This window comes from Zosterops lateralis (assembly GCF_965231275.1).
Source record: "Zosterops lateralis genome assembly, chromosome: 5".
Taxonomy (NCBI): domain Eukaryota; kingdom Metazoa; phylum Chordata; class Aves; order Passeriformes; family Zosteropidae; genus Zosterops; species Zosterops lateralis.
In genome coordinates this window covers 51,262,071-52,415,503 of record NC_139766.1, presented here as the reverse complement: position 1 = coordinate 52,415,503, position 1,153,433 = coordinate 51,262,071, and the positions used below count along the sequence as shown (strand labels likewise).

Genomic DNA, 1,153,433 nt, shown 5'->3' with positions numbered 1-1,153,433 from the left:
CCATCCCAACCAGCAAAATGTCCCTCAGCAGTCTTCCCAAATATTAGTAAAATAGAAATTCTGGTCCCTCAAGACATTCTGAAATGTTCATATATTTTCCTTGAAAATTCACCACCAGACATTTATTTCCTGAGTCTCCATCATTAGGAGACTTCTGCACCAAATCCCATTTAATAAATGGGATGGTGTGTTTTACACTAACTTGAATTTGTCAGGGGGAAATAGTTCAGCTTCTTAGCTGGGGAAAAAAAGCTGGCAGCTGCTTTTCAGCACCAGACTGAGGTCTTCAGCCTGAAAGGAAATTTATGGGGGCTTGACATTTTCTCATGTCCTGTAAACCCTTTCTCAGGACTTTTTATTTTGTGTACAACATTAACCATCTTTTTTTACCCAGCACCATGTGAGGAGCCTTCTGCCCCAAGCAGCTCAGTGAGCCCTGCCTGGACACCAACAGGCATCTTGGCAGGATCAGGAATGATGGTGCAGGCAGCTTTTTTCAGTCCTCATCTCCAGAGTAGACACAGAGCTGCTGTACTTGCCTTTGAAATTACACAGGAAAGAGACGCAGAATTATTCGGAGTGGCGATCATGCCAAATGTTGAAGTTTGGTGGTGGTGGCTTTCTTTTCTTGATTACAAGTGAGTGAACTCATTTCATGATGCCAGAATCATGTCTCTGAAATTTTAACATGCATGATCTTTTGTTAGAATAGAAATGATGATTTAAAATGTACTGGTTATTCAACAGACCTGGTAACTATAGAAGCAGAAGATTTTACAATATACATCTGCTTGACTTGCATCTCAGTGTAAAGTCAGTGTACTGACATCCTCTAGCAATCTGTGGTCCCCTGCATCAGTTCCTTGCCATATGGCTTGTTGCTGCCTCATTTATTGACTTGTTCATTTAGTTTTTTGCCCCTATTAACTTCATCTGTTGGATTGAGAAGTGCTGGGGAGGTGTTACACTAAATGAAGCATTCTGACCAGCCTTGCTCTGAGAGGAAAAAGGCCAGCTAGCATTGCCCAGGGGAGGCTCTTGGACACTTGTGCTCCATGCAGGGCCATGGTTGGGGTCAGGAGAAATAGACTCACACAACCATGACTGAGATTATTATTTAATGAATAAGGCAGGTTTAGGGTCTAGACCACCTTCTCTATGCTTGTACAGTGTTAATTTTCAATAAGGGTTTACAGTAACTGCCATGATTTAACTAAGTAACAACATCTGGTTCTTCTGGCCCTCTTCCTTTCCCTTGTTTCCACTCATTCTGTGCCTTTTCACAGTGAAGACCTTTATACCAACTAGCCTGAAATTTTCTGGGTTAACATTTTAAATGAACCATGTGCAATCATGCTTTTCAAGATATTTTCAATTCTTACCACTTACCTATGCAGCTCTTCTCTGTGTGTTTTGACAAAAGGCCCAGAAGGACCTGTTATTTTCTTTTCAGCCTGATGAGTTGTTTGCACCAGCTATCATGCTGTTTGCATGTAATTTTTAAGATCACTTTAATCAAAACAGAAGCTGTGTTGAGGTGATGGAAAGAGACGGCATTTTCACCACGTGAATTTCAAAGCCATGTCCTCAGTTTGACAGATTTGGCTTTTTTTTTCTTCTCACATTTTTCCTCAGAAAAACCATCCACAAATCTGTTCCCTGCTTGAGGTTCCTGATACGAATATCAAAGAATGACCTCCTGAGGGGATCCATAAATGAGTCATCATTCAGGACCTCTCTCTGCAGCCACCACTCTCTTGCTGGCAGGACCAAGAGCACTTGTGTTTCCTCTGTTTCTGCTGGAGAAGCTGTAAGTCTTTTCTTGTTTCCATGAAAGAAAGTGAGTTTAACATTTCTCAGACTCTAAATAAGCAACTCTATAAATACGTATTCAAAATCAGAGAACAGAAAACGGAAGGAGACTGTAGCCAAATTTTTTGGGTCATGTAAGGTTATTTCTGCAAAGCTGGAAGTTCATGCATGATGATTTACAATCACAAAAAGCATTCAGGCCAGCATATCTGTGTGATTCTGATGCCTACTGGGACCAGTGATGCTCAGATTAGTCCTTTAATGTAATCTAAAAAGAGCTGCTGTCAGACACTCCCTGTGTCACCAGCTACTGGCTATGTCAGGTGTCTCACTGCTCTGGAGGACAAGAAAACAATCTTCCATCCAAAGTTTTATGACTTATCCAAACACTGTCTTATTATTTTAAAGGAAGCCCATTTTCTGTAGGATGGGAAATTTTTGATTTCTTTACCTGAGTTTAACCATGAGAAGTCAAAGCTTCTGCCCCTAGACCATGGTGGGGTGTTTTGTAAGAACACACCCCAAGCATCAATAAGGCTGGTGCCTGAGTGAGATAGAAACAAAATAATCCCTTGAGATTCTTCACAGCCTCTCTCAGTCACAAGAAGCTGGCCTTGCCTGCATAGGTGCAGTGAAGGTGGCTCCCGGGGTGGGGTGGCAGCCATGGTAGAGTCTGGGCTGGGGTGGGACCTGTGCTGCTCCCTCTCAGTTTGGGCATCAGAAAACTCCCAGAGTGACAGCTGCCACCAGTAACCTTTCACAAAATTATAAATCCTAGGTATACCTTTTATACCTTCAGGTATAAAAACCTAAATTTTCTCCCATTACTCCTTTGTTTGATGACAAATTAAGTAATTTCAGCTGCATCATCCTGATCCAAGAAGCTTTCTGTTCTTCACTGTTGGTCACTACTTGGTTTTGGTTTGTTCAATGTTAGCAGGTTATTGCATGTATTTTGTTGTGGGTGCTGTTTAAATAGACAGGATAATGAGGGTAAGAGGCTTCGGCTTTTGGCACAGCTTTGGCTTAGGAGTCTCAGTTAAAAGTCCCGCTGTTAGCAGTGCATAGCACTGTGCTGAATTGATGCAGCAATTGTCCTTGGGGCAACTGACAGCTCAGTGCAGCTGTAGAGGTTTTAGCTGAAACAGCAGCTGCTGAAATAAAAACTAAGCTTGATGACTTTGGCATGACAGCAGGACTGGCTGAAATTTTGGAATGCTCCAATAAAACATGGATGGGCAAGAAATGACACCAGGGACACTGTAAAAGATGCAGCTGTTGCCACCAACATTTTCCTCTACGTGTTGTGTACATGTTAGTGAAGGGAACAAACATATTTTTGAGTCATGTCAAAGAATGTTTCATTCAAGGAGTTTTATTAAACAACTGAAGGGAAATAAACAGATGGCCACACATAGATGTTTGAGCAAGGTGATGCAGAGGAATTATGTGCTCCCTTCCCACTTCTGTGAAGCTCTGTCTGTCTGTCTGGTCTCTGTCTATCCATATCTAAAAGCTGGTGTTGGAGTGGAATTATCTCATCATTGATATTCAACTCAATCAAAAAGTCACCACAAAGTAAGGGATGACAGGCAGTCTCACCCCAATCCAGTAAATGGAACAGCATTTTTGCAATGTCCCATTTGTGCTTCATTACTGACATGATCTTAGAAAATTAGAGCAAAGCCCACCCACTGTCTCCTATGCACTAATGATGGTTTGTAGAATCAGTAAGCTCATGCAGATTGAGAAGCCCTTGGTGTTCTGGATATTCTGCTGGGATGTATGCAAACATGGTTTTGGATTTGTCCATGCCCATGGTTTTGTATTAGCAGGTAGTCACACAGAATGCCACAAGACGTATTAAATAGATTGAGTGTATTGGCTCCCAACTTTAGAATTCAGATGTTCTGCAGCCATAAGTGTACCATAAGCAATGAGATAAAAAAGGGTGAAAAACATCCTGATGAAAAGAGTTTAAGTAAATATTCATTATTTTCAAGTTGGTTTTATTTTTGGTCAGCAAGCAAAATAGTTCAGGATAAGCGACAAGACTGAAAATAAAGCCTCTCCCCCAGGAGTTTTATGTGTGAGACCTATGTTAGAACAGCTTTAGTTTTTTGTGAATGTGCATGGGTTTTGCTAGAGTTTTAGAACTTACAAGAATTTGAGAAAAGATGCAACTGTCTGAAATCCTTCATCAATTTGTGATTAGACCCGGAGCAATGTAGAGCTCGACCCTGTAGAGCCAGCTCAAGAGACACTGAAGCCTCGCCGAAGCCATTCTTTCTCCACAAGTCTGAGACAAGAGAAGAGAGACCTGCTCCCAAAGACCTGCAGCTTCGATGCAGCCACTCCCGAAAAGGTACAGAAAAAGTCTCAGCTGAGGACTCTATGTTTTAGTGCTAATCTTGCTGGATTACATAATCTCTGGAATGATAATTCAGCCTTTGTGCCCATCTATTTCATCTGTAGGCTTTATTTATACCGATTTTAACATCCTCTTTGCTGCTATTTCTTTTCTTTCTTTCTGCCTTTCTGTCTTCCTTTTTCTTTCTGTCTTTCTGTCTTTCTTTCTCTCTCTCTCTTTTTTTGTCTTTTTTGTATTTTTTTTTGTTTTGTTTTGAGTGCGTGTGTGTGTGTGAGACAAATGACAGTGCCAGTAATGAGTAATTAATTTTTTTCACTGATATTTGCCTGGTTTTGAAAAGCCAGCTCTGCTTGTAGCTCTGAAGTTGCATTAAGGCATAGTCAATAGCATGAGATGTAAGAAGATGAGTTCTTTGCCTCTTAGCCTGTTTATCTACCCCAACTTTGGTTCCTTCCATCATGGTCCTTGTGTCCATATTGTGGCAGTCTCCTTTTAGAGTAAAGTCAAGCCTGCAAAACAGAGTTTGACATGATAGAAGCCACCCTTTTCCTTCTTTTCAGTGTACATTAAAATGTTTTATTTTTGTTGAGGGGGAAGATGAGAAAGAAACTCCCATTTCTCCCTAAGGGTGGGAGAGTCTGGCAGCTGCCACCCTTCCCTCACTGAAAGAGGAGATGGTGAGTACTCAGCGCATCCTCTGTGGATGCATCCCCCTCATTGACCAAACCACTGAGGTTTGGTGTCCTGTTGTTGAGGAGCACCCCATTCCCTGATGGGAACAGTAGGTCACTCATGAGTCAGCTTCTGCCGGATTGTAACACCAGTTTCCAAAAGAGTACTTGTATGGGTGGCACAGTGTCAGGCATACACCAGTGCTGCCTTTTCAGGGAAAGATGTAGCTTACCATCCCACCAGTCTGTGGCTGGACTGAGTAGCACCCCCTTTTTTGATGGAGACATCCTTTCTTGGGGTTACTCAAGTGCATGCAGACAAACACACATGCCTTGAGCAGCTACAGCATCTGCTTCTGTCCCCTGTGCTCCCTTCCAGGTCTGATGGCAATTGTCTTGGGACAGCATAGTTTAAAGCAGGAACTTCTCTGAAAATTTCCAGCCAACTGATGACCTGGTTCCTGCATGCCTCTGTCCTGTCTTCTTTCATGTGTGTCATTAAGACCAGGTCCTGAGAAACCTTGCTCTCTTCCTGTAACTGTTGTGAACAGTATTGGTGGAAAAACAGCAACTTCAAATGTGGTGTCAACATGGGCTCAAATCTACTTCTTAGTTCTGCTGCCTTCTGTCAGCATTCAAGTGTGTCCAAGGTTGCAGGCAAGTAACGGAGGCAGACTGTAGGCAAATGGAAAAGGATATTGTCTCCAGGTTCTGGAGAATCACTGGCTTTTGGTCTCACAAGGAAGGAGAAGGGGAGTAAATCTCAGGTGGTCTGCATAAACAGTTCAGTAATAAAACAAATATATCTGTATCAAGGAATTTAGCAACTGTGTAGCCCACAAGAAGGCTCATGTGCTATACTTTGCCTTTGAAAGAATCTCTTGAATTACTTCGGTAAATAACACTTTAGAGTTTCACCAGCATTCGCTGAGCTATGAAGAGTTTATTTACATTGAATGTTCAAAGCCTCATTTGCTTGCTGTTTTCAGCAGAGATTCCTGTGTGCTGTGAAGGACCTTTGTGTGTTCATTGCAGCTAAATGCAATGCATCACTAGTCATACTATCAGAATAAGCATTTATTTGTCAAACTCAGTTAATGTTTCACATTTATCCTCAAAAAAACCCCAACCAAAAACAAAAAGAAAAACAACCCCCAACAAACCCTAAAATGCACCAATGCATATTTTTATATTTATTTTAAGGCTTCAGTAGCATATACTGGATTGTCTTGGACTGAATTCCAATTAGAGCACTTCCAAAAACACTCCTTTGTGGCCAAGCCAGTTAGTGTCCCAGACTTGGTGCATTCCAAAGCATAAAAATGCATGTGACTGTTTTCTGTGCTGCCACGAAAATATGATCCAGCCTCATGACTTACTTCAGTTATAGTAACCAACTTGATGTAGGCTGACACCTGGAAATTTAGCATGGCAGTGAAGAGGCTTTTCTGGAAGAATTAAACTGTGGATTTGGATACTTGATTTCATAAGAGAGTGATCAAATGTCCTCTCTGCATCCAAGTTTTGTTTCAAGGGAATTACCCAATGTGAAAACCATTAAAAAAACTTGTAAGTGGGTGTTGTGCCCACTAAGTCACATCCAAAAGAAACCTACTCTTCTGTTGCAGTGAAAACAGCACTTGAAAGAGGGAGGAGTGGTTTTGGAGTTGGAGTTTTTCATTCTATTACTATCTTTGATATGGAAGAATAGATTTTTTTTTTTTCTGTCATGCTGATTTAAACCAATTTTTTTAGCACAGTGTGCTTCCCTCCATTTGGTAGGTAAAGCAGCTGGAGAAATCATTATCAATAGGGATTTATGAATGATTCCTGCTTATGGAGTAGTGTGACACAAAACTATGGGAATTACATAGTAATGAAGTAAAACCTGCATTTTACTTTAAATTTTGGTTTTCCCTAGAAAGGAGGGACTTCCAGCTTATCTCTATATCTGACACGGTGATTTTATTGCCTTAATTGTCATTTTTTTAAGGAAGCCAAAACTGATTACTCATGCCTTCCCTTACCTGTGTATTTGAATATTAACTGATGCTTTCAAAGCTGACTTAGTTGACTCTGAATTTGCACACTGTGCACAAGACTTATGAAAAGAACATGAGAGGCCTTGCCATCAGAGCCAAGTTAGTAATCAGAATTCTCTCAAAATAGGCAAATAAGAAATTGTTTGTCAAGTGAGTATTTATTGCTTGTTCTTGGAGGAAGCACTTTCCAATGTGTGAATGCAAGGCCACCAGCTTCCCTGAGGTAGTTTCAGGAGGCGTTTGGGGAGAGACAGAGATTGTTACAAGGTTGACAAACCTTTAGGGAAATAAAGAATGAAGGGTACTTGAGTCTTATCTGTGATCTCTACCATGAGAAGAGAGAGAAGTGCAATCATCTAGTACTCTGATACCCTGAGATGTGTTAAAAATGAAGTAATACCATTATTTAGTGATGAAATAAGTCAGATACAGAAATGCAGTTTTGTTTTATTTATTTTTTTTATTTTATTTTTTTTTTCTTTTTGATCTCTGCTGATATTTGAGTACATCTTCTTTTGCTCCATTTAACATTCTGCTTTTCAAGCAGTACATGTTAGCATATCATGATTTTCCCTCAAGTTAACGATTCAAGTGTTTAGAAAATTGGCCTGGTGGCTCAGATATTGACTAGTGGCAATGAATATTTCAAATACTGTTTTCCATAGCCTCATGGTGTCTGACAATGCTAAATCTTGTGTCTCCACTCCAGGTTTCACTCTCCTCCAGCTGTTTGGAGAAGGTGCTTGGGCAGCCTGTCCTACCCAGTGCCTCTGCAGCACTTGTGACCAGCTCCCTGAGAGCAACTTCTCTGCCTGTCAGATTGAATAGCAGCAGTGTCACCAGAGGAGACTCAAGTACTTCTCTTATGGCAACTCAAGGAAGTCAAGTGAATGGAGTTGTGGATTCTGTCATTAGCAAAGAAGTCCCTCGCATCATCATCATTCCTACCTCAGAGACAAATCTGTTTTGTGAAGAACTAGAAGAGGAAGAGACTCAATTATTCCACTTTCATGACAAAAAGGGCAATCTGCTGGACTTGGAAGGGCTTAGCTCATCCATGGAGTTCCTTGAAGCTGTTGAGAAATTTTTATCATAAGTTTGTCAAAAGAAAACTTTCCGGTAATTATTTTCTTGGCATCTTCTCCACTTAATTATACCAAATAACTGAAGCCTTGTAGGTTAGATCATCAGATTTTTTTTTTTTTTTTTTGTATGTTTATATGGTAGTCACTAGGCAGCCTTCAGATTTATCTTTGTCCAAACCAGCTCAGGCATGGAAACAGGCTTTCGCTCAGATTGTGCTGTAGGAAATGAGCAGTGGAAGATTTGGCAGCACGATCGAGTGGCATTGGTCAAGGAGGCTGCCTGATTTGTTGCCACTGATGGGGGTACCAGGAGAAGGGGAAACAGCTGACTGAGAGCAGGGTCAGCTGCTGAGTGCTTCTGCTATCTCCACATGGAACAGTGTTCTCTTTTGGCAGCTCTGCTCTGGACAGTGATGGGAAGCACTGCAAGACCAGATCTTCCACCAGCTCCAGCAGTAAGATAGATGGCTACATGAACTCAACTGGAGTTTAATCAAATAATTCTCAGCATTGTTTTTGCTGTGTTTTATTTTTTAAATAGGCAACTTGTTAAACATGGAGAAAGAAGCTGGTGGTTTTCCACTGGGAAGTGACTGCTTCCCAGCTTCTAATCCTCTGAAGTTTGGTGGTATAAATCTGGATTTTACCTTAGCATTATCATGGTCACCTAAATGTCAAAATGCAAGGTGCTATATGCTAAAACATACACTACTGTAGAAGCATTCAGAGTACCTTCAGAGTTACAGTCCTGATTAAATATGTAAGTATCCTAATGAGTCTGTGATTCAAAGAGTGAATGCTTGCAGCTGGCTTGACAAGTCATTGACAAAAATAAAGTCTTGGCTGCTATATATCACTTGTCTGTTCAGAGGAGGTTCTTCTCATCTCCTCTAAAACAAACCAGCAGATGATTTTTACAGGTCACTTTACCAGAGACCTTCAAAGAGGGTAAAACATCATCTTGGGGAGACAACCATACAGTACTGTTTGTTACAGGATGTGCACTTACACCATTATCTGTGGATACTACTTGTGCTCATTTTATCTCTGCTTCACATTATGGCCCAGGCTCACAGGACTCTCCTAGCATTTTATTCCTAACTGCACTCTTCCTTTTTTTTTTTTTTTTACTCATTTTCTCATTTCTTTACATCTTCCCTTTTAGTCTCTGATTTTCAAACATAGGTAATAAGTTCAACTACATTGTTCTTCACATAATATCAATATATATTACTAGAAATCTGGTGCTCCTCTGGATATAATAGTGCAAATATTTGGTCCAGGGAGACTAATAGCATTCAGACATTCAACAAGAGAGTGAAAGTTTATGTTCACAGTCTCAGTTTATTTCCTTGGCCGTATCCTAAATTGTGCAGAGACCACTGAGAGAATTTCCAGGTTTTGTGTATTGCACTGGCTGATCTTGGGAAGTAATTTCTCTTTGCCTGTTTTCCTGATGCAAAAACCAGATGGGAAGCGTAGAAGTGTTTTTAATTACTTTTTTCATTACAAAAAAAAGGCAACACAAATCTTGTTTGCAACAAGCTAGACAGGAACACCAGTAAAGAACAAAACCCAGAGCAGCACAGGAGAGAGAAGAATGCCTCCAAACTTGCACACTTGAGGCTCTGCAAGGTGCCAGACCTTTGAGAAGACTGACACACTTGCTTTTCATGTAGACTGTACAATTTTTAGAAGAAAAAAAAAAAAAAAGGCACTGGTGGGTTACAGAGGCAATTGCTGTGACAGGCTGCCTAATGCAGTGCTGACACTCTTAATGCTGCTATTATTTGAGGTGCTCTGCTAGCTAGAGTATAGCTAGGGAAGCTACACTTCCCTACCATGGGAAGCAGGGGGGAAATCGGGGGTGGATCCTCATCATGCTTATGTCTGCCTGTGTGTAGTCCTGGTGTGTGGGGCCGCGGGACCAAGGCTCAGCTGGGGCAGCACCAGGCTGTGGTCCCTGCAGCCAGGCTGCCAAGGCCTGTGCCCACTGCGTGACGAGTTTTCTGACAGGGTCAGGAATCATGCCAAGGTCACCTACAATGAGCTCAGCAATTCCAAGGACAATTCCTCCATTTGAGGACTGGCACAGTGAGCAGACACTGCAGGACAGCTGCCGGGGACTGGGACAGAGACGTGCTCACTTGCAGTTCCACAGTGCCAGGTTTTCATCCACTGCATAGTTTTGGCCACAACGAGTAATCAAATGTTAATTATGTATTGTGCTCATGGGAAATAGGGCAGGCTAAGTCCTAGGCTAAACATACTGTCCTGCCATCTTGGACTCTTGTCCTTTTTTTTGCTGAACCTGCCCTCTCTGTTTGCTTTTTTTTTCCTACACCAACTATGCAGCCAGTGACCTTACTTCTTTTTGCATTTAATATCCTCAGCTGCTGTATCTCTTTTCTTCTTGAGCCAGATGTAAGGAAGCAAGTGTTCTTCTAAGGCTTCCAAGCCTTAGACCTGACTTTTGCTGCTGTAATTACTCCAAATAATAATAGAAAATGCATTTGGTGTTCCATGTTATAAAAACATACCCTGGAGTAGATTTTGCACTCAGATTGTGACAGATTTATACTGGGAAGACTGTAGGCAGGGTATTGCCATAGGTTTTGGCAGGATGAAGAAGGGAAGACCTGAAGTCATAGTCAACAAATTCCTCTGTATCTGAAGTTTTGCCTTCCACCTGTTAGGCTACAAGAAGGGCCAGTGATCTCTTGTATGTGTTTGGTACTATTACTGTGCTGGTACTGGGAGCATGTCTCAGAAAATTAGCAGGCTTGAGATATGTGCAAACAATGTTTCACTTTTATGCTGTTAGTGTCACACACTGTTAGTACCATTGCTTCGGAAGCTGCTATCAAGACTGCTGCTTGTTTAAACTGATACAGGCTAAAATACCAAATGGTATAACGGTAGAGAGATAAAACATAAAGCTGTATGAAATATCAGATAGACTTACTGCAGTCACTGTGAGACTTTTGCAGAAACATCAGTCACAGAGTAGATTAGTCTCAAATTGAATACCACAATGCAGAAGAATTTTGCAAGCTTTTCTGTTGCCACATTAGAATAGATGGCACATAAAAATGTACACGGATTAATGTTGCTTCCTGTTTCACAAAGGAATGTATTGGTTCACTCAAATTGAATAAAAAATTATTAGGAGTTAAACTGAATTATCCATTGTTTGTTTTTCTTATTTAATCATTATTTTTGGAGCCAGGAGGAGAAATTAAAAAAGCTGAGTCAAAGCTTTTGAAACCTGTGCTCTGATCCAGTTGATAAGAAGATACATATATATATATGACTTTATTTTCAGGTCATTTAGACTGCTCAGGTGCAAGCACTCACCTGCTTGAGTGCATAACATCTAAATTTAGAGTTCACTGGCTTGGTAAAACCTGAAGTTATGCAGCTACTTTTGAAATACAATGACTTCAGCTGGGATGTCAAGTATCAGGTGAGCAAAACTGAAAAAAAAATTGTCCAAGTCAATACATCAAAACTCCAATAGCAGACTTTGATCTTTGCCCTAAATCTGAATGAAAGTTAATGAGTAATTGTTTGTTGCTGCTAAAACTCTGTATAGCACAATTATAGGATGTGTTCTGATTTTCATGAGTAACAGAAAATCCAGACCACAAGTGTAAACATTCTCTTTTATCATAGACAATAGTATTTTTTAACACTTAATGGTTAGATAAAGTTTTCAAATAAGAAAATTTACTTACGTGAATCTTAATGAATCTTGCAGCTTTGGGCTGCTATGAAACATGACCTAATACCACATTTGTCCAGAAAGTTCATTCAGTTCCCAGACATCCACCCATTTCCCTCCTTTCAGGAGACACACCTGAACAAGGAATTTTTGGCACCACCTCACCTTATCTGGCTTTAATCACATTTTTTGGGTGTATTTCGAACCTTTCTGGTTTGATCCATTTTATTTGCAGAGACTTAGTTTCCTCTGCTCTTCTGTGTTTAAACTGGATTGTAATTTTTCTCTTTAGTTTAAAATAAAAAAACAGCAGTAGAAAGTCACACCACCCCTAAGGATGGCATTTTAGCCCTTGTGGCAGCAGCAGCAGCAATCCTAACACCAGGACAACACCAGAACCCTCACAGGAGGACAAGACCACACTAAAAAGGCAGGGATGACATGTACAGGCTGCAGAGTGACAGGTAGGGTATGGGGGCTGAGGGTTACATACCAGGAGTTCAGGGTTACAGACAGGGCAGAGTAGTTGGGGACCATATTAAAGTCCAGGCCAGGGTCCAGGCTCCAGAGCCAGGGGTCAAAATCCAGCCCTAAAGGGTAAGGGTCAAGAGTCAAAGGCCAGGGCTCAGAGGGGAAAAGCCGGGGGTCACGGTTTATGATGTGATGTGCAAAAATGGGAAAATACTGCACACTAAATACTCTCATTTTAAATTTCCTGACTTTCCCCCCAGCCCTTGTTGTTTTGGGGATTTGTTGTTGTTGTTACATCTGGTCTTTACTGCTTCTCTGTGCAGGTTACCCTTGATTTTTTTTTGTCTGGTTCTTTTACAAATACACGAAAGCAAAACAAGTTAGTAGGGAGATGGAAACTTGGGTACATATTACCCAGCAGACTCCTTTCTCACATAGGAGTAATCAAAACTGCCCACAGTGCTTGGGTTCAGCAAGTGCATGGACCTCCATAGTGACAGCAGGATGAAGCCTGGCAAGGTGGAAGCAGCCAAGATGCATCTCCTGGTTCGTCTCAACACAAGCTGATGATCAATTCTTGCTCTGCACCTCCTCCATAGCCTCAGTCTATAATCAGTGTTCTGTCTGCACCTTGGATATACAAGTATTTAGTTGAAAAGTTTGGTGCTGGGCTGCCTTTGTTGTACTTGTCACTTTTGCCCATGTATTAACGTACACTGTGGCTTACAAAGAGTTCAAATGTCTGTCCATATATTTTATTTGTTTTATGGTGTATCTGCATTGCACTCTGGTTGTACTTGTTAATGCTACAGGTTGTAGCAGGACATGAAAAGCTAACTGCAAAATGCGAAGTCAGGTGTAAATCCACTGTTACTTATTTAAACGGTCAGGTGTGTTCTTCACCTTAAAGCAAAGCTCCAGATGACCCTTGTCATCTTCAGGACCTTGTTCTGGACAGAATCAGCTAAAGACATAGGCAATAAGAGGTGAGGAGATAGGCTGCTGCTGTTATCAGTGGTGCATGATCCTTGGGGTGATGCATCCCAGCCCTTTCCCTCCATGCTGAGGAGCAGGTCTGTTCTCCTGGAACAGCCAGACGTGTGCTAGTGGGTGCCATGTGAAATTGATATTTTCCATACATTTATACAGAACTCAGTGTGAGTAGATTTTCATGGGGACAGCAGAAGATGTCTCCCTAGAGTTTCTCCTTGCCAAATTTCTGGTTCCTTTCTACTGCAAGCAGGTGGCAAATCTCTTCAAAGGAACAGATGGATGTATTTAACATTAACAACTAATTTTCCACAAGCGTGTTCTTGGAAAGAAATGATCCCTATTTCCTGAGATGGAGAAAAAAAAAGATCCAGCCCAGAGCAGACTACAAGTGTGGAAAATGTGAAACTGAACACGCTGGAGTTTGGTAAATGCAAGCAAATGAAAACAGCAGCTTAGAGTGGAAACTGTTGATCCACCAGAAGCAAAAAAGGACAAATTCCATCTTGTTAAAAGATATAAAAAAGCTGTATCCAAGCAATTAATACAACCAGGTTTTTTGGGTTGTTTTTTTTTTTCCTAACCCCATCTATGGACAATCCAATAGAAGTGGGCTCAGAGTCATCAGCAACTTTTTCATGCTTGGGTCACTGTGACCGTCTGGGCACCAGCATGTAGAGAAAATGGGGATGAAAAGTTTCTCTTACAGGACCAAGCTTCATTCACCTTGTTAAATACAGCAGAAAAAGACTGAGGCGGATGTGACTATACATCTGGGATGAAAAATAGGATATTCAAGTGAAGTGGCAGTGACAGCCATCAGAGGCCAGTCCTACTGGCACTGATTGCTCCAGTATAATAATAAAAAATTCCTTAAAAGTGCAAATACCCACAGAAATAAATCCTGCTATTAAAAATCTCTTGAGATTACTTATATGCTGACATTTTCAGACAGGCTGACATTGTTTTGAGTCTCAGTGCACGTGTGACTGTCAGGAGAGTGCACAAAGCAGGAGTCCTGCTGAAGGAACGCAGTAAATTTCCTGACAATGCACAGCCATTGAACAAGGAACTGCTTCTGATTTGCTGAGGAGGAAAATTGCCAAGAGACCAGTAGGATCTCTGTTATCCTTTTTGTAAACTTTAGTGGAAAAATTGCATGTCCCCTAAGGTATTTTGTAATGTGGAAATAACTTGAACTTCAGCTGTCTGGCAGGGCTGAGCCTGCGTTGTGCTATATTTCTCTCCTCGCTGTCAGGCTACCTAAAAGCCACACACTTTTCTGGGGATGGGAATTGAGGTGGTGTGGCCTTTTCCTCCTGGCACCATATTGTCTTTCCATCATAGTATAGCTTAAAACTCTATTTTGCTGCATCAGAACCCAGCAGCAAGTGTTGAACAACTTGACAAGCCCCTGGGACTCCCTCCTACGTGCCTTGTCTCCCCAGACTTCAGTACACCAGATGTACTGGTCTGCGAGGCCAAGAGAAATGGGCGAGTGGAAAAAAGACTTCTCTGCTTTTTCAGGGTTTTACTATCTTGCCTAATTTGGGAGTGACTTGAGCTGCTTTTTTTGTTGTTGGTTTGTTTTTTTTTTTTTCTCATGGATGCTTTGGCATGCATCCCTACTGGCATAGGATGCTTACTCAGAAAGCCTTTGGTTTTGTGCTGGTCTGATTTCTTTTCTCTATGTGATGATTTTTCCTAGAGCAGCTTCTGAGCAGTGCTGAGGGTGCCTGGCATATGATCCTTCATGATTGGGTTTTTCTGCCATACTCTGGTGGTGCTAATGCACCAAGACATATGCTTTTGGGTGAAGCTCTTCCTCTCCAGCAAGAATTAACAACTAAAATTTCCAGAGGGGAAATTCCCATGACATGTTTCCATTTCGACTGGTGTGCTGTTTCCAAACTTGTGTAAGGGTAGGTTTTAACCACCCTGCAAAGCCTGATGGTTTGTCTCTCTTCTTCACATGCCTGTTTCAGAACAGGCTGCTGTGCACTTCTGGAACATCACTGCTGTTAAAATACTGAAAACTCCCATACAACAGGCTACAGAAGAATCAGCAGTTTCAATAACCCAAGCTAAAAAAAGGGAGAAAAACAGTCTGTAGGTGGGAATTAATGGAGCTATCAAGGTAAGAGGCAGGGGGTAAGGAAGTCCCCTCCATTGTGCTCCTAAAATCTGGGCCTGGATTCCAATGGACACAGTAAGGCTCAGGAAAAGCAATCATAAACACTCAAGCCAGACTCTTAACATTTTCATCAGACTGGGTAAAAAAGCAGAGGACTACCACAGTGAATATTCATGAGTCTTGACCTTTTATCCAAGCTTGTCTCTCCAGCCTGAATAGATAGAAACAAGATTTTGTTGTATAGAAAAAATGAAAAAAAAAAAAAAAAAAACCCAACCCAAACATACATACCCAGACTAAGGGTCCATTTGAGTCAATATCTTGCCTCCAACAGAGACCAGCAATAAGTAATCACGAAGAGAAACAAAAAAAGTACCAATACTTTCTTGCTCTGCTCTCCCAGAACTTCTGGTGATTCTATTCCAGAAATGGTATTTAATAAGTTTCCCAGACCTCTTTGCTTTCATGGATTTATGAAATCACTCCTGGGACCCATGTGAAAGCCCAACTATGAAAATGTCCCATAGGCTTTGCAGTTTAATTGTGATTTACACAAAACAGAGCCTTCCTTGCTTCGCTCCAGTTTTCGTGGGGTGAGGGAGAATGGATGATCATTGCTTTGTGGGCACCTTCCTTGGAGCACCCCTGAGTCTCTACCATCTCTGCTCATCATCATCTCTCTCACAGGTGAGTGTCCCACTCTGTCCACCTGAGTCCAGGAGCTCCATCCCCTTGGCACAGAAACACAGCGAAACCACGGAATACCTTGGGTGAACTGCAAAGCTGCTCTGGCTGCTCATTCCAGGAGGACATCCTGTGTCATTTGCCCTTGCCCCAGACACTCTTTCCTCCTCTCCCACCCCAGAGTATCCCTGCTCTTATGACAGCATTCCTTTGAAGCTGTGCAAAAGTCTGAAAGACTTGGAGTAGAAATGTGATGTGTTTACAGTTACAGAGTATTCACAAAATATTTACAGAGTATATTTAAGCAGTTGAGAAGCACTGTGAGGAATGACTTATCAACAGGCTATCTCCCAGAAATGAGAGGCAAGAAAATGTTAATTTTCCTAATAATTTAACATAGGCAGAGGCTGGGATGAAGTGTGAGCAGACAGTAGCAGTGTCGTGGCAGTCTCCTCCTCTCTCCAGCCCAAACACAGACACTTCAAACTCCCTGAATGCAGGATGTGGTCAAAATCACTGAAATATCTGGATTTCAACTGTATGCATTACATCAGAAACAGAACACAATCCCCTAGATCCAAGCAATGCAATAACTGAAATTTGGATCCCAACTGGGGCCCAAATTTTGCCACTTAATATTTCTATCTGTATAATATAGTGAATCTCAAAGACAGATTCAAATGCACAGTTGTAATTGTCACCAAAACATATGCCTGGGACCTTCTCCAGGAATTATGAATAAATAGCAGGCACTGAATTAATATTATTCTCACACCTTAATCTGGCATGCCTTATGGAAGTAACCAGAAATTAATATAAACATTGTATTTCTAAGGGCAGGGCTTCCAAGTCTTCTCTCTCAAAGAATATAACTTTTTCAATAAGCAATTTGGAAGAAGTGTTGCCCATGTTTCTATTCCAGCCTACAGGATGTTTCTTTTTATGCTTAGTAGCTGAAACATCTTGTCTCAGTATTATCAAACATTGGCAATGACACTGAAAGTCCCAGCATCTTGTGGGTGTGCCACATGGAAAAAAATCCTTTAAAAAAAATACTCTTAGAAAATCAATGTTATTCTTATATTGCCTTTGAAGGGAAAGCCCACGGGGGCTCAGAGGGCTCTCCCAAACACAAGTGTGTGAGTCAGGTCTTTCCTCACACAGGCTGGAAGGAGAAAAAGGCAGGGGGAAGCTGCTCTATTTTTAGCTGCCTGAGGCATGCAGACGTCATGGTGATGGGGAGATGATAATTACATAAGAAGTCATACCAAGCTTTGCTATTTAGGTCTATCTGGCCTCTTCCTTATCTCAAGTGCCGTACTAGCAGTTCCTGCTCTGAATATCTGTAATCAAAATATAACGTGTTTTCCTGGAATCCATGACATGAAGTAATGGGCTATTTTACAGCGTCTCTTTTCCATAGGCTGTTCTTTCTGGCTAATGATTACAGCTAGGCACTGCTGCTGTGGCTATATTGATATTACAGCATCTGCTGTAGCCCCACCAGAAAACTGTGAGGTGAGTAAAAGAGAGTCATTTACCTTTGCTGGGGAGGAGGACTTGTGTTTGAACAGACTTCCAAACATTGTGGTTAGTCCCTCCACCCTGCTGCTGCCACCCCTATTGAGGAAAAGTGTTTTACACAGAAAATGCACCGATAAAAACTTTCCAGTCACTAATTTCACCTCCTGTAGCTGGATGCAATCTGGGTGCTTTCACACTGCTATGGCCCAAAATGCACCCACCTATGTATCAGGTGGCTGTCTGCAAAGGCAGGGAGGGAGGACCTTGAGTTTAGTTGCTTCTTTTCCACATCAAGGGTGTTTCAGGTATTTGTTCAATTCCTCATGATTAATTTAGTAATTTTCATGACATGTCTGATTACCTATGTCCCACTGAGCCCATCTCTACACAATGCTCATGACAGGTTTCTCCATGCCTACTTTGTGAGTTTTTTGCCAGTAAAACCAGTTTTTCCCAGTCACACTAGCAGCCAAAGAGGGTGCAGTGGAAGCAAGGAGGCTGGTTTATAGGTAATGGGCAAGGGAAGCTATAAAGCCCTTTATTGGCAATGTATCAGGAAAAGCCGCGTATGTTACTGCAATTTGGAGCAGTGATATTTTTTACAAATATAACCTTTTATTCTCTTGCTGCTCCAAAGCACTGAGAGGAAACAAGCCCATTAAAAAGGAGGCCGTGGCCTGCAGCTCCTGGAATGTCCTGTGCCATTTGCCACAGGGGTGTTCTTGGATTTCAGGTGTGCAGAGGCTATATCCAGCTCCCGGGCACCAGGGTGAATGGAAACACTTCTCCTCACATTATTAACACAGGGCTAGATTCCAGCTGTCTAAATGCAACCAATTGGTTGAGAGTTTGGGAAGAAACCAGAAATGCTGGCAGCAAAGGTTTCTGTCATATTACACATGAAAAGTGCTAGAATTAAAAAAAAAAAAAAAAAAAAATAGTGGATGAAAGGTCTCTCTATTTTTATATAGCAGAGTGAAAGTATTGGGTATCTGTGGCAATATTTAGTCCAAAGGAAAGTGTAATTGAATCCAAGTGACATAATGAGAAAATGTCTGGCAAAGCCTGGTCCAGGGGAAAAGTAGCAGGGATCATTGCCTTCTAAAATTTAATTTTTGAGACTCATACGCAATGGAACTGAAAGTTATGGTATAACTAAAAGCTATTGTATAGTAGAAGCACACTGTTTTGTGGGAACAGACAGAGGTGTTGGCATTTTAAAGCAGGAAATGTATGGACCAAGAAGTGAGAGAGAACATTTTAGTGTTGTGGCTGAAATTTGGAAGATTTCCCCAGAACAGAGCAGCGAGCAGGAACACAGTAGGGAAGAAGCAAGTAGGGGAGCAGCATGAAAACTGCCTAAATCTGACACAACAGGGTAACTTGGAAAACAATACACAGTTTCCTCTGTCTTTTAGACGCTCTTCTGCTCAGTTTTGCTACCATGGCAGGTGTCTCAAGTTAACATCAGGCAACACCTGAATGCTTTTTCTTCCCCTTATAAATTGGGCCTGTGAGGGGACCTCTGAAAGATAGAGCTCTGAGCCTGATAATGGTTTTTTTCTTCTTTAAGATCCTAAAAGAAATAAAAAATGGAATACTTCAGTGTGAGCAAGATAAGATGGGTCAAACAAGAAAGCCTTCAAATACACTGTGAAGACAAATTCAAAAGAACAGGTAAATTTGAGGGAGCAGATAATGTGATTGCATTCATCATCTCTGCAGCAGTCTAAGGATGTGTCTGCTAATGTGGCCTTTAAATGCTGCACATTGATATCTATAAGCTTGATGGATACAATGAAGAAGAATCTGTTGGTAGGACTGATTTCTCCCTGGTGCTCTGTCTGGCTGAGCAGCTTGCTGTAGGTCATTTTACTGTGAGCTGGTGGTTGTTACAGTCCCACTGGCCCTTGCAGCCCAGGCAGAAAATGTGGCTATTAATAATAGTTACTCATTTCTCCACTAATTGCTTTCAGTGTCTTTTGTGTGAGAGAATGCAACTCGCCATTGTTTGTGTTCAGAGATACATGGGATTTTATTAAGAGAAGAGCTATGTGCTAATTGAAGAGCAATTGGGCTTCTAAAACCAGGCATTTTTGAAGTGGTGCTTGTCTCTCTAGTCCTAGTTTCACATGCTCTGACCTGCAGGAGAAATGCAAAGTGAGTACAAGCAAGGAAAAGTGAAAATCAAAGTGCTGGTTTTGCACTGGCCTCTTTCAAAATTTATCTCCTTTTTCTTTTAAAATATATTTATATCTATGAAAACATTTTGCCCAAAGATAAACAATGCTTCCTTGGGGGTTTCCAGAACCCCTTCATTTTCCATTTTTAACTGGTAAACATTGCTCCAAGACCTCCACCCCCACAATCCCATCTGTTACCTAAAGCTGAGAGATGGAGGAACTGGAGGTCAAAGTTTGAGCTCAGCTTCCTGTGAGAAAGCTGAGCTGAGATTCCTTAAACATGTTAAAGTTTTGTTTTAAATGGATTGCCTTTTCCCCAGTTGTCATGAAATACTTCTAAAGGAAGTATTTACATCTTTAAATGAATTATTTCTTGTTTTCCATGCTTCCTCACTGAAAGTAACAGTTAACTGCATCTATGGCTTGGCAATTCTCCTTTTTCTCATTTTTCCTTTTGCTATTTCTCAATGTTTTCCTAAACACTGCCAAATTTTGAAAAGCTGCAGCATAACAAAGCAAACTGATGGAAAAGGATCTCTGGGTGTAGCAGAGTGAAGGGGGGTGAGCAGAAGGAAAGAGTACAACAAGAAATCTGGGCTTTTCTACTTTGATGGGAAAAAACCCTCAAAGTTGAAAAATCTATTCAGAACGGTTTTCTGCATTTTTGTGCCTTGTGAAAAAAAATTGGAGAGAAGAAAAAATAAATTAAGTTTTTGGCCGTCTGTGTTCAGCTCTGGTCCTGGCCGATGAAATCTTAGCCCCCCGCAGGGTTTGATCAAGAGCAAGTTGAGAGACAGTCTTAAAATGCTGATAGCCTTGCATGATTTGCGCAGCTGAACTGAGCTGCTTGGTTATGTTTTTGCAATATTTTATATACAGCATTGAATACTCAATGGCTATTTGCCTAATGGAAAGGAAAATGGAGAACACATGGACCAGATTAATAGGGAAAAAATGGACCTTTTTTCTTTTTTTCCCTATTGGCTTGCTTTCACCTACTTTGATGGAATTATTAATAATTTATGCTGCCATGCAATATATATAACTAGTAGAATGAGATCTTAAGTAAGGCTAAAGTGAAAGAACAATGGGCATTTTAAGTGTATGGCAGTTTTGGGCAGGGAGGTGAGCTAAGGAAAAACAGTAGAGGCAAACAGTCACTGAAATTGTGCCTGAAGCTTACTTTTCTTTACAATAAGCAAAAAATAGGCAATATAGTATCCCCTTCTTCTTCCTCTGCTATATGGGAGGGGAGACCCTGGAGCTTCTCCTTTTTGGAGAAAGGCTTCAGAGCATCTGGCTGCCAAAGAGGAGCTGTACATTGCAGGGGACGGAGCTCTGGAGAGAGGCATTTCTTCATTTAATGGCAAAAGTAGAAAAGCTACACTGAACCCTTCAGCTTTTGTCTGCTCAGCTATGGAAAGACAGAGCTTGACTCATGTGTTGTTAATTGCCATTGACAGATAAACCAGAAAGAATCCAACCTAGCTGAGTTATTTGTATTCCTTTTTCCAGTTCACTTGAACTGGAAATCAGTGAGATGCAATAAATAGAAATCCATGAGGTTATCATTCACAGAGCCACTTTTCTTAGTAGAACTGTGCTTTAAATCAGCAGGACTGTCAACCCTCTGACATGGCCAGGCTGTAAATACTCAGTCATCGCTTCATTTGGGGTGCAGGGGAGTGGTGAGAAAGGAATGACCAAAAGCTTTCCCAGAAATATGCTGCCCCGAGGATTCATTTGTTGAATAGAGGCTGTGCCAATGCATTACTCTGCCAGCCTTGTACCTCTATTGAAATGTCTCTGCTGATTTATTCTCAGTATCTGCATTCCCATGTGTGAATTCTGTACCTTTCTCCATTTGGCTTCAGGATCTGTAGACTGAGGCTGAATTTTACAGGATTCTGTGTGCAACAGGGCATGACAAATGCAACTTTGCCCTCTTCCCTTTTTAGTTAGTCTCAGTGTTTAGTGTTCTTCTCTTATGCTTTAAGGACATACTGTTTTGGTTTTTTTTTAATTATTTTTTTGCTTAAAGAAAATAATAAGAAGGTTTTAAAACTTTATCCACTGTCTGTAACTCTGCAGGAATTAGTCTGGATACTGACCTTTTGCAATACGTGTGACTGGTCCTGATTGTTTGGGTTGGTATCTGAGGATTAAGAGATTTGGGAAAACTCATTCACTCTTTAATTCTTTCATGATCCTCTCAGATACTCTGGCTGATTTTCTGCCTGCCCAAAATTGGGGAATGAAAACAAAGATGTGTGACTCTTTATACCATGCTTCTCACAGCCAGGAAAACCTTCCACTTGTCACTTGGCAGGAAACAGCAGGATTCCTGTATGATGGACTTGCCGCCAATCCATATTTTTCCTAGCTGTGATTCTGGACTTCATATTGCATACATTGATGTTGAGTCTTTTATGTCAGCTGAAAAGTCTGACATCAATTTCTTTTTCCCACTGTGCCATTGTACAGATGCCAAACAGGAGTAGCTGTGTCAGGAAACACAGTTGTGTATCTGCTGCTAAAAGCAGTCGCTGTTAAATTCATTAGAGCTGCTTTTTCAAACTGGTAAAAAGAGAATCAGGATCATTATACACCCACAGCCAGAAGCCCATTTCTTCTACTGAAAATCAGTATAAACCACTTCTTGCACCTCCAGTGGTTTTTATTGGCAGAGCCAGTGGGAGGAGAGGCCCCCTGGGTATCCCTCAGAGAAGCCTTCTCTCCTGGGATATGAGAAAACACTAGGTGTCATCAGTGAGGTATCCTTTCCCGGCAGTAACCTACAGCCAAGGCTGTCGATAGACCAGCTTCCCAGGATCCTGATGCATTTTTATAAGAAAACCAGGAAGAGTCTCTGAAATCCCTGTCTCAGACAAGTCTAAGCAAGGGTTCAGGTTGTCCAGTAAAAATCATGTCAGGATTAGGCTTGATTTTTAAGGCTATTTTTTAAAGCCCACTTTTATGAAGAATGAAAACATTATTGAAATACCAAATGAAATAGAATCTTTTATTTGTCTTTTACTTAACAGTGAGATCTTACTGAGGATTTTTTTTCTCTTCACTGTTGCTTTTTCTCTTCCTCTTTGCATAAATCTCTCTCTACAGTGTCCCTAAAATAAAATAGGAATCACTTTCTTGTTCAGGGAGGCTGTTTTCTGCTGTTGAGATGTGAACTGCAGTGTACCAGGTGCACAGGGTCCAAGAGAAACTTTCCCAAAGAAGGTAGGGAAGTCACTAAAACAATTATTTTAAAATTAAACAAAGAAGTCCTCCAAACGTTAAAATTACAAGGAGACCAGAGAAAAATGTAAGAGGCTGAAGCTGCTCCAACAACTTTCAAAGAGGTTTAAACTTCTCAGGCAGGAAAAAAAACCAACAAACTGATTTTGCCTCTGCTATGACTTCACCATCCTCTACTGAGTCCTCCAAGCCTTGGAGAATAAAAAGGGTCTTGTTTTGACCAAAAGGAGATTGCTATTTATTATTATTATTATTATTATTGACAATGATTTTATCTCCTTTTCTCTCCCTCCTGGTCATTTTTAGTGCCAAGGTTACAACGATGGAGGTGGCAGCCAGAAAGAGGCAAACTCCAAAAATAGAGAATCTATTTTCCACTACATTTCTTAGACATATGTGCATTATTAATACTAAAAAGAAGAGTTTTTCCAATACATTTTAGGTTGCTAGAATTTTTATATTCTTTTTTGAGATCTACTCTTGGAGCTGCTAGGAATGAGGGAGTTTCATCTGTTTGTGTTTAGGGAATAAACTTGCCACAGATGCTCCAAATCTTCCATTCAGTTCTTGCAGGTGACAGCTGTAATGGCACTAGAGACTTGAAAATCCTGGCACCCACACAGTCTAGCCATAATTTCAGCTCATAAACCTCTATAACATCACATTTCACAAACGAGTGTGCATTCTGGGTTAAAAGAAAATCCTTTTGCTTTCCTTGCCAGTTTCAGCAATACCTCAGACCCCTGCTATAAAAGAAGTGTGGCTCAAGTGGTAGCAGCTATAAAACTAAGATCTGTATTTAAGATAAAATCTAATTTAATGTCTATGAAATTAAAGCAGACTCTATTCACAGAGTCTAAAAAGCAGACGTATGGCCAAGTCCAGATCCCCTTTGCTGACTGGTGTGGATCCTGGATTAGACAGCAAGAATACACTTATCCTTTGGGGGGAAAAAAAAAAAAAAAGAAAAAAAAAAACAAAAACAAACAAACAAACAAAAAAACCACCCACCACACCCTGAAGAAACCATTCAGGAAATTGTGGTGCTTAAGGAATTAGCTGTATGCAGAGAAGATGGTGGGAGAGAATACTGCCATAAATAGTAAGATGTGGCTTAAAGCGTTGGAAATTATGAAATAGCTTTCTATTACCATTAAGTGAAGAAACAGTTTTTGAGTCAGCCCCGTCAGGAAAAGAACTATCACGTAAAAAAGTGCTAGCTGACATGATCCTGTGTCATGCTCTGCAAGTAGCATCCAGTTTCTGTGGCTACTTCCTCACTAAAATGATTTCTAAACAGCACTTTTTCATTAAATCATAGAATCATCAAGGCTGTAAGAGACCTTTAGATCACCAAGCCCAACCATCCACCCAGCACTGCCACTGTAACCCCATAACCACTAAACCACCTGGGCAAGACAGCCTATTCCAATGCCCAACTTAACACTGAGAGAGTTTTATCTAATGCCTCCCAATCTGAGGAAGAGACTTTTCTCCAGTCTACTTCACCTTCCCAGCTGGAATGCCTGTAGGTGGTAACTCAGCCACACACACTACTGAGCACTGGCTGTGCCTTACAAAGCCAGAGGGAAGGTGGGCAATGTGGTCCTCAAAACTGCAAATAAACACTGAGTAAACCTAGGAAGAAGGTCAGTGCTTCTGGAGGAGGCATTGGGAAAAATCACATTTGTCTCTTCAGGTTTTGTTCTCTGTCAGAGCTGGTCATTTTTGCAGTTCTTTGTCCATATCTGCCTCTGATCCAGCTCCCAAAATAGTCCTTAAGTAACAGTGGGCCTTGCACATCTCTCTTAAACCAGGAGATGCACAAAGACTATTGTGGACCTATTGGATGCATTAACTCAGCCTTTTCTCAGCTGCATTTTTCTCCTTTAAATTCAATTGAAATAGTACTTATTCTTAACCTATTTGTTTCCATTGTTCTGAGCTCTCTATGTACAGGAATGACTGGGGTGCCTCTCACTTAGCTGCCTCAGATGGAGAACAACAGACAGTGGAGTGAATCCAACAAAATCATCTACAGGCCCTGGGATGTCTTCTCCACACCCATATCTGGCACATAAGTAAGAAACTTCATTTCTCTGATCCTCATTTGCTTCCCCATCTTCAGTCTGTCTCCCTTTCCCTCCATATGTTGTTTCCATCCTTGTGAAACTGTTTGCTTTAGCATCTAAAAACAAAAGAAAAAAGCCTTAAAGCTCTATGGCATGGTCCTTCTTCTTTCTTACCATTTTTCTAGTAGGGAATCCCTGCTTTTAAAGTGGGAAGTGTTTGTTTTCAAACAGAGTGTTTGCCGCTGTTCCTCTGCTCCTGCTGAGATATTCTGGAGTTGTTCCTTTTGGAGTGCCTTTACTCATCTGCAGAGTGAAGAAAGTAGTTAGCTCCATTTAAAGGTGCTCAAGATCCATTTTTGAGGAACAGCTATGGGAAAAGGGAGGATTTTTTCAATCCTTTTTATCACCAGATGGGCTTTTTTTCACCTCTGTGGCTGGTGGCGAGACCTTGGAAAGAGAACATTGTTCTCTGGAGGAGGATTCATAACTTAATGTCAGCAGAATAACTCCACAGTGTCTCCTTTACATCTTACAGAGAATACCTTTCCTTGCTTTCACTCTAAGCCTTGGGGAATTTGTGGATGCACATGTACATGCTAAAACATAGTTTTGAGTGGAAGTGAAAGATGAGGACAAGCAAATAAATAGACACTGAGAGACTACGAGATGCTTTTTAGGGCACGAAGGGTCTACAGCTATCTTTCCATTAAATCCCCTTCGTCACTGGGGGGGGCTATTATTAGAACAAGAGTACACAACGTTTTCTGCACCCATTACATAAAGGCTGCGAGTAAATCCTGTTCAGTTCCTTGTTGGCCTGTGCCATTTCTCTAGTAGAGCAGTTTGAATATTGCCATGCTGGTTGTTGACTGGGTCTCTGACAGCCTACAGCAGGAGTAAAATGCTGCCCTTCTGATTGGGATCTTTTGGCACTTGCTGTGGAGTTTTGTCCAAACGAATGTGCAGGCAGCAAATGGAGACTCTCACCCCCTGCCTACAGGGGAGCTTAGATCAAGGAGCAGTTGAAACTCCCCCCGGTTTATATATAAATAGAATTGTATATAAAATCCCAACACCATTAGCTTACACAAATTGTGTATGCCAATCATTCTAAAAATTCTTTCCAAGCAAGCAAATCCTCTATAAATCTAAGAGATAATCAAATACATGTTTTGCAGTCACTTTACACCTTTGGTGACCTCATCAAAACATGCCAGTGCTCTGCCAAAATACATGACTCTGTCTGTAAATTTTAGCTGTTCCAGGAAGTTTGTGCACCTGATGCAATGTTACTACTATTAAACCTCCTTCTTGTTTTAGTTCTTTCTTTTAATTTAGCTAGGGTCAAGAGAGGTGTATAGCCACTGGAATTAAGCTGAATGTGAAGAATGACCGCTACTGGAATGATACATCCAGTATCTTCTCCTTAGCTGGAGAAACTGATACTTTCCAAAGACATGGGGAAGGGCAAAAGGCCATAAACTAGTAATTTATTCCTGATATTTCAAATATTTCAAGGATTAAAGATTTTGTTCAATATCACCCATTTTTAAGACAAAGTGATAATATAAAATTATTCATACATTTCCTTTATATTTGATTTATTCTACAGCAAGGTCACTTATGTTGCACAGCCTTTTTTCTACTTTCCTATTCTGCCTCATATCATTCAGTCCTTTGTAAAAAGACTAAACACCATCCAGAAGCACCAGTGAGGTTGCCTTGTCCCAGCTGCTCTGGAGTTTGCTCCAAGATTTTAGTCTTGCAAAGCTGCCAACATCCACCCTTAATTTATTCCACCCTCTCTCTGGGATAGGAAACCCCCCCTAAGGTTATTTATCATCAAAAAGAAGAAAACAGATTTTTGGCATTAGCACAGCCAATGGGACATCTAATACTTTCTGTTTCAAAATTTACTCTGAGTAACTCTACAAGAGGCCCTCCTACAATCCCATACATACCTTAATGCTTTTACAGACGCGCATTTCTTTGAAATTCCTTGAGTGTTTTTTTTTGTTGTTGTTGTTGTTTTACTTTTTTTTAACTTTTTTTTTTGTTTTAACTTTTTTTTTTTTTTTTTTAAGACATTCCCCTTTCTTGCAGTTTGTTTTATAGCTTACCAGGCAGTCTTAGATCTGATGCTTTCCTGAAGTTTAGGGAGATAAAATCTATTTCATTTCCATACTCTAGCAAAGGGACTCTTGTATCCAGGAGAGCTGTGGAGTGAGTCTGACAGCATCATTTTTTTTACCTATATGCTTCATTTTGTCCTAGTTTTCATTGACATCTTTATCCACCTCCACCATATAAAAAGCTTATTTACAGTCCTGCATATATTTCAGGGCTTGAAATAACTATTTATGGCTGTTGAGCTCACCATTTCCCCCATACGTTTGCTCTAAAGTCAGACCTTACTAACAGGTTCTCAAGCGACTGACTACAATCCCTGGCTGCTAGAGATGCCCCCAGTTTCGGCAGTCACAGTTTGGTGTGCCCACCTTGATTCAGCCCCACTAGCTGGCACTTGTGACGAGCGCTGCCCCTGGCAACACAGGTACCTGCCCCAGCCCCTGGATTCGTTATGCAGGGATCAGTGCAGTCCTGACTTCCTAGGAAATCATTGGGCAGGTCACACAGAACACTACACAGATGAACAGCTCAAATCCTTGCAGAAAGATCAGTGAAAGAGGGTGGAAGAAGTTATGCAAAACTCTGGCTAGACAGACCCAAAAAAAGAAAAAACATAAGCCCACGCCCTCTGTCTGGTGATCTTGATGACTGAGCAACAGTGGAAACGCTTTTATTTGCCAAAAAGAGCTTCCCTACTCCTTAAAAGGAGCTGTGCACACTCATCCCTGTCTTTGTGGTCCTCTTAAGTACTTACATCTCCAGTGCAAGGAATGAAAAGCTGGTCAAAATTCGTCACTGGAATGAAATGTGAGTTTCCTGCCGTCACTCATCCTCTCCCTCTTCCTTTCTCTACGAATAGATAAGGAGGTGGTTCTCTCCAGAAGGCTTTGTTTACTTTGTGAGGCATTTCAAGCCGAGTGCCCGAGGCTGTAAGGTTAATGCTGCAGGACAGGGTGTATTGTTTCTCAAGTCAAGTTCTGATTTGTGCAAGAAGGAAAAAAGTAATTTCTCATGCTGTTTTCCCCTCCTGTAAGCAGGGATGTTAGAAGCAATCTTTTGCAAAGGTTTTGGTGAGACATGGAAAATGCGTTCTGTTCTCTCTTTTTGCAATCAGCCCTTCTTGTATTTTTTCCTTCTAACCAGCTATTTTGAAAAAAGTCTGAGTAGCCTACTCCTAGCACATATTTTATGGTGTGTATGTACTGCATACACAATGTATTATTTTCTTAAATCTATCATCAATTATTTTTTTTCCTTTGGCACTTCCTGTCAGATAAACAGAGATAACTGAATTTGGATGTGAATTTTATGGGTGGAGAGGGAAGGAAAAGAGGAGGTGGAGGGGGAAGGAGCAGCAAATTGTTTTGCAAAGTCTCTGGGCTGCAGCCATGCTTTTGTTTGAAACATAGATATATACCCAGTGACTGCTAATGTTAAAAATAGCATAATGGCAATAATATATGAGGAGGCCTAAGTTATAGGTCATGTAGCTATTAATGAAAAGCACCTATGGCTCCCAAGTTGGGAGCCAATCACATATTGGATTCATGTCTCAGTCCCAAAGGTTTGTGAGATGTGGGAAACCAGCCTACAGAGGCTAATCTGGTAATTGTATGTGCCTCTGTCTCCACAGAAAATTGTTATAAACCACTAACTAGTCCAATGAGAAACAAAGTCAGGTTAGGTGAGCATTGCTGCCCCGTTAGCAGAAGCTTAGGAGCAGTCTGGGGTGGGGAGAGGAACAGGGTCCATGCTTAGGACGTGACTGTGCCCCATGGAGGGAGCTTTTCGAGATTTTTCCCTCTTGGGCTAGGATTGGTGGAAACCCTGCCCAAAAGAGGTGGAAATATTTTTATAGCTGCTTGTACTTGCATTTCCCCAGATTATTCAGATACTGCAAGGATGAATGCAGTAACACTTGCAAGTTACTCAGCTACGATGGTGTTGCAAGCTATATGAGGTAATAGAGAAATATTTCATTCATTTCCAGGGACCAGCTCACTGGCCTTTTTCCAGCAGCACTGTAAACTTGTAAAACTGATGGATCAGTTTCCCAAGGGTCTTTATTACCAAGACTTCTGACTTCTCAGCAACTGGAACAGCCTTGTAAACTATTCAGAACACGCAAGATGCTTAAAATAAGCTTGCAATTAGTGTACCCCAGGGTTTTGTGCTGAACTTCTTTTCCCAAAGACTCTTTTCTGTCATATTTAGCACAGGAGAATTGGATGAGGCTCTCTTGGGGCTTATCTCTGTCAACAGGAAAAGGACACTTCAAAATGAAATTAACTGCTACTGCTCCCTTCCTCAAAGGCAAAATCCACCGCAATGACTAAGTTATGTCTCCAACCAGTTAAAAAAATTCCAAACATTGGGATTACTTGGATTTGCTTCCAAAGAGGCTTAGCACAAATATGTGTATAATTGAATTTCAAACATAGTTCTGCATGTGAATTAAACTCCACAAAACACCATTACTTTGACTTTTGCCATATAAAATATGAACTGGTGTGTGCCTCATGTCTTTCTCAGCTGTCCTACTTTGATATCCTTGTCCCTCTGTGTCATTAAGGCAACCACTCCCCAAGTGAACCCATCTTCTGTTTGCCGACATCGGGAGCACAGACCAGGTACATCATCACTACACGTGGGATACTGGATTCGTTTTTCATTTTCTTAAAGGTTGTCTTTGGAGAGATTCTGTTTTTGAAAATTTAAACAATACTTAGACATCTAATGATAATATATATGAAAAATATATTATGTAGAATATTATGTAAATACATATATAAGATATATGACAAAAGGCTACACTAGTAACACCTTTTCTTTCCACTATAAAAGAAAAAATATTAAAATTGCCCATGCATACTTCTGGATGATAAAAACTGTGAGCTCTGTGACCCTTCTCCTTCAGTTTCAAGCAAATAAAACAGGAGCAGAAGAACCACTTTGTTCCCCAGCCCTGCCCCCGGGTATATAAATAGCAGGCCAGGCAGCCCTGCTCCTGAGTGACTGCTGGAGTTCCACTCATTCCAGAGATCTTTGGACACCCTCTTATCAAAACAGAAAGGCTGACTTCACTCCCGCTCTCCCCTGATTGATTTCATGTTGGAAACAGGTAACACGACAGCTCCCATTGTCCTTGAATTAGCCACCTACTTCCAGAGGTCAAACAAACAGGCTGAAGGTCCCGAAATTCACTTCAGCTAATTGCTGCCAAAATTCCTTCTCGGCGAAATAAGCAGGGGCAGGAGCAGCCCCGGGTGACAAATGTTCTCTAGAGACAGGGACAGAAACCATCCTGAGCAGGCTAACGAGGGGTATCGAGCTACAAGGGCTGGGGAAGAGGCGAAATGCGAGACAAAGTCCAGTGCCAATTTTAAACCTGGGAGCCGGAGCCACAGAAAGTTTCTACTTGATTTTAATAGGCTTTGAAGTTTTGGTCAAGCTGAGGTGGAGCTGAGCAGTGGCATTAGGACATGGCTGTCAGATTCAATCCTGGAGGCTGTTTTACACTGGGCACCAGCATGGCCCTTTACTTGCTGAAAGCTTTCTGGCATCAACATTTCCTACCAGCTTTCTGCTTTTGTATTTTTAGAAACAATACAAGTTTAAACACAATAGGTGGTGGCTACAACTTTTCACTCTTTTCCCTCTCACTTTCACTGTTTTCTCCTTCAAGCTGTTTTCAAGCTGTTTCTTTAACTAGTCTCTAATATATTTTTCTGTCACTTAGCACAGACACTGCAGGTACTGCTGTGCAACCTGTGTTATGCATTTCTATATGTACACCGTGCCTAAAATGATTGATGTCACTGTTCTGACACTCTGACATATTCTTTAAAGTGAAAACTTTGAGAGGATTTTATCACTGTGCTTTGGAGGGTGGCTCCTCATGCAAAGAGAGAGAGAGTGCAGGCCTGTGTCCATCTAATAGGTTGCAGGCACTTCATGTTCCTCCAAAGTACTGTCAGCTCCTGTTTAACCCTAGATTGATTGATGTGACTCCATGTCCCACCTGCAGCTGCACAGATGCCGTGGACAGGCAGCTCATAGAGCCAATTGCACCGGGTCCTGCTTCACTTGCAGTTGTTTATATATAGCCTGACCTCTACAGGAAGCAGATGGTACGTTTTTCCATATGTGGGTATAGTAAATAAGCTCAGAGACCAACTGAGATATCCATAGTTTTGATTTACCCATGTTAGGTAACCACCTTGCTCATAGGAAGCATGGATGAGAAACAACTTCAACAACAGTTTTTACTTTCTTTTCCTCTTTCTTTAAATTGTCTAAGAGAGTATTTTACTCTTGCTTTAACAGCCTTAAATTCTAAAATACTGTTTCTCCATCTTCCTTTTGTTCCCTTTACTGTTTTGAAACAAACAGGGGTCTGAGCAACCCAATTTAGTTGAAGATGTCCCTGTTCATTGCAGAGAGGTTGGACGATGAGCTTTTAAGATCCATTCCAGCCAAAACTAGTCTATGACTCTATGACACTAAGTGCTCTCCTTCTGCTGCCTCACAAACATTGGCACAATAATGTTTTGTGTCTAAGACATCATGAAATATAATTTAATACTGTCTCTCTGTTTCCATCTCCACTCAGACATCTTAACAGCCTATGACTCCCGTGGCTCTGGTCTGAACATCTCTCCAGACAGAGATTGCAGCACTTCTGTGCTTTCCTCCCAGCATGGCTCCTTGCTCTTGCCAAGGGCAGCCTGTGTCAGACTAACCTCACAGCCGTCCTGTCACTGAGGTTATAAACAAAGGCAATGTGTCAGATTTCATTCATCTGGGCTTCAGGACAAGCATCTGATGTCCTGCTTCAATCCTTACACTGCCAAAACCATCATTTTTATGCCAGGTGAGCAAGGAAGACTTCAGCAGGGAAGACTCAACAAGAAGTATGAGGCAGAAAGGTAGTAAATAGATTTTGTTTACATATTTGTATATAATTATATAAATATATGGTTATAAAATTAAAAGGTCTTGAAAGCTTTCCTGCTTAATGTTTTCACAGTAAACTAGGCACAAAGACTGCAAGTTTGCTAATGACATTTGTGGATGACAAAAGTTGGGAGGCCCTATCAGGAGGGAGAAAAATCTGAAAAATGTTATGGGAAGAACAACAATGTAATGGAGTTGAATTCAGAAGCATAGATAATAAAAGCACATATATCTATGTGGATATAATTATTTCAGTAAACTGAAAATGGGAGAAAAATAGGAAAAATGTTAATCAACTGGGCAATTCTCCAGTACTACTGGAGTGCTGTTACAATTTTCTTTAGAGAAGGAAATGTCATTCTGGAACATGTCAATCAAGATGTTTCCAGTAGAAACACTAAATCCATGGCAGAGGATGACATCAGTAAGGTGTCCTTAGGACACTTCATATGATTTTGATGTCTCATGCCCATGGAAAATACAAATCTGAACAGGTGTAAGGAAAGGCTACTGAGATCACCAGGAGTGCCATGATCTTTCCTTACAAATGGAGGCCAAGGCAACCTCGGCTCGTTCAGCCCAGAAAAACGAAGGTTGACAGGGGATATGGTTTCCCTCTAAAAATACCCAGGAGTCAAACAGCAGTGAGGGAGAACTATTTAAACCCATATGTGACTAAACTTAGTCTGGAAATAAGATGCAGGTTGCTGGCCATTAAAACAAACAGGGGCAAGAACAACCTTCCAATGGGAACAGCCAGGACCAGAAAAGCATAGGAACTTCTAAGATGTAAATTCAGTTGGGAAGAAATGCTGTAGCATTTCAGGAGGAAAAGGCTCGGGCTTGATGGCTCCTGGATCCACCCAGGGAGGGCACAACTGTTTCTGACAGTGAGGGATGCTTCTATGTACCTGAGGTCCCTTCTGTCCCTCTTGCTGATCTTGATTTATGCACAGAATTTTGACCAAAAATATCAGCACAAATGCAGGTTTCAGTCTTTTGGGTGTGACAGACAGATCTGTGTGGTAGCCAGCCTTGCAAAGCCAACAAGGAACTGGTGTTTTCACAAATTAGTCCTCGCAAAACAATTCACACATAAATATGACACTGGTGTATACAAGTTTGGCTCAAATTCTTAAAATGTATAAATACAAGCTTCTCTGGTGGCTATTTCTTTTTCTTTTCCTGCTGTTCTCCTCTGTCAGAAAGGTTTACCTGTATTTTATTTACTGTAGGAGTAGCTATTAGTTGATATAATACTTCTGTGGGCAGCAATTAAAATAAGATCTCCTGGACATGTTCTCTGATCTCACTGCTCTCTTACCTGTTTTGTATTTCTCTGGGGAAAAAAACCTCAAACAACTCTAGAGGTGGTTACGAAGGCTTAGAGAGGTTTCTCTACATGCACAGCTTTTTGTATGGCTTTACCTAAGCAGTTATAAAATGCAGGACAGCTAAGTCAATGCAACAGGAAAGATAAGTTAATTTTTCCCTCCCTCATTTTATTTCCAAACACTTGTAAATGTATTGTTAGACCTGTTGATACAGTGGGATGTCACTAGTTTGGACTATGTTCATTTTTGTACCGGTTCAGTTGTGTGAACTGGCTGAAGGGCTTTGACCTGAGGATGGTGTGGGGTTGTGGGGGGTGGAACCCCAGATGGCACCTGCTGAGTGTCCAGGCTGAACAGCAGAACAGACTCCATAAAAATCCTGTGCTTTTGTGAATAGTGCTGGTAGGAATAAAGCAGGGGAGCTGCCTGCTGCCCTGCTGTGCCCTCTGTGCAAACCCCTGTGCCGGGCTGCTCCCGACCTGCCAGGCTCTTCGTGCTGCAGCCTGCACCCGCTCCCTCCCTCACCAAGGCAATCTATCACACACAAGTCTACAGGCAAAGCTGCACCTCCTCTACCATGGCATTAATTAATATAAATAACTGCAAAGATCACTCTCAAAGTTCGGCTGTTTACCTGCCAAACCCTACTTAATTGGTATTCATAGCGGATCTCAAACATAGCTCATCAAACAAAGACATCACTCAGCAAACCCTTCCTGCGAAGCTGATGGACTGTAATTAAACCACACCAAGCCACAGGTGTCTGCATTAACCATTCCTTGCCATTAAGAAGAAGGAAATTAAGGCAGGCAGCTTGCTTCAAGAGGTAAGAACACAGATAACTGAGAGCATTACTCCATAACTTGCTTGACTGTCAAAAATGGTAAATATGAAGTCTGATTTTTTTTCCCCCTCACTTTTTCTTCCCATGTATTGCTCCATTTGAGGAAGCAGAAAGGACCATGTCAGCCTGGGGTAGAGTAATCCAGTAGTTAGTTGTTAGTAGCTGTGAAGGAATTTGGAAGAACTGGTTTCAATTCTTTGACAGTTGATTCCTTGCATGTATAATGTTTATTGCCTCTGGTCACCATCTGTAAAATGAGGCTAATGCCTCACAGCAGGGCTAAGGATGAAGCCGTTCAGGCTGTGACGTTCTGAGAAGCTTCAGATTGATTTCAGTCCCTAAAATGGGCCACGTTTAATGTGATAAGAAGATAACCTTAAGCTTCTGGAAAGGTTAATTGTGTTTCCCGGAATGAAGAGGTTTAGTTGCTGTTTTGTTGGTTTGGATTCCCAAGGTAGAAATGTTTAACCTGTGGCATGTCCTTCTTTTACCTGAGGAGGAGGGAATAAAACAGATATTCCTAGCTCAGAACAAGGAATGACCAGGCTCCAACGTGCCTGCTCAGCCACGACAAAGGAGCTCAGGAATAACATTCATTTCCCCTGTTTACGCAATTTACCAAGATTTTAGAGACACTGTAAATAAGGAGTATTTTATTAGTAAATATTACTTTCTCTTTACAAACAAAAGCACCCATAAACTAAAGAAGGCTTGATTAGCTAAAATAAAAAAGAAATCGGTACAAAAAAGACTAATAAAACCGTTTATAACATTAAGAGCTTCAATGGCTAGAGTGAGAACAGCAACACCGTTAACTTTTCAATCTGATGAAAACCACACGCTTAAAAGCTGTCTTGATCATCGAGATGAGGAGCAAACTGGTGTCAGAGAGGACACAGCTACAGAAGTAACACAGGAAAACATGCTCAGTGAGAAAATGGGCTGATGACAAGTGTGAAGATGGTCAGCACAGCTGGGGGGAGAACAGGGCTCTAAGAGGAGAGAAAAAAAAGTGACAAGTAAGAGAAAATTTGACCATGAGGGTTTTTTTGGCTGCCAAAGCTGTTCCAAAGTGACTTGGGTGGGTGCAGCTGCCCAGCTGGCTGGATCCTGAACCTCCTGGCAGCCACTCTGCCCAACCACATGGCTCCTCCCATGCGAAGAAGTTTTTGGGCTAACTGGGCTTATTGTGGTGGACAGGATGTATGAGAGGATGCAATTCAGCACTGGGTATCTTTCCAAAACAGAGACAGGAAAAGAAAAACAGAACAAAACAAACAAACAACAAAACCACAAAATATCAAACAAACAGAAAAATAGAAGTTCTTCTGACACCAGTTCTAGGTGGTTTGGGCTTCACCGTGACCAAAGTGTAACAGCTTGCCCTGTCAAAAGCTGACAGCAGCCCCTGTTTCTCAGAAACACATAGAAATTATCTAATTTATTGTATTTTTTGGCCATAGAGCTATCTTGGAACTGGAAATAAACTGTTATGCTCTAGATGATATTCACATTAACCTCTTTAGAGGGAAGGTTACTTTGTGCTGAACACAGTTATGCGCTGAGTGTAAATATTTACACTACCTTTACTTTTGGAAGAAAAGCAAAAGTGAAAGTAAGCAGCTTGTAGTTCAATGCCTTAGCACACAGACGTTACATGTAACGTTACATTAACTGCTGCTTAATTAAGAATAATTTGACTGTGCATTGTTAATCTGTTCATAATTTATGGGCTTTTTCAATTTTCAAATACGTTTTTGTGCTTCGCCACCACCGCAGGTGATATTTTCTGTCAGTTCTGCAGTGCCCATTACCTGGCACCTAAGGCATTTCATTAGCATTTAAACGAGACTTAAGTGCCTGAGTAATTCTGAGATAGGCTGTATCTGCCTGGCTAGCTGACTACTGCATTTAATTAATTTCCAGACTCCTTCCTTCCTTCTTCAGAGGGAAAAATGCAAGCTCTGTCTAAAATCCGGTAGTGGTGGGAAGAACAGGCAGGCCACAGTTGTAGCTGCCGACGAGTTTTCTTTCTCAACTTACTATCTCTAATTTTGCTATTCATCTTTAATGAAAAGCTTTTTCTCAAAGAGGAGAATATTTGAAAAGTGACCAAGACTGGAGCGATCTCGAGCTAATGAGTTGCCTCTATTCCTACGCCCTGCCTCTGGAGGCAGATTCATTTGTTACAAACCGATCACGCCACAGCGAAGTGATGACGGACTTAAAAGATGAGACTGCCAGCTTTGAGCAGCCAGGGTGTGGCACTGGCCTTTCTGCAATGGGTGGGTATGGTGCAGATTGCATGCAGGCTTGCCAGGGCTGAAACCTGCTGCAACACCAACCAGCAAAAATCTCTCTGCATGTTGTTCTTCAGTCACGATGAATTAATGTAATACTGTCCTGAGATGCTGCATGTCATGTGCAAGCTACTTCTCCAACAGGAAAAGCTGAAGGCTTTGGGAGAACGGAAGTGGAAAAGGATGTTTTTCACTAACGTGGCAATGTGCAAAATCCAGCAGGACCACAGGCTGTGTGCTCGGGTGAGCTGAGAGCAGATTGCTACCCAAGCAGTCAGCACAGGGACAGTGACACTGGAGAGAGATATCATATGAGTCACACTAGGGTCCTGGACCTTTTTCTACTCTAATAAATAAAACAGCTTGAGAGTGACATACAACCCTTGTGACATAATGAAAATTCCCTGTGTTGGGTAATTTCCACCTCCATGAATTAAAATCATGTGAAGTCTGTTTGCGTAACAGGGATTTTTAGTTTTGCCTGATTGGAGAAAGTCAATAGGAAAAGAGCAGACTAAGGAAGGAAAATTTCTGAAACAGTGGTTTGGCTACCGTAGTGGGGAGTTTAGATGCTTTTCTTTTTGGGATGCTGTTTGAGGTGCATTTGTCCTAGTTATGGCAAGTGAGAAGACACACAGCTCAGTGGGTCAGCGCTAAAATACCCTTGTTAAGGTGCACTGAGCCAGGGCTCAGAGGATTGGACAGGCTCTGGTTTCCTGCACACCCAGGCACCAAGGGCACAGGTCTCCTAACCCAGCATCAGCCTCAGCCTGAGGGCTCCCATCTGGGGGAGCCTGTGAGGACAATGGGCACAGCAGGGCCAAAATCAGGCTCAAGGCTGTGCAGGTGACAAAAAAGCAAGGGACAGTGCTCTGGGGCCGGAGGGGTGAGGCAGGGCTGTCTATTATGGGGACTGTGTGTTGTGCTGGATGGTGACAAATAAGAATCTAAAGCTTTCTTCTGCACTCTTTCTCCACAGTAAATCCACGCTTGAGGAGGGCACTGAAATCCTTTGAATCATACGGACAATAGTACTGTGAACTAGATGCACATTTATTTCTCAGCCACTTTCACCTGTAATGACTTCTTGTCGCAGGTGAGGTCTGGCAGGACCCTCCAGCCTCACCAACCTGTGAGGGGCAGCCCAATGTGGCTCTGAAGCGCCGCTGTTTCATCTCTGCCCTGTTCCTGCCCTCCCAAGGCAGTGCCCGGCGCTGGCAGGCCCAGCAGTGTTCTCCCGGCCCCGCTCCACGGATTCCCAGCCGCATTCCAAGCTGGACAGTCTCCGTGTTAATTATTAGTCCTGTAACAATCTAATCAACCATCACCTTAGAACCTGGTTCACTTCATGCACCCACTCCTACAGCAAGGCTACGCCAGAGACCTTAATTTCTGGCGGATCCCTTCCAGTTTCGGAGCTGCACTTAACGCATGGCTACTCCCTGTACCTGTTTGTTCTTGTGCCAGCCTTCTCTGTTAGCTCCGACAGCTCTTCTGCCTGGCCGCCGTTCCCCCGCTTTGATGTCCTCAGGGGGCAAGTACATCCCTGTCATTCCTCACGCTACTCCACGTTAAATCATTAAATCAAATTACCCTCTATCCGTGGGGTCCCCTGCTCCGCCTCAGGCTGCCCTTCCCTCAGGGGGCGCGGCCCCTTCCCGCTCGCCCTGCGCTCCGCAGGTGCCTGTGCGCGTATCAAAGGGTGTGAAAGTCAGCCTTCCCCTCTTCAAAACAAAACAAAACAAAACAAAACAAACAACACAGCACCCCCGGGCACGGCGCGGGCTTTCCGGCCCCTGCCCCGCGCCCCGAGGCGGCCGTGCCGTGCCGGGCAGGGCTGGGCTGGGCCGGGCAGGGGAGGAGCGGCGGGAGACGGAAGTGCAAACAAGAGCGGGGGGCCGGAGCCGCCGCCTCGCAGACGCGCCGCGCTGTGCTCGCTCTCCGCGCTGTGCCGGGTGAGTGCCGGGGCAAAAGAAACACAACAGAAAAAAAACCCCAAAAAAAACCAAACAACCAAAAACGGGGTAGTGGGGGGGGGTTAGGCAAAAAGTCAGTAGGCTGGGCACGGTTTGTAAAGCTCCTCAGTGTTTATTTTATTTTTATTTAACTCCTGTAAGTGAGGCGCCCGGGGTGCGGCGGGGCAGCGCCTCGGGGAGCGCGGGCTGTGGGGCACCTGCGGGGCCTCTCCCCTCAGCCCAGCGCGCAGGGCTGCCCGGGCACGGGCTGCGGAGTGCCCCGCTCCCGGGATTTGTGACACCTGGAGCGGCTGGGGCTGTGGGAGCGCCTGCAGCCGAGACCCAGCGCTCTGGGGAGGTCTGTCCCCAGCCTGCGGCGGCCGTGGGGCTGGTCCCGGGGAGGTGCTGGGTGTGCTGGGTGTGCTGGCGCTGCCCGCAGCTCCCCCCGGGGCGGGAAGGCCCCGCTGTGCCCGGCCCGCGGTGCGGGCCCGCCTTCTGCCCGGGATTTGAAATTCCCCCTTTCCGCAGACGCAGGTCCACCAGGCGTTTGGTCGTCTGTAAGGAAAGTTGCACAATTTCACCCGTAACTGGTTTGTTTGCACAGTGCTCCCCGCGTGAAGCGAGGTTGGTGGTTTGCTGTGTTTTCCTTTAGCTGTTGCCTGCCTCGACAGATTTTAAGAAATTCGTTAAATAAAACTCGAGACGGGTCTGCTTTGTTTGCCCTTCCTTTCTAGGTTAGAGATGCAGATATATCAGAATTAAAGGGGTAAGAAAGGAAAGATGTGTGATGCTGAGTGGGATGCATGGTGTTTCAGCCTGTGTTTTCCTCCTTCCTATTTCTAGTTGCTACAGATGAAAAAGAATGGTAGCAATTCCTAATAGAATTCATTCTTTTTCCTGGGTCTGTAATACTAGCTGATGCTTAGTTAAAGAAAAGAAGAAGAAAAAAAATCTACACAGGTACTTTTTTGCCAGGTAAAGCCTTCTCACCTGTGTGAAACAACTCACTGTGTGCTGGTCCCTAGACCAGACTGGTTGCTTTTCTACAGTCTTATAGTTTATAGTGACCTGTCACTGCAGTGGATTTCATTTAGCAGGAGTTAAAAGAATATGTATTTTTATATAGAAAGAAATCTATGGCTAATTAGGATCCTCTTTTTAAAAGAGTTCTGTGCATAGGGCAATTAAACAGCCTAGTTCTCCTTTTAGTGGTGAGCAAGCCTCCTTAGAATCTTAGCTCAAACTTGGCGGGGACTTTTCTTCCTCCTTAGCTGCAGGAGAGCTCAATCTTGTGCGTTTCCCCTTCTGTACATTGGTGCTTGTCGAGGTTTTTAAGGGTGGGTTGAGTCAGCGCCTGTGGTCAGAGCTGCCCCTTTGCTGGATGCCAGCAGGGAGTGGTGGGTTAGGAGTGGCCCAGTCGCCCAGGCACCTCTGGTACAAGCTCCAAATTCTGCTTCCTAATATATATATATATGTATATATATCTTGTACTGTCTGATGCCAGCAGCCCTGCTCTGGTTACCTGAGTGGCCATCGGTGTGAATGAAGTTCACTGATTTAGAAAAAAGTCTGAACAGTGGATCGCTGCCGCTCTGGGAGATGAACCCAAAAACGTGCCTTGTGGATGGCTCTCTTGGAGAGTGGCGTCCTTGCATCGATGGGGGCTGTGTGACAGCCCTGCTCTCATGCTCCTTGTGAGTGAGATGCATTTGGAAAAATCCACCGCCTCTGAGAAACTAACGCGGCCCCCCTGCAGTGTACGAACAGCTAAACCCGGGCTTTTCAGCGTTTGGTGGGGTTTGCAGCCGCCTGCTGCTGCTTGGCTGAAGGTCCACCTTAAATGTCCCTATATGAGTATGGAATCTGGCTGTGCCCCGGTGTAGTCTTACACCAGCCCGCCCTGGTGTGCTCCTGCCGGGCTTCAACTATACAAAAATAGACGGCATCCACTACCTAAGATGTCATTGTAACATTACTTATCTGAGGTGGAACTGAAGCCCTTATCTTTGACGCTGAACAGCACTTAAATATCTCAGTTGCCTTTTAAAGGTAATTTGTTGGCCACATTTGTGGAGAGGGATATGCTTGGGTTTTGCTTCCTCAGCATTGAATTGTGACTGTGGATATTTTGCTTTAGTTCGCAGATTTAATTTTGAGGGTTGGTTTTAATATCTGTCTCATTTGTGACATCGTTCTGCCACTATGAAACTATGCTATAAAAATTACAAAAAATTACAGGGATTTTATTTTCTTCTGATTAACTGCGAAGTTGTGATGTTTTGACATTGTTGTATTTAGAAATAAGCTTTGAGCTGATGACATGGCAGCATATGATATTAATTTTGTTATAAATGAATGTGCCGGTAGTGCTAATGTCTTCCATACTTCTGTTGAAGGGATGCTATCCATTCATGCTTGTCTCAATATTGACTTTTTTTAAGCTGAGCTTTAATGCTGGATAGTTTTACCCCCCTTGCCCCACACAGTGTTTTGTTAGTAAAAAGTAGTTGTCAAACATTTTGGCAGCAGCAGCAGTTCTCCAAGTTCTGTTTCTTCCTAAGCTATGGAGGGAAACAACGTATGAGGAAGAAAAGCACAAGTCATGACAGACCTGGTGTGGGAATTTTGGCTGTTTTGGGGGAGGGGAATACAGCCAAAGAAAGAAGGCTTTCAAAATTGCAGACAGTGCCTTTTGTTTTTATCAACTTTAAATTAAAACTCTAATCCTCTTCTGCAGGCATCAGTTCTTTGGATTTGGTCCTTGAATACTAAACATCATGAGCAACTACAGCGTGTCTTTGGTCGGGCCAGCTCCCTGGGGTTTCAGGCTTCAAGGGGGCAAGGATTTCAATGTGCCTCTGTCTATCTCTCGAGTAAGTGCATTTGCTTCTTTTCCTGCATGTGGGTATCTGTTATGCTGTGGCCAACCCACAACCTCCAGACAAAGCCATTAATTACAGACACTGGGGCTCAACTTGCCCTGTGGCATGGAGGACTGCTGGGGGTCGGGGAGGGAGGGATAGAGAGGGGAAAATAAATCTTTATTGTGTGAAGGCTCCAAGGAAATTAGCTTAGGAAGGACTTGTTCATTTGAAATGGTTGTTTTATCAGCATTTGTTTATTCAAATAACAAAATAAATTACCCTCGAATTCCCTTCCCTGCTCCCATCAAGAAAACAGAGATGCAGAGGTTGGAGGCTAACAGGAAACAAGCAATTTACTTTGCTGGGCTGAGCCTGTGCATTTCAAATGGGAAGCAGTGGGGAAAAATCACTCGTGTTACCCTTGTTTGTTCAGCATCTCTTAGCTGCCTGAGGATCTTGTGGTGTCTGCTATTACAAATCCTACGATTTGTAATAAAAAGGTACTTAAATGACAGTAGTTGTAAATAGCAGTTCATCAATATATGCCTGAATGAACGTGCCAGTTTCTCATGAGTGTTTTATAGAGTATGTGCTCTGAACTGGTATTCAAAGGATTTGAGGAACTAAGTCAAAACAAATATGATCTTTGTACCCAGCACTGTCTAACTAGTTTCCTACTTTAAAACTGTGTGTTCAGGGAAGGGTTGTCTTTCAGCGTGGGCTGAGTTTCAAAGCCTTTTTCAGATGGCTGAAGCACTTCGCACATAAAATATAGGGACAAACTTTGCAGTATTGAATTTCTGGGATCACTGGAAATCTCTGGGTGAAGGGACTGGTTTTAGATGGCTCTGACACCTTTAAATCTGATTAGACATGTGGAATCATTTTTATACAAATGGCCCCTCCTCTGTCAACAGCTCTCCTCTTCCTCCTTCATTTTTGTGGAGTTTAGTGACAAAGATTAATTATTTTTTACACCTGTTGGGATGGCAGAATTGATACTGCCCTGGGAGATGGAGCAGGTTTCTATTTGGGTTTATGCATCATGGGGGTATTTTTAGCTAATCTTAACTAGGGTTTCAAACCCTTCCAGTTCATTTAGTCTTGGCTTATCTTATCCACTGGTGGATTATGCTGGTGAAATACAGTACAGTTTGGCTCTGAAAAATTCTTTTTATATGGCTAAAATAGACTGGAGAGCTGTAGAAATGCCTGCGTACTGATTAGGACAGTTAATACTTGAGGCAAGAAGGGGTTGAAAAGCAGTTTATTCCTGGATTTCAGGGACTTTAAAGCCGAACTGTAATCCAGTTTCTTGTTCAGTAGCTGGTTACTTGTACACTAATGAGAAATTTGAACTGGGGATGTGGATGGTGCTCTACAGATTTGTTGGTACAAGGGCTTTCATGACAAGGATTTACAAAGGCACAGGAGCTTGTCTGCACAGGGTCCTTGTGCGTGATACTGACAGAGCAGTTAAGCGCTATAGGCAGTAAGTCATGCGAAACAACCAGCTTCAGGAAAGGGTAATCGTTTTTTTGTAGAGGCCTCTGTTATCCTGGAGATCTAGAGTGCAGTACTGGTGTAAGCAGGCTTGCCATCTAAAAGAGGAAACATATGTTGGACTAAGCCTAGACTACAACTTTATTGCAGGAATCAAATGCGCTGTCGCATGGAGCAGGCTGGAGGAATTGGCCTAAAGAGCTACGTGTAAAAGCCTCAGTTATGGGATTCCCTAATGACAAATGTCAGTGCCCACAAGAGCAGAATAATGAAAGACAGGGACTGGTGTGGTTTCAGAGCTTTAATTGTGCATGGGCAGAGAAGCACAATCTCCACCTCAGCACCACTCCTCAGCTGCGCTGTGTCTTCCTACTTGCAGTTAAGAGTATGCAAGCATTAGAATGCTTAGTGCCTTTTTTTTTTTTTATTTTTTTTTTTTTTTTTCCTCCCTCCTTTGGATTAAAAAAAAAAAAAAAAAAAAAAAAAAAAGCAAGCTTAGTTCTGGCATGCCAATCCAGCTTTGGCCTGATAGTTTTTACTGGAAGAATTCAACACCCGTGTTCCTGGTATGCTAGAACAGCGTGTACCATTCACCCCCCAAGCCCTTCTTTTCCTGATGTAGCATAAATTCCTTCCTGTATCTGAAGGCTGCTAATTAAATTATTGTAGCAAAACAGTAATGAGACAGCATAATTATGTTCCTTGGCAAGGAGGTCTCTTTGGTTTTGTTTTTAATTTGTCCTCTAGATGCTGAAGATGAATGCTGGGCTGCTGAGGGCTAATTTCCTGCTTTAGTTTAAACTCCTTGAAATTAAGTTTAAATAAAGTGTAGTTTATGAAACACAGAGAATACACTGGTTTCTAAAGCTGTTTATCTGAAAAGTTAGTCTCTTCACTAATGATTTGAACAAATTAAGATCTTACAGTTCCTTGAAGAAAGTTTTTAGTATGTCACTTGAGTTTGCACAGGATATGGTTTAAATGGACATATTCTTCGTTGCCTCTGTACGGTAAAATGAGACTGTTTTGTATCCTTCAGTTGAAATTCTTATGGTCAGCTAAGGTTAATATTATTTTTCATAAATTAGTATATTGCAGACTAGTCAGAACTTCATAACCAACAGCAACAGTTATTGCAGGGTTATGTCAGTCACTTTATATAGCTGAGTGCTGTAAAGTTGCTATGTTTAATTATACAGCTGTATATTTTATGGGAGGTAATGAACATGGTGTTGGGGTTGCTGTGATATGATGGTTATTACATGTATCAGTGTAAGTATATGCCACATATGCACATAGTTATGTGTACATACATGACATGTATAGCATATATGTCTGTACTATACAAATGCATGTGGAACTTGTTATGTGGACTTCAACAGGGTGGCTTTTCCCAGTCCTCCTCCCTGCCTGGTGAAGGCACTTGTCTGAGCCCTGCAGAGTGCCATTGCACAGGTCAGGAATTTCACACTGGGAAGCTGATGTGGTGGGAATGTGATGGGCAGTATGGTTCCCATGAAGCAAGGGCCCGTGGGAAGGAAGTTGCTCTCAAAGTAGTAAGGAATAAAGGGTGTGTTTGGGTTTATTAACAGCCAAGTGTTAAAGTGGCTCAGGCTGCCACATGTAAGTGTACTGTAGGATTTCCAGGTACTTAATTCTGAGATGATATTTGTGTAACAAGAGATTGCAAACTGTGAGCAGTTAGCCTGCAGTGAAGAATACAGAAATTACTAGAGCCCATGTGTGCAAACTTAGATTATTCTGAGTTGCTTCCTCATGGTGGTTTACATTAATTAAAGAAGCAACTGTTGTCCTTATTCCTTCAGGACCTCTACTATGGTGCAAAAATAAGAAAAAAAGCATGAAAGGTAGAGGAGATCAGAACAAGATTTATTTTGCAAGAGTTTATTCTCATTCAATAGAAGGAACAAGTGCAATTTTGGAAATAAACTACTCCGATTTGTTGCTGGGTATGATTCATGAAGTGGCTTTCAAGCGTGCTAAGTTCTATATTAACAGAATTTTGGGGTCAGACCTATCTACATCATCTTCTATGTTATTTAGGTGCAACACAGTAGCTTTTAAAACTATCCGTACTACTTTAGACTTCGAATTAACATTATATTTACTTTACTTTTTGGGGAGTTGGTTAGTTCCCCATGTTTCATTAACAAAACCAGCATAATCTCAGTAAGCATGACTAACATTAGAACTGTCAAAACTGCTGTGCTCTGCAGATTGAAATAAATGGTGTTTGGTATTGATGATGTATCCATGGTGTTGGGATGACCTGTGAGAGGTTTGAATACATTGTTCCAAATGTGTGCTTTACAAGTTAGTAGCTTATTAAAATTTTTGTGATGTGGTCTCTAAAGGGCGCTTCTCTCTGTTTTATGGCAGTGTTTACTACAAGGAACAAGGAAATACTCAAGCAAAGCTATGGTTTGAAGAGTAATGTAGTCTACAGGCAATACATACCCTCCTACCCAATGCAAATACATCAGATGTTTTCCTGTATTTAAAAGCTACTTTTTTGTTGAATCCTGGTGACAAGTTTAGCTATTGTCTTTGAGAAGATGTTTTGCTATTTGTTTTTATCTTGCTGTAGGAGTTAAATGGAATAAAGTCATGTTGAAATGCTTGAGCTGACTGACAGCTCTGTTTTTCTACTGCAGTTTCTTTCAGTGTGTTTCTTCCCACACTGCCAGCTTCTTTCTACTTCACTGATCACTTTTCTCCTTCAAAACACCCACAACAAACAATCACCACTCCTGCCTCAGAAATAACCGCTCGATTTTGCAGTTTTTTCAGTTTTCATTATTTCAACTGTTTCAAGGATGTTTTTCTGTGTTGAAGTTGCAAGCTTATAGTTGACGGAAGACTCATGATAATAAGTCTATTGGCAAGAAGTACACTCAAGGAGGAGGTGGAAGAGTAGCCCACCTTGGGCTGACGTAGGGAATGCAAGTACAGCACATCAGCTGCTCAATATTCATCTCACATGAGCAGCATCCTGACATTCTTTATGCTGGTATTGGGAGGTCATTAATATGTGTGAAAATAGGGAGAAGACGATAAAGGAAAATGATGTTTTAAGTGGACCTGTAGCATGTCAACTTTGACTGACTAGAGTCTGGCTGAGCCTCTTGCCCTTGTGTTTGTGTGAATTATTTTATTAAGCTGTGTGTGTCATTTCCAGTAAAATCAAGTTTTGTGTAAGTATGAAATAAGTTATTGTAATGGAAGATTGGGGAAGTTGTCTTTCAAGCAGGTATGTGAATAGGAGAGAAACATTAGAACTGCTGGCCTAGCCAGTGATAATTGTGTCAGTAACTTTATGCTTCATCCTGGAAGCTACTGAGAGCTCCTAACTAAACCCCAACTGTCAGCTGCTGGCATTGCTGTGCTGGGTTGATTTGTTACTGAGTTGTGATGGTTTGCACAAAATGCAGCTGAAGATGCATTCCACTACTCCAGCTGAGGTGGATTGGGAACTGGCCAATGGCAGAGCTCAGGGTTGTGATCAGTGCACAGGGTCTAATTAGAGGCCTGCAGCCAGCGTTGTTCCCCAAGAGTCAGTCCTGGGTCCAGTCCTGTTAAACTTATCCTCTGCCACAGGATTCATCAGTGACCTGGATGAAAGGATAGAGTGTCCCCTCAGCAAGTTTGCTGATGGTAGAAAACTGGGAAGAGTGGCTGACACACCAGTAGGCTATGCTGCCATTCAGCAAGGTCTGGTCAGGCTGGAGCATTGGGCAGAGGAACATAATGAAGTTCAACAGAACATAAATACAGGGTCCCCTACCTGGGGAAGAGCAACCCCCGTGCACCAGCACAGGCTGGGGACTAATCTGCTGGAGAAACAGCTCTGCTGAGAAGGACTTGGAGGACACAAACTCCATGAGCCAGCAGCGTGTTTTGGTGGCCAAGAAGACCTGCGGTATCTTGGGGTGCGTTAGGAAGAGGAATGTGGTTCTACTCCTGTACTGAGACCTGGTGGGGCTGCATCTGGAGCAGTTCTGGGCTCCTCAGTGCAAGAAAGACAAGAAAATATTGTGGGGGGGAGGGGTGTCCAACAAAGGACTATGAAGATGAGTAGGGGACTGGAGCATCTCTTTTTTGAGAAAAATCCAAGAGAGTTGAACCTGGAGAAGACAGCCTGTGCCCAGGGCAGAGGATAACAGACACAAACTGAAACACATGAAGCTCCATCTGAATATGAGGAAAAACTTCTTACTTCAAGGCTGACAGAGCACTGGAACAGGCTGATAAGATAGGCTGTGGAGTCTCCTCTGGAAATACTCAAAACCCACCTGGACGCAATCCTGTGCTAGCTGTCATATGTTAGCCTGATTTAGCAGCGAGGTTGAACCAGATGCTCTCCAGACATCCCTTCTAATCCCAACCTTTCTGTAATTCTGTAACTTCCTGGCACAGGTCAGAGATGCTGTCAGACATCACAGCATGTACCTGCTGATGCTACTCCTGGGGCAGCAAATCCTGTATTTTACAGGAGCTATCAGTGGTTATGAAATGAATGGGATTTGCCAAGATACCAAGTAGGAAGTGTTATTCTGTTCTGTTTAATGTTGTTTACAAGATGTGGTTTACTGAAAAATATACTGAGAATGACAAGTGAGCTACCAGTGCCAAAGTCTACATCCTCTGTGCACCAAGTCTTGAAGGAGCAGAGGTTTTCCTTTGGATAATTACAAAATTCCCAGCTGCACAAGTGGTTTAATATGAGCAAGTATTCTGCAAGTCCTAAGAGTGCTGGTTAGTGCTTCTGAGTTCATGTAGTTGCAAGCAACAGTCTTTAAAGAGCTTCTCAGTTAAACCTGAAGATGGAAAGAGATCTGTTGGTACGGCTGTAATTTCCCAGCTGCCTCTTTTCTCACTTTGGTTTAACATCTTAGTGCTGAAAATTGGGAAAAGGGCTGTTTCCTCTGACCATTTGTTTTCCTTCCCTTGTCTATTCTGCTGTGCTGTTTAAAGAATGACAGACCAGCACTGGTGTGTGGGCTTGGGAAGAAGGGAGGGTGTGGGGGAGAAGAGGCGTAAGAAAAGTGTCTGCATCTTGTTCTGTTTGTGATCTTATTTGTTAGACAGCCTCTTCAGACTGAGTAGGAAGCTAATTTTTTAAAAAAACAATTCCTCTGATGTCAGTCCACCAGAAGTGAAGCTGGCTGTACTGGGAGAAAAAGGAACCAAAGAGTTTGTAGCTGAGGGATGTCTGGTGTGATGTGTGAGCACATTCTTTTTACATTAAAAAATGCTGGTTCTTCTATTTTCCCTTATAAGTGACAGTTTAGTTACAGTATGAGGAATATAAGCTAAATATTTCATGATGGAAAAACTAAAGTATTTCTTTGCAGTGTCTACTTCTCAAAGACAGATGTAGTGAAAAAATAAACTCTGATTAGATGTTCAGAGCAGATGCAAAATTGGCAGTCCTTCCAGAGGCCAAAAGACAGGAGCATTTATTGAATAGTAACTGCAAAATATTAGGCATGTTTTCTTTGCAAGTATCTTGCCCTGGAGGCCTGACAGCTTCTGTCGACTGGCCCACCATTTGGAGATGCTATTTTTAGTGTAACTGTTTTTCTCATTATTCATTGGCCGATGGCTATCAAAAGGCATTGTGAGAAGAGACATGGTGTTGAAAGGTTTGTTTGTTTGGCTTTGGTATGGAGCCAGGAGATAACATTGTTGGCTTTTTTTTTCTTTTTTTTTTTTTTTCCTTTTTTTAAATTATTATTTGTTTTGACTTTTTCAGAATAGATTTCATATGTTAGCAATATAAGGGAAAGTGTGAGAGAAAACTGTTTCTCATATGCCTAAGGCAGTGGAAATATGGGAAAGGTGATATTCTTCCTGCCAGTGGTCATAAAAAATGAAAATTGAGGCTGAGGTTAGTTTGAACAAATATGAGGAATAGAATCATTGAATCATTTAGGTTGGAAAAGTCCTGTAAGATCATCGAGTCCAACCACTAACTCAGCACTGCCAAGTCCACCATTAAACTATGTCCTGAAGTGCCACATCTACACATCTTTTAAATGTCTCCAGGGATGGTGACTCAACCACTTTCTTGGGCAGCCCATTCCAATGCTTAGTAACCCCTTTGGTGAAGAATTTTCCTTGTATCCCGTGTAAACCTTCCTTGGCTTGTGGCCGTTTCCTCTTGTCCTGCTTGTTTGTTGGGAGAAGCTGACCCTCACCTTACTGCAGCCTCCTTTCATGTAGCTGTAGAGAGCAATAAGGTCCCCCGAGCTTCCCTTCCTCCAGGTTAAACACCCCCTGCTGCTCCCCATGAGACAGACTTGTGCTCCAGACCCTTCATCAGCTCCATTGTCCTTTTCTGGACACACTCTAGCACCTCAATGTCTTTCTTGTAATGAGAGGCCCAAAACTGAACACAGGATTCAAGGTGTGGCCCCCACCAGTCATGAGTACAAGGGTACAATCCCTTACTTGGTGGCCACACTGTTTTTGACAGAAGCCAGGATGCCAGTGATCTTCTTGGCCACCTGGGCACACGCTGGCTCATGTTCAGCAGCCCCAGGCACTTTTCCACCGCTGGCCCCCGGGGCCACTTTCCAGCCACTTTGCCCCAAGCCTGTCACACTTCATGGGGTTGTTGTGACCCAAGCACAGGAACTTCTCCTTGTTGAACCTCATACAGTTGGCCTCAGCCCATTGTTCTGTCTAGTTTGTTTGCTTCAGGTGGCAGTTACAAGAATAGAGACAGGAGGGATGGAGGCCCCTGCTAAGGGTAATGTTATATGAGTTTGAATGCCTCAAGTCTTCAGGGCAGTGACAGTGGTAAAAATATGACAGAAGTACCTCTGACAGGTTCCCTTGCTATATGAGGTCCTCAAGTTGAATTTGCGGAGAGAGGTATTATCTTTTCTTAGGAGAGTTGACATGGGTTTCCTCCCTCTTCCCAATTATTTGCTTCCTTCATTACTCACCTTTCAATAATACTATCAGTTATTTGGGTGGTGTCTGCCACGGAGTACCTTTTCATCCTTTGTCACTTCAAGACATTAGTAGAGTTTTGTGTAGTTGCTTGGGTATGCTATCTCAGCTAGAGAGGTAATGTGGGGACAAAATAGCATGCTGTAAGTTGATGATCATATCGTGATACACACCCTTAAAGCAGATTAATAATTGCTGCACCAAAAGCTGTACTTTACACCAAAACTACTGAGTAAGTGGCCACAGAGCACAGAGACTTGTAGACCAGAAAATTTCAAGTGGAATAGTCCATAATATTTTACTATGGATTAGTATTATACAGGTGGGTTCTTTTTCCTCATTTTAAGTTACTCTTTTATTGGAAACTTCAGCTTAAACAGTTAAGCTTAGTAGAGGTAAAGCAGGAGATAGCTGAAAGTATTTGAACGAATGAACTCTTGCAGCTGCTGTCAGCTGTGCCTGTAGCAAAGCCCGAAAGTAAAATGTAATGCCTTGTGTGAAGTCCCATAGGTTAAAAAGTGGATCTTGCCAGTTCTCTAGTAGTCCTGTTGGAAAGGTCAAATGGTTTGCATGTTAACTGGATATAAAAGAAGTTTGACTTATCCTGGGCTATATTAAGGGATGATCTAATACAGTATCTAGTTTTTTCCCTGATAAGTAATAGAACAATGTGATGTACTTATCCTGGGAAGGCAACAGAAACTTTTATTTTGTGCTAATTATTTCATAGTTCTTTTGAAGACCTGACTAGTGATTTAGATGCTAAACCTATGTTAATGTAGAGTGCATGAATTTTAGGAGGATAAGATTCCCTGTTTGTTTGTAATTAGATTTAGTTATTCTTGCACCCAAAATTTATTCAGGCTGTGGAGAAAATGATCAAAGTTTCTCTAAGTGTGATGCTATATTGTTTTGCAATATAATTTGAGATTTTTAAAAAGGAATTCTGTAGCGCCAGGGCAAAATGATATAAATATAAAAAATGCAGACATAAATAAAGGTGTATTTTTGTTATTATAAAGATTATATTACTTCAGTGCAAACCCTAGCTATAGAACTATAGAACATTTTGTTTAAAACCCTTGGAAAAGAATAGCAGCTTTGCTGAGCAAAAGCTTCCTCTGCCAGGCAGAGCAGCTCAATCTCCAAGTTTATAGTGCATCTGCTATTAAAGATTTTTCTTTTTAATGTGCGTCTTATACATAACAAGCCAGGTGTTGTTTTGGGTTCAGTGTTTTCTGCCTATTCTCTTGTGGTTCTAGACTTTGTATTACATTGTGAAAGACATGGAGTGGCAGATCCATGGGATTGTTTGTCTTCAATTTGCATGTGTATCTGAGCAATACCTTCAGTGCTCTTCTAATTTTCTTTACCTAATGCCTTTAAAAGGAGGGACAAAATCAAAGAAAAGCAAACAGAAAAACCAGAGGAGATTTACAAACTATAGAACTTGTGGAAGTAGGGTTGGGCTTGCTTTTATATGACTGATAGGGAAATGGAAGGCTTGTAAAGCTTTAAACATCAAAGACATCTTGATAAAGTCATAAAATCACAGCATGGGTCAGGTTGGAAGGGACCACAGTGTATCAGCTGGTCCAACCTCCCTGCTCAAGTGGGGTCATCTCAGAGCACATGGCCAAGGATTGTGTCCAGGGGCGCTCTTGAATATCTCCAGTGAGGGACACTCCACAGCCTCTCTGGGCAACCTTTTCCAGTGCTCAGTCACCCACACTAGAGAAGTTCTTGCTCACATTCATGTGCAATTTCCTGTGCATCAGTTTCTGACATTGGTGAGGTCCCTTCTTGGTTATCTCTCCTTGAGGCAGAACAGGCTCATCTCCCTCAGCCTTTCCTGATTTGAGAGGTGCTCCAGCCCCTTAATCGTCGTCACCCTCCACTGGACCTGCTCCAGGAGCTCCATGTCTCTCTTGTCCTGTGGAGCCCAGAATCAAACAGAGCACTCCAGATCTGCCTCACCAGGAGTGACTAGAGGGACAGGATCACTCCCCTGGACCTGCTGTCCGTGCTCTACCTAATGCAGTTCAGGCTCCTCTTGACCCTCTTGGTTCCCAGGGTGCACTACTGGCTCATGGATAGCTTGGTGTCCACCTGTGACCCCCAGGTCCTTCTCCGCAGAACTGCTCTCCAGCAGATCAACTCCCAGCCAGTGCTGCTGCATGGGGTTGTTCTTCCCCAGGTGCAGGACCCTGCACTTTCCTTGTTAAATTTCAGAGAGATCTTCTGTTGGCTTTCTGCACCTGCTTATCAAATCACAGTGTTTTGAATCAAGACCAAATGACAGTGTTCTTTGCCCAGTGTCTAAGGTAGTATGCTAGCAATTGTTTAGAAATGAAAAGGCAACCCCCAAAATATATATCCAGTATGTATTTAACCCTTGGGGGATGGTGCACTAGTTCTTTGTGACAGACTGATTGTGGGAGTCCTGACTTGATCAAGTGTAATGTAAATAGTCATCAGGGGCCACATTCAGCCTTGCAAAGGAAGCAGTAATGGTTGGAGAGCCTTGCCTCCTACTTGGCTGCCTGAGTTCTGTCTTCTTTACATCTTTTCTTAATCCCAAGAGGTGTGAGGAAGGCCCCCCCTCCCCAATTACTGGCACTCTCAAAAGTGAGAATAAGCTCATGCAATACCAAGTGGTGGTACTTGGATGTGAATTGGCCCCCACCCCTGTCAGCACTACTCACTGGCTGAAGAAGGTTGGCAGAAGAAAACCTGTGCTTGCATTTTTATGATGGACCTTAAAGCCAACTCCACAGGTGAAGCTCTTCCTCCATCAGTGCCCTAAGCAGAGACAGTAGGTGGGACTGGTGCAGCAGAGGTTCTCTTAGCCCAACAGGCTTGGCCACGGGAGCTGGATCTGCTGGCACAGGGGTGGCAGATACCTGGGGACAGCACAGACTAGAAGTGTGGAAGCCAGACTTGCTAGGACGTGTCTGTCAGCGTACTAAGCTGTGAAAACCACCACTGAATGCTTATTAAATAACAACTTCTGTCAGCTATGAATACATTTTATTCTCTCCACTTTCCAGCTGTCATATTTTGGCAGCTGGCTAGAATCAAAAGTCATTGTAGCTGGGGCTTACATGGATCTCCTTTGAGAGCCTAATTTGTAAATTAAATTAGTTTGGTATTGTGTGAATCGATTGTAATCCTCTAAATGCTAAGAACCCAGGCCTTGGTGCTGCAGAAACACTCAAAGAAAAGTGCAGTTGTGAGCATATAAGTTGTTTCCATAAGATGACTCTTGCATAAGGCTCAGCCTGTGTCGATGTACATCACGGCTCAGACCCCTGCAGTTTTGGTTCTTAAACCTGTTGTTACCAGGAAGAAAGAAGCACAGACTTGCTTGGAGTAGACAACTGACCTTTCCCAGACAGCTTTCTACTTTGTCTCAAAGATGCATGAGCCAGTGATGCTTAGCCTGAGAGAACTGACCAGCAGAGATGTTTGTATCGCATCAGAGAGCTCAAATAGAAATGGGCCTTTGACCAGTCAAAGTCCATCAGTATATCACATGCTTTAGTAGTGCTAACTCTTGCCCTAGAAATGAAGAGATGCTCCATCCCTTTCTCTTTGCAGTTATTGCATAAGTTATAATTTTTAAGTGAGATCACTACCCTCAGAGCATGTCCTTTTTTGGGTAGTTTTACAAAACTTCTGAACTGCTGGTTAAATAGTTGATCTTATGAACAAAACACAGATTAGTAGGATTTTTGACTGAAAGAATAAATTTTGTGTAAATGTCTAGAAATGCAATTCATTTTCAGTGTGTGTGCACTTAAACCTTGGAGGCTTGAATTCTTGCACTATCTTTCTGGATAAAAGCATCACCATCCCTCTTATGTCAGAGGTAACGTGATACTCACTGGCCACTGGAGTAGCTCCTCTGTGCATGTATTTTCTTCCATTGACACATCTCCACTTCAGCTTTAAAATGCAGAAACTGCTGATCATTGAAACTGAAAATTACTTTTTTTTTTTTTGATACCTGAGCTGATGAAAACTGCTGCTGTTGCAGTTGACAGCCCAAATCAGTTCATACCTCTGTCCTGGATGGTGTGGGATGAAATAACTGGAAATTGCTCACAGGAAACTCTGATTACAGCAGTCAAAGGAAGGATTTAGGGCAAATCAGTTGGTGTTGATACTTTACTTCATACTCTCCTACCCCTATGGAAGGCCAAACTGGTGGGGTGTTCTGCCACATTGGGATGGAGGCAGATGGGTTCAAGAACAGGATTTTGGATGCCATAGTCATTGACGTCAACTGATTCCTGACCTCGTCAACAGGATGGAGTGCCTCCAATGCTTCTGCTAACTCTGAATGCCTTCCCTGTCACTCATTCACTCCGTGCTTTTTTTTTTTCTTCGTAATTGCATGCCCTAATTTTCCCATTCCTGCTTTCTACATTCCATTTCAGAATTCCATTTCTTAAGTACAGAACATATTCCAGGGCACAAAATGAGGTTTTGTAGAGATTGTCCTGTCCTGTCCCTGATGATGATTATCTAATCAGCCTCTATCCTGCAGCAGAGACTCGTTCCCTTGAGAGAAATTTATGTATGACTTGGAAGGGGGCTGGATATGGGAGATAAGGCCTCACAAGAGGGAATTTCTCATGAAGAATAGTACTGCCCAGAGTAGGGGGATAAAGATGAGCATAGTGGAATGTGTAACTGCTGTGCTTCTGGAGAAGCATGCACTTGAGAGGGCAGGCATACAAATAGTTAGACTGAAATGCAATGACATTTAAGAAATGTTAGTGTCAATTCTGGGAAACATTGTGCATAACAATGGGCATTATGAATTAGGAAATAACCTCACTTCAGTATTTAAGATAGCTAACCACTCAAACCAAATCAGAGTTGATTTTCTGGTGCCATTTTTTTCAGTTTCTGCTAAATAGGTTTGAGTCCTTTAGTTTGGTGCCTGTTTTATCAGAAAGAGGAAGGTAGTTTTGCAAGAACACAATTTGTACTGCCTTTAAGTTTTGTCCTTCCTTCTTAGCCTGAGTACGTGTTTCTTACTGCTGAAGTAAGTCTACCAGGAGTTTTTGCTCTTAGTTATTATTTAAGAGAAATGCTGTTCAGAAACCATTATGACCTGTGGTGCTAACAGGGTTTAGGATTCATAAAGCACATGAAGGGATAGGTATAAAGGAAATAACAACTAGGCACCAAAAAAATCACAAGCTAAAAAACTTACAAAACTAGTGAATATATAGTATATTTATCAGAGCTCTAAGTGACAAATGATAAGAGCTTTGGACTCTGTAAAGCAGGTGGTATAAGTAGCTATAGGGATAGCTTGTCTCTGTTTTGACTTGCATTAGTACTGCATTGCAAGTCTGTAACCATCCTTTTCCTTCCCATTTTTCCATACTGTGCCAGTCCTTGACAGAGTGTAGTATGTCCTGGGTTTACTGTGCCCACCACTGGGTTTCTGTTAAATCAGAAAAGCAGGACTGTATATAGGCAGTGTTTGCTTTGTTGGTGCAGTTACAGGAAATGCTTCACCATCAAGAAACAAGGTGCTCTTTTATGAGCACTTGGGTACCCCTGGATTCCTGAATAAACACTGTCAGCAGCATGTGAATGTTTGGGTTTCCTGCCCAAAACGTGCTGCTGGCTTCTAGGGAAAATTCTGTAGCTGGTGTTAATTGTGAGGTGGAGAAATGGGTCTAGATATGTCTCCTGGCTTCTAGTTTCCTGACAGATTCTTGACCTTCCTGGGCATGACTCAATTATGTATTCCAGTTTCTTGCTGCCCCGTGTGTGGAGTTCTCTTTCGGAGCCTCCCAGAAGATCCCTTCTGTGCTCCCAACGTCATGGCAGCGCTAGTGGCTCCCTTCCCTCAGCCACCTCAGGCCACGCTGATTCAGGAGAGCACAGGAGGTTTAGGTGTCATTTGCCCATGAGGCTGTTACAATGTGATAGGGTTAAACATCATAAAGAAGGTATCAGCTTCATTGGCTTGATCTCTGTTCATCAATAAATGGACTCTACAAGCAAAGTGTTGGTTCAAAAGCACACAGAAGATACCAGTTTGGCCATGCCCCCCATCTCTTTTCTTCACACTGGAAGGAAGAGTAAAGCTTGTTGTTGAAAGGCTTGAATAAAGCGAAGCCAAAAATCTGTATCATCAGGGGGCCTCACTGCAGCGCAACAAATCTCAGTTTGTTTTGCCAGTCTTCCCATAAGGAGGAGGAAGTGATATGCACCAGTAACCTCATCTGGATGTTAATCAGGACCACACATAGCTGTCTTCAACCTCTTGCTGTTTTCCTGTGTGTTGAAAAGATATTCCTAAAACAGCCCTTCCAAAATCACTGCAGTCAAAATTATAGAGGAAATCAGTTACTTTTGCTGCTGCTCTTCTTGAGTGTCAAATTAACTGTGAATTTTTGGGAGGGGAGGATTGCAGGGGGTTGCTTTTAAGCTCCCAGTCCTTTGTATTGATGTACTTGTGTCAAAATATGACTTCAGTTTAAATCATCAAAATAATCCTTTGGTCTTGCATTGCAGATTCAAGAAAAGTAAGTTGGAAAACCCAGCAAAACCTCAGAGTGTATCTTGGCAATAAAATTGTGAGATTAAAAAACACTACTTATTTCTAGGGCCTGACTCATGGTTTTTGAATGTGTGAGGGTGGCAGTGCTGGCTGGTCAAGTAGCATTATAAATATTTCAGGACTTTTGGGCACAGAGCTGTGCCAAATACTTTTCTCATGTTGGGTTTTCTTTCCTAATTCCCAAAGCAAATTTTTGCAAATCTCTTATAATCTGGGTTTTGTGTGTAATTAAACAGACAACATGTCAAATCTCCAAACTTTGGAAAATGGTGCATCAAATTCAAGTATTTAAATCAATTACATAGTGACCAAAGTGTTGTTGACTGTCTACAAGCTGTTTTATTGGGACATAATAAAACAGCAGTTTTATTATGTGTGCAGTTCCATGTATATGTGGTAGAGGAAAGTGAATTAGGGAACAGCTGCTTGCTAGAGATCCTCAGAACTAAACAGTACATGGCCTGTGTGGTAGAAATTTACCCTGTTACGAAAATAAATTGGGCAAATTGGCTGATTATTAATGGTGGCTGCAGCTTCTGGTGTCAGCATGTGCAAAGCAAAAGTAGTGGTAGTGTGTAGAATAACTGAATAAGTCTTCCTGCTTTCCAGGAAGCCCATGGTGCCTCAAAACTCTTGCAGCCAAATCCTAAATTAATTATCCTCTGACAGATTGTGCTCTGGAGGAAGTATATTTCTATTAGTTTTTACAATGCATTGCAAGTTGCAGCAGGCCTGGAATGTTAAAAGATGGAGAAGGCTTTCAGTGGATGTGTGTGGGAATTTCTTGCTCAGGACTTCATTAAACACTGGGATATGGGGTGCTGCAGGCAGAGCCACTTCTGGCAGTGTGGGGAGGAGTGTGCAGTGCAAGCATTGACCTCATGAATTTCTTGGGTGTGACTTCCCAGGAACACTGAACAAAGTCTCTCCAAGCTCTAAGATGAGAACTGAGCTGGTAATTGCTTTTCTCCCAGTACTGAATGTGCAAATATGAACAAGCTGTTTGGTGCAGACTGAAATAAGGTTGAAAGCTGTGTATATGGAGAGCAGTGTGTGGAGGGTCTCTTCTGCTTGCAGTATTCCAGATGAAAACGATAGACAAATACATACACTTATTTCTTTAATTTGTCTGTGAAAGCATGTTGAGTCCAAACTTCCATGCTATGTGGATAGGCCCTTTAATGAAGAAAGTTCTGAGATTTCTTTATCTTTCAAGGATGCAGAGTTGCAGATTGCGTCAGGTTGGAAGAGACCACAGTGGGTCATCTGGTCCACCTTCCCTGCTCAAGCAGTTCTAGAGCCCATGCACAGGAGTGCATCCTGTTTTTGAATATCTGCAGTGAGAGAGACTCCACACCCACTCTGGGCAATCTCCAGTGCTCAGTCACCTGCACAGTAAAAAAAGTTCTTACTCATATTCAGGAGTTGGAACCTCCTGTGCATCAGTGTCTGCCTGTTGCTTCTTGTCCTATAGGTTGGCACCATCGGGAAGCACCTCACTCATCCTCTTAGCACTCTCTTTTTAGATACTTGTGTACATTGATGAGGTCCCCTCTCCTGGGGCAGCTTCACTGCTTTCCTCTGATCTGGGGGAGATAAGACTTTAGATTGTGAAAATTCTGTATTACTCCACAAAGCTTCTTTGCTTGTTGTGTTTGCTGCTCTTCTAACAAATATGTGTCGTGTGGGGGAAGCCCTTGTAAATAGGGGATGGAACATGGCAGGCAAGATTGTGAGGAAATGTTGGAATAAGTAGATAGTGGATAATAGCAACCTGAATCTTTCTTGAAGATGTGTAGGAAATATACTACTTGATTTATAAATCTGTACTTTTCAAAAGCACAACAACATAAAGATGTTGGAAGTAGGTATGGAAAAGGTCTAGATGATGTTGCATACATATCTGGGCTGAACACAGTCATTGTAAGCTGTGGGGATTGTAATGTGTGTAAACTCTCATGACTTCTTCTTTTGCAGAGAAGAAAGAATGTTGCTTACAATATGTGCCTTATGTCTCCATATGCTATTGTTTAAAATAAGTAATTGAGAGCAGAATGTAACAAATGTGTAAGCAAGGTATTCTACACAGTTATTGCAGGACATAATTTCAGTGCAAGACAGGGCTCTGTATTGTAAGTTAGACTAGCTCTTGGATTTTTAATTAACACATCATGGGAAAAAATTGAATTAATACAAATCCTCTTAAAGAAACTCTAGCCTTAATATCTTTTCCTTTCTTTGTTTCGTTCACTCTTGATACAGAGGAATACGACAGTTGGCATGATACCTCCTTTTTGAATTGTGCCATTTAGCATTTCTGGCAGCTGGATATGTGTGGAAAGCTGTATAGCGACCAGTATGTTTCTCATACCTTTTGTAGTCTGTTTTTCATCAGATAGAAAAATGTTAATACCGCCTGAACTTTCCTCCTTTGGCTCACCCAGACAGTAATTTACTTGAGCATTTCCTGTATGTTGTCTCTGGGTATGGAGCTCATGCTTCCCATCCCTGCTGCATTACAGATCTCCACCAGTGTGGTGCCTCAGGCTTCTTGAGGTACTTCCTAGGACAATCCAAACTTGCATACTGCAGCAAATTTGCAACATGCAAATTTGTGGAAGGGAGTTTATCCTAGTCTGAAATGAAACTTGAAAAAAAATCAGACTCATAGAACGGGTCGGATTGGAAGGGACCTTAAAGATCATTTAGCTCCAATGCTCCTGGCCTGGGCAGTGATACCTTTTGCTAGACCAGGCTCCTGAGAGCTCCATCCAGCCTGGCCTTGAACATCTCCAAGGATGGGGTACCCCCAGCTTCTCTGGGCAACTTGTTCCAGTGTCTTGCCACCATCACAGTGAAGACTTTCTTCCTGATATCTAATCTAAATATACCCTCTTCAATTTTAAATGTTTCACTTTCTATATTTGTTGGAATAGTGTTGACATTTCCTATATATCTTAGCAGAGTTTCATAAATTATCTGGTCAAACAGGAATCTGCCTACAAAGAGTTACTGCTTAGAAAAGAAAAGCTTGGACAATTTTTTCCATGTGTTAAAATGTATTTTGGTACTAGTAAATTAATATTTTCATAAGTGATGAATAGAACCTTGGTTTTCAAGAGAATTTTCCTTGCTTCTATTAATGCGCTTTGGCTTTGGAAACTTAAGAACAAACGAAGAATACAGCATAGAGTTAATTTGGCTGTTGAGTGAATATTTTACATTTCTTCAGGGTGCATGAGAAATTTTGTGTTGTTTGTGAGCAAATTCCATTCAACTCTGCCCACTGTGCTTTAGTATGTAAGCAGATGCTAAAATTTCGACACTCCAACATGTGGGTATTGGGATTCATGTCATTGGTCTGGAGTGGTCATCTCCTGCCAGCATTCTTCATAATCATCTTACCTTCTATGACTTTTCCTCCCCTCCTCTCCACTGTGTTTTTGTTTTTCTTTTTTGTTTTTCTCTTTTTTTTTTTTTTCTTTTTTTCCTTTATAGCAAAGCTGAAATAAGAAGGTGGTATTTTCTTTGCAAATATGCCTTGTACTTGCATTTCACTGCTGGTCTTGAATGCTGCTGAAACTCTAATTTGTTTTTCTTTTCCAATTCTTCTGAGACTTGTGGCTCTCCTGAGAACTCAAGTATTTTTACATTGGGAAAAAAAAATCTCAGATTATTTGAGACAGCCTACCAAAAAAAAAAAAATTAAAAAATGCAAGAATCAAAACACAAATAGTCACACCCTTTAGGGGAGGATGAGATGATATCTCTCAACAAGCTCTTCCTCATCAGCAGTTACTGAAAAATTTACTTTGGTGCTCCTTAGAAAATATTTTGAGTTATTAATGATCTTGGAAACTTGATTTAATGTATTATTTTCTTTAGTTAAGAATGTTTTGAAGCTCTTGAAAAAACAATTTTTTAAATTGTTGCAAGGATTAGACAGACTCATATTGACACAAGTAGGCTTTCATGTTTATTAGTTTTTAATGTAGACAAAAAACGTCCATGCATGTGTCTCTCTGCCTGCTGTATTTTAGTGCTGCAGAAGGGTGAGGAGGGGATTGTTGCAACACTAAGTTTTTTGTTCAAAGTACAATCTGATCTGCTGCCAGCAGGCACTGGAAGGCTGTCATGCCAGGCCCAGGTTTTTATTGCTGCATACCAGCCCTGACAGAGGTGGTAACAACCTGCAGGGGTCATGCCTTTAAACGTTTTTCAGCACAGCCCTCTTACCAAAATCTTTGGATCAATATGTATTTATACATTATAGCTGAGTGTTGCAGTTCAGTTTCGGATCAATTCAGTGTCTGCAAACACCCACTACAGCTCTCCGTCCAGGATTAGAAACTGGCTCCCATGAAAAGCAGGATCTGCCCTGGCACTTTCCGGGGAAGGTGTGGCTCGGGCTGTGTCCTGTAGGGCAGCTTCGTACATGCAATAGTTTGCTATGGCCTGACCATTCTCCTACTTGGCAGCACTGAAAAAAAAAAAAAAAAAAAATTAAAAAAAAAAAAAAAAAAAAAAGTGGCTCTAAATTGTGCTTGAATTTGCAGTGAAAACCAACCTGATTGGTTTTCAAGCCATGTCCCACATCGGGATCTCAAACAAGAAGAGATGAATTTCGCTGTCAAGAGAGACAAGTGGCAAAGGTCTCAAATTCTTTCCTCTTGTTTTTGCTGCATTTCACATACCTGCAGGAAGCACGGTGTTTGTTACTCACGCTGTGAAGGAGCAGAGGTCTGAAATGTTTCAGTGCTTTGTTCCATTTTTGCCGTGCCCTTTGGTGGGAGGTATGTGCGCAGGTAATGCCGCAGCCATGGCACAGCCTGTCCCCAGCCCTGCCTGGCCTGTGTCCCGGTGCCTCACACACGCCTCTCTCCCTGCCCTGCCTCTGCTGACCTCTTGCACTTTCCTGTACTGCTGGCTGAGCCTTGCCCTGGGAAACACCCAGGCCCTTCATTTTTTTTTCTAAATATACTTCAGGTGGTACTTCTGAATGCTTTTCTTATTTCTGCGTTAAAACGAGGCCTTTGTTCACACTTCAGCAGGGAAGACTGGAGCTGTAGATCAAATCAGGAGACCATAGATCACGGTTAAAGTCAGCTTACCTCTGTTCAATGTAAGACCCTTTTCCAAGAACCTACGGCATTTTTTCACTGCCTTTGGTATAGTGCTGCACGTCTGGATTTGGCAAAGCATTAACTGTCTCCTGTAATTCTTAAAACCCTAAAGCTGTGGCACTGCTGTGCTTCACCAGGGAACTGGAGATGAAGCCAAAGGTTCATTATAAAGCATGGCTGTAACACAATCTATAGCAGAATATTGAAGTGACGTGCTGGCTGGATGTGCCGTGGTTTTAAATAACTTGCATTCATGTCCCCGGAGTACCAGAGGAAAGTTTAGACCCTTGCTGGGCAGCCCACAGCACACTTGGAGTACACAGTTCAACACGTAGGCTCTGGGGCACCAGTGTCTGTTTTGGAGACTTTTTTCTGTCATTTGCTCTTCCATTTCTTTAATTGGACTTGGAAGGTGGTATTTTGTTTGGGTTTTTGTTTTGTTGTTTGGGGTTTTTTTTTAGGGGCAGGGGGTATCTTAGATTTTTTTTTTTTTTTTTTTTTTTTTTTTTTTTTTTTTTTTGTTGCCTTTTAATTTTTAAACCAAATGGAACTCGCAGCTCTGAAGACAAAGGTCTCACTTCTTAAACCATATATGTATGTCTGTGAGCCATTTAATTCCTATTCCTTAGCACCCTCATGCCTTTAGTTGCACTAAATTAGGATAAAGTGATTTTATTTTTACTTCTAGATGGTATGTGTGAGGGAAACAGCATTTGACCAAGATTTGTTTTTTGGGCAACTGTGCTAAAATATGTTAATTGGACTGTATTTAAAATTTGTAAATACTATTTAAAAATTTTTAATTATGCAGAACTAAACCATCTGTCATTCCATCAATGGCTCAAAAAGAGCATATCTGTTGGAAAAAAGAAATAGAAAAGACAGGGTTAGTGGGCTCTGTGGCTAGTACTAATTTTTTCATGTGTTGTATCCCAGAAACTTAGAGGAGCTTGCCTGGAATTGCCTTTGCAGTGATGTGTATTTATGTGGTTTATACTGTGACTAAAAATTCTTCTCCAGTCGTGGGGTGTTTCCTCTGGCGTTACAAGTTTGGGCTTTATGGTTTGGGAGCTCCTCAGCTCCGTCTCCAGTAACCTTGAGTAGGAAGGCACAGCCTGAAGCACTGACGTAAGTCTGTATTGCTTCAGTCCTGTTGTTCCCCTGACCACGTGTACTGCCCCCTGCCTCTGCTACCACCACTGCTGGCATGGTATGCCAGAAGAGCACAGAAATAGACTTTGTTTTCATTTTTGGTGGGCAATGCTATCAGCTTTTCAATTAGGGATAGGTGCTCCTTAAAATTTGGTTTTCAGGAGAACTACCTGTAACTGCAAGGCATTATGTTATTGAAGTGTCATATTTAATAATATAAATTGGAGGTTAGAGCACATTCTTCTTTTGTTTTGGGGAGGTTTGTGTAATCCTGCCCCAGGGACATGAGAGTTTCCCTACCTGTGCTGAGAAATTAACCATCACTTACTTGTTGCTGACCTGGGTTAGATTCTGTGATACAAAGGGAGCTGCTACACAGCTAATGCATATCTGATAGTAATGGTTCACTTCACAAATTATTTTCTTTGGATACCTTCATTTTCTGTATCTTTTATGCACCTTTTTGTATGCAGGGCTCTGCGTTGCTTTCTCTCCTCTGGGCTGTAATGAGCACACTTTGATGTGTTTGAACGTGACAGACGATTTTGTTCTTCATCGGATTGTGCTTGATCACTGTTGTTCCAACCTGCCTGTTCTGCTGCTAAGTTGCTATGTCTGCCTTGTACTCCTTAGGATGATGAAAACCAGCCTGCTTGTGTCTTCTCTGCAGAAGGGGGAGGAATGATAACTATTTTATGTTCAGTGAGTGCTGTGGTTAGTGTTTAGGAAGTGTATGTGATGTTAACAGACAAGCAGGGAGATCTGGTGTAACCTCAGGCAGGTTAATCACTCCAGACGTTGTCATTTGAATGCAAACTTCAGGAGTTTTATATGTCTGGTTGGTATTTCTTTTATTTTTTTGTTTGTATTAGTAGCTTGCACTAGCCTGGAAGAAGAAAGAAAGATAATGTTCTGTTTTAAATTTTGTTTATGCAGAAAACTTGTATTGTTTTTTTTCCCCTCCTCAATTTAATAGGAATGTGGAAGAAACTGTGCCTCTGGCCTGGTACCCATCTTGTGCTGCTGTCATTTTTATTTGAGTTTTATATGCTTTAAATTCTCAAAGGCTCGAGCTTCCTCCTTCTAGTTAAGTGCAATGGGTTGAAGGAATGAACTGGTTTTGCTTGGGCATCTGGAAGGCTTGGAATTTAATTTCTTCAGCAGTTGATTTAGTCTTAATCATACTCTTCAATATGAGTCTTGGCTACAAATACAGTGCTGCCAGTGCTGGTCCTTCCCTTGGCACATTTAGTTTGCTTAGTTAATGACACAAGCACTTCAGAAGCAATGAAGCACTTAGTGAAATTCATGGCAGTAAGAAGCTCCCATAAATAGGAAACAGGTCCTCTGGGTGCCCTGGGGTGGCAAAATATCCAGAGACACTGAGAGTGGCCGGGCTCTTGGCTCCTGGGTATGAAGGAGGTCCTCTCCCCTTGGAATGGATGCTCTCCTGGGGGTGCCGACCATGTCTGGGAGGAAGCGGTATGATCACCTAGGACAGAGACCTTGGAGTCACCAGGTGACTGGTCCTAGTGTGAGATGGGAATTGTTTATGTGACTCTGATTCAAGGTGCAGTTGGCTGGTAACTGTCAGACTAACAATTATCCTTTTGTTGCTGCATAAGTGACTCCTTGTGTTAGCAGTAATGGTGGAACACACAGATGAGGGGGTGGGACTGACCCTGTTGCTGCTGCTGCAGTCAATTAACATCCCAGTAGGAGTGCCCAAGTGCCCATATCCATCATTCTGTGTTCATTCATTCATTTGGAAACACTTGCAAGATACTGATTTTCCCCCTTCCCCTACCCGCAAATCCTGGTTTGGATGCTACTATTTCACTATTTCCCAGGCTTTGGGAACGTGTGTGACAACATGTTGCACTCAGTGTGTGGCCCTGGAGGGAGAGCGTGTTGACTTCTGCTTTATTGGTGGGAACACTGAGGCTTTTGTATTGAACTCCTTAGGAGTGCAGTTGTTAAAGCAGTCCATGTGCCCCGGTAATGGTGTGAGGTAAAAGGGTTTTGGGGAGGTCTTGTGTTGGGGGAAGGGTTAAGTATGAGATTTGTAAGGGGATGTTGTTGCCATTCTGTTATCTGGCCTAAACCTTGCATCAGCTAGAGCTCTTTGCAAAAATCTGCAGTTTGGCACCAGGGTCTCATCCAGGGTGCCCAGGCTCACACCCTCCACATTTCTGTAATGACTTACTCCCTCAGTTCTTTTCTTTGGAACAGATCACAAGTTGCATGAATTTTTCTTGTGGTAAGGGAATGAGTACTGTATTTCAGCCATGAATGCTCTGTCACTTCCTGTTCTTTAGTGGGATACATATTGCAAGAAGGAACTTAAGTGTCTCCATTTGACCTAATTGCCCTGTCAGGTCACAGATGTCCATATGTGTATGGAGAAGAAAACATACAAAGCTACACTACACTTGTTCTTCATCTCTATACTCAAAAAGCACTGCAAAACCTCACCTCAGAGAGGCTGTATTGTGTCAGAAGTGAAGTATTGGTCCTGTTGAACTTTTGGATCGAGAAAAGGTTGTGCAAGATGTTCATCTCCTCCTTCAGTTCTCACGTTTGCATGGCTGTTGAGTTGGTGAATTGTAGCAGAGTGTATGGAGATCAGAATAATATGGTGTGCAAAAAGTTATTATAACCCTCTCCAGTTAGTGATCAAGAGGTTAGAGGAAAATCTTATTGGAAAACTAGAGGGAAAGGGAAAAAAGGCATCTCCAACTATGTTGCAAGCCTTTCTTTTACAGTGTTTGTTTCTCACTCTAACCAACTGCAAAACTCCTGCTGAAAGTAATGCAAGTTTAGTTTGCATGTGCTTGTTCCAAGTCTGCTTGAATTGCTTTATGTGAGTGAAACAAAACTTTAAAGTGAGAATTTAAGCATATTAAAATAATATTTTCAGTATCAAATTCAAGTAGGGATAGGTCTTACATTTTTTGTAGCCATGTTGGTGCTGTTTATTCAAAATTTTGATCACCGTGTGCTCTTGTTTTATTTAAGGTATGAAAGTCCTTTATTTTCAGCATGCCTAAACTTATTTTCGTTGCTGTAATTGTGCTAAGTTGTTGCTTAGATCTAGCAGCTTAGAAGACAGGGAAAACAGCCTGTGCTCCATGGAAAATCAAACTGTTTTGTGGATTAGTGGTATAGGCTGTAACTGAACACTAGCAAGAAGCATGAAATGCTTCCAGACCATTCAATGTCTGGAAGAGCCACTTAGGGACTTGTGCTGTAAGTCTAGGACCTCCCTCTGGTAAGTTGTGCAATTTTAGGATATCTGATGCCTTCTGATAGGTGGCCGGAGAGGAATGTCTGAAGCTGTTAATTTCAAGAAAGACGTGATGGACGGCTGTGTGAAGAGCTCAGATCCTTCAGTGGCGTTTTCATTGTTCCATTGAACATTCCTTTTAGAAAAGCATTGAATAAAAAATTATGTATTTATGAGGAAAAAGCTTTCCCCTAGAATTAGTTTGTTAAATAGGCAGGAAATATGCAAACAGTGCATTTTCAGATCAGGCTGATGTGAATCCTTCATGTCACCAGCTCATATGACATGAGAACATTGCCCACCAAAGGTCACTTGGCTGCACTTTGTCTCACTTTCTGCTTCCATGTGTGTTGTTATTCCTGCCTTCCACCTGGAGAAGCAGGACTAGAGATGCTATTGCTGTGTGGTCATTGATAAAGCATGCCTTTAGTTGTGGTCTTGGTTGGGAAGCCACTGGACCCTTCTGGTTCTGGTGGTCAGCCTGAGTCTGTGATGGCCTCAGCGTAACCCATCTCACCCTGCCTGATGTTTGGGGAGAGAGGGAATAGGCAGGACTGTGGTATTTCTGCCTTTTTTTTAATGTTCCCATAAACTAAAGGTGGAGCCTTGGTGATTTTGGAAACTGCATTCCCTGTCTCTCCTCAGTATGTGGGGGTGGTTTTGCTTGGTTGGGTTTTTTATCCCCCCAACCCAAGTTTTGCAGCTGAAAGTTGATTTCTTTTGTCTTGAGGAGCTGTTTTACAAACATTAATGCACAGCTGCTCAAGGCTTATGTCTCACTCAAGTCAATTACAGGCTGGTGTGTGTTAAATTGTGTGTTTGAATGTTTGTCACAACTGATGGATGCATCCTGCTGTGGGGAAGGAGCACAGCAGCAGTCCCAGCTGGGGTGAACCTCCAAGCAGGAAGCTGCATGAAGGCAGAGTAGCCCTGCCAGGAAAGTTCTCCTGTCCTGCTTTTCAACTTTCTTGGATATTCCCACTTTGTAGTCAGTAGGCGAAGAGATTTTCACTGCTTGAGAGAGGCATATTTTTCTTGGATTTGGACTGATGCGGAGAATCTCTTTTGAGGGTAAGCTTTCAGCAGTGAACATCCAATATGATTTATTCTGAATATCTTTTTGCTTTGAAATTCTTTCTTCTGCCAGAGGATAAGTTGTCACTCACTACCAGCTTTCACCAGAGTGTTACTCATGAGTGGTCTACACAGACCAGAGATATACAAAATTGAGTAACAATCGGGGTAGGTAGGGCAAAACAAAACAAAAAAAAAACAAATCATCATGGCTGTAACCAAAATTTTGGTCAAAAAGAGTATTATTTATAAGGCCCAGAAACTTAGCTCTTCATTAGGTATGGTTGATGCTGAATTCAAGAAAAGCAAGATGAAAACAAAAACTCAAGTATCCATTGTTATTTTTTTATTATGAAACTCTTCCAAAGTCTTATTTCCAGCAATTCTTTAAGTAATGTTTGCTTTTAGAAATTACTTGAAATCTAGCAGCAGTCTTCCTCCAGTAAAAGTTCTTGTTGCTGTTGAATAGTTAGTGAAAAAAACTGAAATTACATGCCTGAAAAGTTTAATGAACTTAACATGTCAGCTGTATGATCATGTTTTTCAAAAGTCTTCTCCTTGTACGTTGGTCAAGCTTTTATTCTCTAACTTTGAAAGCATTCAAGAGGCCGTATCTAGATCTCAGAGGTTGAGAAGAGTTTAAATCACATGGAAACCTGTGACTCCTGTGTGAAGGATCAATATTTTGTACAATTGTCAGCAATAATAGTAACATAAAGCATCCCCCCAAACAAACAAAAAAAACCCCACAAAAGAACCAACAAAAAAACAAACAAACAAAAAAACCCCAAAAAAAACCCCCACTAAACAAAAATAGCAGAAAAACCCCAAACCTGCAGGCTTTCCATACCATCTGTCTTGGATCAAGTTGGACAAATTAATGCATATTGTGTTTTGTCGTTTTACTTGCAATCGTTTCCTAGCTTTGTCTGTAACCACCAGTGTATATAGGATTTTTTTTTCAGAATGCTAGAGCAGTTTTGGTTTTAGTCCCAAAATTTAAGACTCTAAATGATTTCAATTTTTCCTTAGATGTGACAATATTTATTGTAAACTCTGCTTCGGATCAGGAGCGTTTCTCTTTTTTTTTGTCTTAACTTTGGAATGTCCTGATTTTAGTTTGGTAGTGTAGGGCTACATACATACAAGCAAGGGGGGAGGGTAAAAAAGAAAGTGAAAATAATAAAAAAGAGAAAATACACCAGAGAGCTGTTGTGGCTAACAGGCTTAGGCTTACAGGATTCCTCTGCAAGCCCAGACTTTGAATGGCCGGACACATTCCACTGCACAATGTCAAGAGGAGTGCAAGTGATAGACCGTTGCAGGAAGTAAATTTGAAGGGTTGAGTTTTCTTCATTGTTTTTTCAGAGCTATTTAATAACCAATTTTATTCATTGTTTAGCTGTGTGTGTAACTTTCAGATCTCCAGAGGTCCAAGGAAGAAAAAAACATGTTGCAGCATAACTCGGACTTTAGGTTACTATAATTAGTTACAGTGCAACTCTCAGCAGTGAAACTCAGAAGATGACTAGAATATAGCAGCAAGAAATTTTGTCAAAGTTCTCAGCTGCAACAAGTACACAAGCATTTTTCTCTCTGGACCTTTAGTAAGGAGGTTTTGCATGGGTTTATGTTTAGTCTTGCATGTCTGTAATGCATTTGGCAATCTAGTGGTAAGGAAAATTTACTTAATGTGAGAGTCTTCATTTTGCAGTCAGAAAATTTGTCCTGAATAGCTCCCTGTTTGCTCTGGACAACTGCTTTTTGTTGTACACTGCCTAAAAGACACTGATAGTTTCCATGTGGTCTTCTCACACATGTCTCTAGCATAGAAGACAAATGCATTTTTATTTATATAGAGGTGTGTGTAAAAATAAATATTTATACACAAATATTTTCTTAAAGAATATATATGTATACCACTGTCTATAGTAACATATCCAGTGTTTTACATCTATTAAAAAAAATGTATACACAAAACCCCCATACCTGGAACTGTATAAATAAATCACATAAAAGTAATGTTTAAAGTCAAGCAAACTAAAACAGTGTATTGCATGCGTGTGTACATATATATGTAAGTAATTTCAAAATGGAAAATTAAATTTGAAATTATATGTTCTCATGAGCTTTATTAGCTTATGATAAAGATTTGTGTGTCCAAGCTAAAAACAGCTGTACGAATTTATTAAATAATATTGAACTGCTTTAAAATGTGTTTCTTGTTTTCTGTGGGTTTTTTATTGGACTCTTTTTCTGCAATATTTCATGCTTGGGGTTTTAGCCAGTATGTGACTGGCCTAAAACAAATGACTGCTATAATATTCCCTTGATGTATAAATGGCAGTATACCCACAAGGACATACTAATGTCTCCTATTTTTGTTTTATTTCTTTATGCTAGAAGTTTGCATTTGACTAATCCTAAGGAGTTCTCTCTCCTTTGCATGAAGGTCACGTACATATAGAACTGTGCTTTCATGAAGGTTTTGGCACTCTCAGCATATTAGCCATGATTGATTCATTTGTTACTTTCCATGCACTTCAGAGCTCGCTTATGTGTCTGAAATGGGTTGTCATCTTTCACCTTTAAGATTGCTTTTTTCTTCCATGTTACCGAAGGGAGGTGCCATAAGCCTTAATGCCTTTATAGTTTAAATATGAAGCCCCTATTGATGTAGCATGGAGGAGTTTCTGCACCCTGATGCATTTCTTCTGCATTTCCTCTGTGGATGATGAGCTGCCTGTACAACAGAGAACTGGCACAAGTGCAGCTCAGTCTCCAGCCTTTTCTGCTGGTTCTGTGGGTGTGGTGGCTCTTATTGCTGGGCTTGGGTTTCACCTCAAAATGGACAATTTTTGCGGAGTGACACTTTAGGATGGCATTCAGGTGAATTGTCCTCTCTGGACAGATGATTTGTGCCACTGACCAGTTCTTGCTGTGTCTGAACTTGCCTGCATTTTCTCCTTACTTATATGCAGCTTGACATTATCTCAGTTCTTTGAAGCAAGCAGGTTATCTTCTGCTTTTTTATGCATGCCTGGATTCTGGATAGGAGAAAGTGAAACAATGGCTGGTGTATCATGGGGGATTCCATTTGTAGTAGCATTTTCTTGCCACTGGCTGTTATTTTTTGTCAGATCAGTTTTTGGTTCACACTCCCTACTTCATTCTCTGCTTTGCTTTCATCTGTAGAATTGCTTCATTAGTTGCATTTCCTTCTCACTGCTGCCATATACAAAGCTCTTTCTCCTGGGAGGGGTACTGAAAAGAAAAAAAATGAATGCATCTTTAAATTGCACAGTGTAATGTATTGTGCTATTTGTATTTCTAAATTGGATGTTCTGGCAAGCATGGGGTGATTGCATCACGTTTGATGCAGAAAAGGTATATCCCGTTAAGAGGAGCTAAATCATAACTATGAAAACCTTATGAAAACAAGATGACACATATTTGGCTACTAAGATTACTAAGGAGATGGATGTTCAGTTAGTTGAACTAATTTTATCATCTGTAAAAGAATAAACATAACACTGTCTGGGAAGGGAGGACATAGACCATTTTATGCTCTGCAGACATTGTCATGTGCATGGCTTTTGTAGGATGGAATTAATTTCTTAGAAGCAGCTGAGCTCAGTCCCTTTTGTCACTTCACACTTAAGCTCTATTAGAGAAAACTAACTCTGATTTGCTTTGTGTTTCTTTGGGATATTGGCCTCGGCAATATAACTTAGTAAGTTTCCAAACTATTTACTCCAAATGGGAGTGGCTTGAAGCATCTGTTCTGATACAAACTGAGGGGCTCCTAAGGTGTTGCCTGTTCGACAGTCCCAAGAAATCGTGTGCTTTAGTTGTGGAGTTAATTTGTGGTGGCTGTCCAAAAAAACTCTCAAACCCCAAAAAACTAACCATTACTGGAGGAGAGACATGAAGCTCCTAAAAACTAATGCAGCCGTACAAATTTTGTGTCGTATGTCTAGCTACATTTTCATTCCATTTTTTTTGTCTCTCTGTGAAATTAAGTAGGCAGTATTTTTTACCCACTGGCATATGTTTTCCCAGGGAGGAACCTGGATCAGTTCTGTAAACTCTCTGAACAGAAGAATAATTGTCAGAGAGAAGACAGCCAGTTAAAATAAATAGGGCTCTTAAGGCATGCTGGCAGCATGAGAACACAACTGAGCTCCTTGAGAGAATTCTTAGTGAAAGCTAAGCATTCTCTCAAGGATGATAGGGCCTTAAATATCTTCAGGCATTCAGGCACATGAATTGTTTTCCATCACTCAAGTGTTTAAAGAGTATTTTTCAAAAGTTTTTTTGGAATTACCCATGTGCTTCCTGCAAATATGATTCTAGTCACAATGTCTGAATTATTTTAACTTAGTCCTTTTGACAACTTGTTTTTTGGCATTGTGACGTTGTTTCTTCTCCAAATCAGAACATTAGTTTTATCTTGTTATTGAAAAAGTTATTGCTCATCCTATCTTGATGGCAATCTCTTTTTTTCATATCTTTGCTCTCCTGAGTGCTTCTAGAGTCTTGGAAAAGCAAGATCAGATGCTTAGTCTTGTTACATACCAATAGAGCTACACTTGAATAGAATAGTTTCTTTATTCCTCTTTGATATGAGTGTGACTTTCACTCGTTTTAATAATCCTTTGAATTCCAGTTGGTGTTTCCACATTAACTTGTGTGTTAGTACCTGGATAAAATGTTTAAGCTACATGCTAAATACATGAATTGTACCAGAATTTATTGCTGTATATGTAATTAGCTATTTCCTTTTCACACCAGCAAGGTCAAAAGCAGGGATTGTACTTTCTAATAATTGCTACCGGACTTGCAGTAATCATGAGAAGGTGGCATTCTGTCAAAAATTAAAGCTGAAGGCACCTTTTCTGAAATCGTTTTTCCTTCCTTACATCCTGCAGCAGTTGGGTTGTTGTAAGGGAAGGTAGCAAAGGTTCTTGCTCACAGAAGAGCTGAGCTGCAAGGAAACCATGATCAGTCAAGCCATGACAAGTGAGAGATGGCACCAGTTAATAATCCTCTGGCATTGGCATGTGGAAACTGTTCCTGCTTATTAGCAACGTGTTCTGGGGCGAGAGAGGGAAGCTGGGAGCTGCTGCTGGCATTCAAGTCTATTTTTTTGGTGTTAGTTGATTGTAAAATAAAAGCACATATTCGAAAGGCCTGTACATGGTGCATTTACTCTGCTTTGTAAACCTAATGTAATTTTTTTAGATCCTTTTCTGGATCAACCCAATTGTGTGTAAGAATGATCTAAGCTATGTGGTGCCTCTTTGGTTTTAAGTAGTCAACGCTCTTGCATGCTCCTCTGTAGATGTGTAGCTCCACATACAGTGCATGCAAGGATGGATAGAATGAGTGATTTGTGCATGCAACACATCATTGAAAGTGCCAAAACCAAGTTAATTTGGTTTTATTTGGTGGTTTTTTTGTTTATTTGTTTTTGTGGGAGACAGTAGGTAAATATTAAAGGTTGCGATACAGTAAGAGAAAAATTAAGGAAAAAAGAAAGGCTTGAAACCATTTTGCTTTTTCCTAGAATGTAAGCCTGCAGGCATGCTCAGCCATGTTTGTCTAGAGGGAAAACTCAAACTGTGTTAGTTTTTCTTTGGCACAGTTTCTGAATGTGGGACTATAGGGATACACGGCTCAATCATGTTAAAATATATGTTGTTGTTGGGGTTACTGCTGTCAGAACTGAGAATGAAATGTGAGAGATGGTTTTGTGGCTCTTTGCTGGCAAAGTGGATGGATGCCTGTGGGCTCTCCCCATTTTCCCATGGGCTATAATGAGTCTAAGGGCTGGCTTGGGTCTACTTCGACCAAGTCACTGCTGCATCACAGCAATGGAGCTGTGTATGGAGTGAAAGGGATGAAGCAGACATGGAGGGACAGGCCAGCAGGCAATGCCAGCCCTCACCAGGACTGGGATGGGACCTGCTGTTGGGGTCCGCAGCCAGAACAAGAAGAATGTTTTGTGCTTTGTCTTACACTTTTTTCCCCTTATACATTATCTTTAATGGTTGTGCTGTGCATGCCTTAGGTTACAGCTTTATAAATCAGTCTGAAAACACCTTTAAAGTTATAGGAAGAAAAAGGAGAGAAATGAAAATGTAGCAAGTGGGAGTACAGCCACATGGAGCGAGGTGAGGGCAGGGTTTCCTAGTGGTGATGCATAGCAAAGTACTCTGGTAATGAGACAGGTTTTCTGATCTAAGCTAACTTTGGTCCTTGCTTTGTTTGGGGAAAAGCTTTAGCTTATTTGAAAGACTGCCTCATAACCCCTTTTTATAGCTGCTTGTGTCAGCGCCTTCCACAGCAAACTCTGCATTAGAGTTCTTATATCTCAGCTGTATAAATTTGATCTGGACTTTAAAACTGGCATGTATGTTCTTGATTTGGAAGTGACTGTCAAAGCTGGCTGGCTAATCTGTTGGCTATGCAAATAATATTGCTGTAGTAAAGGCTTGAGGAACATGATACAGCTCTCACTTTCCATTGAATGCAGAGGAAGCTTATTTGCCACAAAGAGCAGGTGCTCTGATATTTTTTTTTTCTCTCATGCAGAAGTTTTAAGCTGGATCTCAAGTATCCCAAACATGTCAGGAGTCTGCAGTGTAGATTTTTGCTTTCTTCCCATCAGGGAAGCAGGTGAGAAAGGACTTTGGCAAGCCATCCCGTTAGGTGTATCATGGTGGAGCACAGCGTTACCCTGTTTGTGCTTGTGGTGGTCAGTGTTGGCCCTGAGAGTTCCATGCTCAGGCTCTGTGGCTTGTGAGGTCCTGAGAGAGCAGGAGTCGGGTCAGATGTGCAATTTTTGTGGTGGAGTTGGTGCTGCTACAGAGCATTAGTGTGTCCTCCCTTGTGTTTTGGAGTGAGCGTCTGTTTCTGTCTTTCATTAATTCACCAAAGGGGCAGTTTTTAGCGCACTTTGTCTTCTATGTATGTTCATGAGGTTGCTGTTAAAATAGTTCTTACCAGTGCAAGGTGATACTTTGGTCAGGTGAAACGAAGCTAGGGATAAACAAAGTAGTAACAGGTAATGTGTAAATATTAGCATGAAGTATATTGTAGCAAGGAGATAAAGCCCTGTGGTTTGAAAAGGCAGGATATTGTTTGAAAAAATGTTTACTCCTTTGCTTATGTTCTGATTCTGAAAAGTTATTCTGTAATGTTCTTTCTCTAAATGAGTATGTTGTATTTTGGCTTTTTATTTATTTAAAATACTTTATTATAGGGGAAAATGTAGACTAAAAGAGAAGCAGGAGCAGTAGTGATACAAATATCATTGTCTGGTTGCTTTCTGCTTTGATTATTCGTCTCTTTAAACTGAATTTCTGCAACTGTGGATCAAATGCTCAAGAGGTAAAAATCAAGCTGGAGGGATATCAGCTAGCTCAGGGAGTTTCCAATCAGGATCAATGAGTTACATTCTCAGAGAAAGTTGCAGATGACATTGAAGGATGTTTGTGCAATCAGAGAACATTAACTGCCAGAGTACAGTTTCTTTGGGAAAGTCATTGTCATGTTCCATCATACAACGTGTTTGCAGCTAGGATAGATTCAAGGCAAACAGCTTGGAAAACATAAAAGGCAGCCTCATCTCTAGTCAAATAGACCTTTGTCCTATAAGTAACTGCAATTTAAGTAATTTGTTTATTACTGTGTAAAAGCAAAATAATCACAGCTCAAAGAAGAGTTGCTTGTCAAGTTTTATTCCTAGTCATGTGAGGAAAAAAAAGGTGGTTATATGTTAAACAGAAGTTAATTAGGCTGCAAATTACATTGATTCAGAGATAGACACACACATGTGTGTGCACACATGCAATTGCCCTGGAAAGACACTTTCCAAAGATCTAATTAAAGCTTAAGAGTAAATGTAAAATAGCTGTTGGTTATTGCAAAATAAAATAGTGTGCTGGCTAAAATACAGCTCAATAAAACTGCTGTATTCCAGGGTATTTTGGGCTGTTCACATTTCAAATCCTGAGTTGTAGAACTATGCTCAGATGACTTTTTATACCTTGATTTTGAAGTCTGTCCCGAGTCAAGAACTGCTTTACTTTTATTCTGTATTTGGAACGTGGTTTTGGATAACGTTTGTGGTTTTGAAATTCTGATGTTGAAAACCGTAAGAGCAACAATGTTTTTTTTAATTTTTTCAAATTTTTTTTGCAAACCAAAATGGAAATCTAACGTTAGATGGGTGATTTCACTTCTGTTTTTTGAAAAGTGTCCTGAGCATCCCTGGATGGCACAGGCTGGTTTTTGGCTTTCAGCCTTGTGGTTGATTGCTGCTGAGGGGCAGAGGCTTCCTGCCAGGGGCTGTGGGAGTGAGTGGCCTCAGCAGGTGCCTGGTCATGAAATGTCTCTCCTGCCTGCCTCCCTTTCAGTCTCCAAATGAGATTTCCAGAGTACAGAGACATGGAATTAAGTAGGAGGAAGCATTCCTGGCTTGGCAATTTTGTAGCTTTCAAGTCTGTGGTGTAACATCAAGGAAAAAAGAGTCTGCTGTTTTTGTAGCTCTAATTCATGATTGACTGTAAAAACCTGCCTCATACTATAAATACAGAATTAAAAGAGATCCATCAAGGATTTGAAGAATATTTGTGGTGCTTAAAGGTTAATTGGATTATTGGATAGCCAGTTTTGTAGTTTTATTGCTATAGTCTTCTCCATATAGATCCTGTTGCATTGATTCCATGTGGTGACACAGGCACATTTAATAAAGGTGTGTTCTGAAGATCACCTTTTTTTCCAGATAATTCTGTACTTTATGGGTGACTGATGCAGGATAATGTTCCTAAGGTTAAATTTGTACTGTAAGAACAAAATCACTTGTACAGGACAAAAAAAACAACAAAAAAACCAAAACAAAAAAGAGGTACAAAAGTAGCAATGAGATAAATATGTAGGTGATAATATATAAGTTTCAAATGGTATTTATGTCTTCTATATCTGTTGAAATTTTTGAAGTTTATTTCCATTGTGACAAGAAATATGGGCCTCCTTTCTCTTGGTTTTGTTTTCAGTATCTATGCAGTTTTGGTCCAAGCGTGCACACAGTTTGGCATATGTAATCTTCATTATGTATGCAAATTTATTATTTGTAATGGTAATGCACAGTTCAGCATTTAAGAAAACTGAGGCTCCCAAGTTCTGCATTCTGAAAAAGCTCCTTAATTATTTCACAAATGCTCTAATTCTTCCTGCTGTTTATGTTTATATACTTGTGATAATATTCCTCTTGCACCGGTGGTAAAACTGCTCTTGTAGCTTCAGTCCCACTGAAATACCTTCAGTATAGGTGCTTCAGAAGCCAGGATTGCTGACCAGTACTTTCAGGGAATACTCAGGCTCTGGCTGAGGTTTCCTAGAAGTATCAACCTCACCTCTCCTGCTTAGTGAGTCAGATCTCTTATTCAGAATCAGTAGGTGTTACTTAGAAGTCTTATCCACTGTGTCTAGATAAGGAGATTACTACTCTGGCATTCCTCTATGTGTGCAGTTCTTCACACTCTTGTCCAGTAATTTGCTTGGATGTGTCTCTGACAGCCTCATCTATAAGGCATATTCAATTCTCTGTCTGTACAAAAGGATCCATGGACATAGGGACTCGTCACAATTCTCAGGACCTGTTTTCAGGAAATTTCATCCTGGGGTTTTGCTGAAATGATTTTACAGCGGTCTCCCACATACTCTTGCAAAGCGTTTCATCCTCTGTAGGCAACAGTTTAAGAATGACCTCTTGAAAGTCAGGTGGTTGGTTGTGGGTTGTTGTGTGTTGGCCACTATAATTAAACAGAAATGTTTGGCTTTTTTAAAATTAATATTTGTTTTGATTTACATTCCTGGGGATGGTAAGGCCTTCCTCCCCTCCATGAAAGTACTTACCCTGAAGCTGGCTTTTGAAGTCTTAGCCCTGATCTGTGTGTGGGTTGCTTATTTCCTTTTTTTCATCACAAATTACAACATGTCAGCATCTTGTGCATTTGCACACGTTCTGAGAAAGCTAAATTTTATTCACTTGGGGAGTCCAATCACAAAGCTCAGCGATCCATCTGACCTTTAGCTTTTAGCACCCTTACGTTCCTTTCCCTTTTCCAGACCTTGCTGGCAAATGTCAGCATGCTATAACTTACCGGTTTAGGGATCTGTTTATGGCAGGTCCCACCCCACACCCAAAGGTTTGAGGAGCTTTCCTATAAATAGGTATGTTGGTCATAGCTTTCTATATTATGCTTGTGGGCTTCCCTGATTGGTGTTTTATAGTAATCAGGCCTCTTAGCTCACAATTTGGGTATGAACATCCCATTTTTGGAGGACTTTTGGCTTTTTTGTTGAAGCCTCTTGTAAAAGGATTCACAATACAACTTGCAATTCTTATGACTTCAGCAAGTCAAATACTTTTTCTGAAGTCAGGGTGTCTCGTTTTTCCTTTGCCTCTTATACTTTACTTGCTTGCTCTGATAACTTTTCCTCGTTAGCACCCTCTGGTTTCAACTCTGGCTAAAGTAGCTGTTGATTCATAATGCTGAGGGCCTGGCTGCTGTTTTGAATCTGAAGATATGACAAGTCTTCCTTGATCTCAGGCCTCTTCTTTCACCAGGTTAACACCAAATGGGAGTATTTTTCTGATTATGTTGAAAATTTTCTCTGTTTTTTTTTTTAGCTGCTAAAGATTGCTACTGCAATCAGCAAGTATGGAATTGAAGTTGAAGAATTCCAGCAGTGATGCACTGAATGTGAAATTTCTTGGGTTTAGTCTGTATTTTGTCAAATTTTTTGAGTTTTGCATATATCTTGCAACATTACACAATATTTTTTCTCAGTTAAAGTATTTGTCTTCAGATTCCATCCAATACACATCACAGCTGTCATGTATTTCTAGTCACTTGGATTTTAGGAAAGCCTTGACCATATCAGGTAGGCAGATGGGACACTTTCCACAGGTTTACTCTACACAAATGCAGAGACTGAACCCCTCATATTTCATGCATTATTACCTCTTTACTTACAGACAGTTTTCAAGATGTAAACTCACCTCTCCTGTTGAAATGAATGATGTGGAGACTGGTGACTGTACTTTGTAAAGTAACAAGGAACCAAAACTTCTTGGTCCTGCGTAAACTAAAAGAGAGGCAGTTAAAAAACAAAGGAGATGAAAACCTTTGGCCTACCTTTGAGAAGTCATGGAATCACAGGATTGTTAAGGCTGGAAAAGACCTTTAAGGGTCACCAAGTCCAACAGTCAAGGTAGCAGCACCACCATGTTTGCCACTGGACTATGTCCTCAGGTGCCTTATCCACACGTATTTTGAACACTTCTAGGGATGGTGATTCTGCCATTTCTCTGGGAAAGCCTGTTCCAGTGCTTGACAATGCTTTCCATGAAGAATTTTTTCTTAGTATCCAGACTAAAACTCCTGCAGTACAACTTAAGTTTGCTCTCATCCCATCACTCTTTACTTGGGAGAAGAGACTGACACTCATGTCACTCCACCCTCTTTTCAGGCAGTTGTAGAAAGGGATGAGTTCTCCCCTGAGCCTCCTTTTCTCCAGGCTGAACACCACTAAGTCATGATCTAAAGCACCATTTTGGCTCAAGGTGAATTCCATTTCTGGAAATGAAGGGAAAGTAATTCTGCTGTTTGCAGCACTTCCCTAAAAGCAGTGATTTCTTTAAGAAACAAACTCATGCTTGCAGGCAGAGGACAGAATTGTGAGGTTTTGCATGCACAGCACCAGCAGCTACAACATCTTTGCTGTAAGATAGGAAATACTTCTGGAAACGCAGAGGGAATTTACACCATCCAGGAAGTTTTTTCCAGCTCGCTATAAAATGATTAGCAGATTGAGGACCAGGGATATAAATCAGATCTTATCATGTGTTGTTTTAATTTCTATTTCTGTTCTTAGGGATGAAGGTAGTTGAAATTCAGTTGCATCAGATGAAAAGATTAATTTATTGTTCAGTTGGGGACAATAATGTGAAATTTACAGAGGCTTCTGTTGCAATATTGTTTCATTTAAGTGGACCAAAGGCAGTTGAACTGAACTTGGGCACTGACCTTGATCAAAGGGTCAGACTTCTCAAGAGGCTTTTCTTATCCTGATCTGAATTTACTGTAGGTCATCGGGGCCTGTTAACCTACTGAGAGAAAGGGAAAACAATGCCCTGAAACCAGCCCGAGTGTGATGTTGAACTTTTGACTTTCTAGTAGTTGCAGCTGGGAAAAGCTTCACTATTAGCAGAGTCTTCCCTGCACAAATTCTGTAATGTGCTTCTCTCCTTCAAGTCCTTGACAAATAAATGAACTTTGAAGAGTTTTTTTGTGGAAAATCGAGATTGGAAAAAGCTGGTTTACATTCTTTCTCTTTTCTCTTGTGAGAAAAATTTCATGTATGAAGAGAAAGGTGGCTGGAACTTGGAGTGCAGGAAATTGTGAGTGCTTGTCCCTGCTTTTGTCTCTTTGTGAATGTCTATAGCTTCCAGCCAGTAAAGTAGAAGCAGAGTCTCATTTCGAAAAACAGGCTATAGTGTGCAATACTTTCCTGTCATTGAAGAGTGAAATAAGAATGAATACCTATAGGAATTGCAGCAATTTTCACAGGATTCACAAATGAGAAAAGATATCTTTTTTTTTCTTTCCATGAAACAGCACTGTGAATAAAATACTCAGATTTTGTGTGCAGTACAAACATAAACTGTCCAAGTTTCTCATTTACCATTCTTGCAATGTTTCAGCTTAATGATGGTGGCAAGGCAGCCCAAGCACACGTGGGAATTGGTGATGTGGTTCTCACCATTGATGGCATAAGCACGGATGGGATGACTCATCTAGAAGCACAAAACAAGATCAAGGCATGTACAGGCAATTTGAACATGACTCTGCAAAGGTAAGATAACTTTTTCTTTATTTAAAGAGAATTGATCATCATCCTAACAGTAGTTTGGAGGATAAAAACGTGTAAGTGGTTTGGCAAAGTCCATGGAGTTAAATGGCAGTGATTGAAAGATATGCTGCCATAGCCTGCAATCTGTCTTGATTTACAGTGTTTTAGAAAACTTATTTGATGTTAATTATGTGGCTTGACAAAGACTTTTTCCATCCTTATGTCACCTATTCTATTTTGAGTTTCAGTTATGTTTAATTAATCTGTTTAAAAGTAGGTTTTATTAATGCTTTTTTCCCCTCCCCCAGCTGACTAGGAACACTTTTTTGGGTCAAGTCCTACAGCACCATTGTTATTGGCTAACAGACTGATGGATTTAAATAGTTAACCCTTGCGTTAAATGGATGAAAACACTTCTACTCAGAGTCCTCCAGATGTTTCCACCGTGGTGTAACCACTATGTCACTAAGCAGCAGTCTCCCTTTGCTAATTGAAGTGCCTGCTATAGAAGTTACAGCTTGGCCCAGTCTCATTACTAAATCATAGAGTTTATTGAATCCCAGCATATCTCTGATTTAGCCTGGGGCTGTGTTTTGGGAATTGTTGCAGGAGGGGAGCAGGATGCTCACTTATGGGTTATTGAATCTGAAGCAGAATGAGCCGCAGCACAAGCAATAAATTCCTTCAATTCTCCAAAGCCTCCCAGGGCTAGATATATTTTTTTTGCTAGAAGATAACTGTTTTGATTCAATGATGTGAGTGAACATATTGGAGGAGATTTGCCTCTGAATCCATCACATAGGGAAAAGCATCTTTTCTTGTTTTCAAAGAAAACAGCAGCAGTTATATGCCACGATTGCAGTTTGTGCCTGCCTTTAACAATGCAATGTTCTTTGATGAGCATTGGTTGAGGTCCATAACATATCTTTTCCCCAGTTACTGACTGTTCTTTGTGGCAAATTATCTTCCCGCACATGAAAGGACTGTGTCTTTCTGAGAGTTAATCAGTATTAGAATAAAAAGAGATTACATGGTTACAGATCTGATAAACATCCATCTCCAGGGTGGCAATGCTTGTTCCCAGCCCTAAGTGATGTTTATTTGTGTGAGTGCTTTCTACTCTAAGAGCCCTGCCTGTTATTTCTTGTTTTTCCCGTTGTCCTGTGCTTTGGTCCTTAGCTACTCTGACTAAGGGATGCCCTTTGCTCAATCTGAGGAAAGGAGTATCTTGTGGTGTGGTTCATGCCTAGGGCATCTCCCTGAGTGAAACTTGTAAAAGTGGCATTAAAAGTTTCTTGATGAAAGACAGGCATTATACCAGAACATTAGAAGAACTACATGTTTTATCTAGTGTGTCATTTGCTTTTCTGACTTCCAAGGAAACCAGCAGGTCGCTTAGAAGTGCACTTTCCAGGAGCCACTGAGTCACTGCAGCAGGGGGTGGGTTGGCCCACTTTCTCCTGTCACCGTAAATGAATGGGCAGGGTTAGTATCAGGTATAGGAAAGTAATGGCAGGTGTGTCCCAGTCAGGTAATGACTTGTCAGAGGCTGCTTCTGGTTGGATACAGAGATGGGTGGTTTGAAAATCAACTTAATCATGAGTTAGCCTGATCCCCTGCTGTTCTCACCCTTCCTACCTAGTGTAGCATCTGACTCACTGCTGTTGGCTACCTGACAGCTGAAGACTAAGTCAGTATCAGAGTAACAGAGATCAAAGGAACAGCCTTGGTCCTGGCATCTGGGGGTACAACAGATGTCCTGTCTTGTGGGGCTGCTGCTCTGCACTCTCATAGTCTCAGCTCTTTTGAATGCTGCCTGTATCCCAAGAAACCAAAGGTGCAGACAGCGTTCTCCTGGTTCCTCTACCTGTGAAAATTTCATTGCCCTGCTGTTCAACAGATCTGCTTTAGTTGGTTTTTTTTTGTTCTTTATAGCCTGGAAGAAGATGCTTTTTGGAGTCAGACAGGCTCATGCTTACTAGAGATGCTAGCTGCCCATGGAAAGGGAGTTTGAGAGTAATAAACAGGGTGGCAGGATAAGCCATTTTAATGTTGAGTGTTCTCCATAATTATATTATTCTGTTCCTGCCTCTTCTCACAAAATGAAACACAAGTAAATGAAATATTTTAAAATTTCTGTTACTGTTACTCTTCATATGCAAGATTAAGGAGATACTGTCAATGTGGAGCAAAGCTGGCCTTCAAAACATGGATTGGTGCCATAGATTAGGAAAATCTAAGACATATTTTATTTTCCTTTTTATTTATCTTTTGTTTTTACACTTCAGAGATTTTATCTACTTTCACACAATCTGCTGATAGTTTGAACTACAATGAAAGGATGTTGAGGTTAGTTTTGAAAGAGTCCATCAATTCTGGGATACTGCCCTGTTTTGCTGCTGCTTTAAAAGAACACAATGGTTAGATGGTTAGTGGTGTTACTTTGAGGATGTACTCCAGCACCCCAGTTAGCACAGTGGTCATGGCATGCCAACACTTCACCTTTTAAAAGCTGCAAAGGACGCTTCTTTAATCTATGGCAAAGGCAGGAGAGGAAATTCTTTATTATCAGAGTCCTTATTATAAATATTCTAACTTGATAGTTAACCTATTTAGGTTTTCACTTGGCTTCCTCTCTTCTTCATGTGCAAAGTAGAAAAAATAAAATTAAAAGAAACTAAACAAGGGGCAAGAAGTAGCTTGTTTGGGAGGCTGGAGGGGATATTTAAAGTACTGCCTTCAAAACCTTTAGTTACAGATTTAAAGCAGTATATTTATGTAGGCAGATATGCATGTACCTCTTGTGAAAAACCAATTTAGATGTTTTGTAACTTGTAATTTAATGTTGGCAAAATATTTGAAGGGCAAATAAAAGCTTCCCTTTGTTCTGTGTAAGACAATATCGCAGCTTGGTTTTTTAAACATGTAGTTGTTGTGTGCCCTGGAAAGGAACTGGAGGTGCAGCTGACACAGTTGCAAGTCTGCTTTGCTTAAGAGGTTGCTCAAATACAAATGGACAAAATTGTGCTTTGCCAGTCCTGTGTGCAGTAGCAGATGCTTAACATATGCATGTGTTGGCAGGTATTTTCAGGTCTATGTCTTTAAAATCAATAAGTTATGTAAACAAGTCTCATTGTTTAGTATGCAATTATATATTTTTTTCAGTTCTGAAATGAAATTTGAATGTAGGCATGTTATTTGTGCATTGTTCGTATTATATGACTCAAAAATATGGACTGTGTTTTTCTTCTGTTCTTTTTATTTTGTAACTTGCAATTTTAGCTTCTTGGTGGATCTGCTCCCTGCTCCAATTTTGTTTCTATTCATCCCTCCCTTTCTGAGATCTTGCTCTTTTGCACCCCAATATTTTATTTTCATCTAGAGCCATTCCAGTTTCCCATGAGGGCAGATGGAAACCAGATGCTTACTTCTTGGATATATTTTCAAGTTCAGTAACTTAGCATGGACTTTTATAAATAAATCTCTAAGTTGCTGAACAGCTAAAAGCCACCACCTATTTTTAAAATATTATTTTTGGGGACTGTTTCTCCAGACATCTGTCTTAATGATTCTTTGGGAGTGAGAAGGATAAAGAATTGTGGATTTCTGCAGATTAATGAGATCATGATACCTGTGAAACTTCTGGGAAAAGTCTCAGCAATACAGGGATAAAAGTAAAACAGAAAAGATGGGAAGTCTTGGGCTTTGTTTTTTCTATGATGATGGCGAGCATATTTACCTCTCTATTTAGTAAAACAGATCTATCTGCACAGGTATAATTTGATTTGTAAAGGAATTTATTTCACTCTGTCTATGAATTTACTAATTTAGGACAAAAGGCATTGAAGATTGCATGGCTTGGGAAGCAAAGGAGAGTTCTCCAGGTTGTTTACTCCTCTACTGCTACATTGCAGTGCTTTTCTTTTTGGTGAAAATTTTTTTCTGGGTGCATTAAGCTGGCAGTGAGCAGTTACTGCGGTTTTGATTCCAGCTTTTCAGTGGCAGAACAGAGCTGCTAAAAAGCAATAGATGAATTTCAGTGATGGCCATGGGTTTGTTGGGTTTTTTTCCTAAACTTTTTTAAAGCACATGGTTGCCCATAGGTGAGGCTGGGGCCTCCTGGGTATTTTTGATGTCCTACAGGACTCAGAGACAAAATTTCGATGATCCATAGGCCTGAATTCTGCAGTTGGTAAACTCAAAAGCCATGACATTTATTTTAGCTGCCTGCCTGAATCTTTGTCATACTGTCCTATATCTTTTTGGTTTTTCTTTCAGGAAGCATGAAGTCTAGGCTTTTAGCTTAAGGGCAGCTGAAGTTCTCATGATTTAAGATAGGGTAATGAGAAAAAAAACGTTCTGGATCATTTGAATTCTGTTTTTTAAGATCATTTTTCAAGTTAACCAGTTTGGAAGGGGTTTTCAGCAGTAAGACTAGCTTAGGGTGCTTTTTTCTTACTATTTTTTGTTTAATTTATAGACTTCACTTTAGATGATGGTTAAAACTCATGTTTTAGTTCTATGAGTCATAGGTTCCTTGGGTGGGTATCTTGTTTCCTTAAACCATATATGGATGAGCTTGAAGAAAACTATGATAAGAATGCATGCTGAAGTCTTATTTTTCTCCAATCTTTAGCCATCATCATTCCCCTTACATAGGTATTTTGACTTTGGTACTTCAGTGATTTGCTTTTTTAGAAAAACAGAAGCTTCACTCCTAGGCCAGCTGAACAGAGACAATAATAATTGGTTGAAAGACACTACAGCTTCTGAGTAACTTTCAAAATCTGAAAACTTTTTTTTTTGCTGTAATTATTTTTGTAATACTAATTCTTATATAACTTGTTTCAGGGATATCAAAACTAAATGCTGGATGATTAAGGAAATAATTTCTTTTTAATTGAGGGAGTTGAGATTAAAAAAAATTACAGAATTCAGTTGAGGCAGTATGGCTTGGAATATGTAAACAAACTGTATATTGGTAGTTCAGATGCTATTCAAAACCTTTGGCAACTTACTCCCCAAGGCTAGTTTGTTACTTTCAATCATTAATACTGGTTTTCAATAATTATGCCTGAAAGTAAACTAGGTGAAAAACAATGCCTTCCAAACAGACATTCCCTTTGCTTGTTTAGTCATGTCACTAAGCTTTGAGGTGGCAGCTGTTCCAGGTAGCTCACTCAGTGGAGACTGGTGAGACTTCAAACAATCCTGAAGAACTTTCTGTTATTGACCACAGCCTTTTTGTCCTGTGCATTGCAATGTGGTCAACTGAGTTGTCTTAAGTCCTCCTGTTTCATCTCACTCTGAAATTAAGTGATATTGGGTTAAAACATCGTCCAAAGAACTCAAAGCTAATGAATGATGCTGGGGCTTTTTTTCATCCAAAGGTGGTTGTATAAATCTATGCACTTGTTGGAAGCAAGGTAGGAACCTTCTGCTCCTAATTCAGGAGCTGAACAGATTTAGCTAGCTAAGCCATGCCTTTGGAAAGCCTGCCCACACTCTAAATTAATGGAGGGGTACAGCTCTTGCTTCCAGCTGAAATTCAGAGTCTCATTGTATGTAGGTAGCACTTTGCTGCTCCTCAGGTAGCAATTAGATGAACCACAAAACATGCTGCTGCTAAGTGAATCCACCAAACTAAAGGCTTGCTTGGAAATTCAAAGGACAGTTGCTGTGATGAAAATGGAAGGTTGCAGAGTGAAAAACAGAGTTCAGTGACTTGTACAGGATGGTACCTACCTTTCTGCCAGGAAAATAGGTGGAACTGAGGGTGAGTTAAGCAATAGTAATAGCAGCCTTTCTCACATTGTGTACTTTAGAGTTTTGCTGGGAATCTTTAGAGCTGCAAAAGATTTGTAAAGGCTGTACAGTTTCTTGAGGTTGCTGCAGTAAGTGGCATGGGAACATAAACACAGTAGTAAATATAGATAGTGGACAATGGCAAGTGCCAAAGGCAAATTGCTATTTACTGAACACCAAAATACTTCCTTCAAATTTAAGTTTAAAGTTGTTTTTTCTCTTTTAATTTCTGATACATTCCCCTCTGGCCTCCATATAGTTAATACCACCTCAGGAAGTTGAAATTCGAGCAAAGGGAGGTTAAAGAAGGAACATTTTTGTGTTTTGGGATTTTTTTTGTTTTCATTTTATTTTTAGTTTCTTTGCCACCAGAGAAATGCAAAATATCACCTCTGAGTTGCCGCAATTGCAGCCATTTTACCGTTATGTTTTTGGCGTTTTGTCTACATAACTTTATCATGGTGAGTTAAACCAAGGGCAGTCAGATCAGGGGTTGTTTAAAAACATCACCTTCCTTTGTGTGAAAACAAGGAGGCCATCATCAAGAAACTGTCTCTTAGAAGCTGAGAGCCTGTAAGTTCAATTTGAGATAAATTTTCAAATTCCTATACTCATAGTCCAAGTCCTTGAATAAAGGAATTGGTAAGGTTGGACCAAGCCCTGGAATAAAGGTTAATAAGGTTGCTTGGGAGAGTAGCTCAGATGTTGCAATCAGCAGAACCTGATAAAGGGCTGGGGAGGAGATAAATTGGGGCATCACTCTTTGAAGGGTAGTGAGTGATTGTGGTGGAGGTTTGCACCTGGGAGCCCCTTGTAAAAATGGAGGGAGGAAAGTTTTGGATCCTAGAAGTTGCCATCTGTTTGCAATGGTTCAAGTGGTAACTAAAGTGGCTTTATTGGTCATCTTGCTTTTTTGCCTTTACCAGTGAGAAACATCTGTGCCACTGCTTTATATGGACTGTTGCATAGCACAGATGTCTGGCAAGTACAGCAAAAAGTAGTTCTGAATTTGAGTCCTAGTTAATTTCTTAAAGGTACTGCTTGTTTTCAGACAGGGAAGTGAAGTTGGTTTTTTTCCCATTTTTTGGGGTTTCGTTGAGTAATTTTGCTGACCCTGTGTTTGTTATGATGTTTGTTGTAAAGCCCAAAAACATGCATATCTTTCAGGTATGTTGGGATTAGCCTAAAAATAAATACTTATCACATGTTGTTATTCTATAGACTGTGTTCTTTAATTCCTATATTTAAGATCAATATGAAAATACTTGCCTTCTGTTATGGTTCTGCTATAGGGATTAAACCACTTGGGTCTATAATTATGCTTTTAGAAAACAAAGATTAAACTGTTACAGCAAAAAAATGCAGTGCAAACCCCACAAGTTTTAAAAGTGGCTTTACCCAAGCAGATGATTAGAAAGGTAATAGCTTTGGCTTGATATTTCGGTGTCCAGTAGTTTAGAAGCCTATTTTCACTCTATTATAAAACTAAAGTAAAAAAAAAAAAATAATCTGACACAATTGATTTCTGTCTGTGAAGACAGGAACAGTGAAGGTTTATTCACATGTATTTTTTCCTGAAATGGTGTAATTCAGTAGGAAGTATCTGGAAATTAGATAATCTTACTTGATCTTGGCATGTGCTGGATGGACAGCGTGCCTCAGTATGCAAGGTGAGGACAGGTTTGCAGTGCTCTGTCTAATGGATGAAAGACATGATAATGATAAATGACTGCTTCTGATTTAGAATAACTTTCTGAAATACCAATAGCTTTGTCCTGTCTTACAGAATCAAAAAAAAAATTAGTTGAGGAGTATCTTTGTGGAGAGTGGGGAACTGCCTAATGAACTCCACATTGTTCAGTTCATATGAATGAAATAACATTTGCAAGCTGAAATTTAATACAGAAGACATCTAGGCTGAGTGAGGTCGTGGCTGGTGTTACTATGAGTCTGACTGTTATTTAACAGCATTTTCCAGCTTGAAAACCCCTTTAAGTTGGTTTTGCTTTAAGTTGCTTTACATTCTGCATGTTGCAAAGCCTTCTCATTGCTGTTGAAGGGTGGAAGCAAAACATGAGATGCTCGGACACATCCACATTATAGAGCTCTGTAGTAACATAGATGCTTCTGAGGAGTAGATTGAATGTATTTCCCAAATTTTAAATACACATATTTTAGCAATGTAGGAACTAATCTAACAACTAAGCTAACCTTCATTATGGAAATCTAAAAACATCTCTTGAAAACCACGGAGTTAATTTGCTGACTGTCAATGTCTCTGTGATGTACAATAACGCTTCTGTTACGAGGTACAAATGCCAACTTCCTACACGAGGGGAAAGGAGTCTCTACCGACAGTGCAGTATCAAGTCAATCTCTCTGTGGTAATTATATGCCAGGTGCTTTGGACTACACCAGCCTTGTCAAGAGCTGTTGTGGCTGCATAAGGACAATCCAGGCACTTCTTACTTTTTATTATCTCTTCACACAGGAGATGATGAAAGGCGTGTTGATTTCTGGGGTTGGGGAGGAAGAGGCATCGGTTTGGGGTTCAGTTTGGGTTTTGTTTCAGAAAAGGGCAGAAATGGAGCTATGGAATAGTTTAGATTTGGAATTTGGAAGACCGATAGGAAAGCAATGTTTGCTCTAAGTGTGATTTCCTGGGTAAGTCCTGCTTTTTAGTTTTTCTGAGGAAAAGGTTCATAGCTGTGTTTCAGGAAGCTCTTTCAGTTACTGCTTTCCTCTCATTTATAAATAATCCCCAGAGAGGGAGTGTAGGTTTGTTTTTTTTTCTTTAATGAGTTGCAGAAAACCATCAGAAAGGAGATATTCTTAGGTTTTTGTTGTATTTTGTTACATTTGTAGTGATTTTAATGAAGTACTGTTCTCCAGGAGGCCTTTGATGCAATTCTGGCTTTAATTTCCTTATTTTCTAATGGACTTCCGTGGTATTCATGGTCACCAATATCCCATAAGTACTGCAGCATAATGTAGAAAAGCATTTTTTTGTTTCTCTAGTAATATTACCTGCTGTAGGCAGCAGCTGATTACGGCTCTTTTAAAATGCTATATTACTTGAAAAATGTTTTCCATTACTGATATTACTGTATCAGGTGGATTTTTATTTGTCAGAAGTGATGTAGTGGTTAAGCATAGGTTTTAAATTTTTAGTTCCATTTCTGTTTTTACAGCAGACTTGGCTGAGCTTTAATATTTGATTTCCTAAAACTAGACATTTCCTCTTAAGCAAATAACCTTTATCTGCTTTTCATGTAGTCATATCTGAGCTTACTTGATAGCCATCAAGGCTCTGAGGGCTTCAGTAGAAGATACTAAGAAAAATAGAGTATCAAGATGATAAATCAGGGGTGACTATTACCAGTAATTTTTCCTTAGTTCTGTGTGAAATAAAGTTTGTCTTCTCCCCTCAAATATTCTCTTGTTGTTAAGAGCCCCATAGGCAAACACTGCTTGTTGTGCTTCTTTTTAGATTTTGTTAATGTTGTAGATCTGCTTTCAACTGTTAAACAATCTTTTGGTTATGGAGTGCACATAGGTTTCATTTCCCAAAGTGAAGTTTCCTACGACAAAATAAAACTAGAGGAAAGGTGTGCACCTGAGTGTTCTGATGAAACACTGTAGAGTTCCACAGCCAGTAAAATAGAACTGAGTTTTTCTTTTTCTAACGCTGCTGTTAGTTCAGTATTAGAAGTGAAATCCAGCTTAGCCTGGTGATTGAATAACAAAGAGCTGTGTATAGATTGGTGTGGGTTTTTTTTAATATCCCCACTGCCTCACATTTTCCAGCGGGATGTGTTTTGGCCTGACACTGAAAAGGATGTGTTTCAGTGGACATGTTCTGGACTGAACACTCAGCCTGAAAAACAACAAGAGAATTAAAAACCGTAGTGATTGCTTTGTTTGTGTATTGTATCAGTGAACCTGTTAGTCTGGTATCCAGACCCGCTGTGGCTGCTTTATGATGATTCAGCATGAGGGGGGAGTGAGAACTAAGCCATGCCTTGAAACGCCTGCATGGTGAGAACCTGGGAGCTTACACAAGATATGTGGGTTTGATTATCATAAACACTTGTAACTAATAATTAAACTGGGGTCTTATAGGCGTTGTTTCATGTATCTATCAACACAACTCTGATCCCAGACAGGCTAACAACATCAAAGTGTTTTTGTTGTATGTAGATGAAAAGTATTTTCTCACATTGATTTTTTTTTTTTTTTCTCAATTGCACTTTCCTCCAACTTTGGTGCACAGTGTATCCCCACTTTTACCTAATCCACAGTGAGTTGTTCAAGCAGAAAGTAAGACAGTTTTCTTTACTTATTTCTGTGCAACCTCTCTGCTTTTGGCAGGGTCTGCACCCAATCTGAGCCTTTGTCATCTTTGTAGTTTGAGACTTGAGACAGGAAGTCTTGAGGATTCATCTGACACTTCAGTTTAGTCACAGCTGAATCCTTACTCCCACCAGGAAAAAAAAAAAAAAGAAGCCCTTTGTCTCTTCAGTTGCTCGTGTGCACATTCTTTTATTCGTGGAGATGCAGAAATTTCTGGCCTAGAAAGGACTTTGGCTCCCTGCTGGGGCAGGGGCCAAGAGGATATGCTTTCCTCCTGACCTCATGGTGCTTCTGGTAGAGTCCTGTGTTGGAGCATCTGCCCAAAAAGTGCTCAGAAAGGAAAGTTTCTCTTCCTTCCTGTGATGAGTAAGGAGATTTGAGAGACTCTATCTCAACTTTAACCTGATGCATTTGTTTGTTGTTTGTGCCACAATCCTCCTCTGTTTTGACATGACATGACCTGACATCACTGGCAGCTGCTAGAAGTGTCAGATCCTTGCTCTCCCCAACCCCAAGACAACTAATCAATACAAGTGAAATGTTCCTGCCAGTTTCAGGGAGCTCTGAGAAGTGGGAATTGGGATGTTAAGCAGGGAAGCAATTGTCAGTAGGAATATTATGTTTCAAAGAATTAGGAATCTTTCAGTAATGGCAGTGTAATTTTAGCAGAAGTGGCACATCTGCAGCATAGAGATGTTAGGATTGGATCATTGTGCTGAATGAGATCTCTTCTGCAAGGATTAGAGATGACAAAAACTTGCCTTTGCTTCTGGTCTGTGGGAATTTACCAACAAAACAAGTAGCAATAAATTTATAGAGATGAAATGAAAAAAAAAGAAGTTATTGAAATATCTCCAGAACACTTTAGGTAATAATGTGTCCACTTGAAAATCTGAGCAGTCTCCCTCACTTGCTTAGGTTCTCAAAATGGAACTCATAGATAGAGTGAAGGATTTGTGACCACTTGAACCAGAACTGAACCTAGATTGATTGGTTTGTTTTTACTTAGTGGCATCTACTTATAAATGGAGTTAATTATTCTTGTTCTTACATATTTTCTCAGTTTAGACTTAATTACATTTGATGCTAACAATGTTTGGTCCCTTCTTTGTAAAACATTGGTGCATGTTAAGCTTTAGCTTTTTTCCAGCATTCCTGTGGCTGTTCTAGCTGAGAAGAGTTTGTCTGTTAACATGAAATCTGCAAATCATTTCATTCTCTCTTACATTTAAATTTACAACAGATTTATATGCTTTCATATTTTGGAATCTTTGATATTCTTCTCAATGCCTTAAACTTCTAAGTTTATGATGTCTGCTGAGTGTTTTCTCCCACGGTTTTGGCAAGCCTCAATTTCCTCACATTTCTAATTCTTGCCAAGATACAATTTGAATATAACTTGGAAAACCCCAACAAAACAAACAACAAAACCCCATGAAAATTTGATGTCGTTTTTATGTGGGTGTGGCTGAAGACAAAATCTTCCAGATGTGAGAGGTTACAAGCCATTGTCTGAGACACAAACTTGATAGAGATCTATGTCAGCAGCTAAGACTGGTTTGAAATGTTTTGACATTGCTTTCTGTTTGGAACAACGTCTTCACCAAACAGTTAAGTGGGTTTTTTGAGTGGCAATTATTTTGGGGGGGTTGCTTCTTTGGCCTAGTTTGTTATTTCTGTTTAACCTGTGACTGATTGCTGCTCTGTAAGAGAGACCCTCTTGGCAAAAGGGCATGGATTATAGAAGTAATGGGAGTTTCATTGTAGGAGGGAACCACTTTTAACACTCAAAGTCTTTTGGAGGGAAAACGACCAAACCTGGGGTAGTCAGTTTTACTGACTGTATAGTATCCCTTTTAGCTCCTAAGCTTCTATGCAAAAAATGGAATGTAGTATACATTCTTAAAATGTATTACAGAGTTTAGGAAGCCAAAGTTTTAATGAGGACAGTGACTTCAGAGGTAACTAATGCTGCTTGATTGCTAACAGATTATTTTTCCTTTACGTGCAAAGCCCCTCCACATGAGCAGACTATAAGTCTCCGTGACACATGGGGTCACTAAAATACATGTACTGGGCTAAATATAATGTATAACACGTTTTACAAAAAAGTGTAATGTTTTCCATTCAAGGCCTCTCAAGTACTGAAATTTTTAAGTGTGCCTGCTGTAAATACTGATCTTGGAAATGATTGGCCAAAAGAGTTCCCAGTTATCTCCTTTCCAAGTCTTGGAAGGAAAGTAATGACTGGACAAGTCAGTAATTTTCCACAAAATCTTCTTAGCTCATAAGTGGCTGCTCCATTAACCTGATAATTAAGTGAGTGCTGGACTAATATTTTTGTGTTGCATCTCTTGGAGCTGCCTATAAAGGAGCAATGTTGAATAACTTAATTATGTAGAGAGTATGGCTATGGGATTTTTGTATCTTTTGCACTTGGCTGAAAGGAGCTGTCCTGGAGAATAAAGCTCTGAGTGCAATTTGAGCGAGTTGGAGCAAGGGTAGATTGAAGTTTCCCCTGTGGTAGGGCTGCTGGACTCAGGTGGTGCAGTACTGTAAACAGGGCCTTAATGGAACTTGGGACAATGTCAAATTTCAGCACAACTCAGGTAAAAAGCACTATCATTACAAAACAACAACAACAACAAAGAAAAACAGTATTTTTCTTCATACATATACAGGGTATTTTGGCAGGAAACAGAACTAGGGAGAAGAGAATTAGATGTCTCATGTAAGTGGCATTTCCTAGTCACTTTTGTGAAAAGCTGTTAGGTTGGGTTTTATTTAGGATCTGGATAAATTTCACAATATCTTATGTCAATTAATAAAATCTGAGTCTCTTTATTTTAGTCAGAAAGAAACGTTTACATTAGCCACTAGAGCTAGCTGCTTTTTGTGATACACTGTGTAGTTTTTTGCTTACAAATCCTGTGTTACGCAGCACATAGAGGTGAGTGGAGGTAGCATGCCAGAGCTGAAATTAGTAATAATAATTCAGTATTATTGTTGATAATTTTAAAGCTGGTGAATAGTGTGGGGGGAAGGTCAGGAAAATCATAAACTGGTTCAGTGGTTTAATCTGGTAGATTTATCTTGGTAGGAAACAGATTCATAACTTACATGTCTGTTTCTTTTTATACTAGAAAAGACAAATGTATTTTGGGATAAAATAGGGTTATAAAGTTTCAAATTCCTCTTGATGTGGAGGAAAAAAGGGTTCTTTGTTTAATGAGAAGGACTTAATCTGATATGAAAGATAATGGAGCTTGAGGCATTTATTAGTCTTCTTGGAGAAACATAATACCTTGCAGGGCTGAACCAGAACTGTTTCTGCTATCAACAAGTAATTAGCAGTCAGAGCACATTGTTGATCAAGATCTAACTAAAGGACGCTGTGAAACTATTCCTTCTACTTGCCTTTTCTTTCTTTGCAGAAGAGAGGTGAAAAAGGTTGTAAATTGTTTGTGGCTTTTTCTGAGGATGTACTCTTTAAGTCAAAAATTCGTTTTAAAATTACACCTGTCATTTTGGTCATTATTTAGATCATCATAGTTTTCTTGGCTGAGGTCGGTTTCTTTTTTGCCTCCCATACATTAGCACTAGAGAATGACTCTGTTAGTAATAGCTGCACACTATGGATGAGGGCAAAAGGAAGTATGAGGGTGAGCTGGAGTATTGCAAACATTAGATATTTACTCTTGACTACCCTCTTCATTGTATAATTCTCCCCAATGATTTTAGTCATGAAAAATGTGAAGAATTCATCCAATTCTTCTCATGATGCACCATGTTTCTGCTGTTTAGTTTTGTATTTTTTAACTCCATGGAAAACTTGTGTCATGATTAATCACTGAATTAAGTCACCTCTTGACATTTTCAGCTTTTTTTTTTTCCTGCCTGTTCATCAGTCCGAGTAGAATTTGTTTGTGATTCTTTTGTTTGTTTGCTTTAAGTTGTTCTTCCTAAAGAGGATCTGTCAGGCATAACTGCTCCAGGTGTAGGTAAGTAAAAATGGACATAACAGATACAGGGCATGTCATTAATTGTCTTATGCTATTCCCTGCCTTAGGTCACTGTAGATTGCTAATGGTGAGGCAGTGAGGCAAAAGGAAAAACTGGTAGAAACTGGCGGAAACTGGCAAAAATGGGCAGGACCCAGGTGATCAGATTTCTGTGATGGTAGGTATGGAAGTCTTTCAGTGTGGGATTAGAGAGCTCTTGTAGTCAGTCATTTCAAACTCTCTGTGCTTCTTCAGTTGAAAAATCAGGCTTTGTGCATGTGGCTGCTGGAGTGAAGATGGCTATGGGATATCACCTATGGAGACTAGATGGTGACTGGCACTACTACTTTGGTGTCCAAACCATGGTAACCCAGGCTTTGTGTAAACACACAGAATATTTTTCAAGACTGTGTAGAAATGCTTCCTGTTTTTTGCAAAAGACTGCAGAAATCTTAAGTCTTTCACAAGTCTATGATTTATTTTTCTCCATGTTCGTGGATGTTTCCTCTTGAAGATAACAGTTGGGCCAAGAAAAATTGTATTGGTCACTGGTCTGCTTATAACATAAGGGTGTTATTAAGAGATGTCTGTACAGTTGAGCCTTTCATCTTTGTCCAAAGAGATCACTCAAGAAGTGCCTAAAAAATCTTGTAGTAAGCAGCTGAGACCCATGACATTTTTTCTCATGAAAAAATGCCTTCAGGTAGTAGAACATGAAGTTGCACATCTTCCCTTGGCTTGCAAAGACAGTATCTTTTACTAAAGCAGCATCTTTATAAAAATAATTTACATGATCAAATTAGCCTCCAACTGTTTTGAACTAATATTTTCTGGAGTCAATGTGCCAATGCTTTCAAAGCTCTTATATTTCAGGTAGATAATTAAAATGTTCTGCTCATAACTGCTCTCAAATAGCAATTTTTTTTGGTTAACATTGAAACAGTGTGTAGGTTCTTCCATGTGACTGGTGGGCATTTGCCACTCACGCTTTCAAGTAAAACCTTTTACCCATTTCTAGTTTAACCCCTGCAACCCATACAATACCTTTCTGAAAGTTCAGGGGCTCGTTAGCTAGCATGTAAGTTGTGATGCCATTGACCTTGCATATTTATTTTAAGTTGTGTCTGTAGTTATTTAGTTGAAGACTTAAAGAAACAATCCGAAGTTGGCCACAGTTTATCTTCACTTCTTAAAATAACACAGATACCTCAGTGGCATGATCTTTGGTGGCATTTTAATTCTATTGGCACACTTTGAAAGGCCAGCTGGGACATCACAGGCAGACATCAGTTTTGAGGCCTTTCAGATACCATCTAAATGCCAAGCTTTTGAGTAGCAAAATAATGCATTTATATATAGATTAAACACACAGCAATCAAAAGTGTCTTGCAACAGTCAGTAATTGTGAACAGCTGCATCAGAGCAATGCAGCTGTTAAAACTCCTCCTTCATGCCCCTGATTACATGTATTTGGTCCAAATTACTCATGGGTATATCTGTGTGCTTTTGGGGGAATACAGAGAATCATTTGGGATGCATTCATTTGCTGAAATCAGTCCTTGATTATATTTTATTAAGAGGGTGCATGATGTAACGAGGCTCTTAGACATGTACAAAAATAATCTAACACCATTCTTGCAGAGCAAGCAAACACCACTGTAACTGAGTTGTATGGTGTGTGTCTAATATGCTGCAGTGTGCTGCCTCTCTTCAGACTTTAGCTGGATCTGCAAAACACACAGTGCTGCTACAGAAACACCTTATCATAGAATGTCTGGGCTTGGAAGGCATCTTAAAGATCTGGCTCTAAGCCCTCTCCCATGGGCATGAACAGCTCTCACCTAGACCAGGTTACATGGAGCCCTATCCAACCTGGACTTGAAAGACTTCCAAGGGTAGGGCATCCACAACTTCTCTGGGCAACCTGTTCCAGTGCTTCACACCCTCACAGTAAAATTTTTTTCTTCATATCCAGTCTCAAACTCATCTATTTCAATTTAAGGTCATTACCTTTGTAAACAGTTCCTCACCATTTTTCTAGTAGGCTTCCTTCAGATACTGAAAGGCTGCAGTAAGGTTGCTCTGGAGCCTTCACTTCTCCAGGTTGAATAATCCAACTCTCTCAGCCTATCTTCATAAGAAAGGTGCTCCATCCCTCTGATCATCTTGGTGACCCTCCTCTGGACTCAATCCATCAGACCTGTGTCTGTCCTATGCAGGAGTCTCACCAGAGCAGAGCAGAGCAGAGGGGCAGAATCCCCTCCCTCTCCCTGCTGCCCACACTGCTTTGGCTGCAGCCCAGGACACAACTGGCTTTCTGGGCTGCAGGCACACATTGCTGGGTCATGTCCAGCCTAGCATGGTTGCAAACCAGTTACAAAAAGGAGACAAGAATGCCGGGAGTGGTCTAGCCTCTGCTTTCATCTCAGTGTGCAGCTATAAAAACAATTTGTAGTAACAGCTAATGTTGTTCTGTGCCTGTTGCTGAGACGTGTTTTGCGCCAGTGAGTGTTTGAGGACTGGAACATGAAGTTGAAGAAATTCTTTCATATTGATGGAAACCAGTCTTGTCATCGTTGTTGTCATCATGCTGCCTTGTGTCTTGTTTTTCCCTTAGGGTTTTTATTAGAGGAAGTTTCCAGCAGCCTCTGATTCAGCTGCAGAAAGTTATGTCCTACAGAGGAGACCAAGAGCAAAGCTGTCAAGGTCTCAAACTAGGAAATACAGAGGGAGCTGTATTGGTGTGGGAGTTTTGCTTTGGAAGTCTGATGTGCTTTGCGTGCACTGTAATTTCCTAAGGAATGCAGTAACACAGATCTGGTTTTGACTGTGCTACTAATTTACAAAGACTCTGATTAAAAGCTTCCTGAGAATTGCATAACTGTACTGTTTCTAGTGCTCAGGGACACTGATCTTTTATTTTTGTTTCTTCTCTAGACCAGTTACGTAAGGATAAGTGTTTTTAGAAAGATTTCAGAAACTCAGTAAAACAATGGCTCTCTGCAAACATTAGGCAAAGCTTTCTTGCTGCGGCTTGAGCGGCCAGTGCTAGGGTTAAGTCAAATGTCCATCAAATTCAACAGTTTAGTGAGACGGCCAGAAAGACAGTGAACTTGAAGAAATTTGACCCATCTCCAAAAGTTTTCTGATCAAGAAGTTTTTGAAGTCCTGTTGGTTTACTTTGCTAGAACCTGAAGTAGCCTTGGGATTTGGCAGTTGCTCGGCAGTAATGCGTCAGCAGTGGTGCTTCCTTGCACTCCTGGCCAGGTCCAGATAAATGGAAAAGCTTGCATTTTGGAAAGTTTCAACATTTCTTAAAATATTACTCTCCTTACCTTTGAATGTGAATAGCATGTGAATGTATTTGAGAGAGGCACTTTTGTCCTCTTTTGCAGAAAATTGGGGGGGGGGGGGGTGTATTTGGTGTCATCTGGACTGTGGGACATGCTTGATGGCATTTATTTAAAATCTTCTGAAAACTGACCTAACACTGAGATAACAGGAACAACATTAAGAACGGGAAAAGAATGATTTTCACTATTTTCTCTACTAAGGGGTCTTTGTGGGTCAAATCTGATTAAGTATGGGTAGTTTACCTGACCTAAAGATGCCCAAGTTCATTTTATCTCAGTCAGCTGTGTAATCTGTGTCCTTTTTTCCTTCATAAACACTCATCTCATTATTTGGGTGCCATGAATGATGTTACTTGTCTCTATTTACACTTTTGTTTTCCAAATGGAGACTATGCCCCACACCTGTTGCTTTCCTTTGAAAAACACATCTCTCCAACATGCATGGTTTATGATGCTAACTTGCAGGCATTCTTTAATTATAAAAGGATATGTGGTGATCTGTCAAGGGACAGTTGTCTCTAATGGATTAAAAAGCTTATATGGTTTAAATATGAGCTATGCCCTTCATATGCTGAAAATAGTTCAAGTTAGCTTGCACTGGCTGTGTAGTTTATTTAGTACCTATGCAGGTAACTGGTTATTTTCTTAAGCTCAGATAGTTAATTTTGCGCCTCTGTGTATGTGGAATGTAAAGAATAGGAAAAAAAAACCTCTCAGACAAGTAAAGGAACTGACAAGTGTTGTTAGATAAACTGTTCCCAAGCTTCAGCCCACAGGAAAAAATGAGACACTGGTTAAATAAAACCTGTGTCTGCCATGCAAGTTCTCAGCTGTTGAGAATCAAAATTTTAGTGTCCTGACTCATGAATTCTTACCACCTTCCTCTAGGAAACAGTAAAATGAGAATAAATTAATGATCGGCTGTTTGGAAAATAAATGTCTTCCTGAAAGATACTGATAGTGTCATGAAAACATAAGAATGATGGGATGTTTGGGAATGCTGGGAAGAGCAGACAGCTTTTCAGGTATAAAGTATTCTCTAGAGGTATGAAAAACTGCTAAAGACAAATTAACACCACTGTGAGTTAAACTAGATATGTATCTGTTACACTACCTCATATAAAAGTAAGCAGTAGCTGCAGAGGTGAGTGTCCAAGTAAGAGCTGAATTTTACAGCTGCATTGTTTTAAGGGCTTTTTTCCTTACAATTTCTTGAATAATTACTGCCTTTGAAAAATTCCAGGATATTGTCAGTAGAAAGTCATGTGTCTGTGGCACAAAACCCTATGAGGTAATAAAAACACATACTGTGCCTGTCAAATATTACTCACTTACTTCGGCCATGAGGCAAGATGAAAGTAATGTTTGCAGCATTGTGACAGATCTCAGCAGGCTTTGTGGCCATCAGATGTTTTCCATCAGTGATTAGTTGCCCACAAAAGCAACTTAATTGCTTCATATGCTGTAAGTGTGCTATGACTGTTACCCCCTAAGTATTTTGAGGTGAGAGCAATGAAAGGTTCTTTTTTTTTTTTTTTTTTTTTTTTTTTTTTTTTTCAAAAATAGATGGTGGGAATGGAAAACTTCATGGTTAGCTGGATCAGTTGGAGTCAGATGGACTTAGTATTTTTTCTCCTCTTGCATGGTTGTTGCGAACAGCAGAAGAATTACAGGACTTTGCTTTATGCACCTTTGCCTAATAATTGGTTCCTTGGCCAATTTATTGACTACCAAAATGAACTGTTAAAGGTCTCTGCCGCTTTGCAGTCTTTCTTGCTTAGCTTCTGCAGGAAACAAAATAATTTCCAGCTGCAGCTCATTCTGTGGCAGTTGATGTTTGACTTCTCTTTCTCTTGAAGGCGTGGTTGAGACCTGTTGGCCAGGTTAACTTGAGGTCTTAATGCAGACAGTTGAAAGAAAAGGAAAACATAAGGAAACTCCCAAACTGAAGTTGTTAGGTATGTAAAGCTACAATAGACAGCCATGTTGATACATAAATAGCTTTTCTCAGCATGTTAGACCTGTAATACATGCTGCTAAGCCAGTGACCTTAAATATATAACCATATAAACAATACATGGAAATGATAAAGTGCAAGAACAGCAAGCGTCTGTAGTGGAAAAGTTAACAGCTTCTGGAAATGCATGCTCATTAAATTGGTAGAGTAATAATTCTGGCATGTGGTTTATAGTGCTTCAGCTCTGCTATGCACAGCCAGTGCCACCTGTGGTGGTTTTCCCCACTGGGGATGGCCTGTGGGAGCCCCCCCAAACACATCTGCTGCAATGAGGGCTGGTTCAGGTATGTGCTGGCTGCAGTGTCCCTGAGGTGAAAAGGCCCCTGACAGCCTTTGTGGCACTTTGCTAGTCAGGTCCTGTGCGCGTGCACCTCGAGGTGAATGTTCATCCCTTGCTGCTGGGGTGACTTGGGAGGGAGGACAGAGGTGTCTGGAGGCTGAGTGGGAAAGAAAATTGGCTGGTTTGCTGCTGGTTCCTGCTGTGAAGTCAGACAAAACTTAATGATATTCCTAGCCTTAATGGAAAATAATTATTTCCTATTAAAACCAACACAATTTTAACCTTTTAAATATATTTATCATCGCGTTTCTTTATTGGTGACTACTGCCATGTCCCTGGCTTTTCTGGAGCAGTCCCAGGCTCAGTAATTTTCCTGACAGCCATGCAGCCATGGTAGACTCTCCACATGTATGTATATTGTAGTTAGGATGATGCACAGATTGAAACACCACAGATGGAAATTCAGAAGCTGAATTATTAGGTTGCTTCTATTGTTCCGTGTATCACCTGAAGTGCGGAAGAAGCAGGAGGTGGTAGGACAGCTGGGATTTTGCCAGATTTTGGTACAAAATACTTTTGGAGTCTGGGTGGGTGACACTGCTTCCCATGCTACTGACCTAGTGAAAGACAGAGCTCTTCTTTGCTGTTGCTGCCTGACACCTCAGAAACAGTTTTCATCCTGTTTGGTTAATTATACTTCCGCTGTCCTTCCACTACAGACTTCCTGAAAGTAATGAATGGGTGAGCTGCTTTGTAGAGGAGAGGTGTGCTTGGCTCCCAGAAGTAAAATATAATCTAACAGCTCTCTAAATTGCCAGCTTCTTCATTTGAGAAAAAATGCTCATTCCTACACACATGCTTAAGGGAAAGAAAACCCCACACCAACCAAATAAGGACATGTTGGGGACTGGGGAGCTGTTTGTGGTGAATTCCAGATAAAATAGATATGACTACATTTTTGAGTTTATTTGGGCTATGTTTTAAACAAAGGAGGTAATTTAAACATTAGTCACCATAATGTGGAAAGCACTGGAAAAAATAATTCAGTGCTTAGTCTTGAATCTTTTAAATTATTACTTAGATTTGATGACAGACTAAAGTCAATGTGAAGCTGAGCCCTTTTTTTTTAAAGTATTTTGGAAGACTGACTAGACCTGTGAGTTATTTAGACCTATGCTTTTCTTTAAGATGTCTGTCTTTAAAAGGTAGCTTTAAAAGCTATCTAATAAGCACTGATAAAGAAAATCAAATGTATAAATTATAGTTTATTAGAAGACCAGCTATAATTATTTTATCTTGTCACTTGCACTTAGCTGTTATGTCAATACTATTACTTGGCAAGACAGCTTCAGGAAGGCTTAAAGAAAAGAAAAAAATTAGTTTCAGAAAGGCATAACTGATAAAAATATATATAAGGCATCAGCCATACTTGGTGCTGGGGATGCTTTTACCTGTTTGGGCTTTAATCAGGGGAGTCATGGGCAGGTGTGTACAGACGTGCCCTCCTAGTCCAGGGCTAACCATAGCATGGGAGCTCCAGGTTGCTAAACTTTCTGCCTCTGTGGAAGCAAAAAACATGTTTTTAAAAGCCTCTGACAGACAGAAGGTAAGTGAGATAAATTCTGTGGTATTTTTTCCTTAGCTTTTTGTTTGGTTTTTGGTTTTGCTGTAATAGAATAAAATATTATCTGCCTACACTTAAATTCTCTTTACAAATGTATTGGTAGGGTTGCCACAGACCACAGGAATGAGACTATGAGGAGTAGTTGTCTTTGGGAGGTCTTAAAAACAACTAAACCTTTGTGGGTAGGAATACCAAAGCAGAGGGCAGCTTTTTTCTTTCCTAAAATATCAGCACTGTTTATTTTAACACATCATGATGAAATCACAAACATTATTTAAATTTGAGAGGAGAGACCTAAATTTGATTTGGCCAACTGTCAAGCAGCCAGTAAAGCAAGAACATAGCTTTTCTTTCTTTTACCTGACTTAGTGTACCCTGGTGTGCTAGGGGAGGCACACTATGAGATTGTGCAGGTGTTTTATGGTGTATACCAAATGTAAAAGGCTGACAGACACATTCTGTTAATTTACACCCTTTTAAACTTACTGAAAGTGTAGCATCTGTTCAGAGTGACTCACAAACTAGCTCTCTTCTAGTGCCCAACCACCCTCTGGGTGCAGCACTGACGTTTCCGTTGTTTGATTGTAATTAACACTATTTGTCATAATTCGGTATGTTCAACTAAATGTAAGCTAGCATTATGAACAAAGGGAATGACTGATGAAATAAAATGTTGACATCCATCTCTTAGTAACCACAATGACCAGAGTACAGATTTAAAAACATTGCTATTTCTCAAGGCAAAAGAAAAATCTCTCTTTTTTTTTTTTTTTCTTTTTTTTTTTTTTTCTTTTTTTTTCAGTGACTGCAACAGGTTCCTATTTTCAATGAGTTGTACTTAGTGATGATTTTGCTATCTCTGCTTATATGTTGGGCTGTGGACAGGTTTGCAGTCTTGAGGCCACAGATGCTTGCCCCGGCAAGATTGCTGAGGTGCTGATGTACCACGTGATGTTGCCTGGGGTGATATGTGCTTCTACAAAACTGTGGGAAACACTATTTTATGTTTTTGTATTAATGTGTGCAAGGAAACCATTTCTGAAGGTGTGTAAGTTGCAACAAGAAGCAAGCTTTACAATCTTCCTGTTCTTCTATTGTTGTGAGCCAGAGCAAAATTGGTTATAAATGAATTACGTCTGTGATGGAGAAGGGGCTTGTGTTTAAGGAAAGAAAAGAAATACATTTGGATTGTTCTTTTTTCTGTGTCTACATTTGTTTTTATTCAGATAACCCCTAGTAAAAGTCATGGCTTGTTACATATGTTAAATGCTTTCTGCTTGTCATCTTTGTTCCATGAGTTGGCTAATTTACAGACATCAAATTTATTTGGCTTTCTCCCCTGTCAATTGTCTGCTCTCTAGAAGTACAATTAGGCTAACCAATAGAACTGCAGACTACGATGGCAAGACCATGAAAAATTCAGGTTTTTGGAAGGAGGATCTGACCAGTGGCTTTTCAGCGTTGTAGCATCCACTGCCAAAACTTGTCTCCTTATGATTCACCAGCTAAGAAAAAGGAGTTAGTTTTAAAAATTGGGAGGGCAGGATGTGAGATAGGAAGGGAATCCCTCCTCTTTTCTATCCTTCTATTAGAAAGATTCAGTTCAGAACACCATATAACATTCAGAGGAAGTTTTCCATCATTGACTTAATTTGGTGGACATAGCAGTGTTAGGTTTATGGTTGGGTTAAATTTTAAAGACTTTTTCAACCTAGATGTTACTCACTAAAGGTGTTGCACCTTCTTGTTGTAGTTCTCACAAGAGTTTGAACAATCCTTGTGGTTACAGAAATATGAAAACAGCAAACACAACAGCTATGTTGATACCAGAGCTGATACAGTTACTTTCCTGTGACTTTCCCATCGAGTTTTTCAGCTGCTTTTTAAGTTATGGGGGTTTGAATGGATGGGGATGATGGGGCTTTAAATGGAGTTCAGAGGAGACAGCTCTGACATGTCCTTTGGATTCTAGGTTCAGTGAAGATTTAGAGGTTTAGTGGCTGAGGGTTTTCCTCCATAATGTTGATTATTGAGATTACAGTGTTGCCATTGATGGTCAGCCTGTGGAGGTGGTGTATAAAATCGTACTCACTGCAGAAGCATGAAGAACTGTAGTTTTAGCTTTAATAAAGTGTTCTTCCGCCTTCTGGTAACAATAGAAGGGTTCTGTCAGATTGCTTGTATTTTTTTTTTTTTTTAACTGGGTAAAATACTTGGAAAATGAATGAATAATAGGGGAATTTAAAGAATGAATAGTTTTTGCTGGACCTACTGCTTACAGTGAAGAGTGGACTAATTTGTTTTCCTAATAAGGCTGCTCTGGAAGTTGGAATGTTTTGAATTACATTAAATGTCATGAAAGTATTCATCAGAGAGGATTGTCTTCTGGTATGTTTAGACAGCAAATATGATCATGTTTGGTCAAAACGAGCTGTTTACACAAGCTAAATATATAGCTGGGGTTTTTTCCTCCAATAAAAAATGAATGACTTTGATATAGAAGCTGTACAAAAAATTTGTGCACTTCTATTTTCATTTATAATTTGTCAGTAAGCAATGACTGCAGCTGCTGGTTTTTTTTATAGTAATTCTTATGAAGTTTGATACAGTGACCATTTGCCAAGGTCTTTTGTGTGAGTTGTTTATAATAAGCCTAAATACTGAGCTCTTTTGTCTTTGCTGTGTTTGTATGTTATTGAAAGTATTGCATAAACTAATATGCTGAACTGCTGGTTTTAAATCATTCAGAAAATACCATGCTTCAAGCCATCCTGCTTTTTCTAGTAAGTAGTAACAAGACAAGTGTATCATCTCATTCTGAAAACCTTTATCATCAGTTATTCATACATTCAATGGGACCAAACCTGCATGAAATTCTAATATGTTTAATTGCTAGGCGGCAAGTGAAGTGCTAACAGCTAAGGAATATGCACCATTCTGCGGTTTAATTACTTTTTGGCTGTGCAGTTCAGTGGTATCTATGAAAATATTGTGGGAAATGGCCCTGAAGGAAGAATTTTCTTGAATGTGTGTGTTGGATGTGTTTTGCTTTTCAGCTTGAAGTGTACATTTCCTTTTGTACTGTCTTGTCTAACTACTGTGCGTTTTTCACATTATGATCTTGGTGGCTCAGTTTGCTGGGCGAGCATTTTCCCTTTTCAATATGGGATAAATCACCGATTTTTAGTCTCATTATGGTCTGAAGTCAACAAGGCCAAGTTAAACTGTTTTAAGTATGTCTGGGGCACACAAATTTATGTCCTTGGTACAAGTATGTTTGTGGGGAAAATGTTGTCTGTCTATTTAAAAGGAACATTGTGAACATTTTGGTTATCAAGCTTTTTTTTCTCCCACCCTTTTTTTTTTTCTTTTTGTATGATATTTTTGAAGATGAATTTTGAAAAGTATGTCTTCCAGTCGTCTGGTAATAGTGGTGTGAAATCATTTTTGCTCAGTGCTGTGTTGATGAGTATAGAGGCAATGTCATCCATTGCAAACTCAATTTTTTTTGTTTTGTAAAAACCAAAGAAAAATAAATTTGTTCCTTTTATGAGTCTTAAACGAAAGTCCAGCATTAGCAAAGAGAAGGTTTTCTTTTTCTCCAGTGTGAAATATGGTTGCTTGAATAATTAATGTCTTCCTAATTCTTCCTATTGGTCCAGCTTAGTAGATGTGTAAACCATTTCAAGTTACTGTATTAAAAGTGAAGAAGTATACCTAAGACAGAGATGGTCTTAAAAAAGAAAGAAATATTTCCATATGTATCGGCATTTTTTTCTCCCTTCTTGTTTCTTTTGTTGCTGCAAATTGACAGCTCTGCAATTAGGAGTGATTAATGATGCACCCCAGTGCTGTGGAGGGCCAGAGGTCAGGCTTTCATAGGCTGCACACTCTATGGGAAAGGGGAGAAGGGACCTGTTCCCCAGAGCAGACAAAACCCTCTCTCTATTGAGAATTGCTGTTGATGTGGACATAATGTGTGTCACCAGCCATGCACGAGTGGAGAAGGCCAAGTGCAGAACATCATCTTCACATGCTATGCAACTTTTCCTTTATTTTTTATATCTTTTTTTGCCCCTGCAAGCATGGCATCTGGATTATATGTATTTCCCTTTTTTGTAAGGTAGATACTGAAAGAACAGTGTTGTAGATTTAACTTGAATACTTCTTGTTTTGTATAGAGGAAAGAAAATTAAATATTTCATGTATCTATGGGTGGATGTGGTGAGTAGAACAGTGAAATGCTTAAACATTAAAGAATTCATTTTTTACAAATATGTTTGTTTTTCTTTTCCAGAGTGTCTTCTATACAAAAACCTGATCATTTTCATGTGACAAAGGTATGTTCATCATCAGAACCAAGAAATGTAGCATGTGGAACTAACTGATACCCATCTGTCAAACCCTGTTGTTGATGAGCACTGGCATTCAAACTTTCAGTATAACATGCTTGGTTTCCATGTGTTACATTAAGAGTATTGCAGCATTGGATCTTTGATCACTTTTTTTCCCCTCCTAAAAAAGAATGGAGAGACCTGGAAATGATCATCAAAAAGGAAAAAAAAATAAAAAGAAAAAGATGAATAAATGTTATTCTCCAACTCTTGGAATTTTATTTAAGATATTGCTGATGTTTTCCCTCTGTACCTAAGAGAGAAACAGAAGCAGGTAGATTTTTTTTGTAGTGATTTTAATATTTTTTTTTCTGTGGGGATTTGTTTTTTTTAATGGACACTGAAATCTTTCCTTGTATTTGAGAGAAACTTATCCAAATACTACAATTTCAGAGAACAAGTCCCCTCACTTTCCTTCAAGCCCTGGAGAATTATTTGTTCTTGAGTCCTTCTAATGTTTTATTCTATGCAGCAGTTTCAAAACCCCCTTTCTGTTAAAAAAGCTGTTTGCAAACTTGAAAATACTTATAAATAGACTGTACTTGAAAAGTCTTTCCAGTGGACATAATTAATGTGTAGTATATTACTGTTCTGCTGACCATGACCTTTAAAGGCCACAGTTTGGGAACCACAATGTTAAAATGTAGTTCCCAGCACAAAAAAACAACCAAACAAAAAAATCAGATTTCTTGAGTGTGCTATCTGACAATGGGTATGTGGAGACACTGGAGGCCATCAATGTTCTCTCGTTCTACTCTTAAAGTTCTTAGCAACAGATCAGTGTGTGAACATTTGCACATTCCAATTGTGTATGGGGAACGTGCATATCTCAAAATGGGTTTGAGACATGGAATGTGGATTTTCCTAAAAAGCTCTAATTTTTTCCACGAGTTACCCGATGGGTTTTGCAACAGAGCGGTTTTTTAGTTTCTTGTGAGTTTGATTTGTGGAGTGTCTGTTTTGGATATGCCGAGAGGAGCTAGCATTGTGGAATTTCATATTGATTGTGCATGTTGGGATCATTCCCTCTAATAAAATGCACGGCTCTGGTTGTTTTCCCATACATTTCATGGCTGCAGTCTTGGTTAAACTTGCTTCTCTGCTTCACACTAGGTGGGTCATCTCCCCTAAGAGCAGCTAAAATCCCTGCTGAGGAATGTGCATGTGTTTGGCATGGTTTTGTGTGTTTCTGTTTTGTTCTTCATCCCACGTAGGCAGAACCTACCGAAGTAGTTAAGCCTGTGCCCATTGCCTCTGCTGTTGCACCCAAAGTCACTGCCCCAGCGAGCGTGGCTTTCAATAAGACACCGAGGCCGTTTGGAGCTGTAACCTCCTCCAAGGTCACCTCCATCCCGTCACCGTCCTCCGCCTTCACGCCGGCGCAGGCGTCGGCCGCGTGTGCCGTGCCCGGAGTGCATGCTAACGCCAAGCCTAACGCTGAGCTGTGGCCACCCGTGCCGGGCGCTCCTAAACCTGCAGTTCCTGTCCCACGGCAGCACGGGGCCGCCGACGGCGCCCAGGACGCAGCCGAGGGGCCGCGACGAGGAGGCAGAGAGAACCAGGGGGAGAGTAAACAGCAAAATGGGTAGGTGGGATTTTTTTTTTGCTGTGAGGGTCTTTCCTCACAGGAAAAAAGCCGGGCTTGTTTGAGGGCTAAGGAAAACACAGCTTGGAGGGGTTGTTTACTCCTCAGAAGTCGATCTCTCAGAAATTGTTTTCAAAGCGATGCTTCAAGGGACTCAGCTAGACTTTTGGTGGTGGTTTTTCTCACGAGTGACATATCAGTTTACAAAGTGTCATGACTAAATTGAACAAGGACCACGGAATCCTTTACATGATGTGTTCTATCACCACGTGTTCTGCACCTTACAACAAGCCTGGTATTAATTTCAATGTCCAGTCTCACTGTGTATTTTGACACTCAATACAGCAACTGAAAGCAGCAGGCACACAAAAATGCAGAGCAGTCTGTCAAGAAGGGTGAGTGAGTGCCGTGATGGCCGGGAATGAAATGCTCTGGGAGACCAACTGTGACCCTGGCAGAACCAGTGGATTAAAGTTCGAGTGGAAAAGGGAGGGAGGCAAATGGACAGATGCCTCATTAATTCTCTGCACAACACTGGAAAACCTTTAAGGTGTTTTCTAGGAAGCTGATGGGGTTAAGAGGATTTTTTGCAGTGCTGTAATATAAATACCTCAACTTTAAATTTTACCTTCACCCTAAACAAGCAATGCAGATTTAAAATGTGAGTAATTTCCTTATTCAAATAACTGTTTGTGTTGAAGTGGGCATCAGAGACTGAACATTTAAGCGACTATAAGGAGACATAAAAGGCTTTATCTGGTGTAGCATCTAGACCAGTAAACAATAGATTAGTAAACTAAATAGAGCCCAGCAGCAGTCCTGGGAACTCAGACCTGCAGCAAGATTTTTGGCTAGGGATGCCTTGGGCTCTCCCAAAAATTCCTGGGCAGAGTTTGGGAGCTGTAGCACCTCAGGGTCCAGTTCCTAGTGCCTGCTGTGCTGGGGGGAGAGGAGGAGGCTGAGCATGAGCCAGTTGGCCTCTGTGACTAAATGTTGAATTGAGTAATAAAAAGGGCAGGAGGGGAACTGAAGGTTTCTGTTCAGTTTTAAGAATATGAAACCTGAGCTTAAAACCTAAAAGCTGTGGTTAGTATTTTCCATCCCACAAAAGAAAGGGACTAGAAGAATAGGCCTTGTGCCTCTCTTCTCTGGTATTCGCTCAGTGTAGGAATTACATGAAGAACCCTATGGAAAGGTGAACATCCATGCCAACTAAAATACTGAATAAATTGCAGTTTCAGTTGAGTTTCTTATGGAGTAAAAAAGCCTCAAAACTTCTTTAGGTACTTATTCCCTTTATGTTGTACTACGAATATTTCCCATGTGTGGACTCACAATCAGCCTATATGCATTTTATATTGCACTGTAGCCATGGTAACTTCCAGCCCTTTCTTAAACAGATGGCAGGAATCCACTCTGCAAAAAGTGGATTGAAATTGAGAGATCCCAAGGACTTGCTTATTGCTGGTGCAGTTGTTGAATACACTTTGGCAAACCCTCTCTTATCTTTCCAGGAATACTGTTTTAGCAAATAACTGTGTAAGGAGTATTCAAAAGCAGCAATTAGTACTGAAAAAGAGGAACAATAGCAACAAAATTAAGTCTTCTCAAGGAAGTGCTGCAGGCACAGAGCAAGCACTTTACAATCAAGATAGGATGACTGGGTGAGCACTGCTATGTGCCCTACCTTATTTAGAGGAATGAATAATACCATCAAAGAGGATGAATAATCACAGCTGAGAGATGAAGAAATCCCTGTCTCACTATCAGCCTCACAGGTCTAGTTTGGAAAAGTTTGAAAACATTTCAGAGTTGTAAAAACCTACTTTACTTTGCAGTCTTTCTTATAGTATTGTGCTTGGGCTGCCTAAGTGTCCTGCATTCCTAAAGCACAAAACAAAAACAAGCAGACAAAAACCACTAAGGTGGTTATATTGGTCTGCTGCTACACTACTTAATTTTACCCAAGAAAGTTAAATTTCTACAATGATGCTTTAATGTCTCACCATTTAAAATGCTATCAATGGCATCTATAAAATAACACAAACATTGAAGTTTGGAATAATTGATCAGTCTGTAATGAATTCTGTTTTTCTTCTGTGGCTTGTATGATTCATTTTCTCAAAACATGCAAAAAACCCAACTTGTACCTTGTTCATAGATGGCACTGCTTAACAAATGCAGTTCTTTTGACATGCACCTTGTTTTACTCACAATTTCCTCCCTTCCTCTTGACTTCTCTCAAAAAAAAATTCAGGATATAAACTATTTGACTTCAGGATGGGAAAGGAAGTTTAATTTCCCTTGTTTAGTTCTGCCTTAGAAAGCAAGCAATTTGCCTTCACTAGCCTGTGTGCACTTGCACTTTTATCAAGACCTTTTTGCCAGCTCTTGCATGTGATGTGCCTGCTGCTTAAAACAGGTAAGATGTCCATAGACTTCAGTCAGTTTAAGTTCAGCTGGGCTAAAGTTTTCTCTTGTAGGTTCTCTTGATGTTATAAGTTTGACTTATGTGATATATGGCTTTACCAGAGCTTGGATTTGGAAACTCCTGTTCTCTTTTAAGAAGCAAAGAATTACTTAACACATCAAATACTTTTTTTTCCTTTGCAGATAGCAGCACCGACAAAGTTAGTATCAACAGCACTGGACTTGAATGATGGTTATTTTTCCTATTGGAATAACCAGCATGTATTCTGGTTTTGCAAAATTACAGCTCTTACAGAGTTATATATTTAAATTTTGCAAAACAGCTTCAGCTTTTCTTAGTGTAATACATTATTTTATCTGCATTGGACATGATGTGACTTTGCTTTTCACTCTGCTACATTTTGCAGTTCATTTTTATTCTACAAAACATTCGTGTGCTGTTTGTGTGTACTGATAAATTCTTAGTGCGACTGTGGTTCATTGGTGTTGGTAATACAACTAGTAAGTGGTGAAATACAGTATAAAAATAAAGTTACTTTGAGAACTGTAGAATGAAGACCTGGATTCTGAATTCATACAGGAAAAGAAAACTAACGTCCATATACTCTTGATGTGTGCATATTAGGATGATCGATGACTGAGGTTTTATTGGCTTCTCTCTTCTCACTTTTGCCTCAAGGCTGAGTTAAGAGCGAGCCTGTCTCACTGAGTTTTCCTTTGTCTCTGGCACCACCTTGTTGCCTCAGTGAGTCATTACTAGTAGACTCTTAACCCTTAAAAAGGAGACCTGTAGGATGAGAGAAGTAAGCGGGAATTTTTTTCTTTATACAACTTTCAACAAATGTGAAAGACTGCTTATTTCGCTGGGGTAGTTGCTAGAATGCAGTAAACTGCACATAAATAATTAAATTAATTTTCATGTATTTCCACACCTTTAATTACTGCTATAACTTTCAGATTTCATCTTTGCTATTAACTGTTTAAGATGCTTTACACATTTTTCTCTGTTCCCCACCCTGGAATTGCCACTACCTTTGTTTCTGTACCTCTTTCTCTGTTATTAACTTTGATATGTGATATATGCTCCTCACTAATAGTGTGTGTCAATAAATTAAATCTTTTGATACAATTTTGTACCATACCTTTCACATTCTTTCAAGTATTAAGTATTTTTTAAGCTTAAGTTTTTACTACTGCATTCCATTTAATGGGCCTAATTCTTACTTGTTAACAGTTAACATCTTTCCTCACTCATTTTCCACCTTTCTTCCCCAGAAATACTTCGAACCATAAAAGTACAGTGAGGAGGTAGTGTCAAAAATAAAAATGACTTTTAAAGCTTTATTGGGTTTTGATTTTTAATACTTACTAGAAGTTTTATTTCCTAGTAGCTAAGTTTTCATTGTTTTCCTCCTGTAAATAATGTAAAAATAAATGTGCACTTAAAGGGTCTTACAGATTAATGCTTTGGAATAAGTGTAGAATTTAGGAGTAATTTATATAGTTTGGGTCTTCTGTTCCCTTTTCCCGAATTTCCCAAATTGACGCATTCTTTACATCACTTACTGCAATCAAGGCTTTTAGATCCAGTGCTCCTGAAAGTTTTGTTAGTGCAAGGATTGGTAATAACCTGTAGGTTACTGCAGGGAAGGTTTCCAGATGGAACAATCACCCCCCTGTTCTTCTTTCGAAAAGGGTGCCTCCTCATTATGCCTCAGAACGTGTCCATCTGTGCTTTCAGGTGGCCTGGTTCTGATCTGGGCTTTGCCAAGTGCAAAAGACCTGGTGTGTACTGGGTGGTCCTTGCACGTGCACACATCTGTGCTGTGCCCCTCAGGAGCTAAAGGGAGAATTTGTCAAGGAGCACCTGATCTGAGCTAGGTAGACTACCCTGCTTTACCAAAACAAATTCCCCTCTCATCCCTATAGGGAAACCACTGTGAGTTTATTTATTGTATGCAAGTTCTATGCAGTGGTTTTAGTGCTAGAATATGGCTATTAATTGGATTTTAGTGCCTTTCTCGCAGAACTAATTCAGTAGAATAATTAGCTACATTTCTGTTTAATTTCAGCTTTCTGACTGTATTTCTTCCTTTCTTTTTCTCCTTTTCCTGTTTATGCTGGGAAAACTTTCTCTTGCTGTCTTACTCTGTCGCCTCCAAGGAAAAACCCACCCAAACGGTAAAAGTTTAAACATGTAGATGTCTTGATAATGTTGTCTTTTACTGTTTCAAGTGTTCCATCAGTGAAACAGGGAGAAATATTTTGGTGGGGTTAGAGTAATTCTAAAAGGTGTGTTTGGCTCAGAAAACTGCATCTTTGTTTAGCTGGGCCTCAACTGCTGCCTTTCTGCATCCCAACGCACAAGTTGCCTTTAAATGCTGAGCAAAGTCGCAGCTGCACCCGTGCCTTTGTAGGTGACCAGAGTGAGGTGTTATCAGGCACCTCACACTCACGGCTGTGTCTGTCTGTCTGTCCCTGGGCAGCCCCCCACGGAAGCACATCGTGGATACCTACACGGAGTTCTACCACACGCCCACGCACAGCGACGCCAGCAAGAAGCGGCTGATTGAGGACACGGAGGACTGGCACCCCCGCACGGGCACCACCCAGTCCCGCTCCTTCCGCATCCTCGCCCAGATCACTGGCACTGATCACAGTGAGTACCTCTGTCCTGCCAGCACAGCAATGCCCTGTGCCTCTGTACAGACTGGGGGTTTTAAACCTGGGGGCCACGGGAGGTACAGAAAGGGAAATACTACTGTAAAGCCCTGCCGTTACTTAGTAGTTCAGGATATATACATTGCTGGACATTATTCCTAATTGAGCTGAATTAAAACATTCTAGATAAATCCTAAAATTTCCATTACTAGTCCGAGATGTATTGAAAGATAGATATTTGTTTCTTTTCCCCCATATCACCAAAATGGCAACTTTTGTGATCAAATTTAATGCTTCAGAAAAATAGGTGTTTTCTGGCATGTAGAAAGTCTTTGTCAGTCATACAAAAGTACGTGGTCTGCAATGATGTAAGCAATCAGAAACATAAATCCATAGTTCCTCAGTTTATTCCCAGGTTATGTTTCCACCTGCTGCTTATGCTATGGTGTGATTACATATATTGCTGGAGTGGAACAGATGATGTGGTGCAGATCATTTCCAGTCGTATAATTTTATGCTAAAACTTGAATTTCATATTATGTTGTCAGCCATAAGTCATTGGCTGAGATTTGTGATTTTGTGTGAAGGCCACCAGAAGTGCTATCAGGGGCTTTGAGCTCTCAATTCTTCAGCTTTCCTCAGCTAGAGCTGCAATAAAGAAGGAATTGAGGCAACTGGAGCTCCTCTCCAGGGAGAGATTTGATTAAATCAGCTACTTTTAGAAGCCAGTAATAACATCTCTCAAAATAAGTGTTATTGTCCATGTGTGATAAATATTCTGACTTTGGATCTGATTGTTTTGTAGTCCTGTGTTCAATTCCCTTCATCAGTCCTTGTAAGGGCAGAGCATAGGACCTGAACATCAAGTAACATGTTATCCAGTAAAGATGAATTTATCATGTTGACAAATGCTGTAAGAAAATTACTGCAACTTGATTTGCCAGCCTTAAAATCAGGACTGGGAATTTACATTATCCCTTGTGCTGACTTCTAGAACCTTGGTGGGAAGTAGCCTGGCTGCAAACAGATGCTTGGATTATCACCTGATATAAACCCACTGGATGTTCATCCAAAAGAAAATACCTCTTAACTTCCATTAATCTTCACCTTCTCAAATCACCTTTCTCAATGCCAGCATGGAGAGTAGGCCAAGGGGATGGGCAGAGGCCAGCAGAGCCACTTTTCAGCAGTCCTACTAGCTGAAAAGGGGCTCTTGAAGTTTATAGACATAACTCACAGCCATTGGGGTGTATTTAGAATCAAAGAATCCTAACAAGCCTTGTTATAATTTCCTGCTGTGAATTCCTGTGAATGCTTGGCACAGCAGAGAATCTCAGTGTTGTGGTACAGTGTCTTTAGTGCCCTAGAAAATAAAAATTTTCTCTTTTCTTTCAGTGAAAGAACCAGAAAATGAAGCTGCAAAGAAGACTAAGTGAGTTGATGTTTTTCACATTTTTATTAGTTTAATCCCTTGCATGTTTTAATTCTAAACTTTGTAGTGTTTGGTGCACTTGTGTGACATCTGGGTGTTTTTTAAAATGTTCCTTCCCTTTTTGCCTTTTACTTCAGCATGTAAAAATCAAGATCTTCTCCATAGACAAAACCTTTTTAAAAGCTGTTGGTGCAATCCAGTAGTAATGTTTGTGCAGGAGTTTGTGTAGTGGTTTTCTGTAAACTTGGACCAGTTTGGTTACCTGTATGAGGTCAGCTTGTGTTTTCCTTTTCCAAGTGTAGTCAGGCATTTTTGATTTGTAACTGTGGATCTGATTGCAAGACATAGGTGGGAGGTATTGCTGTTCTGGCTGCGAGGGTCAGCTGTCTCCTTGCTTTGGGATAAGCATTGTTCAAAAGGAGCACCAACCAGTGGCTAAATCTAATGGTTCCTGAAGTCAGTGAGACTTTCTTTACTGACTTTGACTAACACTGGATCCAAATTTTTCACAGAGAGGAAGACAATGCAATAGGGATAGTGCATGGAGTTTGCATGCTCACTTGTGAAACTGCGTAAGACAAACTTTCTTTCTTTCCTTCTTTCTTATTTTTCTTCTATCACTTCTTTCCACAGGGAAAAGGTTCCCATCCACGTCCTTAGCCCCAAATATACAAAATTACGTGACTGGCACCATGAAGTCTCAGCACGTGTTCTTAATGTCCAGTGATTTTACCCAAGTTGCAAAAGCAAAATACAAACACTTCCTTCCTTTCTTCTTTTCCATCTGCTTTGCAAAAAAATAAAACAAAGAAAAAAAAATGAAAAAAGAAAACATATTTCAGTAGCCTTTCTGCAAGAGAAATTCTAGCCTTTTCTATACTTTTCTAACACTTTCCTACTGATGTGTAAAAATGGGATGAAAATGTTTTTGTGCTAATCATTAGTTGACAAAAAATACATATTTAAAACTTAACAACTTGGGTGGCTGAATCTCCCGATGTGGGGGAGGAGATGGCTGTTTAAGTTCTGTTTTCTGTCTGAAAGAAGTCATTTGCATTGCTGAGTTTGAGTTCCTGTAGGCTGTTAGAAAGCAGAAAATTTTGAACAAATTAATAGGAAATTGTGTTACCTTGATTCTGGGGTTGGAGGAAGAAGATGAAGAGCGGATTCTATGCACTTATTTCAAATTATCATATGTACCAGGAAAATTATCTTGGATTTCACTAGATTTTCAGCAGGTCAATTTTAGAGCAGTTGTAAATGTTTTACAAAGTACAGCAAGAAGACAGAATGCTTTCAAGCAAAGAAAAGAAAAAATTTAAAAAATAATGTTCCAATATTTTGAATTGAAGTGAAAGCTCAATATAAAGATTTTGCTGCTTAGAGTAGTAATATGTTCAAGTTTTGGAAAACTTAAAAAAGAATAATTGAGCAGAATATTGCTGTGTAAGAGCTTCAGCACATCTAGCAGGGACAAGATTAGACAGTAGTATTTATTTATTGCAGAGTGAAGCTTATAGGCTTTCTTGTGTTTATGAAAGCTTCACAGCCCTATGGTTCTCCTGTACAATAATGTATTATAGTAGCTACACGTCCATTAATTTATGCATTTTGAAGCTTGAAGAGTATTTTAATAAAAGTTGCTTTTATCTTAGCTCTGTCTGTTTTTCTTTTGAGTCTCTCGGACTCCATGAATAGTCTTCTCGTGCATGGGGATGACATTTCATTGCACCTTCACAGCCTATAGGAAGAGAAACAATTAAATCCCAGCTGCATAGTAGAAGCACTCTGAATTGTTTAAAACCATCCCAGTATTTTAGTTCCTGATCATCTTAAAAATGGGGTATGTTTATGTTACTGAAATTGACATGAGATTTGCAGGAATGAATAAAATGGTTGACCTTTACGAGAGTAAGAATTATATGAAGTAAAGTTCGCTTTCGGCTTTTGCAGCGCTTGTTGAACCAGATAAAGTTTGAGACCTCAAACAAAGGTGATTGTGAAGCACATATAAAAGCCCAGTTTCTCACAACTGCTCAATGAGAACCATTGCAATTGGTTTGGGTTTATGCAGCTGACCTCCACACTCCTCTGATGGACTTAGTCCTGTGAACAGATGCTTCCCCAGAAGACTTGGTGGGGCTGTTTTTTTTACCTTGTACAATGTCATAACTTGAGAGGACCTTTGGAACCATTTTGAGTTTCTTTTTCAGATGGTTTATTCTGCTATACAGTACAGCAGTAGCTTATGGTATTTGTGATTTTATCTTTAGGAAAAGACAAACAGAAAATGGAGACTTCAGGTAATAGATAAGTTATCTAACACTAACAGTCACCAGTGTGGATGCCTAACACTGCACAGATTTGCCCTGGTAATGATGACCCAAGGAGTATCACATTTTGCACACTTTTTGGGTTAAATCCTTAGGGACAGTAGGGGAAAACATCCACTTCAATAATTTCACTGAAGAGTGTTTTTATGAGAAGTGCCAATCCATTTAATTTCCACGCCCCCCTATCACTTAACTTGGCAGTGAGTACTGTTACTAAACCCAAGTGTGTGACTGAATGCACATACACACAATATAATAATTTGATAGAGTACTGCATATTAAAGTTGGAATGTGAAGTAATGTATTTAAATTGTTCTCCTGGGTTTTTACAATTTCCTTATGAACAGAATGAAATGTGGGCATTTCAGAGAACATCAATGCCATGAAAACTGTGAAAGGTTAGAAAGGTTATCACTTAGATTCTCTGTAAAGCCTTCTTTTTAAGGGCAAAATAATTTGACCTTCAGGTATTTTTATGTTCTGGAGACATCCCTAGGTAAGGAGAATATTTTCATATTGTTATTAAATTTACCGTTATGGTTATCTACCTTACCAGCTCTTATCCTGTTGAAGAATGATTGCTGTAGGGAAAAACAGAAGAATAAACCCTCTCTAAATAATCAAAATAATAGAAGTCTCTGTTTTGAGTAAAATTAAACACAGTCGTAGAGTCTATCTTTTAAGGATATGGGAGTAATTTGAGAGAGACTACCAAATTGTTAATTTTCTATAAATTCATTGTGAAAACATCACTAGTTCCAAAAACGTTTTGTAAATGTGTGAAATGAATTTCATTTACTGCTTGAAAGATGTTATCCCTTCACCCAATATCCTCATTGCACGGAACTTATTGGCATTAAATTTTGGACTTCTTGTTACTGTTCCAAAAATTGACCACTTTTTCATTTGTATCTGCCAAACATTCCCTATCTCATGTCTGATTCCTAGAATATATCTGATAGTTGGAAACATAAGTGGTTTTTTTTTTATATAAACAAACAAGCTTAAATTTTAGAGATCTTCTCGAAATATCAATTTGACAATGAAATAAAAATTTCTCTTTCATCAGTGATCTGCAGTAAAATAATTTAATAATATTCAGCTTTTCAGGCAGGCATTGTGCAAGACAGATGTTCTCGTGGTTTTTATTGTTTATTTCTAACAGTAATCCGCTAGGGATTTTTGTTTGGATAAAATAGATTCTTCTCTTCACCAGCTGGAAGGACAGGAAATAGAAGTAGAAAGCCCTCATTGAAGTGTGTAGATAGTAGTTTTTAAACCAGTTTTACTTAAAACTTAGGCAATGTCTAGCCTTTATGTATAGTTTATGTGCTTTAGATTATTTCTATTTCTGCGGTACCCCATTTCCAAGGTTTTGGGTTGTTATTTTAATGTTCACTTTTAACCCTCTCTTTTTGAGCAGCCAGGTCCAGATTTGGTTTTGCCTTAAATTGTAGAGTGAATTCATTGTCCTGAGGGAGGATTTTCCAGATTTGTAGTTTAGTTGATCCAGAGCAACTGGAAAATAGTTGTCCTACTCTTGCTGTCTTGAAACAATCTGTCATAAAATCACGTATTTATTTTTCTCTCCCACATGTCATAAATATATGTAAAGTATACCTGCAGATCTACCTGATGGAGCAGGAACCCAGGATACCTGTATTAATTTGAATAAAAACTCCATAGCTACCCCAACTTTGGTGATGCCAGCTGCACCAGAATTTCCATCCGCACCTTTATCACCTTTGAGGTCTGCTCCCTGGTCATTCTTAAATCTATTCAATAATTTTCAGCGCTTAAGTCTCCTTATTTTAATAACATACATAATTATGCATATTAGCATAAGAAAAAAAGGCAGAAAAAAAGCCTGCCCCTGTGGCTAATTTAGTGTGCTCAAAACTTACTGTTGTGGTTGCTCTCTACCTTGCAGTTAACTTTCTTTGGTGTATTACAGTGAAATGTTTGGCATGTGCTTTTCTTCAAGTAGAGCACTTTAAGACAATATTTTCTAGATATTTTTCCCCCCATAACAACTGAATTACAGAAAGGATATGAAAAATACAGAGAAATATATAGTGTAATGTTCACAAAACTAACACAACCAAAAAGTTGTAGCAAAAAGCGTATAAAGCTTTGGGGTGAATCCCACTATCACTTATGTCACTTTCAGTATTTCTACAATTGTTTTCCATCCCATAATGTAATCCCATATATATGTGTTCTATCTCTGTAAATGTCCAATACTACTTGGCTTTCTGAGTTTTAAAGCAGCAGGACATTCTCAGCCTTCACTGTAAGTGTGATACTTCTTAAATGTGTTTTGCATCATTTTACCCTCTTAATTATATTTTACTGTAAATTTAATGATATTCATGGAAGTTTTTTGGGGTTTGGGTTCTTCTTCTCAGTTTACTAACATTTTCACGCACAGTGTTTCCTGTTCTACTTTAATGTTTATTAAAAGTCTCTTTCTCTGCGTGTCTTCACTTGGTTTCATTACTGTGAATGGAGTGAAAACAATGCTAGACCAGAACCTGCAGCTGCTCTTTTGCCGATAGCAGATTCCTGTCCCAGCAGTGTCCTCTCTCCCAGACTTCCTGAACATATTGCAGCACCAGCTCCTGCGAGGTAAATCATTCACAGGGGTTTTGATTCAGTTAACAATCTATCCTGGGTTGTTAACTGAATCAAAATATCCAGGTTCTAGCCTGGATTTTTCTCTCTTGGAGGAGAGAAGGTTGTTTGTCATTCACTTAAAAATCATTAGGCTGCTGTGACTGGGGATTTTCCTGGAAATGGTAGGAGGGGGAAGGAGAAAAATTAGATAAAAATGAGGAAATTCATGTACAGTCTGGTGGACACTAGTTAAAGTAAGATACAGTATTTAGTGTGTGTATGCTGTCAGTTGGTGTCCACCCTATCACTTGAATGGAGTGGGTTTTCAGTGGTCTCAACAAGTCAAAAGTGAATATGGATTTAGAAATATAAAAGTAATTTTCTAAAATATGAGTTATTTCATTTGTAAGACAGTGTTGTGCTGTGATGCAGTTACAAAAAACTAGGATATTATCTGGCAAATTTCCTGTCACTGGCCCTGGATAGTTTCACTGGCACTTACCTTGGCAAATTGCTGGTGCTTTGGAGGTCATCTATGAGTGCTAGACAGCAACAGTTATTTTAGACAGAAGACAGCGAAAGTAGTTTGGAGGGTGATTGATTGTTACTGTTACTGAAGGTCAATAACATTTTCTGATGGTTTATCTTACACTGTGCGGGAGTTTTTGAGTTCCAGGTAGCATGTACATGCACAAAGTCATAACATGAAGCAAAGCTCTTCCTGTAAAAATGAGAATTAAATGAACAGTGCCTGGTCCTGCCAAGCCCTAGACAAAGATTCATGCATGAATAAAGCATACAAGAATATACTGAGGCCTACACCTTTGTGGGCTTTCTGCAGTAGGAAATCTTAATACTAAGATTTGGAATTCACCAGTTTTAAACCTTTTAAACAGGGGTCTCAACTAGCTGAGAGACGAGGAGAAATCTGACATCAAAATAAAAGTCTATTTTGGTGTATTTTGAGGACATTTTTGTTGTCTGGGAGAAGAAGGTATGTTCATGAGCTAACATGAGCTTAGGCAGGAAGAGATGGAGGCTGATGATCTGGTGGGGTACCTTCATGGTGACATTTGGTTTGAGCCAATGCAGTAAAGAAGATTTGGTTGTGATGTTTTCAGCAGCTAATTCTCTTAAATCAACAAAGATGAGCAATACACACAGAAGATGCATGATAGTAGTCCTGGTCTTTTTTTTTTTTTTTTTTTTTTTTTTTTTTTTTTTTTTTTTTTTTTTAGCAGAAAACCTGGGATGAAAAAGGCAATGAAAAAAGCACTACTTCAGTAATTGATTTTTACACCTCCCAGTGAAACTCCAGTATGATTACACCTACTTACCCCATCCGTAGATGTGTTCAAGGCCAGGTTGGATGGAGCTCTGAGCTAAGTCTAGTGAGAGCTGTCCCTGCCCACAGAAGGAAGTGGTTGGAAGTAGATGACCTTTAATCCAGACCATTTTATGGTTCTGCTGAGTTGTAGATGCCTTGCTGATACCATTGCAGCTGCTGTGTTCTGAGTACCAAGGAGTCTTCTCTAAATCCTAGCCCTGCATCTGAGTCCAGGCAAAGGAAATTTAGATCTAATCTCACTCAAGACCTGTGGCTCTAAATTTTATTTGGCAAAATTAACCTAGCAAGAGAGCAGCTTTAAAATGTGAAATCTGAAAGGCAGCTGTGTTCATAGTGGTTCAGTATGTGAGCCAAAGTATTTTTACAAATACAGAAGTAGATGCTAAGATTTTTCTGCTCAAGGGCAGAAATTGAGGCAGCTTCTGCAGAGTTGTAGAGAGAAGGTTTAGCATTAGGTGTGGGAAGGAGAACAAATTATTTGATACAGCTGTATAGTTTGGATTCTCCCCTGAGAGGTCATCAGTGTAGCAACTATAGTTAATGTTTATATTTTGTTAGTGAGCAGGTGCTGCTGGTTTTATAATTCTCTTTCGAGTGGGAAATAGAACAAATCTGATCTTCAAACCCCCTTTTTTGTAAAATGGCACCTGTTGGAAATGCAGCAATTCATGAGTGCCACGACAGGCTTTTAGTAAAGCAAAATTGGGCCATCCTCAGGTGACTGGACTGGCTCTTGCTACTGATGCCTTGCATTTGTTGTCAAGGACTGGCATAGATCCTTACTTTCCAAATGGGCTTCATCTTTTATTGGCTGAAGCTCTGTAAGTTGTACCACCCGCTACTTAACCACCATGTAGGAGAAAGCTTGCTGTGAAATGTATGGAGGATCTGGATTTGATTTCTAGCTTAAAGTTAAGTGAGCTGCTTAGAAGGTAGAGTTCATAATGCTTTTTTATTGTCGTTTTAGTCTTTATTGAAAGTCTTAAGTCTTGTAGGCCTGTATAACCAACTACTGTAAGTTATAGAGTATTATTACTCTATTTCATATATGCGATGTCCTCCTGTAAGTTTAACAGTAAAATATTTAAGAGCAGTTACACCCTTTCCAGAAAGTTGCAAAAAGTCATCTTAAAAAGTAATCCTGGCAGCTTTAGACCATGTAAACCACAGAATCTGGTGCTTCCAGAGAAAGTGCATAACTAATATAAAACAGATGCAATGCCAGCAGGTCTTTAGATTGTATTTTATATACATGCTTTTTATGGTTGTGCAGACCTACTTCTATATTTTATTTTAATGGGATTACTCCTGATATAAATAGAAAGACTTATTACTAACTAATAATAGGTATTAATCCTGATTTTTGTTGTGCATTTTCTGATAAGTGGACAGCCAGGAACGCTCTCTGCAGAAATTGTAGTCCGGGAGAAGAGGACGTCTCAGGCTGACTGTACTGAAACTGTCAGAGTTTTACAGTTGTTTTGGTGTGATGACAAGCCAAGAGGAAGTAAAATATGGGAGAGAAATATTGCTCTCTTGTGGTGAATGCTACTTGTCCTTCTGCTTTCTTTTTTTATATAGAACTTTTGTTTGAGAACCTTTTGGAAATCTTAGGCATGTGTACACCTTCTCAATCATTCAGATTTTAAATACCAGCAGCCAAGTAGCCTCAGTGTCTGAAGTGTCATCTCCTGACACTAGGTAGTTTCTTGTATAGTGATTGTGCTCTCATTCAAGTTTTTTATCTTTTAAGTAATTACCCAAATAGTTTGGTTTTGTGGTTAAAAAAGCACTCAAGCTTTAGCTGTAAAAATGCCTCAAAAAATTGTTTTCAGCATGGTCTGATTCCCAGGGCACGAGTATTTGGTTCCTATAGAACGAGGTAAAAAAGCCCTCATCTGCTACTCACTTATTCTTCTTATAAAAGATGCAAGAATACCAGCTAGAAAGAGTTGTACATTTCTATTTTGTATTTTTAATCAAATGAGAAATTTCTTCTCTCTATATTGTCTCATTATAATTCCTCATGAAATTAACATCAACCAGGAAGATAACCGTGCCTCCTCCAGATGCAGCGAGCTCTTTGCTGGCCGATGAAGCACCTCCTGTCCCCAAGACGTGTGCTGTGGCCACGCAGACCACCGAGATCCCCCTGCCTGCTGACCCAGCTGGGGGGCTGCCTTCTCCAGCCCTGCACATGGGAACAGCCCTCGGGCTGCCTCCTGCCCTTGCCAGGTACATCTGAGCCAGCTGTGTTAGAAAGGTGAAGTCAGAAACTGTAATTTTACACACATAGAATCACAGAGTAGTTGGTTTGGAAGGGACCTTAAGGATCATTTAGTTCAAATGCTCTTGCCATGGGCAGGGACACCTCTCATTGGAACAGATTGCTCAGGGCCCCATCCAACCTGGAGGTGAACATTTCCAGGGTTGGGGCGTCCACAGCTTCTCTGGGCAACGTTTTCCAGTGCCTCACCATCCTTGTAGTAAAGAATTCCTTCCTAATACCTAATCTACATCTCTCCTCTTTTAGTTTAAAGCCATACAGTTTCACCTGATTCTTTTTTGATGATTATGCTGCCAAGATGGACCAGCTTAAAAGTTTCCTGACCCTCATAGTTCTCTGGCAATGTATATAGCAATTAGAAATTCAAGTAGCTTTTAGGCAAAAGTTCTAAAAATAATTTAAAAATTAAAGCAGCCTTTTGATGGAGGAGGAAAAGCATGGGTAGGAGATTCAGTTAGGTTTTATTGGCAGAAGTTGGTGACGTGAGGAGAATATAGTCACCCTTGCTACAAAAAATGTTTTTAAATTGTCCAGTAGCCCAAAGCTTTTGGAGGAGAATACAAGCTTTGTCTAATGATGGGACATCCAGAATATAAGTCTTTACCAACAAAGAGAGAAAGTGCTTTCCTCAGTAATTAACACTAGAGGATAACTGAAATAAAAATACCTGCTTTGTTTGTTTGTTTATGGGTAAGGATGGCTTTAGAAAAAAATGTGAATGAACTACTGAACTTTAGTTAGTATTGCCAGAGGTGTAATAAGCGCTTGATTAATGACTTCTCTTGCTGGTTTTGGGTAGGTATGAAGCACCTCTGCCTACTTGTGAAACAAATTCTTTCAATAAAATCTCAAGCTTTCAGTCTAAATCATCTGTAAGTCATACAAGGTAAATCTTTTAAAGTATATCTACAGAGGACTGCTAGGTGTGAGCAAAGTGTTCAGTGTTTTTTGCATTTATATCTGGGAAGTGTAGGTATTTGGAGCGTTTTGTCCATCTTTGTAGTCATTTTTAAAAATACACATCAATTTGGTGGATAATCTTGAAACTTTAAAATAACACAAGTTAGAGGTTAGAAATTGTAGGAGTTATTTTGGAGGCAGACTGGTTTTTTCACTTTTTTTTTTGTCTGTTTAAATTAATTTCCACCTGTAAAATAAGTAGAGAAAATGAAAAGGGGTTTACATGCTGAATTCGGCAAGGATTGCTAAAAGTGGACCTGCAGCAGAAGTTATATCACCGAATACTCGAGTTTTCTATGTTTAGTATTTATTATGAAAAAGAGAACAAGGTAAATGATCTTCAGGGCTAATTCTGTCCACACGGTGGAAACTTAAATGGATCCATGTGGAGAGTTCTGGGCCCTGGTTCAGTGGGAATGACGCAGGCATGCAAGGCAAGAGTCTATGATGAGGAATTTGCAAGCTGACAGATGGTAAATGCTCACTTGATGAGGGGAAAGTTTTATTTGTGGGTGAAATCAAAATTGCTGTTCTCTGTATTAGTATTCAAGTCGCTCACACATTGCCTAATGTCTCTGTGAGCTGGAAACTTCCATAACTTTCCAGTGGTTAATGTAGTCTCTGTCAATCTTTCCTGCTTTCTCTGTTTTCTTATGTGTTGGCTCAAAGCTTCTGTGCTGCAAAAGTAATGCTGGAAGATCCTTCGGGAAATCTGCCCATCCTTGGACCCTCTTCTCCTCCAGCTCTTTCTCCTTTTGAGCAGAGATCAAAAATTAAGAGCATTGCTGCTGCTGCAGTGTCTGCTGCTCTTGCTGTCCGGGCCAGGTAGACATCAACTTCAAAAGGAATGTTTTATGGGTTGGTTTAAGGAGGTTCCAGTTCACACAAGAATAATTGGTCCCTGGCAGGGTTGTGAAATCAATCGGTTCTTTCACAATAGTGGGCAAGTCATTAGAATATGTCCAAAGCTCCCATGCCCTATTTATAGTTTAGCTTCTCTGAACCTTGGTGAGTAATTCTACCATTCTATTCCTCATGATACCTGTTTTACAGTTCAGTTAGTAAATTAACTGTAAATAACATTTGTGTTACGTGAGTGACAGAGAATAATCTGTAACTTGGAGGAACTTCTTGATGCTTGAAAACAATAGCTTGCTGAGTTCCATCTAAATCTTTACTGTGATGCTTTTTATAAAGGCTTGCTTAAGCAAACATTTTGACAAGTTTTTCAGTCATCCATTCATATCAGTAAAACATTTTTAATAGTCAACAATGCCCATGTTTTTGTATTTCTAAATTACATAGATGTCCTAAAGTACTAGTAAATTATGTACATTAGAAAGCATACACAAAATCAGTAAAATAGAAAAGATGAAAAAATTTTCTCATTACCTTTTTCTTTTACTTCATTAATGTTAAAAATGTATAAAAAATGTGTTTCTCACACCTTAGTGGGTTGTCTTGTGTCTCCCCTGAATTGTGCGGCCACCACTTTGTGGGCTGCCTGTTTAGATATAATCCCTGCATCAATTCTCAGAACTCCTGGGTTCAGTTTCTCCAAATAGACATTTCATAAGGGATTTTGGGTTGGCGGTGGTCCCAGCCATCCTGAACTTTGTGTGGTCACCTTGTTTGTTTATGGGGTCTTTTTACACACTTGCTAGACTGTACGAGCCTAGTGCCTACCGCTCGCTGCTGGATGCCCTGCTCATCACACCTGTCGCTAAGCCTCCTCTGCAGGCCAGTGCACCCTCCAGGAAGTCCACAAGTGCTCTGGAGTTGCCAAAGAGCAAGAGGTATTGTCCAGGTGTGGTGTGTGGTTGGCACTTAGGACTCACAGGGAACCACTACTCCTTCAAAGCACATTTCTGTTGTCTGCATGCTTGTGCCTGTCCTGGTCTTTGACCTGAGGTCACCAGCTCCAAACCCTGCTGGTTTCATCTCTTTACACAACTAATGTGCACCCTGGACCTGCTGATGGTGTTTGTTCAAGTCCACCATACTAAACCAGAGGTTTCCTCCCCTCTCTGGCTTCAAGTGCCCTCTAATATGCATGGTGGTGCTTGTGTTGTGTCGTGAGCCTCTGAGGGAGGCAGTGTTACTCTACAGAGGCAGCTGGAGAAGAAACAAGGATTCTGGCTTGAAACTTCTGTGTGGTTGAATTATTTGCCACAGTTCCTTGAGCAACTAAACATCACGTCAGGCTATTTTTTAAAGCTCACTTTGAATGTGTAAAATCAAGTAACTGGCATGCAGGCCAGCAAATGACTGTTTTAAAAATTATTTGCTGTCTAGGCTCTTTGTTCCAGCGCTGATTCTATTCAGTGCACAGGACTGTTTGTTCTCCTTTCCTGACCGCAGCGATGTTAACGCTTGCTTCAGCAGAAAGCTGCTTTTATGACTTCAGCTGCACAGGCAAGAGTCTGCTTGGGTATTTTACAGGGCAGTGCATATTAAATTGTGCTAAGGAAGAAATAATGTGTGGGTTTTTTTATACCTATTTATATTTTCACAAGAGTTAGGACCCTTCTAGAGATAAGGCCCAATTATAAGTAGAGCTGGGATCCACTTGATATAGAAGCTTGTGTTGAGTAACAAGTATTAGCTCTTTTTCTTTTGTTTCATGGTTTCCAAGGTGACCTCAGTCTCTAGAGAAGACGAAAGTAGCCCTAACTTCAGGGAGGGGAAATATAAGGTGAATAAGGGAAAGGGCAAGTAAGGGAAATAAGACACAAACTACCTTTATTTGTATCAAAATTTCTAACTTGTAGCATATCCATTTAAAAAAAAACATAAATAAGCAACATTAACAGAATTGTGATGGCATAATACTACTTAAAATACCGATTTTATTTTTGCCACTGAATGATCTTACTAGAAAAACTTTTATGTATGCATTGAAAGAGAAAACTTCTTGAGGAGTTCTGATACCTGTCTGTGCACTACAGGTGAAGCCCAGGCTATGCCATCAGTAAGACTTTATTCTTTAGCTGTAGTGTTTGTTTGGTGATACTTTCGTAGAGTGAAAACAAATTCTCTGACTTCCCTTTTTTTCATTCACTCACTAATGTGCATTGTTTATGTCAAGGGAAGGTAGATTATTACATTAATGGAAACTTTCTCCTTCCTGAATCTGTAAGTGGCTTTCTGTTTGTCCATTGTTTGCTCACCATACAGGGAGAAACTCTTCTGGTGTGGAAGAGAGGAACTCTCCATTTACTATTGGAGATGCACACAGTGTTGGTATATTCCCAAAGTGTCTCCATTCAGTTGCTGTCTCTTACAAGTACATGGGGCTGTGTGTTGGAAAAGGCAGGAAACAATGGAGGACTGGTTTCGTTCTTCCACAGCTTAAGTCCAGTTTTGGAGGCGCTTAACCTGTTTTTCTCTTCCAACTGACAGAGCTGGAGAGAGATGTGCCAGGGAATCAGAAGGTACACTGGGAGTACAGAGACCATATAAGCCTGCCCAAAAGACTATGTCTATTGAATATATCAAGATTCAGGTTGAAATAAATGAATAAATAAAAATAAATTAAATGGCTTGAAATAAACATCCAGAGATTTTTAGGGAATTTTAAAGGTAATTTTAAAACTTAACTTTTAAAGGTAAACTTGTGAAAAATTAATTTTCTCTTAAGCCATTACAATACCCAGGTTATCCTGGTTATTCAGGTTGCTGCCGCAAGGCTGTGACAAAAGGTGATAAAGGAAGCATATGATTTTCAGGCTGTTAGGGACATCCCAATCGGGAAATTACCTAAAATTTGGTAACGTGATGTAGCAGCACAGTTAGTCTGAGAATGCTCTGCATAAAACTGCTTTTTAAAAAGGATTTTTAGAAAGGAATAACCAGTGTTGCCCTGCAGATAGCTTACAACAAATGAGGGTAATGATTTCTGGTTTCCATATTTACCATCCGTAGTCCTGAGCTGCTGGCACTGGTAAGGAAGGAGAGGTTGCCAACAGATGGAGCCGAAGAAATGAAGCTTTGTGCTGTCTTGTCCTGTTGTATAAAGGACCACAGCCTTTGCTATATGGCTTGAGAAACATTTAGGAAAAGGAGATAAGATAAAGGCAGTGTCAGTAACTACGTATTGTTACTGAATTTCAACAAAGATCAAGCAAAACTAATCAACTATGTCAGAAAAAGAATAATAGGTTTGAGAGAAATGTATCAATTGAGTGTGAAACTAGATATTAAAATGTCTTTGCATTACAATCCTTCTAGTGACATACTGTGATATGTAAACAAATATAATGCCAAAAAGTTGTTTTAAATGGCAGCTCGCTTTATCTCACAATAAAATAGTTGATAAGAAAGGAGAGCTGAAATCTTACATCCCATAACTCAAGAGAAAAGTATACAACAGAATGCAGTAGTTCAGAAGAACATTTGGCTCAACGAAGAAAGCCAAGTAAATAAACTACTTGGAGTTTTCTGGCTTTTCTATAGCTTTCATAACTTTCATGAAAAGGTAATGAATCTATTTTACCAGGGTAGCTTAGGCTTCTTTGTTCTTTGCATTATCTCTGAGGACAAACTCAGGAAGTTTGTGGCTATAAGAAAAGCAGCGTGTTGATTCTGTTCTGCAGTAAGGTTCCTCCTGAAATATTTCCCGTTTATCCCTCTCACTTCACTGTCTCTGCTTCAAAAAGTTGGCTGTCTTAAACTGCTTTGTACTGGGCAGCTGCCAGAGTACTTGACCTTTTTCTGACTTAGTAACTGGCCTGAAGTGATGGTGAACATCCACAGTTTTTTCCCCACCAGACTCCTCTGTAATGGGCTTTTTTTGGTGTGTATAACAACTATGCAATCTTTCAGTAAGCTAAGTGTTTCATCCTAATGGCAACAGGGATAGCCTTGAGTTTATGGGGCTTGCATGTTTTTTAACAAACGACACATGCAGCACAGGAAATTATGTATTTAATGTCTTGCATGACCAAGAATTGGAGCTCTGCCTTAAAATTAAATCTCAAGGTAGAAACACTGTGAAATTTTGGGAAACACTAGCAAGAATGGGTGTTGACAGTCCTTTTGGTTTTGGCATGGCTTTTGGTTTGTCTTCCTGATACTATGCTACATTCAGTTCCTTTAAAAAAATGGTAGTCTGGCCTTGTGAAATGAGCACTGATGTTAACTCTGAGAGAATACTTACTCTGAAAGGTGTTTGAGTTATTTCTGTGTATAGAGCACTGCTTACAGAGGGGTTACATCCTCCCCGCCTGTAATTTGATACAGAAATACTTCCACCCAGATGACTTCCTCTGTTCTTTCTTTCTATTATTTTGCTTTTCTTCTTTCTTGCAAGATACGTGAGCACTGTTAGATTAAGATGAAATGTAAACACTGACTGACATCATGAGCTTGTAGTAGGGGTGGGAACAAGGTCAGCACCCAGCACTTCTTGTCTTCTGTTTTTCTATTGTTACACCAGAAAACCCTTTCAAAAAGCCATCTGTATTTCCCTTGTTCATGGAGTTTTGCCATTATTCTCATACCTACCTTTTTCTGGTTTCCTATATATATTTTTTCAGCTTTTGTGTATTTTGATACTGGACAAAATATAGCACATGATTTGCATGACAAACAATTGAGACCTGAGATCCAAGTCACAGAATTCCTGGCTATCTGGAGAAAGCATTTACAAACTGTCCCTTAGATACTACATGACCTGTCCTGTTAGCAGATTTCTTCACACCATAGGGTACTTGCTCCTTACTTCCACAGTTGTTCTGGACAACAGAGCAAGTTAGTTTAAAAAGCTACATACACTCATTTATAGCCACAAAACTATTAGTAAAATCCTGATGTACCAGACTGAGCTCAAGGCTCAACTGATAAGTTTTACAGATGGGGAGCCAATATCTTGGGCCTGCATGAGGAGAAAGCCCAGCCAGATCCCTTGAATCTGCTTGGGAAAGTCCAAGACATGGCCCTTGTTATCACTTCAGTGCTCTTAGAAGTTACATGACAGCAAGCTCAGTTCCTTTTCAGTTATTTAGTAGGTTCTCCTTTGGCTAATAACAACATCTCCATTATTAGCTTCCTTAAAGTTTGTGTGAAGAAATTCTGGGCAGCATTGTATAGGATTTGCCGTGCAAGGATGAAGGGAGGTTTAGGCATCTATAGCTCCAGACCATGTGTTTTTCTTCTCTGTTTTTGTTTGTTTGTTTTTTGGTGGGTTGTTTTTTTGTTTGTTTGTTTGTTTGTTTGTTTTTTGGGGGGGTTCTGTTGGTTGGTTGGTTGTGGGTTTTGTGGTTTTTTTTTGGTTTTGGTGTTTCTTTGTGGTGTTGTTTTGTTGCTTTGGGTTTTTTGGGGGGTTTTTTGTGGGTTTGGTTTTTTATAGGGTTTTTTGTGGGTTTGGGGTTTTTGAGGGAGGGAGAAGCATCAAAACCTCTAAATACATTCAGAAGGACTTTTCAGTGCAAATTTCTTAAAATGCCTCTGAAATGTGTTCAGCCTGATCTCTGAAAAACTGGTGCTTATATAATGTGTGACTTGGACCCACTTCCTCCCTCACCTCACAGGAGGAGGAATTACTACTCACTTTTTCTAGGTGTGTTTTTTTCTTTCTTTTTTTTTTTTTTTTTTTTTTTTTTTTTTTTTTTTTTTTCTTTTTTCCCATTTTCCACAGTGCTTTTGTTGACCAGGAGACAGGGTAAGTCTGAGGAGCCTTTTGTGAGCTCTGAAGAAGGTTTGCACTGGCACTGGAGCCTTCTGTGTCCCTCCAAGTCTCCTGGTTGCCTCCCCATAAATTTGTTTGTTTTCCATACACACACTGACTTTGATAAAATAAGGCTGCACTGTGTGGTAGGAGCTGTTCTCCATGGAATTTCAGTCATGTCTGTTAAGTATAAGCTAGCATATGTAAAAAATAGAGAGGTGTCTTTGGCTTTCTTCTTTGCCAGTTGTTTTTCTTGGGCTGTTTTTGCAAGCTGTTTCCCTTGCAACACACTTCCAGAATTATTTTGATTAATCTTCCCGTAGCTTATTAATCAAACTTCTCCTGGATTTTTAGTACACAAGACTGAGTCTGGCAGACTCACGTTTCGCTGTTCCTCCATTCTTACAGTGTTAAAACCCCATGCCCAAAGGTTGCCAGCAGAGCATTCACAGCTTGCAGGAAATGTTGGCTTGCAGGGATGAGGCTCTTGGTTGCATTAGTTGTCATCATGGAAAACTTTGATTTTTGCTATAAGTCTTCATCAGGTGGAGAAGGAGTAGTTTAAGAGTTATGGATCAGTGTTGAAATATTAATGCTAGAGGCAGAAGGTAGGTGTGTCATTAATAATAGTACAAGTGTTCTGACATTGAAATGTTCTTGACTGAAGAAGACTTGTTCTGAAGCTGACCTATTGGGTGTCAGCTGGGAAGTCTGAGAAAGTACTCACACGGAACTTGGTAAATACCTAAGGTTTATCGCTTCTGCCTCACCTTCTCAGTGATGACACTGAAAAGCAGTGAAAGAATATGACATGCAATAAAAGGGTGTCCAAGACCTATCAGAAATTTTGCCCTTAGGCCAGCAACATCCTCTCTGTAAGAGTGATGGCTTCAGGCTTTTCCCTTGGGAAGCTTTGTGCTTGAGGCTCCTGGCACAAAGACTTCAGAAGTAATTAAAAAAATCAGGGTAACTTATACCTGGGTTTATAATTGTCTTTTAGTTTGGGATCATTAGGATTTCACCTAATTTCTAAATGAAAGCCTGAGTGTCTCCAACATTCTGTTGCTTCAGGAACTGGCATGCCGTGTCATTCGCAAGCCTTAGAATTCAACGACAAAAATGGCAGTGGTGGAGTTTCCAATCAGCATTGCAATGAGCCTTATGGGCCTCCATCAGAGCCTGCTTCCTTGCCATTTTCTCCCTGGAGGATACCTTTTCTGCTTGTCTGAAATCCATTTTTGGTTGTCAAGTAGCCTCTGCTGTAAAAGATAGCTGCTGAGTCAGCAGGATTTTCTTATTTCTAATTGATGATTTTTATTATTTATGACTTACATTTCCAGACAAAGGCAGTAAAGAGGTGCTAGACTTGAAAACTTATTTGACAAGCAGTAATGAGCCTCTTGGATGGAGAAGGAGGAAACTTTCTTTTTTTAGCACTAGCAGAGTTAACAAGGAATTCTTAAAATTGCAGTAGGGCTCTGGCCTGGAATGGGTTTGATGGGTTACACTTCAAATATATTCAACAGTACAGAAGGATGTTTCTGTAACAGTGAAGTTGCAGACATGCACTTTTTTCATTGTGGAAGACAATCCTAAACTACCTTGTCATTTTCAACCACTGCTGCTACTTCACATCAGAGAGTACTTACCTGTCCTTTTTCTTTCAGTCTGCATTAGTACTTTATGCCCTATATCTCCACTGCCTCAAAATCTGCCTGTAATAAAGACTTGGAACATGAGTCTCAAAGGAATCGAATGTGTGCCTTCAATGCCTCCATTTGAGCTATACAAAGGTCTTACTACCTTTTCAACATTAGAAGATGGTGGAATGCAAGGTCTCACTTTGTGCTTCACTGGGCTTGTGCACACTGCATACAGCAAACCCACTAGTGCTGGTTCAGCACAGCTGTTACCAAAAGCCTGCAGTTGCCATAGCTGTTACTCATTAAACTGAGCATTCACATTTATTCCCCAAACTGTGAATAACTTTTTTATCCCTTACCCAGAAGAAGATTCTAAATATCTGAATTATTTACCCTGTAGATCTAGAGATTAAAAAAATATCAATGTTATGAACCTGTGTTTTGGCCTCATGATGTGTTCAAGTTGTTGCATGTCATATGAGCAAGGCAATACTGTGCATGTGCAACACTTGTAAAGTAAAAATAGCTCGTGGATTTTTACTTTACGAACTTGGCACAACCTGTAATTCTGGGAATGACCCTGGTGGAAAATACACATGGTGCACATGTGCTGTAAATTTGTTTTTCTTCAGTAGAGGAAGATTCTGTGCTTCTCGCGTGTTATTGATGGGTTTCGAAATTGTGCAAAAATATGGTTTTGGAATGGTATTTCATGTATATATTTGGCTGTATTTCACAGTGTTGTTAATTTCCTGGTTTTGGTGTACTTTTGTTTTGCAAATGACCTTCATTAGTAATTACTCCTTTACTTTGAATATTTTAAATAAAAATATTTATTTTCAGCTATCCAAAGGCAAGTGAGAAACGAAAAATTTTCTTGCTAGCAGTGTAATTAGTGGCTACTTGCGCTCCAGGTGAATTAAGTTCAGTTTTCATCATGTGTGTTTTTAAAGAGCTAAAAGAGTTCTGCCAACCATTAAAATATAAAAGCAGCTGTAAAGTGCTCTAAAGAGGCAATATAAAATATTGTGCATGTTATTTAATGACTAAAGAAACTTATAACTCTTTTAAAATTAAAATTGTGAAGGGGTTTAGCTGATTATATTGACTTTTGGCAGACCTTACTCAAATGTCCAGTTCTTAGAAAGCAGCTGCAGTGTGTAACTACCACAGCATTGTTGGTGATGACAGACCACTGGGTACTGCATTGTTGCACCAGGGTGAGGGAATGTCACTCCACATCTCCATTTCACAAGTTCTCCTGTTCTAGCAAGAGGCAGTTATTTACTCTTCCCTTGTTTCTGAACAGTGATTCCCTGGAAGCTGCCCAGCCTGCTGCTCTGAGAAACGTCCCTGCCTCCCAGGACAGTGTGGATGTGAGACCTGCTGCTGCCAACACTGCACCTGCCTCAGTCCTCAAGCCAGCAGCACCCCTGGGTTCTGCCAAGGGCTGGCAGCCTCCAAACCAAGCAGGTAACTTCCAGAGAGGCTTCTTCTTGTTCACCTAAAGACCTTTGGATGGCTCAGGAAAACAAATTTCACCTTGGGTGTCAAAAGAACAGGCTTCAAATGGCTGTTTGTGGGTTTTGAGTACAGGCCAGTTTGCTTAGAAAAGAGGAGAAGAAAAACCAGTTTAGCCATTTTAACAAACCAATAGCCATGGATATAATTGGTTTCACAAACAAGCAAAATCGGTTGCCTCACACCTCTATTAAAAGCATTTATACCAGTTATATGTATGTACATCCCACAGTTTCCTCTTGATGCTTCCTATGTGACTATGTTCTTGTGACTTCCTATGTAGATTCAAGCATATTCCATGCTATTTCAGGTAGGAATATTGATATTATCCATATATGTGTGTTTTTCAAGTGATCTTTTCAGAAGTGCTAATTAATTAAAAAAAAAAAAAGAAAAATAAAAAATAGGCTGAAGCATTAGAGTGTTTATGTATTTGACATCTGTAGGTTTTATTTGAATGTCTTTTATCTGGAAAGCATTCTGTTTTCTTTATGAGCACTCCTATGTTATTAGACAATACAGATAGACATATGTCTGTGTACCTAGGTTTTCATAGTATTACATGTAGTAGTTGCTTGGGGTAATTTTTTAAGCTGAATCAGTCTTTGATGCTGAATTAAACTCGTATAGTAATTTCAAAAGATCTGGGAAATCTGTGTTATTAATTAAGCTTCAACTTCATATTTTTATTGCTAATATGAGATGAATAGTTTTGATTCTCTTTCTGACATGATCAATTATGCTAAATAGCTCTGTTTGGTTTTGTTCTGTGTAAGGGTTTTCTCTCTTTAGAAGCATATCCAGTCCCAAAATGGAACTATAGAGGCCCTGGCATAAAAATAAAGAAAAAAATATGGTGTTAATGCTGCGTGTTTTATAATGGCTTAGGCACTTCTGATTGAATGACAGCTTGTTGTTAACAAGCTGATGTATTTTGGTTGGGTTGTGCAGTTCTGTAGGAAGCCTCAAGATGGCAATGCACTGTCATTGCTGTACTTTCCTGGCAAATGGTGAGTCTACCAATGAGGGCAAGGTAAAGACTTCTTACAATTTAGATCAGTTTAATTCTAGCATTGTTTTACTTCTCTGAGTTAGCTAGCATGAGAAGAGAAAAAAACGTCAAGATGAACAGTAACAACAGAAGCACCAACACTTTTTAAAGTTATGTTTTTGGTAGTGTGTGTGCTTAAGGCAAACTTCTGTGGGAATAATGTCATAATCCTGTATTTTTCTAAGTGACTGGTTGTGCTTCATGTTTGATACAACTTTCTGTCTCACCAAGTGATGAATTATTTCACTTGCATAGAAGCCACCCATCAGTTTGGGGTTTCTGTAGTACCACACTCATTTTTAGTATGGTGGCAAGTGTTTCACTGCTAAATCCTACTAGTGTGCTCTAGTATTAATAGGAGTCAAATATTTGAAAAAGCCTTTTTTTTTCTTAATATGTTCATGAAGGAGAAAGATTTAAAGAGATTAATTAAACTACACTTGATTTTGTAGTACTCTGAAAATCTATGCCTGTGCTCTTGCATGTGAAAATCTCTTTTTTTACATCAGAGATACTGAGTAGGCAGGTGAGAGGGAAAGCTGGTGGGGAATTTTTGACTGTTATGTTCCAGAACAACTTAAGGAAAGCTTAGAAAGTTCATACTGGTAGAGAAGCTGGTGGAAAGAAATGGTCATGAGGATGTCATCTTTGTGCTGCCTTGATGAAGGGTTCTGAGATGCACTGCTTAAGTTCCAAAGAGGCAAAGCCATTATCTCTCCCCAAAAATATTGGGGGAGCCAGAAATAAAAGCTGTAGGAGGAAGAGGCATTGAAGGCTCAGAGCTCCCTAAAATTGGAAAGTACAGGTAAGATAATGCAGCTGTGTCAATGGCAACTGCCTGGGAATTAACAGAGTGGGAAGAGGTATGATGTCCCAGGTACCAGAGGAGCTTCAGTTAACATTTGCATCTTAGGAACACAGAGTCACCCATTGCTGTGGGAAGCCAGTCTGTGCTTGTCCCCTGTAGGTGGAACAGCAGTCAGACAGGTAAAACTGTTTCAATAATTGAATGTTTTGATAAAATTAGTCAGATGTTGAAGAAAAAGAAAGACTGTAAGTGTTTCAGAGAATGCTTGGACTTCAGTTCTGCTGTTTGTTTGCAGTCTGTGAGCATAAAGTTTTCCTTAATATAAAATTACCAGTGCTCCACAGGCCAAACAAAATTTGGCTTTGTAGGCCATAGGCCTGACAAAGTTTTAGACAAAAACCCCCTTTGATTTCATAGCTGAAGTCTACCTTAGGAAATAATTAGAAGGAAGATACAATCTTATGTAAATGTATAACAGTATGCTATTAATAGCAGAAATGTATTGGGAGCACAGTTTTTGTAGCTCTGATACCACTCACTCTTCATCTGAATAATGCCCAAGTTGTTTCCAAGGCATATCATAGGATTTTGTTTGTGCCTGGGGAAGCTGTAAGATGCTGACTGATGATGTGGCATGAATATTACCAGTGATTTTATTAAGTTGTCTAGAGCTGTGTCATTTGGGTATGCAGCATCTTTTCAATTATTACCTGGAATCTCTCTTTCTTGTAGAAAAAGAAAGGCCACCCAGGCCTTTTTTATAGGCCACCCAGAGAATGCCTTTTTTAAAATTTATTTTTAATAAATGTATTATGTCTTTTTTTAGCTTCAGTGTAGGGTTTTGGAGTGATTTGTTGATTATTGTTGGTGGGTTTTTCTGAGATTGTGCAGAGATGCCTGAAGGTGTCAGAGGGATTTTGTTGTAAGTGACATAGGAGCTATTTCATGACCTGGCAGCAAAATGCTCTAAAGTTGAATGGCTGAGATAGTGAATCTGGAGATGCTTCAGGGACTGGATTTCTCTCTACAGAAGTCAGTCATGATCCGAGTGAATCTCACAATGATAACACCTTTGGGCCTGAATTATCCTCATTGGCCATTCATGGAGTACCCATGAATGCTACTGTGCTAGTTATCCACCTTGCTGGTAACAGAGATTTTAGTCCTCTTTGGAACAAAATCCTGATATTACAAGATTCCTCAGTGGTTTGCAAGAGGAAATGAGGGATAGCTGCCTCATACTTTCTTTTAAGGCATGGGTAAGAAGCTAGGTAACCTTCAAGTTTTTTTCTATTGTTAAAACAAGTAAAAACGCACTGTTACTGTGTGTTATGTGCACAGACTGGAATTTATAATAGTTCACTTCATTTTTGTTGAGCTCTGAAGCTCTATGCACCTACCAGAGGCAGAAGATTTTTACATTGTATTAAATTCAAAGAATGAAATAACCCAGAGCATCTTGGCTACATTGCAGTGAGCTATTCTACTATTTGATCACTGACTATGACTGTACAGTTACGTAGCATTGCTCACCCCCAAGGAACCCCAAAGCATTTTCTAGTCCTAGGCAAGAACACGGTGCTTGCCCAGGAATGGCTTTCACTTGCCACTGCCATGCAGCCACCTCATGGGTGAGAGATGACAGCTGCTTGCCAGTATGCCGTAACATTCCAAAGCAACTTGAAAGGAAGTGAATAGCACCGTGGCAAATTGAAACTGCTGGGACAATTTCAGAAGGTATAATTGCCTGGTAAGCACGGCTCCACCAACTGGAGTCAGTCCAGGAGACAAACTGTTCTCATGGAGAGTGTAGCAGGATCTGTGATGGTCAAAAGCGGTCAGGACTTCCAGTGCTACATTTCTCACATGCAATTGCCTTCTCTTTCCTGACGTCTTTCAAGCGCTGTTGCTGGGAGGTGAGCTGCTGATGCATGGGGACCATAGGGACTGTGTGCCAGGCACTGCACTGCCAGTCCCACACTCTGCCTTCCAGGTACAGGAGCTGGGCAGGCAGCATCCTGCTCGCTTGCTGGAGTCCCGTGGGATGGCAGGGGGCCTGTGGGGAGCTGTTACAGCTGGTGGCCATAAAGGCTGGTTTGCTTCTTGGAAAGGAGAGTTTCATTGCAGTCAATGCCCTTTGTTCCTCCTAGGCTTTGCAGCTGAGATAGAAGAATGGGGTGGGGAAGGCTTGTGGTAGAAGCATTCAAAGCTGTTGTTTTAAGTGACCCTTTACTCAGATGTGCCAGTTTCCTTATTCCCAGGGTCTTTCTCAGCCTAGTGTCACTGGGATATATAAGCTCCTTCGAGCAGAGCTGCTAAGGAATGTCAGCATATTTTGCAATATGCCCAACTGTCAGTTGCCTAATCCTGAGCAAGCACATATGTTAAGCACATGATCCCTTCAGCAGAGGGAACACACTTAGAAACTGGCTGCAAGCACATGAAAAGTACTCCCCAGACAACTTTGTTTTAAAAATTCTGCTATTTCCTTGAAGCTGTTTTCACGTACTTGGTAGCCTTGCATTTACCTCCTCTGGCGTTATCCATAGCTTTCTTGCTGCATTTTCTTTTTTGTATCCCATTCCCGCAATAATATTAAAATTTTAAAAGCAAAAGAAAATGCAAGCCTGTTTCTAGGCATGACTTGACATGGCACTCTACTGGTGCTCTACTTTGTTTCCTTCCTTTCCACTTATTCCGCTACATATTTATGTAGAGAAAATGGGATAAAAATGCAGACTATATCCAACTGTGGAATTTGGCTATCAGGGCAAACAATATGGAGCTATGGAGAGGAAGGCACCGAGATACATTGTGCTATCACAAAGTGCTTGTACTGCCAGTAAGTCCTTAAGGGATTAAGTACCATAAAGGGATGGACTGCAGCACTTTTTGTCCTTGTCAGTTTTGTTTTTCTGTGTTTCATTTGTAATTCCTCCAGTCCCTATTGCAATTCTTGATCTTACAGGCTATACAGGCTGGGTAAGTTAAGTCGATAGCTATGGGAATACTTCTGCATGGAAAAAGCAACCAACGTATTGTGTCATCATCACCGGGTTTTTAGGACCCTCTCATACTAATTGGTTTCCATTGTAGAACAGGAATTTAAAGGCAGGACTAATTGTAGAAGTTCAAGGAGCTACTTGCCTCTTGAGGACCATGGTCTGAATATTGGGAAAAAACTGGGTTAACACGGCTAATCATTAAGACAAATTCTTACATTGTTAGTAAGGACTCTGTTAAAAATAGATCCCAAAATATAAACATTTCCACTGTTTTTCACTGAAAAAGATTGTTAAAGGTTGCTGCTTCATGATGTAGTCACCATTCATGAAAGCAGAAAGCCTTCTCCATGAAAGTATTATGATTGACAGGTCAAAATACAAAACCTTTCTAATCCTGGTCTATGGGCTGTAATTAATTTTTCATCTAATCTAAATTATTTTATCATCATGTGACAGCAAGCCACAAGAGTTTGTTCTTACAAATTAATTAATGTGAAGTCACTTAGCCAAGCCAAACCCATTGTGAAACCAGAGTAATTTATAAATGTTAACCTTAACTTCATGGCGGTATGAAATTGTAACTCCTGTAGAGTTGGTGAAAAAATGAGCATGTTTATAAAACTTGAATGTTCATCATTAAGAAGGGGCAGGTCATAGTAATGAGGCAGAAATGTACCACCTGCTTTTTAGAGACAGAATGGCCTGGTGTACCTCAGTACAAGATCTGCTGAATAGAAATTCAGCTTTTCTGTTACAAACATGACCTTAGACAGTTTGCCTGTGTTTTGGTTTGGCCAAATTCATGTGCTGTTGCACCAAGTTGCACACTTAAATGAATTGTTTGCATTAGTTTCTTTCTGTATTCCTTGAAACAGAGATTCAGAGATTTTTTTAACTCTTTGGTTATTTCACGCACATAAAGTGAGAACATTCACTGACTTCGAAAATTTGATGTTCCTTGTCTTTGATTTGTTAAAAAGTAGCTTCTTGTAACAGACTGACTCACCATATCGGTTCCTCTCCATTAACTAGCACCAGCTCAGAGCACTAATGTGTCCTGTTCACATGCACAGGTGTAGAGCATCCAAGAATTATGCCTAATATTTGTTCAGCAAATGAAAAGCCAGTATTCTGGTAAATGCATTCTTATTGGACTTCAGTGTTAAACATCAGCTTCATGAAACTGTCAGATAATCTACATGAGACTGGACAGACATGTTCTCTGCAGGTGTACCCAGGTTATCGAGTTCAGAGTAGGAACTAAAAGCAAGGGAGGCAAAATCTTATCTCAGAAAGCTACCAAATGAGTTTCTATACTGCCACTGCAGAGAAATGCAACACTGTAGTACAGGACTTCGTTTTCTCTTTCTTCTTGAGTCACTTTTTCGATAAAAGCAAAGCCAGTTGTGCCAAATTTGTGATGGTATGTGATGTAACAAATCAGAAGGAGACAGGCTGAGCGAGCCAAAACCACCATACTCATTTTAATTAAGATGCTTTACAGCTAATTTACCCGGAGCCTTTCCAGTTGAAAGGCTGGTTACTAAGGCAGGAACTATTCCTTCTAGTTGCAGGGGCTGTTGAAATGGGGCTGAGGTGGCACCTGTTTTGATTTTCCACGGGTGCATACCAGCTTTCACCCAGCATTTAAAGACATGATAATGGTTTAATCTGTCCTGTTCTGCCTTTAATCAGCAAAAGGAGTTTAGCTCTAACTGTGTTTTCAAGACTTCATAAGAAACAAAAGAAACAACTTAGAAACAAAATACAGGGGCTGAACTTTGAGTTTGTAGGGTGAGTTTTTTGGAGGTTTTGTCTTGTTTTTTTTCTCACCTTGTTCTTGTCCTGTAGCATTCTGCACTGAACTTGTGTGATTTTGTGCGGGCCAGGGAGTGGATGGAGTGTTACATTCAGCCAGTGCAGTGAGCTGACAGTAGAGCTTTTCAGACACATTGCTTCATCCGGCCATCTGTTTGGTTTTGAGGGAAGGAACAGGAAGATTTCTTACACTACAGATATATTAAGGAAAGTCAGAAAATTGGACGTAAGAAGCTTTATATTTTCCATTTATAATACAGTAGTTTGATTGCAGTGTATAAATCACTGAGTTAGAACACTTTAAAATGAAGTTCTGGCACTCCCACTGCTTCAAGTAGCATTGTTATTTATAGATATTACATGAAGGCTGATGTTATGTTTAAGTGAGCGTTAAACAGTTCAGGCTGTTGTATTGTTGCTACGCACCAGAGAACCTCTGTCAAAGTGACTTTGGCACTGCTGCATATCCGCCTTTTTCCCTTTGTCTTCCAGACCTTTCAGTAGTGTTTGCAGTTATCCATGTGCTCAGCGATGGAACAACCTATTGTTAGCCTAACAAGGGCAAAGTCACACTGGGATTTTTAAAAAAGGAAAAAAAAAAGGCAGTTCTTTACCCTGCCTAAAAGATTGTTAAATATTAAACTAGCCATACCAAGGAGTTTAGTGAAAGCAAACACTGTGGGTTTGCTAAACTTAAACCTAATAAAGTAGAAAGTTAAGTCAGGTACAGAGTGTTTTTGGTTTTAGAATAAAAACCGGCAGTGACAATACATCAGTGTAAATCAACAGTGCTTTAGAATGTTTAATTAAAAAGAGTGAAGTGAAGCCTACAAAACTCCAAGATTTGGCCACATACATCTTCTCATGACTTGCAGAGAACCCAAACCTCTCTGGTACTCAGATCAGAATAGCTCCTGCTGGAGTGTATAATTCTTATAAAATATTTCTTTTATTTATTAATTGCATTTATTTTAGTTTTAAGTCATCAGACCAGCCACAAAAGTTGCTGTGCTTTGTCCCATTTCAAGCAACAGAGGTGGCAACAGGAAAATATGGGGTGAGATTGTATCATCAGGAGGCTGATTTCCCATTACTAATGAGTCACCATTTGCAATTAAAAACATGCATGCACCTTGACACATCTTGGATACTGGGGCATCTATGTCCCCAGTACTCCTTGAGACAAAGCTGCTGATCTGTATGTGTAAAATACAAAAAGCAAAGTATAAAACACAAACTACAGGATAGCTCAAACTGGTTGCCAAGAGCTGTGAGGTTTTCACTTAGATTGGGTGCAGAGATTTGTACCTACTTTGGCATTCCCCATGTGCCCTGGTAAAATCTTCACATTGCAAGAAATAATCCACCTGCATCAGTTTTCTGGGCCTGATGTTTTTAAATCAAGTGGTTGTGTTTCAATCTGAAATATTTCCAAGGGAATAGAAAAAAGAAAGGAAGGGGGAAGAGAATACATTAACTCAGAGTATCCTCTTCCTCTCTGCTGTAAAAACATACTATCCACTGGAGTGTTAAATTTGCTGTTGAAGTAGAAGGAATATCAGTGTTCTATCTAAATAAGAAAACAGGCCTAATATTCGAAATTCTCTAGCTACAAGAGAAGGAATATTCTTGGGGAAAGTACTGAGAATTCATACAGATTTAATTGAGGAATTAATAGTGGGGGCTTTTAAAATCAAAAGCACCAACTAAACGAAAATGTCGCCACCAACAGAAAAATGGTCTGTGGGTTGCAGTGGAAGTAATGAACCTCTGGTGAAATTACTGAAGTGTTAAAGGTATGTTTGTGGCCTGTGGAAAGACAGAAGTGGCCAATAAAAGCTATCCTCCTACTAGTGTTCAGAAGGAAATGAGGAAGATAAAAGGCTGAGGCAAAGCAACCAGTGAGGAAGGGAGAATGATCTATGGTGAATAAAAAATAAATAAATCTAAAGAACTGTAGAAGGTTTACAAAGAAGCCAGTATACCAAATAAGGTATTTGATAGAGATATAGATATTACAGTACTTTACTGGTGTATTTTCTTTAATAAGCGTATGGATCTGAAGGCAAAGGAAGCAGACTGACTCTTCTTCTTTAGGAAGAAAAATCTGAACTGAAAGAAGCTTGAGTCCACTTCAGAACCAGGAGCAGAGGGGAGTGAGAATGTGCAAGGCCAACAAGTTCTTAATGTGATTACCAGCAAAGAGAAAGAGAATTCTTCTGAGAATGTTTTGGACACAAATTAGGAGCATGGGCAGGGAGCTTCCTCAACACTAAATGCCCAGCTTGGTTTTGCTGAGGTCACAGCTCTTGTTTGACATAGTATTAATTTGTGTGGCTTCTATTATGTCTTGCTTAAAAGAGAGTTTTTGTTATAACATGATGGACTATCTCCTTCTCTCACTTTTTAGTGCTTTAAATAACTCAGAAATGACTGCTCTAACAGCTTTTTAGAGAAGGTTTATGTAGACAAATTCTCCTCCTGGCCAGTAGTAACTTTGAAGTTAGGTAGTGTTCAGAAAAGCATCATTCATAAAAACAGCAGTAATGAAAGCTGTAATGAGACCAAAGAAAAGGGAGCAATTGTGATGTTTGTGCCTTTTTTTTTTTTTTTCCCTTAAGCAAGCAGAAAGACTTTTTTTAACTACACAGTGCAAATGAGACAGCTGATATGTCTGAATGGGCTTTGGGATTCAGTAGATAACCCAAACAGAAATTAGCTACAAAATACACTAGAAGCTGTGCTGCAATTTGATTTATGGCAAAAGCAGTCTTCAAACAGATTTGGATTTAGTGTGTATTCCTGTCTTCTCATGAAATGAGATCTGAAAATTGAAAAACCATGTGTGATGACAGAGGAGGAAAGTGCTATTAATCAACACCACTTTCGTTCATGTCTTCAAAGCTGTTCTGCCACCTTTTTCATTTTTATCTCTTCCTAGGTTTTCATCTTAGCAGGCATTTATAATCTGAAGTGAGCTACAGTGGCAGTGACTTGTTCAAGATCAAGTGCCTCTATTCCTAAATTCTTTCCATTCAGGAATGTTGAATGTTTCAAGAATAAAGGTGTTATTTTTTCAAGATATTGTAAATTCATTAATTATACATGAAAAACAGTCTTGTTAAAAAAATTAAAAAGAAATAAAACTAGAAAAAAACAACCCTTATGATTTTTTTTTTTTTTTTTTTTTTGCTACATGAGGTTCTGAAAAGGATCCAAAAATATGTCAGTCTTGAAATGATCTGATATGAGAAATTTTGGTTAGCCAACCTCTTTAAAAAAAAAAAAAGATCTAGGAGTATATTTCTTTTTCATACACAGAAAGAGTAAGCAAAAGCAGGTATTGAGCCCATATCAGGAGATTAATACCAAGTCTAATTATAATACAAAAGCATTGGTGTTAAACAGGATTTCTCTTCCAGATGTGTTGTCTTAGCCTACATGTGAGTAGAGGAGGAGGCTGCTAAAGTTCATGGTAATGTTTTCATTAAACTGTGTAGTGCTTGGCTATATTCTGTAAAGAGCACAGTATTGGCATTTATGTTGGATTTTCTGTGGATTCAATGTTGCTTAAATCTTTCTCTGTGAATTAGTATGGCACTTCTCTTTCAGCAGGGAACACAATGTTTTGCCTGAAAACTATTTGCAACTTTTGTGTAGGACAGAGACTGATCAGCATTATGTTAATGGAGAAGAAGAGAAACAATTTTTCATCTTTTCCCTGGAAGATATGAAAAACAAGAGAGCATAAACAGCACAATGACTAACAGCTCCACAAAATAGATTTTTTGCAAAGCTATATACTAATGCCTTGACCCTGGTGTTGGAGAGCTGCATCTTTGCAGCAGAAGCATCATCCTGCACTCTCCGATGTCTTGGTCATTGCTTGGTTGTTTGCCTCTGAGTTTCCAGACAGGTCTTAATTTCACTCTTTGATTTACAAGGTTTAGCAAGGCTGCACTAAAGCCAGGGCACTGAGTAAACACTCCAGGTTTCTTTTGCTTGTGGTTGCAAACAAAAAGCTGTGGAAATGTGGGCTTTTTTATAATGTACTTGGAAAAGAAAGATGCTTCCTCTTGACAGGAATAACTGCTCCCATAAAGGCGTGTTTTTGTAGCTTGTACGTTACCAAGGTACATATATATCAGTAGAGGGAAAAGAAAAGCAGAGGACTGTTTTTTTTCTTCACTACCCTTACAACAGTATCATTTGTGTCTTTCGTTTTTGTAAATGCGTTTTTTCAAACTCCTTAAAAGCTTATGTCTGTTCTCCAGCTCTAAAACCCTGAGTACACATGGAAGTGTGTAGCGTATACATTTCTGAAAATATCAGGGTTTTATTTGTGTCATACTTTTATAAGAAGGATGTGAACATGACCTTTGGAGTGCTTCAGATTGGCAGAATCCACTGATCTAGACCAATGTTTAATTTCAATGTTGAAAGAAATTTTGCTTATAGAGTACTCTAGTTTAAATTCCTACACATGTTGTATTGAATGTATGTTCTTGTTTAACAGGTTAGTAATGATGTATGATCTATTGCACTCACTGTGAAATTTTTTGAGTAGGTATGTCATTTTCTCCTGCCTCTGTTCATACACTGATGTTCTTGGCTTCAGCTTTTGTATCTACAACAAAATAATGCCTTCACAGGTTGTATATTCTTTTACGTAACTTCTTCAACATGTTAAAATTTGTCCACTACTTCTCCAAGTTAGCCAAAACCATTCTGTGTTATTTCACAGACATTTCATAAAGTAGGTAGAACTTTCTTAGTAACTTGTTGGGGGAGGAGGGGAAAATGAGTGGCTTTTAATATGTTCCTTTAAGGAGGCAGGTATACACTGGCCAATGATGTTAGGCAAATGTTGTTGCTTGTATTTCAAGTTAATTTACTTGGTACTGAAAGATGGTCCTCTAAATGCTTTTGGCATTCTTTCCCCAGCTCCTGTCAGTGGATGGACTTCAAACAGTATTAAATCACCTGGAACAACTGCCCCAAGTGAAAAAGCTGCAACAACACCTCAGCTAAATGAGCAAGACACGTTGGTTCAGCGGGCAGAGCATATTCCAGCAGGGAAGCGCACTCCCATGTGTGCACACTGTAACCAGGTCATTAGGTGTGTATCTGCTTGCTGGGAACACTCTTTGGGGTGTGCAGAATTGGCTGTGTGGCCAGGCCCAGAGAGTGGGGATGAATGGAGTGAAATCCAGTTAGTGACTGGTCACTAAGATTACTCCCCAGGCTCAGTATCGGAGCATGTCCTGCTTAATATCTTTATCAATGATCCAGAGTGGGATCAAGGGCACACTTAGTCACATTTGCAGGTGACTAAGTTGGGCAGGAGTGTTGGTCTGTTGGAGTGTGGAAAAGTCCTGTAGAGGGATCTGGACACGCTGGATCAGTGGGCTGAGGTCAATTTTGTGAAGTTCAATAAGGCAAAGTCTTCTGTCTTTCTCTTGGGTCACAACAGCCCTGGGCATCACTACAGGCTGGAGCAGAGTGGCTGGAAAGCTGCCTGGCGGAAAAGGACCTGGGCATGCTCATCAACAACAGCTGAACATGAACCATCAGTATGCCCAGGTGACCAAGGCCTGTGGTATCCTGGCCTGTATCAGCCACAGTATGGCCAGCAGGACCAGGGCAAGGATTGTCCCCCTCTACTCAGCACTGGAGGCCACACCTCAAGTGCTGTGTCCAGTTCTGGGCCACTTAGTACAAGAAGGACATTGAGGTGCTAGAGCATGTCCAGAGAAGGGCAACAGAGCTGGGAAATGGTCTGGAGCATAAATCCTATGTGGAGCAGCCGAGGGGGCTGGTGGTGTTCAGCCTGGAGAAAGGGAGGCTCAGGGAGGACCTTATCATTCTCTACAACTGCCTGAAAGAGGTTGCAGTGACATGGAGGTTGGTTGGTTGGAGGTTGGTTCAAAGGAGGTTTATAGTCAGGTCAGCAGCCAATACTTTTATCATTCTTTTATCATTATGGAAATAATCTTCCTCAAGTGATAGGACATAGCCACAAGATGTGATGTGAAGGTTTAGATTGGATATTAGGAAAAACCTTTTCACCAGTAGAGTTGTCCAGCACTTGGACAGGCTGTTCAGGGAAGTCTTGGAGTCACCATCCTGGAGGTATTTAAAAGACGTGCAGATGTGGCACTTATGAACATGGCTTAGTGGTGGACTTGGCAGTGTTGAGTGAACAGTTGGATTTTATGATCTTATAGGTCTTTTTCAACCTAAATGATTCTATGATTCTCTTCATCCTGCAGCCTCTCTCATAGCAGGGCTTTGTTTCACTTTCATGCGTTTTGATTCTTCAGTCACAAGTGGTTTAAGACTTCATTTCAGAAATGCAGAACACTGTTTTCATGCGTAGTTTATCTAACAAAACCAAGAATGAAACTACTTTGGAGGAAAAACATTGCAAACTGCTGACAATCACAGTCTTACAGAGGATTTTACAGAGGATCAGAAAGCTGGATGAAATTGAGTAAATGTAAGACCGAAGAAAAGTAAGCAAGTTAGATATACCCATTGCAATAGAATTGGGACTATTAGCTAGTTGGAAACCAGTCAGAGATCATGGCCTTAGAAATACTAATGTTGATTTCTAAAGTGTAGTTTTGAATTGAGAAGAAAAATAACATCCATAGAAGGAAAGAAAGTGATGGTTTAATAATTACTAGGACTGGATTGATAATAATTTCCTGCATTGCTGGATTTCAAGCTCTTTGGGCTTTCTGGCCTTTGGACATTATGGTAGCTATTGTCTTTGACTTGTATGACATGGGTAGAAAACATTAAGCAACACAAACACAAGTTTGCCAATAGAGATTAAGTTAAATAAGTTCTGCTGATTCCACAAGATATCCCACCATTAGCCAGAATTTTGTATGGAGGAAGAATTGAATCTGGGTTGCATTGTTCAGTCAGTGATTTCTGGCAATTTGTTGTGATTGTCTCATTCAGGGAATTGTAATTGCTTTTATTGCTAGTGTGCAAATCATCCTTATTTTCATCCACCTTGCATTTTATTTCTTCCCTAAAATAGAAATCTCTTAGCATTATTCAAAAGAGTTTTCTTCTTGCTTATTCATTCGTTTGTATTGTTGAACTACAAAAGGAAAGTAATGTGTTTTTTATAGTTTAAATAGTATTTTTTTATTTATTTTCCTATATCCCATGTTTTCAGTGGACAAAATAAGAGAGCCTGCATTATGTTTCACCATAATTAAAGAGACTTTTTTGATTAGAAAGTTCTGAAAAATTAGGAACTGCATAAGCTGTATAATTTCCATTCATCATAACACAAAATCAGCCTTTCCACCATGGGTTTTTGTAGCCTCTTGAGCCCCGGCTTGGATTCTGCATCAGAACCAGCCAGTGCAAATCACTTGATCTTTAGGGGTGAACTGAGTCCAGCTTGTTTGCTTCCATGAGATTTCTGTTGTGGTAGTTCACTACCAGTTCAGTTAGCACTGGGCTAATTTTAGAAGACTCTTCACTAATAGATCTATGATGTTTTGGAAAAGTTACTCCTACTTCCACTGGATACATCAAGGAAATAAAAAATATATTAACCTAACCCCCTTGAAGCAATAGAAAATGCACACATTCCCAACACAGGTACACCTATGCAGCTCGATCCAGGGGTTTTTGCTTCATTGCAAAATCAAATATTAATATCAGAAAAGGCATATGTATTTTTAGGATGAGATTCATCTGATTCCTTGAATAGTTTGACCTATATAATAATTCTGACTGTCTTTAGTATTCTATCCTTTTTGTTCTCTGGGATTTGGATTTGTGTCGAGTAAATAACATGCAGGAAACCATTCACTTTCTTTTTTGTACTATTATTATTTTAATTTTAAACCAAACACGAAGTGCACTATATGCTGCAGCTTTCATATAAGAGACTTCATTACCTTTTACAGCAGTTGTTTATCAGGGTTTATGAGGTTGTGCTGGTACTCTGTGCTGTGGAGTCTCAGTCCTGAGCATCCTCCTCTCCTCTTGGCCCTTAAATCACTTTCTGCTCCTTCCCACTCCCCCGTTTTGATCACAATTAAAAAAGAGTTGTGCTACTGCCTTCTAAGTAGGGCAGAGTATTGGTCTGTGGAGCAGCATTTACTCTTTAGTGGATATGTGAGGATATACTCCTTAGTGGATATGCAGAGGCCCCACTTGACTGTACTTAAGCCATTGTCACCTCTTGTAAGTGACACCTTTTCATGAATAGTAATTGGTACCCACATCTGACTTCTTTGTAATTTGCTGTTGGTGTTTAAATCCTTATATTTCTTCATATGTTAAATGCCTGCTCAATTATTAAAAGCAAGTGTTCTGAGATGAGTTGATCTGCATTAATCAATGCCAAATATGCTTCATGTTCACAGCATACAGTGGATATGGAAGACTGCAATGGCATTTTGAGTTCAAGTTTTAGCATAATTACACATGCCCTCAGTGGTAGCTTTACCCATGAAAAGGTAGGAGGAGGATCAAATGGCATTGCATTGTACATCTGTTTTGAAGCCAAAATGCATTTTGGAGTTGGTTACTTTACACTCAGGCATAGAATAACCATGGCTGGATGAGCCAAAACCTTTCTTAGAGACACCTTATAACTTTTTAATATATCTTCAATTATTCAGACAGTGATTGTTTGAAGGTTCCACTTTTTTTCCAAGGCTTTATTAAGTAAGCTTTTCTTTCCATGTCTAAAAGAGGCAAACTAAGTTTCTCTTGAATTTCTCTCTCTACTTGCTGTGACGGTCTGGAAGACTTCTGGCATTTCCTGATGAAGACTTCTGGTTCCCAGACAGCCTTACCAAGTTCTGCACTGCAGAGTTGCCTCTTCCTTTGAAGTCCAAATATGTTTTCTCTGGATTGCCATTGAGAACATACTCTTTGGCAATGTCTGCTGTGGATGATGATTTGACTTTGTCACCTTTTCATAAAGCTTAATTGTTTTTAAAGGCAAAAGGGAAAAAGTACAAATGGTGCCTCTCTGTGGCACCTCCTATACACAAATTGTATACTGTGGCATTTTCTGGGGAGGAAAAGAAGAAACTTCCAAGAATGTAGAACTGCTGCATGGTTAACTGTGAAGTGATTGATCTTTCTAACAGATGTGGAAATCCTTTTTGATCACTCTACCACCGAATTTCAGCTCTGGCTTCCTATCATAATACAGGCCATATGAGAAACTAAATTACTGGCATACCAATATAATACATCACGATCATAGTGATGAAGTTACATTCAGTTACTAGTGTTAAGTCATTGAAATTGCACTTAAATTTCCTGTTCGTTGCTCACTTCTCCTTTCAGTTTGCCCCTATGTCGTTGTTACATGCACAACCCAGATGTTTGAGGTGACTACTAAAGTCATGTACCAGGTGATCCTTTGGAGCATTAGTTTCTGCAAGCACTATTGTAAATCAATCAGAATCTCTTTCCAAAAAATAATCCATAAATGACTAGTTCATTTTCATCTCTGAGTTCCCTTCATATGGTCTAGGTGGTGATGCCAGAAATTTGTTTAGAAATGCACAGCATGTCGAAGTAGCTTGGGGTAGAGGCATGTTCATACCCAACTGTTGCCAGTTGGGTCATCCCATATCCCATTTGGACAGTAGGAATATGGAGTTTTAGCTGTACTTTTACAAATACATTCTAGTTGACAGAGGCATGTGGGATTTTTATTAGTTTTGGTTTTTAATAGGGAAGACATGAAGAATGGAGCCATCTTCCTAGCATTGCAACCCCCTAGCTTCTTCTGTCACATTGTGTGAGTGTGGGCATTCTGCCTCCTTACTCAAATGGGGACTTTAAAGTCCTTTTCAAATTAATAGAGGAAATAAATACCTTTCATTACTGGAAACTATCATTTTGATTGCAAAATTATGCAGAGACTGGGAACACCTCCAAGTTCTGAATATCATGTTTTAGTGTATTTTACGTGGCAGGTTTGTTTTTTGTTTTTTGCTTTTTGTTTTTGTTTTTTTTTTTTTTTTTTTTTTTCATTTTTTTTCCGTGTGCTTTGGGGCAGCTTTTAAGTTCCAGGTATCATTAAGCTGCAATATCAGTTTGACATGTTCAAACTGCGGCCTGATTGAAAGTAAAATTGTATTTAGAAAGTGTACTTCTGGACATGTGTGCACAGGGAGCCAGAGCACTAATGGAACACCTCGCAGACATTGTGCAGGGCACAGCCCCAGCTGTCTGGGGGCTTTGGGAGAGGAACTCTGTAGGTGCACTCTCAGGCTGTTCCCCGTCCATCTGCGTTCCTGCGCACTGTCCTGAGAGGATGACCTCAACATGTCAGGGCTGTAAACTTTGGAGAGCTAAATGCAGCAGATGTAAAAATTCCTTCTCCTCCTGTTGCTAGCATGTCTGCTTCCCACTGCAGAGCTGAGCCTGTCATTTCACTGCAGATGGCCAGAAACTCAATCCTACCTGGAGCCAGGAGAGCGTCTTTAGTGTCAGCCCCGTGTTAATGAATCTGTTAAATTAGCCTGTGCTGACATGGTGCTCTGAGAGCACTTTGTTGTACATAAGGGCTTGTATTGTTTGATCAGTACATAACTGAGAGGGCATTGATGTAAAAAGGTGCTTGTAGAGCAGTGGGAGGGTATCGGGTTAGGTCAGTGTTTGCACTGCTCAGGCATCTGCTGGGAGCGGGGCTGGAGAGCTGCACTCAGCCCCAGCTCCCTCCTTAAAGAGCTACAAGCTTCTCTTCGGGAGCTCTTTCAGGGATGAATAAAAGAAACTGGCCCCGGTTAAACATGTTCATCATCTTACAAGGTCTTTGGGTTATCCTAAATCTTTGAGTCTATCCTAAATTTGTTTTGAGTCCTTTGTCTTTGACTTCTCATCCTGCTGAAAATATGTAGCATCCCAGAGAAAATGTATAAAAGAAATGACTGTCTTTACACTCTGTCCTTGATGAAGTTGCCCTCTGTCCTCAGACCATTTATATTTCCATTTTATAGTCAACATAAGCAAATTTCAAGGTGGATTTGAGGGGTGTTGTTTGGGTTTTTTCCTTGTTTGTTTGGATTATTCTTTATTACTGTTGCTTTTTTAATATGAAAATCTTACACACAAACATTCTTGTAGATGACTTGATTTCCAAAAAACATTTAGCAGCAGGTGGTCATATTAGTACCATTCAGCTTTTCTTCAGTACAGTATTAGATCAGAAAAAAATAAAGCACTACTTGAAAGAATTGCATCTTTATTGGTGTTGGAAAAAGAGGGAATCTGGTGAAGGAGATGAACTTGAACCACAAAGTTTATCTGAAACCTAAATTCTGGAAGGCTGAGTGTTGGTGAGACCTTGAAGGCACCTCTTTAAATTAAATATGTTCATTAAAGAGATTAACATGCTGAATATATTTTCAGATTAATATAGAGACAATGATATATATACCTGGAATTCATGAGTTGCAAACTGAGAATCTTTTGTTGAAAGAAAAATGGATGAATTTTTTTTATTAACTGTATTGCATTAACCAGACAGATGCTATTAGAAGTATAGTTATTTTGCATTTGCAAATGATAGTGGAAGCAGTGTGTTTGGAAAGAAATGGGATGTATTTTAATACAGAAAAATCCTCCTATAACTAGGATGGATTATCCTATAAGAAACTTTTTGGATAGGGACAGTGATTGAATTTTTGTCTCAGAAGAAACTGATGTTATCTGCTCCTACAGCGGTCAAGTCTACTTATATCTGTCGTCTCAATATGAATGCAGACTATAGGAGAGCTGATCATATCACTGAATCAAGAGATGGAATTGGGGACATGGGAAACATCCTTCTTCACTCCCCTAGCAGACACTTCAGCGCTGTATTTAATGTAGTTCTAAAATAAGATTTCTGAAATGCAGTGAAGTGAAAAGAATTAGTGTTTATTGTGGGCGGGCATTTCTGGGAGAGAGTTCAATGGAGATGGATTCAGTCAACACTTGGGGCTTTCTTAGAGCCTGTAGGAGGAGAGAGGGATGGAGCAGTGTATGTGTGTGAACAGTAATGACACAGAGCCATTGCAGATAAATCATTAACAGCTTTTGTAGGTGCCAGCCCAGGGGCATTTGCTGACAATATCTCTTCTTTCTAATCAGAGGACCCTTCTTGGTGGCTTTGGGAAAGTCATGGCATCCAGAGGAGTTTAACTGTGCCCACTGCAAAACCTCCATGGCATACATTGGATTTGTGGAAGAGAAGGGGATGCTGTATTGTGAGGTCTGCTATGAGAAGTTCTTTGCCCCTGAGTGTTCAAAGTGCCAGCGGAAGATCCTTGGGGTAGGTGACTAGCAAGTGTCCTGTTTTCTGGTGGGAGCAATAATCACAGTGTTCAGTGCTTCTCTGCAATGAAATTCCATTTTACCTGGCCCAACCTGCATTATTTCAAATTTATTCTTGACACACCTTTTCTGATCTCATTACATACCAGATACACCTTTGGATCTTCTAATGCTGAAGCTTTTCAATCTATTTGAGAAAAGATCCTGTAGTCTCCTTGACTCTTCTAAGCTCAACTCCTCTTTTCATGAAGCTGTTCTGTAGCTGTTGGGATTACCAAATTTTCCTGAGCAAAGTGGTTTTAATTGGCAGCTTTTTCCAGAATGGGAAGGGGCAAGTGGGAGAGGGAAGTAAAAAGAAAAAGTCCTCCTTAGGTGAGCTGAGCACTGAATAACAGACTGTTTGCTACATGAGAAGTACTGAAATATTCCCAGTGTTAATGTAGATGGAAAGATGCATTATCCTACTGGGCACCGATATTGCTCATTTGAGCCTGCCAGCTGATCAGCTGCTGTTTCACTGCAGACAGCAATGTGTCTGCATTCTTGTGTAACTGGGGTCATGCAGGGCTCTGGCAGCGCAATTCTCAAGTCATATTTGGCACTATAGCATCTTTCAAAACAACACAGAGCATTTATAATTTTCTGTGTGATGTCTTCTGATTAACTCCTCACAAACTTCAAGAGAAGGCAGAGATGCTGCTTTTCTTATTTCAGGGGACCATTATGGGTGAGATTAAAATTAAGAATTTAAACAAATGAGTTGTTAAAATTTGTCCGACCTTCCAAAAACCCCAAAGGATTGCTCATGAAAAATAAGGAGATGTACCATAAATAAAGCACCTCATTAAGTTTAATACTGCAGAACTTGCCTGCACAACCCATTTTCAAAGTAGCAGCAGGAAACAAAGTATTCTTGAAATGAATCAAGTGTGGAGGCATGGCTACCACAATCTAGTCATCACATCGAAATAATGTGTTCCTAACACTTTTTCTAATCCCCACAGGAAGTAATAAATGCTTTGAAACAAACTTGGCATGTTTCCTGCTTCGTGTGTGTGGCCTGTCATAACCCCATCCGCAATAATGTCTTTCACTTAGAAGATGGTGATCCCTACTGTGAGACGGGTAAGAAGCAACACAACCAAAGTTTACTGCAGCTGTGCAGGAAAGCAGAGCTCAGTAACACTGGGGGAAAATAAATATTTCCCTTTTCTCAAGCTGCAACGTTAGAAGTGCCCCAGCAATTTCACGTAACTTTGAGATGTCATTTCAAAGCAGCAAATGCTGCTGTAGACACTTGAAGTTTGCAGCAGGAGGAGTTGGAGAGGTTTTCTTCATCAGCTCCAGCAGCAGCAGGCTTCTTGTCATTGATATTACCTATTCCTGTTAAGTCCTCAGCTGGAGTATCAGTCATACATCAAAGTGTTAATTTTAGGGTGACTTTCTGGTTGGGTTTAAAATAATCTGAATTTTATGTAAATCTGCTTATTTACCAAACACAAGCAATGCCAGTGGAGTAATGTGTTCTTCTCTGAATAGTGTTATTCCCAGCCCAAGGGTCTTCCAAGGGGAAGCAGTCTGTCCAGGTAGTGTTTTTGCAGGATCAAGGATAAAAAAACTGTCAGAGGAGAAATACATTGGTACAATTGCAGCATTGGAAAGCCTGATTAGCAATATTACATGAACAATGTGGCCTAGAAGTTCAGAGCATTTCTGGTTTGGTTTCTAGCACTTCCAGCTAATCATAACATTTTTATAAAATCGTAAAATGATTTGGGTTGGAAAGGACCTTAAAAATCATCTGGTTCCAACCTCACTGTCATGGGCAGGGACTAGTGGGCAGCCTCCCACTAGACCATGTTGCTCAAAGCCCCATCCAGCTGGCCTTGAAACAGGGAATTCTGTTCTCCAGGAACAGGGGATCCACAGCTGCTCTGGACAACCTGTTCCAGTGCCTCACCAGCCTCACAGTAAAAAAAAAAGGTCATCCTATTGTCCAATATAAATGTACTCTTTCAGCTTAAAGTAATTCCCTCTTGTACTGTCACTATCTGCCCTTGTAAAAAGTCTGTCTCCAGCCTTCCTCTAGGCCTCCATCAGGTACTGGAAGGTGCTGTAAGGTCTGCCTGGAGCTTTCTCTTCTCCAGGCCGAACAACCACAATTCTCTCAGCCTTTCCTCAAAGGAGAGGTGCTCCATCCCTCTGAGCATCTCTGTGAGCTTCTCTGGACTTGCTCCAGCAGGTCCACATCCAACCCATATTGGAAGCTCCATAGCTGGATGCAGGACTTCAGCGGGGTCTCAGGAGAGCAGAGCAGATGGTTCAAAATCCCTCACTTGCCTGCTGGCCTCACTTCTCTTGTGGTATAGCCCAGGATACAGTTGGCTTTCTGGGCTGCGAATGCACATTGGCTGAGCCTCTTGTCAATCTATTATTATTAATATGAACAGTTTTTATTTAAGTTGGTTTTCTAGTTTGATTAAAACTTTTCCCCTTGGAGCTAGGAAAGAAGTAAACAATTTGTAAAACGATTTCCATAAAATGGAAAAGAGACAAAAATGTATCAAAACTATCTGTTTTCATAGTGCATGCTGTGTTGGAACTGTCAGTTGGACTCTTGTAATGGTTTTCCTTCTAGTCTTAGGAACATTGCAGCTTCACTAGATGCAGAAATGGATTGACCAGAAATGATTTAGCATGAAATTCTAATGACCTCTTTGAAGCTAAGATTTCCTTCTAAGCTGATTCCAAGTTGTTCACAGTGGGTTCCATGGAGAGTGCTAGGTACTGTAAGCATGAGGGAAGTAGGCCAGTTTATCCAAAATTTCTCATCAAAGCTGCTTTAATGAGATGTTGGCAGATACAAAAGGACACAGTAGGTTATTGCTAACTTGGTGACAAACGTAGGGTAGGGTTGTTGCTCCTATTGAATTTGTGGAGCAGCAGAGGAAGTGAGTATATGAGCAGCATCCTCCAGTGTGACAGCACGGTGAAATTTCATCCTGAAGCAATGTGAAGCCCCTAATCCTGGAACCATTTGATGATTCAAAAATAGTACTGGAGGAATCAATAACTCCCCTTTGGGTGGAAAGCTCGTGACAGTGTTTGTTCTGTTAAGGTTCAGTTCTTGTTGCTGCCACCAAATGACCCACATGTAGTACAGTGCATTGATTTGTACTACTGTTACAACTTCTGTGTAAAATGTGCCTTTTTCTATATTGTGAGAGGGGAAAAACTGTGGCAAGATGTCAAGTGTACTACACTTCTTGAAAAGTTTATTTCTGAGATAGAAAGTTGCTAGTGCAAGTTAATGCAGACACAAGCTGTGAGGTGTTATTGGCAGTGATACTTTGTAATGGCTCTGGCTCACTAACTAGATGTTAATTTGAGTTATATTAATTTTTCAAAGACTTTCAGTCCAGCTGGAGTTATGAGTCTATGACTAATTTTAAAGAAATAAGGAGTAAATGTCATTGCCAACTTTCCTTCTTTTTAGTGCAAAGGAGAGTTCTAATTTTAAATCTGTATTTGAAATTATAACAGCATCAGCAATTAGTATTAAAGGGGGATTAATCTGCAGAATGTTCTGGGTTTAGATGTTAAAGCTAAAATTAAAATAAAAGTCCAGATATCTACAACTTTGAACTTTTTTTAAGTGCAGAGTTAGTAGCCTAGTTTTGAAAATGCTTTGTGCAGGAAGCACTGATATGTGACTATGTAAGAAGTCTGCCTTGGAAGGCTTCTGTGGTATCGCAATTCAAGCATGCAAAAGAAAGCTGATGCCCTTCATTCTGCCTTATCTACTGCCCTTTCTTCAGAAGAAAAGCTAATAAACTTATCAACACAACCACAGGCCAACTTACAAAAGGGTTTAACTGCTGGCACCAGGAAAATATCAGTAAGGTTCTGTATGACCACAAATGCAAAGAGCTGAAAGAGTATGGTCATGAGACTGTGTCCTTCAGGGGTTTTGTACAGGTCTGTTCTACCATTTGATATTTTTATTGTCTTTCTTAAAAAATTCATTCCAGTAGCATGGATTAATGGAGGTGATCAGTGAAGCAGTTTCTTGCCACTGGCAGTCATCAAGGGCTTTGCTACTCCGGAGCACTCGTGTTCTCCATCCTGTTGAGATGTCGCCTATGATGATTCATTTTCAGGGAGGTCATCACACAGAACACTGTCTTAGTAAACAAAACCAGGACTTTTCTCCTGGGCTTGACACATCTGATGATCATCTATGAGCTCTGCTGCAGTAAGCATTAGAGCTTCAGTAGATCTGTATAGTCTAGGTGAGGAACAAATTCCACTTCTACCCCCCTTCCAATCCCTTATAATTGTCCTTTGAAGATGACCCCTGGCACCTAATTTCCCTGTCAGAGGCAGTGCTACCATGGTAGTAACACTCTGTTACTGGTAGATGGAGTCCAAGGCTTCATTATGGCTGTCACTTTGGCTGTAGTTCATCTTATGAACATATAATGTTGCATGACATGTTTGCCATGGTAGTGTGCTGTTCCCAAATTCTTTCATGTTATAGCACTAGTGCCACTGTTGTCTCTGCAGGAATAAAACATTTGCTTCCTAGAATGGGGTGTTCGAGAGTTGAAATAAATGAAAAAGACCAGACAGCTTGGGCTGGGGAATATAAATGGTTCAATGCCATTTGTTTTAGTCCCTGCTCCCTGAGAATGCTGGAAAAGTTTCTTGTTCTTCATAGTAATGAAGGGGAAGGGTTTGTTGTTTTGTTTGTTTTTTGGTTGGTTGTTTGTTTTGTTTTTTGGGGGGGGGGGGGTGGGGATTTGTTGTTTTTTTTTAAAGCCATGTAATGTACTTTAGTGGCTAGAAAGATATTTCTAGACTCTAATTAGGACAGAAGCCTAATGATTACATGGTTTTGAGTAGTGCATTCTGGGGCAAAAATTTTGCCAGAATATAGTTTGGAGTTCATTTCTCTCTGAGAGTGTCTGTAGCGTGAAGAGCAAGAGTGTGCTTTCAAAGCAGAGTTGGAGAGAATGTAGAGAACATGTAGAGTTCACATGGGTGCTCTCAAGGAGTGTATTTCCCCCTCTCTAGCACGCTGTTTATCTCAAGGAAATGAAACACCAGGAAGATGGAAGTATTGCCTACTTGAAAGGATGAGGAAAGAGCTGAATTAGCAAGAAATCAACATCCCAGGCTTTCAATCTAGGAGCTCTTTATTCAGTATACTTAGTCAAATAAATCTCAGCACATCCAAACCTATTGCCAATGAAAGAGCAAAGTTCTCAAAGGGTCAGTCCTGCTTTTCTGCATGTGCTATAAAAGCTGTTTGTATCTCTTTGCAGATTACTATGCCCTCTTTGGTACAATGTGCCACGGCTGTGAATTCCCCATTGAAGCTGGAGACAGATTTCTTGAAGCCCTGGGCCACACTTGGCATGATACTTGCTTTGTATGCTCTGTAAGTAAAGCTGGTCTGTCTTTAAACAAACCCTGGCAGCAGTGCTAAGCTGACCCATATGGGAGTTAGCAGCTCTAACCTCTCTCAATCCCCTGAGCCCAAACAAAAAGTGCTTTCCCAGTTATTTGGAAGGTGTGTTGCTGTTGTAAGCCTTTGGCACTGGTGTGAGCGAAGGTGTCCTGAATTGCAGCCCTGTGTCCCACCATTTAACCCTCGACATTCACTTCTTCAGAGTTAGCTGAAGGTTCCAAAGTAGCAAGAGTGCTTTTGGTATAAGGACACTGTAGCCAAGGTATTGCTTGCTAATATTGTATGGCAACAAAAAAAAAACCCCAAAAAAAACCCGCCAAAAGAGAAGCCCCAATCTTAATAATTGGGGGTTTTTTTCTTAAATTCTTAATCTAACTCTGCTCCCAGTTAAACACCTGTTGTCTTAGGAAAAGTTATGCTTACACCAACCACTGGTATTACATAGAAAGAGGATCTCTAAAAGAAAAGGCAATTCTTACTCTTCGAATATATTTATACATAGAACAGTACCATGATCTGGCATTCTGAATAGTTATGGCACAGTTCATCTGAATTGGATGTTCTTTTCTTTTTTTATCCCATTTCAGGTATGTAGTGACAGTTTGGAGGGCCAGACTTTTTTCTCCAAGAAGGACAAGCCACTGTGCAAGAAACATGCCCACTCTGTCAACATCTGATACTTGGAGATGGTCTTGTGTAACAAGTGTACTGAGCAGAAAGGTTAAAATGTCCATGTTCAATAATTGGTTAAAATTATTTATAGACAATTTATCTAAAATGGAAGAGAGATGTGGAAACTTGCAGAAGGGATTGATTGTACACTAATTTTTCAGAGTGTTTATTATTTACGAATTTGCTTCATAAAAAGAAAGGTATCAGGAATTGCACCCAAGCCAAACAATTAGAGTGTCTTTATTTCTACACTTCACACATTACTGTATTTAATGATTTTATGACCACATTTATCTCTGTTTCATTATGAGAAGTGAAGTATCTATAAAAGTAAATACCTAATATAGGAGTCTCAGTCTCGCTGCTATTCGACAAATAAAAGGAGATTGGATTCAGCAATCCTGATCACTTCATTTTGGTGATGTTTTTAAAGTGTCTCCAGAAGTATTGCAGCTGAACTCCATTAAAAGGAACCCAAAGTAAAGATAAGATTACACAAAACATATGGTTTCAAAACTTATTTTTTTAATCTGATACTAGTATACAGAAAGCCTCCTACACAATTACATGTACCTGTGCCTTTGCACTTAAATTTCTGATGGGTTTGCAAGGGTCAGAGGTTTTTACAAAGCATTTAAGTGGCTATGCTGGTGAAAAGGAATAATTAGAAGATGCCACTAAAAAGAGAACGTAAGTGGGATACTTTCTTGTAACTCATGTACTACCAGAACACTAGCCAAAACCCCCTGCTGCTGAGGGTGTATGATAGGGTGAAAATGTCAGATCGAATCTTAAGGGAACAGAGATTTTGACTCTTCAGTTTGCAGTTCAGGTTTTAGGTAGCTTTAAGTGCCTTGGAAAGGGGAAATTGTGCTGAATCTGCAGGTAACAATGTTTTGTTTCCAGAATGTGAGATTCTGGTGTTAAATAAGGGAAACTGCTGAAGTGCAACTGAGGACATTGGTTTTTTTCTCAGTACATTCTTTATCATGTAGCTCATGAATATGTATATTGGTGGTGTGCCAGGTAGCGTACTGAAATCTTAACTTTCTTGCTCAGCTGTTATGATTTTTATTAGTTTAGGTTTATTTTTCTCTTCCAGATGTAGTGAATGTATGGTTAAATGATATTCCACTGGTTTAAGCAGCTCAGTACCTCTCAAATCTTGCAAGGGAGCAGAGGGACAATGCTGTCATTATGCATTTGCTGTGAGCCAGATGAGCCAATTCTGTGCCTTGATCCAAATTTTGCATGCACACAGAGAGGCAGCGCAAGACTGATGCACCAGCTCAGTCCCCCTTAGCCTCAAATTAGGGCTTAACTGGTTTAATTGGAGCAATTGCAGGCAGCCAGGGAAGACGTGGTGGTGCTCCTCTGCACAGGATGAATTTGCTTCAGCAGAATTGCACAACAGAGAATTGGGCTTTCTCGGGAACAGAGCAGATTCCTGAAGGAAACTGAATTTATTTGCTGTTTGATTCAACTGGGGTGTCAGAGCTGAATTGTTAGTCTTTAGTGCTCTTTCTAGTAGACATTAAAAATAACCATTTACTGGTTTCATTGTTGTGGGCTGGGTTTTTTGTTTTATGATTTGATGGATAGTTTTATCCATAAAACCATGGATAAAAAAATAATGGCAAAATTTGCCATGGTTGAGTAAAGCAATTTTAATGAAGAACATCAACAAAAGAGGAGGAAAGAAAACCAAAATTGCTGTACTGAAATATGAAAAAATATTTGGCTTTTTATAAATTCAGTGAGACAGGTTCACATTGTGGGTCTGTTGCACTTCATTTCCTGAAGTTGTTTTTGTTCAATATTACCATATTTCTTTTTTAACTTCCAGTGGTACAGAAGAAATTTGGTAAATTTGGTGAGTGTTGGTAAATAAGAAGAAATTTGGTGGTACGGTATAAAGCTGTTTAAAACGTTTACGCTCTTGTAGATGTACCCTTTTGTGAGTTTGGCTGAAAATCAGAAGGGTGGAAGCAGACCGGACAAGATACAGTAACATATAAGCCAAGTTGCTTTTAAAATTAAGTGGAATGTGGAGAAGTGAGACCTATGGACTAGGTTTCAGTGGAGCTTTATTGCACATGTGTGAGGAAAGAGGGGGGCAAAATGCACAGGAAAAAGCATTCTGTAATTTCTGCAATTCAAACATTGCAACTTGAACGTAGGATAAAAACTTCCCAGTTTGTCATTGTACTTAAAATCCAATTAAATTTTGTTTAGCCTCATAATTTTAATTGGATTTTTTTTTTAATCCATGTGCTCTAGGGTTTGAAATTTTGCAGTTGTTAATGAATTTGAGGACAAGAGCCTGAAGGGCTCCAATAAAACTGCTTCATTTAACTGCTTTGCCTTTTAATTTCTGCTTTTATCTATTTGTTTAAAATTTTAAAGGAAGCATAGAGTCACTGATAGATAATGAATATTTAATGGCTTTACCAAATTATATAAATCAATTAAAAGGAACATAATTTTTATCGTTATTTTAATAAGTGAGATTTTAGTAGAGCACTTTATAATACTGCCATATATCTCACTGAATATTTATTACATTTTTTTGTTGTTATTGTTGTTCAGAACTATTTCATCCTGGTATTATTTTGTTTTATTTGTAAGCCTGCCTTTACCTCTAGAATCTTTTGGGGTCTGAGTGTATGTGTTTAAATATACTTCTTTCTACATGCACACGTATGCACGTGTGTTGAGAGACATAAGTATATATGTGTATTTGAATGCAGATTTGACATAGCAAAAATTCATTTGGGGATTTCGTTAGATTCCCAACTGTTTTTCACACAGCACACATACAGCATTCATGTTATGAGGGTCAGGACAGAAATATTAGTAACCTAACCACTGTAGATCTTTGCATGCATTTTTAGTCAGTCATTGTTTTTCTTCTAAAACTGCCTGTGAGATAATTTAGCTTAACTCTGAAGGTAGAATGTCTCTATAAGTAAATAATTGATCCATGATGACAGTTTCAGTATGTTGTAATGAAATAATTCAGGATTATGTATAAATATAAATGCTTAATATAACAATGTGATAAACTTAAAGCAGGAGCTGAGTTGTAGTTCAGTGTGTGTTGTGGTCTGTTAATTGTGTACCTATTTCTTCACAGAGCTACTTGCATCATCTAGCCATGTCAGCTGCTTTGCAAACATTGTTTTATGCTAAACTACCAACTGTTAAATCTTGGTGATTTCTTTGCTTGTGTTTAATAATCTTTGGTATCAAATTTTGGCTGTTCACATTTGCAAATTTAATTATAATTGAAAACCTTAACAAGCAAATAAACCCTACTCAAAATGTAAAATTCTGTCTTCAGTTACTTTGTGGTTGTTGAGTATTTTCTTTTCCTGAATCATAGCCAGTAAGGGTAAGCCATGATTGTGAATAGAATAATAGAATAAATAACATATGAATAGATGACATTTGATCTGCTCATTCCTCAGGTTTTGTGATTTTTTTAGCTTCGTTTTACCGGAAAGGACCAGGGAGTCCTGGTGACACCAAGGTGACCATGAGCCAGTGATAACTCCTCTGAGACAAGGAAGACCACAGTTTCCTGGGGTCCATTAGGCAGAGCATTTCCAGCAGATGGGAGAAGTTATCCCTCTCTGCTCAGCCTTGGTGAGACCCATCTGGAGAGCTGAGTCCAGTGCTGGTCTCACCAGTAGCAGAGACGTAGCTGTACTGGAGTAAAGAGCGAGGAAGATGGTGGGGGCAGGGAGCATTTGTCATAAAAGGAGAGGCTGAGAGAGCTGGGACTGCTCAGCCTGGAGAAGATGGGGCTCAGGGGAGACCTCATCAAGGTGTACAAATACCTGGAAAGGAGAGTCAAGAAAACAGAGCCAGGCTTGGTGTGTAGTCAGAGGACAACTGTGAGAATGGTAAACATTGGCACAGGTTGCCCAGAGAGATTGTGGGGTCTTTCTGCTTGGAGATACTCAAAACCTGACAGCATCCAGCCCTTGGACTAGTCAAGGTCCCTTCCAGCCTTGGAGAGTCTCTGATTCTTCATCTTCTCTCAAGATGGATGGAAAGGTACAAATACTGTGTTGAATGCTGTAGAATATGTAACAATGTAAAATTTACATTGGCAAATTACTGTTTATTTGCTATCCTTTCTCCATTCTACTGCCTGTCTAGAATACTTTGCACTGTTTCTCTAGAAGGCTTTAGTATTTTTCCTAAGTTGACACTGTCCAAGGAAATGGCAGGCATTTTCTGATACTGTACTTAGTCTTGGCATGCAGCAGTCTCTTTCACTATGGGACACTTAACTGTCTGCTCTAACATGGCCAATTCCTTCATGATAATACCAATCTGGTAAAAATCCCCTTAGCTGAGCATCTCTCAAACAGGCCAATGGTCTGTTGTTTTTTACCTTTATTTACACAGGCAAAGGAAAACACTGCACACAGCTCTGTAAAATTTAGAGGCAACTTTACAGAGAACTTGCCTCCCCTTCAGTGTTTAGGCTATGAGCGAGACAAATGCAAGTCTATTTGCAAACAGTACATTAAGCTCCAGAAGCCAAATTTTTAAAGGCATGAAGTCTGCATTTGACGTTTTAATGGCAAAGGTTTGGTTTCTATCAATCACAACGTCATGTAACATAAAAATGCAACAACCAAAAAAGAAAGAAAGAAAGAGAGAACTGTCATTCATTCATTAAGATGCTGTAATCCAGTGTAAGATTTATAGGCTTAAAACTCAATGGTGTGTTTTCACAATAAATCCACTTTCACTGCTCAGCACAGAACAAATCTCTCTGTCATTCAAAGTATTTGCTGGTCAAAATGCCCTATATGAGATCTTCAAAGAGTTTCTCACAAAATTGCATATAAATCCTTTTACCAGCAAAGGCTTAATTTAGGTTCAAGTTTTACTTTCTTGGGACGTTGGTTAATATCTTGTGCTCAGACAAGATCTTGGTTATATCAGAAACACATAGGGCCTAATTTATTATTAGCAGTCTGGTGTTAATTAGGGGGAATTACCAGAAATAGTTTGCTTGATGGAAATTTATTATGGTATCACACTTTACTGATGGTGAAATAGGAGTCACTGAAAGAGTGCAGCTCCTTCTCATAACCAGCTAATTAATAAGGTGCCAAAATTCCTCTGAGAAGGGTTTGGTCCTAACTATGGGAACCTCACAGAGCAAATGGTTCCTATGCAGTATTTAAAATTTAAAAGAGGAAAAGAGAGACAAGAAAAAACTGCCCAGCAGAAGTCTCAAAAGTAGTATGGCTTTTTCTTGAATTTATGAAAGAAAATATTTAGCTGTGTTTCCAAGCTCATTAAAGAATGGCTTTTCTCAGACAGAAAAACAACAGCTAATTTATAATCTCATTTGGTATGCTTGAACTTGGTTTTCAGTTTTACTTGTACATACTGTACACTATACCTTGTAATTTTATGAATCTAGCTTATAATGAGCTTTTATATTACTCTTTATTGCTTTGCCTAATGGTCTTTTTCATTATCATTTGCCAGGAAAGTTGAGGTTGGCTTAGAGAGGAAACTGAAAAACAGCAGAGATCTCTGATAAGCCCCAATCTGTTTTATGTATGGCAGGTTGGGGATAGAAAAAACGCTGTGTCATTAGAGATCTCATGAAAGTTGTGTGAGAAAGGCATGTTATAATAACATGGAGTGAAAGCAGAAATGTCTCTAAAGAAATTTTAAATCACCACACTAAAATTTATGCATGGCTGATTTTTTAAAAAATACTCAAGATGATAGGGTATGAAGTTGTAATAAAGCTCTTTTGTATTTGCACTTGAAATACCTTGAACTATTGAAAAATATCCAGCATTTTGGATATGCTTTACAAGCTTTCTCCTGTACTGTGAGACTAAGGATTGTGTCATTGTGTTCTGAGTAATATTCACACTTTCCATAGATCAGAGTTGTTTCCTTTTAATTTCTCCTACTTTTGCTTTGCTTTTTCTTACTGTTGGGCAGTGCCATTGTTTGTTTTAAAATACTTCATTACAAGATAATCCTGTCAGGTGTGTCCCTTATTTCTCTTTGTGATGCATCAATGAAATGTCAAATATTCCTTTGGTAAATGTAAACTTGCACTTAATTTTGGCATGCTTTTCAAAGTGTCAAGTTTTCCCACCCAGAAGTTTCCGCTGGAAAAATAACTCGAGATACTAGACCAAAATAGTAATTATATCCCACATAAAGTCTTTATTTCCCTTGAAATCCATCAAGCAAAAAGGAAACACATGAAAACAAGTATAGGGCCAAAATCATGGATAACCCAAACAGGTACAACCTCACTGATTTCAATCTCCATGTTAAAAATGACTGATATCAAAGCAGCTTTAATGTTATGCTTACATTTGTCCAGTGAGCAAGCTCAGAATCAAGGATTTGGTCCTTGGTTTTATCAGGATTTCCTTTTACCTAAGATCCAGTCTTGGACTTACACTTGGCTTTGAACAGCCACAGTGAAGTTAATCTGCCATGTGACCTTTTTTTCCCCCACTTGCTACCCACTGACAATCAGTAGAGGATTACTGGGAAATTCAGACAAGTGTTACCTGGAGAAAAAAGTAGGCTGGACTTCCTTTGAAATAAATCAGTGTGTGTAAGTGGAAGTTAAATGATGCTACAATAAAGCTGCAAATTTGTCGAAATCTTGCACGTTATTTTTTGATGCTGCTTTTCCATTTTTTCCGAGTGGGTGTCTGTGGTGGCCATCAGTTTCTGAGTGTGCTCTGATGAAGCCTGTGATATGCCACCCCCCAAAAAAAAAGTCCTTTACAAGGTTGTACAACTTTGGTATAAATTTCCAAATACCATATTCATCTTAAACATAGTTGCATGGCTGTAAGTAGAGAATCTTGTATTTTTCTGCTCAGTGGTAATTAGTATTCAAGAATTGTGCTGTCTTGTGGGAGCACTGCATTGCTATTTATACAACATGGTGTATTACCATGAAACTGGGAATTATAATTTGGAATGTGATGGGAGTAATGTGGTGATCTTTGCTCCACTATACAAAGTAACTGCAAGCAGTTAAATGAAAATCAATACATGGAAGCTGTGGATTGCCACCTGCATCCAGACCTCATCTTCTTCCTTGGATAGGTCCTGCCACTGGCAAGAGCTACAGTCCTGGCCAGTCCATCCCAACAGATGCCCCTGCTTGCTGCCTCTCTGCTATTCATCTCCCCTCCCTCCACCCAACAGTACCCTGGTGACCTTGAGCTTTTTTCTCCCACATCCAGAGACCAAGAATAGATCTTTGGAGGCTTATATATAGGTTAGGTTTTTAAATTAGTGTACATTCAAGGATAATCACTGTTGAGAGCGTGTGTAAGCCTACTCTTACTGACATGTGTCTAAGTTAATGTAATGACTTACTTATTTTTCAGGGAATATGTTGAGAGAAGACTCTTAACTTCTTGCTAGCAGGGGTTTGCCAAATCAGCCAGGATGGAAATTGGTATTCAAATCAAGTTTTTTGAACAGTAACAGTATTTGCTATTCTGTCCTTCATGTCTTGCCATGATGTACATACAGTAAGCTCCAGTCTTACTCCTGGAGGGGAGAAAAGGTGTGCTGCAAAGCAATTTTTTTACTGTGCTTTCAGTCACTCTAAAGACAGAAGGAAAAATGAGCTGCAGCAGAGGGCAGGACTCAAGGCACAGTGACAGGAGGAGAAAGGAGGTGACAGGGCAAGAGCTTGTGCAAGTCAGGCTGTTTTGTCAGTTGTTTCTTGTCAGAGATTGATGAGCAGAGGGTTTGAAAAAGTGGCAAGTGATAATTTGGGCATGGCAAGATAAAACAGCAGGCAGGAGCTGAGGATTCTCCTAAAGGGAACCTAAGGGGTACACAGACCTTCAAGCCTCATGGGAAGGGACTTTTCCCTCTCTATTCTATATTTATATTCATTACCAAATTGTGCAAAAAAATTTTTTTTTCTACCAGCTTTTTCCTTTGAGGTCAAATAGGGTTTTTTTATCTTCATGATGTACATGAGCAGAAGCAAATCCTTTTTTGTCATCAGCTGATCTGGGTCTGCCCAGAGGCTGAAGTGAAATTTGTTTTAACTTTACAGTGCTGACTGTTGCTTTGAATTACACTGTCCCATTCTGTGCTGTCTGTAGGTAGCAGCCCTACGAATTCCCCCGGGGCTTTGCCATCTCTGAACTTCTTCCAGCTCTTGGCATGGCCACCTCTGCTAAAGTCCACTTGGAGATTTTGCACAGCAGCTCTGTGAGGCTGTGAGAGCAGAATGCACCTCCTGCTGCAGCCCTTGTGCCGTACCATAACCTCACCCAATCACTAACATTAGTATTTTTGTGTATTGCTATGTGGAAAGTTGGAGCCTCTGTTCTCCAAATGTTGTTTAAAATGCTGTTCAGTGAGGCACTGAGTGCTAGAGCTAAACCGTGTCCCTGTGCAAGGGGCATCCAGCTGCTTTGGAAGCTGACACATTTTTGGAAGCTTTTCGGTGTGGCTCATGGATAAACAAATCCATTGCTTCTTTGGGATAATGGGTTATGTAGATTTGCATAGATTTCATATCTTCCTCTCTGTCAGCTGGATATTATTAACTGCTTGAGGATCTGATCTCCCCTGTGTCATTTTGTCAGTGCTGCCTTGTTTGGAGTTCCTGTCCATCTGGAAGCCCTGCCCCTCCCCTGCCCATGTGCCCCAGCTGTGGTTCGAAATTGCTCTGCACTGCTGGGTACCATAGCTGGTTTATGGGGATGCTGGAGGAGTGAAACACCTCACCTTGTGCAGTCTCAGGCAGGTCTTTTGCCAGGCTGGTGTCCTGGACCATGGATAGAGGAAGCATCCAGGAGCTTCTGCTTTTATCTCTTTCTCCGAGTTTCCTTCACTTGGAGTCTGTCCAGCCCCTGCAGGCTCTCATGAGGCAGGATAGAGATGGGGCCCTGAAAAGCACGAGATGAACTAGGAGAACATTTTAATGCATCCAGCATTTTCAGTGTTTGGGAGTGAAGGACACAGTTTAGCTCAAAGAAGTGCATTTAATCATTGAGAAAATGGGACAAGAACCACTCAAACAAATATTTATCCATCGGTGTGCTCCCTGTTCCTCACCAAAGAACTTGGTGATGTGATTGTGCTAGGTGAGCCCAATATGCTGCATGTTAAAGACTGTTTTTTTCTAATTATACATAGTGTGATGTTTATAACTAATAACAAAAATAGTGCAAATTTCATTTTGATACATCAGCTTTCTGGGAGCTTGTTCATCTGAGTTCCAGCATCCTTAAAAATTAGGATCTACATCTCAGCCAAAACATCCCATGCAGGCAGTGGGAATGCTATGGAAAACTGGAGCATGCAGTAACCAGAGGTGGTATGCAAAGAGGACTGAATTGGCACCATCTGCTACCTAACAGGATCTTGCTTTTCAGCCTTTCAGATGTTCTTCTAATGGAATATAATCCATACACCAAGACAAATGCTATTTTGTTTATATCAATGCTCTTGATCTGGTTCAGAGCTCAAACTTAGAGGTTTGGGGTGTAAAAGTAAATCCAAGGGAATATTTGTTAGCAGTGAAGGCCAAGCACAGCAGTGACCTGAGTAGTGTAAAATCTACAGGGCTTGTGTCTGTGCAGCCACAGAAATGAAGGCCTGTCATGGTTTAACCCCAGCCAGCAACTAAGTAGCATGCAGCTCCATGGAAAAGAGCAAACAGAGATGGAAAAGGAATTGATGGTCCTGGAGAAGAAGTGGTGCTGGCAATTCAAGCAAAACAAGATCAAAGAGGAGATTGCTTTCAGGTGAGGTAAGCTAAATATTTTGCTTTTTTCCTAATCTTCACCACCACCCCCAAACTTAGACGGAAGCATTTGCTTCACTTTTGTCACAAGATAAATTAGCCAAAGATATTAAGCAAACTGTTTATTTTGTATAAATTCCAGTAAGTCTGGTTTTAATTTTCTTTCTTTTGTTATGGTTGCCATACGGATAATACTCTGCATATGTATGCACAGAATAGAAAACCTTATGTTCTGCCTCAGAGATGTAAAACACAAAGCACAGCCTGCAGCCCTTCTCTTATTCTTGATCGCTGATTTCAGACAGAGTAACTCCATTACAGCACTCTGGGATTTGTGGCCTGGGATCTGGGCAGGGAAATGCCTGATGGAATAAGGCAGAGACTGCAGGTAGCACTGAGCTTATTACAAGGACAGTGTGCCTGGAACCTAGCAAAGCCCTGAAGCACATGCTTCCTCTTAAACATGTAAAGAAGTCCCCTTGAAGATAACTGCTGTATTATTAGGCTTTGACTTCAAGCAATCTGTCACAGGTGTCTTTAAAATAATATTTGTAAGGTAAGTTTATCAATGTTTATATTCCTAACCAATTTTTTAAAATTATTATTGTTTTGAAATTGAGCAGGCTTCTTCTCTTGCGTGCAGATCCAGGCAATCTGCACATTTTCTAGGCTACTCACATTTGTCATTATGTGTAGAAGGTGTGTTTTATCAAAATGATTCATAACACTATTATTACACTGCATGGCTGAATTTGACGATGGTAACAAATGTAAGTGATTGTGAATCAGTACAATTGCTTATGTGATTCTAGTTCTAGTGTAAATCTTCTTCTGAAACTTATGGCTGCCTGAAAGCCAGCAAATGGAAATTTCTGCTTCTGGACCACTGACATATTTAGTATTTGAAATTCTATGTTTGCATAGCTCTGAAGACCTGCACTCATTGGGACTGTGCTGTCCTGCTGCTTCCCAGGTCTGTGTCCATGTGCCACGCACCCTGTGGAGTAACAAAGCTACCTTCAAGTCAGCAGCAGTGAGCTCTCAGTTCTTGTTGCATGGAGGTCTAAGATGTCAAATCTAAAACATGTCACTGATCTAGAGCTAGCCAGATTCAAGCTGAGGGAGTTGTATGCTGGAATTAGAGGAGGAAATAGATATTTATAGATGATGTGAAGAGAAAAGAGGCTATCTGAAGCTGGTTAGGTTTGGTTGTGTTGCAGACACAGCATCAGAGACAGGAACTGTGCAATTGTCACAGGGCTTGGCTTAGATGGCTGCAACTGCTGGTAACGATTGCATCTTTTTATAAGAAAGCAACTGCGTTTTTCTAGGGGATATCTTAAAACTCCTGGTGTTTTGTCAGAGTTTCCCTGCTTGAGCTGGAGAGGTTTTTCCATGCTTGATGTCCTTGGCTTTGTTCACCATCTGCCCAGCTGGCAGGCGTGGTTTTCCTTCTGCAGTGCCATAGAGGAACCAAAGGCAGTGCCATGGGAGCACAATGGGACCAAGTGGCCAAGCAGCCATTTACCTGTCAGGAATTAGACCACCTTCATGTGAGAGAGCTTGCTTTTACTTTTAAAACTCTGTGTGAGAATTGCACTGTGTGCTAGAAACCCGACACCTGCAGTTTTACAAGTGAGTCTCAGGTGCCCCCCCAATCACTAGAGCATAGTAAGAAATAAAATGTTTACAGAGAAACTCAATTCAGTGGCAAATTATTCTAACAAAACTGATATCCTAGAGCTTGCTGGGATAACTTGCCAACTGTGGCATAAAATCTTTGCAATAAGACAAGGAAGGACATGGATAACTTCAACAAAACTAAGTTCTGTAGCTGTAGTTCCTAATTCATGGCCACCCAAGGTAGGATCAGTGCCATCACATTTATCACTCTTGCATTTCAGGGGTGGTTCAGGCTGCCAGTGCTGTTTTGTAGTGCTCTCAGCTTCCCTTCTCCCCAGGGAAAGCGTGAGGAAGAGAGATACAGGTGCTTTGTAAAGGAGAAAGGAGACAGCAAATGTTTGCATCTTTGCACATCTCACCTAAAGATACTGTTCAAGAACACCTCTTCAGAAATGAGATAATATTACAATGCCTTTGCACACAGAATACCTAGGAATAACTGAAGGGAATTTATTTAACTGTAAAGGCCAGAGACTGTGGAGTTGAAAAAGGTTGGGTGTTTCTTTCTGAAGAGACTACATGTAAAATTGCTGTATAAATGATGTATAAAATTATATTATCTTACACTTGTTCATAATTCGGAGCCTCTCTAATAGGTACTGTCTGTCTAACTTACAAACATCAGAGCCCTTCCCAGCAAATTTCACCTGTACTGTATTTAATATATGGCACTTATGCATAGCCAAAATTACCCTTTCTAAGTAAGTTTCAGCAGGATTTTACAGCCCTTGTCTTCTTTACAAGAATAGTTCACACTGGCATGTGGCATGAGTTTACCCAAGTGGACCAAGATGAAAGGAAGTGATGCCTCAGATCTTGATATGATTATTTGCCCATCTGTGTAGTCCTTCTTTGAATATTGCCAAGATAGGAAATATAAAGTGGTTTAAAAATGTCAAAGTCTTTAATTAAAAAGTAAGCAAAACAGTGACATCTGAAGCTAATATTGTGGGGAGAAATAAAAATAGAAACAAAGTGTAGGTAAGGACTTTGATATGATTACTCAAATGCCAGTGAAGACAAAACTCAGGCTGTGAGGGTATTTTGAGGAAAGCATTTAAGTGATGGTTGCACTGCCTGCTTGCTGGGTGCTAGGATTGTCAGCAGAGTATGGGGCTTTTCTTTCCAAAACACTAACACTGAGAAGTTAGTGGAACAGAAGAGGCGGTTGGGATGTGCCCAGCATCTCCTGGGGTTCCCTCTCTTCCTGTCCTTGGGCAGAAAATGAGCCAAAAAGGAGCACATCCACTCTGTGCCACAGAGCAGCAGTGGCTGAAGCCAAGACCTCAGGAGAGATATTGCAGTAGTGTTCCCAGCCTTGGTCAGCTTAGGAGCCACGGGAGCAGGGTGGGTGGGAGCAGCCTGGCTACGATTGCCATTCTAGCAATGAACACTTCAGTCCTGTTCTCCTGTGCCGTGGCCTCAAAGGCAGGGCAGGAACCACCCACTTGTCCCCTTCCCCACCAGTGCTTCCCCACCTTGCACCAGGGTGGCTATCCCTGCTCCAGGCCCAAGGAGATATGCCCCAAAAGGCAGGAAGGTTAGCTCATCTGTTTCTTATAGCCTGCAGTCTTTGTTAACGACGGCGACTATATTGGGAGTTTTCTTGGAATATGTGGTTATAAACGGTCATGGGAGTTCTTAGAAATATCATTTCAACTCCCTGTGCTCGTAACAGATGCCAGTGCATTCAGGCTCTGATCACACTTTCCAACCTTGCCCTCATCTTGCAGGCACTCCACTCCCTTCCTTCCCACAGACAAAAGATGCTGGGCTGTGAAATGCAGGGGGCAGTGATCTGGCAGATGAATGAGGTTTGTCATACACATTTCAACACTTGTCACATCTCCCAGGAGATGCTTGTTACCCAACGTGACTGCATTTGAATGCAACACCAAAGGACAAATCTGCCCTTCAAGTGCTCAGCCTGCAAACATCCTATGCTGGTCCAAGGGAAAGGGTGACTTCTTTGTTTGTTTCTATAGAGTAAAGCAATCCAATTAACTGTGGCTCTTTGAGAGTAGAAAAAGGAGAATTGAAAGGGAGATCACACTTTTTTTTTTAACTTGCAGTTTGCAGTCACTTTCTTTAGATATCCTCCTTCGTAGCTGATATTTCCTCTGATTTATTCTGCTGCAGAAGTGGATCGTTTAAGTGAATTTTATGTAAGACCTCTTGGCCGTCTTACAGTTCTCTGCATGTTTCAATATATTCCACTGTTAAAAATTTTAAAAGTAGGTGGGGAAAGAGGAAATTTCTGGTTAATATAGAACAATTTCTGAAGTCAATGTGCCTGGACTCAATTTTTTAGGGCGTTTTTCCAGAGATCTAATGATGCCAGAAAATAAAAATAGCCAACTAGCAGGACCTTTCTTAAAAACTCCTCTGCAACACAGCAGAAATTTCATGACCCTCATCAGGTCTTTTTCTACTGTCACTGGGGAGAAACAAAACACTGTCACAAGCACACAGGAAAAAAAAATAAAAGTGTTATATGAAACTGCTATAGATGATGAAGTTCTTGTAGCAGTAAGAGTTGAAGTTTATATGTGATCTTTTCTGTAAAATCAGAACAGTCATGGTTGACTAAATGGTCTAGCTGAGCTTTGCTTTCTAGAATAGTGGAAATGTCAGCTGAGCAATTGTGTTCATTCACAGCAGGCCACAGGGAGAGCAGCAGGCTGAGCTCACAACACCAGGCTGGTGCTATTATTATTGCTATTACACACTCTGTGGGCAAATGTCTGGAACCAGGGTATGCAGTCCTAGGGGTCTCAGATAAGTTAAGATGCAACTGTTGAGAGAAATATCTTGGATTTTTAAAAGAACTCTATTCATTTTCAAACATATGTATTTTGGATCACAAGTACGAAAAGTCTCACACTGATAATTTTTATAAAGTTCAACTAATGAAAAACTAAATGTGTGAAAATTAAAATAATGGGGATGTTTTTCAGTTCTCTTTCATTCTCTTGCTTTTGAGGATATATAGTAAAAGGATGTACATCTTGAAAAGAGTGTGACTTATGGATTTGCCCATGAAATTAATTACACTGTATTATCTTATTGGGATATTGTGTTGTTCAGAGAGGTTGTGTACTCTCCATTCCTTGAAGTTTTTGAGTCCCAACTGAATCTCTGAATGCCTGAGCAACCTGGTGTGGCCTTGCTTCTAGCAGGAGGCTAGACGAGACACTTCAGCAGGTGCCTTCCAAACTGAATTATCTTATAATCCTATCAAGAAGACAAAGAATTACAATTTTAATTGCATGCTTTCAGGCGAAATTTTGTGCATTTTTGTGCAAGAAACACTCCCCTTGATGGAAAGTGAGGACTTAACTGGATTAATATATAATTTTACATATTTTCCAGAAAATGTTGCTGAAAATACCATATCTAACCACCTTCCATTTCATTAATAGACTTCTATGATTTTAAGTGTGAATGAAAATATTACAAAATGTGAAATTAAATAAATGACGAAACACAAGAGTGGTTAATGACTGACTAGCTTGGCAAATGAATTAGCAGGATAGTGTGAGCTGTATTAGCTTAGTAGGCTGAGCTGTGTGCATTAATGATAATATTCTATGCAGGAACAGTATTATGAGCTCTTCAGTTATTGCTAAAGCAGAAGAGCAAATCTGCAATAATTCCAGGTTCGCCTCACTCATCCCACCTGTGATTCATGCCAGCTGCCAAATGTTATCTGTGAAATTCTTACTCATGTCTATATTCTTATTCCTGGCTTGGCTGGTAAGAAACTATGTGCTGCTAATCCTTATTATATCCTTCTCCCCCTCATCAATTATTTTGTGTCGTAATTACTTATGAGATTGCAACAACATGACTGGAGAAAAATGTATGTACGAGAGACCCAATCTGAAATCTTATGCTTGTGCCATTCATAGTATTTCAAACTCTTCATGAAAATATTGTTTCATTTGGCCCAAGCTGTTAGAACGAGCAAAGGAGAGCTGCTTACTCTTGCCTCCGTGTGTGTACATCTTGTTTTAACCTGACTCCAGCCCTACATAGCAATGTTCATGGAAAACTCCATGAAGGTCACATGCCACATGTTAGTTTAGCAGCTGAAGGATGCATAAATTCAACAGCAAGAGAAAAATTAAATTAGGTAAAGGGGAAAAGTGACTATTTAGTGATTTAAAATCACTTAGACCTCAGCTGTTTTGGGTTTGAACACAAGAAAATGAAACTACATGGGCTTTATGTGAAATCTCTTCCATCTGTTTCAAACAGGAAGCCAAACTTTTTGTCATGTGGTTAGAGATGAATTTTTCAAAGATGTTTTTCATAGATCCTTTCTGAGTTTATTGTGACGCCTTCCAGAGGTCACGGTACAAGTCACTGTAAATAGATTAAATTACCATTCCTGTACAAAGAGAGGAGTGTACACAGTCACCAGAGTAATCCCAGTCTGACTTCCCAACCTTTTGTGGTTTTTCAAATAGCAAAGTGAAAATTTTCATCTGTGTTTCCTTTGTCTTTGGATTTTTCCAAGCAAGTCATCAATTTTCTCTTTACCTGCACAGTTTCCCAAATCCTTTTATTTCAAGATAGTGATTTATTTTATAAAACTGTTACTAAAAGGATCTGGACTATGAGTGACTCTGGGAGATGCTTTATGTATTTTGGATCCTTAAAAAGACAGCTGACTTGAGAATAACGTGACAGAAGAGTCCTTTGTCATCTTTCAAGAGGTTAAATCTAATGGATTATAATTTGTATGTGTCAGAGAGTTCAGCTCATTGTGGGTTGTTATTTTCATTTAGTAGAGCTTGTGAAATTCTGATAAAAGATAATCTTTACAAGGAAGATGTAAAGCATAGAAATGATCTCAGAAGCTTGAAGGAAAGTATAATTTGGATTCATATTGTTTTCCAATAATTATTTAATGCACAGGGCCTGTCCTGTCTCTTCTGGCCATATAAAGAGATACCAGAGCAAATGCAACCACAAGATTTGAGGTGTTCATTACTGCAACTAGACATATAAAAACCCAAAGTATTGCAGTTTAAAAAGAGGCCCACAGGTTTAGGGATAGAACAGCATCTGGGATTGTTGTTAGCTCTAGATAAAAAGTTTACCTTTGAGAAGAATTTACAATAGGTGTCATTTCAATGGTTGGTTCTAGGATTAGGATCTTGCCTCATGAATTTACTGCAGAAGAGATAGATAAATATGCATTGACATGGACATTAATTATGTAATATTTTTTTGGTCATAAATTGGTTCTGAAATAAAATAAGAAATATTTATTTCTAAAATTGATTTGTCATTTGCAAAATTGGAAAAAATTGCTGTCCAAGGACATTTCAGTGCTCAGAAGAAATTTGGCTTGGGACTGTCAGACACTTCTTTGCATCTGAGAAAAAACTTGCTCAACTGCTAGAAGTAAAAATAATGGAGAAAAGGGAAAAGATTTTTTTTTTAAAAGGTGATTCAGGTTTCTTAAAGTAATGTTAGAATGTACTCTGGAGTTTTACATTTTAGAGAAAGTCAAAAGAATTACATTGTTGAATAGATAAGGGCAGAATGATAATTGATTGTATCATATTCCTGGCAAACTATCACATGGGCTCTCATGCCCGTATCAAGTGTGCTTGTGGGTATAAACATATATATGTTTACATAATGTGTACATGTATATGTGTGTGCACTTGGGTTTCTGTAAGATGAAATGGTCCATATGCTTTTTCCTGAGTTATGCCCAGCACATTCATTTAATTATTCAGTGAGAACATACACTACCAAGTTCTTGGACCTTTTTCTTTTATTTCTTTTTCTTTGTAAAAGCTTTGATACTTTTTGGCACTGGCTCATGTAGTCAGTAGAGTGCATTTAATGGGTCAAAGGCATTTTTATTACCCTTTAAAATGTTTAACAGGGTTTCTGTATAATTTCTCAACATGTTCTATTTGTTTATTTCTGTATATTTTTGGTATAAAGGGGCAACATTGTGGTGTAAGGTTTTATTACCTTGGCAGTGTCATCATTAAAGAAGTATCAATCTTTCCGTTATGTGCCCAATATATTTAGGAACTTAAATTCTGGACATGGAACTTAATTCCCAATGGGTGTCCTGATACTAATGTCCCAGTAAGATGCCAATCACAATATCCTTAAATCAAGTTTTAAGGAAATTGGCGCTTTTAAATAGCTCAAAATCTGTTTTTCATATTTTTTTCTCAAGTGCAATAAAAAAATACATCTCTTTCTTCTGAACAGTAAAGGGATTGATCCATCACTTCCAGATATTATCTTGGTTGTAACAGGACACAGTCTGAGATGAGACTAAAGCTCAGGCTCAGGAAGTGCCAGTTGCTGAATAGCTTAGCCTTGCTTTTACCATTATGAGAGAAATGAAAGTGGACTGTTTGATAGGAAACAGATGAAAATTGAAGTGCATGTAATCTGGATTTTCTCATATGCTACACACAGGGAAAATAGTACATATTTGGAGTTGAAAATAGCAGCAACATATTAGTCACTAAAGTCATACATTGTCTTGTGTTTCTGTTTGCAACATTGCTTATTGGATTTGATGTTTTTTAACTCTGCCAATTAAATATTCTGATGTGTACTTGAAACAGTGCAGATTTTTGAGAAGGACTGATCAGGAATTAGACACAGACATTAATATAAAATCCATACGAGGGAGTTTCACTGAAATGTTGGTTTCTCGTATGTGGAAGTCAGACATCACTATCTGGGTTTTCTAGGTATAGTGGCCTTATTAATTCAGTGAACATAGCGTAGCAGACCACCTTCTAGACACCTGGTGGGTGGCAACACAAGCACTTTTTACTGCCTGAGTTCCAGTCTGTTGCACACCTCCACAGAAAGAAATGGTTCATGGTTATAACAACTCAGAGTCAGATTTCGTTTCTGAACTCTGCTGAGCTTTGCCTTTCAATAGGCAAGGGGGCAGCTACAGCAACAAGCTCCTCAGTATTTGGAATCTCTTTCTCATCACTATGGATATTTTGTAAGGATTTTTTTTTTCCTTTTTTGGCAAAGAAGATATAGCAAGAGGCCAACAGCAGAGTTACCCTGTAGGCTAAAAGTCCCCCTCCCAAATGGTACTGAGAAGCTGGAGCTCTGCAGATGGAGAAAACCAGCAGATGTGTGGTTTGACCCTGACTCTTTCACCCCCTCTTCTACCATATACAGAACACAGAGGTTCAAACAGATGCTAGATCAGAGCTTGAGTCCAATGCTGTATAAGAGTAATAAATACAGCAACTCTAGTACAGAGCTCAGTAATTTCAAGTTTAGTGCTATTCCCCAACTTGGAATAACTCCTAAAAAAGGACCAGTGCTTGGGAAAATACCAGCATCAAAGATTCACTACAGTCCTGACTGTGGTTCCTCTCTTTTGGAACAAAATGGTCAAGATTTAGCCATTACATTTTAGATGCCTTCAGATGTGCAAAAAATATAATTCTAGAATTGTCAGTGTGAGTTGTGAACATAGATGCAGAATATGTGAAATTCATGAACATGCCTATAGGTATAGGCATAAATACATAATAGATAAATAAATACATAAAAATACATACATATCTGAGAAGTTAGGAGTGAAGGTAAAATGTGCAGGAGGCCACTTTCTTGTTCAGTTTGCTGAGTGAAGCATCACATGTGTGCACTTGTCCTGGAAGAAACTGATGGAATATTAAGGAGATTGCAGTCAGTTATCCCTATTATATGATATCCTAAACTGATGGGAGATGAATAAGTGCAGCATCAACTCCTTTTATCATTGCTCAGGATTTCATGTTTATATCTTTGATCACACCACCCCTCTGGAGTGGCTTTCCCAAAGAACTAGCTTTCCCATAAAGCTGTGGGGCAGTGCACAGCCAAGAAGCATGTCAGAAGCTCCTCCTGCTTGTCACTGGTTTCCCTGCCTTGGGAATATCTATAATCCTGGCCCATCCTTGCACACTTGGGATCCGCAGTGAGGAATATAATGGTTCATAAATCACAGCATATCAGCTTTGGCTGAGTGTTTGAGAGCCAGACCCAAAAGTCACATGCTGCAGACGGAAAGCCAGCCTGAGCTCGGACAAGGGAAAGAAGCAATCAGGTTCCCGCTGACATTCAGAATCTGCCGCCTCAGAAACCGTCATTTTTTAATGCATGACTGAGAGCCTCATTTCAATTAGGGGTCTGTGCCATTGGCTATCAGCTGTGATGTTGTGGAGTTTGCTGTGACAGGATACTCCCTTTTCCCAGACCAGAGTCTCCACTCAGTCTCTTGACGGTCTGCCAAGCTTTGCAACTGGAATGTGTGAAGTTCAGTTTCGAAACAGTTTCTTTCCATCATTCCTGCCTGTTTTGATCTAGGATGTGAAGCAGGTTTCTACTTTTGTTATAGGATTCTTGTTCATTCTTGCCAGATTCAAATTTATTATATAATCTAGCAGCATCAGATGACTGCCTAGGAATGAGTAGCAGATGCATCTCCTGAAATACAGAATTCCTTGCTATAACCGTGTATTGGCGGCTTGATAGCCACCACTACATGACTGAATTTGTGGCAACAAAGGCATCAAGAATTTCATAAAACCAAAACCAGATGCAATGAGCTCTGAAAGAGAGTGTGATGCAGAGCTGGCCTGCCCCACCATAAAAATGATGGAGAAAACAAACATTTGTCCTGGCACAACCACACTGTCGTGGTAATCCTTTCCTGCCTAGAAGCAACTCAGGACTACTCTCTTTGAGGAGAGTCGTAGCTATTGTCAGCATCAGTTTGGTTTCTCCATTTACACGCTGTTGTACTGCAGACAGACTCTGCAGCTCCTCTTTAATCTACCAAGGAGGACACTGATCCAAGCTAATGGATGAGGTCCCTTCATTTGATGAGGGGCTTTGAGGCTGTGGCCTGGGTTTTCAATCCCACTGCTGGCATAGTGAAAAAGAAGTTACAGGTAGTAATGGCCATGAGGTTGCCAACTGCTGTACACTTCAGAAACTTGGAAAGAACAACTGAGAAAACTGGCATGACTGGCATTTTCCATATTTTTCTTTTTTTAAATAATCATCTACAAAAACCATCTGTCAGCTACTGCAACCAGTGCAGTGAAAAAGGCTATTAAACATCTTAGGAACAACCATTCAAAACTGTTCTGAAAAAGCTGGCTAAGCTGCCAGCTGACTCCAGGACCTCTACTGCTTGGTGTTATTTTCTCCAGGTGCCTCAGGTGGTACCTCTGAATATCTTACCCTCATCTTCACAGGACTAAGCAACCCAGCTGTTAGCATGGAAGTGAAACACATCAAGGTCTTGAAACAGTGCTATTGGCCCCTGAAGTCCTTAGCAGCAGTTGATCTTGGTGTCCCCAAACTGAAGTATAACAGTTGTCTGTGCAAGCCTTTTCAAAGGTATAATTAAGTCTGAATGGACCAGGCAGGTTTTGCTAATAGTGTGGTACCTACTCCCATAAATAGTGATTCTCTCAGAAAATGGGAAAAAAAACCCAGATCCAGGACTTAAAACATTAAAAGCCCAACTACTGGTTTTGTCCAGTTGTAGGCATTCTCAGAAAATGCCTGCTACATACTGAAATGATTATGTTTCTCACAAAATGAAGTCACAGCTGCCTCTGACTCTTAAAACATAGCTGGAAGAAGAGAAAAAAGGCCTTCATTATCATAAAATATCCTAGTCAGATTATTCACCAAGTGAGAGGGTATTTCTTCTGATACTGAAGGGAATATAAGATCAGAATGTTCCATCTCTGAAAAGCATCCTAGAGCTCATGCTATAGATCTTTGTTTTGCTTCAGTTTAATTTGCCTCTGAGTAAAATAAAAATAGCAGTAATAATTCTGTATTAATTGGCCCAGATGAGATACATGAAAATTCCTGAATTTTTATCTTGTTCTCCCAGATCACTTGTGTAGTCACAGCAACCAGAGGCATGAGTGAGTCCCTCAATGCATAGGTAGGCCTACAACTTCTTCCTGACCTTTCCAATCCATCTTCAATTATGGAACAGAGGAGTCCTACCTAAGTCTTAGCTATGACATTATCCTGAGTTTCTTCTTTCTATTGAGTCTTAGGTACTTTCACTCCAGCCCCAACCCTTGACAGCCCAAAGTCTCTTGCTCTGAGGTGAGGTACTGCTGTGAGCATTCTTGATATGGGCTGTGGGGCTTCACAGACCAAAGCCCCTCACTGTGTCCCCAGTTATCTAGCTCAACTCAGAGGTCTGTCCCTGGATCATATCCTGGGACACCATATCCTTATGCCCCTTATGGGCCACATTCTTATGGATGTAACATGATGAGAAGAAAAAGTCTTTCTCCTATGTCCAGCCCTGCATTTCACAAAGACAGGCATAAATTAAAAATGTTCATTAGCAGTTCCTCAAGCGGATGTTAGTGTGTCACAGATCAACTATAGGCAGACCACAGACCAATCCTCACTAAATTATTTGCAGGTTTCTCTTGTAGATCAACAGTTGGCAAGAGGTTTTCCAAAACTGACTAATATATTTTATGCATTGTCTTGAGGATAATGAATGGATGCACATCTGTACTTAATACTTTTCTGCCTTTCAGAAATTCCCCGCGTTCCACAGATGTGAAATGAGATCCTTCAGATGTGAACAGTGCTTTTGAATTCTATTCACAGCTAAAGAGGTTAATAACTTAATGACCATATGGAAACCACTTAGAAAATAAAACTCCTTTGCCTTTTAGATTAATTAATTAAGTTTAGTAATAATGGTAATTTTATAAAATATGTGTTGGTCATTATTTTTCTGATGGAAAACCAGTATTTAGGAACCCAAATGCATTAGTGGTACATACTGCATTACAGTGTCGGATATTTATACAGCAGCTATCAGGGTTTCATAAGTCCTTGCTGGTGATTCCCACTCTTATTAGGGCAGCTCAGAGTTTTTGTTTCAGGTAACACCAATTATTAAAAATGTCAAAAGCAAGTTGAACCAACTTGGTTTAGGAGACAGGAGGGACAACTTGGGGAATGAATATTTTAAGTTATACAAACTGTAGCCAGCAATTTCTTCACAAATGGAAAAGCAGGAGGAGATACATGGATGTTTAATTCTGTGCTAGGAGTGTGTCACTTCTTGCCTTGAGACAGACAGCATGCTGTAAAGGGCACTTTGAATTTTTTTCAAGGCCATATGCTAATATTTGTCATTAATAATTGAATTTATCTCAATTCCATTTCCAGGTAAGAGCTGCTGAGTCATAAAGTGGAGCAGAAAAAGCAACATGACACAAGACTTCCATAGCCTGGCTTTTCTTCTCTGCTGTACATGAGTATATACCTTATATGACTGCAGTCAGGTCACCAGTTTTGGCCTACACTGAGGCTAATTTTTGGCACAGAGTAAGTCTGCACACTCAAGGTGAAGACATTTTCTTGCTGTTGTCTAAATATTTTTAGAGGGATTTTTTTAAGCCAAAGTATAATTGTGTGCCTTTGATTCAGACAATGAATATGCAGTGTAATTATTTAGAAGAAACTGTACGAACACTCTTTCCCTCTCATTTACTTTATGTTATCCCACTGTGGAAGCCAAAACAAGAGATTTTACTGCTAAAGACTGCGTAGCAGCACAAGACCTCAGCAGCAGCTACTGAGGTCTCCTGGCATAATCTCCACTGGGTTTCCAGATCTGGCAAATTACTACTTTATCTATGTCAGAATTTTTCCATATTTTTAATATTGTTGGGGTTTTTTTCAGTCATGAAAAAGAGTCAGTGAGGCTCTTTCCAGAAATTATGCATGTCTCAGGTTCATATGAAATAGTTTTTTCTGTTATCCTTTCATGGTCCTCTAGAACTAACTCTCCACCCTCTGGGTTGAAAACTGCTTATCTGCGTGTATATCTGCACCAGGTTGGGCGTGCTCTTTTTCCCAGGAATAAACAATCTCAGAGAATGAATAAGCTGTCACAAGCAGCTTTGGAAATAAAGAGCAAAGTCATAGAAAGCACAGAGCTAAAAAGGTTCTTTTTTGTCAATGCTCATGTTCATGGTTCATAAAAATTTAACTCAGAATGTTAGTTTACACCCCCTCAGCTCCCCCCAGAAAAATCCATTCAGACACTGTGCATTTGTCATTTGTGGGCCAAATGGTGACAACCCTGGTATTATCCCATCTCACAGTCCAAGAAAAATCAACTTTTATCTTATGAAGAATTATTTCATGTACCTCAAATATTGCAATTTTTTTTTTTTTTTGGTGGAGTTGTGTTTGTGGTGCCTTGCTATATTACAGAGTTAGGACAACAATCTCTCCCTTGATGGTTTTGTGTTCGTCTTAAAGAGGCACAAAGTAAATAAGAGCAATGCATCTGATGCTGAGGTTATTGAAAGATCAACTTCCAAATGACAGTGAACTAAAAGGAAGATCCCTGCCATGTATCTTTTTATTTGTTAGCATGTTTCTCTGTGAAAAACAAGAGCTATTTTTTGGTCACACATGCAGAGGGTCCCTAACTCAAGGAATTTATATGGGTGGGAGGGGAATAGAGGCACACTAATGGAGGAGCTTGGGCCAAGCAGCCACAGCTAGAGCTGGCCACTGCATCCCATTAGCCTCCCTGGAAAAGCAAAGCTGCTGGCCTTCCCTGAAGACATCACCTTTAACTCAATCCAAATATTTATTTAGGTTGATTTCCTTATCTGGAATATGTGGGGGAAAGCCAAGGGTCCCCAGGGGGACCAAACATTAAAATGGCTCTTTTTTTTTTTTTTTTTTTTTTTTTTTTCCCCAGAAAAGGACAAAATGAAATACACGAAGTGCTAGATTTTTTTAAAATCTGTTTCAATTTTTGGCAAAATTAAACATTTTTTCATTAAAAATGATCTGCACAGTCTGGCCTTTTACATATTACTTATCAATGGGATTTTTTAGCCAGTGGTCCCTAAGAAGAACCCTGTAAGCCAAATGAAGCACTTTGGCATGCTGAAACTGTTGGTGCTCACTACAAGCAGATAATAAAATGGGAATATTTCACAATCAGTGATGGACTACAAAATGTCAAGGAAGGAAAATACAGGTAGCTGATCTGGGGAAGGTGATCCGCACTCTGTTCTTGCCCCCCAGATTTGTCAAAAAATCTGCCATAAAAGCTCCTTCAGACAGGCACGTAGGAACTTCTGGCTCTGCTTTTAGTCTAGCTTGTGTCAGGCCTGATGTCCCTGGGAGAGGTGTGAGGGTTTGAGGGGCACCAGGATACACGTGTGGAGAGGCATAAGTGTGTGGAGAGGAGTATTTCTTCCTCACATCTGCAATCAAAGCAAAGCTCTGAAGCCTGAAAGCCACAAGAGTCAAATCTGTAGAAAAAAGTGTGTTCTGTACCAAGCACAGAGTTTTCTCACCACAAAAGCTCTTTGAACAGGCTGGAGAGACTCCCTGGCCAGTCAGCTCTGTCCAGCTGCAAAACCTGTCCGAATCATGTCCAGATGCTCCCTATGAAGTTTCAGGCAATGTCCTACAATAGTCCCCAAAGCAGAGGAACTGAAAGGAAGGAGTTTCAGAGGCAGGGTGGTAGCCCAAACTAAGCAAATAACTGTTTTGTTTGACATTCTGCCCAAGGCTCATAATTGAAATAAAAAGCTCTGACCTGTAAGAAACCCTGGGTGTGGTGGAAAGTGCTTCCTGGGCTGGGGGAAACAGGCGAGCCGCCCTGCCAGCTGCCTGGGGCATGGGTGAGCAAATACATGGCCCCTGGCTGAAAAGTGATTATGATGGGAAGTATTTTGCATGGATTCATACTTAATGATGTTCAGGATTACTCAGATACTTTTGGTTTGAGACTTCAGTAGAAACTTGTTCTTAAGGGATGTGAGAATAATCCTATGAAATCAAAGTTGCTGATGCTTTGGCACAAGCAAAGTTTCACTCAGAAGACTTAAATTTTCCAAGCCCCATAAGCATAATCCAGCATGGCATTGAGTCCATTGATGAGGGGACAAATAATTTTCTGGAATGTGTAAGTCCTATTGAATCAAGATAATACAACATGAAAGGTTCCAGAAACAAAGCTTCTCAATATGCTGTCAGTGTGCTGTGTATACAGCACAAGGCTGTGCATATATGAGAGCAAAAATAGATGTATAGCCCTGGCTCAGAAAATACATTTAAAACAACATAATTTATTATCTGGGCTGTGGCTGACAACAATCTGTTCCCATGTTTTGGATGGATTTTAAAACTTCATTGAACTCCAGTTTATGTGCCCGTCTCATGCTGATGTTGTCTCCCTTTGGAGACTGTGAGAAATGTTCCAGGGTAGCTTACACCAGATGCAGAAGCAGCATCATTACAATTTGTAAAAGGGATTGTTTTAATCCAGGAAACAATAGAAACAAAAATGGTGAGCATCTGCCCCAAAGGACAAGGCCCAAACATTACATTATCACTACTGGGAAGTGTGAAATGAGAGTCCACTTTAGTAGTCCTCAGCAGTACTTCTTTTCTGGTAAATGTTGCAGTGTTGGTGAATGGAGTGTATATTTATGGAATAGCTTTGTTTTTGGTAGGATCAGTGTAACTCTGATGAGGCTCATGTCTGCAAAAAGAGAATTTCATTGGGGTATTTGAAGATTATGAATAGTAATATTTCATTATAAGGTGTATTTATGTATGTGCAAATTGGCAATATGACATTCTTTTACTTAGTGAAGTGATATTGAGGCTGATCTCATTGTTTTCTCATGATATAACAAGGAATTAGAATCCTAAGCAGTGGTAAAATGCATTCAAAAGTATTTGACCTTGACCAAATCATAGCTTTCAGTTTAATTTTATTTTTCATTCCTTGCAGAGACTTGACAAAACAGATAAACTGGCCCTGGGTTTTGCTATAACTTACTGTTTGGTACTATTTGGAATTTCTGTTGTGCCTTTGTGAAATACCCAAGCATAATTATGCCAGTTTACCCAGCACAGCCTGTTCCCTTCACTGCTCCAGTATAATGTGTCTGTTGTTCCTAAATTCAGTGACTTTCAGAACACTTTAAGTGAATATATTTTCTTGAAAAGAAAAAAGAGAGGAAGTCAATAGTGTCTTGTATTAAATTGTTTGTGCTCCAGTTATAGCTGGAGAAGCTTCCTGTGGAGTGCGTCCTCAGCTTTTCTCAAACAGGGCAAGTTAAGGGAGATTGCTTGTCCCCAAAACCTTGAGGGAGTCTCAACTTTTGATGTTTGCATTTTTTCTGTGCAAAATAATAAACTAGAGAACAACCTCCAGCCTTGAATAATCTTTCAAGCTCCCTACCTGTTACCAATATGATTATGTTAACAAGACTTAATTGCCCAGAAAAGCCCCACATGGGACTTCTACCCACACGTCCTACTCAGGTAACCAGGATCTCCAGCGAAGGTCAGGACTGAATACCTCCTTATTTTTTTCTGAGCACAACTTTCTCCAGTCCTGCCTCTTGCTGCTCCTGCTTGGAATCCCAGATGTGGCTCACACCTTGCCATGTCAAGGGCCATCAAAGGGCCAGCTCTACCCAGTGTTCAGGTACTGTGGGGGGACAGGGTCCTGATGAGCAAGTGTGTGCCTGGTGCTGGGTGGGGGCCTCAGTTCCTCCTGAGCTGGGCAGCCCCTCCTGCTGTTCCCTGACACTGCAGCCTTGCAGCTCTGCATCCTGCATGCAGCTGGGGCAAGGGAGAGAGAGCATCATTGAACAGTAACAAAAAAAGCAATTTGTGCTCCAAAGCAATTTGGTGCCATCCCTGGACAGCATCCTTTCCTTCTGTTGCGTCAGACACCCTGCTCAGCTTTGTGTCATCTGCAAACTTGCTGAGGGTGCACTTGATCTCACTGTCTGTGTTGTTGATAAAGATATTAATGAGTGTCAGCCCCAAGACAGAGCTATGTCCACGTGGACATATAGCCACTGACCATCCAGCAAAAACCTTCTCCACTGGATAGTCTCTCCAATTTGGAGATAAGACTGTGATGGGGGACTGTGTCAGAGGCCCCACAGAAATCTAGGTAGATGACACAGCTTGCTCTTCCATTGTCGACTGTTGCTGTCACTCCACTGTAGGAGGCTGCCAGATTGTTCAGGTGTGATTTGCCCTTGGTAAAGCTGTGCTCACTGTCTCTGGTCCCCTCCTTGTCTCATATGTGCCTTGGCATGGCTTCCATGAAGGTCTGCTCCATGATCTTCCCAGACGCAGAGGTCAGGCTCACCTGTCTGTAGTTCCCCAGGTCTTCCTTTCTTCCCTTTTTAAAAATAAAATGTTGTTTCCCTTTTTGCAGTCAGGACCTTGTCTGACTGCCATGACTCTTCAAATAAAATGGAGGATGGCCTGTCAACAGTGGCAGCCAGTTCCCTGAACTGGGAAGATGGTATAAGAACCTGGAAAGGGATTTGACTGTCCTTGTATTTTTGGTGAAACAGAACTTTGATTCCTATTTCAAAGTACCCCAAAGGGAGTGTTCTGCATTATAGACAGTCTTTGGTCTTTGTGTGTTGCCCTCCTGAGTAAAAATTAAATTAGCTTCCCAGAGTATCCCACTTGTACAGTCTTCCATTCAAGTCTTGCATTTTTGCTTTCCACCTAATGCACCTGGCAAATTCTGTTGGTTGCTCTTTATGTTTTCATATGAGTACAGATTTTTAGATGTGTATTGTTGGCTCAGTTCTTCCTCCCACTTTTTTTCCCCCAATTTTTTATGATTTCCTTTCCATAAAGCCTTTTATTTTATTTTTTTTCCTCCCTACACACAGACTTTTTAATTTACATTTTCTTTCATCTGGAATCTCAAGGCCTTTGATTCATATTTGCTCTTTGTTTTGATGTACGGAAAAAGCTTAAGACATACTTGGCTCTAATAGCTGTACAAATTCAAACCTTGGTAAGGAAGAGAAATATTTGAAACCAAGTCAATCCTGATTTATTTAAAGATTTAATTTACCCATAGATTTCAAATAAAAAATAATACCGTAATTTATATTTTATTACTAGATCTTAAAATAATAAAATCAGCCATAGTTTACATGCTTGTTGGGTGACATTGGGTGTTAAGGAGGAGAGAAAGCTGAAGTTTGCTTCCAAAGGATTCTTGTGAAGTGACTTTGAAACATGGCTTAAAGGGTAATTGCTTTTCCATCATAAAATTTTTAAAGGAAAGTGATTTTCCAGGTGTTTGATAAACACTTTGTTAAATAAGACGTCTAACATAAAAGATTCAATGAAAACCTTTCTTTTTCAGAAACTAAGCATTGCAAGGACAGAGGAAAAAACATAGCTCCTCCTATGTTGTAGCACCTTAACCAGAAAAATATAAGGGGCTGTAACCAGAGGGGTATAGGGGTCCAGCATTTACCCATTTTTTGCTGCATTCAGGGGGAAGTCAAGAGGTAATAGTAACCACTTGAAATTTTACAGCTAAGATGTTAATGGATTAATTATCTTTTTCTTTCTTTAACACTGTTCACAAAAATAATCTCCAATTGAAAAAATGCACGTAGCGTTCCCCATATTGGAAAGTAAAAAGCCAAAACCAAATATGTATATTTCTAAATGCTTTCTCTGTAATGTGTCACTACCTTGAAACAGCACCTCACACCAGTAGCAATGTTTCTATGTTGTGATGCTTATAAATGTAGGAGAAATGCTGATGCTTTAATCATAGAAGTCTTTAACTTGCAGCTGTGGGAAGGTGGCTTTTTTCCTTTCCAGGAATGCTTTGAATTTTCTCTCCCTTGTTCAAAACATAAAATGAATCCAAACTATGCTCTGCATTTGCAACCACATGTTTCTGCCATCTCTAAAACTTCAAAGGGTTAATGCTGAAGCATAGATAAACTTTTTCCTAGATAGATTTGTGAAAAAAGTGTGGGTGTTTTGTACAAAAGAAAACCGGATCCTCTGGTTGCAAAGTAGAATTAAAAAACTCTTTTCCTCCAGGGTGGTGTGTCTTCCCACTGGAATATCTGTTTTCAGCGGTGAAATTAAAGTCTGTGGGAGGCAGTGAAGGACACAACTCAGCCAACAGGACAAGTTTTCTTCTTTTCAGTATTTGTATCCTCTGAGCTTTACCTCTGGTGGTCAGCGCTTTCTGTGCTCAGTGTAAATGTCTGCTGAGGAATACTCATGGAGCCCTTTGTGCAGCTTCACTTCCATTTCAGCCCCCACGTGGGGCTTTGGTGGGACTCAGACACTGCCCATAACCTCCCATCCATTATTTAAACCTTCCTAGGGCCACTCCAGCATGAGAGCTCATGGGTTGAAAAGAGCTGAGTAGGAAGGGATTTGTAGGCTGCATTTCCATGTTGTAAAACGCTTTCCAGAACTGGCAGGAGCTGATCCTCTGCAGGACAATTTATCTTTCACTTTGGGAACTGGAAATATAGAGATCTCATATATGTTCTTTTTGTGATGGATGGCGATGAAAGGGACTGTCCCTCATGTGCTGCTGCTTTTTATTGTTATTACAATAATAGCATTATGAAAAGGTTTAGAGGGGATTTCTGTCACTCTGATGCAAGAAAGGTTGTATTTCACTAGAAGCAGTTCCTCCTCTGCATTATGCACCTGTGCATGCACGACACTGCCTAAATGCTTGCAGGTAGCCTGGGTATGTTCATCAGTTTTGATAACCAAGACTTTAAAAACTTTTTACCTGCCTAAACAAAATGGAATAAACATCAGATTTAGCTGATACCACATTCTGGTAGCAGGAGAAGAGAGAAGAAATGTGTTTCTGTGATATGTCTCATTTTACCCAAAAATCACATGGGAGCTACGAGATCAGTATTTACTATGCAAGAGTATGTGGTGCTCAGGGCCTAGACAAAGCTGCTCAAGGGAAAATACTTTGGTAAGAATGAAGGAGAGCAGGGGATGGAGACAAACTGACCAGCGTGCAAGGAAGTTATTTGTTGCTGGAAAAATAATTCCTAGAGCGGCAGCTCCTCCCCTCTTGCTCTGTTCTGTTTCCAGCCCAGCATCAGGACACGCAATGATACAACTAATTGTGGTCTCCATGCTTGGGTTTGGAGATGTCTGTGTCCCTCTGATCTGCTGAAAAACGTATTAGTTTAGCAAGGGTTCATTAGTAGTGACTGCCAACATTTATGCCTATTTGCAACTTTTATCTGCTGAGACATATTTAGGGCTCTGAGGGACTTTTACTACTGCCACCTCAGCAGCATGAGGGGACCATTTTCAGTTTCATGATGTACTTATTATGAAATAAGAGCTCTCCATTATAGGTGGCTTTCTAGGTAAGTACTACACTGAGAATTAAAAAAAAAATAAAAATCTCACTTTATTTTCTACCAGACAAATATCCTGCTATTTTTTTGGCCTGGATCTCAGAACACAGCAGAAAAATAACTGTGATCTTCTTTCCATGTAGTGTCTTCTTGCTGCTTAGAGAGTTTGGGGAATTTCACTGATGGTTCTCCCATTTCTTATCTATGCCAACAGCTATAACTTCTGGTATCCAATTATTCTATGGTCCTGAGTTTGAAGACATTTCTTTGCATGGCTTTTGGTAAAAGCAAGCTATTTCAATTTACTCAGTTCAGCCTTTCAGAAAAGCACCCTAAACCCAAACAGTGCCCTGACAATATGGTTGTATGCAGGGTCCCATCTCCAGCCTTTATAAAGGACATGATGACATGGGGATCTGTGCACCTGAGCTGCAATACAGTCCAGGAGAGTGGTTGGGATAAAAGGCGCAGGTGGGAAACTCAGGATCTCTCTCATGAGAAGTCAGGTTAGGACAGAAAATGTTTCCCTGATTCCTCTTGAAATTTATGGAATAAGTGGATTGACTGGACCAGGAAAATATAGTGTCTCCAGCCTCTAGTTGAGAGCTTCAGTCAGAGGGTCCTTTCTCAAATGATGTTTTGTTTATTTGTATCTCTTACATCTCTTACAATTTTCAATATACAATTACACTAAGTGGTGATTATTTTTTTGTTTGCTTCTTTAATAGCATTTACCTCTGGGTTGTTCAGTTACCATTTTTTATGACTGAAAATTGGTTTTAAAGTTTTCTCTTTCCTCCTGATAGCATTACAAAAATTTAAGTGCTTTTATTATGATATTTTTCTTTATTTTTGAAGAGAAGCTGTAATAGCAACATTTGGCCAAATTACTGGCTTCTCAAAGTTTCAATATATATTCAGGCTGTGTAGGGGAGAATATGCAAAGATGAATATTTTTAATCTGAGTAGTATGAAGGCATGGTAAAGCCAAGGGTGTGAACAGGATGTGGTAGCTGATTCCTGGATGTATAAACTGTTTTAAACATTTTCTTGCTAGCAATTTTTTTTTTAATTTTTTTTTTTTTTTTTTTTTTTTTGTGATGAACTGAAGATAAATTTTCCTGTTTTCTTGACATTGAACTCATTGGCTTTCACCTGATGTAGTGCTCTGTCATTAACTCATCAAAGGACTCACTCTTTGGAGCCTCATCAGGAGAAAGCAAGTATATTAAAACCTCTGGAAATCATCTCTGCAGTGCAAAGAGCAGCAGTCCAATGGATTGTGTGACATGGCAGGTCTTGAAAGTACAGCACATCAAGGAAGGAAGGCGTTCCATAACTTCAAGGGTATTTGGCTGTTATTTTTAGAATTATTTGACTGACAGATCACTATGCAACAGTGATGTGTATGGGTAGAGCTAGTTAAATAGTGCTGGAGATGGTTATGGTCTGATGTAACTCCAGTGTGATGACAATTCCCTGGCACTTATTGGCTTTTTATCCCTGACATGCAATGTTCTACTTGTCAGCTTTCTTTTGTTTTCCATGGCTTGTTTCTCCTTGCTTTCCACACCATACAACAGTGAGCGAATGAAAAGGATCCTTTTAATGAATGCCTTTTGTGGTTTTACATATTCCATTTTGGGTATAGGAGAAATGCATTGTGTGGCTGAGCCTGGGGTGGCAAAATGGGTACCTGCAAATAAAAGGACACCTAACTTAAAATAAAGTGAGACCCTCTTCCTTCCCCCTGCAAGAATGAAACAGTCTCACAGCATGGGACTTTGCCTTGGGTGGGTCCCTGGTGTGGAAATCCACAGTTTTCTTACTCCCATTTTTCCTATCAAGCCTGACATCCTTAGAAAAGGCAAAACATAACCAAAGGAAGATCCCAACAAAGAAATGCACCTTTTTATCTGCTTACTCTGCAGATTTCATCAGTCTTTTACCAAGCAGTCATATGGCCTGCTGGATAAAAGTAAAATAGCTTAAACGGTTTTGTTCCAAGAACTTTTTATGGCTGCTTCAAGACTGAGCCCTGATCTTTGTTTTGATGTCTTAGGGAATACCGAGAACTTTTGCTGTCATTGTGCGAGAGGTCAAATTTTATGCCCTGTGACAACACAGCTGCATTCAGGGAAAACTGCTGTTGTTATTGCATTAAATTGGTCATTTTATGCTCTCCAGAATGTCCATCTCTTTTCAAGGGTTTCAATCCAAAAGGAAATCCCACTAAGATCAAATAACATTACAGTATAGGAAGAATAAGAATATATGCACACCCTATATAGACATGACAAACAGTAAATATAAAAATCATACCTATCATGCAAGTCCTAAACTAAGGAATTTTAAGAGGAAGAAAGAGCATAAGATATATTCCATAATAATGAAATAAATTTTTATAAAAGAATGATGACAGATTTGCTTTTAATTAAAATAACACCTGTTGGATTGAATTTCAAAGAAGTGATCAAAGAAAATACTGAGCGAAAAACAAGGGACACAGTAAGTGTTTAGTAGATCAAAACATAAAATGTTTCAGAGAAGTATGAGATGTAAAAGGGAAAAAAATTGGGGATTATGTTGGGATTATACTGAAACTTGACTAAAGGAGCAACACTCCTGAACAAATAATATTACATTAAACTAATTAGAATTTAGAATATGAAATTGTTAGGGTTTGCTATCTCAGCTGTTTCTTTAAACTGAAAAAGGGATTAATCCATATTGTAAAAATAGTTAGTGGTTCAGAGGGCAGAAGTTATAAAATACTGCTGAAATTTGGAGAAACAATAACAAAATCCACAAGAAAGTACAGTCTGCAGTCCAAGTCCTTGGAAACTTTGGGCATGGGAAGAGCTCTTTGTGTAAGTCCCTTTACTGGAGTTGGGAGCAGTACTGCTATCAGCAAGGTGTACGTGGGTGCTTTGGGATGTACCCAAAATCCAGGATGTTTTGTCTTCAGTTTAAGACAAAGTAGTTTAACTGCAGTTAAAACTGTCACAGGAAACAGATTTATTTTCACTTGGAGGGTATTCTTCCCCACTGCTGCTGTCCTAGAGACAGTCTTCTGGATTATTTTTTTTTCAAATTTACTCTGAAGATTTTTTTTGCACTGTAAACTTTTTAGTTAGTAAAGATGTCTAGTGTTCAGTTCTGATGGCTTTCAAGCCCCATTTAAATCAATAGGGATTGTGAATGCCAGAAATTCGTAAGACTTCAGCTCCAGCTCTTTCCACACTGAAAACTTGTGGAGGATGTTATGGCTGACTGCTGGCTCCTCTTGCTGGTGAAAGATGCTGGGGCAGGCAGCCAGCCAGCTGCTCTCCCCAGGAGGGAGTTAGTCCCTGGATCTCAGTTTGGGAACGGCTGTCTTAAATAATTTTGTTCAAATATAGTGCCTTTTATGTTCTTTCCAATTCTCTGTCCCTCTTGCAGTTACTATTTCACATGGGAAGCATGCACCCTTTCTTCTTGTTCCTCTCCTTTTATTGAGATGGGCTGTCAGTGTTTTACTCCCAGTGTTACATACTTAAATACATATATGTAGGTATGAATTCTATGGCAGAGTGAGGTAACAAGAAGTGAATTTGATCCTAAGCTTCTAGGATTCTAGAGTTTGCACAGCAAATATGAAACAAGACTGTGCTGCATATGCACAGACTCAAGCTATGCTTATTTATAATGTTTGAATCCAATTGTGGCAATTAAAATGTGTTTTACGTGTTTGGGGTTTTTTTATAAGTGTACTATATTGTGTAGGTGATTAGTACATTGTATTAAGTGATGGTCAAAAGCATTTTTGACATTGTGTAAGTGGTAATTATCTGTTTCCTAAGTAATTTTTTAGCTGGCTGATAAAGGTTTTTGATATTCTTTTTATCACAGTATAAGGGCTGATTTGAAAATCACAGCACGGCACTACAGACACTGTACTCCAGCAAACAGATGGTAGAGAGCCATCAGCTGTAATCTGTGAGCAAACAAAGACAACTGAAGTTTGGTACAGAGTTTTGAAAATGAGATGTAATTGTGTTATGGAAGTGTAAGAATGCTGTGAAATAATCTTACCCTGCCTGTACAGTAAAGAACAAGCTCTATTTAATCTGCCATAATAATTCCTTTTTTTTTTTTTTCTGTATTACTGAAACTTCCACTTTGGTGCAGTAGGAAAATCATCATGTCTGATCAACAGTTAGCAAAATGGGAATAAATGGGGCACTGAATGACAAACAGACTCCATGAAGTTGTTTACCAAGGAGAAGAAACAAATAAAGCACAAAGCCACCAGGCTCTTCACAAAACAGAGGGAATACTACTGTTTTGGAAAGCATGCAAGAGAATTTGCTTCTAAAATAGAAAGGATTACGTGCTTATGTTGATTTTCCTAAACATAGACAAAAGGTGAAGAGATCACACAATATTTGTTTTTCCACTGGATGGTTTATTTGAATGTGTTTAGGGTGGGTGGAGGGGATTCTCCTCCACTGGCAACACATAGCATGAGAAGAAATTGCAGAGGAGTGCTCAACACTTAGAGGTCAGGAAGGTGAAAGCATGCCAAAAGCTTTGCTAGGAGGCTCAAACATTTTTGTGGTTTCATGTGTTTACCTTAGCAATGATAGAAGATTTAGACAATTACCCAGCAGTCTCAACAGTGTCTTGTTGGGCAACACTGCATCTCCTCTTCAGTAATGTCACTGGGAGCCTGATATTTTAAGCATTTTCATTCAAGTGTTGTTATAATCAGGTCTGATATAATTAGGAGTTGAAGAATGGTGGCTGAAATGATCCCATTAGAAGAGATTAACTGGAGCTTGTGGGAAGAAGAGAGAAGTTGTGATGCCTTCATTAGAGCTCAGTCCAGGTCTGCGTATTTTCTGTTGTTGCTGATTCATCATAGCTAAGAAAGGCATTCATTTTCGAAGGTTTGCTCTATGTTTTCAAGGAAATTGGTAAAAAACTTTCCACTTTTTGCTGCACGCTGGTGTTGGAGTGCTGTAGCACAAATCCTTGATTCTCACACACTCAGTAAAGAGTTAATTAGTTTGGTGCCTCAAAGGAAACCACACTTCTCAGTTTCTCAGTGTGAAGCAAAGGTGTCCATAAGGCCTTTTTCTCACTGCCAACTGTTTCACTTTATGGCACTTTTAATTCAGTTACACCTTCCTTTTGTTCCTTTCCTATTTGTTTTTATGTCTTCTTTTCCTTTTCATCCCTTTTTTATTACTTCCTGAGTGTGTGTTTTTCTTTTCTCTTTGAGTTCTCTGTTTTCTAGGTTTTTCTTGTCAGTGCAGCAGCAGTAGATATGCAGTTGTTTTCTAGGAGAGCCACTACTTTTACTTGCCCATGTCTTCTCTTTTTTTGTCTGTAGGAGATAAATAGAAGAGGGAAACCAAAAAATGAAGTATCTCTGCTGAGAGGGAAACCTTGGGTTCACAATAGACAATATACCTGTGTCATAAATGAGCTGTGGCTAGGATACAGGCCAAAAAAGTGTGGAGCATTAAGTGCACAAGGACAATTTGAATACAGTGATTTCACAAAAGAGCAGTGCAGAAATCTTGCTGGAGCAAGCTTTCTGCTAGTTTTTCAGCATTTCCAAATTTGCCTTGGCTAGTAATGAGGGTTCCACCATGTCAGTCTCTACTATTAACTGAAGTTGTTGCAAAGTGGAAAAAAGGCCCCATGCCTACAGTAGCAGGGCATGGGGCCTTTTAGGTTTGGGCCTAAGAACAGAGAGACATGCAGCTGGAGATAGTTTTCCCTCTGCTCTGTGTCTCTGGTTCAAAATATTGGAGCAATATTCTGCAAATTAAACATTAAAGGGGGATAGACTGGCTCCTGTGTGTGTGAATGTAGTATATTAATACACCAACCCACTTGAGCAGTGAGGGCATATGTTAACTTGAGTGCAAGAAACTGAAATTGAATGAGGTTATGCTGATGTCTGCATGACTAGTGCAGTAGATTTGCCATGTGAAACCGCTGGTGCTCAGGCCAAGGTGTCTGCACTGGCTGTGACCTCATCTTGTGCATGGGATGCCTGCTGGCCCCACAGTGCATTAGGTGCACTCCCTTTTTTTTGGCTTACTGCTTGCAGCCTGTGCGCTGAGGTTGCTCCACCTCTGTTTTAAAGTGTGCTCCTGATGCCCACTAAACTGCTAATGTAGTTTATCCCTTGAACATTCCCATTTTAAATTCGAACTTTCCACATCAGAACATGTTACGATGGACTAAATTGTGGTCATAGGCCTCTAATATCATAACTTAAACTGCTGATCTGTTATTTCCTTCCATCAAACATAGAAAAGAGGGAAACAGTGATAATACAGGGGTTAAAAAGCCTGGGCTGTAAGCTAGCAGGGGATGGTACTCGCCTGCCTGTGGGATGGAGCACAACTTCCAGCAGGAGTATCCACACCAGGGCTGCGGTGCTGCCTACACTCAGTAATAAATTATTGCTGACACCCTAAACACTGTGCAACGTATCGGCGATTCAGCTTTCAATCTCCTGTTCCCACGCTGTCCGTTTTATCTCCATAGTTAATTTAGTCCTGGCAGTAAATTGCTTGGCTTCTCTTAAATCTCCTTGTCCCGCCGGCCAAGGAGGGGGCCTGGGGCGGGTGTGGGGGGACGGGCAGCGGGCCGGGGATGAATGCACCGGGCTGGGGATGAATGCACTGGGCTGGGGATGAATGCACGGCACTGACCCGCCCGGGCAGCCCCTGGGAGTGACCGGGGGAGCGGCGGCCGCGGGGGGGCGGGAGGAGCGGGAGGAGGAGGCGGCGAATCCTCGTCCGGCTGGCCGGGTGTGCAAGCACTAGTGGGAGCTGAAGAGGGCGAGAGGAGGGGAGAAAACCCCAAAGCACCCCGAGCCCGGGCGGAAAAGGAGCGTGCGCGGGGGGCGAGCGCGGCGCGGCGCTGGGAGCAGCAGCAGCCCCGGCGGAGGAGGCACAGGCAGCCCCGCGGAGCCTTGGCGGACGGTGAGGAGCCGGAGGCGGGAGGGGAGCGGCGCCGAGATGCTGCGGCGGGGCGGGCGGGCACCTGCACGGCCGGGGCGGCCCGGGGGGCCGAGCCTGCGAGCCCCGGGGACCCCCAGTGCTGCCAGGGCAGGCGCCCGGCGCCTTCCAGCCCCGCCGGGAGCTCGGAGCTCTCCCCTGGGGCTGCCCGGGCTCGCAGCTGCGGTGCAGGGTGAGCGGCACGGCCGGGAGTGCGGGGACAGGGCTGCCCCAGCCGCGCTCCTCGGGCACGCTCGGTGCGCTCTCCTTATCCGGGCACATCAGGGGCTGGCGTGTGCAGCGCTCCCGAAATGAACTTTTAAGTCAAAACGCCACTTTGTCAAGGTTTTGTAACTGAGGACGATGGAGGGCCCCGGGAATCTTTGGGAAGCGGGAATCCCTCGCCCAGCAGTTCGGTATTGGTAACTCACAGACTTTCTCGCTTGCAATGGACTGAGGTGAACTCTGATTTACTGGCTAGATTACAGCGGTCTTCGGTGATGTTGTGAAGAAACATGGCCTTAAACCCCTCGACTGAAGGACCTGCTGAATGTAAATTAGAAAGTGTCACTGCTGAGGAGTCTCTCGTAGATAAAACCAGAGGTTCTGTCTCACTGTCCGGGGTCTGACGGTGCAAAAAGCAGAGCCTGAGGGGGAGTAAGAATAAAACAGGCGTGTAAGGATAATTCCCAGAAGGCTCTCTCAGCATGCAATGATTTGAAGCTTGGATGCTTTCTAAGGGAAAGCTGGTGTCTTTATGGCACTCACTGATTTTTTCCTTTCCATGAACTGCTCCGGGTGCCCCTTGACCCTGTGTAAACTTTTAACAATGTGCTGTGAGAAGGAATTTCGTAGCTTTAACTTTACACCGTGTCAAGCCTCAAAGCATTTTATTCTGAACCTTTGATAGCAGCTATGTCTGGACACAGAGTTAGAGCAGAATTGGTCTCTGTTCCTCTCTGTCCCTTTTATAAACTTCCAGTGTGTTCTCTGATGTTTCCTTTTTAGGCCAAAATGCTCTCTTCTACTTTACTTAAAGTGTAGCTTAAGAGGAGGGAAATGAGCAGAGACAGTTATTTTCTGAGAATAGACCAGTTTGAATGACAGGCATGTTAAGGTTAGGATGTTAAAAGTCTCTGGGAGTAACTCGTGGAAGGAGTGCACATTAGTGACAGCATGGCTACTGTGTGATTGCCTACAGAGGACAAAATCTCCTCTCTCTGATGACTAGCATGGCTTTACAGCACCAGGTATTCCTCCTTTCTATTACTGGCAGAGGCTGCATCTGCAGGGAGTGGGTTTCTTTCAGAGGTTTTTGAAAGCAAGCAAAAAAAAAATCCAACCAGCATTTTACTATTAGAGTGATGTCATGGATTCATAATGTGTTTGTAAGAAGATTCTCTGGTTCTTGTGTTGAAATTTTGCATTGTTAGGAAACAGTTTTGCAGTTATTTCAAAATAAGGAATCCATCACAGTAAATACAACCTAAGGACCTTGACTCTCTTCCTACAACCTACTGCCCTGCTTGGCTTCAGCTGAGCTGCCCTTGATTGACACTTGTGCAATCAGGGAAAAAAAGACCTTCAGGCCTTTAGATAGCTATATCTATACTTATCTGTGTGTATAATCCTGACTTATAGCAGTCCTTCCTGTGTGTCAGTATACTGAATGCTCTGGCTTCAAGTTGGCACTTAAATACATGCTCAATTTTAAGTATATAAGGGGGGGTCCATTTTAATTGGTTCACTTGTGTAATTAAAGTGATGCATGTGCTGGGGCCTTTGCTGCAGCAGCACTGGAGCATTCATCTCTTGACAGAATCGAGCCCTCAAGTTTTGAAACTCCCTTTGAAAGAGTTTTGATTGGTGATGATGTAAACTGACAGATTCACAAAGGCTATTCCCAGCGTCTAGTCTTTCTTGCCTGTTTCTGTCAGTCTTCTCTGTGTATTGTTTCTTACAAAACAAGACCTTCAATAAGTAAGACACAATATCTGTTGCCAGGTGTAAGGAAACAATGAGAGGAAGTCTGATGCTCAGGTGGGAAATGATGTGTTACTACTCCCAAGAAATAGGATGAACTTTTTTTTTTAGAAAAAGGTTTATGAGCTGCTCCATGTCCTTAACTACTGATTGCTTGATGCTGACTACAAAGCACTTGTCCAGACTGTAAATCCTGAGGGGAAGGGGCTGCTTTGCTTTGTCTTACAAATGTGATACTTGATGCAGTGTGCTGGTGAGAGTGAAGGGCTGCCTCTGGGTCCAGCCTGTGCTGCTGCTAACAACAGCCACACTAAGTAGTTTACAGCTTTCAAACAGAATATGGGCAAAGCCAGAAAAGTCTCTAAAAACTTGCAGCAGGTATTTTCTACCAATCTCAAGGTAATTGCAAGGATAGGATATTATATAAACCAACATGGTTATCTTGGTTGTCATTGCTGTAACTCACAATGGTGAGGATTTAGAGATATATTAGTAGGTGACTCGTAAGTGCCAAAAAGTGCTCATCTTTGTGCTGTAAATACTGCAAATATAGAACTGAAACATATTAGTAAGACCTATTGGTGGTACTCTATAAACCAAACTATAAAATATGCTTTAGACTTATTGCCATTCAGATTTTTGTTCCTTTTTGGAAGATATGAGCTAGTTGTCTCAAACAAAATGAGAATTTTGCTGCTGATAGGCAAAATTTGGAGGAAACTGATTTGAAAACAGCAGTTCAGTCTAAGGTTCCATGTGTCAAGTTTGGGGTTTTTTTTGCCTAGCGCACATTTCAGATTGAGCTTGGTTCTGGTGATTGCTTTCCTCTTGCTGTTTTGTATTTGGTTGAGGTAGCAAAAATGTAATGAGGGTTATAGGATAAGTTTTGAAAACGTCTTCAAATTGTAGCATTCTGATGGTATCTATGAATTACATTGTACTATATATCAACAGTCTTGTTCTTTTGAGAGCCCTAAAGGAGAAAAGATTTATCTATTACAGCATCTGTACACGCTGGACTCTTTTGTAATAAGGAAATGATTTTGAGGTAACTGAAATACCTTATAATGTAGTGTTTGATTATATTATACCATTTTTTTCATGCGTCACATTACCAAGTTTATTTTTCTCTGCTTAAAACGTCAACACCTCATCAAGCTGTAAAAAAAAAATTCCTATGTGATCAATTATTCTTTATGATCAGCCCATGCCAGAGTGTGCATGCACACCCAGGTGTGAATGCTTACACAGTGTGCACAGAGAGGAGCGTGTGTCTGTCGTAATACAGGCAGTATGTTTCAACTGCTGTCATGCACACACTGTTGCAGTGTGATAAGCAGCCAAACCCAAAGGAACCTCTTTCCTTTGGCGTTGTGTCTCAAGGCTGAGGTCCCCAATTTGATGCTCCAGCCTTTCTCTCACCGGAGGCTTGCTTGCTCAGCCCAGCTGCCTGCTTTTCTGCTGCTTGTCACAGTGAGTATCTCTTAGGCCTCCAAGCCTATGTCAGATTTGGTTATAATTGGCCAATAGACTCAAAACTTACTAGAGAGGGTCTGGCAGACGTGTTTATCCACAGATAAGCAAGTCTAAACATTGCCTTGGGAAAGTAGGCTGAAGGAGTTATTTTCTGTTGGAGTCAGGATGCAAAGCAAGTCCTCATCTGGTGGTACGATGGCCAGCAGGGAGGGCATTTGCATGGAAGTCACAGTCACAATTCTGAACCTTACATAATTGGTATTTTAGAGTCATCTGTGGAAGCTTGCAGGGCTGCAGATATGGGTCCACAGAGTTTGCAAACTCTGGATGTAATGAAGAGACTGGAGCAGCAATGTGAGCATGGGGAGGGCACCAAGGAGCATAGCTTCACCCTTCATGTGTTCCAGAATGCTTTTCTAGTAGTAGAATGAATTGTAGTATTTAGGAACCTGGATGACACAGGTCTCAGGAAGTTTCTTCCCCTGAAACCAACTGTGTTACACATTAAAATTAATTCAGTGCTGAAGTCAAAATGCATTGCTACCAACCTCTACTCTGGCAAAGGATTGCCATTTCACAGACCAAGATGAATAAAGGCACATAATTAAAAATGTTCATTCTTTAAAGCTACCAGTTATTTCCTTAACACAAAAATAACTGTTGCTGTTTTGCTGACACAAAAAGAAATATTCTTTGGTGTTCAGAAAAAATGTCACATCTAAAGCCTAAAATACAAAATAGATTGCATATAAGACATATTTGTAAAGTAGCCACTTAAAAGTTTTTAAAAGGTTAAGTTATTCAAGACCTGTTCCCTGAAGCTACAAACGTATTTGTTCATGCATAACTTCACTAAGGAGTACTTATGTGAATAAAATTACGCACTTACAGGTTTGTAAAATGAAGACTGTAATTAGCTCTAGGTTAATTCCCCTGCTTCCTAATTAAAAACACACAGGTCAATTAAGGATCAAAGGAGACATTACCTTTGTGATTATCTTCCTTGGCAGAAATAGCTGTTCTGATAAATATTTCGATTTCACTATTTTCTGACCTTTTGTCCAATTTGCTTTCCCATATCCTTGCCAATTTTGGCCAAGGAAAAGGTGTTATATTTAAAACAGACCATGAAAAGTTGAAATGCTGAATCTCATAGTTTGGGCACATGTGTCTTTTAGGGGAAAAAACTGATGGGTGAAAGAGTATATATATTTGCCATGGATTTGATAATGTGTACATGAGCTGGGTCTGGCTACTTTGTTTATTTGTCTCTGCTATGTACACAAATGCAGCTTTATTTCTAACTAGATAGTTAAATACAGTTTCCTTCGTGTTTCTGACAATTTGGCTCGTCCCCAATAAAGTGATGGCATGCAGAGGTGTGCATTTAGAGTATGGGTCAGAGGATATACCCGTACAGACAGGCTAAATTGTTGCTGGTCAGATTTGCTTCAGAGCCTGTTGAGTGTAGGCTCTGTATGTATGTGAGAAGATTTGGACAAGGCAAAAAAAAATACTTGCTTCTGTGCCAGATGTATTGCAAAGTCAGGACAGTGTAATGGAGATAAGGTTAATTAGCTATTTGCATTTGCTACTGAAGTTGGATGAATAGGTTTTTTTCCCCTAACAGGGAATTTCTCTTCAGGCATAACTATCTGGTAGTTTGTTAAAATGAGTAGAGCAAGACTTTTATAGCCTGCAGAAATACAATTAAGTGTGTGCAGGCGTCATAGACCTCTTCTAATTGTAGGTGAGTCTTGTAGGGTCTTGTCCTACCAGAAAATCGAAGCAGAGAAACCCTTCAAGCTGAGGAAGGTTGCACTGCTTCAAGGACATGACATAGGATGGATTCTTGTCATCTCTGTATCTCAGCTTCTGTCCAATGAGGTGCAGTCACAGGTACTCCTTTTAAAGTGTTTTGATACCCTGGGTAAAGAATGAGGTCAAGTCCAAGCTGCTGCTGTTGATGGACAGGATAAAACTAAAGTTACTCAGGAGATTGTTTCGCCTTTCATCATTAAAAATATTAATGCAAATTGGCTTTTTCCTTTATTCACAAGCACGCCTGGGTAGACGTTCAGGGCTCCTGCGTTCAGTGCCTTGCAACTATTACAAAATTGAAACTTTGAACCTGTTGAGTTTAGCATTTAAAATACTGGTATGCTTTCTTTCTGAAATATGGTAAAAGGGCTTTGTCTTAAGATTGCCTCTGTGATTTCTGCATGCAGACTACAGTCTGTCAAGCTTGGTGGTTTTCACAGGACATCCACCATTCTCACATGAAGTGAACTTCTCACAGTAGGAAACACTCATAGAATCACAGAGCCATGCAATCATTAAGGTTGGAAAAGACTGTCAAGGTAATCAAATCCAATGATCAGTGTAGCACCATCACCATGTTCACCACTAAACCATGTCCTCAGGTGCCATATCCACATTTTTTGAACACTTCCAGGGATGGTGATTCTACCACTTCCCTGGGTAATCTGTTCCAATGCTTGACAACCCCCTCATGGAAAGAAAAAAATCTGGTATCTAATCTAAACCAGTCCTGCTGCAACTTGAGACCATTTGCGCTCATCCTGTCACTTATTACCTGGGAGAAGAGGCCGACCCCCACCTGGCTACACCCTCCTGAGAGGGAGTTGTAGAGCAGTGAGGTGACCCCTGAGCTGCCTCTTCTCCAGGCTGAACACTCCCAGTTCCCTCACCCACTCCTCACAGGACTTGTGCTCCAGACCCTTCCCCATCTCTGCTGCCTTCTCTGGACACTCCCCAGCACCTCAGTGTTGTTCTTGCAGTGAGGGGCCAAGAACTGGACACAGCTCTTGAGGTGTGACCTCACCAATGCCGAGCACAGGGGGACAATCACTGCCCTGCTCCTGCTGGCCACACCATTGCTGATACAGGCCAGGATGCCCTTGGCCTTCTTGGCCCCCTGGGCACACACTGGCTCATGTTCAGCTGCTGTTGACCAACACCCAGGTCCTTTTCTGCCAGGCAGCTTTCCAGCCACTCTGCCCCAGCCTGCAGCACTTCATGGGGTGGTTGTAACCCAAAGGCAGGACTTGGTACTTGGCTTTGTTGAATCTCATACCATTGGCCTCAACCCATTGTTCCAGCCTTTTCAAATCCCTCTGCAGAGCCTCCTTATCCTCCAGTAGATCAACACTCCAACCCAACTTGGTGCCGTGCACAAACTTCTTAGAGTGCACTTGATCCCTTTGTCCTGGTCATCACTAGTCACTGGCTTCCAGTTGGATTTAATTGCCTTCACTACCATTTCACAGTGTTCTGGAGACAGCTCATGGTGTAGATGTGTGCATTCCTCACTGGTAGAAAACTGGTTGGACAACTGAGCCTTTCCCCTTATCCCAGTAGGGTCACTTAGGCTTTCTTTCCATAGATGTAAATCTTTTTTGAGTTTGTCTTGTTGTAGACATAATAACGTTATTAGAGTGAAAAAGCAGCAGCAGCATTTTCCTCCAGAATTCTGGTATTAATTGGAAATGGATGGTAAACCTTGCAGGTCTATCTAGGAGTTAAATATTCCCATAGGGCATGTGAGTTCTGCTTGCCAACAGCTCGTGAGCAGCAATGGCATCACAGAGATATACATTTGTATTTTATGGAAGGGACAGGTTTGTGCTTTTCCTGACAGCCATCACAGCAGCAGGTAGGTTCACATTTGTGCCTTTGAAGAGGAGGAGGAGCAATTTTTAAACCTGAAGCTAATTAACTTTTCTCTGATAACCATGTATGATAACTGTTTAGGTTTGTCTGTATTCCTTGTCTTCCACAACTAAGACAGAGCCATAGAAAATACACCTCAAAATAGTTGTTTACAATGGGGTTTATGCAGTATTGTTGGGCTGTTCAATGCAGTAGGGATGCTGCTGGTTGAGGATGTGCAGAAATCAGTAACTTACTCCAATTAAACATGAAAAAAAAAAAAAAAGAAGATAACCTTTATAACATTTTAACTCAGAAATCCATTGCCAGGGAGTAATCAAAGTTCTCTATAACTGAATTATGTAATCTTTTAAGACTGCTTTTGAAAAAAAAATTCTCTTTTGACAAGAACCAACGTGATCTTGATGATACACATGCCTGTGTTTTGAATGTGTGGGATTTTCTTAGACTCGCTGTTTTTAAGGTTTTGCATAAAAAACTTTATTTGAAAATTAGTTTAATTGAAGACTAACATAACCCCAAAACCAAGGCAACAGAAAGAATAGTTTCTAATCCTCTGGACTGTAAATGTTATTCTTATTTTTTAAGGGCTTGAATTGTGAGCTGTTAGATTTTGTGTGTACAAAATGCCATCATTTTTACTGAACTTAACACTTAATTTGTGCATAAACATTTTTTCTAGCTTTCTGCAAAAGAGTAGATTTCTGCATGGTTTATGTGTAACTCAGTTTTTCTGATTCACCTTACCAGTTCAGACAATGTGACTTGGAATGGTGTGAACAAATGAGAGCCTGTCAAAAGGGTTTGATTTATTTTTATACTGTCCTTCTGCTCTCAAATGCTGCACATATATTTGAAATTATTAATTCCAATGTAATTTCTTTCCTTAGCAGCATTTCAGCTGTTTTGATGAACCATCCTGGGCATTTCTTTTCTCTTACTGCAAATTTCGTAAAAACTAAAACACTGTGACTCTACTTACATAGGTGGACATATTCTCACAGGTTTAATCATTGATGCTGAATCTTTTTAGAAATCAGTGGGGGCTTTGCATGCAGGCAGGCATTGTCTTACATGTATTTAAATGCCTTTTGAAATGTTTGGTTGGAATTTTTTTATGCCAGTCGTACTTAAATGCTGGACTTGGCTTGAGATGAAAAGCAAACTGTAAATACTGTGATGGGCCAAAAACAGTACTGTGAAGGATAAACTAATGGCATGAAAGCTGAGCTAAGCTTTTAGAAGTGTTTTGCTGTAAAATTAAGGACCTAAATGGGCAGTTGCTTTGGTAATAGTTGGAGCATTTGAGGAGCTGCTGTGCCTAGCTCCTCTTTTTATTTGTCTTGCTGTAAGATAGGGTCCTCAGCTCTCTCAACAGGTGGGAATGTGCCTGGTCTGCATCAGTGCAGAGGCACCTGCCTTGTTTTGTCTCTTGCTCCAGCTGTGAGGTGACATAACCTCACTCCCTGTCCTCCAGCAAAGTGAGGCAATCCTTTGTCGAAATGTGGATTAGCCTAGCTGGCTAGCACAGAAATGAACAACTGAAGATGCTATCTGCCTCAGAAATTAATTCCTTTCCTTTGTGACTCCAGAAAAAGCTATTCATGCGCATGGTGCATAAGAGATGTCCAAGGTTAGAGATGGAGAGGTTTAGATTTTAGTTCTTTGTGTGTGTGCAACTAATAGCCTAAAGAATACTCTTTTTTTCCTTTTTAAATTTGAAAATAGCTGGAGGCAGTACCTAGGAGGTAGAATAGAGAATATCCAAACAGTCATACCTACAGAGGTCCTGCATAGTCACCTCAGTAGGCTGACAATAGTAGTATGACATGAAGAGCTCAGCAGGTGTTGTGTTATGGGTGCTGACATCCCCAGTGGATGAACACATGGGAACTTCAGTACCCTGAAACGAGTCCTTAATGTTGTCTGAAGATACAGCCAAAGGTGATTCCTGTCAGTGTAACCCTAGGGAGAAAAAGTTCAGAAAAGTCAGGTCTTCCTGCTTCAGCTTCTCACATTCGCCAAGGACAGAAGGGATGGGCTACTTCAGGCTGCAGCTGACTGTACGTTCTACTAATGGTTAGAGACAATAGTGAGCACTGGAAAGGATTATAATAAAATCTTTGAAGGATGTGCACAATGATTCCTGTGTTCATTCCTGGTGACACCAACTCTGGTGTTGATTTTTTACTCTCTAACAGATGTCAATCCAGTTACCTGTTCTCTATGGGTGTAAGGATGGACTAAGCTGTGGATTTCATTTTTGTGGTGACTGGAAATTATCACAGAAGAGTTGCCAGCAACTTCAAACTACATCTTAAATTGCATGCGGTCTGTAAGCTGTGTCATCAGATAGGGAGAGATGGTGGGGAATGAATAATAAATACATGTCAGGAGTGCAGAAAGATTTTGCCCAGAACAGCTTTTTCTGAATCTCATCATCCTTCCATATTTTCCCTAAGGTGTCTAAGGTGAAGCATCAGTCCAATACAGTAATTTCTTTGTGATGTTTCTTTAGTAAAACTCTTAGAGAAATTACATTTTCAAGTCAGATTTTAAAAAAATATTTGCATGGCTAATTTGAATATTTTACTGTGATCTATTGCATAAATACTCAAGGAGAGAAATTATTTAAATTGAAAGAAATAATAAACAACAAATATGTATTGCAAAATACATTCGAAATTATTCCATTTAAGTATGAGACTATCTTGTTAAAGGTGTTGCAAGTGATAACTCTTTAATTGACTAGTAAGAAGTAAAATAAATGGGCTGCCTATTTAATGAATGAAATAATTAATTGATGGAAGCTGTTATACTATTTCTGTAACAAATGGAAATGTTATTTCCAATTAAGTGACTTTATCTCCCCTTCTTCCTGTGCCATTTCAGTTCTCTTTCAGCCACTAACCTCTTTTGTATGTTTCCCCAGTTCCTTCTCTCTCTTGATGATATTCCTTCTTGAACAAAAGCAGCCAATTTCTGTGCTTATTGTCAAATAAGCCAGTCTCGACATTTTCAGCTGCACTCATTCTTTAGAAGATACTCCTTTGTGTACTTTGAAGACTTTTGTGAGTATTAGTTTAGCAGTATTCATGGCACTTAATGATAATAATTTCCCATCTGATGATAAATGCCTGTCTATAGCAGCTCTTTTCCACATTCATTAACCAAGAAAGGTTATCAACAGAGTGATAAATGTAACTTTTATTTTTGCTTGAATGTACCATATACAAAGAATACAATCCTATTCATCAGTGAATGCATGATAGATATGCTTTAGAGTGCATAAAAATACTAGGAGTGTATGTCAAACAATATAATATTCTTCTAGACAAATTTGCCAAAATTGCCTTGCACACTCTTTGTTTTTGCAGTGTTGTGGATTGCCTTCTTCTGCCCTTCCTGCTCCTGACTGAATTAGGTTATCACTGAGGGGAATGCCTCCAAATTCCTGCTAATATGAGGCTTCCTCAAAACCAATCCTTGTACAGAAGTTAGCCAGAATCTCTTTTCCGTCTTTTAACGTGGTAGAACTCACTTGTGCCCGTTGTTTATGGCCAAGGAAATTATATGCACAAATAATATGTTCTGCCTCTTTGTGAGGACTGTAGAAGAAGCCTCATTTCATTGTAGCAGTCTTCTGGTAGTTGGAAATGGAGATAATCCCCCATGGCACAGATAATAGTCATGTGGGCTTTATCTCAGTAATTTTCCTTTTCTGATCAAGATTTTGAGACACCTGCACTTCCTTTGGATCTGCTTTTGAAAGTAGTGCTTGGGCTGGATCTCCAGTTGCATCTCTGAATGCTTGTTACTGAGTTTTTCCAATTAGATGCAGATTCTGTGACTACTGCATTTTGCTGTTCATCTGGCATTTGCAAAGCCTGTTTACTGCAGCCATGTAAACATCCTTCGTTCTTCAAGCCATAACATTTCTTAAGTAGTGTTACCATAGTCGATGTAAACCATTCTGGAAGTGATTTCCATGGGTGTTACTCTCTGCCTCATCTTAAAAGCTGCATTGTTTTTGTTTCTTAGAGGTCCATCTGATGCTATAATTGTCCAGGAAATAGGGCCTCACAAGAGTGGGAATACAAATCATGTTGAGCTCTTCGCTTTGAGAGTTTCTCAAATTCCTATCTGTCTTGAATATTGTGATTTTTATTTTTTTTTTAATTTTTCCAAGCCCTCACTTTTTTTTCCATGTCTGAAAGGATTTAAAATGTCTTTTAAATGTCTAGTCATTACATTTTCTTGAGGAAAGTCTGCTCTCAAAATAGCATTTCTTGAAACCATTGTGTACTTTCTGTAGGTGATTGTCAACATATGCTGGGGCCAGCTGACTAATTGACTAATAAATTGATATGTTTATTATTTATTAAATGTATACTTTTTTTTTTTTTTACTCAGATTTCTTTTTCAAATGAAGTTTGGTATTGCTTAGTCTTTGTGCAGCCTAGGTAACTTCAGACCTTACTTTTTACCTTACTTGCCAGATGTGTCGTTAAATATGGGAATGTCTCATCAGAAATTCATTTTTAATTTGGGAGCTCTTACACAAAACCTATGGGGTACTGACTTTTTACCACCCCTCAGAGAAGGTAAACCTGGAGGGGACTGGGAGAAACAAATAAACTGAGGCTTTTCACAGTGAATATTTAACAGATCGCCCTGCTTGACTGATCTTCAGCAAAACTTGTTTATTCAGATTTAAGATCTAGCTCTAAAATCTGAGCCTGCAGTAACCAGAAAGTTGTCCTTGTGCTCAGGAGCAGGCAGAAGGGGTACTTGATGAGATAGAGTAGCAGACATTACGCTCATGAGTTATATGGAAGGAATTGGAATAGATGATAGGAAAGGTCTGAAAAAAAAGCAACAGCTGATTTTGTTCAGTTCAAAATGACCCTGCCAAAAGAGGCAAATGATATCACAAACTGGAAGGTCATTGTTTCTTTATAGACTTTCAAAATATGTTTTTATCCAAAATATACACTGAGAAACTTGAATGATGATGAATAAACCACTTCAAACTCATGGAAAACAAGCATCCTTAGCTATTCAGAATTCTTCAAAACTGCTGACAGGAAGGAGGTCTGGCTTTATCTTAATGGATGCAATCAAATACCTCACTGTTACAGTCAGGTAACATTTTCCAGTGTCCTATTCTGCTTGACCAAAAAGTCTGGAAATACAGAAATTACAAAAGCTGACTTGGCTATTTTACTGACCTTAAGAGTGAATTAATCAGCTTTTCCCAGCTATAGTTCTTATATTATCAGCTTTAGGGTTGAATTGCAGTAGAATCAACAGTGTAAGAAAAATTAGTTTGGCTTTTTTTAGGATATGCAAATTATTATAACTGTGGGTAGTTTCCCATTTTAAAACAAACCAAAATTTAGAGTCTGAATAATTTTAGTCACCCTTCCTGTTGTGACCCAGAAATTCTTGGAGTGCATCCTCTTGCCTTCTTACACTTTCCCACAGGTGGATAGGAGATTTTGGATTAAAAACTTTTTGGATAAAAAATAATTATTTTATTATTCCACTGATGCACAATTTGTTCTCAGAAAGTTAGTTCCCTCTTCTGCTTTTTCCTCTTATATCCTGGGATATATGAAGCTCCATCTTTTTCTTCCCTCATGGAGGATACAAAGAGAAAATGTGGGAGACAAGCTTGTGTTTTTAAAGAACATCCATTAACTTCAGACCCTTTTTCCATTCCTTGTAGCAGTTACTGGTTTTGAACACACAAATTATTTTTGAGGTGTTTTGATTACTTCAGGAATGTTTTGAAACATTAATATAATCTTTTGTTTAATTTGGTATGTAGTCAACTATTGATCTCCCATTATGGATCCGGTTCTTCAGCCCTTAGGAATCTTTTTGTTCTTACTCTCCAAATTCTCCAATTTTTTGTGTTTCTGTAGTGTTAGGTGCTAAGTTGGTTGCTTAGTTAGGAGCTCAGTGGTTGCCAGACTTTCTGACTGTGTTCTAGTATTTAACAGCATAGCCTGTGTACAGGTAGAGCCCGCATAGGAATGTGTTTTTGTCCACTCCACAGAATTCAGTTTGGTTGTATTGCAGTTTGCTGATTTTTAGCAGCAAAACCCAGCAGTTTGTAGATTACAGTTCATTGAAGTACAATTTCCACTCATCAATTGTCAAATAATTTTCATTTTCACTGGTTATGCTGTGGTTCTGTAATTTAGCTGTAAAAATAACACTTTAGATCATAGTGCTGTTCATTTTTGTGCATGATTTTAAGTACCATATTGACAGAATTCCTCTCTTTTCTCCTCTATGAGACGAATCAGGATGAGTGTTTAAAAGCAGTCTGAAAGCAAGGAAAGAAGATGGATATGTAAACCAGAGCAATTCCACTAGCAAGTTTTTATTACATTTTGATAAACTGCTTTTCCATTGCATTCACCAAACACTTACTTGGAATGCAGTAATCTAGTCAAGGATTTTTTTTCTTTGTTTTGTTGTAGTGTGTTATACACCACTCCCTCTGTATTTCCTTGTTGCAGTTGTGACTGGTCGCTTTCAGGTAATTTCACCACATGCATGGAAGAGCTCATCTGCTATCTCACATTTCTGAAATTTTCCCATGCGCAAGGAGTTTTTGCAAGGAGCAGATTCAGGTGGTCCCTTTATGTGTGTGTAGTTTAATGCCTACTAAATACATTGAGTTCAACACAGATGATAAAATTTTACTCCATTTCACAGAGCAGAGGTTGCATTTAATTTAGCTCAATCTGTGTCACTGATGGTTACAACTCAGTAACACTGTTTGTACAGGTCTCTTTCCTTGCAGTTTCTAACCCTTCCAAAAAAGATGGTTCCCCTAGTGGACTAGCTGTTGCAAGAGGATTATTGAGGATGTGAAATTGTATCTCAGACAACTTGAGCCTAGTCAGAGCTAATTGTATTCCAATGCTGGCTTTACTCCTTTTCAGTAGAGTCCAGCTGTTCCAGTGGCCGCTGTTTTTTATCATTGTGCTGGACTACAGAGTATTAGTGTTGAGACTACAGATGCTTTTATCTTGTATAAGTTTTCAAAGACTTTCCCTGCTGGCAGTTTACATCGCTCAACCTATTCTCTTTTATGCTTTCTAAATGTAATATACATGGCAGCCACTAGCTAGAGAATCCTATGTAGCAGCTGGTTGCACTCTGTATTTCTTTCAAGATCTTGTGCAAAACTTCAAAGTTTACATCAACTTACAGGAAAAAAAACGCCTGAGTATCAAAGGGAGAAATGAGCAGAGTACTCAATAAATGTTGGTGCTGGTCTGAGTGCTTCCATGTTGCCTTTAACACAGCTCACTTATTTCTTTAGAACATGCCCTGATATTTACATTACCTTTCTCTAATTTTACTATTTTTCAGAGTTCATTTATGAACTGCCTTTAATCTGCTGGAGGAAACTAAGATGTTTTTATGATGTCATTGGGTTCTCATTAGTCAAACTTGCTTGTTTTTTAATAGGACCATAATTTCATTTGGCAAGCCAAAACCTGATCTTACCAACCTTTTACTTTTCTCTCTGTTTGCAAAGCCCAGGAAAGTCTTTGTCTGAACGTTATGTTTTAAAGCAAAACAAGAAACCTGTAGACAAAATAATTCAACTCCCGCTTGCAAAGTTGATCGGAATGGCTGAGCACTGTGTGTGTAATGTTCCTGGAGACTCCTTGGCTCCCTCAGCATTGCAAGCCCCCCACAAGAGCAGCCAGGTGAAAGCAGCCGCAGGCTCAGCAGTCTGGGTGAGTCCCAGTTTCACTCCTGGGTGGTTTGAGAACACTGGTGAAGAATATTTGGCTAAAATAAAACTGACATCTTCTGGTTTAAGGGCTACAGAGGAGAGCAACTTTGGAAATAATTACAATGATTTACTACGAAAGAGCTATTAGTTAATGTGGGTCGCCCATGAATTTGCGTATTAGCACTCCTCTGAAGTCTTAAGAAATTAAGTGAGTTGTAATTCACTTGAAGACAGGTTACTAAGTATAATAGTTTAGCTAGGAGCTAAGACTCTCACACCTTAACTGCCAGTGAAGTCTTGTTTTATTATCTTACTACATTTTCTAATAGCCCATTCTGACAGGGAAAACTTGATTTTCTTCTTTCTGCGTCATGTACTGGTTACAAACTCCAGTTAACTTTAATTCTCTAGCACTTCTCCCTAGTCAGTGGTGGGAATTGGGCCCTCCTGAAGACAGTTCTGTTTGTCCTATCCTAACATGAAGGTGTTTTAAGACAGAGCAATGAATACTTGGAAGCCCAGGGTCCTTTTCTTTGAGGTATCAAAATAATACCAGGGCTTGTAGATGAACATATATAGGAGATAAATTTAACATATATAGGAGATGAATTTAACATATATAGGAGATAAAATACACCTTTTCAAAAGAAAATATTTATTTGATCTCCCTAAGAGCACCATTCCTCTTTATTTCATTATCACTGCTGCTGTTATTATTATTATTATTATTTAGGTATGGTTTAAGGTGCAGAGGTTAAAATATGCCCTTTTTAAGGTTTATAGACCCCAAAATCAAAATAAGCTTTTGAGATAAATTTCTTCTTCTTTTCCTACTTAGAAGCTGACTGCTCCAGCAGAAGCTGCCTAGGGGAGGGAGCTCCCTGTGCTCTGGCTGCTGTCTGAGCCTTTCCTGGCAGCAGATCAGTGAGACTTCCTGAGTCACTTTCCAGGGCTCTGCCTTTTCATCTCTTATACAATTCCTTTTGTAAAGGTAGCAAGTTTCTTCTTCTGAAGGCTGAATGCCTGCTTTCTGTTTCTCCTGTATGGAGGGTGTTTTCTGATGGTTTTTGTGGCGTTGTCAGGACATTTGTTTTTCATTCCAACCTGGACATCTGCTTCACACACAGGACTTGATGCTGCCCTTAGCAGATATGCTGCCTTTTCTTCTCTGCTAATTGTGCCTTCCTGCCTCTGCTGTGGCATGCTGGTAGACAGCAATCAAATGCCCTCTTAGGCTTTCTTTGCTGAGGTATGTTAGCCAGGGCAGGCAAGACCAGTATCTTTGCTCCCTGGAAGATGTAGCTGCAGCAAGGCACTAAGTGGGGAGGAGATTTGTAGTGACATTGAGTTGTGGGCAAACCACAGCTGGCAGCTCAGCCTCACACAGCCACTCACTCACCAGAGTGGGACATATTGGAAGGGCAAAAGTGAGGAAATGTAGGTTGTGGTAAAGGCAGCTTACTAGATAAAGGAAAAGCTGCACTGCTAAGCAAGGAATTTGTGCACTGTGTCCCGTGGGCAAGTGGGTGTGTTCTGCCATCGCCAGGAATTCAGGGCTTCATCACGTCTAACAGTAAGACCAAATGCCATCACTCCAAACATCCCCTCTTCCTTTTTCTCCCACCTTTTACTGCTGACCATGATGCTGTCTAGTGTGGAATATCCCTTGGGTCCATTGGGGTCAGCTATCCCAGCTGTGTCCCTTCCCAGCCTTTTCTGTAGCAGTGTGAGGAGCAGAAAAGGCCTTGACACCAGTATGCTCTGCTCAGCAATAGTGAAATCATCTCTGTGTTATCAACATGTTTTCACCACAAATCCAACTCACGGCATCACATGTGGAACTACTAACTCTGTCACAGCCAAAACCAGTATGTGTTTTCTCATTAGTAGGTGGGACTATGAATTGGGCAGGTGATGAGCTAGTGTAGATAAGAGCAAGGACTTGCAAAATGAAAATGTGATCTGTTTTTCAAAGGCTGGTGTCGTCAGTACAGAACCAAATCAGATTATTTCTGCTGTGATGTGCTTTCTCTTTTGCCTTCCCTACCCTGCAGCAAGGTTAATTGCTCTGTCTGTATGCGTGTCCACGTTATTGAAATTCCAGTGTTAGCAGTATGGGACTGGTGTTATGTGGTGTGGCAGTGACCCTGACCATTGGAGTGGCTGTAGTGATGTTTTACAGCTTTTTCCCCCTGGTCAGTCAGTATTCTCCTCTAATTATAATCAGGTGCATGGGTCAGGAACACCTTTCTTGAGATAAGCAGGCTCATATGCTCAATGCTACTGAGGACAAATAAATGGGGCAATCTCTAAATACTTTAAAAGATTTCTCCTGTTAATTTGTTATGAGTTGCTTCCATCTAGACAGTCTGTTTGTCTCAGGAGTTTCAGAATTCTGGACACTTGACTTGTCACACCATGCATTTGCTTTCCCTTGCAACCCTCAGTTGCAGGGTCCAGCCCGCAAACTTTCCAGCATCCCTGAACAGTGTGTTGTCTGATCCGACCTCCCTGCTCAGGGGGGATCATCCTAGAGCACATGGCACAGGATTGCATCCAGATGGTTCTTGAATATGTCCAGTGAGGGAAACTCTAAAACCTTGCTGGGCAATCTGTCTTTGTCACTGATGTTTAAAAACTCCAAATCCTTCTTGGTACTCCTGCCAAAAAAAAAAGGTATTAACATGTTATGGATTACTGTGATAACGAATATTTTTGGCAACGATGGTGGTTGGGGGAAAATTCTTACCCATCTTTTGCTTCACCAACCTTCTGTCCTGTATTGCTGGAGCAGAGGGGATGTCCAGGTAGGCTTATTCCACTTGGGAAGTAAATGGGAGAGAGGCACGAGCAGAGAGCCAGGCATGGGTTGGTGAAGAAAGGTTATTGGGAATAGTATTGTAGGGTTTGTAGTAGTGTGGTGTTCTCAACTTGTAATTCTGGTGTTGTGCACATTTAGTTATGAAGACTGAGATGCCTCTCACAAAGAAGTGGCAGGTGGAGAGGGACTTCAGTGGGAAGCTGAAATGTAGTTTTTCTTTTCCCACAATTTAAGTGTTTTTTCCACTCTCATAGGGCATTACATTGTTTTTTCACCATCATTTTTTATTCACTTCTAGTACCTAATTTTGAAGATTAAATAATAAGATTCTGGTGAAGCGTCTTCCATCATATTTTCCTGTAGTGAACTGTAGCACAAATTATCCTGTAGTGAAGTAAAAGCTGAAATGAATGGCAGTAACTGTCTGAACCCAGCCTTGATTCACCATACCTGCTGTTACCCAAGTAAATGCATTATTCATAATTTACATGATACTTTCCTGAAGGCAATATACTTGAAAGCAATGTGTGTAATATAATGTGTCATTATTCCAGAGCTATGAAAATGTCCTTTTATAATTCTCCTTAGCAGTACAGTTTATGTGATGTGGAAACTATTTTCTGACACGTGTGCCTAAGCAGTGAGCTCTTTGTTAGATCCAATTAGAATTTCTCCCTTGATAGAGTGTGAGGCTCTAAACCAGTGTTATGCTTGGCCATGGAAAAAATTAATCCAGTCAGCTGGGACTCCCTGCATCAACCTTCTGCAATCTCATGGTATGGAACCACTGATATGTGCTTTTCACATTCAGCAAATCTAAGACTCAGTGCAGGAGGCAGCAGCCACACCACTTTTCTGGCGTAGCAAACGGCGTGTCAGCACATTTAAAAATTATTACATGAATATGAGCTACTGTACATTAACACTTTCCCCACGGAGTGGTGTAGCTCCTCTCCCACTGGTGAAGAGGGTTTCTCATTTATCTTTTTTGATTGTTTCTTTGCGAGTGTGATGAACATGGTGCTTTTTTCATGAAGGTACTTAAATTGCATTTAAGAAAGCCTGATGTATTTTGTGTTTCTTCTGTGCTGTAAATTGTGAAAAAAGCCCAAACCCCGAAAATTTTGTTGATTGCCAGTTATTTTGTTTGTTTTAGCAAGTATTTGGTTTAGCTAAGAGTTTAAAAGGATTGTTTGAGAAACTTAGCTTTAGGTTGTGTGTTAAGCAAATCAATTTCAGATGGCATAAAATAATTTCAAATGTCAATTGTTTTTTTCCCATGTAGTTCTTATACTAAAATCTGTGAATGGAGAGTTAGTTGCTGTTGATGATTTGCTAAAGCAAGAGTGGTAAATGTGATTTAAATCTAATCCAAATTTATGGTTCTTCCTGAGAGTTTGTACAAAGGCCAGAATAGTTTTGACTGATTTTGATGCACAGAAATCTCTGTAAGCATTGAAACAATGCAACAGCTTATTGTGACATCTAAATGCTATTAAAATGAACCTTAGCTTTTGCTGATTTACTGTGCTCTTCAAGCATTGCAAATCCATGTTCCTCTGTGGCTGGAAGTGATGTGCTGCTCTTGGTGTTCCACTCAACCTGACTCTCCTTGGTGTTTAGTTGCTTCTGCAAGTGCCTACCCAGGCTGGAGAGCCCTTTTTTACTTTGTTGATACTTACAGACAGCTGCTGTGGAGTGAGGTTGGGTCCTGTCCTGTGCTTATCATGTCTTTGGGGTTGAAAAGTGTTTAATCTCAAACTGCTTTTGTTCCAAAATCAGTGTGTGGGTAGGAAAGCTGAGCCAAAGCTCATTTCCTGGGAAATAACCCATCATAGGATTGTTGCTCTTTGCTTCTAGTAGCTCCCAAAAGAAGCCAAATGCTCTACATCATATATAGGAAGCCTGACCCCTACCTTGAAGGTAACTCTAGAAAAGCCCAAGTGCCACATACTAATTGTGACACAACATTTTATGAAATGCAGATAGACAGGCATGCATTTAAATCATCTGGACAGCTAAAACAGTGTTAGATTCTTGAAATTTTTCTTCATGTATGAACAGTTGCAGATACTCTTCAGGTTTCCGTTTTTTTAAAGTTAAATAAGGATGGTACTATCTTAGTAAAAGGACATAACACATTTTAGTTATCTAGGTGTAAAGTACAGTTTATTGCAATTATTAGGTTATTTTAAAGTGAGAGTTTGAGGGCTAGGAAATCGTAAGTTAGCTCTGCAGCCACAGAATGATGCAACCAAATTGTATCCTGGATGTAGTTTGCATTTATCTGAAGGAATTCAGCTGCAGAACAAGTTTTAGATTGCCCTGAAAAACGTAGCCAATAGATGACTAAGAGATTAACTGATATTAACAAATATTCCGGAGTGTAACTGGTATCTGCAGGTTGGAAATCTTCAACTGATCAAGCAGATGCTAATTTATGTATCATGGGTTGTGCCTTTTTGTACATAAATGTTGATATTTCTTTCTCAAGATGAATTGAATTTCAGTATTGTGGAAACTATGTCCCTTTTAATTTCACAAAACGTTTATGGTAATTTATTCCTTTGAGATTTAAAAGAGAGTTTCTTTTACTTTCAAATAAAAAAAAATATTTATATACCTTAAAGTATAAAAGCTCTTGAAAGCCATTATTCAAGTGTAAGTAACTTAAGCAAAACATTTTTTCTTAGACTCAAGTATTAATTTTTATGAATCTATCTTTTAGTATTATGTCACAGCAAATGGAAACTCACCAAGGCTGTGAGCAACATAATTTTTAGCCGTTTATCTGTTCCTAAATAGAAACTGCTATGAATCTTTGGAATGAAGGTAAAGTGGCATGGGCTTCACTAAAGAATGTTATAATTATTCCTATTTTAAACAACCCTACCTGTTACAACTTTGTAGCTTGAAAGATCTGCTCATAAATTAGACCATGTTATTGGGAGAAATATTCTGTCAGCTTTTTATTTTTCTGTACTGGATTTACATTTCCCATTTGGGAAAAAAATGGCCTACTGTCTTGATTATCGTCTGGTCACACTCTGCTGCCTTGCTGCAAATTGTTAACCTATTTATTTTTTTTTCTCAAGTCATGTTGTTCTCTTGAGTCTTGCTTCATTCATGCCTCTGCTAAGCCCCATCAGTTGTGCATCCTGTAAAGCTTAGTGTGCTTACAGGTTTGCATGGGGATATGGACAGTTTGTTCACTTTCCTCCTTCGTGCATGCCATTGCCTTCTGTAGAATAACTATGGCTGTACACCCAGCTCTGATAAAATTTTTGGATCATTGTTAACAGCTTTGAAAAACCATCCACATTGGCCGTTTTACTACATAGGTAGGGTGACTCTTTGAATATAATCAAAATATTTTGAGAATTGTCTTAAAGGTGTGCTTAGGAGAGGGAGAAAGAGGAAGGTGTACACTTCTTGGGAAGGAAGATATAAACCACAATTCTTTGGGCATCATCTGCATAGTGTGGCACTGAAAGAATCTTTGTGCAAGCAAAGGAGCATAAGCTCCTTCTTTTGGTAGACTTGTAGCAGGGGAGTTGATGTTTCACATGAACCTTTCACTGCATTCACAGTGTGCATGACTCACTGTGTTGGACCTCACTTCCAACAGTGGTAAGGTAGTGGAGGTACTGGCAACAGATCTCCTGAAAAAAGGACCTGCATCCAAGAGGAGGAATATGGAGTTATGAAATCAGTGTTCAAACTGGTCTTTTTAGGACTTATGGGAATATCAAGGGTACAGGAATGGATGGAATTCCCCTCAAGTAGTATATAAATTTACTGGTTGCTTACCACCACCTACTTCCCTTTTTCCTTTTTCTTGGAAAAAGCAGACACACACTGGAAAAGTTAACGAGAAGCCATTTGAAGCCTTTATTCTTTCAAAGTGGAAGGGAAGAATTAATAAATTTTTTGCTTTCTTTCACATTGATTTCATTCATGTTTTGTGTTCAGGAAAAAGCACATTCCATAATATCTGCTTGAGCCCTGGCTGAGAATTAGCCTTCAACTTTCCACTCCTGGGCATGTGTTTTTCCTTCGGTGTTGCCTGTTTCCTTCCTGCATGCCATAACCCAGCCCAACTGTGTTCAGGCAAGATGTTGTATTCATGTTAGTGTTAAGCATCAGGCACCAATTTACCTGGACAGTAAATGTGCTGGCTTATCTGTCCTGTAACGCTGCTCCATGGAACCACTGGCACTTGTCAGACATGTTGTGCCTAAAGTATGATGCCTAAGGACTTTCCAGTTAAAGTCAGTTAAATGAGTGTAAGAGGGATCTTGCACACATCCTTGGCAGGACAGAAATTGGCAATCTTTGAAGTTTTCTGTTGGCGTTATTTTCTCTCTTCACATTTTTGGTTTTCTTGAACTCCTTTTTTAAAAAAAATTAAACCTTAGGGTCTTTTTTCCCTTTATTAATTGTTTTGACCCTCATATTTTCTATTTTCTTTTGCTTTTATCTTGGTAATCCACTGACCATGTGTCCTTTCTAAAGTAGATTATTCCTAATGCTTGTCTCATGTCACTCCTGATGTTTGTTAGATGGATAAAAAGCTATTGGAAACTTCAAGTATGGAAGCACTTTCTCCCACTTTGAGTATTGATCTGTAATTTCAGAAGTTTTTGTTTGTTTTTATAACTGTAGACATTAGAGAATTTAAGAAAAGAAGTCCAGTAAACCATCTCAGAGATACAATATTTATGAGAACTGTATATGGATTTTTAAAGATGCCTTTAAAAATCTGTTGTTTAAATTGCTTTTCCTTTTGGGGCAACTGCAGAAGTACTTAATAAGCTGGTTTTGAACAAGAGCTGGAAGGAAGTAAAAGAATTGCAAGTATTTTCTTACTTTCCATTTGCTATGAAAAGTAGTTTGTTGCTTTTGCAAGTCTGCTTTCTGCTCTGTTTGTCTGAATAGGAGCCCAAGAAATTTTCTATTGAAAGGGAAATTTTCTATGCAAATAGAAAAGATTATTTACATCTTGCTTATCTATGTCAAGGACTGTTGAACATATCCTAGCTTTTTAAAACATCAGTGATATCAAAAGCATCCTAGAGCAGCTCAAGGCTGCACTTAAAGCCATGCCAGTATTTTTGAGGACTGCAAATGGGGCATGTTTAGGAGAAGAAACCAAGGACACATTGGGTTAGTATCAGCTGTCATGAACAGTAAGAAATATTTGAGTAACTTCCAAAAATGAACAGCAGAGAAAAAAACAGGCAGAACTATCTTGATCAAAACAGGTTGAGACATGTATCAAACTAGGATATTGAGTACATTGAGGCTGGAAAGAAGGTTTTTCACTTTCTACTTATTCAAGGGATGTGCTCCTAGTCTAGTGGTTCAGGCAAGTGTTATGGAGCCTGTTCATAGATTCTAAAGGCACCCTGGCCCTGTCTTATGAACCACAGCTGTCCAAACCCAACCAACTGGGCCAAGTGGGGAGTGCTGGTAGAGACAGCATCAGCTGAATGCTGACATGAGTCAAAGCTGCTGAGAGATTGCTCAGCACCTGATGGAGGTCAGCCTGCCATCTTTAGAAGTGCCGAAATTTCACATCAGGGGCCCAGTCAGAAAGTCAGAACAATCCAACTTGGGTTTGTAAGTTGGTGGTTTTTTTTTTTTTTTTTTTTTTAATTTTTTTTTTCCTAATATATTTTTTTGGTTGTGGGGGGGGGGGCGGTAGCTCAGTTTTGTTTGGTTTTCTTTTTACTTCAAGGGTTTCATATAGCCAAATATTCTAGTATTATCTTCCTTGCTTGAAGGATGCAGCTTGCACCACAGGTAGACAAATTTGAGTCCTCTTTTGTGGGAGGGGGAAGCTTTTATTCCTGTTTGTTTCATTCAGCTTGGTTATTTGTTGAGACCTAACAGAATTTTGTACTGGATTCCAGTCAAAAGACTCTAAGAATTGTATGTCTGAATTCCATTGGAATTTTTAGTATTTGGGTGTCTGGTATTTAGATTTTAGCTTTTGTATCCTGTTAATTTCAGTGGCGTTCAAATTCCCTTAAGGGAAGAAAGTAAGATATTTGCAGATTTGCATGTAATCCAGGAGCAATGGTATCATTAAAATCCCAAATTCAGCAAATGGGAAACTTGTATCAACTGTCAGGTTCTGAAGAGGCTCCTAATCTGAGCAGCCAGCTGTGGAAGTTCAAGTACAGCAAACCAATTTTTTCTGGTGTCTTTTGTATTTTGGCACTTGTAGAGGGATCATTCTCCCACCATTTGTTTTGCTGGGCTAGTTTTGCTCAATAGTTTGTTTTTGTTGGTTGGTTGTTTTGGGGGGGCTTTTAGTCTTCATCTTCTTCGAGAGGGTCTCCCCTTCTGTAGCATCCTGGAAGTCCTCTTCTGCCACTGGTTGTAGTCAGTTTTCTGGAGTGGAAATGGCCAGACTTTCATGTGCTATTCATGAAGTACAGTGACATTTCTGCTTTCCTATCTCTGCTGGTCACATAACTCCTGATACTTTTTCAGATCATTCAGATGCCTGCATTATGTTGGCAAGTCACAGTTAATCTGTTAGCAATGAGTATGGTCAACAAGGTATTTTCCCTCCTTGGAACTTTTTCAGTTGATAAATAGCTTCAGTTCCTGGTGCTTCCATGCACCTAGCTTTCCATTTCATGCTACAGGGCTTCACGCTTACATATCTCAAAGTTATCCATTAAATTCTGTGTGATATTCTAAATGGTCCTTCTGTGTGTTGATTGTATCTCCTGACTTTGCATGAGAAGCTGTTTTTAATAAGGTACTGTTGGTTTTGTTTTTTAATTTTTTCCCCTTGCTAAGTTCACTGGTAAAAGTATTAAATAAAATGACTTTCTGAACAAATGTTTCTGGAGGTACACTAATAATCTCCACATGGTGCGTGTTTTCCCTTTCTAAAGCTCTATAAGCTACTCAGTCTGTTCATACTGCTAATATGTATTTCAAGTCTGCCCTCTGAGTTCACTAAAGAATTCCTTATGTCATGCTAGAATAGGCTTTGTTGAAGGCTAGATAAATGATGCCTTTAAGAGATGCACACATTTTAGAAAAGAAAAAAGTTAGTTACACATTCTTCTCTCTCTCTCTTTTTTTTTTTTTTTTTTTCAATGCAGATACATTTATTCCTGTTTGCTTCAATTTATTCAACATTTTTTTCTCCTCTGCATAATTGTGTTAAAGCCATGCATTCTTCTGGGATCAGAATAACTGGACTTTCTTTGCCCAGACTGCATTTTTTCTTTCTCATGTTATGGGTATTATATTTGCTATTTTCCAATCAGATGACACCACCTTCAGCATCAGAGACCTATTAAAATATTTCCTTTTACACCTCCTGCTTCATGGACTGGTGTTTCCAGAGCTCTGGAATGTAAATTATCTAGTCCTAACTTCAGTATACTAAATTCTATTGAATTTTTCTGTCACATTGGCTATGTTTATTTACATGTCCATTAACTAATCTCAGAGAAAAAGGTGTAATATTTTTGCTTTATAAGTTTCTAAAATAAAACCACATATTTGGTAATTCACATTCTCCACAAGTCTTGAAAGCAGCCTGGTAAACCTTCTTTAAAACTGTTTGTAGAATTCACCAGCCTGTTCATTTTATCCCAGAAGCCATAAAAAGCACAAGCCAATTGACAGTCAAAATAATGTACATTTCCCAGAAATTCAGAATTGTGGAGTGAAGAGTCATTTGGCACAAGAATGGCCATTTTCCTTCATGGCTTTCAACTAACTTTTGACTTTTGTTTAATCTGTTTGACGTTCCTTTAGTCTAGGAGGGAGAAAATGGATGCCTTGAAATCTTGCATGTGGAATTTTTCCTTTCATGTGTCTGATGTTCCAGCCCATCAAAAATGTTACTGTCCTTCCAGTTTCCTTTCTGCCCCTCACATACTGCATCTCTGTGCTTCTGTGTTTTGCTGTCATCTCCTTTATAGTCTTTCCAGCTTCCTGCACAGTCTTCCAGTCCTTGTCCGACTTCCCAAGCCGCCTTTTTTGTGCTATTCCTCAGTATTTTAGAAGCGGCTGCTTTACATAGTCAGCCATCTGTGGTTTTAATTTTTTTTCCTGAAAATCAGTCTTTTCCACAGGTAATCTGGTGGATGTAATTGAAGAAACCCTTCTAAATTGTACCTACTCATTCTATTAAACAGTGTTCTTTATCACTCAGGAACTGTGTCTGACTATACAGGAATGCATTTATTCTCATCTTTTCCTTTAGGACCTGTGAATTGGTGCGGTTTCTTCTTTTCATGGCTTTTTGATGTTTTGGAGTTCCTGTTCAGTTTCTGGTAGTGCATCATGGATCCGGAGTAGCAGAAAATGTGGAGTGTTATTGGCAGAGCAGCTGTCAAGCTACGGGTCTGTAGGCATAGAGCACACTGTTTCATTCCACTGTTTTGTATGGAGAGAGCTTTTGGGGTAAAAGGAGGAAATAGTGCATTCGAACTATCATTCAGGAGGTCCCTGCCAGTGCTGCTTTCCTGTGAAAAGCCATGCTCAGCCATCACCGTGTCCAGAAATGTCCTCTTCGGGGTTATTCAAACTACTGGCACCATCGATTGGGGCACTTTCTAAGTGTCAGCGGCCAGTTTTATGGCTGGCTCTCTTTTATGGGTGGACACAATGTGATTTAACACGTCCTTTTCATTGCAAGACCACCCAGCTGCAATACTGGGAGAGGGGGAGAGCCGTGGTCCTTGAGCATGTTTTTATATGCTGTATTGATATGTATTGGCTGCGAGGGTATCTGGTTACACATTTGAGCACTCCCTAGCTGTTCCCTAATTGCTCCTGTTTTGCTCGTGGTTGTTAATGTGTAATCTTGCCTGCTGGACTGTACTCGCATTATTGGAGCTGCTGGGAGCCTGTGCTCGGCACTGAAGGTGCAGCTGGTACAGCTGTGGCTGCTTCCCCCTGCCACTGTGGGAGCTGAGGGCTTGCCAGAGTGCTGGCCTTTAAAGTGAGCAGTTTTCATGGAGAGGCTGTGCAGAACACTCCTGCCCAGCTCCCCGTGGTGGGAGTGCACTGCAGAGACCCTCCAATTCCCTCCTCGGCTGGGCCAGTGCTGTTTCTAATAAGGTTCAGGGAAAAGGTTTAGCAGGTGTAGAATGGAGTTACAATGCTCTGCATTGACTTCAGGGCTGTCCTTTGTGTTAACAGCTCTTTTCTGGTCTTCTTGTCATGCTCCATTTTCCCCCCACCCCAGAGCAAGCATGCACTAGTTTACAATGCTCTTGTTGCTATTGGGGAGAAACTCACTCTGTGAGTTGTAAGAAAGACTGAAAGCTGGGTCTTTACCTCCTGTAAATGGAGAGTTCATAATCTGACCTGGTATTGCTGCAACAAATGGGGCAGAAGTTACTGGGATGGGGCCAAACTCTTTGAGATGCAGTTTGCTTGCAGTGTGGCAAATGGTGTAGTTACTGTATGTATGCTTTACATAAATGTATACTCTAAGTGTACCCAGCATGATGTGTATATGGGAGGGATAATGTATGTATGTGCTAGATGTTTAGTTTAATAATAAATTGTTGGGGAAAAAGATAGGCGAGAAGGAAAACCAGCTCAAGATAATTCACTCCAGTGCAGGGTTGTTGCAGGACAGCTCTTAAACTGGAGGAAATCTGGCTTGAGCCCTTGCAGAGCCATCTGTGGGGGTTTTGTCCACATGACAAAAGCTCAGGAGCTGCCAAAACTGCGAGTTATGATTGGATTATAAAAGTCTGTATTTCCCCACTACCCCTCTTCCCTAGCAGGGTAGGTGGTTGTTGGGGAACTTTCAGAAGAAACTAGAATTGCACAGGGATGCAAAATCTGTGTAGGATGACAGTGTCTTTTGAGAAGTCATTCTGATCAGGTGTATTTCTCCTCATATGGAGAGCTGATAGTACCAACATGCAAACTGCCTTTTGAAGCTATATAGGAGTGGCCCAGACTCTCAAACCCCAAGCCTGTTGTGGATTGCCAGTACTGGTTTGCCATAACAGGTTTTAGATTTACTGCCTTAGGCAAGGTACTTGCTCAGGGGGACTTTGGTTACTAAGCAATTTTTAGAAGAAGAACTAGCAGCTTTCTTCTAGTAAAGCAAAAGGGTTAAATTCTTCCTATAAGAAGGAACATAAAAAAGAAACATTAGGACAATAAAATCTGTGCACAGAGTATTTCCCACTGTTTTTTTTTCTAGAGGTGTCTTTAGGTTTGTAAGAGTTTGTAAGCCAGAGTAAACTTCAAACCAAAGACCTGATCTGCCAGGATACTTCTGTGTAGTCCTCTGTTTCTCAACATCTTCCTGAGTTTTTGAGTTTACGTGTTTGAGTAATGTGTTGTCTTTCAATTCTTAAATTGCATCTCAAGACTCTTTTTGCTTCTGTGCTCAGAACATGAATGCTACCTGACTTGTTATCTGTGAGATTACTCTGCTCTACTTCAGAGTATATACCCATGATGAGCACAAGTCTTGGATGTCACAATCTTTCCATTCCATTCAGTCTTTTTCTCGAGAAAACTATTTCATTGCAGTCATAAAAGTACACTGTTCCATTTTGTGGATATAGAGCACAAAAGCTTGCTTCTTTTACAGTGATTTTTAATTTCAGAAAGCATGCTTACAACATGAACCTTTTCATAGCAACATCATGGCTTATGTTTTCTCTTATATTTTCTTATATTAAAACCCCAAAATATTTAAAAGTGCACATGCTGTTTCTGTGGAAAGCTCTGTCCAGTGTGTTAAAACACTGACGCCTCAGCTGCATGGCTCAGTTTCTTCTTCTTCTTAGTCTGAAGGAACGTGGTAACATAACATAAAAATTTTTGTTTTTCATAAAGGAAAGAACAGCCTTTTTACTAGATATGGAAAACTCCAAGTAGAACACGTACAGAGACAAAATACCATTTGGAGATTTGAGAAGACTTTTTATGATTCTGACTTTTTTGATGCAGAGCACACAAGTACAATCTCACAAGTACTCTATTTTCCAGTGCATTATGGTAACTCATACTGAGAGAAGTCAGGCAAGTAGAGAAGCACAAATTACTCATTTGAATATCTTTCTATTCAATGCTTTCCTGAGAAACCAGAGGACAGTACCATGTAGTTTGAAAAGTTTTCAGCTCTAACATACTTCGTAGTTGCAGGTGATTGTTTCTGAATCACTGTTTGTGCTCGAGGGAGAAGCCAGTTCTTTTCCTTTCTCCATCTTTTAATAGCCTGGGGACTCTTGTTCCAGGTGACAACTGGCACTGGTTAGGGGCAGCAGCAGAATCAGCCAGCCTGTGCAGATATTCACTGCCTGATATGAGTAAGACTGACTGTGTGCATTCCCCTTAGAAGAAAGGTTACATCACAGGGAGTGCTGAGGTGAGGCAAGGGGCTGAAAGGCTATAGCAGATTTTTTCTTTTCCTCCTCCAGTTTTAATTTGTTAGCACACCTGCAGGTCTGGCGTTTGTTTTCTTCTTTGCTTCTCTTCCTTACAATATGTATAAATGGCTCACTGGAGGCAGAACTAACTCTAGTTTTATTTCCAGCTGACTTAACCCCATGCTGCTGCTCCCCAGTGCCCAAATCCCTGCACCAAGAAGCACACTCCATCCTGTTCTTTCTTTCTTTCTGGTAGGTAGTTCATGAGAGGAAATTGGTGAATGCTAGTCTTGGAAATCTCTACAGAAAATAAGAATTTAACACACATCTAATTTCAAAATTATTTATAATGTTTGAATATAAGGGTAGATATAAAGAGGGTGTAAGAGGAACATAGTTTATTGTTTCAGAGGGACAAAGGATGAAGAGAATGACATCTGGAAAGTTTGGTAATATGAATAAACCCAACTGAAAACAGATGGATAATGGGGAGCTCATCTCCTACTACAAATCTTCCTGTTTTAAGAAAACGCTAAATTTGTTTTTAGTACCTGGCAGTATTTTAAAGAGGACTTTCTGTATCTCAGAGGAAGTTGATAATAAGGAAATAAAATTATTCTGCTCTCTGTGGGACCAGGATTTATTCACCCAGGTGAGCAAAAAGAATGAAGCCAAATTTTTCAAATTCAGCTATTGAACCTCCAGTCTTTAGAGAAAACTAGTTGTTATAAAGATGAAAAATACAAAGAAAACATACCATTTACATAACAAAAAAATCAGCTCTATCCTCTTGATTTGCAATGCCCAGTTGTACAAATAATTACTCTTATAATAACTTCAAAATAATAGTTGCTTTGATAATTAGTATTAGCATCCTATTTAGTCATGCAGTTATTAGATTAAAATCCTTTTTCTTCAGAATGAGAAATGAAAATTAATACTAATGGCACCAGTGTAAATATCAAATTAATAATAACTCGTTGAGGACCGTTTTAAATCGTATGATGTGGTATCTGGAAGTTACAAGCAAAAGGTGAGCTAATAGCAACAGCTGAATTATCCTTTTCCCTACCATAGAAAATGCTTTCTTATACAGAAATACTAACTGATGAAGTTAAAAAAAATAAAAAAATGCATTCAATTTATTTGCTTGATACCTAGTGTGCTTTCATTCAATTTATTTGCTTGATACCTAGTGTGCTTAATGCCTTGATATGTTCTCGAGTTTATTATGAATATTTTAAATTTAAATTTGTGACATTAACAAATGAAGGCAGGGCAAAATCAAGGTTTTAAAAAAATTGAGTATGTATTTGTGTTTATTTACATGCAAAGCAGTTTCTCTGTGCATTTGCACAGTGGAAGGAAAGAAAAATTAATTTGTGAAGTGTGAGGAATTATCAGAAGTGGAATACGGTGATTTTCTGTTCATGGGACTGGAATTTTCTGTATGTACATGTTGAGAGGTGGCCAAACCCAAACAAATTGTTCTCAAACACTGAACATATCAGCCTGACAGTCGTATGTTTTTGCCTGTTGTAAACCACCCTATTTGGTCCGAAGTTTACTTCTTGATATCTATTAATTGCTATTTAATGTCAGTGCCATCATCATTTCTTCAGTTCTGTTTCTTAAAAAAGCACATTGTCAGCGTGGTGTGCCTGCTGTAACTCTGCTGCTTGTCTGTGTAACTATCAGCCTAATTTTTTCATAGTGGAGTTTCACAAGTGTTACAAAAGATTGCAGGCTTAGATGGATGGGGTTTGTATATCTGTAAAGTGAGGTAACAGTGTAACTGGAAAGTGCTCAGTAAATCAAACTACATGTTTAAGTATTTTGCAAAGGACATAATTATGGGAAATACTCTTACAGGTGAGCAGGTCTCTTCTGAAAAATGAAATCTAAGAAGATGACAGATGCTTGCTTTTACTGAATCCATAAAATCCTCTTATGAAATCTGGTTTTATTATTACAGGTTGTACAGAAGTAATCTGGAAAACACACATATGTTTTAAGATTCTAAATATCTTTCTAGTGATCAGGGCATTTAAGATAAGCAGAGGTGAGCAGATTTAGCAAGTTTCTGTTTCCCTTCTCAACGTGATGTGTTTTGAAAACACTAATACTTAACTAAGCTCTAGAGCCCAGAGACACACTCAGATTTGCACCAGGAGTGGCTACAGTACCTTGGGGTGCTGCAGGGAAATGTGATGCTGTGGCTGCAGGAATTGGGGACAGAGCCCTAACTTGTGTAGAGGCTGGCTGCAGAAGGCCCAGGGCTGTTTTGTACCCACTCCCAGATTAAATGGGATTGTGGTGACAGGAGCAGGAGATTTTCTTGCTTTCTTTGTGTTTTGATGAAGACCATTGATTAGGGTTTGAGGTTTTGATCTTCTAGGGAAAAAAAATATTCCAAAGCACTAATAATCAGTGCAAGTGTTTAATTTGCTCATCCCATCCTTTCTTTCCTGTCAGTAATGGGAATTGAAGCTGTATAGCTAATTCCTGGGTGGTTATTTTTTGTGTTTCACCTTGCACAAATAGGTCAAGCACTAGCCTGTGACAGTGGTGTTATTGAGAAAGATAATTATGGGACATATTAGATAAAGGATTATAAATTGTGCTGATTAACACTTGTCCTGCTAGGTAGGACCCTTGTATAGAACTGCTGAAGTAACTTGTGACTTACAGAGCATACCATGCCTCACCATCAGCAGCACTGGGCATCTTCTAAAGATGAACAGCCATCAGTTTTAACTCTGCCCTTCAATTGCAGCTGTAGCAACCCATGGCCAATAGCTGCTCTAGTGGGCAGTGACTGAGCCATGACAGACCATCTGTGACAAAAATAACAGGGAACTTTATTCCCCTACTGAAAGTGTACATCACACTTCTTCACAGAGTATACAGTGTTGGTGTGACTCTTTCCTAGGTTCCTGTTTTAGCCCCGAGTGTTGAAATGTTATTGTAGGTTGACAGCTCATTTTGGGTGAGACGTTCCTTTGAACTTTCAAGGTGGGTAACCTGTTTCAGCAAAAGTAGGTGCTTGCTAAATCAGGGCCTTGGTTTCTTTCTACTCAGCAGTGTGGAGAGTTCGTGAGTTGGTTTGCATTGGCACCTTTTCATTAGCGGCGTTGTAAGGATGTAAACAACAGGTGTGTGCTGTCATACTTTACTTCAACAAAAAGAAAAATTTACATTTGACAATGAATGCATTCACATACTGTTTTTGTTTTGATTAATGTTTCTTTCTGATTGACTGTCATTTCCCCAGTTTTAAGTATCAGCATACTTCTGATATTCATATATATCAACTGAACACTATTTTTCTTATGCAAATTTTGGAGATGCCTTATGCTATATGAAAAAGTAGCACTCAATTTATAAAATCTTTGCCTGCTGAATAAGGTCCATTGCTAGAGATGTCTGAATCCACTCTGATAAATGTCTTCATTTTTTTTGCCATGTGCCTTTCTCTTAAAAAATATATCTTATCTTTGGATGCATCAAGTGACTGATGTTTGAGAAGATACATGTTTGGAATGCTTGAATAATTTGCATCATCCGCACTGACTTCAGCAGTTGCCCTGAAAACTTTTGGTATGACTCAGGAGTTCCTCTTGCACTGACAGAGAGGTAAAAAACAAGTAGTGAATGCATTTTCACCAGTAGCAGTAATGTGGTTCCATGTAAATGGGGCAACTCACTGGTACAGGAATAGAAAGAGGAAGGAAAATCTTGAGCCCACCATGGGCAAATATGATGTTTTAAGCTAAGCTGCTTCTGGCATTCCTGCTGTAAACCAAAGGAACTTGACTCTTGCCAGCAAGCAAAACTTTGAAGCCCTGCTCATTTGCCAATTTTACTGTCAAAATTAAAGTATTATTAATGCAGAGAGTTGATTCCCATTTCCAACCTAGATCATTGAATCATAGAGTAGTTTGGGTTGGAAGGAACATTAAAGACCATTGAGTTCCAACCCCCCTGCCACAGACATGGGGAGCTTCCACTACACCTGGTTGCTCAGAGCCCCATCCAGCCTGGCCTTGAACACTTCCATGTGGGGCATCCACAGCTTGTCTTGGCAGCCTGTTCCAGGGATTGATACTGAGCAAGGAAGAACGAAGGGAAATGGACTGAGAAAACAGACCTACGTTTGAGAGAGGATCTTATGCTGTATTGGGATTATATTCTACATAAATAGCTTTTTGGCAAAAGAGAAGTAGGACAAGAAGACCTGAATGCCAAGTGTTAACAAAAAGATCAGTACCTTGTACAGAGCAGCAGCTATGTGAGAACACTCAGACCTTGTGTAAAGATTGCCCCATAGTGCTGGAAGGTCAGGGAGACCTTGGACTTATCTGCTGTTTCCTCACACTGGAACTGGAGAAACATTTTGACATTTCCATTCCCTCTTCATCCCCTAGATGTCATCAATACAAACGGGATTAAGTGAGGAAAAACCAGAAAATTAGGTTTAGTGGCAAAGAGGTATCTTACTGAACACACAGTTTTATGCTTTACTTTGTAGAAGATACTTGAGGAATCTTTTCATGGTGCTCTCTGATCTTGCCATATGTCTGGATGTTGGAAGGTTAAAACATTTAGGAAGTGTGTCCAAAACCATAAAACATACACTGGGCTTTGTTCTGTTGCCTGTACTTTGGTGCTTGCCACCTTTGGCAGATACCTGTACTAATCCATTAGCTGTCTGTGTTGGTGAGTGAGATGTTAATACAAGTCTGAAGAAAAATTGCCAAGGAAAGGAAAACATAGGAGGAACTCTAAAAATATGTCAAAACCAGTTAGGGTGGTTTTGGGGTTTTATAGTAAAACTATGGAATGTTTTTAAAAATAAATAATGGAAAAATATGTAAACGAAAATTCTTTCTCAGTATATAATATGGTCATTTTGTTTTGTATTTAAGTTCCAGCTTGACACTATAGGAGCTATTTATTATCTTTTGAACCTCCCCTTTTCATGTTTTTATACAATCTTTATATATGAAGTGCTACAGCTATTTCATAGGTTTTTGCATCTGAAACAGGATGGTCACAGGAGCATTGCTGTTTAGCTTGAGGTATTTTGCTTTGTCTCTTTATTTTTTTCCCTTGGTTGCATAGATGACTTTGTTTTTTAATTTTGGGCAAAGCCATTGCAATGAATATATATGAGGTTAAATTCATGCTTCATGAACAGCCTTAATTCTAGTATTTACTAATATGAGAACTTAGAGCATTTTTAACACTAATATTCCTTTCATGAGCTTTTCAGGTTGAATTTTTTGTAATTTTAAACTAAATCCTTGGAACTTGCTTGCCAGGTTCCATTAATTGCACCTCTTGAAATAAGTAGAGAAGATGATGTTTTCCAGAACACAGACTTTGAATTGGTGCTTACAGACTTCATTATGAACCCCTCACGCTGATGCTTTCACATTCAAAAGTCAAGAGACCATAGCTGAGCAGAATCAGAGCCTTCTTTATTATGGCAAGGAGCCTTTTATTTATGTGCTTTATAAATTGCCAATAGCAAATTAATACATACTGCATATACTGTTTCAAATTAATATATACTGCATATAGCACTTATTATGCATATTTAATAGGAAGAGGGAGATTAATGGGCTCTGTAGATAAAAGTTGCAAGATCCTCTTGAAGTGTTTTATCTATTTAACTTGAGTTCCTGCCTGTTTTGAATGCTCACCTCTTCTCATCCTTTTCCCACTGCATGCCTGTTTATTTAAATTTATGGAGTTGTTTGTTTTGTTTATTTGTTTGATTTGTTTTGTTTTTCTTTCCTAAGAGCAGTTTAGATAAACAGGTACATCATGGCATGCACAGTTTGTGGGCTCCCTTTCCATCTTTGGAAATCACTTTCTGTTCCAAAAGCAAAAAAAATAAATAGGGGGTTTGTGTTTTTTGAAAACCATATTTTACTATTAAAAAACCAGGGCTGCCCTTGAAGCCTGTGCCATTGCAGTGATCCCCTACAGAACACAGAGCAATTGACAACTGTGACTGTGCTTTTGTGATTCTTCCTTTGAGTGAACTGGAAGAGGGGGCTCATAAATTGGTTTTAACCATTTATTATGGCTGAATACTAAGGCTTTATGGCCCAAATTATGCAGCTTTGCATAGAACCAAGTATTAATAATGATTAAAAAATGTTATTGTTATAATTGGACTGAGCAGTTTATTTGGGAAAAATAAATGCTTTGTGTTGTAGGTTTCCCAGTTTTACCCACAGGCTAAGTCTTGTATATATAATTATGTTTTAGGAGACATTTTAAGTGCTAGTTGAACCTTTAACCTGCGTTTCCTCTGGAATAATTACAGGATGTGAAAATGGCCAAATGAAACGCTTACTCATAGAGATTAATAGAATTAGTTAAGCTACTGTTACCTTATGCTTGATTTATATTGTATGTGTAGGTTGAAACAGGCTGTAATGGCATGTGGGTGTTTTCCTATCTTTTTATACTTGCTAAAGTTTTGCCTTATGTTTATTACTTGCTATGTTATGTGAACTGCTTAAAAAGGCATTTTAGACCACTGGCAGGTAGTTGAATTTCAAAGGCTGGCTCTATTTAAAACAAAACAGTAGTGTTTGAACTGCTATCATTTTTTTTCTTGAAAATAACAGTAATAGAATTGATTCCATCACCTTCCAAGGAAACAAGTTGAAAAAGAAACCTCTGTGGATTAGTAGTCCAGACATCAAATATATTTTGCAGACGTTTGAAACCAAGCCTGAGTCAGCTACAATGGAAGCAGGGAAAAATAAAAAAAATCATTTGTCTGTCTGCATTGCCAAAATTGCAGGAAAAGGTGAAAATAAAAAGTCTTCAAACATGAGGAGTGGTATAGCAAAACTAGAGCACTTAATCTTAGTTAAAGATTCAAGACTGGTGGTAATTCTAATAATATTTTCAAGTAAAACATTCAGTTAAAAATGGTTTGCCTTTTAAAATTTGATCTGGTGTGTTTCTTTAAAAAGAGAGTGATGCATTGGCTTTGAGGCAACTTGAATTTCAATCTTTGAGGAAAGTGTTGAACAGTTACCATCTTAATTTTAAGCAGCTAAATCTTTAACAAGAAACTTAAATTTAGAATTAGAGAAGAGCCTGAAGTCAGCTTATTTTATATTATTAGATAATACTGTGGGAGTTACCAGACAGGTTTATACCAGCCTTCACTGTTGTTGAAGGGTTTTTTGTTGGGCTCCTTTCAGTTAATGCTTTGCAGCCCCCCCATCTTGCAGCCTCTACCAGTTGAAGCATTTGGGTTTTTCACTCAGGTGAGGAGCAACTTGCAAAGGTGCTGCCAAGGAGCAGGAGCTCACCATGGCTCATTTAAAAATCTCAGCAGGTGCCAGCTTAATATAGTCGTTACTGGTTTTTCAGTTGTTCAGAAGAAAGAGAACAATTATATCCCCATTTTAAGGCAGATAATGATACTCATCTGTGAAGCTCCTGGGAAGGCTTAGGGGCAGTGAACTTGAAACCTTTAAAAATCTGAGCCACAAGTGGAGCAAACCTTTCTCGGGGAAAGTTTTTAGTCAGCAACTTCATTTTCAATCAAAGTGCATTTGAGTGAACCCTTTTTACCACTCACCTAAGGTATCTTTAGCGAGCTATTTCACTGCTTTTAAATCCTGTTTTAACTTAGTTTAGAGTTAATGTTTGTTGCAGTGGTTACAGCAGGCAGTGAAAATGAGATTTATTGTTTTTAAGGTCAGTGAAGTATAAATGCAAAAGAGATTAAAAATCAACTATTAAAAGAGATTAAAAATCAAGATTTCCTTTTTTCACATTCTATTTATGCTTGCCTCCCTTTGATGACTTCCCTTTAAAGTATTATGCTAATGTAGGAAATTCAAAATTTTCCTTATATACATTTCTGTATTATCTTGGGTTACAGGATTTCTTTTCTCTTTCCTGAAAAACATACTCAGTAAGTCCACTTACTGTGTATGAAAGATGAGCATCCTCTCTGCATACAGACAAGTTATTTCTTTATTATAATGATCCTGTTATTAACTATTCCAAATTCGTTTTAAGGAAGAAATCTGTATTTTGTCCGTTGTTTAGAATGGATATATAATGGAGGAATTACAGTATTTCACCAGAGATGCAAGCAGAAATCCCGGATAAGGGTTGCTAAACATGGAATCTGAATGCAAACGTTCTGTGATAAGTGTGGGTTATTTTGCTGAAGGGTGCATGTGCATGCATCAAGAAACACTGTGATGGCATGAAGGGACTTTATGAGCACAGCTGTGTGTGTTGAGGCGTGGCCTTTCAGCTGGAAAATTATGTACTAGGATATCTTCTCTTTTATCTTTGTGTCATAATGTCTTTTGTTACTGAAGTAATCTCTAAGGAACTTTGAGAAACACAGGCTGTGGTTGATGAGAAATCAACTTAGCAAATCATTAACATCAACAAATGAAATAGTAGGAGAAGGGGGAGACTGGAGTATTGAACTGTTCTGTGTGTTTAACAAAGGACAGTAGAATGCCATGTTTAAAATAGTTGACTAAAATTTCAGAAGCATCACATTAGGATAAGCTTTACTGCAAATACGCTATTTATATTGAAATGAGGAGAGGGGACTCACAGATCCTTGAACTTACAGTTATCAAATGCTGGTCAGAGAGCTTCCAGCATTTATTGGAATGTCAGTCCCTTCTGAAATGTTTTTATATTGCTACCATATTTTCTAAGATGATGGAATGACTAAATATTAGCCACTTGTTGTGCTTTTGGGAATCATGAATTTCTGGAAAATGTCCTTCTGCTGTCAAAGAAATGAAGTTCTGTTCTGGGGAATTCATCTGGAAAGAGCATTTCTTCGGGGGCAATGGGGACCATCTGTGGAATTCCAACTACGTGAAAACCTGGAGCAGAGATGGGCAAAAATACACCAGGATGCAGGCAGTTCTGAGGGGGTCACTGTGGTAACCTTGTTTAGAGGAAAGGTCTACATACGTGGGCTGATCTTTTGACCCTTAATAATTCAAGAGTAATGTTATACATTCTTCATGCCTATTTTTTTGCCTATATTTTTGTGGCATAAGGCTTCTAATCATTCCCACTCTTCATATAATATTCAAATACATCTTTACACATATGCAATATATACACACAGAAACCCTGTGATTGTTTTTTAGCATCCTGCCTATGTAGTTTAAAATCATTCAACTCCAAAGTAAACAAAAGCAAACATGCTCCAAGATTCAAATTACTTTTCTACTGCAATGAATTAGTAACTTGCTTTGTGGTGTAGTGAGGTGCATTTTTCTGTTTGAACCATTTGGTTCACAAATGGCTTTGTACTCCAGTCTTTTACTGCTGTTGTGAGATTTCATCAAGCAAGTAGTGTTTGTTTTCACGTGTGTGTTTGCTTTTGGCCTTCTAACTTGAAATTCCATTATATGCCCAAGTTGCAATGGAAAGCCCCACCCCTTTTTTCTCTCCTTGCTTCAAGGCAACGAATTTTGTCAAGAAATGGAGAAGATCTTTGTAGTTTTTCTTGTAGCTTATGTAGCAATGTGGTTGTGCCCTTTCAGAGAGGGGGTCTCTGTCATGTCCCCCTCTCTCCAGTCCCCCAATTCACTATGTTTTATTTACTGTATGTGGTGGACTTCTTAGTGGAAAATGCAGAGATTTCTATGAAGTCTGAAAGTAGGAGAGAAAAATTCATGTTCCTTGTTTAAAAGTCATAGCACATCATGTTGCAAATAAGGATTTAGAATTTACTCTGATTTTTATGCTGATAATTTGGCTTTCTTGTTTTTCACTGTCTCAGCCTGTAATGGACTGTAATTCTCACTTCTTTGGGTGTTTCTCACTATATTTTACATTGTTAGCCTTGTTTAAAAAGGGAGAAGAAACATTGAAGTTTTATAACTTTTTTTGGTAGCCTTGTCTCATTATAGTTTTGGGTTTTTTGCATTAGCATGATCATATGCATGGATAATTTTAACATATTTCACTCTTTTCACAATCCTGTTGCTTCAATGGAAGGTTTCAAATTTACAGAGAACACACCCAGAATTGAATGCTGAATTGGATAAATATTTTTCTGTTTTAATAGGCATTCCATGGTTGTGGCCTACTATATCAACCCTGATTTAGAGATTAATCTGACAAGATGGGTTCATTGGGACATCTCGTGGATGACACGTTGTGATGCAGTTCAGTAAGGACTGGAAAACATGGAATCCCCTTGGAAGGGGATTGGGTTTATAGTTCTTCTTTGGACTCCTGTCATAGAGGTCCTGCTTGTACAGCTGTGGGAGGTGGGGAATGTGTGGCCCTCTGTGTCTCTGGGAAGACCTCCAGGCTGCTTTTCCTTAGCCAGGTACTTGAATTGGGCAATCACTCTTGCATAAGCACCCACTGCAGAAGTGTGCAGCTGACTAATGGGCACCTGCTGTTCAGAGTGTCCTTCCTCAGACCTGATTTTGTGTACTTTGGCTTTGTAAGTCCCTTCTGGGGACATTATTGAGTTGGCATCAAGTATTTCAAACCCCCTTCCAATATATATATATATGTGCCATTGTCATCAGCATCCTGTAGTTTTGTGTTCTGTCTTCTCCAACCATGTTTCAGGTAGGTATCAGTATGAATTTCAGGGAGCACATCCCACTCTCCTTTATAGCCTGTAGCCTTAGGGCTCCTTTCATCTCTAATGATAGTCCCCTATCAGCTCCATGTGGAATGTAGCTACACAGGTCCAGCATTTTACCAATAGTGCCAGCCAATTTGTGTGTAGAGAACAAAATACATCTTTGGACCCATTCTAGGCCTGAGGCTGGAACTGAATTTCCAGTTGCTACGTGTGGGTGGAAGCCACAGTTATATTCTTAATCTTAGACCTTTGAAATGTGTTTTCTGAGTCTCCCTTTAAACTCATGTGCCTCAAAATAATATTGGTAGTTACTTTAAAGCACATACATAGATGACTCATTATGTCAACACACATGATTTTTGTAGTGCCTTTTCTCCTCTACTTTGGATTTAAAAACAGCACTAGAATGTCTCAAGTATTAATTTCATGACTGGCTGGAATACAGTATTGTAATATTGACAAGTCCCATAAGTCTCAATAGAGCCATCCCATTAACTTAAGGGATATTTATGCTGTCACGTTTTGTTTGTACTCAGACTTTGGTCAAAATCTTTAAAAGTTGGCTTTGATTTAAGGAATTACATATGTTTAATTGCCACTTTTCCCTTACTGTAACTGGTAAGGAGTACATGTTACAGCATTTCTGCTGATAAAGAGGCATCAAGATCCTCTGAAGTCAACTGGATTATTAATTGTATGTTGAAGCTGCTTCTCACACTTTTAAATATCAAAGACTTTTTGCATTTGAAAAAAAAAAAACAAAAGCAAAAACCCTGAACAAACCAACAACTCTCCCCAAAACCTCGAAAATGCCAAACACAGACTCTGTTACTATGTTGATCCTTTTCTTTGTTGTTTATGATTGTGCTGTAGCTCATTAATCCTGGAATAACTCTGACCTGGTTGCATGAATTATGAATTAAACTTTACTCCTTGAGCATCTGATTTGTGGTACTTGTGTGCCATGGAAACAGTGACAGCAAATACAGAAGCCAAATTCCTCATGTACCTAATCTTTGTAGTGCCTTTGCAGGGCCTTTTCTGACTGGAGGAGCAGACCTTCCTCTTTTTGTACTATGAAAATATTTGAACATATTATTTGAAAACTCAGCCTGTAGTGTCTTTTTTTATTGGATTTCAGTTGAAAACACGTGGATCATGTTTCATACTCTCTGTTTAGATAAGTGCGTGTCATTCTAACAATGAGCAAAGAAGGTTCAATGTGTGAATCCCTGAATGGCAGGGAGCCATAGAGAGGAGAGGATGTTATGTGGGAAAGCATGAGCAAGACAAGGGCTTCATTGCATAGATCACCTGTGGTGTTTTTTAGTGCTTGCATCTTGAAGAATCTCTCAGATGGCACTAGTTTTCAGCACTGTAAGTACAGAAAATAGGAAGCAATAAGAAACACTTTGAAATAGGTGAGCATTCAGTGGATAGCAAAACTGTATTCTGTAACAAAGTTATAAGAAAGAGCCTGGTGTTTTTCCTGATAACTTAAACACTGGCAGCCGTAGGAAAGCTAGAAAACCTATGGAGAAGAGTTTATCCATATCTGTGAATTATTGTCAAGGAGGCAGATTGTCGGCATCTTATCACTATGTGCTGCAGTTTCCTTTAGTGTTTGGCTGTGTTGGGGGTAGAATATCAGACTTCACAATTGTCACTGGTTATACTGGTCACTTTCCTGCTAGAATCATGTCCTTCCAAGATTTAGCTCTCCACAGATGAACATTCATGCCTATTCAATGTTTTGCTGAATCTTCTGGGGTGGGTTTTTTTTGGTTTTTTTTTTTTTTTTTTTCTGTTTCTTGTTTGTTTGGTTTTTGTTTTTTTTTTTTTTAATTTCTATTTTTATTTAGAGCCTCTGCTTGTCTCACCAGTACGCCACTTAGAAATCTGTAAACTTCAAATTGCTCCAGTCTTAGTAAAAGCGGTGTCTTATGTGATACTGTCATATGAAATCATGTAGTCTATTAGGAGTGGAGGAATTGATTTATATTCAGATCAAATTTTTGTTGTCTACTTGTAATTATATTGATGTGCCTACTCATCATCTTGTCTGTACTGCAGTTCTAATTTTCCCTTATAAAACTGGTAGATAAAGACAACTGCAAATGCCTTAAATTGATTTCTTTCTGTCATAATGTTGGGTAATTTGAGAACTGAAGCCAACTGATATCCAAAAGAATAATCTACAATCAAGCCATATATTTCTATATGTTATATTCACACATGTTACAAAAAGATGCTCGTGAAGCTTTCTGTGCATGGTGTTTGATGGGAGGGGGGGTTTGTGTCTTTTGGAGGCGGCTTCAAGTGAAGACTTGTATTTCTCATGCTGTAACACTTTTCTGTAATCTCCTTTAGAAACTTTCTAATGGCACCTATTAATTTTCTCCAGAGTTTTTAAATACTATTGATGCTGAGTAATGTATTTAATTAGCTCCAAACTTTCTGTGTAATCATTCCAATCTGTGCTTCTCTCTTTCAGCTTTTGCCTGTAAAGCTGACAAATGGCAGGAGGGGGAAAGGGCACTTTCCTGTCAGTGGCTGTGGAGCCTTTGGTCCTTGGGTTGCCAGAGCAGTTGCTCCTTCTGAAAGAGCCGTGAAAGAACAATGAAAATACTATTTAACTTAATTTAAGAAGTCAAAACAAATATTAGTTGTAGGAAAAAGCTTCCTTATCTTATGAAACAGGACGTTTTTATGGTTCCTTTAGTGTTTCCCATCTTTTCATTGTAATAATATCAGCTTATTTGTGAAATCCTGGATTGTATTGTTCAGAGCGAAGTTCACCTTTCTGTGTCTATTCTTGCAGGGTCAAGAGGAAAGATAAATTAGCTCAAAATTATACAAGTGTTTTCTGTGCAGTTCAGAGTAAATGCTAACTGAATCCTCTTCACATTTTTATGGGCATTGACATCCTTGGCTCTTGTGTTGGTTATACACCAGTTCTGAGGTCAGGCACATGGATGTCAAATTGCAGCTGTATTGGTCTGGTGAAGGACCATGTAAACTGTAAAGCCTAATTCTTTAGTGGTGTTTTTTTTTTTTTTTTTTTTTTTTTTTTTTTTTTTTTTTTTTTTTTTTTTTTTTTTTTATTCACTCATTCTTGCCTTTTTGGCTTTCTGAGAATAAAATGAAGGAAGGTCTTTCTATTTTTAAACCAGCCCATAGAGGTAACATTTGGTCAAATGGCAGCTGAACTATTTGTTTGCTAGGCAACTCCTCTAGAGCCCAATTAGAAAAAATTAAGTTCAGTTAAGTAGAAAAATGAGAAGCATTCTCAAATAGGGCAATGCTTTTTGGAAGCTGGGAGCTTACATGCAGTATGGAGCTTACATGCAGTATTATGGATAAAGCAGGAAGAGAGATCAGTCCTGTCAGTCTATAGTGAAACACATCATCATTTGTGTATTTAACATTAGCTTAGCATGGGAATTTTTTTCTTTCAAGGACTCCTTTAAAAATAAGACAGAATCATAGGCTTGAGGATTATAAATAGAAATTGTTTCAAGCAAAAGAGGCTGTGCTGTGATTATTGGGGACATTCACCTGTGGAGTTTACCTACTTGAAACCAGTCCCTGGTGTCTGCAGGATGGAGTTGAGAAAAAGAGAAAAAAGGTCTAGGGAAATAGTTTCCAGAGATTTTAGAAAACAGGAAAGTCATGTGAAAATATCTCTATGAAGTTTCTGCCTGTTGCTGAGCATGGCAAAATTGAGGAGGATATTATTGCCCCTTTGTGGGAGCTGAGCGGAAGAAGCTGTCATTCTTTGCTGCCAACCACTCTGTTTAAACTCCTTCAGTAAAAGGCTGTGGAAATGTAACTGCTTGCATAAATTGTAAGGTCCCCATAAGGTCCACATCCCTCTTTTAACTGTGTAGGAGGACACAGTCAAGCAGATATGAATGAGTTCAGACTGGACATGAGGAAAAGGCTCTTCGCTGTCAGGGTTGTCAGTCCCTGGCACAGGCTGGATGCAAGGAGAACGCTCTGGCAGCTCCAGAGCTGCGTGAATGCTCAGAACAGGCCAGGAGACTTTGCTCAGGGAGGTTTACTCACTTGGGAAAGCTTTTGATGCTGGTGAGAGTTGCTCTATTAAGTGTGTGCTGTTAAAATAATTTGGTGATGAAATATTGATACAGAGTGGATTGAAAATACATTGTTAAACCAAACCTTTTCTATCTGTAAGTGTGTAAACACAATTTAACGGAGTATTTCAGAACAGATATGACCTTATGTGCACAAATTAATGCATGTGACAAAGCAGAACCCCTAATATTTGTACCCTTTGAAAATATTCAGCAATGCAAAGGAAGCTTTCCAAATCCCTCCAGTGAATCTTACTGAGTAAAGGCAGTAATTTTTTTCTGAGTTTGAATATATGTTGTATATTACAGATGCTTGCGAGCTTCTAAGATATCAAGGTTAGAGGTACTTTTGGGGTCACAAACTCAAAATTAGCAGCTGGTTTTTCTTAATTAGAAGCTAAACAACATGAACACAACTCACTTCAGTAGGTTTTTAATACATGACTTCACAGAATAAAAACAAAATTCATAGAGATTTTCTTTTATCTCAGAAAAAGGGAAGTGGTAATGTATACTGTGAAATAATGATGTCATTATGAGCTAGTTGCATATTTAAAATATAACATCTGATTAGTGCCTCTTAATTACCTATGTATTTTCTTTAATAACAAACATGATTTTTTCCTTTCAAACATCAGGTTATTAAAACTGTAAAATGACAAACCTGATGTAGGAACAAGGGCAGCTACTTAAATCAGACAATTATCAGCAAATCAGTTGTATTTATGCTCTTGTAAAATTTCTAGATATTCTTGCACTGTGAAGGAAATTATAAGTATTTGGCCACTGTTTGGGAGAGGAATGAGCTTGAACCATTATGTAACTCTCGAATTGGTGTTGATATATGTAAAACTACTTCAGATAAGATAAGCAGTGACATTTATGATTGGATTTGATGATCTTAAAGGTCTTTTACCAAGCTAAATGGTTCTATGATTGTAAAGATTTTGGGAAGCTGTCTAAATGAGTAATTTCTGCTCCACATTCTAGTGTAATAACGGAGTAGTTAATTAAAGAGCAAAGACAATGAGGCTCTGGTCCTTTTCTCCTTCCCTCTGTGCTCTTGTGCTTTTTGTTCAACACATGAAATTTCTTTTCCTTGCAACACAAGCTTTAATATGCTCATTCTCCAGCAGCCTTCATCATCATCCTTCTGCAGCTGTTCTGTCTTCTTTCTCTTTTTTGCTTCTAGTCTCTGTGATTAATTTTCCAGCCTTGTCTTCAGTCCTATACAGCTGACTGAAGCTACACTTGCTGAGGACTTCAGTAATGCTTTTATGGTTATGCTGCAGAAGAAAAGAATCCCAGTTTCTCTACTGCTTATGAGACTCTTGCTTTTACCCCAAGGCTTCTAACTTCTGTTGCCGTAAAAATCCCATCTTGCTTCCATGGAAGGGCTTGAGCTTGTGCATTTGTTACAACAAGGAGGAGTGATGATCCTTATTTTAGAAGATATGTAAATTATTATTGGATCCAGAATTATTTTTAGTCATGTATATGGTGTAATGTCATTCTTCTGGGGCCTCTGTTAAGATGAAAAGGAAAACTGTAGTCAAAGATTGTGTAGTGGGTTGCAATATTGCCATTTTTTCTTGGAAGAGGACCTAATATATAAAAGTGTAATTTTCCTTGTAAACCAGTATTGTTGAATATTTTGCCATCAGTGGGCTGCAGTTCATAAAATTTGCATGTTACTTCTTAAAACAAGGTAGTAAATATATAACTACTTATGTGCCATCAGTGGGCGTTTTTCCAGATAGCATCTTTTTTTGCCTGAGTATCATACAAGAATTGGAAGGTCTGCATTATGTTGTAATGACTTAAACCTTTTTTCAGAATATTACTAATCAGTAAAAAAAAATGTTCTTTCCCCACAGGGTGGAGTTAATTTCTTTTGTTCCTGAGGGCTGAATAGGAGAAAGGGACATTTCAGCCTTTCCTGATAAAGGTAAGACAGCATCTGTTGATAAGGATAAGACACTGTTCATTATTATGAGCTCATAGAAAGTTTGTCAATGGAGGGTTTGTTTATTTTGGGCTATTTTTCTCAACTTTTGTGCTTTGTAGTAAGTGCAGTGTGTGATAATGTAACTTGTATTGGGAATGGAATGTGTAACTCTACCACAGGTATCAGTAAAGGCTCTGAAGATAAGCAGGTACCTGTAGATCAGCATGACAAAGTGGATAGCAATTTGTTCTGCTGCTGGTACTTGGGATATTTTCTGTGTGCCACTGAACTGGCCTGCATAAGTTCACTCCATTGTACTTCCACAAACTCAGCAAGAGCTTTTCAAACCAGTAGAGTTTTCTCCATGCTAGTTGTGAAAGAAATGTATAGGCTTGCCTCCTGCTACCTTCACTGCTCTGTATTGTCATGTGAGAGTGCAGAGGTTGATTTGAGGAGAGAAGGGCCTTGAGATCTATTTTAATTGAGATAACACCTTCAAAATTAAGCAGCAAATCATTATCGTGCTTGTCAGAAGTATGAGACAGAGAAGGGAATAAAACTTCAGAAGTCTTCTTAGGACATGCTATCCTCAATTACTTTTCCTTCATGTTGTGGTAAAAACTCTGACTTTTTATAGATTTGTGTGTTGAATTAAAGCCTGCAAGAAACATTTAGAAGTAGAGCATGTGGCTTAATGTTGACCTCTTAATTACAGTTTTTTGATGCAGAAATCTTCCTTATTTTAATTTGAGGAATTTTGAAAAGTGGGGGTGGGTTTGATGTGACAACTGCTAGTTGTAGGGTTGGTCTGGTTTAGCAGTGACCACATGTGCAGCAGAATGACTGTCCATGTGATTTCATGCAGTGCAGGTAGGCAGCATAAGTGTAGTTCAATTTCTATTTAAAGGAGATGGAATTCATGTGTGGTCATTTCTAATTTGTCCTGTGACAGAGGCTGCAGTCTCTCATTGAAGGTGGTAATGCATTTTAACCAAGCCAATCACTGCCTATTTGACTGCATCTGCAGATCCACTTTTGACTTGTTCAGCAATGCATATAACAGGATGATAGAATGAGGGCTCCAGTTGTATGTAGATGTTTAGGCACAGCATAAGTCTACTTCTTGTAAGTGGAATAGTTTGGAAAAGAGGAAAAGACAACTCTAACAAGATGAGGAGCAATCAGAAGATTGACCAAAAATCAGTTTTGTGTGTTTGTGCCAGTGTCGCTGATTTTGAGGTTTTCTCTGCAAGCATTATACAACCTTAATGATCAGCAGTTTAAAGCAGCAATAACATGCCACTATGTATGCATGCAGTTTTTTATGAATATACAAGTGCTTACTGTACTATATACAGTCTACTGTATACTATATACAGTCTACTTCAGGGGATGAGAAAGCTATAATCACCTTCATATCCTTATGATTGTATGGATATATAGACATTAGGAGTTACATTACCTTCTTGGCTTAGGAACACACAGTTAAAATATTTTTGATATGGAAATATTCTTTCAAAATCTAAAGTTTCGGAATTTAGGATTTAGTTTAATCTCTTATCCACTGATAAAAGGATAAAAAAATTGCCTTTGAGTTCTGTAGAATCTTTCTAATCCTGTTGCTCCTGTCCTTCTTCCCCCTTGTGACTTGTGAAGCCATTGCCCATCATTTCAAATGCTCACGTTTTATGATTTTTAAATTTACTCAGATGTATAATCTCAAAGGTTAAATTTATTGAAAGAATTCTCAATCAATCATGAAAGGAGAAAAAAAAAAATCCTGCTGAAATAATACATTTATTGAAGGACTTGTAGACTCCTAGTGAAGGAATATGTTAAATTCTAAAGATGCAGGGTGAAAAATGGCTACGCTAACACACATGAAAATGTATTTATAATAATTTACTGATAAATTAATATGGCTTGAGCTTAATCTTATTCTGGCAAAACCTATGTTGAAGGAAATGAGAATTTACTGTGTTAGGATCTAATTGAGTATGATTTATTTTTTCCTCCCCCCCCCCCACCTTTCCTACACTGGGGAGCTTAAGTAATAAATAAATCTAAAAAAAGAACATAAACTTAATAGCACCTACAGTGTTAACTTGCTGGTTATAGTCAAATACTTTTCTTCCCATCCTGGTGAGAATCAGTTGCCTGCATAAAGCACAGTTCTTTGGTGAAAGAGTGTACTCTTGTATTTGCTGAACCTTGAGCAGAAGTTATTGCTTCTTAGAGGTTGCTCCATGCTTCTTGTACATTCATTAAGCCTTGCTCAGAGATAGATAGGTAGATAGAGACTGCATTTGACTTGCTGCTTTTCTTTCTTTATTTAGAAAAACACCCAGTACATCTGAAGTCTCTGTGGTATGTTCTTCCCAAGGCTGCACAAACAAAGCAGCAGCACTTTTTGTTACTTTGTGGGAGTGGAAGAGCTTGGAGGTCACGCTTAAATTTACCAGTATCCGGCTGGATTTAAGGATTACGTTTAATGACAGAAATTCTCAAACATAATCAGTGGCAGATTCAGTTTCTGGCTGTGTGAATTGGTGATTGTGTGTAGCTATGGGAGAAACTTGAGCTATACAGGGAGGATGAGCTAACAGTGCCATGGAAAATGAGTTGTAGTTGTTAAGCTGTGATGCTTCCCCATATTATAATTACTACTTCAGCCTAAATACTTCTGCAGTGGCTGCAGGCTTCATGAAGAAAAGTAATGTTGGCTGATCCCTGCTCCTGCCTGCAGTCTGCTCCAAAAGCAGTGCCTTTGAGTATTAATTTAGCTTTATTTTCAACATGATATGCTTCTGTATTATACACAGAAAGTTCAGGTGTGTAAATTGGATGTGAGAGTAGGATGAATGCTCTGAAAACCTGCTTTAAAAAGTGCCCCCAGCCGGCTGCCAGCTCAGGCTGGGAAAACTCAGGTCTTTGGGAGTGGAAGGCCAGAAACTGCCCTTCAACTTTTCCTCCATCTTCTCTCCCAGTTATGATGAGCAGTGTAATTTTTTTTCACCAGAACATAGTTCAAGTTCAAGCCAACCGTCCTCCCCATTTGTTCTTTAATTTTTTCCTCCTTGACCCTTAAATCAAGAACCCCTTGGGACAGCAGCACTCTTCATACTTGTCTGGTTCATGATTAAACACGTGCGTGTTCTGCTCAGCCTTCTCCCTGAACAGAGAGCTGTGTCAGAAAGCAAATGCTGTCCCCAGAAATAATATTTGCCTCAAAGGAGCTTGACCTGCTTTGTGATGCTTTTGGAAACGAAGTGCAGGAATAAACTTTATATTGTAAAAGAAGCGAGAAAAATAGTGTTGCTGTTTTCCTAAAATAAGAACAGAGCTTTAATACTGCTGAAATGTTTGGTTTGCTGGGGGAGCTTAACTTTCCAGGAAGTTGGATGTTGTCTTGACTTGTTTATTTTGGATATTTCCACTAATTGATTGTAATCTAATTATCCAGATATGAAGCCAGGCCACTGAAACAGCCAGTAGCTACAGTTAGAAAGCTGTATTGTTGTTCTTCCATTGGAGGAGGAGAACTGAGTGGTATTTATGTTTCCGTAGTGTACAAAGCTGCAAGTGGAGTTGGAGAGCTGGTGAAATGTGTGATGTTTTGTGTCTGGGAATCATCTTTCAGTAACTGTTCTTGTGATTCAGTTCATAGGCGCATGTTATAATTTTGAACAAATATCAACAGGACAAGGCTGATTTGTGAAGAAAATTATGCAAGGGGACTTTTTTTGTCTTTCCTATTCCATATTCTAAAAAAAAAATAGGTTTGTTCTAAATTACTGGTAAGCCATTTTCAGTTTGGGAAGGTGACTATTCTAAAACCTTAATGCCTGGGAATGCACCTCTATCTCACATAGTGGCTCATTTTCTTTTGTATCTAAAAGGTAATCAGTCCAAAAGAGGGAGGTTGGGGGAGGAGTGGATGTTGCTGAATGGAGTGGAACGAGTTACTCATTCTTCAGAATAGCCAGAAGGTAAACTCAAGTGCATTTGAAAATCCATGCTGGTTAAATACCCCATGTGTAGTTCAGGCTGTTGAGTACAATGTTTACTATTGATGTTTTTATTGGGTTAGAGAAAGAATCGACCCCTGAGAACGCACTGGGAAAAATGTGTGGTGGAGGATGTTAAAACGTGGCAGTGTAGGGTATAGTGCTTTGCACCCTGCCACAGCCACCTAAATGTGTGTGGTGTGTCTATTCTACACAGAGAATATACATGTATGTGGATATATTCAATAGACATATGTACATATATAAATATTCTGTGGCTAAGTGTACATGTATTCATATATAGGCATGTATATGAATATATATGTATATATATGCACACACATGTATATGCAGACATGTGTTAATACATGTGTGTATAATAAGGACAAGTACAGGTATTCTCAAACTAGGGATGAAGCAAGTGTTCTGGAAGGCAGGAAGATGTTCAGGAAGCTTTTTTTTTTTTTTTTATAGGGAAGGAAAAAGGTGTGAAGGGTTGATGAAATGATTTACTACTTTACCTAGCTGGACTGAAGTTTGGGTCAGACTGGGAATGAGATTCTCTTGAGATACATATTTATATTGCAGAGGGGAAAAGAGGTAGAAAAAAACATTCAAGTCTCTAACATAGAGGAAGGAGAATTTACAGAGCTTGAGAAATGTGGAATAAGTGTGAGACCACAGAATGTTCATGGAAAACCTGCTGGTTAAAGTATTAGTTATGATGTGATTAAAAAAAAAAGACTTGCTCAGGTATTTATGAAACGATGAAAATAAGGTTAAACAGTAGTGGCAAGGCCAGGGTAATGTAACCTTTGCAGCCTCGAGGGATAAAAAAGCAGGATGTAAACACAGAAACTAAACCCACCTTATCTTGGTACAGAAAGTACAATTTGCGTCTCCCCTGGCCTTGGATAAAAAGGCAGACTGTGGAATGCCAAATAAAAGTTCTAGCTACTGATAGTGAAAACAAACCTATGGCATTAAATGAAATGAACAATTTTCACCGCAAATTTACATCTTGTGGATTCATGGAGCTGTAAATCCACTGTAGAAAAGCTGTTGTGTGGCAAGTCCAGAGTAAAAATAGAGGAAACTGAGTAAGATTTCAATTTTCCAGCATTGCCAGTTGCTGATCAAGACTATTTTAAGTGAATCCTGGCATATTAGTATGAAGATACTGATTATATCAACCAGTGTTATCTAGTAGAACAGCAAAAAACACTTTGGAAATAAGTTGGTTGTTGCAGTTCCCTGGAAGTAATTATCTGCTGCTGTGACTACCTAATGCACAAAAATGTAAGGTGGTGTGCCAGGGTAGTACAATACAAGTGTTGTGGTAATGTGATAATTTCGCTTCCTGGAAAAACATAATTTAGATCACTGAAATCAGTGGGACTGAGGGACACAGCTAAAATATATCACATGCTGCTCCTCTGAACAGTGTTAATTGGACTTTAAATACGTTCCTAGGTAATGTGGTTGGAATTGCAGCACATCTGTCCATCATATTTGGGACACTGAGATATTCAGCAACCAAAGCTCTTTTATGTGTTTTGGATGAACAACATATTGCAAACTACCGAAACCATACGTGGAGATAGTACATTTTTGAAAATCACAGCTCTGTGCCTGGAGTTGAATTACTTGTCTTATATATTGCACAACCTGTTGGCACACTGAATTAATGTCTCTGGAGACCTACAAAAGGAATACTTATGTGGAGAATTAGAAGTCAAAACTAAAGGACTAAGCCTGCTGTAGAGATCAGACTGCTGCACTGAGAAAATCAAAGTTCATGTGTGTGATTTAAACCATGTTTGACATGCCAGGCTTTGGTTTCACCAGGAGACTCACTATGCTATTTGGCTGTGTTTTTAAAACCCACAAGTGTAAATTAGAACGAGCTAATTTTATAATTATTCCCAACAGACACACAAGTAATTTAGTCTCAAACATGTTTATTTTATAAAGACACAATCATTCAAAAAAGAAGTGCTGGGAAACCACAAGTGGTTTGAGCAATAGAGGCTTAGAGCTTTGGCAAACACGCATGTGTTTAAAATGTGGTAGCATTTGTTTAAAAGCCATTGAGTGTTCTGTCTCTTTCTTTGCAGCTTTATGACTGTCCTTAAAGAGTAATACCAAAGAAGTGGGGGGTGGAAGAGTTGTTTTGTTTATGATGGTATTAGTCATTAATTTAGTTTAAATTCCAGGAAAAACCTCAGATGTTCAGCCTTGAGAAATGAAGAACAAAATAATGCTTGTTTCATATGCTTCTAGAGGAAGTACTAGTCCTGAGCCTGAATAGAGAAGGGAGATTAAAAAAAAATCCTAAAACTCGATTGATTGTTCATTTTGAAGACGCAGATACTCCTTCAGTAGCTTGAAAAGGTGACTGCTCACAGGGAATAAATACATATGGGGAAAGGGCACCCTGTACAAATATGTTAAAATCCAGATTGTAACATTAGCTTGAATAAAAGTCCTTAAAAAAGTAGCTAGAAATGGTGAAGTTCTCAGCAGTGAATGAGCAAGTTCACATATGTTATGACTCTCACCAGGTCTCTGATACTTTTTCTTTTGGTGCAGTCCAGGAGGAAAAAATATTTGGCAATGAGAAAAGTGCCCCACAGTCTTTGGGCCTTACACAATACATGATACAATACTATAATTTTTGTAAAATAGTGTGAATAATAACAATACAATTTAGGGGTGGAGAACTGCTCTCAGAAACCCTGGACTGCCTGAGAGCAGAAAGTTTTATTGCATTAAACTCACAAAGACTAGTTAAGTCTTTTTGCTTCTTTTACTAGAAGGATTAAACAAACACCTTTAGAATGGCTGTGATGTGCTATGAAAGGTGAGTTGTAGCCTGCTTTGCTTCATTAGGGTGTTGTTTAAATAACTGGTATTTGCCTCTTTCTAAGGAGTACTTTGTGTTCTGTTTTTGACACAAGTATCAACTTTGGGAGGGGGAGGGAGACGTTTATTTTATATAGAGCAGACTTAAAACTTTTTCTAAACTTTATGTAAGATTTTTATATTCAGTTAGGTAGCAACCAGACTTTTTACATTTCCTTTCCTAAATTGTTAGGATCACAAAACTAATCGTTCATCAAAAATGTATCTATCATGTTTTAAGTTCAGGTTGTCTTGCTTCTGCATGAAGTTGTTTAGCTGCATCTAAAGTATAATGCTCCTGGAGTTAATATAGAACTCTCTATTTCTGGATTTTCAAAAAGTCTTCAAAATTCAAGCACCAATTTTTCAATAAAGATAACAGGACTTTGGACTATAACTTCTTGTAAGCTTTTAAAATTTCAAGCCCTGTGAAAAGTACGATGGTATGGTTGGGAAATCAAAGTGATGTGAATAACAAAAAATTGTAGCAAATGGTTCTTTTAGAATGCCAGACCTTTCTGGCAATTTCCATAAAATTTCTAATATCAAGTCAATGTGAGTATTTTGTTAAGGAATAAGTAGCTAGAATATTTATTTTAGTCCTTCAGTCTAGAGAAGTCCCAGAGATTTAAGGAGTTTTTAGTCTTTGTAGGATATCTTAAAATGCAGTTAGAACTTTACGTTGAATTCTAGATAGCTTTTTAACATCACATGGTTTTTGATTCTGTTAAATGAACCAGACTCATAGCTTCAGTAAAAAATCAGAATTTTAACTTAAGTGAAGAAATATTGCCCTGATGAGATATTAGTGGCTTGAGGAAAGGAATTGTTATGAGGAGTTTTGTCAGATTTCTGCATGACTTTGCATTCTGCATTGACTTTGTGCATGTCTTCTGCAGTGTTTTAATACTGGTTATCCAGTTTCCAGCACAGTCTAAAACCATAATTCCAAGCCTTTTTCTGTGGTCAAAGTACAAGACATTGCTCTCACTACTTTCTGCTCTAATAGGTATGCCTTCATATTTACATTTCCCATCAGGAAATGGGTATTTTCAATTGTTGAGTGCAGGTTTCAAGATTTGCCTCTAAAGCTGAAAAACTTTGTGCAGCAAGGGGTTACATGTGGTACATCTTCATTTATGTCCAGCCAAGGCCAGCAGAAGAGGCCAACTGATGGCAGTGGGTGGTTGAGCACCACTGGTTGCAATCTCCCCTAATATGTTACTGTATGGTTTTACTTTTAGTTTGCATAGTTGTATGTTAGAAATGTGTTTTTGTAGTTTTAGTCATTAAAAAGCTCTGCCTTTCAGTTTTTACAGCAATACATATGACACAATGCCCTTCTGCAAATCTTTTAATGTAGATGCCCTGTTTTGACACTTCCATCAAAGATATTTCTGATACTCAGACATCAAAATCCTCAAATGGCTTTTTCTTCAAATTGGTATTTTACTTCAAGTAGTTACCGAAGTTGAGTAAATATGTTTGCTTCCTGTAATTTTTAATGCTCTAATATTTTATTTACGTATTTTATTTTCTGTTTATTATTTTCAGCCTGTGTTTTCCTATTTAATTTTGATTTCCTTTTTTATGCCTCTAAGACATGTTGCACGTTTTGAGGTTGGATGTTGGGCTTTTCTTTTGGGAACATCAGTTTAGAGAAATGGGAATGAATGTTCAATATGGTCTTTGTATCCCTTTGTTATGAAAAGCAGATGGAATGGGTGATTCCTACTTTTTTTACTTTAATGGCTTTCAGCTGCATTGAGGTAGTTATGTTTGTTATAAATATCATTCACCAGAAGAAAAAAGCTAAGCAATTAATATTGCAAAGCTGCAACAACAGAAAGTGTCACTTTGAGAAAATAAGTTGAAAGAAACCGATTTCAGTCTCAAGGTTTCCACAGCCATGTTATTTTTGATTTTAAAGTATACATATCTAAAACACCAACAAACACATGAAAGCTTTGAATACTGTTATTTCACATACATCTCCAGCATTTATACACATGTGAAAGATTGCCCTGAACGCTAGTGCTACAAAAGAAAAGAAAGGACCTTAGCAAATGTGGTACTGTGTGGAAAGAGCCTCAGGGCAGTAAGTAGACATTCCTTTTTTTTGTTTCATATAGATGTGAATTGTGAGAATTCCACTTTCCTTCTTTACATGCCATTTTTGCATCCTTCTGTGCTTTTAAAAATTTTTCAGAGATGTAAATATTGTCAGTGAGGCTTTGCATATAAAGACCACCTAGAGAACTTCTTTTATAAGGGTCACAGTATTGACTTGAAAAAAAGAAATTTTTTGATGCCTGAAAGCAAAATAAGTAAATAAAAACACCAGGTAGACCTATCACGTTTTCTAGCTCTGGGCATATAAATATATATATGCACACACACTGGGAATTTTTGAAAGAATGTAAAAAAAGCTAAACAAAAAGCAGCAGCAGATGTAGAGATTTAGGAAATTTTTTGCCTAACTCCACAAATTATTAAATTGCATTTTGGTTTTAAATGCTAATATTCTGCAAATAAAGTTAGGAAAAAATCCTCTGACATGCAGAAAGTTTAATTTAGAGGCATTTTTTTTTCCTAGTTGCCTTTAAATATATTTATAGGTCTCACAGTACTATAAAGTTCAGTGGTGCAGACCAAACTCACAGCAAAGGCCCTCCTTCTGAATGTACATTCCAAGAACTTTATACCCAGTTTTCCTCCATTAGCGTACGTGTAGTTAAAAGCTACAATTAAAATGTCATCTGAGATAGGTGAGCGATGAATTTGTTTGAGACTGATCTGAGTCCAAAAGATTAAAAAAAAAAAAAGAAAAAGGGATCTCACAATACTTCAGACATGATGCCTACTTCTCTTTGGCTGCCAAAATTACTCTTGAAGACCTCATTTAAAATGATAGAGATTTACAGCACTTATGTGCATAGTCAATGAAGGGAAATGAAAGTGTAATTGCTAGCAGTCATCACAAGCTCAGTCTTTCAGTTAGGTTCAGTTAAAAAACCCAGTTTATTATGAAATGACATGGTAAAGTTGGCAGGATTTTGTCAAGTCTAAGCTAGAGCTGTATCAGCTGCAGGTAGGAGATAAAAGGCCCAATCCATACCCCACTGAAGTTAATTGAAAGCTTCCCAACAGATCTTGCCAAAAGATTTTGATTGTGCATGGTAAGATTATTTTTTTAAAAAAATCAGTAATTATTAGAAACATTGTTCATTTATATATGTTTAAATAAGAAAAATTATCTTGTGGAAGTCACTGTGTTGATCCCAGATATTGGTGCCAAAAAATCAGTAATTATTAGAAACATTGTTCATTTATATATGTTTAAATAAGAAAAATTATCTTGTGGAAGTCACTGTGTTGATCCCAGATATTGGTGCCTGAGCCCTGGGTGTTTTGGAGAGTCCAGAAGTGCCTTTTACCTTGTGAGGCTGTGCTCATCAATACTTGTCAATACATCTGCACCCTGCAGCCCAGCCAAACCCTGTGGATTTGAACCAGGTCAGATGTGAGAACTTGCTCATGTATTTGTCAGCCTGGCAGGGCACACAATGATGTATTTATAGCTGCTTTGTACCAGCTGCAGGAAGAAGGATGATACCTGATCTGGCATAAAATCTACCAAGATAAAATTACTTTTTTAAAAAAATTAAAATTTATTTATGTCAGCAGAATGGTTTGATACCTGTTCATGGTTTGCTTTTTTTTTGTCATGCATTTTCACTGCTTTCTTAGGTACTGAGCATCCAGAAACTATCTCATTGAAATACATATTACAATTATAAGAACTGCATATTTATAATTAATTAATATTAAAAATTTGAACTGTACCAGAGTAAATTGGGCTATTTTCTTGGAAGCTAGAATTTGCCAGGGTATAATTTCTGGAGTGTTTTTTTTCCCATTTTTACTAAAGGAGGATTTTCCATGACTGGATGTTTTCTCCTCTCCCTTCCCCCAATCTGCCCTCCCACACAAAACTTGTGGTTTTCCTTGCCATGACGTAAACATTTTTCATAAACAGGATTCACACCATTAAGATAGAATTATGTAAGGGGAATTTATTCAGGCATGATACTTCTCTGCTTTATCAGCACAACTAGTGCCATGGTGAACCTGACTTGGGAATATGAGCAAGGTGAATGACAGAAATGCAGTAAAACTTGCTGTTGGACAGGGAGTCATGGCCTTATTGGAGTAAATGCTTATGGAATTGCACCATCAGAGCAGATGATAGTGCACCAGTATTTCACATGGAAAGTCTTAACAACAAAGGGTGAAGAGTTGTCTCCTTTTAGATATTTGATAATATATCCAAAGTTTGGTCAACACGTGGGCTTTTGGTAGACAAGGAATTGTTGAAAGTTTGTTAAAGAGGAATGCAGGATAATAAAAAATGCACAGTTCAGTTCTGAGAAATGGAATGATCATCTGGGAAATGTGTTGGAAAAGGTAATTTGGGGCCGGGGGGAAGAAAATTGTGAGAGAAGGTTGTTTTAATCACAAGCACACGTGCACACCTGCTGCTCTTCCATGTATAATCACATTACAGTTCAGGACAAAGGGAATAGAAAAGCCTATGCAGATTTCTGTAAGTGATCCCTGCAAAACGAGATACGGGACGTGAAGAGTTCTGGTGAATGTCAGTCGGGTTTTTCTGGGTGAAAGAAGAAATTACATTTTCATTTCTCAATTTTATAACACATTATCTACACTGTTTATATCAACAAATATACTGAAAATAATCTGTCAGGAAGATGACATTTGCATGCAACTGCAGAAGTATCAGGAATTTCAGAGCACCATCTTGTTTCACCTCTCAACTTGCAGCTCTGACTCAGATTATACGTTGCATATATGTACCAATTTGGCAGCACTCAACAGCCACTGGTGACAATTTCCATCAAAGAAATACAGGGCAAGTGTGCAGATTTAAAAGGATTTATAGAGCAAATTTGTGTTGGTGGGACCATTTCAATCATGCAGTAATTGCCCAAGAAGGGTTTTGCCCAGCTGCTTTCTTACACTTTTACTGACTGCTGTCTGTGGGCAGGAGTCAGATTACTGGAGAGGTTCTTGCAGGGTCTGTTGACAGTACAGCCACAAGTAGGCAATATCAGTGCTCAGGCAGGAGAATTTGATGAATAAGATAAACCTCATATAAACTAACAAGCATATCCCTTGGCTATATGAAAGAAGATGACGGTGTTAAGGTCACGTTAAAGCCCTGAATTGTTTAGGAAAGCTTATGTCTCCCAGCTGGGAAACATCACACAGACAGTTCAGGATACACCAAAGTTTTGGCTTAACAGAAACACAGAAAGTCAACTTAGGTAATTTTATCTGCTATGTTCCCTTGGGCCAGGGCTTTGGGAAGGAGAGTAAGATATGTCATTAGTCATTGTTGCCTCTTGTGAGCTATTAATTTATTATGCTCTTTTATGTCTGCATGCATTTTTGTAAATAGTGCTTAGATTAAAGTTAAGTGTATGTATTTGTAAAAACAGATGGATTGGACTTTCTTTTGCCTCTGAGTAGGGCTGGTACCAGTTGTACTCATGTTAAACATCTACACTTCTCTGCTGTCTGTGAAAGGTTTGGTAAACTTAGAAGCAAGACTAATGGTTGGTGAGAAGAGCACATTATAGAAACTCTGATTCCATTTGTTCTCAGTTTTATTAACAAAGCAAGAGCCCATGTGTGCTGGATAACTTTAGTGACTTGATGGAACTTCATATACCCACCTCTCTACTTGCAAAGGGCTTTTGGGGATGCTTTAAGTGCTCCTCCATCCCAGGGCTGTGTGTACACAGTCATGAAACGGTCGTGAGAGAGCTTTGTAAGAACTCCTGAAGAATCTTTCAAGGTAAAGTGTAAATTTAGCATTGTTGTTTTATTAAATAACCTTTCAACTATTCCAGCTTTTGATCCTGCTACAGCAGTGCTGTGTGTTGAGGTAAATAGGAACCTTGGAAACACGGTGTGATGCTGCATAATCAGCTTCTCCAAAATCCGTGAATGAAACTGTGCCCTCATTGGAGAGAGTGGAGCTGGGATGCACACACAGGCACTTCTTGAGCAGAATGTGGGCTCAGCTCTCACAAATGACGTTAAGCACAAGCTACATAACTGTAGAAGTCTCAGGCAAGCTTGACTTGTCTTTAGATGAATCAAATATATATTCTATGGCTGATGCAGTTTGATGATGAGTATTTTTTGACTTCATTATGCCATAGGCAGTTACTGTATTACTTTTAGAATATTTGATTCAGTAAAAAATGAATTAAGAAGAAAAAGAACTGTGAGGATATCTCACTGTGAATTCTGGTATTCAGCAGCTCCAGGCAAGCAAGAGAATGACATAAAATTAGGATGTGTGTTTAGTTTAGTGTTTTGGCAAGGTAAAGAGTAGGTTAACAAGGAAAAGATAGGGTTAGATAAACTCCTGGTATAATTTCTCTTTTAGTTTCTCATTAGGTTTTGCCATTGGGTATAGTTAGCTGTGACATGACTTTATGCTTTGTGTTAAAAGGGCATGTTGTAATTTGTATTCAGGCTTTGGATTGAACAAACTTCTGGCAGAAGAAGAGTTCTCTGGAGAGGATGGATCCTGAAAGGAGGGACCTCAGGAGAAATCAGACCTGCAGAAAACCTGACCTGTTACTACAACATGACCTTTTCCATGCTCTGTCTTGGTTCCTGACTGTAACCCTTGAGATGCAGCTTTTTTTGGAGCTTACTTTATGCCCTTTAAATGTCATTTTGTCCATATTTCACCTGCCAGAAGTATACAATGGAGGTTTTTTAGCTTAGCAGTGCCCCACTTATTCCTGTGCCAGTTCCTTAAGAAAGGACAAGACTTGCTGAGAAAGAAATGAAGCTTTGAGAATGCATCCCTGGAGATGAAAGGAGGAGTGTTTTGGCACTGCTAGAAGTTGTTGTATGGGTTGCCCAAGTCAAATCATGTTCTGGTGTAACAGTTTGGGTGCCCTTCTATAAAAGATAACAGAGTTAACAGAGGTTTTACACCTTTTCTTAGCTAAAAGAAAAGCTTATTTCAGGCCTAGTTGTAACATTGCTACTAAGCTTGATGGAGCTACTTTATCCAGGGCTCTGCTTTCTTCTGAGTGGGTTTTTGGGTAAATGGGTTATCCCAGTGTTGCCAGCAAGGTTGTTCTGCAGTACAGTGCAGACAGGAATGTAGTCTGTGTATGATGGAGACAACTGTTTCCCCACTCATACTCCCTGTGCCATGTATGCTTCCATTGGTGTCTCTCCCAGCTCCCTTTGTCGTTGTAGCTGGCTGAATGTTGGAAATGTGAGAGTTTGCATTGTTCATGAACAGATGGCCCAATTGCCAGTGGTTGCTCTTGCTGCTGTTCTGTTCTTCTCAGGTGCCTCTCAGAGAGTGTTCCTAGCTGAGAGCCAGCCTCATGTGCTGCTCTGAGGGTAGTGCTCAAGAGCTGGAGAAACCTGAGAAGGAGAGACAGCCTTCCGGCAAGTAATAGATGGTTACTGTTTTAAATAAAGGCAATGAAAAAAAAAAAAGAAAAAAAAAAAAAGAAAAAAAAAAAAAAAAAGGGGATTCCTATCTACCATACAGTGCTGAGAGAGAAGGCAGAGTTTTTCTGAGGGGGGAAAGTGTATGTCTGTGCTGTCTGAAGGGAAAGGAGGTGAAAAGAGAGATGAAAAAGAGAAAAATGGATTGGAGCTTTTTCATATCCTACTTAATCACAGTCATATGTCAGGCTGTTGGAGAGGAGGAGGGAGGGGATGGCTTGTTGAAAAGTGTAGCGTGCTGGAATTCTGCGAGTGAGTTGTGTGGTGAGTCCTGTGGCTTACTGCTGCCTTGATGAATAGAGCCTTTCCAGAGCTGCCAAGCCCGAAGCAAATGTGGTCAGGGATTTATTATGAAATGTACCAAACCTTGGCATGGGGCTAATTGCATATAACAAGAAGCGTGCTGGAAACTCAGACCTGAAAGGTGACAAATGCAGAAAGTATTCTATATCTGACACTGCTGAAAGAGGTTTTGTGCAGGGGAATGTCTGTATGTCTGTGCTTTTTGCTAATGAGCTCCCAAACATAGCTGCATGTTTTTATGTTATTAGTTTGGTTAACATAGATGTAGATTTCTTGTTTTGGTTATTTCTTTCACAGCAAAGAAAGAATAATTGCTTTATGGCTGTAATAGCTGAACTTCTCAAAGGAAGTGCCTGGGCGATGTCTACAAAATATCTGATGCACACATTGAAAGAATAGAGTGGAAAGTATGAGCTTGGAAATACTGGAGAGTTTGAACTTTGCATATCAAAGTTTCAAGAGACAGCAAAAATTAAACTGTAGGCCTTGAAGAGAGTGCTCTATTGAGTATTCTCAGTGGTTGAGTAACAAATTTGTACAGCAAGACAGAAGTTTCTTCAAGTTTGAAAGTTTCTTAGACCTGCTGAATCTGCATCCTTGTATGGGTAATGTTCATTATGATATTATACAGCATAGAACTACACCACAGGGACATTTAATCCAGTGAAAAGCTTCTTGCTTCCTTTCAGTGTTTCTTCCTGTTCTTCATGTATATCCATAGCTGTGTTTTGAAATCTTGTATTGGTCTTTAATGTCAGTGTAATTCACCTTTTTCTGTGCTGTGCCAAGACAGAGACTACTGCTTCTGTCTTTGAAAGACATCAAACTGTCCAAATTAAATTAGAAGTATAATTAAAATTCAGAGGTAATTCAAGGAAGGGCTGGAAAAGAAAAATTTGGGAAAAAACCCACAAGCAATCAAGAAAACCACAAACAATAACCCCATGGGATGAATTCAGAACTTGATTGACTTGAGGTTAAGTGATATAGAAGCCAATCAACAGGGAAACATGCAAGAAATAGAAAAAATGCTATGAGATTTTATGTTGATATTATCTTTTATGAAAATGTAAAATTTGTTGACAATTTTTCTTTTTTGTTTTCTTTCTTTTTTTATAAGGAGAACAGCTTTTGGGTTGATGTTTTAGCCAAAACCCAAACATAAATCCATTCTGTTGCTTTTCTTCTGCTTCTCAGCATTTAAAAAAACTTCCTCATCTAATTATTGGGTCTGAAAAAAATGTACTATCTCACTTGATTTTCTCACTGGTGGTGCCAGATTTGCTGTACAGTGAGCTATTAGGGAGAGACAGACATGCAAAGTACAAGAACCCTTGGATAGCTTCTTGAAGGCTTGTACAGCCTTCATCTCCCTTTCCTGTTATGTTGATGGTCAGGAACGGAGAGATTTACGAATGAAGCAAAATAAATCTCAAGCAAGCAGAAAGTAAGCACTCTGCACACATTCTCTCTTGTTCCAACCAAAGCTTTTATATGGAGTGTGCAGTCTACGGCACTTGGTTCAGTGATCATGCTAGCCCATAGTAACCTACTGTGCAAATACTAACACAGGCCAGATAGGGTGCGCAGAATTAAATGTTATAAAACTGTCCCAGTGTAGAGACTTTCTTGAGTATGGGGGGGTTATGAGACCTACCAAAGTTCTTAGTGTTTAAAACATGCAGTAGGTACCCTGTAACTTTGTTAGATTTATTCCTCTCAAGAAGTTTTCTTGCTGCCTTTAGCAGTATCACAGAAATGTCATTTTCACTCAGCTCTTGAACCATTTCCTAAATTTATGAAACCCAAATAAGACTTGTTTTCTTTGGCATAGATGAATATACGTATGCTATATTTTACCTCCATTTTCCATGATAAATATCCAAGATTTTTATAGAAAGCTAGAAATAGTCTTGATAGCAAAATGTTGGTGTAAGTTTGTGAAGATTCTACTAGTTAGGTTTGAACACATAAAAAGTTGTATTTGAAAGCTATTGAGCAAAACAAAAGGAAGGGAAAGGATCACAGAGTCAGAGAATCTCTATATATTTCTGGAGGGTTTAATCTTCCAGAATAGAAGTTGTTGAAGACTATTATCATACTTCATCTGTGCAAGTTACAGGAGCTTTTGTACCCATTGCACCTTCTGCCCGTTAATAACCTGAGCATCCTCCTGTTGAAGCTTAGCAGGAAATGGTGCTGGATTCCAGCAGAGCTGAAGTGTGCTGTAAGTGAGGGATGGTGATGAAGGAAGAAAAACAAATGCAATGACAAATCATCTTCGTTTGCAGAGGCATAGTGGTTGCACATCAGACCATAAGTTCTTCTGATCTCTAAAGTGTTCTTGCTGCCTTTCTAGCAGGTGTTCAGAACAGATATGAGGGCAGGCTAAGTCTCTCAGTCCCTCACCTGCTTTCCCGAGAAGAACAGTGGAAATGGGATATCTAGTGGGATATGAATTGATTTTTTGGAATCAACTTTTTAACTAATTGGTAGCCAAGTTCGCCCCTCTCTTTTCCTTGCCTTAGCATAAGACTTACACTTAAGAAGGACTCATAAAAGCTGAGGTTTTTACTCTGAGGATGTCGTCTAATTCTGGAGGCTTCTGCAGAGGAAATTATTTTCCTCCTCGATTCTGGAACCTAATAAGCACTAAAAAAAGAAGGCGATACAAGTTAATGCTGTGATCCAAGCCAAAAATAATAATGAGCAATTGTGTTGTCACAGATGAACTATATCAGAAGAGTAGTTAGTAAGTTTGTAAGTTACAGGCCACATAAAATGTATGAGATTCTTTTTATGTTTCATCCAATAACCTCCCAACAATCTCATTTGATAAATTATTGCCTATCAGGAACATGTGAAGGTGAATACAAAGACTGTAGTAAAGGTAAAATTGGTGCGTGGAGTAGATGGCTCTTGGGTTTGTGCCTGGGGCAAAATTATGGGATGTTTTCTGTCTTAGCACTAGCTCTGTTCTCTCAATAAGGCTGGAATCCCTTTCTCGGATTATACTGTTGCTGCAAGTTCATGGACAATTCTAAATATGTATGTGACAGTTTGCACCAAAACCAGATAAACTGTCTGTGGCCCAAGATTTTTACCAAGGACAGGTTAAGAGGAAAGTGTAGGTGACTTAGCAGGCATTTGCCTATGCAAGAATTCTGGAATTTTGCAAATATACCTATTATTGCTTCATAGCTTAATAATCTTAAACATTAATTTCAGATGAAAAGTTAATAGCTTTTAAATCAAGCAACACAAGATTGTTCCTTGGCACTGTGTTAATGGACTAGAAGCATAAAAATAAACCTACTGTGACGTTAAAAGCCCTGTAAAAGTGATTTCTGTTTCAAATACCTCCTAAAACCACGTTTTAATCTAAAAGCAAATTACCAATGTTTTCTGTGTGAATATTTAGTATGTTCAGTAACAGACTTATACATAGGACCATGGTTAGAGTAGGCCCATAGGCTAGGCTTGGATAGTGATCAGGAAATGCTTATGTCTGTAGCATCTACCTGTAAAATGTGATGGTCATGAGAAATTTTCTACCTGTGCAGGATCCCAGGCTTCCATTGAGTTTGATGTGAGCTGCTCAGGGACAAGAGGCAGCCAGCTTTGTAAGTGGTGCTGGAGAAAGTTTAATAAAAATAGCCTTGTGGATTTCATCTTATTCAAATCTATGGATGGGATAAATAGTTTTAAACAATAAGTGAACAAACCAAAAAACACAATGCCAAACTCCACACGATTGCTATTCTAGGACATGAAAGGGGTGCATTTATTTTCTGAAGTTACGGTTAGAAAATCAGGTGTTTATTTTTGTAAGTTTAAATTTCATTGAAGTGCATAATCCTAATGTTTTCTGCTACTTTAATAATGCATAAAATAGACAAAACCAAGCTACTAAAGTCAAGGCACATGGAATATGATGTTTTCCTTTGCTTCTTCCAGACATGGAAGTGCTGCGCAGTTGTCACCTGAGGGGTCAAGGGCCGCATGCTGTGGCCTTAATTTCACATGGTGGAATTCCCTTGGGCTTCAGCGAGGCACACAAGCAGTGCCTAAAACTTATGAATCATGTGGCTTATTACTCAGCATGTTGTCATGTGTACTCAGAAATTCAAAATACATTGTTGTAAGTGGTACTTGAAACAGATTCCTTGCTCTGTGTGGCATGTGCTGAGCGATGAGCAGAAGCCACAGCAGATTTCATCAGCTGGCTGAAGTCTTTTCGTGTTGATTAAATCTACACTTCTAGCTCTCCTGGCTTAAGCAGAGTTGTGACAGGGGATGTGAAAACGAGGATTGCTTTGCTTTTTCTTGCTGATCATTTTTGCTGATGCACTGCCTTGAGCAGCTGTCCAAGGACCTCCTTGCTGTGCTGTTTGAGATTCTTTACAATACAAAGTGAAACCATGGGCCCTGCCCTGAAGAGGTCCTAGGAATCACACTTCTTTGCTCTCTCTGTGAGTGATGTGCAAGTATGAGAGTAACCTCAGTCTCCCAGGTTGTACTTCACTCTGTTTTGTGAGAAAAAGCTGGGTGAAGTTCAATGACGTATGTTAGAATCAGTCAGATAAATACTGGCTAATTCACTACAAACATAACTCTGGCTAAAAATGGGGGTTGTTGGCTGGTTTTGCGTAGATGCCAAGCAATGATGCTGTGGCAAAAAACGCCATGGCAGTAGCGTTGAATTTAGATGCAATTAACCATTTCTGCCTTCCTTCTCCAGCTAGGATAAATAGTTAGGGCTTGAAGCATGTGGCAATGGCAATTTACAGCCAGATGTTTAACCACTGCTGCTGAGGAGAATGGCAGGTTGTTACTGTGGGGGCTGGCCAGAGCGGGACACACGGGGGTGGGAAGGAGGCCAGGGGTTAGAAATAACCTGCTGGTGGGGATCATTAGAGCCTTTATGTAAACAGGGCTGGAATGAAAACAAGGTGGGTTGTTTTTTTTTTTCCTTTGGAGACCTGTATGGCATCCAAGCACAACATTGCAGGCTGAGCTGCATGCTCCCTTTCAGAAAGGCAGCACAGTGCAGGAGATTGGGTCCACAAGGCTGATTCAGTGCTGGCTTTGTGCACAGTGGCCACTCTCTACATCAGCTGTATTTTTGTGGTGTGGCTAAAAAGGGTGGCAAAAAATTTTAAAAAAGGATAGTGATCATTGAGGGGGAAAAATACCCAGTATGATAGCAGCAAACTATATTTATTTTTAATTGAAATGATAGGACCTTAGGTGTACTAGAAAATGATAATAAGTATACTTAAGGTCTTCAGTGCTTTTCAAATTCTTTTTAAAAACCCTCTTAAAATAGAAGCATCCTCTCTTCTTAATCCAAAAAGAAATTTAAATCAATATTATTAGCCTGTTTTGTTTTAGCAAGAGTCATATTTACTCATCTCTGTGTTGAGCAGGAGTTTGCATGTTTATACGTCTTGTATAGAAAACTGTATAGCAGCATATCATTTTAAGAAATTTAAAGTTCTTTGACTTAGGCAGTTCCTGCATGAAGTACAAGTGTAGTTATAGACTTTTTTTTGTTTGAGGATATTCACTTCATCTTCATGGGCCAGCACCTTCATAAATGTGTGCCACACGTAGGAGACTTGTTGCAGTAGTGCTATCTGGTGCCAGCAGACACTTTTTACCAGGAAACCCTGCCAGAAAGGCAGAAACTCCTGCAATTCACTGTACAAGACGTCAAGTCCCAGCACAGTGCAGGGTCAGACTGTACAGTCCTTTTACCACTTGTCGTGCCGTGTTGTTTAAGGCCACAATCTCCTGGCCAGAGATTGTCTCTCTCTCTCTCTCTCTCTCTCACCTATTCTGTTTTGACTTGGGTGAGGTTGCCGGTACACAGATTTGTAGGATGTTCATGTCCATGCATCTTGCACTGATCCTACCATTGTTTCAGATGGATATGACTCCTTACACAAGTGCTCCACTGACCTGGAAGACTCAGTGTAAGTTAGAGGTCTACACACAAGGATCGACTTGGAGATCAGCCCTCATTTCATTGTCTTCATCTTTATGTGTTTTTTTTGTTTGTTTGTTTGTTTTTTTTTTTTTTTTTTTTTTTTTTTTTTTTTTTTTTTGTTTTTTTTCTTTTTTTTTTTTTTTTTTCTTTTTTTTTCCCTTTCCCATTTTTTTTCTTTTATTTTTTTTTGATGGGTGAAGGCAGGTAGAAGAAAGAGCAGAGGTTTCAGCAGCCTGAGTCCTTTTAGAGATAATGGGGCAGTGGATGGATGCCACTCTTTGCTTTGCCTCACAAAGAGAAAGCCCAAAGAGGTTTAAACAGAGAGAGCTTTGGCCAGTTCCCTCATCAGCATTATAACCTGAGGGGCACAGGCATGTTTCACCTGCTGCTCAGCCAGCAGACACTGAAGGGCTTTGCCCCACTGCAGAGCTGGGAGCTAAAGCAAACTTCAAAGTAGGGAAATGTGTTTTTAAAGGGAAGAACAAAACTCAAAAGGATGAGGGGCCTTTGGTTTGAGCACTGTTTTCGTAGGCTGAGGGTAGATAGGGAGTGAGAACCATAGTCATGGTCCATGGAGGAGAAGCTAAAAGGGACACCCTAATAAAGAGCCTGAACTGTGGAGCCAAAGGTATCCAAAGGGACCAAAGCCCTTGCGTTATTGCCTTTGTATGCAGCTGAATTATTACTGTAGCTTCCTGAAGCATCTGCTCTAATACCTGTTCTAATATTTTACAGAACATTAAACTGGTTAGTGAAAAAAGAAGAAAACCTGTCTTCTTTTTTTTCCCCCACCAGTGAATCTGAACAGATTATAATGATCAATGTCAATTAGAAACAAATCTTATTCCATTTAGTGTTTAAATACTAGATGGCGAGTATCACACAGAATTGTGATGTACTACTAAGCATGTATAGAAATTACTTGGGAAATGAGATGTGATATACAGCCTGTACTTAAAATACATGGGTTCACAAAATGCCACTGGTGACAGTGCTCTACACTTGAACAACTTTACTGAGGATTAAGAAAGAAAATGTTGAAAATGTAAAAAACCCCCATTTTTGGTTACTGTCTCGTCTAAGCAATTATTAACTTATTGTTTTTGCTCATGTTTGGAGGAAACAAAATTTCAGCTGCTGTAACCACATTATGTCAGTAGCCAGTTTCTCAGGACTGCTGCTATTGGCATGTGCTCTTGAAAGCTTTTTAAGAGAGAAGAGAGCTTGATGCAATTATTACATTTAATGAACAAAATCTTCCTGGGATTTTGTGCAAACAGTAGATTGTTGAGAACTATATGAAATCTGTGAGAGATGTGAGAAACAGGTTGTATGGCCGAAAATCAGAGCCACTCTTACAGAATTAGTTTGCTTTTCCTCCAGAGATTAACACTTAGAAATTCTGGGCTAGATTTCAAGAAGAGTGAACTCTAACCTGAGCATTTTCCCTTTGCTTGTTTTTCTTAACCTGAAAACAGCTTTAAGAGTGTTTGCAATAAAATGCCAGAAAAAATAAAACAAAATTAAATAATCCATTTCCAAGCTTTGGGAACTACTCTTTTCAGTTTATAAAAAAAGCTAAAAATACCTCCTACACTCAACAGGCATTTGAAGGCTTGCTCAAGCTGAGGTTATTCACTATCAGATGTGCCCAGGTATTTTCTGCTTCAGATGCATGCCCCTGTAGAGGTGCCCTTACCCTCCCCAGTGAGACTGTGCATGTGTAGCACTTGTGAAACCTGCTCCTGGGTAACCAGATATTTCTGTTTGCTCTGTAGGATGGGAGAGCTCCAGGCTTCTGCTCTTCTTTCCTTCCATCTACATCCAGGAAGAACACTTGGTCCCAGTGCAAGTGTGTTTTATATTTACCACCCAAAGGGTTATTTTTTTTTTTTTCTTCTCAGGTATGGAGCATGAAACTTAGAGCACAAAGAATGTCAGAGTACTAACTACATGAGCAGTAAGTAAGGGAAGCTCAGGAAGTGTACAAGGTGGTCATTGTCAGAATTTGGACATTTTTGGTCTCTCATTGAGCTGAAGGCTAATGGTGTGATACCTGGGTGTGGCTTTGTAATGAGCTATGTGTGTGCATTTTAATATGAATATTGGTTTATGCTTTGAAAGCTACACAAACCATTCCTAGGCCCAAGGTCATGATAGGCTGGACCAGAAGTCAACCCCAGGTCCAGAGACATCCAGACTTGGATACTCAGGCAGTTGGTGGCTTCACATGTATTCCAGCACACTTTTGCTGCAGCTTTGATGCAATTTCTGGTTATTTTTTGGTAAAAGTAGCAACACAGTAATTTAAAAGTTGTCAGTTGGCTGTACATTTTAAACAGCTGTTCTTGGTTTGTCATCCTTCTGTCTCTTGACTGTTGTTGAGGTGGTGCATACAATTTGTATCTGATATCAAGTGTTTTGAGATGCTGAATGTTCTGAGAAAAGGTATGTATCTTAACATAGTGCTTCTGGCCAAAGGCTAGGAAATACAGTAAACACAAATGCAGGTTTTCAAATGTCTCATTTTAATTGTTCCTTGCAGAGAGATTCCCATGGCTCTAAAGATTTACAACTTCCTGTTTGTTTGTGTTGTCTTCTCTTGTCAATGCCAAGACAGATTTTTTAAAGATGTGACTTTGTTCTTTAATCAGTCTAAAGTGCTAATTTATTTTTCTACAATATGCCATCTTTTAGTGCATAAGAACTTGAAAATGAAATTGGGTAGAGATCAACATATAAGCTGCATTGAGGTTCATTTTTCTGATATTTATTACCCTCACTGAGAGGACTCTGATTCCAGCATCCTGGACATACTGGATAGAAACTTGTCATAGAACTGAGAGCAACTGAAAAAAGTTGGATTGGAAGTTAGCATGTCTTCAATTAGAAGAATCTGTTTGCTTTTTTTCTATTTCCTCTGTCTTAGAATATATAATTCTTTTTAACGTTCATTCTTAGTATGATTAATACTGCACTCCATGGAGAATCCTGTTTGCTTCTTGATAACAACTTGTAGCAGCATGAAAAGTATCTTTAGACCATTAAGAGAACAGGGTTCCATGTTCAGCAGCAGTTCAGATACTGAGGAGAACACTCCTGGGTACTGGTCCACAGCCACTTTTTGGTGGCAAAGATTATTTTCTGCCTCATTTCCTCCAATTGTGGATGCTCATTCTTGCTACTGAGCTGCTCCAGTAATGGAGGCAGCTCTGCTGGTGGCATGGAGCCAGGGGTTGGGTGATGGGCAGGAGGTGGGATGGGGCAGGATGCTCCCCAATTCCATTTTCTCACTTCAAACCTGGGAATTGTCTGAAATGTTGTCCATATGGACTACTCACAGATGTATTTGAAAGTCTTTTAGCACACTTTTAGTTTAAAAGGTAGCAATTCTTCTAAATTGAAAAATGCAGCATTTTGCAAGTGAGGTAAGGTTCTGTCAGAAATTTGCTGACACCAGAGAATGGCAACCAAAAATGTCTCATTTTCCAGTGTTTTGAGTTAGTGACTTGCCTTGTAACAGATACATGACCTCAAACACTTGTTTCAGGCACTTTTCTTTCTGCCTTGGTACATTACCTGATCATATAGATACAAATCTGGCATGAGACTTCTCATCTGGGAAGGTCTGTGATGAAGGCATGTAGGGACAATATTTGCAAGTGGTGTAGTTAACACAGCTGGCACTGTGTTAATTTCATTAACGGGGGTTTGGGTGGTTAAATGCTGGTTTTTAACTTAGGACAATTAGGATACAGTTCTAGCATTTTTACCGACTACATCTACTCTCTTCCACTCCCAAATTTTGATTAAAAAAGGAATTTATGTTAGAATTTAACCTCTGTCTGACCTATCATCTTTTCAAATTATTTAATTGGTTATGTACAGGCAAAAATTTACTTGGAATCCTTTTCTTTTTAAAACAATTATTTCACTGGGAAGTGTGGTACTTCTAAGAGTGCTTCATGTGAGGTGACAGATGCTGAATGCAGTGGGTCTGAGACCCCTCTGTCCCAAAGAGTTTTATTTATTTTCAAGAAGGAGTAATTTTTTTAACAGATGTTGTAATAAGAGCAAGATGACTTCAACGTTGTGGGCTGTCTTGTTTGAGAAGGGTACTCCTTTAATGAAGGAATAATTTCATGGATAGTTGCATCAATGGACAGATGGTTTACAGTTCAAAAAGATAATCTGTACATGCTTAGCACATCACAATTAATGTTGCAGGACTTGAGACTATTACTGTCTCCCTAGAGGTAGTATTAATTAAGAGGCTAAACCCAAGAACAAGGTCAGACATTATTTCTACTTGGAGAACTTGTTAGAACAAATTGAAGTTTTGTTAGAATTTGTCTTTTAGTCATGTATTTTGGTAAGCATATTAAGTTAAAAGTGGCTTGTGAACAGCAAAGCATCTAAATCTTTTTTCCTATTTTTTTTGTGAGCAATTGGTTGTCTTTGGACACTGATACTGGATACTAAACACTTGGACTGCAGTAAAATTAAGTATAAAAGGACAGCCAGTTGTATTCTTTGTATTATTAGCAAGGTCAACTAGTGCTGGTATTCCTCTTATTACAAGAACTATTTTGCCACTTTTGTGTTACTTTTTCCCCATGCTTTAATTTCCCTGGACTTCACTGGTATTAATTCATTCAGTATATTTGCTTAAGGGAAGATAATTCTTGCAATGTGGCTTTCACCTGCCCTTGTCTTAAAGCCCAGTTTTGGCCTTTGGAACCTAAATTAAATGGACTGTGCTCCCTAAAATTGGATAATTTCTGCTACCTTCTGAAGGATTCAATAGATAAACAAATTCAAAGGCATTGGTACAGTTCTGCCAAATGTTGAGCACATTTTGTAAGGAACTCTGTGCCTTCAAATATCTTGACATTTAGAACAATTAAATTGGTTAAGTCTTTGCTTAACAGCATGCCAGAAGAATATATTTGTAATATATGTAGAAAGTGTTTTAACTACTTGCAGATAAGCAGAAAAACTGGCTTCTTTTTTATATAGTGCTTTCCCTTGTAGCTAATTTTAAAAATAAGAAAAAAGAAATCTTGACTTTGTCTTTTTCTCTCAAATTAAGAATGAATGGCATTTTGTTCAGGTTTTTCTGGATCATTTGATCTTTACAGAATTCAGATGCAAAAAAAAAATTACTATTAACAGGAATTAGTAATAACTTGACCACAGAAACAGATTTTGCAGACTTCTTGGTTTTCACTTGTGGTGGCTGTAATTTTTTTCATTGTTTTCAGAGTTCCATAATATTTTGTTTTCCTATAGAAACATCTGTCCCCATATTTCATAAGTATGGCAGCTTTTACACTGGGAACCATTTATTTTGATGCCAACATCATCACCTAAGGATTTAAAATGATGAATTCTGCTAAAAACAGTATTTAGGAAACAATTGCTCATGGCAGGAGGTCCTCTTTAATATGTGAATTATAAACTGGGGGGTCTCTTTTCTGCTCTAGTTTTTTTTCCCAAACATATTTAATCCACAAGATTAGAAGATGAAAATGAATTCTTTGTGCATTGCTGAAACTTGAGAGCGCTGTCAAGGAGTGAAATTTTCCAGAGTTTTGTCAGTATCATGCATTCCATAATATGCTTTTTGTAAAGCATTTGTACAGTATCCTCTTCATCTTTATTGTTTTCTCACAAGAGATTTCGGATTTGGATGTGTATTGTTTATTACTTATGCCAAAGTGAAGGAACACTACTTGAAGTTTTAGACCAGGAAAATCCTGTAGTGCAGCAAAGGTGAAAGTCAGTTCCCTCTTGTGTTGCTCATCTGATGGAGAAACATTGACAGATTGGACAAGGTGGCTTTTTTAAGGCTCAGTTTGTGTGAGCTGCAGTGACAGTGAGTGAGCAAACCTCAGCTGGATACAGAACCCACTGAGACAACCAGTGAATGAGTTTCTAGGTTGGAGCCTTGTTTCATGAGATGATACAGGACAAGGACAGCTGCCTTTCAGGTATGTAATCCATGGGCCATCCTAGAGCTAATTGAGATGTTATTTGAAGGAGTGTAACCATAAAACAGAACTTTAGCTTCAGCTCTTCAGTGCCAGTTTCATGTATGTTCTGAATTTGTCATCAATGCACACTGTGATTTTTTTTCCTCTGGTTTTCCTTGGGTTGATTCTCTTCCAGTATCACATTGTCCTGCTGCCTGTCTTCACCAATGTACAGTTATTATATGACACTTTATGTAGACTGTTGACCAAGTTCATGCAGAAAATCTTGAGTATGTTTATAAAGAAACATATTGTCTGGGTTTTGTGTGAACCTTTAAGACTGCAAAGTAGTCTGTGAAGAAAAAAAAAAAAAAGGCAAGTTATTACTGAATTCAGGAATTGAAAAGAAATAATCCATCTGCCAAAAAGGATAGTGTATAAAGATGGTATTTTCACAAAAGCAGTAATTCTCCTCTTCAGTGAATCAGGTCAGATCCTGATAGTAATTACAAGCTCCTCATGTGTAGTAAACTCTCATACACAGAGGTAAAAGTGGACCATAAAAAATGGCTGTATATTGCTTGCTCAGTAAAGGTTATGCTATTATGATATGAAGGATTGAAGTTATGTAGTCAGAGGGCACCCAAGTTATTCAAAATCAAAACTGTTTTTCAAGATACCTGCACAGGCAAAATTTTCCTCCAGCACTTTGATACCAGATGATACCTTGGCTCATTTGTGTTTGTCACATTTTCACAAATAATTTTTTCATTCTTCATGTATTTATTCCTTATAGACTCTCTTCATTACTAGCTGTATCAGAGTTAGTAGTAGCTTATGTCTGCATCACACCAGCTGGAAGGGATTTGGCATTTAATTTTGTGCAGGGCAAAGGTCCCACATTTAAGTGCAGCTTCATTGACACTGCAGTCTTTCTGCATTTTTGGCAGTAGGTATTTGTTTCAGTGGTTAGTGATGAGGATGTTACTCTTATCCTAGAAGATTAAATGTTGGTGGAATTTTGAGAGCATTTCCAGCACCCGATGCAGACAGTGCTGCTGAACAAACAGAAGCACAGCAAGATTTTATTGAGACACTTGCCTGGCAAGCTGTTTGTCCTGTATGTGACCCAACAGGCACTGTACAGCCTTTGACAAGCCCTCAGTGGTTTCGGTTGTAGGGAAAGCAGTGAAGCACCCCAGCAATTCTGCTCTGACCTTCCTACTTAATCTGGTTGAACAATTTGTTCCCACAGCTAAATTTCTTGAGCCATGTAATATTTTATTTCTGATCTTTTTCTGTCCAGTACTGGCCTTTCTGCCAGTTTATACTGCCACCTGTCTTCCTGTCTGGTTTTGAGGTCTTCCCCTGCTCTTTTTATTTTTCCTTATCAGTACTGCTCCTTTGCAAGCTGTATTTCCAGTCTGTGGCTATGTAAAGGAATTGAGTAAACTCTCATTTCAGTGCCTGCTCATTTGCAAAGGTAATCCACTTTGCCTGAGACTTGCTTGCTTTTGCTGAGCATATGATTAAATTTGACTTGGATATCTTCCCTGAGATCAATTGCTCATTTTAGTTGTTGTTTTTTTGCCCTAAGTGTCTTGGGGATTTTTGCTGTTGCTGATTTTTTTTTTCCCCCCTGGCTTCCTATCACTCATGTGGTACCAAAGCAAACTTGACATTCAAGTGGGATAATGTTATCAGTTTCATGTTGTACTGTACTGGGCACATTCTACTTCATTCTCCTCCTATCAGCACCAGCAAGTCTAGCAGTTGGTAAGTATTCAAGACATTGCTATACATGAAAGAGAAGAGTGCTGTGCCTTTTTCTCATTTATTACTATAAGTAAAACCTTTTCACTGTTCAGGCAACATTAATGTTAGGGGTTTTTTTGTAGAGATTAAAAATACAGCGTTGCCTAAAGTGCTTACCTTTTAACTTCAAGACCATTGGGTGGGTTTTTTTGTTTTCTTTTGGTTTGGTTTGTTTTTTTTTTTTTTTTTTTTTTCATTTGTACAGTCAAAGCAAATAAGACTGAAGAGTTTGTTGAAAAAGTTGTCTGATCCTCCTGCATGTCACAGACCATCATACTTCTTCCACTTACCCTGTATTAAGACAATAAATTATACGTGATTATTGCAGATTTGTACTTTGCCTTTATATATATATATATATTCTGGAAAGCTTTTTGATATTTTAGTTCTTGATACCATGAGTTGAAGAATTCTACATTCCTGGCCTTGGTAATTCAGACCACTGAGTAATTATCCTTTCTGGAACATCTGGCAATAGCTGAGGGTTTTTTTTAATGCCTTTATCAGCTGAAATAAGACTGGATTGTCTTCCAATGGAAGCACTTGGGAAACTGAAATAAAGTCTGGTCCTAGAACTTTTCTAAGTTAAATAAACTGAAATTTTAATTGCTTAATATAAACTTTTGTTTTGTTCTCTCTGACTTTAACTTGTCATTTAAAGGTGGAACACAAATTTCTGAGCTGATTTTGGTGTCAGTAAGGCTGTGCAGTGACTCACTTGATAAAGATGTTACTGGTAGAGCCTGGATCTATATTGGTGATGAATCTCAAATCAGCCAGTCTTTTGAATAGGTGCTTATTAGTTCTTTTAGCATCAACCTTTTCGATCAGAATTTTGGATAGCAAAGAGTGAAATGACTCAGAAATATTGATATTCTCAATTTGTAAACCCTTATTTAATCTGATAGATTTGCTATGCTCATCAGAGGATGAAACCGACTTTGTTTCCCTAGATCTATTTTACATAAATCCATTATATCTGGCATTAATTTAATAACTGTTCATTGTTTCTGTATCAGTTGACTCCCCTGAAAATATTTCTTTTCCTTGCATAAATCAGTGTTATGCCATGTGCTGTCAGCATCTGGTTATTCCCAGTGTGATGTGAACAAGTGGTACTTCATTATCCTGTGGTAGCAATGTATTATCTTGATTTTCTGGGACAGTGTACAATTACAGACTATCACTGTGTGATGAGAATGGCCACTTCTGTCTTTTTGTAACCTGTGAGTTAGAAACTTAATGCTTTAATGTTGTTGTTAGATCATACCCATCTTGTAATGTTGATAACCTCTGTGCCCAATACCTTTTGAAAAAGACTGCAGCATTACTAAGCATGATCTTTTTCTTATCTTTAGCTTCACTATTTTTAGATTTACCGTAACTTGTCTGAGTCCTACACAGAAATTGAGAGAATCAAGAGTGTTTGGTGTCCTTGCCCTGGATGTCTAACACTTGTCCCTGTGTTTCCTGCACAGGAATGAAATCAGGCCCCTTCATCCTGGCTTGTGTGTCCTCCTGGTCATCTGCATCTTGATCAGCGGGGGGAAGGAAGAAGCTGTAACTGTAACATGAAACACCCTTCCTCTCTTCCACAGCCAATTAAACTTCTCTCCAATTCACACACTTCTTTTCCACCAAACACTCTAATTTTCCACACCTGTAGCAATCCGACAGAAGTTCATGTAGTCAGTGATGTTGATTCTCTCCTTTCATTCTGTTCACTTTAAAAATCCTCTTTCATTTGACCTTCTGAACAGTCCTAGCAGCTGACCCAAGGCTTCTGCCAGTAACCCATATTGCCATAGGACCTGTAAGGCTTCAGCTATGTCTCTCTTTTGCCAGATGCCAGAAGATCAAATTCCTGATTTGCAAGCACCCGCTAACACAGAGTAATTTAGAAGGGGTAGCAGGGGCTGTCAAGGAGTATCTTAGGAAACAGAAATTTTTACCAGGCTGTGTGGGAACAAAGTTCACGTGGGTACAGGTTTTGCAATTACAGAAAATGGCAATAGTCTATTTCAAGAAAAATAAAGGGTTTGCATATTTGAACACTTCTCAGTGTGTTTTCCTTTTGACAGCATGACAGTTTGTTAGTCCCCTTTTCTTCAGTGCTAAATTTCTAGGCATAAAAGTTTTGCTTTCTGATGTAGCTTAAGGAAATCTTTGAAGTGAGATACATTAGCATATAAACTTTGGAACTCTTTGGTTGTTTTTGGGTTGGGATAATAAATGTTTGTTCAGGTGCCCTGTCTTAGGAAGTGAGTGTTTTCTGCCTTGTCTCAATACGTTAACTATTGTGCGGTATTTTCATTAAAACATCTGTCATATTTTTCAAACCTGGGCTTATTTCTAATTTCTCTTCCTCCAAATTATAAATTTTGAATGTTCTTTTGATCTTGCCTGCCTTAAGTCTGAGTGAAAGTGTTCCTTGCATGTATATGAATGTCTCCCTCCCTTGGGGGATTCCTCCCTGCCTGGCAGAGAACATGGAACTGGATCAATCATCTGTCACTTAGCAGTGTTAAAGATTCCACGGGCTTTATCTCTTACCAGTTCTGATAAAATGCTTGTTCCAGTTGCATGGCAAGCATCCATGTTTGGTAGCTGGTGTCTAATGAGTCATGTTTGTGTAGGGCTGGCCGTATGGGTAGTGAGTCTGAAGGACTCTAAATATTGTGAATTTATTTTGTGTTGATGAACTGTGCACTTGTTTGGTATATATGAAATAGATTTGATATGTAGATATTTTTATTATTAATTACACAGACATAAACCACCTGTGTAGTTATTGTGCATTAAGTAAGGTGCAAGAGCTATTCTGCAGGACAAATGGATATTTTATGTTGGTAGGAAAAAAAAAAGGCTTTTGGAAAATGAGAATGCACTTAAAGTAGCTGGAATATATGGTAACCTTGAATTTTGTAAGCGGAAAGGGTGTGAATGGAATTACACTGCATGCCAGCAGAAATTTTAAATGTACATTTTCTTAGAGAATTTGCTGGGTAAGAGATATTTCCTATGTATTGTATGTGTGGTTTTATATAAGGTTTACTTTTGGGATTTAGTAAGATTAAATAGGGCTGGGAAAAATCAATGTAAAAATGGTCCACAATAGGAAGTCTGTAGGATGTGTGCACAGGCCAGAGGGACTCATCATTTGCTTTTTTGTGTGTGTTTCTGCATTTAAGTGCTCATTTGCAATATTGCATTAATGTAAGGGTTTGGAGTGAATTATAAAAGGAGTAGATAACAGCTTGCTTTGGTTATAAAGCTGCACTCTCATTTTTTTGGCAGTAGGTAAAAACGCTGATTAGGAGAATGTATTTCCTGTATTTTCCAAATATAAACCAGATACTCAGTCATGAAAAATCATTCAGTGTTTTCCAAAGATTTCTTTTTTTCTGATGTGAAATTGTAGTTTGGGTGGAAAACGTGTTAGTCCTTATGCACAAAACAAGCATAAAAAAACCCCAAAAAACCTCTATTAGTTTTTTCCCTCCACACCCTCCTTCACTCCCTCCTTGGATTCTGATTATTTCTGGCTTTAAACAGATGAGATCCCCCTAATGACCACATCAGTGTTTTTAATCCTTCAAAGCAGGAGTGAAATTATAATTACTGTACATGAATATCAAAAATACTTCAGTTCAGGCAGTGCTTTTGATGGTCCAGATTTCACATGGTTTTTAGAAACGAAGATATGATGTACAGCTGTGGGTGGTCCATATTCTCATTGTTGATGCTTGCAATTTTTAAGGTCATCCCTTTGAATACTTAAATTGATGTTCCTATTTAGATGTGAAAGATCAGAGGTTTTCCAGATCCAGTGTGTAAGGACTTATTTCTGGTGATGTTCTTCTCTTGACCCACTTAGAGCCACTGCTGTGTTCTCCTCTGGTGGTTGTGGTGACTGAGTAGTTTGGAGAAGCTGGGAAGAACTTCAGTAAACAGGAAAAAGTAGATTCTGGTGATAGTCACATTCTGCCAGTGATTCTATGCTGATGAGCTTTATAAGGGAGTTTTGGATGATGTGGTAGGTAAAGCATCATAAGCAGAGGACTGCTTATCCATGGAATCTCTGTTTTCTAATGAGGGTCCTTGAAGCAGAAGTTCCTTGATGTTCCTTGTGGTCCTGTAGCCTCTTTTGCAGGTTGGTATCCTGATTGCTCAGTGTAGCTGACCAGCCCATCCCTGTATGGCAGAGCAGCTGAATCCCACATCACTGGGGCCCAGGAGTGCAGGAGCAAAGTGAGAGTCAGAGGTGCTTGATAACCACAGCCAGAGCTGCTGGATTCCTCTCCATTCATACCTCTGAAATGCTCTTCAGAATGGAGATCCTGCCTTCCCCTCTCTCTGGGAATGGCAAATACTTGGCATTGCAGGCAATGCTGGCAGAAATCTGCAAAGATTTTGCTTAAAGAGAAGGGCCATTACATTTGTTTGTAATGGAAGAAAGAAGAGGTAGAAAGACCCTCAGTGTTAGGCTCCTTCTCAAGACAGCCTCGGACTGCCTTCCACCTAGAGGGAGTTGAAATTGATAGGGCTTTATCTAAGAATAACTCATCGCAGGGACAGTAGATGGTACTGTCCCAGCAGCAGGCGTGTGTCCCTGTCAGATTCATGTTGCACACACAGCACAGGCAGCTTGCTCGGCAGACCTGTCTTCCTGCTGGGCTTTTAGCTGGATAACCATCTCACCTTGCCTCTGATGGTTTAACGCAGCAGAGCAGCAGGGAAAAAAGCATTCTGTCATCATCTTATCAATGTTTGCTCTATGAGGGTGATGCAAACCTTTTTACAGAAAACAACATCCCAAAAGTTTGTGAGGTCTGGGACTATGGGAGCCTGTGCACTCAGGCCCTGGTGTCTTATGGGAGCTGAAATCCTTATACTGATTTATACAGCTCCTTGAAACCTTTTCCAAGACAAGCCTGCTGTTTCTATTAAAGGATTTTATGGGGCTCCCTGTACATCATATCTTGCACAGCTTACGATATTGGCTTTTAAAAGTGGCTTTGAATACAATGCCAAGGCCCCCCAGTAGCAGCTTTACAGGCTGCTGGCGAGCTGGGAAGCTGCAGTTGGCTGTCCCCATGCTAGCCGAGCTCCCTCGCTGGCTTTTCCAGCTCAAATGATGAAGCATCTGTTCTGTCTGGTTTAATTAGATATGACTTCCTTCCTGAATACAGCAGGGAGCTCTGCAAAGTGCTACAAGCTCTTATTCCAGAAGTGCTTCCTTCGAAGGAAAAATGAGTTCTAATCTAATGCCAATGTCTAATACCCCTCTGTATCTACTCAGTGCCTGTGTAAGAGGCTTCCATGTGGGCCCTAAAAACGAAAACAAAAGCTTCATCATCAAGATAGTTTCTATTTCCTTTAAGGAATCCTGGCATAAAATTATTTTTTCTTGCTTTCAGTTTTGCAAAGTTGCTAAAAAATCCATGAATCTGAATACTTTTGTGGGGAAATGTGACACTCATTGTCTATACATCAGTTTATACATGCGCACTGCTGAAGGGATCTCCTAAACTCGTTAGCGGTTATGGATCATTAGATCTGGAAGAACGTGTTCATAACCTTTTTGCCATTATATTAAAGACCCAGGTAGATGCTGCAGCCTGTAGCAGGTGATGGCAGCTCAGAGGCAGGGTGCTCGAAGGCAGCAGCCTTAATTCCACTGTGCCTGCCTGTAGAGAGACAATTTATATCCCAAGTTTTGTCCCAGGCACTTGCAGGTTGCTATTGAAGTGCAAAGTGACCTCTGGTAGCCTCAGGACAAATCCATCTCATTTTAACGTGGATACAAGGGCAAGGGTGTCCCACTCAAACATTGCCACTTAGAAGAAACCTTTTAAGAGGCATATGACACATAATGCAGATTAGCCTGTTTTTCTGTGTAAGGCATTTCAGTGCAAGGGGAAAACAAGCATGTAAAACCTCAGCATGCTCTTGCATAGTAATTTTAAAAGTGGTCAAAGGATGTATAAAAACAGGCACTTAAAGCACAGCATAGCTTGGGGTTTTTTAATGTATTTTTTATGCATTCTTGTTCAGGATGCTAAACATTAAAATAGGGATAAAACTGAAGGATATACAAGAGCAAATTATTTTTCCCCCTCAAGAAACAGAGAGTTAAAATTCATCTCCTTAGTAAACCACATTTAAAGATTAGACCGCTGAAGAAACAAACACTAGATAGCTTTTAACATAACAACATCATCCTTTGGCGTTTTTAAAGGAAAAAAAAGACACCTTACAGATTGTATGCAAGTAAGAAACATATGAGAGAAACTTCCTAAAGGAGGAATTTGATGCTCTGATTAACTTAGGTCTGAAGATGAAAAGTCTCAGGGAGATGGGAGAAATTGAGTAGAAGCAATTCTAGATCTAAACAGGCTTCATCACTGAAGAATATTTGAAAATTAATAGTAGAGTTTTGAAGGCTCTGCCAAGGTAAATTCTTTTCAGTCTATTTAGTAAAGAAGGAAGGAAGTGTTCAGTTGTTTGATGCTCACACTATGCCAGTGTTGTATTTTTATTTCATAAGAATTTTCTACTTCGCGTTGCTGTGGCTAATACTTGGAGGAAGAAAACACAGAAAATAGAAGTCAGCGTTCAATGGGAAGGGGTGAACTAAAGAATGGGGCTGCAATTCATGTGGATCCTTTGAAGCAGAAAAAAGTTGAAAAAGCTAGGCAGGACTCTGTGGGTGGATTTAGACCCAATGCAGTTTGCCCATCCCAAACTGGTCCATAATGGTCTCTGCGTTTAGTTACTGCTTTTTCTCTAGACCAGAAAAGCATGTCACAGTGCACTTCCAGATGTGACTTCCCAAACTCAAAACACTTCAGTGAGTCATAAAGCAGGGTGTCAGTTTTTCAAGATTGTTATATTTAGGCAAGAGCCCAGAGAGGAAGGTGTAAAAGGCTGTACTCCATGGTTGGATTGCAAAACCATTGGCTCCAGGTTCTTGTGAAGTCTGTGTATGAATATGGCTGGAGCCTGAAATCTTGCAGCTTTGTCATGTCTACATGTTTTCCAGCTTCTTTTTTACACAAAGACTACAGGGAACACCAGCCAACACGTGGCTTGTGGTACTTTTGAATTAGTATTGTTAGGATTTTGCATGTTGACTAATGTGTTATTGCTGTATTGCTGTGGCATATCATAGAAATGAAATGCGACCTTATTTTGACAGGGAAATGTATGTTACAATTTCCTTGTGATATATTGCACTGCCTTGTTAGTTTGATATTTTCCATTAATGTGGAAGAGCAGAGCAGAATAAGCGAGCAGAAGAGATGTTGTCTGCCATGAATTTTTCCTCTCCTTGAAAGGCTCTCATGTCCTCTACCAATTAGTCACCTTCCCTGTAGTGCGTGATGTGCTGCCCACTCAGAGTTTAGCTGGCAGTTCACACACAGTCTGTTCCCCTGCAAAATCCCTGCAAGCAGAGCAGCTCCACCAGTCTTCCCAGGCTGCCCTGTGGGTCTCTTGGTTACCAGGCTTGAGAAGCTGGACTGTATTCTTCTGGATTAAGCCAGAATATAAAGACCCAGGCATTTTCAAGTAAGTGTGATCCTGCCTATTTTCAGATTCAGAAGTTTATTTGAAACAGTTTATCTAGATTGCTTCATATTGTTATGGGGGGTTTTTGTCATGATTTTTGATGTGTAGGCAGTCAAATTTTATGTTCACTGCCAGGCTCACTGAGATTTAATGATGCAGGTAATTTATGGGCTTTACTAGAGATGGAGATTTATGGAAGCAAAAATTTATGCAATTAGATACATTAGTGTATTTCTATTTAACTTTTAGAGTAATTAACTTCAGAAGTTATTTGAACAGTTGGTAAAAGTTTTACAATGATATGGCTGTATTACGATTTTCCAGTCTGTTTCACTTTCACTGCATTGTTTTATTTGCTTGCCTGTTCACTTATTGGTCTGATTTTATTCAGTAGGAGCAGCAATGATTATAGACATTCATTTCCTATGAAGAGCTTATGCTACTCTGTTGAAAACAAAACCTAACTCCTCAAAAATAATCTTGTAAAAGTTCCTCTTTGAACAGGAAGTTTGAACAGCTGATCTTGGTAGGTCATAGAGAGCAAATGTATTACTTAGGGGGCAGGGTGCCAACCTTTAACTTTTATGTCAGAACAGTGTCTCATGCAGAATAATCCTCAAGATGTGACCGAGCCTGCTCATGTTGTAGCATTAGACCAGAAGCACATACCACTGCCACTCTGAGGCTGAGGTTTTAGATGGTATTTGGAGTTGTATTTCAGGGGACAGGTGGAAGTAATGATGACAATTAGAATGCCTTTGATGACGCATTTAGCAAGTGCTTTTTTACTAAAGTGGGCAGATCAAACAACAGGAAGCAGTTCCCTCACTTGTAATACGAAGCTTGGCTTTGCAGCCTGAGCTCTGTCTGAAAATCTGCTTCTCTTTTGCAGAGAGCAACTGAACTGTTGCTGGTTTCCCTATTGGCTTTGCTCCTCTGTGCAAGTTTAATGCAGGAAATGCACGTGGAACCAAGCCAGTTCTTTGTCACCTGGGGTACATCAATACAGCTAGAAGAGCCTGAAACCCTCCTACCCCCCTGGGAAGCTTACACTATGGCTGTGCTCAGAGCAAGCAAAGTGACTTCTCAAATTAGGGAATTCTGGCTATGAGTGAGGAGCTATTGCATTTTTGTCCCCATGAGTGATTTGCCCCAAAACCTTGATAGTTACCATTATTAATGTAACCAGATGGTACTGAGTCGCCCAGAACTGCAGAATTTTGCCAAGCACATCTGTCAGACACAGCAGAAGTGTAATTTACGTTCATGCTGGTCTTTGAGTGGTGGCATTCATTGTCTCAGCTGACATTTAGTAAAGACCATTCTAATATCCTCCATTTAGTTTGGTAACTATTAAACACATCAGCTTCACGGAAACTATGTTTGCTGGTAGCCAACCTTGTAAGCCACTGAAAAGTAAGGACATCCTGCTGGTCCAACTGCTTGACTGTTTGGTTAAGAACTACACACCTGCAGCCATGAAATACAATAAATCTATGCTATTGACCTGAGTCCCTCAGTTAAATGTCCTTTAAAACAGGGACCCACATGGGAGGTGTCTCTTGCTTCTGCCAACTTGTCATTTGCTGTCTTTTGATACATTCTGTGCTGTAAATCTAACTTACAAAAAGAGAGGTGAGAGAATACTGATTCTATAAACTGAACAGAAAGATTGGTTCCATATGCAAAATGCTTTATTTCTTTTGTGTTTCTTGTGACTCAGAAAACAATGGCAGAGGACATAGGACATGTACCTGAGTTGTGAACATGCGGATGAGCTGGTGTTTGCAGTGACTTGGAATTGTGAACATAAGGTGGAATGTGCTATTCAAGCAGGAGTCCAGCAGTTCTTTTTTTTTTTTTTTTCATGCTTTTTGTATTGCAACTATGTTTAGCATATCACGTTTTGGTTGAAGTGCAGCTTTGGAGTTCTGTAATGTGACTTGTTACATAGTCAGAACAACAAGGGTCGGGTTTTGCATTTTAAATTTTTTTTCTGACATATAAAGGCATCTGCCAATTAGTCTGAAACTTTCAGGGATCTCCTGCTGTTATTTCTCAGCCATGAACACCTTGTTAAAGTTTATTCAAAGTCAGTGCTTCATGTTGAGTTGCTGGAATACTGAATTGTTCTTTCCACTGGGACTTGCTTGATTTGAGTAAAGGGAGCACAGCTCCCTGCCAGTGTACCCAGTATACCAATGACTTGTGGTTACAAGCATGAGGGAATAGTGCAGGGGCTACCAGCAAAGAGCAGCTTGGCACATCACACTCACTGTTCATGCATTTTCTGGTGGCTGCTTTTTTAAATCCTTCTGTCATCTGGGAGGATGTACACAGGCATTTCACAAATAGTAACATGTATAAACCAACCAAAGTGATTATTAGGCAGTGCATATTCATGTGACTGCTATTAAGCTTTTAATGCAGAGGTTGGACTAAATGACCTTTAAAAGGTCCTTTGTACTCAAAATGTTCTATGATTCTACAGTGTTAGCTACACATATTTGTAATATTTGAATAGTAGAAAATACATTCTCTTTATTTTAATAGCTTATTAGCTATTAAATTTCTCTGGCATTTTATATGGTATATTTTATATGCTATGCGTATATTTATTCTATTTTCCATAGACATGTGGGTAAACATACTGCATGGGTGTTCCCCTGGAAAGAGCAAATATTAAAAAAAATCCTCTTTCATTTATGTAGATAAATCAGTGTTTTCACATTAGTGGGTGGAAGGGAAAAAGCTAAAAATATTTTTTGCCTGTAAATTATATTGCAGTTAGCACAACCACTTTTGTGTGTGATCCCTTAATTTATGTGTGTGGCAGACTCAAAGGTGAGATGACCCAGATCTGATTGCAGTCTTGTATCAGTGTAAGGCAGATGGACGGCGGCAGCTCCCCAGGCAGCACAGTGCTCTTGTCAGTAGAAGTCAGCCTGAGATCAGAATCTGAAGCATTTACATATTCTAGATAAGAAGGTGAAACTTAATATTTCGTGTTGCTAGTTTTGAAGGAACTGTCTCAGCTGGGTTTCTGTTTGTTCTGTTTACCACTGTCTCTTTTTTCTCGTGCTGTGAAGTACAAGGAAAAACTAAGCCAAGACATTATTGTACAATAAGAGGCTATCTGGTACCTAAGAATGGGAGAGGAAACTTACTCTGCACGGTCCGTCTATTACTAGTGGGACATACAGCTGGATCTCTGCAATAAATTACTGCAGCACATCTCAGGCATTCCCTGAGCAAGAAAAATTTCTGAACTGAGCTTGCAACAGTGGTTTTTATTGTGGAGAGTTCTCATCTGTGTTTGCAATAGACAGTAAGTAAACTAATGTGATGAAATGTTGTCCTCTTTGTCCTTTTCAGGGTCCTGGTTTATTACAATGGAGCACTTGCATAAACTTGTGCCACATAGGCACTTTTCAGATGTTGCTGAATAAAAGTAGCTTCAAATTGCCAAGAAGTGGCTGCTGGGTTATGAACATGAATTTCATAAATCTTTTAATCTAAATTAAAGCAAAATCAAGACTCTTTGTTAAACAATACCACACAAAAAAGTTTGTTAGGCTGTTTAAAAAAAAAAAGTCTTTGCTTGGCTCTGGTGGGTATCCTCAACCTGAAGTCCAGAAGAACTAGATTTTCTTTCCAAATAGAAGGTGTCTTCTGAATGTGGACAAGGAATCAGACAAATCAATTAGTCAGAATAAATAATAAAATGCTGCTTGGAACGTAAGGCTTCAGTCCAACAGCACTTTAAAGTTATGCAGACTTTAAAAGGAAGATAAGCTGATACAAAAGTACTGGAGCAGATTGAGTTAGATTATAGTTCTTTTATGGTTGCAAGCAAATAACTGAAACTCTAGGCTTCTATTTCCCTTACATGAACACAATGAGATAGTGTTTCTTACTTTCAGGAGAGAAGTGAACATTGTTTCTCAACAATGTCTTGTGTGTTATTTATTCCTATTGTATAGGGGTTTTTGGGCAGTGGGTGGGAGGTTAAGCTAGGTCCTTTATAAACATCTTTTTGGAACTGTTTTCATGGAACAATAGAAAGAAACAAAGGTCTTTGCTTGAGTCTCAAATTGGACTTCTTGTATTGCACATTTGAGCAACTTTAATCTGTCATTTAGTTTAATGGAAAGTTTGCATGGAAAATTTTCATTATTTTATAGAAAAACTATATAAGATTTTTTTTTTCTATCATATAGGTTATTTCTACATTTAGCTGCTGGCACTCCATTACTGTGGATCTTATTAATGTCATGTTACTTGAATTTTTCAAATTTCCATATGAGCTATATATTTTATATTGCAAATAGTTAGGATTTGGTTTTGTATTGATGGACTGTATGAAATCTTCCAAATGTGGGAATATATGTTTGTGAAGTATTACTGAACAAACTCTTGTAATCTCTCTGTCTTCTTTCTAAATACATCCTCCACTTTTACCAAAGGTAACAAAAACATTATGCTAAAATAATTTGAGCTAGTTGAGACCACCTCCCATTTCCAGGTTTGTTTTTGATTTTGGTCATATTGAATTGAAGCAGAAACTCTCTCAGTAAAGGAATGCAGTGCAAGAGCCTGGGTCCAGATGACGTGCTTTCCTTCCATACTAGCCTAGTCCTCTAAGGCATATATCTCCCTCTCCAAAAATGTGGCTTGGACAAAGTGCAAACGCCTCATTTCCTGAAATCTCATTGTTTAGGCCAACAAACAGGCAGGTCAACCTGCAGGTTGCAGAACTGAAACTGAACACCACCTCAGTTCCCCTGGATCAATGAAGTGTAATTTGAGGCTTGTGGTTGCCTGTCCAGTTTGGAGAACCAGCACAGAGAACAAAGGCTCAACACTGTGACCTTCAGGTATTTGAGCAGTGAAATAGAGTTGCTGCTGTTCTCTTCTGCTACTTTTGGCTCAGGGCTGTGTTGTTTAGGTAGGCTAGGCATAAATTTTTTGTGATGGTTATGCCAGCAAATTCTCCTAGAACAGAGGCAGCTTATGCTGGCCCTAGGTAAGTTAGTTGAAGAAGAAAAACAAAATAACAAAACAAAACCCCAAACCAGGAAAGAAAACTTATTTGAGTTCTGCAGATGTTCACATAGACTGTTTCTTACAACAAAACTTATTGGTCTGCCTCTGTCAGTCTCTGTAAAATCAAGTCAGAAAAGAGCCCTTAGTGAACAATAAATGAGAAAACTTGGCACAAGTCTGGCACTAGATGCAGACTAAAGAGCATTAGATGTAACTGGCTGTGATATCTGTGGCGTTTTCAGCAACTTGTATGAAAATTTAGAGCCTATAGTTTCTGCCCTCAGTGGGAGATGGTGCATACAAATGTGGGCTGTCTTGACTGGAATGTTTTTGCAGCGCGGCTGCTGCTTTTTGGACAGGGAGCCTTTTTTGGTCAGTAGAAACTCCAGCTCACAGTATTTTGTTTAGCTGCAGTTCAGGGTGTTAATTTATAATTAGGCTTCATTGGGATGTAATCAGAGCCATAGTTTTAGGGATTATGGGGGTTTTTTTGCATGTTTTTACTGAAGAGCTCATTAGAAGTTGATGGGAGTTGAGTGCATCTCGGCCCAGTCATGCACCTCTTCCTAAAGCACCTAATTCAATTGATTGGGGTGTTTACTGACAAGAAATACCATGTCAGCAGGACCTTAATTATTTAATCTATCTAACCACAGCATGAGTGTTATGAGTAATGGATGGAGGTAGATAAAACTCTTACATCTCCATGTCTGAGCAGAAACACTGGGAAAGGGAAATGGTAGCTTTTATTAGTAAGTATATCCAATATTGTAAAATTGCTGCTTTATATTTGACACATAAAATATGTGCCACACCATGAAAATAGTTAGAGTTTTATCTGTCAGTTTGCTCAGGTGTGACTGAAGTCTAATACTGTTAAATGTACGATATCATATGTAATCGATATATTTTTCTGCTCTGTTGTAGATTATATCATCTTACTTAAACTGCAAGACAAGAACACCTTGAAAATTAAGAATTCTGCAGGTAAGAACTGAGTTAACTAATTTTCTTTTTATAAAGACCAGTGTTGTTAATGAGCACCATCATAAAGTAAACACAGAAGTTCACTCTTCATGAACTACACTATGAAAAGCTGAAGAAAAATCAATTGAGATGCTCACAGTGATACAAGCAGGATATTTGAGAAGGACAGATGTCTTTCTCAAGTTTGAATGATGTTGGTATTTTGAATGCTTAGTACCCAGGATGTCTGTCAAGAAGGGATTTGTAAAGAATTGTCTTCTGACAGAGAAGTGGGAGCTGGTTGAGAAAGTGGCTGGAGGTAATGGGCACACAGACACCAGGTGTTGGCAGCATGGCTCTGGTGCAGGCTGCTTGTCATTGTCTGCCTCATATTTTCAGATACCCATTGGGAGACCTAAACTTCATGTTCAGGAAATGTCCCTAGTCCCCTAGGGGTTATTGCTAAATAATAGCATACCCAGCTAGTTAAGTTGTCAGTCTTTGATTGATGTCTCCCCTGGGGTAAACAAGAGGTAGATCTGCAGAGCAAAAAGTCATCAGCTCTTTGTTTAAACTATCTGCTAAAACTCCTGCCTAGTGCTTAAGAAGAAAGGATTTGAGTCTTTTCAGGAGGATTGTTGAAAGATTAAATAATTACTCTGTTCATAATGGGAAAACTCCCACTTTGCTGGAGATGGTGTTGTAAAGCCTTATAGTCAGAGCTGACATGAAAATAAAATGTGAGCAGTTTTACCTTATCACATACTGGGGGGAGTTGAGTGTTTTTTACTTCTAATCCAGACTGAGACAATGCAGGTAAGCAGTTCTCTCGACCCCTGGTAAAGGACAGAGAAACACAGAAATGTGATAGATGCTTACAAAACCTATGATGTCCTTAAGTTATGAACTGTCAATCCACTTTTCCAGGCCACTGAAAACTTCATGAGTTGTTTAATCTACAGAGCCCTTGCCATCCTTTCAGTTTCTTCCTTTTTGTAAACATCTATTTCATCTTGGAGCTTATAAACACAATATAGGAAGTTGTTGAAATTGGAGAATTAAACATTTTTCCATATGCAAATAGTGCTGCCTGACTGCACCATGTTACCTTGCCTCAGTATCATAAAGAGCCTGAAGTTGAGAAATTGTGTTGAAGTTCCTTTGGGTTTACATTCTTGGAACTTTTCCTAGAGCAATTTCATGACTTAATTTGCATTTGGTGTTAGAAAATTTATAAGACTCTGGTGCTTTGTTACTTATACCTAGATTTTGAAAGGAGAAAGAATGAATGCCTGTTAAGTTTAAAATAAAGTTGTAGCCTTTTCTTATAAAAATGGATGGGCTAACCTTGAAATCCCAGTAAGTTGCATGGAGGTATTAAAAAAATAAAAAGCCATGTTACCTTCTAAACATTACAAACTAAACAAATGAATTAAGTATAAGCTTTTCTATATTAATCTTTATTTATATAGGAACATGATATATAAGAATTCTTAAGACTGTTTAAATGCTATTAATTTTTTGTGTTCTGTCCCAAATCTTTGTCTTCCCATTGTGTCAGAAAGTGAATTTTTTTTATTATTAGCTGTTCAAGCATGTTTTAAGCTGAGTTTTGAAATATTTCCTTTAACAACGACCTTTTTTAATATTTTTGAAACATTTTAAGGTTAGTAATCTATTTGCCATATTTAACTACATGATAGCAAATGCTGCTCCTGTTTCTACAGTATCCTAGTTGATTGTTTATCTGCCTGAATCTGAAATAAGTACAAAGATAATAATAGAACCAATGTAATTGTGTGGATGTATACATGGCTTTTGGTTGTACATCTGCATAAATGTAAATGGCTTCATTGCTTCACACTAAAGACCTTTTGAAGGGTTTTGATTACTCTGTCCTTAAAATGCCTCCCTGGAGGAAGGCATCTTATATGGTGTTCCTAGTCAGTCCAATCATTTTTGGGAAAAAAAAAATTGCCTTAGTGAGATAAACACAGAAAAACCCCATAAGTAGGTCTTTGCTTTCTCCATGTAATTCCTATACTAGTCCTTTTTTTAGAATTATACTTGTGTAATACAAAACATTTGAGCTGGCATATGCTTCATAATAGGCATCTGGCTGTAAATTGCTACAGAAGATTGTCCACTCTTTTAAAAGTAATTTTTAAACACTTGACCAATTCAAAATGAGCTTTGAAATTTTAGTGAGTATGTAAATTCTGAATGTCCTTCCTTATGTGATGATTGAAGTAGTTCCAGTGGGTTGTTCTGGTAGTTTCTGCCACTGCTTTACCAATGTGTAAGAAATTTTTGTAATTCAAAGTCTGTATAGAAATATTTAATTTGTATATCTGCACCACTATTTATTAATGGAAAAGAAAATCAATAATAAATCATTAAAAAAACAATAATAATTCTAGTGCTTCATGCATTCCATTCCTGAAAAACCCATTTGAGCTTGGTTTTATTTTGAGAAGGAGTTTAACTTAGTTATTATTATTCCATAAATATTTTGTCTATGTAAAGAAGAAATAATAATAAGCCATAACATCAAATCTAATAACTTAATCTGAAATAATTTTTCATTAATGTTTCACATGGAACCAATGCACCTGAGAAAAGGGCAGGACAATATACAGAAAATTGTTGCTCTATTGCCTGGACTTGAAACAAATCAGATTATTGATCTGACTGTTACTTGTGCCCATAATGAGTTGTTTTAGGGAGCACAACCACCTGAAAACTATTTCTTTTGGGGAGCAGGGACCAGAGAGAAAGAAGAGAGGTAGCTCAGGGGTTTAGTTGTGTAAGCTGGTGTCACAAACAGCGTCATGAAAAAGGCACTGATAGTCCAAGGGAAATAGAAGGAAGGGCGAGGGTGGGGTGGACAGAGGAGAAAAGAGTAATCCTTTCACTGGCAACCTACTGTCCTCTGATCTCAGCTGTCTCATAAAACTTCACTTTGCAATTTGGTGAGGAATTCTCCAATCTGATGAGCATGGATGAGTGTCTTACTAGTGAGAGGTCCTAAGAAACAGGTCGCTCTCACTAGCTCCTAAGGAAGATATGCCCCAAGTCTTCCTCCAGCTCAGATCTCTTTTAGGACTTCTGTTCTTCCTCCTTCTGAATCCTTTTGGCAGATTCAATTTACATCATGCTCTGGGGATTTGATTAATTTCCTATTATTGGCTGAGTCTTGCAAACCCCTGCACTCAAGGTTGGCGAGTGTGCTGTTAAATCTTGGTATAGATGAGTTCTGCTCCTGCACATTCAACCTGTGGCATCTTTACTGCCTGGGACCATCCAACCAAACTGTGTTTGTTTGATGAGCAAGTGGCACCAGAATGTGAAATCTATCCTATTAGCAGAGTGAATAAATTTACTAAGTATGGAACTTTTAAGTGATTTTTACCATATGCCTTACGATCATAATTTAAATTAAATTTGCTCAAAATGGAAATCTAGATTCAAGCTGACATCATAACATATGACCTCCACTAGTAATGAAAATTGAAAACATGAGACAAGGACATTAATCACTGAATATTTTATAAGCTGCCCTGAATGTTCATCTGAAATGTTAACGCTATTTTATTATATGCAATAACAGCTTAAAGTAAAATTTTATGAACACTGTGAGGTGCCTAAGATAAGGCATTCAGACTCATTTTATTGTACTCTGGCTAAAATCTTTTGAGTCTTTAGAGAAGTGCAGAGCCACTTGCATGCCTAACCTACTGCTTTTAGTGCATGCATAACCTCCTCCTTTTACTGGGAGTGGAAATGTGAGCAGGATAGTGGGGACCAGATTTGGCAGCCAGACTTGTGAAAACTCAAATTTGTTCCTACATACCCATTTGCAGTAGGAAGTGTTTAATGGCCTCAGCATGGAAGTGTCTATGAAGTTTCGATCATTGCTTTCTGGGGTTTTAATTCTGCTTAGCAGTTTGAATTTGGTACTGGAGTTCTGATAGTAAGTTTTGATTTTTATTTTTAATACATAGCTGTAGTTGTAATGTTGAATGTAGCTGAATATGGAGTACAATCAGTGCAGTAAATCTTACTTATGCAAAACTGACCAGGACTGTCATCGAACAGATCTCTTCGGATGACCTGATGGAATTACCACTTTAAACCAACTTGTAGTTTCATTAATTTTTTGAGTCTTGATATATTTTCCTTGATTTGGGGTTTTGTACCTGGTATTTTATGATTAGCAGGTACAAAATCTATTTGATCTGAAAAGGAAAAATTTTAAGAATGTCTTTTTAACTTGATCTCAGATTTATAATGCTTCATCTGTAATATATGCCCTTTACATGTGAACTCTGTAACCCAGACTCTTCAAAATTTGATGTCATACATAGTTGGCTTGGTAGAGTCTGGAAAAACACAAGGTAAGTTGAATTATTAGTTTCCAAACTATTGAGGGCTGCTCGTTTACTGGGAGAGCTTCTTTGTTCCTACGTAGCTTGAGCCAGTGATTTAAAAATAAATGCTTTTATAGGTGAAAGTGAGCTGAATTGACAGTGAGCTGGTTGTAGCTTTTGTATTTTGCTTTATTGGGTAGTTCTAGTAGTAAACTGAATTTATTGAAGTAAATCTATGAAATTACCTTAATTGCCTGATCTCAATAATACTTTTAAGGAACTCCACTATTTGTGTGTTTTTATTTTAATGTAAAGTACATAGTGCAGCTTGTATATGCATATTGTTTGAAGGCTTTCAATGGTTGGTCTGTCTGATCCATTTTAATAGATTCCAGCCTTTTTCCATGACATCATTATTATAACAGACTTCCTAGAAAATATGAACAGCTGCTGTGTATTTTTTTCCTGTGTTTGATATTAAAAGTGTAGCAGCTATTCTGTTCTTTACAAATGACAGCAATAGGCTTGTCTGATGTAAAACAAAATGAAAAAAAGTCCAAGTAAGGAGCTGTGATACTGTTAACAGGCCAGTAATGTAACAGGTCCCCATGTATGAATCATTTCATAATGCAATAAGGGATTACTTATGCTGCTGTCATACTGGTCAAAGGTTGGTCCCATTTCCTTCCCCCCTCCTCCTGAACTAAACTGTGCATCATTAAAGATGATGAAAACAGTATTGTGCTCAGCTTCCTGGCCCAGATGGCAATTTGCTTGAAGAATTTTGCTGTATTTTTTTCCCCTAATATTCTTATGCAGACTGTGCATAGAGGTTTCAAAGTTCTTTCCAGTTCAGGTCAAGCAGACTTCTTCCTTGCTTCTCTCTGCTTCTTGGCACAGAGGATCACTTAGAGGTCACTTAACATGGAGCCTGGAGTATTAAATAGAACTAGGAATTCATCAATCTCATTGTTACATGTAATTTTCTATCTTGCTTCATCTGTGAAGACTGTGAATAGCTGAAAGGTGTCAGAGGGATGGGGACCTTTAGATCATTATATTCCATTCTGTCTGAAATACCTTTGTTGGAGTTTTAGTATCTTTCAGACAACTTGTGCAAACCAACCATGACATCTGGTACGTTTCATGCCTCAATATCTGCATTTGGCGCAGCAAAAGCAGCAGGTATAAAGAAAACCTATCCTTTCCATGGCTCTGAATAGAAATACACAACACTGTGTGGCTGACTTAGACACCAGACAAGTCTTAGACTGTAATGTGGCCATGAGACAGCTCATCATCCATTAATGCTATTATCTCAATCCTCTGTCTTTTGGAGTTCCTTCTTCCTTCATTTTCAAATAAGTCACCTGTATATTTTCTCCTGTGTATGGGGGAAAAAAGCAGCAACTAAGTACTGTTCTTTACAAAGCAGGGAGATGATCTATGCACCAGGTGTGTGGCTGTGAGCTGATTGAAAAGTGCTCAAAGAAAATCAATACTAACCTTGCAATGAGAAGTTAGATGAGGAATGGCTGCATTGCTCATGTCTGTGGTGTTCATCAAATGGTGCCTGTTCTGCAGAGCATGTAGAGAAATAATTTCATGAACAAAATAACAAATACCTTTTGGCAATTATCAGTTATAAGCCCTCCTTCATCTGTTAAGGACTCCATGAGAGACTGCTTGGCCTGTTCTCCAACAATGTCCTGAAGCAGTCTTGAAAGCACATGATACATAAATAATATTAATGTAAATTATTATTACCCCAGATGTGAGAACACATGAAAATTACCTTCTGTTTCATAACCACAGAAGGTCTATAAACTGAGTATATAATGTGTGATGCCTACAGAAAAATTTTGAGGTCATTCCTTTGAATATTTGATGCACCAAAGTTCTGAGCAACTGATGGTTGATATCTGTGGTTTCAGGGCTGTACCACATCCTGGATGGGAGGACAGCTTCAAACCACACAAACCCTTTCAAATGTCAGCTCACACCATGGTGGCATGGTTAACAAAAATACAGTTTTATTCCAGTGTTAGACAATTTCAGAAGCTGATTTTTTTTTTGGTCATCTCCTTGTTTACATTGAAATGAGTGTAAAAGTCTGATATTCAGTGGAACAAAATTTGTGTCTCATTTTCACTTAGTTTTTGCAGGTAATTATAAAAAGTGAAGAAACTGTATGTTATGTATAAAGTATTTTGAGACTATAGTTCTTGTCATACCACTTCTGCTCTGAGGAAAAAGTGTTTCTCATTACCCTAAAATTCCCCTGTATGTGGAAAACTGTAGGGACTTAGTCCTACTGATTTTAGCTTACTGTTTTTCTTCTTTTTTGAAGCATGCATTAAGAAATTAGTTTCTTCCTTCCCCTTCTCTCAACCCCCATATTGTTTTCAAAATTATAGTCCTCTGGTATTGCATTTCTGGTCAGTCTGGTTTATTTCAGGTGTGCAATCCGGCTGTGGATTGTTTTATTAGGTAATTTCTGTAAAGAAACTTCTTTAGAAAATCATTTTTCCACTTCCTACCCCCAAAAGAAGGTTCAAGAGAGTAATTGATATTTGCATAAATATATAGCAATAGGTTTAAAATATATGCCAGAGATAAATATTTGCCAGATCAGCTTATAAAAATTCTACTTACAAAATAAATTTATTTCGTTCCTGTTACTTGTATTTTAAAAATGCAAAATATCAACCATCCTGTAGAGATTAAACACTTCTTGGTGAAAAACAATTTTGCAGTCATCGATACATATGAACTACAATATATAAAATACCAAGTAATTTTACAATAATTACCACATCCATTCCGATTTGTGTGGCAAAGCAAAACTGCGGAGAAATTCCACCGAAATTAATGTGGTTAATCTCTAGTAACACCACTAAGTGAAACAGTAATAGGGATCACTCATTTGTAATTTGAATGCAAACAAATCTGTAATAAAATTTTCTACCATTTTTCAAACATGTCATGGAAAATGCTTTGCATTTGGCTTCATGGACATCTGAAATAAAACTTGGAATATGTCTTAGTAATATCATATGCCCACAAAATGTAATTCACTGAAAAAATATTTAACTGTAGCTTTCTTACTGACACCCTTCTTGCAGTGAATCTGTTCACCTGTGAGAGAACAGTGAAGAGTAGTTGAATATGGCCTGGTTTATAATTAATAACTGTATTTTGAATTGAGGGCAAGAACTGATTTTTCTCATTTGCAATACAAATGCTTTTCAATTAGATTTGTGCTACACTCAGTGGCAGACTGTGGAACAAAAAGTACGCCTTAATAAGCTGAACATGATCTTTCAGATATTTGTGCACCTCCCAGCAGAGCACCTGCCCATGCAGCAGGTCAGACAGCTGCTTCATCTCTTCCACCAGAAGTACTCAGAGCATCAAAGTACGTAAGACACAAAGAACTTCTTTGAGGCCCACAGTGCTTGAAAGGCTTTACTGGTTTCTGTTTTTCTCTCTGCTATGTAAATGTGTATCCTCATGATAAACCCTTTAGGGTGTAGTTCACATGTGTAAGTGTCACTTCCCAAGACGACTGGTAATAACAAGACTTGGAATGATATTTTGGGATGAAGATTTTTTTTTTGGCCTTCATCACCATCAGCTTTACACTGGCCCACGCTGGCAGTGAGTATAATCTGCAACAAGTTATTGCCTTTAAAAATGGTAGGTTTTTCTCTGTGACATGAGTTGGTGCCTGTTAGACCAAATGCAGAAGTCTGTACTGCAAACCATTAGTACTAAAGTAATTGTAATAGTATTGCTGCTACAGCCACGATATTCAAAGACTGGTAAGGGGGGCAGGGTTTGCAAGTCTTTTATTAGATGAACCAACATAGTTGAAAAAACCAGATGCTTCAGACAAACAAATCCTTCTTCAGGACATTGCAGGAAAGGCTTTCTATGCCCAGAAGCTTGTCTGTTTTTTCCAGCTGTATCAGTTCGTCTAATAAAAGATGTTGCCTCTCCCTGTAAACTTTGCTTAACTGAAACATGAGTATTTTTGTCAGCTCTTTAACAGAAAAGCCTGCAGCAGCATGGGCACGGTGCTTTGCTGAGATTCATATGTCATACTTCTACTCCTGCTTTATCTGCCCTGCGCTTCTCAGACATATGGCAGAAAGGGAGAATGTGTTCAATTATTAAGATTAATAGACATGGACTGACAAAGCTTATCAGAATAGTTGGTTTATACCTTTCCTTAACTTAAGCTTAAATTTTTGATGGAAAAGAAATTTTGCCCTCTATGGAGTCTGTTTTTTTTCTCCCCACTTGAGAGATGTGGGTCTTGTAGCTCCTGTTATTGCTGATTTCCCAGTGTGGTCCACCTGTGTATTGGAAGAGTTACAGAAGGGAAAATTGTTCCCTGGCCATTGCTCTGCTTTTCTGATGAGTCTGATTTTGTAATTTGCTTAGATCTGTAGTGATAATACTTACCCAATAGCTGGTCATAAGTCTCTTGCTTAGATTTCAAAAGGGCTCTAGGGCTCTCCTTGCAGAAAATAGAAGACAAAAATATTTGGTGGCTTAACGGGAAGTGTGTCTAAAAGGATTTGCTGTAATGCAAAAACAAAAGGAGCAGTGTTTCCAGCTAGAGCACCAAACATCTTGGAGTCCACTGTGGAAAATGTTTATAGTATTGTATATTTTTAATAGCACAGATTGAAGGAAAACAGCTTTTTGAATTATTTTGGGGACTAGATTCAGTAGCAGTGGGCTATTGAATAGTGGTCAAAGAAAACCCCTCTCTCTTGTGGGATGAAAGCAGGGAATCTATAAGGAATACTCAGCTTTCTTGTACAATATGCAAGGACAAATGCTGCTTTCAGACTCGCTGAGGGTCCTACATGTGCTGAGGGGAATTGGGTTGCAATGCCAGGAGGCTATGTAGGTGCCCTTGGGCACACAGATTATCAGGCTCAAGGTACTCCCAAGTCTTTCCACAGGGATACTGTGAAACCAGTGGATCTGTTGCCTTTCCACTCCTCCACTCCCAGGATGCCTCATATAAAACCTGTTTACTTGGGCTGGTTTTTAGCTGATATTCTCTTAGTTGTGTTTTGCTCAGCGTCTCCTCAGTGTGGTGGGCAGTAACATGTGTGAACCATGCGTGATAACTGTAGTGCCTTTATCTGTCTTGGGAGGATTTATCTCTTCTCAAGCAATAAATATTATTAAAGTACCAAAGTTCACTAGCAAGACCATCAATTTGTTTAATTGTCTTAGGCGTCTTTGCTGCTTTTATTGTGCTGTAGCAATGCCAGCTGTTGCTGAAGGCTGTAGCTGCAGGGAGAGCCTCGGGCTGCCCAGGAGTCCCAAGAAAGTTTGGCTTTTACGCCCCTGCAGCAAGAGAACAAATAGTTCTCTCTGCACATTGCAGAATGAGGTGTGAGTGAGCTGTCGTGTCGTCTCAAGGAACTGGACCAGAGAGTGAGGCTGAAGCCAGAGCTTGAAAAATGTAGCCTGTGCCTAAATGCCAGAGCAAAAAATAGTTGGGCTGGCATTCTTCCTGTTGTGTCCGGAGGCAGTGACTGATGAGGGCTTGGATTTGAACATGAAAAAAAGAGATGCCTCTGTGTTAAATCTACATGTAGACGAAAAATGAGTGAGGAAAGAAAAGTATGAGGGAGAAGAGTGTTTTCTCAGATGCTGCCTTCATGCCATGTGTTGTGTCCGTTACTCTTCTGCCTCCAGGAGAAAGGCATGTGCCTTCTTTGGTCTCTGTTGGTGTGAACTGGTCCACTTCCTCTAGATCACTAAGCAACTTCAAAGCTGTTAAACTCAACACCTTTCACCTTCTCTCCCTCCAACAGACTGATTTTTCTGAGTCCTTAAGTTTTGTGTGCTGAATTTCTCCCTTCCCACCAGCAAGTACTAGGATTTTTCTGGTTGTGCTGCCATGGGACTGCAATGAGTGCCAGGATGGGATTATCCTTGATATCAGCATTCTGGTAGGATGTGACAAGTTGGCCTGAAAAGAGCCTAAACTCTCTGTAACAAAGAGGAGGAAGACATCCTTCTGCCTTGAATTCAGCAGTGTTTTCACTGCTGCTTCATCCTTACAGGCAGCTGTTCCTTGATGCTCTTAATGCATCTTGCTGGTTCTTACGAACAGCCATGAGCTGCTGCAGCTTGGCACACCTCTACACAGCTGAAGAGGTATCCAAAAAATTGTTTACTTGCTTGCAAACATGAGAAGCCAGCTATTAGGTTTACTGCCCGTTCGTGTTTGGAAGATCATTTTACAGCCAAAAGAAAGCTAAAAAATCTGGAGACACTTTGGGATTTGGCTAGCTGAATGGATGGATAGGTTGTTTTCAATCCTTGATTAAAGCACAGTGTGTTGATGCACAAGGATGGAGAGGCAAACCAATGTAATTATAGTATGAAGTGTTGCTTAGGAGTTGAAATACTGATATATATGGTGTCATGCCAGAATATAAGGTGAAAGTCTGATATAAGCAAATGAATGGCACCTTTGGCCAAGAAAAGTCAAGAAGAGAAACAGAAAACATGACCTGAATCAGCAGAGAGATGCTAACACAGGCAGTTATGTTTAAGCTCTGTGTATGTGGGACAAATCAGTGTCATCCAAATCTCTGTTTAAAAAGTAATGAAGCACACAGCTACTACCATGAAAGCTTAATGTGCAAGGTCTGCTGTAAATTACAGTGCAGTGTATCATGTACAGGGACTCTGAATGCTGAAACTGGTGCCTCCCTGACATAATTTGAGGCATGTGTGGTAGCAATTCGAAGATATAAATTCTAATATATGTAACTTCTAGTGTAGTCTTGTTGACTTTTGCCAAATCTAGGCTAATAATAATAATAGAAAATATTTAATATTTTTGGTGATTTAACTACCTTGGAAGCCAATCTGTTGAACCTGAATAGCTTTGTGATGATAAAATAGCAGCATCAAAAATTAAGGGACCAGTGAGATTGACATGGAATCTGCTTGGTTTTTAAGTAATTGAGTTTTCATGGAACTACTTTGAAGGTTGTGAAGATTGAAATAAAACCACTGGATTTGTTCTCTTTGATAAATGAAAGGTAAATATTACTTATATTATTTTAACTTTTTCCAAGAAGAGTCTTACAACATTTATCTCTTACCCTTATCTGTACCCTCTTGACAAATGTTTCTTTTCTAGGTTTAGCAGTTAGCTTCATTTCTCTACTTCAGCAAAATTCCTCTCTTATTTCATCTCCATGTAAGTTAGTAGATAGGACTTTCCTTTAGTTGTTGTAAAACATTAAATTTTGCACATGTACAGTAATCATATTTTTTAATATTTGCTTTTCACAAACTCTTCAATGATTTTTTCTCTCCAGAAAACTTTTAAAATTTTTCCTCTTCTTCTTGAAGATTCTTCATCTTCTTCATCATCACATCACTTTGTACTGTAGACACAAGAGCCTCACTCTTTCCCACAGCCATGCACACCTTGTGGTTTGAAAAACAGACCCATTCTTTATGCATGCTTCTTTTCTCTTGGCTGGGAATTATTTGCTTTAAATTTCTCTTCTCCCATGTTAATTCTGGCTAAGTTGATTGGTGTTACTCTTTTTCTCTTAGTAAATCCATTAATTCCAAATTCTTCAGCTGCCTCTGAAGAATCTTAGAGCTTCTTCTTGCCAATTTGCTTCTCTTCCATCAGGGTGACCAAATCTCTCTTCTTTTTCCAGTGATAATCCAGAAGCTGCCTCCTCTCTGTTCTTCTCTCATCTCTTTGTTAATTTTAGAGGAGATAGAAGTGCTTTTGTCTAATGTCAGTCCAGTTAGGCACATGTTATCTAATCAATGACATTTTCTGGAGATTTGAAACCTTCTGGCTCCAGTTGTGTTAAGTATCTGACATTTTTGCTTTGGACTCCGTATCTTTCCTTCACTGGAAGGGGATATCATTACCCCAAACTCCTTTCTGTCATAAGATATTATGAATAAAATTATTTTCCTCTGTTTCAGCTTCTGGTTGCAGAAAACTCTAATTCTAACTTTAAGAGATGCCATCTTATTTTAAAAACACGACTCATTGCGTGCTGCGTTTATTCCTTAGGAAAAAAAAACCCCAAAACATTTCCAGACAAAATGGTTAAACTATAGATCGTTACCAGTACGTTTTCATTCAGAATTTTGCTTATTTGTAGTTAATCTTTCAGCTGCTTTATTTTTAGTTTAATGATGAAAGTTTATAGTCAGCAAATAAAGTAGCAATTTGTCATGGTCACTCAGAAGTTAAAAAGCCAGCCAGATGCTGGCTTTTTCATTCTCTATTCTTGTGTTTTGCAGTAGCTAAAGTAGAGTGTCATAGAGTGTTAACTGTCTTAATGCTTTTAAAACACTCATGACTGCTAAGCAAAGTGTTTGTTCTTAGAATAAAGAGTAAAAACACAAAATATTTCATACTCTTGAAAGATTTTATTTCTATTCCTCCATTTTTTTCTATTAAAAGATGCCACTATTCTTCCTCCCAGGTGATTTTTTTTTTTTTTTTTTTTTTTTTTTTTTTTTTTTTTTTTTGTGCTGACACTGTCTTGTCCGCTTGGACCAAAGTTGCAAGCTGCACATCTGGCTGAACCATGTGTGTTTGCTGCAGGAGAGATGAGACACCCAGGTTTTTGTCAGAGGTTCTGTGAAGCTGATATATGGCACAACAGATGATGCCATGAATTATTTTATGGGCCCTCACTTTTGAGTGCCCAATTTCTTTTGACTCCTACAGCTCAAACATTTCTCAACTGCTATGTGAGATATTATGTGTGAATATTCCTCTGAGACTGGTTTCCCACCAGGATTTTGTGACTGCTATGAGCATTTCTAAGTCCATCCCTTAGTAATGTTCAATTGCTATTGACCAATTCCAGCCTAACTCCTGTGATGCTTTGAAGCACAGTCACTGAGTTTCTGAAATAAAGCTAGAAATCATGTAAAAAAGATACAGAAGGTCAAAGTAGTGTGCCCCTTGAATTTTTTATGTGTATACATATATAAAAGTATATATGTATACATATACATTTGTAAGGATATATATAAAAGTGCTATATCAAAGTTCTGAATTCTCTTTGCATTTACTAGTTGTGGCTTTTTAAGCTGCAGGAAAACTGGACAAACGGACTTTCCTATGCTGCTGGCTTCCCAGATTGCTGGACAAAATTTGTTTGCTTGTGTTAACAAGCAAGTACATAGAGGTAATCAGCTTTTGACTAGTTATATAATTACAGGGAGACGGAGATGTGTGATGATTTCATTTTTTAACCCCATGGGCCATACTGGGCCATAATTCGCTTTCTTGCCGCATGTTGTTCAGCCTTGCTATAAAACCATAAAATCAGTTTGCATCTACGTGAAATGGGACTCAGGATTGCTTTTCCTGGGTTTTTGGTGTTCTTTTCAGTTACTAACCAGTCAGTAAATGTTTGGGAGTGATACAGGCATAATGCAGTGAAACTAAACAAAAAAATATTTTTTAAAGGAAATAGCCAATGACTTCTTGAACGTTGAATAATTTTTGATAATTTAACGGAACACATGGACTTGTGGTCATTGCATTTTATCCCTTTGCAAAAAAAATGTTGGGAAGAGTGATGGAGAATGAGCCAAGACTCTGAATAATTGTGGAAATATCCATACCTGACTGAATAAATTATGATCCGTGATCAACCAAAAAATTGTGCTACACAGTGAAAATTTTTCCATTCATCTCCTAAGATGTTTTTTCTCTCTGCCTCTTTGTCAAATCCATCATTTAGACTAGATGCATTTTCAGTGTCTTTATATAGCGTATTTTGGATGATTCTTTTATTGTCCATCCACCTGCCTTTTTCCATGGCCTTTTTCTTTTTTTAAGAAACACCAGTCTTAGGATTAAAGGATTCTTTGGATTGTTGAACTAAATGATTCTGTTAATACTTGACTAATGAGAGAAATTTTCACTGGTATGAGGTAAGTCTCAAATCAATAAAATTCATATAATCAGCACTGAAGAATAAGCAACATTCACCAAACCGTAACTCAGAGAATAGGAAAGGTTGAGGAAGCAACATAAATATGAGCCATCAATTGCCATCCTGGTGGCAAGGAGAGCCAACAGCTTCCTGGGCTGCACTGGGCACTGTGCTGCCAGCAGGTTGAGGAGGGGATCCTGCACTTCTGTTCAGCACTGCTGAGCCACATCTGGAGCTCTTGGGCCAGTGCTGGGCTCCTTCATACAGGAAACACATGGATATAGTGGAACCAGTCCAGGGAAGGCACCATTAAGGTGTTTATGGGACTAGAGCATCTGTCCTATGGGAAAGATTGAGATCTGGGACTGTTCATCTTGGAGAGAAGGAGGCTTAGGGGGAACTGGTGTGTACAAATATCTGAAAGGAGGATGCAAGGAAGATACAGTCAGGCTCTTTTCAGTGGTGTGCAGTGATGGGAGGAGAGACAATGGGCTCAAGCTGAAATTCAGGAAATTCTGTTTAAACATGAGGGAGAGGGGGAAGTTTTTACTGTGAGGGTGCTCAAACTCTGGCAAAAGTTGCCCAGAGAGGGTGTGGAGTTTCGATCCGTAGAAATGTTAAAGATCCAACCAAAGCCCTCAGAAATCTATACCAGGTGGCCCTGAAGGATGACTGCATTAGATTCTCTCCAAAGTGCCTTAAAACCTCAACTGTTGTGAGGTTATACTAAATAATAAATAAAATTTGGAGTTTTGTCTTTAAGATAGCTATCTTATTTCTCATCAGAAGTGACCAAACAATTTATTGATTGGCTGATTTATTGGTTGATCTGAAAACACTGTAAGCAATTATCCTTTTCCACAATAAACAAATATACTACCATTTTCAGACTTGAAACACAATGATGAGAGCATGGAAACTTAGTTTAAAAAAAGTAAGAGCAGCCTTTCATTTAACACACTGTGCATTCCTAGATAATGGGAACTCTTAAGAGTAATTGAGATGGCACTAAAGTTACTTTTATTGTTGCCAACGTAGCTTTTGGAATGTTTCATCAGTTGCTTATTCATGTTGTGTAGCATTTTGGATTACTTTGTGTTTATATAAATGGTGGTCACCTTTTGGTTAGAAGTCATCCTTCCCATGGGAGGGTCTGAGAATGTAAAACAAAAAGTGGTAGTGTAATATAAAGCTGATTTGAAACCTATTTCAAAATGGTGGTATTACTTAATCTCTAATTTCCATGTAAGCTCTGTAAGTGGATCAATAATTAACTGTGGAGTGGGTCAAACAGTCTCAGGTAGGGCTGCACCTCTCGGACCTCATTCAGATTTCTTATTGAGGATGGACCCAGTGTGCCCCGTGTTTCTTCTTCATTTCCTTCTTGGTTTTTCAGAAGAAGGAAGCTTGACAGCATGGAAAGATCAAAACTTGCCATGAAGTCTTGGTGCTGTTGACATGATTTATCACAAGGTTATAGAAACAGTTGCTGTTAGATTAGTGTAAACTCTATGTGGTTCTATAGCTGTCATCAACAGCAGAATCAGTGTTGGGATTTGTTTGTGGATAACATAACCAAGGATAACATGTGTCCCAGTAGCACTAAGTCTTAAATCAGGGGGCCCTGATACATTAGAATGTCTTGCAATGATGTTTACATTACTACATTCATTGTGTGAAGAAAAGGAAGGTGCATGAACATAGCTAGGGAAATGAGGACATCAAATCACAGTGATCAAATCAAAGCTTCTACAATACTTGAGGCATGCCAGACTGCAGTTACTAGCTCTACTAGAAAATTAATTCTATTAGGACTGCAAGAAAGGAATCAATTGAATTTGTCTGAGAAACACTTGGGTAGTTAGTTTGTCTTTCCCATGCATTTGGCGTAATTCTTATTCTTTTATGTTATATTTCTCCTCCAGTGAACTCATCTTCTGACTGTCACACATATGCCTGCAATATGTATTATGGAAAGAATTTGACTCTAATCCAAATATTTAGTCTGATTCAAACTTGCCCAATTCATTGCATATCATTACCTCTGTTTTCCTTCTGCTATGAGTAGTGTAGCTGTCCAGCAGCTTGCATCCAGCTGTGAGGCCAGACATGCAGCTGTTCAGAGAAGTCCAACGTCAGAAATAAAATGAGACACCTATGAGAGATGTATTTGTAGATAAGTGGCATAATTTACTCTCACAGTAAATGAAAACAAACCATCAGCACCTCTGAGTCAGCGAGCTGCCCAATGGTGAAGTTCAAAAATAGCTGCACATGTTAAGTAATACAGGCTGAAATGGATGAGGCTTCTCGACTTGTTTGCTGTTTTTTGTTGTTTGTTTTTTTTAGCCAAAGTGATAAAGTGAAGGCATGATGGACTGCAGAACCTAAGTAAACTCACTGTTGTTAATGTTCAATTCCTTTGGGCTTACTTGTGCTACAGTGGCACTGCCATACAATGCCATAAAAAACCAGGCACTATTAGAGATGTTTTCCCTTCGTTATTCCTACAGGTACTGTTTTACTGTGCTTGAATACAAGCTCTGCACATGATTTTTTTCAGAAGTGTTTTAGAAACTTTTGGATATCCTATTGTTTCAGGACTTTTTAACACTGAAATAGAAGATTACATATACGTGGTATAGTTGCTTTTATTACAAGAATGGATCAGTTAAGTATTAGTTCTGATATATGTCAGGCTTGCAAATTAACTGTCATTAACTGCTGAGTATGGTTGGTGCTTTTTTTAATTTAACCCACCAATCATATGTTTTGAATATTTCTGTCTCTTCCTTCCCCATTAATCACTTCCTCCCTTACAATATGTTTCTAATCCACTTCTTAATTGTGTGGAATCCTTTTAAGCAATTCAAATTGTGATTGTTTTCCTTCTTGTAGGCATTAAGAGACGGTTATCTTGCACATAGTTTATTAAGTGTGGTCTTGAAAGCAGTGATTAATTAACAATGATTGAGGGCGTAACTGAAAATATTTATACAGACTGACTTAAGGCAAAAGAACTTTTGTTGTGAATATTTTCTTGTTCTAAATGAGATTAGGCTCATTTTAAGAGCAAAAAGGGGAAAAGGGGGGGATGCTTAGTTGTATACCTTTTGTGCTGACAACTTGCTGATGTCTTTCAGCAAAGTGGGCTCTTCACGTTGTTTGTTGTCTTGTGCTTCAGGGCAACATTTATTCCCTGGGAGAGCCAAGGCTGCTATTTTTGCCCAGACAAAAATTATTGGACTGTGTTGTTATAAAGCTACACAAGTGTAGTTAAACTCAATGCCTTGTTTCTTGAAAACTTCATTTTTAAGCGGTATGAATACCTGGTCCTACACAAAAATTTTATGGAAGCAGCAGAAATTTTGATGTAGCATTTGTTAATTGTGTTGCAATGAACAGAAAACTGAAACCACATTCTGCAAATTACCTGCTGTGTGGTGTCTTTATGTTTTTAATGGTCTTCTCTTCAAAAGTCCTTTTACAGTATTGCTTCAGTTGGAAAGAACAAATAGGCTATTTATTAAGTGTGCAGTCAGCAGCATTTCAGCTAATAATGAATAAGTGCTTACAATAATCTATCAACAGTAAAGGATTTTTTAGAGTCATGTATGATCTTCCTGTCTGCTCCCTGGAGTCTGAAATATTTATTGCTCAGAAACAAAGACCCTTAGAGTCAAAGGTAAGCAATGGCATGCTGAAAGAGCAAGAGCATGCCTGTAAACAGGAATATGGTGGAGAGTTAATAATGGACCTCTAGAAGGGCCCACTGTACATTTAGTCTTCTTTTTCCACCCCATCCCTTCTTCTAAGCTAGGAGGCAGATCTCTCTGGCCACATCCATTTTGAGTTCATGCATAATCATGTATTTTACACACACTCATTAATGAGCAAGGAGTGCAATGCTCTTACATATTGTTTTTCACCAAATAAATAGCACTTGGTTCTGCAGTTCAAGTGTATTGTTAATTATTCTGGGTAGATTCAATGTTCTTGGAGGTTGGACCCTTAAAAGGTGCTTGAGTGAAAACTGTTCTTAAACATGTAAAGCCATTATGACTGCATGGCCCATCCCTGTAGTAGAGCAGTGGTCGTTGACCACAGGTCTTTTTCATGTCTCAGTTCTTCAGATGTCACAGGATAACATCTGAAGACATGGATGTCAAGAAAGCAACATAAATTAAAATTAAATTAGTCTGTTTTCCATCAACTTCCTGCGCATGTCATGGTTTAGGAGTAGTATTCTCCAATATGATAGTCTCTGCTCTTCCTCCTCCAGTTGAAAGCACAAAAGATCGTGGGCTGAGGTAAGAACAATTTACTGGAGCAACAATGAGATACAAAAATGAACAGTAACAGCAACAATATTAATAACAAAGGCATGATACAAGGAAATTATTTACATGTAAAATAAACCAAAAATGGACCATTTTTCCCATTATGCTTTTTCTTCATTGAGGGAACACCCTTCTCCCTGGAAGTGAGAGTCCCTTACTTGGGGTGAGGTAGTACCAAATAACATCCCAGCCTTAGCCATGCTCCCCTCCTGGCTACTGGGAAAAATTACCCTGTCCTGGCCAAAACTAGGACAGAACAAAAGCTAATAAATATTACAGTTCCGGATTCATGAAACGCCAGCCAACTTGAAAAATCTGAATTTTATTTTACTTTGAGTTGTCTACAGATAAATTCTTTAAGATTAATAGAATTCACTTTGATGAGTGAAGAGTATTAGAATGGCTCATAATGCAAGGATTAATGAAATATGATAGAGTTTCATTGTGATTTTTGGCACTTGTGTAGAGTTTCAAATAGGCATTGTGAAGGAGGAGAAAAAAATTTGCTGTTTTGTGGTTCCTTAAAATGTATTCCTTCTGGCCTTTGAAATACTAATTCTTTTCAGGTATGTTTGATTAAAATAATTTCACAGTCACCACTGACAGCACTGTGAGATTATCTGCCTTACACACCTAAATAAAAATGAAATCAGTGCTGCTGTTAAAAATGTAGTTTGTACTTGTCAAACCTGACAAGGAGGAGATAGCATGTTAGCTAAAGAGATCAGAGTGTATAATCAAGAACAGACTCATCATTTAGATTATGGGGGAGAAGAAACTAGAACCCAGGAGACCCAGAATCAAAGGACCATGAAGTTCAGATTTCACAAAGCTTGACTTAGGTTTTCATTTTCCAGAAACAGAACAATGTGCGCAGCCATGTGTGATTTGCTGCCTGTAGTCTATTTCCCCCAAATATTTTGCTGGAATCATAAAACTTTGTTACTTGAAAGAATGTGGAGAATCCTGTGGTCTTTATAAGTGAAGGGACCTTTTGTGGGTTTAGTATTTCCTCTTCACTTTTACAAGCCAATTTTCTTCAGTGATAGTCATTCTCTTTGTTCTGTGTTAAATCAGTATCTGAGGTGCTTGTTAAGGATGCTTTAAACTTTGAAAGTAACTGGTGATATTTTAGTTATGACTAAACTCATAATTTTGAGCTTGGGAGGAAAGTTTAAGGAAGTATTTTTTAAAGGAAGATTACACTTTCATTACAGTTTGTAATGCAGGTGGAATGAAAAGTTTTGAAGATATGCTGCGCTGAATTTCTAGAATGGAGTTTGCCTTTATAGATTCCTATCCATATTCTAACCAAATTTCTTACATGGATTTGTATTAGGTCCATAGATGATTCCACACTTGTGTGTATGTGTGTATCTAAACAGTTACAAGGGCGATTGCTTTTTTTTGCTGGTTTAGGGGAAGATGTGCAAAAACCCAAGGACCTGGTTTCTGGACACCAGAGTGCCCTTCCGTGGCAGCAACTCCTTTTCTTCTGTTAGTGTACATTCCTACAAGAATAAATACGAAGGAATACATGTATTCCTAGACGAATACATGCACAAATGTGTCATCTAAATTTAGAGTGTTGAAAATTATCTCTATTAATTAATGACTTCACACATTTGCTCTCCCACTGAAAGTCTGCAAATCATTCTGCCCTTCTGCCTTTTCTCCCTCACTTTCAGCATTTTTCCAGGTGTTTGTTCATATGGACAGCTTTTAAACCTGCATGAAACATTAGGAAACAGTGACATCTATGAAAAATAAAACTGAAATCATTAACAGGATCAGTTTGCCTTTACTGCTCAGTCATTTAATCTTATAAATACCAGCATTATGGACTAGATTTTTTTCAGTGAAAAAAGAAATGCCACTTGATTTATTTTCACTGTAAGAGCTCACCATCCTCTGCATTATTGTGAAACCAGCATTTTGTGATAACAGATCACCTATTTTTATCAGACAATCTAAGGTGATTGATGCAGAGAAGTAGCAAAGGGGCAAGATATCAGTAACAGTTTTTTTGACTCTACAATACAGGGTTTTTTTACTCTATTGATGCTTAGATTATGTGGTTCAAGTTGTTTACTGACCTTTTATGTAGAATAATTCAACAAGAAGGCATTCTGAACAAGTCATCTATAGGTGTGTCTCCTTTGTGTTAGCTGCCTTGTGCTATAGCTGGGTCTTCTATTGCTTATGGCATTTCTGAATAGGGAAGCACAGTGATATAGCTGAAAGATTACTCTTGATTTACTCTCTGATTAAACAACTAAATTAGTTTTAGATTTTAAAAATGAGTACTGCATGTTTTGACTAACTTTGTTTTCAAAGATTGGTGTCTCCAATGAGTGTCAGCTGAGTGAGGAAATGAGAAACAATATTATACTAAACAATCACTAGGGCATTGGCCTGCAGTTCATCAGTTTTAAGAGATGAGGAAGGAATTTTTGTCAAGTGTAACAAGTTATCATGCTGCAAATTGTGCTAAAAACTATTCCTTATGCTTGACTTCAGGCCATAAAAGCTCAGGTATGCACTGGCATCTTTTCCCACCATTCACTAAATAGGTTTTTGACTAGACCTATAGGCATACTATCTCCTTTACTGAGAATCCTCCTGCTCTGACTTTGGCCTTCCAAGATTTTGCAAGTTGTTATTAGTGACCCAAGTGTTGTCTTAACCCTGCTTTCCTTATTCATTAGTGAACACCAACATCCATCCAATCCTTCACAGCATTTGCATGCCTGTAAGAATAATTCAGTGTCTTTAAATTATAAGAATAACACAATGTCTTTAAATTCTTTGGATTTCCTAAAAGCATACTGAAGCCATCTTCATCAGTGTCTGCACAGCTGACAGACTTCCCTGCTGTGCAGAGTAGGCTGTGATGAAGACTGAGGACTCAAGCTCAGAATGACCACAGTTTCACATACATTGGATTTGAAAATGTGCCGGCCTAGATGACAGATATTGCTATTCTTGTGTGGTTAATATAGGTTTGTCTAAGCTTTAGCTACATTATGAAAACCCTCAGAGGCGCTTATTTTCTTATTTTTCTTGGCTGGAAGAAAGGTAACACTACAGAATGTTATAGAATTTGCAGCTCCAGTCATCTGCTCAGCTCACTCAAAGTTTCATTTATTAAGAAGAGAAGACAAGAAAAATTTCTAAAGGATTTCTGTCTCACCTTAAAGGGGAGTGTAAGCCATCTTTTACAGGGTGTGACACACAATAGTTGATTCCAATATATACATCTTCAGTTAACTTCCTTCTTTAAACTAGGAAATGTAATTACTGCCTATACAGATAAAACTTAGTTCTGTGATGTTTTTATAGAATACCTTAAACTTCTAATTTTGGGTGAACTTCAGAGGTCAGGAGAAAAAAAAAATCCATAGTCAGGAAGTAGAAATAGACTCAAAATAATTCAAATTATCTATCTTTTAATGATTGATTTACATACAATACTGAGATGTTGGATGCTGGCAGTAATGCAGCAGAAACCCTCAGACGGCTATTGACCACTGAAATATTGGAAGAAAATTACGGTCATGGTGTACCATATTAGTCTTGTACTTTACACTTCCTTGCTAGAGAAACTAAATTCTGAAAAAAATCTTTCTTATACAACATTGAAGTCAAATGATTTAAGCTCCTTATGACTAATACTGGAGGTACCCTATGTGAAAATGGTCAGTATAGAGGTAGAAAAACAAGTCTGCTGTTAGTAGGACTTTGGACAGCTTTGACTCTGCAAGCCTCACAGGCTTCTTCAACCTGTGGGATGAACTCATAATCTACATTTGGCTTTTAGCATCGATTTTTTCCCTATTTGGCAGGAATAGCCAGGGAAGAAGTCTTCATTTAATTGAGGATAAAATTCACTTATTCATTATATGGAATAAAAACACGGTGTGCATGAAGACACAGATGGAGATTTTCATAAAGTAATCAAATTTTATATAAGGTGTTTGAGTGTTTGTTGAGGCACAATATGTTAAGGTAGTTTTCAAAAGATTTAAAAATAATCTTGCAGACCTTTAAAGCTATTTTGTGGTTTTAGAACTTTTGGCTTGATTCACTGTACCATAACTGATGTAATGAAAGAAAACAGAATAAGATGCTTTTAAAAATACACAGAATATTTGGAATATTTTTCAGTATTTAAACTGGTTTATAGTTGCAGAAATCCAGGCTTCTGGGCACAATTTGAATTTTAGTGTCTGCTACAATCTTTCAGTTTTATAGCATTACTGGAAATCATTTTTCCTTACTGCTGGGCGCATTGCTTTCTTGCCAAATAACTTGAATCTTTCACACTACTGGTTTTCCTTTTTCAAGTTACTCATTCAGCAGGTTTTTTCTTTCTTTATGTTAGACTAGGTGATTATGAAACTTTGCTATTATTCATCTTGCTAAAAGGTCATTTTGGAACTGTATTGGTCCATACTGTTCAATTACCATTCTGTGTCCCATGGGAATTATATTATATAACTACAACAGCCTTGTGAAATTTATGATAGTGTTGGCTTATTTCAAGTAAGCCTGTTACCTCTGATTAATATTAGTGTTAATTCTAGGTTTAGGGCTAGCTAAATTGCATTTTAAGAGTCTGACCTTAAGTGATATAGTAACAACTGTCTCATTACCAAATTGCAGTTGCTGGCTATGCAAAATGCAAACAAAAAAGCAGCAGTAATAATGCAGTAATAAATTCACTTTTTTTTCTTGAGCTGTTCTTTTACAAACTGCAGGCTGTGATCGAGCTAAACCTTGCACATGTTTAATTTTGGATGTCATGGTCGGTGCCATTGACTTCAGTGATCAAAGTAGGAAAGGCCTACTAGTTTCCTAGTACTAAAGGACCCAAAAATGCACGGTTGGCATTTACTCCAAAGCTCTCCTGTTCCTGAAAATCTTGTTGAAGGATTTCAGAAACTTAGAAAACATTAGGGTGACCTAAATTAGTGTCTAATTCTTCTATATTATGCACACTTCAGCTGTGAGGTTTTAATGTAAGTTACTGTTTCTAACGCTGGGATGCTGCCTGTGAATTTTAAGAGGTTCTGTTGGCATTTTGTTTAAAAAACAGTCTCTTTTTTCTTGAATTTCTGACTATCACTGCTTCTTTCTCATTTGCTCTCCTCCAGAAGTCATCCTCTGAGTGTTGCCAGACTTTTGCAGCACACTTGAGTTCATGATTTATGTCAACACACTACACTGTCCTTGCATTATTTCATGTTGTGATGCTGGCTTTCTGTGCTGTCACCTGTGCAGTAACACGTGCAATGCCAAACAAACACATGGTTATAAAGCCAGCCTTCACTAACAGCCGTAGTTGTGGTGTCCTCCTCTCATTCTTGTTTAAGTGTCTTCTTTTGCTCCTTTTTGTGTGGCATGGTAGTAATGGGGTATGGTAAAGTGATGCTGTAGATGTATTTACAGAAGTACAGGAATGTGCATGTTACATTAAAATTATGGGCTTTTCCTGAAAAAAAAATAAAAATCTAAGATAATTCCCTGTTTTAAAGGTGTAGATGCCCAAGAATAAGTTTTTCACATTATGCTACACATAAAGCTATGATAAATACTTTAATTTCTTACTCAGTTTTATGAAACCACTCTGGTTTCTGTTTTTTGCAGGGATTTATTCATGGCAGCTTAAAGGTTTGATGGAACGATATTATGAAACTGTCATGTACATGATTGAGGATGAGAGCTATGTGTAGGAGCTTTATGACTGAGAAACTTGTAATGAGCAAATTAGTTACACTTTGCATCTGGCACTTCACCAAGGCTTAGCAATTACCCACGTCATCCAAGTGTATTTTCATTTAAATACAAAAGTTTTCTGTGGCATCACTGACAGGCTTCTAAACCAAGGTTTTATAAGCAGTGTCCATTTAAACAAAGTCAGCTTCAGTAATGGTGTGTTACTAATGATCATCTTAGTTTTTCAAGCTGCATAATAAAGATAAATCAATCATATGAAAGGAGAGCCTTAACGATGTGCACAAGGTACTAACAGCACTTTCAAGAGCTGTTGTTGATGAAAATAGTTGAGGAAAAGCAGTAAGACTTAACATATCTTTTAATATAGATGCAGTAGATAGAGTTTCTTGTTTGTTCCAAAGTTACTATTAAAACTTTTCCACCTGACAGAGCTGCAAAAGGATGAATTAGCACTGGCCACAACCTCAGTGGTAACCTCAAAGGTGTGCAGGGATGCTGGCCATGGGATGCCAGGCTGTGCAGCTAATCACACACACTTGATGGTCCTATAAGTCTTGGAACAGACTGGAATTTATGTATAAATATTGTTCTGACAAGGAGAATTTCATGGTCATAAATTTTCTTAAAAATAAACTGATTTTAAGATAAACTCCTATAGCTCTTAGTGTTAATGCAGTTATGATATGGTTTACATGTTACTTGGGCAAACCTCCCAGTTATGCCATCCAATGTATTGATGACATTTATCTGCCTTTGTGGTGCCTGCTCAGAGTGTACACTGAGGCATGCAGCAAATACATATTTTTTTGAGCTGATCTTGCCATCTTCTTTTCAATTTCCCTTACTTTTCGGTTTCAAGCTACCCATATCACAACAGTCCAGTCTCTCAGTGGACTTATAGAGATCTGATTTTTAAAATTTGAAACTTTTATTTATTGTAGGCAGGATTGTGGGTTCCTGCCACCAGTGATGTCTCATGCTTACTGTCATACTGTGCATAATTACTCCATATGAATTGGGATACCTAATACCTGACCACTGACAGAAGTTTTGAGACACAGTGTTAATATTTATTCTTCATCCCTCTGTGAGTACTTATACAATCTTAATGCTGTTGTGGGAATTCCATTATCGACTCACACTTTATTCAATTTGAAAAACTTGTTTCAAAGAAAACATCTTTACAGAATTTTTTGACATCCACATTTCCTGGGAATGAAATTCTATAATCATAGCTGGATGTGCACTGTAAAGGGAGCTAAAACAGAAGTGTTTCCTCCTTTCCTCTTCCTTTTCTCCTCCCCCATTTTTCCACCTGTTTGCAGAAAGCTGTCATTTTTCCTTTTTTTTTTTTTTTTTTTTTTTTTTTTTTTTTTTTTTTTCATAAGAGCCTCATAATTACCCTTCTGTGCAGGAAAGTCCTGCAGCATCTGTAAAGCTGGCAGCAGGATGGTATTTCCAGGCAGGAGGGGTGGGGAGCCCATCCATGGCTTTGTCTGAGCAGCTGAGAACTCCATCTGAGCTGTGCCGCGGTGTACATTAACAGCGACCTGTGCCATCAGCAAGGAAAGCCCTGAGCAAGTGTTGGGGCCAGTATTTATAGATAGCTACGTAGCAGTCCGGGAGAGAGACACAGAGAGGGAGTGCAAGAAAAATCTTGGCTGAACTGAGGGCAATTTTATTTCAGGTTTCTGTTATTTAAGCAACATTAAATAAAACCCTTGTGCTTCCATCTCCTCTCTGAATTGTAGCAGTCCTGCTTCACATGATGACCAGGTGGATGCTACAGATTTAAAACAAGACATTTGAGGGTAAGTAATGGATTTAGTGTCACTTTTACCTCCAGTGTCCCAGCCAGCTCACTGCTCTTCAAGGACGCTGCATCAAAGCTTGGTGATGTGACTGAAGTGTGGTGCTGCCTGTGTGTAAAGATGTTCTGCATGTGGGGAGTTTGCATACAGTTACAGAGGAGTGGTGTGTAGTTTCTTCATTTAGCAACATGCTTGAAAAGGTCAGTCAGCACACCAACTTCACACTCTACTTCCACTACTGAGAATAGTGGGTCATTTAAAATACTGTCTCATAGTAATGTCTAGGTTGTGGCTTAAAGCTTCTGTTTCTTAATGTATGGCTGGTTTTACTTGCATGGCAAGACTGCTGTGCACTGCTTTTAGCAGCAGAAAACAAGAAAAAAAGTTTGGCTCAGTCTTCTGTCTTTTGTTGTATTAGCAATCAGAGTCAATACTCAGTCTTTCTCTGAGGAGCAGGACAGTAATTTAATGGATGTTCTTACATACTTCAGTTTAAAAAATGAATGATTTTTAAAAAGCTGGGGAGTTGAGTGGGTTATTAGGAGAGAAAAATTCCCCTTCCTTCGTGAATTGGTCAAGGTGACATAGAACACGCACCCCTGCAGGATATTCCCTGATAACAGGGGAAATGATTGTTTACAGCAAACTGTTAAAACCAAAGTGAAAGAGATTCTTCCTCTCCTAGCTTCACACAAGCAGCTCCCTACAGCTTTTGAAAAATGAACCTTTTTCCATTACTCACAGTATCTTTTTCAACAGCCTCCTCAATACATACAGGCTGGTGAGTTCATTAGTCTTCTTTGTTTGCGTATTCTAGGGTGTAATTTTAAAAGCCAGGTTACCTAAAAAGGGGATAATTCTTCTAAAACTCTCTCCTGGCAGCGACATGTGAAATCTGTACAATTCAACATTGATGTTTACTATGGTTAGTTCAGAGAAGATTAATGTGTTGCTTAAAGAACACAGAGTTTCCCTGAATGAAATTTATCAGTTGACAGCCCTGGAATTACTTCTTTAAGTTAAGAAAATATAGACTTTGGCACTGGTTGAAGATTTTTGGGGGTGAGTGGGAGGGTGGCTTGCAACTTCAGAGGGTGTTAGACACATACTGAATACGTGTTGAAAACAAAAGTCTGTTGAAATAACTTTAAGCTTGAGGCTCAGACTAACAAATAAAAGGAAATGCAAGACAGAGCTCACATTAGATCCTTAGCTGTACTTGTTAACACCAATGTTTTGCATGCAGGGGGTGCATAAGATAAGCACCTATCCACCTGTATAAGATTTAGCAAGTAAATGACAAGAACAGTGGTGTTTTCCAGATAAATAAGGCAGTCTACAAGAACCTGTAGAAAACCATGTCTGTATTTCAAGATCTTGATGATAAAGATCATTATTTCCTAGGTGTATCATTTAGTTCACATTTTGGTTAGACACTGTTACCACGAGAAACATTTAAAAAAATACATTGCAAAATGCAACAGAAATTGGGGAGACAGAAATGTACATTAAATGGACAATTCACACTTATAAAACTAATCTGCTGAGAAATCCTCTCATTACAGAGCTATTCCGGTGCATAGACATTGAACAAAACCAAACAAACAGACAAAAAAAAAAAAAAAAAAAAAAAAAAAAAACAAAAAACCAAAAAAACCCCCCCAAAAAAACCCAAAAAAAAAAAAAAAAAAAAAAAAAAAAAAAAAAAAAAAAAAAAAAAAAAAACAAAACAAAACAAAACCAACCCGAAAACAACAACTGCCTTATAACTAGTGAATTTCATAGAGGACAGCACTGTCACATCTCTTTCAGGTTTATAAATAAATGATAAACGCAAGATGAAACTTCCTATTTTTTTCCTCGTCCTTACCCAAATTTATCTGTTCTTCTGTTTGAAAGTTATATGGATGTTCTTTGTCTAGTATCTTGGCCAAAATGCAACTAATAAGGAATAAGAGAAAGTAAAGTTATTGAAAAGTGACTTAGCATAGTGCATTTGGACACAACAGATTATAAGGCATCAGTCCACATCCTCAGAGTTTCAGTGTTGTGACTGTACATCCCTAGATGATCACAGCCTGGACAGGTTTTACTATTATTGTATTTTACTACTACTGTTACTTTTGCTACTATAGGCATAGAATTGATGTCCCATTGCTGAACCTCCATGGTCCTTACAGAGCATAAACTGTTCTACAGTAGCTGAGATACTCTGTGTGCACATCATTACCCTGGGTAAATGTGTCTTACCTGTTGGCAGCATGTAAGAAAGGTCTCTCATTTAAAACCAGGGACCATAAAGTGCAAGTGTGAACAGTATTGCGCAGTAGCTAATACAGCATTGGTATCTGTCTGACCTTCCAGTGAGAGAGGTTGCTTGCTTACCCATATAATTTAGTAAAATACTTTGTATTTTGCAAATCAAAGTGACATTCAAGGAAAGATGTGGAGAAAGTGTCAGGACTATAGATATTGCTGCTCCAGGGAAGGGAATAGCCTCTGAGCTGAATTAGACCCTTTCATGAGGATGTTGATATAACCACATATGAGCTCTGTAGGTAATTTTTGTTCTTTGTGATGGAGTTTTCTTGACCCCTCCTAAGCCCCACAGAGAGATGCTTTAATGGCATGTTAACCTACTGATCAGTGAACTCTGTGCTAATGGGTCACGCTGGAGGCAGAGATTTTCTCTCTGATTGCTGGGATTATCCATGGAGAGTCCAATTAACTGCTGGGACTGGGGTGAGAAAAGTCACACGCTGCCTCTTCAGCATTGTGTCTGCAGGAGTTGTAACAGCATTGGGTGTTGCAGGGGTAACGTTGGGGCTGTTTGACTGTTGTGGACATGCCTGGGAAGCCTGTCAGTGGTTATCTGCTAGAAAAGGAGGAACTCCCAGGGTGAGTGATGCTGTAGTCGTCTTCCAGAGGTTTTAAGAGACAGATGGCTAGGAAGGCTTCATGGCAAAAGACAGTAGGGTGAACACATTTTACTATGCCCCTTCCCACTTTAGTAATTGGAGCAGGAGCATAGACATAAAAATACATTAGTGGCCATGGCTGTGTTTCTTCACAACCATGTTGTGTTTGGGGTTGGATGTGGTTTATCTTTGGTTTTTTAAATGTCAAAAGTCAGCCTGCCCCTTTCTAAGTTGTTCTGGATCTTGAAACTCATTGTACAATTTCAACTTTAGGAAATGCATTTCCAGGGATGATATAAAGCAGGATGCTTTCTTTTATGTCATGCTGCCTTGCTATTTATCTTGCTCTCATGTTCTGTTCCAGGAGTCCCCATCAGAACTCAGTAACCAGGTTTATAGTTGATACAAAAGCACTGCTTTCATAGGGGAAATGAGATCATGGCATAGTCAAAAAAAAAAAAAAAAAAAAAAAAAAAAAAAAAAAAAAAAAAAAAAAGTGTGGAAAAAGTAAGTCTTTTTCTCAAGAAAAAAAGTGTATGCATATGTACATGTAAAGGTACCTTCATAAGGTGCATGCCTTGGTTGAAGGTAGTCTTTTGGAGTCCTTACACTGCACAAATGACATAGGTAGTCCCTGGGGGGGTTTGTTGATTTATCAGATTGAGGAGAAGGCTGAGCATGATTTCTGACATTATTCCTAATGATTGTGTGCCAGTATAGGAACTTAGCTTGTATCACATCAATTTGGAAGAAAATGTGTTTTGGAAAGCTGTCTTGGATTTGGAAATGCTGTTACAGTCTGGGTCAGAATCACAAAGACCATTACATTAACAAGCCAGTACCTGATGCAGAAAGCACATATGTGGGTTGTGAATGGTTCAAGTTGAATCTCACGAGTTTGTCTGATTCAGGTCAGTGATGTGGGGCTTCATTTCCCAAACTGTACCTGAGCGCTTCAAGCCTCTCCACCTGTGGCTATTTGTCTTTGTATGTATGCTGAGGTGTTTATTGAACTGGGGACTCTGACCTGGATCTCCCATACTGGAAGTGGCACTTCCAATGTCTGGGCTATTGACTCGTTTTGTAATCTGTCTTAAGAAATACTAATTTCCATGTGAAAATTCTACAATTCAGAGCAGGGTATTAGGTATTCTTTTTTTTTCCTCCATGATTTTGAGGAAATCCTTTTGAAATATCTTGGTTTCAAGAGATTGAAGAGTAAAACCTATGTTTGGGTTTGGGTTTGTTTGTTTGTTTTTCTTGAGTTTGTTCGGTTGGGAGTTTTTGGTTTTTAATATTCCTTTCCATTCAGACATTATCTGGGGAAAACTCTTTCCTAGTTATAAACATGAAAGTATTTGTTTCCATCTTCAAGCTGATATCCTCTGCACTGTTTTGTCCTTTTTAAAATATCTGTGTTCCCATGCAGAAATGGGAAAATCAGCCTAAATTGACTTTTTATGCCTGTGTTGCCTTGGTTGTGGTACTTTTCAGTATCAGAAGAGTGGCACCTTGCATTTTTTCCATACTATAGTTTGCTGATGATGACTTGGGAGCTCTTCATGTTTTTTAATAAACTTGAGAGCAAATATAAAAAAAAGCAAAACTGTGCTTACGCAACCAGGGAAACCACTTATGTTTTGGGAATCTGTGCTCTTTCCTTCCTTAAGAGAGCTCCTCTTTGTCTCCCATGTCTCACACAAGTGATTTTGCATTCTCTATTCCTTACCACATTTAAATTTATGAATAGTCATGTTATTTTCCTAACCTGAAAATCCTTTCTAATCAGAACTTTTGAACCCTGCCTGCAGGTGCCCGGTACAGCGATGTTACTGGCACACTGCCGTGAATTTTAAAAAACTGAGCTGGCATTGGAATTTAGTCCTTGGATGGCTAATGAGTATTGGACTTTTCAGTTTGATTTGTGTTTCCAAATCACTACCAAGTGCTGCTTCATATTGAATTTCACCTGTCACTGAGAAAAACCTTGGTTAAAGTGGTTACATTTACAATGTAATGTATGGATATCATGAGAGTATTAAACATCCAAGGGGAACGCTACTTAGCCTGAGGGCAGGTACACATTCAGTAGCACATACATTTCCAGAACACTGTATTTGTGGGCACCAAGTCCCTTGATCACTGACCTTTATCTTTTTCTCTGCACAGAGGAAGTCCACCTTTATTTGAGCAAGACTTAGTTGCTTAACCGGTGCTCATTTAGGCAAACCAAGAATGCAGAGAATTATGTGTGGTTGCTTGTTAATACTGGTTCAGAAATAGCATTTGCAGTGTGAATGGTCCTTTCAAGTTTATCTTAGTCTTTGACATGATATGAGAGTACTTAGGGTATAAGAAAACTCAAGTTTTCATGCCGTTAATTTTATTTTTTTTGGAGGGGTGTGTGTGTGTGCTGCTGCTTCCAATTTCTTTCAATTTTTTAATATTTGTGTGAAAAAATATAATGCCACTTCTAGCACTTCTCTGTGATTCATAGTTAAAACTACTGAATACTGGTAGTCCCAAGACAGGTTTTGAAATCTGATCTACATTGAAATTCTCTTACTTTAGGAGTTACAAATGCACAGAACCTCCTTGACTATACAGAAAGAACTATTTAGGAAAAGAGCTGGAGTTTTTAATGTGCTTTTTTAGTTAAGATACTGTCTTTCATGTTGGAAATGTTTAACATGGATGACCTGAACAAAACAGCAGTGCTTCAGACAGTGGTCATGAAGAGGAAGGAAGAACCAGGTGACTACTGTGTTCTAAAGTGCAGATTGAAAGTCTTCAGCCTGTTGTTCCTGTATCAAACTGGCACTCAAGAATGCATTTCTTGCAGTGGAGAACAAAATACTCTGATTTTTCTTTATCTTTGGGGCTTACGTTACTTGTCACTTGGCCCACAGGCTATATGTTTGAAATCTCTCATTTTAAGGTCAGAATACTGCTTACTTACACTTTGCACTATGTGCCAGGCCACTGAAGTGGGACCATGCTTTCTACAAAAATTGAAGTAAGCCAGTGAATCCTAGTTATTTACTGTATTTCATCCCACCTTAGAAAGAATAAGTATGAAGTGTGATATTTAATTAACAAGCACATTGTCCCAGTTCTTTGACTTGGAAAATTACATATCAGTATCTAGAGAGATTAGCAGACCATTCATTTCTCCCTCCAAGCAATAAATAATATCCTTCAACTTCCCAGGAATGTTCTTCTGCTTACTTTTAGCAGCATAGCTACATATGAAGTATTAATGATGAAGGTAAAATTAATGAAAAGCGATAATTGAATAAAACTATGCCATTTGCAAAGCAAAACAAAAACCCTTTCCAACTCTGCATCTCCTTCATTTCATCACTACAGTGGCTCATGATGACATCGACTAAGAGTTTTGCCTACTAACCTTGAAATGTATCTTTGTGTTTATTGTCAGGACCTTGCTGGCAAATTGAGCTTGACAATGAGATGGTGAAGGCAGGGGGAAGCAGGGTGACCTGGGACACGCAGTTCTGCTAAAACCTTTCAAGGTCCGTAGAGTGCCTTTTCCTTTCCAGCGAATCAAATTACCAACTGGGCAGCTCCTTCACTTAGCTAATCATTAATGTGGGACCCATGAATTATGGAGCTTGTAACCCTTTCTCTTGCTAATTAATTTTTTTGTGTGTGCTAAAATACTCTTTCTCGTGGTGCTGTGAGAGCCTTTAGCAGGGGCAAGTGCACTGAACCTGCTCTGGGTCATCCCAGAGCTGGGTTGCCCAGCTTGTACCCAGAGCCTCACTGTTGCCTGGGCTTGGAGGAAACCAATTCTGCTTGTGGCCAACAATCCTGGGAGTGGTCTGTGGTGGGTGCAGCTGGTGGGCAGCTCGTTTCAACCCTATCAGCTGCCCCGGGGTCCTGTGCCTGCAGAGGTGAGTGTGCGAGGTGAGATTCTAACCTGTACCTTTCACTTGGGACGATTTTCACTTAGAATAACTCCTTCCTCCTTGTGCTGAAAAGTGCAGGTCTTAAGTCTAATGCATGTCTGGTGTTGTAGTTCTGGTTGCTCTAGTAGACCTGTGGCCTTCAGCTATCTTGTGCCAGTAAGAGTGAGGCCAGCTTAAATTCCAGCTGAAGTTGGTCTCTATTCCTTCACACTGCTTGTCTCCTCCACACATTGTGCACAAGGTCACCATGAGTTTGAGACTAGCTTTTACATCTTGTTTTCTCAGCATAACAGATTGAATTTGACAGGGTTATTCTTGCATGTATGGTATAAGGATTTTGCTTTATTTTACACCAGTTAGAAAAAAAGATGTTTCTTATTTCCCTTTGGTAGCACAAGCATTAAATGCAGGTGCTGATTCCATTTCTGAAGCCACTGAGAGCAGCTGTGCATCTTTGACAAGGCAAAGAGTTTTTCTGCAGCCCTTTTCAACATTTTAAGGGAAGGAAATCTCATACCTGCTTGATGTGACTGGAAAAGTATTCTATTTCAAATAGTCACTTCCCCAGTTTTTAGCAAGTCCTGCTAGGATGGTGTTCAATAGGGGATTTGTTTATAAAGTGCATATATGTTTAGCAAATTACTCTTTACAAATGCTGTCATCCTTCAGAGATCCAAAATATGTCTTCCAAAATACTTCTGCTTTTCATAGGACAAAAATAAATGGTGATGACTTTTTATCTGCTCTGTAGTGGTATGAGAAAATGAGCTGGATTTTACTCTGGTTTGTTGATTGTCAACAAAATTGTTAATTGTTTCTAATGTGAGACGGAGAGCATGCAGCATGACTTCAGCTGTGGTTTGTAAAACAAGGTGTTGGATGAACAACATCTTGTTGTTTTGTTTGGTTTAAACTTGTAGATTAAGAAAATGTACTTTGTAAGATAAATGGTGATTTTTCATTGCATCCCTTCAGTCAAACCACTTCTCATCCTATACTTGCACTACCGGGTCTTATTTCTCTCATGGAGTTTTTTTAATCTTTCTGACAGTTATCAGAATCCTTAGTTTTCCTACCTTCATAGCTCTTTAGAATGAAGTAATATCTGATACCTAAATAGCAATTTGCATCCCGAGAATATTTTGAAAGTCTCCATCAATGTGTCTTTCTTGAGGCAAACAGCAGTGTGCATGTTTTTAAGATGAAAGCTTAGAGTGTGCTCAGTAACTTATTCTAAGCATGCAAGAAACTGGTACCATTTAATCTCAGAGTAAGTGACTTGAGCATGTAATTAACTTTCAGCTCAAAGGATATGAATGATTGGAAATTAATTATAAAAAAGAAACATGAACTGTCGTGTTGTTACTACACCTGCATTGAGTCAGTACTTCATAAAACAAGTCAGAGAGGAGGGACTGACTCTTGGTCCTGAGGCTGGGCTACACATCTAGGAGATGTCTCAATAATATAACATTGAAAAAAGTAGTATTTGCCATGAGCCATCTGCCTAATTCTCTTCCTTGAATGAAGTAAAAATGTCTCTTTTCAGTGCAGGTTTTCCATGAAATGCGGGGCACGATGTAAATCACAGAGGTTTGCTTTTAGCAGAGAGTCCACTGAAGTCAGCTGTAAAACTAAGAGCAAGACAGCAGATCAAGGGATGAGTTCTCATGATGCAGTTCAGTGTGAAGAAGCCACTGAAACCCTTGGTTGATTTCCATGAGCAGTAATTTAATGGATCAAAATGATGCTAGACATCATGTCTTTGGTTTGTTTAACAGATTTTTTCTTGCCCAAAGTAGTTAGAAATATGAATAGCTAAAAAAAAAAAAAAAAAAAAAAAAAAGCTCTGATGAATGAACTGAGAATGCAGTTTAAATCAGGCTTAACAGCAAATCATGATGTGGCGTAATTTTGAGAACCTTCTTTAAATAATCCTGCACAATGCAGTTCATTAATGGCAAAAAAGGAGGAGATTTTAGCATTAGATGAATTTGTTAAACCATGTTTGGTGTTTATCTACAAACTATTGTTAACCTGTATGCCCAGCTAGAGAATACTGTATGCATAGACATAGTATATTGAAAAAGTTTAATATCTAAACATGAGAGCCGTTTTATGCCTGCTTCTAAGCTGAAGCACAGCCACAGTGAAAAAATACAAATACTGGAGATCTTCCTCAAAGGAAAAGAAAAAAAAAAATTGTAATTAGACTAATCAAATTAGGTAATCTAAATAATAATGATAATAATAATAATAAGGTTCATGCTTATTAAAAATGAATAAATACACTCAAGTACATGCTGTGTGAAAATATTATCTGGTCTATCCACTACAGTTATATTTCTCTTTCTCAAGGGGAGATACTACTCCATAGGGAAGGAAATATAGAAATCATGTTGTTTGGGGGATTTCAGTGGTATCAGTCATGGAGGAGATATTATTCCATATTAGTATGACTGGTAAAATTTGAGACCCTGGTGGCTAGCTTTAAAATACTGAGTTGCACAAGTCCTCAAAAGATTTATGAGAAATACTTATATTTTAGTTGTTGACAATATCATGCTTGCCTTATTTATTGGACCTGTCATCTCTGTGCTTTTGGAAATATCACCTCTAATTGTTCTGAATAATTGCAGCAACACCTGCTGGCAAGCCCAGACCTGATGTACTGGAAGTTTTCCCACTGTTGACGTCAGCCAACAAACCATTTGTGTCTTTAGCAGATGTTTTTAATTTCTTTTTCACATGGGATTTTCTTAGATCTATTCTCTTCCTCCAGTACAGGCCAGCCACCTCTTCCAAGCTGTTTAGCATCAGAAACTATATTGACTGGGTTACTGGCACCAAATTTATATCGATTTTACTTAGCCGCAATGTTGATGTATTTTGTGTTTTATGAATTCACTTCTTCTTCTCTCTTCTGTTTTTCAGAAATTTCACATTTCATATTTTTAGCCTTCTAATTTAATCAGAAAAGTCCTCTACATTGTCTGCCTTTAGATTGTAGTTCAGTCAGATGATGTTGGCTGTTTTTGGTCTTACTCTGTTACCATCTTGAAACAGTGACTTTTACTTTCACTTGCTTTTAACACTTACATTGCCTTGTTCTTTACTTGCTTACTGTCTGTATAATTTTAAAAATTTCTGATTGCTTCCTCACTGTTCCTTTCAGGGTTGTTGTTTTAATTTAATTTTATACTATATGCTACAAAGGCTTTGGTTCTCATTGAAAAGAAAACAGAGCCAAAAAAAGATTAACAAAAAGTGAAATATATGCAGATGAATGGCACTACAATGGAAAACAGTAACAACACCCCACCACTCCTCCACCATATTGCTCATAATATATAGTTTAAATATTTTTATTTGTGGGGTGATGTGTCATTTAAGTAGGAACAAATAATACCAGTTTCTTTTGAGAAGATATATCTGGATAAGTTTAAAAATTCACTTTACATGGGACTTTGTAAGTTGAACTTTTTGGTTCACTGTTACTTGATAGCTACATGGGTGTGTTGTTAACAAATCGATATTTCGTCAGTATACAACACAGACATATACAAAGTGTTTCTAAAGGTTTCAAGCTGGACTGTGATATACACCAGCAGTGTCTTCCCTCTCTTTCCCTCCTTTGACAAAAAATTACTCCCTCCTTCGAAAAAAAAGTGCTAACAAGCAGGCTTCAGCTATCACAGAATCCCCGAGGGGCCAAAGAAGAGGCCACACTGCTTTATAAAGTGCAGCAAATAAAATGGTGTGCATTTTCTCAGTCTTTCTGTAGTGAAAGAAGGGTACTAAAATCAGTGCACTGTCCTTCAGTCACAGGTTTTGTTGATGCCTTTATAAAATCCAAATCTACAAAGTCCTGGATGTGGGCTCTTAATTCCTTGTATTTTCTGCTGTCAACAAAGCTGAGAAAGTCTCTCTACGTCCTTTCAAGATATTGACCTTACATACCCAATGCCAGAAATGCTTCTTGCCTCTTTAATCTAAGCTGGTTGTTACCATTTTGTGCCATATCGTAGATATTCTTTTTCTTAATGAAAAACCACTTAAAAGTGTTTATTTTCCATCCAGGAGAGCTTTGTTCGTGAGTTAGATGTGCTTTGAACATGATCTTTTTTTGCATACAATGTTAGTCTTCTGTCTTGAAATAGAGAGATGGATAAGTAAATGAAGGTATTTCAGTGGCCCAAACTATATAACTAAATCTTAAATGTATATGCTCTACCAGCTTTCATACTGGATGACAGGCTTCTCTATTCTGCTTATTATCCTTGATTGTCCTAATCTGACAGTTCTGTTCTGTGACTTTTGAAGCTGTGTGGCTGTTTATTTCTTGACTCAAGTTGAAAGTAAATTCTATCTTGTCATTTCTGTTTTGATTAGGATGAGACCTGAGCATGAGTTAAAATTCTATGCACATGATGCCCTATACTGATATACTCATAAGTTGTAATCATCACCAGGTTCCAATTTGTGCCGTAGGTGGCCATCTATGTGGGTTTTTGTACCCATTCCAACCACCTGGGTCCCATTACTCCCATTTGGTTCCCATTGCACTGACTTCTTGTCTGTATTATAGAATTTATTTTAATTTTTGAACATTTATTATAAATGGTATTGTATGGTCTGTATGTAAAAAAAAAAAAATTACCACCCCATGCTCTAAATGTATAATTTAATTTCTGCATATTCTTACTTACTTGTAATACCAGTCTATAGGAAGACAATACCAAAGTGTAAGAATGTTCCTTGACAGTGTATCTCCACAAAGTAAAGAATGTTTTTAAAATACCAGTTTCTAAAATCCCCATAATGTTTTTACAGAGTCTTAGAAAAATGCTGAAAGAGATCTCCCAGGGTCATCTGGCTGTATCCCAAGGCAAGATCCTTACATACTGAAACCACTTTAGAGGGACAGTTTTCTGGCCTTTTGTTAAGTGGATATTCTGTCAACTTTACTGGGTCTCTAGACCACATGGTATGCAACAAGAATTTTTTGTTTTGTAGTGATGCCTGATGCTGAGGCTGAATTTGCTGTTCTCTTTCTCTCTGGGAATTCTTTGGAATTTATAGGATGCTTTTTTCATTTCCTTAAGCTTTTATTTTCATTTTCAAAGCACACATACATGTTTATGCATGTATATATATATATAGATATAAAATATATTAAAGCATCTTTCATAGCTTATGTGTTTGCATCATACTGCCCTTCAGAGATTAATGGCAAGTAGGTACAGATTATTACATGTAAGCCAGGACAATGATGGTGCCGTGCAGAAACATGTAAAGAGCCTTAGACCTTTCTACATGAATTCATACAGACAGAGGAGAATTTGGATGAGGGAGTAAAGGCCTTTTCATTTCTAAAGAATTAAATTTTTTTTATTGCATTTTAGTCCTGCATGTGAACAGAATCTACCTCCCGTGGCAAAGCAGGAGGTAAATGGTATCAGTGGCCAAGCTCCTCGTTTCTCCTTTACTTTGCTCCCCAGGCTAATGCCTTCTGCCCCAGCCTCACTGGTATTTTCTTTCCCTGATGCCAGAACCTACATATCAGATGCATTAAATAATCTCTGCATAGACCATCCAGCCCAAATTGGGGATATTGGATGTGGATGCCTTTTCTAGGTTCCTGGTCATTGATACAGGAAAATCTGCTCATGAATGGGCAGTTACAGCACCCCAGCAGAAATAGGGCCAAAACCCTTCTCCATGCCAGCTGTTCTGCTGTTCCATACAGCAATACCAAATGCCTCTATACCTATCTCAGAAGATTGTGCAGGAGATACACAGTGACTGAGTAACTTCAGTACCTTTTGCTGGGTAAGAAAGCAGCCGAGAGCTAGAAAAGGGTTCATTTCCACAGTCACATTGTCTAGAGGCAAGGTCTTAAACTGTTGGCATGTATTTCTTTCTATTATGTGCCTGTTGGGGTCAAGAAAGCAGAGAAAAAATATAGGTCTTTCCTTCCTTAAATTGAAAAGGTTTATATGTAGAAAGCTATGCCATAAATTCTAGAATTCTGTGAATTTTTAACTTGGTTGGAAGGTGAAAAGACAAAGGCACAGCTGAAAATGCTAGCTGATTAGTCTTGTGTATAAAATCCATTTAAGGGGCAATAGCAAACTTCTGTATAAAAATTAATTAGAACATAGCACAGTCAGTTGAGATCAAAGAGCATACATTTATTGTGAAATATATGGTTGCTGGAGACAATTCATTTTTAATTTATTAGATTCCATAAATTGTTTTCTGATAGGTTAGGAACAGAGATCTATCAAGCTTATTCACATAATGCTGGCTCTGGCAACTAGCTAAGTGAATTATTGTCTTGAAGTATATGCTTACCCTTTAATGGTAGTAGACACAGCGGTGAAAAACATGGAAGTAGTGCTAGTGTGTTTCTAGGATTACAAAAGCAGTTCTAGCATAGTAGAACAAGTTGATACTATCAAAATAAAACCCCACGCTTTTCCTGTAAGGAGTGACAGAGAAAGTAAGCGTTGCTTTCACCCTATTAATCTGATTTTCTGGCATTTTCTGAGATGCATATTTGAAAAGGTGGAACCTGAGGTGGCTACATCCAGGGTGCTTTCAGGTTCTTGAAATGTGGATATGAATTGGTGGTGGAATTCCTCTGTGCTGTCATCTATCCCTCATTTTTTGCAAGGGACAGAACCAATCTATCCCATTCAGAGCATGACCACCCTTCCACCCACCTGGTTTAACTTTGCCTTCAGATTGCTCACATGGGTAGAATTTGGCCTCATCTTGCTGCTACAGCAGCTGCCCCTGGTAAAAGAGACCCATAAGGCCTTGGTTATCTTTTGCTTTGTAGTGTTGTTTCATAAAATACTGGAAAAACTTGTAAAAGTCAGGGGGTTTGCTCACCTTTTTCCTTATTTATTTCTGCTTTCATCCACAAAATAATACATGCTGTGCTGAAATCAAGGATATTGTAAAAATTACAGTGTATATGGAATTAAAACTTCAGTGTCTGTCTAATCAGCTTATAGGTGCAGAGACTGTAGGAGTATGGGAATGAGGAAAGGAAAGTAAGCAGTATTCTCATGTTTGCAAACCCTTGACTTAACTACACGTTTCGCTTGCTATTCTTTCAGTATAACTAGACTTTTTAGTTTGACCTGTGCTCATTTTATCCCAGTGCAAGCTTGGATTCCTAAAATATAATTATTCTCTGTGGCTGTGGAAACCAATCTTATTTTTATATATTACATAAAAAAGCAACCTTCTTTTTTTTTTTTTTTCCTTTTTCTGCATCTTGTTGTAATTAATTTTCAAGTACTACTCTTTTTGAATTTCAGAGGTGGTCTGATAAAGCAGAACAAGATATTTTAGGTTCGGAAGAATCCTAAAACATCTGCTATGTAAAGACACCTGATGGCAGAAGGATGGAGAGTGCTTATATATTCTCAGAATTGCATTTAAGTATCTAGTACAGGACATACACCAAACTCTTCAGGAAAGCAACAGGATATCTTTGTTTTATTATTGTTTTAATATTTGGGGTCTTTTTAATGTTGTCAAAATATCTGCTGGCAATTTAAATATAATGTGCTTGCTCCAATCTCTTTATTTTACAGAAGGAGTGAGATTCTCAAAAAGAAATTGTCTTTTGGGTATGTCCAGGTGTGTGCACATAAATCCTGTGGAAGGTTGAACAGCATCAGACCCTTATTTTCTGAAAAAATAAGCTATTGCAAATCAGCAGGCATGAAGCCAAGTTATAATAGAATAATTTATTATAATTTGATGTAGATGGTGGATAGAATGGGTAGATTGTAATTGAAGCTAAGTGAATAATTCCAGTAAATAATTTATTCAATGAATTTATCCTGTTTTCCTGCACAGAGATTGTTTTTACTCCCCCTCCCCCCCTTCCCTCCTTAGATTTTTATAGCCCCTGGATTTTTTTGTCTAACCAGAAGGGCGAGGGCTCTCTTTGTTTCCTTGTGTGCTGGGCTGTGCTGGCCACGGTGGCAGTGCTGCTGTTTCATGCCTCTGCATCCCCAGGTGTGCATGGCTGGAACCCCATACTTGGGGGAACTCTGGTGGGGCTCTGTGTGGGACATGCCCATCACAGTAGCAAGGCTTCCAGAGATGTGGGCATTCCTTCAGGGCAGCAATTAGTTATGTCATGGGCTTTGAGCTTCACAGATGGGTAGATGCTCTTCAGCAAAGACCTGCTCAAGACAGATAACAAGGATCTTTCTAGAGGATGACAATCCTGTTTCACTTGGGCTGACAACATCTTCAGTGTTTGCGTGTGTGTGTTTGTGTGTGCACAGTGCGGGGAGGTTTGGGTTTGGTTTTCCAGGGCTTCCAGAAGAGAGTAGTAATGTTTGTACCGCAAAAATTCCTTCCAAGAAAATGTCTCCAGTCCAAGGAATTTGTTTACTGAGCAGGCGCTGTGCTCCCAAAGTCTTGTGCGGTTTTGTTTCTATTACTGTATGTGCTTGCATCCTGCTGGTTGATCAGGCTGGCCAATATGTGTCCTTATCCTGTCTTATTCTGCCTTTTTTTTTTTTTTTTTTTTTTCCTTAGCTTTTAAAACAGCGTTTCTAGGGTTTTGAGCTTCTAATTAAACTTTGTCTCTCCTCAGCAACCCATCCCTTCTTTGTCAGGAGATTAGACAAAGAGTATTAGATGCATGCACACTCATTAGAATTATTTTTTCCTAGTTTTCTCAAGGACCCAAGGTAAGTCCTCCACCTTTCATTTAACATTATATGCAGATTGTTGTAACATTTCATCTCCTTGCTTTGAGTTGTAAAAGGGTTTCATGTCACAAGGACTAATGTTCCTAATTGATATTTGAAGTAGCGCTGACTAAAATGAATGGAGCTATGGACATCTCAGAACTATTCTTACTCGAAACAGGTTGCAAACTTAAGGAGGCATCACTTCATCAGAACTATGATGGTCTCAGATTGCTTAGTTAGTGCTCAAGTAAATGAAGCACAGACTGAGACAAAATTCAGCAAAGAGTAAGAAATTGTGATGTTTGATTTCAGAGCTCTGAGCTACCAGCCTGGGATGTAGAATGTAGCAGAACTATGTACAGTGGTGAGCATGTCCTACTGTGGTTTATGAATTTACCAAGTTCATCCTCACAGTTACTAGGTCTGAAGATTTTAGTATCATCATTTTGTTCTATGTGTTATCTCTTTTCCCATCTTGTTTACGTTTATCATGTTTTTACAAAAAAATCCCCTACACCACAGAATCTGCCCTTCTATGACCAGTCTCACTTTCTCCCATAGCTCTAAGACATCACCTGTACCTGTGGAAAAGGGCTTTAATCCTACACTGCATTCTCAGCACAGGCTTGGAGTGATACCACACAAGATTATCCACCTTCTCTGTGCTGCTGTTTGTCATTGAGCAAAACATCAAGTAACAGGTTTGATTTCTTAAGGAGGCTTGCATTTTTCCTTTTGACAAAAGTGGAATTGTTTGGTTTTGTATAGATAATCCAAATATTCTTCAAAGTGACACTATTCCTCTTAAACAGCTTACAAACATTTGATTTTAATATTAATTTGTAAAAGCAAATTATTTTAATGGTAGAATGTATGAACAATAGTTTAATCTGTTCAGCAGTCTGGTGTATTTTTTAATAGATTTCTATATTAATATTGGAGCAAAGACAGTAATTTCTGGTGCTTTTACAGCTGTGAAAACATGCCTATTGCAAAAAGAGACTAAACTGTACCAAAGGGCGCACTGTGCTAGCAATATTTAATACTTCATTGTAGGTCTGCTGTTTTAAACATCTGTCCCTCATTTAGTGTATTTTTAATGCAGAATTTTTAGTGTGGGCAAAAATGTAACTTTTTATAGTAAAATGCTTTCTCTGCTACTGAGAAAAAAGCAACTTAGGGTTCTATGAGAAAAACTATTTTTAATGATTTACAGGATTTGGGTCATTGGCCTTCAACTTTCATAAAACAGTAAGTCATTTTTATTGAAACGAACACATTTCTAAGAACACAAATGTGGCTGATAAAGGAAGTTTCTGTGAAGTAAATATGGAAGCTGGAAAGGGAAAATTGCCCTGTAGCTCCTGTACTGTGCTGCACATTATGCATAAAAAGGAAATAATTGAGTTACGCAGGCTGAGGCAGGTGAGTGCAACAGACTCCTGCAGTAAAAAGGAAGAAATAGGAAATGAGCTTTTTGTGAAAGACACAAATCCTCAAATCCTGTGTTCAGTTTTGGGCCCCTCACTACAAGAAGGAGACATTGAGGTGCTGGAGAGTGTCCAGAAAAGGGCAACAGGGCTGGGGAAGGATCTGGGCCACAAGTCTTATGTGGGGCAGATGAGGGAGCTGGGGGTGTTTGGCTTGGAGAAGAGGAGGCTCAGGGAGACTTCATTGCTGTCCACAACTCCCTGACAGCAGGGGGTAGCCAGGTGGGGATCGGGCTCTTCTCCCAGCTCACGAGTGATAGGACAAGAGGCCATGGCTTCAAGCTGTGCCAGGAGAGGTGTAGATTGGATGTGGAGAAAAATTTCTTCACTGAAAAGGTGGTGAAGCACTGGAATGGGCTTCCCAGGGAAGTGGTGGGATATGCATCTCTAAAAGCGTTCAACAATGTATAGATGTGTTGCCTAGGGACTTAGTTCAGTGGTGGCCTTGGCAGTGCTGGATTAATGTCTGGACTCAATGATCTTAGAAGTCTTTTCCAAACTTAATGACTGGTTACAGAACATAGCAGCATGTGTACAGTGTAATTCTTCCGCACCAGTGTAATTTCCACTATCATTTTGTGGAAGAAGACTTAAAGGAGTGAATCTTCACAGTGTTTCTATGCATGCAAAAAAAAAAAAAATCTTTGTCCTTACAGTATGTTTAAAAAGTCCACACACACAAAAGCAGAAGAAAACACTGTGTCTATCATGTACTAAATTAAATTGCCAAATATGTGGCAAGTGCCATGCCCACCTTATTTAAATATTTATCAGAAATACATCCCAGATTAATTCCTCCCTTTCACAGGTACAAGAAGGCCCAACTTATTTTAGAAAAGGACTTAATTTTTCATTTCTAACAGCACAAAAAATATCTATGGTTTGTTTGTTTATTTGTTTGTGCAGAAGTATTAGTGCTTGGACACCAATCAGCTTGTTTGAATGACATTTTCCTAGATCAGCCTGCTGGTATTAGTTGGCGGATGGGGATGTTTTATCCTGCAAGGAGGGAAAACAAACACTTGCTATTTTGCTATTTTGATCTGTAAAAGAAATAGTTCGGGAAGGGAACTCTGTACTGGGACTCCAGAGATTAATGGTGAGACTCAATGACATCTTAGTTACCAGGAAAAGTTTATAGGTCTTGTGTGGAAAGAGCACTTGAAATTATATCCACAGATACATTTAATACAGCTTCCATTTGTTCCTGTCTTATATCTCAGTATAATTTGGTTGGTGAAGACTTACACTCTGTCTCTTATGTGAAGGGACTGTTTGAAAAAAGGAAAATCATTTGGCTCACATTAACTTTGCCTCAGCCATACCTTCCTTTACCCGCTTTGGACAGGTATATTGGTACCTGAAAAAGGATTAAGAAACAGGCTAAGCTGGGAATCTCCAGAAAAAAGAAAAATGCTCTTTTTTACCCAGGAAATGCTTCTTGGTTGTATATGGTCTTGTTACACTGGTGCAAGGTTTTTTCAACAAAATATAACAGGACAGGAAAAAAAAATCTTTCTGAATTTATGTACAGACATTAAATATCTCAAATTCTTATTCTTTCTCTCTTTTTTTTTTTTCTTTTTTTTTTTTTTTTTTTTCTTAAGAAAATATATCTTCCATTTTTACAAGTACACGAGGTTAACATGAACTACGGGAATTCAACATCTTTTATGTTTTCAGTTTGTCTTTTAATTAGGTCTGTTCTTACAGTTTTCAGTGATGCGCTATGTGGATTAGAATTGTGTCCTTTTTTAGTGATGTTCCAGACTTCAGAACATGCCAGTTAAAAAATAAAAAATATTCAACAGTACACCTGATGCAGCTCCTAATGGCACTATAAAAGGAAGCCAGGATATATCCCTCTTAATTTTCCATAAAAGAAGGAACTCGATAGGTGCAATGTATTTTAGAAGACCATTGTCAGCTAGATAACAATTCACTGGAAATGACTGAAAAAGAAGGAACATTGACATAATTTGGGAAGACCAGATATTAACCAAGAATATAAACCATCTATTTTTTTGTAACGTAACAGGCATATTTTTGGGGCTGTAGAGGCAGCAAACATACTCAGATGATAACACTTTAAAATCTGTCAAAAAACCCCGTTTTCTTTAGATTTTTTTGGTTTATGTATACTTACTGGTGTCCAATGGAAAAAAAAAACAAAACAAAACAAAACAAAAACAAAACAAAAAAAAAAAAAAAAAAAAAAAACCAACCAAACAAAAGGAGATAAAAGTATACATATGTGCTTCTGAGGATGGCTGTTATGGGCAATTTCTTCTTATAGGAATTCTTACGTATCCTGAGTCTGGATCATCAGGATGTGGTCAAGAGCAAAACCCCAGTTCATAGAGGCATGGCAGGTTTGGGGGACTGCTGAGGTAGGAACTGTCTGACACTTCCTACTGTTTATTGGCAGTCTGCTCCCCTCTGCCAGGCTCTGTCCTTGTAGGAATGCCAGGATTAGGCCTGCAGCTGTACAGACTTAGTCACTAATTAAGAGAACCTGATTTTACTGAAGTTACATCCAGGGTTAAAGTTCTAAGTGAAGCCAGTTGAGATGTTCAGAGGTACTGACTCAGTTCTGGATGCCATTAGGAACATCAAACTTGTCAATGGTAAGACTTGAATGCCCTTTCTTAAGGATATTTAAAATAAATAAAACATCTCTGAATTATCTTCTTGTGTAAAACTGGAAAATAAAAAAAGGTTTTCCCATCCCTTGCCAGCGTGCGCATGGATACCTGTGGTTCACATAACTTTTTAAAACATTCTAGGAACAAAATAAGCCTAAAATATCTGAGGACTAAAGGCTTCATTTATACTAGGCTCAGCAATGCATTTTCCCTTGACTGTATTGTGAGATAATGTCTGTAAGGCAGCTCCAGTGTAATAAAAAGTGCTGATTTCATAGGAGATTGCAAATGACAAGCTCCGCGTCAAATTTAGCTGCTCTTTGCAGATAAAAATGGAAGCACAGAAAACTAAGAGCCCAGTATAATTGAACAGCTTTCTGAACTGTTGCATTTTATAGATATAATGTTAGTTTTCTGAGGTGAGGGCCAAAACAAATGTCTGGAGTTCACTCTTAGCTGTGTGGTGCAGCAGAGATAGACATGCGTTCGGGGTTGCATCACGGACACTGGAAAAACTCCGCTCACCATTGGGAGGAATGCGCTTGGCACCGAGTCAAATGCACAGCATGGAAGCATTCACCTAATTAGTGTTTTAACAGCTGCTTAAGGTTCGTTTCAATGGGAAGAAAATTATTGAGCACAATTTTATGTAATTAGTAGAGCATAAAACACGTGGTGTGTCTAATTAAATGTTTAAAACTATTGACATTACGTAGCTACTGTTGAAGTAAATGAAGTGGAAAATCGTTATGATTTTTTCGGTTGGTAAATTACTCCACAATATGCTCAAAGGCCCATTTGATAAGATGAACTCAATCCTAATGCAGAATGATGAGCACCGGGGCCTTTTCACACCCCACAGGTATCTGGAGGTCTCACCAATTTAACTGGAGGAGCTGGCTAGCATTTCAGGGCTTTCAAGTCCTGCCAGCATGTGCTCCACTCTTCAGAGCACACTGTGTTAAATGCAAGAATGTCCTGCTGCTTTGGTTCACAGCTCCTTTATCCAAAGGGTGACAAACTGTGCATTGTGGAGCTGAAGTCCTCGCTTTCTGATCCCAAAACAATAAAGCCATTGAGTAACGATCCAGCAGGCACGTAGAAAAGGAGCTTGGCACTTCAAGCGAATTTGCTTATAAAACTTGTTGTATTTCACAGTTTGCATTGTTGAAGTATTTGGACTTTGTTTTGCAGTTCTCAAGATAGATATGGGAATGCAATTATATATCATGCAACATCATAGTGTGATTAATTTAAATCCAGTTGCACTACAGGTGCTTCACTCTATGCTTGTAGCACCCTGTTTTAATATTTATTTACAGGAATAGTGAACAATGTTGACAGTAAACCCCACACTTCTGAGATTAATTTTTTCCCAATTTATGTCAAAACGGTTTTTGCCTAACTGATATTTAATGACATGCTTTGTCATGTAAACCACCTTTTTTTTTTTTCCTATTTCAAATGCAATAGAGAAAAATAGCACAAAAACAGGAGTGGGGCTTAATTCAGCTGTGACACTCAAATCCAGCAAAGACAACAGAAAACCACAAAATTTACACTGGGGTAACTGAGGATTCATCCACTCTTTTTGTGTTGAGACTTAGCTCTACAACCTAAGTTTATCATTCTAAATAATACTTGTAGTATCTGTCAATATAAGTGTAAAATGAGCATATGCATATTGGAAAGGTAAACATTCCCTAAAAGAAATTATATTTCTCAGAAAAAAAATTAAAAAGAGAGAGTTTGCCCTTTTTTTTATTCCATAGCTTTGCATCTCATTGTTCATTTGTCTTTATGGCCTCCAGGAAACCATGAAGTAAGGTTAAGTTGTGATTACAAGTTTGCATAAGACACGTCAGCATTGCCTTCCCTCAAAGGCAGCAGATCACATCATTCTGAGGAGAGAAAGTTGAAAGTATCATTAGTGTAACCGGAATTCTACTCAGGGACTCAGTGCCTAAAAACCTCTGCAGTATGGCATGAGAAGAGATCTACATTTTCCTGACGTACCCCAAAACAGAGTAAGAAGTCTGTCTTCAGTTTTGAGGAACCTTTTCAATCTTAAATGACTTTATATGCTATTCAAATTTACTGACACAGTTTTTAAAAATGCCCTAGGAACTCCATGAAGAGCAGGAGTGGTCATACTTCACAAAACCATGGGAAAGAGGGATCTGGAGAAACCTGTTGTGTCTTTTCAAGTCTGGGCTTCTGGAGGGCTGTTGCAGTATCAGGGCTCTATGTGAGGCTATGGGACTTCAGCTGTGAGCTGAAAGAGTTAATTTTCAAGTTCATCGTGAGCTGTGTTTACTGATCTTTTCTTATTCCTTTGTGATAATTGGCACCTCGGATTCTCTGCTAATTAATTGGGCTGCAAGGGGCAGGTGGCGCCATTCTATTTTTATAATCCCTGTCAGCAATGTCTGTATAATCTCTTTGTTTAATTAAAATGAATTTGTAATAGGGGTGCATGAACTTGCAACAGTTTGGGGTTTTTTTCCCTTCTCTTCCTTTCTCTCTCTCTCCCTCCCTCTTTCTCCCCCTCTCCACCTCCCTCCCTCCTGGCTGTGCTTTGCTTCACTTCAGTGGGCGTTCACTGCTGGGGAGCAGTTCTGCACTTGTGGAACCACCACAGTCCATTTGCTATTGTCACTCTGCAGTCTCTTTGGAGATGTCTTACCTCATTAACACTCCCCAAGACATAAGCCATTTATTTTGAATTGTCTTTTTTTTTTTTCTCTCTTTAAAACAAAGAACATATCTGTAAGAGGTTTCAAAACTTTTTCCTACTTTAAGTTAAAAACAGTTCAGAAGGTGCATTGAGGATTAAAACAATTTTACTTACAACCAAAATATTTAACTGTTGAAACACATTACTGTAATGCTTTATCAGTTCATTGCTTGTTTATCTCCATGGCCCTGACAAAAATTTCAAGCAAGCAAACAAAATCTAGTGCCAAAAGCATTGTTTATTTTAAGTCAGTTCAGGCAATATGAGCAAGGGTCAACTTTTTAACACTCTCTGACTGAGGACAGATTTGAGAATGAAGAGCTGGAAGTTTAAATTTCTGCTAAAACATAGTTTCAATATGTGTTTTATTATGATTATTGGAAGTTTTTCATGCGAACTGCAAATACAGAAGTGGATTGCAAGCCTCATCCTTGAGGAGGCTGCATGGCATTGAAGGTCACCTCCTTTTCCTACTGCGTCCCTGATGTTTTGTCTAGCTTCTCTTCACATTCCAGAGCAGAGGACAGAAAGTCACAGGAGCCAGAACAAAACACAGGATTTGTTTTACAAATATTTTAAAGGGATAAGAAGGTGAAGGATAGATGACAAAGGCTTCTTGTGCCATGGAGGACATTTCACATCAAGTGCTTGTCTTGTCCATTGGCCTGACAGCTCACTTCTGCTGGCTGCAGTTCAGGGGGAAAACCATATACTTCTATTCTTTTTTCCCCTCTTGTGCCTATACAGGAAGCATGCTGGAGCCTAGTAGAAATCAGAATCCCAATTTTGGCTGAAATTTGACTGCTGGTAGATCACTGAAGGAGTCTGTCCAACTTCTGTAGCAATATGAATGCACACAATTCCCTAGACTAAAAGGGGAAAAAAATGACATATAGTAGTTTATTTATATTATCCCTTCTCTATTCAGATGAGGTCACCCAGGAATAGATAGTGGCACTCATGGCTCCTTTATGTTTATTTGAAAAGGGTGGCACAAAATATCACTTCTTCAGTGGCATCTGTCTCAGCATTTCCACAGATCCCCAAGACTCTTCTGTTGCAGGTATTTTTTCCCCTGCTATATTGATGTATTTATTTGCATTGTGTGCTGAAGCCACACATCCAGCTCCTGTGGTGTGTTTACTAGTGCCACAGATGTGTGAGTCTCACAAGTGTGAGTATCCCTGCTGTACATCCAGAGAACTTGGAAACGGTGAGATATCAGCAATGTAGGATGTGCTTCATCCTTTCCTACCCATTCCTAGTGTTGCTGAGGTCCTTCCTTTCCTCCTACTGAAAAAGCTGTTGGTGGTTCAGCATGAGGAGTTAATGTCATACAACACTCAAGTCATGTGTTTGGGATCCTCACACCCAAGAAGTCAGCTCACATGCAAGAGATGAGGTCCTGAAATTACAGTAAAGAATGTCTTAGAAAGTTCCATTTGAAAGATTTTTTTTTTTAATTGATGTCGGTGAACTAGCACTTTCAATGGGAGATTGAAGGACAGGCTGGTAAACTTGTCAGCATTCCCCTGCAGTGCTCTGAATGGATGCCCAGAGCTGCCAGCATTTGTAACCTCACCATTAGCCTCCCTGTCATTGCTCTTTGTCAAATATTCCTACTGTCCACACTCAAATGGTTACAGGAAACTGCTTTAATACAAGTTTCTAATTCTCATCAAATTAGGGAGAAGTTTGAAAACTCAAAGACTGTCGGGGAAGAAAAAAGAAAACAAGAAATTCTTCTGTTCAAATCATCTGTGTTTTTAAGAGATTATCTAGAGCTATGGCTTTTGTTATTAAAACAGAATGAAAACATAAAATGAACACAGTCATAAGCTGGCTTGCTGCTGTTTGCACCTTTGCCATATGGATGCTCTGCAATGCCTATGTGGCAAGGGAGAGGAAATTTCAGTTCTCTTTCCTGGCATTGGGTGAGCATCACACTAGAAAGACCTTCTGCAACACAGCAAAAAGCAATCCTCAGAGTTTTCAGAAACTGGAAATGCATCCAACGATTTGCCTGCATCACAGACATTCTTAGAATTTTCTCTTATAAATTGTAGCTTTAAGGTACAAGACTGCAGATGTTTAAAGCAGAAAAATAGCTCCATGTACAGTAGCAGGGAAAAAACCAACACAACAAACCCTGAAATCCTGAAAAGCTCAAGAGGTCCAAAGAAATCTTTCCTCTAACTTGTTATTGAACGTAACAACTAGGGATCAGCTCAGCAGCATCTAGCCCTTACAGATGGTGTCTATTGCAAGTATGACTCCAGTGCATTTCCTTTTCCTGGTAATTAAGATACTGTTGTGTAAAGGAGTGACTTCAAAGTTGTGTCTGGGCCCCCCACTCTTCTGGCTTATTAGCACATTTCCTGGAATAGTGATAGCTTCAAGGTTTTGCTGAGCTCTGTTTGTTTGTGAGTCCAAATGAAAACAATGGAAGAGTTGAAACAACTTCTGAGCCATGTGAAGAGCTTTCTTATTTGGGGAGTTAATTGGATTTCTGTCTGTCTGGCTTTAGGTGAAAGATTCCCAGGCAATTCCATGGTTTCTGTACAAATATCTTCTGATTGTGACCATAATGGATATGTGGTGTTAATTAACAGACTCACAATTCAAGTTATGGCACGGGGTTTTAGAGAGATGTCTGTAATATACACAAAACATAATAACTGATGTGGCTCTGGCAGTACCTCTGTTCCTCTGAGTCTCAGATTTCGTGGTTTGGTTCAGGTCCTTTTGGTTCCAGATCTAGTTACTGCTAGATTGCCACAGGAAAGTATGAACACATTTGCTCCATATTAATCTGTAGACTAGAGGTAAAAACTTTTAAAATGCAGCATTTAATCTGTGAAAATCCAACTCTGAATGTGAATCATCTTATATAGCAATTTCTGTCCAAGTGTTAGTGTGGCAAGACCTGAGTGATCCTTCTCCCTCTGCTGATCATCAGCAACAGCAGAATAGCAATTCACTTGCAAGGACTGTTTTGGAATCTTTGAAAGGATTGCATGCGTGCTAGAAACTGAATAAAAATCACTCATGCCGCAGAGGATTAAATGCCTTCTGAGAACGTGGAATTCCACATCTGAAACATGATTCTGTTCTTGCTCAGATGCCTTGAAATGGTAAGTCCATTTCTTTGGTTTATAGGTGTTTGTTGCAGAGAGTCCAGCTTTGCTGATGTGAAAGTAAGGAGCTGATGCTGTCAAATGGTCCTGTTTAATTGCACTGCTTATGTCTCTGATGTAGATCATGAAAATATAATTTTTAAATTGAGGCTCATAATGTACAAAGAGATGCTGTGAATCATCCAAAACTTTTTAGGGAGGAATTTTTCCTCTCCCCATCTAGAATGTGGGTATTAAAGAAATTCTGGTTTTTCCTGCTTCATAAATTCAGGAGTTTGGAGGAAAAAATGTATCAGCTGGATATCACATAGGAGATTGGTAGTTGAACAAGTGGTAGGGTAAAAAGGACTGAGCAGTAGGAAAAAGCCATACAGTTGTATAGGGAATAAAACAGCTGCATGAAAAATTCTACAAATCACTTTAGAACAATAAAAAACTGATAAGTTCTCCATTTACTGGCAAAGTTATTTGTCACAGATATTGGCCCCAACTGATGGATATTAGGTAGCCAGTAAATGTGACAAATCACATAGTACATTATTAATTTAGATGATTGCTTTTCCACTCCACTATTTCCAAGCCAAATAATGGTTATTTGGAGCTGGCAAATACACTGGCACTGTAGATACTGTACTCTTGAAAAGAAACAATCTTCTTAAGTGATACCGGGATGAATCCATTTTGGCAACTGTTGCAGAGTCTTCTACTGTAGAAACTCCCGTCTTTCTTGCAAGATTGTCTTTGACCATTTGAATGTTAACATTCCTTTACGTGGTGTCTAGTGCCAACTTCTGTGACTTATATTTTCAGGTAAGGCAAATATTTCATGTTAGTTTTAGCTTGGAGTTGATTCTTGATAGGTTTTAGATGTGAAAGCTCATGCCTTTTTGAATATCTGTGAAGAAACTGAGTCAAATTTTTAATACTGCTAGCTATTAACTTTTATTTATCTGTCATCTTTTTTAAGGTTTAAGACCTTTATTAAGGATGGACTGTCCTAAAGTCTTACTGGAAATTTAAACTGTTGAAGGTATTGTTAGGTGGTTTCCTTAAATTTATCATTACCTGCTTCAGTAATGTTTTTGGAGAAAAAGTAACAAAAAAACCCCCTCAGAGTTGCCAAGGCCTTTATGGGTCCATTTATCAAGAATTAAGACCAAGACTACAAAGTTAATGAATCAAGATGCTCAAATACGCAACATAGGAGCTTTTGAGCAAGAGCTACACATTTTGGAGTTGTTTGGCTCATGCAAGAATGAGTATTCGATACTGCCAAGGTTTTGAATCCAAATTCTCAGTGTGTATAATTTTTGTCCTAGGAGTAATTTATTTAGTATTGTCTTTTTTTTTTTTTTTTTTTTTCTATAGGCAGAATGTCAGCACCAGGATGTCACCTGGAAATGAAATATCTTTTGTTACATTAAAATTTCTAAACATTATGGTGACTATGATTTAATACTTTGACTCCCATTTTTAAATACTGCTTTTTAAAAGGTAAACAGTTGCCTCTAAGAAAACATGGAAATAACATCTTGATTTGGTAACAGTTCTGAGAAACAGCACTTCTTCATTGTGCCTGACTTTAACAAGTTGTATGTTTATTTATTTATTCATTCATTCATTTAGTTAGTTACTTTCATTCATTTAGTTAGTTACTTAAAAGCAGGATTTGTTAATTCTGGGAGCTTATTGTATATATTAGTGCTGTTGTAGGATTATCCTATGTGCGATATTTGGCTGAGGTTTGAGGTCACAAACACTCTGGCCACGGAGAGTGACCACATTTGGCCCGTGGATGGCTCGTCTTTCACACCGGGGCACCACTGCAGGGCTTCTTATTTCACTCTTCCCTAGCCAGCTCTGTCTGTTTCTTTGAGATAGCTCTCTGTTTGCCCCTAGCTTTGAGACAGTATTTGCATCCTGTGCAAATAAATTTATTGCATTTATTGCATAAAGCACCATCTCAGTCTATTATTTTAATAATTGTCACATATCAGCCCTGAAGCCACATACTGTCACTGGTTTCAGGGCCTTTTAGTTACTGGAGAAGGACTTGGCATATTCAAATAGCTACATCTCATTTCATCAGTTTTCAACCTTATTTTATAAACTTGTCCAAACACAGAGGTGTGAAGGAAGCAGGTAGCACCACTTTCTCTACAATAGCCTGTGTCGTAGCAGGGTTAGAGGCCTTTGCAACTCTATACCAGTAAATACCTCACTCAGGTCCTCCTTTATAAAGGAATTGGTGAGTATGGCTGAACATCTCTGGAGAACAAGAAAGAAAAGATGGGACTAAGCTGTTCATGTTACTTCAGTTACTGAAGAAGCTTGTGGTAACTGTTCCATCTATTTGGGGAAAACCCAGGGAAGGGAAGGGAAGGGAAGGGAAGGGAAGGGAAGGGAAGGGAAGGGAAGGGAAGGGAAGGGAAGGGAAGGGAAGGGAAGGGAAGGGAAGGGAAGGGAAGGGAAGGGAAGGGAAGGGAAGGGAAGGGAAGGGAAGGGAAGGGAAGGGAAGGGAAGGGAAGGGGAACATGATCAGCTGTAAGGTGATATGTTAAAAGGACTACCAAAACCACCCACAGAAACTTGAAGCACTAAAGAGGCAATCACTGGAGACAGAAAATGCAGACGACACAGCCACAGTATTGATTTGTTTTTCCTGGAATTACAAATTCATAATTCACTTAAAATTAGTGATCAGCAAGGGCTGAGTCACTCAGTTCATTATCTAGACCCCAACTGTCTGTCTTCTAAAAGTCTCTCTGCTCATGGGTAGGCCTGATGTGCTGGTGAACTGTGATCACTTCCCTGCCACATTCTCTTCTGGTGGGCTCTCAGAGAGGTGTGCATCCATCCTCTTGCTAAAGACAGATTTTCTCCCCATCATGGCAGAGAGGAATCAGTTGCAAAAATAACACCAACCTTTTGGGTGTTTCTGCATGAAGGTGAGGTCAGTTGTGGCCAAAAAAAAAGCATTAGCATCTCTGGTTCAGGTTGGTTGGTGGCTGAAGCAGCTTTCTGGATCTGTGCAGAAGCACCTCCCAACAGATCAACAGAGATTAAAAAAAAAAAAAAAAAAAGCTGTCATTGAAAAAAGCTGTCTTTCATCATGATCAGTCTGGCAAACACTTCCTCATGCCTGGATTACATGGGAAATAAAAAAGTTTTTTATTACATGCCATGGTATTCTTGAGCTCCTGGAGTAGAGGTTAGTAAAGCTGGTCAGACCATAGCAAAAGCTTGTGGATTTGGTGTATCACCAATAAATATGTAAACTGAGTCAAGATCAGAAGAGTCTGATAACTTTAGGAGGCTGCTCATCTCATAAGTGTAAGAAAGAAAATTAGTAATGAAATTGTTATTGTTGACATCCTAGCTTGTATTTGGGGCTTGCAGCACTGAAAATTATTAGTTTGACTGATAGAGATCATAGATAGTAACACTGAGCTCCCTTACAGTGATGAACTGCAGATCTATAGACTGATGAAGTAAAATGCAGACAGATGCTTGCTGCTGGAACAGATGTGCTGGTCTTAATCCATTACTGCTTATCTCTTGATGATTACTGCCTGAAGAGAGGTGGGAAGACTGCTGAGTGCTTCTCATCTGCTTTGGTGTAAGCTCAGATATCTTGCTTTAAGCTGCTGTTGAAGGCTGTTTAAACTAAGCCCAGCTGACTTGTCTGTGAAATAGATGGGGGTCTCAGGCAGTTCACTTTAGTTTTGTAAGAAGTGATAAGATTTCAGAAGAGAGAAATGGATGTGATTGCTTTCTGTGTGACTTGAAAAGTAGCAAAATGCACCTTGAACAAGTTTCCCACCAGACTGAGATCAAGAAGATAGGAAGGGACATAGCTGTTAATATTTGTACATGGAAAACCACCAGTGACTTAAACTCCATATGTCTTCCCAGTTCATAACTCTTTTTTAAAGTAATTTTAATCAACCCTTAGAGTTCCTAAAGCCTGGAGCTGGTTGACAATATACTGTATTTTCAATGTGCTCGCTTTTGCTAGCATCATTTACCAAGTATGCAGATCTGTACGGCAGCTTCCTCTCTTATTTGTGCTGCAGCTCCATAGAAGTAGAGAAGCAGCATCTTGGCAACTAAGAAAATAGTGAAGTTAAACAAAACATATGATTTAAATGTATTCCCTAGATTTCAAACAGAGAGTGTTTCTTTAACACAGATCTGATTTTTGAGCTGGGAGCAGGGCATGTATTTCAAGAGATGCCAGAAATATCTGCTTATGCAATGCTGTGTGATACTGTGGCCAGTGTTTGTGAGAAATAAGCACTTTAAAGATAAAATATTATGTGATGTCTTAAAAATCCCAGGGTGTTTAACTTCTGATGTTGCATGTTTAAGTTAATGGAGGTGAGAAAACATTGCTAATTGAAGTGATAAATCAGTGGACTGACCATCTTTACATAAAATTCATGTTCCCTTCAGCTCTACTGTTTGAATACACCCAATGATTTAAAAAAACAATGAACACGTGAACATTTTACAAACAAGATTGAACTATTTCTTCGATAGTCCTTGAACACACTGGTTCAGCTGTAAAAGTAGCTCAGAATTGCTTCTGCAGGTTTCTTGCTTTAAAGTTAGGGGCGTTATGTTCTTGTATTGTGTAGACTGCCTGCATGAGTTGCTGCAAAGTTCATTATACTGCTAAGGCTGTCAGTGGTATTTATGGATATTCATGTGCAGTGAACCCTTGAACCTGAGCAAGTCATCTGAGCGTGGCTTGTAGTTAGAGTTGTGTTTATGCTTAACATTGGTAGCAGTATTTAATTGCTCCCTAGGAAAAATAATTGCAATTTGAACTCAGTTGTGTGGTAGACAAGGGATTTTAAAAATGCCGTGCCCACAGGAAGGATTGTCCTTCTTATACAAGTATTAATTATTAGACTTCTGTTTGGAGAGAGTTTGGAAATGAACGTGGAGTAAGTATATTATTCAGACTGAGCCATGTCCCACTCCCATTAAAATCAGTAATGGCAAAAATTGCGTTATGGAATTAATCCTCTTTCAAAAATATTTTCCAGGCATTTTTCATGTCAGCTGCAAATGGGAGAAAGGGTGATGATGCCATTTTGCAATAGAGAAGAGTGGAGCTCTCGCCTTAGACTCATCTGAAGAATTTCTAATTCAAAGTATTGCAATGCTATCCGTGCTAAAGTTTCAGTTCTCATAACCCAATATCAGATGGGAAAATCCCGCGTAACGCCTGGAATGCCAGTGGGACTGTTATGGTCCTGGGGCGGGTGGAGCTATCCATGTCCTCAGAGCTGCATTTTAGCGCTCTCCTGCCAGTGTGAAGGGAGTTTATATTTCTGTAACTCTAGTGGGGATTCCTTTGGCTTGACACAATCCTGGGAATGTCTTTCAAACCATGCACATACACTGAACAGATGGCTTTCATGGGAAGCAGGAACTACTGTTCAACATGTAAGAATTATTTTTTTTTTCCATCTCTTGGTAGCTTTCTAACTTGAAATAATCCTTCCACAGATACTGTGTAATGGGAACAGTATCTTGATTCTCTCCTCCACCCCTCCCTTATTTTTATTTTCCTGTCAAGCTCAAGGAAAAACATTTTTCACATATTCTAAGGGTAGAGGTGGAGTTTCTTTGAGTTTTAAATTCAGTTACTATTGAATTTTAGCATTTGTAATGAAAGCTGAATTACTGAAGCTAAGCCTTAGTGGGGAATTTAACAATACAGTGTACTGTTCCTGTCCCCTCAGGCATCAGTGCCATCTGACCAAAACTCAGGAATGCAGTTATTGACAGATATGTAGCTGCATATGGAAAATAATCTTTAGAATTTCATGCATTTTGCTTGCAATTTGATGAAATATGAACATTTTGTGGTACCATATAGCAACATCAGCAAAGGATACATTGTGACAGAATATAATATGAAGTGACCACATAAGATAATTAAAGATCATGTTGAATTTAATTTTCATGCTCTTGCACTTAGGAGCTTGTCACCGTAAATGGACAGTTAATAAATTGGCTGTCCCCTGCAAACATTGACTCACTAAATCGCTCTAGGTTCTTATAAACATGAGTTTGTTTTTCATCTCTTGTGGCCTTGCAAAATATGAGCCTTTTTTGGGTACAGAATAGCAATAAACAGACCTACTTTTCTTTTGTTATGAGTGGGTGCACTCCTATGTCTGCCATCAGTCTGGCAGAGTTTCTCATAGATTTTTGTTAATATTTCTGTAACTTGCTAAAATAAGTAAGAACAAGCAACCAGATAATAGGAAAGAAGAAAACTTCTAAAATTTGATGTGTAGGTATCTTTTTTAGTAAAAGTATTGGACCTTGAAAACATTTCCCAGTTACTACCAAGACAAAGAACAGAAGCTGTAGGTTCATATTCAGCTGCCTGTACAATAATGAATTACAACCTAACATTAGAGAGAAAAAACAAGTATAGTCTATTGTAATTCTTTAATTGAAAATGTATCATCATGGAATTGTTACTTGGATACCACTCGAATTCTTATGGAAATGTGTTTCCTTTCATTAGCAGATCGATTTATTTGATGGTATTATGGAATTGCAGGTTAATTTTCATCTACTGTCCTTGTGTCATATTGATACTGTCCAGCTACATGTTTTAAATAAGCATGTGACTTCTAGTGTCTAGTTTTTATTTTCTATCTGAATATTTGTAAGTGCTGAGATGAACATATTATCTACAGCCAGAGAACTTCAGGACATTTTAAGGAGGTGCATCCAGAGAATATATCAAAAATAGATCACCCAAAATGAGAACTGTTAGACCTGAGTGAGTATACTAGGAATTGAGACCATAAAACATCTGTCTGAATCACTTCTTTTAAAGATAGTGGGGAATTGTTGAAGAAAAGCAGCTGCTGTCATGTAAGAATTTGGGAGTCTCCTATTAATTTCTAGCTTTCACCAGAGTATGAGAATTACCACAGCCTGCTGGTGGTTTAAGGTCATTGAGAGACAGTGATGATACCAGAGTTGCATCAGGCACATGAGCTGACCATGTTGCTGAATCACCAGCCAAACAAAAATTATCAGCACTACACTTCAGCCTCTGTCTTATTTGGATGTTTTAGTGGAGGTGGTTGGAGCTGCACTGGAGACAGAAAAAAGAATTTGTAATGTGCTTGCATGTTTGTTCTATGGATGGAGCTGGGTCCTGTAGGCCAGGGCAGTGCCCAGATGGGGCCCTGCAGCAGAGAAGGTGGTGGCAAGATTTGCAGACTTTCAGTGCATGGGAATTTGCAACCAATTCTGTCACGAATAAGGTGTTGCGATTATGTAGTAAGTCCTAATCAGTGAAGTCTCAAACATCAGAAGTTTTCTCAAGGGTCAATACACAGGTTGTGCTGTTAATAATTGCTCCCTTCCGCACTGAGATGCCGGGACAATTTTCAGCTAAAAAGCTGTGAACTGCAGTAGCTACTCAGGCTGCACACAGCCTATGCTGTGCACTCTTAAGGGAGTAGGTTTTTGCAAGACAAATTCTGTACAACACTTAAAAACTGTACTTAATGCTTATTCAGTGTTCTAGCAGGGCAATCATAAAAAGTGACACATTTCTGGCTTAAATAAGATGAACTGTGCTTTGATCCTGAAAAGTTCTAGCATAATGCTCTGATGCTCAGCTTCATTCTTCCTGACAGCAGGAGATATCCAGCATTCCCCACTCAGTCCTTGCTCTTTCTCCTGTGACCCTCAGCAAGGGAGCACCAGTCGCTGCTGCTTTGGGTGTGGAATGTGCCCACTAGAGGCCTGGTTTGTGATTACCAGCTAATTTTACATAGGCCACCCTAGAAGCTGTTGGAGAAATAAATCACTGCAGAGCTGTCCTGGATTTGAGCCACTGAAAGGCCTATAAAAATATTTGTTACCCAGATACCTGAGCTGGCCAGTCTTTTCTACAGAACTTAAACTGTCTTGCACTTTTTGCGTTGCTCGTTTTGGGTGGTTTTAGTCAGGCAGGTTGAAAAAGTGTTTTTTGGCAGCTGGAGCAGGAAATTTGCATTTGCCATGTAAGTGCGTGTAAATAGGGAAAAATCCTATTAAACTGCTATGGCTGAAACTTTGTGCAATAAAATGAAAACTGACCATTTTGATATAAGTAGTTGATGCTACTGAGATTTCTCTAATACAGCCTAAAAATTGTTCCCATCTCCTCTTAGAGTAGTTTAGGATGTCTCAGCTTTTCTTGCTCCCACTGCCTCATTTACATCTGCTTAGCACCCAAGGCTTCTCTTCTTTCCTTGGAAATGCCTTCAGAACACCCACAGCACAGCTTGTAGGATCTGATAGAAGACATATCTATAAAATAGTCAGGCCACTTTTTGTCTCACTTTTGTTTCACACTGTCCATTCTCCCTGGGGTGGTTTGTCTCCCATTCTTGGGAATGGCACTGGTGTCTGAGCAGCCAACCTAGTCATGGAGCCTCTCCCTGAGAATACAACTCCTTTGCAGTGAGTATTTTCTAGGCTAGCAGAGAGAGGAACTTTGGACATCTAAACAGAATGATTTACAGGTAGAGGAGCTTGCTTAGCACATGGGTTTGTTTTACATGCAAAAGATATTGGGGATTACACTTCTAATGTGGTTTCTCAGCTGCAGAGAGAAACAGCAAAGAGCTGCTTCATCTCTGGATTTGTTCCAGCCCCTTGGTTGGGACCAAGCTTTGGTTCCCCTGCACCCTCCTCTATGAGGAGGGCTTTGGGTGACTCTCTTTTTTTTTGCACAGAGATTGCTTAAGCAGCCAATCCTTGTTCCACTCACCCTGGCGAAGGAAATCCTGTATGAACTGGAAAGTGTTAGAAAGGATTTAATGAGATTATCATGAACTGTTACTTCACAAAAAAAAATCTTAAGCCTGCAAGCAGCTGTGTTCTGTAACTGGGGACAGGTGAAGGAATGGGAAGGGCTAAGAAGCTGTATACTTATTTAAAGAAACAGAGCCAAGAGTTTTCTTAATGTCTTAATATTTTAATGTCTTTAGCATTTTAGCTAAAAAAAAAAAAGAACAAACAAGGAAACAATATGCTCCTCCAAAAGGATGAATATTGTGTAAGTCTAGTGGCTTCAAATTTAGATTTATTTTTGATATCTGATAATATTGCAGAAGTAAGTGATATTGAAATTACTATTTGAAAATTCAGTTTTGCCCAGTGGACTGTGCAAGCTCCTGCTTGCCTTCAAGCTCATCATACCAATCAGAAGTGCCTCAGGTCATGTTCTATCCAGAACACATTAGGGACTGCTTTGAGGTTTGACTTGTATTGTAATACATAGAATTTGGTAGCAATGGAGTGAAATTTGGTTGATTTGGGGTGGTTTTTCTTTGTCTTGTTTTTGTTTGGGTGATTTGTTTTCTTATCAAGCACTTGCAATAAATCTGTAAATATAGCTAAGACTTATGTTGCTGCCAAGTCCTGCATGCTGGGCTCTTGATGACATTGAAGTCAAAAAACGCATTTACTTTCCATGTGTTTTGTTGGTTTCTGTGGTCTTTGTGTACATGTAATGATTGGAAAGTTCTGAATAGTGGCTGTATATTATAAAGGTAACCTCCCTGCAGAGCTGGGTACCTAAAACCAGTGTGCCACTGTGGTTCCTCAGGGTGACCTGCTTTGCAGACAGACTTTGGAGCAATGTAATTGTAAACACAGGAACAAGTTCTGCTCAGAAAGAGAAGTTATTTCAAATGGAAATTGGTAGTGAGTAAAGAGGTATGGGGAGGAAAAAATACCTTCAACAAGCATTAGAGTAGGATTTATTTTGGCAGATGCCTATCTTGAATGTATAGGATACTTTCCAAATCCATCAGACACGCTTTTGGGCTGGGAGTGGACATAGACAAATCTATGTGTTTGTCCATTGATTGCTTGGGAGAATAGCTTGGAGGCTGAAATCCAAACTGTGCTGAAAAGAACTTCTGAAATACGAAATTAAGTACTGATAAGATACTGTTCCAAGAGACTCTAGAGTAACTTCATTGCTGAGAACACATCATGGTATTATTATTATTTTATGTGCTTATTGGTATATTTTTTCTCAGTCATAAAAGCCCAGAAAAAATGGTGTGAAATGATTAAAAGAAAATTTTGAGGGTAATTACAGCTCTCTTCATGCACTCCTCCCCTCTATACCAAATCATCCCACCAAACCATCCCATCTCTGCTGAGCTTCCTCTTCTGTCCTCTTGCAGCCTCATTCTTTGGCATATTGAGGGAAAGGAAAAATGGAGATTTGGGAGGCATGCTGGTCCTGCCTCCACATGGGCAGTAACTTCTGAAAGTGGTTTTGGGTATGTTAGTCTTTAGAGGAAAGAGTGAGTTCAGGGAAAGTAAAAGTAATTATTTAAATTAGTTTAAATCAAAAAGAATTGAGCTAAACTGCAAAAGATTCACTAAACTTGATACAAGTGTGCAGGTTAAATAAAGTATTTTTGGCAAGTGCACATTGCCAAATACAAAATCCTGGTATATTTCCAGAATGTTGAGATAAATCTGAGTCCAAAGAGTATCCTTCTTTTCATTGTGAACAAGTCAAAGAAATCTTCTTTCTGCAGTGAGAAAAGTGAATAAGATATTTGACTCCAAACAAGACATAGAGCTGATTTCTGAAAGTGACTGTCAGTGAGTGTCAGATCCCTCCAAGAACACTGCATTTGCATCAGGACACCTCAGCTGATAAAAAGGTGATGCATGAATAGATGGGTGATAAAACATGAGATGAACAATCTCCCTGAGGAACAAGCAACTTAAAATTTGGGGGATGGTTAGAGAGGACTTCAATAAGAGGAGACAGAAAATGGAAAATAAAATAATACATATAAAAAGAAGAAGCAAATTGAATTCTTCCATTTAACCTTTTACATAATAAAAGACAGGAGACATCCCAATGAAATTAAAAAGCAATGCGTTTAAAAATTAATAAAAAGCAAATACCTTTTATTGGAGACAGGAATATGGACAAACTGAGCTATTGCTCTGATCTGATGTGTCAGCGCAGAGATTGCTAAATTATGTAACCTTTTGAGGAAGTCTTTAGCTTCTGTAGCCAGAAGTCTGAGACATCTGGCCAGCAGCCAGCCCTGGCTCAGCAGTTGGGTGGGTGCAGATGCTGTGGCAGTGGTGGCTGTGGTAGATACATTGCTGTGAGGTGGCTGTGTGGCTCCCACTTTGTGAGGACAACTTCCAGTTGGAGAACCATGTGCAGGTTTTCATTGCAAGATCAGGCAGCATATGACAAAACCCTATAAATATTAGTTTCTGGTTTATTAGGTCAGACACATGTCTAAGCTCCATTAATTTTTTCCTTACCCAAATACAGTCAGCCTAGCAAGGAGCTTTAGTAAAGCTAAAGGTACAGTCTTTCCTCGCACATCTAGACTTTGATCCAGCTTGTCAGAGAAATGGGCTTTTATTCATATCATAGAATAATCCATACTATAGGTAATGACATTCAAAACCAACAAATCTATGTGTATGTGTTTGTGTGTATGCTTATACTACTAGAAAAAAAAAAAATCTTTTCATCAAAATATTACAAGTTTTAAAGGCTAGTTTTTAACCATGGGGGAAAAAAGCCTCATGGACTCAATCATATTAGTCTGGGTAGACCTTACTAGGATGAAATTTTTTTTGAAATTTTGTGATCTGAATACTGTATAGCCAAAATCTTTCAAAGGCACACTTCAGTTAGACCGAACATAGTTTTATAGACTGCGCACTTGGACCTAAGCCTCATTCCTTTTCTGATCCCCACATGTGATGAGATGGATAGTTTGCTGCTTGTCTTTTAAAAAGAATCTGGTGCACACATGATGCACAGCCACAGAAGATCCTCACTAGGAAACGTACCTCCCAAAGGCAGAGTGCCTATGCTACTGCTGGGAATGGCTTCAATATAACCCCTGTGAAACTGGTAGTGGGTTTCTCCATGCTATCGTCTTGGGTATCATGCCTGAAAACCACATCCTTCTCAATATAGCTTTCCTGTGGTTTAATCCAAAGGTCTTTTCACCTCTCTTGGCAGTGTGCTGCTCCTTTTTCTCAAGGGTCAGTCACTTTTGATATATAACTAAGAAATAAATGGCCCTAAATTGGAAGGAAAAAAACCTCAACCAACCATCTCTGGAAAAGCAGCAGAACCTCTCCATGAAAAGATGCATCATACTGTGAACTGATCTCCTAAAATGAAGCAACAAACCCTCCATCATTAAAAGCATCTAAAACGTGTGTGGTGAACAATAGATTCATGAGTTCTTAAGGAAGTGATTTGATTTAAGGTATGTTTTGAAAATACTCGGGTTTTGGGAATGATTTTAAGAACCCACATTGGTTTTGTAAATATGGGGCAACTAAGAGTTTTGGTTGTTTGGCTTTTATTTAATGGGCCTGGCAAGCCTTTTGTTTACTTCCCCTCCTCCCGACGGTCTGCACACAGTCCACCCCAATTTGTTAAAGACGAATTGTTGCCCCTGGTAACTGCAGAGAATTTGTTGAAAAGAACACTTTTAGAAGACAATGGGCCCCAAATATACTGTGGCACAGCTTTAAACTTTATTAAGTCTGCCTTGGACTACCCTCTCTTCTCCTGAGTTAAGGGAAGAAAAGTTTGGCAGCCTCCACGCTGGGAGCATGATTGATGCCCAGAACATCTGAGGGACTTTTGTGTCCACATGCTCTCCATGAGTGCATAATGTGTGAATACTCAAATAAGGTCAGCCCTTATCAGATGTAATCTAGGCCTGAAAGCAGATCAACAGTGACAGTCATACCCCATAAGTGAGAACACAAATCATTCTTGTGTGCTTTGGACACGTTATGGGATTTTCTCCCTTGCTCCCGTTTTACTCTTTCCAAATGAAGTGTGTGTATGTCAGAGGGGAGGGAAAACTTTGGCAAATCTCTGGGAAAAAAAAAAAAAGAGACAAAACTCAGAGGAATACGTGCCTGGAATACTAGATGGTCCCCCCTCAGCTGAGCCACAGGGGCAAGGGGCTGTGCAAGGCAGTGGCTGTCTCTGCAGAGGGGCTGGGCTGTGCGGCTCCTCTCAGGCTGCTGGGGGAGCATTCCCACTGGTAGAGCAGGGCAAGAGGGAAGAAAATTGGGCAAAAGAGGTTCAATTCACATCTCCAGTACCTTTTAAGAGTCTTTTCAGAGTTTTCTAAGCACATCACAGCTTTTGTTGTCTGCCTGTCTCTGGGTTTGAATGCCTCAATTTTTCAAAGTGGACCAAAACCATCTTTTTTATTCTTTTTGAGTTTGTGTTCCATGGAGGGGGAGGCTGTGTTTCACCACGAAGTGAAAAAAATGTTAGAGAATAATGCCTTAAAGAATTCATTTCTGACAGCTTCCCTGGAGAAAGCAGATGTAAGTGGGTTTCATCTGAAGGAAGAGCCTCCCATTTTTGAATATTACTGTAGTTTAAGTACTGGATTGCTTTTTATCTAGGAAAACAAAGACAGCAGCAATGAAATGTTTTTAATTTAGACTTTTTTGATTTGTGCTTCTGCTTAGAAAAGGATTCTAATGGGCAAAGAGCTTTTACAGAACACAAAATATATAGGGAAATAGCATAATTAGCAGGAAGAAATAAAAGATACCGTTACATCATTGACAACATTAACAACTATGGAAACAATGATGTCATCCTCTAAGATGGGAATTTTTTTTCCCACACTTACGATGACTTGAAAAATTTCATTTTTAGAAACATAATGTCCCTATCAGGACAATAACTTGCAATACTTTTGCAGTCTTTATATGGAAGTATGTAATATTGGTGGATTCCCTGGGATTTAGTGGAAGATCCATGAAGGCTGACAGCCTGCCTACAAACTTGGTAATTACAGCACGTAATTGCTCGCTTCATTGATTAATTTTGCTTTGTGCTTTAACAATAACAGGAGTGTCCAGCTCCTCATTGAAAAGGCACCATATAAAAGATTCCTTAGTTGCAGCTCACACCTTGAACTCTGAGCAGGAAGACCTCTCTCTTCTTTTCAGCATACTGTCACCTCTTTCCTCTGCTGAATGGGACAGTGTTGTTCACAGTAAGGTGTGAAACTCTGGAATACAAGACAGGAGATGAAACCTCTTCTGTCATCAAGTTCATGGCAATGGTGTCCTGAGCTAACATATTACATATTTTCCCACCACTTCATTTCTCTTGAAAAAGTGATCAAGGTGTGTCTTAAAGTAATTTATGCTTTCTTTTTGGCCACTGACACAAAGAAGAATATCACTTGATATCCAGCTCCCCATCTTCCTAGTATGAATGTGCAAAGAACCACTTAATTTATAGAAATTGTCTTTGAGTCTAAAAGTCTCCTCCTGCCACCCTAATAAACACCTGTTGGGCGCTGATTTAAAACACTTGATTCAGTCTGCACAAGAAACTCCTTTCCTTGATGCATTGATTCTGCTGACATTCTAAAAGCTTCTTGGTTGGATTCCCCACGTTTTCAAAGGCCGTCTTCCAGATTGAGACATTTGCTGCTCTGAATTCATCTAAGTCCTTTAAGGTCACAAAACTGAGGCTTGTGGGGCCCATCCCAAGTATCCAAAACAGTGATAATCTTCCATTTTGCAGTCAAAAAGGTCACAGGAGTGACATCCTGTGTTTGACATAGGAAGAATGGTCTGCTCTGGTGTGTTCGATGTGTGATATGTGGCCATTTGAGAATTTTAATTTTACTAACAAATATTTTAAATGGTGTCAGCAGATGACAAAGCATTACTTTAACACATTTTTGTATGAGACTTTGGGAAGGAAATGCCTAGCATGCTTTTTGAAGACCTCATGTAGATTAAACAGGAATTTGAAAACTAAGGTAACTTTTCTCATGAAAACTTATCTGCATGGAGCAAATCTGTAATTAGGACTCCTTTTAGAAAGTAAATTGTTTAGACACTACTGTGTTACTTTCTTGCCATATATTGCCATGAAAATGTGAGAAAGACTGGAAAATTATATTGGCAGAACTATTATATTCACACAAACTATGCATTCCATTCATGTGTATAGACATGAATGTTGTGTTGCAGTTGCATTGTTAGTTGGTGTAGTAATCAAACAGGTAATAAGAGTTTTAAACAAAAGGATGAGGGAAAAAATAAATTCCACTAATCACTAGAAAGATAAGAGCAGTGCTCATCACATTTATGATACCTGGTCAAGGTCTGGTTTATGAATGCTGTGGCCAAATTACTTTCAGCCACATGAAAGTGAATTTTATTCTGTTATTACTAACTGTTGTTTGACAGCTGCTAGGTGGCCAGTGCAAAGATTTCCATTTTGCTAAGCATCATCAAAGATGTTGATCTTACCCAGAAAGTTTCAGGAAGATTACTTGTTTGAAGCAAAATACCATTTGAAGCGTGGTAGTGGAATTTACCCTCTGAGATGCCAGGCTTCCATAAGCTACAGCGGTCCTGTATCAGTGCCAAACTAAACAAACATTGTCACAAGGGAGATGATCACTCACAAACGCTACTTTTCCCATTATTATAGATAAAATAATAGTGCTGTCATTATTATTGCTATATATCGATATAGAATTTAATTGTAAATATCCAGCTTACCTGTGCTTGGTGGTTTTTTGATTAGTGGTAGTTGGGAGCCTCTTTTTATTAGGGTACATCAGTTTGTAAAGTTTCCCATTATATTGCTGTATTTTAAGAATCTCACCTGTGTTTTGCGCATGAACATAGACCACATACTTCAGCTGCTCGATGGCATAAGAGTTGCTTAAAACACTTGTCCTGTAATAAGGGGCAGATGTGTGGATGGTTCAAAAGCTGTGTGGATGTGGCACTGGGGGATGTGGTTTACTGGTGAACATGGTGGGGACAGGTTAACTGTTGGACTTGATTATCTTGGAGGTCTCTTCAAACTTAAATCGATTCTGTGATCCTATGGGTTTGCATTCATGGATGACCTGCTGATGTAGAGGTCTATAAACCCCAGCCATAGGTGAGGTGGCTGTGTTTTAGTGCGCCCGGCAGAGGAGCGGCACAACTGCTGTGCGTGTGTGACCATGAGAGGTGAGTACAAACCCCTGTGTGCGGCCCGTTCACTAACAGCCTTACAGGGAAACCCCGCACTCCGCAAATACTGAAGCGGCTCATTTAGTCCTGGAATCATGACACCAGCTCGGAAGGTGTCTGTAGCAGCTGTCCGCTGACAGGCTGCAGGGAGGGTGCTCCGGGCGGGAGGGGAGGACGAGGTTCCCCCTCGCTGCTGCTGCTGCTGCAGGCGAGCGCTTTGTGCGCTTTGGGGCAGGGTCGCGTCCGGAGCGTCCTCCCGGGCAGAGGAAGCGTTTGACGGGACGGCTCCGGCTGCCTTGCCAGGCTGTGCCTGTGCCGAGCAGGGCGAGAGGGGCTGCCCCGCTGCCCCCGGGCCCGCCGCCGGCCCAGCCCAGCCCAGCCCAGCCCTGCCCTGCCCGGGGGCGCGGCCAGGAGGCGGCGGGGCGGCGGGCGGAGCGGGGCCGGGGCTGTGGGAGCTGGCGCGGCGCCGGCCGCACGCCCGAGGTGAGCGGGGACGGAGCCCGGGCCGAGCGGGGAGCGGAGGGCGGGAAGGTGCCCCCGGACGGGACAGAGAGGGGGAGAATTTGAGCTCCGGGGTGCCGAGGTGCGGGGGATGCTCCGGCGGGCGGGAACTGCTGCTGGTCCCTCTCCCAGAGCGCGAGTTGGGGCTACTTCCACCACTCAGAAGTTTTAAAGAAGCTGTGTTGTGTTAAATCTGCCCTTAGAAATCTTGAGCGTTTCAGGCTTGTGCTTTTTTCTAACTTCTGTCTGGTTACCCCTGTTAACAGCGAGGGCTTAGGAAACGTCGTGCTGGTTTCGTAGGAAAACTGAATTTGTTCATTTTTAAGTCTTAGCAGGAAAGCGTCATGCTAATTGTAAGTGAAAATGCCGTATTTACCCACCAAGATGCAGAAATTTGACATGGCTAATAAGAAAAGGAGGCACTAATAAGCAGTAAACAGAGATTGCAGTAAGGCAGAATTTTGATTGACTGCAGAATCATAGTGGCTTTATTCATTTTAGAGGTGAAAATAAGGAGTATATGAGTGGATTTGAAACATACTTACAAACCTACATTTGAAAACAAGTTCTGGGCACAGTAAATGAGCTGATGTCGTTTTGGTAGGTTTTTTTTTGGGAGATTGCAAATGTGTTTATAGTAGCGCTTCATTCATGTACTGATGTTCTTTGGAAGAACTATGGAATTACTGTCATTGAAGACTCGTTTTTCTGTTAAGCTTGGTGTCTCTTGAAAAGTGGTGAATAATTTAATGAAACAGTCCTGGATGTTTTGGCTTGGATGTCTTCATTGTGAAGCAGTTAGCTAACAAGCTGATAATCATATCTGAAAGGAGGAAAAATATGCATAATAAGGAATTTTTTTTCTTTTTAGTAAATCAGTCAGTTCTGCTAACTAACCAGGTAAACTCTCTGTGACTTCGCCTACAGCCCTTCAGCATCAACCATGAGTTTTCCTGATTCTTGAGAAGTTTTTACTCTGGCTTCTTTAGTAAGATACACTAAAGCTAAGGAGCAGAAGAAACAGCAGTGCCACTCGTGCAGTCCATTTGTCCTGGAAGCTTTCATGTGGTGGGAAGTGGGTGCAGTGTCCATGGGAACAGCTGGGCTTGGGGAGAGCGTGGTAGGTGGCAGAGCAGGATTCTGAGCAGCAGCTGGTCTGCAGGAGTCCTAACCATGTGTGACAGTGTGTGCAGCTCAGACTGAAGCTTGCAGTCCTCGGTCAGTCATTTTCTTCTTGAATCACAAAACTACTGAACTGTTGTTTTTTTGTCTAATGTTTGACTTAGTTTTTAGGCATCACTGTAGAAGCTATGTATGAGGCTTAGGACTGAGAATACCACACGGTTTGGCATGAGATAAAGAAATTTTGTGGACTTTGGGTGATATTGAAAAACGAATTTGAATCCATTAACTGGTCCTGTTCTTCCTTGTGAAGTGATCCTTGTGTGACATGGAGGCTCTGGACGAACTGCAGTCACACCTGACTGACCAGTCCTGGATATCTTTGCAGGGGCCCTCAGTATTCTGGCAGCACCCTCTGCTGCCGAAGTGGAGAGTGCAGCTGGGGCCGCATCAACTTCCCTGAAAACAGGAGTCAGAAATGTACCTGAGCCTTACTGGGTTCTCTGTTCCCTTTTAAAATTTTGATGGGTGGATGCTTTGACACTTTTCTTTGTGCATGATCCCTTCAAATCAAGGGGGGTCCTAGAGCATCTTTAAAGTTATCCATACCAAAATAATGTGCTTCTAAAGGTACTGAGAATCTTGGTGCAATGACCTTCAAGGAAATAGTATGCATTCTGACTTAGGAGCATCTGCAAGGAGATTAGGCAGATCTGTGGAAGAAATGCAGTAGGCTGCTGAAAGATGTACACAGAAAACAGGTTGTCCAGGAGAGACCAAGATTTTTCCGTCTGCAGAATTTCAGGCACAAATATGAGCATGCAAAAATTATGTCAAAAGAAAAGATCCTCAGATACAGGATGTCTTATCAACAGGGTAATTACAGGTATCAGTAGGAGATTCCCAGTAATTTGAAACTTAGCTGCTTATGAGTTCACTGTTTGCATTTGAAATACATTCCAAATTTCCTAGAAGTTGGGAGTCAAATCTTTTCTCAGTTTTTGAGCACTTGTGCAAACTTCTTTAGGAAATGCAACTAGTGTTTTATTCAGCACAGGTTTTTTCCCTCCCGAGGACTGTGTATTTCTTGTTTGCCAGCACTGCTCAGAGGGTGAGAGGCTTGTGCTGGGAAATCTTTGCCAGGGAGTGCCCAGTGGTTTCCCACAGGTGCTTTCAGCAGCTCCAGCCCAAAATCTTTCATCAAATAAAGACAAAATGATAGCAATTGAAGCTGAGTGCTTGAGGATAATTCTGGGAGCTAAATCTGTAGGGAAAAAACCCACCTTGGTAAGCTATGCATTGTATAATTGTATTTATGTATTTATTTATTTTTAATTTAAAAAAAGAAAAAAATCATGGTAACACTTTGCTACCTCCCTAACCTTTAGGTTATGGATAAGTTTCAAGGCCGGAATTGTTATGAAGAAAGAGTTGAAAATGAAATTAAGAGGTCTTCTAAGTAATTCAGGCCATGCCTCAGGCTGAGAACAAGATTTTCTTAAGCTTTATTAATTCTAGCTTAAATTTGCTTTGTAGTTACATCTATTCTTTATCCCCCTCAAAGCTTCTGCATCCTTGCAGGATGATCCCAGTGAGGGAATGAATTACTCACCTGTGGAGTTTACCCTTTGCCTGTACATTATACCTGGGGAGATCCTGATGGTTCCACATGGTTACTAAAATAAGATACAGTTAGATCATTAATGTAATGATTTGCATTAGATGCCAAGAGTTTAGTTAATCCCTCTGATATACATACATACTTTTACCAAAACTTGGCCTTCCTTCAGTGATGAGACCACAGGTTTCCAGGGAATCATTTCCAGTGTCTCTTTATTTTCACCTCTAGAAAAATAAGTGTTAAGTATATCCTGATTGTCTTTGTGCTAGTTCAAGCCCAATTCTATTTGTCTGGTCTTGAGTGTCTCTTGAGTTACTTTTGCTGAACTTTGCTGTGTTTTCTTCAGTCTCTCTGTATGTTACTCAAAATGCAGAACTCAGACCTGAGTATCTCTCAATTTGTGCAACTGCTTTTCTGTGTGCATTGTTACAGTGTCTTAATAGCACCCCAGCTTCTCCCAAATATTTCTCCAACTTCTTAAGAACATTTTTGAATGCTAGCCTCATTCTCCAGTTAACCAGATCCAGTGTAATCTTACTTGTCTTATGTCTACAAGGCCTATGTTTTATCCTAGAGGGAATTGAAATGTTTTTGACATGTTTTGTTTGTGACCAGTGTTGGCTGTTGCTTATGTCTATCGGAGTATTTTTGGCTGAATTTAAGCTTCTCTAAACTTGAGATCAAAGTGTAAGGGAGAAAAGCAGAGCAGTTCACTCAGATTGAACTGTGGCTCTTGTGTTCAGGCTTTTGGGCTGATCACTATTTTCTGCTTCCATCCTGCATTGCAAACTTACTGAGGGTATTTTTTCAGGCTATAATTCAGAATTAAGGAGATTCTTTCTGAAGGAAGTGTTCAAAAATAAGATCAGAGAAGGTAATGTTGGTTTGAAAACTGAATAATAAATAATGTAGGCCAAAAGCTAATTTAACTGAATGGCTAGAAAAAATACTTACATGAGTATCATTCCTATACATGGAATAAAGTGTAAGCCATAACTTATTGTAAAAATGAGACTTTACAAAAATCCTGAAATTTTCCTGCCCATCTTATCCATGTGGGGTGGATGCAGGATGTAGATTTGGCAGATTTTTCCATCTTCCCATACTACCACTGGTGGCATCCTGAGTGTGCTAAAAATGAGCATTTTTTAAATAGTCAGGAAGTTGACTGTGTTGCAGCCTTGTCCTAAAGTAATGTGTGGAAATCATAGAGAAGTCTTTCTGAATGAAAGAGTGTAGCACTTGTGAAGAATAGGGGGGAGAAAGTATAGGAAAACTAAGCAGGACCCAGTCGTATCTCTGAGGAGAAGCTTATGCCTGTTGGTGTACCCCAGCCTCATACTGTGGAGTGACATATCAGCCTTTATGATTAATGGATCCAAAGCCACAGAGACTCTGAGCAGAGGTAATTGTCAATTATTTTTGCAATCTGGTAAATATATAGAGCTGATGCATCGAGATTTTTGGTATAATTATTTGTCAGACAGTTCTCTACTTAAGGGATTTAGCAGGCAATTTTGTACTTTGGTGTAATGCAAAAGAATTTCATGTTCACCTGCTGGTCTGGTTGTTGTCTGGAGAAGTGCCAGGCCTCCACATCCACCTCTGACATTTGTTGCTCCTTGATGCATTTTGACACTTGGAGACTTCAAGGAAAAAATCGTGGGAATTAGGAGATAGGACATGACATAGTTTGGCTTGTTGAAAGTTGAAGGATGATCCAGGGTGCCTGAGGATAGGTAACTTTTGGGCTGTATTACTTCAGAGGTAGCTGTCTGGTGTAGTTGTACAGCATGCATTTAAAGTCATAATTTTTCAACTGTAAACTGATCCTAGTTACCATACAGGAAAATCCACTTAAAGTTTGAACCCAGCTGTTAAATGCATAACCATGTCTGTGTTCACGAGGTTCAGACTGCAGCTGTTATATGGCATCCCCGGATATTAATCTCTCACTCTAAATCAGCAGCAAAAGTAGTTTATGGTGAGCATTACAGATGCTTGAAATCTCATCTCTTCAGCACCATACCTGGAGGGAAGATAGCAAATACCTGGATCTTTCCTTCTTTCATTTCTTCCCTACTTGTTTTTCTAGGAGACACAGTTCAACTCAGGACATAAGAAACATGCTTTGCACCACTTGTTCTGAACTGGAGTTTATCACCCATCCTCACCTGCCCAGCCTTGACAGAGATACTGGGTTTTGAAGACCTGACGTGTTTTGCAGTGTTGCAAACACTTCACTTGTGTGATTTTTCAGTGCCTGTTGTTCCAAAGTCATCACTAGAAAGCAGAATAATTAAGTGGACTGAAACTACATGTGCTGTGTGTTAGCCCAAATAACCATGAAGTGTTTAAAAGACCTGTGTGATTTTAAACTTAGATGGACTTTTTGAGACTCACAGGACTACTTGCTTCGTTGAGTAATTTGCAGAAGTGGAGACTTAATTCCTTTAAAAAATGAACGGGGCTAGTGTGTTAGCTTAGTTATCCAGACTAAGGACAGTCTTGTGTTTTTACTAACCCCTATTTGCAGCTCTTCTATTTTTTAGCACTTGACACTGGAAACTGACTGTATGGAACATATTTTCTAATGCTACTGATGTTTATGATGTTTGTCTGTGGAGTTACTGTGATGTTGCAGTGGTACTGGTCATCTATCAGCAGATTTTGGGCTGTTGCTTCAGACACAATGTGTTCTTGTGAGAAGTCAAAACGTGCACACTAAGCAATTGTATTGTTCTTCCTGGGCTGAAATATGGCTTTGCATTGGCTTGGCAGTGTAAAAGGTACTCGATCCATAGCATATAAACATTCCTTGAAAAGGAAATAGGATATTCATTGCTCCTCTTTTGAAAGAGAGTTTGGGAAATGCTGCTTGCTGGGCTTCTTCAAATAAACTCCTGATCTCCTTTGGGACAGCTCTGCTGTCCCAGCTCATCCGGTGCCCCTGTAATGTGCTCAGGAGGTGTTTAAGGAGCACAAGGGTGATGGGAAGTGTTAGATTTGTCTCTGTTCCTGCTTTGCTGAAGTTAATGACCTTCTGGTTTCTGTTTTAAAAACATTCAGTGAACTGCACAGAGGAGTGCAGGCCCTTTATTACTAATCCACAGTATAAATATTAGCCTTTTGTACTAATTTTGCTTTGCTAAAGAGATCACATCTGTGTGTATTAAGTCATAGTTCTGTATTTGAAAGGATATTTGTATCAAGCAGGGTTTTGAGGTGATAGAGTGCCAAATAATCACAAAGATTAACTTTAAAAAAAAAATTTCTGTGTTTCTCCATTCCCCAAAGGAGAGAAAAGAGCATCTTGAAAGGGAATGCTACACTTTCCGAGACAGTTGTTTGTCAATGGATGAAATTTAGGAATGACTAGGAAGGGAAAACCTGGTCATGTTCTGTAGTAGACCTTGTGGTATTATAGTAGAGCTTATATGTATTGTAGTAAGATGGGCAAGACCAGGACCATGGGGAGCTAGAGATGTTAGGTGTCTTTGGAGATTTTATGCAAGACGTTTAACATTGTAAAAATGGAGTTGTTTAGTGTTTCTGTGGCTTCACTTAATTGTAAATGTTACCTTAATTTCTTCTTTCTATTTTCTTTTACCACAACCATTTTTTCCTCCACTTCTCTTTTGAGGAAGCCAATACAAGTGTAACATTTTGGGGAACAGATAGCCTGATGATGTGTCAGGATGTAGGAATTTGCTTAAGTGTATGACAGCATTCCCTTGAGTGTGAAAGAGGGTATGTTTGTTTGTCCCAGCAGTATTTGGTGTCTAGTATACAGTATCATTACCCAGAGTGCTCAGTGGGGTTTGAGCTTTTTCCCAGCCTTCGAAATACTGAACTTTTGGTGGATAAGGAGTAAAACGTAATCATTCATTTGAGCATGTTGTTTATAAATGTTTGATCCGCTGGTGTCGGAGGCAGTATCTATCATCCCTGTTTCTGGAATAAGTGCTGTGATTAAAAGCTAAGCAGTCTGCATGAAACATAAGCACCTCAGGAACTCCATGAATGCCACCACTATAACCTAACCTAAGCCGATTGGGTGAAAAATGTGGTTTCCTGTCTTCGCTTGAAAAAAATGTTTTTCAGGCTTACTGACATGCATACTGCAAATTTAATTTTCATAAATATTTCATCTCTTTTTTATGCTCAGTTTAATCTATCAAAGCCACACGGTGCAGGAGACATCTGGGATTGTGCTTAAGCATCTGGGTTTCATTTACAGGACGTTTCCAGCAAATTTCTTTTTCTTCCCAAACACAGAATATCTTGGTGACTGTGCAGAGTACTGGGAAAATCAGCATGAGTGACATAGCTTCAGAAACAGATGGGCTTAGTTTCTTCCTTTACCTGGGTTGGGTACAATCTAAGGCTCTTCATGAAAGGCTTTGTTTTGTATCTGGTCAGCCTAAGCAATAAAATAACTTTTTTATTTCCCAACTGTGGCACCTTGTATATAGAGTGAACCTTTACAACAGCCAGCTACATTTTCCTTTAGTAGTAAAAAGCATAGAAGTTCTAGTCTGAAATGTGTGAATTGACAATCTAGTTCTATATTGACATATGCTCTGATCAAGCAACATATAAATTAATTATTAATTGAATACTTCTTCTAAATTTTGAATGCATATTAATTAGGCCAGTGTGACATTATACTAACCTCTTTCCTATTGTGACTAAACTCAGTCTTTTGTTTAAATTGGTAAATGTATTCTGTTTGATTAAGGGCCACCAAGTAGATTTTGTTGAATGAATGATGGCTGCCTGTGGGAAGTCACCAGCTGAAAATACAGCTACAGATGAAGAAACAACATTTTCACCTTCTGAATCCGTCATTACCGACATCAGTTTTGCAAATAAATTTAGACTTTGGGAGCATTCTTTCAGATCACTTTTCAAAGAGCTGGAACATCTCCTAAGATTTATTATTTTTTAAATGTAGTTTTCTGTATGTTCTCTTAGCAGTTCAGTTGTTAGTAGCTGCCTTAAGATGTACTTTATTAATTATTTTTATTGCCTTATAAATTGAAAAATAAGTAAATATATATCAGAGGTCATCAGTAACAAGAGGGAAGGTAAAAGATTGCCTGAAGTTATTACGGCGTTTGTAAAATTTTTTAGCTGATTCTGTCCAGAGTATTTGTCATTAACATGTCTTTAAAAAAAAAATAAGATAAAAATTCCATCAGTAGCTGTACAGAAGAAAATTAGAGAAGTTTTTTTCTGCAAATGGGGATAGCCCAGCTGCAGTAGGCATTTTAGCTGGACAGTGAGGATTAAACTGTCTAGGGGGCATCTTGTTCACGTGGGAAAATATGGGCATAGAATTGCTGCTCTGTGTGAAATAGAGATGCTGGTGTGTGTAATGCTTTCTCCTTGGTAGTGGCTGTATTATATGTACAGAAATTCACATTTCTCTTAGATTACAGTTCCCATGCAAACCCAGATACTGAAGTGTAGTGATATTCTGGCATTTTTCCTGGTCAGTTCTCTTTAAAACAGGTTCTCCAAAATGTTTGTGATTGATCCAGTGTCTTTAGTAGCAGCCAGTGATAGCTGACACTAGCATTGTGGGTGGTTATTACTCTGCAGTGCTTTGGTTTTTGAAGGGTATTAATGCTTGTCTTAGTCTGACTATTCTCTGTGGCAGAGGGAGATGCTGTGCTTTCTGCAGCTTGAGAAGGATTCAGTCTGGAATATCTGCTGTCATTGTACTTTGTTAATTTTTTTTTTTTTTTGTATTAAGCACTCTATTATAAGTTTGACATAAATCCCTCAGAAATTCTTCCTTTTGGGGCCAAAAAAATGTCTAAGACACTTTGTACATCTGTGGTCGTGTGCTTCATATACATGTTTTGTGCAATAAGGAAATAGTAACATCAAAGAAAAACAGAAAAAGTCTCCTAAAAATTGTGTGAAAATCTAACCTTTTTAACCAAACTTCTTTCCCTTGGAACATGTTTGTGCAGCCAGCTATCATCCTACCACCAAAGAGCGCTAGAATAAACCTAATGTTACAGCCTTCCTTTTGTAACAAATACCTCAAGGTTATTTTAGAAAGAGAAACAAAGCCTAGCTGATGTAAAAATAAGGGAAAATAAATTCTGTCTCTAAACCACAATGGTTTAAATAGGTGAAAAAGCTCTTGTTTTTCTGCCACTTCTGTAAGTGATGTGTTGGCAGAGTCCTCTGTGTGTTTAGAGAGCAAGGGGGGAATTCAGTCTAGAGCTTTACAGTTTTGGGTGACAGCACCTACTGACAACAAACTGCCACCTCTGTGCTTTCATGTCCTGGCACTTTGTCATCTTTGACATTGTTGTTTCTGGGAAACACCTTCCTGGTCTCAGTGGGCAGTTCTTAGATGGGTGTTACACTGGAGAAAGGCTGCAGCCCTGCCATGGACATGCTGGGAAGTGGAGGACAAATAGCAAAGATGAGAATTGCTGAAAAAATTCTCATGAACAGTCCACTGCTCCTGCTTCTTTCCAGGCAAATTGTGTTTGTATTAGTGGGCAAACATCTTTCACACTTGGATTGAAGAGCTAGAGAAGTGCTGTGGTCCTGTGGTTAGGTTTACACTTACACTAGCTTAGGTTTAACACTTTTATCTGCACCAGAAGGAGTTTTCAGAGCTAAATAAAAGTAATGGTGTAAATCTTTGTAACATTTTTATATAGATCTAAAAGATGTATAGAAATCTGTGCTTCTGAAACTGTTAGCTAGAATGACAAGATTTTTCTTACTGTTTGACAGCATTAATGATTTATCTATTTTCAGTGTTTATTGGCGTACTATTTCTTCTATTTATACAATAAATAGACAGTATTAGGGGAAAATTTAGTTACGAGTAGTGTGATCATTGTATGCATTTGGTATAACCCCGCCACTCCTCCTGCTCCAGTTTCTCTTGTCTGTTTAATATTTTAGTGATAGTATCCAACCCTTTACTGAAGGAAACAATACAGCTCGATTTTCTGAAAAAAATTGTGTTTAGTTCCCTAATGACCTTTCAAAGATAAAAAGCTTTGTGGAATAATCTCACCTAGATGCTCATTTGATTTGTAGATTCAGATCCACAGGAAGTTCTGCAGCTGAACCAGGTTTGGCTCATTTCAATGTGAGTTAGTTACAAAGATACGTGTGCATCGTGTCTGTTCTTTTGTTTTACCTTCTGTGAGGTGCTGCCATGTTACATTCCCATTGTTTCTCTCAGGGCAGCTTAATCTAAAGTAATGGAGAATAAATTTCCCTTGCAGAATGGCAGAGTTTGTCTCCATTTGCCTGACTCTCAGACAGGATCTTCAGTTATGAAGGCATCTATGTTTGGCCTCCTTGCAGGAAACAGCAGCAGGGATGTGGCAGAGGAAGGGTGTGTGTTACAACCTCAGCACTCCAAAATTGAATCTGTTAATCTGGGCTGCTGCATGACCAAATCATTCAACCAAGTCCCTATTGCACTCAAAGTAAATACATTTTAGGGAGAGAAAAGTGGCATTTAGAAAGAAAATTTATAGATCTTAAATGATGTCAGCTGTTAAGTTTCATATACCAAGTAAGTCATGGTACACAAGCCCAAACAAGATGAAAGTACCCTTACCAATGCTGCAATCAAAATGTCTCTGCTTATGTTGTATGTGCAGCCTTTGACTTCTGTGTATAGGCATTGCTGTGCAGTTTTCAGTTGCATGTTGACAGATTAGCTTTTCCATGGGACCCCTGCTTTCTTTAGTATAAAGGATGAGCAATGCTAACCTAATGAGTCCCTATTCATTATTTTATTTTGTGTGACCATCACCTGCTTTACCACCTACTATTAAACCCTGCTGAGGCTGTGATTATTCATTTCCTTGTGTGTTTTTTTTTTTTTTTTTTTTTTTTTTTTCCCGAGACACCCATCATTATAGTATCATTACTGTAACTTCAATTTAGTTTTACAAATCACCAAGGTTAGACAAAGAGCTGTCTGTCCCCCCATTTAGCAGGTGGAGCATTGAGGTGGAGGACAGTTCAGGCTAGAAGAAGACACCCAGGCTGTGGTTTCACATTTGGGTAAAACCAGCCTAATTTAGCATGTGAGCAGCAATGCACAACTCCTTACTGTTGATTCCTCTCTCTGCTCATCCCTGGGACTTAGGCAGCTGCATGATGGAGCAGATCACTAATGTGACTGCAAAATAACCAAAACAGAAGGAAACCAAATTCTTGGTTGGGCTGCCTCTTTCAAAGGAAGTGTATTCTGACATGGCTAAATCCCCTGTGTCATCGTTGTTTTGCTTGGTTTTGAGGCGCTCTGGGCTCCATCCTTTGGTGTGCACTTACTTGCAGTGTGAAACACCTTTCTGGCATCAGTGATACCTGTGAGTGCTGACTGTGCTGGGTGATCAGAATTGAGGTTTTCAGGCTGAGCACACAGAGGAGTTGAGCAAAGAATTAGGGATCTCTTGAGAAAAAAGTGGCTTAGATGTTTGTTCTGGCTTCAACCCCAGGTACTGCTGGGGGAAACAGGTCACAGCAAAGTGGCAGCACTTGCAGATCATTCCTTCTCTTTTTACTTTTTTTAGTCCGGTTTTTTTTTTTTTCTACTCATGGTTATTTACCTCACCTTTTTAAGTTTCTGGCAATAATTTAAAAAGGGTTCTACACAGAGCAATAAATATCCTTTATTCAACTTGCAGAAGTAATACTAATGCAGCCATCTCCTTAGTAGGCAGTGGGTAGGTGAGTTGATGAGGTTTTTTTGTGTGCTTCTAACATATTGTGGTTTTATGGGTTATTGTTTGAACTTTGAAAAAAATCAAGTGGAAACCAGAAGTCCTCTCATGTAGCACACTTCCCATTGTGCCATGGCATGATGCAGCACAATGACCATGCATATCCATGTCACAAAACTTTTCCCTTGGGTGAGCAAAGTGGCACAAATAATAGGTTGCAAATCTCCATGTGTCCAGCACTTGGAAGGGACAGGATGTTTTACTAGGGCCTTGTAGAAAAGTTTTTCCACAGAGGAGTTATGAGATTCAACAAATCAAAGTGCAGTTCTAAGCTCTAGAGAAACATCCAGCACCTCTTGTTTTCACCAGACTCAATTTTCCCCAGCGTATTCCCCTCCTTATGTGGGTTTATATAGTTCCCAGATTTCTCACCTCACTTCTGCTGCTTACCAGTTTTGTGTCCAATGCTTTTTCTCAGCTTTTCAGTCCAGCTTGGTCTGTCTCTCAACCCATTTGGTTTCCTCATAGTTCCCAAGTACTGGGATGAGCAGCACCATCCCCTGTGCTGTTGCACAGCCTGCCATAGCCTCTCACAGGCAGGAACCAAGGCTACTGGAAATGTCCTGCTGAGCTGGAATATTCCTTTGGAGGTGACATTGTCAGGAAATCCAACTCCTCAGATCCCTGGGGTCTGAATTAGTACAGCCAGGAGGGGTTACTGATTTATTATTGGGCCAGGCTAGATGAGGTCTTTGAAGAAGCTGCAACAAATGCAGTCCTTAGTCAAACTCTTCTGCTCATGAGTAAAGATTTTGTTTAAGAAAATCTTCATGGAATGTACTGCAGTGCTTCAAATTAGATTTAAGAGCCTGCCATATTTAAATATCACAGAATGGTTTGGTTTGAAAGGGACCTTAAAGATCATCTAGTTCCAGCTGCCACCTTTGCTGTGGGCAGGGACACCTTTCACTAGACCAGGTGGCTCAAACCCCATCCGGCCTGTCCTTGAACATTTCCAGGCATGGGGCATCCAGAGCTGCTCTGGCAACCTGTTTGCAGTGCCTCACCACCCATGTTGCTTCCCAATACTTTTAAAAGGCTCTAGGTTTGTGTGCCACTGAAAAAAGTAAAGTTCTTAGGAGAAAAAAACCCAAAAAAATAACAATCTATGAACACTTTGAACAATTTTTTATTTGTACTCACATTATCAGTATTTTAGGAGTAATAGAAATCTCATGGCAATGTGTGCATCCAGGATTGGAATTTCAGTTTAAATCAAAGTGCTTTTTTCTAATTTTTTTGGAAATATTTCCAATAATGCTCATTATAGCACTGGAATGGCTTATGCTTTGTAGCCTTTGGCATGTGATTCATCACTCAGGTTACTTTGGTAGCACCCTTCGCGCCATTCATTTCAACAGGAGGGAGGAACTCAGAGTCTCACAGGATTGGGTTGTTCTTTGGTTATCTTTTATATTCCTGTAATGCCTAATGCCACCTAGCAGAGATTTTTTACTTTGATATATGTTGTCAAAGTGAAAAGGGATGTTTCTGCTGCTGTTAACAGTCAGCTGTTGGAGATGTTAACTCGGCTGTTCAGGGAGGGTGTTTGCCCTTCTCTGTCACTTTCATCTCCTGATTCTAAGAAAGGAATTTTTTGCTTAGGCAAAACATAGCCTTCCCCTGTTGGCAGCTGGGAGAATAAGGATTAAGTTCTCTAAACAAAGCTCAGTGCCCTTGTCAGGTCTCTCTTTTCAGAAGGTCTCCAAAGCCAGAGTAATCAAAAGGCATGTTTCAGGCAGAGCATTCCTTCGAAACACCTGCTGGATGGAGCTGAACACAGAATCCTTGAAGTGTTTGTGCTCTAACAGTGTGTCCTCTTTGGAAATTTCCCCTGAAGTTCACTGGACACAAACCATAAGGAAATACAAGACACTTCTGCAACACTTGTGAGCATTTGGTGTCTATTTCCTTAACCTCCCTGAGAAGACGCATGCAGGAACTCCTTGCCTCCTTGCAATAGCGTTTTTCCTCCCTGTTTTTAGATATTCTTTTGCCTGTTAGGGATCCAGGCTGTAAGGAAAATGTAACTCATGTTAATAAAGAACTAGTGTTATAAATGCCCGGCAGCTTGAGTCCAGCTGAGTTGACTGGTGGCTTGTCGTCTCCTCTCTCATGCATGGCCCTTATTGGCTTGACTATGTATCGTCTTCTTTCACACTACAGTGCAAATACTACTTTCTACCTTCCCCTATAAATTAATAATTCAGTTGCGTATACATGGTAATTCTCTGCTAAATACAAAGTTTTCCAGCTGTGCACAAAGAACATAAAGCTTTGGAAAGCAAGATTTTACTGCTCTGATAACCAAAACCCCAGCTGGCAGAAGCTGCTATTCGCAGGAGATCTCATACACTGAGTAGGGGAAGACATGGTAAATTGTGTTATTTGTTACAGCTTCAGTTTGACTCATTTGAAAAATCAAGGCAATTTATAAAGTAACTTTATATTTCAAAATATTGATTAGCCTTTTGGAAAAGAAAGAAAAAAAAAGCCTGTGTAAATGAAACTAAACATCTTCCTAGGGAAATAGCATTAACCAATTAAAGGTCTGGAGACAAATGTGATACGGATTTTCTTATTCGAAAGAGATGTTTTCTTGCCTGCATTAAAAATAATCTCACAGGAGATTAGGAAATGGGGTAGAGTCAGAAAGTGATTTTTAATATTGCTTTGTTCTTCTGAGATTAAGCTATTATGATCGAAAAAACACGCTGCAATGTTCAAAGTGTAATAAAAATATGTTTTAATTTAACTTAAGGCTTGCTGCAGCTTCTGAGTCTCCAGAGTGAAGAAAAACTAAGATACTGTAGACTCCTTACTTCCAAAGATTCAGTCTCTTCAAAACAATTTTCCCCTGAGATCCTTAGCAATTCTTTAGCTGTTGTTTTCCGTGGTTGTTGTTGTTGTGGGTTTTTTGTTTGTTTGTGGGTTTTTGTGTTTTTTTTTTTTTTTTTTTTTTTTTTTTTTTTTTTTTTTTGTTAACTTCTCTTTGGAGAGAATGGTCTGGGACAGAGGGCTTGACCTTTAAGATCTTTAAGGTCCATTGGTCCATTACAATTCAAACCATTTTACGTTTCTAGGATTTCAGACTGTCACCAAGACTGATGCTACAACTGATCTAACCACTATTCATATTTTGATGGGAATATGCTAATGGGACCAGTATTGTTGGAATCTTGGAATTCCAGTGATGGAATTTTCTTGATAGGAACTCTGTGGAGGATAGGTCTTTTGGCTTGGTGAGCAATTAGCAATAATACGGAGTCTCAGTAATACCATAATATATGTTTTATGAATGTTACATTGAAACATTTTGGGTTTAGGTTATTTTCTTTATTGTTCATTAGGCCAAGTAAGAATATCAGTGTTATGAAATTAAAAAGTGAAATTACATTACAAGAATTTTTATGTACTAAAAATTAAGAGATATAGGTTCAGTTTTTGAATTAATTGAATTTGCATTTTGAGGTAAATTTGTAAAGAGTGACAGACAGTAGGTCTGCGAAGAACTTTGAATTGTCTTGGCTGTCCCTCCACCTGAAGGCACTGTATCTAAGCCATTTCTGATACCCATTTGTCTAATAATTTTTAAAACCAATGTGAAGAAATGTTTATTCTTGCACCTCTGTAAACAGTCTGTTTCCATTCTTTGTCAGGGTTTCAAAGAAAACTTGATCTTCTGAATGTCTGAGATCTCAGTGTTCAAATTTCAGCCTTTGTTTCCCACCTTGTGCAAGTGCACGTGGAGCAGGGGTGCATTTCATCTGTCTTTGGAGAGGCTTTTTTACCTATTTCAGAGCTGTTACCACATGGCCCTTGTCTCTAGACTGAACAAATCTCACTATAGTAATCTGTCCTCATAATTAATTGTGTCAAATTGGTGAAGGTAGTTTTTGTGATATTCTGGATTTGTTTTTCACAAGTTTTTCCTCAAGTTTTTCTCATTGCTTTTGGGAGCAGTGCTGCTCTTAAAGTGAATTTCCTGCCCTGAGCAGGGGGCTTGTTTATCCTTTCTTGCACAGAACAGTCTGTTGATATCTCCTGATGTTGTAACTGCTTTCTCATAAATTATTACACTGATGACTCACATTAAGTCAGTGACCTCCTGTCTGATGCTGCAGATTATTGACTAGCCAGTTGTTCTCCATGTTGCATTTGTGCGCCAAATTATGACATTCATTATTTGGACTCATCCTACTGAATTTGTGGTGTGTCAGAAATGTCTCATATGGATTTGTCATCAGTGCACATTGTTCCTGTTGTTAGTAATTGCTGCTATTTTTACAGATGGTTTGTGAGCAGGTTGAAATTACAGTATATAATAATATTGGCGGCAGCACATGAAAATACATCCTCAGTGCTGCCAGGGGAGGGAGCTGGAGTTGGCAGGTGGTAGTGGGGATGGGGAGAAACTGTCTTGCTGCTTCTTCTACTAGAGAATTAGGAAAAAATTGTGTGGGAGGCTGGGACCACTGCTGTTCTTGCTCTGGTCAGTGTCTCTGCCCCCATTCCCATGTGAGCAGTTTCAGCAAGCCTGAACATCTATGGCTCTCATGTAGGCAGGCTTTCATGCAAGAGGCACAGTGACTGCTTCCCCATCAATGGACTGCTTCAGTCCTGAAGAAGTTCCCTGCAGACCATTATTGCTGAAAGAGCAGTAACGTGAGGTTTTTTTTTGAAAAAGGCAGGTTGTGTTTGGCCGGGGAAGGAAGAGCATTGTTTGGCAAGGAGACTTGGTGGTTCATCCAAACCTCAACTTTCATTTAAGCTGCTCAAAACGTGGAACAAGTGTTTACTGCTGCAGTGATGCCGCCTCGACCTCATGGTGAGTGTGAAGTGATGCATTATTTGCTGTCTTACTCACAGCTAGTTCAATTGCTGAAGGTGGGATCTTGAATTGTGAAACCCCTGAAGGACACCTTTAGCATCAAGACACATCCATTCTAAATATTTGATAAGATGATTTTTCATTTATCTGTGAAGTATCCAGTGCTCAACTGTGGGCAGAGAACACTTGGAGAGGATGTTGCTGAACCCCCGCAGCAGCAGCAGCTGCTCTTTGCTGTGCATTCCTGGAGTCAGGTGCTGGTGCCACATCCCTGCTGTGCTCAGGGAGGGACTGCCCTGCTGGCACGGAGGGAGCCTGGCTATCTCACAGGATGCAGAGGGAGATCAGTGCCATGGCTGCTTTGTTTCATCTGCAATTCCACATGTCAGTATTCTCGCTAACCTTTTCAAATAACACCAAGAACATATGATTGACATTTGAAGCAACACATTTGTTCTTAGCAGCAAAGACTAGACCCAGAGTAACTTATTGTAAAGTTCTGTTTCCAGCAGACAGTGATCTATATTGAAGCTTATTAAAGTCACGTGGTCAATTTTTTCATAATTGCCCCCATTCAAACTATGGCAGGCAGCCAATAAAGCACTAAGTGGAAGTTTCTGTCAGTCCACCTGTCTTTCTGTAGCTAACGAAGTGTGCCGGTTTTTGTCTTGTAGACGTTACACAATTCATTGTCAGAGGAACTTGTTATATATAGACTTAAAATAAATTAGTTCGAGACAAGGCCAAAGCCATTCAGCTCTACTTCTTTGTATAGCAAGTCATGTATTTATTATACAGAGTGACACATTAATACTTTGTTTGGGTGGAGAGCTTATTCTTAAACAAGAACAGGCAATTCTGGTTCTTGGCCATATCCATCTGTTAAATGTCCTAATTAAAAAGGATGACATCCTGTGTAGCATGGGTTTCATCAGAGGCAGACACCAATCTGTATTATGGGCTCTGCTACTTTCATTGATGGGTTAGTTGGAAGCTCTTCAGGGGAAGAGCAAGGGTTGCCATGTTTTCAGGTCCTTGCCCTCTGCTAAAGCCCAATTTTCAGCAGAGGTTTCCTTTTGCTACACTTCAAGCCATAGGAGAACATCAGCATTTGCCTCCCATTAGCCTCCTTGGAGAAGTAGGAAATTAATTTTACAGTCTTCCAGGAAATAAAATCTTCTAGGAAATAAAAGGAGGTTTTAAGCTTACTACTCCTGATCTCTATGAATAACAGGTATGCAGTTTATCAAACCTGTAATGAATTCACAGCTGGAAGAGCCTCCAGGATAGAAACTTGACTGCAGGAGAAGCAGTGCTAACAAAGTAAAGGAAAAAAAACCTGTCCTGTTTTCTATCAGGGAAATTAATCTTGAAAATTTTCTTTGCCTGTGAGGAGATTGGCAAAGACAGCTGTTGCTTCATCCTGGAAAATGGCCCAAAAAAGGTCTGCATAGAAAGATCTTGCAGTGATTTCATTATAAGCAGTAAGTTTTAGCAGCAGCTTTCTGGATTTTCCTTTATTCTGCTGTAAGATTCAGGTGTGCTGGCACATATTCATAGAAGGAAATGAGCAAGCCAGCAACTTGGCTTTCTGGCCATTAGCAGTGAAATGCTTCTGCATGAGCTAAGACAATTGTTCATTTGAGTGATCTCAGAGTAAGGCTGACACCTTTATTGTGGTGATATCCAACCTGTCGGCACATGTTTTCCTTGTCCAGCCAGTTTGTGAGCAGCAGAGTGCAGTGTCTGGTCAAGCCTGAGGGGGAATAAAACGTAGCTCCCTTGGATAAACTTTAGGCTGCCCCTGATTGCTGTTTCAGAGAGCCTCTTTTATTAACAGCTCTCCTGGAGGAGTTTTTCTGATTCATTTTCCCTGTTCACCTTCCTCAGAAAGGTTATGTTAACACAAGCTTTTCCCTGCAGAAGTCTTGTCTCTTTTAGGCCTTTCAATTAAGAATCTTCAGCAAATCTCAAATTTTTAAAGAATTTGTATACAAGGATGCAACTCACCTTCCTTTTATGTATTGCTAGCTCTATTTCTGTTGCTGGGAAACTTGGGAAAGAGAAGAAAAGAAAGGGAGGAGGAGAGGAAAGGAAAGTCGAAGAGGTTGCCAATAGTTAAGTTTTTGCAATGGGGTGTATGGCTCATGTCAGGTGACTGGGCATATGACTTGTGCTCTGCTTGATGGGTTTGCTGGTTCCAGATGTTTACGCAGGCTGGATTAACTTCTGTGACCTGTTTTTTTCAGGGTGAACATAAATGTGAATCGGACAATGTTAGACCTAATCAGGATTAGCTGCTTTGCTATTTTGCCTAGGAGGATGACTGAGGTGACAGTGTACTGTTTGATAGATAGGACAAAACACTGCAGGGTAAATTTACACACAATGAAATCCAGCTGCTTTTCCCAGCAATGCAGAAACTTGTCTTTTATTCCAGTCTGCAGTGTGCACATTCAGGCAGCATGCAGAAGAGATGAGATGTAATCTCCCATCTTTGCCCATGCAACAACATTCATGCTCCTATGGAATATCTACGTCTCAATATATGCACATTAATTGCACTGGGTGATTGGATAAACATCCTGATATATTGATGATATATTAAATAATATGAAGACTTGTAAAATTAAATACTAGCATTTCTTCATTCTATTCAGGACCTGGAGAATGGTCTTCTCTACAAAACAGTGTAAAAGGGCCTTAGCAATGTATCTCATTTTAACTGAACAAACATTATTTGTCTAAGCTTTTTCACACTGCTGTACTATTGGGTTCTTTCATCACAATAATGCTTCCTTAGATCACTGTGGTGTTTTATACCTTCTGAAGGAAATGCCAGAGCTTCATTTTCAGCACCTCCCACAATATTCCTCACTGTTTTCTATACACTGAATGTGTCTGCTTGCAAATGTGTCCATCAGCATCTATTCAATGCATGAGAAACAGCCCTGGACCTGAAGGCTGCACTTCTGTCAGCACTTAGAAGACTTGAGATGGGAACTGGGGTCTCACTTGAAAAGATACGGTGGAGACATGCATAGCAGTTTAAAGTCCAAGTGGTTAGACTCAGAAGTTTCTCACTCCAAATTGTCATTGGTTCAAACATTTTTGAAATTGTGAAATAATAGATAGTATTTATTGTACAAAATCCCAGCAAAGGGCATCTGTCCTCATACAAAAATAATCCCAGTGTATTGTGAGAAACAGAAGTGTTTTGACTGAGAGGATTTCTTCACCCCTCTTTCTTCTGTTGAATAAAGGTGAACTTCTGGGAGACAGAAAGGTGATAATGGAGAAAGAATTCAAATAGCTGTTTTGCCTCTGATCTGTAGAGCATGGGAGTAAATCCTACTGCCAAACACTTGAAACTAATCCCCAACATAAAAAAAAATCGAGTCCATTCTTTTCTGCACCTTCACTGCTGTTTTTCATACAGCTGGCAACAAGATGGTTGAAGTACAGACACGTATCCAGTGTGACCAAGTTTCATTTATAATGTTATGACAATGGGTATTTTGCTTACAAACACCAGTTTTCAGGTTATAACTTCCATTTAAAGTTACATAAATATCTGAGCTGGTGAATAAAGAGGGGCTTTCTTTGTAGGTGGTTTTTGGCGAAGTTTAGCTCTCATTCTAGTGAGATTTTCTTTAGCCTTCTCATATTATTCTGTGGGGAACAACATTCATGCAATCTTATCCTAGCAGGATATACTAATACAAAGTACAGATCTCTATGGAGAATGAAGACTGTTGCGTGAGTTGTTCCCATTTTCAGGGACAAGTATTTATGAAAAATAGTATATTACACCATTCAAAGTGAACCTGCATTTACTGGTTGTCTTTGCAGCACTACTCCCTGCAGTTGGTAGCAATTACTTAAGATTTGCCCCATAGATTTTACATGTTCTCTACCCAAATATTTGTTCTGTACTAACAGCAAAATATCCTACAGAATGTTGCTCGTGACTGACATTTTGAACAGTAACTGTTGAAAGACAGGGAAAACAAAGCTGGGCATCTGATACATTCTGATCTTGAAAAGGTATTTAATACCCTGAAAATGTTACTGAAAAATGTATTTCTGTTGGTTTAAGTAATGACCCTGCCAGGTGGGCTGAAAGCAGAGGAGACGGAAAAGGAGTTACAAGTGGTTGTTAACAGTAGTGTGCTATGTGAAGCATGCTGAAGTTACCCTTAAAAGTCCAAACTGGGGATGAGGCTTGCTGCCAGAACTCGAGAGCTTTTCTTAAGGCCACTCTGTAGCTTAGTAGAGACTTACACATTAGGACTGCCATTTAATCAGTGCTAAATTTGTCTAATATTTGATGCTGAAGCTTACAGCTGTTTTAGTAGCAAATGCGGATTGTATTACCTTTTAGCTGTGTTGTACAGAGAGCCATGCAGGTTTTGAAAGCTGTCTTTAAACCTTCTCCTTCAATTCTAAACTCAAGCAGCCCTGTGCTAATAGAAGTGAAGCTGTGGTGGAAGTGAAAATGAGCTGCCCTAAGAAGTTTGCATGGTGTGTGAAACAGTGCACACTGCAACATAGCAGTGGGAGAGAAGACATGATCCTTAGCCAGCCTTGTTTCTACATCCCACCTGTATGTTGTATTAGTTATTTCCTTCTCTCTTCCTTGCTATCTCTTAATAAATAAATGGAAAGAAGCTCAGTCAAGCCTGCACACAGTAGAATGTTTTGAAAAGGCTTGAATGATTTGCTCTGAAATTTGCTACTGAAAGAGAGCTACTGGACAATTCCCTTCCTCTCAAAATGCCACTTTTCTGGGATTCCGTGGGAAATATGTGGTCTGTCCTACATGATACTTTTTATCCGGCAGGGCTGGCCCCAGCTGTGGCTGAAACCCTTGTTTCACCTCTGGGATTTAATCATCAGTGTGAAACTGCAGCCTCCTTGCATTAAAAAAAAATTAAAATAAAACATAAACAGAGTGCGGTTTGCATTAAGCCTTATTATAACCCAGAATTACTTCTAAATGCATCACTGATATCTTTGTGAGACTAAACTTCTGAGGTAAATTTGTGGAATCTGGATATTTCATGAATTTCTGCTGCCTACTGCAACAAAGTCTTGAATACTGAGAGGATGGTGGAATGCTGACTTGTTTTAGCTAGGACCAAGCAGATCACTTTATTTTCACATCTAAATAGGGCTTTTGTGAATTTTTTTCATAATTGTAGATATTTGACCATCTCAATATGTCACATGACTTCGTGTAAATTTTCTAGGTGCTGACTCTCCAGCATTTCCACTTTTTTTTGGGAGAACATACACTTTACTTGGCTTTGTCTTGTGTTTCTTTTTAGTCTAATGTGTGACCTTAGCATCCCATTAACATGTATAGATAGAATAGGAAATTCCCAATATTCTTTTTCGTTATTATTCTTAATTTCTCTCTTAGAAAACTGGAAAGTGATGTGAGGGATGGAGCTGATGGAAAACTTAAGACAATTAAAAAGCATAAGAAAATAAAGACTGGCAGAAAAATGTTTGGATTTGGGCCCAAGGTACTCACAAATTTGAGTTACACTTGACTAATAGTTTCCACTAAATAAGTGCAGGGTTTTTGAAATTGTGTGAGTACAGCTTGTTCTCAGTAAAATGTAAATACTTTTCTTTCAAAGTAACATTTCCATGTAAACACTGACCTAGCTCTAAGCAACAAACCCCAAAATACAATGATTTCAAGAAGGAGTAAAAAGTCTAAAAAATAAACTAAATCATGTGGTCTGAACAATATGCATTCAAAATTACATTTACAAGTTGGTTGGAACCAGAGGAAGCTTCAATAACTTACTTGAAATAATATTTCCAGGTTTTATTTTCAGTAGTCTCCAAACATGAAAATTCCTTACACAATCATTCTGAAGGTTTGGCACCCCTGTTTTATTAGGAAAAAAAACGCAAATAAACAAACAAAATGCCCCCAAAATACACAATGACTGACAGAGAGACCATCCAGGGAGAATTAATACAGAGGTGAGAGTGAAAAAGAGAGAGGGAGAGAAAGTACACGGCCCCCATGTGAAACCAGATCACCCACATTTTAACTGGGAGATTTTCAAAGTTGCCTGATAATTCCATTCAGACTTCTCCTTAGGAGTGTCTTCTCTCTCTTGTAGCCCAGCATTATTGGTGACACTGGGTTCTTCAGGGATAATGCACTTGCTGTGCTGCTTTTTGGAGCTATTTTCAAGTTAAACAAAGCATCTCCCCTGCCATAAATGCAGATCCCTCAGTGGCTTTCCTCAAACAGAAACTCCCAGGCGTCTCCTTCCAGGAGCGCCCTGCAGGAACGGGAAACACTTGCCTTGTAAACAAACATGGCCCAGGGAGGCTGGCCTGTTGGCTTGCAAAAATAGCGTACGCCAAGGCAGGGTAAATAGTTTACATCTCCTTCAGCCTCTGGGTTGTGTCACAGAGCTGCTGGTTGAAAGAAGAAAATCTACTGCCTCCTGAAACACGTCTTTGGAATGGGAGGATGGAGAAGTTGTGCTTTAGATAGCTTTTTGTGGAGAAAAAAGATGCTAACCAGCGTCCTGCAGACCACAGCTGGCAAAAGAGCATCACTATGTCTGGTTTTGGCAAGAGGCATTAAAACAGTACGCAGAGTTGAAGTGTTTCAGACATTGTGTCCTGGTTTTCTTTGCAATGCACATGCAGGAAAATATTTGCTTCTAATTCATGTCTTTAATGAACACAAAGTGCAAAAAATGAAATGTGTGCAAACCATGGGAGTACAGTATGTAACCTCTCCTTTACTGCCTAAATGTAAGCTGTCTGCCCATAGGCAAAGACGAGCAAAAGATGCTTTAGAAATGTTTAGGTATTTTGGAAGGATAGGTCCAGAAAATGATTCTTTATCATTGTGTCTGTGTTATATGGGAGGAAACATTGGTGACTGGGTTTTGGTGGCTTTAATGGGAGGAGAGGACTTGAGTTCCACCAGCTGCCGGTTTTTCTTTCTTTATAGTTTAAATTGGATTATTTAAGTTTCAATTTTCATAATTTGTTTTTCTTTAACAATAATCTCTACACCTTAGGGAGCTCTCAGCACATGTGATTTGAGACTAGAAGATGAAGAGGTCCCTCAACCAATGGGCTACAAAATTAGGGGTGGGGAAACACCTGCACATCCCTGCTGGCAGAGGAATTTTGACAAGGGTGTTTCTTTTGGCAAGAACTGCTCCCTAGATGGTGTTCCTGTGGAAGTGGAGTCCTTTGCTGATACCCTAATTGCTGCAGGGTGGGTTGAGAAGTTCATAAGCGGGACTAATAGCTTGAGCACATTGTCCTCCATCTCTTCTCCTTGGATGAACCCCTGGACACCTTTTGTTGAGACAAAACTGAGTGTCAGCCTGTTAAAATCTTATGACTGGCTTTATTGAGGGAAGGTTGAGTCTCACTGTCAGACAGCCCTGTGATATGATGTCATCTGGAGGGTTTTGGTGATCCTCTGCTGAGGAAAGTGGGAAGGAGTATTGAGATGACTTTGTCCTAGAAGAGGGTGGAAGTGATGGAAAGGAGACACTGGTGGGATGGTCTGTGTCTGCTGTAGGGCAAATAAAACAAAAAAGACCTGACATACAGGAAGACTTAGAAATTCTTCAGGGATGGGGAGAAGATATTTCTAAGGGGAATTTTCTAGTGCCTCTGTTCTTTAACAGATTCTTGCCCGTTCCCCCCACTTCTCTAAGATGTGTGATTTTTGGCTATTTTTCAGTGGGGTGCTTGCCCCCCCCCCCCCCCCCCCCACCTTGTTCACATATTTTAGTTTGAAAGCTCTCTAAAAGACGTGTACAAAAAAAAAAAAAGAGAATCTGTTTTTCTGAACTTTTTTGAACTTCTATAGATAATACAACATACAAGTGGAGTAACATGGTAACTGGTTTCTTGTAAGCGTGTTTGAAAAGCATGAGGGGTTTTCACTTTTTATTTGGCAGTATTTTGAACTATTCTAGTACAATGATCTATATAAAGTACATCTGTTCTTTACTAGAAGTGTGCTGAGTCTCCTTTTGCCATGATTGTTATGGGCAGAAACTGAATTTAACTTTGGCAGAAGCGAATACTCTTGAGAGTGCTAAGAAGGAGAAACCTTGCAGGGAAAGGAAAAAGTGGTCTTAAAACACTCGATTAATATTATTGCTGAATCTGAAACCATTTTATGCTAGTGAAGGGAACCAGAAATATGATGCTAGAATACTGTTGTTCCTAATCATCTCTTTCTGAATGGGTGTGAGGTTTTTAAGTCAAGGGTTTTGACTCTGTCCCAAAGTTCCCTAGTATTTCATGGGTTACAGAACAATGAATGTGAAATCCAAAAGGGTCCCTGTAAATATGTTACAGTGCATGCTGGTCTTTATTTCACCTTAATTTTTAACATCATATCTCTATTTATTTTCAGTGGGAACTAAGATATAGGCAAGAAACAGGGGAATTACTTCACTACATAATTTTTTTAATTGACTGTCTCTGACAGAGAAAGGAAGAGGAATTCTCTGCAGGTGACATCTTGCCTTGAAGTGCTAAACCCATTGCAGGTGATGGCAAAACTAAAAATGCTTTGCAGTAAAGCATGGGATTTCATTCTGTAACTTTAGGATTTTTAAAGGGGTGAAAATTTTAGATTGTGCCCTGTACTAAAGCTGTACAAACAGTTTGCAGAAATCACTGATTCCTTCCTAAAACACATAGAGCTTTGGCTTTGAGTCTGCTGAGTTTGATAGCTCACATCGACAGTGCTATTGAGAATAAACCAAAGAAGTAGAGTTGTTTCTATCCTGAGTGTATCACCTACTGAAACTGCAGCCAGCAGGATGTGGAATAAATTACCAGATTCTAATTCTGTTGCTTTTGTATTTAACTCTTCCTCTTTTTCTCCTTTCTTTAAATGTAGCTTCTTAGGTATGTTGATTTATTACAGTGATTTTCATATAAGAAATTGTATTGCTGAGTGAGAAAAATACGTAGTACAAGAAAATGCCTTTTTTTCTCTCAGAGTGTATTTTAGACTGTTCTGAACATAAATTTATTAACCTGATTCTTTCAAGTAGCTAGTAAGAGTTTAGTTCTTGCTTGTTTTCAGGTTAGGTGGCTAACATTTAGTGAAGAAGCCGTGTTTAGCCCACCAACACTTCCTCCATTTTTAGGCTTGATGTGAGCTTCGTGTTTTTCTCCTGAATGGAGTCAAGGTTTCAAACTCCAGTCCTAAGCCAACTTCCAAGACAAAGATAACAGCGAGTACCCATGACATTTCCTCCCCAGTAACACTCCCTCTGACTTCTCTTGGTGCAGCCCAGCCACTGGAATGTGTGCCTTGTGGCTCTGCTCCTGAAGAGGTTCCTGCAGCCGTGTCTCACTGTCAGTTTGGCAAACATTAGTCATAGTTGCAGCTGAATTTCCGATTGGTATTCCTGAGTTTGTGCCGTGTGTGTTCCATGTCACTTCTGTCGGTGAACAAAATAAGTGTTGCCATGGTGGGGCCTGCAGTGTTCTAAAGAAACGTTTTGTTGGTAAGATTAGTTAACTGTGTTGTATTTTATAGAAGAAAATTACTAAATCTGACATATTTTCTGGTGTTATGCATATTTACGTGTTTACATTGATTTTCTGCTGAATGTATTACTAAATCTTTGAAATGTGTTTCCTTGAGCATGGTGGTAACTTAAGGAGAAAAATGTGACTTCTGTGTTGGAGTAAATCAACTACCCTTTTTGGAAGGATTTTTCCACTGTCTGGACATACAGATAAATCTGGTTCTTTAACTCACAGAGACTGAACTTCTGTCCATCAGCTTCAGTCCAAGGGGAAGCTACTTTGAAAAGGAAAGCAGTGTAGAAACGTAAAATATTACATGTAGAAAAGTGTTAATGTCTATAATAATCACATTCATCTTTAAAAACGGTTTTTACCCTTTTCCTTCTTCATCTGACTGGAACTCAGTGATAATGGTTGTTTTATCTGGTATGGTCCCCACCCAGGAAAGGACTGCAGCAAATCATTCCTCTATTGAAAAGTTGTGTAGGGAGTTGATTTAGCAGTGATGTATTAAAAGAACAGCAATAAGAAATACAAGCTGAGAGGGAGTAATTTCAGATAACTTTATGGGTAAATAATAATCCCTGTGCTTATTTACAGAATATCCAAATACTTTTCCTTGTTTCTTAGTTAATGTTGATCAAACCAATAGTCAGGATGTGTAGCATGGAAACAACCTCTTATTTGTCAGACTTGACCACCAGCACATTCTCTAAGAATTCTGCTATTTTATGGAAGAAAGCTGACTTTTTAGATTCTCTTACCCTATATTTGGCATCTATTTCCTTTCATATTCTGATGGAAAATGTAGCACAATTCATGCATTTAGGTATGTTAACAGTATTTGTAGTCAGTTACAGTGCATTACACTAACGAAGAAGTTTCATTTTACATCTTTACCTAGCTGTAAAATACACTATTTTATACAAATGAAAAGTTGAAAGCTTGAGAAAATATTTTTCTTTCTCTCTGAAACTACACAGCATCTCAGCTTGAAACACATTTGCTGTAGGCCCCTTGTTCTTATGCTTTGGACTATTTTTAGAGATTGACTGGAGCTGAAAGAAATGAAACTTAGCTGGACGACAATTTTCATCTCTTTTAAATAGATTAAAAAAAAGAAAAGGGAAAGAAAAAATTAATTTCAATATTTTAAATTCATATTGCTGAGGATAGTTACCTTCTTTTAAGTGAAGTCTCTACAAGACCCACGTGGTTGTATTTTGTTGGCATTAGTTTCAACTTATTTTTGATTTTTTCTGAAGTCAGGGTTTCTAATTCAATTTTAATGGGTTAACTGAGAAAAGAAATAAATATATTTTTAAAAAAGGAGAAGAAGTAAATCTTTAAAACACTGTGGAGGAATTAGGTTGCAGAAAAATGAGATAGAGGAGTGATTTGAAGAACAGAATAATAAAATATAGGAAACATTATTTTATTAATAATTAGTCATTATTTTATGATTATGTGCCTTATTTTATTATCAAATATGTGTGAACAAAATGTTACACCACAGCCTGGTGTTTATTGTGCACATGAGAAAAATGGTTATGAGGATCACAGCTTTCATACTTACATGGCTTATATTGATATTATCATATTGAATAGTAGCACTATTTTCAATTTTCTAATTACTTCATTTCCACAATGGTTTGTTCAGTGGAACTAAGTCTGTGTTTACTCAGTTTAGAGCCCTAACAGGTCAATTATTTATTGATATATGTTGCATTTAGATAGAACATGTATCTTATAATACATGTTCTATCTAAATAATACATAATACATAAACAGTATGTTTGCTTGTTTATATTTCTTTCAAAATATCCAAGTGAGATGGAATTAAATGGGTAGAAAGACCATGGATGCATGGCTTCCCTTCCCCCAGTACTTTTGCCTGCATTTTCTTCTCCTGGTATCCATATTTGTGGCAATCTCTCATGGGTGTTTGTACTTTGAGCAGCAGGCAAAAGAATCACTGGAAAATACAGCCCTGTTTGGTCTACTTTTTTCCTCTAAACTAGCAACTCACAGTACAACTGGTTTTATCATTTCAGGATTGTTATTAGAGTGTGTGGTTAGGATAGGCAGAAATCCTCTGGCTGCATTTCTGTTCTGTATTGTGTTATCCTCTGCTGCATTTCAAGTCTCAGGCCATTCAGGATAATCTGGATGGAGCTAGGGAAAAAGGAATGTTTGCAGATGGCATTCTTCTATCAGTCTTGTAATAAAAATTCTCATCTGAAAAACAGAAATGGTTTTAAAGGAATGTAGTTATTCATATCAGTGACTTGCAGATGGGCAAGGTACATAGTGGGGCATCTGGGATAAGGTGCCACAGGTATTCATCACTTTGGGAAGAGGACCCACTTTTGGCTTCAGCATGTTATAACTTCACTCTTAGGTTTTGTTACTTCAAAGGGTGCTTGAATGCAGACTAGCTCTTTTTGGCTCCACAGTGAAGCTAGGTGATTTGTGACACGTTCAAATTTTTTAATTATTGCAGTGGCAAGGGCAGTTAATATTAACAGAGTTAGTGTGATGTTGCTGAGGGCAAAAGGATTTTTCTAGGAAAGGGTAAAAGGCCATTTAAGGAGTGTGAAGAATTGCAGAATTGCAGGTTCTGAAGAACACCTGCTTTAGGAATACTGTCCTCTTAATTCACTTGGGCTTGCCTGATTGCTAGGAGGAGTCACTCATAGTGACACCCTATCGCATCCTGTGGGAAGAGTGATCTCCTTTTTTATTGGAACAGATACTCTCCCTCTCTCTCTCTTAATCCATGTCATAGTCTTTACTACATTACTACCATATGATGAAACTGAATATTTTTATTGAATGTATTGTGTAGTGCCAGTGGACCTGAGTAGGAGAATTGATACTAGAGGGAACATAAAAGGAGTTTCTTTTCTCTTTAGATGGGTGTAGGAGAGTTCAATATTACCAGAAAAACGGCTTTGAACAATGCTGATAAAGAAGAGGCTTAATGAGGCTGAGGCTGTATGCGGAAAATTAGTCCGTATTAGGGTATTATTCCTTCAGGGAGCGTTTATAATGCCGGCAGGAATGTGGGAAGGAGGGGTGGATCAGATTCCGGCACAACCTTGCAAGCTTTCAGTGCCGATGCTCGGTGCACCTGCATGTTCCCCTGTCTGACCTCAGAGCTGGCTCGAAAATCTCTGGCATCTGGAAGTGCGAGGAAAGATCAGGTTTTTAATTTTTGTGTGTGGGAAATAAAAAATAATCCATCTTTTTTTTTTTTATCTTAGAATGCCTTTTATTTTACATCTTTTTCAAGGATACTGGAAACTATTTGTGGGGGTGCTTTTTAGTAGTTTGAAGTTGGGTTTTTCTTTTTAAGCTAGTATCTTAAAGATCTCATAGTGATATGTCCAAATAGCTGAATAATATTCAGTTTAAAAATCCGGTTAGTTGGCAAGACTCGAGAAATTAATTTGATACTCTTTTGCTTATCTCAGGAAGAATGTTCTCCTTTAGCAAGTGCAGATTTGAACATGACAGCTTAGGCATTTATCTCATTTGTGGAAGTCTGGAATAGCATCTCATTTTCAAATTGTAGCGATATGGAGATAAAATGTAAATACTGCTGTATGAAAATTGCCACTTCATAACCTTGTACATCATCACTGGTAGCTGCGGTAGGAACTTGCAAATTGTAAGTGGATATAATTTACATTGCTTGGATTTAACTGTTTTGTAATTATGCTTTGATTTGTATTTTTTTATCAGACATGGTGGGGTGGTTAAACTGTGCTGCTTATGAGCTTCCATGTGAGTAATTTTGTGGTATAAAGTTGTGCTTATTAAATGCACGGATTTTCTCTTTCAGAGTTTAAAAGTTGTTCGATTTGGCATCTGTAGCTTATTTCTTGCAGTCTCCTTAATTGAATAGCTTCTCTGTTTATCTTAAAATGCAGATAAATGGCTTTCAGCGCAGTGTTTATAGCTTAATAGTTCCTGAAATGAGAGTCAACATTATCTCCTAGACTCTACTAGTCATAACTAATGATCCCTCTGCTTACACTGTTGAGCAAGCCAGGAGACACTGAACTCTGCAGAGAGCAAGGGCCCTGTGCAGTGGGAGGATAGTTTGTATGTGATGGCGCCTGCTAGACAAGGATTTCATGGCTCAGTAGTGTTAATTGGGAACCAAAACTTGTCCTTGGCCACCTCTAACCTCCAACCTTCTATTACTGAACTGTTCTAGGAATACGGATACAAACCTGAGGGAGTGTTGACAGCAGACAGTATTCTCACTTCCCTCATCATTTAAGGTGAATAATATCAGATTGTTCTTATATTTGCTTCAGTTTTGCCCATCGGAGCACATTTTGCAACACAGAGTCTTTGCAGAAATTTGGTATATTTTAATGTTCCAAACATCACTGGCAGGCAGCCTAACAAAGGCATTGTGTTGAGGCCTGAAAGAGGATGAGAAAATAATTAGGCAGCTGGCAATTACTGTATTTTGTTCTAGGCCTTTTTATATGACATATAAATTAGTTAATGAAAGAAAGATGATTTTTTAAAATATTTTCTTGACCTTTGGCTTAGTTGTGAATGGAGAGTGGTAGGCTTTCCTTTGTAATAGGGGTAAGTGCATGCTCTGGGAAGACAGAAGGGAAAGAAAGAAAAATGAAGCAGCAGATTTACCAGTCATCAGTAATGCTCTGTTATTACTACCTTGAGAACAAAAGTTCCTTGCTCATTCATCAAATTTAAATATTATGCAGAGTAGTAATGTCTCATGGTGTTAAGGGTTAATATTCTTCTACATTCTATCAGCTTGTCAATATGACCTTTTCCTGAGTGTTTTGACTTGCAAGAAGAGTATTTGTTGGAAATCACAGATGTAGGTGTTGCGAGGTGGATATCACCCTTGAAGTATTTCAGCCAGCACAGTGTTCTGGTTTCAAACAGGCTGTCTAGCAGAAAGCTTTTGCTGCTTTTAGGTGAAGTTCAGCTAGAGATACACAAAACAGTCTATGTCTCTAATTCCTACGTCTCCACAGCCATCTAGTCCACTGTTTTGAGAGCTAATTAAATGTAAACATTTAGGTGTGCGACTGGTTGTAAGAAGAACTGTATATGAAAGCTGTTCCTACTTAGAGACACTGATATCAGTCTTGTTTATGTTCCACCTTCCATGTTTTTCATTGTTTTTCTGAGTTTTCACGTTATCTTAGAAGTAGGTTTTGAGCTGTGTGTTGGCAGAACAGCAGGCTGGTACAGAAGGCAAATTCAAAACACTACTTACAACTCTGAAGATGATTTTGTTGGACATTGCCATGAATGACCTCCAGGAGACACAAGGCAGAATGAGCAGGATGTCCTCAGAGAATTAAAGAGAGGAATGTGATTGCTGCCAGGAGCACCAAGCAGTTTCTAGCAGGACCATGATTCAACACTCTGCAAGCAGAAATTTAGGCACCATCTATCTTTTCCACTTGGTACATGTGGTCTTGATAGAGTTACAGATAGTTCTCTAAACTAGGAATGAATCAGGAACAGACCAAATATGGAGGAGGAAAAATTTATCTATTGCCTCTGCTAGTATCAAGTAGCTTTGAAAAAGCACGTGTAAGGCTCCAAAAAAGGAATTAAGTATTGAAAAAACTCCACAAAAAATGCAGTTTTTTTTAAAGACGAAATTTGAGGCAGCTTTTTTATTTTGATGTTACGTTGTATAAAGTTGTGTTTCTTACTTTTTACTCTGGGGTCTAATCAAATATCTAGATATTCAGCTTGTTTCACTCAGCATCTTGAAGAGCTGGCTCTTCTGTAAGATATCAGTTGAAAGTTCATATAATTCCAGATTAGTTATGAGCATTTTCTCATAGGAATAAACCTCCTATTTCTTTGGAAATAATCCCATTGGTAAACAGCAGCTGCAATAAACCTTCCACCAAGAAATTTGATACATAGTTCTGAGTATGCAGATATCTCTTTTTTTCATCACCAGTTTTCAAATGTGGAATTAGATTAGGGAATGATGGAGCAGAAACTGAAGTACCATTTTGTAGAGAAGAGCATTTCAGTGCAAATGCTCTGAGCGTGTTGTGACTGCAATGTCTGATGTTTACAGCTTAATATCAAAAAGAAACATTAGTAACAGCACCTGTTGGTCATCAGTAATGTTCTCTTACATATATACGTGTTATACATGTTATATACATATATCCTCTATTATATAATTACATACTACCACAGAAATTATAGATGTTATCTGAAGGATGTGTGATATATTATGACCATATTATCTGAAAAAAATCCTGATTACCAGATTAAGTTAACTAAATTATTTCAGGTATCTGAAATAATAACCTAATCTGCATAGTTTTGTTTTTAAATTATATTGGTTTGTTTTATATAAATACGTGTGGATTGCAGTAACAGGGAATTTTTAACAGTAGTTAGTCAACTCGCACAGCAAATATCAGGTTCATAAAATGCACTCAATGGCTATGTACTCTACCTTGAAATTGAATTCTTGCTATTGTTACATGTTGGGACAAAAGTTTGATGCAGTTCATCAAATTTCCTGTCCTTTGTTTGGTTTGAGGTTTTTTGTTTTGTTTTGTTTATGCTTGTTTGTTTGTGTGTGTTTCTTGGTTTCTTTTTCCTGTTGTTTCTTGTTTTTGTTGTTTTGGTTTTGTGGGGATCTTCTGGGTTTCTTTGTGATGTGCTATGATAAGGCCTATGTATCCTAGTAGCAACTCATGACCTCTTTGCTGGCTCTTTCTCTAAAAAAAAAATAAATCCCAAATTCCTGCTTATATGCTATTTCTTTTCATAGTCTGTTCTCAGTTGGCATTTTTTTATACCATAAGAAGCCTAAAACCCCATCGAAACCTTCTTGTGAGTGCTCTCATCGGCAAATATGTATTGAATTGGGTAAATCAGGGCCAGGCCACTGTGGTGTATCCTGTGTCACAAGGAGTCACACTTTAAAGGGAGGTGAGGAGCAGAAGGCTCCAACTTCAGTGTGCATTTTATATACTGACCTTGGAAGGCGTTGCCAACCATCTGGAAAGAATTAGAAATTCTGCATTACTCAGGATCTTTGTTTTATTTGTAATTCCAGGATTTTCTTTTTCTTTCACCTTTTTACTGTCACATCCTATGTAGCCTGAATACCCCTTTGCGCCTGGCTGAAATAATAATTGTTTGCCAGCTTACAATCAAAGCGAACACAGAGGGAAACAGCTGAGCCGTATTAAGCAGAGGCAGTCTGGGCTACATTTCTTTACTGCTGAATAACACGCCACAGGTGCAGGATTAGCCTGGCCTACGGTGCTGTGTTTGCTTAGCAGAGCCACCCTCTGCCTCCTCACATGACTCTCATCCTCAGGGAATCTGGCAGCGGTGTAGCAAGCGCACAGAAACTCCGTGTAAGTGGAAGGCTTTAGCTTTTCAGCTCACAAAGCACTTGTGCTTCCCCCCTACCCTCGTCTTTCCCCTTTTTATTTTTTTCTTTTTTTTTTTTTTTTTTTTTTTTTTTAAGCCTGGTTTGAGGAGAACACTGAAGAGACTGGGGTAAAAAAAAGTAAAACAGTGAAGTTCAGTGGGTTCTTCAGAAAGGTCAGAGAGGGGCTGAAGGAAAAGCAGTGTTGCTGGTGTGCTGGCAAGATGTGGTGGGGCAGCAGGGAGCCAGCTGCTTGTGGTGCACAGGGTCTTGTGTTTGCAGCTTTAGTTCCTGCAGGGACACACACACACACTCTCTGGAGATTTCCTATTCATTCACTTGGACTGGGGCTCAGAGTTTATGCAGTGTCAGGAGGCCGATGCAAGCCTTTAGCTGCACTTTGGTTTAGATTTAAGGAGAAAGGTGGTAGATTTACAGAGAAAATACTGCAGATAAAACAAAAGATTTCCTGTTTTCCTTTTTGGTGAGGCTTGAGGAAGAGATTTTTAGAAGAACTAGTGCTTGGAAATCAGCCTGATCTTAAAATGATATTTCATTTTCTCTACTTTATATTAACCTTTGGATTTGAAGTTAATTTAAAAATAAATGTTTTGGCAGTAATAGGCTAATTTTGGTGCCAGGTTTGTGTTGTGGGCGTGAATTTCAGTGCTGAGACTGGTTTTAGCTTTAGTGATAGTTGCACTTCTGTCTAACTTTGGTGATATATAGTGCTTGTGTATGTCAGTAATGCTTATTAAAATGCTGCATCTGTTCTATACATTTCAAATACCAGTTAATTAGAAGAATAGCCAAATAATAAAAACAAGTGTGCATTTTCTCCTACTCATTGCTGTTCATATCTGGTTGGATACTGAAAAAAAAAGTTTTACATTTGATGAGAATTGTAGAGAAATCTGTGGAGAATGAAAAAAATGCACATGCATCTCCTGAAAACTTGTGGTCAAGAAGAGCACGTGGGATGTGAGCTCGCCAAGGGTGTTTGCAGTGCACATTTCTTAGGTTTTGAGGTTGTGTGTGAAGTGTAGTTGTGAAGAAACATCTGTATGAGATTGGAAAGCAGCAAAGCAAGCAAACACAGTGGGGCTGAGGGCTGGTTCCTCCTCTTGCAGAGGCCAGAGTGGGTGGGCAAGCATGGAAGCCTGTTGGTGGGCACTGGTTGATGGGTTGGGTTGTTGGCAGTGTCACTGGCAGGGGTGGCACACACCCTCTTCCTGCCCAGACATGAACTCTGGAGCATTCAGAGAGGGAAATGCTTTTAGGCTGCTCAAACACTTCTGGAAAACCATAGTGCTTATTTCTGCAGTCAAAATTCATTATTGTTGTTGCGTGCGTGCAGTTAATTTTGGTTTGCAGCAGAGATGCTTTCCTCCCCCTCTAAATGGATTTGTTTGTTTTCTGTCAAAGTGAGTAAGTCAATGACACTTTCTGTTGCATTGGGCTGTGTTTGCAGAAGATAAGGCTTGTGCCTCAGCCCTCGTTCATGAGCACAAAGATCTTCTTCATCACTTATAGTTTCCACACATGCAGCTCAAATGCCTGCACAGCCTGTGTGGTGAGGCCAACAGTAGCAGCAGTCAGTTCAGTGCAGCCCCTGCCTTGGCAGCTTAACAGGGCAGGAATTTATACTGCCACTTGTTCAGTTGCTTGAGACTCTGCTTGGCCTGGTGACCTGTCAGGGTGGCATTTGCCTCCAAGCAGAAAAGTTCTTGGAGATTCTTGAGCACTTCATTCAGCAACAGTTGCTTGCTGAGAATGTTGTAAATATGCAGGATTTCAGGAAACAGATGTCATTAATCTATGAAAAATTATCAAAATACTAGTTATTTTTTTAGATGCCAAATAATCTGTAATTCTGGAAGATAGACAAGCTCTTAAGGAAAAGTTGGAAGGGGAATTGGTAGGAAGCATCATCATCCCCATGATTTGGGAAGCATGATAAATTAATCAATAAACCAAGTTTAAAGGAAGTTGTATGTATATGGCCACAGAATTCGAAAAAATACCCCTAAAAAACATTAAAAATATACAATGCTTATACTATAAGAGCTACATGACAGTTCTGGTTTTGTGAATATTTACACTGTTGAATTTATTCTTACAAGAAGAGAAAAAGGGAATTACACCAAGGTAGAAGAAATTAGAAAGGAGTTGGTAATTTATGAAGTAGGCTGCTCTTTAGGCTGAACTGGGGTTATGTCACATTTACTCCTGAATAGACAAACCCAGTCAGTCAGAAGGGCACTGGCACCACTGAATAGTGTTGGCACTGGTTTCTGCAAGCATGGCATGTGCACATGCTAATTATATTTTAATATCCAGGTGCAGTCTTTGATCTTGAGGTGAGAATGGCTGGCTGGTATTTTTATCTTCCAGGCACTATTTTTGTCTCAACCACATGGTGCTCTTGTGTTCCTTCTCTTTTGGAAAGGCGACAGGAGTGACAGTGATTTATTAAACATATCTAAGAGAGCCATGAGGTCAAAGCTCTCTCTTGCTGTTTCTTTGAAATTCCATTGTCTGAATGCCTCAATCTCAATCTCAAATAAGTAAAAATCTGCAGCTTGCCCAGTGCAATCTTTGCTGCTTTCCTAAAGATCAGATAGAAAAGCATGGATTAGTAGCAGTGATATCGCATTGCATTGCTTCTCATCTGTGTATTCTTTTCCCTATTGCTGCTGTTCGGTAGAGTTTTCAAGATCACTTGTATAATGTATATGTATATTTGCATAATCTCCTGATGATCACATTTGGTGTTTGCTGCAAGTATATGTGGTGATGATTTTCATCTTACAAACAGAAATAACTACTGTATGATGTTAACAATAATCTTCCTATTTTTTAAAATATTTTTTCAAATGTAGAATGTGGCACAGACTACTGTTTGTTAATATTCAAATTGCCTTTTTGACTTATTTGTGCCCTAATTTTTATCTCCTCTTTTGAGCATAATTTAATCTTTGTGAATCTGTGTTGACTACCCCGATCACTTTTTTGTCATTCCTGTAGACAGAGATGGCCTCTAGAATGAGGTGCTCCATCATTCTCCTTTCACAGGATATTCTGACTTGGAAGGGATCCTCACTGATCATCAAGTCCAGCTCTTGAGTGAATGGCCCATATGGGACCAAACCCAAGTGAGCTGATCTCCGGCATTAAAGTCAGGCTGATTGGCCAGTAGGTCCCTGGCTCCTCCCTCCTGCCCTGTTTGAAAACTGTGGTGATGTTTGCTTTCTTCCAGCTCTCGTCCACCTTTTGGATTGCCACAACCTTTCAAAGATGATCATGAGTAGACTCATTCTGGTGTGTGCCAGCTCTCTCGTTACTCTTAGATACATCCCATTGGGGCCTATGGACTTGTGGATATCAAATTTGTCTAGGTGTTGTCTAATCCTATTGCCCTTGACAAAGGGAATGTCTTCCTTAGAGCATTCCTTTGGGGTCCGAGATTCCTGAGGGATGGTGTTGACACTGAAGACAGATACAAATGCGGCCTTCAATATCTGTTTTCTCTGTGTCCAGAATAATCAGTCATTCTCACATTGGACTTTGGATCTCACCTTAGTGTTTATGAAGTATTTACATTTATTTGTTTCAGGCTGATAGCTCCAACACATTTACCTTTGCTGTGTAAAGTACAGCTCTTGAAAACAGATTAAAAATATCTTTATTTGTGCTGGTATTTTAATTAGGTGAACTACCTGCTTGTTCATCTTTGGAAATATTAAAGACTAACTTACATTTTAAAAGCTTTTATTTTGTCATTGAGCATTTACACATTGAACCAAAAGATTGTAGAATGTAGATTTAGACAAGATGCTTGACACAGCTGGGGAATATTTATTAATGGGGAACTGCAGTGGATAAGGATAGACTTTCCTGAGTCCAACCTGACAGGATAAAACACTTTGTATGCACTTACCTTTGGAAATTTTAAAGTTGTCTTTCTTTTCTACTTTTTTACATTGTGTTGGCAGATTATCTCATGCTATGAGAAATGTGCCAACTGATTCCCATTTTCTTCCAAATGAAAACTATGTCAAAGATTAACTATGAACATCAGAAATTAAAGGAAAACAGACAGCAAGTTTCATGTGCATTTTCCATGGGTCGTGTTACCAAAGAAGCCTTTGTGTTTGTAAGCTGTGAGTAGTATGGAATGGGTATTAGTTTGGAGGGTCTTTTCTCAGTAGCTTTGTCACAGCTTGTTACATTATGTGCTAAACATTTTAGTTAATAATTCTGAAAAAGAAAGACATTGTTTAAAGTGGTACCGGATGCTTGTAGCTGTTGGCACTCAATGGAAATTCTATGGATATGGACAGGAACAGTTTTTAAGAAAACTGCCTTGACAGGTTGTTTAAAATACATTTTATTTTAAATCTTATTTGCATTATGAATATAAAGAAAACCACCCCAAATTTTGAAATATACAGATGAGAACAGGCAACTTGTAGGTTCCATGTATTTTATGTACAGGAAATCCAGCATAGATGGGAAATATAGGGCAAATCATACATAAGCCCTACAATGTTACATTTTTTGTAGTATGTCAGTTCATTACAGTGGATGTATAGCAAGATACAACTATTTTCAAACACAGATTGATACCAATCTCAGTTTGGGCTCACTAGTGCAATGTAGTCACACACTGAAAAGCAAAGCATGTTGTTTTCATTTTTTCTGGTGTATTAATGGCAGATTTTGTTTACGGTGGTTTTGGATTAAAAATATGAAAGTCTCAGCATCTGATATTTCCTTGAGTTTTAGGTAGCCTTGAATATCCAGCAAAGGGAAACTGTCATGATCCAGTTTTCCTTCTCTGTTACATAATTATCACCAATAAAAAAGTGTTTTGCTGTTACCTCTTGACTATTTTACACAGTAGTTCAGGCTGAGTTAAGAGGTGTAATTTATTTCAAGTCTTTTAACTATGCTGTGTTTTTATTGCTGACTATTTGCCAAAAAATAACCCATGGAAATTCTTTTATCTGGTAACTGTAAAGTGCAGCGAGTTAGCAGTTACTTATTTCCCTTTTCTCCAAAACAATCCTGTTATATGATGGTATAACCCTGGCCTGGTGGGAAGTCATGAGGCTGTGGTTTATGATATGGCATAAGAAACTAGCAGGGTGCAAGATAGTTTTGTATTTTAATTCAAGTCTGTTTTGAGGAAAAGCACGATATGTAGTGCAGGGCACAGGTGAAGTCATCTTGTGGTTTATAATTTCCATCTTAACTCTTTTATCAAATTGACTGATTTTCTTCTCAGGTTTGCATGGTTTTAATTTGTTTTCAATTACTGTTCAGACACTTTTGTACAAATATCCTTAATTTCCCTTCCAAAGGAGCAGTTGGAACAGTTATTCCATGATGTGCAGAGCTTCTCAGGTGTGTGCCTTCTCTGAAGCATAAGCCTTGCTCCCTGTCAGAGGGTGCTATGGCCAGATGTTGTTATTAGACTGGGAAAACGTGAATGGATGGTATTGAGCCTATCTGAGGCTTTAAATATGCTGTGTAGAAAGAGGAGTGAGCGCAAAAGTATGTTTTTGTGGGGTTTTTTTTTTTGGTTTTTTTTTTTTTTTTTTTTTTGTCCTTTATATCTGTTTGGGGAAGGAACAAGTCTGACTTTTACTCCTTACAAACCCCTGCAAGATCATGAGAGATGTGCTTTTTTCACTTCATAGACAGCACATAAATCTCACAGCTGTGGCACAGAAATCAATCTGTTAAGATAACTATTGCTAATTCTTCATCCTCCAGGAACAGGATGGCTTAAAATTCAAACCACAGAATACAGAGAAACAGAATAAAGAGCTTTTCACCTCCTACATTACCAGACTTGTTGAATCGGAGCAGTGCCCAAAAGTCATTACCATCCAATGGCTGTAGGCCAGTGTGAAATGAGTTACTGGGCTTTATCCAGATTCTAGTGGAGAAATTTCAGTCCAAATCACATAACTATGGCTACAGTTGGCAGGGGCTGAAGTACTTACTGGCAGCCATGGCAGAGAGTTTGAGGACTGAATGTACACTGAGAGACTGCCTCTCTAGATCAGGGCTTTTTTCTGCACCTACATGAGCAAATATAAAGCTTAAATAGGTGATTTTTCTTTTGTGTGCAAGGTACCACTGCCTGTAGACCTGTCAAACAAACAAACAACAACATTGTTTAAAAGCAAATGAGAATTCATTCTCATAGTAATTTCATTGTCACTGTGGAGTGGGGGATCTATGATCACTTCTCACATTTAAAAAATTACAGCAGAACTCCCTGAAAGGCCATGAAAGGGTTTGCCACATGACAGAGTATTTTGCTGCAAATCTTAGTGCTGCTAGATGGAAGACTATATCCAAGAAAGATTATTTGTTGACAGTGGAGGTTAGTAGGGGTTTAAATTAGGCATTAACATTATCCTGTATGACCATGAGAATGACTTCTGTTTTCCAGCACTTTATTTTCATTGTTTTCCTTCTCCTGGATTCAGGATCTTTGTAGATCTTCCTTTCTGTAAAGGACCACAAAGCATGGAAGGAGACACACTAACACATGGGAAAAACAAAGCAGCAGCATGCTGCACACAGTCCCCATTCTCAGGCAGATATTCATTACAGAGGCCATCACATCACAGTTTTCAGTGGTCCCAGTCCTTGAGAGGAAAATATTTCCCAGGAGTAGCACTCCAAAGAGACATCAAAGCCCTGGTGGCTGACTGCCAGTCCTTGTGGTGGATGGTGCTTTATAGATGCTGGTGAATTTTAGTGGAAAAAGAGAGTTAAGCTGAGAAACTCAGCTGAACTTGATGAATCTGTACCAGTCTGATGATGAACTTCAGGTGCTCAACTGCTTTGATAAATTCCCTGATGCAGTCAGTAAGTTTCTCAGCAGACTAAAATAACCTTGTTTTTGATACCAGTGTTTTTCTGCAGTTCTCCCAAGCTGTGCTCAGTGCATCAGGGATGGGAAGCTGACCATGGGCAGACTGCAACAGAATAGGCTACAGCAAAGAAGCAGCCAAGCTTAAATAGCTCCAAATCTCCTGCTTTCAGGGCTCTAGGAGAGCTTTCAAAACCCAAAGGGCTTCTAAATCCTGGATAGAGCCAGGTCTGCAAGAGCAACATTTGCTTGTTATGGAACAAGCAGCAAATGCAAGATGAGGAAGTTCTTCACCATCCCAAAGTGTGTTTTTCACATCTGAAATCAGGAGGAACTTATTGCCAGGCTGGAAAGTTCTCCCCACTTCTCACATGAGTGAGTTCCTACATGTTTTCTTTTGGAGAAGAGACTACAGGAAAACCATTCTACACTGAGGTCAAGCAGACATAGAAGTCAAGAGACCTTGTTGAAACTCAGCTCTGAGTGGGAGGAGAAGAGTTCTTACATGCTCCACGGTTTTCTGCTGGGTGAGGCACCTGAATTTCAGAGGGAAAAGATCTGCTCATCATTTTAGCTAGCAACCAGGAAATGAAGGCATGAAAGGAGCAAGAGAATAGAGTAAGAAGAGTTTTACATTTTAGAAGACAGAAAAGAGCTTGATTGAAAGTGTCTTATTCCTGCCTGTTTTACTTTTATTTATTTTAATATATTTGACACTGAACTGCAATGATTTTGCACTAGTTTTTACCCTGGGCATTGGGTAGAAGCAAAATACTAGGCTACATTCCTAATTCCAGTTCTTGGAAGGTGTAAATTTGAATGCCAGCCTATCTGTCCTAAATTTTCCCAAAACAACTCTCTAAATACCCACCTGCAATGCTTTGATGGTACTTCAGATTTTTGATTTCAGCTCAGCAGCTTCTGCCTGTCTTATTATATCTGAGAGTACAACCAGGTCTAAGGGTGTAAGCTCTTGTTTATGGCAAGTCTTGCAGAAGCTGTTCATGATCACATTGCTGATGAGTGATGGCCACAGTTTGTATTGAGTTACAAGTGTCTTATGTGCTTCTTGGAAAAATTAATGATATGTGGTTGTATATATTATGAGGATTGTATTTAGCTGCCTAAATTTAACATATTCAGGCACCATCAAATGTGTCATTAAACCTTTCCCCCTTTTTTATGCTAGGTATAAGAAGCTTTTGTCTTTACTCTCCTTGTTGGGGAAAGATACCTGCTAAAAATGCAGGTAGCTTGTAGAAAGAGCTGTGGAAATGATGTACAGAGCAAACTGTTACTCTCATGAGCTAGAAGTTCACTTAGTTGCCTCATGATCTTGAAGTCTGAAAATCCTTGACAGAAATATTAATAGTTGAACATTCCCCATTCAATGGTAACAAAGTAATACTGAGAAAAATTGCTGATTGAAAGAGAATTTAGGTAATCCCTAATCCTGTGACCCAGGGAGCAAACATCTTTTGATGCTAATTTGTTATACACAGGCTGCCTAATCATATTAGGAGAAACAAACAACAGTGCATTGTTTTTCCCTTTAATTTAAGCATCTACTTCATCTTGAGGTACAGCTGCAAGCACACAACAACACATACACACAATGCATCTTGTGTGAACTTGTGCATTTAGTGCTGATTTTGCCAAATGTTAGTGAAACCTATGGGGCTGACTGACAGTTGTGTCATGAATCCAGTTTATATCTTAATGCTGGGCACAAGGGTTACAAGCCCATGGTTTATATATGTTTTGTAACTGGTTGTCTGGTTTGACTTTAGACAGAGGTGAGCTAATCAAGAAGCCAGTTGGTTTTGGTGGGATACAGAGGTACTGAGCAAAGGTCAGGCTGTGTGAGTTTTGTGTTTCATAGGAGTAATCCCCTGGCATGGTGAATGATTCTCTTTCATGTGTATCACGCTAATATTACTAATATACCTCTTGTGCAAGGAGTGGAAGGGCTATGATGTTAAAAAGGCTAGCACTTCTCTCAGTGCAGTGTTCTTACATGCAAAACCCTATTTCTCCCAGAGCTAACAAGATACAGCTTTTTTCTGACTTTAGTGGGGATAAGCTTGCATTGTCTCATGTTACACTGCAGAGAACTAAAGCCTGTCTGCCAGTTGTTGTTCCCAGTGCCTATCCCAGGGCTGGCACAGGAGAGGATAGATATGCTGCTTGGAGGCATGATGTGCCCTGGCTGGTCCCATGCTTCCAGGAGCCCAGACTGGGCTTTTTTAGTCCTCCTGAGGGCAAGGACTGGTAGAAGAGTCCTGTGTTTCCTCCAGCCTTTCCCTGCTTCAGAGTTGTTCAGCCTCACTCCCACCTCAGTTGTTGATTGCAATCCAAGGCCTGAAGGTGTAGCTGCTTGTCCTCATTCCCTCTGCCTGTTTGCCCACCCTATCTCTCCATAGAAAGCTAAAAAAGATAGAGGTTCGTTTTTTGGTGGGTTTTTTTTTTTTTTTTTTTGTCAGCTCTGAAGTATATCAGTCCTAATGATGGAGATTTGGGAAAATTTTAGAGTAAAGGGCAATCAAAATAATTACAATACCAATTGTTCATAAAGACTTAACAGTAAATCAGGAACTTCAAGCCTGCTCTTCAGCTAGTCTATTGGAGACAGCTGCTTGTAAATGACCCTTTGCTAAGATTTCTTACAGGGAACCAAAAGGAGAGTGAGGAACTGTTGAAGCTTTTCATGCTAATCTCATTTTTGTCTTTGAGGCTTAAAACTTTCACAAGGACTGAAAGCTGATATTTATGAGTAGAGCTGGGGGAAGGAGGTTGCTTAAACAGCTCCTAGCCTATCACCAACATCTCCAGCTGTACTCCACCAGCTCCATGGAGATTCAGTACTCTGATATTTTTAAAAATAATCACCTCCATATATTTCTGCATTGTTCATCCAAACCCACAGTCTTCTCTTTTACTTTGTTTATAGATTTTTCTTTTACAGAAATGAGCTCTAGCCCTTGTTTTCCAAGCAGTGCTTTTGCAATTCAGTGACAGAATGTGCTGTTGAATTTGAAAGAACATGTTTCTGTTAAGTCTTTGTTAAATTGTATGCCCATGTTCTGTTCTGCCTGGAGTACCATAAATCCCACTGATTTTTGTGGGGTTCAGTGAATGCAGATCTGTGCTGAGTGCTGTAGAGATAAAGAAAGCTCAAAGGTGTAACCAAGGATTTGACCTGTGTAATGCAATAGAAGAAAAGCTGTACTGTGCAATATATAATAGTAAAAGCACAATATATGTCTATATATAATCTCAGTATATCAGAACTTGAACATCAGTACCTTTGATCTAATACCACTGAGGTCCAATAAGCGTCAACCATGGTGACCATTTCGAACTACAGAAAAACACTCTGTGGTCAATGCTCATCTCAAATAACTTTCTTATATTTTGATAGGCAGGAATAGTTTAAAGCCTTCGTTTCAAGTCTTGCAATACAGCCTAAAACTGTTGCTTTTTCTTCCTCTCTTACAGCCAGTTTTCTAGACAACATGCCCTTGCGAAGTTCTGGCAAGCTGGGCATGGAGACCAGAAAAGATGGTGAGAGTACAGCCCCTGCTCCTCCACAGAAGAAGCTGTTCTGCCAGTGCCACCACCACTGCCCTGAGGACTCAGTCAACAGCACATGCAGGTTTGTGGGATAGATACCTGGTGATGATACATGGGAAAACATGCTTGTGGTAGCTCAGCGGTCCCAAGTTGGGTGTCACAGGTTTGTTTAAGCAATACTATATAAATGAGTTGTTTTTCACAGTGTCTAAAAATCAGAAGTAATTTTTACCTAAATATCAGCTGCTTCGTTGTTGTGTTTTGTTTTGGTTTTGGTTTTGTTTTTTTTTGTTAGGGCATACACATATTTATCATTTTAGATAATACTTGTTTTAATGCATTGCATATGAAATATTCTGAAGGTTGAACTTTGTTTTTAAAGGTGCATGCAGTTAATGAGAGGAGACCTAATGGAGACATATTAAAATGTCAATAAATGCTTATTAATTTATAATCACTCTCAATAGAATACTATGTCTAATACCATCACTCTCAATAGAATACTATTTAGAAGAACCCTGATCTTTGAGTCTGCAGCAGCTTTATCTATAGGTCTTTAAGGCTTTGGGTTCCTTTTGTGTGGTGTTTTTTTTTTTTGTTTTTTTTTTTTTTTTTTTTTTTTTTTTTTTGTTTCCATGCTAAAAGGAAAACTATCTTGAGGTGAAGTGTTGAGTATTTTGGTGTACTAGCTGTAGCCTTCTGTTTCATTTTGGGCTTAGAGTTCTAGAGATTCCTTATTTGGGTTGGATTCTGCTTACGATTACTGTTGAATGAAGGTTGGGTGAAGGTCAAATGAACCTCTGTCTTGGTGTGAGGTGCAGGTACAGTTTGCTTTAGCTGCAGAAAAGTTGGGCTGAGCTCTTCATGTTCCATATGAGGAATTCAAACTTCTGTGCTTGGCTAGAGCAGGCGTGATACTGGAGATACCAACTATCAGCCAATAGCCTGGTGGAGCTGTGAGGGTCAGAGAAGCATCAAAGCAGGGCACAGATGTGAGCCCAGCTGGAGATGCAGTCAGTGCTGTTTGAGGTGAGATTGTCTAACACTCTGTCAGTTCTTCAAGGCAGCGTATTTAAAAGATAAATGGGGAACGCCTAAGGCTGCCGAAGATTTGCTTTGTTGGATTTTTGACTGTGGTTTTGCAGCCTGACTTAATGCTTCTCAGCCTGCAGTTTCCTACTAAAATGTATTGAAATTTTGGTGACAGCTGTAAATACCATTTCCCCTTTCTGACCTCTTCCTACAAGCCTATGCTCCAGCCAGGAGTTAGACCTAGCTGCTCTCACATGACAGTCAGCTTAAAAAGCTATAAAACCCCACTCTGATACCAATTTGCAGGTCTCCTGCAGCGTGAATCAGCTGTTTCCTGTTCCTGCCCAGCAAGAGCCACAGCTTTCATATGTGCTGTCTCACACATGCAGCAACAGGGAATTTGCAGATGACTTTTAAATCTGTGAATTAGGAAGCACAAAGGGATCAATGTTAAGGAACTGACTGAACCAGGTTTATCCCCCAGCTGGGTAGGCCTGCTGTTGCACGTCACTTTGTAGGCATCATTGACATGAAGTATTTTTCATGGAACTATGAGTAAATGTCCTGTTAGAATGGGTTTGTGCATTTTCCCTCACTGCAGTACTTTAAAGAAACTCTCTTCAGAGTCTCCTTTACGGTGTCAAATGTCAAACTTTTTTTTAGGTGTTAATGTCCAAGGATAGGTAGTTAAGTGGTAATAAAACACAAAATTGTAACCCCTTTTGTCTTCATAATCCTTGAAGGCTGCATGCTTGAATGTTCTGCCTTGCTGACAGAATTATTTTTTCCAATTTAGACAGCAAAATAATAATTGAAGCTGGAATTTATCCATCAAATATTAATCACTTTTTTGTCCAGTCAGGAGTTTCCTGGAACAGTCAGGAGACTTGCTTTAGATCAACTCTCTCCTGCCCTGTGCTGTCACCTGAGCAGTACTCACCTTGCCACTTGCCCGGTGAACAACAGCATAAGTGAAAAATTGCTGAGGAGTTTGGAATACTATAAAACAAATTAAATTAATTTAAATGCACTGCCTTCATGGCTTGTCAGCAGTAATCCTGATCATGATAGTGATCATTGCTATGGCTCCCACTGCCTTGGTGTGAGAGCTGCAGTGAGGTGTGAAGGGCTCAACACCCCTTGTTTTCCCTGCATCTCTTTAACTGTTAGTGTAATAATTCCTTTTTTAAATTCCCTACTACATAGCTGGAATTATGAATTACAGAAGAAAGACAATCCTGGGCCTACTGTTGGGAAATCATGAGGTTTAGATATCTGATTAGCTGGTTAATATGTATCAGGGTAGTTGGCTGGATAGAGACCAAGTTTCAAAAGATTTGAGCACAACCAACCAGCTTAGCAGGTTTATTATTAGTTTCTCCTGAGTTTTGGGATCATCCTACTAGTGAGGCAGTAACTTTCATATTTTATTTTGTGTGAATGACTGTTGGCAGAACTTTAAAGCATTCAGGTGTCACTGAGCATCACTATAAAGGAAGTTTCCCCATTTTGAAATTCAAGAAGTATTGATTGCAGTGTTTGTCTGAAGAATAAATTGACTGCTTCAGAGTAAAAGTTATTACATTAATTATCTGCTTGCCTCTAAAAGCCTTTTGCATTTTATATTTTTAAGAAAAATTTAAAAATCAATCTCTTGTCAACTCTGTCAATCTGTTAAGCTTTGGCATGTGCTTGGACCTTCATAGTTTGGACCTGCCATCTCAAGAATGAGCCAGTGTGTTGTGGGGCACCCAAGGGGCTGGCAAATCTCTTGACACCCAGGAAATTCACCTAGCACATCCACAGACAGGGCTTGGGCTCTGGAGAGCATCAGCCACTGTCCTTACCAGGGTTCTTATTAAAGCAGTGAAGCATTTTATAAGCCCAGGAGCAAGAACCTCTGAAAGTTCAATGCAAAAGCATTTCCAGCTGTGTTTAAATTAAAATCCTCAGAATAGAATAGCTAGTCCTATTGCAATCACCATTAAATTTTTTCTCATAAAAAGCAGTCTGTCATCTCACATGAAGATTTCTATCTGCCACCACAGGTATTCAGTTTTAAAGTATATATCCGGCCCATAGTACTAGAGGTCTGAATATAAAAGTATAAAAATGAGGACATCTGGTGGCCAGTTAAAATCCTCTCCATAATTGTATTTGTAGAAATTTAAAAGCCAATATTCTTTAACCACATCAATATCAAATCCTCCAACAGCCTGCTGTGTTCCTACACAGAATTTCCCTTCCTTTATAGTTCTCCAGCTTCAGTCCAACAATATTTTAGAGAGCTAAGGATAACAGTGCAGCTTAAAAGGCAGAATGCTTTTCTATCTAAGCAGAAAAGCCATAGCTCTAGTTAGACTGTGCTTTAAAAAATGGGGCAGTTCGTGAGCACAGTGAAGTTTTGGAAGACCCATTACAGGGTGAGCTCATCGGGGAGGGTTAATGCCAAGGTGTACCAAAAGGGGGCCAAGCCAGGAGCTGAGGGTGATATCCTCACTCACCAGGACCCCATTTCCCCATGGATATGTGAGCATGACGGGCAGAGACAGCTCCTTCAGTTGCCCTGCCTGTGCCTGGAGACAGGCACTCCTGTACCACTGCTCAGGGGCTCTGTATAGGGGGAAAGAGGGGTCACAGGTGGGGCCACTCTGGGCAGCTGAAAAATATTAGTGCATTCAAGGCCCTGACAGTTAAAACCTTTGGAGAAGGCTCACAATCCTCTGCTTGTAAAGGGTGTCTTAAACTGCTGCATGTTGAAACTTTATTCTTCTTCCTGAACATCTGTGCGATTCATAAAAGGCTTTCAGTAAAGAAGGTCAAAGCTGCTTTGAACACAACCAGGACCTTGTTTTACTGTTCCATTTCAAGTTTTCTCTGTTCAAAGTGAATGCACGGACAGTTGTGTCTAATCATAATTAATTGCATATTTTAAAGCACGGTGTTACGTCTAATTGGCTTTGACTGTAATGGGATTGCAGTAAAGGCAGAGGCTAATTAGGTGCCTTGTCGCAGTCTATTTTCATGCACAAATAAATGCTGACAGTTTTAAAGATTGTGCTGATAAAGTTTAAGTTCCTGTGTGTTGCCTACTAGATTGTATTTCTGCCCAACTGTGTCTTTGGTTATCTAAAGCAATAAAATAATTAAGCTGCTTTTTCAGTGTTACCAAAGGTGATAACTCACTTGAGTGATGTTATTTTCATTCTCCTGTTCTCCAAATGATATAATTGAATTTTCATAGTAATTTGGTATGTAGAAGAAAAAAGACTTTGACAGTGCCAAAGCACTGAGTTCAGACAACTTTTGATTTAATCAACTTTAATTTTTTAGGGAAAAGCTGAATGTTTTTCTGATAAGAGAGCTATGGTGACATCTTAAATATTAGCCTTTCAATTTTTTTAATGTTTATGTTTATTTTTAAGTTTCCTCCTTCATACAAGAATTTTTTTTGATCGTTTAAAAAAGTGCAGAGACTTGTGATGTGGCTTTGGATAGAAGTGAAAAGATGCTCTTGCTCTTTCTGGTATCAAAATGAGGAGTATAAAGAGGAGGAGTGGAAAGAAAGTAATCATATTTGTATGGACTCATTTGAAATCAAATTAAAGATAAGGGGTCTTTTCATCAAGTTGTGAAAATTACCTGTCTCTTTGTGGTAGGCACTGAATGAGGGAAAGATGTTGCTTTTCAAAGTTACATATTGCCACCCCTGGCTGTGGCCACAGAGCGGGATGAGAAATCTCCAGCAGGCAGGTTTTGGTAGCTGAGGAATCACATCTTCTATGAGAAATGGCTGCTGGCCAGTGGGGACATCTGTGTGAGCAGATGCAAAGCTGTTGGCCTTGGTTCCTCTCCTGTGACATTTAGGAAAGGTCTGATTTAAGGTCCCTGCTTGCTTTGTGGTAATCTATAATTGTAGCAGCACCTTCTATATCAGTGTCTGTCAGTGTTTCACTATTAACTCCCTTTGTATTCCTGGTATTTGACTTGGCTGTAAGAATTCACTCTTGGCAAATACGTGACATAAGAAATCTGTGCGTATTAGTGATTGCATCCAAAGTGAATTTAATCACTCCCCTGCACCATTCTCTAATAAGATGGTGCTTCAGTGGAGGAGGTTACTGAATGTGTACCCAGATGTAGCCAGTAACAGCACACTGAATTCCTTCTTTACACACCATTTGCAGAATCAAATTACACACAATTAGAATTCATGTTGCAGATTTTAAGAAAATAGCAATTTTATACTACAATATTTTTTTCTAGGAAGTGGAGAATAGGTTTTTCATACTGGTTTGCAAGTATCAGTGATGTACAGATCTTTCTCTTTCTGTAGTCACCAAAATAAACATAAAATTTGATACTGAACACATCTCTGACTTGTTTCTTACTGGCTATATTAGTAAGAACAGTTTCATTTCTACCCTTGTCAGGTGTGAGGTGGGGTAATCAATAAAACAGCAGGGGTGTGCCCTGCCCTTTCCTTGCAGTGTGTGGTCCATCTGACATCCTGTGAACCAGGAGAACAGGTCAGGGGTGAGAGGGACGAGGCAGGTAGGAGATCCTTCTTTCTTTTCAGAAGAGTCCCTTCTCCCTCTCACCCACACACCTCAGAAATTCTCAAAAAGATAATGAGTTTTTACATTGCATGAAAACTTTTTGTTTGGATTTTTCTTAGAGCTAGAGACAAGTAGTACCAGTGCTTATTCTGATCAGCAATGCTATTCTTTTCCTCTCACTTTTCCCTCATTATTCTAGTCTGTACAAAGCATGATTTTTTCATATTTTTGGAGCTTTATAACTTGTTTTGCTCTACCCAAACTATTTTTTTTTTCTTTTTAAATTTGGAGTAAAATTTTTAGAGGGACTAAAGTGCATGAGGAGCCTGAATTTAATTTTCAGAAGTGAGCTAAGGATCAGAGTCCCATATGACAAGTCACAGAAATAGAATTGAAACTGCTGACTTTCTGTTTCTTTTTATCCCTTTTGCAAACAATTAGACTTTCCTTTCCCTGCTTTTCTTTGATGAACGGAGTTTTGGGTTTTTTGCTGTGGCCTGTTAGCTGTGGAGTCCATTTTTGTGTTTCACTTGATAGCAATTTATTGTTTTGTTGCTCTGTCCCCTGGGTTAAACTTACTCATTACTTTGAATCAAAGGCACCATGCAAACAAAATCTAATATAATACAATATTCTACTCTAATGGATTTCTTACTGTCTCTCTTGGCAATCCTGTTGTTCCTATCTTTTCAGCTCAAGCAATGACATCACTGTGGCTGTTGCCCAGAAGGGTTACTGTCTCCTTTGCCTCACTCGGATGTACAATGTCATAGAAGGGCAGAAGTCATCACTGGCTTCTCTGAGAAAGTAATTTGTAACATGCAGTTGGTTACTTTTCACATCTAGAAGTCAGTAACCCATGATAGATTATTATTGGAAGTAATAAGCTTACTGTGGCTAGACCCTGCCCCACTAATATAAAAATATGCCACAGACAATGTTTGACATGATCCTATGCAGCATCTCTCGGTAGTGTAGCTAATACTTACAAATTGTGTTTGTCTCTTAAATGTGTAACTGTGGCTCTTGTTTCCTACATCTTCATTGCCTTTGCTGCTGGTGCTCTTTAGACTCTTGTTTCATTCAAGTAAGGAGCAAATCATCTGAAATTTTGCTGTATTTAAGTTTTCTAATCTCTTTTTCTTTTTATTTCCTTGTTTTAACTGAGTTTGCTTCTTCTCTTCTGAAAAATACTCATTGCACATAATAGCCAGTGTTATTTTCCTGAGCAAATAACAGAATATTTTATTTTTCTGTGACTTAAATGTCTTATATTAAAAACTTTTTTCTTTATTTTCAGATCTTCTTCCTGTAGATCAGTCAGGAAGACTGATTTTGTTTCTTACACGTTACGTATCCCCCTCAGAGTGCTGAGAACTTAATGCACAGCACTCTCAATAAAATGCAGCCACCCTTCCCATGCCCTCCACTCCCTCTTTCCATAGCATTCAGGCATTTGACCTTCATCAAGGAAGGACATTTATCACCAGCACCATCTAGCCATCTGTTAGGATACTTGCCCTCCCTGCTGCACATTCCTGTAAATGGAAGCATTATGGATCACTTCAGGCTTATAACCCAAGTAAACATCTATGAAGGGTGTTGATGATAATTCAAGGACTCATACACAGAAGTGTTGCAGTTCATAATATGGCTAAAACAGGAATCACAAATCACTCTTGATAATATTTTACATTTAGTATCTCAAAAGTGTGTCTTTCTTCAGTTCTCTCCCGTGGTGCAAATATCGGTGCCTTATGTAGCACTGAAGCTTGCACTGAATGGGTTTCCAAAGTCTTAACACACTAATGACCCCAGGCAGAGAACTGGGCTGTTTGCTGGTCGGGCTTAGGCTGTGAAATGTTGCAAAGGTAAGCGTACAGCTCTGAGGCAGAGCCTCCTTTGTGTGTGCAGGAGCTGGTCCACAGCAGCCCCAGTGTGTCCATTTGTGAATAGCAGATTTGCCTGGCAGGGAGCAAAGTTTAAGAAAATATTTAACAGCACATTTTTCACTCTAGTGCCTTTTCCTGATTCATTCTTTTCAATCTGCAGCACCGATGGCTACTGCTTCACCATAATAGAAGAAGATGAATCTGGTGGACATTTAGTCACCAAGGGATGTCTTGGATTAGAGGGCTCAGACTTCCAGTGTCGGGTGAGGAAGCATTTTCTGCCACAGTGTCATTCGCATTTTTGATAGTTTTCAGTTACAGTGCAGCCAACAGACATTGCTGTGTCCGTGTTTCTCACTTCTGTTCACTTGGCAGATAGTTGATCTGCATTGATTACTGAGGGAAGTGCATTCGTATCCCCAAAAGATGATACTATAGTTCCTCCTAGTAGTAACAACTCATGCTTTTGGTTTTGGCACTGCTGCTGCTACTAGTAACATTCCCACTCAGAAGAAGTTTGGATTTAGAGAATTGCAGTATTAACTCTTCAGATCTCCATGCTGGCTAAAGTTAGTTAGGATATTATTTAATGGACTGCAGCAACATCTGTGTCTTACATGCAGTTGCACTTTGGCTTGGGATTTTTGGTGCCAGATGCTCCCTTCAAGTACAGTGATCATCTGATGGAAAACAAGTTACCACTGCAGGAATGGAAGGAGTGTGGAAAATGGAGTAAGGTGGTTCTAAGGTGGTTGGCTTTCCTCATGTTAACTTTAAATGGTTTTAGATGAGTACAGGAATGGTCTAATCATTATGATTAGTGGAAGGTATTATATCCAACTTCCCACGAGACCAGAAGCTGCAGCTAAATTAATCTACGCAGCAATTCCTGTATTATCTTGGCTAACCTGTTTTAGATACCTGTATTTTAATTCATTTTTGGCCTAACTGATGGATGTATGTGACTTTAACACTTTTGAATTGCACCATTAGAGAAAGTCAGTCCCTCTTACAGCATTAAGACACCAACAGGAGTAAGTTAGGAGTGAATTAATGTCTTAATTACCTGGATGAAGTATTGCTAGATATGCTGGTTGGCAGAAATCCTTATTCCACACATCCTAGAAGTCTGTAGCAGATTGCAGTCCAGCTAGCGAGTACATCTTTCAATGCCAGAATGACCATGTATATTTACAACATGAGTAATGACTTGCTTTCTATCTAAATTGCTTGTTGCAGGACACTCCTATTCCACACCAAAGAAGGTCTATTGAATGTTGCACAGGCCAAGATTACTGTAATAGACACCTTCACCCTACGCTGCCACCACTGAAGAATCGAGGTAAGAGGAAGAAAATCCAGTCCTAAGCTGGTCTTTTCCTGCTGTGTCTTAGGGAAAAATAGAGCACAGATTGAAGAACCCCTTATCCAAAAGCATGTGATTAGAGAGATAAATGCCATTCAGCAGTATCTCTCCTTTCCTGTAGGTTGTGTGTAGAGTGGTGCTGATGCTTGCTGTTATTTCTCTTACACATGTGCAGCGAGCACAAGATGCATTAAGAGTTACATGATGCTGTCTTAGTGCAGACCTGCTGAGCTATCAGAGATCATCTCAAAGACCTAGCCTGGTTGTGGCAGAGGATGACTCTCGCTGTGTATTTTTTTTTGCCTGATAGTAAAATGGAATCCTCTCTCCAGTCCCAGTAACTGTGTTACTGTCATTCAGAACTCCACACACAAATTGGTCAGTTCAAGTTGACACAAGTCTGTAAGTTTTTCTTATTTGCAATACCTGATCATCCAGCACTAGGACAATAATGACTCACTAAAGTGTTTATTTTATGTAAAAAATGTAGCTAAAAATAGAATCCAGAGTAAGAACTCATGCACTTTAAAAAAAAAAAATATTCAAGAGCAAATGGACATGTATTAACTTAGTAGACGCTGAGGCAAGGTTTTAGCCTCAGTGTTTGTTTGTTTAAATATCACTTTCTGGGAGCTAGTAAAACTATTTTTGTCTGAGTGTTCAGAATACATTTTCTAGAAGTGTATTCCTAAGTAAGTGTAAATTAATCCATATTAAACTCCTGGCATTGGCAGGAATTGTGGTAGTCAGCATCGAGCCAGTTCAGAGATGCAGAAAAATTTATAATTGTGGTGTTCTGTGTTGAAGATCCAGATCGGGGCACAGATGCACTCTTAATTTCACCAATAGCAGATACTTACACGAATGCATGCTCAGAGAAAGCCTTCACTCATGTAAGCTGTTCCCTTCAGCCTGTGAAATGCTGCACAGATGGGCTGCAGAGTCAGGCCTTTGGAGAGTAATATGTAAATACTTCACTGTTTACTAGCAAGGCATTAAGGCAGTGAAACCTCATAAAATTCTGACTTCCAACAGAAGAGTTACGTACTACTTTATTGGTTTATTTAATTTTAAAAAGTTCTTTGGACTGAGAGAGAAGCTCCAGAAAGCAGTCAATATTTGTTCACACTTACTTAGTCTTTCATTAAATATCAGTTTGGAAAACACCGCCCTGATTTCTTCTTGCTACTGGCTGAGTTTATTCTACATTAGGACTACTTAAAAATACTGAGTCAGTGCCTGAAACTAGACCTCTATCGTATTAAGATTTTAGTTACTTGGCAATGCTATCTTCTATTTATACAGAAAGCAATGAACCAAGATTTTGGTAGTGGCAGAAGTTGTTTGGATCGATGTTAGGGTTGTTCTGTGTGTAAATAAAGTGCAGGTTGGGAACCATTGGTGGCAGAGCCATTGAACAACAGAGAGATTTTTTTAAAAGAAAAATTTCTGAGAGTTGGAGCAGGGTTCTAGCTGCTCTGTGTTGCAAAGTTGACTATTTTACCATGACAGACGAAAGGTGATGTAGTCACTAAACATACTCGGAAGATTTTTTTTTTTTTTTTTTTTTTTTTGTAAATAAGCTCTCACACTACCAGCATCCTGACAGTGTTTTGTAGAAATGCATTTCAGGAGCTGTTTCCATAAATGTGACTGAACAGGGCTGAAGTCATCACCTTTACTAAAGCCTTAAGTTAATGTGTCATTCTTGGTGCTGGGCCTGTTTTATTTTTTTTGCTGCTGTTTCCTAGCATGAAACCTCAGAAAAAATAGTCATAGCTTGAACCACAGACCCTCACTGCAAATAGGTACAAATACTGTGTACAAATACATGCTACTGCCAATGCCCAGTACTGTGGCTGTGTTCTTAATTTCTACTGGAAGCATTTAGATTAGGTTGTGATTGTCTGAGTAATGTTATAATTTTATATCAAATTTAACATAAACTGTAATACAGAGAAAGAGAGGTAAACTTAAAAACAAGCTTCTTGGAATAACCTTCTGGCCTTCAGGGTTTCATGGAAGATGGGTATGCTCCTCAGTGTCTAAAAAAACAAACAGAAATTTGGCTTCTGATGAACTCAGGCCTGAGGTGATACCTCATGGGAAACAAAGTATAGAGAGAGCATGCAGCTGCAGGTCAGAGGCTGTTTAACTTAAAATTGACCTATGCACCAAGGTAAAACAGCTCCAAAGCAAGTGACTTGTCTTCTCTAAGTGCTTTTCCAGGCCTGGCATGTGCTGCAAGGCAAGATTTACTCCATGCCTTATCCTTCTCCTCTCCCTCCTGGAAAGAAAGGAGGACCATGTACATGAAAGTGAGAGCTAGAAAAATTAACACTGGTCAAAGCAAGACTTATTAAGTAAGATGGAAGAAACAACAGCTAAGCCTAAGTTTTGAGCTCATCTTGGTACAGAACTAGTAGGATAAAATATCCCAGAGAAACCATTAAATCCTTGTGCCAGCTATACGTCTGTCTTATTAAGGAAATGAAAATCATAATTGGGTCTGATATAACACCTCTGCTTTAGACAATAAAAGATATTCCTGGAAATCCCAGCGAAAGCACAGGCTGAGACCAGTCAAAAGGAGAAATATGTCTTTACTGATTTAGAGCCTATATAAGCAGAAGTGGTGGTGCCACCGTGTCTGGCTCCCTGCCTGTATAGCCAGTGATGAATGGGCAAGGGAATGATTGGAGGAATGATGGGGTTTGATGTGTGCACACAGCCTCCACGCCTCAGATTTCACTGCCGTTTTTACTTGGATAACTGTAACATTCTGAACTGGGGGGACCTGGGGTGGGAGGAGAACCTCCTCTCCCTTTGATATGCTGACTTCTGAACCTTCTGGGTGGCATTTTCAATGCACTCCTCAGCATGGTCCTGCTGATGACAGTGAGTGAAACGAGTGGTGGAGGAGGGGGAAATTGCAGGAGAGTAACAGAGAGGCAGCTTGGTCTCACCGAGCTCCCTGCTGTCACCAGCCTGCACCACTGTTTTCCTACAACATGGAGCTGTTAATGTGCTCTTTGCTGGGCTTCACTGTTATCAGCCGGCCAAGGTACGTGAAGAAGCTTCCCAAACCTACCGTGTGTTTGTTTTGCACTTCCCACACAGTTCTCCCAGTGTGGAGCTCACTGCTGCCTCCTGGAAGTCGCTGCTTATTCTCATAACCCTGCTGCTTGGCACCTTGCAGTTCCAAGTAACACAGCAGTAAAAAGCACAGCACTGGACTCCTTAAAGGGTAGAGTACCTCCATCATGTAAACTGGCACTGACCAGGACCCACCACAGTGTTCACCACAGAGCCCACAAGCAAGTCTCCAGAGAGACTCACAGCTGAGCTGCCCCCATCCTTCTCCTGATCAAATGGTACAGGGAAAGGGAGGTTTCTCCTGCTGCTCCATGGAGAACAGCCTGGGCTGGAGGAGCAGGAGAAGAAATTCAGCCTGGCTCAGTGCAGCAGAACAAACAGACATTGCTGGTGTAGGATGGCGGCTTGCATTTAATCTTATGTTGTCCACCACACACACCAGCAGATTTATGAAGTCCTCAAGTTAGCAAGCAAATTAAGTCCTGCCAAAATGCTTTAAAAATATAGGAAGTGTTTGAAAGGTGGGACAATAGCTCATTTACCATCAGTATTGCCTCTCAAATAGCCAGATAAATGAAAGGCATATGGAAGTTACTCTCCCCTCCTGTGAGAGAGCCCATTGCCCACCTGTGCTGTGCACAGCAAACCACTGCTAAAAAGCTGTGCTGCTGTCAGCATGGGGGACACCACCCACCATAAGAGGGTCAACTCTGCATCTAGTCACAGTCTTGTCAGTTGCTCGTAGCAGGGAGATCAGTACACATTCCTTTATGTCTTTCATGCTTTCCTTACACTGGCTTCACATCATTGCATTTGGGTACCCAAAGAATTTTGCAATCTTGGAGCCAGAAGTTCATCTGAGAGCTACAGAGCACTTCCAAGATGCCTTCTGGCCTCTGGGAAAACCAAACTCCATTTATTTACTTTTCTGAATGGCAGCAGCCCATTAAAAACATTGAGCATAAGGTTTGGATCACTTAAACCCTAAAAATTATGGGAATTTGATTCAAGATTACAGCATGTTTATCACCCCTCTCCAAATGTACATACTCGTACACGCACAGACAGCGTGAACAACTTCATGGGCAATACTGTGTCTTCAAAAATGCATAGATTTCCATGACTTTAACATATAGCAGGCCCAAGATCTGAATTGTTCCTCTGTGTCTGACATCAGCTTTCATTACTGCTGATCACAGAAGCCCAGCTCCCATCATGTGGGAGCTGTGAAGTGGGAGAATCCTTGCTGTGGATGGTTGTCCGAGTTTCTCCCAGGTGTAGAATGCTGCTTTATGATCTCTGTGCTCTGCTTATTCATCTGATGGGCTGTCACATCTGAAATTTGCAACCCACACATTTTAGAGGGAGGTGGTGGCTGGCACAGGCTGCTTACAAAGCACAAACCAGAGCCCTCAGCCCTGCTGAGCTGCCATTGCCTTCACAAGAGCTCTGGATTCCCCAGTGGGCTCTTGGTTTCGACCCACATCCCACTTGGAGTGGCAGGCCAGAGATAAATCTGCTGTGGTAGGCAGAAGGATGGGCTCAGGTGTTTTCCTGATAGACATCAGTGTCAGTGTCCCCTTTCAAAGGCATCAGCCATGTCCTGAATGTTTACATTGTTAGTGCTCCCAGAGCAGGTAATGGCAGGTTAAAACATGACTGGTGTGATCAGGAGGTGTGTTGGTAGGTAATCTCTGTTTGTATTGAAAAGGGGAAGAAAAGAAATTGTTTGGAGAAAAAAAAAATAAAAAGGAGAAACTGGATCTTTAAAATAAAAGAGGGTAAACTAAGAGTCCCTTAGGAATCTCCTGGTCTCATTACCCTTGTAAATCTGAAACATAATAACGTCATTCCAGGACCAGTCAATAAGGATAGATTTCTTGTGTTCTCCGATGTGTCAGGCATTGGAGTGAAAGATGCAAGACAGCAAGGCTAGAAGAGCTTCAGAAAACATGGCCCTCGCTTGCATTATCCCATTATTGGGAGGGTGGTTTCTGTGTATGTACATGCCAAAACACTATAATTTTGAGAGTTTGGGTGGCAGGGGAGGTTAAAAAAGAATAAAGCTGGATGTCTTTGTTTTTTAGCAGAGAAGCATGCATGAAGGTCAGATGCGCTTGCCTGAGCTGAGAATACAAATTTGAAGATTAATGTTACACATTAAAGGAGAATACAAGTCTCCCATACAAAGGTTGACTGAAACATTTTAATAGTTTTTATGCAACAACCTTTTCTACGAGTTACTTGACACATTTTATTTTCAAAGTGTTTTGCAGAAAAGCTGCTGGAAGCATAGTTTTGCCCACCAGCATAGAAAGGACTTGCTGGCACACAGGACTGCTTTAGAGCAAATGGAGAAGAAATTTCCTGCTCAGGTGTTTAAAACAGGATCTAAGAGAAAAATTGTTCTGTAATGATGGAAATACACTTTCAAGGCCTCTCGTGGCCTGTAATTTTTCTTTTTTTTTCTTTTTTCTTTTTTTAAATTTTCTTTTATTAACTACTCAGTAGGATGCCACTTAATCTGAGTGTTTAAAAAAGGCAGTATTTTTTGCATGTCCTGTCTGATCACTCTGGTTAAAACCCAGAGCTACAGGTCTTGATTGATTTTTCATTCAGAGGCAAACAGGGAATTGCAAATCAAGGTGATGTTTTGCCTGAGTGAGGACTGAGAAAACAAATAGGCTTTTGGCAGTGTCAATTCTGTCCTGGTCAGTGAGGGTCAAAGAGGAAGCCCACAAAATGCCTGAGGAATCCAGGGGTGTCTTGTAAAGGAATTATGAGAAAAGAGCGGGAATGATCTTGCACTTCTGACAATGACTTCGTACCATCTCTTTCTAAATTTTCCACCTTTCTTATTTTTTTACCCCAGACTTTGCTGAAGGAAACCTTCACCACAAGGCCCTGCTGATCTCAGTGACTGTTTGCAGCATCCTTCTGGTGCTTATCATCATATTCTTCTACTTCAGGTAAAAAAGGATATTTTGGCAGCTTCTTAATGTTCCTCCCTACATTTATCTTTTAATAGATTTAGGATTTTGAAAAAAAAAGAAAAGAAGTGGACCTTTAAGAAAAGAAATAAGAAACTGTAATTTTATCATGAGAAAAAAAAAAGTGTATTTTATTCAAGCTCTTCATAGGTATATGAATCATAGGATTCATACAGAATCTTTCACTCAACATCCTAAAAAGCTGGTCAGGTAGAAGCACAGATTGTTCTTTAATGAGAAGGCCAAAGGACAAATTTTATAGGGAAATTTTTATAAGGGAAATATATCTAAGATTTATAAGTTTGTTTATGTGACAAAGAGCTGATCATAAAAAAAGAAAACAATACAGGAATGTCAGTAAATGTGTCTAGAATGTTACCATAATCTACATACATTATGTTTTAATAATTTGGCACATTCGTTACATATTCCCAGATTCTGTGACCTTACCTCCTCTGGCTCCTAGAAATACACTGCAGACAGTAAAATAAAGTTACTTACTTGATTGGTGTTTTAGACATATTTAAGTTTCTGAAAGGAGAACATTTGGTTGCTTTGCAAATTTACCCCAGACTGCATGGCCTTTGAGTGTTATACTTAGACTTTTGATGCTGAAAACAGTCACTAAAAATAAAATAAAAAATTTTGGCCAGCAAATCCAGTGTATTCCTCAGGGAAGCAGAGAAAGCTGTTAGTCTACAAATGAAGGAAATGTGAAGGACATGTGCATTATTCATTGCACATGTGTTCATTGTATTCAAAACTCATTTCATTTTCGTGTAAAACGTCAGATACAAACGCCAAGAGACGAGACCCCACTACAGCATCGGGCTGGAGCAGGATGAGACCTACATTCCCCCTGGAGAGTCCCTGAAGGATTTGATCGAGCAGTCCCAGAGCTCAGGGAGCGGATCCGGGCTCCCTCTCCTGGTAAGGAAGGAATTCTATTTTAATGCACATTTCAAATGCAAAAACGTGTAGAGGAAGAAGAGGTGCAAAAAAACAAAAACAAAAACAAAAACAAAACAAAACAAAACAAAACAAAACAAAAAAAAAAAAAAAAAAAAAAAAAAAAAAAAAAAAAAAACACACCAAAAAACAAACCGAAAACATTTATATGCCCTCAGTAGTTGTTTTAGGTTTGGTTTGGGTTTTTTTTTTTCTCTATTGAAAATGAGAAGGATTTAAACTGGAGAACAGCTGCTTTAGAAGCAGGGGACTTTTTTCATGTGAACTAAGCCAAGAAAAAAAAAAGGTTAGGGTTATTTTTCTACCTCAGTTCATTTTTTATTTTAGAAACCACAGGAGTAAGTACAGACTAAGAGAACTCGTGTGTACAGGACAGCACCTGGCCCACTAATCTTGCTTTCTTCCTTTGTATGTGCAAGACACATTAAGGTTTCAAATACCATCACATTGCCTTTTTCTAAAGGGAACTCTAACTTGTCAAACTTGGAACCTTTTTATTTGTAGGCTTCACTTTGCATTCAGAAGTCAAGGGGGATTTTTTTATTCTTGTAGTATGGCAGTCTCAAAGGTTAAAGGCATAGGGATGGAGTTTGCGATTATTTCTGAACAGACTCCAGGATTACTAAGCCTGCTGAAAAGGCAGAACATTCTGAGGCAATGTAGTTCTGTTCACCAGGGTGTTTTGTTTCTGGGGATAATCACTCGTAGGAAGGAATTGGTAAAAGAACTGGGTTACTTATTTAAAATATGTGCCTCTGAGAAATTGGAATAGATTAAATTTTCATTTTTCAGAGTGGATACATCCCTCCTGTCATCCAAAGCTTTTAGTTTATAATGATGCTACTAGTTTAGGTGTTGTCCTGTTTCCAAGTACCATGTACTATTTGTCTGGTTTTTGCCCACACATATTTTTTAAACACCCTAAAGAAGACATTAAATGGGAAGTTATGTATTTCCTTAAAAATGAAGCAACAGGCTGAGTTCATTCTTGGCTTTAAGAAAGCTCTGTCTTATCCCATACCAATGTCCTTCTAGCACCCATGGAAAGGGAGAGATCTTGTGTGCAGTTTAGGACCATTCCTAATGAGTTTCCAGTTTATTTAATTGTGGGGGATTCTTACTTTTCTTTGCTTCGAGGTTTGGTTTTGGTTTGGTGGGGAGGGGGGCGATTGTGGTGTTTTTATGTGGGGTTTTTTTGTGGTGGTGTTGTTGTTGGGGTTTTTTTGTTGTGGTTTTTTTTTGGTTGGTTTTTTTTTTTATTTATTTTTTTATAACACCTGCCAAATCAAGATCTTCATCTTCACTTGTTCCAATGACAAAAAAAAAAAACAAAACAACAAAACAAAAACAAACAATAATTCAGAGCAAATACAAGGAACTTGGTTGTACTTCTCTGAACGGATGTGTTTCTAGCAGCCCATGTGGGTAGCAGGTGCCCTGAGGCACCTCACAGCAGTGCATGGCTCAGTCCTTCATCCCAGGATTCCAAAAAAGCTGGAGCAATGCTGGTTATGACTGCCTGTTCTCTATGCCTTCCTCTGTCCCAGTGAGCAGTTTGAAGGAGGGATCCATAGTCTCAGTGATGTCTCCCGGTCTGCTCTTGTTGTGGATAGGAAACCAACTCCTGCTGCTGTAAGGGCCAAGGTGACATCCCAGCTGCGGCATTGCTCAGCAGCTCTCAGAGCTGTGCCACTGCTCCATGAGGCAGAAACCATCCAGTTTTCTGTCAGTCCACTTCCTTCAAGCTTGGAGACTTTGCAGCCACTGGACCAAGTGTTTTTCCTCCAGGAACTCTTCCCCCCCATCTCCCCTTGCTTGCAAAAAACTCATACAATTGTTTTTTTAGAAGTAGTGATTTTGGGTGGAAGAGAAGAAGATGGATTTTACACTTGGCAATAGATATTTTCTGCATTTCTCAGACAGCTACAACCACTGTGAGTTCACCAGGAATGCACAGAGGGATACCTCTGGGCCCATGCCTGAAACAAGTATATAGAAAGTGCCTGGCAGTAATGCTCTGGTCTTTATTGTGCAAGGGCTTATTTTTAACCTTGTTTCTTATGCAAAGACTGAAACATCCAGGGTTATAATTTCAGGAAAGTGAGATGCAAGTTTAATGCAAAATGTCACCTTATGCTAACCAGTAATGTTTTTCTTCTGTGTAGAAAATTTATTCTAATGGGTACAAATATTACACCCAAAACAAGTATTAACCAATAATTTGTCAGTATGATGACATTCAGCAAGTGTTCTTTCTCCTGACCTGTCTGTATTTCTGACAGAAGAGTTTGCTGCAGGTCAAATGCTGCCAAACGTTCTGTCTGAAGAGATTGCTGAACTATAATTTGGTCTCTACATTCTTACACATTTTTTTTTCATAATTTCCCTTCCAATGGACTTTGCTTTTCAAGGGACTGCATCCAAGCCATAGATATGAATTCTGTGTTCAAAATATTACATTTACAAAAGGTTGGTCTGTCTAAATTTTCATCTGCAGTAGCTGAACATGTTTAGCTGAATGCCAGGAAAGTAGAAATAGTTGGTAATTGGATTGTTTCCACTCAGAGAGATGAAAGAAAAGGTCATGTAACCTTACCTGGCTGCTTACAGAACTCAAGCAGCAAAATACACAGATTTAAAAAGAAGTAGGAAACCCCCAGCCCCACTCAGTGTAAATAACTCACAGGAGCACATCATTCAGCATGCTTATGAAATCAGCTCAGCCAACAATTTTGATTAAACTCTTTGTTTTAGAAATCATAATTGGTTTATAATTCAAGAAGGAGCTGAATTCCTTAAAATAAAATAAATTGTTCATAGGAAATCATTTGACTAGTTCTAGCAAGACAAAACCAGGTTAAGGCCTTTCACATAGTATTCTGCCGCCTGAAAACCCATAACAGAAATGTGTTTTTCATTTTCTTAATGTAATTTAATAAGGAACTTTTCATCATTAAGTATTGTAATTGCATGTACTTTATGATGCCATTACGTATATTTACACAAATTAAGTTATTTGATGTAACTACATTATTGCTCAGGATGCATTTTTAAAATGGGCAAAATAGAAAGCAACAATGCTAAAATGACATTACAAAATGTTGCAGCAAAATTCCAATGTAATATAACTATTGTTCGATCACTACATGAGCGTATAAAAGATAAATCAATTTTAAAAATTAAGGCTAATCTCTATTGTTGGCTTTCATTGATGATAATCAAAAATAATGACACTGAAGCTCTCATCTTGAATGTCTAATAATACAGTGCAGGGCTGGATAAATGGAATTCTGTTTAAATGACAGAAGAAAACTCGGATATTCGAAATAGCTTTGCACAAATACCACTGTGACCTAACCTAATATGTTTTGAGTTTGTCTTTGGATGCACATTCATGCTGCAGTGGAGTTGTGGGGGTCCTGCCTGGCATTACCAAACTGGTGGTTTCTACTGGACCCCGCAAGCATAACAAAGGAAGCAAACGATTTAAAAAATCAGTTTTCGCTCTTTTCTGTCAGCCAAGATTGCAAAAATATTTTGGATTTCATGAAATGATTATGATTTCATAGGGATTCAGGTAGAGCAGTTAGATTCATTTGCTGCAAAAAAACTACTGGAGGTTTGTGTCTGGATGGTGGCAAAATGGAGCAAGAGGCCACAAATTTGAACTTCTCCAGATTTTGCCAATTGCTTGGGCCAGATGAAAATCTCCTTGCATTGGCAGCAATATTCTTTCAAAATCTTATGAAATCGAACCAGAAAAACATTCACTAGCTGTGGATTGAACTGGCAACACTGTAGCACAAGAGGGTGGCATTTTAATCTCCTGTTATTTTACGGTGAGGCAGGGTCAGCCGCCACCATCAGTGAGTTGTGTTGCAGCATCCACTCACGTTTTCATTTGTGAACTTCTAGAAAGACATGATCTTCAGACATGCTCGAATCTGATGAGATTATTAGTCTCCATTTGTCCAAGATTTTTTGTGGCTGTAAAAGCTTGTTAAGTCTAGAGGTAGTCTGTTATCCTTGTGAAGAGTATCTCTGCAATGCTGCTGTGAACATTGATCTTGCAATACCCATGATTTTAGCCTTAGCTCACATACAGCCACTGACAAAGCTGGCACAGACACTGAAAAGCTGTTCCACTTTCTTCTGGGCTGGCTGTGTGGGAAGCAGACCCAGGAGGAGGGAGGTGAATGCAGAGATTTCCACTGAGCAAGGTCTAAGATCTGCCTTGGCATTTCGCAGGTTCAAAGGACCATCGCAAAACAGATTCAGATGGTGAAGCAGATTGGAAAAGGTCGCTATGGAGAAGTCTGGATGGGAAAGTGGCGTGGCGAAAAGGTAGCAGTGAAAGTATTTTTTACTACAGAGGAGGCCAGCTGGTTCAGAGAAACAGAAATCTACCAGACTGTCCTGATGAGACATGAAAATATTCTTGGTGAGTGAAGTGAAAGACAATTATTTGATAGTAAACAGGTTTTTACGATTAGCAGTTTTGTATTTGCTGTTATCTGATGTCCTTTCCTATGTGCTTTGTTTCCTTCTGTGCTCTGCAATTAGCCACCCAGGGCTTTTCAAAGGAAAGTTGTTTAAAGGATTACTGAAATATAAATAAGTTAAAAAATAATGGGGTTTGGGGGTTGTTATTCAAAACAGAACGTGTCTGTTTCAGCCACTGGTATATCCATATCTGATCTTCTGAAAATACATTAAAGGCTAGAGGTGAGGCACAGTTGCATGGAAGTAAGATGAAAGAAATTAAATACGTTATTAAAACAAAACTACTGAAATGGATGACAGTCCAGAGTTCTGAGCAGTCAAAAAAAACCCCATGAGAAGTATTAATTTGAAAATATCTTTTTTTTTCCTTTTTGAAGGTTTCATTGCTGCAGATATTAAAGGTACAGGATCTTGGACCCAACTGTATCTTATCACTGACTACCATGAGAACGGCTCACTTTATGATTATCTAAAATCTACTACCTTGGACACAAAAGCCATGCTGAAACTGGCTTACTCCTCTGTCAGTGGTTTGTGCCACCTGCACACTGAGATCTTCAGTACTCAGGGCAAGCCTGCTATTGCCCACCGCGACCTAAAGAGTAAGAATATCCTGGTGAAAAAGAATGGCACCTGCTGTATAGCAGATTTGGGCTTGGCTGTTAAATTTATCAGGTGAGTGGAAGTGAAGGGGCTGAGGAGAAGTTAATAAATCAGGTGCAAAAGTTTCCTTAGTTGTTGACTGAGTGTGCACCTGCAGTGTGTGTGTGCACACCTTCTGGGCTCTGCTCATCTGTGTGTGAGGCTACCTGTGTGGGGGAGAACGTCATGTCAACACCTCAGGCAGGTGTATAAATAGTCACTTTTTGATTATTTGAGCACTTTAGCTGCATTTGCATAAAAGTTCAGTTTTCATCACTCTGTCCTCCATAGCTACTCCAGTATTGCTGGCACAAGGTGAAAGGACGTAGCACTGACAGGTGGAAGTCACATCAATGAGCTTGTCACTGAAGCATTCAGCTTGTCTGATCCCATGAAAATTCACTCTCAACTTAGAGAGAAAAATACTAATAATTTGCACGAGTTACTAACTAGGATTTATTGAAAAGGACCCCATTTGGGCTGGCTTTTGTTTCATTTCCTACAAATCAAATTGCCGAAGTACAGATTTGATTTTTGAAATGGCTTTTAAATTTGATTTTAAAAAATGGTTGTGTGTTTAAACAACTTAGAAAGAGCAGACAAGTAGAACTTACCCACTCCTGGGATTCATAAGGAGACAGTGTTCACTGACAGCTCTGTTCAAAAGGAGCTTGAGCTCTCAGCGGTGGTCCTGGTGGTTGAGATGCATGTTCCAAAGTTTCTGATTTTTCTGTACACAGAAATGTGTCCAGAATACATAGAATGAAGGTTTCTGTTTCGGAGGTCAGCTTTGAAACCGTGCACTCCCTGGAGTATTAAAAAATTTAGGAATTCTTTACAGATCTTGAACTGAAATTATTCAGGGTGAAAGGAAAGGCAGTTTTTATGTGCTCTTCTTACTGTTCACTTACCTACCAGTTTCCTTGGTGAGGAATTTCCTTTATGAGCCTGACCTTTCTTTAAGAGACAAGAAAGGAATATTTTTACTTTGAGGAACAGAAGCCTAGAAAACAACAACTTGAAAATACACTATTAAAAAGTTTTGGGAAAGAAATTCACTTTTTGCAGGTGTACTTTGCCTGGCAAATACAGAGTAGCACACTGCTTAGCTGTGAATGAAGAAGAGCGAGGAATTACCAAGTGCTGTTACAAAAGAGGGTGAAATACAGATTTTTCACACTCCAGATGGAATTTATGTTATGTACTTGGCTTGTTTTCATACTGAGTCCTTCCTCAGACAGCATTTCTCATGCAACAACAGGGAATAGAAGATAGTTGGAAGGGGTGTGCTCTGCTGAAGCTAACTAATGATTCTAGTAAAATTCTTTGTGTTTTCATTTCATTTAAAATATTGCAAGATAGTGCAGGTCACTGGATTTATGTTACATTCTTGGAGGTATAGAGTAGTGCCACCCGTATATGTATGATTTAATGATGTGTAGGTGATTGGTTGTACCATAGTCTCAGCTTTTCTTCATATCAGTTGGTGAAAAAAAATTGCTGTACAGGAAGAAAACTACAGAAATATAATTATTCTGTGAGCTTCTGTTCTATCCATCATGTTTAAAATGCATACATTTTGAAGGTGAGGAAAGGAAAACAGACCTTTTTAAGCAAACCAGAATATATGCCATATATTAAACTTTTAAATATATTGAAACTCATGTAGCTGAATCTGAGTTAATAAGAAAAACAAGAATCCATTCACATAACTAATAGGATTTTTTTCCCATATGTTGTCTCTTCTGGTCAATGTGTGAGATGTGACACATTTTCTTAAGACGTTTTTATGCATTTATCTCTCTGTGTCTGCATATCTTGATGTGTAAAGGTTGGGAGGGATCAAACATCATGCATGCAAAAAATAATAGTTAGATTCATCTTCCTTGCAGATCTGATTTGCTACAGCTAAGAGATACTGCCTCAGTTACTTAGTATCCCCCATTAATTGCTGAGACTGAAGCATTAAGAGGTGGAGTGTGTTAAGAAAACAGCGTTTAATGAAGATTTGATTGTTATCACTAACATTAGAGCTCGGGCTAATGCTAATGAAATCTCACAAATGTTACAGCATCCCTGTTGAGTCTTATCTCCATTGTGGTTCTGCATTTGAATGCTTAACATAGCCTCAGGCAGGTCAGCCTTTTAAGGAGGGTTGCCTTCACACTAAGAGGCTTTTCTTGCAAGAATTGTTCCATTAGGATTATGCATTACTTTTGACCTTGTTTGAGAGTGGTTGTGGTGTGGATTTACTACTTGTTCCATCTAAATTGCTTTCTTTTCAAGTCACTTTACTGCATGTTTGATGCCCTTTTTTTCTCCTTCTTTTTCTTTTAGTGATACAAATGAGGTAGACATCCCTCCAAATACCCGTGTAGGAACAAAACGTTATATGCCTCCTGAGGTGCTGGATGAAAGCTTGAATAGAAAGCACTTTCAATCCTACATCATGGCTGATATGTACAGTTTTGGACTCATCCTTTGGGAGATAGCAAGGAGATGTGTTTCAGGAGGTAAAGAGCTGGGAGATCACTTTTAATTGTGTCAGTGAACCTCGAACCTTCCATTACACGTTTTTCTCTGGGTAATTGTTTTTAGAGTAATAAACAAGTGTGGGTAAACCATACAGGTAACTGTCTTACTATGTGTTCTCTTGTTGAAATTTATTTTAAAGCATCAGTCAGTGGTATTTCAACAGCAGAGATTTAGACTGTATTTTAATGGCTCATTTGAAGGCAGCAGATGCCTGCACTGAGGAAGTGTGGAATTCATTTGGGGACCTTTTCTAGAGGCATCACGTTTCTGCTGGACTGGGGATGTTAAGCTAATTTAGCAGAAAGAAAATAGTGATTTCTTAGTTTAGTTAAGAGTTAAATGAAAAGAGGAGGACAAACAATTTGGAGTAGTTTGCTGTGCTACTCTTTGAAATAAATAATCTGTTTACAAGACAAGTAGCAAAACACCAGAGGGAAGTGGCATTGTCATACCAGTGATGTGCTTCATTTCCCTCTTTCTGCAGAGCTCAGTGTAGTGCAGAAGTGATGGGTGTTATTATCTCTCTTTTGCCACTGAGAAAGTTAAATGCACAGAAATTACTTTGAAGCACTTCTGTGCCAGTTTGGTGGCAAGAGTAGAGTATGGCTCTCTTGGGTCTCTGCTACCTTTAGCATACCTTATGTGTCTTTAAATCCTGCAGTATTATGCTGAATGCTCACCCTAGAGGAGCTGAATGTTGCCAATGAGCAGCAGGATCCCTCTTTTTAAAAGCTGGTGATGTGTATTGCAATGTTGTGAGGTGAAATCTACAATATTTTTGTCATTGCTATGCACAAAGAATGGTACCCTGCCATGTTCTGAAAGGGCACAGAAATGCCCTTTAGTATTTTCCAGGTCTATGATAAGAAGGAGACCTAACTCAAGGCTCTCTCTCAGGTTACTCTGATACAAACACTATGCTAATAGCTCTTTCTGTGAAAACTTACTGGAGATTGCTAGACTGGACAGCAGTGGTAGAAACTGTCTCACTTGGCAAGTTACTGCACTTTTGGATTAAGAAACCTGGCCAGTCTTTACACAGCAGTGGTTACATTGGAACTTGACTGTGGAATAAACTTACAGTGTAGGCAAGTCCTTTTTAGGGGAAGTACATCCAACTCTTAGACAGTATGGCCAATCTGTTATAAAATGAGAGGGGAAGAGGGGAGTGGAAGTTCTATTCTGCAAGTGACAGGCAACTAATTGCTTCTTTCAGGAATAGTTGAGGAATACCAGCTTCCATACCATGACCTCGTGCCCAGCGACCCCTCGTATGAGGACATGAGGGAGATTGTGTGCATCAAGAGACTACGCCCCTCATTTCCCAACAGATGGAGCAGTGATGAGGTACCTATCATCCCTCTTAACATGCAGTCTGTGCTTTTAATCACAGTTAGTGAGTGAGATTGACCCAGTTCTGCATAATTTTGAGGAAGTTTTAACATATTTACCACTGGTGCTGCTGCTTGGGAATAGCAGCGTGTAGATGAATATTCTGTGGGGAGATGAAAGATGTAGGTGGGATTAAATTTGTGAATGTGAGGGGAAAAAAACACCTCTCTGGGCTATTTTAGGTCTTGTGCAACACCAGTGTGGGAAGATCTAACCAAAACTCATCTGCCTCATCCTCTCCTTATCCAAATCGCTCTGAGCCTTCAGACTGGGGCTGGAAACACTGGAGGAAGGAGTATCAGTTCCCAAAATGGCTTTTGTGTGGTGGCACTCAGTGTTCGATCTGCTACTACAGGTGTCAAGGATTGGGGAGGTTTATTGCAATAGCTGCTCTTGATTAATTGGTTAGCATCCTTGGTAATCCCACCCCAGGCATTCCAGCAATAAAAAGTCCATTTGTTACTACATAGTGCTTTTGTATTATCAAAAACATATTTATAAAAATCTACATTAATCTACATGAAACATGTTTGGCTGGTCTGGGCAGTGCTGGTGGTGTTTATGTGTAATGCCTTTCAAGGTCTGCACTGCCCTTAGAAAAGACCTTTTCCTTTCAGTTTTTCAGCATTGCCAACAACTGCAGTCTCCTCTTCCACTGACCCTGGTGGGACTTTCTCTCCCCTTCTCTCCGCAGTGCCTACGGCAGATGGGGAAGCTGATGATGGAGTGCTGGGCTCACAGCCCTGGCTCCCGGCTCACAGCCCTGCGCGTCAAGAAAACACTTGCCAAAATGTCAGAGTCCCAGGACATTAAACTCTGACTCTGCTAGAGGCAGCTCTGGTGGAGGCCCCTGGAAATGGACATTCTTGTGCAGGCAGAAGTCCTGAAGATGTATCAAAAGTCTTTGCTAAGTACCTTGAATGGAGGAGTCGTGCTTAAGAGCAGCTGTGAGTTTTTGAGGAGACTGTCCATTGCAAAAATCACCCAAATTTTGACATGCAAGATTGAAGAGGCTTGTCTGCCCTTGTTTACATGGGGAAATACAGTTTTAGTAACTGGTTTAAGATTATGCGATTATGCATGTTGCTTTCCATGAAAGCCACTTATTATTTTATTATTATTATTGTTATTATTATTATTTTGATTGTTTAAAAAGATAATGCTTTAAATTTTATGAAAATAAAACTTTTGGGTTAGAAGTAAAAAAGATGTATATTGTTACATTAAAAAAAATTGAAGGAAACTGCTGAAAATTAAAGCAAGCCAACTTTTTCATTTCCAAAAAGACTATTGCACTCCAGCATTAAAAAAAAAAAAAAAAAAAAAAAAGAAAGGTGAGTGGGTCTGTGTAGCTCAGAGGAGCTGTTAATGGAGCTTGCCTTAAAAGCCACCTTTTTGTGGAGATAACTTTCCAAACCCTGTATGTGCAAGTGATACTCACAGTACAGAGATGGAGTCCAATTATATCCCTGCCATCCCTGTTGATGTGGGTGACCTGATTCCTGTAAGTGGCCTGTCCCAGGGAAGGTCATGCTTCCTTTAAGTTACTTGGGAGCTGTATGAATATGGTTTGATGTGACTTGTTTAAAGATCTTCATGTTTCCAGGAAACCTGATGGGGCTAGTACCACAGTAATAAACAAGTGCCCTTTTTCTTGGCTTTTTTTTTTCCTTCCTTTTTCCTCACTGCAAAATAAAGTATTTTGTGTGCAAGTGGAAATGAAGTGAAATTTTGAATCTGCTGGGTAATTTGAAACTGCTAGCACCCATAAACAACCACTGTTTAAGAGGAAATTCTTGTGAGAAGGAATTATTAGCTTGCTCTTTCATTTGTGTAAAAGTGAGGGGTTCATCTACAACCACAGCTAAAGAAAAAAGTTCCCCTTTTTTATGGCAAAGTGAAAAACCTCAAAAGTGCCTGTTTCTGGGATGGCAGTCATTTTTCCTGCGTGTGAGAAGACCCGGTGCCTTGAGGCTGTATTGGGAAGTGACAAGGAGGGAGGGTGGGGCACATTAGGTGGGTGGTGAGAGCTGGGAACGGTGGGCAGCAGTGGGAACCTGCCTGAGCACTTCTGCTGTAGTGAGAGACACCACAAACCAAACAACGAGCTCAAGCTTTATCTGCATTACTATTTTGGGTGGCCTTCCAGCAGCCTCCACACCTCTGGCAGCCACTGCACAGTGCTGCCAGGCTCAGCTGCCAGGCTGGGGCTGTGCAGCATTGTGGTTCCCAGCGAGAGGAGCTGTCAGGGGAGAAAGGCAATGAGAAATGTATTTTCTGTCTTTCCCTGTTCCTCCTTCCTGGGGCTGCAGCATTCTGTAGCAATGCTAATGCTGCAGAAGGGGAAATGAGAGGTGAAATATAACCTGAGGAGTGCTTTCTTTGGAAAGGTTCTGTTCTTCGTCAGATTACCAAAGCTAAGCTGCATGGGACTTACTGGTTTACCATTTTTTACTCTTGTTTTTTAAAATTTTCCTGCCTGCCTATATTGTTTTACTAGATGGTGTTCAGCTTAATTTTGAAATAAGTCCTTACAAATGCTGCTTTGATTATGCTAAGCCTATTTCAGAACTGAAATAATTGCCATTCAGGATATAGCCTCAGCACTTCTGTAATGTTTCTTTTTTTTCCTCCTCTTTTTGGACAAAACTGATTTATTTGTGGTAGGTAGGTGTATAATTGGGGTTTAGCTTAACAGCTCCCTGAAGGTATTTCTAGCTGGAAAAATTACCATTTTATACTTTCAAGCTAACAGAGAAAAATGTGTGGTTCAAGAGAACCAGCAAGACCTCAATGATGAGTGGTGTAAAAAGGTTAATCAGATGTATTTTGTTCGTTGGAGTTCTTTTTCCACAGTGCAGTTTCCCTGCCTGTACCCAAATTTACAAAGCAATACAAAAAGAAAATCTCTGAGAGTTAATAATGCACCAAATCCTGACCCCAGGAGGGGCAACGATGGTTTCCCTGTCCTTAAAAAATGTTTGTGAGGCTGAGAGTGGAGTTTGCTCCCCTCCTTGGCCAACCTGGCTTTGAGATTTGTGGACCAAAATGGGGACAGCCCAGCCTCTCATCACCTTTTTGTCTTAGTGAATGGAGCTATGGGTTTCTAGTCTCATTTCTTCCCATAAAACCCACACACCCTCTCGAACTGAGATTTCTCAGCTCCAAAGAAGCGGATGGGACTTGCAGGTCCCAGATTGCACAGCAGGGATGCTTCTTTCCTGCCTGTTTAGGTGCATTTCACCTCTACCCTCTTCAAATAGATTTTTTTTTTTTTTAATTAGCAGAGCTCTCTCCCCAGGAGTGTTTTGGAGGGTGCTTTGCTGGCTGGCAGCACAAGGCATGCAATGAGTGCCCCCGGCACCTGCCATCAGCATGTTGCAAGAGAAAGGGCCAGTCACTGGTTTCCTGAGCACATCTTACCTCTTTTTGGTCCAGAAGAAAAGGGCCTAAGATACTGGTTGATTGATCACATAAAGTGTGTACGTTAAATGTTCAAGTCTATGTAGTTTTATATATATATATATTCAGTTGCGAGTCTGGAATAGCTCCAGTATATGGATTAAGAGTAAACTATTATGGATGAAAAAAGCACTAAATAAAATCTAATATTTATTTATAAAAATGCATAAATGACAAATCACTGCAATGGTGCTGTATAGGAAAATAGATAAATAGCTATATATAAGGAGACACACACTGAGACAGCAAACAGTCTGCAGTTGTGTGACTAGTGCCTGCCTGTTTTCTCCCAAGACCAGATTCTGCCCTCAAATCTCCTATCCCACTGTAATCTATTGTGAAGGGCTATTCCTAGGGCCAAAAAACAGCCTAAGGCAAGTGTGGAGGTCTTTTATTCCAGCACTGTGACATTCGAGTTACTGCCTGCATGGGTGACTTTCTGTGACAACTCAGCATGTCATTATAAAGGTTTCAGCACCTGCAGTGACTACAGGTTAGTATGTTTATTTTGCCAGGTGTGGCCTTCTAATGTTACTTCCATATTTTGGTAATTTCAAAGAGCACACTGATGAGGGCTTGAAAGTCAGTGGTAAAGATGATTGTGGCTTCAGTGCGCACGGGTCTAGAAATCTTCTCAAACAGAAATCATTCAAGGAAGTGTAGTTTAGTTTCTTACTGGCAGAGGTGAGATGGCATAGGTAAGTGGGAGAAGAAAAAAAATAAAAGATGCCATCTGACAACTGCAATCCTTTCTCGAGCACAAAGTTATTTCTGTTAAAGAAAAGGTTGTCAATGTAGAGACTAAGATGTTGTGACAGGTGAAAGAATTATAAAAAAGGGCCTAATAAAAGGGCCTGCCCTGCTCAATTGCCAAAGTTAGCCTGTCACTTCTTCTAAGTAATTTGCAAGTTCCCATGTGAAAACAATCTTGTATGAGGACTCGTTAGCATAACAACCTATTCCTGAGCTGAAAAACAAATGTTCTTGCAATAAATAACAAAGGATTTGTCCCATTAGAATCAGTAAATATGTAAACAATCCAAGACTACAGAGATTTGCTAGACAAGTAGAACACCTTTTACTGACCAATAGAGTAACTGGCAAGCAAGAAAGCTATTAACCAATTAAACTTGCACACGAGGTCTGTGAAAACTGTATAAAATAAGTGATGTGAATAAAGAATTGGCTTTTCCCGGGGCTGCGGAACAAAGCACAGAAACATAAAAAAACCCCAAAAACACAGAAACAATCATTCTCAGCTCCCCACATCCCGCGGGGGCTAAGCACGGACCGAGAAATGCCTTTCAGGCCCTGAGTCGGGGAGACAGGACCCAAAAGTCCCGAAGAACGCGCTGTGGGAGTTTCGCCCCGCGGAAAATACGCGCCGCGGAGCGTAACACGCCCAAGTCCCCACGTAGGCCGCGGGTAACGTGCAGACTGAGAGTTTAAAAAAGGGGTAAAACACGGGAGATCTTAGATCACGAATTTCAGCGGGCCAAAAAAGCGATAATATGTGTGTGGGCACTTCTTATACTGCGCAAACGGGACAGAACGGGATAAAGGGCAATTGCGAGCTTTATTGCTATGGGGTAGAAAACAAGGTGAGAGCAGATACACAAAATGCCTTTTTTATCGGCAGGTGGGACGAGTTGGGGCAGTTTTTGTGGGGAGCGCCCATAGGGGAAGATATGGTAGGCACAAAATGGTATTTTTCATGGTGTTTTATTAGAAATTCGTTAAAAGAATGACAATCTGCTGAAGGACGGCAGCTGCTGCGGCAACGCGGCCTGCAGAGACCTCTCGGTCAGTGTCTCCTGTGTCTGTAGGTCCGTTTCTGCTCCCTCCACCCACGAACGATGGAAAAGTTACCTTTTAATTCCGTTTTTCATGCTGAAAAGCCTATTAAAGATGTTACAGCCACTTTGAAATCGCTTTCGGTCTCAGCCCGGTGAAGCCGGGGCCGGAATCGGTGCCTGCGCCGCTGTAAAAGGGCTCCGGCGGGAAACAGTGTCCCGGGCGGCGATGCGGGCGGGCGGCTCCCGCTCCCCGGGAGGCCGCGATGGGGGCGGTGGGGCCCTGGGGCCGGTGAGGGCCGGTGGGGGCGGTGGCCGCGGCAGCTCCGCGGGTGAGTTTTGTCCTCCAGAAAGCGCCGAGCCCCGGGCACCGCTCGGTTCGCGGCTCCACACGGAACGCGCGGGCTCTGCAGGCGGCGGGGGCCGGAGCACATTCCCGGCTCACGGCTCCTCCCACAGCCCAGGGCTCCAAGGCCATTCCCTCAATTCCCTCAATTCCCTCATTCCCGCCGGGCTCAGCGCGGGATTTCCAATAGCCCCGGTGGCTCTGCCTCTTTCCTCGAAGCTCCGCCCGCTCCAGGCCGGGAACCAGAAGCGCTTTGTGCCTTTTTAACCTTTTCTGTGTTTGTTCTCGGTGTTTTTCCCTTTTGCTCCGTGCGGTCTTTAGAGGGAAGTTTGTGTTGCTTCTCCCTCCGCTTTTCTCCCGCGGGTGTTGGGGGCGGGCGGGACGCGACAGCCCGGAGTTCGGGATCTGACTGAATTCTAATTTTTTTTTACTGTTTTACGGTTGCTGGAGAGATAGAAAGCAGTAAATGCAGTGCCTCATTACCTATCAAAGATTTCAACATCGTCTGATTTCTTTAAGAAGAATGTTAAGGAATTTGCCAGATGGAAGTACACAAAATACAATCGCGAGAAGCTGCTCAGCTGTTCAGCAGTCTGCCAAATTACCAAAAAACAAGATGCCATCTAGCAACTGCTATCCCTTGTCGAGCACAAAGTTATTTCTGTTAAAGAAAAGGTTGTCAATGTAGAGACTAAGATGTTGTGACAGGTGGAAGAATTATAAAAAAAAGGCCTCATAAAATCAGGTCTGCTCTGCTCAATTGCCAGAGTTAGCCTGTCACTTCTTTTGAGTAATTTGCAAGTTCCCATGTGAAAACAATCTTGTTTTAGCATAGCAACCTATTCCTGAGCTGAAAAACAAATGCTCCTGCATTAAATAACAAAAAATTTGTCCCATTAGAATCAGTAAAGAAAATATGTAAACAATCCAAGACTACAGAGATTTGCTAGACAAGTAGAACACCTTTTACTGACCAATAGAGTAATTGGCAAGAAAGCTATTAACTAACTAAACTTGCACATGAGGTCTGTGAAAACTGTATAAAATAAGTGATGTGAATAAAGAATTGGCTTTTCCTACATGAAAATAATGGAGTCTCAGCTAACTTATTACAACATTAAGAAACTAATTTGTGGGGTTTTTTAGAACCAGTGCCTTATTAAACCTGTAAATACTATAATTAGAAAACCTGGGGAACAAACTGTGTTACGTTGTATTCGTTCAAATTGTATATTGTTATTTTAACATTCCCCCCAATAAAATTGTTTCCATCTCCCCATGACAGAGACTGCTATTTTCTTTTCATGTGCTTGAAAAGCACCATCTTTTTGTTTAATTTCCTTGGCTAGATTATTTTAACTGTGCCTCATTTTATTTATTTTATTTTTATAAGATTTTTTTTCCTCTGAGCAAACAAGTAAACAGCAATATGTTGCATATGTTTCCACTGGCATAAAAAAGCATCACTCCTTTCACAAGTCAGTGAAGAGAAAAATAGTAATTAAAATAGTGTTATCACTAATAGAGCAGTTGCTCATGTTTTGTGGCTGATTATGTAAATCTGTAGGAACTCAGCATTAGCCTAGTATTTTTTAGACCCCCCTTAATTCTGCCACATCTTTATGAATATTTTTGACGACTATTTTTAATAGCACAAGAGGAACAGGAGTCATCTCTGCACAGACTGCAGCTAGAATTCCCAGCCCCATGCACCAGGTGAAAAAGTTTCAGCCCAAATACCCAGCATGGGCTGAAAATGGCATTGCTCAGTGCTGAGACATGGAGGATGTACCTCTGCATCTAGTGAGGTATTTCTGTGAATTTGTACTTAAAGCTGGAGCACTCTTCTCAGTCTGCAGTGCTGTGCTGCAGATCGGTGTTTCCTAATGTTTAATTGCCTTGCTGGTTATTTTCTGGCAGTGTGTAAATAATAGTGATTTTCCCTTGAGCTGCACAGCCTCTGCAGCCCTCCTGCTTTGCCCCAGACCATCTGTGCTCAGTGGCTTTGCAGTTATTCTCCAGCAGCATTTCCACAGCCCCCTCGACCTGGCCAATCAAGGTGACAAAGCCCTGTGCTTGCTGCATGTTACCCCAGCATGCCACTGAATCCCACAGTTTCTTTCTCAGAAACATTTCTTTTGAGGAGATTTTTTAAAAAAATAAACTAAAAAGATTCAATTTCTGAGCTTCCAGGAATTAAGCAATTGAACACAAGGTAGTGGTGTATTTTTTTTCCAGTTGCTTATAAATATAATTTATTAGCTGTTTAAAAATTCTTTCTTACACTTTGTACATGTCAGGCTGACAGAATAAATGCAGGCATTTACAAACAGAGGGAAGGAGAAAAAGGGAGGGGGGTAAGAGGCACACTCAGAACTAGTAAACCACACCTCCACTATACAGCAATACAAATAATGCAATGGCTAGCACTTCTCCTGTAGTCAGTCAGTCTTTAGAAAAGGAATTGCATAGAAGATACAACAATAGGGAAATCAAAACCAAAAGAGTTCTCCAGATCTGAATAGCAAAGAAAAGAAATCCCACAAACCCCAGCAGAGCTGTGACATGGGAAGGGAAGGGGAAATGTGATACACCTGGGTCACACAGATATTTTTTTCCTACAGGCCCCCCCTTTGCTTTGGAAAGGTACTGAAGATATCCTCTTTTTTTTCTTCTTCTTCTTCTTTTTTTTTTTTTTTCTTCTTTTCTTTTTCTTCTTTTTTTTTTTTTTTTTTTTTTTTTGCTTGTTTGTTTTTGTTTTAAATGTCTCTTCAACAATAACAGAATACATGTTAGCAAAAAGAGTCTACCAAACAGATGTGTGAAAACAGTAACACCACAATTTCTCTGTCTCAGCTGTGTCACACATCCTGGGTTATTGGCTCTCGGCTCGGGTGTCTTTGCAAGGTACCTTGAAAAATCTGCAGGGAGAAGAGTGTTTTGCCTCTCCTTCCTAATTTTGTTTACTTTCCCGACCGATTTTGCTTTTTATTTGTATTGTGCTAGCTCCCAGATTTACTGGCTAGCAGTAGCCAGAGCCAGCTGCCAGCAGCCAAAGAAGCTCTGGAGCCCGTGCAAGCTTTTCTTATCTCAAGGCTTTTATCCCATTACTGCTGTGGGACGACCCTCCTGATTTCATCCCACTTCTTCACAGGCATCCTGAAGCTATGACATGGGATGTTTTGGGAGCAGAGGGCAGGCCCAGGGTGCAGCACACGTAGCAATTAGTCTTTTTGTCAACAATTGAGGAGACTGAACCACTAATAAATACATTTAACCAGCACCACAGAAAATGTGAAATACCTATTTGGGATAGAGGTTTGTGGGAACTCTGGAATATGGTTTCTCTTTTTTGTACAGACAGTTTATCAAAGGACTTTCAGGTAATGGATTTTCAGATTTCAGGGATCAAGTTTAAAGGACAAATAAGTAAGTAAACCAAATGCTCCTATTCAAGCAAGGAGCCTGACATACCAAACTTGAGGCTTCATTTCTGTGGCTTTAGTTTAAGTCCAATTCCAATTACTTGCCAGTTTTTACTCTGTTGGCTTTTGACATACGGCCTATTTGATCTTGCAGTGATGATACATCACTGAATTTTTACATTTACCTTCCCATGCAAAATTGGTACGTAAGAGGATGCCCATACCTAACACAAGAGTTAAAAGCCTCCAGCAGGTAGTATCCTTTGTTTTCTCCTCTTTATCTGTATGTACACACACACACTTACTTTGCCTTTCTGTCCCACTTCAAAGGATATCTGAGATACGGACTTCAGCATTTAGAAGTCTGCAGTGCAGTTTGTTTTATGGACTCAAGGTTTCACACACAAGCTAGGAATGGATTGCAGTGGTGACCCCAAAGCCAGTAACTCATTAGAGTCTTTGTGGGAGAAGGGCCAAAGGTTTGATTTCCATTCACAAACCACTCTTTGCACCACCTGATGCTGACCAAGCCAGCCTGCAAACAGTGAGTTACTTCATGGCCAGGTGAGAGTCAGAGTGATACCTGAAAAGACTTCTGAACACTCATTAAGATTGTTTACAAGGTGCCCTGGAAACAAGATTAAAAACAAAAACCCAAGCCAACCTCAACAAAATTATTGTGTTTAAAATTAACCTCAGAGCTGTGGTAACTACTTGGTAGAGCATACAAGAGTCTAAGAGCCCACCCATCCCTCCCTTCCCCACGCCCCCTGCCCCCAAAAGAAGAAGAAACGGAGAACTGAAAAGAAACGATTGTAGGTAGCAATACAAGACATTAGGACACTGTCCACAATGACAGGCTTACAGCATGTAAATATATTTATTCTATATGTAAGCAACTGAAACAGCAGGAAACCCAAGGGACCAACATGTTTTGCTCTGTGGGTATTGCAGACTCCAACATATGAGTGTCTGCATTTCTGCCAGCAAGATAGAAAAAAAAAGTGTTGGTCTCTCAATAAAGCAAATCCTGACTGGAGATACCTTCACTGCTGCAAAATTTTCAAGATCCACTGAAATAGCACTTAGGTCTTGCACTGTTTAGCAAGACACAGTGGATCAGTTGTGATCACAAATTTTGGAAAAAAATAAAAAAAGCCCAACCAAACCCCAAACTTACCCTATACACTGACAGTCACCTTTACAAGAACACAACACAAGAAGAACTGAAGAAAAAAAATAAGGTGGAAAGGACTGCCTCCGATAAATGTTTCTTACTCAGAAATTAAAGGTTTTCCTTGAAGTCAGTAGATATTTTATATATATTTATATAATATATATACTATTTATAGCGCTAGCAAATCAACATGTAATGAAGAGATGGTGTGAAGAGCAGCAAAACTGCTCCAGTACAGAGCCAAAGGTAAACAACTAAAAGGAAAAGTGTTTTAAAAAATAGTAATAATTGGAGGATAAGAAGCCTGCAGCCTTTTTGTTTGTTTGTTTTCTCTTAAAGCAGATGTGCTTACCTGACATAAAATCTTAAAACTTCTAAGAGTCAGCTCTGCCTGCCAGACGTCGTCAGAGCCACCCCACAGGAACCTTTTCCCTGTTCCACACTGTCGTGGTGGCAGCGACATGGTGGAGCCTGGGCTCAGCCCCACGAGATGGCACTGTGTCCATGCAATCCAGGCAGAGCCACTGCCGCTGCGTTTTCTCCCACCAAAAATAATATCCTGAGCCGAGCTGGCTGCCCTTGCTTCCTGCCACTCTCCTTGGGGCAGCAGGATGGGGATGCTGCTGTGAATACCACCAGCCAGAGCCCTCTCCCACAGTGCACACCCTGCCACTGCCACTCCCCCCAGGGGAAAAAAAAAAAAAAAAAAAAAAAAAAAAAAAAAAAAAAAAAAGCTGAGCAAAATTAATGTAGGGAAGTGTAAGGTGAGGTGGGAGCTGCTCTTAGCAGCAGTGGCAAAGAATGGGTGCAGAGCTGCTGGGATGAGCTGTGGCTCTGTGGAGGAACCTTCCCCTGCTTCTCCCTGCCCTGTGAGGGCTGAAGCAGCCCAAGGGGCTTTGCTGGGAGCCTGCAGAGGCCAATGGAGCCAGTGCTGGAGAAACCATTCAGCCCATGATTGGGATTGTGGGTGGTTTCTGAGCAGTTGGGGTGAAAGAACAGCAGCTTCACCACCCAGTGACAGTCATGCTGCTGGCCCAGGTCATGTTCAGTGATGAAGGGTTATGTTCTTGACCTCCAGCCACCTCTGCAGATGCTCCTCTTAATCAGAGTGTGCATTTTTCCTTGCAATAAATATCCTCTTTACTGTGATGCTTTGAAAGGAAAATGCCCCAGAACACTGTGGGAAAATTGTTCATCTGCAAGATGTTTCTCTTGCAGAAGGCATCACAGTGCAGGTCAGAGGGCTGGTCAAAGGAGCATCAAGTCACAGCAGTACAGGTAAATATGAGAGACTTTATGGCCCTGATCGTGGTGAGAAGGGTGCACATGCTGCCCACCTAGAAAAAGCTGAGAGTTGAGGATCACCAGCGAGCCTGGGGATCAGCCAACACAGACTGAACTGAGAAGGCCAAAGGGTCAAAGGACAGTTCAACTCCTGCACCTGCCTTGGAAGAGGTGTCAAGGAAGGACACATGGGAAAGGTGAAGAAGCACAGACTAAACACAACTGGTTACCCCTAAAGATGGCATGGGAAGGAGAAAAATGGAGACCTATCTTTAAGAGCCATTTTAGCCCTCTAAGGTAAGTAAAAGGTATGGAGAAAGGGCAGAGCTGGAAGCCCCAGTCCAACCCCACAGAAGTTGAAAGCAAAATTTCCATTAGCATTTGCAGTGGGCTGCACTGGATGCCCAAGGTGAAAAAGAAGACGGTTGTTCATTGAGAGGATGCCCATGGCATCTCTACATTAAGAGAAAGTGAGGCTTACACAAGCAAAATGCACACAGATGTTGAAAGTTACAATGCATGTCCTCTGGTCTCTAGTTTTGACTGAAATGCTGGTTTGCAAACTGCCTGGTTACCTCTTACAAGGAAGGGAGCTTGTTGTGCTCCCTGCCTGGTGGTCAATCAAAACTTAACTCACTGGTCAGGGAGCTGAGAAATTATAAGCAAAAAGTGACAAGGCTATGGAAATGTCAAATGGAAAAAGAGGTCAGATTAAATTTTCTTTTCATTTTGACCAATGACATTTTCAGTTACCTTCAAAGGTGCAATCTGGAAAGCCTTGGGGAAAGCAAAAGCAAAACCACAAAAGAAAACAAGCTAACTCCAGTCTCGGGAACCATATGGAATATTAATGCATATGTGGGCAGGGGCATGGATGTGTGCACAACAGCAATAACCAGGACCTATCTGGAAACCTGGAGTCGATGGGTTAGGGCAGAAAGCCTTTCTGTGCCAGACATAAATGACAGCCCAGTCAGGCAGTAAAACTACTGCAGTCCTATGTGCTGTCATGCACCAAAGTCAGAATTTTCACTGAACAGAACAAAATACATTTGCAGTGACAACCATTTTCGGTTTGCTCCTTTTGTGAAGTTCCCACCTCACCTGTTTTGTGAGGGCTGTAGAGGGACAAGTGTTCCCTGGCCAGCCATCAAGGACTGCACTGCCCTGCCCAGGCAGGAGTGGTGGCAGGAGCAGCAAAGGCAGCAAACTGCAGCACATGGGATTTCAACTTCACCACTCCACTGCCCTGCAATGGCGCACAGAACACAGGCTTCCCTGGCTGCAGCAATGCCTGGGAATATCTGTGGAGATCCACCAAGTGCATCTCACACAGAAGTGACCCAACAGAGGGCTGGGCTGTCAGCAGCCCTGGTGCAGTAAGCATTACTGGAGGTGGTGGGTTTCAGGGAGACCTGCAGCTCTGTGGAGAGCTAACAGGAGCTGTTGGCTCTTAGAATGCTACAAAACAAAGCAAAAACTATAGAGGCCCACCTTGGATATGCAAATCAGGTGGTAGATGTCAGTGCCTCCACATGCTTGCACTTGTGGTCAGGAACCAGTGGTCTGTGTGGACTAGGAGGCCATCTCTGGTTCACAGCCACCTCAGGAGAGGACTGCTTTCTGGAGCAACCTGGAGGCACCAGGGTGGTGAAAAACATGCCAGGGTCAGACACTTGGTGGGTGAAGATCAGTGGAGTGTCACCAGTTCATGCTGCCTTGGCACTGGGCATGGAGCACAGCAATGCTAACACGAGGTGAGCAGCCTCTGTGGGCTGGCAGAGGACTTTGGAGGAGGACTATGATGGCAAAGGGAAGGACAGACAGCACAGAGAGGGACACGTCTTAAAAGACCTTCAGGGAGGGGACAACAAGTTCCATAAAACCAGAAATTATTCATTCTGCTGCTGACAATATTAGAAATAAAGTAATACTGGTAATAATAATAATCATTATAATCCTTGCACTAGATACTAATCAGTAAATAACTATCATAGCAATGTCACTTTTTAATTTTTTTCTGGGTTTTCTCCCCCTCCCCTCCAACCACTCTGAATTGCATATCTAGCCCCTCATATAGTAAAAGGGTGAAAAGGGTGTGAATTGAAAATTAACTCAGATCCTTCATTCCCCACTGTCTTAAGAGCTATTCTCCGCATAGGCTCAGTGGGACTGTGTTGGGGAAGAAAGGGAACATTTTGTGTGTTCCTGCTTATCAGCCAGGGTACCTGCTTTCCAGATGCACACCCTGATATTCTTGATTTGTTTCTTTTTTTACAAGTAGGTCTAGGAAACAGAACAATGACAGGAGGATCATTGTGAGACAACCAATGTGCAGAATTGTAGCCAAAATCTAAATTCACCAGAAACCAATAAGCTGAAATCACCACAACCAACTGTCCATAGCCTTGTCTACAATGGCTTTAAACAAAAAATATAAAGAGCCATGGACAGTTTCCTTACCCCTGTCCAGAATTTGATGTAAACAACATCCATAGAAACTGGGATTGTTAAGAAAGTTTATCCATATATCTGGATAGCAATAAAAAGCGTTTCCTAGGAAACTGTAAAAACCTGTACCAAGCAGTGTACAGCCAAGCCGAGAGGAACATTAGGTTGATTTATATTTTCAAGGTACAACTTTGCATGATCTCTTTCTGATCCTGTGATAATGTACAAGGAGAGCACGTGTGAAGGTCAGGGCTGTTTTGTTTTTTTTTTTTCGTTTGCTTGCTTTCTTGTCTGCAACATCTCTTGTGAAACTCATTGGTCTGGGTTTTCATTTCAATTCTCATTTGCAATAACAGGGTATTACCGCTCCCTGTGTCTGTCCTTCCTGGTCATGCCAAGGCTGCATCAGTAATTTCCTTCTGCTGCCAAAGAAACAACTGTTTCGTGTCTTCCCATTTCTTCAAGAACTGCTGCCAGCATGCTCAGGTTGCCATCAGGGAAATTCTGGGCTTCCCAGAGATCCAGGATCACCCCAGTGGGACTTGATTTTGTAGCAAAATAATTTAAGTACCTGCAATGAGCCAAAAGGAAACTCGTTTTGTTTTTTTTTTTTTTAACTGCATGGAAACTACCTGAGTTCATATGATTTCAACCCATGGCTGTTGTTGGTGCTGTCAAGGTGCTTATCCCTGTGCAGTCAGCCTGACATGTGCTTTCGGTGGGACTTCCACCAGGATGATTTTGCACATATCCCCCTCCCTAGGAGCTTCCCTGGCTGACCACGTATGGACAGCCCTGCTCACCTGTCCAGTTTCAGCTTGTGTGCCAGCATGCGCCAGTCGTGGCCTCTGGTCTGGGGGGCGTCCAGGCTGCTGCACAGCTTCTGCCTTATTGGGGGGGGGATGCTGAAAGCGCTGGGCCCCACGATGGTGGTGACGGTGCCTGCTGAGTCCATGGGAGGATAATCAACACCAGTAGGTTCCTGAGATTGGAAAGACGGAAAAAAAAAAAAAGCCTGAATAACCCATTAGTTTTGTTACTGAGTGAAGAGGCAATTGTAGAACTACATCCTGTGAGGCTCAGGGCTTTTACTTGCAGCCCTCTGCTAATCTAGTAAACATTAACATAAACACATTAGTCCACTGGAAAACAGAAATATTTATAATCAGCTTTGGGTAGACAAAAGGGGGTTTTCCTTTTCTTTTTTTGAGGGTGAATATTACTCTAGCTGGACAAATGGCCAGCTTAATTAATCACTTACTGGAAATAATGAAAGATCAGTCACTTAGAAACATTTCAGAGCAAGTTGCTACTACTAAAGCAGAACTGTGATTTCCTGGAATGGCTGACAAAACCCCCTTCCCAGCATCTTCCCAAGCCCCCAGTGTCCCATTGAGCCAGCACCAGGCTCACACTACTGACATTCCTCTGGCAGTATCCAAGCTCCCTCTCTGATTCTGTGCAGATCGCAGACAGACAGTCAATACCACCCCAGGCACAAGCTGAGCCCCCATCTTCATGGCAGCTTTGACTCTGGAAATAGATGGAGAGCATATGCTCAGGGCAGGGGGTGGGGTAGGTGGGTGGCAGACATCACCCCCTCTCCCCAAGACACATGCTGTGCTCCAAGGCAGTGTGGCAGCAAGTGTTTCAAGGGAAAAGTCATCTCCAAAGCCAGCTTGTCCTCTGCTAGTGTGGTGTTGATGCTCTTTGATGTCCTCCCAGATGGAGGGTTCCCCATGGCACCACTGTTAAACTACTGGGAATAACAGCAGTTGGCTCTTCTGGGCAAGGATTTTGCCTTCTCCTTGGCCTGGGTGGATTTATGCCCACAAGCTTGGTAGCTGGTGGGACAATGATAGTTTGTCAGTTTGGATGGCTGGCTTTGTTTAGGAACAGCGAGGACCTGCAGGGACCACGATGAAAAAAGCAGCAAATGTGGCTGGTTCTGCCCTAATAGTGCTCAGTCTATTTCACAATCTGGTATTCTTTTCTAGTAGAAATGAGGGAGCTGCTTCTCCTCCCCCTCTGCCAGATCACAACCCCAGGCAGCCAGAAACACTTGTGCTAAAGACTTGTCATTAAATGTCAATTTGTTTTCTCCTCTGTGAACTGTCTTGTTGCTTTGTGTCAAACTGGCTGTTGGGAAGGAACTGTGGTACCTGAAACAGTCTTAAAGCCAGGTAGCTCCTGGCTGAAGCTAAAGCTGCAATCACAAACCCCTGAAGGATTTTGCTGGAGATGCTCACAGTCCTGTGCAATCTTTGGTTTACCTCCAATAATGTATTCAGAGATGGAAAGGGGAGAGCCAGTGTCCATGAGCAATGCACAGAATTAAACCTTCTGGCTCCACTCTTTTATCTATACCAATTAATTCTCTTCCACTGTATAAATATGATTTTTTTTTTTTTTTTTTTTTTTTGTTAAAGACATAGCATTTTAGGCAATCAGTGAAATTTCTAACCAGGGAAGGTTTACACTACCCTGTAATGTCCTCAATTAACATGTTAAATGTGGCATCTGTACTTGGGTGCCAAGGCCCTGGATCACAGACTGCCTGTCCCAACCCTGATGTCCAACAGCCTGGCAGCAGGCACTGCCCAGGAGCCAGGAAAATGACATGCCTGGTGCTGCCTTCAAGCTCACCCACACTGGGAGGCTGGAAGTGGCAGTAGGGTGGTGGCAGTGGCACTGCAGACAGATAACCTTTTCTTTATATTCTGGGCCAAAGGACACAAGTGCTGCCCTAACTGTCAAGGTGGCCTGCAGCCCCAGGGGCTTCAACATTGCTGCAGGAGGGGCCCAGGTATCTGTAGCATTGCCCTGGGGCTCTCTTGTGTGAGTATCAATGGCACAAGATAAAAACAGGGCTTCAGAAATGAATCATGAGAGACCTTTATCACAGTTTTCCTCCTGCTTTGCAAATGTGCATGTTTTGGCACTCGCTGCATTTGTATTTTTGAAGTCCCAGTGGTAGACACTGTATAAAGCCAGTATAAGACAGTTTAATCTGCAGAAGTTTTACATCCTTTGCAGGGGACTAAAAAGAAAGCCAATCAAGGGAGGATGCAGGAAACTATGTTACTAAATTTTTATGGCAGGGTGACAGTGGCAGAGAGACAGATTCAGCAATAAAGAAAGATGCCAACACAGTCCTGCAATGCCTAACCACTAGCTGGATACCACTAGCATAACCTCAGAAGAAAATGTGAGGAACCAGAGCTATGGTTTCCTAGTGCCTGGCCTGATGCCTTTATCACACTTCTAGAGGCATACATTGGTTTGTTGCAGTTATTACCCTTTCAGATGATTACCCTTTCACCAAATCTCTCAGTGATAGGATTTTTCCCTAGTTGACGCTATATTCCAGCTCTTAGCAGCCCAAGGTCCTCCTGTTCCTCGCTGGAGTTTGGGAATATCACAAAGTGTCAACACAAAGGGGCAATTTTGCAGGAGGCAGCCTTGATCACAGTGGTATTATTCACTCCCTCTATTCATCCTTGATGGATAGGATCACAGCACAAGACAAGAATATTATCCTGTTCCCTCTGAATCTATTACCAGGCCCTATTACACACAACCAGCTGAAGATGATTATAGTGTATACTTGCATTTCATTAAAGTTACTTTCAGTTCTTTCTCTTCACTGTGAGGTTAAATTAGTGATTACCTCAATGCAGCACTTATTACAATAATTGTTTATGATGCTTGTTTTACCATCTGTCCTTAATGCTGTGTAGTCCCCAGATGAATCTGTAACTTTACACCCACTAACCAAGCAGATGTTATGGGTAATGGTGCTCACTGTCAGAGCCCTACAGCACAAGTAACTTTGGTCTCTGCTCTCGCAGCCCTTCCCCAAGCCAGCCAGCTGTAATTGCTGCCTGAGAGTCTGTCCCTTGTAGCTGCCAAGGGCACCAGGGATAAAACCCACCAGCACGTTCACTGAAGTCAAGGCCACACCTGAACTTGTTGCTCCATCTCAGCCCCAAGTTTGACTGCCCCATGGAGAAAAAATTCTCAAGGTGCTGCATAGCATTGGCAAAGATGTCCCCAAACTTTTGATAGTATTTCTTCTGGAAAATTTCAGGCATCAAAAGAAAAATTGCCAAAGACAAAAGTCTACAGGATTTGTAGTAGTAGCAAAATATGAGGAGAAAAGTTTACTGCAACCAGATCATCTGATATTTTTCCTATTGCACAGCAGCTATTATTACATGGGATCAGAGGGGAGTGGCTGATGGAACACACAGCACTGACATTTTCCTATTCTCTTTTCTCTCTCTCCAGGGAACTGTCAGGCATGATGGGTCTCATGGACTGCCAAGGAAACAGGACCATAAGAGCTTCATGAGATGTTTTACAGAGTGGCAGGCAAAGAAGTCCTCCACATAGACACAGAAAAGCAGCACTAGTAGAGAGACCAAAGCTGCTCTCCTCCCACCCTTGAACGAGGGATGCTTTCTTCCAAATGAGATAAACTAAGGAAAAATGCAACAGGAGAGACAAAGCAACAACTTAATCTATTCTTTATGTCTATACCAGCCATCAGGAGCAACATGGGAAGCACTAAAGAGATAGCAATGGGAAAGGTTTTGCCTTCTTAGCCATCCCATGTTCCTGCAGTTGGACAGAAAAGTACACAACTGTCATTTACCTCTGAGACAGAGCAGTTGAGCTGGAAGATTTGTCCTTCTCCTTCAACCTGCCGCACACACAGTTTGCACACCAGCTCCTGGGTATTCAGACTGAACCTTTCCAGTGTGAAGGTGCAGTGCAAGTTCCTCTGACATCCACTCCAGATGTGGTAAAAGGGAATTTCCTGCAGGAGGAAAGCAAAAAAGTAGAGTCAGGGTGGGGCGTGGGACCAAGGCATGGATGCTATGTGACCAGAGACTGCAGGCTCCATGCTAATGTGACTTAAAATGGTCCAGGGAAAACAAATGTCCATGGAACTACAGCCTGACTCCTAGTGTTTTTTAAACACACCTGTGTGTGACAGTATTTCTTTAAGGCTCACCTCTAGCATCCAATGGGAATGTTTTGCTATGCTCACCTGGTATTTAGCCAGAAGCTTGCTCTTCCAGAGAGAATGGGCAATGTCATGAATGGACAGACGGAGGTTGTGGGTGCTTCCCTTGAAATGCAAAGCTTTAGGCTCTTCTAAAAGCTGCCCACCCATCTGCTGCTCAAGCTGGAGAACCTCCTGCAGTATTGGGATAAAAAGAAGAAAGTGGTCAGATTTCACCACGACAGCACAATGGTCTTCTGAGTCCTCAAGATTGTGTGCTGTAGATGCTGTAACTTGTGTAATATAGGTTAAACACAGGCATCACACAGAATTTTGTGTCCCTGTGAATTGGAACTGCATTAGTTGATCTGATTATAACCCTTTCACCTCCTTCATCTAGCAGCAGCCCAGCAGGGATGCAGGCACTTCTCCTCTGGGAGACACAGTGTTCTCTCACATGTCCTATAAGCAGAAGCTCAATTCTATGCTATTATATGGAATGAAGACCTTGCATGCAGTCACTCTTTGAGTACAGAAATAGATCAATCTCCATTACTCATCAAACTGGACATCTAATAGTAGCTTTCCTATCCTGTTTTCGGAAACTCTTATTTATGTAGGTCCTGCTGACATGGGACCTGTGCATACCACTGGTCTGTCAGCTCATGGCCTCCTGACAAAGTGCCCCATGACAGAGATAACAGATACCTACTCTGGCACTGTCCAGCAGGATGGCATGGAAACAGCGCAAGACACTCTGATGGAGCATTTTGTTCACACAAATACACAGGTTCAGGGCAAAGGAAATACTTGTCATGTGATTAAAAGCTAGCAAGCCAAGAGTCTGGTCATTTTATGAAGCTAAATATAAGCTTATAATTAGTAAGACCACAGTGTTGCCTACAAACAGCCTAATTGTGGACCACATGGAAGAAGCAAGTATAAAGGCACCTCCGTGAGCCCTATTAGAAACCAACATAACCAATCTCAGTCACATTTAATTAAAAGAGTCAACCAGCCAACCAATCTCATGTGGCCAAAGACAATCACACACAGTGGAGATGCTCAAGGAATACAGGGGCACACAAAACCAGGATTTTGCCCCAGGCCAAATAAAGGAGTCCCCATTTTTGGTAAGCTGCTCCTGACCACATTAAGGGAATGTAAGAAAAGCATCTGGCAAATCCTGAAGCTAAAGCAATGTTCTTTTGTTGGCCATTAGAGGAAAAGAAACAAAATCAGAAAACCTTTCAGATTAAGGTTATGCCAATGAATCAGTTCCAGCTTCTTTCCAGTGCCACCTAATTACTTCATCAAGATGTCTAAACAGCAATCGATAGTAATTATCTGATTACTATAGATCTTCATTATGTTCCAATTACCTCCTTGGAAGGTCCAGAAGATGACTTGTGGAACCATGTGAGCTAATTGCAGATGCCACTTCTCAGGCATGCAGGGCAGGGCTGCTGAGAAACTGCTCCTGCCCATGCTGCACCAGCTCTGGGAGCTGCACTGCTGTGGAGGGAAACTGCAGTGTGATGCTGCACCATCCCACTCAACAGATTTGTGTGTCTAGTTTCAACATCCCACTTCTGGTAGCCACCCTGGGCTACTGTAGCCTTTCCACATGCTCTAACTGGAGGATGCCAAGCAGCCCGTGCTTCTTCCATGCCATTTAGCTAATTAATTCAGAATTAATTTGGAGCCATGACTTGCACAGCCCTTCAAACATGCGGGCTGCTTCCTGCCATACAGCCTTTTTTCAGAGCAGTGCTTATCCCACTGGCTGGCACCTCTGTGTCCTTCTGAGCCAAAACCTGAGCTGCATATTGCTTGCCCCATGCTGAGGTGGCTGTGGTCGCCCTGCCCACTGTCTCTCACCACCCTGCAAGGCAGGAGTTATTTCCTAGGAGAGGGAGCTGTGTAAGGCATCACTCCATCACCCATGACACCAGAACAGCCTCAGCCTGGGTCTCCCCCTTAAAGGGGCACAAGCAAACAACAGTGTTTAGTCCAAGCTGTGCCTTTCTTCACTAGAAAGAAAAATATGCATTAAATAACAGAGAGAAATCACAGGCCTATTGTGCCCATTTTTGGATGTTTTTTTGTGAAGACAGCTACTGTGCAGCACAAGGCAGGTTGGTGAATGTCACTCTACTACAGCCTGAGGTCCTTCACATGCCCCCAAGTGAGGGAGGCAGCTGTTTCCATGTATCTGGCTGCTCAGCCCCTGCCATGCTGCCACACACAGGTCACATACCTCGTTCTCAAAGCCACACATCAATAAAGAGAGCAAAGCAGATGGATTTCTTTATAGCTGTCATATTATTACTTTTTTTCCTTTTTCTTTTTTTTTTTTTTTTTTTTTTTTTTTTTTTTTTTTCTAACCTTGGATGTCCCCTTCAAAGTGCAAAAATTAGCCTTAAAAGAAGAGGCCTGCACTCATGGTCACTATTCCTCTTATCCTTGGCCAAAAAGCACTTTTGTGAGCATCCCATGCAGGTGGCTCAGGACCCTGTGGGGCAGAAGATGCTGCATGTGTGATCAGCACAGAGCCCATGCTGCTCCACAGCCACCAGGAACCGTCCTATGCTGCTCCCACAATAACCGAGCTCTTATTGATGGCAAATCATTACACTTCCCTACTGTACTGTGAGTGCTGGCAGCTCAGCTGTGAGTGCTTACTCTGCATGATGAGAGGGAAAAGTCTGCTGGATAAACACTGCACTGTGCTTTATACTGCATCTACTTGTCTTCCTTAGGTGGCTGTTAAAACATACTCAGCATATGGCACACTCATTCCTAGTTGTAAATAAGAACAGAATACATTTGGTTGTCTATTAAAAAATATACACAATCCCCTACACAAAGGCTCTTTCAAAGCTCAGGGAATGCAAATGTGGGAATATTGCTCTTCACTACCCTTGCTGTGCTTTGCCCAGAGCAGCCAGCCTCAAGCACAGAGATGTTGCAGCTGGTGCTTCACCTGCTGCTTACAACTTTTCTTTCCTCTCCAAAATACTTCAAACCTCAGGATCTGCTGGCCCAGCCCTGTCTGCACACCTTGTCCCCACACCCAGTGGTAATTGCCCTGTGAATGCCTTCCCTTTGACAATACAGGAATGCCAAGGATGTCCTCCCAACACAGCAGGGGCTGCTGCAGTACCAGCTGCTGTGAAAGCATGTGCCAAATACCCCAGCCTTTTCTTCTTCTATCTAAATAGTCATAGATTGAGTCTGCACAACACTGTCACACAGGGATGTTTAGCACACACTGGTTTGTATGTACTAGTTTGTACATGCCTGCTTATACACACTGGCCAGCCGTTCCATCTACACCTATTTTACTCATCTACAGCTGGTCTACTAGGTTTTTTTTTCCTCAGTCTTCTCCTTTCCTAGACCTTACACTTCCAAAGAAGTGCAGCTCATGCATCCATAAGAGTCTGTGGCCAGCAAGTAGATGTGCTTGTCCTCCTTCAAACCACCAGCTAGCCAGGCCTTAAACCCCATGGGTGTCCCCGCAGTCTTGGGGTAGACATGCCAAAGAGAAAGAAAATCAAAATGCATGAACTTGACGTAAAAAAGCAGTAGGCACTGAGTGGGATGGTGGCCTCCTGACTTTGCTCACCTTTTCCCACTAAATTTCAGTCTCACTATGGCATCTAACTGCAGCAGGATCCCAAGGACTGACCTGTTGCCCTCCCAAATTCTGGCTGCAGCTGCTCAGGTGAAGGATAGTTCCCTCATGTGCCTTCCCTGATCCCTTCTGCTGTTGCACTGAATTGGATTAACTTTACCACACAACTCTCCCTACAGTCTATTAGAAACAGACCAACAGCTCCTGAGTAATTCCTAATTAGATTCCTCAGCTCTGACTGCATTAGCTGGCTGGCCAAGGCCCCTCCAACTCAGTTATTATTACCTCAGGCCTTGTCAAACCCATGGAAAATTGTATTATGCAGCACAGGCATAAAACCATCAGGACCTTTGAAGCTTGATTGCTATGAAAGATCCTTTTCACTGTTTGTTTTTTGTTTGTCTGTTTGTTGTTTTCAGTTTTTGTTTTGTTTGTTTGTTTTTGTTTTGTTGGGTTTTTTTAATAGGAGAAACAAAAGGGAAATCAGTCCAGGGAAAATAATAGTTTCTTAAAGGCTAGTAACACCATTGCAGTGACAGGGACCAAGCTCCCAGAGGACAAAACCATGCTTAAGTCACCATGTGCCTGCTTCAACCCTTACACTTTGTTGCCTTTCTTACATCTACAAGAGCACCCCCTCAGCAAAGCCTAAGGCAGGCAATATCAGAGAGTATCAGGGAGGACAACCAAGCGTGCTGCTCTCAGTGATGGAGGTCACTGTTCTGAAAAACACAAACACCTCCCAGCCAGTGTATTTGGGTTTAAGTCCCAATAACTCCCACCTAGACGTGGGGAAACAAAAGCAGGTATGTACAGCAGCAGGATGACTCTGCTTAATCAGGCTTTGAAATGACTTTGCCGCAAAGAAGTGAAGTTGCACCACTTACAGCTAAAGGAAAATCCCCACCTTTTAATAAACTCACTTGTGCAGTTGGAGCTACATATTTCATGAGTGCATCTATTATAGATACCTTCTGTGTAAGTACAGGTATTTATAAAGAGAAATAGCAAGTATGACTACCTCTCTGCTCATCTGCATGTAGTGAGTGTGGGTATGTGCGAATGCCAGAATTACTCAGGGAGAGTAAGGTTATGCAGTTAGGGATAGCAGCAGCTTTGGTTTATTCCAGTTGCGAATTCCCAACACAGAAAGCTGCACGCAAAGAGGTGTAATAAAGCAGTATGAAAGCAGGCAGTGATTAACGGGCCAGAAGCTTCTTTTATCATTATCAACTACTTACAAAGAAGCATTTATATGTTTCCCCATCCCTGGGGATCTGGCACTTAGCATTAAAAATACATGAATAACGAATGAAGCCCTGTGTACCTTATGGCCTTTTAATAATGCAAAAACCTTAGGATTCAGGATATGATACAGGTAAACAAAGGAAAAAAAGACTGGTGGGTGGAAAATAGTGTGAGATCCCTATGCAAAGGACAATTTATAGCGTTTGGAGGTTAAACTGTAAAACAGCATCTTGCTGTCAAGCTCTTCTAATCAGAAAAATAACCCAGGGAGCATGAATACATGGAGCAGAAGGTCCAGTCTCTGCTATGACTGCAGTCCTGTGACAACTGGGAAGGGACAGGGAGAGCAAGCAAGAGATCAAGAACCACCTTAAGAGCATCCTGCGTGTCATCGAGGCAGTAGACCCGGATGCTGTACTCCAGGGAAGAGCAGGACAGCGGTCCAAAGATGGCCAGTTTGAGACGTTTGGCTGCTGCCTTGGTGATTGACTGTCCCACCAAGGCATAGGTGCTGAGGGTTTCTGTCAGGATATGGCAGGCCTCTGGGTCCAGCTGGATGTAGCACGGGGTGGTGAAATTTTCCTCTCCGACCACCACCACATCCTAAGAGAGAAAGAAGCCAAGTTACAGCATATGACTCCTCAGAGCTGCTCTCCTTTCAGGCAGCAATGCCCCTTTCAAGCCTGGATGATGTAAAAAGTCCTTGCTGTTTGCCCCTTAGATTAGTCAAGGTCTAAAAGTCCTGCTTCCAGCTTTTCTCCTCGCAGGCAATAGGGAGCAGATTTCTCTTAGGTGCTGGTGATGACATTGGAGGTTGAAAACTCCCCCTGTCCTCACTCCTGCTTTTAAAGCTCTGGGTAGAGTTAGGCAAATAATGAAAATATCACCAAGATTTTTATTGATAGAGATATTGCAGAACTAATAATTTGGTGGCCATGATTTAGCATCAGTAGTCTCAGGCATGCTGAATAAATAACTGCCCTTCACCTCCTAAGCACGACAATAAGGAGTTATAAAAACTCAAGGAAGGGAAGTAACCTCTGCGACGGCCAAATACCACATCTATATGAAATATCACCTGCTGCTTCCTCAGAATAATCCTCTGATGAGACTGCAGGATGAGGAAAAAAAATACTGCCTGAATGCAGATGACCTCCCCACTCTGGGCGTAGGGGAAAACAGCTCCCCTGCTAATTTCTCCATTCAACCCTGCATGTAGTATCCTGCACACAACACAAGGTGCTCTGAATGGCTTTGAAAGGGAGCAGAAGTGAAATGTCAGCAGCAGGTGACAGCCGCCTCTTGCAAAGCCACTGTGTACCACACGATGCTCAGAACAACTTGTCCACTTCATCCCTGCTGCCTGCAGCTCTGCAGCACAACGTGTACACACCTGGCAGCTGAGAGAAGTGGGCTCAGCTGGCATTAGGCATTAAGCTTGGCTCCCTCAATCTCCAGAGAGGCAAACCTGCCACATTTGCAGCGGTGGCACAATCTTTTTGGAGGGCAAGGTGCTGCTCCATGGCCACACCAGCACCTGGCTCTGACAGGAAGTGCTGCCCAGAGTGATGCTGCAGGGGTGTGTGTGTGGCTCAGCTTGGAGAAGCTGCTCCAGAACTGACAGGAGGAAGATCATTTTGTGACAGCCAGGGGCCCCACGGATGCTATACACACACCAGGGTGTGTGCAGGGCTGGCAGAGCAACCTCTGCCTAGGGCAGGATGAGGATGGGGGGGAAATGAAGAGGTGCCAGGACCACACAGACACAAATAAGGAACACACGTGTGGTGCCACAAGTTGGGCTGTGGGGTGCAGATTAGCTGGAGAGACAGAGCTGAGTTTGCTGCACGCTCCCTCCCAGCAGGAGGAAGAGCTGGTGCCACAGGCAGGAGGACAAACACAAGAGGCTTTTGAAGACAATGCTGGACACGGCACTTTTGCTGCTGTCAGTCCAACTGCCTTCAGAAGCCACCCTGAGCTTATTAAGCTTACCAGTAGGAAGAAGTACCCTTGCCAAATTAATTATGAGACCAACTGGTGGCAGCAGGGACATAGAAGCACAGGAGGAGAAGCACTGGAGAGGAGGGCTCTGTTAGGATGGTCCAGCCCTGCTAAAAGCATTACTTTATGCTCCAGTTATAGTGGGAAGATCCTCTTACCACACTGTCTTGGGGCATTCTCCTGCTATACTGCTGGAAAGGAACCACCTCAGGCTCCCACCATGGAAAACTGCTAGTACTAGGAGGTGCCAAAGTGCCCCAAGACAGATCTCTGCATGGGCACTCGGCAGCTTAGACATCTTGCAGGGAAGGGCGCTCCTGCCCGCCTGTAGCAGCCATGTGTCTCACATGGAAACCCCAAAATACAGGCATCCAAGTCCAGAAAGGCAAGTAAAGGACTAGCAGAGAGCCCTGCCTGCAGCTAGCAGACAGGCTGGAGTTCTGGAGCCTCACCTCCCACGGTCCCTGGGCAGCCTGGTGCTTCAGCTGGATCTGCCAGTCCTCTGTGTTTGGCTCTGCGCAGTGGTGCATGGTTAAAATGACGGGCCGGGTTAGCAGGGCTCCTGGTGGGCCACAGCTCACCACTGGTGTCAGCAGGGTTTGGCTGTCTTCTACAGGTGGCCTGGCAAGGAGACAGAAACATGGATATTAAGTGAGTGGAAAAAGACAAAAAGGTTCATTTGGGTGTGTGTGTAAAAATAAAAAATCCTTCTATTAAAATAAAAATGACTGTGTGAGCAAAATAGATGGGCTTCCGTTTTCTTTAATTTTTTCCACATCCATATTTGTTTCCTTTTTTGTTTGTTTTTGTGCCAAGTATCACTCATGTGTCAAAATGCAGGTTTAGGTGTCAGCAAATTATAGGTCATATTTGCTAAGTACACTCCACTCTGAAGGATCCTTGCAGATGGTGTGCAGAGGCTTCATTTCACCCACTGCCAAAATGTGGTCACTGCTGCATTTGGCAGTTGTTCAGTAACACACAAAAATGAATGGTGGCTCTTGTAGGCATCACTTGTGAGAATCGTTTACTGTCAGGCCAGAGAAAACTGATGAAGAGAGGAAGACACTGAATTAATAAGTACATAAGCATGACTGAAAGTGGTACACAGCGGATCTGAGATGTGCAGTTTGAGTTCTGAGTCATCACCAAACCACTGACACTTTAGAGGCATTCAGATCTACTAGAATGGCTATTGCAAATATGCCTGGAGGGAGCAAGTGTCACTGCTGGTGAGGGAGAAAGGATGAAGGGATGGTAAGGAATAGTGTAAGGATAAAACACACTTGCAAAGCCCAAGATTTCTAGTGATTACCCCAAGCTGTTCAGCTAAAAACACAGGTATTATCCAGTGTGCTTGCTGCCAGTCACTAGGAATTGGTGTTATGGGAAATCATATGAATATTTAGGATGCACAACATACTCTCTAGTTTGAAAATGATAGTGTGTGTGCATGTGTGTGTGTGCACATGTGTGCAAGTGCAAACCATCCGAGACCAACTGCTGAGGAGCTTCAAACAAGGGGAAGCATGAGTGACTTTAACTATCCCGACATCTGGTGTATGACAAATACAGCTGAATGTGCCTCATCAACCGCCTCCCTAAATAATAGAGGACAAATTCATGATCCAGAAACCAGCAAGTGGGAGATTAAAAGCATTCAATGTGATCTGCACTTAAAATCCTGATCTGCCCACAGGACCACATGCGCTCTGCTCTGGCTGAGAGTTCAGTCCTATGCTGCATTTACAAATACAAGTATATCTGCATCATTCTTTGAGACAACATTGCTGTTTTTTTCTGCAAGTCTTTGTCTTTACCAAGAGAAAAAAAAAAAAAAAGTAGCTGTAATCACAGAATCCTAGAATATCCTGAGCTGGAAAGGACCCAGAAGGATCATCAAGTCCAACTTCTGGCCCTGCACAGGATTATTTCAAAGAGTCACACCATGTGCCTGAGGGCATTGTCCAAACACTTGAATTCTGCCCGGCTGGTGCTGTGACCACTGCCCTGGGGAGCCTGTTCCAGTGCCCAGCCACCTTCTGCGTGAAGAACCTTCTCCTAATATCCAACCTAAACCTCTCCTGACGCAACTTCAGACCGTTCCCTCGGGTTCTGGTCACCACAGAGAAAAGGTCAGTGCCTGCCCCTCCTCTTCCTCTCACAAGGAAGCTGTAACTGCAGTGAGATCTCCCCTCAGTCTCCTCCAGGCTGAACAGATGCAGTGACCTCAGCCAATCCTCACATGGCTTCCCTTCAAGACCTATCACTATCCTCATGGCCCCTCCTTTAGATGCTCTCTGAAAGTTTAATGTCTTTCACACATTCTGGTAGTCAAAACTGCTCACAGTATTCAAGGTCAGGCCACACCAGTGCAGAGCAGGTAATCTTAGATAACATTTTGAAGGAGGCTAAATCAGGACAGAAGCTATTTTGATATCAAATTTATCACACCTATTCTGGCTATTGCAAATACATGTCCATAGGACTAATCTAATTTTGTCCACCTTAATTCTCCCTGCCTATCCCATTAATCTCATAGAATGAAAGACAAAGTTCTGAGAAATCCTTTTTCAAAATGGAATGAAGGCACTTTTGAAAATTACCCCTGGTTGTCACAAATGCTGTGGAGGTTTTTGTAACATTTGAAAAAAAAGGGTCTGGCATTGAAAATTTAAATCTATGCAAATCAGTAAATCCAGATGATACGCATCTGTGGAAATTAACTGATGAGTTTACTAAATGACTTAACAATTGTTTCTGAAAATCCATGGACTGGAAACAAACAGCTGCGATATAGATGTCTTTCAAAAAAGATGTAAAATATAACAATCTGGACAGCTATCATGTATTTGCCAGCTATTTTAGACTAACAAACAATACACAAAATAAATGAAACACTAGCAGATAAAGTACCTAGCCCAGCTCCTCTTGCATACTGCAGAGAATCATTGGATTCAGATTAAGAAGATGAGGTACCACTGTTTTGCAAGGCCAGATTGAATAAATCATTGGATGTTTTTTCACTAAAACATTCCTTCTTTTTTGCTCTCATTTACATTGTTATTTTTTTGTAAGAAGCAACAAGAAGCTTAAAAAACACTCAGACATGTCACTGTTTTTTAAGTGGTCATCAGCCTTGGGAATTGGTGGATATTTGAACACACTCCTAATTCAAGAAATTTCAAAAAACATAGTATCTTACAAGAAAGATATCTCAAAATTAAAATATTTATATGAAAAGCAGATACCAGCTATGGACTTAATCACCTAGTTAACCTAAATTCATCTAAAAGTACTGACCCATGAAAAAGAAAAGAAAGAAAATACAAGCTATCATAGTTTTTTTTTGACTGAATTACAAAACAAGCAGTCAAAAAGAATGCAGGAGTGTATATATCATGATTGCCTTAAAAAAAATAATATAGTGCCTTTTAGGTGAAAAAGGAGTTAAAATCGACAAGAACGGATACCTGCAGTCAAAAAACCCCAAATGGTCATTAAAATAATATGGTACTGATAAATCATACAGTCTGAAGTTGTCTCCAAGTAAAGTTAAGTTTAGTCACTGCTTCGTGCCAAAATTTTTTTAACTGTCAGATTTTAGGACTCTGATGAAGGGCATGATTCTGTGCTGCAATATTTTGTAGCTGATTAGAACAAGTACAAAGAAATTATGCAGAACACCAAGTCAGGATGTGTTGCAGACTGCAGAGTGAGGAACTGAGATGGGCAGTGGATGCAAGCATACAAAGGACATGTTAAAAATATCAAGGCTTGATATTTTTTCCTCATGTTCATAAACAGTATCTTTGTCACCAAACTTAGAAGATTTATTGCCAAGCAGATGAGATATCCAGGGTCCTGACCTGGGTATTTATGATAGGCAATAGTGTGATTAGTGAAGAGCAGAAAAATGGGCCAGTTGTGGGGGTGCTTGACTTTACAGTCCCAAATTCCCAACCAGGTACACATCAGAGACTGGCACCACAAAATTACTGAACACCTGCTGGTCCTAGTGACTCTCCAACATCCACCTCAGGCAGATAAACCTTTAAAAACTGAGATATAATGAGTTGGAGAGAAGTTCTCCAGTGGTGTGAAGTGGGTCACTGTCACTGTTGAGGTGAAATCCCAGCTCTGTTAAAGTCTATGCTAAACTTCTCTCTGACTACTGTGAGGCCAGGATTTCTACACACTATGTGGAAAACAATAACTACATTTGCAGGTAACAATTAATAAGGAATCACTGCAAGTAACAGTGAAAGCCAGAAGACCATGGCAAAATTCTAAAGAGGGTAAAAATATGAGTAGGAAATAAAATCTTATTAATTGTACAGTAGCTGAGGCTGGAGCAAAACAAGTTCCAAAGAGTTATTTAGCAACAAAGGAAGCAATAAAAGTGAACAACATTTCAGGTGAGCTTGCTGCAACACACCAGGCATCAACAAGTTACATGACACAGTGACAAAAAGCAAATCTGATTTTTGATGTTGTAGGGGACAAGGCATGTCAGAGCACATCACAGTGATATTCCATTTCCTCTCCAGCTCTAACATGACTGCAGGTAGCAGCAGCATGTTTAGGGACCACCATGAGATCTCAGAAATAAACACCTGAAACCCAGAGGAATGAGGCTAAAGAACATAATAGCACAGACAGAAGAGAGGTGCACTATGACAAGTGACAGGAAAAAGGAACAAAAATCTCTCGACAAATCTTTTCTTGCTTCTCACTGTTTTCCATTTCCATTTAAAAAAAAGGGATTATGCCTTACTATAGCTAATGAAAACAGAAACAGATGCAGTAGACAAGATACGTTATACAAGGGATAATCATTCTTCTTCAAAGTATAAACCAACAGTAATTCATGGAATTAGTAAACAACAAATTCTTCTGAAGAAAAGTTATTGTGTAGGCAACTCAATAAAGGCAATTTTTATTCCTTCTCCTGAAACAGGTGATGCAGCAGCAGCAAAGCCAGGACCCAGCCTAGAGTAGCACGTGTTGTGACCAGCATTGAGATTTACGTCTTACAGGTTGTGGGAGATCCAGCAGAGAGACACAGCGAGCTTATAGAGCAAGGGAGTTAAACCCATCAGCTGAAAAGATAAAAACTCTGGACCATCTTTTAGGCTCTTTTCCAAAAAAGAACCCTAAACTCAACCCCCTACAAAAACCCCATCAACATGGGCTTCACTTTAGGCTTGCAGCAGTCTCAGGACAACTCATTAGAGGAGACTGGGCACTGCTGTATAACTCCAAAAACAAAGAGATGCTTTTGTTTTATAAATATCTGAGACTAAAATTCAACTAACTGCTTAGTGTTTCTTTTAAAAGGCACTAACAGTAACTGAAAGGTCTTCAGATATTTTTAGATATTTTCCCTCAGAGATTATCAAGAACAGTAAAGTTATATTTAAAAGCAAACAAACTTTTATTCATTATATCTGGTCTCTTCACAATCAAATTTGTGTTTTTAATGGGATTACTCATTCGAAACCATCTCCCTGTAATAAGCCAGACCATATTCATTAAGGTAGCTGTCAGACAGCAGATGTGAGCACAACTAGATAAATCTCCACTCCTCAGTGGGACTACATTCTGCTTCCTGCCACGGTGCTCCAGGCAGCTCAGGAAGCACAGGGCAGAGCAGGGAGACAGGAATGGCTATCATATAGCAACAGAAGACAACCCTTCCACACAGCTTAGACAAAAGTTAGAGGGAAAATATTTTATTTCTCTTTCACTGCTGGGGATTTATTTTTAGTATGTGTTCTTTCTTAAGTTTCAAACTTAATATTCTCAACAGATTCTGGTTCTTCTGACAGTCTATCTTCAGAAGGAAAATACTCTGAGAAGTTTACCCTCCCCTTTTGTTCATGCTCTGATCTTTTTCATGTTGAATTTTTCAATTATAGTGACTGGCACTTCAAGAAATTGTCTTCTGGAGTTGCAAAGTAATTTTGTTTATGCAACTGAGATAAGGAAGGTAGAGAAATGAAATGTGGAAGACTTCAATTTCTTTTATTTCACATCACTAAGCTTAAGGTTTACTGGTGAAAAAAGCAACATTGCTCCTCGGATCAGAATCATTGATCAGATGGTTGACTTTATATTTAACCCTGTGCATACATTATGAAGTCATTGATACAAATCCTGGCAAGGCTCACCTGACTCTTTTCTCTTTTAAGGTAGCTAATTTGAAATTTGCACATTTATGTGTGTCTTCCATCAAGACCTTCAGGAGTGTTGCTTGTGCTGTTCTTCAGAGTTGTCAAATTTTGTGGGCACAGTGACCTCCACTCTCATTTGGAACACCTCCTGTGTGATGGATTATACAGAAGTGTCCTTCACAGAGCTGTATCTGTTTTGTGCAGTTCCTGCCTCTGATTAGAGCATGCAAGAGTAGCTCCACCGAATGCTGTGCGAGCTCAGCAGGGGTTCACACAGGAACACGGGAACTGCCACACAAAATAAAACCAGTGGTCCATCAAGACCCAGACCCCATCTAGCACTGACCACTGCCAGATGTTTCTGAAGGAAACACAGCTCCTCTAATTTAGCTCACAGCAAGATTTGTTTTTTAACCTGAAGCAGTCAAACAAATCCTGGAGGCTGGAGGTTTACACTCATGCTATTTAATCCTTAGGATTAAATTACAGATTAATTAAATAAATTACATAATCTGTAAGATACGGACTCTCACAGATGCTCATGGGAACAGGCTCTTGCCAGGTACTGGCCAACGTAATGTGCTGATTTTACAGATGAAACCACTACTCAAGAAGGGACTCCTCGCAAGTCTCAAAGTTGGTGACGCTTCCCCAGACTAAGGGAGAGAACAACTGCTCTGAAACACTGAAAAAGACACTGAGCTTTGAGACAGAAACCTGTCTGATAGCTGTGAAATATTCTCACAGGGTTGTCATTTTTTCAGTTACACATATATATGTAACATATACATATATATGTATACATGTATATATGCATTTGCACGTGTACATACATGTGTACAAGCACACACCTATATATAATTTTCCCTACTGTAGCTACTTCATAAAGGACGTGGATCTTTTCCTGAGGTCAACATATCAGCCAGGGATCAGAGTGTGGGAGCTGCCTGCCATGCATCCTGCCCCAAATGACAGGAATAGTGAGGATAACACTCTCCTGGAGCATCAGTTCAGTAAAAGAGAAACCCCACTGTGCCACAAGTACACTGACAGGGAGGAAACAACTACCTCCAAGTGGTGTTTACTGCAAGCTATCAGAACCCCAATTCACTGCTAAAGGATAATGCCCTTAGGGTGATCTCCCTGCTCTCACATGCTTTGATGGATATGAAATGGAATCAACAGACTGTCTCAGAAAGCTCTCCTAACCAGTCTTTGAGGCAGCACAAAGAGTGAAATTACTGGGTTGTGAAGTCTCTCAAATTTCTGTACTATAGCTTTCAGAGACTAACTGAGGAAACTTACTATGAAAACAAAGGAAAGAAGAGAAAAGGGGAATTTGCAGGTGTCTGACAGATAACATTTTCTGTTTCAGATTGACTATTCAGAAATAGTTTCACAGTTCTACAAACAAAGTGTGAGCTAGATCCTAAGTTGCTGGAGATAGGTGAGCTGGGGTGGTGACCCTCTCTGTTGCTGCTCTGGTTCTACTAGGGTAGCACTGTGGAGACCACATTCTTGCCTCAGTGCTAGTTGTAATATCAAGGACAAGACTCTGCCTTCATTTCTGATAATAACATGCATTTTATAATTTCTTGTGTGTCCCCTGCCAGCCAACATCAACACATAACAGGACTTTTTAACCCATACACATTTCCACAGTGCTCATGAAAATAAATATAGGGTCTCAGAGTATTTGTTGAATACACTGGAGTTACTGCCTGGCCACAAAAGCAAATGTCTGCAGTTAGTCCTTACTGGGGACTATGACTCTCTGCTAGAGTGCTGCAACAGTGCACCAGCTGATTTAAAAAATAATTATGCCACACAGCAACTTGTGGTACCCATATGACTCCAATTATATGAAGCAACATCTGTGGCCAATGCAATCAGAAAAAGAAGCTTTGACATAGATGTAGCTCTGCTACAGAAGTGAAGGGTCTGGTACCCAGTCCTGCAGCAGACAAACATTACAGCTGGATGCCACCCACCCCCTTCTGCTCCTTGGCACCTGGGGAAAGGGGACAGGTGAATATTCAGTTCTGAGTGATCTAGACAACACTCAATGAGCTCCGTCTTAAATGTCCCAGAAGCTGCTTTCCAAGAGCATGAAGAACCTGGTGTGCTTTCTGAAAAACTGCCACAAATCAAATAAGCAGCTGGACTCCATGCACCCAGAAAGTGACTGCCACCACAACACAATGAGCCCTGCTGCCCCAAAGCAGACTGCTCTGCTCTCTTCTCCCAGGGAAAGAAATCACTTCTAAAATCTTGTAAGAGAGGATTCACATAATTCTGTTTACTTCTGCAGGTGTCCTTTGGCATACTTGCTCAGTTTGGCAAGCACATTTCCCAGCACAGGTTAACTTATCCTTCTATCCTCTGTGTGACTTGCTGAGTTACAGCTATCACAAAGCATGCAGAGGCAGCTTTATGATCCTTGAAGAAAATAAATTAAAGAAGTATGTGACATTAGTTGTCCACAGCTGCATGAATAAAGTAACAGGGATTCCCTCCATAACTGGCTGAAAAGAAAATAATTGCACACACAGCATCTTCTAGGAATTAAATATTTTGTTAAGAATTAGGTATTTTGGAAAGGGAGATTTAGAAGCAAGCTGAATAACAAGGGATGCCATCCTATTTTTTTTTCCTTCTTCAAGAAAGAGTCTTTGTTCAATACTGTTTGTAAACCTCTTTCACAGCCAAAAGTAATAAGAATATAATCAATACTAGCTATGAACAGAGACATTTTTTCTGTAGCTGCAATTAGCTATTTTCAAAGAGCAGCTGATGAATAATGTATGCAAAAGGGTGAGTGGAAGGATTACTTAATTTTTCTTTAAGCAGATTATTTAGCTTGGGTGAAAGACTACCAAGCTAAAGAATAGTGTTCAATATCACACAGTGTATAAACAGCTGTGGCTTAGCACATAATAAAAGCTATTAAGAGGCTGAGCCAAAAAACATATCTAGCTATGAGGAGGAGAAAGAGGCAAAGCACCGTGTAATGACTGCCTCAGCTTCACATTTGCCATTCTGCCTTTGTGCACAAGTCCATTCTGCAGCCCAAGATCTCACCTTTCTCTTCATTAGGGTTTTCTAAACAGCTTCAAATGGTATCTTGGCCTTTTTGTATAATTATTTTTAAAATTTTAAGGCTACCAGATCCCATGCCAGTAAATATTAAGATCTAGAATATGAATTGGCCACACATTCAGGTAACAGGAGACAGCCAGCAGTTGTCATCCCAGCATCAGCTCTAGGTGCCTTTGGGTGTGTGGGTCTGGGGCTAAGCAGCAAGAAGGTAGAGGACACCAAAAGCTTTGGCTCCATCCTCTGCATGGACTAGACAAGCCCATGAAGGGTAGAATAAAAATTCACCTTTACTCTAACAGGAGAGAAGATTTTTCAAGTCAGACACCTGTCTCTCACCTCCACTGAGCTGATTTATCACCTTTTTCCTTTGCTCCCTTCTCCTTTGCAGCACTGGTCTTTATCGAGAGGTTACTTCACACCTTCTCTGCTGCACAAAACCATGCTGGCATATTTTCCTTGCTCCTCTACAATTTGGCATCCTCTCTCCCAGCATGAGGGCTTGCTGCAGAGTGCAACACTTGGTTAGGAAAGCAAATGTCTGAGCTGGTTTTGTGGCAAAGTTTATCCTTGGTTTTGCTTGTGTTTACCTCCAAGACAGCAAATAGCTTCAATGCAGTAGGCTTTGCATAAGCATTAGTATCACAGGTCTTCAGTTACTACATTTTCCCCCTCTATTAATGCACAAGGAAATAAAGGCAGTTTTTACCTCATGTTCTCCTTCCTGTGAACTGTCAGATACATCTCATAGACTCTCCCTTGTGGAACGGCTCCTGCTGGGATCAGCAAACTTACTCCTGCAGAACAGAAGAGACACAAAAGATAAGATGGAGCAAAAAGAGGTGAGTGGGTCTGTGCGGAGGAGTGACAGGAGAGGCAGAAGATGAAGCCTGCAATGCCAGATTTTCAGCCACTGTCACCAGCAGACTGTAAATGACTTCAGCTAGATGGGAGAAAAATAATTTACTGTAACCCTGGTCTCTTCAGTGCCCAGCTGCCTGTTCTTTTTCCTCTGCACTGAAAAACTGGAGTAAAGAGGATTTTTCTTCTCTTTCATTTTATTTAAAGAGTAGACAGATGGTTACGCTGTTGCTTACCTTGTAAAATGATAGAAAAACAAACAACTCTGACTAAAATTTCCAACAGCTGTAATGGGACATCTCTCCCTAGGCAATTCTTTACTTAATTAAGATCAGGAAAGAAAAGCAGTGAAGCACTGTCCCAGGAAGCAACAAGAACTAGTTATTCCCTGAAAGATGGATTCTGTGTCTGGAATCCTGTCTTTTCATGCACTCAGTGCCTAGACTGCCAGGGAGACAAAACTGGGCTTGGTCTTTGAATGTACCTAGTCCTGTATAGTGGCTCAAAACTGGGCTATCCAACCTTGAAAAAACTGTAGGCAAATATGCTCAGTGTCCTTTTCAGTAATGGTTTGCTGCACACTTGATTAAAAAACACTGTTCTTACATTACTTCCATTTAAGAGCTGCCTTGTCTCTATACAACAAACATGGCTCACGGACTGGCTATTTCATTCTGCTGGACACATCTCAGCCAGCTCTCTTGATGAAGATTAGCTGGAAATCAGTGGCAGGGATTTGCATATATTTGTTACCATGTAGCTGAAAACAAACCTAGAGAAAGATTATTTACATATATGTGTTTGCACTAGAGACACTTTGTAGACACCTTGCATGGCTCTGCCTCTTTTCTTTAGCATACAGGGTTTGGTTACACTGGACACCTCCCATGTGTTGGTGTGCAGGGCCTCAGTCCCATTATCTTTGAAGGAGAGGGGTAGCTAGGAAAGCATTTTCCACAAATCCTCCTGGAACTTGTGTCTTTACAGGCCTGTCACAACCTAACCCTGCATGTCTGCAGCTGTAACAGGGCAAGTGTACTACAAATGAAGGGCTTTGATCATGTCTTGAGGAGGACATACCTCTAGAAGCAGCACAGAGGCATACAAGGTAGCAGCAGACAGATTATTTTATTTTACAAAATCATTACTTTAATCATTTTGAAGGGATTACAGCATCAAATGTTTTTTCTTTACAAATTGATATTAATACATGTGTATTAACAGTGACTAATAGACTTTGCTGATAATGTGCACCACTGTGGCATATGAAAACTGAGTATCAATATCTATTTTCAGCTGCTACATAGAAAAATGTGAAATCCAAGACTGTATAGCACAAATTTTCAACACTGCTCATTAGTCAGCACCAGATTTATTGAAGTAGTTCAGCTTTCACTTAAATTTAATAGATATTTTTGCTTCCCATTGGACAGGAGCTCAGAAAGCAGGGCTATGGGTCCCAGCACTTTAGGCTGCTTCATGGGCAGTGTGGGTCTGTATCCTGGAAGGACCAAACCACCCTGGTCCTGGGCCACTTGGGCATTTTGCTTCCTCCATAACATTAACAAAAACAAATGATCCAGCAAAGGGGCACGGGACAAGGATAGGCACTATCCCGTTGGTGCAGGCATCTGCTGTAAAATGGCCAGGCTGTGAGCTGCAGTCTCAAATGTACTGTGGTCCTCCCTGAATTCAGAGTTCCAGTAAAACTGGGCAGGTGTATTCCTGACCACTGTATATTCCTCACATCAAATGCTTTACGTATTTGATTCATTCTCACTTTAGACATTAATGCTGCTCTGCAGTATCATGCTAAACCCACTGGAATATTTAGGTGCTGAACTTCCTTAGAAAGAACATGAACACTTCCTGTAGGAACCAAGCAGCAGTATGGCACTGCTAAAAAATCTGTCTGAAAGACCTGAGCTCTCGCAAGGCTGTCCAAGAGCTCCTTAGATGCTCTCAAATTGCCTGCTGGTGTGAGGGTGGCCAAAGGGCCCTGGAAACCTGGCTTTTTGCTGTATGAGAAAGACTGAGCAGCACACTGCTTTACATCAACAGACTCTCAATGCTCAGTCCCTCTCTTTCCTAGTTGTAAAGCAAGTTAACAATAAATACAGGTAAAAAGCCTCACAAAAAATAGTGTTCTGTTGTCCTACTTCAATTGCATATAATGTGCAATGAATTGGAAATGGAGCAACCAATTTGTTTTAAAATTAATTTGTTTTCTTTTAGTGTGATGACAAAATAGAGGCTTACTGTACTGAAGTCCCTTTTCTAGAACTGCATGAAAGGAAAAGGTGATGCTGAATTGCACTTGACACAGGGGAGCTCTGAAGCCTTGCATGTGTCAGAAAGCAGCTAAGAGCCCTGCAATATTCTGTTTAGAATCAGGGAATCACTGAGGTTGGACGAGACCTCTAAGATCATTGAATCCAATCATTAACAGATCACAGTGTTCACCACAAATCACGTTCCTATGTATTACTTGAGAGAAGAGACCAATCCCCACCTTGTTGCAGCCTCCTTTCAGGCAATTGTAGAGAGGGATAAGGTTCCCTCTCAGCCTTCTTTTTTCCAGACTAAACAACCCTAGCTCCCTCAGCTGCTACTCCTAAGACTGATGCTCTTGAAGTGAGGGTCTCAAGCCTTCTTCAAGTCTGTAGTGTTTTAAAAGGTGGCCAGGACTTCGGGTAGAAAATATTCTAAGTACTTTGGTAGAAGAAAATGAAGTGGGGGAAAAAACCCATCTATTTGTTTTGATTGGAGAAAAGGCAGAGTCCCACGTAGAGACTTTTCTTCCCCATATGAAAACAAGCTAACACCACTTAAACCCACAAAACAATTGCACCTTTAAGCCAGCATGGCTAGCACTTACCTGAATTGGGAATTACGAGGTGGCCTCCTAAGGAATTGAAGGTCCCAAATGCGGTGCATGATGGATCAGTTTGCCGAGCAAGGTTCTGGTTCTTCATGTTCAGGGTCTCATTCTCCAGCAGAGACTGAGTAATTTGAGGAGACAGTTTGGAGGAGAAGTCAGAGAGGTCATCCTGGGGAGTGACTGCCCCAGAGGTGTTATACACCTTGATCTTCAAGTTGGGGAGTGGGTCCAGGATTGGAGAGTTGGTCATTGGGATTTTATCAGAGACATCATGCAAGGCGTACACAGGACCCCTGTACATGGCTGCAGCAGAAGTGAGGTCTGGTGGCACTGCCAGGAGGTCTGCAGGGGAGATGAGAAGGAAGAACTGTATTATTTCTCTGTTCCGATGACTTTATTCTGAGCAACAATTTGGGTTTGTATTTGCATTTTGTCTTTCATTCCAAATGTTCAGACACGCAAAGTCCCTGAACCTTCATCTCCATTTCCATGAATCTCTCCAGCAAACTCCCAGGGCTCGTATTGTCCCAGCTGCTTTGGAATCCGACTGCTGTACAAAATTACAGCACATTTCTGCTCTGAAGAGCTTTCACTGGGAATATTTTTCCAGGCTGCACTCAGATTTCAAATATGACATGCTTAGCTTCAGGGCAAGATGTTTTCATCACTCAGTAGATCTAGTTTTAACTAAGAACCCCTCTAAATACTATGCTACTATCATTAACCAGTTTATCTAACTGGCCTAATGACAGCAATTCCTGAAATAAAAGACACAACAAGTCTATGAAATCATCATGCCCATGACTCCCTGCAGTGGGACATTAGTACCTGCATCACTCTTTTCTAAGATTTCTTTTAAAAGTTTCTCTGGCAAAGAAAACTCTTTTGCTAATCTTACATGTGACAACTCTCTTGTTGTCTTAACTTTTATAGTGTAGATATTCTGCTGGTGTAGATATTGGGAAAAAAGAGGAATTCTTCAACCTAAATAAATGTTCTGATAAAGACAGCACTATCTTTACAGTGTTTTTTCCTGGCCAATGAAGTGAGGAAGAATATCAAGCTGCTATTTACCAGTGATAAAAATATTCATTATTAAATGATGTTCTACCACAACTTCTACATTTACTATTAAAAGCACAGCATTTCTCAAGCTACTATTTATACCAGTGGAGACAGGGCATAGGAAAAAAAGCTGTAAGTGAAACAAAGGGGAGGGAGATGCGACAGAATTACTGTAGTATCACTCCTGTGATGCATCCTGCCTCCATTGTTTCTGTCAGAGCTTTGCCTTTGATTTCAACTTGAGCTGGACCTGTATTTCCATAGAAGTGTCTGAGTTTCACTCTCACATTCATGCTCCCTCTTCAGAAGTTAAATTCACCTGCTTTATACTCTTGAGCACAGCTGACAAATGCCACCATAGGTTTTGAGCACTTGACAATCAGAAACAAATGAACATGATCTTTCTTCTCTTTGTCAAGCGTCAACAGTCATCCAGCGATATCATTCATGCAGCCCAAGAGACCATAACCTGATAACATGTCCCTGAATTGGTCAAAAATGGAGTGAAATGCCAACTAACCTTGCCTTGCAGCCTTGATGTTGACAGGCTGAAATCCCCCATTTAGTGCTGAGGAGTCAATAATATCCGACTCAAAGTCCCGGTGGTTCTTGCGGTAGACAAACAGGGCCACGGCCACGGAAATGGCCAGGCACACGATCACGGCGATGACGATCCCCACGTAGAGAGCAACATCATCCGAGTCAGGGGCAGCTGCAGGGAGAGAGGCCAGGAACCTTCAAGAAATGTCCTCCTTACAGGGACTTTCAAGAAAACACATTCTTATTATTCTTGCTTCCTGGAGATATTTACTGCCTTTTTTATAGGCTAATTTAAAATCCATTTCCAACACCATATAGCAGGACTAAACCCTTTTGATGGAAAACAATCCATTATTTCTCTCTAACTTGTGTTCTAACTCTTCTCCTATCCACTTGTTCATTTATCTAATACTCAGGCTGAGAACTACTAAGAAAAACATGTTATAGACTTAGTCTTATGAACCAAACTCACCCTGTGAAATGAGATAGTATGTCATAATGTATGTATGACATAATGTCATAATATTAGTATTTAGAAGTTCGTCTGATACCAAAACCACATGGGTTTTTAAATTTCAGAAGCCTTATTTTTACTTTAAAGATGCAAAAGAGCTCCAAAATTTCATTTTCTGTAGAATACCTGGAATATCAGGACATATCTTTGGTTGTTTGTTTCTTTTTAATGTAACCTGTCATTACTCCCTTCCATCCATTTGCCTTCAAAAATATAAACTAGTAAATTAGTAAAGCAGACAATCAAGCATTGAATTCTCATCAATGGACTTAACACACACATATTAAGATAAAAGCTGAAGTAAGCACAAGAAAAAATGTGGTAATTTACCAAAAGGAACCAAAATTTATTAGAGCTGTCTTCTGAGGAAATGGCTATGAAATTTCTACTAGCTGCTTATACCATATCTTCAGCACCAACTCCAAGCTAATCTCTAGCATCATTATCCACCAGACATTTTTTCCCAAAAGGTCTGAATATGTGTTCAAAAATTGATGTATTTCTATACACTGAAGAATCCCATTTTTAGAAATAGCCTAATGAAAAAAGGAAGTGCAAAAACAAATCAGACTCTTCTAGTAACCCATTTTTGTTGGTCTGAAACATGTGAAATCACTTTTATTTTAGCTGTTTTATCCATTTAGGCCAAACTGCCCTCCAGCTCCAGAGGTGAGAGTTGGCAGATGCAGAAAGGGACTGATCAATCTCTAACAGCTCCGGGCTACCAGACCTTCAATTTACCAAACTTGAAACATCCCATTTTTAACCCAGCAGTTCAGGAAGCAGAACTGTTGAGTCCTGGCTCAAAGACAAGTTACCCTTCCACCACACTCTGTCCAGTTGCTAAGAGAATTTTAATGAGAAGATGGCTCATTTTCTCCAGTTTCTGTCTCTGAGGCAGCATCTTCTCCCATTTCCCTTGTGCACAAGGGCCCTCATAATCCTGTGTCTGCTGCAAAGCACACTGTGCCTGTTGTCAAGCAAGCAGAATGTCACCCTGCTGATTAGGTCCCTTTTTTGCCTAGTCACACTGAGCTTGCCAGTAAAATCTGACCCAAGGAACAGCATCAAATTAGCATCCAGGAACATAAAATCAAACATTAAACTTACAAGAAAATCCATATTCATTCTGGGTTCTCTGTTCAGTTGAAATAGGATAAATGAAACCTTAAAAAGAAAGAAATTAAACAAAAATGGGAACAAAATCAAATGAGGAGAACAAAAAAAAAAAAAAAAAAAAACCGAAGCATGAAAAATAGTTTAATTAAAAAAAAAAAAAAAAGGAAAAGAAGGAAAAGAAACTGATGGCACTTTAAAATTCTGATACAGCACGGAATTATGATTTTGCATCCCCTGTCTCCTCCAGAGCCTTACTAAGAATTAATAAGCAGGCAGATTGAATTTCTAAGCCAAAATCGGTCTCGAGTCACTAACTTTGGAGTGCTTAAAGTCTTTCTTTTATTGAGCATAAACTGTAATGGATCTAATTTATTTCAGACATCTAGGGTCATTAGCATATGGAAAGTCTTTTTATCCTTATCCCTGCCATATGCTTTAATTCCCAGGACATGTTCGGTGAGGCTCTAAACAGTTTTTATATTTAATTATAATAGCTTGCTGTTGATCTAATAGAGCTGAAGGAGACCTGTTGTCACTGGTCAGAGGTTAAATACTAATTTGTGAAACCATCTATGCACAAAGCCCTCTCTCTCTATTTCCTTGGAATTATTTTATCCTGTCCTTAATACATGTTCAATAGGAATTCCTTAGGGAGTAAAGGATTTGTCAGCAAACAGTAAACTGAGTGGTTTCTCTTTGAAATCATTAAAAAATCAATAAGGCCCCTGGGGTCAGAACATTATTTATTTGAAATCTTTGCAAGCACCATATATCGACAAAATCATAACACAATTTACAGCTTTATTTTGGGATGGATAAAGAAGAGATATCATTTCCTTTGTCTTTTCCTTTGCAGTCCCCACAGAACAGCACACTGGGGCTGCTTAGTTCACACATGAATCCTGTGAACTCACTTAGCATTTCCCATGTGGCAAACGAGTGGAGTGCTCCAAGTCCTATCCTGCTGGAAAGGCAAATGACAAATCCCAGCTAAGCAGGGGAGTCACAGTCTGGGATGGGAGTAGAGTCAGCGTAAGAAAGAAGGTACCTCTCCTCCATCACCTCCCCTTAAGTTTTCCTGACAGGAATTTCACCCCCTCCCCTCTGATCACACTCCAAGGAGCTCACACAGCTGGGTGTCTCACCCTGCAGGTGAAACAAAACTGGAAAATGCCCTTGTGGTGTGTGCCTAATGCAGAGAACCACGTTACAGGCACACCAGAGTAATAATCCACAGCTCCCAGAATTGCTGAGCTTGGGTGCTCAGCATCTGTTGTGCTCTACACATATCTTGCTGCTTGGTTGTATTTTTTGTTAATGAAGACACAATCTATCCCAATCACAGACATAGACATATGTCCTTGCAAAATTTACAGACATTAACTACTGCATAAATTCTGCCTTACCTGAAATACCAGAGCAAAATCAGCTGATTTTTGACAATGATTTTTTTTTTCTGGGAGATCATGGCACAAACTATACTGCCTGTAAACTTTGTTTAAAGCTTTATTTCACAGCAAGGATTCCAGCCAAACCAGTGTTTTAAGAAATATTATGTTCTTACATTCATTTCCCTGGCTCTTTGAGGCAAGTTCACCTGTCTGTACTCTCAACATGCATACTCAATTTTTTGTTAATAACTGCCTTCTCTTTCTACCAGTGTACCTGAGGCATTGGCCATGAAAAGTCTGGTGAGTAATTTCTGAGGGCTTGAGTGAGTGCTCAGCGAGTCTGGGCATGAATTTACAGAACCCTTGTTACTTCCAATTACTCCCCAGACGAGTGCTGAGGCTCATAATTTGGTAAATGTAAATTTCAGCTATAGCATTATGCCCAATATTTCCTTTGGCAAGATGTCTCTGGAGAGACCAAGAGGCAGGCAGAAGGAACTTAAAGGCCCAGGGACAAAGTGGAGTTTAGGCTGGATGCATCCCTGAATGTTTTTTTTTGCCTTGTACTCAAATCCACTGGGAAAGCTGAGGATGCCTCGTCGCACTTCAAGTGCCCTAGCATGTTCTCAGGGGAGATGGAATGGAGCAGCCCATGTCCCCTGGCTCTGCATGGAGCTTGAGCTCACCTCTGCAGAGCTGAAGAGGCTATGCCTCATTCCTCACATTGCATCTGAGGTGGTCAGTTTTGTGTTCAAGGTTGTGCATCACTCCTGCCATGTCTGAAGTGATCCAGCAACTACCACTCAACAGGCGCAAAACATGGCACCACCTGGATTAGCTGTGATGTTACTGAAAGCATTCTTTCCTCACAGGAACATGGAAATCCAGATTCAAGATTTTTCAGCAAAGTAAACAAGCACAATCCTCAAATAGTCTAAAAGAAATGTACCTCATTGCACCCTCTCCCCAGACCCATATTTTTGTTAGTCACAAACACATTATTCATGGCTTACACATTTCCACAGATTTTTTCCACAGATTTTTCTTTACTGCTAACTACAGACAGCACTCCTGCAGCCACATCGGAGTGATGCAATTTCCTCTGCAGAAATGTTTTGTGCACCCATTCAAAGATACATCTATTGAAACAGAAGGATAGGGCAAGGATACTACAGGATGCTTCTGCCTTTTGGGCAGGACATTTTACAACAAAATTAGTTTTAAACACACCTTTGTCACTCCTCCAAAGGGGAGTGGGCATTGCAGGGGCAAGGAGAAGGCCTGCAGCCAGAACTCCAGTAGAAGAGAATGGGGTTTTCTATAGGAAGCTACAGGACTGTCACACTGGTCCCACTGACTATGCCTTCAAACAATGAAAAAAAGGACATTTCCATCAGATAAGGACAAAAACCTGCTGGGATTAGTAACTGAAATAATGAAGAATGCCTTCCCTCCTCTCTTCAAAGTAATTGCAGAGAGATCTTTTGTGTGTGTTTTTTTTCTTCCTCCTTGTATGAACAGCACTGCTTGGCAAATACCTAAGGGACTTCTACCAGGGTGATGAACATTTTTTTTTAATGAGTGTGAATTTAGAAAGGTGCTGGAGGATTTGAGTCTAGGAAGGTTGCTGACTCAGAACAGCTGGTTTCACAGTGAGCTGCTCTGAGAAAAGTAATTTAAGCTTCTTCCTACAGCATGTTGGAAAATACATATTTTCAAGACTGCTTCTGCTATTTTGTTGTGCAACTTACTGTTGAATGAGTAAAGTAGCAATAATCATACTTTATGCTTGCATAGTGCCTGCTGTTTGAGGTTCTCAAAGGCTTACCAAAATGGGTATTTGTTTCCCTCATTGTACAAGTACCTCACCCTATGTCAAACCTGGAAAATCAGTGGGAGGCTCAGGTTAATGCACAGAAATTGAACCACTGTAATTGCATGGTAAAGGCATTCAGCAAAAAGCCTTTAGTTAAGTTAATGTTTCTCCATGTATTCTACTTTATAGTCCAATTTAGATTTGTAAATATGTTTTTTTATCCCTATGGAAATGTTTCTATCAAGTGTCAAAGGTGGGGTTTTTTTTAATACTAAATTAATTACACTGGCACAAATCCTTTGTACAAATGCAGATGTATCATTTAAAAGGTGCTTTAAGTAGACATTGCCTACTTTGTTTCTAGAAAGCATGAGAAGAGCAATTTAATCACCTTTATAATGATGCAACGCACTGAGAAAAGTGAAGACGGGTGAGTATGTCAGATTGTACTTGAAAAATTAACCAATCCAATGTTGGCATATAGAAAAGACTACAGCAGGCTTTTTATCAATTTACTTTAACTCAATTTAAGCATCAGTCACACTTGGCAGTGATTTGGGAAACTGTGACCATTTAACTGAATAGATTGTGAAGCTCATTTAATTAGTTTGGTGCACTTTGTGAAGGCAGATGATCCCCAAGCATTGGAAATCTAGGCTGAGCATTCTGGTCCCACATGCCTTGTTCTGACCTTCTGGGAACACGTTTGTGCCAGAGGCCCTGGGAGACAGAGCGGCTGCTCTGTGTCACTGAAAGGCCCTCAGCATATCTTCAAGTGACTGTCACCAAAGATTCACCAAATGACTGTTCTAATACCTTCTTCTTCCACTATCCCTCAGCATATTCACGGGCATTTATGCACACACACAGGGTGCTCAGCCTGGGAACTCAGGATCATGACCATGGGCATTCTGAAATCCTGTGTTTGATTTTACCTAGAAAGCCATGGGAATATACTGCCTTGGCCTGTAAACTAGCATATTTTTAACAGAATTTTTAACCCTGTGTTATAAAACTCTAGGTCACAGCTTCATGCAGAGGGAACTTTGTAACTGGCTCCCCGCTTTTTGGTTTGTAATTGGTTTTGCTAGCTTTCTAGTCAGGCTGAATTTGTATTAATGAATATCAATTTTAGAGTGAATATGAAATAAAAATTCTAAGAATATTTTACTCTGCTGCTTACAGAAATTAAAATATCTACATAAGAGAGAAATAAAAATATACAGATTTTGATTTGTGTTTTTCCTGCCTATTTTCCCTCTTTTCAGCAACTATATATGTAAGACAGGTGAAGTAGCTGAAGATGATCTTTCTGGCCACTTATTTAGTAGGGCTTATACAGTTTGGGTCACATTTACGAAAATATTTACAATTAGCCCTGCGAAGAAATAGATTTATAGCATTAGCTGCTGAGGTCACAGATAATGATATGTAATTTGAGACTGTACCAAGATCAGTGAGAACTCGAGACCTGCACTTTCATTTAATAAAGTGAAGATTGCATAAAGCACACCATAACTGCTAGTTTCTACAATGAATCATACTTTAATCTGGCACCACTTGCTTCTAATCTATAAACTCTCTTTACTGGCTCTGTAGCAGTTTCAAAAAGAGCTGAGGTCAAGTAACTCCACGGTCTTTCTGAAAGCCTAGCCACATGATGTGCCTCAAGAACATCTTGTTGCAAAGAACTCAACAGGTTGAGCTTTACATATTGTAACAGCACTTTTCCCCCTTTTGTGTCCAAAATCAATGACCTCAAATCACCTCTGAGAAAACAAGACACCGTACATTCAACTGCTGCCTTGCTTTCTCAGGAAACAGATAAACAGAGACTAATTCTTACATGCAGATGCTTAACATTTGAGGGAAGCAGTTCTTGGATGATTTAAAGTAGGTGTGTGGTATATAAAATGTGACGTGAGTTTCCTGAAACAGCTCAGTAAACCTTTCTTTGTTTTTGCTGTGATATATACACACATCAGATGAATTTCAGTATCTGATAACTCAAAGTGAGCAAGCTGGTAATTATTCTTCGTACCAGACCCAAACAATATGCATCCAATTGCTTCTGTTCTTAATTCCCAAGATGGTCTTCTTTTAGCATTAAGTCATAGTACCCTCCTCATTGGGCTAGCTCCAGTAGCTCAGAATTTAATTTAAAATCTTTGGGTTTTGCTGGAATTTTCTATAATGAGTCTCAGTCTCAGAAATTATCCTGGGAAGTTTGAATAAAATTGGTTTAAGAACCCTAGTAACTTTTCTTCTTGTTAATTTCTAGTTCAATGGATCTCGATGAGTAAAAAAATCTGCAACTGCCCCCAACTATATAGCTGTTTCCAAATTTCAAGTTCTAGAAATTCAGCCTATTTCCTTTTCCCTGTAAAATGCCATTCTCAATTCCATGTCTGCCCAATTTCAGGTTTTTTTTGCACTCATGGGAAGAGACATCCATCAATATTCTGAATTCCATTATACAGAGAGGATGTTGAGACAAAGAAGAAAAAAAGTTATATGTCCCTGCAGTGTTTGCAACACTGTGGCTTTGACCTTGCATTACCAGTTCTGTTTCCTTTTGCTTTACCTCATTCACCATCATTCTTACAGCTATCACCAGCTTCCTTGAGTTTCTTCATTATTTTTAAAGGAAATTCTAGATGATCCGTACAGTGTGCAAAGGCTCAAAGCTTTCAGAAAAGACTTTCAAGGGCTTTCAAAATATTAATTCAGATACATTGCAATGTTTTTGGCTTCCACCTAAGTCCATCTACGTTTCCATCTATGATGACCAAACAGTCACAGATTCCCAGCTTACAAGAAAGAATTTTGGAGATTTAATTTGACATTCAGGAGTTTAAAATTGCTTTGTGCAAGTGCTACGGTCCACAGGCTGCATGTTTCCAGTATTTTCTTTTCTACAAGGGGCAGAGGTAATGGTACCAGAGTAATCTTAGTGTAAACCCCATATTCTGACTCTTTATGGTGTCAAGGCTTCACGTTCACTTAACATGTTGCTAATGAAATTGGAAAAGTATTAACAATAAAATTTCAACTCTACTTGCTGTTAATTGTTTCTCTCCCTTGCTATTTGGCAGGAAATGTATCACAAAACCAAGAAGATGTGTTATGTTATACCTTACTTGTAGTGGTTAAAAATGTAAAAAAATCACCCAAAACCCAAAAAACCAAACCAACAACTGAGTCCCTGCCACAGCAAAAATCTTTCAGACAGAACGTGCCCAGCTTCTTCCTACATTTTCTATTCTAAAGAAAGACCTTCATGTCTATAGTAATGACGCTGAAGGTCAGATATGATATCAGGCATCCCAGAGATAATGCACAGCAATTTATTTTCCTTCTGAAGGACTAATTATTGGCATATTCAGGGTGGGCTAATAAACAGGGAGCTTGAGGTTTTGTGACTGATTGTTTACTTGGGTATTATCTCAGATCTTTCCTGAGTGGGTGAGTTAAATGGGGACACTCTCTTGTTCTCTCCTTGAACAGGAATTCATGATATTCTATAATTAAGACTGCAATTATGTTTTCATTTTAAATTAGATCCTGACATTTTGTTAACATTGATAGAAAGGTCTTGACTGAGTTTAAACATGCATGACATCTATATGGGAATAAAGGAAGATGGAAGAGAAGGATAACTTAAAATTTGATGTGGATTAGTACATTCAGGTTTGACATTATGCAGTCTTCTGGAGTTAAGGACTTTGACCTTTTGGTTAAATTTAATGTCTTTAGTAGGACCTCAGCACTGGGTTTGTTATGCATGTTTGACAGCAAAAGTAAACACATGCCTGGCATTGCAATTTGCTAGATGTGTATTTGCAAATTCCACTCTTGCAATGACTGAATGCTAGATAGACTTCCTGGGATTCACTTTGCTGTAGTGGGACAAGAGTGCTGAAATGAGGACAAGGGACACCCCTGGACAGAGGATACATGGTAGACAGCTAGATGAAGAAAGGGATAATTCAAAGATGATCTAGGAGAGGGCATCAAAATGATTAAGAATGCTGGACAAAAAGGGTCATGGAAAGCATATGTTATCCATATGGAGCAGGTATAAAAATATTTGGCAGGTTTGTATCCTCACACATAAGGTAACTTGTATTCCCTAGTTTATAACCTCAAAAATCCCAGAGACTATACAATCAGCTGATCAGCCGAATGTTCATTTCCCAAATTCTAGAAACTTCCTTCCCCAACATGAGTTTTCATCTAAGCACGCTGCAAATAATTTTGTTAGTCCAGATTTAGAAAGAGAGAGCACTGAGCTTCTGATTGTTTCACTTACTCCTTGATGAGCCTTCAGGTAACTAGCCTCGTGTAACTTTGCCCTGCCTGACACCTTGACAGGAAAGCAAAAACCATGAAATATATTTGCCTTTGTATACGACAAGGATAATGTACACGTACATTATTGTCTCTGTATGGAGCGGTTTTCTTCTACAATTAAACTGATATATCAGTTAGACTTCTTAAGATTTTGACTTCTTTCATCTATCTGAATAACTTTTTGAGTTTTTTAATGTGTAGAGGAATAGGGAAGAATAAAAGAAAATCTAAGAGAATAAAGAAGAATGAAAAGTATAGATGGACAAGGTTGTCTTTTTTCTCCTCTCTGCATGGCTATAATATTTTTTTTAATTAGTGCAGATTTATGAAAATAGCCTAGAGATCTTACAGCACTTGCTTTCTTTAAAAATAATATGGAAGTGGCTCTTTCTGAACTGACTGGGGTTAAGACACAGAGATTTCAGTGCCCTGGGTTCTGCCTGTGGCTCTGCACTTTTACTTTCTCACAACACTTTTATCTGCTTCAAGCAGTTGGTTTTCTAGGCAAGAGCTCTCAGTTGCACAGGGCCCATCAGAGCGTGGATGCTTCTCAGCTGGGGATTTTTCATGTCACTACAATAAAACAGAGATGAGTCATAACTCTGAGATGTATGCATAAACTCCCTTGGCTGCCATTGCATAGTAGCTGGGTAGAAAACGGAGTAACACATCCCTTTACTCATATCAAAAAACAGTATTATGGAAAACTTCCTCTAGGAACAGATGAGATGCCTTCTTCAAATGAATTAACTACTCCCCCTGCTAGGCCAAAACAGGCCAGGTGGCTGTATCATTATGCTGGCAAACTGAATGTATTAGAAGTTTTCTGTTGACCCACATGCTCTTAATAAAAGGTTTTATTTAATTCCTCTGCACACGTGGGCTTATGTTGCAGTCTCCCTTGAGAGAGTTCTGCTTAGCTTCTGGAGTCTGGAAAACAGTCCTCTGTTCTTTGCATACTGACCTGCCCTGGTGGACCTGTGGTCCTCATCAAGCTGCTCTGCCCTGTAATTCTTCCCTGAATGCCTCCTTTCAAATCAAGCCAAAAAGGGAAACAAATACTTATTCCATCAGAGTTTCTGACATGTTACATTAACCAAGTAGGACATGTGCAGAATGTGTATGTTTTGGGAAGAAAGAGATGCTAATATCAGAGTAACCTTGCTTTCTACTCAGGACCTGTGTATAAACAGAGAAAAGACTGAAAAAGGGCAGCATTTTGCCATTTCATGCCCAAGCAGGATAAACTGCATCTTTTTCACTTGCTTAGGCACTATCATTGCAAGAGGGAACCTTATGAACTTCCTACTGCTTTTCAGACGAGGATTTCAGAGCACTCAGCAAATACAGATTTGCTGTCACCATGTCACATCAATCCACTCTTGACTAGAAGGCAGCCTTTTCTAAGGCATTATTAGTCTGGTAATACCATCTTCACCACGGTATTGTGTCTTTTCCTCCAGTGCTGCATCTGCTATTTGCATTTCCAAGTAGGTAAGCTGCATGCAGGGAGAAGATCACAGTGACCTGAGAGTTAGTCCAGAGTATTGTCTGTAGCAAGAGGTGAAGATATTTTGAATCTTTTCTTCCATTTTTTTTTTAAATGACAGTAGCACATCTCAGTCTTTTCATGCTCAAGAAACAAAGGGAAAGTCCATACTGGATCTGATGACCCTTGCAATAACTCACAGGTAGAAATTTTCTTTTTGTTCCTATTCAATGAGAGATTTTTTATTCCATATTGTGAGGCTGTATAAAGTAAGCAATTTTACTTCACAGAGCAACAGTACTATTTGTGTAACTGTATAACTCATAGTTCTCAAGCAATAACATATGCTTCTGTATTATCTTGTTTGTTGCTGTAAGACAGTCAGCTTTGTGTTTTGAAGAAAAAATTAAAGAACAACTTACCCAGCCTTTTATGAAAAGCTACAGTGGTTGACTAAAGCCAAAAGTGAACATAAAAAGGGGCACTGGTTATCTCCCTTTGACTGAACTAGTGCCAACCCTGCGCATCCCAGGTATGATTTCAGAAAAGCTTAAAAGCCCAGCAGGCACTAACCTCATGCCTATGGACTTGCTGTACTTATTTATTCAGGACAGGGATAATACAGATCTGAACACTGTCACTTCAGATCCTCAGCAGAAAGGATATATGTGACATGCTGTGAGCATGACAGCTGCATGTCACAACTCAGGTAATAAGCCTTCAACATAACCATGCAGCATAGCTAACTCTCCTCATTGGTTGTCCAGTTCTACTTGACTATCAGCTGATTTTTACACATTATGCAATACAGAAGCATCTATTTTGTACCACACAAGCGATCTCGCACTCATTCCAGACTGAGTCCAGGAAAATACTTCCTCTGGTACGTTGCTTTATAAATGTCTGTGACCTAGTGAAGGGAACTACTTGTACTGAAGTTTGAGGCAGCAGGAGAGTGCTTCACTTTATAATTCCCCACACAGAACACCCACCAAAGTCATTAGGTGATACGAGTGAAGGGCTAATTGCAGTGCTTCAGTTCAGAGCAATCCCCTGTGAGATGCAGTGCGTGCCTTTAGAAGTGTTGTTCCTTGCACTGAAGTATTTACCACAGTACTCATACATTAAATGGGAAATAATGCAACTACAGAGGCAATAATGCAACTAGCGTGGGTGGTAACCAGCCAATTCTTCTTACACCTACGGCAGATTTTGTTCCAGAAGATTGTATTAATGCTATTATGGGAATTATGAAATTGTTATAATGGGAACTGCTAGACAATATTGTGTACTTGAAAACTTAAAATAGCAATGACTGCCCTAAATTTTCACTACATCTGTTTTTCCTCTTCAATTCAGCCTGCTGGCTCTCCATGGGCTCTCTAGTTTAATGACTGTTCATCCCTTCATGTTAACGGAAAAACACTAACTACTGGATACGGGAGAGTGTGTGTGTACCAGCAAGATGATTAGTCTGAATAAATGCAACAGCAGAGTTGCATGAGAAATGCCACAGTTAGTGGTAAGCACACTACAGCTTTGGGTGTAAAATACTGTAATTACAAGGGATGGAGAAAGCTCTACTGTTTTTATCCCCACAGAAATCGATAGTGGTGCAGACTTGTGCTCTTTGCTGAAGCAGGGACAGCCTGATGAAAAAGCTTATTGATTTATCCAGTTGATGCTACTGAAGTGAATAATAGACTGGAAGAGAAAGGGCTTGTAAATTAGACTCATTCAATCCAGCATTTTCCAGGATATCTTTTACATACAGCTATATAGAGATATATATTTACAAGTGAGTTTTTGTCAGTGCAACAGAGGCTAGTGACTCCTGGCAAGAGTGTCTGCCTCCTAATTCTTTGACCTCAACTACACCATGCTGTCAACCTTCAAGCTCTCACTAAAGACTGACAGTAAGGAGGAAGCATCAGGGCACCTAGGAACAGGATTTGACTATGGTGCAGGTAAGAAGCTGGGCAACAGATATCCCAGTGTGCTGTGGTCACAGAGAAAAGGTGGCTGAAGCTTCCTCCATGCCATAGATGCCATGCCAGACTCAGTGGCATGAAGCCACTGGAAAAAACTGTTGTGAATCTACAGGTGCCCCGGGCTAGGATAATTGTCAGTTACAGGCCAAACCCTCAAAGCCTCAAATAATGTGGCAAGAGGCATGTTGTTTTAGGAATGAAAGGAGTGCTGTGTGTCTTTCTGGCTCAGTAGGCAGATTTTCTGTGAATCTAAATCCATATGGGTAAAAATGTAAGTGCTCGGATTGATTTTGCATAAACTGAGAAAGATAAATAAAGAAAAAGAGAGGGAAGGAGGGGGAGAGAGAGAGAGAGAGAGAGCAGCAGGCACACCACCATGAAGTACAGCAAATCAATCTTCTCAGCAGTGATGGATCAGGGAGCAGGACTGGAAGTTTTACAGGTATATGAAACCCTGTGAGTATAAAGACACCATTAAAACACTACCATTAAATTCCAGCACTGAAGGATTATCACAGCCCCTGGAGCTAACCAGGTCATTATGTGACTGCATATTTTTCATTACCATTTTTTATATACATATATATGAAGCAGAATAGGATTCACAACAGTTTCACCCTCTCTCCTGCTGAAGACCTCTGCTTTATACTCAGCATCCACTTTCACAAATAAAATGCAATATACCATCAACAGATAAATGAGATCCCTACAGGGCTTTTTATTCTGCTGTACTATTATATCTACTTTTCCACAAGATTTCTGCTTAAATGCCTCTCTTTATGCACATACACAAAGATGACATACACCTGTCTAAATATAATCTGATAGTGAAGAGCTCTTCTGCAAGGGGAAATGCATCTTTTCCTCCTAATTTGCCATAATGACTTATTAACACTGCTGGAACTAGGAGTGCATTAGCTTCCCTACAATAGAAGTCACAAAGATGTTACATAGTAAGACATAGCTGAATTTTTTCCCTATCTTTAGAAATGAAAAAGAGAGGAGTTCTGAATGCTACTTTTTCAAATTCACCATAAAAACAAGTGTTTTGAGAGATTACAGCTTTACAGACCACTGACATTGACTAATAGCTTTTAACATGATGGAAATGCTTGTGTGAGCTATTTCAAGGAAGATATTTGTAAAACCAGGAAACCTCAAAGTAAATGGTCATGCTGTGACATCGGGTAGGTCAGAGATCACTATCAACATAGTAGCTGTCCTATATAGCACTTATTCAAAGACCAGACCAATTTATTAGCTGGTAGAGTCATTTTCTGTCATCATGAATATTTCAGTCAAAAGTAACTTGCCTCAGAGAATAAGAATTCTTTACTCCTTTTTATGATAGAACTCAAAGCAGTTTATGATCTGGACACAGAGGTACTGGAGGGGTACAGCTACAACTCTTGAAAACAGAGAGTTGAGGCTTGACAGAGCACTGCTGCAGAGAGATGGGATGAAGGAATAGGAAAGAGCTGTATGCAAGGATTCTGGCTCAGGTTATGGTACTAATGAAATGTGAAAGAGAGCTTTGATGCACCAGCAGACCAAAGAAGACCTCATTTTTGAGGAGGGATGGAGTGTAGAGCCGAGTAATTGTTCATCAGTGTATATCAGAATTACACTTAAAATCTGCTTTTCATTGCTTCTCTCTCTATTAGTCAGAAAGGCAGGACCACTGCATAAATAGGCACAGGTGGAATAGACTTCAGTGCTAGAGCTGATCCCCATGAGGCTGCAGCATGCTGGGGACCAGATAGGAAGTTTGCATCAGCACTGCATTGACGCACTGTACCTCCTTCTACCACAGGTCACTCGAAATTCAAAAAGGAGCATAACTATTACAAATAGAAACACATGCACTCGCCATTCCTGACAGTAAGAAGCCAGAAGCCGATCTGCTTGGCCAAGTTTACTCTTGAAAATGCTAGCTTTGCTCTGAATGCCCTATTTTTTCCATTTGCAGTGCTGTAAGAGCCACTGCCAAGGTTCTCTAGACAGATGCTGAGCCAGTGTAGAGAGGAGGGCTGTTTGCAGGGGCGGGTGGGCAGTAGAAGGCTCTGTTATGACTCTTTTTAATTCTTCACTGTTCCATATTCCTCAGGCAAGAGGAGTGGAGCATCCAGACTGGTTGAGAACAAGTCCCTAACTCATTTCTCCTACAAATGGTTCTGTGAATTTAGGGCATTGATGCTGATCTGCAGTTATTTCAGGGTTTGCCACATACATCCCAGATCCCGGAGAGAGCACTTACCCTGCATGCAGAGCCCATCTGTGCAGTTCTTGGACTGCAGCACCAGCCCCTCGCAGTCCTTTCCCCCATTCTTGGGAGCTGGGGCTGTGCACTCTCTCCGGCGCCAGTGGGTGCACTCCGTGCCACAGGTGGACCACTTGCTCCAGGATGTCCACTTGCCATCCACTGAGACAAGGAGAGGACACAACTTGTTAGGGGTACACAAAAGTGAGATCAAGACAGAGCGATGCACATGTCAGCACAAGCCAGTCTGCAACTCCCAGCCATTCCTGGCAAGGCAGAAGGATCATCAGCCTGCCCTTCTACTTCTGGCCTGCAAATGCACATTCACCCCCACATCTCCTTTGTCTCTGCCCTGACCCCATTTCTGGTCTGTCCTCCCCTTTCGATAAACTTGAAACCAGTTTATCTGTGCTCAGAGTGTACAAGCAACAAGTCAGGAATCTGTGATTTAATTTTGTGGCAGGGGGGTAGCATTTTTAACACAGAGGTTAGACTTGTCCAGAAATTCTTCTTTAATAGGAAGATATTTAATGTTAAATATTGTCTATTAAAAGAAATCTCTAGAAGCATCAATTTATTTCAGATGAACAGAACAAGGAATGTGTTTAGCATCTTTTGAATTCCAGCAAATTATTTTCAAAAGCACTAAAATGAACAGCTGAAGAACAATATATAAAATTGTTTCAGTGACAGACCTGGATTACCAATCTTCACACACTGAAGATGGCCTTACTGACATCGATTTAAGTGGGTCAGTAGTAGGAGAGCACTGGACAGTGGGACAGATGGCAGATTTTTATCACAGAGAAGTTACCAACTACATCCCACATCCTAAAACAATTTTGTATTTTTCAGAAATTTACACTTAAATAACTTCCAAAAGTATGGATACACATCTCTTTCCAATAAAAATGCCTTTGTATTTGACGATTGTATATGTCAGGTAAACATCTGCCTCAAATTTAATAACCACAGCCCAGATGCTTTACTTGCTGAGACAGCTGGACTGAACAGACATTGCAAATATATTTACATCACAGTTGCTTTCTATATTCATATCCCAATTCTTTTCCAGAGCTTTCAACCTTTATCTCCTGCATTTTGAAGCTCAGAATGTTCCCTAAATACCCTGAATTATAAGAAGTGAGACCACAGTGGAAGTAGCATAAGAAAGAAGGGCTGGAACCCGTGCTGCTTGATATGATGTGCTCACTATTTTACCTACTTATGCACTACAATTGAATATTAATTCCCTGAAATGTTGGATTTATTAATAATGAAAAGCAAGCTTTTGCAGCTAATAGTGTTCTCCTGAAATTACTGATGACAGAGTATTTTTGTGTGCTGTTCATACTGAACCTGGACACAGAGTGGTACAAGCTATTTTCTGGACGCTCTGGCCCTCGCAGAAGGCGCCGCCGTTGAGCGGGGCGGGGTTGGTGCAGGTCCTCGTGCGCTTCTGGAAGCCTCTCCCGCAGCGGCTGTTACACACAGACCACTCTGTCCAGGTGGACCAGCCTCCGTTCACTGCAAAGAGAGAAAAAAAGAGCCTGGTCACGCAAACAGTCCAGCCTGGGCAGCCCCAAAGGCGCGTCTGGCTCTGTGTGGCCTTGAGCAGTGACCACAAGAGCTGGCATGAGAAACAACAGTGAATAGGGACAAACCCATGTCTCCAACACACCAAGTGTACACCAGAAGTCATTGTACAAGCTGAAGAAATGCTGATGCTGAATGAAAAACACTGCTTGATGACTATTAGGGTTGGCAGGTGACCTGCCTTATCCTGAAAAAAACCTGACCCAGCCTTAAGCACCTGGTGAAGTGTGTATGACCAAAATCCCTGCAGGTTCAGAGAGCTCTGGCAGCCAGAAGCTTGTGCTCTGAAAGTTGCACCGTTTTCCAGAGGGAGATCACCTGCTCACTCCCACTCATGCTTGGATGCACCCATCCCCTATGCATGCTGAGAGACCCCCATGCTTTCATTAGATATCAAGAATTTTCTTTTCCTTTCTTTCAAGATGACTTCAGGATGTCTGGACAACTTCACTCATGCCTCTATGGACATAGCTGGTGCATATATAAATGTCCCAGTACTTCCCTAAGCTATTCAGAATGCATTTCTTTCTGTTGGACTTTGGGAAGATATTTATCTCTGGGAAGATATTTATGCTGACTCTCCTTTTCGCCCGCCACAGTTTCTGGGATGGATGGAGGGACAAAGAAGGAGTTGAGCTGCTCCACATAATAATGTCATTGTCAGGTATTAACTGCTTAGATTCCCTAAACCCAAATGTTTGCGATATGACACAACCCTTAAGCAGTTCTGGCAGCAAAACCCATAAAAACGCCTGCTCCCTACACATGTCTCTTGAATACACTTTTGAAAAAATTCTGTATGTGTATGAGGAAGGGTTGTAGTACGCCTACATCTTTATGTTTCTGTATTCATCTCAGTTACAAAAACATGGTGCTCTTGCATGGTCCATCCCTCAATATCAAAAGCACTGCTAATCAACTCAATTCAGTCAGTTTTCTATAAAAACTGAAGTAAAAAGCTCTCATTGTAACTTCGGAGAAGCAACTGCTCACAATTAAATCTAAATGCTACCCTGAATATGAAATGAATATTAGGGATAATCATAGGGATTTTTTCCTACTTGTCTATCCTATAATTAAGCTGATTGTAAGAAACACCAGTTCAGTCAGCTGGCACATAATCAGAGCAGGTTTTGTTCTGGTGGATACCCCCACCTGGAAAGCATTTGGGAAAGTAACTCTACAGGGGCAAAGGCCCCAAATGGTGAAGCAGAGCTGCAGCGCAACGCAGGCTGGAAGAGACCCTAGGAGGGAATCCCATCCTTTCCCAGCCAAAGCATGGCCAGCCTCAGTCCTATCAGGACTGTGGATGCTCACACAGAATAACGCTATCCCATGCTTTATATTTCCCTGATGTTTAGTTTTAAGCTAGGCTGTGTGCCTACGAACTGTAGTCTGAGAATGCTTTGCTTCTTTGCTCTTCATGTCAGAGTACACTTTGGAAGAAGGCACCAAAAATAAGCTTATTTAAAGAGATAGAAGAAGATAGTGGATTCTGCTGAGTTCTGACATTCTTACCAGTCACTGGAAGCACAAACTCTCTATCAGTTTCACTCTTATTTCTGAAAAGGGTCACTAAATGTTGGTTGTAAGCCATGCCTTGGACACTCCTGCTGGAGGATGTGCCCTGGTGGCTCCTAGCTGTATGCAGCCAGTGTGTGTTACAGCAAGGGGAATAGCTGCCTTCTCTCCAATGAGGCTGTTCCTCCTTTAACACCATTGCCTGTCACCAGTAAGACAAGCCATCAGACTTCTGAGGGATTTCAGCAGTGCCCCCCAACTGCAGTGCCTGTGTGTGGCTGCAAGTCACCAGGCAGCCCAGGCAGCCCAGCCTGGGCACTGACTGCACCCAGAGTTGCCCAGGGTCATTGTGCATCCCGCTCCTGCCCCAGCTCCTGCTCTGAGTGCGTGTCTATCTACGTGCAACAGTACAAGGCACCACCTACCATAGACTATCACAGTTGCTGTGGTGCTTTTTCTTTTGGCCACAATGTTTTTTGCGACACAGGTGTAATTGGCGGTGTCAGAAAGCCGGGCTTGCTTGATGATCAGGTTGTGATCAATGGTGATGTAAAAGTTTCGGTCTTCCACAGGATCGATCACCTCTTCATTCTTCAGCCACTCCACCTTGGGGTTTCAAAGGGCCAGAGGGGAGGCAGTGAGTCAGCATCAAGTCACACCAACATGGACAGACATAGTATGTGTGATTACATTGCTCATCCCAGAAAACACTACAAGCCAAGGCACGTAACAAAGGACTCACCTGATGAACGTCTCCAAGTGAAACAAAACACCAGGGCAGAAACACAGGAGAACACATTGTGTTCCTACCCTTTCCTTCAAGTCCCCTTTTGTCCCACCCACCCACACAACAGCTGTCTTGCCTTGCCTTGAAAACATCAATGCATTTTCAAAGGCTGCCAGGTACTGTACAGGGAAAAGTGGATCTGTGCTTTCAGAGTCAGAAGAAAGGCAAAAGGAACGGGTGATACCTTAGGAGCATATCTGCAAACAAAATTCTCCTGCAACATCAGAAACCCCAAATCAGCACAGATCTCACCCATTGTTTTCCATATCTTGCTTAACTAGGCAGTTAATAATGTAGTAACCTTGTACATACCTGGCCTAGGTCTAAAACCATGAAGTTCTATACTGGAGTGGGTAGCACTTACAAATCACAAATCCCAATATTTCTAAATACACTTGTACTCACATGCACATAGTCTGGCTTCAATGAGAATGAAACAAAATAGTCAGTTACCAAGGAAATAGGAAATCACAAGGACATCAGTGCTTATTTTTCCTCCTTATTTGTGTAAGCTATATTTTACTTTAATAAAGCATGATTTCCTTGGTTGCACAGAAAAATATTTTCATATGAGATTTTTAATCTAGACAATATTCTCTTTATTGCCTTCCTAAGAAAACACCCTGTTATATCCCGGCTGACTGCTGTGAGCCACTCTAATATAATTTGGCTGCAAATCTAGTAGCTCATTTTCATTTGAACTGAGTACGCTGAAGGACAGGACTGGGGCCCTGGATGGATCAAAGCTGGGCCTTCACGTCACTGGATCACTTCAGCCTGTGCCCAGGATTTAATTAAAGGAAGAAAAACAACCACAATCAACTCACCAGACTTGTGAGGTGCTATCAACCAAGTCCTTCTCTCACAGACCCTCCCTTTTCTAGAGACATTTGAGGAACTACCCAAGCATTGACATACCCTAAAAGCCACCTGAGACAGTTGTACAGACTACCCCAAACCATGGCAAGAAAAAACAATGATTTCTCCTGCTGTTCAACACAGAGGGCTCAATTCACCCCAGACAAAGCCAGTCAATTCTGCAAGACCAGTGCTGGCAGATGTGGGCTTGGATTATAGGTGCCCACCACCCACTCCCCACTTTTAGCCCTGTCTTAAGCAGCTCCAGCTCCCCTCCTCCAGTTTGGGTGGATGCAATTCAGGTATGAGCTGCTTCCAAAGATTTACACCTTTAGTGAATGTAGAGCCACTTCTCCAAGGAAGGCTTGGTTTAAATCCCTCTCTTTCACAGCAGATCACTGTGGGATGTGGCAGCCTCACAGCTGTAGATACTGCAGAGCTTAAAGACAGTGGTGTAACAAGGGGTCTGGAAATGGATATGTGTGTCTGCCAGGAACAGGGGAGGAAGAAAAAACCATAAAACTTTGGAGGCTGTATTTCCGTCACCATCACAATCATGTTTCACCATGGAAGATGCATGCTCTTAGTCAATAATCTGTTATTCCTTGACAGAGTGACTAAACTTGTTTTCCTGCCTTTCTTGAATCCTAATAGGTTTCAGGTATAATCAAGACAGACAGATTCCTGTTCAGTCAATGGCAATATTTAGTTCCTTCCTCACCTGCAGGGTGAGTCTGCATGAATTCTAGACTGAAAAACAAGCCAGAAGCTTATCTCCATCAGTGGTATGCTGCCATTTAACTGCTGCCTCTCACACAAACCCCATGTATTTCTTTGGTTTTAATGTCACTATTTATTTCTGGGATGGTTATGTCAGAGCTGTAAAAGATGCTGCACACACTGCCAGAGCTTTGTACATTCCACTTTCAAATCTGCCTGTACTCTTCCTCTGCTTTGCACATTGAGGACAGCAGGACACCAGTAAGGACAGGACTACAGTTTACATGGTCTAAGGCTCAGTTTAAAATATTTCTGGTACGCCCACCCAACAAGATACTCCAGCAGCCTTTGGCACCCCCAAGGCTCCATGCCCAAGCACATGGTTCTTTTTTCTACTTCTCTGCAACATTTTCTCTCTCTGCAAAAATGCACATACATATTTAATCTGGGTCTCAAATGAGTAGACAAATTAAAGCTGTAAGCATTGAATTCCCTATCAACCCTGCAAAACCACCAAAGATAATATGAAAAGAGAAGTTGCCAATACAAAAAAGAAAAGAAGACGAAGAAAAAATCCCTAAACAAAGCAGCTCTGTATAATTCAGTATATTGCCTCTGGCTCTACACCAAATCTCTTAGGAAAAAGTCCTTTTCACCTAATGTCTCACAGAATTTGCTAACAGTAAAAGTTTGAAGAACAACAGGATATTTTTTTTTCTCTGCCAGTACATCAGTACTTAGTGTGCATGTCTAAATGCCATCTCTTTTAGAAGGTATATCTTTAATATATCTAATTCAGTCTTCTGGCATTCAGGTTTTTATGGTGTCGTTTAATGTTGCAAAGTCTAATGTCAAATCTGAAGGAAGGAACTGATGGATGATTTGACAAGCAGTGGGAGTCTCCTTTCACACATATTTTAGCCATCAGTAGAGCAACACAAAAAAGAGAACATCCCTCTAGTGGCTGTGTTTTCTCCCTCAGTCCTTGTAGAAATGGAGACTAATTAAACACACTACAATGTGTGAGACTGATGTTGGTACTTATTTTCAATTACTGTTGGACCCATTTCTTATGGTGCAGGTGCCTGCAGTGCTCAGCACCTCCAAACCTCAGATTTTTTTTCTTTTTTGGAGGTAACCAGAGTAGGTGGGATTAGGGTTGTTCTGTCACGTAAGTAGGAAGAGATCAGGTGTCAAATAAGAGGAGAAGCAAGCAGAATGAGACAGTGTGATTTATGAGTGACAAGTATGCAAACTGTTATCACAGAAGTTAAAAGCAACGATCTCTTTTGATGCCATGTCATTCCCCAGGGCGCAGCCCCCTTGCTGAAGTAGGCTGTTAATCCAGTCAGTGCATAAATTTATCCTGAATTTAATTCTGCAGCCTGAATAATAGTTACTGGCAGCTAAGGCAATGGACACTTCTGTGTCAGAGACCTGTACACCTGCAGGCAAGTGGACAAAGGAGCAGCAGGATATAAATGGGCACTTCAAAGTGCACAAAAGCCTGACTTCAAGGTCATACCAAATCACATCCTCATGCCTTCATTTTTCATCTCTCTGGAGATGTTAGAGAGTAGATGTTTGCTTTTGCCTAAATATTAAGGATGTATATTTACTGGCTATAATCAGAACAGTTCTTGAACATGTACCTAGCTCTCTGTATTCAAATAAATCAGGCACATCCCTCCAGCTGTTATTGATAAATGTACTGATGGTCATGCATATATGTAGAAAAAGAAGGGGATCCGTTTTTTCCTTATCATAACAGCAATCATTTAATTGGCAAAAATTATGCTATGAAGGATGGAGTAAATGTACCCTCTGGGGAATGACAGCTATGGAAAATTACAATTACAACAACATACACATGTTTTTTTCTCATATACCAACCCCCTGGAACAAAGTAGACACAAAAATCCCTTTTCTTCTTCTTAGTTTTCTACACAAGAAGGTATTTTTGTTATATGTTTTCAAATTGACTAGGAAGAGAAGGCCACTCAGCTGAGGTGTGAGAGTGGTGAATGAAAACCTGACCAACAGAATTTGCAGATGCTGAGAAGCTGGAGCACACCTGGAGCCAGCTACCTTTTGGTCAGAGCTCCTTATCACTCTGGATGCAACTTGCAGTTCCATGAGGCACATGGATCCTGCCAACTGCACTGGAGCTGCACAGCCAGGGCTGCTAAAGGGCTGGCAAGCGAGCCTGAGCAGGAGACTGAGCTGTCCCTGTGGCCAGCAGGGGAAAGCACGATCCAAGGTGTCTGTAATTTAGAACAACATACCTTGTAGTGTCTTTTCTGCCATCCTGCTCCCTGGTGAGAGACAGATGTGTTGTCTCTAATCATTCACTGATTGGTATCGGGAGATACATTAACATAATTGGCACATTTGTTCTAATTAACAGAAGGAACCTGCCACATGCCACCCAACCAAAAAAAAAAAGGCAAGACCATCAGCAAGAACAGAAAACTGCGATAACCACCTCAGCTCTACCTGGGAGCTGCAGCCAGACCTGTGCTTCCACAGGCTGTTTCCAGCAGCAGCACACACAGACACTGAGACTTGCAAAGCTAGACCAGGCTTCTGTGCAGACTAAATGAACACAGGGAACATAAATCACACAAGCGATTACACACGCAGGAAAACCTATTACAGAAGCTAATTGCTGATACAAATTTAGCCATACCAAGTTACCAGCATTCCTAGGCACTTAAATCTCTTGGCACACTTGCATATGCTTGACTGTTTTAGAAACTGGTAGAGCAGAAACACATCTGCTCTGAAAGAAACACAAGGATGAAAAAGGAATATGATCTCATCTAGATGCCACCCTCTTGATCATAAGAGTTGTTCCCTACACGTCTGGCAATCTCAAGAGCTAAGTCCCAGCTGCTAATTGTCTTCTCTGCACCAACCTGCCCCAGAGTCATCTTCAGAGCCAGGAGCACCTGCTGAAAACAGCAAGTCTTCTACCCTCCAGACACAGGCAAAGCCTGCCAGTGACATTTTCCACAAGAAACAAGATACAAACATCTGGGAGCAGCAAGAAACTTGCCTTGATGAAAAGTAATCTGTAATTTTGAAAGGCAAGAACATTGCACCCGTGCCTTCCCCATGCCTGGTTGACACAGCAGGATTGCTTTCCATCTGGTTCCCCATGCACACTGGATTGTGGCTGGTATTCTCTGCAGCTGTGCCAACTGCTCCCAGTGGCACAGCTCGCCTTGCAGCAGTCCCTGCTGAGCTGGCATCACCTCCAACAGCCACAGGGAAATCTCAGCTCCCTGGCTTCACCTGGATTGTAACACACAAGCACATTCCAGTAATAAAACATTTGTGAAACTAACTACTGATTTAGACACAGTACGAGATATCTAAGTGAGACTGAGAAAACTCTCAGTCTTCATAGCAGTTTTCATATGAGCCAGCAACAATTCTAGGTACCTTGAGACTTGAGTGCCTCTTTGAAGAATGTTATTTGATTTTGGATCTGGTTTCATCCCAGCAACTGTCTGCTGAAGAGGATGTTGTCCTCTATGTACTGTTTACTGGAAAGATATTTCATATAAATTTAAGATTGAAAATAAAAGGAAAGAGAAGTGATCTCCAAAGTGTCTGAAATTACAGCTATGAGAGACTGCAAAACATACTGAGAATGAGACAGCAAATGCAAACCATTATGGTGTTTTGTTCACTTGTTCTTATTGTGCTTCTGCTGCCAATAAGGAAAATTGTTGTTCCTGCTGTGGAAACGCTTCCTTAATTACACATATATCCAGCTTTCTGCTTGCAGGGTGTATGTACAGATGCTGGATGTCTCCAGGCCCATTACAGCTTTGCTTTATGCACAATTGGGAAGTTAAGCCTCAGAATAAACTTCTGAGGTGTACTGGTAGAAGCAGATGGAGAAATTTATTCCACACAGTCTCAAATTCAAGCACAGATTATGGCATTATTTATTGAAAACCCCAGCATCTGCTATGTGACCATCAGAAGCTGCTGGGCTTCTTTTCCCACCTAAAAGAGGAGCTTGAAATGGAAGCCTATAGCTCACATATTGACTGGCACTTTTGGCACAATGTGGGCATGTGGACAGGTAAGTTCTGTTAGCTACACCAGAATCTCAGAGCTGTCTCTGCCACAGAAAGCCAGCTGCAGAGAAGAGGATAAGCTAGCAGGTTTCATGTCAGTGCTCTCGTAGAAAATCTCACATTGTAATATTTCATAGAGGAACCCAGAAGTCTGACTGTTCTCCAGCCCCACAGATCATCCTTGCCTGAACTGAATCATTCAGCAGTTGGATTCACTTTGGAGCATGCTCTGCCCTCACTTACTTTGGCATCAGTGGAACTGGACTAGGAAGGAGAAGTACAGGGGTAGCTCCCATAGAAAAGTCAGGTCTCAAAAACAGCAGTTCTGCAAGAAGACCTGTGCTCTTCCACATGTTCTGCACTGTGGAAATGAACTTGTAGGAAATGTAAAAACAAGGCTAATAATCTAGTAGTCAGCATACTTCCCAGGAAAGCACAAATTCAAAGCAAACCTGTCCTTCAAGCAGGAGCTGGTAACCTTATGTCTCATGCTTTGCAAGAGTGACTTGACCACCCACCAGTAGGCTGGGGGGTAAAATGTATGTTAAAAGGGACAGAAATGTAGGGACCAGGGGCTGACAATTTCACGGTGTTTTATCCTGTACTTTTGGAGGACAGGCCTGCATGCCCAGACCTTTTCCAATGGCTCTCCAAAGCAAAGGATGAGCAGCTCTCACTCATTTAGGGCTGTGTTCCTTTACAGAAACCTGATTCCTCCTCCCCACTCTTCCTCTCACTGACACCCAAAGGCAGTTCTGCTGTATGTCACAAGGCACTGCAAAGGACAGTGCTACTTTTCAGCAATAAGCATTTGTGGCCACAAACTCCTCTACTTGTCTCTCTTGGAGCTCACTTTCCTGCTGTAAATATAAAACACTGTCTCAGTGACACACACCTGCATGGAAATGCACACACATGAACTCCCAATTAAGGGATAACTACTACAAAACATAAGAGGCTCTCAGGAAACAACGCAAACAGCAGTCATATTAATAATCAATTAGATGGAGCTGCCTATTTAGAAAAGTCCCTAGCTTCTACCAGCCTTTGCCTGGGCAAGAGCAGCTAAATAAAGTTTTTGCCACAGTTCATCTTGACTCGGCAAAACACCCTCTTCTGCCTCTTGACTCAGTGATCCTTTTCCCCTTGCTTTAGTTCCTAATTAAATCCATGAATGTGGATAAATATCACATGCAGTTTTAAACCCAACTGGGTCACCAACTGTACACTACACTCTGTTCTGCAATTAAATTACTCTGTGAAACACCTCAGTTGAAATTAAAGAAGCAATTACCCCCCTGTTAAAGGCACCACAAATCATACATTTCAATGCAAAAGTTCATCTGGCAGCTTATGGCATATTAACCAATCTTACATCTCATTTGTGTTTTGATCTATAACCTACCCAAATGAACTAATTTGATGTGACTCAGTGTCTCTAACTATATTCTATCATGTGCAATACAATGCCAGTGTCTTTCAAAGAACAAGTTAAATGAGCTAAGGGGGTTAATTGCTAACAACTCAGCCATTACTGTTGGAGCATCACAGAATGGGATCCTTTCTCCCTTCTCAGGTTAGGTTCAGAAATTCTCACACAGAAAACAGAGTGGAACTGAAATGGATGTTTCTGTTCATGCTGGGGAGCTGCGGAGCTGCAACTGTCTGATTTCCACTGAGCGTGAGGCTGGCAGGTCAGACTGCTGATCTTACCACCTTATCCTACTTCTCCCCATTGTGGAAAAGCAGAAAGTGGAGAAGCATAGAGCTAGGGCAGGGTACTGTTTGTTTTTATGTCCACTTGTTTTTTTTTCTTTTTTGGTTAGAGCAGGAATATGTGGATTTGCTCCTTCCCCCCTCAGCTATGTGTGGAAACCTCAGTGTAACAACACCTGTGCTGGTCCTTCTGCTGCTTGCCTGGGCCATGCATTGGAACAGCCCAAACATTTGCCTGTGTGGTTCAGAACCTATAGGTTTGTTCAACATGATATTGGCTATAAACCTGGGGGTGGGGAGGGATGTCATGGTGCATCAGACACCCACGCTGGTCGGGGCTGTTGGGCAGAGGTGTGTGACAGTAGAGAAGCTGATCTGGTTTTTCCAGAGAACCATGGAAACCCGTAGTTGCTTACGCTGTCCCAAGTGAACAAGGAGATGTACTTTGATTTGACCTCAGGTCCTGAGACTGGTATATTTTAACACATCTGTTTATATTTGGATTTTGGCTTTTTTTTTTTTTTTTTTTTTTTTTTTTTTTTTTTTTTTTTTTCATAGTGCCCATGACCTGAGCCAGCTTTAATGCTTGTCATGTACAAGTGGATCTGAGGGACTGGTAAGTGTTGCTTTTAAAAGCTTTGCCTGCCCATCTCTGTCTTTGTCCTTTTGCCCTCTGCAGAAACCATATGTTTCTATGTGGTTCAGCTTTTCAGTAGTCCTAAGATCTGCTCTAGCATTGATCCATAAGAGCTTTACACAATTAATTGCAATTAAATAGGCTGGGACTGATAAGACTGAATTCCCCAGATACTGAAAAGAAGACAGAATTTATCCCTGAGCATGCTTGTTCTCACCACTTTGAAATACCAGGGAAAAAAGAAAAACAAACTAAACTGAGCAGGGGGAGAATGGAATCAAATAGAAAAAGCAAGTGAAAGATGTTAGAACTGTGGACTTCAGCACTGAGGGTGTTCTCTGGACACATTACACTGAGAGTGCATTTTGTACAGCCTCACAGTGTAAGCTTTTCTTCATCTGTTTTGGTGTTAAATCCAGTGGCTCCTTCAGAAGCCAGAAAGTTAAAAAAACCCACAAAAACCCTAAACAAAACACAGTTTCTAGAGTGTGAAGAATCTAAAGCATATGCACACCAAAGCATTTGGAAATGCTGCTCACAGCTGCAGCATATGCATTACCTGACTCTACTTGGAATCAAAGCAGTGCTTCCACAAGAGGGAAGAGAGCCTCAGTCTGCTGCCTGCCTTCTCCCAAGCCCTTCTTATAGTTACCTGTACCATCATATCAGAAACTTCTCCAAACAAATAAATGAAGTCTTAAACAAAGAACTCATTAATCTTTAAATTAAAATAATCATGTAATCCTTAAACCCACCAAGTTATCTTTCATCTTTCCTTTTTTTTTCCTTAAATTTATCTAACTAGCTTCAGCAAGTGGCTGTAATAAAGTGTCACATTAAGGTATTCATATTCATTAGTGTTCAGGTCTTTGTTCTTTTAATAGTGTTGGAAAAAATCTACAAAGAGGCTGTATTAGGCGGCTGTCCAATCTGGCTGTTTGATCTCTTTCTGACTTCAAAAGTCAGAAGAGGAAAAAAAACCACATTGAGAATGGTTCTTTTGAATGTCAGATAGGGAGTATAAGATTTCTGAGCCTGCCAAGTGTTAATTGGTGTCTGGCCTGACCATGATACAAATAAGATCCAGAGTCAGTCAATGCACCGTCATGAAGAGCTATTGACAGAGTGAGCAGGATACTGGAAGGCAGGAAAAAGCACAACTGTTATGGCAGCAGCTCATTTTTTCAGAGAGGATTTTTTCAGACATCGCTTCCCACAAATCACGTTACATTATGCAGTTTGGGTCTCAGCCACGTGATGGGGTATAACAGACCTTTCTGAGGGAACAGTTGGCCTGGCTGCTGAAATTCCAGTGGCGCTTTTAACGCTGCACAAAACCAAACTACCCGTCAGCATTAATCTCTGCTTCTAGCAAAGGAAATGAAGCTCTCCAGTACTACCCTGCACTGCCTGAACAACATATCCCAGTGCAAAAACTCCTGTCATGCTACAAGAAGAAGTTGATTTGATGCAAAGAAACATCAGAAAGGAAAATAAAAACCTGCTGTTAAGTTCCTGATGAAACTCAACTGATTAATATTACAGTTGTCAGCAAGCTGGCTCGGCAGACCTAAACAGATATCTTAATGGGGAAACAAAACAGCCTATGGAACTAGAAAATGGGAAAAATCTTCTGTGCTAATTATTCTTTCTGATGTTTGTGGACACGTTTCTGCAGTTCTGATTAAAGCTAAACTTGGGTTAGATGGGGAAGTAGCACTTTAAGCTTCATCTCCTGAGAAATCAGCCATCAGCGCTGAGTGACAACCACTTTGCTACTTAGCCATGACAGTCTGACTTATCCTAATGCAAATTGGCAACAGTTCCTTCTGTGCGTGGTAGAGGAAAACCGAAGAGAATTCAGATAGGGGAATTACCGTCATTAGCAATCAATTTTTCTCTTAACAGCCGCAGAGGATTTAGGATTTCAGAGGCCCCCCTGTGACTCAGGGAACCCCCTTCCCTGAGCTGTGAGTCTGAAGCTGGAGGCTCTGCTGCACTTAGGGAAGCTGCTGCTCACTGCTGCTGTCAGGCACAGATTCTGCTGAAGGGCAGGCTGGCTCCTGCAGGGGGAGGACAGGCTACCCACTCTGGGTTTGCTTAAAAGCTGGCAAGAAAAACAGCTAAGGCCCTGAAGGTGGCTTATTAGGCAGATACATCCTCTGTTTTCCCAAACTTCGTGCTGCTTTACCTGGGAGCCCATATTGTACCACAGTATATCCTCTCATGCCAAGTTGTGCATACACATGTGAGTGAAATATAGTCTGGCAAACTAAAAATTAAAATATGTTTGAAAGGTGCCCCTCAGAATAAGTGAAATTTTTTTTGCTTCAAAACCAGAAGGAAAAATAGCAGGCTGGTATTAATTCATTCCCCCAGCTATGTGTCCTCTGGACACCAGATATAGTTGTGATTTTTCAAAGGGAAAAAAAAACCTGAAACTAAACCGCCTGCAGCTCTGTCCAGCAAGGCACCACAACCCAAAGCCATTAATCAGGTCCCAATCAATCTTGTCTGTGAGCAGCAGTCAGTCAGCTCTCCATTAGCACCCATTCATCACGCCCTGCTGTAAGTCACTGCACCATTAGCCACCCATGAGGCCTTACTTAGGATGTCCCAGTGCCAGACACTGCTGCTGTTGCTCACCTCAGCTACTGGGATGCCTTCAGGGGGGCGGCACTGGAGCAGGACCTCTTGCTCCAGGGACACTTCTTTCCCTAAGGGCTCCTGCTCGAAAGTTTTCCGGAGATCTGAAAAGAGAGAAAAAAATAAGATCATTAACATTATTATAATTTAAATTACATTTGATTGCCACACTGGATAAATGCAGGAGACAAAGAAAATAGCAGTTTTGCTCCTTGTAAAATAAAGCATTAAAAAAAGTCTGAGTCATGTTTTCATTTCATTCAAACACTAAGCAAAGATTTCATAGTGGATTTATTACTCATATTGTGGTACAGCATGTGAACTCAGTGAGCAACCAAGGCTTCCCATGGAAGGTCATGTCCAGACCTTCAGAACTGGACAAAACGTGAAAAAAGTCCTTTCTTCAGATAATTCATCTTTGGAAACTATGCCAGTGAAGTACTTAAGAAAGTTATGGAAAATTAAATAAATCTGTAAAACTACAGCACATAAACTGAGTTGCCTTAAACTCATAGAATGAAAGTGCTCATGCTGTGATTTAATGTACTTTTAGCTCATAAGCATTAACTTTACAGGTTTAGCTGATTGGTCTACACCTCATCATCATCCCTACAGCACTAAGTTATTATTATTATTAATTATGTAGTAATAATAATGATAATAATAAAAAGTCCCTTTAAGAACTCAAACCATGTTTGGATCCCTTCACAGCACCACAGAAATGTGGCAGACTGACAGGGCATCAAATGTTCCTGCAAAGATCAGACCAGTTCATTGTACTGGACAGCTGCAAAGTCTGGCTTTTTTGTACTCTTCTATAACACCTTTGCACTGGTGGAAAATGGACTTGAGAAATTCCCTCCTTATCACTGTGTCTGTATTTCTGCCATCGACTGGCACCCTCTCCACCACGCCAGGGAGGACATGGCTTTGAAGAACTGACCATTCAGCCCCTGTAGCTACTGGGGATATTTCTCCCTGCTGCCGGTTCCTGCTGCAAATGGATGTGAAATCATGCTCAAAGTTACATCAAAGAGCTGGCCTGGCTTCAAAAACTTTACAACCCATTTATTTTTGTTTTACTTCTTGTTCTGAAGTCAAACCATTTCCGTACATCAGCTCATGGTGAGGTTGCACAAATACTTGTGTCATACTGGCAACAAGACACAGTCATATGGGAACAATTTAAAAGCCAGATATTTCATATTTTGAAGCCATAACCTATGACTGGGCTGGAAAACAGACCACTGAATTGAACCTATTTACAAATAAATCACACAATGAGTTATTTTTCTTCTAGATTACCTCCAAGACCTGATTAAGAGCTGACCCACAAGGAACTGCATCAGTGCTACCAAAAGGCAAAACCTGGGGCTGGCAAATGCAGAGATAGAAAAGGAGATGCGGTGGCCGCCACCAAATCAACTCCTCTGATACCCTGAAACTTTGAATGGCATAAGACCTCTATCTCTTACCCTGTATTGGAAAAATATGATTGTTCAACTACCTGGGATTAAGCATCAGTTCAATGACACCATGAAAAAGCCCTGTCATAGTTGGAGATGCTCATTTTAACTTGATATAGTGGCAAACTTCTGACATCCAAGCATATCCCCAGTGAAACTGAGGCATCTCAGTCCTTTCTCTGCACCATAGGCATGACAGAAGCAGCCCCACACCTCACTGCTCTCCCACCAGCAGCATTCTTGCTCCCTTTGGCTTACAGGGCAGGGATACTGAAAGCCTCCTGATGGGACAAGATTTATGGCCACCATTTAAGGCACCAAGGATAAGCTTTGGCACATCCTACAGCAGCAATGTAAGAAATTGCTGTCCCCAGCTCTCTGCATGGTTGGGATTACCTTCTGTCAAAAGGAAGTGCATGCCAGTGTCACAAGTACCTCACCATTCCAACCTCAGCTGTTGCTGAAGGGGCCTTTACTCTAAAACGCTGGATAACTTAGGGCAAAGAGGAGATAAATCTGGGCATGAACTTTTCTTAGGATGACATGCCAAGTTTTGCCAGGCTGTGCCTGTCAGCATCCCTGTCACACTGGAGTTATTCCAAGCCAGGGAGGCTCGCTCATGTGACAGCAACCACAGCAAGTCTCTAATGTCTGTACAGAGCTCCCAACACATTGCCAGCAGCAGCAGCTTCATCCCACCCTCTCTGACAGGCCACCCAGTGGGCATGTGGGTCCTATGGCTCCATTTCAGTAAACCTTAAACCCTCCAGGTGCCCATGGGTGGGAATCATTCCAAGGGCAGAATGCTGAGTTTTGGCTTGCTGCAGTTCTGCATGTTAAACATGGAAATGAGCAGCTCTTTCAGGAGCTGGTAGGTTTCTTGGGAAGCTACATTCCTCTTTGGGCCCAGGCTCCTCACCCATCCTGGGCACACATAATGCCAGGATAATGCAGTTTAGCTTTAAATTAGCAAACAGCTGGGGGTATATTGCTAGCAGTACCCATAAGATCATACTATTGCTAGTTCCACAGATATCTTCATAAGAAAAGGATTACTTCTACATCAGGTACACCTTCGTGCATTTAGGTGCACACACGTGCACAATGCAGACAATTATTGTGCTCTAAAATCACGGTTGAGGAAAAATGAGAAAGTTACTGTAATAGTAATAGAAGCATATAAGCACAGCATTAAATAGCATATTAATAATAGCTTTCAGGTGTTCAGGCTGAAGACAGTAAAGGGAGACTAGATAATAATCTGAATATTTTTCTTGACATGTTGATTTACTGTTCTGCCTACCTTCCTGAAATATTTAATAGAGCTCTGATTCCACATTGCCTCACGTGCACAATAACCACCTCTCCCATAAAGCACTTGCCTTTAGAAAAATCCCCACATTTTAGTGCATACAAAAGTAAATCGTGTTAATCTAGAAATATGTAATAACAGTAAAAAAGTCCCCCTTTAGCCTCTTTGTCACCAACAGCTGGAATTGCTGGGTACTAGCAGCCCCTTCTCTCTGGGAACTGTTGCAGTGGTGCTGCTGCAGGTGAGATGAACTCTGTGGGACCCTGGCTGCCCTCAGCCACAGGGCCTTGCTGTGGGAGGATGCTCTAATGGCACCGTTGGGTTCAAGCACTTCAATGATCCACAAACTAAAAATACACTAAGTAGGGCCTTTGACATAACAGGCAGTAATGTTCTCAAAGGAGCCATTAGATACTATTGAGTAAATTATACTAATTTGGCAGGGGTGAAGGTACATAATTGTGTATTTACAAGACTAGGAGCTCTTATATCCTATCGGCTCCCTCCCACGTGTTCACAGCTTTATCCCACCACCTCCCACAGCAGCCATGTCACCTATGAATGGCTCCAGATGGCAACAGTGCAGGGCACTTTTGGTTAGTTGACCTAACCGAGCACAAGGCTGGCTGTTTGTGACACACACAAGATGGGTTTTTAACCGATGAAGAAGCAGAGGGCCTGGACAAATATCTTAATCACCTGCTGTAACTCTAATGAAACACCCTGCTTGGACAGCAGTGGGTTTTGAAATGACTGTTTTTTCTCTATGGCCCTAGCTATGATTTTTTGTGGATAACAATGACATCCTTCTAATTCTTCAATCTTCAGCTTCCTTTGCCATTTAACAATTATAGTCATCATGGAAACCTCACACTGCCAGCTGGGAGTAGGTGAGCTTGCTAATGTACTGAGGGACTTTGGATCTTTCCCAAGCAGTGTATTTTCAATAGCACTTTTCAATTTCTCAAAGTGTCATTTAAGTTACAATTGCTTGTGAGTGAGGACAGAAGGGATTCATTTTCCCAGAGAATGGTAAGAGACTAATAAAATACATCCCCGTTAAAAAGAGAGAAAAAAGAAGAAGCTTTAACAATCTTCAGAAACTATACCTGGAAAAGCAAATCAATAAAATATTTGATCCATTCTGGATCAGGACCTCTGTGTCTGTGAAGAGGCAGTGTGCATTATTAAAACCTCAAGTGGGCAGCAACCCTGTTACTGAGACGCTGAGAGAGCACCTTCCCCACCCTCACCTTCCACAGGGAGGACAAGAGAGAAAGGCAGCTGTACTTCCTTTTCATTATTATTTTGGTAATGTAGAATAATCCTATATTGCCAGTGTTAGCAATACTCTTCCTCCCCTTATGCAGGCAATATTCCCAAATGGAAAGAGCTGGGGTGGACAGTGGTGCTGAAGAGCCCATCTTGTCTTGCACCAGCATCCTGACAGATCTCACTCAGCTGCAGGTGGGGATGTCACTGCCAGGCTCAGGTAAAAGCCTGCACTCACACAATGAGCTTCACCCCACCTTTACCTTCCCTTCAAGGCTGTCTTCATAAGAGAAACCAAAGGCAGCATTTCTGGTCTGCCACCTTGGGCCAGGCTATTTTCCTTACTAAAGCATAGTCCTAATAAATTCAGAGGAGGCTCTTGTGGCATATATTGCAGCATGTTTACAGCATACTTATGATGAGACTTCCCTTCAAGACTCCTGAAACACTCCTGCACAACCCTCTCTGGTAAGGACATATGGCTGCATAAGAGCTGCATGGAAATAAGAGAATTATCATAAGCATAAAACCAAAATAAAGTAATGGGAAATCAGTCTCTCAGTGTACACCATGTTGTTAACTTTACTTTTGAATTGCTATGCTTTTTGGACAAAGGGGCATTAGATCTAATTTTTGATGCAGTGCTAAATTACTTCATTATATGTTTAATGCGTTTTTATCTTACAAAACACTCAGAAGTTGAATTTTTGCCTGCCAAAGGTAATAGATTATACAGGAAGTCATGTCATTTCCCCACTTCCTTTTCTACCTGTCAGCTTCTAAGAAAGAGCAAAGAACTACCCTATTATTTCTTTTTAATCAAATATGGTTTTATCTCTTTGTTGTTCATGGTTTTACTGTGATGTGTGGGTGGGTAAAACTATAAGGATATCTTTTATCATTTCTGAGAAATGTGATAAGAGGCAGACCAGACACTTCAACGTGGTGCTAATGTAAGGGTGACTAATGAATGAGCATGAAAAACGGACACTTGTCAGCCAGGAATTAGATGCAAACCAGACAAACAGAACAAGGCAGCATTACTGTCAGGGAAAGATGGATTTCTGCCCTTGGTAGACCTTTAAGACTCTCTTCTCCTTCTAGTAACTCCAATGTCAACTTTCTTCCTATAACAAACAATCTAAAATATGAGCAAGCTTTAAGAGCACAAAAAGAAAAAAAAAACCTCTGTGTTTTTTTTCTATACAACTGTCACATTAACTATGGCCATTGAGAGAAATATGTTCAGTGTGTGCTTTCAGAGAAACAAGTATTTAAGAATGTGAAAAGATCTCCACAAAAAGCAAGTATTTCCATACAGAAGATAGCTTGCTTTACATAGATAAGTACATAGAGCCATCCATATAAAACTAAATGTCATAAGAAAAAACCACAATTAAAACACTAGAGAAAAAGTGAGTATGGCTTAGTATAATTTTAGCTGTTATTAGAGGATTGGTATGCAATAAGTAACCAAGATTTCAAGTCTACCTCCTTCTCTGGAGAGTGTTTTCAAGAGGCAAGGTTCAATTCTGTCTAGTAATAACACCCAAATAGGAAAATAATTGCAGGAAAAGAGTGGTAGAATGCCACTGATGTTCTACAAAGTGAAAGAAAGCCACATGCTTGTGAAAACACATCTCAGTGCATTTATTCCCAGACTTGGACAACTGATTCTTAGTTTGAGACACTTGACTAATATTGTAAAATTGGTCTCTTCCTCTTCCATCACCTTCCACAATGTGGATAGAGTTGAGATACCTTTTTGCTTAAAAAAAAAAAAAAAAGCTGTTAAAGACTGAATTGCAAATCTAAATGTAAGAAACCCTGCCCTGTCAGGCATACTTGGGCCTTGCTTTTCTGTTCACAGCTGGGTCTATGACCTTTTCATGGGGATCAATCACTGGTGGGTTGGCAATGGAAAGGTTAGGTACAAAAACCTCTTTTTTTTCTCATTTTGTTCTTGTGTGGTTCCTGCTTTATGTTATTAATTAAATCAAACCAGATTTCCAGTGAGACAGCCACAGGAGTGTCATCAGCCTGTAACCCAGGGATCCCTCTGCAAACTCTATCAATGGCTTTTTTAAGTGTGGTGTCCTGCCCTGCAGAGTCCCCTGCTGTATCAGCTGCACACTGGGCATTAATCAAAGCCCCCTGCCCTCCTCCAGAGCACTGCTGCTCATGGAATGGGATTGCAGATGGACAGGGCTGTGCTCTCAGCTGGCCCATGCTTCTGCAGCTGGAGCTGAAGACTGAGGAAATAAGTCAACACCTCAAAATTCTGTCTCAAAGCTTAATACACAACTTTGTGCTACTCTTTCCTTTTCTGGAGGGGCTGTTTCACTTCTGGCCAGTCCTGCAGAAAATCTTGAAGCACCACAAGGCTGACACAGCCACTTTCTCAGTCTGGAGAGGAATGTCATGGATGGTGGAAATTCCACCTTTCCAAAGATGCCTGGCTGCTCATGGCTTGAGCTGAGCTTGTCTGTAGCCCTCTGGTGACCCAGGCAGTAAGGCTGACACCCTCACATAGCCAGGAAGCAGCATGAGCTTCCATGGCTAAACAGCTGAGGGGGACTGCAGCAGTTTCTTGGAAGTGCACACCTTGTTTTGGGGAAGTAGGCTGTTTTATTCACTGACCTGAGCTACACAATGAGGTGAGGAACTTTGCATGGAGGCTACAAACTCCCTTTGCTTGGAGGCTACAATCTGCAAGACATTCTGCATGATCCCAGGATCTTCCCTCCTCTTTTATTTCCTTTGTATTTCCAGCCTGAACAAATGGGAGGAGCAGACCAGCCAGCCCTCATTCTGTCAATGGCATCTTCATCCAGCTGGGGATAACACTATAACCCAATGACTCTGGAGACTCACTGCTTACAGATCTGCAAGAAAACCATTTTCCTCCTCCTCTCATTAGCTCCAAGCTAATTCAGCCAGATGTTCATAAGACTGAACAGTCTTTTGCAACACAGCTTCCTTGTGGGCTGTGCTTATAACGAATAATGACCTACTCAACACATTTGGTATTGAAACAACTGTAAAAAATACAAGTAAACAAACTTTGTCAAGAATACACTGAGCAGATGGGTTCCCAGGTGTCACTGATCACACTGTTCTCCTCCTCTTCTATTTTGGCTTGATAGCTCAATATTTTGTTGCAAGTTTAACCTGAAAACCAACTTATAAACTTAATTCTATTCATTATTTTTATTTGGTGATTGAAGATGGACTCCTAAGTTCTTGTTTTTCAAATGAATCTAAATGTTAGCAATACTAACATCAAGTCCACCAAAATTTATAGAGTCTTGTCTCTTCAATACAATGCAATGTAATTTCTATTTATTACTGTTGCAACTGCATTCTAAAATTTGGCAGCGGTCTTGCCTATTAACTTGGGAAGCAGTACAGAAGTGTGCTTTTCAGGAGCACAGAGGGGTAGGTAGGACTGAGTATGCTAAATGCACAGTTAACCTCCCTGCTGCCCTTTCTGTAATCTGCTCTTCTTCAGTAATCTCAGCTCAAGACCATGTGCCTCAGTCATCCCTTTATTAACTCCGAGCAGCAGATATTGATTAGTAGCAATTTAAATGGTACACAAGGAAGGAAGGAATTAAGGTCCTATCTCTGCTAACTCTCATATACACTTGCCAAAGTACACAACCCCCATTTCTATAATATTTTTAAATACTGGATACCCTGGATGTACCTTTCCATTAAAATTTTCAATTGTTGACCTTCCTAGCTCCCTCTACTTATCTCAACATCCACCCAACTTTGCTCCTATTGCAAAGGGCTCTAATGCTTTAGTGGCTGCAGAGCATTGTTCTCACAGCTCTGCTCGGATCAGGAATGTGAAGAGAGGGAAGAAAGGCACTGCAGCCATGTGCCATAGAGCATGGGCTCCAGCACTAAAAGGTGAGATAAACAAGTATCAGTAAAGAATATGTGATTGTTTTTCATATCTGCTTCTTTGCATAACTGCAAACCCCTTGTAAGCGGAGATAAACCATCAGATGAACAAATCTATTTTTCTTACTGCATTTATCTTATCAGTATACAGAATCTGACATGAATATATTAACTGCATGCCTTTGAAAAAAATGTCTGGGAGAATAAAGGCTTACAGATAAGTATGTGGGAAACTAGTATAAAATTATAAAAAAGATTAACAAGCAGAGTTCCTTACTACATCAGGGCTTTTTAAAATCCTTTTTCTTGTTTTTTTTTCAATTCTGATTTCAAGATAATGAATAAAGGAAAAGAAAAAGCTATTCACATCCATTACAGCAAAAAAGATCAGGTAATAGAAATTACAGAAACAGCTTCTATTTTCTTACAGATGTTCAACAAATCCAAAACCTGGGAGCAGATTTAGGGCTTGAATTTTTACTATATTTTCTCAAGGAGAGCATGGGTTAACATCATGAAGTCAGTGAAGCTACAGCAACACCAAAGTGGTGCAAATGAAAAGTGAGGTTGCTCTATGCACAGGGGCTCAAAGCAATTTGTCTTAGCCATCCCTTTATTATCTGATCTAAAAATTAGGTCAAATCCTGCAGCTATTGTTTAGTCTTTATCAGATGTATGTTCCAGTGGGTTTAACTCTACTTTTGGTTGCACAGGCTCAGATCTCATTCATTGTTTTAACAGGAATTTTGCCCTGTTAGGTTTTATCTGCTCAATGACATCAGCTCTGTTACAGAAAATTCACATTAAAACTTTATATTTGGTTGCATTTTTCACAGCCAAAGGTAAAGCTGCTCAATCCTCCTTTTTTCTCCCTCCCTCCACAACAGCAAATTTTTTTTAATTGACCAGGACAACTGTAACAAAACATATTAGTGACTTCTAAGGCTCCTCATAGGATTTGGCTAAGATAAATCAGAAATGTGCGAGTAAATAGGAAATGTGTTTTAGCACTTTCCTAGGCAAATATCTCAGAAAATGTATTCTATCTTTCCAGCTCCACCAGGATACATACATTAGGTGTCACTACTTTGTTGGTTTCTGATATATCTAAAATGGCAAACTGAAAATTAATCTCATCAAATCTGCTGATTTAAGAGGATGAAATACTCAGCTCCGCTCTCATGGGGAGACCAATGCCCTAGGATGATGAATTCCTGGAAACAGGAAAAACATGCCTTTGCAGAAGCAGCTTGCACAGAAGGGAGTCATTTCCCAGCATACTCATGATCCAGGAGTGCAACAGTGATTTGCTGTTAAATGCCCTGAACACTTAGGAAAGCTGGAATGTTTTATTTAAACTCAGACTCCTTTCCTGTCTATATTGCCAGCATGGGCATCCTTTGAAAACCAGAAGCATCTTTAGTCCATATTTATAGATCACTTCTTTCCTGAATAAGTGAAGCTCTTGGTCAAAGCAATGTTGCAATTGATTTTCACAGAGAACTTTCATTGACCAGGTTGTTATGTACTTTCTGACACATGCCTGACCCTGTATTAAACAAACACAAGCTGCTTTTCCAGGATGCACATTTTTCACACTTTCAAATTACTTTTCAGTTAATTCTATTACACGCTCAGTGAACAGTGATGCTGGGTCCTATTTTTCTGTTTGTTTGTTTTAATGGAGTGCAGCTCCAGCCCTTGAGAGGACACAATAATTCCAGAATAAGACATAAGGGCATAAGGGAGAAGATAAGGAGAAAGAAGATAAGGAGAAAAGGAGAAGAAAATGAACAGGGAGAAGGAGGGAGAGAAGGAGAGAGAGAGAAAGAGGAGAAAAGCTTTTCCTTACGTGCTAGATATGGCTAGTTATGCTACAGTTGTATCTGTCAAGATAAAATCACCAGGTTTGGGTATTAAGATAAATAATTCCACTTAAGCAATTTACATGCTCCATTGGCCCCTCACCTTTCCTAAAGGTGTCAGTGCTCACTCTTGTGCCAATTAAAAGCGAACATTGCACTGGTGACAAATAAGCAGCTACAGCTACCGACTGGTGTGGAGAGATGGACTCTTCAGTCCCACTTAAGATTTGGACATCCTTGATTTCCTGGATTAATAAATACTGCATAGAATCTACATTGTATCCCAGCCTCATGGCACACTGTGTAACCATCAGAATACTTAACAAGCTGTGTTGAAAGTTTATTATGACACAACTATTATATTGCCAGTGCAGATTCAGTTTCAAAGAAGTCAAAGTTGTGAATACAGAGGAGTGTTTATGTAACTCGGAGTTTAAAACACTGAGTTTAAAACAGTGGTCATGCAGACCAAAATATATCAGAAAGTAAGGCATATTCCCCACATCATCTTCCTGAGTTCCCAATATAGTAGGTCAGTGTTACCTGACAACTTTATAGAAATCTGTACATGGACAATTTTGCAGGGAATGTGCTTTTGCTGCTGCTTTAAAATCTGCAGATTGAAAGACTCATACTTCAATCCTTAATCCCAAGGAGTCTAAGTGACTTGCTTATGTCACAGCTGTTCATGAACCCCAGATTCAGGGACAAGAGGTTAAAAAAACTTCAGGAAAATACAAAGCCACATTTGAGTTACAGCCTCTAAAACTCCCTGGTGTTTATTTAATTAGAGTTTTCTAGGGGAAAAAAAAAGCCACTGAAACTCTGGAAAAATCACTGAACTGATTGTTTCCCTCTTTCCAAAATATAGTAAGAAAAATAAGCAAAATCTGTATTATGAGCACCTTCAATAGAAATGTGGACACCTGGGAAGAAATACCAGTTGATATAAAATAACTTGCATTGACACATAATGATTATGTGTTATATAGAAATTAGGTGCACAGGTATGCCAGGACACAAAAATTACTTAAATATCAAGTAAAATACACTTAAGTATGTATAAAATACTTCCAAACTGTGTCAATTTAATGGTCATCTGTCAAGGGCTACCTGGCAGGACACGAGAATCTACGGAATGAGTTAACTGCAGAGTCATAATCTAAAAAACCTGTTCAAACATTGCTAAGCCTCTCTGAAGTGCTGACTGCTCAGAAGAAAAAAAGAATTGAAATCACTTTCTTTTGTTTCAGTACAAAAAAGGAAAAATCCTAAAAGTTTTGAAATGCTTCCTGCCACGGGAAAGCAATATGCACACATGTAATGGCATTTCTGTTTTTGCAGGAAGAGTATTTTGTGCAATAATTTAAGTTCTCCTTAGCCCTGGGGAAAATCTTCTCTGGGGGTAGGCCTATACTTAGAAGTACAGGTCCCTATTTCCTATTTTAGTTGGACTAAAAACATTCAAAAATGGGTATTTAAATAGCACCTCTGAGATTTGTATCTGGATGTTTACGCAGAAGGTACCTCCTCTTTGAGGATCTAACCAAGTAGTAGTTCCTCAAGAAGGGAAGGAGAATCGAGCCCTTAATGGAGAGTTATAATGACAGAGAGTCCTTCCTCTAATGTGTCTGTGAAAGGGTTTATTTGGCTGGAAGAATTCTCTTATCCCATTATAAATTGTTAGGCACAGTGCAGGAAATATAAGTATGCTGCAAATCCAGCTTCAAATAACCTTTTCTCACAGAATGTGTTTTTGCTGAGGTGAAAGCAGTGGAAGAAAGGCAATTCTAGATGATATATTTTGTTCCTATTATACAGAACAGTATTTCATCATGTGAAAGAGAAATAGGAGTCCCCAGTGTGATTACTCTATTACAAAGAAAAGCACTTCTTTGAAAATTAATGAACATTAAATATTTGCACAGTCAAATGAAGATCTGTTTTCAGGGAACTGGTTGCCCTGTGTTCTTGGGGTCTAAGCTGGGAATGGTTCCAAATAAATACTGAGGCTAGCAGCCATGAATAACAATGATGAAATACCAGGGTTGAGATGACCACTTTCAAACTCATATTACCAATCTGATCACATGATATGCCAAATACACACTTTTTTCTTTGCTAAGGAACAGCAGCTCTATTATCTGACTGTGGTGACATATATTTTCAGCTTTACAGAAAAGAGCCTGGGTGTTCTGGTGGACACCAGGCTGACAAGAAATCAGAAATGTAGCAAGTGTTAGCAAGTAAGGCTAATGATATCCTGGGCTATGTTAGAGAAGGGGTATTGACAACAGATTAGGGATCTGATCCTGTCCCTCAATTCAGCCCTTGTGAGGTTACATCTGGAGTGGTGGGACCAGTTCTGGACTCCCCAGTACAAGAGATACATGAACATACTGGAGGCAGTCCAACAAAGGGCCACAAAGATAACAGCAGCAGCTCTTCTACAAGAAAAAGCCAAGAGGGCTGGGACTGTTCATCTTGGACAGGAGAAGGCTCAGAGGGATCCCATCCATGTATATAAACACCGGATGGGAGAGTGCAACAAAGACATAGCCAGGCTCATTTCAGTGGAACCCAGTGATGGGACCAGAGGCAAAAATATGAAACACAGAAAGTTCACTCTGAACATCAGGCAACACTTCCTCATTGTGAGAGCAGTGGCATAGGTAGCCTAGAAAGGTGCTGGAGTCTCCTTTGCTGGAGACACTCAAAAGGAGTTTGGAGATGGTCGTGGGTAATTGGCCCTATGTGGCCCTGCTTGAGCCAAGAGTTGGATCAGATGACCTCCAAAGTTGCTTCCCACACTCAGTCATTCTGTGGTTCTGTGAAAAGAACAGTTATCATCTCTTTCCATAGCTTGCTTTGTTAAGGTTCCTACTCGTTAACTTCAGGCACTTTTATTGGGACATAAAACTGCTGTACTCAATAAATACTGGTTTTGAGGAGAATGAGGTTTAGCTCTTAAGAAGAGAATAGACTGAAACTCTTGTGAATATTTCTGAAGGCCTCAGTTTCTGTATGCATCAATAACTGCACAAAACATAGAACCCAAGTGGTTGGAAACCAAACGTGTCCCTGAAATGGCAGAGACTGCAGTTCTCCTCATCTGAACACCATCCCCCCTGGGGTGTACAGCCAAGCACTCACATGCAATGCGGACGTAGGCTTTGCGGCTCTTGGTGGTGCCTGCGGAGCTCCAGGCAACGCACTGGCACCAGTAATCCTCCGGCCCAAAGAGCTCCTCCACCTGCTGCCGGGAAATCTCGATGCTGACCTCCCGGACTATCAGACCTGTCAGGGGGCAAGCAACACAGACTGGTCAGTGTTTGGCTTACTGATGGACAGAAAATTAGTGTAGTCACAGAAATTTGCTTGCAGAGTTGCTGGGAGACCTTGCAGCTCTCTACAAATATCTATTCAGCAACATAAACTGTCATAAGGATGGGAAGGGAAGGAAACTCACACTTTATCTGCATAATGAGAAATGTGGGTGATTGAAAAACTAATTGCTGATATTTCGACTTTTATCGCATACAGCATGTATTTTAGACAAATTGAAGGAACAGCAACCCAGCTAATATAGATTGTACCACACCTCTAGGACAATTTACATCAAGGGACATTGCAAACCAGTTTTATTCTGACATATCATAAAACCACATAATCATTCAATTTATAAGATTTCCTTAGCCCTTTTGTACTTAATCCCTTTTTGTTAGACAGACACAGCACAGGGAGAAGTCCTGTTCACTGTGACACTGAGCTGCCCAGGAAAATGGATTTTAGGATGGCAGAAAATGTCCTGATACTTTGTAATGATGAGCACATGTGCTGCAGTATGGTTATTGCAAGCTGCAAGATGGGCACTACTACTGTCATATGTGCTGCAGATATTTGGATATTTTTAAGGGATTTCATAACACAGTGAAATGCAATTCAGTGCCTGACAGTCTCTCTGGCCCTGCCCTCTATAACCCATCTCAGAACAACCCTCCCCCAAACCCACAGTTGCACCCACGAGGACAGTGACCCATTTGCCATCCTTCCAAGCAGACCGAGATTAGCCCACACTTCCCACACAGTGCTCTCTCTGGGGAAGCTGTTTTGCTTTTTCTAAGTGCAAGGAAATGTTGCGGTGTCTCCGACACCACTGTGAGGATCGCTGGCAGAATGTGTAGATCCTCCAATGACAACCACTGTGTTTCACACTGACACAACCCCCTTCTCTGCTTCAAAATGCACTCCCTAGTCAAAAAGCTCTTAATTACTGCATGTGAGTGGGGGAAAGTGTTTACACCTTCTCTCAGCATATTTGGTCTTTGCTGATGATGCCCAAATATTGACAAATTTCTAATACATGTCTGCCTGTAGAGAACATCACTGCCATTTCAAAAATGCACTCTTGCAAACAGAATATATAAATTCACATACAAACCTTTTGTGTAGTGAGATTGATTTCCTTTTTCTTTCCAGAATTGCCAGGAAACTAAATCGAATTATCCTTGGATCAGAGCATGCACAGTATGCCCCCATCACCAAACACCAAAGGGCAGGTCCTTGTGCTGAGCACAGACTCGAGCCTGTGGAGGCCAGCTAACCCTCAGCCCCCTGCCACACAGCTTACAAGGGGATATTCATAATGTGAATGTTCCCAATTGTACAGCATGGTGTGTTCCTCAAGCACTGGAAACTAGGCGAGCCCTTTGATTTGCCTCCAGCCTCACAGAGGCTCCATTCAGGGAGCCAACGATTAATTCCTGTTTGCACACAGTTGTGCACTGTCACTGCGGCTGCATGCTGCCTGCATCCCAAACTTGGGCAGCAACCTAGCAGCAGAAAGGAATTAAGGCATGTAAAACCACAGACTTCTCTGGTGGGAATGCCTTCTAAGGATGCATTTTCCTGCTAGAAACTATCACAGCCCAGCTCCCTTTTTATTTCATTATCCTTGACATCTTTAGCCATTGAATAATCAGCTTCTTTGGGGGGAAACACTTAATAGCTCTTGTCCTTGAAATTAAATACTCAAAATATGGCAACAGCGCTCTAAAGAATGGAAATCAAAGCAGTGCATGGGCATTTGATATGCAGTGAATACTGTGTTATAAACTTATTCTGCTTTGATGAGCTAATTTGGCTCCAAAAGGGGTCTGAGGGATAGCTTTGGTCTTGGTGAGAAGAGCATGAAGAGGGTGGGGAGGGAGCAGGTACATTACATCCATAAAAATTGTTATATTTTCCCAGTGCAACTGCTGTTAGCCTAAAGATTACTTCAGTTCATTCCCACAGTTTTTATTGTACTAGCCCAGGGAGCTTTTGAAGGTTATAATATTATGTTTTTATAATAAGCCTGATTATGACAGAGCTTGATGGAGCAGTGAACTTTGTTACCCAAGGGCCAAAACAAGCATGCTCCTAATGACCATACTGGTTAAAAATGATTATGAAATACCCTTATCATTCAGGACACAAATGCCATTTTCTGATTGTCTGTGGATGATACAAAACTATACGACAAATAGCTGCTCCCTTTAAATGCACCAGCAGAGCTTTTCATCTCTGACCTCCTGAGATGCATTCTAATTCAAAATAACAAGCTACTCCCAGTTCAGCCTTTTGGGACAGCTGTGAAGTACTGACAGGTTTCAGGTTATTCAAAGTAATTTGGTCTTTAAGTAATATCAACAGTTGTGCCATGACCAAAGAGACGTACACCTTCTTTCCATAGCAAATAAATACGACCTCTTTCTGCTTACAAACAAAAAACATCATTGCGTCTTGTCTCTAAGGTAAACTATTTTTCCTAGAGTTCAAAATGTATCAAACCAGTTGGTAGTGCCACAAGATCAGATGGGATATAAGGATCCATAAACAGAACTTGGAGATTTGATTCCACCACTGCTTCCCAGCACTGCCACCCACTGTGGCACCTTATTGCACAAACACCCACAGTGATTTAGGAGAAAACCCTCAGCAGCTGAAATGCACCCACCCTCAGGCCCTGGGGCAAGCACAAGGAGACACGTTTCCCTTGTTGTACTGACTTGCAATCTTATTCCTTCTGCTAGCACATGCCAGTATCAGCCCAAACAGAAAATCCCTTTCTAGGCCATATTGCAAAAACTGCAATTTGCTGAGATATCTCAGATAGCAATTGCCTTGTTACCAGCTGACACATCTCTGTACATCAGATTTCACAGAGGAGCTGGCATACTCTGTCTGCTTTCATTCAGGAGTGTATTGCTTATCTGTCTCATGTGGGCACCAAGTGCAGGAAAACCCTTGCATTATGAGTTCAAATAGAGAACTTCATCTTATCTCTGCTGGACCTGCTTCTGCTTTTACACAAAATAACATTAGCTAGAAAAAAAGAAAAAAAAAAAAAAAAAAAAAAAAAAAAAAAAAAAAAAAAAAAAAAAAAAAAAAGCTGAAAAACACCCATGTGTCAATATTTCCAGACAATGTGATGTGCTGCACCTCTTGTTCAGGCAACTGCAGGCAACTGTTTATCAAATTGCTTGATTATGGGTGAGTGCACAGTCTCTGAGGGCAAAATTAGAAGTTGTTTTATAAAATGAGTCCCTGTATTTTTCCCAAATATACTTAAGATAAGACAAACTAAGAGATTAGCATTATATTTATGCATCATATGACCTACCTGGTACTGGCCAATTCTGCTTTGTCACTGTGCTAAATAACAAAATATCATCTTCTCACTGAGAGTAAATCCTCTACCTTACCTTCTTCTTTAGAAATATATTGAATTTTTCAGTCTAGCTCTTCATACAGCTAAGCTATGTAGCAGGTGAAGATACATAGCATAACTGTGAGGGTTTTTAAACACTTGAGTAAGCTGCACATTTCCAGAATTACATAATAATCACTCAGATGGTGGAACAACCCTCAAGAAGTCAGGATCTTCCTATTTCAAGCAATGCAATAACAAACAGAGCTGAAGGGAAAATAACAGCAATGTGGGCAGCTACAATGCTTGACAGGTTCCTTCTATAAATCCACAAAGAGCTGACCAAAGGGATACCCTGACCATACAATGACATGCTCAGCATATAAAGCTGAGACAAGAATAAGAAAAAAATGTTCACAGTGGTGGTATTTTTCTTGACAAGTTACTTGTGATGGAGCCATGCTTTCGTGGTAACACCTGCCTGCCTACCAAGCTTTGAATAAATTCTTTTTTTGCTTTGCTTGTGTGGTTTCTGGTTTACCTATTAAACTGCCTTTATTTCAACCCATGAGTTCCCTCACTTTTACCTGCAGGACTTTCAGTCCTATCCCGCCAGGGGCATGAGTGAGTGAGTGGCTGTGTGGGAGGCTCAGTCAGCAGCTGGACCTAAAGCACCTAAAGCACCACAACCAGTCTAAGATATTCTTTTGCCCTAGTAGTTTTGTGTCCAGTTCAGGATGGAGGATAGCAACAAAGAAGGCTCATGACATTTGTCCTAACTGATCTGCAATTATGTCCCCATCCAGTGAATTAAGAAGTTGTCTATAAGTCACAATTTTTGCCTACTTACTAGCACAGCTTATTCAATCACTCATCTCATTAAAATAAATGCATTTTTGAGACTAATATAACTTGGGGTCTGAAAAGGGCTCGGGAGAAACCAGAACTTTACTTATTTCTGTATTTGTGCATTATGAGTGATTAATGGGCAGAGAAAAGCAGAGGGTGGAAGGAACCTTTCTCAGTTTCCCTACTGCTAATAAGCATAGGGAGAGGCATTAGCTCATGGTGTATATCAAAATCCAAGTTACTACCCTTCATGGAGCAAAAGGAAGTGTGAAGAGGGAATCATGCCTTATATGCATGGTCTTTCATTATAACTGTATCCTAGGAACACAATCAAGCAAAGACACACTTCATAGACATGGTCCCCAAGTGCTTAACTTAGCTGGCTATACAAACTCTGAAGTAGATTATCTGGTCTTCAGAGGCACAAATGTTATGTTTTTTAATGTATGCAAATGTAATGCAATTGTGGATATTATGGCAGATTATTGATAACTGCAATTATAACTCATGGGTTCCATATTGCATCCACTGAAGTAATTGGCAAATTTCCCAATGATTTAAAAAGAAACAGATTTGCTGATCAGACTAATTTCTTTCTAGGGAAACAAAAATCTCTCAAGGTTCCATGACCATGTAAGACTGCACAAGACAATAAATGATCACCACAAACATCAGAAAACAGAAAATTATTATCAATTAATCAAATGTAATTATTCAACCTGGAGTCAGTCTAGGTCAGAGTTAACATCTACGGTTCACTTGGCATCATTCTGCCAAGAAACTGTTTTGATATATTTTGGCTGTCATAACTGTTTGGCATTTGATGTTAATACCCAAGACCTGTGAAAATACTCCTCAGGACTTTGACAGAGCAATTTTGGTGAAAGCGCTACATTGGTATGTGTTTGAACCCTCTGGCAGAACAGTAAACAGGAACTATTTAGTCACAAGACTAAACTGCACTTACAAACTCTAAGAAACTGCATGGATACTTTGTTTATTTTCTCTGTAAGGAGTTCAAACAGTTTTTGTGCTTTTGTGCTTTCATTTGCCCAAAAGGTATTTCATTAATTAGTAATCACATACGCCAAAGAACACATTTCTCAAGGAGATGGAACTTTATGACCTACTGGTCTGGAAAAAGACATTGCAGTAATACCTGCATATAGATGGCAGGTATACCACAGCCACTGCCGATATCTATGGAAATACAGCCCATTTTCACAAAGGTAACTTGCAACCCTTTACACATTCAATTTTGGAAAGTCAGTTCTCAGACCATCCTCACAAACCTGATATTTTGTGCTGTTGGTCCTCTCCCTGCTTACAGGTTCCTCTGAGTGAATGAGACTCCAAATTTCCCTTCCTACTGCTTGGTGGGGACACAGAGGGCAGAGACAGTGTTTCTCACTGATGCAGAAGAGGCTTTGGAGAGCCAGCAGCAAAACAGCTCTGGGGTAGGGGAATTCCTCTGCACACCCATGAAACACATGCTGCTATAGAATCAAGTTATATTCCTCGTATTCTCTGTCTTAAGATTTCAAACAAAGCCTCACCAAAAAACCACTTAAAACAGTAGCATAGTTTTTGCCTCATGAAAGTGGCCAAGACCATAAGTCAAAGTAGTATGACTGTAAACACATTTAGTAAAAGTGAAACAGATTTGTTTCTTTTTATGCAGTCCTTTGTCCTTTTACCCTTAATGGCAAAGTATAAGCAACCAAAGCCAAGAATTATGATCTTTTTACTTATGGATAGTCTGGAATGACCTGTCCAATTTATTTAATTGCTCATCACAGGTGCTATAAACGACCTGCCTGTTTGCTTTACTTGGTGAAGTAAATTTTTACAAAGGCAAAAAAACCCCAAAACACTGCTATGCAGGAATTTAAATTTATTTACCCTCTCGCAGAGACAAATTCCTCATAGTCAGAGAGTTATTCCACTCGAATATATCAGAGTACTTAGGCTATAGAATTCGATGTTTAAAATGAATAAATAGGCTATGCACAAGAAGAACGGCTTCAAATATTAAAGTTCTTGCTGAGAAAAATGTATTCTGTGCACCATAATGGGACTGAGATGATTGCAGAATGGCACACTTTGCCTATAGCTTATTTTCTATATAGAGTACCTGTAATCTTAACAAAAGACAGATAGACAGATAGATATCCAAAGACAGTTTAAAAGAGTAAACAGCTTTTACACTCAGTAATCCTTCACACTGTGACTGCCTACACCTGGTTTTGTCTCAAAATACTGCTTTTATGTAAATTGAGACTGGCTGGCAATATGAAATAACTGTGTGAAGATCACAAACAATTTTCCACAAATATTAGCTTAAATACTTAAATTAAAGGCTTCCAGCTATTTTTGGTCTCTTCATAACTTTCTCTTTATGAAACAGATACATTCTGAACTCAAATTAACACAGGTGAAAGTAACAGCTTAATAAAGTCAAGATTGCTTTAAAATCCCTGTCAAGTTTGCATTGGTTTGCATCACCTACCTATGTTATCTAATTACCACCTAATAGTATTGAGTTAAGCTAAAATCTCAGCTCCCTTAATACTTTTTAACTGACTGTCTTACACAAAAATTATAAAAGACTGTTTCCAGAGGGATTTTACTTTGAACTGGAATTAAAGAACATTCATCCTGTTTGGGTTTTGTTTTCTTTCAGTGAAAACAAGGCAGTTTTGTTCTTTTCCCATTAACAACTGAAGGACCAAGTTGCATAAGATGCAGGGGAGATTTCGAAACAGAGTTCTTGGATCCTGGAGGAAAACAAACCGTGTGCACTGGTCCCTGGCGGGGGTGGGCAGTACAACCCAGTGGGTTTGCCCCCTTGAGGAAGGCAAAATATCCTCTCCCTATCTCCTTCCCCCGGCCAATCTCGGCAGCTGATTGCTTTACCCTTGAACTACTGCTGTTTAACACCATAGAACAGCATTGGATTGCTTGTTCTCAGCCTATAAACCATTCAGAGATAAAAGAAAAACACCTCCCCCTTTGTTTCTTAATGAAGGCTATTTTCTGGTTGACAGCAGTTTTTGCAAATATGTACAAATTGCTCCAAAATACATTGCTCTCTTCCACATACCACAATATGTGCCTACAGTTGCCACATTCTTTTTTCCTTTTTCTTGGAACAAAAGCAATAAGCTCCAGTATAGCAGGACTCCAAATAAAACCTCCCTATAAATATATATTTACTTTTAACAATGGGCAACAAAATTTCTGAGCTCAGAGGCTGAAGTCTAGGAGCAGAAACAAATGTGACTCAAAACATCTTAACCCAAAAGCCATCCTGACACTAAGAAACCCCGGGTGGCAATCCCCAAACAACTCCTTGCCTGGCTAGTGCTACTTACAGGGAGTGGAAAGAAGACAGGTTGGCCACAGAGAAAAGCAGGAGTAGGAGCTCTTTGCAGCTCCAGCTCTTGGGTCATAGCCCAATCTTGCCCTCTTTTGATTGAGGAACATGTAGCTGAGAAAAGATGGTGGTTTAGTTTTTTTCCAAGGGCCAGGGAAAAAAAAAACATGCCAACAGTTCATGTTTTACTTAAAGCAGCAGTTGAGACTTCACAAAGAAGATCTGTGCACTTTTTATTTCTGGTTCAGAGGATTTACATGCTCTTTTTAATGATCTGGGCCTTCAGCAGTGGGTAATGCTTCCCAGTCCCCAGCTTAGTGCTCATGCAAAATTGAAGCACTTTTGAGGCAGTTTAGAGCCTACAGATGAATCTCAATGTGTAGGCAAAAAGAAATAATGGTTGTTTAGCACTTCACAAGAAGAAGCAGAGGAAATTATATAAAACAAACAAACAAAAAAAAGAAATCAATTGAACTTCAAACATCTGGGAAGCCAACCAAGAGCATATGAATTTTGAACAACATGTTTACGTTCCTTTTGCATAGTGGATGGCAGGGGGGCAGGGAAATGAACAATAAACAGGTTTGTGTGTAAATTTATATATAAAAAATATACATCAAGTCGTTTACTTTACTGACTTACCAACTTATACATATTACAGATACAAAATATGTATCTGCACGTGTATGTGTGTACCACATCCACTCTGCATGGTTTTGAGAAGCAGAGACAACATGAAAATGCCTTATTTCTGTGAGCTAGATGCCATGACACAGCTCAGTGGCTGGTGCAGCTATTGTGTGAACAAGGACAGTCTCAATGTGACACAAGGGGTCACTCGGGAGCCTCCTCAGCAGTTGTTTCCCTATTTTTCAATCTTCAATGTGCAGGAACAGCAGGTTGGGGGAGAAGTTTAAGACCCCCATCATTTTTTGCCATTGTTCTGCATGCTGGGGATGGCATTTCACAGCTGACCCAGGTATCTTGAAAAAAAAAAAAGAAAACTAAAAAGAAAAGAAGAAAAAGGCTAGCAGCTGCTTTCAAAGCAGCTTTGTCCACCGCACTGTCAAGTGAAGTGACTTTCTCCAGACAGAGATGAAGCTCTGGGAATTTACTCTCTGCTCCTCCACCCAGCATGTTTTCAGGGTTGTGCCAGGGCAGCAGTCAAAACACCAGCTCCTGAACACCAGGAGGTTTTTCTTAGTTTGTAGTGAACAAAGGAATCATGGCAGGAAGGCGTGCAAAAAGGCAGCCTGGTGGTCACAGAAGTCCTTTGGTGTGTACATGTTTCTGGGTACAGCACAGTTCATGACGCTCATCAGCTAGAGGGGGGCCCCAGGGATTCAGGCAAGTTCCTCTGCAGATCTGTGTGACTTGTGTGACTTTGACATGAAAAAAAAAAATCTTTTAAATTATGTGAGTAAATGCCATCAAAGCATCCCTGTAAATCCAGATGCCTCCTTTCACTCTTTTTCTTCTAGGTACCCACCACTCTGAATTCCAATACTGGTTTCCACCCTAGCTGCAAACCAAAAGCACTAAACCTAACTCCCAAAGCAAACTTGACCTACTTCTAGGCATTGCTGTTCCTCATGGCTGGCAGTCCTTACTCCTCTTCAGAGGAGGGCGCAGCAACCAACCCAGGTGCAGCATCAGCAGTCATTACAAAAACATAATTATACAAGTCACTGGGACCCCAAAAACTGCAATCAACCGACCAAGATCTTCTCTGAATCAAAACCTGGGAGCAAAAAATAGAAGAGGGCCTAAAGGGCCTAAAGATTTGTATTCAGGGAATAGAAGATACAGAAGAGTCTGACAAAAGACTCACTTTCTACTCTTACAATCAAAGTATGAAGGGGATGAGAAGTTACGAGGAATTGTGAAAGGCATTCCAACAAAACCTGAGGAGAAAGAGCTGTACGTAACCTTGCAGGTGAATGGCAGCTCTGCTGGTCCTTACCACATCATGCTGCTCATTTCTGTACAAATTGGGAATGCATGGGAATGACAAAATGAATACAGGCAGTGAACCTGTAAAGGCAGCACAAAATTAGATCCTGTACGGGTCAGAGCTGCGTGTGACAGGCACCTCTCTTTCCCTTCAATGTTAGCGATGATTTGGCACCCTACCTGCACAGCAAAAAAAGCCTCGATAAAACTGATCTATGTGCAAAGCTTTGCTCCATACAAATGCTTTTTATTGAGGAAAAAAAAAAAAGGAAAAAAAAAAGGAAAGTATTTCTCCAATGTAGTTTCAAGGAATAGGAATTCTTCAGCCGATGATTCCTCTGCCTTAACAAGCTAATAGAGGAAAACAAAAAATACCGCTCAGGTAACTGAGACACAAGCTTAGATAGACATCAAGGGAGTCTGGGAAACACTTAAATGTTTAGCACAGTCATTAAGACCCCAATGTCTCTAAAGAGTGTTAGACTACAGCCAGATCATCTGGCTGCATCAGACTATAATTTGTTTGTGTAGAAGAAAAAGTAAGGTATAATTTTGACCTTCCATTTCCCTGAGTACTTCCAGGTATTCTTCCAAAGAAACTACAGCTCTACTAGTTCTACTCATTCTCATATCTAATTAACTGAAAAAACTACACTTTCAGGATTCAAGTGTTCCTGTCAGGGTGCTACTGACTGCAGCACTTTTGTTTGACAGCACATAAGACCTTGGCTATGCTCTTTTTTTCCACCATGCTCTTCTTTTCTGCCATCAGTGTATCCAAGACACAGCTGTTTTCCATTCAGGTCCGTGGGTGCAGGATGGAGACTGAGCTTTGGGACTCACTTCCAAGGCAAGACCACATTTATGAGCCTTTCAGGCATCAGACCACCCTCACCACAGGGGCTCCAGATCCCACACAAAGGGCTCAAAAGGAGCTTAGGGACATGGATGGAAATAGGAAGCATTGCTGTGTAAAGCTGTGGCTACTCTGAAGCTGTGGTGGGTGGACTGATGTCAGAAGACATCTTTTGGGGAATTAATGGGATTATGAGTGTGTAACAAAGGGTTTAATGAAGGAAAAACTTGGAGGAGAGAAGACGGAGGCCGGAAATATTCACGAGAGTGTCCTCAAGTGCTTCAGATGAATGCACTAGGTATCCATATTCCTCTTCTAATTATTTTAAACAACTTTATTTCCTGTCTCAGATTTGTTTTTCTAGAAGCCCACAGGAAACCTCCAGGACAATTAGGCAAACAGCTGCAGATAGGAAGTTAATGCTGTAATAAGAAATGAATAAATATCCTAAGGCTTTTATCTTTTGGTCCCAAAGCACTTTGCAGAGGTAGATCAGAGACACTGAGTGATTTGCACAGATACATGGTGAATATACAGAAAATCTGGAATGGGCAAATGACCCTTCCCATGGGCCCATCATTACTCAGAGGAGGAGCATGAGAGGGATTAACGTGCAGGAAGAGTAGCTCCCTCTGGGCCCCCTGTTAGCATGCCTGAGTACCCTGAAGGATAGAGCAATTCTGGGACAACCTGCCCCAGTCAGCTTAACAACAGGAGGGCAGAAGTTTCATAATGTCCACTGCTGCTGGCTGCAAAGGTGGCTGGGCACAGACTCCTACAGGGAAAAAGCTGCTGGAAAGAACAGCAGTAGCACAAGGACAGGCAGATCTCAATGGCTATGAGCACAAAAAAAGATGTCTTGGTCTAAGAGCTGGAGCAGTCTTCCACAAAGGCTTAAGGGGACAAAACCCCCACATACAACAGTTTGATTAAATATGAAATTACTGCTATGTAAATTGTAAGTGAATCCTACACTCAGTTGAGTTTAACTCAAAACCCCTCAAGTCTTTTTCAGACCTCTAAACAAAAAGAGAATCTTCCCAGGCTTAGAGGGAGTCTTGGAATTACGTATGAGATTTGCCTCCAGAAGCAAATATCTGGTCCAGTGGTCTTAATCTGTTTACAAAAGTATATTTTTCTTCTTCAGGTATGTCCTGACTTTAGCAATTTCTCCACTCACTTCAACAAAACCCCCCACTATTTTAAATGCATATCCTAGAAAATGGTGATTCTCTCCCTGTGTGTTTCTTCTGAGGCTTCCAAAATGGCTCTTTTTTTCTGTCCAAATATACTAATCACTCAAGATAAAAGTGCAAACTTTGTCTGCTTGAAAACATCTGCAGCAGCTCTGTTGTTGGGTATTCTCTTTTTCTGGCTGAGGGGAAAACATATTCCCAGCAGCTGATTTTGAAGATTCACCTGCAAGAAGAGAGAACTTCTCTCGCAGCAGTGATGGGCACTGGGCTCATGTTCCCCAGGAGAGCTGTCTGTCAGGCCACAGGGAGTGACAGGTAGAAAGAAGATGGCCCAAGTTCCAGCAAAAAATGTCTGCAACTTAAATTTCAAGTAGGAAAAAGCCCATGGGTTCCTTCATATGTTTTATGGAAGTAAAGAACCTGTATTTCTCCAGAGAGTTCCAGTTCTTTGGAGAAACAGAGTTATGTGCTTCTTTCTGCACCACCTGCAGCCTTTCAGACTATACATTTTTCACTTGCAGCAACCTTCCAGAGACAGAACAGATTTCAAATTAAGGAAGAAAACGGAATATTGTAGTATCAATTCTAACTCACATCTCAAAACTATTAATAGGAGCATTTGGGAAGAGATAATCAAGACACATTTTTAAATTTCCTTGAAATGAACTGGATTAGAGCAGAGTACTGAAGGAGCAGAGCTGAAAATTTGCAATATGTTGCTGAGAAATAATTATTTTATATATGGGTGCTTGATGCCTGTAATGGATTTGATCAAATGATAAACAGAAAATAAAACAACTTCTGACAATGGTGGAATGAAAGCAATCCTTATTTATGATGTGTGGCTACCCTTACTAATGTAACCCCAAGGTATTCTACCCCAGAGAATCAAAATATTGCAGGCTAAGTCTAACTGCAGCATTCAGCATCACTTGCTGCAGTGATGTGCAGTGAGGTCAATAGGGACACTGGCCACATTTGCACAGAAAAACAGTTTTTTTCCTTATCCTTTTGGTTCTTCAAAAATAATACAGAGAATCAGGATGCTACAGCATATCAAGATGCAAAAAGAGATTAGGTAAAAAAAGATGTGCAGAGAAAGAAAATAGCTGTAAGGAAAGGAGGATCTAGGGGTAAAAGAAATGAGTAAAACATTATCCTTCCACATCTCTCCCTGACCTCTGCTTACTTGGGGATTGGGGGCACTGGAATTTTGTATTTGGGCTGCCAAATTAAGTTCTTCAACTGTTATTCAAAGACACACAACACTAAGAAATAATGGCTTTTGTTTTTTATAAAAAATACTAAGACAAATGAATGCAACTTCTCAAAATGAGAGGCTGTATGATGACCTTTGCTGTATAACCAGAAGTTTCAGCCTAAACAATGACTTTTGCCATTAGAGAAATGCAGCCTTCCAATACAGGGTGTGACAAACACCAAAATAAATGGCTTTCATGAGATGTAGACACAGAGAAGATGATGAAGCAACAGAGCATTTTGTACTTGAAGTGATTTTCCTGCCTCTCTACATGGTGCCAGAAGAGCACAGTGACTGTGAAGGTTTTTCTACTGCTGTCTTGGCTGCAGGATCTTGTAAGAGCTGTTTTAAAGGCAAAAGGGCAGATGTCAATCCTTGATCTTTCTGTTGAGAGGGTGATCTATTAAAGACTTGGCTAGCTGTGTATCTACTCCCTTGACAGGTTGCCAAACCCATTGCTTAAGGTAACAAACTCCTATTAACCAGACCAATGGTGACCCTATGTCAAAAAGCTCAGTTTCCTTTTCTTGAATCTGCAAGTCATCCAAAAATATTTTACTAATTGGGAAAGGCAATGGTGGGAGGTAAGCATCGAAACTTCAGTGGTGGCTATGTAAAGAAACTGAAAAAAAAAGAAGTCAGGTTTCTCTCTGATAAGAGTGCATATTTGTCCACTCCAAGTGCAGTTTGATAAACTCTCTTAATCAGACAAAAGGAGGGCGTCATCAGCAAACTCCCCAAGACCTCCTCTCCCTATGCATCCCAGCAAAAGAAAACAGACAGTATAGGCAAACAATAATGCTGGGAGAATTGCCCAATATGTCTATTTAATTAGCACTTAAAGGATCACAAATGTTCTCTCCTTGCTCGAAGGAGAGAAAAGAACAACACGTCTCTGGCATTGCAGAGGGCGAGAGGGGGTTTATAGACAATTTCACCTCAGTAGTCAGAAGAGAAAATATTACAATGCGTATCCAAACTGGAAAGACAAAAAAAAGCTCCAGATTTTTTTCTGCTTTTCTCTTGTACATCACTGGGACATGGGGTTGATATAGCAGCATTTAATCCCTCTGGGCAAATGAAAGGGGTGCAAATGACAGACAGTGATTTTCTATGCATTCACAATTTTCCCACCACTGCAGAACTGGTGTGTGTGTGTGTTTTGGAAAATCGTTCTCCATAAAAACACACATACAAAATAAAATCACAGATTCACAGAATAGGGTGAGTTTTAATGGAAACTTAAGTCATCTAGTCCAAATGCCCTACAATAAGCAGGGACATCTTCAACCAGATCAATTTGCTCAGAGCCCCATCAAGCCCGGCCATAAAAGTTTCCAGGGATGGGGCTTCCATCACCTCTCTGAGCAACCTGGTTCAGTGTTTTGCCATTCTCACTGTAAAAAAAATAAATCTTTTCCGCAGTCACTTTCAGAGGTACAGTAATTTGGAAGATGTGCACGAATTGCTCTAATAATTATAGATGCTATTGAACTTCCTGCCCTGTAACAATGGAATTTTCTTGCCCCCAAAAGCATCAGTTCTGCAGGGCTCCTTTTATTTTTGTTGCTGTTATCTTTTATGACAGTCAGCCATAAAATCAAATGTGTTCCCTCAAAAGAACTCTCATCTTTGTTTTTTAAAACCAGTGTTCTTATTCTTTTCTACCTTAATGGGAAAATATTCAGAGACATAAAGGCATAAAAAAGATGATGACCTGTCTTGTATTTCACATACATAGGAAATGAAAGAGTCAAAGATGTGCACTAGACATTTTCAAAGCACCCGTTTTGACTTCTTTATGAAAACGCTTAGCTTTTTTGCATAAAGAAGAAAAATTCTAGTGAGTCTGAGGATTTAATAACAGAACGTAATGATCTTCTGTGTAAAGCCTCAGGTTTCTCAGACTTGATCAGTATAAAATATTTCACAATGCTCTCTCTTCAGGCTAATTTAATTAAATAAAGTGGTACTAGAACACCCTGTCACTATTACAGTTCTCATCCTCTCCAACCAGAAGGCAACAACTCCCACAGAGTCCCCATGCATGTTCTTTACAGCAAGGCTTTACCCACTGTTTAAAAATACCCTACAGTGCAAAGTATACATAACCTACTACTTTTATTTTGCACCTTCTCTCTTTCACAAACAAAAAAATACAGAGAAAAATTATATGAATATTTAATTTTCTCTCTTAAAAATTAACCTTCTTAATGCACCCAACATTTCAATATAACAGCTCTCTTCAATGAGAGATTGGCTGCACTCTGATTCCATCTTGTGTGCTATTGCTATTGGTGTGCTGTTTTCTTTGGTCTTCTCAATGACAGAAACAAATTTGCCTTATAAGAAGAGTTAATCATCTCTACATGGATTTCATTCCTAGGCACAGGCTCAAAGTCCATGAACACATAATCTTTTGCAAATCAAAACCTATTTCTCTCTTTCATGCATCATTTACAATCCCAGGATGATGTACTGCTAGCATCACACCTGTGTTTTAGTTCGCTTTCTACCTGATTACTCGTCCTTTAGAAAGGAAAGCACAAGTGACCTTTACTCTTTTCCTCTCATATTTTATTGTCTGTTTGCCTTGTTTTTCTTTGCTTTGCTTGTCTGTATAAGGAATTGAAAGCCTGGTTCAAACCCAGCAGCAGAATATCTCCTCAGCATGGTCCTCTTTTAATAAGCAGGCAGAATAGACCTTAGGAAGAGTGAAATACCAGGAAAGAAGAAAACACACAGTTTTCAGTTGCTGGGATTACACAACTGACCCTGCAGAAACACTGTGTAAGTGAGATCCCTTTGAGCCCCAGGTTACCCATGGGAAGCCTAGACCTAATCTGGTTTATGGGCAGTTTCTCTTGCCTCTCTATCCACAAGTCAGGAGGCAGCAGCAGCAGCGAAGGTTTGGACCTAGAGGGATCCTTACGTCACCCTCTGAGCAGCTCAGTCATTACTTCTGTGCCCTAGGTTACAACTGCACTAGCTAGCAAAAATAGCAAAAGAAACCAAAATAATCTCAAAAGTTATAGAGTCCAAGGGCTTTGCCAGCCTGACTGGTGCAATTTGCCAAGCTGATATGTCCTTCTTCGGGTGCCAGAATGAACTCTCACAGTCATTGTCTCCTGCAATTTTTTTCTGCAGCCTAAGCTGCAGTGAATATATTTTCCACAGCGCCCACTGCTTTAAAGAAAATACTATTTTACCACAACCTTAATTAAATTATTTACCCATTTCTATACCACTTATGTGCTATGAGCCCTAGATTCCCAATTTGCCTACAGGAAGGTGCATAAATACTGCAGGTAACAACCAGGCTGACTGACAAATTTGGATTTTGATGACAGCTTCATTTTAACAAGCTACTAGTACAACTAAATTTGTGGCTCTTGTGCTAATAATCTGATGTGCACCCTCTTCCCCCCATTGAACTCCAGTAGATGATATTAATCTTTAATTGACAATGGCTCTCATTTGCATATAATTGCTGTTTTTTATTATGCAAAATATTTGTCCTCTGAAATATTTTGATGCCTCTCTTTTAAAAATTTGTCTTTCATACTTGTAGAATGAAGTTTCCTTTATAGCATCACCAAGTTTTCCCCGCAATGAGATTTTGAGAAAAAAAGAATGAATATTTCACCTGTAGTGAAAAACTTTCATGTTTCTAAGTAGTGATGTTCATGAAAACTTAAAAAATTGACCCAGTCATAACTGTCCTTCTGTTTGCCCACCTTCATTCCCTTGGGCTACCATGGAATGAAAAACTCTGAAGATGAATTAAGCAACATGGATTTTTTTTTTTTTTTTTTTTTTTTTTTTTTTTTTTTTTTTTTTTTTTTTTTTTTCCCAAGTGTTTCTCTTCTCCTGAAGTCAACATGTGGAAAAGCCAATTTTTACAAATGAGTACGCAGGCCCCAAGTCTAATACAGACTTTTTTTCTACAGTCTTTCTTCCTACACCAACCTTCTCTTTTTCAAGTGAGAGTACCAAGAAAATCTTATGCTTTTGATCTCTCTGCAAATAAATGAGCTGAAACAAATAAAACCTGGTTCACGGGAGACTTCCAAGACATCTGGTGGAGTTATTTTTCTAAGTAATTAGATCAAATGGTGGTGTAATTCCCAAATGGAAAGTACCTTCTTGCTTGGTATCCAGTTATTTCTCAGAGCCATCAAAACAGCAGTAAGTCCTGCTTCTCTCCTTGTGTGTGTCTCAGACTCTATAGATTACCAGTCTTCCCAAACACCGCTTTATTACTCAAGTTTTGAAAATTGCCCCCTCCTCCCTCTTTTTTTTTGTGCTATGAGGATCCTGTTTCACTTCCATGAATGTTGGTGGGATTTCTGCTATTGACTGAGGAAAGATGCTAAAATACTGTAGTTCTCCTTCTTACAGGCTCTACTCTCAGCAGACAGAGAAGTGCAATGAATAACAGCCAGGTGCTTGCTCTGGATCAATAGTGCTCTGAAGTGTGCCCAGGTGTGCTTTCTCCTTCTTTCTTGCTGAAAACTGATTAAATTTCTCTTTTTTTTTTTTTTTTTTTTTTTTTTTTTTTTCCCCTTGTATCTCCCCAAGAAAGCATCATTCTAGTAACAACCCAATTGCTCCTTGACACTTTGGGGAGAATGTGGTTCTCAGTCTGTGACAACAACACAGTGCAACAAGTGTGAATTTGTGACACTGGGGAAGTGAACTGGGAGTAGACCTGTCCGAAGAAAGGAATTTCATTTCATTTATGCATGGTTTTCTGGTTTCAGATTTGGTCAGGGTGCTCTACACTCCTGTTTCACTAGCTGACCTGGATGCAGGCACCACTCCTGTGCTACAATAGGAATGTTTTGTAATGCCAGTTTAGAATTCACAGCTGAAGTAAAGAGGAGAAAAGAAAAACAGCTGCCATACAAAACACCTGCTAGATTACAACAGTGGGTTTGATATTAATAGTGTTCATTCTCATCCCTTCACAACATAACACAAACTCACCAGAGGTTTCATCTACTCTCTCGTCCACCACATGGTCCTTCTGATGAACCCACTCGCTGTTGCACTTAAAATAGATCTGTGTGGCTGGGCTTGCTTTGCAGTACAGATTCACAGGCTTGTTCTTCACAATGTAAGCCTCTTCGGGTTCAATGAGGAAGTGGGGCAATGGCTCTGGAGGATCAGATGGAAAAGTTTCTGGAAGCTCATGAAAAAAGTCATCATCTGTAAAGGAAAAACGAAACAACCAAAATTCAGCTGGCAGACGCAAAAACTTCACAAAAAATTAAAAAACATGCACACTTTTTGAATAAAATGTTATCTTAGAAACATTCCTAAACTGAGGCTTAGATGCACTGCTGTTTCCAGACTGGAAGAAACTGTTCTTTACATCCTGAGCATTCTTTCCTCTCTGTGATGTGATAGGGATGTGCACATTCACAGTCTGGTATCAGTCTTTTGTTACCATCATTGGCAATACCAGCAATAAAGCTTTGTGTTAGTGCTTGGTAGAGTTACCTGCAAAGCCATAAAGAGAAATAATAGAAACTTTCAGAGGCTTCAAGGTCACATTTTCAATAGTGACTTATCACGCTGCGTAATCAGGTGTGTGCAAATAGCTACTGCCAGCTGAGCCTGGTCCAAATAGGAAACAGTATCTTTTGTTTCAGATTAACAATTTGAAATATGCTGAGGGCAAAAGACTAAACGCAAGTCCAGTCTGCACCTCTTTCTTTGTACTCTGACTCTCCTGCTAAGACTGCTAATGAAGGTGCCAAGCTATGTTTTATTTACTCTGTCAGTAATACATTGGTCTGTGCAGTCCTTGCTAGGGAGAAGACGTGAGAGCTGGGACTTGGGGCAGGGCAGCTGTGAAATGGTGACATTTTGGGCAAACACAGACACATGCTACTGACATAAGGAACCTCAACATCTCTCTGATGCTGCTGGTAAAGAATTAAGTCAATGAAAGAAGTCTGGAGAAGGAGGAAAATAATCCGTTATGCAGGAGGCAAGACTGAAAACACCAAACATGCATACTTCCCTTTCTCCCTCCCTCTTCACAAATTCTCTTTTACAACCCCTCTGCCCCTTTGTGCAGAGGAAGTCTTCCCCATCAGAAAGCACCAAATTCAGTGGAGAATAACCTTCTCTCCATCTCCCTCCCCATCTGCCATCAGAGTAAAGGAACAAACAAGAGGCTCTGAGCAGCAAAGCAGTGGGGGGCACCAACAGCTGACAGACCCACCAAGGGCAAGCTGGCAGTTCTGAGGGCCTCACTCCATCTCCCCTTTCTGCCTCTGACACAGTTATCATTGCACCTACTGACAGACGCTGATGCTGATCAATAAAATGCCACAGAACATCCAACTAAAAATCCTGGCTGGCTATCTCCTCCCTGCCAGTCTTCATGAAGATGAAATGTCAGATGGCTCCCTTCCCGAACCTGAGACTTCCTTGTGCAGGCTGTGTCCAGAATTACAAGGGAAACAAGCCTCCTTCCAGGTACTGCTTTTCAGAAAGACAAGAAGGAATAGGGACAGATGAAGAAGAGAGGGGAAGACGGTAATCTGGTACCCATCCATGCAGCTGTATGAAGGTAAACTGCTTGTGTTTATCAGTGATGGGAATACCTTACAGAGCAAACCATTTTGTGAACCTCCTAAACTGTTCATGAAGAGAACATATGTTCACCCTTTTTTTACTTTTTTATTTCCCAGCCCCCCACCCTCCTTCATATTAATTTAAAAATACTCCTGTCCTTCTTGATGTCTCATTTTATAAGGATTATTAGGCCTGACTCACTACTGCATCACTCCCTGAGAGTTAATAGAAGTGAACTGGTTCAAAGATAGAAAAAAGGGCCAATAAATAAGGCCTGACATTCTTCTAGAAAAGGGAAAATCTGTGACACACTATAACACTTCCATTTCCATCTCCAATTAATCATTTCCAGATACTCAAATTAAATTTAATTTTTTATCACTTTCCCATGCTTCCTTTTATTTCTGCAGTTTCCTTTTCACTCTGACCACACCAGCCTCCTTCTTCTGCAATCCTATTTCCTCTCCTCATTAGGTATTTCTTTCTTCCTTGCTCCATTTTACTCCCCATTTTTTTCCAAAAAGAAAGACGAGTTACAGTAAGTTAATGGGAGTCTTCATTTGGCTTCATGACAATGAAACTTGTCTGAACTGAATCAAGAGACTTTTTGGCATTCCTCATCCCCTTCCACGCACACCTCTCCCCTTCCCCTCTCCCACATGCTGCTCCATATAATCCACGACACAGAAACATTAGAGATGAATCATTTCCCCTGAATTGCCACAGGACGTATCTTTTTCTTCTGGTCATTTAATTGCAAATCAGCAAGCAGACAGATGGAAACTAACAAAGCACACATATGTTTTATAATTAAACAAGTATTGCTTCACTAATTTCTGGTGACTGGAAGAACAAATGTATTTATTTTCACCACTAAATTTCTGCACATAATCAAAGGCAATAATTACAATGCCCGACCAATTAAATGCGCCTTATCAAAGATAACTAGAGAGTCTAAAAAGAGGGATCAGCAAGCTGCAAGAAAAGAAGATTTTCAAAATTATTTCTTTAATCAGCCAGGAAAATGGGTGTGGGTTTGGCTTTTCCTCCTGAAGGTAACTGCTTATAAAGTTTAGATATTATTTGTATGTATTCAAAGTACTGCCCAGTACATTATGATCTGGTGTCACATTTTGATTGTAGTGATAGCTGCTTCTCTCCACCAACTTGGCATCCCACAGTCAGGTACAAGCCTGTTTTCTTACTGCCTTCTTGCTGTGATTCCTCCTCATGCTTCTTGAGCAATAATAAAGCTCAGCTTTATTTTTCCACACTCTTTCTCATTTCTATCAAGAGGCATCTGAACCACTCTTAAATGTTAGGGATATAGATGGAAACCATTCACAAACTGTCACACAAATAGTGCTCAAAGGCTGCCATATCCCTGGAAACTGGCATTTAAAACTGTCACTTTCAGAAAAAATTTAAGATCGTAGCTGAGAAAGATTTTTTTTTTTTTTCTTTTTAAACTTGAGAATGCTCATTCAATCCCTGCCCTCATACTGCTGCTGTTAACAGCAACAATGGTGGTTTTTTTATAGAGCAGTTTCTCAAGAGGAACATATAGAATATCACCATGACTGGCTTTGCCAGAAAAAATAGCAATCCCGCTGCAAAGCTAGTTTGCTTCCATTAGCACTGAGAGACCCTTGCTCCTGCTTTTCACTGCTGAAAGGTAACAGGTGGCTTAATCAACCTGTGTGAACCACAGTAGGAAGTGGCTTGGTGCTTCCTGCATCCCTCAAAGAGACGGGGTTGGGTGCTGAAGGGAGGCAAAGCACCCCTCCCCTCTCACCCAGGCACACCAGCTGAGATGGCAGGATGGTGGTTTACAGGTAGAGAGGGTGTGCATCCCCAGTTCCCCTGGGACAGGCTGTGACACTTGCTTCTCAGGATGAGAACCTTAAATCCCCTCATGATGGTTTGCACATCACACGAGGCACAGCTGTGTGACAGCTTAGGACAGTCAGCCAATCCAGCTGCTGATCTGGGACAGTGTTTTGAACCATCAACCTTAACACACATCTTAGAGCCAAGTCTTGCATTTCACTTTTTGAATTACAGTGATATGCTGTCATGCTTTCATTGTAAACACTCACAGCATCATGCAAGCATAATTACAATGTTAGTGTAATTATATAGCAAAATATTGCTTAAAATCCAACACTGAAAATGTCAATATAGGACATTAGACTGTGTTGGGATTTTTTGCAGTTCTCTAGAGAACAAGACCTGTTAACACCAAAATAATCTAATGGATCTGTGTTTTCATGAGGACAGTTTCCAACAACCAAATAAACACTTCCATCAGTTTCTCTTGACCAGCTCTACTTAAGCACAGGTCATTCCTCTCTCCATACAAAAATCAAACACTGACTTAGATTTTTCAGGGGTGATTTTGTTATCACCGGATGGCCTGTTGATCCAGTTTCTATAATTTGGATGGGGATTGCCTCTCATGGTGTACTCCATTGCTGTATGAGTGGATAAATGTTGCCTGAGACTTTGATCTGCATCTCCCTGACGGTTATTGCCAGTTATTTAAAATGCTCCTCTCCCAGTGCTGCAACAAAGCAACAAACTTTATAACTCTCTTATTTAACTCTCTTAAGTAGTTAGACCTTTTTTTTTTCTTTTGTCTGGAGGAAAAAAGCTAATTAAACCATTTGGGAGTGATCTGGAAGCGTAGATGCAAACAAACACTAAAAATTCACATACTTGATTTCCAATCATTATACCAATGTCATGTACAGCAAGTTCCCCTCACAACCTTGATCAAACGCAAACACAAGACACACATTGTTCTCCCCTGTTGTAACAAATCCCCTTCTGTGCTCAGTAACTTTGAGCTGCAACTTTACTTCTGCAGTATGTCACATTCATCTTTATTTTCACATAATAAAGTGTACAGCCCATCTGTTGTTATTGACTGATTTATATTAGCAAGACAAAAGACCTGATTAATGGTACTGCTAAACTGGTTCCAGTCATGCAATTCATTCATATTAAGAAAATAAATTTTTAAAAGCCACTTTAATCCATAAACTTCATTTGGAATTTTTATTTTTAGTTGCTGGCCCAAATGCACATACACTTTTTTATTTGCTTTCTGTAGTATCTGACAACTATGTTTTATAAAAGCAAAGTCAAATGCAAATCTATAAGAACAGGGGAAATGCCAATGAAATCAACATCAATACAATCTGGCATGGGCTGTCACATACAGGAATTTTAGCTTAATTTTAGTTCAGGCAAAACAAATCTTTGCCTAAGTCAGGAACCTTTTGATGTTAGAAAAGGTCTTTATTCTATTAATGCATTTCCCTGTAAAACTGCACATATTATAGTGCTCCATGCATAACACGTGAAAAGAGAGATTTAATGGTATATTTCCACTTTTATGGATTAGTATCCCTGCTCTAATCTGTGGCAGGAAAATATTGTGCTCCATACACCAATCTATTCATCTCTAGATCACTAGTTTTATTACTCTATACGAAGCTTTAATTCTCATCAGCCCAGCATATAACTCAGTATATATCTGAACTGCGAGACTTGAACTATTATTGCTTAGATGATAATATATTGGGCCATTATCTCTTCATGCGAGACCTGAAGCAAATTCTTCTCAAATGGAATTTACTTCAGAATGATTCAAGAGCAATTTAAAATGAATGGCTGCGAAGTTAATTCTATTTGCATTTGGATGCCCATCACTTGCCAAGATCATTCCCCGAGTGTTGCACGAAAGGCAGCTGGAGTTCACTGTATGGATGGGATTCCTGTTCAGGTTTTAATGTTATGATTAAAAAGCTTTCTAGAGCAACAAGTACTGTTTACTGTGAAATTAACAGCAGGTGCTAGCTCAGCCAGACAGCTTATCAGGATGGAGGAAAGGGTTTGGATTACAGTGCACACTCTTCCAGGAAAGGAAAATTGCTCGGCTGGAAGTCCTTTAGTCGCAGGGTTTCCTATCCTCCTAGGAAGGGCGTGCAGTGCCACCAAATGGGAAGCAAAAAATACTGTATGCCATAGAGCTTGCCTCCACCTTAGAGGCCCATAACACCATGGAGCTATGAATCTAACAGTAGTCCAAAATGAACAAAAATTGGGAGAAAATAGGACTTTTTCTAAAAATCGCTTTTGAACAGTTTCTATACCAAAAGGCCCTCTCAACCCTGCCTCAGCTTTGGAGACCACACAGAGACAGAGAATAAGCACAGCAAAGTGTAACCTGTGCCCTGAAAGAGAAAGCACATTTTCCTGCCGTGGCCTGGGGAGAAGCAGAGTGGCTTTCTCAGCACTTACCCTCTATCAGCCCTGCCTCTGGCTGATTGCAAGGTGAGCATGAAATAAGGCAATCATTCCTTATTCTTCAGCACCTCAAAAGGAGAAGGTATCCCCAAATAGCCAAGAAAGACTGTAATTTTGCAACAGCAAAATATATTTGGCCACCCTTGGAAGCTGGCATCTCCTTACTTGTAGCTGGCAGGCCTTTATGTGCTTAAAGATGAGGCTTGGTTTTGTGGCAGCCCACAAACCAGATCCTTCGTGAACTTTCCTGGACCCTCCTGGGAGCAAGGTCAAGGGAATTTCTGACTCGGATTTACTGGGCACCCACAAAATTAAATGCTCTTTTCATCAGGGAAGGCAGAGTGCAGGCACAGTCTGGGAAAGGTGACAGAGAAATCGATAGGGCATCCAACGTTCATCTTTTTTGGGTGACTTCAGTCCAGAAACAGAATAAATAAAGACCACAAGGAGCAATGAACTTTCCCTGCACCTGCAGCAGCTCAGTGAAGACTCTTCTAGCACACCTGAGCTTAACAACACATACACAGGAGGTCAAACCCAAGCTCTAGTTGCACTTAACAAAGAACATACACACTGAGTAGCTACATGTGTCAGAAGGCTGCTGTGCAAAAGTCTCCCTCTCAAACACAGGACATCAAAGAAAAGCCACCCTCTCAAATGCAGGAACATCAAAGAAAAGCCAAACACATCCTTTCCTGTCCATCTGTACCCGTAGAAAAAAAAAGGAACTTTCACTGCAGCACAGGAATCAATACTTGATCCATGGTCAGCCACAGGCACCAACCTGAGGCCCTTTCAAAAACCCAGACAATGGGCATCTCAGACACCTGAAATACCTGGATTATTGGCTCAACTAAAGAGTCCAGGAAGGACATTTCTAGTATTTGTATTTGTATTTAACAAGCACAATTACACATGCATGAAAACACCATGCTTTCTCTTTTAACAGCAGCACAGTCTGCCATTACACTGGGGGACTGGTAAGAGTGGGAGCTGCAGCTCAAAAGCAGAGGTTTCACGGTCAAAGAAAGCACCCAACTGAGTGGCTGCTGGTGCTCCCCTCTGGCAGCCCTAGGTGGAGTGGAGCCCTTTCCTCTTGCACATTTCCCTCTGTGCTCCTATTCTATGTGAACACTGCATGCCCAGATATAGGGCCACGGGCAGAGGAAGATGAAAGAATAAATGGTTATCACTCAGCCACAGACAATGTGGACACTGTGCAATCATGTTGCCTACAGCAATCAGTGTGTTCTCCATCTCAACTGCTCTGATAGTGCCATCTCCTTCTCTCAGGCCAGTGCTTGGAATACATCTTGCCCAGCTTACCCTGGTAAACTGTACTGCTATTTCCAGTGGAGTCAAATATGATTTGCATCAGAGCAAGGAAAAGGAGAATCACACCTAGATGAGGAAACGACTGTGCCACCTTTATAAAGAGTATCTTACTGTTGGGGGAAAAAGGCACCTTCCCTCAGCTTGTTAAATTCATAATTATAATTAAAGATTCTTTTTCTCTTGAAACTTTGACATCAACCAGATGAGAAGAAAATTGAAAACAAAGCTCTCAGTGCTCTGTAACAGAGGGGAATTTTTTATACATCCACTGCTAATTCAAAACTTGCAGGAACATATGTAGACATGACATTTTAGGTTCTGTATCCAGAACATTTCCATTGCCCTGAGACAAACTCTGTCCAACTACCAGCTGCTGCCTAAATATGCAAGAGATGGTTGAGGTACTCATTAGCATTGGACCCAGCATAGGAAAATGCCAGAAAAGGGTATGATTTCATGCAAAGCAATTGAAAATACTTTCTGTCGCATATGAAGAGCACCAAGCTGTTCTTTGAGCAACAAGGTTTATGAGACTTGTCAATACAGGAAACTTAATGCAGCAATCTGCAAGCACTGCTTTCTGTGAGTCTGTCTAACCATGTAAATAGATAAAAAAAGCTGGAGGCAAATCATCAGGGGGCAAGGTTGACTTATGAACATTGAGAGCACGATATATAAAGTGAAGAGGCAAAGGCCTTGTTTTGTTGCTGCCCTGTCCTGAGTACCAGCAGTCACATCCCTCTTTGCAAAATATTAATTACTTCTGATAGAAATTCGTTGTGCTTATAAAGAGCTACCAGATAAAGCTGGCTCAGTTACTGGGCAATGGCTCTCAAAAGTACAGCACTTGAAAATAAAATGCATGACAAACAGCAGATGACATCAGTGACATTTCATGGTGATTATCCTGTGGAAGTTTTCTCCCTCTTTCCACTTCCAGGGTTGTCAAGCATTGGAACAAGCTGCTCAGGGAAGTGGTTGAGTCACCACTCCTGGAGATATTTAAAAGACGTGTAGCTGTAGTACTTAGTGGTGGATTAGGCAGTGCTGGGTTAACAGCTGGGCGGTCTGATCTTAGAGGTCTTTCTGACCTAAACTATTCCATGAACATATGATTTGGTTAAAACTAATAAAATATTCATGCTTGGAGAAAAAAGTGGGTTACAGACTACCTCCAAAACTTCATCTCCTTACTCTGTCACATAACAAACTGACAGAGTAACATGCAAGTGCTACTTTGCCAAGCGCTCACACCATATTGTAATTGGGAGCTACAGGCATTTAACTGGAAAATTAACACGACTCCTGTTAGATGTGGTTGTGCTGGTAGAGTTCAAGCCTATTAGTGCTAGTTGTGTCTTCTCTGATACAGATGCAACATATGAACAGCAGAGAAACCAGTGTCAGCCTACAAGATTTTGTGTCCTTCCTCTTAAGAATTTTTCATTTTGGATTCTAGACTGATGGGTCTGTGTGATGGCATGGGATCCCCTTCTAACCACCTGTAAAGCAAAGTCTAATTTGAAACACTTCTGCCCCAGCTGCCATTAGTGGTCATAATGGTTGACACAAGGTCAAAAATTATGAAACCTCTGAGAAGCATCATTTCCTCTTCAGTGTTAGGCTTCGCTTGCCTTTGACACATTAGTCCTGAAGCAGCTCCAGGCTCTTGACCCCTTCTTTAACCCTGATAACTAATTAAAGATGGACAAGGCTTAGGCTAAAATACTTTTTGTTAAACCTATTCATTCTCAAGTACCCTTCAGGCACTCTTTGTCACATAGGACAGAGTCTGACATATTTACATGAACATGAAAGAAGGTGCTTGTTACAATAACACAAAAAAAAAATCTCCTTTTACAAGACCTGAAAACTTTTGTGGTTAGATGGTAGAATCCATTTTACAGCACATAAAATATATTCTCAACACATACTGGAAACAAGTTTCCTGGGTATAGTCCAAAGCATACAATTCAGGAAAAAATCCAAGGATAATTAACTCTGCACACACTTTTAAAACTGGAAGTTCAGACTCAGGTCTTATATCTGACAGCTATGTCAACAGTCTAAACATGGTGTCCCAAATACGATAACCGAATGAAAGATTGATCCCACCTTATCTCATGCTCTTAAGGCTCTATCATGTACTGGAAACAAAGACAGAGCTCAGGCCAGAGTCATCAGCTGCAGCAAATGGATTTTAGGGCCAGTGGTAGATCATATTGCACAGCACAAATTTGTTTAATAGAGAGAAATCTGTGTGCAATGAATTGTTTGTGGTTATGGCACAACGAAAGGAGCTCTATACTGCTACCTTGAATGTGGCACTTACAAATATTTTTCATGTTGTTTATATTAATGATTAAGCTTGCTTCTTGCATCAGTATGTTAGAATTAAAATGTCAACCTTTTGTTTCTAGCAAGAATGGTTACTTTTACTCTTACTTTTCTAATTATTAAAACTGCAGCAGAGCTCTGTTTCCAGTTTTGTAACATTTTCAATGAAAGCATTTTTGTTTCATCAAAAAGTGATGAATGAACATCTCCTGAGTAATAGAACTGAGATCTAGTGGGATTTTATGGATCTTAATTTCATGAGCTATCTAAAGTGTATAGTTAATCTAGATAGCAGTGTCACTCCATCTCAAAAAAACACAGGACACTTAACTATACCTAAAATAATAGCTCAGTCACAGGCCACCTGGTTAAGGCATTGGCTGAGACCCAGGGGATAGATATTCTTCCATAACCTTGGGGAAATCTAATCTGCCAGGTTCAGGGTCCCATCTGCAAAATGGATGTATGAGCTTAATAGGTAGCACTCTGTTCACTACCTTCAAACTGAGCAAACAGCTCTGTACTGCAATGCTTCCTTCAAAACTTTTCCCAAATGCATGCCAGTATCATTTGCTAAAGAGCCAACAGTTGCAGAAAGGATCACAAACAAATCTGTTTACAAAATGACCAGAGAATAAAGTCTGTCTATGCTGGAGTTGATGTGAAGTCTGCCACAGCTCTCCCTTTGCATCAGTGCAGCAGCCTGGCCTTGGGTCTCTGAAGGGCCAGGGGAATCCTGCTGTCCTGAGACTAACATTAATCCTCATGAATATCTACATACTCACTACTTCTTTTCATGTTTCTTAATGAAATTATTATTTGTCTGGTGCTGGTTACCTAATTTCATCCACAGCAAATTTTTCAAGAACCATAAATTATTTTGTATGAGGCTGATTTATCCCAGCAGAAGTCCAAATTGAATTAGAAATCCATTAGCTGAATTCTAAGCAAGAGCTTGTGGGGAGAAGGGAAAAGGAAGTGGGGGGAACTTGGGAATCTGAACATCAGATGTGGAAAAGGGGAAAAATCCTTAAAAGAAGCAGAAAAAGAATAGAAAATGTAAATATCTGCTTAATGAATTAAACACCTAGGTATTTATAGAGCCAGATGGAAAAACACAGATTATTGCCTAGGATCAGAAATATGACTTGGACATTTATTTATTTATTTTGACTACCAATTGGTTTTGTAAATACATGAGATTTTGTAAGCAGATGAAAAACTCTGTTCCACTTGAATATTGTAGTTTCTATCATGAAAATACCAACAGATTGTGTGTACTATATATACTAATAAAGCTAATAATGAGCTGTTCAGCCAAATCTTAATACAAAATAATCAAAGGCATTCTTCCCTCTGAGAGAAAACAAAAGTAAAAAAGGTTTATTTGCTTTGGAAACATACAGGATGATTTATTCAGCTTCATCCTTTATTCAGAGCCTCCTTATTCGGGGAGACACATGGACAGTTATCTCATTGAGCAGATGCTTATTTGCAGGTGAACATATCCTCTCCTCTTGCCATCTACCCTCACCATTGGTAGACACAGCAAAGGAAGGATGATGGAAGGTGAATGCTGCAAGTTCATTGGTGTCAACACCCACTCTATCCTTTTCTGAAGCTGGAAACTGTGATGGGCAAGGCCCATAGAGGGAAACTGCACTACAGTCCCTCTCACATGAGTTACAGAAGCAGTCTGCATCCACACAGTTCTTTCAGAAATTGGTTACAGATAGAAAATCTTCCCCTGCAGTGACTAATTTCATTCACACTCATTTTTAAGTCCTGCTGATTTCTTACTCTCAAGCTCTCTAACAATTAAAAAACAATAAAATCTTAACATTCAAAGCAAAGAATGTTAAGATAGGCTGAGATAGCAGTCTCCTGGCTTTGGTTTGCCTCCAACTGAACTTTTAGCTCAAGTGCCTGTGAACACTGGAGAAATCCCCAGAAAGTTCTAAGAACAGATCCAGCACTGAAGTTTTATGGAAAGACAAGAGTGAATGTTCAGAGACCAGCAGCTGAAGTTTATCCCCTGAACCTATGGGTCACACATTGAGTTGCTTCCCTCCCTTATCTGCTTAGTTCCTTGTCTGCTACATCCATTTTTTAATGTAAGATTCCTAGAGGAACTGTTATCTTCTGATAACATGTCAACAGAAAATGCCACTGGAAGTGGGGCTTCAGATCCTGCAACACAAAAGCCTTGCTACCAAGTTACATTGCATTTCTCAGTCCTGTGAATTGCTTTGGACAAAACCAGAAACACTCTGCAACTCACACCACAGGTCAGATAATAACAGTATTGTGTTTCAGCAGCTGAAAGTACACAGCAGAAACAGGGAAAGGGCAGCTTGGAGTGCCTCTGGCTCGACAGCCTCTAGCAGCAGGGATGAGAAACACAGAGACATCCACCTCTGTCCTGCAGATGTCACAGGAGATGACACTGCACAGCAGGCAGGACAAGAGCATTTAGCCAAACTGGCCCTTAGATCTGCATTTCCTGGACTGGGACACAGGGGCATTTATACCTGTTGATGACTGACTCCCTTGTGTCTAAGGAAAGCAGTAACATCCAGTAATGGTGCAGATTATTTCAAGAAATTGCATTTGTCTGTATCTCAGTCTAGTACAAAGACTGTAAATCTCAGGTCTCAACTCCCTCAGCACAAGTAAGTGTGCTGTCAGTGCTAGAGCCTTGGCCCTAACAAGAAGCAAATAGAATCCTTTGATTCTAATTTTTAAAATACAGATCTACACTCAAAAAGACAGAGCAGTTAATGACTGAATCTAAAACATAAAGAAACACTGGAGAGGAATAACAGAAATGCAATTAAGTTGGAGGCTTTGCTGGGCATGTTTTGTGTTGCCGTATCATATTTATTTATTCAGCACTCCTCAGCAAGTCAGCTCAAAGCTAGGGAGCAATGAATCAGTGCTCTAATCTCCCTCCCCATCATCCCCAGCCTTTGTGAGGAAACTGATATCCAGCCCCAGCTGAATCTGTCGTGTTCTAATCATAAACACCATCAACTGCAGAAACACAGACCTAAGCTATCTGACTGATCGGAGCACAAAACTTACATATTTCAATTCCACTTTAGTTTTCTCATTTCTTTCTTCATCCCTTTTCTTAGGTTTCTGTCATGTCTTTTCTCCCCACATTTTTATCTTTCTTGCCTCTAGGTTCTCTCTTTTTTTTTTTTTTTTTTCCTCTTCTCCACAAGCCTCCCATCCCTTTTTTTTTTTTCCAAGTACAGCAAATGTGACTGGTCAGGAATCTCCTTCTGTTGTTACAAATGGATAAAGATTAATAGCCAATAGGTATAGATAGAATGGGGACAAGAGGCCTCACAAAAGCCAACAACAAAACTAAATAGCTGTAACTACTTTTAAACTCTCAGAATAATTAACAACAGATCTAATTTATCCACATTCAAGCAAAATCCTCTTATCTGTGCCATAGTAATAACATTCTACCATAAAGGAAGAGGTGATCCTACTGTATTTTGGTGTCTAAACAGAGACAACAGTTTAAAGTAGTACTTCAGTTAGTTTAAACAGCTTTTTCTGCTCTTCATTTGGCAAAATTGGCTTGATTAGCAGAAGTTCATTTTTTAGTTAGGTACCTCATCCAGCAGGTTACTAATTTGTGACCAGGAAACCACAGTAGTATTAAATCAAACATATCTAAATATATAGTAAAAAATCACATTCTGTGATTGCACTAGGCTTGGGGCAGAAGGGATAGAAAACACATAAAATTAATTGTTAGTCATAGTAAGTGGAGGTTTTCACCAAAAAGGTCATTTGCAGTGGTTCCATTTTATTCTTCAAGCCACATTTCCTTTTAAGTGGCAAAATCACAGCACATAAGCAAATTAATATCTAAAATAAAACAGCAGCTGTGCATTTGGGTAGCAATTGTATAGAAGAAACCTCAGAAGTTCATTAGTAATACTTAAAGCAAGGGGTGTGTTTTGGTTGGCTTCCCACTGTACTCAGTGCTGATGCCAGAACACATTATAGTACAGCTGAAAACATGCATTGTATGAGCAAGACTGCCAGCACTTTGCTCACTCACGGAGTTACACACACACACAGCTGAAAACATGCATTGTCTGAGCAAGACTGTCAGCATTTTGCTCACTCACACAGTTACACACACACAGCTGAAAACAGGTATTGTCTGAGCAAGACTGTCAGCATTTTGCCTCAGGAAGCAGGGCTGTAGCTTTCTATTAATGATAGAAATCTCCATAAGCTGAGTTGCTTCTTTCCCAAGCTTACTTCTGCTGTAAGCACTCCTGGGAAACATGTAGTAAGCTGTCACTCTACCGACACTAAACAGAGCACAGCACTTCCCACCACTGTAAATTAACCTGAATTTGCCTCCCCCCTTCAAAAAACTACCAACTGTTACATTAATCTCTGCCAAAATGCTGAACTCATAGTGCTCTGTACCATTAACTCACAGCAGAGCCTGGTTTTTAAGTGACTTGTTCTCTTCCAGGAGCCTCCTTCTGATACAGGATCACTTATGCCCTGTCCAGGTGACCAGAAACTCAAACAGATTGGAAGTCAACTAGGAAAAGACTCTTTTACAGAAAAGCCAGGGAGCAAATAGGCCAAGGTACTGGGGACACACTCTAATTCTCCAGAGACAGCAAATTCTCAGCCTGTTTTCCATCACCCCACACACATCAGCTTCTTTCAAGTTCTGAGGATCTCCAGAACAGCACCCCTCAAACCTGTGACCTGCAGGCTTGGAAAGCAGATACCCTGTGCTATCCCCAACACCTCTGTACTTGCTACAACCATCACCACTGCCCGGCCCTGTGGACTGCAGAAACCTCCTGGCTTCATATTGCCCCAGCCTACTATTCCCAGGAGGAAAACTGCCAGTACCCCAAGAACTTGCTTAATGTATGCAAAGGGTGCAGAAGGAGAAGGGACTGGGTAGCAGCAAGAGCAGAGAACAAGTTGCTGTACATGACAGTTCATTTCTGGATAGCTGAGGAGATTAATGCCTTTGCCTTCTGCTCATGCATTACTGTCCCCAGCCATACAGAGATGAAATGCTGTCATGTACAGCAACTTGCTCTTCACTGCTCAAGCGGAGAGAGCTCATGCAGTGACTGCTCTCCTGAACCCCAAACCACAGCAGTGAATCTTTAATTAAGGGAAGCATAAATATGAAGCATGCATTCTATTTAAATAATGTACTGTAAATGCTTCATCCACAAACTACTGGAGGAAAAGTGTGAAAACTGATAATGCCATGAACAATCTTAGCACAGATCACAGGAGTCAGCTATGAAATAAGTCTTCTCTTTTTTAAATGAATAATATCAAAGAATACTGTTCAAATCTTTCTTCATATTTGTCTTATGTTCCCTGGTTGTATTACTGCTCTCGTCATTTGCCATTTTTAATATCTCCTACAAACCTGAAAATAACTGTTCCCCAGGCACTTTTTTTGAAATTTTTATTTGTAGCATGAAATAAATACTACAGAAATTGCTAGGCTGGTTGCTTCAACACCCCAAAATGAACACAGTTGAGGGGTTCTGCAAGGGCACAGTAAACCTCCTCACCTGGCAGAAAACTTATCTACTTCCTTGTCAGCAGTGGTCTCATGCATCTTGAAGACAATTCTTTTTTCTTTACAGCATGGAGACCCTGTCAGACTGAGAACTGATCGAATCAGGAGTCAAGCCCACCCTTCAGAAATCTCAGTCTAGACTTCACTCTTCTAAATTAGGCCTAGTCATCACTTAGACAAACTTTTCTGGGGATATGGTTGTCATGTTGAGTTGACATTTTCCCCATAGCCTAGGGAATTTAATTATTCCTTGAAAGCACTTTGTCTAGCAGTACTAGACTGCTTTGAAAGACCAAACCTTATGTCTGAAGCAATCTTTACCCTGGGCTCTCTGCTGAGGCCACAAATGGAGACCAATCTAGATGCTGAGACTCATACTGAAACTCATAAAAAGACTCATGAAAAGAGTTCATTAGAAATCTAGCATGAACACAAATTAAGGTCAAAACTCTTAGGTGTCATTCAATTTCACAATAAGCAATGTCAGACAAGAAATAAATCAAAAAATAAACCATACTGCTGTCTGTACCTCTTCCAAACAGGTCTTTTCCAGTTGCTTGCTTTCACCTTCATTCTTCAAGTCAGAATAAACCTCAGACTGAAACTCTGAACTTAATAAATGTCTGGCAACTAAGTTCATAAAACTACCTGAACATCTAGATCCCAGTGCATATACACTGATTTCCTCTACCAACTACTGCAAGATACACAAAATTTTGATTTTCACATCAGTATCATTGCAGTACCAATCAGCCCAGTTCTGTTGGGCTTCCAGCTGTTCCTGTAGCCAGAGCAACTCACATTAGAGCTGAGAGCTTAGAGATTTTTTTTTTTGGGGGGGGGAGTTTATATATATATATATATATATATATATATATATATATATATATATTCATCAATATATAGATAAAGAGATAGTTTTCTTTAGGAAAGAAAGTATTTCCTTCAAAAAACTAAAAATTTGGACTAAAATGGGCATTCTTGAGCTTGTATTTGTAAGTCTTGCAGCTGCTTCCACTAATGTCACATGAAAACTATTGCCTTCATCAAGCTCAGCATTGATCCCATTATTTGGTCCAATTTTCTCAAATTACTTACTTCTAGCCTTATTGTCTCATCAGCTATATTCACTCATTTCTCTGCTACAGGGCTCCCTTATCTTATTTCTGGAACTACTCAGGTTTCAGCTGCTCAGATATATATAACAGTAAGTCTTCTACACTCTGTAAATATCCCTATTTAGGTACACTAGCAACCTTACTGAGGCAGTGCAGAAGGCAAAGCATTTTAATTCAGGAATGCCCATATGGATCTTGTTATGTTGTGGACAGAGTAAATAAAACTCTTGTCATCTGTTGGGGGTTTTGCCACTTCTATGAACAGAATTTGCAGCACCTTACGTTTCCTCTAGAAGGATAATGCAGGTGCAACCATATCTTGGGACCTTTGAAGGCATAGGCCAAGAGATTTAATGCCTCTTAGGCCACTGTTCACATATTCCTTTGCATAAAAACTCTAAGTACCACAACAGGGTAAACATAAACTGAAGAAGCCATCAGATAGCTAACAGCTCTTCTGTCAAATCCATCTGCCTGAACTTGATCCTTGTTGGGAATAACACATCATTGTAATTATTATTGTATAGAATTCCTCCCCATATTCAATTTTCTGACCATGATTCTCCACAGAAGAAGTGACCCAATTGAATTTAAAAAAAAAAAAAAAAAAAAGGGAGAGAGAGGGAATATGAAAGCTGGAGAAAATTAGCATGCAATAAGCCATTTCTTCCTGTCAATTTTCTCGTTCTCCTTTTATTAACAGATTTGTTTTTGAAGCAATTATACACGTGCAATCCATTTGTGGCATCTCTTTACTTGCCTCCTGACATAACCATTATTAGGGCTGTCACAGCTGATCAGCTGACAGCTAGAGAAAGGCAGTTCTGTAGTGTCCTGGTACTGCCAGTCAATACCAGCTGAATAATAAAAACACAGCCTGTGAGCTGCCTATTATTTTTCTTTCCAGTGGCTGTGTTGAGAACAGATCCTGCAGAATTTTGACAGAAGCAGGGAACAGTGAAGATGGTCTTCATGAGCTCCCTGAATCACGTGCCAGCCATAGACGCTGCTATGCACACACCCTCACAGGCAGGTGCCCACTGTGAGTGGTGCTGAGCTCTCAGCACGCCCCATCAAAGCCTGACCAGTACATGCTGTGCTTCAGAAATGATTCAGGCAAATTCTCACAAATATATGGTGCTGCCGGTCCTATCGCTCCAGAGCAAGCTGAGTATGCCCTCAGGTTTGCAAAACTAAATGCAGCCCAGCTGCCTGGATGGATTTCCCTCCTGGAGAACAGGAAAAATTGGTGAAGCTGTCTATTAATATGAAGAACCTGTGAGAGCAGGGCCAGGAGTGCCAGCACTATTTTTTCAATCATACATCACTATGGAACATTTGATTATCATTGCTGTGAAGCACACTGTGTGCCGACTGTACCAATTTTGTCAGGAAATTTGCAGGCATGCTGTATTACAGCTACCAACAGCTGTGTCCCACGCTGCAGTGACAACTCAATTCTCTGTACAAGATGAGACAGTCACGTGGGAACAAGACTTTGCACTGTACTGGCTTTCCCTGTGCTCTCAACGTCCTAGGCTGGGACAACACGAGTCATGCTCCTGCCAGGTGCGGAAAGGAAGATTTACATCTCACATGGGAAATAAGTCCAGCCCAATACAACATAACCCCAGTGGCAAAGTCCTGAGGGGAACAGTGTGTGACAGATGTGTACACAGGGCTTAAAAGGTCAATCCCAGCTGTTCTACAGACAACTTGAATAAGCATGGGGAAGCCATTCAGTCCATCTGATCATAGCAATAACCTTTATTCTTTCCACCCTTATTTTACCCTTTAATATTTTCAAGTCCTGAAGGACAATTTCACTGGACTGCTGCTGTATCTAGAACAGATCCACCTTATCCTTAAACTCAAAGCCACGGCTACGCATTTACAAACGTCTCCCCAAAATCATATTTAGACACAAATGCACCAAAGTATTTCCATTTCTGGTGGGAAGACACTTGACTTTCCACTGATTATGCATTTGATCAAAGAATCATTTTTCTCTGAGACAATGCAAATAAACTGATTAATATGTGGGTTTATTTTAAAATAAAACCTTCAAGAAATTTGGCCTGTAGGTGTCAGACCATTTTTTCCTCACTATTGAATAAAACGGATGTATTATGCTTCCCTTTGAGTTTAATCTGGGTCTCTGACATAATTTGAATTGTATTTGCAGACACAGAGCCACTTTAATCTTCATGGCTTGAATAATAAAAGTGATGAAAAAGTGACAGGTTTCCCTTCAGTACATTTTGTGCCAGTCCACCTGGGATCCTGGATATTTAGCTTCCATTGCAATCTGCAGTACTGGATCTTCAAAAGTATTTGTACCAGTGGTACCCAAGATAAATACAAGCTGTAGTGTGTCTAGATACTAGCCAGAAATAGCCAGAGACTTACTGAAATAGCACACAGAAGCTGGGCACATGGGAAGGGAGGAAACCTAGCATTTTTTCAGTGATTCTTTTCAACTTTGAGCTTTATTTATTTTTTTTTTTTCAGCATGAGCACAATTGTACCATAGAAAATTTAATGTACAACTGCCATATTACCAAATGCCCATAATTGCTCTGAAAGGGACAAAACTAATAATTTACTCACTGTTAGGTAGTGATTTTGAGAGTATTTGTCTCCCATTATTTACAACAGAACTAAGACTACAGCTAGTTTCTGAAAAAGACAAATTTTTCGAAAAAAATGAAGGACGCGGTCATGTAGAGGAAGTGACAGTGACAGCTCTGTAACTGCTCTCTTGACACCAAGGGAGGATGTTAGAAGCCTGGAAAAAACAAGAGCAGGCATTTACAGCTGTGAGGTGGGAGGCCCTGGCAGAAGAAGAAGGTCCACAGAGAGGGAGTGTAGGTGCCCATCAGAACCTGTGCGTTTCTAGGATAAGTCTAGAGGGAATGCAACATAATTGCACAGTCACAGAAGAGAAAAACCTAGAACTGCCCTTCAAGATCATCTTAATTTAATCCAGGACAGGAAGCTTAAATGTTTCACTTGTAATGATGGGGTTGTTAACCAAAGGTTAGTGAGTGTTAAGCTTGTTTGGATAGTGAGCACTCCTCTACCTTGACAAGGATGGATGTCTGAAGTGAAATCTACATACTCTGCATTTATAAACCTTGATTAGGGATAATTGTACTGGTTTTCAATCCAAATGAGAGACATCTATGTGTGTCATTGCCATTGTGCAATTTTAAAACAGCCTTTTCCTCCTGCAAATGGTATTTCATAAAAAATAACAGAAGTCCTATTCCAAAATACTGTTACACAATATGAAGCACTCTTACTGATTTCCTCTGGTGTTCTCAAAGGTCTTATCTCCTATTCCTATAGCAGAAAGAGGCCAACAACCCAGCTCTTGGCTCCTGAAACCACTGCCCTGTACAAACTGATGAGCTATTCCAGTGTGTCAGAATAATCTGTTCTTCAGTCTGCTGGGACTGAGGGATCTGGGCCAATACGCTGCGTGTACAAACAGTTCTGTACCCAGGCACACAATTAATCTTCCCAGTAGAAGGCAAATCTTCATGTCCTTTGCCTGTGCAACCTTATGTAGACCTGGTACAACCAGTTGGGATTTCCAGTAAAACAGTCATTTCAATAATAATAAAAAATAGTGGGTTTGCAAATCCTGTTGTTGAAGAAGTCTGGCCTCAAGAATACACTAACACCAGTTTTCTCCTCACTCCAGGTGTCTCTGTGATCTAGACTAAAGAGCAACTGGAGACTGCTAGCAATACATGTTGACCATGGGATTGCATGGAAGCACAAAAGCCTGGAAAAACACCACTTTTTGTCCTACACCTGCAGCACGAGCACTGAGTTCTGCCATTGGAATCCAGCCTGGATAAACAAGAGTCATTCTCTGCCTGGTTATCCATGAAGTCATGGCTGACCAAGACCAAAGCTCTTTCTGACAAGGAGTGTATATCTCTACAGCACAGTCTTTGTGTAACAGTAGAGAATGAGGTTAAATATATAATAAAGTTACGCTTTTTTTGGAAAGGGAACTGCAGAATGAAGCAGGCAGAAGAAAAAATTATCCTAGCCACTTTCTTTGCTGGACAAATTGGTAGTCTATCAAGAACAAAGTCAAAACTTCAATAAATTATCCATGCCTGAAATTTCTCAATCAAACAATACCTCTGAAAGTATATAATACGAGCACTAAGCTACTTTTCTCATCAAAGAAACAAGTACATGAAAGCATGAGTCTTTGAAACTAAGAAAAAGTGACTACCCACTGTGCCTCCATACAAAAATACTTGAGATTTTCTCCTGCCACTCAAAAAGTAGTTTTGCTTATTATATTAATTTTATTCTAAGAGTTAGATCTTATCAAAATGTTAAGAGATGAAACACTAGTTTTTTGATGCAGCACATTAAACAGGCATTACCCTCACAGTCCCTCATAGCCTACAGCATTAGACAACATTTAGGAGAGGCTTGTTTTTAAGATCCTGCTATTCTTCCCTGTTTTACTCAAACTCTCTGTCTCTCTAGTTGTTATTTAGATGCAATGAGGTATTGCTTTGGAATCAGGATGAATAAAGGGCCCTTGGCAGAACCTCGTCTGAGCCATATTAAAAATGCTCCTTCATTCCTCAGTCTGCCAATAGTTGAGTTCCTCACCTGTCCCCAATCAATACTACGATATAGATTGTACAAACTTAGCTATCGACCGTGTGAGACTTCTATTTTACTGTGAAAAATTGAGCAGAGCTTAAGAACAACCACATTAAAAAAAAGAGGAGTTAAAAACAAACAGATGACAAACCAAGCCTCTCAGGCTACAAATATTCCCTACATATTTTAATAAAATCTGTTGAATTACCATCTCTTACATCTCAGAGCCTACATATGACTGAGTCGTAAGTCAAAAGATAATTCAATATCAAGAATAAGCAGGAGTAAGCACAGGCTAGAGGTGTTCATTAATTCTCAGGTCTAGTTATTTTTACACATGTTTATGAAACGTGTTAAATATAAGCTAGCCTTTTTCTACTGAGAAAATTGCCAGACACTCTTTGGCTAAGATTTTTTTAGATGAAAAATAGGATGTGTTTGAGAGAGTCAACAATTTGCCATCAGAGCCTCTGTCATCACTTGTACCTGCACAAACATCCCTCCCTGCATCCTCTCATGGTTGGATCCCAGGGACCCCAGTCAAGAGAGAGACGCATCTGCAGGATTTTGATCTGAAACTTGCAGAGCACTATTGATTTCATACAGGAAAACATTCTCAGTTAATGCTCTACGTTCCATCATTTCTGTGCTATGCTATTCCAAGGCTAAGGGAAGGGACAAGTCTTCAGCTGTTTCAAGGGACACTTCAGCCACAAGCAGAGAAGCAAAACTTTTCAATACTAGTTGAAGACAATCTCCCAAGAGGACTCTGGGTAAAACACATGCAATCTTGCCACAGTAATGAGGCAAGAAATCACATGTTTTCAGGGTGAGAACAACATTTGTGAAGGAATTATGACAAGAAATCATTTCCACCTTTGTTCTGTGGCAAAACATCTGCTTAGTGCCACGTGTTAAGACATAAAATGCATAAACTAAATGCTGTAGAAAACATGCCTACCTTTGCACATATGGACACAAATATTAGTACTTTTGTTGCCAACTTGCTTAGACACTTTTTTAATTGATCTATTTTCTGCCAACCTCTGCTTTATATCTATTGAGCAGTAGTATGCTACCTGTTACAGCTATATCCTAAATCCTGGAGCAGTCCAACCAAATAATCACATGAAACTTCCGCCACTTTGTGCCTGTTGTTTAGTGCTAATTTCTTCGTGCTTACTAAGAGAAATTGCTATTGACTGCTTTCATTAGGAAACTATTGACCCTTATCCACTGGCACATCCTGGAGAAGAAATTCACTAAATGTGCCCATATTTCATTCTCTGAACACCAAGGTAGGAGAGTCATGCTGAAGGATACGGTTTATTTAATCCAAAATTAAAATTTTATAGGCTACATTACCTAAAGTAAATTGCTTAATACATTCAGTTGAACAGCTGCTTTCTAAGTATTTGGCTGCCATGTTTTCAAAGCCTAAATTAAGCTAAACAATAGAACACTGTAGACTTCCAGGAGATGTACTGTGCTATACCTATACTTAAGAGGCAGAATTTAGATTGAGCAAAGGAGTGATTTTCAAGGCATTCATTTAAAGCAGCACAAGACCACAGTCTTTTGAGTTTAATTTTGATTTAGTAATAGCATTAACAATATATATTTTACATACTTATGAACTCTACAGCAAAGAAAAGTGTAATTACTTAGCTACAATAACATTTGCCAGCAATAATATAGAAAACCACCAGAGTATGGAGATCCAGTGCACCCTAAAGATTTTGGAAGCTGGAGCCAACATCAGTTCATTTACTCTTGCTTCCAAGACAAATAGATCTTGCCATTTCAGAATCATTTGGCCACAGTGAGGCAATCCAGTCAGATTTCTCTGTGCACAACATTGTCCTACTTGTGCACAGAGCAACTTGGAACATGTGCTGTGTGGAAAGCACATAAGGAAAAGCCCTGCCCAGGCCCTTTATTTGATGGGACAAAAATGTGACTGGGAGACAGTTCCAACCCCTGAAGGGCACCAATGGAAAGTAACAATTCTGGACTTTATATGATATTTCAGGCTCAGTTTTGGCAAATACAGAATACCACTTCAGGACACAGCAATATTGCCATAGAGGCCATCAGGCTAATTTGCATCCCTACCATCAATAACCTCTGCAAAATCCCTTCAAGCCAAGAATGAAGGGATACAACATCAAATTCACTAATAAATGCCAATGGCACATGACATCTCCTAAATCTCCACAACTAAACCCAAATGGAACTTCCAAACTGGAACTGTGCCAAAGATTTGTCATAATTTTGACCATTTACCTGCTTTCTGCTCACTGATCTATCTCTCTGAACACAAGCCAGAGCAGAAGCCAAGAATGCCCACTCTAAGATGATGAGCCACTTCCATCAGCTCTGTTAAGTCAATTTATCCCTCTTTTAAACAAATGTAAAAGCAAAGAATAGGAGAACACTATGTGTGGAGCAGAAAGCCATTCCATAAAACCTGAGAGGCATAGAAGAATTTATCACACCTTTAATGAACTTATTTGGAATCTGCTTCCTATGATATCCATCCTCTTAAGAATTCTAATATTACCAAACATGCCAAGAGCTACGAATAATCAAGTCAGGTTTTTATTAATTCACTTGAAATTGTGAAGTTTCTTTTTTAAAGTTACAGCAATCTGGAGCACAAACCAGTCGATTTTCACACTGCACTGATATAGGCATTGGTATAGAAAAATATGTACAGCAAAATTATTTTATGTGCCAGAAATTATGTGCAATAGAAATTTTGATGTGATCATTAGAAGATTATATCAGAAAATCAGTGAAATCTACCAGAAGCCTAATTATATACCTTATCCACAAATTAATCTCATTAAGATATATTTCAGTATTCCAAACTTTTATACATGTGCCTGTGTGGTTTTATTATTGAAATAATTATTGTTTATTAGTACTGCTCTGATAGTGTTCAAATACTACAATTAAAACAAAGCCCAAACATGCTGCACAAACACCTATTAAATCTCCCTGCACTGGCAAGCACAAGGTCTAGAAAAACACAAAGGAGGATGGGAGAATAACAGAAGAAAACAATGAAAAAACAGTGATTGCAGTCTCTTCTCCTTTCCAAACTGTTGTGCCATTTCTTTTGGCATTAAATCTTTGAAAGTTTAAATACAACACTTCTCACAATAAAATAAACCACTGTCTTTCACTATGGCATAATTATTCTTGACTCTTTCTCATCACTACCATTATTAAATAGCACAAAGCCTTTTGGGACAGTGAAAATGAGCATTAGTGATCTCTATCCCAGTTCACGCACATTATGATCTTTATTTTCCCAACATTCATTACACAAAGGCCTGTAGCTCTGACTCCTTGCTCCTGGAGTCAATAATGACACTGTCCTGCAGGTTTGGACGTGTCTCCAAATGTCCCTAGCTAGACCCTGATGTGCCAACACGCTGTCCACACCATGTGGTGTGATTTTGAGGGGGGATTTAACCCCAAATTTGGGAGTTTTGGGGTGATTTGGGTGGGATTTCCTCCCACTTTTGGGGGTTCTGGGGTGGTTTTGGGGGTTTGGCTCAAATTTGGGAGTCACAGGGATTTGAGGGATCCCAAATTTGGGAATCTTGGGGTTTTTTGCGGATGTTTTAGCCCAAAATTTTGGGGTCAAGTAGAGCCATGAATCCCTAAGGCTCCACATGGCTTGGGCATTACAGAAGTAAGCAATAAGCTGACCAACTTACTAATTGCTTTCCCAAAACTCAAAAAGACAAAACCGTGTGAAGTTCAAATTCTCAAATGGCCGGGCAGCAGCCTGAAAAGTGCTGACTGAGCTAGAGGGGCTTTGGGACTGGATCAGGCTTTCCAAAAGGAGAGAGATGAATACAGGGCACACCATTTATTAATCTGCCTCCTTCTCCTTGCAACCTTTCCTTGAAAAATGGCCATAATATGTTTTTACACTCACCAGACTGTGCTGGCAGGAGAGCAGTGAGGATTAAGCAATTAATGGTTATGTGTTTCTTTGAGACCCATCTAGGAAAGCTAGTGGCAATCAGAAGAATGATTACTGGTGTGTTACTTGCAATACTGATTTGTAAAAACCCACATATGATTTAAACAGTCTAAGCAGAAGAGGTCCAGCTCTTGTGTAACTTCTGATAAGGGATTTGCAAGCTCCTGGAAACTGATTGAGAAAACCTTCACAGTGTACTCCATATTCACTGCTTTGTAAGATAAGACACCAAGAAAAAGGATTTTTTTTTCACGTTTTCAGGCACGTTTTAAAAAAGCTTCACACACTACATTTATGCATTTCCAAGGCTGTCAAAAAGTTACATTTGCTTACACCAAAGTTTCTCTATTTTCTGCAAAACACACCGTCACTCTGGACATAACAACGCTACAAGGGCAAACAAGACAAAACAGCAGCAGATGTTGTTTCTGTGCCCCTCTGCAAGAATTCCTGCCAGCTTGCTTTTCCTCCTCAAAATCTGCAGAAAAAGTTGGGGCTCTGATGTCACCTTGCCTGAACAGGTCTGGGCTTTTTATGCTGTCTGGTGTTATTATCAGCAATACAATAAGCACAGCTACATCTTCATCTAATGCTATTCACTGCATGTACTTAGTGTCTGCCTGTATTATGCCATTATAAGTGGTGGTGGAAGAAAAGAGTAAGCAAGAGGAATAACAAATAGGATTTTCTTGGAATAATGTTTCTCAGCCTTAGACTGATAATGGGCTGCAGTCAAATATATTCCTGTCATCACTGGCACACAAAGCTGCCTAGCTTTGTCACATTTGTTTTACTAATTGAACAATCAATTATTAACGTAGATTAGTTTCACAGTCATAAACAGCACCACATACAGACACCTGCTTAATATGAGAGCATCTTTGGTTCAATTTATACTTCCTCAAGCAACAGCCCCTGGTTTCCATTAGTGCTCCTCTCTTGTTCTATTTCAGCTCCTTGGACTTTGTCACCAAAAAATGGTGCACTTTAACTCCAAACCCAGGGTCTCTCAGTGGGTGCACACTGCAAACCAGAGAGAGCCTGCCTGACAGATGAGAATGGCACACCCTGAGCTTCACCAGTGATCACCATCAATTTGATTTTACACTCATTAATTATTCTGCAGCCACCAGCAAATCTTCCTGAATTTCCCTCCCGCAGTGGCAGCTCCTCTGTCTGTCCTGGGGGAGGACAAGCCCTTGCTCCCTGGGAGCAGAGAGACAACTGGCCCTGAGCTCCAGCCACCCAAGCAGGGCTGAAGGTCAAGCCTGGGACAGTATTTGTGGCAAATTGTAAAACCTCACCTCAAAGCTGAGCCCACAGGCTGTGTATATGTAAGCATGCATCAGTCGACATGGATAATGATTTTCAAAGCAAGATTCTTCTGTTATCAGAACATGCTTTCTGAAAGACAAACTCCGCTTTTTTAGTAACCTCACTGCGGTTTTGGTCCCACCTGGGATGTGTGTGAGCAGGCAGGCAGAAAGGCAGGTGCTCCAGGCACTTTCAGAGGTGCTGCAACAGAGGGAAATTCATTGGTGGGATACGAAGGAAGGAGAGCTGGGTTGGGAATATGGTAAATCCAGAGCCAAGTTTTCCTGCAGAACTGCTAAAGGCCATAAACATGAAGAACACAAACCCTGTGCTGGGTTTGATGTGTCTGAGGCAGCTTGGCTTGGCAGTCTACACTGAATGCAGCACTGGTGCACTATGTGAGCCCCATTTCCAAACTTCTGAGCAGCTCTCTTAAAAATAGGGCTCAGATGCACAAAGTGTACAAAGACACTGAATGAGAAGGAAAAGCCTTAGGAAGTGGGGCCCAGTCCAGCAGTTTAATCGATTAAAGCGCAGAACATCAGCCCAATGAAATAGCATTTTGTCTCACTTAGACTGGGCTTTAAGAGACTGAAAGTAGTTAATCGCTGCTTTAAGCATTCAAGCACTCATGCCAAGTGAGCTCTCAACAAACTGAAATAGTCTACTTCCTTACCTAGGTGAACATGCCTGGCTTCTCATTAGTGCAATCCAAAAAAGTAACAGATGGTTAAAAGTAGGATCAGCAAAATTTGCAACAAGTTACAAATTTATTTTGACTCACACTTCTACAAATTCATACAGGAATTTTTCTCTCAAAGTAACCTCTAAAATTTTTTTGTTATTGTTGTTGGTTTTTTTCCCCTGACACTTGTATGTATGATCCACTGAAGCTCAGAATGAGAAAAATAAAATCAACCATTTTTTCTACATCTCCATAAAAATACTGATTGCCAAAGCAGGTAAGATAGAGTATTATAGAAAAGTACACAATTTTTATTTGAAAGCTAAGAGCAGTTGTCTATAGTGCAGGAAAACGAATTTTAACTGATTTAATGACAAAAGCAGCTAAAGCAAATTACTCACTTTCTGCTTCACTTTTCCAGACCCTGATTCCTATACAGGAATTCAAGCATTCACCATGGTTAAGCAGAGCAGCTTTTGGTAACGTGATTAGCAACATTCCTGCTTTTTTTTAGCCATATATACTTTGGATGATTAAGTGTTCCAGAGTCTTAAATGATTAAGGAGACAAAAAGACAGACAGTGACAAGCAGGAAAAAAAAAAAATATAAGAAATGGATTACTCTCCAAGAAATTGAAAACTCCTCTAGAGACCCTGGGCCTTCAAGTTCATTTAAACATTAAGGAACTTTACATTTCAAATCATATCTAGGAGGACAAGTGATAGGATTACACAGCTAAATCTATAAGCATTGATTTTGTCTCAGTCACAGATGCACACTGTGCAGCATTGGAAAATCTGCTAAGATAAGGTTATGACACACAACATGTAGCCTTGGTTTAGATAGAACTTTGTGTCTTTAAAAAAATCACACCCTTTCTCCCAAAAATATCCCCCCAAGTGCCACTTTGTCTGAAAAACCAAATGATTCTAGAAGCAGGTGCAGACCTTGCCAAACACTGGTATTTCATTTAGAGGTTGCTAAACAACCTGTGTGAGTCACTGTTTTCAGAAAACACGTATTTCAATTGTCTGTAAAAATCACCATGTATCTCCATGCTTTAGAATCACCATATTGTTTTGTGCAAAACAAAAGATTTGTGCTGCCCTTTTCAAGACACTCCTGTTTTGTTCCCAGCTCAAGCAATCCTATGAGTCATCAGTGAACCATTAGTTTTAAAGCAGCATGTTTATATCATTTAGGCTTATGGCTATTATGGAAAATAATATGTAGTTTCTCAAACAATGGAGTAATGAACTCAAAGCAGCTCAAAAGATACCACAACTTCATTTCATTCTCCACAACTATCTCCCAAAAAAAGTCTTGAAGAGCCCTTGGTGAGAATGGTAAACATGGGAAGTGGACATGTTGCATCATTCCAACTCAGTTCCTTCCTTTGGGTCTCTGTGAGCTCCTTCAGCATAACCAAGAATTGCCATAGGCACTGTAATAAGGGAGTAGAGCAGGGAAAATGCTTCCCTGAAGATTTACGGCTGCAAACTTGGAACTCATTCTGAAAATCTCCAAAGGTGTCTGGCAGACAACTCTAATTTAAACAAGTCCTGTTTTGATTTGAGGTGCAAAGTCAAAGGTAGTGAGACATAACTCCTACCACATCCACTTATAACTGCTGGTCCATAAACTTTTGCCCTATAAATGTACTAGAAATCTGCACAATTATGTATTTTGATGCAGTTTAGGTTGGTGGGGGTTTTTTTCATTCTATAAGGAACTATGTGCAATATGGTAACATATAATTGTGCTACATAACCTCTCTCCAGCAGAGAAGTGTTACCAGAACAGATTTCTCCCTGGCCCATTTTGTTTGGCTTTCTAGTGCTTGTCACTAACAGGCAGCACCTGTAAGGTAGTACAAACCTCTGCTATGTTACAAAACCATGGTTTACCTAGCCCTGCAGAGAAAAGGTTGATGCTATTTAATCACCAAACAATCTTCTATCTGCTGGTACAAAGCAAATTTAAGAAAACTAGAATGCAAATTTAAGAAATGATAGGATGTGTTAGGAAGATCTTAGGATCAAATGTTTTGGTTGTGAGTCTCCAACAGTACTTTGTGTCACCTGTGCAGGGGGGTGCTAAGTGAGAGGACACTTGGACAGCAGACAGAACGTGGCCAGGTCTTTTTCTGGCAAACCTGCTGCTAAAATCACAACCAGTTTGTATATTGCTGTTGTGACATTTCCCCTGACCCTTCCTCCCTCTTGTCTTCCACCTATAGTGGTTGGGACCTGGACATCTGTCTCTCCCAGCTCTTTACCCCTGTCCTACCTGTGTGTTCCTTGGCTTCTGATCTTGGAACAAAATCATATTGAGGGGACAGCCACTTAACAGTGCAAAGCCAGGAGGAGCAACCTTCTCATCCAGATTCTATGAGCCATCCTTTGCCCAAATTTACTGACATGCAAACAGGCATTCGAACCCAAGAGATCAATCAAACCCAAGCTGGACTAGGAAAAGCTAGGTTTTTATTTAGCCCTTTAGAGCCCACACCTGGTCCATGGTGTCAAGTCTGTAAACATAAACCAAACAAAATCTTTAAGTCTCACTTGTAGAAAACACAGAACCAAACTGGATGAAACATACACTTATTTATAACCTCAGAAATGGGTTATCTCTGCAAAAGAAGCAGGTGCCTGTTAACATGTAGACATATTTTTGGGGTTGTGTGGGAAGCCAGGACTTAGGGTTTATATTTTTCAACCTAAGTTTAGAGGGAAGGGTTATTTTCGGCGTCTTACATACTCTGAACTGAAATTTTAAGCACCAAATTCAAGATCTTACAGAGTGCCTTGAAGTCTGACAGGCATATGCTGCACATAATGTGATTACATATGATCTTTGATAATCTACTGTTATTTTAATAAAATCTGAGCTCTCTGTGATATTGGACTAAGCACGATGATGTCAAAATATCCAGTGTCTGAGATACAGGAGTTGATTCAAGAAATTACTCAATGAAAAGGACATAGATTTCCAAATTTTACTTGGAAAGTTCTCCCATAACTTTTTCTGAACTTCTGATACACTGATATACACATCCAAGTGGAAATGGGCGGAAAGTAAGATGGAATTTTAAGATATGCACTGATTCTGCACACGGATAATAACCCACATTTGGGTTAAGAATTAAATTAAAACATTTTGCATACTTAAACCTGAACACCCTCCTAGAAGTTACAGACCTGGCTGCAGTGACCCCAAACAGACGTGAGTGAACAAAAGCTGCATTAAACCAAAAGTCAACACCCAGGAGAAAAGTTAGATGACCAAAGGAGTTAGAGTATTCTCAAAAGTCCTGGATTAGCAAACTAGAGTGGTCAGGATATCTGAGCTCACTGTCTCAGAAATGTCATATGTAGCAACACACAACTTTGTAATGAGAGACTTTAAAAAAAGGTGTGTGCATATGTACAGGCATAACAAGACAAATTCTGGTCTCAATTTGTCCAAGTATAGATCTAAACCAGACCTATTGACTTCTGTAGAAAAGATATTGAAGTTTTATCAATGCAAAGTAAAGATTTTTTTTAAACACAATTAATCACAAAAGATTTGTGCTTGGTAAAGAAAATACAGGAATAGGCAAGAAAGTATGTCTTTAGAACTTTAGGACAAAAAAATTTCAAATGTCTGCAAAAAGTTGCTGATGAAGAGTAGGGAAAGATGAATTCATTCCCAACCTCTGTAAACTGCCACTTTTCAAATTGCTTATCATCTCTATTCTTGAAGAAATATCTTTTAAAAAACCTCAGCAGCTAAAACCCACACAATTGCAGTGGTAGAGCACTAAATTTAAGGTACAGGGAAAGGCTATGTAATCCATACAAAGACACGTGAAATAATTCAGGGAATGTTATTGTATGAAAACTGCATTTTCCCCCTCACCTCCCCCCATTTCAGATAATAATGTTTGAGTTTGTCTTTGCTTGTAGGATTTTGCCAGTAGTTTTAGGAGCTAAGTGCTTGTGTACTGAGTAGAGATCATGTGCTTTATAAAAAAGAAATAGCTATATTGAGACCTGGATAATCCCAATCCCTATCCCTTGTAAAATCATAGTTCTACTTTGTATTTTAAATCCCTCAGGAAGTTCAGATTAATGCCTCAACAGCACATGCATAACACTGTTTACTCTGCTTACAGGTCACTCTTTAAGCTACTTGAATATTCCAACATCTGGACAAGCCAAGCACTGATTAACCAGGTCAGGCCATGTACACACACTCTGTCTCATTATTCTTTCTTTTACTAAATCTTGGCAAGATCCCCTTTGCATGGCTGCACAGACCCTGAAGAGTTTTCCCATTATCTGTCATCCTGCCACCCTGTATTGATGAATATGTTGAGACCACAAATCAGCAAAGTATTTTACCTGTTTCCTTATCTCCTCAGCCTCTCCTCATTTGTTTAAAAAAAAGCCTACAACACCAGATGCATAAAGAAAAACCAGCCAAGCACAGGTTTACTTGAATAAACATGCCAAGTGACTGTCCTGCTGGCAGCAGTGTTTGACAGATCCTTTCGGCAATGGGATCAGTAGCCAGGCTGTTGTTTGATTGGGAAATGATTCTCCTGTTTAGCCCCTGCTTCAGCAGCACTTGGCTGGTGCCAAACCAAGGGTGAGAACCTCCTGCAGGGTGTGCTGCATGTGACAGGTGAGCTGTCAAATGCTCCCTTGTCCAAATGATGCTGCCACCACACACTTTCCACAAAGAGGAAAGAATTTAATGTCGGGTTGCACAGTGTCTTCCAGCCCCAGGTACAGTTAGTCGGCAGATATCAAAAACTGATTAACTTACTAGAGCTGTCCAAATGCTGCCTTGAATTGCTTGTCAAATATTCTCCAAAATTTCTCTTTGCTCTCTTGCCAGCAGGGTATGATAATAGGACATAAACACTGAGTGTAATGTGCATGAAAGGAGTGCAGCATCCAACCTGGGCTACAAGTAGTTTGATAACTCAACAATAAAAAGAAACCTAATGTAAAACCCTACTACTTTGTCTGGTTCTTCCTTTGGGGATAAAAGGTACGGATGCAACATCATGACTTAGAAAAGAAGCATCTTTTAATTGCCAGACAATGAAAGCAGGGTACAGATTGGCCAAAAATGTGTGCTGGGTCGCAGGCCACAGACTCCATGTGTAGGGGCAATACAAGGGGGAATGAGCTCAGCTGCAGTCACCTGAAGTCTTGGCCAATGTTCAGTGACTGCCTTAGAATCAGAGAATCAGAATGCTTTAGGTTGGAACAGACCCCTAAGATCATCAAGTCCAACTGTTAACCCAACACTGTCAAAGCCACCACTAAACTCTCCCCAGCCACCATATCTACACATCTCCCAAGGACGATGACTCCACTTTTCCCTGACTCCACTTTTCCCTGGGCAGCCTGTTACCATGCTTGACCACCCTTTCAGAGGAGAAATTTTTCCTCATATCCATTTTAAACCTTGTCTGGTGTAACTCAAGGCTGAGTCCTCCTGCCCTATTGCTTGTCATCTGGGAGAAAAGACTGACCCCCACCTGTCTACCCCTCAATTTTGGTATTTGTAGAAGACCCTGAGACCCAACAGGCAGTTGATAGACAGAAGACATATTTTCTGATATAGAAAAAATGTGGTTATCATCTATACAGCTAGGTTTATTACATCCATTTGAAATTATTCCATTAACTTCCATTAACTATTCTGTTCATTTATTAGCTTAATGTATTTACATAAAATGCTATGATAAGCTCTTTGTTACCAACTTGAATTTTGATTGCTTTTAATCACAATGAATATTAAATTAAAACAGGAAAAAAACCCACCTCTTTCCAGTTGGAAACTGTTTGCCTCTTTTTGCACAGCTACGTTTACACAGCTTGGGGAGACAGCTACAAAATTCTCAGCATGTCAATAAAGAATACTTAAAAATAAGAACTCTGTGTGTGCCAGTGACATAATGGCTTCATCTCTAGCTGACCTAGCTCCAATCCTTACCCTGTTCACAAAGCCCATGGGCTTCCAGTCACAGCCCCTGTCTGGCAGTGCTCTGTGGCTCAGAATGAGTGACAGTGGCACCAGGGTGATAAAGAGGGTTGGCTGTTCTAGCATGCCCTCAAACCGCCTTTTTTCCTACTGTATTTTGTTCCTTTGAGTTTTCATTGTTTTAACAGATTAGCTAAAAACTTCAGACTAAGATCAATGGTTGACTTCTATCAAATAAATATGAGACCTGCCAATGATTGTGAGGTAGTTTAACAGCTGAACAAAACTCATGAGGGCACTGCTTCACTCTACAGTGAAAATCAGTGCCAATACTCAATATTCAGTAAGCAAATGTGAGTACTTTTCAAGAAAGCCTGCAAACTGTTGGGTGACCTATTTTTAAATAAACATGGCATGATGTTACCTAAAAGCATGCTCTGAGAAGTAAGCAGGCTTGATAAACAGCAGATTTAAAAGGAGTAAAATAGTAAGATAGCAAAAGCCATCAGTTCTGAACTTTTGGGTTTGGGGTTTTTTTTAAATGTGCAGTTGTGTTACATAATACTATTGTGCACTGATTTTGTAGCTATAAAGACCACTTCTTGATTAAAAGCTCAATGCACTATTCATTATAGTATTTCAGTGGATTAGTTATATAAACCCAGGTTTCAAACAGACTTCTGCTGTATAATATTCTGGCAATCTCAGTAAGCCACAGACTGTATCACTGCAGCCTGGACGTGTGTAAAGTAGTAGTTTTGTTTATCTGCATCTTTGTGTCCTTGCCAGAAACACCAGCCACTCAAAATGGGCTTTGGCAATTCCTGACTTCCAGCTCCATCCTTTCCAGCAAGTAGGTGAACATTTCCCAGCCCAAGAGTAGTGCACACTTCACCTGCTCAGATGCACTGTTTTCCTCTCCTTCCAGTGTCAAGCTGATCCTTTTGACTGCGGCATGGTGTTGGACAGAAAGACAGCAGAATGGACAGAAAACTCAATCTGGCTGGGGACTGGAGTGAATTCCAAGAAAAAGCTCAGTGATTGGTAAAGAAGGGAGATAAGAAACATTAACAGGCTATGTAAGGAGCTTTGTGCTGCTGGTACTCTGGTTTAGGACCCTGGTGACAAAGAAAGGTCTTCCCTCTCCTCTACTTGTCCATCTGGCAGCTTCTGCAAGCAGTTAAAATTCATGCCCAATTTTTTAAATGTATTAATTCTCTTTAGTTATTAAATTACATCTTATAATGCAACATATGGGGAGCAATCTGCAGATGGGAGGGTGAGGAGAGCACAGTATTTTACTCAGTACGTGAACTTAATGGAGTTCAAAAAAGAGAGTGATATTTTGCATCTGGGGAAGGAGGACAAGAGAACAGGCACTTCAAGATACATCAATGCACGAGTTGATAAATTTCAAAATAAAAGCAACGGAGAAATTTAATGGTGTGCTGCTCAATCTGCTCAGTTGGAAGACACTTTATCATGCTCAAATATATACAAATAGAAATACAAAACAGATCTGCTACTATCCCAGCAATTTTATTTTTTTTTTCCAGAGCTGGTAGTTCCAGCTCACTTTGTGGGAAACATAGTGGCTTTAATTCTTTTCAGTTGTCCATGACCAATCCCCCCAAGACACAAAAAAACACTCCAAGAAAGCATTTCCCCCGCAGGTGTTGGATCAGCTACTAGGACAACCCTGTTAGCAAATGCTTGCCCTGCTTGAACAGTGGCATTGGAAAAGCAGGATTTCAAGATGAAGGAAACCATGATATGTGTTTGAGTTGGTGTCAGGAGTCAGCAAAAGAAGAAAAGCAATATGTCACCACTCTTACAATGTGAAAATCAGAGTTTAGATATGAAATAATTGTGAATGACATCTTTGGCATGAGCTCCATTCCCATTCCACACCTTCTGTGCACTCTCCATACCAGAGAGGTTTAATTACAAAGCTGAGCAAGCCCTGTGCAAAGGCACAGGATGCTCCACAAAAGCACATTCCACTGGCAGCTGTTGATAACAGAAACTTCATTTCCAGCAGACCAAAGTCTTCCAATATTGCAGGAAAGCAGCTAATAAACTGAAACAGATGTTGCATAGCCTGATAAGGGAGGAAGCTCACTGTTTTTCCCTTGAGCAAAGACAAACTGACAGCTGAATTTTAGGGTGTGTGAAAGCAAAAACTATGCGATACTTTGACACTGTCAGCTCTTACTGGGCCAGGGGAGTGTAAATCCCACCTCAACAAGTTGGGCCATCTCCTGTGTTGCACAATGTTGGAATCAGAGCAGTGTGGGCGAGAATCAACATTCCCATCTCTCATCTCCATCACTTTGGCCATCCCAGGGTGTTCATGGCTGGCCTTCTGAGACCATCTCAGGCTCTCCCCCTTATGTCACTCCAGCATGTCACCAAGAGAACAAGCCCGGCCATCTTTAAACTCCACAGACTTTGCTCAAGTACAGTCATTTTCCCTCAAGGACTCTTTGCTCTGAAGGCCTCTGTATTGAGGCTTACAGTAACTTTTGCCACTGGTATTATTAACTAAGTGAAGCTTTTGTGAGACTCAGCTTACTTGATACACCTGCTAAAAGGACAAAAAGGTACAGATCTGAAATATCTAATTTGAAGGACAAAAAAATGGCAGATGGATATACTGATTACTTGAATTCAACAAAATAAAAACAAGATACCGTGAATGTTACTGGTCTAGAAAAAGCAGCCACTTAACATCACCTCTTACATGCCACAGGGAGAGTTGTAACCATGAGCACAGCATATGCTCAGTATCAGGATAATTCTGGAGAACTGGGACAGGGGTAGCATTCTCCAAAATCTGCCCCATTTGAAAGAGCAAAAATTCAGCAATTATGATGCTGAATTATGATAGCAGCAATGAAATCCTTAAAACCTCAAACTGATAGCCCTGAATCTCTTTAGCAGTGTGAGGGACTAGTTGCAACTGGAAGCTATATCCTTTTCAGCCTTCTCTTTCTGCCTGTGTTTAACAAGGATAGACAGCTGAAAGCGTCCTGAAAGTCAAGGAGAATTGCTGCACTTATTTAATAGCCAACCCACTGTTGAGCCCCTCTTCCCAAGCGTGACTTAATCTTTCCTGTCAAAACCATCTTTAGAGATATCCTTTCACACATAAGGACACAAAATGCGTTTGTAGCTCTGGACAGACTCTATGTACCCTTTCCAAACCTCTGCTTTTTCCCCTCATCAAACACTATTTTTTCCTGTTAGTTTCCTTTTGCTGAATTCAGTCTTTGCTCTTACTGTAGTTCCTCTGGTCAAAACACAAATACATTTTCAGTACCACTGTTTTGATAACAGTGCTACAGCATCTTGAATAGAAAATCTGTAAAACATTGGTTTGAAAACTGTTCTCAATAAATCATCTTGTTGCTTTACAGATTAAGCACTTGCTCTAGTTTGCAATAGGATTAAACAGATTTTTTTTCAACTAGTTAAGCACACAGACTTTCTGCCTTGCAGAAAGCAATGACTTTTCATGGCAACAATCCTCAACAAGTGCTGAGGAAAATAAGGGATCCCTAAAAATTCTGCTGTTTTCCTGTCTCATCTGTTCATTAATACCCAAAGGAAGAAACAATCCTATGTCTCTGTCCCTTATATAAGGACAAAAATATTTCCTCTCATTTCATGAGACAGAAGCAGGACAAGATAGTTTAAATAACCCAGTGTTTTACATAAAGGCCATCACATGTCCGAAATTATATAGGTCACATCATCAGGTGTCCAAACCTATTGGAATACAAGTTATACTCACTGTGAAGACAGCAGTCAGTCACTAATGTCAAAAAGTGAAAAGAAGTATGACCCTTCAGAAGGTATAAAAATGAAGAGGGCTGGAACTGATTTGCCACCAAAATCCAGCTGACTAATTTTTCCTTCCCTAGTACCGTGGGGCAGGGTTTCTGCTGAGTCCACATTGCTGTGTTTAAATGCTAACTGCCCATTTGCTTTTCAAAGAGGGATATTTTTACAACAGCTGTTATTCCAGTTGAAGTGATTTCTAATTTTTTTTTTTAAAGCCACAATAAACATGAGCTGGTTTCATTAGAGAACATAGGAAAATTATTGAGAACAGAAGTCCACTCTGGAGAACCACAGAAAGAGGATTAGAAGGAATAACTTTATTCCCAGTGGAGGTAAATGCTTTTCTCTAAAAAAAAAAAAAAAAAAAAAAAAAAAAAAAAAAAAAAAAATCTGTCTTAACACCCATTATTATTTTATTTCCCTTCCTGCCATGCCCTAGACTCTGTCAGTAAATTATGGATGGGTCTGTAATATCAAAGTAAGTTTAAGGTCTTGAAGGAACAAAGATGCTAGAGTAACAGACATCGATATTGTTTTAACTGGCACATGACTTTATGGGAAATTTCATTTCAAAAAAGAATATCTGTAAGTTATGAAGACATTTACGTGGGATCAGTATCATAAATGCTATTTTCCCAAACAGCCATGGAATGAAAAGGCTCCATTTGTCCTTTCATGGCCAACATATGCTAAGTGAGCACCTATTACATGGAAATGTTACAATAGCTCCTCTCCTAACCTTGAAAAGATCCTAGAACTGGTTTATAAAAGCAGCAAAAAGAATAACTTAAAAATTTGAAGGTCAATGTTTGAACAAAACCTGCATTTAGAAACACTTTTCCCCTCTCAAATTCATTACAGGTCACTTGGTTTTTTCCTAGACGTTCCAGTGGATGATCTTTTAATATTTTGAGGCTCCTCCATGTATGTTTATTGGCTATTATTTCATCTGACAAACTTTTCTAACCCGTTACCTTAAGACATTTTAGCAATAAATAGGTGAAAAGCTTATAGCTGTCACATACACCTTTCTAAATGTGTTCCACATAATTGTATTTTTCTATATCATGTTTATTTCAGTTTCAGACTCAAAATAGAGCCTTTCTGATGTTTTATTATGGACAGTTGTTCCGTAAATTACAAAGGATTTTATGGACTATAAGAAGTGATTCACAGGCAATCTGCTTTCTTAAGATAATTTAGTAAAGGTCTTTCCTCTAGGCCTTGAGGCTTGCAGGAACACCTTTGAATTTAAACAAGACTAAAGTTAAGATAATAGCATCCCATTATGAAACCTGTTCCTGGCAAGTTATACTCAGAAGAAGGACTAAAACTGTATGCCTTTGTTCAAGATAAAGGTATCTTTGGGAGTCTTTTTGCCTTTCAACTTATGTCACATAGCTAATCACAGTGATACGATAAAATAAATAGCAACACAATATGTTATTCCTCACTAGAAGCATTATTTATTTCTTTGTTGAAAAATAGTTACTGGCATTTGGTCAATTTTTCTTTTAAGTCAGAAATCAATACTTGAAACTGTGATCAATGTGAGTTGCCCAAGAAGCATTCACTTAACAAACTGAAGGCCTTTTTATTCAACAGTCAGTTGTTTATAATGAACATTTTTCATGTTTCTTTCATAGCCAGAAAATAACTTAAAGATGGGGAAAAAAATCAAAATCTCAAAAACAACCATTTAAAAAAAATATTTCTTTTAACCTCCATGTATTCTGCCCTTGACCCCTGCCCCACAAAACAAAAGCTGATACTGTCAGCAACAGGGAATGGCAGAACCCAACAGTGTCTGTCAGACTGCCACAAGGATCCCTTCCTTGTATCACTTTATATAGCAAACCCAAACCTGGGGTCCTTTAATTTGAGAAAAATGTGGTGGATTTTAATTGCTAAAAAAATCCTCAAAGTCGCTGTTTACCTGCCACTTCAGAGCCAAAGCAATACCTCCAAAAAGCAATCAGCCCTGGATCTGTGGGCAGTAAGTCATTAGTCATCCCTGGAGCCTCTTTCATTGTACAACCAAAGCTTCAGAGTGGTGCAGAATAAGTGCGATCCTTGTGAAGTTAAGCTCCCCAAATATGCAGAGACCTCAGGATCTCACCATTCGGAACTACATCTGCAGTGAAACAGCCTTGGTGGGAGAATGTCAAGTGGTGTGATGGGAGAGATGCTGCACTTTCCTCAGACAGAGAACAAGATGGAACAGTGATCTCATCCAGGATGGCAAGTCCTTTGTGCCTGACCTAAACACAGAGTGTAAATTAATAGCTATTTTTCACAGTTACTTCAGTGTCTCCCAGCCTACCTACATTCTGTGTCTGAAAGCTCAAACCTCAAGGCTCCAGAGAAGTTTAAAGATAGAGCAAGACCCTCCTCAAGTTTACTCGCACATGACTCACAAGGGAAGACAAAAATACTCGGTTTATGGCTCCTGTAAGAGAGATCTTTTTTTCAATCAATGATTGTATCTTTACACTATTTTTATCTGCTGTGAAAATAAACCTGCTGAGCTGAGAGTGAGGAACTGGGAGTGCACTGTGTGCACGCAGTTAAAAGCAACGGCGTGGTGCTGGGAGTCCTGAAGAAACAAAAAATAGAATACCAACCAAAGAATAACCTCACTTCTCCTCCATTCGCAACACCTAAAACAACAGGCTGTGAAAATGGTTTCATTAAAAAATAACAAGCACATGCTCACCAGGGGATAGATCAGGGCAAACTGAATAAAAAATTCTTCAATCATTGCTGAAGTAGGTCAACCAGAATTAATTCAAAGGGCAAACATTCAAACTGAGCCTGCCACCCCCCCACCTCACCCCACCTCTCTGCAGCATGTCTTTCTGCCTGCCCTTTGACAAGGCCAAGTGGAGACCCAGACTGACTTATTACCTCATTTCATACAGTGCACTCACCACAGTGGGTCTCTTTCTCTCCTCAGTGTAAACTGATAGGCCACAGATTTCCTCCACATTTACACCAGTGTGAAACAGAACACAGAAGAGCCTGGCTCTTCAAAATACTGAGGAGTGTGGCTCCCCAGCTCAGAAGACCTGTCCTAAGGATATCTTCCTTGCAGAAATTTTTGCCAAGGACACATTCATGCTGGCCAAGAAGCCAGAAAAATGTGCAAAAAGTAAACACCCTGGAGATAGGAGTCAGATGAAGAAGTCTATGCATTAGTCAGATGCAAAACACAAAAACTTGGGCTGTCCAGCCAGCATCCACATCCTGTCCTGTGCTGCCAGGACAGTGCCCTGTGCTGCCAGGACAGTGCCCTGTGCTGTGATGTCTTAGGAGAGGACATCAGCTGGATCAGGGCATAGTTCTCTTGAGCTGACCTTCTGTCAGGAGGAAAGAGCTCTGATATATTGTATGGTATTAATTGACTTAATGGCTTTCAGCTATAAGGGTTTTGCATACAGAAAAGCTGGTCTACCACTACATGCTCCTCAAAACTTACTTATCTTGCAGAAGTGGATTTTTATGAATCATTATTTGCCTTTAAATCCCCTCTCCTCCCAGGTGAGCTGTCATTTCATTTACAGTAGGAGAGAATGATTCAGGTCATGATGAAAGAAAAGCTTTTTTTTTTTCTCCTTAGTTGATGTTAATAAAATATATTAACCTCCCCTTCTCCACCCCTTCAGCCTTTTCAAACCAAACCTCATGATTGAGCTTTGAAATGCAGGCGAGAAAGGTTAACTCTGGGAGGGTGCAGCCTCTTAACTGTTTTATTCAACATCCCATCTAATGAAACAGCTGTCACGCTTTCCCTTTTTTCCCTCCCACCATCCTAAAAAGCCAATTAACCCTATCCCTAGAAGATAGCATCCTGATGGTATAACGAAGCTACATCATTCTTCCTTCACTGCCAGTGATGACACAGCCAAATCAGGGGCTGTGCCTGGATTCCCAGCCTGAGGAGGACACTGCCGCAGGCGATAAGGAATTGAGGCAGTTTGGGCAACTACCAGGCCCCTACCAGGCATGAAAGGGAGCTGCTGCTCTGCTATCTCTGCAAATATCTGTCAGCCCTTTTAGTCAAAAGCCAAGAGAAATAACACAAAACTTGGTGCACTTGGCGCTTCCCCCAGAAAGCACTTAAGGGAACTGGGATGCTTATAATACCTGTTTCAGATCGCCTGTAAGATAAATGCAACCAAGCAAAAAAAGTTAGAGGCTTTCTTCTTTGGGACAGAGATCCCTCGTTATACACCCCACTTAAATCACAAAAGCTGGATTCTACTTCCACTGGTATCAGTAAAGATTTTGTCCTTGGTTTTAGTGAGACTGTTATCTGCTCCTGAGAGAAAATCAATGCCCTATAAAGCAGTGCAGCCATGAGATTGGGTTGCTAGTGGCCCTCCACCAGGAGACACACTGGGGCCATCCATACTCTTTTGTGAAGCCAACATCAACAGATAAGGGAGCAATTCCGCGCCGTCTCCAGCACTGTGGCTCCGTGCAATCTTCCAGTGCACAACTTCCAAGAGATACATTTGAAAACCTTACTGTACTACTCAAAACATGAGGCTGAAAGAAGTCTGCCAGTGTTTGCCTTATGAACAGACCCCTCACAACCAGCTTTTCCCTCCTGCTCCTGCCAAGAGGTTGAGCCAAAGCCAGTGTGCATCCCACCAGTGCGAAGCACTGCGCTCCTCTGCCCTGTCCTGCTAGGGGAGGCTGGACCACAGTGGCCACACAATTTCCATCTTGCACATCCTTGTGCCTTATAGCTGCAGTCATTCTAGTGCTATACAGAGCCTGCAGAGCCCCCAGCAAAATTCAGCACTTAGGAAAAATGGAGTCAAACCTTGCCCATGTGCTTGGGACATAATGACTGACATTACGGTGTACGTTCAATATCCAAGCCTGATCTTGAGGGAATAGAGGACGTATTTAAATTAGTTCATCTGTGAAAGGCAGGGAATGCAGATCCCTTTATTGTGCTATTACAAAAAGATTATTATCAAAAACATTATCTTAAACTCTCATTTATATTTAAGAGCAATTTTACTATTAATTGTCTGTGTTCCCCTTAGTCCGTAATTCAGCATGTCCAAGCCTGTTTCAGTTTCATAAAACTGGCATCTTTATTACAGCCTTGGGCTACAATTTTCCAAGGAGAATTGTCTAAATGCAGAGGTTTTCCCTTTTTCTGTGTAAAATGCTTCTCTCTATTACCTGTGATCAAGCTCCCAAGAGGCAGGGGAGGAATTTGTATCGCAGACTATCTGTAAATTGAGGCAAAGTTGCCCAGGCCCATCATCAACCTCTTCCACATAGGCTTTCAGACCTAGCTAATATGAGAAGGGTCTTTCCCACCTCTTCCCATGGACAGAAATACTCCCCTTCCAAAGGCCCAAAAGAACATTTATCTCCCCTCCAACCCTGACAAAAATTAAGAAGATGAAAATTTGATATTATTTCCCTCCTTTCTGGTATCTTGACTTCTTTCCTACATCTTTTTCTTGAAGAGTTTTTGTAGCATCTCCTATCAGAGAGTCCTTTCCTTTTGTTCTTGCAACTTAAGCCCACAAATTCATTTTGGCATGCCATATAACCCATGTCCTCTTTGTTCAGATCTCTGTTGGGAAATGAGACAACACACCACAGTTGTTAATTTAAAATAAAAGAGTGAAATCATTACCCTTTTGTCCTCTTCTTTCTCTTGCCAGTTACATGTATCTCAAAGACTTCACTGCACTGGTTTTAAAACACACAAAAATGGAGCATCTTGTCGAAATGAGAAAATGTTTGGTCTACACTTTCTCAGTGGAATTATCTTTATAATTGGTAGCAATGATTTCAGAAGTAAGCCCTTGTTCTGCCAACAACACATTCCATGAGGAAATGAGGGAGCTGGGAAAGGAAGCTTTCCTTCTGAGGAGAAGTTGGCTTTTGTCTAATTAGAAGAAAAATCACAGTGGAAAAAAAGTCCTGTTCTGCTGACCTCCCAAATTCTCCAAACACTGTGTATTAAAATGCATCCTCTTTTGAAACTCCAGACTGAGATATTTGTATTTAGAGATGAGCTCTGCCATGTCAGGCACAAAACCCTCCTTCCTATTCCTCTAGGGTGGCTTGATATGAAATTCTTGGCAAACATTAGAAGCTTTATCCCCACAGCACTGAGTTATCAATCCAACTCTTAAAACAGACAGACTTCCTATTCAGCTGAATGCTGTGAATTTGGAAGAGATTCCCCTAAATCTTTTGTAAAAAGTCCAGTCTTTCCTTTTGATTCCCATGGAGAAAACCAGATCTCAGTCTGTTTTAAAGAAATAGTCTCTAGATGTTTTCTTTGCAAAGCTGGGCTTGAGAACGTCAGTGACGCACACTCCTTGCTGGAGCTGAAAGGAGTACCAGTAGGACTTTATTGCTGCCCTGAGTAGAAAAGATAAAGTAGACTTTTCCCTTATTGCATACTTTGAAGTGAAATGGATCAATTAATTTGGGGTTTATAGCAAGCACCTCCTTCAGAAACATTCTCCAAGTCATTAGTTGAAGCCTGTGCATAGGAAGGGAGACAAATCAATTTCCTAGCCTTGCTTCAAGTCTTCATTGCTGAAGCTCTTTCCACATTTCTAACTACCATTCCTCTAATCTTTGGGGAGCCTTCCCTCACTCTTATCTTTGCTATCTTTTCACTTTTTTTTTCAGAATAAAATGAGCAGAAGTAAATTCTTTAATGAAGATGAAAAGGTATAATAGACATTATCTCCTCCCTAACAAAGTGCAACATTTTGGTAATCCACTCATCTTTCTCTGTCACATAGACATCTTTAGCCATCCCTATGTTAAGTGCTGTTTGGCTCTGTAGGGTTAATTGTGCTCACTACTTATTTTTGTCTGGGATGGGAAAAGGCAACTGCCTGGATGTCTGAACTAAGGTAGGTGATGCATTGCATAAAAACACCAGGAGATACAGTCACAGCTACCATTACTGTACAGGCAGTGAAAAGTCAGACAGTACTTGTCTGATGCTGCTGTGAGCAGCTCTCATCTCAGACATCCACAGGACAGCTGATGTTCACCTCCCTTCCAGCCATGGGACTGAGTTTATTCTAGAAGACCTTTGATGTGCTCTTATGTAGAAGGGACAGGTTACCTCCCATCTCTGTCTCCTCTACGAGTGGCTCCATTTAGTCCAAAATGAGTGCTTCTCAAGATGCTCTTTGCATGAATTCCATTGCACCTGCCTATCCTGAAGTACATTGCTCAGGTTTCTAGATTTCTTAGGAATTTTTAATGTACTGCAGGGCAGCACAAACAAGTTCCTGTTTTGCTGGCAGTCACCTCTTTTCTCACAATCTCCATATGTTCAGTGACACTCCCTCTAGGTCTGAACCCTGTGGATACATCATAATAACAACCTCCTTCTGTGCAGAGGCATAGCTATCAGTCTTTTCTTTTTTTCCTATCTGTAATCTAATTTCTTCTCCTAATCTCTGAACAGATCTAACTTTACTCTCAACCCTCTTGTTAACAAATTTCATTAACAGACTATGTAGAAAGATCAATAACAAGACATTCAAAAAAATAATTAGTTGTATCTATGTTCTAACGCCACATGGGGTTTTTACGATATTGTTTTAAATATTTTTGTTAAACCTGTCAAAGATGGTAGGATATAAAAAAAAAAGTATGTTAATTTATTAGAACAGAATACATTTATTTTCCTACCATGGAAGATTAAATTTGCTGGTCACAATATAATTCTTGCTGCTATTCTTGTCTTTTAAAAAATCTTTTCAATTGGAACTTATTCTCATTTGATAGATGAGGTTGTTTTCAGTGACAATCTATACATATTTTTATAGTAATTCTGCTCTGTGGTTTTTTTTTTTTTTTTTTTTGAAACCTTAGATGAATGCCATCTGGTCCCAAAGATTTATTGACATTTAATTTCCTGAGTTTTTCCATTTCACACACATAAATACATATATATGGATATATATAGAGAGAGATTTAAAAAACCCCAACTGTCAAAAGGAGTATTGCACCTTTACTCTCTGGAATTCCCCTGCTCCAAATTTATCCATTATACTCAGTAGCAAAGACCAAGGAAAAGAAAATATTGAAAAGAATATGCAACATTCTAACCTATGATTAGGTGCCTAATATCTTGAGGGACCTGCAGAATTCTGTGGCTCCATGTTCCTAATGCAGTTCAGCTTGTTATTTCCCTTTGACTACACAGATCTTCCCAATTCCCATTAAATGGGTGCTGATGAGCATACCATAAGCCTACAAATTCATCTTAAGATGAATTTCCATCTTTAACACAGCTTTCAAGGCTGAGGTCAATTATATATGTAATGCAACTTAGCTTCTTTTGCTTTAGATGATATGGCTAATGCAAGTAGATGTTTAATATATTTTTAGATATCCTACATGTGTGAACACATAGTAGGAAATCTTGCAGTCTTTTTCTTGCAGTCTTTCTACTAACACTACGCAAGAAAGTCACTTTCATTACAGTATTAATTACTTATGCATATTTTATTACATAGTATGAATTAATTATACTACTATCACTATACCAAGGGCTTAAATCACTTGCATAAATGTAGATATCTCATGTAAATTGAGAAGCTCTGTCTTGCAACTCATGCCTGCACTGGGTTGGCAACAGTTAATAACTTAGGGAGAAAATACTTTGAGTACTACACAATATTTTGAATACCTTTTTTTAAGCAATACTATTTACTCATTGAGAGGGAGATGATTAGTACAGAAACTTTCTGGATGTATTCAACAGACCAAAGCATCATCTTAGTTTTTTGCTGGTTTTGTTTCCTCTGTTACCAATCCATGTGATAATTGGTCCCCATTGGAAGAAACCTTTAACCTCAAAAAAAGCTGATTTTTTTCTGTCTCTGGAATTTATTCCACAAAAAATTCTCACCACCATCACTGCCATATGTTATAGTAAATCTGAACTCAAAAATTAAACAAGACCTTCACTGAGGTACCAGGTCTAGACAGACTCATGAGACCCTTCAAAAAAGCAGGAGGGAAGAAAAATATTTTTTAAAGCAACTCTGAAATTAGTACACTTTCATCTCCCACAGATTCACACATCTTTCTGATATAAATATCACACCCTTATCTTTAGGAAAATGACACTGGAGCATAACCTAATTCCAGTAATACTTTAACACTAATAGGGATTTTTCATGTGTCTATCAAACCCTCACAACTCACCTTGATGTAGGTAGGTATTTTATCTTACTTAAGGCTAAAATTCTCTAGATCTTTAAGTCTTTGTAATTTGATTCATTTCCCATTTGGTGACTCTGGTGATGCCACAAGACACAGACACGTTAACAAGCATTTTGAGGACAGGACTCTTGATAAAATTCATAATTAGTGCCCCAAGCCAAGAAAGGGATTTATGGAAGCAGCAAAGGACCAAAATTAAACCTTCAGAATGACTCTGCTCTGAAAGTCATATTGTAGACAGTTTTTTAATGAGATTGCTGGGTTGAATTAATTTTCAACTCTTATCTGACTTTGATCTCAAATAACAAGAGGTCATCAAGATAAATGCTGCTCATGCTTTAAATGACATAATGATGCTATTAGGAAAACCTGAGGGATTAAAAACTAGCCTATTTATTCCCACAAACAGTCCCACTGAGGTTCATGAGACCAACTGGATGCACAAATTAACCAACACTATAAGAGAAAAAGAAAATTAAAAGTTCACTCTCCATCATAGCTGCCATTTCTATCATTTTGTTTTATTTCCCTGAACCAGTAACCAGTAAGTAACATTATATTCTACTTATATTTTCTATTAGGATCAAGATCCTAACTCACAGGTGCTGTATGAATATCTATGTAAGATTAAACTGCTGTTAAACCAGCTCTCAGAAGTGTAAGTCTTGGTGTTAGCTCAAAAAGCCCCTTTTATCCTGTCATGGGGCTCCAGTGAACTGGCAGCACAGAGCTGCATCATCTCTGCCTGCACAGGAGCTTCCATGAGGACCTAGTATTTGCTTCTGGCTTACAGCTCTTGCTGTGCCCCCATGAACTCTGGTTTTATGCTAAGGAAGTTTGAGGATGCTGTCAAGGTGCCCTCCCAAATCTCAGAACTGATGAGTACTTCTAAAGCTTAGCTGCATCTGACTAAACCTATCCAGAAACCAGTAAAGCAAATTCAAACCTCACATTGTTTAGAGTATAATGTGGCCTCTTTATAAGAGCAGTAACTTTAAATTGTGCACTTCCTCAACAATTTAGCTTTAAACCCCAGTGTTAAGAAAGCAGCATTTATTTTTAAGCATGCTAAAACAAAGGTCCCTGCTCTGTTCAATAAAGCAGTGCAGGAAATCTGAGCACTGCCACCAAAGCCAGCACTCCTCCTGTGGGCAGGAGATCTCCACAGGTAAATACAAGCCAGAATGCAGCACTGCTAGCCATGGCTATGGTCCCCTAAAGGAATATTTGGGAATTCATTGCCTGCACTGTTAACAGCAGTGGAGACTCTGCAGATGGCTGGCAACCACTGCCCTACCAAGCAAGGCAGCATCCCTGATGCCACAGCTCAGGGTGGTGCTTGACGCCGCCGTGTCAGCTGTGCAGTTCTGCTAACGCGCCTCATCTGGGCTCCCAGCGGAGATAAACCACAGTACCCACCTGCAGTAATTCTTCTGGTGTAGACAGAGGCTGATTATCTGCAGTGATCGTTACTGCAAGGTACTGACATTCCCAGCAAAGCATCTCTATAAAGCAGCATATTTTCTGCAGCAAAGGTAGAAGGAGAACTGAAAGAATCTTGTTACACATAAACCCTTCAACCACTTTGATTCATTTGCTTCCACCTAGATTCTACATAAATTCTAGCAGCAGAAATTTGCACAAGACTGGTGCACTAACATATCCATTTTTGTCCGCAGCAAATGAAAATACTACAAACAAATACCAACAAAATCTAAAAATTCCTAGAGAGCAAGTGCATCAAGCAAATTGCCTACCTCACTGGGAGTGCAAATCATCCATTTTTCAAATGGTAACAATTACCAATAGAGCTGTGCTTAGGAGTCTAGATGCTAAACTGAATGGGGAGCAAGTTAAATCAGCCTGTCACCAAAGTGCAGTGCCATATGAAGGTGACATACAGGAAGGGAGTACCATATACATGCTCTTTCTAGGGTGAAGATTTCTGGGGAGAGAAAGCAAACAGGAAGGACTTTACAAGTGAGAAAACACCAGCCTTCTCCAGTATTTGTAATCTGAACGAAGACCAGACACTCTTTTGTGTTTATCTCTCAAAGCACTACCATCTCCTTCCATCTCTCCCAAGCAGGCCATTAAGGTTAACAGAAATACCTATATAGTAGGAAATACATAGAGAGAAATGAAGATGCATTGTATGTCAAAAAGTGAATTGGGAGCATCCATATTACAAAAGAAACAAATTAATGAGGCTTTAGCAAGACACCTGGAGACCCACATCACCCCTGGGATGTAGAAAACACAGCTGGTTGCATAAAGACCTGTGAGAATTACAAACCAGCCTCTTCGGGGATTTTGCTGGTCAATGTTTGGGATCAGGAACAGAATGGGAGGAATTTCAAGTCAAGATAAAGGCTTTAGTTATTGATGTCTTAATACTTTCCTGTCCCCCTCCTGTTAGTTTCTCAAAGAGAGAACTACCACTGAGCACAGAGCCATTTAATGTAATGAGAAAGCAGCAAGGATGGATTTGCTTTCTCAGTCTCAGGGCTGTCCCATGCTGAAACTGCCCGCCTGCTGCTTTTGCAGTGCCTGACATGAGGCAGAAAAGCTCTGGCGACAGCTTTTCACTGCGCAGACCTCAAAACTCCAGCTATGCCATGACATTGGCTATCCTTCCTGGCTGTGCTGCCAGTGGAGTCAAAGCCTGAAACTGAACCAAGTAGCCATGAAAAAAAAAAAAAAAAAAAAAAAAAAAAAAAAAAAAAAGAAGAAGATGGTATTTTATCAAAATGGTGTGATTTCCAGGCATTGCTCATGTTTAGGTGACTGCGCATTGACAAATGCATCAGCAGAGAGAGAAGTTCATGGAAAAGGCCCCCTCCCTCATGGGAGAAAGCATAGGGAGGGCAGTGGGTGCAGCACTGCAGAGCTAAGACAGAAGCAAGCCCCAGGCAGGGCAGGGGTATCAAGCACAGGGAGCACTGTGTAGCTGGCAGAGCAGAGGTACAGGAGAGTACCCAAATGGGCTTCTTCTGACTGCCTTCTGCTCACTCTCTCTCACACTGTCTCTGCCCAGGGACGAGCTGCCAGCTGCCATCCCCTCCTGGCTCCCCTGGGTCCACTAATGCTCCTCAGCCAGGGGAATAATGTGATTTGTCAGGAAAGGGACAAATGCTGCAATAACAATAACCACTGAAACTCCGGCAGTGGTGCAGGGTAATTGTCCCTGCAAGACACCCTCAGCAGAGCTAAGCTGGGGAAAGCCTAGTAGTGAAAGGCGTTATTTGCCTGTCCTTTATTGAAAATTTCAAGAAAACCAAATGTTGCTGTCCCTAGAGACTTCAGCAAGGAAGCTAAGTGACAGGGAAGATAAATGCTTCCTACTGCCAGTGACATACCCCACGCAGAAACATAGAGAATATTTTTATAACTTTGTGCTTTAAATGCCTTTATTAGAGAAACAAGATTTATGCTTCTGGCTCTGAGGGAGGGCACGAGAAACTTAAACTGTACAAGTAGTTGTGTACACATGGATGCCTGTATGTGCATATCACATCAAGCAAAAGGAAGGGAAGAGGATTAAAGATAATCTGCTTCTGAATAGAAAGGCCCTCCCTGCTGTTCTAAATTTTCTTGACTTTTCTTCTTGTTAGAGCCTCTAAAGTAAAGTAAAGTTCAATCCAATATCCTATGATCAAAGTCACAGCCTCAAAAAGGAATCAGCCTAGGGTTTTTTTTATACTTACATCATAAATGAAGTCACTAGAGAACACAAAATGTAGGTATGATGCTTCAAGTACTTGTGTGTATGTGTACTGTAAGCAAAAGCCTAAAATCATTGTCTGTGTTAAAAGAAGCACACAAAGGATCATTTTCAACAGGGATAAGCCTCTGATGCCAACTTCAGACCAACATAACTACTTTAACTTCACAGTTACCCTTGGACTTGTAAAGAGAAGGAAGTAAGGGTCAATGACATTTACTCTGCCTATTAGTTTGGGCAGTTAAGTTTATACTTAATGTTAAGTATAATCACTGCTAAGGAAATCACTTTAAAAAATGAAAAGGAAAAGCACTATCCAAATCCAGTATTCCATAATAAACTCCCCTGAAATGTGCAGACCATGCAAAGATGAATGCAGGGAGAGGAATAATTTTATAGAAGGAAGCATTTTTAAATCCCTACTTTACGATGTTTTATAGAATCAGTAAAAACACAATAAGGATGAAGCGGACTACTTATCTTTCTAAAAGCTTGCATATGCCTCACATCTACCCTTAAATCCTATGAGGTTTCAAGTCTGTTTATATGTTTAAAGGTGTTTTTTATATCCTTGCTGGCACACAGGCAGAAATAGCTGGGTTTCTCTCCCCTCAGCAGCTTGATAAATGAGCATTTGTTAAATGAAAAAACCCCACCTGTAACACAGGGCAGGCTCTCTGTCCTACACTGCAAGAGGCTTCCCACCCACGTTGTAACAAAGACACACTCACTGTGTCATTATCAAGCCAGACTGGAGAAGATGCTATAATCTTCAAAAACAAGCCCTTGAGGCAGACTTGCCTGTACTTCAGTGATCTGCTGGGAGAAAGGGGCAAGTGGAAGTGGTGCTATGTGGGCAGCAAACTGGAGAACATACAGTGCTCATCCGGTCTCAACCCCCTCTTGGTTCTCACACAAGTATAAACGTGCCATTGAAATCTGCAGTCAGTGAAAGCTGTGGCACTTCCCCCTTTCCTATGACCATTACCTATGACTTACTGAATGTCAATCAAACGGTCACACTATGGACTTTAGCCCAAAGGTGGTCTTAGCATGGTCCCTGGATTCAGAAACTCAATTCAGTGACTATTACAAAACTAATTTTCATGTTTTACTTTGCAGGAGATAAACAAGTTTTACACTGTGACTTACATTCAGATGAAACAATAATGCTGGGTTCTTTGGGGATTGAAAAATTAATGTAGGCCCATATATCAAAGTCAGCATTTGGAGTTCCCTGAAAATTTGGCTGTATATGGCTGTGGCTCCTTTCTGCATCAGCCTATAGGCAGAAAACAATTGTAAGCAATTTGCTGATTTCTCTGCACTATATGCATGAAATACACTAATCCAGATTTACCCAGACCTCTGTACAGAGCCGAATTTGGCACAGTATTAGCCAAAACTGCACCTCAAAGCTTTCTGAAAGCCTTGTAAATCAGAGAAAACTTCTTCAAACTAGGGCTTGCTTCTGAGCTGACAATGAAGCAAGAAAAAGAGGCAGTTTCATATTTAATTATGAAATCAATCTATCCTCTTCATAGTTTCATCCTCCCTCTTCATAGTTTTTGCAGAACAAATCTCAGATCTTGCTGTCTTGTCAATTATACTCTGTTGCCATAAGCAAAATCCAGCCAATGGATTTTTTCCCTCTCCAGCATCCTTGAAGATCAAACCATTCAGCTCAGGCATACTAAGTAGTCTGTAACATTTACTACAGGCTTAAGTGAAGACTCTGATGAAAATGCAAGTACTTACTGTCTCTAGTTATGCAAAGGAACCAAAGTAGGTCTTCCTAAAACTGGAAGGCAACTTGACCTTCCTACCCTGTATTTCTGCAGAGAAGTTTCAGAAAACTTCTACCATTGCCCACTGCTCAACTAAATCAGTACTTTCATTTAAGGGTTTTGGACAAATCTCCTCTTGCTGTTTTCCAGTAGCAGGAACCAAGAGTCTGGCTAAAGGAACTGCAGAAACTGATTTGGTTTCCTGTAACCATGCATGGAATTAGGGTTTCATTTGATACAGTAAGCATTCCTTCCATTTGCCTCATGAAATCTGTAAGGACACTGATTTCTTGCACTTCGCTTCAATACACCAAGTTAGAAGACTTTACACCTTTAAATGCAATCAGATATTACATTCACACAGTATGTAATCCTCTATTTAGACACAAATCTCTGTTTGATGCAAATATGCTCTCTTTAAGGTTTCTTCTAGAACTTACTGGGTTGATATTACTTACACTTTTTTCCCTGCTAAGATTTGGAACTGTTCACAGAGAGATCAATCCATAGATAAAGAAAAAAGAGATTAAATGTGATTTCTTTTACCAAGGAGTAAAGTCTGTATGAATAATATAATGTACCTCAGACATTTGGGTGACCAAAAGAATTATACAGATTGTATAGCAGCATGAAGATAAAATTAATTGGGTCTCTTTGCACAGTATCTGTTATGAAAGCAGTTAAAATAGTTTTGTATATTTTGGATGAGTTAAAGAAATGTCACTTTCATGATTCTTTTTTCCCCTCTCCTTTCAATCAGCATCCTTTTATTTTCATTTTCATACACCTGCTAAGTGTATCCTGCTGTATTCACAGTTCAGCATGATGGATTTCATATTTAGCGGAAAATGAACAATTCGTACCCTGAAGATTCCAATTATTCGGCTCACTCAGAGATTCATCTTTGGAGTATCAATGAAGGCAACGAAAAGTGAAGCCAGGAAAAAAAAAGAGAAAGTATTGGGTTTTTTTCCCCTAATAAAGTGTTGTTTCAGGGAAAAGGGTTACTTGAAATCAGCAGTTTGACAACCAAAAAGAAACAAACTAAGAGCAAAAGGTTGTTGAAAGAGATCTGCAATTTCACACATTTGCATCATTATCAGGACAGATTTATTGCAGTTCTAATTCTGCCAGATATGCTTGAAGAGAAAAAATAATATTGAAAGGAGGTCGTGCTTCTCCTCTACACTGAACAAATGACTGGGTTTTTTTCAGAAGAATATGAGAAAACCTGCAATGTCACCCTTCTTTGTCCTTGTGATCTTTTGGTGAGAAATATAAATTTCACTCTCTGTCTACAAGGGAAGGACTTCCTCCAGCAACTCAATCCAACTTTTAATCTTCGAATTTTGAAATCTTAAGTGCATCTGTTAAATCACAGTCAGATGCAAACCTGGCCACAGGGTGTGCCCAAATCCTATGGGACACTTAATTCCCACTCATAGGTCTGGAGACTTTGAAATGTTAATTGTAGGACAGTTCGAGGCTCTGCATTCCTGGGCTTTCTGCCAATGGTTCCTTAGAAGTGAATTATCACATGTTCAGATTTACTGCATAAAGAGTTAAGGGCAGGGTGCTCTTATCTGGAAAGCTTGGACTCAGAGTTTGATGAACTGATTGATCTCTCCAAGGTTCAAAGGATTCACAACTTCTTTTCCTCTTTCAAATACACACTCCTCCTGGATTCAGGTGTTTTCACATTCAGGATGGACTTGACTCCAAGGTACAACCCAGTACAACCCTGTATATCAGGTGTGAACAAAGCACAGCTACACCACTCTAGCACTTCCAGATGAGCAGAGTTGCAGCTTTGGGTTATGGGTGAAGCAAAAGAGAGGCAACAACCCAGCTGACATGAGATAGTAATGACCATGCAATATCCTAGACAAGGAAAGATTAGGTCCGGCAGAAATCCCACTGGTGTACTTTACAGGCCTTGCACCAAATCCCCACCTCTACCTACTGGAGTCTGAAACAGAACCAGAAACAAAATGGTCAAAATGCCTCAGGACTATTTTTAAGCTATTTTTATAATTACATCAGTGTATGTGAAACATGGAACAAAGTGAACTCTTGTATAGGAGATACAGTTGAAAAATTGGTTCCCCAAAGCCATTTTTTCCTATTCAAATGAATGAATGGTGAGCTTTGTGATCTTGGTGACACTCTACTGATCCTACAAATTACCTGAAATTCCTCTACATCTACAAGAACAACATCATAGGAGTAAAATGAGGACAGACAGACAGGAAGGAGTCAGCTGTTAAAGTTTTCATCTGGCCACTCATCTGATAACAAAATCTCAGGTACTTGCTTAACCAAGAGAGTTCCCTTTCTAACCTTCTGCAGTGCAGACATGCCATCAACTTCAGAAAATAGATTATTTATTCCAAATCACAATTTCACTATGAGGGTAGATAGGAGCATTTTGCAGTAGTGGTATACACTAAATACATGTTGTCTTTGTCATGTTATTCAAGTTACAGGGGAGCATCAACAACAACAACAACAAAGATTGCAATGACAACTGTTGTATAGAGAAAATTTTGCTTCCTTCTGAAAGGGTTATTACGTGAATTACTTGGATTGGTATTATTTCAGGGTAATAACCTGGCGGGAGAGGAGAATGGGAAGAAATAACGAAGAAGAAAGAAATTTGAGAGCAAACAACCAAAGGTCTGAAACATACGTTTGGACAAAGGTATCATGCAAAGGAACGGAGTGTACTTACAGCCCACTGAGGCCTGTCTTTTACTACAATAACAGGGACATCATTTACTAAACAAACACCAGCTGCCTATAGATCTCTGACACCTGACCATTTAGGCGGTTCAAAAAACCTTCATCAAACACAGCCATCTCCTACCATTAAAGGGTAAAAGCAGAGCTTTCAACTCTAGGAATCAAGAGAAAAAAATAATACAGCTTGTTCCTCTTAAAGATACAGGAAATAATTTTTGGACAAGCATTTATTTTCTTCCTGAGATTGCATCATCAATCAGTCAGAACTCTGTGCAGCTGGGAAGGGAGTGCATCTCTTCTTTCACCTGGGAAACAGGATGGCTGTTTTTAAAATAAGCATACACAGGGGCATGCTGCCTCAGTTTCCTCAACTGACAGTCTAACTCTGACTGTCCAGGAAGCTTTCCTTTGGATGAAAAGATGGATGGAAAAACGATAAAGCATTTGAAAGCATATTTTTCCTTGGTTGGCTTCCCATTCTTTTCCATGCATATTCATTACCTATGCAGTGTGGATCATCACTGGGCAGTTCCACAGCCCAACTGAAAGCTCAGAGCAGTTCAGTCTCCAGGCTCACAGGATGGCACTGCTGCATTTGGGCTGCTTCCACAGATGGGACATCGGTGATTATCAGCTTTGTCCCAAAGCAATCTCAGCAAAAGCACCAGAACCACATCTTCAATATTTCTGAGTGAAACAGATAATCTCAGCAAGTCAAAGGAACCAGAGATTATCTCCTCTCCCTAGAGCTGCCTTGATAGCAACATCTACTGCGAGAACAGCTTACAGAAGTTCTGCAATCCCCTCAACCTGTCATTAAAACATGCCATCCATGACAGAAGTTGATTGCTTTCTAAAGAAACTTCATGCCGAATGGATGGAAGAGTTGTGAACCACACTGCATGATCTTGGAGCACATTCTATCCCACCCCACCACAGTGAAAATGGAGTGCTAACGTCCCCGCAGTCACTCATCACCACCCCGTAAATCTGCACCTGCTTTCCAGAGCTGTTATTTATTTGGGAAGGAGGTCCTAAAGTTTGTTTGCAACTGCTTAAGGTTTAACTGGAGAGCAATCTTGAAAGAGAAGAGCATGGCAGTTTAAACAATAACAGGAGGTCATTTGCCCACTGATTTATTCTCTTCTGGTTTGCTAAACTTGACTACTTTTATTTGCCAAAATTTTACCCTCTTTTAAACCATAGATCTTCTCACTTAACTCCCAATCAGGTAATTGATCTTTCTTTGCATTTATGTTGCATTTCCAAACTACTGCACTTCGACAAATACAGCAATATTTTGGGTGCTTACAGACCTTTAATGCTACAACCAAGCCTGCACAAGGAGAGAGAAATCCAGGCAGAACACTAGGAACTGGTGCAAGACCTGTATTCCTTCTTCCCTGAACCTTGGGAATCACTGAAAACAGTCACAGTCCTTCAGTCTGCAAGCAAGTTCCACTCAACACGAATCGACATGAACCAAGTAAGTTTTTAAAGTTTATCAGTGCAGACCTGACCACTTCTCTAGGCAACTTACCCTGTGCTTAATTATTTATCTCATTTGAAAGATTTTCAGGAGACCTACCTGAATCTCCTATCCTTTAATCTCAGCCCACTCAGCCTTGTCCTGTGAGAACACAGAAAGATGTTTGATCCCTTCTTTGTATTATTTTTTTTCATCTGTTCAAACACAAGCATCTTATATCATCACTGGCATGAAAATTAATGAAAGTAGTTGAATTTTTAAAATCTGCTAAATATAAGCATTCCCTAATGATAAAATGCCATCGTTGTGAGTATAAAATTATATGCTATTCAAGCAGAAATTTTATGTCCAAAGATAACTGCCTAAGGTATGAGACCCATGGGACCCATACCACCCCCATCATCTTATCATCTTTTCATTTCAGACTCACATTGCAAGGGACAGAAATGTACAGGACATGCTGAGGTTTAAGAACAGCCAAGTGCAAGTGCCATAAGCAATACATCAATGTGAGGTAAGCAGAAAAAAGCAGGATGATTTCTTGCTTTAGAGAGCTATCTGTAATACAGACACAATTCACATTTTGAGAAAATGGCCATGTGAACCATCAAATAGAAGATTAAAAATCCACAAACTATTGTTTGGAGGTGATGGTGGCAATTGTTTTGGAGGTTACATAGCATAGCTACAATAACTAGCAATACATTTGTTTCAAGAACAACTATCATGGGAGATAGTAGCTCCTTTTAATATTATACTCTGAGCTTACGTAGAGCATCCCTGTCTCAGACTGTGTATTCTCCAGTGCAAATAATATTTCCTGCAGGTTATTCTACACAGCCAGTCATAAGCACAACCATGGTCTTGACAGCAGTTCCTGAAATATTAAAAAAACTCCTGTGAACCTTACTTTACTCTGTAACCTGAACTTGAGACTCAGCTTAAACTGCAGACAGATGTAACAATTTCCCCTTGTGCGTTTTCCTTTTCCTAGTTCATTCTGTCAAGTTAAAAACTTGATGAGCCTCAGATGCTGAAGCTGTGTGGCAGCGAAAGGCCATGCACCTTCAAAGAAGCAGCTCTGTTACACAGGCTCATTTTCAGCCTGCTTGTTCTCCAGCTATTCTTTCACACAGCTCTCAATTGGGATATTCAAAGTAACAGCAAAGCCAGGACTCTAAGCCATTTTATAAGCTCTCAGGCCAAAAGCTTGACATATCTCTATGTCATCTCGTGACTGAGCAGAATTCCCTAATTCCATGTGCCTGGAGGTTTAATAGACTTGATATCACAATGTTGTCTGTCTTCTGCAAAATTCTTCTAAAACTGGACCTTTTCTTTACTGCCTTTCTTTCTGGCTGCAACCCCCATCAACAGTCAAATTCCTCTCTTTTTGCCTGAAAATCTTCCCACACAAAACTGTTTGCCAGAGATGTGGTTGAAAATGGCAGTCATTTACCTGATGTCACTTCATCTGGGAGTTCTGTACCTCCACCTGTCAAAACTAAGCCTCTTTACTATGGTCCCTTTGGAAAGTTTCTGATGCTGCTCTGAGCCACAAGGCTCTCCTTTCACTCACATCACCTCCAGGGATGGCTGAGATGTGTGGCAGCCCACCAGCCCCTTGGTACTCGCTGTCACCTAATGGTGCTGGACACAGCCCAGCAGCACTCAGGGATGCTGAGTATATTCCAGTCTGCTGCTACTCACTTCTGCAGTGCACACACACACAGAATAAAAGTCCTTTTATCCACCTTCAAGCATTTCATTTTCTCCCCAGACCCACACCAGCCTTTACCCCTCAGCTCAATCACCAGCACTTTCTTTTTAAAATAAACTTCACAGACTCATCTTTGCTCTCCCATGACCCCTGTCTCAGCCAACTTTTCAATCTGGTACCTTTCTAGCTGTCCAGTCCCATAAAGAAACCCTTGCTCATATACACATTCACTGGCCACTAAATGAAGAATGATTTAAAGAAATTTGGGTAGTCAGAAAACTGTGCCCTATCCTCTGATGTTTGCCAGCATGCACTTAACTTTTCCCTACACTAAAATGGTCTAGGGTAAAACAGGGCAGTTTTAAGAATAGAGAATATGCTGAAGGGCCAAGGCATGGGTTTACTAGTAACACAGAAAGTTAATATTTCCTTTTCATCAGGACTAATTTCTGTACCTAAGGATTGCAGAAGAATAACTCTCTAATGGCAGGAAGAGAAATTATGTGAATGCAAGGGACTTTGGCAGAAATGTTTTGCCTTAATCTATTTAGAAGTATAAAAAATCAGGAAGCCATTCACTGGAGGTTAGTGTCATGGACACATTGAAAGGAAAATAATCATGGCTGGGGAATACTGACATGTCTGATCTCCCTAAATTACTCACTTGGAGGCATTTTAATTTGCTTGTTTATTTTATAAAGTGCAGGTGGATCCAAAACACATTTAGTCAGAAATAAAACTGAAAAGAAAAAAATTATTTTACAAGTTCCTATTCAAAGCCACTCATATGATCCCCATCCAGAAGGCAGGGCAGACCTCTTTATAAAAAGTTAACATGATGGGAGGGCTGACAAAAATTGGAATACGGCCTAAGCAATTAGTCGATTGTCAGTAATTGGAATTAAGTACTCAACTTCAGCCACTACAAAAATGTACTGTGGAGAACACTCTTCCACTGCCAAGAACGTGAATGGGATCACTGTACAGCTTTTCCATCTCTAGCTGTGATGATTCGAGGGCAGAATAATCCACAGGCAATTGAATACCTGCAATTCAACAATTAAATACCTGGATCAATATTTAATTCACAACTCCCTTACCTTTTCTTTAAATCCACTTTAAGCATATTAATACTTAGAAGACATTAAGAGGCTTTTATCCCTGGGTGAGTGCATCTGAAGCAGAAAGCTGCCTGCATGGTCTCGGGTTGTGGTATATTGACTCATGCTTTTTGTTTTGCATATATATTGCGATAAGCAGTTATTAAAATCACAGTAAGAAAAAAAACCAAGTGAGCACTTGCTCTTGAGACTGATCCCAGGCTTCTCTACAAGTCCTCTGTCACTTTGGCTGAGCCACTCCTGAATTTCCTGCCTGCTGAACAAATGGTACAGCAGCACTTGCCCACCTTGCAGACACAGTGCAAGGCTGAGGGAAGGTGAAACTGCAGCTGCTCCTGGCACAGTGGCTGAGGAAGAGAGAAGAGGGGCAAGAGCCAGACAGGAACTGCTATTCCCAAGCATGTGAGGCTTTCTGTGCAGCATGCATGGCAGCAGGCCTGCCTCAGCCTAAGGGACCACAGCACACTGGGCTGCAGATGCAGTTTTGCCCATTGGCAGGTGCTGGGAACCACATGCTGTTTCTCTCAAAGGCACATCCAAAGATTGCCAGTGCCCTTGGGGGAGTCTGAGGAAACCTTTATCTTCACCTGTGCTAAGCAGACATGCTCTTTGCTCAAACCATTCCCAGGAGCATCCTAGCACCATGTCCCTGCCTGTGTCAGACAGTGCTGTGCAAACACACAGTAGGGTTATCACAAACAACAGCTTGTCCTACTCACATCTTGGCTGTACATCTGTCTGTAGCACTGCCTACCTGCCTGCTAGGGAAGCACAGAGAAAACTATTTCAACCACTTCTATATTTGGTGCTTCCCAAAGCTGATTTCCTGGTAAGGATGTGTGACACAGCTTTATGGGCTTGGGAAGCCACAGCCAGTGCTGTGCACACCCCCATGCTCAGCTGCTCTCATGGCAGTGCCAAGACAGCCCCGGGGGCAGCCTGCCCAACACAACATGGCCAAGGCCCCAGATAACAGCCAGCAAGAAACAAAAATAAGTTCATGACCCTGCTTAATACAACAGAGCTTGCAGCCAGGCGCCAAGCTGAGGCACCAGGAGCCTGTAATCGAAACATGCCTTGTGAAGAGAGGCACACATGAAATACTAATTTTCTACATTGCCCACACTAACAGGGTAATAAAAAGTTCATCCTCATGGCCTGCTCTGGCCCCTGTTAATGTTTGTATCACTGTTCCTGAGGTTTGGGGGAGGAACAGAGCATAACAGACAGGAAAAGTGACAGCATTAATGGAGCTTACGTCTACCAAGTGTAATTCAATCCAAAATGCTGAAGGGGAAGGGTGTAGCACCCAGTTAAGAAAACATTCTGTAAAATAAAATCACTTCTAACTTCAATTAGAGCCTCACCTCTTTCTTTTTTTCCTCCCCCTGCTTTCTCTCTTTTTTAACATTCTCTCACACTCACCCTCACTTCCGAAGTAAAAGGCCTTGCAGCAAGGCCAGGATTTTGTCCAAAGAAAGCCACCTCACCAGTTGTGGATTTCATAATGGAGATGTATCTGAATGTGTTAACTGATGCACGGCTTATGACATTTCAATTAGCCCACACGAAGGCCCCATGTTCCTATGATAAAGCCTGAATATCTCTCTGTCCCCCAGGGTCTCAGCAGAGAATGCAGTCTGGTTTCACTTTCTGCATGTTAATACAGCAAGTTCCTTAATTACTGCTATAGCAAGGACAAGTGGCAGATTTTTGAGTTTGCAGTTTTTCCCCAGTGCTGCAGAAAGAGGAAAAACCCCTATCATGAGGAGAAATGTAGGCAGAAAGATGATCCAGGTGACTAAATCCCATGATTAGGCTGGACAGTTTTTAAGAAATTCAGCTCTTTAAGTTCCTGCTGGCAAAAGGAGCTGATCCCCCAGCTGGGAGGCAGCAAAGTAAAGCCCTATCTGCTCACTGCACATTTCCAAGGACCTAGAAGTACTGCAGGAAACTACAAAGAGTTGTGATTTTTTTGTTCTTAAGATGCAAAAGCAGCTGCTGCTGAGCATCACAGATGGGGTAGATCATATGTACAGCATGAAGTCCTACAGATTTCGAGTAACTAGGTATTTCTGGGAGCACTTAGTCAAAATTTATCTTCCTGCTTCAATAACTTCTCTGGTTGGAGTTTGTGTTGGCACAGCCAAGAAATCCAATAAAAAACACTATGTCTATATCTGTATCAAAATATAGAAGCGTTATTGATTTCTCAGAGGGAAGGTTCCTTTTGGGATAAACTCACACAAAAAAAGAAACAAGCAGTCTCAGCACATACCTTGAAGTGTTCAGCAAAGGGCACCCTCTGTGCCCGGCTGCTCTCACCAGATAAGACATTTGCATACGTGACAGTCAGGTACTTGTTACTACAAGAGGATTCATAATGGAAATTCAGGGGATTATCAACTGTAATAACCTCGTAACTAAGAATTTCAGCGTAATCTGTATAAAACAAAGCACCACATAATGTTAGAGGAATGGCCTTGTTTTCGTTAGAAGACAGTGAGCACTGGAAGAAATACAGTTTGCTTGACACCTTCCAGTGAAGGCACTCAGGGGAAATCTCTCATGTATTAGCAGGATTCAAGAGCTAAAGGTACATCACTCTTGCTGTGTGAGAGCCTCATGAAATCAACAAGCACATGTGTGGGAGCAGGACAGGACAGGAAAATGTCAGAAAGAAGCTGCAAAAAGCTCAGCCTCCCTGAAGGATGCTCTGGAGTACTTTTACTTCAAAGGGTCATCCCACCTCCTTCCTGGCAAACATCCCAAGGGAGGAGGACAGCCCTGGGGGATATTGTGTGCACTCCCCCTCTCCTTCTGACTTACTGCTTAACTACCTTTTCATTCCACTTATACCAGACAGCACTGCCAAGAGAAACAAACCAACTGAACCTTCTCACTTTGGTCACTTAGGAGAATGAAAGATGAAAAAAGAAGAAATGGGAAATCAAAAAGGGAATTCTGTTCAAGGTCTGTATTTTTATGAGATGGTCCTGACATGCCTAAGTCACAGCTTCAGGATGTTGCCTAGAGCACTGAAGGTTAGAAATCACAAATACCAACTGCAGTCCAGCAGCTATGAGTCTAAGAGGACCCCAAATTGCTGTAAAACCTTACTGTAAGCTCCCTGGGAAAACCAGCCATGTTCCAGGCTCTCTTTTGCTCCACAAATCCCATTCCTTTCCCAGGGAAAGCTTTTAAAGCTTACCAGTGCAGACCTGACCACTTCTCTAGGCAACTTACCTTGTGCTTAATTATTTATCTCATTTGAAAGATTTTCAGGAGACCTACCTGAATCTCCAAGAGCAAATGAATTGCAGGCAAGGGCTGACTGTCTCAGGTAGGTCAGGGATGCTTTTGTCCTAGTGGTAGCAGCATGAAAAGTTCCTCCATTTAAAAGACATTTAGGAAATAGGGGCATAAAAAGCACAAAATTGCTATCATTCAGATATGCCCTACATCTGTGAGTTTTTCAACATTTTCTCCTGCAAAGGAAAATCAGAAACTTATTTTTCAGCATAAAAATGAAGTTTTAGAGGGCAGCTGCTCTGGTTATTAGTGAGACATGACCAGCTGGCATCTTCCCAGCATGTATGTTTTCACCAAGAAATAAACCCAAAATGGCCCCTTTCTAGATAAACCCAAATTTTCTTCAAAGAGAAACATCATTAAACAAGTCTACTTAATTGCTTGCCTACATAAACATACAGACATATAGATACATGTAAGGGTGGACAATATTTGGAAACTTAATAGTAATTGATTTGCAGAAAAGAAAAAACCAAAACATTAGTAGCTTGAGAAAAAAGGACCGCTCTTGAGGAGACAGAATGAAGTCACCATTCTGTCATGTCACTCACCCAATGGGTCTTACTGCTCTTAGGTTTTCAGCTACACAAGAGTGGCAGATGCAGAACCAAAGCCTGATCTCAGAACAAAGCCTCTCACCAGCATACATGGGAATCTGCAGCTTTGCACGGGGGTTCCTGGAGTTTTGTTACTGCCGCTGTATCTGTTATCTGCATTTATCTGCTCATATAGGAAATCTTTGGCATTATTAAGCACAACAGAGCCTGCCTGCAGCCTGTATGTTAACTCAAATACTCCAAAACAGATCCCTGTAGCCAGACCACAAGATCACATCTAAAGATTTACAAATTCCAGGTCTACATCTGTATTCCTAAAGCCACTTTAACTAGTTACTTGACACAACCTCATATTCCTCAGTGGGAAACAAGCTCAGCAAGTACAGGAACACAGAACTTTCTTTCTGTTCACATTAAACTGTAGGGGTTTAAAAAAATACATTTACACAAGACTTCATTTAGCAGGATTTCAAAGACTCTCTAAAGGCAAATAAACAGAGGGGCCCAGAGGAGACAGCAGACACTGGCCTCTGAGCCTCAGCACCAGGAGAGCAGACAGCTTCTCTGCAAAGCTCTTTGTGAGCCCCTGAAGCTCATATACTCCCATTAGAGGTCAAGTAGAAAAGCCCAGCAATTCTTCTCCCGTGACAAATCTGCTCCAGTATTCCCCTCCCACGAAGCCATCTCTTAGGTAGCCAGGATTCAGGCTGCACACAAATCTTTAGCTCCAAACCAGCTCTCCCTTTCACCAGCCACCCTATCAGTTCCTTGTAACAGCTGCTGAAAAATCAGCTAAAAGCTCTGATCTCCCTTGCTCTGTTTATTTAAAGCAGCACAACTGAAGTGGCTGTGGGGATGAGCAAGCTTCCAGGTGATGGAGACTCTGACAGTAACTGTCTGGCTTCTCTGATTCATGGAGAGCTGCACCCTGTGTGCTCCCCCAGCCTTGCTTCCAAGGTGCCCCAGGGACAGCGCTCTCCCCATGGAGTATCTCGGCCTTATCTTGCCCTGCATTCCTCAACACTGATGCTCGACTCCTCCTGAGCTGTTCTTTGCATTTTATTTGAGTCTGCCAAGAGCGTGATGATTTCCAGCACAGGCTGCCAACCTCAGGAAGAGATTAAGTCTTTCCTTGTCTTAAGCCTAGCCTATAAGCACATCTCCAGTTATCCTTTGTTATCAGACTCCCAGACATCTTCAAATGAAGAGAAGCAAATGACACACAGAAATGCGCCTACGTGTGGAAGGGAAGAGAAACAGTTTCAGGTACCGATGTGGTGCAATGCATAAAGCTGGGAGAGAAAGGAAGAAGGCAGTGTCCATCCTACTGAGATTGTGAGATGTACTTAAGGAATGTAAATAAATGTAGTTATTCCCCCCAAAATTAGATTCAAATGAAAACAGCTTGGAAATGGCAAAGACCCTTGAGATTAGTTTTGCAATCTGTACTTGCACTTCCTCTACTATTTTTTATTATTCTTTTTTCCTCCCCCTTAGATTTAATTAGCTGCAGTGCACCCTAAAAAGAGTCTCAGAAATTCCTAACATACTCTGGACTTTTTCCAGTCATTAGAGGAGCCTGCCTTCATCTGCCTTCATTATGAATTGATCTGAGTATGACTGTGAATGTAAACAGTATTGTAACTGCACCCTGAGTCCACAGCTAATCAGAAAGATAAAAGAAAATTCTCCCTTTTACAAACTGCTGGTTTATCCCAAAGAAACATGCACATTCCTTCCGTTGCAGAACTCTCACTTCACATGTTTTTTCCCTGCCATATTAAGCACACGTATATACAGTTATGTTGTTTTAGTATGTAATATATTACATTTGGCCTTTTGCCCACAGGGGAACAGAATAGGCCATTTGTAATTAGAAAAGGCATTCTCTGTTTGACTGTATCTTATCTCTACTCTCTTCTGTCTCCTGTTTGGAAAAACAGACATCACAGTGGTTGGTCAAAGCAACATTTTTTTCCACTGGAACATGACCAAGCCCATACTGAAATTCCAGAAGCCAACTAAATGTCTCTGATTTACAGATTAATAAGGGAACCCTGTCTCCTGACTAGAGAGGGTCAGGAAAAACAAGCATCAGAAAAAGGAAAATGTTTGCACAGAAAATGTATGAGGATTGTAAATGACCAAATGCTGGGAACCCACTACAATTACCTGCTATTCTCAACTGAACACCATAACTGTGTTGCTTCTACCAAGAAGTAATGCTTCAAAAGACCAAACAGCCTCTGCCTCTTTACTCACAATCAATTTGATGCTAACAGAAGCACTTTATAAACTAAGTTATAAAATTAGCATTGAGCCTTTAACAGGCTCTCAGTAAAACTATCTTCATTTTGTATAACCCAATCTGCCATTTACTGTGATACCTTGAGGACTATAAAATTGATAAACTAGAATTTCTTAGCCTAAATTGTAGTGTAAAAGCTTTAATGGGGTTCATGGAGAAGGGCCAGCTGTGGAACCAGACACCAAACTCCAGCATGCCCAGTTAATACCTGACCTATCTGCAAATCACTGGGAAAATGCAACTCTGCCTCTGAAGAAAAATTGGAGCCAGAAAAAATGGATGGAGCAAGTCCTCAGGCTGGATCAGCCTTTGCTGAAGAGAAGGTACATTTAGATGGAAATAATGGGAGCTGTGGTAAAAAGCAACTGTGTGCATAGGCTCCATCAGGAAGAAAATCAGTGCTTATCCATCAGCTGGGAGGCTCTGTAGTTTTAAAGCCCTGGGGACAGCAGAGGTCTTCTCCAGGAGGACTTCCCACAAGGATTCCTCTCTCCAGGGACATGTAGCAGAAGGCAAAGGGAGGAAATACAGTAAACCCCTTCCTATTATATTTCTGTCCTGACTTTAATTTCATAACACAACAACAGCAGTTCTGTCATTTTGTCTATTGCAGCCAGGCAAGAATAGGCAATTTACTGCTTGGTTTAACTTGGTAAATAAGTGCTAAACCACCAGGACAAGAGGCGCCTAATAAATGCACAGAAGAGATTAAAATAATTCAGACTGAGAATGCAAAGGCAGCCAAAAAGAGTTATGGCTCCTTGTGTGAACACCACTGCTCTGCAGAGCTGGTCTCACTGGCATCCTGCCATGCCAAGTGTTCCTCTCATTGTCCCCACAGCACCACAGCCTTGCCCCTGCCTTGTCCATCCCTTTCTCCATGGGAAGCACTCCTGCCCTATGCCAGATACCACAGTTTCCAGCCCCATGCGGGAGAATGCAGACACGCTGAGAGTCACCCCCCTGCATCCTCACAGCTCTCCTTGAGGGGTGTCCCATTGTGACAATGAAACTTTGAAACTGCATTCACTCATCTGCATCCTGCATAGATGAGAAAAGCCTGCAGCATAAAATCCTAGCACTGGGGCTTTGTTGAGGTGCCCATTCCTGGGGCCTGGGGGCTGCCAGCACCAGGCTGTCCCCAGCACCTGCCCACAGACACAGGCATCTTACCAGTAGCTAAAAAAATGGGGAAGTTTTCACAGAAGGAAGGGTATAAAGCTCTGAACTGTGTAGGGGAGCAAAGTTCTCAGCTACTAAAACTGGCATGCCTGAAGCTTGTGGCAGGTAGCAGCAACCTCAATGCAAAGCAGCAATGCTTCCTGTGAGGGAGGTACACTCCCTGGCCTCCCCTCAAACCCCAAACTGCTCACTGAACCTCCTCCAAGGGCAGCAGGGACTTTATCTGCCAGTAGTAGATAACAGAAGACACCATTTGGCTGATTGTAGCCTGTGGAGACACTGACGGGATTTGGATTCAAGAGGTCCCAGTCCTTGGATTCACAGAGACCAATCATCTGAGCAGGGCTGTGTCTACATAGGAAGTTTCTGCTCAAGAGGCCAGTCCTGGCCCTCTTCTAGATAACCCCAAATACTGGCTAACCACTAATGAAGCCTGATGTGCTCCAGCATCATGGGATGCAGTATGCAGGCAAGCAAAGTGTAACAAATTGTAAATGCAAATAATGGTTCATCACCAGACCTTTCTCCCTGAAAAGAAAGGCCATGACAAAACGTCATTGCTGAACGCAGGGGGGCATTTTGGATGCACTGTGTCACACAAAAAATTTAGATTTGTAAGAAAGTATGATGGAAATAGGAGTTCCTTTTATCTGAAGCTTAGGTTCAGAATCTTTCTTAGGAAAAAAAGAGCATATCAGGGAGAAATTTTTGCTATTCATAATTTCACAGTTAAGAGGAAGGGATTTACATGGGTGGATGGCTAGATGGATGGATGGGTGGCTAGATAGATACAGACAGACATGTATTATTTATTATCTTATTATGTTATAATATATACGACTACTTTTTAAACATGACGGTCATTGTTACAGCCACAGGCTTGTGTAGATGTCTCTTAAATACGAAATAAAGATGCTTTTTCCCCTAAATATGTCTCACAGTTCACATCTGAACCAGAAGTGACATGGGAAAACATCTTTTTGGGCAAACTTAACTTCCTTTGAAGTGTCTGTAACTCTGAATCCAAATCCCTAGTCTTAATTGGATTTTGCTTTCTTCTAAGGATTATTTAAAAATTCAGTACAAAGACATCAGATCTGCAGTGCTGTCATTATAAACTTAAGCTAGTGAGGCACCAGAACAAAAAAGCTGTCTTGGGAGTTAACACAACTTCAGCTGAATACTTTGTATTTGCCATTTATTTTTTCTGATTCACATTAATAAATGAGACAGATGCAAGCATCATATTTCTGAGAAGTATCTTGCTGATAACTGCAACAGCCTTATTGTACTTTACTAAGCAAACTGATTAAAACATAAAATTCCTAGGGCTAAAATTTTACATGTGAGCTTTTCTTTCTATTTTTCTGTACTGAAACTCATCTTTGTAGGTAATTCAGCAATCCCATAGCTCAAAAGATGTATTATCTGAAAAAAAAAAAAAAATCTTTATTAAAGATGTATCGATCTGCATGCTACATAAAAATAAAAACCTTTCAACCATCATTAAATGGTAGATCTGTGAGTCTCCCAGCCTGTAATACATTTTCTGACAATTTTCTCTTGGGCAGATTTGCAAGTAAGAAAAGAAGCTTCCCAACAGAGATGAGCCACGTACAGCTTTACAAACCAGGGAGCTTGATCTTGTAAACACAGCTGATATGGACATTCATTACTTGAACTGAAAATATAAAATGGAAACAGCATATTCTCCTGTGCAGAGGCTTGGAAGAACAAACCAAAGGGGGAGAAAGGGACTGCTCCAGTGCACAGCCAAGGGACCCTAAGCTAGACATTCCTGTGTGTCTCTCCCCTGAGAATGGGTGAACACATTGCTCTGCTCCTGGACAGGAAAGGGAGCAGGATGATCAGAGAAGCTCCCACAACCAGGGCCAGGGGTTAAGTTCTGCAAAGTTATGCCACCAGCAGACTGCAGTGATGCAGAACGAGGTATTCTGCATTTCTGCAGGTATATAACTGTTGGCAGAGCCCAGACATCTTGCTTGGCCCATGTCCAGCTCTCTGCACGGCCACCACCCACTCCATGTTTGTCCAATACTCCAATTTTTGAAGACAGGCATTTGAGTACTGCAGCAGATGACAGACATCTGGCTCTCCAGAAGTACCTCCAAAGAGGAGAGGGATCTCTCTTTCTTTTTGGATTTGGTAGTACTCGGACAATTTACTGCTTCTAGATCTACTAGATATGAAGGAGTGTTTGGGTGGTTTTACTATTGTATAAAACGAACAGCTAATTCAGAGCCAAGGCAGAGCACGCCAAGGTACCCATGAGAGCATTTGGGCACAAAACAGGAACCATGGTCCCTCCAGCCCCCCTGGGTGACACATCTCTCACATCACAGAGGGCTCTACATGCAAAGTGCAAGAAGAAGCACACAGAAGCAGAGGACAGCATTACAAAACCCAGAACAGCATTAAAAGTGCATCGGAAACTTTGCAGCAAGTATATTCCAAGCCACAGCAGAAGTTTCATTTCCAAAAGCATTCCTGAGAACAAGAGGTCAGAGCTCCCAGCTACTTCCACCACCAGGTTGCAGAAGGCTGCAATTCAAGGGTTCCCAGGTTGCAGGCAGCACTACTGCACACCAGCCATAAGGATGTGGGTGCTAACCCAGAGTGCCTGACTGTACACATCCTTTGAGCATTTCAGCTTAAAGCTGAACAACAGAAATGACCAAGGACAAGTGCAGAAATTTCTGTGTAACTTTACTAATTAAAATTGGATACTCATTCCAAACCAATTCTTCACCACCAACTCACCAACTTTAAAGAAAAAAAGTGTTCTTTCTTCAGACATTTAGTGGCACAGCTCAATTTTGCTGTCTTAATGACTTTAAAAGGGCCCTACTTCTGGGCAATGTTTGGTCTTAAGGCCCAAAATCTGCAAAAAAAATTACATACCTGCTTTAATTTATGCAGCCTAGGTGAAATCCTAGCTGCCCATAAGAAGCCAAGATCTTATCTTCCAAAGATTTTCTTTCACGTCAATGGACTATTCAGCCAGTAAAGCTGAGCATGTGCAGGATCAGCCCATAACTTGGATTACTCCTGTTACTGCTTGTTGAAAGAAGGCAGAGATATATGTGCTTTCCAAAGCAGCTACAGGGAAACCTGTAACTGGAGCAGCCTTAATGTTTATACTAACCAAATATTGCATGTCCCTGTTAAAGGGTCATATTTTATAATTAAGCTCTCACTGATGTTAGTGGACCTGGGATAGTAACACACTTATTGTATTAGTGCCTGAAAGCACATTGTAAAGGAACTTATTTCCCCATTAGTGTCAGAAGGAGTCATCTGAATATAGGCACTTACACTCACTTGAAGCAGTGGGAGTTCTTAACTTTTTAAACTGCATATATATGTGTATGTGTGTGCATACATACATACAGAGAAGCCTGTCCTTTCCTTTGACCCCTGGATTATATGATACAGACAGCATCCAAAGAAGGTTTGTGAAGATGGTGAAGGGCCTTGAAGGGAAGCCTTATGAGGAGCTGCTGAGGCCACTTGACTTGTTCAGCCTGGAGGAGACTGAGGAAACCTCATCACAGTCCGCATCTCCCTCATGAGAAGAAGTAGAGGGGCAGATGGTGGTCTCTTCTCTGGTGACCTGTAACAAACTCAAGCAATGAAGCTCGAAGCATGAAGCTGTGCCAGGAGAGGATTTGGTTACATATAAGGTTAGATATTATGAAAAGGTTCTTCACCTATAGGGTGTTCGAGCACTGGCACAGGCTCCCCAGGGAATCACAGCAGCAGCCTGACTGAGTTCAAGAAACACTTGGACAACACTCTCAGACACATGGTGGGATTCTTGAGGTTGTTCTGTGCAGGGCCAGGACTTGGACTCCGTGATCCTTTTGGTTCCTTTCCAACTCAGGATAGTCTATAATTCTATGAATCTATTTGGCAATAGCAGCATAAATTCAAATCTGACTGAAGCTTTAAATTGATTTCCTCATCTCTTTAGGTTTCAGACAGACCATAGCTTAACTTCAAAATAACCAGCAAAATACTGCATACATCAGAAGAGCATTGCTTTGGGACTTTATCTTGCATAATTTTACTGTGAAATGTCCTCAAAATTTTCAGTATTTCAACTGAGAGCTAAGATGCACCTGTCTGAATACAAACCTTCCAAATTAATATCATGTAGACTGAGAAACGAAGAGCATTTTCCTCAATACAAGAGTTAATGGTTCCAGTCATAAATCTTGTCTCATGGATTAAGCCCAGAGGATCAAATGCAGAGATTTATTACTTCATTTATTACTCCATCTGAGTTAATCACTTTCAGGAAATAGTTCATTCAGTGAAACTAGAATGCTTTTTTTATAATCAGGTCATGGATTTCTCAGACATACTTGTTATTTTTTATGACTGTTTTATAATGTTTATAGTGCCAAGTGGGGCTGCACATACAGCAAACTAACCAATGCCCCATAAAGGGTATGGGTTCGAGTTTGGAGCCTACTCCTACTTTCATGATTTGTTCGGCTGCATTCCTTCCTGGCTCCAAAATTTTCTTGTCCCAGATCCAGCACAGTTTCCTGCACCTCCTCCCACTAAAAGCAGTGAGTTTCCTCTGTCCACACCACCTCCAGGTCTTTCCTGAAGTGCAGGTATTGGTGGTTTAACAATCCTCACAGGCCTCTGTAAGGCAGTCTGCAGACTAAGCCATAGTGGAAAGCAGATCTGGAGCCTAGCCCCTCCCCAGTTTTTGGCAAGTTATATAACAAAGGAATCAGCATTTTTAGAAAACAGCTGCTGCTGTCTCTGTCCACAAGTCCAGACCCCAGAGATGTCTGAATGCCAAACCTACATTTCATGGATCTCCCAAACTCAACTGGGAAAAACAAACCCGGCACAAGGCTTGTAGGTCTCGGAGTGCATTTCTTTTTCAGTGGATAAAGACTTGATAATAGGAAGCCTTCCCCCCCAGCAAAGGTGTAATTAGCTTTTCTGTCGTAGTTCATTTAGCAGTGGAGTTAAAGAAGGTGGATATAATCACTGGAACATTCCTTAGACACACTAATGCAGCAGCAGCAGTGATGAGATCTAATGTAATGCTGTAGGACGCCGAAACAGAAGCAAACTGCACATCCAGAGGAACTCAGCTAAATTGTTTTCCAGGCTCAAAATAAATGAAAACAGACTGGCATTTTCCTTATCAGGGACCAAAAATTTAGTGTGATTAATTCTTCAATTTAGCTGTAGCTTATTTGTGCATTAGAGATAACAGCAAGGCTGTGGGTAAAATCCAGCTCACTCCTGCTCCTGACTATTAATAATGTGTGCAGATCTTTTTCACTCCCTGAAACCAAAACAAACCAAATTACAAAAAAAACCCCAAACAAACAACACAACAATAAAGGAGCTCTGCTTTATGGGAAGTACATTTAATGTATTTGCCCTCTTCTTCCTAGAGAACATCTCTTCAACATTTTTGTTAGCACTGAACATAAATCAGATTTATCTTGCTATTGAGTGCGACTTTTCCCTCTTGTTTTTTTTAAAAGAGAGTATCTCGGATATGTAAAGTTACAGGAATGCAGCACAGAAAGTATGAGAGCGTAACAAGCATAGCAAACACACACTACCTAGATACGCTCACATAGATTACATAAAAAGACCCCAGAATAGTTTTCAATTTTTTGTACTGGTATCTGGCATTACTCAGAGCCTAGATAAGACAGACATAATGGAGCTCCCCTCACTCTGGGCATTGCACAGTGATGTAGCAAGGGACAGTGCAGGAACCACATGAATATTATACCATTCTGTACTTGTATCTGCTACATGAGTTGTGGCCGAGGGTGAGGATAAATGCTACAACACTCAGCAGTGAAAAGAAGTCATCAGATTAGGCCTGGGAGAATATCCAGGGGATTAGGTTTTCTGTATATTGCCAGCTTAGCTGCAAGAATTTCTACCGGTATCCTAGTCCTGATGGGTAATGCTTTTCTTGATGTTCTCCCACTTCTCTTTTTTGTGAAGCGTTATTATATATTCACTCACATGCATTTTCTTCCCTTGCTTTCTGAGACACCTTTTTGAACAGGCACAAAAGGGACAAAAAAGGCCTCCAGATGTGCATCAGCTCAGAGCAAAATATCCTCCTGTCTCCTTTCCATCACGTTATTTATACATGATTCCTTGTCATGATCTGCAGGTAAACACAGGTAAATAATTACGGTTTAAGCAGATGTTCATGAGAAGCAGAAGGGAATAAACCCCTGCTACTACACCATGGAGGGCAGAGTAGCAATGCCTCTTTTACTTGCAGAAGTAGAGGGTACAAATTAAGCGCTCTGAGGATAATGTGCTCTTTAGGAAATACAAAAGCTTTGCTTTGTCTTGGATCCAGGAGTGCTGCATCAAATCAAGCTTAACTAAGGTGCTCTCAATCCACACAAAGCCTCAGGGGACCTCAGGAGCTCAAAAGGGGAATACATCAAAAGAAAACCACACAGAAACTAAAACAGTACCAACCCCAAAACTCCAGCAGCTTTCCAGTGCCCTGCCAGACAGAGCAATGGGACTATGTCTGCTGCACTTTAGTCTTTAACTACTGAAGAGGTACTGGATGGGTTTTCCTTCTTTTGCTTCCCTCAAAACACTGAAGGGCCCAGCTCTAAAAAAAGGGTTGATCATTTTCTGTAGCAAAGTACATAACATAGGAACTCATTTAACCACATATAGATTGTATGATAACAAGCCATAGAATATCTGATGAAGAATCAACAGTGGTAGCTCTGATGAGCCACTGAAGCTTTACTTAAGTATTTTACATTTGGCTATCATCTAAAAAGAAAACTAGCTAATCAATAAGCATGTATCCATTTTTGCAGGAGAGAAGTACATTTTAAAGGTCTCCTAAATGACAAAAAGAGTGAGCAACAGCAAAATACTGAATTATCATCAAATTCTTCAGAATATCAACAGGATCCTCCTGTTCTGCTACCTGGTTTTAATTGCCTCATCCTTTTACACTAATTTCCTATGTGCTCAGAGAAATTTGATAGTGTGGAACAAAAAAAATCAGCAAGCAGGAAGGGAACTGTAAACTCAGAATACCTGCCAGCTTGCCTCCAGAGAACTTCATAAAGGCAAGAAAAAAAAATTATATTGCATTTCACAGCTGTAGGGAAAACCACACCTTTCTGCACCACAGCACTAGATGCATAAGAAATGTACTGGTTCTCACAGCAAAGGAAATCTTATTTGTAGTCCCCTGTGTCACAGTGTCTCTTAGCCTTGCTTCCTGTGGATCAGGACAGGTTCCCAAGACTCTCTTTGGCCCCTCTGACTGCTGTGGTCTCCAGCCAACATTGAACAGATCACTCTCTCCATGACAGTGTCTGCCCACCTAAAACCCACAACTTCCCGTAAAACTTGGGCTGAGAAAAATTGAGAGAAAAAAAAGTGAGGCAAGAGCAGGAGGGATTAACTCCTCCTCCAGGTCCCCAAGTTCAGTGATGTGTCTGAAGCTGATGGGCACTTCTGACAGGTTGCTCCCTTGCAGGAGCTCCATGGGATTTGAAAGCAGTTTGTGGAGGGAAGGTGACAGTTAGGAAAGTGAAGCACCAAGTCTGTCAGTCATGAAGACAAAGATAAAGAATCCGAACAAAAAAAAAAGACAAAGCTGCTGTCTCGTTCCCAGTTTGTTGGGATTTTTTCGTGCTTTGGCAGAAGAAAAAGCACATAGAAAACAGAGCATTACAGTGAAATTTCCAGAAGTCTTTTGTCCTTCTGCTGCAGCTTTCTCCCTTGCCTTGTGAAAGGCACTTAAGGGGAAAAAAAAAAGTGTTTACTAAATGAATTGCACACAATTCTCATTTATCTTTTCAATATTGTTTAATTTTCATTTCTTTCTTAATTTTTCCTTGATCACAATGAATCCATTGGGAACCAGATCTGCGAAGGAGATTATTTTAAATTCTAATCACAGTAGAAATTATTTGTACTAAATAGTTCTACAGAATGGCTCAGGTCACCTATTAAGTTAACCCATACAGACACCCCTTAATAAGGCATGCTCTTCATTATCATCCCTAGAGATACAAGAATGCACCATCAAAGCCCTGTGACATCCAATACTGTGGAGTAAGACCTTTTTTTTGCAGTAGGACTGTGATTGTACAAAGCCAACACAAAATCAATACAGCTGACTAATGAAGGATCCCTTTGCTTATGTAGCCAGACCCTAAAGTTGCTAAAAGCCATCAGCCTAGATCTTACATCAGCTGCTCTGGGATCCCCTCTAGAGATGATCAGAAATGCCAATGGGACAGAAGGTACAGGATTTCTCCTTGAATCAACAGTGGCCACCTAATTTCCTTTTGAACAGAGTGCCCATAAAATGTGGAGCTGTCTCCAGAGCCCTGGCAGGGACAGACCTGCATAGGAACTGAGAGACACAAGATGTCACAGTCCAGGTTTGAACCTGGCTGAGATTTTATATTTCCAAACAAACCAAAACAAAACATAATTACAAACTTGACACACTGATTGGAATGGGTTTACTAACTGCAGCACTCTGGCTTAAATCTCGAAGTCCCTTAGTTTCTTAGCAATTTGGAAGGATTAATTCTGCCTACTACATATTCTGGACTGTCCTAAGAACCGCCGTTAGCAAGTGGGTTTGGTTAATCTTTTGATTAATCTCTTTTCAACAGGGGGAATTGGTTTTGCCACTCAATTACTAAACAGCAGGCTAAATTCTGTTCTCATCATTCAACATATAAATCTCCCTGTCCTTCTTTTTTCTTTTTTTCCTGCTTTTCTAAAAACATGCTATCAATAAATAATAGAGAAAAAAAACTAATTCATACTCAAATTCTTAGAATACAAAACCCATGCAGATGACAGCATATAGGTCACCAGCTGTAGTGCAGCATAATACAGAATCTGCAGACATTCTGTTAGACAATTTCAGCAATGAGGAATACACGATAGCATAAACAATTTCACACAATGATCACAAAATGAACCTGCCCTTCCATTGCCCTCCTATTCTTCTACTGTTGTTTCAGATTTGCCTCCTTATTACAAGAAAATATGCCTCCTGGTTTTATTAGACAGTGTCTGAGGGATTGCTCTGTGTGACAGATTGCAGAGAGCAAAGCAAGACGTAAATGTGACTCAAAGCAGAAAACAGGCCTTATCTTGTAAAGTACTGTGCACAAGCACTGAGGATACCATACTCCTGTGTTGCTATATAAGAGTGATTTTTTTATTCACTCTGGACACAGCTACCTGCTCTTACCCAAAAACTTCCTGTCCCAATTCAGATGTAAATTCCATGATTTGTTTTTGATTAAATATTCAAAGCACAGAAGAGACACAAGAATGATGCATCATAAATCCCAGAAATGTTGCACAGCACTATATACATAAGGGAAATTCTGAACAATGACACCAGGACAAATCCCTCTGTGGCACAAGGATCCTCTTAAAGAACGACACATGGCTAACTGAAATTCTGCTTTTAAGGTCAAGCCTGAAAAATCAACCCTATGAATGGCACAAAACCCTTCAAGCCAGTATCAGTGGCATTACCTGAGAAAAGCCCTCCTGTAACCAACCAGAGAGTCAGCCCAATTGATCTGTCTTGAAAATAAAGGTATAAATGCAGCTTGTCTAAATTTGAGTTGATGGCCCTAGGGAAGGCAGATATTTCAAACCAGATGCTTAGACCATTAGACCATCTGCTCTAGAAGTGTATGAAAAGCCAACTGTTACAATGGAATTACATCTCTCTCATTTTCTCCTTAAATCAATAGGTCTCTTTACACAAAGTATTTATATTAAGTATTTTACTTTTTCAGCTCCTTCCGCACGTGTAAATCCTAAGGATCTCTTCCCTCAGTGGACTGTGAGGCGAACAGGAGTGCTAGTTGGTTCCCACCTGGCAATGGTGTATCCTCCTTCAAATTATGGAAACAGCCTAGTATTTATTACGGAGTATTCATTTTTAAAAATATATAACTAGTTTGTGCAAAATCACATCAAAACATTGTCAAAATAATTTGTTATTGTAAATGGATTTCACATGTAACACTACTTTCTTCCCTTTATGAAATGAAAACAGTCTGTATCTTAACCTTGAATTTTGGGAATATATGTTACTTTGAATTTTTTGCAAAGTAACTTGGAAGAATTAGTTATTTAAATCATACAGAATTGGATTTTTCCTTTCTAATTCACTGACTAAGGTACTTTTATAAAAAATGAACAATAGAAATCAAGGAATAACAGGTAGCATGTACAAAACAACACATCATTAGTGTTAAAATTAGTGTAGGTATTTTGGGAACCCATGGGTCCCCTGAGGTCATTCCTTAGTAACTTTGGAATTTTGCTGCTGGGTCTTGCAGAGCACAGAGCCACTCACCACCTTGATCAGTGCTTTTGTTTTACTTCTCTCTGTCTCTCCCTCTCTCTCAAATGTTAGGCAATTAACCTAACATCAAATAGCAAAATTAAAAAGGAAATAAATAAATTAAATGACTTTATGATCAATCAGAACCTTCTAACTTGTAGTTGCCCAGGTTGGTGCTTCCAGACGTTCTGCAGCTGTAATAAAGACCTAACAAAAAAAAAAAGCCTTTTCATTTGTTGCTCTGAAAGCAACTGGAAAAAGGGGGAAATACCAATCAGATAGTGAAGCATGAATAGACCAATTTATACTTCATGTGAGTAATAAGTACATGGAATTGAAATAAGATGTCTCAGTGGCCCTGTGGTCTGTGAGAGGAGGCCGAGTTTTACTGAATCAAAGATCTGGAGTTTATTTCCTACTGCTGCAGCGTCCTGGTTGCCATTAAACTGACTGCTTCTGTTCTCCCTGCCTTGGTCACTGCATGTGGGTGACAAGGAAAGCCATGGTACAGGCAGATGTTCATCAGTAACAACATCAGCCAGCAGAACATCTTAAAATACTAGGAGCTCAGTCTAACCCTTTTCCACCTTTCTGAAGCAAGAGACAGACATAGCTACACCATAACAGCCTGCCTGTTCATACAGCATTGGGCATCAGCTTCCAGACAGGACCCAGGATTTAATGAGATGCCAGAATTGAATATGACTGTATGCCAAGCTCCTCACACATGAACAACCTAGCAGTGTCCCCAAAAAATCAGGCTGCTGAAACGGTTGAATATTTCTCCTCATTATTTCAAGCATTCGTACCATGAGATAATTGAATCCATGTGTACTAGAACACATCCAAAGTTAACTTTTCACAGTTGTTCATGAGCATACTTTATAGATTTTTTTCTTACCCCAAACTGAAAAATATTTACATAGTAGTCAAGAAATTACTCTTTAAATTTTAAAAACCCTAAAATATTGGGGTTGAAAAAACAATCTTAAAAAGAAAGTTACCTCCTTCCCCATGGCCTATTTGCAGTAGCCTTGACATGAAACAGAAACTGGGAGCAAACGTGATTAAATAACAAAATCTGACTACTTCCAGTTTTCTTCTCTTTCAGAGAAAATGTTGTTGGAATTAGAGGAAACATTTGCCCCTTGTTCTTAGTTAGGATTTCTTCTGTGTATTAAGTCAAATAAATCTTAATAGGGTGATTCCCTTGTTCTTTATTTAAAACCGAGCAAGCAAAAAGTTGGAATACAAATAGTGTGAAAAGGCTGGACTTTATATTTTATGTACAACCATATGGCATGCAGGGCTGCTGATTTCAATAATACAGATTTTGAATTTAAAAAACCTCAATCACTTTGACAACAGTCAAATGGGAACTGCTGAAGGAAAGTTGTTTATTATCCTGGAAATTTCCCCAGTCCTGAAAGTGGCACAACTATCTCCTGCATCCCAGTTTCAACCAGCTACCACTAATGGTGCTCCCTGCATCCCAGCACATCTCTGTGGAGAAGAGGAGCAGGATGAGTGTGGGGGTGGGCAGCACTTTTCCATTGTGTTAAATTAGTTCAGCACATTATAGACATAATTAGCTAGGATGCCTCAGCCTTGTTTACAAACAAGTTCTTTCAAGGCTTTATTTTACCAATTTGTAAAGTAGTGAGTAATATTGAATTTTCCTAAGCATTTCCATTTTCATAACAGCATCATAGTTGAACAGTCTCCAAATTAGTAACAGTTATGTCACAACTGCTCTACTGAGAAAGTGTGTTTACTTTTCATTAAAAAATGAAGAACCAAGTCATGGATAAATTGCACATCTGCACCAACAGAAGTCATCTGCAGATCCATGGCTAGCACCTAGGTGCCCTAAGTCCAAGGTTAATCTATTATCTATAAAACTCATAGCCCATTACAGCAACAACGACAAAATGGTGGTTTGCATTAATATTTCAACATTTCTGGTTGTGAGTAGGACAGCAGAAACAATGCATACAGTCAGAGTAAGGCATCCATGATATGAAGTTGACTGTGACTGCACTTAGGGGCTGCTACAATTCAGGCCAACTGGAGGCATTAAAATTGCACAGTGCCTTACAATGCAGCCTTCTTGAGTCTGCTTACTGCAAGACTCACCTGTGAGGGAAGAGATGCAACACCTTGCTGATTATCTCATTCAAACATGCACAGTGCACAAGAAAAGCCAGAATCCCTTTTGTACACATGGAAATATCTCTCAGCAATGCACTCTTACTCCCAGTCTTAGTATTTGCACAGAAGAAGTTAAAGGGAAAGAAAGGAGTCCTCCAAAGCACTCAAGAAATTTCTGGGTCAATGGGAATCACAGCAGCACCCAGTCCTAAGTGTTTTAACTGATGTAAGAACACGAGAAATTAATAAAGCCAAGCTGAAAGAACCAATTTCATCTAATATTGCTTGTAATCAGTAGCAAGAAGATGCAGAAAGTCAGCAGACAGAGTTTGGTGAAAGGCCAGGAGGTTAATTTGTCATTTGCATAAGTCATTTCAAAGAAGAAACTATTTAAAATTATGTATCCATGACACATTACACATGAATAGATGAAGAGTAATCTTGAATAATAGTTCAGTGTGTATGTGCAGAGGCGGGGAAAGGAAGCTGCCTTGATAAAAGAGCATAATTTGCAAGCATTAGAGCAGGGGGGTGAAACTGCCCAGGTTACAGAGTTAAAAGATGTGAAGGAAAGCAAATTGAAGATGCTGCTTCACAGCAGTCACTTTGTTTCATCCCTATACTTGAAGGGAGGAAAGAACAAGTAGCCTTGCATGTATAAAGTTTCATTGCAGCAGTAGCCCTGATGGGGCCATACTACCAATCAGGACAGCTCATCTTTCTCCAGACTATTTTATGCCATTGTCTTTTAAAACATCACTGCCGGAGCAGTGTTTCTATCATGAGGAGGTGTAAAAAGAGAGCTGATTTGCCCAATGGTTGAATGTGATGGGAGGACAGGGGGAGATGGGAAGGGGAGACACACACACTTCATTTTCCCTGAAGAGCAGTGTGAGATTTCCAATCCTCAGCTTTAACACATAAAATATTAAGAACCAATTTTCAGCTGCACCTCTGTCACTTCCATTATCATTCTACACGTCCAGAGGTGATAATGGACTCAGTAAATTGCAGCCTCTTTCCATCCCAGACCACAAGGGCTTTCACCTGGGGACAAGTCTGCACAAGGGGTGGCCCAGATATATGCTAATGGCATCTAGCAGCAAGGCGCTAGGGAAGACAACAGGATGCGTTGAACAAAACAAGGCACCCTATAACAAAGGCAGGAAAACAGATGCCCAGGAACAAAGGAAAATCAAAAAGGAGAGAGCTTGATCCTCAAAGTTTTGCATGTATTGCTATCTTCACAGACTTTCACTGCAAATACACTGGCAGTCAAACTTCATTCAGACACATCCTATCTGAGCTGCTCACTGCTGTGGTTCAGCCACAGTGCCAAACAGTACTGAGAGCAATGATTTTTTAATTACATTGTGACAGCAATATGGACTGTGGCATGGCTGATGACAGAGCTGCAACTGGTATTCAGCATATCCACTGAGCTCACAGGCATGTCTCAGAGCCAGGCAAACAAAAGCCACTTACAACAAAATACTGCTGCTGCCAGCTGCAGCCTTTGTATGCTCCCAGCTCTGCTTCAGATCCTGGGACATCACACTTATTGTGACACACACTGAATTGCATGGGAAATCACCTAAAAAGTTGGAGATTTTAAAATAATGACAGTGTAAAAGAGCCTCTGTGGATCATAAGATAAAAGGTATCAGTTTCTTTCCCATGGATGGAACGAACCCAAATCTCAAATCCAGCAAGCAGATGGAAAGTGTCCAGTTGGTATTAACAAAATTGGGATCAGGCCCAAAACACTGCAGGGCTCTCCAGTTTTAACAAGCAGCCTTCAAGGAATAAACTGCAAACATTGCAAGCCAGACTGCAAGGATGCTGGTCAGTACTGGGAAACCCTGAGTGGTTACCTCCATCAGGGCTGAACAACCTGACCTGCTCAGGTTGTGGGAACAGCATCCCTCCTGCTCAGGTGCCATGAGCATGGCATTTTATTTCCCTGAACTGTGACATCTGTTAAAGCTTCCATCCTGCCACACAGCTGAAGAAGGCAAAGTGCACTTTGCTACTACATGTTGTACTTCAGTAGTTACTATTTAATTATGTTTTTCCCTCACCAAAGCATTTTTCATGTATAACTGGAAAACAAGGACACCTGGAACACAGCAAGCACACAAACATGTTATTTGGCTCCCCACTCCCTCAGACGCAAAACCAAGCTTTACAGTTTAGAGGATCAACACAAGTGGAAAAAATGTGGACTGCTAAATTCTGTGAGTTCAAGAAGTTGCATCTTACACAGACTTGAATTCCACGGCACCACAGCTCGCTAATGTCACTGAGTGGATGTGCAGCCCAACCCAGAGAGCTACACATCCCACCAACAGCAGCAAAGAATTATAATTTACTTGCTTCCAAACTATATCACTCAGATATTGCATCCTTTTACACACTTATCAGCACTTAACAATATTTAAACATTTTTGTCTGCTAAGCTGTGCATTGACTTTACCTGCACTTGTACTGCATGTGCTAAGAGGTGTATCATGCATAGCATGATATTATTTTAGGAAGTCAAACAGCAACCTTTGATCCAAGTTGTAAGCTGGCCACAATTAGCTCTCATAAGAATTACAATTTTGAAAGTTCACGAGGTTGGATTACTCCAGCTGCATTTCAACAAGTACTAATTTTGCATGTGCCAGTCTCCTCACAAAAATTTCATTTCTATGAATTTTTAATGATGCAAAGCAATTTTTTCAAGGTCACTGGGAGACCGAGCAGTTATTCATACATTAAATTTGCGCACAGTTTCTTGGCAGCTTTGCAAGAAAGCGAGCAAGGATGGTGTGTGGTGGCAGTTGGGGGAGGAAAGAATGATGGGGTAAAAGAGCAGAAAGAAAGTTAAAGAAAAATGAGGCAACAAACTTGACGGAGAACTAACTTTAAAAACAAACTCATGGGGTTTATTCTAGTCCTAAAAGGGGAAAGGAGCAAAACTTGTGTTTTGGGGACACATGCAAACATTTAAATTCCCTTCTTAGCATTTTATTTTGTTTGAATGAAAAGGAGAGTGGGGAGCCATTAGACACTTAATTTTATTTTGGCTTTTTTAAAAGTCCATTTATGTCACAGCAGATTTTCCACTCACCCAAATGTGACAGTATCAAAATAGCTGTTTTACCTCATTAACCAGTTCTATGAAAGAGCTGGCAGGACATTGATGGAAATTAACAATTCAAATGGTTCTGGCAGCCACGAGAGTGCCCACTTCCAAATATTTCACCTCCTAACATCACCAAAATCTTACAGGAGCTTAGTGCCTGACAGCTACATAGCACTGCCACCCTCTAAGCTGTTTGGGACAGACAGCTCAGAGTTTTTTTAATAATCATCAATATACTATTTAATTTTCCAGACTTCAGGCTGCAATTGTTTAACAGAGCAAGCAATTCCCAGGAAGAGTAGGAATTGCTTGCTGCTGCAGTGTGTGTGTGCTGGTGTGACCCACACTACAACATATACGTACAAAATGAATGTAGGAACATTGCAGGTGAAGCTTGGTACCTTGGGGAGATAATTCAGCCCAGCCTGAGGTCCTGATTCACCACAACAAAGTCACCTGTATCCTCAAGCCTCCATGGTCAGCCTGGGCAGTGGCAGCTGTGCTGTGCAAGAACTCATGTTGCTTCCCCAGCTGGCTGATGTGTTTTCCAGCAGTGGCTGAACAACGCGCGCTGCCTGTTAAATCTGATCAGCCGGACAGCTTTCCCTATCCAGGAAAGGCTGCAGCGGGAAGTGCGGTCCTCATCACCCCTGTCATTCCTCATTGGGCTGAGCACAGGAGACACCCCGCCGGCAGCAGCCACGCAGGCAGCGGGAGAGCTCCGGGAAAACCGCCTGGAGGAATCTTTGGCCTGTGCACACATTTCCGATTCACCTGCATTTAATGTCATTAATATTTCAGCAGCTGCAGTGCCAGGGTCAAACTGAATTTTTGCACTCTCTGTTTCACTCGGAAATGTCAGTCTCAGACCTTCTGATGGATTTTTTTTTCTTTTGAACACTAGTGAATGAAGAATAAAAACAATAAAAGCAAGTAGCAAAAAAGTTTACAAAGGTCAGAATTCACATTTTCACAGCCTGTAATTTAAATATAGCTTTGCACAGAACTTGGCCTAGCTACCTGTCTAAGGCTTAAGATAACATGGAATACAAAGGGTCCACCAGCAACACTGGATTCTCTCTTCCCCAAAAAAATGCACAGCAGCACAGGCAGTGAGCACAAAAACTGCTCCGTACCCAGTGCATAAACCCACTGCCTAAGAGGAACATTCCCATTCTCTGCAGCCTTGCTGTAGGCCTGAGACAAGGCCACATCTCTGGTGTGACACTGATCCAGAGAAGCACTGGAGATGGAAGGTTCTGGACATTTCCTGAGGTGCAGGGACAGTACAATATAGGAACAACACAAAGAACAGAAGCTAGAACAGAAGAGCATCAGCAGACCATCTATGGGAATATCTGAAAACATGAAAACGCTCCATGGAGAACATTGTAGAAACAGTTGGAATATGGGTCTGATCCTGAAACCTGGATAAAGGTCAACTTTCCTTCAGATAACACATCACGTGTCACCATTCAAGTCACTGCACCCTGCACCTTTGTAGAAGCATCCGTGACTTACAGGGACAAGGTATTCTGCAAACCTGAGATATTCTAGAATACGTGGTTTTATTGCAAGGGTCGTGGGTAGAAAGGGCCTTCCCTTTAGCCACCAGCCTCGGCTGAAGGGAAGTCCCAGAGAGAGAACGAGAGAACAAGCAAGAGGGTAAGCTGGCAAGAAGAGGAGAGAGAGCTAGAGAAACGTGGCAGGGGTCAGGGTGCAGGGGGGAGAAAGAAGAGAAGAGCAGAGAGGGGAAAACCAAGAGAGCAGGGGCCAGAGCGTGAAGAGAAGAGCGGGAAAGCTAAGAGAGGAGAAGAGCAAGAGAGCGAGGTCCAGGTTACAATACATTATATCTCCTTTTGTGATGAATATTCTAATTTACAGTGACCAACCAATACAAGACACACAACCCTATAGAATCTACATACAGCCTATAAGAACTACTACATTACCATGTGTTATATTTTAAACTTTAAAAACTACTCTTTAGACTTTTCTGTTTTGCTACACTGACCTTTGGATTCCTTAGCCAGCAGAAAGGTATTATTCAATCAAAAGGGATTCTCTTTCAGCTGGCTAGGCTATTGTCTTCAGGTTATACAGCAACTAAGACTTAGTATCCTACAACTCAAAGTACGCTTTCATTTCAATTACAGGTTTCATATTTTCAGAATCTTTTGCTAAGCAATCATATTTATAAGGTTTCCCTGATTCATCTTTCCCAACACACCTTACCCTGCAAGCTGTCCCTGACCAACGCAGGACCAGAGCCCTTATTCATGCAAGAAACTCCAAGGTGAAAAAACAACTCAGTGCCTGTTTCTGTTCACCTTTGCTGAATGCCAGCAGACACACTGCAGAAAGCTGTCAACAAACATGCAAATTGTATCCACACATGTTTATTCATACAACTAGAGCATATATCATAAAGTACATAGAAACTGGGCATCATATACATATATATACACACACACACTGTAGATTCACATTCCCTTTCTTTAAGGGTGATAAGTTTTAAACTCTCAGATTTCCTTAGAGATTTTCACATAAAAGTCATTCATCTGGGAAACCTGATCACTTTTTGTTAATGTAAGTGCTATTTTAGCTGCACGGGGGGAAAAAAAAAAAAAAAAAAAAAAAAAAAAAAAAAAAAAAAAAAAAAAAAAAAAAGCACTTTATTTTTTTCTTAAAAACTGAAAGTTAAGGAAAAAAAAAAAACTAAAAGGAGCCTCTCAGGTTCCTGACACCTTTGACACACTGTGAAGACACTATCAATAAAGAAAACCAAGCCCAGCAACATGATTTTCAGTGTTGTGGTTTAACCCCAGCTGGCAATAAACCTTCACACAGATGCTCAGTCAGCTCTTCCCTGGTGGGAGACAGAACTGGGAGGGTAAAAGTGGGAAAACTCCTTAGCTGAGATAAAGACAGATTAAGAGGTAAGGTGAAAGCCACATGTGCAAGCAAAGCAGAACAAAGACATAATTCACCACTTCCCATCAGTTACTAGCTACTGTGAAGCAAATTAATTCCTCACATCCAAACAGGTGCAGACATGCCAAAGATTCACAGGCCATATAGCTTCTCCCATGGACTGTGTGGGTTAAAGTGCCTGCTTGCCTTCAGCCAGGAAATGCTCCACAGAAAAATGCCATCCTACCTCAGTTATGTGCAAGACTCGTGATTTGAAAGGGATGCACAGCTTGGAAAGCTCTGCTCCAAAGGCATGACCCTTTTTAAACACCTGTCCTTGCAGCTTGGCTATTGTGAGGTGCCTCAAGCTGCAGTGCCTAGCTGCAGGAGGATGGAGTCATGGCTGCATCAGGTCTCTGGTTCCCACAAATATTCCCAATGGCACAAAATTCTCTTGATCATTATGAACTGGGGAACTTCTGGAGGTGTCAGCAAGTTACAAGAAACCCCAACAAAAACAGTTCAGACAAATAAGTGCTTAATGAACTTGGGTGCCTGAAGAGGACTTTGATTTTAGACATAAATTATTTTGATGGTTTTGTTGTTTTGTTTTTAGTGAGCTCATCTTCAAAAAGGGAGTCTGGAGCAAAAAACACCTGCTGATGCTTTTCATCCATATGTTGTTTTTCTGCAGGGACTTACCAGCAACTCAACAGTCCTGACTATACTCTATCCCTTTCTCTCTTTCAGCATGGGGGAAATACACCATTTCCTGACCATTACTTAGAAATGAGCTTTTCACTTATGATCTGTATAAGTTACTAAGCTTACACTTACACTATAAAGTGTTTAAATACCTCCCTCCCTTTCTTCCTCCCTCCAGCAGATAAAAAAACCCAGACAAAGGAGTGCCAAAATGGACCTCTAATTCCTCTGAAGACTGATGAGTCATAGTGGATAGGTCAGCTATAAATTTAACAAGATTCCCAGGAGCACCCTTATGTTCCCTCTAGTACTAGGTATACCAGAAGTAGTATTAAAAATTAAAACGTTGGCTGTTAGTTTTAATGAAAGAAAATTAAATTAATAAATATTTATAATTGTACCCCCAAAATAGTCCTGTGAGCTAAAAAATTAAAATTTAAGTGTTCTAGTGTTTTAGAATAAACACTAAAATTCTAGTTGATTAGGAGAGGTTTGCTTTTCATGCAAACCACAAGTGAGATAGAACTGTGTCTCTCCCTCCAATGTTAGGGCACTGAAACAGACACTCCAGTGTTATTTTCCCAATTTGAAAAGAGGAAAATAATCTTTTTCTGCAGTGTGAAACACCCAAACAAAAAAGGCAATATAATGATCTAATGATCAATCTCTCTTTCTCCCTCAAGATCCCTCTTTATTTGAAACCTGGCCTAACCTGGGTCTCCAGCATTAACAAAACTGTCATGCAAGTCACATATGTCATAAATCACAAGTGCACAGCTTTTGTGCCAGCTGACCCTGTGAAATGCCACAGCAAATCTGATCAGAAGAGATTTTAGCCACCTAAGTACAAATGCTACCTTGTAAACCACCAACAACAAATTACTCAGAGGAGGGTAACTCCTGCTTCTCCTGGTTTGTTGCTCTGTCAGGATGCGGGGAACAGCTGGCTGATGGGAGATTCATTTTTATTTTCTCAGCTGATTCCCCATCAATTACTTAATGAATTTTATGACATATACTACATAGCTGAGAAATAAACTGGCTATCAAATTAATGAAGAATACAGTCAGATTATAAAAATGCTTGATATAAGAGTTCATATAAACAGCAAAGCATGTGAAGATTATCAACACCAGAAGGGTTTTCTGACAATCTAACTTTTTTTAAAAGTCTTAAAATGTGTTGGGGTTTGTTTTCTTTCTTGATGAAGGCAGGATAGGCAGCTTTCTACTTGTCTGTGGTCATTTCCTACTCAATTTTATTGTCATAGCATCCCATCTGTACTTCGAATGCTTACGCAGAATTCCAATAATCATCAGTGATAATTCATGATCTGTGTAATGCGAAGAGATAGGTTAGATTAAATTCACATCTAATATCCCTTTAAAAATGGAACTTCAATCATTTTGTGTCTTCCTGTAGGTACTTAGTTCTGAAGCAATGATAATCTGTCTCCAGAAGAACCTTCTCAAACTAACTTTTTGTAAGACAAATTACGGCTCCACATTTTTTTCCTCCCCTTATTATACCAGTCCTAATCTTGCAAGCCAGTAAACAGAGATGCCCTGTCCTGTTTTTGCAGAGCTGTTCAGAGCTCAGCATGAGGGCAGGGCTCTGTCAGCCCGCAGACATCCATTTGCAAGATCTCGCACTTAAGAAATAACACATTTTCCCTTCCTCATTTGCATAACCATTTGCCACATTTTATTTGACGCACAGTCCACGGTTTCAAAGCTAAGGGACATACAGCTCTGCGTAGGACAAAATTCATGCCAGTGCCATACCATTTACATTTTTAGCTTCCCATTGCACTGGGGAGGGCAGACTGAGCAGCTGCAGAGATGAAGTCTGAATCAGGCCCATATGCTTGGAAGAGGGTTTTGCTGCAACCACCTGGCAGGTAGCACCTAGGAGAGAGTTAAGCACCTCCGCCCTAGGAAGGAGTTTAAGCCATTGTGTGAAAAATGGGCAAAATGCAAAGATCTCAAAGTACAGGTGCATCAGGATCAGAGGTTGCTGCCATCTGCATCCAGCTCATCTGAGTACGAAGAAACCCTTCTCTGTTGCACAGATGGGGCCAAAAGATACAAGGGAAACAGGTGCAGGACTGGCTATTTATTCAAATGTTTTCACACATTTGCTTTTGAGTCACTCAGCTTCATTTTAAAGATGTTTTCTTTTAGGAGTAACCTACAAAGACAGCCCTTGGGCCTGAGCAGGGCCTTTATGAAGGTGATATCCTTCTGAAACCCAAGTAACACAATTGCTCATGCACTGGCTTGCCCTTCCCCACACCCCTGCAGACAGCCACAGGGAAGGATGTGCCACCACAAGAACTTTGCTCATCAATCTTCTCTTGGCATTATTATTTATCTTGCCCGATGCTTTCCTGAACTGCAACTTCAGATTCAAAATAAAACATTAATGAATCTATCTTGGTTTTTCTACTTCATGATGTAAATTAATCTAATTTCTCAGACATTCTAAAGGAAAACTTGAATTCTGCCTTCTTTTGCTTGTTCAAAAGGCTGAGGCCTTTAATTGTAACTCGTCGTGTTTTGGGGTTCTTTAATTAAAATTGATTTCCCAAAGGATTATGTTTGCATGAGGGCATGGAGCAGTGAATGTGAGCAGCAACCAGTGTGGTAATGCCCCTGTTTGGTTCCCCTTCTTTACATTACAACAAGTATATTTTACTTATATGTTTTTAAAAGCTCCACGTGAAGAAACTGGTACCAAATGTAGGCAAGTGATGGAAATAATGAGATTAAATACCTCTTTCTGCAGGCAATGAATCTAAATACATGATGGCATTAGAACATCAAGCGTGAAATCCTGACAGAGCCAAGGCTAAAGGAACTTTGCCTTCAGGGGGCTATGCCCACACCTAAGAGCATTCAAAAGGATATGTCTGGCCTGCAATGGGACTCCTGCAGATGGGTCTGAGGGAGCTGCAGAAAATGGGGGCTAAATTCATTTAAAGTTGTCAAGCAGTAAGCAAATGCCTCTTGCACATCAGCCAGGTGTGCACACGCAACTACAGAGTTTTGGCTTCTTAGAGACTGTTGGCATTGCAGGGGTTAATAATTGCCCTTGAACCCCTGGGACGTGGACTTGAAAAGTTCCAGGGTTCAAGTGCGATGCCATAAACAAGGTGCTAAATAATGAAAGAGCAGCCTTGTACAAGGCTCTCCCTGGCAGGGGATGAGCCGCCAGAAGCTCTGCCTGGGCTGATGGGCCAGACTGCCACGCCAGCAGCATAATTTCTACAGGGTGTCAGAAAATGCATTACTACTAAGTGGCACCACTCTGAATGAAATCTGTATGGGTCAACTGCAGGTTAAGCTAACAAAACAATTAAAAATTTAAAATCCAACAATCAAAGAGCCCCCCCCCACCCAGGCACTCAAGAAGGAGCAATGGGTGGTTTCTCATGTGGACAAAGAAACGAGTCACCACCTTGGTTTCAGCATGTGGAGGACTTCACACAATTTGTTGATGATGGTCAGCATACAGCCTTGCTGCATGTTTGTGAGCAAATGGTGATCTTGCAGGCAATTTTAGGAAATGAATGGGAGAGACATTTTTGTGAGAAGGCCATGGGCAGCTGGACATCTTACAGCCTCCCTAAAGAAAGATTTTGCTGGGAGCAGCAAGAACAGGGAAAACATCGACAAGGTGCTTCTAGGTGAGGCGTAGCTCAGCCTTGGACATGAAGAGCTACAAAAGTCCAAGACCTCAGTTAGGGCAATGCAGGAGAAAACAGCACAAGCAGGTTCAGGCTCTGGCAAAACGTCCTCTTTCCCCTTGAACACCCTCCCTAAGTTGTACTTCAACTTTCTCGTAAGCACAGTCATACTCTTCTCCATTACATCATAGAATGAAATAATTGTGAGGCTGGGGGACATGCTGCTTTCATATTAAGTAGAGCAGGCTCTTCCAGATCAACAAAAAATAAGGCAACTATAAAATATATTTCATCTCACAGCAAGTTTCAAAGTATTTCTATGCAGCCTCAAAATGTATTCTGTCTGGCATGTTTACATATATCACTTCATACAGGCTCATTGGCAACAAATTTTGCTGCATTTTTACTTTAAACCTTGCACTTTCCCTCTTAAAGCTCAAAGGAATGTTACCTGTATGGATCCTGCTGATGGGTTTTACAAATAATTGTACTGCTCCTAGGACTTCTGTGTATTTTTTAAACATTCATATTTGTAATGAAAAGCGATTCTGAGTCAAGATTAAGGTAAACCTGTATAAATGTATGTAGTCTAATGAAAAGGCTTCAACCAACACTTTAAAATATACATTTACATAAATGAAGTTACAATGGGAATACATTATTTCATGAGATCACTCCTTAACTTCAGGAGCTACTGAATATTTTTATACTTACTTTTGTAGCAATGGCTTTATTTAAAAAGTAGATAAAATGAAATAAACATCAGAGCAGAGGAATGGAAATCCAAGTAGCAAAGTACTGTGCTGGTCCACAAGGACGTCTCCTTTGAGACTGCAAATCAGGAATGGAGACCCATCAGAAACAGAAAAGTCTGAATCTATTCAGATTTATATCAGAATTAATCATTAAAGTAGAAATAGGAGAAGGTCTCTGCCTTATATCCATTTAAGTGAAATGCAGAAAATGAAATGTATTTGTTGAAGTTTGTAACTTTTCCCAAATTGAGTAATATACAAAGTAATAAAAAGGCCTGAAATACGACACAGGTTTGCCTTAAAAAAAGGCAAAATTAATAGCATTGCCTTCTCTTTATGAAACCTGCTACAACACATATTTTCTTCATCCAAATAACAATTCAACTAACAGACTACACCACCAGTTCAGGTTCTACTTAACCATAAATTAAACTTCATAGCTTTATATTTTTCCTTCATTTTTCTGTGCTGCTCATCCTGCTTCCATTTGGTGACATGAAGGGAATTGCTCGTTAGTGAGTAGAATTACACAATGTCCAGACAGTGTTTTCAGCTAACAAAAACATGTGTGCACACAGAAAAATTAAAAATATCCACTGTACAATGCTTCTCCAGGGCGGACAGCAAATAATATTTTGTTTTTATAAATATGGGCAAACTCCAAATTTTGCATTCCCCTGTACACTTGGGTTTTTCAACAATTAAAATCATTCCAGCATCTATCTATTAATCCATCAACCCATCCATCCATCTACCCATGCCTAACTCCCCCCCCTCCCCTTCCTTTTCATAAACAGCTCTGCTAATTAACTCCCACATTGCAGCAATCTTTCCATTACAGGAAAAGGAGAGAGAGATTGAATTTATCTATACATGATGAACAAATGCCCTGGAGAAGTGTTTGTAATCTAATGTGTCAATGTAGATGAACTCCTCGGGATTTCTTTTCTTTGTTTTATCATCCAATAACAGCAAAAATAACACACAGAAGAATCCCAGTACTTAGGTTACATAGCTAATCAACGACTGGAAAGACATTCAAGGTTGCACTGCATTTATCCTTTTTCGAACAATAAAATTCAGGGGTGACTGCTTCTGGGTTTGAGGTCAAATTACTATAACAATTAGGCTCATCAGTGCATTTTTATTATTAAGGAATGATGACAGAAAACGGATCTCTATCTGATTAAAGAAAATAAAGGACTAATTGAGAAGAAGAGAGAGTCCATTATTTTTCAAGTCCATGGAAAAAGGCTAAACTTCACAAGTGGAGACAGCACAAATCCTTTCTACTAGAGAAATGAGTAAGAAAGTGCATGTTCCTAAAGAGATATGAGAGAAGCCGTGTCCTCGCACACGCATGGCACGGGACTGCTGTGTGCCTCCACATCCCAATCCGGGACACGCGCCTGTCACTGTGGCTTTCAGAACTCATTTATTACCCTGACACCTCTCATTTAGTATCAGCTCTGTGCTCATTGTCAGAATGAGTCATTAATGTCACAGTCTTCACTTACACCTTTCTGTTTTCTTTCCCAGTTCTGTTTGGGTGCAGGCTCTCAGCACATGGTTACGCGGCTAAAACTTGATGGAGCAGTGGGCATTTTGTCTGTGGACTGGGTGGGAGACCTGAGCTGTCAAAATAGGAAATAAAATCCCCATTCAATGGGGTTTTGAAACCATTTCCAACTGTGTGATGTGCCAAAAGCTGATTAGCACAGTGTGTCACACTCCACTGCCTTTTGTGAAGCATGGTGCAAAAATGCTAAGAATTTTTTTGCCTTTTTACATAGAAAAATATACCAATATTTTAGGACTACATAAAATTAAAACAAAAACCACAGCCCAAAAAAATCAGAAAACAAATTATTTCAAGCCTCAAACTTTGATGTAAAACCAAACAGAAAGAAGTCAAAATGGGAGAGATACAGAACAATCACAGTTGCCTTCTCTTCCCTTAACTTCCCATATTTTCAGTAAGCAAGAACCATTCTATTTTGTAGGTCTGGATCTCCTTGCACTCCTGAATAGGTCATACCAAACACCATTTCAGCTTCAAAATCCCACAAATGAAGACAGTGGCTTTACTTGCATATATCATTAAAATTTGTTTGCAACAAATATTGTTTGTAAAAACATCACGGCATGCAAAAATACAAGCAAAAAAAAAACCAACAAAACAACAGCTATTTAACCCAAAACAAACTAACAATGATGGTTTCGCTTACAGAAAGAAAACAAGAAATTATGAAATTCTTTCTCTTCAGTGGAGAAGAAAATATGTTGTAGGATGAAAATAATCTACTTGCATGCAAACAGATACACTTTCCTAATCAATAAGAAAAAATAATCAGCTCTGCATTTCACAAACCAATCCTCTCTTTTTAATGCAATATTTCAAAGCTATTTATGTATAATGCAGCTGCCAAAATATTTTATGTGGTTTTAATGCTGATGGGTAAAGCAATCAGAAGCTTTTCAAAGGAATTATAAAAACTTTGGATTTCTAACGATGTTGAACAGACAGCTAACAAACAAATGTTCCCAGAGGCAACTTCGTGCCTGTATTTTACCATAATCACAACAGGACACTCCTCTAGTGAAAAAAGCCACCAAGAGTTAGGAATATACACTTTGTGAGATGCTTGGTTTGTTTTATCCTGTGCAGTACCATTTCACAGGACACCAGATTAATCCAGAGCACCGCCTGTTTTGAGCAGCATGATGCAAATATAAATTCACCTTTCAATCACTTCTGCGTGTTAATGACACTGAGTAATAGCACATTAGCAAAGTGCCACTCCAGACACCAGTCAGGCATGCCAAACAGATAATCTGACAAATGTTTCGGATTCATTTTCCATGAACAGAAACACTGTTCAGGCTTATTAACTAGCAAATCTGCATACAGTGCAGTGCAGAGCACAGAGGCTCCATTAAAAGTAGCAATCTATTTCATTATCTCATTAATGTAATATATAAGGGTATTTGGCTTCTTCTATTGTTGTAAAATGAAAAAAAAAAAAAAATCTTGTGCTCTGTAATGTGGTAGAATATTTGCACTAATTGCTTCATAACCTCAGTTAAGTTTTCAACAGAGAGGAATTCCCAAACTGGTTATGAGAAAAATTATGTTTTCAGTTACTCTCATTTTCAAGAGTGCAAACAGTTCAGTTAGCCTTCTCAAACTACTCTCTATACTCACTTCATTTCCCCTTTTTCTATTAAATGCTTCCTTTGCAGAAGTCATGTATATGTATCAGGCCTTCACATCTGTTACTACATCTCTGCTTTTACAGATGTTATTTGAGCATGTGGCAGAGTAGAGTTACAGGGGCTGATTGCTCACTTAGTTTAAAATCAATAGGAGATGAACAGGATTTGTCTTCTTATCTCCATCATATTGATAACCAAATGGGAAAAAGGGCAAGTAAAAAGAACAGTTCCCCAAAATGTTCATTCACAGTTGTAAATAAAATTACTTGAGTGCTTTCAAAGCCATTAAATATCGACCTTACCAGAATGTTAGAAAACAAGAACATTGCTAAAACAATACATTAAAAACAAACTTCCCAGCAGGTTTATCCAAACACAATTCTAACAGCAAGCAAACGTACTGAAAACTCAATTGAAAGCCCCATTCCTATGCGGAAAGCAGAAATAATGCTGCAATATCCATGTGTCAGCTCAGTTTGTAATTTTTTTTAACAGCTGGGATTTGGAAAACTATCTATAGATGTTTTCTATGTTGGCTAAACTTTGCCTAGCTGGTTAGCTCCAGTTCTTTGCATCTTGATGCAGTACCCAGTAGTTTATTCTGACTGGGGAGAGGAGGAGCTGGGGGGGACAACAATGATTTTTGTTTTACCCAAAATGTCATAACTCATCATTCCTAGCTACAGGATTCACTTCTTCACAGTTTTCTGCCTCTAGGACCAGGAGTCACAGTTTACCACTATTTGTAACAACAGGCAGGTGGAAAATTAGCTTTCTGTCCCTTTGTTGGTCACCCTGAGCTTCCATCTGAGCTTTTGTTTGAAAATACGGCTGCAGGTGATTACTCCAGTGGGCCACCAGCCTAGTCAGCCACGTTTCAATTTTCTTTAATGCTGAATTTGGAGTTTCAAAGGTGCAATCTGCCATTGTGAATTTCCCCTTCTGTGCTGTGCCTCCGTTTCAGGGTGTCAGAGGACACGGAGGCATGTTTTTGCTCTTGGCCTCAGATTATGGAGCCCCAGTCTGGTTTTCCTTTTTAATCTTTTGTTTCATTTTGTATCCACTTTACAGTGCCCTGCAGAGAGAAATGAAGAGGATGTGCCATGGTGGTATGAGGTTGTCAGGCTTTCTCCAAAGAACTTCAGGCAGGATTTCAGGTTTGTATTGCTGGATAATCAAGTATTTGCTTTATTGTTACCTATATCGAACAGCTCATACACTATTTCCTTTAGAAATGCCTCAAGTGCTCATGTTAGTTATAATTCTTAAATAACCTAGATTTTAATGGCACTGCAGGGTATTTAACAACAAAATATTGCTGCAATTATGAGATGGCAAATAAACATGTTATCGATTAGTTCAGAATTTGCAATGAAAATCACAATCAGGAGATTAAATCACCGCCACATTTGTGAAGACCCTGGGAGATTATGGGCAAATCTTAATTCTACAGTCTGCATCTTCTGTGGAATAAGAGTTAAAATACTCCTTTTTCCCCAGACTTTTCGCCTGCTCAGACAAAGCAAGCTCCTTTCTGCTGGAACCGCTATGGTGCACGCACTCTTGTGTGAGTGCCTTAGGCATTACACTGCTAGAGAGCAAATCTGCTGCTATGAAATATTAAATTACAGTATGAACAAAGGATTTAAGTTACTACTGGCTTAGGATTTAGCTCAACATACAGTGGATTCCTTTAATTGTAGTTCATGGTATTTCACATATTGGTATTTACAATTAGACAGTCAAACCCTTGATTTTCCTTGAATCATGCACATTGTTTTACATACATTACAGTCTACAGAGACTCAGCAACAGAGAGAGCAATTAAGAAAGCAAACAAACTGTAGTAATGAACCATATAAGGAAGAAAAGCAGAAATGTCACCACCAGCCTTCAAACATATGGCTCTCCAAGGCCCTCCTTGTGCCATGCAACTTCCACTGCTCCATCAGGCACAGATGCCTGCTTATTTTAGAGTAGAATTTGCTTAGAAAATGTCTCCTGGTCAGCATGATTTTATACCTCATTAGCATTGTCCTGATCCAAGTAACAGAAATAAAATTCTGGAAGTCAGGACTGTGTACACTTGCAGAAGCTGCTTACTTATCAGCTCCTTAAGGAAGGCAATGAAAACTGAAAAGAGAATAACCCAGCAAGTGGTAGCTGGGTTAAGGATAAAGATAGCTGTCAAAAGCAGGGAGATTAGAGTAGGCACCAGTGGCACTCAGAGCTTAAGAGAGTGTTGTCTACATTACCTGGAGACGGGGAAAACAGATCACTGTTTGCCTGGATACACTGATTATTTTTGATGTTTTGTTACAAACTGCATTGGGGAAGTGCTATGGGTAAAAAAAATCAACTCTTAATGTCTTCTAAAGCTTTGTAACTTGGATCATGTCAGGAAGGTCACAGCACTACCCTGAAAACACTAATGTGAGCACAGGCAAGGTGGAAAAATCTAGTGAAATGGGTAATAGGGAGCAAAGGGAAGATGAAGATCACAAAGAAATCCTGTAAGTCAATTTGGTGCCAAGGAAGGGCTCATTGGTCAGACAGAAGTAATTTGTAACTTTATTTGGTAACATATCCAGAAAAACACTCAACAATCTCACTTAAGTTGCCTCTATTAATAATTTTCAGACTTCTATATGCAGTCAAAGAAAAGGAAGGAAATATACTTTTCTTCTATCTGCAGTCAAAGAAAATTTTCTTTCAAGTAACCTTCTCTAAGTTATCCTTTTTATATGAAATAGAAGCAAATTGGGTATTTAAAAGTAGAGGAGAGTTTTGGAGAAAAAGTTCCCATTAGGGGTACTGGATCTGTGAAATGTAGGTCTCTGGCCCACAAGGCAACACTTGAGTAAACACGCCAATGACTTGCTTTCAGAATCCACAGTGTTTTAAGATACTCTGCCACACAAGACAGACTGCAAACAATTTTCTGTGGTGCATAATGTGAAAACAAAGTGAAAGAATGTGAAGAAAATGAATAGGAAAAAATATTCTTTCATGCTTCCTTTATCCAATCAACTAAGTATCACTTGAAAACTAGCTATCTTTGTTGCATTGTAATTAAACTTTGTGTCTGTTGATTATGGCGGAATTTAGTTGAGTTTTTCAAGTTGCCAGCCACAGAGATGTTAAAACAGAAGAAAGAACCAGTGCTGTGTAGTCAGCATCCTGTTTTAGCCATCTTCACTAGCTATTATCAATAATAAAATGCTTGATTTTCAGCTCCTCTTTCCTTCTCCCCTACTGAAACAACTTGAGTTTGTGCAGAAAGGTCCCACTGTCCCCAAACAGAATCTTACTTATTTGGCAAAAATTTGTACAGATTAACTGTAACACAAATGGCATCTCAAATCATGGACGAGGTGGAAACTATTTTGAGAAGGAATGAGCTTGGTTATGGTCTTAAGCATATTTGTAAATGTATTCAGACCCCAAAAGGAATATTTTGATCCTGGAGGAGTGAAGGGAAACCAAAATGAGGAAGATTAACAAGTAAACCTGCCACAAGCACTACTCCTTGAGAAGGATTCCTGTGCCTTGCACAAGAACAACCCATCTTCAGGTGATCCCGGCACTCCCCACAGCCAACTGCTGCCAGCCCTCTGCAAGCAACACTCTTCCATTGTCTCTCCTTCAGGATTCGTCATCAGAAAGCAAGAGTCCAACTCCCTTGATAAGCCAGATCATCCCCTATCAAGCAAGTCTGGCTCCATCAGGCATAAGAAGTCATCACTCTTATAGCAAACACATAACTCACCCCCACCATTTCCTCTCTTGTTTGGCAGCTGACCTCCCACAGAGGCGTCTGAAAGGGGCATTAATGTTTTTTGTCAGCTCATTTTGTTTAGCAGCTATCAAAATCAAATCAATGCCTCCTTCATTGTCTTGGCTTTTTCCTTTGCAGTTTTTTCTCTGTACTTCACCTCATAATCGCTGTGGGCTTTGGGCCCTGATTTATCACCCGGTTCACAAGGCTCTTGCTTCATGGGAGCAATAACCAAAAGTGTAATTCCAACAGGTTTGCTTTTCAGCGTGTTCTTGCTGAAGGCAACAGCTTTATCCGTGCTACTCTTGAACATAACTCAGACCCCAGTGCTCCCAGAAGAAAAACAGAAGAAGGACTTCAGAAAAAAAAAATCTTTTGCCCTTCCCTAATTCACCTTTCCTTTTTTGTCCTGTACCTTCCAGCTCCTGCTGCAATTGCAGCTCAGTGGCCGGCTGCAGAGCCACCATAGGCTGCTGCAATGTTGCCAGCTGAGGAGGAGGGACTCCACTCTGTGGGTCCTCACACAGGAGAAGGGCACAGCAGGGTTGTGAGCCCTGAGACAATATAGTGGGCTGGTCCCTCCCTGATCCAGGCTGGGAATGCTCCCACATCCCAGCTACATCTTCTGGTTTGGCATCGGGTGACCCATGAAATGATAAGAGTAAGTCTGGCAGAAGCATATTGGAAGGAAGAAAAAAAAAAGGGAAAAAAGGTCATATAATAATTTAATTCAAGAAAATCATATTTTATGTTCAAAGACAAAGCTTATGAAATAACTAATATTGAATTACTCACTGAGCTCTCATCCTACAGCTCTAATGCAAGTTCTCTCCTGCTGGAGCATACAGAACAGTCCTTCATTCTCAGAGGTACTAAAAATCTTTACTTCTGTATAGGTGGTTATAGATCTTGTTTACACATAAAATTTCATGCTTTTATAAAAGTAAATTCCAAAGCAAATGTAACTTTCAGAGCCATTATTACCCAGGGGCTTACTGCCAGGCTTGTTAATTCTCTCAGCAAGCACCTGGTCCAGCCACTCCGCCTCAATCTTGACACTTCTTCAGAGGCTGGTGAGATTTATTTCAGTGCCTGACACTCAAGCCAAGTACACTTTCCTTCAGTTTCTGTACATATTTTACTATGTAGAAAACTTGCTCTTCTGTTCTTTCTTATGCCTTCTCTCCCATTTCCACCTCACACACCTGTCTGACTTGGGACCAGCAAGAGTGTTTTATTTACAAGTGTCTTCAGGGTGACGCTTGCTCTTTTCTACCTTGTGACTGCAAATGCAATTAAGCCCCGATCTTTACATGAGGCCTCTAAGAACCACAGTAATGGAAAGAATAAATCATTATGAATAATGCTGTCACAGGGAAACTTATATTCTCTTCCCATTTATCCCAAGGCCCCCAGCAGGGTGTGTGGGTGAAGGAAGCACTCTTTGATGCTGGAACCTGTGTGGCAGTACCATTTTGGTATTCTTTCAGCAGAATGTGTGAAATAATAAACCCAACAGAGAAATAGCACCACAGCATGCCAGTATGGATGTTACCTCTTACACTGGGTCCTTTGGATACCTAAAATTTAGGAATGAAAAATACCAAGTATTTCTTTCGAGTGATGCAACAATTGCACTGGGACACTGTGGGAAGACTGAAACATTTTAAGGTTTAAAAGAATCCTGAGTTTCTTTTCTAAAGCTTAAGGAACAGTGCAACATTTCCTTTCCTCCTCCAACCCTTTCTTCTTTTTGACAAACCAGATACTCTAAAGAATATCAGTCAAATGGTTTAAAACAAACCAACGTTCCCAATGCATACAGTCCTGCATGAGCAAATTTCTGCACAAACAACTATGGAAGAAACATAGCAGTAGGTAAACAAGATCAATCTACCCCAAGGCTGTTTCTCTGCAATGGAGTTCTGTTTCAAATGAATCCAGTGATCTCAAAACAGTTTGGAATATCTGACATTTGTAATTCTGCCCCCTTCCATCAAAGCGGGCATTTCAACAGTGCAACATTTATATTCCACTTATATTCAGTACTATCTTATTACTGAAGTATTTCTGGTGGAAGTTCTTATGGAAAGAAGCTAAAATTCATTAAGTCACTGCCACTAGCCCATATTAGGGAAAGCCAGATATCTTCAGGGAAAAGAATTTTCCCAAGACAGAAGATATAAAAAATAATCTTTCAAATCTATATACATGGAGCACATAAATGCATACATAAGACAAGAGAGGCAGGGGGAATGTAAATCAGAAAATATTAATTTCAATGAATGCAGCAACAATAAGAGGAAGACTTTTATCCTAAAGCACTTCATTGTGTAATACACAGTATTCATCTATTAAAGAGGCTCAGGAGGGTTTAACCAGACCAGACGGCCTCAAACACGAGTATTAGTACATTTCTTAACATCATCAGTTGCTTAATGTTGCATCTCCAGCATCATGTTTGTTTTGCATATTAGGGCTTTTCCTCAGAGTGCAGAGTGGCAGCAGATTTTTGAGATCATAGGAGGGCACGTGAGCAAATGAGCCAGGCAGATGAGCCAGCCTTCTGGTGGCTCCTTTACCTCTTACACACAGTCTGCTTTCCACACACTGCTTGAAGAACAGCAATTAGTATGGGGTTATCAAAGAACTCAAACCACAAAGTTTTACCTTTTGGATCACTTCATTTATCAAGGAGTGAAGCTGAATCTTGCGGCCATGTATATCTGTGAGTGATTTCTGGTTTGATTTACTGGACCTTTCCTATTCCCTCAATACATGCTCTGCACAGGAGACAGAAATGATGCTCTGGTGTGAGTAATTGAGGCTGGAGAGAATAAGAGAGAATAAGGGATGTCACCAAGAAAAACACCACAGGCTAAACCCTTGACAGGATCTCTGCCAGGAAGAGGCAGGCAGAGGTCAGCCAAGGGCTCTACGATCTTCATGTCATCCTAGACTTCCTACCTGTTTTTAAAAACTGTTCTAGGGTGATTGTAGTAGCTGAAAGAAATTTTAAAACAATCTTGTTTACACTGGATAAGATACATAGTTAAGTCAAAATTCCCTAAGACACATATTCAGGATACTCTCAGAGGACAGGGTCTTTCTTCATTCAAGAGGACAGAAAATATTCTTGGTTTTACCCCTTTGTTAAGATCAAGATGCAGAAGCCGACTGCTCAGCACTGCCAGCCCAGCAACTACAGCAACCCTCCAGTTTGGTTCTTCCTCTCCAGTCAGAGCTGAGCACAGTGAGACTGCCCAAGACCTGTATGGTACGTGGGATGGGATGCACAGTGATCCCAAACTAATTAGTCAGGGAAACATCTTTATTTGTGCAATCACTAAATCCTTTAGAAAAATTCAGATTTCACGTGCCTTAGGGAACTGAAGTTTTAATTGTGTCTAAAAGTCCAACTCCTACAAATGTGGTGTTGTGTTGAGCAGACCGTGACTTGACTGGAGACTTAAATCACATGGAGACTTAGATGATGTATTGAAATGTATTCCCCATGCATTTATCTCAGCTTGGATAATGAAACTAAGCTGTTTAGCTTCATTACCCATGAAATACCCTTAAGAAACAATTGTGCCACATTACAGCAAGTAGAGTTGACTTTCCTTTTCACACTCTTTATCTGCTCTGGCCTGTCTTCTTCTGTGTCTATACTGATCTAGGGGGCTCTGCAGTGAAGGAATCATGCCTTCCTGTCATCTCTGAGTAGACCCCACAGCATGTTGAACATTCTAGTATAAACAGCAAAGGATAATAATTTACCAGTAACAAGTTTTACTTTTCAACTCCATGCTGCAGCAGCATATGGAAACATTTTTTGCCTTACCACTTTCTTTAAAAACTACAAACTAACCTTTGTAAAATACAGGCAAACAAAGCCCAGGAATATTTATCTCTCTTAAAACCAAAAAGCTGGGAGCACATCTTTAGCCTACACAAAGTATAGTTTGTTTCAGGAGTAACCTGTTACCAACAGCAAGATAAAGGCACTTACACCATGATAGTTCTGAGCCCACAGAAAGAACACCCTGAGTTCTTTGCACTGCTGGTTACAGGGTCCTTATTTCACTGTTGTCTTATGATCAGCCCAAGGAGAAGACTCCCAATGATTGCAAGATATCTTAAAATGGCCAGAAGTGCTGTCAACTTGCTTTCTTTTCTTCTTAGCTCAGGACATAACATCAGTCATATGAAAGTAATTTAAAACAGATAATATCCCATAAGGAATTTACTGATATATATTTTAGGTGATTTTATATAACAGGTTTTACTTTTTACTGATACAGTGCATCAGCCTTGCAGCTGCAACCAAACAAAAATGAGGGATCAATTAATGGACAGAAAAATGTAAACCAGAAATCATCACTTCAGCAGTCTCCACTGCAGTCATGCCTGATGCAGAATAAACAAACTTGAGCATCTTAATCACTGGGGAGCTGAGGGAATGGAAGGCTTTGGGGTCTTTGTGAGATCAGGCCCTTTCTGGTTTTCTCTCAGTGTTCATTGCACAGGCAGATAATGGAAGGCTTCCACCTTGGACAGAGGAAGATGGGAACGAGCCACAGGGCACCCAAAAGGATAAGGTCGCCTCAAGCATCACTTCTGAACTGCAGATCAGTGCAGCAGGCAAAGAAGAAGTAACATTATCATATAAACCCAGTGGCTGTGATTCATCTCAATCCCAAAGCAAGCTTGTCAGCTCCGAAACACTAAACCCTTGTCATTACTTTTGATTAAGTCTTGTAAAACAGGTTATTTCATTGCACCATTTGTTAAGGGAAGGAATAAATGTGATGTCCATTGCTTAAAATGTAATGGAAGCCAAAATGTGAGCAGCAATTTTAACTTTGAACAATTACAAGAGCTTGTAGGAGAGTGCTCACCTTTTACATCTACTAGCTGAATGACTGGAGAAAAAATATTTACTAGATATGAAGAGTTAAGGTGAAAGGACTTTCTGCTGGCCTGAAAAAAACACCTAATAGCTAATCCTTTTACAATAAATCATGAACAAGAGACTGGATGTGTCTTCTTGTCCATAGATTGCATTGAAGATATAAGTAGCTATTGATGTTATGTAGTAAGAACAAAGTCAGATTTAAAAAAAAAAAAAAAAAAAAATGAAGCCCCAGAGTTTTATATGCTGTCAAGTGATAAATGACTGGCAAGAAGAAAAACTTGGTGGGGGTGGGGGGTGAGAGGGGGGAGAACTGGTAATTTTATGCTTTCAGCTCATTTCTGTCATCTACAAAAAATACTCAACGTTTTACAAAGGTGAGAGTCTCAAGAACCTTCCATATGTATATATGTGAAATCTAACTCAAAAGCATGAGTTTTTTAAAAGAGAGGGCAATATTATCCTTTCTCCACCCTACAGCAGGAAAGCTGCTGACTGCTGACACAAATCATCGCACATAAAAATGTGATGCCATTATTTCTTTCTGTAGATATAAGAAACACAAATGTTTTCTGAAATGCAGTCTAATTTGAGCTGGAATTTAGAGATGAGTGAATTATAATAAAAATTCTACAGTAATCAAGTAATGGCATATGCAATTACCTCAAGGCAGTAGGTGATAGCATTAACATAAGGGGACGAATTTGCCGACCCCTGAGATATGGACATAGCTCATGTCTGGTGTTAAGGAACTGGGCTTCTCAGGGCCTCTGAGGCACATCTGCACCTTTCATGTAGACATTTGTCTAGAATTGCAAACACTTCATATACTAGTTCAGAGATGTTGGCACATTTTATTGAGGACATAGGCAATTAATTCTGATTTAGTCTAGAACGGGCATATCTCTGTTCTTCCTGCCAGGTAACATTCTCTGTCCATACTTTAAGTGCCGTGATTTATGCAGAGGGTTCATATACACAAATGTAGCAATTTATAGATCAGGGAGTCTCACAGTGCACTGGATGCTGCCATTCTTTCAAATATCCATACATCTGCCACATAATGCATTTAAGGAGTAAGAAGTACAGACATCTGGGGACACCTTTCATTCAAGTAAACTGGAAATGAGACAGATACATGTGCAGATATATGCCAAATTTGTTTTTAGAGGAATTAAGACCTAAATCACAAGTACTTCATCACCTGTGCTTGCTAGACAATTCAGGAACATTTTTAGTTACAGTCTTAGGCTCTTAGGCTGAGATATGATGCAAAGATTGTCTACAAGGAAGTTCATGGGACAGTCTTGATTTTTATGAGTACATAATATCCCACAAATTTAGTCTAAAACTTTGTAACCATTCCTAACTAGTTTGTGTCTCCTGGACTCCTGAAACTTTGCAATGGACTAACTTGACCTAATGCTGCAACTTATCCAAAATGTGTTAATTTATGGGGAAGGTGTCTTGTCATATAGTGACATAAAATCATGACAGGACGTGCCTTCATCACACATCAACACAACATGCCATGAAACTACAGTGAGATTAAGTTATTCTGTGCAGTACAACAAATACGATTCTCTCTGGTGAAAAACCAAAGAGAAAAACTGTGAGTTATGTCAACTGTAGTGACAAAACAGCCTGTAATACAAATTCCCTTGGAGTCAGGCCAAAACAAACAACTAGCAGAGACAAGATCACACACTCAGAGATGTAAGAGTGGCAAGTGGGTACTGCTCGGAGCACTTCTCAGAAGCAAATGTTCTTTGCATGCATTTTTTTTTGGTGTTAATTTTTTTGCCATTGATACAGTGCTGAGGCCAAGTAAAGTAACTCTGAATATTACATACACACCATATACTTTAACTACTTAGTGTCCTGCTATATTATTTCTTCTTTTCAAAACCATGCCAGTGCGTCTTTAACATGAACTGCCAACTTTTGCAAACAAGACAGTTAAGAGAACGGCAGCCCTCTGAAAACTCAGCCAACTCTGGAACAAAAGCAGCTATTTAAACAGTGAACATTGAGAAGTCTGTTAAATCATCTTGATTTGTGTAACCTGAGCCATGCTATGTGAGGTGTTTCCTCCCCACTAGCCAACTCTGACTGCCACAAGGGTGAAGAGAACAGGGTTCCTTAGAAATATCAGCCTCTGTTTATCAAAGAGCTTTGTAAAATTATTAAAATAACATTTCTGCTACAGTGGCTGCCCTTAGAAACTTGCCAAATGCTTCTGATAACTGAATAGGTACCTCAGTAGTCTCAGTATTCCAAGAATTTCCTACCATAAGCAGCAGGAAGCACAAGTTAATGCTCAGGCACTGCAGCATCTAATGCCACACTGGCAATCTTACATGGAGCATGTGCTGTAGTGTCCCAAACCAGCATATTCAGCCTTAAGAAAGCAAGATGTACTTATCAGTTGGGATATTCCCTCAAAAGCAGAATTTCTGAAGCCTGCTGAAGGCCTGAATTCCTGCCTTATGTACCCTAGATCTACCTCTTTCCCTGGGCTTCCACCACTAGCAGCACCACAGTCTTCACCTTGTGGCTGCTGGGGCAGCAGAGAGTAGGGCTGCAAGGTCAGGGTGCATGAACCCTTTCCTGCACCTTTCCTGCACCATTATTATGCCCTCTCAAATCCTGCTACTAATTTTTGCAGAGCTTGGATCAATCAACAACTCATGCTGTTCCCTACCCTCTTTCTGTTGACATGGGCTATTTAAATAAAAAAAAAAGTACAAAGCTTTTGGAGAGGCAAACAAAAGCATAAGTACCTACATCTCACATCTTTAGGAACCCAGAATGTTTTCAGAGGAGGAAATCGCAGTGATGGACAGATCATGAGAATATTTTGGTGAAAAGCTGCATATAGATGGTTCCATCAGAGATGATGGCAATTCTGCCACCATTACTAGTAAGCTCAGGGCTTCACACTGATCATTCATGATTGACATATTTGGGATGACAAATATCTGTTTTCTATCTATTCACTTTTTACCATTTTGCTTACTTGTTCTTCATTAACACACTGTTATGGTAAAGCAAACATACAGCTTGAGGAACTAACCACATTGAGTCGCTTTAGACTGACTTTGTATGTGGCCCCCAAATTTTCTCTTGGAGCTGTTAACATGTTCTGGAGCTGACCACCTCTGTGACATCTGTACAGCTCCAAGAGTTTCTTGTTCATAATTAAAAGTGACAGTGCTCCTTTTGGTTAAAATTAACAGAGGTGAAACTTAACAGAAACTGCCTACTCAAGGAGTCACACCACTCTCCATTATCAGACTCTAAATTATTAACTTGCCTTAGTTTTATAATGATTAATTATTAAAATTCAGCTCCTTGTCAACATATTCATCCTAGAACTGATAGATTAGCAGTGTCTCCTGCTATATTGGCTGTGCTCTAAACAGTGACCTTTCAGCAGTATTTCATGTCTCAAAAGGATTGTTGTAGTGTCACATTTTACTCAGGTTAATAAAAGGAGCAGAAGAAGAAACAATAACCACTACACTGGAAATTTAAGGCAAAACCTATCTTTCCTTTTATCTCAAGCATCCAACTGAGTTAAGGTGGGAAAACAAGAATCAGAGTTAGCTGACTTGCATTCTGCAGCAAGAGCAGGAAGGGGTTTCTACTATTTATTATAATTTTTTATTTTTGATTAATTGCTTCAGTATTTTTCCCTTAAGACTCAAGATTTTGAGGGATTGCTCAGACACAGCTTGCTGCTGAATTGCAGCAAGGTTTGCCTCTAGTTGAGAGGTTATGGTTGAAAATAGTCACTTTCAGTGTGGCATTCTTGGCCCTAAAAATAAAAGACTTTGTTATTTGAGGATTTTTTTTCTTTTAAATAGCAACAACTACAATTCTTTGCAGTGTCCTGCATATTTAACACTTATTGAAAAAGTCAGCTGAATACCACAGATTGTAATCAACATCTTTCACAGATGCCAGGATTTTTTTCTTTCCCTTTGAATGCTCAGAGCTTTGCAAGGCATTAGTCCATTAGTACAAAGTTAAAGTGCGCCAATCAATGTCTTTTAAAGCTGTAGGTCATCTCGGGTTTTCATAAACAATCTTAAGGCTAATGACAGCTACCTACCCTTCTGCTCTCATTTTCATTTCATCTTCAGCTTACTTTGAAACGTTAGATTTGGCATTTGCAAAGAAATAAACCCTCTGCAGGTGCTGCTTTTTAACCATGATTAAAAAAGAAATTGCGTTCCCAAAAATCACTATAAGACTTAAGGAAAAAGCAGGATATTGTGACCTAGGTTTATTCTTACACTTATTAATGTCCTTCGGTTTGCTAGAATGATGTGAAGGAAGCCATGCCAGAAAAAACTGTTGCTGTTTGGCTTTAAAGACGCTTTATTCAAATGTTAGAAAAAGTCTTGAGCTCGGGTTACATGACCTGGCAACAGTAAATTCAGGTCTGAGCTCCAGTCAGATCCCCTGCCCAGCCTTAGGGATATCACTTAATCTCTCAAAATGTCTCCATTTCTCCCTCTAAATGAAAACAAACCGGATTGCCTGATATTCCCCCCCTCCCCCTTTTTATTCCTCAAGAGAGCACACTGGTGAAGGCCATTATAGTAAGCTGGTAGGGAGTTAAATATCTCTTGTGCGTCTTCCATCAACTTACTGCTTTCTGCCTACCTACAGGGAAAGGCCCTTTTGGGAAATAAAACTGCTGAATTCTGAAGCCCAGATTTCCTTGAGCAATGAAAGGGTTGTTTGCAAAATCTCCTGTCATCCTTGCACTGTCAGGGAAAGCATTTCACTTCCCAGTCTATCACAAGTCAGCATTGTGGGGAAATGGATGTATGGACTCCGTTGTGGAAATGTGGGTGCAAAGCATCATGACATTGGGAACATTCAGACACCCAGGGCCAACGTGAAGGAGAGCTAAAAAAAGCTGTGCTCCATGGAAAGGAATGAGAAGGGGAAAGTCTGCATTCCCTTCATTTCTGCTCAGCTATCAATGCAATTCTTCATCATGCCTGCTATTATTGAAAGGCAAGGTGCTGTTTTCAGACACGCGGCAAGATCCAGGACCTGAGTTATCCGCTCAGGAGTAACTCCCAAGGACCAACAAAGCACAGCAGTGACCCCTGGTAACTGCTTCTCAGAGCCAGAAATGCATACTCGGAAATTGTCCTTGGCAAGATCAGTGGGAGATACAAGGACTCCCTTTAGCACTGGGGCTGAAGGACCATGGAAGAACACTGGGCTTTGTTGCAAAGAGTCATCACTGTTCTCAGCTTTGGCAATGAAAAGATTCTCAGAGAAGGGAGGAAGAGAAGAGTGAGGACCAGTCTGACAGACTGGAGACTCAACTCTGTTATGGCCAAGCACCCAAACTAATGGGTGCTGGCTACTCCTGAGCAAATAATTTTTCTGTGAATTACAGCTTTGTAATTGTGTCATCTTTAATACGTCTGTAGTTTCTAGCCCTGTCAAAGGTTCCCATCCCATCTTTACAACTGAAGAATGTCCCTGCTGGTTTTGTTTTTAATTCCAGAAAAGTCCTTCAAAAACATTGTAAGGAAGAGAGCAGGTTTTGTTGTGAAGAGGAAGGTTCACTCCCAGCGCCTTTTCTGCAACATGTGTTAACAGCATCCAGCCTCTCAGTCTTCATAGCATCCAGTGTATTGCCTACTTCCTCAAGGCCTTACTCAAACAGCTTTCTGCTGGATCATTCCATCTTCACCAGAATAAGTGAGTCCAGTAAATGCCATTCTCCTTTCTAATACACACCAACTCCCTTGCTAATTTTAAAATAAAATATTTCTTAAATATAATGGATTTACTTTGTCTAACACCCCTATCAGACCGCCAAGTCACCCTAAGTAAAATTAATGTTGTGCATGAAGTTACTCCAGACGAGTCAGCAGGGCAAGGAAACATGCAGCTGTGCAGACTGGTCATGAACTAGGTTCAAACTGGGTTTGCAAGCAGACTGCCAACTTTTTTAAAAATTATTTCGGTTTTCTTCTGTCTCTTTTCCCATTCTGGCTCTTTCCCCTCCCATAGAGGGAACAATTTTAAATTATCTTGCACCAAAAAGCCAGAAACCTCAAAGGCTCCCAAGCCCTCTTCAGCCTCCAGTGGACTCACTCAGTCCTCACTCCCAGTTCATACCCTTCAGAGCTCCTCCACAAACCCTTTTCTCAGTGTTTGTGAACAGTTAAGGCTGACCCTGTAGAAGGACCACCCTGCAGTGCCAGAGCTAGAGATCGCTGACATGCAATAGAGAAGGTAGCTAATGGCAAATTGTTGCCATCGAAAGCCCCTCACCCATGGTTCCAATTGTCAAATTGTCCAGCATCCACCATTAACCTGAGTTACAATAGCTTCACATTGCCTGGGCAACAGTGCACAATATTTATTTATCAGCAGAAACACCAATTCCCAACCTGCTCCATCCTCCTCCCCAGCTGCCCTGCACTCTACAGACAGCGACTCCCCGGTAATGGGAATCAAGCGCTGACATTGCAAACCTTTTCATTACTTGCAGTGTATTGCTGGTTTGTAAAATATAGATTAAGCATAGAGTCACGCTGTGCCCTACATCAGGCTAGTGTTGTTACATGTTTATTAGGGAAGTGATTTAAAAGGGAGATCATGCAGTGAATTACCAATCCTGCACAACCTACTAAAAAGTGGGTGATGAAACAACATAATCATAATACATCAGCTTCCCATTAGCTGATTTAGGGTAATTTGTATTCTCTGCTTCTGTACAAACAGAATGTCACTTACTGCACTGTCAAACTTTATTTTAAGAGTTAAAAGGTAGGTTCATTATTCATAATGCTAACAATCGGGAGTAACTAAAATGTTCCATATGCCAGGAATCAAAACCCGTTAGCATGGAATTGGTTACAGGAGATTTAAACCAAATTAAAGCTCTGACAATGCTAGTTTTAGAATGGGAAAGCATAAGAAAGAATAGTTGCACAAAGACTAATCCAATGCATCTGCTCCTGCAGGCTGTTTTTGTGTTTCAAATACATATTGAAAGATAAAAAAGTTAATTATTTCTCTGGGCTAGGACAGAACGTGTGTGAGATGATGAGCAAGTGAGATGGCAAGCACATTGGTGATGTGTGCACCAGAGAAAGTCAGATGGCCCTGCTTTTGTCCTCTTTCCTCAGCTGGGGTAGGACACCTGCCAACATCCATAGCTAACTGTCACCCAGGGCTCTTGTGGTTCTCCAATTCCAGGCCTCCGGTCAGGAAGTGTTTTGAAGACCAGTAAACCACTCAGCCCTGGACTCCTCTTCATAAATAATTCCTCATGGCCATTGAGGAAGACTAGAGCTGGCTTTCAGCTTCATTATGGTTACTTGAGAGCACTCTCTGGTCTGGCATCTTCACAGACAGCTTATTCCTCTGTGGGAAATCCTAGTGGGCTATGGGGAGTGGTGAAAGAGAGCCGTCAGCAGTGACTACTTGCCTAGCTGGAAGCCACACTCCTGCACTTTTCATGCAATCAATCATGAAGGAAAGGTCAACAGACAGCTTTCAAATAACCGATCCATTTAACTACTGACATTGATCTGGGCCAGAGAAGTGGAGTTGGTGCGGGGGGGAGGGGGGAAGGGAGAGTTCAGTGGTCAATCAGTGGAAATCTAAGCCCCTTTCAGTGTAATGGGAAGCCTAAACACAGTCCTAAGCTTTTTGCTTTAAATCTAACAGCCATTTGCTTAAGGCACTATGGGACCTTTACATGGTTGACTTATGAAGTAAGCAAAAAAAAATAATAAAAAAAATCCTGCATAAAATTAAATAGGCAAACCAGAAGAGATCCATATTTCACTGAATAATGTTGCCCCAGTAAGCATAATGGGTGGGGATAGAGAACTAACAGGGAGAGCCCCTGGCATGGTCCCAGGGCCAACAAAAATCCAGCTGTTTTGCTTTGGGTTTGGTTAGAAAGATGTTCTTCCTCCCATCCTCAGCATATACTCCAATGCAACCCAAGTCATATTGTCACCAGCCTTTATGGAGATCAATTAATTACCTTCCAGCTAAAAAAAAAAAATAGCCACCCTACTTCACAATGGCCAGATAAGTGCTTTCCAACCCTGGACCCTCTTGTGAAGAGCCAACATCTTGCAATAAATCTCACAGAAAAAGCACAGAGCAATATGTAGCTGACAAATTGCTGTCCAGGCTCAGTTTCAGAGAACTCTGGTCCATACTCTGTCAGTAGAATCCTACAGCCACCAAACAATATTCTGTGTAGGGTAGATTTAATTCTCACTGCATAGACGCCACAGAGCACAATGTGAGTGTGTACCCAGGAGAGAGAAAGCAGATTTGCTGTTCTCGCTTACGGCCATTGTGGCAGAAGGATGGCTAGTCCTGGATCCCATGGTGTGTTCCCAGAACTGTTTTCACAATACTTTACATGAACCACATCATCTGCATTAAGGATACATGCATTCCACCAGCAGCTACAGCCACTTGAAAGGGCCTTTTAGTGACAATACACCAAAATTTATCTAAACCAGGGCTTCAATAGCTGAATTCAGTCTTTTACTGGATCAAGCACTTCATCTTGCTGTACTTCAAATCCCCACCAGTAAAGTGGAAGGACTATCTCTTGCGGGCATGTAGTAGGATAAATATATGTATTATGATATGCTCAGTGATAAGGATAATGAAGCATAGAAGACAGACAGCCTGACCAAGAGAACTGAAGTCAGTGGAAGGATTGCCTCTGTATTAATTGGGCTTTGACTATAGTCTCCATTTAAAGGGAACAAGGCACACAAGGATTTGCTTGGTTCCTAAGCTGGAGGTACAGAACAATTTTCTGAATCCCATAAGAGCTATTTCTCAATCAAGTGTGGTAAGAAAAGAATCTCTGCATGAGACACTACTACAGAAAAAATATGACACGAAATCCTGCATGTGTTTATGTATGTGTGTCAGGGGAAATGATATTAAATACAAAGGAAAAAATAGAATTAGATATCAAAAACAGGATTAAACCATAAAAATCTGTCCAGTATGGAGAATCTAGTTTGTAAGATAATCTTTCCTATAAAAGGCAGAATATTAAAGTAAATAACTCAGAAAAACCCAGGAGAATCTGAGCTTTCAGTAACCAGCCAGATGGAGAATGCAATATAGGCAAGAGCACTGCATGCCACATTTCATATATCTAAGAAAAAAAATAAAAAGCAAGCTATTTCTGGGGAACATTATTGCTCCTCATGGTTTCCTCAATTATTGCTTCATTCTGCTCCTCCCCATGTGCACCACCACTATTAGTAGAGTCAGCCATTTGCACTGAAAAATACAGTTTTGTTGCAGCACTAATCACACATTTCCTGCCCTCTCCATGGCACAGAGAAGCCTCAGCTCTCTGCTCTGACTCCCTGCCACACTGCACTCTGTAAATACATTCCTTGCTCTGTGCAAGGAAGTCAACTCAAAGGTACACATCAGTCTGAATAGGCTTCTCAGCTTTCATTTTGTCCAGAGGGGTCTGTTAGTCCATCCCTTTCCAGGGGAGTCTATGCAGACAGGCTGGAAATGCTGACAGATTCCTTAAGAGAAAAGTCAGCAGTCACAACAGTCCACGAGCCACAGCACTGTGCCCTGCCCCATGCTACAGAACACTTGCTGCCTCCACCCAGCTAGCACACCACTGATTTACCAATCACCTGCATTTCTGAATATACAAAGCAGTACATGTCCTGAAAAATGAACTCCATTATCTTCCAAAATAGTCCCCAGCTTTACTGGCTTGGTCTTTTAAGAAAGAGCACAAGGACCTAGATTCTGGGAAGTACTAAGATGTGCCATACTATGCTGCCACTCCTCTCAAGTACACAAGCAATAAGCAAGGGATTAGAGCTACTAAATTTTTGTGCTATTAAAAAAAAAAAAAAATTATTCTATTTAAATTCTCTTTCCTTTTTTGTGGTAAACAGGTTCTGAGGCTTAATTAAGCCTACAGGCTGGAGGAACACAGAATAAAACTGTTAAAGAGGATAATGCAAGAGGATTCACAACTCCACAGTACAAACTGTCTAACATGCAATTAAAAGCAGGCATAGGGTAAACTAAGCAGGAAAATGGTACCCCAGGAAAAAACAAAACCACAAAACAGCAAATTTTAAAATGTTAAAGGAACTCTGTTTTCTAAACACCCATGAGGATCTGGACTTGGTATTAAACATTTTTGAAGATTGCAGTCCTAGCCATCTCCAGCCAGCTCACATCCACCTCTCTCTGAAAAGCCCCACTAGAATCAGTGGTTTAATTCTGGATCTCCTTCCATCTTGTGTCAACTATTTATATGTTTAGAGTCAGTGTGAACTGATCTTGAGCATCACAGTGCAAGCGCCTGCACAAACTCCCACCTGATCTTCTATGTGACTGAGATAAGAATCATCCAGCTACAGCAGGAAATCTAATCAACAGCTTTTATCTAATGATAATATCTGCTACATTATCTCACAGGGACAGAATTCTATTTCATCCAAGAGTTTGGGGTTGCTTCTTTTAGGCTGACATGTCACAGTCAAGGAAGAACATGGGCACAGGGAGACTGGTGTAGGAATAAAAAAGGAAACAGTAGGATAAACATGTTCAGAAAAAAACCCAACCAAATAGGCACACATTTTACTGAAATAGACCCATGTTTCTCTTAAAACAGTTTAAAAAATGTACGGTTGTTTAATGAGAAATGTGAAATCAAGCTTGCTTTAGTGATCCCCAGCTCTTCAGCTGGATAAGCAACAACTTGCCCTTATTTTGATTAAGGAGAGCTATTACATGTTTTTCCTGAAGCTATTATTCTGCTAGGAGCATGTTGTAATTTGCAAGTTTCTCCAAAAATCTTCCTTTAATGAAATGAATAGGAAATTAATGCTACCAGGCAGAAAGCTTTTAGCTAATAGTTTCTAACACTTCTCTCTGAGATATTGGAAAGCAATTTTCATTTACCAGCTATCTAAAGGTGCAAACAACCTGTAGTTTCACTGACAACACTTTGATCCTCTTGTCTGCAGTTGTCAGGCATTTTTGGTTTGGGGATAGCCCACAGCAACTGTAAAGTCTTCTCCCCAGAAACACTAACACACAGTATGAGGCTGGACCCAAAGTGACAAGAATTTCAGAAAACAGCATTCGACTTAAGGCACAAATGGGTCTAAGATATAGTCCTGTTCCAGATACGATCAAGAGAAGCTGGGTTTAAAATTCCCACTGGCTCCTATGCATCGATGGAAATGTTAGACACAATCATGGTAAGAGAAAAATACAGATTAATCATAGAACAGTGGAAGGGTCTACCCTCATTGAAACCCAGGACAGCAGGCATGTTGCACAGAAACAGAAAGGTAAGAGAAATAATATCTTTACATCGGTCCAAAGCAATGCCATGGGAAAAAGGGTAAGATTAAATTAAAGACTGAAACAAGAACTAATAAACCCATCCTCAATCAGCCTTAGGAGCAATTAACTAACCTGTGCTTCTCTCACCCAGTTTTGTTATTCAAGACTTTATTAAAAGTCCAGAGCTTGCCAAAGGACTCGAGAGCCCCTACAAATTCACATGACTATGGCTAGGTGCTGGGCTACTGAGTGGAGCCTCAGGGCTATAGGAAAACACCAGTTTGTACCAGGATTCTAAAACTTCATCTTTAAATGGCAGCTGCAGATGTGGCAGCAAGAGAGTGAGGCAACCATCAAGAATGATATCAGGCCCTAAAGCAGAGGTGTACCAGCAATGCAGGGATGCAACATCTGCTGCTATCAAATGGACACCATCACACCACAGAGTCACATCACCACATCTGCTGCCTTTTCTTTCCACGGGAGTGTGGGATACCACCTTGATAGGCACACTCTGGACCCAGTGCTTTCCTCATACTTATGTCATATTAACAGAGCCACTTCAAGTCTGAAAATACCATAAGTGATATCAGTGCTATCCTTTTCTATCTGAAGAATGGTGATGCAGAAGGAAGGGCATCACCAGCCAGCTGAACCCACATCGACGCCAACAGGCACTGGTCAGAAACACTGACCCTGGAGGCTTTGAGATTGAGGAAAAAAAGCCCTGTCTCTTCCATTAAGAAGAGTTAGGTTGAGAAGGACACTCTGTGCTTCACTCCTGTTAGTTTTTCTCTCAGGAGCCCTACTTTGAAGCACTTTTGAATTACACACCTGACACTGACTTTGAACAAGCTCTCAAAGTGATGCATGTCCCCTTAACTGACTTTTTATTTGGAAATACATTATTATGTGGCCTTCTAGAGAGATGGAGTTGTCAACCACATGAATGACAATGCATGGCAGAAGACCAGCTCACATACTCCCTCTTTCTCACTGTCACTTCCAAAAACCTTAAAACTGAAACAAATGCAAATAATTAATCATCGCTTGCACATCATCTTAGTGGGAGCAGATGCAGGAATAAACAGACAATTGATGATCTTTCTTCACCAGGAAACAGGAAAATTCTTTTAAAGGAGATGAGATACTAAATTCTATCATGTCTGGGCACAGCTCAAAATCAGGGCTGGCTTTTCCCAGCTTAAAACTTGCTACAACTTTTCAAATGTGGTATTTACTATCAATCTCTAAAAAAGACAATCTTAAAAGATAACAGTTTCCTACACTATGCTATCCATTATTCACTTTTTAATTATATTAGTAAACAATCAGACACCTTAAATATTAGCTTGACTTTCTGGTTAAGAAGCCTGAAATTTCTGAGACCTAAGAGAGGATGGAAAGATCATGTGTGAAATTTAATCACAAAATAAGGAGAGTTCTGAAGCAGAGCAGCAGACAGACTGCACAAATCATTGTTAGAATACCCAAAGACCAGCTACCACACTTAGGTGGTTGTTTCACATCAAGGAAAAGAAAAGGCGTGGGGGCAAAGACCAGGCCCCGGGCCTTGGATCTCTATGCTCAGAGCCATAATTAGGGAAACTCAGGTCACGCTTCCTTTCTTTCTTGCTATCACTTTGGACCAAAGGATCCTCCTTCTGCTCTTCATTTCTGCACACTTCACAAAGGAGACCTCAGGGGGCAGGGGATGGTTTCTTACAAAGCAGCCTTATCTTTGCGATCAGAGCTGTCTCCTGCAAGAGGTTGGGTTTACAGGGAGAGGAAGGACTGGAAGCTGGACTCCTTGGCAGTGCTCAGATCATTATAGTTCCCATTTAAAGAGACCTCACACTTTTCCCAAAACTAGGAGGGGAAAAAAATCAAGTGTCCTGACCAGCTCTTGGAAAGGCAGGGTCCATTTCCAATGAATTCCCCATGTCACAAGGATGCTTAATTTGAGGTGCAGGCTGTCCACTCCACTCCACTCCACTCCTGGGCAGTGCCACTGAGGTCAGCAAAGCCAGTCTCTTGGGGCAGGGAGAACACATTGACTTCAGAGGGAAGTACAGACTTGCACAAGACCAGTTTGCTGTTATAAAATACAGCTGATCCTGACACCAGAGTCCAATGGTCCAGTGCATGAGAAATGGAACTCCTTGAAACAGTAGCTGCAAGAAAAATTAGGAATTCCATTTCCCTGCTCCTTTATTTTTTTAAAAGCACCCAGTTGACTCAGAACTTAAATGTAAAAACAGACTTCTCCATTGCCTTATAGATGTGTGCAAACTAATCACCCAAGAAAAGGCTACTATATCCACAATATCCAGTCCCTCCCTCCTTTGAATTTATTTCACCCTCCCCTTACTTGCATCTGTTTCTGTGTTTTCAGGACCTCCTCTCTGTTCACAATAAACAAGTTACCCTCTTTGTCTCTCTGCAACTCACATATTGTTTTTAATAGCTCTGCTAGTCAACTTATTCCATATGTTTGCTTCCCTCTGAGTAATAGTTCTGTCTGAATTTTCTTTGTCTTAATTTCCTAATAATTAGATTGACTGCAGAGCTCACTCTTTAAAAAACCCCTGAAACTTAAGACCAACAAGCAATACAACACACACAGAGTACCATGAGAATAGATTACTAGTGGTCTACTTTATTATCATTTTCAGCCTCACGTCTGTTAATGTTCTTGTTACAGAAAAGCAGTGAAAAAAATGAGAAAAGGTTTCTGGCGGTTTACATGTTTCAGTGGAGGAGAACTGCAGCCCATTCAAAAAAAAGAAAAAAAAAATCCATGTAAATATGACCCTTTTATTGTCCCTGAGGTCTAGTTTGGAGCCTCCAATAATAACACCAGTTCTTTGGATCTATATTATTCCATCTTAATGATGAAGCCAGTAAATAGCTGTATGCTAGCCAAACATTTTTTTAAGGCTGTTTTGATGCAACAAACATTAAATTCTGTCTCATTCTGAATGAAGAACACCACAGTCAAGATGCGGTCTAGTTAGTGTGGTTTCGTCTCTCTTTTCATATCCACCTATTTCATTATGATATTGCATCTTGCAGAAAATGGCATTTCTTTTGCATTTACCTCTTTTTCATGAAAGCTGTGGTTAGAACAGAACTCTATGAAGACTTCGGCTAGTAAGACCAAAATTCCACCAGTTCTGTTTGTACTTGATTACAGTGATAGACTCAAACAATCACAGCTACAGTGATCCCTGTAATCCTATAATTTACAAGAATGTCAACAAGAACATCTCTGAAAACTAGCCATACTACGTTTCCAAATTAGCCACGCACACAACCCCAGTGCTATATGTGAGCCCAGGATCACAGTCTGCCATCAACACATTTCAGATCCAGGAGAGCCCATAAGTGCTCCCATGGTTATCTTACCTACACTCCTACTCCTAGGAGATGGGAAAGATGCTCATCAGATGCTGAACTCACAGAGCTCTCTTCAGACAAGGGCTACAGCTTTAAGGAAAAGAAAATGCTTCTCCATCTTCTCATTATTTCCCTCCTATTCCTCCCAACACATAAGCCTAGAGTGAATAGTAACGAGTCCAGTATTTTCTGGACCAAAAAACCCGTGTTTATGTACTTGAAAACTCATACAAATATTTATGCAAAAGAAAAATAAAAGCATGTAAGACCTATACCTTCTTTTCCTCTCAGTGATGCCTCTCAATGCTTGGGTAAAAGGGATTTTCCTTTTATTATTCTTTTACCTTTCTTCAGACAAATTACACTTTTCAGCTGTAATACTCTCCACCAAACTCTCCAAAAGAATTTCCTACCAAGTCTTCCCCAGCAGACCCCCAACAATCAAAGCACACAGTTCCTGTATTGCTCTTTTTTTCCCCTCCTATCTACTTTTTTTTAAAAAAAGGAGAAAAATAACATTTTCTTCAGATGACTGAGTGCATTTATTTCCTTTCAGGGTGGTAGAACAGTATACCCAGAAGGACAATCTTGTAAGCTTACCATTAAAAAAACTTGCCCTCCCCACACTCCTGGAAAAGGCATGCACACAGGTGTGAAAATGGGAAACATACAGGGCCAAGAAGTACTTCACTACCCACAAAAAGCATGAGTAAGCAACAACGAGTTCTACGCAGCCAAACAGAGCCTTAGCATCAATACCAGCTTTAGTACAGCCTTGAAAACTTTGTATGAAGTGGCTGGGGGGTAGTTCAGAACTGTTTTTTTCTCCACAGTGCCTGGATTACTTTCAGAAAGATAGGCTCCCTGGCACTAAATGTTTGCCATAGCCTCTCACTTACTGTAAAAACAGAAGGGAAAAGAACTGCTGCACATATCTGCCATCACACAACTTGTCATTCCTCCACTTCTCCCATTCTCAAGCCTGCACAGAACAGTTCCCATTTGTGCCTGGCCACACTTCTATTTCTCCTAGCTGAAACGCATCTTTGCAAAGCTCACTTTGTTAGCAGTGCTCCCAAAATGCCAAAGCAAATATTAAACATTGTCAGCCCCTTTGCATTTTGAAATGTCTTTGCACAGGGCATCTTTCAAAACAGTAAATTTCGGATACTTTATCAGCAGCAGGATAAGAAAAAACAAGCCAGTGGATAAGCACCAGGGTTTATTTCTTTTTTGCTCAAACTTACAGTAATGAACTTGAGTGTTTTAGAAGTAACATGAGACAAAGGTGTTGCCAAAAGTCAGTGATGAAGTTACTGAAATTTGACTCGTAACCATTTGCTGGCCCCAAGCCACCCCGGCCAAGCGGTGCGAGTGATCGGCAGAGGCCTGGGGAGCACTGCAGGACCACGCACAGGCGGGGGGGGTGGGCAAACAAGAGGCCAATTCAGAGCAACTGGAAGGCATCCCAGAAAAACAAACGATGGAAATGTTTCAACCACCAAGCCAGGACTTCACTAAGCCTCTCAAAGTGGGAGTTGGAGCAGCCAGCTCCCAGCAAGGATGATCAGTGAGCCACAGGGCTGGCACTAGCCCTGCCACCTGGGAGCATGCTCCCAGTAGTACAGCATGCCTCCTCCTCTTCAGGGCATCTTCTGTGGCCATTTCAGCAAGCAGACCATGTGCATGGCAGGGAAACATCAGGCTGTCCAGCTGCAAGCCTCTTCTGCTAGTATTTCATATTTTGGGTGTACTCCTGGGAAAGTGCTTGCTCATTTCACTCCATAGGAAGCAAAGCAGCCTCACTGCCTCAAGAATAATTTATTGTCATTAATAATAATACACTGATATAGAACTTTTCATCCCAAAGGATGAAAAAAGCAATTTAGAATCTCCAAGCAATTTTCAGAGTGGAATAGGTTGTGCTTTAAGGCACACACAGCAGTGACACTGCAGTGTCCCTGGCTGTGCCTGTGCCATTCATGCACAAAGTGTGCCATGCCACGGACTCAGCTGACACCCTCCTTGGCAGAACAGGGAGAGGAAACAGCGACAATGGGTTACTTAAACATGGCAGGGGGTGCAAAACCACCTACACTACTGCATTCAATGGGATGAAGCCACTGGGACCACAATCCCTCTCTCTCTGGGCTGAGGAAACAACCCTCTCTGCATGAATTCGTGCAAAAAGGAAGAGGTGATGGACCAAGTAATGGAGTTTTCAGAAAGGAAAGTAGGGTAAAAGAAGACCAGAGAGAGACCAGGGGTTCTCATGCTTTCTCTCTTCATTCATGCTTTCTTTGCTGCCCAAAGCTAAGATGCAGTGCTTGCTGGATACTAGTAGTTAAAACCTCAGTGTGTCCTTGATGCTTTTGTATCTCTCAGACTGGAAAAGAAAATAGCAACAAGAACTACTCTTTGGTCATGATTTCCTACTGTAACCTGAGTGCCAAGCCTTTCCTGCATAGCAAACTCCGACTCCTTCAAAAAAAAAAAGGAGACAAAAATTGAGAAAATATAAAGCTGCACAAATATTCACAAGTTTGTGCAGTGTTAGGGTATTTCTCCTGCAGACCTTCTGAATCTTCCTTCCCTTGGCACTTAATGCATAATCTGGAGAGATAAACACATAACTTCTGCTTAATGACCACCCAGAGAGAAGGGCAATGCATTACTCCAGGAAACAGCAGTTGCAGACAGAATTTTGCTCCATAGGTCACTAATTCAAAGGTAACCTACTTTCCTAGGGACTCAGTTCTATTAGTGTCTGCTGCTTGGTGGTTTACAAGTGAAACAGTTTTTCAACCTCATATGAGTTCTTTGCACATACAAGTTTCTAGCTTATACAAATGTTGTAAAACCTCCAGCCACAGACAAGAGGGCAAGGGTCAGTGTGGTGAAGAAGGTCTCCTTACCCAGCTGGTCCAGCTGATCTGTACGAATCTGGACTGGAACGTGGGATCTCCATCCTCCTGGCATGACCCTCACACACTTCCTCTCCCAATCTCCCTCTGAGCACTCTTTCGTTATTTTTCAATTTACCCAAATCTCTTTGGCTTTCCACTTTAACAATGGAGGCACACTTTCAGATCTCCAGTCTTAAAAAGATCCAACAAATCAACCAATTCTGTTAGCACATCCCATTTGAACTACAGTTCTTCCTTCTCCACATCTCACCTTTCAGCTCACTGAGAACACAGTTCAGTTGAAACAAGATTAGAGCATGAGCATAGATGGACAAATCCCCATGGCTGCTCAAGGATGCTAGATTTCATTACTAAGAAGTGGTGCTAAAAATAGGTCTGAGTACAAGCATTGTCAGTACTGAGACTTCTATCACTGCTAGGACTTGGGAATTTGTTTATGACTTTTTCCAGGGAACAGAAACCCTTAAAAACACGCTTCAGTAATCGGAGTGGGGGGAAGAAAGAATAAGGGGGGAAAAAAGGAAACCATATCAAATGTTTATAGAGCCCTGAAACTGTTTACCTGGAGTGTAGGTAAGAGAAACAAGTATGCCATGCATCAGGTTGTATCCTGGAATGGAAAATTCTACTGTTCTTTGCATGCAATCCAGCTCACATCCATGAATTCTTTCGTGAGACTACACTAAAACTTTCATTAAGCATTTGGGGATTTAAGGAATCATTTGTGCATGGAAAATCAATATTAACTTGTATTGTTCACAGGAAAGTAATTTTGCATTATGCGAAATGTTTTCAAGTGCACTGAATGAGTGATGAGTTTTGGGGAAACTTTTGTTGCAGTAAATGCAGGGTTGTTATTTTATTCTTAAACAGCCTTTGTCGGCATCAAAGGGATATAACTGATGCAATGATTTCAAACGTTGATGGCTGCTGACATATGATTTTACAAACATGCAGAAAAAAATTAGGATAGGCCAGGCTATTACAGCTACAAATAAACTTGTAAGCAATTTAGGAATACATTAAAGGAAAGCCAAACATTTAGAGAACCAAGCAGCCAACTCCTGTGGCTACTGCTGAATAGGCAGTGATAGACAGTGCTGCACAGCAAAAGGACACTTGCTGCAGGCTGAGCAGGCCTGAAAAGCCAATAGTCTTCCCACACCCAAATCATTATAGTAAAACCTGTAAACCCAGGATTCTGCCATAAAAGAGGCACAGGCAGTGACGAACCAACTGCTTTCTTTAAGGGTGCAGAGCCTTAAGCACTTGGCAGTATTGCATCCAAAACATAGTATCAACACAGTGCCAGTAAGGAAATTCTATTTTCACTGCAGTAGGATGTAAATTACTTTTTAAATTTGTCCATTCCTCCTTATTGTATACCTGTCTATAAATATAAACCTTTGTGTATATATGTATGGACATACATATATCTCCAGGAACATCTGGAACGAACAGAAGAAATGAGAGTCTCTCTGACAAGGGACTGACATCACTCCTACAGCTCCATCAGGAGCCATGCTAAGAACTCTCTTCTGCTTTCGAGTCTCCCCTTCTGGGCTAACCAGTCAACAGGGATGCTGAGCAACCTCTACCCAATGCCCCTCAATACTTTTCCTCACACAATCCTTTATGCCTATGAAAACTGCTTATAAAAACTTTATTATTTTTGATGAAGTCATATTTCATATGCTACGGAAATGCGCTTGGGTTTGTTTTTTGTTTTTTTTTTTAAAGAAGATCGTTTCACTTTGTTTTTAAATCTAGCCTTCTCACAGTTCTTCCTAAAGGAATAAATAAAACTCTGTCTCCAAATTATTAACAAATAATATCTACAGCGGACAGATTTTCAAATTGCTCTAAATTGCATGGCAACGTTGATTTGAATGCAGTTACAGCAATTTACATCACTGCAAGACCTGACTGAAATGAATATTTCAGGCAGTTCAGTAGTACTGGTACAGGCTGTTCCCATTTGTATATTTAATATCTGAAGTTAAGTGTAAATTTGCAAATAATAAATGTGCTCATGATCATATCTATATGCACACACTTCTCTCCAAACTTCTAACAAGGCCCAAAGCACAATACCAAACCATTCAAGCCAACATGTTAGAGCAGAAATCCCCCCACACTCACTCATGAGCATAGTTGCTTCCAGAGAAAGCAAAGCCAGAGGGGCAGGGATAAAGGGCAGATTTCGGGGGGTACCCCACAAACTACTGTGTATTTTGGAAGCACCATATCCTCCCACCACAGAAGTTTTCTTGTGGTCCAGCACTGGCTGCAGTGGGGGTAGGAGGGGTTGGCACTGGAACAACTATCAGACAGGATGAAAAAGACAAATTTTTACACTGTCTGTACAAATACACCCTCAAAATATTTTTCTGACATTAGTTGTATGGGAAAATTTCTCAAAGACCTGCTACTTGTAAAAAAAAAAAAGAACCTTCCAACATCTCAGACCACCAAATCCTGATTGCACAGACAGGCAGTAATTCTCGCAACCTTTTCAGTTAAGGAAAATTTCATCTCATTAGCAGAAAATTTAATCAAAGCATGTACTTATGTTTAAGTGGACAGCAAGGGATTTTGTGTAGAATTCATTGCTGTTCTGCCATCCCTGAATTCAGTACATCAGTCACATCCACACTCACAGGCACTCTTAGCCCATGTCCAAATAGTACACGCAAAAATAACGCAATTGGAACTTCGGAATTATTACTATCGGAATTATTAGTATCTTTTCCATGTTTTTAAAACCTCTGATGCACCGAATGCAAGGGACTGACAGCAATAGCTGTAACCTTCATTTTTGACTGTGGCGGAGGTAGTTTCACGGGGATTTAGCGGAAGCATTAAGATGCTGTAGAGGTTTAGAGCGTTTCTCAGCAGTAAAGCTGCATGAGGAGCTTGGCGACAGCACTGGTGAGTTCCCAAATAAACCCCCCGCGCTCCCATCCCGCGGGTGCCGGCCAAGGGCGGCCGCCAGAGGGCGCGGGCAGCATTCCCGAGGCGCCGCTTCCCGCCCTGTCCTTCCCGGCCCCGCACCCCGAGTGCGCACCAGGGCACATCCCCCGCCGGGCAGGGCAGGGCAGGGCAGGGCCCCGCAGCGGCAGCATCAGCTCCAGCTGGACAACAAGGCAAAACCGAGTGCCACGAACCTGACTGGGTGAGCTCAGAGAGCAGCCCGAGCATTCCCGTAACCCAATTGGCCTCTGCGCTGGCAGAGATGTACAGGATTGACGTGCAAGGCACAGAAGCGGCTGTGTTGGTGTCAGGGACAATTAAGGTCTGTGCTCCCCTGCCCATTAGCTGAGTGATTCGGAGCTGCTGGAGAGGTTTAGTCACTCCTGTGGGGGATAAAGGACATGGATACTCTGTCTGGGGATATTGATTGAGAAGGACACAGACAGTAGCTAAGACACTTTTTCAGTGACACAGGAGTTGATGATTTAGTGATTCATAGAAGAAAAGCTGCCTTGCCACCTTTGGTAATTGTTTGCATTGCAGATAGTGCCACGTGAAGTGACCTTGTCAAATTAGCAGAAGCCCGGAGCATCATACAGCAGGTAACTCGATGGCAAACTACAGACCTGAGGTTATCAGTATGTGAATCTCTGCCCATGCACACACACTCAGTGTTTCATCCTGATTGAGCACAATTTCTAGGAGCTCTTTCTAGTACAGAATAGTTCACAGCTGGATTTCTGTTCAGCTAATTCCATCCTCTGGTGAAAAAACACAAGAACCCCAACTCTTATTTTCTAACACACAAGAAATCCAAAACCCACCCCCCCCCCCCTTCTTTTTCTCTACATAGTACAAAAGCAAAACTAAAAGACAAAATATTAGAGCAACCTTCTAGGGATCCAAAAGAAAAGGGAAACTGCCTAACTACTGGGGACCCACAGTGCTGTAGCAGAGCACAGTCGCTCTCCAGTTTGCTCACAAGCCACAAGCAAAGCAAAGGCAATCCAAATGTGAAGCAAGCTCTCAGAAAGAGTGAGAAATGGGCTCAGCTGCTGGATTACAGGCCTCGAGAGACTCTTAATGGGCTACAGAGGCTGTCACCTGCAGGCTACTGTTTGGCTCAAATTCACACTGGCTGAAAGTTTCCACCAGATGATGACTTGCTGGTAGTCTGTCTAGAATAAGCCAGTGCCTTCCTACTCTCTTAATTATTCTTTTAACTCATTAATTTTACCTTTGTGTCTGATTTATGCTTTCTACTCACCTACATTGGGATTTATATATTTATATTTTAACATTTCATGCCTCTCTAGTAAATTCAAAAACCACTGGTGTGAAGAGGACACCTTTTGAAGCAGTCATTTAACTTTGCTCAAAAAGCCAACGACCTGCATATTCAAAGGCACAGGTGTCAGTGCTGCTACAAGAAAAAGTATGTGAAAACTTTTGCTCTTCCTGTTTAGAAACAGCTGGGGTTTGCCAATGGACGTGGAACATGTTACCCATCGCGTGGTAAAACTCTACACAGGCAAAACAGAGCAGTTTTATGAGAAGTGTGGCTGAGCATCTTGCTCCCAACTTGTCTGGGGAGGGAGAAATATAATTTAATATAAATGTGTCCACAGGGATTTGTAGCTTTTCCATTACAGTGTTCAACATGAACAATATATTTCATGGCATCCAAGTTTTTACAGACTATTGCAATGGAAACACTCTGTTCCTCTTGAAGCTAATAGAAAACTCACTGTATAGATCACTTCACTATATCCTGAAATATATACATATTTCAGGCCCATATATAGCCACTGCACCTCCCTCTGAAGTGCACTGATATATGAGGATGTCTAAATAACAAGCTAGAGTGAGAGTAAAACATTTTTCCCTAAACACTTCCAATTATTTGCATTTAACTCATTGGTATGACTCCTGTTTAATTTCTGTGGCATTATACCTGTGCAAAACTATAGTACCACTGGGGATAAATCAGGACCAAGACTTTTAATGTCCCATCCTGGTTTCATGAGGCATTAATTAAGGTACCTCAGGAGCACTAGGCACTCAATCACTTTTTTCTTAACTAATTAAAGAAAATACTTTAGCTAAAACCACAACTACTTTGATGTGGGTTACTCATACCTTCCTTCCTCCCTCCCCCCGAAAATGTTCAACATTAAGCATGTAAATCATATTGAACATTACCAACCTAAGGGGAAGTGACAGATGACTGTGACTGCCATTAAATGTTTATTGCATCCCTGCCATGTAATGCAATTAGATGGCAAGGAACATGTAATGTGTATTGCTCTGGTGGGAGAATGGGGAAATTATTGAATTTTCTCTCTTAATCTATTTATATCTTGCAGTGGGGGCATTAGGTAGATTAAGCTAGGGACAGTGCCCCTATTCAGTATGCTAAGTACTGTTTGTCACTCATTGCATTATATGGCAGTGACAGCCACCAGAGTCCCACATATTGCAATAACACTGAATCAGAGGGGAAATGGCTGAAGAAGTCTTCTGCTAACAAAGTACTCTCTTACTATCTATTCTTAAATGCTTTTCTCTAAATAAGGGGCAAAATCCCTGTCCTTGCCCAACACCTCCTCCCCCCCCAAAAAAAAAAAAAAATCATTAAATCATTAACTCTGGTTATTTCTTTCTAGGGACTGTTGCTTACAGGAGTTCAACCTGCATGACGTGTCGCTTTAGTAGAACACTACTGTGCTCCTTCAACTGTGCTTTATATGCAGGTGGTTCTTCAGCCTCTATTGAGATAAAAAACTTCAAAACTTAATGAACTCAGCTTCACGGCAGCTTCTGGAGGCATAGCAAGGTAAAAAGGATCTTCATGTTAAATTGGGGGCATGAAGCCATTAGAAGGTACAAGTACAAAACCACAAATAATAGCAGGATTCAGCATACCATTCCAGATTTCTATTAATACATACCCCTTGGCATTCAAAAATTATACGTTATCTCTGCAAACTCCAGCTCAGACCCTATGTTTTCTTCAAGCATTTCCTACACTGGCTTTGCAGCCTGGTTCTGTTGGGGCAGAGGGGAGGTTATATGGCTGTGGCTCCTGCCACACCGCAGCCCCAGGATCACATCCTGTTCTGTTGCAGTCCTGATGCTGAAGTCTCAAAGACTCAGTATGGATCTATCAGCAGGTGTTTTTACCAAAAGTTAATTAATCCTTGGAACATCTGATCTCAAAACTGTCCTCACATTTTGCTAATTTGGGCCTCCTCAGCAGATTTCTAGTGTTTCCTGACTCCAGCATAGCAATGGTCGTTAATGACAGGCTAAGTGGCCAGCTGTGGCTCCTTAATACCTCACATAATTGCTGCTCTAACATCCTTCTCCTCCAAGCCTTGCATGTGTGTCTGAAGTAATGGATACATAGCCTTAGAAACCAACAGCCTTTGTTCATCCAGACAGATCATACGTGGTCAGGAGCAATACAAGGCTTGTCTGAGACACCCTGCTGATGCACTTTACACTGTAGCAGTACTATTTAAAGTGTGTCTTTCTCAGAGGGTTAATTCAGCACTTGCTCTTAGTGTTTGAGCTCTGGGCTTTACCCAGCACAGCCCTACACGCTCTTCCTGAACCTGTCTCCTCACCCTGCTCTACGTGGGTAGGAGCATGTCTGGGGTTTCTGAAGCCCTGCTCCACTGCTCCTCGTGCTGCAATCAGCTCTGCTCTTCTGACAGAGTTTTCCAGAAAGCTGTGGAAGGATGTGGCCATCTGCCTGGGCCCACAGCAGAAGGCACTGGAAGACTTCTCATCCTTATGTGACAGCTTGTGTCCTCTACAGATCCATCCTAGGGGAAATGAAACCAAACCCCTGTGCAAAGCCATGGCTGCCAACCCAACGTCACAGTACAGTGTTATTTATTTTGTTAACTGCCTCAGACAGCTTTTTCTGCAGTCCTACCACTCCATAACCCCATTGCCCCTGTGCCCTCGTGCCAGGCACAGCATTGCAGTCACAGCCATGCCTAGCACCCAACAGCCTTGAACCAGCTCCAAAGGGCGTGCGGCTCCACATTTGGTGACAGAGAACTTGCAGCCCTGCTAACCCTGACTGTGGCGTCACCTCACATGCCGTAAGTCTCAAGCTGCTCCTCTCACTGATTGCTGATGCTTGGGGTGACACTTGGAGCTGCTGCCACCTCCTTCAGTACCAAAAGCCAAACAGTAGAGAAAAGTCTAGGCAGAGAAAGCTCCACCTTTGCTGAGCAGGCTGGCGACACTTATTATATTACTCCTCTTGTGGCTGCCACATGTGATATTTCAGGGGGATTCAAGTCACTCCACTTTAGGAACAGATCTAGGCCAGGAGCTTGGAAAACAATGAGGACTATTCTGAGCTCACCTGCTTGTCCCAAGAAACTTAAGAGCCATCACTAACTGGACTTCCACTCAAAATTTACATTTATACGTTAAAAACCTAACAGGAGCAAGGACTTTCCATGAAGCCTTTGTGCAACCTCTCCAAGATCAAAGATCACGTAGGTGGAAAGCTTCTTTCCTAAGAGTGGGCAATTATCAGGTGAGACTGTAAGTGCCCAGCAAAATCAGAACCATTCTGCTGGTTCCCATGGGCTTTGGAGCAATTCGGTTTTCACGCCTTTTTTTGTCAGATGAAATATCTGAATTGCTCTGTCTAATGATGGGTGTATATTCACAATGAAAATCCCAGTCCTTTTCACAGTGTTGTTTTTGACATTGAGCACAGGAATGCTAAAAGTTTCTGACTGACACCTTTTCATTAAAGGGAGAAAAAACTGCACACATCTATCAAATCTCTAGATGCAATAACATAATATGATTATTGCTAAAAATAAGATCAATTCATGGTACAAAAGTCAATTCTAGCAATTTCCAGTGCTGGATATATTGCTTTTATGTCCTTTTGTGTAAAGTATTTCAACTAAGTGAAAGCTGACACCCAAAAGCTCTCATATGAAAGCTCAGCTTTTCAAGAAACTAATGTTAAAAAAAAAAATCTTCTCAAGCTGTTAAAGGGGACCAAACAGAGCCCTCCTGGAAAAAACACGTAATATGAAGTCAGTAGAGCTGCAGTTGTTGATATGTGGGCAGAAGCCTTTCCATGCAGAAAGGCTTGCTCTCATGTTTCCCAGCACTACAGTAATCTGCTGGCAGATAACTAAGCTGTAAGATATAAAGGCAAAACATATATTTTCTTGAATCAAGACAAAGGAAACTCAGTCTGTCTGCCTCTCAGATTTGGGATATTAATAGTATTATGAAGGAATGGTTTTATTACCACAAGTAAACCAGACTTGGAAAACCAAAGAGTGAAATAAAACTCCTGTGGAGCCAGTGAAACACCACTTTGAATTGGCAGGTCATTGCATTTTGATATTTTTTTGGCACTGCAGAGCATCTGCAAACCCGTCATGCTATCTGATAATCTTTTGGTATTTGATAATACAGTACTAAAGGCACAAGTGAACAAAAGGCAGCCAGGGAATTATTTGTGAATTATATGATATTGGTATTCAGTAATTAAGCCTTAGAATTAGTTGGGAGAGGAGAGCATTAGACTTCAAAATTGCTCTACTGAGTACAATATTTGTCTTCTGTGTCAAACACATTTATTCAACTGAGTCATGCAGATCTGCTTCCAAGCTTTAAGACTTAATGCCTAGTGAAGGGCTTGAAAATGACTGATTCCAGCATTTACCAGACACTCACAGCTGAATCCCCAACCCCTTTTCATTCCCAAACTTTAGTAGGCAGGCAGGATTGTAAGTATTCTATCCTTATTCTTTATGTACAAGTATATCCTGGTTTGTGTAATCTCATGTGAAAAATACCTATTTCCCTGACTCCTTGTCTGACAGTAAGCTTCTGTAGGTAAATGTTTCCTACACAGCCAATCTTTTTACTAAAGCCAGTTTATGAAAATCCCACAAACTCCACACAGAGCTCAGTAAATGTTTGTCCAAGACTGCTAAAATGAAGTGGTTCACCACCTTATAAAGAAGGTATTCATTAGAGCATAGATTTAACTGAAAATAAGAGAAATTATAGACAACAAAGAGAGGAATTTCATTGTGAAACTGATGCAAGGGACTATAAAACATCTGGAAGATGTTAGTGACTGCATTGGCTAAAATCACAGAGCATGCTATCTATCCTCTCAGAGCTGATTCTCCTTGACTTAAAGGGGAAATACAACCTCAAGCAAGATAGCAGATGAGTTGTTACTCAGAGTAAGCGGGCACTCCTCATGGAGGCACTGATAAAATTCCAGAGGGAGGCTCTGGCTGTGCTGGCTCTCCAAGGAGGAGACAGCCAGCCTAAGCTCCTCTCTGAGGGGTCTGAGCATCACCACTGACAGTCACTCCAGAAACACGGCCCAAGAGCTGAAGCACTCCACAGCCTCCATCACTTATCACCACTGCAGATACTCTGAGCAGGAAGGGACCACTCCCTCCTTCTGACTTACCCTCTTTGTTCACCCCTGCCCTCCTCCACTTGCAGAAAGAAAAGCTTTGTTTGAAGTCTCACAGATTTCACTGTTTTCCATTATTTTTTTCTCCCATAGAGAGATTTTAAATGTTCAGACATTTTTATCTAAATAAATATTTGCAATTATAAAAGAATACTCTACACTCAGGTAAAATGCCTAATGAGACGACAGAGGCAGAATAAAGTGGCAGAAAGTGTTATAACTACACTAGGAGACTACACTAAAATGTTTCAGTTGCTTTTGTCTCTGCTCTCCTCTGATATTCTCCTGGGCACTCAGCACTACAGATTCAAACAAGCTGAAAATCAGCCCTTCCCATCCTGTTCTGAAAAGCAAACAGTACTCTGCCATTGAAACAGATGTTTTGGTTGTGGGTTTTATTAATAGTAGGAGTGTGTTGTGGAAAAGTCCTGTACAGGCTGGCTCACTTGTAGCTTCCCTTTCGTGCTCTCTGAAAAGGTAACGTCAAGGTGAAGTCCCATCCCTGACAATGCTAATGGAGGTCTTTCCACAGGCTGCTGTGGAGACAGGGTTTGACACCCACCGTGTCCTTCCTCCACTTCACACCATCCCCCTTGCTTCAGCTACCAGACCCACTTCACAAAACTTCTCAATTTTACCCGCCCCAGGCTACTACCGATGTTCCTTTTAACTTGTTCCAAGACAAATCTGACTTTTATGTGCAGTGTAAGTCAAAGGTGATAACAAAGTTCTTGAGATTTATGTTTCCTGAAACCAAGTAACTCAAAGGTGAATTTTAAAACAACCACAGCAATCCTGATTGGTGCTGAAAAACAGCAGCAAGAAGATTGTGACAATACATGAATTATGTTCTTCTTTACAAGTTATATATGGCCTTATTTCTTTCTTAGTTTTATTTACAATCCAATCTGAGTATTATCCATCTACGTTTGCTGGTTTTGCCAGTATTCACAGAATTATTTTCATGGAAAATTTTTATGTACGCTTTCCTCCCAAAGTCTTTGTGTTGGCAATATACCATTTCACCTGGCAAGGCATACGAAATATCAAGAGCCATTCCTGCTTCCTAGCACTAGAAAATATTAAATCATAAGTATGCTGCTGACACCCCTAGATATGCAATATCTCTTAAATACAAATTTTCAGACAAATGATCAATCATACCACAACTCGATGGGCTTTAAATAATCACAAATAATTTCAGTGCTACCTTATGCAGATGCTGAAAAACAGTGCTGAGGATGACCGAAGGAATCACAGAAATTAAATCTAGAGACACACTGACAAATACACTAATCCACATTAATGCCTCTGTTTGCTCTGGGAGATAAAAACCATTACAACTAATGACAGAATCAACCTTATCAACAGCATCCAGAGAAGCAACAAAATATTTGAATAGCTGCTGGGACAGCTTCTGAAAATAGTCTGCAGAATTCAGCCAAAAGCTTTTTAAAACAGGTTTCTGAGGATGATGTGTTTTTAAGATAGTCTCCTCATGTGCAGAGCCACCACCAGAGGTAAACCTGCTGCTGTGACCACCCTTAAAAGTGATGTGCAGAAACGAAATATAGCAGTGAAAACCATGGAAATTAACTGAAGGTTTGAGAAACTCCAAAAACAATCACATTTGAACCCAGAATATTTGGAAGGAGTGAGGGGCAGAAGGAGGTAGGGAGCAAGGCAGAGATGAAACTCCTGAAAATTATTTCACATAGTCATAGGAAGAAGAAAAAGTTGGAAGGAAATGCTGAGGTTATACTGGAGAAAATTTAACATTCTTTAACATATTTCTGCTTTCGTTTGTATTATGCTCGGGAAAGAGCGAGAACAGACAGCTACAAGAGATGCTGTCTAAATACAAAGCAGAGAGCAAACCCTAGCAGCATGTCTTTTAAAAAAGGAAGGAAACTTGCCAGTTCTCAATTACATGCTTTCATTGGTCAAGCCCACATAGAAAATAGTTTACACAACACCCCAAAGTTGCCTGCACGTATTTTTGTAGTCAGAGAGCAAGCCAACAACAGAATCATCAGAATTATTTTTGCTGGGAGACTCAAAATGACTGAAGAGCTTTGCCTCCCAGATCTGGTTTCCATGCCACTCTTTACTTGCCAACGAAGCCTTGACTATCAGCACACAAATGAGGAATTTCCCGAACTCATAAAAAGCAGCAGGTTTTTTTCTTGCATCAGGGCTGATACCAAGAAGACTGGCAGATATTAGCTTAATTAAACTACATATGCAAATATAACTAACAAAACAGCTGCAAGAGATTAAGGCAGACAAACCTGCTGCTATATCCTGGTATACCCTCTATAAGTCCTGGTGTGTGTTTTGGATACTCAGGTTGTCTGAAGACTTCATTTAATATTCCAGACTGCAAACCAGTACCAAGTATGGCTCATTTCTCACTACAACAGACATCCTGGCTGTTCTGCTGCATCTTTCATACCTTTCCTTGAAACAAAGCTGCACTTGTTAGGGACATTTTTAAACATTTTCCACAGATTAACAGGATGACCCGGGTTGGAAAGGATCTTAAAGATCATCTAGTTCCAACCCCCCTGCCATGGGCAGGAACACATTTTACAAGCCCATATTGCTCAAAGCCCCATCAAGTCTGCCTTGAACAGTTCCAGGCATGGGGCACCAAAACTGCTCTGGGCAACTTGTTTCAGTGGCTCACCACCCTCACAGTAAAAGATTTCTTCATAATATAACTCAGTTTAAAGTCATTATTCCTTGTCCTAGCCTTTCACATGCCTTTGTGAAAATACCTTCTCCATTTTTCTTGTAGGCTTTCTTCAGGTACTGAAAGGCCACAATTAGGTCAGCCCTGAGCCTTATCTTTTCCTGCCTGAACAAATCCAATTCTCTCAGCCTTTCCTCATAGGAAAGGTGTTCCACCCCTCTGATCAACTCACATAAACTCAGTTTCCCTCCTCTGGACTCATTGCAACAGGCATACGTCCTTTCTGCGCTTGAGATCTGAGATATTATTAATACATAATTGACTGACTACTGCAACACCTCAAAATATTCCACAGAAAGACAAAGACTGGATACAGAAAGCATAGTGTCTCCATGTCATTAAAAGTAGGCAGTTGTATTAGATACATAATTCCAGTTTTGCAGCTCAAGCATTTGCCCTACCATGTATAAATTAAGTGAAACAGATTTATTTGCAGTATAATGTACTGCACCATATATTAAATGACTGAAGCAGATTTATTATGTGCTAGATTTGAAAAAAGCCTTTCAAAAAGTATTTTCAACAATCCCACTATCAAAGGAAGATTTAGAGTGGTAAACTCTAATAATAAAATACATTTAAGGAAAGAACAAAACCTTCAACTATTTTCCCTACCCTGAGCAAATGAATGGCACTTTTGAATTTAATTTATACATAGGCAAAGGACCCAGACAAAATCTCATTGACACTGAATTCCAACTAGAATATCTTAACAAAGACATAAGTGGTGTGTAAGTCACTTTCTATCCATTAAAAATTATGGTATTACACCAAAGAGAATGGAATGTCTCAGAACAACATAAAATAAGGCAACTCCATTTTCCTCTGTTTCTATCAGCAGTTTAAATTCTTCAATAATCTGACCTTGAATGCAACAGAGAGTTCTGAAAGAAACTGCCTTTCAGAAAAGGCAGTTCTGAACATTTTAACCTCTAGAATATTTTGCAAAGGGACAGACTAAGACTAAGACTGTGTCTCCATATAGAAGTCCTAGTCAGGGTACTGGAAGGGCAGTCAGAGGGTGGACAGCCCAAGGTGAGTGCAACTATCATTCTTCTCCTTTCATTTTGTTCAGTACTTAGTACAGCATTTGGAAGAAATAATCTAATATCCAAAGGTTATATAGCTTTCTGATTTGAAATCAATGGGGAGAAATATAAGAAGGAACTCATCCTGTGCCAGGCAAAACCAATACCAGAAAAAGTAACCACAAGGAAAAGGCATGAAAGTTGTTTTATACATTAACTTTTTCGAATGCAGTGTTCAGTGAATACCAGAGGATGAGCTTCAGTTGGAGACCCCTCCTGATTGTTTGTGCAGAAGCAGCAGAAATACACCACGTACTAAAACCACAACTGTATCTTGGCCCAAAGAAAGCCCCATTTCTCCAGCCAGCAGTTTCAGAAGTGTCTAGCACAGGATATCCCTGCAGCGAAAATTGCAATGTAATTCACTTTATTGTGACACTGAGAATCAACTCTCCACTTCTGAACAGGAAAATAAAGTTGAATGGTGAACCATACCAAGAAAGAACTGGCTTGTTCTGCAGAGCAGGGATTTTTGGTTTGTGTGACCTTCTATAGAAGGTGCAGGGCTCAGCTGGCCTCCCCCAGGAGCATCATGCAGCTTATTAGAGAAAAGGCCTGCTACAGTTATGACGGAAATTAGTAGCTGAGGCAGTTCCTACAGGATTTGATCATCAGGGTGTCTTGTAGACTGTGCATAACTCACATTGTTACATGAAGCCTGCTAAATGCCACACAGGGGAAAGGAAAAAGGTGGAATGATTCATGAATGGGCACAGATGCTTTAGACCAAAATGCCCAGAGTGTAAAACAAACCCAGAAAGCCAAGGATACTTCAAAAGGCACAGCAACGAAGTCACATTTTGTAGCTATATAGTGATCTGAACCAAGATTGAACTCTTATTCTGCACTCCTAGAAAGCAAGTGGGGTTTTTTGGTCCATTTGTGTAAAATGTGTTGCGTTCTTGGCTGAAGTTGTGGGGAGTTCATTTTCCTTCCCAGACTAATGAGTGTGAGTGCTTAAGACATATCTTATCCAGGCTGTAACCCTTGTTTCTGAACTTGGGAGGAATCTGACTTGCCTCTTCAAGCATGTTTGGTGCCAGAACTGCTGAACCCTGGTGGTGTTTTTGTGCAGGAAATTGTCATGTCTTGAATTCCAAAACCCATGTGGACCCAAAGGTATATTACAAGGTAGTAACAAAGATATCTTCAAATTCAACAGCAGGCAGAAATCTCACTTAGCCTGGAGAAGTCACTGGTTCTACCCTGGGGTCCGGAGAAGCCCTCAGCATCAAAGGAATGATAAAAACAGCCAGGCTTGTAACAAAGGTCATCACTTCTTAACTCCTGTAAAGCAATAAATGCCAAACTGCAGGTAAGAGGTTATGAATGTTAATAGATTTACAGACTGATGGGAAGTGCTGAGTGGCAGGAGTCAGTGGAGTCAGGGAGAAGGTGCAACACATCCAGAGAGCAGGGCCAAGGCTTTCAGAAACAGTTCATGATTTTGCCCAACTCTGCCATGGGATCAAAGCACAATGCATGGTAGAGAAGCCACACAAACTTCTTTAAGAGGAGCACCCTCAGGTCAGTAGTTATTTTCCCACTTTGATATAGGTTATCCTTTTTCCACATCATAAATCACTCTGCTGGGCAAACCATGGAAGCCAGACAGAGGCTAGGCAGCAACACATGGCAAAAGCTTCATGACAGCTCTTCTTTTCCTGACAGACATCAGCAGCACCTGGCACAGATGTTTGGCACAGGTGTGCTCACCTGCAGGCCCACAGAGCTTGGTGTGTGCAGCTCAGGGACAAAGGAACCTGAGTCAGTCACTGGGACAGCAATCCCAGCTGTGCCCAGGCAGCCAAATGACTCCTCAGACTGCTGCATCTTCCTACCTTTGACTGGTGCTCTGAGGCACTGAGAGCTGTTTTTGCATGCATCCTTTTTGTCAGCTGGATTGTGCAGAAGCATTTATAGACACCTCAGTGCTGTCTCTCTCGCTGCCCAGCCCAGCCACCAAAACCATCACACACTCCCAAGCTAAAGAAAAAGTAGGCATTTCTGGAGTGCATACTATGTTTGCAAAGAATTGCTTAATCCCAACTCTTTCTCTTGATGTTTGTATCCAGCCATTTGTCTTTTTTGTCTTTCTGTCAAGCCAGGTCTCTCTCTTTTTTCCTCTGTTTTCTGTTACAAAACTGGGAATGTCTGTTTTCCTAAATATGAACTGCCTGTAAATGCAGTTGAAGACAGCGTATGCAATTGTGCTTCCTACTTACATCATTACTGGAGTGCTGCAATCCAAAAACTTCTTGGCAGCCTTTATCCCTAAATCTTCTTTTGATCAATAAATAAGAATTCTGCATTATATGAAGCAGATAGAAACTAAATATTAGCATCCAGCAAAATGTTTTTAACTTTCAAACATATAAACCTATTCATGTATTGACATGTTTGAATGCAAAGAAGTTTAACGAAAATGTTCCATTAAAAGGAAAATAACCAAACCCCTATTCTTTGTGTTATTCACACAGGAAAACAAAAGGTAACATGCTTGCCTGTCCCTTTTGGATTCACTTACATCCTGCAATGTATTATTTCAGGTAACCCTACAGTTTTTGTACAATATCTCAGAAGGTTATTCCAGCTCTTTCCTGAGGGTACACAGGGAGACTCAATCGATGGAATTTGTAGGTATGTCTTCCAAAGGAGGAAATGAAGAGACTCTAATGTATTGCAGGTATCCACTGTCCTCCAATGCAGACTCAATTTCATAACCACCAGAGCCTGAATGGTCACTACTCAAAACATAAATCAGAAAACAGAACACATACTATGACTTAAAAAAAATACATGAAGGAGAACTGCCCTGTACCTGTTTCCTGCACCGAGAAAGGCAGCAACATCCAGCCCTCAGTTTCATGGCACCTAATAAAAGTGCAAGAGCTGAGCCAAAGATCAGTTCTGTATTTTGGGATGTGTCTCTTTATGGACTGATTTCACAGTGTTCTGAAGAAGATAGGAGCTCCAAACTGGGAAGGAAAGCAATTCCCACTCTGGGCACAGGCAAAGCCTTGACGTGCTATCTAATGCCACTCCAGACCACCCACCATCTCCATCCAATTCTGTCCTCTTCAAATACAACTGGTGCCTGACACAGGGTTGAAGAGAGGACACTTCTCTTGAGTAACTGCACCAAGACCATGAGGGACTCCCAGCTGTGCAGATTTGATGCAGTATTGCAGCACAGATGCTTCGTATGAAACCCAGCACAGCTTTCCCCTGAGTGCAGTCCCCATGGGGCACGGGGGCAGTAGCACAAATGAATCCACTCACATTCACAGCTAAAAGAGTGCTGGAAATGCTCTGGGAAGATTTGTGCATCTGGTGAGGAGAAAAAGAGGCTTTTATGAAGGGAGTGAGTAACAGAAAAGCTATGTAGGGGCCCCATCAAAGTCCCTGAATCTCACACACGTGGACAAGCAGACTGAAGTAAACCACTTGGCATGGAGCAAATCAGGCAGGACTGGTCTTCAGAGGCAATGGCAGAGCTGGACCAATGGCTCAGCATAATAGAGCTTCTCCAATTGGGCATTTCATCTGTATCTTGCTGACTGCCAGTGAGATGAGTGGCAAAGCTGAGCTGGGCCAGCAGCATTTAAGCTGGACACAAATCAGACTGTAGTGCAAAAATCCAGCACCCAGTTCCTACATTCTCCATAGACTTCTCATGGAAATAAACACTACCATCAGCCATTTTCATACCACAAATTACTTCCATGTTTTCTGCGAGCCTACCAGAGGGGAATTCCTGTGTCTGCTCACTCCCCAGTCCTGCTTCCCGCTCCTCTGGTTTCCATCTAAAATGGAGATAATTATACTTGCCTCTCTCCAGTATGTTTTTTCTACTGCAAATAAAAATGCACAACATTCACTCAAAGGCATCTGAGCTTTCACTATGGGAAGGCACCCTTTCTCAGGGGTCATGAGCTTTGTATTTCTAGCCAAGGTGGCCTTCATTAATTTCAGTGGCATAAAAACAAAATATGTTTAAGAAAGTAATGGAACAATGCACTGCAAAGTCATCCCAAGTTTTATTATGCATAGTTTTTAGGTTAGTGGATAATTCTTTTAACCCAATGTGTCATATTTAATGTTCTACCAAGCCAAATTCATAGATGCCCCCAGTTCTTTATATTTTTTTTCTCTGCTAGCTTAATACACTGGGTCAAGTATGACTACTGTTTATTTTAACTTTACAAAATTGATCCCAGCTTCATATTTTTGAGACAGATTGGTCCATTTTGGTACATTTCCAGAATAAATCCTGCCTGTTCTTTTAAAGTGAGACAGACTTTTGACATACCACCATTGTGACTGTGGAAGGCATGTCTGGCACACATAGTGAGTGATTGACTTCTCTGCATGTTTTCATTGTGATAAATATGTGGGACCATTAGGCAGGAAAACAGTGTTCCCCCCCAAAAAAAAATCTCTGCTAAGCACATTTCAGAGAGAATGGGTTAGTACAGATACATCATGCTCTCTTTTCTGTGCTAAGAGGTATTTAATGCCACAAAATTCACTCCCTCCCATATAACTTAAACTGCCAAAATGGAACATTCTACTTTCCTTTTTCTGCACGTCTAAAAAGAACAGGCAATCTTGCCAAGGTTAACTATACAATCTTGTTCAGCTTCTATAGATTTCATTAATGCCTCATAAAAGAGAATCAATAAAACTCCTTGCACGTCAATATAAAAAATGACCTTTCGATTTACTCTTTAAGATACAAAAAAAGAGAATCTTAATCAATAGACATTGTCAAAACTTCTCTGATAAGAGCTCCTGCAACAGGGAGTTTAGATTAAGAGTTCTTCAGGAAAGTTGTGTTTCTGGTCTGAACTCCTTCCTAAAGATCTGTTTTTGATCCTATTGGAAAACTTTGTTGGGACTACTCATTTTAGGCTACACATATAATCTTGCAAGGCTGCATATTAGAAGTGTGGGATTGCTCACACACTGAAGCACAGACCCTTGTTTAAGTGTCATCACAATTCAAAGGTTAAAAGGACTGCTCACAAGGGAAAGGATTTACACAGAATACTGCCTTTAATCCCACTCTTGCTTCAAATTTTCCTTTAACATGCTTCCTTGTGCATGAAACTCCACAATACTTAAACTGACATTTTCAGTTCCTTTTATGTAATTTACAGCTTAGCATACCCAGCAACCACACCAAAAGGACATTTTCCTAAAGCATCCCAGCAGGAGAGTTGGTAACAAATAACTGTCCTGGAACCAGTGTCAGCACTCAAAAACAAAGGCCTGATCCACAGTCTTTTCACTGATATTTTCCATCTATTTTGCTCCAGATTCCTCACTCAGACAACTTGTGGGATCCCACTTTACATTGCTTTTGGGTTTTACAGTGTCTTCTCACATTCAAATATAATAATGACCCACTGATATCTTTTTAATGGCTAGATGGACCAATTCATAAAATTGTTCTAAGTCCCCCCCTCCCACTTCTGCAAGTTTTCTCAGGTGGATAACAGTCTCACATTAAAAACAAACAAGCCAAACCAAACAACAACATCAAGAGATAACCTGGTGGCAATAGTAAATATTTTTCTTCTTTTAAAGTACTCCTGTTGCTTGAGGTACCTCCTAGCCACAATATAATAGATAATTCATATAGATGACAACACATTTATTTTAAGTTCATGTGACTTTTCTTTTGGTTTTCAACAAGTTTTTCCTCCCTGCTGCCTTAGGTCATCCTGACTAGTCTTCCAGAATGAACTGAGGATCCTGAGGTCATTCCTGAAGCAGGGAAGCCTAAAGCCTCTTATGTCAGGGCTGCATTCAGTCCACTTGATTGTGAACAACTGGTGGCATGGGATGATTGTGGAGCCACTCACAGTCACTAGGCCAGACCAGTCCTCTTTGTGTGTGCCGGTGTCCTAACCAAATGGAGGTTATCACTGCCTTCTTCTTGACTCAAGTATCCATGCACAACATACCTGACCTTTAAACAGGCTGCCTGTATGTGTTTGTATCTGCCTCGTGGTTTTGAAGTGGCTGGTAAATACATACTACTCTGCTTCTGCCTTTCTCCAGCCTCAAATCCCACAGGTTTGTTCCCATACCAAGTTTTCATGCAAGAGAAAAAAATGTTTAGTCTATTCCTTGTATTTTGGGGGGAAGAGGATGCTTGAACTTCTTTACACAGTGCAGTTTTTGTCTTACTACCCAGGAAAATAATAAAGCCTACAGTGTATTCAAAAGTCTTAACTCTACAAAGAAATGTATGTTTTCCACTGTTACTAATATTTGAAATCATTAATCTTACCAGGTTCATTTTTCCATGTTTTAATTTTCCATTGCCTACTTTGATAGAAGAAAATGAGGACAATCAAGTTTTATTTCTGTTTCTGTAAATACCCTCTAAGATGATTAAAAGTGACCGGTCATTACCATAGCAAGGAAAATGGTCTTGATGGTACACAGAAAATTCACCTCAGGTTTTGTTCAGAAGAAGGGTGATGTTCTGAGAACAAAAAACTGCAGAGAGTTGGGTCAATGCGAACATACAACCTCTTTGTTTTAATTACTAAGTCTTTGAAGAGACTTTGCATCAGCGGAATAGTGGGCGATTGCAAAAACTTCCAAAGAAGATTTTTTTTTAAAAATAAAACACTTCATACAACCTGTAGTCATAAAGCAGCATTTTACCCAATAATTGCCCTTCTAGATGCCTATCTCTTCTTTAGGCTCTCCTAAGTTGGAGAAGATCTTGTAAAGATACAAACATTTTCCTCCTCATTTTAGTGGTAAATAATCTCTCTTTGTTAACATTAGGACTGCTCTCTGATGTACTTTGCAGCATCTGCTCCCTTTTCTCCCCAGTTCTTTTAAAAGCATTCTTAGAGTCACGGAAATTTTTTCTGTCCAAACAGACCAGATAGAAATCTCTCCTCCAGGAAAGAGTCTTATAGAAACCCTGACTGCTAACAGCCCTCAGCTGGAGCAGAACTGAGGCACTCAATTTGGGAAAGCTGTGCTGGTTTACACAAAATAAGAGGTTCAGCTGCAAGCATATTTAGTGAAGGCCAGCTCTTCTACTTAGTTCACCATTCTGAGCATAATCAAAAGTTTCAAAACCAAGAGCCTGTAGGCTGAAATTTATTTGGAACAGATGGGGCTAAAGAGCACACACAATTTACCTGTGTACCTAAATAGCATAATATATATTTATAAGCATAAATAAAACAGCTGGTCTCCATTTCCTCGCTAATGAAAACACCCTTGGCCTTCCTGAACTCCAGACCTACACTGCCACAACAACTTGGTCTTCACACACACAAGTCATATCTGTTGGCCTGAATCATGAAAACCTGATGTTGCACAAATTTTCATTAATAATTTTGGCTCTGTTCTGGTTTCAAGTGGGATAGAATTAGTTTTCTTCCTAGTAGCAGGTATGGCACTTAAATTTGGACTTATTGAGACTAATGGTAGCAACCACACTGATGTTTCAGGTGTTGCAAAGCAGTATTTATACTGAGTCAAGGACTTTTCAGCTTCTACCCCACCCTGCCAGGAAGGAGGCTGGAGGTGCATAAGAAGTTGGGAGGGGACATAACCAGGCCAGTTGACCCCAAAAGGTTTATTCCATATCATACCTGTTATGATCAGTATACAAACAAGTGAGGGGGAAAACCAGACAGGGGCTGATGCACAGGAGCTGGCTAGGCATCACTGGGCAGGTGAACAATTGCACTGTACATCATTTGTTTGCATATTCTTTTATTGCTGATATTAATATTACTGTTATTTTATCTTCCTTTTCTGTCCTATTAAACGATCTTTATCTTGATTCATGATTTTTTCCCCCCCCTAGTTCTCTTCCCCCATCCCACGGTGCGGGGACGGAATGAGCCAGTGGCTGTGTGGTGTTTGCTACCTGCTGTGTTAAACCAAAACAGGCTCCTACAGGAAAGCTCAGGCTGTCAATTAAATTATGGCAGCAGCTGAAATCTAAAGGTCACATCATCTAATATGAAACAACATAGCATTTGATAAACAGCACAAGTCAGAAGAACTAACTTTTGAAGGTTGGACTATTGCCAGGTAAAATGCTGAACTCTTGCAGGTAAGCACGTCTTCCCAAATGATATTTTATGGGCAGGAAGACATTTCCTTAGCAAGATACTTGCATGAAACTTTAAGTTGGGTTTGTGGGAAGGAAACATGTAGGCTTACATAAGCTATCGCAGTCCAGAAATTCCTTGTGGTTCGTTAATTATACATACTAATAACTTCCCAATGACAATGTCTGGATGCAGCCTCCACATACACACAACAAAGCAATTTAATATTGTTCACCCACTACAATGTTCTCAAGCAATGACTCACACTTCAGTGCAAGTTCTCATACTATAGAAAGTTAAGAATTGGGACTTCAGCTTTCCAAAATTAAGTATTGAATTCAGGAATCCCTGTGATCACTCTAGAGAGAGTGACTTGCTAAATACATTGCAGCAACACCTTTGCAAATCATGTCCAGGGATCCCTAGGTGCCTGTAGGATGATGATAGGGACACCTAATACTGATCACATGTATCACCATGTAGTTTTACACAGATCAAAATATGTTGATGTAACTTAAAATATTTACCATCTAAAAGCAAGGCCAAGGAGCTCCCTTTACACAAACAGGCTTTGTGTATCTCTCAAGGATGCAAGGAGAAAAAAATACAAACTGCTGTAACATGTCCCAGTGTTATTTCCTAACTCATAACGATTTTTAGCTGTGGTTTTTATTTTGGGAGGTGGGATCCTAAGCTTGAGAGATTCATATCTTGGAAGGGGCAGCATTCCTGAGGAGCCTGGCACAGTTTTGGAGACTTAATGATTTTTTCAGAGAGTGCAAAGGCCAAAACATTTGAAAATATATGTCAACTATAGCAAGGAAATCTAACTACAGAACAAATTTCCAAAGTGGATATTTTTCAAATTTGCCCTTCTAAATAGTACTTTAGTTACTTTATTTCTCATTTTATTTTAGAGGTTAAAGAAAATTTCCAGGTAAACAAAAATTGCAAAACGTCTTTTGCACAACTACTTTTAAGGTCTTTGTTTTGTGCAGGGTAAAACGACTTGAGGGATAATCATAAGCCTTTTCCTGAACCTCCAAGGCACTTTTCTGAACTGGACATACCACGCACACAGTTTGAGCTCTCACAGATGATTTAGTAGCCTCATGCAACCCCAACTATTCTACAGTAGCCAGATAATTGGTCACATTTTCTTCCTTCTATTTAAATACTGGTTGAAAACCTTCCCAGAAAGAGGGGCCCAGTATATAATACAGTATCATAGGTCCCTCAGCAGTCCACTACTAGCCTAGGTCCTGGTCATCTTTGGTTTCTCAGGCCTTTGGCCACCTGAATTAACAGCATAACCAGCTGCCTCTTAGTGCCTTATGCACTTCTTTCAGGCTTAGTATACAATACACAGACATCCAGATAAAAATAGTAAAACTTGGAGAAAGACAGAATTGGCACTGCAATGCCTTTTCCAATGAAAAATATTCATGGTTGTATTGAAGCAATTGTCCTGTACCAACATGAATGGCATCATCTTGGTAGCTCCAATATAATTTAATTACATAATTTTCCCAGCTCATGAATATGTATATATTTACCTTTTTTATAATAAAATACAAAAATTATTTTTAAAATAACTTTCAGGCCACGTAGTGCAAGAGATTAGGAAGGAACATATGGTAAAAGTAATTTTTGACCTATGTTTTATCCTCAAAACCCAAAAGTGGATTCAGTATTAAAATCAAAGCACTCTAAGTATATTATGAAATATTTACAGCTGTTATTACTGCCTGATTTATGTGTGCCAGAGACCAGATTATTCAGGCTGGTTTCACAAGCAATATGTCAGTAAACAGGATTTTGTTTGGTAATTATATTAAACATGTCCATATAAGCTTTGAATTAATTATAAACTGTATTTTACTGTACTTGATAAAAGCACTAAGCAGCAAGAACTAACGATGGCGAAGAGGTCTCCTCTTATTTTCAATAAAGCTTTCCATGTGAAAATCTGTCAACATGAAAAAGTTGCTGCTTGTAATTAAAACCAGGCTTTAGTTCAGTACTATGTTTACATGTTATGTTCCAGAAGGGGGAAAAAACGCAATTAAATTACTCTCCTTAAACCCTGTGGTTCACAAACACACAATCTGCTCTGGGCACGCTACTGATGTCAGCTCCTTCAGCAAGGAAGACACAAACAATCAGGCTTGGCCTCATGACACGTTTGAGAGTTTTGCACTACTAACACTGTGTGGTGAGAGTGCAAGGCAGCCCTCGAGATACATTCATAGGATGTTTGCAGTGGGTTTGTCTGCCCACATCAGGCATTTCTGCTGTGCTCCTGTCAGTACTTGCACAAGGCTTTGCTAATGGACAGATAATGACACAGCAGAGGCAGAAGAGGTTAGATCAGTACTTCACCAGACTTGGGAGCGTGTCAGTGAGTGACTAATCACCCCTCTGCTTCAGCTCTCACATTAACTGTCTAAGCCATCCCTTGCCTGTCTCTACAACGGCTTTATAGCACAAGGTCTATTTTCAATGCAGACTTCAAAGCGACTTCTCTTAATCAGACCCCCTGACAAACCAGGTGCTAAACTGTGCTTCTGTGGGTGCCAAGACCATGGCACTAGGACCTCAGCCTACTGGCTGCTTCTGAAGATGAACAGTAAGTGCCTCACCTGTAACACTTCTCAATACCGAGCACACACACTGTTTTATCACCACATTTTTCAACACTTTTTCTGATAGAGATGGGTGAATGCTATTTGCTGTGCCACTGGTTAAACAAAATTTCAGACCATAGGATACAAACACTATCTTGACGCATTTAAAGGTTTTCACACTGCTGTAATGAGACATATTTCCTAAATAGCCAGGAAACAACCTCCTTCCATGGCAGCCCAGTGCTCCACATGAGAAAGTATCTTACAGACTTCAGTATAAACTTCTCAAACAAGGTCATATTATATTTATTGACAAAAAACCAAGCAGATAAGCAGCTCTGTGCTTATCCTGTATTACAGAAGCCTGTACACTAGATTTGTTAATCTAGCTTTAATTCAGAAACCTGACACTCCCTGCTTTTCTTGTATCCATTTTTGTTTCTCATTAATGCAACCAGATGGTGACTTCAGTTTGATTACAATTCTGCCTACTTTAATGTGAACTCTTCATCTCACTACTATCAGATGACATTTGCTTTTCTTAATGTACATAGTTTTAGGAAAAGTACAGAAGTGCTATTGCTGTGTTACATGAAAAATTCCAATATACATTTAGCTGACATAGCATCAGCTGGTGTTTAAACTTGGCTTAGCTAATGGACTTTTAATGTCAGTGAGGTTGTGTGCAGTCACTGGCTATTAGCAGGAATGGGCCCTTTCTATAAAAATCACTTTTCCTCAAGTGTGTTGTTTGAACATTCCTTCCCCTGATTTAGTGACTGTCACCAAATACAAAACAAATGCAAGGACGCTGGAATCTACTGTTATCTTTAAAACCAACTTAACCTCAGCATGGCCTCCACAAATGAAATATGTTCTGCAGTGGTACTAGTGAATGCAAAACTTCAAAGACAAAAGACCAAATTTTCCTCGTCTTGCTGCAGTGAGTAAATTCCAAGCAACTCAGTGAAAATAATCAGACAGAAAGTAAATTTGATCACAATACTATTTATCTATTGATTTCCCTAAACAAAAAAAGGCAATGAAACCAAGTACTGGTAAAATAAGCTGATCAGTAAAACAAAGCAGACTAACAGTCCACACAAAATCACTTTGCCACTTGAAGTAATTTTCTTTGCAAATGTTTCTCATAAATGCAAATTTAAAACTTTATTCTTGAGACCACAAAATGATAGAAATGGTTATAAAGTAAGTCATTAAATTAGGCACTTCAAATATTTTTAAAGATTTGGAAGGCTTTATCTAATAGCCACATTTACTACGAGGAATTAATGTATAATTTTGGGGGAGAGAAGAAAAAGATTAATACAGAAATATTTCAGGACAAGCAGCTGAGCAGTGCTCATGAAAAGCATATGGCACTTCTCACTCTACTGCCTGCATGAGGATAACAACTGCTTTTGTTACTAGCTACCAGGCTGCACTCCTAACTTTAAACTTCGAAGCCCATGCTTTTAGTGGCAGAGGTCTTTAGTTCAAAAATGATTGCTAAGGCAGGAAATTGCCACACACTTGTGTGTAATAGATATTTATGTGGATATCTGCCTACAGTTGGTGACATTTGGCTGTCAGTGTTCTTATCTAAAATATTGTAAGAGAAAGCCAAGCAAAAAAAACATTACTTGAAAGAATCTTGCCAACTTGTTTTCAAGTGAGGCACCATGTTAATCTCTCTACAGGAAAGAGTCACATTGCCACATGGAAGGGAAACAGCCTCAAAATTATTCAAATTATCCAGCTTCAAAAACAAATACCAAAGCAGAAAAGAAACAAGCTCATGAAAAAACTTGCCACCAAGTAGGATGAGATCAAGGTCTGTTCATCCTAGAGTCTCACTCTACTGTGTCAGCATACTTTTAATACAGAAGCACATCAGCTTCTGGCATGTGCTGGCTCTGAAATTAATGGAGCTACATCTACATTTGGTGGTGGTCATAACCTGGCCTTGTACCACATAAGTCTATCCTTGGTATAAACATTAGGCATTTAAAAGAGTAACAAAACAAAAGAAAACTGATGGTGAAACTGACAGGTCCCAGTACTGAACTTTCTAGTTACTTAGGAAGTAAGAAATTAGGAACTTCCTATTTGCTCCAGTACAGCCATTTTACACGATGAAGAGAAGGAAAACTTGCACTCTTATTCTTGCCAGCAGAGATCTGCTGCATAAGAAGATTGCTGCATTTTGTTTGAGCAAGAGACCAAAAAAGTTACCCTCACCTTCAAAAACTGGTGAGGAAGCAGAAAGGAAGTCCCTCAAGCTAGGTTTGAAATGTCTACATGAAAAGAATTCGTAATGGGGACTATGATTTGTCCAAAAATAGTGCAGTTTTGGGGCCAAAAACCTCTGAGCAAGGAATACAAGTATTTCATGAGAAAATTTAGCAAGATTTTCTGTGAACAGCACTTGTAGAAGGGCAGAGTCTTCCCCATTTAATTACAGATCCATTTCTTAACCAGACAGAATTCTAGTTTCCACAATGAACCCTGATTTTCAGATTAAGTGGCCAAGTTTAACAGAGGAAACTTTATCTCTTCCTTGCTGAAAGCATCAGAGAGTTTCATCCTATTAACAGAGGCTGATGCAGCAGAGATTTCTCTATAGTCTCATCTGAGTGCAGACATGAAATTTCAGTCTGGACACCTCACTGTACACCTCTGCCTGTACACCTCAGCTATTCACTGTTAGTCACAGCTACTCATCTTTTGTATGTGTGGAGCTGCAGAGCAACCAGACAGACACACAAAGTTGTGGGAAAAGGGAAAGGTGAGAAGGATACATCTGTGCTCACTCCATCAGCAACTGGCAAAACTTAGAGATACACTAGTGAAAGAGCAACTTTATTCCAACTAAGGCAGTGTGCACATCTGTACTTGGAATTATTCCTGATAAGTGCCCACACTTCAGTCAGTGCAGGTAAATACAGTGCCCATGAGAACAGAATTAATCTCACTTGCTATTCTGTCCCACTTCTTACTCCTTGATTTCAGTATGACTGAACTGCAATTAACCTCATTCAGTGAGACTGTACTTTATTTTCACTCACTATGTAAACTTTCCAGTATAAACACATATGTTGGGAGTGGATAAGACAAGTGATGTATTTAAACAATAGATACACCATATCATAAAAGTGCAGCAATACATATTCCAGCCATTACTTTAGAAAATTAATGATTGGAATATAGCTCTCCAAGAAGCCTTGAATTACTAATAATCCTGCAGTGATCCCTTTTCACTGTCTCACTTGAAATGCACTAAAATCAAGCAAAGAAACACCTGGCGAACAACTAGGGGTTGTTCAAACAAGTTTCTAAAACGGCTGCAATAAAATCAACCTCTTCTGACAGATCATTCAAGGCTTACTTGCACATTTCCTTGTATCTAGCTGATGAAATTCAAGATTTCTCAAACAAATGCATCCAGCACTCAGGGGACCAAGGAAAACGCCAGCTTTCCTTTTTCTCAAAGGATACACCGCTAATCCACTGAGATTAACATTTCAACCTCTCACTCAATATAAGACTAAGAAATAAAGCTACTTTACTTCTTGAAAATAACTAAAAAGGGATTGGCAGGAGCTACCTAACAAGAAAATGCTCAGCTGTTGCCAGGCCAGTGAAATCTATCTGAGCTCCTTAGCATAATTGTTGAAAATGTTCCTGCAACAAGAGAAAAAAAAAGATACTGATTTAATTGCCTAGGCAACCTCATAGCTTTTATAACTCATAAAGTAACGGAGTCCTCTGGAGCATAAGTCATTCAATCAGATGAATGAAGTACAGTTGAATAACATAGTCCTGAATTGCAGATTAAACCCAAATGAAACAAAAGAGCCCAGGACAGTGATCCTTATTCCATTTACAAAAGTGCTGCAGTCATGTGCTAGATCTGCTCTTCCTCCTTCCAAATTTGAGATAACACTGTGGATTGCACTGGGCAAAGCAAATCCTTCCAAACTGCCTGCCACCAGAAAGCCAGAGTTTCCAGGAAGCATCCCTGTTCCTCAGCAACAGCATATAGTTTTGCCTGTTCCTTTGTTCTGGTTCTGGCCAGAACATGGTTAATTTTTGCAGTAGCCAGGCAGAGGCATGGCTAGGACCCAGAGATTATACTATACCAGCTCACTTCATTTTCCAGGGATGAGGTGAAGGGCTCTTTTCCAAGTCTGGGTAGTGTGGAGGGAGCAGAGGGAGCAGTCAGGCATTGCTGTGGTCAGGGAGTTTCCATGTGAATCATTTGCCTCTTTCTTGGACCTTCTGTCAACAGTATTGTTGTTGTTGTACATTTTCTCATCTAACTGCTATTCCCAGTAAATTGTTCTTAGCTCACCTCATGATCTTTACATTGTGTGCCTCCAATTCACCATCCCACCTCAGGGAAGGAGAGAAGGGTGGCAGGAGACAGTGCAAGCAGCACAGGCTTGGAGGATCCCAGTGGGAGAGAGTAAACTGAGGAGTACCATTCCTAACCCATGGCATCCTTTTATACATATTTCTAGATTACAGCAGTTATAAAGAAACCACCAGTGAGACCCAAGAAATTTGACATTGATAAGGTACCTGAGAGCCTTCCCAATGTAGCATTTCCTCTTTCTTCAGACAAGGAGAATGGAGTAGAGCACCAGAGCCTTGGCTACTCAGAAAACTTGAGCTCAGGTTTTGGTTTGCCTTATGCATTTGCTCTGCATGCTTAGGCAATTCCCCCTAGATTTTTCCACCAAACAGTGATAAATACAGAAAATTTCCAAATCCAGCAAAATAGAGATTGAATAACTAAGGCAATGTTGCAAATAAGAACTTCCCACTGTCTCCAGCAATGCAAGCACATAGTAAAGCTTTCCTAAAGACACCACTGCAGATATTCACCACAGGAGGTATCACCAACTGAAATAAACATGCACAGCTTTTTAGGTGTCTCTCCTCTCCTGCCTGTGTAGGACTCACAACAAAGGAAAGTGAAAATTTTGAGGAGGTGCTGAGGCACTGCAGCATCACATACTGACAAATGTCCCTGCCTTGACAGGACTGTTGGGATGCTACCTAAGCTAGAGCAGCACTGCCTGTATTCAGGGAGCAGCAAAGGTACTCACCTAAATTCAGCATTGCCTGACACTCTCTGGTGGAAATAAGGGCATGTCTGGCACCACTGAGAATCTGGTTCTCCAGCTCAATCTGCATCACAGTAAAATTGGTGTGATTTACAAAAAAAAAAACAACAGCAACCAAAAAAAAAAAAAAAAAAAACAAAAACAAAAAAAAAAAAAAAAAAAAAAAAAAAAAAAAAAAATACCACCCCAAACAAGTAACCCACACCAAACCAAAACCAGCAAGACTAGAGAGCACAATAAATATATGCCTTAACCAGTGCTAACCAGGACTGTAAATGAAGTCTAACAGTGAGGTTTTTCACTAGGCTGGTTGAAATATGTGGAAAAATATAAATGGAAATGAAATCCCTTGTTGTCAGAAGACTTCACAACTTTCAAACTTCATTTTCACTGAAAACAGAATACATTTTCATAAATACAAATAGTTTGGACAGTATGGTAAATATACAGGGCTATACTGACTTTATTCTCTAAAATAACTAAATCTTTTCTGGTTTTAATTAAGATTTCTTCCTTTTTTTCCAACCTCCCCTGAGAAAATAAACAAAAAAGGAATCTTTTTTCCTCTTTTGTTTCCACCTAGATTTTCCATGTTGATAAAAAGGCTATTTCTAAGTGAGACTGTTTTTGCACAAAGTTCCATCTCCCCAGCCAAAACTTTTAGATAAGGCTATAAAGGGACTCCCCAAATCCTGGTGTTTGATGAGTTGGGAGGAAATCCCATATTTCCTGCTTAACATCCATGTGATTTGGGATGGAGTCATGAAAGCAAACAGGAAGTTGTTCTAGTGATGACTACCTAGGGAAAAAGCTATATACAAGCATCTCTGAGGTTACTGAAAGCTGGGAAAACCTCAGGCAGCTCCTGCCCGCTGCTCCCACTCACTGCACCTTGCTTTTTGTGTTGTTTGTACAAGCAGAGCCAGCCTCGAGGAAAACAACTGGGACACAGCTACAGTTTGGGGCTTTCCTTTAGCTCCTCCAGCTAGTGAGCACACACTAGCTGTGTAGTTTTATGCTACATCCTCACACCAGAAAGATAAATCTAAACACAGTAACAACAATGGATCTTCTGCAAAATATTTAACCAAACCTATCACGAACCCAATAACAATACTCAATAAATCATCTCCACCACAGCAGTAGAGTTGGGGGCTCTACTGTAGAGTACCTACAGATGACCCCATTAAATTAAACAGAGAGGAAAAAAGTATGCTCAAAATGAAGGGGAATTTTGTTGTTCCTATTTATTCTGTGTAAAGTTCTTTATAACCATTTCCCTTTTTAGCATAATTTCAGATGCTTGCTTGCAAATGATGCAAATTAAGTGTTTCTTTGAATACAGTTTGCCTCCCAGAAGAGTTAATAACATTTCCTTCAGATTGCTTCTCGGATATTGTTATGATGGAAAGATCCAGGGGTGCCTGCTCCTGAGACTGGACTCTACCGAGCACACAAAATAAATCACTTCAAACACCACCATTCCTTCAGACCCTGGAAGCAGCCAGCACTGAACTGTGCCTCTGCACATTATCCTGACGCTGCATTGATGGAGATTATGGCCAGCTGGAAAACCACAGCTCATCTCTTACTCCTTCCCTTTGATTCTTGACTTGTGCTTGAGAAACTGTTTTGTACCTCTGAGTCGCATGCGTGGCAGAGCCAGCTAACGCAAATGACAGACACTGTAATTACTGCTTCACTGGCACCCGTGCCAAGATCCCTGCCTGCTAGACTTGAATACCTCCACTGGGTGGCTAACAAGATGTGCACTTCACAAACCAGCACAGCCCTCTCCCTAAAGGGAGGAAAGACAATGCCATTTTTTTTCTCCTGAAGGGACATATAGACAGTTATGTGAAATATATTGCATAGGCAGAGAACCCAGGATTACACTTTTATTTCAAAGATAGCCTCCAGTAATATGTTTTCAATGATAAACCAACAGTCTGAGACTCACATTGAGCCCAATCCTCTTTGACTAAAACACAGCAAACTGTTCACTACTCTGAGCAATGCAAATTTACCCAGGAACTCCCCTTTACACCAGCAATTCAAGCATATTTTTCTGATGAGCTGCAAAGGTAATTTTCTTGCCTTTTTGTAGAAAAAGTATCCAGAACAGATTCCTTGAAAGTCCAATGATTTAAAATACAGAAATAACCGAAAATCAAGAAATACAGACATATACTATAAAACAGGTTCCTAAAACCAAGAAGATTGTTCTGCTGGTAGCATGACATAAATGTAACTTTGCTTTTTGAAGTATAACTCTCCTTTGTATTCTACTGTATAAAACTAGTCAGTTGTTTTCCTTCTCAGCCTGGGCTTCTCTTACTTTCCATAGGAGCTGATTTGCTTTGTACCTTATTCAATTGAACTGGGTAGACTGTACCTCAAAACACCTCTCTTCTACTTGAATAAAAATCAAGGTATTTACCTGGAAAGGTCTAATAAATATAACCCACATTTTTGTGGTTGTTGAGATGCCCATGACACTCAGAGTGCTTCAGTAAAACACCAGAAGGCTTCAAGCATCAGCACCTTGTTATCTAGAAGTCTTTCATACCTTTTCTCTTTAGTCTCCCAAGGGCAGCTCCACACAGCTCTGGTTCATTCATTCTTTCTTTCTCTCCCTTTCTTTCCTTCTCCAGTTCTGGCTCACTCCTTCCTGTCCCTAGCATGGCCACCTAACTGTGTCTCTCCTACATACAGCATCCTACCCTGGCCAGCAGACTCTAACTGACTCCCTACCAGCTCACTCACTCTTTATCACACCCATACCTGTGAGGACAAGGCTGTTCCCACTCTAGGATAATTAACACAGCTGCAATATATCAGGGGCAAGATTGCCTTTAGCACTATCTGTCTCCCCACATATTTTCTCCTTTCCTCTGCACAGACCAGCTACGGAACTGATTTGCCTGGCCTTGGCACAGAGTTGTATTCCTGTTTTCAGACATACTGTATTTGGAAAATTAAATTAGGAAAATCTCTTTAATTTGGTTAAGGCTGTTTCCTGTTTCTGAATCTGGATGTCACACACAAAGCTAGTCCCAAAATATAGTGAATAACTGAGGTTTAAGACTGTTACCAAAGAAAAAGGAACTTGTGTGGTGAATGATCCATGTAAAGTGATTAAGTGCAAACATGCACAACAACTGTGGAAATATTTAGATGCACTCTGGCATTCTTACTGTACAGAGGAAAAAATGACACTGACAGTAATGCCAAAAAGCCATCAGGAGAAACCTGTATGTGATCTATATTTTTTTTTCTGTAACTCTTGCAACCAGCTGGTAGAGCCTGGACCCAGAGGAAGAAGAGCTCAGATTCTGAATCTCAGGTTCCCAGGGAGGAATTTCTCCTCTATGCACAGATTCATCCACTTAATTTTAATCCTGCTTAAACTGCACCTCTGTCAGCAAAGGAAACAGAGTGGCTGCTTTGCTTTCAGGAAAGAGTACTGCAGTACTAAAATGCTACTCAGAACCAGTACAGGCTACCACATCCAGCTCAAACATGTCAGCATCATTGAAATCTACCACAGTGCATCACTTTAAAACAGATTAATGTTCCAAAGGGCCTTATCCATTCACAACAAAATACTACTTGGCTCCTGCTTTATTAATACAAATACTACACCCACATGATCAAGTACAAGAGGTCCACTGATGCATCAAGATAATTAAGTCCTTTCCCCTCCTTTTTTGAAAAAGATGTGTTTAGGTATTTAATTAGGAAATGCATCCCCAAAAGGTTAGTACATTCACATGTTATATTTCACTTTTTCCGCACTAAGCGTTTTCAAACTGCTGCTGTTGCGAATACAGACTATGCTAGAGCAAGACAAATATCTGCACATATGGCTCTTTTACAGTTTTCTTTTTAAATTATCACTTTGATTTAATTAGGTTTGAGGGGTTAAGCATGAAAAATGCACTCTTTTATTGTATAGGAAGAAATGAAACACAACCTCACTAATATGTAGTCCATTGAGCTTTTTACCATCTTTTACACCATCGTTATTAACCCCAAAAGCTGTCTGAACCATGCTTGTCACTACAGATAGATAGCCTTTAGTCCCACCTACACAACAAAAAGGTGGGAGCCACAGGACAAGTGGATAACACTTTGGGAGATGGTAAGTGTGGGGCTGTAGGGGAGCACAACAGCTGAAACCCAGTCTCTGCTGACTGAAGAGCCAAAGGAAAAGTTGCTCTTATGGAGATGGCACTGAAATGCCCAGCAGGGGCATAGCTTGGGGCATTTAAATTCTCATTCTGAGGTAGTTTATCATAGAGGTATAGTAAATGCAGTGAATGCCAGACCACAGTTGATTCTGGCTTGATAATCCCTCTGGCCCCATTCACACTGCTTTGAGAATTAAGGGCTGTCTCCACCATTGCAGCCATTTCCTGTTCTCTCCTGATAATAGCGGAAAAATACTTAGACAGCTTCAGATAAGAAGATAAGAAATACTCATAAAACAAAAAGTGTATTTAGGTCTGCTGAGAAGCTCACAGGAGGACGCCGAGACACAGTGATAATGAAGCTGCCTGGGAGTGAGGGGGGGTTGCTCTGCCAACCCCTCAGTTAATAAATTCATCTTCTCCAAGGCAATGGAAAAGGAAGCTATGAAAGCACAAGTTCCAGCAATGCTCATGGCTTTCTCAGCCTGCTTCAAAAGCTAAAGATAGTTGGGGAATTGAGATGAAACATATATGTTTTTGAAATATATATATAGAATAGAGGGAAAACTTTGCCTGGTGCTATATAATGAAGAAACTTCCTGAAGAGGGCATAGTTAAACTGTTGATTCATTGCCTCACTGAAGCACCGTGTACACACATACATGAAAATCCCCACTGCACACAACAATCAGAAAGTCCCTCAGCTCTGGGAAAAATGCCAAAACCATCTCTGCACCCAAATTCTCTGCCTGGTCCTAGCAATACAAATAAAAGTATACAGGGCAGAAAAAAAGTCCAAGACAAAGAGTACATCCCAACCAGATTCCCTGGATTTTTCACTCTGTTGTGGAAGTTTCTCACACATCACACACTGGTAAGTGTTGCTGAAGAGCTCTCCATCCCTTTCTGGGTAGGTGAGCTCACCTGTGTTCTGTGGCAGGTCCCACACGTGTGTTGCCCTTGGCAGTGTAGGAACAGGGGGCCTGGCTCCTCTGCCCCCGTGGCGTTTCTGTCACACAGTGCTGTGTCACAGAGGGTAAGTGTGGAAAGGAGAAACCATCCGGGTGTGTGAGGTATCAGCCCTGTGGCACTGAGATGAGCACTCTGGAACAGCCAAACACAGGGGGTCCTCTCTTCCCTGCCCAGGCCATCTGTCATGCAAAACTCCTGTGTCCTGCCAGCAGAGCAGGCAGGCTCCTTTCTGCTCCAGGTTCAACTGTCTGAGGGGAGCTTTCTTTTCCAACATCCTCTGACAGGATATATCTATATTGACACAGACTGACATATACCCCTAACACGTAGGTCTACATGAATATTAAAACCTCTAAATACAAAATATCAACCCTATCTTATCGTGAACATGAAACCGACCAGTGAAAGGAAATGATATGGAAGACACAGATGAAATGTGCCAGGATGCATAAGGGATTTTTGTATCCTCGTTCTCTGCTACCCCCTTTTCATGGCCAGATTTCTGATCTTCCTGTGAGATAAATGAGCAAAGGAACGTGACTCTGAGGGGATGGAGTAAGTATCAGCAGGAAATGGATTAGCACTGTTACATGTACAGACATGGTGCTCAGTGCAGCAAACCTACAGCTCTGTGCCTGGAAGAACCCACAGAAAGCCTGCCGGGGCACCGGGAATCAGAACAACCAGCACTGCTCTCCTGTCAAAAAGGCCACAGAGGAGTGCAGTTTGTAATGGCTGGGTGAGAACATAGGGTCATATCTGTAGTTTTCACAACCGCCTCTCCACAGACATGATGTGGGGAAAATCAAGCATTCTTGCACTTGCATTATGCTAGCAACTTCAAATCAGAAGTCTGGTGCATGTTATTACTTCTGGGTTACATATATACGGAAAATAAACAAAAAAAAGAAGCTTCTAAAATTCCTTTTCTCTTGTAAATCGTATAACTGAGATTTCCAACTGCTTTAACCAGCCCTCACATCTTTGCTGTATGCAGCTCTGCCCACATGCAGCAGCAACCTCTCTCTCTTCTGTATTCCACAAAAGCAACACATTTCCACATTAGGTCTAACTCCTGGAAAGAAAGAAAAGAAGCACCGAGAAAGTTTGTCCAGCATTAGCTGGCAGGAGAAAAAGCCTCCTGCTGTGCCTGTCAGCCGGGTGGGTGCCACACCGAGCCGGGGCTCTTTGTGATGCTCTCAAACACCCCTAAACACGCACTGAGAAGCAATGCATTGCCACTTAGAGAGAGGAATTTATACAAGAGCTACCGGGAAGGCAGATGGGGATGTACTCCAGAATCTCCGCACAGGAGAGGAAACAAAATCTCAAAACATAAACACAGAAAGACGGTGAGTCCCTTCGGGTGTATCATGTTTTAGGCAGGAAGAAGGAGGGCGTGGGGGGCCTTGGGGGATTCAGGACTGACCGTCGCTTGCTGAGCTCCAGGGTACGGCTTTGGCGCTGCGGAGGGACACCCGCCCCGCACCTGCCTTTCCCACGCACCTTGGCAGCCTCCGGGCCGGGAGAGGGGCGGCGGTGCGCCCTGCAGGGCTACCGGCGGGGCTCCTTCAGCCCCAGCTCCCCTCCGCTCCCCGTGCCCGGTTTGAGGACGGAGCGCAGGCACACGCCTGTCCCGGCCGGGCTCAGCACCCACAGACCCGCCCCGGCCGGTAGGACCGGACCCCCCGGACCCCGGCGGGGATCGCGCTGTTCGCACATACAAACACAGTAAAAAAGATAATCACGACACAAATTGGCATTTCTAACCCGCACACGGAGGACGCCCCAAGCCCTCTCCATCCATCCATCCATGCATCCATCCATCCATCCATCCATCCATCCATCTCCTTACCTTGCGCCGCGGAGCCGGGGCGGCTGGCCCCCAGGACGGCCAGGGCGGGGAGCACCACGGTCTGCAGCAGGTATCCCAGTCCCAGCCCGCAGCGGGCCGCTGTCCCCTCCAGCCCCTTCCCCATGGCCGCGGCAGCGGGGCGGTCTGGCGGAGGCGCGGAGCTTTCCTGTGCCGCCTGTGCCGGCCCGTCCCAGCTCCGGGCGCGTAGCGCTCAGGCTGCGCGGGGGGCGGCGGGGCGACGGGCTGCGCTCGGGCCGGGCGGGCAGAGGCGCTGCATGGCCCCGCGGAGGGGCGCGGAGCCGGCGGAGCGCTGCTTTCCTCCCGCGGGCGGCTCGGCGCGGCGCGGCTGCCTCCACCCCGGGGGTGGGCGGGGGCCGGGGCCGGGGCTGGGGAGAGGGGGCTGCGCCGGCCGCCTGCGATAGAATGCGAGCCGGAGCGAGGAGCGGACCCAGAGGGAAGGGGGCGGGGGAGGCGAGGAGCCACCCGCCGCAGAACCGGCCCCCTTTCGCCTCCTCCGCCCGCGCCCCCTGCGCGCACAGCCGCGGGCACACGCAGATGTTGGTGCGCACACGTGCGCGCCCGCACACGCCCCGACACACGCCCGCACCCCGCCCGGGCAGGACGGCCGGCAGCGGGAGCGGGAGCTGGGGCTGCGCTGGCCGGACCCCGCTACACCATGACTCTGGCATCCCCAGACTGTCCCCGTGGGCCTGCCATCCCCCCACACACACTTCCAGGACTCTGGGAGACCAGGACCATCTTTAGGGAGCCGGACGCGGGGCACTGGTCTGCTCCCACAAGCAGCAGGGCAGCGGGAGAGATCGCACCAGGAGAGCTGTTGGAGAACCCGCCACCCCTGGGGAGTATCCCCCCGTTTGCCCTCCAGGGCTTCTCTCTTAAGGCTGGGGTCACTCCCTTCCAGCCCTTACCCTTCCACTCTTCTTGCAGCCCTGAAAAGCTGCCCCTGAGCCCTGACTTCACCACGTGCCCACAAATCTCAGTGAGAAAGACAGCAGTGCCCACACCTCAGGTTCTCTGCTCAGCCAGGGCTTGCTTGGGGTTTACTGCTGCTTTCTATGGATTTTTTTTTCCTTTGTTTGGTTAGTTTTTAGTTTGGGGGGGGGGGGGTTATGTTTGGTTTTGGCTTTTCTTTTTTAAGTTGTCCTTCCCTTTGCAGAACCGGGGCGGGCTGTCATGAGCACACCCAGCACCTCACACACCCCATGTGCCAATGCCAGGGGCTGTAGCCCCGGACCTCCTCACCTCCTCACACCACGGCACTCCAGAGAGCCTTGCCTTCTCCAGCCCGACGCTCCCCCAAGCCGGGCTGCGTGCGAGGCAAGGAGTAATCTTTTCCTGGGAGGCGTGGCTGGGATCTTCCCAGGCACTCTGGCTTTGCCTTCCCTTCCCTGTCCCTTCCACGCAGGAAAACAGTTACCAGCCTTGCTAATGCTGCAGGAGCGTTTCCCTGGGGCCGCTGGAGCTGTCTCCCTCCAGGGAGGCTCTGTCCCACCTGCCCCCTGGCTTTAATGTCTTTCCCAGGGAATTACCCAGACTGTTCCCATCCTAAGGTCTGGAGGGGCAGCAGTTTTTTCTCCTCGACATAAAGGTGCAGTGTGACAGGAAAGCAAAGTCATTTGGTTTTGTTGTTGTTGTGTTTGTTTGTTTGTTTATTTGTTGTGGTTTTGTTTGGTTTGTTACGTTCTGGTTTGTTTGGGTTTTTGGTTGGTTGGTTTTTGTACAGGCTAAGAGCATGGAAAAGGGGCAGATTTTGTTCTGGACATGCCTGGAAGATGCCTCAAGTAGGCTGTGTTTCAAGCCCAACAAGCTGGTTTTTTACCCAATAGCTCTCAGTGATTCTCTCCAACTGGAGCACTCCACTTCTCCATCTCCTCACTGTTCTACATCTTTTAAGGGGGCGAGTCCCATCTGCTTCAAACAATACAGCACAGGCTAGGAAATAATAAGGCTCCGCCAAAATCTGTGATTTAAGTTTCTGAGGCTGTGTAAGTGGTGAAAAGAAAACTCTCAACTTTTAATCACATTCAAAGGAGACCATGAGTCCTGAGCAGGAGCTTTTTTGATTGCAGGTGCTCCCCACAGCAATCCCTGATTTCATGCTCCCTAGCTCACATAGTCAACAGAACAGGTCTCCGTGTATGATATCTATTTGCCAGTTTTGCCCAATATCTGTGAATTGGGAGCACCACTCCTTTTTTTGGGTACTGACTGTTTCCCCTCTTCCAGGGAAAACTTTTCAGAGGCAGGAAGAGAGACCCCTGAAAGATGTCACATATAGACAACACGTTTGTTGCAGCACCAGCTGATGAGCACATCTCTTGTCACAAGGGAAGGGAGAGGGAGGGCTTGCTTCTCCGTTAATCGGAGTTAATTTATTTTTGATGTTTTGGGGCCTCCCAGGAGTAATACCTACAGTTCCAGGCTTAGTTTCTAGTTAGTAGCTCAGTGACCTCATTAAATAGGTCCATCCCAATTTCAAGATGATGTCCCTGCAGCCCTGCCTGGGGATCCCTGGTGGCTGCCAACCTATCAGCCTCTCTGCCCTGGAGTAGGTGCGAGGGGGAGCATTGCTAGCTTACAGCAGTGACAGAAGTGATGGCACAGGGACCACAAGCTCTCAGCTTGGGAAGAAAGTAAGTCTTTTCCCAGTTCCCAAGGTGTGGTGGACAATGGAGGGACAAAGGTACTGCAGCCCAAGGTGTTCAGTAACCACTTTTTTACTGGAAGTGGATATATACCTTGGCCTGGAGAAGATGGCTCAAGCAACAGCAGCCAATAACTTGATAGCTGTCTTATCTGGAAAACATGCTTTCAAATCTTTCCATGCTCCATTATGTGTAAGAAAGGGCATCCAAGGATGTTCCATGTGTCCGCATCACTGAGCTTTCTCAGAAATCCAGTCTACTCTGACAAACAACTCTTGTGTCTGGGACACCCCTAATGCCACTGCACTGGACTTTCCCTATTCAGGAGCAAGTCTGTCCAAAGGCTCTTTGTTTTTCTCCCTATGTGATAAACAGAACTATTATCCCATCTTAATAAATTTCAGATTTGACATGGAAAAAAAAGATTGAGGTAATTAAAATTCAACATTTTGGGATTAGAAAGTGCAACTTGCCTGGGTTTATTCTAATAAGCTTTTTTTTTTTTTTTTTTTTTTTTTTTTTTTTTTTTTTTTTTTTTTCCCTGATGGGAAGGTTTTTCCCATCTGTCTGAAAAGTTTGTGTCTTAAAAGTACTTGTAATGTAAGTCTATCACTTTGTCACCTTTAATGTCCTAAAAATCACTCCATACCCTTCATAAACTCATCTGAAGCAAGTATCAATCTCCAATTTTCATACTTGAACAGAAATATCAAGTGTCAAGGAGTCTGCATTGGAAAGTGGCTTTAGCAGCCTAACAGGTGTTGCCTTAGTTTTTCAGGTAAGTTCAAGAAATCTCAACTCTAAATTAGATACACCTAATAGATGATTATAAAATCTAGGGTAACATTTTAAAAAGTTGTTGTGTAACTTGTGTACTGGCAAAGTTGACTTTAGTGTATTTTGTTGCCCGAGCATCTGGAGTTGCACTAAAAAAACCCCACACAACCAATTAGGTTGTAAAAGACCTCTCAGGTCATTGAGTCTACACCTTTACTTTTCACCAACTTGTCACCTAGACCATGGCACTAAGTGCCACATTCAGTCATTTCTCAAGCACTTCCAAGGATGATGATGATTCCACCATCTGCCTAGGCGGTCCATTCCAATGTTTAACAACCCTGTCCATTAAGAAATTTGTACTAATGTTCAATCTAGTCCAAACTGGTTCCAAGTGGTACAAACCAGTTCAAAACTGGATCCAGCTGGTTCAACTGGATCAAACCAGATTCTAAAAAATTCAAAGCAGATTAAACTGATTCCAATCATTTCAAACCTGATTTAACTGATTCAAACCAGTTCCAGCTGGTTCAAACCAGATAAAATTGGTTCCACCTTGTTCAAACCAGTTTCCAATGGTTCAAGTGCCCCAATCCTCACTACAAAAAGTTTCAAAATTTGATTGATAACTTTGGAGCAGAGATACTCAGGTCCCCTGTGTTATATGGGATGTCAGCAATGCTGGTTTGAACAAAGAGAAGAATCTCTTCTGTGCTTTGATAATTACCCATAAGAATTCACTAACCAGTCCTCTCACTGAGTGCTGTGTTCCTTGGCAAATACTATCAGCTCTGGCCAACTGACCAGAGGACTCTATTTCCACACAAACGTTAGTAAGGGATGTGGACTCGGGCTACCCACAGGTGACTAAAATAGTCAGGATGCTCTCAGCTACTGCAACACCCCTAGCACAGCATGACATGGTTGATAGAAGGCTGTATTTTGCATGTTCCTACATGAGCTGTTTGCAGTTCAGGGGAGCATGTGGCACACACACCTGCTTTTGGCTGTGCCATTCCCCCAGGCTCTGCCATGCTGCTCTTATTTTATAACAGAGCCCAGCACAACGCAATCCAAAAAGCAGGTGTGTGACAAGCCTCTCACTTCACTGACATGCCTGCCCCAAGCTATCAAGTACTGCAGTTTGCTCTCACAGTTTAGATAGGCAATTACTTCCTCTGTGGTTGCTGTGTGTGATACTGGGGATCAGCAAATGAAACTACCCTTCTGATATCTTACATTTCAAGAGCAGCACAGCCTCATTTCCAGTAAAAACTTTTGAGTGGTTTTTTTCACGCTGGGAATGATTATTTGCGGTGGAATTGTGGTCCAAGGAAAATTTCTTTCATACCTACTGAAATTTAATAAAGCGACTGATTGTGTTTCATCTTCCAAAATGACTACTTTGTCTGCCTATTTATGGAACCAGATTTTTCAAAGTTCATCCTTACTTATGCATTATAGTAGTGTGCTAAATTTGCAGTCTTGTCATTATACTAACAAGTCCATGGATCAGCATATATGTTAATAATGCCCACTTAAGCTGTTTAAACAGTGTTTCACCTCATAACAAACCATCACTACAGAACTGTGCTGAACCTGGAAGACCATATGATATCCTGCTTCTGATACATTTTGAGGTGCACAGCTCTAATCTGTTTAATAAATTTATGACAATTAACAATTTTGTTGTACTCACCATTTTTTGAACAGCTTGGCTTTTCATAATATTTGAAGAGGATCTTCTTCAACTAATACTAAAGGGAAGGCCAAATTCTGTTCCTATATGTATGGATACCATGCATATCATCCTGTTGTATCCTAATGTGCATAACATCTTCTTGTCATTTGTGCAAGAGGATACTGCTGGAGCTGGGGACTTGTATGCCCAGGGAATAAAGGTAAAAAAATTCAAAGGTGTTCAAGTCTCACTTTCAGGGACACCATATTTTTGAATGGCAGTGGGACTTAGGCTTCTTGCCCATTTTTAAAATGTGTGTCCTTCAGATACTGCCAAATAATTCAGCCAAAGAGCTTTTTCTTTCATTTGAGTTGTCTGCAAACAGATTAAAATTTTCTTATTTATTTATTCTCTCTTCATATTTTTTGGTGAATATTTTCTCTAAATATCTTCTCTAAGCAGTTCCTGATCTATAGCTCAATCACAATCCATCAGGAGCATTTGAAGATCAGTTCTTCATTCCAATTGAATGATACAGCATCAAAATGCTTCCCATCTACAACAAATATTCTATAACAACAACAACAAAACATAATCATTTCAGTCTCGGGTCCCGACAAATGCGGATACACAGTAGGTCTCGCCCTTGGCATTTTTGCAGTGATTTTGCAGGCAGATAGAGTGCGGGACCTCCCAGCAGAGGGAGACGTGAGACACCGGCTCCGGCTCACAGCTCCCTGCACCACATCCCTGAGTCACTGATGTTTCAGTGCCATGCCAGAGTCCCATGGCTTCTCATTATCTAAGCATTTTATCTGAGAACAAACCTCTTTTAGGCCCGTCTCTGATAGTGCAGCATTCCACACCAGGTTTCCTCGGTTTCTCCCTTCGGCTGAGGTGAAGAACATGAATAACTTGAAATATTTCAGTCTGTTGCACAACACTGCTATATTCTTCTCTCCTGCTCCACTTGGTATTTATTCTTGTAGCATTGTAGCCACATATCTGCCTCTGAGTTGAATATTAGTGTGACTGAGGGGTATCAGCCTCTGCCTCAGCATCATCTGATTCCAACTGACATGAGTTTCTCTTTTATTTACCAAGTACTAATTTCTGATTGTCCCATTCAGGGTACAATATCTTGCAATTTCTTTACAAGTGTCACAAAAACCCTCCCTCTGATGCCTCAATACCACCTCACTGCCCACCCCTGCCTTTGTGGTTTTCCCTGCCTTAGGTACCATGAGAAAACAACATAACTGCTTTTAGGATCTTTGTTTCAAATTCTCTCTGTAGGTGTATATTCTGGGTTGCTCTTACTACATGTGTTATTTTATAGATTTTCTTCCCTAATGCACTTTGCAGAAAATGACATTAGAAAGAATTATAATTACAGTATTTATTAAACCACTTCTTAGGGGAAGAAACTGATAGCATGCAGAAAGAAATATTTAAGAAGAATAATAAAATGCACTGGCAAAATATGCTTAAGAAGATGGAGGTTCTATGAAGAAATCCAATTTCCAAGAAAGGTAGTTGTTAACATAGTGTTTTGGTGGTCTACAATAATATCAACTTACATAGAGACCTGTGTAGCATTCATTTATCTTCTAGATAAAAAAAATGACATAGTTTTAATTGTTACAGATTTTCTGTATAGTTCAATATAATGGCAGTTTCATGCATGAATTATTTTGTGAAAACTGATCACATTCAGCAAACTATGGGAGTCTGAATACATGGCAGTGTCCCCAGCCTTCCCATTTCTGTCTACTCTGTGAGGAAAACCAGCTACAATAAAAACAAAGAGCCTCACTTTGTATGTTTGGGTTGTTTTTTTTGTTTGTTTGTTTGTTTTTGTCTTTTTTCCTTTTTCATTATGAATCCTGACTCTGTTGTACAGTGGATTTGAAATGCAACTCTCCTTAGTTACTCCCCAGTAGCTCCCCTACTGTATCTTCCCAGAATGCATGAATGCACTCCTGCCAACGTGTAACCCAAGAATCTATTTTTTTTACCAACAGAAAGCAGCTTTCATAGGAAAACCCTAAATTTTCTGAGCCGTGTGTGACAGTAAGAGGAAATCTGTTGTAATGGAAGCCCAGTTGTGTGTTTTCAGTCTTTTTTCATTTGGTCTCTTAGTGGCAGAGTAATTAGAGCTCAAATGTACAGGGAAAACTTATCCCAGTCCAGTAATCAAAGCAAACATTATATAGATTTTGATTGCTTCTACAAGAATGAAGTCTTTGTTAACTGAAGTAGCTTTATTGATTCGAATGAGGAGATGTATTTATTCTGTTTTGTGAAGTGCTCCAAGCTGTGTGTGCATTTAATGCTTATGAATTCAGAGATGAAGGACTGAAAAAGTTCTGTCAAGCTGTAGAAGAGAAACTCTATCATTCCCAGAATATTTATTCTAATGTTTTTTTCCAAAGGCTGTTTTAATACTTGTAGTTATCATTATCATATTATAAAAGACCTTAATGTTTCACAAATGGCGTGATTTGTTTAAGTCACATAATTAACAACATTCTTGACTGTTTAGCAATAATTAGTTTGTTTTCATAGAAATATCCTGTTTCATGTCTCTGTAGAGAGGTTGAAAAATGATGGAATAGCAGAAATGTACCGTCTCACAGCTGAGGATGAAAAATTTATGAAAACAAAATCACCCACAATGACAACATGTGATCCTGTTTTAAGTATGACCTTTTGCTCCTTAAAGCACATATAATTTGATGCTAGAAAGTAACTCAGATTTGCATTACTACAGTAGTTTAAATTGACAGCCTTTAAATTTCTTTGTTTGAAGACATTACTAAGAATTCAGCTGTGCATTTGCTCATGGACAACACAGATAACATCAAGCAAAACATGAAAAATAAAGAGAAGACTCCCCTTGCTTTCAAAGTCTAACCAGGATAATATGTGTTTTTTGTAATGCAGTGAAAAAAAAAGTTTAAGTTTTGTTCCAAGTAGAAGGAACTGGGTCTGCTCTTATTTCAAATAAAGTTCTGCAGAAATTTACAGAAACCAGCTCAGGCCCTTTGGGAATAAGTCCTCTATGTGAAAACTTCGTGCTCTTTCACCAATAGGACTCTACTGTAAAGATAATAACAAGAGCCTTATTTTGGTCAGAGAGCATTGCAGGTTATCTGCAGCTGTCTGCTTTATTACCACTTCAATTCGAGACCTACATTTTTATTCATTGTTTCTCTTATGAGTAACATTTTGAAAAGTAATATCAAATAAATGGACTTGTGGCTGTGGCCCCACACAATGCTTTTTTTATTAGATGTCTCAGTTGTTCTGTGTTCAAGGATGATTAAAGTATCTTGAACAGAGTTTCATAGTTACATAGTTCATAGTTCATTTTATTCCATATGCATTCACAAATTAGTTGATGGTAATCTATTAATAAAAACTTAATATTCTGCACTATTCTTTATAAAATGTTCCAGGGTTTTTTCTTTTTCTTTATTTTTTTTTTTAGCTGGAACTATTCACAGATTCCCTTCAGAGTATGATAAGATACAGACTACAATATTGGCTTGATAATGGCCAAGACTTTTCCTTTCTCTCTGAGTAACATAAACTCTATGATGAGAAGTGATACTTTACCTTCATAACTAACACATTAGCCATTATCTAGTCCTGAGATTATTAAAACCAGTTCTAAAATGTGGAACAAGAATTTACCACTGAAAAACAGCATATCTGTTTTCTTGCTCCCAACAAATCAGTACCAGCAATCATGTTATCTGCAAGATTAACATCCCTAAAAGCTCCTCCTTCTCCAGACCACAAGAAAGGGAAGAACTCGATTTTTACAATGTTAGACCACAGCAGACATGCCTGGGGACTCATTGATTTCTCTGGAGTTAAATTGTTCCAAGTAACAATACCAGCTCACTTAACGATCCCTTTGAAAAGCAAGTTTTAATGATAAAGTGACCAAGAGAGAAGGCATGGGCTGGAAGAGAGGAGACACAGGAGTTGGACAAGACAGCACATTACCAGACAGTCTCAGTACTCACAGGGAGTGCCAGTAAGTTCGTTAATGACTGGAGACCTCTGATGCTTTCTGCCTGCTCTACATGTTCTCAGATGTGTTCTGGAAGAGGAGGGCCTAAACTAGAACTACGAAAGAGAAGCATTATGGAGGCTGCTGGTTGACTTTTTATCCTTTTAATTTTTAGCAAATAAGGAAGATTTGGTTAGTTTAGAAGAAAAATGAAGAACTGATCACAGTTTACAAGGATGAGCATGTGGGAGGACTGCAGGGGATGGAACACTGTAAAAGTAACAGGACATAATACATAAGCAACAAGATCCTGTTTCTTAGAAGACTCAGATAAACAAAATGATCATAACTAGGACGAGATTCACAGTTACAAGTCAGAAAGTATTTTGTGATTCTTGTTTCTCCCCACACCTCTAACATTTCAGAGATTGTCAAAGTCCCAACATGCCCCAGGAGCACAAAACAAAGTAGCTCATGTATCTTTAGCTATTTTTCCTCCTTTTTTGTTGTTGCTTTTGTTTTAGTTGTTGGTGTTTTTTTTCTTTTTGGTTTTTTTTTTTTTTTTGTTTTGTTTTGTTTTGTTTTGTTTTTGGTTTTTTTTTTGTTTTTTCCCTTCCTAAAAGGAATTTCTTTTTCACTTAAATTTACTTTTATTCCACACATGCCTTCAATCTTTCTCTGCAAGGAAAATAGTTCTCACAGTGATGCTGAGACATCACCAGTTTGCACAGCAGTACATTCTGTAAGCTGGGCTACCTTTGAATATGTGGTGGAAAGTAATTCTGTGGGGTTTTATAGCTGGCCAGATCTCTGTGCATGGTGGAACTCTAAAAAAAAAAAAAGGAGTTCAGAGCATGTGAAGGAGACATTGTGTAGTCTTACCCCATTCTGGCTTGGATTCAGACCTTTTGTTACCCTTTTAAGGACATTCTCCTGCCCTAGGAGTGCCATGTGTCCCTAATGTTTACAAGAGAATTAAGATTACCAGTGATAGTGGTCTTAGGATGAAGAGGCAAGTCTACATTCAATACCGTGTTTATACTCCCAGCTGGTTTTCCCAGAATAAGTACACACATCAACAATTCCATAATGCATGAGTAAGATCTGTTTATTCCTTACCACAGCTTCAGCATTAATCATTTGTTCTTCTCCAAACCAGTAAAACTCTCTGTGCTGTGGAAAAGTACTAAACAATGTGTAGTGCCTTGGGTCAGGATCAGGCTCAGACCAAGTCCAGATTTAACAATACAGTTTTGCACATGGTCATTACACTGCATTTCAACTCTCTGCTCCCAGTTATAAAGGAATGCCTTCAGTTTTTCATTTGGCTGTGCCCTGCTCTCAAGCAGTAATTTTGGAGAATAGATTTTTTTTAAGACATCCAAATACAAATTTTTGAGAAGAGGAGATAATTTATGTGGCATTTTTTCCCAAATTATTGGAAAAAAATTATAAGCCATGAAGATCCCTAACATTTTGCAGTGCTGTAGAAAGCTGCAAGGCCAAAGCTAATGGGGTTTCCTTGGGCACTGGGTTGGTGTCACAATTATTCTCTGCTGATGACTGGCATATTTAAGAAACCTGTGTCAGTCTGGGGATTATGATAGAAAGAAAAAGGCATTTTTAGATCACTGCATCAGGTAGATTCATTTGGAAGCGCTGATAAATAGACACAGCTGGCAGCAGAACTAGCAGCTGAGCTGTCCTTAATTTCCTGTCTCCTATGAAGTATTAATACCAGGCGAAGTTGATTGGTATTAAGAAACAAACTGAAAGCAACTGGAAGGGGAAATAACAAAGAATAGAACTAATGTTTGTCTAGAGTTGCCTAAAATCCACAAAAAAACATGAGAAGTTTTCTCTTAGATTTGTCTGCTACTGTTTTCCTGAGAACTTCAGCAAACACCGCTTTGTGAGCTAACTCCTTTCACAGCTACTGAAGTGTCACAGTACCTTTTTATAGCTACTAAAGACTGTGTGTTCATTAGCAGATTGGCCCTGCAACTACACAGCCATTGCTCCAAATCACTGTGGGTGGGTGTGTTTCTTCAAACTCAGGGCCACAATACTCAGTATGGTTTTCACCTCTCACTATAACACTTTTTATCTGGACCACCTAACTCCCTGTAGTTTTCAATTCAGCTGGTCTGCAAACAGAGATGCTGTTTTCCCCATGTACAATATTTATGCCCTTCCATGTTTAACCCCAATAGAATCAGTGCTAAAGGTGAACATTAAACCAGAGAATGATTCCTTTAATTACATCTGCTACTGACACAAATGTCCTTTATATCCAGAATCTCCTGCTAGTCCTTTTATGAACTACCGTGTACCTCTGGCAGGAAAAAGAGTGTTCACAGGCTTGAGGAATTCCCTATTAGTTTTATTGATGGTAATTCTGTTAGTTGTGCACTCCAAGGCTCCTTCTGGAGCGTGGACTGGCTTGGCTAATGGATTCTGTAAATAGAGCATACATTCAAGTGGAATTCTCCAAGGAACTAAAAAATGAGCCATTACCCTTATATAGACATTAGGAAAAAACAAAACAAAGCAAAAGAGCCCTCTAAAACTTAATACAGCAATATTTGTAAAGTGTGGTTCAGCCTGGATAGAGGAATATCTAGAAACCTTGCTTGAATGTTTGCAATCCAGTCTAGTGACAGACAAGTTTACTCTTGAATATGTAAACTATTTGTAGATGGCAGCTGCCACAGACTGAGAAACACTGACTTAGAGGATTGCTGGGAGCCTGATCCACCTCACTGCAGAAACCAGTGCCAACTGATGGCAAAGAAAATTACCTAGTTGTGCAAACCCCAGCACACATCAAAAATTGTGGCCATTTATTTTCATATTGATTACAGAGTAAGATCTGATGAACCCATATGAAGTATCTCCAGACAGAGTGCAATCACGGTCAGAGAGGAGCTCACACAGAAATGCTTGCTACAGTCTCAACCAAAACTTTGTGAGTTGCCTCCAGAGAAAGCCAAGGGACAGAAGTACCTGTTGGCTGCTGTAAAGCATCAGTAGGCATGACAAAAAGAGGATTAACAATGTCAAAAGTTTGGGAACTTGAGGATTAACATTTTTGGTCTAAAGCCACAAGGTTTTGTTCTGGATTCTTCAGGTCATGCTTAGTCTGGATGTGTCTTAGCCAGCCATTTAAATTGAACTCATTTATGCCTTGAAAACACAGAAAGGTTAGAAGTTGATCTCGCTGCCTGAAGGAGCGATAAGTTAGCCCATGTCTCAAGCACATGTTAGGAATGGCAATTAAAAGCTAATTCTAATTAGCAGCACTGGATGCTAATCCAAATAAACAACAAGCAAATTAGTTGCAGATTTTTAGCTGCAGAAGTAGATACTTAGTAGATAATGTGCAAGTTAATCACTGTTGCAGCAGAAAATAGACTAGACTGTAAATACATCAAAAGCACACTTAAGATTTCTTCTGCCAAATGAATTATTTTCAGACCAGACATTAAGGCTGATGCTGAGGCCAGGGCAGCCTCTTTAGGCTTTAGTGTCTGGTCTGATTTCTGGTTAATTAGGGCTGAGAAGTTGAAAAGTTTGCAACTCTGTTATTCTCTACCTGCTCTGAGGAGTTAAATTAGGAGAAACCTCAGGCTGTCAATTTTCTATCTCTAATAATCATCCAATAAAAATTACAGAGAGACTGAAAGCCTCAAGCTGTCAGCTCAGACGTTACTGTGGGGCAGGTTATCTGGAGAGCCAAAAGAAGTGAGGATCCAGAAACTCCAAGCATTAAAGGTAAATTTTATCTTTTATCTAACCATTCTTATTGCAAACTGTGTCCCAAATAAGGTGATTATAGGGCTCTTCACTCAGTCCTGTTAATTTACTACTGTAGTCCTAATAAATGCTTTCATTAATTTGAGCAGCACGAGCTCCTGATCCTGTATCTACCCCACCAAGCACTTCAGAAATGTCAGTAGTGCTATTACTATTCATGTGTGTACGTCCTGCAATGTGCCTAGGCCCACAACCCTGAAAGTTCAACATCTAAATATCTTTTGAGATTATGGCCTACATTAAACAGAATTGAATTTGCAATACATTTTAGCATAATGCTACCAGAAACTACACAAATAATTGTAGTAATCCCTAACCTAGCTGTTGTAAGGGGGGGGAACCATGTTAGAATTCTAAGAAACAGGAACACATGGAAATATTTGGAGTATGTCACCCAGCACTATATATTGTGCATTTTAATTGCAAGGAAGCTGGGACTGCAGTGCAAAACAGCAACACTTGTGAATTTGGACTGCCATTACTGTCACATTTTGTTGAGTACTGCATTTATACACATTTTAATGGTGCTCGAAATAGAATGCCAGACCTTTGCAGCTTTACTTGCTCTATAAAAAGAATCTGAAGTCAAAGTCTAGAACCAAAGGAAAGAAAAAAAAAGAGAAGAAGAAAGAATGGAAGAAAGAGGAAAAACCTATGTGATGCCTTTCCTGGAAACAATTCCTTGGAAATAGTAGCAATAAACTTATTCTAGAAATAAAGGCATATAATCCAGTGCTCCATAAGGAATCTTTTAACTACTGTAAAACATGTGAAGTACTACCTTTCATTAGTTAAGCATAAAACAAAGCTTTTCTCTTCATCTTCAAAACCAGAAATCTGAAAACTGGACTAAATACAATTCCAGGGAGTTTCATTGATCCACTTCTGTACACATTTATAAATAGCCCTTTAAAACTCTGCTTGATTACGATTTTCATGCAAGTCTTATAATAGAGACCCGGGTTTTTACACAAATATGTATTTCAGGACTTTCTGACAGCAACTTTCTGTATTATGAAGGAAAAGGAAAAGGAGACAATTTATCCCAAAGATGTTTGAATATCTTCTTCCTTGTAATTCCACACAACAGTAAAACAAGAAAGGGAAAAAACTGTCCTCTTTTTTGCATATGTCAAATTGTAGAGCCCTTGTTAATATTCACGGCCTCTCCTCTATCCCACCTCAAACGGCTCTAACTACAACTGAAAAGTTGAGTCTAGAGCTTCAGCAGAGACCTCTATCTTGGCACTAGCTTAAATTCTCCTTCTCCAAAATGGTAAGAGTAAATTTGCATACACTGAACTTATAACATTAAAAAGATGTGTTTTCTCTTCCAAAACACTACAATCCCTATTTCAGAGCTTATTACAACTTAATTCAACTCAGCCATGACCAGGCCAAAGCTGTAGAATGGGGTCTGCATACACTAGGGTGATGCATGCTGAATTGCAGACATGGCAGACTTGAATTGGAATTTGAACTGCATTTCAACTTGTCGGCAGTGTCAGTTTTTTTAAATCACTCCTGCAAATGCAGCTGTTCAACATGTGAGGCCTAGAAATGACACACCATTATTGGATAATTCTTATTAATTCAAACTTTTATGTCACTGCTGCACCTCTGCAAGTCATGCTGAGTTAGCCTATCAGTTTAATCAGGGTGCAGGCAAGTTGCATCCTTGAGAAGTACATGGAGAAGTAACCTTTGTTTTCAGAACTTCTAAAAGGATTTCCAAGATACTGACTGCAGTGTCTTGCCTCACATCCTTGCCTCAAAGATTTACATTTTGCCAGTAATAATCATCTGAGCTCTTCCTTAATTTAATTTGAAGGCAGTGACATATATAAAATTAAAATGTAAAATTAAATAGTTCAAAGGAAAGGACTTTATCTCTCACTCATACAGTTAATGAAAGATGTGTATTATGAAAGGTGTCTGTAAAAATGTCTAACTTAAAAATGTAAATTAAAGTTTTGGTCTCAGACATTGGAGCAACTTCAGAACAGTGCTGACTCTGTAAAAATATTCAGTGATGCTAAGATCTTTCTAGGTTAACACAAGGAGAGTAAAATTGTTTGAAATTCACTGGCATAAGAATTGGACTTGAATTACTTTAAGCAAAAACAGATTCCTTGCTTTATTGCCTTGCAAACTCAGACCTCTTATGGCAATTGTGTCATGTGAAGAGCTACAGAGATTTGCCCTGTAGTTGTGCTGCTTGTGAAGACAGAGTTTGTAAGGACATACAGACATGGGGAAATTTGTAAGTAGGCCCTATATTCATGCAGAGCAACATGAAGATTAGGGGGCTGAACTCAGCTTCGGGATCTGTCACATACATACTTTTTCATGGACCTAGAATGCAGGAAATTGGGGAAAAGCTCTGTAGCAATTGCAAAAATATTGTGTTAGATTTTCCTTTAATCTTTCCTTCTTAATCTAGAAATTATTGTTGTAATGATTGACTTACTCAATTGGGAAATATACTGAATTTGCCTGGGGGAAGAGGCAGGACAAAGCACTATTCTAGTATAATTATTTTGTATGGAATGCAACAGGTCATGTAATCTCAACATGTATTAGGCATTGCATAATTACATGTTTTCTTTTGTATTATCAAGGCAGTGCAATAGCTGAAGTACAAGACTGCTGTGAGCTGAATAAAAATACAACCAAGTTCCAAAATATTTACAATTTTAGCTGAAGGTACCCTGCCCAGGATACATATCCCGCTGCCAGATCTGGATAAGACTTCTGTACAAACATTAACCTTCCCTTCCCTTTGGTAGAAAGGATTCACAGTATGAGGGTGCAGCAACAAGCTGCCTGCTAATATTGCTTCCCTGAAGGCTCTGCTGGCTTGCTCAGCACTTAAAGTAAGTTAGATAAGTGCTTATATATCACAGGGACAGGCATTATAAATATCCTGCTTGGCCGTGTGCATATGGAGCTGCATTAAGTCCAGGGCAATGTGAATCTGGAAGCAAAACATTCAGTGCAGTTTCACTTGTTTAACCACACATGGAATGACCTTCCCAACCATGCAGCTAAAATGCCAGATGTCCAAAGATGCTGAGCTGACTCCTCTCTGCCATCAGCTACCTGGGAAGCACCTATATTCTCAGCAGACCTGCACTGCATAAGCAGCTGAGTGCCTGCTCTCTCAAGTAGCATCAGCAAAGACCTCACTCAAGTTGGTGGCTTTGGGGACAGCGGGGTCTTCTTTGCTGCTTGTATTCCCAGCTGTGTCAGTGGGAACTCAAAGCACTTTGAGTCTCCCAGTTATGTGCCCATCCCAGCTGTCAACAGAAGTCTGATGCCACGCAACGTTTTGGAACCAGTGTCTGATTTTTGCTTCTAATGTGACCTGAAGTTGAGCCATAGGTGAAAGAATTTTCATCTCTGAGTAATCGCATTGTCTGCATCAACATGATTAAGCATGCAATACATTCAGAGCTTTGCATATGAGATAAATTAAAGCTTTTTGTTCAATGGCACTGAATGCATTTGAGTTAAAAAGGGTGTATAGAGTGTCCCTTCAGTAACCCTGCCTTGTCATCATGATACACCACCCTGTACTTCTAGGGCTCAGAAAGATTAAGAGAAGCATTTACATCTTGCATTAATGAAGCAACAGATTATGGGGTTGTGCACTCTGTTTCTGTTTGCTTATTTTTATTTATTTATTTATTTATTTATTTATTTTATTTTACAACCTAAGTGAATCAAAGCTCCAGTGGGCTGAAGAGGATGATCTCAGCTGATGTCTGGAAGTAATTTTATAATTGCCCAATAAGTCAGAAATGACAAAACCTACTTCTTTTTTCCCCCCATGGCACTGAGACCACCAGTTGCTGTGTTTCCTGCCATGCTCTATACTGTTTGTACTCAAGAGGTTTTTTTTCAAGGGGAAACTGTTTACATCCATGACTAAAACAAGACATATTGTACAGAGGAGGATATTTGGTTACAGAAGAAAAAGACTGGAAGAATGGGAGAGAAAATAAAAACAATAAGTAGTGACTTAAGCTTTCAAACATTCTCCTCTTTTTTTTTGCTTCAATACTGCTTTGAGGTTTGTTTTGCAACAATTTCTCAGCAGAAGTCTTGGGGTTTCTCGCAGATGAGAGTTCTTATTTCCCAAAATTGTTTTTATTATCTGGCTGCAGAAAGGAAAACAGTTACTTTGTCAAGCAAAAGGCACCTGTAATGCTACTATCATTAGAAAGGTTCATAGTGACTCTCAGCAATCTTTGTATGGGGAAACTTTACTGAAATTGGCATTTTAACAGGAAAGCCTGGTGGCAAGAGGGGGAAACCTGATCTCTCCTATTTAATCCCAAACCTTCTGTGAACCCAGCAGATAACACTGGATTTCAGGATTACCTCCAGGTCTCTCTCCTGAGAGTGAACACATAATTATGATAAATGACACTTCCTCATTGTACTGTTATAGCTAAACACAATGAGTCAGATCTCAAAATAAACAATTACTGAACTCCTTCAGAGCTATTAAAGTATTTCTCTCCATTGTCTAACACGTGCTGTCTGCTGTCTTCTGCTTGTGTGAACGATGATCTGCAGCCACCATTGCCATTTGCAATGCCATGGTCACCTGCAAGCTTTTACTTAGGAGTGCACACAACACAAAGAAGCTGCTATGCAAACTGGGAGGAGGCTGGATGCAATGGTTCAAGCAGCCAGCCCTGTGCTTGATATAGTGCTTTACTCCCTGCCCTCTGCTACAGAAAGAAGTTCCGTATTATGTCCCCAAATCAGGTCAGCCTTCTGTGGCTGCACACCACCAACCTCATTTCAGTGGATTCTTTGCTTTTTGGATTGCAGAGGCTGTTTGTAGACCCTGTAATACAACAAAGACTGAGCCTCAGGTGGAATCTGCAGGTGATATTGCAACAAACTTAGCAGGGAAGTCATATTTTGTGTTGTTCTTTGTCTTTTTACAAGGGCATTAGGCACTCTGAGGTTGGCCAGTTAGGATTATTACTTTTTGACTGGCAGGGTCCAAATTACATCTCATATGATTAACTCCTTTTATAGTTTATTTGCAGGTGTCAGTGAATGCAGTGGGGCTGCCTGTAAGCAGTTCTTCACTGTGACAAACTTAGAGAGATCAAGTGGCTTGCCAAATATTTTTTTTGCAGGATGCCTGCTGCATACAATCTGTCTTTTTGGCATCTACAAGCCTTACGATCTGCATGCCCTCCCGTCATCTGCTATTTGGCTATTGTCTTGTTTAAAAAAGGGGTTTTGGAACTTAAATGTCAACAGGTGTGACAGAGTGCATGAAGGCATGCTGTACAGAAACATGACTAATTATAATCTGTCTTTTTGCTTAAATTTTTATTCTGTTAACAATTAAAGTTAAAAATAACGTGCATACAGTGCACTGTGACTTTAGAAAAAGTTCTCTAATTAATAGAGCTTCTAATTAACGAAGTCTTACAATCTGTGTTGGTTATAAGTCATCCCAACTCATACACATCTTGCTGTTTACTGCAAGTCTGGTATCAAGCTGATCTGTCAGGCACTTCGTATGCGGCGTTTCTGGAGTAGAGGCAAGGGTCTGACCAGCATCTAACCCACATAAGCAGCTTCTGAACAGATGGGACTGGAGACCTGGCAGCTGAAACACCCAGTCTGTTCATCGACTGTGGGCACAGAGCATAGCCTGTCCAGACAGATTTTTGCACCTTGAGTTAGAATGCCTATGGCAAAGGTGTTGTACAAGGAGATCTGTGAGCATTTTAGAGCTCTGAATCCCAAATATCATGGATGTTGACATGCCAAATGGTAGAGAGTATTAGTGCCTCATTAAAGTGCTCCTCAGCACATACTTCTGCAGAGCAGCATTCCACAAAGAGAGAAACAATTTTTTGGCTCTTCTCTTGCTTTAGAGGTAAAGAACTAGCAGAGGAGGTGGGAGCACATACCTCACTATGACATATGGCAACAAATAATATACACTATCTTTCCTTCTTGTTTCTCCTTAGAGACACAAAGGAAAAGAAAATTCATGAGTTGTGCTTCATCACATACAGTTGCTTAGATTGAGGGAAAAAAAAAACCACATGGACTCCCATTCACACATCTCAAAAAAAATTACCAAAGGATGAAGAAGTGGACTGTCCTTCATATAAAGGACATGATCCAGAATAACTACCTTGTATCCCAAAGTGCTGATTTGTGCTTATCTTTAAGCATCTATAACTCCTTGCCTTGTGCAGCTTTATTAGGATAAATATGGGAAATATATCTGAGGGCAGAAGATGGAAAGAAGCAAGGCAAAGAAATACCTACATTTTTATGATTATTTGCAGGAGATGGATTCCTCTCAGTGCCCTATCATCAGTCTTACAGTCACTAGCTACCTTGCTATGGTCACAGTCAGAGCAATTGTGTTTGTCTATACTTGTTTGTGCAAACATTGGTGAGGTAAAGCAAAGTAAGAAATGTCAGGAATACCAGTGTTGTAATTCCACTCTTGTGGCTTCACATTCAAATTTTCCTGAGTTCCAGATGCTGACTATTTCTTTCTAACTGTGTCATTGCCTCCTGTACTCAATTTATTCCAGGCAGTGCCATTAGGTTAATGCAGAGGCTGAGCACAGAATCTTTTTGCATTATGCCAAAAAAATCACCGAAATAGGTCTGTGTAAAAAAAACTTTGTGATGAATTTGCAAAGCCTCCTGTAAATGCCTAAGGACTTTGCACTCTATAAATATTTAAAACAAATATCTCCCAATACATAAACACACTCATTTCCTGCTGATAAACCTAGACACATCAGCAGGGGTGGAGGGAAGGCAGTTATCTGCATTCAGATGTTGTTTAGCATCTCTCTAAATGCAATGAAACTTTTTTTGTGTTAATTCTTCCTTTTCACTTATCTGTTTCATCATCATATAGCATTTCAAAAATCCAGAAGATGTAATCCAGTTCCTAATCTGAGCTAATGGGAACTGTGTCTAATTAAAAACTCATCAGTGTAAAAATATTTTGTTCATAACAAAAGAAAAAAAACCTAGAAAACACAACCCTTAAAAATTCCATCCTACAGTATTGCTACTTTTATTTCTTGTGCATGATCTGTGCAATTAGACAGCAATTTACCTCAATTAAACATCACATACATGCAAGAAAAGTCTTGTTTACACTAAACAGTTTGAGAAGATGAAAGGTGTTTTCTAACATGGGAGTCAGCTCATCCACTACCAAAAAGTAACAACTCAGGGGCAATAAAGTAGCTCCTGACAGATCAGTCTAGTATTACACAGCAGCAGAGAATGAATAATAATAACAATAATAAAAAGGTATCAAGTACTATCTATCAAGGAAAAGCTACACAGGCAGAATGTTTCTGTGTAATAATCAGAGCATCTGGGTCATAAAGGTCTTCAAACAATTAGGCCTCATTTTTCTGTCTCAGATGTGCAGTGCCTGCTCTCATTCTGCTTGCCTGCTCTGATTCAGATGTAAGTTGGATTCAGGGAACATTCAGCAAGTGCTGCCATCGTGTCTGAGGCACTTGGGCTCCTCTCAATGCTCTGCTGAGTAACTGGACCCTGGCTCTGCTCTTACGACCTAGTGCCATCTCTGAAAGGACACAAGGACAGCAAATATAGAGACCTAGCTCCAGCATTCTGAAATCTGGCACAGTCCCAGAGCTCCAGGAGCTGCTTCACTGCTCTCTCCCAAAATCTGCCAGATGGTGGGTGAAAGCCCAGAGAGCGTGCGGACTGTTGTCTTTGCAATTTTATCTTTTAGATCCACTGCAGAACTCAAGTAGGTATGTTGTTTGCTTACCAGGCTTGTTTGCATTGCTGCATTTCTACCATTCCTGCCTGGAGAACAGCCTTCCTTTCCCCAATTCCAGAACAATCCCTTGCAGGGAAACACTTAAGGATACACTCGGGAGAGCTCCTGCTGCCTTTGCATGGGAATGAGCACTGATTGCATGTGGAGATAGAGTCAGGTTAGATTTCCGCTTTCTAAGTTCAAGTAAACTTCTCTAACTTATTTAGTAATGTGGAATTAACTTTACATTTTAAATAGGTCCTGTCCCCACAAACTCAGAATAGCAGGAAAACACTCCTAGAGCTTTAAAGGCTTTAACCCTTGCAGATCTGGAGAAGTTGCTTCTTTTCCCCCTGTAGCAGCCAAGAATGGCACAATTGGAGGTGGGTCAGGAAAACTGGATGCTTAAAAAATAGGTGTACAGATCTATGACATTTTCTGTCTGCCCTTACCAGTGCAAGAAGGTTTTATTTTCTATTTCTGTCCTTTGCCTTGCTTCCTTCGCTCCAGAGCATGATCCTCCTGTTCAAGCAGTGCTACAGATTACCTTATTTTGGTACCATATTGATCTCTACCCACAGCTGACAGCATGCAAGTGTTGCCTGGATTTTTTTGATGAAAGTTAAAAGATTTTTAATGGTGTTTTTTGCCATGAGACACAGATGAAGCCTGTGCTCAAACCACTGAGCCTTATTTAAGCATTCAGTGACAGGGTCATGCTATTTCTTTGACTCTTTAGGCCAATTTATTCCATTTAAATTAACACTATATCAACGAGTCCTTGGCTTCTCTGCAGTCACCAAGGCTGCCAGTAGTGATGATGACATTTGCAAATGAAACCTTGCCTGCTGTGAGCTGCTGGATTGGAAGTTGCTAGACATTTGAATCCAATGTTAAGCAGAACTGTGGTGATGTTTTGGGAGTGAGTTTGTAACAAGTTTCCTATTTGTCTTCATTTCAGGGGTACTGCATTACTTCAACAGCCTGAATCACACCATGAAGCTTGTCTTGTTACACTGTACAGAGTACATGTATCTCCTTGCATGGCCTATAGGGTCTGGCATCTTAATGTATTTTAATCTATTCCCACTTCTAGATTTTTAGTTGTTCTTTCTTCTTTACCCTTTATCTGCATTTGATTTTCATTTCTCTTGTCTGCTCACACAGATGTAGAAATGAAGAGAATTTATTTGGTTTCCCCAAGATGAAGCTGAGGAATACATCTTCCCACCTCTTTCAGTCACCAAACTGAGATACATGGCTCTTTCATAAGCAGGTGATGCACTATGATGACATATGCTCAGCTACAAGAAACTGCGAAGTATGCACAGTAAAATAATTTACTCAATATTTTTTATGAATTGAATAAGATTCTGTTCAAACAGAGCAATATCTTGCAAACTGTATGGAGAAGCAGGCAGAGGCAAGCCTAGAAAGGCACTTTTTTCCCCAGATCTTTGCATAAGCTTTCTACATTTTTGATTCGGAAGTAGGCATTAGCAATAACATACACAGTGCCCACCTTCACTCTGAGCTCAGTGTGGCCATTTGTACCTTTCCTAAGCAGCTGCAGAAGAGCACCTGAAAGAGGCAGAATGCTGCCCCTGCTTCCTGGAAGCAAATAATGCACAGTGCAAAGGGGATGGAACCTCACCATGCTGTGCTGTGTTCACCGAGGTGTCTGATCCATCAAAGGACTGGAGGGGCACTGCCTGTGCAAGGGACTGAGAGACATGGAAGGAAAAAAGACTGAAGCATTCAGTTGTTAAAAAGAAGCACTTCCATGTATTTTTGCTTCAGTGGTAGAGAATAGCCTGATGAGAGGGAAAAGGAGTACAATATGCAGACATTGGTGATAGTAGCACAGGGAAAAAATTGAAATTGTGCTTTGAGTAGACACAAACCAGCAAATTGGAATGAATTTTTTTTTCTACTCTAAAAAAAGGAGAGCTTCCACACATACCTGTTAATTAATAGGACACTTTTCACTGACAATATCAACAGAAAGTGCAAATCCTAACTAGTTTGGTTTCTTTGTACAAGGTTTTAGTCACTGAGCAAGCAGTAGGTAAGTGTAGCAAAAGCTATCATAAATTCTAAATTTCCATGCCAACACAGCTTCTGCCTCCATGTCTTCACTGACAAACTCTCACCATGCAAGGAGTAGGATAATTAATGGAAGAGATTCTGAGTAGAATACACAACATGAAGGCAGAGATTCTGCTACTGCTGTTCTTGAACTTCTCACAGGAATGCTCCTGATCTTTTTCTGAACATCTTGCCAATTAATATTAATTTCTAGTTGTTTGCATGTGTTTTCCCCAAGGGTAGGTGGCAGAAGTCATGGTCATTTTTAACAGCCTATATAAAGGGAAATTCATGTGTTCCAGTAGGGTGATGGGTTACCTGACATGCAGACAGGGAAATTTAGGCTTTATCAAAGACAGTGGGAATTCTAAACTAGTCAGCGGTGGGGCTGAGCTCTAGTCAATCTAAAAAATTTCCTGATCCTACAGAACATGCCTGGAAACATTACTTGAAGGTCAGTTGGTGGAAAGGCTGGCTGTTCTGATCAGCTGGATCAGAACCAAACCAGCAAGAAGAGGTGGAAATTCTTCTGTGCGGCCACCTAGACCATCTCTTGAATTGCAAAAGTTGATAACAATATTTAAGAAAGGTGGATAAAAAGATAAGGGGGAATTATCCATACTTCAAATAGTTGTTTTTTTTTCCTTTCTGATTACTGACAAAGTTGATTGGAAAAGTCCAATGTTTCTATTTTAAAATAAGCCAAGAGAAAAGGGAAATGCATTTCCTGTGCATCTTCTTTTGTCTCTGTGTAGCTTCATAACAGAATTAATTGTCACTCTGTGCTTTATCTGGGAAAAGGGAAGGTTTTGATTTGGAACAATATTGTAAGGAACACACGGGAGCAGAAGCAGGCATGGTTCTTTGGTACTTGGACAGAAAGATCAGTCACTTTTGGATCAGAGGTGCTGGCAAACCATTGAAACAATCTGTCGAGGAAAAGAATAAAAGGACTGCACAGTGGATATCAGGACTACGTACTGCCTGTAACACATTGCCTACTGTTCAAGGTTACAAGCCTAATGTACACAAAATAAGGTCAATCACAGCAGCATCTGATGCATTCAATGTATTTTTGGATGTGTGTGACTTCTCAATTTCACACTTGCGCAGCAGGGCTTGATTCCTATGTTGCAATTGCTTCTGACTCAGTAGGCATTACAAATAATCAGTGCTCCTTGATTTCTCCACCTCTCTTGCCGAGGAATCTGTTACCTACATTTGGTTTCATGCCAGATCAAAAGCAACTAATTCCATTTTTAACCCTGAAGCTGTTTAATCATTTCTCTCCTCTTCTACCCTTTTCCCTCACTGTGAGAGGGTAATGACCCATTTTTGAACAAAGCCTCTTCACTGCACAATTTACTAGTTTACAACTATTCCAAAAGCTCTACTGGATTCACAGAGAGAAAATAACCTTTAAAACAGGTCTTAGAATAGCAAGAACAGTCAGTCAACTTTGAGGCCATGCTAATCACTTTTCCTAAATTTCATGCATTTGAGTATTGGAAAAGGGGGCCTCTGCTCTATTTCTTTAGGCAACACAAAACACACTGAAGATATTTCAGTTCTGGCCACACCACACTCACATGCAGACTGCCCAGCACACCAGCACAACTGGGTGAAGATATCTCCCTGAAGAACTATCCCCTCTTTTCCATGAACAAGTTGGGTGTACTTAATTATCCAGCTTCACAATTTGGTACCACAGATACCAAAACACACAGGATACAATTACTGTGACTTACTCTACTCACCTAACTTACAGCTCTGTCGATTACTATAGATATTAGTTTGGCCCACAATTGCCAGCCTGCATGTTGTAGAAGACCCCTGGAAATGTAGCTATATGGGAAGCAACATACTCCAGGAAGGATAAAGCTTTGAGTAAGTGTTCTCATAGTCAGAGAAAGAATAGGCAGAGTAAGCAGAGGTGAGATCTAGGATCAAAAATCTGATGATTCCTCTTGGCTTGCTTTCACTGGTGCAGACAAAGGTGGAAACACAGCACAGGTTCTCATAGTCTTGTGGGTTGCACCTGCTTTGGTTCTCCCTCCAGCAGTACAGGCAGCCAAAGCTGAAGGGTAGAAGTCCCTTACAGATAAGCAGCAGCCACAGCCCCGTGATACTACCAGGGTCAGCAGGGCCATACCTCTAACTGGAATGTGTGTATGACTGCCTCTTAAAGCACTGTTCAGGTATGTTTGCCTTGGAAACTGCAATGCTTCAGCCTGTGTTCCTTAGCAAACTCCTGGAAGAGTGGTCACTGGAGAAACTGCCAGCTAGCAAGAGCCCTTACCTTGCAGAATAGGGAGCCCATTAGCAGACTGCTGTAGTGGGCATAATGGGGTGGGACTGATGTGGGTTTAGACAGTGCACTCATGTATATAACATATGATGTCAAAAAATCCTCTTGTTCTCCACTGATACAAACTGCTTGCTCCCATGGTTCCCAAAGACAGAGACACGGATTGAACAGATCACTGAGTTTGTGTGAACCATTTACATAAACAGGGTCAATGGAGTTATGAATTGTTGTCTTGTGGCTTTCAGAATGGGGACATTTATAGAGGTGCTCCAAACATTTGTGACTGATATAAAGAAAACGAAGTGGACATTGCTGAGGTTAAGTCACAAATTTCACTTTATGAGTGAGAAACAGGTATTTACTAAGGATTGTATGTACCAAAATTAGTCACACTTTCCTATTTCATCTGATTTCTGCATTTCCCTTGCTAAGAAAGATCCTAGGTTTTTCAAGAACAGAAGACTAGATACCTAGTCAAATACGATAGTCCTATTTCTACTCTGACTCTCATTCAAAATTTTTTTTTCCATCACAGATGTGCTTCAGGTGCTAGCTCTGCTTACAAAGCTTCAGTTCTTTTCAGGCTATCAGTAAAAGCAGCTCAATGAATTGAAGAATGGCACTAATAGCAGGAGCCTTGACCGTGTTTGTAGCAGGTGTTAGTTTATACATATCTCACCCTCTTTCAGGGTACTTCATAAATTAATAAAATGAAAACACTTGAAATATCATAAGGGATATATAAAATAATGGAGACAAAATGTTCAAATATTTCTTATAAAACTCCTAAAAATGGATTCTAAGTGTCTCATTTTATTAATAAGGACTCCAGTCTACAGCTGACAAACATTCCAGGGAAAGAGAAATAAATTAATCAACCCTTCTCTTTTATAAAGATCAAAACAAACCATGTTGCTTCATCTTGTGTTTAGGCAAAAACAAGGGATAATTTTTTTTAAGTGGTTACTGAAGGATATCCACCGACCCCTGCCATGGGTTTTGCAACTGGAAGGAGCCCAGGTGGCTCAAACAATGTTTATCAGTCCTTTTCCTGAGCTGCTGTTGGTGCATTCAAGCAGATCAATTGTGTTCAGTCAAGGTGATGGTGTTCATTCTGCAGTACCTCCTTGACCTGCAGAATATTTCATTTTTCTGCAATGCACTGCAGTGGCTGCATGGGTAAGACATGTCCCTTTGGCTTGCCATTTGTCTGGGAAGCTTATGTTTCCACAGGCATGTCAACACCTCCTTGGATATTAGCACAATTATAAATGTTAGTTTATGCTAATAAGTAAGACGTTGAAAAACAAAGGAAAGGTCAGAAACTGTAGTTTTATATTAAGTGTGATTTCCCGAGACAAAATAAACCCGATTCACAGCACATGCTTACACTTTTCCAAGAGATATATTTATAGCTGGGAATATGTACTTTGGCTAACCCTATTGTAAGCACAGAGAAGGGAGGAGAGGAGGTTTTTTTTTTTTACATTTAAAGTAAAAGCGAGGTTAATTGGTTCTGCTAGCTGAAGGGCTATGTGCCAGGCAGTGGGAGCATGCATTGCAATAGAAGAGCTACAGAGACAAATGAGCCAGTCCACAGGATGAAAAAATCCACCTAATGCCTTGGGAGAAAGAGGGGAAAAAATACCAAGGAACAAATAAAATAAAATAAAGTAAAATGAACAAAATATAAGCAAGAAATACCTATCTACTTCAGGTACAATGGCTTTAACCAGCATCTCATGCAAATAATAAATAACTCTTTGCTTAGAAGGGTAAGAACACATTTTTTTCTGTGCTGTAATTGCTAGAAGAGGCAGTGAAGCCAAGACTGAAGTATTGTTTGCTTGTCGCCATCATATTTACCCTTTCTGGCCCAGAGACTCTAGAGCCCAAAGTAGCTAAAGGCATCCCATCATTAAAGGCTTTTGTCATGATCACAAAGAACAAATCTCACTTATTTTGTCCCCTTAAATCAGGGATAAATTATTTGTGTGAGGCAAGCAGCAGTAAAAGCAAGCAGGAACAGACCATAGACCTTGAAGGAAAAATCACTGAAGAAAGGGACAGTTACTCCACAGCAACGTTTCACAGACATTGGCTGTGACAAGCGTGTACATAAATTTATCCCAAAATATTTACAGAAGGAAGGGGAGATCTTGATAGAGAAAGGAAGCTCTACTTAATTTTCTTGTTTATCCAACTTTATTTTCTGCTTAATTGCAAGGAGCAGAATTATCTTTAATTTTCTTATGTCTTCATATTCTGTGTAGTTCGCTGTCCCTTTGTCCTTTCTTTCCTTTCTCCTTTGGCAGAAACTACAATTTTCATTCAACAGAGACCTGCTTTGGAGAATCTCTTGTACTTACCCATTACTCCTCACTTAAGGTCACACATCCATTTCCAACACTGATTCATTATAGTACCTGGTATCATCCCAAGCTGTACAAAAGCCAACGAGAGCACCTGCAGTGGCCCATCCTCAGGAAAAGTGTCAGATACCACTTATTGCACTGACAAAACTCCTGTTAAAATACTAATAGTTCCTCTCAGGTTTTCATTTCTATTCACAGCATTATAAAAGCTCAGGAAGTGGTACTATCTCTGTGGTACAGATGGAATTCCGTGAAAACCTACAGAAGGAACGGTATGAGCCAGCACTGGTGTGTGACAGCAATTTCTTCCAGACCTAGCTGGGGCCAGAATGCACAGAGATTCAAAGGTGTTTCATTCAGTAGAAATTAAGACAGTGAATAGCTTTCAGGATCTGGGAGAAGCAAGATTAAGATATGAATCCCTGGAAAATATTTCAGTCTGACTCTACACAGACCTAAGTTACTTAGGGCTTTAAGTCCCACTTTTAAACATGATCTTAATGTAACTGCTTAGAATCATATCTTCTCCATGATTTTTATAGACATGTCCATTTGGATGGACAAGAATTTGCAATTTGGACCAGACATAGTCCTTTCCTTTTAATAGATCTTTTACTTTATTGGATGTCACAGCTCATGAGCTTAATATTCTTCCCTGTAATTGCTACAATTGTTAAAATTTGTCTTTCTGCCCTCCAAAGTGTGAAACAATTTAAAAATGTATATCACTAATCTTAATGGAAGATTTGGAAACTCTGTTGTGCAAATTCCACAGTGAACTGCTGAGGTCAGGGTCTTCTTTTCTTGTACCTCTTTTCATATGTACTTGAGGAAGTAAGTCTACATTTCCTTTGGTAGGTCAGCTGTAAAATTTTACTTAATAACTAAAATAAAGTTATGACATTGTTTCCACTGGGATTGAACAGACATGTAACTGAAACTCAGAGAAGGAGATTAGCAAGGAGTCCTTTTTGTTTCATTTCTTATTAATAGAACACCAAACCATGAAGCACTGAAATTTTCAAAGTGAAATTACTGTTATATTTCACAGGCTGTGAATGCGTAAGTTTTTCACATGCTTGGCACACATTAGAATACCTTTTTTTTTTTTCCCGCAAGTTCATCTATTAAAGGGCAAATCTTAGAAATTGTCCATCTAATCAAGCTCAATGCATTGCTATGTGAGTTTCTAGTTTTTGTAAAAAAAAGATGGACACCCTGAAGATTGGATGCTTTTTTTCTTTATAGAATATATTGGGTATTAATATACATAGTACTCACACACACATAATATTATTAAAATCATGACTTAATAGCCATGTGCAAAAATATCTTCCGTGGAATTTAACATTGGAATTATTTTGCTTCCAACATATAATTTTTATTCTTCTGGAAGGGGCAACTGTTGTGCAAAATTTTCTGTTACTCTCTCCAGTAAAAGGCCAGGTTAACATTTGCCGAATGACCTAGTTTCCAAATTTTCTCCTTTCCCCCTCACCTCAATAAAGATCATGTGTGCTTGTATTTATGTTAACATAACCATTTCTGTTTCTCACTCTTGTTACGAAGCACTGGCAAGATATTTATGGAAAAGCATGCAAGGTGCAGATTTCTGGTTAGTTTGCTTTTAATTTTTCAAACGGAAACAGGAATAGTTTTATTTTTTATGTATTGTTGTTGATTTGAGGTCTTTTACAGAATGATGTGAAGAATGGCATATCAAAAAAATAGTTCAATAAGAACTAGGCAGGACAGTGGAAAAACACCATTTTGAGTCTACAAGTTTTAAAAAAATAGTATGTGTAGAAGAGAAATTAAAAACATAGATATTTTTAAATGAAGACTTAAAGCACTTTCCTTTTAAAAAAAATTCTAAAAGTTCCAAGTAAAAGATTCACACTTTTTCTTTTGTCTTAGTTCTTTTTATGGAAGAATTCAGTAAAGCTTAATGGAATACACATCCCTGCAATTTACATTTTTCACCAAAAGAATTGCTTCAGCTAAAAACTGACACGTCTCTGAACAAAAGAAATTGAATACATTCTATTTTGCCCTTACTGTGATTTATTTGCTTCCCTGAAAAAAGAAGTCTTTCTGAGTCTTACCATTTGCCCAGGTGAATTCAGGAGAGTTAAAATGGAAATACTCTGATAATAAATAAATAAAAAAAAGCCTGGGGAAAAAACCCACCAAGAATTGCTGTAATCATCTGAGAATACTATTGTATGCATGGTTGAAAAAGTGTGTATTTTTATTAGTTTAACTACTGGGATGACCAAAAAACTGTAGCTTCTCATTCACTTTTATGGGACCATAAAAGTTAATGATAAAACTTCATAGAAACCTAGCTTCATTGATGTGTCTGTTTTCAAAGCAAATGAAATACAAGCTGTAAAATGTGATTCTATAACCTCTTCTCAAAAAATGTTTAAAATTTTATTTTTATTTATGTGACTTAGATAGAAAAAAAGGAAAAGAAAAAAGAAAAGAAAGGATATATTTAGATTTTTTTTTCATTAGAGACATATTTGAAATCTCCACTGAGAGTATCTGTTAGTATAAATAACTAAATTATTTGAACAGATAATTTTTTAAGAATTCTGTCTTATAACTAGAAGTTTTTGAGCCTTTATTTTCAATTTAAAATTGCTCATTGCCATTTTAACTTCAACAATATGAATTGTTTGATCTTTTAAAAGCTCTATTTAGGAAAAATATTTAACTAAAGCCTGTTTCATATATATGTTGAGTAAAAATTTATTAAAATGTCATTAGAGTGTTAGAACCTGATGCTAGATTTGTACATTTCTTATAGTGTACAAATCTATATCTATATTATAATGGAAATGGAAATATTTGCTTATATACATATATGCTCGTGCATATTCCTTAGAAGAGAAAATGGATTTTACTTACGTTATGGAACACATTGACCTTGCACTACAGAAATCCTTAAGTGCACAGTGGTGCTGAGGAAATGAGCAGTGCCCATAGACAACAAATGTCAACTAGAAATATCAGACTTTGCATTTTTTTATTGTTTCCAGGCAAGATGGAGAGGAAACTTCCCCGTCCTCTATGCTAAAATTGGGCTAATCAAAGACATCAATCAACTTCACTCTGTGGAAGGAGTGCTGTGAAAAACCTGTTACAGTACATTGAGTTGTGGGTTTTAGTATTCAGCCGTGTACCACTGGCATCAGGGGCTGGAATATCATATAGTGTATGTTAAATGAAGTTCCACTCCATGCAACACTCACACATCAAAATGAAAGTAAGAGCTCCATTTAGGACAGGATGAGCAGTATAATTTCTGTTCAGTGAATTCCCACAACTTGCACCTTGTGGGAGAAGTGAAGCAGACTGACAGAAAGCTAGGAAATTAGTTCTGATGTGTTTTTGCTTTCGCATCAGAAAATATTGAAATAAGCACTCGAGACAAATAGTTACCCTTTTCAAAGCAGCACAACCTTTCTCCTTCACCACTGACTCTTTAGTCTGAGAATGGGAGAGAGACATCATTTTGCAAACAGAGGTCAGACCGGAAAGAACAATGCCATGAATGACTAATGAAGTGCTCTGATTCATGAGGAAATTTTGATTTACATTTCAAATCAATAGTAATCTCTACCCAAACCAGGTTTTGAGCTAAGAATAAAGTGAACTCTGCATTTCTGTTGAGGTGGTTTGTGAAGCATAACACACAATGGCTAATCTTTCATATGCTTTTTCTTAACACCAAGGTGCATATTACTCCTCGCTAGAAGAACACTGCAATTCATGAAAACAATCTTTTTATGTTGGTTTTTTACTGTTTTTACTGTTGGTATTTTACTGTTTGTTCCCTATATGTCTAAAAAATTATTTATATTTCAATTATTGGAATTACTTTACATAGTATCCTCTTTTACATGTAATTGACATAGATTGTAGTCCTAAATACAGGCTAGTTTCCATAATAGTTTGTAAGGAGAAAAGCAAGGTAATGCTATCACTAACAAAACTTTCTTATTAATATTGTATTACTTAAAAATATCCTCTCTTTTATCTATGAAAGGTTGGCTTACTGCACCTCCTCCATAGTTTGACTTTTGCTTCCTGTGTAGGGTATAAAGCTGGCAGTCTCAGTTATGGTTCACAGGAAAACCAATTTTGTTCTATTTTGCTTGTAGTCTTTGCCAAGAGTAAGTTCTTAATGTTCAGCACTGCTGAAAGGGGTGGGCTTTAGTAGCAGGAAGTCATAAATAGATGCAAACCCATGTGGCCATCACCTCTTCTGGGTACTTTAAGAACAACACACTAAAAAGCGGCACAACACTTTTGGGAGTGGTTTGAAGCATTTTCCCTGCTCTGGCAAAAAAATAACCAGAAAGCAGTCCCTCTCACTCCAACCAGTTACGATTTCTCAACAGCAGAGCTGTTTAGGTACCCAAAATGTATTTCTCCATCAAGTTTTAAGAGGGGATGCATTTTGAGACAAGGTGACATGAATTAGTGACAAGAATGTATCTTACCTTGTATCTTATTTTGGCTGGTCACGCTGATCTGGCAGGTTGTGCCTGAGCTGGGCTCTGCGCTCGTTCACAAACGAACCTGTTAACACAGCCACAGCTGCCAGCCCAGATGTGACTCCAGAGTCTCTGTGCAGTTCCACTCTTTACTTCTCTTTGGGGATATCCAGGGGAAAAAGAAAACTGATGGGAACTGAGGCAGCTAATGGCAATGAAGTTTCAGAAATGGTAAAGTAGGAAAGACTTTGCCATGCCCAAATGTTTGTTCCACGTGAAGTTATTTGTGCCAGATGGAATAAAGAGATTTTCAGGTGCTAATACTGGCAGTAGTTGAAAGCACTGGCCATTAGGAAATTCCTAGTGCATTTTTTGCTAGCACATTTTGCCTCTGACCTTTGTTAGTAGACACTCTGAACCCTCACAATGCTGCCTTCACAGGTACAAGTTTTAAACCATAATTGTGATTTAAAGCTGGAAGCATGCACACTGCTGATTGCAGGTGAGGTGTCTTTTGCTGGCTGTCTGCACTTCAGAGCTTTTCGTTTGCCCAGTGGGGTGCACTCTCCAGGTATCAGTATCACATTAAATCCTAGTAGAAGATTATATGGATGACAGAAAGTACTAAATTACTGAGGAATGTGCTATGTAGAAGAAGGAAAAATGCGAAGAAAAATGTCACCAAAAATATCACACAAAATTTCTCCAGCAATAAGAGCTGCCTCAAACCCTGCAGTTATTCTTTCCAAAGACTAAAAGGTGCTTTGACCTTGTCTTCAAAGGTAAACCCCAGAGTATCTTGTAGCAAACCACTGTGTTTCCCTCTCTGGAAAATTTTTTTTCTAGAGAGCAAAAAATCATGAAAGCTGCCACTCTGGCCTAACACATCTTTGGAAGAGTCATAGGCGCAGAATAGGGACATTAAAAAGTATTTTAAAAAATCTGTGATTAGATACAGAATCAGAGAGAGTAAAGCAAAGAGATAAAGTTTGAGAACTGTGTTTAAAAAGCAACTGGAAAAGACAAAGGAAGAGCCAAGTCACCTTTGTTTGATAGCAACTCCTCTCAACTGTTTTCTTTTTTGAAGGGAAGGAAAGGAAGAATAGGAGTTTGTTTGCAATTTTTTTTTCCCCAAGTGAAACTGCAAGTGGAAATTTGAGACAAAGATAACATAATTATATAAGTGGATTTTAGCTCTGACACAAAGGTTATGATCCAACACTTGGAAGTATGCCAGGACACATTAGTGACCATAAGAAGTCATAAATTTGGTTTTATATTAAAGTGAAAGAAGGCCTGTAGTACAGCATCTCTTGTAATCCTGGTGAAACATTGGCTACATGATGGGTAGGAAAAAAATAAAACCTTTTTATTCAAGAACATCTTTTCTGATGAGTTGTATCTGGAGATCACCCATTTGAATCCCAACAGCAATCCTATTTCAGTGCCAATATTGTGTCATTATTGTAATTTTCTTTTTGGTTTTATTCAGCACTCCACGGGGATAGTAAAGGATCTCCTGTTCTGCCTCGAGCTGTGTTAAATTCAGTAGTGAACTCGTTTGTGAAGGGGACAGAGAAAAAGGACTAAGGCCAGGACCTGTATTGCAAGACAGACACTGCAACATTAGTTGGAAACTTTGGAAAGGGGAAACCTAGAATTTTTTTTTTGGTTTTTTTTTTTTTTTTTTCCCTAGGTCAGCTATTCGGAGAGGAGAGGAGAGGAGAGGAGAGGAGAGGAGAGGAGAGGAGAGGAGAGGAGAGGAGAGGAGAGGACTGCTGTCATCCCAGCTGAAAATTATATGGCTGTTCACAAAAAAAAAAAAAAAAAAAAAAATGTAGAGAGCTGACAAATGCCAAGGGAACAAACATTACGTCTAGAGCAAGTAAGGAAAGAATAAACAATAAGCTGACAGACCAGACAGGATAAATGAATCAGTCAATCACTAAAATTAAAAGAAGAGCAAAACCCAAAGAACTCTGTCAATTTAACATAGCTTTTAAAGTGTCTAGCTTGACAAAACCTTAGGAGAAAAGATTATTTCAGTAAGAAATACTGATGATCCTTCCTGCTGTACAAGGACTCCTACAAGGAGGCTTTGGCAGATTGGAGCTCGAAGTGTGCTCTGAACATGCCTGGGAATGACATAAAGAAAGGAGCAGGCTTAGAAGAAAAACTAGTCAGAAAATCCCAAACCAGACCATTACAATACAGATAGAAAGTGGGATAGATCAGAAGCTGAAGATAAACAGGAACTGATTTCATTAAATAAGCACTCAGCCTATGATAAGCAGGACATTTCTTGGGCAAACAGTGCACGGGCAAAACCTTTTCAAGAACAACTATATTCAACAGTTATCTCTGTTTATATTCACTGTAAATATATTTTTCTGATGTATGTCACAATAATAGTTCCTAATTTTTCACTTTCACTGGATTTACACATTTTAAGTGCATTGGCTTCATCAGTGGGCCTCTCAAATTGCCTCAGGCTACATGAGAGCAGCTCATACCAGTCCAGTGTAAAGGAATATATTTCTAATACAACCACTGCAAACACAATTACATTTCACTCCTACTTGAAAATTCCTTGAGCTCCTTTGTGTCATTTCTGATTCCTGAACCCTTCCAAATTTACTTTCATTCCTTCCATAATTTCATTGGAACCCGTTGGTGCTTGTAGCAGGGTACAACAACATATATTTTCTGAGCCATGGGGAACACAACCACCTCATATCCATATACAAGCCGTGAGCAGTCCACCTCGGCTCCCTGCAAAGCCCTTAGTTGAATTTTGTCCAAAAGATTTGGGTTTAGCTTATAAGACTGAAATCCAATGATTCTGGCTATCAGAAAACCAGAGCTTTGGTTTCCTGAATACATTTTTCTCATCTTGGTAACTACTTGTTTTCTGGTCCCATTTTAAGCTCTCACATAAGTACTCCTTGGGACCACAAATACCAAGACCTGACTGATGCCATGTGAGGTGCAAGCAGGGGTCAGGCTGGCACAGGAGCCATAGTGAAGGATGCTCTGGGGTTCAGCAGTACCTGAGCACAGTGTGTTGACTCGCCCTCCTTAACTTCCCCAGATTCCCAGAGCTGTGGCTGCTCCATTCCCTGCCTGGTGGCTAAATGCTACTGCTGCCCATCAGTATTACAGCACAAAGCTAATGCCTGCATTTGCAGCATGAGCCTTTTCCTCACTTCACATCAAAACTGATGTGTCCTGGAGAACTGGTAGTGTATTCCTTCAAGCTTTAAACCCACCCTGACCTCACTGGGAAATTTGACTGCATGAACATTGCAACACAAGAGTTTCAGTGTCAGCTTCAAGAGTCAGGGTAATTGAAGAAAATGCTTTGGTTCATTTTAGTGGCTCTTATACAGTAAACTTATAATTATTTCTGTGATTATATCATGTAGACTTTTATAGTTTACAAGCAAAAGCCATTTATGTGGTAAAGACCAAATACTTTCTGTGTTTCTCTCCATGTATCTAGTCTTACAACAATGATAGTTGCTATGCTCTGCCTCTGAAATAAACTGAATATTCAAACAATGTAATTTTAGTCTTAATTTTTGACTGAGTTCCAGTTAATTAATCTTCTTCCATTCCCCATTGCTCCTTGGCAAGAGAAAGCCTATGCACAACAGTATTTGTATTTTAAAGATATAAGAAGCTGTGAAAGAACAGCATGAATGAGGAAGAACTACACAACAAAGATTTCACTGTTTCTTTCACAGGAAAGGAGGCTTAGGGGTGACCTTAGCACTCTCTACAATTGCCTGAAAGGAGGGTGTAGCCAGGTGGGGTCCAAGGAAACTGGCAACAGGATGAGAGGACACAGCCTCCAGAGATGCCACGGGATGTTCAGGTTGGACATTAGGAGGAATTTATTCGCAGAAAGGACGATTAGACAATGGAATGGACTGTCCAGCAAGGTGGTAGATTTGCCATCCTTGGAGGAGTGTAAGTAAAGACTATACATGGCACTCAGTGCCATGGCCTAATTGACAGGGTGGTGTTTGGTCATAGGTTGGACTCGTTGATCTCAGAGGTCTTTTTCAACCCAACTGATTGTGTGATTCTGTAAAAGGATGGTCACATGCTTGTATACAAAGACATGAGTACATCTAGTAGATACTCACCAATATAATGTAGAAATTAATCAAGCTGTATCTAAATAAAGTACCAGGAAAAAAATTAATAAAAAATAGTCATGCTAATACAATGAACTTGTGCATAGTTTTAACTTAAATGTTGTTTTGGGGAGAAAGCAGAAAGTTGAGTTCACAGTAAAAGGCATGAAAAATGTGAGCCTTTGCTGGATGAGATGGCAAACATTGCTCTGAATCACCTGTGCCATTACAGCCACACCTCTCTGGGGCTGTATTGGTTGGACCATTGGACATCCAGCAGCCCATGGTTATGCCTTCTAAACAACCCTACTGAAGTGGGTGCAGGCACAAAATAAGCACAAGTTGCAGTCTTTCCTCTTATTTGTAAATGGCAGAAGCAACAGGAAATACCAAAGGCCCATTCTCCTTTTGAAGAAATACCTCACCAAGGAGATGCCAGGCACTGTGAAGAGGTATGGGGAAAAAAGCTGCAGAGGCATGGGTGTTTTCTCATTGCCACAGCAAGGTGGAATATCTTTGTATAACTCTTTTTTTAAAATGGCTATGCACATAACTATGAATAAATTAGGAATAATTTAGCAACAAACTAACCAGGAGATGCTCAGAAAGACCTTATTTAAAAAGTCCATGCATATGGCACTTCAAAATTGAAAAATCCATTGCTATCACTTTCTGAAAATTCTTCTTGAATACAGTCCTAAATATAAGTGCTTATTATTAACTTGAGAAAAAGCCAAACCCAACCATCACCTGAATGAGAATAGCAGAGTGTTTGAGAGCCCCATTTCCAGTTGCACTACTCCATCTGGCTAGAGCTGGATGGAGGGGTTAAATGTAAAGAATCAAAGTGGAAACAGGAAGGGACATTTTCCAGAAGCTGCTAATGACAGTGGCACTTAATCTGTAGGCATTAACTACACACAAAATAGCTAATGTCTGGTTTTTATGAGGTCTGAAAACTCTAAAAAGCTGGAACTTCTAAGGGGCAGGGGTAGCTCTTTAGCATTTGAGCCATTATTTGTTTCAGGCTGAGCATGCAGAAACTGAGCCCTCCTAAATCTGTGTGCAATCCTGAAAATGCTGACTTTCACTATTTAAACCTCTGCTAATTTGTTAAAGTAATTTTTTATTTCCCAGTTCACTGCACCTGCAGAATGTACCTTGCTAGATGACTGCAGCATCTCTAGAGGAAATACCTTTTCCATCTACAGAAACAAATGCTATTAAGCTGGCAGACTGAATGGAAAGAGTTCACTTTAGACCCAGACAAAACCTGCCTCAGGCATCACGTCCCTGACATTCAGCTTTCACTGCCGGTGGCTTTGCCACTCCCGGGCTCTTATCAGCCATCCTCTATTCTCATGTTCCATATATTTGCCAACAGATGTAGCAAAATTAAACCACATCTGCTGAATAACGCTTAAAGTTCTGTGTTGTTTAGCACTCTTTGGCCTATAGTCTCCAAAGACAGATTTAAACTTCTGGTTTGCCTGCGGCTTCAAGCAGAGCTACATGTGTGTGTGTCTCTGTGCGTGTGTGTGTCTGTATGAGCCTTCCCCTGAAGTAATTTTCCTTGTTCCCTGTTTACAACAACCAAGCACTTCAGCACAAACTGTTTTTGACAGGGGAATAATGTGTGTACTGTGTGGGAATACTTAGCACAAAAGATGTTCACTTTACTGGAATTTGCAGAGGAAAACTCTGCCCAGAGTCCTGCCTGGCTGGGGAGCCTCCTCTGATCTACAGCAATTGCAAACGGACAAACAAATTATTTCCATTCCCCAAGACACTGTGCAGAATTTGTACAATTTCAAAGCTAGCTGGGAGGAGGAGCTTTACAAAGCCTTGAGGCAAGGTACTCAGAGGTGTTGTGAAATGCCAAAAGGATTTCTCAGTGGGCAAAATAAAGGTTATGTTTTAATGGAGGAAAAAGATCTCAGATAATCCGGAGAGATCCAAAGGTTTCCTTTCATCACTCACTACTTGATGCTACCAAAACATATGTTCTGTTACCTCTCTGGAGGCATGAATTAACTAACTATATTTGGCTATCAGTGGGCTTCTATTGTTTTTCTATTCTTCAGCACTGACTGTCACAGAGATGTCTCAATTCTCACACAGGAAAGAATGTTTTTACTGATAAAATTCCCCTAGGAACTACACCAAGTAGCATTCAATTTAGCCAAAAATTATGCAGGCATATTATCAAATTATTAGCTATTTGGACAACGACGAATCTACATATAATCAGGTTTGTTTCCTTGCTAGGTTTTTGTTTTTCTTTTCCTTTTTTGGCTTTCAAGAAGCAAATCTCATTTCCCTTTTGGCTTTTCTGCAGGGAGTAAGATCTGTCCTCTGTTTCTACCCCACAGCACACTCATCCCTATCCTGGAAGCTGTCATTCCTCTGGCTGTATGAGAGAACAGCCATGGAACCAACCTTGCTGGGCTGTGAACAGAGAATATTTTCTATTCGTATTAGTGGTGCTAAGGAAATGTTAGTATTTTTGTGATAAGGGAAGTTCTTAGTAATGAAAGAAATCATGTGGCAGGCAGGAACATTGGTGTGCCATTAACCCATTAAATGGGCAAACTGAAGAGGCAGTTCAGGGTCTGATGCCTCACTATTCCTTGCTCTGCCAGAGCAGATTTCTGTCCTATTTGAAACAAATTATATATATTCCAAAAGATAATGCAATTGCCTGATTTTCTGTCTCTCTGTGCCCCAGCTTGAAATTCATAAAGAAAAGATTCCCTGAAGTTATTTAATATGAGTGGTTCTGAGAAAGCCAGAAATCAAATACAATGGATATTTTCTGGTACCGAGATGTTTTTGTGGATGTGGAAAAGGATTAGGTGATCTCATTAGCTCCCTGCCAGATCATCTCCTATGATTATATGCAATCAAAAGAAACCCCTAATCCCTCATCCAATACTTCTCCCAAATATTCTATGTTTCCTTTTCCCCCTATGTACTACTTCTGATGGCAGAGAGGGTGACTTGGTTGTTTTATAAAGTGTGAACTGAAAGATAGGACATGGTTTTCATTTAACACCAGCTGTTTTACCAGCTCTTTGTGTTTCACTTTAGTAAATTGTGGGTCATTGTGTTGTCAGTTCTCTTCCTCTTTGGGCTGATTTCACCTTTACTCTTCAGAAATTTACCTATAGGGTATTTGAGTCTTAGTTCCAGCTGCAGCACTGAATTCCTCTATAGCTATTAGCGTATCTCTAGGGCTTCCCATGTCCGCTGTCATTGTTCCTAAATAGCCACTCCCATTTCTTTTGTCACTTCCTCTCCTGTTCACCACTGGCCAGCTGTGAAATGCTATTCCTGTGCCACTAAACAGTGGTTTCTAGGGGAAAACATAAGGCATAGACTTGTAATTATTTATGGATCCACATACTAATCCATCTTCCATACCATCATTCAGATTTAATGCAGTATATCACAGTTTGTCCTACCTCCCAAAGCAGAACACCAATGCCTCCAAATGGTCCTTGTTCCCTTCCCTTTGTCCTACACTGTCTTTCCACCCTGGGGACCCAGTTGTATGTCCAAATTTTCCTCCTCCCCTTCCATAAATCAGAATCCCAGGCCACAGTTTAGGGTCTTGTTAAGTAAAAAAAGATGTGTATTTTAATTATACTCTCCTTTACATTAGCAACCAGTTTAATTATGAAATAATTTCAATAAAATCTTCATTCTATTTTGGAGTGTGTGTAATTAAGATGAGAAAGCTCCTCTTCCTCCAGAGCTAAGTAAATTGTTATCAGAAGGCATCTGCATGCTGACATGTGTGAAGAGAGGCAGCGGTCCCAGCTCACCTTGCATTTGGCACTTGCAGGTGGTTCTTGCCTGCCTGCTGCTGTTCACATTCTCTCCCTTCAGATCACAACTCTGTTTTTCTAGGCTCAGTTCCCCAGCTAAATTAGAAAGCTATCATAGTTCTGCAGACAAATCATAGGATCAAATGAAGGCTGGCAAGTGCTACTGTATTTACCCTTCTTTCTGCTTTCCAGTATTTACTGTGGCACCTTGCTTTAGATGCTGTCATAGAAAGTCAGGCAGGGCTCAACTGGACATTTTAGCTCCTGATTCCTTTATTTGTCCTAATTACACCAGGACTTTGCAAAACCCTACAATATACTTGTGAAAATATATTTATTCAAAAGTCTTGCAAAATTTCCTCAAAGCTTAAAATAAGGTGGATTCAAATCTTACTAACCCTCATCCCTCTAGCCTGGGGTTTTGTTGTTGTTGTTTGTTTGGGTTTTTTGGGGTTTTTTATTTCTTATGAAAGGGGAAAAATGTTGGTAGAAGAAATAAATATACTAAAATCTTAAGAAATGAAAATTAATTTAAAAGCTATTCTGATGACTGCTTAGCTCTGGTTCTATAAAAAATGCGTGCAGTTCAAATCAACAGAATTTTAATCCAGTTTTTAAACTAAAAATTGCTTGCTTTGTAGGTTCTGCTCAACAGGCTTAGATTACATTTACTCCATATCTACAACTGGTCATTCTTTCTCTTCTGACTTCCAAGAGAAAAGCACTTTCTCAAAAAGTAGTGGCTGGTTTGTAGGTCACCTGCTTTGCTTCCCCTTTGACCTTTCTGTACAGCTCTTCTCAGTTTTCTCTTTGCTTCCTCCCCCTTGTGCCCTTTTCCCATCCTTACTTTCTAGAGGGCATTACAGTATTGTTCCTGCTCACTTTTCAGCTCCTGAGAGCCGTGTATTTTTAGCAGCCATCTCTCCTCTCATCTACTCGGAGGCAAGTGCTCGTGGTGCTGGGAGGGCACCGCAGACAGACTGGATTGTCGCGCTTCCTAATGGCAGCTCAGCCTTTGTGTCCTGAGCCGTGGGATGGGTGGCAGAAAGGAGATCTGCCTGACGCCCACCCAGCAAAGCCTTCTGCCAACACCAAAACCAGCTTTCAATAAAATCAGACTATGTGCTTCATTTGAAAGCAGTGAGATTTTAAAATCATGACACAACTGATGTTCATTTTGTTCTTTTCAGGATCTTATCAGATGTCTAGATAACAAACACTTTTTTTTTTATTTTTTCCTGCAGGTATGAGAAATGGAGACTTTTTTTTTCTTTTTGTGATAAAAAAATGGATTCTGATCTTGCATGAATGTAGAACATGAAGCGCTAAGTAAAATGCACAATAAAATTTTTAAAAAGACTATTGTTAAAATTAAATTTTAAAAAGGGGTATTGTTAACACTCAGCCTGACTGGAATATGAAGACTTAGTGGCAGTGAACTGGTACTTGTGCTCTACATAGCTGAAATGAGAATGGGATGCTTGCAAAGTGAATTAAAAGGTATTTTAAAAATGGTATTAAAAAGGTATTAAAAAATGTGTTTTTTCCACTTCATGGAATTGTAATGTCAGTATTAGAACTATTAGTTTAATATGTATGGACTGTTTATCATGAAAAAAAAAAAATCACCTTTTTATTCAAGTGCGGAAATGACCATCATTCTGTAGGTGGGACATACTGGCTTTTCCATAGCACCTGGCTCAGATGTCACCCATTCAAGATGTCAGATTACATAGATGGGCAGCTAAAGGGGCCATAATTATAGTGTAATTTCATTTCTTGCTAAAAATGGGGCATTGCAATATGAAAGAATAATGGAGAGTACATGCAGAAGATAACGTTCAAATTACATTGAAATAACTGCAATGAATCAGGCTGTCAACACCTAAGCTTAGTACTAACTTAATTCTTCCTTAAACCCGAGCATTAGGATTTGAAACATTTTCTACATATATATTTTTTTTATCCTTATGTAATAAGTGGACTCAATTTTGTATTTTTTCCTGATAAATATGTGAAAGGTTGATGTATTTCACCACATACAGGTCTTGTTTTACATAATTGGAGGGATTAGTTATGCAAGTATTAGACATGCACACTCCAATAGGAGCTATGATTTAGTATAGTTTAGTGTCAAGAATCTGACACACTGACAACTAAAATAGAACTATTTAAGTCAATAATAATAATAATAATAATAATAGCATGATTTATAGAGAACAAAAGTTCACCTTTGGTTCTGTTCCTAGTTACACAAAAATAAGATTGGGGGACCAGATATTTGCTGTTGGACTGTGCAAGTCTTCAGTGCTTTCATTACTTACATTTGAATTTTAATGGCATCCTTTGGATTTACATATTTTTCCACGTTTCTATACAGATTTAACTGAGGTCTCTGGTAAAAACACATAATTATGAAGTTTTCTAAAACTTGTATTATTTAATTCACTGACCATCTGTTGGATAAATAGCTAATTAATAGTCTTTGTTATTTTTAGAACGCTATATCACTGTATGTTCCAAAAAGAGCTGCTTCAGTCTTTTGGGTAAATACTGAATAAATCTGAAAAAGAAATGTTTAGGTATTTTTAAAGTAAACACACACTTCTATAGTTCAGCAAAGATATAATTTTTTATTTTTTTTTTTTTTTTTTAAAAAAGTCCTCTCCTGGTTAAATCCTTGGTTTCCATTTGTTGCTCTTCTACACATGTAAGACAGAGCTTCGACCCAAAAATTCTCTGTAACAGTGCTGTGGAAAGCATTTGGTGTCCCAAATCAGAAGCACAGAGTTGATCTCTCTCTGCCTAACTCCTACATGGTAAACACACTCTTTGCAGAAGAAGTGAATGGCCAAAATAACAGAATGGAGCCTGACAAGGAATAACATTATTGTCACTGCCATGTTTACCCATGGACAGCCCTTCGTGAACCATTTCACATCCTGTAGATAGGGTTCAAATCTGACCTTGACACTGAGAGGCTCTTGAATGGGAAGAGAGTGAAAACCTTCAATTTTCACTGCATCCACAAGGACAATCAACATTTGCAGGCCCGAGTGCCTGGCCATGCTGCCAAGGTGTCCACCTGCTTAATTCGCAACTAAAGCATCCCAGCGAGCAGAGAAATTCCCCCACTTATGCCAGCTTAACTAGCCAGACTCGCCATCCACAAGCTCTGCAGATTTCCAGTCTGTCACTCCTATAGCTGATTTCAACCTTCCTTTGAAATGTATAAAGATAATATAGAGGAAAATTTAGGCAGAACAGTTTATTGGGATGGACGTGAACTGAATGACAGAAGTGCTTTTCTCCTCAATTGCCGTCACAGGCAAGCTATACCGTAAATCTCTTATTTTAACCTTTTAATAAGGTTAATAATACATGAGATCTTGCAGATCTGTGTTTTCAGTTAACCTGTACAGTCCTTCCACCAAACATCAAAACCCTATAAATGCAAAGATGCTCCCTGCCTACTAAACAGATATATTTCTGATGAACAGCATTTGTTTGTGTGCACAGGGGCATTTTGTACATTACATTTTATACAATATTTGCACAGATCTGGAAGCACTAAGCCATTTTGTCTTACTGGGTTACAGCTGTTCCTCCATGGTTTCTGAGCTGAATATTCATTAAGTCATTCTTATCAACAAATTAATATGTGTGTTTTTTTAAGAACCCACTCAGAATGCTAATTTTAGGAAGATATTTGAACGAGAAGCAAATTTTCTCTATATGCAATTTATATATCCACTTGAAAATATGCTTTTGTAATGAAATGCTGAGAGATCCTTAATTATTGCAGCTTTAGTGGCACCATTATAATACTAAAAAGAGACCATCTAAAGGATAATTCCCTTCAGCAGAGATTTGCTGACTACACACCTGCTTCAGCAAATGAACACAGAATACAATGTCAAAGCATCCTCTTGACTTAGTGCTGCTTTCCCACCCTCATGGTCTCAGTATATCTCACACATGACTGACAAGTATATCTGCAAAATAATAAATTGTGTGAGAAAAAGACGTCTGCTAGTTAGTGTTTCTGCTGATCTACTAATTCATTTCACTTCTTATGTGATATCACCATTATGTCTAAGCACGTTTTATGACAAGGCTCACTGAAGTGAAAATCAAGCCCATGAATTGTTTAATATGAACTAATGAAAACCAGATATAAAAGGCTTTCACAACTGGTTTGAAACTTTAATTGTCAAGCGGATGTAAATTCAGAGTAAAGCAATGCAAAAAACTGAATTACTTCATGAAAATTGGTTTTAATTAAATAGTCATATAAAGAGCTCTGTCCTTCAAGATATTGAGTGAAATAAAGAGTTTCTAAGGTAAAAGTTGGAATTGCTAAAGAGTGTGAAAATGACAAGTGCATTATCATTTTTCCTTCTGCCTTGTATTTCAGCTATGAAAGTATCTTGCTAAACTTATATAATAAGTTTTGTTACAGTGGTATTTATTTTGGCTTGATCAACAAATGCTTTTTCACTACACAACCTGTAAACCCAAACAAACTGTGCCTGACTGATTTCATGTTTGAGCCTCTCCCATTGTTATGCTGCACTAATGCTTATAGTGCCAAATCATTGACTTGGGGTGTTTGTTCATCCCTTGACTTATCATCCTCCTGCTAGGGCAGAATACGCCCACAGACAAATATCAGAATGGTTTCCTTGAGGTGCCTTGAGTTTCCACACAGGTGGCACTTAACAAAAAACAAAAAACAAAAAACAAAAAACAAAAAACAAAACCAAAAACAAAACCAACAAAAAACAAAAAAAAAAAAAAAAAACAAAAAAAACAAAACAAAAAAAAAAAAAACACACACAAAAAAAAAAAAAAAAAAAAAAAAAAAAAAAAAAAAAAAAACAAACAAACAAAAAAAACCCCAAGAAAAGTGTGTAACATTATTCCCCCTAGCCATGTTCCAGAAATGCTGAAGATCTGAGAAAAGTATTTTGCATTTTTCTCTCTCTGCATTTATGACTTTGCACCTTACATAACAATCCTGGGAAGGAGTGGCTATGATGCACTCTGTAGAGTTTGTTCTTCACTAGTTTTTTTCTTATACTGCTGTCATATGTCTCGGTGGGTTTTTAATATTCAGATTTGATAAGGCTTCCCACCTACCTTGCTCTCATCTTGAATTGGTGGAACTAGTTAACCTGTGGATGATGTAAGGGAGGATCAAGCCCTATATTCATAAAAACACTATGCTGAATGGCACCTGTTTCTAAGACTATTTAAATTCCACACAGCCTACAAGAACTGCGAGACATATTTAAGCAGTGTTCAGTATTATGCAATAAAAGTCATGCAGACAGGAAGGAAAAAGTCTCTTATCATACTGAAGGGATTATCAAAGCTTTATATTGTGGAATTTAAGTTTTTATTATGTGCAGAGACTTAACTAACCTCCAGGGTAATGGTCTAGAGCAGAATATGTTCTGATCCAGTAATCACCTAATTTTGGCAATATTTCATGTTTCAACATACAATTTTAGCTAAAGCAATTTTTAGATTTCTTAGCTAAAAGACAGTTATTTTCAGTTAAAGAAACTTTAGAAGTCATATTCATCTAAACCATCCCTCTAAACCTCTGCCACAACAGAATTCAATAAGAAAAGGGATCCTTCAGGGTACAAAAAAGGGGAAAATTGCACACTGGGCAGCCTGTACACATTGATCCAAACTGAAGAGGCAGAAAAACTGCTCTGAATTGTGCTTCACTTTCCATGAGACCATTACATCACCCTGATAAAACCTAAATGAAGTCTTCTCTTGGTGGATCCTGGTCCTTTTCTCCCTACTGTCAAGACAATTGGTGCTTAGCCTAGCTAAACAGGAGGAGTCAGAGGAACGTGCTCTACAGAGGTCCTGCAGAAGAACCTTCACTAGTAGAAACTCTCAGCTGCTTCCCACACCATGGTGTCTCCATTTCTCTTGCACTCAGTTCCTCATGCTCCTCATTTTCCCCATCCTTACTTAAGGTTATAAGGGTCCAGTCTTCACAGTCTTTCAGAATGCTGACAGTTCTTTTGCTTCAGGAAGCCAACACATTATGTGCCCCAGAGCTCAAACCACATAGGGCAAAAAAGCACAATGCTGCCAATCTCCCTTAAGCCAGAGGACAAAACCCTAAAATGATTCATGTTAACTGTGGAAAGTCCAAGGGTTCATCCAGTGCTGATAGAACATGGTAACAGGTGGTGCTCGTACAGCAGCGTGGGAAGAGTTTGATGTCACACCATCACTGGCCAAAAGATTGCTTAGGCTATTGCTGTCCAGGTTGCATCATGATGTTGAGAAAAGGGTCATCACGAAGGGTGATAGGAAAATGGTTTCATAGTCCATTTTTGCAAAATGTTTATGAAGCTGGAGAAAATTTACACAGGTGCCTTTTGATTCAACCATCCAGCTTTGAAGGGCACTGTTGTTCCCCATGCTGGATGTCCTTTGACAGTACAGAAGCCCTTACTTTTTTTGTCTGACAAGGAGCTGTATTGCAGTCCCCTAGTAGGTCTTTGTGGAATGCTGAATTCCATCCTGCTTGTTGAAATGTGCACTTTAAAATGAGTGAGGAATAATGTTTGATAGATTCTGTTTAGCATGCACATTCATCGATCTCAGGAGAACCTGCAATAGAAGGGTCCATGAGGAAGATAACAATCCATAAAAATCAAATAGAACAGTGTGCCTAATACCTAGTGGCAGAATCAATATTTGAAGGACTTTCTGTTTTGATGCCTTTGAATGATGCCACAGAAACCTTTCTGCTGCAGGGCTGATGAATGGACTCAGCACAGGTGATCTGACAAATGGGCGAAAACGAATTCAGAATCTGGCCTCCCTGAACAAGATTGACTTTAATCATTACTACAGGGAATCTAGTTTTACCTGGGGCAGTCCTGTTTCAACTGACTTATCATATATGTTGGAAATATCCTTTAGTCCATAAATATCAACATTTTCTTAGGAAAATTTTCACCAAACTAGCTGACTTTGTTTGGAGAAGCAAAAAAATTTACCACAATTAGTAGTCACTTCTGAAATGGCAAAACATTCTGCAGAACATGGACCTTTCTGTTTCTGCCAGATTCATTGTGACACTTTCCTCTTGTGTGTGTGTGCTTGAGTAAAAGAAAAACCAAACAAACCAAAACTCACACCAGAATTCACTCTTTTTTTATTTTATTTTATTTTATTTTGGCAAGAGAAAATTAATTTTGGGTTTTCCTCATACATTTTCATCATGCTGGACATAATTATCAGGCCAACCAAAGCAAACTCTTTGTGTATTGTATCCAGAAGCACAAGTGCATATGCTCTGTCTCATTATTTCTCCATTTTTTAACTGAAAATATTAAAGAGAAGAACAAGCTACAGGATACAGATGAGTGAATGAAGGACCCAGCCTTCAGAATTTGTTTCTCCATATGTCTCTGTAATCATATATTATTTTGTGAACTACTCAGCACTTACACTTGAGCGTGACTGGCTTCCTCCTGTCTACCCATCACATATTGCATTTGCTCTCAGCTTAGCACAGTCAGTCTTCCTGGTACAGTGGAGCACCCACGGGGATCAATCCGTGGTCTTGGCAGGCAGCAGACCTTCTGGTGTCAATACCTGGGAGTTCCTGCCTCAGCTCTTCCTGGGTAACCTTCCTGGGAGAGCACAGGCTGTGAAAGCCTGTCACCTTTTCCCACCAGATGGCAATGCGACAGCAAGAGGCCTTCTTCATCCGGTAGGAGGGGAGCAAACAGGACTTTCCTTGCTGCAAGTCATTTCCGTGTGGAAATTCACTCTGTTGCAAGTCATTTCTGAGCCATTCCCATTTCTTGGAAGATAGGTGTGCTTGGAAGAGTGTTTTTGCCTACTTCTCTCCTCACCACCTTTTTTTATTTCCTTTTATTCAGTCTTTTGATTTTTTTTCTACATTACCTATTCATGTTTACAGCTAGACTGTTCTTTTCTTCATTAAAGCAGGCTTTTCTTCTCCCCTTTGCATTGCAATCATCCACAGCAAAGTATTATAATAACAATACTTATAATGCACATAAGGCATTTAACATTTAACATCTTTAAAGCACTGTGAAAAGTATCCCCACTTCAGTGAGGCAGGTGAGCAGAGTTAGGGTGGCTTTACTGAAAAGTGAAGTGAAGCAGCTGGGCAAGTAATGCCACTCAGGACAGACCAAATTTTAGCAGCAACCATGGCTCAGAAGTTCTTTCCAACCTTAAGTGTTGACCATTAGACGAGACAACTCTGCTGCTGTATTTACAGCTGTTTCTCTTTGTTTCCTCTCAAATGCCCAAACCCAGGTTTTGTCTTTGTTTTGCAAGTGCATTTCTTATTTCAATTTATCTCAGAATATGATAGGATTTCACCCCTGCTTGTATTTCAAAGCGGAATTCTTTTGCTGCTCAACTAAAGCAAGGTTTTTCTTACTGGTACCTCTTTTTGTAGTTCAAAGCAGGGTTTTTTGACTTCTTGTAGTTCAAAGCAGTGGTCTTTCTCTTGTAGTATAAAACTAGGGTTCTTTTTAGCTCAGCCCTAGATAATTTGCTCATCTCAGTGAATTAGATATGCTATACATAAGTATTCCAGACATTAACTCTTTCCTTCAATACCAAGAAAAATCACTGAAGTCAGCTTTAAAATCTTACTGCTTCCCATCATCTCCTTTGGCTGTCCATTTCTCTCATGACCCCTGTTATTTTCAGTTTCATATCTGAGACAGATGATGTATTCAGTGCAGATGTGGACATGCACAATGCTCAGACCATGTTCCCAAATGGAACTTCTGTATTTAAAACACTAACATGACTAGAAATATTTCACACAGCTGTCTGTATTTCTAAAAAGATATTCATGGCTTTTTTCCTGCTTTCCAAAATGCAGAGAGGTTACCTGTTGTTTCTTTCCCTCTGTCCTGACACTCCAGAACACCAGGCTAATGGCTACAGCCCCAGTGTAAAAGCATTACAGTGAATTCAGTTACCCAGCATACAAGACACTGCCTAATAAATGTTGTACTTTGACAAGTAGGCTTTTTCCTCTCACTCTTCTATGCTGTCAGTATTTTTCTGTACATAACATATATGTTAAAAAATCTTCTAATCCAGACAAACATTATTTTTTTCATGAAATATCTCTCACTGGATATTTTGGGACAACATAGAATTATCAAGTGAAATTTGGAGGCTTTAGTTCATTTCACTGATCAGTTTGTAACCCTTACTTATCCTACATTTCAAAAGTCTCCCTATGGCACGTCGCTGGAAAAGATCTGTGCTGACAGAGTTCCATAATACATTATAATGCAGTACTGAAAAGGAAACAGAAATAACTGGGAAATGTATTTTTAAAATGATACAGCTCTTTGGAGAGAGGAATGAAACTAGAAAGACCGCACAATGGGGTCTCTTGAAGAGATTTTCAGCTCTGGGCTACCTCCTTATGTGCTTGTTTCATGTAACAATTGCAGAAACTTCTTATCTCAGTGAGTCAACCCATCAAATGCTGTAAATGTGGTGTGGCTCCATCTAGCACGAATCTATGCTGTCCTCATGCAGACCATGGTCTTTGATTAATAATACATGAAGCAGTATCATTTCAAGCATGGAAGATTAAAAATCTAGAATTCTTTAAAGTGATTTACAGCTCTGGCAATTGAAAACTTTTATTAGTTCACTGCATGTGCTGTAGTCTGAAAGAGCAAATGCTCATCTGGTCCCAAATGCCACACCATTAGAAACAAGAGGCCTTAGGATTCCCCATGGTGTGACTGGGGCTTTAACTTCTCACATAATTGTCCACTGCATGTCTGCTTCTGTGCTGAAATTCTGGTCTCAACAAAGTTAATTTTTTCACCTAGTACTCCCTCTGCTCCTTTCTGAAGAAATGAAAGTGTATTTCCTGTGAATTGCTAGAAGCTGTGTTAGCTTTCCTCTCTCTCTGGAGGAACGCATTATAGTCATGGGAATGCAGCTGATAATGGCTGTAGAAATAACACTTCAGCTCAAAGTTTCTTTAAGCATTACTTTGTCTGTCACCTGAGTATTCTCAGGACCAAAAACTGTTATTCTACCTGCACTGAAAAAAGTGTGTGTTTTTGAAAGCATTTCTCCCTCACCCACAAATATGCACACACAACACCTGCCTCTGCTGAGCTAAAAGCACTTACACTTAGTGTACTCCAGTAAAAGTCCTCTCCACAAGTTTCTCCTATTTCCTCTTTATTAATAAAAGTTGGGGTTTTTTTTCATTTTCTAGACAGAGTATCACACAAATTTTATATGCAGGGATACAAAGTCTGTATTTTTAGTCCTATCTGACAGAAATAGGGATGATCATGTTCCTGGAGAGATAGAGAAATGAAACCAGAATTGCTCCATCAAGTAGCACCAATGACTCAATAGTTTCATTCCCCAGCCTTAGTATGTTCATTCAGTGGGAAGCTAAGAAGTGGTGTAAAATAATTTCGCACCAAATTCTCTTTGAGTCAATGTAGTCCTATCTCCTAAAAGAGCAACTGGGTTCGTAATACCTGCCCACAGGAAAGCCACCACTGCACACACAATTGTGCATGGCAGTGAACAGCCTACCTCAGCTACTGTGATCTTCACCCCTCTTGTAAAATATCAGGGTATTTTGCAGGTAGAAGAGACATGGGTAAGTCTAAGATCATCACTAAGGAATCTAGTCTGTTCCTCTGTACCTTATTTAATAGTTGTATTCTACAAAAAATGAGCCAATTTTCTTTAACATATCCAAAATCTGTGTTTTACCCAATATAGGCGTGTCTTGACAAATATAATACAAAACCCAAGCTAAATACAATGTAAAACAAGACTAGCACCACACCAGAAGTAGAATTAGATCTAGTGAGTTTACAGGGAGTTTTACTTGTTGTAACATACTTGCTAATGAGACTGAAATTTCCCACAGATGTTTATGGTTCTGTCCTTTGAGCTATGTATGTTAAAGGCTAAGGACATCCACACTGACAGTGTCCAACATTCACAGACTTAACAGCTCACAGGGAAGAAGTGGGGCCTTGTTTTCTGACAGCTCTCTGCAAGGTGTCCTGATAACTACATTTTCACAGTGATATCCCCTGGTCACTGTGGAGACCTTTTTTCCAGCTACAGGGAATCAGTGCCTCAGCAGCTGGGAGCCAGTGGGAGATGCTGGGGAACTGACATTAGCTGGATTCCAGGCAGGGTAGGGTGGACACTCTGCTTACCCTACTGCCAGGAAACAGTCCTCTTCTCCCTCCTGACTGCTCCACATAGTTCTCAATGAAATGCTTGCAAAAGTATGTCTGAATGACTCATTTGCAAGGAATAATTTATCAAATTGATTTAGTATAATTTCCTGTTTGTAGGACTGTCCACATGCAAGTCATGATTTCCTCAAATTTATTCATTGCCCAAAGTTAATTTTGTTTAAGCATGCGGACTGAATATGAACTGTTTTCTGTATTTGGTCTCCCAGGCTCCAGGACAATTGGCAAACAATTATAGGAGATCAAATCTATCACATGGCCTCACTTCTGTTTCTTGACTGTTTGGAAGCAGTGTTGGATGTAAGAGCTGCGTAAAAGCAGTCAGTCCAGGAGGTGCCTTGCATCTTAGTACAGATATGAGAAGAGAACGCCTTCAGCTCTCACATCCTGTGTAAATGACCACAGGCTGGCATGCACAGGGGATCACTGTGAATTCCAGTCAATGGTATCACTAGTTGAGATTGTTGCCTTGTGCTCGTTTCAGTGACTGACATGCCTAAGCAGATCTTTCATTAGCATAGATCAAGGCTGAGCCACTTAGTCTAACTTGTTCCTCTCCTTGCTGAGACTTTTTTTTTTTTGTCACAGTAAACTACAGAGCATCTTTTTAAAATACCATTATATAACTTTTTTTTCTGTAACTGACTCATCTCTCCATTATGTCACTGTTATATCTGTTATATTAGTAAATGCGCAGAAGATGTTCCTGATTTAAACAAACAAGCAAGAGGGCAATCAGTCCCTGCATACTCAGACAAACAATCTAGAAACTGAATTATAGATAGGCCTAAAGTAAATGTATGAGTGTGTTCAAGCTGATTTGTTGACTCAGTTCAATAAACACCTCTTGGATTTTAATCCACACTTTACAGTTTTCTGGTTTTATGCATCATTCTGTTTTTTTACAATTCATCTTTTGTGTTAGACTTCTTCATGTATTTTGTCATTCAGAGGCATATTTCAAGATATGGATGTGATATGTATCTGCTCTTCTCAGGAAAAATAAACAAGCATTAAAAAAATGCATAAAGATTGAAGAATATGTAAACCCCAGTATGTAAAAGCAGCATCTGAAATAACAAAAGCAACAACACTTGCTATTCATATCTGAACCAACCCCACATTTCCCATTGTACTTTACTGAGGCATCTGATTTTATCTGGGCACAATCTGCCCCTTTTGTTCTCCTGCACTTTCTTTGGTCTACATTTCCACTGTGGAAGTCTCTGATGAGACTTCTTACCTCTTCCATCCTCCCTACAATCAAGTTAGGCTTGCTAGTAAGAGTCTATCAAAGGATTTAAATGGCTCATGTAATTGCTTCCTTTACTTTGCAATCTTCCTAACCTTCAAAACATCAAAAAACCCCTAGCGTTTTTGTTTTCAGGGGAAAAATGGGACACACAGGCTTTTAAACTCATGAACAGCATCTCAGCTACTCTGCTCCTAAGATTTTCAACCCCAAATACAGACTGGGGGGAAAAAAGAACACAAATAGAAAAGAAAGCAGTTTCAGAGTGGTACCTTAAAAAGAAACAAGTGGCTATTCCTAGCAAAAAAAAAAAAAAGTAAATTGCATTTTTTACCAGGCAAAACTGTGATAGGTATATGAATGAGAAAATCAGTTTGCATGAAGTGTTTACCTATTTTTCCTTTAGTTTGTATGGCTGCACTTTCTTCCCCAAATAAATAGTCCCTCAGACCTTCCTTCATCTTTCTCTCTATCTTTATGTCCATCCTAACAAACTAACAAATGTTTAAACTGGCAAACAAATATTTGTAAATCGTTGCTGCTCCCCAGGACACAAGGTGTACACCACTGCACACGAAGTCAGAGCAAATCTGGCCTGAATAAAAAACACAAAGCAATCCACTGGATCAGAATTTAGCCTCTTTCACATTGCTTGGCACCAGCACAGCAGAACAATAAGGTCTCTTATCTGTACAGCATGCCTAACTCTATTGGATTGGTGACTTAGCCAATTGCTTTTGTAAGTACTGGATTTTCATGTATATAGGTATTTTCTGGCCTGATCATAATTACTTCATTTAGTTCTACAAATCAATTTAAGCTATACATTGTTTTATCTAAAGTGTTCTAGATACAGAGGCAGATACATTTTGTATCACTAATTGATTAACCAAATTCCTAGATACAGCATTAACAAATTTATAACTGCAAATTGAAGGCTAGTTTCCTTCCTTCCTTCCTTCCTTCCTTCCTTCCTTCCTTCCTTCCTTCCTTCCTTCCTTCCTTCCTTCCTTCCTTCCTTCCTTCCTTCCTTCCTTCCTTCCTTCCTTCCTTCCTTCCTTCCTTCCTTCCTTCCTTCCTTCCTTCCTTCCTTCCTTCCTTCCTTTCCTGAAGTCAGTTTGGTAGCCAGGCTTCATTGAACCCCTGAAATAAGTGCCTTTGACAAGATCTCAACTAATTCTTCTGGCTCCTGGATCTTTCCTTGGGAGAGCGGAACACAGTGCCTCTGTAGCTCATACTTAAACTCTCTTCTTTTTTTTTTTTTTTTTTTTTTTAATCCATGTCACTTTTATCTAGCACCCATCCTACATGTGTGACGAGCAGCTGAAACTAGGTTGTTGCGGGTTTCCAAATATATATCACTGTGTTAACACTTTCAACTAAGTACTGATCTCCTAGTGAAGAGATGAATTCAGCTGATAACATTTTACAAGACCTGTGCCATTAAATTCATTGCAGAATCCATTTTAGACAGATATGAATTTAAGGTTAACTGGTTCTTCCTTCTACCAAGGCAAGTTTGCCTCTTACTTCACTTCCACTCCATCTCAGGCATGTCAAGAAATAGGTCTTTTAGCACATTTCAAGGGAAACTCTTCCTTTCTTATGAGAAGTGATATTTAGTTTGAATTCTCTGAATATTAAATCTAAATTCTTTTCCATCCGGTGTCGCACTAACAAACCTGCCTACTCTCTCTTGTCAGTGTTCAGTATCAGAATTTTGAGGCTATTTGGAAGTTCTTTAGGACACATCTCTCACTGAGCTAGGAAATGCCAGGTTTCAGTGGACTGTATAATGGCAATTGTCTCCTTCCCAGCATGTTGTTAGGAAAAGGCTGATATAGGAACAGACATGTAAATATCATTCACATTTGTTTTTCCTGAAAACTGTGAGCAACTCAGTCTTGTCCTTCCAGACTTCATGCAGTCATCTTACAGTCTTTGATATACTGATGTGCTTTGTGCAGCACTGAAACAAAACAGCAACACCCTTCCTGAAACCAATAGCCCTATCAGGCCTATTAAAAACCTACAAGAGAAGAGGACATCAGGAACAAAGGAAATACATAAGGTGCCTATGAAGACAGAATTCGGGTGAAGGTTTGTTAACTTTTTTTTTTGTTTGAATTTCATTTTGTAATTTCCTGCTCACACTTCTACTCTCTGTTTTTCTTGTTTCTCTCGTCAGTACTGTTTGAAGCTCCTTCCAAGCCAGGGCATTTTCAGCCAATTTCAGTCCTTTTGACTGTACTCATATCCAAATCAATTTAAATTATTGCTATTTTTTTCTATTCAAGAAAGGTTATGCATGACCAGTTTGGACAAAATTTGAGCCAGCTGCCCACAGGCTTCTCATATTGCTTACTGTTTGTATTTAAAATCTCACAGAAAAGGAAAATTTATTTTGGCAGAGGGCATCTGGGAACAACTGATAGAGTTCAGGAGATCAATAGAAACTTGAAGCGTATTTAAGCAGGTTTTGGTACTCTGTAACAAATGCCTGACCCAAGGCCTACTGAAGTAAGTGGAAGAAGGTTCTCACCAATTCCTGTGGTCTCTGGATCTGCCCCTGAGTTAAGCCAAAGGACACAATAAGCCCCTTCTGTAATTAGCAATGCCTGACTTCTTCACCAGTGACACAACCTCTGGGGGCAGCACATGCACTCTCTGTTTTCTGAGGTAGCCTCAGAGCAGGACCATGGAAAACTCATTTGATGTAGGTAACTTAAAGTTATCTTAAAGCCTTACTGCAGGCCTGCTAGGCTTGTGGCTTTTAGAGGTTCTACATGTACCTGAAGTGATCAAGGGTCCAAGATAAGCACAGGCTATGACTCCTTCCGTGCACAAGATTTGTAGTGTTTTGTACCAGTAAGTTGCAGAGAATGAAATGTCAAGGGCTAAAAGAGGATCGTTCATTGAGGACAATAATCAAAATGCTGAATTTAAGTTCCGGGTTTGTGCCACAGAAATGCTCATTTGGTGTAGTTTTTATTGTAACTATTTTTTTTTCCCTGTCGTGTGAATTTCCTGGCCCTCAACCAGATTGGTCCTCAATCTAAAGCAGCCATCACATAGGTGGGCAGCTTCTGGTGCATTGCATGGCACCTAGGATTGCTATCAAGCCTTTTCATAAAATATCCTGTGCCCTACATTGTTTTGTTGCCAGAGTGTATCTGTGTCGTTCTGTGGGAAGTTATGGAATTTTTTTCCAGTTAATGCTAATAAGAAAAATCTGGCCAACACAATTAGGCCTTATTTTCTATAAATTTTAAAAAATATACTATGTATTCCTACATAATATATGCAGTTTAGAAACAAAATTGATGGGTTTATAATTTAAAAATCTACAATAAGAAAATTAAGAGATACAGGCAAGTAGTAAAAGGTAGATCTTCAGCTGAGACTCGGAAGAAAATTAAGAGTTTATGAGTCAGAGAGCTATACAGAATCAGTTTCAGATGTCAGGAACTGCACAAAAAGAGAACATCACTAACCACAAGTGGTGAGTTGTAGAGAGAGAGAAAGAAAATTCAGCTGTAAGACAAGTATGAAAAATAAGGTTGACGATTGAGAAAGAAAACAACCAATAAAATATCCCAGGGCAAGTTTTGTGTAGCACTCAAGTAACACTATAAAACCAAGTGAAAAATATAATAGGGAGTTCACAAGAGGGGCAAGGCTGTTGCTTTGAGATGGTGGGTAAACCCTCAGGAGTTTGGGAATTGTTGGGAAAGATGGGACAGGAAGAGCTTATGGATATGATTGCCTGGTAAGAAATACTGGAGATGTAAAACCTGTGAGTGAAATAGAAATGAAAGCCAGCTTTGAGATGTGACCATGGCAGGCAGGAAGACAGTGATTAGCTGGAGATAGGTTGAAGGACAGAAAACAAAAGGACCCAGGAATGTAGCCCCTCTCCACCCTGCCAAGGCATCAGGGAAAAAGTACATAAGAAAAGTAGTCTTTAGAGTTTAGGATATAAAATGACATGGTAATATAGTAGTTCTCATAGGCTGCATGCAAAGTTTGTAGGTTTTGTATCTTTCACCAGTTGGTCACTGTAAATTAGAATATTCAACACAAAAAGAGATATAATATATTGTAACAAGGACCTTGCTCTCTTATCCTTGCTCTCTTGCTCTTACTCTTAGCTCCTCTTCTACCTCCCTCACTCTTACTGCTCCCTCTCTCTTCTACCTCTTCTGTCTCTCTCTCTCTTACCACTCTGACCCCTGTACTCTTCTTACCTCTCTTACCCCTCTTAGCTTTTTTACCTCCCTCGCCTCATACCCTCTCTCTCTCCCTCTCTCTTTGGGGCTTCATTTCAGCCAAGGCTGAAGGCAGACCCTCTTTACCCACAACCCTTGCAATAAAACCATGTGTTTCTAGACTATCTCAGGTCTGCAGCGTTCCTTGTCCCTGCAGTCCATGGATGCCCCTGCAGGGAATGCCATGGAAGAGAGAACTGCACTAACCAAGAACTAATCAGTACCAATAACATGGCAGGGGAATCCAGCAGACATAAAATCAAGTGCAGGCAGGCTTGGGCAGTGCTCCATAATTGCAGAGTCAATAGCATGCATTATGTTTTCCCCAGGAAGAGATTGCTTTGGAGCACCTATCTTTTTACAGGTAGCATCACTCTGTTATCACAGTACCTCACAAGTTTAAAGAGGGTTATTTGTCCCAAACACTGTATTCCAAAGGTACAGATGTAGGAACAGAGGCACAGAATCAGATCCTTGCGTTGCTTATGCACTTACTTGTAGTGTGATGGAAGGAGCAATGCTTGTGCATTGAATAAAATTGCTGTTTCTCTTCAAACTCGCCATTCAAACAGGTGAGCTGTCTCTCAGTCCATAGTGCTGTCAATGACCAAAATGTCCAATGAAAAGAGTATTTGCACATAATTTTTGGTTTCCAATTACCCCTGGACCTGATCAGAAGGTTTGAAAATGTTGGGCTTTTTTCTATCAGCAGGAAGGGCACTTAGGAAGTGAGAGCTCCTCTTTCCCTCAAATAGGCAAGAAACCATGGTGCTACATTTGAAATTATCCCTGGCTGTCCCTTTTCAATTAAAGCTGGTCATAGCTGACCTACTCTTTATTAAATGTTAATCCATAGCTGCTTCTGAGACACCAGCAATTCAGGGTCTGGACTTGAATCCCAACCAGCTCCACACTCACTATCAGGCAATGATGCAGAAAAAATGCTGTTTACCTCCATGCTAAGTCTGCTCCTCTAATTATCACCCTGTAATGTGAAGGTTCACAATTAAAAGAGAATGGAGTTTTAAAAAGGGCTGCTTGGTGTTTCCAGCCACTATTTTTTGCCAATAATATTAAGTATAAACTCTATCCAGTGATTTTCTGTGAAAACAATTTTTTTTTTTCTTTTTGCAGGAAGCAGTCCAGTCAGGGAAGAATTAGCATTGAAATATATGAATATTTTATGTCTAAAGTGTGATAGGCACATATTTATTCACACAGAGTTTCTCACAGCTCAGCATTTATGTTGTTTGCTCTGCATTTGACATCATCTGAATAATATTAAGTTCACAGGCATATTATACTTGACAAAACTAATTCTTTTCTACTCAATTGTGCCAAAAAATATTCAGGCTTATATTCTTCAGTTATTTCAGCATAGCAGATTAAAGAAATTAAATATCATATCAGTCCTTTCTGCTTTTAATTCCGAGAACCTCATTTCGTCTTCTTACTGCCTTCATATTTATGTGAGGGTTTTTGGTCCACTCACATAATGTGTTGGCTAGGCATGCACAGTATTTTCTTCCCACAGTCCAAGTCCAAAATAATTTTTATACAAGTATTTTCTATCAAAGTAAACAGCAATCTTCATTAAAGTGCAATAAGATATGGTTCAGGGATGCAGAACAGGTCTTTAACTTTTGCTGAGCTGTCAAAGGAACCAGAGTTCCTTCACTTCTTTCTTCTAGTGCCTGGGATAACAAATGCTTGTTCTACACATCCTTCTCCTATTCTGCCATTCTCATTCTCTTTTCAACATTACCCAAGACTAAACATCCATCTTTAAAGAATTCTTGTCCTTGGGCCATTTGATGATTTTTCCCCTATTTCCCCATATCCCTGCCCTATTTCCTCATGCTATTTTTCACGAGGCAATGCAATTTCAAACATAAAAGTTCTCTCCCAACTCAAGGACCACCAGGATTCCCAAGCATTACTGCTGCTGAAAAGAGAGACCAAATGATGATCCCTTCAAGGTAGCTGCTACTCCCTGTAACCAGCAGCAATCCATTTGAGGTGGTTTCTCTAGCTCTGAGGTTTCCCATAATGGACTGAGTGCAGAAGAGCACAACCTAATCTTTTCAGATTCTCTACTGTATCAGACATGAGTTGTCCAAAGACTTTCTTAGGCCTTGATAATGACAGAATATAATACACAATATGAATTGTTGTAGGAGGGCATAACTTTGGTTTAAATGGCAGAGCCAGTTAGAAAATAGAACAATTCAACTACCATTTCCTTATCTAGTACACATATTTATCCAAGCAATTTCACAGCAGATGATGATCACAATCTGAAAATCCTCCTTCTTGTATTAATGGGAAAAAATAGGGCTCTTAGCTAGGCCTTGTCAGAAGTGCTTTTGTGTGCATTAATTTGATCAGAGGCTGGAGCAGAGCAGCCAAAGAAAACATCAATGAGGAGACTCACTGTGATTTCCTCTAGTGCTTAAAGTTTTTGTGGATATCTTAAAAGACAGAGGAATATTTTAAAATGCCATTAAATCTGACATTTTTGTTTTCACATGCGTTGTTGGCAGAAGTTACTTTCCCTGTTTCAGAACAACTATGACTCTCAGAGCTTTGACAGAGTGACCAAGGAAGACAAGTTTTCTTAAAGCAAAGCCACAGTCTCACATTTGTGACTGTCAGCCCAGATATTATGTAGGAGTCCAAATCCAGCCCCGCTGCTCTCTATTTTTTAACTACTCTGTCATTCAAAATTCCTTATTCCATGCATCTGTTTGATTTTTCACATTAGTTGATTGAAGAACACTTAATTTTTTTAAAAAAGGTGGTGTTTTTCTATGTATTCTTGCCAAATTCATACTTTCTGAGGTATAACTTTACAGAGTACCTACTTCTGTTAAACTGTACTCACTATAACCCTATTGTAACAGCAGCAATGAATAGTTATTTAGTTAGTTAAGCACCAGCTGAATGGTTGACATTATCATTTAGGCAGTAGTTACTACTTTCTGGCTGAAAATACAAACAACACAGTAGATGAGTATGCAAGATTTCTATGCTCATTTTATGTACTAGATTTACATGAAAGCAGTGGTGAAGCATCACCTGCAAAATAGATACAATGGCCTGTAAACTGGCAATTGCAACTCATGTACATGATGATAAAGTCAGATGGAATATTAATATAACTCACTACTTATTTGTATATGTGTGCATGTATCTTATAATAGAATAAATAGATCAGGTCTCAGTTGTCAGGTTTTTGTTGTTTTGGGGTTTTCCCCTGTTTGTTTTTTTTGGGGGGGAAACATGAAATTTAAGAATTTATAATAGGTCCTTGCAAGATCCATGTTTGTTAGACTTTCTAAAAAACTTGGATGCAGGATATTTTGGGACATATAAATACACATAACAAAAGAAATTTAGGTGTATGACTGTCCTCTTTACCACTCATGATGAAGTGAAAAACACTGATAACCAGTCTGGTGTTTGCATTACAGTTCTATTCAATTTAGCTTACGCAGCTCCTTGTGTTAAGAGTAAAACTCCCCTAAATCTGCCTTGGCATGAAGCTGTGTCAGGGGAGTTTCAGGCCGAAAAAAGAAAGGGATTAGAAAAAGGTTCTTCACCCAGAGGGTGGCTGGGTGCTGGAATGGGCTTCCCTGGGAAGTGGTCACAGCACCAGTACTGACAGCGTTGAAGAAATGTTTGGACAATGCTCTCAGGCACGTGGTATGACTCTTGGGATGTCCTGTGCCAGCCCAGGAGCTGGACTCAATGATCCTGATGGGTCACTTCCAACTCGGCATATTTTGTAATTCTATGTTCCTAAAGAGGTTTTACTCCAAGCAGCTCATTAAAGTAGTGACACTGTCCTCAAGAGATGTGGGACACACCGTAACATTATTTTACAAGCTGTCTTCTTACTCATATGACAGGAATCAATTTGTGTCCAACAGATTCACCTACTCATATAGGCCTGGGTGCCTGCCTGCATTGTAACACTCGTCCAGCAGGAGCTAAGAGAAGGCAGGGATGGATGGATGGATGGATGGATGGATGGATGGATGGATGGATGGAAGGATGGATGGACGGATGGATGGATGGATGCCATATTTTCTGTGCAGTGTGACTTGTACTTTGAGATCAGGATGTCAAATATAACTAATGCTCATTTTGCTCCTAAAGAAGGGATCTAATTTTTAATCTCATGGCTCCAAGAATTAGATTGGAAACTGCAGTTTCCATAACAAATTTTTGAATCAACTACCATAGCTCTTTATCTGATATAAATGTTGGTTACTGGGATATTCACAAATCATTTAGAATGAATGTAAAGTGTCTAGAAGTACATCAGCTAGGTAATTCCCTGCTCACTTTTTCCTCCTTCACAAATGCAAGAAAGAATATTAAATTACGTGCCAATAACCTTTTGTGGGAAAAAAAAAAAGTATAGAGGAGGTATCTTGGATGGAGTTTTCAGGTAAATCCTTATTTTCTGTCTCAGCTCACACAGGCTATTTTTTAAATTCTAAAAGTGAACTTCTCAGAATAAAATTGTTCTCCTATCAGCCTTGCCACTGTTACCTTGTACACCTTTCTACAGTTCCACAAATGATCATGTTTATTTGAGGGATGTTATCATTTTTAGAAGCACACAACACAATTCGCCATGGTGGCGTTATCAGATTCGAAATAAAAGCAGAAACACTCTGCAGGCTGCTCCAGAACTAAACAGTACTACTACAAAATGGAGGATTTCAATCAGAAGTTTTCACTAGCAGGAGAATATACTTACACAGTAGCAGCAACACATATCCTGACTATAAAACTGTGTCTTTCTAGTATCTGCTTCCTGGCATACAAAAGATTGCATTTAATAAATGCAAACTAGATTCTGATAGATGAATGTTAGACATTTATTTTGCCTTTTTCTTGCAGATCTTTTTAAAACCCAGTAGCAGTGACTGTATTTATAAGTGATTTTTTTAAACAGGTCTTCACAGTGGTGTTTTTTTTTTTTTTTTTTTTTTTTTCCTATTGATCAAGACAGCCTGGAAGATCTAGAGACCTACTTCTTGCTCAGAGAATGAACACGCCTTAGGACTGCTCCTGTTATTCTCTTCTTGTTCAATGTGAAGGAAAGCCATAAGTCATTCTGGTTTCTATAAACTGTTATTTTTATAATGAGGTACTATTGTACCTCCTTTATCAACTACAGGATTCATATCTCATTCTCAGTTCAATTATGGCAGAATCATGCCTTGTAGTCCTATATCTTAGCAGGGATGATCTCAACACAAACAGAACCCCATGAAACTACTCCATAGAAATCTTTGCTGTAACACTATGAGTTATTCTGATATGCTTTTGAACCTGATCTTTACACTTCCCTGGCAACTTCTCTCTTTTTGTTACTTCATACAGATCATTTGCTATTAAAAGCACTTTCCAGTTACAAGGTTGCTCAGCTTATAACATTTTGGATCCAAATAGCTCCCAGAGCATATTAACAACTGGCTCTATTGTACAAATGAACTACTCATAGCTACTTTCTCTTGGAGTATAGCCATATTCAAAGGAATATGCTTCTGCTGCTTAACATTGCATTGCTATCTTAAGCAAACCTTCAAAACTGGTTGCTTCCAGTAGGCACAGCTCTGAGGAATAGGTGAGGGCAAACATCCCAGAAATAGCCCCACTAGGCAATGAGCTCATCTGTGCATTCTCATGTCACAATTTCTGCATAGGGAAGTATTTTGTAATGGTGTCTTCTGAGGACACACTCATTCTCCTCTTACTCACCCATGCACTGCCTTGGTAGCAACCAAATCTCCCAAGAGACAATGAGGAGCATGGCATGGCTGCACAGCTTATTTGCAATGCAGAGCCCTGATTCCTATAAGGTTATCATATTAAGGATTAATGGAATGTCCCTATGAATACCATCATCCTATATAAAGTCTGCAGAAGCTATTTCAGCAAGAAGATGCAGACAATCACTGGGGAGAGAATTTTTAATTTTCTTTCATCCCAAGTTCATCCCCTTAGCACCAAGTCTGAGGCTTCTGAATTTGACCCTGAATTATCTGTAGCAATCAGTCCATGTTTGGGACTGAAGAAGGTCTAGGCAGAAATCCCCAGTGCAGAATTGCAGTCAGGTAGGTCTGGAATTTTGGGAGTACTACAATGATGTGAATTGCTGTCATGGCATTTCTTCCAATTCAGAGCATATATGAATCAGATATAAAGATGAAGTCCTCTGTTTTTATTCTTCACTGAATTAACCACGGAAGCCTAAACCCTGCCCACAGGGAGATGCAGGTTCAGAAGCAAGAATTGCAATCTGCATCTCTAAGGATCAGACTAGATTTTCTCTGGAAGAAAGATTCAATTAGGCTTCTACTTGAGAAAAAATACTGTAATGTAAGCTTTATTTCATGCAAGACTCCTTATTAAACAGGAGGCAAATCACCACATATTACTTCTAAAGAGGGTGCCTGCAAAGTCAGATAGTTTTTAGTGCACTGAATTTCAGGAGGTTTTAACAATATGTTCCCATTCTAGTAGAAAAGTAGGGTTTGTTTCTTTTGCAGTAAATAGGAACAGGTTAGAGAAGACTTTAGGTTTGCTCAAATACATGATCGTATACCACTATTATTTAACAGTTTTTGTGAAGTAAAAATGAAGAAACTGCTACAGCCATAGGTCCAAATTTACCTGACATAGTCCCTGGAGACTGCAGTATAGATTCAACGCAAAGATCTCAAAGCACTGCCTCAGCAAAACTGTTTTCTTTGCAAAAATAACAAATAAGATCCTTCAAGGAGGAATGACTGGTCACACTTCTGTACAAAGGAAGGATGACAGCTTGCATGCAGATAGAGAAGCCAGAAGCAAGTCTGTTCTTAGAGTAATTTCAGTAAGGGGGAAACCTCATTTTCCTATGAAGAACATTACTGCAGTGACTGAAAGTGAGTTGCAGTCTGACATGAAGTGTTGACGAACAAAGAACTAAAAGTTTAAAAGTGGAACATGTTACGCATAATTAAATATGGATCCTTTCTAATCAATAGTGAGTTATAATTACATTTCTCAAGGTTATTTGGGCAGGGTGTTGTGAGGAGACAGAGTGAACAGAGTCAAGTAGGTAAACTAGAGAATCAAAAATGTGCTCTGCAGCTCTATTGAGGTTGTTTGCAGTCAGTCTTGTCATACTTGAGCAGCTCACACTGAAATTTTTGCCAGCAGTCTCATTAAAGAGACATGAAGCAAGGTTAAGACCTCCAAGAATAGCCCCAAAATCCACTCAGTGCTGCAAAACCACTCGAGCAGTGTTGTGTGTGTCTAACTTGTTCCAGGGTATCTCTGCATTTCTGCACTTTGAACAGTAGTAAACAGAATCAGGTTGAATTCTTTCAAACAGGGAACATTGCTTTGAACAGGTTTGATAAACCCATCTCTAAAATGGTAACATGAGAAACCTTCAACATTTAAGACTAAAATGCTAATTTCCTGATGGAGGGTTCTGTTGCAAGCCTACATCTGAGCCACTAGACATGATTACAACAAAAAATAATATTTAGAATTACTTTGAAGAAAATGACTTAGCAATGTAGTAATTTGAAGATGTCAGGTATGTTTACCAGTACTATTCTGCCCGTTAGAAATACCAGGCAATGTAATTGAGCATTTTTGCTAACTTTGAAGTTAAAAAATCGACACCTGAAAAACTCTCCTCCCACAGATTACATCTATTTAAAAGAGAACTCACGTGAAACAGCTTTGAAACTTTCAATTTCATCATCTTTTTCCCAGCCATTTGGATCCTATAAATTTGGAAAGGGTCTTACATCCACTTACCGCCTTTGAAGGGCAAGGGCTCAAAGGCTCTCAGCGGCACCCTGAGCCTGCACAGACCTCCCATCAAGCCCTGGATTGATTTTAGGTGGGTTTTTTTTCATGAAACCTACATCATGTTTATAATGTAGATACTTTACTCATACTGATTAAACTTGACAGGAACCCCAAATGCACACAATGTATATCATATATATATATAAATATATATATGTACAATAGCTATATTGAATTTATGTAAGAGAATAAGAGAAAAATACCATCAAATGCAAAGAGCATTAGATGAAGATTTCACTTTATGCCTCTGCAAAGTACGGCCTGAGCAAACTCGCATTTTTTACCTTAAAAACAAAACCATTACTTGTGCATTTTTTGAAGTATTTTGGGATTTCCTGATGAGAAAGCTTTAATCTCTGTAGGCACTGAAGGTTACTGCAGATTTCCATTAGATTTTTATCAAAAAGGATTTAAACCACCAGGATGCCGAACAGTAAATATTTTCTCCCACAAAATATTTTATTTACCTAACCCATAACAGTGTTTTCAGCATGATTGCTAAAGTAAGTGAAGGTCATTTAGAAACCAGATTGCTTCAGTTACAATCCTTTTGACTTTTCTGTTTTGAAGATTTCCTATAAATTTTTGTAACTGTTTTGTTTTAGTACCACATCTTCATATTAGCACTAGAATTGTATTTTTCCATCATAATTTTTTTCAAGCTCTACTGTTCATGAATTCTGATAAGACTGGATGGGCAATAACTGGTCTATAAGCAGAAAAAGTACAGGCATAACTGTACCCATAAGTGCATTCAATTTGACAAAGCACAGACTTTGCTACAAACAGTTAAGGCTTTCTTTTACATATATATTCTCTCCCCATTGGACATGGCTTTACTGGGTGAAGTACAAACACTCCAATCCAAGAATATGGTGCTGGGTATACCTCAGTTGGCAGCTGCTTTTGTACTGATGCAAAAAATAAATGTAAGCAAAGAGAGCTGTGTGTATCTCAATGTAAACAGCTTCTCAGTCCACATTCTTTTTGAGAAGCTGTTCATGAACAATAAACCAGAAGGTAGAGGAAAATACCTTATAAATATGAACAGGACATCTCTTTATTTAATTTCCCTTACAAAATAGATACAGAGTTTGATTCAAAAGTGATTAATAAAATTTCTTAAATGAGATTCTGTCACTCTTAATCTAAGCATATATAAGGGAATGTAAATGGATATAAATTTGATATTACAGAGAAGAAAATTGTTTTTGTTTAAACAGACTGTCAGGACTCTGACCACTGGGTTAGATCTGAGTGTCCAAGTGAAATCTGGGCTCATGGGCTGTGAGCAAGACTTCTTCCAAGCCCATGAAGGACAGGAAGGACAAGAGCCAAAGGATTCCACTCATTAGTTCACCAAGAGACCTCACTGCTGAATTTTGTTATTCAAATTTTCAGCCTAGCTGGGATCACTGTTCAAAGCTCACAGCTTGTTTTGCAGTGAAACTTAGTTTCTATATAGCTGAACATTCCCCTTCACCCACCTACCAAGACCAGGTCTGCTTTTTCCTGTAAAATCTGGGCATGTTAAAAACAATAAAGATAAATCTTTTTCTCACAATTCTTACCTTATCTCTAAGGTATGTCTTGTCATGACTTCTCACAGGAGAAATACATTAGATCCTAGATGCTGGAAAAGAGAAGAGAGGGAAAAATTCTTACCAAGATTGTTCTAAAAAGCACTTGAAAGTTTTAAATGCTGCTGCACAGGCTACTCTCCTCCTGAACTGAGCCTTAAAAAACCTTTTCTTTATTTTTCAGAGTTTCAAATTAGACAACCAAGTGTGTCGCAATTGCTTCTGAGCTGCTTGTAAGTGCATAGTAATAGCAAGGCCAGTCTTCAAATACTGCTTGGCTGATGAAAGTGAGCATCACTCTCATTTGCCCTCTTTCAGAGGAAGTCTTAATGGGAAGAGGAGCTTGAAAGAAATTGGCACTTTGAGAAAAATGGCTATGTGGGGAAGAGCACTTTTGTTAATAGTAATTGGAGGACATACTGCAACATCTTTTCCAATTTTCTGAAAGTCTGTGGACAATCCAGAGCCCCATTTACCCCCATCTTCTACCAGAATAATTCCACTGACTGTATTGTAATGATGCGTACTTTACACCAGTGTTAGCAAGAACAGGGTTACTCTCCTGAGCTGAAGTCTCTAGTTAAGGTGCAAATATCTAAAATCCAGAGAGAGCAGATGTCTAATTCAATGCCCACATTATGCCTAGAGGTCAAGGTTCTGACAATGAGGACAAAAACCAAAAAGACAAAAGAAATGTTAGCTTGACTCAGTGTCTCACCGTAAAATACCAGAAGCATAATGATACAATGTTAACTGCAGCAAAAGAATACAGAAGGTGACAAGGTTATTTCTTTTTATCAGCTGAGATATCTTCTGCGACAAAACTACTGTTCTGCAGTGCAGCCTACTTCATTCCCATACAAATGCAGAACAAAGAGAGCAAAACCAGAGCTTTTCTCTCCCATATTCTTCCATAGCATTACGCGGAGGGAGACTTCAGCCAAACTACGGGGTTTTGGGACACATTTTATGAAGCAATTTCTTAAGTATATTAGTAGACAAAATTATTACCAGGCACATAGTGGAGCAGTAAAATATCTTCGTTCCTAGACTGCATCATCCCTCAAGTAGGGAAAGGTGAAATTTTTGGCACAAAAATTTGTCCAGCTGTGCCCCTACTTTCCTTATATTTGCCCATGTTGATTCTGCTCTTCTGATATGTTTTGAACTTATGAGCTAATAACTAAATATTGAAGAGTCTTCTTTAACTTATATACAAGTCTAAGGGATGAGTGATGCTTACTTAATACCAGTCTTTAATTAGTTTTCAGAGACTTGTAACCTCAGGACCCTGAATCCTCAAGCCATCACTGTTGTTTGCTCCTCCCTGTAACAGAGTTTGGGTGAGTAACAGTTGTATTATTGCCATAAATTATACTTTCATCTCCAAAGAGAAAATGAGAACTGAGGAGCAGAGGTGGCCAGCTGGGAAACAGTTTAAGAGAACTCTGCCCATGCAATGCTCTGTGCTCTTTATTCTTTATTCTTGCTCTTGCCGTTGCCATTGCCTCAGCCCTACTGATTCAACTCTTCTTGTGTCCACACCATTAACACATGAAAGAAACCATTAAAAATAATAAAAAAGGAAAAGCTGTGATGGAGCAGCTGTTCTGCTAGTGTAAGAGAAAGAACTGAAGCCCTTCATGGAAGGGAAAAGGGAAAAACAAATGCAAGAAACCAGGCCAGGCTGGGAGCACTAATTGAATAGCCAAGATGGATGGCTAAACAGGCCTATGGTGGCAACAATTTGGCTCTTCTTATTTCAGGAATATATTTTTAAGCACTAATACTTCTTATATAACAGTATGAGACCTATCCATAGGTAATCTATTCTACATAACAAAATAAAACATTCTAGTGATCAATCTCTGCAAAAAATAGTTGTAAACCTTGAAGAGCTAGACTTGAGTAATTATATCTGTAGCCAGGATTTTTGACTAAACATGATTTACACTCCTCCTCTGTATTAGTACAAAGAGTACTGCTGGAGAGAGACAAAAGGGTGAATTCACACATTATTTCTGTTCCAAACACCATATTTTAAAAATACATTGTAGCACATTTATCGAGAAGTAAAGAATGTGCACTTGTACAAGTACAGACCCTGCTTCAGTAGCCGTGATGATGTTTCCCTTGCCAGAAAAATAAATATTTGACTTTCTAGGACTTCTTTTACCTCATGGCTTCATAATAAACCTAGGCTTGGAGATATTTTCCTTACATAATGACTAGGAAAATAGCGCGTGGTAAAGCAGCTTTTCACAAGGTGTTTATTTTAACTCTTCAAACCTCTTCATCAGATGTTGTGATTTCCTTCACTCATTTGTTTAACTATCTGAAATTATAAAGTTCATCAATAACAACAACAAAGCTTGCAAGTAATTTAATTTTGGACATGTGTGCTCAGGATGGGATGTTTTTCCGGTAAAGCTGATCAGATAGAAGATAAGCTTCTGTCCAAAGCCAAACCCACTACAGAATTAATATGCAGGCAAAACATTTCTCCTCAGTTTTAAGATTTGGCACTAATTTAGTTTATTTGGTTGGATATCTTCTTCATAATTAGTCTTCTGAATAATATTAAGTCAACTTATATGCAATATTTTTTATTCAGAAATGTTAATTCAGCCACCAAAAGAATAATGTGATTTTAGTGGAAAAGATTACCTCTCTATGATCACTGAGAAAAAGACATTGAAAATTACAAATTTCAGTATCTTTTCATAAAGTTGTTAGGCAACATGTCAGGGTGAAGATGAGAAATACACTTTATGTTCATTCCTGTGTTTTTTGTCTATGTGTTTTGTTTTGATTTGTGACATCCTACCTGCTTCTTGTTTCACATGGCAATAGAATATCCAACCTTGATAGCATGGCAAGAGAATCAGCCTTTTTTTTACGTGAGCTGCTGGGAATATTAGGAATGGAATGTACTTAGTAATTTTTGCTTATTCCTGTTTTATGTTTCAGGAATTTTGGAGTTTTCTCATGATTCATGTTCTTAAAATGACTGATGGAAGATAACAGAACAGAACTTTTTTAACATTAAGATTCTTGACTTTGGGAGTGTGGCACAGTGATAACAAAAGAAATTATTATTGGGAAAACATACACAGTCAAATACAAAACATACCACAAATTTCTTGCAAGCTGTTAGTTTCTCACACGTGATGTTTTCTTAAATGCACTTGAAGGCAAATTCCAATTAAGTAATGACTACTAATGTCCATAGGCTTTTAAAGATAAAAACCAGGAGTGGCTTGAATATTTGACCTTATGCCAATAACACCAGCTAATAAACAAATCCAATTGAAATGTATGGGAACTATGGATCTTATTAAGTTTTCTAAGGATTTCTTCTCATTCAAACAATTTCAGTTGGGAAGAGCTCAATAATCTGATGACATCAGCACCACAATATGCTCTTAATAACAAATAAATGCTATGGCTGAAAATTTTCTGTATGAATGTTAAGCAGGCCTGTAGGCTGTACATGGCCCTATTCATAGTTTCATTCCTTGCTTTTGCACCTGATCAATTGCATAGATTTTAAAAATAATGGATGTAATTTCCTAGAGAAACTGAATCATAGTTCTGTCTTTTTCTTGTTCCTTACATTCTGGTATTCAGTAACATGCTCATAGATTTTCCTAGGCATTGCTTTGCCAATCTCACTTTGAATTCCTATAGCTGGTCACACACAGCATCCTTCACAGCATTGTCTTCCTGTCATTGCACTGAAATTTTGGCTAATGCAGTCCTTAAAAAGCATCCTACTCATATTTTCCAGTAAAAATTCTTTTGTGAGTCAAACTTATTTGTCAGAAGCCTTACTGTTCTTGCAACAATTAGTCTTGAATGTATCCAGATTTATATCCATCATTTGTGTGCTCTTGTACTCTACTTGGTGTGAGGCACAGTAATGTTTTTATAGTATTCTGATATCTGGCACTATGTTAAAATAACAGAGAGCTCAAAGGACAGGGGGAATAAAACCAAATGCACAGAGGAGGATGAACATATAAGAGATCAAATTCTACCAATTTACTACATATCAATATTCTCTACAGGACCCGAGTTAATCTTTGTGTGTGCATGTGTGTGTGTTTGTTTTTCTTTAAACTCAAATTACATTTATGCTGTGTGTGAGCAGTTTCTCAAGCATGAAGAGTGAATAACATCCTACAGTTCTACCCTAAAACATCAAAGCTCTGTACAGCAACCACAGAAAGGATCCACTTCCATTATAACAGGAATAAAGGTAGTTTTCCCTTTCTCTCAGACTGAAATCAAAATCGAAATCATGACAGCTTTCTGCAGCACTGAGTTTAAACCTAAAGTGGGATTATTTAAAATATGTTTTAATGCTTTCCTGCTGTACAAAAATAATAGGCAGGTTCTGGCTGTTTCACAAGACATATCAGTTTTGGGAGGCATTTGCAACACACTTTCAGCAAATGACCTCCAGAGGTGACACCCAAAATACCAGAATGGTATTTTTAACAGTGAAAGCTGGTATTTTGACAAATATATTTCTCTCATTGAAAATACATAGCCTGTGGTCAGTGTAGAGTAAAAGTTATGGTAAGTGACTGTGGTGCTAATAGACTGGATGACAGGTTGGCTGCTATTCCCAGTGAGTGATCTATGTCTATCAGCTCACCCTTCTCCTCCAGTAATAGACAGTTGGCTTTTTGTCACTTCTCTTGTGGTCCTGGAGGAGTTTAGGTTTAGCCATTTCTCCCTTTAAAAAGGGAAATACAAGCACAAGGTTAGGAACAGCTCTTGACATTTCCTTGATCAGACCACAAATCTCTCTTGTCAGAAAATCTAATGCAGCTAATCTTTGAGGATCATTTTGGAAGCTCTGTCTTTGAAGAGAGTCTGCTGTATCACAGAAGTCCCTCATCACCATGTATGAAACAAGGTGAAAGCATTAGGCATCGATGATATCTTCAGCCAGACACACAACAGATAACCCAACTTGGGAAATTTTGCAGGAGCAATTGGGTCACCATGTTCCTGTTCTGCCTTCTACTCTTCTAGTAATATTGTAGTAGTTTTTACAATATTGTAGTAAATTTTCAAAAAATATTTAGAAGAATTTTACATACTTGATGAACAACTTGTGGGCCTGAAATTACCAGTATGAGCTGTTCTGGTAAAGCACATTACCTTTCTCAAAAAAATTTGCCTTTCTTTTATCATTAGGCATGTGTCTGCTTATGTCTATGTAGCTCATCTCCCCTTCCTGCAGAGGTATATCTACCATTGAAGAGTGGGACCTGGCAGGTAAAAGGAATTTTCTGAAACAGCATCTAGTATAGTGACACCGCAGGATAGATGCGTTCTCTCTTAGACAAATTGTGCTTTGCTTTTTGGGCAGTAGTTAGCTTCAGCAGAAGTGAAAGGGATCAAAAAGAGTGGGAAAGATGGTAGGACACAAAACTCCAAGATCAAAACCTCTGTCTAAGGCCCTTGGATCTTACTATGTTAGTTCCCAAGCCTTTGAAATTCTTTTGACAAGTATTCCCTCAAGAAGTTTCTAGAAGCTGTTATGTAGGACTTAGGAGAACCTGAAGGATAATTCTATGAAGATAACAATAAATAAAATAAAAGCACAATGGTTACTGTAGTGGTAGATCAATGTAATGAAATATAGCTTAACCTGCAATAATTAGGTGATCAAGATAAACACTGTATCATGATAAGGAGAAAAATACGAGTCATAAAGGACAATTAACAGTAAACATAAACCTCAAACCACCATATAGTAGAAATCACATTATATTTATAGCTATGGTGGCATTTTAAGGTATATATGACTTCTTTTTCCAGAGCTTTACCTGTGTCTGGATACAAATGACATACTGAGTACTAAATATTTGTTCATTTAAAATATGTACAAAACATTTATTCATGTCTTACTATTTGCTATGTTGGTTCTCACTGCCATAATAACCTCCTTTGCATGTACTACCAGTACTACTCCTCATATTGTCTCTCCTCACTTTCTGCAATTACTGACCTTCTCCACAGACTCTTCATTGTGCTGCTCCTTTCTTTCATTGCTTCCTTATGCACACACACACACCCCACTCACCACTTCCCTGCTTTTATCCATTTGCCCTCATTGACAGATTGCCATTTGTACCATTTTTCCAAAAATTCTGTATTTTTTGCCCCTGTTTTAAGAGGAAAGAATGATCTTGCGGTTAAGACACTAAGTTGGTATTGTAGGGTTCAGATTGTGTTTGCTGGCCTCCTGCCCAGTTAATGTAACATGGTTTTAGTGTAATTGAGAATAAGGAATGCTATGTATGTAGAACTTTTAGCAAATCACTTAAACAAAGTGCTTGGATGTCTGAAAGCTTTCTCTAAGGTATTCATTGCTCTGCAATTCCAATGGGATTTAGGGGCATGCAACACTATGTAGGACACATTCATCATGTTGAAGGATTTGGCTTAGTTCACCACCTGCAAAAGGGGCTAATTCTTAGCTCACATAAGGCTTATGATGATGAAAACATTCTATTAATGTTCATTATGTGTTCCTTTGCTACAGTAATGAGTGCCAAGAAATAATTCTCTCAGTAAGATGAATGCCAGCTAAAATAATTCTGTTCTAACAGATTAAATTCAATGCAAGGTCACCAGTCACCTTTCTACAATACCCTTTGTCTTTAGTATGTTCCTAACATGGAGTAATTCTTTGGAGGACAAGTTTAACATTCAAGTCTTCCCCTGTAGGAGGAACACATACCAAAGAATTTAAGCAGAGGTGTGTGCTCCTGTGCCCATGGTCACAGTTCCCAGCTAGGCTCTGTGCTCTTGCTTGTGTCTTTTGGTGGTCAGATTTCACATTACAAGTGTCTGCAAGGCAACAGCAAAGCCACTTCTGTCGATGTTGAGTTCAGAACTGCAGATTCCAATTCATGCTATGTAAACTATCTCTGGATTAAAATACACTATTTTTATTAATAAAGTGCTCTTTCTCCTAATCCCACAATTACAGCCATCTTATTTTTGTTCCCCTTTCTCTATTATTTTTTTACTCTCCTCTTCATTTCCTATTTCTTTCCTGTCATTTGGCCCGAGAAATTATTCCATATAATGGCCATTTCATATTTTTAATCTTTTATTTCACTTACATTTTTAACAAGTAGCTTAGCTGTTAAAGTCTTTCTCCTTCAGAGCAATTTTTCATGAGTTTAAACTCACTGTGTTTTGTAATTTCCTTACCTTTGCGCAGATCTTAATTTACATTTTATAAGCTCTTTTTGTTTCTCCAATTTGAATGCAAGAAATGGAGTTTGTGCACATTTATGTTTTGCTGCATGTGCCTGGATACCTTGTAGATGTGACATGCTCTTTTTACAGATTTACCTCTCAAGCGTATTCAGAAGAGTGTGTGGAAAAACTGTAAAACTCCTCTTTTCTTTTTGGCAAATTGGTGACACGAAATATACTGAAATATAATATTGTTATTTCTTTTTCTCAAGTGGCAGAGAAAAGAACTGGAGGACTTTGGAACAGCTTAATCTTGAACTCATTCTCTGAGAATTAAGTGAGTTTCCTTCAACAGATTGATGCACAGACTTCTGCTCCAGTCAGGAGGATCTGGAGATTTCACCTAGTGTAAGGAAGAGCAGGTGACAGGAGTCATGAGGAAGAGCATTGCCATGGGCCATAGGCAAAATGGTCTCTGTAAATGTAACTCCACAGAGCTGCCTTTCAGAGCCAACAAATAGTCATAATATCATCTGTAGGGAGTCTCAATGCTTGTATCTCATTTATTTGGAAAAGGCTAGGAAAAAAACAACAGATAGATCATCATTCCCTGAGAACAGGGATACCAAGGCCTGGAGATTTGTCTCAAAGCTCTTCCATTTTGCTACTGGCTTTTATTTTTGAAGCTGTCATAGCCAGATCCTTCATACACAGATCCTAATGCTGCCATTGGAGAGCCTGGCTCCCAGTCAAGGAAGGGAGAAGCTATAGGGACAAAACTTGAGGCAGACTTTGTATCTAAAATGTCTTTGCCCTTCTATTTTATTTTGTCTCCCCAGTATACACAGCCCTTCCAATATTTTCTTGCTCAGTGCAACTTCGTGCTCCATATTCATTTAAGGAACGTCTACCTTCTAGACTATGGAAATGTCAAAGTTCAGAGCAGAAGAAACCCAAAGCATCTCCTGCAGTGGTTCTGACCCAGCAATCACTGCACCCCTCAGAGTCAGTGTTCATGCCAGGGCCAGTGTGTATCTCATAGCCAGGTGTATTACCTGAGCAGGTGCAGGACTGTGCCTGCATGGCCTGCAGGCTGCATTGTGCTGCACACACCCTGAAGCTGCAGGAGAAACTCAGGCAGCTCCTGTGATAAGGGAGCCCACAGGCAGCTCCTACTTGGTACCATTGATCGCACCACAGGAGTGGCCTTGCCTTTATGTAGAACTGCAGCAATAAGATCTCCTGTGAACCTCCTTCCTGTTCAGCAGTAGAAATTATGGACAAAGTTGTTTTCTTGTAAGAGAATTCTACAGAAGCCCAAATGACCAAAATAAGAGAACCTCTTCCACAGACAGGATCTGCCTGGTGGATGGATGGTGGGTTATTATAATGCAGTATCAACTGGAGTTCCCAACTGATAAAGGAATAACTAAACTACCTGTGCTATTCTCTTCTTATAGTCTTAGTTCTAATAACTGGAATTTTAAATAATAACTTTCAGGGACTGAGCAACTTTCTGGGATCATTATGGACCAGAAATTCCTTGTACAATGCAACTCCTTCTTTTACACATATTGGAGGGTGAACTCACATCTCATAGAGTTCAGGTTCTTCATTCCTCAGATAATGACTATGATTTAGATTTTTGTATCAGCAAAACAAGACATGGCACCTGCAGTTTGATCTAGCACAAAATCCAAGGATGTGAGTTTAAACTGACATATTTATAGGGAATGGGACACAAATATCATGCTGTCCTCCGATATTCTGGCTTGGAGGCATTACAGCACGATAGATTATACAATGTTTGTAACTCAGCTGTTCAAAGGCTGAGGATCAGTAAAGTGCTGCTCTTTTGGAATTGCATTTCCCGGCAGGCTTTGAGCAGCAGAAGTTTGTACAGCCTCCAGTGTCCTTGGCTGTGTGCATACCACTCAACACTTTGGCTCAAGTTCTTCTTGCATTTTCTTGGCAGAATACAGAGCCTTCATGAATCCTAATCTTTTATTTAATCACTTTATCTTTTCAATTTCATCCCTTTCCTATCTTAATTCTTTATTTTTCATTAAAGCCAGTACACAAAGATCAAGCTGGTAGAATATGTTCTGTAGCTGTCAATCAGTGGCCACAAAAAATACAAAATGTGAATAGTTAAATCAGCAGCCTTGCCTGCTGAAGTTATCTGCATGGCAGAGATGTCAGAGTATTGTTTCCAAGCCTGACTTCTACATGCAGGGAGTAGCAGAGCATGTCCTGGCCCCTTTTATCTTCCTCAGGAGAGCAGCCAAGTGGCATAATCAATTCTTCCAGGCTTTTGTCTTTCACCTGATGTTTACTTACCTCACTGCCTAAGGCTTCGCTGTTCTTTTGCCCCTTAAAATGTATTTACTCTTGGATTATATGAAAAATAACTTCAAGTTTTGCACAGTGTTTTTATACATATATATATATAAATGGAATATAAAGATAAAGAAGCAGGATTTTTCTCCTTTTCTCTAATTATTACAACAGCAAGCTTCCCTTAGATGTTGACAAAAAGTCAAGCAAACACAAACTACCACTAAAAAGTAGGAATAACCTTCTTTGTAAAAGTTAAAGAGGGAACTTCAGTAATCCAGACAGCTTTGATAAGTGTGGGGTATATATTATTGCAGCTAACAGAGGTCAAGTGTTGGAGATGTGACTCTTTTTGCAACTCCTGGTATTAAAAAAAAATACAAAATCTGTGGCTGAGAAAACCTGAAATGCATTTAAATAAATGCAAGATGTTTTAGCTGGCACACAGTCAATTCTTAAGGCAAACTTAAAGTTGGAAGGGAGACCAAGCTACATTTTACTTTGTTTTGTTTTCTCACTGATTTAAATTCATGAGGCTGAGGTACCACAACAGGATAATAGTGACAGTTACGATAAGAAAGTATTTCCTTTCATTCACATCAGTTTTCTTCTAAAGTCAGTGTCACAAATTTGGGTTAATATTTATGTAATATTTCTCTAAAAGCAATACTTTTGGAAAGTATATCTGCAGTATAATCTTCCAGAAAATAATAAGTATTGCTGGTGAAATAAAAGGTGGAATTGGTAACTGGCAAGTGATTAACGGAGTTGATCAGGTAAGGAAGATAAAATAGCAAAGGTGGTGAAACAGGTTTCTGCCTGTTATTTTTGAATGCCAGATTTATTTTTTATTATTATTATTATTATTTTTATTTTTTTTCTTCTTTTTTGACTCAGGTCTATATGTACTTTCTGTTTTGTATATACAACTCATTCCAAAGTGAGCTTCAAATGTAGAATAGAATCAGTCAAGTTCACCATGTAACTGAAAACACCTGTGTTTTATGCAGTTATAGAAGTGCCAGCAACTAAACAGAAATAAATAGCAATATTTTATTTTAAGTTTATTTTTAAGGTAAGAATCTTTGGAAGATATTTTAGGTTATCATGTCTAAGGCATTGCCTATTTTTTTTTTACTTTCATTGTATTAAAAGTCTTATTTTAGACATCTGCATAGGGATCCTCAAGTGAAAGATAATCCTGACTTATAAAGGAATAATTTTCCAATACTTTCCCTGGAAAACTTTAAATTAGAAGAGTGGAAAAGTGAATTTGGCTTCATTTACTCATTGATTGAAATGAAAATTTGTTTTCAGGAGTAATGTTGGACTTATTTCTGAGAAAGGGGAATGGGCACAGATAAACAGTCAAAATTATAAATAGAGAATTTAATAAGAAATGTTTTGAACAACTGGGAGTACCACAAAAATGCAGTGGTTTCCCTGAAGTTATGCTTGTTTTAGAAATCCTCATATTTGCTTTGAATTTCTTCATTTCCATGGGTGTTACGGATTTTTGTAAAGCAGTCTGCAAATGTAGATTTTTCTAATATGTAACTTCTTGGAATAGTAACACTGTATACTACTATCACTGTAATGAAAGCTCTTCCATTGTCAGTTATGTCTATTGTCAACTATGAAAAGTTGCTGCAAGATAATGAAATGTGATGGATATATGAATGATCACTCCAAAAATCTATTATTCATAGAGTTTTTTTAAAAAAAGTCTTCTTTTAAAACCAATGATCGCACTGAATACTTGAATGTTGCTTGTCTAAAGCTAGAAAAAATATACATATGGATTCAACTTCCAAACATGAAATAATATCCCAAATTATTTTTTAACTTTTATAATGTAAATAAAGAATAAAAGTATTACTGTTTTAGAATGTAAGTGTCCAGGAAGGCCCACGTAACAGCAAACAAATCCACTCAAGAGAAATCAAAAGAAGGAGAGGAAGATAAAAATATTTCCTTACCCTGTCAATTCCTCAAAGTTTGCAAGAATAATTTGAGCCTCCAGGCAGTTATGAGAGGCTGAATGTCAGGAATTCCTGTGTCAGGAATACATGCAGTTGTGCTGCCCATGTTACCACTTCTTTTTACTGAAATTTAATACCATACATGCAAAATGGTGCTATTGGCTACTGTTGACACAAGCCACTCTACCACTTAGAACATTATATTCAGTTATTCACCCCAACATAAAGCTGTAAGTATTGCTACACCCATTCATCCATAATTGTCCTGACAGGGTAAAATATAATCTTTAAAACATTAGGAAAAAAAAATTCCTCTTTTACTTTTTTTCTCATTTTAAGAGGTGATCAAAAGCTGAAAATCCTTGGAAACCTCACACAGGATATACAGAATCTGAAAACTCATTTCTGAGGGCTTCCACAATTGCCCTGGATAGCCATTGTGACCAGGATGTTTTAGTTTCAACACACTCCGTGGAAAGGCCTCTAGTAGTCTCCACTCCATGGGAACTGCTCAGCAAGGGAGTATAGACTGGTTCTGGCTTCACCAATAAGCTGCCTGGTTATTTCTCAGGGTTTGGTGACAACAAGGCTATCTGGACCAAGCTGAGACTGCTTAGAGACTTCAGCTGACAGGCATTGAAACACCCAATTTCTCCCAAGAAAGGAAATTCTGAAGAAAAAAGGAGCACAAAAACAACAATAATAAAGGTTTTCATAGCCTGGCATTGCTCTTCTTTCTACAGACTAAATCTTACAATAGCAAAAGCTAAGATTTTTAGCTTAGATGATGTACATTATTTTTTTTCTCAATTTTAGCTTTGAAATTCAAAACCAATTGAAAACACAGATAAAGAATGCAAATATTTATATCCCTCTCACTGCAGTCCCTGGGCACAGACACCATAGGTGTCCAGAGGTGGGAGTTTATGAAGAGCTCTATTGTCACCAGAAAGGCATCACTGGCCATTTAGGGGCTATCAATCAGTGAACCTGCTCCTGACCAAAACCTCAGCCCAAGGTTGCTTTGGTGTCCTAAAGCAAAAGGAGAGCAATTCCACCACAGGATAGGAAACTAAGGCATCCAGCAGCACTGAATTAAGACTGTGATCTGGTGGCACTCCCTGTATCCTATCAGCAATTAACTTGCTCCTCATGCTTTTGAAATTCTCTCTGAGCCAGATATTTTATCTTAGTCATAAAGCACATAGGTTCTTTCTTACAAATTGTTACTCACTGCAGCAGGTCACTGAACAGGTTTCAGTTGCTCCCTTGTGCACTGAGCAAAGGCATTGTTATACATATTAATGTTTTTTAAGGGCTTTTTAAAAGGAATTAAGAGGCTGAACAACAGCAGAGATGAGGGAGCTGTTATATTTAAAGGCGCAATATGCAGAAAAGAAGTATAACCTTTCCAGGGAAACAGTATGGCTACAAAAATCTTATTTTTAATTATAGGACGCAAAAGTTTTTCTGATAATAATAAGACATTCTGAACTTACAGCTGAGACAGTAGCTTAGTAAACTTGCTCATTGTATCACTAAGCTTGAGTCCAATATGACAAGCCCAGTAAACCATGCCAGACTTTACTCTCCATGTCCTGGCTCTCATCACTTTGTCATCACCTTAAGGTTATCCAAAATTCCATTTTAATTAATAAGATCACCCTTGCTTTTCTTCTGATAAAATTTATTTCAATGAAATGGAAGTAGCAACAAAACTAAAAATAAAATAAACGACAGCAGCTGTGCAGTCCTGGTTTCAAGGGCTCTGAAAAAATGTGTAAATAATGGACACTAGAGATGGCCCAGTGGGAAAGCACTAAATTATGAGTGTGAAAGAATACTCAAAGGAGGTGAAAAGAAAGTGAAATGGCATTTGGGGTGAAAACTTCCAGCACAACCTTTATGATAAACACTTCCATTAGAATAAAACTGAACAATCTCATGGACACACTGAATTCTGCCTTCAGAAAAAGACAAAAATTTGGTGATGGAGATGGTCTCACTATTATTTGTAATGTAACCAGAATGGTACAAGAAGTAAATATGTTAGAAAGATGAAATTGTTTGGTTTAGATACAGTAGAAGTATTTAAAACTATCCAAACATAGTTTACATCTGCTTCTCATACAAAACCAGGATGAGACTTACTGGCACATTTACAAATTTTATTCAGACAGAAGAATCACAATGTGTGGGACATAGTTGCTTGGTGGGACAATTCACTACTAGTTGTGAAATAAATAAATATTTTTAAAAGTGCACAAAAATATTTTTCCTGTTCTACACATCTGTTAATAATTTATTTCCTAACTGCTCCTAATTTAGGGAAATGGATAGTTGTCAATCCAATGATGTCATGATGCTATCAAGTCAGCTTATATTTCATAGAAGATGATATTAAAGCTTATTTAGAAACTCATTAAAGACAAGTACTGGAATTTATTGCATTATTCTAATAAAGTACTCTGCTGATTCAGGGTATTTCTGCAGTTCTTGTGATTTCAGCCATTCTGATCACTACATGTAAGCACCTTTGCCCTTGCTAAAGCTTTCACGTACTTCCCGTATCAAGCGGACAAAAATATGGAAAACAGATATGGATAGGTTTTCAATGATATTCACACAGTCCCTTAAAGATTTACTTTTGCTGTGATCTAGGATATGTCTATGAATAAGGTCTTCCAAATAAGCCACACACACACACAAAAAAAAAAAAAAAAAAAAAAAAAAAAAAAAAAAAAAAAAAAAAAAAAAATCGTGGGCAAAAGGCATAACTTGTAAAAGTAGTAGATGTTAGAAACATTTAAATGGCTTAAAAGGTTTAAAATTCCTCTTTTTAACTAAGGATTTATATCTATGATAGAGATTTACCCATGTAGCTTCTCATACAATAGAGCTTAATCTAAAATCCGTTTTTGAAACCAGATGAAACCCTTAATAATTAGTAGGCTTGTAGAAATAGAAGAGTTGTTGTCCCTGTGTGGTGCAATAATGGAAATGAGACTAGAGATTTTGCAGACTGTAAAATAAAAATCAGACAAGATTAGAGTGAATACAATGAAACCCCATTGAAGATCAAGCCTGGAAGTGCTTTAGTTCTGTTTAGTGAGTACATTAGGAATCTGGGAAAATATTTTCTTAATAAATTCATTATTATGCTATAGATTTGATAAAACAACCTCAAACATCACTCCTTGCTCTCTACAGGTGTTTTTTTTTGTTGTTGTTGGCATGTTTTTTTTCTGTTTCATTCACAGAAAAAATATCTTACAAAAACAAAAACAAAAACAAAAAAATTGAAAGATAAGAATTTAAAAATCAAAATGCTTAGACTAAGAAAATGCATTTTTTGTGAGTCAAATAAATAAGGAAAAGGAAAAAATGCAATATGTCACCAAAGACCTCAGTAAGACCAGAAAATAAGACACCATGAACTTAATAATACTGACATTTATAGTGAAATATCTTCTGATAGTTTTGCTGAATGTTGCTAAATTTGCAAAATTATTTAGAGAACTTATTAGTATGGGATACACTTCACAAAAATCATCTCATGAATATGAAAAAGTAACAAACAGCCCCTCCCGCAATAAAATTACAAGTAAATAGAGTAAAATAATTACTAAATTACAAGGAGAAAGTCCTGTGCTTTGACATTTGCCTAGAAAAGTCTTAAATATTTATATTAGCATATGCTAAATGACCCAGTTCAATGGCATGCTTATTTAGCAAATTATTTTAAGTGCCAATTATTTTCATGCCAGCAATATTGATATTTCCTAATCATTGTCTTGAAGCACACACTTAAAGCCTACTAAACAGGATGGATGTGTGGAATGCACCAGAGACCTTAAAATTCAATTTATGAGACTTTCTCTCAAGTACAGATACAAATTCATTGGCCCCTGGAAGAAGCTACAGAGAGAAGTGGTTAATAGGATTTTCTATAAACAGTTGTTTTTGTGGATTTTCCAGAGGTGCTGTTTTACACTTGTCTAAAGGATAATGATAACACCTATCAAGATGAAAGTTTATATTCACACCAAAATCTTTGTTGGGTTTGTTTTTCATCAACCTTGATGCATTAGTTTATTTTCTCCCTGAAATGACCTGTGTTCACAGAACTATTTTTTTTTCAGCATGAATGCTTATTTATAAACAGCCCTTGTTACGGGGCATTAGTATGGAAGTACAGAGATAAACCTAGCTATTACTTCATTATATATTAATTAGCTGAATAACTTCATCAGCATAACCACTGTCATCCAGGTCGCAAAACTCCAGACTGAAAAATGAAAACTAATAGAAGATTATAATAAAATATGTACAGTAGCAGTAGTGGGAATATTTCTACTTATTCTCCTTGTGGCATAAAATGTTTGTGAAAATCTCCTGAAACAAAATGATAATTTTATATTTTAGTCTCATGGAATATTAATAATTTTAATTTTAGAAAACAAAGCAAAAATACATTTTCTGGGAAACACTCTGGCAGTGTATTACTGGCATTTCATATGCACTTGAACAATAAATTATCAACATTCTCATAAATTAGGTTAGCTAGGAAATAATACACAAGAATAAAACTATAAAGATCTTTCATTATTGCACACAATCAAAAGGTGTACAGTTAAAGCTGCTCTGTCAAGTGGGATATAGGACTGCCATCCATTTCCATTTAAATTAGCCTTTCCTTCTTTAAAATATTATTGACATGCACCAAAATACCTCTAAAATTCCTCTTAGGTAACAGTAGGGCATTTAAAACTCGAAATTCTGCACCATAGGAGCAGAGTTACATTCCAAGGCAGAAAAGACCTAGGCATCCAATGAAATATTCCTTGCATTTCCCTTCTTTCCAGAGTGCCTGTCATGTGTCCACAGTGAGCAGTACCTTTTTCATTGCAACTGATATGAAAGAGAAAGGAAGCAATTTTTCATTCTGCATCAGCTCAGGCCCAGAAATTACAAAGAAATATTTCCATAGTATGCATGCCTACAAATCCCCAGCCACCATAGTGAAGTGGATTTTAAATCAAAATAAATGTAAATTTTCCACTAAAAAAAAATATTTAAAGTGAGAAAAGAGGAGTTTTGCTTGAGTATGAGTTATATAAGCACTTTCAAAACCTGCATTAGAACACTGCAAAGTAATTTGCACTTTTTACCTTCATTTTGATCAGCTTCAATTTCCCTATGTGGGTTTTTTCCCCATTTAAGACATTGGCACTGTTTCTTACTTCAAATAGTGTACTGAAATTGGAACAAGAATTACAATAATTAGCAGTTATGACACTTATATTCTCAGAGTATCAGATAGAATTGGTTCCTGCCTACTGGTAAAATTCACCTGATAAAAATATAAACTGAATAGAACTCTGGGTCCTAATAACACATATTTAAACTTCCATTTTTGTCTTTCAATTTGATATTTGACATCATTAAATGCCTTACTTTATTTTTTTTCTTAAATATTTTCTTGATTTATCAGTAATGATATCCACTCCAGGAATCTCCTGACAGTTAACAACCATCTAGAACAGAAAATTCTTCACTTAGGGTTCACTTGTACCTAGATATTTTTAGAAGAATTCCAAACGGGTCTTGAGTTTCCAGATTTTTCTGACCCTGGCATGTCTTTCCTTCATGAATGTAATGACCTGTGGATGGCTGGGTAACTTGAGAACTATTGGTGAATATTCTCAATAGTTGAACTTGATAATCTTTGTGGGTCCCTTCCAACTCAGGTTATTCTATGATTCTAATAATTTTTTTTTCTGTTAAATTTTAATTAAGTTCAGGGAAGATAGAGACATGCACACCTCCTTTACTCATTTATGTCCCTCTGAATAATCTGTGCAGTTCTAAACCTGGAGGTATCCCTTGTGGTGGGCTGGAGCAGAATCCTGGCAGGTTTGATGAACTTTCTTTATGGGAAAGGCGTATCACAGCAGTAGAGTAAGGGGCACTTAAACAGCTGCTACTGAGGCAATAAAATTAAACTATTGGATTCAAGACAACAGTTAGACCCACACTTTACCTTTATTGGGATTGATGATGAACCATTTAGAGAGGCAATCCAATCATATTGCAATGAGAGTGTGTGATGCTGTAATTTTATGGTTTGCATGGGCTCATTTAAATTACTACTATTTTACAGGTACAGTAGGAAATTGGAGCTACATCTTCATTATCATTTCTATGTTCATTAGCAGTAATGAATAGATGTTATGGAATAACATTAAACCAATGTACTTAGCAAAAAGGAAACCAAAGAATATACTGCCAGATTCCCAAGGGCTGCGTGTGTTTTTGCCTTGAAGCACACCAGTATCTGACTGTTCTCTTAGAAACCAGAAACATCCCATTGTTTGGTAACTGGTGAAGGACTTTTGTCATGTCTAACACAGGATGTATTTCACTGAATCATGGAATCATTACCGTTGGAAAAGATCCCTGACATCACTGAGTCCAACCATTAACCCAGCACTGCCAAGTTCATCACTGAACCCTGTCTCTAAGCACTACATCCACATAATTTTTGAACACTTCCAGGGATGATGATTCCACCACTTTACTGGGAAGTCCGTTCCAATGCTCAATTACCCTCTCAGTGGAGAAATTCTTCCTAATATACAATCCTCACCTGTGCTGGTACAACTCGAAGCTGTTCCCTGTTGTCGTATTGTTACCTGGGAGGAGAGACTGGGTCCCACCTTGCTCTTACACGTAATTGTAGAGAATAATAAGGTCCCACTGAGACTCCTTTTCTTCAGGTTAAACATCTCCAGCTCCTTCAGCTGCTCCTCATAGGACTTGTGCTCCAGACCCTTCGCCAGTATCTTTGCTCTTCTTTGGAGACACCAAACAACTTACGTGACTTGCGTGAACACTCAGCACAGGCCCAGTCACACAAATTCACAAGTTTTAGAGCTTTCTGAAATATGCCTCAGTGCACCCTTGCCCAAGTAAGCAGTGACTGCCATGCATACACCTGCATACATATAATGGCCCAGACTGTCTGATGGGGGCAATTATTTGAAAAGAGCATCTCTCGTGCCATGGACTGATCATGCAGGACTGACCTGCTGGAGAAATCTGCCTGGCCCTCTACCTTCATGCAAAATGCAATCTTTGTGTCCTGCTATGAGAAGATGCCTTGTCCTTGAGTGTTCTTGATAATTACTATATTACTTGATGTATTGTAACAAGCTGTCACCTCCCATATATGCTGCTTTGAGCTTAGTTAAGAGCTGTAAGCTAGAATTCACAGGCAGGGAAACTAAAGCTAGGAGTAACTTAAGGGATGTGCCCAAAGTCAGATGAGAAGTAATGGACAGGTCTACTACTGTAATGAGACATCTTAAGCAGCAAGATACGAAGCACTTATATAGAGCCCATGTCTAAGACATAAAAGCTGGACTGGGATAACTTTCCTCTGGCACAGGTGCAGATAATATAACTTGAGCAGCCTGGCCATTTGGACTTCCTTCTTTGGACTCATAGGTCTTTTTTTTTTCCATTGATAGGGCAATGAATGACTTTTCTGTGATTAGAGGAAAAGGAAGAAAGTTGCATAATTACCTTTCTCTCATCCCAGTTTTTTTCCTTTCCTTGTGTTAGCCCTTACTGATTTTTTAAGTCTGTGCTTTCATTCTATAAAAAAGATGCCTCCAATGAAAGAAGATGTAAAAGTCTTCCCAGAGAAGCTATTATATAAGTCATCATTGGAACAGTAGTTAGCTAAATAAGGAAGACAAAACTAGCAACTCAAAATGGCAATTCATCATCAAGTGTCTGCTGCTTTATGTGCTAACAGCCTTTCTCAGCTTCCTTTAAGCCATCTGCTTGTTTCAGCTATCTCTCCATACGACCAGGCTCTCCCACTGCACTCCTCTCCATCTCACACATTTGCCAGAAGATATCTCATCAGTACTCAGACTGGTAGGACTTTGTGTTTTACCTTCTAGACACTCTTGCCTTTTTTCCACAAACATACTTGTTTTACCAGGTAGAAGTATCAGCAGATGCTACTTATGGAGGAGAAAAACACTTGAATTAGTTCCTTTCTGTGTCAGGAAGCACCTCCAAAGAGCTCAATTGAAATAAGCACCTCCATTAAAATAAGGATGGACAACAGAGAAAATAATCAGATTTTGACAGGCACAGACAGATGACAGGTAGTTAGGAATGACAATAATGCAGTGAAATTAGGAAGCAAATCACACATGGATTTTTTTTCCCTCTCTTACTGCTACCAGGAGAAATTTTTCTTTCTTCTATTTTAAAATACAGAATTAACCAAAAAAGATTTTGTTGTTGTCAGAGTAGTATTTTGCAAGTGCATAGCTACAAAACTGCTGGGTAGTGGGAGGGAAATGCAAAGGAATTGCAAATGTTAATGTATAGGATCATGAAGATTTGCGTATGCAAGCCTATATTCCAGATGTGGGGAAAATAACTATTACAGCAGTAAATCACAATGTTATAAGGCACAAAAATGAAGGTTAAGTACTTGCAACCATTTGCAAGGTGCAAACACTCAGCTATGAAAATGTGGGTCATTATTTTAATAAATCATTAGGAGGAAAAAAATGGAGCAGGAAAGATAGAGTTTAGTACTGAGCTGAAAAGACAATCTAGTGGAGGTGAGCAAGATGAGGGTGAATGACACACAAAAATGGATGGAGTGTAGTTCCCAAGAGTAGGAAGGACTTTGGCCCAGGAAGACTCAGGATGTGCCCAGCAGAGAGGAGGTCCTCTGCTAGAGACAACCTGCATAGAGGAGACAGGCTGAGCACTGCCTCTGTTGCCAGATTTGTTTTATGAGACCTGTAAGGGCCATTCAGTCTACTTCCTCATTTTTAAGGAAGAAAACTTTAAAAGCATTTGTTTGATATTTGATTGCTGTTGAAAAGACAGATGGGCAAGAAAAGAAAGTGCTGGTCCCTTCCCATGATTTATTATTTACTAACAAATACTGTGCTGATGGAAATTTCTTAACCAGAGAGTACCTGGGTATTTCCAGACATTTCTATATTTACTTTTTTTTTTTTTTTTTAATCAAATAGATATGGAGAGACAGACTTGAAATAGCTTGGAAGTTTGGATTGGCAGAAATGTTTTCCTGCAATATGGATTTTTGCTACACTTATCCAATATTTAATATAGTGGTCACAACACCCTGGATCCAGATATTACACAAAACATAATCCAAAAGCCACTACCCTGACATAGCTCAAGCTTGAAGGCATGAAAAAACCCACAAAACTAAATTTAGGACCATTCATCTTTAATATCTTAGATTATTTAAAAAACAACAGGCTGGAACCATGGTCATTTAGACACATCTTAAGTAAACAAAGGTTAGCTCTAAATATGCTGGCAATAAAAATCTGAAGAGTTTAAAACTTTCCTGTCAGCTCTGGCAAGTGTAACTAGTCAAATAGTATGAGACATGAGGGATTCACACCTTTGTTCCAAATATAGTTGAGGTCACTCCAGTGATACTTGTGGGATCATGCTACTAGCAAGTATTGCAGATTTGATCAAAAAGATTTTGAAATAATCTAGAATCTCTTTCTTTACTGATTTTTTTTCCAATATTTTTTCTAGTGATTGCTTTATTTAGTGAACTTCATTTCCAGATCCATTCCTTATTTTTTCTTTCATTCAAATTTTCCAATACATAGAACAAACAATAGAAAACACTTCTTCCTGCATTGAACAAGCCACTGACTTCAACAGTTTGCAAGCAGACCTTGTGGTATTAAATTCTTCACTGAAACCTGTGAATAATATAAATGTATGCACAGACAGTGGGATATGTTTAAGAAAACACAAGGCTACCTCTATGAGATAATTTATTCACAATCAATATTGCAATTACACCTCCTTAAATCTGTGTCCTGACTGATCTGAATAATTTTAAAACTTTTGGCACTCTGAGGAATGTAAAATGAATGCATCTTCTTCCACACCTCACCCCTTAGTCTCCTTTTCATACATGATGTCTGGGGCTCTGCACAGTTGTGCCAATACTGCAGGCAATATTTTAAAGGCAACTGTAGGAACTACTTTAAATATCATCCATTAACCACAAAATGAAAGATTATATCACAGTGACAAGAATAGCAATTACAATACCTGCTATCTTTTATTAAGCTTTTGGTAATTAAAGCTAAAATCTGTCACTGGCCTTATAAAAGTGATCATTTCTTTTTGTTTCAATTTCGCCTAAGTTAAACAAATATTTGATGTTAATTAAAAATGTGGATTTATACTTGCATTTTATTGGAAATAAATTTGTGATGGTGTGTATATGGATGACTTTTTAGCCCTGGTGTAGAATAGACATTTTATTAAACACTGGCAAGCAATAAAGCCCACAGTTCAGAGAAAGGGAAGGATGCCCTGTTGGCCGTCATGCTTTTGAGAAGCACAAGGGATTGCCTTGTATTCAGATGGAATAGATGGTAGAACTGCAAAAGAGCAACGAATTAATTAGAGCAATCATTTTGAAGAGCAGTTCCAAACCCCATTTTAATTAGCAAATAAAGCAGAATACTAACTCCTTAAGAACTATTTTTGCCTCCTGATTTACTGGATGATGGCAGTTGTACTCTGCTTTGTTACAAATCACAGAATCTAGTGCCTCATTTTGCATGCAAAGTGCATTAAAATACCTTCTTTCCCATTCTATAGGGGCCTTTAAGATATATTACAATGGTAAAATCTGTACAACCCAGCACAATTATTTTCTAATTAGCATCCTTAAATGTTGCATTGTGGTCTGAATCAGTTTTAATATAGCCAAAGAGTTCTAGAAACAGTCATGTCTGCACAACCCAGCCACATGTGACAAAATTAAATTGGCACACTTCACTGTCTAGACCTTGTGCTCCTGGCAGCAATAGCCAGCTCAGTACCTCAGAGAGAAGGCTCAGCTGTCACTCACTGACCCATTAACGCTCAGGTTGCATCCTGCAGTGTCATAGTCCTCATTCTCACAAAGATGGTGCTCCCTGGAGATCCCCAGTACCTCCAGGAATGACGGAAGGACAGCCATGACAACAGCACTGCCCAACAGGGCAGCACAACATAGCCGGGGAACATCTTATGCCAGCATCCCAAACTAGAGCTGAAATCCTTTTTTCTGCCCTGGTGAGCCACTTGCAAATAGGATATCATCACTAACAAGCTGTAGCTGTCTCCTTCAATGTCATACACACACACATATGCAAAAGGCCTTTGGTACTGCAGCAACACACTTGGCTCAATTCATGCTGTGGACCCTCCTAGTGAGATGTCAAATAAAACAAACACCTGCTGCTGCTTTTCAAATGTAAAGGGGAACCATTGGGAGAGTAAGGAAAATCATGCAACAAAAAGTCATTTTTTTTTTCTCTTTATCCAGGGTCCTGTTACTGCCTGTACACAAAATAAATAGAACATATTGCAGTGCAGTGTTTAACATAAAGATAATATTGCTTCAGGCTTTTGTGGGTTTTACCCTCTGGGGAAAAAACCCACAGGTGAATTCACTGCAGAAGAAGCTAGTGTCAACATCACCCTGCCTTGTAGAGCTCAGGTACATTTCCCCAACATGCCAGGGATTCAGTGCATATATATGATTTAGGCCATGCTGTGTGCACTGGGAAAATAAATTGTATTTTACCTATAGTAGCGTGTGGGTGTGTGTATGTAAACACATAAGTACAGGTTGAAGAAGGTGTGTATGTGTGTATGCATGCATGCATATAGGCAGAAAAAGGAGAAAAAGAGACAAATCACACCAGATTGAAACTTAATGGAAAAGATAAATTCAGACACAATTACAGCTGTGAGGTGAAAACAAAAGTCCTAATTTTGTTGGTTATGTGGAAAACAATCCAGTAACAAGGTTTTATTTCTAAAGATTCACACTTCTCGTTTTCTATCTTCTCAAAAAATTACACCCATGACAGCCCATGTAAAAAAGTCACAGAAAAGAATGTAAGAAATTAATACAAACATAAGCATAAAAATAGGTTTTTTTAAAGGAAATAATTCATTGTTGATACTGCTGCAGGGGACTCAAACTCAGTACATTGCAGACCCCATGTTTCAGCTCCTAGGTCATGTTCACTAATGGACAAAAAATGATGCAATAGAATTCTGTCCCCCATGTTTTGAAAATAACAACGAAAAGAAAAACCCAATGAAAAGAACAAAGGATGAACACTTCACTTTTTCTGCTCATATGGACTTGAAAGACAGATGAACTCTACTACTTAAGGTGTATTGTGAAATCATTTCTGATTGACAAGTAGGCATATGATCTCAAAAATAAAAGATCAAAAGCCCAGTTTGTAGAATTAAAAATACTGGAAAAATTCTTTTCTGTGTGGGCAGTACACAAAACATGACTGTTACTCTTTTTCAGTACCTAGATTTGCCCAGCACTTAAATTTGGATCTGTTTCCCAAGCCCAACTCACCCTTTAGGTACATGCCTCAATGAAGTGTGTGTTTATGCCTTGAAAAATCCAGAGAAACATTAATTTTAGTATATGGACTTTACAGCATGTCCACACGGGGGCTAATTAGTGCTAAACATCATCTCTGCTCTGAAATGTGACCTGGGGTAAATGTGTACCCTTGGGCTGAATGTTTGCATTGCAGTAACTTTAAACTCAAGCTGTCTTCAGAGTGGCTTAAGCCCTCTCTACCATGGTGTCCCAGGGGAGTAATGACTCTCGCTTTAAATGGGATTACTTCTGCTGCACACTCCCCAGCAATTGCTCTGCTGGACAGACCAGACAACGAGCACCACTGCTTTCTAATTATATGATCAGAATCATCTGGGTTGTCCTAGTGCCCTTAATGAGATTGAATAGGAGTAGCTGAGATTCAGACAGATGTTATAGAGATTTCATCATGGAGCAATTCTAATTATAGAATTTCATAATAATTAACAGAATTAAAAAAGAAATTGACACAAATATATTATGCTGATATATATTTGAGCCACCATTTCAAAGCAAAATTAATTAGGATAGAATGCAACTCTCTGTTTCTTTCAGTACTGGCTTTGCAGGGCTACTAACACTGTTAAGCAGGAAGGATCCTATGCAGCCACTGAAGCTGGTTAATGTGATTCTGGTTCCAGAAAGGAATCAGATCAGTTGAGTATAGTGGCAGCACATTATAGGCTCTCACTTTTCTTATTAGACACACACTTTGAAGGTTGAAAAGGGGATTTATTTATTTCATGCAGTATTATGTGTCTAGAAGTTATTAGTGATTAAAGTACTATTTTAGGATGTTCTGTGACAATTTTCTCTGTGGTATAATTTCACTACAACCAATGGAATTATGGGAGGGAAGAATTTGGCCTTATATACCTTAAAACCAAATGTTTCTATCAGCATTTCAAGGAGGTTTGATACTTGCAGAGTGTTAAATTTCAAGGTTCAGGCAGTGAACTGCACTGTCAGATTAATGCAAGGCTGTAATCACACAGCAATGGTTAAGGCCCACAATGACATGATCAGAAAGGAGTGGGAGGTCCCTTCACTTCAGAGAGACTGAAAGTTATTCCCCCTCCCTGACACTTTGAGGGGTGAGATGCACTCGTGCATTGCTTTTCTCCACACAGTGGTCACTAGAAGGAGAAAAGTGAAGAACATGGAAACCAACAGAGAGTTCAGCCTGCAGAGGTAACTTTTTGCCTTCTGGGGAAAAACAGTGGCTCAGCTGCAGCAGAGAGTCTACATCTTTTTGAAGTACAACCAGACTGCACTACATATTGCAGCTGACAGCTGCTGCTCAAGGCACAGTGCAGAGGGATCACAAGAGAGCCTGGTGTACTGCAGCTGCAGGGAGTTGGTAGCAGTTGCTGAAAGCACTGTGGTCCTACAGCACAATGGGGTGAACAGAGAACCCCTCTCCCACATCCCACAACTTGTGCCATTTTTCCCTAAACTCCATAGCAATCTTTTTCAACTGGGAGTGGGAATAGACTCAGGTCTAGCAGGAAAACCCTTGAGCTGTGACTGTATCACTGTCCTGAGGCAGCAGCAAAGAGAAATGCCAGAGATCAAGAGTGACAGTTACCATGCTTGAGGGCAATGAGGTATCAAAAACCCAGCTTGAGATTATGCTTAATTCATAGAGATAATGAATTGTCATCTTACTCCTAATAATAATAAAAAAGAGGAAGTTTGAGTCAGAAAACTCAAAATATAAGACACAAAACTACCAGTTGCCCATTTGGTCAGAAGTGTACACTGAAATGTATAACACCAAATGCTCATGTTATGGTGTTGTTTCATACATATTTCCTATTCTTCTTCATTTATTAAGTGAAAAAAAAACTCATGTGGTAAACAATATTGTGAAACACAGCTTATACCATGAAAGGCAATGTGCTCAGATATACAGGTTTTTCTAAATGTTACTTTAGCTTTTAGTCATATATTAGTTGTACTGCACTAATATCTTACTCATCTCCCTCTCTTTCTTCATATACATGTCTACACACATATTTATACCTGCACTACCCAAGTATTCAAGTGTATAAATACATACACACACAAATTTGAGGGTGTGAAAATAGAAATAAAATTAGACACTATCAGAGTACAACAAAGATGTCATGCTTAATCATTAAAAAAAATAAAAAATACACAGATCAAATAATTTAGTAAAATAAGCAATGGGCTAAGTCCCATTGTCTTCTGGACAGAGGGAAATAGATCATTTTTCCACAAGCAGGTTTGGTTTTGCTCACAGTGTCTTGGTATCTTGAAACCCACTGGTTACAGCACTTAAGAGTATGGTACAGTATTATCTGGGCAATGCATATTCTCCTGCTTTGGTTTAGGTTACCTTCCTTCCAGAAAATCTGCTACATGAAATATTACTTTGTAAAAAGAGGGAGCAATTATTTTAACAATGTTTCTGCAGAGTAGAAGCTATTAGATTTCACTTGAATACTTTTAGTTGCACATTAGTGAAATGATACTGTCGCTTTAGGAAGTCTATCATTTGCTTCCATTAGAGACTTGCAGGCTGCCAGCTCCAACAGAGCCCAGAACACTTTTCACTGAAGTTATAATACCAGCAGTGGTAGCAAACCAACACCAAAACCCTTGCTGAATGGAATTCTGTCTCTTCCTTTGAGCACTGCAACATTGGGAGCATGTGTGAAGAAAAGTTTTTTATATTTAGCATGCAATGAAACTGTCTTAGAAGGCATATTTCTGAGGTCCCTGTCAGTACATCTGATAAATGTATGCAATATTTATGCTTGTGAGTGACAGTATTTACCACACTACTGTATTTCTGTTTAAATCCTACTCATCTACAGTATCACTGTGTGAAGAATTGAGAGGGAATATCGTGTGTGATCTAAAAGGCCTGGCAGTAGATTTTCTAGAGAAACAGTCTTTTCAGGCATTGCTCTAGATGTAGATAGCTTTACTCTCATGTCTCTTTGCTCATCTCAAGCATCCTTTGCTTCAGGATTCATATACAAGAAAAGTGTCACCCTTCAAGGAGAGACTGTAAAACTTCCCACCAATGCAAATACTGTGGTGAGCTCCTGGGAGACAGAGAGTCAGGGAGGACTGGGCATGGAAGAATGAAAGACCTTCCCAACAATTCTCAGAAATACCCATTTTATTTGTAAGTTAATTGGCAATGATGCAGAAAACTGACCTTACCTGTGCCTGTGCTTAACTGAAGAAACAAAATAAATATCCTCTAACTTCTTTAAAGTACTGAGTTTTTCTGAGGGAAGTCCAAATTACATTTCTTAAAGAAAAGTTTAATTATAATTTTTTTAGCATAACCTCAAAAAAATGCATTTGCTCCCAAAATTTTCTCCACAGACACTTTGAGACAACCAGATACACAAACAGGGAAACTACAATAATGCACCCCCTCAGAACCACACAGAACATAACTATTCTGAAATGTAATTTTCACCTTAGTTGAAGCATCAGCTAATACTATGGCCCTTACTGAAGGAACGCCAATCTGGAAAAAAAACCTCTTCCATAGGAAAACTTCTTATTGAGACTTCTAGTAATATATTGCTGTACTGTTGCAGTTAGATGTAGTTGTATATACCTTTTCTGAAACAGCTCCTTGGTTCTAAGCCTTTGAGGTTCATTAATCCTCTCATATTATGCACAATGTTGTTTTATGAGTAAGAAATGTGATCCTCTTTTTGCTTTCCCTCACAAGAGCATCTGTACCTCATAAAAGATATAAAAGACAGTTACTGTACACTCTCATTTTTATATAATATTTTTCTGGTGTCTGCGGGTATTGGCAGTTGTAAGTCTGCAATGAAAAAAAAAAAAAAAAGAAGCTAAAAGAATCGTACTTGTCCTAGTGTCTGTAACTTCTGTGTGGGCTACAGTTTGCAACACAATTTGCAACACACCTGCTTTCCAAAGCAATGGCATTAAGCTATAGTATCTATTAGAAGACTACTTCTTGTATTCCTTTTTACTCTCCTGAAAACAGCAAAGATGGGGAGCACACCTTATACAGCATTAAAAGTAACGTATTACTTTTGACATGAAAGATAAGAGAAAGATGACTTCCATGGGACTCTGAGGATATCTTCCTATAAGAGTATTTTTAGCTTCTGAGAAAACCTGCCATTTAATAAAATCTGTTTACAGAAAAAAAAATATTATTCAATATAATGGTTTTGAGTCTGAGAACAATAACTCATATCTGACAGAAGCTATTAAAAAGTGTTCAAAATGAAAGTAAAATAGAAGAAGTGAGAAAATCATAACAGCCTAACACTCAGCCTAGTCTGAGCAATATTTATTGAATCCATTTATAGACTTCTGTAGATGCCTTGCAGTACAAAGGCAAAATTCCATGTCTAAACAAAACTTAAGAAATACCTAAGTCCTCATTAACTCTCAAAATAGAATTCACATGATATTTAGGGCTTACATACATTCTACACAATGTTGAATTTAATTTTTGGAGGCAGAAAAGGTAAGAAGTGTTGTACAGCCTAAAAGTTCCCTATTTAAACTCTTCTCTGTGCACAATATGTAATTTCCATTCATGACAGTTACTCAGACATTTCTGTAGAAAATTTAATTCAACTACAGAGTAACTCCCTCTGTTGTTAGAAGACAAAGCCTAATGCCATGTTTATTTCAAAAGTAAGAATACAAAGCAAACTCAGTGCTTTGTATTTCTCAGTGGAATAACAATAGATCCTTCATGGCTTGTTGCAAAATTACATTGTAGTAATGTAGTTAATAAATTATGTCTCTTAGTGTAAGCTACTATCCAACTATGGCTGAAATAGGTAAGCATATAAGCAAACTTTTCCATGGAATAAGAAAATGTGAATTCTACTCTTCTTTGCTTCTTCATTCTCTTTCTTCATAAGTTCTTATTGATGAGAAAAGGCCAAGAGTAGAAGTGAACAATTTTTACTATTAGAAGTGAGACCAGTTAGACCGTGAGTTTGTATTGGCTCCAGAACAACAGTACTGCCCAAAAGTGCTACTTGTGCATGTCTACATTGTGCATGTAATTTAATTTAATTTTGGTGGTGCTTATGAAATCATATTGGATGGAGTGAGCCTTGTTCTTTGCCAGGCAGCAGCATGTAAAAATTATTCTAATTCTGTAATATTGTTGTATATATATTGCTTTTTACACTCTTTATAGATTCTCAAATGTTCTGCACATTACTAAAATCATCATCTTTTTATCTAGTCTGGAAATTTATTAAACAACATAGTGGTTAAGGTCTACAAAAAATTGTTTTATATCTTATGATGTTAGTAGTATTTTTTTCTTTATCAAGAAATCAGTATTAAAATACCCCTATAACAATCTGTCATTTGAAACCATATTGCACCATCCAGATCTACATTCACACTGGTGCTGAAGTATTTTTGCTACTCTAGAAGATAACATACAGAAGAATATTACTGAAATAAACATAATAAATGAATTAATATATTAATTATAGATTATCAAAAAGAAGCAGAAAGAAACTTAAACAAAGAAAGGAGACCTAATGCACATGGAATTCTTATTGTGAATAAATTAGCTTATCATATTTCTACATAAGGAGGAATTTATCTTCTACCACCATCTTCCAAAAGTAGGGAGCAGGTGGCTGTGTCATACTGGGGAAGGAAAACAGCAGTGTGAACACTCCATTTATTAGCATTATTCATAAACTTTCTATCATGAGGAGCATTGCACCGCTCACTATTCAGCACCAGGGTATGAAAAGCGCACTCAGGCTTCAAAAATCAATGACAACTTGCCCTCTACCCACCGATTTTCTATGGCAAGCAGCAAAAAAGCCACTCCTAAAACTCAGCATGCCATTTTTTAATTCACAGTTATGTTTCCACTTGAAGAGACAAGCCAAAACAAACTGTTCCTCTCTGAGAAGCACCATGGGAATAAGTACCCTCCCAACTTCAATAATTATAAGGCACGAGTGTTTCTCTGTTCCCTCTTCCACTGAAAATACAACCCATTTTTAAGGACAAGCTTGTGTTCTGCCCCCCTGTTAGCATAATTCACAGATGTCAACCTGCAGGTTGGCTGCATCCAGCAGAACCCCAGCTTTGCTTTTCTGTGTCAAGTTGAGCCCTTTCACAGCTGTAAATGGACTTGTATTGACACAGAAAGTGTCAGGTGAGGTTCAACAGCCAGAAGTACAACTTTTCTGAATGTGCCTCTATTTCTGACCATTTCTTTACCATTTACAGCAACTGCAGTTAAGCAAAAACGAAAGTCTAACAGCTGTTTTCAAGTCATTCGGACCTCCATCATTTCATTCCTCAAAACAAACAAGAATGAGTTCATTTACAAAACATACTCTTTGTAACTACCAAGGTTTGTAGAGGAACTAAACTTATCCTGATTCTCCACAGTCATATCGCCTTACAAAGTGGAAAATTATTTTCCAGATACCATGTAACACATGGTTAAAATGTGTTCCTCTAACTGATTGACATTGTAAAGTATTCAACTGAATTCTGTCAGCGTTATACTGTATTTAGTTTCTGTCTTTCTAGCACCAAAGATATGGTGATACTTGCAAGGAAACCAATGACAGAATCCTGAATGAAAGCAGAATGTGTAGTGAATAATATACCATCATCCAAAACAAAAGACCATTTGGCAGAAGGAGAAATGAGAGTGGCACAGCTCACAAAACACATTGTGATGAGCCTACCCAGAACTTCATTATGTCAGAGGACTGAGATGAAAAAGAAGTGTTCTCTAGACTCAGAGGCAGCAACAACCATGTGCCAAGTGTTTTAGATAGCCACAGGGATATTTATGGCATAACCACACAGCCTAAACAGATTTCAAGCTAAAACATTGGCTGAAATAACCTGGGATGAACTTGCTCTTCAAGATGGAAAAGATCAATTTACTTTTCAAGAGGAGAATATTTTCTTTCCAGAGCCCTGCTTTGTGCTGATCATACCTTCATGCCTAAGGAAACACCTCACAGGGAGTTGACTGTTATCAACTGGTGAATGAATCTTCCCTATGTGACATTTTCTTTCATAGGTGATGATACACAATTGACTTAATTCTCAATATTGATTAACTGTATCTGAAGCATGAAAAGTTTTCACAAAATAAGAGGTTCATTTGATATATGAGTCCATCAAAACTATTGACAACTGTGTACCATTTATTCACAACAGTTGAAACTTAAGTGTCTGCAGAGTAAGTACATAGGTATCTCATGAGCACAGCTATTTACAGGTGCTTCTGGAAAAATTCTCCTTTCTTTAATAAACTGTTTCAGTTTCTATGAGAACCTCAAATCTTCTGCTTCTGGTTCACACAGGAGAAAAACTGAAGAAATTTCTAACATAAGGCCTATCTGAGTTTCCTCTCTCGGTTTCACAGTGAATTAAAAATAGTTAACTTAATGACAGAATTGATGAAACAAGTTAGGAGCCTATTTTCCTGTGGTGGCTTGGTGCCTGTGTTGAGCAGTTGCACTGGGATCATATTTGGATTTTGCTCAAGGAAGTACTTAAGAGACCAGAAATATTATGCTGCTCTGTAGCTACTTTTCCACGTCAATTAAAAGTTACATTTCTTTCTTAGTTTCCTTCCATTTATCCAAGAAAGACTCCCAGCCACCTCATTTTTACCTCTTTCTGGGAATCTTTGGTATTTCTTTATAACCCATTGAATACTAATTTCTAGACTGTTATTCTTTCATTAGACTCACCTACCTAATAGTCCTGCATTTTCCCAGAGTTTTATGGAGGATTTGCTTCAGTCAGTTTTCTCCTTCCTTCCTTCCTTCCTTCCTTCCTTCCTTCCTTCCTTCCTTCCTTCCTTCCTTCCGGACAGAACAAATGGGTTTTCTGGTGTTTTCTTTGAGTCCAGCAATATCTTCTCCACCTGAGTATTCCCAGGAGATCAGCATGTGCATACCTGATGTGATAGTTATCAAATGGTGAGACTAATGTAAAAGATCTTTTTAAAAGTTGAGTTAAATCAGGTTTGTTTATATTATTCAGCTTGACAAGGTTTATATTCTTTATTGCTTTTACAAGAAGCTTTCTGCAAGTGCATGTAAAATCTATGAAGAACCTTTCCCCTTGCCTCTGGAATGCCATTGGGGGCTAGAGAAATAAAGAGTAACTCTCAGATGAATAGTACCTCTGCTTTTTAATAAAGGATGCTATGTCACCAAGGGAAAGGACATTATTTGCACCGTTTTCCTGCTTTATTGTTTAATACCTCAAAACTTTAAACTATTGATTTCTGTCCTTCACCAAACACTTTGTTAGAACATTTTCATCGTTCAAATGTTCGTAAGTGTGCAATAGTATTGTGAAGGAAATAGGCAGTAGGGTTCGATTTAAATAATAAAAATGTATGTTGAAAAAGAAAACTCACTCAAAACCAGAAAAAATGCAGCAGCACTGCACTCAGAATAACAAAGCTCAGATTCACTTGGAACAAGAAAAAATTTTAGTAAACATCTGGGTTTAGTAAACATCTTTTCCATAAGTATGGCACTCCTACTCTGCTGGAGAGACAGCTATGAAAAACCCTTCTGCTAGAAGTACAATGAGCTACAGACCTCTGACATATCTGTCCTGTGAAAATCAGCCAGCTTCAAGAAAGAAAGAGTGAACAATTCTAACTACTGATGGGGAGTAGCACAAGAAAAGTTAAGTTGTTCAGTCATGGGAATATGGATAGAGGAGTCTGCTACTCTGAAACTCTGCTACTCTGGAAATACTCAAGTTTGCTGCTTTTCAGAAGGCCAAACTCAAAAAAACCAAACTCTTCATTCCAGATGAGTGATATAAGGATGAGGGGCACAAACCTGCTTCTAAGAAATCTCTCATAGTTCTGATACAAGGAGTTATAAGGAGAAAAACCACAAAGAATTTAACTGTTTCAAATAACCATTAATGTTACATCTGGAGAAAGTGGCTTGTTTCTGGGACTTTGCTTCTCTTTAGAGTGTCTGTGTAGAGTGTCCAATGTACTCTTGTGAGTAACTGTTGCTAAATTTCATGTTGAGAGAAATACAGAACTATTGGAAGAAAATAGATTCTTGTGTTACTTACATCTACCAGTTTGGTGGATCTTCACACACAGCTGGTTTTTCAGTTCATGATTTGGACTCATGAAAGTGTTGAGTAGTGAATAAAGATTTCACCATTTGTGATTTCACTCTATTTTATTATCCACAAAAGATTGATGCTAACATAGCATATTAGGTTTGGGGATTATATGAATGCAGTCTTCAGAATTCAAAAGCAATTGTCTTAAACTCTTAAGATCAAAATGACAGCACTGTGAAACTTTAATTAATTTCATAGGGCTGCAGTTTCAAAACTCTGCTACACATTTCCAGATGGTGACTATTACTTGATCAAGATTTTCATGACTATATTTCCCCTGTAAAATTTCAGTCTAAATTTTCTGAGCACCTAGTATTTTCATTGACTTTCATTTATATCAGTGCTGAAAATTAATATAAATTTTCTTTGCAGTTTTGATACAATTCAACTGTAAGAAACAACAGGTAAGACATTAGCTCAGTTGATTGGAACATGGTGCTAATATTACCAAAGTCATGGGTTTGATCCCTGCATGGCCCACTCACTTAAAATTGGACTTGATGACCTTTGTGGGTCACTTTCAACTCAAAATATTCTATGATTTATTAGTCTAAAATCCTCTTAACCAGGTTGTTGTGTCTTGCCTTCACTTAGCAGTGTTGTGTCATGTGCATCACTCCATTGATTATTAAAAATAAAAATTAATATTTTCCCATAGAATCTGTTTTCTTAGGCTCTCATAAATTTATATAAATATTAAGCATAATTTTGCCTGTGAAAATTAGCTTGGTACAAATCTTTAAATTTAATATAAGAAGAAATCAAGATACTGTGAAATTAAATGGCTTGTCCAAAGATACACAAGGAATCAAAATTAAAGGTCAGTTCATGGACAAAGCAAGAAATCCTTCTGCCATTACATTAGTGGAATGAAGCCAGGATCACAGTAAGACCTTCAACTGTTCAGCATTTGCTGGGGTGAGGTTTTAGTCTGCATGTTCCTCACACATTTCAAGGGTTTCTCAAGCCTTAAATACATAAGATCATAAATTACATAAATAGGAAATTTAAGGTGTTAATTTCAAACACAACACACATATATCCTCAAATTGTTTTGACTCCTAAATGAAGAGCCCCCTCTTCAGCTATTGTGCACTCCAGGTAGAATGGTCTATTCAGAATATGCACATATTTATTAAAAGAAGCAGCTTTCATAAAATGTCAGTGTTTTGGACAAAAATTGATATTTTGAAAGATTTTTCCTACTGAATAAATTTAAGTAACTTGAACACACTGCTCTGTCTATAACACAGTAACATAAGAATTATTTATATTGGCATTAGAGCAGTGTCAAGAAACTACAATGATCTGTAAAACAAGTCCTACCTTTAGGAATTTATGGAGTTAATTATTTTGGTGCAATGCTGGTTATTGTTTTCAGAGCTTCCCTCTTTTATTTATATTGATTACTTTACATGTACATGTTCATTCTCAGTGAATGTAACATGAAAATAACTGTATCAATATAAAGCAATGGAACTAACCATCTTGGAACTGAGACTTTAAACCCTGAGTACGTGTTTAAGAGAACAAGATAGGAGGCAGGATGCTACTAGCTGTATATCTCTTTTGTGGCAGGTGTGCTTTATACTGCATCTTGCTGCCTTTATCCTTGAATTGTTCCGACAGAGGCCACCCCTGGGATGTGCTGAGAGCCCTCCGTGGGACAGCAGGGCATGTGGGCAATGCTGCACTGACAGCCCCCCAACTGTGGTGTGAAATCAGGACACAGACAAGCTGTTCACCAGAAATGAGGACCTTTCCTGCTCCACAGGGTATTCGCAGAGACAGTCAAGCAGCTGGTTCAGCAGCTGGGTTCAGCTAGTTCGTAACTTCCTACATGCTTTGCAGAATAAGTTTATTAATTCTGTATGTAACATCCTCTGAATTCCTTAGCTTTAAAAGGGCAGTTAGAGTAGTCAGCTTCTTCACCCTTCACCACTTTTAATTTTTTATATCTTAAACTCTCCAGAATTATAAGTATGAACAGTGACTTGCACAATGTGGTTTCAGTCTCAGCTGGGATCTTGCTCAGAAATGACAGTAACTGGAATATTGTACACCACCACATCACACAGAGTAGCGACATGTCTCCTAATCTTTGAAATAGAGATAGAAATCCTATATGGAAGTAATTTCTACGTGAAATGTGTAAGTCAAATATGTGCATATATTGTACACTGAAATGTTAAGCCTGCAAAATAAAACTTTCAAAAAAGAGGAAGTACTGAGAGAAGAACTGCTTGTACATTTTGCACTGCAATATTTTCTTTAATAATACATGGGGTGAATTTCTAGAGAATCCTTCCAACATTCAGTTGAAAGTACTTGCTTAACAGGTTATGAATTTCTTCTTTACTAGTTAGTCTACACCTTGTACAGAACACTCACTTTCATTGTCTGCTGAATACAGAACAAGAATCCCTTCAGTCTTTTCTATGATGCTACTGTTAAATTATCCAAAAGCTTGTCTTTGCTCATTTTAATAACTCTGAAGCAAGCACATGTTAACAATTCCACTTCACAAAAGTGAGAATCTAAGGCATGGCCTAAAGTTAAAACTTCCTTCTATCTTTTAGTGTTACCTGTCCTCTTTGTCCAAACTTGCAGCAGGCAAGGCAAGATTAAGTAGGTCACCACCCAGAAAGGCTGCCACTGATACTGAAGTCAAACCTCCCTATTCAATTTTTCTTTTATTCTCTACTTAGGCACAAAACACTATGCACTTATGAAACATTGCATGATGCATGGTAATAAATAATTTTAATAAATTCTTGTAATGATAATGATTAGTCATAAATTATCTTATGTTTTAATTTCCTTGGTTAAATATATTGGATCACAACATCTCATTTTCACTGCTGACCTGGGGTGAGAGTACAGCAGCATGACATTTACAACAGCTTCTTCAGCTGTAATTACCAAAGAGTTAATATATCAATTTAATTAAAATCCCATAGTGATGAACAGCATAAAGTAAAAAAAAGAAGTTAACCCAATCCAAAACAAACAAGAGGATCAAGGCAGTCAGGTGAGGCAAAATGAATTAGAGTACTTGTCTCACCAGCTCAGAGGATTATTTTTATTTGCTCTTTGGAGACAGTGTTTCAAAAGGATATTCATTTTTAGACAGTAAAGAGGAATATTTGGAATACCAAAATGAAGAAAGAAAAGGGAAAGGGAAAGGGAAAGGGAAAGGGAAAGGGAAAGGGAAAGGGAAAGGGAAAGGGAAAGGGAAAGGGAAAGGGAAAGGGAAAGGGAAAGGGAAAGGGAAAGGGAAAGGGAAAGGGAAAGGGAAAGGGAAAGGGAAAGGGAAAGGGAAAGGGAAAGGGAAAGGGAAAGGGAAAGGGAAAGGGAAAGGGAAAGGGAAAGGGAAAGGGAAAGGGAAAGGGAAAGGGAAAGGGAAGGGAAGGGAAGGGAAGGGAAGGGAAGGGAAGGGAAGGGAAGGGAAGGGAAGGGAAGGAAAGGAAAGGAAAGGAAAGGAAAGGAAAGGAAAGGAAAGGAAAGGAAAGGAAAGGAAAGGAAAGGAAAGGAAAGGAAAGGAAAGGAAAGGAAAGGAAAGGAAAGGAAAGGGAAAGGGAAAGGGAAAGGAAAGGAAAGGAAAGGAAAGGAAAGGAAAGGAAAGGAAAGGAAAGGAAAGGAAAGGAAAGGAAAGGAAAGGAAAGGAAAGGAAAGGAAAGGAAAGGAAAGGAAAGGAAAGAAAAGAAAAGAAAAGAAAAGAAAAGAAAAGAAAAGAAAAGAAAAGAAAAGAAAAGAAAAGAAAAGAAAAGAAAAGAAAAGAAAAGAAAAGAAAAGAAAAGAAAAGAAAAGAAAAGAAAAGAAAAGAAAAGAAAAGAAAAGAAAAGAAAAGAAAAGAGCAGGTTGGATTTTCTACTTGGTGAGAAAAAAAAAATAAAATCCTGTTGTTCCTATCAAGTTCACTTCCTGATAAAATAAAAAATAAAGGCATTAAGTCTTGCTGAAATTTCATCTACTGGTTCCACTGTAGAACTTCTAGTCCAAATTTCTGCAATTTCTAGACCAATCAGTTTACCCTGGATATTGTCAAGCTTCTCAGTATCTTGCTAACAGTTCCTGCTGCTGTAGTTCTTTCTGTCTGAGACAATATTCCCATTTAGCAGATTAAGAGTGGCCAAAGTCAATTAACATCAGCAGAAGAGAGCTGATGTACACCAACAGAAAAGCTGGCAGAAAAGTTTTGCCATTAAAATTTAACATCCGAGATTTCCCTTAATTCAGTCAAATTTTTATTTTTTCTTCCTATCTTAAGAATAATCTATCCTTCACATTTTGCTGAAGTGAAATATTAATTTGTCTTCAGTATCATTTTATATAGCACAGAGAGTGAGTATTTAAGAAGCACAGTGGGAAAGATGCATTTAAGTGTGCAATTTGAGGCTTGGAGCTGGCAGAAAAGCAGAAGAAATTGCAAACACCACAGCATAATCAGATTATTGAAGTGGATTTCCTTGTGAAACATGAATTCAACTCTTAAGACACAAGCCTGACAAATAGACTTTCCTCTCCAAACAGCAGCACATTCAAGGATTAGGTCATGGATCATGAAGAGAATAATTCTGACATATGAAATGTCAGTAAGATTTGGTAAATGCCTAAATGGATTATTTTTTTTCTTCTTCCCCTTTTGAAAGTTTCTACAATCTCCTATTACATGACTGGTATGCAGGCAATTTCTCTCACCTATCATTGAGCTGGCTCACTATCTTGTCTCTCTCCATCAGATTAAGGAAATCACTGACTTGAAAATGCTTTCAACAATAGTCCTGAAGACTTACATACAATAAACCACATGTTTAGTGAAACCAACATGAAAAGTTGTAGTGAAAGCCAGGACTAGGTTAAGTGCCAAGGAACAGTAGCGGGAGCCCTCAGAACAGGATCCAAGACAAGTAATATGCTAAGCACAGAGCCAAATGTACCCTACAGCACAATCGAGAGGACCAGCAATAGGAAATGCTGCTGGGAGCAATCTGTGTATTAAATATGGACCCTGGGTTCACAGTGCAGATATCTGGGTCTGTGTTCACTCACATGTACGTGTCTCCAAAGCTGAGTGTGGTTTTCTGAGGACAGAGGGCTACATCATGTTTAAAAATCAATCAGATGTCAGACTCTTCAAATTTGCTGGAGTTGATTCAAACCAGCAACTCCTAAGTGAAGAGTGTTTTAACCACAAGGCTATTTTACTTGGAAGACCCTAAAAATCAAAACTGAGCCAACAGTCTTTCAGCTCATATCTAGCATTCCCCTTTCCAGGCAAGTTCCAGACTATGGATTCATCCTCTCGTTTACTCTTTCCCCCTGACCTAGGAAATGCTTTTGTACTGTGACAGAATTTCAATAAGAACAGAGATGTCTCTGTTCAGTGTTACCTATGGCTGGTAACACTGTCTAAACATCCATCTTTTAGCTTGGAAGGAGAAAAGCAATTTTATACATGATCAGACACATAGAGGAACTGAACTTTAAGTCCCCTGCTTTATAGATATATTCCTTTAATACGTAGTAATCGAACAAACAGGCTTCACACCAAGAGTAGGAGCAGTCATCACTGGATTTGGGAATATCATTCCGGGTGCAGATTACAAATATTCTGAGATTGCTCTCTGGATTGACCTTCTCAGGGTGTTTGGAAAGAAGCTCTTTCTGGCTCCTGCTCAGGACTGAGATAACACTAGCTGCACATCTGCCTTAATAACAGCTGGATATCCTATCAATCCTTTCGCATTTCTAGGAACATACAGACAAAGTTGCAGGAAAGTTGTCCAAGAACTACCATGACCTTGGAACTTAAGTGCCTCTGGGTGTAAAGAACACTTAAACTGAAATTTTCATGTCATAGATTTGAACCTTGGCACCTAAACTTCACTGAGGTTCTACTCTAGGCAATTTAAATTTGGGGTTAGGTCTCTCTATTTCTAAAATATCCAGTAATAGTTCTAAGGCCCCTTGAGAATTACTCTATAGAAAGTGCAATTTTTTTTGTTTACTTTTTTTTCTTTATGTGAATATCACTCAAGTATATTTTTGCACAGTGTATTTTAATATACTGTGTGAAAATATAGCACACTGTATATTTTACTTAATTTCTGAAATAAAACTTGCATGGTTTTTTTCTGAAAAAAAATTGTTTAAATAGTATCCAAGTTTTTACTCTGCAAAATAATTTAATTGCTATTGTTTTTATTATAATTGTATGTAAGTATTCAGTTGATTCTTAAAGGACATCATCAAAATCAGCTCTTTACCACCCCAGGGTTCCAAATGCATATTTACACCTCCTTATATTTTCCTTCCTTCTGGCCAGCTCACTGAGTGGAATCCTTTGTTCAGCTAAGCTGTACTTATCACAGGAATTGGAGAGTGGGAGGAAAAAGCAGCTTTAAAACACTCTGTACTGGAAGTAATGTGGGCCTAGTCTTTAGATGCTGTTAAAATTTATTTTGGTTCCAGCACTCTCCAAGGATCTGCTTCTCAGTGGAAGTGAACTGAAGCAGTGTCCCGATGTCCCCTTCTCTCCAGTCAGCCCCCCCCGGATTTGTTAGAGAATTGAGCAGACTTTTATGCTTGAAAGACCCCTCAGACAGGAGTGCTTGCTAGGAGTTAGATAAGGCAGAAAGAGCATATTTGTGTTGTTGCATTAAACTGTTTATTTAATTTAAAAATCTGAATTTATACCTCTAAAATCTTATTAATTACAAAAATACCAGTCATTTTTTGAAAAGCTCTGTGAAGCCATATTCCATCTGCACAGCTAAGACAACAGCTGATGCTCCTATAATATACTTTTCTTTCTACATTTCCAGCATTGCTTATTCTTGATAGATTTTTTTATGATTATAAATACATATATATTCTAGTTTTGTAATCTTAGCTACTCTTCACTTCCATATGCACTTTAATAACTTGCAACATTCTATCTATAAACAGTCATCATTTTCCAAGGCATTCCCATTTCTGTCATCTCATAGAATAAATCTTTCCCCAAGTTTCAGTTTGTATTTCAAATCTAAATCCTGCCTGGACACTTTTCTTTACCACTGTCCATGTGTAGAGGACGTGATGAAATGAGTCCTATCAAACCACAAGAAGATTTTAAACAACTTCCAAGAATTTGAGAATCTGCCATAGGAGATCTAAGGAGATGCATCTTGCTCTTAGGCCCCCAACATAAGAAGCACGTGGACCTGTTTGAGTGAGTCCAGAGGAAGCCACAAAAATGCTCAAAAAGTGGGAGCTTCTCTTCTATGAAGACAGGCTGAGAGAGCTGGGACTGTTCAGCCTGGAGAGGAGAAGGTGAGATGAGAAGGTTTCACAGGGGCTGTACACCACCTTCCAGTACCTAAAGAGAGCCTACAGGGAAGCTGGCGAGGACCTTATAGTGGCAGGACAAGGAGCATGCCTTTAAACTGAGAGTAGGATTAGATTAGATTAGATTAGATTAGATTAGATTAGATTAGATTAGATTAGAAAGAAATTCTTTACTGTGGGAATGGTGAGGCTCTGGAACAGGTTTCTAGGAGAATCTGTGGATGCCCCATCCCTGGAAGTGTTCAGGGCCAGGTTGGATGGGCCCTGAGCAGCCTGGTCTAGTGGAAGGTTCCCTGCCCGTGGCAGAAGAATTGGAAATAGATGACCTTTAAGGTCCCTTTAAACCAATCCATTCTATGATTCTATGATTCCATGATACAGTAACTGTTAAAGAAGGCATTATAAATAGAGGGGGGAAAAGCTCATCTGTGGCTTAAAATAGTGGAGAAGTACAAATTTTCCAACTGTTTGAATTCTTAAGCATCTCTATTCCCCAGTTAAAAGTAAACTCCCATAACTTGCAGTATGAACTCCAATTCCATGTTGAGAACTTCCAGCTACAAGGATTTGCTTTTAAGAAATGGAGTTCCAGTCCTCAGAATATCCTGAATTTGTGTCCTAGCTATTTTGCACTAAAATTGTATGGACTACGGTTAAATTGATTTTTTTTTCTATTTCCTTTACTAAAAATGCTTATTTTCAAGGTGAAGGACTCAGAACTTGTACAGATGTATTGTATTAAAATAACAGTCCCTTTATTGAGAGCTTTCTTTTTCAAATGGTGTTGTTTCATCAGTACTACTTCCAGAATGGGAAATGGGAAGGAGAGAAGCTGTGTTACTTCCAAACATTTACAAATCTATTGCCTTTGAGAAACAAAATAATTGTGGTTATTTGTGATATCAACTTTCAGCAGAACGAAGTATGCTTGGCTAGTTCTTATAGCCAGATGGGACTACATAGACCCTGATCTTGAATACTGGCCCAGTATGTTCAAGGAGAGAGGACATGGCAGATGAAACACCGTATTCCAATTTTAAGTCAACAGGAGACACTTAGATATCAAAGTCGATTGACATAAGGTACAATTTGGATCCAAGGAAATGTAACCACAAACATTTGGCACTTCAGAAACAGAGCTGCTCTTCTTGCCAGTCAAATATGAGCACTCAAATACATGCATTTCCAATAAACAAGCCTGTAAATGGATTTATTTCCAATAACATAACTTTGCAAGTTCCAACAAAGAAGTAAAACCTACTGTAAATAAATAACTAGAAATAACAAGGATTTTAATCCAGCATTCAAAAATGCTGGTAACAAGGATAGTGGTTCATAAATTCTGGTCTTTCACACAAGTTAGAATGTCCCTGGATTCTTTTTTCTTATAAGATACAATTTATACTTTATGCCTGGAAAAACAGAGTCTCCATAAAGAAAGTTTGTTTCAGTTTATTCCATAGCCACATTTTTTTCTAAACCTCTTCTTGTCACATAGAGTTGTAACTTGAGAGATAACACAGCTGAGGTGTTAATCTCTCATAAAATTGCCAGTTTAAACTGTGGCAGGTGTAGTCATTAGTTATCAGCTTGAATAACTAATATCAGTAGTAACCAATCTTTGCTTTCATAATAACTGCTGATGGCTGTACATGGTCTGCTGTGCTAAAAATTCTTCCAGAAGACACAGAGAAATTCTATAGCATAGCTACAGTCTCTGGAAAATGATAAAAAAGGATCAGATGCCATAAAGAGCCCTCTTGCTATGTTAAAGACCAAATTCTACCATACAATTCTTGTGGTTTTTAAAGTATCCAAACTCAAACAACATTGAATTATATAAACCAATTTCCAAGTAGCATTTACTATGGTATTAGCTCCAAATGAAAAAAACCGGAGCCACGTGGAACTGGGTGTCAAAACCAGGCTATTCAGGAGATCTAATCCTTTCCAAAGAACACATGCAACAGGGAAGAGACACTTACCGTTATCAATCCTATCCAAAATGACAAAGAAATAATTCTATAAATCATTGTCTGCACTTGAATCTCTCATACTGTTCAAAGTGAATTTGAAGAAGGTTTAAATTTTTAAACATCAACACCAACTAACTAAATTTTTAAATATCAACACCAAAAAACTATTACACCCCATGCCTTTGTGTAGGTCAAATTCTTAAATCTTCCCTGGCATATCTTTCTGTGTTCCTGCTTCCATTTTAATATGTGTGTAGTTAAAAATGTCAACTATCTGAATAGAAGCTTTTGAAAATTTTTTATGACACTTTGGAATAAAACTTCAAGATATGCAACTGCTTTTACATTATTAAATGCAAAAAGCCTGCAGTCATAGGTCTCCATTAAATACATAACAGTTATTAATAAGACCTGTTACTTAATTATAAATCAAGATTTTTTCTTTTCAGATGTAGCTTATGTGACATTTAAAGTACAGACAGTAATAATATGTGGACATAAAATGAGAAAAGAGCCACACAGGACTCCTTTGAGTAGAAAATTTTGTCCAAGGTTCCAATCTTGCAAAAAATTATTTAGATTCCTAAGTGCACCCACCAGAAGTACTATCACTTATATAGCAGAATGATTTTCACCAGGTTGCATTTAAGATGGCCCCCAAAAGAGTGACTTTAAGGCCAAAACTCTGTAGAAGTGCACATTTTCTGTAGAAGTTTAACATTGTGAAGGAATATAAACTTGATGTCTTTGGAGGAAAAAGTGTGTGACTGTGTCACAATCCATGCAGCAGAAACTTATATGTGTTTTCTCATCTGCCCTTTCTGACAAATCATTCAGACATTTTTAATCTCTGGGCCATTCATGTCTTGACTTCCTGGTTAATATAAGCAAGCTGGTACCAAACAGACTTTTTTTCTGCAACACCTCTTATGAAAGTCTGCAGCTTAAACCCAGCCTTATAATTCAAGCTTGTAACATCTGCTGTATGAGTGTAACCATGTTGCTCTTATGGAAATGGACTACCTTTTGCTCCATCAATCTAAATACCATATGAGCATCTTGTCTTTTATGCTTTCTTCATCTTCCACACTGGGAATATGTACCTTACTCATAAATTATCAGTTTTCTATTAAAATCTTTGAAACTGTTCTGACAGTAGTAGGCACCTGTCCATCAGGTAGATCAAGGTGACCAATTTATATCAGATGAGATGCTAATCAGCCATCAAGCAGGTATAATGTATTATCTATTGAGCTGAGCTAGTTTTTACACATACGACCTACAGCTTAAAGCTGTGAACATTGACTGCCAACTCACTAAAGTTATCCAGTTTGCCTTCAAATTCTTCTAAACACAAAAGCATAACTTAGGAGGTTTAGAGATTCATCTGTTTATTAATATTTCAGTTACCACTAGAAATTCTGGTATAACTCATCCCATTTCCAAGAAGGTCCTTGAGAGAGAAAAGAAAATGCAAAGTTGCCTTGTCATTTCAGTCCACGTACAGTGTTGTCATAAAAAAATGACCAGTGAAATTAAGAAAATCCATGGAATGCATAGATTTTCAACATTATTAAAACGTATCTCTTTATATAATAATGTAACGTACCACCTTTAGCTCAGTTAACAACAGATTTCAGAACTGAATTTTGGAAAGATGAAGTATTACCAACTTTTGAGTCACACTTTAGTACCACTAACATATTTTGGAGTTATCAAAACCAGGTAAACTTGAGGGAGAAAAATCCTATGACAATGCTTTTGATAGCTACACAAATGGTTAGTTGATTTTGAAAAGCTTTCCCTGCATTTGCTGCTGTTTCCTCATATGCAAAGTTATAACAACACCATCATTTTGAAGGTGAAGTCATTAATTACTATTAGCTACATGACTAATATTAAATTACAAGTGTACTTCTGCCTTGGGATAGATCAAGTGGCTTTTAAAGCTCTTCAGTAGCTTTGCCTTTATCAGGCTGTGATGGTTATTAATTAAACCTTGTCCGACCAAATTACTTAGCAACATGGGCACAGGCAAGATAACATCCTTTTCGTGCTCTTTTAAGACAGATTTTGATTTGCTAAAAGCTTGCCCAAGTAATATGTAAATCCTCATACTTGAAATCTGATGCATGTGGTTCATCTCTGCATGAGACTCCACTGACCACATCTGTTCAGTTCTGTAGTTTACTCAGAAGAAAATCCCGGCTCATTAGTGTCCCTCACTCCTTCCTGAACCTTTAGGAATGCTAATGCTTCAGGTAGCAGCTTAGAGCACTGGCAATTATTTTGACTCCTATAACACAAAAATACAGAACTGAGCACTGAAATGGAGTGCTCATATGGGCAAAAGTCATGGGAACAAGTGTTAGAACCAAGAACTTCCATTCAAACCACTGTCTTGGGGAAATGCTAACAGAAGCAAACTGCGGAGTTACGATTTTCAACACAACAAGCTGTTTTAAAAAATCGACTTAAATCCATTGAACAATTGATCCCATCTCAATTTTGGGATTTCTGCAAAGCCTCCTAGCCTGTAGAAACACCTCCTGTACGGAACACCTTATCCATTTCCTGCTACTTCCTTTGCCTCCCAAAGAAGGAGGAAGACACCCATTTCCTTACAGGCAGGTGATTAGGATTTAACTTTATAATAATGATTCATAAGCAAACAATGATCAAGGTCCTTCATTCACAAGGTACAATAGTTTTAAAGTCCTGTCTGAAGAAGTTCCTTTACGTGTGAGCTTTGTTATGAAAAGCTCCACGTAATGTGACAGACTGGTTAGGGGACAAGGAAAACCACCTGTGACACAGCTTGTGATAGTACTTTGTGAAACAATGTACCAGGAGCAGAAATGCCTCTTGATTCTGTTTTCCTTCCTCTTTCTTTGCAAGGTAACTTTTATTCTTCATGGATATTTGAAATATTCTTTTATTTCAGTTTAGCAACAATGACAGCCTCCTCAGACATTTACATAAGAAACCCAGATAACTCCTCAGGAGCAAAACAACTTAAAATAATCAGGAGAAAATGGCAATGATGAAAGAGTTTTTCAGACTCTTGCAGAACCAACAGAAAAATTCACAAGGTAACTGCACGATTAATTTACAAGGCAGCTTTACACATTTTGAATAAAAATAGTCCCTTGAACATGAAATGAAAATGAACACATTTAATTTAATGATTAAATTAAGGCCAGTAGCCTGTTTGGGAAGCTTGATGCAGGGATTAAACAGAGAGAATATAAAATGGTATATGATCTGGTAGGTATGTTGAAAGAGCAAAATTTTTTGAATGGTAGCCAGCAACCGACATAAAAACAGTACTAAAAGCTTAACTTTAAGCCCTTGAATTCTTTCCTTAGTGCTTTGACCATACACAGTGTGAGTTAGAAACCATAAGGTTTTGAACTCTCACAAATGTGAATAAAAGAGGCTGTACATAGAATAAAGCTCTAATAGTGAAGGCATCCTGTCCTATGCTGGACACCTTGTCTTCTCCCCTTTGAACCACAAGAGAGAAGAAAAAATAAGAGAAAAAGCTTCAGGACAGTTTTCAAATGGACAAACATATTTTTCTCAAAATATATGATAATTATTTTATTTCTGATGGATTACATATTTGGAAGAAAGTAGGAAATATATAGGTAAAGCAACTCACAATGTTTTCAATAAGGAATCACTCAGGTTGTTAACAGGACTAGCAGCCTAATAACTTTTTTTGACTGGTCAAATCTGTTTTATGTCCTTCAAAGTCCCATGTGGTAGCTCTTACTGACTTGTGGTGACATTTACCAGAAAAGACAGAACTCTTCCCTCACCAGCCCCTTGCTATTGAACTCAGCCAATACAATGCTCAGGACTAACCAAGTTGCTTCCAAACCCAGAGCCTAAAGTCAATAAAAGCTTTATAGGATTTTCCACTTTTCCCACAGGAGAAAAATAGCTGTGAGTTTGTTGTTTGGAAAGGCATTGATTAGCATATTGCTGGAACAGACTGTTGACCTAACTATCACAGACTCAGCATGAAGAAGTCTCCTAAGTACAAGTATCTAGCAGAGCAAGAACTCATTCCTCTCGCCTCATTAACCATTTCCTGAACTTAGAAGTCCTGTATTTCATTCATTATATTAGTCAGGCAACTTAATAAATGCAAAAAATAATTCAACATCTAACGAAAACAAACTATCAACTCATCTAGAAGTAGAAGAAATCATTAAATTTGCATTCAAAAAATTAAAGATGTACTATTTTCTTATGGGTTTTTTTTTTATTATTTTTCAAGCTATTTATTTAAATAAAATTGAAAATGATCAGGAGATAATTCAGATGTCAGGACACCCCCAGAGCATAAAGAGCGTATTTTCAGTCACTCAGCCATCCAATTCAAGACAACAGGACATAAGCAATGTGGGACTTCTCTATTTTTAACACTCTTGTTAACCCAGAAGAGATACAGAACTCAGAATGCTTGCTACAAGCTTCTGAAGTGTTTAAAGGCACTGTGTTTCTCTTGATCTTGGGGGGTGGGGGGGTGGGAGGAGAAGGAAAAAAATAGTTATGCTGAATGAAAAAAATTCATGTGGGACTGTACCAAGAGACAGATAATTGCAATAGCGTACTGCAGTGGAACAGAGTATTTTTAAGTACTTTAAGAATGGAAACTGCAGGCTTTTTGTGTAGAATTAAGGGAATACAAGATGTGAGAGAGCCACACTGCCTCCTTTCTTCCTGCCTGCACTTGGTTTGTTTCCCCAAAAGGTTACTCTAGTATTATTCCCAATTCCAATTTTGCATTAATGAGGAATCCACACTTCCTCAGGGAAGATCTGGGTTTAAAGTACTCTTGTTTATGTTCTGACTGGATGTCTGCTGTAAAGTTGATGCTGGTAACTGAGTAATACTGAAGAATGAGCACTCTTAGCAAAATATTATTCCAAACAAATCTTAACATATGTTTCTCTGTCATTGTTGGAGATGTCCCTTGTCCCCAGGAATCACTGTATGTCTAATGCAGTTTCTCTAGCATGCTTTTCTGATAGTGCATGTTTTGCTGCCCTCATTTGCTTCTTCACCAGAAGAAAAACCTTTCAGTTAACCAGTTCAGAGGGTCCAGTGAACAAAAAAAGGTTGGATAAAAAGTTTCTGAATATGTGTCATCATGAATCCACCTGTATGAATAGATGTGGATTAGTTTTATATATACTAGCCCTGCTGGGGTGTGCTCCACTGTGAATGCGTTCAGCAATATAAATCAGAAAGGATTAAGGCACACATGTATGTATATATACAAACACACACATACACCCCTTTTGTGAACCAACAGGACAGTGTACAGCATGATTCTCCCAAGATGTAAGTTGATAAAGATTCTGTTTATTACACACATCCCTGCTTCATGGCAGAAAGCTAAATGCCTCCATTACCTGATTAAGCCTACAAAATAACTCTGTATCATTCTCATTTTTAAAAATGAAGCACTGAGGCAAAACATAAATTGATTGCTCAGAGGCCAAATTATAGCTGACCCAGGATTGAATTGCAGCCCAAATCTTTATATACCAGATGATGCTTCTATAGTTTTGCTCTGAGGTCTAGTTCATATAAAGGGAGAGAGGAGTTTTTTCTGAGAAAAAGATTCTGTAAGAGTAATGGATCTTTTTAAGGTCATACACCATCTTTAAACTTCAGTCTTTAAAATCTGGAAGAAGAATGCAAGACAAGACTGAACATGTGAATGAGAAAGTGGGCATTTTAGTGTGGTGTAAGGGAGAAATCTAACTAAAGGGAAACTTAAGGTAGGAATGCAAGTCAACACAATTATGCTAATGAACAATGGGCATAAATTAGGGGAAAAATAAGCACCAAAATAATTTCATCTGGCATGGACTTTAGACACCCAAAACATTTCTGTCTGTGAACCAGTAACCCATAATTCATCATAGAGAAAAAGAAACAAACAAAAAAACCACATCTAAAACATGAATTGGTCTGTTTAATATTTGGAATAAGAGAAATTGCACTCTCTAAGTTCCTTTTCTTTCTCTCCCTTAGGGGGAAGTAGCAAATTTCCTCAGATGTGGAAATATATTCCATTACTGCATCTCCCCAGCTATTTTAAAATACAACCAGCTAAACACCGGTCATATTTTAAATGCAACTAAGCATCTGAATAAAGTATGGAGAACTTCTAAAGTGACAAATGAATCCAGGTATTTTTAGTGGCTTCTGTTCTCTAACTCAGTTTGTGCCAATTTGTTCAGGATTCTTCACTTCAGACAGCTTTTCATTCATTTCGTCATCCTGTCATTGACCCTAAGATCCTTGAATTTGCATATCAACTTCTTGTGTGAAACTTCATCAAAGCTGTACTCAGATATAAGTCGACCAGATCTATAGCATGCCCAGTCTCTAATTTCTTTGTCCCACTTGCCCCTTGATTAATTCTATCACGTGCTTCTGGTAAGATCTAATTCTCTAAACCCATGGCTACTGTGTAAAAGACTTTTATTTAACATGCTAACAAGTTCATCCTTTATGAATAATTCTAAATATCTTTCCCAAAACAGCAGCTAAATCTCCTGGCCTGTTGTTCTCTGCTTCGCAACCTGAGTTAACTGGTCATGAACAAAATTTCAAAAGGACACAATTCTGGCAGTGTCTGATCAAACGAAGATGTCCTCTTAGTGTTTTGTACCTGCTTAGTGTTACATCTATAAGACGAGATTTAGGATGCGCCTTGTCATCTGATCTGCAGTGGCATCAGTGCAAGATAGAGCAGGGAAAGAGACAGCAAATAAATTGACTTCTAAGGCAAAGTGAGAGAGGATTTAGGAAGCAGGGATTTCTTTTCTGGGATGATATCACTTTAAGAGAGTTGTAGGAAAGCACGCACAGAAACAACACGAAAAGATAAACCAGCCAACCCACCTGCCTGAGTCACATTACCACTGTATTTTGCCAGACAGACAGTTTTTGTCTAACCTGTCTTTGAGGACATACACTGACAGAGCAGCATAAGCTCCAGTCCTCCACTAAGCTCCATTTCCTTCTTTCTGACAGAAGGCTTTTTGGTGGGACTAAAAGATAAAAATATTCTAAATGGCTTAAAAAGTAATTAAAGTACATTCAACATTTGAACCAAAATGACAGCTGAAGAGCATGATACTGACACATGAGAACATGATTTTTGAACACAGGAATTCCCTAAATTTCATCTAATTAAATTACTGTGGAATACATCAAGAAATATATTTCTCTATGCCTAGTTTTTGCACTCTTTCCCTAAACAATCACTGCTTGTTAGTGTTGGGGGGAAGATACTGAATCAAATGGAGGGTTCAGGCACTATTGTAATTTTGTGTTTCTGTGATCTTGCTCCTCTGCACTGGACTCTCTCCAGTGGGTCTGCATCTTTCCTGAAAAATGACTATCAATTCCAAAGCTCTCTACGTCACACTGGCAAAAACTCCATGTTGCAGTCATGCCGCTGTCATCTTGCACAATGTGGGCCTGCACTGACACCTCCCCTGTCACATTAATATTTCTGCCTGTTGCATAGAGGCCTTTGAGATCATGGATTCTTTATGATGGCCTAAGAAATGCTTCTTTACTCTGGTACCCTCTGGCTATCTGCAAAAATATCCCGTTGTCCACGAAGGTTCTTGGGATGATATCTATTATCTGTAGTTAGCTTATCTTTTTGCAGCAATTTTTACTCCTTTTAGTCATCGTTATCTACTCTTTGTATTAATATTATTTTATCCGTTCCTTTGTAAGGACTCCAGTGAAACAGCTCATCTCCTTTAGAACTGCTTGCCCTCACCTAGGAGAGAGAGTTCTCTACTGTTTTTGAGGGGCTGAATTTTTCCTTCTTTCTTCTTTTATCACCAAGGCTACAAGCCTTGGCAACAGGGAAAACAGAACATCTATTTTTAGAACCAATGAGTGAGAAGTGCAAAGACCTAGAGATGGACCAATTAGTAACTACTCTGTGTCTGTAACATTCAGTTTTGGATGAAATAGAAAAAGGCAAATCTGAAGATCATCTGCATGAGATACTGGAAACAATGAGAGCAATCTGATAATGCCCAAGGGAAATATATAATGACAAAACAGTATGGGATCTAAAATTGGATCCTGTAGAACCCCAGAATTAATGACTGTTTCATTAAAGAGGCTTGACTGCAACAAGCAGGCTCCCCTGAAAGAAATACGACTCATGAAATGCTAGATAATCCAGAAGAGACAGTTAATCTCTGCTGCAGGAACTGATGTTCATTTGTAACAAATGATGCAAACAAATACTGAAAGAATGGATTAACATGGTCTTTTTTAGTAAATACATGACGAGAACTCTGCTGGATACTTCTATTAAGCATCTGGGGTGAATGACAATTGAAGTCAACACTGAAATTCCTTGCACATGTTGATTACTAGAGGATGTTCTTCCACCTGAGCTACAGCTTCACATTGAATAAATGGATGCTAAAATAGGCTATATAGAAACTAATTCTCCATAAAAATATCTATCAATTCAGGATGTATCACAGTTAAATCCAAATATGTCAAATGATACATGGTTAAACAGATATAATACAGGAAATGACAGACTATCTGCAGGGAACCAAATTAGTATGACACTGATTACAAACAACCACTTCAGATTAAATGCACAATCTTCTATTCCTGTGCTGCTGACTAACAGGTTAGTTGAAAGCAGGCCTAGACCTAACTTTTCCATAAGAATTCATTCAAGATGCTGCATTATTCCTTTTTCTGGGGAATAATTGATTTTGAAAACACTACTTATTCATGCTGCCCAGACAATTACAGCTAAAACTTCTACTACTTGAAATTGTATTAATAAAATACCAGTAAATACTGAGTGGCAAATAAACTCATCTTTAATGCCCTTGTTCTGCCACACACTCTGAATGCAGGAAGCAGTAAGAATTTACTAGATGGGCAATGAGGCTTTACCAAAACAGGTAGAGTAGCATTTCTGGGATCAAGACTGATACTTGGATCTTTTCTGGAGACATCTCCTCCTGTAGTTTTGCCTAGACAGTTTAAAGGCTAAGGGTCTCACCTACTGTACTGATATTGATTGAGGAGAGCTTGCTGAAGATCTGAGGCATCTGATCTGTCTGGAGATTCTTTCTCACTCTTCTCAAATGTTAATATTTAAATCTTTACCATCCCCATTATACTTCTCAGTCTTTCACAGTTAGACAAGTTTTAATTTCACCAGCAATCAGACTGCTGTCCTCAAAAGCCTCCTGGGAAATTCCATCTGCCACAGGAGCAACAATTCACTCTCATCAACCAGGCTTTTCCAGAAGCAATTTTGGCTCTCTGCATGGGAAGTACTGAGTGTACTAGCAAAAACCAGATAATTGTGACTCTTTCTAGGTGATTACATTCATTAGCTGAAAATACAGAGGGAACATTAACGTCACCTTATTAGAATAAATTGCAAGGAAAAGAGTTTGGTGGTTAAGACCCTAGAATGAAATATCAGCAAACTCACTGTAGCACCACTCTTTGAGTCCCCTCAAAAATTACAGTATCTTTACACCTAAACTTACCCTGCTCATTACTTTTTTTGTGGTCCTTGGGTCAGGGACTTTGTGTGTTGAATTTACTGCAGCCATCACTGCTCTGTCACGAGTCTTCCAAAACACAGATAACATGAATAGAGTTCACAGCAAAAACATGAAGAAATGGCACTAAAGATACTCTGCTGATGCCATGGAAGTTCACTGAGGTAGTCATTCAATTACTTGGCTAGCAAAGGACTGTCAGGAGGGGAAGGATTCAAATCAAGTGTGTTGAAAAGATGAACTGTATTATAAAATGCTGCTCTTATGCAGTCCTTTGACAGAACAGGGTTAGGACTGTACTTTACCAGCAATGGAGAAGAAAGAGCTATAGAAGTACATGTACACAGACATATATATATATATACATTCACATGCTTGCATATGTTTGTGTAAGTACAAGTTCCAAGGGAAAAAACCTCACATTTGTGAGGAACAGGGAAGTGATTAGTCCCATGTCCCACACCATCAGTCTGTTATCAACCAAGACCAAGCACCGAACTGCTGGGCAGAGCACACTTTAACAAAGCTGGTTTCTCACACCCTGAAAACTACTGCTATGAACACACTTTCTCACACCTGAAGCCCTAGGCACAGAGCAACTGGCAGTCAGGATTCATGGAACTCACCCACTATATAGCACCATGTCCTTCCCACCTACTTCCTCCCACAACTTCATCATAAAGCTGACTCCAGCTGCTGTGGCCAGGTCACAGCTGTTCTCCCCATGGCTCCCAGTTGTGAGAGCAGATCTGAAGAATATCTAGAGACCAATACATGGCAGGAAAAAAACCAAACCAACATGGCAAAACAAAAAAAAATCCTACCTTATTGATCACCAATGAGAAACTTCTAGTCATAATCCTTCACAACTTTTTCAGTTTCAAGTGTACCCTTTAATTTGTAGATTACAATGAGCACATTTCCGATTAGTCTAAGCTCTATGTTTTATGAACTGCAGCTGAATCAGTGCCTGTATTCCAATGATAACACTGTTTACTGGTAAAGACTTCAGTAGATTTTGAAGGTTTTAGAAAATATTGCATATTGTTAACCCATCTTTGGGACATTCAAAATACCTAATATGTCTCAGTCATACAGCACCAGAGTCTGGCCAGACTCTGAAACAGACCATAAAACAGACCATGGAAACAAGAATGTTGTTTATTTTCCTCATCCTTCCATTAGGGCTACTTAATAGGTAGAGTAAGGTAAGAGTTCTGCCACGAAACAGAAGAACATCTTGTTCAGTGTCAGAAGAAAGCTTGTAACCCCAAACTGACCCTCATGACCTGAACCATGTGCCTTGCTGAAAACTGAGCAAGCTTCCTTGCCTGCTTATCCAGAGTCTGGTGTTGCTCATTTTCAAATGGGCGACTCTCTTCCCATCTACTCCTGTTCACAGAGCTGGCTACTGATTTGCCAGTTGATTCCACCTTCAAAGGATTGCATTGTTTTCATCTTGAACTCTGAAAACACGGCAGATTTTAGTGTTTTGGGCCATGTTTATGAGCCTGGGTGACACAAGCAGCATTTAGGGGATCAGTCACACAGGTCTTTTGTGCTTTTTTAGGAGAAATAAGCTCACAAACTGAAGGGGCTACAGTTCCACAGCGTTAATTGGTTTTCAAGTTTGAGACCAAATCATACCATTCATTAAAAAGTTTATTTAAGGTCTATGAATGATCACAAGAACAACATCCTTTGTCTCTTTGCATCTCCTCCCCTAAATATCTCAGTTTTTAGGACTAAAATTTAGGACAAAAATTCTGAAATAAGCAGTGATCTGAAAATTTGCTGAGTCTCTGGGTTAACACCCTGACTTGACACTATGATGTTAGCGAGTGAAGGTACTCGAATACACTGTTCACCGATGCAAATTGCCTTGAAAGAATAAACCCAAGGAAGAGTCATAGTAGGTCATGGGCTTACAGTTTTAAAACTTTACTACCCATTGAAAGGCAAGGTCACAAAACTGCAGTTTCCCTCAACGTTTTTTTTAAACTGCCAATCACAGCTAGTTATATAGTAAATAAAACTGAACTGACTGCTTTACAGGAAAGTATCTGGCTGGAGGAAACCACATTGTGAGGTAATACGTAGACCATGGAGCTTTGCAAAAAAAGTTATTCACTTGATCAATAGCCCAGCTCCAGCTGTTTTGATTTGTGCCACTGATGGGAAATATGCACTTTCCTGAGGACACTGCCACCAATGAAGCTAATTGTTAATTAGACATGCTCTCAAATAAAACTAGCATATCTGAGAGGAAATAGAGATCTGTGAAAGAAGTATACAGGTGGTTACTTTATAAGCAATCTGAAAGGTGAAAAAGGGTGCAAGGAAAAGGTGATACTGAACTTTGAGATCAGTGTCAGACCAGCAGGCATCTCAATCATTTACTTTCTTCTTATCTCTTTTTTGAAGTTTCTGAGAAGTTTTTATCCATGCAAAAATTCAGGTCTGTTTGGGTTATACAGTGATTATATGTCTAGGGAATTTCTCTTATGCGTAAAACTCCCTGCATTTTATCAGATTTATATGACAAACAAAAGAAAGGGAAAATAATAACAAACAAAAATATTATTACACTTGGGACTCAAAGAAAAGGTGATAATCATGTGTTACATCTTAGTCCATTTTATCAGTTATTTCTCTGACAGCACAATACAATGGTGTTTCCCTAAAGTAGAATTTTATCATGGCACAGATGCCTTTGCCTCTTAATTGCTGGTCATTATATCATGGAGTATTAGAAATTATATAAGTGTAGAGAAAGAGCTTCTTCTGGCTGCAGAATCAGTCTTCAATGGCCATTACAAAGAGTGATAATTAAAAGGGACAAATGTGTACACAGGTAGGACAGGTCTTTAGAAATACAATTTCTGTGTAGCTGGTTTGGGCTTTCCTTTGTTTTATGTGTCATGCAGAGGAAGCCACAACCTCATAGTTACTCTTCCCTGTCAGTACTTTGGTAGGCTGACCATAATTTTATAAATAAATACATGCATATAAGCCCTTACTTCAATAAACTGCTTTTACCAACAATGACTTTTCAACATATGCATTTTTAGAAATTGTGGCCAAATACACAGACTGGTAGTTCTCCCTTCTCACCCAAACACACTTACAACCTTAGTCCTCAGTTGCAAATACTCTGCACAAAGGATTTGTTCTTATGAAATAATCCCACAGTGTATGACCTTGTAATTTTAAACTTAAATTAGTAACAGGGAGAAACACGCAGCACCTGTGAATCAGAATGGATTTTCCCAGCAAGTTTCATTTCCTATCATACCCAATTCAAGATTAGATATGTGATTTCACTTCAGAAAAGTACAATATTGATTGTTATCTTATGTCTTTCTCCTTTATTCGACGCACAATACCATCCCAAGGACCCTGATGCTTTTGCAGCTGTGTAACAGGTGAGGAGTTACACATATGCAGAGAATTTTCACTAGTGAATTCTTCATTGTGCATGATGCAGGGTCATGGCTGTTCTTCATTTGTTTGGCAAATGGATTATAGCTCCTTAAAGCCTCTCAAGCAACACAAAGCAGACAGAAGAATTACGAGCTAGTTTAGTGCATTTTACCTTGATAGAAAGAGCCTGTAGCACAGAGAAGCAGGTAGGAAATTATATATACCCACAGCCTTCAGCTTGAGGCTTTCACTGCAAGCTGCATGACTAAATCAGAGGCTTATTAGTACCTTGCTGATGACTTTGCTTTGAAAATGTAGTGGGGGAGTAAAAAGGTTGTTTGCTACTGGTGAGGGGGATGTGTAGCCAGAATATTTATCAAACCACACTAACTGGTTGACATATGTTAGTCAAAGAGCAATCTTAAAAAAAAAAATCATTGAGGTATAACTGTGCTAACTAATTGAGTTTATAGTGTTTTTTACACATTTTACATTTGCTAAAATTATAAGCAAGATTTCATACCACATTTAGATTTGAATCCAAACCTAAGTTTCATGCAATATCGGAGGCTGGACATAGGCATTCCAGTTTTGATATTTGGTAGCTTTTCCATTATTTAACAGATTAGGACAATTTGGCACCCTGGCACACTGCTGTAATTTTTGCCAGCCATGAACCAAGCCCCATACAGCAACTCCCTCACTTCCCCTCCAGTAGGACTGGGGAGAGAAGTGGCAGGGCAAAACCTAGAAAACTTGTGGGTTGAGCTTCAGACAGTTTAAAAGGAAAAGCAAATAGTGCACGTACAAGCAAAACGAAACAAAACAAGGAATTAATTTGGTGCTTCCCGTGGGCAGGCAGGTGTTCAACCATCTCCTGGACAGCAGAGCCCTATCACACATAACAGCAACTTGGGCAGACAAATACCATCACTGCAAATGTCCCCATCTTCCTTCTTCCTGCAACTTTACACACTGAGCATGATGTCACATGGTCTGAAATGTCCCTTTGGTCAGTTTGGGTGACCTGCCTGGGCTGTGTCTCTTCCCAACCTTCCAGGCACCCCCGATTTCCTCACCAGCATGGCCATTTAAAAAGCAGGAACAGCCTTGGCTCTATCTAAGCCCTTCCCTCTATAAACATCTCTATATTATAAGCCCTGTGTTCAGCACAGATTGAAAACACAGCCCCATACCAGCCACTGTGAAGAAAATTAACTCTAGCCCAGGCAAAACCAGCACACACATGGAACAGGAAAATTCTGCACACTGCATATAATGGATCTGATCTATCCTGCATATGACATTCCACCTACAGCTGACTGTGGATAGAAGCTGGATGTGCCTCAAATTTATCAGCATCACCAAAAGTCATGAAACCAAAACCATCCAGAAACAAGTATGTTTTATTTGCTAAATGTCTCCTGCATTTTCACTGACTCACTTTTGGGGGCAAGTTCCCTAGGATATACACCTTCTGCTTTTCAAATAGGATTTGAATATCAATCTGGAAGATAAAATCCAATCAAGACAACCAATCTGTAAGGTTTAGTGAGAACAAGACCAGACCAGATTAGACTAAGACAGAACAGTAGACTGGAAGGCACCTCAAGGACCCTTGGTCCAACCTTTCTTGGTAAAAGCATGGTCTAGACAAGATGGGACAGTACCCTGTCCATCTGAATCTTAAATATATCCAATATTGAAGATTCCAATGGCTGATTGTTCTCATTGTGAGCAACTTTTTTCCCCTGTCCAATCAGAATCTCCCATGGAATAACTTGGACCCATTAGCCTTCCTCTTTTCCACATTACTATCGGTAAAAAGACAGTTTTCATCTTTAGCCATCCCTGAATACTGAGACGTGGTGATAAGGTCTCCATTAAACCTTCTTTTCTCAAAGCTGCACAAACCCAGCTCTCTCAGCCTTTCCTCACAGGGCAGCTTTCCAGTCCTTTGATCATCCTTGCTGAGGCCCTTCTCTGTATCCTCTCCAGCCTGCTTCTATGAGCTATAATCTGTGGCACAAGGCCAGATCACCCTTGTAAGGCTGACACAGAATAGGAAGGCTGTATTTTAATCAGTTGTAAGATAGGGTTTGTCAATTTTTTGAAAGTTAGTTTCATAATTTCCATGCATTTATTAAATAATTTATTCAATCTGCAGTGTCTTATTTCAGAAAGTCACTAAACAGGTTCTTGTTAAGACTTCTGGCACACTATTTCATTGCCAAAGACTGACAGTGTTCCCTCCCCTTCCCTGCTCCACCTTTTTTCCCCCTGAGAACTGCTGTATAACTAGGACTTCCAAAAACATTAATTTGACCTCTGCTTGTCAAAATTTGTGTACTGTTTTCAAGCACTGACAGCAGATACTTACAATTACATCATTTGTCATTTGTTGGGGCCATTTCTTGCCCGTGTAAATAAGTATAGTAACACAATAAACTAGAAGAAAAGTCTGGTTTGAAAACTAGATGCCTCAATTGAAGATGTCACAGCAGAATGTGTACATTCACTATTTAATAACAGAATGCAAGTGGCAGCATTTGCAGACAGCAGAATATTTAGGTTGCTCAAGCTTAAAAGAAAGACGGAGAGAATGTCAAAAGGAGAGATAAAACACAGTGACTGCTGTCATTCTATGACAAAAGCATTGTGTATACTGAATAGATAATTAGTGATTGTAAATCTCCTGTAAGTGAGGGAAGAAAGATTTTGAATTAATTTGAGACATCACTAACAATACCTAATACATTTTTTGTCTGTAGTGAAGTACAAGGTAAACAGAAAGACTGAGGTAGCAAATAATTGAAAATACATCATTAAATCAATTATAGGCATTCATCAAAAAGAGCATTTTCCCTCCCCATCACTTTTGAGAGGGAAATGCAGGCATACAAGAAATCCAAACACAGCTAAGAGAAGTCTGTAGGGGAATGGACAACTTTCAGGAGAAAATGAATGTACAGAACTAATCAATCCAAGGAACAAACTAAGAAACAACATGACAGAAGTATACAAATAATGAATGCATGATTAATAAGAACCATGACACATCTACTTATCCATGATCATTCTGCAGTTACAAAACCCACTTAAACACCTTACAGATTTAAAAAAGTTGGGTAGCAAGAATTTACAACCTCATATGAATATGATGATCTTTCAAGACTAACAAGAATGTTCAGATTCTGGAGGCAATGAGGACACCAAAGTGGGAAAACAAAGAGAATAATTGTTTGAGTTTTAGTATAATCCAAACTCTTATTTGTTTCTAGAAGACATGATCTTGTGCTGCACACTGGTCATTCTTCCATTGCAATGTTTAATTTCCTAACTTATCTAGATCTGTGAGTTTGATCTGTTATGGTAATTCCATTCCACTAAAAATTAATTAAGTTATTAGCTTGTTGAGAATCTTTCTTTTTTTCCTCCCCATGACACCATTATCCTTTTTCTAGAACAATCTGAAGTGTTCTGGCAAGTATTTGCACTACTCTGGAAAACAATAGTGTTTAGATAGGTTGGATGATGGAATTTCCATCTTTCCCCCAAAAGCAGGCGCCACATTTAAGGTAAAACTGTAACAGGGAAAATTATTCATTTGTGCAGGAACCTTGATTTGAAGTTCTTTCTAAGGGGTCCCTTTTCCCTTGTTCCTTAGGCAGGCAACAGAGAGATGAACCTTATTTGGAAGCATAGACTGTGCCAGATGGAGCAGGCTGGTTTGAAAATCAAAGGGACACAAGGGCCTGTTTTCTGTAGGAGATAAACACAAAATGTTCTGCACTGCCAGCACTTATGAGCCCTCCCGTACCTTGGTGCAGCAGGCATCAGTTGGCTTTCAACTGCTCTGACGCCCACTCTGGCTGAGCTGCATCGGGTCCAGGAGTACCATCATCACTTAATGCTGTTTCCCAGTATCATCAGTGAGTGTGGAGTACTGGTCCTAATCTGCTGTATTTAAAATTGTTAGGTCTAGTGCCTGAAATATTCAGTGAAGAGCTATCAGCGGGATGGTATTGACTCCACATACCACAAACATCAGTTCAGCTTTAGAGAACCTCTCAAACTGACATTTCATGGTACTTTTTCTTAGAAGGAGTAATGGTGAAGGGAGGACAAAGTGAGCAGAAACTTTAAGCCATTGAGTCTGAGAATCCCTTCTGTGTTAGTACCCAAGAACTGTTTGGGTGTCCTTTAGAAGGCATAAGTATTATGAAGAGTTGCAGAGAACTGAAAGTATTAACTACACATGAAGATCTCCCTCTTTCTGATAATAATGTCAGAAATCTCACCAAAATTCTCATAAACATTACAAGATTTTTTCCAGCTTTTTACTGGACCAAACCCACTACTTTTCCCCTCCCTTGTACAATAACTACCTCATAGCTGGCAGGTAACATGAAACAGCCATATAAATAAAGTGAGTAATACTTAGCGATTTGGGGGTGATAAAATTCCAATAGTTCAACCTACTTGAACTGGTTTTTATTTATTATTTGCATTCAGAAAAACTTCCTGTAATATCTTTGCCTAGTTAGGACTTGGTTTCCAGACAGTAAGATGAAGAATCATTTATGAACTTGTGTAGCAATGTACCTGTATAACAGGCCATTCTGATGCACCAGCCAAACTGGTTGTGAGTCATCAAACCACCTGCAATTTTATTGTTAGAGCTCTCATTAATTCATCAAGGTTACTGAGAAAACAACAGAACAAAAATAAGATGAGAGCCTGAGAAAATGTCTGCAAAAAATGTAAACCCTAGATAGGGGAAGAACAACGTGAGGATGGACATTTGACCAATTGGATGTCCTGAAGGATGTGTGTCTGCCTCATGAAGAAGCAGCTTGGCCAACCCAGAGATGGGTGCCCATGTGGACAGTCGACCTAGAATCTATATTGGCATGTAATGTAAACAATAAATGGCTTCTGTTGGAATCATATTGATTTGGTTATTCAGTGGCCCATTTCCCCCTTGCAAACTTGTAGATACACATCTAATATCTGTAGTCTATTATTTTCCAAAATACACAATCATTTATCTGCAGTATTACAGTGATAAATAAGAGTTTCTCCTGTAACTCTAGATAGTTTTGTTACTATATTGTACTTACTACATAGGACTTAAAAGAATATGGATCAGAAATGTATTCACAGACTACAGCTCCATGAAAGGAAGTTGTAGCAAGCTGGGGGTCAGCCTCTTCTCCCAGGAAACCTGTGACAGATTGAGAGGAAATGGCCTCAAGCTGTGCCAGGGGAGGCATAGGTTGGACATATGGAGGAGTTTCTTCACAGAAAGGGTTGTTAAATATTGGAATGGGCTGCCCAGCAAGGTGGTGGAGTAACCACCCCTGGAGGTGTTCAAGATAAGACTAGTCATGGCACTCAATGTAGTCATAGGTTGGACTCAATCTCAGAGGCCTTTCCAAGCTCATTGATTTTGTGTGATTCTGTCCTGCCCATGCTCCCTCCCTGTGCACCTGTTCATTGCCAGAGCATGGGACACAGAAATGTCATTTAGAGTAAACACTACTGGCAACAACCAAAACACTGGTGTGTTATCAACACTATTCTCATACTGAATCCAAAACCCAGCTCTGCACCAGCTGCTAAGAAGAAAATTAACTCTCTCCCATCTGAAACCAGGACAAACCAAAACCAGGCTGCACATACAATAGTTTTTCCTGTTATTTAAACTTGAAACATTTTTCTGAACTAGTTCAAATGGTGTGATCTGTAATTTATCCTTTATACATCTTTTCAAGTGATTAGTAGACTATAAGCATGAGAATGTGGTAGTTTTTTGAGAATTTTTGAATCCTGTAAGGACAAAAATGTCCTATCTAATATCTAAATACATTATCCTAAGCCCTCTTCAGTTTTTCCTTTGAGGGCGTTATGTGAGCTAGTGTTATGGAAAAACACACTATACAAATGGAAGCACACCACTTGAAGAAATTAAGGATTTTGAAGGACTGGAAAAGCATCCCATCTTCCTACCATGATGACAGCAATAACATGTTCTGTTAGAGCTCTTGAATATGATCAAGAGAATCAGACGATAGTGTTGTTATTAATAGCTGCAGCCCTTTATCAATATAATTAGATGAAGGCATCTATTGAGGAAGAATATGATAGATCATACAAAGCTGGTTTATACTCTGAAATGCACCCAGTGGGATCCCTGGAAACACTCAGGGTCAGATTGGATGGGGCTCTGATCAATATAATCTACTGAAGATGTCCCTGATCATTTCAGGGAGTGGATCAGAGGATCTTTAAAGGTCTCTTCCAACCCAAATTATTCTATGGTTCCACAACTTTATGAAATACTGTGTTTGAAGTTTGCTATAATTCATTAGGATAAGAAGTCAAAACAGGGATCTTCCCACAGTGATGCTTCTGAGTGACCTTTTAGAGTCTCTAAAAACAAAGTCTGTTTGAAAAATAAAGTAAGTGAGCAATCTGTTATCACACTAGAGCCCCGACAAGTCACTGGAAGCCTGAGCCATACATGAGTTCCCTCATTTACTAGAACTTGCATCATAAGCAGAAATTTTATGTAATTAGAACAGTTACTTATATCATACCTGTTTAAATGGCACTAGCAAAGTCCCTGAATGACAGATACCCAGTATTTCTGGTGTTGACAGATTTTCACAAAATGCCATTCATCAGTCTTGGCATAGTTACTCCTATTGAAATAGGAGCCACACATGTTAACTCAACAGATACATACCATTTAAGGTTTAATCAAAGTAATTCTATTTTTGAAATTTTGATTGATAGGCTCTTCTTTCTGCTCTCTTAACTCAGCTACGTCATTATTAGCACACACACTTCTGATCAACATATCAGTAAATTTCTAGGTTGATGTAACCATGATTTACCCACACAAGAGGGTAAATATATTGTTTGTAATGCAGATCCATTAACCCCCTACATAACAGATCATGCTGCTGTGTTCCAGGCATATAGACCCTCCCTGCAAACAAAACTTCATCTCTGCATCTCTTCAACAGATGCTGCAATATCATTAATACAAGCTTTGCAATGGGAAGGCTCTGCTCCAAGCTCGGCTCTTGACAGAGATGAGTTTGTCTTGATGTACTTATAAGCAGAATACAGAATGATCTGGAGGCTTGGGCTGTCATAACTGATGCTTTCAAGTCTTGAATACGCATTTTAAAAGAAGGAGATTTTAATATAATTTTTAACATATTTTAAAATAAAATTTCAAACATAGAAAATCAATACTATTTGAATATTAAAAACAAATAATAATAAACAGATTTATGTTCATAAGCATTTCTCACAAGTGGACCATATTCATTTGAAGGCAAAATGCACTTCCAAGGGCTTTTTTTGTTCTTAGCATGAGTTGTGAGCTGATATAAGTAAAAATAAAGAAGAATGGTATTCAAACTCTGAGGATGGCTATCAAAATTGGATGCAACTGCTAAATCAGAAGCCAGAGGCTTTAAAATATTGACATTCAAGACTTATTTTTCATAGTACAAGATTTTTTTTCCTGGGTGCATACAAATCATTCATTCGCATATAAAATGCATGAAACGTTGAAGCTCACCTTTTGGAAACCTACTTTGACTTCCACTTCAAGTAAGCTTACTCTCATCATCACAAAGGCCTGCTGAGTACTAAATGCAGAGTCCTGTACTTCCAAAATAATTCATATTCCATTTAATTTTTTTTAAAATCCCACTCTAAGTAGGGATAAGTTTAAAACCTACAGAGAATGTGAAAAGTACTGAAGAAACTAAAGGGATTCTTTGTATATGACATTTTCAGTACAAGTTCTCTCATTGCTCTACCACTGCACAATATCTGCCTAGCACTTTGCAGTCATAACCTTCTCAGTGGTGCTGATATTCTTATACTACACAACACCACCATCTGTGCAGGAAGCTTCAATTATTTTGTGGCACTTGGTCAGAGATAAGCTCAGCAAAAGCCATCCCGTTGTTTAGAGAGGAGAGTATGTCATTGTAGAAGGGACTGTGACTATTGCCTGCCAACTGTGTTGATAAAACACAAAGCAGGAATACAGCAAGGATTCAACTTTTGATCATGACTTTCCAAAATAATGTTACACATCATTATACACATCACAGAGGAACAGACAAGATACTTCACAGAATTCATTTTTTCCTCGGGAATTGTATGCATGTGAGACAGCATGAGGGACAGAAATGACAATCCCACAGCAGCAAGAGGACAACAGTGAGTTATGCTCATTTCAATGCTTGAGAGCCCTTGTAGCAAAAAACCCAAAGCAACAGCTATGGGGAGAGATGAAAGCTAGCACAACCAGCAGTGTCAATGCTAATGAGGAAAGACTATCAATGCAAACTCTCTGTTGGCCACATCAGTAGGACAATGAAGCTCAATCTGCTGAATGTTCCAAAAATAAAATGACAAATTAAGCATCATCTAACACTTCTAAGAGTCTGAAAACAGCTTTTATGCTTCCTGTCGAAAACCATATATTATTGTGGAACATATGTAAATACACATTGTGTATCACAGAGCCATTCTTCACCCATAAAAATGTGCCCAGCCAAAGTCTGGCAGGCATAAATGAGAAGGTTTAAAATTTACCAGCAAAATAGTAAGGAAATAAAATACACAGTGGATATAATTCCTATTGGCTACCTTCCTTCACAAACCAATTGATGGACAAATATCTATACGGATGTCCTACAGATGACAAACCATTTTTACTAGTGATCTGTAATGCTTGAGATTTTAAATTTGAATCAGTAGGTGTGTTGCATTACCACCAAAAGCAAGATCAGAGAAAAGAATGCATGTCCCACTTACTGAGAGAAAGTACAGTGTCTCATGAAAGAGAAAGGTTGTGAGGCCTGATTATAGGTAGAGAAGCAACTGATACTGCTGCAGCCTAATCAAATAGCACAAGTATTTTTACAGGGCAAAAGGGCAGCATCTGTATTATGGGGAAGTGAGTAACCTGCACCTTCCAGTGCTCTCCCATCTAAAGCAGCAGTTGTAGGAAGACCTGAAGATCTTGCAAGAAGCTGCATGAATTTAACCCACTGCACATTTTGAATCACAGAATGATGTGTTTTGTCTTGGGAGAAGCACAGCTAATCACATCAGTAGTTCTATTTTGCAAATCTTTTCTTGATCAACTTGGCACATGGAGCACTCAACAGCACAACCACCACACTCACAAGAATTATGCTGAAAAAACCTGATATGCAGACCTTGGTGAAGGTACTGTTACTTAATCTCCAAAACAGGGCAGTAATTTGTCACATCAGCCCTTTTATGAACCATCAACCTCATTATCGTAGTTCACTGCACAAGGCACCCTTGGGAGTCCAGTGCTAATAGTGTGCAGAGAGGTAAGACACACAGTCCAAACTCCCTCATTATAGATCCACTTTAAGGAAACACTTACATATTAGGGTGAAACAAGCATTACATTTAGAAAAACAAAAATCAATACAAGGTACCCAAAAGCTAAATGTGTGTTTTCAAGTAATACCATCAAAATTAACTCAGAGAAGCAGCCCAGGAAACTACTCATGTGACAAGTATCATTGATCTAGCTGTTAGCAAGCCTGTATGAATGGCATCATTATGCACTCATGCTTACTGGTAAAGAGACAGCATGAGAGAAGAACTGCATATTTGAACAGGAACTGCTTTAAAACAAAGGATAAAAAGAATCTTCAATGTTGCTTGTATGTCTGTATTATTCTCCAGGTGTAAATGACAACAGTGCCTAAGGCCTCAAGCCTTTCAGTTGCTGGCTTTTCTGGGGAGCTCTTACTGCTTTTATTGAATTTATCAAGCTGAGGATATTTAACGCCCTCTTGGTACCACTGATACAATTTTCCCTCTATGAAGCTTTGAAAATCTCTGGTACAGCAAGGCAGAGATAAGTTTGCTCATGAAATTTCATTAACAACATTAAATATTCCAAATAGGTATCACACCTCTATTTTTTTTTTTTTTTTTTTGATGTAGCCACCAGCAAGTAAATAAGAGGACAATCAGTCTTCTTCTTATGGAAGAAGCTAAGTGAGAGGAAATTTAAAGTAACATCAACTTATTTGCAATAACAAAATACACCTTTCTCTTCAATAACTCATAAGCAGATCACCCCAAAACCTCTAGTGCTTTATCTCTTGTAAACCCACTTGCTTTTTCACTCCTAACTTTCATCTTGGCCCTATTGTCATCTTTGTGGCCCTACTGTAGCAGGACAAGGGCAATGCGTTAAGTGTCTGATATAACATTTTAAGAATTTAATAGACAAAAATTTTGTGTCAAATTTGCATTTTCAGTTTATCTCTAGATCTAAAAACAACTTACCCATGAAGAGAAAAAAATATATCGTTAAGACATCAGAAAGTCTGAAAGCAGATTTGTTGCTCATTTCTACAAATTTTATGGGCCATTATTTTTCTTAAAATTTAAGTGGACTCAGATCAAATTTCCCTCATACACATTTTATTTGTTGACATAAAACACCAGTGATCCAAAATAGCCACGGTGGAGAATTTTATTACTTATAGCATGCTATGACTAGGTGTATTAGTACTACTTTTCTTCAGAAAATAGTGTTGAGCAAAAGGAGATGGATGAGCAATAGGGCATAGAAGGCTAGACAAAACAAATATATTTCAAATACATTTCAATAACTTGAAAAGAAAATATGGTAAAGCAGAGTTATCAAGTTCTGAAAATTCAGTCAGCCTGAAGTTACACTGAGTTACATCAAGTTACCTTGAAGGCCGGAAAAGAATTGGAGGACCTACCAAACAGTAGTAGAGTTTTACTTTCAAAATTTAATTCTGCTTTACAGGCTACGTCAGCCAAAAATGCAAGACAACAGCATAACATTTGGTTAGTTGCCAGCCCACTGGGGGATCATACACACCCATATTGATTTTGTTTAGATGTGCTGACCGAAACTGACTTCACTTTCTTCAGTACATTATTTTTAGTGATGCTTTTCCATTTTCTTTTCCATGTACTGCCTTGGAAGTAGAGCAATTAGAATTGAAATACAGTAGGTTTCAAACCACATAGATCAAAACAAGAGATGGAAAAAAAAAGATTTTTCATGGTTTTTTACCAGTCTGTACTAGGTAAGTCTCCAGCTCTTTGGAACAATTATTTCTGTTGTGGCGTGATGGTTGCAATTTTAAAATGTCAGCTAAGCAATCTATTGTACAAAGGGGTAGTTCTACTGCCCTCCATCCTTCTTTCTTTCAACACTTCTCTTGAAGAGTAACAAGTTGAGGGAATCACACTGGAAACTCACGGAACAGGAGTTCCCCAAACTCGCTCACTGGGGGGTCAGCCAAACCCTAGAGCCAGCCCAGAGGATTGAGATGGGACCACATACATGGACGTAGCACAAGAAGTCCCCTGTTTGGCCCCAGCTTCTCACTGGGCTGGCTTACTAGCTGAAGGCACACTCTTAGAAAGCCTACTTCTTTTCAGAAATGTTCCTTTGTAAAACAGAATGATTTGGAGATGTGTCCTCTAACAGTATTTGCAGAAACTGTCAATGCCTCTAAAACACCCTGGTAAACTCAATACATTGATACAAATGCTCTTGATGCTTCCTTTTACTATTACACATGCTTTTTATTTTATTTCTCTTGCTTTTTTTTCCTCCATGTCTACACATCATATTTTAGAATGTGGTGTATGTCAAAATTTTAGAATGTGGTGTCATGTCAAAATTCACATTTTACTACTTGGATCAGCAGTTGATTATCAACATATATTCTGACAAACTTTCAATACTACTGAAAATTACACCCCCTAAACACAGAGAGTAATTATCTGCCTTTGAGCTTTTCTTGTGAAAGTCTGTTTTCTTCCCACAAGCAGCTGGCAAGAGGTGAGGATATCTTCTACTATTTGCACAGATCCTGAATAAATGTGTTAATTTACCTTTCTTTAGCTGCCCCAAAATAATGAGAACAGTATCTTGCTTTGGTTTACTGACTCTTATTCCTGAGGCAGAAGAATACAAGTGAAGAAAAAACTCTGACCAAATCTTAGAAAGTGTAATGAATTGATAGGACTGAAATGCATTGTGGCCTGCTTTTGTATTTGTGTGATAGTTCATGTAAAAAAGCCCATCACAATAAATTGAAAAATGCATTTACTGTTTCCAACACTTCAGATGTTATATGAAGAATATCTCAAGCTGCACAAAGAAAAATCCGAAACAATATACAGAAGGGAAATGTGTGATGGCAGCGATAACGACATTTCAGATATGATTGAAAGAAGAAGATTTTTATGAAAGTAGAGTTATTCTTGAGTAGCATGAGGCCTTCTTTCTCCTTTTTGCCCTCTTCTTCAGCACTCAAAGCCCTGGCAGAAGTAATTTTGAAGTTTTCTCTTGGGACAAGACAAATGACAGCACCAATAGCCTTGATTTAATTATAAGGGGGAGAATTTCTTGTAAAGCACGCTCCTACTTGAGGAACAAAGGACACCAAAAGCAGAGTGACACCAGTGGGGCTCGCATTACTCGTGAGGAACTGTGAAAAACAAAGTGCTGGGTGCTGATGAGAGCACAAAAAGGAACAAAAAACCCAGTGGTCCCTGGTGGTAGGAGCCTGGGGTGCTGCCCGTGGCCATGGAGATGCTCCCATTCCTTCCCACGGGAGCAGAGGGCAGGCTGCGCCCTGGGGATGCGCCACTCTAAGTGTGGGCCCTGAGACGGCCCCGGGAAAAGGATTTCTGGATTGCCTGGGCTGAGAGTGAGCCTGGGCTCCCTGAGAGAACCAAGGGCACTGCGGTCCTGGGAGGAGAGACAGGAAGAAATACAATCTTCACCTGTCTCCTTACTGCCTGTGCTACAGGCAAGTGTTTGAGCACGTTCTCCTGCATGGTGCTTGTCCTCCCGTCTAATGCTACTTGCCATGCCTGAGCTAATGATACAACATGATTAGATTTGAAGCCAAGATTATGGAGTGGCACTTCCTTAATTTCCAGAATATTTTTTTTTTTTGAAGGTCAGGTAATTAGATTACAGTGCATTGCCTTGTATCATAAATTTTGAATCTTATTCCTCTATGTTTACCCTGTACTTTAGATCACTGTGCCTTTGAGCTCTACTGAGCAATAGTTTAGTATTTCTGTATTACTCTTGAATAACTAAGGCATAAGCTATGTAAACCAAGAATTTTTGAGCTAAATCACATCAAAAGTCTATCTGCTTCCCAAATACTGGTTTGCAGAAAGAGCAAGACTAACATAAGGATACTTCATATACTCTTAGCATTGTTGGTATTTTCAAGTGACTTGCTAGACTAGAAGTAGCTCTGAGTATTTAGTCTGACTTTCTTCTCTGTCTTCCTTGAATTTATCTGGTCTTGGACTTGAATCTTAGTGAGTTTCATAGATTTGTTTGGTAATATTGGTACTGTGAAATAGAAGTGCTTCACTATCAACAGTGTTTCCACTACAGACGCAGTGCAAATGATGCACAGTCAATATCAAACAGCAGCTTTTCATACATAAGGTAACTAACTTTTAGTCATGTTTTGCAATAAGGAGGAGATAAAGGACAATCAGAAACTCTTTCCTTTGAAGGTCTTGATGTGTAAACATCGTTCTTCAATACCTAATGCAAGTTTTAATTACCCTCCAGACTGCAGAAAGCCAGGCTAAATTTTTAACATTTTAAAATATTTTAACATTTTAATCAATTTTTTGCTCCCACTGGGTGGCATACATTGTAAATGCACACCAGTAACCTTTGGGTGTGAATGACTCATTGTAAACGTAAGCGATCATAGATTGTATCTTCTTTTTTTTTTTTTTTTTTTTTTTGCCTCTGCATTCCTAATCCATGCTACCTATTTTAGTTATGATTCAAGACTCCTGACACTGCTTGTCAATGGATGTAGCTAAACAAGCCTGTTTACTATTAGTCAGCACAACTCACAGGGTATGAACACCTTAAATTAGTTGTAACAACCAAAGATTTAACCAAAATTGATTCTAACTCTCAATCTAAAAAAACAATACGTGTCCATTTGGGAAATTTTCTGTCTGATTTCTTTTCACTGTGCCAGTCTTGTCCTTTATTCATGAATGCATCACAATCCCTAATTGTTTCTATTGTGGTGTTAGAAGGTGCTTGAAGAAAATTCGAAGAGCGTATTTATTTTTATTTCCTCATTTAGGATATGATACCTTTATAAACTGCAGGGCCTGCTAATTTAGTAAGTTGGTATTAGATGAATGAGTCAGTAAAATAAAAATAAACAAAGAGCACAGCAGACATTAGTTTTCAAAACCTTTGTTGTCCTCACTGTTTCTCTTCAATTACTTTATCTATGTGTAATCTTGCTGCTAGGTATACTCTGCCACATCACCTCTCTGCATTTGGAACACCTTGCTACTGTGTTGTTTAGCAAACTGAAATGCAAACAGCTTTCTGCATGTGTGTAAAGAGTATAAATTAAAAATGAGCTTTTTTTTTTTTTTTTTATATCATGAAATTTGCAGCAGAGATGATTACCCAAACACCACAGTTCAGGCATAGCGTTTATGAAAAGGCAAAGAGATGAGAGACATTAGTAACAGTGAGAGGGATGTAAAAACCTCATGCAAGTGTTGAAGCAGAGAAGGTTACTGCCTCCTTGGGGAAAAATACTAGTAGTGAAGTAAGCATTTTGCATTGGTTAAGTAGATTATGACAGGGAATTTTTTTTAGGTGTGGATCCTGGTCTGGCACGTCACCATAAATCAAGAGCAGCGTTATGGAGGATTGTAGGCTCACGCTGGCGTAACACCAAGTAAGTGAAAGAAGAGCTACCTCTGCTGACAGACAGTCAGTTTTCCTGAGAGAATCCCTAACTATTCCAGGCATGGTGCTTTATGCTCTGTATTGTGTTGAGGGGAGCAAGGGTGCATCCATATCAGGTGCAGAGGGGGAGGAAGGGAATGTGCCTGAGTGTACTGAATCATCACTGCTCCTAGGGGCAATTGGAGCAATGCTAGTACTTGTGATCTGATACAGCTCAGGGGTTTTAAACTGCTGTTAATTTGATCAAGTAATCCTTAAGGACCTCCTCTCTGCTGTGGAGAATCTTAATGTCATTTGCATTTTACTTTACTAACAGAGGCTTGCAAACCTCATGCAAGTATGAGCCACTACATCAGGAAGAGGAGCATCAAATTCAGTTAGATTGCAAGGGGAAGTACTTGTTTATAAATAATGAGGAAAGAGTACCAGACTACTTTTTCCACCTTTTTTCCCTCTCCAATTTCAGGTGAAATTGAAAGGAAACTTGGTTGCTAACCAAATAGGAAGTACTATACATGAATACATGTAATTCAAACAGGATTTATAGATTACTCAGAGCAGTGCCATCAGTTTGAGAGCTTGGAAAATGAAATTAAAATAAATATTCTGTCATTAATTTCAATCATTAATAGGTGGAGATTAGGGAATTTAAATTCCTTTTACAAAAAGAATATTTTTACAAGGAATATTTTTAATAGCGGCTCTTTCATGGATTCTTTGTGAGATGAAAGAAGTTTATACTGTGAGAGCACAAAGTGCACGATCTTTAAAATTCTAGCTACTTTAGGTGTGCATTAATAATTTTTTGTCATCACTTGTAAAAGTTTTGGCTGTATGTTTTCTCCTCTGCTCCTTTTTTCCCTCAACGGCTGCTATTTTCTCTTTGAATATACTACTTAAATAGGGAGGACTTTTCTTCTTTATTTGTAAAATTGTAACAGTAGAAACAATAACATTGTTTGGACTTCCAATGAAATCTATGGGACTAGCATGCTCAGTGATTTAGCTTGGCTTCTCCCTTGGCTTTCTTCTCCCTGGTTTTATCTTCTGAGATACTGCTTTGGTGGGATTTAGGTGGAAAGATTAAAACAAACAAAATTTGCTGTCATTCTTTCTTTATGCTATGAAAAAAGAGACCCATGCAAATCCCTCAGCTGGAGCCAGTGCCCACACTTGACTTATGCTTATGAATTCCACAAAGAGAATATTGCATTACAGTTTCAATCCCCAGTTTCCAAGTGCAGACGTTGATATTGCCAGAGTTAGCTCAAAGCTATCAATCATTAGAAAGCTTATTGACTGTTCAAAATAGTTCTATCAATATCTCATTTGCTGTCTGATCTAATGCACGGGCTGTTTAATGCCAATGCAATGGCTCCATCTTTCAAATGATAAGACATAATTTCTTTCAAGCCTACATTTTTATGTCTGGCCCATTGAGTTAGATGGATGTGTTTGGCCTACTTTGCTGCTAGGCTGGTATCTGTGAAGAAAAAATTGTTCCTACAACGTATGTTTCAAGTACATGTAATAAGAGTATTTGAAGAAATACTTACTTTGATGAAATACTACTCAAAGTTAGGCTTTTGGAACAGATTCATGGAGTCAAGGTTAAACACTAATCACCGCCTTTATTGGATCAAATCCAAAACAGTATTTAACTAAAGCTGATCAAGCCGAACCAATAAGATAAGCCAAGATGGTGAGAAAACCCAGCTCTAGATTCTGCTGTGGCTTTTCACCCTTCTTTGGATCTACTGACTTTTTCCAGAACAGCAGCATGCTTGCAGGCAGATTTGCCCTTTCTTTATTGCAATCACTGAATGCCAGATTGTGATCTGAGTATCAGGCCTGAGCAAATCCAAATGATGGCCAGCTCTCTCAAGATTTCCCACACTGGATTTCCAGGAGCCAAGCACAGAGCATGTATGCTGATTCTCTGGAGCAGATGAAGCAGATGGACAGAGATGTATTTCCATCCTTTGCAATTCAATGGCCAGCACAGCTGAGCTAATGTTTAGGGGCAGGAGGGGTTAATGATTTGCTGCTGGTATAGGCCAGCAGCTAATTACTTTCTGTCTCCAACAACAGGGAGGCAGGATGGAATAGCCTCTGTCTAATTTGCAGTTATTCCTGTGGAATGCTCCAGTGCAGAAACATGCTGCTCCAGGCTCTGTCTTGGTGACATTGCCTAGCCTTCAGTAAAATATGCAAGCACTTGTCAGGTCTTAGGGGGATAAGAAGACTTAGGCTCTGCAGGAAGTCTATGGTAACAACAAACTTGTCAATACATCCTGGCATCTGAATAATAAGGATTCAGAAGGAAGAAGATTTTGGTAGCATTGTACAAATATTCAATACAGTTTTCTAGATATACCCAAACCATGGGGCTGTGTGCCTTTGCATAACTTTGTAAACTAATTAGCTCTTCCTAAGTGAAAGTATGATGTTGAAACCAAAAGATTTCTTCTAAGATTCTGGGTTTTCAGCATTTATTTAGGATGGAAGAATAGACTGGCTAACAGGAGCTGATGTTTAATCTCAGCTGAATCTGGGATGAGCAGTCATGCCATGAGATGACTTCTTTTAAGATGACTTGCTGATATACAATTTAAAGATGACCAAAAACAGTCATTCTGAAAATCTTGGTTTCTTCCTCTCTCCCCAAAGAGCAGATCAGGGAATGAGAAGTATTTCCTTCTGAAATAAGTGTAGGGTTCATAACATTTTCAGGGATTGGAATTAAAATTTCATAATTGCAAATCTCAAATATTACCTTTAGGAAATAGCCTCTTAGTTTTATAATTTTAAAATGTTTCCCCTATCTGTTTTTATTACTTTTTCACATGTTTACTCCTTCTATAACTAAATATGCAACACTAGGATTTTAAGTACATTTTAATAGGGAATGATTAAAAAAGTTTAAAAATACTAGCACATTTCTACAATTGCAAAAAACATATTTAAGAAAATATAAATTTGAACCTGTTTGTTTGAATCAGAACAATCCCTTTTTTGGGGGGAAAGAGGCTGGAGAAAGCAAACCTATTTGACTATTAGCGGAGTCATATTCTCTAATGAGTAAATATTTACTGCTTTGCAGAAAAATAATCCAGGCTAAACAAGAATGTCATATTTTTTTACTGTTTGACAGTTTTGGGGTTGTTTGTGTCATGTGTTGTTGTGTCCCCCTGTGTCCCCAGGCCACCTACCCACTTTTTAACCTCACTTGCATTGAGGAATACTATGGCTTTCTGGTGCCACTGAGATTTGGGAATGCTAAAACTTGGTTTAGATCTGGAATAGACTGTTCTTCAGGTATAGTTGATAAAATTGAGATTATGGATCTGAGGATTAAATCAGCAGAGTGCAAAACAACTCATATGCAGTCATGGGGTGGAAATCTGTGCTTTTGATCAGAAACACACAGGAATGTCAACCAGTAAATGGATATTATTAAGAACCACAGACAACGAAGTGCAGAATCTCCTCAGGAGACCAAAATATACAGACCTGAAAAACTAATAAGTATCTGATCTTGCTTCATAGAGAGAATACTTAGGACTAACTCCTGAGAGTTATTATGATAATAACTGCATTAGAGATGCAGGAGAATTTAGAAGTAGATATGGTAAATGTGAATAAATAGAAGTGAGTGTTTGAGGTGGTAAAAAGTTGAATATTATCACTTATTTATACTAAATAATGATTATGTGAGGTTTTTCTTAGTTTCCTCAGGCTAATAGCACAGAGTAAGGCATTTTTCATTAAGCTACTGTTTACTCTAGATAACAAAGAGTAAAATTTAATTTTTTTTACTTGTGTAAAATTTTGATAAGCAGGTATGTACCAGAGAGCTGCCATGGTTGAGTTATTTTCTAGAATCTATAAGCAGATTCTAGGTCTGTGGCATTAGGTGCTCTGTAGATAAGACTCTGCTAGAAATAAATTAATATGACTTTTCTAGCACAGTTTAAGATTCAGTATTACGCTACTTCTGTTTGTTGACTACTTAATGGTGCTGAGAACATCAATGTGACACTGTCTGTATGCATCACTGCACATTTTATCGTGGCTATTCTATGCAGGAAAAAAATACAGAGTTGCTTATAGTTCTTGGAGACTTTCAGTGTATCATTGTAAAATATCTTTTAGTTTGTGCATTGTACCATAGCAAAAAACAATACCATTATTAAGAGTGTGAATTTAAGTACCTAGACTGTAAAAAATGCCACCCTTTGGACTTTCAGTATGTAAATAACAGAGATTAATGACATAACCTTTTACATAATTTCCTGCAATTTCAGGTGATATAATTAATTTATTTATAGATATGCAGGTTCATTTCTGTTCATGAATATAGTTTGCTTCTGTGAATGATTTATCAGTTGTTAAAATGTTTGGATTATGGAGTGTTACAAAAAGCTCTCATAAGCTGAGGCAGTTGTCTGTGGGAGATGCTAGGGTGCAACATTACAATATATATGCTACATTTGTTTTTTGTATATTCTGTTTACATCCCTGTGTCTATAAGTATTATTGATGACAATGTGAATGTTCTTTCAAAGGCACTATATAACTTACATTAGTGTAGAGCACTGCCAATTTGAGTAGTAAATCAGTATTAGGACCTCCTAAAATAAATGATCTTTTGTCTTCATGCAAGTGCAGTCAGCTATAAAACTGTGGAAGAGATTACAAAGGTGTTATCTCTGCGGTGCTTATAGGGATGAGAAACTGTTTTTGTTAGAGCTGTGACAGAGATGTGTACAAGAGACCATTCTCTACTTGAATTTTGCATGGTGGATGAAAGCTAATGTGTGTCAATTTCCTTTTCCTCTCCATGGAAAAATCAGATATAGTCCTAAGCACTGCTTGGGCCAAGCGAGGAGATGCTATTTTGAGTGTAGGTCAGTTCTGAACAGGAGGAAGTCCCTTGGAAACAGAGAAAGTAAGCACACTACAGGTGCTGTCCAGCTCCCCTCCATTGCATCTGACATGAATTACTGTTGCCTTTGAGCTGAGAAATATGCTGTGTTCTGTTTCACAGCAGTCATTGTACAGGCAACTCTATAAAGACACATAACCCTATTTGATAACTTGGTGGCAGTGTATGTGAGCTGTTGGTCCTCTCTACAGAGAAACGTGTCAAAATAAACACAGCAGCCAACTTTGCAAAGAGAGACAAGACCTCTTTTTATGGAACATAGTGATTCCTCAAGGATCTGCCTTGCAAAGTGAGCTGCTGTAGACCCTGTAAACTTGCCATGTAAACTGGAGTCACGAGGGGTTGGAAGAATGTAGAGGCATTGCTGGTCAGCACACAGGCATTGCTAAATCCATAGGTGTTTGATGGGGTTGACCTGAACTTCTACTGGAGATGTGACAGTGTTGTGTCCTACAAACATATATCATGCTAAATACAGCAAGATGGTTCAGTTGGAATAAAATCTAAGTACCAAAATGTAATGTCAGGTATGGTGAGATGTTTATTTTTCATACAAAGAGCAGTAGCATCCATTGTTCTTTTGTGTGCTTTTGTGTGTCTCTCCTTGATTTTTGTGGCTTTGTTTTGTTGTTTGGGTGATTTTCTATTTTTTTTTTTTTAACCATACACATAAATATAGTTTCTTTCTATCTAATTTCCTTCAGGATTTTACTTTAAGATCTTAGTGTTTTTATAGATGTTTGGTTCTGCCATGTTTTCAAAAGATTTGGTGTAATGCTGTGATGTGGAGTTGCAGCTTTGGAAAAATCCTGGCCAGTTTTATTGAACTATCAGTGAATTAATGGAAGGAGGACAAAGAAGATGGGATCAGTGTCCTTTTCAGTCCTGCAACACTTTGGCAAGGTTTAACCCTAAGAGATGAAGTGAGGATGATAAATTGCACTGTCAGTTTTGACCAATCAAGCAATGAAAGGGCAATAAGAGGATACTGCTTTCCAGCAGGTTTGGTTTTGATTTTGAGGTTTTTTAAAGTTCTTAAAGACAAAATTTTGCAAGTGACTGTTAGTTTCATTTCCTCCAGCTATCATGTTTTGTTTAGAATGTTTTCCATCCTTCAGAAGAAAGTTTCCTTGAAATTTGTACAAGATATTCCGTATCTCAGGTAACAACTACTGTGTGAAAAGGACCATAGTTTTAGCAGTCAATGAGAATTGATACAACTGCTTTGCATGAACTCTTAATGATGTTTATTTTGAACTAACTTTGTATCCTTGTATAGATTTGCCTTGGGAAATCAATTAGTGAAGCACCCCTTGGGATTTTATTTTCTGTCAAACAACCAGTTCTCAACTAAAAATTGAAGAAGTCCGTTCTGTTTGTCTTTTTTCAAAACAAATGGCCATGTGACAGTCTATAGATTGGAGGGTCAGCTGGAAGAATCACATTTTCTAACTGTGAGCATCTGACAATTACTTTTAAAGCAGAAGAGTTTAAGATGCCTGTTGTGAATCTTACTATCAACAGTCAAATTCCTGTAGGTTCTCCTTCCTCCTCTTACAGTTCATATTTAGGCTATCCTGACGACTGAGGTTGCTAAACATATTCAGAATGAGCATAGCCTTATTTCCTTGGAGTCCTTGGAAGTTCTGTTATTGACTTTTGGAGACAAGCATAATGCGCTAATGAAGATTTTATCCTGACATATCCAATATAATGAAACGTGTTTTGTGAGACTTAGAAAGATTAGTCTCTGAGCAGAAGCAGTTTTCTGACGGAGCTGTAAATCACTTATAGGTGACTCCTGGAAGGGATTGCTGCCTGAGAGAAAATTTGAGGGTTTTTGATTTCTCCATCATGAATCCTGACATAAACTACACCTTCTTGTCCATGTTCTCTTGCATGGAGAGGCAATGATGTGGTCCTGTGTGTAATCAGGAAGTATTGACACACTCAGGTCCTTGCATATCATGATGTAGAGCTCCACACATTTCATAAGCCCAAATATGGTGGGTATTTTGAGAGGACTTGACACAGCTAAAATTACTAGATCCATTAACTGTGGTGGGGATTTATTACCTGTGCAAGCAGGTGCCGTAGAGCTGTTTTCTTATAACTCTACAGCTCAGTAGAAAGTCTGTATCCTTGGGGGAACTCACAAGTGCAGTTTTCCAGAATTGCATGAGCTTTCATTTAGTTCCAAATGACTTATTCATGGAGGTCTTAATTTGAAGGAAAAAAAAAAAAAAAAAAGGCTTCAGAATTCTAACAATGCATAAACAGAATATTTTACAGTATTTCCAGTTAATATCTAATGAGACAACACATCCTTCCTGGAATTCCTGCTTCTGACTCCAATTACTGTTAATGAGAATTTTATGCTCTCTGCATTAAAAGGAATATGTTAAGGATACACTCATGCAGCAACTCGTGGCTATATAGTCACACTTAACACCTTGAAGGAAGATGAAGATAGTATGTGTGTCTGTATTTCAGTAATTGTCATCAATTATAAATATAGCAGCTTGCTGTAAACATGGAATCTGGATTCAGCTAGGGACTTGGAGCACCCCGCATCCCATGCTGTGTGGACTGGAGTGGTTGATAGATAAGATTTCTGAGAAGTGTGCTACATTTTAATTATAAATTTTAGCTCTAACTGCAGCTATGTTATTTCAGAGAAATAAAAAGACATCTGCTACAGAAGCCCATCGGCGTAGCCCATCTGACTGTATCCTGTACCCGTAAATGTAATGTATATTTTACAGTCTTGGGTTAATGGAACCTCCTAACTGCTGATATAGGAAAATGTCTTATATGCTTACAGTGAAATATAGACAAATCCATAGCATGTGTGGTTGTCCAAGTCTGACCAAACAGAAAAATAATTTTTGCGTGATCGGCTGTTAATCTAATGGGATTTTTGTGTTTAATTTGAATTTTTGAGGTATATTTTACGTGACATAAAAGAGGATACAAGAAGTATTAGATTCTTTAATTAAGAGAGAAGTAACATGAGAGCTTATTTTGGACTTTAAAACCTGTGGCATCTTTTGGGTAGTGGCTTGCACCTTCTGATTACTGCTTTCCCACCTTAATTATGTCCACAGACTGATTTAGCAAGGGCAATCTCTAGGAATGACTTTGAGCAGTCACTGAAAACATTTTTTTTGTTCTTATATTGGGAATTTTCTACAGGGAAAAATTCCTCTCTGATGCTTGATGATACAATAGTTTGAGCCAAGTGCAAGTAAAATCCAGTATGGCATGGATGGCAATATGGTCATGTACTCATTCAGTCACTTAGGTTCTTAAAAAAATAAAGCAATCTTTTTTTGCTTGAAGTGCAAACAACAGATCTTCAAAATATGTGCTGCACACTGTTTGTTAGCCTCTGACATACTGTACAGTTTCTAATGTGAAACAATCTGTGGAGTTTGAAACATTTCACTGGGAGTTGTTAAGACTTTTTTGACTTTTTGTCATTTGGTGACGTCTTTAGTCAAGTAGTTGTCTTTATGCTCTTGAAAAATGCCAGTCATTTTCAGCACAGTGAATTATGTGCATGTTAAATGATTTACATTAATTTACAACATAATATATAAAAAAAAGCAATTCAAATTTTGTATGTATGCCAGATTGTTATAAAAGAAATAGCTATTTTTTTTCTCTCCTACTTCAAATTAGATGTTTTTGACATATGGTGAAAACATAAATACATTGTGTTCAGACAGGATCCAAGTGGATATTACATGTTTTTATACCAGCATTCAAATTCAGTTCCATTTAAACATCGAGTTTTCTGCAAAGGTAACAGACAAAGGATGGTTGCTTTTCACCTGGGGTCTAGAAGTACAATCCGTGCTCTGTTATTGATAGCTAAATGTCAGTTTATTTGCAGCTGGAAGATGTATTTGGGACCAAGTCACGTAAGCCAGAATTGTTTCTCAGATCTCTATCTAGCCCAATAGGTACAGTAGAATTTATAAAGTTCTCTGAATGGCCAAAAGTTCTCAGTGTGATTCTTTTAGATCTGTTTAATTGTCATCACATTAAATGAGTAACAAAGCCCAAGTCTCAGGAGGAGTGGCTGAGCTGGGAGTGTTTGCCTGGAGAAAAAGTGGCTCAGGAGAGACCTTATTGCTGCCTGCAACTGCCTGAATGGAAGCTGTTGTGTGATAGGACAGGAGGAAATGACCTTAAGTTGCACCAGGGGAGGTTTGGATTGGATATTTGTATTTATCCAGAACTGCGAAATGTTGTTATGGAAGTGGCATTGCTATGTTGCAAGGAAAGGAGGAGAGCTGGCTACTAGGACACATGGTAAACACGGTCTCCTGGAAAAGTGTGGTTCATTTGAGAGGGGCTACCAACCCTGTCCTCTTAAGCGTCATGAGGACTGGTGTCAGATTTCAGTGAGTGCTAAGCTGCAGGCAAGCAGAATTTAGGGACTTACTGCTACTTGATTGACGGGAATGGCTACAGCACAGGAGGAGATTCTGTGTGTTTTCCAGTAGGGCTGGCTGATGTCAGAGGCTAAGAGGTAGTGTAAAATGACAAATAGGCATTACAGAAAATTGTGTACATCTTTCTCTATAAGCCAAAGCTTTCCTCTAAGTTTCTTAAATATTTTACAGTTAATGACAGTTAAAGGAAATTTTGGGATAAGAAGCTCTATTCTCCTTTTCAAATTCTGCAAGCTCTCTATCACCATACTTAATTGGATTGTATAATAATACATTGGGGTTTTTTTAAACACTTGAAATGTAGAAATGGAAAAAAAGAAGTCTGTCTGATTTTGCACTCTGTCTGAGTGCTCAACACCAGCAGCTTAAAGGTAAGTGAAGGAAGTGCTGCAACAGGTGGCTAAGGTGCAGGAAAAGTTGATCTGGAACAGTTTTCCAATTGAGAAAGTTTTGGTGTTTTTTTCCCAATATCCACCAGCAAGAAGTTGCCTTATTCACTGAAGGATCAAGGCTTATATCTCGCATGTTGGCTTTTTTAAGCTCGTCTGAGATAGCTGTGGCTATTCTCATTATGCATATAAATGTCTAAATCCTTTTTGAATCTTTCTAATCTCTTGGTCTTGGTAATAATACCTTCAGGAAAATACCACTATTTAGTTATGTGCCATGTAGAAATATTTTCCCCTCTTTTCTTCTCGAATTGTTTTTGTTCAGCATCACTGTCCACTTGTTTTTGTATTATAAATTGTGGTAAATAGTACTAATCTGTATTTTATTATAATATTACCATTTTTTTACTTGTTACTTTGTATATCTCCACAGGTTCTGTTCATACCTCTCTCATTTCTCAATCACAAGATTCGAATTTTCAAACTCTTCATCCAGATTGTAAGTCTTCAATTTCCAAATACAAGTATCTTCACTTAACACTTCTAGCTTAGTCATGAACTAGACTGAGAATAAGTTGTAACTCAGCAGTAGCTCTGCTTTCTTCCCAATAATTTTCATCAGTGAAATTCAGTCATGTGCTCCACTGGCATTCAAAAGAGAGCAAGATTTTGAGTTCTGGTCTGTGATTGCCTTACAACCATGGGATAACTCATACAGTTGAGCTTTGGGTTCAAATTCAAGTGGACACCTAATTTGGTCCTTGTTACTAAAAAAAGAATGACCCCCTGAACCATGGTGAGTATTTTGAGAACTCACGTAATTGCTCCTGGTGTTTCAGAGGACAATGGAGATGAAGCACTTCCCAGAAGAGCCAGACCATATGGTTCCACTGACCTTCTGTGAACATGCTGTGCAATCCCATGGTTCTTTGAGTCTTTGAGAGCATAATTGGTATTTTTATTTGTATCTTTTTTTGTCAGCAGTTCTCCTTTAAAAAGGAGATTATCGCTCTAAAAAGCAATTATGCTTTTTAGGTAATTTGGGCTGCTGTTGTCTCCTGCCAAGGGAGTATGGAGGTGTGGAAGTGATGCTGATCACTTGAATATCACTTGAGAAACTGCCAGGTCCCACTCTGAGCCTGAGAGGTTGTCACCGTTTGCAGAAGTGCAGGATTCTTCTGTAGAGTCAGCAATCTTTCGTTTTGCTGCATGTGTCACTTTATCCCATAGCTGGATGAATTGAATATGGGACTTTGAGATTTGCCTCGTGGCATACCTGTAATTAATTGCTGGAACATAGAATTTCGTGTGGACAAGAGCAGACAAGCAGCAATCTGCAAGTTTAATCTCTGTAGCTATTTGAGGCCCAAGTAACCATGGTAGCTGGAAAATGCTCCCCACTTCTGTGTTTATCCCTTCTCTGTATTTTTAGCTTTTCTTAACCTCTTTCAGACTGGACCAGCTGGGTTGTTTATATGGCCCAAAATAACTAAAGAGCTATCACTTAAGTATTTCTGCCAGTAGGGGCAAAACCCACTCCAGTTGTTAAATGGAGAAATTAGGAATACTCAATGTCTGCCCAAGGCCCCATTGTCTGACACAGCAAAGCTGTTGCAGCTCAGACTTCAGTGGTTTCAGGGACACAACTGGAGCTGAAAGTCGCCTTTGCCTTAGTACTTAGCTTGATTGGGTAATAGAAGAGAGAATTCATAGCAGATTCTTCTCACTTCTTTTTCCAAGCATATTTGTGGAACTGCCTGCAGTTGTTGGATGACAGCACGAGGCATTGCACACTGTGGCCTGAAAACAGATCCATATTTTTACCACCATTTTTCGTATGCCCCTTAATAGTTGTTTCTTGTACACTGCACTTAATTATAGCTGTGAAACAGGTGATTTGTGTATTACTGTGATGAAAAGGAAGCTGAGGAGTGGTATCAATAGCACTGGAGAAATCCTGATAAAATTTCTGGAAAAATCTTGCTCATTTGTTGTTCTGAGGTTGCTAAGTTTCTTGAGCAAAAAGTTAATTATTGTACCATATGCTCCATTAAGCATACAGTAATTTTTTACCTCCTTCATGATATGAATTATTCCAAGAATTACTTCATATGAAAAAATTTCTCACTTTTTTAATGTGGAATCTGCTGAAGTAATTCAGGATGAAAATTCTGTATAACGTAATTTTCTTTTCCTGTAGTATCCCATGACCAAGCTCATGTCCTAGATTTCAAGATCAACATGGGAATAACACATTACACTGTCAGGCCAGGAAGTCCCGTCAGTCTGCAAAATACTAAAATTCTGCTCTAAGCTATTTCTGAATTCTCTGCAAAAGTTGGCAAGTCCAAGCTAAAATAATCTGGTATTGTTTGGCCAAATCAGGTTATTTTAGTGAAAGAAGTCCTTTTGCTGAGCCACTGTTAGAATTACAGATGACTTCATGCAAAATAAAGACTGTGATTTGAGAATTATTTCCTTTAGCAACAGTGTATGCCTTGGTCTTTTATTTCCATTTTTGCTGCTTTCTCTTTCTCCCTGCAAGATTTCAGTTTATGCAATAGTCTATGTCATCATTGCATCTATTTCCTTTTTCTCCCCTGTTGCTGCAGTTTAATTAGGAACAACTCTCCATGTTAACTTCTGATAGCAAAAAGTACAGGGGAAAATTTTGTGGGATGTTGGCTGTGCTGTTTACAGAAGTTTTCAAGGTTTCTAAGTGATGATATATCAGCCATCAATCCAAATCCATGCCCAGAGAGACACTTTAAAACTTTAGTGCTCAACAGAGCTCGAAATATGCACCTGTCCCCTAGTCTACCCTGCAATTACAGACTGAAGGAAAGATAGACTGTAATAGTTATTTACATGTCAAAACACTGTCTGCCAATAGCTGTCTTACTGTTGATGTTTCTTGGTGCTCTGTACTAGGTGTTCTCATCAGTTTGATAGCACAAAGCTCAGCACATGCAAAAAGATATAAGATCAAAAAGCTGTCATCTATGGAGGAAAACCAGTGTATTTTAAGGAAAAATAAATATAAAAATTCTTTCTCTGGACCCAAAGGAAATAGATGACACACACGTTCCCTAAAGGGGCATGATATTTTTAAATTATGATATTCCAGAACTCATGCTTTAGCACTTGATTTTTTTGAAATGTGGATCTTTTTTTTATAATTTTTGTTGAAATTCAGATTTTATCATCAGTGGAAGTTTTGAATGAAGCAGCAATGGGTTTGTATTTATTACTGCCCAATACTCCACTGCTGGAAGATACAAAGCCTAGACAAAAGAGCAAGTTAAATGATAGTCGTAACTAAATATATTGTAGCTTATAAATTGAGAATAATAAGCTTTCTGGATCAGATACAGCTTTAATAATAACATAATGTTAATTAAATGTATGTCATCTTCAAAGCACGTAAAATTTTGGCGTAGTATACACTTATGGTGGTGAAGCTAAATACTTTTACCTAACAAGTGTAAATTAGGGTGCCCATAGAAATGAGCAGGCCAAGGCCTCTAAGTGGTGATGTTTCAGATCCAGGGTAAGAACTGAAAGTCCAGCTTCACATAGTTGTGCTTAATACCAACTCAAGAGTCCAAGTTTGTGAAGAAACTGAAAAATGTCTAAATGTATGAACAATCTCTGACATTGGCACTGTTCATAGTGTTGGTTTTAGCACTGTCTTTGTGCTCAAGTGTTTTCCTAGATGAAAAAGACATCATTTAGTGTATTTCATATTTCACCATGGAGTGACAGTCTTTGTAAATACACAAGCTCTTTCATTAGAATCTCAGCTTTTCACCATAGGAAGAAGCTTTGAACACCAAAATGAGATGTTTTTTAATTTTTTTTTTCATTAATATAAACTTTGTAGATAAAGATATAAGAGGCAGAAATTGTATTTTTGGAGTGATATACTTACACTTTTTTCATTGGGTTTTTTTTAACAGCAATACTCAAGGGCAAAAAACTATATGTACTTAGTAAGTGAATCTGAGAGACAACATTGCTTTCATTTCCAGAACACAAGTGATGCTGAATTTCTGGCAGCAGCATTTTTCTACATCTGCTGCTCTTCCCAGAGATGGCTCCCAGATGAACCTCTCTGCATACCAGAGTACACCTCCTGCCTGGTGTGCCATAGGTCACACTTACATCTTCTCATCTCTGCTCTTCCTTTTCCCCATGCTCACAGCAGGGCCTCTGTTTCAGTTAGAAAATATTGTTGTCTGCAATTGTTTGCAAGTAAAGTATTCCCTTGACACTCTTTTTGTGATTTCAGTTTTGGTAATGTGGTTGTCGCTGCTAAAGATGTGTGTTAAAGCATAAATATGGATGAAAAAGTTACCCTTGTAGATCTATAAAAAACCCAATCCTATAGGAAGGCAGGTTATTAAATTCCCCAGAGAATAAATTAAAGATGTTTCCTGAAAAGTCTGGCCTTGATTATCAGTGCACTGTGCCTTTTCCATAATTTTTTACAGTTTTAAGAATAACCAATGTCTTACTCATCGTGCTGACCCAGCAGACAGGTGTCAATCAAACATTTGCATAAGCACAGATCACTCGGGGTTGCTTGCTGTTTTAAAGGGAAGGCATTTTTAGCTTTTGCCTTTGAAAGAGCAGGTCAAGCACTCTACCCAGCGTTAATGATTTTTCCCAGTTCATCACTCAATTGACTCAGTAACTTGACTATTATTAACCCAGACCATTAAATGCTTTTAACCGTTTTCCATAGAAAGAAGAGACCTCTCAAAAATGAGCAACTTCAATGAATGTATTCATTTCATGCAGTTGCCATTTGCCCTACAGCATTGCACTGCTTTAGTGATATACTTTATAAAGAAAATTCAAAAAGCGAAAAAGCTTTTCTAGTAATTTGTTTTGTTGCACTGAAGAATTTTGTTAAGATAAGAAGCATTCTGTGTTGAAGACGTCAGTAGAAACTGTAATAGCAGAAGCTGGTTTGTTCCATATAGGTATGAAAGGTATATGTATTTGAGGCAGGTTAGGAAGACGTCAAGGGGTGCGGGTAATGCAGTAAAAATAAATGGCAGTGGAAGAACATCTCTTTTGGAACCTGTATACAAATAGTGTTTGTCCTAATGTACAGCACTGACATTTATCCATATATTCGATGACCAGAAGTGAGGGCTGTTTCAGAAGTTAGTACAAATAATAATTTAACTCCTGCTTCTCCAGCTATGTTAAAAATAAATACACAAGGACTATAATTCTAGCGTAGTAATGACTGTGAAGTGATTAATTACCAACAGACAAGATTAATCAGGAGAGTTGTTTCTGGTGTCCTTGGGAATGGCCATGGCTGTGGAAAAGGCACTGAGTTCTCCACATGTGAAGAAGGCCTATGAGATACTTGTTCCTCAAACTGTGTATGCATTATGAGGTTTTGCAGGAATCCATTCATCCTGATTGCTTAGGGCTTTATTACTGCTGTGGGACATTTTTGAGGAAAGTATTTTTCAAAAGCAGGGAAGTTTTTTTTTTTTTTTCAAACCAGAGCAAATTTAGTCACTTGCTTTTTTCAAAGAGCAACAAAGAACGCAGAATTCAGAAGAAACTTTGTGCTGTAATTTTACCAACCAACAAAACCTGCATCTGATGTGGAAAGGGTCATACTCCCTCAGTCAGTAGATGGTTGCTAAATGGTATGTCCTGGGTTGCAGTGTAGGATGTACACAATGTATTTATTCTATCACCATCTTCATGAACTGTTGAAACCAGGTGGGCTAGTGTTTTTCCAAGCCCCCTGCCTTTTCTGCTAATGGCCTTTGGAGTGTCTTCTGCTAATGGCCCATTAACGCCTGGCCCATGAGTCACAGGTAACTCCCTCCAGAGGTTATCTCTGTTTAATGGGCCATCAAGGACCTACTTCACACTCATCATCCCATTGTGAGATGCTCCACCCAGGGGGAGGAGCCAAGCATTCTCACCTGGATATAAGCTGGAATGTGGGACAGGACAAGCAGCCCTTACCTACTGGATTCCCAGAGGAGCAGAGCTACCAGACCTTTCTACAGGATCACTGATTCAGGAGGAGCACCTCATCTGGACTGCTTCTACCATCCTGCTCAGGTTGTATTCTGACTCTGCCAGTGGTCCGTTGTGTTATTGCATTTATTTTATTTTATTTTTACCTTTTTACCTTTTTTCTTATTAAATTATATTTCTGACTTGGAGCCCCTCACTCATTTTGCTTTCAAACCACGACATGGTAACAAAACTGTTCTTATTCAAAGACTTTACTGCCTATCACTAACACTCAGTTGTATTTCTTTTAGCCAGACCTATCTCCACCCAGGTGATTAGCCATGTAATGGGTAATTACATGTCACCCACGTAATTGTAGCTCAGAATCTGGACCATCTTGATCAGAATTTCAGCAGGTAGGACCTCTTCCTACCTTTTTTGGGGGAGCGGGTGTGACAGGAAAGTAGCAGACTTCTCTTTTTTTATTGTTTCTTTTCCTTCAGAGTAATCACACTCTGCATGACCATCAGATAAATTGATTAAATTCTTTGAGGTAACAACAATATGATTATAACTGCTTAAGTGAATGAAAAGCCACATTGCAGATAATCTGCTTCTTTATGAAAACTTAATAACGGCCTAAAAAAGGATTAGATAATGACCCAGGTTTTTTATCATGCAAAATGAAATCAGCATTCTCAGATATGTAGATGTTTAATAATACTAGAAAAATTCCTGTTAAAGGCAATCACTTGTGTGTGGTACTGTCTTTCCCTCTTTGACTGTATTTTGTACTCTTGGCATAAAGGACCTTCATACTTTTAGTCATTTTTATATAACTAGCAAAATATTTTTGTGGGGGTGTCTTTTGGTCACAGTTTTTAATGATTTTGTTAGCTTCTCATAAATTTACTTGTAGGTTTGGCATGTTGACATAAAGACAGTCTGACTCATGACTAGAATGGTACTTTTTACCTTCTTGGTGAAAATTTTAAATGCTGTTCAAGATCAGTTGATGCTGTATAAACATATTTGAAAGAATTTTTTTCAGGTATACTCAAAATCAGACCACTACTGCCATTGATTTATAAATGTGTGTATGTTTTATTTTAAATAACATTTCATCCAAAAGCCCAGCAGATGACTGTTGAGTAAAAAAATTTTCAGGGCTTTTAAAGCATGGTTTTCCTTCAGTGGAATCAGAGAGGTGTATTAGTATATCTGCTAAAACACAATCCTTATCATGCTGTCAGAGAGTTCATCAGGTACTCCTTTCTGTGCTTGACTCTTTTGAGGAATCTTTTCCCATTATTTTTGCTGAGGAAGAAATACCTAAGAAAACTTGTATGCTTGTGCAACATGCTCTAAGTAAGGACAGCCAGGCCTTAATATTGCTGAAATGGAGTTGAAGTTATTTATCACTCAGAAGTGCTATGAAAACAAATGCAGTAGAGAAATGCTATGAACAGGTTTTGTGGTTTGTGGTTGTTTTGGTTTTGGATAGTGTTCTACCTTTCCAAGTCCTAGGCGTGGCATTCTTGCTCAGTAGCTGTCTCCACACTTGAATGCTGGTGTCATTCTTCCTTTGTAGACTTTCCCTTTTCTCTGTTAACTTTCACTTTATGCTGCCTGAACTCAGCCAGCTGGGAACTGAAAACAAGGCAGAAAAAATGTTCATTGCTTCCCACATTTCACTCAAAAAGGTAAGTCTTGCATCATCTGGGCTCTTCAGAGACTTCTTCAATAAAGATCCAGCAAATGTATGCTGGACATGTGCAAATGATGGTTTTTAACCCAAAGTCTTACTACTTGATGTAATTTAGCAGAATTTCTCAGGGATGCATAGAAATGCACCCCTGGGAGAATTCAATACATTGTCAGTTTTGTAACTCTTATTTTAAAATCAAAAAAGTATTAACATTTTTTTAAAAGAATGATCAATAAAATGCTGAATGGGAAAAATACACTGGTTTTCCATAATCTTTTTTTTTTTTTTTCTATCTGAAAATTTGAAAATAAATGAAGCAAAAATTCATTGCAAAGGAGATTTCTGTATGTACAACTGTAATTTGCACAATTTCCTAAAGGTATCGGCACTCAAATATAAGTGATAGCTTTCAATAACAGGGGAATCCATCATTTTGCTTATAATATATGAATCTGAAGATTATAAGATAACTATCCCTGTCTTTAGAAGTATAATCTTACCTCTCTGCTTTACAGAAAAAAAAAAAAAAAAAAAAAAAAAAAAAAAAAAAAAAAAAAAAAAAAGAAAAGCTTATGTGGCTCACTGAATCACTTAGCAACTGAGATCTGTATTAATTTCAGCATATCTAAATGTTTTTATTAGGGAAAGAGTTTTGTACAAGACATCCTTAGGCTAACATCATTATAGAATAAAAAACCCATTGGGCTCTAGGTTACATTTTTTAAAATAATAATACAGTATGAACTCTTCCATAATTAGAGATAAAAATTTTTGCCCTTATGTGCTTTTTCACCTATGGATCAAAAAGTCTTTTAAAAACATTACATAAGCTTACAAGTTGTCATTTTATCCAAAGACTCATACACTGACTTATTTGGTTTTCAGGAGCTACAAATTAACTAGTTCCCTTGAGGTTCATCTAGAGATTTGAAGTCATTGTGTATTGAACTGTAAGAAGAAACCTTCAAAGTGCATTTAACTTTACTCTTTAGCTTCCCACTTCTTTCCCCATTTTCAAAAGTTTTATGCTGTAGCTCTGCACATAAGGTGTAAGAGAAGATGTGTTTTGATGGGCCATTGCTTGCAGACTGTGAAAATGAGGGCCTGTGAATTTAGCAGCTCTTCAGCTCCTCAGAGACTCTTAGGATGCTTTTATTCATGGGCAAAGGTTTATGAGTATGCCTCACTGTTGACACCAGCTGTAGATAAGACCCAGTTATTTTTATAGATTTTATGCTGTAGCCTAAAGAAAGTTATATGCTGCTTCAGATTACTGCTGAAAAACTTAGGATCTGCTAATGAAACATCAGATAAAGTACTACTACCATTGTAATGACATGGAAGGATTGGATTAGATACAAATTATTGGTTTTGGAGGGTTTTTTACCTCTTACCACTTTAAATATTATAGTTAAACAGCCAAAAACTATTGTTTTAAATTCCCAACGGAAAATTATTTTCTTGATCATAAAAAAATAATAATTTCATTTTACCTTCCTTGAAGATTTGACTTAATTGTAGCTGATGCAGATTAAACCTTTTAAAAGCAAAAATGCCCCAACAAACCTATAGTAAAATGAAATTATCTGTGCTATAAATCATTAAAATGAAGCATTACTTAATAAAAAAATTGCTCTCTGGACTAGCAACAGATTTCTTAGCTATAAGTAAGTTTACATTATTTGTTAGATGACTTCCAAAATTAGGAAAACATGGCAACAACTTTGTGTATAAACTGCTGCAATACAGCTGGCATTTTTTTCAGGGTAGAGAAATAATTTGTATTTTAAATGCAAAATCCAGTGTGAGAATAGCAGCCACCTGGATCTGACTGTATCCATCATCTACAGGGCATTTGTGACCATCTGCATGGAAGCCAGGGGTTTGTTTAAGCTGGCAAACTTGCAGCATTCCCTTCTTCCTTCTCGTTGTGACTCCACCAAAAAGAGCCATTTTCAAAACAGTAGACTCTGGGATGGGAATGAAGTAGACTGAACTCAATAGTTTAAGTTTTAATGAGAGTTCATATTAGATACTGGTCCTATTTAAAAGGTGGGGAAGTGGTGTCTGAGGCAGCTGCATGTTTTTGGTGTGCAAGTCCTGACGGCTGATTAAACCTTATTTAACATTGCCCTGCCACTTTTATTTTTCTTTATGGGTGATTTGTGGGCCAGTGTGAATAATCAAGTTTTCTTTTACTCAGCAGGTGAAGTGGGAAGAGTGATTGAAAAGATATGGCAATATTGCTTCAGATTAATTTAAAACTAATTATTTTTAAATGTGGTGATCTGGAACTATCCATTTCAGGCTTAATCCATTCAGAAGTTAGTTCAATTATTGGGGCATTTTAAGGGCAAAAGACAGCTGCTACTGGAAGTGCTGTTTTTGGATAGCTCAGGATTTATAACATTACCCCACTGAAATATAATTCACTGCCCCCACAGATCCTTTCCTTGTCGTTGGAGGTTGTCTAACTTCCAAGGAACTGATAATTTGTCTTTCTTAAACTGCATTTTTATAAACTAGGAAAGATAATTAAATTTAGGTTGCTTAAAGGGTGTCTTTTGTTGACCTTCATGTACTTTCTTGTCTCGCTGGACTACATAATAGTTACTTTAGATAAAGTAGACCATGTTAACAGGAGAATCATATTCCCAAATTCTCTCTAGCCCACTAGTGCTCACACAGAAGGTGTGACATGTCAGTTCAGGTTTTTGTTGTGGATCAAAGGACAGTTTGAGCCGAGTGACCAGCATCCTACTCATCTCTGAGGCTCTTAGACCATTCATTGTTAAAACTGTTCAATCTTAACTGTTAAACCAGTGTCTTTTAAACAATCAGGTGTGATAGTGATTTCATGTAGGAAATATAATTCAAAATTATTTTCTGAATTTTATCTAAAATGATGGCATTCTATCTTGATTAAATTTTGCCTAGCAAATACAGTCTTCCCTATTCCTTTCCTCCTACCCTATTATAGCTCAGCATTTGTGATTTGACTCATCGGCCAGCACAGCATGGTTCTCTTCTGAATCTGATGCAAAAGTGAATAGCTCTGTTTGTCTGTAAAGGGCTCATCATTATTTTTATTCTACTAACGAATGATTCTTTTCATGAACTAATGCTGTGTGCAGTTCTTTTCATGAACTAATGCTGTGTGCAGTATACACATTGCTGGTTATCACATGGTTCCTATGGGGGAGTGTGGATGGAGGTAGAAACCTCTAATTCTCTTGTGTTAGAAACAAGTAACCAGGGGCTCTTCACCAGCTGCTGTGACTTGCACCAAGTGCTGTCCTGGTGCCATGCCAGACTGATCTGATGGGAATAAAAAGGTTGGTTTTAAGGTCTCTTTTTATACATTGCTGCTGCCTTTGTCAGATACATTCTGCACTACTGAGCTGTGATTGAGGTCTTAGATCTATGAATATATAATACTATATTTGCAGATGTTATGGTTAAAAGGACAAGAAGGGAGGGAATATATGTTAATAATACTTTGTTTCTGCTGTATTAGTAGCAGCTTGCTAAAGTGGCCTGCCATCAGGCAATATTTATAGCAATGTATAAAACATATTAGTGACATCCCTTTTAAATTCAAAAGCTTTAGCTAATATTACTGTCTGCATTCAAAGCAGAGCTCAGTGCCTAAAAGCTGGTCAATAAACATTTTAGTACTGCTCTATTCCAGTGATCTGAATTCAATAATGTTACCTTTCCAGAAACTGCAAAATGGAAAGTGAAAGAATGATTTATGAAGCTTAGCTATGCATGGCCAGATAAGAAAGCTTTAACTGATGCTTGCAGGATTCTCTTTAATGAAGTACAAGTTGCCAAGATAAGTTTAGGTAAATGAAGCCTCTGTCACAATATGTTACAGCAAAAGAAATGACAGAGACAGCAGAGCAGATGGAGGTTATTACAGAACAGTGGTGTCAAGAATTGTAGTCTAGGTAACTGCACAAAGACAGAACAGATGCATTGGGTTTGTTATTAATGATTTCATGATAGCAATGAATACTTCTAGAATCTGTTTAAATTAAGCCTAGCAAGGTTCTTCCCTTAAATTGTCATTTAGCCTTCATTGAGTTAATATTATTCAGCCATCAGTCTCTTTGGAGTAGAATTCTTCTCTTTCAGTATCACCCCCCATTTTTGATGTTGTCATTAACTGCAAGGCTCTGGTACTTTTCAAAACATTGTTTGATTGTTTTCTAATGCCTGCCTTGTTGACAATATTAAGCAGCATTATTTCAAATGAGAAAAGTTCCTGTTGTCCTTTTTTAACATCCTAATTTGTCATGTAGCAGCCTTTTATGAATGAAATGAAATGAAATAGGTGAGCTTGTGTTTGTCTCATAGGGCACCAGACCTAGAATTAGCAGGTGAGTTGTCCCCTTTTGAGGAAAGAACAGGGACCAAGTCAGTGTAGAATCTGTATTTACGCTGTGTTTTGTCCACTTCTGTTTTATACTGAGTAGGTAAATTATTTTTAGGATCATTAAGGAATTAATCCTAAATATGAGTTTTCAGACTGTACTTGAAGAGTAAATAAGATTGGTGATTTTTCTCTTGAAAACATGCTTTCTGCTTCTGATTTTCTTAGAATTTAGGGAATTTATAACCAAAGCATGAGGAAAATACAGTTTTGTTCTTTACATTCTGTCAAAAAGTCTTTATTGGCTTCCAAAGTGAGGTCTGTCACACCTGTAGGATGACAGCCTGTGGTGGGCAGGCTGACAGACAAGTACATTGTGTTTCTCTACAAATATGCATGAGACTGAGTCTCACAAGGTTGTGTCACACCAGTCATCTACCCTGCCAGGGTGTTTGTCCTTGTGTGACTGTTGAAACCCCAGCCCTGAAGGCACATTCTGTCTTTATGTCTGATGGGTTGATTTCATAGAATTCCATAGACATATTTGAATGCCGTGTCGTTTTGGTGGAAGGGGAGCAGCTGAAGGTAAAGAATGTTTGCGATTTGCTCTTTTAACAATGTGGAATACTTCTAGAAGAATGAAGATTAAACTAGTCAGTTGAGACTCTCTTTAGTACAATAAAATACAGAAATACCTCTTTTTTTTTTTCTGCTTATTTATATTTCAAAAGTTTTCCCCTTCCCTTCCTCCACTTAAAAATTAATGGCTTGGTGATCTTTCTATGATACCCCTGTTCCAGGCTTAGGTTTTACCCTTTCTCTGATGCTGGAGTCTCTTTTCAGCATTTTTCTTGTGTTAGTCTGTGTGGAAAGAACAAAAGAAAGGGAGGAGTAGAGAAGGAAGGTAAGGGAGTAAAAGTAGGAAGAAGTCAGGGAACCTGTAGAAAGCAAATTTTTTCCCTAAGGCTAACAAAATATCAAGGAGGAGCTGCATTTGTTCCGTTTAACTCTTATGTGTTTCTGTAACATGATGTTGTTGCCATTTATTAAGAAATAACATTTATATTGAGGCAGCACCCTACGCCACTGCGAAACCTGTGTATTACCAAAGCTTATTTTTCCTATTTATATGCTTCTATTTTTATGTCTTCAGATCTAGTCTGATAACTTGTAGTGCTTTTTAATTAAACATCAACTGATGTCACAAAACTCACTTAAGACGGATAAATTGTGTGGGTTTTTTTTCCAGATCTGAAGGTTACTGACCTTGGAATTTAAAGAATGTTCTGCTGGTTTTTTTTATTTTTATTTTTATTTTTAATTTTTTTTAAATTTATTTTATTTTTAATTTTTTAAATTTTTTTTTTTTTTTTTTTTTTTTTTTTTTTTTTGTTGTTGTTGTTGTTGTTGTTTTGTGGGGTTTTTTGTGTTGTTTTGCTTTGGTATTTTGGGAGTTTTTTTGGTTTTTATTAAGTAATAAGACTAAGAACTTCCAATGTACAAAGAACTAAGACATCTCCATCTTGGTTTTGCTGATGTTATGCTTTTTGTAACAATTTAGCATGCTTGTAAACAAAGAGAGATTCCAGTCAGATGCCGCAATTGGCTGAGCATCCCATGCAGTGTTTTAATAATTGTTTTAACAGCAGTGCCTTTTTATCCCTGCAAATCTTCTTTCCTACTCCTGTGTTTGTATGAGGGGGAACTTAAGAGAGAGAGTGAGAGAGAATTAGAGCAGTAATTCTGTGAGGCTCAGAATTAGCTTCCTGTATTTTGTTCATACATTATTTGTCTTTAGGACTGTAACTGCTAGGAGAGTATAATAAACTTTGGGATTTATTTTTTTATATTACAAAATCCAAATATTATCTGGGTTCTGTAGAGTCTCATAGGCTCTAAAAGGATGAGGGAAATTAGTTTCTGCATCACTTGGTCTACACAATTGACAATTTAGAAATAGATTTGTCTCTTAGTTTTTCAATAAATTGGGGCCAGACTCTGTACTTGGAAAACAAAAGGAGAACCGTTATTACTAAAATTCAGTGAGTGGTTGTGGGTATGTTTTTGGCCTGAGAAGAGGGAAGATAGGTAAGGAATACAACCTCTGCACCTTTCTTTCTTCCAACACCTTTTCCAGCAATTTCAGGAATTGTTGTCACAACTAATTAGTGAACATGTGAGGAAAGATAATGGGTGACTTGGCTGTCAGTTTCCAGTCTTTGTGTTCACTGGGCTGAAATCTGAGCAGACTGGCAGAAGGACCTGGAATTATTTTAACATCTAGAATTCCATAAATGCAAAGCAACTTCCATTTTTAGTATTTTTTTTTTTTTTTAAGTAAAGGTGAAGTGTGTTGTCTCCTTTTTAGCTGCCAAATGATTCCTAAGAGAGGTTTTACTTTTTAAAGGATGATGAATATACTGAACAACTTGATATGCCTTTGAGACCAAGACATGGTGTTGCACCTGGTAGACAGAAAAAGTTATTAATACCCTCTAAGTAAAGGTTCAGTAGTTCTCTGAATTCTGGGAAGAAGAGCTACCAGCTCTTCTCTGGTTTTGTGTGGCAGTATTGCAGTGTGCATTTTGGGTTTTCTAAAGTTCTGCATGGTTTTGTTATTAAGTTTCTGTAATAGTTTATCCCTACCAACCCCCCCTTTCCCAAATTCCTTACAATATTTCCCTTATAGCCCCCTCCCAGTCCATTGTAAACCTTTCTTGATAAAACCCATTGACACAACCTAGTGCTTGAATGCTCTGGCCGAAGCTAGGTGACTCAGACAAGCTTCAGTTTTCCCCACTCCCCTTTCACCCCTAAATGGCCATGCCAATGCCCCCTGTTCCTAAGTCACTCCACTTCATTACCAAAGGTAACGCCCCCTATACTTAAAGGCAGGTAGGAGCTAGAGCAGGTCACTCGCACCTGGGCCATGGGCCTGAATAAACCTTCCTGTTCCCCAAGTGTGGGTCCACTCCTTCTTCCAGCCATCTACCGCATCTGTCTGGGGTCTGGACCCACAGGAATACTCATTTATATGGTTATCTGAAGAGCAGGGCTGGCCAGAGATCAGCTTGCAAGAAACCATATGGCAGGGACAAACAATGCTCCCAAGGAATTTACTTGCTTCATTTCCAATGCCTGTCTGTAGAAAGAGATGTTGTTCTATGTTCCTTCCTGCCTGTCCTCCATCCATCCATCCATCCATCCATCCATCCATCCATCCATCCATCCATCCATGTGCTGTCATCCCTTTTGGTGCCAGGGCAAATCATGGCACCATAGACTTCTCTATCTTTCAAATTAAAGACTTGTACAGAGCTCATACCCTGTACAGGAGGTTACTTACATGGGGAAGGAAGATAGCAAATCTTAGCAAGTTTTTTCTGCCAGCCTATAAATTGTTTCTCAAACACACATCAGAAATGTCAGCATTTTTCAGGTCTGACTCAGTGTTTTGACCTTCAAAATTAAGAGCTAAATCACATGTAATTTTTCATATGGTTTGGTTTCAATGATTCATGCAAGATGCTTGGCTCAATTAAATAGAGAATTAAATCATAATTAGTTCAGAGTTAAGGGAATCAATCTTATATTGTATTGGGCACTGGGAAGCTTCTAAGTGAGCAGTGTTCGTTTTCAACTACAAGGGAAAATGAAAGGAAGACAAGCCTAGATTCCCTTTGTTCTTATTTTTAAGAACAGATAGATAAGATTTACATGAAACTCCTAGTAAGTAGTGAGAATAATAATGAAATAATTAGTGATAGATTTACCTTGGGTGTTCAGGCAGCTGTAAGGAAAATACTTCTACTCAGAAACTTATAATTAAAAATATCAATGATGTACCAAATACAAAGAGGTAGTAATGCTGGAAACATGTAATTAAAAAAAAAAAAAAAAAAGAAAAAATTTTCCATATCATAACACTGACATAAAAGAAGAATTCAAATTAAGAACTTTTGCTTTGCTGAAGTAACACAGGTCTGTCTCACTACTTTAACGAAAGATTGCACCAGTACTAGTCCCATTTTGTTTGAATCATTTCTCGCTATACATTTCCTTTGCTGATTTATAACAACCCATACAAATCCACCAGGTGATGCTCCAATTGTGTTTGGTGTGAAGGTCTGACAAGTATTTTGGATTTCCAGATTTCAGAATCAGAAAAGAGTCTGAGTGAACATGAATCAATTTTGCCTGGCAATAAATTTTTGCTATGCTTAGATAAACTATGCTATGACATTTCCTGCAAGCCAACATTTCTCTGTAGGCTAAAAGCTCTAGAAGTAATTTTTCCTGCAATTTTTTTTGAAGTGGGATATGTTAATTAAAGCACTGAAAATTACTAGTAGGACTAGCTTATGAAAGTTTTATTCTTAGAAAGCATTTGTGTGATATCTTCAGTGGTGAAGAGCATGGAGAATTCCTCGTCCTGATGCCAGAGATTTTGGAAGGAAGGAAGGAAGGAAGGAAGGAAGGAAGGAAGGAAGGAAGGAAGGAAGGAAGGAAGGAAGGAAAGGAAGGAAGGAAGGAAGGAAAGGAAGGAAGGAAGGAAGGAGAGGAAGGAAGGAAGGAAAGGAAGGAAGGAAGGAAGGAAGGAAGGAAGGAAGGAAGGAAGGAAGGAAGGAAGGAAGGAAGGAAGGAAGGAAGGAAGGAAGGAAGGAAGGAAGGAAGGAAGGAAGGAAGGAAGGAAGGAAGGAAGGAGTAATACATGTACTACTTTCTTCATAAAAACTAAGGTATTGTGCCTGTAATCTTGAAGAATTTAATTTGATGTCTTAAGAGGTTTATGTCTGAACTACTCTGTTTTATTAGGTCCCAGTAGTTGGTGGTATTGATCTTTTAAGTAAATACTAAGTGATGCAAATGGAAGCTTTCTAAAGCCTGACTCAACTATTTTTTATTTCTTAAAGATAAGTGTTTATCTTAGATAAAAAGTTCCAAAGCACTGGAGACTTTTTTTTTCCCCTCTGCAGTCTTTCATGTTAGGAAGGATTTAAGTTCTTATTTTTAGGTACATATTGTAGCATATTTGGCTTTCACCATGGTTTTAAACAGTTCAGTTCTAGACAGAATTACAAAGGAAGCATAGGTTTGGTTGAATATTGAGACTTGCATAAATCAGGTTCCTTATATGATGGTGGGCACATTAATCCGGCCTTCTCAAATGTAGACATTAGCTCATAGACTAAGCAGAAGCTTTTGCATTAGATGTGCTAATCTACGAGTGCTGGGTTGTATGACATGGAAAGCCATGGCTGGCTCCAAAGGAGAGCTTGGCACCTGAGGACTAGCAGGAGATTTGTGGGGAATACAACTGTGATGTTCTCAGACTTGAGTAAAGCAAGTGTGAGTGGCGCTGAGCTCTGCAGGTTTTCCCAGCTCAGCCCTGTGTGAGGCTTTATTGTACCATGTGCACAAGTCCTTTTGTTGCAAGAAAACTCTAAATATACAAATAATAACCGCTGGATATCTTTAATTTTTGCCCACCACGTTGCAGATGGAATGCATTTATTTCTGTATCCCATTTGGAACAGCTCCATTAGCAGCTAAGTAATTTGCTTTTTATGTGTTTACTAGTCAGAATACTGCTGTGCTTTTTAAGCTGTCACTAACTGGAACAGTCTAACAGTATAATCATACTAGGCTGATGGAATATAAAATGAGCAAAGTTTTCCTAGAATTAAGTGCTCTTAACCATCTCTCTGGTCTTTGAACATAATAGGGTGATAAATGCATTGTGTGAAAGTGTTATATTATGGAGGATAAACAATATTCCAAGAAAAATCTCTCACTTCTGATTATTGAAGTGATTTCTGATACCTGTATTGATCTCTATCCCAAGAGCATAACAATTATTTTCTGTGGGTTTTCTTTGAAAATCAATAGTAACAGTTTTCTGAGGAGTTCAAATCAGATGAGAAATTTTTGTATGTTTTTGACTTTCCTTTAGTTTTGTAGTTAATGTTAGTTGCACCTGTCCTGAAAAGATTAAAAATTTGGTGGCTTGTGTCGTAGATAGTTTTCCTCTCTCTATTACAAGACATAAACTATTTTAACTTTTTATTTTCTGTCCATTGTTTAAGCATAGTGGATCTTTTCACACATGGTTAGAAATGAGATATGAAGGTTTTGTTAAACAAAATGAGGTGTAGTGGACTTACCAACCACACTTTATGATGATTAGGTGGGATGCTTTTCCCATACATTGAAAAGATTTTGGTGTAATATAAATATACTTGTCTCTTAAATACACTTTTTTAATTTTATTTTTTAATTTATTTTTTTATTTTTTATATATATATATATATATTTTGTGGGAAACCTTCAGACAATGTCCAGGATTATAAAGAACTGAAGGAAGTTTTAAAATGTTTTTAAAATACAGCTTTCCTAACCACACGAGATTTGACCCCTGGCCCTTCTGAAAATGTGGTTCTTTAGTTTGGTGGAAGCTGCCTATGTGCTGCAAAGGGAAAAGGGACTGATGTACCCAGGATATAAACAAACTTTTCTACAAGTTCTTCAAGAAGGGTGAACAATTCTAGACACTGGTTCAATGTTTTATTGTAAAAGTCCATGTGCCTTGCAAACAGTTGTGATTTGCAGAAGAAAACCCAAATGAGTGCCTGTAAATGTTTGGACTTTACAGATTTTGACCTTTTCTGTGACAAAAATACACAGATTTGCCTCTGAGATTACAAACGTTAAAACTTCTTGAATTATTCTGCTGCTACGACAGTTTTAAGCACGTGCACACCTTTTTTCATGTTTTCATTTAAAAGTTAAAGGCTTCATATATGTTATCATCTAGTCAATACACTCATTCTCCAGAGTCAGTTCTAGGTAAATATCAATATAATCTTTCCCTTTTTGTAATCACACATATCTTGACATTCCTGACTGTATGCTCTGACATGGCAGAAATAACAAAATCTTAGAGAAGAGAAAGCAGGTAAAGGAAGGCATGAAAGTAAAGGAAGTTTCTTCATCATGAGAAGGACTTGATTTTCCCCCACTAAAGGAAGCAAAACAATAGCACACAATGAATCCTCAGTTGAAACTGAAAGGGACAGAAAAATTCAGGGGAAACTGTGGAAAAGATAAAAGTGTAGCGGATGAACCAGTCATGTATTGAAGATTTCTGAAGAGAAGGTGTGATTATTTCAGCCTCCAGAATGATTCCTTGAGACTTAGAAAGAAAAAGATGTTCATAAAATCAAAAAGATATTAGAACAAAAACCCCTCATTTTTTCTGTAGAAAGAAAAAAAAAAATAGAGGAAAGGTGAAGTGTTTGAATGCTTTCAAAATTTTGTGAGAGATGGCAGGTGTAACAGTTCTATTGGGATCAGAAGGCTGCAGCTCCACACCTAAAAGACAAACTGTTACAGGCAGGTCTTTAAATATTTTTGCTCTATTCAAAGACAGTTTTAAAGTAATAAACTTACTGTATGCTCTTAGAACAGTTTAAGGCATTTTTGAAATAGACATCTAAAAGTTATTCTTCCCTATTTCATAACTGGGAGAGGGGAACACCCCACCCTCCCCTACCTTCCCTCAAGTTTTTTGAAGTTTGATATGGCTTATCTGAGAATGCAGTAAGGATTTCTTGTCTACTTTTTCTAGTTTCCTCTGAGATGAAAAAAAGTACTCTTGGTATTGAAAATCCAGTTTCCTTAGTTTTAATTTTCTTTTTAGTGTCATCTTACGGTCTTAAATTATTCAGAATACTTCTGAATAATTTTGCTGCTTTCTTCCTACTCCTGTTCCCCACGAATTTAATCAGTCATGTTATATGTCTTGGACTTATTTTTTATCCTGGTATTTGATATTCTATCATTCTTTTTTGTTAGCACATTCTTTTTACAATAATTAAGACCTGTATAGATAAAAATGTCCCTCAGCTTTTCAAATAAGTTTGTGTTATGCTTCTGCCTCTTAGTGTTTTGTTTAACCTTGTCATATTTTTTCAGTCTCGTATTTCCAACCTTGAGCTCAGCTTAAGTGTTGTTGGAATTGCAAATTCATTCATATTTCAAACTCCTGTTCAAGACTAGGTCCCTAGAGCTATGAAGTTTTGTTAAATGTCACAGCTCCAGCTTATGTTTTATTGTACTTAATTAGGAATCCAAGTACCGTGTTTTGTTGATGTTTTTAAGTCTGAATGATAACAAGAAAAAAATAATCTTTTGCTGTGGAACTTTGGTGCTAATAAGCTGCAGAATATCAGTCTTCTGTGCTGCATGTACTACTTTTTAAATTTCTTTATTAATGAACATAAATTAGGTATTAACTGAGCCATAACGTTATCATCAGTTTAATGCAAGTCTAAATAGATATACTAGGAAAACCGTTTCATATATTGAATTATTCAGATTTTTTTTCAGCCAATGAATGCGAAGATATGTTTTTTTTATACTTAGCCTGAATATTACCTCTAGAGAACATTGTGATTAATTTAAAACTGAAATTCAAATTGTAGTTCACTTTCTAGTTCTGGGCATTCACAAAAACCAAGAATAAAGTTCATCACCTTCAGTTAAAAAAAAAAAAGCTCTGAAATTCCAAATTTCAATATTTTTCATATGTGGAAGAACACTGTCTAACTGAAGGACTTTAATATGGAGTCCTAGTGAAAATAGCTTTGACAGTTACTAAAGAGATGTTTTCCTTCAGTGTCACTTAAAAATATATTCTGGAGCTCAGCTGCTGTTGTTATACCAGACACAGTAGTATGAGAAGTCAAGGCTCTCTCAACTTGTGTGTGTCTTGCAATTTACACACATGTGAGCCCGAGCAAAAGCTGGGCTCCATCTGCGGGCTCTTTGCAAAGGCTTGTTCTCATTTTCAGTAATTTTTGACACTATACACACGGAGTTTGGATAGCGTTGTCATGAGAACTTAGTCAATGGGTGGCATCAGGACAGTGGAGCTATAGCACAGATTTAACTCATTGTAGGAAGCATTCCTCTCTAAAAAGGTGTTTCATGGATTTCGATTGATCCACTCTTACTATTTTGAAAAATGTTCATCATTTGACAGGAGAAAAATAGCACAATATATGGATTCATGTATAAATATATATATGCAAATACAATACATTTTATGTATTCCAAAGAGTTGCTTTGGAATTATCTGTCAGTGCTGTAATGAGGTGTTCTGGTGTGTTGAGGGAAGTCTTACTATGGATGCTTTGAATCCTTTTTATTTATTCTACCTCAGGATTTCAGTTCTGTTCCATATTATTCTGAGAACCAAAGCACTATTCCTTTATATTTTTAATAGGAAAATTGGCAAGTTCTAGGTTCAAAGTCAGATTGTACAGCATTTTAGGACTTTTCTTCAGAGTTTCTTTGTGATTGATCCTCAGCATACCCTGTGCATTCAAATAGGAGTGAAGGATAACAAATAACAGCATTTTAAAGGATAAAAAAGCTAGAGATTGAAAAGCGCATTTGTAATAGTAGTTTCAGATTGTGCTTTTTTGATGTGAATGGTATTGTTGCAACTTCCCACTGCTCCTCTGCCACTTAGATTAGATCTAGCAAGCAAAGGACAAGCAGGTGGCGATGGGCATTGCGTTTACTTTCAGATGATTTAAATTCAATTCATGATAAAATCAGAAAAATGGTATTTTTCTTTTTCACAAGGATTTTCTAAAAGTAGATCATAATAGCTCATATGGCATTCAGGCGCTGTTGCATATAGGTAAAGTCTTATAAAATAAGAGCCTTGTTACCTTTGTAAAATCATGGCTCAGGCCTGCTACTCCAGCTAAGCAAAGGGAGCTGTGGGAGAGTGACTCAGCTGGAACAGGGCTGGAGAGATGTCAGAGACACGGTGTGGCTGCCACATGTCCACATCATGTCCACATCATGATGTATGCTGGTTGGTTGCCTTGGGCTTGTTGTGTCTTAAAACTGTATAAACTGGTCACCAGCTAACTGCTTCGAAAGGGCTGCTTTTTGCAATAAATGGTTCTCTTTTGCACCGCCTGGGGAATCTGCATCACTTTGTTTCATACAAGGTGCTACTTTGAGGTTGCCATAAATGCATCTTCCATAGTTTTACTTCCTCCTCAGTCCTCTACACTTTGAGAAATTGTGCTGTTGAAATTTAAAATAAGATATTTGCACTTCTCTTATTTCTGATGAAGCTATCTGTCATCTGATCTAGCACCCCTTGAAACAGAGCACTTCTGAAAGGATCCTAGTGAATTTTTACAATTGCATTCCTGTACCTAATAAGACAATCGTGGTATTTTTGCTTGGTTTGTTTTTTTATGACAATCAGAATTAGAAATTTATCTTTTATTAAGGAAAAATTAAAACATGAGATGAAAGATTGCAGGTGTATCTGTCCGAATATCTCAACTAATTTAATGCCTTTATTAGGAAGAGAGTGTAAAGCTATTTTTGGTAAACACTTTCCTTAAATTTTTTAAATGCATTCTTCGCTACTGAACATCTAACAGGCCAAAATTTCTCATTTATCCTTTTGTGATACTCAGTTACTGACTATGCATGACTTCTGGTATCTACTCTTTTTTTCACCATCACAGAGTTAAGGGAAGAAATAGCCATCTATTTAGTGTAGTTTAATATCATCAAGTAAAAATTTTGATTCTCCTTTGCTTAGGGACTTTTTTTGCAGTGAAACCACCAAATCTGTTTAGTCCAGGGCAAAAATAGACTGTACTGTCCCTAATGCTTTGATTTAGCCTGAAAGGAAACAGACTTTGTGCGTTCTTTAAGGGATGGTGTTCCCACACGCTATTGCAATGCAGCTTAGGATTATATCACTTCTACAAACCTATATCGTGCTGTTTGTTGGAAAGCATCTCCTGTTATTTGGTGGTGATAAAACGAAATAAACAAACAAGTCAAGTCTACAGAGGTGGAATTTTTTTATAGAGTATAATGAAAGTCTTCAAACTTTGGTTCCTAAAATTAGGTATCTGCTTGAGGTTTGCTAAATGAGATTTGCAGCTCAAATGCCTGATTCCATTGCAGTTAAATAGATATGTCAAGCTACACTGAAAATATCAGCAATAGTAAAATATATATGTGAGAGGAGAAATGTTTCCATGTGGTCAAAATATGCAACTAACTAATAAACCTCTAGAGGAATCATTCAGTAATATCAGATTGGTTTAATATCTGTAAAGGTCTTCTAAGAGGCCAAAAATATTTAGTAATGTTTACTACATGGCTGAAATTAAAGAATAGTAAGTTTGAATTTCTGACTAAACTTTTAATTTTTGAAGAGTCATAAAAATATTTGGAAAATTTTAGAAATACATTTTTAGTAGCTCTTTTCCTAACCAGTTTAATGTTAATTCTGGTTTACTGGGATAACTGAACAAACAATAATGCTAGAAATTTACTTGTCCATTATATTAATTCGAGGTTTTTTAATGATGAAAATAGTATATGGTTCTTCACTACATTAATAATCTATATGTCCTAGTAGTGTATGCAAAAATTGCTGATTTTATGCTGCTAAGACCTATACTCATTCTTGAGATTCTGATGAATAATTACAAACGCCCATGAAGTACATCAGCTCTGACTAGTTGCTGCTCTAGAAATAATCTTCTGCTAATCACAGACACTTCATCAGGTGTGAAAGTGCAATAAAGGGTAAGGCAAAAAAAGAATTATTAAAGCATTTGTCAGTAATGTGTCTAATCTTGAGAGGCTGTGCAGATGGATATACAGATGTGTGAAGACAAGATTATCTTTTCATCACCTGGGTTAATCTCCAGAGTAGGTAGTAATTTCTGACAGGGGTTAAAAGTTGCCCCAACTCTGTCCCTCATACTCCATTGCTGAGCAGAATAAATAAAGCTCCTTTGATAAGCTGCATGGACAGCAACAACTGTGTTAACCTCTATTCAAACTTAGAAAAAGTGAGTAAATAACAGTATTTTTCTCCAACATTTGTTACTGTGAACTGGAACTATTTCTGTACATGATGTAATGCTTAGGCAGAAAGTGTTTGGCTTAGTTAACAATTCCTATTGAAACTCTCTGAGTCTGGTTTACTGACTTCTGTTGTGATTTTTTGATGAAGACAAAGTAGTTAAATATTTGCCATGATGTTTAACATATTTTGCTTGACATATTTCTTTGTACAAATAATTTTAGTTGAAACCTCCAAACAGGTTATTTCCATGCTACTTTATATAGTACATATTTATGAAACATACAGAAATTAATTTTGCTGTTTCTATATACACACAGGGAAAACCAGTTCTTACTCCAGCAATAAAATGAATGATCTACTATTAGTTACCATTTTCGTGTAATTGCAGAAAGCAGTGACTCATATTATAGTTGCTCTAGGCCTCTCATCCATGCACTTTCATGGATTGATTTTTGGAAACTAATCAGCATTCAAATGTAGTATAGATGAAAAAAATATATTATGAAGTTATCTTACAATAACTAACACTGTGCTTTCCATTTCTATGGAACAATGATTGGAAATAAGGCACTGTACAGAGAGGAAGTTATGTGAGAGAGGACAAGCAAATTCACTTCTCTTTCTGTTTCATTCATATTCTTTACCTCACCTGATAAGATTGTAAGGTCTTCAGAACAAGCAGAGTTTTCTAATATGTACGTGTTTGTGGAAAGTAGCTTTCTGACACAGCTGGTGAGGGAGCCCACTAGGGAAGGTGTCCTGCTGGACCTGCTGTTTGTGAACAGGGGAGGGTGGGTGAGTACTGTGACAGTGAGAGGCCATCTTGGGCACAGTGACCATGAAATTATTGAGTTTTGATTCTCGGAGAAGTAAGGAGGGAAGTCAGTAGAACTGCTGCCTTGGACTTCCAGAGGGCACACTTTGGCCTGTTTAGGAGACTGGTGAAGAGAGTTCCTTGAGAGGCAGTCCTGAGAGACAAAGGAGTCTAGGAAGACAGTATGTGCTTTAAGAAGGAAATCCTGAAAGCACAGGGGCAGGGTGTCCACATGAGCCAGGAAATGAGCTGGCTGGAAGGACCATCCTGGTTGAACTGGGAGCTTTGTCTGGACAGGAAAAAGTGAGAATTTATGGTCTTTGGAAGAAAAGACAGGCAACATTAGAGGACTACAAGAATGTCATGAAGTCATGCAGTGAGAAAATATAGGTGACTATATCACTTAGGCTTGCACAAGTCTACAAGATCCAGGTCCTATTTAATACCTTTATTGATACTCTGGGCAAAGGGATCAAGTGCACCCTTGTCAGTTTGCAGGCACAGTATCGATCTCTGGAGGGCAGGAGGGCTCTGCAGAGGGATCTGGACAGGGTGTATTGGTGGACTGAGCCCAATGGTATGAGGTTCAACAGTGTCAAGTGCTGCATCCAGCCCTCAGGTCACAGCAACCCCAGGCATCCCTACAGGCTGAGGACAGAGCAGCTGGGAAGCTCCCCAGAGGAAAAGAACCTGGATATGCTGGTGCAGAGCAGCTGAACATGAGCCAGGGTGTACCCAGGTGGCCAAGAAACCAAGGGCATCCTGACCTGAATCCAAAATAGTGTGGCTAGCAGGACCAGGGAAGGGATTGTCCCCTATACATTGGTGAGGCCACACCTCAAATCCAAAGTACGTTTGGAGATGGTTCTGTGAGCATTTCAGGGAGATAGCACTACACAAGGACATTTAAAAGTATGTAGAATTAGGCATATATGCAAGTGCAATCAGGTCACATATAATGACCAATCTCCCATGATATCTTTAAGGTAATATCTCAGATTCACAACTTTGCAAGTGCTACCTCTGCATATCGTTCAATATATTTATGGACACAGTTAAAACTAAGATAAAATGTTATAGGAATGTACAGAATTAAAGATGATCTTGGATTTCCCTGGGTCCTTTCAAAGTCGAAGAGTAAGTTCTGTAAAAGAGAAAACACACAGTTGATTGCTAGGAAGTGGCCACTAATTGTCTTTCTATAAGGATGTTGCTCAGCATCAACAGGGCAAAGCAAACACAGGTCTCTATATAATGGCAAATCAGTTTTTGACACTAGCTCTTTACAGCAAAGACCCACAACTTTTGGGTGCTCACTCTGAGTTCCAGTGATTTGTAGTCATGCTGCACAGGAATCAGATCCTGGCTGTGGCTAAACCTGTAGCTGCACTGAAGAGTTTTGAGTGAGGAACACACATTAATGAGCATTTCCAAAATACCCTCTTGGGAAAAGTCCCACTCCCTGATTAAGTCACAGTAGTGCTATTGAATGCAAATACTATTAAGAATTAAGCGTGGAAGTAATCAGAATGTTCTGTGGAACAAAATCTACTGAAAGCAGAAAGTAGATTATCCAAGGTGTCTGGAATGTGAAAAATTGGATTTTGTGCATTTCTAAAATGACATCACTGTGGCCTATTTGGTTAAATGTTTTAAATGCTTATGGTAAATTTGATGCCTAATGTTGTGGGTTTTTTTCACTCCCATGTGGAACACTTTAAAGATATCATAAACATCCCTCTCCTCCCCTTACCAATGTTGTGAATATCCAGTCATATTTAAATTCTATCAAGATGAACATGAAAAACCACTGCTCATTTTGGAAAATCTTGTCCCTGGGATATAGTTGTCTTTGGTTTATATATTGAGCATATAGCTGTGACTTACATAAAATCAATAATTTTATGTGGAATGGATCCTTATTCTTACTCCAGCAAAGCACCGAATGTAGCCTGTTATGCTGAGATGAATGAATACTGACATCACCTACATTCCAGTGTAGGTAGAGTGTTTCTGTCACCATCTGTTGTTGCATGAATCATGTTTTCCTTATGATTTTATGGGAGAATAAAAATAACAGGAAGGGGAAAAAGCGGAAAAAAATAAGGAAAGAAATTATGGATATTATGGTCTGCTAAGAGGATTCATTGGGTTAACAAAGCAGTACTGGTTTTGTTTGTCTTGTGTACAGCTGGCTAATTTTCACCAGCTTGGGAAAAAGTGAGATTAGAGGTTATTCTGCTACAGAACCACAGAATAGTTAAAGTTGGAAGGGACCTCTGAAAGTCACCTGGTCCAACCCCCTGCTCAAGCTGGGCTACTTACAGCCAGTTACACAGGACCATGACCAGATGGTTTTGTAATATCTCCAAGGAAGAAGACTCCCACCACCTTTCTAGGCAACCTATGCCACTGCTTGGTTGCCCTCACAGTGAAAAAGTGTTCCCTGGTGTTCATAAGAAACAATCTGTGTTTCATCTTTTGCCCATTGCCTGTGGTTCCATCACTGGGCATCCTGTAGTCAAGCAGCTCTCCCAGTCGCCAAGATCTTTCAACTACTGAGAGTGATCTTGCAATGACAACAGCCAGCATCTCTCTGTTCAGTTTGAAAATTTGACTAGTCTGGAATAAACTTCCAAGCCTAGGTTATTTTATGTTCTATAAGTAGAAATGCCTAGGAAATGTACAGCTCATAAAAGTTCATTGGTATTTTGAACATGTCTGGGTATATTTATGAGATTTTTAGGGGTTTTGGCCATGAGTAAGAAGGATTCCATGATTTTTCAATGTGTACAATTAATTTAAGAATAATTAAAAAAAAAAAAACAGTAGAAGAGTATGTGTGTATAATTTGTGTACGCACATGTGCACACCTTTCCTTGTCAACATGAATTTTTAACCATTTTATAACTTTCAACTGAGGCTACTATTAGCTAGCCTGTGATGTCTTCTTCAAAATCCTGCTTACATACATGTTTGTTTAATTCATTTTTGTTACTGTATATGTGTAGAGACCAGCTCTTAGGCATGTTTGGTGTCTAAATAATATGTGCCTGCCCCTGTGATTTGAGAGGGTAAGCTTCTCTGAAAGTCAGAGACCTTATGCTGCCCCCAGGGCAGTTTTGATGAATATTATGGAGTAAGGAATGGAACTTATACACTAAATTTTAGTTCAGCAGCTCACTGAGAATGAATTTCCCTTCATTTCTGTCAAATAAGTCTATTTTTTTTTTTTTTCGGTGTAACTATTTTGGTTTTATCCTGTGTGTTAGTGTGGTGAAGTGTTTGTGGACGGTGGCTTCTTGTTAAATAAAATGTATCTTTATTGCCGCAAATCAAAACCTTAGCAAAGTTGCCAAATGGTTTCCTACCAACATGGAGGGGAAGTTCTACATGCAAGTAACACCCACAAACCAGCAGTCTTTACAAACTGCCAGAATCGCAGTTCACTTGCCTGAGATAGTGCTTCTGCCTTACCCAGAACAGATATGTAGGAGGGTGAATGAAATAATTTTCTAGAAAGCATTGCCCATAGAATAAATCCTCCACACTATGTGAAGGACAAGCTGTTAGCTTATATCCAGGGTTTTTTTGGCTTTGAATAAATGATGTCTAGAAGAAATCAACAGTATTAATCGTTAGAGAAAGACAGGGTTTCAGAAGAAAACTAAAGCAAACAACTGGCATTATTATTGCTCATTAACTTTCATTGGGTCTTAGGCAATTATCAGTAAATGCATACGGAATGGCTATTGTCTAAAAGCAGCAGCAATTAAATCCCATTAGGAGACTTCCAAAAGTCATTAACCCAAGTAGGCGGGAGTCAAGTAGCACTGGCTTTCTATTCTGCTATCAGGAATTGTTACAAAAAATGGAATGGCCAGCATAAAATGAACCCACAGAATCTTTGGGAATCCCAAGCCATTGCATTTGCTAGGCAGCAATATTGGCACAAAGGACTGAACAGACCCTGTGCTTGTGCTGACTGAACTGTACACTAACATATCTGTGATTTCATAAAGGATGACATTCCTGGAGTCAGACTGATGTGCAGGTACTCCAATTCTGTGTTAATGTCTCTTCAATATATTTGTTTTTCTTACCAGGTTGGTTGTTTTCACTCAGCCTACATGATATCCCTTCTGCTTTAGCACTTTCTTCATCTCTTCTGTTTGAATTTTTACTATTTTGCTTTTAAGACTGTGTCTTCCTGGGGACATATCCGATAGTATTTTATAAAACTCCCTGTTCAGAGTGCTTTGGGACAGGTTTGAATGTTTGCAAGGTAGTAGGCAGATGGTAGCCGCCAGCAGATCAATGCCTGGCTCCAAGACCAGAGCCTCTGGCAGAATTTTCAGTTTTAGATGGAATATCCCTGTCTCAAAGTGGAGAACAGGACCTTTCTACAAGAAGGACTCACCAAGAGAGCTTTAAACTAGATTCAAAGGGGGAAAGGGATAAAACCAGGCTCACTAGAGAGGAACTGGGGGCTGCATGCCAAAGTTTGGGAGATGGTGTGCTAGCAAGATCTTTCAGTCTGCTCTGTAGCTGGAGATAGGGAATGGGCATGCATGCAGCAGCAGAGAATGTTAGAGGTGTTTTAGAAATGACAGAAACACCTGAGAATAGTCACATTGGGATTAGGGCTTTTTCCCTCAGAAAATGTGGTGGAGTCAACAGCTCAGGCAGCAAACAGGATGAGCTGGAAGCCATAGTGCACCAAGAAGTCTGTGACATAGTTGCCATTATGGAAATGTAATACAAGAGGAAAGATGAAAAAGAGACCGAGATGCTGGAGAATGTCCAAAGAAGGACAGTGGAGCTGGTGGAAGATCCGGAGCACAAGTCCTGCATGGAGTGGCTGAGGGAGCTGGGGCTGTTCAGCCTGGAGTAAAGGAGGCGCAGGGAGAAGACCTTATCATTCTCTAAAACCACCTGAAAGGAGGTTGTGGTGAGGCGGATGTCAGTCTCTTCTTTCAAGAAACAAGCAACAGGACAGAAAGAAATGGTCACAAGTTGTGTCATGAAAGGTTTAGACTGGATATTAGAAGAAATTTTTTCATTTGAAGAATTGCCAAGCATTGAAACAGGCTGCTCAGGGAGGTGGTAGAGTCACCATCCCCTGAATATTTAAAAGACATGTAGATGTGGAACATGGGGACACAGTTCAGTGGTGGACTTAGCAGTGCTGGATCAAGTTGAACTTGATGATCTTAAAGGTCTTTTCAAGCCCAAACAATTCTCTAATTCCAAGCTGTGTAAGATACACTGCAGATCAGTTAAAACATCCACCTCTGTAATCTAGGAATCTGGCATTGGTGATCCATGAGGATGGAAACCAAGCTGTGTTGCATTACAGTCTTATTCCCTTTCCTTCTGAACTCCGCAGCAGTCTTTGAGCCTTTTATCTCCTTACAGGGAGGGACAGAGTGGGATAGAAGAATGGGAAACCTTTCTAGAATTTAGAAATTTCCTAACTAGGGAAGATTTTCTAGAAAATCTTTTGTCTTTTTTTTTTTTTTTTTCCAGTCTCTTTATCTGATGGGTATGGGTAGGTGGCATCAGCTGAACCTGCGTCATTAATCTTTATACTAGTCTGGATGAAAAGAATTGCTACACTAACATGCTCAAGTCATTTTGATGTTAAGTCTTATGTCAGATCATGAGACATGGTTCCAAATGTTAGTGAAATGACCTTTCCACTGACAAATGGCACACCTTTCAACTTTTAATGGTTTTGTGGGGAGCTTGTGTCCAGCCAGTCATTTTCACATACTTGGAAATAGGAAGAAAGTGCATTGTTTTTATCTGGTTTATCTATCACATCATATGAGCTAGTTAAAGAACACTGAGGCAATTACTAGATAGACTTGTAACCTGCATTTTGTACTCAGATTATGGATTAATTGTAGTAAATATCTTTTTAATGACGATACTTTTAATACTTATAATAGATATGAGTAAACTTCATGTATAAAATTTGGACAACTTGCTTTGAAGAGAAGTAAAGAGGTTAAAATGCCATCCATGAATGTAACCTATTCGTGTCAAGCTCCTTAAAACCAACCAGATTTACTATTGACATGAATAGTCTTTGGATCAAGCCTTAAAGTAGTTGAGGTGTATATCGTGCTTGCTCATAATTTTCTTCATAATGAATCATCTCTTCCTTTAAGATTTTTTTTTTTTTTTGTGGGCAGTACACATATAGGTCATACTAATTTGTTTTTGCATGCGATATTTCTGCTTTGATATTACAGTACAGCTTGAGTTAAAAGAAATTTTTGTGTCCTATGTCCATAATGACAACGCATAAGATATATTTATCTTTTAGTGTATTATTCAGTTCATTTATTGCTCCATATGTGCTAACATGAAACACAAACATTTCATAAAATAATTTTTTAAGAAATCAAGAGGGACTTAAAATTAATATGGCTGAAGTGCTCTATGTATTAAGCTTCCCCTTGTGCCCAGTCCAGCCTTCTTGCCTGTTAAAGATAATAGTTTTCCAACTTTCAATGATGAAAAGAAGAAAGGTCTGCAGTAGACACAGTTCAGATACAGGGAGCATTTTGGCATACTTATTAACACACTTTGTTTTGCAGATAATGAGAACATTGCAAGCTGCTTGGGTCTTTTGTCTAAAAATTCCCACCAGAGGCTCTTGTAAGTCTCGATGGCTTTCAGTGACTGGTTCCTGTGGAGCCTAAGATGGGTTTAACAGCCATTGTCAGCTGTTTCTTTTGCCTGTTGGTGCCTGTTTTGCTATCAGTGGGCACTGTGCCAAAGTTTTGAGAAATCCACTGGCTTTAGGTGCCTTCCCCTTCACTCCTGTATTTGTGGTTACACTTTTGATCATCTTCTCTGTGTTTGCTATTTTGTTCAGCTCCTCATCGATGAGAGCTATCATTCTGAAGCACGTCATGTGATGACATAGATTAGCTTGCATTGCCCCATCCTGGCTAGAACTGAAATGGAACTAATGTCTGGCACGTGGAAGAGGAATGCACGACTGTAACGGATGAAGTGCATCAGACCTTGCTGTCCTTTGAAATCTTCAACAAGCCAATAGTAAGCAGTAAGAGTGATTTTTAAATTAATGTTACAATTTATGTTACAAATTAGAATAGCAAATCTTTCATTTTTGATAGCTGCTAGTCATATCATAAAGTTAATACTCTTCAGTTCTCAAGGTTTGCAGTGTTTTTCTAAAAGCCAATGCACAGCAAGAGGCAACAAAGATTATGTATGCAGATCAGACAATCACAGTAGCTATCCTTCAAATCAAGAGAAAAGAGTGGAAAATTACTTGAGCAGGCTTAACAAACAAGTGCAAAGTGGTCCTGGTCTCAGAAAAAGAACTGGGGTATTTTCATACAGTTTGTCTGTCTCTTGATTTGTTTTTCTTACTCTGACTCAGAGAGTCTTGTAAGGAATGAGGAAAAAAACCAAGAAGGGTGGGGCTGGTGAACAGGAGACTTTCATGTATACCATTCCTGTCACAGAATGTAGATGGATAACAATGTTTTGAATCTTGGAGTATCTTTTTCTAAAAAGATCATGAAAGGGCTGCAGGTCACCAATGAGGGCAAATTCCAGTTTTGACGTGGAAACTGTCCTAAGTTTAGTACAAAGAGCTGAGAAACTCTTCCTAGAAAAATAGCTGGGAACTCAGAAATATATTAGATTTGTGTTTAGAATTCTGAGAGTGGGTATCAGGGATCTCTGATTCCAGGAGTCATCCATACCACTTCTGTATGGATCATCCAGGAAAGCACCACTTAAAGACTCTCATCTGGAACAGATCTCTGTTCTCTTGAGGGTCTCAATATGTGGTAATTTGATGAAATACAGAAGCAGGTCGTTGAGACAGCCTGGTGCTTACTGAGTGCTGTGATCAGAGTATTTCACAGGCCAGCTAAGTTTCCTTCTGTTTCTGGCACAGTGAATCTCAACACTGTAAGATTTCTTCAAAAAAAGAGTTCTTTTTTGTAGAGTGGCGGAACTTCAATGTAAACAATACAAAGAGGTGGACTAGTGGGATGGGAAAAAATAAAAAGCAGAGTAGCATCATCATTGCTGCTGATAGATTGTTCCCAAAGCTTTTTATGTTGTTTTCTTTCCTTAGATTTTTAAGGAGATGTGGGAATGCAAGTATTTTGGGAGGCACAGGAGAATATGAGGGGATGTTTCTTCACAGCCTGAATTTTTAAGCATTCTTAAAGATTCTTAAGCATTATAAGGACAGGAAATAGAATGCAATCCTCAGTCCCTAGTGTTTGTTATTGGCCAGGCAATTGTCTGCTCAGCATGTGTAGGCCAGATACATGGAATCCAGGTGTCTTGCAGAGAATGGAGGTTTCACTACATGGACTAGCCTGAGAGCAGAAGATGTAGTAGCCCGCAGCCAGCACCTATCTCCTCTTGAATTTGGGCTCAAACCTATTTGTATTTGTTTGGGGTTTTGTTTTGGGGTTTTTTTCTGTTTCCAGTATCAGAAGTAGTGCTGTGAATTCTGATATTATAAGTCCGTGGACAAATCAACCTAATGAAATTCATCTTTATTTCCCAAGAAATTTCAGAAGCAGTTTTCATGCTCAGTATAGGTAACCAAATGCACCCTTCTCTGAAAATGTACACCATTGAACTCCTTAGTTACAGAAAGATAAAGCAGTGCTTTTGAACTTTGCTTCTGTCACTTTGATCTCAACATGAGGTCTGTCTCAGTCTCAAATCTGTGTTTTGCTTCTGTGCTCATTTCCTCTCTGCTTACAAAGTATGATTTGTTTTGTTTTATATAATAATTGTCTCCACTAAGAATTATATCATTTAGAAATGTCCTTGGGTTTTTTGTTGTTACTTTGGTTCCATTTTTTTGCTTTGTTTATTTATTTTTTTTTAAATTTTTTAATTGGAAAGAGATATCTTTGTAAGAATCTGTATTTACTTTACAGAGGTGATTTTTGTCCTGTACAGATTAGGATTCGGGGAAAGCAAAGATTGTTACTTATACAAAGGCATGTAGTTGGCAGTTGTTAACTTGGAAAATCCGAACAATACTGCCTCTTGCTTTAACAAGCCAGTTCCACAGCAGAGATGTGTCTCTTACTAGAATTGTAATAGGTATGAAAGGTACCACCTAATGCTCTAATCACCATCCTGTAAAAGCAAGCAGGACACAATCTGTAGGAACATGAAAGCATGTCAGTTTTGAGTACAAATGCAGCATTCAAACAACAATGTGAGGAAGAGATGCTTGTGTTAAAAGCGTCTGCTACAGACTTTGCACAGAACAAACTTAGTTGCTGGTTTCCAGTACTATTAAAGGTTTAGAAAAAGTTGGTCCCCAGCTCTATCAGTCTTATAACTCTCTCCAAACTTTGCCCTGCTTTAAAAAAACCTACAGTTTGCATCTCAGGCTGAAAGGCAGTTCTTCAAACACACAGTGTGATTTACTATGTTCATTGCATAACTAATATTGAAAATTAATGACACTGCTTTTAATATACAGATGTTCAACACTGAATTAATGATATTAATGAGCTCAAGATGAGTAGGAAGACATTTATTTTCTTTTAAGACTCCAAAAGAAAACTTATATTTAGAATATAATCTTTGACAAAGGTCAGTGAAAGACAGTGAACGTTTCTATTAGATTTCACGTGAAGATTGCCATTGTGATTTATACTGTTGAAATTACATTTAAAATATCATTCAATAGGCAAAGAAAAAGCTGTGCAAGCAGGCATAGCAAAACAAAGAATTCATTCACCCATCAGCAGGCAGGTGCTCAGCCATCTCCTGTAAAGCAGGGCTCCATCACACTAATGGCTGCTTGGGAAGGCAAATATCACCACCCCTCTTCCCTCTTCTTCAGCTAGCTCTTATATGCTGAAGATGATGCCATTCCATGTCATGTGGAATGTTCCTCTGGTCAGTTAGGGGCAGCTGTACTGACTGTGTCTCCCCTCCCAGCTTCTTGTGCCTGTCCTGTGCCAGGCCAAGAATAGAACTCTGATGATTCTTGTGTGTTCCTTCCAGCTCAGACTTTTCCATACCATCATGCCATTCCAGTCTCTTTGTGTATCCCCAGCACACCTGAAGGTGGGCCGGTACAAGAAGTAGAAAAAAGGCCTTGGTTTTGTGCAAGCACTGGTCAGTATTTTTTATCATTATAATCCTGTTTATGCTGACAAATTTCATTTTTGAAGACTGATAGTGAGAAAGAATAGAGGACAGTCAACTTATTTATATTCTCTTAAAGTATAGTAAACAATGAAGCTTACTGTATAAATTCTTTGGGGTGAGAAAGAAAGAATAGTAGGAGAAAAGGAGGGCAGTCTTACAATAGAATTTTGAAATTACTTAATGGACACTAAAGTGGGAAAAGGCAAAAATTAATGCAAGGCATATAAAGATTTTGAAGAGGAATTTTCATAAGACTTCATTCAATATACTTTCAAATTTACACTGAGTGATCAATATTACTGGTCCTAAAAATTGTTTTCTTCTTAAAATATTTTGTGATAATCTTATATGCTTTTTCTATCAGACTTTTTAAATTAAAAAATACTCACATGAGGGACTCAACTCTCTTAATACACATGAGTTTTAGAGAAAATTTTTTCTTTGAAGTAGTTAATTCTGTGACCTGTGATGATCGGGTGGTGCTTTGCATTAAAGACTTTCTAAAGAGAGTTTGTAATGAGGGACACAATTTTGTATAAACCTAGGAAAAATATTTGGGGAGAAGAAATAAGAAAGGGGAAAGAATGCAGTGTAGGGAATATGTTGCCAGAAATTTTTCAACATATTGGAGCTGGTCTGTTTTTGGGTCTGCAACTTCTTCCCTTCCCACCCCATCTTCTATTCTAACCCTACCAGCCCATCTAAGAAAAGAGTCTCTTTCCAAACAAACTCTTATGTGTACGCAGAGTTCATTTTGGCCCTCATACAATTAAGTTCACCTAATGTTCATCTGCTCAGTAAAACAGTATATTGTTTTATTGAGGTTTTCTAGCAAGGAAGTGCAGAAGTTATTTTCTTTTGCTTGTCATAAGTGTTTCTGAGATGGAAACATTCTTAATGGTGCATTCTTCCAAAGAGATCCCTCTTCTTTTTTCCTTTTTTCATTTCTAGCTCAAATAGTTTGGTGTTGGTTTTCCTTTGGTTGTGGGTTTGTTTGGATTTTTTTTAGTGTCTTATGCCCCTTAATGTTTCACAATATTTTCAAATAACCTCACAGCACTTACAGACAAATACGCTTCAGCAAACTCTTGTTAGAATGTGTTGCTTCTAAATACTTTTGCCTGTTCTCAGCCTTCTTTTAAATACATCTGAAAGCCGCAGGGAAATGCCTTCAATTTTAGTTTTTTCATATCTTGATCTCTGTAGATGATGAGGGATGTAGTAGATGTTCTCAGTTGGTGACCGCTGAAGGCATCATAGTAAGTTAAGACAAGATCTGCTTATGTTTTTTTTTTTGTTGTTTTTCATTTCTTTGGCTCCAACACTAAACAGCTTTGAATATTAGAATGAAGTCTCATTTCATACTATCAAAGCCAGAGATTTATGCAACTTTCTAGCAACAAAGAAGATGCAGGACACCTCCAGGGCATTCTTCCTATGAGGAGTGGGTGGCAACAGAAATAATCATCAATGTTCAAATGTGTACGTATTACTGAAGATATTTTTAATTTTATTCCTTTGGAATCTGTAAAACCTACAGATTTCAAAAGATTGGAGAGACAGGGTGAAGTTCACTGTGAACACAGTGTGAAGTTATGACCCACAGTCCATGAGAAGGAGGTGTTACTAACCACACTTTTGGAGGCTAATCAAATACTTTCTGGTCTTTCTGTAATGATTATTACTATTATTATACATGTTTACATTATCAGAATTCCAAATAGAATTTAAAAGGACATCTGCAGAGAAATATAAGGTTTTTGGTGTCAATGTCTTGTTTTTAGTTGAGAGGAGGTTAATGCATGAACATAGTGAAAATCATACACAAGCAGGCAGACAGAGCAAGTCAGTATTACAGTGCAGTGTGTTCTCCCTTGTTTCCATATAAACAAGTTTTTCAGGATTGGCAACAAGTTTTCATTTTGTTTTCTGTTTTATAGTGTAAGGCTTATCCAGCCTCCATCCCCCTCTGTGAAGAGCAGACAAAAATCTCTCCGAGCTCTGACTTAGCAGCGGGTCTCCCCAGGCTGTAGTGAGGCCTGCACAGTGCTAGATAAGAAAAGAGTATACTTCAAACAGCTTGGCATTAATCAGCCAGCAAGGCTTCAAGCTCAATGTTAGAGCAAAGGAATTCAGTTCAGAGACTCGCTTACATTAAATGAAATTAAACCAGACAGACTCACTTAATTCTTACTTTTAAAAAGCTCTTGAAGTGCTGTTTTAAACTAGTTACTTTGTGATGCCACTGAGTGAGGCAGTTAATCTGACTCATCAGAGAGGGAAAGCAGCAGAGCCCTTGGGATTCTTTCAGAGAATTGTTCCTGTGGCCTTTGAAACAATTTCCTTATATCTTATTCATACCTTTTCAGCATAACATATTGTATCATCTATTATCTTTAGCCAGAAGATTCAGCTCCTCTTTTCATATCACTGTTAGGGCGATCCTTGTAAGGAATGTAGATGGCAGCTTCATTGCTCTAGGAGGCAACACATGGCCTTTTACTTTGCACCCAGGAACTACTCCTGTGTGATTCAGTGTCAGGGTTAGCTTGTGACCTTAAGGCCAGTGAATGAACTGACAGTGAAGCTTTACATTGCAATGAGCTCCTCATTGTGCGGAGGAAACACATTGGAGAATTTGAGGAAATCGTTGTAGAAAGCTGAGGAAAAAGTCATCCCTTATCTATTTTCCTCATTTTACAAGCCTCTAAAATTAGAAGATAGTCAATATGATCTGTAGTATATTCATGATATTATATGGTTTTTGAAAACAGCGTAAGTAGCAAGTAAAAAATAAGGGTCTAAAGTCTAAACAGAGTGTACCTAGGAAATCTTGTATTTATAGAAACTATTCCAAAGTAGTTCTCTAGTTCTCTATTAAGGATCTCTTTCCTAATTAAGTGATTAGCCAATCACAGCAATCAATTTATGCTAATGATAGGGCTAATAGTGAATTCCCAGTTGGGGTTTAAATCCATGGCTGTAAACTCAGAAGCATCTGTTCTAATGATTAAACCATTTGCTCTGTATATATCTGATACTAGCTCCATCAGCTAAACTAATGATAACTTAACTGTAGCTCTTTCACCTTAGGCAGAAATTAAAGCATCTTGGAAAAAAATCTTGTACTGACAAACTCTTGGTAGATATATATTTTTGTCATTGTACTCTTTGAACTATTGCTGAAACAAAAGCAGGTCTGCAGTGCTTAGAACTATTTCCTTTCCTCCATCAGAAACAAAGGTCACCTACCAAAATAATGAAGGCTCATACTGAGCACTGAAGCCCTTCCAGAGCTTGTGTATACTTGCTACTGTTGTATTTAGTTGCATTGACAAAATAATAGCCTTAAATTCAAATATTCAGGGGATTTGTGGAGGTGGAAGAAATGTCACTAGGATGTTGGAGGAGTTCTGTGTGAGTGAGAGGAAAGAGAGCTTCCAGTAAGCAATTGACATCAGATTTTTATTATTCCAGCCTTACTAAAGAAACACTTTGGAACTCAAAATAAATTTACATTTATAACTCTATGAAATGAAATTAACACATTTTATCTCTCTGAAGGCCAAATCTAGGTCTTGTCTTCCCATCTGTCTCTTTCCTCTAGTTATTATAATATATTTAGCATTCTTTTTAAAATGAAGCTATTTTAAATAGGATTTTATATAGATTATATGTAAGACAATTGCCTATATATAATGTCCCATCTGTCTTGGAGATTTATGTAATTCACTTACGATATATTTACAGGCATTTGTTGTACCAAGTGGGATTGGTCAGTTCAGTCTGCATTAAAACGTCTATTTCTTATTTTTCACCACAGATGCTTTTTTGGAGAGCTTTGGGTCACTGCCCCACTCTAATATATTGTTTTCGAAAGAGACCTATTGAATGAAATATGGCATTGTTGCGAGAAGAAAAATGCAGTTTGGAATACAGTATTAGCAGAAAGCAATTTGTCCTCAGAATGTGAGGAAGAAGAGGGAAGGAGTTCCAGTAGACAAGGAAAATATAGCAGAGAAAATGTAAGGGAAGTGATAGGAAGAGAACAGAAAAGCAGCAAATTTGTGAGACAGGAAAGGTGCTTCCAGGTGCTTAAAATGACCTCTGTTTTTTTAAATGAAAATTATCATGTGATTAGTAAGTGGAACTGACTGCAAAATCTGGTAGAGTCAGAGAGAGAGGGATGAGCAGGCTTACTGAAAAGCTAGCACATGAAGCATTTTGTCCTGTTCAGTCATTACCCCAGGTTTGGTGTCCCAAACTGAGAGACACAAGGCAATTCCAAGTCAGACCCGTGCAGCACTCCAGCAAGCTGAAATAAAGGAAACTGGTGGGGGTGCTATTTAGGAGAGGAGAGAAAGATGTGATAGAGTGTAACACTCCAGACAACAATATGAGGTAGAAAAGTGTGCGAATTTGCTTCTATGACAATCATATGATTTGCTTGCATATCCAGCAGAAGAAAGATACAAGGATTTTTTTTTTCCCTTCCCTCCCCTCTGAATTCCCCCCCTCCTTAGTTCCCATTCAGTCATCTGTTCTGCAGTGTGTTGATCTCTTCAGTCAGGAATGACTGACCAACTACTGCCAATTCCAGTCTTCTGGGAGATGCTCTTGCATTGGGCAGCTGTCTTCCCAAAGACAGTGGCATCATCCTCCTAAAAACCTCTTACTTTGCTGTTCTCAAGGCTGCAGGCTTGAGTTTGCCCCAGAAAGCAATCATGCAGTTGTCACTCAGCCTGCTATCACCATACGCTAACTTGATGGAAAGCTGTCTTCAAAGCAAACGGGATTGTCCACTCTCCCAGTCCGTGATTTTGTTGGTGCATATGTGCAGCCATGCAGGTGGTGTCTGTGTGTGTGCAAGGCAAGCAGAGTTAGCATGAGATGATTCAGGCATCAAATAACAAGGGAGAGTTTGTTGGTCACATATGCTGCGTAAAACCTGACAGCATTTAACATTTTCCATTTTTACTTGCAGAGGTCATGAAAAACCCCAAACAAACAAAAAAACCACTCCAAAATAAAATAAGTATTCTTGTGTGTGCTATTTGGGTCAGGCCAATAATTTCAGATATCATATTTGTGTAAGTGGAAATACTGATTTATTCACATCTAATCATTCTCATCTTCAGCAGCTGGGATGAACTACATCTGGAGGCAGAAACATAATAAAGATTCCCTTGATACTGATAGTCTGTGAGAGTAGAAACTATTTTAGAGCATTTAAATGACAGTATTTTTCAAAGTTGTTAGCTACTAAATCAGCTTAATAGGCACGCTTCAAAACTCCACTGGGAATCATCCTTCTCTCTCTCTCTTTTTTTTTTTCTTTTTTTTTTAGACACAGACACAAATCTTTAAAAAAAAAAATAAAATGTAAACACAAGTGAATACCAACATATTCCAGCAGTTGTATTTTGAAATTCCCTTGTGTCACACTGAGGACACTTAATTCATTGGCACTATTTACTTCAGTGAGGCAAGGACAGTAATGGAAGAAAAGTGTAAAAACAGCATTTAGGCTTCTGTTTGGAAACTGAAGGGCAAATCTCCCAAGGCTCTGTATGGAAATGGAAAGCTCTGCCAGTTTGTTTTTTTTTTTTTTCTTCTGTTGGATGCAGAATCACTCCTTGTATAATCTTTCTTCCAAAACAATAGCAAGCATTCTTTCTCTGTGATTTGTGGAATAAGACAATATTAATTATATTATTTTTCACCTTTTATGAGGGGAATGGGTCAGGACAGATGTCTTGTTTTGTGTTTGCATGTAGACATCTGCCATCCTACCATGGGAACAGTGCTCCTTAATGAATTCCCAAAACAGGTGCATGGTACATCTACCAGGAGGAGACACTACCTTCAGCACATATCTGCATGTTTTCTTGCCTTATGGGCTTGGAGTGACATTATTGGAATTGTTTGAAGGATTCCCTACTTTTTAACATGAGCACTCTCCATCACAAGGAAACAAAATTATCAAGCTCAGTTTTCTTGTACATTGGACAAGTTGTAACTAAAAGGTAGGGATGGGTTTGGTGGTGATGATTTGGAATGGGATTTTAAATAGTGACACTAAAATCCCATCTCTGGATGTGATTGGAATTAGTGACTATCTCTGGCAAGAAGAGAGCTCTGTCTCTCAAGACTGTCTCCCATGAGGGGTGGGCTCCCATTCCTCATGTTACCTTCTGTCTCCAAGTAGCAATAATCAATATAGTTATTTCTGTTGAACTACACTGTGCATTATCAGTTCAGTGGTTAATTTAACATCGGCTGTTAAAAACCAGAGAAATATAAACCATAAAATTTCTAAAGTTAAAAAAAATCCTATACATCTTCAAATTCTCAAATGTCAATGAATTTTCTAATTAGTTCACTGGCAAAAAAACAGTGTTGCTATAACTAAAATGTCTAAGCAAGACTACTAGCAATTCTTCCAAAAAACATTTTTCAAGTTGATAGATTTGTTTTGTTTAGGTTTGGATTTTTTTCAATGTTGTCTGAGTATGACTGGGAAAGAAATTTACCCCTTTTTTATTACATATATCCCCCTATGAAAATTGCCTTGTATGCAATTTTGTGTGTAATACAGATTCTAGAACTGTACAGTTTTGGAAAGTTATTGAAGCCACATTGCCTGATTTTGGAAAATGCTCATGTGATAATCTGGACTATCACAGAGTGCATAAGTTCCTATGAAGCTGTTGTGTGTGGTTGACATGATGCAAACTTGTCATGTTTCTGCAGAGATAGATGATTATGGTGTGCAAATGATGTAGTAGAGGACATAAATCAGAGGTGTATTTACATGCAAGCAACAGAGTTATACCCTGTCCTGAATTATGATCTTTGTGAGAACTGCTGACAATAGTCAGTCAAGGACCTTAATACTGATTTTTAAGTAGAAGGTGTGCAGTTAGTATGGTGAAAGCAGTGGCAGAAAAACTGCGAAGTGAGGAAAATATAATGAGGCCTCACTGATGCCTACTGCATCCTGCTAAAGGTTTAGCTTCTGCAACAGTAGAAACATCCATGAGGGAAAAGGTAGAAGCAACCACAGAGGTGGTCTGAACAATGGAAGAGAAACCTGTGGCTCAGAATTTGCTGTCTGGCTTTGGAAATATGGACTTTTTTTCTGTTAGTGAAATGGAATTTGATCCTTCACAAAGCACCAAGATGTATACACTTACAGAGCTGAAAAAATGCATAGAAATCCCGAATGACCGAAATTTTGAAGGAAAATTTGCAGTGAAAGCAGTCATTTAATTGAACTGAAGTTGAGCAGGTAGGAGCTTTTCATTTAATGTGAGATTCTTTTTTAAACATCTACTTTGAAAAGGCATATAGCTGCTGCCTGTCAACTAAATTGGACTACTGTTTTGATGCCACACATTTTTATGCACCACTGGAGCAGAAATGAAAGCTGTCAATAATAAGCTTGGCCATACAGGTGTACGCCCACTTACATTCTAATCTTTATAAAAACCTATTCCATACTTCACTGCTGGGAGGTGAGACTAATGACAGAAAACATATGAGCCTTCCAGATCCTGTGAGCTACAACTCACCTTTCCTCTTATCAGGGAAGAAATTCCATTTTGTTTTATATTCTAAGAACAGAGGAAAAAAGAGTTCAAATACTAAACACATTCAGTGTTCCTGTCAGTGCCAGACTTCTGCACTGGAGGACTTTCTTGTGACAAGAAATCAAAAGCTATTGTTCTCCAGCAGTCCTGCTTGTCGTTCATTCTGCTTCAATAAAAGAGAAAAGAACCTAAAAAGTGGCACCTTCTGCAAGTGTGCAAATCATGCCTCTCATTGGCAGTAGGCTTTTGGCTGGGATTCAATGTAGGCACCAAAGCTAGGGCAAGCCAACACTTAGCATGTTTGTTTATGTACATTATATACACTGGAAACATATGGTCCTTGTAGTTTGTTGCTTTCTGAAGGGACTGACTTGTACTCTTCCAGAATTAGATGAAAACATATGAAGAAGACGGCAGATGAACACAGATTGTGACAGACAATCACAAATCTGTGATTGACACGGATGTTCCACAGGGCATGTGAAATGCACCTTCACTCCATAAATCACCAAAATTTAAATCTAATGAACTTTCCTCCTAAAGTGATATGTGTTTGAAAATATAATTATCATGGGTTTTAGTAGTTCATGTATTATTATTTGCATGAGGCAGACTTGAAGTACCTCATGCATTTCATTTTCATGTGATTGATGTTGTCATTTGTGATCCTTGGAGGGCTAGTGAAGTTCTTTCAACTTCCCACTGGAAGTCTTTCTTTCAGTAGTATTTCTAGCCCTTAAATGTTACTACATGTCAGACTTAAAAATTATAGAGTTGTGCATAAGGTAGACATAAAGGGAGGGTCACAGTCTTCTCTTTGGAAGTACATGAGATGTGATTATTGATAAAATTTCACATATTGTACTACTTTTAAAACAATATTGAAAATAGCACTTTGGCAAATTATCATGTTAAATTCCATGACTCTGAACCTGGCAACTAGATTTATCACCTGCTAGGGGCTGTGAATCCAGCACACACCCACATTCACCACGGAGCTTGTTCTAGTTACGATCCTATTAGCTGAATTACTTTGTAGCAAATTATAAACATCACCATGATTAGAGGGACCAAACATCTCTCTGTTAATTTCTGCAGAACAGTAGCTCTGAGCATCAAAGCTACCATTGCAATTACAAGGAAATTGGGTTGCTGCACTGTATTGACAGGCAGCACTATGAATAGCACAGGTGTGAATACCTGCTCTCCTGGGGAAAGCCAAACACAGCAGAAAGGGAGTCTCCATGGTTCACACATGGGCTAACTGAAGGGACTGGTAATTTAAGCTACTTCCAAAGTAAATGAAATCAGACAAATGGTGAGGTGGATTTCACAACTCTTTAGGATGCTTCTATTTCATAATCTGCTGTATGTGTGTAAACACCTCAGCTCCAATGGAAATGACAGTAGTTGTGAGAGTGGCATCCAAGGACTAAATTTGGCCTGACATGTAATAAGTGACATAACTACACCTGGGATAAAAGTGTTAGGAATACAAAATGGATATCTCTAATAATTCCATCTTGCTTTTTCTGCTTCCCTACTGTCAGGGTACCTGCTGGAGTGGGAATCTCCTTGACACAGAGCAGATAAATAATGTTGTTCTCATAAATGAGCTATTTAGAGTGCCTTGTTGCACTGTGGTTTGGTTCTGTTAGCTTTTTTTTTTAATTTGGGCTATTCTGAACATTGCTTTCCCATATTGTAAATTATTGCAGTGACTTTCAGGTAAGCTTGCTAATGGTCTATGTGGCAATTGTTAAATCTGGGTAATGTCTTTGAAGCAAAATATGAGAAAAAGTTGAGTTTGTGGTGCCGTAGCAGGAGGGTATGTCTCGGGGTATCACTGTTGTCCAGAGAGTCAGAAATCTCTGCCAGACCCTTTGTAGTTTTTTTTTTTATTTTTATTTTTTTTTATTTTATTTTATTTTTTTATTTTTTATTTATTTCTATTTTTATTTTTATTTTTATTTTATTTATTTATTTATTTATTTATTTTTTTCTCCCTGAAAACGTCTACTTTACTGAACAAACTGATTAGGAAATTTGCTAGCAACTTGACCCAATCTTCCTCCCAGACCCAGTCAAAGGATAAGGAAACCTGCTGTATGAGGAAAGGTTGGGAGAACCAAGTTTGTACAGCAGGTTTAGGGGAGCTCTTAACAGTGTTCAAGTATTTAAAGGGTGCCTACAAAGAAAATGGAGACTCCCTTTTTACAATGAGTCATGTGAAAAGGCAAGGGATGATGGGTACAAGTTATTCCTAGGGACATTCCAATTGGATAAGAAGAAAATTTTTCACTATGAGAACAATCAAGCATTAGAACAATCTTCCCTGGGAAGGGATGGTTTCCTTAATGTTGGATGGTTCTAGGATTCAGCTGGACAGAGTGTTGGGCTGTCTTGTCTAGAAGACAGAAGACACTTTTGCTGAAAAAGGTTGGACCAAATGATCTGTGAGGAGCCTTCCAAACTGACATTCTATGACTGTAGGATTCTGGTGTTAGTCATGCTCTATCCCCATACAACTCACCACCTTGTTTTTTAATTTGCTGTAATCTCCAATTTTTAATACATTTCTTTACTGGACCTTGAATTAGGGAGCTGCTTATTGCAAGTCTACAATTAGGTCTCTGTATTGTCTTAGTAAGAATGCAGGGGAAAAACATGGAAGGGATATTTCTTAATTTTATCAATCTATGTGACTGTATTTATATACTTCTTAGTAAATCATAATTTTGAGAACAGTATTAAGTTAGGAAGTATGATTTTTCACACAGGCATTTGAAGTGAAAGAGATTTTATAAAAATCAGTTATAGTAATTGTTGCCTGATGGTTTTGATCATTAGTATAATGCCAGCAAGGTTCAAAAAAAAAAAAAAAACAAAAAAAAACCCCCTCAAGCCTAATACAAGCAATGATACAAGATATGTAGCAAATGAACATAGGGTATTTCTGTTTTGTGTTAGATCAGTTACTGTACAGAATTGATGTTTTAACTCAAGTTTGTACTTCTGCTGATAAGTGAATGCCTTAGACTGAGGATTTTGCATGTGACAGCTGCCTTCAAGGACAAACACAAAGGCTTGTCATAGGTCTCAGCACGCTGATGTAATGCTGCAGAAAACATCAGGAAATTGTGAAGAAATAAATAACTGGAGCCCCATCATTATGATAGTTAATGGCTTTAGGGATGGCACTAAAGCAGACAATATGGTCAAAATGAAGTCTCCATCTGTGTTGCTGCTGTCAAGGGAAATAGTTTTACATCATTTCTTATCTCTCTTTTGGTCCCTGTGACAAGTAGTCTGTGAGGTGTTCAGACCCTGCACTGAACTAACTAATGAAAGATGATAGGATGGGAATTGATAAGTGAATTTACCTTGACTGTAAACCCTGCAACGTCAGATGGCAACTCCCACTCTTATCCTTTCTCTAATCTTTCTTTTACTATGGTGGCCCTGAAAACCTTCACACACAATTCCAAAATGTCATTTTCACAGTGATTTAGAAGTGATCAGAAAGGGAACCAAAATGACATAGAGAGCATGGCTAAATTAATGGGCTGTCAAAAAAGTATTCTCACTTGGAAGGATTTCAGGCTTCTCTCAGATCTGATGTTAACCCAGAAAAAATCTTGACAAAACTGAATTCTATTAATTTTCAATAGAAAAGTTAGAGTTTCTTTATTAAAAGTTCTGGAGTATATTTTTGGCTCATAACCAGACTGTTTGTGTTTATTCCCTATTCTGGGGACAGGCAAACCCTAGCACAGTTCTGATGCCTGGTCCCAGAGAGAGGTCAAGAGGGTTACTCATGTAAGTGAAGTAATATACAAGCTTAAATGTGAGCACAGTGGGAGACACAGTTTAATGATCAGGTTCACTCTGAGTAGGGACTTTAAATGCTCATTTGAAATATTCCAAGCTGTCTGGGAAAAAAAAAAAACCAAAAAAAACAATCAGCTAATTAAACAAACATCCCTTGACAAGCAGCCCTTACCTCTAAGCCTCAACAAGCCTGTGTTGCAAGGTTGCTGATATATCTGAAAATTACTGCATAAAAGGTATTTTGGAGGTAAAGGTCTTATAATAGTTTTAGGCACTAATTAAAGAACAGAGAAGTAAAATCTCACCAAGCAAAGACAAAAAACAACTTTTTAAAATCACTTCTTTATTTTTAAAATTGGATTTATATTTTTAAAAACTTTCAGACTGTCTAACTTGATATATTTTGTTTCAGTCTCACTTTTCTGGTTTGGGAGTGTAATTCAGGATTATCCCTTTTTACAAGACCACCATTCTCATGATTCTATAGAGGTGGTAGAGCATGATCCTGCTTTTGATCTGACTTGATGGTGTCAAGAAGAGATGGCTTATTCCTTCCTCTTCTGAAATCAGTTTTTTGACTTCCTACAGTACTAACTTGAATCACTTTATTTTCTTAATTTTTCATGGTGTCTAGTGTTGTGTCCTACATGCTCTGCAATATTCAAGCAATGTCATTGAATTATAGCAAAGAGCTCATGTCCTTTTAAATCCCTAAGCCTGGATAGTTGGGCAAACTCTGAGTGGGTGCTTAACAGTTTTGAAAGTAGTATATAGTATCCAAGTCATGAATCATATCTTACTCTGTACTAACTCTTTGCCAAAGGACAACAAGATTTGAATGCACATGGATTGTGGATAGGGTGAGTTCCTGTCTAGTGTGACTCTGAAGAGAACAGAGAAAACTGTCTGAGGCTTTATAGATGCACAGCATTTTATAACACAAAGTGACAAGAGTCCTATCAAATATGATCAAACAAGAATCAGTTTCTACAGGTTCATAAATAGAGACTTAAACTTGTTCACCTTGATCTAGGTCACCTAACTGAATATAATTTTAAAAGGTGGCTTGTTTGCCTTTTCTTCAATAAAGGAAGTTGTGTATAAGGAGGGCCAAATGTTGGAGAAATGTCTAAGGTTCTCTTACTTGTTTGATGTTGGTTTGGAGGAGAGGAATTGAGAACAGAACAAAGAAAGCTGTAAACTTGAACACTTAAATAACCTCATTGATCATTATGCTGTGAATCAGGGCATATTATGTAAGGTTTTTCAGGTAAAGGACCAGAGCTAGATCTTTGTCATACTTTTTTTTTTTAAAAAAAAATTCTTTCCAATAGTGAAAGTGAAAATTAGAAGTAAATATTGTCTTGAAATGATTTGCTGAAAAAAACCCTGAATTATTTTGGGGAAAAAAAACCCAAATTGGGGGGAATTTGGAAAATGTTCAGCTAGAATCTTTCAGATACACAGCGATTTTTCCTATTCTTGAGGGTGGGGCAGCAAGAGGTGCATATATTCTGAATTTCTGGACTAGAGTTTGTGAGAAGTTACTAGCTCTCAGTAAATGAAAATCTACTCCTTTGCTTAGCTGCTCCCTTGGCTCCACAAATAGAGTAAGGGAGTAGGAGTTTATAGTCTCCCAAACCTTTTATTTCTGAGAGGATGAGTCAGCCCTCCTACAAATATCAAAACAATTAGCTATGAGTGTTTTACAGTGAATTTTCTGGATAATAAAGGCCACATATTTGATATAAGCATGGAAGAATTAGTTTGCACACTTTGACGTATGGTTTGACTGACCACAACAGTACAGAGAAATGATTAAGGAGTATAGGTAAGGGTTAGTTCTATCTCTGAAATCAAGGAGACTGTAAGTAGTTCTCAGTTGAGTCTGGTCCATGTTCTAGTCAAAGAAAGTAATGCTTAAGTCATATCTGACAAATTTAAAGCAATGTCTTTGTGTGGCTTCTAGTTCACCTCTTGCAATATGATTAGATGTGTGCTTTGTCTCAGTTTGAAATGTATCCCTTCTACAATGGCAGTTCTGCAAGGTGGCAAATAATGAATCATGCAAACAAGGAAGTTTACAGCCAAAGTGGATAATGACCACAAAACTGCCATCTTCTGCTAGAAAAAAACTCATATTCTGTCCTTGTGATTCTGAGCTGCTGAAATAAGTAGTTGTGCACCTGCTTTGTTGTTTTCCTGTCTTTGTGCTTTCTCATTCTGTAATGATTTTTGATGTAAGCCATGGGAAGTTCGGTTTCTCCAGTTTAATTGTGACTTGGATCCACACCCCCAAGCTGGGTGATGGATCTCTGTACGGGTGTGATCCAGGGCTTCTGGGAAGGTGGAATGAGACCCATCTGTGTGTTCCAAGCTCCAGCCATACCACCCACGGGTACTCACACTGTGTGCTGAGACTGCTGCAGGAAGATGCATAAACCACATGCAGGTTCTGTCTGAGTCTTCCTTGTCTGAGACTGCAGGCACAGGCTCAGTGAAGAGGCATGAGAACAGCTCTCATGAAGTCACCTTCATCACATATGCTGCTTCAGTGCTCTTAAGAGGAACTAAATTATTCTGAGGCCTCCACAAACTTTTTTGTATAGAGTGAGTAGACTAAAAGTCACTGACTTTCCACATGTCCAGAAATTTCAGCCAAGTTTTCCATGACTTGAATCTCCTAATTACAAATAATTATATGCTTTGGTTCAATAGCTCTTTTTGCAGACATGGATGTTCTCTGTTTTGTTTTGCAATACATTAATTTTGTTTGGAACACTATACCTAATCTGTAATTTTTCATAACTAGTTTTGGAAATTGGATTTTATGCCATGTTCCACCCTTCTCTATTTTCTTCTGAGTTTTTATCTTAAACAATATCTTTTCATCAGCATTCACTTAAAATCTGCTTTAATGTTTACAGAAGTAGTTTTCTAAGGTGTCTCTGAGAAAGGCATGTCTTATATATAATTAACTTTTGTAGAATCAGGTTTTAAATTATATGTGATATTTATTTTAGTCAAAACAAAAACTGTCCCATTCTTAACCTCAAGAGGAGTAGAAATTCAGTGGTCTTCCTCTTGTAAAACAGTGCCATAAAGTTATCTGTATGTTTTTTAGTTATAAATACAGACTTATAAATAATCAATATGTAACCTAGATAAAGATTCCTGTAGTGCATATTTCAGTTAATTGAACAAGGTAACCTACTCCTACTGTGAGGAATTTCCACTATACTGTATTGTTCCTGCTATTGAATAAATATCAGGCCAGAAAACGACAAACAAACTCAAAGTGTGCACACATTAATTGTAGAACAATCACAGAATCAATTAGGTTGGAAAGGACCTCTGAGATCATTGGGTCTATCCTTTGAGCAATCACCACCATGCCATCTAGACCATGGCACTGAATGCCTCACCCAGTCTTTCTTAAACACTTCCAGGGACAGTGGCTCCACCACTTCTCTGGGCAGCCCATTCCAATGTCTAGCCACCTTTCTGTGAAGAAATTCCTCCTGATGTCCAACCTGTACCTTCTCTTGTGAAGCTTGAGGCCATTTCCTCTTGTCTTGTCGCTTGTTGCCTGGGAGAAGAGTCCGGCCCACACTTGACTACAGCCTCCTCTCAGGGAGTTGTAGAGTGTGAAAAGGTCACCTCTTCTTTTCTTCAGGCTAAACACTCCCAGCTCCCTCAGCTGCTCCTCACAGGACTTGTGCTCCAGATCCTTCCCCAAATTTCTGCCCTTCTCTGAACACTCCAGCACCTCAGTGTCCTTCTTTAATTGAGAGTGTATTAAGCAGAGTATATATGTATTTTTCTAAGTTACTCTGTGTTGGCTGGAGTATTTTGTGAGGTTTTGGATAATAAAAGCAGCAATACTTTTAGATACACAAACAAGGGAAAAAAAATTCATGGTGAGTTTGGAAGTGATTAACACAGAAGATAAAGGTCATATTGAAAGCTTCACTGTGAGAAACAAAATAAAACAGAGGCCAGAAGAGTATATATTAGAAGATGAAACAATTGATTTTACATGAAGTTGAGTTTTGCTTGAGATGAAAAAACAACTTTAAAAGATACTAGAAAAAGAAGACCTCTGAATGCACTTAATGGATTATATTTTTTTCTGACAGAAAAGGGAATGGTTCTGGTTTAGGTTTGTCAGAGTAAATATAGAGGTATCATTTTATTTCCTGCTACTTAATGTTACTCTTGTGCTTTCTTAAAAAGGTATTTTCTTTTGCTGAATATGCAATTAGAAGCACAGTGGCCACATATTTGGCTTTTGTAAGAAAAAACAAGCTGGTGAGATGCTGTTTTCTGTATCCTTTTAGTTATCTGATAGAGATTAAATGTGTCCTCTAATTTCTAAAGCCTTTGGGCACTGAAACGGGACATAATTAATTTTAATTCTTTGACTTAATACAGAAATAAAACAGCTTTAATAGAATAGTTAGCAGATATTACAACTCACATGGGTTTATATCCTCTGAGTGAACTATGATTTTTTTTTTTTTTAGTGATGTGCTTAAATTTGATCTGGTTCCTCACATCTATTATTGAAGTTTGATATACAAAAATAAAATGCCCTACCAAAAAAATGCCTCACACATATCTTGGCTTTCCCATTCCTGTAATTTATTCGTTTGGTAAGCCAACTTCTCTCAAGGTCATGAATTTAAAAACAACCCACCAAATGAAAGCCCCCAACAACAAAAAATACCCACAACAAAACCAGCAAGAACCAAACAATAGCTGGCTCAGGTTTGTTTTTGCTGGGTTACAAAGTACGTCTTGTGTAGGCTTTATTTGTTTTAAATTTCGTGCCTAACAATTTCTTAGCCAAACAACCTTGACAGTGTCCCCTTAACGTATTCATAGCAACACACTGAGACATTACAGTGAATTTATTTACATCTCTAAGTATTTCAGAGGCCTACAGCTTCTTCTGAAAAATCTGTGCTGAACTTCAGAATCCGCTTTACTGTCCGTTTGGATTGATTGATTGATGGGCCTGGGAGCCCAGTTACTGTTCTGACAAGCTGCGCTCGCAGGAGCTTAGTCTGGGTAAATAAATAGGGCAGTCAAGTGAGAAGTGTGTGACTTTGTAGTATGCTTTGTGCAAGCAGGCTATTGTTTCACCTCAAAATTACCTAGAATATATCAGATTAGCACTTGTTGGAGCTGGACATCACTTAACCTTGCACATTGGATTAGAGAAAATAGTTGCTGATTGCTTTGAAATGAGCTTATGTTAACCAAGCTATTAAATGATAGCTAATACAAGATTGAGAAATAATTTGAATTCATGAACTCATCAGGCATTATTTAGATGTAAGTTTTTTCATTAGCATTTATATTTGCCAAGCATCTCTTTTTGCTTTTCATGTGTACTACAGACAGGTTCCATTTCTTTTTGTGCCAGCAATCATTGGTGTCATGGTTAATACTAATCTTAGACTCATAATGACTCTTTCCATCTTCTGCTATGAGCAGTCTGGAATCTTTGACTAGACTGATCTGTGGGCTCCTTTTAGGTAGTGCCATAAATATGTAAAAGTCCTGCTGTGTTTAATTAAAACAGAAGCATCAGTATTTCTTATGTACAACTAATGGCATTTTCTTTTAAATTGGGAGGAAGATATAGCAAAGCTGGTCCAGATCCTCAGCTGATAATTTACATTTATTAAGGGTCTGGCATAGTGAGTCTGACTATGGAATTATGATTGCATTTTTTCTTAGTTAATGCACACAGTTTGAATTAGGTACTTCAGCTATTGCACTGTGTTTCAGTAATGAACATCATCATTGATAACTACAAAATTACCGCTCCAAATAAAAGATAGACACATTCATATCCTTCTTCAGGCTTTATTAATTTTTTCTGACATTTAGAAAGCACAGTTTGCTTTCCTACTGTTATGCATTAGAGTTTTAGGAGAACTCAAATGGGATATATTTGCACTGTGCATAATCATGGTTTGGGGAGCAATATATTGAGGGAATCAATTTAAAAGTAATTCTTCTGAATGGCATCCTTCAAATGAGGGTGCTTGCACTATGTATGTCAAAGATCCAGCTTTGCTTTTTCTTCTTGTCATTGCCAGAATTACTTTTCTGCTCTTTTCATAAAGTGTGCAGCATGGAGAATTTTCCTTGGCATTTGCCTTTTCTGCTCAGGGCTAATTCCGTTTCAATGAGGTGTCCTCATAGCACCATGAAGCACTTTGGGAGACAAGATGCTGTAGAGATACAAACTAGTAGGGGAATCTCTAAACACTTGGCCTATTACCTGGGGTGTGTGGAAGGACTAATTCTGGCTACAGCAAGCAACGGAAGGACCCCTGTGGCATGGTAGATGCAGTTTAAAGTTGATTATTGCTCATAAAGGAAAATAACCAAAGTTAAAACTTCATTTGCTGAACTTATGCAATTTCTTGGGCCCAAAATGCTTTCAGCAGGGTGCTGCAAGCACACCTAGAAAATATCCAGGTGTTACTTTAGATTGTTTCAGGACTCCCCCCTGGTCACAAGGTCAAGAAATTACAAGATCAGTCTATATTCTCTGTTCTTTTTGAACCAGACAAACTGGGTCAATAAAGAGATTGTTACACAGAGACTTGTGAATTAAACCATTTATATACATGAAAAAGAACTTGATTCTTGAGAAGTCATCTGGTTTATTGCTTCTGCCTCAGAATAAGGTCAGTAGTGCGTCAAACGCTGACAAATGCTTGTCCTATATTTTATTTGAAATGCATGATAATGGAGGCTCTATATCTTTCTCACATCAGCTCTTCTATTGGTTCATTGTCCTTGTCTATATAGAGCTTTCCTGGAAATATTCCTATATCTTCTTTACTGAAGTTCAAACCTATTTTGCACTACATTCTGTCCTTCATAAGTATCTAGAGAATCGCTTCCCTTTTCTTTTTACACTACGCCTTCACAGTCTAGTAATATTCTTCCTTTCATGCTTTGCTTTTTTGGTTTAAAAGCCAGCTCTTTCAGCTCTTCCTTGTGGGTTCACATTCTCCTTTCAGTATTTTGTTTGTCACCCTCTGTGCACATGCATCCCTCTTGTAGAGTGTGCCCAAAGCAAGGCACAGTGTTTAAATTTTGCTCTGCTTGTGCTATAGGGTGCAAGAAGGCATTTCAAGTTTCTTGCAGCTGCCAGTGATGGTGTTTGTCTCATACCATGGTCTGAGAGTGTTGATTTAGGTTCACCTCGTACCCCATTATGCTTCTGCCTCATTGTTTGTCACCGTCAGCTGATAATTTTTGCCTAATTATATCATTAAATGGTCCTATTTGAACTGAATTCTGATTTTTCTCAAATCATTTATCTAGTTTCTCAGCAATGCAAATCCTGTTCTCCAGTATGTGTGTTGTTGCCTAATGTGGCACTATGTGCAAACTCAGTATTCCACTATTGTGTTATTTAAAGAGAAAATGAGGGGGGGAAGGAAAAACCCTTTGAATTTGGCAGTGATAGGCTGAACAGGTGAGGCTGACTGTTGAACACCAGCAGTAGCTCAGACTGCCAGTCTATTTTAACAACTGAGTAAATCAGCTGCTGCTGAGCTTGGGGAGAAGGGAAGCAGCCAAGTGTGCAAGCCCGGTCTGCTGTTGCAGCTTTTGTCTGAAGATATAGAAAATAAAATGTATGAGAGAAAGCAAGGAGATATTTATGACTTTTCATTAGAATCAAAGTGATTACCAATTTAATCCTATTAGGGTGATAATAATGAAAATAGATAATATTTTGCACTCATTTGGACATGAAATTAATTAACCCCCTGAAAAGTATGCAGTGGAAGAGGATTTGTAGAGGGATTCTGAACTGTAAAGATATGCCATAAATTACAACTGAAGTAAATTTTACTTACTGAAAAGAAATTATTCGGGTACTCATTTTTTAAGGCAATGGTCTTAGTTATTACTGCAATTCACTTGTTAATTAAAACACTTTTGAGAAAATTTTTATATAATCACAGTTTAAAATGTATATTTTTTTTTAAGTTTCCTAGGTTTTTCTCTGCGTTTTTATGAGTAAAGGGAATCTGGTGATATTTTCTAAATATGAGCATAATATTTAGGTACCATATAATGTGGTCCCTAAAATGAACCATAAATACAATGAAACTTGTCAAACAACAAAAATCTCTTCCAAAAGACCACTGAAGCAGTGGTGGCTAATATACAAATCAATAAACATCATTAATAGTCTATCATGGACTAAATAATAATTTTGGAAAGCTGCTGCCACACATTATAATGAGAAAGATTTTTTTTTGCTTGCATCATGAAGCATACATGAAGTTTTCTAAGGGGTTTTGCCATCTGCCCTCAGTGAGTGGCATCACTTAGTTGTTTTGGCAAGCCTGACCCATTTTCCTCCAGCTCTTTCCCAAAACTCTTTCTCCTTTCCATCCTTTCCCCACAGCAGTGCTGGCTGCCTGACATACTGGCATATCTATGCAGCCCAGGCTGGGCTGATCTTTCCCTTGTAAGAATAGGGGGAGTCACTGGTTCAGACTGGTGGTCTGTTCAACCCGAAAATGATCTCCAGCAGCGTCCGTAAGCAGGCACAATAAAGAAATATAGGGAAATGATGTACACTTTTCTAATTCTTTCCAAATGTCTAGCTGGGTTGAGCTGAGAAATTTCCTGGCCTTTGCATTGCTCAATTAGTAGTCTGCTCTGGATCTTCTTTTTATTTCTGCTGTGTTCCCCTGACCCCTATGAATTGCACCTGCACCGTCCTGTCATAGAGATCTACTGCCTGATGCATGGAACCACCTCCTACTGTTTGTTTTCAGTCTGTTCCTCCTGCCTTATTGGACAGCCTGTATTTTATCCAAAATTTTATAGATTTATATATCCCCAAACCATCATCTCCTTTCCTGATAGGATGTTCATCATTCATGCCTTGTGTGGAAGCTGTTCATTACATTTTGACAATAGCTGTAAAACTTGAGTAAAGCATATCACCTGGATCAGTCTTGTCCACATGGTCATAAATCTGTTCCAAGAACCCTCATGAGGTTTTTAAGGTGGGATTTCTGTTTAGGGAATCCATATTAGGTCTTACCAAGTTTATGGCATTTATCGAAATGCCATCAGATCTGTAACAGAGGCCAAACACTCAAACAAAGCTATATAGTAGCTGAATCTCTGTATTATAAGCAGCCTCTACTTATTGGCCTTAGACACTTGCCAGGCTTAGAGTATAGTAGCTCATGATGTTTCTCCTCCACCCTACCCCAAACCCCTATTTTAAGACTGGAGATACATCTCACATCTTTCAGCCTTCATGTACTAAAAAAGTTGGCCCCGTAAGTTCTCTGAGGAAGATTCTCTAGTAGAGTTTGCACAGAAGGTTCTAGAAGAAGAGTTGGATGCTTCATTGGAGAGCAGTTGCTGACCTATAAATTATTTACCTCCTTCTTAGACTCCCATGCAAAGTATTTATGTGACATTTCCCTTGAGTACATGAAGGTCACTGAAGTAATCCCACAAAATTGCATGTTCTGTCAGCACATTTGGCCTTTCACTGGGGATGGTCAGTAACACAAAGCCATTATCATATTGTTTAGGCCTGGAATTTAAAACCATGCACATTCTTGGGTCTTTCCTGAGATGGTTGGCTAACTGATGCGGTTTACCTCTATATTGTAGTAAATGTGTTGATCTATTCTGACAACAGCACTGTTTACTATTTCTTCACTGAATATTTTGTCATGGCATTGCAGTACTCTAGTGATTGTTTTCCTGTCACCAGGTGTTTGATATGCTTAGTAAATCAGTGTCTTTATTTAGATATAGACATTCCCAGTTTATTTTTAGCCTTCTAGCATTTGTGTAGATGTGTTTACCTCTGTGTTGATTCTTTGCTTGGTTCTTCTTAAGTGTCGCTCCATTTGCATTTTACTTCCTCTTTATTTTCAACTATTTGCAACCTGGAGATGAAGATTTTTAGCATATTCTTTCTTCCAAGTGTCTTCCCAAATCATATGCTCTTATATATACAGCAGTGTTTTCTTATTGCTCACTTTTCATTGAGACCCTTCCTGGTTTCAAGTGAAAGCAGTTCAATTTTTTTTGCTATTTAGTATCTGTATCTTCCCTTTGGAGTCCTTTTCTCCCCTCATTTTTGTGCCCACTGTGTTGACAGTAGGTAAGAGGTAAAAAGAAGCCTGAATACTATAGAAATCAGGTCATGCAAATAAAAGGAAATGCAATATTAACTGCAAAATTTATTTAAATTGAGTATAATGAAGGTGGAAAACAAGCAGAAGTAATACCATGGGTGTCAAAATTCCTGCTAATTCCAGAAAATTTATCTCAATCAGGTAAAAGCCTTAAAAAAAAGGTATGGTAAAAAAAAAAAATCAAACCACAATGTTTCTACTCGTGAAACTGTACATATCTCAGCATCTTGTAAGGCACATACACCCTAATTCAACAAGGTTCTAAAGCTCCTGCTTAATGTAGAAGGTTTAGATGATTTCAAGAGTATTCTGCTGTACACTTAATTTTAATGCATATTTAAATGAAGCAGGATCCTCCTAGAACAAGCTGGGCATAGAAAGGAACTTGAAAAATTATGAAACAATATGGGCAAGGAATTTCTAGAGATATCCCACTTGACTGAACATAAAGCATGAAGGGCACAACCTGTAGAATATAAATTACTAGAAAGAAACCATTAAGGTAAAAAAAAGGTATTTTAGCTTGTGAATTAGTTGATGGAAAAGGTGTAAACTGTTAACTAGATTATATAGTAACTAATTATGCCCAGAAAAAGAGTAGACATACAGAAGGATTGGAAGCCAGTGTAGTGATAAATAACTCACATATCTAATTAAAAAAAATTAATAACCAAGGACTTTATAACATATAGGCAGTATGGAATATATATTGAGTGTATTATTAATGATACTTTCCCACAAGGTACATAAAAATTTTATTGGATAATATATTACATGGTTTCTCACTGTAGAAACTTGTTTCTTATTATATATTTTGTTCCTTCAGGTCCAGCAGATATTGCCATTATTTTGATTATTGTCCTATCTGTCCTACTGAAGAATTAGGATCACAAAGGACTTCAACAAATCCAGAGAAATCAGTATGAGGATTAAAGTAGAAGTTACTCCAAATAAAGATCAGAGATAATTTAAATGATCACAACAAGAGAAGTTGTCCTACATAGATAAATAGATAGATAAATAGAATTAAAGCCATGCCCCTTATTTTACAAGTAATTCTTACATAACAGAAAACTCACATTAAGGAGTGATAACTTTGCATATTTACTAAGCCTTTTTTTAATCTAGAGGTAGATGGGACCATAACTTCATGGCTCTCTTTCCTCACAAGAGAAGGTTTTCTGGTAAAACTGTTGGAAAAATAGACAGTAAACCAGTTTGAGCTTTGCATAAGTAATGTAAATAGTTGTACAGGAGAAGAGCAAAATACACACATTCTAAAAGTATTAGAGCCTCACTAGGCAAGGAGATTCTTGGAGCTGCCCTTGGCCTTTAGGGGGCTCTTGTCACTTAATCTTTCCACCAAAAAGGACTTTCCCTTAAAAATACTGAAAATTGTGCAAACTGCTTGTTTCTGCACAACATTGGAAGCTGCAGCTTTGTCTTGAGAGATAAGACATGACTTTCCACAAACATCTGTCTCTCCCTGAGGAGCAAATCCTCATCGATAGAAAATAAACACTGGCCTTCAACATATAGGGATTACAGGCAAAATCCAGACCAAAAAATCATCTGTCATCTTCCTGAGTAGAGTACTACTAAAATACCTTGTGGAGTTTGGTTTTGTGCTTGTTTTGGCTCACACGTGTATTAGTGGTGTTTGAAATGTCACTCCAACTGTAAGATTAGTAGGCTAGGGAGCAGATTTCACTGCAGGGTCAGGTGACTTAAAACTTAAAATACTACTACTAGTATTTTATATGCCACTAAAACCCTGATGAGGTAAAATTATAGACTTATAGCTCATAGTTTTCCTGGGTTGGTTTTTTTTTTTTTTTTTTTTTTTTTTTTTTTTTTTTTTTTTTTTAATCTGATGTTGTATATAGATTCAGATCCAATACTGTGCAGCACAGTCTCCAGCTCCTTCACTGCTCTGACTGTAATCCTATTTCTGCTCCCTTTGCATCAGTTCCGTGCTCGTATCCCTTTCAACTTTTGGCATGGCTGCACAGGGCAGTTCCATTCATGGATCCTTCAGCTGCAAAGGTGCAAAGGGTGAGGTATGAGGCAAGATCTGTTCAGTAGTATTTGAATCTAGTCCCTCATGGATCCGTAGACTTGCTAGGGAACATAATAGCCTTCTGCTGTGATTGGAGCAGCAGGACTCTGAGGTTTAAATTGAAGTTCTGAAGGTGTGCGCTGCTGCAACTTTAAGAATTCCTGCTGCCTGACTCAACCAGGTCCTCATTTTCATCGTCCAGCGGAAGGTCTGGCTCCCTTTCCACCCACACTGTCCTTGTCTCACTAGGCTGTCTTCCTCTCTTGGAAAAACAAGTCTGTGTGTGCATGTCTGTCTCACCATCCTCTTTGTACTCCTTTCAGTTATATATGTACCAGCTACTTCCTCTCAATACCATGAATTTAAAGAAAATCAAAATCTATTAAAAGGATGACAGCCTTGGGCAGTGATTTGGTGTAACAGTTTCAGCTTAACTAACCAAAGTTAGAGGAACATCTAAGGACAAGAAACAGATATATCTATTTCAGTTGTACTGAGAAGTAGACCAAGTTGTATGGCTCTGTTTCTGTGAGAAACATAGAAGGAGAGAGAGATGGTTGAGAGAAGTAATTTTAGTTTATAGAAGGAAAATTGGAAAAAAAATAGGAATATTACAAAGAATATTATGTTAGCCAGAAGATGGACTAATGGGAATAAATAATTGATAACATACAGGAGAAGAAAGAAACAGCTTTCAAATGAACGAGTCTGCATGTACTGAACCTGGTTAGAGAACTCTGTTTCCTCAGAAAGAAATTACTGGAAAAATTGTATGGGAGTACTTGACTCCTAGGTGAAGAAATTCACAAACTGAAACACCTTTTAGAGGACCTGGAAGAGAGACTGAGATGTAACAAAAAGTTATTCTGGCTCTTCATAAATTCATCAGCTTCTGGTAGATGTGAACTGGCTGCCCCGTGGATTGAGAGGAGGGTGACCAAGTTTCTATCAGCTCTGCAGCAGAAGATGGGGGTAAAAGTGGAATTAAAACAGCACCATGAAAGTTTGTTGCAGTGATAACACTTGACATAGTGCCCTTGCATTAGCAGGGAATAGAATCCGATCATCCAAAAGTTCCCTCCTGGTTGCAGCTTCCTAAGTTCACTTTGAGGCCCTTAACAATACTTTAAAAATATGGTACATACCAGCAAAGGGTACTGAGTAAGCTTTTAATACAGTCTAGTCTTAAAAAAAAATATTTGGCTGTGTTTTAACAGGTGGAAGTGAGACCTTTTTATCTTGTTGCTATGTAATGCTGACTTAGTGGACACAGAAAAGGTTTTCATTGTTTTCAGGAGGCAAAATGCATCTGAAAAACTGAATCCCTACTTGGGCTTTTAGAACATTTGCATAAATGGGTAAGGTTTGAAGAGTAAAATACTTCTGTCCTGTTCTTTCTTGAGAAATCCTTTTTGAAATTACAGAGAAAGGAAAATGCAATCTCTATAGACTGAGAAGAATGCATTGTAATGGAAATAAAGGGTAATCTAATATTCCAGATTGAGAAGCAGCCTTTGACATAATGCTCATGAAACAAAATGATTTATAACCTCACCAGAAATACTCTAAGAAAATATCACACTATTAAGTTGCTAATACAAAGGCAATAATTTTACTGAAAAATATGGTTTTTTCCTGTCCTACTGAGTCAGTGTTAAAGAATCAATATATTGTTGTAAACAAAGGTTGCTCTTCTGGTATCACTTTCAATGTATCATCATGTGCATTAAAGATTTTCTTAGGATTCCATGTGCTTTGCTGGATTTTAACGATAGTATTTTCTCAAATGTAAGCCAGAAATGCCTTCCTAAAAATCTCTGGTATTATGCTAGTGTGAAGCAAACAATAAGCTTTGTTTACAATGGAAGCTGGACTTTGCTGTCCTAACTTTTCTAACTCTCCTACTATGCAAACAGTGTAGCTGGTGGGCTAACCCTTACATGGGGAAAGTACACAAGATTAGATTATTGCACGTTTTGAAAATCACACCTAGATTTCCAGTGGCTTCAAAAAACATTTCACAATCATATGAGTACAAAAGTTGGGAGACCAGTTGCCCCTGGCTACAGTTATCATGTACCTGGAAACTGTCCTCCTAAAATTTAAGCAGAGCTTCTGAAGAAATTCTTCATTTTTGGAGCTGGTTTCCCCATGTAATGTTTGGTCTGGCCACTTTTACACGGTGGCTGTGGTGCTGCTAGCAAGGACCTGTGTACCTTATGCTTGGATTTACCTGTACATGGGCAGTGTGTTGTACTCCTTAACACAGCTATGGTGCTTTTTAGTCCATGCCTATAGGCAGAATCATAGTACCAACATTCCAAAAGCAATGGATACATTTCTGTAATTGCAAAAATTAATAGAAAAGTAGAATCATTATTCATTTACAAGAGGAATGTGGAACAGGATACTATGAGAGCTGTTCTGTGCATATTATTATTTTCCATTCCTGTTATTGTCTAATGCTGACTTTCTGCAGGAATTTTTATCCCTTTCAATTAAATGCCTGGAGAAGCAGGGGGGTTTAAATGTTCATGAATTACCCTGAAGATGCTTCCTGTAATTACGTAGGGTCTGGTTTGCCAGTGCAGAATATTTTGACATTACATTTCTGCCAAGCTGCCTTCTTTCTCCGTATCTGCCGTGACAGAGATTGTATATATTGTATATTCTCTTTGCTCAGTATTTGCACCTGGCACTTTGCAGTTTTAATCCAGAACAGGGAATCATTTCCTCTGTCATTTTATATCACACTGGTAAATGAATAACACCTTTCTCCAAAGAATATTAGAGAACAAACCTTTTTAATATTGTGTTTTTATAAAAAGAATTACAAGATTGAAAAAAAGGAGATAAGAAGTCTTTCCTCACTTTATTTCAGTATAAATGAATTTCAGAATAAATTAATTCATAGGCCTATATTATTATAAAAATGTATCTGAGGACATTATCTTAAAAAGATTATATGAGTTTGTAGTTATTAGGATGCTCCATTTATCCCTGTGCTGTTTTGGGATTTTTCAGGAAAATAATATTTTTGGTGTTTGAGGGGGACACTAAAATTTTTTAATTTCAGTGATGGTGACCTTTGTTTCTTCAGGAGTTGTTTGAGAGTTTTGCAAAGGTGAAATTTAATACTTTACATAATGGTCTTCTCTTGTATAAACAAAATTGTTCCTAAAGTTTTGTAAACATACAGTTTTACAAAGACAATACAAATCTATCGATGGCATGGAGAAGAATTTACTGTCAAAATACATATTCATAGAATTGGAAGAAGAGAGAAAAAAAATACATCTGTGTTTTAGTGACTCTAACTGAAACACAGCCTTGTACCTGGATATGAGTTTGTGATTTTTCTACACTAGCAGGGATCTTAGCTCAGGATAACTAATGTCCTAAACCATCCCAACAATCCGCAAAGATGTAAAGTGCCACCTCAGATATTACTTCATGTTTAGGTCCTCTGTTGAACTGCATTTACTTTGTGCTGAGAGAACGATGTAATTCTAGATCTGGCATAGCTGCACAAAGGCAGATTAACACTGAGGGAAATCTTTGTGCCATGAAACCAAGTCAGATCTTTCTCCACCATTCCTCTATGCTGTCTTCATATAGTAGATGGAAAACAAAGTAAAACCAATATTGTTTTCACCCTGTTGGCTACTGACAGCTTATTAATTTAGAGTATTCCCTCCCATCTGTGGTTTACATCTTGGATTGGTGGTCACAAGTGAATTCAGAAGAGTTATGGTACAGGTGAGTCAGGTAAAGTGCAGACAGCCTGTTCTAAACCAATCCAGTCCAATGCATTTTATACTCTTGCTTTCTGTTGATGGCTCCTCTATTAGACTTTAATGTATTTCAGATTAATATTCATTTTTTCATCGCTGAAAACCAAAATGCCATAAAGAAACTGCTGTGAGATTCCATTGATTCCATCCTATCCCGTATTGCTTTCTTATATTTCAGCAGAGGACTTGTGAAGAGTAGAGACCTTTTCTAAGGCAAAGAGGCATTTTTAAAATACAGAAATTAACTGAATTGCCTGCTAGTGCAAGCAATATGACTGTTCTGTGCTGCCACAGGTTTTGTGAAAACCAAATGGGTAAAAAGTCAGCATTGTTTAAACCAGATTCTGAGAGGACAACTTTTATGTACTCAGAGTTGTGTTAAGAGAAATTGCATTCAGATTGAACAGAATGAGCATCTTTATCTGAGGTGATCAGATAGAAGAAAAATGATTGACAAAAAAATGAAGAATTTCTCCCACAGAAAATGGCTTCTTGATCTGTGAAAACAGCAGGCTCCCAGTGAGGTGCAGTCAAGGTTTACAAACACATTGCCATGGTACACCAAGTCTGAAATCCCAGCTGACATTTCGAATGGTATTTAGGGTTTATGACAAATCTGATTTATTTGAGTCTCTCTCCAAAGCTGCCATAAAAGAAGAGCTGATTTGGTGACTTATTAGTCACAGCACCTTCAAGACAGCTTCTTTATCTAGTTATGGAAATTGCTATCAGATCTATATGCTCTTTTCTGTAGCATAGGTTAATATTTTTTTTTTTTGTAAAGATACTGTTGATTTGACTGGATTCTTAGTTTTCCAGTCAAGTTTTTACCAGAATGTATGTTTTCTTAGGAAAATACCCTGTGAAACCACATTTTAGATAACCAAATTAAATGCCTTGCACAATGCTGATTTGGGTGATTCAGAAGAAACTTACTTCATCTCTGCAATGAAAAATTGACCCTTGTGGCTTTATAATTCAAGTAAAATGTAATTGAAATGCATTAATAATTATTGTTGCCTGAACATAATTTATAAAATTTATTTTCAAAAGTAAAACAAAATGACTAATTACAACAATCATACTTTCAGTTGCAGTTGTGATCTTTGGGTTTGATCCAACGTTTGAGTCATTAAGGATTATACTTGAGTAAAGATGTCCATGAGAATATCTTTCCACAGCTTCATTGATTTCACTGAAATGAAACACGCTTTTGTTTCCTGTTTCACTATGCAGTTTCTTACACTGAAAAGATGCTTTAAAGCGAGGAAATCTGGTGTACTGATTAAATCCTGTGCAAGGCCTCTCTAGTACACCTACCACTTAATAAAAGACATTGTCTGGATAAGATGTGAGAGAGACAATGCTGATGAAGCCAAAAGCTTTTCCTTCTCCATTGATGTTTTGTGTGTTGTCTCAGTAATGCAGTGCATGTGTTGTTTCACTACTGTACATTAAGTAGATCTTGACAACAGCCACAGAAGGAGAGCAGAGGTAGTTTGGCTGTGTCTATCTCCCCATCCTAATTTATTCTAATCCCCTTCATCCCTGCTGAGGCAAGAATGCAAAGACTAATATGGTTGTGCAGAGAATATTCCAGCTGTATCGTCCCAATGTTACTAACACTGTTCTCTTCCATCAAACCTGCAAACAACAAAACCTCTATAGATTTTCAGTTGAGAAAAAGAAATGTAAATGTTAAAAAAAATCTGGAGACTCCCTCCTTTTTCCATTATATATGTTAATTCTATCAATAATTTTGCTTGTTGGTTCAATGAAGAAGCTATTATTGTGTGTCTTAAAAAAGCAGAAACCAGAGACTAGTGATGGCTACAAATTATTGTGTTTAGTATGTCCTTCACAGCACTTGACCTGACCTAGGTCTGATCCTCATTTATAAGGCATAACAAAAATCTACTTAACAGATGCTCAGAGGATAAATTTTCATAGATTCTGAATCTCACTGGTGTTAATTTGCTTACGTTGCTGAAAGCAGGGGGGAATATCTCTGAAATGAACCATGTGCAATCAAAAAAAAAAATAAAATAATGAAAGAATGTGTTCATTTTCAGTTAATGACTCAATGAGCTGATAGGTCTGCTAACTGTAACACTCAATGGAAAATCATCACCTTTGCACTCACTGAGTAGCTCACCTGTGCAGTACATCAGTTCATGAGATAGCAAAGTAATTTTAAAAGTCAAGGAATTAAGGGAAAATTTTAGAAGCCACAAAGTCTTATTCTTTCTTATTTCCACTTACATTCAAATTGTGCAGCTCTTCCACTGTGCTGGTCAGCAAGGCTTGTGGGCATGAAGCACTGGGTTTGGTAAGGGATATGCATGGTTTAAATTTTGGAATAAGTTCTGTGCACATTTGCAGTGTAAAAGATGTATCGTCTTTACCCAGCATCTCTATCATCATTTCCCAGCATCTCTAACAATACCTTTAGAATCAGTGGCTGATCACGGCCTTGCTGGGTTTGTTCTAAAACTAAGAAAACCATAACCAAATGTATTTTTTAGTTTTGCAGCCCTTCTTGCTAGATATAGAAAGGAAAACCTTCTTGCAGCCCTTCTTGCTAGATATAGAAAGGAAATAAGGGGATCTCTTCAGACATTCTTCAGCACAATTGTGACCTCTCATAGACTGATTGTGTGGATTTTCCTTTACCTCCTGATGCTTCTCGTTCTGCTGTGAGCATTAAGATTTTTTGCTGCAATAGTTCAAAGATGGAATAGCTGCAGCAGGGCCAGACCATCCACTGGTGTAAATTGTTATTGCTTCAGTGAGGCCCACAGGGCTACACTGCATTGTGTCTGCTGAAGATCTGATCCATGAAGTGTCTTGGGAGTTGCTTTTTCACTGTTCTATAAATTACCAGAACACTGTTGTAAGAGGAAAAGTGTTTAGTAAGACAACACAACATTTTGCTTTGGATGAAGTGTTAAGAAAACAAAAATAAAATAAGACACAAACACACACATGTGGCAATATGTAATAGGTGTCAGATTCTAAGGATAAAGAATCTCTTTAAACATTCAGAGAAGACATATTGGGGGGGTGGAAGAAAGATTGATGTAAAGAACAGCAGATGGGCAGCATGTACTACATGAGACTCCAGCAGCTATCAAGTGAAATCAATCTGGTTTTTGTTAAGTTCATGGTTGTTCACTACTGAATGGAAGAGAGAGAGGTGCAAAGATTATGGCCACCATATGTCTTAATCCAGGACAGAGACATTTCCCTGTGTCCAGCTTCCAGAATCAGCTGACCCATGAACTCCCTGTCTTGGTAGCTGCTTTCACCAGACTGCAGCATGGAGGCAGTCCAATAGACAGCTGTCCCACAAGCCTGAAAGCCTCAATTTTATGAGTCTGTAAGATGAAGTTGCCTTACAGATTCAGACATTAATGCACAGACTAGGACTTCCAGAGTTTTGGGGTTTTTTTGCAAGAACCTGGGAGACCTGAGAATCCAGTCAGGTGCACATCACCTTTGAAACCTGGCACCACATAAGGAGACAGGAATTCTATTTGAATTTGTTATCAGTGCATCCACCCTTCTGAGACAAAGCTGGAGCTATGGATTCCTTTGAAGTGAGGCACTCAGTTTGGTATTAGCAACTGCAGAAATTGCAGAGAGTGCGTGATGCCCTCTCCCATCCTGTTTATTTCCATGTGGCAGTGTCAGGGGTGCTGAATCTTATCACAGTAAGAGTTACATATAGAAGTTACATTGACTTTCAGGACCAAAACTGGACATACATCTCACCAAAGGACAGCATCAATCTCCCTGGTATTTAAGAAATGTTGAATGCATGAAAAAAGGTACTGGGGATGAGGAGAAGGGGAAAGGATTCTTAAAATAGCAGATTGGTTTTCAGCATATGTCAAGATCATAATAATTCCTACTCTTTTCTTAGCTTAAACCCAGCTGAAAGCCATTGAATTTTCAATGCTGCATTGCTAGATGCAGTGATCCAGGTTCTCATATCAGTACACCTGTGCCCCTTCAGTAGAAAGAACATGATTTATCATTGATACCAATACCTATATAGAACAACTGTGCATCAATGTAATTTTTTTACCTTTGCATGGTAGTTCCATCTGCTCTTTTATTCCATCAATACTTGGTTAATACTATATTTTTCCTACCATATATGGTTCTTCTGTTGAATTTACTTGATACTGTGGTACCCAATGGACCCTTTCAAGAGTTTGTTTTTTATTCTGTAATTTGTAAGCATTGCCCTTCCAACATCTTTTTCACCAGCGAGTTAGTGCAGGACCGAATCCTCCAGAACCAAGGAAGAACACTCAGATATTTTTTTCCCCTGTTTAACCTTTTACTGAATGCCAATGTGTCCTGATCTCTGCAAAGACATTGAATTATGGTTTAATGGACTGCTGGAACATGAAAGTATTTTTTTTTTCCCTCACACTCACAGAGAAGTGTGAGGAATCACTTCACTCAAGGCAATGAACCTATTCCTGATTTATGTTGCTATAAAGAACAGATTCCCTTTTATCAGAATGACAACTACAATAAAGGAAGGAAGCTTTAGAATCAACATTAAGGGAACCAAGAAGCAGCAGATTTTAAGAGATTCTTCCCTTTATGGTTGATAGTGTATAAACAGTGGTCTAGTGGTACACATGAAAGCTGACTAAACAGAAGGAAGGATTTAAGGCAATACTGCCATATGTGAAATGCTTGGATTGTTTCAACATTTAACACCAGGGGGAAAAGAAGTATTCCTGAATTATTGTAGAACCAGACAAGACAAACTTGGCTCTACTGCAAGTCATTCAACTGTTCTTCATAATCCTGAAATTGTTGTCTGAAGGGCTTATAATGTATTGAGATCATTGCTTTGGCACTCTTAAAACAAACTGAAAAAGGAGAAAGAAATGATACCAGAGGAAATTGTCTAAGAAAATTGGCTGTCATAGACCAAGGAGGATTTGTTATTCAAGGGCTTAGATCCCAGTCACTCATCTGACTCCTTTTAGTTGCTCTAGTGGCACCAGGCAAGTAGAAAACTGACCCAAATGGCCAGTTTAGAATAGTCCCTTGGAAGCACAGCTGCCTCACTGTGATCTTCATCCAAGCACAATGGGTAGATGAGTGGTAAATATTTTAATTTTGCTTTCTTTAGAAAAGCTGTGCTCAAGTCAGAGGTTGTTAGAAATGCAATCTTGCATGCTTGAAATGAAAGATGAGTTCCAGGCACCACTAAATATGATTTAACAGACTGGATGAGATCTGTGATTGACAGCTTACACTTATACCTGTAACACTGTTTATTTGTCTCTTAAAGATTAATCTTCAAGTACTGAGTATTCCAAAACAAGCTCTGTTTTCTTGTGTTCTGACCAAGTGTTGCATCTATAACATGGAGCAGTTACATCAAGGAGGACTTAGGTTCAGGATAAATTTTGTGTAAACTCAGGAAGGATATAAGAATTAAGCATTATAATGACCACAGTTCTGTTGATGGGTGAAAAAATAATCCAGCCTACCTTTCTCTTGTATTGGCATTAGGAAACCTCTGTAGCTAGGTCTGTCTCTAAAAATGAGGAGAGGATTAAACAGTGCCTTGTTTACCTGTAGCACCTATCGTGGTTCTAAATATGTGACTTGTCAACCTGAAGCCAATTTTTTCTTCTACTTTCATCCTGAGCAAGCTCTAATAGGAAAGAGACTGACTGTAAACTGTCTATGTTGGCAGTGTCCTACTTTGGAGTCCCAGGCAAATGTAGACTCCCGGGGGTAGCTGTACCATTAAACATGCTGGGAACAACAAGTACAGGTCATGCCCTCTTTCCACTTCAATATTATATGTTGCAGCACAGCAAAAAAAATAGGGAGATAGAGCATTTCTTTCACTGTGTGCAGAACTTCTGTAGCATGTACACACAGCTTTTGTTTTGTTTGACAGCAAGATCTAGGACACCATCTCAACCTTCAAACCTCTGCCAGGTCATTCCAGTTTCTCATGTTTTCTTTTTTTCTGTAGCTCCATAGTGTAACACAGTAAAGTCTGATCTCCTACCAGTCACTGCAATAGGCAGTTCAGAAGTTACAACAAGTCTCGGAAATGTCAAACATAATGAAAAATAAAGGAAACATACAGAAGAAAGTTGTTCCTGTTTATTCCACACAATGTGCATCATTCTTTTACTCATCGGTGACTGCAGTGTAAAGGTTCTCATTCCATTTTCTTTGTTACTTTTGTAGCAACAATGACCTACAATCCTTTAAAATTACATCTTTTGCAGAAAGAGCAGGACTTGCCACATCCCAATACCTAAAGCAAACACAGCTTTCTACTTTTACAGATTTCGGCTGTAAATTTCAGGTTTGGTTTGCAGGTAAACCAAATGCCTAAAAGCTTAAATATCTGATTTGCATCTTCTACCACTTAGCAGTATTTATTTGTTTGCTAAAGATGATTGCTTACTTTGTGGATCTCTATGAAATATTAAAGAGCTTTTCATGGCAATGTATTCTTATTCTGCCACATTGAAATCCATGTACCTTAAAAATTGATAGTAACAAAAGCAATAGTAACACCATTGACTCATTTAGGGTCTCATTTATTCTGTATTTGAAATGCTTAATCTCATTCAGCTTCATAGAATGAAATACATATCTGTTTGAAATATTACCTTTGAGAGGCAAAAGAATTGTTTGTTTTTCCATCAAAGGCCAGCTTGAAGAACAGAGGACCAAACCAGTATTTTCTTGTGAAGGCTACCATTCATAGAACTGTAATTTTGCCCCACAAGCTCTTACAGACTTTTTGTGTAATGTCAAAGATCCATGAGTATGAGTTGGGCTATCATTATTAGGGTTTGAGTGCTTTAGGACAAAAGCAGAATGCAATTCCATGTATCTCCTGCTTTAGGTGTGGAAGAGGGGTTGTAGGTTAAATCTTTCTAGATATTTAGGGAGGCACCTTTTCCTTACCTATTTTTAAGATATATTGCCTTTATTACAAAAAAGCCCAGCTTTCAAAGCAGTAGAGAAAGATAGAAAGGTACACAGAACTTAGGATTTGAAAATGTATTATTATACACAAGAAATCAACTAGCTTGTGATTTTCAGTTTCTGTTTCAGATCAAGAAGCTGGATCTGTGTGTTGCGGGAAGATGAGATGCATTGCTATGTCTTGCAGATAACATTTTTTTTTTGTAGCCTGGTTGTCTTCTGAAATAATGGGATTCAAAGTTGTCACCAATGCTGCTTATTGCCCAGTTTTGGTCCCAGGCCAGGGTGATTTTATAGGAGAAGTCCTCATTTATGATGAGGAAAGGAAACCATTTGGCAAATTTTATTTTTAAAACTGTAGTCATTGGCAGCACTCTAAAGTTTGGAATATTGTGGGTATTAGAGTCATATTAGGATTGATGAATTACTGAGCAGAGCAGAAGTGAGATATCTGACGCTGTGTGGTGACTGCAGCTTATTGAACAGATCTCTGTGTGCATGTTTCTGAATAGCACACTAATGACAACTGACGTGGAAGGCATTTAACAGTATCCTTCTATGTATAGGGACTTCATTATGAAGACAATCATTCCCTAAAGCACTGGTACATGTGGCACATATTTTTGGATCCCTTGAAATGGGAGGGAGAAATATTGCTCCAGGCAGGCTTCTTCTTCTTCTGGTGGGGTTTTAGAATAGCCTTCTACTTTCCTGCACAGCCTTTCTGAGGCTTGGCTTTGGAAGTCAGGTATTGTCTGTGCAGATCATAAGCACAGCTCCTGGTTCTGTGCACTGCTTGTAGCTTGGAAGGGCACTTTTATGAGAGGACAGAGAGGTATTTTTGAAGCATATATAGTTTAGTACTATTTCTTTCAGTGTTCAAAAACCATTGATGACTAAGTGTCAACAGAGAATGAAAGATGTGAGTTGTGAAGATAAAAGGGATGGAAAAATTGAATTTGTAAATAACTGAAGTATCATTCAGTGACAGGTGTCACTTAACTAAAAAGTAAACTACATATAGTAAGTTATTACTTATTTCCTTCTCTTTATATCCCCTATTGAAAGAAAATAAAAACAGCATGTAAATGTCCATAATGATTAGAGTGAGCAGATGCAGTGCTAAGGATGTAAGAAGCCTTAGCTTTCCATCCAGTGTCATCCCATTGTCACATGCATACGGCATTCACTGTGTGAGATGTCAAAGATCATTATGTCATCTGCTGCATAAATTGCACATCCAAAGAGGGTGGAGGAAAAGCAGTCATGTCACTGGAAAATGCTAATGTGATAATAGTTTATGCAGCATTATTAGTGCTCTCCCCAGAGGACTAGCTTTATATGTTTATGAGTTATTCTAGGAGTTAAAAACAGCTGGTTGTAGGATAGGATTTACAAAGAGCTGAAGTTCAGAACAACAAACAAAAGAAAAGGTAGAATTTTCTTTTGCATCTGAAAGGGAAATTTTGGGAGGTAGAATGCAATTACTGTAATGGAATGGCTGAGCACAAAGAGCTATACACTTTCAATGTTAGAGGGTTTTATTTTAACCTAAAGCTGAAAAAGGAGGTGGGGGGAGAAGGTGCAGCCTGTAAAAAGAAGCACTCTGTGTGTCTGTACAACATGCCACCCTTGCTCTTCTGAATGCAAGTATTTTTAAAACACATTTTGTAGAAGGTGAGGTGCAGAAACATTACAATCATAATCATATAGTACATTTCTTCACTGTACATCAGCTTAAACTGGTCAAACATAAAGAAATTTCCACACAAAGCTGTCAAAGGGAAGTGAAACATCAACTGAACCATTCCTTCATATTATGTTTTATAAAATAGTGATGACTGGAAAACTGTAAAAGTGACTGAGAAGATTGAAACATAGGAATATCTGATGCAGATGATGAGGTTTGGTGACAATAGAATGCAGGATTAGAACAGAATTCTTTTGCTACAGAGGAGATGACCAGTCAGACTAATGGCATATAACTTGCTTGCCTGCTTGGATGTTTGAAAGTGGAGGGTTGATTTGCTTTTGGTGTTGTGATAGGAATATTTAGAGATTATTGCTGAAAGAAAAGGACTTAATCTTCACAAAAGCAACAGGATTAGCAACTCAAGTGGAAGCAACAGTGAATAACTTACAAGACTTGCACGTAGAATCAATCCAGGGAATGCAAAGCCATCTGAAAGCAATCGAGCTCAGGAAAGGTACTGCTGAAATAAAGGAACTTATTTTGTGCTTGTTTGTAAACTTAAAATTCTCCAGAATTATAACAACTGCAGCCTGAATAAACAAAGGCACTTACCAAATTCCACCTGAAATCCAGGATATGAGTCCCTAAAACACTAAAAAAAAACCCCCAAACAACAACAACAAAAACAACCACCAAAAAAAACCAAAACCAAAAACAAAACAAAACAAACAAAAAAACAACAACAAAAAAAATAAAAACACCCACCCGCAACAAAACCCCAAAAAAAGGAAAATAAAGCAGATCTTATATATATATATATATATGTACACACACACACACACAAATATATATGAAGTAAATATTTCCTATTATCTCCACAAGCTGCTGTGCTCTAGACATAGTTCTTATACTTGAGCCTCTCTAATTACTAAGAAACTTCAAGAGAAGCTGCAGGTAGCCTGAGTCAAGGGCAGCTGACCAAGCATCTTGTGTCCAGGATGAGGTCTAGTCAAACTCCTGAGAGCAGGAGTACTTCTCTGTGCTTCCTAAATAAAGATCAAGGGTTGGGGATATTGCATCATCAGTGCAATTTCCTGAATGAGCTTTGCTTTTATTGTGTTTAGTTAAATCAGATACAAATAATCTATGGTACCTATGATTAATCTCACCCCCAGGGTATGCTCAAAAATAAGTGTGGCAAGTTGTAAACGGTCAGCATATGAGAGTGGAGGGAGACAGGAAGGCATTTAGGTCTTTAAAGCCCTGAAAGGGCTACTTGAAATGTAATGGCTTGCCCTATGAAATGTTGTCACCACCTGGATATTCCTAGAGAGCAGTGGAAAATCTGTTGAAGGTTACCTTCTAACACTGGCATAGAGAGAATTGACAACATTCCTGGAAGAGGCAGAGGTAAGGTTGAACATCTGTTCATTCTGTCTCCAAGACTGGAGACAGTGGGACTTAAAGAAACTTTGTATTTATGAAACTGTGTATTTGATTGTCACAGTAGATGGAGAATATAACCTGCAGGAAGGGTCACAGCAGTTGAATGGAACTCAGCTCTCTCTTACCTTATTGAACAATGAGTGTACTGAAGTTTTACATCATGGTTTCACAAAAGAATAGGCCTTTTTATCAGTCTTTGAAGAATGACACTGCAGACTTTTGAAGAAAGAGATAAGACAGAGTTTTCCAAGAGGCATTAACAGTGTCTTAAAGTTTTTAAAATCTGTGGTTGCATCAGCCTAAGCAAAGAAATTCATCTTGTCACTGAGATTCTAATGTATGGCATGGGGAAGTTTTATCATATAGCCTGAGGAATTTTGGAAAGGAGTCAAATGGATGAATCTTAAGATTAAAAATTTCTGGGAGTGAGATAACTTCCATCTAATGGAACAAAGCAAAAAGTATTCCACTGAGCACTGGATGAGAACTTGTGACCTGTATAATAGGTAAGAATTTCAGTTGTATCACTGGATGTTGTTTTTAAACATGTTTATGGATTATGCAAAATTTAGTAACAGTGTTTCAGTGCAGCTGCATTCAGATTTTTGCCAGTACAAGGACAATTAAAACAAACAAACAAAAAGCATTCTGTGACATTTCCAGGAGAAAGTGTCTCTTATGAAACACTGTTAATAGTAACACCCTCTCAGGTAGGGATGAACTCAATATGGTTCTGGATATAAGAGAGGAGATTGTATACAGAGAATTATTCATGGAGTGCATATCTCTGTGTGAGAATTAGGCAAAAATCTTTGCTTTCTACAGCATAAGACTCATATCTCACACTGATATTTTTTGCACAAAATCTTTGGCTCAGAGGTATGACTCAACAGGGAGAAGGACTTGGGAGTAGTAGAACAAGAAGTACACTGGAAAGAAACCTGGCACTCTTTATGTTTCCTTAGCATGCCGTAGACTTATGAGCCTCATGAACTTCAGAAGCTTGTGGGTTGCTAAGAAGAAGCTAACACTATTGATTTTAATCCTTCTAGAACAAAAGGGAAAATGCTAGAAGACCTTATGTTCTGAAATCAGAGCTATAGTTATTATGTAGAAGACAGTCAAGCCTGAATTCTGACTCTTCCAGAATTATCAATTTCCTCCCATTCACTTTTGGTGATCTTACCTTGACCTGACTCCATGAAAAGCAAAATCCATTTCCTCTTGGTCTTCTTGGTCAGTCAACTCATAAGGTTGCCCCAAATAGTTCATTCAAAGGAACAATGAGACATCTAAATCCAGAATGGACTTGAGTGCATCTGACAGTCTGAGAGAGTAAAGCTGAAGGAGGATGGGAGGAAAGTTAGGAGAGAATATATTTACAAAATGTCTGCTTTGAAACTAGGGAAAGGGAAGTTTTTCCTTTACTGCTGCTGCAGAGAGGCTCTGCCCATTTATAGAGCTAATGCAAGTTATTTAGTTAAAAGCAGATATTAAAATTGAAAACTGGGAGAGAGAGAATTCCCATAGCATGGACTTAAACAAGTTATTTATAATATTGCCTACATGGTCACCATGTGTTTATGTCCCTGTTTCTCTTCATGGAAGGATTTTTCTCCAGTGCAGTTTATGGTACAATTAAAATAGAACAACATTTTCTTGCATGTCTGTGAGCACAGCTTGTTTTAGTTGAAATGATCAATCCATTTGCATGACTGTGGTTCTGTTTTGTGTGTACCTGTGCTGTTGGTTCTGGCTTGTATAAATTAAAGTTCTTTTCATTACATGGAATCAGACTCCTTTCCATGCTTATCCCATGGAAAAATACAAGTTTAATATTAGAAATTCCCTGGTATTTCAAGAATCGTGAGTGTTGTTGTGAGGCTTATGGCCTTGATTTGTGTTGTTTCTGTAATTTTCCTAAGGAATGCCAAGTACAAATTTCTACAGAGCAGGATAAAAAGCAGTAGTTCTTCAGGGCCTTCCTGGAACATTTATTGCCCAGACCTTGTCATTGCAGACTACAAGATTTGATGACTGATTCACTTCAGCATCTGTTTCTTATATGCATGACACAAGATTAATTTTAGTAGAAAAACTCTGTGGAGCGAGGTGCTGCTCAGTGTAAACAGAATAGTTTTACTAAGTAGTATTATTCTGCCTCAGTATTTTCAGATGGACTGGATAAATTGCTACCTGGATATAAACACCACTGGTTTTTATGGATGCTCCATTAAAATGCCAGCTTCCCACAATAGAAAGTTGTGGGGTTTTGCTATTGTAAAAAAAAAAATAGAAAAAGCTGCACCAACACCCCCCCCTCCCCCGCAATATTTACTTGTTTACTGTTCTCTTCCTGTACTGAAAGGTTTTAAAATCCCCTGTAAGGCATGAAATACCACTTGACTAATCAAAAGTCCTTGGAGAACATTCTTATAGATTTTGCCACTCTCTAGACTGCCTTAGTTGACTAGTGCCTTCCACAGAGGATTTTATTTTCTGCTTATTTGTTCAGGCTATTATTGAACAATGAAGGTAGTCTAAAATTCACCAGAATATTATTAGTTCATTATAAATTATTTTTCCTCTGCTGACAATATGTACCTATTTGATTGTCCCTTAGCTGAATGGGAACAATGCAGTCAAGTGACCCTCAGACTCTGAACATTTTAAATAAATTGTACTTACAGCTTTTTTTTGTTCTGGCTGCTTCCTCCTATTGTTGCACTCTTTGTTCTGTGCTTAGTTTGAACGTGGACACTTCCCAATAAATGTAGCTTAGACTTAGCTGGCTATTGAGAATGGCCATGAGTGGCTTGTGAATGAGGAGGTCAACTGCATTAAAAAAAAAAATTAAAAATCAATTTTAAGAGTTTGATGTGAAAACTGTTAGAATCAATGGAAAGTACTTTCCTGAAATTGAATGAAATTTGAACAACTACCTTAATGACTTTCCTATCTAGGGTGTTTCCATGCCAGAAACTTAGTCAAGCACTTTTTAGAACAAATTGATGTCCATGCAGTTATTGTTCGTTCTTGCACCCTCTTGATAAAATTAGTCTCCAGTTTTCTAGTTTCCAGTTGCTTGCGTTACAAGTAATGTATTATCCAACAGTACCATGATTGATACCCACTCCCTTTTGTGCATCAAGGCACATCCAACCACTTTCATGTTAACAGCATGGGGGAAGAAACTTGCTGCAAATTCTTGAATGTGGCCTGGAGACACAAGGCATGTCCATATGCCTTGTGACTTAAGAATCTGCAAGAAGTCTTCATCACCTCCTTGCAAATTTCAGGACAAAGTCAGAGTTCTGGACAGTTCATGCTGTGATCTGGCTTCTTTCCCTGCTGAAAAAAAATAACATGTGAGCATTAGCGGCCCAGTTTAAATTGTTTACTCCCTCAGTGTGCTTGCCCATAATGACCACACATATTGATGTGAGCAAAGCCAAGAAGCTAAAGGTAAGCATCTCCAATCAGCATTTAAATCAATGGATTTTCTGGTGGATTATTGACTAGCTTACCATGGAACAATGCCTCCAAGAGTGGCCTCTGCCTGGCTCCATTTCCTCCTGGCTAGACATATCCTCTGAAATCATGCAGAGCCCTGGACCATGCTGTGTTCATCCAAAAGAGAATCCACAAGCTCAGGGGGAAGAAGATTATTATGATGTGAAATCTCCACTCCTCATCTGTGCTTGTTGGACACATTTGGCAAGGATTATCACCAACTGACCTCCCCCACACTGAGCAGCTGGGGGAGTGATGTCACCCCACTTTGTAAAGGAAAAGATGAGTCAGTCAGTTCTTAGTGCAATTCTTAATGCTGTTTATATTTTCTTCCCTGAAGAACAGATAGCATCTGGTAGGTTCTGATAAAGTCATAAGCAGGCAAGTATACTTAGTTGAAAATAAAAACTCTTACAGCATTGGTGGTTTTCTTCCCCCTCAATCTCCAAAAAGTTACTGAGGTATGTCACCTGCTGTGGCTATCTAGGTAATTAAATGCTGTCATCCTTCCATTTTCGTAGCAATTGTATACATTGCCATTACTTGTTTGCATTCTGTGTTTGACCAACAGTGACGAACAAACCATTGTGTGCTGTTATGTATTTGGTCTTTCCGTCTTTCGTCCTTTAGAAAGACGGTCAATGCTGTAAACTACAAGTTCTTGGAAAATATAAACAATAACAAACAAACAAACAAACAAAGCTAACAAATACTTAGTCCTTAACTGCAATTAATGCTGGAAAAGACAGAAACTGTTCTAAGCAGGAATATGGGGGTTTTTTTTCCCTCTCCAAAATTCTTGCCAAACATAAATGTCCAAATCTAGTAAAATGTGAATGCCCAAATCCAAAGTGAAAACTGAAATTCAAGTGTATAAGAATAGCAGTTTTCTTTGGTCTCTGTTGTGCTTCCCAGATGCTGAAGTTCTTTTGAAGATGAAGTTTTGTTATTCTTAGAAAAGTAAACAGCAGTTTTGACCATGTGATGCTTATTTCACACTTCAGGACTGGCATTAGAAATGTTGTGATTGAAATACTGAATGCTGTGCTAGGGAATAATGGCATATGCCCATTTATTTATTTATAAATAGATAGGATTGGAAAGAAATAGTGATATGTCTTCAATAAACCATGAGAAAAGTGCAGATAGATAGCTGGATGATGAAACAGCAAGATAATAATCAGGAAATGTTTGCAACAATACTGATTTTCTGTACTTCTTCCCTCTGGCCCCCACCTCCAAGCGGTTAATAAAAAAAATAATATCAAACTACTGCATTTTCTTCAGAAACTATGTGTTTTGGGCACTAGTGGGAAAAAAACATCCTTATCTAATATTTCTCTTCAACATTAATTTTCCAAATTTGACTCTGCCAAAATACCTGCTGCAAACACATACAAAAAAAATATTGTTCTTTTCTGTGGATGTTGCTTCCAAGAAAATAAAACTCCTTTCTTTTGATGCCTGTTTCCAAATCTTGTACTTTTAATGGGGAGTGGGAAGTGGTAATAGAGGGTAATGGCAGAGTTTTTATATAAACCGTAATAAATTGGACAGCTCATTTTAAAGAGATCTGTTGCTGCGTTAAGAATGTGTTTCTCAAATCTCCTGTGTGCAACACCATCTGTTTCTAAAGAGTAATATACCTGTCTAGCCTCAAGCTATTTTGCCAATGACTCAGGCAATCGAATGAAGCATCCAACAGCTAGATAAAGATAGCACTGCTGTCTACTTTAACCAGAGGAGCAATTTAAGCTTCCAAATCTCAGGAAAGCATGACTTTCCGCATGGAAGGTATACAGTAGCACTACAGTGTTTTGTTGGTACACATGAGGCTTGAAAATGAGAGCAGTTTCTGGACTGTAAAGCCGCTGGCCAGTAGTCAGGCAATGGCATTAGATGTAGCAGAAAATATTTGTCTTGGAAGTCAAAAATCTTTGTTTTATATAAACATTACTGGTAAAATTAATGTGTCCTAAATAGGGATCAAAGGATAAAAAAATGACCCTCTTCCTTGAAGATTACTTTCAAGGTTAAATTTACCCCAGCAGAGGGTTTACAGAGGTTACCTACTTAAACCCTGACCCTAAAAGCCAAGTCTTAGACCTTACGAGATCTAAAGTTTTGTGGATTAGATTTGCATTAGCAAGATTTCACACATGGCATATTTAAATCAATGAAAATGTCACTGAATGAAATGCAGTGTTCCAAACCAAATGAACTGAATTTAGCCTTGTTTAACTGATGATAGAGTTACCTGTGTGTTTGAATTCTCTAAACTGTGTTATATGTGAAGTAGCCAAAAAAGCCCATTGTTTGCTGGTCTTATTTTAAAGGGAGGATTATAATATGTCCACATCAGACAGAACTGGTACGATTCTTATTTTTGCTACTTCTACAATGCCTCTATTATCAGTATTTATGATGCTATTAACAAAATCAAAACTTTTTACATCACAACCAATATGAGTGTTTGTCCTAAGCAATGAACAATATCTGTGTAACAGCTGGCCAGCAGCTGAAAACAAAATGGTGTTGAGAGAAAGACAATGCTAGTAATCTTCAGGAGGTCCTGAGCAGTGTGATGTGAACAGTATCCAAGCTGCTTACTCATTCTTGTTCTAAATAGACTTCATGAAAGGCACTTTTAGAGATAAAAGTAGCAGTTTAAGGGATGAAAATAAATTGTCTTTGCTTTTGTTTATGAGGAACTTCTTCCATGTATAAAAAGTGCACAAGGAGGCAGGCCAGAAAATGTGATATAAAGCACCATTTGCTGGCATAATTGGCATAGTGCATATCCATTTATTTTTCCGGTGCAAAGTATTGAGATATTATTGAAGTAAAGGTTGAGACATTACTTAGGGAAAAAAATGCTTTTCCTTCCCCAACTTGATATGAATTATTTTGAACTGCATCATTAGAAGACATAGGTCCATTCAGATACTCTTTGTAAACTGGAGATGGATAATTTAAAGTACACAATGAAATACACATTTGTGGACTCATTTGCCTTCAGAGGCAATTATCCATCTTAAACAGTCAAGAAGTCAAAACTGTATTTATAGACCTCTGCTCTATGTGGAGTGATTGGCATGGTTTATAATGATGTTGAATGACAGAACGGATATTTATTTCATTCTGTATTGACTGAATTATATTTCTTCTTCATATTGAGATGCTCATTTCCTTGCTTCTGATGCAGTCTCATAATGCAATAGTAAACATAAAATCAATAGCCCCTATCTCAAAACAGTGTAGATCTTCTCTCCTGTACTTTGTTCTCTGGATTGAAGTATCAACAAGTTAACCTATAAGCATGTCATAAAATCTGTGCCCCTTGCATGGCCATCAAATGTTTTAGTGACTAAGGACAACCATTTAAATCTTGTGCCTCTCCCACTAATCTCACTCAGAGGAGCCTGGAATACTACTGAGCATTTGAGAAGTATTTTGTTCTCCACAGGTGCTTGATGAAAGTAAAGTAGGAAGAATATTATGATGGGCCAATTAGGGCCCCATCATCTGCCCTTCACAGCTTCAGAGAAGTGATAATATGCCTGAGATTGGGACAAGCTCTCTCTTTGCCCATGGCATGTGTGGGTGAAGGAAGTGGAGGCCAAACCACATGGATTCTCACCAACATTTAGCTCTCTGCATCAACAAAGGAGTACACATTAACTACATTACCCTATCAGTGCACATTTCCCATGAAGTAAGAAGCAGACAAGGGACTTGTATTTCTCTTCCTTCTGTACTGGTCAGGTTGTGGGAACCAGATTTGTGGTGTGAGATTTTGGTGTATTCCATATAAATTAGCACAACCTTTCAAATTGGCTTTGGTGCATAAATGCCCCAAAAAGTCATGCTGTATTTGTACGTTATTGATCTGGAAATTGTGAATGTGTGACTGAAATCAAATGAAAAAAATTCTGCACTGAATTTCAATAGGACTTATATCTAACATTTTTTTTGATCAAAAAGTAAAAATGAAAAAGACAAAATCCAATAAGCCTCCAATCAATGGAAAGGGGATTTTTAAAAGCATTGTAATAAATATAACACACTCTACAAATGCATTTTAGAAGCATTTCAGGGGCCTTGATGATGATAATACACATCTTGGCAGAGGGCAAGAGGAGAATTACAGCTTCATGGAGTCAGTTTACCAGAGCTCTGCAACGTCAAACCTTTGATTTAGAGCTCGTGATATATAGGGCTTAAGTAAGCTTGTTGGGAACAACTATAGTGGAGAATAAGCTGTTTCATAAATCTCTGCACTGTACAATCTATGTACAGTATTGCAAATCAAAACAGTATTGAAGCAAAGTGCATTGATTGTCCCTGAGCCACTACCAGCTTTAATAATAGAATTGCTGCAGATGCATGTTTGAAGTGGCTTTGTTTAAAGTCCCTGTTTTATTTACAGCAAAGATGAAAACTACTCTGCAGTAATAAGCTTCCCCTTCTCAACAGTGTGCATGTGTTTGTTGATGCTGGTTACCCCTGATTCCTGATTTTGAAAGAGACTTTGTCTTGATTCATTGGGCAATTTATGCACCATTTACATGCAGTTCCCCAAGTGTTATTTGAAGTAATTGAGTACATATTTTTATGATCTATAAAACAGTCTTTTAAATTTGTACACATGAGAAAACTCTTTATGATGAACCAAAGAGTAACCGTCCAAGTATGAATAGCATCTAAAAATCAGGTGCAAAATTTTCCCACAGCACTTCAAGTGCTTAAAACTTCATAGTAATTCTTTCTTTATTGCAGTTACTTACTCTGCGTATGATACTTCTCATGTGTAACATTCTAAGTATTTTATCAGGAAAAGTAGCTACTGTTTTCCCTTCCCACCCACTGCTTTTCATTGTGGAGAAAGAAGGAGTAGAGAAAGATTAGGCAATTTTCTGAAGTGTTGTAGAACATCTGCCATGAAGATGGGAATAAAATCTTGAGAGAGCAGTTCTGATCTCACCTCTCCAGTCACAAGACTTGCAATAACCCTACGGCCTGTGAAGGGGCAGTGTGGAGTGGTGCCATTGGTAAGAATGCTGTTGGGATTGTCAGAAAAGCAATTTCAATGTCTGCACATGTTCCCCAAAAGGGAAAATATAACCCCATAGCTTTCCTAATTATTTTGAGAAGGCATAACCTGGTCATATTAAAGGTCTACCTATGACAAGGAAACAAAAGTAATTGTATCTTTAAAAAAAAAAAAAAAAAAAAAAAAAAAAAAAAAAAAAAAGAAACCCAGCACTCATTACCTTTCTCAGTTCAAGTTCTCATCATTGGAGATTGCTGTCAATGCATTTAATAAATAGCTGAGTAGTTCTTTGTATCACCATTTTCTGTACTTGTTTGACTCTTCTGAAGAATTTTCACCACTACATAACTCTCATGGTTCCTTTGCCAATCGAACTGATAAGCTTTTGTGTGCTATTTTTTGTCTTTGCTGACTAAATTATTGTTTTAAATTGCTAACCTTGAACTTATTTTGTTAAGAAATACAAGCATAATATTCTTTGGGAAATTATAAATTTACACCTCTTTACCAATAAACTTTCATGCAAATAAAATTATATAGATGCATAAAGAAAAATGTGAGTGTGAATCCATACAGGGAAGGAAAGGCAATTTGTGTTCCATTATTGATTTCTTTTATTGCCTTTTATTTCCTCAGAAATACAGCTACCTGATGTTATAACATAAAGAAACTCTTTCTAAACCTGCCTTTCCCCCCCACCCCCCAGAACCTCACTTTAATAAACTGGCAAAATTTTATGACACTTATTTGCTCGAACTTCTTGACAAAAACCATCATCCTTCCAACGTATTTTATTATCATTGCCTTTTTCCAAGAGAACTTGGGAAGTTAATGCTCTATATATAGTAAAGATCTAGTTTAGGACCCTCTGTCTTTTTTACAAATGGATGGAAAAGATAGAGCTTTAAAAAGAAGAAATTAACCTGCTTCTAGAAAGACCCTTGTTTTGAAAAAAGCCAGCTGGCACCGTGAAAGAAAGAAAGTCATAGCAGGTTTCTAAATTTCCTGTTATCTATCCATCTGCTTTCTGTGCCAAATGTGGATGACGTTATGAATAAAAACATTGAATAAAAACTGAGTGAAGACCTGCTAGTATGCTTCCTACTCAGATATTCAGGGCTAGAAACTTAATGTAGAAGCTTAGAAGAGGACTGCATTAATTAGTATCCTTGTTGCCTTCAGGTGATCAGACATGGTTAATCAGGATCATATCATTAGATCAGAATGCTTAAGGCCAAATATTTATGTAATTTATCAATGGACTTTTTCTTCACTAATTTATTACAGCATTGTCACCTTATAACCTGCATGGAAGAACAACTCTAAGTTCTTGCGTCTCAGTGAGCACATATGTTTTGCATTTTTGTTTTTATGGTGAAATTTTAACACATGTTAATTTAAAACAAGTGTTTCGGATGTCCTTATGAAAAGAAAGAAAAATTTTCCGCACTGAGAAGATATATAAATTAAAATCCTACTGAATACCCAACATTAAATGAAAGGGCAATAACTAAACTGAAGTTCAGCACAAAATTAGCATTTCATGTTTGAAGTGTATAAAATATTTTTAACAATTTTCAAATTCAATAAATTATTCAAGTTGACAAAAATCACTTAAATCCATCATGGAGGAGGATATTGTTTTGGAATCAGTAATGATTTGCCTCCCTTACATTAATTAGGCAAGCCACAGTTTCTTCATTATCAGAAGAATATGCAAATTGCAAAACTAACATGAAATACCAACATATACTTTTGTGCCCTTATCTGTGTCATATCTGCATGGGAGAATAACTGCAGCTTTAAAAGGAACAATATTTCTCCATCCTGTGGTATGTTCTGCATCTGTCAATTTTTAAAAAGACAAATCCCCCAACTCTTTCTGTTTGCCTGCAATTTAACAGGGAGAAGATTAGCACCCAATATTCAAGAATGGAAAGCACCCAAATTATTCTGTTATGCTATGGGATGCTGACAGGGCTTCTGTGCATGAAAAAAAAAATCAGATAAAATCCCCTAAAATTCCCTAGGGGATTTCTCTCTACTATAGTTGGATAATCCTAATCTTTTTCAATCTGCTCTAAGATCCCTGCGTAGAACTGGCCAGAAAACTGTTCCCAGAGAGAAGTTATCATCCTTTCCCCATCAAAATGGGTGGAAGCCCAGTTGGATCTCTTCAGATCCTAGTGCTATTCAATATTTTTCTTAATAGCACAGGTGAAGAAATAGAGCATTTGAGTATTCTTCTCATAAGTGCTGCTGACACCATCCTAGGAAACCTGTCAAAATTTTCCAGAGGGTTTACTTTCAAAAGTATCTTTACAAATAGAAGATGTGATCTGAAAAGACAATACTGCTATTTTGGTAAGTGCATGATACTGGATTTAGATAGAAATAACCAGCTGAACAAGAATGGGATGGAAAAGATACAAATGTTGTAGTTATGTAGTTATACCTGATCACAGATTAAATATTAATTGTCAATATTACCCAGTTATAAACATGACAAGCAGTGATCAGTATAAAAGGGTTTAACCTGCAAAACTTGTGAATTAGTAACTCTGATCAGACCTGGTGTAAGTCATTAAGTTCTTCAGTCAATAATTTATAGTCTCATACTTCGTGTCTGCATTAGCATGATGAGCTAAGACTAGAAGGGCCTGCTTTATGATATATTTGAGCATGTCAAGGCTGTTGACATACCTTCTCTCACAGTCACACACATAATTAGATTTTTTTTCTTATTTGGAATGTCACTATGGCATGAAATTGCTTTATTTATTGAACTGCCTTAGTTATTTTAGTTTCAAAAGAATATTAAACACTTTTGTTAATCAATAGCAGCAGTTAGTTCAGACAAGGAGAATTATTTTAAAAGACTGATGTAAAGTCACTGGGATGTGCTGGATTCCAAGTCTCCCACATACAGAAAAGTCATAGACTCATGTCATACAAGGCTCATTCCATGTCCAGAAAAGTCATCTTGTGCAATTCAGTGGTCACAATCAAGCTATAAGGCTCAGACTGATTACCTGAAATAACAAGGAGTAGTATTGAAATAGTTTCCAGTGGAGAAAGTTTGTGAGAGAACAAGGCTGATAAACTCAATTTATTTTTATTTTTGACTTTACATAGATGCGAGAATTGAATTAGTTGTACTGAGATATCACAGTGGAGGTTGCTCAGAAGCATGTTCTTTGTACGGACCATTCTAGAAGGAGAAAAAGAAGCAGGTTGCCTTCTTCCAGAAGATTATTGAATAAAGGAACTATTGTGGAAATTCTGCAAAATGAATCCTAAGAACAGAAAAATATTGCTGTTCTCTAGGCAAATAGTTAGTCTGAAAAAGAACCACAAAGCTCAGTTGCCTATTTCAGATGCAGGAAGTAATGATACTTGTGGAGGAAAAGGAGTTTAGGGCATCTTCCTTTAGTCCAATAGTATATTCAATTGCTTTTCTTTCTGAGTCCCTACAGCTTCAGGTTACTCTCCAGATACACAAGTTACTAAGGGACTGTGTGTGATTGTTTTTAGATCTGGAGAGGGTGTAATTATTCATTCCTATTGCCAAGCAGAGATAAAAATCTTGGTCCCTTCACCTCTACTGGACTTCATTTAGCCACATAAACTGGGAAGAGATTAGGCAGTGCCCCAGCCCTTTATGCAGTTCATCATCAACTCTCACCATGCCAGGCCACTCCTTGGTAGTGACAGGTAGTCACTCTCCTGGATTTTGGATCCTTTCCACTGCAGAGCAGTGCATTGCCACAATTTTGAGATTTGTGTAAGTACATAAAGCTGTCCCAGAGTTTTTGTTCCATAGACTCCTATAAAACAATCATGGAGAACACGCACTGTACAATATTAGCTCATGAGAGAAGCAAGAAGGCAGCAGGTTCAGTAGAGTTAATTTTCCCAGTAACACTGCTTTTCATGGTTTTATTAGCTTAGTTAAAAGATTTTACTTTGTCGATTTTTCATTTCTTTTCAGATCAAGCAAAAGTAGGAGTCATAAAAGCCCACAACTGTGCATGTACTTCGTGGATGTATGAAGCAGTACATGTTGACAAGAGGCATTTCTCCATGTAGAAGACTTCACTTTCTACATAGTTTCTCCCTATTCAACTTCTCATGACTTAGCATCTCTCAGCCAGCAGATCTGCCGTAGTACCTCTGTCACTGAAATGCAGTAGGCAGTCTTCTGCTGTATGAGGAGCTGCAGGCACATCAAGCTGGCATGCAGGAGCTGCTGAGTGACAGCCAGGGACCAGATAACTGATGATGTGCAAGCTGTGAGAGCTGGATCAAGAGCAGAAGACTTAAATGCAGCACTGGTGGTGGCAGCAGTATGTGGCTCTTTACAGTTGCCTGTTTGAGAAGCAGCACAGCTTCAGTAAATCCTTAGCAAACTTAGTTTCATCCTCCTGCATTTTAATGAAGTCATAGAACAGACTCTTTGCTAAACAAAGAACCAAGACGTCCCTCAGGTAGTAACAGCATGACATTACTGAGACATCCCTAATGCAAATCATGCGATCTACTGTCTCCACAATCCTTGAAGCATCCAGAGGTAGACATGCTGGCATTCATAAACCTCAGATGTAGGAGTACTAGGCTTTCATCAAAACAGAAACAATTCTGTTGCCCTGAAGCTGAACCCATTATCTGTGCTGGTTCAAGACAGCATCTCTACTTAAAGGCAGCACCAGGTAAAAATACCATGGATGCTGTCAAGACAGAAACAATAATTCAGCTTCCCTTTTGGACTGGAGTGAGGTTTGTCATCTTGGGCTGTGATCTAAGATGTAGCTGCCATTACTGCTGCAAAGGGCAAGTTCTTTCTAGAACAGAATCTAGTTTTTACTGACTCCCATCCTTCTGCACTGAAAGGAGGGGGTTAGCCTGCCTTGCATTACGTGGTGCTCACCCATCTGTCCTGTTTACTGCTTGTTATACGTTTGGACTTTCCCCTCAGCAAGAGTGGGGGCTCTGAGGGAGGCCTCTTGCCTCCAAGAGGTTCACATACTGCTCTTCAGGACTGAGAAGCAGCTTTCACCTACCACAGATTCATAGAATCCTAATGGTTTGGGCTGAAACGAACCTTAAAGATCATCTTTCCAACACCTCTGCTATGGGCAGGGACATCTTCCACTAGAGGAGGTTGCTCCAAGCTTCATTCAACCTGGCCTTCAACACTTCCAGGGATGAAGCATCCACCACTTCTCTGGACAACCTGTTCCAATGTCTCACCAACCCCAAAGTAAAGAATTTCTTCCTAATTTTTGATCTAAACCTACCCTCTTTCATTTTGAAGCTATTTACTCCTCCTCTTGTCTCTACATGCCTTTGTAGTAGCTTTCTTACAGGCTCTCTCTAGGTACTGGAAGGCTGCTTTAAGAAGCCTTATCTTCCCCAGGATGAACAACCTCAAATTTTTTATCCTGTCTTCACAGGAGAGTAGTTGACTTCTTAAGAAATACATCTGGTGTGGCCTCCCTCCTGTCAGGAAGAAGCCAAGGATGTGGGTCAAAGGGATTCTCATTCACTAAGTTCTCTTTATGACATGGCGAGAGTTGGAAGAATTTGAGTGAAAGGTACATACTGTCTGTGCTTTGCTTTGACATTTCACTTCTGATGCTGGGAAGAGTTCAAACATTATGATATTTTGGGTTTTTCTCAGAAGAAAATCCCAACTTTTCTTGTCCATCAAGATACAATTTAAAAATTCTGATTTTCTCTCTGAGTTTAGGAAAATACCTCTTGATTCTAGAAATGAACTAAAATCTCCCCATTCTCTCAGTCAGAATTACTTACAATAACCTTTATGATCTCTGGCAGAAGGGCAAAATTGCTTTATGAAGTATTTCAAAATGTAAAAAGCATGTTGTAGATTCCCTAAAGATGCAGATACTCATCTTACTACTTTCTTGTTGCTAGGCTACTTGCCTGACTAACTAGTGCTGTCCTTGAGCAGGCACCCAGTTGCCTCACTCCAAGTAGAGCTTGTGAATCTCCAGGACATGGCAGGAATTTTCCACTGTCTTCATTTAAGGATGATCATGCCTCTACAGAGTAAGCACACAGACGTTAAAAAGGTACTTAAAAAAACCCCCAAAAAACCCACAAACATTGTGGCAGTGTGGAAAAAAAATTAATTATGAAACCAAAATATACTGTTTAAGTTTCTGGAAAATGAGATTCACAAAGACATGAGTGACTAAAGGGAAGAAAATCAAACTGAATATAATTACAGTTAAATTCATGGTAGACTGCATTTTTTGAGGCTGGTTTTATGCACATTTAGTGAGGGAAAGTGGCCTGCTAAATTGCAGAGTGGAGTTCAGAATTGACAGCAGCCAGCACAAAGAATGTGACTATCTCTTGGAAGTGGCAATGCCCCTTTATTAGAGCAAGAATAACTTCTGTGCTTGACCAAACAACTACCCAGTGAGAGGGCAAAATTCTTTTACCATTAAGGTTAAGGCAATATGAGTATTATTTTCAGGGTTTTTCCTGTTCTGGAGCTAATAGTTCACATTAAACTGTTCCACTCAATGTAAGCAAATAATTATTAGGTCAATGCAGGTGACTCATTTCTCGTTAATAACACAACAGTGGTGCCCTTCACCTGTGTTTAAGCCCCCTTAAAGTTAATTTGTGGATTTTTCTGACCATAGCACAAGTTTTGATGTAGCTTTTCCTGTTGGCAAGGGCTCCATGACTCCTAAATGATACTGACCAGCTTTTAGTGAGCCTTGGAAACAGTTTTTTTCCTTGCTCTTTTCTGAAACAGGGTCTCTGAGCACCTTAAATCAGTGGGATATATGTACATAAAATAATCGCCACTGCAAAAAGAGGAATGTTCTATTTGCTGGCCTTTTGAAACAAATAAATAACTTTATCTGACTGTGCACTGAGAATTAGTAGCAAAATTGTATGGTTTGCAACATGTAGCTGCATTTATTGTTTTCTTGATTAATTAGGACTAGTCAGGATTTTAAAGTAAGTTTTTCACAGACTGTCTCGAAAAATATTGCTTGACGCTTGTTAACTGCCGTCATCTTGGCCTTGAATAAACCATTGACATCTGAACTAAGAAAAGAACATACATTGTGCTACATGCCACATGCAAAAATAATTTTAAAATTGTATATTTTCCTTAAACTAATCTCATCTTTCCTGGCTTCTAGTTGTATGAAATAATTTTATAGTTAAAAGAAAATTTGCATAATGCTCTTTAAAGTCTTAATAGCCATAATAATTTTAATCTACAATGGAGTGTTTATAATGTATAGTGAGCTGAAGCATTTAATTGTGTAAAAAGGAAGATTAAGACACATCTTCTAATCAAAAGAGTAATGAGAATATTAAGTATGATTGGTTTTGTTAGTTTTTCCTAATCGCATCTGGACATCCAATTTTATTACTTCTTTCTAAGCCCAAATGACCATGAAAACGGAGGTTAAATCGTCACTATATGAGAGATATGCTGAAATAAGCTCTATGCAGGTGTTTTATTTAGTATCCTCTCTGGGATTGGACCAGTTGGCTCTGTTGAGACCTGATCCTTCCCCCACTCAATCAATTAATGTTTTCCCATTCATGTTCTTTCAGCTAGGTTCAGGGTTTGTGTTATGATTGGTGGGTTTTATTTATTTACTGGAATATGAAAGACAGAAAATATGAGTCCTTATCTTCAGTGTGCTATTTAGGCAGCCATCAATCTCATCAAGAGGTGCAGCAGATCTGACATAAAGGACCTGCAGCTGTCCCGGAACAAAACACACACTGCACATAATAACAGCCCCACATAGATTTCCCCACTCAAATATCCAGGCCAGATACCACAGCATAGAATCTATGCAAATCTCTGAGCAGAGTGTAACATGGCCATTTTCCACAGATTTGATGCAATTCATCTTTTCAAACACACTTTTTTTTTCTTTTTCTGATGATGTTTTCAAGTGGGAAAGTCGTTTCTTTGGTAACTGTATAGAATTTCATGGCAGCTTTGTCAGGAAAGTATCATTTTGATTCAATCTTGCCATCATTGCAAGATGATGTAAAAGTTTCATAGCTGTGCAATGAAACTAGCAGCAAGGAAGAGCAAAATTTCTGCCATGCCACATGTTTGCGCTGAGTAAGCTGTACTGGCTCTTTTTTTTAAGTGCCTGTCATAGACTGGAAAAAGTGATCTGCTTCAAAACATCTTGGAGGCTTGGAATGTGTGATGAGAGGTGGGTCAGGCTTTGCTCTGGTGAGGTGGTGCCCTGCCCTAACACCCTGCCCAGCCCTACAGTGTCTGTCTGGAGGCAGCCCCCCTTGTCACCTAACCCACCCCTGAGTGGCCCAGAGACCAAAGTCCCACCTGGGAGTAAGGCCCAGAATGGGCCAAAAGGGTTTAAGAAGTGTCACCTCAAGGCAAGCATATTCTTCTTTAACCCTATCCTCATCTTGGACCTTTATTGCTACAACCCAGGAGCTGATAGCTATGTTTGTCTTTCTCTATCTTTCCTGTCTGTTTTACTCCCTATCTTCTTCTTCCAACTCTCATAAAATGTAACGTTGAATGGCTTGAAGGTTTTCTGTGTTCAGTGGGCTAAGTAGTTTGCCAATAAACTTTTGTGTGTTTTTACCTCTTGAGAATATTTGGTTGGGATTACTCCGAGCAAAAGTACCTTGGTTTAGCCTGAGGTTTGAGTGACTGCAGTGTAACAGTACCATAAATTGAGAACAGAATTTCCATTTTATCAGGACTTCTAACATCTAAATAATATGTTCTAGATTGGAAGAGAAAGTTGATAGTTTTTTCAGTTGATAGACATTTTTCATAAAACAAGAAGTTCTGATAGTGTTTGGTGGGGTTTTTTTTCTTAATTTAATGGTAAAATTATTTTAGTGTGATTCTTTTTATTTGTCCTTAGTATTTTTTGCCACATTGAGGCATAAAACATATATGTCATATCCAAAACTTACCAGAAGGTATATTAACTGTATTAAATTAGATTTTGGTATAAAAATAATTTGTATTGAAACATTTTTTCTCTTTATAGAAGACTGAAAACTAACCTCAAAATTTTTGACATGAAGGGAACAGCTTTTGATTTTAAACAAACTGTTTGTATTTACTCTTTTGAACAACTTGGCTTCTTGCTTCTTACTGTCATTGTGCTGATTAATTTTATCCATGTTTTAGAACAAACCAATGTATATTATTGAAGTTTCATATTAATCTATTGTAAAAATTCAGAATCTACATCTCTTATGACTTTTTCCTGTGGCTGTTCATAATGAAAGATCAATATGCACATATGGATTTATTTATTAAAAGCTATATGCTCCTTAATATGAAAGTAATATGATCTATGTTCTGAAGGTAGAATCTGCTATGATCCACCTGGGAAATAATTTATGTAATTAGGGGATGGTAGTCTTGTCTTTTATCACTGCAGGCAAGGCAGGAATTTTTTTCCGAGACAATGATGGTGTGTTTTATAGCATTTGGTATCAGTAAGTCCCTTAAGGGCTGAACATAAATGCAAATAAATTAGGAGCTTCGTTGCATATTTGCAATTTATGACAGAGTGCAGTTTCACCTACCAGCAGGAATACCATAAGAAAAGTAATTCTCTACTAGGTCCCAGATGCTTGCTTTGGAATTGTAGGAGAAAAAATTACCCAGGCAAAACAGAATTCCTGTTTGCTCCAGAAATTTGATTTTTTTTACTGTTTATGAATGGCAAGTCTGAGAACCATTCCAAGCTTCTTCCTTCTCCCCCTCAAGAAGGGTGAGAACTGAGTGTGTGTGAAGGAACTTAAAAACAGCAGCAACTTCTGCTAGGAATTGCTTTGTAAAATCAGGCCTTCCAGTGTGTGTGCTTGGCATTTGGAGTGTTTTATTGAAGTTATGGCTGAAAGGTTTTGGAAACATCTTGGATGATTTTCTATCTTCACTTCACTTCTACTGTACAAGACTACTGATGTGTTTATTTATTTCCATGAGCATTGTTCTTCATGCTCATCTGTTTGGCTTTTGGAATGCTTATACCAGGAAGTTATAATCTGGAAGAGTTTGACCTGAAACAAGCTGCTGTTTTCTTAGTTTTCCAACCCATCTCCTTTGTTTCTTTTATCTTGTCTGTTTTTCCTTAAGACAAAGTACATGCTTGTAGAAACCTGAAAACCTTCCTGTTTACTGGTACATTTAACTGTCAGATATACTGAAGGCTTTTAATAAAAATAATTCTGCTTTGAAAATAGTCATATCTAGATAGAAAGATGTTTTCAGATTATAGATTTTAGATTGTTTCTTTGAATGGGTAACCCTGAAGTAGCTTATTTTCCTTTCTTCATCCTGCAGCAGGAACAAAAGGGCTCTTATGTTTTCTCAAGGCATAACATAGTTTGAAGTGTTTGAAAACTGCATGCTGAAAATCCTCCATTTCTGGCTTTCCATTGAATCCAAACAGTGTGCCAGTGCCTGGTGCTCCAGATACATGCAAATGTATGTGCACCTGTCTGCAGTGGAGCTCTTCACATTGATAGAAATGTTGCTGTTTACTTCAGTGATTGCCCATTGAAATAATGATAGTACATTTATATTTAGATAGTAGCATCTATTTCAAATGATCCTGAAGAACCTTATCATCATTAAGACTCTCTGTCAGTCATGAGCAATCCCTAGGGATTTCAGTGCATCATGTTTGGATTTTATCACAGGAATAGGGATATGGGGATTTGGGGGATTTGGGGAATGATCTGTGTCAATTTAAAAATCTTCACCACTTTAAAGGGAAAAATCTTTGGTAGTTGTTAAACTTAAACATATTTTTGTTTACATGAAGCAACTTCCAATAGAGGTGGTTGACGAGACAGCTGAAAAATTGACTGGACCAAGGGGCTGAAAGGGCAGTGGTCAATGGTACTAAGTTCCCCTAGTAGGCAGTTATCAGTGTCATGCCTCAGGATCTCATACTAGGGCCAGGAGCATGTCATGTCTTTATTTACAACCTAAAAACCAGGATGGAGTATCCCAGAAGATTTTCAGGTGATACCAGATTGTGGGATGGTTGTGCAATAGAAAGCAAGGCCGCTACTCAAAGCAGCTGAACAATGATGAGAAAGTGGGCTGACAGGAGTATGACAAATCCAAGTGCCAAGTCCCATAGATGGGATGAGGAACCCCATTTTCAGACAGGTGGAGGAACAAACAGCTGGAAAGCAGCTTGCCAGAAAAAAAAACCCAGGGCTGTTGTCTTCGTGAAAAGCAAGGGGAATCATCACTTGCAGCAGAGAACGTCAAAGGTATTCTGGGATGTATTAGGAGGGCCAAGGGAGAGGATCCTCCCGCTCTGGTCTGGATGCAGTGTGGGCTCACCAGCACATGTGAATAGAGATATACCAGAGTGAGGCTTGTGTGGGGCCACTGAGATAATGGGAGACTGCAGCATGAGGTATATGGGGGAGAGACTGTGAGCTGGGGTCCTTCAGCTTGGAGAAGAGGAACAGGAATTTTATTTCTGTGTACAGCTGCCTAATGGGGCCATGTGGAGGAGCTGGAGCCTGAGTTTTCTCAGAGGAAATCAGTGAAAGGATTAGAGGCAATGGGCAATATTTCAGATCATTACTATGAGCTCTCTAAAACAGTCATGTACACATTCACTTTAGATCTATAAATATCTTCCAAAAGTTCTATTTTGACAGGATTTGGGACTGTATGTATCCAAGGAAACTAATTCTTTCTTATCAAGTAGAATTGAAACTGCATTAATATCCCATACATTAATATATATGCCAAATGAAAGAATTATTTTAGTATTTTACATATGTACATCTAAACTGTAAAATTTTATTTAAATACCTTAAGTACAATTATTCTGCACTTAGAAATTACTGTGTTCTTTATGTATACTGAATGTTCTTCTATTTCAATTTAGAGTTTTCTAATCTAAACCATGAGGATCCTTTTCACTGTCAAGTAATCATTTCTAATTTTTTTTCTAGAATGTAAGAGATGAATTTTTTAGCAAACACAATTCTAAGCTCATCTATCTGCATTTGTTCATGTGACAAATGAGAGAAGAAGAAAATACAAAATTATGTTTCTAAAGACAATTCAGATTTTTTCCTTTCTTATGCAAATGGGAGTCTTTGGTATAAAATCATGCACAAGACTTTTAAAGAGAGAGAGAAAGAGAGAAGAAAAATCTGGGATTACAGCTCTTATGTAATGATCAGCAATTTCTAAAGCTCTTTCCAGACTCTTTTAAAGCTCTTTCTTTTTAATGTTGGGAAAAAACTATTTACCAGATCCAAGTAATATTTTTTTAGTTGAACTAAATACTTTTGAAGACATTAATAGTGGTTGTATTAGCAGTAGAGCCACAAGCCAGTTACTGCACCTGATATCCTCTAACTCACAAGTACCAGAGAGTATGTGTGTGGCTAGCTCCATGGTCTCAAAGGTGACAATCCATCCTACCCCAGCAAGGAAAAGGACTGGACAAAGCAAGGTTGGGATACAGAGAGTACATTCATTTTCTACATCCTAACCATTCATCTTCCATGATGAGCAGGAGAGCAAAAAGTGCCCAAGTTAATAAAGTGGTGTTAAAATATTACATTGAATTTCACATAAGAAGGTTGCTGTGGTATTTTGCTTCAAATAATTTACAGAGAAAAATGCCATTTCTTTGTACTTTGAAGAATAATTTCCTTTTGATGCTTTAACTCTTAGCACCTTCTGACATGTAGTTTTAAATTACAGCAGTCCTTTTTCTGGCTTTTTCTCAGGCCCTCTTTTGGAAATGGCATTACTTCTAGAGAAAATACATGTTTTATTACTCCTCCAACTTCCAAACTCAAAGTAAAAGAGCATATCTCTTTTATGGACAAAGTAATGTCTTTTTAGGACAAAGTAATGATTTTTAGAGGTATATTAACAGAGCTGAGTGAAAACTGCAAAAATATATCAATAAATTGTTGATAAATGTAAAAATGAGTGACTTAGCTGCTCCTTTACCCCTCTTCTGGCTTTTAACAGGGAGCAGGGGACCATTACCATGAGTTCTACAGAAGAAGCAGAAATATGCTTAGTACTCTACGAAAATATATTCTATAAACTATGCCTCTGAAATCAGAATATTTAAAATTCACAGATTTGAGTCCTTGTACCACAAACATTTTGAATGGGACGAATTGTTCGGTTCCTTAAAATACGTGTAAGATTTCTGAAAGGGAACTACTTAAAAAACCTACAATAAATATCTTTCTGCTTTCTTTGCACTTTGGACTGTGATATCTGTGGTATTATAAATACATAAACAATGCTGAGAGAAAATAAGATCTAATATAACTAGTATGAGAGTAGTCTGTTTAAAAAAAAAAAAATTAAAAAAAAAAAAAAATAAAAAAGCCACCAGTAAAGCATGTAAGCACCCAGAAAAAAACACAAACCAAGCCAAACCAAAAAATTAGAAAACACAAACCAACTCAAACAACATTCATGATATTTCCTTAGTGTTTAAATAGGTAGTTCCTTTTATGTTGTTGCCTTTTCACAGCAAACCCAGAGATTTGTTGACTAATTTCACATCTCTCTTATGAATACATTAATTCATTCATAGAACAAAAAGCTACTCAGTGATTCTCACAGCACTCAGATGCCCCTAAAATTTGTCCCATAGGAGTTTCATGAGGAAGTAGTGAGGAAGCCATGAATACACAGTGACACAAAAAGCACCAATTACCTGTTTATGCCTTCAGCATTGATCTGATGAAACCAATTCCAAGAGCAAGGAGGTTCCAGAAACAGGCTGGAGTTTTCTGATGTGGAAGCAGAACTCAGAGGGGTTTCCAGCATCTTTTCATTCCACCAGAGAAGAGACTAGGCAATCTTTTCTTACTGTGTTCAGCTCGTAGGGGAGAAACATTGTGCTAACGGTTGAGGGGCCGAATTGACTCTTCAGGATTGTGATGTTGTTGTAGCTAAGAAAACCTGCCATTTATTTACCAGGTTGAACCACAGTGTCCCAACTTATATGACGAATTAACCCCTGAGATCTCATAGTTGGTGGAGATGGGGTTTGATCACTGTAGGAGATGCTAAGCCCTCAAGAAACAACTGTATAGCAAAAGAAAGGGTTAATCTAAGTGACACTTAATTGGACATAAATATCCAATACTAAATATGTTCCTTAATGTCTGTTAAAAACAAACCATATCACTCATTTTACTGCAGTCCTCACCACTGGTGGTTAGTAAATCCCTCCTGTGTATTTTTGTCCTTCTCTATAAGGGCTTCTCAGGCATTTTGTCATGTCTGAACACTAATTTGGTATTTCTGTACTCCCTTCTGAAAGTCTATGATGTGATCCATACATCTAAGTATTGTACAGGCTAACTAAATAAAACTTTTCTTGGTCTTTACAATCCACGGTAAAGATCTGCCATATACAACCATCATTAGGGCTGAGTATTTCATCAAGTCAGAGAACTTCAGTCATGACCAGACATTTTTCTGCTTAAGAGAGATGGAGTGCAGCTCAGTCTGGAGGCTGGATATCTAAGTAACTGTTGCATGGAATAGGGATCTAAATTTGCTGCAGTTTCCTTGTGTACTGTTGTCACATTCCATCAAAAGTCATGAATACTCATAGGAAAATAGCAAAATGTCTTTTATACTGTACTATCTATCAGTGTATTGAAAGATAATTTTGGGAAAGCTAAAGCCTGAGAAGAAACACAACATGAAAGCTGGACCACCTGTTGGGGAAAGCTGCCTAGCATTCAGAGGTCTTTCCAGGATTTTCACAGTTATCATGCAGTCAACATTTACATTGCTATTAGAAGAATCTCTTTGTAGACTTCTCAGCTTTTCAGTGTAGTGAAACTCTGGTGGGTAGGTGATGGGCTTTTTCATTTTGAAAGTGTGTGAATGTGCACGCCTGATGAAGTAAATTTGGTATGCCAGTTCTAGGGTGCCTATTCATTAGTGTCCTCCTGCTGTTCACATTTTATTAATGAAGCAAACCATCACCCCCCTACCAGCAGACACTTAATTCCTTCCCAGAATCCATCTGCTTTCCATGGTCCTTTGAAACCAGTTTTTTATGGAGTCAGCTTTAACAAAGTCTTACTGTCATGGGTCAATTAAATACCAAATATTGTTATTTCACAGCTACAGCTCCTTTAAAGTGTCTCTTAGCTGTGATTAATTCTAAGATGATTTCTGGGGAGGGTTGGACAGCCAAGTTCCTAGTTTAAAAGAAATTTATTCTTAGAGGAAATAATGGAATAAAGGTGGAATATGAACTCAAAATGGGAAAATTAGGAGTATGATTGTGGAACTCTCACTTAGTCAGACTCTGCTTAGACAAGTAATCACACTGCCTGCTTATTATGGGATGCATGATATTCTAAGGATAGTTTTTAACTCTCATGATGAATGTTTCAAACTTAATCAGAAAATACACATATGCACCTAAGATTTTATTATTTGCTACAAACTTAATAAAGAATGACTATACACATACAATTACTTTAGGTGCAATAGAGAATAAGAGTATTACAATAGTATTTTGAGAATATCCATGACTCCTTCAAGTACTGAAATAAATTATGTTTATAGTCAGTTTCTCTTCTAATTACATTCTATTATGTCAACTATAAAAATATATATTTAAAAAACTTTCTGTACCTCCAGTTGTAAGTAAAGTTTTTTGACAAATTTAAATGTAACTTTTTCTATCTTCAGTTGACGCGTTTAAAAATCACTTTTTATGTCTTCAATATTATAAGTGTATAAAAATATATTCTAAGCCTTTATTAAATATTAAAAAGTGTCACTTATATGACCTCTCTACTTCTAAAGGTCACTTCTATGCTTCAGGTTGGTGTCACTACTGAGTTAATAATAACACTTTAATGTATAGAAGGGCATCAGTGAAGAACTTGTGGCAGAAAGTTTAACAGAATAGATGTGGTGGGATCTAAAAACCAGTAGGGCTTGCATTTCATTTGTGCTGAATGCCCAACTTTCTCTTCCAGCTCAACATCTGCTGCTGAAGTTTGGGGAATACATAAAAAGGTTTGCAATTCGCCTCTAACTTTTTATATCAATTATTGATTTAACCACTGACATTCAGTTTATTGCTCTCCTCTGTTTGCACTGGCTGGGATTTTTTTAAGTTAAGACAACTCAATCCGCAGCACTTTACACAGAGAGAAATAAATTGTGCACAGTATCTATATTGAAATGAGGTGACCCATAACTAAAAAGAAATGTCTGTGTTCAGTAACCATTGCATGCGTGTAACTAATTCTTGGATGGAAATTGCTTCATCTTCCTACTTGATCTGAGACTCGCGGCATTTGAGATCCATGAAACACTTACATGGTGCAGATGTAACTCACAGCTCTTGATAAAGAGTGAAGATATTTGAGTGATGAGGTTGAATGTACAATTATGTTATTGCCAGTGAATTAGGCAAAACTCTCTTATCTGGACTAGTTGGGGTGTTTGTATCTGGACCAGACAGTGGTGGAGGTTTTGGGGATTGCTCTGGGGTTTGTTTCCATGGTCACTCCTGATACCTTCCTCATAAACTGTAGTGGATGTCTGCCTATCTCAGCAAAGCACTGCAGTTTGGAAATCCTTAGCATAAAAAATCAAACGTGTTTTTTCTTTCTGGAGGGAATTCTATCAGAAAAGGTGAATATTTCTCAATTGGATAAAGGGGGAGATGGTATTTTTTTCTGTTTTTGGTGGTTTTTTTTTTGTTTTTTTGTTCTTTTTTTTGGTAAGAAACTATATATGGCCTATTAATTTTATGCATTAAATTTATATTATACATGCACGTGTACTTACATATATTTTTTTTATAAATAAGAAACAAAGCACTCTCCTTTTTTGTTTGCTTTTTTAACATCAGGTTTCAGTCAGGATTCTGGTTGTAGTAAAAACAGAGTATATCTTTAAGCCATTTAGTGGAAGGAAGGGAATGTTTTTCAAGTGGGCTTTTTTGCTAGCATATGGCTAGATACTTTTTGTTACCTTGTCTAATTCTGTAAAACTATTGCTAGAATGTTAGAAAGGAGAATGTATTAATGTTAATAAGCATCTCCATGTCAAGATCCATAAACAGTATTGCAAAGTCACCATATGCTGTCCTGGTCTAGGTAATTCTTGTGTTTGTCTAAGCCATGAAGTATTAAAATGTTTAAGAACAGAATATGAGCCATGACCCCCAGTACAAGTATTTATATTCTGGGTTATGTTCTATAAATTCCAGGGTTTGTAAGTAGCAAGTATATAACCAACATCTTGAGGTAAGTTGGAGGATTTATCACTATGGGAAAAAATAATTTAATCTCCATAAACATTTACATACAAATCCTACAGATAGGGAAATAATTAATAGTTTTAAGTAAAGGAAATACAGGACTTGGAAACAGAGGGAGATGTTTTGAAATGTGCCTAGTGTCTAACATAAACACATTTCACTGTACTTTAAATAGTCCCTGCTTTTTTATGTACTTTTTTATGTATTATGAAGGTCTAACAATATACCAGGCTTCACATAATAATAAGAATGACGATTGGTCACAGATTGTACCCAATGACCATGCAAACCAGTAACCTAGATTCTTTTTCTCCTTCTATAATTTTTTTCAACACATCTCTAAGAATACGCTGCTGCTTACAATAGCCTAGTCCAGGTAAAACTTCAATGCCCAGCTGTCCTGTACGTTCATACTTTATTTCAAAACCAATAATGTTTATTAATCAACTGCTAACTAATAAAATCCAATAAAAGAAATTTTTAGCCTACCATGGACTGTGCTGGATTGAAATAAGAACTAATCTGAACATTTTGCTTGCTTGAAAAACTTCAGTTTTTAAACAGTGAGTTATGTCATTTTAATGTCACATGATTCAATTTAGTAAGGAAAATATTTAATTTTAAGGACAGGAGGCAATATGCTGGAATATGAAATAGCCAACATCATGTTATAATCAATACCTGGAAGTGACTGTTGCAAAATTACTCATAAGAATGCCATTTTCAAAATTATGTGTTCATTGTACTACAAGTTGCATATAGCATAGTCATCTCAACAAATTCATTGAGACCCTCTTATTCCGTCAAACACTTTTTATATTAACAATCTACATTTTTTGACCAGTTGTACTGTTTCTATTTAATAGTGAAATATATAAACATTTTAGTTTCTAAATACTGGTTCATCCTCCAACTGGGAGTAAATGAACCTAAAAAAATTTGCAAGTGAAGTAACCGAAAACTGTGGCATTACTGTTTGTGTTTGGCAAGAGTTACCATGTTGTCTTTTGAGATATTGCAAATTTTCCCCAGGTTCCCATCTTTCTTTTGAGAAGACCCTTCTGTACACTTACGAGAACGAATGTGATATTTATTCTACAGGTATTTTACGGAGAGCTTTCAGGCAGATAGTAATTTGTGTGATGACTTGTGTGTTGCAGCTGAATAGACTGAACATTTATTTCTCTTTGTGCTGCTAAAGTATGAAAATAATCTTTAAAAAAAGCCCAAAACCAAACAGATCTTTGTTGTTCAAATCACAGTAAGGCTGTTTACTTTTTAACAAAGTGCTCTACAAAAACTGTAACTTCAAATGTAAACGTGACTCCCAGTGCCCCTGCCACGTACACAAACAAGCCACCTAATCATCAACCTGAAATTGCATTTTAACCATAGCTACCTGAACACTTACCCTCTGAAATGCTTCATTAATGAAAATACCGGGAGAATTCTTTGCATCTAGAAGATTAGAGTAATTTAGAAATATTTGGTATTTCATTTTCAAGCTTCTAACCTCTAGGGCATCATTCATTTTGGCCATTCAGCTTGCTTTATTTTTGTTTTTATTCTATATATTTCTGCATTGAATTTAATTTGCTTTTTAAATTTCTGGGCAGAACCTAAGTCTAAACAATTTTTAAGGGATTCTTTTAAATGTTCTATGCTTTGGGTAATTTGGTTGTTTGTGAGGTTTTTATATATACAACTATATGAAGTAGAAATCTAAAATAAAATAAAATACAACCACATAAAATGATAAACAGCCAAAATGTTATTTTCATTTCAGTACTTATTAGTATTCCTTGCTAAAGACTAACTCTAGATTCTTCTCTTTTGCCTTCCCACATCCACATGTTTAATGGCTGGCTTGAAAACTGGGGCCTCACACTCATGACAATATGCTAAGTGCCCAGATGTGGTAGTGGAAAGCCTTTGGCAGCAGTACCAGTTTTATCGTCTCCCACATCCCATGATCTGTCCTTACCTCTTGCACCAGCAGCATACCATTTAAAAACAAGAAAAAATAATCGACTGTCCTCTCTTCCTCCAAATCCTCAAAGCAGTAAGTAACACATCAGTTCAGTTTAGTTACTGGAAGGGAAATATTTGACAACATTTGCAGATGATAGAGCTGTGCTCTGAAGAAGACAGTATCATAGAATCACAGAATCATTTCAGTTGGAAAAGTCTTCTAAGATCATTGTCCACCATTAAACCAAGTCCCTGAGTGCCACTTCTGCGTGGCTTTTAAATACCTCCAGGGATGGTGACTCACCTGCTTCCCCAGGCAGCCTGTTCCAATGCCTGACCACTGTTTCAGCCCAAGTCTTTCCTTAGTTGAAAATTAAAATAAGAAAGGTGCATTAGATAGTAGAGAAAGGTTAATCAGCTATTGAGAGAATCAGAAGTCAGGTCATACATTCCACTGTTGTTTTCTTTGTAGTGCTCCTGGTATTGCAAAAGCCTGAAGAGAACGTTGTGTTCCTGTTTCCTTGCTTTAGGGAAAATTAAATTCCTACTCTGTATTTTTCTCAAGGAAAATATGTTTTCTTTGAAAAAGTTTAGAGTTTTGCGGGTCCAAATTTTTTATCTTTTAAGTGTTATGTCTTCATATTACTTTTGAAAATTGTGAATATAAAAATACATTTCTTCATATACTTGTATATCTGAATGGAAACAACTATATGCGTATATAATAAAAAGAACTTTTGACTGAAAGAAGTTATGAGTGGAAAATTTTTGTTCATATTTCCTATGAAGTACAGGATTAAGAAATCCCAAATTTCCTCCACCAGCCTTAGTTTGGACTTTTGGCCCTGAACAGATACATGTCCATCCTTCAGTTTATCTTTACGAACTTCAAGAACCTTAAGTGGAGTAGATGATCCAATATTTTTTAGAAGTTCCTTTTATTGAGAAGATAGGTGAACTGCCATATTTATGCTCAACTCTACAGAGAGGAACTACTGATATTGAATATCATCAGTCCAACGCTCTCTATTGAACTGTCCCATCTGGATGAAAAGTGGACAAGGGGAAGCCTGGTTGGTGAGTGCCTGGTGGTGTGGAGGTTGTGCTACATTCTGTGTGATATGACCAGCTCACACTCATCTCACTGGTGTGTGCTCTCCTGAACAAGGCAGGAACAAAGCTATGAAGATGGATTGCCTTGTAGCTTTTTTAGGAGAGATAAATTGATAGCAGCTAAAATGTGAAGAAGGTCTAATCAGAGTGGAATGATGTATCAGGGGATACATCATGGTAAGAAAGCAAATAAAGAAAGCAAATGACAAGAAAGCAAATACAAAGAAGCAAAATGCAAGTCACACTTTGAAGCCTAAAGCAAAGTGAGAAAATGACACTTAGTCTTTCTAGTAATTTTTCATCACATCCTGGGAAAGAAAGCAGTGTCACAGCTGTTTGGGTTTGGAACCAGGAATCTTGTGTTATCTGTCATGCCATAGATGGAGGCTCTGTGCTTGGGAATGATGATAATTTGGCCTCTTTTATCTGTCTTATGTTGCAACTTCTGCTTCTCATGATTCTGAAAGCAACTCCATTGCTCACAAAAGAAAATGAAGCAAGAGTGGAATTGCACAGGCATTTTTTTTCTATAGTGCATAAAGCTACACATTATGCTGGTGTTGCAAATATCTGCACATGACTAGAAAAGCCAGCAGACTGTGGTGTGTCCAAAAATAAATGAAAACTTTCCTAGCTGAGTGGCAGTGGAGAAGCTTTTACACAGCTCAGGAAGAAACTCAAAGCTTTTTTTGAAAAATATCCAATTTAATGTTAAACCTTTTATTGCATTCTTATACATGGCTTATTCATGGAGCACTCTCCAAAGCCAACATAAGTATCACAGCATACCTTTATAGAATCTTAAAATTGTATCGAGATCTATAATACTAGAAAGTAAAAGATTAGTCCAGTTAAACACCCACAATAATATACACTTTAACTAAATACACCTTCTAAACATGACCATTTCCTATTGTCAGAGGTGTTCTTACTCTTATGCTTTAACATATACTTTTATCACAAAAAAATTAAAAGATTTAATATAAAGATATATGTGAAAAGAGTTATACAAGTATCCATGGTTCCCCTGAATTTGTTAAACTCACTACTTGTTAGAAGGAATTATGATGACTAAGATGTATAACGCTTAATAATTTCTGAGAGAGGACATGATTTTAACTTCACTGTCTTTTATTCTAAGAACCTGCTCATTAGCTGTAGCAGTAGAGCTTTGAAAGCTTTATGCATTGTAAAAATATATATATATTTATTAGCTGCTGTCCAGGCTCATAATAGTGCCTGATGTAACAAAAAATAGGTCATAATGCTCCAAAAACCATACCCATCAACTCAATGGCAAAAACACAGATGCAACAGCTCAAAACACTGATTCATTATCTCCCAAATCTGTAGCTAATTTGCACTGCATAAGAATAATTTAAGTACGAGCCCTGGAGATTATCATAATTTAAATGTGTGAGAAGAATTCCCAGTTTCCTGAGGAAATCTTGATCCTGATAAACAGATAAATTTTATCCTAAGTTTCAGTTTGTCTTTTTACCTGCACTCTCATACACATGTCCAAACTCAACTCTGATGAACAGCACAGAGTTTAGCTGGTGCAAATGAGGGGCAAACATTGCCTGATGCACTTAATCAGAAAAACCTTGGCTTTCAGATTCACCCAAGGGTGATGTGTGTTTCATTCCTGGCCAGTGTGACATTACACATATTTTTGCATGCCAAGTTGCATCAGGCTGCCATGGAGAACAAACAAGTGAAATAACAAGTCCCCCTGGCATGCTGTGGTATAAAATCTGTGACCCAGATATTCCTAGCCCTGCACATAGCACAGTTCAGAGCTAGAGGGGTGAAAAGACAGATTTATGCTGCTGGAATCTAGTCTGCATAAGACAGATCCTCAGGGAAAATACCAGGAGCTTGCTTGTGCTGGGTTACAGGAACCAGCAATCAGCAGACTGCTGGAAATTCCTGGCCACTTCTTTTTGCAAGGGACCAAGGCCTCTTTCCCAACATTTTACCTGTGTGAAATGGTGACCTCTGAGGGTAACTGCATTGGGTTTGAGACTGTGGGGGGGGACACTCTAAGCTACCTTTTCTAAACTCTGGGAAAACATGGAAGGAAAAAGAGTATATGGCATTGACCTTTTCCAGTGGAGTGCCAGGATACAGGGAATGTGTTGGAGAAAAGTGGTTACATTCTTTCTCATAAGCCAGTAATTTTTTGAGACAAGGACATTTTTCCATCTAATTTCTCATCAATTATTCTCTAAGTTGTCCCAAAGTAAAGTGTAAGGGCTGGCAGACTCAGCCCTCTTGATGGTGCCAACAGAAATACTGTACCTGTGCATTATCTTTTCCTTCAGGGAAAAATATGAGAAACCCAGAGAGACCAGACTAGACTCTGGAATGTCCTTGGCAGGAGGGATTGACATCCTTTGTGTTGTGGGAGTTTGTGTATTTTCATCATTATTAAGGTCCTGATTCAGGAAGGCAGAGAAAAACTTTCCATGACTTTCAGCACAAGAGGATGCCTGATTTTGCAGTGAATGACCTCAACAAGATTACTGCTCTAAAGTACTGGAGAGCACCTGCTATTTCTTTGTATTCCCAGATGGAATGATATCTAATACCCAAAGTAATGTTTCTGCTTAAAGTGTCTGGAAGTTCAGCAGTGAGCTGTAGTTTAACCTTCAGATTTTATGCAATCTCTGTGATGCTCCTTTAATAAATATTTAATATACATAGCACATTCGGAGAGTTTTGGTAAGCAAGTCTATAGCGTCTCCCAGCATAGCCAAGGTGTTACTACAGAAAGGGGAGATGTGAGAACATGTCAAGATTAGAAGTGCATTATAGTTAAACCTTCTGGATTGTGTGCGTGGACAATGAGCTCCAGGATTCTCATTGTAAATATAACATACTCTGTTTGTCTGAGCTTTCTAATAGCTGGGAGGACAAGTGATTTTAGTTATAATGTAAGGGGGAAAAAAAGCTGTACCTCACAGGTCGCTCTATACCTCTGAATACTGGATTTAAGAGAAAAAAAACAGCCTCTAAAATAAATTATTCTGAATTGTCCTTGACAATTGTCAAAGACTAATTATTCTGCTAATGTTGTGTGACTTACTCAAAGGCTATTTTTACCATGAAATCTTCCTCATGATGAGAATGCTTCATTCTGCTTCAGTAGTTAGTGATATGTCCTTGAAACACTGGTCTTAGGTTTCGAAATTATCGAGGGCTTTCTAAAATGCAGTTTACTTTGTAACTGAACTGATTCTCTTTCTTACCATCTCATGGAATTCAACAAAAGCAAGTTTTCATAAGCAAATGCAGAAAATAACCACAGTGCCTCGATTTGAATCCATATGTGCTTATGAATACATGAACATATGCAAAATAATAATATTGTATGGATTTGAAAATATCTAGGTCCTCTGTATATGATATCAGAACACAAATGTTTATTAGTAGATCCAAATATAATTATACTAGATCCTGCTGTCCTTTTCTTCTCTCTTTATTTATGGTGTCTCAGTGTCAACAAGCACTCCTTGAATGGTGCAATCAGGCAAAGCTTCACTGATTTCATGCAAAACATGTTGATTCTCATTTCTGGTGAGATTTATAATTTACTTTTCTACTGTGGACATTTTGTAAGGTACACAGAACTTTCTGGATGATAATGAATATTCATATATTTATAATAGGGATTAAAATTTCTAGGAACATTTTGGGAGCAATTTCTGAATAGAGACTGTGGTTGTTCTGAGGAGGAACTCTCTCTTGCATTTGCAATACTGCTTATAGTGTAGGGGAAAAACAGATCTACAGTGCACATAAAAAAAACTTGCTGGCTGTGCTTTAATGTTGGATGAGGATTCCTAGACAAGCCTCTTCTCCTAATCCTGTTGAACTCCTATGAATTTCCTGAACATATTTTTTGTTACTCTCAAAATGTTATTTCTGGTTTTTTGGTGTACATGGGGGTGGGCAGGGGGGAAGGATTTTGGAAGAGCACCTAGTTTACCCCTATCCAATAATGTTTGAAGAATGAACTCAAGTGAGAAATAATAGTCGATCAAAAAATTCTGAGTCAAAGTCATTTATTTCTTTGGTGCAGTCAGGCAGTATTTTTCTTCAGGCTTGTTTCTTCATACCCATATTCAGTTATGAATAACAATTTCCAAAACACTTAAACTTCAGGATAGAAAGAGAATGGTGGAGAAAGATGATGCTGGCATTGATGTTACTATTACTGTGCTAATACAAGATCTCTTGATCAAGGGTTTGTTAATGTACATTTTGAAGCTATACAATAAATCAGCCTCTCTCTGGGGATGGGTGTAAACAAGGGTGTAAGCAAGTACACAAATTTTTGGGAGATATTTACTAACCTCTTCCCTAAAATCATCAATCTCTTCAGCTGGGCCAAATCTCTTCAACTGGACCCAAATGTCTGGAGGTCACTTGGTTAATAAGACAGAATGAATCCTTTCTACCATGTTATACCTTCCAGTCATTAACACCCTTATCAGCTAAAATTCTTATCATTAGGAAAACATCCCTAAAGACTTGTACGTCATCATGAAAGTTGAAATTATAAATGGTGGCTTGAATTTGGAATGAAAAATGAATTTGTGTATCTTACTTTACTTCATTGTAATTGAACCAGTAATTACAATATTACAACAATATCCTTATTATAATACATTTACAATGATATACCAAGTTGGAAATGGTGATGTTAAATGTTGGGTTAAGGCTTAATTTCACTCACATTATACCCGTTTTGGAAGCCTGAGGATTGTTTTGCAGTGTGTGGATTAAGACATTTAAATGGGGAAGTTGCAATATGAGTATTGACATATAAAACAGTGGATTTATGGGTCTAAAGTTAAGATAAGCAATATTAAACACCTCACATTCTGCAGTTCAGATAAATAGAGCAATTCTTGTGTTATCTGTTGCAGATAAGCAGGTCTCTGAGAAATGTATTGTTGCAATCATCTGTACTTGATAGCTTCCAGCTAGATCTGTCCATTTGGCACTGAACCATGTAATGCAGTGTGTGGATCTCTTAGAGGGCACGTGAAACTGAGTCACAGTTCTAAAATCTCTCCCACTTTGTCTTAGTGTGGATCAGCATTTCTTTCAGCACTGCAGTCTGGATAAAATGTTCATCCGTTAGTGGGATTACTTAGCTCTGTCAGGGTTAATGTCTTTGTTTCTAAAAGGCCTCTTTTCTGAGATACACTGTAGATTAATTTCGTGGCTTCTCCCACCATCTGATCTTTAAAGGTAAAGGCTTTCAATTGAACTCTTTACCAAAACTTCTGCAAGGGATTCTTTCTTTTATTATAAGGATGACCCTAAGATTCTCACAAAACTGTAGCTTTGATTTTCTTACCAATCATATTCTGTAAGCCAGTTTCTGCTCTACCCTCTCTAAAAGGTACCTTTTGTTCCTGCACATCCTCTTATTCCTGGAAAAAAGTGGAAAATCTGTAATAGGAGTTCTTTACACTAGTCTTCATGTCCTGAGCAGCCTAGAAAGACATGGCAAAAGGTAAAAAAGCAAACACCTGTACTTGAGATCAAAGGTTTGGGGAGTATTTGTGCTTCCTTTGCAAATGCCAAAAGTACTAGATATATAGTTAAAAGTGAAAGAATTATGCTAAAAGCTCAGTTCTAACTTGCTGCTGTCCAACTTGCAATCCACTTAGATGGGTGGAAAGAGTGTGACTGACTTAATCAGGAAGCTTAAAAGTGAACCATTATTTAATCACACTATCCTAGAAGGAAAAATAGAAAGGAAAAAAAAAAAAAAAAAGAATGAAGAGAAGATGTTAAAAATATTCTTTAAGATGATGTAAAAGATTTATCACCTAGGTGATGTTGTGAGGAATATTTAAATTTCTTAGCCTGCTAATTTATGTTGTTTAGTTTTGAATTTCTAATCAACTTCAGTCTTCAAGAATTTCTTAAAATAAATCCATATCCATACAAAGCCATAGATCTCCAAAATAACTTTTGATTTGCTGTTTTGTTCACACCGACTAGCTTCAAGTTTTATTGTATGATATCCAAAATATAAATTTGGTTGAGGAGTGGAAATAGTTATAATAAACCTTACTTAGTGTTGCACATAAACCACCAGCTTCCTTCCCAGTGGATAGGAACACACCAGAGTATGGATAGTCACCAATATCAATTAACTATTTGCTGCAATAGGTGTGTGGAAGGCATTGGCATTTCTAAATAGTAATTTAGCTTTCCTTTCCTTAATCCACACGAGACTAAAGAGATCCTTCTGTCTTACTCAGGTAGCTGATAAGGATGCAGGCTGTGAGTAGGATTGATGAAATTTCCTGTGTCTTTTCTTCCAAGAGCTGCTTCTTATTTGTTGTAGTGAACCTGGATATAAAGAAGCCATGTGGAATGTGCTGAGGGTGCTGATGAAAGATGGTCAGACAGTTGGGATGATCAACAATGTTTATGTTTGCAACAAAGATGTGCATTTCTTAATTGGAGCCTAAACATGCAGCATTTATGTGGAGATTATTTCACAAAAAAAAAAAAAAAAAAAAAATCCTGTCTTTTATGTCTTACTCTTAAATGTCACATTATCACCATATTTCCATTTCCTCAAATGCAGAATAAGGAGTATCTGAAACCAAGAACTGAAAAGCATCTAGAAGGGACTATAAATTGCTGTCAGTAATGACATCTACCCAGAGGAAGCCATTGTAGTTTCACTTTTCAATGGCATGTTTCAATTCATAGTCAGACCTATTTATATAGGAAGGAAAAAATAGTTAAAGAAGCACAAACTGTGTATGTTTTATATATATATATATAAAAGAATAAAGATGATGTTATACATTTTAATAACCTAAATTACCAAATTTGTCTGTTATCAGTTTTACAGACATAAATTAATTGAAATAAATGAAACCACAGTTGTCTGGAAGAAACCATTTTTCATCTCAATAAGCATTTTCTACATATGATGCAAGAGGGAATACAGTTTGATTCTCAGACAATAAAAAATCTTTAGGGAACAAGTTAGTAATCTCTTTACTGCAGGGCTGAGGATGTTCTGCCCTGCTGATAGAGGTTCAAAGAAAATCTCAGGACTGGTGATACTCATGCAACTTTGTTCTAAGTTTGTTACATATCCTTTTACCGTGTTTCTCCTTTCCTTTGAAGTCTCAGTTGTGTCTTTTACTTTCAATTTTGCAGCCTTTAGTAGAAAAATTTCCCCAGACTTGGTGGATAAGCAATGCCATCATTCAATATAGATGTTAGCACTGGTTTTATTATTCTTTAGTGATAGCCCTGCAAATAGAAATCCTGGTAATTATCCTGATTTCTTTCTTCTTCCTTCCCACTCCTTCAACTATACTTTTTGAAATGTGAAAGTTGTGTGAAAATATGTTGATTTAAACTTTCCTAGCTTAGTCAATCTAACTTAGATACATTATGCAGAAACAAAGGTATACACTAAGGTTTCACTCTTGCAGCTTTGAATTGTTGTCAGGTCACTCAGCTGGAATATCTAGTGTACAAAAGAAAGTGGTAGTTGCAGTAGGAACCTAGAGAAAATAATGGGTCAATATTCCTCAAGAAAACTAAACCTGAATCTGCCCTTCTTGAAATCATTTGAAGTTTTGCAATTATTTAACAAAAACATGGTTGAGGTTGTGTGTGAATTACTTGGAAGAGACTTTAAAATACTGTAACAGTACAGTATTTGTAACTGACAATCTTTCCCCCTTCCTCACAGCATTCTGATTATTTCTGTATCTGGTTTTGATTTTTTGCTCCATTTTTAATGCAACAAAAGCATTACATTTCAGTCAATTATGAGAGCATGTATTTTGTTTCTTTTTAATGGTTTCTCATATCTTTCCAATGCACGGTGGGTATATGATATCTCTTAATTGCTCGAGGTCATAGGCATACAATACCAAGACAGACAGGCAGAACTTCACATTAAAAATCTGAATTGCACACATCCACATGAAACAGCCTAGAAAAGGCAGATCCTATTTCTAAGATGCATCAGAGTAGTCTTCTACCTCTTCTTTGTTCTGTTAAGGCTTTTATATGTTGATAATGCAGAGATGCTGAAAAAGCAGGAAGAGATCAAATAATTTCATAGTCACAATTCACCATTTCTTTCAAACTTTCATATTCTGCAGATGTAAAAATGGGTTTAACTCCTGTTTTACATATGAGGTCATGTTTAATCTTCAGTGAAATGAATAAAAGGCTTCATATTAGTTTCAACACACATTGGATCAGATTATCAGATATTTGACACACGACATTCAAAATGGCATATATGTGATTTCATGCTAGAATAAAATTATGAAAACTATCTTATATTCTGCCAGAAATACCAAGAAAAACAAAAAATGAAAGTAGCAGACATGCTTTTGTAATGCGCATACAATTTTAATGCTACAAATTACAACAACCTTGAAGGTTGTGCTTTTGGAGATAATATCATAATTAATATGTTTGGGGAAATGCTAAACTTCAAAAGCAGCATATTTTTGGGGTGAATAATTAGTATGTGTATGTCACATATACCACAGGATTGTCTTAGGCAACAAGAATATCTCAAAACATTGAATAAGTAACCTTTAAAGGAAATTAAATTTTCTAATTATTGGAATTTTGAGTTACACTCAGTGGTGTTTGTTTTGCATATGTCTTATGGGGAGCTCAAGGTCTTATAAGAAGAAGAAAATTTTAAACCATAAGTTATCACCACAGAAAGATGTATTTATTCCTTTGGTATTTAAAAACATCAAAGATTTCCTTTTGCAGTGACATATTATAATGATGTCAAGATCTTAAAAAAAAATCAGGATATTAATGAAATAGTAAGCTGGTTCAATGGATGAACTGTTGATAAAATGTCATTCTCACACAGCAAGTAATTTTTCTTAAGATATTAGGAGGCACTAATGCCTCAGGTATTTGCTCATGAGGACATAAGTCTAAAAAAATCTGAAACACAACAGGCATTTTATTGCTAATCTGTGAAACATGAGAAGTGACCCACTCATTAATTACTGTAATTCACTGACTGCACTCAAGATCTATAACAGGTTTTTAGATTTAAAGATATTTTGAATAAATGCAACTTGATATATTAAAAGCCTTTAAAATGAACAATCCTGTAAAAAAAAAAAAAAAAAAAAGACATTACAGACAACTTGCTCACTTTGATGGGCACAGTACTGTATATAATGTGATTTTGCCAATGTCTAAGCAATGTCTAAAGGGGCTCACTTTAAGAAGTCGCCCAGCATTGAAGAGAGTTGGCAAATGAATGAAGTCTGAAGTCACGATGATTTGTAGTTTGATCTCTACTAATATTAGCAAAGGCAAAATATCCCTTTAGAAATGGGAATAGATTATTTAGAAGCAGGTTTTGTCTGAGGTAGACATACATAGAAGGATTCATTTGACAGAGTGGAGACGCTTGATAGGAATTCTTTTGGAATTACCAGTATTTTCCTCATTTGCTGCCTACTGGGGATACTACAGGGAAGTGGCTTTTCTTCAACAGGGAAGCTCTTCCATGCCCACCAGGCCCTGATCTTCTCTGTAGCCTCTGTGTTTTCCTCTTGCACTGAGCAAGGATTGAAGGGTTTCATACACCATGCCCAGCACCACTGTGAACAGGAGATGAAAACGTAGGTGTCTGTGCAGTAGCTCTCAACAAAGGATCCCCAACAGCTAAAAAGTATTTGGGCTGTCACTGTAAAAAAAGTAAGACTATCACTGTGTTTTGTCAGTTCTTGACCTAGTTGCAAGTCTAAAACAAATGCTTGTTTTAGGCTGGTGGGCAGAAAGAGGAAGTTATTCAAGTGTTTTAAAACCTAAAAGAAGAACAAATTAAGTTCAATTTTAAAAAATCATCTGGGCTGTGGAGAAAAAAGACTTCAATTTAATTTAAACTTTATTTGCCTTAGAAGAGATGAAAATCTCTGTTCCACTGGAGACAAGTGGGATATTCTTCTCCATTCTCATTTATCTCAAGTGCCAGAAAGAGTAGGATCGTTGAGAGGTAAATAGGTCTACTGGAAAAAAAGAGTATAAATGATGAAAAATTACATAAAGAAATGGACAATTTAGTCAAAAAGTCATGTGCAAGTGCTGCTTCTGTACAGTTCTATTATTAAAAATATTCATCATTCATTTGCAAAGTAGCACAAATTCTTCAGTCCTCATTTGGAATTTATGAATTACCCTGCTTTCCTCACTTACGTATTTACTTATCATAATACTGAGTTCTTCAAAACTTTTACAGCACATTTCTAACTTGATCTGTATGGAATGCTACAAAGTTTAGTCTTAATTATTAATTTGTGGGGTAGTAATGCATTTTTGAGAACACTTGCAACACCCTTTTAGTGTATTTTACTCCATGTCTTAGACATGTACGTTTGTCCCACCTTTTATTTTAGCAGGGTTTTAACTCCATTTAACTGGATCAGTCATCTCGTATTTTGCCTGGCTAGATTTTCTCCTCCTCCTGTATTGTATTGCACCTGTAGGCATGCCCACCAAGTGGGGGTAACTAGGATGTACATGATCTATGCCTTGTAAGTCTTTTATTTCTGTGCAGTGCTGGGTTTTAACTTTGGTGGGATGCTGAGCTGCAAGCACAGTAGGAATTCAGTCCTAGCTGAGACAGACATAGGGAGCACAGTGGTGTCCTGATCTGTGAGGGTGTGGAGGCTGCCACTCAGTCTTTGCCAGAAGTGGAACTCGGCTTTGGTTTCAGTCCCACTGGGGAAAAATAAGAGATGATAATTGCTTTAGAAGAGAGACTGTTACTCACAGTATGATTTGGAGTCAAATATTTATCATTTAGAATGTACTGAATAAATAACTTTTTGTTACAATGAATAAAATGAATGGAAGGGAAAATCAGCTTAACTAAAAAATTGTAATGCAGCATATCTACAACATTTCTCTCTTTTTATTTTATCTGAGGCCTGAAGCTTCAATGATACTAAGATTAGTCTGGAATTGAGTGTTAATCTTAAATTAGAAAATTTTAATTAATTGTCATTCCTAAAAGAATTAGCAGATTTTGGATTCTTTCTGTATAAATTCATTTTCTAATGAGTCAGTGTGGTAATTTTGGGAAGGATACATTGTAATTTTCATGTATATCAAAATATAGAGACACTTTTAACTGCGAGTCTGTAACAAGTTAGTTATAGAGCTATCCACAACTTTTCTGTACTCTGTTTAAAGAGAAGGAGATTATAAACTCATGAATCTATGCTTATTTATTTTTTTTACTGGAATTTTTTTGAAGATAACTTTCTAATATACCTGATAAACAAATAAGCATTTTCATATTTTCTGGGATTGCCAGATGCTTGCCCCTAATTCCCAAAGACACATATAGCCCTTCTATTCCCCTGAAAATATATGTGTATCTGGATAAAATCTGTTTTCCAGCTGTATATGCATTGTCCATATGTCTAAAAAGCTGTTAAATGTCTGGAAGATTATCCAGAGCAGCAGTGTGGTTAAGCTTTATGTTCAATGAAGTGTCATTATTTTTTCAGGATAGTAAAAATCAAGGAATATTAAATGGAAACAGATAAAAAGGTGTTATTACAACAGCTCCTTAATTAGCCAGTTTGATTTCCCTTTTGATCTTTTCAATTAGCCAATAAACTGTCTTTTAAGCTATGTTATTGGGCAAGTACATCATGGAAAATCAGTTATTTGAAAGGATTTTAACAAACTCTCATCCATTTTTACAAATGTAAATGTGCTGTAACCCTTAGCCAACTGACTAAGTAGCCATCTGCTGTATAGATGATCACTCTGATTATGTGCAAAGACAGCAGGTCTCTACTGTAGGCTTTATTTTATTTATAAGGCTATATACATTGGCTTCCATTCTAATTAGATTTTGCACAGCTATAGTAATGTAGGAGGTACTTTAATAAATGCTCCACAGTATCTATGACTCTGCCAACTTGGCTTAGTATAATGAGATGTCCTTTACAGAAGTGTTCCAGAAGGGATTGTAAAGGGATTGTTTACCACTTGGTCTTACAAGGAGTTAACCAGGATTCTGTAACAGCAGAGGTGTGTGGATGAAAATCACAGGCTGAATTTCAACTTACATTGCACTATAAAAGTCACATAAAACAAACTTGTGCTGATACATGGCTTTACATATTAATCATCTTTGCACAGTATTTTTTTTTCTCAGATAACACCATCTCAGATTAATTGCAATAGGACTCTAAAAAAATACTTTTGAATGTGCAACTAAGTCAGGACTGTTTCAACCCTTTCCTTGCTCTGGAAGTATGTGATTCAAGTCTCTAGAAATCACAACTGTAAGACATAGCTGCAGGGAGAGCAGTTTTGATGAATATACACTGAAATTGTAATGATTGTTCTGTGTCAATGCCAATAAGCTTAGACTTCTTGTTTCTGTTTAGCTGGCTTTCATGCTAGAAATTCTGATTCCTAATGAGAACAATCCATCCATTAACTGGAGTAATTATACAGTTTTGAGACCCTCTATCAAAGAGATTAGTTGTTAAAGAGACACTATCAAGAGGCTGAGGACCTACATGTCAGTTTCATTAGAAGGAAAATTTTCCAGAATGTTTGTTATTCCACCGCAAGCCGTGCTTATAATTTTTGCTAAATGTCATTGAAAATTTCAGTGAGGGCAATACTGTGCTTCTGAGTGGGAAGAAGAAAATGCAGTTAACATAAAAATGGGTAACTGACATGACAGAGTGAAATGTCCAAAAGAAAAAGTGTGCTGCACTTATTAGCTTTTTATGTCCTATTTGTTTTAGTAAGTAAAGATGAAATTTGTTAGTGTGATGAAGAAAAGCAGCACCATGTCCACAATAAGATTTTCTTGAGTGAATACTTTATAATAACTCACCACAAAGATATTATTGACAATAATAAACCCCATTCCTATAATTAAATGGGTTATTTTCCCTTTAATTACAGGGGGGAAAAGGGTCAAAGGAAAATACATGCAAGCCTAGGAATAAGAGGTAGATAGTAAACACAATCAAATCTCTAGTCTGAATAATACCAGTCAAATTGAACATGTCTAGGTATTAGGTAATAGCTTTAATTTGCATTAAAATAGGTTTAAAAACTGCATTACAGAACTACTACATGATAATGTCATGTAGATTGTCAAACAGGGAATAAAAAGGTTTAGGATGTTTACAACTTATTTAGAGCTAGCTAAATGGCAGCATCTTTAGCTTGCCAAAAGGGAAGAAACACCACACACATGTGATACAGTATGATAGAGTGTAATCATAGCTGAGACAAAATGTAAGCCTCTTAAAGTAACAAATACCTGATTGGTTTAGCACTGCTGCCAAAAATAAAGACAGTGTGGGCTGCTGGGTATTCTGGATGTGCAAGCAATGAAAAAAGAAATGAAAAAAAATGGCTTAACTGTTCAAACTGCTGCCAGATTATTGAAATTTAAAAAAACATCATATTGATTCAAATAATTTTTCCCTCCACTTTTCATTATCTTGCCTTTCAAAACTGTAATTTTGAGATAATCTTTCCAATCAAATTACTTCTTTGTGTAATTATGCCTTTCCCACTGTCAGAGTTTGACAGCCTCTCTCTAGAGTGATGCATTATATTGGAGATACATGAAGAGGGAGGGCCTGCTGAACTCTTCCACATGGTGACAGGTTTGATGCAGCACAGTGGCACCGTGGAGGGTGCAGTCCATGGCCTTAGAATCTCACAACCTGCTCAAAGGCAATCCCTTCATTTTACTGCTCTATTAGTTTAATAGGCAGGTTGAGGTTGGGGAAGGAATGAGCTGGGGAAGTAAGAGCAGTCATTTATGCTCAAACAGCTTTCCAGGAGATAAGTATTTCCCTAGAGATATTTTTCTTTACATTCTTTACTTAATTGTTTCTGTAAGACACCAACAGACAGTTTCTACTTAGAGAGAACATCTCTGTCTTCTCTTGCTTTTCCCCCCCTACATCTGTGTTTTCACTTTCTAACTCAGATACCTCTTCAGCTACAAATGCTACCATGCATTGCAATGAGGCAATTGAAAGTAAAATCTGATATTTAACTGCTTTCTGGGAATAGGCAGAAAATTAATAGGGTGAGTGAGTATATTTCAAAGAACAAAAGAGGGAAATAGCATTTTTCAAATCCCAGAAGCTGAGTGTGATTGCTTATATTATTTCAGCTGAATGGGGGTGGGGTGGGGGCGGGTGGTCTGTGTGTGTTTGTGTGTGTAATTGTATCAGTGCTATTAAGTGCTTATGATTCATTTTTTCTGTTTACTGATGTGTCTCTAAACCTAGCATAATTAACTCCACCTCTGACATGAAACTCAAAAACTCCTTGAAAAGACCCAAATGTGGGCAGCATGCTCTCATCTTTCAGAGACAGGAAATACTATAATAAACAGATTTTATCTGTGAATCTTTAGGGTGACAAAATCAGAGATTTTATATGACTATTAGAAAACCCTGTGGTATTCCATAAGCAGCAAGAACCATTGTGGTGCTGGCCTATTTTTGGAAGTCCTCAAAACAGAATTTTATTTGCAGCTGGTGGGAGTTGCAAGCATTTATACCTTCTGAAAATTGGCCCTGGGGTTTTATTTTTGGGAAGTAATAGGAAAACTGAGGTAAAACAAAGTCCTCATATAACAGAAACACAGCTTTTTTTTTAATTTCCTTTTTTTTTTCTTTTTTTTTTTTTTTCCTCACAACAGAATGTATTAATAATTTCTGCAGTACCTTGTTATTATCAATGGACATCTAACACATGAATCAAACATTCAAGCTCATGTGTTCAGTTACTTTATAAAAACTGTTCACAATAGCTGTCTTTACAGTGAAGTTATCAATGCACGTACAGAGTTGGCTGAAAACCACCGAAGGATTTGGCACTTGATTATCAAAGTAGCCTTTGCAAATGACGGCCTTAAGTTGCATGAAGGACAGACTTAAGAGGCTCTGAGGAATGAAAATAAAATTCCCCACTGAAATTATTTAATAATTTGCTGAAATGATGCAAAATTCTGAAGTATTGGAAAGCTATGGACTCTCTGCAATTAAATACTTTCAGTGAGAACTTTCAGTGAATTTTTCTTGCATTTTTAAGATATTTCACGCTAGATTTTTGCCCAAAGTCAATCGGTTTATATTAAAAACTGGTGAAGATTCATGGGGCTACAACATTAGTACAATATAGAGTCAAAATATTTTTATATACTGGAAATTACATTAGAAACAACTACCGTAAGCTTGAAATTTTAAAGTACTATTCTTACTGATTCTTTTCCCTTAGTATAGAGAATGTCCCAAGTGTCAGGTAGTGAGTGGATACATCTGAGCAGACCTTAGAATTTCAACTGTAAAACATGTTTGAATTTTAAAACCACACTGGATGAGTATATGAAGGAACACTCAATCTTCTAACATGACTGAGACGGGCATGAATGTATAAACTTGTTGGGATTTTCTGTCTAAATGTTCTTTGATTTCTCTGCTTGTCTTCTCTTTTAATGAGAAAAAGAAAGAATAAAATAGGACATGAATATTACAGGACAATTTTTAATTGAGATTCCTGGTGTATAGCAATGTCCAAGGCAAGAAAATAGCCCTCTATCTATTCTGGTGAGTTCAAAGCCACTTTGGAGATCACCGATTATTTCTCTTGATTTACGACATATGTGTTGCTCCATTTTGATGTTTTATACAGTAGAAAATACCATACATTGTGTAAAAATAAATATAAATTTAAAAACAACCCAACATTTTCTTCTTTTTAACTTGTGTGTCAATAATTGATCAGATAAGTCTGTGGGCAGATTTTTGTCTTACAACAAACTTTAATTCATTTAGAATCTAAACATTGTTTCTGAGGCTTCTTAGCTACCAAAAAATTCACTTCTTCTAAAGTGAATGTCCTGTCCTTAATGTATGTGTAGTCCTTGGCAAACATCCTGGATAGATCCTAGGAAAGTGTGGTTGCACTTCACAAAGTCAAACGTGCATATAAAGGGTAATAATAACTACACATTTGGGAACATTCTGAAAAATATATCGGTTTAAGTGTATCCTCACTTCTGAGATAATGTTAAAAACATAATTTTGAACCCATTCATGGATTATATAAAGAAGAAAGCTATACCATGATAATAGAAAATGTGATACTTCTCAGCTACTGTCTTTTATGAGTCACTACTGAGAAAACAGATAATAATCTCTATCTCCAAGGTGTAGAGATTTGTCCACAAGAAAGAGAACTCATTTACATATTTATCTGTAAAACAGAAAAATAGCAATGTCTAACCACACAGTGATCTGTGCACTTAAATGAAAGATTTGCACATTTAAATAACAAGGATTTTTGCTTTTGCTTCCTTCTCTCAGTTTGACAATAAGTATATCTGAACTGTAACATTTCAGTTATAATGATGACACCTCATGGTTTCCTTACTTTGACCTAGAATGTCATTCAACAAAAGACTCAATAGGTTGTTCTCTCAGCCGTGCAGAACACAGTTGATTTTCAGTAATTCATACTTATACTGATTAAGTTAAATGGATGTGAAAAAGTTGTCACAAAAACAATCAGCAATTGACTCTCTCAGCTCTGTATTTTCTCTTTAGTTTCATGTTCTTTTTTGCTTGTTGCAAATCATTTTGCTGGCCAAACATGCCAATCATAAGCATCATTTAGCAGCTTAGTAATGGAATGGAAGCCTCACTTTCTGTAAAGGTAGATCAGTGAAAAGGAAACTAAAATTTGCAGAAATGGTAGGGCTTGACCCTCACCTTGGTCTCATGTAGCTTATTAACATAGAGTTTCACTTAATGGCATCAGTAGTCTTTCTACTGTCCTTCCAGTGTTGAGGGAATTCAGTTCCCAAATCAGCAATTTCTTTTGAACAGCATTACCAAGCTTTTCTCATCTACATGCCATTTTATATAGTCTCTTTAGGATCATCTAGTAATGGAAAGTGGCTGGCACAGTGATGCATCAGAAGTAACAAGATTAATAGCTATTACTTCACATCTTTTTCTTTAAAGCACTTTAACATTTTGGCACAGCAGTCAGGTGATTTTCAAGCGAAGATGTGATGGATTGGTGAAAGTTCTACCTGATGTAGCATCTATAATCTACATTTTTCTCTATAAACATAAATTAATATAAAAAAGCTGTAAGTTTTCACTTTTCTTTTCAAATAAGTATTTCATTTTGGATAATATATAGCCCTGCATTACCACTGTTGCATAAATAAAGGATAAGTCACAACTACTAAGCTTCAATTATTTAAGCTTTTGTAAACCCCTTACCAAAGTATTTCCAAATGACTCATATTGTATGAAATTGTCTCAGTAGTTGCTCATCTGTTACTGATGGGAGAGACACAAAATAAATCACATATGAAAGCAATATGACATATAAAATATCACATATAAAGCAATATGATTGGGAAAATTTTTCTAATGCACCTGAATGGTAGAAGATCTAATTTTGAGGGCTTGGAGCTATGCAGCTTTGCAGTCAGACATTGACTAGAATGTAAATGCAGATTCCAGTAGGATTTAGAACTTTATCTTCTTACAAGCATTTGAAAATTCTGTGATTCTTTCTCTGCAATTTTTAAACATCTAAATATTGTCATAAGTCTTGGACTGTAAAAGTCAAAGGGTAAAGAAACTTAAAGATCCACAGTATTGAAGAGTATAGAGTTTGATCCAAGTGGAATTGAGAGACCAAGATTTATGATTAAAATATTTCAGATATCTAAAACTCAAAAAATGTTAGGGCCAGGATTTCCACAAGTTTCTAATGTTCCAAATGCACAGATGATCTCAATCCCAATGAGAAGTTAAGGTCTTACCTTTTTTTTTTTTTTTAAGCAGTCTTATTTCTTTATCTGCATGCTATCAAAGAACCTAAATCATAAATCCATTAATTCCCTTGGGTTTTAGTTCAGGCTGCATTTCCCCCGGTTGTTTACAGTCTCCTTTCATAGTAAAGCTATCACGGATCCTGATTACAAGAGTATGTTTTGTTTATTTATAAGCTTTCAAAAGCTGCTCCTCGTTATTTTTCTCATCTCATTTTGGCATTAATGAGTGCTGCTTTAATATACTTTGAAAAGAGAGTCGAAAAATATTCTCCTAGTTCTGAAGATGAAATGAGGTACTAAGAGGTGGAAGGGTTTGTTCTAGTCGCGCGGCCAGGCATCACATCAACAGATTATGAGCCAGATGTTCCCATGGCCCTCACCAATGCAATACCTGAGCACCTGACCACCTTCAGTGCACTTGCCCTTCAAAACAACCCCATGAGATGAAGAATTACTACAATACTCCCTGAAAAAAAAAATGAAGAATTGAATTACAGGATAACTAAGGGTGCAGTACTAAAGGTACTTATGTGTTTATTATCTTGAAATTTTCCAAGAGCAATATAGGAAGGAAATAGCTGGAGCAGGGAATTAAACCTGTCTCCTAAGCCTTGAACTAAAGCTGGAACTGCTGAACAACCTTCCTCTTTCTCCCTGGAAAACTCCTGCTAGTCCGTCTCACACAGTTTGGGTCATATTCCAGCTAAGCTTGTTCCTTTTCTCTCCTGGCGTGCTGCTCAGATACATGTGCAAAGACTATTAGCTAAGGAAACTGATTTATTGGGATCATCTGCAAAGGTTAATTCTCACATAGGGAATGCCATTAACAGGTTGGCCATTGACTGTCTGGTCAATGGAGATTTCTATAACAGACATTTTGTGACACCTTGTTCACCTGTGTCAGCTGAGACTCCCTGAAATGCTGGCCCATGAATTATTGTAATTCAACTACCTACAGCCAGTATGGCCTCTCTGTGGCCTATTGGCTACCTCAAGCCATGTACAAAACTTTTGGAAACATATTATGTTGTGAATATATAACAAGCATCTACAAAACTACATCTGAGCATAACATAGAACTGCAAATAGAGTTCTCCATCAGGGAGTTTTTGTCAGTCAGTTGATGCTGATGTCTGTGTGAGGCCAGGACAGCCAAGCTGGCATCCTTTTTCTATTCATATTAAATCTTACCTGGGCAGAAATAGGCAGGAGAGCAATTGTTACTGCCCTACCAATGAGAAAACGTGTGTTTGTGTGTGTGTGTAGATACAGTTCTTACACCCACCTGCATTATTGTTAAAACTAAGTTATAGCACTTAAATCCAGTGTGCACCAGAATGTGTACTTTTACCTTTTTTATCCTATAAAAATACCACATTCATATCCTGGGTTTTGCAGGGCTTCCTGTCAGCCATTTCTTTACTCTTTCTGGGAAGCACTATTTCTGTAGAGCCTAGGTTTTCAGTGGTGCCCCTGAGTGCAGCAGCACCTGTTCTTTTGGCAAAAGGGATATATGGAGAGAATGAGCAGAAAGAAAGCATTGTTTTCTACTTACTTTGCCCTCATGTTATTGTTTCCAGATGAGTCAAATAAACAGAAAAGATTCTTGAATGAGTGACTTGTATATGCTTTTGCATAAGTCTTAATGTGTATTGCTGGGGAGAGGAATCAAGTTTTATGCCAGGATTTTACAACACAATCTTTTGTTGTTCTTGTTTTTCTGTTCAGTACATTTTATTAGGAGGAAAAAAAGTGCTGAACTGAGCTCATTACTTGTTAGATATCAGAAATTGCTCTGTTTTCCTGAACCAGAAATCGAGTAAGAACTTCAGAACTGGGCCTAATGGTTCTGTAATTACAATGTCATATTATCACTATGTTCTTCAAAATGTCAACATGAGGAGAAAAAAGGCTATAGGCTATTATTTTCTCATTATTGTGGTGTTCCTTTGAATACTGTAGAAAACATCAAACACATATTTAGAAACAAAGGCAGACTGAGTAAATGAGATCATGCCGAGGCCTTTGTTGCTCTGGCTGGATTGTTTTTGATGTCTGAACTAGCTCAGTAACTGGCTTTATCTTTATCTGGGACCACAATACAGCCTGCAGCATCAACACACCCGGCCAGACAGCCAATAACTGTGGCTGAGGTTCTGACCTTTTCAGATTTCCTCACAACTAATAAGTAGCTAAGTGAGAACACCTTTTTGTCTTTTTCTCCCTGGAAGACACTTCTCATACAAAGCAAAACACTAGAAGTCTTATGTTTATGCAAAATTCAGCTGCAGTTCCATTTGAATTTTCTTCTTCAGAAACTGCATTATGCAAAGCACCTGTGTGTGAAGAAGCACTTCTTGTGTAGCTGCTTTTCCCAAACCTCAGGCATGTTTGCCTCACTGCTCTGTGTTACAGATTGGCCTTTGCACACAAAATACAAAGGTTTACAAAAGCATTTTAGTAAATTTTTACTGTTCTTTTTTAGTGTTGAACATAGTGTCATATTCGCTGAGAAGTATCTGAATTGAATCACAAGGACTAACACAAAGTACTTGCAAGGCCAACTGATGTGCAGACTGGTTAACCTCTTTCCTCTGGTTGCTGCACTCCTGGTGAATAGTTGTCACTTATTTACTATGGCTCTCAAGGGTAAAATCTGTCAGCAATTTGGTCTCTCCAATGGCTTTTTGGTTGAAGAACATCTGTCTTTGATTCATTAGGATCCTGCTTTGAGCCCTGCATCCTTAAATATCTGTAAATCCATTCCCAGTGATATTAGGCCTCTGGGGTCTTGATTTGCTAACTGATAAGATCCACTTTAGAGTCTTGTAAAGTATGGGTATAGACAAAATAGTCTGGCCAGAGCTAAAATTATTCACTGGATGTTATATGATGCCTTGAGTGCTGTAGGCCTGGAGATAACAAAAGTAAATTGTATGCTTGATTTCAACATGAGAACTGAGAAAATGCATTCTACAAAATTCTACAAAACCTTTAAGAAAGAAGACTTATTCAATTGCATAAGGAAACACTTCTTACGTGTTTAATTCTCCAGTAACAACTTGCAAGTTTACGATAATTTTATGTTCAAAACTGCCTATCAAATGCTTTATTTAAAATCTAGAATGTCATAACTAAAACCCAAGTATTCTTTCCCAAGATTATTAACAATAATCCCCCCAGAAGACAGCAAAAACAGCTGTAGTATTGTATTCCAGTGACTGCAGCTAGACCTGCATGTGAGAATGATCTGTAAGTAATCAGAGATTTTCTTTGAAGCTTTTTATATTCTGTGATTGTTTATGACATAGGTGAGATTTCTTAGGCCTTTCTTTAATTGGATCAAATACTTCACTGGATAAAGCAAGAAACTGAGATACATAAATATTCTTACAGCACAATGTATTTTTAAATACTTCCAGACTTTTTTGTAAATGCTTGTATTTTCCAAATTTAAAATTATTGTAATTTATTTCCAAGAATTATTCCTTGGCAATGGATTTTTTTTTCTCTGCTTTTGTTTCTTGCTGATGAATGTAGATGTGCACAGGTCCTGGATGTGTCCAAATGTTGTTGTTCAATATGAAGAAACCCTACTTTGAATAGAGTTGATGACTCCAGTTGAAGACTGAGTGTTTGAGGAGAAGGAGAAATAGTGGAAGATGTTTTGCGTCTGGACTGGTGGTGTTGGATGTCTGCAGCGACTGGGACATAGTGCAAGTTATTGGGACTTCGCTTTGGAGTAGCAGTTAAGGTACAAAGCTGAAAGAGTAACAAACTTGCCCTCTTTCTCTGTGTTTATCCTTTGCATGTACTTCCTGTCTCTTGCTCCAAGGTTAATTTGCAGTGAATACATCAAAATGAATATTGTTGACCAGAGTGGGAGAACTGAGGTCAGGAATTCAGCATCCATTACTAATGCAGGAGCCCTACATCCTTCTTCCTTCATTTTCATCAGAAAGAACAATGATAGTTTTCATCCAAAATTGCTTTTCTCCTTCCTAAAAATTATAATTAAGGGAAATAGAGAGGAAGGGGGAGAAAAAGAGAGGGAAGGGCCAACTTCTGCACTCTTTTTAACAAATATTATTCTTTCTGACAGTGTTTGACAGTGATTCAGAGTTATAAATTAAACTTTCACAGTGAATGTGGGGGGGTTTTTTTTCCCTTTCTCTCTCACTTTCTTGAGAACCTATCTCTTAACTTAAGAACCAACCATGACAATTTTACAGGATCATTCTAATACCCCTGGCCACCTGTTGAACCTGTGGCTGGTTACTCTGGGTGATGATATTGGAAATGGAAATTTAGAGGGAGAAGTATGGAACCTTTCCATCAAGTCTCAGAAAAATTTTGCAGTTACTGTGTTACTCTTTTGTTCACCCTTGGGATATTTGCCTATATTTGAAGCTTAAGGTACAGGCTGAGCTTAAATCAAAATGGACTGTGTATGTACCTTTCCACAGGGTTCCTTTGTGCAAAGAGATATTTGATGAAAATGTTTGCACATAGGTGCAGTGCAGGATGGTTTGCAGATGCACACAGAGTTTATTACAAACATCAGTGTCTCTTTGTAAGAAATAAATATGATCACAAGCTCAGGAACTGATCTGGTAGAATAAACTTAGCTATTCTTAATTTGTGGATTAAGAACAATGAAATGTTTAGCTCTGCTGTTCAGAGCATGGTGCTAATAATGCCAGTCTTGTGAGTTTGATCTCTGTATGATCCATTCACTTAAGAGCTGGACTTGATGATCCTTGTGAGACCCATCCAACTCAGAATATCCTGGAATTCTATGTAAAAGGCTGGGCTGGGATGAAGCATAGTGATTACAAAAATATACACATTCTATAGTGTGTCCAGGTATATAAATATTTTATATTATGATTGAATGCATATTTTAATATACAGCAATTATATACTTGGGGATACAAGTATGATCACTGCTATGAGATTATCTCTTTTAACACTATCCAGCCATACTGTAGGAGTTTCCTGTACAACAATGGACAAGCTTTTGAATTAGCTATAACTGCAAATCATTTTATGGACAGTATAAAGCACCAAAACATGGTAACGTATTGTTGTCACTAAATAAAGAGTAGAAATTATTTTGCTTTTCTCTTCCAGAGGAATTATTTTCTGGGTTGAACAGTCAATATAAGGTGGAGCTGAGTATTCCAAAGTGTGTTGCCATAAAGGCAGGCTGTTGTTTTTAGTAGCTGGTTTCATGGCTATCACGGAATGATTAAGATTTTTCCTCCCTGGTTTCTGCCTCAGCTTTTGATTAGGCATTTTCTTCTACCTACAAAGGGTCCTTACTGACTATTTGTTGAGTGAACCTCAGCAATGAGACAGCAGAATTGGCTGTACACTGACAACTTAACTGTGCTGTGGGCTAATTCCAGCTCTGGATACACTTTCAAACACCACAGATCATTTATCTCCTCTATGGCTGTGTTACATTTCTTCTGCAAAGGAGTAGTGTCAATGTTACTGCCTTGAGAAGATTATGCCAGAGACAAATATGATGGTGTTTCTGAAATACAGATGTATTTCAAAGTCTGGTGAAATTCTGCATTGTTCTTGTGTTCATCCCAGTAGATCATCTAATCTCTATCATGAGAAAAAGTCATTTGCACTTCTTAAAGATCCATTTCCCCATGTATTTTTCTGGAAAGATGACGATTAAAGATTTATTGGTTTTTATGGTTTAATGCCAAGATAAGGAGACAGCTTTTTCACTTCCTTCTTCTCCCACAACTCCTCTCACCCATCTGATGTGTCTGCAGTGCAAAACGCCAGTTGTTTTAACCTTGTATAATAAGACACTTCCGATAACGGTGCTAAAGACACAGTAATGTTTCCCTTGGAAGTGTAATTTTCCTTTTGAACAAAATTAGCATTAGAAGACATGTTTTCTGGCTGGCTGGAAGCAATTAGTTGGAAACTCCTGAGTACTAATTCACTGGAATCAGTTTGGAGCGTGTTATCTGATTTATTTTTTGACTGAGTGATCAGACTTAATTTCTTTGCACAGATAAAGTTACTATACTTCCTGTTAATTTTCTTTGGTTTGAAGAAGAGCATTTCTAGCATTGGTGGCTTTTCTTTTTGTGTTTTCAGCTGGTTTTTTTTTTGTTTGAGGTTGTTTTTTTTCCCTATATCAATTACATCATTGAGGTTCATGCAATGCCGCAGCTAGGAGGGGGAAATAACCTCTTTTCCTATTTGCAGCATTCCAGGCCAGGCAGCTTTGCCTTGAATCTAATTCTGTTCCCCTGCCAATCCATGTTAACATGAATGGGAGGAATCACTTTCTGCCTCCCTGGGCTCTGTCTTTATCAGCAATGATGCTTTGAGGGCAGTAATAAAGAAGCACTATCTTAATGATATCAGGAGTGACCTTAATGGACAGGGAGATTGTTAGGAGGAACTGTGGGTGATTAGTTTTGGACTAAGAGTAGGGGATCTCTTGTGCACAGCAGAGAATAAGCCAGGGAACTGGTAACTCTCTAGATGAGGGAGCAAAGGGAAGGGAGAGTGAAAGGATTCAGTAGAGCCTTAGGGAAAACATCTTTCTTGAATGAATCAAAATGTGTTAATTTTCTTGAAACTTCAGGCTGTTTTGTAGGTACTACATGTGCAAGTTAGAGAATAAAGACAAATGTTGTAGGAGATCTTGACTGATTTCATGAGTACCAATGATTTTGTAAGTGTTATTTTGGTTTTTACAGCAGAAAAAAGGTTCTTTTTTCCTTTCATCTGATAATTGCTTTGCTCAGGTTCTCAAGTTCCTTTATGGAATCTTTTACACAGTACACATACAGAATTTTTTAGTTTCCCTGACTAAACCTCTTCTAAACATCTAGATCCTCTGCTGATAGCTGAAGGTGAGTTCTTTAGGTTATAGGAATAATATTCAGTCTAGCAATAGATCCAGCTCTCCAGGAGTTTATATTTCCACTTTTTCTTATAATAGAAGAGCTTTAGGTTGTCATCACCTCAATTATCCTCCAGCTTACTAACAGGTAGAGGCCTAATAGGCCTAATTATTTTACATCTGGTATATGATTATCAGAAATCCTGACATAATTACAAGATTAATTAAAAAAAAAAAAAAAAGTACTGCCTAAGCAATCTACTTTATTATTTTCCTATCTAAGCTACTTTAGAGATATTGTGCTGTCACGAAGTAGATGGAAGATCAAGGAGAAAAAGAACATCATTTCAGAAACTCTAGTTTCCTTTTTTAAAAAATAAATAATTATAGACAAATAAAAATGTGTTTTTCAGTATAAACTTGGGTGGCTTAGGCATGTTAAAGTGTAGACATTTATTTAGTTTGCAAGACTAGATCTGGCCCAGTGTGGCAGGAACTGAAAATAAGCTTTGGGCTGGCTTGTATGAAACAAATTAGTGCTGTTAGCTTCATCCTTATAGCTGAAATGCTTTTAATCAAGAGCCGTGATTACAAGTGCTCTTGTTCATCAGAGCATCTGAGAGGGCCACTGACAATTGTGAGCTGAGTATGAACTATGTTCTTCCTCTTGGAAGAAACCTCTTGGCCACGACAGAGGAGACAAATGAGTGGGTCATTTTGAGGGAACAGCTGCATAAACTCTTCCTGCCTGTGGGTGAGAAAGTGACATAAATTTCCAAAGATCCAGTCTAGCACCTGGCCTGGCCATTCCATCCACTTGATATTGAGAGCTATGTGTGGGTTTGGAAATCAAATATCTTTTCTTTACCAGAGCTGCCACTCCAGGGAAAGCTTTGCACCCTGTCTGTATTGTTCACCAAAATAGTTACAGAGGGTTGAGGGAGGGAGGAAGAGTATACTTGATGATCAAATACATTGCTAGGTCTGGAAAATCCTAGATATTTTCTCTGCTGACCTATATCTAAATTCCAAGACCTCCTTGTCTTGGAATTTAGATATATTTATTTAGGGTAACACTGTGCTTTAGAAGGGTACAGTTTGGGAGAGCTATCACATGGTCTCTTATCTTTTCAGTCTGTCATGGGGATACACAGTTTTACTCATCTGGATATATAATCCTGTAACTGCTTTTTCCATAGCCTTTGCACCTTTGCATATTACCTTGAAATGTGGCCAACAGACTTGTGTGTAATCTAGAAAAGAGGTTGCATCCTAAATTAATACTGAGCTAAAGAATGATAATTGTTACATCATCATGCATGCTGCCAGGAGAAGGCTCCCTGGCTGCACTGAATGAGAACACTGAGGCAACTGGTGAGCAAGGAAAGCTGTCACAGTGCACTAAGGGACTTAGCATCACAGATTCTGACACTAGATATGGTCTACTATATTTAATCTTGTCTTCTCCCCTCTGAAAGCATGGATTGCATAGAGTCTGATTCCCTTACTTGCCTGTATTTTTCCTTTTGTCAAACCTGGGTTTTCAGAAGTGACAAGCATAAGCCATAACCCCCAGTGGTGTAAGTAGGTCTAGAAAATATTCCGCCTCTCTGAAAACAAGATTTTACTTTTTAAGTAATAACCTTTCATCAGCAGAAAAAAAACCCTGATCTGAAAAACAAGGTAGTTTTTTTTTGCTAGATCATCTCCTTACTGCACTGACTGTTTTGAAGCTAGCTTTTATTTCACATTGAATCTGGTTCAAACAGAAAGGCATTCATTATTATCTGGCAGCATTATAGTTGACATCTAAACTGGGTGAAACATAATTTTTCTTTGACAGCAAATAATCCACAGTTCAGAATTAAAGACCTTAATCAGGTGGGGGTTTTGTTTTGTTTTGGGGTTTTTTTGTTGGTTTTTTGTTTGTTTGTTTGTTTGTTTGTTTGTTGGAGGGGTTAATCGTGGGGTTTTGTTTGTTTATTGTTTGGGGGGTTTTGATCTGGGGTTTTTTGTTGATTTTTTTCCCTATAACCTTGTCATTTACTTTTGAAACAAGAACATCTACATCTGTAGGAAAATAGACATGTATTTTGCACATAGTTAGTATCCTTTGGATTCACTGGATGAAATTGCAATCACAAGAGATTTTTGGTGGGGTTGAGACTTGTCAATCCTTAATGAAAGCCAAATTGGTTTTGTTCTAAGCAAGTACTTGAAGGCAACAACCAGGTACAAAAGAAATTAAATTATGACTAAATTATTCAGCTCCTTCCTTACCTTGGCTGAGATTTATCAAGCTTTAATGGTTCCCTAGAGCTCAAAACCTTGTACTTGTGTTAATGGTTTGCACTTTAGAGCCTGAGATGCTGTCCCTCATGCTAAGCAGCTGTACACATCAGGCCTTTTTCAGGATTACTCCATGGAGTAAAAGAACACAGCATGAACAAGGTGCTTTGAGGAGACTGGAACAAAACCACCAGGTTTTATTTTGTGGGTATGGTTTATAAGAAAGTAAACTTAGTGTAGGTGCTTAAGCATGTAGCAAATTTTTCTCCTGTTCTGGGATCCTTAATAGCCAGTGGCCCCAAAGTCACACCATTGTTCTTCCCCCTGGAGGGGCATTGGTCATCCATGTCCACACAGCTGCCTATGGCATTTAAACTTGTGCAACTTCATTTTTCCTTGAAACCTTTCATGTTAGGAAAGGTTAAGCTGAAATTGGTCTGTGAGATAAAAACACACACATTTGAATGCAGAGAGGCATGGACATGCACAGACACACAACACACATGACCATGTCAGCCTGCTGAAGCAGGAAACGAGTAATGGAAGAGAACAGAAGTAGAGAGTCTAAATGTGTTTCAGTCTGGATCACTACTAAGTTACTGTGGTTTTACTCACTCTCCCTCTCCTGGGCAGGACTGACCACCTGTGACAGTGATATCTCCCTTCTGATCCCCACTGTGATTGTGCCTCACTTGGCAGAGGCTTTTCTTTTTCCAATGAAATCACTCTCCAAATAGCATATTCCCCAGCATGGGTACAGATTTCTGAATTATGTCTTCAGTGCTCTTTTATTACTGACATCATTGCTTTAACTTTCATTTTTTATTTGGGAAAGTGCCACACAAGACGGTCTCAGGAACTGCCCTGAAAGTTAGTAGGAAAAACACTTCTCCTGGGTAACATTAAAGAGAACACACACATTCAGTTCTGTGTGGCTTAACATCAAAGACACAGGAAATCATCAAAAGCCTTTTCCACCTTCTTTAGCCTTAGGGACTCTTCCTGGGCTGCCTGTGAGCTTTGGCAGAAGTTGTTAGCATTACCCTGAATGGTCTTCCTCATACTTGCCAAATTCTTTTGAGTTTAGTAATATAATATCACTGTTGGCTGTATGCAAAACTTTTTGCTGTCATCTCAAGGCTAAAGTTACTGGAAAGAGAGGCTATAGCATTCTTTAAACAAAATATGTCCTGCTGTTTTCAGAGTTATTTTTTCTGAATGGTACGAATTCCTGGGGTTTTGGGGGTTTTTTGCCTTAGATCTGTTTAGCTCTGGAAAAAATAAAACAATTCAAATTTGATACACAAAAGCTGTAATTCCATATTTGATTGCTATCCAATTTAAGATAGAATTCTGCTGTAGGTACAGAAAGGGTTCCAGGGGTCAGATATAATAATAGCTGTGACTGCAATCAATAAAAGAAGAATGAAGAATTTATTCACTGATAGGTCACTTTTCTTCAAAATAAGATTATCCAAAACCTTGATCTGTTTGAACAAGGAATTGATTTAATAGATGAGAGTTTAATAAATGCTGTGTTATAGCGTGAACAGTTTTTTGCTAAAAGTTTATTCAAATCTGCTTGTGGATCTCTACTCAAAATTCTAAGATTCAGTAAGTAAACAGATGGAAGTTACATTGCAATTTATCAGTGGTTCTGTGATTTTCATCTGCTTTTAATTGTTTCATTCTACTTAATTGATACTTAAACCAACACATATTGCTACTTCCATTCCTATGAAAGAACACATAAAAAGATTAAGCTTAATCTTTTGTTTAGAATTTTTCCCAACCTGGTAAAAAACAAGTTGGATGGGCAAGTTTTTTACAGAAATGTCAATTTAAATTATTTGTAGATAATTTAATGTCTTTTCCTTTTTTCTTCATTATTGCATTTATAATTGCATTTATGATAGCATTTACGATGCTTATGTTAGCATTTTATTATGTGTCATCATGGCAGTAGACATCCAACTGGCAGCCCACTCTGTGCATGGAAGTACTGCGCAAGCAAAGCAATTGTGAGATGAGCTATGGGATCCAAGGAGAGGAAGACATGGAAAGGTGATGGAAGTAACACACATATGCCCTTTCTAGGAGTATATTCACATATTTACAATTACTCCCCACTGCCTCCCTTTATTTAGGGAGTTCGCTACTCTTTGCATTCACCTGGGCACCAACCCAACCTTCTCAAATCACTGGTCTAAGTCTGTGGACTGCTCTGAACAGCAAGACTTCAATCCCTATCAGAGATCAGAAACAAAGTATATGCATGACTAAGCAGTATTTTCAGACTGGTTAAGCTCCAATGCAGTTACCAACTGAACTTGAATTAATCCCTGCTTAGCAAGAATTTTGAAGTCATCCTAAAAGAATGGGGAAAAAAACCCAACAACGGTCAGTCTCCTGTGAAAGAAAGAGGAGATGAAAGGAAGCAAGGAGAGTGAGCACATTTCTGCTCAAATGAGCAGTGCTAAAATGGGGTGAGGACAATGGCATGACCTATAGCTCTTTAGTAATGAGAACATCCTTCACGTGCTCTGTGTGTTTTGCTGGTTCTGGGCTGAAGTCAAGCATTGTCTCAGTAGGCTTTTAATGCCCTGGCTGTCATACAGAAGAGAGAGGCTGGGTAACGTGCAAAGTGTTAGATTTCTGAAGGGACTGCACTTCAGGTAAGTGCAGAGGATGATGAAACATGGGATTACCAAGCAGAGCTATTGATTTACATAGCTCTTGGTTTCATTTTTACATTCCTGTCCAATTTTCACTGCTGATGTTTGGTCTACAAGAAGTTTCACATATAGGCCAGAAATTTCATGCAAGAAATTTGGGAATGTTGAAACAAGACTTTATATCAAAAGAATTGGCAGATCTCATCATTTTATGCCTGCTGGTGAATTGTAATAGGAATGTTCTGTGGAGCATTAGGCACCGAAGCAGGGATGGGAACCCCAGTGCACTTTTAATTCTCGGAGGGTTACTGAAGCTCTGTTCAGCCCTATGACCTCGCAGTGGGTCACAAAAAGCTTCTTGTATTCCTTGTACTTGTTGCTTCACTGTGAAGCAAAGGTATGGTTCATACAAAATGTCCAGAGTTTAGAGGACACAATGACAGACCTACTGCATCATCCTACTGCAGTGTCACCATGGTGATTTTCATTTACAGACAAATAAAAGTCTGATTTTTTTCATGGTTCATTTTTTTCTGCTTGCTTGCCTGTATAGAGATTTCACAGCTCCTCAAAACAACCCCTGGGGCTACACATTAATGTAAATTTGGCATTCTTCAGAATGTTTATAGGCATTGAAGGAAACTGGGCAGGGGGAGCAGTTCATCCTAAGTATCTTAGCCTGCAATAGTGAGTGACTTTCTGCAACCTCCCTGCTGCAAAAGGCCCCTGGAGCAAGTCTTCCTGCAAGTTAGGGCTCAGGACTTCTCCAAAATTGCTAATTAAAGACGGTTAAATTTGTTTTGGACAATATCATCTGCCCTTTTCTAACAGAGGGTCATATGTCAGTGCAGACCTGGATGTATGGAGAAGAGGCTGAGAAACATCCAGACTAACTGACTCACTACCTGCTGAGTTCGCTTTTTTTTCTGTGTCTGTGAAACACTCATGTTTCTTACCCTGGCTGTCATGCATGAACCTGAATGAACAAAACTGATTCTTAAATTTGGGACACACAGACTTCATTCACTGTGAGTAGTCAGAATTCAAACAGTACAGCTTCAGACCTTTTTGCCAACTGGATTTATTTTTGAAGTTTGGAGTTTTGCATAGTAAAGTTGTCAGCTTGATTCTTGCCTGCATTTGTTACTGCTGTTGTTGCTGGTTTTATGCAGTGGTGCAGTTTCTACCAGATATTTGGGAGAAGTGACCTATTTGAGTCTGAGTTTTAAAATGAAACCCATCATTTCCAAGAGAAGAAAGGATACAGACAAGAAATGACAGGCCTCAAGGCCTAGGGTCCTTCAGGGCTATTTGCAGTATGTACAACTTGCTCCATAGCACTTAAAAAACACAGCTGTTAAAATAAATCATCCCTTGGGTTGTTCTTTTGCCCATTTTACAGTATCCAGTCTCCCATTTTGTCTCTTCTGTATTTAACTTAAGGCTTCTGTGACTAGTTACAATTTTTCTCTACGTGTACAGACATTGCCAAATATGTCTCTAGAGACTCTAATTGCATTTTTAATTCATTTTAGTAATGCCACTTATCTTTGGAAACCCTTGTGTAGATACCACACACTGGCTTTTCTCTGAACAGGAGAGCTATTTGCTTTATATACTCATTATGTGGAGGAATATGACACAGTGCATGATGGTTTTAGATGTTAATAGTCAGAGATGTCTATAAATAAAAAGCCCTTGCAAGTAATGTGGAAGCTCATTGCTTACCCTGCCAAGTAAAAGGCCACACTGTGATGAACACTATTTACAGGACAATAAGATCAGGAGGCAGCTCTGTGTTAAAGCCTCAGCTAACAGCTTTTCAGGCTTTTATCAGACCCTTGATCTTTCTTGCTGAGTTATGATGTAGGCTACTACAGGTTTCACATAGAAAGGATTTCTGACCTTTCCATGCATTAAATAGTGACCACAAAGTATTTTATTGTAGTTAAATTGAACTATTAATGCATGTCAATTCAAATAATGTAGTTCCCTGCTAACACTTTTATAAGCAGTTGCATCCCCAGTGTCTACATCATATATATAAAAAAATCGACTCTCCTACGAAAAGCAGCCCTAAGCCTGCTCAGCACTTCAGAGGCAAATTTTAGATGTCGCTTTAAGCAAGGTACTTCTTTAACTGAAATTATGTGCCATGCAGATGTTTAACAAGTCTCTGGACACTAGAGCAGCGTTTCTGTATGTGTTCCTGATGTATCAGTCACATATGTCAGATTCCTTCAGATCAGTAAGATCTGAAATTACTTTATTGTATTTTTTCTGTACTATTAGTACAGAAAGCTAATTAGAGAAAAGTAACAGAAAGCATCAGTCTTCACTTTTGTCCTACATGTGAGCTGTGAGTAAGGGTGCTGCTGCCTAGGAGAGAAAGGCTGATGGTAATTCATTCATTTTACAAATGTAGGTAGGGATGGAACAAAAGCTCTCATTTAACTACCTGTCGAACCATTAGCACAATACTTGCTGCAACGGCTCCAAAACGTGTTTTTTTTCCAACAGGCACTGTTAGAGAGATATTCCAGCTTAAGTGAGTCCCTGTAGCAGACACACAAATACATTTTGTGTGCTATTTTCTAAAGCACCATTCTATGAATGGTCATTGGGATGTGGTGCCACTCTACTCATCTTGTAGAAATGCAGTTATTAGAAACATCCAACCATAAAAACATGAAAGCTATCAAAAAGGATAATGCATGATTTCAGCATTAATTATAGCATTTACAGATAAAAATTTAAAATTGAAATGTTTCTCTTGGACGCAGGTCTCATAATACATAAGGGTGAGTAACAGGGTTTACAGTGGTGGAAATGCATATTATTGGTTCTAGCTATTTTTTTCCCCCCGTTATATTGTAGCCTTTTAAAGATTATAATTCCAAACCCATTTCACAGGGAGTCATTTATTTAACTGCCAGGCATAGAGGTCAAGAAAGAAGCAAAATAGAAGCAAAATCTGAAGTTACAAATCAGATAAAGAGCCCAGGAAACCTTTTGCTCCCTAAATTCAGGCTTGGATTCTTCTGCATTGATCTTGGGTGTCCATTGGTGAAAGCCAGCCTAGTGTGCAGATATGATTTACTGTGTTCTCTTATGAAATTTACTTTCTCTTGGGCGTCTTTTCTTTCCTCTGTGGCAGGCAGAAAAATATAACAAAATTGGGAAGTTTCCAGTACTGAGCTAGCAACTGAGAGAGCTAAAATTGAATTTGTGGCGAGATCCTACCACTTCCTAATTCTATTTAGGCCAGAACTATTGATACAATAGCCTATCTTGAGGTCTTTTTGAACTCCCATTTCCTGATGAAATAAATCAGAAAGTAAGATAACAAATAAAAGTAGCTATAAGAAGGAAACCAACAACCTTGAGTTCACAAAAGGAGAGCAAGACTTCCGTGTAATAGAGAGCAGGAGAAAAATGGTAAGTTGAGCTTGAATTTTTCAACAGAGGTTTGAAACAACCCTAGGTTAGTATATTGTGTAGATCAATTTCTCAAGTGGTGTAAGCAAGCACAATACCTATGTTCTCAGTTGAGCTGTAACACTGTGTCACTATTTTGACCTGGTTTATCCTCTCACAGTGCTGTTTCTCATGCCAGCTATCCATACACACTGTTGCAGAGTTGCTTTCTCCAGCTTATGGGGGTCTGCAGTTAATGAACCTTGTGTGGGAACCAGCTCAAGACATGAGTTTGAAACAGCCCTCTAATTCACTTCACTGAAAATCAGCTAAGTCATATAAACTTTTGGAAGAGCTTGTTAGGCGCTGGGGGTTTTTGGATACTTTTTTTTTTTTCTTAAATATAAATTAAAATTTTACATTTTAGACATCTCAGGTACTAATTAAATAGTGCTGTTTCTTGATGAGCTCCATACATTGGTACCATGAAAGTTCTTTTCATTATGTGTCAACACATAACCAATTAATCTTTCCAGTGCAAATATATTCATTAGTAAGGGAAAAAAGTCGTCAGAAATCTGAGAAGCATAGACTCGTTTTCATCTGGAACTAAGTAGGTGGTGTCTAAAATTTCTAAAGTAGTTTAACTGACTTGTCAATTCCACCACTGACTTTTGACACAGCATATTGACCATTGTGGTTGAAGAAGAAGTAGGTGAAAAGGGTGACATTTTTCTGCTGTTGGCTTTGTCAACCATTTCAGAAAAGATAAAACAGTCAAATGAGGGATCCTTTGGTGGCAACCAGTCAAGCAACAAGTAAAAAACCCTAACGAAAGTCATCATGAGGAATTCACTATCTGTAAGGACTTTATTCAGCCTCAAGGGTAAATCAATGTTAATACAAATCCTGGCACTGAAGAGTGGATAACATGACATCAATTTTTAGAGATAGGCTCTCTAAGAGAGACTCATCAAATCATGGCAATCTGCCTGAACTCAATGGTGAGATAATTCAGCATCTCTGCACTAGCTCATCTTCCCAATGAATCCAGGCCTCACTGGAAGAAGAAATTAAATAAGATTTTTATTCCCCTCTGTCCTAAAAGAGCATAAATGTTCTGTATTTTATATGACTTACTGATCTGGGTTTTCTGAGTGCATTTTATTTTCCATAACCTAAAAATTCACAAACACAGATAATTTGCTGGGAAACTTGACAGACCTAGGAAAATATCTGCAAAACTCTTTCTTTTAATTATTTTATTTTTTTAGGAAGTTGTTCGTAGCAACTTTGGCACACTTCTGCCAAGAGCTTCAAGTATTAAAAGGATGCTGTTTTGGAGAATATCGTTGATATTCACTGATATATTTTGACATATCAAAGCGTACTGTAAACTTTGCTGCATGTCAAGAGCATATTTTCTTCTAACAGACTCCTTTTGAAATGCTGCACTAGATATGCATGCAGGGGAGTTTTCCAACAGAAAACAAAAAAAGCCTAAGAAGATTTGACCTAAAAAAGAAACACCTGCCCTGCTGAGATCTGCCTGGCCTTCAGCCAGCAGTGCAGCACACTTGTGAAGAAATGGAGCCTTTCCCACTTCCCAGCTACTGCTTGCATAAGGGCAGGCAGTGGTGCCTGATGCCTGAAGAGCAGGGGATGGGATTCATCACCCTCCCAGTGTCCACAGGGCTCTGGTGGCCTTCTGAGAGAGAAAACAAGGGGTGTGTGTGACACAGTGCTTCGACGGTGCTGCTCGCATCTCTTGGTACAGCATCCAGGAAGCTGCTTGGCTGTGCAGGGCAATGGGAAAGGAGAAGATGAATGTGTCCTGACAAAAGAGTGTTGTTTTGGCAGTGTGCAGCCTGTAGGCTCCCAGATGCTCAGAAGTCACTTCCTGCACCCCTGCTGAAGGGCTCTGTTCTCAGCTGCTCTGTAATAGCTATGGAGTGCCATCTTCCCTTACATCCAAAATTGTAGGAATGCTGACTCTCAAACTTGAGCTCATGCTAATTAACTTACCAATAAAAGTTTTTAAAATGTGACTGCATCCCAGGCATGTGATGCTTTTTTCCATTTATTTTTCTTTCTTTTGTTATTGTTTTAAAAAAGCATCTGTGTGAGAATGCATGTTTAGCTGCTAATTAGGTACTCAGTGTCTGATATTGTTAGAAACTGCTAAATACCAGATGGAAATGGCAGTGGTGTAACAACAATCTGAAAATGGAGTATCAATGACCAGAAACAATAGAGAAAATTTTTAGTGTACCAGGCACATGGAGTTGCTATGAAAAGCACCTTAGTTTTCAGGCTGTCTCATCTTAATAAAAGGAGGACTAGAGAGAGTTAATCTTTTTACTTTTCCCTTTGTTTGAGAGTGCACTGGCTCCAGTGGCAGCTGCACAGGTGCAACAACAGAGTGGGTTCATTTAAAAATTCAAATTAGCAGAAAATGTATACATTATTCACTTGCCCCTAGTTATTACCCAGTTCTGCACAGGAGACAGAGCCCTGAGAGCAGGTTTTGCCAGCTTCATAAATCTTGGACTTTTCTCATGTTTATCTGTTTACTGAGTACACGAAAGGATGCTGCTGTGTCACACAGGCACAGCCCAGCCCTGGCAGAGCTGTCATGCTCTAAAATTAGGTAGAGGGGCTGTAGGTAAAGAACACTAAATCTAAGGTTATCTGGAACATGGATTGCAGAGGACAGGGTGGGTATGACTCTTGTGAGGACTGAGGGGGGCTCCCATGCACAGGGGTTTTTGTGTCTAATTTAATTTTGCTCACCATTCCATTCTCTGGCCTGAATCTAGATGTAGCATAATTTTCAAATTCACTCTTTTTTTTTTTTTTCAAATATAAATATTGCACTGAATGAAAGCAATAGATTCTCATCTGCACTCTTTAGTGAGCAGAAGTGATGAAATGTTTGTGCACCGTGCAAGAAGAAACTAAGCAGCATAGAGCTTTAAACAATCGCACTACATGTCATACCCTACACTGTGTTAGTTGTAGTGATGAAAAGTATTTTTTTTCTTAACAATTTATCAAAAATATGCCTGACCATGAACTCTTAAATCTTCTGACCCATTGACTAGTCACTACCACCACAGAATAGTAGGAATATACAGAGATTGAAGCTGAGCTCTATTATTGCTTTATATTCACAGAATTAAATCTAATTGAGTATAATTGAGACAATTGTTAGAATTTCTGGTTAGCACAATAGGTAATTTAAGAGCAGAAACATTCTTACCAAAGTGATATACAAAGCTACACCATAACCTCAGGCTCCAGAAAACTCCAAACAGTGTTCTGGGCTTCACTAATCACTTCAGCCACAGGATCTTTCCTAGAAATCACAGACTGGGATGAGGGATTAGCAAGAAACCCCTGTTTATTGTGCTGTGGTTAAAAACATAATGAACCTTGCAAGTCTGTAAACACATTTCTAAGTAACACCCATTTAGTGATACAGAGATTTCAAGAAATGTTAACGTTTGGGGTTTTTTCCTGCAGCTCTCTGTGGGATATCAACAAAAGAAGACATTAAATGTGTCACAGATTTCTGTGAGCTGAAAATATAAATGTTTCATTTAGGCCATTGCAAATTATTTAATTTTAAACTCAAGTTTTTTCCTTCTCCTTTCAGTCTCTCTCAAGAAGGTTCATGTCTAATTAATTATCCTTCTAGGTTTTCATCTTGAAAATGTAAAACCAGGCTGAGTTACCTGTATACAACTCTTTCCCCAGACAAACAGAAATTTAAAATAATGAAATTTATCAAAAGAGCTGTGAAAGCTTATTGGTTCCAAAAAATTGACTCTTTTTCAGTGTAAAAAGCTTTAGACAGCTTTTAACCAAGACACACAATGTTCCTTGCATGCTCCAAATTCTGCTGGTGTGAATTCTGTGTTGTTGTCACTAAAATTAGATTCAAATTGGAGTGAAAGAATCCTGTGTCTTTAGAACTGTTGCAGTTTATTATGTTAGGGTATTTGAAGGCCCATACTTTTCCTAGCCATACCTGTTCAATGGAGCACAGCAACAATACAAAATAAGTTCTGAAAAAGCTACAATTTAGTAGATACAATGAGCAGTAAAAGAGAAAGCATTCCTTGGATTTGTTGTGTTGTAATGATGTTTTCCTGTGCCTAAATGATATTGACTGTTGTTCTTATTGAAGAGGAAGTAAGTATGTGCTCGGAGCTACTCAGACAACTATTCATCATTCTCTCTGGCAACGGAAAGAATTCCCATGCCAGGATGCAAAATCCAGCAGCAACTACAGCTGCAGAATATCAGAAGCCTGTATTAAAAACTCACAGGCAAATCAGAACCCAATTTCCAGGCAGGGTGTACTTCTTCAGAAGCATTGCTTTAGGACATAACTCAGTTCTCAGAACACCACAGTCTGCAACTTATTTCAAGTATTTAGGGGGAAAATAAGGATCTCTGAAATATAAATAACACATAAAAAATAAAGTAGTTTGTTCTTTATTGCTTCCTAGTGAAGCTTTGCTGGAGTACTGTGGTGAATAATAATAACATTTGTTCTTAAAATATGATGCTGACTTAATAATTATAGCAAATTAGAATTAAGTACCCTGCTGTGAGAGGTGATGAAAACATCATTTTTTATAAGATAATAGTGAATATTGTTGCTTGGTAAACCCACTGTTAATATCTGTAAGGGTAAATGACTCTTGCTTGGTTACTTTAATTTGTTGTGGATCGTGTTGATTCATAACTATGGACTTAAACCTGACTGCTGGTACAAAACAATAGGTTAAAACTTTTGTCACCAAATTAGTGGCTTTATTTGGAATCATTTGGAAGAATTGACTATAAGGAACAAATGAAAGAGGGGCAGACTGGCAAATTGAGTCTCAAGGGTGTCCAGACTGTCAAAGCTTTCACAGAATGCTCAGAGCATCACAATGGGCTCTCAGCGTGCAGAGAAGATAGAAATCATCCTAAACTATATTCTGGCCACACCTTGATTTATATCCTCTTGGAAGCACATGGAATATGGCTCCTCTTATCTTAAGCATATTTATATTTACTGCCAAACAGAGACAAACACAGCAAAGGTTAAACAAACACAAATGTCAGACAAGGACCTTCTTCCTCGACCATGAAAAGTAGAGTAACTGGGCTGAGCACCTATGTTACAGAGTACAAATTCTGTCATGGTGGCTCAACCTCTCATTCATTTTTCATAGACTTCTATTATTTGAATTTTCTAATGGGAAACACTGTTTCTACAAGATAGTGCCAAAATTAAAACAATAAAAGAAAGTAACCATTAAACTATTTTAGTCTTAACCAGATTTGAAAGCACTGTAAAATACTTGTCATTGCTAGTTTTCATATATTATTAAAAGCTTCCTATTCTTATTCTAATGACTATAGAAAATGTAGAACCTAATCTGAGTTCAATAGAACCCTGGAAACACAAAAGCTTTATCAAGAAAAATGAAAGCACTGCTTGGAAACAAAAGCTAATTAAAAAAATTCTTAAAAATGCCCTAGAGAGAGACAAATGCAAAGATAATAGTCACAGTCTGTTTAATATTGGCAAGTATGTCTAACATGGCAGCACATTGAAACCAGCCTTTGCCTGTACAATCCAGCATCTAGCATGGTTATAATGATTAAACTTCATAACATTTATTAGAAATCTTATGCCTATTAAATTACATATAAAACCATATCATCTTGAAGTATTACTGTTATTCACATTTACTGATCAATGTCTCACAAATGTTTTCATTTGTCGGTTTAATGTGTTTAATCTTATATTAATTTGTGAGAGCATTTAAGAGGTACAACATTTAGGCAGCATACTTCTGTAAAGAAACACAGGCATTTATTGGTCCTTCTTGAAAAAATAGTTGAAAATAACTGGGTTAGTGAGAATGGTTAACATTGCTAAAACTGAAAGAAAAAAATTTTTTTTCAAATTTTAGGGCTTCTCCAGTAATATCATATAATAATATACAAAATCACCCTATGTATCTGTATGAAATGTATTAGCAAGGTAACTTATGGTTTACTATCCCCAGGATTTTATATCCAAATGTGAAATAATTTTCTTAATATATTTTTCCATCTCTAGCCTTCATTGTTGGGTGAGTAAATGTAATAGCATGCCATATTTTGTGTCTTTTAACAAAACAGGTTTTCCTTTGCCAAAATACTACCTACAAGTTATCTGCAGCCACCATAACAAAAATCAAATCTGTGCAGTTTTTCTCATTCTCCTTCTGCAGGAAAATAAGTCCTTTTTAGAAAAGGAGTGAACATATTCTGTAGTTTGCGTATAGCCACCCGCACAGTAAAATAACATATCAAATCACATTGTGTCCTACTGTGCCTCACAGTAACATTAAGAGAAGCAGAGCTCTAAAGGCAAACAAACTTTCTACCAAGTGAAACCCCGAGTGCACTAATGAGCCTTAATTTTCCTGATCAGTCACACCTGTGCCTCCCCCACATTCACCTCAGAGCCTCTAAAGCTCAGCCTGAGGCTACTGCCCCTTTCCTGGGCTGCGTTCTGTTGGTGCTGGTGCCCCCTTTGAGCCAGGGGTCATCCCCAGGGGGGGATTTCTGTTGGACTGCAGACCCACCTCACCACCTTATGAGCTGAACTCTTGGTTGGACCCGGCCACCATCCCCAGGGCATTCCCCCTGGCTTCAGCTGGCATGGTGTTCCCTGGGCTCCAAGCTCCCCCAGCTGCTCCCTGACACACTGAACTGCAATGACCTCACCTGACATGGAAGCAAGGACAGACACTGGGCTCAAGCATGCTGCCAGGGACACGCAAAAGGTACTTTTATGCTCTTTTAATCTTCCTGTTGTCAAAAATGTATTAATAATTAAGCTGGCATTGTTTCCACAAAGCAAGGCTGGGAAACACTTTTATTTGTTTGTATGCCTTGAAAATACATAATGCTAATTATTCTAGCTCTTTTTGTGTATTACGAGACAAAATTTTCTTCCCCTTGCCGTGTATCCGACTGGAATCACAGAATTAGTCTGTTCTGTTCTGAAGACTATTATTTTACTTTGGAGTGCATTTACCTATCTATCTTGATAGATAGGTATCTATAGATAGATGCCTTTCTACCTGTCCCCCATTTCTGTATATCTTTGCATTTTTACATCTAACAAAGCTTGTTTTTAAGTAACTGTACAGAATCAACTTCTTTATTGTTTAATACTGTTTTATATTAGAGACTTTGAAAGGAAATTGCATCTGACTTGGAAATTACAGAGTTTTTTTTACGTTTAATTCTGATGAACACACGTACAATACTACATTTATTTGGGACTTCTCTCTCCTGCTAATTACTGAAACACATAAAATATATTATTGGCAATTTCTTCTGACAGTCAAATGGTTTTCAAGCTTTCCATGAGCTAAAAGTGCTGCAAAAATACAACCTGGTTAGTGACAGAAGTTAAATACAAGCACTGAAGTTATTTCAGACCCTTAAAACGTCAGTGTATTTATACTCATGATATAGCATATGTCTAGTCTTGCTGGTGAGCAGAAGACTTATCTGTCTAGACCATCAATGCCTCCTCTGAGGGCAGTGAATATAATTCTATTTATTTTAGTTTGCTTTTTGTTGAAGTACTTAAAAAACAATAGAGTAAAATGAAAGGTTTTGACTTCAGAGTCAGATATATGCACCAAAGAAGGCAAATGGTAAAACTGCAATTACTGTGATTAACTTAATTATCATCATGGGCTCTGGAGTCTTACTCATAGAGGAGAGTAAGGAAAAGGGAACCAGGAAAGAAAAAAATTATTTTTCTAGGTGAATACTTGTTTTCAAATTCTGTGTTTAATCTGATTCCTGTATTTGAAGAAAGAGCTCAGCTATAAAAGTGTTGTTCTAGCACAGCAGTGCTGTGGAGAGCTGTCTATACATACCTCCTGTCACTTAGCAATGACATGTGCAGACTCTGGCATTAACTTGTGTGCCACAGATCCTACTGCCAATAATTTTCCTGTACTTCTGCAGTGATGGAGCTTGTGGTATGCATGGGATTGCTCCTGCTGCTGTGTGCATGCAATGCACTCCAATGCTGGAGTGCTCACTGGAGATCTAAACCACTTTAGGGTTTTGTGTAGGTTTAATCGGAGTGTAATATTATTATAACTTAGTGTTTGGAAGTAAATCCTCTGTGCTTTGTCTCTCTCTTTTTAAACTTCACTTTTCCTGGGTTTTATGTGTGAAATTTACCTCTGAATATTAAGATGAGGCTTTTACACTGAGAATTGTGGTTACACTGCCAGCAGCTGAAACTGTGTGCCCGAAACAGAAAGCTCTGATTCCAAATTGTAGCCTTTGTTCTTTATAGTTCTGAGGCAGCTGGGAGAAAAGGAGTGAGCAATAACAGGTCACAAATTCAAACCAGATTTCAGTGATCTGTGCACTGTAGTCTCAGAGCAACCTGGTGACCTGTACATAATAAAAAGAAAAGGTTTATATTATTAAGTCAAGTGAGTTTGTTTCATGCTTTATCAAACATTTCAATAATCTTTTTTTGTGCCTTAAGAAAATGCATTCAACATCACAAATGTTATGTTCTCATTCTGATAAGGAATTCCTTCACAATCTTAAACAGGGAGAGGCTGGGAACAGTCTTTGTCCTTCAAGGTATAAAAGTGACAGGAAAGTCACCACCAGTGCAGTTACAAACAGCTTATTCATAAAGTTAACTTTGGAATCACATGTAACTTGGAAGCATGTAGTCCAATATTTGGCATTGTTTTTGATGAGTACCTCCTTTCCATGTCATGTAGAAATGTGGTTGTAAGTCATCTGTACTTTTGATTAACTTTGCTATGGAAAGTACTTCTGGTGGCTACAACTAATTTATGGCTGGGAAAAATACTCCAGATAGTACCTATGGTCCAGCAAAACCATTCCAACCTTCAGTTCAACATTGAATGGTCAAGTCTGTAATTAACTTTATGCATAACTCTTGGCAAATCACTGCAGTGTTATGTCACTCTGTGTTTGTTTGCATTTTCCTTTCCAAGACTGTCTTTGGGGTCTTCTAGAGTAAAGTTTGGCAATAATTATGTGTCATGCATCATAGGTGATTCCAATTGCCCTTTGAAGCCTTAACTAATTATGGGTGCCTAGGAAATATCTATTTCCCTCCAGGTGTTTTTAATTTCATGAATATCAGAAACAAGCAGGTAGCTCCCTCTGAACTTCTGCCCACATTTAAAAAAGGGAGAAATGTTTCAAAAATATGATCTTCTCTCTCTGCTTCTAGTCTTGTTTCTGTGATTAATAGTCATTAAAATGTCAGATTTCCTCTGCAGGTAGAATAGTGTGATAATGTTCACAAAACGGGGAAAAATATATTTTGAAAGGCAGTGGATAAATTTAAGTGCTGTCAAGAAGCTGGATGTTGTCAGTATTTAAAATAACCTGGCATGAAGTGGCAAGCTACTGTTGCAATTTGTATTCACTACTTCAGCTTCTTGTAAAAGCAAACAGCAACAAACCAGTTCAGGCAAAATGAGCCTTAAACACAGGAACTGCCTGTTTTCCTCATCACTAGTATTTGGTAGAAGGAAGTGGAAAGTAAGCACTGATAATTACTAGAAGAGAAAAAATCCAAGTAAGCAACATTTTATTCTCATTTCTCTTTGCTTGCTTGGGTCCATCTCACAGATTCTTTAATTGTGGTGCAACCATATTTTGCTAATCTTAGAGTTTATAATCCCAAATATTGGACAGAAGGCACCTGAAGGGGAAGGTGGAGGGTCCAGTAGCAATGCTGGTTATAAGCTTGATTCATTTAACCACTAGCGAACAAGGAGTTATGTTACTCCAGATTAAAGAAAACCCAACTAGATTATGTTAACAGCCAAGGGCACCTAATAATGTGTAGCCCTTGTTTTTCTTACTGATGGTATTTTCAGTGACATAGGTGACGAGAAAAAAAGGCCAGTAGTTTTGAGTATCTTCTGTTTGTGTTCTAGGAATGGCTCTGGTGAGTGACTATGGTGTGGATGGCATGGATGCATTCTGAAAAAGGGGGTAAGCATTTACATCTTGCTTTTAAAGGACATAAAATATTCTTTATGGAACTTTATTGAATTGGTGCTTTTGGAAGGTGAGTATGATTCAATATGCAATGTGATGTATTTCATTTTAAGCTGCTTGTAAGCATAATAGTCCTCCTGTTCAATTATATTTATGCTTTAACTTCTCAAATAATTGGAGCTTTTACCTCCAGTCATCACTGATTTTTAAAATTTATGTTAATCTTTATGAGGTAAAAGTATTAAACTAATATGGATCTATTGAATTTTTAACGTTTTTGAAGAGTAACCTGTTATTTTTGAGGGATAACCTGTGATATTTTAAAAACAGTTCTGTATATGAAGCTTTTCCTAACTTGTACAGAGATTTATAAAGCAAGCCACCCATTTGTAGAAAAAAAAATAGAAATGAAAGTCCTTTATTAAAGATGCCTCTGTAGATACTTCACAGGAGAGAGAAAAAAAGGACAAAAGATAAAAGCAGAGAGATTAATTCTGTAGATTGGTACTGAAAATAAAACCCTGTATTTTCTGCATAGATTTACAAACAACAGGGAAACCTGGGACTTAATGCTGCATTTCTCAATGTTCTTAATGGCATTAGCTCTTTATGAGTCAGGAAGCAGATACCAGACTGTGCAATAGCTTTATCGAGTCTGAGAGGTTCACAATAAGAATGTTTGATTATATTTCTGAAATAATTTACTCATCAAACAGTGCTATTAAATATAGGATACCTTTACAACACTGTTTCTATTGCTGTTTTCACATTCTATTTTGCTGGCAATAAATCATTTTGAAGCAATTCATTTTTTACACATTGAGAGATAGACAGCAGATCCTGAACTCAGCAGATGACACATTAAATTCAGAGACATGTCAGTCACATTTAGAGCATGTGGCCAACTCCTACAGCAGATCACTCCAGTGGAAAAAAATAGTTTCTCTGCAGTTCTCTATCCATGTCAAGCTGAAATAGAATTTTATTTTTGTTCACCTGGATGAATTTTTTTAATGCATGTTCTGTATTTTGTCACAGAGTAGTAATAAAAGAATAACTAGTATCTATATTAAAACTACAGGGCTCATGGCCCAAAGACCAGACTTTTGACCAACACTGCCTGGATTATCCAGTGTTTCCCAAAAGAAGATATATTTGACAAATGAAAATCAAGAACGTTATTTCTTATTACAGTAAGGAAACATAATATTTCAGACATTGGCATTCACCTTTGGTTATCAACTAGGATTTTGAGAATAAACTTCAGAAGCCTTGAGTCTGAGAGAGAAGATGCAGGCAAACTGGAGCTCTGCTCTCCTGCAGACTGTAACTCTCTCTGCTGAGCAGGACTGACACCTCCAGTGCTGTTCCTCAGGGCCAGATTTGTTTGAAGGAATTTACTTGTTGTGATAAAACATACATAACTAAGACTATTTAATGAAGTAGGAAAATCCCATCAAAGATAAGCTTTCATTGACAAACACTGATGTTTGAGTTTCTTGGCACATAAGAAAGTTTGCTGGATCTTCATTTTTACACATTTAAGGAACTATTTCTGTGCTCTGGTGTTCAAGCCTGACTTACTTGTTTTGTTCAGTATATTTTTGTTGTGTGCAGCCAAAGCTGGGCTATAGAATGTGGTTGCACTGGATTTTAGCTTTGAACTGTCCCAAGCAGTCAATGTTAAGTGTTGATTTTGCACCTTGACCTGTAAGGGATGCTAAGCAATGTCTGCAGTAATTGTGAATGCTTCTGCTGCCTCTGTTATTTAGTGTTAACATTTGAACTGTACAACTCTGCAAAATTTCTCTGAACTTTTGCATCTATTATTTCAGGTAATAGTTTTAAAGAGAAACCTTACAGCCTCACATGTTTCAGGGCATCGCTATTGCAGTTTTTATGGGTATTAGGAAAAAATTCCAAACATTGCTGAGAAGCAGTGTGTTGTGAAGCTCAAGTGCTGTTTGCTATGCATCAAGGATGTGCAGATTTTGATAGATAATATTGTCAGTATTTCCTTTGTTGTAATTACTATTCTTGTGGGAATGTGCTTTTTTTCTCTAATGCAGCCTCTCTCTGCTGGAAAATTTGTGATGAGTGTATTTCCTTCCTTTGATGCTAATCGTTACATTTAACTGTAAATGGGAGTGAAAATGGACACAAATGTGACAGATGTGACTTTCTAAACTGACATTTGTGGCAGAAGCTCTTTGCACATCTTCATAACAGAACACCACCAGTATTTCCCTTAAGTAACACCATGGGTCTTGTCAAACACTTCCCTAAAAGGTCAGTTATTGAGGCCATAGCTCTTGTTCTCCCTGGCTGCTGCTGCTGCACACTCCATCACCAGGTGACATTACAGTGCTGCAGCCAGGAGATTTCCACTTTAGTGCTAAAAAGCCCTTTAAGAGAGACGGCATGAGACTTAAGATAGGCTTTTTTGGCATATGGGGAAACCCCCAGGATGCTTTCCTTTGTGCAGAAAATCTATCTGCCTCTCTCTAAAATCTCTGCAAGATGCAGCATGTATTCTTTAGCCAGGTGTAATAATAAAGGTATTGTCACATGCTGACACTTTGTGTTTCTTGGGGTGTGTTTCTAATGCTTTCAGTTAAAACACATTTAACAATAAACATAAATTTAAAAAAAAACTCTTGTATCTATAATATTTCAAGAAGCTTTATTTTATTACTTTTTATTTAAATGTTATGTATACCAAACCTCTGCATTAATTTCCATCTTCTTCTGTTCCGTCATGAAGTAAAACTGTGCAGGACCTGGGGACAAATGGGAAGAGAAAGCCAGAAAGTTTTTGTTTGTTTGTTTGTTTTTTTGTTAAACCTTTTGCACATTATAAGGCGGGCTAAATGTCTATGGTTTGAAAAGTAATTTACTTGCAGACCTGAAGAAAAGCTTTCATAATTCTATTAGAGATGTAAGACATTTTGCAGAGTAACAAAATTGTACAACCTTTTGTCGAATGTTCAGAGAAGCAAGTAAAACTAATGCAGTCAAGCAAAAGAATCAAGGGCATTTCTTGAGCTCTGGCAGTAGAGTATGGTACTTGCAAGGATTTCTAACTGCAGACTTGAGAACTACACATGGATGCATATATATCCAGGTTTTGTGAGTTATGTTGACAGGACATATGCTACCATTGCTGCGAATTATTTTCCCCTGACATAAAGGTCTCTCAATAATTGAAATTTGACCTGAATGTGAGGGATTGGTTAGGGTAGCTCAGTATTATCAAATTTTCCATAAATTTCTTGAGTGGATTGACCTTTAGCATCTTTTTAAAACTCTAATATTTCTCACTGCATCTCTGTGATGGCCTGAATTTGTAACTCTCCCTCTCTAGCAGGAGATGGAGATTAAATGTGCGCTTATGCTTTTCTTCTCTCCCTCTCTATCCTCCTGCCAAGTTCTGGAAGCATTGGTCATAGGTGACAGGTTTTGGCTCTTTTTAACAAAAGAATTGGTGAGATAAGTTCCATCTAATGCACTGACATTTTATGATGAATAAATTTACTCTCTGAATCCTTAAATGACTGAGCTTTCTTTTTGGTGAGAATATCGATCTGTCTCCTTCAGTTTTTCATTGTTGTTGTAGTGAGGTGTTTTTTCTTTTAATTGTTACAAATCTGTTTCGTGCATGCAAACAATTTCAGTACAGTGCTTGTCCGTTTCTGGAGTCCATGGCAGTTTCTCATGATCAAAATAGTCTGTAGGTGTTAATATATGGATCAGGAATTTCTCCCACTGATTGCTGGTTTTCCATGAGTGTGTACATGGGCATCCCACATTTGTCCTTGTAATTTTTTGGTGAGCTTTTCTATAGACGAGTTTACTTTTGTGGAATGGGTAGTTTATGTACTGAGTGTCCTCCTCTTCAATTTTTATCATTGCTGGCTGTTACTGAAAACCTTTCATTTTAGCTGTATTTGTAAAGAACGAAGAATTTGTGCTTTTGAAAGCATTTCAGCAGGCTCCTGCTGGTTCAGACTCACAGGGATCTCTAACGTGATTGTTTCTTTGGGGTTTCCTGACTTCTCGAGGTGTGCCTGTGGGCACCTGTTCTCCCTTAGCTACTTGCCCAGGTACATTCTGCCTTCAGTTATTCTTGCAATCTGCAGCTCTTGTGGGCAGTAGGAATGGTGTGTCACACACCACTTGAAATGCAAATATATATATATATATATATATGTATGTTTTTTAAGAGTAGCCAGTTCTAGAAGGATGGAAACAGCTATGAACAAAGCATCTGTGGGAGAGAATTGAGTCAGATAAATGAGAATGATGATGGGGAACTCTTTAAGACAACTTCCTGTAGGTAACGATGTGTGTTTTAGAACCTTTACAAAACAGTGGTACATACAGGTTCTTGTTTATCGTTTCTGGGAAGGTTCAGTGCACTTCTGGCAGATTTATATACTTGTAATTTTGGGTGCTGAAATACAATTTTTTTTTTTTTAATTATATCTCATTTTTAGCAAATACACTGTGATGTAATTTTGTCTAAACACGTAAGAAGTGTATGTATAAATTTTTACATGTTTAATGTACCTTTTATATGCCTAAATATGTAAAAAGCACATTAAACATGTAAAAAGTGTTTTTCTTATCTCTGAACACATCTGTTGAAATGGGGTGTAGTAATTCCTTGGTAAAAATATTTGTGAAAGTTAATGACCATGTGTTGTACATTGTATATCTGGAATTTTGTCGTGCCAGGAGACCTCCACTGTAGCCATTTGTAACTGTATCAGGGGTTTGTCTAGAATGGTTTTCAGCAAAGTGTTTTGGTGTAATTCTACTCTGTAAATCTCGTTTACAACTGGTGTTCTGTGCTTATTATGAACTACAATACAGTTGCAAGAGAACACATTTTTATTAACTAAATGTTAGCTGCATATGGGCCTGTCCTCAAGAAACAGCTTTTTTGGCAAATATACTTGGGGACTTTATTTTGGTTTGGTTAATTTTTTTTTGGGGGGGTGGGTTTGTGGGTAATTTTTGTAGGTTTTTTTAGTTTTGTTTCGGTGGGGGGATGTGTGGTTTTCTTGTTGGGATTTTTTATGGGTGTTTTGGGGGCATTGGTTTGTTTGTTTGGCCGATTGGCTTATTATTTGTGCTTTTTTGTTTGTTTTGGGTTTTTTTTCCCAGTGGGTTTTTTTGGTAGCATTTTTGTAGGGCTTTTTTTGTTTCTTTGGGCATTTTTTTTTCTGTTTTGTTTTATGGGTTTTTTTGGTCTTTAGTGGAGTTTTTGGTTATTTTGGGGGGGGGGGGGTTTGGTGTGTTTCTTCAATTTTTGGGGGTTTTTTTGTTCATTTTTTGTAGGATTTTGTGGGGGTTTTTTTGTTTGGTTAGGGTTTTTGTGGTTTGGGTTTTTGTGGCTTTGTTTGGGGTTTTTTGTGGGTTTTTTAGATTTGTTTGTTTGTTTTCTTTGGGTTTTTTGCAGTCGTTTTGTGGGGTATTGTTTTGGTTTGGTTTTTTTGGTGGGTTTTTGTGGTTCTTTTGTGTTTGGATTTTTTTGTTTTGGTTTGGGTTATTTGTGGGTTTGTTGTGGTTTGTTTTGGAATTTTTTGTGGGGTTTTTGTGGGGGGTTTTGTGAGGCTTTTTGTTGTGGTTTTTTTGTGGGGATTTTTGGGTGTTTTTGGTGTGTGTTTTTTCTTTATTGTTTTTGTGTGGGTTTTTTGTTTGTTTTTGCTTGGTTTTTTTGGTGTATGTGTTTTGGGTTGTTTGGGGTTTGTGCTTTTTTGTGGTGTTTTATGTTTGTGTTGGGCTTTTTTGTGTTTTTCTTTTGGTGTTTTTGTGTGGTTTTTTGTTTGTTTTGTGGGGTAATTTGGGGGTTTTGTTTGTTGGATTTTGTAGTTTTTTGTGGGATTTTTCTTGTTTGTTTTTGTGGGTCTTTTTGTTTTCTTTTGTTTTGGCTTTGGGGATTTTTTGTATTTTTGTTTGGCTTGGTGTTTTCTGTGTTTTTTTATTTTGCCTTTTTTTGGTGGGTTTTTGTTTTGTGGGGTTTTTGTAGGTTTTTTTGTTTAGAGTTTTTTGTTTGTTTGCTTTGGGGTTTTGTAGATTTTTGTGAGGACTTTGTGGAGATTTTGTGGGTTTTGGTGATTTTTAAAATTTGTTTGCTTTTGATTTCAGTTTTTTGTGGGGGTTTTTTTGGTGTGGGTTTTTTTTTGTTTGTTTGTTTGTTTGGAATTTTTTTTTTTGTTTGCTTTTTTTAGACTTGTTTTTGTTTTCTAAATTCCTTGATTTGCTTGGTCAAACAAAATTATTTCTTATTCAAAAGCCCATGAATTTAGATTCACTTTTTTTTTATTTTATTTTTATTTTATCCTATCTCCAGAATTGACATGGGGAAGAAGTTGAAAGTTGAGAGTTTTGTCCCTGATGATTTTTATGCAGGATAATGACCCATTCTTTCAGTAGTTTCTGATCAGCATGTTTCAGCTGTAGTGTGAATCATTCTTCGTCTTGCTAGCTGTCCTGGGTTGTAGTGTGGGATGTACACAAAATTTTTATTCTATCACCATCTTCATGAACTGTTAAACCAAGTGGGGCACTACTCTAGTGTAGGGCTGTCTTCTGCTAATGGCCCATCAACAACTTGCCCGTGACTCACAGGTAGCTCCCTCCAGGAGTTCTCTGTTTAATGGGCCATCAAGGACCCACTTCACAACTCATCATCCCATTGTGAGATGCTCCACCCAGGGGGAGGAGCCAAGCATTCCCACCTGGATATAATCTGGGATTTGGAACAGCACAAGGAGCCCTTATCTACTGGATTCTCAGAGGACCAGAGCTCCCAGACCTTTCTACAGGATCACTGCTTCAGGAAGAGCACCTCACCTGGACTGCTTCCACCATCCTGCTCAGGTTGTATTCTGACTCTGTCAGTGATCCTTTGTGTTATTGCATTTATTTTATTTTTACCTTTTTACCTTTCTTCTTAATAAATTGTATCTCTGACTTGGAGCCTCTCGCTCGTTTTGCCTTCAAACCACAACACTAGCAAATTATCAAAATTAATATCAAAAGTTTTCAGATTACATTCCCCAAAGCCCTCTACAGAATTTGGCAAGCATTGGTTAAACACTTGTCAATAAACTGCTGTTTAGACAAACCATTCATTTGCTGAAAACATTTTTTATATCAAACCAATACACAATTCATGTATTTTTGATTCTTACACATTCTATCACTTTGTATTTCTGTAGATACAAACCCACTTATTTCAAAGCAGAAAAAACTATTAAAATTAGTTTTAACTGTAATTCATGTCAGCTTTCTTTTCTTCAATGACTTTTCCAACAGAGTGTTGTTGTTTTCACTGTTTGGCTACTTGTAGTTTTTTGCTTTTATAATCCTTTTATGTGATGTGTTTGTATTTGCTTTGGAATTGTGTGTCCATTGTTCTCTTATCTGTTCTGTGACGTATTGCCTCCATTTGTTCTGTACTGCACAACGTCTTTTTTTTTTCAGCTTGCATATTCCCTCTTCCTTCTAAGCACCTTTATCCTATCAAAAAAGAATAGAAAGGAAAAAATATCTATATTGCATCGTTATACTATGGTATAACTTCTGTGATATGGCCAAAGTCACTCCATGGCAAGGACTGTAACTAAATCTTATCTCCCTAGCCCAATAAATCTCTCTAATATACACAAAAAAACAGCTGGAACAGAATTTCTAGGCTCAAGTCAGAGCAAGACTTCTTGCCAAAATGGAGATAAACTTCACAATATCACTTCTTCATCACAGGGTTTAAAGTAGGAATTTGTCTATATCTTGTAGACCTGAAAAAATACTGCTTCCTCCACTGTGGAAAATGTTACTAGCTGTTTACTGATCTTTGCGAGGGCAGGGGGGAAAAGGCAAAAAGAAAAGCAAATGCTATCATCAACATGTTCTTAGTTTCCTTTTTGTTTGTTGAGTGAGTATTTTATAAACCTGATAGGTGAGGGGAAATCAGAGAAGGTATACAGAGCCTTATTCCATAAAAGTAGTAGTTTTTAAAGAAGATTATTTGGTTTCTTATCAATTAAACAGGTGCAAGCATAGATTTGTTACTTAATTGGAAAATGAATTCAAAATATCAAGCACAAATCTAAATCAATTTAATTAAATTGCAAGTCTTTGGAGGAAGAGACATTTTGTGTTTGAAACTGTTCTTAGCTGACCTGGATCATGACTAAAAATCCTATTTTGCCAATGCAGTACCTTCCATGATAGACTTGGTCATAAATAAAATTTTTTATGTGCAATTCTCTTAAGTGTGTGGAAGTGGGAAGAATAGAGGGCAGTGACAGCTACTTTACTGTGTCTTAGAACAACCCAAAATCTCATTCAGAGTTCCCAGTTTATTATTTAACTCCCTTTAACATCTGCCTTGAATGCAATTGCAAACATGGACAGGCTTACAGGTATGTAAGTGAGGATATAAATATGTACAACATTATGTGTGTCAAAAATATATAAAAATATTTTATTGGAACAGTGCTTCATTGCTGTGACAGACTCAGAATCAAACAGGGCTTTCTGGGCCCCTTCTTATCAAAACACACTTTGGTTTTGATTCAGTGGCCTGGTCACTGGTCCATGTCCACCTCCCCAGTGAGAAGGAGAAGGGCATCTTCTTCATCTTCCCCTCTGAGAGGCAGAATGTCTTCACCAGAATTCTGTTTGAGAATTACATCACTCTCAGAGCCACCTTCACAGGACTGTCTTCCTTTGCTGAAATCCCAGTAATTTCTTTAATCCAATATATGTGCTTAGCATCACATCTGCAGCTGTTTTGCATAAGAATGTCTGGCCAAAATGCTCTCTTGCTGAAAGGTATCTTCCCTCCTTAAGAGGTTAGTCCTTTTCTCTCCAAACCATACCTGGATGAATTTACACCAAAGTCCTGCTTGTGGTCATGTGGCTGTGGTCCACCATGTCAACAGAGTTTTTGATGGAAAGCATTCTGTGCAGTAATGAACGAGGAAAGGTCTTTGAATTTATGTTCTTCTGAAGAGCTGGTAGTAAGTTAAAGGCAGATAGCTCAACCAATTCCTTACATAATTTAAAGTAGCGTAACATTTCCTCTTTCATAAACTTGCTGTGAGTGCTTAGTTGTATATTTCAAAGTTTACTGAATTTTTTGAGATATATTGAAAAATATGAATAATTGATATTTGAAATTGTTATTATTTTCCTCAAGAAAAGTTGTTTCTACTAGGATTTTCTATAATCCAAAATGAAATACTTTATATTTTTATATAACCCTTCTAAAACAGATTTTGCTATGCAAAATGCTTTTTAGAAGATTAAGCCAGAATGTCACCTTATCTAGTCTTCTGTGACCCTCTGACATGTATTAATTTAAATTTATTCCTATGATCTCATGATTTTACTAGCCTATAAAGGCAAGTTATTATCACTATACACATTCAGAGTAGTAGCACTTAGTCTTATGTAATGATTTATCATTTATTTTCTTCCACATGGCACATGCTAATTTGCAAAGTCTCAGTGTGTGCAGAAGAACAGTGTTATTAAAACCCAATTTATAGGTAGGTAAACTGGGGCACAGACTCTGAGAGTTTTGCCAGCCAGCTGACAAAAAGTCAGCTTTAATGAGGGATAGATAAGCTCAGACTGTCTGGATTTTCAGTTGGTTTACATATATCATCCCATCAGTTGAATGTAGTTCACATGAATTTGAAGTCACGTAGGTAAATGAAACTCTCCTGTGCTGCTCTGTGTATGTGAAAAATTTGTGTCTTCTGGAAATGGAAGAGTTTTTTCACAACAGTGAAGGAAGTCAGGGCTTACCTGTGCAAGGTACTCCACTGAAAAGTTAGGAAGGCTTTTTTTCTTACATGTTATAGATGTAACATATTATGCAATACTCTTCAGTTGTGATGGTAGTGATTTTTCCCTCTTAATTAAGGCAAATTATCTTTCACTAATCTTGGTCATGCTCCATTTAGAGCACTGCTGATATATTGGTAAATTGTCTTTGTTTTTATAAAGGTCTTCCTGTCATCTGCACACTGCCCAGTTTTCTAGGTCACTGAAATTTTCTTGTGAAACAAATTCCAAAGTTTTTGTATGCATAAGATTTCAAAGCAACATAGGTGCTTATAATCTTCTGGAAATCTTGATCAGAAGTTGTTGGGTTTTTTTAAAGGAAGCCATAGAATTGCAGGATAAGGCGGAAATTTTAGCTCAAGTATTCCAGACAACAAAACAGTTTTTAGAACAATTTCTTAGTGACAAAAACATACTGAACTCTTTTCCTCTGAGAATGATAAATAAGGAGTAACACTTTTTGGCCACTAAATAAAAATGCTTCTGTGTTAGTTGTACTATACTTCTCTACCATAAAATATTTGAATGTTTGTTCTTGAACAATTTGTGGTTTGAAACTCTTCACAGAACACTGTCCAGGTTTCCCTGGTGCACTGTCCACAAGTCAAAAGCAGAAGGCAATGCTTTATTAATTTTAGTGGCTTTTCTCAAAAGGCTATTTTATGGTCACATTCCTAATACCAGTTATTTGCCTCATCAACCAGAAATCTTGTTCTTGCTGCCCTAGTTGTTATGGAAGTGAAACAGATAATGTTTTCATTCCCCTGGCTCAATAAATGCCACCTCAGGTCTGCTTCACTTGGAGCTGGTACTGCTATCAGAAATTCTGGGCTCTTCAGAAATTCTGTTTTCATCTATCTGAACTTATTTTATGATAGATATGTTATGAATGTTAAGGCTACCTAAAAAATATTTCTGGAAAAAGAACTTAGGAAGTTTGGTCTCTGTCTTTGCTTGGAGATATTCTCCTTATTCATTTGGCTGGGTGATCTCAGGATGCTTTTTCTAACACCTCTAATTTGAGAAAAATGTATTTATAAGAGATCTCTCCTGTGACTTGCACCTTTCTACCAGCAAACTCAATGCTCGTAAAGGACATTATTTACGGAACTTTACTCTTGCCTTTGGAGAGTATTGTTTTTGCTGCTTATGGTTTTGGTTGTTAGGTTTGATTTGTTGTTATTGTGGGGTTTTTTGTTTGTTTCCTTATTTGTTGTTTGGTTGGCTTTTGGTTTGTGGGGTTTTTGGTGTGGTTTTTTTGCAGAAGTCTTATACTTATTTCCTGTGCAGTTATACCCTTCCTTTTTTCTTAGCTCAGTCAATAACCATGTTTTCTGAACTAACCTTCAGTCAGAATCAGAGTTGCATGGCTGATAACTTCATAACTTCTGAAAATGTTATTCAGTTCATATTGTGTTCCTCTTTCTTCTGATAGCAAAATCAAAATGTGAAGTTGTTTAGTAGTATCTCTTATCCAGGATCTTTTACTGCCTGTACAGCCCACCATGATTATGCATTTCTGTAGTGCATTACTTTTTATTTTGAATGTTCACTGTGTTTTAGACTCGTTTCACAGAATCTGATTTTTGGATGAAAGTGGGAGACAAATATTGCATCTCTCCTCTTCTCATTGTTTGAATTAATGACCGTCCTGCAGCTATCCATATCTGTCTTCATTATTCTGACTCCAGTGAACCTTTTTTTTGCCCATGCTGGGGTTTTGTCATGGCATTTTCTTTTGTTCATAGTGAGAACAGTTCAAGGGTATGACCGTTCAAATTTCTGACAGAAGAATAACTATTAGAATGGACATCAAATGTGGTTGAATCCTTAAGAAAATTAAAGGTTTGGAGTGGACAGTTTTGTATCCTGAAATGTGTGGGGAAAACTGAACCCAGTAAGGAACTTAATGTGGCAGATCTGCAGGAGTCAAATCTGTTCACTGATCTATTGGGACTCTTGGCAATGAGCAAAGCCCACAGAAAGCATACAAACCATATTGCCCTGCATCAGCTGGAATACAAATTTTCATGAAGACATTAGCTACTTAGCTAGTAGCTGGTTTTTTCTATAGAAAGGAACTAACTTGTCATTTTCCTATAATGCATTCTCCATTTGTATCTTTTCTCTTTGCCTCTTAATTAGTCTGCATGCTCTGGGCACATTAAGAAGAGAGACTCTTCTGAGTCATCCTGTAAACTTAAATTCCCAGAGATAAGGTCCTTCTGCTCTTGAATTCATAACTCATATAGTTCAATTCCTGTAATTAATTCAGTTACCCGTTAGTCTGTCACCAGAGCCAAGAAAGCAGGCCGTGAGCCTTCCCTCTGCAGGTGCACTCACCATCTCTTTGGTGATACAGGACAGAAACAAAGAAAGACTGGGAATTAATTATGGCTGTGCAAGTCTGAAGAAAGTTTTATATGCCCTCCATGCCCCTAAATTAGTAGTTGGCAATAACAGCAAAGGAGGTTGCTGAAGTTCTAATTGGTATTTCTACCACTGTCCATTAAGGTAAACAGAGTACATTATTTTCCTGCCGCTGACACAAAAAGGTCATTTGCAAGAGCCACTGACTTAAAAAGCAGTGTCACCACTAATGGAAAGAAAGAAAAGATGATACTTGGGTATATATTTAATAGTGTTCCTCAAATTCTGTAGGCAGCTGAAATTACATTAATTATTCTACACTTCTGAATCTCCAATAATGTTTACAGAGGCAGACAAGAATTTTCAAAAACAGAGCTTGAGGCAGGATGGACAGTTTTTCAGATACTGATTTCTCTGATAAAGTGCCATTTGAACTCTTCAGGCACATTTCAGTAGTTGGTAGTAGTAAGATCCTGTAAAGAACAAAACACTACTTAATGAGGTCTGCATTTTATTTCTCTGTCTTTATACGGCACCCCATGGATCTAAGCATTTTGATATATTATTAAACATATAAAACCGGCAGTAGAATTCAAGATCAGTAATTATAAAACACTCCCTTATCTCTACACAGCTCTAAGTCTGTAGTAGGATAAACATTTAAGAGAATGTTTCATCTTCAGCAGAACAGACAACTTAATTTCACTCTTGTATGATGTATTTTCCTACCCACGGAGTACCCAAGTCCTTTACAAGACAATCAAGTATATACAAAAGTGAATATATGGAAAAACAACAATATGTATCATGTTCAGCAAAGCTAAATCATAGTTTCACTCAAAGTGGATAAAGTTCTTCGTGCACAGTGAAAATAGAAGTTGTGGGCTTCAGTTCTCTTTGGTTCATTTTGAGCTATTCTTTCTTACTACAACACAGAAGGTTCTCAATTTTTTGCAGAGTTTGAAACAAAGGTGCAAGGAACATAAATCAAAAGGCTGATAGCTTGATAGCTGGCTATGTTGCAATACAGTACTAGGCTTACTCACAGCATCTATAAAAGTACAAATTTTATAATACAGCAAATTAAACAATAAAAACTTTTACCACACTTTCTACTAGAAAACAAGAACAGCACTTATGAGGCATATGGTTCACCATTACTGACTCTCAGCTCTTTCTTCAGAGGCTGGAAGATTCCTTTGTAGTTTTGAATCCCTTTAAAGCATAAATGGATATTCACCTTCCATCTCTTCAGCTTCAATGAGAAAGGAAAAAAGGAGGTATAACACTTGAAACAGTAGGAGTGCTGTTGGCTGAGATACTGGTATGGTCATGAATCTTCATGCTTAGAGAAGATAGTGGCAGCAATGAAATACACTGAAAGGGATGGGACACCAACCTCAAATGCAATAATTATGCTGTAGGTACTCTTGCAGTTGCAGAAAAAAATCATAATCTTCTAAAATCTACAGTCCAAAACTTTAGATTTACTAGACATGAATGTAACATCAGAAGACCTGCTTGTTACCTTTACCTAAGACATGTGCAATAAATTGCACCAGTAAGAAAAAACCCACTTCTGACAGATTATTCTGTTTGACATTGAGAACAAGCTTGCAAATGCAGCTCTGCAAGTCAATCACTTGATATAGTCAGGAGAGTTCAGTCTGTGGATTGTCTTACTGCTGTATGCAATTGTTGTTTGAAACAGCAGAAATACAGAAGACTATCCTCAAAACTAAGACTTTATAAATGAGCTGGCATGAAAATCCTTGGTTTTAAAAAAAAAATGTTGTTCTCAGTGTACCATTCTCAGGGAAAAATATTATTTGGTGAATTAACTGAACAACCAAACTTGGCACATGTACGACATGAACACGTTTTACTGATATTTTTACAAGGCCCTTTGGTCTGAAAGGACTTGGATCTGTTGAGATTCTAGTTCACAGTGACCTTCAGGTTCAGGTAACACCCACAATAGAGAGGTTGATTATCACTGAACTGTTCTACCATCTAACTGATGAAGTGAGGTTTTTCATACCTTGGTTAAGCCAAACCTTAAAGTTATTGAATTTAGTTTCATTTGGTTGTGTTACAAAATCCTAAACTACCTCTTCTGTTGGCCATGCATGGGCAGCCCACCATAGGAGAAAAAAGAAAATAGAAAGAGTGTATTGCTGATTTTTATCTGTATTTCAGATATAGATTACTACTCTCCTTTTGAAATACAGCCCACATGTGAAATAAAAAACATTGCTAACACTATATTGCTTTATTTTGGCACTGACCTTAGTATAGGACCCCCCCTATACTCGACCTATAGTCATCTGCTGTGTAGTGTTTTCATTGCCTTTCAACATCTGGTGGGCAATTGTAGAACAGCCCTAAAAATGTGATGGGAAAATGATCTAAGCTTCATATAAAATTTCAAGTGGTGCCACTCTTCTGAGGCTGTCTGATTTTTGGTCCATGTGTATTTTTTGTCTAGAAGTCACTGGGAACATTTTTACAAAGGTTTACTGGATGTGAATAAATAAAAATTGACCTGAGGGTTTAAAGATTAAAACTAATGGAAAATTATTAATAAAGTCATTTTATGGAGGAGATTTTACTCACTCAGCACTATTTGAGAGACGTTTTCATATAATGAGCTAACTGCATGTACTTTTGAAAATCGATAAAAGGAAAAAGTTGGCGCTCTTACAAGGAAACCTAAATATCTCACCTGGCAACTCAGAAATGTGCCTTGTCATTCTCCTAACTATATCAGGTAGAATCACTTAACTCTGCTTGTTACTTTTGAAAATACTTTGAAAACTACTGCTGTTCACAAAGAGGGTAATGAAAAAGGATATGAAAATATAGTTAATTATGAACTGTGATTTGATCAATGCATGAGGAAAAGTGCCCTGCTTCTAGGACAGGTGGTGTCAATTTAAATAGCTTGGCTTCAAATTTCAAAATCTCGGTTTGTGATTTTAGATGCCCAGCTAAAATGCCCAGAGATGGATGTGGAAGTGTCTCATGTCTTTCACAGTACTTACTCTGTTTTTCAGTAAAATTACCACTCATTTTGACATCTTAAACCCTACTGAGTCAATAAAAAGCTATACACAACTGTCCAGTGCTATAAATATAACAAATTTCTCTCTTCTGGAAATGTTTCTCTCCTATACAGAATTTCTAAGCTGTTCCAGTCTGATTTATGCTCTTTCGTGATTTCTGCCAATACTTAGTGAGTTAAACTGCAGTCACAATATCTGTTTATATTTCATGCTACATCATATATGAAAACAAGCTGTTGTTTAAGACAAAGCAGAAATTGATTAATTCGTTTTAGTAGCCAAACATGCATTATTTCTTTAGACACTGTTTGCTGTCAATATTGATAGCTTTCTAACAAATTCTCAGTGTCCACTGGTTGACTTTTCCTAATGGGCATCAAGTAGCATGGCACAGTACAAAAGAGCAACTTCAAGTTGTAGGAATAAAATATGAGGTAACATGCAGTCAGGCCTGTGATATACTGAATGATGGTGCTGACAGAATGTGCCATTTCTGAACCACTCTTGGAGAAAAAAAAGCTGCTGTTTTTTCCACTTTGCACTACCTACTGTGTTCATGGTAATATGAACTTCTCTCCAGGATAAATTACTATAAACCCAGTTTCACTACATTAATTTTTAAAATGTTTATTGTTCATATTTGAAATGAAATATAAGTCTAAGGCTACATACCAGCCTTTGTGTACTGGCATTCAGATATAGCATATAGCTTTTATAGCATTACTGTTGTATCTATTAATCAATGATGTATTTTTAAAAGCATTTAATACATTAATTCTTTATTTTCCATCAAGATGTCCTTCAGTAATTTCCTGGAGTAGTAACTGTGTAAGCACCTCAGCAATAACAGCAACACTACACAGTAATTAATACTGCATAAGATGTCAGATTAGCTGGTATTATTTCTTCTCGTTTCTGAGTTTTCTAAATATTTTCTGATTTTCAACTTTGCAATGCTTTAATTAATCTGTCTCCAATACTCTGCATTGCATCCTATACTTTTCTTCCAAGAAGATCAGTGAATATTAAGTAGGTGGGAAATACTGTTTTCATCTAATAAATGAAAGTGTAGAGAGAAGGTTGTGCTTTTTTCTGTTGTTGTTTGTTTAAAATCCTGAAAATAGGCTAAATCAGCATTTTTAAAATATATGGATTTAGGATGAAAAGTCCTGAATTATTGAAGGTGACCTCTCCTAACATCTCTAGATTTATAAATGGAGCTATCTTACCCTTGGCTTTTTATAGAGTCTGTGTTTTCTAATAACAGCAACTATAGAAGTTGGAAGGGAACTTTCTGTTGTATTATCAGAGGAACAAAGCTGGTGGTAGACAAAATCTGTGCAAATGCAAGCCCTTCCCTTCAATAATTAAATAGTAGGAATAGCTTGAAAACAGCTCCACAAGAAATAAGATCCCTGTGGAGTTTCTACCTGCTTCTACTTTTAATTTTTGTTTAGGAAAGTTGTTTCCAGTATGATATAAAACTGACTTCTCAGCACAAGCAGTAGTGTAATTTGAAGTGAAACAATCACTAAAAAGTGGAAGACATATATGTATATTTAAAACTTCCAGCTAGTGTGAGGGAAAGTATATGTCAATAGCAATGGAAAATGAATGCTAACCAGCAAACATAGCAATAAAACATATGCTACAAAAGCCATAGTTTGGGATTTTTTTTTTCTATTACAGAAAGAAATCACATTAGTTCGAAATCAATACTTACTGCTGCTGGATTCAAGTGTAGTGAACTGTACATTGTTAATCACAAGTCTAAATGCCTCACTGCCAAAAATATGCAAGTGATGGGCGCTGTGCAGCTTGAGGCAGTTGCATTTTAACATTTGTGAATGACTGTGCACTTAAGAGAAAGTTGCAATTTTTCTTCCTAATTACAAAAGCACTGTCTGCCAGGTAGAGAAGAGAATCTTGCTTCTATGTGCTGGCATGTTATTTTCATAAACTATTCATTGCTTGCTGTTATATTGACATGGATTTAGGATTCAGTGGAGTCAAAGCAAAATGCCACTTTAATCTGATTTTTTTTGTCTTGTCAGCTAGGTACATTCTTTTTCTGAAATGCATGTTAGTGTACACACAAGGATGATAATCTCACAATACTGCCTTTAACTCATGACATTCTCATTAATTATTTAGTGCATGTATCGCATGACATAGCGGGGAATAGGTTTTGTTGAGGTTTTATCTCTTAACTATTTAATATGTATTGGTTTGATGGTTATAATTTTTATATTATGGTTATAATGGTTATAATTTACAGAATTAATAAAAAATTGAGGTAACTATTTAATATTCTAATAAAGCTCTGTGAATATTCTGTTTCAAAAAATTGAATCCTGTTGTGTTTCCTGTAAAATTATCAAGCAATTCTTATCTGTGAAGTAATTCTTGCCATGTTTTTATGGAAAGCATACATGATGGAAGGTCTTCAGTTACTCTACAGGTGTGGCTCTGTTTGTTTAAAGAATGGTGCTGGTTTACAGCAACTACAGAAGTGCACTAGTGTCAAAATGCTTTGCACTGTGTTGCCACTGCCTTGCAGGGGACAAAGTAAAGTAATCAAAATATTCCAATGAGTATTGACAACCAACTGCATAAACTGAGTGCTCCATCTGTGCACTAGGAGTGAATCACACACTGTGTCCTGCCAGAAATTTTTTAACCTCATACATGTGCTGCTACCTGCTGAACTACTCTTTGCTTTTCCTGTATGGCTGGGTGGGGTTAAGGGGTTGGAGCTCTTTAACTCAATTCTGTTCTTCTCATATATATAATAGGATGTGTGTACATATATTTACACATACATATATGTGCATACCAATTGAAATACTTATTATTACTGCAAGAGTCCAATGTTTATTGCTTAAAAAAAAACCCCATAAATCAGAGAACTTTATCATTTTATGGTTTTGGATGATACTGTTTGCAGCAGATCATCCTGCAGACTTTTAGTGCACCAACCTCCTGTTTGAATGGTTTGGTTTCTTTTCAACCTGGAGTTTTTGCCAATGTGAGTGCTTCTTAGTGTGTTCTAAATTACTTTTTTGTTCATGGTTGCAAATGAGATTTTGAAAGCAAATGCTAAAAGCAAAAGCTAAAAAAAAAATTGGGTCCAGCTGAAATCTTGACTCTGTTGGCAGTCTGAAAACAATTTTGTTGAATGCAGTTATTTTATTAAAAAACTATTTTGCTGTAGTTCACAGGTCACAGGACAATTAATGAGAAAACTTAGTTAAAAAAAAAAAAAAGGCAGTTGGATTTTATTTTACAATCTGTTTGTAGATTGTGCTTATGCTTTCAGGTGGTTTACACCTAAAAGAGCTGAAAGGTCTTTGTGTCAAAATGTCACATGGTGAATTTGCAAGAGCAATACAGCAATGGCAAAATGTTGTGGGCAGTGTGCTAAGGCAATGCATCATACCCTCAACCAGTGGGGTAAAATGCCAGGCTGTCTTCATTAACCTGTTTAGTCTTTGACACTTTGCTCTAGCAGGGACCTCAGAATTGAACAACAGTGTAATTCTTGTGACAGGGTCTCTAAGAAAGTGGTATAATTTCTTTTGATCTACTCTCCTTTCTGTGTTGTTCTACTGCAGCCTTTATTTGTGTTTCTCGAGCCTTTCTGCTGGAGTATTTTTTAGAAAGTAAATAGTACTTTTCTCCCCTAAGCTAATGGCTTTGGACAGAATAGTGAAAATTATTCTCTGATTTATCATTATGCAATTCAAATATGTAGACCATTAAAGACCTGCTGCTAATGAAACAGTCTTGTTACTTTCTTTCCATGAAATCTAGGGGTCAGCTCACTCAGGGGTCTCCATCTGCTGCACGTGCAGGAGCCCAGGTTTCTACATCCTCTAGCAGAGTCCTCTAAATAACGGTGTCTATTAGCATTTGGTCTGACTCTCCAGGCTCCCTACTGCTGTTTCCTTGTACATGTCTCCAGATACTATGAAATCGTGTGCCATCACACCCCGTGCTATTGTGTGTCTCTGCACACCAGCAGAGCCTGTACTCATGTCTTCAGCACCTCATGGTACCTTTTGTCTTTCAGTTTTCATTCTGTTGCCCTTAGACCCGTGCTTTGATTTTTTATGATTTTTTTTTTTCACATTTGTCACGCCAGGAAGACTGTCTGTCAAATGTCCGCTTCCTTCCTACTGCGTTCTCCTGGCTCCCCTCCCCTCCTGCCCTGTGTCTGCAGGCAGGTGCACAAGCCCTGCCTCTAACTCAGGGTCTGACAAGTCTTGGTTCGACTGGGGCTGTCACAACCTGGGCACGTGTGAGGGTAGCGCACACTGAGGCCAATTTATGCTGAGGGGACACCAAGATGCTCTGCATCCCCTCTGCTGTAATAACCACCCCGGGGCAGGTTTCTGCACTTTGCAGTAAGCGCTAAGCAGCCAGCCACTGTCAGTTTGTTTCTGATGAAATACAGGTGAGAGGCAATGATCAGGGCTCACAGGAGGCAGCTGAGGTGTGGCAGGGTTGCCTCCCCCAGGCAGTGGCTCAAGCAGCTACTCCTGCTGTGGGTGGTTGGCATGTGAACTGCACTTCTCTGCTGCAGGAAAAACCATCACAGGAGCTGCAACTGAACGGGCCTGCTGGGCCTCTGCTCCCTGCTCCTGTCATGGCCCGATAGGTGACCTTGGCTAAATCTCTTGATCTGCATATATGTTGCTGTCCCTCTCTGTGAAATCTGGGTAATTCTATCAAATTGCTTGGAAAGCTCCCTAAAGATCTAGTCAGAAGTAGGCAATATAAGAGTTAGGTTTTCCTAATTCATCATAAATTTGCTTTCCTGTCAGTCACTACATGTGTCTTTGAGGTTCACTTTCTTCTTTGTTACTCTGTCTGAAGTTAGTTCCTTTTCTCGTGTGCTGCATTTGTGTAGCTATAACTTTGGATCTCAGCATATGCCCAGTGTCTACATGTAAACACATACCTACTGCCCTTACTTTTTAGAATAATCTTTCTTTGAGTATTTGTTGTCTGTCTAATGACTTCTATAACTCTTTAGTTCCTAAAGTTGCTAATTTTCAATATAAAACTGACCACAGAAATATTATGTTGAGTGTCTGCATGAATTTTAAAGCAACGTCTTCATTTTATTTTCTTCTGAACTTGCCCTACAAGGTGATGGATAATCTTGTCCCGATGATTTCAAATCAACTGTTCATGTATTTAAGTGTTAATGAGATAAATATGTGCTTTGTCGGATTGGCTTCTGCTCCACAAAACCCATTAAAATTTTGGTCTTTTGCTACACTGAGATGAAATTCCTTTCATCCTGAAGATAATGACTGAAGTCACTGGGGGCAGTATTTAAACATTTACAAAATGATACGTTTAACTTATATCTATCAAACCTTTTGTAACATAGATTATGTTGGATCAGAGTATTTTTTTTTCTTCTTTTTTTGGTGAGGGATCATTTGTTTGGATTTTTTTTGAAAGACTGTTATCATCTGCAATTACCAGAGAATGTGCCTAGGATTTTTTTTTTTTCTATGAACTGATATGAAACTAGGCACCCACTTTATATGCATCATTTTAACCTAACACTAGTTTTTACTTCCCATGGAAAAATAGAGGTTTGTAGCACAACTGCTGACATCCTTAACTATAGTATGCTACTAGGCGCTGCTATAATACAGTACATATTTCTTTGTGAAAGAAATGAAAGCTGCAATAATAAAGCTTAACTTTATGGTATTGAAATTTGCTGTGTTTGTACCTCCAGGGAGAAAAACAATTAGAGAAAGACAATCTACCTAAATAGGCTGGGAAACTGAATTGCTCTGTCTATGCTTCATTACCCTCCCTCTTTCTCATCTCACACTTTCCACAAATAGCATGATTATGTTTACCTGACATCTTCATGCTTCCCTGCTGAGCAGGCTGAGGAAGCCTTGCAGCTGAGATCCACAGTGCTTTCTATGGGGAATGACTGAGATTTTTTTGTTTAAAGGATACAGTTCTGGAGCTATTTCAGCAAAAAACTTCATAGTGTCCCTGGATTCTGGTAGAGAGCAGAATAAATGAAGTGCCAATGGGCATCTTTTGAAAAAATTACCCTTGGCTGTTACAAGTACTATCTTGGCTGATGTTAATACATCCTTAGTTGCCTGATAGAAAGGCATGGCCTGAGATGCTAAACATCATCTTGGTGACCTTCATAACTGATAGAAAGCCTGACAAATATTTCATGAAGATGCCTTTGAGCACCAAAAGAATTCAGCCCTAAGAGTGGCACTGAAATAAAATGCCCTTTTACAGATAAAAGCCTTAATAGAGAAAGAAAAGATCTGGGATGAGGCATGCTGTGAATGTTACCAAAGGGCTTTTCATTGACTCCCTTGAAGAACTGAATCATAAATCCAGAACAAAAAGACTTGAGAAATATACAGGTTGTCTTTATAAGGAACAGGTTTTTTATTTTTCAGACTTCCCAGGTAACAGAGAATTCAGCACTTTCCTGTTCTGAGTTGCCAAGTTATAAATCTAAATAACTAAACTACAGATAAATGGACAATTCCTCAAATTAGAAGCCAATATTACATGCAAGAATTAATGACATTTCATTATGCATTACTATCCACATTAATAAACTATGACTGTATTAGTCTTAGCAGCAGCATACAAGTCTCTTTTTCTTGTAGCCTTTGGGATCTTGTTCTAAATCTAGTTTTAATCAAATACTGCATGAGCTGCTGAATAACTGAATTTGAATTAATTTGCATTTTAGTTTGAAGCACTCAACTACTTAGTCAAAACAATATTGTGAAACAACTAGATACCCATGTACCTATGTGTAAACTCTGAGTCTATATGATATAGGCTTAATATCAGTAGTCTAAAACCCTTCTACTTTCATTTGAGTTCAAAATATTTGGAAAGATGTTGACTGGAAAAAGGTTTTGGTCTTTCTGCTTTTCTGTCTTTGTGTCTTAGTGCACATGACCTGAACTTGCTCTTCAGGTGCCAAGAGCTGCTTTTGATCTGAGAGTCCTGAATGACTAGAATTAAAGTATTTTTCTACACTTTACAAAATGTCATCAAAATGAAAGTGTGGAATTAATAGGCACCCTGGCTTTTCTGCCCTTTCACTTGTACTTTCCCTTGCTTGTTACAGTTAAATGGCTAGGCAGCTGTCCTGAACTTTCCTTAAAACACGGACTATGTTAAATTGAAATGTGCAGATTCGTTGGTGTAGAGTTTTGGGATGTGTTTCTTTGTCTGTCTGTTTGTTTGTTCGTTTGTTTGTTTTGATGAGCAGCAAGGTAATGGATCTCACCCTCACATTAGGGAAAAACCTAAGCCAGGCTAGTTCAGATCAGAATTATTAACCTGGGTGAAAGCAGGATTCCCTGACTGCCTTCAAATTCCTGCTCCATCGTCTCAAAGCTAAAACCTCCTGCAAACTTACAATATGTTGCTGATATTACTGGCCAACAATCCTGGATCTGTTAGCAGTCCTGCATTAATCATTTTGGTTGTCAAATTGTTATGAAAGGTGTGCATAGACAGGCAGATACTTTACAGCTCATATCTCAAAGGATCCTGGAACAGATTTATTTTAGGAAAAACTCTGCAGGACCTACGCAACAATCATGGTCTTTTTGGACCTCAGACAACAATAGTGACAGTGTGGTTCCCACCTCCAGAAACTCATAAGGAAATATGTCTAAACATACCTTGAAATATCAGCAAGGTAGTTACAATTCATTTCATGTGCAATGACCAAAATCAGTCTATTGGCCCCCTGTGTGTGTTACGGCAAGGGAGTGAAGGGCAGCTGTGGCAATTTAATAAACTAATGTCACACAACTTGTTCTCATTCAGTGACAATACCTGGAGGTCTGTGCATTTTATATTACACTGATCTAGGGTCAGATCCTTCAATTACTAATTCAAGTAATGGATTTAACAGAGAGCAGTATCATTGCAGTTTAAATTTTAAGACACTTGTATAACTGTGTAGCTTATACAAATAGTCTTTAATACATTTCTATAAACAACACAGAACAATTTAAGGGGCCAGACTATCAGCTGTGATTTGTATGTCTGTGGCTTCTCTATTCTTAGTGCTGCTATAAAAAATAATAGGTGGTTACAGTTTCAAGGGGTTTTCATGCCAGCATTACCTGGAACAGAGTGACTCTTTGGACATATGCCCTGTCTCCTGTCTACAGTTTTTGCTTCCTCGTGCCAAGAAAGTATTGATAGGAGCCAGAATTGCCTTTCACAGATTACCTTAGGCCTTGGGAATAAGCCACTTAAACAATTTTCTTACCCTTTCCCCTGGTGTGTTTCCTGTGCAGTGCAGGTTTGCCAGTGGGAAGTGTGGACTTATATTTTTTGTTCTCTGGTGGAGCTAATTTCTAAAGTTATCACATTCCTATTGTGGGGTTTGACAGCATTTAACTTATTCAACCTTCTTATTATCCTATAAAAATACAGAGTGAGAGGCCTTTTTGTGAGAATTGAGATAACTTGTGAGTGAGTATGCACAGAGTAATCAGCTGAGGATCTAGACCTTAAGGTGGGCAGGTGAGCACTATGCAGAGGGATGACCTAGCTCTGAAACAAGGACCTCTAGAGCTACAAACCACATGGCCACCCTCAGGGGCTGCTTTGCTGACCCAGTTAGTCCTGGCAGAAGGCAGCACTGATGTAATTTTGCTGCTTTTAGAAACCAACCTGACACTTCTCTGTAGTGAAGTGCTCTGCCAAGTGGCTCTACCAGGTCATTCAGAAGTAGATTGAAGATTTTTGTGTTGCAGCACATTTTGCAGTGCTGGGTTTACCTGGAGAGCCCTTTTGCAAAGGTGTGTACTTTCAGTTGAACTAGGGATTGGTTAGATGCATTGGATATTTCCAGGTTTTTTATGGTATTAAAAAGAAATGAGAGGATAAAAAAAAAAGGGGGGGGGGAGGGGGGGGGAAGGAGGAAGAAGTACACCTTACCAACCCTGTTTTTTGAGAAATAGCAATAAATAAGTCCGTTATTAATAACTTAATGAAAACCTTTTCTGCACTTAATATATATATTGAGTCAGTTTTGTGATGGGTGTTAATTTGCCAAGTTCCACTGATTAAAAGAAAAGTGCAGTGGTTTACACCTGTGTTGACTCAGCACACTTGCCCTTGTAAGTAGCCTGTGATAAAACAGACAAATAAATAAAATAAAAGCACAAATCCTGTACTCTATAGATATTGCTTAAATAATTCATTATAGCTGCAGGGATAGAAGTAAATACAAAGAAAACTGCTTGCCTTTTGAAATACTAGCTACAGCAAAGTCTTTCATTTTTTCCTGTTTGGGGTAGCTCATATTTTCTTCCTGTCTACTCTTCAAGAACTTATAAAAGTACAAAACTCTTTAGGTTCTCATTCATCTGTGCAGTGAAGCTGACATAACTCCATAGATCTAAACCTTGTCCACATCTCCTAGTACTGAAATGAGTGTGGCCATGCAGCACATCAAACGGCAGTTCATTTATTAAGTCAGGGAATAGTTCTGTGCTCTTAAACCCTTGTCAAGCTTCTTAATGATGGCTCTGTTGTCGAGTTGTTCAGCTTGTGTTAGTGCTGTGATGGAGCTGGACTTCAGCTGCATCACAAACGTAGCCCTTGCACCTGAGTTGTGCTGTGTGGCTCTTAAGGGCAATGCTGACTTAATATTAAATGGTTACTGCTTATTGAGTAGTGAAATAGAAAGGGATAGGAAAAAGGTAAGAAAATTACTAGGCTATGTTTATGTGCACCCCATTTTCACAAACAAATGGCTCAGCTAAATAAAAACCTATTGTCTGCATGGTGCTGCTAGGTGGGAAAAGCCACCCATGTAGAAAACAATGTGTTAATTTCTGTCCTTGTAAAAACAGTGGAAAATATTTTAAAGGTTTAAATATGTCCAGAATAGTAGTGTGCAAGAAGTCTAAACCGGTATCTTTTGTGTATAAAAGCATAAAAAGGAGGGTGTGAAATGGTATAGTTCAAGAGCTGCCATATTGGTTTAGAGCTGCCATCTCTGGTCTAAACTGTCTGTACTCTGCCTGGTGTCCAAGGTGAGCAGAAGCCAAGCAGCCAGGGTGCTGAGCTGAGCTTAGCTGAGAGTAGCCAAACTGTTGAGCCTTAGCAACCTGCTAACATCATCACACAGCCCTTGAGTTTGGGCTGCCTTGTACTGCCTGGGTGGGATGTGGGCAGAGCTGCTCTCCCCTTTAGCTGCCTGCACCCTTTGTTGCTGTAGGCTGATGTTACCTGGCATCAGATAAGCTGTGCCAACACAATGCTGAGGGATTTTCCTGTGTGAAAGTGGTTTCAATGCAGTGAGATGAAAGACCTTAAACTCGGAAAACTATTAGGCCCCTGGACCAGGACTGTTGAGTCTGATAGGAAAGTATTCCAAGCACTTGTTTTTTCATCTTCCTGTGTTTCTTTCCTTACTGTTGTAAATTCAGTATACTTAAAAAATGGATGTGAAATCTCACCCATGTTTAAATAAAAGAAAAAGTATTAACTGACTTGACTTTGGCTGGGATTTACCTGAGGATATTTATTACCTTTTTCCATATTTCCATTTATAATATCTGCTATAAAAGAACAGCACTGTGCTGCCCAACAGGCTCACAGTAGCTGTAAGAAGTATCTTTTCCAACCACAAATACATGTTACCTGTAAATGATTACAGAAAACTTGCATCTTGTTCTAGGATATCTGCCCTTTCCTCCTCTGATAGTGTTGCTGCTAGCATCTTTCTTCATTTCTGTGACTTACTGTCTAATAAGATTGCAAGCAACTGGGAAAGTGGCCCCACTTATCTGTCCCAGTAGCCACTGGAGGAATGAAGATTTATATGTAGGAAGCCTATAGTCTTCATTGTAAATATGGTTTTGTTTTAAAATGGTGCAATAGCCACAACATGGAAGACATTTTCTTCCTGCCAGGTGGCAATGATATTTCCATGTGCATAGCATTCAGTGGAAGCTTTCCAGTCCTCAGAAAAGGAAGGCAAAGGCATGGCAAGACAGTAAAGATGAACAGATGGCTCAAGGACAAATGCTGTGAGGAAAGTCTGAGGATGTCTGACCATTAGGAGGCATTCATGGGACAGGAGTTCCTCGGGACTGATGGACTCCACTGGAGTAGCTGGGCTAGTACTTTTCTGGGAGTGAGCTAGGCATGGCTGGTAAACATATTTAAATCAGCAGAGGTGGCAAAATAAAAAAAAAAAAAACATATAACAAAGAAAGATACTGGAGAGTAGAAGCATGCTCAGGGAAAAAGCAGTAGTTCCTGTGTGTCATGATGAGATAGATGTAGTGAAAGAAAGTTAAGAGCTGTTTCTTTACGGGATATCAAAACCAACCAAAATGTTTTATAATGATGCAAGACAAATGGGCAAAAAGATGGAAGAAAGATTTGCGGGTGGAAAATGTGAAATTGAGTGTCACAGGATAGCAGAAATATGGATTCACAGTACATGTACTGTGGGGTACATTATATAAAGGAAAGAGAAAAAAAAAAAGGTAGAGATCCTGGTGTGTGTTAATACAGGAATAGATTGTCAGCAATACCACCCATCTGGGTCAAAATCACTTGCAGCAAGAAGGAGATGAGAGCATTACAGAAGTTTGACTCTAACAATTATAGAGACGTAAATGATGTAGGTGACAAAGACAAATCAACTAAATTTAGCATGACTTTGAGAAGAGCTGATATTTCCCGGAGCCTGTAAACTCTGTTGCAAACAAAGAGGCTCTAGTCTTCATGACAACCTAGAGAGATATTAAATGAGAACAGAGAGCTTACAAAAAGCATATAATAGAAAATAAATCTGTGGTTTTTTTGAAGAGCACACATCTTATGAGATCTGCTCTAGGTCTAACTTGTGGAGGAAATTTAAAAAGGCAGTGAAAGATACCTGTGTGGAAAAGAAGGGGTAAAAGTTTGATGACTAGAGGTAAAAGTTTGATGACCCTAAAACTAAGTGAACCAGTTGCCTAGGAAATCCATGAGAATGATTAATGAGAATGTTGTAGCACATGAATGCAGGGATGGATTATGAAATTAGCACTGCTAAATCAAAAGCAAAACTGCAAAAGCTGACACCACCCAGTTCATGGGAAACCTACATAATCTTCATTCTAGAACTGGGACAGAAGGACATAAAATCACAAAAAAACCCATTCACTTTCTTCCAGCCTTCCTCTTTGGATTTGGTTCTATGTAGTACTTTGGTACATGGGCTTTCAATGGAGTTTTCTTTCACCAGCTAATCTCTTTTCCTTTAACTGAAAAGGACCAAAGCCTGTGAGCTATGTAAAATGTTTTTTTATTTAACTTCTGGATTATACTTCAAGAGAACCAGTGTGAAAAATAACTAACCTTCTTGAAACTAATATCTGATTTCAAAGCATCATTTAAAAGTAGGGTTCGTAGACTGTCGGAGAAAGCTTTTAAGCACAATGCCTGTTTTAATATCATTTTGTCTTTAGAGATAGAATTTCAGCCTAGATTCAGAGTTATGCAGCTTTTATATATCCCTTCTCATTTTCAGACACATCTTGATCAATCTAAGCAAGCCTAACTTACTAAAATTTTTGTTCTTTCATTTCTCTGAGCACTTTTACGATACACTGTGATTCATTGTTCTTGAACTACTACAGTCATACCCATGGCAAAACATTTCCTAACCAAGAGTATTCCCTTTCTCAGAGTTAACACGACCACCCCCAGGCCAGCAGAGTGGCAGAAGTGCTATTTTATGAGAGTCACTCATTTGGACTGAAATTTATTTTTTTCTAAAAGGCAAACTCAAGCCTCTGGGCTTGTGTAACCTATTTGCAATGTGTTAGATTTGGGCTGACCCTCTGGAGTATTTCCCTCTCTATCTTTCAAGCAGTGACTATACATTTTTTTTCTGCATATGTACAGCATGTGTCACACACATTTCCTGGTACTGGTTACTGTTAATGGAATACGAAATATAATGTCCTGGTTCCAGCCAGGACAGGGTAATTTTTCAGTAACACAAAGGGGCATGGCTATGACACAGAGGTTATTCTGTACCATGTCTCTCATTGCCAGGGTAGTGGGGAAAGGGGTCCCTTCCAGTCACATAACAGGGTAGTGCCAGTTCCAGGATAAACAATTGCATGTGAAGTGTTTGCCTCTCTTGTACCCTTTGTTATTGGAACTTGCAGCTGCTGCTGTTCATTTTATTGTTCCATTGCTGTTTCCAGTAAATTGTTCTTATCTCAACCCATGATCTTTACCTTTTGTGCAGGGGAGAAGAATGGGGGAGTCAGGGGGTGGCATGAGATTTGGAGGTTTTTGGCAGAAACACTAAATTGGGGACTGCCATTCCTAAATCACAACATAATGTTGCAGCACTTATTGCATAGGGTATCTTCTCAGTCGCTGGGGATGGGACAACATTTTACATTTCTGTAAAGGGTATTTGACACAAAAAAAGACCTCTGAGACTGTAAAGATATGAGTCTACAAAACAGACGTATCGACTTTATCCATGCTGATAAGGTCATGGAATAAGCTAGGTGGATGTCCCTTATGGCAATGCTTATGTGTTCCTGGATTTACTTAAGAAAACATTTACTTGCACTCTATCAGCTTCCTCATGTTCAGGTGCATACCTCTAAATGTTTGTCAAAACCTTTTCGCTTTGTGGTTGAAGAATTCGAAGTTACACAGTAGTTTTTACAATTTAGGGTGTCATTTTCATAGAGAACTGCATAAAAGTTCATTAGCAGTTTAAGTCACTTAAATGGAGATGACTGGATGTGTGGTACCTTAAAAAAATACAGAGGTATGTTTGGCTAAAACATTGTCAGGCTTTTCTGCTGCCTCTTCTCAGGCAACAGCACAGAAGCATGTGCCCACATGCCTGGGTATGAGAGGGAGAAAGATAAATATACTTCCTTTGTATTTTGGCTGAAATCCAATATTTTATCCCCAAGAAATGTAGACCAGGAAAAAAAAGCAGAGCTTTTTTTCAACAGCTAAAAGGCAATACAAAATGTTATTTTCAATTTTTTAATCTGAAAATAAGTCTCCTTCTGGACCCTACAGACTGTGTGCATTTCCACACATTTATCCCCAAGTCTCACTGATCTTTTTTCAGAATTGTGTTTTGTAGAAATGATGTGGAAATGCCCGAGAGCTCTGCTGGGTCAGGAGCTGCCACAGCTATGGAGGGAAGGAATCAAGCAGGCAAATTTATGACAGTTTGACATTTCAGATAATAGAGGTCAGTCCTTCAAGTCGCAGTCCCCCTGAGATGAGTGGGTTTCTGCCGGTGAATGTGGGAAGAGCTGGTACCGTTAAATTGTCCCTTTGCCACAAGTGAAGCGTGCGGTGATAGGCTGGAAGAAAAGAATTCCTTTCATTATTGAGAGGCAAATTCTGCTCTCTTTCTGATGTGGCTGAATGATCCCATTCATTTCAGTTGTTGTACCTGCTGCTGGAAGAGGAACAGGATTTGAATTCCTAGAATAAGGCATAGTGTTGTGAATGAACTGGAGTGAGATGCATTCATACATTGATATGCAAGGCTTCCCCTTCTTGTGCTCTCACAGCTAACGTCCTCATGGACTTCTTACTGCGAACACTGTTTATGGCATCTGAGACCAAAGAAATTTAGTCCACTTACTAACTGGTTTTGTGCACTTTTTCAAATGAAGATTCGATACTGCTTAGTCTTTGGAAGTACTGATGGGCCCTGTCCCCGCTAAGTTGTTGTATCTCTCTGCCTCAGGCACTTTTGCTGGCAGTGGCAGGAGCTAATAGGATGCAGTGTGATAACAGTATTGGTGTGAGGTTTATAGTGTAATATTTGCTAACTGTTTTGAAACTGGGACTTGGGAGTTGCTCTGGAAGAGCAAATAAATTAGTATTTGTGTAATCATTTTCATTAAATGTTATGAGAACCTTTTTATAATTGTATGATAATATCAAATTTAATAAACTATATTGCCCTTTTTTTTCAGAACTGGAGATAAAGGCTCTAACTAAGTAAACTAATGACAGTTCTCAAATTAAAAATATGGCTTTATTTGTTTGGGTTTATTTAATTAAAAGTAGATACTTTTTTTTCATTTCAGTTTGTTCTTGGAACTTCTACTGCTAAAAGTGGAACTAATTTAATTCTAATTAAAATGTCAACAGCTACTCAGCTTACTGCTGTTCAAGTGTGAACTGCCATATTTCCAAAATATCTATTTTTGAATTAGCAGTGGAGAAAATAAAAGTCTAATTTCTGTAGAAAAAGAGGTGAAAATTAATTCTATATTAACTTGACCTTCTTAATATCTGGGCTGAAATCTTGGTTCCACAGAGAGTTAAGAAACAACGTAAAAGCTTGACTGTGATGTAACACACTAGTAACTTGCTATAAAGAAGCAAGAAATGAAAGGGGGAGAAATGTGATTTAAGTTATTCTGAACTGTAGCATCAGCTACAATAGCTTCTCCTGCAAAAGTATGGAATGATTGATTGCCCTGGTCTTTGAATTTCTGTAGATGGTAATCATTAAATTTAAACACGTCAGGGTTGAATCTAGAGAAAATTATCAACCCCTTTTCTGACTGAAGACAAAACATTGTATAAATCTTGTAAGCTTTTCTTTTTAAAAATGAAACTTCGATGTACAAACCTCTGTTTAATGTGCCACTTCCTTTATGATTCTTTATGAGAAGCAGTCTTCTGCTTAGTTAGATCCTATTCCTTGGAGCCAAGAATGTGCCTGCAGTAGCTAAGATATGTGCCTGCAAGATAAAAGTGAGAGACTCTTGCCTAATTTCTTCTGGAAAATATGGGAAAATACAAAGTTTGTCTGTGAGGTAAATACATGATAGTTGCATTATATGCATGTTTATATAGTGAATGTAACTGTGCAACACCTCCTACATGAAGGACAAGTGAAAGTCTCTGAACATGTGTCCTGGGTTGCAGTGTAGGGTGTACACAAAGTATTTATTCTATCACCATCTTCATGAACTGTTAAACCAAGTGGAACAGTGTTCTTCCCAGGCCCCTTCCTTTGGGCTGTCTTCTGCTAATGGCCCATTAATGCCTTGCCCATGACTCACAGGTAACTCCCTCCAGGGGTTATCTCTGTTTAATGGGCCATCAAGGACCCACTTCACAACTCATCATCCCATTGGGAGATGCTCTGCCCAGGGGGAGGAGCCAAGCATTCCCACCTGGATATAATCAGGGATTTGGGACAGTGCAAGTAGTTCTTACCTACTGGATTCCCAGAGGACCAGAGCTACCAGACCCTTCTACAGGATCACTGCTTCAGGAAAACCACCTCATCTGGACTGCTTCCACCATCCTGCTCAGGTTGTATTCTGATTCTGTCAGTGGTCCTTTGTGTTACTGCATTTATTTTATTTTATTTTTACCTTTTTACCTTTCTTCTTATTAAATGGTATTTCTGACTTGGAGCCTCTCTCTCGTTTTGCTTTCAAAGCACGACAACATGTTTGCAGACATGGTGACTCAGGGAAAAGGATAGTGAATCTTCTTTCTAGCTGGACTATGAATCCTCATGGTCAAATAGCCCCAACCACAGTTCTGCAGATATATAAATCTTTAGACATCCTGTGTTACTCAGGACAAAATTGACTCTTACCATAAATGTGGACTTCTCTCCAACCCAGGAGGGAAAGTATGGAGTTGCTCACTGAATCCCCAATTCACACATGTATTTTTATTTTGTAGAAGGTTAGTTTGGTTAGTTTGCTACATTACAGCCTACTTGTATACACACCTTTAACTTGTGTGATCTCTCTAAAAATTACTTTATATCTCCTCTTGGCCTTGGGAAACAAACAAAAAAAAAAAAATTAAAAAAAAAAAAATTAAAAAAAAAAAAATTAAAAAAAAAAAAAGAGAGAAGAATTGTGATGTTCAGGTGATGAAATGGAAGAGCTAGGGAAAGAAAAAACATTCATTTCAAGGTGCTCCCCTCTTCCCATGCCACCCTCTAGCATCCCTTGCACGGCAACCACATCATCCAGCCCTCACAGCCAGGCCAACTCCTGAAGAGCACAGCTCCTGGGAACAATGGACACAATGAACAATACCCATGTCAGTGTTTCAGTATTTTGTTGGATCATCATTACTTTCAGGGCAAATTAAAATTTTCAGGAGTTCTCAGCATTTTCTAGAAAGAGGAGGTAAGGGTGGAATGAGTAAAGCCAGGATTTAGGGAAACTAGAGTTCTTGTATTTTGTAAACATCTCCAGATGACATCCCAATACTGCCTTAATGGCCACACATCAGGAATTTCCTAAGGGGGGCTTAAGTAAATTTATAGACTCTTCAAAACTCAGAAAGCATTGAAAAATTACAAAATTAGGATGAGAAAGAGCAAAGCTTAGAAAAACCTAATGTTTCTTTTGGAGGGCTGTGTTATTCCAAAGCAAAGCTACAAAAATCCCTTTAGATTAGCTACTGTGTCTGTCTACCATTCCTTGTTTTTTAGCAGTTCAGCAGTTGAGGTTCGCTTTTCTTATTGTGTCCTCATAGCAATTATTTGTTGAAAATGTTCTTTACTATAAATATTGTTCCTGTAGCTTTACTGCTTTCAAAGGTGAGTTTTTGTGATGGACAACCAGAATCCCAGTGATAGACTATTTCTTTTGCAGTTCTTGAGAATTTTTTCCTTGTTACTTGTCTCTGCCTGATCTTCTCTGTAATTAATATCTTACTTGTTAAAAATTTATTAGCAGAATACTGTTGTATATTGCAGCCACAGTTTTGCTTTGTTGCATTGATAATCCTTCAATTACCTTTTATTTTTAAAGTGTGACATACATGATATTCTATGTGTGCTTACTCTGAGAAAAAGATTTTGAAGAGAAGAGAGAAAAAACTATATATATGCTTTCATTTGTTACAGTGGAACTACAAACAAAAAAAGGGCAAAAGTGTGATTTTTTTGTATAAGAATATTGTTAAATCTCACAAAAACATTGATATGTCATCTGTGTGTTTGTGCAGAAGGGAATTAAATTAGTCGGACATACGTTTCTTTTGCTCAAAAATCCAGCAATGTTGAGGTCAAAAGTTTAAAATTCAGGTCTTATCCACAGCTCAGCTGAGTTTAGTTATTGGCCATAGTACTGGCTGGATGAGGCTCAGTCAGGCTTGTTTTTAAATTGTAATTGATTTCTACCTTTTTTTAGCTAAAAAGAATGAACTTAATTGTTTTTGTAAATAAATATTACCTCGTTGATTTGAATCTGTAAACTCTCTCTGCTGGAAATTGATATTCTAGAAATCTATATAATTAATCTGAGGAACTGGAGATGAGAGCTATGCTGTAGTTCATAACTACAGGCTCTGATGCCCTATTATGCAGCATCAAAGGCTGGTGACCAACATCTTCTGTCCTGTGATAATACTGATTACACTAGCAAATTCCTCTAGTCCTTAAGTATTTTTATTTATTTTCTTTAACCCAAGCCCAAATTTTCACTTAGTTATATAACCTTTCTATTTGTTGCAGTCAGATTTTTCCAGAAAATGGAACATCTCCTTGCTTTCCTGGCTTTCTGTTGCTGTACTGCCATCCCTTAGTTTGGTATTTGGGTTTAGCACATACAAACCATATCTATTTTAGCAAATACTGCAGTCTGTATGAGCAGGCTTGTATAGCAGAAAGGTCCACTGTGTACATATTTCAAGGGATTTACCTTGCACTACTTCAAGTCCCGGACCCACAGTGCCCTTTAGAGACTGAGCATATCATGTGAAGCCCTGGGGCAATTATTCTAGTTTAGTTTGAAGCAGAATAAATCCAGTTTGTGCTGAGGCCACCCTGTGATATGAATTGAGGCAGGGACAGTTCAGTAACAGGAGTTGTGGGGTGTGAAGCTTTTTGGTAGGACAGCAAATGTAAAGGTATTTCATCACCATCTCCTCAGTACACTTAGCTTCCCATAAGGCCAGATTATACATAAATAGGTAAGTATTTTGATACATTCATGGTATTAATTAGCAAAGGCCTTCTACTCAAATAAGCAGAATTATTTACATTAACTGACAATCTGCTTGTTAATTTCAAAATATTATGCTGTTCATAATATTTATTGTGGTTTCCTGCTTTGGAAGTAATCATAAAAGGAAGATCTCTTATTCAGAGTTGTATTTTGGTATGAATTGCACTGTTCACTTCAACAAAGTAGTAATTCATCAAACTGACTGGAAACAACAGGTTTCACAGCACCCTAAAGTGTGGAGAATGACAGGTTGTATCTTAGATGTGTTCTGACTTTGGTGTGTATGAGAAATCCTGAGATTCCCATGTGAAGTTTATGAAAAAGTCTTTCTTCAGTGAAATTTTGCTATTAAAGTATACAAAAAGACACAATTAATTTAAAAATATAATAGCAGCTGTTTAATTTAGCTATCTGAAATCTTGAGAATAACCAGTTTCCTATTCTCTGGCCAGGGTACTAAATGAGGCATGCTCAGTAATTACTGAATTATCCCTTTCAGCAGGAGAAAAGCAACATGGGTGCTAGTCTTTTGTTATTTTACATTCACCCCCATTAGTGTTACTTGTTGTACCTAATAGGCTGATAAATGGGGTATTGCAACTGTCAGTGGCTAAATGGCACTTAATATTCCATTTTGAAGTTCAGGAAATCAGAAGTAGCAGGAGAGGCTTTTGATGGCCATTTGCTCAGTGGCACAGACTTATAATCAAGTAAATTGATGTTGAAGGTTCAATTACGTGGATCTTACCACAAAATGGAGCTGTAAAATTGTACAGTTGATGCAACGGGCTTTGACAATATAACCCCCTTGCCTTATTAAGATTGCTCCCAAAAATAATACTAAAAATTAGTAGTCTCTCATTTCTGCAACATTACTTCAATATAAGTTATGAAAAAGATTGGGAGCAGATTACTGTACTTTATTGCAAAATATAGCAGGTCACTGAAGAAGTTTAAGGTGACAATTCCTGCTTTGAGGTGCTCAGAGGCTGTTAGCAGGCACCTTTGCTTAGGAGAGGGCAGGGATAATGTCTTGAAATAGTCACACCAATGGGTTCTGTGGACTGCTCTCAGACGACTAATCTGCAGTTGTTAAAGCCAATACATTCAATAAATATTTTGTAGCGTAGCAATTGTTATCCCTGAGTGTAGTTTTCTCTTTGTAGCAGTCTAGATAACATACTGGACATAAGAAACAGCAAGTCCAGCAAATTTTGCTGTTAGGCCGAGAGAAAAAGGAATTCAGATCCAGGCAAGGAAAGTTTGCACAGCTGGATCTGGATGAGACTCAGGGTTTCAAGCATTCCCATTTTTCAGAGCTGTTTGTATTTGGACAGCTGTTTCTGACCTTTTCTGATTCTCCCATATAGGAACATACTGTCCATTGATTCATGAGGAAAAGGTGCTGTAGCAAGCAGCTTAACAGTAGGCAGAGAGTGACCAGTTTAATGTGCAGGCTGAGATTTTAAAGTCTGAGAGAAGCAGCTTGGCCTCTGCTGAGTCACTGATGTCCTTCTCTTGGGCTGTGACCTCTTTTCTGGCCCGAACATCATTGCAGGTTTAGGTGGATTCTGAGCCTCCATGCCCTCCTTGCCACTGGACCTCTCTCTAGGTCTGAATTTCTCAAGTGTTTTGAGAGCCGCCTTCTCTGCAGCCTCTACCATCTGGAATAGCTTCACTGTGGCTCTCTGCCTCATTGACTCTCTTCTTCACTTCAAATCTCAGTTGACCATTTATCTTTTCTACCTTGCCAATTTCTTTTAATTTCCCTGTCCATCTGCTTCATCTATTTAACTCGGTGAAAGCTTTTAGATTACATTTTTTATAGTAGATGCATGGGGAAATGGTACTGTATTATATAAGAACAACTTCCCCAGCTTGAGCAAGCATGCTAGTAGCATCCACAGCAAAATCCTACATCTCCCCTATGTGCTCAGTGTTACACTTCACAAAGTTAGAGGGGGATGCTGAGCTTGTGCTGACAGCCAAGAAAAAATATACCTGCTTTCCTAGGGCTGCAGCAAGTAGAGCAGATGGTATTTTCCCCCATTTCACATCATTCTCTGTCCTTTCCTTCCTCATGCCCCATTGTTCATTTTTCACACTTCTCTGTTGGCTTGATTTGGATTCAACACCTGCTGAAGTCCATGGAAAATCTCCCACTGACTTTATTTGGCTTTGCCTCATGCTCCCTGCCATCTCTCCTCTCTTCAGCTATGTCTGGACTCAAATTCCAGCTCCAGCCTCTCAATAGTTCGGATCCTGTCTGTGCATCATCTCTCCTCTCCCTTCCTGCACTTTGCCAAGAGCCTTAGCAGAGCAGGGATGGGAGAAAGCTGTGTGGAATGGATACTGCTTGGGTCAATAGCTCAAAAGTAGACCTGTGAAAATTTTTTGGTTTGGATTACTCTGAAGCAACATTTTCTCTAGTTTTTTTTCCCCTCACTTAGCCAGAAAATAAGACAGAAACATAATCTTACATTAAATATTATGAGAATGAAAGTTAAATGTTTTGTTTCACTTGGGTTTTAGTTTTTAATTGAAATGAAAAATTAAGTTAGTCCAAAATGTCAAAACAGAAGTTAAGCCTCCCTCTTTTGGAAATATCATAGTGAAATATTTTGCCTTTCAGGAAATAATGTAGGCAGTTTTCTATAAATCAATTTTTACCCAGATCATGGGTTATGTTAATAACCCCAAACCATTTTTCTTTTGTGGTGAATTAATTACTCAGTTATTTAATGCTATTTCTTCTCATGGTTTTTCTCTGTATTCCAAAACACTAGCTACCCCCTTTCTCTCTGAGATCCTTCCCAATCATCCATTTCTTTTGTAGATGTAAAAACAAAACAAAAACAAAAACAAAAACAAAAACAAAACAAACAAAAAAATCAAAACAGGGTTGCTGTTGCTCTACCATTGAATTTTGGTTTATTTTTTGACAGGGTGTTTATTTCCTTGATATTTCAATCTAGTACAAGACTGGAATAATTGTTATTGCATTCTCCAAATAATGCTGCCTGCACCCCATTGCACTCGAGATCACCATCTCGTGACCTCCTGCAGAACGTCTCATGTCAGCAATGGATTTCACTAAATTTTCTGTGATATTCTCCCATAACAAGAAAGCCAAATTCTATTGTCTTTTTCTGTGTTCCATTCCCAAAGACATGACAATTACCCCAATGAAGTCAAACAAAAATTTTCATCAACTTCATGTAGTCACAATGGCTCCTTGTACATTGAACAATGTCTGTGACTTTGCTCTCAAAATAACAAAAAATAATTTACAGTAATATTATGATTGTCATTAGCAGTACCTCAAAAGCAACTCTGTACTTTTCTAGACCTGGGAAATGGTGTGAGTTTTAATTGACATCTTAGCAGTTATGAGAATTCTCAGCAACTTGCAGGATTTAGCTCTAATAGTATTTACAGTAATTAAGAACACTAATTAAATAACAAAACAACTAATGACAAATTGATTCAATGCCAAATAAAGGAGTCAAATAAATGCTTAATTAAAGATGGTAATAAAATCCCCTTCAGCCTTTACAGTCTACTCCCTAGGGCTAAAGATGACTTTCTACCTCAGAAGTCTTTATAGCCCTTTACAACACCATTCTCTAGGGTAACTGCCTTTTTTAACCTCTGGATTAAATGCTTGTTAGCTAAACACTGTATAAACCCATTTAAAAACTATCAAAATAATTAAGTTGGATCCAGAACACTCTGTGTCTTCCAGATATGATACACCATGATACTCCCATCTGCATGGATGGAATATCATGGTTGCCTTTCACTAGACTGGGCAAGGTTGTGTCTAACTGAGCACCTGGGCAGAAGGACAAATGCCTGACCATCAGAGTCCTTAAGCCAGTGGCAGAAACCACTGCTTAAATTGAGACTGGCTACTCTGTAGACCCAAGTCAAAATGCGAAAGAGCACAGCCATAATGCAGCCCAGTTTAAGTAGAGCGAGACAGCTCTTTTCTAGTTCATTATTGATCCTATTAAGCTGTCTTATTTATCACCAAAGTAAAGCCTAGCAATAAAAATATATTTTAAAACACAAATATGTTGGAGAATAGACCTGCCGTTAAAAAAAAGGCTTTTAAGCAGCACTCAGAGAGAAGAGAGTTCTTTAAGTTAGTATTCAATATTTCTTTTGTGTGCCAGGAATCTCTGTGTCACCCTGGCAGATAGCCTCATTAGATATTTCTCTCCTTATCTGAACTTACAGCTGTATACACTTTGTGTCAATAATGATGAAACAAATGCTTATGAAAGTAGAAAATGAAGAACCATTTCTCAGCCTTACATAGAAGGTTTGCAGAAGAACTTTTCAGCAGACAGATCACCCACAGATCACCCAGTAGCCAATGTATAGTGCACAGCAGCCCTTTCCACTTTTATCTGTAATGTTGTTTTGTGATGGGATTGTTGTCTTTGGCATTGCCAGCAGTTAGTCAGTCTCAAAGTTCTCCTTTCTCCCTCTGATGTGTAACACCATTTCACGTTATCTCATGTAACAAGCCAGTGTGATTTCAGATAACACTGCATGTGTTTAACTTCAGAAGAAGCTCTGAGCCCAGCTTGGGTATCTCTTATCAGCTTTGGTACTATCCAGCTCTGAATCTAGGGCAGATGGAAGTAAATAGGATGTCAGTGAGAAGGAAGGAATTCCTTATGCTCATATAAACTGCCTTTATCTCTGTGCTATTTACTTATAAAAGAAAGCAGATTGTGCAGCCTATGAAGAAATTATTACACTGCTCTGAGTCATATAATTTGGATTCTGTGGGAAATATGAACACCATATATCCTATATGCCACATTTAGTTGTAGAGTAAGGTGAAGAGTGGAAATTGAGAAAGCTAATTCTCATGCAGGTGCTGCTTGCAGTGTGCTAAATTACCTGTTGGATACCCAAGTCCTTGCAAATATTGCAAATAACTTGCATTTATCCCTCTGAAAACCCAAGAGGAAATGCTTACATAGTTGGCAAGTTAAGAAATATGAAAACAAATGAACATAAAAGAAGCTTAAGAAAAAAAGTGCCAAAACAAAACACAAAAGCCTGAAGTGTGAGAATAGAATTTGAATTAACAGCCTTAACTGAAACAGACTTGCTCTAACCACTGATCTTTCTACACTGCACCACTCTACATCTTCCAATTATGTCCACATGCTGCTTTCCATCAAGAAGAAAGAAAAAATCCAATCCTCCAGGCAGCGGTATTTGAAATGATTCATCACATCCTGTAATGGTGTACTACAGTGTCAAACTGGTGTTATGCTAAGTCACATTCCGACCCATCAAAGTTACTTCTATTTCCTCATCCTTGTTTCCTTCTGGCCTTTAAAATATCTGCTCTCTCTTTGTTTATATTTTCCGTAATTTTAAGGGGCTCTTATTTTTTGTCATGGTGGCATTTCTGTTTCCCACTATTATCCTTTAGCACTTAGTACAGGGTTTGGATTGGGGTTTTTTTAGTCACTATATTATGTCTGTATTTCTCAGATTTTATGAAGGGCCCAAAATCTTCTCCAGTAATTTTTGAACTTTTAGCAACTCTTCAGAGAAAATATGCTACTCATGTCTTTTATTGTTTATATCCTTAGACCATTGTGACTACAGCAGTAAGACTGCAGAGCATTTTAAAAGCCTGTTATTATTGTTAAAGACACCATGAAAGTCTGAGAACAAAAATAGAGCTCTGAGTTGTGGCTTGTATCTGCTAAAACTATATTTAACTTCATTTCTCTCAAAGTTTGTAAAGTAAAAGAACAACAGCAGCAGATCTCTGCCAGAATTTTGTTTTGCCAGAAAAGAAACATGGGGATCATTGAAAAGCTCAAACACAAGGGATTCTTCTGGAGTGCTGTGTCTCTGTCTGCAGGAGTTTTTTGTCCTTGGTTGTTTGCGATAAAATTCTGCAGAATGAAATGGGGAGTTCAAAGCCTAACAGAGACAAAGCTGATGAAAACAGAGCATGTCCTAATATTTGTCTGTGTCTCTCTCTCTCTGTCCTTTGTTATTGCTATTGATGACAATAGTGATGTCTGTTGAGGTATAAGCAGCTTCCTTCATACCCCTGGAGTGAAAGGGCCTTCATTTCTTTATACAGACTCAGGAGAAGCTGAAATACAATTCCAAATCCTAAGTCTTTGAGCAATTATCTGAATTGTTCTCAATATCATTCAGCATTTCCATGGCTAACTTGAAGAACTGTTCTGTTATCACTCCAGGAAGTAGCCTAGAAGGGAAATGCTACTCTGTAATACACAAGATGCTGTCTGGCAGGCTGTAGTGAGATGAAGAAGGGAAAAAAATCACCATACAGTTCAACAGTGCTTTAAAGAAGCAAAATGATTTCAATCTGAGCAAAATGTCATGGTTGTTCCCAGAAGTGTCACAACACAGGAGCATGGGAGTACAAGATAAAGCTCTGCTGAAAATTGTTATGTCTCTTGATAGCTTTAGTCAGCTGTGGCAGGGAAAACAAAGGCATTTCTTGCTGTGTTTCAGAAATGTATAGTGGGCAGTAATAAAGGAATAAATCTAAGAAGTCACACTGACATAACAATGCAATGCAAATTTCATTGGTTTCAGTAAAGGCATAACAAATTCTTTGTTTCCTATAATAATTTCAGTTATTATTTCAATGGCAGTCAGTCAGTATTCTTCTGCAGAAGGATAAGTTGCAATAGTTTTAAAGGTGGAAAAATTATCACTGCATAAGAATGTGAAGATTAAGTTTCATCAATTAAAGAAGAAAAAAATATGTTCTTTAGTTTCAAAAAGGTTTGAATTAATGACATAGAATATCTAAATATTTTACTGGAAAAAGGAGAAATAAGAGGTTGAGAAGATTCATATTCAACCAATGCCTGTGTACAGCATTATTTTCATAATGGAGTTTTGATTTCTGAAGTTCAGAACATCTGGAAAACACTGCTTTAATCAGAGGAGATGAGATAAATACTAATAATATAAATGGAATACATCCACAAAGAAAATGGTTAAAATGCCCTGAACAGGGGCAGGTGAAGTTTGCCAGGAGACTTTGCCTAATCTGATTTCTCAAGGATGTACCATGGAGTTGTTCTGTTTAATGCTGGTGTGTAATTTGGTACATTTGTTCGAACTAATGTAAGGGCTTTGCAATGTCTGGTAGTGTGAGAAGTTTGCTGGTGGCACAATCCAAAAGGATATCAGTACAGGGAAAAAACTGTGTATTTTTCAGGAATAACCAGGTGACTTAGGTGGTAATCGTAAAAGTGAAGATTAAAAAGTCAGTAATGTATAAGTAGAATTTATCCTTTATCATGGGTGCTCCTTGGTCAGAAATTATTAAGGAGTAGAAGGATATGCATTTAGTAGTTGCTCACCGAGAAATTAGGAGCTGTTCCTACAATGATGCCATTAAAAGGCAAAAGCTATTCTGAAATACTTTAGACGAGCCATTTCCATGAGAACTAGCAATGCTAGGGAATATCTCACTGGTTCATCTGGAACTCTGTGCATCATTCTGTGCATCTGCATATTGAAAAAAAAAAAAAAAAGAATCTTAATTAAAGAAGGAGAGCAGAATAGCAAATAAAAATAGTGTAATATTTTTGTGTGAATTAATTGAGAAACAAGTACTAAAGCCCATTTAAAGGTAGAAAAAAAAGAGGTCACAAGAAAAATGTGCACGAATTATTGTCATTAAATAAAAATACAAAGTTTAAAAATCATAAAATTTGGGTCCCAGATTATCCCCCTATTGAAAGATAAAGAACAATTAATATTGTTAAGATGGAGCTCTAACAGTTTATAAATGGATTGGAATCAGCAGCAGGTGCTTGGCCTAAATGGAAATTGTGGGTGCCTCTATTTTAACATTTTAATTGGAACCAGAAATGCACTTTTTTGAAGTGGGCTCTGCAGCATCCCTGTGGCTGTGCTTTGTCTCAGTAGAGCAGTCTCACTCTGCACTCTTTCCTTCCAGCTGAAGCTGAGATGGAAGGTGCAGTCTGGAACCACATTTGGTGCTGCATCTGCTGATGGCTTCTCAGCTGGCAGAACCAGACTAGAGCTGCTAGGAAGTAAAATGCTGGGAAGTGCATATGCTACGGATGTCAGGCTCTTAGCACAACTGTATCACTGTCTCTGTCTGCTACTGTTCCTGTAACAGGAAAATGTTGAATTTATGATTTAGTTTCTCTTGGATTTCTTACTCATAGTTCAAAAAGCCAAAATAAATCTATCTTAATGCCAAAGAAATTAATTTGGCATTTATATATATGATGTTAGTGGTTTACTGGTGTTTGAAAAAATGCTTTCTAGGAAGAATCATCTTTATATATATTTATACACACACACACATCATACATACCAATATATACTCATTCACATACACAGGATCTTGCAAAGCAGAGTCTTGTATTACACTATGTTGCCATGAAAGAACAGACCACTCATGTAGTCTTATTAATAGCTTTTTCTCTTGCTCACAGTGTTTACTTCATGCCAGTGTACTATATTAATTAGATGGACTTAGCCCTCATTTGCTACATTAAAAGAAAACAACCAATACAGTCTTGGACCCCAACTAACTTATTGACTTCCATAATAAAATAATTTGCCTAATGTTGTAAGATAATTAGAACAAAATTTGGCTAGCTATTGGCACGTGGTCCACAGAGATAAAGAAAATCACTTTACACATATGTATAGCATGGATGGTTGGTGTTTATGGTGTCCCTGGTCACATAATCTGCACTTAAACATCTCACTGTCTTAATATTCCAAAGTACACTCAGTAAATGTAAAAGTAGTGATTTATTCAATTGGATAAGATGTAAGGTTGCTAATGTTCAGTAAGTATTTTAGTGCTGATGCACGACAATGCTGGAAGGCTGCAAAATGTGAGAAGTCTCTGAGAGACAGGTCCAGTAAAACTTCACTCCTCCAAACTTTAACTGCCATGTGATGCCTTTTCAACCATTTCTAGATGAGGAGCACTGTGCAAGGGTTCCCACTCCTAGGTCAGTGCTGCTAATAGTGGGCTGGTACAGCAGGCTTTAAACAGGGGTACCCAAAGCAGGGGAAGACCAACTGTAGGGTTCTACTTCGGATCAATTCATTGCAGAGCTTCTGTTCCTCCAACTCTCATGGCTGGGCTTGCAAATTCCTCAGGCTGACTGACTCCCCAAGCCAGGGGTCCACCCATCATCTTTGTTACCATTGAACAAACAGCTTCTGCAAACTGAGGCCTTGCAGGATCATGTGTCTGAATACACAAGTGCTCTTAGTGGCCCAAAATGTTTCTTATGAGGTTTTATTCAATATAGACAGATGAGTAAATCAAAGTACTTGGGCAGCTAGACAATTTATCCCCGGCAATGTCTATAATTCCTTCTAAGAGGAGCCTTGTGTTTCTGTCAACAATTGATTTTAAGCATTATTTCTGTCTTGAAGAGAAATGATCAGACTTCACACTTCTTCTGGGAAGAAGTCAGTAACACAGGCAACCACAGATGACTTTTATTAATAATAAAATTTCCCTGGCTCATTAAAGTACAGTTCAGTTTTTTTAGGGTTGTTGATGATGTTTTGTCTTTTTTCAAATAATCAAGAGCCTGTAGCATTTAATTCCCTTGCTTTCAACTCTGTTTTGTTAAAAGTGCTCAGATTTGATGGAATATGGACAGTGCTGTGCTATTTTTAATTCTGTTTCTACTTGGGCTATTTCACACTTTTGTGATGGGCAAATAATTTGCTGAGGATTGCTGAATGTTGCAATGGCAACCCAAATATTTCCAGTATTAATGTAATAAAAGGTATTTAGCTATCAGAGCTCTCAGAGCTCACATCAGACTCTGACAGACTTGGGGACTGTGGCTTGCACTGCAGCACCAAGGGATGCTCTGTGTTATTAACCAAGGTTTATGCTGGAGAGGGACATTAACAGACTTCATAAAATCACTAGTGTTTCCTTTCTTTTCTCACCTTCAGGCAAGATGGCAATTGGCTTTTCTCTGTTACTTGCAGGTGAGAGAGCCCTGTGATAAGGAGACATTTTGTTGTATAGGGGACCATTTAGAATGGGTAGTCTGACCACATGACAGGGTCAGCAGTGACTTTATTTTAGATTTTTAATTCAGAGCCAGGTTATGCTCACAAGGGAAAGGGGATAAATGAGTAATTTTGAATCCTGAAGAGCATTCTAGCAAGACACTGACTGAATATAGAGTTTATTCATGCATCCGCTGTAACTCAGTCACAGCAGGGCTTGGAAATTTGGGTATTTAATAAATGTTTCTAGTATTTAAGGAATCATGTTCCTTTTTGTCAAATTAGCATTCTACTCATACACTACATTTTGGTGCCTTAACAGCACTTTGGAGGCTTGTAAGTGCTTTGAATTGTTCATTTGATAAGAACTATGTGTTTACTCCTCAGAATTACTCCTTGGTGTGGTAAACACTTACTACAACAAAGTGAAAAAATATCCTGTTTGTGGCTGAAGACAATTTTCATTACTGAAGCACACATTCCAAATTTATCCCTTAGCTAGCTTTGACTCAGCCAAAGAATGACAGATGTGTCCTGCTCCGATTCCTCTCAGTGGTTCTTAACTCCAGGGTCTAATGTTTATCTTACCTGCATTCATAGTTGCTGAAATATGTAGATGGATGTAGAGAAGGGCTGAAGATCTTAGATTATGCTCTGTTTTCATCCTGAATACCAGATGCAGCCTCTTTTTCACAGCTTATAATTTCACAGCTTGTCATTTATCTGTCATAAAATCAGTAGTGGGGGGAATATTGCTCTTCCTTACCCCCTAGCAGTGGGAACATCTCCTCCTATAGTCCATCTTCTTCTTGTCCATTTCAAAACCAGTATGAAACAGTAAACCACCTCTGAGACTAGTCTTCAGTGGCTTTAGAAGTTCCACATTAGTTTATTTTTCTTTGACAGATTCAATTCAAATGCACTAATTAAGATATTCTAAAACTATACCTGAAAAGTGCTATGTACCAACTTATGACTGTGCAGGCAATTTCTGAGAATAATTAAAACCAAACTCATTTCAAATGCTTGCTCCCCAAGCACATTTTGTAACTGCTAAGATTTACTGAAATAGCAAGAAATAAATCTTTTCATATCATATCTCTATTTCCAACACACTCTTCAAAAAATTTCCATACAACATAAAATAAAAATCTATCAATATAATGTCCACATAAGACAGGCTAGAATTGTTATATATCCATTGTTCCTTGATAGCCTTCCCTTGAGCCTTTTTTCTGCACAAACATGCAAGAGAACATCCCTAATATGGTAAGCTTCAAGTGTAAATGGGAAAAATGCTGATTTCAGGATTGTATGGGCACCAAGCTGGTTACGGAGAGACACATTAACCTCAAGTTGTGCATATAGAAAGGATGTATGTAATATTTCAATGTATAAAGAGAACTTGAATGGAACAACCAAGGGGAGTAAAGAAGGCAAAGCCTGGAAACAGGGGAAGAGCATGAGCTAATTTATTTACTTACCTACTTATTTTTAGGGATATAGGTTTATGTAAAACAATCTAGTGCTAGGAGGAGCCAAAATTGAACTTGAATCACTGCTGAAGTAGCAGAAATCCAGAAGCATTTCCAATCTTCAAACTTTCAGTGAGTCTAACTGTGTAGCATAGGTGTACAGGATATTTTTATCTGATCAACAAAGCAACTGATCGTGTCAATAAAAATACTTTGGCCCATCTCTGTTAAGATTCTCAACATAATAATAGGTTTCTGGTTTACTGCTTGATATTCTTTCATCTGTTATATAAACAAGTAGTCAAAGACATAGCAAACTGTGACATCCTCCCTTACAAAGATAAATAAAGATCAATCTTTTCTGACATTTTGCCTAATAAAAAAAACTACAAACAAGGCAGAGAAAGAAAGCAAACAAAAATGTTTTCAAAAGAGAGAATAAGAAATAGAGAACAGCTGTCTGGAAAGATATATGTTCCTCATGAAAAAAAAAAAAACAAACAACAAACAAATAAAAAAAGGCTGAAACTGACAGCTCTATTTGAAAGATATTGAAAATATTTATTTCCTTGTGACTTTCAACATGTCCTAATTTTCACCCCCTCTGTTTAGTTGCCAGCTTTTAAAACCAAAAACCATCTCAGTGCCAGCATTGTGCCTTAAAGCAGATGAATTTGCAGATGACTCTTTTTTTTTAATATGAAAAGGAACTGAAAAAAGTTAGCATTTCTTTCTCAAGGAATTAATAATCAGGTTCATTTTGTAGAGTTTGGTATATATATTGATAAATGTATGTTGAAATAGGATTAAAAATAACTTGTGAATATTAATTGAGGAATTAAATTCCCATTCTAAAAAACTTTTAAAATTCAGGAGAAAATGGTTGTGTGATTTAAAACTACCCTAGGTACTTTTGTGAATGCCTAACAAGAACTCATTTCATAAATCAGTTTGACCTTGCGAGAATTAAAATAATGTTGGTAATAATCTTTTATAAAAGGATTGCTCAGTAGATGTTGGAATTAATCTGTCTGCATAGTTCTCCTCATGCTCCTGTTTTTCTCTGTTAATATTCTCTTTCCCTTTGGTTGTGAATTCCTCATTTTCTACATACTCTTAGGTCATGTCCCAGTGATGAACTTATTTTCAAAAAGCTAAGTAGTACCACACTGCATTATTAAAATGATCATCCTTTTCAGGTAATCACCTAATGTATTTAATCAGTAAAGGTACTGCATTGCATAATGGGAATTATGCAAACGAATATTTCATGTGGCAAACACTGGAGCACACGTGTAGTTTTTTCTCACATAAGTCATGCGTGTACATGCTTGAGGGTTTGAAAAACCTGACATTGTGTCATGGATCTTATCTTGGATTGAATTCCTGCAGATCTTGGACAAGGTAGAGCATAGGAATCCACAGGTAGGTTCAATGGCTATTCGTTTTGGAACATGCTGAAAGCATTGCTAAAATGACTGAGCCTTGGGAGAAGAGTAGTGATGTTCAACCCATGACAAAGCAGGAATTAAAATATCTTCCATCATATCTAGTTGTCAAAGTTCCCCTGGGAATGATTTTGTGCTGGGGACATTTAAATGTATAATGGATCTTCTAAAGCAGTAGGGTTTTCTGATTTTTTTGCTTGTTTTTAATTAAAAGTTTAATAAATAATATAAAAAGGCTTGAATTCCAAAGAACTTTTCCCATTGTTTTCATCAGTCTTTGTTATACTGAGATATTGCTTTTTTTATTAAAAAAAAAAAAATAGATCAGCATAATAAAATTCCAAACTGGAAAGATATTTATGCCAGTTTACACTTTTAAGGTGAGAAAAGTATCTTTTGAGAAGTCCATGAAAATAAAACCCTACCATATCATGAAAGACAGTGACTTAATCTGTTATTAAAGGCCTATCTAATTCTGAAAATGACATAAAATGACATTGAATTTTGAGATGAAAGGTAAAACAATAATAAAAGAAAGTACTATTGACTCCAGATAAACATGCTGCCTCCTTAGAACCAGAATTTAATGCAAATTTTTCTTCATTATCAAGTTACACAACAAATAAATTTGCCAAGTATGCTTTCTTTTCTTCAGTGTTTCCAGTAACAGGTTTATATTTCAGCTAGATTTTTCAACAGAACATAGAATAAGGATTCTGCCACGGCATGGGAGGAAATAAAACTTCAGTTATTGAAAAATATAAAACCAGAAGATTGTACAAGGTCCTTTTCCTAAACTTTGTGCTAGAGCCATTCAATTATGTTTTGTGCCCTGAAGATGTGCATTAGCCCTTTAGTATGGAAAGACTACGGAAATACAGATTCTAAGTTAATGTGGTGCCTAAGCAAATAATGAACTTTGGAAATGTGAATAATGCCATTGAACATTTGAATATATAATCATGAATATGTGGAAGGCAGTTGCTTTCTTTTTGAACCATGAATGAGATAAGACCCTATCACATATGCTTGCCTCTTCGTTTTATGGAGTGTCTCAGCCTGGACCAGGAACCTCTGGGAGAGGAAAGGAAACCTGTTTCTGTGCTCCCCCAGTCCATAAGTCCAGAGGTTTTAGAACCGTTAGGGTCATACATGATGAAAGAAACCATTTTTATATTGTCTTAATCCATTTTCTTTAGAAGTACTAATGACTTAAGAGAAAATGTGTTAATTGTACTCTAAAAGGAATTCAAGCAAAATCCTATGAGAAAAATATGTAGCAGGTTGAGCAAAAGAGGAGAGTGTAGAACTAGATTTCATACACAGTCTACACTTAAACTGTCATTGTTGAGATAATGATGTCAAGATTATTTAAAAGAGAACCTTTTAGAGAGAAAAAGTTGCCTGACATCTATGAGCTCTATTAGGAATTGGACAACTAACTCCACTTTCTGACTTTGAGAAATTCTTGCAATTACAGAATTCTACGAAGAATTTTTCAAATATATTCTTTAGATGTCTGTCTCTCTGCTCTATTATTTTTTATTGATATCTGTGTAGTAGTTTTAAGATACTGCACAATATTTTAAAAATGTCTGGTCAACAGAAAATCTCATCTATTTCTACCAGAAGCATATGAATTGAGAAGTTTCCAAGCACCATTGCCGTTCTAAACAAATCAATAGAAATATTTACTGTACAGTTTATACGATCCTTTTGGCAGTGTTTTTAGCCACAGTATTGGGTTAAAATTTTTAAAAGCCCTCTGATTTCGTGAACGTATTTGTAAGTCCACAAATGAACTAATTACATGTTACAGCAGTGCAGCTATTTTCAAAATGAGGTCTCATGAGGTATTACTGTTGTGTGATGATTTACTCTTTATTCTTCACATTACATCCTAATGCGTTCCAGTCAGAATAGACGGTGATTTCTCTGGTTTGCTATTACAGGTGTGATCGTACCTAAATTGAAGCAGTTAAATAGGGAGTGTCTCACAAAGGTTGTGCACTGCCTAAGCAGACCTGCCATGAGAAATGGCACACAAGTGTCACTGCAGTCAGCTTTCCCAGCCTGGAACACATCTGAAGGTCTGTTTGGTTGCCTGATCTCTCTCTCAAGCTTAAAGCTCTGTTTTCTCTATTCAGCAGTTGTATTTTGGAACTGTGCAGGAAAAGGAAAGGTTCTTTAGTATTTGGACACCCATGGAGCATTCCTTTCCCTAGCTGAGTTGAGAGCTTCAAGGACCAAGCTACTGTTTGTGCACAAGGTGTGCAGGAGACAGGGGAAGGGCATAAGTCCCTTTGTATAAACATCAGTCACAATTTCATGTTTGTCAAGTCCTTTTAAAGTTGCACTTGCCTCCTTGTCCATTATTGCTCTTCACATGTTTTTGATTATGTCTAGTCTCTGCTGAGAATTTTCAATGATCTGAAGGCATAATTTTCTTCTTCCTATGAACTATATTTCGTATGGTTGGAGGTAATGTGTTTTTATCACAGAAGAAAATTGCATTTTGATGTTTCAACCAGTTAGCTGGGTTGTCTACTCATTTCCCTCTTAATAGGGACAAAAAGGAATAGTCATTTATGGTTGCACCTTTGGGCTCAAGCAAATGCAGCAATGAATTTTCCTTTATGTTTCAATAGCAGATAATTCTTTAATTCCACAGTTATGAGTGTCTCAAATATTGGGGGAGATTAGAATGAAAAAGGAAAATTATTGTCTCACAACTTTATATATTGATTAAGTTTGATACTTGTATTTGTAATTTATACTTGTGCTTAAGCCAGAGAAAATCCTAGGAGGATGGGTTAAGTAAGGTTCTGGCTTGAATCTCCGACAGAAGTTGGCACATACTTATACCCTGGTAAAAGATACATCACCCTGTATGTCTTACCTGAAGACTGATTCCTATTTATAATGTCTGGTAACTGTATTTGGAAGACATAGAAAAAATCCCATGAAGATGAATTAATATTTAGTTATGTGTAAGTGGAATTTTCCTTTTCATCTCTGTACATGTCTTTCTAAGCACAGCAGTAGTGGTCTTGCTATTTAATGCACATAAAGTAGTTATTTACATTTGCCTAGTTTGAAGAGGAACTGTCCTGTAGCTGATCCATCCCAAACAGGCCCTCTTCAAGTCTGGGATACATAGAAGTAGTTGTTCTTGTCTTCCCGTACTCAAACACAGACTCAAGATGGTTTTTTGTTGCTAAAGTGCTTTTTGTGGTGTTTGACCCTGAGAGTGCTGGGTTAGCAATGTTTTTTTTCAGGCACCAGTGTTACTTATCCTTGTTACACAGCTGGACAATAAAATTGCCATAACCTGGAGCTCCCCAGCGAGTTTGTGGCAACACTACCTTAAACTCTACTTGTAGCATTTGTGAGAATATTTTTGCATATATTCCCTGTATAACTGTAGCTTTTCTAAACTACCTCTTTAATTACCTCACAGATGAAATATCCTGGATGAAATCCTGATTACAATGAAAGAATTTATGTTCTTGATAACAAAATAACCCAGCCAATTTCTATGAGACCTGAAAGCCTGGAATTATAAATTAGTCTTAAATAACACTATGTGATGGAGAAGGAAAAATATGAAAGAATTTGAGCTTCAAATTGGAGACTAACTTTAATGTTCTTTGGGGACAGCATCAAAAATTCTGTTCTCATGGTATGTTTTTCAGTAACTGCTTGGCACAGTATTTCTAGCATAAAATGCCGTTGATGGCTTTTGTAGGCTTGCATCTTTAGAAAATTGCATCTGTAGGAGAATTGTGCTAGTTTTCCTAGTCAAAACTAGGATGAAAAAACTCCAATTTACAGTTTGGGAGTTGCTGCTTTTTTTATTATTATTACTATTTTAGAAAATTTTTTTTAACATTTTGTGCATAATCCTTAAGCTTCCATGAGATCCATGAACACTGTCTGCCTCAGACCCTTCCTTTAAAGAAAGATGGTATTGTAATTGGTATTGATAGATGCTATTTCTATTCTTTTGCATTAAGCAAACATAAATCCATACCATCAAAAAGAAGGCAATTAATAAGTTGCTTAGATCAGGCTAAAACAGGCAATGGAAGAAGAAAATGTAATTTTCCAGCTTGTGTTTTCATTATTCATTTGGTGTTTGTTGTTAATAAAACATTGCTATACAGAACAAGGTAATACAACTCATAGAGTGCCTTATTATCAAGTATCCTCGAGGCATTTAAAAATAACATCAAAAAGAAGACCAAAAGACAATATCTCATCTGTATGAGAGGCTTAAGCTTTTGTTTAAAGTGTAATGAGTTGGGGTCCCATCAACTTCAAAAGAATTTTGTTTAGGGCTATGCCTCTCCCTTTCTTTTTTTGGTTTGTGTTTGTTTTGTTTACTGTATTTCACAGGAGGAATAGTTGCAGAAACAGCAGGGGGGTGGAAATAGCTCTTGTACCAGTGATCTGCTGGGGAATGTTTGCAGAGTCATGGAAAAAGGAGTTTAGTGGGAATTTCATGACAGTGCACTGTTCTCTGCATGTGGAAAGGAGGCCTAGGTTGTATCTTACTACACATTGCTTGTAGATACTACATTCCAGAGCTGCCATAGATGGTGTATAATTTTATAAGAGGATACAGTTTTAGGGGGTCACAAAATCCAAAAATTCTGATAGATGGAAGGCAGCTGCAGGTTAGTGCTCCAGGTCCAAGCACTGGTGAGACTGAGCATGTAATCCTAACAGGTACACGTGCAGACAGGTGTAAAATACACACATACACAGCAGCCCACACAGATGAACTAAGTATGAAGTATCCACACAGAAATGTTCTGTCCCAGCAGTCTCCTCCTGATCTCCATTCTGCTGATCAGGATTAAAAGCTGTGTCTTTAGTTGTTGATCTAATTTAGTTGAACCCACACACAGCATCCTCAGTCCAGCTGCTGGCACTTAGACCTCCACATATATGTATGTACATAGATTAGGGATGTCCCTTATCCAGGAAAATGGAGTTTAAGAAGACAGAACTGACTGCAGATCAGGTGCAGGGCATAGCCAAATAAACAGGCTGACATGCTTGTAAGTAACATGTTTTTAAGTAAGTGCTTCCTTTTATCCCCTTATGCTCATTTCCTGCACTTGTTCTGTAATAAGTGCCATCCCCAAATGGTCTTGCCTGCATCCCATAATGCGCCCCATACCTCTCAGATCCAGAGGTGCTCCAGAGAAGCTCTCCCATAGACCTGTGGTGCTGGGCTTCCCAGCTGGACTGCTGGGACTGCTGGCTGTCCCAGGACAGCCCTGGGGGTGCATGGGCAGAGGGTCTGGCAGTGCTGTGGAGGTTTCTCCCTCTGCCAGGTACCTCATTGTATGGGCTGATGTTCCCCTGTGACAGGGCCTGGGTGGTGCCAGGGCAGGGTGATTTACAGGTTCCACCTCTCCTATTGTACCTCTACTCCTTGCTTTTGCTGTAGATGGGCTATTTCTCACACAGCCTAAAGCAAAGGAGCTTGTATTTTTGAGATTTATTGGCACTGAATAGGAACACAAATAAGGAGGCAGGGGAGCAGGCCCAAGGTGCCACCCAAATTCATACATCTGTATTAGCTGTACACAGTACAAAACTGCAGCCAAAGCTGTTCTGCATGTTAGAGCTCCAGGATAAATGATGATGAGTCAGTCTATGCTGCAACTGCTGTCATCACTGCAGCTTAGTTAAAATATACATAAGCCCTATTTAAATTAGCTGCAATCTTGCAAAAGTTGCTCACAATGATGGATAAACTCAGAACTACTTAACTAATGCTGCCAGTGACCTTGAGTACTGATGCCCTACTGACACAGCAAAGCTTCTATGATTTTCATTGAAGAGCATGCTGTTGTGTGACATCTCCACGTGTCAACTGGGGATAACTTCACTGGCTAATGCATTCATTTAGCCACAAATGACGTGAAGTGATTTGTGGGTTACCAAGGGCTTAGACCTCATTTTTCATCACTCAGGGAAGCTAATACAGAGGCTTGGCAAACTAATATCACAGAAAGGAAACATCACTGGAATAATTTTAAACATATTCTCATGGAGCAGAAAGCGTGGATAGATTTTCAACAGACTTAGGTCTAGATTGCCAGTGTAATAAATTCTTAACAGTTAGCCAAAGCACAATGGAGGATATAAACTACATTTTACTAGGCACAGGCATATTTAGTCAAAATACTGTTGACATGGGGATTGCAGTGTTTGAATAAATGAGAATCAAAAAACTAAACACTTTCTATTTAATTAATACCTCAGAAGAAGACAGAAGATTTTGCACCCTTATGTCAATCTTAATTACTTTTCCTCTGTTTAAGCCAGAATTTTAAGCTGGACTCTGCATTAAATGTCCAACAGAAATCTAATGATAAATGTGGAGGCTGACACCGTCATATGGTTTGGACAGGGGTAAAATGCCTAACTGCTTTCTTTGCTCATTTTTACCTAAAATTTCAAGTGCAAATGAGATCAACTGAGGGCACACAACATAAGTAAACATAAAGTGTACCATTGAATTAGTCAGAATGCACAGACCAGAGAATTTTCCTAGCACCTTTAGCTAAGAGCTTGTCAGAATTTTTTTATTGCAAATTTCCAGAGCTCTATTATGTAAAAGAAACTCTCTTGGGTAATGTATAAAATTTGATATAATTTTTTTGACAATATATTTTCCATGAGTACAAAAAGAAGAGAGAAAATTTGAGGTCACTTTGGTGCATGTGCAAACTTAGTTTATTTCATTATGTTTTCCATGACCAGCAGACAACAGTGTGGATGAGACATGTCTGAAACTTAATGAAAAAGCTGCTTTGATTTGCTCTGGGACATAAGGGATCGAGCACATTTTGTCAGGTGAAGCCAAGGGATGAAAGTCAATATGACTCAGTTTTAGAGGAGCCATGGCTTTTCTGTCCTTCAATTTATACACCTATAAAATGGAAATAATGGGGAATGGTAAAAATACAAGTTTGTGAAGATTTAGAGTGTTTATATAACAGTGTATAAAGTTTGTTGGATTGAAAGTGGCAAGGATTTCCATTATTGCAGGAGTACTGCCAGTGGTGGTGCTTGGCAAGGACTTTATTGGCAGTTACCAGCATTGTGTTCCTATAAGAGGCCTGAAGGAGAGGGACCTTTTTCAAAGTCAACCATTAACCAGCTCAGAGCATGCTACTTAGTCCTGAGTTTATCTACCCATTTACTGGTGCCATGTTATAATTAATGAATTTGAAAACCATTTCTAAAAATAGAGGTGGAGCCCATTAAGAAATCTCTCAGAAGCCTTGATATTTATGATGAGTATCTTATCAGATGTTGCTAATGCATCCTTCTTTACAAAACTTGTGATGTCCTTTTGTATTAAGGTCCTATATCACTGGCCTCAGACATTCAGCTTCCAAGGTTTTCTTTGGATTTGTATATTCAGACAGACCTCTTGTAAGTTAAATTAGTAGAAGATAATAACAATTTTTTGGTGCAGTTCTGTAAAGTACTACTTGGGAAATAACTGCATTTATCTAGGTTATGCAGGGCTGAAACAGGCCAGTCACATGAATCAAAACAAAACACTTTGATAAGGTAACATTATGAATCAGCTGTCACCTTTTTCATGAGATGGATGGGCAGTAGACAAAGCGGAGAATGAGTCGTATTTATGAGGCATGTTGCAGGGCAATTTCGTCAGATTATGCAGGACTTGAGACATGTAGTCAGAGACAACCTTAAAAATAAGAGAAAAATTCAGTTCTGAGCATAGCAGGTAATACTCCCAAATTCTAATTAAATCTTTGTTCTCCCCTATCAGAATTTTTCATGATGTCCCACTAAATGAGTGTCTTTGTAAGCCTTATTTTCCAACTTCCTTTGCTAATTAGGGAATTTTCCAATAAAGCCCGCTTTTATTTTGGCCAAGCTGAATGCAGGTTGTCTGGAGCCTGCAGGCTAGAAGTCACTGCTCCTAGATGAAAAAGAAGCCAAAGTTTTGCACTGGCATTATCAGATTCAGGCACAAAGTCATAATCTCAGTTGAGCAAAGAGTAGTGGTTACTCTCCAAAACAAGCAAAAAAAAAATACTTTGGAAGGGACCAACTTGAGAACAGATGCTGTCTAATGAAATTGAGGATTTTAGAAAAACTTCAGGGAAATTTATGTTACTTAAAAATGTGTTTTCTTGTGAGGATGAGAGTGACTAATGATGGGATTGGTACCTAATGATGAGGTTGTTTGATATATACATCTGAATCTGACATTTCCCTAACCATGCTAGAAAGATGACCTATGTGAACATCTCTGTGCTCTCAACAGAAAACAACATGAAGTCTGTGGCCAAAAGTGGGGCACTGGCTCCTAAAATCACAAATGTCACAGGATTTGTCCCAGAACAATGCTGCCACTAGGACTAGGACTCTAGCTGCCCTTGGAGCCCCAAATGTCACCTCTGACCTGATCTTGAGACATTGGGGGAATGTGTATGGTGTCCAGGGGAAAAGGGCCACATTCTGCAACATTCACAATTTTGGGAGCCCAGCATGCCCCTTTTGGCCACAGGCATCTGGATGCGAATGGTGGCCCTTTTCTATGGGAAGTAATACTGATTCCCACAGTGTCTGGGGGTCAGGTTGGAGGTGGTACCTGGGGCTCCAAGGGCAGCCAGAGTCCTAGTTGTTGGCAGCTCTGGTCTGGGAGAAATCCTGTGACGTTCACAGTTTTAGAGGGCAGCACCCCACTTTCAGCTGTAGGTGCCTGCAGTGAAGTTGATAAAGTTTTTAAGTTCTGTATTTCTCTTTAAAATTTTGCACTTAAAAAGGAGAGTTTTCTATTGAGGAAAAACCAGAGCTTTTCAAAATGGTTTTGCTTTCTTTCTGTATTCCTCTGTCAGCTACACTTAACTCTGTCGCTAGACTGTTGGAAGATTGGCAAATATTTTAGAATCCTTAAATTATTAATTTAGACCCTAACGTCACTCAGATTAGGTTCCTATTTATCAGTCCCAGATTTTCAAACTTTATCAGTTATCAGTCCCCTAAGTGCAAGAAAGCTGTACCTCTGTCAGCTTTTTTCATGAATCCAGCCAGAGCCTTCTCCTCTCACACCTTTCTGCTGTGTTCAGGTGGGGTTGTCCTTTAAAGCATTTATTTTTGTACTGCATTTTCAGTTCTTTCAGGCCCTAAGGTTCATATATTGGCTCACTCCAAACTGAAACCTTTGCGTTATTGCTTCACTGTAGGAGTGTTTTATATCTCACGGTGCCACAAGAAAAATTTAAAACCCTAGCTCAGCTTTGCAGCTTTGCAGAATTATAGACATTCTACATATATGAAGTTACTCAAATCCTCAAAGCACACTGTGAACTAAATTAGTGATTTGAAGTTCTCCCATTTAATGTTAAGTATCTTTAGAATTTTGAAGGTCCCAGCTGAATGCACTCGGTAATAGCTTTTTGAGCCCTGTTCTTAATTTCTGCATATTATGAAGTTTTCACCACATTTTTATCAATTGCTTCTTTTCTTTAGCTCAGCCATATAATAGAGTAATTGAAGTAATTCACTAGCATGTAACCACTTTGCATTAAAAGATACTAATGATAACACTTCAGACTTATTAAGGAACCTTTTCTTTCCCTTCAAAGTCACAGGGCTGTACATATTAGATTCAAAGCCTCTTCCAAGTGGGCAATTGTTCCACACTTGGGTCCTTAAGTTTCAGAACTTAATATGAATAACTTTACATGCAATTTCTCAATATAGCTCCATTTAAATGATTGTGTAATTCAGTGTAACTGCATAAAGATGACAATATAGCTGCTTCCCAATTACATAATAGTTACAGAGTAGTCAGTGTTACAGTTTAAAATGTAATTGATTCTTAATTATTCTACCTCGGAAGAAAGGATACTGATTATAATTTCATTAGGGAGAATGGAAATGGCTCTGCAAAAGGAAAGAATCAGCCACGTATATACATGCTTATTTTCTGTTTGCAAAATGCTGTTGATTTACCTGTTTTTCCAGGCCAGGTTTGTAGAATAGTACTGCATTTTGAAGTTGCAGCACTATCCATTTCAGAAAAAGAGTTTCAGGGCTATTGCTTCATGGGATTTGGTTTGGTTTTGTGGGTCATTTTTTTTTGTTTGTTTGGTTTTGTTTTGTTGTTGTTGATTTTGTTTGTTTGGGTTTTTTTTTCATTTGCTTGTTTGTTTTTTTGTTTTTGTTTTTGTTTTTGTTTTTGTTTTTTTTAATATGCACTGATTTGCTATCCCAGAAGCAAACTAAAGACAAAGCAATATTGTTGGGAAGTTATTTCAGGACAAGAACAATGTACAGTTACAACAAATAAGCAGCCAGAGTTAAACCTCATCACTTACAAACTTACACAGGAAGCGGAATTGGGCTATCCATTCTGCAGTTAATCAACTAATTATGCAACCTTCTTGTCCCCCTCTCCCATGGGACCCTGCTCCCTTTGCCCTGAGGTCAGAGCACACAGAGCAGAGTCCCTGAGGGCACAGCTACAGCAGGGTGTTGAGATGGCTGGGCCACTGTATGAATCAGGGCTCTTACATTATTTGACTTCTGATAGAAATGGAGAGTCAAACTGCACATCTGCCCTGCCTGATAGTAGCTTTCTGCAGAAGGGCAGGTTTCCCATAATCTTCACCACCATTGTGGGAGTTTTTCATTCCATTGACAGAATGAATGGAGCCTTTTGCCCATGGGATGCAATTATTCTCCATGGTGGAAGCTAGGTCAGTTCTGAGGATACCTTCTACAATGCTTAGAATAGTACAGAAATATTTTCTCTGTTATTAGTCTACACTTAGAGTGAAAATGTGGCCATACTATGCCTTTTGATGTGCCATAGTAACTGATATCTATAGGATTATTCAGCTATGGACACTGTTCAGATTACAGGACATTTATTCAAATGGAAAATTTCATTCTTCTCTGCAGTCAGGTTTCTGTCTTTCTCTTACTTCCACAACAGAAAATAATTCTAAAAGTCACAAGCACAAGGTTAACAAAAGACAGTTGTCAGGTGAAACCCTCTTCCATGGAAATGAAATAAATTTAAACAAGTGAACATCCTCAAGGAGAAGTGGCCTTCACGGATGGTTGCCTAGTGATGAGATCATCCAGTGCAAGGCTGGCTGATTGGCAGCTCAGATCTGGAAAGCTGTAAAAAGTCAGGGTGGGTTTTTTTTCCAAATCAGGACAGGGAGCTGTGTAGGGAATGTTTTCATTAGCTCAAAGTGAAAGAAACCTTCGGAGTGGTGTAGGAATCCATTCCATACACATACAGAACCTCCTGTAAGAACTCTCTGAAGCTGGCTGGGGCAGTAGTGGAGGGGGCCACTGTGCCTAAAACACTTTGTCTTCATTTATCTATCTTTTCCATTTATGGAAGTTTGGAGATTCACTGCAAAATTTGTTTCAAGCTGTAACTAACCCCTCGATGAAGCTTATGTATAAATCCTGCTTCTGCTACTTAAACACATGATCTACAATCATCTCCTCACACACAAACCTGTGGCATGAGAAGGACAGCAAGGTTAAGTAGGAGTGATGTGATTTTTGCTGTGGTGGGGAAGGGCAGGTTTGAGAGTTGGAGGGCTTGTTGCAGATGAAAGTGACTCTGTAATTAAGGTCTCATTGTGTTTGCATATACATTGTGACCCAAATAGGAAGAGCACAAACCCTCACAACCAGGTGGGTTGTGTTCAGAGAAATATATGTGTTTTTCAGAGGATGGGAATTTGGATATTGTCTCAGCTCATAAAATAACCACGAAGGTCTTCTGCATCCACTGACCCTGGTGGTTGCTGCTCTGTTTAAATTACCAGGAGTGAAAATGCTTCTATTTTCTTTTGAAGGAGCTCCAAAGTCAAATAGAAAGAAGTTAAATGACCTGCAAAATATTACATGATATTTTATTTTGGGTTGAACAAAACGTTTTAGATTGAACACAGGTAAAACTTTGTCCTGGGGCAACTTTGTGATGCTTGCATCCCCAATTGTCGGTTTTGTTTATACTGGATATTAAGTTCTACACCTTTAAGACTGGTTCCAAGAGCAAAGCAGCGGAAAGAAGCAGTGTGGAGTTTGTTTGCAGAAACTGCACTCACTCCTCCACATTATACTCCTGGACTGTGTTGTCTATGGACAGACAGCAAGAGAGAACTCTCCTTTGCTTTTTAGTTAGTTTTTAACTAGCTGAGGCAGAGAAGTTCCCTGGACTCGGCTTTTTTTTGTGTGTGTGTTTTCCTTTTCTTTTGGAAAAAAACCCCAAATTTTACCTCCATATCTAAGCATTCTTTTCATAGTAGGGTCTAAATCTATATTCTGATGATCTAGGTTTAAATTTACTGTGATATATTTAGCTTTATAGATTCACAGAATGGTTTAGCTTGGAAGAGACTTTTATAGATCTTCTAGTTCCATCCCCCTTGCCATGGACTGTCTTCATAGGAGAGGTGTTCTGCTCTCTGATCATTGTCATAATCCTCCTCTGAACCCACTCTAACAAGTCCTTCTTATGCTCTTGAGCCCTGGAGCTCAGTACATCACTCCAGGTGGTGTACTGAGAATCTTTGGTAAAATACTTTAAGAACAAAGGTGCATCAACCTTGTTTTGGAGTTGTAAGTATTATGTGTTTCTGTGACAGACTGGTCTGTAAAAACTGGCAGTGACCCTGAATTCCAGTTACAGAAATGCAGGCTGTTCAACCAATTTCATTGATGCCTTTTTAGCTCATGTCCATTTCCTCTCATTTCTTTGATACCTTAGCACCTTAAAAGGTACACCAAAAAGTTTTCACCCATTCAAAGCATATCTGTACTTTTTTGCATGTAAAAAAATCACAGAATTAAGCAAAACCAACTTGCACAATGTCCATCAAATTGTTTTGGTTGTACAAAAACTTAATGAATTGTACTGGCAGATTAAAAAACAGCCAGCCGAAACCAAGTAACAAAGTGAAAACCAAAGATGGAGGGAAAATGGTTCCATTCACCTAACTGAGACATAGAAATCCAATGTCTTGTCACATGAGATGTGACTTTATTTACCTATGTGAAAGCTGGTGGAGTTGTCAATTCTGATTATCCAATGGAATTTCTACTCAGTTCCTTAGAGAACCAGGCTACAGTGCTAACCTTGCTTTCACTCACAGTGACTTAAGGTTGCCCTCTTTCCTGTCCCAATTCAGTCTGCAGTCTGTTGTTGCCCTCTCATTATGCCAACTCATCTCCTGAATCTTTTATTGTGTTTTTGATTCCTGATGATGCTTTCTTCAAGATATCTTGAATCACTTCCAGACCTGATCTGACCAATCTGTAGACATATGGTGATGGTATTAAGTAGAGTGCCTGACATGTGGTTGGTCATAACACATATTTATGGCTGTTAGTTCACCGGCATGTCTGAGGCTGGCAGAAGTTTTCCATGGAGCAGGCAAATCAGGCTTTCACACCACAGCAAGTTGGTGGTCACTCATCAGTGACAAATCCTATCAATAAGTGTTCTCTGCTAGCAGTTCTCAAAAATAGGGGTGGCCATTTAGAGAGAAATAAGCCAAGGGTATTGTGTGACACAGAACATCCATGGGTACAAGAAGACTGTAGTGATTCTTGTTTATCATTCCTTTTGCATTAGAATCAGAGCTGGAGAAAAAGGCTCTGGCTATCCTGAGCTATAAAGTGCTGTGACTTTGAAGGCCAGTACATTTCCAAGTTGTTGTCTAAACATAGAATACAAGGGCAATAGTTTTTTGTAGTTTCAAGTTTCTTCTTTAATTTTTCTGGCAGTATAGCTAAACCAGCTGTTGGACAGCAGTGTGCTGAGTTAGGCTTTTTTGCCACAAACGGCCTGATATCCCTGAGTGCCAGAGAGTACCACGTAAGGCAGAAAATGGGCTTAGAGAAACTCAGAGATGGGATTATCCCTGGACAGGTATCAAACCCACCATTACTGCAATTAGAACTAATGGTGGCTGTTTTTGTTGGCAAAATCAGCAGTGGATGAGAACTGTGGTGGGTCTCCTGCCTGTCACCCCAAGGGCAGTGCTCCCATGTTATACCTGCGCTGTGAGGATGGGTGGAGAAAGGGGTTCTGCTTCTTGTTCTGTCATGTTAACATGTAAGCTGTCAGTTGTCAGACAAACTGAAGGAATGGATGTCCTTTCATCCCAGAAACCTTGAAAAGGTATAAACAGTATAAAATCTTGTCTTGTGTCAGAAGAGTCATTCTTTTTCAAGCACATATTCAAGAGCAGTCCTTTCATTTGGGAGTGGTGTGTTCATTTTTGGGTAGGTGCCCAGACTACTTAAAATAATTTCATCCTTTATTTGCATCTTTATGCAAATTATTGCTTATCAAAACATAATTTTTTCATTCAGATAAAAACACAGGATAAAAATCTGAACCTAAAATGAAGGACGTCATACTTGGTAACTGCTGTGGTCCAGCGCGTCTCTCGAGACCTGTCTCCCATGTCCTGGGCAGCCCTGGCACCAGAGCTGTAGTAAAGGTACGGTTTGGTATTCTGAGATACTTCTTCGATCCTGTGGGTCCTTGCCCTGCAGAAGCATGAACAGTGGTGAAGGAATAAAGGGAGGACTCTGGTGGGGAACTTCAGCTGAGTTTTATTAAGTCCACAAGGGACCTCTTCACACCCCGAGAATCAGCCCGCCAAAGCTGGGTTTCCCCTCTGTACGGCACCTTAAGTATGGGGGTGGAGAAATGGGAAGGGGACAGCTTGGAACCAATCCAAAAGGGGAAGGGAGGGACCCTGAACATAAATTACAGGCAATAGAACAAATCAATAAATCAAAAGAGAGGAGAACTGGGGACTCTGCCAATCACTCAACGTTCTCACTAGAACCTTCTAGACAACAGGGCGAGGCTGTGAAGTGATGGACAGAACCCATAATTATGACTGACACTTGACAATCACTTGGGGGAAACCAACAAGGGGTTAACATGGGGGTATGTGGGACAAACCATTATAACTTATACAAAAACAGTATAAAACAAAGAACAAATGCACACAGAAAGCTGGTAAAACCAAAAATGCACCCCCACAGGTAAGTGTAATTTTATTTTCTGGTTTAAGTGTTTATGAATCACACATAATAATTTATCCAGGACACAATCAGTACAGTGCATCTATCACAACCTTTCAGATGCAATATTTTTTTACAGCTGCTTTGCACTCATGGTCACATGTGTCCGTGCTCGTCTACTCCATACACTGTACAAAATGGCAAACAAATCATTATTTGGGTATTAAAATGCAAAAGTGATTTTACTATTGTTCATATATTTCAAGCCTTCTTTTAAAAAAAACAACCCTGCTCAAGTACCTTGTGTAGTGAGGAACTTGTGTACACTAAGGGAGTAATGAGCTTTTCTTGCTCACTGTTTGCTGCTGCAGAACCCAAATTCCCACCTGCCAGCAGCTAAAAGCCACCTGGAACAGCCCTTGTATGTGACTTACACATGGTGCTACATTACATGTGTGTCAGCTGCAGCATAAGGTGCAGGGCAGCCAGCAAGTGGTTTTAAGCATTTTTACATTCACCTCTTCAGCAGGTGAGACTGGAAGGGTTTTCTGAGCTCTCAGGACAAGCAGACAAGGGTGTCACTTGCAAGGCAGATCTCCCAAGCATGGAGAGAGGAAGATCAGTCTGAGAGTCCAGGCAGTTCATAGCTCATCATTCAGCTGCCAGCAGTGGAAAGGGGGCACAAAAGGAGCACTGTGCAATGGAAACAGTTTTAAATTTTAGGATTATGCTTATTTCCTAAGTCATTGGTATGTTTAACTCCAGCTGGCAACCAAGTGCCACCCACCATCTGCTTGCTCACTTTCCCCTCACTGCTAGGGAGAAGAATTGGAAAAGAATAAAGACAGTAAGGACAGTTCAGAACAAAATCTTTGCGTGGTACTGCTCTTTGCTCTGTTCTGTTGTGGATGCTTTTTCTTTTCTTCTTTTAAACATATTTTAGCAGGAGAAATTCAAACATGGCAGGAAGTCTGCAAGAGCAAATAATGTAGCGAGGGCTGTAACTTCTGATGGTATTTGTATAAGTTTAACTAATTCAGCTGTAGCATACTGTACATATCAGTAAGATAAGCAGGGATTTTACTTCACCATCACAAGCTGCCAATTCTGCCTGTCATGTAACTCACAGTTTTTATGTGCTTTATCTCAATTAAGTTCCATCTCTAGAGCACATTGCTCCGTTGCATATTACTGCTCTGCTAATGAAGTTATAGCTGTATGGCATTTCCTTCTGATTCCAGCAAACACAGAATAAGCAGGAGTCAAACATTCCCTTGACAAATTGTGTGAGCATGGCTGTCATTTCTATCCAGGAAAAAGTCTGTTTAGCTAAGAGGAGAGAATATCTAAGTTACCATACATCTCAGCTTTGAGACTGTTGGTCTTGGCTGCTTTGCTGGTGGAATTATTCCAAATTCCAAAGGAATAGAGGAGTTCTTCTAGAACCCATTAAATACCAAGAGGTGTAGAGATGGCACCTGACAGAACAGCTCATCCCAGGCCCCAGGAAGAGCCGGAGAGTGGTTTCTGCAGGTGATGCAGCTGTTGTCCAGGACAAGAGGGTGAGGAGAATGGTGACCTGCTGGTAGCACACACTCTGGCACTGGATGTGGAGCTCAGCTTTGGTAAGAAAGGTGACAGCATTAGAAACAGTTTCTAATAGAGTTTTCCTTTTGCTGTTCTCTGCTTCCAGCTCCTGATGCAAGTCTGTATTGCTCTCCTTCACTCTTCCAATGGTGCTGAATTCTGACGAGCTAATACTTGGCTCAACACCAGCAAGTAATTTCCTGGTAATTAATTTGTTTTCTCTATACCTGACCTGAATTTCTTTCAGGTAATTTGTAGGTTGGGTAACCCATCAGAATCAAACAATTTTAGGGGGTACCCAGGAGTACAATGACTAATGGTTATTTTGAGTCTGTCTTCCCTCAGACTCTTTCTCGCTCTCTCTCAGCATTAGGGTTTCATTGCTATTAGAGCACTTTGCATATAATTACCAACAGCTTTAGGTTATAATTATATTGTCATTTAGTACATTTGCAATGGGGAAAGAATGAACAAAGCAGTGAATTAAATATGCAATGACTGTTGATGTTTTGTGCCTTTCGCTTTCTTAACAACTTCATTAATATTTTGCAATGTTTATGAGGAGCTACCTGGAAAAACAGCCAATGCTTGTTTTTAAATGTGTCACAACTCTAGGAACTAATAGGAAAAAATAAACAGGATGAGCAGATGCCCTTTAGAATTTTGTTTTTAAAATGGACTTTAAAAATTACTGCAATCATTTGCATATTTATTGCACATGACATTTTCAAAAGACAGCACCAGTGGGCTAATGCTGCAATAAGTGGTAGAACTCCTGTTGACCTGAGTAAGAGCAGATGTAAATAGGTACCATTCACTTGAGAAAATATCATGAGATGGTTACTGTTTGTAAAACAGTTCAAAAGTTAAAGCCTATCGAGTCTCTGCCTTTGTCCTTGAGATAAAAGCCAAACGCCCTCTCTGTTCAGTATTTTCTCTGCAGGTGACCAACATGAAATATAGTTGAACAAGTACGTTTTGCCACCATCTACATGGAACAATCTTATGATAGACTCTGGGAAATCTATAATGGCTCCAGTTTACAAACAAACATTGAGTCCACACATCATATATGCTTGATAATATTGTATAATTTTGCATGCCTATAGACCTAAAAGTGTACTCAGTTTATGTGGATTTGCTTTGTTGATTAATCATGCCACAGTATCAGGCTTATCTGTCTCCCTGTCTCTGGACTCTAGCTAGAGAATACTGGCAGTAAGATATTATTGAATATATGAGATAAGATTGCAAGACATAAAATATATCAGAGCCATTGAAAACATCTGCTATAAACTCTCAGTGCCGTATAAGCTTGGTAAAAACACACTTTTCCTGACTAAATTAATTGAGCTTGTAGTTATCAATAAAGATGATAAGTATTTAGTAAAATAACTGATGCTTGTGACATATTTCAAGTCAGTATGAGAGACCAGAATTTGACAGTGTGGATGAAGGTATTTCTAAAGATTGATCTTTCTAGCGATTTAATTTCTAGATAGCATCTCTGTATAGGGCAAACAGGGATTTTGCAAGTGAAATATGCACATTGATTTGTGAGCAAAAGACAATTCATAGACAAGCAGAATTTGTTTAGTTTAGAGGATTTGCTTAGCTGAGAATTTTAGTTTAAAAACAAGTAAATTAAATAAGATTAATTGGTCATTGAGGGTACCTACAATTTTTTTGCATCTACATTTATTTAGGAATAAAAGCTTTACAATGTAACCCTTCATATCTTTGCCTAGTGCAGAAGGTGTGAAGGTAACAACAGTCAAACAAATGGTAACACAGGTTGATGTTTCTTAAATATTATAATGACCTTCTTCTGAAATGTTTCACATGAATACAAGAATATTAAAAGGAAAATGCATTATATATTTTGTCTTTTCCTGGCCAGCTAGAGGAACTCGGAGTTGAGTATACTAAGTAGGATTCATAATACTTCATTCTAAGATGAAGCCATAATACTCTCTTGGCAAAAAGAATATTTTCATCCAAAAATATGGAATAAGGGCATCTTTGAATTGGAAAGCCAAGGTTTCCACCATCATAAAATGCCACAATTAAGTTTGCAAGCATGTACTTCAAAATCATTCCACCAAGTCATTAACTGCCTAGGATTTCTCAGTGCAAAAAGGTACAGGGATATTTTTTTAAAGGACAAAGCATTTGGTGCCATTTTTGAGAATTGCTGAAACAGTAAAAGCCAAGGAAGTGTCCTGCAAATGATAGATCAGGTCAGTGAATTGAAATGTGTCAAAATTCTCTGAGCAAATGAAATACTGCAGTAAGAGAATCTCACTCATTTTGTCATACTTAACTGTCTAAAAGGATCTGGCCCAGGAACTTCAGCCTAAATGACAACTTACATTTCTAAAATTATATAGCCATCCGGAAGATTACTTGTCCCTGAGGTGGCAAACATCCTGTATAAGAACTGGCAAATGCCAGCCTGCTAAGTGCTGGACCTGATGCCATAACCCTAGCAGGATCTCCAATGCTGAGATTGCTTTGTGAATCTTTTCTGGGAAACTTGAGGAAGTTAGATTTTCTGAGTGAGTGAAATCCCTGTGCAGATAATGATAATGAGCCACCAAGTAATGTATTGCTTAGAATAATATCAGTGTGATGGTCTGCAATTCAAAACTTTCTGCACAAATTTGAAAGCTGGCTCTAGGAGTGAGTCTGAATACCAAATAAGCACCCAGAGCAAGGCTGAAAAATGGACCCATCAGTTGCTTCTCTTGACAATCCAGTTATAAAATTGTTCACACTTTCCCTCTTTCTGGATCAATGAATACATAGTATTTTGATTTGATAAAAGTTATTCTAAGTTTCAAGATCACTGTTTTTAATTAGTTAATCAAAGCTTTGTTGGCTGGGAATTTTTTTTAACAGAAAGGGGAATAAACCCAAAGTTTTTGAGATATATTATTCTCTTGAATGGAGATTAGAAAAGACATTATCTTATGACCACTGTTTACCACCTAAGAGGCACATGATGTGAGTTTTCATTTTTCAAATTTTATGTATAAGGCACAAAATTCATTGAGAGTAGCAATATTCTGCCAGCATGGTCCCTTAGTAAACAAGCCTTCAGAAAAACTGTGATAAATAAAGTATCTGATAGATAAATGAATGCCATGAAAGCTAATGCTCTGCTTAATGGATGCACAACTTCACCAGCATCCATTAATTTGTATATGAATAACCTGTAAGTGTAGGTGGTCCTTGAGACAATTATACTTCAGCTAAGCATGACACGAAGAGCACACAATGAAACAGCCTCCTTGAGGATACCATAATGGTGAACAACACGACAGATAATCATGAAGGATTATCTTACTGGCTCATAAATCCACATCAATTCTGACAAGGTTCAGCTCTGGGGATGACAAACCTCCTCTTTCTCGTGGTGTTCACTCCAAGATGCCAGGCTAATGATCTCACTGCATTAAGGTTTTTATAGTGCCATAATTTGATGGTGTCTTGTTTGCATGTTTATGTTCATCTTCTTTCAACTTATGCAATGACTTTCAGGCTTTGGTACATCTGACAAAAGCAGTTCTGCAAACTCTTTTCCCAGTGAGAAATTGGAATCCATAGACTTACTATTGTTTCTAGCATATTCTAGCTAGTCAGTAAAAGATCATTCCATTATCTTCAGAGGCAAAAGTTGTGTGTTTAGTTAGGAATAATAAAAACACAATAACACATCCAAATGGAACCCCACTTCCAAATGTTACTGACATTCCAGAAAGATGGTTAATATTTTTGTTAATTTAGCCAACCACTTACTTTTTATATTGATAGAGTTCAAAATGAGACTTTTTAGAGTTGTTTTTCTTGCTCTTTCTTCTTGATGGATTTTTAACAAAAGATTTGTTGAATGATCAGATTATTGCAAAAAGTTTCAGAGGGGATTTTTAGAGTTTCTTCTGCATAGAATCTGTATATCTGATCAATCTGTGTCTTCTTACCCAGGCATATTGCATCTATTTAAAGAGAGAACATTTTCAAACATAATATTAAAGATAGAGGAACCCTGCCATATCACTTGTAATTAATGAATTTGCAGATCATTCCTACCTTATGAATGTGCCTAGATTGTCTGCATTTTATTACTTACTCTGTGCTGCCCCTCATTTTCTCACCTGTGAATTTTATTTGTCCTTGTGCTGCCAAGCTGCATGCCTTTGATAGGCCTTGCAGCAGTACCTCTCTGACATCTCTCTTTTGCCTAATCAAAACAAATTGAATATGTATATACTGTAGTTTATAATATATACCAATCTGCTGATAACAAACTACTAGCAGTAAGGTTTTCTGTAGTCCTTTTCCTTCTAAACTGGCTTGAGGTTTGGAGCTGTGTATGGAGATAAATAATGTCTAACCAGTGTTAGGCAGGTACTGTATTACATCCTACTATAAGTCAGTGGATATTTGTGACTGATCCAGTGGGTAAAAGCTTTGCTAATGTAGCTAAGTGCCTACTTTCTAGAAACAAATCAATATGACATTGCAGACCAATTTCTCCCCTCAGTTTTACCTGCCTCATCTCTTTACCTTGCCTGCTTCTATTATCTCTATATTAATACAAGGTCTCAGGAGCAAAACTGAGTGATAAATGAGTCCTGATGTCCTGTTTAAAAAAAAACAAATCAGAGAATTATGTGAACCTTTGATCAAGAATTAAATCCCAACTGATTGTGCAGGTTTGGCTAGGGTACTTTGAATTTTCTTCATAGTAGCTAATATGGGCTATGTTTTGGATTTGTGCTGTGAACAGTACTGGGTACAGAGATGTTTTTGTTATTGCTGAGTAAAGCCTTTCGTTCTCCTCAGCCCACATCCCCCCACCACTGAGCAGGCTGGAGGTTCACAAGAAGTTGGGAGGGGACACAGCAAGGGCAGCTGGCCCCAGCTCACCAAAGGGAAATCCCAGACCATGTGGCATCACGTTCAGCATATAAAAACTTGGGGAAGAAGGAGGAAGGGAGGAAAGTTCAGGGTTGTGTTATTTGTCTTCCTAGATCACCCTTAGGGGTGATGGAGCTCTGCTTTCTTGTGGATGGCTGAACAGCTGCCTGCCCATGGAAAGTATTGCATGAATTCCCTGTTTTGCTTTTCTTGCACATCCAGCTTGTGCTTTACCTGTAAAACTCTCTGTCTCAAGCCATAAGTTTTTTCAGTTTTACTTTTCTGATCCTCTCCCCCATTCCAATGTGAGGGGACTGAGTGAGAACCTTTGTGGGGCTTAGTTGCTGGCAGAAGTTAAATAATGACAATGATCTTACTGGCATCTGTGTACTTTCATTTTATTTATTTGCATACTATTAAAAATAATGCTTAAAAGAATATTAGAAGAGAGACATTTTTCTGTTGTCGTTATAAAATATAACAGGCTATGAATTTTTAAATCTTTATTAATTATGCAAACAGTGGCTTCTTGTTCAATGTGAGAACTGGTTGAAACTGGTCAGTGAATTAGTAAAGTGGGGATTTGGCCCTGTATTTTTACTGCTACCAAGGCTCTACCAAGGCTCTACCAAGGCATATGTAAAGAAGCACATGCAAGTTGATTCCTGTAAAACTCTTTTTGTCTATACAAGTGAAATTATGATCAAAAAGAACTTGCTTATTCATTCCACTAACTGTGTTATTTCAGTTTTCCTCTTACCTGTACATTGATTTTCTGGAAAGGGTAACAGTCTAAACACTTCCAAGTTGAGGCTATTTGTGAAAAGTATTGGACAAGTGTGGCTTAAAAACCTTGCTAAAGGTTCCTAGTCTGGGACCAGCAAATCCTGACCAAAATCGTGTTCTGGGATTTTGACAAATTGACAGCTAAACTAGGGCACATTGCTTCCTCTGCCCAATGCTTAGTTTTGCCTACAGAAAGATGGAATGAGGTAAGAAAGAGTTTAGAAAGCTTAGCATTACAGCACAACTCCTTTTCTTTTGCATTTGCATGCAAATTGATCTAGAAATCCATCAGCTGACTCTGTTAATGAGGTCAAGAAAAACATGCAGAGTTAATCAAACTCAGATATAGTTTTTATTGGTTAACTGTCTCCAGGGATGGAAACTCAGTGCCACAATTTTTCTTCTGTGCTTTGCAGAAACACCTTGCCATAAGTGCGATTGGAATTTAATTTCATTGAAGAGCTGCCTTTCTTTTCCCTTTTGCACAAAAGTTACCCATGCATGTCAGTCTTGTTATTTTAATTGAACTTACAGGCATGACTGGCATGTGGTGGAATTTAATCTGTCAGTATAACAATAATAAATTATTGCAGTAGGTTTGATAAAGAAACTTGGGACTTTGCAGAGTATAGTAAGGAATTGAGGCTTGGAAGGAAGTTTCATACAGTTTTGCCTTCATACAGTCAGCTTCTCTATTTTATCCATTTCTCGTCATTTTTCTATATGTTGTTGCCTAATTATTTCTGACACTATTCCCATCATATTCTGCATTACAGCTATTAGTCAAATAGTTCAATCTTTTCCAGTCTGCCTTTCAGACACAATAATGTTTCTAGTTACTTTTACAGCCTCTCTTATATTTCAACCATTTTTCTTGTACTTTGAAGTGAATTGTAGAAATAAGATTTATCTTGTTGAATTCATGAAGCATATTCAGGAGGAAATTAATTTTAGTTTTGAATCTGAAAGATTAAATTACATTGGTAGTTGTGACCATGTGACCTGAATAAAAAATATAATGGGAAATTCTTGGGTTCAAAAGTACTCTAAATAATTTCCTGCTGTGGTACATGGATTTGTGAGAAGTGTCTTTGTAGAGGCCTCCCAGATTCGAGTAGCAGCCAGAGGAAAATAGTAGGGTGTTCATTTGAGCCATTGTGTAACTTAAATCAGTACCAAGAGTTTATGAGAGGTGTGATGGAATTACACAACAAAAGGCCATGCAATTTAGCAGATAATGCCTGATGTTTTGGAGAAGAAAGAGTTGGAGTACCTGGAAAAATGATACTGTTTAACAACCGCTGGTTACTGACATAGCTTTATATTTTAAGGGCTGAGAACCCTGTCTTGGCCCCAAATTGTGATAATAGGACATGATAACTATTTTTTTCAAAAATGTATATACCTCTTCTGAAAATGGAGTGTCAGAAATAACCTAAAAATGACTAGTTCTAGATAGAAAAATAAAAAGGCATGTGGATTTCCTAGCAACTGTCAGAACATTTTTGGAGCCTAAAGAGAGGTTTCCGCGCATGATGAAACAACTGAAGCTCTTAGATACCCCTTTATTTCATGTCACGAGTAAGGTGAAATAACACCAAAAAGCAAAGACACCTGAGAAGCCTGGCTATGTGTGCTATTATCTGCTATGTGTGTCCACAACAAATCTATTCCACAGCAAGAAATCCCTGAGAAAATCCCAGCATCCTCACTCATTGCACTTTTCAGTGGGGCCAGTGGATGGGATGATGATCCTAGATTCTGCCTCAACAGTTTATGCATTTCCAGGTGTACAAACAGAGTTATGAAATGGACTCAGTCTCAGCAGGGACCAGACTAACAGCTTGTCCCTCCCCAAGGTAAATATTTTTACTCCTTGAATACTGTGTCATGCTTCTTGATTACTGCAATGAATTTTGCTCAGGAGTATTATTTAGATATTTCAGGGAGTAAATGACTTCACAAGGGGCTTCTCAAACTGTAGAGGTATCACCAAGAATGCCAAGGGACCAGTTTGAATGAGTGAGCTGCTGAGATAATCCCTGAGTTAATAAGCAAGTGAAGGTCTTGGAGACTAGCAAAACATGAAGAAAGAGAGGTGGTGGGCTTATGTAAATTAAAGTGACAATCAAGATAGACATTGGACAGGGAGGACTGCTTCTCTTCTGAAGAGAGCAATAGGGCAGTAGTCCAAGACACAAACTCAAAAGTTCTAAGGAAATAGTTTTCTCTGCACGCATGTGTAAGAAAGGCACAACTGTAGCAGTATTGCTTCGCAATGTGCAAACTTTGTATTTTCAGGTTTAGGAAAAGGTCCAAACCCAAAATGGCATTTTATACAAGTGTGACAGTAATAGGCATTGCACTGTTTTTTACTCTGGAATGGATGGAAGGGATAAATGTAAGTTTTGAAAGGCAAAACAGTATTTCTGTTTTAGCCATACTGAGCCTAAGCTAACAGCTGCACCACTGCCAGAGATGTCAAAGAGACTGACTGTGATTTTAGTTTGGATGGAGAGAGAAAATTTTGGAATAGCAAAATAGATCCATGAATTGTCAGAAAAGAGAAAGTACTTAAATATGCTTTTCATGAGAAAAAATTGCTGTTTTTAAGATCCGTGCCTGTCATGTTAATTGAACAGAATTTGAAAAAGCTGTTTTTTAAACCTAGATTAGGTAATTAAATATTATTTAAGGTCTCTGAAGATATTAGGAAAATAATAGGAAAGGTTGTGCTTTCCTCTCACACAGTTGTAAAGCAAAAAAAGTTCCTCTTTTTATCACTAACCTTGGTGCCAATTTGTTTTAAGTACAAAACAATCAGTCTCTCAGAGTCCTAACAGGTATATATTTGAGTGCTACACATGCAAAGGTAAGGGTTTTGTTTCATATTTCATAATTAGAAACTAAAGCCTTTGATAATGTGATAAGTGGTCCAAATGGGGGTTGCAAGTAATCATGTCTAACTAATTACCTACTGTAAAATCAAAAAACACAAGAGGAACAGACACCTGCATAATGCAGGCCTTTGGAACAGATGTGCCCTTATTAATAGACATGACTTGCCTATTAAAACTCTGTGGTGACAAAGAATGTTTTTCCACTTTATGAAGGATACCCTTCTTAACCTTCTGTTTCTAGGCAATTATAAACACAAACCCTGCAGAAGTAGTGTGGCTTTCCTCTCTTCTCCATTATGCTACAACATGATCTCTTAGCCCCCCAAGGTTTTAAAGGTACTGTACTTCCTACTCAGTTGTCTTTAGTTGATTTTAAGGACTATGTATTGTCTGAGGATATGAAAAGAAATAGCATTTAATGGGAATATTTTTGCCAGTAAAGAAATTCAGTACTCAAAGTCCATTGCAAACATCTGACAGATGTGTTGTGTGAATGGTTACGGATGTAACAAGCAATGTAGCGCTGTGAGGGTTTTCTTTGCTGAACTGCATAATGATAATTTTTAAAAAAGTGGTCTACTTAAAAATGTACTACAGGGAGCAGAAAACTCAAACGTTTATTCATTAGTATAATATTTTAGATATTAGTAACTGTTTCCTGGCCCTAACAGATTTCACTGGAGATGTGCTTGAATCTCATTCTCTGTAGGTGCAGGTATATAATAGCATGATACATGTGGCATATCCTATAGATTTCAATGGTATTATTTTTATTTACATGCTTAAGATTTGTTGCATGAATATGCAGTTACAAAATAGAGGATTTTATTATTAGGGATATTGCCCGTTAAGTCCCCAGATACATGCAGCTAAAATTAAAAAAAACTAAAAATGAATAAATTCCTTGATGTTAGTGGTCATGAGATAATCTGATTTGAAATATTATTCATAGAATTAAAAATCTCAAAGATTAAAATAATTTTTTAAGAGTGTCAAAAATAGGGGACATTAACATGAGAATCTGATATCAGTGGTCACTTTTTGTTATTGGGTTTTTTTGTTTGGTTTGGATGTTTTTTTGCTTTTTTTTTTTTTTTTTTTTTTTTTTTTTTTTTTTGGTGCAACAAAACTATGATATGAAAAAGCATCAAAATACTGCCATTCAGGCTGCGTAATTCTTCACCCTTCGGCTTTTTTCCTTTTAATATTATCTAGAAATATATATTTTGAGAGAGAGACTACTTTATTCTCCCAATTTTTGTATTTGAGACTAAAAAATACTGGTTTCAGAGAGCAGTTATCTGAAAGGAAAATTATCCTTTTCCACAGCCGTGCAGGTGAGAGAAAAATCCTTAAAGCAAATGTAGTAGTGGGGTATTTGCCTCCGCGGCCTCTCTTTTGGATTCAGCTCTACTGAGCTGAAGAATTAAATGAAGGTGAAGAATTTCAATATCTTTTTTTTTTTTTTTACAACCCACTACTTCAGAGAACTGATTAACTCCGGCAAAACTGCACACAGTGTTCAGTGTATTTGGACTGCAAATGTGGGTGATGATTTGGGGTGCTTCCCAGCAGAGGACTGACCATGCTGCTCCCCAACCCTCTGTTATCTCACAGCCTCGTAGGTTTTACCTATCCTTTCCCTGTTCTTAAACACCATATAATGCTTCTGACTTTCAGTAATGCAAACCCCTTACAAAGTGTCCTATTTTAAAAATATTTTACTTTTTCCTCTCTAAACTTCAGAGCAAGCTGTTTCAATTACAAGATACAATGCTCAGTTTAGAATACATAAATGGAAAATGTTAGCCACAGATGTATCCATTCAGGGTAACAGAAGCCTTCCTTTTGGAATGATGTGTTATGACTTTTTAAATTACATTTGACAGCATCAGGGCACTACAGTGAAGCCAAAAGACAGCTGAGATTTAGATAGTTTCCATGTCTAAAATATCTTTTTTTGATGAGTAAAGATTAGCTTAAAAGGTCAAACAGAATGTTATATCATGTACTGTAGTAAGTGTAGAAGGACATTAAAAATGTATTCATAGAGAAAAAGAGCATGTGTATATTCATTCAGTGAGAACAAATATATTCAAATATATACAGGAAATCTACTCCATCCATCTAAGTCTCAGACCTAAAGTACTCACCATTAAAAAGTCAGCAGTGATAATGTTTATCACATAGTGAGAATGAAATTATCTCAGCTTTTTTTTCCATTTAGGATAAAAGATATTCTATAATAACTATTTTTTTTTTTTTAGTGTATTCATGGACTTAGCAGCTCTCACAAATTGCTGTAGCTACTTTTGCTTTGGGATTTTAAAGTCTGATAGTGCCAAGTTTTGTCTATGTGAAGCTAATTTGATGGCCATTGCTTAGGGATCAGAGATTCCTCCCCTTCTTACTGTTCATACTGGTAGTAGCTCTGCTGCTGACCTACTTTGCATTTGACATTTTTAGGCCTGGATTCATTGTTCCCCATAAGGCACATAATGATTTTTAAGATTCCCCTAGTGTATCAGTAACAATCAGATGGAGCTGACAGATAAAGAAATGGAACCTGCAAGAGCCCTGTGTTTTCTGAAGTGTCAGCCAGAACCCAGGTGAAGTATCTTACAGCAACACCAGTGGCACTGTGTCAAAGTGGCACTGTGGTGTCTACTTGTGTGAGTGTCAACTGAGCCCTTAGTGATGGGGATTTTTGTGTGTAGTGGGCTGTAGCTGAGTCTCTACCTGCTTTCTTTGCCTCCCTTCTCCCTGCTTTTGTAGATAAAAATACCCTGCTAATGTTCAGGTCAGCATAATCCATATCACAAGAGTATCTCCAGCTGGATATATTTGTGTGGCTTAACAGCAGCAGCCTTAACTCAAGAATATGCATTTATGTATTTTCTTTTCTGTGGCCTTTCCACTCTGTTCATTGCTGCTGCCCCTGGGGAAACATTTGCTTACAAAGATTTGTCATCTGTCATCCAGAATTCATCATAATTTTGTTGCACATTAGATTTGACACAACCATGATGAATACTCAGGGTGTTGCTTTGCCATTCTTTGAGTGTCATTTAAATCTGTACAGTCTGTGTTATCCTGGTGACTCATTTAACTTTGATACCATTTTTTAATCGAGAAGGCTGAACAGCATGTCCTGACTTTGGTTTCTCGCCAACTGCAGTGAGCTTTGCTTTCCCACATCACAGAAGATCCTCGCCAATAAGCAAATATGTGCAGCTAAAGAACTGAGCTGATCAAAGCAGCCCTGTCCTTTCCTACAGAGGTGGGAATAGGCCATGGAACACTGGAGAAGAGCATTTCACTAATTCAGGTAGGCCTTTCCTCTTCAGCCTTCTGGAAGAATTTCTTTCATCCAAATAATTTCAGCAGTTCTTTTGTTTAAACCAATATGCCAGGGGGATAGGAATGTCTTTCTTAGTTAGATTCTATCTTTCCCAAATATGCTCCTGGCCCACCATGAGTGTCTTCAGAGAATTAATTCACTTCCCCATGATTGTGTTTCCTTGTTTGTAAATGGGAGCAACCTCCACTGTAAGGTATATCAAAGCCTTCAGATGAACCTAGAGCCTTTCAGAAAACCCTAAGATACTTTGATGAGGTCTGATTTAGCATATATTCTCCATATAGTTACATGAACAAAAAAAGATTTGTATGCCACAAGAAGCAGTTATTTATCTTCACAGCATGTGTCAGAATGATCTCTGAATTAGAGATGCCATGTTCCGAGGTGCCAGCAATCTCCAAATAGATATACTATGTAGCCACAATTGCACATCTGATGCACAAAACAGAAGGTGAGATCTACATTATGCCATCTACAGAATAGTCCCATGAGTGGCTGGGTGCTTCCACAAGTATGAGGGAATACACATTGACACTGCTGACTGACAAGTCACCCACACTCATAGCCAAAACCGGGGGTGATCTTCTCTTTAAATAATGTGTGTATCAGGTAGCCAGTCTGTCAGCCAGAGAAGAGTGGGAACTCCTCAGCCCAAAGTAAGCCTCCTAGAGGAGAAGGGGAATAACCTACTTTCTGCAAATATGATTATGAGGTTTATATTTGGGATATTTTCTTTCGCTCTCCTCATCCATTACACAGACAGGAAAGAGAAGCAGGGCCAAGTGTGGGTTCAAGGTTAATTTATAACCCACCCATGCAGAGCAGTCTCGTGTGAACTTACTGCAGTCACCCACACAGAAAAGCCTTCATTCCTTCTGGGACACTGAGCACTTCATCATAGCCCAGTTTGCCCAGTAATCAGAGCCTGCTTACACAAAAACATGAAAACAGTTTCAAACCTGTGAGCTCACACTATCGTTTTTGTTATTATTCATTTAGAATAACATAATGAAAAGCCTAAGGAATAAGGAGAGCAGGACTGCAAGAATGTGTTCACATCATGAAGATTCATGACAGTGTTGCTTGATTCCAGTGACTCAAAATACTCAGGGGCTTGCTATTTTCCATAACAAAATGGTATCAGAAGTGGTCTAGCTACAGACATACAAAAACACTTCAGGCTGAGGCTTTTGTTCTTTAGTAAATGTACACTGAAATGATGTGCAAAAGACAAATAGAGTGTAATAAAAGCTTTATAAGACAGTAGAGCACATATCAAAGTTGAAAAATCGAGTTACATACATGAGGTATTTAAGATGACCTTCGAGAGCCAGGAATGAGCCTGTGTTTAAAACAGATGCAAAATTTGGTGGAAAAAGGAATTCGTAACAGGCTGATATGGCAGAGGAAATTGAATGTATACATCAAATACACATTCAGTGTTCTCTGACTCGTGACCTCTATGCAAATATATGATAAATTAGCCAGCCTAATGGACAAGCATGCATCCAGCGCACCAAGTTTACATTATTATTATGAATGCCTGTAACATTTACTCTTTCTGCAGGTAATAAGAGCTATGTATTGCATATTTCTGAAATCAAGATTAGAACTATGCATGACATTTGTTGAGCACATTCATTAATTTGTTTTTAATTATTGTAATCCAAACAGATATTTCATTCTTACGGTATGTTTTTCTAAATAGAGAGTGCAGTACAAAATTGTTCTTGCCTGTGCCTGGTGTAAGGAAGGAGTTATTGATTGTAAATCTTCCTCTGTTTGTAATGATGATTTGTATTATCTACATGTAAAAATGCAAGATTAAGCATTGCCATAGTTGATTACACTGAAGGCGTTGGTCAAAATCAAAGCAACAGAGTGAAAAGGCTGCTTTCTGCTTGAGGGCACCATTGTTTGTACTGAATATATAGCTCTAGCGTCTTACCCTTAGGGTCAAAGCAATTAAGGTAATTCTCCCTGGGACTCATGCTTTTCTGTGCTTTATACAAGATGTTAAAAGCTCTGCCATGTCATGATCTGCATACACAGAAAGCTTTTCTTTTCCTGAAGGTTTAGAATTAATTTATTGCACACATTTTTTATTATATAGGTAATGTTAACATTCTGACATGTATTTTTTGGACTTTCAGAGTCATAATCAGGTACATCTTATGGGCTATTATCTTTAAAGAGGGGTAGAACAATTTCAAACCTGCTGCTAAATTCTGTTTTATAGCAATTATATGCTGGTTATAATCATAATACTCATTCCAACCAAATGGAAGCATAATGTCTACTGGCATGTCATCATAATGAATTAATGTGAATTCTACTTTATTAGATATCTATATCCAGATTGCATTTCCAAATGAAAGCCATCCTATATTTTGGGTTGGGTCCTGTAACAGCACTGTATAAATCACTGTCTGTTGAGAAGAGACAGTTGAGTAACAGGTGTGTGATTAAATATCATTCAAACAGGAATTTTTCAAATCATGAGCCTGATCTTTTACTTACATCTGACAAAAATGCAGTTGGCTTGGTGGGCAGCTGGTTTGCAGGCATTTTGTAGTAATTTATAATTTTCAGTGAGAGAGGATAGACATTTCACTACAGAAGAAAATCACTCAGGGAAATGATGAATGTTGCAGCAGAACCTGTATGTTTGGGGAAATAAATAGATGTGGTTTCCCTTGTCAATATTCTGCCCCCATTAAAATAGTCTGGGAGTATAATGGAAGAAATAAAAATTAGATTTTTGTAAATAAAATGTAGTACCATTAGCTCACTGTGAGCTGGAGATGAGACAGAAATTATGCCTTAGTATTTCCCTTGAGTCCTGATATCCCTGCTCCATAAGAGAACAACAGGTACTGTTCTGTTTTGCTTTTGAATCCAGCCTTTCTAAGCAGGGAGTACAAGCGTAGGCACATATTTATCATAATTCTACCTAGAAGGCTAAATGGTCAGGACGACTTAACACTGAAACAGCTCAACAGCCAGGCACTTGCTTAACATACATTCCTGATGAGCAAGGTAGAAGAGAATCCAGCCCCACCTTCAAGTTTGTGGCCAGCAGAATGAAATACAATGTGGGGTTTTTTATTTTTACTATTAAGGAATATGGGTCAAGGAAGGCATAGACTTTATTTGCAAAAGACTTATTGGGCAAAAAAGGGCATTCTTAGAGAATAAGGTTTAAAATTGTAATCCGAACTAATTTCATGGTAGGGCTTCTGATGCAAAAGTGCCCGTCTTAGCTGTGTTGTAACACTGTATGCTGGATGCAAAACAGACAAAAACAGGTGGTGGACATGAGTGCCACAGGGGAAGTCACTGTTGTTGTATCTTTGACTGAGGAGGCTCTGAAAATCCCATCTGTTCCCCTAGAAAAATCCTGAAGAAGGCAGATAACACACTTACTTCCTCTTACTATGCAAGAATGCCATAATAAATTAGGCTTATCAAGATGTAGTAATCAGTACTTTTATTATAATGGAAAGATTCAATCTCCTTCTATAATAAGAAGTCCATTCAGACAGTCTTTCCAGCCATATTAAATCTCCACTCTCTCAAATACACTGGTGCTTTCTTGGATCTTTTTGTCAGAGAAAAATGCTTTGGTTCATTGTGGAGATCGTGTTGTAGGATATCACATGCACAGGTTCCATCCAAGAAAACTTTTTTAAATTTGTGAGTGGTGAATCACATTTCTACTTAGATACTTGAGTGTGTGCAGCAATCTTACAGACAAACTCAGTTCTTCTATTAGAGGTTTGTCAGCAAAATCAGTGGTGCTGCAGTTTGCTCTGTTTTTAAACATTTCAGACTTTCAAAACCCAGAGCCTTTCTGCTCTGCCTGGGGCAGCATTAGCATAATCTTGCCACCTCAGCAAAAATATTTCCTTTTCCTGGTTGCAAAAGTTGTGATATTTAATGGATGATGTTTAAACGTGTACTCAGCTAGTGTAGAGCAGCACCACTGCTCTGCTTGCAGTGAAAGAGTGGCGACTTACATATGACACTCAACTTCTTTGGTGAAAGAGGGCAGGTCTGTCAGGGAAGAACTATATACAGGCACGAATTGTTGTGGAGAAGCTATGTTGTTCTGCCTTTCAGCATTTGACTTTTGAGCAAACATTATAATTAAATTATAGTTAAAATCATTAAAGTGCTTCCCATATCCACAGTTGCAGTAAGTTATAGTTCTTCTTAAAAAAAATATACCTCCTAAAATTTACTCTAAATTTAAATGTATATTTACATTCCTAAACCTAAATACAAATTCTAGCACGGAACACTTTCTCATGCCAAAGACAATTACCAATCAAAAGAACTTTACTATTGCTGGTTAAAAAACAGCTAAATTTGTTACTTGTTGTGTCATTCTTCTGCATTTTTCCTCTTCTTTCCCACCTTGTATCCCCCAGACCCTTTTCTGTCAGCCAAGGGGCAATTACATGTATGTTTATTGTTATCCACAAGTCAGTCTACAGATGTAGCTATAAATTCAGAATGCCTGGGTCACCCATTTCAGGAAACCATGTATTCAAGGCACTGTTTTATTGCTGTGGCTTTTAGTTAGATAACAGTATCCCATTTGGTTTTCTTTCATCTTTATTTTTCATGTGGAATATCTCTAGAGCTGACTGGAGAGGGGAGAGGATAAATCGTGTATAAACAGGCCAATATCAGGTGATGTCATACAGCAAGACACTTCACTGGATGATTTGTACTGCTAGAGAAGAGTAAAAATCTCACTAAAAGAGAAAAGGAACTAGGTAGATTTCTTTTGACATTATATTTCTAGCTAGGTGAAGAACTCTGTGATTCCTAAGGTTGTCCAACTGCACAGCCTTGTGTCACATCATGGTCTAGTGAGTGCTTCACACTGCCTACTTGCCATTATATATAGCTCCCACATAGTTTTCACTGAATGTAGTCAAAGTACATTGGATACCAACTAAATCATGGGCTTATACATCACTTCAGAGGGCAAGTAGCATGTGTTAAGGTTACTGAAAGAGTATCCCAAAGTTTTACATTTGAAGCAGTACATGCAGGTGTCTCATATGCAACATAGTGTCTGTTGCACTGGAATTTTGCATTACAAATGATGTTTGGAATTCGCTAGAAAAAGAAATGCTTTGCATCATATTTTCTCTGCTTGTGTTTATGTTTTGGTGTGACATCTCCTTTTGCAAATTGTTGGATTTGCAGCAAAACTGAAATCTATGTATGTGCAACTTCCATGAAATACAAACTTAGTAATGTGAGCTATGAGCTTTAAGATGCTGCTAGACTGACACTATCTTACCTCCAAAATATGACATTATGGGCTTGTTTCTAAACCTGGCAACATGCCACCTATTGCTTGAAGTTTCTGGATTTATATTCCCAGTGTTTCTGAATATCTTAACAGTACAGTTCTAGTGAGAATGCACTAAAATATAATGTGTCTGTAAATCTCTCCTGTCATATGCAAACACTATAAGATCTTCAAGGGAATTGCTTCTTTTTGTTTAACTACAGAAAGACACAGTTTGCCTAGATTATCAGTGTAAAGCCCTGTGTGCAAAATACAAAGCAGAGAAAGCATGCCCCAGAATAATTGAAATAACTTTGTCTATCAGCAGTGTTAGAATCATGATGTCAGTATTAATACAGAAGGCTCAGGGCCAGGGTCTGTCATCAGTGGCTCCACTGACAGCAGGGGTGCAAGCAGGTAGAGCCAGATAATTGTCACCATAAGTGAGGGTCTGACAAAACCTGGATAGCAGTGGGTAAGCATTTGTCACTGAGCACTTTGTGTGAAGTTGTAAATAGGAGTTTTCAGTGCTAAATGGCAGCTTAGCAGATGGGAAGGCAAATCCCTCCCCTTACCTGGTATCTTGCTCCTGCAAAGGGCAGTTTCTTACTCACTCTCTGCTGTTACAACCCAAGGATAAGGTTCTTCTTAATAATGGATCCCCTGGGGTGAATTAGTGTGAAACATGAAATGACTAGTGGTTATATATGTATGAATATATGTGTGTGTGTATGGTGTTTATTTTAGAACAATTTGGTTGCAATGGAAAGGAGATATGTAGCCATTTTGCATATTATCTATAGTGATATAGCAATATAAAGCATAAAAATAACACTTAAGAAAATGTATAAGGAAAAGAAAGAATGAGAAAGAAAGGATAAGAGAAGAAAGATGCCACCAACTGTGGATCCAGAAACAAGACTTGATTATTACAATTTTGGTGTCAGATGATCACAGTGTTGATCCCTGGGGATGGGTGAAGCCCACAAGATCTAGAGTTCAACGGCTTAATATAGGTTCCGGTTTACCTGGGAACACTTAGGTACTGCCACTGGGGCAGAGTTTTACCCTGTCTGAGGGAAATGCACCAGTTTTTTGCTAGCATTCAGTTTCAGTAATATAACTCTATTAACTGCACTTAATATCTTGATTTTTAAATGTGACTGAATATTTTAGTGAAACTGAACTTGAATGTTTTCTGAACAACACATTTGGGACGGAAAAGTGCAGATATATTCCTGTTAGGAACTTGTTATTTGCTATATTAACATGTGGTGAGTCAGATTTATGGGTTCAGGAATCCTGTGTCTGTATTTTTGTATTCATGTGCATGTGTTTAAACCTCAAAGAATATGAATAATTGACAACAATAGTTCTCAAGGAGAAAAACACATGGAGCAACTGCTATAGGCTCTTCTAGGAGTTCATTGGGGAACAGGATATTCTGTTTACAAGTCCAGGGGAGCACCACTTGTAAAATCTATCCACAGGACATCTAATAAAGCTGGGGAACCACTGACTACTAGGACACATAGCATGAACTTCAGAATCTTTCATAAGCCCTACTGAAGTGGTATGAGCTGATAGTGACTGGAGAGAGAGAAGGAACTGCTTAGCATTTAGATAGGACAGTGCTCTGGAGTGAGCCAGATGAGCGCCTGCATTCAGAATGCCTGACATTCAGTTCTGGCAGAGGTTCTTCCTTAATGTCTCTCTGGTATCCTGCAGAAAACCAAACCTGCAAATCATGATGCAGAGAGAGCTGCTTGCCTTGGTCATTGGTTTCCCCTGTGCATTGCACTCCTCTGGAAGAGATTGATCCCTGTTAAAAGGTTTGTCGTTCACCTCTGACCAGCTCTGCTCTGTTGACTAAACTTGAGCAAGGAAATGTTCCAGCTTGCAGTCAAGAAAAACAATCATGCAGCTCTGCCCTCTTTCAGTCACCTTTCATTTCTTTGCTGCCTGGACTTCCAGACCAGACAGGTCACATCCACACTCTTGCACTAAAGGTCTCAGAAGCAGAGAAGCAGGTTTTGATCAGTGACATTTCTATCCATTTGAGAGATCCCCTCTGTCTTTTGGGATAATGTCCCAGGTGGAGTCACCTCCACTGCCTGGCTAGGGAGGAAGGAAGCTGACAAGCTCAAGGCTTGTCAGTGACAGCTGCTGCATTTCCAAAAGAGGGACTGCCCTGTGTCTCAGAGCTGATTTTGGGAATGCAAATGATTTTTTCCCAAAATCATTTGCATGAATGATTTTGGGAATTATTGCATGAATCAGGTATTTTCCCCCTTGAGACTTGAAGGGGTTGGGATTTGGCTGAGGAGACATGACAGATATCATGGTATTAATCAAATCATTCAAGAAGTACACGCAGAGATAGATTTAAATTTAGATGTTGCAATCATGTTGGTTTACTTTGTACTTATGTTTTTTCTATTATCTGTAGTCATAGTTTAAGGAAGACTTATTCAAAATCCAAATAAGTCAAACAAGAGAATAGGCATGACAGATCTCACCACAGAAATAATAAAAGCTATTCTATGGCCAAGGAAACCTTATGTGAAAAACCAAGTGACCTCCAGCCATTCCTTCTGAGGTCAAGGCTAGCACAGGAGATGAAACTGGAGGCCTGCTGGGGGATACCACGCTGTCCATCCCTCCAAACATCAGAGAAGACAGTGTCCTGAGAGGTGGTGTGATGTGGTGCCTCCCAGCTGGGCTCGGTGGGACTGGACTTGCCTTATACAACTGATTGCAATGCCTGGCTCCACATACATGTTTGCTGCTGAGAGCACTCTTCTGCAGATCATAAATAATAGCTATGTGGCTGTTGACAAATTTCTGCATATTTTCTTCACCATCCATCCAAACTACTTAACCTTGACATGTGAATCTAATGGGGAATATAGCTTGTAACTCCTTCATTTTAAAGAATCCGCTTTCGTGGCTAATTGAGTCTGGGTTATAAATTTCTTAACCTAATTAGAGAGTACATCAGCTCCAGTTCTCAAGAAAACAACAAACAAAAACTTGCCCACAGTAGGATGGTCAGTATTTTAAAATCATCAGATTGTAGATATTTTCTTAAAGTGATCTATAAAGGAACCTATACTTTTGTGAGGACCAAGGCTTATAAAAGCCACTCTTTTTGGCACAAAAACTTAGAGAACTGATTTGTAATCCTGGCTCATATTTACAGCCAGTTGCACTGGCTGTGTGCATTACTCGATTAACATAGCTTTTAAGAGCTGGCTATGAAACAATTTGAATAGACCTTATAATGGCCAAAATACGAAGGTAAATCTACAGTGCTAAAATGACAGAGAATGCAATTGTGAGTGAAGAAAGGATAGTTAAAAATCTTTGTCTAGCAACAAAATAATAGAATATTTGCATGTGCGTTTGCAACAAATTAAGGAGGAGTAAAAACTGGGATACAGAAGAGGGAAAACTAGGAAGTTTGGAAACCAAATTTCCCTGAAAAATTGTGAGGAGGAAGTCTTTCTTTTCCATGCTAAACTGGAAGTCATACTGTATGCACAGAGAAAAAAAGGAGCAATTGGAGCTAGGATGTTAATAAGGTTTGATCTTTAAAAAAAAAAGGATGAGCGAGCAAGAGAGGGAGAAATATAATAATGTTTTGAATTTGAATAACATGTTAGCTAATAGCAATGGAAAGAAACATCAATTCAGAGGGAAGGAAAGTGGCCAAAATTGCATTATGGAATATGAATCATAGAGTAGCTAGAAAGCTAAATATGTAAGGAAGCAGCAGCAACAACAAAAAAAACTGGACACCTTACAAGGATTCTGCTGTTGAACAAATTATTTATTCTTACAATTTTTTTACCAACAAAATCCAACTCATATCATCCAGAAGAGAATAAATAACAACATAGAAACTGTGACATTAGAAAAATAAATTATTTTAAAAAATAATTCTAAAATAATTTGCCACCAGCCTCGGCTGCATACACTGTTAACTTGTACTATGCTGCCCTTTCTTAGATATCTATTGTATCAAAAAAGGTGTCAGATGAGTATAAGACTATCTTTAGTAAATAAATATTCTATATAAGTCCTTTTTAACTTTTTCCTCATAAGTTGTTCTCCAGCTTTGCAGAATTTTGAGAAGCTAGCTGGCCAATAGATACTTGATGACTTTTTCTTTTTCTAAATAATGACTCTTCCTTTGTTATCTAAGCAAGGTTATCTAAGCACCACCTGTTTTGGCTGAGCTTCCCAATTCAGAGTCACTTGGATTGCCTCCAGTAAAGCATGTCACTGTCATTTTAGAAAACTGAGGTGAGATATTTAAGTTTGGGTTTTTTTAATTCATGGCTGCACTATCCTTATTGTCTACCCTATATCTCATTACATAAGAACCCATTTTTCCTCTCTGATTTTTAGCAGGGGCCTGAAGGACATTTTAGGGGTACTTTTAATCTACTTGACTGCTCTAATTCAGCTTGTCCTTTTTTTAATTCTCACTAAATTCTTCAGCATTTTGTCCCTAAAGACACGCAGCTTGTTTTTGTCAGTCAGCTCAGATTTTTTTTCCCATTCTCATCTTTAGATTCTCTGTTGACTTCCAGTGTCTTATTTTGTGTAATTATTCATCCAGTTATGTGTGGAGCTTTTCCCTGCAAGTTCTTTTCTTCCTTTTAGCAACAGTCTAGGCAGTTTCATACCTTTCACACTGTTTGTTTTCATGGAAAATCACAAATTAGTTCTCCCAAACCAACAGCCATGGACAAATTAAGGTTTAATATTATCACATTATTTCCCTTTTTAAAGTCCATTGGCAAAAGTAATTGAAAGTTTTTGCTGGAACTCTCAAAATGTAAATCAGACTGCAGTCAACAACTACAGGATTTCACTAATTTTTTAAGTCCTGGGACTTACCATTTTATTCCAGGCTTTTTATTCATGAGGTTCTTAACCTGAATACAAATTTCTGTTCATACAGCAACCTGAATACAAATTATTGTTCATATAGTGAGCTAATAAACATTTAAACCCAAAAATATCTCTCAAAGACCATCTGCCAGTGGTTACACCAGAGACTCAGGCAATCTTCTTTGAAAGTCACGTTAAGCCAAATGGTTGCTAAAGGCATCTCTCCTGTTACATGTCCCTGTGCATAGGGTGAGGTTCAGAGCTATCCTACTCCTGTCTATCTACAGGAGTGAATTAAGCAGGGCCAGGTAGTGTTCTCAGGTGCTGGACCTGCATTATCTAGACTATTATGTCATTAGAGCCATCTTAAGCATGAACTTGGACTACATCCAATAGGCATATAATGTTAGTAATAAAATAGGAATGGGCTATGACAATAATGTAGTAATAATAACAATAACAACAATAATGATGATGATGATAATGTTAGTAATTGCTGTCCACACAGAGCATCTTCTGCAGGTCTCCTGCAGCTCCCTTATAATCTTCAGAGTATTCTGTGAAACAGTATTTAAATTCACAGTATCTAAAATGATGCAAGTATTGTGCTGTATTCCATCCACCACGCCTTTCTGTTATTGCACCAGGTGCAGAATTGCACCTGCATTTGCCTCAAAGGTGACTAACTAGTCAGTTCATTTCAAAAGAGAGCTGGGAAGAAAACTAACATAGATGTAGCATGGCCAGGCATGAAGGAGGAGCAAACTAGGGAACCAAATTACATTGTCAATCAGCTGTAGATGTAAACTTTTCTTGCCCACATGGTGATGCTGAACTTTGCTAGCCTAAGAACTTTAATGAATAGAGAAGAAAGCCTGTCTTAGGAAAAGGAGCATTTACTTGACAAGAAACCAGGGCAAACAGCTTTTCAGTTTAGCTTTTCCTTTTGTTTGTTTAGGAAGTTCCAGATTTTTAAGTAAATGCAGCAGCTGCGAGTGTGAAAAAGCTGGAGGCCAAGGCAGAGCTCAGATCTGTGCTGTGTTTGCACCCTGATGCGCTCTGTTTAGAGAGTGATTGGGAGCAATGTTCATGAGTTCCCTTGTGGGAGGCTCAACGATGTGATGAGTTTTTAGTGCTAAAAGTATCTTGGAATGCTCTGAAGCTCCAGCAGCATGCATAATGCCTGTGCAAACCCTCCAGGTGCTTGGACAAGTGTCTAGCCTTAGGTGCATGAACAATCTTGTTGACTCCAAGGGCACTTCTCATGCATTTGGAATAAGGCACAGCCTTGCGCCTGCAGGTGAAGGGAGTCAGAAGCCTCCTTCTGCTGTCACACCATGTACTCCTGTCTTTGATGTCTACAGTGATTTCCAGAGGAAGAGTTTGCAAACACTGAGCCAAGATCAAATATGTTTACTTACACTGGGTATCATTACCTCGCTCTGTTGGCATTTCCTTTCACTTTGGTGGGGCCATTTGCAAAGCCCTGCTACTTGGTGAGCAAAAACACCAGCCTGGGTGGTGGTGTCTGTGTGACAGCACAAATCTCAGCCTGAGCCTTCCTTTCTGGAGGTGCTAAAACAGGCCTAGGATCAATCTCCCTGTCAGTAAGTGCAGGGCATATTAACACTCATATTACAAGCCATGCAATATTACCTTTCAGCTTCACACCATTACAGGTAATTAGGGATAATATTAACCACTTGCTGGTTTATGGGACAGTAACCTTGTTTCCAAAGGGACATGCCACAAAATCAAAGGGAACCAGATTATTGACAGGAAAACCAGAGGTGACATTGTTCTTAGAGCTATATGAAGAAATACTCATCATGGATGTTTCTGAGAGCTGCTCTGTTAGTTTTAAGATAAGAAAACCACCTATTAGGAAGAAAAAATGTCCATTTTTCTGCTGACTTGCTTTTATCCTGCTGTGCTTTCTGGGCTGAATTAATAAATTGTTTACCTGTGATGTCTAGAATCCTATTTATTAAGGACTTTATTTCATTAAAAATGTGTTATTGTCTCTGAGATGATGTTTCAGCTTCAGAAACTGGAGCTACTGGAACAAAGTCAAGAACAAAACTATTTTTCTTCACGCTGATACAGGCATGGCTTTTACAACCCACAGACTTCATCCTCAGTTTTCAAATTGCTTGTAGTTACTTTGTCGTAGATAATAACATAATGTGGAAAGTAATGGTTTATAGGTAGTTAAGAGGGAACATACCAGAGTGCTTTGATGTTGCTACTACTTACCACTAAGTGCTGTCTATCCAGATGAGACACAAAAAAATTCAGAGACTGGTAGCAATCCAAAACTTAGAGAATTTTTTAACACAGAAATTAAGAAGCAAATGAAAGAGGCCTTAAACAGAAGCTAAGCAAACATGAAGGGCTTTTTTCCCACAGCCTATCTTACTGAAATGAGAAAAGTTAGGATAATGTACAGTGATGGAAATAAGACCCACTCAATAAAAAAAGACCAAGGAATATATTCCCTTCCAGATGGGCAAGTGAAAGTAAAAATGAAGGTCACAAACTCAACTGTGCGTACTAATTAGGTCAAATTCACTAAATACAATATTCTTTCCTAGTAGAACAACCTATAATCTTAGGCTGACAATTGCAGGCATACATGAAAAAACAAAAACCCTGGAACAAAATCCCATTAAGAGCTTTGGCCTAAACAGGCATAGAGGGGTATTAAAAGTAATCCCTGTTTCTGTAGTCAAATGAGTTTGCCTGAGGTCCTGCTCCACATTTTCAGCTGTGTGCTCAACAGATCAAGGCATTTCTCTTTTCTTATATTTGCATGTTGAAATACCCTCTTGGGCATGTAAACACTTGTTTGTATCTGTCACCCCTGAGAAATAAGGTGAACGAAACAAAATGACACCCATAGCAAATGCTTGAGTAGGTGTCCAGAACTTGTGAGATACATGTTGTGATTACCAACAGCATTTTGAGACATTACTTGTAAAGCAGGGAAGAGTGTGTATATGCAGGAGAGCTTCTTGTGGGAGAGACAGGGTGGTCAGAGTGGCTCTGTATGCTGCATCTGCCCCAAGCTTACATGCACTGTTGTTAGAAGGAAAAAACAAGGTTTCGATTGGGGTAGAAGAGGTATGAGGGGTGAAGTAGACAGAGTTTCTTCCCTTTTGGCCTTCTGAGGTATTCAAACTGGAAGAAGTTTGGATTCTTAACAGATAAAATGAAATACCTGAAGTGGAAAAACCTTGGTTCACATGGTCAGAACTAACTTTGGGAAAAAACAGTGTAAAAAACCCTGTTATAGCTCTCAAATAATTTACTTACAATAAATCACTAAATTTTAAACTTCTATGACAATCAGTCAGCATTGTTCAAAACCATATTACCCTGAGAGAAAAGTAGTCTGCCTACAAAATGATTGGGCCAGTGGTCTTCTGTGAGATGGAACAACTCAGACTCCTTCATCAGCACCAGCCCAGCAGCTGCATAAGCACTGCACAATTTGGGTTAAGCAGAAAACTGCTTGATGGCTTCATCCTTCTTCCCACAGACAACAAATGTTTCCTATCTTTTTATGTCACAGTAATCCAGCTGTAAAATTCTGGCCATGTGTAGGGAACAGGGTTAGGCCCCAAATGTGCAACTGTGGACACTCTTTTCTAGCAGGATGTGTGGAAGCAGCAAAGATTTGACTGCTTGTGCACTTTAATTGTAAGGTCTAATGATTGAAAGTCTTCTTACTGCTCATATTCTAGTTGTTGTCTTCTGAATATTTGTGACATTAGGACAATTGGCCACAGAAAATGCAGCTTCATGTAACCTACCCCCTTATTCATTTTGTGCTATTGTAAATATTCATGCAGAGTCAATTATAAAAGAAGGGAAGAATTAAAACCTAATGAAAGTTAATCAAAGAGAAGAACTTCCTTCAGGCTGGCCATGCGTGTCTGTAGTTTGTCTGTCATTTATAATACTGCAGCCTCTGGTTCATAGTCAAGCTGTAATTCTGCCAGTTAATGTATCCAATTAACCCCACTAATGAGCTAATCAACAGTGTAAAATCTGTGTAAAATCACTGAGGGTGTATGATGAATGGGAAATGCACTGAACTCTCACGGTATAAAAAGTGCTTTATTGCACTTGTTAAAGTGGCACAGTCTTCTCCCTTTCTAAAGGGTAATTTATCACTGGGGTCTGTAACAGTGCCATGCCCTGATAAGGGAGAGGTGGCAATAAACCCATCATAAAATGATTACTCAGGAATGCTGAGCAATTAAAGTGTCTCTGCATATCAGAATCATAGGCTAGAGAACAAAACTGGTATTTTTTGGTGTAGGGTGCTAAAAAAAGGTAGACAGCTGCTTGAAGGTGATCCGCAATTTGGGAACCAAATACATATTTGATACAAGTATTTCAGTTAAGGCATAAAGAATCTACTGAACCACTTACATTATGATATATGAAAATAATTCAAGATTCTGACATCATTTGCAGTATGAGAAATGTTTGCTGAAGGGATAATCCTGCTAATTTCAATGAGATCATATGACTAGGAAAGTAATCCTCCACCCAAACAAGCATAGCAGAATCTGACTGGGAGAAAAGAATCAGATGAAACTATATTTGTTTTCCTACAGTCATGACTAATGCAAAACATTGATAACAATAATTAATTTCAACTTTTGTTGTTGTTGTTATTTTATTCAATATCTTTCAGCATCTCTTTTTGTGAGATACAGTTTGGAGAAAAGGAACGTACCATAAGAGAAGATTGGAAGGAAAGAAAATCAAAATACTGCCATGCAAAAAACCCTCTTGTTAAGTGAAGGACAGTAAAAAGAGATAAAAAGGAGCCTTCTTAACCTTTGAAGAAAAAAAAAAAAACAAACAAGAAAAGAAATTTTGCTATGTACAAGCATGAATCAAATTATCTCAGGAGTCTGAGAAATTATTTCAATGGAAACAACAGAGTTAGAGAACTCTTACAGATAATTCATTTTATCTTTACCTTGTGCAATTTGATTATGTATAAGAGTAGGGTGAAATGGTTTACATGACCTGCTAGAGATCCAAATTCCTCCGTGACTAAATTTGATTATTGATAGTATTTTCCATGCAACAAGAAAACCTTTTTTTTCTTTTTTTTATATGCAAGAAGAAGCAATGATTTTAGCTGAAAGAAAATGAAAGTTAAGGGTTGTCTGGGATATACTGAGGGATACATACAGCTTTAGCTCTATGGTTTATATTGTAGAGACGAAACTAGATTGCAATAGGCACTGCTAAAATATGGCCTTTGCAGTTCGTGTGTATTTATTTTTTTGAATCCAAAGGCAAACTGAATACTTTTGACAGTGTTTGTCAAAACATTCTGCAAAGAGACAAACTGCAGGATATTTTTTTCTTGTGGTCTTTGTGCTGGCTTTTCCCAATAGAGTTAGTGTTTTAGCTCTTTTTGATCTTCCCTGCCACTCTTGCACTGATAAAAATAGGAGGTTTGAAATATTTTGTACTGAGTGTAAGAATTCTCTGTTGGCATGATTATGTTACAGAGTTTGAGTCCATGTCCCAGGCTGAGCTCTGTCAGGTACTTATGTCCCCCTCCCACCTTCTCTCTGCTCTTTTCCACCTTGCACTCTTTCCTGGAGGGGGGAAAGGCACTAAGTGTGCAGAAAGGGTTCTGTGAATTTACCCAGGCAGCCCTGGGCACTCTCCATCACCACCTTGGAGCAGCTGAGTGGCAAACAATAAAGAGAGATAAGAGGCACATTCTGGGGATGGGAGCTCACAGACAGTCTGTGAGGAAATCTCTGTGTGGTGCACAAGTTGCAGGAGGTGTGGATGTGTCTGGAGAACAGGAGAAGGAAATTAGCTTTTTAGAGGCATTGACATGGAACAGGTGTGGTAATAAGAAATGTTTAGAGGGTGAGAGAAAGAATTTAAATGGAGAGGAATCTTATTTACCAAGAAAAAAAATCTTAAGATCTTTCACTAAATTTACAGAACAATTGACATCTATACCATCCCTCTACCTTCTCTGTGCCCCCCAACTTGCTAGCAGAATTATCTAATTTTCTTTCTTTCTTGTAAGTTGGGTTAGTAATGCTATTGCTGTGTTGTGAATCTGAAGGAAAATCAAGACTGTGCAATCATGGATTGTCCATATGTATGTTCAGAGACCCTGCTGACACACAGAACTGATATAAACCTGCAAGTTATTTCTGAAACAGGTCTCATAAGCTATTATCAATAATAATAACAATAACAATAATAATAGTATTGTATTGTATTGTTTGGTTGCAAGCAGTTCATCACTATGGTGATGAGAAACAGCTTGCATTTCTTTGTTGTTTTCTGGTTTGCTGACTTGAAAAGATTGTTACATGCTTTGAATTACTCAATTCCCCTTTGGAAGATTTCAGTGCTGTCACAAGGGATGGAAAAGAAAGTGGAACGTGCCTTCTGCTGACACTGAGATGAGTGGCACACACTTTGGGTCACCAGACACCAGCACTGTCACTGAAATTGGGGCTGGTCTTGCTCCACACTTCCCCTGTGTTGGACAAATAGTCCTGAACCTTTGCTGTGAATTAAGCTGAGGAGCTGCTCTGGGTTAGAACTATTTTCCATCATTTTCTCAGTTAGTTTTAACCCAAGCCAGTTGTTCCCTCTGGCTCTTTGCATGGAACAAGAAACAGGGAGGCAGAGGGGTAGCTGGTTCGGGGAAGGAGGGAGCAGGATGCTGCCTTTGAGCATCACTGCCAGTTCATGCTGCCTTAGCATGCTAATGCCAAGCAGCCTGCATGCATGCCTGAAGCAAGCTACAGTCCTAACATCACCACTTTGAATGCTAAATCACCACATAATGCTAAAATTTGCTGTTTGCACTGGTCCCATAAGGATGGGTTCACAGATACTCCCATGTATGGAAGTGTGGTATGTTTAATATCTAGATTAAAAAAATATCACTATATTGCACCTACTTTCTTAACTGGGAAAATATTTGCTTTTTGAAAAGAAGCCTTGAAGCAGGGGATTTCATGTGACCAACAAAATAATCCAGAATTTATATATTTTCCCCAATGAACTTTGTAGATGAAAAGTGCAAGAAAATTGTGTACCAAAATTGCGTATCTAGAGTCTGGTAAAACTGATTAATGACCCAGCCTCAATTTATGTCTAGTGTAAATAAATCACATTTCTCTGAAGTTGTCTCAGGCATCAGACAAACATAAACTTAAAAATATTCTCTTCAAGTTCTTTTTTGCCTAAAGTTACAGTTAAAACTATATTTATATGCCTGAGGATAGGAAATGTCATATTGATGAATGAGTTATAAGCCTCCCTTTTCCTGGCTTGGGCATTGGGGGCCCAATTCTGCTCTCTGTTCAACTCTGCTGAATTGGATGGCATTGAATTGACATAAATGAGAGCAGAAAGGCAGCTTGGGTGTGCCTTTCACAATCAATAAAAATAATTTCATACAATGATGAATTTTTCAAGTGTATCAGAATCAATTAAGGTGCTACTGCTACTTGAAGTACCTGTGCCCAAATGCAGAGTCTGTATTCATTCTTCTTTCTTTGAAATTTGACTTTTTGGCCAGCACATTAATACGAATTGTGTTCTACTAAGTAGAAATAAAACTTCTATTCATATTCTGTGTTTTCTATGAGTTCTGAGTATATTTTCCTCTGTGTGTTAAACTCCTTTATCACCACAGACTTTGGTTAATACTTCCCTGTGAATGTTGCCAGTAACAGCGTAGAAAAATACCTGCAGTATCAAACAACAGTTGTCATTAGAGCTCATCTACATCTCATGCTCAGTAGAGACATACTCTGATTAGTATAAAATAACAATATAACTATACTTTTACTGTGTCTTTGTGTCCATGTGCTTTGTATCTGAACAGTAAACTATGGTCAGTGCAAGCCATGAGGTCAGAATCCTGTTACCCCTGTCCCACAGCAATTGATAAACTGTTGAGCAGCAGTGGCAGCCCCTAAGCCATACATTTCAGCTTTGTATCCCCACTAGACAAAAGGAACCCTGACACACTATTCCAGCATTTCTAAGTTTTGAAGATCAAAACTGGGATCCAACCTATTTGTTTTAACATTCAGATTTTTTGAGTCAAGCATTTGCTGAAATTAATCCAATATGAAACAGGTTTTAGGCAGGAAAGGTATTCTGAACCTCTTCTTACAGCTGGGTTATTCTGCATGCCATGTAAGGCATCTTCCAAAACTGAGAGTACTTTACTGGCAGTTCTGACTGGAAATGAAAATTTGGCATTCAGCTGTAGTCCAGCTCCTCTTTTTATGCCATTTATAATTTGGAGGTAATATAATTTAGAGGAATGGTTTTCCAAAGCAATTCTTAGAGGCTTTAACTAGGAAGTGTATTAAAATAAAAACAAATCAAAATTTGACTACTGTGCAACTTTATTCCTCTTTAACCAATCCCTAGATTTAGTTCAAAGTGCACAGATGCCTGAGGCTCTTTAGTGGTGCAGCCTGCTACAGGTCAATGTTATGTTCCATGCAGTCCATTACAGACCCTATGTTATATTCTAAATGCACCTGCATGGTTCAAGGAAAAACTTACTTTATACCTTTTGCTATTAAAGTTTATTTTTCAGTGTAGGGATCTAATTAGAATATATTCAGTCTGTAAACAAGCCCCTATATAGTTGAAGGAAATTTATTTTTCCTTTCAACAGCAAAAGGATTTTAGTTAGCAGCTGATATGCAGATCAGCCAACCTTGTAGAAAAGGTAAGCAGTGTGAAATTATATGTGAGTTATTAATAATTTCTAATAGGAGGAAAAGACCTGACAGAAAGGGTGAATTAAACGACTGTAATAATCACAGCGATGCATTACTTGGGATTCATTTCAGCACATTTCTGATACTCTGTAATGGGAGAGGCAACTTGTAACTCAGCAAGAAAGCATGTTCTTCCTCATTAACAATATTTCCTCTTGAATTTAAATTCTTCTGTTTCATATTCATACACTGATGCCAGTACTACACTTGTAGGATAGCTTTTTAATATAAAAATGCTTGTCTAAATACATTCATTGAACTACCACTCCCAAAGTGTGGAAGAGCTTATTTATGTCTATTCTTGGACATTTATCTATTCATCTCCTTCTCCACTGAATTCTAAGAAGTCAGTAAAGTATTATTTGTTAAATACTGTATAATGGCAAAAAGGTTACTGCAAGGAAAAAAAATAAAATAATAGCATGCTATACTGCAGAAAAATAGGGTGGGAAACTATTCAGTGATCTTATTATGCTAACCTTATCTCTCTGTTAGAAATTTTAATCCTGCTTTGATTCAGTTGTCTTTCTTACAACTGATTTTCAGATTCTGGTATCTCTATGTGCACATACTTCCAGTACAGGGCTGTCTTTGTTCTGTTGGACCAAGCAAGATCATCTGGATAAGACTGACAGCAGACTGAAATATTTTAAAGAAAATGTTTTCCTTATATGCCCTTAACCTTTTTTCGAGACCCTGCACGTGTTTCTAGAAGGGCTGGTTGAGCCAGACAAGCACACATGCGTGTGTACACCACCACACACCCACGCCCAAAATAAAGGAAAGCCTTTTGTGTCACATGGAGGATACATAAACATCAACAAGAGAGGTAAATAATGGTCACTAATTTGAGTAAAGAGACAAGAGCTGAGTGGGAAATTAAATGAAAAGCTATGGAAGACACCTTGACAAAAGAGAAATGAGGAGAAACAATTGAAACAGGCGGAACATGTACACGATTATGGAGAGCCAGAGATAGAAACTACATGAAAGAGGAAGTATGCAAAGTATCTGTGCTATTATGTATCAAATTTCATCATAATCCAGCATAAGTCTAAGTATAGGCATGAAGTTCCATACTAGTTTACAGAGAAACTGGGACAAAGCAGAGTAAACAGGATTCTGAGTGAATGACTTCTGTTCTGTAACTTATACAGAAGATGAGTAGGATGTTCATTGCAAATGTGCATACAGTGTTAAACAAGTCCTTAAAGTACAAAATTACTAAGTAAAAATTACTGTTTCTGCTTAAATTATAACACCAGTTTACAATGGATTGAAAAATACCAGCATGTATGTGGGAATTCGGAGGTGGAAGAGAGGGGGTACTGATTTCTTTGGTGGGTGAGTTTTCTTATATTTGTTCTTTTTTATACTTAAAAAATTTGCACTATAATTTATCTGTCTAAATCTAATCTGTTTAAATTAATCTTAGATGATTTCCATTTATTTATATTCCTTAGCTTCTATGAAATTGGCAGCATGCTTTCCTCTTTTGGTTTCACTTATCTGTTGAGAATTGTTTTTAGAAGTTTTGATGAAAACATAAACATCAGAAGAATATCTTTGCATCCAGTGATCACTTTTGCTGAGTTTTTAGATCTTCTGAAACTGGGAATAAAGTTACCACTTATTTGCGTTTGAGAATAGGTAGATGTATAGAATGGTTAGTCTTCTTGTCTGCTATGACCAACAGATGCTGTCAAGAAACAAACCATTTGCATTCTCATCCATATCACTGGAATATTTTGTGTCTTTAAGAGCTTTTGCTGGCTTTGCAAAACAAAATAGCCCAATTATTGTTGCATTTTTTCTTTTGGAAATATTTAATTTTAGTAATTGCTTACACGATATTCTTGGTAAGGCCAAACAGCAGTGACATGTTCCTATTTTGGAAGTTCTTTCTATTTTTCTCAGTAATCTCTTAATACTAAAGGGTTTTTTCTAGGTCAAACACCACTGGGATAATTGTGCACAATTCATTTTTGTTAGGCAGGCAAACAGAAAACCTCCCAGCACAAATCTTTAGAGCTGGCATTCTGCTCTAAAGCTGTTTTCCTCAGTGCACACAGGAAGATAGAAAATGCACACGATCTCTTCCTCATCATTTGAGATCAAGCACGTACTTCAAAAATTATCTATTTGTAAAGGAAACGGGTCTCATGTTACTCCTTGAGTGGCAACAGACCATGCACTCTGCAGATGTTCCTTGGTTCAGTAATCTCAGTTATTTCAGGGGATTACTAACATTACAGGTTGTACCATTAAACTACAGATTTGCTTTACAGCAAAGTCAAGGCTGTTGAAACGAACAGAAAGGAGAATATTTAATAAATTGTGCCTTACCTTGCTAGGTATCACATGGGGATTTTTATTTAAGACTCTCCAAAATCATGCACTATTATGATAACATTCTCAAGTGCTTTCAGACTCTAATTTCTTCACATGGAGATTGAAATTTTCTATGTTGGTCATATTTCTCTTTGAACATCTTGGGGAAAGTATCCCATCAGCCAAACACTTCAATTTTGGAATATTCAGTGATGTGGTTTAACATGTATCTTAATAAAGAGTTGTCAGTACAACTTAGGGCATGGAGGACTATGGTACCAGACAAGTTTTCCAAGGTTATCAGTTTTTGAAAGCTTGCACATCAGAAAGCCTGTTATAACTTCAGGATGTAGGTCTTTTTACAAAATAGTAACAAAAAAGATGGTAGAAAAAGGAATCAGCTATCGGATTCAAGGAAAAGGAGGTAGGAAGAGAAACTAGAATAGAACAGGACCAGGTTTTTTGGAGTGTGAGTGTTTTTGTAGGACACACAAAATTTAATCAAATAAGGAATTAGCTGAATGGGAAAAACACACGAGGATATAGGTATGAGAAGATGATCAGGAATCATACAGGGCCCAAAGGAGATGCTGAGACTGGGCAAACAGAAAGATGAACTAGTACTTGTAAAGAAAAGAAGATTGGAGAAATAAATAAAAAGAAAGCCAGAATCCAGTGGTAAGAGAGCATGGCAATGTCTGTGTGACTGATTTGTGTCTGGCTGTAGAAAAAGGATATACTAAGGGCAAGGAAGCAGCAAAGTGAAAGAGAAGAGGTGAGAAAATAAAGCTGGATGCAAGGATTTGAAGGACTGTGAAGGGATGGGTGTAGACTATAAATTTTCAAGGGATTAATTATGTAAACCTAAGGGAGACAGATCAAAATCTAGGGAAATGAGCAGAAGTGCCTGTGGTCACTGGACCCCTTGTACTGAGCAGCAGTAGAAGAACCAATTCCTGTTTCTCTTCATTTGTATTTCACTATTGTGAAATCTCCTAGTTGTTCCATCTCCTAATATAAGATTGCAACTGTGTTGTGCAGTTGTCAGTTGTGCCATCAGAGATGTTTGAAGGCTGGCTGGATGAGGTCCCTAGGTGAGCCTCCTTTAGCAGAGGCATTGGATCAATGACCCCCAGAGGTCCCTTCCCACCTTAAACAATCTGTAATCCTGTGAAGTCACAGCTCAGTGTCAGGCAATGCGAAGGAGGAGCAGATCCAGGAAAATGACTTGTTTTTCCTGTGTCCTGTGAAATGCCATACACCCCTCTCTTTCTCTGTCCAGCCCATGCACAGGAGTTTCACAAAATTAAACAAGTGTTAAAACTTTCTTCTGGGGCTTTACTTCCATTCCTATAGATTAATGGTTGGACTTAATGATTTTAGAGATCTTTTCCAGCCTTAGCAATTCTATAATATTTTCAGTTGCATAATTACATGCTATTTGTTGACTGTTCCCTGAGAAGCTGGGAAGCATAACTGGTTTAACAGAGCCTGATGGCCATAATGCAAGAAAATTATTTGTAAAGACAAAAATGCCTGCCACTAAAGGAAATACTATGAATACCTTGAGTTTCACTAATCTTCAAACAAACTTGGAAAGAATCTCAAAAACCATGCAATATTTATATTATCTATTTAGAAGCATACTAGCTGCCCTGATTTAATATCTTTCCTGAGAACTGTTATTTTTCTAGTTTAGAGAGAGACACTAACATTTCTCTCTGTTGTCTGCAATGAGGACCATATGAAGCAGATGCTAGTAGCACTGCATTTTCAGTAATACAGTAAATATGAAAATGAACCTTCACAATTTGATCACATACCTGTTGAGAATTTATGGAGGCAAATGATCTTAATCTTTAGAAGAGCAATAAATATTTACATATTTAATTGAGCGCTAACAACACAATACGAGTTGTTTTGACATATAGACCAGATTTAGTTTTGCCTGCTCATTTTCACCCAGAAGCCAGCAGGCCTTTGGGTGTAGCTTTTTCTGGTTTTGGCACAGTTTCTGCTTTCCTCTGTGTTCCCTTTTCCCCCAGTCCTGAAGCTGTATCACAGATGCCCACAGGAAGAGAAATACACTGCCCACCACTGGTAATTTTCAGAGACTTTTCGGTAACTGTTTGTAAGAACAATTCAGTGAGGCAAGGCATCTTCTTACAAGCAATTTAATTCTTAATCACTAGGGCTTTAAGTAGGAAGTAGCTAAATGCTATCATGGGAAAATGCCAAAGTAATATGGGTTAGTTCTAGGGAGATGTAGGGGCTCATTCTCTGTCATCCGTGGTGGTTTTCACACACAGCACAACCTTAAGTGGTGGCGTACGGGAGTAAATAATGACAAGTTTCACCAGAGCTGTAGGGTAATACAGATGCTTGTAGATCTTACCTCCATGAAATGAAGGGTTAGAAAAGACACGACTCTCATTCATACAGACCAACAACAAGCAAAGCAAAATTTTAGTTCTTCATTTCTGCATTAGAACTGGTTTTCCCTCTGCCATGCTCTACTTTCCTACTCCCCTTTCAGCCTGAAGAAACAACTTTTCTCACAAATACTGACTCTGCATGTCTTGAGTCTGGTTGCATAAGTATCCCACGGGCTTGCAAAATATGTGATGCTGGTGTGTACTCACATCTTTGAGTCCTGAGTGTACGAATGACATTCAGTGTGAACCAAGTCCAGTTTCTAGGAGCATTTCACTCTCACATTTTTAAATATCTAATGGTGTTCTGAAGCTCAGAATAATTTCAGGTATGGTTATTTGTATTCCTCATTGCATATATATGGTATGTACGTGTGTGTATAATTCTCAAAAGGCATGAACTATGCACTTGGAATGTTTTTTTAAAAATGCTTTCTGAGAAAACACACAGTAACTAATCGTGCTATTGACATAATTCATAAAGGGAATAGTTGATTACCTGTTCTGTAACTGAGCCAATGAATATTCATAGTTCCCTTGGTATGGAGCTGGCATATTTCAGCTAATTAACTCTTCGGCTTAGTTGGTGCATATGCACACTTTTTATATGATACCAAAGTATGTTTAATTGGGGTTTGGCAGATACTACCAAAGAGAGTTTGCAAACAAACAAACAAAATAGATTCTACTGCCATTTCCATAAATGGAATGGTATCACTTTATGGACACCTGTATAAAAATATCACCTCATTTCAAAAGGGCCTAAAACACACACTGTTAGGGCCAGTTTCAGTTAGGAAATGACAGGAGAAATACTTTTTAGGTAAAACACTTCTTTTTAGGTAAAACACCTATTACAGATGCATATACAAATTTCTACTCAGAGTGTTTGTAAATGTTGTTGATAATTACATTATCCTCTTTCTTGAATGTATTTGAGAATACTGTACTATCTTTGAATTAAAATTTTAGGATGTCATTTTTCCCTTGAAAATCTTGGATGCAAGCTGAGGTAAACTAAAGGGCAGAAGTTGAGCTGCTGCCTCAGTTTCTTTCTTAACTTTGCGCTGTCTTTTGCTGGGAACACACATCGTGGCTGGCAAGGAGCACAGCTTGTCACAGGCTGCTCCTTGCTACCTTGTTGAAAACAAGTTGCCTAATAAGATGACCTGAGGCTAGTTTTGGGGGATTTATCCAGATATCCTTTCAATGGTCTCACCAACAGGACCTTGAGGTCCATGCCTGGATCTTGATGGAATGCAGAGTCCAGACAGCTGAAGTGTGACCCAAGCCAGGAACACAGAGCTTTTGTGCTCTAAGAGCCTAGAGGTACCCCAGTATCCAATCACAAGAAAATACTACAAGTGATGTGCTCTGCTACTCTGTTTCCATGGAACCCTTGCCCGGTCTCCCAGTTATCTTTGGCCCAGCCACAGCAAAAGAATTAAAACTTCAATTCAGTGCCATGATGTTCTCATGTTAATGGGTACATCAACAGTTCTTCTCTTCTACCTATGAGAATGACATCTTATTAATTTTTTGTCTTAAATTATATTTCCCTCTTTTGCTAGTGTTTCCTCCACCCTGTAACATTTTCCACCCTAATGGACTTTTGGCATGCTTTTACTTGGTATCTGCTGTTGAAGAAAAGGCTTATGTGAGTCCACCATCCACAATGGCACCTTTATGTCTAATTGACTCGTGACTCTTCTCAGATCGCATCTTTCTCTCTGACCCATGACTGCTAACACCTTCTGTAATCCAAATATCTTATTCTGGAGCATGAGTGATTTAAGAGTTGATTATGAAACAGAGCTTTTTAATCAAAGTCATTACTTCAGACCCACTCCTTGTTATACAGGGCTGGAGTCCATCTAGAGGTTTGATGAATAAACTGTCTTTGCTCTGTAGCTGGTGGGAAATCATCTCCATGTATACAAGCTCTGGGGCATCCACAGCAATATTTATATTGGATTAGATGTGTTGCTGAAAAAAAGAAATCAAATCAAGCCACTCAGAAAAATTCTCCACACTCTGCACTAGGTTAATACAGTGGCACTGGAGTTAATATCATGTTAGGGGATATGTGGTTCTTAATTCAGGTAAAACTGCTTCCTGCCAAACTCAAGTTTACTTGAGCAGTTATCAGAATCTCATCTAGAGCTGTCCCCTAAGGAAGGTGTGGCTTTACTTCTAACCTAAAGTGTGAAGTTCTAAAACATATTGAATTTCACTTATGATCTCAGCCATTAAAATTTTGTTCAACTCAATGAAAATCAATACTATTCTTCATATTTTGAAATTGCATTATTTCTGTGTATACTCTCTAATCTTCTCAGAAACACCATAGCACTTTCCCGTGTATGAAGCTCTAAAACAATATGATCACTTATGATCACAACCAATATGACTTTTATGTTCTTGATACAACATAGCAAAGAAAGAAAAGAAGGTAGAACATGATCTCTTTGAAAAGAAAGGTCTAAACTACGTCTTGAGTATTTCTTTCACAAAACTAAGAGCAGGCTGTTTCATGTTCTGCTTCAGTAACTTCTCATGTAGAAAATACATTTAAAAAGTGATGAGTCTTTTTTCCTTTTCATATTTGTTTTTTCTGTCTGTGAAGCTTTAAAAAATGAAATCCGTAATGGAATTATTTTCTCTGTAAAGCTAAGAATTTGGAGCTAATTTTATCTTGCTTACATGATGATTTCATCATAAGTATCTAGCTATTATGTTGTAATGGCTAGTCAGACTTAGTATATAAATCTTAATTCATGATAACCTTTAGTAGATTTGGAAATAGCAGTTATGTCAAAAGAATTTGTAAAATAGTTGTTTTTATGAATGTTAAAGCTATATCAGATTTGGGTTTTTTATTGTTAACCATGCTACAAAGAGTAAAAGTAATTTTTCATTCTAAAGAAGGCAGAGTATTGGGTTTAAGTGTGAAATGTTTTATTGCCTTTTGGTAGCAATAGGGGACTGCAGCACCTGGGAGAACCTTCCAATGGGTTTTTAACATTTGCTAGCATTTTCTCCCCCTTTTACCTCAGTGCTTGTGAAAAAAAGAAAATTAGTAGGAAAAAACATCCATTTCTGGGGGTAAATCAACTCACACAGTGCCTAAAAGTGTTTAAAGTGAGTATTCAAGATTCAAACTGGTCATAGGAAAGTCAGGTATTTGAAGTGGTCTCCAGGATTTCCCCAGTGTCAGCCACAGCAGGGACTACAGAAAGCAAGAAACCAAGGTGACTTCTCCCAGAGACTGTCCTTCCCATGGGAAAATAAACACCAAATGTTTAGTTGCCAGTATTTCTGTATTACCTGGGACACCAGCTTCTACAAATATGTTTACACTTACCCCTAGCAAGGGCCTGCAGCAAGGGCAGCCCCATTCAGGGGAGATGATGGGCATGCAGCCAAGGGAGTGTAATTCCTCTCTCCAAAAGAGCCTTTGAGCCTCACAAGATGGGTTTCTTCTTTTATAGTGCAATCATTTTAATTAGCGTAAGCACTGAAATTATCTGATAGCAGTATTGTAATGACCTCAGCTAATGCACTGGTTTTAGCACTGTGTTTTAGATGAGCTAATGAATCTAGATGTGGCATGAAAATATTCCAACAGGCCTTTTATAGTATTTCTCTATAGATGAAACTAGAGTTAAAGTAATTAAAGTGTTCATGTAAGCCAGTAGCATTCCAACCCTCCTACCCCTCACAAGACTATTTGGACTAGTGTTAGCTTTTACCACCGTGATTCTCAAGCATGTATTTTTATCCAGACCAGAGCATGATCCACTTTTGTCTAGTTTAATCAGTCTCACAGGAGACCCTCTGACCTGCTTGCCCAGAAAAGTGAGAAAATAGAAATTCACTTGATAGTCTTGTGACCTGGAGTCAGAAATCAAACTGCAGTATCTCTCAGGAGCACTAAAATTCACTTTCAAGAAGGCAGGTATTTAGAGGCACCAGCCTAAGTTCCTGTTAGAAGGTGAGACCTGAGACAAGTAACTCGTAAATAAAACAAATAAGGCTACTTGTATGCTGTCACTCCAAATTAATTGACTTCAACTGTTGAAGGTATTTAATGGAGTTGCTGATTTTGGGTTTGGAAGTGGGATGAATTGTCAGGCTGCTTATTGAGCACTGTGCTTTCTGTTTGCATTATAGATGACCAGTGAATAGCGTGGCCACTTGCAGGTAATTTGCAATATTCTCTGATTTTCACCTCTCCCATTTGGTGGAAAAGACATATGACTTTTTTAGCTTGATAATAAAATATTGCTTTTAAGGTGAACAATATATGTACAAATATAATGCTTTATTGACAACATGTCTACTCATTAAATCAGTTACGTATCAAAAGAGACATCTGCTAACCAAAGGAAGAACTAAAAATCTTTTGTCTTGTTCCATGTCAGACAGCATACATCAATCAGTAGATCTGATCCAGATTTTTTTTCCTGCAGAATTTAAAAGTCAAATTCCCATCCTCTTGATTTTATAGGGATAAAGACATAATACTGTTGAAACTAGATAAAGTATTTATGGAGTAAGGCAATAATGTGCATAGGAGTGTCAGAATCTAACCATTTAACAGTGAATAATTAAAAGTGAGATCATAATGAAGGTCCTTTCTGCCTACAGGTAGCTATTTTTTCCTTAACCTTTTTGTTAAATGCTAGGAGTAAGATGTAAATAAAACAGGCAAAGGCATTAAGTTGCATTACAACTGCTTTTAACTTTAATGGCATTCCCTGAATCTGAAATAACCACTGTTACTTACAACTTGGCCTCTTTGATCTGGCAATAACTTAGCACCTTAAGCTAGAAGGTAACATGGTCAATTATACTTCATCACTGTTTTCACAGGAGACTTGTCCTTCCTAATGTAGATTCAGTAAAATTGATAATGTTTGTCTTATTTTTTCTTTTGCATAAGTAGAGTGGCAAGTGATTCCATTTATGCTTTTTAAATCAAAGATGGAATAAGCATATTCTTCATGATCCATTGCCTAAACTTCTAGGATTTAGTTTCAATTATTCTTCTCTTACTGGAGTTTTACTCTTTGCTCTCCTGTATGTGTGAAATATACAGAAAAAAAAGCTACATAATCAATTCAAATATTGCCTAAAGCAATCCAGGGCCATGTTGAAAATGTGTGAGAGTGGTGCATTTATGCTACAGTAGGTACAGATAAGTGCTTGTGATTTGAGTTCTACACCAGATTTTTCCTTGCAATCTGGTGTGGTTATGTGCATTATGACAAGAAACTCTTCAGAAATTGAACCTTTCAGTGGCGTTTCCTACTTTTTTCTACCTGTCTGGGGCTTTCCTTTTTCTCTCACTTCTTACTAAATTAACCATGGGACATCATTTCTCTAAGTTACTGCTGTAAAAGAACCCAGAGATCTCCTTCCACCTTCTGTGCTGCAGCTCAGCTTCAGGGAAGTTTCTCTCTCAAGGCTGTGTGAGCTTCCAGGTAGCTATTTTTCAGTTTTCTCTTTGTTAAAAAGCTGAAAAATAGGACCACCAAACACCTCCTTTCTCCATATCTTGTTAAATGTCTGTGTGTCTTGATGCAGAGCATCATACGAGATAGTGCCAGAAGATGCCCAGTTTGTATCTATCTTCTACTGGGATAAAATGTAGGAGTGTATGAAGACCCTCAATGCTACCTATGGTATCTGGGGGGCCTTAGCAACCTTACCCTTTCAAAGTATGATCAGATAGTTGCTGAAATATTGGATATTGCTGGATGTGGTGCCTGCCTATAGGCAACTTGGTTCTGCAGATGGGGACAGGAATGCTTCACTCTGCCAGTCCTCTGTGAAACACAGATGGAGCCCAGAGAACAGGAAGGGAACCCTCCTGTCGTTCCTATCATCTCCAAGGAGGCAAGATGTGTGTGGGAAGCATGAAGGACTCATTAGAGACAGCAAGGTAGTTTGCCACTGAGAGCAGGAGATAACTGGTGGCAGAAGAGAGCATTTTTGTGAGGAAAGGGAGAAAACCTCACAGTGGGAGGAATGTATGTGGGAGTCTAGGCATGTTTGCTTTTTGCAGATTCTTGTTTCAGTTTGTGGAAGATATTAGGCTTCAAATAGAGGTTAAACTAGGGGAAGACCTAAAAGGGTCCATAGATCAAAGAGTAAACAAACCACTTTGAGAAAGTTGCTTCTTTTAGAAAGAGGAATCAACAGTCAGTCTTCAATTAGAGAGACTTTCTGCTTCTAAGGACAGTAATTTTGAATGTTATCAAGCACTGGCCATATCCCAGGACTTCAAAATTTAATATGGGGTTTGAGACTTTCGAAAGTTGGTTTGTTTACAAAAGGAACCTGTATTTTGTCTCCTACTCTTGAAAAAAATAGAAAAGCTTCAATGAACTACTGTGGCCAGCCATGCTTTAGAAAAAAAATACACAATTCACCTCAGTGTTGACTGCTTCTTCAAGTCTGTCTTTGGAGATATTTCAACTGTGATTAAGATTTCCAATTATATTACAGCTGGAAGGATAAAACACATCAATAAAAGCAGAATAAAATTGCAGGGCAACCTGAGGACAATAAAGTAGCCAAGCCACAGGGAACAAGAAAGAAATTCACTAATAAAAATCTAAGTTGTTTGTAATGCCTTTCAGTCCAGCTTTTCAGAGCAAAATGCACATTCCTATTGCTTTTAATCTGGAAGGAACTGAGGCACAAAGCACTGAAATGACAAAGTGAAATGGCAAATAGAGAGAAATGTCCTGTAAACATGGAACATAGAGATGTCATTTGCCATGGAAAACTGTCAGAAGCCTGTTGGAAGGCAATTTTCAGTGGTCAAGTTGTATTTCTTATTTCCTTTCATTTTTGACAGGAAAAAACCTATGCTTTTCTGTATTTCTCTAGGAAGTACAATTCTAGACAGGAGAACAATAAATTTGGACTAAATTGGAAACGTTTAGCATTTAGTTTGATTTCTGCTTCAGAATGTAGTATAGAAATAGGGTAAATAAAATTTCATTGAAAATACTAAATTCTTTTTTCAAAGAATACTTCAATGTGACATTTTGACATTCTAATTCCTCCACTTTTTATTTCTTTCTTCAATAATATTCACCAAAATTCACACAGTTTAGCAAAATATTTTTACTTTTGTCTGCAGAGCTGCATTTTCTGATGGAAAATTATTCCCTTAAAATTTTCAGTCATGTATCTATACTATCCTTCTGCTTATGCAGAATTGTCCCCTGAAGTATATTTTACCAATTCTTTGTCCAGTCTTGCTATAAATGTCTCAGACAATGAGACTCCCACTGAAAGATTACTCCACAGTCTAATAGATCTGTCAGAAAGATTTTCCTGAAACTCAGACTATATTTTCCTTGTCTTAATTTGGGATGTCGTGGAGCAGCTCATGAAATGCAAGCATAGTAAATCACTTGAACCAGATGGTATTCATCGGGGGGGTTCTGAAAGAAATAAAGTGCAAAAGAGGGAAGATACTGGCAATAAATCATTAAAAATAGCAGCTGTTCCTTTTAAAAGGGAAAATCCAGCCTGTAGTTAGAATAAAAATTATTATTCTTTTTTAACTGAATAAAAGATCAGTTTCAAGAATGGCAGCCTGATGAGCTTAATGTCAGCTTCAAGGAAATCTACTAACAATCTAACTACAGTCCAAGTATTAGATGATTATAATTTTAGACCAAACCGTGGCATCTCCCACAGGGGTAAATAATGACTCTCTGGTGTGAGAGAAATCTTTTGAAGAAAAACAGCCATAATTGTGTAGGAGATTTCATTCTAGAAAAAAAATTGTAACTGAATGTCTCTAACATTCTTGGATTTTTAAAAAAGATTCTGGAAAGGAGTCTCTAGAAGAGGGGTTCATTGGAGGGGGAGTTTGCTATTAGTGAGCTGGATGATGTAAATGAAGGCTCCCAATGCTAACATCTTGGGAGGCAGCAGGGAAGGAGTTTATCACACCAGGTGTCCAAACCTGCAGTAGTAATGTCTGTCATGATAAGATATTTATTTCACTTTAAAATGCAATGTGCTTGCATTACAATAGGCAGGGTGAAGGAAATACACTGAGCAAATGGAGCATGAGCAAGTTAAGATTTGTGATGGTCCCTAGGTCTGATGGCAATCCTTTTTTCTCCTCAGCCTCCAAAAGATTCCTTTATCTCAGTGAGTAACCACAGGAAAATCAGTGCATCCTGCTCTACTTCGGATAAATTTTCCATCAGTGGAATTTAAATAACAAATAAACCTCTCCCTGTGAAGTTTATGTCAATTATCTCATAGGTAACTCAAAATGTGGCACAAGAAGGGCATATTTCTGTTTTCTTAAGAAGCATGTATTTGTATTAAAAAGCAGGAGCAAGACAAATTGGTATTTCCATACAGAGATGAGGAATTACATTTATTATTATTCAGATCTTATCTCCAATTATGTTAGAACTTTAGCAGGTATTCCTGGGGCTTGAACCACCTGTTGAGAAAATCCCCCTGATTAGTGTTGCATGAGCAAGTTATAGGAACAGAATTGTGAACAGAGATAGAAAAAGTGGTTTAAGAAAGAGAAGCACAGAGAGCAAAAAGATGCTGGGAGTCATGTAAAAAGCCAGAGAGAACTGACAGTTTTAGAAGAATTATTCATTCATCTGAGTGCTTTGGGCAAGGCAAGGAAAGGTAAATTATTTCTTTTCTGTTGTATCATTGTGGTGCCTACTTGGTTTGGATTTTCTTTCTATAGGTCTCATTCATGGTGGCTCCATAATTCTGCTAGATCTGTGCCATCAAAAGTGGTATAAACTTCCTTCCTTACATTCACTTTGTCTTCTCTAGGCATGACACATTCAGCCCTGACTCTGGCTGCTTTCATGTCCCATCTGCATTTGCACTAGATAAAGTCAAAGTCCCCATAGAAGGTACACTGGAATCCCTGTGTGGAAAGACTGATCTACAGTCTACAGATGACTCAGGAGGATATGTCTGAAGGCCTGCTTTATTCCTGCAGAAAGGGCCTGGGGGAAAGGGATTGTTGCAAATACTAACTCCACCAAAGGTTTTCCTCAAGAAAACCTGGAAGGCTGCCCCAGAGTCAGTACCAGCACTGTTCCTATAGTGAAAATTTTACTTGTGGTTATTTTGACTTCAAAACTGTCAGCAGAAAGAGTGGAGAATTCCATCTAATCTAATGTGAGGATTGCTACTGAAGTCTTTGGGAAAAAAAATTTACATTAGCTTAACTAGAAATGTATCCAAAGGTTTTTCTCACTAGAAACTCCTGTATTGTACAACAGTACCTTTTACTGTTCAAAATAATCATTAAAAGACAGATTCTTACCATTTCACAAGTACTTTGGCACAGCACTGCCGTATTTTACACCTGCCTTCCCTTCCACAAAGTGACAGAGCTGCAGTCTCAAAGCAAAGTGTAGTTGAGATCTTGTCCCTGTATTACCTTGGTTAAGGATTCCTCCACAAAGCAGCAATTTTAGGCTGCTTGCTGAGACACTCTTCCCACTACTAGCTGGTGCCCAAATGTAAATCTCTGTAAGAAATCCAAATTCTGGGCCATTTTCCACACAAATCTGAGCGTATTCTGCTTGGATTTAGTAGTATTAGCACTGAAACCCATGTCCAAGGAAACTGGACATGATAAAGAAGAGAACGCGTTCCATTTTTGTGATTCCTCAACAAGACGGCTAAATCCTAAGAAGAAACAAAACAGAATGAAAAAGGAAAGAAGTCCCCAAGCAATGACAGCATATTTGCCAAGTGTAAAAATTCATGTGAGTCACTGGTGTGCTCTGTGGTCTTCCTGTAGCCCTAGTGCTATGATAATCCCAAGTGAGAGATGCACTGGAGTGCTCCTTATGCCCCTCACACCCAGGTTTCTCTCTGATCTGCAAGGGGATGCTGCCCCTACAAGGTCAGGAGGCAGCCATGGTTCACACCTCTTGCCAACACTGCACTACAAAACAGGCATACAGCCATTGCCATCCAGTCTGATCCTTACTTTTTTTCTCATACAACCCTTCCAGTATTATGATTATGTTGCCTTCAGCAGAATTTGTTTGATATGCAGTGGGCTCCCAGAATATCATCAAAAGTCCAAAGTAGCCTCTTTGACTGAAAGCTATTTTTGGACGACTATGAAACTACTCACTCAAAACCTTTGAGATTTCCCAAAATATATTTGTTTTGCTTTGCATTCATCTCTTTTTGGGGTTTGAGTTTTTACAGGATAATCACTATACTGTGAGTGCTGCAGAAACTCTCCTTTACATTGTTGTAGGAGCTTAGGTTATAAGAACTGCTAGAGATATTCAGAATTTACCATAAAACAGGTTTGATTTGTGGTAAATCTTTTAATGATTTTGGCATTAATTAAGCTCTGTTTCTCAGAGACGTTATCTGGAATTTCTACCAAGCTCTCATAGAGAGTGGCAGACACATAACACAATTGGTGATTAGTGTTTTGGGGCACAAAATGAGTTCTTCCTGGTGTTTAGATCCATGGTAGGCCAATGAAGATGATAGACCACCCTGCTGTAGATTTTATTTTAGATCTGAGTTGTTCATATTGGGTTGTGTTGCTTCCTTAGTAGTTAGCATAATTTTTATCTACTACTTTGCCAACATGTTACTACCATGATAGAAAACCTTGTTGTTTCATGTGTCTCTGAAGATTGCTCCCAGAGTTGTCCACTTTGTTTCCTTCCAGGAAAGGAAATGTTGCCTTGCTCTGGTTGGCTTGGAAGAACTGGGGTAATGAGGTTACATCTGGGTAAGGTTCTTCTCTACTTAACTTAGAGCAGGTTCTCAGATCCAGAATTCTCCAGAGTTAAACATACAGTGCACAAATGGGGTGAAGACCTCACCACTCTCAAAGACACAGAAAAAAAATCTTTGATTGGAAAAAAATACATATACTTCCAATATAAGGATTATATCATGTGAAAGGAAAACATTATGCTTTTTTGCCCCTTTTTTGTAGATAAAACATTAGTGGATAAAATAGGGGATCACATTCCTCTTTTGAAAAACTTATGACTTAGAGATTTGAAGAAAAATCAGTGTGACATTTGAATACACTTTGAAGTTCTTTCACAGCTTGAAACCTCACAACTTTTGTCTCTCCCTTTTTTTATCAACCATATTCATTACATTTCCATATAAAGCAGCCTCCTTGTTAAATACCATCTCTCTCCCTCTCGCTCTTTTCCTCTTGCTCACTCTCTCTTTTCCCATTTTCCCCCTTCCTGGCACTTTGCTCTTCAGGAGTACTGAACACTTTCTCTCAAAGGTAGCAACACACCATTCAATTAAAGCTCCGGCCTTTGTAAGGACAGATAATAACTTTGATCCCTGCATTTGTATAATTAAGGGACAGGCCTGTGGTTTAAAGGGGCTCCTCTCTCTCCTTTGAAACAGCGAGAGCGTGATGAGTTTTCCGCTGCAGCAGCGCGGTAGGAAAGTCCCAATCTCCTTTGGTGTCGCATCTATCTGCAGCCCCCAGCCCGCTGGTCCCTGTCCCAGGGCTGGCGATTAGCAGCCCCCCGCTGGCTGCAGACGGAGTGAAGCCGAGCGATAAGGGGAGAGCTGGTCCTCACAGGCAGCCCCGGTGTAAGGCCTTTAAACCAGCGTGCGGGAAATAGCGGGGTAATTACCGAGCGCACGGAGGGGGTCTCCGGCTGTCAGCGGCATTGAGGATGGATTCGAAAACTCGCTCAGCAGATTAATTGATCCTTTTTCCGCGGCCCGGCTTTTGAATAATTCTCGCAGCAGCAGCAGCAGCAGCACATAGCCAAAAGTTGGGAGAGTGCAGCGTGCCGAGGAGAGGCATCCTCATCCGCAGACGTGCATATTTACTGGCATTGTCTGCAGCAGGCTTTCTTCTCCGCCAGAGCATTAGGAATTTTAGCGATAATTCATGCTTGGTAAATTTGTATTCTGTAATAAGATCAAGGCCACAAAGAGAGAATGAAAAGCAGCGCCGCCTGCGCCTCCTTATCAGCAGCGGTGCCAGCTAAGCGCTGTGAGCCCAGGAAGCTGCTCCGAGGTGCTCTCCCTGCTCCTTAATTCACTTCACTTAGAAAAGAGCTCGCCGCAGTTTTAATTTTCAGTTTGGTACCACTGAAGCGGCGGCCAGCTCAGTGGAGCAGCGGTGGCCAGCGGGCCCCACGGAGAGCGGCCAGGCTCCTCTCCATCCCGGCTGGCCACTCAAGTGGAACATCAGCCAAGCGGCAGGTTTGTTGCTGGGGAGATGAGCACCAGCCTCTCGGTTCCCTCTGCCCCTGCTCTCACTCTTCCCAGCAGGTAGAGGAGGGAAACTGGCAGCGGAAATCTTGATGCTGTACCCACTTGTCACATTTGCCTGGCAGAGGATGCGCCAACAGCAGGGAAATGGTGCACGTGTGTCCCCTCTGTAGCTGCATTAGCACATTAGCAGGTATTCCCTGCCTAAAGCAGAGAAGGATGGGGCAGCAAGAAGAGTTTGCAAGGGTTGCTCTCCTGGGTGGCTAATATTAATTGCTCATTTAAGGAAAATGGAATAGTGTTCTGTGATTTAGATGCTGTGCTGCAGAGAGGAATTCAAAACTCTTTATGAGCACTTGAGATAGAGAAAGTGTCAAAAATGTCCTGATCTAATTTTGAATACCTGTATTTGCACAGAATGCTCTAGTACCTTGGCAGTTTCTGTCAGGACACTGTTCAATTCAGACTGGATATAGTTGGCACACAAATTGCTATCATACTAAAATACAGTGAAGAGAGCAATTAAAATCCATTTCTATAATGGTTGTCAGCTTCTTCATACAGGACTTTTCAAGTACTGTAGAAGCTCTCTTTAAAGCCCAAAACTGACAAGCTGCTGTTTGTTTTCCCTGTCTCAAATCTATCCTGCTTTCACCAATGTTATTGGTACATCTGTGAGTGTCATATCCTTCACTCACAGAATACTAAGGGCCAGACTTTTGCAACTAAATTGCAAACATTTGTGCAAGGGAAATTGTGTGCTGAAATTATGTGGGTTTGAGAGACTAAAGATTCACATGACTCACAGCCGGGCAGATGTCCGATCTGCCACCAACGTGTGCATTTCTCTTTTGCAGGCACAGGCACAGGCATCCACATGGAAAGTGCTGGCATACTCAGGGTCACACTACAAGGCCCTGTATTCTGCCTAATGCCCTCAGCAAACCTCATTTCTTGTTTGTTGTTAAGAAGTTTTCAAATGGAAAATTCCCTATAGTGTAGACAGATGGATTTAAGAAAATTGCTGCGACTACTGTGACTATGTGCTTGTACACCTCCATCCTTCTGTCCTATAAAATGGTAAGAAACATGTCTGGCTGATTTCACAGGGTCTCTCTCAAGTATTCTTATATGTTTTGATCCACAGGTCCTACATTTCTTTAGCCTTGGATGTCATGACAAAATAGAAAGAATCACAAATCTCATTTGACGTTATGAATTCCACCTGCATTTGCACTACAGTGCAAAACAGATGGGTCCAGCTTCATCCCATTCAACTACACTCCATTTTACATCCAGGTTTACCCTTATACCTAAGGGACCGGGGTGCCTACAGAGCTAGATGTTACAGGTTATCTCCTTTCCTGCCTGCTTTTGGACATAGTTTGTTTGTTGATGAATAGTAAAGGTAGGTATCTGCTCAGGCAGAAGGCTGAGTACCTGTCAGCCACTCCAGCTAGCTCCAAGGGTAGTGACAGTCACAGGACTTCACTTTCTAAGGCTGTCACAGACCAGGAAAGCACAGAGAAGTACTCTTAAATACACTAACCACTAGTACATAATGAGATTTTCAACAGGCCAGTAGAGAAAATTCCTTTAGCTGTGCATTTTTAAAAATCCACTTGTATCTGTGCAAATGACTGTTTGCAAGTAAATGCATTCCTAGACCCCAGAAAAGGGGCTGTGGTGTTGCTGTGCTGAGGGCATGGATGCACCTGTACTGACAATGTCACACACGTGGGAGCCAATTTTGTTTGAAAAAGAACAGTGCATCTACAGCTTGCACTCTGTCACAACATATGTGAAAATAATATCCTACTGCAAGTGTACACAGTGTAAAGGAAACCTTTGGTACAGTGCACCTTCTTGAAATTAATCTCTAGCTCTTGAAACGTTCCCATTCTGAGAAGAAGAAACAAGGCTTGAAAGCACTCCAAGGAACCGTGTTGACATCACAGCTGCTGTTTTTAATACCCCACTGTGCAGGGTAGCATCCTGAAAGAGACTAAAAGCCTCTGTCCATCTACTCGTGCCAGATCCAAAGCAGGTGGCTGTTAGAACTATTTTTTCCAGTTGCCAGGCTTTCTTTTGGGGATCCATCTTAGAGCCAAGGAAGTCTCCAGTGGGGCTTGCACCAATTATTTACTCTACTTATATGTAGTTAATTAAATGATAATCCTAAAGAATCAGGATACATTATAATTATTACTCGCAAAGAACAAGCTGAGCAAATTATTTGTTCGTTTCTTCTTTTTATGCCCATATACATTAAAACTGATGCTTGAAAGTTTGTCACTTCACCTTGGGATGTAATTATGCTGTCAAAACTGGAGTTAAAGATAGAATAAGTTTGTTTGATGAGGGAAAACCCCAGAGTTTTGGTTTCAGGGAAGCTGTAGAGCAAAAAAATCTGTGGGTTGGACCCAGCTTGACATCAGAAATATTTTTGAGTTCCCTATCAATGTTAAATGCTGGAAGGACCACCCCTGGTCACAGGAGAGGTGCAGAGATTAGTAGTGCAGTTTAAATGGCACAGCATCTCTGCAGATGTGTGATGGTCTCCTGGTGTGGCTGCTTCAAAGCCCATTTTAGGAAATAAACCAGGAGGATGTGCCCCACCACGGACTTTTCTCCAAACTATTCTATGAGCAAAGAGTACTGAACTGGGCTCCTGCATGCAAACATGCTTTGTTGTGATGGTGTCTGCATGGATGGGGTTGGTCTTTGTGTTCAAGCCATTATATTGTCAGACCAGGTTAAATAAAATGAGGTTCTTAGTACTCCTTGAGTAAGCAAAGCAAGTATAAAATTTGATAGGATACGCCTAACTTAGATTCTCAAAAGTTTTTTGTATAATCAGCAAGGCTGTGAAAGTCCTGCTTTTAAATTTATAGCAATCCTTTGATACCTCTGTGGTTTCAGGTCTGTTCCCAGGGTTAACTAAAGCCTAGTTCAAGATTCTCAACACTGTCAGTAGTGGGATCACCAGCCGGAAGTGGTGCAAAAGGGCACTTTGAAAGGTGATAATTTGTAAGTGCTTTGAATGGAAATAACTTTCCAGTTCTTCTTCCTTTTCTCTTCTATGCTGTCTTCACTGTCTTGGAAGAAATATGAATGAGTAAAGATGTTTCAGAGGTTTATTAAATCATATGAGATCCTGTACTAGATAAACCTTCAGGGATTCTCACTAGATAAACTTTCTCTTGGATCCAACGTAGTCGTTCTTGTGTTGAGTCTTTTTGTTTTAATCATTTTCTTGTGTTTTGCTTTAAAATACCCTATAACTGAAACTGGGAAATTTTGGTTGTATGACAGTGCTCTTGCAGGAAAATTACCTCTTGCAGTGATACAAATGTAGTGGGCTTTAGTTTTAAATTATGAATTATTGCAGTTCCTTTGATTTATATTGAACATTTTAATGTGCAAAAATAAGAGGAAAAGTTTTATTTCTGTTTGACCTCATGTGATGAATTCAAATGAGAGGAGTTTGAGTTTTTAAAATAGAAGAGCTAAGGCCATTTAATTGCATTGTTTTCCATATTTCTTTTCCTTCATATGTCTAAATAATTTATCAGTTGGAGTTACTCTGTATGAGAGCAAAAGGAATCCTTTCTGTAGTCAATGGGAACAACCACCTACAGGTGTTACTGCTTTAGGTCAAGTGCTGTAGAGAATAACCAATCCTGTGTGCATGGCAGCTATTTTAGAGACATCTCAATAAAAAGTATATAGAGGGATAGACAAGATAGATGGGTGAATTGAGCAGAACCAAGCCTTTCAGTCTTTTTACTTGGGATCTTCAGCTCACTGACAGTTGGAGCTATACTGTGCAAATGAGTTTGCAGGATTGAGACCTTAGCTAACAAGCTGTGCAGAAAGTAGGAAAAAAGATCAGTCTTCATTTTGATATAACCAGATAAAAAGAACCAAACAACTTTGTTTTACTTTGTTTTTTCAAAGTAAAAAGAGAAAAGAAGAAAAGGATATGGAAAAATATAGCTGAAGAAAAAACAAAGCAGAAGAAATTAATATAGTAATCAGAAAAAAACCCCCACAATTTAGCAAGGAGATGCATTTTATTTTAACATTAGTTTAAAAGGATTGATGCATATCTTTTGAACCTGAAGTTGGTACTTTCTTCTGTTATTGTAGTCTCTGTCTCTTGAATCATGCAATGCAAATCTGTTACTTGAGATTCAATGACTTGTTTGAAAGGACAACTCTCAGTTTTGAGGTCTCTTTGCACTCAATGGCTCATACAGAACCACTGAGTTTTTGACAGATCTCTGGAACAGAAGATCTGTTTCTTCAGTGTAAAGGACAGGCCTTTTTCCCTGGTTTGTGTTTGAATGCTGCTGCCCATCCGGTTCCTATCTGCCCTCACCCCTCTCTCTCCTTGGATCATCTCCAGTTTCAATTTCGACTCTCTGTGACAGCTATTTCAGGTAAACAATGCCTTCCAGTATACTTCTGGCTCAGTGCAGAAAAAAACACAGGAGAAAGAAAAAGATAAGGAGAAAGGCAAGATTGTTTGAGGGGAGTTTTACCATTATTTTTACTTGCAGTTTCCTTAAGGGTTACTTGTAACAGTAGTACATATAACATTTTTAGGACATATTAAGTCATCAACAGTGTCTTTAAATTTTATCACACAGCTCGATGTGGAAACCTTGTTCATGTGTTTTACATGCTTGTAAACTGCAGACAGTCTTGCTGCAAAATAGAGGGATTATGGGTGGACAACCATCACATAAAAATCTGACAGAGTGCCTCTAGTGAAGTCCCAAGTCCTTGCTGAGTACCATTTTACTTTCAGAGGAGTCTCACTGAATTTTTCTATTGCCAGGAATGGCCAGTAGATTTTCACATATCTTTCATGCTGGAAGATTTCACAAGAGTGGAATCAGACACGACAGAACATCCCATTTCTTCAGCATTTAAATTTAATCAAGTCCTTTTGTCTCTACTGAAGACCTCATAATTGAAATACAGATTTTCAGAAGCTGGTTTGTTTGGGGTTTTTTGCCTGTCTCACAGGCACTGAGTTCCTATTTCTACTTGGTTTAAAATTCACTAAAATAATGAGTGAATGCTGTTTAGGGATGGGGGAAAGCAATGGAAGCTCTCCAAGTTATTCTCAGATCTGTGAGGCTGGACCTTTCAGTTTGCATCATTGTGCCATATCTCACACCAGAAGATCCAAAATAAGTCAAAACAAATCAACTTGCCTTTATCTGCAGTATTAAACCCCAAAGGTGCATCATTCCTAACATGTCAGATAACGTCCCTCTGCTGTATAAACCTACATCCCAGCAAAGGGAGGGGGTTCTGCAGTCCTCACACCTCTGCTTTTCTGTTTAACAGAACCAGACATCCCACACTGCTGTGGGCCAAACAGTAGGGGTATCAAGTTTGAAAGGTGTGCAGTTATGGCCTGGAAATTATCTGGGTGAACACTAGCAATCTATCTCCTCATGTGAAAGTAAGATAATGATAATTAGACTGAACAGTGCATGTTTTCCACTCCACCAGCACCACTGAGTACTTAAATCAGCTGGGATCCTGATGTGCTGCTAAAGAGCTTAGTCTGCCCGGTTTATGCTTTTTATTCATAACTTGCACCTTTATGCAGAGGTGATAATTTCCTAATAAATAGCAAATTCAACCACATTATACCTGTCAGACAGTTGCAAATACCTAGAGATGCTGTTACACAAAAATGATTGTGTATTCTCCATTTTGGGAAAAAAAAAACCAGTGTGTGTCAGATTAATGAGGTTATGAGCAAGTGAGCAGAATAAACCAGTAAAATGTAATTAAGCCATTTAGCACTCCATAAAAACAGGAACACATAAAAAAGTAATGCAAACCACAGGGTGCAGTTACTTACCAGCCCCAGTATGTCAGTAGGACTTAAAGGGGCCCTCGCTTGTTTTTTTTTCTTCCTCTTTCAAGGCAAAAAATGTGTTCAAATCACTTTGAGCTTTTAAAGTTGTCCATCCATGTTCCATCCACATTGTATGTTATGTTCTACCTCCCTACCTGTTTTCCCCCTTAAAGTCTTCTGTAGGAGAAGGATTTTTTTAAAGAAATCACTTGATATTTTTTCACTCTTTCCAGTTGCAGACACTCCCACTTCTTTAAGATTCCTTACCATATTCTCCATTATGTAGCAGAAGGTGTAAACTCATCAGGATGCAAACACACTAGCCAAAGTTGCTAGTGTGTGACATACTTCAGTTTTTTGCTTCTGTGTAAGTCACTTCATTAGGGATGCCTGGACAACTGAGCCCTAGGAAGCAGAGAACTGCATCTAGGGAGACAATGGGAGGGAGTTAATATGTTTTCATTTTAGGACTGAAATAGGCTCTCAGAGATAACTCACAGCAGATGCAGATCAGAGAAGACATTTTCATTGCAGAGAACAGACATTTCAAATAGTTGTTGTCTATCAAAGGTGGTAAAAGTAGATTTTCATTTTGCATAAAGCCATTCTAAATGCCACAATGCAAAAGGAAAGGGATTAAAAGTAGAGAGCTTAACTACTTCCAGGGTGTGTTAGATTCCCTCTAGTGGCTGATCTTCCAGAATTTAATAAATTACTATTGGCAGGAGTTAATACAAATATAGTCCCTCATTTAGCTGAAGTGGTAAATGTTCAGATCATGCTGATGATACCTGTGGGGAATTACAGTAAGGCATGGGAAGAGGAGAGGCAGGGGGGAGGAAGTAGCGTGTTAGCCAAGAACTGCATCCAAAAAGGGAACTTCTGGAAGAGACAGAGGATATGATGTGCCAGCAGTGGCTTGATGTGATGGATCAATGGCTCATGTCCTACAGAAGCCTGGATGTAGTGGTGGCCTGAGGATCTACGTGCTTCATGATAACAGAGAGCTGAAGAAGTGAACTTCAGTAAACCCAGAGAAAGTCTTTGGCAGGTTCTCACAGAGAGGAGTACAAACACAAAAAGGAGAGTTGGAAGTTTCTAGGGGGCAAAACACAAAAAGGTGACCAGAAAACAGTCTATCCCAAAGTGAATAAAATAGAGTGATTGTAATAAAACACTAGAATGGAACACCAGGAGCTATTGAATGACATGAAAATCAAAGAGAAAAGATAAGCAGAAACAAGGTGCTGGAGGCTGTAAAATAATACATGGCCGTGCATAGACATGATCACAAAGACTAATGAGGAAAAGGAATTGCAATTAGTGATGGACATGAGAAACAACATAATATTTCTATAAATATGGTTCCTTTATGAGAGATGGGAAAATACAATCTCTTGCCTAATAGAGGCAGGAGTAGAAACATTCAGCTTGTTTCTTTATTTAATGCTAAAAAATAAAGAGCTTGTAATTGCACCTCTGATATGATGAACAGCAGTTAATGAGAGGACAAGAACTCTGGCCAGGCAGTCATAGATCAGGTCGAATAACACTTAGATAGAGTTAGTGTGCTCCAGTCCTTAGGCTGGGTGAAATGTAGCATCAGACTATTTAAGGGATTAGGATGAGATGTTGCTGGGTAATGATTAACACTCTGTAGGGAAGGATGAATTCCAAAAGTCTGTAAGAGGATGGACACAGTTCTTACGGTTTGCTTTGTTGTTGTTGTTTTTTGTTTGTTTGGTTTTTTTTTTAAGGAGGGAAGAATAAAAGAGAAAGGGAATTAGAGGCTTAAAAGTTGGTTTTCTCTACCTTAAGAAAATGTAAAGATTTTTCCAGCTCTGAGAGGCTGCAGTGATAAGATACAGCAAACATGGATTCATCAAGAATAAAACGTATTGAAACAAGACCTTGATGAGCAGCATTGCACCTCCAAGTGGGTACAGTGAGGAGGCAAAGGATGTGACACCAGGGCTTTGGGCCCATTCCCCTGTGTCATTCTTGTAAGAAGCCTAAGAAACTATGGCCCAGGTAAAACTACAGTCAGGGTGTTGCAAAACTGAAATCAATAACACGGTGTTCCAAAAAGTGCAGTGCAAAGTTCAGTCTCTGTTTAGGACTGAGAACCCCATGCACAAGTGGGAACTGAGAACAGGCTGCTCAGGTACATGGCAGAGGTGTGACTTGGAGCTGGTATTCTGCATTCTGAGGATGCACATTCTCCCAGTGTGAGTGAACAAGGCAATAGTAGCAGCCTCATAGGAAGCTTCTGCCTTCTGTGGGGTTGGCTCTTTTAAAAGTCTCGTTGCTGAATTTTAAAAACACAGGTAGGTCAGTGGGAGTTACAAGTGTGTTGTGAAGAAAAAAAAGATAGCAAAGAGCATGGTTGTCCTCTAAAGTTTCAAGTCCTTAGTTAAGGGGCAGAAAGTTTCCAAATTTTAGTTGATGCTGACCTTTTGAATGTGTGGCTTCCATTTTTCATTAATATCTTCTTTTTAGATGGTAAAAATTGAAATTACCATTTTTTAATAAAATAGCCTGACCTCATACTTACATAGGCCTTTCCTGAGTTAATTCCTGTCATAGTTAACAAAAGGAACTCTTTTAGAGTTACTGATAGCATTTACAAGTTACTGATAGCATTTACAAATTTAGGAGTTTAGCGCAGATATTTCTTAAATTGTTTCAGTGATTAGTAAAAATGTCAACTTAAATTCTACTCTATTTCTGACTTTTACTTCTGAATATTTTTAATATAATTTTATTACCAAAGTTTTCTTTCCTATTGCATAAAGACAGAGATCAAGTTATCCCTTAACCTCTTTGATGAACAAACTACATGGCTGTCCTGGAATGTACAGGTTTCTTTTCCAATCCTCTAATGATTCTCATTCATTTTCTCTGAACCTTCTCCAATTTATCAACATCCTTGATGAATCATGGACATATTCATATTTCATTCATCATATAAACTCCCAAACATGAAGCTCTAGTGCCAAATCCAGACTTAATATAATTCTCTTCTGCTTGTCTGCAGGAATCTTCCTGTTTATTCTTCCGGGACAGTATTGATTCTTCTGGATGTGGCATCCTGCTGGCACTCATGTACTATTATTTGACCACTATCATTACTAAATGCTTTCTGGGGATCCTCAAGTAAATTCCTGCTATCCTGTAAGTGTCCTACACTTTTTAGTCCTGGATATATTCCTTTACATGTAGCTGTGTTACAGCACTAAGGCTTTGCCCTTTTTTCTAACCTAGGAGGTGCTTTCCTTTTTTATAAGCATTTTTTGTGATTTTTCTCTGGTTCTCTAGGGCATTGATGAAACTGCTGAACATATAAGGGCTAAAACCTGATCACTGTACAGCTCTGATAAAAAACTCTGTCTATCATTGATGATTCTTTAGTTTGAATCCATTAAAAATGTGCTGTGCTTGTTTTCCATTGCTCCAAATTCTTGGTCAAAGTCCCAGACCAGCCATCAGGTTGTCTTGACTAGATGCTGTATATAATTTGTGACTTACTGAGAGGGTGGATGCCAGTCTTCAAACGATTCTGCTGTGTGACTGAATGAAGTCATGCTAAACACTTGGGAGTCAAAAGCAAAGCTCACACCATAAATGAGAAATGTGTGTTGGGGGAGGAATCAATAATTACATTTTAGTGTTGCCGTGCAGTGGTAGGTAGTTCATCTTTGACCAGTTTCTGTGAAGATCAATGTGAGATTTGAGTGAATTAGTGTGGCTAAATGTTTGCAACTCAATAGCTGTAAAATTATGATAGATACCTTAATATTAGTATATTGGCTTTCTAGAACATCCCACAGAGGTTTTGGTTGTTTTCTTTTTTTCTTTTTAATCACTTTACTTACATTCACAACCCAGTTCTGAGTCAGGGTATAATTTTCCTGACATATTTCTTGTGTCTTTTTTATCTGCTAGAACTTCAGTCATTATCCTTAGTAGCAAATTTATTTAATGAATATCATCAAAAATCCACTAATATTTATGTAGTTTTCTGAAGAAATATTTTATTGTCTTCCTTGATCTCACTTTAGAACTTGAAAATTAAAATATCTAGTTACACTGGATTAATTTACATGACCTGATTTTTTTTAATTATATGTATAAAATATCACCATGCACTGATCTAAGTGAACTCGGAAAAGGAAAGAATTGCTGATATTCTCACCTTGCAGACTGACCGACTTTTTACTGATATTTGAGGAGTTAAGGGCCACTAAGTTAACATATATTTTCTACTTTGAGTGTCAAAATGCAGACAATTAGGTTTATGTTTGACTTTGGCATTAAGTTCTGAGTTTCTGAAAAATGCTGAGCCTTTTCAGTTTCCTCTGAGTGCTGGCAAGTGCCTGCAGAAGTGCACGCTGTCATCTGATCAGGACAATAAGGAGAGCATCAGCAGCATTCCTTTTTTTTATTCCATCATATATAACATGCTTGTCAAACAAAATACAGCATGGTGAGGTAATGACTGCGCTGCGTGAGCAAGTTTCCGAGCAGGAGGCAAAACCCCTGGAGCAGTTATGCTGTTCCAGGGCCTGAGCCAGCAGCTCTCTGTGGCTCTGCTCCTGCCGGGCTGTGTCACCAACGTGGGGTTCTGAAATCATCCCTGCTCTGCGCCGTGCAGTCACGGCCTGGCAACAGCACTTGCAGTTTTTTGGATTGTATTGTCTCACAGCTAAACTAAGGCCCCTCGAGGCCCTGTGCAGAAGGAGGGTACCTTTATCAGGTGCCATCCGAGCAGGGGAACGGGGCTTTGGTACCCCCTGCCTGGAGGAGGTCTGCGTGTTCCTCTGGCCAGGCGCAGGCACATAATGGCACAGCTCGAGCTCCGGATGGAGGCGAGGAAAGAGCATGCTGAGAAAAATAATTGAAAACGAAGCTGCATTTAAAAGTAATCAAATTACTCCTTGGGATTAAATTTTTAGAGCCAAATTTTAGCCCTCGTTCTATGGCAGTGTGTTGGCAGGGCTGTGTGCCTTGGCCCAGCTCCATGCCTGGGGAGAGTTTACTACTTTTCTGAGTAAATAGAACATATGAAGCCAGATTCTCATTGCCTTTATGCCTAAGTAAATGCACCCCTTTTTCAATTGAGCCTCCCTGATTTATACATATGTCCATGAAAGCAAACAGAAAGAGAATGGCTCCACAGCTGCTAAACCCTTGCTGACTGCTCCCAGAGTGCTCAGGGAAAGCACTGGTAATGAAAGATAAGAGGGCGTGATTACTTGGGGTCTGATTACTTCTTCAGAGATCTGGACCTGCTCTTTTAGCTACAGAGTGACCATCAGGATGAGGAGTGTGATTCCACTGCGGCAGCTGAGAAAGGTAAAATTCCATTGTTCAAGGACTCCGCCCTTAAGAGCACCGGGGGATTTATCCTAAACTGTTTGACTTATTGCCTTTGGACATTTTGTCAATGAGAGCAGTTACTACTACACAAGAGTAGGAGGACACTTTATAGCTCCTCTAAAGGAGAAGAAAAAAGATGTTCAGAGGACAGATGTTATATCTCTGGTCTTGCAGACCACTGCTGATAAAAATGAAATTTAAAATGTTTATCCTGTAATGTAACAGTGAAAAGCCACCTCCGTGGCGCCTTACCCCTCAGACCACCTTAAAAACAAAAAGAACCCGTTCCCGTCAAAGACGCCCGGCACGGCGCCCCCCCCCCCGCTAACGACGGGGCGAGGGAGCCGCAGCGGAGCCGCCTGCCTCAACGCGGCTCCAGCCGCAAAGCAGTCGGCCGTCTGGCACGGGGAAATCCCGACCCCCGCGGCCGCCGCCGCCGGGAGCGAGAAAGAGAGAGGAGCTGGCCGCCCACAGCTGCAGGGAAGAGCAGCCCCAGCCCCCAGCCGTTCCCCCCCCCTGTGCCGGAGCCGAAAAGAAAAGCCCCGTCCGCCCGCAGCCGCCATGCTGCCCGCCCCGGCCGCCCCAGCCCGCGGAGCGGCCCACCCGCGGGCAGCCGCCGCGGCCAGATGGCGCGTCCCCGAGCCGGCCGAACCGCCGCCCCGTTTCAAAAGAAAGAAACCCACGCCTGCCACATTCCACCTCCTACCTCACAAGAAACCGGCCCAAACCCCTGCAACGTTGCCGCCACTGTGAAGCAGCGTAAGACCCTGAGACGCCATGACTGCGACAGAACTGCCACGCGGCCGCAAAGAGCCTCCAACCGCCCGCCCCGGCTGATCCCGCATGCAAATAAAGGACTCCAAAAGCATCTCGGGATGAAGTTTAACACCAAAAAACCCTCACAAAATAAAAACCAAGCAAAATTGAAACACACAGAAACCAATTCTAAGCCGTGTGGACCCTAAAGAATCAGAAGAGCTAATTTCTCCGGTTTTGCTTACTAGCTGTAAGTTAAAAAGACCAAACCAGAGATGAGACCACAGGAGAAAACAAAGAACAAAGAAAGTCAGGACTCTGGGGTTGCTCCCCAGCGAGGGTCAGTCCTCCAGCTCTGTTGAATTGCCTGCAGCAGAGCTGATAAGGCCCTCCTCCTCCACGGCGACCACGGGCAGCCAAAAACCCCTCGGGCAAATATTGAAAGAGCTGATCAATAAAGGCGTTTATGGAGATTAATATTTTCTCCGCCCATTTTTATTCATAACAACTGCAATTCCCAAAAGCCTGGTCATTGAGCTGCCAGGTTTTGGTGTTCAGAAAACTTAAATCTGTCACTGAGTTGCACTGCCTGTGGGAAGATTTCAAAAGGAGCAAAACACTGCAGGTATGAACCATGAAGATTTTTTTGTGGCTTATATCTTCAACAGGCACCACAGTGACCCTGGGTGTATATATACACTATATACACACACATATATTTGTGTGAATGTTTAAGCTGAGATCAAATTAATAGTTAAGCAAAGAGGTGTTAAACTGTTGGGGGCGGCATATATATATAAATAGACTACACCTAGCAGTGACAAATGCAGCAGCCTAAGCTCTGTTGCACTGAGGTGTTGCATTATAACATATGTATCTGTCTTGCCCAGCTCTTATGCTGAGCCCCTCCACATGCTATTTGAAGATTTTTGTGTCATATATCCTACACTGTGCTCTGACAGTATCTAGGCACTACAGAGTGAGTTAAGAATGGACTGACAATTCGAAGACTGTCCCTTGCTGTTAGCTTAGCACTGTTTCATGTGAAAAATATCTTCAGAATGGCTGTTTCTTTCTCAGATAACAGACCTGTCTACCCTTGCGAGTGACAGCTCCATCCCTTCCTCTTCAGAAAACAGAGAGCATCATTAAAATTCTGACATCCATATAGGAACACCACAAAAAGAAAACAATAAATGTAAATACCAGGGTCTGGTATATGTCAAGATTTTAATAGAACCCACACTGTCAAAAGATCTCAGAACCAAACAATTGCTCAAGAAAAATCTCCTCACTTCTTTACTATTGTGGTTCTTGAAAATTGGTAGACAGGTCTTAGAAGAATTAGATTTATAGTGCCCCAAGGTGAGAGTCACCACATCTGTGGTCTCATTAGCGGACTTCTCTTCCTCCATAAATGCATCCATCAAAAGTGGTAGGAAAGAATTCATGTAAAGGAAATTAGATGCGTTGGCTTCTTTGGAAACTTGGTTCAATATTCACTGGAATTAGAGGAATTAATCAGGACCTTGTGTTTATTTTTGATTTTGCAACATGCGTTCATAAGTGACAGGCCTAAACTTTTTTTCAAGTTGTTTCCAGAACACAAAAGAACTTTGAAGTAATAACTTTGAGACTGAATTATGACTAGATGTAAGCATTTAAGGGTATAATAATATCTAAGTTGCTCAATCAGATCAGACCAATTCAGGTTCTGAAAATGGCCACATGTATGACAGGACATGATAAGGAATTGTGTACTAGAAGAGTGCAACTGAAGTGTAAATTTCTTCCTGCCCTTCTGTCAGATAGAAAGAGAAAGAGCTCTTTACTTGAAGTATTTCCTTCTAGGTTTTGTTGCTCTTCTAATATAACCATGAAAGGTCTTATTGTCCACCAGTGAATAAAGTACCTGATGCCCAATTCTGGCCTTTTCGCAAAAACCAGATACGAAGCAGATAGAGGGCTCAGCCCCTCTCTCATTAGTCTGATGGCAAAATTCCCATTATGTCTCCTGCCATTGGAAGATTTCTTTTCTGTTGAGACTTAATTCACAAACTAGCTCACAAAGTCAAGCAAAGCACTTGTATAATTTCTAAAATTATATTAGAAAAAAATTTGAGAAAATCCACAAAAGTATGGAAAATTTTTAAAAACAAACTTTTTTTTTTCAAAATTGTTTCACTACAACTTCATCAATTTATTTTCTACAGTGTTAAAAGTCATTTAAAAACCTGCTTTATTCTTAGTTAAATGAAGTATGATCACTAGTCAATAAATCTTTAACAATTTTTTTTCTTTCGCCTTATGGTCATATTTTTGGTTCATCCAACTTTTCCTTTATACCAGCTTCTTGTTTTGGCCAATAAAGGGGAAATATCAGTCTTTCAAGCATGCCTTTCATCTGTAGCTGTAAAGGACTGAGATTAAGACTGCAATATCCAAAATGCCAAAAATCCTTTCTATCACTGATTACTAATTAAGTAGTCCCTTATCAAAGGACATCCGTTCATAGACGAAAGGAAATCTCATCATTGAAAGGGCCAGTAGTCATGAAATATAAATGAGAAGATAACAGTAATGCTATGTTCTCTTAGCATGCATCATATCCCACGGTGATTTTTTACTTATAAAACATTGAGCTGATTGCATACTGTTCTGCTGTGTATCACTCACAAGGACTACTCTTGGGTAATGAAGTGTAATTAAGAGGAATCGTATCTATCTCTTCATTTGAAACCAATGATTTCCTTTCCCATTAGTTACACTCTGGAAATACAATGCTTTACAGACATAATCTTTACCATTGATTTAATTGACTCAGCTGTTTTCAGATGTTAGAGCTGTTTACCAATGGCTATATCATCAAATGCTTTTTCTTAGTTCAGAAGTTAAATATAAACTATATTCCTTACTAATCATCAGGATAAATTATTAGATGCAGTGCTAAGCAGCCATCCTTGCCTTTAAAGAACAGGAAATATGTGCTTTTTTTTTTTTTTTTTTTTTTTTTTTTTTTTTTTTTTTTTTCTTTCTTTCTTCTTCTTTTCCCTGTGGGAAGCTACTTTGCATTTGAATTTGCCAAATCAGGTAATTCTTGTTACCTTTGTTTGTTTGTTTGCTTGGGGGGGGGGTTGTTTGGTTGTTTGTTTTTTCTTTCTTTCTTGAATTTAACTATATTTTAGAAGCTAATGAAATGCTAGAAAAACTCAAGGATATGTAATACCTGAGTCCTTGGTTTCTGACTACTGAGAATCTGCAATATGGGTCTGTGATGTTGAGATGAAGAGCACAGAAACTGAAGGAAGGTTTGTGCTCCCTCAGGAGTGGAGCAACTTAAATACATGTGCTATTCCCTGTGAGTAATAGGGTGAGGGTAATAGTGGCATCCTTTATCTTTCACTGGAAATTCACAATAATTTACTGAGAAATTCTGAAGCCCAGTAATAATGTGCAAGTGAAACTCAGTGAAGACATGCTAACATAGAGAATAATCTAACATTTTTAAAACATGAGCTTATGAAATTGGACATGCTGTGATCTCACAGAATCATAAAACACCTTGAGTTGGAAGTGACCTTAAAGATCATCTAATTCCAAACTGCTTCCCATGGGCGAGGACACCTTTCACTAGATCAAGTCTACTTCTTCCATTATTTTTTTTTTTTTGACAATCTTTTTTCTTCTGCTAATGGAGGTGCATTTGAATCAAAGAGTTAATCACCTACTCTTTAAAACACATATGGACAAAATACAAACTACAGGCTGAACAGTGTTTGGCCACTGGGAATCATATGGTAAATCTGCCTTTTTAGTCCTTTTTGCTTGCCAAGACCACTGCAAACATCAGGCCTGTAGTTTTCTGCCAGTCAGCACCACCACCACAATGTTAATGGTCATCAAACGTTAAGAACCACTTTCACCTTGACAAATACTTGGAACAAGAGGATAATAACTAAATAAAGCCTGACTCTTAGGGATAAACATGTAATTTACAATGCAGCACAGAAGGAAGATTACCTGTGTAGCATTTTCTATGTAGGTGTATGCACACACAGAGAGGAGAATCTGTTCTCCTTCAGTCACAGTGCACATTTGTAAATGTTAAAGACAGGGAGCAGGTGACTATTTAACATGGCAAAGAACTATAAAAGCATTACTGCCTGTCCTTTATTTTTCAGTCATTTAGAAAGTTTTTAAATGAAGTATTGCAAACTGGCTCCTGAAAAATCATATGGTGTTTTAAATACTTTTCAAGGAAAGAGAGTACTTTTAAGTATTGTATTTCAGAGCTCACAGGAGACCTTAGGCAATCTGTTATTAATTTCAACCTAATCCAAGCAATAACAAGCTTACTGGATAAGGTGCCTACTTTCTGAAATAGTTTGACTCTCTAATGCCCATTATTAATTGTTTTAATATATAGAATTCACTGCAATTTATTGTACATATCTGAACACGCTTTAGGAAATCAGGATAATAGAGTTTCTGAACGTTAAAAATGCCCTGGGCAATGTATTGTATAACTTCTCAGCTATCTTCTGTTTTGAAAATATAAATTCAAGGAACTCTTAGAAAAGCGGGATCTTTAAGAGGTCAAAAAAAAATCAGGGAGGCAAAACAATAATGTTCTTCAGCTGTTAATAGTCTCTGAACTGCTAGAAATGCTTCCTGCCATATGCATTTTAGAAACCAAGGTAATGCTAATGATGTTTTGTATCCTCAGGATCCTCAGTGGATCATTAGTACAAACTCATCTCAGGAAGAGTTCTCTGGGTAGCAGAAGGAGCAGTTTGGGACCTGGCTCCTGCCATATCCCACAGCCTGTTCAGTGGGGGGGCTGCCTTTGTGTGTCCCCTTGTGCCCAGTTTGTTCATACAGTGTCACATCCCGAAGCTGCACCAAGGCCTTGCTGGGTTCAGGAAGAAGTTGTTATCATTGGAGCTGATTGAAAAACAATGTTACACATGACAAGGTCTGTGGAAGATAGGAAACATTTTACCTACAAAAATTTCCTCCTAATTATGGCAAATCAGAAAAGCACTTTGGTTCATTAACCATTGGGCTTTCTTGTGTCCAGGAGCTCTGGTTTTTCCTTATGTCTAAAAAATTCTTATCACAGCACAATGATGGTTCAGCACTTGAGCTCTCATAAGCTACAGTGACAGAAGCAGAAATAAATAATAAATATAGCAGTACTCACAGCTCCCAAACTATTGATGCTGGCTGATTTTGAAAACCACAATAAAAGCAATTTGTCACATTTCAAGCACAAGAAAACATTGTGTTTGTAAAACTTAAGGAGACATAAAACCCCTTGTTGACCTTTGTCCTTCTGGCACTGCTGAATTTGGTAAGCCTAATCTTGAGGCATCTGACTGGCTTAACCCTCTCCTGTTTTACTCTTCAAACAGCACTGATTTACATGGTAGTTTGCCTTAGACAGGGCAGTCGGGCTTTGATATTTGATCCCCATGGGAGTGTTGATTAATAAAGCCTGAGAGGAAAAGTTATAATGGCAGAAAATGAGAGCAAGTGAGAGTCCTTTGTAAATGAGAGTCCTGGGATCTGCAATGATTTCAAATTACATTTCTCTCTCTCTCTCTCTCTCTCTGTGTGTGTGTGTAGTCAGTGCTTTGGCATGCCAATAGCTCTTAGTGCACTTTAGAAAAGATGCTCTGAACATTAATAATCTGTCAAGCTAAGCTATCTTGGCTCAGGTAATTGTATAAAAATAGTACCATCACTTTGATAGGAACGAAAAGAGAGAAAAAAAAAATCAACCTGCAAAAAAGGCACTGTAAAAGCAGGAGACTAAGGAAAACAAAAATCATAGATATTACAGCCAAGAACTAAGTATTTTCTTCCTGAAGGCACAATAGCAAATAATTGGTTCCTTTAGAAGGCAAGATCCAAATCTGGGGCATCAAGAAATTTGAGAAGTAAGCTGTAGGCTTGACACTGGGGCCAGGCACCTGACCTCATAGCTGTGGGCTGTTAGAGAGCAAACAGAACTTTCTGCATTTTCTGTAGTCCAATTCCGAAAGGGTCACTGTGTGCTCCAATAGTTCTGGCTACACAAAACATCTGACACTTTTTCATACGACCCCACATGACCTTCCTTAATGTGGAGAGGACTATGAATCTGCCAATTACTACTAAAAAGTAATAATCAGTTTTGTTACATGCATGTAATAAGACCTCCACCAAAAGGTATCGACCAATGTTTGTAACGTACGCTATCAAAATTTCAGTAATGTCTTTAGTAACTGAAATTGTGGTATGCTCAGATTTTGTTGGTGACCTTCACTGAACTGACTGTAATTTGGAAATACTGTGAAATCTATAAAGGCTACACTTTGCAACCAGCCAAACCTTGAATGTGGGTTATAATTTCCACAGCATGTGAATAGCTTAATATTTTTATTTTATTTTACCTCTGATTAATTGTACATGGAATATTAAAGCTGGCTTTTTACAGTCAGTATAGCTAGGGGTATTTAAATCAGAACATAGATCTCTCCTCTAAGTACAAATCAGAAGGACAGACACTTAATAGTTTTGAAACATATGGTTAATAGGCCTATATATTTTATTTATAACTCCATGATTATGTTTTATTTTTCAGTTTGTAGATATTGGGAAAGGAATCTTCAGATGGTCCTTAATTATTTTGAATTTAGCTAATGAGATATGTTGCCGCAGTCCAAACTCTAGGCTCATAATAAACAAAAGCTAAAAGAAGGAAATACACTCATTCTTGGTTTATTACTACATGTTATTTAGAATTTTTTTTCCCCTAGTTTTCCAACCACTGGGAGGGTTGTGGGGGTTTTTTGGGGTTTTTTAAATGATTGTTCTTCTTCTCCAAATTTCATTGCTGCTCTCTGTGCTGGGTTTTTGAGAGACCTCAGCTCTCATTTCCAACATAGCAATTGGTATGAGCTGGGGACAAGAAAAGGTGAAATAGCTCAGTGTAGAAAGAAGAGGCTGACCAGAAGTGATCAGCTGTCAAAGCCAATGGGAGCCAAGCCCTTGGGCAGCCCCTCTGACTGGCCGGGCAGCATCGGTGTCGTGTCTGCCCTTGTCATTGTGCAAGGCAGGGAACACAGGTCCATCTCATATTTCAGCTTAGGACCTGAGGAGGGGAACAGATCAGGGTGGGGCTGTGCTTCAGGCTGAGCAGCCATTCTGGATTTTACACAGTGGGAGCAGCCCCTGTTCCCATTAGATGAGCCACGTGCTGGATCTGCAGTGGCCCCAGGAGAAGGTGGGATGGAGTGCTGGTGTGACAGGTCCTAAGAGAAAGCTGCACCACCTCAATGTAGCCAATGTCATCTCTAGTGCCACCACTGTGACTGGGGAATAAAGTGTTGGACCATGGGAGAGAGATGGTTTGGAGGAGAGCAGGGATGATGCCGTAATCAGTGTTCTACCCCTGCTCCCAGGAAATGCCCACTCAGCAGATAAACTGAGTATCCCAGGGAAAGTCTGACAGAAACATAAGGTGACACATGCTTGCGGCTGGTATCCCGTCTGCTGAACCACAGACCTTCTGTACTCACAGCTCTGTAATTGGAATAACTTTCCTTTTCCAGTTAATTTAATGAAAATGGGATCTTGTGGACCATTCTTTATACTTCAGAAATGCTGCATCTCTCATGGACCCAAGGCATTTGTGACCAGCTAGCTGAGCATGCTGCTAGCAAAAATCTGTCACTCAGAATTTAAAATAGATATCTGTTTATACAGATACTGTATATGTACTGTATATTGTGATGTCCTTTTTTTATTCAATGTATGTTTTAAATTGTATAAGGAAAACATGAAACCCTGGCAACTTTGCAGATAATTCCACTTCACCATGGCAGGTTTGCTAGAGGTTTGGTCATTGGCTGGGCTTCTCCTGACGCTTTACCACAGCTCTGAAGTGTTCTTGGCTTTTTTTATGTGTAATTTGTGCTATTCCTGGGGATTCTGTGGAATAACTGATTGAGGGAAGCAATAGAGGAAAAAGGGTGGGGATTTTTTGTTTCCTTTCATCCATTGTTGATACTCTCCAAAGAAAAACTGGCAAGAAAGGGATAAAGGTAACACAGGCCTGCTGCAGGGATTGAACACTAAATCATTTGACCAGTTCAAGTATCCCAGTTTCATTCTGTGCAGTACAAGCCGTACAAGTCCTTATTTACATAGACCACTTATGCAAGATGGACCAGCAAAATTTCATGTTTTCTGTTGTGCACAGCAGTCCTGATGAGCACTTCAGGATCTCATCTGTTATCCTTGTCATTGGAATTGCTCAGTGTATCTCGAAGTAGTTTGAGGACAGCCTCAAAGAAGACAGTGAATGTTTGATGTGATAGTCACTACTCAGATGTTACTGACTGACACTGAATTCCCTCTGTGGTGCATGAACTGCTTTTCAGTGACAACAGTGGTCTGATCCCTGAAGTCATCATTCTATGTCATTTGTCCCATTGCTGAGGATCAGCACTCTTTAAACTCCCACCATCAGTCTTCCTTGTCTACTCTACTCCTTAATGCATGTCTCCTTAATGCCCTAAAACCTTCTGATTCCTTCAGCAGACACAGGATAGATACATAGAGTTCTTTGTCTAAATGGCAATCACGTACCAGAGCGGGAACTTCAAGATTTTGGTAACTGTTTCAATTACTGCAGCACCTGCCTTTTACAGGACTTATCACATTCCTTCTGAGTTGCAATCATGGGTGGTTCTCATCCAGGCAGGTAATGTGAGTAATTCCTGGTGCTGGGTCTATTCAAGGATTTTGAATTAAACTGTGTTTCCTTTCAATCTCCTAAATAATAGAAAAGAAAATTAATATATTGTTATGGATAAATTATCTTAGAAAGACATGTATTTTGACTTTGACTTAAATGAGCTGTACTAATAATATAGGAATGGGGAGAATGGGGTTTGACATGAACTCCAGCAAGTTATTTATAGAACTGTAAGAACAGATTTTGCCATAATTAAAATAGGGTATAGGTTATGTTAAAGTAAATTAAGTCAATTTAGTCCATCGTCATTTTTACAGTGCTCCAAATTAACATAACAATGACAACTATAGTTGTCACTGAGTTGAACAGAAGCAGTTAATCATTGCAGTTAATCATTATTAACACATAATTCATAATGCTCAATCATGCTTGACTCTAGGATCATAGTGGGGTTGTATTAAATACTCTATAAATATATAAGAGCATCAATAACTGTCCAAAACGTAGGAAAATCAGGCCCCTAATTTCTATTTTGATGTAGTGGTATGAGCTGTTTCTGTCATGTCTCTGAGTTTGTTAGGACTTGTTTAGTTTGAATTCAACTTGGCAAGTAAGATGCATGTATATGCAAATAGCATAAATGCCTTGTATTTGTCTAAGGTAGAACTGTTTGCTCAGAATTGAACTGGTGTTTTGGCCTGGCAATTCCCCTCCTACTCTCTTCCCATGGCAAATAGAACTTCATTAAAGTAAACTGTGGTTTTTCAGAATCCTCTCAGTTCTTACTTAGCTGCTAAAAGTTGCTTGAGTAAGGGCTGGTTCCAAGGTGGACACTGTGCTGTGGTTTATAGCTATTGCAACACTGATGTCCAGGAGCACCAGCACCTTTGAAAACTAGTTTTGCAGGCTGCCTGTATGGCTTTGCAGGCTGCAGATTACCTGTATTCTAAATGGCCATGATCTAGACTGTGTTTTGGTTTAGATTTTTTAAAGAATTTCACTATTTATATGTTCATTTACCTCTCAGTGAAGCAGAAGAGCAGTGACATAAATTAAGTGCATTTTTAGAAAGCTTTGGAGCGCTACTTTTCAAGTTAAATGTGCCTGGACAATTTAATGAGTCTTCTTTAGATGAAAGCTTACTGGAGTGGCGATGTTTTTCTTCCCCAGTAACCTTTCCATGTGATGAAGCCCTGCTTTCCTGGGATGGCTGAGCACCTGCCTGCCTGTGAGATGTGCTGAGTGAATTCTTTGTTCTGCTTTGCTTGTGTGCGTGGCCTTTGCTTTACCTGCTAAGCTGTCTTTGTCTCAACTCCTGAGCCTTCTCAGCGTTACTTTTCTGATTCTCTCCCCAGTCCCACTGTGGGAGGAGGGAGTGAACTTAGTTGCCAGCTGGAGTTTTCACAGGATCACAGAATATCCTGAGCTGGAAGAGACCCATGAGGATCATCGAGTCCAACTCCTGGCCCTGCACAGGACATCCCAAGATTCACCTCATGTGCCTGAGAGTACTGTCCAAATCCTTCTTGAACTCTGTCAGGCTGTCACTTCCCTGGGAGCCTGTTCCACTGCCCAAACACCCTCTGTTAAGACCCACATTACAACCCAAAACAAACCAATTTGTTTTATTTTACATTGAAGAGTGAAAAGCAAATAAATATTTCAACTGGAAATAATTTTAAATACTTCAGTTTGGGATACAGGAGACAACACTGTGTGTATATTGGTAATGAACTTCAGCAATACTTTGTTCAAAATGAGTGTTATTATAGCATACAACAGTGCTCAGGGAAAGCCAAAAATTCAATACAAAATAAAAGCATTAAAGTTTGATAGCTGTATTATTTCTAGACAGGGGGTAAAGACCCACTAGAGGAGTTGCTAAGTGCCCTAGTACTGCAAAGGATGTGTGAAAGTGCTTTTTTCTTAACCAAACAAAATATTTCAAAAGGAGCAAACCTCTTTTAAATTCTTCCATGAAATGAAAGTCTCTTCAAGGGTAGTTTGGGAGAATTAAACCATTAATTCGTCAGATTTCAGCAGCGTCTGATCTTTGAACAGTATGCAGACTGTTTTCTGCCTGAAGGACAAGCAAAGCCATGTGACTCCTGCAAGAGGGTAGAGCTTAGAGCAGCAGGTAAAATTGTGCTGTATTTCCCTCAAAACAGGCCAGGTAACAGGCCTCCATCCATTGTCATGTAATGAATTCAAAATTAGTCCTCTTACCACAGGTGTAATTTCAATATTTTTTCAAGCTTTTTTCATCCTGCCAATAATTTTTTTCCTGAGTTTGAGAATCCCTCATAAAACTGTTATTTTTATAATGCTACAGTACTTGTCCTCTGGGAAATCAAACCTTGCTCTGCCAAGAGCTCAAGTTCACTTTTCAACTTCAGTCCAGTCCTTGGCCAAGTGTCTCTCCTGTCCTGCCAATGACACTGCTACTTCTGTGACTGCTGTGCTCAGAGAAGGTGCTACCAATGCAAATGATTTCTCAGTGTGCTGCAACCATGCACAAATTCCAAACTATGAGACATGGAAGGACTGGGAATAAGATTCTGATGTGCACCTATTTTCTGTGGTGCTTTTATCCCTCTGCACATATTTACTGTTTAACTGTGCTAAAATGATTTATTACCTAAATTAAATTAAGAATGGATCCCAGCTTTGTCTTTCCATTTTTTTTGCTCAGAACGAGACTTAGAACTGGACGTAGGTGAGGAGAAAATACTTGAAAAATAATGTTGTTGTTAAAAAAGTATTTTAAGCATCTTTCTCCCTAAAAACTAATCACTCCAAAAGTTTTCAGCAAAAAAGTAGGCTTGAAATTACCTGAGATATAAGGTCATATTAAAAATATATATATTAATAAAAAATTCTATTAGGAGTTTGGAAATTGCCTCCATTGTGGGGTTTTGTTTTAAGGACTGAAAAAAAAAAGTTCTTCGACTTCAGTATTTAACTTTTCAGGTTCTGGCCTCTGAGGAAGGAATCATGCTTAGTGCCTCGACTTTCTGAAAAAGGTGTGGGAAGGGCAGGGCAATTTAGAGTTGAATCAAAAGCAGCTGAACTGCCAGCAGGGGGATCTGCTATGGAGGGAATGAGGGAAGACCTCGTCGGTGATGGGTAAGTACTCTATTGGTTTGAAGCTTCACCCAGGGTTGTAAAAAGGCCTCTTTGTCTGACTTGGGTCCAGAGCCTAAAACATATCACCAAAACATTTTTTCCCATGCTTTGGTAATGAAGGACTGAGCAGGGTTCCCTGCTGTGCTTGAGGAGGGCAGCAGCAGTTGTACCTGTGTGAGCCTCAGTGCTTAGGGGATTCTCAGTTAAGGGAAGAACAGGTCCCTTCAGGTTGAAGTAGTAGCTGGTGTCTGCTTTTGAATTGCAGTTTCAGACTGAGAGGCAAGTGCTCCTTGTAGCCTCTCTTTGCAATGCTAAATCTTTTATTGTGTCCAGCTCTACATCACTCAGTCTTCACAGAGTCAAGATGAAGAGGGCAGAATCTCTTTTTAGGGTCATTTGTTTTCTGTCTTGATTTATTTATATTGGTCACCCTTCTATTGATGAACTATTACTACCAAGATACAAAGAGCAGAGTGAATGACTTGTCAACATTGATGCTTTCAGGAAACTGGATCGTAAATAACAATGTGTGTGTGTGTGTTTGCCTTGTCTGATGTGTTTGGTTAGAAAACTAGTTGGTTTCTGAAATGCAGTGAACCTGTATGTTTTTTGGGATCCTCCTGTGAAGAAAATTTGAGTGGTGCTTTAAAAAGGCAGCCAAATTACTTTCTTCTGAAGAATTTTTTTTTTTTTTTTTTTTTTTTTTTTTTTTTTTTTTTTGGGGGGGGGGGGATGTGGTCCTGACTATAATAATCAATTTATTTCCTTTCTATTGTATTATCCTTTGCAACCCTGTGAGTCTCATAAGTAGAACAAAGGTGATTATTTTAGGGTCAGATCATAAATGCAAATTTTTATTTTTTTTTTAACAAATGAAAGAACATGTGGTAACCTGTGGTAGGTCAATATCCTAAATATATAAATAGCAAAAAATAAGGAACAAATACAAAAATTAAAATTTTTATTATATATGCATTTCATCTCTAAAGTCAGTGATTTACTTAGGAACACAAGAACCAATTAGTGAGTATGTGAATGAGTGACATTGTCACATTGACACATAGCAGGCATGAGGAATGTGCTATGCTCTATTCTTCTGTTCCTCACACCATTTAGGAGTGCACGCAAATTATTTTAAATCTCAACAATTGTAAATTAATGCATATTATCTGCTTAAGAAGGTAATATGCTGCAGGCATCTGTTTCAGTAAAATGTGTATGTTTATACACGCAGCAGAATATGAATAGTTATTTTTCAGTCTTTGTTAAAGTTTTGGTAAAACTCTTAGCTATTCAAAACTGAGAGGTCTTGATAGCCAATAGAATGAATGAGAACTATAAAAATATGCATATTCCCTGCGTGTCCTCCTGCTTGGGTTACCAGAAGATGATTTTTCCCAGATGCCAGCTTGCTGTGGGCTTTTTCATAGCTTAGACCTCAAAGGTATGCTGTGTAATCTCAGCATTTCATTGCTCCAACAAGGAGATGGAACGATCTGAAAATGTAGTCCAAGGGCTGGTCTTCAAAAATTCAGGTGCTTCTTATCTAGAGCCACTTATCAGTCAATACTGAGAAATGTTTGATTGATAAGGTTCAGGTGCTTGGAGGGAAAACTCCGTGAATAGTATGTGAGTAGAAGCAATGGGAAAACTTGTGTTCCATTATTCATGCTGGATGCATGTTACCCCTGTCCTAAGGACCTCTCTCCTTTCTCTTCCCTGCAATTATAATTCAGTTACAACTCTCATGATATCTACTCTCACCCATATCAGTTTTGGGTTCTTGGTTGTTTGGTTTTTACAGAGATATGGTGGTTGCTAGTGACCTTTCTTTGCAGTCACTTTGTCGTGTTAGTCACAACTCCAGACCCCTGGCAGTTTTTGAGTGAGTGAGAGGGATCTGCAATATCTATAAAAAATCTGCAATTGTTATTATCATTTATGCAAACAGCCTTCCTCACTGCTGAGTTCCTGCTTTGACAATGTGAGCTGAAAAACACCCATGGATGTAGAGCAGGAATCTTAAATTCCTCATGTTATTGCAATAATGGAGAGGGGTGAAGCAAGCATAGATAGCACCTTCATTATTGGCCCAAGGTGAAGCAGTTGTGATGTTCTGTGCTGCTGTGCTCCTGTCAGGAGCCAGCTGCTGGGGTGTCCCAGTGACAGCTTGAATTTGAAACTGCAGTTTCCTAAGAAATGCTGTCACCAGGTGAGGCCAATGTGGCTCAGTGGGGGCATTGAGGAAAGGGGTGGAAGAACTCCTCAAAAGCTTCCCTACATACTCCTGCAACCCCATCTGGTTTGCAGCTCAGGAACTGCTGCTTAGACTTGGGATTCAGAGGTGTGAACACACTCATTTGCTCCTTACCTGTAACCACAAAGAGACCACCATTGCTGTGCCTGGAGCTCTTTCCACACTCAAGCTCCATTTAAATTGCCATTTATTAGATCATTTGAGGAGCAAGACACTGTCCCTATCACCTTACAAGTAATTACATCTTGGATATGGTTAGAGATAACCTCAGTTATCAGTCACCTGGGTTGATAAAGGTCTGGAAGGAATGATGAATTCTAGATACTCCTTTATTCCAAGTGGGCTGGCTGGTTTTTGCTCATAAACCAACTGCAGTAGTGAAAGGTTTCTGATATCTGCCATTGCTGCAGCAGATGTTTCCAAGAACTTCTTGCTAAACTTGTTGTGAAAACAACTTGTTATGGTAAAATGTATTTCTTCCATGCAAATACAATTTAAAGGTACTCTTAAATTTCATTGAATTCTTCTCAAATCATTTTTCCATTTAACTCTTGTGATGTAATAATCTAAAAAAACCCCACAAAAACCCTCTTACATTCTTGTTACAGCTGGGAATAGATTTAAAAACTGAAAGATCAGGTTCACATAATATCCATTAATTGATTCAATGGAGTTTCAAGCTAGATGTCAAGGGTTTAAGGTTGGTTTATTCTATATGCCTAAATCTATGCACATTTGTAGTTCTATTTTGTCACATAATTTATCATTGTAAATTACCATATTTTGCTTTTAGCCTCATTTACTACCCCTAGTTTTAACACTGAGTGTTACTTTATATAAAAGTGGTCTCATCTAGACCTTCCCAAACATATTTTTCCTTCTGGGTCTCATTCTGCCTAGAGAATAGGGTTAGATGATTTGGTTCAGGAAAGCTTTCACAGACTAAAGAGGTTAAAAAAAATTTCTCAATTCCTGGTTGAATAGGCTTTTAATTTTTAAACAATTTTGGAGCTGACAGAACCTGCTATACTGACAGTGTCTGAGGCTGCTGTCATCTACACAAGCAAAGGTGCACAAGGCAGCACAACAAAGTTTGGCTGAAAGTTTGTGAACTCCTATTTCACAGGAATGTGTCATGCAATCTCATTAAAAACTGTAATTATGGGCCAGAATCTGGACTTTTTTTACATTACTATGAGTCTTGTTCCTAAGTTACCCTCTTTACTCTGATAATCTCTACTTCCAAAATATAGAAAGTGCTATCCGGCCCAGGAAAGAGTGGCAGAGCTTAGTTGCCTCATGCAAACAACTAGATTCCTTAAATGTATTTGTTACCAAAAAATTTGTACAGAAACCACGGAGTTAAGGACCTTGGCATTCATCCTGCTTCTGAGCCCATATATATCCAAAAAGCCTGCCCTAAGGCAGACCCATTACTAGCCTTGTTGAACTTCATGACCACCCGTCTGTGTGCTACATTTTTTTCTTAGGATCTGAGGATGCTGGCACAGCTCTTCAGCTCCCTTTCCTTTTCTAGAATAGTTCCCATTGATAGTGAAATAAATCACAAAGAGAATGATCTGCAAATTCTCTCTTCTTCATCCTGAACATGTTTATCATTGCATTTTCTCCTACATTACAATATCTCTCAGAGTAATTATACCTAAACAAATGAAAATAAAAGTATATTAATATTCTTCATACTATAATGAGTTCGGAAAGGGGAAATTTTTGTTATAAGTATCCTTTTTCCTAACTTACTTACTTTCTTATAACCTCTTGTATATGCTGCGATACTATAGAAACATTGAAGTAAATTTAGATAATAAGAAATTAATATGATCCATTTATGGGTTAAATAGTAAGTTTAGGTGTTCTTTTTAAGCTTTTGTTTTTTTCCAAATCAAAGACAATGAAGAATATTTGTAGCAGGTAGTACGGTAAGATAGACTAAAAGCTTTCGCATAATTTATATACATTTTACTTGGCCAAAAGTATATATCACAGGTCAATATTTTTTTTAATTGGCTTCTTGGAACTCAGTCCCATACATGTGTCATAGCCAGACTTAACTGTTAACTGAAATTAATATAAAGGATAGGCTTTATTTTTAGATCCAAACCAACAAAATCCTTTCATCAGACATCATTTCAGTTTGAGTGCCATTGTAAGACTCTCCAGTCTCACAGGTAATAAACAACAACTTGACAAGGCTCCACTTCATGCTGTAGATATTGAATCATTATGAAAGTCAACCTCTTAAATTTCATCTTTAATTTTCCTTCCCTTTTTTTGGCAACAGAATTTTGTGTCTAAATTCTGTTTCCGGAGTTCAATGCAGCTTATTTGGAATTTGATAGTTTGGAAGTTCTTACGCTTTATTTGTTTCCATAAAGATTGATACAGGAAGAGAAAATGCTACTCTCTCCTATACCCTACACATGTTAACTGATTACATAGTAGAACTCTATGTCCTATTTATCTTCCTGAAAGAAACAGAAATGACTTTGTCACAAGCTACAGAATATATGCAGGACTGCACAGTGCTCAGTCCCTACTGCATTCTGAACAGTGATATATTTTAGCATCTAATATTTATGTTCATTTCAACTTGTATTCTCATTTTTCATCTGCAGTGCCCTTAGTGATGGCAGAAATTAGTTTTATTACAGCTTCCTCTAAAGGACATCCATGCTTTGAGGAAAAAACAGGGAGGGAAAAGTCATCCGGAGGCATGAGCTCCAAATTGATATGTCAGGGAGGTGTATCCATGAATTTCTTGTTGAAGTACAGTGATCCATAATCTTCTTTTGTACTATAGACTTAAAAAATTACTTTCTTTCATGCTATGTCGTTCAATTATACATGCCTTTGTATCAAAACTCTGGTTTCAAGCCTAGGCTGGCACCATCAGTGCCGTGGAGGTCACCCTGGAACAACAAAACAGATAGCAGTCTCAATAAGCAAAGACTCCCCTTCCATCAGGCACAGGCTGGTTGTGGCTGCCACACGTCCCTGGGAAGTCTCATGGTGATATTTTTTCCTGTTCCATGGGGCAAGGCTGACACTGCCATCTGTCACTCACTGCCTTGATCAGGATTCACGTTTGTGCCTCCTCTCACTTTTTCCCTTCAGGCTGCTGCAACCTAAATCTTAGCAGTGAGCTGCTATTTTTCCTGTGTCTAGCCTGTGAGCCTGCATCTTTATAAAACCTGCAGCAGGCCCTTTTCTCCTCCCTACTTCCACAAGAAAGACATTTTGAGTAAGTCAAGGTTCAGTAAGTGCCAGGAAACAGACAAAATAATAAAACATCCTTCTAATGCCATATGAAGTTGTGGTAAAGGTTAATGAAAGAAAGGGAAATGAAAGGGGAAAAAATGCTCTACATAGCTGAATCATCTACATTCAAATTGGCTAAAAACATCTAAGTTCTTGAACAGCTGCAACATTTTTGAATCACTGGCCCTATTAATCTGACACTTGGTCAAATTAGTAGAATCCATTAAATATATATGAAATTGTTTTGCAATATACTGAAAAAAATCTTACCCTTTAGACCTCTTTTTGCAGAAAGAATGACTTGGTGCTTGCTAAATATTTCATATGTTTCAAACTTTGGAAAGTTGTTTTTCTTCCAATAAGGAGCTAGTGAGTTTCAGTAGGGTCTCTATAGCTCTTTACAGGGAAAACAGACAGGCAGGAACACTGCAAAATCAAAAACTACTTAAAGAGAAGGTGAAGGAGAAACTAAAAGAAATTCCAGGACTTCCAAAAAAATTGACAAAACGCAAAATTGCAGTCAGTGTGCCATGACACCATGTGAGTGAATGCGAAGGTGGACATTTTGCAGGGGAAAGAAACCTCATTCTCTCAGTGTCTCAGGGTCAGGTCAGAGATGGAGTTTGGGGCTCCAAGTACAACCAGAGTCCTAGTCACTAGCAGCTGTGGTTTGAGAGAACTCCTGTGTCATTTAGGAGATGGTACCCCACTGTCTCTCAGTGCAGCTGGGCATGAACCAAGGCCTTTTTCCATGGAAAAAACCCCTCATTTCCCCAGTGTCTCAGGGTCAGCTCAGAGGTGGTGTTTGGGGCTCCAAGGCCAGCCAGAGACCTAGCTGATGGAAGCTTTGGTTTAGGAGAAATCCATCAAAGTTTTCAAATTTTAAAGGCGGCAACCCTCTCTCAGTCAGTGCGAGTGGACACAAATGGTGGCCGTTTTCCATAGGAAAAAGAACTCATTTCCTCAGAGTCTGGGGGTCAGCTCACAGGTGGTGTTTTTGTCTCTAAGTGCAGTCAGGGTCCTTGTTGATGGCAGCTTTGGTTTTGGAGAAATACTAAAAATTTGCGAAATTTTAACTTGGCATCCCATTGTTGTCTGGTGTGAGAGGACACAAATGGTGGCCATTTTCAATGGGAAAAAGAACTCATTCCCCCAGTGTCGGGGGTCATTTCACAGGTGGCCTTTGGGTGTCCAAGTACAGCCAGAAACCTTTTTTCTGGCATCTTTGGAGAAATCCATCAAAGTTTGCATATTTAGGAGGCGTCACCCCACTGTCCCACATGTGAGTGGATGAGAACAGTGGCCATTTGCTGGGGGAAAAAAACCTCATTCCCCCAGTGTGAAAAAAAAAAAAAAATCTGATATTCTGAATTTCAAAACTTAAACAGCATTTTCATGTGACATTCAATGCCTTGACTCCTTTCTTCTTTTTCAATCTGTGCATATTTGGAAACTAATACCTGTTTACAGGAATTTTGCTACTCTCAAGTAATTTTCAAAAGCCTCTCGTCACAGCATGCAAGCCTCTACAACAGTCTTTAATCTACAGAATCCATGAATAATAACAAAGCATTTTCTAAAATAATTGTAATTCATAACCCCCAAAAAGTAATTTTTACTAGATGAACAATGTCATCAATTAAATTTTTTGCATCAGTTTTTTTGTTGCCTTTCCCAACTTACCACTCTCCCCATCCTATGGGGTTTTTCAACCTGGATTATTTCAGTCCACACCCTTAAAAGCTGCATTAATTCTATGTGGAGGAGGCAGTCTAGGTGAGATATAGAAGCAGGACCAAGCTGCAAAGGTGATAAAACCAGGGATATTTTAAGTCAGGTTTGTTGCTAAACGACAATTCACACTGGAAGCTGCACACTAAATCTCCAGAGCTTTTGTTCAATCTGTGTTGTAGGTTATTTCCTCTCCTTTTCCCTCAGCTATGCTGGATATATAAGGGTCACTTTGGAAGACAAAATTATTGGTATGTTTAATGTTACTGCTTTATTTGGGGAAAACTGGCACAAAACTCCTGTATTTCAGTATATCAAAGTATATTTCAGGATATCATATTCCTTCCAGTGCTGATTAGTAGGAAAGTCCAGAGATGACCCTGTCTGGTCTCCAGGACTGTATGGTTTATCACTGGGTCCTTCAGCTCTGTCTAGGCTTTCTAAATCACAATACTCAGAGAGAACTCATGCAGGGTCTCTCAGTGGTGTTTCTTACAAACTGACTGCTTGCAAAACTACAATAGAATTCCAAAGACCAAGCAGTAGGCAAGAAACAAAAATGCTATTTTTAGCAATTCCCTGTGAAGAGCTGGGGAGGAGTTGCACTAAGGAGGAACCCACACAGCCAAGTGCTTGATGCAGTGCTTGAATAGGCAGCATTTTCTTTATTGTAGAGAAAAGTTCAGACTTGTACTGTCAGGCTGTGTAAGGCAGAAGCTGTGTAAGGGCAAGGGGGTTCTGTTGGAGCAGCATGGGCTTGGGGTGCTGGTGAATTATTGAGGTACAGAGATAAATTAGAAACACTGCCAGGCAGCCAGTGAGTGTTCCAGGTGGTTGCTTTCAGTACAGGCAGGACACGACTGACTGCAGGCTTATCTTTCCAGCTTCACAGTACACTGTGAAATATTTGTGTGTACTTCAGCTGTACTTGTTTCTGAAAGTCCCAGGCAGGAAGGAGGATTACAGTGCTTTGTGAATGCCACAGCTTCTTCTGTTGCTACCCAGCTGCTGCAGGGAGGAGAAAAAGCTCCTGGGCACTGCCCTGCCCTGCAGGCAGAGGCTCTGAGGAGGATGAGTTCAGCCAGGTGCCAGTGCAAAGGTCAGGCCTCAAAATTTCTGCACATACATCCTGTCAGCAGCAAACCCTCCCTGTGCACTGCAGACGGTTCAGCTGTGAGTAGTGCCTCCCAAGCCCATTGGGAAGACCAGAGGGAAACGTACTCTCTTCTGCAAAGGTGTGCTGGAGTGTAGGCTGCAAGCCAGATTTAAAAACATGAACTGTAGTGGTTTAGGGCATGGCCTTCAGCAAAATGAGAATGAGATGTCCAGGAGAGAGCTGTGGTACCATGCGTTGCATCTCTGATGGAAATAAATGATGGTTCAGGGGTCACACTTGACCATCTTCATCTTTATGTAATTCTTTATTTTTTTCAGATTGTATTTTTGCATAATAGGGCTAACTAATTGTATTCTCTAAATTCAGCCAGACAAATTCTTGTTCAATATGAAATTGTGTGGATGGGGGAGTTATGGTTATTATACTTGTGTTTAGGGACTGTACTCTGAAATAAGCAATCTGAATGAAATACAGAAAGACCTTTTATATGGAGTACCCAGAGAGAGAAAGGAGTAGAATGAAGATTGGGAATAGAAATTAAAAGGAAGACAAACAGACAAAGCAGTCACTAGAAGGCAGCAAATGTCATAGAACTTGGGAGAGACATGCAGCAAGGCAGAAGCAGAAAAAAGAGATGTGGAAAGAATAAAGAACAGGGAAGGTATGGAAAAACAAATATTGTCCATATAGCATGAGAAGAAGTAATCTAGGTCTAATATAAAATAAGGCCTAGAAGAAAGCCAGATATCTAAGTGTATCAAAGTCATAACAAAGAATCATAAGAGAAATGGAATATTGAAGAGAGCTGTAGGAAGCGAGAGAATAAACAAACTGTAGAAACACTATGGGGATTTGAAAGATTTTTTTTATGTCTTCTTCCTTATTAAGTCTCATCATTAACAGGAGTACTGTTTGATCTTATTTATAGCATCAATATACTGCTGCTGTAAAATCTTCTCCAATATTGTATCAGCAGCGGCTGCTGCAAGTGAATTTGAAAGCTTTAGCAGAGTAGTGCAAGATAAAGCCACAATCAGCCATTCTTGTTTCCAATGCGATGATGCTGATCCTTTGGACTTCAGCAGATCAGTTCTCCTCTGCTGAGGGGCTTTTTAGACTCTCCAGCACCTTCACTGGAAAAATGTGCAGAGCAGGCATTCAGAATAACAAGAAGCCTATTATGGTAATGATTGATTAGGAGGAGAAGAGGAAAGCAGACTGCTAGGGAACCTACATTTGTTAATCAGTGCTAAAATAATGGGGTTAATACTATAAATTAAAAAATAATCATGAAAGAGGACTATGGCTAATAACAGAAAGAGAAAAGGATAGAATGGGGGAGGGTAGGTGGGAACACTTCAAATAATGGGAATAAGGTATGAATGCAGAGAATAGATACCACATGCAAATGAACCTTTTGGAGTAAGATAAATGCTGCCATACACTCATGTCAGTTTTGACAGTAATAGTGATTAGTGTGAGCTGATAATTGACAACAAGTAACTACAGCCAGAGCAGAAACTCTGTAAGAAAGTCCTGTGACACTATTACTTAACTCAATTAGCTCAAATTACAGAGGTGTAGCTGAATAAGCAATATTATGAACTGTGACTCACATAAGCATTTCACTCTTGGAAGGTAATTCAGAATCTACTAAGTAGAAGCTAATAGCCAGCAGGAGCACATGCACAATTTATGACTTTCATTTAAACAGGACTGCTTAACACAAAATAGCTACTTTAAAAATGAGAATGCTTAAGTCTGTTTTAACACCTTTCTCAGCACTAGAGAAGAATGTGTTAAATCAAAACCACCTTTACAACATGTAAAATTCTCATGTTTTGCTACTACTGTTGGCAAAAATAGATGCAGCTTCATCAACATAGATATGTCCTTATGTCAGAAAGGTGCCATTAGCTTTACTTCAAACATCAGCTAAACTGGTTTGAAAGAGGTACTAAAAATATTTCTGAGTACAAGTTGTTTCATCTAACATCTGATGTTGGCTACCAGGTTCAACTTTCCTACACATTGATCCGGGTGGTGTTTCTACTGACTCTCTCATCTATTACCTCAAGCAGAGTCAGGTCAATTGAATCTAAAGGTGAAAAATATTGTAGTGGTGAGAGCTTTCTCTGAAAAGCTCTTCAAAACTTTCCCCAGAAGTAAAAAATCCCTCAGTATTTATAATTGCCACCTCACGTTCACCAACTATACAAAGCACATTTCTTAAAGGAGGATAAATTTTTCTCATCAACACATCAATTGTCATGTGTATCCAGTCTGAGAAAGTCATTGTTTCTGTGGTCATCAATGAATATGAGATCTCTTTATCTTCTCTTCAAATTCTCACCTCCACCTCGCCAGGACTCGGGGGAATTTGGATAGGGGCAGGCAGACTGTCTGATTTGTGAGGTTTTCTGCTTTCAGCTCTCTTCTCATGGATTATTTCCTAAGCTTTCTCTCACTGTTTTTTGTGCATGCCACGTGTGAGAAAATATTTTTGGGTTTAATGATGGTGTAAACTGAGCCTTGAGCTTTCACAAACAGATGTGTGGAGCCGTGCACAATGCTGAGAGAGAATCAGATTGTCCTCAGAACATCTGCCAGATGTAGCATGCCCCAGGGCACACCTTCCCGTTGATCCCATTAATTGACAGTACAGCCTGCTGTGTACTTCAGTAAGTCCAAGTAGTTAGCACTAGAGCACATAGTATTTCTTGCAACACACTTTCTTCTTGGTTTCCACTCATTCTTGTGCTTAAAAATGTAATCCCTGTTTAAATACGCACCTGAAATGATGAGAGCATCATCATTCTTGTTTTCAAGTATGAAAGACCAATATTGTTAAAAACAAACAAACAATAAGCCCCACAAAACTGTCTTATGTCACAAGTGTGCTTCTTCTCATCTAACTTCTCCACAAAGTTTCTCTCTTATAACAATTGCAGCTGATGTGGCATTATCTCCTTTTGGAGTACGTGCTCAGAAATTATTTTCATGTATTTTCTTTCTGCCACACTGATAGCTTAGCAAAAAAAAAAAAAAAAAAAAAAAAAAAAAAAAAAGGGAAAAACAGGTTAAAACTGCCTGGAAGTTTTTAGTGGAATATAATGCTACTAGATCAAATCTAGGCTGAGAAAAATTTCCAGAGCTGGGCATCTAAACATATGTAATGATTCAGGCCTGAACTACTGAAAATTTCTGTTGTTAATCACAAAAATGGATTTTGAGACCTATGTCTTCATGGCTATCCTTAGATCTCTTGACTCAGTATCTGGAACATTTGGACATCTGAGGAGAAACTTGTTTTCCCACTTTGAAGTCCCTCAGGTGTCTGAATTTGCTTCTCAGCATTGTCTCAACAATCCTGACCAGACTCTGACTCACAGCATCAAGGGTGCATGCAGACAAGTTGTTGTTCAGACACCAGGTGCTGCCTGTGGAGCCCATTCTAGTAGGAGGGGCCCAAGTGTGCCAGCTGGTTTGATTGCCTTAGGCTTCTGAACTAAACTGGAATTAGGGATTGCCAAATCAGGGAGATGGAGATCCTAGTCCAATGTAACTGCTGCACAAGGATTTTAAACATCCATGTGTCACCCTCCAGGGTACTGACCTTGATGTTAAAATGCTCTGAATAGGCATCACTAAGATTGCTGGAATAACTATGCTGTTGTGCAAAGGATGCAGACAGGAGGCAGAGTCTCTGCAGAGAAAGAGTTCTGTTCACAGCCTGGTTTCACTAACCAGGAAGGAAGGGGAGAGAACTGGAATACATGCTGCTGTGATCTACTGCTCCAGTGGCTCAAAAAACTCAGAGGAGCTCATGTATTTTTCAGTGTTGACTACCCTTGTTTTGCAGGTGATGAATTACAGACCCTTTAGCAGTTATGACACTCTCTGTAATTGAGTTTCCTCAATTTAGCTCAGAGCTCTGAGAAACTGGCATGCAGTGAGACAACCCAGTGGGAGTATGGGATTTTCCTGCCCTTGCATAGTGTGTAAATAAAGGCTCTTTTCTACATTCCTTATGAACAGATAGCCAGCTTCTTGCCTAAAGCTGGTCGGAAAAGATCCAGTGACTTCGGTGAGACTGTGCATATTCACATCAGCTGAGAATCTGGCCTGAAGTATTATTAAATTACGTATTTCAGGTCTATAAATAGCCCTGCCCAGCTGAGATGATATGCCTGATTCATGGGGCCTGTTTTGCTGCATAGGGCAGTTGATGGGCAAGATAACCAGTAGTCAGATCATTAAAACACAATTAGACAGAAGGAAGCCAGAAATTCAGCCGTGATCCTCCCTCTCTGTTTTGTGCCCCGGCATACGCTGGCAATTCCTGCGGACAGCTGGAGACACACGAGGATGTTACCTCCTAGCTGCCATGCCATACCTTCTCCAAGGAGAGCAGCAGCTGAAAAGCAGATTGCCTTCCTGAAAATGGGACATCCTGTCAGCAGGGAAAAGCAAACTGAACAAAAGGTCTGTGTGAAAATAATGCAGTCATCCTCCAGCACAAGGTACATTCAGACCAATTCTTCATTAATTCTTTTAGATGACTGGTCCAAATAAAAGCAAGCAATATGTGAAGCAGCAGGGTATATGTGGATATTTATGGACTTCTATTCATTCCTAAACCAAGGCTTTTCTTGTAGGTAATGATTATTTCTACTGTTCACATTGTTCACAATCTAGAAACATTGGAGCTTCTATTTGAAAAGAATTAAGTAAAAACATACCAGAATCTTTTCCCCAAGTGATATTTCCCAGAACTATGTAATGGCAAAACCTCTTTCCTAGATAGTGAATTGTCTTGGCCAAGGCTATTTTTGTATAGATAGAATTAAAATTGTTTCCTTTAATATATGGTACTACCTTTATCTAAATTTAATGTCTCCAGTCCTTTCATCTCCAGTCAGTGCTAGAGGTCTTTCTGCACCTTTACAAGTCTGCTTTCCCTTTTACTAACTCAGGCAAGCAAGTATCAGCAGCTGCCTTTGTCACCTCAGTGTTTGTGCTGTTTTTCAAATCATCTATGAGTAGTTATCTAGCATAACTTACTTTTCTTCAATAAAATTGGGCTAAAAAAATATAGTGCATTGGCTGAGACCCTTTTGCTCTGCTGTCAGTAGAGTTTTCTTGTTGACTTTAATGGAGCTAGGGCTGGACACATCAGGGTTAGGTTTTTCCAGCACTTTCCTTTATTTGATTTTTAAAAAGACAGGTATTAATAGATTTTAGTTCTTCTCTTCCTTTTTCTGTTTTTCTCATGTATATAAAGCCTTAAGCAAGAATAAATCAGTTTTAAGATAATGTAGCACACTTCAGGGCCTTCATCATGGTTAATATTTTCTTGCAATACAAGAAAATATTGTTCTTGTTCTGCCTTGCAATACAATATTACAGATAGTTTGCAAAATTTTGTCATCTTGCCTTTAAGATAGACAAGGTTTCAATTTTTGCAGTTAGATGGTGACAAACACTGGCAAAAGTACTGGAGAATTATTTAAAAGAAATATGTAGTCATTTATACTATATAAACTGAACTTACCAAGGTCTGAAAATTCTTCTTTGCAATAATGCTCAGCACTTACACAGTGTCTTACATCTTCAACAAAGAATGCAAACATCCATTAATTAATCTTCACACCTTATAGGTAGCCTGGAGCTGCCATCCTTATTTTACATGTGAGATGCTAATTTAATATCCCATCTCATATTAGCTATGGGCTCTTTGCATTTCTCTGAGAGAAAAGCTAAAGATTTTTAGGACCTTTTTTTTTTTTCTTATTCACACTACCTGCTCTCAAAATTGTCAAAGCCTTCGTCACTTCTTCTCACCTCATCACAAGCTGTAAATATAGTCTTTATATGTTTAGCCATTTTTGGAAACTCGCTATTTCTTTTTACAAAATAGGAAGTATGAAAATGCATATGTAACTTAAAGAAAGTATAAGAGCTTCAGCTAGAAGATATGTAACAGTCTGTGAAAAATATTACTTTTATTTTTTTAATTTAGAAAATGCGTAATGACCCACTTTTAAATACTTTTAACTAACACATGTAGTTAGTTGATCACTTGGTCCTTCCTTTATGCCTTTTTTGGCAACAACCAGAATTTCCCAACATTCCTTTGTTATAATTAAAAATTTTAATTAAAATTAGCTTCAAAGCTGTTCTAGATAAAGTTTCCCAATCTTACTACCAGTTAATCTAATATTAACTGGTTTTATGTAACTTTCCTGCTTATTTATGATTTAAAGTGCCTAAAGTCTATAAATGGTTCTTCAGTATGCCAGGAGCCATCTTAATATCAACAATATTGTTTTAAGGCTGCAATTTTAGTGCGTCTTAAGACATTTCTAGGTTCATGCTTTGTGACAATAAGATGGCATGTATTAGTGTGATGAAGAGGAAGGCTGAGTAAGAATAATCAATAATCATTGCCAACAGACTCTAAATCTGAGGAGAAGAGTGTAGCAGGGGTAGTCATCTTTAATGTGAGCTCTTTCTTTTTGAAATGGACAAGACCAGTGTTTTAAGTGGTGCTCCAGACATCATGTAAGGGTAATCTAACTCACAGAATGTGCACATGGGCTCAAGTTTTCAGAAAGGATTTCTCAGTTAGGGATGCTGCTCAGAGTGGTCTTCAGGACCAATTAGTGGACTCTGTTGATGAAGGCTGCTTTCATTATTATACACTGCTTCAGACACTTCATGTGTGAAGGACAAGGATAGTTATCCAAATACCTCACTGTCCCATCTGTCCTGTCTGTTCTGCATCCTACCCAAGAACCTGCTTTCAATTTCTTCACAAAGCTGCAGCATGTTGTTGTCAAAGTCATCATTTTCCTGTTACCCGAAATATACAATGTTTTAGGATCTGATACTTAATTTTGTCTATACTCGTGTACCAAGTTGGTTTTTCCTCTGTTTTATTTCTTGCCATCCATCAGACCATGGTGGTTACAGATAGCTGTGTATTCCTTATGGCGCTGCTACTGCTGATTGAGGTGACTTGACACACTGTTCTCCATCCTTCTCATCCCAACAGGTGCTGAGTTTGTCTCCCATTCAGTGGCTGCTTTTTGCCTCATGGTATTTGGCATTTGCCTTGCAATCTCCACATGAGCCAGTGAGGTCCTCCTTGGTGCCCAGCCATTTCTGATAAAACAAGAATGTTTTTGGTGGGTGGCAATGGCAGGTAAAATCACTATCTTTGTCCTGTGAGCACTTCACTCACCCAAATGACAGCCTCTCCATATGCCCTTCTGCGTTGTGATTGTTGCATGATGCAGGAGTTGTCAGGAGGAATGCTGAGCAGAAATGAGGCAGATATTTCTAATAAGTCCAACAGTTTGAGAATTTCATATTAGTTTTATACTTCAGTTTGTGTTGCCATGGTCACACACACACTCTTGATGTATTTAATGTTACCTTCATCTTAAACTGGTCCTTGCCAAAGGCAGCACAGAAATACATATGGTTCAAATTTTGCATGGTTGGTGATATTTGTATCCTAAATATTTATAAACATTTCAAAGGAATGTTTGAACTTAAGAAGGGTTGCCCACAACATTTTTTCAAAAAGTTTTTATATTTTTGACAGTTTTAGCACTGACTGTTGTGAGAGTGCAATGTCACTCAAGATGATGAGATTTTTTAGGAACTGTCAGAGTTCCAGACAAACCAAGTCACTGTTCAGTGCTGCTGGTCTGCTGCAGGTTGAGGAGCCTTTAAAGCCCAGGTCAAATGTGCAGCTTAAGTAAAGGAAAGTCCTTTAGTTGCAGTTAAAGAGACCCAATGCCAGCTTGCTAGTAGGAGGCTGGGCTGTGATCTGAGGCCTGCTAATGCAGTTCCACTGAGAAGATCCTTGAGACATAAATGAAGTGATACTCAGATATGTAAATGCAATTGAGATTAGTTATAAATGATACTTCACATATCATGGGAAGTCAGAGGCTGAATACATGGGCTGGGTGATGGACTTGGGTATTTGGGCACCTTCCTTCAAAGAAACAATCCTGGTGCATGCACTCTGTACATAGCATTCACTTATTTATGCCTAAATAAATAAAATTTGATTGTCCTTGAGTACCTGATTCATGCCTAGCACAAAGCCAGGACTGACAGGATACGTGGAAAGGGAAAACATTGCAATGGGAAGAGAAAGATGGTGGAGTTGTTAAGCCAGTTCTGGGTTCTTGCATTCTTCCTGAGAGCTTTTTAGGATTTATGAGTTACAAAGAAGGAGTTAATTTAAAGTCTTTATAAAGTTTCCTGAAAGTCTAGTAAGTCCTTTCATAGTACCTTTAGGGTATTCTACCTTTAGGGACAGTGATATACTTCTTCCCACTGTTCTTTGCAGAAATATGAAACACTGAGGTGAACATCCTATTTTGTAAAAGGCTGTCTATCTTACATCTTCCATATACCTTGACGGGATGCTTGGCTGAGCCTGTGTGGAGTAATTTTTTTAATCACTGCTCAGAAACATGTACAACCTAACAGAAAATGTGTGGAGAAGGGAAAAAAAACCCTATTTTTTTTTCTTTTTTCTGTCCACAGACCCCTATTAAAAATATTAAATTAATGCAGACTTTTTACTGTCTGACAAGAAGTCATCTGTGAATTCACTTCAGTAAAGTTTTAGTGATGAAATGTATTATTGGAAAAACAAATATTTAAAATCAGAAAACTATGCATGCATTATTCAAATTTGAAAGCTACCTGGAAGTTTAGCACCATTTTTTTAAAGTAAGATATATTAATAAAATTGCTAAATATCTTTAAAATCTGATCATATGCTTAGAATTTTCTGCTAGTAATTTAGAGTTGTTAATGCATAATATAGAGTTGCTGTTCAGAGGGCAGTTTTTAATGTGTCTTGCTTGCATGAAGAGAGAAGCACTTTTCCCACCTAGTCTTCTGAAATCAATTTCACATTTCTAAAACAAACTCATGTGCTTTTTATTCCAGGAGCATACAAAGACACTAAAAATTCAACAATGTTTCTTCTGGCAAGGCAGGAGCATTTTAGTCAGAACAAGAGTTTAAAACCTTCAACCTATAGCTTTCAACCTGCAACTTAACAGCTCTCTTTTGGTGCAAGACCAGGGTATTTGATTCCCTCCCAGTGACCCTAGGAGTTGAAAGGTTGGCCCTGCTTCCTTTGTGTGATTTCAGATCCATGTCAGACTTCAAATCAAGCTTCACAGGCAGTACAGCCAAAAAGGCTTTACATCACAACACTGGAGAGAAAAAGAGTGCTCCAATGAGATCAAAACTTTAAAAGGCCTCCCTGTGTGGTCTGGGCGCAGTAGCCAAGCAATCCTGGCCAGATCTCCAGCATCACAGTCTATTATTCTCAGCAAATGATTTCCTGCTGACAAGATGCCCCTTTGCTTCTCTGTGTGTTGTAAACAATTGCTAGTTAATATAGAGATTAATTACTGTCTCTTTATTTTTGGGCACCCATGGGCATAAAAGACCAACTGCATACTTGCAGAAGATACTCTCATTAGTGTCACCTTAGTATTATTGATCATTCTGACATCAGTCTTCTGTAACCTTTGATCCCATGTGCCTGGGGTATATCAGGTTGATAAACCTAAATCAAAAGCACCACCAGCACACAGTCTTTTCCAGATAAGATTTTTAAAAACTAGTGAGTGAAAAGTTCTTAATCCTCCCTAACCTTCTGCAATACTGAGTCCCAAGAGTCTTGCTTGACTCCACAAATGCAATAGATTCACATATTCAAACAAAACCTGAGCACTGCTAATGATTACTAAGTATTGGAAGTAATTAAAAATTTCTCATGCAGTACTGGAACCATTACCTTTTATTTCCATGGAAACTTTTTGATTAATAGTAATCGAGATTGGCTGGCAGACAGAGACAGCAAGCAGTCTGTTACTGCAATACATCAGCAGTCTTACTCATGACACTTTCATGTATTATTTAAGTATTTACAGTAGAATTACTTTGCAAAACTGTAATCTGAGACTGATGAGTGTAGCAAGTTTGGGTGGCTGTAGACTACAATTTTTTCAAGGTTAACTATGCTAAGCTTATCGTGCACCTGGTTACTTTTCGGTTATTCAACATGGATTTAGGAGTTAAAATATTAAAAACCAGGTAGTCCAGTGGCCAGTCCCTGTTTGTTTGCAGAAAGATAGAATGATCTGCAAGAAAAAAGAAATCATGGCCTAATAAAAATGGCAGATCCATTACATGAACTACGCATGATCCCTGGTTTATGTATTCTGTGAAAACTCAACAGCTGGCATTGGCACTATGGCTACAGAGGGACTCTAAGTTTCGTTTCTCTGAAAAATTTTAGATCCAAAACCCAGACTTATGTCCTATAGTTCATATTAGACTTTTCTATTATGTTTATTGTAGAGATGTGATCCTTCCCCTCTACTCAGCCATAGTGAGGCACATCTGGAATGCTGTGGGCTCCTCAGGACAAGAGAGACATGGAGCCCCTGGAGCAGGTCCAGTGGAGGGTGACAAAGATGATGAAGGGGCTGGAGCATTTTTCTTATGAGTACAGGCTGAGGGAACTGTTCAGCCTGAAGAAGTGACTCAGAGGGGACCTTATCACTACCTATGTAAAATGTAATGTAAAAATGTAAATGCATATTGCTGATAATACGTAAGTTTTATGATCTTGTAAACAGTAATTAAAAAGTCAAAGAACAAACTACCTATTGGACAATCATTTCTTCTGACTGATAAAAATTTTAGCATATAGAAAAGGTTCTTCTCCTGCCTCTTTGTAAGGACTGGGTTTAGGATTACTCTGCCCTGGACATGTGCTGTTGTCAACATCCCATCCTCAGGCTGTGTGAGACTGCCAACAGGAGCAAAGCTCTGCTGTAGGGACTGCTCCTTTCTTCATCAGCATCTGACTTAATGAACAGCAGGCAGTGTTTTATGGAATACTCAATTTGTAAGGAAAAAACATTTTCAAAAGGCATCCAAATCACAGGCTGGATCATTTTCACTCTGGTTTCCTCAAAACTTTGAATCTCTGGATGACCCCATTCTGCTTTTGATCTGCTCCTCTGCCTCCCCAGTGCAATGTCTCTGCTTCCTCACAAGCAGATCCCTGGCTGTACACAACTACACAATATATGACAACATGAACCAGTTGGAGAATTCCCCAGCAGTGAAATCTACCTCAAACACCTCCTTCCCCCTGAACAGCTTTAGGGGACTCATGATGCCCCAGGGTAGCTATGCAAGCACACAGATGGATTCTAGTTATGGGACTAATTAAGAATTATATATATGTGTATTTCCTTTTTAGAGCCACTGCCATTTGGATGACTGCTTGTTTGTGTATTGTGTTTTTGCAGTAAGGAGGAAAAAAAAAGTAAGGAAGGGAAAAGACAATGAGAGGCTTAAGGGTCCGTTGTATTGAATATTGCACTACTAGTAAAGTAACACCACTAAGCAGTGGCTTCTCTAGCAGTCCCTCAGTATCCACTACAGTTGAGGCTGCATTGTTTGTAAGTTCTTAATTAATTTCTTAGCATTTTCTAACTTGTAAATTCTTATTGGTGATTTTGAATTCAAAGTATACCTATAGTCAGAATACTGGATATTGTGCTATCATTTAATCCTTTTTTCTGTATAGAGTTTATCTGCTTGAAACATGTTTTTATGTTTTTCTAGATGCAAAATTAATAAGTACAGTAAACCAATATAGGTATGCCAAATGCCTTTATCTTGGACATAATAGAGCTGGCTCTATGATAGTCCCTTTTTCAAAGCAGTCTGAGATTTTAAAATTAGTTGGGTTTTTTTTCTCATTTTTTAAACTAAAATTACTTTGGAGGTTTCAGAAAAAAAAATACTTTAAATGTCAGCTTGTATGCTTTCTTAATAGTTGTGAAAAAAAACCCAAAAAAACCCCCAGAAAATAAGTCAGCCCACAATTAATCTTGTTCTGCAACACATAACTTAGTAGTAAGCATCTTCTCTCAGATCACAGGCTGCAGTTCATCCAGTATATTGTACAACTCAAAGGTCTGTAAGGACCCAAACAGATTTAATCTGTAAACCTATTTTACAACCTGACGTATTATTCCTTCAATTTATTTTCTCGTGGAATAATCAAGGGAGAAGCTTACAATTTTCCATGTTGAAACATGATTGAGTAAAACTGCACACTGTTTTCAAAAGATACAAGTTTGTTGTTTTTTTAAAAAAAGAAAGAAACAACCTGGCTGAGAGGCATAATGCAGTATCATTTGATTAAGAAGATATTTTAACCTTCTTCTTTCACCCTTTTCACTTTCATTTCATTTTTTTGTTTGTTTGTTTTAAATTATTTGATTTTCAAATATGGCAAGAGGTCCTCTTGAACAACCAAAGTATTCTGACTTTTTAAAAATTAGTTTGCAGATCTTACAGACCCAGATTTTGAGGGAGGAAATTGTAGTGTTATCCTATCACCTCTCACCTGAGCCATTCCGTCCCTCAGCAATTGTGATTTTCTGATGAATTTTTAAGTGACTTATTTGCAGTAGCTGCAGTACTGTCTCTTCCTGAACAGAGGAAAAGAGCCTCCACTGAGCTTCTCCTTGTCTTCTCACCTCTGCAAAGCAGAGACAGTTCACAACTAAAATCCATCACCATATTTTATTGAAGGAAGTGAAGGACACAAGCCTTATATGTTTAACGCTAGAGAAGAAAAGAGGCTCTCTGATTTCTACCTGTCTTCAAGCTTTATAGGTATATAGCTTTATAGCCATTAAGTGCTGTACATTTTTTAATCCTCTGGGCCTTCATCAGTCTGATGCTCTAGAAGGCAGAGAGGAAATTTGGATTTCTTTTTAAAGATGCTGAATGCTTAATTGGAAGACCAAAGTATAAAGAAACATGTCTAAACACCTTATAGAACCACAGAATCATAGAATCAATTGGGTTGGAAGAAATTTTAAAAACTGTCTGGTTTCAACTCCCCTGCTACAGGGAGCAACCTAGACCAGGTTGCTCAAAGCTCATCGAAGCCCAGCCTGGCCTTGAACGCTTCCAGGGATGGGAAATCCACAATGACTCTGGAAAACCTCTTCCAGTGTCTCATCACACTCACAGTAAAGAATTTCTTCCTAATAGCTAACATAAATCTACCCTCTTTCAGTCTGAAGGATGTTTTGTCTGTTCTGAATAGAAAAGTATGGGCAGTGGAGTGTCTACAGGAAGGTTTAAGGGCATTTTTTTTAAATACTTTGTGGGGGCTATATGTATGTAATGTTATTATATATTGATTTTAGATAAAGATCAAGATATAATGACTCACAATTTTACAGCCTGCCATAAGCAGAAGAAAAGCTTGATGTGCTTGAAATAGTTGTGTTGCTAAGGATATATTGTATGGTTCTAATCCAGCTGAGTGATGGTCAAGGAAGTAAAAACATGTTATTATCCATCAGATAGGAGTCCCTTGAAAGCCAGAGGCAGAAATCACAAGGTTGCCAAGTGACAATTTAGTTTCTGGAATCTAGATAGGCACAAATCTAATTAGTAAGTTGTTGGTGTTCAACGTCTATGAAGAGCCACCTTGAATCCAAATTCTTTGAACATTTTTCTATGTCCAGCAATCAGAAATAAGATCTCTTGTACTGATTCCTAAACTTGCTCCTGAGTCTGATATTTCATGACTGTGTATCTTTTGTAGTCCCTTACTGTGACTGTTGGCTGTGAATGCCAAACTTCCTGTTTACTAGGTGGGCCTAAGGAACTTTTAAATAAGAGCATACTTTGCTCAAGTATGGGTTTCCCCCTTCTCTTGAACTTTGCCTTCTGTTGACTAAGACTATGTAAAGATATAGAGCTTTTGGTTGCAAGCCAAAACCTCCCCAGCTCTAAAGCTGTACCAAGCACTCAGAGTGTCTCTGGGACACATTGTGTTTTGCATGTATAATTTTCTGTGTGACTTTACTGAATCCAAGTGTATGTGCCTTTGAGAAGCAGATACTTCTGGTTAGGTTAGTAATTCTCTCTCAAAGTGCAAACAGATTGGTGAGTTATATTCTCCAGATCATTCCAAATATTTTGTTTCTCTGTGCCACTGTGGCTGATCAGACAATGATAACTTGTAAGAGTTACAGAAGATCTCTATTTTAGACTATGGGATCTTTCTGTTCTCCTGAATTAACTTGCCAAAGGTGGATCGGCCCCTTTTACCTGTGTGTGCCTATGGCACTAATGCTTTGAAGTAAGCAGACTTCCATCAAGGATGAGTTCTGTCCTGCTGGTTTCCTTCCCTGTGTGAGGGAATATTTATTTATAATTATGCTTGTATCTGTAATAAAAACACTTGTTCAGATGAGAGTCAGGGGAATGAGCAGCAGTAGGTGTTCAGCCCATGGGTGAGTGACCAGACAAAGACGAGCAGCTCAGCAGCCCCGCTGAGCCAGCGCCTGCAGAGCGTGTGCTGCCAGGCAGTGCTGCCAGGCAGTGCTGCCTGCGGCCGCTTGCTGGGGGCCACTGATCCATTGGATGAACAAGGCTTGAATCAAAGACCAGGAGACAAGCCATGTCCTTTCCCTTTCCACTTCTTTGCTATCCATTAACCCACACACACTTTCCTCTAACAAAAATGCAGACATACACACACACAGTCCTTCTCGCTGTGTTTCTTTTTCAAGATGACTGATGAGGGGAAAAAAAACCTCTTCTGAGATGTTCACTGATAATATATCAGTGAACATATCAGATAAGTCACAAAAATAAGCTCACTGTAATGTATTTCAGGATTTACTTTTTCTGCAATACATGGTCTTTCCTGTCGTGGAACACATGAACAAAGAAATAGGCAGGTACCTCTTCAGCTGCAATACTAATTGTGAGTGACTTTTAGTGCAAGAATGTTATGAAACTTGCAGTAGAAAATGCTGCTTCAGAGGAATAAAATGCTGATGGATTATGGCATAACAGAGCTACGTAAAACAGGTCTAGGTGAGCTTGGGCCCATATACTGGCCTCTATTTGCTCAATGATAAAGAACATGTACTGCTCATACTTAATGAACTTTTCAACCATGCATCTGAAAGTTTTAAAAAAGGAAACCATTGTCTAAATGATCTAATGACCTCTCTGTATAGGTTTTGAACTGCATGGCACTGCTGGTGAGGAATATTAACTTTAGTGCTGTGCACAAGAAAGAATGCCTAAATCCAATGCCGTTTCCTTTTACGTCAAGTTTTCAGAGGTATTTGAACCTGGGAATGTTAAAATCAATTTTAAATCTTAATGGATTTTTTTTATGATCAATATTATCAGAAATAATATTAAACACAGGAGTGAGGACAAAGAATTTGATTTTGCTGTAATCATGTCAATTGGAGTGGACTGTGCTACAGGACTGGTATTTATACCAATTTCAAAAAAACTCAATGAAGTGTTTTTTTAAAATTTTTACTCACATGACAGAGATTGGGCTCTTCTAAGGGCAGGGTAAGATTGCACTGACTGCTAACATTGTAATCTTGTGAAGGAGAATAATGAAAATTAGTACAGATGAGCTGTTAAATTAAGGTTAACTATTATTCAGAATATGCTATGCTGGTTTTTGTTGCTTGTATTTCACATGACACAAATCTGGTGAAGGTCATGTTTCAGGATGAGAGGCAATAACTTTTCTCCAGAGAGTTTTGTCACATTCAGACTGTGACTCAAAGCCAGACTGCTCTTTACACAGACCTGATATAGAAATCCCAGGCTGAAATTGTGAGCATGTGAAAGGGACTTGCATCTGTGCTTCTGCTATGCCGTACTCAACCTTCCCTGGAGAAAAAGGGGGAAGAACTTTAAGTTATCCGCAGAAATACAAGTGCTGTGTAACATATGGTTCTGTGGGAGACGGTCCCTTACTGACAATCCAGATTTCAAAACTGATTTTTGCTTCTGGCAAGAAGTTCAAAAACTGCACTCCAGTGTCTCTAGGTTACTGTAACACTGGCTTTGGCCATGATTTTCAAGGGTTCTGAAGGACTTTTTAAGCTGTATCAGGATCCCAAAAGGAAAAAAAAATAGTTCATAACCTTCAAACTAAGCCAATTCCTTACATTCCAAGATTTCCTTCAGCTTGGAAGACTGTGATCATAGGGAAGTTGCTATCTTTAGGTTTCTCTTGGATTTCCTGACTAGAGAAGAGGGATCTTTGCTTTCCATGTTAAAGTGCTTTGAAGTAGTTGAATGACAATAACAGGAAATTACTGTTTTGGCAAACATCTAGAGTTTTCAGAAAATTTGCATCAGTGACTGAATTGATAGCAGGATTTATCTTAAGAGAAATGGAAATTATATTTCACTTGCTTAATTATTCTGCTTGGTACTGCTTATCTTCCTTGAAACGTTTCACAGCATATGAAATTTCACATAATATGCAATGTCCAGTAGAAAGGAAACTTTCTATATCCAGTGAATAATAATTGTATCCACTTTAATTGTATCAAATGTTAAATCCTACTGTAATATGCCACATAAAGGAGACACTTGCTCAGTGTGCCCAATCCCAGCACAGACTACACCTAATTTTCTGACATGACCTTGGAAACACTGCAAATGATCTATCCTCTCATATTCCCTGCATGACTAAAAACAGAAAGGTAATTGTACCTTGCTCTGCAAAGTGTTTGCATCCACCTCTAGCAGCACTGCTGGGGAGGAACAAGTCACTTGAAGCTGTTTTCTGAAGTTGCACTGGAGTAGCAGGATGTATTTTTATTTTTAAGATAATGTTACTTAAGTATTATTTGGATAAAAAATTGAGTTAAACCAATCATTGTTAATGAGTTCCAGCGCATGTAAGTCATACTTGCATGGAAAAAAAGAACACGAAACCCAATAGTTCTCCAGCTGTGAGAGCTGAAAAGGGATTGATTTCTTTGCCCAGTAGCCTTTTGGCTCTTACTTTTTTTCTTCCTGGAGAACACTTGTTGGCTGGGGCAGCTGTGATGGAGAAGCCTGTGTGCAATAGCCTGGGAGGGAAGGAGCACCCTCCTCCTCTCTGAGGTTCAGCCTGTGGTTATTTGATGAGCCTGAACAAATCACCTTACCTACTGCAGCCCCACAAATTCTCCCTACAAATTAGAGGCAATAATGCTTTTCTACACTGACTGGGAAGAAACAAATCCATGTTTCATTACCAAGGAGCACTTAAGGGCTTGCTTCATGCAGTTAGGGAGGCACATCTTCATGCAGTGTAGGGTATTCTCCTGTCAGTATCCATCCATGGCTGCTTCTCTGCCTCTTTTTTTCCCCAGAACTGGGCAGATTATTCTATAATGGTTTATACTGAGAAAAAATAAATTGTGTAGCTACTTTATGGTTCAGTTTAAGGTGCATCCTTGTATCTGTCACGGAGAAGAGAGACAGTCCTTTATGTTACTCATGTCTTTTTTATTATACCTACAAATTATGCTATAGGTTTTACTTATTTGCTTCATCCTGTACTTCAGAAATGAGTTTGAAATGCTTTTGTCCCTCCAGAAAAATGTAAGCTCATTTCGCTAGATGGCCATGTATTTTACTCACAGGTGTCAAAAGTGCAATTCACCTGCCAAATAACCTCCTATGCATCTCTAGTGAAGAATTTTTACTGTTCTCTGGCTTGTATCCTTTTGTCCACTGTATTGGGACAAAGATAACCATAGATTTAGTCTATAAAGCCTTGGTTTTCCACCTCTGGGATAATGGCTCACATCCAACTTGACCCTCCTAAGTGCAGTCACTTAAACAAACGGAATGAGGCTTGGGTCAGCATAAATCTGACCAGTAATGAGGATGGTTTGTAGCAATTTGGACTCACTAGACATGGAAGGAAAAATATACTCGAGTAATGGGAACCACATTGAGCACACCCCTGTGAGGAACACCAGTACATGCACAGGGTAGAAGGAATAAAAAGGTTTTTAGAAAACTACTATTTGGGCGGACATGTTTTCAGAGGAACATGGAGTGGCGGGAAAAGTAACACAGCTTCCTGTTCTGCACTGCAGCATCTGAAGTCAAAGGGGATTGTAGTGAGCCTACATAAACTTGTCCATTTGATGCTTCTGATGATCACAGTGTGGAGTTCTGATTAATTTAACTGCTTACAAAAGAGAAAAAGGAATTCAGAACTTAGATACAAAGAGCTAAAAGGAGATCTGTGATATAATTCGGGCTCTAGAGACAGCTGATGGTTTTCACCTTGAAAATTTGTAGGGAATGTTCAAAGCCTGAACACTAATAGATAAGAGGGTTCTCCTTGGAGATGTAGAATTACTGCTATTTATTTACTCCACAACTTATCCACATTTCCTTATGGCCTTTAGTCAAAAGTAAAGTTGTCCTATCTGAGCAGTTTAAGGGGTTTTTCCCCTAGGATTTTTGTATAGACAGTAGAGACACTTCTACAAGTTTTTAAAACTGCAAGTTCATGTTCTGCAATCCCTAAGTGCAGCTGAGCTTGTAAAGGGGGGGATTTTTTATTTTTTTTTAAGTTGTTTTGTTTTGTTTTTTTTGTATCCCACACCTGCACTTTTCTCTTAATCTTTAAATTGTGTTTTGAATACTGGCATAATTAGATGAGCAGCTACCAGGTGAGGAAAGCTGAAACAAAAGGAAGTTATGTGGTGTGATGGTTTTTTCCTCAGGTGTTTTCCAGAGGCACTCTAAGGCCCTAAGGTTATTCTTTTGGTGGTTTTTACTCTAATTATTTGTGTACAGACATATTTCTTGTCTGTTGTCTTATATAACAACATCTACAGGTATCGTAATAAGTCAGCTGAGACTTCATTTTCTTCATGCAGGAAAAGCCAATTCTTTATTCACTTAAGTTATTTTATAGAGTTTTCACAGACCATGTGTGCAACACCTGTTGGCTGGTAGTTTTCTTACTGCTCCGTTTTTTTAAATGAAAAAGTGACCAATCCATAAGAGAAAGAACAGCATGATGGTGTACTGAAGGGATAAAAGTCGCAACAAGCATATTAAACTTCTAAGTAATTTAGTTATGAGAAAAACCCACGGTAAATTTAATGGAAACAGAAATTTAGTAAGACTTTTTAGAGTGCAGGGTTACTGAAAAAAAAATATAATAACGTGTAATTTGGCAGACTACTGAGCAGATCAGTAGCTTCTCGCTATTGTATTTTCTATCATTTCATCTGGCAAATTTGTTAACATTCTTGTTAAAGAAATCAGACTATGTTGAAATCTTTGATAGGTAATGAGGCACTGCATTTACTGCTATCTCTCCAGCAACCATAAAACTGTAAAAAAATTGCAATTCAGTCAGAAAACAATATTAACTTAAAAAGCCCTATATGAACACAATTTCAAGGCATACAAACACAATACGTGAAGCGTCGTTAACCAGAGGCGGTCAGACCCCACTCGGCGCTGGAGCGGGGCGGCTCTGCTGCCCCAGGGCAACAGGAGAAGGGGAAAGAGAGAGAAACCTCCGGAGCCAGGAGACAGCAAAGGGGCCGTGCTCTGTGTGTGTGCTCCCGGGGATCCGCAGGGATGAGATGCCCAACCCCGGGCTGCCGCGTCCCGCCCGCCCCCAACACCCGCGGGGGAAAAGCGGAGGGAGAAGCAACACAAACCCCCCTCTAAAGACCGCCCGGAGCAAAAGGGAAAAACACCGAGAACAAACACAGAAAAGGTTAAAAAGGCACAAAGTGCTTGTGGCTCCCGGCCCGGAGCTGCCGGAGCTCCGAGGAAAGGGGCAGAGCCCCTGGGGCTGCTGGAAATACCGCGCGGGGAAAGAGGGAATTGAGGGAACGAGGGAACGGCCTTGGAGGGAGGAGCCGTGAGCAGGGAAAGTGCTCCGGCCCCCGCCGCCTGCAGAGCCCGCGCGTTCCGTGTGGAGCCGCGAACCGAGCGGTGCCCGGAGCTCGGCGCTTTCTGGAGGACAAAACTCACCCGCGCAGAGCTGCCACGGCCCCCACCGGCCCCCACTGCAGCCACCACCACCGCCCTCCACCGGCCCCCGTCGGCCCCACCGCCCCCAGCGCGGCCTCCTGGGGAGCGGGAGCCGCCCGCCCGCATCGCCGCCCGGGACACTGTTTCCCGCCGGAGCCCTTTTACAGCGGCGCAGGCACAGATTCCGGCCCCGGCTTCCCGTGGCTGAGACTGAAAGCGATTTCAAAGTGGCTGTAACATCTTTAATAGGCTGTTCAGCATGAAAAACGGAATTAAAAGGTAACGTTTCCGTCGTTGGTGGGTAGAGGGAGCAGAAACGGACCTACAGACACAGCAGACACTGACCGAGAGGTCTCTGGAGGCCGCGTTGCCGCAGCAGCTGCGGTCCTTCAGCAGATTGTCATTATTTTAACGAATTTCTAATAAAATACCATGTGAAACACCGTTTTGTGCCTACCATATCTTCCCCTATGGGCGCTGCCCACAAAAACTCCCCCAACTCGTCCCACCTGCCGATAAAAAAGGCATTTTGTGTATCTACTCTCACCTTGTTTTCTACCCCGTAGCAATAAAGTTGGCAATTGCCCTTTATCCCGTTTTATCCCCTTTTGCGCGGTATAAGAAGTGCCCTCACACATATTATCGCTTTTTCGTCCGCTGATCTAAGATTTCCCGCGTTTTACCCCTTTTTTAAACTCTCAGTCTGCACGTTACCCGCGGCCTTAGAAGAGATGACACACTAGCTATTAATTTAATAGAGCAGGACTGATTTTGTGAGGCCTTTCTTTTATAATTCTGTCACAACATATAGACCCACTTCGAGAAATTTATAAGCACTGCCCAAAGAGCACTAGTTGGAGCATTAAAATTAATAATCTACAATTTGAAGTCTTTTAAGATAGGTTTGGTTTCCCTCTGACCCCACTTGTATGTGCAAGGAAGTAAAGTTTTCTGAAAGTCATTCTTCGTTAGACAAACAAATTAACACACTGCAGGCAGTCTGGTGCAATTAATACGAGAGATGTCAGGGGCGTATGTTATAATAAGATGAACTGACAGTGGTATTCAAAGGCTGAAGTGAAAGTTTCTACTCCAAGGAGAAAATTATATTTATGCTGATTATAACTTACTCTTCAATGACAGATTTTTGGTTTTTGGGTACTTGAGGAAAAAACCTGTTCCTCTCCTTGAAGGAACTGGCTTAGAACTGCAAATTACAGTGGCTGAAAGAGTAGGGAAAAATAGAAAGTTCACAACAGACACCCAACAGCTGCTTCTGCTGTATATTTAATATGTACAGCTCTATAAGACTGGTTTATTAATCCATCTGCAGGTATCCTGCAACAGGGGCCAGATGGCTCGGAAGATTAATAACAGCATAAAAAGGTTTGCAAGCAGCAATCCACTGCAGGTCAGAAATAGCCAAATGATGTTGCCTTCAGGTGTCTGTTCACCAAGCAGCAGGGATCACTCCAGAGGGATGCTCTCGCTCCTGTGCCTTGTTCTGTACCACCGGAACTGCTCCGAGAATTTTCCCAAATGAAAAGAAAAATAAAGCACTAGAAACAGTGACAAGCAGTCAGGCAAGTGCTGCCTACACGTCGGTGATAATGCTCCGTGGTAAGTTGCTGCAGGGTGTTTTATTTTGGGATAAAGCCCAGCAGGTGATTCCATAGATGACAGAGGATCCGTGTTCACAGCTGTCTCCTGGGCTCTCAAACATGCACACAGCAGGCTTCCAAAAGGTGGCATCAAGGTCTGTGATGGAAAACTGCCAAGGGATTGCACGTTTTGTACACGCTGTAATACACAGGTTTGTGCTCACAATAAGGTAATAGACTCCATTTTTAAACTTACATGATCCAGTCTGGTCTTGAATTGTAAGTCGAAGTGCATCCTTTTAGCTGGGTTTTCTGAAAACCTAGGCAACAAATATTAGGGATAAAATGAGTGCCAGGCTTTGTACCTGCTTCTCTGCATTTAATTTCTAGAAGTTTATAAGTAGTTTGTTGTTCTAAATTTATGATTATGGAAACTGATATTATTAGGTAACAGCAGGCAAAAAAATGAAAGATAAGCTACCACAGTATTAGTAAAGCTGGTAAAAGTTATACAGATGCAATATAAACATGATCCTGCTTTCTCTATTTGATGGGACCATAAAGAATCATGGTACATCATATACATGATACATCATATGACCAAGCCTGCAAAAACTGTTTCATAGTCAGAGCATGCTGCAGGAGTATTTCTCCAGACACTCTGCCTATGTGTGGATATTGCCATGTCACTCAGAGTAGTATGACATAGTCATAATAGAATATATTAATTGTATCAGATCCCTTGTGTCAGTTCTGGTTTCAGACATCAAAGGTAAAATGAATTGGTCCTGTCTCGTGGGTCCTAGGAAGGCAATCCTTTGCCTTTAATCCTTGGAACTGCTTTTGGAATTAAGGGAGAGATACTACCTGGATTGTAGGCTTGCACTTGGAGGCCTGTTCTGATGTTAGCAAGGCCAGGTGTACCACGTAACTCAGAGGACAAATGATTCATGTGTGAGTAAAGGGGATTAACTACAGCATGAAAACAGACTATAAATTACTTTGCATCCAGGTGAAGGGGCATGCTGCCTGACACTGCCCCATTTTAGTCACGAGCTGTTGAGGGTGGTCAAGAGAGGTATCCATGACACCAAGATAAGTGGTTCTGTGATATCTGTGTCTCTTGTAATACTCTAAGGTAATTTGTACCTTGCAGGTCACTTTGTAATAAGTGATTCTGATAACTGTTTAGTACAATCACATCCTGTTGCTGTGGTTCAAATTCAAATAATCCCTTGGTTTCCTTGTTTTTCAGGGCATCTGTTGAAACTTAAGTTCCTCATCTCCAAATGCTAATGGATATGGATTCCAAAATAAACAGAGTGCCTTAAAATTAATTATTGTTTTGGGATTCATATAATGCTGGTTCTTCGTGTGTTTTTTTTTTAAAGTATTATTTGTTTGTTAGGCTCTTTGTCAAGCTTTGTTGTTGCTAGTGTGGTAAGTTATACCAAAGATAGAAAATCCTGAGATTTCAAATAAAAGCAGGGACAGGGCTGGATTCACCGCCACAGCCACATGTGTGTAATTCTTGAGCATGATTCTGTTAAAGCACATCAGCCTTGTGTTTGTGCGTGTATGTCTTGTGTGTTTCTCAGCTCATGTACATTAATGAGGTCATTAATGTTAAAATGCAGAAATAAAGGCAGAAATAAAGATATTTAAGTGGTTTAAATGGATTCAACTTCATAGCTTCCCTGGACCTATAGAAGTTTGCGTTTGCTGAGGATTTGACTCAGTATAATAAATACCTATAGAAATAAAACCTGTAGAAACAATAAAAAATTAAGACTCATGTTACATAATTAATTTTAAATCTTAATTCTTCAACGAACTAAGATAATTTCACATGAAAATACAACTTTAATACTGTAGATAAAAAGGTTGGTTATTAATATTATTGTTAATATGACCAGACAGTAAGAACTATTCAGTGAAACATGAGCTGAAGGACTTGGGGATGTAAAAGCAGTTAGTTCAAGTCCAAAATTACAGCCTGGATGAATTCAGGTGGAAGAATCAGATTTGAAGTGTTTAATCTGAACCCAACAAGAATTTATTTCTGTTATCCAGTGACTTCTAAGTTGATTTGCTCTAGCAAGTAAGTAATTACTATATCTAAAAACAGCTCCCCCTATTTTATTTACTTTACGTGCTTTCAGGCTGTCATCTACTTTAGATAAGAGAAAGGACAGCAAGAAGGTTTGTGACTAAAATTGAATATATTTGCCTTTACAAGGCAAGAATCTAATGAAATGGATTTAACAGCAGCTTCATAAATACAATTTCATAAATCAATAATTAATTCATTTAAAATTGCTGCGTCTATCCTTCATTCATCCTAGGTGTCCTACCTCTATGGAGCTCTGAAGCTGCCTGTTTGGTGTTCCCTGGAGGGCTGCAGATGGTCACTATTTTCTCATCTTTTAGCTCCTTTAGTTTCCATTGAGTGGTTTTTTATGGAGAGTCTATCACGTCGTTTAACTTCCTCCCTCTGTTCTCTCTTGGCACTACTTATCTTCATCACACATCTCTTTCAATCTGTCCCAAAATTCCCTCTTGCTTTTTGCTGTATATCTCCTCACTGTTCACACATGGGTAATGCTTCATTCTTCCAATCATGTGTTACTCAGTCACTTCTAATGCATGGGAATAAAAAAGGCTCTCCACAGTGCCTGCTGTCAAGTGCATTTAAGGGACTGTATTCATGGCAGAGAGTAAAAACCATGGCTGGGGGCAATTAAATGCACTAGTGAAGCAGTTTCCTGACTGCAGGGTCCACATGAGCATAATCCATCCAAGAGCTGAGAAAGTCTTATCCTTCACTGAGGTCACGGGGAGCTGAAAGTCTCTGAATACTTTGCAGAAGCAAGTAATGAAATTTATGGAGAAGCCAAGGAATATCATGTAAGGACGACTTTATGAAACATTACTCTTGCCTTGTAGGGGCCCACAGGTTTTATGATGCTGCCTTGGTCAAGGCAACACCACTGTCAACATAGCAAGGCCCTTGGCAGCACATCAGTTAAAAGGTAAGACTGGAAATTGCTCTAGTGAGACCCAGATTTTGCTGGTTTCTCTGATGCCCTGATACAGCAGTGGCACTGCTCTGCTTTTCAGTGATAATAAAAGCAAACATCACATAACCATGACAGTAGGAGTGTTATAAATGTACACGGCTGTGCCAGTAATCCTGCCCCCTTTTTCATACATGAGATGAGGTGGTTAGTTGTGCAAATAGCTGGAATAGCATCTCAAAGTATGATTCTCTACTCTGAATTTGTTAATAAGCTGATTGGTGTGCATATTAATAGAGATTCTTAAGGTATTTACACATGTACAATAGAAGATTTTCAATCTTTTATCTACTTGGCTGCAATAAATAAAATCAATTAAATTAAATAAATTCCATCTACCAAGGATTAGTGTTTGCAGAGATTTCATTGCAGTAATAATTTTTCAAGAATAATAGCTTAAACTGGTAGATTTGGGGGATTTTGTTTTTCTTTTTGTCTTAATTGTCTTACATATTTTCAGATGCATTAAAGTTAATTTAAGTATTCCACTTGCGTGTTTGTCTCCCCATGTACTTCTGCATTCACCAAACAAAAAAATTCATGTCCTAACACAAGAGAATATTTTAATCTTTTAAATTACATTGAAATCTTGAAAATTAAGCAACAAATAAGAGACTTGAAGGATACGCAGCATGCTTCTAGTAAGTGTGGATCAAGTACAATAGAACTGTTTCAAAATTAACTAGCTTCAAAACAGCAAAATCTTGCTCTATCTTCCCTCAAAAAAAAACTTGCTTAGATTATTTCATGTGAATGAAATGAAGCTGGAACACCAGCTTAATCCAAAAACTACTCCCAAAAACACCCTGTTGATAAGTTGCCTCCCAAATTTATCCTAAACCAGAACATCTCTCAATTTGTCCTGCTGACCAGCACTGGGCAGATTTTGTGTCTAGTGTATTCACTCATGCTACACTCAATATCCAAAGGTGCTGTGCCACTGTATTTCTTCTGGTGGTCAGAACAACAGTTTCTGACATAATCTGTTCCTGAATTCCTACTCATCTGGCCATCCACACCAATGAGAAAGGTGTCCCACAGTGGTATCCTCTCCTGCATACGTGGAGAGTTCACACCTATTGTGCACAGACACAGATTTGAGAGTTGCTTCCTGACTTAAGCACTGAGTGAGTTTGATCTCTAACTGCAAAAACTGTTTTAACATGATGGTCCTCAAAAAACAATTAATACAATACTTCAGAAGGATAAATATGCTGCTGATTTTAAAAAATGACTTCAGAAGTTTTGCTGAGTGGAGAAGTAGCTGATACTCATATTAAAATTTTGCTAACTGAATTTCCTGCTGAATGCTCCCAGATGGCCTTACATATTGATTTAACTCCCCAATCCAGCCTGCCCAAAATTTTTATCAGTGTTTCTGTTGCCTATCAGTAAGTGTGTATGTGTGTGTATGTTTGGATCTGCATGGCCACACTCAGTAAATGTGATTTTTTTTTAGTGAAATGGGGTAGGACTTGAAGGAACATCTTCAAAATGAGGTTGGAGTAAGCATCCTGAAAAGCTGCATTTCTAAGAGATGGTTTCATGCCTGATGAATTCCTATTCAGTGGGGCTTATGTATATAATATTCAGATCAGAATTATACTAGGGGAAATAATAGTGAAACATCATGATTGTAGTGAGGTGGAACAATTATAATACAACTAACTACACTGCTTAAATATTAATTTTTATGAAAGACATTCATTATGCTCTTCATCTGGTAAGCTTCTCTCACTTAAGACTCATTCCAGTGTTCAGTCTCTGGTAGAACATTGGAAAAAATCATAAAATATTAAATGCTCTCATTACGTTTTGGGCAGCTTGTATTGACAGTGAATCCCACACTTCATTTATAACCAAGCTTACAATTTTTGCCACTTAGGCAAAGCTGCAGTTCCTCTGAGTCTTTGCTACTAAGAGTTAAAATGACAATTGCTGTGAGAGAACAGTGAAAACTAAAAGGCCCTTAACTAGCCTACCATTTTTGAGACCAGCACTGAACCCTTATCTTAAATTTATTGGACAGATAACAACAGCTAAACACACTGCACACCATCCAGCACAGTATGTAACACCAGATAAAAATATCATGCAATGGACTTCTTGTATGTTACAGCATTTTAATCTCTTATCTCATGCTTTGTTCTATCTTGTTCAGTGCAACTTCTGCCAATTCATAATAAAAAAAGCAACAGGTACGTCTGTAATGTCATGCAATTGTTAAACCACCTGTTGTTGAATGTGTGCCTGTCTTAAGAATGAATGGTAGTGTTTTTGCTATGTAGCTGTCTTAGACATCCACCTCTCTAGCAAAAACAGCTTTCATGTGGCAGGGAGAGTCACCTTGATCACTTTTGTCTTTGTGCCGAAATATTCTCTGTAAGAACAACACATTCTTTGAAGAAAAACTGAAAAAGATACATTGGACAAAGGCTAGCCACAGCAACTCTGAGGCTGCCTTTCATACAGCCTTTCCAAAACTACTATTCCTCTCTGAATATTTTGAGGGAGGCTTTGTTTACTACATATGCCCTTGCATTCTCTGTAAAGTCTTCCAGGAATATTCTAAATGCAGAGGACAACCACGATTGCCAGCCACCTTACACATGCATTCTTGGGCCCTGTCTAATAGCTTAAAGCACAGATGGTGAGTTTCAACACTTTTTCTGTGAATTTATAATGAGAAAAAGGTTTTAAATTAGTGTAACTTGTATAATGACTTTGACTTCAGCCTTCTCTGCCCTCCATCTGCATGACACACATCCTGGAATATAGGTTTTTCAGGATGCGACATTGCATTTTCACCAGTATTTGCCTTATGCTTTGGCCAAGAGTGTCTTACTGACCTGAAGAGTGTCTTATTGACACAAGAGTGTCTTATTGACCTCTTAGTGACCTACTGTCTAGATATGACTATAATGTAAAAATGAATAATTTAAGTCTCTGAGAAGATGAGAAGTTGTTTTCTCTTCCTAAGGTAACAAGAGCAAGGAATAGTCACAGCTGCTTTAGCTGCATGAACCAGTTATGTGCAGTCAGATAAATGGAAATGAAGGAGCCACTCAGATTTTTGTGGCCATGGGGAATTTAGTGATAGAAAAAACTTAATTGATTGTAGCTTTCTATTCTGAATTTCTCAGTGATGCTTGAGGACGCATCTTAACACACGTGAACTTAAAATCCTCTCTGTCATGAATGAAATGACAGTCAGGGAAAGGATACTTATTCTGTAATGATGGAAATGCTCAGGTAAGTTTTGGGAAGTACCAAATGGGACATGGTGTCAGACCCTTTCTGGAGCTTGAAAGAACTATGGCAATACAAATAACAGGAATACTCTGTTGGGATCTTCAATGTGAGGTGATACTGACAGAGTATTTCCCAGAAAAAAGCTATTGCAGATAACCTTTCATCATGGAAGATAAGCAGAGTAAAATATGATGAGACTCTACTATCTGAAATACCTACAGCAGGATGAGTGAACAGATTAGGACCAGGTGCTGGAAGGATGCCTTCATTTTGGAATCGTGCTGTCCACTGAAACTGAAACATGGCAGGATTCTCTGGAAGGAGGGAAGGATCAGAGGTGATGGAGCATTAGGTTATTGGACATTTGCACTGGAGTGTGATGAACAAACATAACTCATTATCTTGTCCTGAAACTGAAGGTTGCTTTTTTCCTTTCACAGACGTATTGTCAAGTGCTTTTACAAGCTGTCCTTGTGATTTTTTTCTCCTCCATTAAGGTTTTTCTCTTTCTTTATACTCATTACTTATAAATGGGAGTGCATTGCTTATTAAGAGTACCTTACATGCTAATTAGTTAACCCCAAATTCTAGATTGATGAACCTGGAATCATTTTAACAGGAAATCTTAGTTGCTTCTACCCATCCTTTGTGGCAATAACTGCATCTAACAAAATGGTTATAATAATAAAGCATTCCCTGCTTGATGCTTTTGCAACACTGAGTTATTCAGTAGCAATCATGAAGGATTATTCAAACTACAGACCAATGAGCAGTGTCAAGAACAATGCCTTCACAAATGCAGGGTAATCAATGATGTCTATTTTCTGAACAAGAATATTTTCGGTTGTACTGCAGACTAAATTCCCTCTGGTTGAATAAGATGCTGAAGTGGAAAATTTTATTTAACAGCATTTGGTAAGAGTCTTGCAAGTCTCCAGTGAGTCATTAGGAATGCTACAAAGAGTCCACTTTAGCTGAGAGTTGATTTTTGAGTCTTTCCTGGATATATATTGTTATGAGAGGTTGCAGTAACCCTGCTGTGTTCTCTAACACCCTTCCTGCCCATCCACACACAGCAGCAATGTGAATCTCGGTCAAAGACTCCTGGGTAAAATTGCCCAGCTTTCTAAAATTCACCAGCTGTGTCTAAAAGCTGAAATACCAAGATATTTAAATTAGATAGAATTTTAGTTTATTCTGTTAAATCAAAGTTTACCAGAAGCCCCTAGATTTCACTGTTTATCCACAAGACCAAACGTTTCAGCCAGACCAGACATGGTTTGGCAAGGTCCATGTTGACCAGTGATCCAGAAAATTACCAAAGGCTAATGTCAGTTTTACCTGTATTTCTTCATTTATCTCTCCAGTACAGTGAGCATTACACATGTACATCAAGGGCAAAAGGTTGTTGGATGATGTTCTGTCATGCTTCCTATTGCTGAGGAATGTCCAAATATGTCAGGTATCATCAGAAAATGCCAACTGATCAGGCTTGGCCTTACCTAGCCCAAACATGCACAGGACAAACATTTCCATAGGAAATGGGAAACAATTTTTCAAATTCTCCTACCACTCAATAGAACATAAGCTTTCAAGGCCAGAGTCCTGTGAAGAAAACAGCTCCCTCCTTTTGGGGATCTTCCACCCTGTATAAAGTAGCTGTGATTTGTCTGCCTTGGTCCAAACTTTTGCTAATCCAAACCCCTTAGAAATCTATGGCTAACCTGTTGCTAACACTTTTATAACATTTGTGGAGATACACCATCATTGAAAAGATGAGCAAAGGCATCCTACAGCTTTTGCATCAACTCAGCTTGATGGCCCCTCTCTGGGTCCAGCTGTAACTTGGCACAGAGAGAGCAGCAAGAAAACTCTGTCCTTTTTACTCTTCCCTCAATGTCAGACTCTGCATTAGCTGACAAGGACTAGGTCCAGAGCCCCCAGCCTGAGCTCCCCTGAGACAACACTGCGCTTGCACCAGCCCCCAGGGCCAGAAGACAAATGAGTGCACCTCTGAAGGAATCTGACTGAGTAATAGCAGAGCCAGCTGGAAAGGTTAAAGGCCACCCACCATTTGCACTGCAGTAGGTCTCCTGTACACAGCCACCAAAAAAAAGCAAAACTTGTTACTTTTAGCCTTTTGTTTTGAGTTGCCAGAATGTTTTAACTGAAGCAGAGCAGGCAAAGTCAATTCAAAGTGTTATAAACTGTTTGTCTGCACAGGAGACGTCCGGACAGTGTGCTCTCCTCTCCTGAAGGGATACCCGAGCTAGCTCTCGGAGCTAGTTCAGCTACTGGGAATAATAGAACCAGACTAGCGTGGCACTCTGCCCAGACTAATTTATCTGTCTTTCTGAAGGCAGGAAGTCTGACAGGTCTGCTTTATTCAGTGCCTTAGTTGTCACTAATGAGCGCTGTGTAACCAGAGCCTCTGAACAGCACAGTAATCAATTTAAAACAGCTCTCGCAAGAACTCCTTGAAGTTGAGTTCTCAGCCCTGTTAATGATGCAAAATGAGAGTGCCTCTATGTAGACTGGCTGTCTAGAGCAAGCTTGAGCAGAAACTACAGAAGCACAACACGAGGTACAAAGCCAGGTCTCTGTGGCTGGAAGCAGACACAGCAGCTTCAGGTCTGAAACACCAGTGTTGGCCCACCTGTGCACCTACTGAAAACCAAAGCTGAGAGAGTGCTCAACTTGTGTTTGAAAAATCCCACCTGCTGTCTGTAATGACCCTGTTTCAGCTATTGCTGCATTTTAAATTCCTCAGTGTGCTGTTAAGTCAAGCCATCAGTGAGAGGGCTGCAGCAAGGTAAGGCCACACAGTGTGGCCCTGGCACTTTGCTTTGACATTTTTATCAGTTTTTCACTCTTTTGTCTGTTTAATCTATTTCTTTTCCAAAGTCATCATCTGTCTTCAAAAATTATTTTCTTTCCAGGTGTTATTACTTTTTTCTCTATTTCGAGGTGTTATTGACAGGTATGATGCAGGCAAGCTGATATCTAATGCAATAATAAATAAGCTACAGCTGAATCCCAGTTTCCTGATATAATCATATTGTAAGAAAGTATTGTGTTATACACATGAGACCCTAATGAAGTCAACACAGCTCCTCATGTATAAAACCAGCAGAATTTGATCCACTGAGTCCGGCTGGATCTGGCAGCTCTCCAGATTTTCTGAGCTGAACTATTCTAGTTTCAGAATTCAGAGTTGCCAGTAGGAGCCAGTAACATTCAACATCAGAGCAGAACTTCCCTGAGATAGTCCTCTCTAGAGATGATTAAAATAACATAACCTCCAGACATTTAATATCAACAACTGTATTTACAGTCATTGCTTGAGGGGATATTAGTGTATTGTAACATTCAAAATAATATTTATCATAGCGTGAACCAATTTTTTGCTCAAAGCCATTTGTAAAAGTCAATGAAAGCATGAATTAATCTCCTAACTCTATTCTAATGGTTCAGAAACCTCTATCTCCTTTCTGAGTTCTTTCCTCTAAACTGCAATTTTAGTTTGTGCTGCTCACCCCACTTTTTTTTCTGATTTTCATATAAAACTCAGAAAGAACAAATTGGATTATCTAATCTTCCTCTTCAAACTCTGCTATGCCCTCTCCAGAAGATGGTGACTCATAACACCCTCCCTCCTTTCATATTCTTTTCCAATCTGGTGTCTCCAGGCATGGCATCCAGGCTATGTCTGCTTCAGAGAAGGGTTTGAAAGTTTTTTTGTCCTTAAATCATAAAAGCACCTCTAAGACAAGAGAGTTTTTGCTTCTTTAAATGTCTAATTAGCTCATCTACTCTGATCACTTCACGTCTCAAGTGGCTTCAATGGTTTTGAAAAAGTATATCTTAAATAAGCAGCATCTTCCTGAACATGACATTTACTTTACCAATGGCTACTTCATTATTTTTCTTTCACATCTATTCTCAGATGTGAAAATGTACACTTAACTTTCTACAATGCTGCAAAATTGTTTAGTCTGTTAAGTGGTGTGATTTCCTTAATAATTTTGGCCATGCATTCTTTGCAAGCTCCTACCTGTTCATATTATTTGTAAGTTGTATCTTGAAATTTATTTTTAATCAGTTCAATAGTATAGAGTGATAGATCCATACAGTCACTAGCCTGAAGCTTTTTCTAATAACAAGGATTTCCAAGCACTGCACAAGTATAAATTACAATGTCAACAGTATTTTTAATTTATATAGAAGGAATAGCAAGTATCATTTCAGTGGCTTTTTAACTGCATACGTATTCTCTCATGCTTATCCCTGCTCAAATAGGTATTGAAAATGTGGAGCTTCTGAATAATTTGAGATACTGGAAAAGCAGAAAATTATTATAAAACAAACAAGCAAACAAAACCAAAGCAAAGAATAATCAATATACTTAGACATAAGCAAAAACAATGAGGAGTATAGATAGTGATGTTAAATGCTTTCACAATTTTTTTCCACATTTTCATACTACTTGAATGGATGAAACTGAAGAAAATTCCACTAAAGTTAGATATTTTGTCCTGTAACATACCAGAGAATGTGGTAAACTAGTTTTATCCAAGGTATGTATTGAGTCTTGATTATACAGTAAATCCAACACTAGTATAAGATGGGAAAGGGCATCAGCACTGCTCCTCCTTGCTGAAATGCACATGGGCTCAATACTTCAAAATGTGCTGCCCACTAGCTCTGAAGGACATGCCACCAGAGAACTGCTTTTGGAACTAATAGCCTGGCCTTAGAGAAGAACATACTAACACATATTCTGTTTTGTAGGTCTTTCTCAGAATCCCTTTCCTGCCAATATGTAAATAAGATGCTAATCAAGAGGTGTGCAGGGAAAACATATTCTGACACGTTGGCACACGGCATTTTCAAGCAATCCACAGCACATTTATCATTATGTTAATGTGAGATCCCAGAGGCAGCACTGCCTTTAAGGCATACTTGAGCATGCCAGTTTTCCCTTTCGTAGGAGGCAAAATAGAAGATAGATTTTTCATTCATGAGAATGTGAAGATTCCCTGAGTTAGGTACAGCAGTCAGAATCCCTAAAATTAAATAATTTATTTTAAGATAGTTTAAAAGATTAATTTAAAAGAGATTATTTTTCCTGTTCTAAACAATTTACTATCCACATTACTTTCTCCCTTTTAGAGGTGGCATAACTGAAGCAGAGTTTAATGCACCATTTTTTCAATAATGCTGGCCAGCATTTTGGCTGATCATGATGTCAAACCTTGTCCTTTCCTTTGGTAACTTAGACCTGAAAAGAAGATTATCTAGATAAAGCAAAGAAAGAACTCAAAATCAGAGAAAAGTCCTAAAATGTTTGCCCAAGCCACTTGCTCAAGGTCACACAGCAAGTCAGTGCAAGGCTGGGAAAACAGTTATGATTCCTATTTCTCAGCTCATTCCAACCCTCAGGTCAGATAATCCTCCAAAAGCTTAAAAGATATCCCAAGGATGCAAATCTGAAGGATGGGGCTTATGGTAAGGAGCAGCATTTTTCTGTGAGCTTTTGGTGGTGCAGTTTAGCTATATTCCTGTATCAGCAAATGTCCTCAAACTTTCAGGTAATCCAATTTTAATTTGAAAATGTAATTGATAACAAGTTAGCCTGTATCTCCTTATGCTTGTCCTACTTCTTCACAAAAAGGCACAAAAATAACAATGAAAATACAACAAAATACAGTAAAGGAAACCATTTCAAGATAGAAACTCAATGATTTGGTGGTTGAACTCATGTTCCTCCGGCCAAAATTAAATACACATGCATAAATACACCAAGAATCACATTAATACCAGTTAGATGCCTTAGCTTTCATCTCTCTTTACCAGAAGCTGCTCCAGAATAAAAAGGTGTCACTCATAAAACCTAGATCTCACATATCTGCAAATTATTAGCTATCATCAAACCACTCAGCAAAAGGCAAATAAATCCCATCCAACAAAGAACAAGCACTTTGTTCCTTCACCTCCAGCACATGACAGGTTCAGATGACATACTGGAGAAAAGTGCATGTTCTGTTTCTAACCAAAGACCCTGAACTTCTTCAAGATGCAGTTTGCTACTGTTATGAGTTATTGCTCTGCCTTCTCTCATGTTGTTTAGTGGTTAAGTATCAGAAATATGTTCTAGATTGTAATGGATGGTTACTTATCCATCTATACATTTATGTCATTTTGCTGAGAATATAAATAATGGCAAAGACATGCTCATTAAGGATTTCAGATGTCCTAAAAGACAACTAAATTCAAAGTCAGTAAAAACATTAAAACTATAAGAGAAGCAATATCTTTTTGGTTCTTGATTCCTTTAACACCTTTACCAACATGTGAATGTTTTAGGTAGGCTTAATCCTAGAGCATTTATATGTAGGCAGTTTTCCCCACAGTACAGAAAACTGCACAAAACCAAAATGCTTCTGGTCAGCAGTGCTAAAATTTGTAAATGTTGCTTATTTTTATATGATCATGAAAACTTTTTTGCTTCCTCCTACATTACCTTACTTTGTTTTAATCTTATCTATGTGCATGAAGGTAGACAGCATTGACTTAGAGTGGCAAATTTGTCACAGTTAAACAAACAAGTAAAATCTGTATCTGAGGAATGCAACATTCACCAATGACTTTGGCTTGGCTCTCTCTTAGTTGCCAGGAACCTTCAACAAAATGGGATATATTTATGAAACTGAGGAAAAGCTAAACTGACATTTGACCCTTCTAAAATCAAACAGGAAAGAGCACTATGTTTAAAGAGCTTTATGAGGAATAATGTAAGCTTTTGAGCAGTGGAACACCTTAAAACCGTACAAACACAGGAGTATCTATTAAAAAAAAAAAGGAAAGTACATGTTAACAAAGTAATTGAAAGCAGAAAATAAATGAAGAATTGTTAGTTGGATAGAAAGTGCACTAACAAAACAACACAGTAACTGTGAATCACTTTTATTAGTCGTGTTCTTTACTAAAATGAGGTAATTTTTATCAGCACTGCTGCCCCAGAGCAAGTTTTGATCCTTCACATGCTCTTGGTGTTAATGGGCTCAAGCTGAAAACCCTGAGTCTGTATTCCAGGTGCTTCATAGTATACTTCCAGTTTATTTACTTTCATGGCAATCAGGTGAAACAAGCAATTATTTTCCCATTTTCCATAATCCTCTTATTTGCCAGCCCTTGAGCCAGTAAATTTTTATAAAATTAATTAAAAACAATATAAAATCTAACTATCATCTGATAAAGCACAGTAAGGTTCTCAGGAAGGCAAAACACTCATTCTCCTAGCCAGTACTTTCTTTGGAAGCCCTGCAGCAGGCATTTTACAGGACTGAATGAGACTCTGCCACGTACATCAGTAAACAGAGAAGGCTGAACACCTGCTGCTGGCTCTGACAGTGCTCAAGTTGCTGTTGTGACAGCAGAGAAAACTCACCGTGTTGTCCCTAGACCTCATCACAATGCTCAAACTGTACTTGAGTAGAGCTTAGAGTACATGTCTTCCTTCACAAATATTTGGCTGAAGTTCCTTTAAATGCTTGCTTTTCCCAGGCTGTATAACTAAAGAGCAGGTGCTTTCCTTAAAGTAATGAATAATAAGCCTCACCCCAGCAACCCATACAGGTAAGTGTCATACAGGTAAGACACCTTCACCAGTACTAGCTGGAAGGTGTCATCTGCCCAGCCAAAGGAGCAAGGAACAACAGAGCTTCAGGCATCGGTGAAAAATTCACATATCTTCTTCTTTATTGCATTGAATTGTAGATTTCACCCTATTTATGGATGCATAACTAAATCTAAATAATTCAGAAAATGAAAGTTGAGCTCAGAAAAAGGTGTCATGAGTTCTCTCTTCATGTTTTCATTACCAGCTGCAGGCCCTGACAAGGAAGGAGGAGGGTGAGGTAGGAGAGCCCAGAGAACAGTCGCCAACACAGCAACATGAGCGTGCCCATGAGCAAATCACTGCCTAAGTGGGCAAGGTAGACATGGGGGGAAAGGGGAGGCCAGCACAGGCAGCAGTGCTGAAAGTTAACGACAGAGCCAGGATCCCAAGCCCTGACTGCCACGATGTTCAGACTAGGGCACACCACTGCCAAAGTCCTTGGCACAAGCAGCTTTAGGGCTGGCAGTGGTGTCTCTGTCACCCACTGTGATGCTTTGTCTCAGGGCACAAGGGTTAATTGCTGGGAATGTCAAATGAGAAGGGTTAATGATGAGCTGAAAGAAATTTCAGTATTGCTACTGAACCTTCTGATTACTTGGGTAATCACTGTGTGAGTAAAAGCTCTAATGCTATCATCGTTTTCTTCCAGGCAGTTAATTCTTTTTTATATATTTATATATTTTTCTGTGTGCATGCACACAGATACATTTTCTCATTCCCACAATGCTGGGACATGAAATAAGAAGCCTAACACTTTTTGTCAGTGGTAAGATGCCACATCAGCAGCACTAGGAGAAGTAAAAAGCTCCCTGGATTTGTTTTACCTCTTTGTTATGGCTGCCTCGTTATTCAATCACCTGTCCTATTATCCAAAACTTATATACATGTATAACATGGCTGATACTTCTAGGTCATGCATGTCTAGAAGTTTTCTGAATTTTCAGCACTCTTAAGGATTGTGACACATTCTTATAAATAATAATTTTTGTTCTTACTACAGCTCCAGTGCCTCCTCTTCATCTGGAACTCTTATTTGAGTGCTAATGAGATAACTGGGTGTATCAACTATTCCTAAAGTTATTTTTATTCAAGTACTGATTCACTATTTCAACATCATTGCTTTAAATGTAGCTAAAGAAGCAAAACATTTTTCAAGGAAACTTCTAGAACTATGAATAATATCACAAAGGTGTCCTTTTGTGTCCACTACAGATAGCCAAGTGTAGATAATCATAATCTAATTCAAAATCTGTGTGGTTTTCTCTCATAATAAATACCATTAATTGTTTGCTACAGAGTGCAAAAATCCTCTTTTGCTTTAGCTATTCTAGTGCAATTTAAAAAACAGTGTTTTTTTTATTTTAACATTACTGCATTTCTCAGATTTAATTTACTGCTACGTAATTGCCCAACATTTAAAAATAGAATGGCATTCAATCCTAGAACATATCACAGAGGAGTCTTAGCCAGCAGGAGATATCTATTTAATCACTACTTTGCATTGTTACAGTGACAGCAGGAGAACTATAGAAAGTAGTGCCTTAAAAATTAAACCATGGTGAATGTTAGGACTGCCAAAGAATGAATTTCTAAAGAAAAAAAAAGAAAATTCTGACACTCACAAACAAATCTGTTCTGTTTTTTTACAATGATAATGGTTTCCCATAATCATACAAATTACATTTATGTTATTTCATTAAAATCGGGATACCCCAATCATGGAGACTCAGAAATTTTCTAGCTCCACAAGACAGATGTTCAACTTAAGAGAGTGTTGTCAGGATGCAGCTTAGTGTTACAATGCCCTGAACATACCCTGTCCTCACAGTCACCATCTACCTCACATGGTCACTAATGTGGCATTCCTAGTCCAGCAGCAGTTCTAATTGCATGGCCAAAGAATTGGATAAAAAGACATATTAAAAAACCCTGTCTTTTAAAAGAGAATTAATATTATTCATTAGCCTGCAGTGGCTACCCTCTGTCTTAAGTAATACACATTCCTAAAGCTGCTCAGATGCTCTAAGCATCTACTCAAAGGGCCCTAATGACTGAAAAAGCTACAATCTACTTGCTGCCAGACTTTATTTTTTCAGTGAGTTCTACAAAGATTTTGTATCTGAAAGACCTCAGGTCCTTAGGTAGAGCAAAGACTCTTTTTTTTCTCTGCATTACCCATATTAGGGTATTGGCATCTTTATCAGAGAAAGACCTTCTGAAAGCCTAAGTAAGCTTGTCAGGATTTACCAGGAATGCTTTGTATTTTCTCTAAGATCCAGCAGAGTGCACAAGATAAAGCGTATTTTCCTGGGAAAAGTACTTTCTTGCTTTGCACTTCATGCTAGCTTTGTTGGGGTTTTTTTCACTTAAAGTATCATTAATTTTGTTACTAGAAAGCCATCAAGTAGCATATTTATCATTTACACTGTTTATTAGCTGATGAATGTTATCCCTGGGTGAACCTGTGTGCGGCTGTTTGGTAATACTCCAAAACCAGTTACCTGTTTGGTAATACTCCAAAACTCCATGGTGTAAGATAAAGTAGAGCAGGCTGTCCAGCTATCAACACAAACTGGTATCCCTCAGTGCTTGCACACTGCTAGTATCAGAATTGATTATTCCCAATTAAAAAAAAATTAAGATTCATGATCCATGATGGGCTGGGGAATTTACTTAGAAGAGGACTGCATTAACTCTTACAAACCTATTAACCACCAGAGAATTAATTGTACTTTTTTTCTACGCAATGGGTATCTCTGCACAACAAAGGGAAGGAAAGCCATGATAAGCAAAGAGCTATGGTGAGGCTGCCTCACTACAGTAAGTACTATATATACTGGTTAAAATGTACTAGTGAGTTAATTCATAATATAAATTAGCTATTATTAATAATCCTTGAATCATTAAGGTTGGAAAATACCCCCAAGAACATCAAGTCCAATCTTCAATTGAGAACCACCATGTTAACTAGACCATGGCACTAAGTGCCACATCCAGTTTTTTTCTTGAACAGTTCCAGAGATCATGACTCCATCACTTCCCTGAGCAGCCTGTTCCAATGCTGACAACCCTTTCAGTGAACAAATTCTTCCTGATACCCAACCTGAACCTCCCTTGGTGCAGGCAGGTTGAGGCAATTTCCTCTCATCCTGTCACTACTTGCTTGGGAGAAGAGATTGACCCATGCCTTACTAGAACATCCAGGCAGGGAGTTATATATAGGGATAAAGACTCCAGGCATAAACATCCCTAACTCTCTCAGCCATTCCTCATAGGAGTTCCCTATAGAGCCTTCCCCAGCTCTGCTGCCTTCTCTGTACACTCCCCAGCACCTCAATGTTGTTCTTGCAGTGAGGGGCCAAGAACTGGACACATCTTGAGATGTGACCTCACCAATGCTGAGCACAGGGGGACAATCCCTGCCCTGCTCCTGCTGGCCACACCATTGCTGATACAGGCCAGGATGCCCTTGGCCTTCTTGGCCCCCTGGGCACACACTGGCTCATGTTCAGCCACTGTCACCAGCACCCCCAGGTCCTTTTCCACTGGGCACTGTCCTGTCACTCTGTCCCCTGCCTGTGGCACTGTCTGGGGTTGCTGTGAGCCAAGGGCAGGACTCGGCACTTGGCCTTGTTGAACCTCATTCCCTTGGTCTCAGCCCATGGATCCAGCCTGTCCAGATCCCCTGCAGAGCCTTCCTACCCTCTGGAAGACTGGCATTCCCACCCAGCCTGGTGTCATCTGCAAATTTACCGAGGCTGCAGTCGATCCCCTCATCCAGATCAAAAAAGATATCAAGCAGGACTGGCCCCAGTACCAAGCCTTGGGGAACCTTATTAGTGACAAGCCACTCACTGGATGTAGTGCCATTCACCACCAGTAATAAAATCCATGGTATCTCTGCATGACATTACATTACACTGTCTTGCTAACAACGCACAACATCGCTCTAACTGCACCTCCCAATCTGCTAAAGATGGAGGTCTGGTCCTGTTCTAGCGTTTAATTGCCTTCTGAAAATTATGCTTTTATTTTTCACATTTGAAAACTATATGTTTTTTGATTTCATCCTAGAGATGGTATTGCATTTCCTTCACATGCCCACACACCCATCCCATCCCTTTCCCCTAAAAGAAGACTTTGTAAATAAAAGGATACTGTGGTTTATAGTTAATGATCTTT

The 1,153,433-nt window shown here is 39.2% G+C and overlaps 4 protein-coding genes and 1 long non-coding RNA gene across 14 annotated transcripts in view; 4 read left to right on the top strand and 1 right to left on the bottom strand.

Annotated features, from left to right (window-relative positions):
• LOC310909360 (melanopsin-like) overlaps nucleotides 1-8,327 on the top strand; it is a gene marked incomplete at its 5' end in the record, with an annotated part of 21,558 nt that extends 13,231 nt beyond the window's left edge. The window contains 3 exons of the mRNA XM_083861088.1: nucleotides 1,636-1,810; nucleotides 4,028-4,177; nucleotides 7,606-8,327. Of these exons, the coding sequence (XP_083717214.1) occupies nucleotides 1,636-1,810; nucleotides 4,028-4,177; nucleotides 7,606-7,992 (712 nt within the window). The 3' untranslated portion in view covers nucleotides 7,993-8,327. The remainder of the gene's footprint in view (nucleotides 1-1,635; nucleotides 1,811-4,027; nucleotides 4,178-7,605) is intronic.
• Nucleotides 8,328-38,225: 29,898 nt separating this feature from the next.
• PDLIM5 (PDZ and LIM domain 5) lies at nucleotides 38,226-161,896 on the top strand. 4 transcript variants are annotated; one of them, XM_083860777.1, is made up of 15 exons: nucleotides 38,251-38,537; nucleotides 41,275-41,410; nucleotides 79,891-80,042; nucleotides 105,770-105,812; nucleotides 110,065-110,081; nucleotides 111,157-111,189; nucleotides 112,045-112,062; nucleotides 112,368-112,540; nucleotides 113,938-113,974; nucleotides 133,138-133,301; nucleotides 144,976-145,150; nucleotides 152,170-152,350; nucleotides 153,357-153,477; nucleotides 157,680-157,795; nucleotides 158,413-161,895. In XM_083860777.1, the coding sequence occupies exons 2-15, from the start codon at nucleotides 41,315-41,317 to the stop codon at nucleotides 158,500-158,502; spliced, it is 1,416 nt and encodes a 471-aa protein (XP_083716903.1). In that variant the 5' UTR covers nucleotides 38,251-38,537; nucleotides 41,275-41,314; the 3' UTR covers nucleotides 158,503-161,895. The 4 variants fall into 4 exon arrangements, with proteins under 4 accessions (XP_083716905.1, XP_083716902.1, XP_083716903.1 ...); XM_083860778.1 differs by lacking the exon at nucleotides 111,157-111,189 and having other exon boundaries at nucleotides 38,253-38,537; XM_083860776.1 differs by lacking the exons at nucleotides 110,065-110,081; nucleotides 111,157-111,189; nucleotides 112,045-112,062 and adding an exon at nucleotides 107,081-107,451 and having other exon boundaries at nucleotides 38,247-38,537; nucleotides 158,413-161,896.
• A 34,281-nt stretch (nucleotides 161,897-196,177) lies between these two features.
• On the top strand, nucleotides 196,178-423,070 carry BMPR1B (bone morphogenetic protein receptor type 1B). Of its 4 annotated transcripts, XM_083862303.1 has the most exons (15): nucleotides 196,178-196,227; nucleotides 241,981-242,051; nucleotides 284,168-284,227; nucleotides 297,706-297,803; nucleotides 368,841-368,981; nucleotides 396,365-396,521; nucleotides 404,083-404,185; nucleotides 405,162-405,264; nucleotides 411,257-411,353; nucleotides 412,166-412,304; nucleotides 416,592-416,784; nucleotides 417,224-417,521; nucleotides 419,826-420,001; nucleotides 421,240-421,370; nucleotides 422,110-423,070. In XM_083862303.1, the coding sequence occupies exons 5-15, from the start codon at nucleotides 368,963-368,965 to the stop codon at nucleotides 422,233-422,235; spliced, it is 1,542 nt and encodes a 513-aa protein (XP_083718429.1). In that variant the 5' UTR covers nucleotides 196,178-196,227; nucleotides 241,981-242,051; nucleotides 284,168-284,227; nucleotides 297,706-297,803; nucleotides 368,841-368,962; the 3' UTR covers nucleotides 422,236-423,070. The 4 variants fall into 4 exon arrangements, with proteins under 4 accessions (XP_083718429.1, XP_083718428.1, XP_083718431.1 ...); XM_083862302.1 differs by lacking the exon at nucleotides 297,706-297,803; XM_083862305.1 differs by lacking the exons at nucleotides 297,706-297,803; nucleotides 368,841-368,981.
• A 12,345-nt stretch (nucleotides 423,071-435,415) lies between these two features.
• UNC5C (unc-5 netrin receptor C) lies at nucleotides 435,416-678,033 on the bottom strand (the record flags this gene model as incomplete). 2 transcript variants are annotated; one of them, XM_083862300.1, is made up of 17 exons in its annotated part: nucleotides 435,416-435,924; nucleotides 436,157-436,335; nucleotides 440,011-440,175; nucleotides 440,410-440,559; nucleotides 445,622-445,855; nucleotides 447,706-447,874; nucleotides 457,235-457,322; nucleotides 460,265-460,609; nucleotides 461,853-462,044; nucleotides 463,497-463,553; nucleotides 476,803-476,967; nucleotides 478,165-478,332; nucleotides 480,348-480,528; nucleotides 491,381-491,484; nucleotides 504,361-504,504; nucleotides 522,379-522,600; nucleotides 677,910-678,033. In XM_083862300.1, 17 exons carry the CDS (start codon nucleotides 678,031-678,033, stop codon nucleotides 435,759-435,761), a joined length of 2,853 nt encoding a protein of 950 aa, XP_083718426.1. In that variant the 3' UTR covers nucleotides 435,416-435,758. The 2 variants fall into 2 exon arrangements, with proteins under 2 accessions (XP_083718426.1, XP_083718427.1); XM_083862301.1 differs by lacking the exon at nucleotides 463,497-463,553.
• Nucleotides 678,034-1,133,829: 455,796 nt separating this feature from the next.
• Nucleotides 1,133,830-1,153,433, top strand: part of LOC310909996 — a 22,736-nt gene continuing 3,132 nt past the window's right edge. The window contains exons 1-3 of one of the 3 annotated variants that reach the window (XR_014590222.1): nucleotides 1,133,830-1,133,919; nucleotides 1,135,341-1,135,471; nucleotides 1,136,497-1,138,273. This is a non-coding gene — a long non-coding RNA (uncharacterized lncRNA). Of the gene's footprint in view, nucleotides 1,133,920-1,135,340; nucleotides 1,135,472-1,136,496; nucleotides 1,138,698-1,153,433 lie in introns of those variants that run through there. The other 2 variants (XR_014590223.1, XR_014590224.1) reach the window with 2 other exon arrangements.

Excerpts from the sequence above, each read along its gene's own strand:
- PDLIM5 (XM_083860776.1), top strand. The coding sequence starts at position 41,315 with ATGAGCAACTACAGCGTGTCTTTGGTCGGGCCAGCTCCCTGGGGTTTC. Across the intron at positions 80,043-105,769 it reads TTGAACATGACTCTGCAAAG|AGTGTCTTCTATACAAAAAC; the intron begins GTAAGATAACTT and ends TTTCTTTTCCAG. Across the intron at positions 145,151-152,169 it reads CACTGTAACCAGGTCATTAG|AGGACCCTTCTTGGTGGCTT; the intron begins GTGTGTATCTGC and ends CTTTCTAATCAG.
- BMPR1B (XM_083862302.1), top strand. Across the intron at positions 416,785-417,223 it reads GAGACATGAAAATATTCTTG|GTTTCATTGCTGCAGATATT; the intron begins GTGAGTGAAGTG and ends TCCTTTTTGAAG. Across the intron at positions 420,002-421,239 it reads AAGGAGATGTGTTTCAGGAG|GAATAGTTGAGGAATACCAG; the intron begins GTAAAGAGCTGG and ends TGCTTCTTTCAG.